The sequence below is a fragment of the Rhinolophus ferrumequinum genome, chromosome 5 (genome assembly GCF_004115265.2).
Source record: "Rhinolophus ferrumequinum isolate MPI-CBG mRhiFer1 chromosome 5, mRhiFer1_v1.p, whole genome shotgun sequence".
NCBI classification, from domain to species: Eukaryota; Metazoa; Chordata; class Mammalia; order Chiroptera; family Rhinolophidae; genus Rhinolophus; species Rhinolophus ferrumequinum.
In genome coordinates, this window is record NC_046288.1 from 4796202 (window position 1) to 5863155 (window position 1066954).

Here is a 1066954-nt window from a genome sequence, read left to right on the forward strand (position 1 = left end):
TTGGGTGGAGGTTGCATTGTGTAGGCATGATTAAATAAATCATCAGCCATTGGTAATAAGCTAAATCACTAGCCCCTCTCCACTCCCCATTTTGGGGTTGGGGCTAAAAGTTGCAACTTTTTAATCTTTGGTCTTTCTGGTGACTGGCCTCCATCCTGAAGCAATCTAGGTTTCCTCAGCGACTAGTTGTTTCATTAGCATACAAAAGATACTCATCACTCTGGAGACTGCAAAGATTTTAGGAGCTATGTCAATCCAGGGACACTATTGTTTCCCTAACACTGAACAATATCTGCAATGACATCATCATTATTTTATTTTTTTTTTTTTTTACCTTTTCCCCTGCTTATTGTCTGTCTTCACCTACCAGGATGAAAACTCATAAAGGGCCAGAACTCCATCCCAGGACTCAGACACACTCAGCAGACACTTACTGGGTGAGGGAGTGAAGGAGTGAGTTCAGCCTGAGGCTCACAGGGTAAGTGATTGCTCAGAGTCACAAAACCTGGATATTTTTACTCTTCCTTCCAGTCTCTGCCTCTAACATCAGGAGGAGGCAAACGGGAGTTCCAAGTTACTTCCTCTTTAGTCAAGGAAACTGATAGCCCTTTTTGAGCACTATATTAGTTTCCTGTGGCTGCTGTAACACAGGACCACAACTTGGTGGCTTAAAACAATGGACACTGGAGGCTAGAACTCTGAAATCTAGGTGTGAACAAGGCAATCTCCCCCTGAAGGCTCTAGGGAAAAGCCTTCCTTACCTCTTCCTAGCTTCTGGTGGTGTCCATCCTTAGAGCTCCCTGGCTTGTAGCTGCATTATTCCAATGTCTGCTTCCATCTTCATACGGACTTCTCCCCTGTGTCTGTTTGTCTGTCTCTTCTCTTCTTCTTAGAAGGACGCCAGTCATTAGATTAGGACCTGTGTCATAATCCAATATGACCAATTTGACTAGTATGATCACATCGTAACTTGACTACATCTATAAACATACCTATTTCCAAATAAGGTTGCATTCACAGGTTCTGCAATTAGGATTTCAACATCTCTTTTTGGGGAAGACAATTCAACCCACAAGTGTTGAGAGTCACACAGAGCACAGGCAAACCACTTTAAGAACCACCATTCCTTCTGGCTTGGTCTTGAATTCAAGCCACATAGTGTCTCCGGGATACAGGCAAAGGAACCTCCACATGGCATCATTTTATCAAAAAGCGCATCAATCTCAAATACATGGAATTTTGGAAGGAACTGCAGTAGAGAGAGTCTCTGAAATCTCTATTAAGTGTTAGTGAAGGGGATAAACAGAATAAAAAGTAAGAATTTAGATGATAGAAAATTGTAAATATTAGTAAGGAAAGGGAATCACACCAGTGTTTTTAAGAAGTCTAGGTATTTAGAGAAGAGATGGGTCTAAATTTTTAATTAAAAAGCAAGAAAGTTTAGTCTTAACAGTAAAAATGTATTTACTGAGTGCAAAAATTTCTGGAGCAGAAATGTGAGAAATGACCCCCGAAGCGCAGAGAGCAAGTGGCTATTCTGTACACACACACAAAAGAAAACTGCAGCCCAGTAGTGCCAAAACCACCAGATGATAGTGGAAAATTCACAGAGCAGATATCCGTTTTACATGATAGCAAATGTTCAACTGTCATGTTTTCGTTGTTGTTGCACAGAACTGATCCACAGTTTGACCTGGTGTCCTGTGGAGTATATGAGAAATTAAGGTTGTAGCCAGGCCTGCTGGGCTGTCCCATAGGGTGACTGGTATCATCTCCTCCAGGGCAGCCAGTCTTTGAAGTTTTACCTTGACCCAGCTATGGATTACAGAAGCCTCGTCTTGCCCTGCCCTGCCCTGCCCTGACTGCCACAGGAGGGACATGTGAACATCACGAAGAAGACTGCTCAATTACCAGGAGAATTGGGAACCTACTGAAAAATGGAATTCAGCAGAGGGCATGAAGTCTGTGATTACTAACTGTGAATGTGTTCTACTCCTAAGCAAACCGAAGTTTGACTTGGGACTCATGAGATATTATTGAGAGAGGACATGCCATTTATCTCTAAGATTCATTGAAGAACTGAAGACCTTCAGAAGAGCAATGCATGTCATTTGGCTCAATAGTGCACTCACCAAAAATAAAATGCACTTCCACATGCGGTAATGGGTGCCTAATTTTTGAAAATATATAAGCAGCAACTGACTAGGATACTATAAAATAAATTCCTGAAAAATCACGACAGACAATCTCTCATGTTCTTTCCAACTCTAAAAGTTGGATAACTTTGAAGATTTATGTCAATTACAGAAGATTTCAGATATACAGATATTTCCAGTTCACTGAAGGAGAGATCAGAAAAGAATAACATTATAAATGATTGAAAGGGAATTTAATCATGGATTCAGCACACAAAATGAGCTGCTGATACGCTGAATCAAGTGTCTAAGGAAGTAAGCAGTGTTTGTCTTCACTTTTAGAGGCTGATCTGTCTGAACAGAACCAGGGTCACGGAGCCATTTCAGAGGCTGGTCATAGGATGGTGTATCAGAGAAATCAACTCATCCTCCCTCTAAAAGAGCCATACGAAAGTGCATTTTCTTCAACAGTTTATATTTTATAGCACTGGTTCTAAAATTAAAGAAGAAAGTGCTTGAGTAGAATGGAGAGATCGTGTTGGATTTAATTCAGGAGTCTTTTCAAATTACACGTGCCCATCCTTTAAAAGGGGATGAGAGAAGGCAGGAGTGCCTTTGAAAAGGTTCCTCTCATAGTCTTACCTGTTTCAGAATCACTTTACATGAACTAGAATAAGAAGAATTTCCATTCTTTTTCACCTACTATTGTTAATGGTTTTTCCTCCAAAGTTGGCTTGAGTTTCCATTGTGGCCTATGGAAACCTTGTGCATGGTAGGCTGTTATGGAAATCACTGTAATAATTTACTCAGTAAAACTGTCTTAGCCAAGTAAAAAAGGATGGTTTTTTGCTCAATTTCACAAACATTATTAATTTGTAGTGATAACAATCTTTCACATCTTGAGAGTTTGGAGAAAATAATTCAAAAATACATGCTTGCCAAACAAATGTGGTAAATTCCCTTTTGTGTTGCTGTATAAGAATGAATTCACCCCAACCAGACCTCCCATGTTTAGGGATTTTCCTCAAACCCCTTGACGTTTTATGATTATGAAATGTGCTCTGGGTACAACTCCCCTAAGTCTCCACACCCTCCCACTTCATGAAAGAGACAGAACATCTGCTCTTCCTCTCTCTGGGAAAGTATACTTAATTATTATATGCTTTCCTTTCCAAAATGGTACTGGCATTTTTGCCCTTTTTTTTTTAGCCTCCAGCACACAAACATAATAAAACCATCTCTTCAGTGTTTAAATCAGATAATAGCATCTGCATCAACAAAAATAACAGCTAATAACATAAAACTGTGTCTTCCATACTTGCTGAGAAATAAGAATTTGTATCAGATGTTGGTTCTCTCAGCACCTCTGAAATGAATTTACCTCAGGCGACTTCTAGAAGCAAGGGTCTGCTAAAAATGGGACAGTGGAGAGCAAAGGAAGATTATGACTATAGAATCTTGCAGACTTGATCAGCTTTTGTTTCTTAATCCTACCAGAATCTATCAGAAAAGTGTGTGTATAACAAGCAGAGATTTCACTGAAGTGAATCTTTAACACACACACACACACACACACACACACACACACACACAACATTAAGCAAGTGTGGGTCTGGTATCATTCAAATTTAAACAACAACCAAAGACCAAAATTACCAGCTTTTGTAAATTTTTTTTCTTTTTTTGCATTTTTGTAATTTTCCTAATGTCTTACTTGTTTTAAATCCTGTTTCATTAAAAACAAACAAAAACTAACCAAAAAGGAGTTTGCTTGTGTTTTAGCAAGAACAGGAGAAGAAGAAAGTTTCTATTCAATTCAACATTTTGTGAACCACTTCAAAGCCAGACAAGAGTCCCTGCCCCTCACGAAGTTGACATTTATTGGGGAGACATACAATTAAAGACATTGCAGTTCATTTTGTAGAGGAACAACTTAGATTCCGAGGGGCAGATGAGGGTAGCTTCCCGGAGAAGTGACGTCTACACAAGGTTTCCAAACTTAACTGCTTTTCAGAATTTCCAGGAGCGCCTTTGGAACTACATATTCCGGGATTTCTCTCTCCCAATCTTTGGAATCAGAATCTCTAAGAGAGAATGGTATGTTTACACATTTCTCCAGATGAAACTGAAGCAGTGGTCTGACCCAATGTACTGGGAAGAGAAGAAAAATGAAGAATATATAGGAGCCTGGAGGTGAGAGAAAGCAGGTCAGAACAGCTGAAACACACTCAGTGTGACTGGCACTTAGAGAGCAACGTGGGGTTAGTTAGCTGAAACACTGGCCGTAAAAAGCAATCAAATCATGAAGGGCCTTGTGCATAGTTTTCAGAAGGCTGCACTTCATCTCAGGTCAGTACAGTTGGATGAATGGGAGTTGACAACTAGAAAGGAGCAGAAGGAGGTCCTAAGGGCTGTGGGAACAAAGAAGAGAGGTATCAGGGAGCCATACCAGAACCATGCCCTTCTCCGGGGCTTTTAAACAGCCTTGAACCAGTTCTGTTGCCTTTGTTGCATTGCTTAGCTCCCTCTGCCCCTCTTTTCTTTTATCTGCATCCTACCCCATTCATCATTGGGTAAAATAGATGAGGTGGAAATTTAAATGTTGTTTATGATCAGCTGGCACACCCCAGAGTTTCACATGCACTGACAGAAATGTACACAGCTACACAAAAGGAGAAAGTGAGGCCACCCAAAACCCTTCCCACCGTCCTGCTCCCAGGCATGACTTCTTTCTCTTCCTAAGGCAACTTGAAATGCTCATTTTAACTGATCTCACTTGTGAATAAATATTGTAGTTTGTTTGAGCCTCTCCCTCTGAGGGCCTGTGTTCCTAAAACACACCATATGAAGAGGTGTGATAAAAAAAAGTGAATGTTTAATTTTCTTTTTAAATTATTACAGTAAAAGACACATTGCCTTAAAAGCCCCTCAAAATACTCCCCCTTGCTTCGAACACACTTTTCCCATCATTCTTGCCACTTTCTGAAGCAGTTCTGGAAGTCCTCTTTTGGAGTATCTTCAGTTGTGCTGTCATGGCTGCCTCAATGTCCTGAATCAATTAGAAACATTTTCCTTTCCTGGTCATTTTGACTTTGGGGAAGAGCCAGAAGTCGCATAGTACAAGTGGATGAAGACAAACTGTAATGTTTTATTTGACAGAAATTGCCATACCAGAAGCAATGTGTGACAAGGAGCATTGTCATGATGGAGGATGAAACAATTTGCCCATTTCATGTTAATGAGTTATTCGTGGTCCCTGATTTATAGCACACTTTAAAACACACCTTCTTTCAACCATGGCTCACACCCGACTGACGGCACTGAGCAAGTTCAAAATTGTTACACACTGCTACTAAGGTTCAATGCATTTCCCGTATTGAACATCCTTGCCTTTCCATTGGATGGCACTCAGCAGTATCATTCACTGCATTTTAGTATCACACCTCATACATACTGTCCTCCCTGTCACATGACCATGACCTCGGGTTGCAAATCTCCTACCCAGTTTCATTAAAGAGTCATGATGTCATAAGAATCTGAGTGGGCACAACATGAAGAGCTACTATCTCACAGAGGAAAGGTACAGTCTTTCATCTTCATCTTATAGCCAGACTCACCTCTCCTCTAAGGTGCATCAATGCGAGCTCAACTAGCAAAATTGGAAATCAGGAACCGATGTCAGTGGGAAGATTTAATAAAAACATTTAGTGGTAACAGGTCAAGAGCTGGATCTTTAAAAACCACAAATTTCTCCCCAAGCCTCTGTTTAAGTGAATATATTTGTACTAATAAGAAGTGAGGTTTCCCTAAGCAAAGGAAGTAGATAAGTGAGATAAAACCAACTCCTCAGAACAAAGGTATTACCTTTACCAGTAACCACATATCAAATAAACTGTACTGGCGATGACTTTAAAGGCATTCAATGGGTTTTAAATTAGACTGTTATTGAAAGAATCACCTGCGTGAAGAATCTCAATTTAAACTACAGACATTGGCCAACAGGTCCCACCATTCTCCACACAGCTTCTTGTAGTTCTATTTCTGGTGTTCCTGATTTTAATAAGCCACCATGGGCTTCTGTAGAAAAAGTTGGGAGCCCAGATGAAGAAGAGAGTTACCAAAAAATGACTGATTTCATTTTCTACTCTGAGTCTAACCCAAACAAACTATTTGACCTTCAAATCAAGATAGGCCAGAAATCTCAGTCTCCCCTACTCAGAAATATTTCTCTTAAAGCTATGTCCATATGTCAAAAAAGTATTCATAAGTTGAAAACATCTAATGAAGGTCATTATTAAGATCTAGAAATTGGTTTGGGTGAAAGCTTTAACACAACAAATGATTCTAAGGAGCATGTAGAAGTATTTTTGCATTGGATTTTTGTTTTGGTGAATAAAAATTCCTTAAATCTGAAATGATTTGCTATTCTAATGCTGTAGTTTAATTTGTTGAATGAAACCAAGATCCAGATTAAAAATAAAGCAATTTAAAATACAAATCTAAAATGTGAGCTCATAACTGAGCTCTCTAAAAAGAGAAAACCTAACACAACAAAAGTATCACAGTATTGAGCTATTTTGCTAGGAGAGGGAGAGAAAAATGGAGCAATAAACAGAAACAGAGAAATACAGGGGAGACAAGGAAGCCAGAATATTCTATCATCCATGGGCATGTGGCTTGTTCATTGTCTCAAACTTCAACTAAACCCAAATTCTGAATGTATAAGTGACAGAGAACAATAACTCTTTCCTTGGGTGTTTGATATAGTCTAAATCTTGTGAATATGGATTCAGAAACATCTGTCTTCCATATCACCTGTCTATGGCTTGCCCTAGACTAAAGTGTTGGGTGGAACTAATAGCTCCAGTCATGCAAGCTGATGACTCCAGGGGAAGGAGGTGAGAACACAGAAATATTAATACAGCCATTAGAGAAACTACTGTAAGCCAGCAGCTGACATTGTTTAGTCTCATTGGCTTACAAGGATGGGGTAGTTTGGAAAGTGAATTGTGAAAATGATTAAGGGCTTCCTTGAGGAAAGCATTGCCCAGTATCGAAACCATACTGCTTGAGGCCACTTCTAAGATTTCAGTTGATGTGAGTTTGTGGTTGAGAAGTCAAGAGAGCTGCTCAGGCCCTAGAGTTCAGCCCTTCCTCATCTGGTGCGAAATCGAAGCGGGACATGAAAACCAATTTTTATAGAGTCAAAGGCACCAACAGTATATAAAGTTTTATACTCTCCTGTCTACACCATGATCCTTGCTGTGTAAATTTCCATCCTGCTGAGAATGCAGAATGAAATACACCAAATGCAGGGGCAAGTCTAGACCTGTTCAGTGCCCAGGGGTTACAAGTTTGTACAAGTAATTACTTAGGAAATAAGGCTAAAAATATTCAATCTCAAAATCAGAGCTGGTCCTAAAGAGATAACTCAGGGCACCAGAAAGGTGAGACAGAGTGGAAGGTATGTGGAAATTGTCTGGTCCCTAACACCTCTATGCTGTGGGTTCTTGCTAAGTTTTCCTGTGAAAATCAAAGGAAGGACAGATATACCCTCTGCGCTCTCCTTACAGCAAATATTTGGCAACATCAAGGCAGGATATCTTCCTTCTTTAGATCTAAAAGCAAACAAAGTAACTGTGGCTGAAATCAAAAATTTCAACTTCACTAGTGATCACCCCTCAAATAATGTATCTGCATATGTAAATAAGTTACAAGGCAGTAATTTTGACTCTGCATGTAAAATACACGTAGCATTAGCACCATGATTTACATTTATTTTATTCAGAATTATTCAAAATCATCCAGAGAGGCGTGGAGTGATTTCTATGGCAATTTCATGGTTCTGACTTCAAAGAAGTTACATTATTTTCCTAGATTCACCCAGCAGTGTGGATGACAAAAACACAGAACTGCTTATGTCTAGTGCTCTGCCTGGCACATAATAACCAGTCTCCAGATGGATTATTCTGTGACATAGACGAGCATTTCATTTTGAATTGTGAGACTTGGCTTGAGGCCCCAGCTCTGCCACCTCCTGGACCAACAGCATTAGACTAACGTACAGTGGTCCATACTTTTGAATTGTCTTATTTCTATCCCCTTTAAAATCATTTTCCCATCAGTCTTGATCTTAAGTTCTTTAACTTTTGCATTTACTAGAAGCATGATTTTATGAAGCATTGATATGCTAAAGTATACAATTTAAAGCTACCTAACCATTGCATAAATGTGGGCTGAGAAGTAGAACACAATAGTGATTACAAGCACAGCTTCTGTTGCGTGTGTATGTGTATTAGTATAAGAGAGTTGAAACTTCACCTGTTTTAATAGGAAATTGATATATCAGGGCTGAATTTAATAGTGAATTTAATTGATATATCAGGGCATATTATTTAGAACAATGGAAGCAAGTATCAAAAGAATCAGCCAAAACACTCAGTCAGCTGCCTGAGTTCATAGCTTAGTTATGACACCTACTAGCTGTGTAAACTTAAGCAATTTTCTTAACCTCTCTGTGTCTGAAGTTCTATGTGTGCCTTATAGCTTTCAATGACGAAAGTAAGGTACCTACCTAATACAAAAATTATGTGAGAATTGAAAACCATAATTCATGTAAAGTTATGAAAAATAATGCCTAACGCATAGTATAGCATTAGATGGCCTGTTTTTATGAAGTTAATATTTGTACATAATTTAACAAGTAAAGTGGTGCTACAAAGTTTATCATGAATAGCAGTTGTCTCCACTCACCTCTTTCGACCCTTTGTTTTCGATCCTGCTCCCAAGCAGCAACAGTTTTCAGCTTTTTAGCTGATGATATTTCCTTCTTCATATAATTTTTTTTAGTTAATAATTGCCTCAGTTTGGTTTGTTTGCTTGATTAGTTTTCTGTGCCCCATCACTAAATCAATCTTCGACAGAGATCGGGGTAGGGAGCCTCCTCCTATGGCCACATATATCAAGAATACTAACTTTTTTTTATTCTTCTCTCCTGGAGCCCTCTGTTTCCTGCTCTAATCTGTTCTGCTGTTACTCTATGCCCAGCTGCACTTTTGTGCCTTCGTTATCCTAAGTTCCAGCTGCCTGCCGCTTGAAAAAGTCAAAAATCGAGAGACAAGGTTGGTGGAAAGAAAAGCAGGCTTATTCAGAATGACGGCATTCTGGGAGAATGACAGACTCCTGTCCAAAGTCCACCTCCCCCGGTTCCTAGAAGGGTCAGAAGGTTTTATAGGTACACAAGAAGGAGAGGAAAAAAGGAAAGGGGGGGTTAGTCATGTGACTCATCTGGGAGAACATCTCCTTGGGTCTGGTTTATTCCAAAATGGTTATCTCAAACCCCGTCTTACGGGTGATTCATATGTCCTCTGACAGAGAATCGCAGTCGAGAATCGCAGTCAAGCATTGCAGTCTGGTTGTGGTGCCCGCTGGGCTGAGAGCTGGCTCAGTTTCTTGCAAGTTGGTGTTCTACTGATTAGCTAGATTAACGAGGTATGCATGTAACTTTGGGAAAGCAGAGCTATTAAATCAGACAGTGAGGGACAGACACAAAGAGAAAACAGCTGAAACTATAAGGTGAATCAAGCTATAGGCTTACTAAGTTATTGATTTCTTAAGTTTCACCCTTACACCTTCTCTTCATCATCAACCGAGAATTTCTTTTTTAATTTTTCTGTACAGTTTCTTGATCTCTCCTATCTTTTTCATCTATTCCTTTGTCTTACTAGAACAACCTATCAGTAGCTTCTATAGAAAAAAAATGTATAGAAGGTGACTGTTTTGAGACTTTAATATGTCTTTAAAAAGCCTTACTTTTACTTGCTCATTCTATTTGATACAGAATTCCAAGTTGGAAAACATTTCCTCCAGAATTTTAAGGGCATTGTTACATTGTTTTTCCAACTCCAACGTCCACTGTTGTTACTAATAAGGTTTGTGCAATTCTAAAACTCAGTCCCATGTGTGTGATTTTTTTTTGTATTTTTTTTTTAATCTGTAGAAGCTTCTACGGTTTTCTTTTTATTCTGGTTGCTCTGGAATTTCATAATAATGAGTATCGGGCATTTTGTTTTGCTTTGTTTGTTTTTAATTTATTAATTTGCAATCTCAGTGTAGAAATTCATATCCTTCAGTTTTAAAATTTTTTCTTGAATTATACCCTTGATAATTTTCTCCCTTTATCTCTCCTTCTGGAATTTATTCGATATTTTACTTACTGGATTGAGCCTTTACTTTTCTTATCATTTTCCCCTTTTATAAGAATAAAAGTCATGTTTGGTTTTTCTTCTACTTTTTGAACAGTTTTTAACTTTATCTTTTTGCCTGTTTGTTAAATACTTTATTTTAATTTTGCTATTTTTAATTTCCAACAGCTCTTTCCAGTTTTCCCACTGTATACTGTTCTTATCTCATAAATGTAGTATCTTCCTTCTCTTTCTGAGGATAATAATTATTGGGGTATTTGTTTTGTTTTGTTTGTTTTGTTTTGTTTTGTTAGTTTTCTTCTCTATCTTTTGGTTTGTTTTACATTTCATGTGGGAGTCTCTCCTCAGGAATTAGTGATTCTTACCTGTTACTCAGATTTAAGGGAGAGGAACTAGAAAGCTAATTAGAAGCTCAGTGTGCCTCAGTGGGGCTTATGGGCTTTGTAAATAGGGACCAGCTATTTCACTGGATGATCCCAAATATCAATATCAGAAAGTCTTTTTTCTTGGGCCAATCAATTTCTCTAGAGAGAAATTCTCCAATCTCCACTTACTGCCAGGGTGCTGGGGACCTCCAGCAGCTGAGGGAGTTGGGAGTAGGCAGACACATCTCTCAGTAAGATGTATTCACTGAATCTCTCTGCTCTTGCTATTACAACATGCCCTGCCTTTAGTTCCTTCAGTGAACCAGAATCTAGATTCTGTGCTGAAATTTCTGCAGAGACTATGCCTGTTTCCTGCTCAGATTGGATAAAATAGTCACCAGGCAGGGTGGGAAAAAAGAAGAGATGGGGTTCCAACTACTCTATGATGCTAAAGTACCTTTCCGGCCAAACCTTGAACCTGTCCCAGATTCTAGGAAATAATAAAAGGACACTTCATTGACATTTCTCTCTGAAGACACATAGATTTCAGGTAAATTTCTTTCCAATTCCCTCTCTGCTTTCCATCCTCTGAAATTTCATTAGCACTTGTAGTTCACTCTGATTCCTCACTCAGTCTCTTTGTCCTTTGACCTTAAACTTTTTAAAATTATTTACTGTCAGCTCTGAAGCACTTGGGAGGGAATACGGGCAACCATGTGTGTTTAGTCCATCATAATGTAATGTAATTAATAATGTAAACTAATTTACTATTGTTATTATCAATACATAATAATATTATCAGTTAATATTACTACTAAACAATCATTTTTCACATCCTCTGGTCACTATGATTGTGAAAAAGTTTTAAAAAGGAAGTATTATCAGTAAAAAGTCAAAACTTGGGCATATTTTGTGTATCTCAGCCTTGCTCTGAATAGTTACGCAGTGGAAAATTCCTTCTCCTCCCTCTCAACTAAATTGCACCTCTTTAGTGGCTTTCCCAAACCTTTCTGGGTTCCTTTCCTCCAGTAAGTTTTTAATAGGCCCCTTGACTACGTTTTGACCTCCCATTGACCCTTTGGCTCCTTGCAATTCCTCCTCTCACAAACCCATCTTAGTATTTCCACATTTCCTTCACTTCTTACTGTTTCCAATTGTCCTGGTTGGCTTTCTCCTTGTCAGGTCATCAGCAGGTCTCGATAATTCCGCTCACAGATCACTGACCCAGCAAGGCATAATTGAACTTCAAATTAAGTCCTTTAATTGTGGCATGTGGTCCTGAGCTCCTCAGAGAAAAGGCTCTGTGTGGGGGTAAAATAATAAAGGAAATAAGAACAAACAATAGCTTCTCAGAAGGTTTCCAACAATTCTACCAACAAGCAGTAAGGAAAAAAAAAAATGGAATATGAAAACCAGAGTGGAGAGAGCCCAGAGTGTTCTGTGACCTGAGGTTGTAGAAAAAGATCAGTGGAGACCTCACGTCTGTCCTGAGTTGTACAAATGGAAAAGAATAATGATGAGCCCTCCCCTTCTTAACTTGGAGTTGTTCAATGGAACAAGCCAAAATCCTTTCTTTGCCTGGAATATAAATTATTGGCAATTCCCCATAGACCTTTGGATACTGGGACTCAAATTTCTGAAGAAAGCTTCAATTTCCATTCCTGTGTCTTTCCACCTTTCTCCCTAAGCACTGCATAATCTTCCTGCAGAGAGAACTGGAATTCTGGCTTCAGTTGAGAGCTCTGCTCTTCTGAATGTTTCCCTTGACTTTGGGATTCTCCAGCTTATTTATTTATGTTTACACTACAGACATATAAGTGCCCTTAAAAGGACCGCCATGCACTGAGACTTCTGGTTTTATTCAGGAGCTATCAGCAATAGAGTGAAAAGGCAGAGAAAAAAAAAAATCTAAAGAAATAACAAAGGCACAACACACCTTACAGAAAAGTGAAGAGTCTTGAGGTGACATGTGCAAAAGGGTAAGTGTCTGGCAACTTCCCTTTACCAAGAGACAATATTATATGACCAAGCTAGGAAAAATATACAGTGAGTCATGCAGTATGTGTATAAGGTTAAATAATGGAATCATTTAGATGAAGATACTGTAGTTGGCTGAAAACCCCTGAATTGTAATTGTTTAATACAAAAGAAACGTTGGCAAAATCTCAAGTTAGAAATCCCTTGTTGATTTAACTCTCCATTCCCACCGTCCCTTAGCAAACCTCCCAGTAAGTTGAGGAGGCTTGCCAGTGCCACAAAATATTTTAGTTTAATAGAAGATTGTTTATCTTGGCTGCTAAAGTTCCACATCTCATCTCCTACCTTCTCTTGGGTTGAAAAATACTGAATTCACAGAAGAGATAAGGAAACATTGCTTTTGGAATAAAATAAAGAAAATACGTTTTGATTTATCAGAGACTTCATGGAAAGAGTGAAGACATGTGTGTTCTTTAAATGTTCCCCCACCATCTGTTGTCTTTCCCAACCTCACCTTTCCAGAAACAGGTATAGTAAGACTGAAAATGGGAATTTACACTACTCTCAGACCATTCAAAATATGACCCATTTTTCTTTAAATAAAAGCTCCTCTCTTGCCCAGTCATAGCACTGTGTTAATTATAATTTCCAACATCAATACACAGTTGTGAATAAACTAATAAAAATAACAGAATAGTTTATCATAGAAGTGATTTTCAGAGAATTCATCCACATTTCTTTTTCGGTAAATACTGTACCTTTGTAATTTCTGTAGGAAAATAGAAGTGATTTATGTTAAAGAAAAGTTGAGGGGTTTAATAAATTGGGGGAAACCATAGCCAGTGGAACAAAAAATATCAATTTGGAGAGAAATATTTAACTAACTGGCCCTCATTAAAAATACCAATATGGCCGTAGTTTCTATATCTTTCCATAAGTGGTGATTTTAAATAATATTTGAAAGCTTGCACCACACTAGCAAAGATACAGCTGGTGTGCTGTTTTTCTTGGCATGCATCAGGGTCCTTTGTGGGTACTGAACAAACCGGAGATTTGGAGCTGAGCAACTCTAGAACCATACTGCTGGATAGTTCTCCTGAGAAGTCAAGTATTCGAGTGAAAAGATACGTATAAAACTCACTTATTTAGATGCAAGGAAATATGGACACTTAACCAGGTGTGAAAACATGGCTGAGCTTCTGTAAATGTGGTGTTGGAAATCGTTGGTCTCAAGGGATGATGGGAAATGAGCCTTCCCAGGCCACAGAGTCTTGGCAGAAAAACTTTGCTCTTCCACTTGCACCAAATAGTGTCCAGCTCTACTTTGTTGACTCAGTTTCCCTGGGGCTTTCAATTAGGAGCACATTTCTTTTCTCCCGTTACTGTTTTCAAGTTTAGCCCAGGTGAATAAGTACCTGAAGCTTTTGGATAGCAAATAATAAGCTTAACCAGCCTCCTGATGAGTGAAAATGCTCTCTGAGTCTTACAGCACTTGAGCCTTTGACATTTTCCTACTCAAGATAAGCCTGATACTATCTGGGATCAAATCTAGTTGATGAGGTTTGAAGTGCCAAAAATGCTTGCTTTTTTTTTTAAATTAATTAATTTATTTTTTAAAGAGAACTTACTCCTATTACACTCATAAAAGTAGACCTTTAAGTTCATGGTTTCCTCACCAAAATTTCTCATTTTGAAAAAAAGTTTTATTTAGAGCCAAAATATAAAAGTGGCAACAAACTTTTGCAGCAAAATTAGTTGCACATGGGATGCTAAGAGGCCAAGGAAGAGAATGTTTCAACTTGGCAAAGAACTGCAAAACACAATCTTAATATCTGTAGAAGTTACAAAATTCTTTAATTTCAGGACATGTGGTAGAAATTGAAAGAATAGTTTTATAGAGATAAACAATCCATGCAGACCATTTACAGGAGACGATCACTTTTCCTGATTACCAGGGCATTGTTCAGTGCACTGGAAGTTATAGTCATTTCAAGATATAGTTTACCTCATTATTCATTGTTAACCGAGAGACAAAAACATGCGCAAGTCAAATATATTCCTCATAAAAGGGCTGAAAGTCTCCTTTCCCTAAGCCCCTAGCTGGAATTAAAAGGGAAGATCTGAGTCATCCTGTTAAGAGAGAAACTTGTTTTAGTCAACTTGGCAACAAAGGCCATCTGCCTAGAAGAAACCTTTTCTGTGGCACCTGACTTGCATTGTCCTTGCCATAGCTACTCCTTTTAACTTCTGCTTAAAGTCTTGCAAGCACGACTTCCTGCCCAGTCATCTCCTCTAGCTGCCTCTGATCCCCCTACCCCCACCCCACTCCAGAGGTCTGTTCTGCACATGGCTGAGGCTCGACCGGCAGCATGCCAAAGAATGGTTGTCTCATGACTACTTCATAATGATGGTGAAAGTGCATCGCCATAATGTAGTGGTTAAGCATGACAAGGTGAACATCATCTGTGTGGCACAGTGAGGGAAACAAAGGAATGACACATGTCTTTGTCAAAATTTGCCTGCCAGTGGACCTTGGAGGTAAATGTAAAGTGAGTTTGGGTTTTATACAAAGCTAGGGAGTGCTGGTTTGAGAAACAATACAGTGTCTTAGGTCTCCGCCAAATAATATTGTTTCAATCCAAATAAATTCAACTTATTCAATATTATGTTATAGGAACCCAGAAGGAAAAGGATCACTTGTAATTAGGAAGTTTGAAAGAGCTGTATGTAGAAGGCAGCACTTGAGCAAGAATTTGAAGATGAGGCAGAATGTGGACTCATTACGTAGGGCTGTGGGAAGAAGAAGGACGTGGGACAGAGGAATAGCAGCAAAGGCACTGGGGGCAAAAATGGAAGTTGGTGTAAGGAGAAGGGGTAGGAGAGAAGTTGGAAAAGCAATCTGGGTGTCCTACCTTGGTTGGTCTGACTTCCATGCCAAGGGACGTAGACTACTCTGTACACAAAAGGAAGCCACGGGAGATTTCTGAGCACTCCTGATTATTGTCATAATCAGAGCAGTAATCTTAGAAAGATGAATCTGACCACGCAAATGGATCAGATTGGAAATCAGAAGGACACAAAGCAGACAGCAGCTTGGAGGCTGTTGAGTAATCCTCAAGTTTAGTGAAGGTCTGAGTCACAGGTGACAGCGGAGCTGGAGGTGAGGGACAGATGGTAGAAACAGAGCAAAGGATATGAGTTGGGCCTGAGGAGTGAGAGAAGAGGAAACTACAAGGTCACTGAGGTTACAAGCCCGCCTGACCAGGATGGCTATGTCACCAACGAAGGACATAGGGAACCTGTCTCAGATATGTATCATTTGTGGGAAGAACCAAGCATTCAAGTCTAGTCTTGAAGACAGAACTGCAGTATGAAAAGAGGTCAGAGCCAGGAATGGGGAGTGGGTGGGGTCTGTGTAAGCTAAGATTCCAAGGCAGCTAGCACAGTACTGCTCACTAATAAGTATCAATCAGTACCCGTTACTTAAATGAATGAGAGTGGAGAAAGGGAGAAAATATGAACATATATTCATTAGCCTCAGTTACAGGAAAGATTGAACTCAATGAAAGGCAGATATAAATAAAGGATGAAAAGTGTAAGAGACCTGAAGAAGCAGGAGCTCCAGAAAGCTTAGTTAAATTGAAACCATTCCTGCCACCAAGAATTTACTTAATAAAATAGGCAGAATGTGATGTAATTATATCATAGAGCATAACTTCTATTAATGAACTATAGCAACCACTCGCAAAATCCAAGAATATTTTTTAAAGTACCAAAAGTACTGCCCTGCTCAATTAATTATGTGATCAAAATGAACCTATGACTTTTTTTTAAAGTAGTGGCATTTCTGAATCCAAGAATCCAAGCACCCTGCTGCCAGAAGTGGCTCATTACACAGGATGTCCAATAGTTTGAATCTCTCCTTGAGCACAAAGCTTCAGTTCATCAACTGTTGTAAATAGTTTTGTTTTTCCTCCTGAAACTAGCAGCATGTTTTAACAGCTAAATTATAGACAATGGTTATTTCTCCAAGCACTTGATTTTTTTTTTTTTGTTTCTTTCTCTCATTTCTTGAGAGGTTACGTGATAGTAGAAGATAAGAGTGGGTACTTGTACAAAAAGTTGTCATGTCAGAAAAGAAATGGGGAACTGTAATGATATTAACAATTTGTATTTATATAGCATCTTTACTTAAAAGAGCTTAGAATGGTTTTAGAGCTATTTTATTACACCAGTGTACATGGAAAATATGGTACTCATGTTATCGATGTTTTAGCTTAGTCAATAAAACTTTCTGTACTCTACCAATAAAGAGTATTATTAAGATGTCAACTCTCAAATCTGAGTCCTCCTTTCATGAATGGTCAGTTTTTTTCTAACCCTTCATAGTGAATATATCATCTGAAATTATTTTCACCAAAGTTCCCTTGGCTGCAGAGCTAAGCAGGATTAATAATTTGAAGAATATGAAGAATCATGGCCTTTCATTTTCAAAGAAAATAATTTTGCCGCAGGAGTGATGGTAGAGGATGGAGGTAGACAGGAGGGAGTGCGTTGTGCAAGCAGAGATGGGAGTAGAATAGAGAAATCCCATACGCAATATTTAGCTTTTAACTATAAATAAATAAGTAGATGAGAAAAAGGACATTCCACCTCTGTCAGTGAATTTCAAAAATTTCTGAGTTACCCTTCACCTTTACTCAAGCCAGCTGCCAAGGATAACGTAAAATGAGTTCCAGCTAATGGAATTCATAAATCACTTGTAAAAAGCCTGGGCATCTTTCAACTTTAGCATTCTTTTGTGTTGTTCTCAAACAAGTTGGCAGCTAAGGCATTTAAAATCCCTCTCACTGTCCCTTTCACGCCGCCAAGAACCTTCAAAGGAAAAAAGGAGATGGGGAACTAACAAGTCTGCCTTCCTGACCAAATGATTTCCCCACAGGCAGATGGGAGCAGAGACAGGATCTGAGTTAGCTAAGGAGGAAAAGCACAGCTGAGATACCCTTCCATTTAGTCCTCAAATATTCATGGAGAGGCTGCTGGAGCTAGTCTTCTGAGGGAAGTACTAAACATTAAGTTGGTGCAAAAGTAATTGCGGTTTTTGCAATTATTTTTAACCCTTTAAACCGCAATTATTTTTGCACCAATCTACTATAAATAAATAAAACACAATTCCTGCCCTCAGAAACATATAGACTCAGGTGGTGGGGACAAGGGTTAACTGGGGTGTGTCTATGCCATAACTAAAGAGGGAAGTTCTTCCTTAAGTCAACTGTAGCCTGTGGGAATATGAACAAGTATTGTCAGATCTTTCCATTTTTCAAAAGAAGCTAGAAATCCAAAAAAAAAAAAAAGAATACATTAAGGGAGGAACTAAGAAGCTGCCCATTTGTTGCCCCTGTTGGAGATGGTCAGGCCAAGGAAGCTTTGCTCTGGGCCCAGTGGGCTATTTGCAATCCTCCCATGACATTCTCTTCTCAGCCTAGGGGACAAGACAGGGGAAGAGTATGAATTATTTGGTTTTGTCTTGGCCTCACTCTTTTCTCTCCTTCATGATGCTGCTTCTGTCCCCTTTCACTGGCCAGTTCAGAAACACTGTGACCTGGCTCACACCTTCCTCCCTTCTCTAGTCATTCACAAGAATCACCCTGCATTTCTCTTGTGATCAGATACAGCAATGCATCTTTAACAAGGCATAGTAGCTCTAAAGTAAGAGGGCTGATTTTCTTGCATGACTTATGGAAAGCCAGGGCTTCCTTTACTTTAGAACCACCCACCACCACCCCAACCTTAGCAAGAATCTGTGTCCCATGATACTTACACATAAGGCTTTTATCCTAGTCAGCTCTGTCTGCTGTAACAAATTACAAAGGCTGAGTTGCTTAAACAACAAACGTTTATTTCTCACAGTTCTGGAGGCTAAATATGAGAACAGGGTGCCAGCATAGTCAGATTCTGGTGAGGACCCTCTTCCTGATTTGCAGAGGTCATCAGGTGTTTCTCATATGGCAGAGAGTGCAAGCACACTCGTTCATGTCTCTTCTTACAAGGGTACTAATCCCATTCATGAGGGCTTACCCTCATGACCTAATTACCTCCCTAAGTCCCCACTTCCTAAAGCCATCACACTGAGGGTTGAGATTTCAACATAGGAATTTGAGGAGTCAGGGGAGGCACAAAATTCAGTCCATAAGAAGCTTTGTTGCTGTTTAAGCTATTCCAAGCATTATAAGCTGGTAGGTGAGGCAGTGATTTTGGGAAAAGAGCCCTTCCTGATACTTCTGAAATCACTCCATTCACATGACCACAGGTCATCATTCAACCTCTGGGCCTGCACTATCCATTATAGTAAACAGTAGTCACTAGTGGCTGATTAAATGAAATTAAAAATTTAGAGTCTCAATTACTTTTGCCATATTTCAAGGGCTCGGTAGCCACATGTGCCCCATGGCCACCATATTGGACAACAAAGAAATTTCCATCGTCGCAGAAATTTCTACTGGACAGTTCTGCTCTGAACCAATATGCAAACCATGACTGAGGATCACTTTTAGATGTAAGGTTCACGCAATGGCAATTTAATCGTTTATATAAAAAATCAGCCACAATAAAAAAATTTAAACTATAATTATGCAAGACAATTTATTCTCCCATGCACAAAAGGATCAGAGAAAACGTTTTTCATTATATACCAAAGAAAGAACATAACAAAGACTTCCTAGATACAGTGAGGACTGAACTAAAATAAGTTAGGAAAAAAACAACAGGTTATCTTTTAAACAGGCTTGGTTTTTGGAGATCTATGTAAAGAAGTACTTCATAATTATCGTAATCCTCACACAATACTCTAAAAGTCATATAAATATTTTAATCTTCATATTGTTCCTTTAGTGTCTAATAAAAACACACATGGAAAGCCTGTGGTGTGAAAATCTTTTATATCATACACAAAGCACAAAGTAATCTCCAACCAGTCATATACAAGGCTGTGAAGTACAGAAACCAAGAGCAAAGAGAGTAATATTCAGTACAAAGAAAGGTCATAAGACAGCCACTCAGAAAGACCCTCCTGGTACTCCAGTAGCTGGCAATCTTTGTCTTGCTTCTTAAAGCCCTGATTGGTTCTCTCTTGCTCATTGACAGCAAAGTAGTGTCTTTTTCCCACCCAGGGCTCTCTTGGCCCTTTGATTTCTGTGGGCCTTTCCTGAAGCTCTTCAGTGGCTTTGCCAGTGTGGGCTAGTAAAGCTGTGAAGGTGATACCACAGGATAGAGCTGTGAATTGCAGAACTGCAAGCCAATGAGATTTGGAGAATGGCCAGCTTGGTGGCTGAGCTTGATGGAAGAAACGTAGTTCCATCCCTGAGACTGCCCACCCCAAGCCCAGACCGGATCTCTCTCTATTTCCAGCCCATCACTTAATAGAATGACAAAATAGAGAAGTGCATGAAGGAGGGAGTCAACTGTAGCTGCTTTGGGACTTCCCTGCCTGTTCTTCCCTGCATACACTTCAGCTTCACCTGATTTCCGAAGCTAACCTGAGGGAAGCTTACCACTCACAGTCACACAGAATCAGCTTCTCTATTTTGAGTATGAGCTAAAATACATCCCAAAGATCCTTGTTCAGCACCACCTACAGCCCAACATTAACTCTCCTGGTGGCCTACCATGAGACCCGAAGAGCAACCATTCACAACTGCAGCAATCAGTCAACACATACTTACCGGCATCCATTATGCACCTGAGTTCTTTGCCTTCATGAAACTTCCAGGCAGAAATACTTTCCTCTGTTAAAATGCAAAAATCTGAGAAAGAAGAGTGACATACAGTCAGAGTCACCAAGGTTCTAACCATTGGTGAGTAACTGAGTATCTAAAGCCCGTGGAGAGCAAGGGTGAGGGTGGAGATGAAGGGCAAAAGGAGCAAAATGGGCAGAAAACGGGTGGGGAGGAAATGTTGATGGTGTTAGACTCACTAAAAAGAGAGGGAAAAGGACCGTGAAGGTCAACCTTGGCACAACCATGGTTAAGTGCACCACGTGGGCTTCCTCCATTTCGTCATCAAGAAGACTCTTGGGGTTAGTTATAAGCATCTTTTCTTTCCTTTGTCTTCTTTTTAATTTTGTTCATTTCCCCAAATACTTAGATGTGTTTTTACAGACAGCGTAGTACTTAGAACACCCATTAATTCTCTAAAATTCATATATTAATACTCAACTTCTATAGGCAAAATATTAATGTCCCTCCCAAATTCATATATTAAAACCTACCCCCAAATGTGATGGTTTTAGGAGGTGGGGCCTCTAGGAGGTGCATGAGGTTCTGAGGGTGGAGCCCTCATGAATAAGGTTAGTGCCCTGATAAAGGCCTCGGAGAGCTCCCTTGCCATATTCTGCCATGTGAGGACACCAAAAAAAGGCAGCCATCCAAGAACCAGGAAGTGGGCTCTCACCAGACACCTTGGTGTTGGACTTCGGCCTCCAGAACTGTGAGAAATAAATTTCTGTTGCTTATAAGCTATCCAGTCTATAGAATTTTGTTGTAACAGCCGGACAACAGACTAAGAAAACAACTCTAAAACAATTAAACCTTTCTCTTTATCATACTTTCCTCATGAACAGAAGTAGCCCGTTATTTGTGACACCAGCTTTAAGATCACTGTCATGTTTTCAGGAAGAAGTGTCAGGACAAAGCTTCTTGGTTGGGTGTTACCTGCAAGCACTTTCTTGTCTTCCAGGCTGGATGGGAACATTGCATTGAAAACGATGAATAGCACTGTGCACATTTCCAAGCTTTCAAGGAAAGGTAGGTAGTAGGATCAGCTACTGAGCTGATTTGTGACCCCGCAAAGGTGACAGTTTTAATTGCACTTGACAGATGAGCTAATTATGGTCTGAGAAATCACTGGCGTTACAATGAACAACACATTTTTTTTCTGGAAAATACAGCACACAGGTGACAGCCTTTATGCAATTCAAGTGTTTCTTTAAGGGTTTGGAAAGACATTTAAACCAAAAGAGTTCAAGATAATGGCAAAGGGAAAAGAAAGAGTATTTGTGTGTGACTGTGAAGGTTGAGTGGTGAGCAGGAAGTAGAGTTCAAAAGAGGCAGAATAATGGCTCACAAAAGGCAGCAATAAGTGGGAAGGAGCAATTAATTGGATCAGTCTGCTAGGGCTCAAAACAGTCTGATAGAAAGACGACGTAATATCCTGATTCCCAAGTTAGGATCCAAAATCTTCCATATGACTAATAATTAAAGCCAGCTCTCAAGAAATAAATTCATTAATTTGTATATTCAAAAGGAGGAATGCAATTAACCCTTTGACCTTACTCCAAATTTTTTTGGGGAGTAGGTGGAGGCGGAGGGTAAATTCTTTAAGATCTTCAAAAAAATGTTGGGAAGTATTCTATACAACCATGACGAATTCGAGGTCCTAATGAAAGGACCAGGAAACAACCTTTACTTCCAAATGTTCAGCCACATTCTACACAACCCCAAAGTTTGCTTTTGAAGACTCAACTGCTAGCCTCAGCATGTACTTCAGAGAGTCTTACTGAGAATATTGTCGGATTTTCTATTTCTTTCTCCATTTTGTTACCCAGTATTTATACTTGCAGGCACACATATACATACAGTAAGGACACCAGGAATTTGGGCAAAAGCAGGACAACTGGTTTCACTACAGCAAGAAGAGGTGAAAAACAGGCCAGTTGTTTGGATGTCAGAATGGAAAACAGAACACATTCAGCCAGCACTCCCTCACCAGCTCTCACCTGCAGGAACCCTGGACTACCAGAGAAAGAATGGCTCTGGTCTCTGTCAAAATAGTGACTAACACAATCCTGCTGAATGTTGACGATTGTTTAAGTTTTTTATGTAGTTTTTAAACTGGATAATGTTCCTCCCCTGCCACTAGGGAGGTGAGTTATTCATGTTTTGTGACTAAGAACAAAATAAGTGAGAAAAAACCATTGAAGTATATGACAGTGGAAGTTGAGATATGAAAAGTAAAGCTTTTTATTGAAGGGGTATTTTACTTTCTGCTTCTAGGAATTGTTACAGGTTCTTGTCCCCCATCAATAGGAAGAAGCATAAAGTGGCCCCAGTGTTAGAAAGAAACAACGGAGGATGTACTGCATTGTTGGTGGTGTGAGGGGCGTATACCAGCTGGGAGGGAATAGCTGAAAGCCATCACCAGGGACAGTCTTTGAATGTGGGTTCCATATCGAAGACAGCCGAGAGCAGGGCACTGGCAGAGGCCAATACCAAAGGCATGAAGAGCCCAGGGAGAAGAAGGCAGCCTCCAGTCAGTGGCCGACAGCTGTCATAATCAGCTGTTATCACACATGGGTCAGTAGGGGTGGGGAGGGCCTCAAGTCCAGAGATTCTGATTTAGTTGGTCTGAGGTGGAGCCAGTAAATTTGCATGTCTAACAAACTCCCAGCTTATGGCAGTGCTGCTGGTACTGTAGATAGATGCATTGCTGCAAGAGAGCTTAGTTAATATTCAAGACTGGAATATGATGGGAAAGTCAATCTCCATGTTCCTTTAACAGGCACTGCAATGATACACAGCAGATCCTCGAATGATGTCCTTTGTTATAACATTGATAAGATGATGTAGGAACTTAACTCTTGTTTATATCAGTTTGCTCTATGGTAAAATTGGTTTCACTATACATTGTTTTTCTGCAGTTCCAAGAACCTATCGACAATGCTAAGTGAGGACGTACTGTGTTCTGTTAGACCTCTTTGTAGAAAATGATGTTGACTTGCTTGCAGGTGAGAAGCATCAGTCTGTCCAATGGGGCCCATGTTCCCAAGATCCAGGGGAAAGGACTCATGATAACTGTTGATTCTTTGTGAGAGAGTCATTTCTGTCACAAGGGTATATATTTGAACCATAAAAGTTTGGTTCAAATATATACACAAATTTTTGAATTCTTCTCTAAATTAATGGAAAGCCCTGTTATTCCACTTTTTTATGTTCTCAGTCTTTAAGACACAACTCAAGATATCCCTGCATATTATACGAGGATTTTCTCCTGTCTTCTTCACAAGCAATGGTTTATATCTAGGCCTATTAAAAGTCCCTGGAGACTTCTGAACACCTGTCAAGAGAATCGAGAATCACAGCTCCGGAAGAGAACTGAGCTTGTTCAACACATTGGCTTTGTTTGGTGTTGGACTTGATTTGGTGGTGATGGGATCAGGTGCTCTCAAAGGGAAATTGCAAGGACATACACAATACATTTAAGAGAAATAGTCAATGACTCCCAGACAGGTATATTCTTTTTGGCCATCTAAAAATTGTGTCCCCAGGTGATCTGAGTGAGACAACCACTTTAGCTAGTGGTTGAAAAGCCTTACTTCCACTGTAAAACCATTTCAGCACTTGTTCATTAAATTTAAATTTAAAACATCAAAGAGGATTTGCAAATCTGGAAAACATTTATGAAAAATTTAAATGGGGTGTCACTTTGGCAGTGTAAGTGGCATGAACTGTTTGATTTTCAACTATTTGCAGATGTATTTGACTCTGGGATTAATGCATATATTTTCTAAGTGAAATTGGGTATGCAAAGTTTTGACCAAATTTCCCTGAAAGAAAAAAATTAGTTTAAATATATATAGCACGGAACTATTTTCAAATATGTAGTATGTGTCTCTCTGTGTACATGAGACAAGAGAAATATTTTTTTCTTCAAATTTGTATTGTTTTATAGTTCTTGATATCAGAATTTCTGCATAACAAAAACTTAATGTTCTGTCCTCATTTTGTTTGGAATTTCTAAGTTCCAAAATTGCCAAATCCTTTCTTTCATATTTACATTTGGAAACTTTCTTTAAATAACTATCTGGTAACTGGTCACACACGACAATGCCAAAACACAATATGAGCTGGAAACATATCTGGCCCTCTACAAAGTCTAGAAATTTTCTCAAATATTGTTTTTCTATTGTAGATTCCAGTAAATGAATGATACTATGACTCAGAGTTTCAACCCTTGGGGGAAAAAAAGGAAGAAAGTTCAAGAATATTTAGCCTAGAATACTTTGAAAGATTGTTTTCTGTAACTACATTTTAGTTCTTGTTTATATCACTTCTTACTCCTAGGTGATTTGATGTGACTTACATAAGTTCATATAATACTTTTAAAAGCAAACCAAGAAAATTAGGAAAAAGAAAAAAATAATTGTCATAAGTACACTTTATCAGAAGTCTTCTGTAAACAAGAATCTGCATTTTCTAGCTGCCAACCCAGAGAGGGAAGACTCTTTTGAAGCTTTTTTTTTTTAATTAATTTCTCAATTAGTCCCAGTACTGGTACTAAAACCTGAGTGAGAATTTTTACGTGGGTCAGCTGAGAGACAATATAATATTCTCAATAGCTTTCTTACGTAGTATAATAATGACTTTTAATAGACTTGCATTCTATACATCCATCATTGTAGGCCTATGCTCCACCCTAGAGGAGAACTCAGTTAGAGAAGGCCAAGAGGTGATAGAACAATGCCTTCCAAAAAAACAGCTGTACCCTCATCTGGTTTAATCCAAGAAGAAAATTTTGTATATCTAGCAAAATGGTTGGACTTCGTATCCTTCAGGCAATCCTCCCTAGGTATGATCTTGAAAATAAGCCATTGAAACATGTTGAACAATGTCCCCCAATCCTCCTTCCACATATATCACTTGGAGAACTTTTAAGAAATGCAGTCCCCTTAATGATATTTCTGAAATCTCAATCCCATATCTCAATCTTCACTGTCTCTCAGCTACTGCCTTAAGTCAGGTCATCATCGCATCGTCACTTGAATTATTAAACTCAAATCTCCTTCAGTCTAGACACTTTGGAAAGAGTTGGAATAGTTTGGATGGAACTAAGGCAATAGTTTGGATGGAACTAAGTTTTACATTCATAAAGCACACCTCTGACTTTAGAAGTCTTGTTTTCTTTTACCTATGAGAGTAAATTGTGGTATCTGTGGATCTCACTGTGCCTTCCCAAACATCCTTATCCCATACAAATTGTGTACTTTCCCATCTCTTTGCTCACACTGTTTCCTCCAGTGGAAACATCTCTCTGATCCCACCCCAGATGAGGTTCTAATCCCACCAATTGTTCAAGGCCAGTCAACTGGGTAGCCTACATATCAATTAAAACAATGTCTTTTCCAAAGTTGGAGCTCAATTAATATTGAATGATGAGTGAATAAATGTCCATCAGAATTTTCTCTTGGGTGCATAATGCAGGGAAGTGAAAGTTTGTCATTGTTTTTCATTTATTTAACTCAATCGTTTTGGGAGAAAACAGTCTTTTAGGCCTGCTTTGGCACTTCTTAGAAACCACAGAGAAAAGCTTTCCTATGTGGCCCTGCACAGGAGGCAGAAAACCTTTCAAGTGAGCCACATGTGGTATCTTCTTAAGATGACCTCGTTTCACACCACAACTCAGAGCGTCTGTGAGGGGCAAGCCCAATCATGACACAGGGAAATCCACAGGCTAGGCATTTGCTCAAGATCGTGAGACCAGGCAGCTCGGCATTAGAGCAATAGCTCAGTTAGGAAAGAAACATGGGGGTTTGGGAGCATCATTTGCTCTCCAACTGCCTGCTATTACGGGGGCAATGACACCAAAGACACTGTGATTTATCAGAGGAAAATAGCCTGGTAATAGGAGTAGAACTAGACCTCATTAAGATGAAACAGTGTCTGATATCCTTGAGTCAGACAAAAGAGAATATGAAATTGATGTGGTCAGCATCACTGCCAAGCTACGCTTGAAAAGAATCAAATGAAGTGACAATTGACAGCACTTTCAGAGGAAAATACCCACAAATGCAACAAAAGTGTGTTGGATGTAAACCTCTGGTCTTAAATGCCTTAAAATGAGACTTTGCATTTGATTTCCTTCCACAGAGATCATTCAGAACAAACCTATAAAAGGAACACGGTGTATGCATGTAATACGTTCTTTTCAAAGCCCTGCAGCAAAGGGTGGTGGTGAGATTAATTTAATTACCAAACTCTCATCTTCCTGTAATCCATATGGGCATGTCTCTAGTGCCGAAAAGACAAAAATGTGCTTCATGAAAAGGGGCCGGGAGAGAACAGCTGGTGATTCTGGACTGGGAGAACACTACTGCCACTGGCCACAGTCCTCAAAGACCCTTAGCTGCTAACTCAAAGGGATATCAGTTATTACTTTGCTTTCTGCCATCTCCCAAAACTGTAGGTATGATGGAAGCATTTATTCACTGTGCCCTTTAGCTAGTGAGCCGTTGTGAACAGGAAAAGCCTTTATTCAGATGACAGTCCACATTCTCCAGTGGCTTCAAAGGAAGATGGTCAACATGCTCTTTCTTGTCTGAGGAGCAAACGGCACCTAGTGGCCTTTTGCTCCATGTCAGGTTTGGTATTGCTCATTGTTGTTTAGTGTCATTTATTAAGAAAAGAAAACGTGGTGATCATTTTTTTTTTTCCCAACAAAACTCTTGTCTATAGATTACCTCTTGTCTCTCAGCCAGGGGGCCATCTCCCAGTCCTTGATGTCCCTCCCCACCCTCACGTTTCTAAAACAGCCCCAGAGCAACATTGGGCCAAGGAAGCAGCCTTTAGGCTCCTTGGGATGCTGCAAGGGTCAAATCTATTCTGGAGACCCAAGCTGGAGAGGCGGCTACAATGCACCTTCTCCTTTCTCCTGGTTGTTAATTATTTTTGAAGTGAGAAATTTAGAGACTTGAAATAGTGTGAAGCCACATTTTAAAAAGCATGAACAGAGAGTCAACTTCTTAATTTTCAAAATATCAAGTTAAATGTATCTCTATGTGGTAGGTATTGCAGTTTTTAAAAATGAATTTCTTGTTGGACTATTTCTCCAGGACAGAATGTTTGTTGTATAGAATAAATCTTTGGAGAGCATCATCTATTGGACATACAGCTCTTCTTCAGCCAACTGTGACAGCAATAATAAAGGGTGATGTTCTGTGCTGTGGGAAAAGGCAAAGCAAACAAAAAAGTGCAATATGTTCCTTACTGAGATTTCCTTTGAAATATGACCCATAATAATTGCAAAAGAGGGATATACTTTCCTGTAATTCTCTAGAAACCTACCTCATCTGAAGACTTGATTTAAAATTAACAAACAACAGACTTTTCTAATTGTAATCTTACTTCGTAAAATAAATAAATTCTTTCAACAGAGTAAAGGAGCAACATGGCCAAAGATGAAACAATGAGCTGACAGTGGGAGTTTCCCTTCCATCTCCAGGTGACCAGGATCGGTGAATGAGTTACTGAAACCTTCAGGTCCAACTTTCCCTGCTTGCGAGGGGAGAGTCAAGAACTGACTTTTCAGAGATGGAGAAAAATTCACCCTAATACTAATGAGATGAAGAAAGCATCTGTTGAAAAATTCTGAACTTTGTGAATACTTAAAACACAGCATTTACACTACTTTAAGGAACGTTCTTGAGAGACTCCTCTTTCTAGCTTTGACTCTCCCGGCAAATTTTTTCTAAGGAAAATTGCAATGAGCAACAGAGTTAAAAAATGTTTTTCCAGATCTTAGAGATAAAACAAATATGGTGTATGTGATGGATGGTAAGGTGAGAGGAAAAGTGGGGAGCCCCACGTTGACCTGCTCCACACCCCTCTGCCAACACACCCCAATGGAGGTTATTTTACCAGTGAAGGGGAGATGGCAGAGTTTGCTCCAAAAGTGATGCTGGGGTCAGAAAACAAGCAAGCACTACAAAAAATCAGAACCCTTTAATTTTTACTGTGAAATACGAACATTTCATTTTCTCTGTTTAGCATACAACAGAGACTTATTTGTTAATGAGTTCCATGTTTGTGAAGGAGTTTTTCTATGTGATTTAGAAAAAAAAAAGTGAAAAACCCACAAATAGAAGAACCATCATCTCAATATTAACATAATTCCTTTTCCCACCCATTTTTCACAATCATGTACTCTTGATATATTTAATCTTTCGCAATGGTTCCCATAGCAACTGCACCTTGTAGTGACAGAGCTGAAGGCTACTGGAGTCTTGAAACCCAGCCTTGCCCTAGGCAGGTTTTTTTTTTTTTCTTTTCTCTCTTTTCATTTATTTGTTTATATTAAACATTGGGTATCTTAGAACTCTTCTTGTATTGTCCCTCAGAATTTGACCAGCGATGAGAACATGAGATCCTTTTCTCGTTAAGGACAAAGGATGTGTTATTTTTGTTTTGTTTCATTTTTGGTTTTCAAAACAGAGGCCCTGATTCATTTGTAGCTACACTCTCTCTCCATCACCACTTACAAATTCCTTAACAGCACTTAAAAACTTGAGGAGGTGCCCTTTAAGGGGGTATTAATTAAAATTTGTTCCTAAAGTAAAAACATCACCTCTGCTCTGCTCTGCTCTCAGTTCCAGGGTGACCAGGAAAACAAGACAGTGAACACCCCACGTAAAAATTCATGGGGTGACACAGGCAGAATTTGCAATGGCAGCTTTGAGACTGTGTAATGCCTAAGAATTCACATGGTAGGACATACTTCTCACTTCCTTCCTGCAATTTGTTTCTCTGCCCCCAGATAATACCAGCTCTGAGGAGTGGGGTTGGGGACTAGAAAATCAAATATTATTATTAATCACTGTAATTACTTTTCTTGGCCCAACTGTAGAGCTGGGACGCAAACCAAATTCTCTTGAGTGCAGGCTTAACTAAAACATGTTGCTAAGCCATTACCTCATCCTTAGTCATCTTAAACTAGAAAAAATGTTACTGCAAATTTTTTCCTAAAATATAATTGAACTTGTTTATTTACATACATTAAATTTATAAAAGACAAGGTTTAAAGCACTTCTCCCTAAAGATGGAGAAAAGTCTTATCTCTAACTCCCAAATGTTCAAAAGACTTCAATGTAAACAAAATTAGTTCAAAAAGTTACTTACGTACATTGGTATGAGAATACACTTCTCTTTACCAGTTGAGGAAGATTAAAGTTTCAGAGTTAATAATACTTAAATGCCTTTTTTGAAATTATAGAAGTTACACTTCTAATACCCTCATGGTACATTCTTTTTTCTGATAAATGTACATCTAGGGTCTCCATCATTGCAAAACTCTATAGGGTGCCATTCACATTCAAAAAAATTATAGATTTATCTATTTATAATGACCATTCTCCAGCAGATGGAGAAAGCCTTTTGATCGTAAACAGATCAAAAACAGCATATTATGACAATTTTCTGAGGAAAGTATGTCCTTTTCTAATTTGCACAGAAGCAAATATTAAATATATTAAATGCATTCCTTTTAAAGCCACAAATATGGACTATAGCATATACCAAAATATTTTGATTGAAATTTATGGTCAAATGAAACTATTGGTTATTTTGTGCCAGACTCAACAACTATGAAAAAGATTGTTTGAATTTTTCAACCAGTGGATGTACTATCAGGCAATCAAGATTGGGACCACATCAATGCAACAACCATTTTTTAATATGTCGTTATAACTTACCTTTATGGGTGGCAGGAAACCAAAACTTTCAGTTTTGTGAGCTAGTGTAGACACACTGAATTCTTGTATAATTTGGGCCATATCAATTTACCCCATCCGGTTTAGTTTCTTTACCTAAACAAATTATTACAGAATCCCTAAGTTCTCTTTGTTTATATATTTTATAAGGTTATGAATTTGATCCAGTGATACTTTCAAGAATGTATAATTGCATTGTAATAAAAAGACACAGTCTTTAAAAAATATTGGTAAGTCAAATGGCAGCACATGAAACATTCAAATAGGTCAAATCTTATTTTGTTTTTGAAAACCATATTGAGGTATAATTAAAGTGTACAATTGATAAGTTTTGATTTATGTATATATCCATCATCACCACAGTCAAGATAATGAATATATCCATCACCCAGATAAATTCTTCATGTTCTTTTGTAATCCCTTCTTCTTGTACCTCTCCTCCTCCAACTCCATTCCAACCCTCAGGCAACCACTGCTCTCACTTATTTCACTACAGGTTAGTTTGTATTTTCTAGAATTTTATATAAATACAATTATATAGTGTAAATTCTTTTTTGTCTGGATTCTTTCACTCAGTATAATTGTTCTGAGATTCTTCCATGTTTTTGCAAATATTGATAATCCATTCTCTTTATTGCTGAGCAGTATTTGGTTGTATGGAGATGCCAGAGTTTATTTACCCATTCTCCTGTTGATGGACATCACAGTTGTTTCCAGTTTGGTATTATTACAGATAAAGCTGCTAGGAACATTTGTGTATAAATCTTTATCTGAATATATATTGTCATTTCTAGGAGTGAGGTGGCTGGCTCATTTAGTAGGTGTATCTTTAAGAAACTGACAGGCTGTTTCCAAAGGGTTTATGCAGGTACATTCCCAACAGCAAGATATGAGAGTTCCAGTTGCTCCACACCCTAGCCAATATATGGTGTCATCATCAGTCTTTTCAAATTCAGACATTCTAATCATGTGTAGTGGTAATTGTGGTTTTAATTTGCATTTCCCTATGTTCAGCTTTATCTATCATCCAAATATCTTCTTCTTTGGTGAAATGTCTATTAAAATCTTTTGCTCAGTTTGTTTTTGGCTGTTTATCTTCTTATTACTGAGTCTTGAAACTTCTTTATATATTTTGAACACAATTCTCTCTGTTAATGGTTGTCTTTTCATTCTCCTTAAAGGGCTTTTAAAGAGCAGAGTTCTTAAATTGATGAAATCTAATTTATCAAATTTCTTTCTTTTAGGGATCGTGCTTTTGATGCTATGTGTAAGAAATCTTTGCCTAACCAAAAATCACAGATCTTCTCCTATAATGACAGAAGTTTCCTTCTACAGGTTTTATAATTCTATGTTTTATATTTATGCCTGTGATCTATTTGGAATTAATTTTTGTATATGGTGCAAGGTGTGAACTGGTATTTATTTTTGTACATATTGTTATCCAATTGTTCTAGCTGGAAATTAGTTGGAAAAACTGTCCTTTTTCCTCTGAATTGCCTTTACAACTTTGTCAAAATTTTGGAGCCATTTATATGTCGGTCTTTTTATGGATACTCTTTGAGATTTGTCTATTTATTCTTGTAGTTCTATCAGTTTTTGCTTCTGGTATTTTGTAGTTCTGTTATTAGATGCATTAATACTAATAATGGTTGTGTTCTGTAATGAATTGACCCAGTTATCATTATGAAATGAACTTCTTTATCCTGCTAATGTCCTTTGCTCTGAAAACTGCTTTGTCTGATATTAATATAGCCACTGAAGCTTTCTTATGATTAGTGTTAGCATGATATATCTTTTTCCATACTTCTACTGTTAACCTAATTATGTCTTTGTAGTTAAACTACATTTCTTCCAGACAGCATATAGTTATCATTGCTTTTTTATTCCATCTGGCAATTTCTGCCTTTTAATTGTAGTGTTAGGCCATTGTGATTTAATGTAATTATGTATAGAAATGGTTGAGTTATATCTACCATCTCATTACTTGTTTTTGTTTGTCCCATCTATTTCTTGTTAAATAGTGTAGTTATAGCTATCATTTTACTATTTATTTGGCCCATTTATTTCTTGCTCCCTTTTCCTTTTTCTCTGCTGTCTTTTGGATTAGGATTTTAATAATTCTCTTAGTTTAAGAACTATTAATTGACATCTACTCTGTGTCAAGCATTGTGTTTGGCACTGGAAATATAACTATGAGTAAAAAAGAAACAAATCCCTGTCTTCTGAAACTTATTGTCTAGGTGGAGACATAACAAGGTGCCCAGAATGGCTGGAGCAGGATATCAAGGAGAGTAGAAGAAACTGAAGTACGTAGTTCAGTCAAGGGTCAGATCACATAAAATTTTGTGGATCATGGTAGGTGTTTGGATTTTGTTCTTGGTGTGATGAGAAGCTACTGACAGGTTTTGAGCATGAAAGTAACATGATCTGGTTTACATTTTAAAAGAATCACGCTGGTACCATGTGGCAAAAGTAGAATAGAAGCAGAAAGTGTATTTCGGAGGTTACTGTAGTTTTCAAAGGGAGAGAGAATGGTGGTTTAGAGTAAAATGAAGCAGTTCAGATGATAAATGGTTGGATTCTGGCCATATTTTAAGGTAGAACTGATAGAACCTACTAATCGATTGGATTTGGGAAAGGAAAAAGAGAAATCAGGATGATTTCTAGGTTTTCATCTGAGCAATACATGAAAGCTGGTGCCATTTGCTGCAGACAATTAGCTTTTGTTTTGGATATATTAACTTCGGGATGTTCATTAGATATTCAAATGGAGAGATCAATTAGGAAGTTGGATAGGAGCCTAGAAGATGAGAGGTTATATTGGAGAAGAAACTTTCTGAGCCACCAGTGGGCTCCTGTTAACTTTTACAAAAATATCTCAATTGCTATATCCCAGGGGAAGAAGAATTTACTTTCTTGTAATGCAAATATAATACATTTCTTTGCACTCCAAGTCCAACCCACAGCCTATGTTAGTGAAGGTTCTTTTGATCACATGCAACAAAAACTGACTCTGAATAGCTAAAGCCAAAAAAAAAAAAAAAAGAAGAAGAAGAAGAAATTCATTGAAAGGATTTTTGCATATCATCACAGAATCGAAGGAATCTTTAAAACCATGACCCAGGAAAGGCTGCATGTAAGGTCAGACCAGAGATCTCCATGATAAGAGTTTGAGGAATTGCTATTACTAAAACTCAGGTCCAGGGGTTTTAGGTCCTCAACAGTCATTGCAATGTTCTAAAAAGCCAGGAGAAGGGCCTTGTATATTCCTCAAATGTTAGAGAAAGGGATTGAAATAAATGCTTGCTACTCAAAGTGTGGTCCTTGGATCAGCAACTTGTCTGGAATTCAGACCCTTAAGTCTCACACCAGACCTAACAGGTTAAAATTTGCATTACAACAAGATTATCAGGTGATTAAAATAAATGTTGATGATTGACAAACACTGAACTAAATGATCTCCCAGTTGTGAAATTCTCTGATTATTTGAATGGGACAGATGTTTTCATATAACAGCTGCATTACGGAAGATCCTTTCATATTCTTACCCAAATTAATTTAAGATCCCGTGTTGATTTGTTTATAATGCTTTGAGTGCTTGGTGTATATTTTTCCTATTAGTTGTTTTGAATGTATGTATATGTGTATATATTTATATATATATATATATTTATTATAAATATATTTATACATGTATATATTAATATATGTACATACATTTATGCATACAAATATATATTTTATATATACATAAACATGCATATATATGTATATATATGTTGACACAAATAGATGAACACTATATATATATATATATATATATATATATTTTTTTTTTTTTTTTTTTTTTTTTTAAACCACTTCACGTGAAGGTTAGAAACCTTACTTCCATTTAGGTCCCTTGACCTTCCCACTTTTGAATATTATTGTCTTAAATATCAGATGGTGTTACAATTTTTGTTTCAGCCATCAGATTTAATTTATAAAACTCATGAAAAAGGTGGTCTCTTTTAGGTACATCTATTTCTGCTCTTTCCATTGTTCTTCCTGACACTCCAAAATTCCTTCTTTTGTCATTTCCTTTATTTTTAAAGAAATTCCTTTAGTCACTTTTTAAGGGCAGGTCTGCTAGCAACAGATTCTTTTAGTTTTTCTTCATCTGAGAATGTCTTTATTTTTCCTTCGTTTCTGAAGGATAGTTTCAACAGACTTGGTATTCATGGTTGACAGTTCTTTTCTTTCAGCGCTTGAAAATTGCTGTGCCATTTCTTTCTGGCCTCCATGGTTTCAGATTAGAAATCCACTGTCATTCAAATTGGTGGCATGTTGTTTCTCTCTGGCTATTTTCAAGATCTGTATTCTGTCTTTAGTTTTCAGAAATGTAATTATTATGTGTCTTAATGTTGATACCTCCTGGTACTGCTTGGGGTCATGGAGTATAGTTTTGGCAAGCCAGGAATCTAGTTCCTCTAGGTGAGGAAAGAGATTCTTTGTCCAGGAGTACTAAGAGACTTTCTGGACAAGGTTCTTATTGTGATGGGTTCCCTTTGTTCATGCTACCCAGCCACTCAATGGCTTTGGGTAGACAATGGGAGTCTCAGGCCTGCAGGGAATTAGAGCCCCTCTTGGGCTCCTTGCTTGTTGCAGTGGGATGCCGCTTTCCAGTGCCTCCCAGTATTTTTGGCTGGGGAGAGGAGACTCAGTCCCAGTGAGGAATGAGGGCACTTCCCCTGGCCACTCATCACTAGCAGGGCTATCAATCAATCCCCATTGCTGATGCTGCGAAGCTTCCCTATCGTTGGCAGGGCTCTCATTTAATCTAAGGGACAAATGAGCCTACCTGAAACTACCTTCTGTTGAAGTTGGGGGTCAGAAAATGCCAAGCCTGAGTCACCTTCTTCTGTTGAGTAGGGGGATCACAAAACACTCTGATGCTGTTTTTCCTCTAGTCCTAACGTCCCTAGTCAGTTGCCCTCCTTTTTTCACCATTTCTAAATCTCCTCCAGTTTTCTTTTGCATTAGTGTCAGGGTATAGTTGTACTTAACAGGGAGAAATGAAATCTATAGATTAAGTTGGATTTTGTTGTTGTTGTTGTTGTATGATTCCAATAACCTCGTATTTTTGTATTAGCTATAACTCTCTGTGGCATTATTTTAGTAATTGTTTTAAGGTTTATAGTATAATATATATCTTTAGCTTATCAGAACCTATCCTTAAATATTATGCCACTTCATGCATGTATAGCATAAGGATCTTGCAACAGTATACTTCCTTTCAGCCTTTATGCTATTATTGTCGTAAATTTTATTTCTACATATGATTTATAATCCACAGTATGTTGTTATTGTTCTAAGCAGTAGATTGTTTTTTCAAGAGATTTAAATAATTGTAAGAAACTCTTTATACTATCTGCAAAGTCACCATTTTCTGGGCTCCTCTTTTCTTTGTATAGATATAGATCTCCATCTGGAATCATTTTCCTTTGCTTAAAGGACTTCCTCTAACATTTCTTGTAGTATTACTAATAATTTTTTTAGCTTTGTCTGTCTGAATAAATCTTTATGTGCTTTTATCTTTCAAAGATGAGGTTTTCACTGCTGAAGACTCTAAGTTGACAGATTTTGTCTTTGAGAGCTTTAATGATGTTGCCCCATGGTCTCACTTGCATTGTTTCTGAGGATAAAATTGATTTTCTTTGTTTTTCTTCATTTAATGTGTCCTTTTCCACTGCTATTTTTAATATATTCCCTTTATCACAACTTGATTATGATGTACCTTGATGTAGGTTTTTTCATGTCTCTTGTTTTTAAAGTTTCTTGGATCTTATTTATACTTTCCATATAATTTGAAAGTACTTGGCCATTATTTCTTCAAATAATTTTTCTGTCCTAACCTAATTACATAACATTAGACATCTTAAGGTTGTCCCAGAGCTCACTGGTGCTCTCCTTTCTTTTTTTTTCAATTCTGCTTTCTCTTTGCTTCATTTTGGATAGTTTCTACTGCTATGTCCACAAGCTCACTAATCTTTTACTTTTCAATGTCTAATCTGTTGCAAACCACATCCTATGAATTTTTCACCTCAGACATTGTAGACTTCATCTCTAGAAGTTTGAATTGGTCCTTTTTTTGATATTTTATATTCTGTATGTCTCCATTTAATATATTCAATCTTTCTCTAGCTTTTATTTTATCATTTTAAATAAACGTATAACAACTATTTCAATGTCCCTGTTTACTAATTCTAACATGAGTCAGTTTTGATTTTTATCCTCATTATGTGTTATATGTCCCTGCTTTTTGTTTTGTTTTGTTTTGTTTTGTTTTGTTTTGGTATGCTTGGTAATTTTTGATTGGATACCAGACATTGTGATTCTTATCTATTGGTTGCTTAATATTTCTGCATTCCTTAATTTTTCTTTCATTTTTTTCTGGGATATGGTCAAATTACTTGGAAATAGTCTGATTCTATTGGGTCTTACTTTTAAGCATTGTTAGGTAGGACCAGTGAAGCATTAATTCTAGAGAGAATTTTTTCATGACTTAAACCATACCCTTCTGAGCACAGTGAACCATAAACTATGAGGTGCTCTACCCTAACTGCTAGGAGTGGGCATTCTTACTGTCCTAATTGAGCTCTGGGTATTTTTCATTCTAACCCATTTGACTAGTTCTTCCTCAGTCCTGAATAGTTTCCTCACAAACATGCGATCATTATTTAGCTGAACCCTTGAGTAGGACACCCAGCAGATCTCCAGTGTCCTCTCTCTCTCTCCAGCTGTCTCCTCTCTGGTATTCTGTCCTGTGAAATCTAACTACCTGTGTTCCCAGCTTCCCTCTCCTTAACTCAGAGAGACTACTAGGCTCTGCGTGGCTTCCATTCTTTGCATCATGACCTGAAAACCTTCTCCACATAATAAGCTAGGTCTTTCATTGGACTCTTCTTGTTTCCTTTGTATTAGTTACCTCAGTCTGTATTGCCTGGTGGCCTAATGTCTAGACAATACATCCAAAAATACTATGGAAATCAAATATCTAAAGTCAGGGGTAGGGTGGGAGGTGATATATTATTTTCACAGTACTGTTACACAGAATGCAATTGTCCTCAAAGCAGGAATGGAACAAACTAGACATTCAGCTGCAGAATGAAGCTGGGATCTCGGCTTTATAGTTTTTAATGTCTTTAGAATTAGGTTGCACGTCAAGTGTCTTTTCCAGAATAGGCCAGAGAAGATAAGTCCAATTTGGTTTTCAAAACTTTAGTCATCTCCGTGGCCAGTAGTTCATGGCAGGAAATACCATCATGGAAGTACACCCAGCTTTTTGCAGTCCAGTCACAGGGCTGAAGTACACTGGATGGCGAAGATAACCAAATTTGCTTGTTTGGAGTCTGCCTGTGGATCTTGTAGGTTCCTAGATCTCCACACAGTTTAGTTGTTAAAACACCATCCTGCCCCGTTTTGCCTTGCGCCCTACACTCGGGGAAGTGCATCACACAGCAGGGGCCAGGTCTAGAGTTGCAGGTTCTAAGTTTCATCAATGTCTTGAGAACTTTTGTCTCACATATTTTTCTAGTCTTTTAGTTTTTCATGTGAAAAGGTCAATGTCGTTCATGTTAATTTAACATGGCCTGAAATAGAAATTTTACTCTTGTATGCTTTATGTAGAAAAATGACCTGGAATTAACAGAAGTAATGTGGGGATAACATTTAGCAGACTATGTCCAGGTAAGAGTAGGATGGTGCAGTAAAGATGAAGAGAAGTGGATAGGTTTGAGAGATATTTTGGAGCCAGAATCAAAAGTATCTGATGACTGATAGACTATCTAGGAAGGGCAGAGGAGAGAGAAGAAAGTGTTAACATGTGCCACTGGATGCATGGTGACATTATTTACTGACATAGGGAACTCTTGGAGTTTGGGTGAGATAAATTTAATTTGATATATGTGCAACTTAATTTTGATGGGCAGAGTGTTTATGAAGAGAGGAGTGACTTATCAAAAGGTAAGGTTAGGAGAAGAAAGAGTAATAAAGAAAGTAGTTTATAAATATAGAAGAAGAGAAGAATTGTGATCATGGCTTTCTATGGTATTTAATGGATCATTACTATGCTAAGTAAGGATATTTGCTTGACACTCAGCAACGCAAAAGTTTCACTGACAAGTTGACTGCTTTTAACCTGTCAATAAAAAGCAAGAATGGCTTTAACTTCTGACTAGAATTAGGAATGCTAAAGATTTTAATTAATGGAATACATATTTCCTAATGAATTCCTTGTAAGTTGTTATTTTTACATAACTGAAAATTTTTGATTTGTACCATTAGGTTTTTGTGGCATATGCTGCTACATCCTATCAAGAAAACACTGACCCCAAATGTAGATGGCAAACTAATGTCCAGAGAGGTCAAAGCACTGAGCCAGATTGACAAAGCAAGGAACAAGAATTTACCTCAGCTTTCAGAGAAGATGATGGGCTTGGTTGTGACATCAGAAAGAAAAAAGGGAGCCTTGTGTGAAAATTGAGAATTTCCAAATATGTAAAAATAATTACATGTAAGGAATTCATTATAAAATATTTACTCCATTAATAATAATAGTAGTAATAATAATAATAAAACTAACATTCCTAATTCTAAAATCAAAAGATAAAACCATTTTTATTTTTTACTGACATGTTAAAAGAAGACAGAATTGTTTCAGGCTGAGTCTAAATGATCTGATTATGAGCCAACATCAAAAGTGTAGACAGTTTTAGGCAACAATAGAACACACTTGCTGACCTCACCATCATGTTTAATATTGTGCTGAATTTTGAGATATAAGATCACAGTTTAAATACTTATCTAACAAAACAGCATCAGGCTTAAAACATTGACCTTTATTTGTCTAAAATGCACAGAACGCTCTCTCTCCTGTCAATAAGCATAGCTGTCAAATGCTCTGTGTGCAGCCACTAAACACTCCCAAGATTGCAAGTTGAGGCATGGATATTTAGTATACATTTAATCAGCTGGGGAAGGTGAGAAGGAGCATCGCACTGACTAATTTCAGTAGTAACTGTAATTGGCTCTTAATTATATTTAGTGTCTGGTACATTCATTTAGTTGCTGATTGCAAGCTACAGTGGCAAATATTGAGCAGGTTACCTCTCTTTATAGAAGGTGCACATTTTTAAAAGAAACTCATGTTCTCAAACCATATTATTGTGAGTATAAATTGGGGAAACATCTTTAGAGGGCAATTTGGCAATATCTACCAAAAGTGAAATGTGCTGTATTCCCTTTGACCAGGCAATTTGAATCCAGTACTTTATCCTATAGATAATCCCACATGTATTTGCAAAGATATATGGACAAATATAGCCACTGCAGAATGGAGGGTAATAGTAAAATATTGGAAACTGCCTAAATGTTCATCAGTAAGGAATTGGTTGGATAAATTATGGTATTTCCATACAATGGGATAAAGTACAGCTATAAAAATGAGACAGTACTTCTGTATGTACTGATTTGGAACATTTTCTGAGTTATGTAGATATGTGAGGAAAACAAAATACAGAACAGTGCAATATACTACATTTGTGTAAAGGGGGAGGAGTGAGTGTAAATATTATGCATATGTGTGTGTTTGTCTGAAAGGATACGTAAGAAATGAGTAATCATGCTTGTCTCTGGAAAGGAGAACTGGAGATGGGAAACCGAGGAGCAGGGGATGGGTAAAGGTTTACTTTTCACATATATCCTTTATATGTTCTGAATATTTTACTATGTAATATATAAACTATTCAAAAATTTAAAATATATCAAATATTTAAAATTATATCAAATTTCATTATAAATTTTGACATGGCTTCAGGAAAAAATACTTGCTAGATGATTGAGTAGAGGTGCTTAAAAATGTATCAAATCCTGTTAAAAATGCATATAAAAAGGAAATTAGGAGTTTCTGATAAAACTAATTATGATTAAAAAGAAGTTGAAAATATAGAAACAAAGAAGTTAGGATGCTTTCCTTGCTGGGCACATTAGCTTCAAATTCTGAGAATTTAGCTTCCTGAACAGAAGACAAGCCTAAAAGTCACTTAGTTGCTCTCAGTCTCTCCTCCTTCCCTTGGGTAGCTCAGGCCTTGTGCTTACCCAACATTTATTAGGTTTTTATCAATAAACAGGTTTCCCTGACCGAAAAAGAAAGGGGAATCAGGAAAATGAGAGAAGAAGCATTTAAAATAAAATTGTACATGAACAAAGGATCATGTGTAATAGGATACAACAGTTTACTGGAATAAAAATATTTTACTTGTCAAATTTCTATATAATGAACTGTAAATATGTATTTATCAAAAGACTTTCATTTTCATTACTTGTAAATTCATCGAAGAATATAGATGATAAACAAGTGCATGCAATAAAATAGGTTCTGGGTGTAGTCACCCCTGAGCAGTGCTGTAGCCCAGAGACAAAATGGCCTAGGACACAGGGAGTGAGTACTTCCTTGTAGATTTTGTTTGAAGATATAAAATCTAAACTTATAGTCATTGGTTTGCATTTGTAAACATCTGAAGCTTTGTTAACACCTCACTTTCTGTCTGACAAAGTACTTGTTTAATGGTCCTGGTTCAAGATCATTAAGACCTTGGTTGACACATCAAGGGAGAATTTTCTTTTTTTTTCACTGGACATGAAAAACTGGTATTTTGTTTTTTCTTTTTGACCAGTTTTAACAGTTATCAGCTGATGGGCTAAAAGGCCTATTGAGGACAGTAGCCATCAGTTAAAGAAGCAAATCAGCAGGTGAAGGATGTACTTCAAACATTAGTCTGGCCCGGTCATGAATTGTCAGTGAAAAAAGTCACTTCTCAGCTTAACAATTGCTTTCATTAGAGTTTAATCATATTCCACAAGTTGTTGGATATTTCTTGGCCAGATCCATTCTGGTAGAACTTAACTGACTCTAAATACAACTTACAAGAAGATTAAAAGCGTATGCTCCCTAACACGCCCAGGTGGCTGCATTTTAAAGAACTGAACTGATGCCAAAGACTAACTGCAATTTCTGTGGAAGAAACACAAAGAGAGAAGAAAAGGAAAAGCAAGAGATAATGAAAAGAGAAGATACATCAGAGGAGAATAAAAGTTAATTTCCTCGAGAGGAACAAACTCCTTTCCTTCCTGCCTGCCTCACGACTGTAACCAGTCTAGCTCCTCTATGTGCCACGGACTCAAGGCCCACTTCCGTTTACCTAATAAAAACCATTTTCTCCCACTTCCCTCTCCATTTGAATATGTCAGACATTCTACTCTAGTCTTGAACAATTCTTCTCACCTCATCTTGTAGTCACTTATTGTGCATCTCCGTACACATGTCCTGTAAGATGGAAGATGAGTAACTCATGATTCATCATCAAGCTCACAGTGGAGTGAATGTTTTACAGCTTTTGACTCTGAAGCTTGAGCTCAACAAAATAGAACAGACTTCTACATAATTTATCTTTACACAAACCTCCCACCAGTTCTGCGAACTTGCTTCACTTAGACTAGCTGTTCAACTGAAGAATCTCCTCCTACTTCAGTTATTATTATTTCTGTTCACAGGTTTTCTGCTGCTTGAACACTGGGTATCTTGTGTTTGTATGGCTTCCTGTGATTCAACTAGGAAATGCCCTATCAGTGATGTAGAGAGATAGAAATGGTCTTGCAAAACTCTCTCAGCCCTACCGTTGTATAAATCTATAACTCTGCATATTGGGTAACCAAAAATCAACAGTGTGGAGCCTTAGGGAATTAATTATTCATTGATTCTGAAAAATATTTATTGAATGTTTACTATATGTCAGATAGTGTACAAGGCCCTAAGGATAAAAAATATGAATAAGACATAGATCCTGCAGTAAAGTTGGAAAGAACACTGAACTGAAGTGGAGTGCTGAATGGAAGTAAGGGGTAGAGAAAGCAGGTCACAAAAGTAAACAATTAACTAAAATAAGGGCGACCTTTGCTACAGTGGAGATATTCCTTTGATGGTGGAGTAGCACAAAGGAAAGAACCTTGAGATTCAGGGTCAGAGAAGATTTCTGGGAGCAGGTGGATCCTAAGGGAAATCGTGTAGGACATATGTGAGTCTTTATCAGAGAAGGGAGAGCAGGTAACAGAGCATTCAGAAGGGTGTGCCTGCTCCAGAGAGAACAGAACAATGGGATCCATTTAGTCACTGCTTTGCCCCAGTTCTATCACAAGGTCTGCTGTATCATGTGCTTTCAGTGGACATTTGTTGAGCGCATAAATGTATGATGAATAATGTAATTGTTCTATTTACCTGTAACATGGAGAGGGGGGAAGGGGAATGTCAAAGGATGAGATTTTCATAGTAGGAAAGTCATAAAGAGAGTGATATGTCTCTTGGAAAGGAGTTTGTAGTTTCTTTTACAAGCAACAAGAAGTGATGAAAAATTATCTGCAGAAACAGACAGAAACACTCATCATCATTTTTCCCGAGTGTTAAATGCCATATGTGTCAGTGCCTGTTCCTGAATCAGTCCTCAAGAGCACGTGTGAAAACACCTGGATACAGCCCTTGAGCACAACAGTGCTGGCACATCCTTCTTTGATGGAACTTTTCCAGAAAGAAGTTCAAAAGAATGAGGATCAGATTTTATGGGTCGGTACAGAGTGTGGATATATTCTTGATATAATCCTCATACCTTGAGAAAGGGACAGTGTTGCATCTGGGATTTTGCCCTCCCTGCAAGCCGATAGATTAGCTTCTTCTTGCATCATGGATGTTTATAGAAAGCACAAGTTTCCAGGGTGAGAGACAAGAGACTTTATTACAGCACAGCAAGCAGCACCAGCACCACATGTTTTCATGGGTCCTCTTGCCCCCCTAAATGCCATGGGTATGAAGCTATGTGGATTCTGATGGATATTGTACACACAGCGTGTCTGTATCACTGCTGAGGAGCATTGAGCTTGGAGACCCCACTGCTTTTAAACAGCAAGCAAGCCTGTCTACTCTTTGTCTGAGGAGAGATGTGATCTTATGTCTAAAGGTTGCCAACCTCAAACACAACTCTGAGAACTGGCCCAGGTAAAGAGCCACCAGAGCCTTACGCCAAGCAGAAAGTGTAGGAGCTCAAGAGACCCAAAAATGGCTGTCTTTCTCGATCAAATTCTAATCTTTTGAAATATACTTGGAGAGGAATGAAAACAACATAATTAACATTAATGTTTTGGGGTTTTCTTATGCCTTCCTGTAAATGCCATTCTAGAATGCTCCTCTCCAATGACAGGCTAAATTAGAGTCTCAGGATAAATTTGAGGGAGCAGCACAGTCCACTGCTATATCTTGTACTTCTTGACTTAGTAATGGTATAATAACATATCATATTTATGAAGCACTGTACTAGAGCTTTACATGAATCATCTCATTTAATCTTCACAACCCCATGTGGTGAATTCTATTAATTGTCATTTTCATTTTACAGATGTAAGAAAATGAAGTACAGAAAAGTTAAGTACTTGTTTTTAAGGTCACTCACCTGACAAAGCTGGATTTTTAATGTAGATCTGACTGACTTCAGAGTCCATTTATTGCTGAGAAAATGTTCTAGAACACCAAATTATTACTTCAGGACCTGTAAGCACACGTTTATAGTTCTATTAATTTAAATACACTTAATGCTCCAATAAAACTCCTCCCTTTTAGGTAACCAGGGTTGTACAGGAGATATTCATGGGTTTGCCACACAAGAACTGCAAGTCAGTTTCTCATGTTGGAGAACTCTGGTAAGTTTATTGATGTAAAAAACAATCAAATCTGTAGAGAATTTCTATAAGAGTTTATCTGAGCCAAACAGAGGATATGACTGGAAGCAAGAGCTCAACAGAATGAGAAAAATGCTCTGGAGAATAATGGTTTGCAGTTTCTTTTATGCATTTGAGATTAAGGAAAGAAGTAGGGAAAATCATATGAAGGTAAGAGAAAACATGGCGGGGATTGGATTACAAGGTAGTTAAGATTATTTGCTTTCTTGAGGATGGTCATGCATTAGAAGGAGGAGTCTGAAAGGGAACATTCAAAGGTACCATGTTTCCCTGAAAATAAGACCTAGCCAGACCATCATGTCTAATGCGTCTTTTGGAGCAAAAATTAATATAAGACCTGGTCTTATATTAACCCGGTCTCTATTATATTATATTATATTATATTATATTATATTATATTATATTATATTATATTATATTATACCCAGTTTTATATTATATTAAAATAAGATAGGTTCTTATATTAATTTTTGCTCCAAAAGATGCATTAGAGCTGATGGTCCAGCTATGTCTTATTTTCGGGGAAACATGGTGTGTTAATCTAGATGCACAGAAACAATGGACAGTGCTTATTTAAAACAAAGATAAGACTTTTACTAAAAAGTTATGCACCTTTGGGAGTGACTACCCACCACGACCTACCCACTTAGGAATTTATGATCAGATCACCCTGTGAGGTTACTTTCCACAGAACCCCTTTTTTGTCCATAAGTTGAATAGAAATTCTCGGAGTTGATAGCTGAGAGCCGAGAGCAGATGAGAAAGGAACAAGGAGCGTTTTTCTTCATTGCTTTTTCAGTCTAAGAAAGAAAGTTGTTAGAGGCTAAATTCAAGGAATCAATTGTGTGTATCTCATGAGGGCAAGTAGAGTTTGCCACCCTTAAATATGCCTCTTTGGGATATCGATTATTATAAGTTGGTTATTTTTAAGAACCAAAAGACTCAGGAGGAAAAAGAAAAAATCTTTGGCCTTCCCCTTTAATGCTTAAAAGAGTTTAAAATAGAAGACATGTTCCAGGAAGAGAGCTATCATCATAGATAACTATAGTTTAATCTGAGCTAGTGTACGATAGACAGGGAGGAACCTAGCAAGGTCCACTTAATCAATGTCCTCTTTGTGTCCCATTGTTTCAAGATGGCCCAGCAAACATTTGTTTAGCCATTTGATTAACTCTTTTTATCTCCTTGTAGATTGCCTTACATTCCTTTGAAGTCATAGACCCCTACTTCCACCTCCTTAGTCCAGAATGTCATATATATATGAGTATATCTCACTTTGCTTTGCTATCTTTGGCATTTTCACATTTATGAATTCCCCATGCACACAGAGTAAAACTTTATTTTCTCCTGTTAATATGTCTCATGGTAATTTAATTATTAGTTCAGCCAGAAGAACTTAAATGGTAGGAGGGAAACTAATTGTTTTTCCCCTATACTCACAATAAGAATGTGCCCAGGCCAGAGTCAGGACCTGCTGTCTGGACCCACCAGTGAGCAGGGCCCGGCATGAGTCTCTGGGCCTCTCATGAGACAGGAGGCATTCCTCAAATGACTGTCCATGGAATCACCTAGGATGGGAATCAGATTAGCTGTCAGTAAATGAAGTTGATGTTAAGATGGGAAAGTAGCAGCTTAGTTCTTCACTGTAGGGGGTATAAAATGTACCTGGGGGGGTTCAGAATCCATGTATCTAGGTGTCTATCCAAGGACATTCAGATGACTGAGATCACTTGTCCAGGTTCCTAGTGCGCACACCCAATCTACACATTTATCATTATATACATCTTTGTTTAATAAGACTCTTTATCACTGCATTTAGGAAGATGTACGAGGTATGTGCCCTAGAAAGGGATGGCAGGCACTGTCCACATACCTACAAGTACTCAAAGAGGTTATGCTCAGTGACAAGGAGACAATTTTAACTAAAGACATCTTCTCAAGGAAGGATGTAACGGAAACCAAGTTTATGTGAGTACACATAGAGTTGTTTAGACATTGAGACATGTGCAAGTCAAAAATGATACATATACCTGTAGAAATCCAACTCCATGAAGTCTCTAGAAAGAACTTCCTCAAATCAGTAAAGTCATTTTGCGATATCCTATCACTGTTCACCGTCCCACCATAATTGAGGAACATTTCTTGTCTGAATGTTTGATTCAATCTGCTTTACAGTTTGTTGATTTCTCAGGCAGAGGATATTGACAATACTCAATGACTTTAGAAGTAGTATTTTAATGTTACAGGAAACAAAGCTAGACTATGAAGCCACATAGATCTTTGGAGAAATTTTCAGTTGCTTTCCTTTCTTTTTACATTTTATAGCATGAGACATAGAATAGGTTCTTAGTTTTAAGTATTCATGACCAAAATAGAACATAAGTACCTTTCCTCACCTTTATTTTGATTCACTGCCATTAGTGGATAATAGTTTAAGATTAAGAATCAGTAGATTATATAATTAACACCTTAGAAAAGCTTTTTTATGGTTGAGAGAAGTCTTAATGTATGGATACCACATCTTCTAATAGTCTATTTTTACATGCCCATGTCAATGAAACAAAACAATAGTTGGGTAACATACCACAGGACAGCTCAAGGGCGAATTATAAAAATAACAGAGCTCAGGAATTTAAAACCAGGGGCTGTCACCTTATTATTAGTTATACACAGTGCTGTCTACCCTAGGATCTTCTTAAAATATTTTATTCCAAATTCCAAATTCCAGTTAGCCAATTATTTATCACCTGTTCAGGCATCATAGGTAAAGAAACTTTGCATGATTAAATAATGCTTGGAAATGCATCTCAAAATTTTATTCTTCATTATTAAAAAGAAAAAAAGAGAGAGAGAGAAAGAATGAGAGAAATACCTTTAATTATGAAGGGGATAAAACCCAGATGTTAATGACTGTATCTTCCAAGTCAAATCACTTAATTTGGTGTTACGTGCTATGTTAACTTCAGTTTTCCTACAAAAGAATAAAGCTAATTGAAGGTTTATCTGACATTTCCTCTCTCAGTGCTCTGAGTTTTTCACTTGCCATTTCTCTCTGGCAAATTGATGCACACCATTACTTTCTGAGCACACATGGCAGCAACTCCTTCAACAGAAGTTGCCTTTTCCTGAATTCAACAGATTGAACCAGCTATACCCATTAGAGAAGACAGCTTTGGCCTGGAATTCAGGAGATGGGTATCTAGTCTCAGCTCCTCTACCAGCTTGCTGTGTGACCTTGAAGAAGTCACCACCTCTCTGTGGCCTGTTTCTTCATATCTAATTTAAGGGGTTTGCACAGGATGATCTCAAGGATGCCCAGCCTTAATATTATAGTCTGTGGTTACAGAAAAAAGCTACAGGCATAGTAAGAAGAGAGAACAAAGATAACAAAGAGGGGCCTGAAAGGAAACTAGTTCAAGCTAAAAATCCAGGCCAGCAAATTGATCCAAAAAAAAAAAAATGACAGGTGGCAGGATTGCAGGAGCCTGTTTTTCAGTTTCACAGTTTCCATCTCAGATCTTGGAAAGCCAGCATCTCCAGTCTTTTCTCCACTTTGGTGACTCTGACTCCAAATCAGCCCTAAGACCAACCATTGACTCATTGTACTCTTAGGCAGGCGCTCTCCTAGTCCACACTCTTTTTTCCCATGTTCCTTAGCTTTCTTATTGACATATTTATAGCATGAAGAGTCAATAGGCTGAGAAAAAAATGAAGAGAATTCATAGATATGCAGCTACAAAATAGTGGAGGTGAAGGAAAGCTCACATCACTAAGGAATCCAAAGCAGACAGAGTTTTAACAGAAGGATGATTACCAAGCAGAGCTAGAAGACACCCCACATCTCCCTGAAGGGTAAATCTCAGAAAATACCAAGAGAAGAATCAGTGAGGGTGCTGTAAACAGAGAGCTGGCTCAGGCATTCCCAAGAGCTATTGAATAAACCAAGAAATTTTTTAAATGCTGAAATCAAGAAGAGAATATATTATCAACTCCCAAAGGAAGACACTAAAGTCCTGTTGCTGGCATTATTCAAATCCAGGCGAGTCAGGGCATCAAAAAGACATAGCAGAGGGAATATGCACTGGGATCAGATGACCAGGCTGCAAGACTCCACAAGTCTTTCCTCGCTTGTCTATTTTGGTGCATGGATGAAAGCCATAGCAAGGGCCCTGGGGCTCCATGAACAAGACTATCATTGGTTGAATTATTCCAGTTGATAGTTATTGGCCCTGGTTTATGGGAATAGGGTAATAAATGCTAGTTTGGGCAAATGGCATAATGGGATGCTAGTGTGCTTTCCCTGCTGGTGCTCAAGTTCTTCATTGCCGTAAAAGCAAACTGCTTCTTAACAATAATTAACACGAAATTTCATAAGAACATTTGGATTCTTGTGGGATTTTTCAGGTGGGTAAGGGGTATGTTTGGGGCAGAGAGGGGTTCTCCCCAACTAGCTAAACATAAGAATATAATACATTTTTTTTCTGGCCTAGACAATGTAAGGAGAATATTCTGACAAAGACCACAGCTCTTCAGTCCAATGGGAGGTGGTGACAGTCTGGACAGAGCAGCCCAAGTTCCCTCCATTGTAATCAGCCCATGCAAGTGCCCTGCTACGAGAAGGCCACTCAGAGCTTCTTTTGTGGTATCAAAGAACCAGCGATGTATGCTGGAGCTCATCCAAATGTATTCTTGTTTCCCTCAGAGGACAGTACGCTGTGACAGGACACTGTCTGCTTTTAGAGACAGGGAACTCCCACGACGACATAAAACAGGTTGCAAGTGAATGCAGCTCTGAAACTGTAGCACCAAAGAGAACAGCTACCGAAGCAAAACAACACAGGCGGAACCCAGAGCCTCAGGTCACCTGCTCCCCACTCCCCGGAATGGATTTTCCTGCTGCTGCTGTGAAACAAGCCAGTTTAGTTAACAAGAATTCCAGAGAGAACAGAGTCATTTTTCCTGCAGGTTCTGACTAAACTCCACCTAATGTAGTTCTTAAATTCTAACCTTTCTACAAGAATGGGGTGTCCTCCAGGATAAAACTTGACCTCCTTAAGCAGCTTGGATCCTAATGAAAGGTTGTAAGAGACTATAAAACAACATAGTTCCCTCCCTAAAAATCCAAACGTTTTACCCAGTAATAAAATTAAAAGAAATCAGATTGGCTATTTAAAGTTACCCTTGGGTTCATTAGAGCTTCAATATCATACCTACTGCTGAGCTGATGACAGGTGGGGATTTTGCAGAAATCAGTGGGTCCAATTAGCACCAGGGGTCCACAAGTCAAACACTTCCAGGCTACAAATTATTGGTGACGTTTCTAAACACAGATTGACAGCTGAAGCCAGGACAGCTTTCTGTACACCTTCAGAACATTATTAGGAAGAAAATACCCTACCCAACTTTTCTAATCTACTGTATGAAAAAGAGGATCCTAAGAATTTTGTTGCCACACTGACTCGTATGTTCAGGAGACTGGTATATGTTTACTCTAACCAATCTCAAACAGACTTATTAGTGATGTTTACATTTTGCACTTTTAAGAACATACATATCCAGGCACCGGACTGTGTAAAATTAATTATTGTGATAAAATTATATGGTTGTTGATTGAAAATGGAGTCACTTCTACACTCTCCTTCCCCTGTAAAATTCCAGACACCAGTCTTGCAATAAAGGAGTTGGAGTCCATTTCTGTTTTACACTGGTCATTCTCAAACTGTTTCCATCAAATAATAATATTCCACAAGCTGGGCCAAAATATTCCACAAGCAAAATCCAATAATGTTAGACACAAACAATTTCTAGGGAAAAGTTAGAGTTACTGATTGTTAAGTTAGGTGTTCTTAAACCCTTGGTGATCTCTCCCCACATGCCCATTAGAATACATTGGCAGAAGACGAAATGGATAAACAAATAGCAAATGGTCAAAGGGGAACTCAGTAACAGCTGATCCTGCTGATTCAACAGCTTGTGTCTTTTCCCCTGAATATGTGCTCTCAGGATTGTAGTTTTATATCACAAACATGTATCACAAGTGGGGTGATCTCTCTGCCCACAGGCTCAACTGACTATTTAAAAATATGTGTCTACTTCAATAGGAGGAAAAGTAGCAACGTGTACTCTATATACCCGTCAAGGATTATAACTTTTAACTCATTGCCTCTCTGCAGTGAGCAAAACTCAGTAGAGAAAAACAAGACTGAAGGATATGTAGTCCATCCTTTCGTCAATAATTTAAATCAGGGCAAACTTTATCAATAAAAGGACCAGCTAGTAAATACGTTAGGATTTTTAAGCCATATGGTCTCTGTCACAACTATGTAACTGCTGTTGTAGCACAAAGCAGGCATAGAAAGAATGTGAATAAATGAGTATAATGTATTCCAATGAAATTTTATTTATAGACACTGAAATTTGGATTTTATATAATTTTTCCATTTCATGAAATAGTTTTTCAACCATTTATAAATACAAATAAATTTACGTTTGACCCATTGGCCATAGTTTGCAAACCACCTCCCAAGGTCTAGCTGCTTTAAAATGCATCCTTGACCATTGGAGAGTGGAGTAACTGACTTCCTCATTTCTGCCCTTGGATAGGTTGCTCTTACTATCAAATGACACACGGGGAGTATTAGAAATGGCAAATGAACATGACACCTGGGTTTACTGGGGAGATGCCACCTAGAACAGCATACATGGTTATCTTACAATGGGGGCAATTTTCCTGGGGTCCTGATCCTAGGAACGGATGTATTCTTCTTGGACAAATGGCTTACACAAAGGATCATAACACAGATAACTTGTTTCTTTGCTTGAGCAGTTAGAAAGTTCACATGCCTATTTACTCAGATCTAGCAAGCATATTGGATTATACAGCATATACTTTATATAAATATATCCCACCATTATCTTATTTTTCTAACCAATTTTCCCTTTATAATTCATTCCTCACTTTTAAAATATCATTGTATTGTATGGATTTTGGTAATTAGCCCAATAAGGCAGAAAGCAAATAAAATAATACACATAAAATATATATATATTTCTGTACTTATAATTGTTGGTAATTTATTAATCAATACTGATTTGTCATAGTGTTCCCAGAAAGAGCCCCATGACCTCCAGTGAGAGCGGTGGTTTTCTGACTCGTCGTCATGGCTGAAGAATCTTCACCTTGAAGGAAATCTTAGGCAGAAGCCCAATAATGCAACAGACACAACGTGAAGTTGCTCCAAGTGAAATGAGAGCAAGTGCCCAGGACAAAGGGTTACAGAGGCCACCTGAAGGACAGTCATAGGAGTACTTATTAGAATGACAGTTTTCTGGGTTCCACTTAGAACCTCTGGATCTTCTTCTCTCAGGCATGGAACATGAGAATCTGCATTTTAAATGAGGTTTTGGAGGAATTCTTTGAAACTCTAAAAGTTGAGAGACATCACCCAAGAGCTCCGCTAAGGATAATTTGAAAAACATTGTTCCAGGAAGTCACATCAATTTTAAAAAGGTGGGGCTGGGCAAAGGGAACTATCTGGGAAACCTGGGCAGGTTCTTAGTGTAAAGGCAAAGGGTACATGATCTCCAAAACCAGTTCAAGTTTGGGTTTTATAGGTTACTGGCTGAGTAACCTTGGGCAAATCACTTAACCTCCTCATAAGTACATTTTTCATAATTTATACCCCATTACACAATAAGGATGTTGATTAGCAAAGTCTTGTTGAAAAGAGAAGATTTTGGTCTACAAGGCTTTTAGAACAATTCCCAAACTCTTTCCTTTATTTCCATCTACCTCAGATCAGGTACTTTATAATGCATTTCCTAATGTCTCCTCCTACTTCTTCCTCTCTTCCCCTTTACTCTTTCTTTCCTATTCTTCTGTATTTTCCTTCTTCGATACCAAAAATTCAACACAGTAGACCTAAGTGAGTAAAGAAAGAAAAATTACGTCTTTATGGTTGAAAGTGTCAGAATCAAGCTGGATAGATTAAGAAGGTTGGGAGTGAGAAAATTCCTGTTACCTTGAAGCCATGGAGGAAACCCCACAAAATAGAGGTCAATATGCAGACAAGGCTTAGCGGAAGGCACTTTCATTTCCATAGTGGATTGGGCTAAATTCTGATGATACACCTGCAGGCTGAGAACAATTTTCTGATGTCCACCTTGAGTCCAGCCATATTCTCACTGCCCCTAACAACCCAGCAGCCCCGGTGCCGATATTACCAGGAGGAGGTACACTTACAAAGTACATCAATTTTAATGCAAATATACAAGTATAACAAGTCTATTTCAACCAGTAGCCAATCGTTTCAAAAGGCTCTATCACATGTAATGACTTAAGGAAACAATGCAACATTTACTTTGTAGTAGAATGTTGAGTGTATATTCTAATATGTGTGTGGGGAGGTGTGATATTGCCCCAAGGTGTTGAAAATGGGTTTTGGGGAGGCAAAAACTTAGTATTACAATGGTTTGTGGTTACACAAAGGGCTGCAGTACATAAACAGACACACAATATGTCTGAGGTATTAAAATTTCATGTGGAAAGGGAACAGTTAGGGAAAAAATGTCTAAAAAGTCTCAGGGAGGAGGGAGAATATTAATGAAAAAAAGGTTGAGAAATACGGTTTGAATGGACTAGTTGATGCAAACTTGATGGCAGAAGAAAGCTCAGAATGCTCAGATAAAAAAGACTTTAAGGCAAAGTCATCAAAACAATCCTGATGCCTGTTAAAGAATCTGAGAGGGCCTCAGAGCTTCTGGAAGATATCATAACTGGCAAAAGTTTTAAGATTTGCTGTAGGATGGGGTTAAATTAAATCTACAGTGTAGTACAAAGTATATTCCATTGCATTCCTTGTTAGGTCACAGCCTGAGTCTAAACAACTTTATCACTGGAAACTGAGAAATCATTTTTTAAAAGGGAGAAATCCACTCTGTAGTCTTGAATTAAAAATTATGCCCCATGAATTCTAAACTATAACAATAGCTACAATAAAGTGATTGAGATACCCAAATTCATCTAATCACACATTCTGTCTGGCCTATTCAAGCACACACACTACACAAAGAATGAGCTACAGCCGTCCTTCTCTCTGCTATCTGTAAATAGAAAAGAATGTATAAAAGATTGTGATCAGGTTCATAAACACTCATATTTTCACAAAATGTAGATTGCATTCTAGAAAGGAGATCAGCTTAAAATTTAGTTTATTAAACCAGGGTAGAAAAAAACCCAGAACTTTAAAAAAGCAATATTAATATTCTGTTCAAATCACCTCTTGATTTCTATTTTGAAGGGCACCGTAAGACAGCTTGATTTTTATTACAGTGAAGAAAAATAAAACGACTCCTTTCCATTAATCAAAACGAACCGTAAAAACAGGTTTCACTAAAAGCTAACACTGACAAGTCCAAATGGAAAGTTTGATTTTGTGAAAGGATAAAGAATAGCTTTAGAAATATTGCAATCAATTCTGGAAAACTTAATTTTTTTTCTTCCATAGCTACTCAGCTATTGTGATCTGCAATCCCAAATGCTTCGTTGAGTGATTTTATTCTATCCCACAGAAGAAAATGAACTATTTAGCTCCACACGTAATGACACACTTCCTTTCGGCATACGCATTAAGCCAGACTCCAGCAGGCCCTGATCAATACATTTGGTTATCAACCAGAGGCCTGTCTCACAGTCAGAGATCCTCACTGGAGATAAAGGAGTGAGAGCTGTCACTGATTTATGCTCTCTCAGCAGTACCCTGACAACTGCTGCTCCAGGAAGCAGAGTGGAAAACCATATGAAGGCAATCAACGGGTCCTTGGAAAAATGCTGACCAGCGCGCGGACCAAGAATCGCGCCTGAAAGTCAACAGACCTGAGCCCTGGGGTAACACGTGGTGCTTTGTGTGAATCTGGACTCTGTCTCCATCTAGTCAAAGCAGTTCTAGGAACCACAGGGGTTCTCTTGGATTCAGGCTGAGGAGCCTGCTCCTGAGGTGGGGGTCATGAAAGTGCTAATCAAGTAGGCTGCTGTCCTTGCACAGCTTAGTCACACCCCACAGCTTGCTTTGACAGGCAGCTGTGGTTGGAAGAATCATCCGCCCAAGCATTTGGGCCTTGCCTAAGATACCCTGCAGATCCAACCCGAGCAGAACAAGTGGCAATAGAGAATTATCAGTGGTGGGGTCCTTACCACAGGCAGCTCTCCATAGAACTACTGGTGACGACTCAGATTTACTTCACTGGACAGGTATGTAAAAATGCAGAAACAGTTGCTTCTTCTGAATGGCAAAGGGGAACAGACTTTATAAATATTGCCCAGTTTTGATGGAAAACTTCTTAAAAGTTTTGAGGGTAGCAGTAGCAAATTAAGCAGATAGGTATCAAGCAATAGTAAAGGCAAATGAGTAAGAGAAAAGTCAGTAATATTTTAGCAGCTAGTTATGGATGAGCCACACAGGCCCACAGAGGGAAGGAATCTGAGTTCCTGCAATAATACGTTTGTATCTTCTGAAGAGAAACCACAAAGAGTTAAAGAAAAAAAATCTACATGTATGTGCAGTACTTCATACAGATCATTGGAACAGATAAGTCAAACATCTAAAACCTTTAAATTAATGCTTGGCTGTTAAACAGAAAGAAAATAATCAAGGGCCAAAACGCATTTCTAGAAAAAGCTGACATGAAAAACCGACATTTTAGTTCAAAAGGATCCATTTGAACAAATTACACGTCATGTACATGAGATGAAATGATTACACACTCTCTAATGCATCTGCCCATCAGTTGTTAGTGTAAGCACAGAGAATCCATGTTTTCTCTAAGAAATTTCATGTAGTATAAATTCTCAGGGGAAAAAAAAGCCTTTTGAATCAGATAACCCACGTGACAGTGTCTTGCACACAATAGGTGATTGATCAAAGTTAGTTTCCTTCCTAACGTTTGATAGGTCAACTTGCTCTTTTTAAAGCAGTGGTGTCCATACTTTTTTCAACGTTTTTCACCAAGGGCCACATGCGGTAAAATACACAAACAGCCGGGCCACTCACTCGAGGTGAAGGACGTATTGCCTCACCTGGTTTATTTAAGTAAACTAAATATATTTTTGGAATTTGCTGCGGGCCAATAAAAAATGGATCGCGGGCCGCAGTTGGCCCGTGGGCCGCAGTTTGGACACCCCTGTTTCTAGAGGATGCCCACGTAGCACAGACACAGGCATTGTTCTATAGGAAATAAACGACCAATACCAAAATCTTCCTCTGCTCTCCCAGAAGACCTGTGTTCATTCCAACACAGTGGCTCAAACATTGCCTCTCCAGTTTTGAGGTGAATTGTGATGGGAAACATTATTCATTTGTTGCTGTTTCAGGTAATCCATTTGTAATGATATTTCACAGAGTTTTTCTTTTCCTTTTCTTGTTTTGTTTCGGTTTTGTTGTTAATAACCACAGCTGTGCTCTGAATCAGCTTCTTTTTGTGCCTTTGAAAGTGGCTGGAATCTGGGAGGTTTGAAAGATGCTTCTTCATGCCATTGATCAAAGATTATTTTCCCTGAGAACTGGTTCACTCCCTAGCTGTACATTAATCAAATCCTCCCCTTTTTCTCAAGCACCAAAAGTGTTTTCCTTCCCTCCCTCTAGCTTTAAGTCTGATCCCACATTAGGAAAGTTGATGAAGTGGCTCTGTTGTGAGAGGGACACAGAGGAACTTTCATCTCAAAGACCACAGATTCCATCTCTTTCAGTCAGACCCGTTCACTAAACCATGCGGCTATGTCTTATCTGCCCTCTGTGAGCTCCTCCATTGTGGGGTTGGAGTCCACACCTGAGAATTGGCAGCGACCCATCTTGTATGTTTGTGAAGTGATGACCTACAAGGCACAGCCTCCTGTGGGTCATGACCCTTGAACACACATCCGGGATCCTTTTCCAAAAGACAACTCTTCACTCTCTTTGCGGTCAGCCTCTCAGCCATTTGTCTTCAGTGAGTCATTTTATCTTTTGCAATAAATTTTTATTGGTCATCTATAATTCTCTTTGATTTGAAGCTCTAATTAAGAATCGTCTTGGTCATGTAAAACTTTTTTTTTCCCCTGGTCTGAGTGGCATTAGGGAGACATTACTTCACCCCACATAGCAAATGTCTTATTACATGCCTAACTTTTGGCTTCCTAGTCATATTCTAACTGCCTGCAATTTTGCTCTTTCTGGCTTAGCCAGTCTTATTCTGAGAACAGCCATTCTAATTCACAATGAATAAGTAAATAAAGAGCTAGTATGTACAAAACCAAAACATTGCACCAGACCTTTAAGAAATGAGAACTCAGCTTAGAAATCCGTTGCCTAGCAACACGCTACTAACTTTGTTCTTCATTTTCCAAACGAGTTGATAGCCTCCTGTTGGTTTGTCAGCATTCCAATGTAAAACTTTTCCCTCCTTTTTAAAATTAGGCATGAATGTTCATCTTTTAGTTTTCAGGGAATTAACTTTAACCAGCATCACTTTGTTTTTGAATTGTACAGTAATCCTGATTTCCTGGTTCTCAATAGGTTCCTGTTTGTTTTTCTGCCCTGATAAAAACTACTTTTATCCTCCAATGAAGTACTATATCTAAGAACAATTTGCATATTTCTCACAAGCTTCAAATAGAAGTTTAATTGATTTTAATTAATACTGATACTACCAGGAAATTAAATACTTTATACTTTGCAAAGTATTTTCATGTCCACTAATTCATTTAATTAAAATTTTTAGATGCTTATCCAAACTTCTTGCCTTACGACACCAGGCTCAAAATTTTTTTGAACTATGGTAAAGAGTTTTGTGACGATGCCTTTTGTTTTGTTTTAGATTTGGAGACAGTATCCAGTGACTAAGCTTTCACATGATAATTTTGGCATTTCAATCCTTAGTCTGGTGAGAAATCCAGAGGAAAATCAAAATAAAATCTTTCATCTGATCCTTTTTTTTTCCCTCCAACACTGAGCTTCATTTTATTGGTGGTTAGCCTTGGTCAGGGGAGATTAACCAAGGAAGAGCTCTGTTTCTCTTTCTTCTTTCAGCCTCAACCTCTGGGTCTTTAAGGAGCTGCAATGTCACAGAGCAGACTCCTAGGCTCACACTTATCTTGATGCCTTTTTCTGGCTATTCAAGATCTTTGAAATTTTCTCCGGACAGAAAGTAGAGACTCTGACAAAGCATCTACCTATATTTTATAGCACTTTTGCTTTCAATGAACCATGTCAGCTGTGTTTAATGGTTCATGAGTCTTGGTTTTGACTCTGACTATTCATGGCAACTCTCCCTTCACACTGGCTTCCATTTTGACCCCCAAATCCTGGGCTAGCATCAGGCAGGGGTCGAAGACTTCAAAAGCACAGTAATTTTCTAGTGTTTGTTCATTCAGCCAGGGAGCAGTTTCCTAGGTGGCAGGGCCCAGGTTAGACAAAATAAATAGGCAAGTTTATTGAAATACCTATGGCTTGTCTCTTCGGTGAAAATATTCTGTGGGGCTTTGGTCTTTGCTTTTAGAGGCTGGAAACAAAGCTTCAGCATAACCCATCATAAAAACCACTCAGAGAGTCAACGTAAAGTTGTGAATAAATTAAATTAGATGAGGGAATTTTCAGTTTAAAGGATTGGGTTTAGACATCAACAAAATGTAAAAGAAACAAATGTGTCCTAAAATATTTAAATCCTTTGGCAGCTGTATTATTTGGTTTATGTTTAAGGATATGTGAATACATATGTTTTAAGGCTCCAAATATGTAATGTAAAGGAGAGAAGGAATATACTTAAATATTCATCCTGACTTTCCACAATGCTTTCACTGACCAAGTAAACCTCAGTCGAAAGTATGTTTTTTTCTTTTTTTTCCCTGTCACACGAAACAAAGGATTTCCCAAGAGTCTTTCTCATCTCCCTCCCTCATTTTCACCACCTCTGAGTCAGTTATCTCTTTGGAAAGAGGAAGAAAATAGTGTCCATGCCACCAAGTGAACATCATCTAGCCAGGACATAATTTGGGTGGTCCAGACCAACATGAAACACCAGGCCCCTATTTCAAAAATTATTAAGAGTCTCAGGTGGCAACCACTGTTGCCTGAAACCAAGCCCAGGGCTCTTCTGAGATCACCCTCACGTGAAGCCCACCTTGCCTCTGGCAGAAGGATCCCCTCTCAAATGGGGCTGTATCTTCAAGAAACACACACACACACACACACACACACACACACACACAAAGCAGCCGTGGAGATCTTTAGTGGGAACAGAGGAGAGAAAAGTGACACCTTAAGCCTTGTCTCCCTAAGCTTCCTCGCATCCTCTTCTCTCTTAGTAGAAAAGGCAGTTTGGGCCAAGAAGAAAGAAAAAAATCATTGATCAGCACCAGACGTTATATGGGATGGTGTATTTAATACCTGCTGTTGCATTTAACACCTGACCTGTTAACAACATTCTGAGGAAGACATGTCAATTTGATTGATGAAAGTAACTTAAAGAATGTTGGCAATGGTACCAAATTTTACAACTTTAAAAGTGACAGAGATTGTATTTGAATCCCAGTCTGGCTTCTCTAAAGCTTACCCCCACTATTGTCTTCTGAACTTATTCTTCATTCAGGGAGCTTATTCTTAGTGAACTTTCTGAGCACTAGAGACAAGTCTAGTCAATCAAGTAAAAAAGGAAAACTAATGAGTCAGTAGTATGCTGATTGAAAACAGCAATTGCCCCCCAAACCCTCAATCCCCATCTTTCCCTCACTACCCCAAGTGTCTTTATTGTTTAAGCTTCTCCTCCAATTTCAATCAGAAATAGTCCCTTCTTCTTTATCTTCTCAGATTGTATATCAAGTATATAACGGTGTCTCCTGTCCAAAGTATTATAATTACCATATTTGTGTTTTAATTGTTGCACATATTTAATTTTGCACATGTGAAATCTAATAAACACAATAAATGAACAAACAAAACAGAAACAAACTCATAGGTATGAGAGAACAAACTGATGGGGGCCAGATTGGATAATAACTATGTAATAACTATGTAGGGTGTCAGGTGGGTACTAGACTTCTTGGGGTGGGCACTTTATAAGTTATATAAATGTCTAATCACTAGGGTGCCAGTTGAAGCTACTATAATATTGAATGTAAATTGCAATTGAAAAAAAATTAAACCATTTGGATGAATTAATAATACAACCCATTAATAGATGTCTAATTGTTAGTTTCTCAAGCACATATTAAAGTTCAGAGAATGATGCAAATAAGGTCGTTGCTTTTTCTCACCACCACCGAGTCCCTTCCCACCTAGGAGTCCCATCAAAGAATTCCTGGGGCAAAGTGTATGAGCACAAAGCAGTCCAACCTCACTTCTCCCACCACACCCCCTAAGATGCCTTTGATCACTTAAATCCTTCACTCAAGTACTTCCTTCCACTTGGGTTTTCCCATCCCAGTCAAGCCTCAGAGTGAAATATTTACAAGGGAAAATAAAACAATACTTTTATGATGAAAAGCCATCTTCAGCGTAACTCCACTTTGCTAAAAGAATCACTGTCTTATTTTTCTCAGCCACATCGAAGATATCTTTTTGTTATGTAATTTATAACTTATATGGGCCAGAGCTACAAAGGACTAAGTATGTGAAAGAAGGGGAAAAGCCCTTCACTGTCACGAATGCAAATGCTTAAAATATCTAGGAGGTCAATATATCAAAATAGCCAGAGTGCTTTTTTCTGGGCAGTAACATTACAAATAATTTTCTATTGTATTTACACATACATTGTTTTTCTATTTCTTACAATTGGCATATAAAAAATCTTTAAACAATAAACATTTGAAAGCTAGTTAACTACATTTATAAGCAATTTTCTACATCGCTGTATATTAGTCCACAAATATATTAAAAGAAACCATCATTTAGAGAAGAAAATCACGTGTCAATTATGACAAGCCCCACACAGTGGTATTTTCTTGGAAACCACACCAAATCTGAATAGAATATCACATCACACTTCTGTCCTTCACTCAGATTATCCTTATTGAATGATTTTGAGGCAACAAAGTTTGTATAGTTTATAAAAAATTGCTTTCTAAAGATTCTTCCTGATCTTTTTTGATTTTTTGCAATTTAACGCCTCTGGACCAGTGAGTTTAAAAGCACACTACAGCCCTCCTTATTAAAATTCTAGTTTAGTATTTATTAAGAGATTTGGATCTTGACACTAGGCAGGGAAATCAGAATCTCAGCCTCAGTGATAGAAGTGATAATTACTATGGCAAGCAAGGTTAGGTCTTCATGCATTTTGCTAGTCTTGCTAGTCATTGAATATACACGATTTTTGGAATCAAAACTTGGGGTAACATTTACATATTCGTTTACTTTATTTGATTATTTATTTTACTAAATACCAGTCAGTTAAGTTTCAATTATGTTGCTGTTATGAGAGAATCAACAAATAAGTTCAAAAAGAGTAAAGGCATAGTTCTTTATATCTTATACGTATCCATTGTACATTGTCTGTCAATAGCAATCATCTTCTTTAGTTACTCCCACATTTTCGTATGTGCACTTCATTGCAATACCCACATTCTCTGGTTCCCGAGAACAGATTAATTGAAAGGATGCACAGTATTATAAAGTGCGATTTGCCTAGAAAGAAGCCTGCCATCTCGCTCATTAATTTTACATTACCATACTGTGCTTCTACTGATGTTATCACAATGCTGTCTACAGCGACTTACTGCGATTGCAAAAATACACAGATTGTTCTGTCATTAAAAGAGTAAGCGATTTTTTGAGTGATGCAAGGAAAGGAAAAACTTTTACGATCATTTTCTCTGGTTATAGCAAACTGTTGTACAATTCAGTGTGTGTTTATATGTAAACAGTCATGTACAATATACATTGATCTGGTAGAGTTACTTCATTGCTCTTGTACTATTGAACTGTTTAAGATGGCTCGCTCTCCGGCAGAAAGTTGGTTTAATGACACATAAACAAAAGAGGCTATTGACATTGTTATAAAGATGTGACTCCATCTCAATTTTTCTCTCTTATTTCTAAATCATTGAGAAGTGGATGAGAAAGAATGGCCATAGTATAACCACTAACATAGTTGTTTTCATGTAGGATTTAGTATATCTGTACATATTAATATAAAAAAAAAAAAATAAAACCACCATAGAAAACACTTTTGACACAAAAATAGAAATTTTCTGTGGAAAAAGCATTAGAGTGGGAATCAGAAAAAGGGTTTCAGGTCCCAATCTGTGAATTACCTGTGAAACACTGTGGGCAAGTGTAGCTTCTTGATCTGTCAAGAGCCTGAACTTAATAAATAAGACAAACCTTGGTGGGACCAGAAGCTCTACCACTTACACCATCAGCAAATTACTCCCTGACCCTCAGTTCTCATCATCTATAAAAATGAAGCAGTACTATTATCCAATTCATGAGGTTATTGTAAATATTGTATGCAATAATGTATGCAAAGTGTTTAGAGTGGTATCTGGTAGATAATAATATCCAATAAATAATAGTCATCATTATTCTTATTGAGATGTTATTTCTGGACGGCAAATTCTTCAGCTCTATAAGATAACTGTTTGAGACCACATCTGAAGGTCCATCCAGGCACAATAGTTTGTAATTGTACTAGAGAATGCTTATAGTTTACAAGAGAATTCCTCACAAAAAGATTCAAATAAGAAAAATAACATGTCAACTCATTCACAAAAATATTAACCTCTATATTAGAAACCTCTATTTATTTGAGGTAAAGATCTGGTACTGAGGATAATATGCAGGAATTAAGATTATGTTTTTCTGTGTTTATTTCTTTATTTTTCCCAGTACAGTATGAAGTTTTGGGCATTATGTCTTATTTATCTTTGGAATCCCAATGTTCAACTCATTGGGTGATTTAAAACAAATATATAAATGAATGAATGATTTAATTATGGGAATAAGCAGCCTAAAATCTCTGCCTTTGTGTTGAATATAATCAAGTGGTAGACACTTAAAAAAAAATGTATGGAAGGGGTAAAAGGAGCCTTGGGCTGAAGTTTGTAATTTTGTTTAGAATGGCCAAAGAAAGACACTCTGAGGATGTGACATACGAGTAACGAGAATAACATGAGGGAGTAAGCTACTTTGATTTCTATGGGAAGCATGTTTCAAACAAGGGAAACCGGGTTCAAAGGCTCTGACCGGGGAATCTGATTAGTGTAATAAAGGAGCAGGAAGACCGGTTTAGTCAAAATGGAGGAAGCAGTGGGGAGAGTGGCAAGAGATGCCATCAAATAGGTAATGGGGAGGAGGAACAGAATACGTAGGGTCCTACGGGCCTTTCAGTAAAGTAAAGAGAAAAGATTTGGGAGTTTGAACAGAGAGGTAACATGAGCGGATTTGTTGATGACTTTGACTGCTATGTTGAGTGTAGTTGGGGGTGGGGAAGTAAGGGAAGAATAATGACAACAGTTAGGATGCTATTGCTTCTTAGATATAAAAGAAATAACGGTGTCTTGGGCCATCATAGTAGAACTGATGAAAACTAGTCACTCGCAGGGTAAATGTTGAAAATGCAGCTGTAAGATTTTCTTACAGACAATATTTGGAATAAGACAGAAGCAGAGAGATCTAAGATGAGTAACCGGAAGGCAGTGGTTTCCACTGGTAGGCTGGGATGTTAAGATCATGGGGAAAATGGGTTTGAAGGGAAATATTAAAACTTTTCTTTTTACTTGTTTGGTTTAAGATACATAGTAGACATCTAAGTAGAGAGCTTAATCGAGAGGTAAATATAGAGTCTGGAGTTCAGGACTGAAGTTAGAACCAAAGGTATAAATTGGTATTGATCACTGAGTAAATGATACTTAAAGCTATGGAACTGAATGAATAATAAAGGCAATGTATAGAGACGGAGAAGAGAATGGTCCGAGGATTGATTCTGGGAACACTTGACTGTTTAGAGGTGGGTTTCTGTAAAGAAAAACCAGCAAAAGTGTCTGAGAAGGGTCAGTTAGACAGGAAGGGGGAAAACCAGGAAAGTGGAGTATGGAAGTCAAATCACAAAATGCATCAAGGAAGAGAGCATAGACAACTGTGTTAAATGATGCTGTAGGTCGGACAAAAAGATGGCTAAGAATGGACCGTTGGAATTAGCAACAAACATGGAGGTCATTGGTGACCTTGATAATGAAAGTTTTTGTTAAATGGTGTGAGAAAAAGCCTAAAGAAGGAGATACAAGACAGAATAAGTAGAGGGAAATTAGAGTGTGTAAGGGAAACTCACAGTTTTTATTAAAAAGAACAGAAGAGAAACAGACTGGTAGCAATAAGAGAAATGGTCTCTAGAGTGTGTTTTTTGTTTTTTTCTAAGATGAGAGAAATAATCACATATTTGTATGCTGATGGGAGTAATCTGCAAGATTACTCGAAAGAGAAAATGATGATGTCGGAGAGATGAAATTGTTAGAACACTCTCCTAGTTTGAGACAGGGCAAGATCTAGTGGACAAGATATTCAGCAATGAAGATGAAGGAAAAATGGGCAAATTGAATCATATGGTTCTTTATTTTAATTCTTTTCTAATGATGAAAATAGATTGGCTTCTTTCTTAAATTTTCAGATGATTATCAGAATAGCCCTGGAGTTATTCTAAATTACAGATGTTATGGAAATAATTTTAACTGAACAAATAACCCTTCACCTGACTTTTCTGGAATGCACGTATTGCCTAAAACAAATTATTCCTAGATATAACACACTTCTGGAACCAGCCATAGAACAGTGATTTTTGAGAATAAACTTTCAAATATAGATTTACTATATAGTTTATTCTCTCTTCACAACAGCAATCTGTAATAATATTTTATATCTGAATTATCTTTCTATATTGTGAAGCAATAGCCTTTAAAGTCCCTTTTGACGACTCTCCATCTTCTCAGAATGCTAACAGTCCCTATCATATATGTTATTTATTTAGGACTTTATTAACTGGAAACTTGTATTGTTTATTTTATGTATGTGCGATATATATAAATGTGTGAACACATATCATTGGACATATTGTATTAATTGTATAATTTGGGCCACATTTGCTTATATTTCTGCATTTCTAATGATGACTGAAGCAGTGACATAAAACCAAACAAAACCAGGAAATTTCTACAGAAACATCCATTGTCATATTGTCATATAAACAGAGGTAGAAAATAAATCTAAGCATAAATCTATGGAGAAATAAATCTCCTGAACTAATAGAAACAAATGGCAAGCCTATATGCATTCTTCACAAAAGAAGGCAACTTTCCAATAGTAATATCCAATCATTTGTAAAAACAGTATTTTTCTTTTAAAAACTGGGCAAAAAGTTTCCTGACGAAGAAAGTACCTGAAAACTATGAAGTGCAAATTATTGTTAATCAATAGCTTCTTAAAAATGTACTAAAAGTATGCATTTTGTTAACATTTCTTAGTTAGGTTTTGTTGGCAAAATTTACAGTTTATTATAGAACAATTGAGAAATACAGAAAACACAAAGAAAAAACTTTATATCATCATTTAAAGACCATGTGACAAATAATTCACTAACACTTTATTATATCATCACAATATATATTTTTCTACCTAGTTGGTATTTTATAGAACCTGATACATAACATGGTTTTTTGACATGATTAATAATGTAACATGAATGGTCTTCCATGTCATTAGTAGTTTTCTAAAACATCATTTCTAATGGCTACATCAGGATATTGATACACCATAATTTATTTTACAAATTCCCTATAATTGGTCATTAATGTTATTTCTAAATTTTTCATTAAAATAAACATTCCTATAAATAAATTGCCCAAACTAAGGCTATTTCCTTAGGTTAAATTCTTTAAAGTGGAATTAGTTAGTCAAAGGTTTTTAAGCATTATAAACCTTGACTATATGCAACCAAATGGTTCTACGTAAAGATTGGGTAATTTACACTTATCACAGAGTTTGAGATAATATTGTTTTCTCTGTAATCTGATATTAATCTGGAGATATTTCCTCCTTCTTTTAAAAAAGAGTAGTATCAATTTTGAAAAATTTGAAAGACAAAAAATATCTCATTGTTTTCATTTGCATTTCTTTGAATGACAGCAAGTTGGACATTTTTCAAATTTTTTGATTGTTTATAGTTCATATTTTGGAAATTTTTGTTTAAGTCTTTTGCCTTGGTATGGTCCTTTTACTATTAATGTAGTCTTCTTTTACTTTTCATTTATATATTTATATATTAGGATATCAGCCTTTTGCTCTCTCATGCATGTCATAAATATTTTTTGTTCATTTTCTATTTAATTGTATTAAAAGGTCTTTTCTCAAGTACCCAATTTTTAATGGCCAAATCCGTTGGTTTTTAGGTAGTAAATGTTTGTATCTTACTTGCCAGCATCCATTCCCTCTTCTTAACAGCACTCCAAATTCCTTTCTCTACTCCCATTGGGTATAGTCTAGTGGGACTATAATTATAAGCCCCCCTTTCTTAGCCAGAGGGTGGATATGTAATAAAAAAAATTAGGCCTGTAAGATATGCTCTCTTTGAAATTTAAATTTTTAGCTGAGGAAAAAGAAACTCAAAAAGGTTTGAATTCTCCATCCAACTCCGGTTGAAGTGTCCTGACCATACTGTTTCCTGCTACAAAATTTCTATAATTTCGATGTCCTAGTCTCCAAAGCTCTTACAGTAAATACCATCTACCAATCCTGCCTATATATGAGCATCCACTCTGTGAGTTCTTGATATTAATCCAATGACTATCTCTTTCCTTAATGAATCAGTGAGTGTAAGTAAGGCTGTAGTAAGGTAACAAAGAACACAACAAAGCTTACCACAGTTCTTTCTCACTCAACTTCTGTGCTCTCAGCTCCTCAAAGCCATGTAGGACCCCTGCTGACAGAACTTTAATATTAATACATGCTTTCATGCTTATTGCAGCAGGGAAAATAGTAAGTTAAATCTGTTTGAAATTTTCTGCCCAGAAATAGCACACCACCGCTTCTTACTTTTCATTGGTCAAAGCAAGTTACATGGCCAAGCCAGATGTTACGGAGGCAGAGAAACATAACCTTTCCCAAAGGAGAAATAGAAAATATTTGGAAACTATATTAGAGTCTCCTATACTCAGTTAATCCGAGAGAGTTCCTGTTGTTTATATAGCCAAAGCACCCTCAATGATTCAATTCTCCTTTTGGAGTTCTATCTTTGATATTATTTAGCAAGCCTTTCTAATACCAAAATTTTTTAAATGTTTCTTGGAATCATCCTAGTTTTTTAGAGGTTTTAATCCAAATTTCCCAAGTTGGTATTATATTTAAAAATAAAAACAGTTTTACATAATTATGCCAAATGCTGCATTATAATACAACTTGTGAAATCACAATGAACATTAGCATCATTTTTAGAATTTTTGCAGTAAGAAACCAGTTTAATTTAGTTTAATTTGGCACTTCCAAAACTTATGTAGCCATAGAACTATTTTTTCATGTTAAGTCTATTACCACCCCACAGGTTAGTGCTCCTTTGAGTACATTTAGGAAATGCTGTTTTCTTTTATTTGGAGTTTATTTTGTTATCCAGGAGGTAGAGCTCCACATTTTTTAATCCAAAAAGTTAACCAGTTGTTTTAGCACCATATATTAAATAAATCTTACTTTACCTAGTAGTATGTTATTTTTATCAGACACTAAATTTATCTATACTAGGATTTGTTACTGAGGTTTATATTCTGTTTTAGTAATTTTTTATTCAGTTCTGATACAAGCAATATATTATTTTCATCTTTACAGTTTTATCATGTTTATCTGTTACTGTATGTCCTCTACTACTCTTCAATTATTTTTTCGCTTATTCCCATTCAATATTTCACAAAACTAGAGTACCTGCTAATGCAAGAAATTGTGATAGATGAAAGAATATACAGTTGAATAAGTCAAGGAAGTCTGCATACATGGGGCTTATATTTTGGCAGGATGTATATTCTTTAAACATATAATTATGCAAATCATTAAATAGAATTCTGGCACATTCTTTAAAGCAATATAGGGACATAAAATTAAGTAAGAGGTGATGCACTAAAGTCTTCCTTGAAATATATGATGTTGAATAGGTTTTTAAACGACAGCGAAGACATAACCAGAGGAATAGGAAGAGAGAGATATTCAAGCAGATGGAATAGTGAATACTTTGAGGTGGAAAGATACTGTCATTTAGGAAACTAAAACCGCCATGCCCAGAGTATGGAATGTGTCAGGGGAAGGAGTCAAGATGTGATTGTTGAGGTCAGTGGGAGCTACGTGATATAGGACTTTGTAGACCATAAGGAGGATAGAGCTCTTATTTTAAGTGCAATGAGAAGCTATGGAAGGATTTTGAGCACTGGAGTTACAAGAACAGATATTCATTCCCCTTATTATTGTTGTTTAACAAAAAAATAAATCAGGGCTACAGTCAGCAATAGTTGAAAAGGTAGACCAGTTAGGAGGCAATCCAAGAAATGGTAATTGTCTGGATGATAGAAGAGATGATGTAACATGCAGAGACACAAAATATTTAGGAGAGAAAACCAATGGGTTTGATAATTTATGGGATTTTCACAGATCAATTCAGAACCCAAAGCCCATTGTGATTTGATTTGGATTGAGTTCAATCTATAAATAGATTTGTGGGCAGTAAACATTTTGTACAATATTTATTCTCTAACCAGGAACAGTTTGCTTTTCATTTATTCATGCTTTCCTTCATGCCTCCTTAGCAATATTTGCTTGTCTTCTGCATGTAAATCACATGTTTCTTGCAATGTTAATTTTTAAGAGTTGTTTTCTTGTTGCTGTTATAAATTAGATTCTTTTTTCCAAATGTATTTTATCTGATTGTCACTTTATCTGGTATACAAGAAAGCTTTGGGCTTTGGTAATTATTTTTTACCTCACTACCTATAATAGTGTTATTCAATCTAATTTTTTTAATCGATTATTTTGGGGTTTCTCCTAATAATGATTACTTAATTTCTCTTTTCCAGTGGTTATATCTCCGTCTGCCAAATTCCTTCTCCAACTTACTGCATTGACAAAAAGTTCTAGAGATAATAGGAAATATTCTTGTCTTATTACTTGCTTTAAGTGAAATGCAAACTGTAGCAGTTTCTAGAGAATTGTCCATAGGCTTGTAATATACTAGTATGGTTACACAAATAAAGGATTCAGCTAAACTTGAAAACACCTCTTTGAGCAAGGACAAATTGATCCTGTATTGCTTTTGCTTTCTCAGAAGCTCTCATATGTTAATGTTCATTTTGAGTATCCAAAAAAGAACTTAGCATACAGCATTTTCTAAATGTATTTGAACTTATATCCCTTTCCTTCCTCTTCAGTATCTTTTAAGTCTCATATTTTGTGGGACACAAATTTGGAAGATGCTGCCTAGTTATTTCACCATTGTTTCTCTCTAGACAGCTTTGGTTGTAAGAAAGGACTGCTCAATGTAACTAGTTTTCCCAATCTTAATCCCAAATTCCTGGAACGGGTAATCTACTGGCCCAATGAAGGCCAGGAACTCTCCCCATTCCCAAGCCTGGGGCAAGTCCTACATTCATGTCCCCATCCCATGGGCACCCCAAGATCGAGAAGGGACAATTCACATTTCACCAAATTTTTGAAGTCAGGCAACCAAGCAAATCATCTCTGTCCTTCCATCATGGATATGAGGGTTATTCAAGAGATGCCTAGAAAACTCCCCAGTGGATTGCCTGATTTGTCCCTGGACAGGTCCAAACCATTAGACTCACTTAACAACAAAGGATTGAGTCATTTACCTTCCATTTTTACTCCATGATCTATGCTTCAAGAATGATCTAACCACTTGATATATGGTTAAGGCCGAGTGAAGATTGCACAAGAGGGAATAATAAATACCCATCTTTTTACTGATGACACAATTCCAATGTAGTCCTTGTCCGTATATTACAGTTTTCCAAAAACTTAACCTACTCTTTTAGAATTAAATAAAAACTCATTATCATCCTTCACCTAACACTGTATTTTCTTTAAATCTCCTATCAAAGCAATCCGTTCACATATAAAGTTTAACACAAGTTGAATGGACGTGTTAGAAGTAAAATACATACCTCTACCACTGCCTGATGTGGAAACCTACAGGAAAGTTGTCTGGATTGAGACCACAGTGCTTCAATAATGCAACCATTATATACGGAATGGTGTGCTTTTTAAGATATTAACCATCTGTAGCAATAATTACAACAGCAGCCCTGTCTATTTTTCCTAGTGACTTGTTCATGGAGCATGTTCCTGCAATTATACTCAAATCATTGTATATCCAGAAAAACCACAAAATATTAATACATATGTTGGTGAAAGAATGTCCAGCCTAAGAAAAAAAGTCTTATAAGAGTTTATTGAAGCCAAAATGATGGCAATTGATGGGAAGCAAAATCTCAATGGATTGAGATATTGCTCTGGGAAATGGCAGTTTCTGCAGCTTATTTTACACATTAGAATCAAAGGAGGAAAGGTAAAGAAGGATATATGAATATGAAAATTGTTGGTGGTAGATTAGGGAGGCAGGATAAAGCAAAGCTTTTTTTGTTTGTTTTTGTTTTTACATTGGTAGGTACAGGATAGTTTATATTTACAGCACATAGAGATGGTCTTTGTGAAACAAGTTAGCAATATGGTCTCCCACTCTGGAACAGGTGGTTGTGCCTTAAAGGTGTCTAGAAAAGATGACTCTAATATTTCAAAAGTGTGTTATTTTAGATGCACAAACACAGTAGACAATTTCAAAACTAAGACTGACCTTTGTGAAGGAAGTTACAGGCCTAGGACATAACTACCCACTATGACCAGTTTTTGTTAAAAATTTTTACATTCAGACCACCCTGTGTGGTTATTTTGGTCTCTGGGTTTGTAAGGTCCACCATGCAGGCCTCCCCTGACCTTATCAGGTTTAGTATGTGTCCCCTGTTCCATTACACACACACAAACACACACACACACACACACACACACACACACACACACACTATATGAATAACCAAAGACATTGCGTGAATGAAGATATTTTTATTGCCACTCATTAAATTGCTGTGTTTGAAATGTCTCAAACAAATGCTTTGAAATAGTGTCAAGCCAAATGTACCCACACAAACAGAAAGGCAACTTAGCTTAAAAAAACAAAGTGCTAACAGCCACCATGCTCTGATTGGAGCCACATGGTACTCTGGGATACCATGTGCTGCTTTTTCCACCCAAATTAACTTGGAACATTTCCTGCTGAGGGTCTCCCTCTTCCATTTCCTTCCTCCCGGGACTTAGAACATTTTACAAGCAACTTGAATGTTCTTTATCCTCTACCCAAGGATAGAGAACAACACAAAATGATTATGATTAAATACAGAGAGCAGATTTATTTTTAATCCCTGAGTTCTCCAGACTACATTTTACCTGTTCAAATAAAGATCCACCCAACTATCATCCGTAATCAGTATAACGTTAATTTTCAGGAGGATTATGTGCCCTCTGAGTGGCTGCTTGGAGTCCTGGGCTTGGGGTTGCACTCTAGGTGTAACTGCTGGAGCTGCCCCATGTGAGGCTCAGAGACTGGAATTGGAGATAACTCTCACCGGAAACACAGTTTGATATAACACACCGCTGGCCCATGGGGGGAAAGATGAAAATATATTTTACAAAGGAAAAAACTGAAGTGTGAAAAGTTATTTAGCTTGTCCAACATCCCACAGCTCCTAAGAGATGGAAGAAAGAGTAAGACTGGGACCTAGCAGATGCCTAAACCCAAGCAATACCTCCTCCACCATTTGGAATGCCAAAGACTGCTTAACATAAGGTTCCACTTTAGAATAATAAAAGATTATTTCAATCACAAAACAATAAGACATTTATTTCATTAAATGTCAATTTTGCAATATTTAGTAGAGTTTAAAAGCAGAATTTTACTTAAAAAAATACCTTTGCCTTTTAGTTGACTTGAACAAAAAACATCAATGTTTATTTCATTACAATAGTTAGTGCCTCCTAAGTGCCAATATAGGGACCATTACAACAGCCCTGTAAAGTATTTTCCCCACGTTATAGATGGAAAAATGATCTGATGATAACCAGGATACCCATTTGAATGCCCTGTGGGTTGGCAATATTTGTTGCAAATAAGTACCCAATGAAGAGCATGCCCTGCTCCAGCAGCTCATGAGTGTAGGTCACAAAACCCTGAGACTCAACAACTGAGGGTTATATACTGAGCACTCTCACAGGAGCATACATTATTACATTTGCACCTCAATTCTCACCACATTTCCTCCCTGTCCCTGTAAAGGCCTGGATCCTTCCTGCACTTCAAAGGTAGTTAGAAGCTGCTTATCTGTTATGAAACAGAACTCAAGGATCACAATTCCTAACCAAGAAAACATATGGTCTAATTTCCTGGAAGAAAGAATGGAAGGGAAGGGTTCAAAGGGTACTCAATTTATTTTTAGAGGAAAAAGGTATTGAATAGGGTAATGAGTTGGCTAAATTGTTTTAAAGAATAATTTTAAAAGATAGGTGTGCTGTATCAAGTGTGATATTTCCCAAAACCAGATCACATTAAAAAAAAATGTATTAAGGAAATGCACATCAAAGTGTCATTCCTTTGACATTGGAAGTGATAAGGTTAGCCATTCACCCACCACCTCTTTTTTCATCACCTGCTTCCATTCCCCCCACTCCTACCATGAGGCAGGATGTAAGACAGAAGTCTATAAGATGATCAATGCCTCTCCCCATTGGAAGAACCCTTTTCACTCTGATCTAGTCAGGAATTTAATCATCTAACCAGAAAAATTAAAAACAAACAAAAAACAACAACAAAACTGTGGATGCAAACCTAGAGAATACTAAGAGAAAGAATACTAAGAAAGAAACAAACAAACCTAGAAAGAAATTATTCCCAAGCCATAATCACTGATGGCATGGGATATGAATAGTGTGTGTATGGAGAAAAGCAAAGCCTCCCTCAGAGTTTGCTAAAGATTTGGTCCTCAAGGTGAACTTTGGGCAAGAGCAGAAAAAGAGGATGAGGATTTCCTCCAGCTGGTTTTAAGGACCCTGCTACATGAAGTACTCACCCCAGGGCCAAAGGCAGAATTGTGAAAAACCACAGAAAAATAAATCTGGTGGGAGAATTTCCACCAGATGGAGGCTAAACACAGTGCTGGCCTCCTCTCTAAAACAAAAAAAAAAAATTCAAAAAGACAGCTGAACTATAGAATGACCATCATTGAGAATCACCTGAAATCTTGCTGAAGAGAATTACTACAACTAAGGACATACAGAAGAAACCACCTCAAGACTGGTAGAAAAGGCAGAGATGTACAGAAACAGGCTGGTCACATACCAACATGTGGCAGTTAAACTTAAAGGGGTATCTTGGCTGTGGAGGTCCCTCCCCACCAGGGGATCAAAAGGTCCCAGCCCCACACCAGTCTCCCTAGCCAGGGTTCCAGTGCCAGAAAAAGAAGTCCCCAGAACTTCTGGTATGAAAGCCAGTGGAGATTGTGCTGGGGTGAGACAGAGGGTGGCTTGAGTCCCAGGTGCTCCACTTAAAAGGCCTTCACATGAACTTACTCACTGATGGACTCACTCGCTCTGAGCTCTAGCAATAGAGCAGCAGCTCGAAAGGTGCCAGGGACATATGGGGAGGAACTGAATTTTCTGGCTCCAGAGCAAGAGCTAGAAGGGCAGTTTTCTCCAGACAGAAATGCTGGCAGAAGACATTAATTCTTGGTTGAACCTTCCTCCCACCCAGAGTGCAGACACAGGTGGGCACCATACCTGAGCCTCCATCAAACTGGCTTATACCATTGGCCCCACCCTGGTGATTCCCTGAGACACAGCCCCACTCAACTTGCAGATCTACCCAAGCCACTTCCAGTGGCTTTTCCACACAAACAGCTTGTTTGGTGCACACTGTGCACTTTCCTAAAAATCTCTCAAAATTTCACAGACAAGCAGCATCTGACCTCAGCATGCCCTATACCTCTTGCTGAACAACCCCAAGCTTGGTACTTATAACTCAGTTCATGGCTTTGACTTTCAAGGCAACTCCAGGCTCAGCATGTGAGGTGGCTATCTGCTGATAGATTTGAGGCTTATACCAGGTGGCCCTGGGTAGAGCAGAGGCTGCAGCGAAACTTAGTCTGTGGCAAGGGCCCCTCCCAAGAGGCCCTAGGGTAGGCACACCCAGTGAGGCCCCCTTGGAAACAAGATGGAGCATCACCCAGCTGCCTTTATGGATGACCCCATAGGCAGACTGGGCAGGCACCAGAGCCATGCTAAAGTGAATCATGCTCCATAGGGTCAGCCCTTGCACAATAGCTCCTCCACTGTAGTCATGGGCAGTTCTCACAACCAATGAGCCGGAGGGCCAATCAATCCCACTGTCATGCAAATAGCAGCCAAGGCCAGCCTATAACAGAAGGACACACACAACCCACACAAGGGAAACATCTGGAGTACCTGGATCTGGTGAACAGGCAGACTGCACAACTGGGCTCCACAGGACACCTACTATATAAGGCCACTCCACCAAGACTAGGAGACATAGATGCCCTACGTAGCACATAAAAGCAAACACAGGGAGGCAGTCAAAATGGAGAAACAAAGAAACATGTCCCAAATGAAAGAACAGAACAAAGTTCCAGAAAAAGAACTAAACAAAATGGAGACAAGCAATCTACCAGATAGAGAGTTCAAAACACTGGTTATAAAGATGCTCAATAATCTCACTGAGAACTTCAACAAAGACATAGGAAACATAAAAAGGGAGATAGAAAACATAAAAAGGAACCAGTTAGAAATCAAGAATACAATAATTAAAATGAAGAATACATTGGAGAAAATCAACAGTAGATTAAATGAAGCAGAGGATCTAATCAGTAATTTGGAAGCTAAGATAGCATAGAACATCCAATCAGAACAGCAAAAAGAAAAAAAAAATCCAAAAAAATTGAGGGCAGTTTAAGGGGCCTCTGGGACAATATCAAGCTTATCAGCATTCACATTATAGGGGTAAGAGAAGGAGAAGAGTAAGAGCAAGGAATTGAAAACTTATTTGAAAAAAATAGTGGCAGAAAACTTCCCTAATTTGGGAAGGAAATAGATATACAAGCTGAGAAAGCACAGAGTCCCAAATAAGATGAACCCACAGAGGTCCACACCAAGACACATCATAATTAAAATACCCAAGATTAAAGACAAAGAGAGAATCCTAAAAGCAGCAAAAGAAAAGCAATTCGTTACATAAAAGGGAGCTCCCATAAGACTGTCAGCTATTTTCTCAACAGAAATTTGGCAGGCCACAAGCAATTGCCACAAAATATTCAAAGTGATGAAGAGCAAGGACCTACAAACAAAATTACTCTACATAGTAAAGCTATCAGTTAGTATTGAAGAGCTTCCCAGACAAGAAAATTATAAAGGAATTTATCAAAAACAAACCCGTGTTACAAAGAATCTTAGAGGTACTTCTTTAAGAAGATGAAGAAGAAAAAAAAATGATAAAAGATATCAATAACAAAATGGCCTTAACTACATATCTATCAACAATTACTTTAAATGTAAATGGATTAAAGGCTCCAGTCAAAAGACATAGGGTGGCTGAATGAATAAGAAGACAAGACCCTTACACATGCTGCCTACAAGAGACTCACTTCAGATCAAAAGACACACACAGATGGAAAGTAAATGGATGGAAAAAGATAGTTCATGAAGATAGAAATGAAAATAAAAGCTGTGGTAGCAATACTTATACCAGACAAAATAGACTTTAAAACAAAGCCTATAACAAGAGACAAAGAAGAACCCAGCAATCCCACTTCTGGGTATTTATCTGAAGAAACCCAAAATGCTACTTTGAGGGGATGTGTGCATTCATATGTTCATTGTAGCGTTATTTACAATAGCCAATATATGAAGGCATACTGGGTTTCCCTGAATGGATGAAAGCATAAAGAAGAGGTGGTATACAGAGGGTGCCAAAAAAAAAAAAAATGTTACACATTTACTCAATATATACCGGTAACAAAAGATGAATACAAGTCACATTTCAGTTCTGCCATTACCAGAGGTGCTCAAAGTGGTTACCATCAGCGTCCAGACGCTTTTGATTATAGCAAACTACTCCTTGAGCAATGCTGACCATCTCTTAAAATGTGTATATATATATATATATATATATATATATATATACACACACACACATATACATATGTATATATACATATATACATATATATGTATGTGTGTGTGTGTGTATATATATATATATATATATATATATATATATATATATATTTGGCACCCCAAGTATATAATGAAATGCTACTCAGCCATTAAAAAAGAATTAAATCTTGCCATCTGCAACAACATTAATGGACCTAGAGGATATTATGCTCAGTGAAATAAGTCAAACACAAAAAGCCAAACTATCTGTGATTTCACTTATATGTGGAATCTAAAAAACAAAATAAAACAGAAACTGACTCATAGATACAGAGAACATTTTGATGGTTGCCAGATGAGAGGGGGGTTGGGAGGGTGGTTGTAAACGGGGAGGGTATTAAGATGTACAAATTGGTAGCTACAAAATAGTCTTGGGGATATAGGGTATAGCATAAGTCAATAATATTGTAATAACTATATGGTATCGGGTGGGTACTAGACTTATTGGGGAGATGACTTCGTAAGTTATATAAACGTCTAATCACTATATTGTATACCTGAAACTGATATAAAATTGTATGTCAACTGTAATTGAAAAATAAAAAGGTTATTAAAAATTTGGGTCTCAAAAAAGGAGGTATATGGCTTGGATTCTACCTGCTCTCATACCAAACCAGGCTCAGAATTCTCACTAATTCCAACAAATAAGAAATTGTGTTTTTTGTTTTTTGTTTTCCAAAACCCTGATAAATTATGGTACCAGGATTGAATTACTGACCAATTCATTGCATAGAGAAACTTTATTAGCTATACAGAAACAGCATAGAATCCTCATTCCATCAGTGGGTGGATTAAGTCATGTGTTAATTTTATTCTTGTTGTTGTCCTTATCATCTAGAGTCAGGATGCCTGTCTTACTTGGAAAGATCAGTTCTCACAATCATGATTCTACGGCTCATTTAAGAGACCAGGTGGGTAACTCTGCTCATAAACAGCCCAGGCTGACTTCAGTCTGCCTGTGCTACACCTGGCATCTGGAAAAATGGGAAATGTGTGCTTTTAATAGCCAGATTACATGTTTACTGCATTCTTAAGTGCGGTCATACATCATGGCCTTTCTGCCTTGGCAGTCACCCTACAAGGGCCTGCAGCTCTTTCCTATGACCATCGCCTTTCAAGCACAGCCCTTCTCAGAGAGACCTCTCTGGGGACAGGAACCATGGCTTGTTCATCTTTGTAGCTCATACTCTCTCCCCAGCCACTCGCTCAATTCCCAGAATGGTAGCTTACACTATTGGTGCTCAATAAATATTTATTAGAGTCAATCTGCTGTAACCTTCTTCATGCTAGCACTTTGACAATGCAAAACATCTAAGCCAGTCATCTTGAGAATAACAAAACTGTTTTCCTAAGGAGGAAGCATATTTCCAAAGAACACTTGTGAGCTTTTTCTGATTACTACTGTAATACATATTTATTATAGAAATTTGGAAAATTCAGAAAAGCTTAATAAAAAACAGAATAATTAATGTTCCCACATCTACAAAAGAACCACTATTAACATTCTGATGCTTATTCTTCCAGATTTCTTTCCATGCTTCTGTACACATATATACTAAACTGGGACTTTAGTGATTATTGTTTTATAATCCATTTTACATAACTTATGAGCTTTTTCATGTGCATATTCTTGAAGAACATGATTTCTAATGGTTGCAATGTGTTCTACCATATGGATGTTCCAGTATTCCATTATTTAACCAATTTCTTTTGTGGGATATTTTGGTTGTTTTTAATTTTCCACTATTATAAATAAAGCTTCTGTGAATGCCCAAGTATATAAATCTTTACACCCATTTAAACTAACCCATACATGAAATTTTTAGAAGAAGAATTACTCAAAGACTAAAAAGGAAGACTATTTTGAAGATGAAAAATAATATGCAGGCCAGAATCTACCTTTATCCATTTAAGGAGATGAGGAGCAGTTCACAACCTCTTGGCTGCAACCTCTTGAATCCTGATTTTTTTTTTTTTTTTTTTTTTTTTTTTTTGGTTCATGGACCTACTGTCTTATTCTCTATGAGAAAAGTATCTTTTGTTGAGAGTCAGTGCCACATAATGAAAGTAGACTTGGCTCTGAAGCAAAACAGGCTTGTATTCTAATCCTGACACCTCCATTTGTTAGCCACGTGACCTTGGCAATGCACTGAGCCCTACTTTCTACAAATAAAGGAAGAAGACAGGAGAATGAAGTGTTAAAGAATGCTAGTTAACTACCCAATATTTGTTCTCCCCTTCATCCTTACTATCAGAACTCCGTTTTTCATTTGGGGAGACGTTGTATCTAGTGAATGTATGATAAAGTTAGTTTCCCTTGCAGCTAGATTTGGCCTTATGTATTAAAATTTAATCATAAGATATATAGGAAAATTGTTGTGGGATTTCTGGTAAGTCTTCTTTCTTTTACCAGCTCTATTGATATATAATTGACATATAACATTGTATAGATGTAAGGTGTGCAATATGATGATTTGATACACATACATAATATTATTAAATGATTACCACAATAAGGTTAGTTAACACATTCATCACCTCACATAATTACCTTTGTGTGTGAGTGTGTGTGGGTGTGGTAAAAACATTTAAGACCTATTCTCTTAGCAAATTTCAAGTACAGATGTTCCTCAACTTAAGACAGGGTTGTGTCCTGATAAACCCATCCTAAATTGAAAATATCACAAATTGAAAATGCATTTCATACACCTAAGCTCCCGAACATCGTAGCTTAGCTGAGCCTATTTTAACCGTGCTCAGAACACTTACTTTTTCTGGACATAACACCATCATAAGTAGAGACGCATCTGTAATTGCCTTCTGCTGCTTCTCACCAGGAGCAGGAGGCAGAAACAGGCATTTTATAGATACGATGGGATGTGAAAACACAAAACACAATATCCAAAAAACACGGGCAACACAGCACACTGTAGAGTATAGGTTGTTTACCCTCGTGATCACATGGCCACTGGGAGCTGCAGCTCACAGCCGCTGCCCGCCCCCATAAGAGTATGGTACCTACATGTCACTAGCCCGGGAAAAATTCAAAATTCAGAATTTGAAATACAGTTTCTACTGAATGTATATTGCTTTCACACCTTCATAAAGTCAAAGAATCATAAGTCAAACTATTGTAAGTTGGGAACTGTATGTATATAACACAGTATTGTAAACTGGGAGCTATGCTATACAAGGTATCCCCAGAACTGTTCACCTTATAACTGGAAATTTGTACCTTCTGACCAACATTCCATTTGTCCTGCCCCCTACCCCCCCTCCCCTGGCAACCACCAATCTGCTCTCTATTTCTATCAGTTCGGCTTTTTTAGATTCCACATATAAGTGAGATCATAGTATTTGTCGTTTTCTGTCTGACTTATTTCACTTACCATAATCCCCTCAAGTTTCATTCGTGTTGTTACAATTGGTAAGATTTCCTTCTTTTTATGGCTGAATAATATTCAATTGTGTGTGTGTGTGTGTGTTCCATGTGACAATTTGTGTAAATATGGCCTATATATACACATTCACATTATCTTTACCAATTCATCCGTGGAAGGACACTTAGGCTATTTCCAAGTCTCGACTATTGTGAATAATGCACATGGGGGTGCAGATATCTCTTTGAGATAGTGATTTCATTTCCTTCAGACACATACCCAGAAGTGAGATTATTGAATCATATGGTAGTTTTACTTTTAATTTCTTGAGAAAACTCCATGCTGTTTTCTATAGTGGTTGTACCAATTTACATTCTGGGAAGACTTCTTAAAAGCAGGAAAGTTGGGACAATTTCGGTCCCTCCTTCCTGATGCTTGGAACTTAGATATGATGGCTGGAACTCCAGCAGTCATCTTGGGATCTTTAAAATGAAGCTACACACTAAGAATATTGGGGGGGAAAAGCTGGTGCCTGGGTCTGTTGTGATACCATGGAGCAGCCGCTTCTTTCCTGGACTGGCTCATTCACACTGATATAGCTGAGAGAATAAATACTGTATGGTTGAGCCAGACTTGTTTTGAGTTTTCTCTTATAGGCAGCCAAACCTAATCCTAATTGATGAGAATACCTCTATTACATAGTCATTGCAAGGATAAAATAATTTATTAATATGCCTGGCGTTTAACAGGCTTGCAGTAAAGGTTAGGTCCTTTGGCATATAGTTGTGTCCAGTTTTTATTCCCAGAACATGCTAAACTTCTGTTGACCATCTCTCCTTTTTCCCTTTTATCTCCCAATATGAAATACAGAAGTACCTCCTCCACTGACTTTGGTTGAAAATTTCTTCCTGAAAATCTCTTCAGTCTATCTTCTGAAATAAATTTGTCTTTCACTGCGTTCTGCTTCCCTCCTTGAAGCCTATGTTTCCATTAATTTACTGGGATTTCTGGACTCACATGCCTCTCTTCTGATTGTCCAACAATTAACTCAAAAATTAACTTATAATGTTTCTCATCAGGACACATTAATCATATGTTGCTACAAAAATTATCACATACTCAGACATATTTGTCCCTGAAGTTCTAATTTACAGGTTGGATTACCTCACAGATCAGATCTGGCAGATTCCCTGCGCTACAGTCAGAAAACTTCCTTCTCAATTTGGAAACCATAAAAATACCTAATTGCCCTTTATGAAGTGCTGAGGACCCATCTACTTATCTATCTACCCACCACTTTCTCCTAGTGGACTGAGAATCTGAAAGTACAAAAAAAGAGCAGGGCCTAGTTCTTGAATGGTTGAAATTAAATTAATTTAATGAACCAACAAAGTGATTTGACTAAATTTGATCAGTTGTTAAAAAGCAGAACAATTGTTTGAATTCAAAAAGTATCTTCAAATTTGTTTGTAAGTATATGTGCAATTAGCAAAGGGACTAAGTTATATTTACCGTAGCATTAGTTTTAATAGTGAAAAATTGGGGAAAAATGTAAATGCAGCAAGGGATACATAAATTATGTTATAACCATCAGTTATAAAACTTTTGCTTATAAAGTAGATAATAACAAGGAAAGCATTTGTAATATTAAGAGAAAATTAAAGATGGCATAAACAACATGATTTTTCTGTCCATTCTAGTCACTGTTATCTGCTGATATTTCAGCTACCCCCACACATTCATGGAGCATTTGGGCACCTGCGTTGCCATGTTTCTCTCTACCCTAGTTCTACTCAATCTTCCTGCATGGCATGAGTGTCCTAGACCTCCACTCACCTGGTTTATGGTTTTTGAGTTTCTGGAATTCCAATGCCCCTCCATCCTCCTTAGCAACCTACTTTCATGATCACTCTGGATCTTATTAACCAGAATTTTTTTGTCTTCTAAATCTTAAAATCTAATAATGCATTTATTGATCAAAATCTCCTGTTATTATGGTCTTCTTATATTCTTGCTCCCCATACATCTATTCTTTAAACTTATTTCTACTCCACTCCCCTAACCTCTCCATTTTACATCCTAATCAATTCCTTTCCATCCTCCCTTTTCCCCCTCCAGGTAGTATACCCTTCATTCTCTAGCAATCCTTCTGTCTTCTGGCCCCTGGTCCACCATCCCCCACTGTCCTATGATGCCAGCCTTGGACTAACCCAAATTTTTGCATCAGGGGTCTTTGATTCTACTCCTGGGCTTCGAAGCCCCACTTGGGAGACCTGCCCAGTCACACAAACTTGCACTGAGTTATGGTTATCCACTTCCACTAAGGTAGTGCTTGCTCCCTGCTCATTCCAAAATGCTCCTAATTCCCTCAGGAAAACAAAAAGCATAAAACCCCTCACATTATCAGTGCTGTCCCTTTCTCCTCCCTTGCTGATTCATTGGAAGCAGTAATGCTTTCCAGACCATCTTATCCCATTCCTTGACGCTGCTCCATCAATTCATTACTACTGACCATTGTAGTTTAAGCCTTTTGTTGGCCTCAAAACAACTCAGTTTCTTCCATCTCAAAAAGGATGGGATTTGTGTTTTTGTTTTTGTTTGTTTGTTTGTTTTTTTATCTCCTGTCCATTCTGGCTGCCATCCTTTACTTTTCTTTTCAGAGCCAAGCTACCTAAAAAACATCAACACTTGGCCTTAGTGTTTACCTCTTTTGCTTACTAGCATCTCAAGTCTGGATTTTTCCTCAAAAAAACTGTTCTTTCCAAGATTTCTACCACCATTTTGCTAACTCAAGGGAAAAATTTAAATCCTCATTTTATTGACTACTATGTAGAATTGATATTCTTTTTTTCATTTGTTGTTCTTAGGTTTTTGTTTTTGTTTCTTTTGGTAACAGCTTTCTTGAGATATAACTCACATACCATACAATTCACCCATTTAAAAGTGTACAGTTTAATGGTGTTTTAGTATACTCATAATCGTGCAGCCCATCACCAAAATCAATTCTAGAACATTTTTATCACCCGCAAAGAAAGCCCAGACCCTTAGGCAGTCACTCCATTCTCTTCATCCCCCTCCTCAGCCCAGAGCAACCATTAATCCAATTTCTGCCTCTATAGACTGGCCTTTTCTGGACATTTCACATGTATGGAACAATAAATCATATAATGTGTGTTTTCTGTGACTGGCTACTTTCACTGAGGTCAGTGTTTTCCTGGTTTATCCATGTTGTAGTACGGATCGTTATTTTGTTCCTTTTATGGCCAAGTAATATTTCATTGTATGAATATACCACATTTTATTTATTAATTCATCAGTTGATGGACATTAGTGCTGTTTCCACTTTTTGGCTGTTATGAATAATGCTGCTACCACCTTTTGTGTGTGTACAAGTTTTTGTGTGGACATATGCTTTCTTTTATCTGGGGTATATACCTAAGAATGTAATTGCTTAGTCATATGGTAACTCTATATTCAACCTTTTGAGAAACTGCCAGGCTGTTTTCCAAAGTGGCTGCATCATTTTACATTCCATCCATCAGTGTATAGGATTCTAATTTCTCCACATCCTTACCAGCACCTGCTATTCTCTGTCTTTTTTACTATAGCCATCCTTGTGGGTATGGAGTGGTATGGTATCTCTTGTGGTTTTGATTTGCATTTCCCTAATGACTAATGATACTGAGCACTTTTCTATATATCTTTTTATTATTGAGCTGTAAGATTCTTTATGTATTCTAAATCCAAATCTACTATCAAATGCATCATTTGCAACTTTTTTCTCCTATTCTGTGGGTTCTATTTTTACTTTTTTCATGGTGTCCTATTAAGAGCAAAAGTGTTTAAATTTGATGAAGTCCAATTTATTTATTTTTTGTTTTGTTGCTTGTACTTTGGTATCCTAGCTAAGAAACTCTACCTTATTCAAGGTCATCAACAGTTTCCCCTATAATTTCTTCTTGGAGTTTATAGTTTTGGCTATTACATTTGGAGCTTTGATCCATTTTGTGTTAATTTTTGTATATGATGTGTGGTAGGCAATCTTGAACTCTCAGTAGTTGAAATTCTCTCTTCTGTTGGACTTCAACTATAGCTTTTCCCCAGTTTTCAGCCTATCTCACTTCACATTTATTTTGTTTCTATAAAAAGTGCTTCTTCCCCACAGGTCTTCACTGTAATTATTGATTCAATTTTGACTCACTTACTTAATTGTAAGTTTGAGAACAGAAAATTTCCTGTTTAACTTTATAGTCACCAAAACCTCTGACAAAGCTTGGAACTCTATGGGTATCAATCCATGTTTATGTAAAAATCATAGATGGCTTCAGGACGAAGGCCTGAAAGTAAACTATAGAATGTATGAGTATGTATGAGATCTGACATGTTTGCAAACTTGTTGCAATGATATTGCTAACCTTTTTTGATATTAGAGAGATTATTCATTATGAATTTGTACCAACTGGGCAAACAGTTAACCAAGTTTACTATCTGGAAGTGCTCAGAAGGCTGCCTGAAAAAGTTAGACCACCTGAACTTTTCATCAGCAATTCATGGCTCTTGCATCACAACAATGCACCAGCTCACACAACACTGTCTTGTGAGGGAGTTTTTAGCCAGTAAACAATAACTGTATTGGAACACTCTCCCTACTCCCCTAATCTGGCCTCCAATGACTTTTTTCTTCACCTGAAGATAAAGGAAATATTGAAAGGAAGACATTTTGATGATATTAAAGACATCAAGTGTAATACGATGACAGATCTGATGGCCATTCTAGAAAAATAGTTCCAAAATTGCTTTGAAGGGTGAACTAAGCACTGGCATTGGTGCATAGCTTCCCAATGGGAGTACTTTGAAGGTGACCATGGTGATATTCAGCAATGAGATATGTAGCATTTTTACTAAGATGAATTCACGAACTTAATTGTCAGACCTCATATATACATACACACAGATACGTAAATATAGATCCTGCTGTTTTTAAAATTTCTGTTTTCTTTTTTTAACTTTTTTAAGAGTTTTATTAAAATACAGCTAACATGCAATATTCTATCAGTTTCAGGTATACACCATAGTTATTCAACACTTATATACATAAAGAAGTGATCACCATGATAAGTCCAATAACCATCTGACACCGTACCATGTTATCACAATATTATTGACTATATTCCCGATGCTGTATACTACATCCCCAAGACTTCTTGTTTTATACCTGAAAATTTAAAACTCTATTCCTCTTCACATCCCCCCCTTTTTAAATAATTTTCAATTACAGTTGACATTCAATATTATTTTATATTACTTTCAGGTATACAGCATAGTGGTTAGACATTTATATGATTTAAGAAGTGATCACCCTGGCTAGTCTAATACCCACCTGACACTATGCATAATTATTACCATATTGTTGATTATATTCCCTATGTTTTAATTTTCATCCCCATGACTATTTTGTAACTACCAATTTGTATTTCTTACTTCCTTCACTTTTTTCACCCTGTCCCCCAACCCCCTTCCCATCTACCACCCCAATAAATCTAGTACCCATCTGACACGAAATATAGTTAACTATATTCCTTATGTTATTCCCTATATCCCTATGACTATTGTCTAACAACTAATGTGTACTTCTTAATCCCTTCCACTTTTCACCCATCCCTAACTACCCTTCCATCTCACAACCATTAAAATGTTCTCTGGATCTATGTATGAGTTTGTTTCTTTTCTTTTGTTTTTCATTTTGATCTTTAGATTCCATTTAGAAGTGAAATCATATGATATCAGTCTTTCTCTGTTTGATTTATTCCACTTAGCATAATACCCTCTAGGTCCATTCATGTGGTTGCAGATGGCAAATTTCATTCTTTCTTTCTTTTTTTTTTTTACGTCTGAGTAATATTCCGTTGCTTATATTTACTACCTCTTCTTTATCCATTCATTAATTCAAGGACTCCCAGGTTGCCTCCACATCTTGGCAATTGTAAACAATGCTGCTGTGATGAACATATGGGTGCACATGTCCCCTTGAAACAGTGTTATGGGTTTCTTTGCATAAATACCCAGAAGTAGGATTACTAGATCCTTCTTGGCCTATTATGATAGCCTTTGTTTTAAGGTCTATTTTGTCTGGTATAAGTATCACTATCCCAGACTTTTTGTTTCTTTGTTTCCATTTTTATGAAATATTATTTTCCATCCCTTTGTTTTCAATCTGTGTCTGCCTTTCAATCTGAAGTGAGTCTCCTGTAGGCATCATAAGTAAGGGTCTTATTTTCTTACCCATTCAGCCACCCTATGTCTTTTGATTGAAGCATTTAATTCATTTACATTTAAAGTAATTTTTGATAGGTATGTATTTATTGTCATTTTATTATTCATATTTGTTTATTTTTTTTTTTCTTAAAGAAGTCCCTCTAAGATTCCTTGTGATATTGGTATGGTGTTGATAAAAAAAAATTTAACTCTTTCTTGTATGAAAAGCTCTTTATCTATCCTTCGATTCTAAATTATAGCTTTGCTGGGTAATCTTGGTTGAAGATCCTTGCTTTTCATCACTTTTAATATTTTGTGTCAATCTCTTCTAATCTGCAAAGTTTTTGTTGTGAAATCAGCTGATAGTCTATGGGAGCTCCCTTGTAGATAACTGCTTTTCTGTTGCTGCTTTTAAAATTCTTTCTTAGTCTTTAAACCTTTGGCATTTTAATTATGATGTGTCTTAGTGTGAGCCTCTTTGGGTTCATCTTGTTTGGGACTTTCTGTGCTTCCTGGGCTGGAATATCCATTTCCTTCACCAGGTTAGGGAAGTTTTCCATCATTATTTCTTCAAATAGGTTTTCAATTCCTTGCTCTCCCCCTTCTCCTTCTGTTACCCCTATAATGTGAATGTTGGTGTGTTTGATATTGTTCCAGAGGCCCCTTAAACTGTCCTCAATTTTTTGGATTATTTTTGCTGTTTTGATAGGGTATTTTCTGCTACCTTCTTCTAAGTCCCTGATTTAATCTTCTGCTTCATCTTATCTACTGTTGATTCCTTCTAATGTATTCTTCATTTCAGTAATTGTATTCTTGATTTCTGACTGGTTCTTTTTTTCTGTTTTCTATCTCCATTTTTATGTTTCCTATCTCTTTATTGATGTTCTCACTGAGATCATTGAGCATCCTTATAACAAGTGTTTGAACTCTGTGTTTGAATCTTGCATAGATGGCTTGCCTCCATTTTATCTATTTCTTTATCTAGAGCTTTGTTCTGTTCTTTCATTTGGGACATGTTTCTTTGTCTCCCCCATTTTGGCAGTCTCCTTGTGTTTCTTTCTATGTACTAGGTAGGGATGCTATGTCTCCCATTCTTGGTAGAGTGATCTTATGTAGTAGTTGTCCTGTGGGGCCCAGTAGTGCAGTCTCCCTAGTCATCAGAGCTGGTTGCTCTAGGTGTGTCTCTTATGTGGGTTATGTGTGTCCTCTTGTTATATGTGTGCCTTGATTGTTGTTTGCATGTCAATGAGAGGAATTGACCCTTGGGCTCACTGGTTGTGAAGACTGACCATGACTGTAGTGCAGGAATTGTGTGCAGGGGCTGACCCTACAGAGCAGGATTTGCTTTAGTAAGGCTTTGGTGCTGGCTCAATCTGCCTTTTGGGTGTGTTGTCCTTGGAGGTAGCTAGGTGATGCTTCAGCTTGGTCTGAAGCTGGCCATTGGGCCTCCTGGGAGGAGACTTGCAGCAGGCCAAGTTCAGCCACAGCATGTGTTCTCCCCAGGGTCACCTGGCATGAGCCACAAAGCATTCTACAGAAGGCGATCACCTGTGCTGTACTTGGAGGTGCCTTGAGAGGCCAAGCCATGAACCAAGGCCAGCTGTTATCAGTGTCAGGCTTAGGATTGCTCAGGCAGAGATACAAGCTGAAGCCAGATGCAGCTTATTGGGTTTTGTGAACCTTTGAGAGGTTTTAAGAAAGTCTTCAGCATAAGCTAAGACACGCTGTTTGTATGGAAAAGCCACTGGAAGTAGCTTGGTTATGCTTGAATGTTGGGTGGGGTAGGGTCTCAGAATCACCAGGGCTGGGTGAACAAATGGTGTTAGCCAGGTTGATGGAGACTCAGATAAGATGGCTAACTGCATCTGCACACCAGAAAGGGAGAGGACTCAACAAAGAAACAATGGCTTCCACCAGCTCCTCCGTCTGGTAGGAAGCTGCTCCTTCAGCCCTTGCCTTGAAACCAGACAACTCAGTTCTTCCCCATATATCCCTGGTATCTTCCCAGCTGCTGCCCCAGCATTGGAGCTCAGGACAAGTGAGTCTGTCAGTGATTGAGTCCATGTGCAGGCCCTTTAAGAGGAGTGCCTGGGACTACAGCCACCCTCCATCTCACTCAGCCACTATCTCCACTGATTTTCACAACCGGAAGTTATGGGGACTTCTCTCCCAGAAATTGTGGGCTGGGAAGCCATGTATGGTGCTGGGACCCCTTACTATTTTGGGGGGACTTCCACAGAGGAGATATTCCTCCTGATTTTTAACTGTCACACGCAGGTGTGAGACCAGCCCATTGTGTGTCTTCGCCCATTCTACCAGCCTCTAGGTGGTTTCATCTGTAACACATTCTTAGTTGTAGGGCTTCAGTTCAGCTAGACTTCAGGTGATTCTTAATGATGATGGTTGTTGTTCTGCAGTTTAGTTGCAATTTTGATGTGGTAGTGAGAGGAGGTAAGAACAGCATTTACCTACTCTGCCATCTTGCCCAGAAATCTCAACCTTTATTCCTGTGTTATCTATAATAAAGATACATCAAAATAATAGGAAAATATCTTTATTTAAAGAAAGTGGGGAAGTAGTTAAAACTTTGAACAAACAAGAAGTTAGTGCACTGACAACCTCACTAAATTGTGAGATCAAATGAAACCATGTAATTGAAAGCAACTTTTATTAAGAGCACTATACAAATATAAGGTAAAGCTCTAAACAAACTGCAGATATTGACGCCCTTGTCATCATCTAGTAAACTCTGAATTCCTTTAGGGGAGAATTCATTTCATGTATATCTCCAGCACCTAGCATGATATCTGGCATATAGCACATCTAAATTCTTTTGTTTATTCAAATAATGTCTTCAGTAGCTACTATGTGCCAAAAACAATGCATTGTGCTGGAGATATAAAAAAAAGAAAAGCATAATTTCTACAATGATGACCTTCTGTGCAGTTGAAATAGGGAATAGATTTGTATTCAGCAAAATTAAATCTGCTGTGTTCTTGACATGTTGTCTTTTTAAAAATTCAATTATAATGACACTATAATATATTTCAAGCAATTTTTAAGAAAATTGAAGACAAACAAAGGAAATAGTAGCAAAACTAAAACATTTTTGGACATTTATGGAGTCCCTACTCTAGGTGAACTGCTGTAAAATCTGTGAGGAATGAAGAGATGAGTGAGACCTGGCCCCTGCCTATGAAAGTACAAAAGCTTGTGGAGAAAGGAGTAGACAGATACATACACAGATAGCTATAACCAAGGCAAGCAATGAGAAATGGTATAATAGATATTCGAACAAAATGCTGAGCTAATTCAAGGTAGGGCAGGATTGCAAGGAGAACATTATGTTATCTTAGGGAGGTTTCTGCTCAGGTTTGCCTGTTTGGCAACTTAGGCTAGGACAGCTTTACAAACAGATTCGAATATCTGTGTGCCCACAGGGCATTTCCGCCAGCGGGCTCACATTTATGGGAAGATGGTGGCTCCATAAGTGATAGGTGAACACTAGGTTCATATTAATGTTCAGGGCAAGGCCTTGGTATGGATGGGGTTTCCATTTCTTCTGGAACATGAAATCAGCACTACAAGGCATGAAGGGAAGCAGAGGACTATCTATTCCAACTTCCCACTAGGCACATTGTTATTTGTTAAGTCTTTCAATCCCACAACCTGTGTCCATGCTCAAGGACAAGTGTCCTTTAGACTCCACCCTGCAGCGGACCCACACTTAAAAAAAAAAAAGTAGAAGAAATGTACATTCAATTAAATATAACTCAAACAATCTGTTTTATCAAAGCAAGTTGATCATAAATCAGAAGAATAGGTGCAGTCTAAATTACATAAACGAGACAGAAACTTGGCACTGGCCCCATCTTGGCAAGCTATCATCCCAGGTCTACACAAGGTCAATATGGTAATTCATTTCCTGAAATTACTTAATTCTGCTGTCTGTAACCAAATGGTTATTTATCTTCAAGAACAGAAGCATGTCATTTCAGGTAAAATTGGTATTTTGAAATCTGAATTTACTCTCAGATGGAGTTTTACTATGCCATAGGACTGACTCCTTTACACAGGACCATTTCTTAAACACTCTAAAGTAGAGTTCCATTTACAAAAAAAAAAAAAAAAAAAAAATTCCTTTACACCACCTTTCCTGGAACATAGGAATTACATAGAGCTGCATATAGCTTTGTAAAGAAAGCATCCCAGTATGGTCAGCAGATAATGTTTGTGCTGAGACAAGTTCCAGAAATTTGAGTGGTAGAAGTCTTTATGCTGCCAAGACAGATTGCTGGAGGTCAATTTTAACTTCTTTTCAAATTATAATAATTAATAACAGATTTCTTTTTCCTGTTATTGACCCAGGCATAAATGCAGGCTTGAAACATAGCCAAAATAGATCTACATGGTGACCTAAAAGAAAGTTTTCCTCTATAGCACCAATAACGTTATTCCAGATTTCTGGCAATGCTTGTCTCAATTGCCTTCCTCCAGCAAAGTGGGCCTACGCACACTATAAAATAAACTCAGAGAATGTTCAGCAATCTGCTGGTGGAGGTGCTTGCTAAGTGAGCATCTCTCCCCTCCATAAGCTGAAGTGTGATCATTTCTCTGTTCACCTCATTTGCATTATCTAATGAAAAATGCACAACCTTGGACTACATTTGAAGCTATGAATTTATTAGACCTTTACAATAACAAGCCAGACCCAGAATATATGTCTTCACTGTATACATGTTAAATGAAGCAGTATAACATATACATTATTTGAAGATGTTGATGAAATGCTTTTCCTATTTATAAAAGTCCATGCATTTATTCAATAAACATTTAACAAACATTAAGAAGAAGAGGTAAAGACCTTGTCTTTGGTAGAAAGAGATAAACTGGATGTAGAATGGAGGGCTGGACATGCCGTAAGAGAAATGGATGGGCTCTCAGGAGAAAGGTTGATGCTAAATTAGACCAGAGGAGGGATGGACTCTCAGTATATTTAATGTAAAAAGTTGGGGAGATAATCTAACCAGTGACTCTACAAACATCATGCCTTCTTTATTCAAGCATGAAAGTTTATAAATGATGGTATCTTTTTTTTTAATTAATGTTTATTGGGGTGACAATTTTTAGTAAAGTTATATATATTTCAGGTGTATAATTCTGTATTACAAATGATGGTATCTTTAGCAGATAGAAATCTGATTTTTTTTTTTCCCCTAAAACTAGAGGTATGTTTGGAATAATCTAGGTGATGAGTTACATGGAAAACTCTTTTTCCCAGAAAAGAAAGGATCTTATTTTATGCTGCTGCATTACATCAGGCAGACTTTCTTACTCTCTGCATAGTGCTCACCTTTCTAACGTAGTTTATGTGTTGCGGGTGAGCTGATGATACTTTCCCCTCCCCACTTTTAAGGAAGAAAATCATAGCTATACCCAGCGCAAGGCGTTGCCATCTGTATGCATTAGACTAAGCCAATTTAATTTTTAGGATAATAAGACTTTCCAAGCCTTCAAAGCTAAAGGTAAGCTGGAGTGCTTGAGGGTCGGGGAAGAGACCATCTTCCACTGTCTCGGATTCTGGGAGTGATTTTTCTCCTTTATGTAAACTACTAAAGTAATGAAAACTATCAGTATCACTGTATTTCCTTTGTGAGATTCTGTTTTGTAACTGTATTTAAATATATATTACAACAAAGGAATAACAAAAGTAAAGGTGGGATCATCTGTCAGTGTTGGAGCTAAAAAGAACACACACTTGGCTACAGACCGGGCTTCTGTGTGACAGAGCTTCTGTGTGGAGGGCTATGAATGTCAGAACATATCAAGGGAATCAGGAGATGTCAACAAATCCAACATGCTGCGAATGTGGGAAGTTGTTCTGTTTCCTATGGAAGGCATGAGCGAAATCAATCAAATTGGGCTTTAATTAGGACATGAGTCAATCAGGAGACTAAATTTCAAGGCTAATTCTGGCACTGTCCAAAACAAAAACAAAAACAAAAACAGCTCAGTTAGACATTGTCTTCTGGTCCTCAGCTAAAATGGAAGCATCTGCCTAATTAGAAAAAGACATCATTCATCCAACACAAATTAGGATGCTCATTGATGGAGGTTGCATGCAAAATTACGTGAGGATGGGTAAGAATCTCTATAACTTCCAAGAACGTGTTTACAGAATTACACAGCTTTTGATGAAATTCTCATTGCATCCTGCTTGCAGGACTGTGTGAAGGAAGTTATCCTTATCTTTAAATGAACAAATGCCAAGAATATCCTACCCCAATAGCCTCACTCATTGGAGCAAGAAAATGTGTAATTTTTTTTTTGACTGAATGCACATTTTGCTTCCATTTTCTGTGTTGATTATATTTGCCAAATTCATTTTTATTGAATTGGTCCAGCTTAAATTTTAATTGGCTTCATATACGACAAAAATAAGTCTTATAACAGTTGTACTGAATTTTTAAAATGCGAAATAGAAAAATAAAATAATGCAAGCACATTTATTCAAGGTGCCAGTTCCATCCCACGCTCTATCCCACATGTATGTGGTTCGAGCCAGACTGCATACCTACCAGTTTAAGGTGCCCAGAAAATTGTTACACATGTGACCATTTAAGTAACTTATTTGGTTTAGAAGGAGGAAGATTACCTGCATTACAGCTCTTCATTTTAACGTTTAGCAAGAATTCCTCATGTAAGAATATCTATTAAGAATCTACCTGCACATATGGCTTCATAGAGTGATGAACAGACCTCACTTGTGTCTGAGGAAACTGAAATGTCGGTGCCTACAAATAATATATTGTGCAAAGATCATATTTTCTTCACATAGAATTTGGTTTTCATGTGCAGATGAAAGTTTAATGAAATATTTTACTTTTCTCTACCAAAACATCATTCCCAGAATATCATTAAGAGGCAAAAAGGCATAGACTGTTCAATCGTCCATTTTTTTTTCAGTTCATGTTGCACTCATATTAATATCTTAGGGTTTTATATTAATAAAATGACTGTTTGCAGTAATGCCTCTAGTTACCTATGAAAGGTTGGGTAAAGCTTTTGTACTTCTTAATTATGAAATATTTTTCCTCACTTAAGAAAAAGCCAGTGTAGTTAGTGTAAAGCATGGCCCCAACCTAGATAAGGGCCCAACAGGTGAAAGGCTGTAGGAATGACTCAATCTGCAGCACAAAGGAAAGCAGTAAAAATGGCCCACCCAAGAAAATCTCTCCTGTCCCCCTCTTAATCTCCTTTACGGAATGCAGCCTCAAGATTCTTAGAAGAGAAAATATCCTTTCTCTAATATTCCATGGAAGATTGTTAGAGGGCAAGGAATCACTTGCCCTTGTAGGAACTCATAGCAGAGAACTGGGTATAGACCAAGTCTCCGAGTGCACGCCACAGAGGAGGTGGAAATATTGTGCATTCATCTTTGCTCCTGATCTTCAAGCCTCTTTCTTGCTCTAAGTGCCTCTCCTTCCTTGACCTCTAAAATATACCTCAAATACCCTTCCCCAGTGTGACCTAAACTCCTCTTTCCCTAACCTAACATGTAATTCTACCATTCCATCCAACTATCTTTGTCTCTTCCAAAATATGCCCCAACAGAATTCCTCACCTCTTTCATTATCAAAATTTCTAACATTTGCTCCTTTGACCAAAATACCATAATGCCTGTGTTCTCTCCATTTGTTGTTTTGTGCAACACATTGCACATCCCCTGAATTGAACAGTGTTGAGATGTTGATAGAGCCAATCATAGCTCTGTGTCACCTGCAGCTAACTGGCCTGCCCTCCACTACCACTCAGCACTACACGGGCTGCTTTTTGTCACACTAGAGACGACCAGTGTGATAAGACAAACGGAGGCATCCCACCCAGGACCCAGCTCTGTGCTATGCATAGCCCTGACCAACAGGGTCAAAGGTAAATAGCTAACCAGATGGTTTTTGGAGATTTAAGCTGGACATACAGGGAATGGTCAGTTGGTATCAATAGTAGAATGGAACAAAGGGAAGGAGACACGTCATGACAAAGAAATTGTGCAGATCTTAAGAAAGCACTTGATCTATGCCTATTTCCATGGCCTCAATACTAGTTGACATCTATCCTGAGTGAGTCTGCTCCTTAAAATAGAAAATGCCTAATTAAATGTGTAGTAACCCATGCATTTTCTTTACCTTCTTCTCCCTTCCCCCCCACATCCGGGAATCCCAACACTACTGCTGATGATTCTAGAACGTTATTCCCCTTTCTCTACCCCTGCTCTTTCAGCAATGCATCCCACCATCACCATCCATAGAGGTTGTTAGAGACAGCTAAAGTCAACAGTCTTATTCCATCTGTTGAATGCACAATAAATGTTCTAAAGACACCTTAGTTAAAAAGCATTGGCTAGCTGAACGCATGTGAGAACAGTTGGGAAGATATGTATGACATATAAAGGGGAAGCAGATTTTGGAGACTGTATCTAGGAATGTAGTGGGGAAAAATGAACATGTATTAGCTTAACCAGTTTCACAAGACAGCTTAAGCAAGTGAAGAAGATTGGGGATAAGAACCAAGGATTAAAACATGATTGAAATAGTCTTTGGAGGCCTGTGGTAAACGGGAACGATAGTCCAAGTACCATGTGGGAAATGTGATATGGATGTGAGTAAAGATGGCTCTAAATGATGACCGTTTTCACCTTGCTGAGTTTAACTGGCAGATTATTTTTCCTGGAAATTTTATTTTTATGTTTATTCCTGGTTCCTGATATCTGACTAAGAGCAATGAAACCATCCAATCGTAAATTGTGCTCAGTAGTGTTTAGCACTATGCTTGTCTGTGATTTACTGTTTGAGCCATCCTTACAACACCAACAACAAGAGGCAGCTTGCTTTGCTGTAAGCAGTTTAGTCCACTTTGATAAAGGGTAGAGGCTGTAATGAACTAAAAAAAGATGAAATTTGTGTTTTTCTAGTAAAATAAATGGCTTTTATCTTTTTAAGCCAGAGAGACTCTTTCCCAAATCTCTTTTAATTTGATTCAACTCTGAAAATTCATCCCATTTCCTCCTACTCACTGGAAAATGGTATTTTTATTTAAAAGATGATGTAGGTACTTTTTTTTCCGACCCAAGTCTTTACATCCCAGGAAACAATACAGTCCACTTACAGTAGTTTTGAGGTGTCTCTTCACCTCTTTCCCAGCTATAACATAACCCGTTGCTAACTCCTTCCAAACAACTCATTGTCAGCAAAATGCATAGATACCAGGAAGAGCCCACAGATTAAAATTTTATTTGCTATAAAATGCAAGTACGTGAATGGAAGGGAATCAATCAAAGTGGACTTGGCATTAAAATCCTCATGAAGGAGAAAAATCTATCTATTTATATTTACTTCGTGATGGAAAATATTCCTTAAAATCAATCAATCAAAACCACAGAAACTTCTTGATGATGCATGAAATAAATGAAAACATCATTGGCTATACTCTAATTTAGTAATTATCTCAAATTTCTCATGACAAAATTAATTGTGTGTGTGTGTCTGTCTATAGGTTTCTCAAAGGACTTGCAGAAAAAAAAGTAGCATGAAAAGCATCATGATGTCAAAGACTATTAGAAACTTTTAAAATACTGGAAATAACTGAACTAGACGATGTGCTCAAACTTTTGTCCTTTACTTCTTAAACAAAGTGGTACTCTATCCACATCATACTCAGTTCTCTTCTTTCTCCAGTTCTCACACAATCACCTCATGCTTGGAAGAGGAAATGTTCAATATGAAATAGTACCAAACAAGAGGCTGATCATTCTGGCTCTCTGTGAAGATTGCCGCATGCCCAGAACCTGAGGGGCAATGCCTGGCCAATAGGAACGGGTCTTGTCAGGCCCAGACATCAAGCCACAGCAGATTGTCCTGCTGCCTTCCTGGCCCCTCTCTAATCCCTCTGAAACAGACCTACCCTGGTTAAATACACATTTCACCAGTCCTGGAGGCTAATGCCCACTGCTCCCTCCAGCAGACAGCAGAGCCACGCAGAGGTGAGGAAAGCCACAGCACCCCATCTGTGGTCCACAGAAGCTGCTCTGGGGAAAGGATGCGGCCAAATTTCAGTTGAGTCCATATTTGGTCTTTGTTTTCAAAGGTGCCTTCAGGCTACAACAGTGTCACTCATCTTAATTGTGTGTGGTTTGGGGAATAACAAGTATGCCCATTTCCTACAAAATGGCTTATAAAGTCAGGCAGTTTCAGACTAACATCAGTTGAGCAAATATTTCTCTGATAAGAAACTTTTGCCTTCCCATTGCATAGCATGAGTTGTGATCTCTTTTAAGGAATACGTTATCTGTTTTTGGCTCCATTTACCCTGACGTAATAGGAAAATTTTAGCAAGAGTATGTTATCCTCCTGCACTCATGTTTTTGGGTCTCTGAAGTATGAAATGTTCTGATATCTGATACATCAGAATGATATAAATTTATAAGGAGAACAGGTTCTGGTCCCTGGGTACAGGTAGCGTATACAAAATTAGTTGACTTTATCATCTACATGCATCTAGAATCAACAGCTCTCCCATTGGCCCATCTTCCCCCTTTCTGGTTAGCTGGTCTGTTAATGTACAGTCTCTGCATTAACATCACTGTGTTAACATCTTGCCTTCAACATATAAGATGAAACAAAGTGGTCTCTTCTAATGCCCAATGCTCTGAAGTAATCTATTCACTTGTATCTTGGCTAAAAATGTCTTCCAAAATACCCATCTAAAAAATCTTCTCCCCACTTAGTCCCTATTATATTAAAAAAAGAAAACAATCAAATATTTACCTGAGTTTAGCTATGTGAATCACCGAGGCATAACATCATACATGATTCATCTATCGCACACAAGTTGGGAAAGGTCTACATGACACAAAGACAAATCGTTAGTGTCATTCAGAAGAAAAAAGTGATATTCTACCTAAATACTTAGGACACAGAATATATTTCACAAATTTTTTTTTTATATCCTGATTTCTGTCCTAATTTTACCAGGTAGAGTTGACTTACTGAGTAAAGAACAAAGCAGCTTTCCAGTTTGCTCACCCACAGTAGGTACACAAGCCTAGAGACAAGTATTTTGCAGTTTTCAAGTTTGTACGTTTTGGCAAATGGATCACAGAAAAACCTTTATTTATACCATTTCATGCATATCAAATATTTGGTTTTCTATATCCAATGGAGATTGATTTGTTGTTGTATGACAGGCATTGAATAGCAAAATAATACTAAATTTTTCCTTCTTGATTTTAATAGATCCACTTTTTTTAACTTCGGAAATTTATTGCATATTGGGCTTGTGAAAACTAGATTATCAGGCTAACTATTAATTTCACAAATATTAAGGATCTACCACCCACTAAGTACCAAGAAGTAAGAAGAAAAAGAAAAAAACTGTGGTCTTTGCTTCACACAGTTCCCATACTACAAGTGGCTAAAGACCAACACTACCCTTTTCCATTATCTAGTTAGCTAATGCTGGGTCCTTTCAGGAAAAAAAAAGCGTTGAGAAAGAAGACATAAGTAAAGGGCAGTGGCAGGGAGAATATTTGGCCATCTACCTGTTAAATTGCATTGTACCTGAACTGAAAAAAGAAAAAAGAAAATAAAATACGAAAAGGAGACAAAAGAAAGAAATAAACACCTTTCAATGAAATAAGCCATTTTCAACATGTCAGACAAACAGAATGCATTTTGTTCACAGCTTTTCTTATAACAGGTTTCTTTCAAAGGTAAGGTATATTTTTACACTAGCAAATCTTTTTAAGATCAGTAAATGCTGAGTTAAAAAAAAAAATCTGCCAAGTGCCTAATTCACATATGGATATTTTAGGAAGGGACGAAGTTGGTTAGACTCAGAAGACATTCAGCACTTTCTAAATGCATACCAGTTCATCACTTTCCTCAGGAGGAAAGGTGAACGCTGGCTTGCATTTTCCCTTGCTGTAAACATCGGTGTATTCATTTTCTTAACATAAAATAATAATGATTTATAATAGCATCCCCTCCTGGTATAGAATCTATTGGCTGGAATCATGTTACTAATGGAATTTAAGCTATTTTCACTTATTATTCATAGTAATACTCAGTTTCAGCTTTAGGCAAAATTGTTAAATAGGCAAAACTTATCTTTGGTGCCTTCCCCTTCAGTAGAAATTTCCCCTAATGGGGAAAGCTAGACCCATCCTTGCTAAGGTGCTTATAGCTAATGCAGCAAAATATTCAGCATTTTGTGTTCACTATTTTACCTCTTCCAGGGATATTTGCATGCTACTAATGGACTTTTAACATTCCAGGAAAAAAACTGACTCTAAATTTGAGATTTCAGGTCCTAATGGCCAGCCAGAGAAAGAGTGTTTGGCCCAGAAGAGTTCCATGCAGCACCCTTCAGCGTCTACCATGCTTCTCTGTCCAAGTGGAGGCCGGCGCTTGTACAAACAGCAGAGCACTTAATTTACAGCATAAATCTAGTTATTGCTTGTAAATATATATGCGATTAAGTATTTCAGTTCAACATTATAGAATAGCACTTTGCAAAATGTCACACAATCTCCTTATAAACGTAGCATTTTCCTTATAAATGTAGCATTCTATTCTCCATGCTTTTTCAAAATACAGACAGCAAAATGCTTAACACATACTGTTCTTTGTTTATCTAAAGGAAATTTCCATGAACTAAGGAAGAGAAGAAACTGTATCAGCTCCAGGCAATCTCACTGGTCTCCTTACATACCTTATCTACAGATGTCTTACTGATGAGAAAGAAGAATAGAATTGCCATGGACCTGATTGCCAAGTCATCTTTCCATTTTACCGAATCATTCTTAGGGAAAGAAGAAGATACAATGGAATGAACTTTGGACTAAGAACCAAAGTTCCAAGTTCAATTCATAAACCTGCTACTGTGAGATTTGAGCAAATCACAAGCTCCTGGGTTTTAGATTTTCATCTAGATGAAGAACTAGATTTCAGAAATCCCTGCCAGCACTAAAAGCATCTTGAATTTAAGAACACAATAATAGACAAACATGAGTAATGGTCTAACTGAAACTCCAACTTGGAGTGATAAAGTAGGGCTTTAATATTTGAATTACTTGAAATAATGAATGGCATTCTTATTTCCTCTAACACATATTCACACTTGCACCTATTACAGCCTTCCAGTTATGATTCATTAAGAAGAAAAAAATATCTTTCTTCCTGATTTAGTGAAAGGCTCATTTTAAATGTAATTCAGGTCAAAGTTTCCTTTTCTGTGTCGGGTGAAATTACGTAACTAACTACAGAAATAGGATTACAAATTGGGTAAGATAATAGCATTTCCAATAATTAATGAGTCTGGTCGTCTTGGTCTATGCAGTGAATATTTCACACAGATCTGTATTTATTCCATAGTCAAATATAAACCAAAATGAGACAAATAGCTGAACACCAATTTTGGTTTGTACATCACAGTGGGGAGAACGCCCTGCCAATAGCACAGCTTACCCTTGTTTTCATGAATTGCTTAATAATGCTTAAGTGGCTTTTGAGAAATTGGATTTTCCCCACTTCTCCTCAGGCAGGAACCAGAAACAGGAAAAGCTCTAAATACAGTTAACAGAACCCTTTCCTCCAGACTATTTCCTGAAGCTGAATATGGATCATGGGCCAGATTAGTTCCTTTATTTTCATTTAACATCATCTTTAGATGAACACTTTTTAATAATAGACTGTTCTTTGAGTCTCCGATTTAAGTAGTCACTATTGATTGACTAGTTAGAACTTCCGTGCTTTATGAATTGTTCTCTAGAGGTGATGAAATGAGGAAATCAATGCTCTTATTTGCATTTATAGTCAGTCTACAGAGTGAATTGGATTTTCAAACACCAGAGACAAAAGGATATTTTAGAATGCCATTAGCTAAGGAATAGAATTTTAAAAGGCCTAATCATATCAAGGCAAATATTGCTCAAAATATTTCTAAATGTTCTGAGATGAGTGATTAATGTGAAGAGAGTCAACCCTCAACCACTAGATACGGCTTTCTTTAAAACAGAAATTGTCATATTCATCATTGTTCCCTTACTACTTAACATGTGCAAAGCAAAGTCATCTGATGAGTACAAACCGGGGCTTGGAGTCACATAGAACTGGTTTTGTCCTGGCTGTGCAGCCATGATGAGGTGGCTTAGTGTATGTAAATTTTAGTTCTTTTTTATACGCAATGGAACAATGACAGTTCTTCATCCTGAGATTATAAGGAGGGTTAAATAAGGTGATATATAGCATGATGTCTTGCTTATGGAAAGCAACATAATAAAAATTAGTTGTCACATTGCTATTACCCTTACTTCTACTACTACTACACAGTAAGTAGATATTCAACACATGTTGATAGAGTGAACTTTGAAAACAAGTTTTCAGAGGTCTACTGTTCCCTGGCCTGTCCCTGATGTCTCTTCCATGTCACATCCTCACCCCTACTACTTCAGCTTCAAGTATTTAAAACTTAGTAGTTGAAACCAAGACCCCTGTCTCTTCCATTTGGACCCTTGGCATTTGTGAACGATATACATTCCTCCAGCCACAGTGATCTGACAAAGCACTTCTCTATACTCATCCCATTAAGCTAACACTACTCAGCTGGCCTCCTTTTTGTAGTCTATCACCATCAATCTCCTAGATTTAAACTCCACTTCGACATCAACTCCTTTTGTGCTTACACCCTAATCATGCTCTGCTTTAATTCTCTACAGGCTCACTCTGTCCGGGGTGGCTAAGCACTGGAACCCGCTTCTGTATTTGACCTTCTGGCTCACAATCCTCCCTTCTGTTCTTCCAACACAACCAGTGACAACTCCCCATGGTTCCTCAACATTCCTAACCTGAGCCATATTTGTTCACATTCCACCGTCCAGGTTAGCAACACACCAATACTCTGAACCCCTCCCATTTCTACAAGTCTCTAATTATGAAGTCCCTGTGGCTTCCTGTCCTTGCATATCCCTCATTCCTTCAGTTACACTAAACATACTCTTTATTCATGAACACTAGTATCTAGCTTCTTCCCTTTTCTTCCAGATCATCTGTCCCCCATCCTGTCTTAATTCCTTCACCTTCTCGAGTCCCCACCATTTTAATGACTTGCTTTGCATAATCTTCAACTCCCTTATTCATTTGTCCTTCTGTCTTCTCATGTTGTAAATTCTTAACCCTAGATAGACCCCGCCCCCTCCATAATCCTGCTTTTTCTTAACTGTTGACTACTCTTTCAGATCAGAGGAATCTACTGTGTGATTCATTGAAAATTAAACATTAAATATGATTACCTTTTATTCGGTATTATGCCTTGCTTGGCAATGTTTTTATCCATCTTTACTTATCGGCTTTCCCAAAGTTGCTATTCAAGTCCCATTGGACTCAAACCCTATATTGGTTTTGACTTTCTAAGAAATACTAAGGCATGACGATTGAGTTCGCGAATTCATCCTAGAAAAAGTGCTACATACCTCATTGCTGAATATCACTATGGTCACCTTCAAAATACTCTGCTGGGAAGCTATGCACCCATGCCAGCTCCTAGTTTACTCTTCAAAGCAATTTTGGAACTTTTTTTCTGAAATGGCCATCAGAGCTGCCATCCTATTAACATTGATATCCTCAATGTCATCTAAATGTCTTCCTTTCAATATTTCCTTTATCTTCAGGTAAAAAAGAAGTCATTGGGGGTCAGATCAGGTGAGTAGGGAGGGTGTTCCAATACAGTTATTTGTTTACTGGCTAAAAACTCCCTCACAGACAGTGCCGTGTGAGCGGGCGCATTGTTGTGATACAAGAGCCATGAATGGTTGGTGAAAAGTTCAGGTCGTCTAATTTTGTCACTCAGCCTTTTCAGCACTTCCAGATAGTAAACTTGGTTAACTGTTTGTCCAGTTGGCACAAATTCATAATGAATAATCCCTCTGATAGCAAAAATGGGTTAGCAACATCATTGCAACAAATTCACGAACTTAATTATCACACCTCGTACTTGGGCCTCTACTTACACACACATGCGCACACACACACACACACACACACACACACACAGTTGTGCTCACTATACCCAATATCCTGCATCATCTGCCCATACTTTCCTCAATGCTTCATATTTCAAAAGAAATATCTCCTTTACAAAACTTACTCCATCTCTCATGAACTTAACCAATCTTTCCTGCTCGTTTTTGGTTCTGTCTAAATTCATTATTTTCTTTCCTTTTTCTTTAATTTCTTTCTCTTGACAGATGCCATTTTCTTACTCTCTATAAAATATGTTCAGATCTGCCCATTATATACTTTTTTTAAGTTTTAAAAAAGTATTCTTTATTTGGCTACTTTATATATCTACTGTCATCTCTATCTTCCTTGCCAACAAAATTCTTGAAAGAGTAGTCTACATTTACCAACCATGGATTTTTCTACTCTTTCTAAAACTATCTACACCTACCATTCCAAAATCATCTCCTATCTCAAAGATGTTCAGTGACCAATGAATACTCCAATTTCTCATTCTCATCCCCTTAATTTCTCTGTACCATTTGAAAATATTTATTCCTCCACCGTGAAACATTCTCTGTCCCTTGCTTCAACAAAGCTTCTTTTTCCTCCATAGTCTTCTCTGTCTTATTCTTCTCTATGCACACTCAGGCAATTTCTACTTTTTGGCAGTCTCTCAAAATTTTATTCTTTCTCCTCTTATCTCTTTTATTTCTTTTCTTTGGCCATTTTATCTACTTCCACCACATCTTTAAGGCTAATTGCTAAATATATGCCTCAGTCTCAAACCCAAGGTCCTGACCACAAGATATAACCACATGGGTGTCCCCAAACTCCTTATTCACAACATGTCAAACAGCTTTATCCATACATCTATTTATTTGGTAAAGCTGATAATAAATCCCAGATGATCCTCTTTTGGTGCTGGTGAGAAGTTCAAACCACACACAAGAACCATTTCCACTCCCACCCCTAACTACCATGAGAACTCCAAGCCCATCTCCCTTTGCCTGCTCTCTCAGGCCTGTTATAGATGTGCTTGGGAGCTGCTCCGCTCTCCCCCAAAAAGCCTCATCAAGCGAGTAATGAACTTTCTCGTCCCTCCCTCTTGATATATATGTGTGCGTGTGGCATCATCAATCTCAATATCAAAACCAAATTTGGGGTGAAAGTCCGTCCTGGTTCTGCAGAGTGATCACATTTATCTTGTTAACTTTCCATGTCTTATTGCAAATGTCTAACTATTCTGCCCACCCCCAAGTGTTGCCTCATTAAATCCATCTAATATTCTCCATGAAGCTCAGATATACTTATTTCTCTCTTATAGTATTTCAATTTTATCTATTGCCTCCCAAATAAAATTTTTGATCAAGCATTCAAAATCTTCCATAACTAAATATCAAACAAATTGTCTATATTTCTTTCCTATTCACCTTCATGTATTCTGAAATCCCACCAAATTGTACTATCTACCTTCCCTCAACAAACCCTGTATATTCTACAGTTGGTCTTTTGCTTTCAGTCTGTTCCCTTAAAATTGATTGTCCTCATCCGATTGTTTCCTGTCCAAATCCTACCTGAATATGCATTAGCTAAAACTTTTTGTTGGTGGTGGTGCAAGAGACATAAAATCCATCCCAGACTAACAAAACAATAAAATAAAACAATAATTTAAAAATCCAGTAATTCAGGCTTTGCATGAGGCGTGATACAGAAGCTCGCACAGCATCCTCAGAACTCAGTTTCTCTCCCATCAACTCTAAGTTCTGCAACAATTCCAGCCTTATATCGCACAATATCAAAACCAGTGGAAAGGTAGAAAATTTTTTTCCGATCACTCCTGGAAAACTCCTATATTCACTCTGATTAGGTCATCGCAGGTGACATCAAAGCTAAGAGCCAATCACAGCTAAGAGGATGCAAAGTACTGAATGGCTGAAGCATGGATGACATGATCCATTTCTGGAGCAGAAGGTTGAAGACTACCCAGGCGACAGTGACCAAGAGTAGGAAAAGGCTCAATTCCCCAAAAGTCTAGAGATGTTATAGGAAAAAAAAGAAAGGATGCTGGGAAGTAAAACAATAAATGTCCACCAGATTATCAGTTCAGACCCAGTTCACACAAGAAAAAAAAATTATAACTGTGTGGTGACAGATATTAACTAGACTTATTGTGGTAATCATTTTGCAATATATACAAATATCAAATCATATGTTAAACACCTGAAACTAATGTAATGTTATATGTCAATTATACCTCAATAAAAATAAAACCTAGCTCAAATTTCACTTCTTTAATGTGTAATTCAACTCATCTCCATTGAAAGTAATTTCTCTCTCCTCTAACCCTCCATTGCATATTGTACATACCTTTCTTTTTTTAAAAATTTTATTATTATTATTATTTTTAATTTATTGGGGTGACAATTGTTAGTAAAATTACATAGATTTCAGGTGTACAATTCTGTATCACATCATCTATAAATTACATTGTGTGTTCACCACCCAGAGTCAGTTCTCCTTCCATCACCACATATTTGATCCCCCTCACCCTCATCTCCCACCCCCCACCCCCCTTACCCTCTGGTAACCACTAAATTACGTTCCCCAGATTAATCTTCAAAACCCCGTGGCCATCTTGTGGTTACTGATTGTTTTCCAATCCCCTCACCTTCCCCCTTACCCCCACCCACCCCCCGCCCATCTAGCAACCCTCAGTTTTTCCTCTTTGTCTCCAAAACTGTTTCTGATTAGTTCATTCACTTATTCTTTTCTTTAGATTCCGCATATAAGTGAGATCCTATGGTACTTATCTTTCTCTGTCTGACTTATTTCACTTAACATAATGTTCTCTAGGTCCATCCATGTTGTTGCAAATGGTAAGATTTCTTTCTTTTTTATGGCTGTGTAATACTCCATTGTATAAATGTACCACAGTTTCTTAATCCAGTCATCTACCGATGGGCATTTTGGTTGTTCCCATGTCTTAGCTATCGTGTATAGTGCTGCAATAAACATAGGAGTTCATAAAGATTTTTGAATTGGAGTTTTGGATTTCTCCAGATAGATACCTAGGAGTGGAATTACTGGATCATAGGGTAGTTCCATTTTCAGATTTTTGAGATACCTCCATACTGTTTTCCACAGTGGCTGCACCAATCTGCAACCCCACCAACAGTGCACAAGCGTTCCCTTTTCTCCACATCCGCGCCAGCACTTGTTGTTTGTTGATTTATTGATGATAGCCATTTTGACTGGGGTGAGGTGGTATTTCACTGTGGTTTTTATTTGCATTTCTCTGATGGTTAGTGAGGTTGAGCATTTCTTCATATGTCTGTTTGCCATCTGTATGTCCTTTTTAGAAAAATGTCTCTTCAAGTCCTCTGCCCATTTTTTAATTGGGTCGTTTGTTTTTTTGCAGTTGAGTTGAGTGAGTTTTTCATAGATTTGTGATATTAATCCCTTATCAGATATATCATTGGCAAATGTCTTTTCCCATTCAGTAGGATCCCTTTTTGTTTTATTGATGGTTTCCTTTGCTGTGAAAAAACTTTTTAGTTTGATATAATCCCACATGTTTATTTTTTCTCTTACTTCCCTCGAGCGAGGGGATATATCAGTAAAAATCTTACTCCGGGTAATGTCTGAGAAGTTTCTTCCTATATTTTCTTCTAGATATTTTATGGTTTCAGATCTTACATTTAAGTCTTTAAGCCATTTTGAATTTATTTTTGTATATGGTGTAAGGAGGTGATCCAGCTTCATTTTTTTGCATGTGTCTGTCCAGGTTTCCCAGAACCATTTATTGAATAGACTGTCTTTACCCCATCGTACATTCTTGCTTCCATTGTCGTAGATTAAATGGCCATATAGGCATGGATTTATTTCTGGACTCTCTATTCTGTTCCATTGATCTGTGTCTGTTTTTATGCCAGTACCATGCTGTTTTGATTACTGTAGCCTTGTAGTATAATTTGAAGTCAGGTATTGTTATACCTCCCACTTTGTTCTTATATCTCAAGATTGCTGAGGCTATTCGGGGTCTTTTATGGTCCCATATAAATTTTAGGATTATATGTTCTATTTCTGTGAAAAATGTCGTTGGTAGTTTGATAGGAATTGCGTTGAATATGTATATTGCCTTAGGCAGTATGGACATTTTAACTATATTAATTCTTCCTCTCCATGAACATGATATGTGTTTCCATCTATTTATATCTTCTTTCATTCCTTTCTTCAGTGTCTTATAATTTTCTGAGTACAGATCTTTTACTTCTTTGGTTAAATTTATTCCCAGGTATTTTATAGTCTTTGGAGCAATTGTAAATGGGATTGTTTTTTTAATTTCTCCTTCTGATGTTTTATTATGTACATACCTTTCTGATAAGATTTGGTCATTTCTGCAAACTTCAGAAGCAAGGACCACATTACACTATTCTTTGTATTTCCCACTCAATGTCCCTTTATAAATAGAGTTTTATAAATGTTTATTGAAGGAATAAATTAATAACTCCCTAATGAAAATAGTAAAATCAATAATAATTTTCATTATATTAACTGGTTAACCCATTTTCCTTTGTATATATTTACTGGTTATTTAACTTTTCTTTCAGACACTCCATCTAGGGAAAGAATAACTTTAAATAATCATTTGGTGATGGAAGGGGAACTGACTCTGGGTAGTGAGTACACAATGTGATATATGGATGATGTATTACAGAATTGTGCATTTGAAACCTATGTAACTTTACTAACCATTGTCACCCCAATAAACTTTAATTTTTTAAAAAAAAAGAGCAAAAAAATAATAAAAATAATCATTTGCAGAAACCTGAATTGTTAAACTAAAGTGTAGGTGAGATTTATAATATGCTCACCTAAGAGTGTATATCAAGCTAGAGGTTGTTTGTTTCTCTTCTTCTCATATATTCTCCAAAGGAAAATGGAGTAATTTTAATATATATATTGCAAAGTAAAAGAATTTTGCTATAGGTTTACAAATCATAGCAAGTGCTAATATACTCTTAAAACTTCTCCAGGTCATGTTCTAAACTTAGTGGAAATGAAAAGCAGCAGAGTGTTAAAGAGAAATTGTCTATATAATACTTCTAGTACACAAAATTTCTTCTTGGGAACAAAATCTCTCCTACACTCCAAAGTGTATTGATTGTGGGGCAGAACAGAGAAAGAAGTTGCCAAAGATGGATGAAGAGGAAGACTAAGGCAGCACCAACGAACTTAGGCTAGATGTACTGTCTCCCAAATTTGCTGCCATTCATTCTTCCATCCTGAACAGACAGTATGTCCCCGAATGATTGGGACAGTGAGAACTACAATGGGAGTGAAGGCAGGATGTGCAGAAGACCAAAGCAAACAAGTTTGCATAATTGAAGAATATCTTCCTTAATCATCATTATAATGACAGGTATAAAACATACCAAATTAAATGACAAAATGTTAAAATAAAATGCTGAAATAGCCAATGAATCTTTATTTTTACCTTTAACATAAATGTCATTACTATACTCATCAATAGCATTGTTTAATGGCTGGTTTAAGCTCTTGAGGTAAACATTTCATCACAAAGATCTATTTTACATTCCATCTTGCCTTACGATAATTTGAGCAGAGTAATACAATCTAAAACTATGTTTGAATGGACTCATTTGTCCAATAACACAGATTAGCACATTTCCAAAGTTTCTTTACAAATCATTACAAACAATTTGAATGACATTTCTCCACAACTGAAAATTCTGTACACTGTATTTTACTGGGTCTTTCTTTCCTTACATCTACTAGCGTGGGAGCTAGCTATAAACAATGTGAGCAAGAAAGAGACAAATCAAAGTCTAAAAAGTTATTGTTTCAGTATCCATAAAAACCTCTGTTAACTTAGATTACCTCTAGATCTCTGAAATGGCATTTTTTATTTTTTATATTATTGGGAGTACAGGACAGCATTCTATTAATATTCTCTGTTAACAACTTCAGTATTGTAAATGTTATCGGTTTAAATGACAAAAAATGTTCCAGTGAAGAGAAGCGAGAATGAGAATTTTATGGGCAGTTTTATAGCGTTATTCTTTTTCAATTATTTACAAGGTTAGTAAAATATATGCTCGATGTTTTGATTTCAGTCAGAAATAAAAGTTTCCTCTTGTCACTGCATGTCAGTATTTCTTAGTTCAGTCAGCTTTACAGAATTTCATTCCATTTAAAATAATCTTATCTTACAAGTAAAAGTGACAGCTCTGAGTGAAATAGAGACATCTTTTTAGTAGAAACAGTAATTTTTTTCCCCTTTTTACATTCAGTAGTAAGGAGCAAAGAAATTTTAAATTATGAAATAAAATCACCATTAAAGCAGAAATGAGCTAAGGGAAGAAAATATATAAACAAGATGAATATAATTACTTTTGAAAATTTAAAAACACAAATAATGATGAACATTAACAACAAATTCTTTGCATTTCTAAAGTATCTTATATTTAGAAACCTAAGAATTGAAGGCTAATGAACAAATAATTACAATGCATAGGAAGAAAGGCAAAAGATAGCATTCCCTTTAACCTTTAGCAAAGGGAAATAGCATTTAAAAGGAAAACAAAAATTCAAGGAATTTTTCTGCCTCACTCTTCACCCTTTGACATTCTTCTGAGAAATGAGTTTTCTTTGAAGATGTTTTTCTCTCAGTGGGTTTTCTATACTCCACGCTTTCCCTTGGATCGTAGAAAAAGATAGGCTTAGTGTGTTGGGGCCAAGATGGCAATGTGTGTGTGTATGTTTTGGAAGGAATACACTCCTTTCTTTCTCTGTTTCACTTTCCCCCTACTATGGTTTCTGAGTGGAGGGCAAGGACAGAAAGTAAAGGCGGAAATTAAAACCCCTCCAATCCAGACATGAGTCCTCTGGAAACCTCATGCAACGGACTTAAACCCATGCCAAGCCCATCTGCAATCAGACAGATCTGGAAACTGTAGTACTTATTGTTGTGCCAAGTGGTAACTCTATAATAACTGTCTTTGTGTGGCATTTTCTCTATATATGCCAAGACATACTCTTATTACTAGAATAAACTATGGCTGTACTTTTCCCCACAAACTGGAAATTCTAGAAAAATTTTGATCCCACCTTAATTTAAAAACAAAGAAACAGTAATCTGTTTTTTAAAAAAAAATCTCAAGATCCTCATCAAGCTTTTAGAAATTATATCTGTTTTCCTGGGTATATACACCTGCAAGGAAAGAAAAACACATTAGAGAAAGAAGTTCTCCGAACAAAAGCCAATGCTATTTTTGAGCCTTCTGACCACATGTTGCACATACAGAATCGCCGTCACAGAGCACACACTTGGTCTGTCGGTTCTCCCTCACTTGGTCTGTCGGTTCTCCCTCAGCCCAGCGTGATGGAGCTGGTGATGGGAGGACTGACGGCGGTCACTGTATCAGACTGAAGATTCCTCACATCCAAGCTTGGGAAAGTCACTTAACTTCTCTAGGCTTCAATTTCTTCATCGGTAAATGGAAATTAAATGAGATAATATGGCCTGCCACATAGTTAGGGCTTGGTTCTATATTGATTTTTAATTCTAGCCAGTGATCATTAAGAAAAAATGGAGGTTTGAAAAGGGGACATTTAAGTAACTAAGAAGCAAGTCTGTTTTAGAAATAATTTTTATTTCACAACACATTTAAATTTTATCATGAGCAGTTTATATCCCTCAGCTCAAAAGGGAACTAAATGTAATCATTCCACTGCAGTATCAGGTAGAAGGGGACATTTGGATAGTGATAGGTTAGAACTTGACTTTGCTCTCTTAACCTCATTATGAATTTTCTCCAGATTCTCAAAAACCTATAAGTGTTCTGCACAGCGAAAGAAATAATCAACAAAATGAGAAGGCATGCTACAGAATGAGAAAAAATATTTATAATCATGTATCTGATAAGGGGTTAATATTGAAAATACATTTAAAACTCACACAAATCTACAGGGAAAAGGAGAAAACAAACAATCTGATTAAAAACTGAGCAGAGGAACTGAAAAACATTTTTCCAAAGAAGACATATAGCTGGCCAACAGGTACATGCAAACATCCACAACATCACTAGTCATTAGGGAAATGCAAATCAAAACCACGATGAGAGCTCACTTCACACCTGTTAGAACGGTTATCATCAAAAAGACAAGCGTTAACACGTGTTGGTGAGGATGTGAAGAAAAGGGAACCCTTGTGCACTGCTGGTGGGAATGTAAATTGGTACAGCCACTATGGAAAACAGTATGGAGGCTTTCCAAAAAATTAACAATATCATCTAACAATCCCGTTTCTGGGTCTATATTCAAAGAAAAGGAAAACACGATCTCAAAGAGATACCTACACCCCCATGTTTATTGCAGCATTATTCACAATAGCCAAAATAGAGAAACAACCTAAGTGTCTATCAACAGATGAATGGATAAAAAAAAGATGTAGTATATAATGAAATATTATTCAGTCATAAAGAAAGAAAGAAACCCAGTCATTTGCAACAACATGGAAGGAACTTGAGGGCAGTATGCTGTGTGAAATAAGAGAGAGAGGAAAAGATAAATAGTGGATGACATCACCTGTATAGAGAATCTAAACAAGCCAAATTCATAGAAACAGAGAGTGAAATAAATGGTGGTTACCAGGGGCTGTGTGGGGAGGAATGGGGAGATGCTGGTCAAAGAGCACAAATTTGCAGTTGTCAGATGAATACGTTTTGGGGATCTATTGTACAGCACCATGATTATAGTTAATAATACTGTACTGCATACTTGAAAGTTGCTAAGAGGGTAGATCTTAAATGTTCTCACCACAAAAGAAGAAACGGAAATTATGTGACATGATAGAGGTTTTAGCTAACGCTATGGTAGTAACCATTTTGCAATATATACATGTATTCATTTAACATGTTGTGCACTTTAAACTTGCACAGTGTTATATGTCAATAAAGTTAGGAGAATAAAAACCTATGAGTCAATCCCTCAGATTCTTCCACTGTTTATGGAAGGCTGCGTTTAGAAGTGACGTTATCTCTTCTAGACGTGGAAGGTGCCATAAGAAACTCCACTGAGAAAAGTGTAAGGATTGCGTGCATTCCATTCATCTCTCTCATACATCTGTGTAAAGTTAGCCTTGTCACTTAATTTTTTAAGCAAAGCTCTGCTTTCATCATCTGTAAAATGGTGATTTTCACAGGGTCTACTTCATTCGTTGTTTCAAAGAGTAATGTAAACTATAATGCTTGGCAAATGGTACAGTGGACTTAAATATTAGCTGTTATTAATATTATCACTTCTGTCCCAAATTAAAAGAGTTAGATATAGTTAGAAAATATTTCCATAACAAGGTCAGTTCAAGAATGCTGCTCTTGACCTCAGGCTTACCTAGTCCTGCACCTATTATAAAAAAAAAAAAAAAAAAAAAAAAAAAAAAAAAAAAAAAAGCCCTACAGTAGCACTACTTTCAAATGAGAGATTAATTACCTGCTCTGAAATCTGAACAAGGAGTGAGCTCCTGGCTTTTGGTTATAAAAAGAGTACTCACCCTGTTCATTTTAATCCAGCTCTGGCCCTTCCCTCAGATCCTTTCCCTTCTTGTTCTCACAGTGACGAGGATGTCCCATTGGCTGGTAATATCTGGAGCCACCATTACTTCAAAGTGATGAGGGAGGTGCTGCAGCCAGAAACTGTGTTATCTGTTAGCAGATGACTAGAGTCCAGAGGCGATAATCATTTCAAACTAGCCAGGAGAGGTTGGACGAGAGAACTATAATAATGTTAGTCAGGTAGCGGTTTCTACCTTATCAGCCGCAGCAGATGCAAACATGTACAGACAAACACTACACCAGAGGGTAGGATAAAGTGGAATTAGAAAGTAACTACCTTCAGGAGATACTGAGCTTCCAAACTCCATATGCAATTGTAATATAGATAACATGGCAAAACAGATAATAAATACAGCTTTTAATTCAAACATGACCTTCAAAGAGCTTTCCCCATAGAAACACAAATGAAAGGCCCCAAACCTTTGAAAGAGCAGATTCAAACAATAAGCACCCTCCCTTGTCCCCAGACCCCCTAGTGCTGGGCCCATCACAGACGAGTCTTCTCAATAATGCCATACTTTTATCACATTTTATCACATATCCTAAAGTTCTTTATCACATTGGAAAGATATGCTTCCTTTACCACATTTTTATCTCATTCCAAAGGTATCTTATCAATAGTCACTGGGCAAGCTTATGATTATTTCTAAATGACAGCACAGAACAATATATGATAAACATTGCCGCCACTCTGATCAGCGGGTGAGATAACGGGAATGTGGTCAGCCGGAGAAATCAGTTGGGCTTGTCTGAAGTGTCAGGATCATCTGCAATGTGGCAGGGAATCATGCATCACTGAGCCAGGGATCCTCAAGATGGAGGGGACCAAGTCGTGCAAGGTCAGAATGGCCAGAGTTCCCTGCAGAAGTGGCTTCTAACTGCGGCCAAGAGGACGCCACTCATTGTCCTTGAGAGGTGAGGGAGCCTCCGGATTAAGCTGTTCTCTCCTAAAGCTCTATTTTATAGGCGTCATAGCCAGAGTATTTTAATTGAGGTGAACGACGTGTGTGGGCCTCTTAAGGGTCAGGCAGGCTCTTCCCACTATGACACTGAATCTGGGACTATTTCTGCTGTGTAACAGTTCATAAATCACATAGAAAATCCTGGAAGGACAGAGTTCTCTCCAGTATCCTTGATGTCTCAATCACTCCGTTTTCCCTGCTCCATCTCTCCGATTTCCATTCTGAGATAGATCGTTTGTATCTTGGGGAGAAAACTTCCCATAAGAGAAGAGGGGTAAGCATGCAGCTTGCTTTAGCAAACAAGCATTCAAACATTCAATGGCCTTCCTAATTTCTGAGACTACTTTAAAATTATGGGAATGGTCTGGTTAAGAAAGACTGTTACACAAGGGAGTTAAATGCCACCAAATATAACAAGATACACACATTCTCATTTGTGATATTAAGACCTAAAAAGCATTCTCTGATTAATAAAATATAAAGGTATAAATTCCATCTGTACAAAGTAATAGGAATTTGACCCTAATGACAAATATATCAATTGATGCAAAAGCAGATGAAGTGATACTCTTCAGAAAACTTCCAGATCGTATGAGTCAAGTGCCTGGAGACCAGGTGCAAAACCAACCAAAAAGTTGTAATGTCCCCGGTGACCTAGTAGGCAGTCGATGACCCTGATAGATACCACGATCTCTTTGGTTGGACAGAGGAATCGCGATTCACAAGTAATTGAGCAGAAATCATTTCCTTTCTGGGGCAGTTGGACTAGCATAACGAAGTCATGAATGCCGTGACTGGGTTAGCTTAGTTGTTTCAGAAACAATGCTAATGATGCAGGGTTGTAGGGTCAAATCCAATATGGGAGAAATGGTGAACATGGCCAGGGGGCCTCCAGGAACACATGTCTCTGGTCGAATGGGAGCCCAATTCCAAGGCTTCACCGAAACCCATCAGTACTTCTGGAAAAGCAGTTCAAAGACAACTCCTCTTCACCTAATTATGCCCAGTAAGTATTATCCCTCAAAGGAATACACAGTTCGTAATTAAATCTTGTCAGCCAAGAATACAAGTGGACAAGGCAATGATCTGATTTTGCCTGGTATTGTCAAAGAAACCAGAGGGGAAAAAAGGTAGGAAATCAGAGCCAGAAGTATGAGTGCTTCAGGAAGAGAGAGGGTGGTCTCTCAAAATCAAAAATCTGAAAGAATAGTCACAAATGATTTAGAACAAACTAAAAAGGCCAATGTAGCCGCACAAGGAGCTCCAAAGAAAGGAAAATCTTTCTCAGCTGCTCCCAACACTCAGCTAAACACTCACCTTCAGGGGTCCTTTCCCCGACCCCCAAACCTAACAGTCTCCACATTCCACCACTGGATGCACCACCACTTTGCAGGGCAAAACCATTTCAAGAGACAGAGCTCTTTCCTTATTAATATGATTTATTCTAAGAATAAAGCACAATTGCTGTTCAACATACAACTGGACACTTATGAATAAACACTAAATTCTGAAGTAACTTATCTATCTTACTTTTCAGTTATGTTTTTGTACCATTGCTAATTAAAAATTAACTACCACTTCTAAATACAAGTTTAGTAAGTCAGCTCCTGGAAAACAAATCATACTGACAGCAGCAGCATGAAAGAGCTAACAGATAGGAATCACGACCAGTTCAAAATTCAATCCTCTTTTATACATACGTGTAGATCCCGCCTTTCTGCCAGGCTGCTGTATGTGCCAAATACAATCCTCAATTCCACTTAAAAAGTGAGAATATGGAATGGGATGAGTTAGCTGGCCGATCATGACAAAAAGTTAGATTGGATCCTAAATGCTACCATTCCTCCAATAACACATTAATAAGCAGAAGCTCATTCTTTAAAATGTGAGATACAACTGGTGGAGATGTTGGAAAACAAAAAAAAAATGGATATAAGGGCCCAAGATTGAGATTTGACAGCCAAGCATAGAAATCTACTAATTACACCTATGAAGAAATCAGTAACTCAGACCTCAGTTTCACTAAAAGATTACCCCTGTCTTTAGACCTACAAATAAACTCTTCCACATTTTTCAGTTTTTATGATCAAGGTGTATGGCTGTGGGAAACAACATATGGCTTCTCTCAACCCTGGGTCATTTAATGGCATCACCATCAGGAGCAGACTGGGGGACCCTCCTTCCAAATTATATAGACCTTTAGGACATCATCCCAGAAAGCGAAACCAACAGAAAAGTCTAGACATGTACCCTGATAAATTGAAACTGTGATTTGATGAATATTTTTCAAATTGTTTTCCTTGAGAGTATGTTTCTAGCTCTGATGAGGAGAAAGTAGGAGAGAAAAGGTCAACAGCTGAGAAGATAGTGCTGACATGTCAGAGAATCCAAGTAATTAACTTAAAAATAAGCTAGGACTTAGTAAGGCAAATGAGAAATGTAATTTAGCCTTTCCTGTACTATTATAAACAGAAGAACAATTTATTCTCTCAGCATCTTAATGACTGCCTGCTATGTACCTCGACAAAGCGAAGCTTCCACAACGGACTCAACCTAGGAAACCTCATTCTATGCACATTTAATCACCTTGTCCATCACACCCTCTTCTTACTCCTGTGTCACATCTGAATTCTGCCTCAGCATGACTCTCGTCCCTTCTGGGAATATGTGACTGTTTACTTGATGTGCAGGGAAAATACATTAAGTAGAAAAAGCGTAGATTCTGGGAGTGACATGGTTTACTATGAAGTTTCCTAATAATTTTCAAGCCTTTTCCTGACTGGCCCAACCCAACATCGCTATTCTCTTCCTTCCTTCCCACAGCTCTTATCTCTAACATTAACTTGTACTTCCCCCCAGCTGGTAGTTAGTTGTCTGTTTATGTAAACTTATCATGCTTTCAGAGAAGGTGGTAAACTAACTGACACAGAGACCATTAAAACGAGATAACATAGTGATTAATGTCATCTAAAGTCCCCCAACTGTACGGAGCACAATACCTTGTATGGTAAGTAATAAATAAATATCCGTTGATTAAATATATGTACATAAGGTATTTTGTTAAATAGGCAAAACTTCATTACTCAACTGCAAAGTCAGGAATTTAAATTAGATGATCTTTAAATGCCTTTTGAGAATTAATAGTCTATGATTCTTATTTGTTTGCAATCAAATGTTATACAAAAGTATATATTTGTACATTCTATAAGAAAAAGTATTTGCTGACAAACTAATAGAAGATGACAAACAAGACTCAGAAAATGATTGATGAAAGGGTTTTTTCTGTTTGTGCTTTTGGTTTTTGCACTTCAGGTGCATCTATTTGGTTCAAATTTATAAGTTACTTATAAATCCTTGCATTCATTTTGGTAACTATATCCTTTGGTGCTTTAAAACAATAAAACTATTTTTCTTTCAAATGTAATCTGTGATTCTGTGTCTTGGTTACTGAAACAGATTTTACCCCATCTAATTAGTGACAAAGTTAGGCTTCAGTCACTAATTCATTTCACCAAGACCCATAATCTTTTAAAAATCTTACAAGGTGAAAAAATATCCAAACCACCCTATTGAATTGGCTATTCATGTCACCATCTATCTTTTATCCACCAAAGCTAATAGTTCATTTGTAACCAATTCAACAAATATTTACTAAGAAGCTATTATATTTCAGGCAATATACTACACTCTAGATTCAAGAAAGATTGTAAAGTAGGTGACAATTTAGGAGAAATGTGCAGAATTATACAAGCAACTGTGACTCAATGGTCATTTTATAGAGAAGAGCAGAATGCTTTCTTGGCCTCAGGAACTGACCCCCCGACCCCCCCAAAAAAAGGAGTATCTTAACTGAAGTCTGAAGGAGTAGTAGCATCTAGCAAGAAGTCATAGTTTTGTCCAGGGAGAATTCCTTTTGTCAAGGCGGAAGGAACCGGTCATATAAAAGTGAGGAGGGAAGAAAGAGCATGTTGTTAGAGGAACACTTTTAAGCTGAACTAGAGTACAAGGGTATAAAATGGGGAGAGATGGGAAGAGGAAGGAAGGGAGGGAGATAGGGAAGAAGAAAGGAAGGAAGGAAGGAAGGAGGGAAGGAAGGAAGGAAGGAAGGAAGGAAGGAAGGAAGGAAGGAAGGAAGGAAGGAAGGAAAAGAGAAATGAGCAGTGGCAAGATCATGCCAAGATCTCATGAGCCATATTAAGAAGTTTGGACATTACCTTATGAGTGATGGGAAAATCCATTGACATTTCCTATGGATCATTTGATTCCATAAAATGATCAAACGCTATGAAGCTATAAAGTAGAAAATAAATGGAAGATGGTCAAGACTTGGCATAGGGAGAGCAGTTGGAGCATGAGAAGATGATGACTTGGGCCAGGATACTTACTGTGGAGATAAAGAAAAGTGCTCAGACTCTCAGACATTGAGGAAAGATCTCTAGGAGTAAATAATTGGTTAAATATGGGGGTGAGTAGGTAGAGAAGTTGAGGACAACGCCCAGGGTTCTGCCTTTGGTAACTGGGTAAGTAGCATCATTCACTGCAACTGAGAAAAAAGAAGGCAATGGTTTTGTGGGGCTGTGAAGAGAGGCAACTAGGAGGGCAAGAGATAAAATTATATTTTCATGGTGTTGACTTCAACATACTTGTGAAACATCCAACTAGAGATGTCTAATCGGCAATTAATTAGCAATGTGGGTCTGCAGATCAGACCAAAGCTCTGACTTGGAGATGGGATCTGGGAGTCATTAACATATAAATGGCAACTGAAGTCACTGGAGTACAGAAGCAAGAAAGCAAGAAGAGAACAAGGACAACAACCTAATTAACAGTAATATTTAACAATGGTTGGGGGAAGAAATTGAAAAGAGTAAAAGGAAAACTGTGTATGATCTCATGAAAACAAAGGAAGAGAATATTCCAAGAAGGAAACAGATATTAATAGTGCTGACTACTACTGATAAATAAGATTAAAATACAGCCATTGGGTTTAAGGACATAGAGGTCATTGGAAGCCTCATTGAGAATAATTTAGTAGAGTGATGACTATAAGCCAAATTGTAGAGCTCTCCTTCCAGCCCTCACCACAGTATTAGCAACAGCTAACACTGCCTCTCTCACTAGTTTCCATCGGCCTCTGGGTTCTAGCATTCTGCTGGCTTTCCTCTTGCATCCTAGAGGGCTAATTGCCTGAGTCTTTCTCCTCCTGCTCACACACACCTGCTCATATCCTCCAAGGTCTGGTCCACAGACTGCTCTGTTCCTGTCCTCACTCTTTCTCTTCTCCCCCATCCTCACACCTTCATCACTTCCATGCCAAACCTTATCTCCTTCAACTGCTTCCTCAAGCTCTGGACTACTCTATTCTCTCTCTCTCTCTCTTCCCCACCCCCCACCCCCGCCGTCTCTCACAGTGACTTCTGTCACTCACACCACAACCACATGTTACCTATATACTTTGCTTCTGTAACTTCATCAACTGCATGCATCTTAAACTCAAGATGAAACAGCTGAACTCTTCACTGACCTCCCACTTCCCACCTCCTAATTCCTCTATTCCTTCATTTTCCCCATTTCAAAACAGGGGAATAATTTTTCATTTCCCTTTTGGTCCCTGTGTCCAATCTGTTGAAAAATCACATCTATTTTATCTCCACCATTTTGCTCACAACTTTCCCTGTCTTCTAGGATACATCCGTCATTCGTAGTTTAGGCCATTCTTACTCTTTCCCAACACTACAACAGGTTTCTAATTAGTCATTTACATTCTGCTTCTTGAACGTGCTATGCTTGGGCCTGAAGTCCACCTCCACTCATGTTTCTCCTGCTTAGAAGCTCTAATGCCCCCCCATTGCCTGTTGAATGAAGAACTTCTCTGACGTGTCTTCAGGGCCCTCCATAACTTGACTTTTATATCCGACTTTCCAGTTTACTGTTCCTCTATGTGCTCTCTCTAAGTCCCAAGCAAACTAGACTGCTCACTCTTTAACACAATAAACCTACATTTTTCACCTGGCTTCTGTCCATCATGTTTCCTCTCTGGAAATCCTTCTGTTCCACGAGGCCCACCTCCAACACTATCGCTACCCACTACCAGCTCCTCTCCACCAACATGCCCAAGCCTCCCTCAAAAAAATTCCTCATAGCATTTCCAATGTACATTTTTGTGGCACTCACTGTTTCTAGCTTAACTACAATCATTTGTGTCTGGAAATTATTACTCTCTACTTCAATCTGAGATTGCTGTAGGCCAAATCTAAGTCTGCTAACCTGGGGCTTTTGGTGGGTAGTAATTGTCTGTTGGCCCGAATTAATGAGATTTCATTGCACATATGTAAGCGTTTGTTAATAAGAGTTAATTCTTCCTTTTCTAGTGCCATCTAGAACAGAGGTCCCAAATTGGCAGCTAGAGGCTGAATCTGGCACACAGATGTGTTTTGTTGAATCGGCAGTTTTTTTTTTTTTTTAATTGAGTCAACATTTTAAAATAGAATATTTTACATAAAATGCCAGATTTTCAGCTTCTCTTAAAGTAGAGTGTTCTGGTAACAGTGAGCCCATAATCACTTCTGACAGCAAATGGCTGAAGTTAGGGCCTGCCTGCTCCCTTTGAATGGAGCGTGTACTCTGCAGTTCACCCCAGTCCCCAGCTCTCCATACACCTTCCCTGGTCTACCTCCTCACTGATGTTACCAGGGTATCTCCTGCAGGCATTAGAGTTTGCAACCCCTGCGCTAAAGTCCTTGTAAGGGCTGCCTGCTAGGACCCGTGTTTCTAGCTTAGGACCGTTCCAAGAATTAAATTCGAGGTAAATGAATTGAATTATGACTTTTCTTTCCCTCCTTTTAGTGACCTTCCCTCCCACCTCTACCCCACAATGTCCTTGGGTCTCCAGCTGGAAAACCATTCTGTGTAATGTGCTGTGCTCCTTTTTTATCAAAATGTACCTGCCTTCTACTGCAAGTTGGATGATTAATACGTGTTCCAATGTTAATGAATTAATAATGATAATATTTCCTCTGGAATAATGATAATATTTCCGGTATAAGTATGACAAATCTGTGTCGAGAATGATGTGTGTGTGTGCACACACACATGCACACACGCACACACGCACACACACACACACACACACAGTGGCAGACATCATAAATAAATCAGTTCTACTTCCAGATAGATCCGGATAGGTGCTCAGAAATCATCTCAATACAGCACTTCAGGAAGCCACCACCCATGGCTTGAAGCTGGCACTAACACAGGCACCCTGCATCTTTCACATACACCACCTCTTTATTCACACAGCAGGAATGAGTGGTGGACAGAAGAGGTGCCATTATTATCATTTTGGAGATGAGAAAACTGATTTTGAAAAAACCTGTCATTTGCTCAACATCAAGATAAAGGTACTTGAGATAAATTTAAAATCCTGCTGGTCCTCAAACTCTGCTCCCCCTGGGAAAGAAGATTTTAATAGCTCTTCAGGAAAAGATCTAGAGGCTGTAGTTGGTTTTAACTAAAAAGAAATGGAAATATGATGTGGCTCCCCATCAGTTAATGCAAAATTGGGCTCTCAAATGTCAAGAGCGGTGATGTACCTGCCCTCTCTTTGCTTCTTAGGTCACCTATGATGAGCACTGCGAACATCCTGTTTGCTTCCATTTAGCAGAAATAAGCACATCAGGGACAGAAAACAGGGCATGAAGAGAAAGGTTGAAGGTGTTTGAGTTGGAAAGGTTGAGGGTGTTTGAGTTAGAAAAGAGAAAAGGTGGCAATCACATGAAAGATACCAGAAAGCTGACTTGGTCTCAATAAGAAAGGGCTTTTAAATTAATAATGTGGCTCACTTGGTAATCCCTGTCATTGGAAACTTTTGAGGAGGTTTTAGGGGAATTTTATACACTGAGTAGAAAGAATCACTACCTGCCTTTAAAATTCCTTTCTGGGGCTGGCCTGGTGGCTCAGGCTGTTGGAGCTCCATGCTCCTAATGTTGAAGGCTGCCGGTTTGATTCCCACATGGCCCAGTGCCATCTGCCAGACGGCTCAGTTAGTTGGGGCACAGGCTCTCAACAACAAGGCTGCCAGTTCGACTCCCGTAAGGGATGGTAGTGGGCTGTGCCCCCTACAACTAACAATGGCAACTGGACCTGGAGCTGAGCTGTGTCCTACACAACTAAGATTGAAAGGACAACAACTCGACTTGGAAAAAAGTCCTGGAAGTACACACTGTTCCCCAATAAAGTCCTGTTCCCCTTCCCCAAATAAAAAAAAAAAAAAAGAGAGAGAGAGATTTGTTTCTTTGCCCTAGTTCTCTGTGTTTCCATATAAATGCCACTCAGCAAGGAAGGGCTAAAGCAAAATTTGCTCATACCTGGTCTGGCATACTTTCCTCCATACTATGTATAAGCTTTCTCAGCTAATACATTTGCATCTTAACAGAGAACATCAATCCTTTAGAGCAAAGAAATATAGTGAATTTGAACACCATGACATGCCAGAGCAATACAATTTCTGTTTCTTTACTGTATAGGGTAAGTTATCGCTGGTCTTCACATCACACCTCATAGCATTGCCATCTTAACCCATACATAAGCTTAATCCTGCCAACAAAACTCTGTAAAATGCCCAGGGATATTTGCCTTCCAAAAGACTCACAAAGCATCAGGGCAAATCTGGCTAATAATCTATATGAACCACAACCTTTGGATGTTTGGACCTGAGTTTTGTGTCAATAAATAACCTACCTTGGGATATGTGGTCCTCCTTTGTGGTGGAGGAAGTGAAATCCAGGAATGAAATCCAGGGACCAGATGGGCTGCAGTGGGAAAGAATCAGATAACAGACAGGAATTATAGAGAATGGCACCCATAGACAGTGAAGCAAGCCAAGGCCCCTCCCCAGTGGACAGGACTGGATCTGAAAAGAGTTGAGCTTGAACCAGAGAGCAAGTAAAAGAACAGGTCACCAGAAGTACCAATGAGAGTACAGAATTTTTTTTGTACCTTTTACTATAATTTGTTCCAATGGCCATGTTATTGAGATGTAATTGAAATATAACATAGTTTAAGACACACAACACTATATATATTATATATATTATGTATATGTAAAGTTCATCATATATATATTATATATATATAAAAGATTACCACAAGTTTAATTAACATCCATCACCTCACAGAGTTACAAATTTTTTCTTGTGAAGAGAATTTGTAATATTTACTCTGTTAGCAACTTTCAAATATACAATACAGTACAGTTGACCCTTGAACAACGCCGGTGTTAGGTGTGCCTCCGACTCACATAATCAAAAATCCACGCTGAACTTAAGTCAACCCTTCCTATATGCAGATTCCCACCCACAAACAGAAACTGCAATTGACACTTGAACAACACAGGTTTGAACTGTACAGGTCCACTTATACACAGTTCAAACTTCAAGGGTCAGCTGTATTGCTAACTATATTTACCATGTTATACATTACATCTCAAGGACTTATTTGTCTATAATTCAAAGTTTGTGCCCTTCGACCAGCTTTACCCATTTCTCCCACCCCCAAGCCCTACCTCCGGCAACCACCAATCTGTTCCCTGTTTGTTAGTTTGTTTGTTTTTCAGGTTCCACATTATTAGTGAGATCATACAGTGTTTGTCTTTCTATGTCTGATTTATTAAATTTAGCATAATGCCCTTAAGGTTCATCCATGCTGACACAAATGGCAGGATTTCCTTCTTTTTTATGGTTGTATATACTGCATCTTCTTTTTCCATTCATATGTCAGTGGACTCTTAGGTTATTTCCAAGTCTTGGCTATAGTAAATAATGCTACGGTGAACATGAGGGTTCAGACATCTCCTCAAGGTAGTGATTTCATTTCCTCCGATATATATCTAGAAGTGAAATTGCTGGATGATATGGTAGTTCTACTTTTAGTTTTTTGAGAAACTTTTGTACTATTTTCCATAGCAGCTATGTTCCCTTTTCTCTACATCCTCACTAACACTTGTTATTTCTTGGGTTTTTGTTTGTTTGTTTGTTTGTTTGTTTGTTTGTTTTTATAATAGTTATTCTAATAGGTGTAAGGTGATATCACATTTTGGTTTTAATTTACGTTTCCCTGATGACTAATGATGCTGAGCACCTTTTCATGTACTTGTTGGCCATTATCTTCTTTGGAAATTGTCTCTTCAGATTCTTTGCTCCTGTTTTTAAATCAAATTATTTGGTTTTTTTGTTTGTTTGTTTTTTCTGATTTTTGTTTTGTTTTATTTGCTATTGGGTTATATCAGTTTTTTATATATTTCAGAGATGAATCGCTTACCAGATATATAATTTGCAAATATTTTCTTATGTAGCTTGATTTTCATTTTCTTCATAGTTTCCTTTGCTGTGCAGAAGCTTTTTATTTTTGCTTACATTTGTTTATGTTATTTTTGCTTTTGGTGTCAAATCCAAAAAAATCATTACCAACACCAATGTCAAGGACCTATGATTTCTTCTAGAAGTTTTATGGTTTTGTTCTTATGTTCCAGTCTTCATTTAGAGGTTTGGTGTTTTTTTTTTTTTTTTTTTTGTATAGCATAAAATAGAGGTCCAGATTCATTCTGTTGTATGTGGCTTTCTAGTTTTTCCAAAAACATTTAGTGAAGAGATTGTTCTTTTCTCATTGTATGTTCTTGGTTCCTTTGTCGTAAATTCATTGACCATATATGCATGGGTTTATTTTGGGGCTCTCTAGTCTGTTCCATTGATCTATGTGTTCTGTTTTTACGACAATGCCATAATGTGTTCATTATTATAACTTCGTAATATAGCTTGAAGTCAAGAAGTGTGGCGCTTCCAGCTCTGTTCTTCTTTCTCAAGATTGCTTTAGCTATTCAGGGTATTTTATATTTCCATACAATTTTTAGGACTTTCTTTTCTATACCTGTGAAATATGCCATTGGATTTTTTTTTCAATTATAGTTAACATTCAGTATGATTTTATATTCGTTTCATGTGTACGGCATAGTGGTTAGATATTTATATAATTGATGAAGTGATCCCCCTGATAAGTCTAGTACTACCCGGGACTATACATAGTTATTACAATATTATTTACTATATTCCCTACACTTTACTTTACATCCCCATGACGATTTTGTAACTACCAATTTGTACTTCTTATCCCTTTATCTTTTGATAAGTTTTCATTGAAACTGTAGACAGTATGGACAGTTTAACAATATTAATTTTTCTAATCCATGAGTATAGAATCGCTTCCCATTTATTTGTATCTTCTTCAATTTCTTTCATCAATATTTTATAGTTTTCAGTGTATATGTCCTTCACCTCCTTGGTTAAATATAGTATTTTATTCCTTTTGATGCAATTGTAAATGGGATATTTTTTTGATTTCTCTTTTTAATAGTTTGTTATTAGTGTACACAAATGTAACTGATTTTTTTATGTTGATGTTGTATCTGGCAATTTTACTGGATTTGTTATCAGTTCTAACAGATTTTTGGTGGAATGTTTAGGGTATTCTATATACAATACCATATCATCTGAAAACAGAGAAGTTTTACTTCTTCCTTTCTGATTTAAACGCCTTTTATTTATTTTCTTGCCTAAACACTCTGACTAGGATTTCCTAGTTGAATAAAATTGGTGCGAGAGGGCATTATTGTCTTGTTCCCAAGCTTAAAAGAAAAGCTTTCAACTTTTCCCCATTCAGTATGATATTATTGTGGGCTTGTCATATATGGCCTTTATTATGTAGAGGTGTGTTTCCTTTATACTGTTTGCTGAGTTTTTATCAGGAAGGATGTGGAATTTTGTCAAATGCTTTTCCTGAGTGTGTTGAGATGATCATGATTTTATTCTTCATTTTGTTGTTATGGTGATTCAGTTTGCTAACATTTTCTTGAGGCTTTTTGCATCTATGTTCATCAGGGATATTGGCCTGTAATTTTCTTTTCTTATATTTTTCTTGTCCAGTTTTAGTATCAGAGTAATGTTGGCCCTGTAAAATGAGATCAAAAGTGTTCCCTCTTCTTTTAGTTATTTATTTTTGGTTCAGGGTGGGGGGGAGTTTGAGAGGATTAGTATTAATTATTTTTTAAGTTTTTAAAAGATTTTTATTAAAATATAGCTAACATAGGTATGAATTATTTAGATGTTTGATATCTGGTCCTGAGCTCTTCTTTGTTGGATGATTTTTGATTACTGACTCCATCTCCTTATTAGTAAGTGGCCTTTTCAGATTTTTTTGTGTCTTTGTGATTTAGTTTTGGTAGGTTGTATGTTTCTAGTATTTCCATTATTCCTAGGTTGTCTGATTTTTGCCATATTAATTGTTCATAGTAGTCTCTTGTGTTCTTTTGTATTTGTGTGCTATTAGTTGTAATGTCTCCTTTTTATTTCTCATTTTAATTATTTGAGTCATCTCTCATTTTGCTTGGTAAGTCGAGCTAAAGTTTTGTATATTTTGTTTATCTTTTTTAAAAAAATCAGGTCTTAGTTTTTTGATATTTTCTGTCATCTTTTAGTCTCTATTTCATTTATTTTCACTGTGACCTCTGTTGTTTCCTTCCTTCTACTAACTTTGGGTTTAGTTTGTTCTTCTTTTACTAGTTCCTTTAGATGTAATGTTAAGCTGTTTATTTGAGCTCTTTCTTTTTTCTTAATGTAGGTATTTATCACTATGAACTTCCCTCTGAGAATTGCTTTTGCTGCATCCCATGAATTTTGGTATGTTGTATTTACAATTTCATTTGTCTCAAAGTATTTTTTCATTTCTCTTTTGATTTCTCAGTTGCTGTCTAATCTCTATGTGAATTTTCCAGTTTCTTCTTGTAATTTATTTCTCATTTTATAACATTGTGGTTAGAAAAGATGCTTGATAAGATTTTGATCTTCTTAACTTTATGAAGACTTGTTCTGTGGCCTAATATATGATCTATTCTGGATAACGTTCCACGTGCACTTGAGAAGAATATGTGTTCTGCTGCTGTTGGATGGAATGTTTTGTTAGTGTCCATTAAGTCCATCTGCTCTAATGTGTTGTTTAAGTCCAATGCTTCCTTATTGATTTTCTGTCTGGATGATCTATCTCTTGTTGAAAGTGGGGTATTGAAGTTCCCAACTATTGTATTCCTGTTTATTTCTCCCTTTAGGTCTGTTAATATTTGTTTCATATATTTAGATGCTCCTGTGTTGGGTGTATAAATTTTTACAAATGTTATATCCTTTTGATGGATCGACCGGTTTACAATTATATAATGACTTTCTTTGTCTCTTACTATAGTTTTTGTCTTAAAATCTATTTTGTCTGATATAAATATAGCTACCTCTGCTTTCTTTTGGTTACTATGTGCATTAAATATCTTTTTCCATCTCTTCACTCTCAGTCTGTGTGTGTCCTTATATCTAAAGTGAATCTCTTATAGACAGATATAGTTGGGTCTTGTTTTTTTATCCTTTCAGCCAGCCTGTCTTTTGATTGAAGAAGTTAGTCTATTTACATTTAAATTTATTATTGATAAGTAAGGACTTATTATTGCCATGTTATTAATTGTTTTCTGGCTATTTTGTAATTTCTTTTTTCTTCTCTTTGTCTCTTTCTTTGATGATTTTCTGTGGTGGTTTGTTTAGATTTGTTTCTCTTTAACAATTTTTGTATCTTTATAGGTTTTTGCTTGTGATTACCATGAGGATTATAACGTCTTACATTTATAAGAGTCTATTTTGAGCTGATAACAACTTAAGTTTGTACATATACTAAAAGTCTACATTTTTAATCATGCCCTCTCATGTTTTATGCTTGTGATACCACAATTTACATCTTTTTATCTCATATATCCATTAACAAATTATAGTAGTTACAGTTATTTTTAATACTTTTGTTTTTTAACCTTCATACTATATTTATTTGAGATTTACCCACCATCATTACATTAGAATATTCTGAATTTAACTATATATTTACAGTTACCAGTGAGATTTATACTTTCCTGTTACAAATTAGCTTCCTTGCATTTCATTTTGAAGAAGTCCCATTACATTTCTTGTAAAGTCAGTCTGGTGTTGATGAACTCATTCAGCTTTTACTTGTCTGGAAAACTTTTCGTCTTTCCTTCAATTATAGAGAACAACTTGCCTGGTACAGTATTCTTGGTTGGTGTCTTTTCTTTTTCTTTTAGCATTTTGAATATATTACACCACTCCCCTCTGGCATACAAAGTTTCTGCTGAAAAACCTGATGGTAGTCTTTTGAGGGTTCCCTTGTACATAATAATATGTTTCTCTCTTGTTGCTTTTAAGATCCTTTCCTTATCTTTAACCTTTGACAATCTAATTATAGTTTGTCTCAGATTGGGGTTCTGGATTGATCTTTTTGGAACTCTGTTGACTTCTTGGATATGGATTTCTGTTTCTTTTCCTAGATTAAGGAAGTTTTCAGCCATTATTTTTTCAAATACGCTTTCTGCCCCCTTTTCTCTTTCTTCTCCTGGGATACTTATAATGCAAATTGGTCCACATGATGGTGTCCTATAAGTCTTTCAAGTTATCTATCTTCATCCCTTTTTATTCTTTTCTCTTTTTGCTCCTCTGATTGGATGAATTCCACTGCCCTGTCTTAAAGTTTACTGATTTTTCTTCCATTTGATCTAGTCTCTTTTTGAACACCTCTGTCAATTTTTTTTTACTTCAGTTATTGTATTCTTCAGCTCTGTGATTTCTATTTTATACTTTCTTATATTTTCTGTCTATGTTAAAGCTCTCACTTTATTTATGCATTGTTCTCTTGACCTTGGTGAGCATTTTTATGACCATTGTTTTTAACACATTAACAGAGATTTTTTTTTTAAGTTATCTATCTCCATTTCATTAAGATGTGTTTCTGGAGTTTTTATTTTGTTCTTTTGTTTGCAGTATATCCCTTTATTTTTTCACTTTCCTTGACTCTCTGTGTTGCTTTTTGCACATTAGATAAAACAGTCACCTCTCTAGTTTTTATGGCGTAGTGTCCTGTAGGAGGTGAACCTTATTATGCAGCTCAGCTTTAGCTTTTGGTTGTCTCTCATACATTTGTAATTGACCAAACAACCTTCTGTGTGGGTCCCAGTAGTTGAGGGTATGCCAAGACTTGTCAGTGTCCCAAAGAGGAGGATCTCAGTCAGCACCTAGATGCAGACTGTCAGGCAGCAGCATTTAAAGTATGCATATACCTCTTTCAGAGAAAGACTTGGAGATGGGAGTTCTCTCTGTTCTTTCTGCACTGAGCTTGCAGGTAGGGGGTTGCTAGCCTTAAGTGTTTCTTTGTTTGCTACAGTCCTGTGAGACTGAAAACATAAGCCATATTGACCACCAGAGCAAGGCAGTTTTAAGGATTATGTCTGCTTGATGGAAGCCACAAAAGCTGAGGCACCAGACATATGTATAAGCTCCTTTCAGGGAGATTACAAGCTACCTGGAGCAGGACAGAGAGAAAGCATGGAGATGGTTCCCACTGGCCTTCCTGGTCTCCTGGAAGGATCAGAGTTGGCCCCTACATGTGTGCTAAAATAGGAGCCTGACCTTGAGGTTGCAGTTTTTAAGATCCATAAATAGGCCTCTTACAGGAAAGACTGAGAGATGAGCATGGTTTTTTGACCCCTTTGCACTAAGTCTTGTGAGGACAGCCATTGAGAGACATTGAAATCCCCTTAAGAATGGTTTCTTTGGTTGCTATACTTTGGTAGTTATCTTGGATGCTATCCTTGTTGGCTTTCAGAACTAGGTGTGCTGGGGGTCTGTCTGCCCTTCAGGTGGAAGTCTGAAAAGTTGGGCACAACATGTTGGGTCCAAACCCTTTACTACTCAGGAAGAAGTTAGGAATTGTGAGTTCCCTCCTGTCTATATATTGCTGTGTGTGCTTTTTTGGTTTATGGCAAGAATATGTCTCAGAGCTTCCTATCCATTTTGATGTGATTTTTTTTTCTCATTCACCCAATGTATAGAAGTCACTAGCTAGTTTCTGGATCTTTTTAGAGAAAATTGTTTCATGTATGGTTGTAGATTTTATGCACTCATGAGAGGAGGGGAGCTCAAGAACCTCTTATGTTGCACTGGAACCCACAGCCAAGTTTTGGAAACTATGGTCCCAAAGTCATTTTAATATCTCAGAGGAAGAGAATTATTCTCTTAAAAATATATCATTTGAGTTGCCTTTGGCAGTTCTACATAGTCCTTGTATTGCTCGGTCTTTCCTCACAGCCAAAGTACATGATGGTACATAAATGATGAACAGGAAGCCTTGGAAGACGCAGAAGGGCCTTAGAGGGGGACTATCTCTCAGCTTGCACTTGCAGCCTGTCTAATGTCCAAGACATTAGACACTAAATAATGGAACATGCCACTCAGGAAGGCACGACAGCAAAAAAATACTCCATAAAACCTTAGTCCAAAAAGGAACATAACCAGGGCACTGGAGAATGGAAGCTTCAACAAAGCAAGACAGTCAACAAAGAAGGAAATACTAAACATATGTTATGGCCTTTCTATTAACATTGGAGATGGAAGTGAGGGGATGGTCGAGAGTTCAGTTTTCTGAAGTTAAGACATGGCAGTGAGCAGGCAGATCTGACTATCATCCTTAGGCACCAATGTCCAGGAGACCCTGCAGTAATCTTCATACGGAAACAAAGTTCTGAGTCAGCCAGGAGCTTCAGTTGTGCTTCCCTTTAGGTCAGGAGCCAAACTCATATCAATTGTAGCCTAAAGTTTAAAGGGAGCAGTAAGAGAATACGTCTGCCAAGAAAGAGGAGAATGTGCTAGATCAAGGACAATTCTGACCCATTATAATGGAAGCCATCCTTCAGATTCAGGGATGTTCTTTGCAGATTCCTAGTCATATAATATGTTATCTAAGATCTCTAGAATGTACTTTGGAGAATGGCAATTACTTTGTACCTTTGCAGAGCTGAGACGTTGTTTGTATATCATGGCTAATGTACATAAATATATGTCCATGTGGGTCCCCATGCATATGTGCACACACACACACACACACACACACACACACACACACACACATCTACACATTTTTACTTACTGGTATTCTGAGTCAAACTATGCCTCACCTATGTAGTTTGACAAGCACACAAATGGGGGGAAATAAAAACAGGATAGTCCTTCATATCACTATCTGGCAATACTCATCTTATTCCAATTGGCATCACCAGCGGAATATAACCCTCACCTTCTACTAGATTTTCAAAAATGGTAAAACAAAGCACAGAAAGCAAATACTTCTCTGCTTCCTATGTGGCCATGTCATATAAAGCACCATACCCAAGTCACTGCCTATTAAATGTCTTTCAATGATTCTGGTGAGATACCAAGAATCGTCTCATCAATGCAGAGATAGCTGGTCTGCCTGCCTGTGAGCTCAGATGTGAGAATTCCATTAGCACTGTTGGCTGAATCCATGGATGAGGAAGGGTTAGTTGCCTCTACAGCTACATAAATAGTTAACCAAATAGCTTTGTTCAAAGGCAAACTACAACTAAAAAATAGAAAACCCTACTTATAAAAAAATTCTAAAAATAGTGATTAATGGATATACTTAACAGGGTATTGCTTACATTCATCTCTGTCATAAATTGCCTTGATAGCTTTTGGAGACCTTTATCTGTGTTAATTTTGAAAGAGATTATCGTGAGCAGTATGTCTCGAGACGTCGCCTTTCATTTTTAGGACTGGGTGGTAGTTTCTCTAGGAATGTAGGCTAGAGCTTAATAAGGGTGCCACCTCTGTGCCACTGAAGCACAGAAGACTAGAAAATATTGCCAGCTTCTTTCTGAACAGAAAATGCCACTGTTTCTTCCAGTGCCATCTTCAGGGGCAGGATCAATGTCTATTTCTTAGAGTCAGGCTTGGGTAATAACTCAATATTAAATGCTTGACTGAATGGGGTTCTTTCAAATCAGCTGTAGTATATAATCTAAATCCTCTTTATAGGACTACAGAGGCAGAAAAAAAGAACAGGGTCCCAAATAACCCATACACTGTAAGAAAGGGACATAAGTTCTATTGTCAATAATATGGTTGAATTAGCTCTGTGTGACCCTAAAGCCCTACAGTCTAATGAAGCTCTGTCATAATTTAAGGGAACTTCTGTTAGGTTACAGGAGATTCCTAGTTACAGAAGCTGGAGATTTTGATTTTCTTTCTGAATATCTCCTAACATAATAGAGATTTTGTTATACCACAATTCAATTTTTCTTGTATGAGTAACGTGTTCAATTGAGATTCATTGGCCCACTTACAAACCATTAGGAAGTTACAGAATACAAGATACAATTTTAAAGAAAGAACTGAAAAGGAAAGGAAAAGGCAATCATGTCCGATACCTTCCTGATGCTCGGTGCTAGTGTCTGCCTCCATTGCTCTCCGTGGCTAATGGACAAACTTGCAGTAAGCCTATTCACACATATCTGTCACCACACTGACAGTCACCATGCTGCTCAATCCAGATTCCTGGGTCATAGTCTAAGCCTGGCTTTGTAGAAGCAGAAACAGATCCTTTCCCTAAATGGAACGTTTTGAAAATGGTAATATTTTCCACCCAAACAGCAAATGGCTGTGACACGAATCTTGATTTAATTTGAATAATATAACAATTATCTTTTTCACTGTTGGTTCACAGAGTCAGGCCTTTCGTGACATTTTATCAATTATTGAGCCAATCGCCTGATGGAGACACATAGTCATGTGTTGCTTACCACATGCAAGGGGCACGTATGAGCATTATGATGGAGCCACAGCTGTTGTGACTTTACAAAAGAACTGGGGCTCAAAGGGGTTAAGCAACTTATCTAGTGCCCTAGGGCAAGTAAGTGGCTGAACTAGGAGTCAAATTCAGATCTGCATTTTTGGAAAGCTCATGGTCTTTCCACACAATACTCATTGTCTTCAACTGGTTTACTCCAATTTGCCCTCTCTGAGTGGGGAAAGGGTGAGGAAAAGATAATGGAGAAGGGGAAGGAGACTCAGGCAGCAATGTGTTCAGAAACTGAACAAGCAAAAACCGTTCAACACGGCAGTTAGAAAATTCAAGTCAAGGCCAGAAATGCAGAGTCAAAAAATTGTTAGGGATTGCAGCCGCAGAACAGGACAGGGCACGGAGGAACAGACAATGTATTAGCAGCCCACATCCCTACAAGAAAGGCGAGGGCAAAATTAGCTGGAAAGTGGACATGCAGACAAGAGAGACACACAATCCTGATGCCAAGACAGCAGCCTGCCCCCAAGACCATATGCTTTTATTCTCTTCTCACCTTGGTTGCACCAATCCTCAGTAAGTCTGGCCTAAATAAAGCCCTACAGGTGAGGCAATGGGAAACAGCTGACGGGCTAGTGCATGAGAGAGCAGGAAGCAGACCTTCTTCTCTGGCAAAGGCATTCCCCTGACAGGTGGCAAGAGGAGTGCCTGTTCCCAATCAAACCGAGTTGGACGGGAAAAGCTAAGATGAAAAACAAACTCGATGCCATCGCTCCAAAATCTCCACAAGCAATGGGAAGAGGCTGCTCAGCTGGACCTTGGTCGGAGAGAAGGAAGCCGTCCCAGCTGAGAACTGACACATAAACGCCTGTGGCCAGCTCCCTGTAGGCAGTAGAGTCCTCGATCCAGATGAGATCCTGACTCATAGTAATAGTTGTGATAATAATAACAGAAACACTATCGAAAACTCCTGATGGCACACCACTTAGCGCACATTTCCTTGTGGATCCTGGGGTTTCCACATTTTGCAGGTGAGGACTCGGTGGTCCCCATTGGGTAACTGACTCACCCACGGTAAGCAGAAGTACACTCTCCTGCAGCAGAATATCTCAAAGTCTGAATGATTGTCAGATCCCAAAGCCTGTGACTTTCTACTGCAGCTTATGAAATTATTCTTCCTCAGCCAAAACATGAGAACCTGGGAGCAGGAACAGAGAGCACTGGACTCAGGGTGTCATCTGTCTAGTCCCTGGGAAGGGACACACAAACACTTCCTGTAGCAAACTTTGCAGGTTTCAAAGGCATTCCCAAATCCTGTTTATTTTTAAAATGACCATACATATCCCTTTTCTCCTAGGAAAGATATATCTGAAAACACATTTATGTGGAAATAAAATTTTTAAACAAGAATATAAACAAGTTTCTTCACATCCCTCTTAAGAGCAATTTTCTTGATGATCTCGCAGAATTTGACTTTTTAAAAAATGAAAATCATTTTTATACTTCGAAAGAATTATATGTTCATTTTTAAAAGAGAATATTGTTTAAATTTCCTAGATCCAATTTCCTTGATTCAATATTTCTTAATTATTCCAGCTGAATTCTACAATAGTTAAGAAACTTGGGTGAATTTCACAGAAATATTCCCACCTAGCCTATTTAATTCCTGCTTTTAGGCCAGGAATTGTGAGCTCTACCAGACAAAATACAGAGGGTGCCAAAAAAAAAAAAAAATGTATACACATTTTAAGATAGGAAAAAGCTGTATTAAAATTGTAATAATATATACCGGTAACAAAAGATGAATACAAGTCATGTGTATACATTTTTTTTGGCACCCCTGATATAAGTAACCTCTGCACAAGTAAAAAATTTAAAAGACATTTTTCCCATACCATTAACTAAAATGCAGACTATTTAGCATTTTGACCTATCAGTGGAACAAGAATTAGCGAGTGTCACATGAAAAAATAAATTTATTTCTCTAATTCATCCAAAAGCTCTATTTTTAATTTTAAACACACTGTGTTTTTAGAAAATCAGTTTTATGGGAGTTGGTTTAAGGGCACATACTTATTAATAGTTGTTTGTTCTTATCTGTGATTTTATTACCAACCCCAGCAAGACCCTTCAAAGACATTCCCAGGGCCTGGCATGCCTAAAAGAGGTCTGTTTACTCAATTGCACTGTCCTTGTTCCCAAATGGGCTCTTCCTAACAAGCACAGAAGCTGCAAACAACACCGGAAAAATATTCTGGAAAAATGGTTCGCAACATTCTAATGGGTTACAGATGGGATGGGAGCCTTCCTGCCATTTTTTATTGTTTGCTAGCTTCCTTTCTTCCGTCCAGAGTTTTACTGCTTGTTTTCCTTGTTAGCCTCCTGGGTACTTGAATTAACCCACTGCATCTTTCCATGCTCGTGGATGGGGCCAGCAATCCTTTGCCACGAAGGTCTCCAGCCGACTATGAGAGTCCTCAGGCTTTGGAGTGTACTTCCACACAGTTTGTAACAGAAGATGCTCATATTATTCAGGCCCCGCAAGATAGTTGCAAAGTACATTTCTGAAAAGATACTAAACTTACTTAATTAACAACAACAAAACTTTTTTAAATTCCCCACAGTTAGGATAATGTCCTTGGAGACCAGGGAAACTTAAACGGGTCAGCTTTATTAGGTCAAACATCAATCAGTAATGCTTAAGCTTCCAGAGTATTATTACGTTAGGAAAGTAAGTCAGCATGTTCGTAGTTCTGCCTGTTAGCAGTGTTACTGGTTCCCAAGACTGAGAAGGATTATTACCTGATACTTGTGTATCCTTGCTGAACTTGACATGCGACAGCTCAAACCCAACCAAAATTAACTACGTCAAACACCACTGACGTGGAAATAAAAATTGACTAAGACAAACGACAGAAGACAAGATGAATGTTGGGAAGCATACTAGATCAGGAATCAGAAGACTTGAATCAGTTCTCAGGGTCCACCCTCTCGTCTATAGGAGGCACCACTCATGTTTGCCCAGCCTTCTCCCCTGTTTCTTCTGGGCAATGCTTCTCCTTCCCACTCTGGCAAGAGCTGCCAGTGGGGCTATTGATCATAGAGCTCACTGCACATGACCCAAGCCAGGCAACCAGAGCTCTGTCCTAGGAATTTCTGATTTTGAACTAAGAGAAGATGGGTCACTGGACTCTGAAATGGAATCTGGAGCCACCAGTGGCCATGTTTCCCTCCATGTAGCAGTAGCAGATTTGTAGGAGGAAAACAGGATGCTGACATACTGAAAGCAGCAGAGGCAGGAGAACGAGAAGACCCAGTGACTGTCCAGCTCCAATCCCATCATTCTGAGGCCTAGATCCATAGTTTGGGTCCACGAGCCATTACATCCCCCTCACACATGCACTTACTTGACATGGGTTTCTCTCACTTGACATAAAAAAAGTTCTGATGGCCAAGAATGCTATGGATGAATCTCTCTGGGCCTCAGTGTCTTTGAAAAAACTTTTTAAAGCACTGTATTACTTGAGATTTAGGTTTCTCTGTTGTCAAAGGGACCTGGAATAACAGTTTTTTACTCACAGATAAAATTTCCAAGCTGGTTTGCCACTCGTTCTGAGAAATTGTCAGGGGCTCAGGCTCCTTGTCACCAGGGGCTCCCAGGGGTGCTTGCCAAGGAAATGACCGCAAAGCCAGGGTGGAAGTTATTGCTATGTCTGCCTGGAGGAATTTAATCCTTGTTATGGATCAATGACCATTGTGTGTTTCCTGTTTTCTTTTTCTAAATGGAACTTGTTACCATAATTAAACTACAATTTTTACTGCAATTAATTTTAATATAATTAGATTATCATTGTATGTTACATGTAAGGAGAAAACAGATGACTTGTTTTTACTATATATAGGAATCTCGTTTAAATGTGACAGACATGACTGTATGTCACCCAGTGATCCTAGACTTTGAGCTGGGTGCAGTGACTCACTGGTACTTTAGGATGGTCTCTTATAGGCAATGGCTGGTTGTGGTCTGTGAGGCAAGAAGAAATCACATGGATATTTTAGTGGCCCAAGTGGATACTGTGAGAGAGACTGCTAATTGCTCCCAAATAACTTCTTCTTTTCCTGATAGAACACCCAGTTTTTAGCTGGGTGGACCATTGTGGAATAAACAGTACATAGCCCAGCCTCCTTGCAGCTGGGAGTAGCCACGTGACTAAGTTCTGGTTAATGGGATGTAGCTGAAGTGATGTGGCTCATAACCTAAAAAGGAGAGGCATGCCTTCCTCTCCTCTTTCCCTGCCTCCTGAGCTGACATGTAGACTAAAGTGTAAACCACCTTGGATAGTGTAGATAAGACCAAAACCTTAGCAGTGACAGAGCAACTAGACAGGAGGATCCTGGGTCCCCAACACTGTAAAGTTTTCATATCAGCCCAGGTGAGTGTGCTCAATCCTACCCAAAAAACATGATGACCTTGTTCATGATAGACTCTCAGTACGTGTTTATGGAATCAATGAATGAATAAGCACATGAATTAAATATGGTGCCAATTGTTTTTTAAATATGTACCAAATGTCTACTCTAAGCAAAGACCTATCTCAATTGCTGTGGGACGTTCACAAAATTGATAAGCATAATGGCCTCCCCCAAGTGATTCACCAACCTCTGTCCCTTAGTGTCATTATCAGAAAGGACAGTATGGATATGTATCAAAATGGCAGTGTGAGGTGAGCCTCTGTAAATATCCCCTGGAATTTACAACTAATCGACCAACTATAACTCCACAAAGGACTCCCTGCACAGCAGACAGGTAAGACGAAGAGGCCCACTACTAAAGTCACCTAAAGGTGGGCAAATCACGTGAGCAAGGGAGGAGGGAAGGGAGAAGTGTGGAGACAGAGCCGCACAGGCGCAGTACGCAGACCTAGCTCAGTGCTCCGAGCTTGCTGCATCCCAGAACTACCGCAGCTGTGGGAGAGGGAAGAACTCGGACTGCTAGGGCTCCGTTTATGGCCCACAGGGCTGAGGGGACAGCATATAACATGGCTGAACCCAATGATCACGGCAGAGACCTTGGAGAAAAGACTGAGGGAAGAAGGCTGAAAACAGTGGTTTAAGCTCTCACTGCCAAGCAGAGAACGGAAGCCTTAGGCACTGAGACTAGACACCCCCTCCCTACCCTCCCAGAGCTCGCCCCGCCCCCACCTGCCGGGTGCTAGAAGCAGAACAGTAGCAGTGTCCGATCAAAAGAACAGAATATTTGCTATTCTGAGAACTGGGAACCGCAGACAAAGATTCGCAGCCCAACTAGTTCAGGCAAAGGGGAGGGAGCTGTGGAAGCAGGACCAGCTGTGGTGGTGGTCGCCACCATTGCTCTGGGTCACTCTCACAACTCACCCCGCACTTGGCCCCACCTATCTGGGCAGATCCCTGCAGGAGTAAACAGAACTGCTGAAACACATGGGCTCTGAATCTGGTGCAGGAAGAGCTTTAGAACTTCAATACCTCTCCACATACCCACATGGACACTGCGCCCTGTGACCCAGGCGAACTATTAACAGAGGAGAAGCCTGTCTCCCAGGGAATTCCCCCATTATGTGAGGAGCTGGAATAGTACAGAAAGAAACATAGCACTACTGTGTGAGAGAGAAAAAAAGGCTGCAGTTGGAGAGAAAATAAAACATTCTACCAACAAGTACTGGAAAACAAAAGAAAGACCTCTTCCTATCAACCTGTTGCAGAAGCCACTCCTGTAGATGTCTAGGAAGAGAAATAATAAATCAGTAATTGCCATGAATAACCAAAGCAACAAGACAGCTCAGAATGAAAGTGAAAAGTCTCCAGAAAAGGAACTTAAAGATATGGAAATATGTGACTTAAATGACAGAGAATTCAAGATTGCAGTTCTGAAAAACCTCAACGAGATGCAAGAAAACACAGAAAGGCAGTTTAATGAACTCAGAAGCGCAATCAAAGAACAACATGAGCATTTTACGAAAGAGATTGAAATTTTAAAAAAGAACCAAATATAATTTCTGGAGATTAAGAACTAAATAGAAGAAATTAATAATGAAATAGCCAGCTTAGGTAGTAGAGTTGACCAGATGGAGGAAAGAATCAGTGACATCGAAGATAGAAACCTGGAAATTACACTGATGGAAAAAGAAAGAGACTTGAGACTTAAAAGAAATGAAAGAACTCTACAAGAACTTTCTGACCCCATCAGAAAGAGCAATATAAGAATAATGGGCATACCAGAAGGAGAAGAAAGAGAGAAGGGAACAGAGAATATATTCAAACAAATCGTTGATGAGAACTTCCCAAACTTGTGGAAAGAACTGGATCCTCGAATCCAAGAAGCAAATAGAACACCTAATTACCTCAATCCCAACAGGCCTTCTCCAAGGCACATTGTATTGAAGCTGTCTAAAAGCAAAGAAAGAATCCTCAAGGCAGCCAGGGAAAAGAAGACGGTAACCTACAAAGGAAAGCCCATTAGATTATCATCAGATTTTTCAGCAGAAACTCTACAAGCCAGGAGGGAGTGGAACCAAATATTCAAACTATTGAAAGAGAGAAATTATGAGCCAAGAATAATATATCCAGCAAAGATATCCTTTAGATATGAAGGAGGAATAAAGACTTTTCCAGACATACAGAAGCTGAGGGAATTTTCTAATACATGATCTGCACTACGAGAAATACTAACGGAGGCTATTCGACCACCATCAACAGGGACAATTTGTGGCAACCATAACATAAAAAGGGGGAGAGTAAAGGCCTGAACCGGAATATGGGAATGGAGAAAACAAGCGTGCTGAAGAAAATGGGATACTCTAAATGTCAAACTTTCTTTTGCATAAACTTAAGGGTAGCCACTCAAAAAAAAATCCAGAACTGAAATATATACTGTAATAAAAGAAGAAACAGAGGGAAACATCATAGAATACCACCACACAGAAATAATAGACAACAACAAAAAGGCAAAGAAACAATGGAGACAGAGCCTTACCAGAAAACTAAAGATAGAATGACAGGAAATCCTCACATATCAATAATCACCCTAAACGTAAATGGACTGAACGCACCAAGAAAAAGGCACAGAGTAGCAGATTGGATCAAAAAATTAAACCCAACCATATGCTGTCTTCAAGAGGCACATCTCAGCTACAAGGACAAGCATAGACTCAAAGTGAAAGGGTAGAAATTGACACTCCAAGCAAATGATATCCAGAGAAAATCAGGTGTAGCCATAATGATATCAGATGAAACAGACTTCAGGGTGAAAAAGGTAACAAGAGACAAAGATGGACATTTCATAATGGTAAAGGGAACTATACAACAAGAAGACATAACAGTCATCAATATTTATGCCCCCAATCAGGAAGCACCGAACTATACCAAGAAACTACTAACAGAACTAAAGGGAAAAATTGACCAAAACACAATTATACCAGGGGACTTAAATACATCATTGACACATATGGATAGATCATCCAAACAGAAAATAAATAACGAAATAGTGGCCCTAAATGACACATTAGATGAAATGGACATAATTGACATATATAGAGCACTTCATCCTAAAACATCAGACTATACGTTCTTTTCTAGTGTACATGGAACATTCTCAAGGATAGACCATATATTGGGACATAAAATCAGCCTCAGCAAATTTAAGAAGATTGAAATCATACCAAGCATATTCTCTGATCACAAGGCTTTGAAATTGGATATCAACTGCAAAAAGAAAGCAGGAAAAAACACAAATACATGGAGATTAAACAACATCATTTTAAAGAACAACCGGCTCAAAGAAGAAATTAGAGGAGAGATCAAAAGATACATAGAAACAAATGACAATGAAAATACATCCTACCAAAATTTTGGGGATGCAGCGAAAGCAGTTTTAAGAGGGAAATTTATATCATTACAGGCCTATCTCAAGAAACAAGAAAAATTCCAAATAAATAACCTCATGTTACACCTTAAAGAACTAGAAAAAGAAGAACAAATGAAACCCAAGGTCAGCAGAAGAAAGGAAATAACAAAAATCAGAGCAGAACTAAATGAAATAGAGAACAAAAAGACAATAGAAAAATTAATGTGACAAAGAGCTGGTTCTTTGAAAAGATTAACAAAATTGACAAACCCTTGGCTAGACTCACTAAGATAAAAAGAGAGAAGACACTAATTAACAAAATCAGAAATGAAAAAGGGGAAGTTATCACGGACACCACAGAAATACAAAGGATCATCCAAGAATACTATGAAGGACTATATGCCACCAAATTCAATAACCTAGAAGAAATGGACAAGTTCTTAGAAACATATAGCCTTCCTAGGCTGAACCATGAAGAACTGGAAAATCTAAACAGACTGATCACCAGTAACGAAATTGAATCAGTCATCCAAAACATTCCCAAAAGCAAAAGTCCTGGACCAGATGGCTTCACTACTGAATTCTACCAAACCTTCAAAGAGGATCTAACACCAATCCTGCTCAAACTCTTCCAAAAAATTGAAGAAGAGACAGTACTCCCTAACTCATTTTATGAGGCCAACATTACCCTGATACCAAAACCTGGTAAGAACAACACACAAAAAAAGAAAACTACCAATATCTCTGATGAATACAGATGCAAAATTCCTAAACAAAATTCTAGCAAATCGAATACGACAATGCAGTAAAAAGATTATTCATCACGACCAAGTGGGGTTCATCCCCGGGTCACAAGGATGGTTCAACATCCGCAAATCCATCAATGTGATATATCACATAGACAAAATAAAGGACAAAAATCATATGATTATATCATTGATGCAGAAAAAGCATTTGACAAGATACAACATCCATTTACGATTAAAACACTTAATAAAATAGGTATAGAAGGAAAATACCTTCACATAATAAAGGCCATATATGACAAACCTTCAGCTAATCTCATAATTAATGGTGAAGAACTGAAGCCACTTGCTCTAAGTTCAGGAACACGACAGGGCTTTCCCCTATCACCTCTGCTTTTCAACATAGTGTTGGAAGTCCTCACCAGAGCAATCAGCAAGAGAAAGAAATAAAAGGCATCCAAATTGGCAATGAAGAAGTTAAATTGTCACTCTTTGCAGATGACATGATGCTATATATAGAAAACCCTAAAGACTCCACCAAAAAGCTATTAGAAACAATCAACGAATACAGTAAAGTTGCCGGCTACAAAATCAACGTACAAAAATCCACTGCATTCCTATATACTAACAATGAAATCTCAGAAAAAGAAATACAAAAAACAATTCCTTTTGCAATTGCAGCAAAAGGAATAAAATACCCAGTAATAAACTTAACAAAGGATGTGAAAGACCTATATGCTGAAAACTATAAGACATTTTTAAAAGAAATTGAAGAAGACACAAAGAAATGGAAAGACATTCCATGCTCATGGATTGGAAGAATCAACATAGTTAAAATGGCCATATTACCCAAAGCAATATACAGATTTAATGCAATCCCCGTCAAAATCCCAATGGCATTTTTTAAAGAAATAGAACAAAAAATCATCAGATTTGTTTGGAACCACAAAAGACCCCGAATAGCCAAAGCAATCTTAAGAAAAAAGAACAATACTGGAGGTATCACACTCCCTGACTTTTGCTTGTACTACAGGGCTACAATAATCAAAACAGCATGGTATTGACAGAAAAACAGACATATAGACCAATGGAATAGAATTGAGAACCCAGAAATAAAACCACATAAATATGGACAGATAATTTTTGACAAAGAAGCAAAAAACATACAATGAAGAAAAGACAGCCTCTTCAATAAATGGTGCTGGCAGAATTGGATAGCCACGTGCAAAAGAATGAAAGTGGACTGCTGTCTGTCACCAAGTACCAAAATTAATTCAAAATGGATCAAAGAATTAAGCATAAGACCTGACACAATAAACTGCATAGAAGAAAACATAGGTACTAAACTTATGGACCTTGGGTTTAAAGAGAATTTTATGAATTTGACTCCAAAGGCAATGGAAGTAAAACCTAAAATAAATGAATGGGACTATATGAAACTTAAAAGCTTCTGCACAGCAAAAGAAACCATCGACAAAATAAAGAGGCAACAAACTGAATGGGAGAAGATTTTTGCAAACAGTGTCTCCGATAAAGGGCTAATATCCAAAGTATAAAAGGAACTCATGCAACTCAACAGCAAAAAAAGCAAACAATCCAATTGAAAAATGGGCAGATGACCTGAAGAGACATTTCTCCAAAGAGGACATACAAATGGCAAATAGACATATGAAAAAATGCTCAACATCACTAATCATCAGAGAAATGCAAATAAAAACCACAATGAGATATCACCTCACCCCAGTCAGAATGGCTATCATCAACAAGACAAATAGTAACAAGTGTTGGAGAGTCTGTGGAGAAAAAGGAACCCTCATACACTGTTGGTGAGAATGCAGACTGGTGCAGCCGTTATGGAAGGCAGTGTGGAGGTTCCTCAAAAAATTACGAATAGAATTACCATATGACCCAGCAATCCCTCTCTTGGGTATCTACCCAAAAAATCTGAAAGCATTTATACATAAAGACACGTGTGCTCCAATGTTCATTGCAGCTTTATTTACAGTGGCCAAGACATGGAAACAACCAAAATGTCCTTCGATAGATGAATGGATAAAGAAGTTATGGTATATATACACAATGGGATACTATTCGGCAGTAAGAAAAGATGATATAGGACCATTTGTGACAACATGAATGGATCTTGAGATTATAATGCTAAGTGAAATAAGTCAGACAGAAAAAGCAGAGAACCATGTGATTTCACTGATATGTGGTATATAAACCAAAAACTACAAAAGAACAAGACAAACAAATGAGAAACAAAAACTCATAGACACAGACAATAGTTTAGTGGTTACCAGAGGGTAAGGGGGTGGAGGTGGGAGATGAGGGTAAGGGGGATCAAATCTATGGTGATGGAAGGAGAACTGACTCTGGGTGGTGAACACACAATGGGATTTATGGATGATGTAATGCAGAGTTGTGCACCTGAAATCTATGTAATTTTACTAACAATTGTCACCCCAATAAATTTTTTTAAATAAATAAATTAAAAAAATAAGAGAAAAAAAAAAAGAAAGGACAGTATGAGTTTATTGACACGTCATCTCTTCACTTCCACACTCCCAATACCTAACATCCTAGAACTTATAGTAAGAGAACTACCATGAAGGAAGTTCATATTTGCTTCTGAGTTCCTGGCATTAACCCCACTCTAACACCTCGGTGGCCTCTGTGGTAGACATGAGTCAGTCAAAGCTATCTGTGCTCCCTCTCCCACAGTGGAACAGTGTCACTGCGTCCACGTGTGGAGGCCTGTGCTGCTGTGGAGCCAATCAGCAGGAGAAAGAGGAGGTAACACGGATGCGAGTGGCACCACATGAGTTCCCCTGCTGGGTAGGAATTTCCAGGCCCTGGCACAGAACCCGGGAGCAGCTGCTTCTGCCCTGGGAAGAGCGCTGACTTTCTGAGTAATAAAACTGAGAAAAACGTCAGAAGGGGAAAAGTTCCTTGTCTACCACACTTACAAATATGCCACCAGTACCATGGACTCGCACAGGTTCCCACTCCCTCCCCTCAGAGCCTCCCCCCTCAGCACTGCCCGAGAGTTTAGAACAAAGAACAATGTCTATGAGGATTTGCTCTAATGATCGTCTCAGCTTTGCCTTGGGGTCTTGTGTACACAGGTGAATAACCATCTCTTTTCCCTTTCTGTTCTCTATCTCTCTTGTGTAAGTATCAAGTCCTGAAAAATACTTCCATCATTTTTAAAAAGAAGTGGGAATGAAAATGATCTTAGGAAGGGCTGGAGTAACAAAGGAGAAGTAAACAATTTGATGAAAAAAAGATGACGATCAAGATAAATGAAGGAAAGGGAAGAATTAATCCTGAAAGAACCAGTGGTGAGTTTACACAACCAGGAACACACAGGCCAACGACACCCTGTTGGGCTGATGGGTGCAAGAACTCGTCTGCTTACAGACCGGCGAGAGACACAGATGACTGGACTTGGAGTTTGAGTACCTGATGGCAGTTCGACATGTTCGAATGTTTCCCAGTGATTTTCCTCTTACTGTCTATCCCTTCACATCAGTGGCTACGAGCACAAGCAGTGTCTGAGGAGAGGTTCCGACTCATCAGGCTTGTGGCTGCTGAGCAGCTGCTTCTCCTTGGGCTTTGCTCTGGGCACAGCAGATGTTCCTGTGGGACTGTGTCCAGCAATGCGGCGTGGCAGTCTGACCACGAGGGTAGTCGGGCTTGGGAGCAGATAGGAGATTAGTTGTAGCTAAGGAATCAAGGCCCCCCTTGGGCTCTGCTCACACAGGCCTGCATTTTAGTGGAAAGGACAGCCATTTATTTTGGCACGCAACTCTTCATTATAGTAGTTGATTAATTGCTGGTGCATATTATTCCTCTTCTCTGCGTCAGTTATATAGACTCTTTAAGGATAAGGACCATGACCTAGTAGTGGTGACTTTCTGCACAGTGTCGGGCAGGGGGCCAGCTTTGTATTGGAATATAGAGAGTTTGAAGGTGGGCACCCAGGCTTCGAGTTTCTGTTTTTGAGACTAGTTCACCATTCTAACCGCCCTCTATCTATGGAAATATGACTTCCATCTGCGGCAAAGAAGCGTGAAAGTTTGCCAAAATTTTCCCTGCTGCAGAGCTTCTCTGGCCAAAAATGACTCAATCAGGTCTTAAGCAAAAGACCTGGAATGTCTGTCACTTCTAGAGGCTTCATGCCAAGCACAGGATGTAAAAGCTCACTTCTCACTCTTGCTGCCCGCTTCTTATTCTGCATGATATAAATCTCCTCTCCGTTCTCAGATGACCTTCCTTGTAGACGCACAAAGGCACTAACTTACTTTGGGCTGAGCTTTGCCAACAGTCACAGATTTCTGCACCATGGTGACTAGTCTCTTTCCCTGGAGAACATCCCAAATTTCCTCTCACCTTGGAATATTTGGGAAACTGGGAACTGGATAGGAATGGCAAAAAGAAGGACTCAAAGACACTGAGCTTCCTACATTCTCTTCTTCACTTCCTTGCCACAACCTAACCACCTAACCTCTCTTTGGCACAGTGGAAGAAGAACAAAGCGTAATCGTGGGCAGTATGTAGCACATAGATGATGCTCTAAAAATGGCTATTGAAATATTTGGTACAAAAATAGAAACTGTGATGAATTTTCAAGCATCACTGAAAGACTGTTAGGGAACTACCTTCCCCACAAGATACCTCCTGGAATCTTGTTAATTAGATTACTCTTGAACCATTTGAAAGAATACAATACATATCTTATATGTGACATATATCCATATAAGTCAGTAACCATCAAAGATTTATTTCAATTAAACTCAACAAACTCCAAATGAGTAATGACTATGTACAAACCTCTGCGCCAGGTACAAGGCCAGAATGAAAAGGACAGTGTCTGCTCTCAGGGAGTGCAACTTTGTTGCGACAAAGATGGATTTACAATTCGTGAAGATGTGTGGAGACCCAAGTACTGCTATGCATGTACTCTCCTTGGAGGTGGGGTTGGTGGATGGAGGCAGGGTAAAGTTGATTTCGAAAGGGATGTTTCCCTGGGCTCTGAGTAAGAGCTAAGATTTTCCTATCAGGTGTGTGCCTGGTGTGGCTGGGGGTTGGGAGAGTGTTGGGTGGACCAGAGTAGGGTAAGTGGGAGTAAGGAAGAACCAGCAGAGGAAGCTCATGAGCAACGGCAGGGAAGGGTGAGCTCTTGGGGAGCAGTGGCTAACCTAATGTGCCTCCAGTGGAGGCTGTGTAGATGATGACAAGTGGCTGGAATGATGCAGTGGGCCCAGCTGTCAAGGACCCACTGCATCCTTGGGACATGTCTTGGGGATCCCCAAATAATTTTCCATTGGAAATGATCTGATGATATCTATGTTTAAGAAAAAGCTTCCCCTAGTAGAGATACTTATTTCACCTGTTAATGAACTACAAGAAATCGAGTATTACTTTCTCACCTCCAACATCAATATATTGATACAAAAATGGCACCATGACAGGGAACATTCAGGTGCATGATGTGTCTATGTGAAGGAATGTGTTGTATATTGTTCAGGTTCAGAGGGCCCCGCCTGTTACTGAGCCCAGCCAAGTACAAGTGAAGGAGTGTTCTCTGCCCTTTGGCTGCCTGGATAGGTGTCCAGAGACCCATTTTTCTCTAAAACATTTTCAGGGATATTTTAAGGGAAGCGCTCCACCTGGAGTTAATCAGACTGATAGGCATTAGAGAGGACACAAAAAGTCCCCATCAGCTGAGCACTGTGGGATGGGTCCTGGCCGTGTTTCGTCCCAGGTGAGGCTTGGCACCAATCCTGCCCCATCTCCCTGGTCCCTTCTCATGGACCCTCCAGCCTCTCACTGCTTCTACCCCCTCTCTCTCAGCGTGGACATCTGTCCTAGTGCAAACGCCAGGGACAGGGAGGATGAGCTGGGGAGGATGAGCTCTTACCCACGAGGTTCTCTCACAGTCTTGCTTAGATTGAGTCTTTGCCTTTTCCATTAAAACATTCTTTTTTAAAAAGAGGTGTCTTTTTCTCTGCTTTCTACTTTCATTTTCCCTTCAAGAGCCAACAGTCACAGAATAGTCCAACAGCTTGAATCAGGGACAAGACGAAATGCAGAGGAAAGACTGGGGGACAATTGTTTCATTGTTTCATATCTCAAAAATATTATCCTACGGCAAAAGGATGCTTTTAGTGTTACTGGGTTTTATTCAGTATACACATGAAATGGCAAATTCTTGAAATTCATCAAATATTTTCCTACAGGCTTTTAAACTTATCCAAGTCACGAGAGCACAGGTATTTATAGACAAGTAGACACTAGTAAATCCATCTGAATCTTAATTCATACAGTTATATTTCCACGCAGACAAAACTTCAGAATGCTTATTACTATCATGCAACCAGCTGGCCGGTTCTTCCCCAACGGCATCACTACTCTGAGTAATTGTACATGGAAAATATTTTAGCAAATCATTTCTTTAAAAAAAGAAAAAAAAAAGAACTCAAGATACAGAGATAATTCACTTCATCCCTCCCTCGACTGTAAATTCTAATCCAGTCTAAGTATTCATATCTCTTTTAAATAGTCTCTTTAGGCTCCTTAAGCTTTCTAATTTCTTCTTTCAAAAAATCGTTCAGTTCTGAAAAATGTCTGTCTTGGAATAATACCTGGCCCCGTGATTCCTGTACTGGACTCCTCCCAACACTGGAGGCTTCACCACTGGGAAACCACATCCCTGAGGTGCCAAATCTGTTGAAAAAGTCTCCAGAATGCCATAATATTGTTGTCACACCATATTTCACCGCCTGTGAAAGTGCCAGAAGGTTTTATTTCTGTTCTGTGAGATGACATGGTCCAATATGTTTCAATAGGAATACCCCAAGGATGGTCCACCCAGGAACCCCCAATGACACAAATGCTGTTCTAGTTCAAGATACACTCACAGAGTGACAGGGGCATGGCTTTCATCTTTGATATGTATTTTCAGATAAACCCTGGATCCTCATTAGGTCCAGAAGAAGCTTTTCCAGGAATAAATGGGAGCCTTTCTAGTAGTCTATTGAAGATTCTCACCCTGACTTTATTTTTCTATGACTAATACGTATATATTTGAAAACTTTTCCTTCTACCTGGTCATCCAATCCAGGCTTTTTTCTGGTGATCAGAAAAGAGTGGTCTGGGAAAGACACCCTCGACGTGGGCTCCTTTCATTAAGTGCAATTTAAAAATGTCATATTGCTTGTTACTTTTTGGTATGCTTGATTTTCATCTCACAGTGGCCTTTCCAAAATTATACTTGAGTGGAGCAGTTATTCACATGACATGGGACAGGTAGGAAAGCCCTTAATCACTTCAAAACATTATCTCTGCACAAGTGAGCAAGTGGCTGAATGTGTGTGTGTGTGTGCGTGTGTGTGTGTGTGTGTGTGTGTGTGTGTGTGTAAGAGAGAAAGGGTAATTGTTTGCCTAAAATCCCATCATTAGTGACTCACTCACTTGGAATTAAAAGCTGTATATTCTTGACTCTGAAGGAATTATTTTTTAAGTATACCTCTAACAGGCCTAACTGATTAAGTCATTCTTTCTTGAAGTATCAGAATCCCCTGCAAAAACTGCAGCTTTCTGGGCCCTTCCCCAGGCCAAGGAAATCAGAATCACATGGTGAGAAAGGCCAATGATCCGTGCTTTTAACAAATACTCTAAGTGATTCTTAAGAACCCTAAAGTCCGAGAACCACTAGATTAAATATTAAGAATAGCTATTATTATCCTATCCTAACCTATGTAATCTCTCCACCAAAAAAAAAAAATTGCTGGAGTCTCTTAAGACTTTGCCTTAATGTGGACTTGCTTTCAAAGAAACAGTCTGATGCCAGAATCCATGAAAATAATTTACAAAACAGATATCATGACAATGGCAGGGCATGACTCTCACAGAATAATTTATACCAAAAACATTCCCAAGAATCCCCTCCAGGCATCTCTCTCTCTCACTCCTCTAATTTTTCTACTCTCAGAAATACATATATCTATTCAAAACTTTTCCCTCTTATGCACATAAGCTACAAAAGAAATCTTTGGGGAGTTGGAGAAATATGAATATGAGCTATATACTAAATGTTATTATAGAATTAATAGTTTACTTAGTTATGATAATAGTAGTGTGGTTATGTAAGTGAGTGTCCTTAGTTTTGGGAGATGAACTCTAAAGTATTTGGGGGTGAAGTGTCATGACATCTTCAACTTATTTTCAGGAAAAAAAAGCATATATATATATATATATATATACACACACACACACACATGTATATATACATATACATACACATGTATGTGTGTGAGTGAAAACAAATGTGGCTAAATGATAATGGTTAGTCAATCTAGAGCATTACATTACCTTCTAAGTATTCCGTAGATTTGTTTTTTTGTTTTTTTCAAGATAAAAGTTAGGGAGAAACAAATGCCCTTGTTTTCCTTGCTGCTCTCTCCCCACCGCCCACGTCCCATCGCATACTGCCCACCTTCCAGCTGGAAGTGACCCCTTCGTCCTTGACCACATCAAATCACAGGACCTGAGAGCACCATACCGCCCAGATTTCCCTTGCCAGTTGTGGAAGCAACTAGAAGGATAGTTTTCTGTTGTCACTCTAATTTTTGTTCAAGAAATTCCAGCCTATAAAATTCTCCACCCTGTAATACGTAAGTATGCTTATCGCTTAGTTTCCAAATAACAGTTAACTGAAAAACTCCAGGGCACACAGCAGTCCTAAAGGGCCTGGAGAAATAGAATCCTGCGCCCAAAGATAGCCAAGTCCTAACCCCAGAATCTGTGAATATTACTTTATGTGGCAAAAGAGACTTTGAAAATGTGAAAAATTAAGGATCTTGAGATGGGAAGATGATCCTGGATTATTTGGGTGGGCCCTAAATATAATCACGTGGGTCCTCGTAAGAGAGGGAGGTAATAAGGTCAAAAGAAAGAGAAGGCCATGTGACGATGGAAGCAGAGATTGGAGTGATGTGGCGGCAAGCCACGGCCAAAGAATGTGGCAGCCTCTAGAAGCTGGAAGTGACAAGGAACAGATTTTCCCCTGGAGCCTCCAGAAGGAACCAGGTCTGCTCACTCCGTGATTTGAGACTCCAGAACTGTAAGAGGATAAACTGGTGTTGTTTTAAGTCACTAAATTTGTGGTGACTTGTTACAGTGGCAACAGGAGACTAATATATCAATCATACAAATCTTTATTGTGTACGGTTATGCTTAAGTTAGGTAAGTAGCAAACTGAAGCTCTTATTTCACAGTGTACATTCAGTATTTCTCATTAACTCCCACTTTTTGTATCTTCATAAAATTGTATATCAACAAATTCTACCAAGAACTGGAACTGACTATAGAGAGGTATCTGGGGGGTATGAACTCTACCCGCTGTAACAGTCAAGGCCAACTCTGGTGGCAAGAGGAAGAAAGAACACTGTCAGACTCCTCTTCTGTAAAGGTGGCTAACATGATAGCAGAGCCCGGTCCCTTTCCTGGTTCCCACTGACCACACCACTCAGGACATCATGGGATCCTGGAACTTAGAAGCTGTTTAACAATAGAGTCCCAAAGAGGCCAGCAGGAGGCAGTTTGAAGTGATAGAAGCACAACAGACACACATGCATGTGCATCGAAGCTCCACAATGACTAGCTATATAAATTCTGAGCTTCTATTTCCTCTGAAAAGCAGAAATGATAACATTTCTTACTGACTAGCTTCCTTGTATGGATGAAATGAGATTATTGAAGTAAGGCTCTAACATGGTGTGGGGACAGAGACAGGAGTGCAGTTTCCAGGCTCTCGGCCTCACATAGAAAGGTGCTGACCCAGGTAGTAAATGGCCATCGACTGTGATTGGATGGCCATCAGCTGTGGCTAGTTGGCCGTCAGCTGTAACCAGTGAGCCACTGGCCACTAATATAACTGCTGTGGCTACGCTAGCAGGAAATGGGGGTAAGAAGATGGTGGCTGAGCTAGCAAGCGGCGGAGTGTGGATTGCGGATTGCAGAGAGGCGGATTGCAGCTAGCAAGTGGGGAGTCGGTCGGTTGGCAGAAAAGCGGACAGCAGGTCGCACGTTGTGTGAATCCAGCCTCCAGTGAGACTATAGTGGTACGACTCCCCTACCTATGGCTCCGTGGCTGTTTTTTTTTGGCCTCACCGTGTCCTGTGTTCTTACGTGGGGAGTGGGACCAGAGACCCCGCAGGCCGCCCCGCATGACACATGGGAACTATTATGATTATTGTTATCAATAACAGAAAATTAGTTTCCCACGCCCATACAGAATGTCACTGACAAGAAGAGGACTGTGACCTAAGCCCCTCAATAATGCCTTTCCAGCTCACCGAGCATGACACCACTGCAGGATGCCCAGGCTGCCCTGGACTTCCTTGGCACTGCCAGGCACATCACTTCCTGTCAGTTTTTCTGGCTGCCCACAGGTGCTGCTTGGACGGAACTCAGTCAACATTTGCATGACACCAGCTGCCTGACATGTACGGGATGATTTGGGCTGGGCCAGGGGAAGGAGGCACTTGAAAGAGCCAAACAATGCTCCTTCCTCAAGGAAATTATATTGTAGTGTGTCTAGACAAGAACAAAATGACATTTACTGTGCAGAGTAAGTGGAGAGTCATGAGAGGGCAAAGGAAGTCCCCATCAGTAGTGTGCAGCGGATGAAAGGCTTCAGTATGGCTCCCCAAAGAGAGCTGTGATTTACGCAGGCCCTGGAGATGGGCACGGCTGTGACAGATGGTAGAGGGATGAGGAAAGAGTGGGAACATCTGGAGCCTGCTTAGACAAGGGCAAGCAGGCTGTCACGGGTGGCATGTAGGAACACGGTGGACATGCTTAGATCTACTCCCTTTCAGATGCAAACGTTATTCCTCATTCGGGAGAGTTCTGCTTTATTCTTGATGGTCAACACAAGGTACTGAGAGAGCAGAGTGTTAAATCAATGGTCAGCCCTTCTCTTTTTCTAGGGATAGTCAAGAAGTAAATTTGGAGCTGCTTTCACTCTTACGAGAGAAGTAACTGGCTGCTTCTCAGTTAAACAATTGTACAGCCAGCAGGTGCCCACTAGATTCCCACTAAGGAAAGTCCAGGAGAAACACTTGAGGCTGAAGGCAGGCATCCCCGTGACCCCCTAGTGTAATTCTGCAGAGGAAGCATGCCAATTTCCAGGGCAAATCTAGGCCCTTGCTTCCCAATTCTGAAAATCAGAGAAGCCAGCTGCGATGGGCTAGGGTACTCTGGCTGTGGTCTGTGGCCAGGAAAGAAGCCAAAGACTCCAACATAAAGTTTATAAAAAGGGAAGGGGGTCTGTGCTGGTGACCAGAGCTCCGCCAAGGGCCTGAGGGTCATGGGAGAGGAGTGGTCCCAGGTAAAGCAGGGGCCCCACCGCTGAAGACCCCTCCGGACCCACAAGGCTAGTGCAGTGCAGCACTTGAAATAAATGCCTGGAGATGTGAGCATGAACTGAAGAGGCGGTCATCTGAGAGCCTAATTAGTTTGGGATATACCGTAAGACATAATCAGGGGATCCAGGCTGGGTAGGCCACCTCCCAGCAGAGAAGAAGCATCCACCAGACAGTGCAGGACCATTCTTCTGGGTGACAACTACTTTCATTCTGAGCATAGAGGCAGCTGTGCTGGGCAACTTGGAGAAAGACACAAGTGTTTATCACAGTGGTATCAGCCGGCCAGGAAAGTCCTGCCATTTCCATAGGTATTCATCGTTCAATTACAAATTGTAATATTTACATGCATACCTCTGTCAATGTCATCACTTTTACAGGGTGAATTCTTAACAGGGACCCTGGCCACTGAGCATGCATGTTCAGCTCAGAGGGTGACAGCCACCCAGCTCTGCAATGCCTTTTGATGAGGACATCGATAAGCAAGTACTTGTTAAACATCTTTACAATCTTTCGTATAACAGAGACTATGTGGATTATATTAAATTCATAAGTAAAACCCTCGTCAATTTGTCTCATTCATATTCAATCCTAGATAAATGCTCCTCTCCTCCACAGCTTCCCGTCACATATTATCTTTTAATCAAGTAATTTACCATCAAACTATATTGGTGTAGAAGAAAGCATATGAGTGTAAGGGAAACTGGGCTAATTGCAGTTGGTCTTCTGAAGTTCAAATCAGGGTGCTGCGTGGAGCATCTGGTTACATTCTTTAGAGTCTCAAATTCACTGAGATCAATAACTAACTACACTGTCTCACTCACCCTCCTTATCTCCAATCTGTCTCCCCAACTGCACCACTTAGTGTGCTCACAGTGAAGGATGGCTTCCCGGGCCCTGAGAGTGAGGTCCTCGTGGGGCTTCTACCTTGACCGTTGCTGTCAGACAGAACTGCAGGGTGGGGGTGGGGGACAGTGACAATGGCCCAGGGCTACTGACCTAGGGGGCCCCATCTCCCATTTTGCCGGGGAAACACAAGGACAGACAGCTGCTCCGGGCATGTTTGTGTATATGTAAATATCCAGATACTACTCCGAACTCGAGAGCAGTCTGGCCATCTGCCACACATTCAGTGTGTGTCTCCACTGTGCAGTCAGGCTCGCAGATGGAGACGGAGACGGGCAAACACAGGGCCTCTCCGCCCCATCTCAAGCATGCAGACAATCCCAGAGACAAGCTTCTGAGCCTTTGAGGATTCCCCATCACATTATTACAATACACACAGAGCACAATTCGAACGAAATGTTGTCTTAGGGTTCCATTGTTCACAATGGGGTGGAGAAAAACATCACAGTGTTATTAACAAGACAAGGTTGAAAACACCCAGACAATAGGACATCCAGACACTCTTTCCCTCTCTTGTCCAAAACTGTTCTCTAAACACAACCAATAACACTCTCACTCAGATCCAAATCCACAGCCCATTGTCAAGTTCCTACTTCAGATCCCAGAGACAAAAGTGAAGCGCCAAATACAGTCCCAAATACATCCTATTATGCCTCCTCCTGCTCTCCCTCCCTCCCCCACCTCAAAGCTGCGCAGTCTTCGTTGTTCCATCTTTTGCTGGATTCATCGTTGCCACAGAATCACAGAGTCAAAGCGGAAAAAAATGTTGCGTGATTTTTCCCTTCACACCAACCCTCAAGGGCAAAATGTTATCAGACACCTTCTCTTACATCCACAACAGACTTTCCTGCTGGGAGTTGCGTCTGGACACCGAAAGTCGCAAGTGATTATTGAGTCCTGTCACACACGTCAGAGAACGGCACTGGGCTTCACAGGTATAAAACAGCTATGGGAACGTACGCTCCTTCCAAAGGAACATACGTCCCTCGACTCAGCTCCCATTTCCTGCTCAGGACTAGAAACCTCGAGTTCATGCATATTTCTAAGAACTCCTATGATATACTCTGTCTATAACGCATACGTAGTCCATACACCAGCAGCACTCAGAGAGACGGACGGGGCAGAAGACAGGGACGTAGACAAACTCCATGAAATTTTGTCCTATCTATGCCACAATATGACCTTGGGACGGGGACTCTAGGTGCAGTGCCCAGACCACGGCAAACAAGCAAGAAGCCAGCTGTTGGGGAGATGACAGTACTTCAGAGCGTCCGCCTTGAAGAGTTGGCCTCCTCTGACCCAGTCACAGGCTTTCCCTTCCACCTCCTACCCAAAGAGTACCTGCCTCCTTTACCGTTCTTTTGGGGACTGCTTTGGCTGGCTTTACAGGATTAGAAAAGTATCAACATTTTGTAACGTGAGTCAGATTGCATTCTAACACCTGTGATATCTTAACATTAAAATGTTGCCTGATAATAGAAATGTAGGGCATTGAAAGTTAGCCGGTGAAAGAGATATTTAAGAACCCAAAATAATGATGGTGGATGACTAGCATCTGCTTGGTGGGTTCTTGTGTTTATTTTTAAGTAGAAGAATCAAGAATATTAAATTGGTTTTCCACAACTCTTTCCATTACATTCTTTTCCCATTACACACGGGAATGATAAGGCTCTAGGAGGTGCATCATATGGGTAGACAACAGCGATAAGAAAATGTCCCCAATGCTTTCAGTTATCGGTCTGGCAATGTGGATACATCACATGGCCAAGGACACGTCCTTCCTGCTGGACCAGCTCACGAGGGCAGCTTGGTCCACTGACCCTGTCTACCTACAAAGAGCAGGTATACACACAAAGAATGACCACTTTATCGTGAGATATGGGAGTTTGTTCTCCACACCAGTCTGAAAATCAGCCCTGTTAAGAATCAGCATCAGACCATATTGATCACTTCTGTAAGCATCTCTTCGAGGGATTCTCAGACACACTTGACTGAGCTGGATTTAATTTAAGCACTTTGCTATCTGCCAATCGTATCAGCTTTGTGAAAATTATGACATTGAGGACCCAGCTTCCCTCAGGCGATTGGAGCACTGATGTTCTTGATGTCTTGTATTTCCCCAGCTTGAGGAAGGTCTGGGATAAGTCTGTCCCTCATTTTCAGGTAAACCCTGCATTGCTGTCACCTGCCTCACACGATCACCATGCTGTCTTGCCACCCAGATTTTTCTTACTGAAAACCAGTGGCGTACAGACTGAGTCCTAAGACCACAGCGCTAACACGAACACATCCCATGCTACTTGCAGAGGTGACTTTCCTATCTACATAGAGAGAGGAATGAAGCAATCTGAGGAAGCTACATTCGCCTCCTACTGTGTTTTTTAAAAATCATCTTTGACACCTCTGGAGAAGGTCATTCCAGCTCACGTCTGCTGGCCAGATTCTTTGATTTGCTGACAGTGGGGCAGAGTGGGAATTACAGGTGTGCAAAGAAGATAGCTTTCCAACCCTTTATTTTCTTGAAACGATTTCCTCTCATAGTGTGAATGGAATTTTTAAAATGATATCTAAAGCACAGCAGGAAAATAATGTAAATCCAGTGCTGGGAAATTCTTCCCTCTAGGCAGTATTCAAAAGCCAAATCCATTTGAGAGAAGTTCCAGAGGTTCAGAACAGCTGGGAGGGCACTTGCTTGGCCTTGCCCGATTACCCGATTATGTCAAGGAAAGAGAGGAGATTGTGTGAGAATGAGCAGTGAGACCCTGAGAGCAGAGCAGAGCGTGAGTCAGCCCCGGAGACACCCGCTGAAAACAAGGATCCAGACGTGTCGAGATGCTATCTGGAGGCGTGTGTGGGTGGATCTTGTGTTTCAGATGCTTTCAGAGTATTTTGTCATGTCATGTGTTCCATTAAGATTTGTTTAAAAGAAAAAAATCCAGGAAGCTAACGTCAACAACTAAGGATTTTGTAAATACCATTCCTCCCACTTCAAGGAGCTCTGCCTACATCACTTACCACGCATCAGTAATGCTTTTGAAAGAAATTATGCGAAAACGACAGTCAAAAGTCCCTATTATTTCAGGAAGCTTTTACCAAACATCTACTTTGATTTCACACTTCTGAACACAAGTAGCCATGACCATACTTTTAAGTGGAAGCCCTGTCCTGAAATGGATGAAGAATGTTGCCATGAAACAAGAAGCTGGTGGGCAAAAAAGCACAAAGGTGACCTGGGATAGTGACTCCCGTCAGAGGCCCTCCTCACGCTGATTTAATATGTGATGTGGGGGCAGCCTGGATGATTATGGAACCCATCCAAAAGGGGTATGAAGCTCTTCAACACCAATAATGCCTGGAAGTTCCCTTAGGGATGGGCTGGCTGTAGCAAAACAGAAAACACCAGAAATGAAAATGAGGTTGAGTGAAATGGTAGCTTTCTGGGTAACATTTAGGTTGAAAATGACTTTTATTTTTGCTTTTTTCTTTCTAAGGTTTATAATCTTTTCCCACTGCATCAGCAGAAGGCATTGAAGATTGTGAAAGTTTTGTTTGTTTGTTGGATTTGGGAAGCATAAGCAAAGAAGAGAAAACAGTGATAAGAGCAGTAGAAATGAGATTGATGAACAACATGATGTTGGGGAAGAAAATCTTTGCTCCTGATGGTGAACTTGGCAGAAATGCAGAGTGTGCTTGTCCCCTAACACCACAGCAAGGGAATCCTAGTGTAGCAGTGGGATTCCACCTCATCCTGGGGATAGGGTTGGAACCTGCTCGATTTGAGGGCTGATTCAAATTAAGCTAAGCAAAGGCTTGTATTCCAATTTGTAAAAACCTGGTATGGTCCTTCCTATTTGTTTCCTTTCCTGAACTCTCCAGTCCTGGAGCCATTAGGTGAACAGAGCAAGGGATGGAGGGGAGGGGTCACAGTGGCACAGGTGAAGAAGCCAAGGAGGATGAGGGGACCGTCTGCATAGATGTCATCTACAAAGGATGTCAGAGTTCAAGCAGGTCAAGGAGGGCGTCCACACAAGAGGCAGTAGCAGCAGTTCAGCCCAGGGGATTGGAGCTCAAGGGGAGTCGAGATGTATCATTTGGGGAGGGCTTCACTGAAGATTGAATACATACAGAAAGATTGAGTGAATAAGCAAATGTGCAAAGGACAATGGGATTCAGGTTTTTCACTGCCCGAGAAGGCAGTTACAAGTAGGGAAAATGAGGAAACTAGAATGAACGCCGTGGCGTTGGATTGGAATTGGAGGTACTGATATGATTCCTTAGGGTTTTCAAAACAGATGGATAAATAGATATAAAGTCATAGAATGTAGATATAGTGGTAAATGTGTGTATTCATATGTATGCATTCATATATATATATATATATATATATATATATGGGAGTATGGGAGTGTTTGCATGGACATATCTTTATTCCCTACACACATTTATACCCTATTTCTGTTCACTGAGAAAGCAACTTTCCAATAGCAATGAGTACACCTAGAAGCCAGACACTGATGTTTTCACAACCTTCTCCACCAGAAGGAACCAGGGCTCCCTAAAGAACTGGGTGATTCCATGACTAGGGCAGGAAAAGCAATAATGAATCAGAAACACCTAACTATGCCAGAAAAGAAGGACGTGTTCATATAATGATTGGAGGCATGTCAAAATGTCATAGAAGCCAGATGAAGGAGCTTCTGCTGACCAAATCTAGGACAACTGGTGAATCAAAATAGATGATGTCAGCAATGGATCATAACACAATAAATAGCAAAGACATGAGTTCATATTGATACACATATACATAAATTGGAAGTTTATAGAGTAACAGGATATTTACGTAGTTTCAAATTGTTCCCTTCAAAATGCTTGTTAATTACAAAAGGTACAGGAATAAACTTAGTGTGCAGAAGGCTTGCAGATACCATAATGAAGTGTCTAAGTGAATATCATCATTAAAGGGGCAAATTAAACTTGCATACCTCCTGGTAGGATATGTTGAGAAGAACACAGCATCACTTCTGATATTTCTGCCAAAAATACATGACCCAGGTCTTACCATGAGGACACATCAGACAAACCCAATTTGAGGAAGATTCTATATTCTACGAAGCTGTAGAATATATACGAGGCTTCAGAAACGTCACGATCTGAAGCATCAGTCAAAGACTGAGGAAAGGTTCCAGACTTGTGGCATCACAAATAAATGCAATGCATGATTTTGGATTGTATCCTTTGGCTATACAAGCTATTATTGGGACAACGGGTAAAAGTGGAATGAGGTTAGGAGATTAAATTGTAGAAATGTATCATGGTTAATATCCCAATTTTGATGGTTGCATTGCGGTTATACAGAAGAATGTCCTTATTTGTAGGAAACACACACTAAAGCATCCAGAAATGATGGAGCCTTAAGTTGCCAACTGGCTCTCAAAGAGCTCCAGAAAATAAATGTATTTGCCACTTTTCTTTAAGTTTGAGATTTTTTTTCAAAAGAACTTTTAAAGGAATCAGGTAGGGGAGGTAAATTGGAAAAGAACTTTGCATAAATTAAAACAGCAGTGGGGCTTCCTGAAGAGTGAGTCTAAGCCAAAAAGCATAACAGAATTATCTAGGGAATTTTTCAAACCACACACATACATATGCATGTACACATGCACATACACTCACATGTACACACAGAATCATTCAAATTTAGCCACTGATCCTACCTGAGTGGACTCTAGGACAGGGGTAGTGATGCTGAACCACAGAACTGGCCTGGTTGTGTGCCTATTATCATAACACAAGTGAAGGCTTCAAAAGAAAGTTGGGTGATGCAAAGAAGCATTTGTTGTATCTCCTATCGAAATGATACCCAGAAAGCACATAAGGATGATAACTCCGTTTGTAATCTATATGGTTAATTCTCAATGTTTAGGTCAGAATAATAGCAGATGCTCAATACATGGCAGAGGTTGTCATTACTGTATGCCAGAAGTTGCTGCCCCAAATATACACAATAACACAATAAGGTGTTTATCAAAGGAAATATAATTACCCCCTAAGTGATAATAACCTGCCCACCTGAGGCTCAGAGGAGCTGAGGTTCTGGGTCAAGTTCACACAACTAATAATGTCATTAGTACTTTATCTTCCTGACCCTGGATGGAGGCCAGATAGGCCTCTCTCCCTGGTACCCCACACTCAGTTGGACAAACCCCACTCCCTTAGTAGGGAGGATCTAAGAGGAAAAACATGGAGGGATTTTCATGGTTCCAAGGGTCAAAAAAGAAATCCTTTCTCCCATTACAGCACCTGTGAATTGTGCAAAGTCACTAAGTCACTTTGACCTCAAGGCACATTGTCTCTCTCCCAACCTGGGAAGGTGAGGAGTGACTGGCTGTCCTCTTCCTTGCTAATGGAATCACACCACAGTACTGGTTGGGACCTGAATTCTGCCTGCTTCCCAGCCTGCGTGCGGCAGGAAGAGACACATTAGTCCCCACTGCCCATGCTGGATGCCCTCTTCCTTCTCTCTGACTCCCACCATCAGCCCCAGCCCCTGCCTCAGCTCCAGAGTAAACACGATTGGGCAGAATTTTAGGACTTCACCGTCATATGGCTTCTTTGTCCAAGCAATTCTAATGCCTAAACCCATCTGTCTTTATATAGCACCTGAGCAGTGCTGATAACCAGGTTAAATTGTTTACAATTTTGTGAGATATTCTCATATGTACTTACATTAGCTCTTAACAAATTTCCAAAGGAGAATGCCTAATAGCTATTGTTGAAAAGCAGACTGTAAACTGGGTAAAACTGGATTCTAGCCCCTATCTTCATGCCCTGATTTGATAGATAAGCGATGACCCTTAACGTAAGCAATAGTTTTTGTTCAGTTCAGGTATTAGAAAGACCCCATCAAGTAAGCAGGGGAAAGAAGAATAGAGACTTGTAGGCAGTGTGACATGAGCAGAGATGCAAAAGGTTACGTAGGCAAAATGGACTTAGAGTTCAATCTATTCATCCCTTCAACAAATATTTATTGAGAATCTGCTACATAGCAGGCACTGGTCTTGACTCTGCGTATACAGAGAAAAACATGACAAATAAATCTCTGTACTTGTGGAGAATCAATTGCTCAGTCATGCACTCAACAAATGGTTATTTGCTTATACAATATTCAAAGCACTTGGCTGATGTCTTTTGCTTACTTCTGGCTCTTCCAGTCCCAGCTCCATCCAACTCTGTGGCTTTTTAGGCTGTATGGGCCTAAAAAGGCCCACACACCTCCTCTAATAAACTAAAAAAAAAAAAAAAAAAAAACAGTATGTAACTCCCATCTTCCTTTCTCTGACCCAACAATACAGAAGTCAGGAGTCGATGATGATGATTTCTGTCTCAGAGAGGAGCACAGTGATACCAGGCACCAGCCATTAAAGTTTTGGGAGGACTTTTTCCTGAAGGTCAACTACAGAGGACTTATTCAGATTCATTCATGAAAATCAGGCCACCACCTCTCTATATGAATACTAGCATCACCTAAATGCAAAGCTTTAAACACTCTGAAAGCAAAGCTGAGACTGGCCTCCCTTCCGCAGTTAGAGCAAAGCCCACCAGCTGGCTCCCATGGCCAATTAACTGGCCAGCCTGGATCCTGTTTCGTTGCAGTGGGGCAGCTCTCAATGAATTCCTCTATTTTTATGGCAAAGACAAATGTGTAGAGTCGTCTGGTATTTATTTCAGGCTCTCTTTATGATGGGAAAGTAAAGCCTCCCTATTTGTACAAGCCACTGCGTGTTTACAGAGGGATTCTAAACACACTGCCAACTGGATAGCGTGGGGTTGGCCTAGTTTTGAAGAGAATCTTAATTAGTAACACCAGCAAAAATCCCATTTGGACCAAGATTTCATGTTCCAAAAGTTTTCATCTCAACTCCCCTACGGCTTATGGATGACTATTTCTGGAATGGTCTAGTAAAGAGGGAGTAAGAGAATCCAACACCATATATTTATCTCATTATATCAAAGTGAAAAAACTCAGGCAACTCCAAATCACAAGTCAGAGCATGAGGATGAGTCCATACAAACACCGTGGGTCCATAGCCTTGGGTTTCCATGAGAAGTCCTTCTGCCTTAGGAAAGACATTACCAAGAGCCCTTGTCTGCTTTCCTGGCCAGACCACAGGGTCAGTTCTATAAACTTGGCCGAGGAAGGGCATCTTCAGTTAGAACGACTGACCTGGTCTTTACGTCAGCATTTCTCAAACGTTAATATGCATACAAACCACCAGGGGATCTTGTTAAAATTCAGATCTTGATTCAGGAGGCCCGGGATGAGGCCTGAAAACCTTCACTCCTAAGAAGCCCCAGATGCTGCTGATGCTGCTGCATAGACCACACTTGGAATAGCGAGGTTCTAGGTGACGACGGTGAGCGTGCAAACTTGGCACCACCTCACTCAGAAGAGGCCCCCAAACAAGTCAAAGGGAGGGCGCAGTGCTGGAGAGCAGAGTAAATAGGTTGAGCAGCCTGGAGCACTTAGCTTCTTCCAGCCTGTCATGAGAGAAGTTCCCCAACAACATGCCATCTAGTCCCTAGCAGCACTCCTTTCTTTTCCCCATGCCCATCAAAGGCTACTCAAATCTCATGCTTCTGGAGGCTGGAGAATCCCATGGGTGGCTTAGATTTACTCTCTGGATCCTTACTTTGGGACTTTCTTCACTACTAGTAGAGACTGGCGGACCTGCCTGACTCCCCATCCGTGCTGATCTTTGAGCACGGCGACCCCACCCGTCACCAATTTAGTGGGGCCTGTTAAGGAGACTCCTCACCTAAGTCTGGTTCTGAGATTTCCAGCATCTTTTCTGTTCTCCACGTGTCACTGACTTATAGATTGCTTCAGTTCAGGTATTAGAAAGACATCAAGTAAGCAGGGGAAAGAAGAATAGAGACTTGTAGGCAGTGTGACACAGGCAGCCCTGCTAATGGCGGATCTGACTTCATACAGGAAGAAAACCCTCTTAAACCCTATCCCTCGTTCTCCTCTCCATCTAACTATTTGCTTAACTAAAAGCTGAAGATTTTCAAATGAACATGTTTTCTTAGAAGAAAGGATTAAGATGGAGAGAGTTGATTAAAATAAAAACAAAATGATTGATCTGGGGTGGGGGGACAAGAAAAGAAAACAAAAAACAACCATTCATTAGTTCAACGAAAGTAAAATGTGAAACTGCTGACTAATTTTGGTTTGCGGTTGTGCTTCCACAGAGGATCACAATGCATTCTGCTTTATCCACATTTCTGGGCCCTGGGGAGACAATCCCAGTCGTGAGAAGATGTGCCTGCTGTGCAGCTATAAATACTTAATTGCTTTGCCAACTGAGATGCCTCCTCTCTTGATATTCTAGTTCTTATTAAATTCAAAAAATTCTTCTGTGTGCGGGGAAAACCTGGTAAAGGGAATGAACAGAGATCCAGGTTCACTGTGAAACGTTCTGAGCTCTAGACCTTGCTAGTCAAACTGTGGTCTGGGAACCAGGGGCACGGAGATCACCTGGGAGCTTGTTTCAAAAAGCAGAATCTCTGGCCCCACCCCACACCTACTGAATCGTAATCTGCATTTTAAAAAGATTTCCATGGGATTTGTAAGCGCTATAACCTTTGAGAAAGACTGCTGTAGAGTGCTAGTGTCTATGTAATATAACATTTTGGCAGCTTTCATTTGAGGCAAGTCTGTTTACTCAAGGAACCAAATCGGAAGTTGCAAATGAACTGGCCCCATAGCTTGCAATTCCATCCCACAATCTGTAGTGTGGGGAGTAAAAACTGGGTACCCCTCTTTCAGATACATAGATTCTTCTAAAGAAAATGAGGGTTTTGATTTAATGAGCATGGAAATTCTAAATTGTTTTTTAAAATATTTTCTAGGACAGACTGGAAAATGTCCACAGATTCTGTGAGATGGACTGATAGATTGAATTTACCCCACCCAATATTACATTTGTGGCATAATGCCCAAGTGACCCAAAAAGTCAAAGCATGGACTTTGTTTTGTGTTATGAAGCAACAAGGGTAAGTAAAATTCCTCTTCCGCATGACTGCCTCCAGCGTCTCACTCCAGTGGACTTTCTCTCCCGCTAACCATTCCTGAAGTACCTCTGACATTAGTCGTTTCCCTGCTCCAAATCACAAATACAAGTGCATTCTTATTTTGAGGAATAGTAAGGTGAGTTATTTGGACCAATCATCCTGCTGAAAACAACCAAAATTCGCTGACTAAAATTTAAAAACGGCCTTCTTAAAAATGTGATTAAAAAGGAATCTGCTGCCCAGAGAGACAAGTGAGCAAAGAAGCATGTTTGCCCTGAGAGCATTTGCTAATCCGGATGAATATGAATTTTCATTCTGATAAGTTTGTGATGAAGAAGAAAACAAGTCATAGTCCATAGATTACAAAAGGTGTGGTGGCCCCCAAATAAGCTGGTGCCCCAAAGAGGCACAGCACAGTCTTAGGGTAACAGTGAACAAGGAGTAACCAAAACCTTAGATTTGCCTCTAGGTTCATATTATCTCAAGTCTTATACTTGGTTTAAGTATCTGAAATTAGTAATAATGTACACATGAAGCAAACATGAACTCTTTGTGCAGGAAGGTATTTTCATGTGAGACCTCAAATAATTCCCAAAAGTAATTTTCATGGTAATGACTAGCATTTAGTTAAAGATAACCAGGCAAATAAGGAATCAAGACACCACGACTAGGGACCAAGAGAGCAAGAGATGTCAGAAAGAGACTTCAGATGTTGGAATTATCAGACAATAATTAGCAACATAGTATGTTCATATATTAGAAATCAGGAAACAGTATCCAGAATGTGGCACAGGGAACCAAAAAAATGGAAAATACAAAAGTAAGGTTAAGAGATATAGAGAATAAACTGATAATATATGATATATACTTTATTTGATATTTCAAAAGGGAAGAAGAAAGAAATGGAATAACCAGTGTATAAGAAGTAATAACTGAGTAGTTTCCAGAATAATAAAAGATGCCACATTACAGATTTAAGGAATACAAAAAAAAAAAAAAAATCCCAAGTAGAGTAACTAAAAAAGACTCACACCCCCATACATCACAATAGAACTGCAGAAAACTAAAGGCAAAGGGAACATCTAAAAATAGTAAGAAAGTAAAAAGGGTACAGTTAGACTGATAGCTGACTTCTCAAAAATAATACTAAAAGCTGAAAGCCAATGGAAAATATGTTTCATGTACTGAAGAAAATTACCATCAATGTAGAGTTCTACAGTCAGTGAAACAATCTTCAAATATGCAGGTAAAATATGAAGAGCTTATCCACAGCATACTTTCCTTCAAGGAAATTCCAAAGCAGTAATTCTCAAATTCACTGATGTGAAGGACCAGGTTTTGGATTTTGTGTTTTTTTTTAAATTTCCAATCTGTCATGTACTAGACCTTTGGTTTATAACTTGCTCATCAAGTGAAGTACACTTATCATGCACTTGGATGTTACAGAAATGTCCTTTCTGTAACAGTTGGATGTTACAGTTGCTATACAAGTTTTATACCCTCACTCTCTGTACCTATCTTGTGGTGGACAGATAATTAACAGTTTGTATACTGGCAACCTTTCTGTGGCACAGTAGCACAATTTTAAAGAACGCACTTTGAGCAGAAGGAAAGTAAGCCCCTATGGGTTGTCTGAATAAAGAGCCGAGAAAGTGACTAGTGAGGGCACACTAGTAAGGAATCTGAATGCCAAGTTTTTCATGGGAACCCTTTCACATCTCCTTTTCAATTAACTGAAGCTGAATTAGCTGACGTGGCTTATTAAAGCAGTTTTACAATCCAGCTTTTCCTATGTGTCAGGAAAGAGTGAATCTCATGAGGTGGTGGAGGGGAGAATTCCCCTCCTCTTTTTAAAACTCAAATACATTGTGTAATGATACAGTCTTTCAAGGATTATTACATTTCCCTGATGATATAGGTAATTGTGAAAAACGCTTGAGAAAATTGTCCCAGAAAAACCAACTAAAACAAATTTTAAAAACGTATTTTCTCTCTTCTGTAATCATGAAGAGCAAACTAAAGCACACTGTGGCAGTATGGATGTGAGCTATGGGATTCTCAGATAGAGAGCCGGTTGGGACACGACAGTATCGGGAGCAATGTTTCCGTTTTGATAGCTTTAATAAATAATAATGTCACAGTATAAAAGAAACTTTTATAATCCAAATTTAGTACTCTTCAAACTAATGAGAGTTTAAAAGTAAGATTCCCACTGTTGACTACTGAAGAGTTTATTCTACCAACTAAATCAGAAACTGGCATTCCATTATTTCATGTCTTTTATATAAGAATACCAAAAAAAACAAAACCAAAAAACAAAACAAAAAAAATCGAAAAACTGTGTATTTGGATCTCATCTTTCTCTTTCCCCTGTCTCAACTAATTAATTTATTTATTCCCTTTCATCCTCATATACCACTCTTAGTTCCCTATTCCCAACTGAAAGCCATTCAATTGTGTTTAATGTGTATATAATCTTACAAAATATACAGAGGATGCCAAAAAACATATACACATTTTAAGAAAGGAAAACTATATTAAAATTATAATACTCAATATATACTGATAACAAAAGATGAATACAAGTCACATTTGACTTCTGCAATTACAAGAGGTGCTCAAAGTGGTTACCATCAGTGTCCAGACACTTCAGATTATGGCAAACTACTGCTTGAGCAACGTTGACCAAAGGGTACACTTGTATACAGTTTTTTTTGGCACCCCCAATATATTCTTATAAAATGCGTATTATTTTGTGCACAGGGATTTTTATTACATGCGAATAATGTTGTATGTTTTTAAAATCTGGATGGCTCCCTATTTCATGAACTAATTGATTCTCAGAAGTTAAATTGACCTTTAAAGTCACACCCATTTTTCCTCCCAGGTTGGCTTTGCCCTTACATCATCCATGTGACAGACAGGCTGGCCGTCCTGGCTGGCTTACACACTCTGTGTAACGGAGATCTCAGCCTTGTAAAGGGGCCAATTCCATGGTGAAGGTCAAATCCTTGAGCAGTCTCTTCCTTCTCCTGGGCTAACATACCACCCTATATGGCCCCCATCTAATTAACTGTACACCAGGACACAAGGAAGCATTGTGACACAGGGGATGCCTCACCAGGTATTGTTTGGCCATCTAGTTTCCCAGGCTGAGACTTAGGAATTGGGTTTTTAAGACCTACTGCCTGACTTATCTTTATTAGCTTTGCTGTCCTCAGGTCAGTTCCCCATTCAGAAATCTGTCTCCACTCCTCAGTTTCTGCAGTACTGTAGTGCCATTTCTATCCTGGCTCTTTGCACACCCATCTCTCTTTTTCATGCCTCCAGTGCATCCCTGCCACTAGAACCCGGTGCTCTCTTCCCTGTCTCACATGCACGCTTTGCTGCTTCCTGCCATCATAGCTCCATTAACACGGCTTTTTTCTCCTGACCCCTTTTCCTTTCTCTCCTCCAAAATCCAGGGCAGCCTCCACTTCCTCTACAAAGTGTTAGAGGCACACACCGAGGGAGGAACAATCCATTGCTAAGAGCAGCTGAGGAAAAAACAGTCCCACTATAAGAAGCCTAATGTAATATGTGCCCATGACTGTTCCTTGTTGCAAGGAACAGATAACAACTTCAGTGCGTTTAAGCTATAAAGGGATTTAATATAAGGCTATCAAGGAGCTCATAGAATCTGAGATCAAAACTAGAGAACAAGGTTTGGCAAATGGAATAGAAGGCAGAGAGCAGGGAACAGAGCCAAGTACACCACAGGGTCCTCTCATTGTACGTTCCCATCACCCCATTACCGCCACCAGAAGATACTCAGCACCACTGCTGGCTCCCAAGTGAGGCCAGTGCTGCTGGACTCCTGCCGCCATAGATACCTTTTCAATTCTTGCTCTGCCTTTGATTCACCTCCTCAAAGTTCTACGTCCAACCAAGGGTGTGTGATTCTCAGGCCTGGGTCCTGTACCTTCTCCACATTTGCCAGGAAGTGGGGAGGGGGAATAAATGGCCTTGAAACATTCTAGAAGTCAGGCCCTACTTGCCACCCAACCACACAGAATTGGAAGGTTGGGACCAGATTGCCAGAAACAAAACGTTCACTAGAAGTAATTAGAAAATGAACTAATGCTTTTTGAACAAGGTTCACATTTCCCAGCCCAGCGATGTAGTACCCATTTTGGAAAACTTGTGAAAACACTGTCAATCAGGATTCATGGTGATAGACGGAAAGTCAAAACCTGAAGTTGAAAACATCCTAATTCCCTCAAAAGGGAAATTCAACTATTATTAAGGTTTGGTGATTAATAAACAAATATCAGCAGTTGTGTGAGAACGGCAACTGTGGTTCATGCTTCTCTTGTATTTATTGACACCAGATCAAAGTGGGGCTTGTGGGGGCATGAGTAACACAGAAGCATCCATTGCAAAGACGGTTTCTTTCATCAAGTTTACTTTCCCAGCTTGATCCACATGAAAACTTATTGTCATTTTGGACTTTTATTATGGTACTCTCCAGAAACTTAGGTAGTTCAGATGCACTTGCCCTTTCTAGTCAGGTCAAGTCTCAAGGCCATCCTGTACAGTTAAATGTCACTCTCGAGTGTATACCCAGAAATACCACCTGAGTGGTATTCACACAGTGTCAGGTGCTGTTAAGGTCAGAGATGCTCACAGCTATCTTGGTCAAAGGGGCCAGCCCAATGAGCCATTATTGGAGAGGTAGTTTAGGAGGGGACTGGATCCTAGAACTAGGTCTTCCCACTAGCGTGAAGCAGGCTCAGGGGGCCACATTATCATCTGGGACAGTGGAGGAGGAAGGAAAGAGGCTGACACACGGTTGCCAGGGTACTGCTAGAGAGCACATGTGCCCGCCCCCACACAGCCAGCAGTCAACATCAGTCTCTATAGGCAGGAAAAGTTAAGGTACCACAGAAAGTGCAGGGTGCTTTACCAGCATCCAATCTCCCCTCTTCCCTCCTTACCTCACGCCAACCCTATTTGGTTAGGAGTTAGGAGTGGGCAGAGGAGATACAAATGAAAATCATTGAATGGAATTTCTGGGAGCCCCTCTATAGCTGTTTGTCCTATCCTTTCTTCTTCATGGTTAGAATACAGACATAATGGCAGAGTTCCTGTAGCCATCTTAGAAAGATGAAGATCTCAGAATCATATTAAAGCGAAACAGAAAGACAGATGGAGCTTGAGTTCTCTATGACTCTGAAAGTACCACAGCAGGTGTGGACGGCTTACCTCCAAGCTTTTCTTTATGTGAGTGAACAAACCCTTAATCTTTTATGCCGTGCATTTGGGTCTCTGTTAGACCAACAATCCTCATTCATACTGTGGACAGGAAGGAGCTGAGAGACAAGAGAAATTCAGAAGCCCAAGCAGGGGAGCAGCTGCAAGTGTAAGAGGAGAAGAGCAGGAGGAAGCACGGCTGTAGCCCGCACGTTGCATGCAGGGCTGGGCTCCCCCCGCCAGTCTCCCAGGGAACTGGGCTGCTGGTCATATTGCTCAGATGGAATTTAGTCTACAGAGCTAGACAACATTCAGTTTTGAGAATATATATACACAACCAGAACTGAGTTCCAGGGACAAATAAAAGCAATTATAAGGACAAGATGTGGTCTAAGGTCAAAGCTGCATGAGTAGAAAAAGGGATGTGATGCCAAGTTCTTAAACCCTTTCTATGCAGAGTGAGGACTGGCCCATAGAGGGCCAGGGTAAGGATCCGCATAAGGACAGATGACTAGCAGCTTTAGCCGTCATGACAGGTTTGGCAGGACCTGAGGCCGAGGAAAGGCAAGGCCAAAGCGGCCTTCCTAACACCCCTCTGGGATGGTGAGGAGCCAGGTCCGCATGAAGAGGTCAATCCACAACATCTGCTCACCTGAGAAGTTTCCGCAACCCCCATGCCCAGCTGAATCCTCACCTCAAAGAAGACTAGGACAGAGGAGGGAGCCAGTGAGGAGCTGTCAACTGCTCAGGGAGGAAACGTCAGAGAGAGGGTTTTGAAGGAAGGCGGGTTGCTGACTGCACCTGGCCTTTGCTCTTGAGGGACCCATGGAGGAACTCCATCTGGGACTCTTAACTCCCTCTTATACTTGACTCTCGGGAGGACCAGACTCCCTGAGGGTAGCTTAACGTTTTCCTAAAGTTTGAATTAGGATGCTTTAGCTGCACATAATACTACACCCTATTAAAATAACTTTAATGTGAAGGGCACTTATTATTCCACTTAGTAAGAGGCCTAGAGACAGTTGTTTCAGATTTAATTAATTCAGCAGGACAATAAGTCACCAAGGACTTAAATCTGCTATGCTCTTCTCACTGATGCTCCACTTTGGACTTGTCCCTGGGCCCCCAATATGGAGACCACAGTTTACAGTGTCGTCTGTACCAGAGCAAAGCCTTTCTGAGACTTTCCTTCTGTTTAATTGGCCAGAATTAGGTCACATAATTTGACTGTAGGAGAGAATGCCGAAATAAATATTTGGCATTTTTTGAGACTTTTGTGAGAAGTGGCTTCTGCCAGCAGAGAAAAGAATTGGAAATGGATGTTGAGTAGACAAGCAATAGAATTGCCATGGAGACAGCAGGCACTGCTCTGGATAGAAGGAACAGCTATAATTTGAGGCCCTAGAGATCTGAATCATGAGAATTTACCAAAATGCTTAACAAAGATGAGATAGAGGAATCTGTTGTTCTCCTTTTCTCAATCTCGAAGGAATTATCAGTCAAGGTGTACTACACGATCATTGGCCAAGGGGTAGGTGTGTGGTCTTGGCACTAAAAAGTGACTTCAGGAGTTACAAGTGTGGGGACAGAGTCCCAAAGAGCAGTTTCCAGGCTCTCAGTCTCATGTAGAAAGGTGCTAGCTTGGTTATTAGATGGCTACCAGCTGCAATCAGATGGCCATCCGCTGTGGCTGGGTGGCCCTCAGCTGTTACCGGTTAGCCATTAGCTACTAATATAACTTCCGTGGCTACGCTAGGGGGTTGGTGGGTTGGTTGGTTGGCAGAGAAGCAGACGGCGGATTGCGCATCGTGTGGAACCTACTTCCTGTGTCTCCAACACAGCTACCAGCGAGACTATACTGGTATGAATCCCCCATCCATGACTCTGTTGGTATTCCTTTTTGGCCTCACCACATCCTGCGTTCTTATATGGGGCGTAGGACCAGAGACCCTGCATGACAACAAGTCACTGAAAGAAATCTTCCATAAGCCCTGTCATATCCCTGCCTCCACAAAATCGCTGTAGGCCATGTGCTGTCATAGAGCATTCTGACAATATCACCCCTATAAGTCCCTCCTACATAGAAATTTTGGAGTGTCTCTTAAAGCAATTGAACAAATTACTCTCACCTGATATTTGAATCTCACAAAGAGTAATAAAAATACAGGAAGTGGTTGAAGAAACTGTATTCAGATTTAGGTGTTCCCCAGGTACCCTAGTCCATGTTCTTCTGGTTGTTCAGATGTTTTTTAGATACATGAGCCCCTCAGTATCATTTCAATAAATTCCTTTTCAGATGCTCAGCAGAGCTGCTGTTGCTTGCAACCAAAGAACCTTGGCTGTCACAGATGGAATACCACCTGCTTTCAGGGGAACAGAGAGAAGATATAACTCCCATTTTTTAAAAGCACAACTCAAATTCTATCTACTAAAAGATTTTTAAATGCCAACTTTTTGACTACTTTCATGTTATCCAGGCCACATTTTAAACACTAAAAACAGCCCATCAAAGTGAGAAAAAAAAACCCAGCTACTTGAGGTATTGCACTAATGGATACCCTCAACTCGACCTGTGCTTATATCTGATTTCTCAGCAAACAGATATGAACCCAATCTTGCAGCTCACTATATCTGTGTGCTAGAAAATTGTCTGGCAAACAATGCATGAACCTCCTTCTGTGTCTAAAGTAAAAGAACACATTAATTTTATCAGGGCATTCAGACTTGGGATTATTTGTCTCTCACCTTCCCCTAGAGATTTAGCCAAACAATGTCTCTCAGTTGTGAAAAACAAAATGGAAAGCAATCACTATTAGGAATATTAAACTTTAATCTAAGCTTTTTAAATGACACTAAAGTCCTTTCTCCAAAGAGATCTTCAATCAGGTACTCGCTCTTTATTACAAAAGAAACCAAGTCTGCCTCTGTTAAGCAGGGATTATGAGATCAGGTCCATAATAGAGAGCCAGCTCTATTGAGGTAACAATATTTCATTACCCTGCATCAAACTAATGCACCATTATAATGATCTAATCATTAGGATAGTGGTTCATTCAGACTAATCGCCCACAAAATATCAGCCTCTAAAACAAAGCTGAGTTTCGTTATAGGCAGGAAGAGAGCCATGCATGGCCATGTCGCAGACCCGGGGAGGAAATCTTGCATTTGCAGTTACAAATCAATGCCTCAGCACCCTGTGATGAAAATCTGGAAAGACACTTGTGTATTATGCCAAACTCATTGTGAGAAACGGCCTGATTGTCACTTGAGCACTGTGCTATTCTCCCGACATCTGCATGGTATATTATCGTACTATAGCCACTCACCCCAATGTTCAATTAAAAGAGGGTTTCTCAGCAACCAAGACAATATTATTATGCAGCCAGAGGAAAAGCATCAGATTAGCAGAAAGTCCAGACTCCAAGTTCTGATTTAGGACTTCCCGCCAGACACATATTCTGCCCTGGACACAAACAGGTCTCCAAGGCCCACACTCCACATGGGCTGTCCTCCCTGGCCACAGAATGGCTGGCACCCCACAGGGGCTAGGTGCCAAGGGCAGCACCACCACTGACTACTGATACTGGAAGAGAATCTGAGGCAACAGTGGTGTAGGGAGCCCAGAGGACCTGTAGTACACTCACTGTCACAAAGCAACCTTAAGATCCAGATTGTCCCTACACAATCTCAAGCCTCCTCGTACTTTCTCTGATTCTGGAGCCACCTCCATCTTGTGCTTCTTGACACCATTTTCATGGGTATAACATGATGTCCTCAGAGCTCTTGTTTTCCTACAACTGGAATCCCATCCCTGAGGAGCTGGCAGCTGCCCTTATCCTGAGGGAAATTTCCTGGGACTAAATTTGAGAATGACTCCGTCTGGGAGGAGGGACTTAGCAGACTGGAATTCTTCTGCATGAAGACCTGTGGAGGCTCTGGGTGGACTCTGAGTGCAGGAAAAGGCTAGAAAGGAGTCCTCGTTTCCCTCCCTTCATCTGTCACTTTAGTCTGGGGTAGGGTTTACAGAATAGAACAGAGGCACTTGCTCCAGGATCCTTCCCTGAACCCCAACTTTGGTAAGGTGTCCTTCCCATATGCTTTCAGAACAACCTGTGCTTATTTTTGTTACTTCTTACTGTGGTAGCACTGCCCACGTTTCTGTGTATTGAAAATGCTCAGAACCTCTGCTTTGTGGAGCTAACTTGTCTTAGTCACTGTTATCCCCTCAATGTAACACAAGGCCTGGCAGGAAAAGCAAAGTGAAGGAAATTCAATTCACTTCACACACAGCACAGTAAAACCGTCCAAGGGACACCATGTTGTCCTTGCCTTCTTAGAGTGTGCAGTCTAGGAGAAAATGGACTGTGGCCCAGTGTGTAGGCGAGGACTCAGGTACCACCGTGAGGCACCATTGATGCTGTGGCCAGGGAGGAATAAGCTCGAAGAGACATCCAGTGGTTGTTGGCATGAGCTCACAAGAAATCAAAGCCAGTAAAAGAGGAAGAAACACAGTGTGCACCCATCTTCCCTCCAGAGCAACCCTGTAAATGCTGATTGCTTATATTTTCACATCGGACATTTTATGTCTGTCTCCCTAAGATGCATTTGAAAACTGCAATTCTACTTGTCAGGGTGTAGAACAGTGAAGGCACATCAGGCCTCTGGCTCCCTGGTTCTCCTCTTATCCTGCTTGACCTCCATCATGTGTTGTGTTGGACTCATCCTTGGGCTGATGCAAAATGGCTGCAGCAGTTGCGGGCATTATGTCATACATGGTGTATGGGATGAATTGCATCCCCCAAAATCCATCTGTTGAAGTCCTAACCCATAGTGTTTCAGAATGTGACTGTATTTGGAGCTTGGGTCTTTAAAGAGGTAATTAAGGCAAAACAAGATTATTAAGGTTGGCTCTAATTATACTAGTGTCTTTATAAGAAAACAAGATTGGGGCAAATCACACAAAAAGAAGACCACGTGAAGATATGGGGAGAAGACTATAATCTATAATGCAAGAAGAGAGGCTTCAAAAGAAATCAACTTGCCAACATCTTGAACTTTGACTTTTGGCCTCCAGACTTGTGAGACAATAAGGGTTTGTTGTGTAAGTCACTCAGTCTGGTACTTTCTTAAGGCCACCCTAGCAGACAAATACACACAGCTATGTCCAGAAACACAAAAGGCATGCTCTCTTCTTTGCTTCATGTCTCATTGGCCAGAATCAAGTCTCAGACCCCTTCCTGGTCATCCTGGCGAAGATGAATGGGATTGCCATGATCCGATTAAACTCCAAATCTGAGGTAGAATGGATGCTGAGAATGGATCCATGGTAACTGCACAGCCCCAGGAAAAACAATTCACTCTGCTTCTCTGTCCTTTGCCACTCATACCCAAGAGAGAGCAGGATAAGAGGACTCCAAATGTGGAAAATGGATCATAATATTATTTATTATGGCTGATTTTATTTCCCTTTTTAAGTTCTTAAAGTATGCAGGGCTATTTGATTTGTGTAGCAGCCAACAATCATTTACCTTTTGAAATCAAATCTTATTTGTAAAGAAAGATGCAGCCTCTACAAAAAAAAATACTTGTCCTTTGAGATCACATAGCAAAATGTTCTTTGTCATTTGTTAAGGATCATCTGGACCGTGCACAGTCCTTCACATGTAGTTGGTACTCAATAGCTGAATGAAGATTGCTGGTTACTTTAAGAACCTTTGCTTTATGAGAAAAAGAAGGAATTGAATGAAAATCTGGGCATTGTTTGGGAACCAACAGATTGAAACATTAGATTTTATCCCTCTACAAGGACTATATCCAGGTGTTGGTTGGGTCTCTCTGTTTTCTTTACAAACATGTTGGGCATTTTGTAAATTGAGGAGAAAGACGTAAGATACACTTTCCTGCTATCCCCACATACAACGGTGTTGAAGTTATCTGTCCCAGAGCTGGCCCCACCCACACTACCCATTGAAGGGAAGTCTTCAAGCAACCACATGTTAGGTAACACAGCCTCTCTCTGCAGCCACATCGTATTGGATTATTAGTTGACAATCAATCCACAGGCAAGCCAATGTCTCTGTTGGTCAATGATGTTTGCCTCAAAAAAAGTGGGATGGGCTAAAAAGATCCTTTGTGTGAGAAATCTGAAGGACGACACTGAATCAAGTTAGCAAAAAAAAACAGTCTCTGAAAGGATGCAAAGAGCATCCTTGCTGAACAGTGGGAGCTCTACATGTTTATTGAAAGGATGAAGAGAGCAGGACGGTAGAGTTGTGGTCATGGCAAGTCAAGTTCAGAAGAAGTGGGAGCTAAAAGGTACGGAGCAGGTAGACAATATGACGACTCCATTCCAAAGTCAACTCACAACGCCACACTCATGAAAATGCTGCTGTTGCTCAAACTGTTGGGGAGATCGCCAGGGCTTTTCTTTTAGGGCAGTGTGTTCTGTTGGCCCAAATGTGTCATGCTTTTCTTTGATGGTGGATTTGCTCTTACCTCATAGTAATTTATGTCCAACTCTTATGCACATAGTTTGTAAATCAACAAACTAAAGAAAATGGATGAGGCTGTCATGGGGCTTGTTTTCAGATTTGTAGATCAGGGGTTTGGATGAGGGTCCCTGAGGTCTTAGCAGTGCTAGTTAACATTCTAGCACCACAATTTTCACCAATTGCTTCTCTTTCTTACTGCATCTAGACATGAAGCAATACAGGAAAACGTTCCAGGAGGACGAGACTCATTAAAAGGCAAAGCTTGGGAAATTTGACAAAACACATAAAATTTCGACATCACAGCTACTTTCCCTGGCAATAGCAGCCTATGTTGTCCCTTGGCTTCCCTGCCCCAAGCGGAGCTTCTGGGCTTGATGCAGCATTGCAGGATGTCCTTCTCTAGTGTTCCTGGCTCTCGTTTGGACAAGGGAAGTTCAGGGTTACTTTCCCCAGCATCTCCACGTGGGCTATGTGACCATTATACCAAATTTCAAAAGGAAACCTCACCACGGGCTGTGTGATTACAAACATCACCTTTCAATTTTCTGATTTCCTCTATTAGCATATTTCCCATAAGCCCAATCCCTGGAGATCCATGGATACAAAGACAAAAATGCAAATTGAACAAAAATTCCCTAGAAGAAGGAAGCCAGGGAACTGTGGAGAGAATATCAAAGAAAGTGATATGGGTTGCTCTGGGCGGTTGTGAAAAGAGAAAATAGAACACTGCTCCTGGTTCAATGCTCAGAAAACTCATGCCCAGTTATTTGGCAAATCAGACGATGACATTTTTTGGACAGACACATCCAGCATTGCGGGGTTTTCTTTTTAATTTTTGGTGTTGGCTATTCCCGCCTTTTGGGTCCAAGGCTGAAGCTAAGGGTGGGGATTAAATATAATAATCTCCCTTGTTTTGGAGGTATGTTGTGGAGCACACATTTGCTCTTTCAATCACCAAATGCTGATAGAAAATGTTTCAAATGCTGATAGAAAATGTCAGTTAAAATTGGGTTAAAAAGGTTTCTGAAGTAAAAGCTGGTCAAAGGGAAATAGCAGGAGTCCTTTATTTGCCTGTCTGCTCTGCCAAACCACTGGAGTGTGATTATGTAGTCAGATTCAGGACAAAGCAAGGTGGGTGGCTGGCCAGCTTAAAGGGGAAAATGTATGCAAGGCAGGCTTTGGGACATCATGTGAGCTGTTTTCTGTAATCCTCCTCCATGACAGATGCATACATTTGGGAAGGATTTGAGTCCTGGAAGGTAGATAAAATTGAAACCTCTCCTGAGGAAAAAAGATAAAGGGGCAGTGTCTATAGTTCACCAGCTTTTCTAGGAAGAGCTGTTTAACAAAAGCTGCAGCCTGGACTCCACACTGTGTGACGGCAGGGCCGCCATGGGCTCAGTGAAGCTTCCAGCACAAGCCATCGAGCTGCTCTTGTTCTAAGTATGCCTAAGCTGAATTGATGGGAAGCCAGGTGACCTGGTGGCCAGGCAGAGGGGGACAGTCAGGGACTTCTGTGACTCACTGCTCCAGTCACTCAACTATCAGAACCTTGGGTTCCTTCATGTTCAGTGGCAGACAAAAAACATATGCCTTTTATAAGGATATAGAAGAACTGGAAGTCCCCTACACTGCTGGTGGGTTGTAAACGTGTACAGCCACTTCAGAAACAGCTTGGCAGTTTCTGAAAAAGTTAAACACACACTTACCATAAGATCTCGGTATTTCACTCCTCAGTATTTACTCAAGAGAAAAGAAAGCTACTTCATTGCAGCTTTATTTATAATAGCCCAAATATCCATCAACAACTGAATAAGCAAATGATGGTGTGTCCATATGATGAAATAGTAGTCCACCAAAAAGGAGTGAACCATGGATACATACAACATGGAAGAGTCTCAGAATAATTAGGCTGAGTGAAAGAAGCCAGACAAAAGAAAAAATACATACTACCATGTTTCCCCCAAAATAAGACCAGGTCTTATATCAATTTTTGCTCCAAAAAATGCATTAGGGCTTATGTTCAGGGGATGTCATCCTGAAAAATCATGCTAGGGCTTATTTTCCGGTTAAGTCTTATTTTTGGGGAAACGTGGTATATAATTTCGCTTACACAAAATTCTAGAAACTATAGAATAATCTATATTGACAGAAAATGCATCAGTGCCTGGGCACAGCGAGAACAGCAAGAAGGAATTACAAAGGGGCATGAGGAAATTTCTGGTAGCAACACTGGTAGCATGTTCATTATCTTCATTGTGATGGTATTTTCACTGGTGCAGACACATGGCAAAGCTTATCAATTATATCTTTTCAATATGTGCAGTATATCAATTATGCCTCCATAAAGCTGTTTTAAAACATATGTATTTCATACTTTTCCTAGAACTGCCTCCTGTTTATCCTTGAAGATTCAACTTAAACATCTATTACTTTCTCTAGAAAGTTTTCTTGGCCATCACTCTTCCCCTTTCCCACACACACACTCTGTTTAGGCCTACTCTGCACTCACCATCCCTCTATAATAACATGTACTAGGGAGTTTTATAAGGATTGATCGGCTGGTGTGGTCTGGAAGAACAGGGCTCCATCTTTCATATTTGTGTCCTTGGCACCTACCACGTAACCAGGAGCATATATGCTCCGTGAGTGTTTGTTGAATGAATGAATGAATGAATTTAAAATATTTACTTTGCATCTTCTAAAACATTAGATACCAAAGTAGGGACATAATATAAGTTTAACATTCAGTAACGGATGGATGGATGGATGGATGGATGGATGGATGGATGGATGGATGGAGATCCACTAGCCTGACCACACCTGAGCCTGCAGCATCTGTGACTATATTTCCCCTTGACCTGGAGTTAGCTTTTGAAATTTCCCCTTGAGCCCTCCTGAATAGCCACAGCACTCCCAGGCCAGCAGTTCAGACCCTGTGCTTTCTCCACATCAGGCATCACTAGATCCAGTCTACTCCAGATCCCTGGTTCAATCTCTATTGTGCCATCAGGACTTTTTTCAGGCCTTTCCAAATCAAAACTTTACCTAGAGAATATTCTACTTTGTCATGGTACTGAGTGGGGAGAAATGGAATAAATTATTCTAGTCTGATGCCTTTCTTTCTTTTTTAACAAACCTCCATTTCCGAAATTACAATTAAAAAGAAAATACTAGAGCACAAACAGCATTATAACATTGAATTGCTGTATTTGGTGGAGTTTCCTCTCAAATTCCACATCAATAGGCAATTTAACAATAGGAGAAATCTCAATGGGAGTTCAACAGATGAAATTAATACAACATACAACTCTGGACTAAAATATTTCTTTGCCCATGTAATTGCTTGTAGCCACCCTTGTGTAAAAACCTCCATCAGTTTATAGGATTTGTTGTATGTAAATTGAAGACTAAATGGTTGGTAGCACCTTTCAGCTTTGCAATGCTGGAAATGAGTTTTTTAATAGGAAATTAGATTAGTAATATTTTAGTCAACAAAACTGCAGAAAAATTCTGCATAAAGCATGATTTTATTCATGCACAGAGACTTTTAAAATCAAGAGTGAACAATTGTTGAAATTTGTGAATGGTTATTCAGAAAACAATTCCTCTATATTGCAATTGGACAAAGTCCAGGGCAGAAAAAATGATTTACTTCATACCTTTATCACAAAATTCCACCACAACTCATGTCCTAGATAATGATACGATAGCCTCTTCCTCCACAGCAACTTACAATTTGTGTGTAACCTGGAAGCTTAAATCAGCTGCAGGACACTTATACATCCTAATACATGCATTCGTCCTAAGAACATAACACACGTCTCTGGAAGGCTGGGGGTGGGGGACACAGGGTGGGAAGGTGGCAGGGGAAGGGAGGTGGAATCTGGGTGTCAGGCCTCCTCGCTTTAGCAAATGGACCTGGTTGGGTTCCAGGAACCAGGGCTAAGCAGGCTGTACCTGTTGTTCTAGGCCAGAAGTAAAGGAAATTTGAAACCTGGCTCTCATTCTCACCCCAGGAAAAGTGGCTTGGGAATCCAGTACAGAGCATGCAGGCCCACCGAGGAGGAGAGAAGCAGGGCAGAGAGAATAGTACATGAGGACCAGTCACAGAGGCCCTCAGTGCCATGCTAAGGAGGAGGAAGACAAAAAAAAAAAAAAAAAAAAAAAGGAGGAGGAAGACTGGAAGTTTCATCTTTGGAGACAACATCTGGAAGGATTTCTTGGGCAAATCTAGGTTTTGAGGCGTATGAAAACCATGCAGTTAGGGAGCTCTCTCTATGAAAAGAACACATTTATGAATATCCTACAGGGCAAAGGATCTTAGGAGTCTCGCAAGGAAGGGACGCTGGAACTTAAGCTTTATGAGCCTCCTGGTGAATCCACTTCTATCCGTAAGACATACCTGACAAAGAGGGGGAAGCTGTTGATGAGCCTGTGAGCCTGGGCTGGGGAGTAAATGACGCCACAAGACGGGTGGTGTGGAGGGAATGGACAGAGCACTGGTGTCTGGGGCTGATCTCACACAAGGAACATCAAATCAACTAGAGGGGTCCTGTTCCACCCTCCTCCACCAGGAGTAGGAAGCAGATGGCGTGTGCACTGCCACAGGCCTGCAACAAGCTGCGACGCTCTCTCTAAAATGGCCATGCAGAGAGCTGCACTGAGATGGCAGGGCAACAGACAACTGGGTAGCAGCAAGGGCCTTTCACAGAGGGGTCTTTGGTCCCCTCTTGCTTCAATTGTGCAACTCTTTAATGATCGTTCTGCCCATGTCCAAGGCTAAAATGCTTGAAAGAGAGAGAGAAGGACCCAGTGGGACAGCTCCTGAGGGGAATTTAAGCAACTAGAGCCCGTGATTAGACGGTGTGAGCCACTTCACTCAGCTAGTTTTCAGACTGTCCTGATTCAGCATCTAATTTTGTCATAGTTCAGACCACTGTCTGACTCTACGTAGAGCCACACTGTCTAGGTCTGAATCCTGGCCCTACCACTCACTAGCTGTGTGACGTTGGACAAATAATAAACCTCTCTGTGCTTGGTTTTCGCATCTGTAAAATGGATACTGTTATAACATCTACCTCATAGGGCTATTGTGCATTAATGTATTTAAAGCATTTAGAACAGTGTAATAATAAATATTAGCTATTATTGTCTGTTCCTTTTAAATGATGATTATGTAGACTGATGAATCTCAAATGTGGTACACCTTAGCATCAACTGGCAACAATTTTTTTTCCTGGCAATGCTTTTTAAAGTAATCTTTTTATTGTAATATAATGTAGAAAAGTACACAAGTCATAACTATACAGCTTAATACATTTTCATGAAGTATCTATCATCTAGACCAAAACAGAATATTGCTGTATGTGACGTGCTTTTATAAATGCGGATTCCCTAGCCTCTTTCCAGAATTTCTGATAGTGGAGAATCACCTTAGAATTCCCAACTTCCCTAACAGAAGGACCTATTGGCGACCAAGGATTGATAAGAGGGGCACCACAAACATACGGATCAGCATATCATTCACATAGTATTGTTTAAATTGTCTAATTCAATTGAAGTGAATAATGCTTGAGGTATCTAATGACAGATCAGATTTCAGTTATAGGAGAAACCACATTTTAAAAGGGTTTTATATAATTTAAATATGGCTCCACGAGGAATCCCTCCCAAACAATATTTGTTGTCTCACAGGTTCTGTAGGTTGGGAATCTAGGTAAAACTTAGCCAGGTTCTCTATTTCAGGGTCTCTGACAAGGCTGCCATTATGATGTCAGCAGAGGCTGTGCTCCCATCTGAGAGCAAACCTGGGGAAGGACCTGCTCACTTGCATGGTTGCCAACAGCATCCAGTTCCTCGTGTGCTGGACTGAGGGGGCTCTCAGTTCCTTTTCATGTGGGTCCCTCTATATGGCAGCCTATCATATCAGAGAGATGTGGGAGGGAAGAGAGAGAGAGAGAGAGAGAGAGAGAGAGAGAGAGAGAGAGAGAGAGAGAGAAATAGAGACAGAGACAGAGAGAGACAGAGAGAGAGGTCACAGTCTATTATAACCTCATAGTGGAAGAAACACCCCTTCACTTCTGCTGCAATTTATTCACCAGACACAGGTCACTAGGCGTAGTCTGCACACAAGAGGAGGGGCCACACAGGAAGAGAATACCAGCCGGCCAGAGTGGGCTACTGTAGAAGCAGCCAGAACAGGTCTCGTTCCTAAATCAATCACTTCTTTCTAAACTGCATCTCAGGAGAAGAGTGAGTCCTGATGTCTGGGGGCTGCTCCAGTGCAAGCGTCCTCTCTCACAGTTCGGCCCTCACACTCAGCGCTCCAGATGGCCTGGTGATGGACAGAGAGTGCGGGCTTGGTTTGCAACTCTGGCTGCCAGGTATGACCTGTGTGTGGGCAAATTGCTTCACTTCTCTTAGTGAGTCTTCCTCTGTGCTAGGAAGATAAGGTATACCTTGCAGGGACGGTGAGGAATAAATGAGTTGGCATCATAATGCCTGATCAATAACTAGCACTCAATCCTTTTGTTTCCCTCACCCCATGTTTTAAAGTATTTGCTGTCTTTCTGACAGAAAGCACTGCCATCCTGTCCTCTTCCCTAAAACTTCTCTGGGCCCGTAACCCCTGAGGCTTTGCTTTGTGTTTCCTCTCTTCGACCTCCCTTTTATCTCGGAACCCACACCACTTCCTACCTGTTGCACACATCTCAATTTTGGAGTACAATCAATTTAGCACTTTAATGGACATTATCTTTTATTTTTGGCTTAATTGTTTCCTCATTCTTTCGTGTTGGAAATGACATCTCTTAAACAGTTGGCTGTTTGAAGGTAGGAACTGTATCCAAGATATTTTTATTTTATTTTAAATATCTGGCGGAGTGTGCAGCCCGTAGTACCTGCTCAATACTTGCTGAATTGATTTGAACTAGTTCTTATCCCTCAATCAGAATGAAACTGATTCTATCTGGGTACCTTTCTGCACTGCTGTTAGGCAGGGAATTACAGGATTGACAAGCTGACAGCTTCCCAAAGATTCTGGACTTGCTTTCAATTAATCCGTGAGTCAAGAACACTTCAGAGAAGCCACCCTGAGGAAACCACAAAGCACAGTCTTTGCCTCCAGGCCACTGACAGCCCAGTGATACCAATAAGATGTGAGCACACAAAAACGTTACCAATAACGAAAACCAAACATGAGAGGAGTTTGATGGGTAGAATATGCAATCGAAGAGCTCTGTGCAGAGAGAAATCACAAGGCTGGAGTGGCCAGGGAGAGTTCTATAGGAAGGAGATAGAAATTGAGTCAGACTTTGAAGAGCAAATAGGACTCAGGCAGATGGTGAGGGGAACAGGGAGGGAGGCCTTTCAGTCCAGAGTAATATTGGGGTCCCAAGGACCAGACAGGAATGCAGGATGTGATTTGATAAGGAGAAGAAGCTGAGAATGGGACATAATGGAGAAAAGGCTGGAAAAGTAGTCTGGGTCATGAGAAGCCTCAAAGCCAAGCAAAAATGTTGGACATTTTGTCCTAGGCCATCAAGACCTATGAGACTCAGCTGCAGAATGATTTAGAATGTGGACTCTGAGGAAGGTTGGTCTGGCTTCAGGATACAGCCCCAAGTGGAAACTCCAAGTGCAGATGGCACTGAGTAGTGTAGAAAGTCACCTCCTGGCCCCAGGACAGCCTGGTCCCGATCATCAGGGACTACTCAAGGTCAGAGTGGCTGTGTTTTCAGTCTTCCTGTGTCCTTATGCACTGGACACACCTCACTCCAGGCAGGCCTTCTTCTACATGCTGCTTTCAAGGAGGCAGCCCTGCTTGTTGCAAAAGAAAGGAAACCAAAACAAAATCAAGGAGTCATTTGAGAATTTTTGCAACATCTGTGCAAGCTGGTAATGGACGAATTTTCTCTTACCTGGAACCGTATTCTCAGTGAGCTGCAAAATCAGGAAAATTAAAGAATGAATAGACTTAATAGGATTTTTAGTGTGTCCCCCAGACAGTTCCCAATTGTTCTCCACGGTATGAAATTAAATTACTCTAAAACACAACAACTTCCCAAGACACCAGATAATCTTCATAATCTATGGAACTTAAGGAGAATAATATGCTTCAAAAACAAATTATGATTTTAAAGTTATTTAAGCAAACTACCATATAAACATGTTGGGAAATTCCCTCAGACACATAACAAACCTAAAAAGCAGTCAAAGTAAATATCCTGACTGCATTCCCCTAGTCCTCAGGGAGCAATGCTGCTGTCAGTGACTGGCAAGCTGGCAAGGTGAGCAGGCTCTTCTGGGAACAAGGGTGTTGGTCTCAGCTCATGGAGTAAGAGTAGAATCCATAATACTGGAGAGACTGTTGAGACAGGGTCTCAGCCTGGGTGCAGGAGCTCCAAGCGTGTGATGAATTGAAGACCAAAGTTCCCAACAGTCAGTTGACATAAAAACTTCTGCTGGAGAAGAGGAAACAGGAGAGCAGAGCACAGTGACCGTCTGTTTAGAATATAGTTTTCTGAACATCCCTATAAACTCCCTTCTGAGCCCCATAGGCAGAAGGGGACTGTCAGGGAAAATGTAAGGAGATGCTTTTACAAAGGAATCTGTGAAGAAGAGGAACAACAACAACTACTAATATTTTGGGGGCACTTATTTTGTTTTAAGCATGGAACCACTCAGTTGCATTATCAATCAATCCTCTAAACCACTCTTTGAGGTCAGAAGTGTCACTGTCCCTATTTCCCAGATATGGGTCCTGAGGCCTGGAGGGGTTAAAAATCCAAGATTAGCCCATGTGGAAGTGACAAAGTTGGGATTGAAACCCAAGTCGGCTGACTCGGGCCCATGCTCCTTCACAGTGTACTAAATTGTGCACAAGCAAAGCTGGGAACAATACTACACAGACAATGGGAAGGACACAGTGAGCTCTGGGGGGGGGGGGGGGGGAGGGGGCACTGAGGGCTCCAGGGAACCAGGACCTGGGCACAGGCTTTGGGGAATTCACAGAGGGCACCAGCAGCATAGGCAGTGGCTCCTTGGGCCACAGAGAGGAGCAAGCAGGTCGAAGTGAAGACCAAAAGAGAACTGAGAGTCCCAGAGATATTGGAGCTGGGTGTCTTCAACATGTAGGCGGCAGTAGAAGAGACTGGACAGGAAGGGGACAGAAGGAGAGAAGAGAAGAGGGCCCAGGACGATCCCAGGGGGATACCAACATTTCAGGGATAAACAAAGGGATCCCAATCAAACCCAAGATGCGGGAGTCCATCAATATTCCATGAACCCAAGTTTATTAAAACATGTTACATTTCATTAGGGATAACTCCCAAATAAGGTCACTCAACAATCTAGAAGTATTTGTCTTTTTTAAGTTTTTCTACTTCAGACTCACACCAACAACTCTTCTCTCTCTCTCTCTCTCTCTCTCTCTCTCTCTCTCTCTCAACACTACATGTTTGCTTTAAGTTGAAAAACGAAAATTAGAAAGACACTACAGCAAAAAAATGTTAATTCCTTTAAATAAAGTTTCATGCAAAGCATTCACTCAAACATTTATTGAGTGTCTACTATAAGAAAAAAGAAACAGTAGGAGCCAGGTTAATTTCATGGTCAATTATTTGCACAAAGTTAGCCCATCAGAAGTGATGGATGTAGTGTCCCTGGTGCCACCTGGGGACAGCAGTGTGTGATCCAAGCCTGGAGTACACTGGAAGGATGCAGCTGAGCTATTTGGTCAAATTAAAGGATAGTGGAACATGAGCCACCAAACAAGGGTTTACTTAGGGTAGAGGTAAAACCAAAGCCAGAAATGAGCCTAAAGCATGATACTGGGAGGTTAACTGGGTGCAAAGATCAATATGGAGATTTAAGCATCAGAACCACGCCTTGGAACGAGCCCAAGTCAGGGATTCAGGAGGCATTAATGTGGTACTGAAGGGCTCCCACTATTTTCAAAACAATGGGCCAAAGTCTCATGTGGATTGAAATGGGCCTGAGTCCTGCGGCACGTGGACGAATCACTTTTTAAGGTGTTGCAATATCTCTTTGGGGCTGTCACCTGCAGAGTCACCATCAGGGGACTTAACATGAGTGTCCCTAAAAATCCTAGTATTCATGGGTTTTTTCTAGCTGATGGTCCCATTTTCACAGGAAAAACCATAGATGGAGCAAAGAAACGTTTATAAAGAAAATGGGCAAAGAGAAGATGCATGATGATTAAGTCAGCCCAAAGGATACAGCATCTGAAAGGAAAAAAAGAACAATAATGGATCCATTAAAGTTACACTGTGGCAACAGTCAGAACGTGTATGCTGGCAGCAGATACTCCTTAATGTAGAGGTTTCTTTAATGTAGGCTATTAACCATTCCCACCTCCTTAGGCCTTTGTACTCCTTTGTAAGAAACTTTTAATCAGAGAAGGAGCAACATTTCCTACCCTTCAAGGGTGATCAATACTCCCACCTGTGCCAAGAGGCCATCGGCCAGCGCCAGCATGTATGCCAGTCTCTCCAACACTCGAAAGGAAAGTTGGCACTCCTGAGCAGAACATGAATCTTTGATGGTCACCTGATGGCCAACATTATTAAATAGTAATCATATGGCTCTAGACTCCTCAGCTTCTTGTCATCTCTGCATTCAAAGAATTGCATAACTGCCAGGCACCCGTTCCTTGTCCCATCTCTTTATCTTCTCCAGGATGAGCTGGAAAACTTGTATCTTAAATCCCAGTACATTAGATGAGTGCTCTCTCTGTGTCTCTGGCTTACTCTCCATTTGAGCTCTAGTGAAAATATAGTCACCTGGTAGACGCCTTCTGGAAAAGCTTTGATTTGGGCCATAAATGGGAGAAGAGGGATCCTGCCGAGAACCTCTGTCGTCTGCAGGAAGCTCCTCCACTAGGGTCCCACTCTCCACCCCGGAGATCAGCCAGCAGCTAAGTGAGAGCTCTTGTTTCCTGTATTAGTAAAAGCTGAGCTTTTAAACAATTCTTTTTCTAGTTAAACTTTAAAATCTTTTGATAAGGGCCAGTAGAAAAGATCAGGCCAAAAGCTTATCACTGTAAGAGAACTTGTACTTTTTCTAGCTACTGAATTGATTAAGAGGCAAACAGGATGTAAGACTTTTGTTCCTGAATCAACCTGAGGGTTTAGAAAACTTCTTGGACTCCTCTGTATTTGCGCCAGCTTTTTTATAAGAAAGGAAAGAAAGAAAGAAAGAAAAAAAAAACTCTCCCAAACTTCTCTCACACCCGTTCAATGGCACGTAGTTTCTCTATTACTTTCTCTAGTTTAAGTCACTAGTCAATACAAACAAATTCCCGCTAAGTACGAGATTTGCAGAGCAGTCAAAATAATTTTGGTCAATGATCCCCAAAGGACACGAAATGGCTGCTAATTAGGAAGAGATCAAGTTATTTGTAGACAGGAGCCAATTGGCAATAATTGGGATGAGGAGGAAGAGTGAAGGGACCTGTTTCAGGTACAAAGTAAATAAAACTATCTACTCCTCCCCGTCTATAAAGAAGAAAACTCAAAGTTTTGTCAAATGTCACCCAGTGGGAGATATTATTAAAACTCATCTTCTTTCTCAGGACTTCTTGTAACATACCATGGCACAAGAAGACTCTCACGAAAAGGAACTGATTAAAATGTGACACATTCTTATTCTACATCAACAATATTTCCACCTTTGGTTATTACTCCTAATATTAAGTAGAATATTAAACTGTGGCCGAGAAAAGATCTTCACTTGTCAGAACCTTCATGATCTGCAGGGCAGGATTTATTGAGAAAAAACTTAAGCTCCTATACACACTACATTTAAACTACATTAATGGTACTATTGAGGTATTACCCTACTGTAAAATTTATAATATAACTATTTCAAGAAAAAAAGAAAGAACTAAAGTCACACGTGGTAAACCAGTATACCTATGTCCTGCACCCAGTCCCAACCATGTTCTAAGATGTGTGAACTGAATGGGAAGACATCCCAACCAGGAGGGCATGGTTAGGCCCACACCAAGTCTATTGGGCGGTGGACGGAATGCATGTGACCACAGCATCAGGGGGACGGGGAGTTAACCCAAGGCCTGGCGGCTATGGAGGGGGCCCTCTAGGATCCTCTCCAGACTGAGTGTAGTTGACTGAGGGTCCTGGCTGCTGCCCTCTGAAATCCATCCCTGTCTTTGTATCAGGCTGTGCTTTCCATGACCTTCTCCCAGTCAGCAGTGCAGCAGGATATTAAGGCAAACTTGTTCCGGGAATGCTCTGAGGGGGTGACTTTGGCTCGAGGACTCCCCAGGGACCTTACCAAACTTTCCTAGACTCACTTAGTATGTGGCCTTTCTTCCTTCCCTCTCCTCCTCACAGCCTTCAGAATCGTATCATGATCTGACGGCTCTTCCAGGTTCCTCTGGCTCCATCCCTATTATCCCTCACCAGCACTCTCTGTAGTTAATCTATCACAGAGCCAATCTCATCTTGGTGTCTGCTTCTCAGAGGCCCAGACTGATACACACACTATGTTACTGAGAGAGGATCGTGTCACTATACCGACAACGTGCACAAATGCCATCACCACCACCAAACGGCTTGAGCAGGTAATTCATTAAACCTCAAGCTAAACCAAGGTGCCCTCCAAGAAACTTAGCTACGTGTCTTCGGGTTTCTGCAATTATTGATACTGTATGGCCTCCCATCTTTTCACTAATCTTCCTGTCCATTTTACCTGCTTATGTTGTGCAGTTAATTTGCCTGAAATGTTTCTCTTATCCTATCTGTCCCTTGCTTGTCCCTCAGGCTGGCTTCCCTAGACACCCTCAAATCAATCCACTAGGGGCCCTGAGAACGCCCCACAACAAGAGTCAAAAGTGAGCCCAGTGTCCTGGTGTGAAGGCCATGCTTCCAGGCCTTCGACCCTTCAATGGGAGTCAAGAGGGGGGCCCAGGCTTAGAGCTTCCCCAGATCTCTAAGAGAGAGCCACAGAACACTATTCTCCCCACACCCCTATATCATGGCCTTGCCTCCCATTTTTCCTGTTTATGGCAGTCACCACTAGAAGCCCCAGGTTCCTAGGGCACTCTTCCTCCCTAACACTCTAACCCCTATAAAGATCTGTGCATCCTCTACTTTGTCCTCAGCTCAGCTATTCCCTAGTTAAAAGCCCTCCCCAGTGCTTCAGGACTCTACTGCCCGATCGCCACAGCAAAGCTTCCATATTCTCAGCCTCAACTGGGGACCCAGCTCTCTGAGGACATGGTTTCCCTACAGCCTGTGTACCCGGTAGCTATTTGCCCGCCACGTTCCTCACGGTTCTGAGCCGAGAGCCAGGCCAGGCATCTTCCTTTATCATAGTACAGTGCCAGGCCTTCTCCTCTCATCAAACTCCCCTCATCTTTGAGTCTGCCACAGACTCTGTCACCCACCACAACCATCTTATTATCGATCCCGTCATGTCACTCCTTATTTCTAAAGGATTTCTGTCCTGGTTCCCTGTCACTTCTTTTTTTAAAAAAAAAATAAAGTGACTGTCTTTATTATAATGGAGATACAAATCAATAAGTAAATACATATCCTACTCCCTAAGCCAAACACTCAGCAATAACTGTTAATTTTGGTAGCATTTCTTCTCTCTCTCTCTCTCTCTCTCTCTCTCTCTCTCTCTCTCTCTCTCTCTCTCTCTCTCCACACACACACACACACACACACACACACACACACACTCTCACACAAACACATAAGTCCATGGTAGAAAGTTCACGAACTTAATTGTCTGAACATGTGTGTATTTACAAATGCAGTCATTCAGGATGTGAGCACAATTTGATATCCCACTTTTTTCTTGAACATCCTATTGTGATTATATTTCCATGTTGATGAAATGTATTCATAAACATTAACTCTAATAACCGATAACATACGTACCAGTACATTTTATATCATAATTTACTTAGCCATTTCCCTATTTTTGCATGTGTAAATCCAATTTTTTTTAAAAAAATAAACAATATTGTTTTTTTAAAAAACAGCTTTGGGTATAAAACCTCTGTTCACTTTTTGGGTTGTGTCATTAGGTTGATTTTAGGAAATAAAACCTCAACTCACAGGGTGTGAAGTTTCTAGGTTCTTGATACGCTGTCAAATTCTTGTTGGTTTTCAGAGTCCTTCAAGTCTCAGCTTACATGTCATGCCTCACAATATTTAACTATACTCCGTCTTGACTATGGCCTGTCTTCCTGTTATCCTCTTACAACAACTTTGTTTTGAGAGTACTTGTCACAGTTTAACAGACTACACCCACAGGCGCACCTCAGCGATATGGCAGGTTCAGTTCCAGACAAGCACAATAAAGCAAATATCACAATAAAGTGAGTCACACAATATTTTTGGTTTCCCAGTGCTTATAAAAGTTATGTTTACACTATACTGTACTCTGTTAAGTATGTAATAGCATTATGTCTAAAAAATACCCAAGGTCTGTATCTTCATTAAAATATACCATATTGCTGAAAAATGCTAGCCATCATCGGAGCCTTCGGTGAGTAACACTCTTTTTGTTGGTGGAGGGCCTTGCTTTGATGCTGGTGGTGCTGACTGATCAGGATGTGATTGCTGAAGGCTGGGGTGGCTGTGACAATTTCTTAAAATAAGACAGCAATGAAATTTGCTGCATTGAGTGACTCTTCCTTTCACGAATGATTTCTCTGCAGCGTATGGTGATGCTTGGTAGCATTTTACTCACAGTGGAACTTCTTTCAAAATCGGACTCATCCTCTCAAACCCTGCCACTGCTTTATTTTTACAACTTGGCTAACTGTTTGGCACATGAGACTTAGCTTTCAGCCTATCTCGGCTTTTAACATGCCTTTCTCACTAAGCTTAATCATTTCCAGCTTTTGATTTAAAGTGAGAGACGTGCAACTCTTCCTTTCACTTGAACACATAGAGGCCATTGTAGGGTTGTTAACTGGCCTAACATCAATATTGTTGTGTCTCAGGGAATATGGAGGCCTGAGGAGAGAGCGACGGAATGGACAGCGACGGTGGAGCAGTCAGAGCACACGCAACATTGAACTATTAAGTTCGCCCTCTTAAATGGGTGCAGTTTGTGGTGTCTCAACAATTACTGGTAATATCAAAGATCACTGATCATACATCAGCATAACAAATACCATAATAATGAAAAAGTTGGAACTATTGTGAGAATTACCACAATGCGACACAGAGACACAAAGTAAGCAAACGCTATTGGAAAAATGGTGCCCATAGACTTGCTAAATGTAAGGTTGTTACAAACCTTCATTTAAAAAAAAAAAAAAAGCAATATCTACAAAGCACAATAAACAGAAGCGCAATAAAGTGAGGTATGCCGTATTAGTATGTTTATTTAATTAATGTTTCCTTTTGCCTTTGGATTGTAATTTTTCTGTGATCATCAGTGTCCCTAGTTCACCACTCAACGTGCGGTGACAGCACATTGTCTGGTGTATATTAGCTCCTGGATGAACGAATGAATGAATGAATAGAAATATGTCTATGGTCAAGACACAGACACACATGCCAAGAAGTGGGTTTCGGAATTTGGGCTGTTGTGATGCAAGAAGTCATAGCAGCCGGCCCATAGGCAAAGGGAGGCAAAGGGACCCATCATGCTCCTTGAAAGACTGCGTCTCAGCATCTGAGAAGGCAATGGTTAGAATTGAATTTTGACCTCTCCCTCAGAGACCACAGAACGTCATGCTCTGCATCCCTTTTTACTTAAGACCTCAGAAGAAGCCCAAGGCCTCTAGATCCCCCTCGTACGTGGTCTAACATCCCTAAAGGGATTTTCTCATCCACCACCCACTTCTTGCTCAGAATGGCACCTGCAGCCTTCCCAAGTGTGGCTTCCCAAATATGCCGCATACAGGGCATATTTTGATCTTGGAAATGGGATATATGTCTCTCTCACTCCTTATTGGTTCTCCCAGGTCATTATTCCGCCCTTCTCCCTAACCCCCTCACTGCTTTGAAGCTGCTAATTAGCTATAATGTGTTATTTCACTCTTTGGGGTAGTCGCTTATAGATTATCATCTGTGAAGATTTTAGCACTTAAATCATTGTCTTACAACCACATTGTTATTGTTGTTGATTTCAACACCCATGAAGGATACGCTCCTAACATATTGGTCTCTCTGTTCCTTGACTGCTCACCTCCACCAATCTTGTCTTCTGTCTCACGTTACCCACTCCCACCGTAACACCTCTCAATCCTCCTCCAGAATCTCTATGTAGAGCACCGCACTCACTGACCCCTCTAATCCTCCAACTCCAAGCATTCTTTGACCCCAGTTCATTGACCAACATTGTTTTGTGTCCTTACCTGACTCTTCTTCCCATTTTTCTCCTGTTCCACCTTCTATCATTATCGTAATGAACTCTCTTGCTCGTGTCTTCTTCAGCCACCCTCACCGGACAAAACGCAAAGCCTGGACTCCTTACTGTTCTTTGAATAGACCAGGCATACTGCCGCCTCAGGTGCTTCTTCTTGCAGCTTCTTCCTCAGGCATGCTCTTCCTTCCAACAGCTGCATGGCTCCTTCTGCTCCTTCAGGTCTCTGCTCAACTGTGACGTCTGTCTACTCTGCTCGAAATAGCAGTCCCCTCACATCTTTTCATTCCTATCTCCTAACCCTACCATATTCTCTTCATGTTAAGTATCATCCTCTGAATGTTATGTAGCTACTCCCCATTAGACTAAGACTGCTTTATTCACTGGAGTATTCCCGGCATCTAGTACAGCACTTATACACTGGGAGCTATGAATGAATGAATGAATGAATGAATGAATGAATATGAGATAATTATTTTTTTTCTAAACTGACTCTACATTCTACATGTCAGGTCATATAAAGTGGCAACTGCTTTAAAAATCAATATTGGCCTTTTCATGGCTTTACAAATACCTTGAACAAATCACACAAACAAGATATCCACGATTTTCAATTAATCCCGAGGGAAACCTAAAAGGACTGAAGATAGGCAGCAGAAGATACCAGCAGAGTATATGAAGTAACCAATCAGAAATTAGAAGTCCCGGATGAGCCACCCCCTAATGAATGGAGAGAACATTTCCTGGCTTACGGGAAACAGAGCTGGAGCCAAGGGAAGTGCCTTGTTCAGCTGGATTAGTTATTGGAAACTCGTTTCCGTAGGCCAGCCAGTTCTTGCAGACACTGAGTCTGTGACTGTCTACGTCTCTTCTCTAGGGGCACAAGATCAGAGGAGAGGGGATTGGAGCATCAGCTCCTGGCTCCTGCCTCACAACTCTGCAGTCTACTTAAAGAAGCAAGGAGGAGACACCCTTCTGCCTGCAGAGAGTGGACACAACCCTCTGAGCAAAGCAGGGGGCCTTCAACCCCAGGGAGCTTCCCAGGAGGGCTGCCTGGTCCTGGTGAGCTGCCCAAACTCTGCCCGCAGTTCTGAAACGTGCTCAGGAACTGCCAGTGTTTTTCTCTGAGATACTGTTGCTGTGTTTGATTAGGATCTTGAGTGAAATAAGTCACTCGTTTCACTGGGAATGTCTGAGAGCTAAAAGTTTCTTTCTATGTATAATTAATATTCTGCCTCTTTGAAGATAAATTTTATCTATCCAACTTTGTAAATGGATCATTTCCCCTTGGCTATTACTATGTCATCTCCTTACCAAAAATAAAATAAATACAAAGAAAAATGATAGGTAAAGAAAAAAATCCTCACTAAAAATGATTTACATTTTTATTCCCAATGTGAAGAGCTTAAGAATGTTTTTAATGCATGTTCAGCTTGAAACCCTCTGCAAATGTCTTACAACATTTTATAACAGGTTTTTCCCATCTGTGCTGAAAACAGCTGATGATTTAATGCAAGTTGTTATTGTTTCACAATCTCCTAGTGATCTTTTCTATTTTGTATTAGCATTTAGGGTCTCTTTTGCATCTGCTACAGAAATTCAACTGCTACGACTGGCTTTTTGTTGTGGCCACTCTGCGTCTACTGCGTCCTACTTTTCTCATGCTCCAGATCCTACTTATTTCATACATTTTAAAAAATTTCATTGTCTTCAATCACATATGACTCTTTTTCTCAACATGAAAACGTGGCTTAGAAATGAATACCTTCTAGTCTGAGAGGTTTGAATAGTGAAGCAAAGGATCTAAAGCATGGAACAGTGGTTACCAACAAGGGACCCAGTGGGTCCGCAAATCCACATGGAAACCTCGTATTGTCTAGTTCAATAGGCATTTGAAATTTACAACACACTGGACCGAAAGTGTGAATAAACCATTGTATTCGTATCATATAAAGTATACGATACGTATAATATATGATATATACGTATTCTAGTGTATATAAATAGTACTGATTGATAAAGTAAAATTTATTTTCCAAGGCCTTACAAATTTCAGAACTCTTTATAAATTACATTACCGTAAGTAATTTGAAATTGCTATAAGAGAAACACGTTTCTTTCACACCACAAAGGTGGACTGCACTCAGGACAACGGATTTTATGTTCTGATGGGGCTGGTCACCAATTGGCAAGTCACAAACTCTGGGAGTTTCCTCATGTATAAAATTGGACTATCATTTCTCTAACCTGCTTCAGGGGTTTAGGGGCTCAAAAAGAAACGATGAGAACATAGTGCGAATTGTAAAGTGCTCTATGAATAAATCAGCCAGGGGCAGCTTGTGCGCTCTGATTGCGGGTTTTGTGGAAAAGCTTTGGTTACTTGGACCAGAGCACCAGATCCTTGGGCTCAGATGGGAGGCAAGCCAAGCCGATAAAATTAAGGAAAGTTTGGAAATGGAGTTGTAAGTCAGGGCATGTGCAGGGCAAATTCCCTTTGAGGCTCACAAGGCAAGTTCAAAGGTTTGTATTATTTCAAAATACCCCACATTCATTGGCAAGTCCTAATGTGACTGGTCTCTGGGTTGAAAGGCTGATGTTCTTACCCATTTCATCCCAACATAAACAACTGTGATAAGTATGTTGCTGCTGACAACTAGAGCTGAATAAAAGCAAGTCAGATATTAACCTCACCCTGAAACCAGATCATTAGCCAAGGTCACGACTGGTTTAGAAATTTGTGTTGCTTTCCTTCCTGTCACTTGCCAGCAATATATGGCACTCTTCCCCCTTGTAGTTTGCAGTCTGCTGGGCCCTGAGCCATGTGAGACTGTTTTTAATGGCAAAATCTTCAAAGTTGTACTTAAAATATTTGCATCATAAAACCCCTCATGGAAGCCAAACTTCAGTTTCAGGAGGAGTCTCCCAGCAAAGCAGCAATCTTGCCTCAGAGACATAAGGCTCCTGCCACCAGCACCACCTTCTAGCAGTTGATCCTCCAAGGTTGGTGACACCCCAGGAGAGTCAGATCATCGTGAGACATCCGTAGTGTCTGGGAACAAACTCCAAATGGCTTTTATAAACCAACAACAGTGTGAGGTGACTCAGCAGTTAGTTGAGCAATTCAGAAAAATGTGTTTTTCACGCATTTAATTGATCCTGTGAGCAAACAAGTGCTCAAGATGAAAGAGCAGTAACTGTTCAACCTCACCGTGGGAGGGCTTCTTCTTGTTTCTTGCACTTTTCTCCTGTGTCCAGTATGGAATAGAGCCATCGGATGAGGGACAGGCTAATGTGCATATAACTTGCTTTAAAATAATTAGAAACGAGGAAAACATGATCATTTAAATCTGAACTCAGGAAAGAAAAAAAGAAATACTTGTGAGGAAAGGTGATTTCCTCCTCAGCGAAGGATGTTTGAACAATAGGACACATAATGGAATGCTTCAAAATCAAAATTCTATACTATAAGGTTTAACCTAAAGAAACTACATTTATAGATAAAGAACACCCATTGGTTTTTACTGTGCTGAATGGGATATGAAAGCTGAGGGAAAAAGGAAGAGGATGGGAAATGAATGCTGGCAAGAAAGATGACAAGTTTTGGAGGGAAGCACCCATGTATGGAAAATAAGTTCTTTCCATGTGGAGTGCAGTAGCAATCTCCCATTTTTTCCCATGAGATCTAAAGTAAAATATCAGTTTCTTGTTAAAAAAAAAAAAAAAAAGCTCGGATTTACAACCCTCATTCTCCACAAATTAAAAAAAAAAAAAAAGAAAAAAAAGTCAATTTAATGCAACCAGGCTTGTGATCTAATCATTACTCAGAGCTGAAGGTAGTTTTCCATTAAAGCATCTCAGTCACTCTCACTTTCTGACCTGTGAATGTTCTTATTAGCTGCCTTATTAAGATATCCTGTTCCCGAAGTAAGAAAAGAAGATTATCTCCTTACCTGACATGTCATCAACAGAGTAATCGTCGTGGAAAAAAAAAAAAAACAACTGACATATAGAATTATAGATACATACCATATATGCCTGCTATATATATATAAAACCCTCCATACACACACACACACATATATATAGATACAAACATGTACTGTTATATATATATATCATGTGTACTGTTATATATATATAAGCCTCCATACACACATACATATAGATACAAACATGTACTGTCTAATAAAAAGCTAGTGAAGGAAGGGGAGCAGTCCAGAAGATGACCACCATATCCGGGTAAACCACAGGCAATGACATGGACAGAGAATTCTCAGTGACACCTGGTCTCTTTCTTTGGCCTCATTTTCAGACTCATGGTGGCAGACAATCCCCAAGCACAATATTGACAAAGTGGTCAGCTCCGTTTCCGATTTTCTGTCCCTTTTCAGAAAAGGTTTTCAATATCACAAATTTCTCCCACTCAGAGAGGCAGAAGATTCATGTGGTTTATTGTCTCTGATGTGATGGATTTGACTTCCTTGGCAGAAAACCTGAGCAGCCCAGGTCCCACACTCCTTCCTGTTTGTGGGACAGCCCAGGCAGTTGTCAGTGATTTGACCTCTGAGCGGTCAGTGGTCTACCTGACCACAGGCGGTGGGCAGCGGTGCTTAGATTACATATAATATAGATGTGTCACATAATATTATCTTTATAATTTATATTTATATATAAATCTTTATAAGGCTATATGGACTTAATGGACTAAGAGTGGTGATAATAGGGGGACCATCTTTGCTGACGGACAGTTGAATTACTCCACTTCCATCCTCATCTGAGTGTGGCCCCTGGGGTTGCTGCCTGCCCCCGCTTTGTGACTTGGGACGTCTCCCTGCTGGTCGGAGCAGAGCACCATGGATGTGCAGGCTCTTCCCATGGACACTCTCTTCCAGCGATCCGTGCAAGTCCTTGTGAAGTGTTCTGGAGCCAGAGGTCAGTTCATTTTGACAAGATTGCTTCATAGCACATATTCTCACTTCTATGCTGACCCATATCTGTTCCTACTTCTCAGAGCGGCTCAAATTGTCAGTTTTAATCTACAAATCCTTTTGTGATTTGGGTCCCCACGACATTCAGTATTACCTCTCTGCTCCATTTCTGTCAGTTGAGATAAATAACCTTTGAATTTTGGCATTTGCTATGGGCCTCCTGGTCAGTGAGAAAATTAACAAATCTGTCCATCTTCCTTTTCTACTTTCCCACACCTTGCATGCATATATGAACCAAAGACGTTATTATATTTCCTTGGCTTGCTATACACCTCTTATTAGGAGTCCTGAGGTGATAGAATTTGATTGAGTGACAGGATGAGGGCTGCTACAACAACCAAGTTATGCCAGGCACTCTGCACGGAGGGTATTTTCAACAGGTCTTTGCAAATCTTGCCCTTTAGATGGGGACCACACTTATACCTGTGCACAAGATATACCTAGGATGTATTGCCCTTCTATGCCATCAAAGTACCATAAAAATATTAATGAGTGTCCACCTGAAAGAATTAGCAAAGCCTTTTGTCACAATTTGGGAAATAAGAACCAGGTTAGTATTGGAAGTGGATTTGAATTTGGACATTTCTCTGGGTTCGTTGTACACAAGGCTAGGACTCAATCAAAATATTTGGCTTGCTGAAATGATCCAAAGGGGTCAAAAGGGTAATAATAAAAATTCTATGTGCTTTTCTAATTTTTCTTTTGTGCTAGCGTATTGGCTTCTTCAATTCAGAATTCCCCAGGCTTCTTTTGGCAGCCTCGGCTTTCCAGGGGACTCATTAAGAAGGTCCTTCTCTCTTTCCTGTCCCCTCTCTCCCTCTCTCCTCAGGTGTTCAAATAAGCAATCAATCACCCATTTCCGTTTCTGCACACAGATAGATATGAGGAAACTTTCAACTTTTGCTAAATATGAAAAAACCACATCTGCTAATATACTTAACACAAAAACCCAGCTAGGAGAGTTTCCACAGGAATACTACAGATACCACAAACAACAGGAAGAAATATGCCTTTTATTAGAAGTCTCATATGTACAGAAAAAGCTGTTTCTCACAGCTCAGGGAAGGCTGTGAGAAAGAGCCACTGTCATTCAAGGTCACCACGCTTACATTGGTAATGCCATTGAAACATCGCCGCACGTTATAAACAAATAGAACCATTACACAGAAATGCAAAAGAGACATAGGTACGTGTATGGACACTTCACATATTTCTAAAAACAAGTGGACACAAAAATACAATGTGTCAGTAAAAAAAAATAGGCATATCAGTATATGTCTTTTTTTTTTCTTTTCTTTTTTTCTTAATACATGGTATGCTGAGCTTTCGTCTCAAGCTTTTTTTCACGTAGGGATTCGCAGGCACTTTAGCAACCCATCCCTGGTTTACAGCACATGATGTTGAAACCAACAGATGAAAACATGGGAGCAACCGAGGTCCTCGTGACCCACATGCACATGAAAATAGTGACATGAGAACCATCTTTTGTTACCACTGTTTGGGGACACTACAGTGTTCTCTTTGTGATGTATAACGGTTTTTCCTTATTTGTCTTTTCTGTTTCATGGCAGAATTATTTAGTAGCACGGATGGCATCGCCAGGCAGAGATACAGCACGTGGATGCACCAAACACACGTCAATCCCAGCTGATTTTATAAATGGTAGAGAGCAGATGAGTTTTTAGAATCCCTGAACGACTGTCTGATTTATCTTTGTCCCACTCTGTGCCCTTCCTGCCAACCTGTCAATCAAAAACTAATTAAAATAATTATAGGGATGTACTGGGCCAGAAGCTCATCCTGGGAGAATTCTTTTCTTAGAACCACCTCCCACATCATGATATACACAGGGCCGATGGGCAGGCCCAGTCCTTCCCCTGCAGGGGTCCCTTCCGTCTCCCACGTTCCCTAGGCAGAGCTGTGGTGACTCCACACATGTATTAGGAACATGACTGAACAAGTGTGTTCATAAACTCAGACTAGCATGATCTCTTTATTGGTACTGTTGAGTTATAAGGCAGTTACAAAAGGACCCCCATGACAACCAGACAGTGTTGGAATATGGCTTAGCTTCTTAATAGCATGAAGGAACTTTCCTATTGCAAGGAGCTGAGAAAGAAAAGGGACAACCATACCGATTATAAAGTAACCATAAATGACTGGGCTGTGAAGTACCAGAAAGCCCCGATTTCTGGCGTATGACACCCTCTTTCACCCACCAGAGACAGAGATGTCACCTCACATCGTCTCATAAAACTTAAAGGGAAAAAAGGGGAATCCACGTTACCTTAGCTTCAAGGTAATCTGTCACCTCTAGTTGTATGGGGCTGTAACACAAAGCCATGAATCTCTCCTGAGTTGGGCCAAGAATTCCTGGTCCTCCAGAGAGATGCAGAGCATATGAATGCTTCGAGCAGATGATTGTCGGATGGTGGGAAACCCTTCCACAAAATACTTGAGACATATTGGCAAAGACATTAAGGCCTTCCATTTCTTTGCCCATACTGCTTAAAGGCACTGATACCAACAACAGACATATTCCATGGTACCCTCGAGGTTTTTCAAAAAACTCCCAAAATACAAGTCTTCATAGGAAAACGTCCTTTATTGCATGACACGAAGCATCCACTCTTCTCTTGCTCAGGAATAGAAGGGCCTCCCTTTCTCAGGAGTCTGGAGTCTGTTCAGCCTAGCAACCTGAGAAGGGGAAGGGGGCACGTCCTGTCGGAAGGGCCCCTTGGGAGGAGTGTAACTGGGGTCCTGGACTTTCTTATATGAGTCATAGTTGTTGAGCCCCTCGGGAGGAGGAGGCTGCTTCTTCATCTGTTGCTCTTTACGCCTCTGTTCCTGGCGAAGGAGCTCCTGGGTCTCCAGCATCACCCTGGCGTTAAAGCCGTGCCCACCCAGGTAGCCGTTTCTGGAGCCTTGGTAGCTGGAGTACCTGGGGTTCTCCTTGGCACTCTGGAAGCCTTCCCCAGGTGAGTAGTTCTGCTCCCAAGAATCCTGGGAGACAGAGCTGGCGTTTTTCCTACTTTGCCTAGAAAGCAAAGTCCACAGGTCAGTGTAAGGACTGGGAGAAGGGGAGAGAGAAAATGAGGAGGGAAGGGGTAAGGCGGGAAGGGGTGAGGGGCAACATGCATTTTAATATTTCAACAAATATTACTGAGATCTAGTCATATGCCAGATTCTGTGATGGGGGCGTGGAGGATGAAAACATGACTGCCCTCAGCAAGCTCAGGTCTTAGACAAGTGAACAAACAAGGGCTAAGTAGGAGATAGAACTAACAGAGTCAGCTCTCAGAAATAAAGTCCTCCTTCTGTGTCTGGGTAGGTGCTATCTGTTCTGCGTAGGGGACCATACATCTCCTGTAATTTAGACACATTGGCAAGATGTTGTGTAGAGGATTAGAGGTTTGGCAGCTTCTACACCAGCAACACTTGCTCACTTTAGAATGCTACAATTCAATTCTAAACAAGCAAAACAAATAAGTTACACAAGTTGCCACCATAATGCCAGAGACGCTAGCTAATAGGAAGTATAATGGGTTACAATATGAGTGCAGTCATGAAAGATTTAAGTCTAGACTCCTTTAGGATTAAAAATGCAACAGGCAGTCCTTCAAGGCCCGGCTTTCGAGTTGTATACGTCAGCAACTGCCACTCCTCAGAATACAGGCTCATGAAGACTGTAGAACCTTGACGTCTGGAGAGGAAGCACCATTTTCCTGCATAGTCAACCCTCACCAAAGGCCAGGAGAACCTACTAAACTCACTTTGCCCACCAGAGGATAGGGGAATAAATCAGAGTCATATAGAAATTTCAAATTCTTATCACTTGCGCAATAAAGTTGCACATCACTTTCAGGAAACATTATTGTTTTGAAACGTCTTTAATTTACCCTCAAGTCTCTAGATACTGTTATGAATTTACAATAAGATTGGCTATGATAAAGTAAAACGATTTTGTGCCAGAAAGGAAGACATGCCCTAATTTTCAGCCTTGAAAATGGAAGAGAGGTAGAGAGAATTGAGTAATAAAACAGAATATATTGCTCCATTTATCAATAAGAACATCATTTGGCGACAGTATGTATTGCTCAGCCTTTCGCATCAACACACACAACATGACGGAATGTTCAAAAGGACTCCTGCAGAGGAAAAAGAGGGTCTGTGCAGTCATTGAGTCTCCCATAGGAATGAAGCAATTTGCATTTTTTATATTCGGAAGTGCCCTCAATACGGTTTGGGATGAAATCTGCCCATTTTCCATACGGCCTAAAATGTAGTCAGGGATATTTTTAATAAGGCAAATGAACTAATGTCCAGCACCATCTCTGGATATGACTATGATTAATTGAGCAGTCTACAGTATATCTCTCTGGTTCTCTTTTAATGGGAGTCAGACTGTTTCTACAATCAGCTCAGGCAAGAATCCTTACATGTGATGGAATAGTTTATTTGCCTAAAGTACTGATTATCTTCACTTAAAAAGTCATAAATTAATCTGCCCAGAGACAGAAATGATGGAAAGTGCCAGCATGCAACCAGTGATTTGACATTAATCATGAAACTTTAATTAAAACAATGAACTTGTTACTGACGTTACAGCAACAAAAGTGGGATTCCTTCATGAGTTACTTATCAATTTAAAGATAACCAGAAACAGGCTGTGGACATTTCACCTCTGTCTTATCCTTGGCCTGCTGAGAGCCACTAACCCTCTCCATACCCCACTCCCCAACTCTGGAAAGCCTGAAGCTTCACTCTATGGAAGTCATGTACTATCAGTTTAATTTTGAAACATTCCAGAAAGATAGAGTCTTTCTAAACTTAAACACACTGAGAATTCACTAAAGGTGTGTTAGGAATGGACATTATGATGTGGGAGAATTTCTTGTAGCTAAACTTTTCTTCAAATTAATCAGTATACAGAGAAGGAAACAGACCTCCTTGAGGTTTGAAGTAAGATATGTGGAGAAAGTACATACATACACCTAGATATATATACATGTAAACACACACACGCACACACAGACACACACACGCTTCCTTGGTTAAGGAAGCTAGTGGTATCAATAGTTCTTGATTAAAAGACAAGAAATGAGCAAATCACAGAGAAACACAAGAAAGCAGCAGACAATAAGAGTTTCCTACACTACAAAACTAGTTGCCCAGGCACTGGGTATAGTGGGAGAGTGGCTTAGGATCAGGCAGACAAGGGTTCGAATCCTGCGTCTGCCACTTGCCAGCTGTGTGATGCCGGGAAGGTTATGCTCTCTGGGCCCAATTGCCTCATCTGTGAAACAGGCGTAGTATCTACCCTCATAGGGTTGTGAGGGAGCAATAAATAAAGTAACACATGTGAAATATTTTTTAAAATGTGGCACAGAGTAATCGGTTGACTATTGGGTGTTGGAGGAGTAATCTGAAGGCAACGTAACTTTGCCTTCAAAGTGGAGGCTTTGGGTTTTGGGGGCAACTTTCTAACCGAAGAAGAAAAATAAACAACGTATTAGCTTTATCTTCTTTTGTCAGATGGGTTGCATAGAGACAAGGAGGAGAGAAAGGCACTAGAAAATCGCTGAAGAACCTCACTAAGTGAGGGCAAGGCCACAAACAGTTCTGCAGAGATGACAAAGACGCTCTCGACGGTCCCGTGATTGTGCACAGGCCAAAGTAACAACAGTAGCAAGAAAATGTCAACCTCTTTCCACTGAATTTCTTTACAACCAACACACAGGATTGTTGGTCTTGGACTGAGCTCACTGGAGATTTCTGAATCCACTGAAAGCACATAGCCTGGTTTGGCAATAACGGTCTCAATGATCACAACCACCTCCAATGCGCTCTGAAGACCATCACCATGTAGAAGACCCAATGCCTGAGGGCAGCCAGTTAGCCACCGAGGCGAGGAGGACACAGACGGATGAAGAAAGGTGTAAAGACCAAGGCTGACCAGTTGACAAGCAGCTCGGAGACATAATAAATGGGCCTTGTGTGGTGTAGAGACCACGTCAGGATGTGAGGACACAGCCGGGAAGTGAGGCGTACAACGCAAAGAAGGGAGACACCAAGAGGTATGAAACCAAGGCAGGGGGAAAGGTAAAGGGGAAATGGAGAGAGAGCAGGGAAAGAAAATAAAGAAAAATACGTAACAAAGGATCTTAACTAGTGTGTTCCCCCGAAAATAAGACCGAGCCGGACAATCAGCTCTAATGTGTCTGTTGGAGCAAAAATTAATATAAGACCCAGTCTTATATTATATTATATAAGACCCAGTCTTATACCATAGTAAAATAATACCGGATCTTATATTAATTTTTGCTCCGACAGATGCATTAGAGCTGATTGTCCAGCTCGGTCTTATTTTCGGGGAAACAGGGTAAGTCTGTCAGTGACTATGACTGAACATACTTTGGCTTAGTTTGAGAGCTGCCTTTTGGATACTAAATAAAAGAAGTAATTTAGGAATTAAAAAGATTTGAAAAAAAAGAAAGTGAAAAAGAAAAAAGAAAACTAACTTCGGAATTTAAAAAATAAAAATAGAAACCTCAGTCTGATTGAGAATCAAGTGTGAGGCCACTCAGGTCCCCTTTCCTTCAGAACTGGTGTTACCACCTGGCTAATGTTTCTCATTGACCTTTCACAATGAAACTTGAATTCTGCCTATAGTTTTCCTTCATTACAGTCAGAATTTACAAACTACTCTGGCTCACACACATCCCTCTAATTCAAACCACCTTATCTAGTGTGACTGATACAAAGTCTTGACCATTTGTTTTATTTTATACTGCACTTGGCAACTGAGCTATTTTTGTGTGTGAAATCTTTTTGGTATTAAATGCCATACCAACTTGTTTAGACAAAACTCTGCTAATTGTCAACATCTGAAAAGCAGAGGTCAAGTGTCTTTGAAGAATATCACATGTCAGAAACTTGGATTGGACTCCAGCTCATGCAGGCTGCTGCAGTCCCCCTCTGACCTCCTGTTTGATTTCTTTACCTTCCTTCAGGTTTCTGCACTCAGCCTGCTGCTGAGTGGTGCCGCTCGGCTAGGGATCAAGCTGGCCAGGAGGTTCCACGTTCCTAATCTTCCTCACGCACAGAAAGGGTCACACTGAGAAATGATTCTCCAACAGAAGAGAACATGGCGCCGAGGCTCACCAGCCCCACTTGCCTGCCTAACCTTAACACAACTCTTTCATTTGGGGGTTTCTGTTCTTGTTATATCTACACAGAATCAGATGGCTAATAATAAGGGAATCACAATTACCCAGAGGGAAAATTTTAGTTATTTAGGGAAATACAAAATGGCAGCAGCAATACCAATAACAGCAACCCTCTTCTCCATGGAAATACAGGTACTCCTACGAGGTGCTTTAGAAGGAGAGGGAGAGAAACGAAGGGAAGCAGAAAGGAGATGGTGGAAAAGGAGAGGTGGAGAGTGAAGAAGGGGAGAGGAATGCCAGGACAAAAGAATCCACTTGGAACATTGAGCGACTGTGACCAGGAGAAATTCAGTGGAAGCACTGCACCGATCTTTGCCAAAATTTTCCCCGAGGACTGGGACCCTACAGTCTCTCTTCTGCCACTGTCTTTCCTATTTCCCTTCCTTAGTCTGGTGCATTTCCCAACTCAATCCTCTTCTTATATACACTGTATTACATTTCTCCTCCATCTTTTATAAATACTGTCAAATACAACTAAAATACACGAAGCCAAACAATTTGCAAACAGACTGAGATCCCGGTGCTCACACAGACAATATATTTCTAAAGCACATCAGAGCCATTCACACGGGCTTGGGCCACTTGTGTGGCTGTGAAAGCAGGGCCACACCCAGCATGGCAATTCAGCCACATGATCACACTCAGCTGTCTGAGGGAAGGCAAGCCAGCAGGCTAGGAGAAGGGACTTCACAGAGAAGCTTTACGCATAATCCTTGAATTGAAGTGTTCAGCAGTTGATGCATTGGGTTGATTCATACAGTGGCCTCCTTCCAAATGCTCAGGGCAGTAGAGCACACTTATACCTGTGACTATTCCAAACCTGGGAACAAAAGCTCTTGGTAGCAATAAGCCATATAAAATTATGATTATAAAAGGCACGGGCAGGTTTGGGTTTGGATTCTGGCAGAATTACTTGCTAGCTGTGTAACTTTAGGGAAAGTTGCTTAATCTTTCTGAGCTGTTTCCTTATTAGACAAGATGATCTCCAAAGCCTGTCTAGACCTAAACTTCAATGACGCTTACCTAGAGAGGGCTAAACAACTGTTTGTTATCCTATTAAAAGAAAAAATAATTCTATTTAAAAACAAAATTATTCCTCAAAGGAAATATAGCTTTATGAACTGAAAAAGGACAACTGAACGAAGAAGCTACTACAATAATGGTCCTCATCTGGGTAGAGATTTTCATTCACATCAACATTCCCTTGGGGACTGGTGTCACTGTGGTCAAGTCCCTCAGGGTTATTATAGTGATTATTTAACATTTAAAGGGACTCATCTTTATTAGAAATTGAATCAAGATCACTTTTATATTGGTCAATTATGTTTACACAGATAAGCATTTGCCCTCCCCCTAAAAGCTGTTCTGCTCAAATGCAAAACAGTTGATAGAAATGTGGTAAACGGATTTTTTTGCCACCCAAAATGTTTTTGTCACCTCACTTTGAAATCGAAGGACAAACGCCTGTAGGAATTGTGAATATAGGAGTGACTTATTTGGGGAAATTTGGAAAGCTGAATGTTTTTAAATATGTTTATTCTTTACCACGCATGGAGGAAATATGAGATGAAAAAGTGGCCATCAATTGAATGCAGTAGGGCTGAGTCACCTGAGCGCTTTTCAGGCCTTTGGCAGACAACCGCAGAACAGAGGTACCTCCATGTGAGGAGCCCAGCAGATAGACCCTCTGGCTTGGCTGTCAGCTAATGAGGTGGGCACACTGAGATGCTCTGAGGACCAACGAAGAGCAAACGTGGGACTGGCAGGACAGCCAGAGAGGGAGCTTTGGACCCTACCTAAGTATGAAGCATGGAGGATTTACCTCTATCCTTCCACAAAGCTCTAGATGTACAAAGTATCAGTTAGTCTAGTTACCCTACGAGCTAAGCAAAACAAGAGTTATTTTTCCAATGAGGAAACTGTCTTGTCCATGGCCACACAGGGGGCAGCAGATCCAATTCTATACTCTAGGTCCAATCCCTAAGCCCCAGTACACATATGACATGCCACTTTGCTCTCAGTTAGGGAGCTTTCAGGTAAAAACATTGGTATCCCCTGAAACACCTTTCTTTCCAGGCTGCTTGCCACAGAGTAAGGTGGCCTCTAAGCTAAGCAATGCCCCCACCACCACCCACTTGCGGTTCCTCTCTGACCACATTGTGTGAGGTGCAGAAGCAAGTGTAATTTTGGAAGGAAGGATTTGCTAAAGGACTGGGAGGGTGTGAGCACTCTTACCGGGGCAGGGAGCTGTACTGGCGCTGGGCCTGCTGGAAGCTCTCGCGCTCCTCCTGCCGCTGTCGCTGCATCTGCACCTCCACGGACACCGAATGCCTGCCACTCTGTGCTGACGGTCGGGAGTTGGGCTGAAGGAGGGAAATGCAAAATAGTTAATGAGAAAGGAATTATAGGATCACATCGTTTCTTATAGATTGACTAAGAGACATTTTGCAAATTCTGTGAAATTTTTCAAAAATCAAGTGCAATGTTCTCAAGTTTGAGAACAGAGACATCTCATTGCTCCTCTGAGCCCCAAACAATCATCTTACATTTTGATTATAGCTTTAGAATGGTTTGAAATTGAGAGGTCAACCTTTCTAAGTCTTCCTAATGGGGCTTGGCAAATACTGACATTAGATACCAGTTTGCATCCCTGTATATATGTCAGATAGAGAGGAGGAGGGATGCTCAGAAAACTAGAAGTCAATGCCAAACAAACAAATACATTTAAAAAATTGCTACATCGCTTCTCGACCTTTTGGCTAAGATCAAGCGTAAAAAATTGCTACAATAATTTACAAAAGTGGGAAAGTTTATGGGTGCACACTTGAAAATTAGCCATGCTGGTGAATGTTTTCAGTAGTTATTTATTTTAGTCTACCAGTAGGATGCAATATAAGCTGATCCTCCTTTTCCTAAAGGATGACAGTTAAATTTTGAACCAAGATTAGCTGAAATGAGGCACCGTTAGCCATGTATAGGTCTCCTTCAGTCCACAGATGGTAGCCAAATGGGGAATAGAAATGCTTATCAAAAGAATAAACCTGAGAGCTAATAGCTACTTGATTTGGTTATGAGATAAGACATTTTGCCTTAGTGGTAATGAAATGGCATTTTTATCCAGGTTAATTACATCCTATAGAGAAACGTTCGATCCTTCTGGCTAAATACTTTGGTCAGCAGGTCACCTGCTGGTGGCTGTCTCTCGCCCGAATCACACATTGGATGTGTACTGTGTTTCCCCGAAAATAAGACACAGCCAGACCATCAGCTCTAATGTGTCTTTTGGAGAAAAAATTAATAAAAGACCCGGTCTTATTTTACTATAATATAAGACAGGGTATAATCTAATCTAATCTAATCTAATGTAATACCGGGTCTTATAGTAATTTTTGCTCCAAAAGACACATTAGAGCTGATGGTCCAGCTAGGTCTTATTTTCGGGGAAACACGGTATATACACTGTGCTGCTCAGATCAAGCCCTGAGAATGCTCCGGCTTCTCAGTGGTAGGTTTTCACTCACCTTCTAGATCTGGCCTTTTGAAATGAAAGTAGCCCTGCTCAGAATAGACAATGATGCCTCTAACTTTACAAACACCCAACCATGGTTTGTCACAGCATCAGTGGCATACACTCTCAAATAATCCTTTTGGTACGTGCTAACCTCTGTTCTTCTTGGTGCTATGCAACAGGCGAATCCTAAGTAAAGAAAGTCTATTAAAAACAAGTTATTGATTTTCTTTTAGAGTTGAAAGCCAATGGGAGACTGACTTGATAATAATTTTCTAAAATAACAGAGTCTTAGCATTCATTTGGAGAGCTGCATGATAACTTGTTGGCTTGTTACTTAAAGAATGGCTCCTGTGGTTGGCTTTTGTGTGAAAAGAAAGACAGCATTATCTATTGTCCTCTTTCTGCCTAGCCAACATTATCTTATTTGTCAGTAAGTAATAATACGGCAACATACAGGACAAAAATTTCAAAGCGTATGGGAATAGTCAGTGAACATATTAAAAATATCCCGATACAAAAATAATGTGTGAAGAGATTAGGCTTTACAATACCCCAGTTTCTACTAGTGGATGTTTATAACCACACTCTTTGCAACAAATGTGTGTTCAGAGACCCGCTCCACACCACCGGTCAAATAACATCCGTGGTGCCTTCAGCAAGGAAAACACTTCAGTGAGTGAGTTCTGCTTATGCAAACAAAGCATCAACCATGTGTGCATCAACTACATTAAAGAAGACAGAGACGTTTTTTTCCATTACACTTGATGAGGCTGGCCAAATGGAAAACTGAGCTGTTCTCGTGTTTATGGGTAGCCTAGGGAAGCCTGAGAGAAGCCACTGGACACAGGGAGAGCAAAGCAAGAAAATACTGCACAGTTTCCTTTACGCCCACAAAAACAATCAGCTTCTCCTTTCCTTTACACTCAGAATAAAGTATATACATGTGTCAAGCAGTCTTGAAGGATTCTGCAGCAAGATTTAGTAACCGGTTTTGTAAGCTCATGCTGTTCTGTGACACACCGCTTGTGGAGATGTGAAAAGAAAATGCAAGGTCTTGTAGAAATTTCAGGTGTATTTTTAAGTTGTTTCTCCCAGAAGCCTGAAAATTGGATTCTGACAGAGAAAGGAAAAGAAAACAAAAGTTGAAGGGCTTTGGTTTCCCTAACTGTGTTTTCAGACACTGTTCACCTCAGACCTTATCAGCAGCTGGCATCTATTGGATCCTGATGAACTCCAACAATGAAATTATCATCAAATGGGATCTAAAAACTTAAAATGAGTGAATGAGGTTGGTATCAGCAAACGGACACATTTCATACTATTATGCTCACTATGATGAAATGTGAACCTCAGGCTTACCATTAGTATTTTACTCCATTTCTCTTTTCAGAGCATACGAAAGGGTAGGTTATTTTAAAAAATCACCCTTATCTTTAACATGAAACTTCATTGGGCCGCAGATTTCCAGGAAGATTGTATATACACGACCAGTTTAAAGCAATAACTAAATAAGTTCATCTGGAAAGTTTTAAACTTGGCATGAATCAAAAATAACCTGATTCATGACTTCAATGAAGATCTCATAAAAATGTAAATTGTGGGAACAGAACTACAATCGACAATCCTGACTTTTAAATACTGTGGTTTTCCATCCCTACGGCAGAAACAGAATAATGTATCCAGAGCCCCAAATCACAAAAACACAGACAGAAATGAAGAAAGACATAATCTGTAACCCCAGAGAGAAGTGCATGTTTTCAAAGAAAACAGCATCAATAACAACAACAACAAAGTAACATCTAAAGAGGAAACGACACAGGTAAAGCATGATTGGAATAATTCTGGAGATTCAACGGATAACAAGGCAATCGCTCTATTTTAAGAGTGCAAATTACAAATAACCCTGGCCTTGTTTGTGATGAAATTGGGGACAAGCAATGAACTTTCAAGTAAAAATATCGCTCAGGTTGCCCAGGACACAATGATAGAGGTTGTAAGATGAAACAATACATGATTATCTAACAGACAGTACACTGGAAAACCATGATATATGAATCTCTTTGTGGCTGATGTTTAAATCCCAAGTGAAAACTATGCATGTTGCTTTTGTACATGAGCTACAAATTACTGGTCTTTATCATGATTATAAAGCGATACTATTTATACTATATAAAAACTTATACAAAGCTTGGGAAAGCTACACAGTTTTGGTATCACTTATTAGTGTAAAACAAGATGTAGAAAATATTGACTAAATAATGACTAAATTAAGTCATTAAGCATTTCTCTCAATTAAATAAAACCATTCTTATTTTTCCAAAATAAAAATAAGCAATACAAAAAAATTAAAATACAAAACCAAAACTGTTAGTAATTAATAAACTAAAGAAAGAACAAAAATAAATATATACAGTAGAAAGTTTCAGTACTAATGAGAACTAGGTAAGATAAGAGGTTAATATTAAAGTGCACGTGTCACTTATGAAAAAAATTCATTACTGGGTTATTAATATTTACATAAAATATTCAATAATTTTTAAATACTCTAATTTTTCTTCATATAGATAAGAAAAATAGCCTGTAAGCACATCTGTGTAGGCATTTGTATACATTCACATATACACACACATGTAATATTCTTATAAATGATCATTTCAGGTGGGTTTTCTACTTAAATTATGAGTAATAAAATTTTTTTTTTAAATTTCACAGCTACCCAAGGGCATGTATAGAAAGCAAACATGGAATTTAAAAGGTGTGTGTGCTTTGCATGAAAACCTATGATGAAGACCATGACGAGAATGATAACAAAATGAATAATGCTATTATCCCTTTGAGATTAGAATCCTCATTTTAGCAATTGAAATGAGCTGTAACCCTAACGTAAAGTCCAAATTTTGATATGAAAATGATAATTTCAAGATTTGGCAGAGGGTAAAAATAATGTTTATGGCACTGAATCATATGAAGAGTGTAAATTGTTTACTCTGTTTAAAAGTGGCCATTGCTGATATTGGTGGTTATTTTCTACAGTAGGCTAATTTATAACTTTTAGTGAAAACAAAGTTAACTTTTGTCTGTTGAGCCTGCCATCCCAGCCCTCCTCCTCTACCCCATCACACACTATACTTAGACAATTATTGATTGAACTCTTGTGGGTTCTGAATGTTGAAAAGCTTAATTGCTACTAATGATGTGAGTAATAGCTGAAAAATCTGCAGAGCATACCAATTTCCCTCATGAAGTTTTTATAAATACATGTTTTCGGCTTAACATACCATTTGTCTTCATCTCGTCCTTCCCAACCAGTGTTTGGGTCTGCTTCCTACCACCTTAAGCAGCAGCGGCATTGAAAATAAAGGGGCAGCTCTACGAACAAGCCAGCCCTCTAGTCTGGACGCCTTATGAATCTCCACCACCCCAAGCCTCTGTGGGTAAGACGGGCCATGAGTCATGGAGGCCTTGACCAGAAGGATGGGTCCCAGAGCTACAAGGAAGGGGCCTACTTGGCAGCAGCACAAAGGCTTTTTCTATGAGTAAAGAGGTATCCCTTTGCTGCAGGAATGGCTTTTTCCAGGTCAACTTCCAAGGGAGGTGACATCCACCCAATCTGAACTAGAGTAACACTACTGCAAGGCTGTCAACAAAGAAGGTGTATTTTGAGTCAAAGCATGATGTCCACTATGAGGAAATGACAGCAGATACCCTTGAAGTCTTGAAAACGATGACAACAAAAAGAAAACCATCATTATTTCAAATTCCCCAGGTACAGGAAAGGCAACCTAGGGGTGCAGGGTGGCTGTGTACTGTAGAGTGGTTTTCTAATTAAAACAGGAGAAACCCTAAAATGGTAAGAGGAACCATTAAAAGTTCAAGACAGGAAAATAAATAAAAGGCCAGATTTGTTTTGTTTTGTTTAAAGACAGCTGGAAAGAAAGCTTGGAAGAGAAGAGGATATTCACATCGCAGAGGATCAATTTTCTCTCTGAAGGACTGAACTACTTTCAGTCACTACCAACCGGGGATGGGAAGGATTTAGCAATATAGCTATTAAAGGCTCCATTATCCCATCTATCAGGCATCTCAGCCAGCAAGTCTCCTTGTGGGCAACACTCAGGTATCTGCAAAGTTTTAGCAGCACACTGTACTTATGTCTGCAGCCTGCAATTTAATTCTTTTAAAAGCAACACTAAGTCCTCTCCATATCAGAGCTCTGTGATAATAACCCTAACCTCAGCTATTGTTCCATTACCTTAAGAAAGATTTAAAGCAACTTGCTGCTTTATTTATGTTGCACCTGGCAATACGTGGGGAAGAAGTTCCTTTTTCTGCTTCTTCTCTTACTCAACTTAGGAGAGAACTCAGTTCAATTACGGAGCTAAGGAAATTTTCTGGGCCTCTGCTCATCTAAAGACCTTTTGTGCCACAAATCAGCTCCCTCAGGCCCAAACATTATTTTGAACAAAAGCCCAGGAACAGGTGCATTCTGTATTGCTAGAGTTTAGAGAGAACATTTTGAAAATGGATGAATTGAAAAGGGCTACTTGGATGAATGTTCTGCAGCATCTCTCTCTGTATGTCAAATAATTGGCTTGGATATTTTTCTATATGATACATCTGGTTGCACTTTGTGTGTGGGCATTTCTGACAAGCATGATGATTTCAACTAATATGGCCGAAGCTGTACACACAGCTTGAAGATGAGCTTGTGGTTCCTTAAAACTAAAATGATTACAAACCATTCCAGTTGGTGAGATCATGGTCTCATCCTTTCCAAACACAGTGACCTTTCAAGGTCAGAATATATATGGGAAAAGAAAAAAGATTCCAAGATCCTCAAAGCTCATTTTGTAAAACACACAATAAAAACCATAGACCAAGCTACATTTTGAACAACTGAGCAGCTCTTAGTAGGGTAATAATTAGGATTGGTATGAAGATTAATATACTAAGTAGAACCACAGTCATTTTAAGCTTATTTACATGATCAGTAAAATGCAGAGTATACAGCAAGATCCCACTTGTTGGAAAATAAAATAAATAAATAAAAAGGTCAACTCTTGACCCACAATTTAGGAAATTGTTCAATTCCTAAGGTAATCATCCTGTCATCCAAATAATTCCCTGCTCACTCATTATAGGAAATGACAATACAAGCCACGCTGTCTGTCTAAAGTTGCTATGGCATTTTGCTATACAATTTGACCTATGACCTTCAGTAGCTGAGTTTCTAAATGTACAAGATTTTCTCAAACATTTTTCCCAACATGATTGTTCATATTAAGTAAATAACATAGAAACATATGCCAAGCTATTCTGAGCCCCCACTCAAAAAAATAAACAAATAAACCAAAATGGATATCAAATCATTTCCACATCTCCCAATGAAAAACATCTAGAGCGAAGAAGTGGGAAATGCTCATTCAGCCTGAAACAAATTTGGAAATCTTGCATGTAGATACAGTGTCATCAACCAGAAAGCAATCCAATCAATCTTGGTTCCCAAACATGTTTCTCAAAGTTTGACATTTAAAATATACTGCAACTTCAAAGATGTGTCTTTTCAAGCGTTTCCTGACCACCCACAATTTATTTGGGCCTGGTTCCCCTATGCTTAATGGTTCACGCATACCCCTATCATAAACGAGCTGTACTGTAGAGTTCTAAGGGCAGCCTTTTTTCTCATCTTTCTTTTCCAGCACGAAACCCAATGGCTTGAACACAGTAAGCATTCAAGAAACTTGATGAATTAAATAATTAAAGAATAAATGGTGTGACTATGCTGGTTTGAAATCCACATTCCCAGGTAAAGTGAAATGGCGTTAACGTTGCCTCTCGTGGTACGGGATGGGGAATGAAAAACCCAGGAGGTATTCTGCAGGTTGGAACAGTGTGTGCGTGACAGCCATTGCCTTGTGGAGTTGCTGTTTTTTCCTTCAGGTTGCCACTTCACTCATTATTCTTTTCAATATACACAGTTAAGGATGTTTTGCACATAACACAAAAGAGTCCTGCTTTAAGAAACCTATTAGGAATAGATTGAGTCAATTAGGCTAAACGACATAAGTAGATTAATATAATTTTGTTATGTTGTTACATGGAAATGACTCAATTTACTTGATCATCTAGAAAAATAAGCTACATACTTTATTAAAAATAACATTAATAGTTATCTCGTTGCACAGATAATTAGAGATTTTCTTAGATATTAAATCTGCCGAATTTGTTTTGTAACATCCCAAAGTCAGGTGAGGATTGATTTCCTTGATTTCCCATCAAGTTTTTACTCCTTGATGCTGGTCTCGTATTGCCAACTGCCTGTTCTAAGTCTTCATCTTCTCACCTGAACTAAGGAGAAGTCCTTCAGACTAGTGCTGCTTCTGTTTCTTCTCCTTTTATTCACAAAATTCATCTTCTACAAACTACAGTTTGATCGCTAAATACCACGATCAAAAACCTTTATAGCTTTCTGTAGAGTACATTAAAGCTGTTGGGTTTTAGAACCAAAAAGGATCTCAGGTGATATAAACTCCATAGCAGTGCATCTCAAAGTTGAACATGTTTCAGAAGGACTTGGAGGGCTTGCTAAATACAGATTCCTGGGCCCCACCCACAGCAGTTCTGATCTAGTAGGTCTGATGCAGGACCAAGAAAGTGCATTTATAACAAGCTCCCAGACAATACTGGAGACACTAGTCTGTGGACCACATTTGGAGAAGTTCTACTTGCATCTGTTTTACTTTACCCAATCAGCTTCCTCTTAAGTTTTGATTTTGACAAGGGGTTTAATAACGAACACTCAACCATCCACTCCAACTGACGCCTAGAGGGCCAGGTCACCCAGATAGCAGGACAGTGTTCCATCCTAATTCTATCCTTCTTCAAACCTTCAATCTAGCATTAAAGTCCCCTACTACATTTCTATCTTTCTCCATCCTACAACATAACCAACCTCTAAGTTCTATGTTAGCTGGGTCATTTACCCTTCCCCAAGTAAAACAGGATCATTTTTTTGTACTTTAAGCCTTTCCTAACACCAATCTTCCTTCTGCCCCTACTCTCCCAAATATCTACTGTAATTATATTCCCAACATTTCGAACTGAACTCATTAACTTTTTGGACGCTGCTCTCTCCTCTACTTCAGGAACACACCTGCATGTATGGCACACCTTAGACTTCCACATCACCTAGACCTGGGCCACCTCCATGATCTGAACTCCCAAGAATACATTGTTTTGACCACAGCCTCCTAGGCTTTATAACCCCCTAGACTAATGACCCTTCTTGAGGCTTCCTAGGCAATCAGGGCAATCCTTCCTTGGGCTGTACCTACCACCCTACCCAGACTCGGTGACTGTCACCAGGGTTCTCACCAGAACTCTCGAGTGCCTTCCTTGACTTTCTGCCATGTCTGTCTTGCCAATCCCCACCACAGAATTAATCTAAAAAATTGTTTTTTCTAGTCTCAGTCCTCTAAATATTCTTGGCTATGGTCCCACTACCATGTTGATTGGACTTTACTAATACCCTCAGCTAGATTTTCCTGCCTCAAGCAGCCTATTTATTCATCCCTAATTGACTCTCTCAAGTTTCCAAAGAGATTCTTCAAAATTCCCATCATCTTGAATCCCCTAGTCTGCTCCAATGTCTCCCATTCCCGGAAATGCCATTATCTTTAACGCATAACATGAGATGGTAGCATGAATTTGGGGCTGGACTGAGGGGGGTTAACAGGCCACACTGGGGGATTTGGACTGGATTTTGTAGGCATTGAAAAGCTATTCACAGTCTGGCTGTGTGGAAGATGGACTAGAACAGAGATATATGCAGATAAACAAGAGGGATTCAGCAAATACACAAGACGGCTGAGGGAAAATAAAGGAATAAGAATTACTAAATACTGTAGTTTGTGGATGGTAGCTACACAATAGACATGTGTTGAATTAATTTATTCTGCCTCTGATTCTTAGAAAAATATATATAGAAAAATATTTATTGAACTTAAAAAATGCGTAATCGAGAGCAAGAATACTTTTGCTATCTCTTGTCATAAGGCAAATGAAACCTATTGTGCAACGGACAGATGGTGCAACAAGATAGAAAATGAAATTAGCAATGATGAAACCCAGATGGAAATGAGGAAAAGGTCAGTATGTTAAAGGTCAAAGGAATTTGGCTCCACCTTGTCTCATTTCATAAAAAACTGAGGTCATAGCTTACTGGCTTTTACTGCAGGAAGTTGCAGAACTATCCACTGTGCCCAAGAAACAGATACTCACCCAGGGTTGTTCAAAGCTATAGGTACGTCTCCTGTCTTCTACATCTTCATCCTGCTTTGCTTGCTGGAATTCTTGCCGTAGACGCTGTATCCGATCATGGTTGCTAGGAGTTGATCTGTTGCTAAAAGAGAGAAGGAGCAACAATGAATACCCATCAGAAATACAATATGTGACTTAGAGTTGCTACAAAAAAACGGCCTCTTGCTATGAAATGATGCTATTTAAGAGGAAGAGAATTTTTAAAACAGTATCTGTGCATTTAAAATATGTTTTCATTTTGTTCTTATAATTAAGACTTATTGAAGTTATTTCAGACAGACATTTAAAAGGGTGAACAGTATTTTTAGACATTCCTTTTTTATGCAGTCTTTAAAAGCCTCATTTCCTTTCTGTAATCTGGCAAGGTGTTGGCAGCAATTTTTTTTTTTTTCTTTTTGGAAAGGACATTGCATTAAAAGTTAGAAATACCAGGGTCCAGTCCTACTTCCTCCACTTTCTTAAACCAAGGCACTTAATGCTGCTGAGCTGCAGTTTCTTTATACATATGAAGTGGATATAAGAATCATTTTTGCTCTAACTATCATATTTGTAACAATCAAGTGAGAGAATACCATACAATATAGCCCCAGAAATGCACAGTATTGTTTTCATAATGCCATTATATGAAGTTCCTATCTACGAGCTATCAGACAGAGGTCTATACACAAAATGCAACTCTTACAGCATAAATGAAAAGCATTTTTAAAATAACTTCAGGTGGTAGTTTGCTGTACCCAGGTGGTTAATAATGATGGTGCCTTCTTTTATTTTATAGCATTGAATTTATCCTCACAAAAAGTTTGTAAGATAGGTGCAGAAGGCAGTCTCTCTCTCTCTCTCTCTCTCTCCCTCCCTCCCTCCCCTTACACACACACACACACACACACTTACAAATGTAGAAACTGACATTCAAAGAATATGAGTGACTGTTTTGAAGCCCCTCCAGCTTCCCACTGAACAAAGTGAGACAAGCATCCAGATCTTTCTGGCTGTTCGGCCAGCCCTCATTCCACCATGCCATGTTGTATCACTCAGTACAACACCTAGCGGACTCCCAAACCCCACCATGAGAAAACCATATGCATCTAGAAAACAATATTTTGCAAGAGTAGTAGAGATGACCGAACTTAAAGTGATCTTAAATCTCACCGCCCTTTCGGTCCCTTCCATTCCTGAGCACTAAGTTGCCTCATATCAGGACAGCGATTCAAGCGCATGAGGCACACCCTGCCCTGTCCCCCAGACAGAACTTCTGATTTCTTCTGAGGACAAGGATGAAGTCTGATGTTTATCACAGATGCCCTCCAAGCTGCCAGCAGAACGGGAAGCTGTAAGCTATTAGGAAGATTAGGCTCTTCATTGAAAACACGTTGCCTCGGTTTCTCAGTGTGGATGAGAGGTCTTTTGGCTGCACACACCCCTGCGTAAAGTAATTTGTTAGCTCGGAAAGAGAAAGTCTGTCATAGTCGAGTGTATAAAATTCTCACACTAACATATGTCTCCATATAATTCCACATATTTTGAAGAATCCAAAGGCTTAAACATCTGAAATTCAGAATGTTCATGTGTAGGACCACAGTAATATCACAACGTCTTCCATGAATATGGGATAGTCTTCCATTTAATCTGCTGGGTGGGTTCCTATCACCTTTATGTTTCTCTCGATCTCATTAGAGCTTCCGAACATCCTGTCAATGCATTCAACTTGATTATTTTCCCACTTAATACAAGCTTGTCTTCCCTCTGTTCTTCTGACAAATCTTTTGAACTCATTAGCCTGAGAACATTAAAGGTTACTGTGCTTAAAGGTACTGTAAAATGTGCTACTTGACAATCAGCCCACGTTTGGTACAGCTTCAAAAGTTGCCCTCTACACTCTTGCTCCAGGCAGGGTCCTACTCCTGGTGGCTTTTAAAACATATTGGTTCAAACAAATACATGTTCAGTACGGGATTCCTAATGCAAGGCCCAATCTGTAGAACTCCTTACTCGCTATGTGAAAATGTGATGGTGAAGGCATGAGGGTCGCTACATTCCGAAGACAGAGATAGGAAAGTGAACATTCATTAATCTTATTGACATCTTTCCAGCTGTGCCTTTTTTTGCTCCTGGCATACTTCATAGCTTTTAATAGGATTGTAAGAGGCTTGACTGACAAAGTATTTTACAAGCCTAACTAGAAAAATTTGTCTGTTATTTTCACGTAGCACAGACAGTTTCAATACCATAATTATTGGGTTCATGAAGTCCAAAGCAGTGATGAAAACTGACTTCCTACTATTTGTGATTAATCGAAAGTACATCTCCCAATAAGGGAAGTTGACCCAATGTCCTTCATTTTAAATTCTGGTGACTTGTGTTTTTCATGATATAAAAGGAGTTCTGGAAGTCACTTCTGCCCTTATTTCCAAATTTGAGCAGCTGCTGAGACCACTGTTTCACTTTCTTTTCCTTGCTTCTCTTCCTACACTCTAGAGAACACCAATCAAATTGCCTAAGACTAGGAAATCCACTCTCAGGGTTGAAATTGGAAAGTAGGCTCCAGTGGTTTTCATGATTGATGATGACTTCCAAAGGCTGGAAGACCATCCAGCATCCTTGGGGAACAACAATTGGCAGTCTGAAGGTGAAATCCTGGCTTCAAGAGATGAAACCATTGCTGCCGCTCGGTACTGTTTCTCAGGCCAGTCTGTAATGGACCAATAACTCACATTTAGACTTCTCAAGTTCTTGGTTAGGTCTTCTGCCAAGAAAGCCAAAGGAAAATTTAAATATTCATTAGCACTGGTGGCTGCACACCCCAATCAACTCACATTTAGGTTCATTGCCAACTTGAAGTTGCTCATTATTTTTTTGTGAGGAATATAATAAATATACCACCTAAGCTGATCAGATGGGTGAGTGAGACAATAAAACTCTTAATGAGGAGTCAGTAAATCATAATTTAACAACAGTCTACAGACAGGAGGGGTGAGGAGGGAAATTATAGAGATGCTTTATGCATAAAAAATTCACACACAGTTAAGTCCAACACTAACACTTAGCCTCCCCTCATAATTGGTATTTGTAGCCCAACTAGAACTTTCTTTTATACACACACATACGCCTGTATGTATATGTGTGTGTGCGTGTGTATATATGTTATATATACATTACATACAATATGGAATATTATATATGTATTATATATATTATATATCATATATAATAGTGTGTGTGTGTGTGTGTGTGTGTGTGTGTATAAACTAAATGAAGAGGGTTAATTTTGGTTCAGTAACAATGTGGCACATTTCCGTCAGTGTTAAGGAAGGGTAGGTTGGATCACACACACAACCCAGCACGCACATGACCACCCTGAAGTGTGGAACTCTAACCTTTCCCATCCATAACTACCAAGGGGATTGTATCCCCTCCTGTCAGAAGCAGATCATACGGTGTACTAGGCTTTAGAACCTTCCCATTGGACTACTGCAATGTGCTTCGCAACGTGGCTGAACATACCAATGGATGCTGACTGCAGCCTTGGTCCTATTGGCAGCTGAGCACTGGAGCCCTCCTGCACCTGCCCCCACAGGATGAAAATCCAGCCATCTCCTTAGGTAGAGGGAGTGACAAAAGAAACTTCACAACAGTGGTTCTCACGTGCACACACGTTGTGTATGAGAGTCATCCAGAGTGCTTGTTTAAGAATGCTGACTGACTGAGATTCCCCTGGAGAGCTTTGGATTCAGTCAGTCCAGGGCAGGGCTCAGGAATCTGCATATATTCGAAAGCACTGCTGGTGTCACACGGCCAATATGAAAACAATGCCCTCAGGCTGCATAGTAGTTGGGACAAATTCCAATGCCTGCACAGCAATTAACTAAAGAGTGAAGGAGACCTCACTGCACTGGAAGGGCCCATGAACATTCTGTGACAAATGGGAGTAATATGCTTGGTCTAGAAGGGGATGTCCTTACCTGGTTCCAGCAGATTGTTGGCCTGAAGGGATACGGGCCTGGTGTTGCCTTCTACTTTTTTTAAAGAGAGATCAGAACCACAGTTCCTCCCCACCCCCAAATTTTTAATGTTGGCTTATTTTATTTTTTTAATCCTAGGTGAGCCCCCTCCCCCCCCAAAAAAATCTGTTGCCTGCTAGCTTGCACCCTCTACTTTATATTCTACAGCTGCTGCCTATTTTCTATGGTGTTTTTCTAGGCTATATACTGTCACTGGACCAAGACAAGGCCAGTGGTCTCCCAGTAACAGTCCCAAGAAACAAATATTAAAAAACAACCACAACTAGGCATTGTCCATAGTTTTGCTTCTCCTAAATTGTCAGCTCCCTCTGATCTGTCAAACCCTGAGTATACTGCCCTGCAGGCTTGAGGTCTGACCTAGTATCTTTTTCAGACCCATATATGCTGAGAGAGAGGAGTTTATAATGTGACTGATTAATTCTTCATGGACTAAAAATACTGTAGCATTTACATTTTTAATGATGCAAAGGAAATCTGGAAAACTGGAATAGAGGGCCTAGCATTAAAATCCAGAATTCAATGGAAGGGAGAACCACATTTTTTTTAACAGGGGGGTACCATCTTGGCATATACTCTCCTTTCCATAGAAAGAAGAAAAAATGAAAGGGAATAAGGAAGGAAGACAGAAGGGAGGGAATGAATCACAACACTTTCAATGGTGTTCAGAGAAGGAGATGATTATAATCTCTACAAGCTACCAAAGGAGAGGGAAATACATTTGTTCATCTCTTTCTTTGTGTAATACCCTCTCCTTTTCTTTCCATCTTGGCAAGTCTACTAGTATGTCAAAGAAATCAAATTCCACAGCCTTGAAACTTTTCCCAATATATATATAGTGATGATGGTATAAACTTAAGATATATATATAATATATAGTATATATGGCATATAATATAATATAAAACCAGGTCTTATATTAATTTTTGCTCCAAAAGACGCATTAGAGCTGATTGTCTGGCTAGGTCTTATTTTTGGAGAAATACAGTATATACATATACATATATACATATATATGTATATATATGTATATATGTATATATGTGTATGTGTATATATATATATATATATATATATATATATATATATATATATATATATATAAAACTATGTCCCTGTGACAGGGAAAATTGTTCAGTAAATATTTCTGATGTACAGACTTTAAGGTGGGCCCGTGATCCATGCCTTGTGGTATTTACAACTTTGTGCAAACCCCATCCTTGAGTGTGGGCAGCCTGTGACTGTCTTCTAGGCAATGAAATGAGACAAAGGTCAAGGAATGATTATATTGACATCATTATAGAAGAACAGTATCCATCTTGCTAGTCCGTCTCACTCCTTTCTGGCTTTGAAGAAGAAAGCTGCCCCAATCCTATGGCTACAAAGAATGTTGCCAACCACTCCACAAGCAGAGAAGTAAACACTGCCCAGTGGGGCCTCCAAGTGAGAACCCAGCCTGGCTGACACCTTGATTGCACCTGGATGAGACCGGGAGCAGAGTATTCAGCTAAGCCTTTGCCAGACTCCAGACCCACAGAAACAGATATAACAAATGGGTGTTGTTTTAAGCTGCTAAGTCTGTTCATTTGTTATGCAGCCATAGAAAACTAATATCCACTGATGTTGGCCTTGGCCAGGTGACTTGATTTAGCCAATGTGATGGTATGTGATGTTAGTGGATATGCTGCCAATAGTGCTTTGGAATGTGATTGCGTGGGGGGTTTGAGCTCTTGTGTTTCATTGCAACAAAAGATAACAAACTCCCTAAACCTTCCCCCCTTTAAACACACACCTCCCCCCTTCCCACCATTACCACCACTATCACCTACCTTACACAATGTTAGGGGAGGGAGGTTGAACATACTTAATGAAACAAAGTGGCCTAGAAGCCCACAGAACTATGTGCTGCCCACAATTGCAACCAAACAAATATTGCCTGTTGCAAAAGCATGTTGGTTAGAAGAGCAGAAGAAAAGACAGGAATCATATTTTATGAATATATTTTACCATGTATATGGTATCATTTATATGGTTAGTCACTCCAAACTTCTGGTCTCGGAAAAAATTGTACAAAGTAAATACAATTGCAGAAGATGTCACTGAAGAATGTCACTCACTGCCAGAACTTAGCACATGAAAATAATCAAATGTGCTTTCCAATGAACACCAGTCACCATAGCCACGAACACCCCATGGAAATCTATCCAACTGCTTAGGGTGACTCCTTTTGTCAACCTCCCATCACTTCACCCACAACACCCCACTCTGGTTCTGTGACCTCTAAAAATCAGCCCTCATGAGACCAAAGCAGCAATGTGGGTGTTTTCTTGGAATGTGGTGAAAACAGACCTGCCAACCAGGTCCTTTGGTAAAAAACTGAACTCAAGGGCTCACTCCTAGTTTGTCTTTCAGGCAGAGACTGGTGACCTGCTGGGATCTGGGTCCAAACACAACTCACAAGGAGATATTAGTGGTGAAAAATTAGTTTGGTTTTAAAACTGGTTGTACTTAGTTTTCCAAGCGTCCACGAGTTAACAGATGTCCTTCAAATCCCCAATTTATAAAAGATTAGGTACACAGTAAAGATTTTCGTTAACCATATCAGGGTACATCTTCAGCCTTTTTATTTTTTGCCATTTAGTTCTCAGCCCTAGGAATTTGCTTTTGTGCCTAAGAACAAAATTCTATTCCAAATGCCAGTGAATTTCACACCTGCATTCGGCATCTAATTACTGGGGATGCAAAAGGACATTATTCCTTTCCCACTTGAAAAAATAACAAAAGTAAATTTCCAAATTATATCTTGAGATCTTGGAAACAATGAAACTCCACACTGAAATCTTTTTCCTGTTGTACTTCAATTTCTCCCCCAGGTGTTCCATGCACAGACCACAGGGAATATTATATGGTCGAGTTTCGCTAACTGCCAACTTCTCTGCTTAAGGAACTCTTTCTCCTTCACTGGCCAGTGCTTCAAAGTCTGATGGCCTCCTAGATTCTAGGATTCTGCAGTCAAGACTTCTGAAACCTCATTATGGTCTGTATCCCACACACGCAGAAAGGAGAAAGTAGTATATTCAAATTTCCAGGACTCCATTTACTCTCAAAGATCCTGTCTTCCTGAATTCTGACTTCTCCAAGCCTTGATGATGTCTTTAGGGAATGATGCAACCTTCACAGGAGGTGCCTGAATTCTGATCACTTAGCTGAGGGAAATGTATCACTTTATTGACTTGCGTGGGAGTTACACAAATGGAAAGGCTAAAGACCCAGTACATTATGTAAAAAGCCCACTCTTCAAGAGAACTATAATTTTTTGAAACATTTTCATGGGAGAAAACTTAGAGCGCCTTTCCCTTCCTTGCCCAATTACCAATTCTTCTTGTATCCTTAAAGGGGAGACTTTTAGTCCCTTTAATTGTACCAATGGCAACTCTAAAACTCAGCTATTTCATGCATGTCACTTAAAACAGACACTAGGACTGGAATACTCAAAAAGTGACACTGGAAAAACATATGTAGGGCAGACGCATCATGTAGCTTTAGAAATAGGCAGCCAGCAGTGACCACAAGCGTCTCAGATCATTAAGCAATGTCTTACTGTGATGTCATGCACTGATGTACAGAGTTGTAATCCTTTCAAAACAGACAGATTGTCAGCATGATAAAGTGGGTACAAACAAGTTCTTGAACAGTGATGGCTAAAGCATTGGGGGGAGAATGTCACTGAACTAACTAAAAAGGGTTGCCAGCACAACCACTAGAAAAGACGCCATTTCAGAGACAACAGGTAAACAATATTCTTCTCACTTCAGTGTTTTTCTGTACTGATTAGCAATTCCATAAAACATACCTAATCTTGTAATCGCCAAATAATTATAATCTACAGATGTCAGAACTGAGTTCTTAATTGCTGCAAATTAGTGAGCAAACACAGGTTTCTCATTAAACCCATTACACCCCGTATGTTAAAATGGAGCGTTTGTCATGTGTTTTCTTTCCTAGCACTCAAATCAGGAGCATTCTTTGTAAAATCCTAGGTACAGACAGAGAAGCAGAGAGATATTGCTAGGGTGTGTGTGACAGGTTCCTCTCCCTGAAAGTGTGCCTGATTATTCTTGGGGAGAAAACCTTTACATGGTAATGAATTTGTTGCCTACATTTTAATGGTGAGCTACATCGTGCCTCCATCTTTGCTTACTTAAGACAGAGTAAAGTGGTGTAACCTCTGTGAGATCTGTGCATCTCTTAAAAGAACCTAGAGCACTTCCTCCCGGGGTGCATGGGTTTGCCTCCGGACACCTCTGCAGACAGGGAAGTATAAATGGCTAACTTAAAAGGGAAAGAAGGTACATCCTAAAATGCTGTGAAAAGTGAACTCTGAACTTTCAGATTAGGTAAGCATTAGAGCAACCTGGTTTAAGACTGGGGCTTTCTACCATGGATCTCTTTCTCAGTCTGGAAGATTTATGAGCAATGGGGGAAAGGGTGGGAGGGTTAAACCAAGAAATGTATCAATTACCAAAGTACAAATAAAAATAGCTCCTCTGCACAAGCTTCATTAAGTTTTATCAGCAAGTATCTTGGGGTTTTACACTCAAACCACAGGTCATAAATTCACAGTAAATCCCCCATATGTTCACGAAACACCTGAATTCAATTTCTCTTCTGGTTGTGAAGTAGGAATGTGGAGCTCAAATTAATTATGCATGCAAAGTTAGTTTCTAACAAGGATAGCTTTTTCATCAATCTTAGCATTTTTTAATATTGGTATGTAGACATAAATTCTGTCTTCCAAGTTTGAACAGTGAAAAAATAAAGTTGGTAAAAAAGAAAAACCTTGTTATAAGGTCTACATTTTTCTATAGATAATCCCAGACATTTTTGAGATATAACAAATGGTATTAATATTTACTTAATACCATTTTTAACAAATATTAACGTTTTTAGACAAATATTTCTGTGGGCATGTAGAAGTCACCTCACAGTATAGAGAAAGTCTAAAGTGAAGCTAAATTCTATATTTATATGTGTCTATGTGTACATGTGAAATGAGCTTATGAAATATCATGTCAGTTTCAGTTTATTTTCAGTTTTACTCATCATCTGTGCTATGAAAAGAATTATAAGAAACTTATGCAAATCCCAAAGGCACTCACGTTCCTAGGCTAATAAAACTCATTTTCAGATTCTGACACCCAAGATTTGTTGTCCATTTCACACCAATTTCAGTGTAATAAATCATAACAAATTAAAAACATACAGCTATGTTCTCCGGGTTAAAAAGGTGGTCACCAAACTGTTAATACTGCATTTGCTTCTGAGATGATGAGTCACAGGGAGGGTCACCTCTCTCCATCACAAAGACTCGGGGATGGATCTTACTCAGTCCCTCTGTGGTCATTCAGTAACAGGGCTATCATTTTATAAGCAACAAAATCTCAGGAATGCACCCCTCACCCCATTTTATTACTATCATCACTCTTCCTTATTAGCCTGTCACGGGTCTCAGGCAGGAGTGAGAAAAATTTAGTTTTACTTTTTCGAGGGGAATTCCGCCAGCTACAAAGAACACACACGTGCACAGACATACATAATTTCAGGATGCGACAATAAACACACACACAAAGACATTCTCTTGCAAGCCTGAGGTAGCTATTCCTGACTTGTAAATTTCACAGAAAATCCAAGTTGGTTTCTACCCGAAAGGATTGTAAATCTATTGCTGTCACATCTCCAATGAGGCATTGGCTTAAAACCCAGCACAAAAGTAGTATTATTTAGCAAGCTTTAAAAAACTATTGTTATAAAACTAATTATCAAAGCTGTTTCAGAAATCATATTCTAATAAAACTTTTTAAACAAATGACATTTGAATATTGTGAGAGTGAATGTTAGAGCCTAAAACCCCAGATGGTGGTAAAATCCAAATTGAACTTCCACAGGTCCCTGGGAAGAGAATGGGCAAAAGGCCGGGGCAGAAGCAGAGTTTTGTGCCTCTTGAGTCTTCCGGATTCCCTAGATGGCTACTGTGTAGCTTTAAATGAATAACGCATGGGAAAGAAAATGTTTTCCAGGTATGCCTATGAATTTAAATGCATGCATGAAAATACAATGTTACTGCCTATAAGAAACCACATATGCCAGTTGTTTGTTTGTTTTTGTTTTGTTTTTACATTGCAAAAAGCAGTTATAAATTGGGTTTAATGCCCAAAGTGCACTTACATTTTCATAGATCGTGTGATTTTCATGGTCTAATATATGGCAAGGACATATTAGGTATTCGAATAGGTTAGAGAGCTGAAGAAAATGTATGCATTATATTAGGTTGGTATAAAAGTAATTGTGGTTTTGGCAATTATTTTTAACCTTTTAAACCGCAATTACTTTTGCACCAACCTAATACTATTCATTCAATAAAGCCACTGGGAATGTAAAGGTTAGCAGGTTGTGGCCCACAGTTAAAGTCTGTGCTTCAAACGACAATATGCATTTGGGAGTCTGAAGAAAGAGTAAAAGGAATTCAATATTACAGGTGAAAATCTTGAAGAACTGAAAGAAGAGCAAAAATCAGGAATACATTAAGAAAATTCGAAATTAAAAAAAAGCACTGGAAAGAAAATCATAAAACCTGGTAGGTTTTGATGACAAAATAAAATGATAACCATGTTATTTTTCATATTAGAGAGGTTTTATCACACAAGCATAGAAACTAACTATGGAACCATTATTTGAATTCTTTAATCATAAAATGAGCACAGAATTCAAGGCTAACATTTTCTTTGTTTTTGCATTCTCTGTCTTTAATGAAAGCATAATTGCAAAATACTATACAAAACTAAGCTATGTTTTTTTAAATATAAAAATTCCAATACAATGAAGTACTTAAAAATCATGTTATAATTCTAAATTATGGCTAAATTCTATATGGCTTTCCTGAAATGACTTAAAATGGAAAATAATGTAACAAGAGACATAGTGCCTGTAGGCTTTATAGGTTTTATAAGTGGCTAAATCTGAAATGTTTTTGAGAACTAGAATAAAAGTAGGAACATACTTTGATTAGTTTTGTAAAAAAAAAAAAAATGTGGGATGTGCCTAATGAAAAATTGGTATGTATTATTGATTTTTAAACTTTCTAAGATTGTTAGAATATTTTTTGACAGATCATTTTTTAAATTCATCATTAATAATTAATAATTTTCTAGGCTTTTCTTCTATTCAAGATCTGGCCTTGTCCCAACTTACAAATAATCTATCTGGATAGAGGGAATAAATGAGATAGAAATGTCAATCAATTTAACTTCTCATTTCATGTTTGCTGAAAAACACAGAAAGTATGAACATATTGGTTTGGAATTATTGATAGATTTTGAAATGGCTTTTATCGTTCTTTGTAAATTACATTTTTCAAAGGAATAGTTACTATGTATAGTCTATATTTTAAAATGCTATAATAACTAAAAGTTTTAAAATAAAAGAATCTCTTGCTTTGTATTGTCCCTCTGACTACCCAATCCCAAGAAAAACACTTTTAAGGCTTTTAGCTGTTTCCTATGATATTTCTTCTTAACTCAACCTGAGATACTTGGCATGGACCAATTTAAATTCCTGATTTGTAATACACTCTCGTAGATGATTCATTTTCTTTCATTTAGTCATTTTTAATACTCAATACTATTAAAAGTAAATTATCAATATGATCCATCTCACAAAAGTTAAGGATTTAACAATTATCCATATCTAACCAAATATCAATGGTATGTAACTGCATCTTTCTGAATAACATATTTATACCACTATCTCCTGATTCATTAATTTTCAACATTATCTACTGACTTCCCATGAAGTTACATGACACGGTGGCTCTCGTACACCCTGGAATCCCAGTTCCTCCTCCCAGTGCTCATCTCCCCCATCCTCCCAATATATTATAGCACGACTTTTAAATTATTTTTTTAGAATCTACATTATTTATATAAAAACTGTTCGCTGCTGATTCAAGTGGAGCACTGTGATTACATTTCCTTTCTTCTAGGACATCGTTGGTCTTTCTTTTGCTTAGTTTTCTTAGAGCCTGTCTCTAATTTTTCCTCACTTTTTTTTAAAAAAAGGCTTTATTTTTTAGAGCAGTTTTAAGTTCAAAGGAAAACTGAGGAGAAGGTAACTGAGATCTGCCATACTCCCCCTGCCCCACACACACACAGCCTCCCCCAGGATCAACATCTCTCACCTGAGTGGGACATTTGTTGCGACTGATGAACCTACACGGACACATCATAATCACCCACAGACGGTAGTTTACCTGAAGGTGCACTCTTGGTGGTGTACATCCTATAGGTTTGGACCCTTGTATCATGACATGTATCCATCATTATGGTATCACACAGTGTTGTTTCCCTGAATTAAAAATCCTCTGTGCTCTGCCTATTCATCCTCCCAGCCCCAGCAACCACTCCTCTTTTCACTGTCTCCATAGTTGTGTCTTTTCCAGAATGTCCAACCGTTGGATTCATACAGTATGTAGCCTTTTCAGAATGGTTTCTTTCACTTAATAACATGCATTTAAGGTTCTGCCATGTCTTTCCATGGCTTGATAATTCCTTCTTTTTAGCTCTGAATAATATTCTATTGTCTGGATGTATCACAGTTTATTTATCCATTCATATACTGAAGGACAACTTGGTTGCTTCTAAGTTTTGGCAATTATGAATAAAGCTACTATACACATCATCCATGTTTTAAGATTTTGTGTGAACATAAGTTTTTGACTCTTGTGGACAAATACCAAGGAGCACCACTGTTGGGTTTGTATGATAAGAGCATGTTCAGTTTTGTAAGAAATGCCTAACTGAATTCCAAAGTACCTGTACCATTTTTCATTCTCACCAGCAATGAAACAGTTCCTGTTGCTCCAAACCCTTGTCAGCACTTGGTGTTTTCAGTGTTCTGGATTTTGGCCATTCTAATAGGTGTGTAGTGGTATCTCATTGTGGTTTTAATTTGCATGACACATGATGTGGAGCATCTTTCCACATCTGTATATCTTTTTTCTGTGCAGCATCTGCATATCTGTTTTTCCGTGATGTGCCTGTTAAGGGTTGTTGGTTTTCTCATTGTCGAGTTTTAAGAGTTCTTTGAACATTTTGATTAACAGTCCACTACAATATGTCTTCCGTAAATATTTTTTCCCTCTCTATAGCCTTTTAGTAGAAATTTCTATAAGATCAAACCCATCATAACTTATCAATTCCAATTTTTTTCTTGGAGCCCTCTGACCTCAAGCATTCCTCCCACCTGCTCTAATGTACGCTGGTTCTCTAGTTCGCCACATATCTGAAGTCCTGCCACCTCCCTTTATCATCACCCTGGGATTTGTTACAGCACCCATTCTGTAGCTTTCTACAAGGAGATACATTAGAAGTAAACAATTATGTATCTTTGCATACTTGAAATATATCTATTCTACCATCACCACTCATTGACAGTTTGGTTAGGTATGGAGCTACAGGTTAGAAAACATCACCCTTCAATATTTGAAGGTATGGCTCCATTGTCTTCTAGCTTCCAATGTTACCATTGAGAAACCTAACATTCTGATTCCCAGCTCTTTATTGTATACTTTTTAAAAAGAACATCTCTTTATTTCTGGTATTACGAAACTTTACAATTCTGTTTCCTCTTTTAAAATTCATTTTTCTGGACACTAGGTAATTCTTCAACCTAGAATCTTAAGTTCTCTAGGTCTGGGAAATTTTGTTATGGTATTTCTCTAATAATCTCTCCATCATTATCTCTGTTTTCTCTTTCTAGAAAGCATATTAATTATATGCTGGACCTCCCAAAATGAACTTTTGATTTTCTTTCTCTTTCTTTCCCACAATATTGTTCTTTGTATATGTCTCATGTTTTCCTTTTTTAGGAAATTTCCTCAACCTTATTTACCAAGCCCTCTATTAGGTTTAATACTGCTACCATATTTATTATTTTCTAAGAGTCCATTCATATTTTCTTAATAACCTTTTCTAATAACCTTCTGTTCATTTGTGATGATGGCAGTATCTTATCTTATTCCATGGTGGGTATTACTTACAGTTTTTAAATATTTTCTCTTCTCTTCCCTGTATTTTCTGTTTCTTCCAAGTTCTCCTCTTAAGATTGCTGTTTTTGTCTCTGACTTCCATAATTAAGGCCTCCCCTCAAATGTTGTCCTCCAAACTTTACCCCACAGAAACATATATTTTGGAATTATACTTCAAATAGTTTTCTTTTCTTTGCCATGTGATGAAACTTACAGTTTCACTGTAGATGTGTATTACACAAGTTTACACCTATTGGTCAATGTAGTGAGTAAGGCTTATAATTTTTAACCCTCTGTTTCAATATTTGCTGGCCTCCATGCTTAATTCGCCTGCTAAATAGTGACCACCTCTCTTTGGATCTCTTAAAATTATTCCACTGATACTTCTGGTAAAGAATGTTTCATGACTTTTCCCACAGTGTGGTCCTACATCAGCTATAGAGCATTCTTTGAGAATATAATTCCAATACATCTCCACCATACAAAGTTAATGTCATTTTCTAGAAGGTATATTTTTGTGGCTAGTACATGTGAATTAATATAAGCAAATTGAACCTGGTATAAGAGCTCAAAAAATCATAATCGTAAAAGAACCAGTTGACATTCTGATGAACTAATAGTTTAGCAAAAGCCCTTTTGATTTGTTTGTTTCAGCCCTTGTGTTTGAAAATCCTTCTAGAAAGCATGAAAGTCTCTTCCATCTTGGAAAGAAACAATAATGGCTATCATTTAAGTTTTTTAAAAAGTTGTAAGATTTTCATGACCTTTAGTTTTCATTACTGAGTACTGAGTAGAAAAAGAGGGGGAAAATGAGCTGAATCTAACTCTGTTGATTACAGAATATCACTCCAAAGCCTTTTTTGTTGCCTCACTGATTATTTTTTTGACAAATCACAATAGCAATACTTTTGTAGGCACCTACCTCTTTCTTCTAAAAACTGTAATTAATTTTCAAACACACTAATTGTGTGTTTGCTTGGTTTGCTTCTAGTTAATTGAGACTTCATTGTATCATTGCTTAAACATGATTTTAAAATTATACTGTAGCAGAATAAAATGAGAAAAAAAATCTTTACTTCTTTTGTAGGCAAAGTATTCATAAAACAAATTATTTTCGCTAGTTTGACTTTTTCCTTTCTCAATTTTAGGGACGTCTCAATTTAAAAAAAAAAAGAAATCAATAACATTGAATTCCAGATACAGATTGTTTAAAATGTGGATTAAAAAACCTTTTGACATTTGTAAGTTGATTGATACGGTAAAATTTTCACTTCTCCATGTCTAAAATTTTCTAAGAGTTTAATTTGATGCTTTACTAGCTTAAGTAACTTTCTTTTAGGGAATAAAAATCTTAATATAACATGATTATAGATTTTAATTAAGATTTGTTTTTCTGCAATAAACATAGAATTCTTGATCTTTCAATTAATATCAGAGCTGGAAAACAGGTAGAGTAGCATTCATCCAAGGTGCTGCTGAATCATGAGTAGAAGAAACAAAGGATACAGAAATTTAAGTGCACATTTCAAAACTAGCCTTGATGCCTGAAGGCTCACGAAGGCAGGGGAAATGCCAGCTTACACCTGAGCACAGAGGAAAAAGGAATGGAGCAACGCATCTGTTAAAACTCAGTACAACCCTTTCCAAGCAGACTGTAACACTGCCTTTCCTGAACTTTTATGTTCAACCGATGTCCAAGTACTAGTGTGCAAGGAAGCTAAGCCAAGACCAGATAGAACTAATTATGTATGCAGTAGCAACAGAAGTCCAGAATGAATACAGACAGATACAAACATTGACATTGACATAGATGTAAACATAGGAATGGATTTCGATATAAATATCAGCAATATTCTAACATAGACATTGATTCTAAAGAACCAGTTAGGAATATTTTTTTGAGATGAAAAAAAGATTTAGAAAATACATACTGAAATTTTACCCATGTTTGTCACAAGCCCATTATCTGACATGAAGCTACATTGAGACTCAGAAGTCACAGGCCTCATTTTGTTTTGTCTGTTCTCATATTATAATGTCTCTACAGACTGGCACTGATATTGTTTCATTTTGATATCATAATAGTGTCTCCATGGATTTTGGCTGACATTTTGTGATGGCATTATGCTACAATAGACCTCCACTGACATTTCATTTTGTCACTGCAACATTGTTTCTATAGGTTTCTAATACACTATTTTGTTTTGACATCAAAATGTCATCTCCATGGTCCTGGCATGACATTATCTCAAGAGCTTTATGAAGAGGTATGGAGTGTATAGAATAGGTGGATAAAATGTAGAACATTTAATAAACTTGAAGATGTTTTTGATAAACACAAATTTATATGACACAAGTGCTTATTACAACATGGATTCAGTTAAGGTGCTGATTCTCCATCTTTCCAGTAAAACGAAACACTATGAGCCTTTTTACACATCAAGAAGTTCAGAGAAGTAATCCTCTACCCCTTTGTTGCCAGAATTAAGTTTTTTGTTGTTTTTTTTTCAAATTAATATGGTCTGTTTTCTGTGTTGTAAACTGAACTAAAATGTAAGAAGTAGGTATGAAGTATACAATTATAACTGCATTTCATTAAATTTAAGAAACTGTTGATCAGGATACATTTTATATATCTCTAAGAGAGAAATAAAATGCTGCCAAACAAACTGATATTGATTGTAACAAACCTCTTGATATTAGAGATTTTAAACCGAAGAAATAGAAATCTTAAAACTGATGAAAAATGGTGGTAATATGGTATTTGATAAAAATCAATATTGCCAAAAGTGGTGATTAAAATAATCAATGATAGTTTGAGTGTTTTTTCTTTAAAATCATGGGATAAAAACATCAATCTTAAACTGATTTTGCAATTTTAGGTAGAAATTGTTAATGAATTTCCTGAGAGAGACCTGAAATAAAATTCTCCCTTTCCTGGTAGTCTCCCCTTTCTTTTGGATTTACAAAATTCTCCATGAACATTTACTATTAATAATGAGACCAAGAATATCGATCCAAAAAGCTAAATACTTCTAGGTTATATTAGCTTAAATTCCCAGAAAAATATCTTTTCAATATAATGTTGTATCTTCAACTTTGGTCAAAAGTCATGTGACAAAAGGTCATACTGTGAACATTTCTGTGATTTTTACAACCCTATAGTTGCAAACATAAATCAGTTTGTTACACAATTGTATTTCAGAAAGTATATATATATATATATATATATATATATATATATATATATATAAATTATCCCTACAATAGAATGCCAGCAAAGGTATTTCTACAGATGATCGCATATGTTACTATTTATCACACAATTGATCGTAAAAACATTTGTGAGTGAATCTTAAACACCTCTCATTTAAAAATGGTCATTTTGTTACATAATTTCCACTGTACAAGTATGTATGCTAAAAATGACTCCTGGGGTTTAGTGTTACTGAGAGCATTCCACATAAACTCATACATTTCCTTTTGTTACAGAGTAAGGATTTTACGTTGTCCTTTTTGCCTTGGCTACCAGGAAACTCTGAGATAAACTTAACGTCCAATTATAATTACGTACACCAATTTCCTTATATATCTTTTATCTTTCTATGTCCTTTAAAACTTTGTTTTAATAGCTATTTTTTAAAAACTGCTGCAGATAATTTTTTGGAAACTAGGTGGTCATAACTCCTACATGCATAAATTTTATATCACTAACCACAGCTTCTAGAGCATCACAATGACCACTCTACTGAGTGTGGCGTATACAGCCTAGAATTTCTATTCCTATTTAGAACAGTTATTTCTTCTGATTCTTCTAATAGATATACTAATATTTGGCTTATGTGTATGTGAATAATGTGAGATAATGTATAACAAAGCATCTAACCCAGTGCTGAGCACAGAACAGGAACTTCATAAACACTGAATACAATGAAGAAAAATGACATCCAGATAGAGAAACAGAGGAAAAAGCCAGGTTTCTCAGTAACTCTGGTTGCTGTCTATGATTGAAGGATCAATATGTTTGTCATTGAAGCAAAGAGAGATGTTTTTATAACATTTTAAATAAAATTCTCATTCCCAGAACATGAGTATATATACGTGTAGTCAATTTTCCAACTAAAGCTTAAGTTTGACGTATACGTTTGTCATTCCTTTTGTTTGCACTTGGGGGAGGGGCTGTGACCTCACTCAACTCCAGTCCATGAACACGCATCAATCTAAGACACATTGTTCACATCTTGCCAAGACAACTGATGATATAGAGGGTTGAAAAGCTTAAATTTTAAAAAATGTGGCATTCTCTTTTCACCACAATATGTTCCTAGAAACCGCATCATAAAGTGGATCACATTTTCCACAGGAACAATGTAATGATTGGAAGTCATGTTTCTGACCAAGAGTTGGCTCCATGATATAGCTAGCAACAATGGATCCCATAAGCATAGATATAATAACTCTAAATTTTAATAGTAATTTTAATAATAAAAGTTGACTGCATGTACTATAAAATGGGTTTAAATATAGTCTGTGTTATATAAGAGAACACAAGATTCTATACAATACATATAGTGCTAAGGAATTTTTAGAAATTCGGAATGAAATGAACATGCCAACTAAATATTATAATACTTTTCTGTTGTTTTTTTAAACCTATAATGGCTTTGTGGAGGACTAAGACCACAAAATCTTCTAGTTAAAACTTTTAATTTTACCCTGGAGACCCAATATGATTTTTCACAGTCTCGTTCTTTTACGTTGCAAAAAGGTTCCCTGTAGCTAGCAGAGACTTTCAGAAAAACCATTCCATCAACTTCAGAACTCTTCCAAAACGCTGTAGCCAGGACATCATACATAGATTGTTCAATTAAGTGGTTGAGTGTGTGTTGATCTCTATCATGGCATTTAATATTTTATTCAATGCCATTTAAAAAGCTGACTTTAAAATAAAGAATACCCAATCATTTTCCAAATAACTGATAGAACTGGCATAGAACAATACCCAATTTGTACTTGGCCTGTTTGTTTTTCTGTCCTCTCGTTCAGACACTGGCTATGAAGGACGGTTAAAAGCAAAGAAAGGAAAATTCTAGGGTTAATTACATGGTATGGAATGAATAACTGATCAAACAAAATCTTGTGCTGTAGACTCTACTCCATGATAATAGAATCATAGCTTGTAGAATGAAAGAATATTCAAATTATAAAGTAGCTTTGAGATCATTGGGACCAATTCCTTCACTTTATCGATAAGGAAATTGAGGCCTAGAGAGATAAAATGACATGCCAAGGTCAACAAACTAGGAGACGGGAGACTTAGGACAATGCAAATATGTGGGTTCTTAGCTCAGGGCTACTCCAGGGTGGCTCGTGTGTTAATACTCTATTGCTTACGTCTTCTTGATGCAGAGACATTGGAGGAAAAGCTTTCTCATCTGTGCCATACTTGAATTAGGAGATCAACTCTCTCTCTCTCTCTCTCTCTCTCTCTCTTTTTCTTTCTCACACACACACACACACTCACACACACACATATTGTGAAACTTTCAGTTCATAATATGAATTTAAAGTAAACATGATACTACTTCTTATTTATCCCACATGGGATCAGCCTTTAATATACATCATTCCTAAAAGAGTACCGTATTTGAGGTATATTAAATGCCAAAATAAGAAAACCAGCCTTTGGTCATTTTAATTCAAATCTTCTGAAAGTAAGTCAAAACTATATAAGGCCTTTGTCCAAGCTGTGTCTTTTATTAGTAGTCTATTTCATTCAAAGTCTTGTAGAAAAGATGAATTAAATATTAATCAAAGTCTAGAGAATTTTAAGCATCTATTCCATTATCTTAAATGCAACTCCAGACAAACCACCAAAGCAAATCTCCTCCCCTCCCCTTACTTTCCAACATAAGTAAGCTTTTAGTCTTTTCCCTTATGGTGTAACTCATACCAAGATGACACTATTTACAGTATCTGCTTTAAAAGGGCATAGGTTCTATTCCTATTTCAATTAAAGCCACTGTGCAATTATGCTTTCCAGAAACAATTAGCAGAAGAAACAACCATTTCCCTTGCTCCAGCCTTTTGAGAATTGGGTGGTGAGTACCCTTTCTCACCACTAGTGGCATTGAAGCAATTATTTAATGTTAAGGTTCACTTCCTCGGGTGTAAATTTTAGTTTTAGTTGACACTAAAAAGAAACACCAATTTATTAGGAGATAAAACTTGTTCTCCAGTAATGGAGCAGCTGCGTACATAAATTTATTGCCGTTTAATGTTCTCACATATAACGCAATTAGAGTTTTCTGACAAACTGACTTGCCACTGAAATGACAGTGTGTACAGTGGTGGGGACGGTCTGTGAGAGGGGAAACTATGATGTGGTTTCAATAAAAAAAGTTCTGCATGGAAACATAAAATAATGTGTTGGGCAGATACAAGTGAAACTCTCTCCTCGGTATATTTGAAGGAAAGAAGTGCTGCAAATTTTACACCATGGTGAATCCCCTAGCACCCATGCTCTAGCCCTCCCGGCTGTGGACGCAGCGAACGATGCCTGGAACTGAGCCTGCTTAGATTCTGAGCGAGGGCTGAGAGAGGCATCCCCTGATTTTCCTCATCGACAAGGAACAACAGCAGACAGGTGAGGAGTGAAAATTATTTCCAATTGCTGAATGCCCGAGCCACACTTACCTTGACGACAACAAAAGCACATTTACTCAAGAGATTGTTTCTTCCCAGACAGTGCCCCCCTCTTTCCCACACCAGCTCTCCTTTTTAATTGTGAGAGAAAGTGGCAGAGGCGGCTGGAGAATGTGGGTTATTTCTTTGCACCCTTCCCCTTCCCCACGACACACACACACACACCAACGCAGTAGTTAGCTTCAGGTATTGGTGCTCATTGGTTGTGGTTGAAAATGTTTTTTTTTTCCCAGTTAGTGTGGGAAGATTAGTTGAGACTTAAAACTGCTGTAACATAGTTCTGTAATTTGTAATATGTAACATCAATTCTTATCATTATTTATTAAGCACCTATTAAGTGCCAGGTACTATGTAAATTGTTGAGAATACAAAGATGTGAAAAGTGGCTCCTACACTCAACAGTCAGGTAACATAATAATAGATAAGGTCTTAAGTGATGAAGGTAATGCCTGCTTTTTTGTGAAAATAACAGGAGGGGGTGATCAATTCTTAAGGAAAAGGTGGAGAGTGGGCCAGATTCATTTTCACAGACTTCTTGAATTTGGGATGGGCTTGCAGTGAGGAACGGGTGTCAGCCAGGCTGCGAGATGGGTCTGCATGCTGGTGAGGCAGGTTTAAGAAGCAGCCAGTGGTTCTGGGGTCCCTGAGTGGATGCTGATTATTCCTAAAAAGAAGCTGCTGAGACCTCCAATCAAACGTGACAGACTGAACACATATATATGGCTCAGCTCACTTCTAAAACCCCACTAAAGCAATAACAAAGAAATGATGAGTCTTAAAACCACAAGGATAAAGAGAATGACAAGAGAGGAAACCACAATAAATGAAAGATGAGCCTTCAGAAGCTGGAAGGCTAAGGGATGAGACTTAGCATATTGGAAAAGGCAAAACCCAGAGCCTGCATCTGGGGACACAGAGGCAGTGCCGGGTCTGCAGGGCCCAGGAATGACTCATGAACCTGAGACACAGGAACCTCTGCAGATACAGAGCCAGATACAGGTGGGCCAAGGCAGAAGATTAATCTTTGGATATTTTTGCTTCATGAAGTTTTTCCCCTTCTCCATCCTCAGAAACCAAGAACCTTTTGAGAATTTGTGTGTATGTACACATACACAGAGGGTGACCAAAAAAAAAAAAAATGTATACACATTTTAAGAAAGGAAAAAAACTGTATTAAAATTGTAATAATATATACTGATAACAAAAGATGAATACAAGTCATGTGTTACATTTTTTTGGCATCCCCATTATATGTGTATGTATATTGTAGATATTCATTTCTTTGGCTCTTGTGGCAGCAGCAACAGGGCCAATGAAAGAAGTTCAGTGGAGAAGGTGGGCACTGGTGGACATACAGGTCCTCTGAAAAATGAACATCTGTGTGGTGGGACAAGGTACTGGCCATAATGTCAGAAGCAGGAGGCGGAGGCAACACTGCCATTCACAATGAGCTGCTGTGCGACTGTGTTACAAACAGCTGTTTAGCATAGTCCAAAAGGGCTGTGGCCCATACCTCGGACCGGGAGCTGCTTCCCACTCTGGTAACTTGGAGACAGCCCTTTGAGCAGGAGGGGCAAGGCTAGGCAAGGCACCTGACCTAGAGGCAACAAATAAGCATGAAATGGAAGGTATGATTTTCATATTTTTATAGAGCAGCCACAGGTCCTAGATTTTGCTAGACATCCACAACTTCAAATATTCAATACCCATAACAGTCTGCTCATGGTCAAACTCCATGTCCTAATTTTTAAATTGGAACTCAATGGTCACCATGGGGTAAGAAGTTTAAAGGGAAGGGCTTAGCGGCAAGTGCTCCCTCAAGAAAACTCAGAAGTGACAGCTGAGAGTTGCTAGTCAAGATTCTGCCTGAGAAGGTCCTACCTACATCCCGCCCCCACGCAAGTCCTTGGCAGCAGTGCAGGCACTAGAAACGGCCACTTCCACTTCTGTGAGGAACAGCCCCCCACAATGGCCACGCCGAGCTCAGCTGGGCTCCAGCTCGCTGGGCTACCATTTTCACACTCTTCTCATTAGACCAAACCACCGCCCAGGCACTTAATAAATTCCATATATCTTTGGTTTACCTGAATGGGAAAAACAGTTTCTGTATATTTAATCTTGCTATAAATACCTAAGCGAAGAAAAAAGATGACAATGAAGGCTCATCCCACTCAATTTATTCCTGTTAGCATTCTTCCAGTGGAAAAAAAGAGGAAAAAAGAAAAAAACAGCCCTTGAGTATGAACGCAACATAAAACAACAACAACAACAACAACAAAAAACCCAAAATCAAAACCTGTGCTGAATCATGAACATAATTATTAAGTGAAAAGATTCAAACCGAATTCTAAACTCTCATTTTATGGCTACTTATAAATCCTGTGAATAGCTGTGCACTGATCTCAGTGAACCTTACACAAAAACACGTTATCAAGGGCCGAGAGTTTCAAAACTTGGTGGGGATGATGAGGGTGACGTGGGACAGAAGATTCTGGTTTGGACAAAGCAAGGGCCCAAGGATGAAATACCCTTCTGCTAACCAAGTAAATCGCATCTACGGCCATCAGCCCTTTGTGCTCAGCCGTCTTATACTCATGCTGCGTTGTAGGTGTAGCTGGACTTGTCGCTCTCTGGAATTAGGCAGCCAGCTTTTAGAAGGGAGAGACCTTGTCGTGGTCACCTTTGTTTCCTTAGCCCAAATCCCAATGTCAGGCAAATAAGGGCTCCCTGAATTTGCTGAATGCATGAAAACCTCTGATCACTCTTTTCTCCCATTTAAAAAGTTTTGCATTACAAAAATTTATGTTCTGCGTCTGCGCTTCCCAACACAGAACATCATGTGTATATACACAATATTTCTCCCATACAACCAACCAGAAAGGATCCCCTCTACTCACATCTAAATTTCACAATAGAACTCTTTCTACCGTATATTTCCAAGATTTCCAAACTCGTGACTCATAAAGATTTGAGACCATCATCTTCCTCTACAGGGTTCCCCCCTTTTAACCACACACACACCGAAATGAAGCAATTATTTTTCATGGTTCTGATACCCATAAAAGGATGATCTAAAACATATGACAAAGTGTAAGACTATTATAGAAACAGTCATCGGAAAATTAGAAAAAGAATTCTATTTATGCTGTGAACTACAGTTCTAACCAAACATTATTCAGACTTTGACCACAGCCCACGATAAAAGTACAGTTTACATAGCAACCAGTACAAATGTACATAAATATATAACTGAAATAGCGATTGTGAAATAAAACCACTTCTATTTCTAATATACTCTAATATTTTCTATCCTATTCTACATTGTTCTCTTCAAAAATTGCTGATGCCAATCCACTAAGATGATTTCATAACGTGACAATGGGAGGTGACTCATGGTTTAAAACCTAAAAGTTGTCCATCTCTCATTCTGTTCGAGAGAGAAGTTTTCAGCAAAGAAGTTTTCAAAGGAAAAGTAGAGACATTAACCCCCATAAGGTTGGAAATAACTTTCATGGAAGAAGCTAAATAACCTAGAATCTTCTGGTGAAATCACTGTCAGGTTTATTCTCTCTTTGGTTTCTCCACTCCTGTGGTTTCCTTGGACAGCTTCTACATGTTTGATTCTCTTTCTTCTTCCATTTCTTGTAGCCAGCGTGGTTAAGAACAGCAAGAAGCAGGCAGGGCCCAGAACAGAAAAGCAGCTCGTGCTTAGCCCTGACTCTGGTTAGCCAGGCTGCATTCTGAAGCCTTGGGGCTCACCTGAGATCCTGTCCTGTGGACCACAGTGGACCAACAAGGAAACAAGGTCCCAAACCTTAGCTAGTCATAGTATGTGTGTGCCGTGAATCTCTGAATATCCCTCTACCCTGTCCCACAGAACTTTCTGCCATGATGGAACACTTCTACATGGGTCTGAGCTAATTCAGACCCACGAGCTAATTCAGAGGAGAAACGCAATTTTTAATTTCATTTAATTTTAATTAATTGAAAATTAAAAAGAGTCAAATGTGGCCGATGGCTTCCATACAGACATGTTGCCCTTAAACCCATTAAAGAGGAGCGGAGAGGTGAGGTCAGAAGGCTTCGGAGCAGATAAGAATTTGGAGACATGGATCCTGACTGTTTTATTCCATCAGGTATTTCTAAGATTAATGAGTAAATTGTGGCGTTTGGCATGCTCACGTCTTGAAAGAGAAGTAGAGTTTATGGAACCAAACAACCATAGAGTTTCACTGTGGGATTCTGTCATTGGTAATAAGCAATCCCTCCCAACTAGACCTGCGGTGAATGGTGTCATATAAACAGCTGCATGTTCTCTGAGGGACAGAGGAGGCGAGAATCGAGTTCACTTTAAGGTTTGGGAAAGACCTAAGTTTAGATTCTGTTCCATCACTTACTGGCTGTAAGACCTGGAGAAAGATACAAATGTCCTCTGTAGCCTCCACAGCTACTGATGGGTTCCTCGGAGTATTAGAAGAGTTGGTGTAAGGGAAGCACGCGGTGCTGTAGTTCAGGGTAGGTGTATATGGTAGTTATTCACAATACTTGACAGTGTGTGCACACAGGCAGATGTGCAAACAACTGTTAACGCTAGTTTAGGATAACTACCGATTTAAATCACACAGGTAGAAAAGTTGACTTTAGTCAGTCTACGTTTGTGCGACTCCTAGAAAAGGATAGGATAATCTACATAATGTGGGAGACAAGATAATCTGAAGAGCAAACTCCAAGTTTACAGTCTATGCTAGAGGTAAATCCCCAAACAAAGGACATAGTAAAAATCAGGTCTCTGAGCAAGCTTATTCATTAGGGGTACCCACAACAAAACGGCTAACACAGTCCTGCTTGGTTCTTTCCACTAGGCACTGTCCAGTGCACCTAATCCTCACAGTTCTAGAAAGTGAGTCGTATTAAGCCCATTTAATAGATGAGGTAAGTGTGGACAGAACTGAAAAGATTAAGGAACATGCTCAAGATCAACAGCAGAACTGGGGTTAAAACACAGAGTGCACACTTTTAATCACTACACAATACTGCCTTCACACGAGGAGTGGGTTCTGTATGGAATACAGGCATCTTAACAGACTCACCCAAGAACTTGTAATTAAAATGAGAGAACATATTAAACAGCATCAAGGGGCAACAGTAGAAGCGAAAAATCATGGATGACTATAGAGGAAGTCTTATAAGAAGGATAAAATATTTTAATAATCTTAGTAAGTAACAAAATTATTTAGTGTAGGTGTAATCAGCTTCATAACCCAATGAAATAATCAATGGAAACAAATGACCTAGAACCATCAAGTAAGGTTCAATTATCCTTTGACTACACTGCTGAAGAAGTTAGGGAATCATTAAATCTACTTCAAAAGAATTCCCATTAAATACTAAAGATAATATTGGAAGAAATTTTGGTTCTGAAAAGTAGTAAACTTTGGTTATTTGGAAGATTCACTATACTGAACACAAGATATAATTATGCAGAACTAATAAGACTTCAATAAACATAATAGATTAATCTCAGTGTCCTCTAAGTGCTTATATTGAAAAAAGAGTATACAGCTTAGTACAATCAGTAGGCACCAACAGACTTGAAGAGAACTGCAGTTTCAACACTGCTGTTTGGTACATTTGAAAAAATGTGCTAAAATAATGGGCAATTGAGGCATTCTGAAATTAGATCTAACAAGGTGAGTAATTGCTGTGCGAGTCACACTACGTTTTACAGACTGTGTTCTCACACTGAACAAGATGCAGAGATTGCCTTTAAAAGGTATAATCTTCTGTAATCATTTTACGGTGTTCAAAGCAATTGCTTTCTAATGGAAAAAAGAAAGCAAGAGCACAGAGTACGTATCCCAGACTTCTTGCCAACATGTAAACTCTGTTCGTTCAGTGTGCAGTTATTGACCAGGGGACTAAAGGACAGGGCAGCCAGTAACTTACTGCAACACTCGTCGGGAAAGGAGAAGAGTGCCTTTTGGGGCGGCTTCTAGTGCACAGGCCCAACTGAGGGAACACGTGGAGGAAGACTTAATCACCCCGCGTGAGGCTCATTTTCAGGCCAGTGCAAACTACGGAGAAGCATCATAAAAGAGAGTTAGCATGAATTGAGAGGTAGCACTCAATTGAAATTCAATGCCAAGAGGATAAGGAATGGATTTATTCAAACATTTCTACAGTGTACATTGCGTGAAAGGCACTATGTTACACCTATCGGGAATGAAAGGATGAATAAGGCATAATCCCTAAAGTAGGAAAGACATGAGATTATATATTCATATATATATATGTTAGTATATGCCTTTTCTCAGATCCTATTATGCTATGTGCTGGGTATAGAGTGATGCCTAGAACAGGTATGTTTCCTGTCCTTAAGGAGCAACTGTGCAGATAATACATTTTACCTGCAATTGTGTTATGTGCCAGGAAGGACAAAAATGAAGTGTGCCAGGATTGAGCTAAGCTTGCAACATTCACCCGATTCATGAAATAAATTGAAATGATTAGCAAGGCAACTCCACCAGAAGTTGACCTGATAAGCTAGAAGGACCCCACAAGCAATGAGAATGATATGCATTTAAAGTGATCAGCCTGGCCACACACTTGTGACAGGACTGTGAGAATTCAGACTCAACCCCCAGCTCTGGGGTGAGCTGCTCGGCTAGAGGCACCAACACATGAGAATCTAAAACCCAATAATTTCAGAGCTAGAAACACTTCCAAAAACTGGCAAGCTGAGTCCTAAAGGAAAGCACAGCACACATAGCTAAGAACCATCCAAGACTCCATCGGGGCAGAAATAAGCTCATACTCTCAGCGATGGGGGTGTGCTTTACACATCACTGTAGACTCATTTAAATGTTTTTGTGATTATCAGGTGATTTAATTTGTTATTTCCCACTTCAGAAACAAGTGATTTGTCACCACTAGACGAATAATGGGGATTTCAACCCAACACGCATGCTGGGACTCAGAGCAGCCACGCCCAGGAGAGGCTGAGCCCTCATCTTGGAATTAAGTCTGAAGGAGAGGCATATGCTCACAGACAATCTGTGGAATGGAATAGGAAGTACCCACAAAGTGCAGGATAGAAGATTAGATCAAAAGTAGAGTAATGTATTCTGATGGCTTCAGGTAAGAGTTCCTGGGTGAGGAAGCACGTGTGTTAGATCTTAAAACTGAAGTAGAATTTGAAGAGATCAAGAAAGGGTAGGAGATGAAAGATAACATAGGTACGATGTTGTAGTTAGATTGAAAAATAAAAAAGGTGTATCAGTTTGCCTGGGACACAGGACGCCCAACCAAAGAGTGAAAGAAAGTGGGAGATAAAACTAGAAAGATAGGGGCCAAATAACATAGAGTGTGTGATAGAAAACCACTAGGAAACATTTTCCACAAAGTGCCAACTAGCAAATAGTTTGTTTCAACTATTCAACTCTGCCTCTGTCATGCAAAAGCAGCCACAGACAACACCTAAACAAAGTTTAGTTTGCATACCCCTGTTTGCAGACCCCAGAGTTTACCGACCTGTGCTTTAAAGGATCAGAAGATATGATCTGCTCAAGCACTGCTGTGGGAGGGCTACTAGGACAACAGAATCAGAATCAAGGATGTTTTGTAGCAAGGATCTAGATGAGAGGAAGTCCAGTGAATAACAACTGCACTCTGAAGTAATGGATTCTTGTCATTAATACCAAAGGGTTCCAAAAACAATAAATTACCTGAGGGAAAGAAGTAGCAAGTAGCAAAGTAACTAACCTGAATTACTATCCCATTTGTTTTCTTAAAATATAATTATTGTTTTCTTAAAAATTATTGTTTACATAATTATGGTTTTCTTAAAATATAAAGGGTAAACGTGGACTGAAAAATGGTTAATTAAAACACCACACACCGTGGGTCAACTTGTGGAAGGCAATGGATAGCAAATCACTAATACTGCCTTTGCCTAAAGCAGAGAAGTAAATAACTTCATGGAAGGCTGGAAATTTGAAACAAAGAGCTACCAAATAATGAAGAAAAGGAAGAAATGGCTATAAAAAAATTCCTTCTGTTTTTGACTAACTTGTAAGAGATGAGTGGGAAAGTTTCTGTTTATCTCAAATGTGGATGTTTGTCATTGAGCTATTAACATCATTAAATACACAGGAGCTCAATCCCAGTTTATTTTTGCAATGGGAAAGCGCCTACAACTTCTGTGTGCAACTGCCGTAATTCTTGTAACCTCCAGGAATCAACTGAAGATGGATTATTTCAATACCACAAGAATACACTTTTAACAAATATATTCTATAATATAGCTGAATATTCTAGAAAATACTATTTTAAAGCTTTCGATGCAGAATAGCACTTGTTGAATTATTCTCACCAAAATATAAGACAATAGAAGACAGAATCATAGTCAGAAGCGGAGATCTGAATGATGAACTAGAGACCAGTGTTTTTGTGTGTGTGTGTGTTTTTTTCCCCCACTTTGAGAAACATTTAAGCAAATTTCAATGACAAGTTCTGCAGACTTGTTCTATATCCATTGCTGAAGATGACTTGTAGTTTCACTGTGTGCAAACTATTTTAAACTGATTCATATGTAAAGAAGTTGTTCTTTTTTCAAAATTCAGAAAAAAGTACTTTTTGTTTCCCTCCTAGTTGGATGGATGGACACACACACACACACACACACACACACACACACAGAGTATTTTATTTTCCTAGTCCTATGGGTTTAAAAAAGCAAGTAGTAGCATTTCTGAAACAAACTAAATTCATCCATAGAAGTTATAAAGTCACTAACTGGAAAGTTTTCAAGAAATTTGACTTCAGCTAATTAAATATCAGTTATTTAAAACAGAAGAGTCTTTTTTTTTTTAAGATTCACTATAGCCCCTATTAGAATCCCACTCCAACATTTCTTCAAATTGTTTCTAAAACACAGATTAAAAAAAAAAAAAGATCCCTTTAATTTAAATTCATTTCCCCTTATTGTGGCCTCTAGAAGAGCAGGGAAAAACTGGTCAGATTCATCCTCATAAAACCCTTTGTGTTTAGGAGAATAAGAACTAGTTTTCCCTTTGGTTTTCTCCTTTTCTTAAGCTGAGTAAATCCCAATTCTCTAACTTTCCCATGGAGCCTCTCGTCCATCCCCAGTACTGCCTGTTAAGCTTGCCAACTTTTTCACTTCCCTTTCGATATGCAGATACCAAGTTTTACACATATTAAATTCAGGAAAATGAGAAATTTTAAAAGCCAGACACATGTGTTCACGGAAATCTTACTGAATACCTGGCATTATGCATGGTGCGTACGAGCACAAGCTCCATCACGGCCCAAGAGGAAAAAGTGTTCTTGTCTTTTCACAAGGATAGCTCTGTCTTTTGTGTCTCTGATTTTACAGCCTCTGCCACCCACCTGCCAGCACAGCTCCCTCTCCACCCTCACTCATTCTGGATGAGTCATTAGGACTTCACTGCATGAATTACTTTCCTCTTGTATCATCAATGCCTCCTTCGTTGGTGGTTGATTTATCTCAGCTTCATAACCTTTCCTTGACCTTCTTATTAAATCGAGTTATAAATACCAAGTTTCAGCTCTACTCTTTTATACCCAACATTGCATGAGAATCATTACACGCCACTCCCTCACTGCACACTGTCTTCTCAACTTCCAGAAATTTGGCTTCAGTAGCTTGTACTCTATTCTCAAATGATTTTCTAAGAGCTTAAGGCAGGGAGTGGCCTCTTTTTGGTCTTCATATTTCTTGTAAAAATTGGCCCTACTCTCTTTCCTTAGGTAAAACATAAATTCTCCATATTTGTTGAGGAGTACCCCCAAAGTATTCCTTATCTTTTATCTCTCTCTATTTGCTGCATCCATAGGCTGGTCTATCCCGTGACATTAGTAATCATTTTTCATGCAGTGGAACCTACTGATCCAGCTCTGACCTCTCTTTTAAAAACCACATCCATCATTCTAATTGCCTGCTGGTATCTCACCTGGATATGTTGACAACATTGTGAACCTGTTACATACAAAAATGAAATCTTTCTCCACAAAACTTCCCCTACTTCTTTTATCCCTGTATTAGTTAATGTTATCACCATTCTGTCTTTAAAATCAGCAGTTTTTTAAATTTCTTTCCCTAATCCCTCACATTCAATGAGCTGGACTCAAAGATATGAGGTAGAAATAAGGGAGTTTACTTTATTGTTGACAAAATGTTAAGCTTTGAAAAACAGTTGTATAGGATAAAATTAATTGGAAAGCAAAATTAAATTTAGTAATAAAGCTTGGTGTGTTCCAAAGCATTGACTAAGCGCTTCCTCAAAAAGTACTGATTGATGTTACTTCTTCCAGAGTCTCAAGATAAAATTCTATTTTGACCCTGACAGATGGAAATACTAGAAATTTCACTTGCATTGAAAAGAGCTCAGAAAGCTTCAATGACTCTAAGACCATGGCTAGGAAAGCCTGAGCCCCTTTATTTCTCTGAAAGAAAGTCCATTCACAAAATATGTTTGACCCTTAAACAACACGGGGGTTAGGGGAATGAACCCCACACACAGTTGAAAATCTATATATAACCTTTTTTTTAAAATTAAAGTTTATTGGGGTAACGATTGTTAGCAAAGTTACATAGATTTAAGGTGTACAATTCTTATACATTGTGTGTTCACCACCCAGAATCAGTTCTCCTTCCATCACCATATATTTGATCCCCCTTACCCTCATCTCCCACCCCCCTGCCCCTCTTGCCCTCTGGTAACCACTAAACTATTGTCTGTGTCTATGAGTTTTGTTTCTTCATTTGTTTGTCTTGTTCTTTTGTTGTTTTCAGTTTTATATCCCACATATCAGTGAAATCACATGGTTCTCGACTTTTTCTGTCTGACTTATGACTCCCCCAAAACTTTGCTAATAGCCACTGTTGACTGAAAGCCCAACCAATAACATAAATAGTCGAATAACACATATTTTGTATGTTATCTGTATTATACATTGCATTTTTACAACAAAGTAATCCAAAGAAAATATTAAGAAAATCCTAAGGAAGTTAAAATACATTTACAGCATTTATTGAAAAAAAAAAATCTGCATATAAGTTGACGCATGCAGTTCAAACCCATGTTAAGTCAATTGTACTATGCCCCTAACAAACACTGCCCCTAACACACACACACACACACACACACACACACTACCCAACTTATAATTCTCCCTACATACTTCTTTTTTAAAAAACAGATACTAAAAGTAAATCTTAAAGATATTTGTAAGCTGTGTTTTTCTCCATTTCTCATTAAGAAAGGGTGGCTGGCCTAATTCAATATTAACATTTTGAATAATCCATTTGAAACAATACACCCTGTTGGGGTCACTATTTGCAAAATAAAACTATCAGGCTAATTAAGAGAGTGATTTGTGAGAACAAATAAAATAAGCACGACCAATTTGTCTGGGCAGTGATAACACAAACCCGGCGCACCACTAAAGAATTTACACGAGCCACACTGTCAGCTCAGCTTCTCTGCCCTCCTTAAATCTGCTGCTAGCGGGCTTTATCTGCATGTCTGAGGCAATAACCTCAGACAGGAGAGCAGCTGAGTGTGGCTGCAGAAATCTCCCACTTATCATCTAGAACGACCAACAAAATACTGTTCTCCGATTATTATTCATCCAGATTTTACTTCCAAAAAGTTTGACTATAATAAATTATCCCTAGGTCAAAACTATACTGAACACCTCCGGTCACTGGGAACATTCAATCAACCATCACTGCTCGATTCTGCCAGCACATGCACTCTGGTGTGTGATGGGTTGTAGTGCCAGGCGCCACACTGTGCCATGCACAATTAGGCTCCCAGGAATGCCTTTTCATTATCACCGTCCACACGAGGAACAGTACTGAGTGGCGTGCATGAAAAGGTGATCCATAAGTGGCAAGACTTCTTCCGTCTCTTAAGAAATATTTTTAAAAACCTCAAATCAAGAAATTACGTCTGCGGTGAGTAGCAGAAAACAGGAAAAATAATATTCGGGTAAATGGAAAGGAGAACATCTTTGGAAATGAAAAAAAAACTAGAAAGCACACGGAAAGCAGAACCGAGAAACACAGAAAAATGTCTTCCTTAAGGGTCATTTCTCTGTGATATAGTCTAAACTTATTCTGCCACCTTCAAAGAGAATAACTTGTTTATGGTTGAACATGTCTCTGCACTGGGGGTGTAAGGTAGTTTTAAAGGATTTATTACATTTTAATTTGTTTTCTAGTTTAATTATTTTTATAGCTACATCTTTGTGTCCTTGGGTACAATAAAGTGAAATGTCCACTGACCCTGCATCCTAAAATCATGTACCACCATTAACAGAAAGGGTTGCCCTTTGGCCCTCACTGCTCCCAGGGGTTCAAGAGTGTTCTGTTGAAACATGGATCTTTGCGAGCAAAGGTCATGCCACTAGTAATAGCTTGATGTTGGGTTTTTCTTTTCTTCTTTATTCCTTAATGAAAAGGCTAAATATTTGACAGAACTGTACCATGTACGCTATCTTCATTTTATAGCTTTGGTATCACTTGCCGAAATAGAGTTCTGAGATGCATAGCTTAAATATTTTATGAAAAATGCCTCCTCCAACAGAAAGGTTAATAATTTAATACATGACAGACTATACACCAAGTTTCAGAGATAGCTGTTTAGTAATATTTTTATATTTGGTATGAAAGCTTAGTGGATAATTCCCTTGCCGTATACTTTGATTTAAATGTCATTTTTTCCCCTGCAAAATTTAGTATAAACATGTCATAATAAACACTAATTTTAAAATGAATTTCTGATTTTTTATTTTTTTCTTTAATCCAGAGAACTGAGAACATGGTTGTGAGCTTTGTCAAAGCTTGGTTTTGATGTTAAATAGGCCCTCATGTAGCTATGTGGTACCATTTAGCCTAATACTTTCTGAGACATGTGGGAGAGTCTCCAGGACTGGCACACAGTTTGGTAAGTAAGCATGAGCTTGTTGGGCTCCATTCTGACTGTCCTGACAGGCTCTCCCTGCACAGGGTTCATTGGCTCCAAGGTAGTTACTGAAAAGAGCATCTATCACCAGCAGTTGTGTCCTGAGGTTTCGATAATCTGTGCTCATAGAACATGATGCTTGGTAACTTCTTTCAAACACAGTTTACTTTTATCTTTTCAACACCCAAACTCCCACTTCTGTATCTTCTTTCATCCAAGAATTTCTAAATAGTGGGAGGTCATTAATTATGCCATACAAAATCCTCTCACAGTAATTATTGGTGTTACTGTTATCCTAATTATCTGTAATACTGACAAATCCACTTTTTATATTAGATTGCACCCCGGAAATGCACTTAATGGACTATGCTTTAATGCTACCTAGAAATGTCTGTTGCCTGTTGATAAATAAAGAACTGAAATGTATACTACAGAACCTTCTTTTGCACATTGTGCTTGTCACATTAAATTTTGGTGCCAAAGTTCTTCTTTTAAAATCCTCTTCTATATACAAACTTTTCCCTATGAGTAGGAGTTAAGTTTACAGCTATATTTTTGTAATCAATTTCAGATAAACTGGGGCTAGGTATGTGAAAGAAAGGAGCAGCTGCTGAAAATTCCATTTCTATGTACCATGTGCTTCAAGAAATACAAAAGGGACTCAGGAGTCTTTGCTTTCAAGAAGCTTACAATTGCAGAGGAAGACCAAATGCAGAACAGAGTATACGTAGGAGTACATTCGGTTTCCCATGATGGTGACAAAAGAAAACAGAACATGCGTCCAGGAAAAGATACATAGGAGAGCAGGAGGTGACAAAGGAAGCTGGATATTCTGGCGATAAACTTGGAGTTGAAAGTTCAAGTTTTATTTTCACTCACAAATATAATGAGAAACTTTTGGAAACCCTAAGGAGATGACACATGATCCAAGAGATGGATAGAGAAGAAAACTTTGAGGGGTCAGCTGTTCCCCTCTCTACTGGGGACCGAATGGAGGAAAATGGGCATTTGGGGATTTAGATAAGAGAAAAAGAATACATTTCTGACATCAAGACTTACTAAAACAAATAATGGAATAGGTGACAGAAAGAAACTGTGAAAATGTCATCTGTGAAAGTCTTTAAAACTGGGATGCATTTTCAACAACCTAAAGAATGGAGCAAGTGAGGTGCAGAGCATAACTAGCCTAACAGAAACCACAGAGCATGAACTTCCAAGGACTGAACAAAGGCTCCTTGGTTCATCTGCTGGGATTCTTTTTCTAGCCTTGCTGATCACAGGGAGCTGCCATATTCCATCACACAGTCTCCCGTGACCACAGTGGGCACCTGTGAGGTGCCCAGCCAAGAGGAGCCCAGACAAGACTCAGAGAAGCAAAGGTCAGTTTCTGTATGACACGAACCTACAACACTAGAGTCCTCTGCAGAATCCTTAACAAACTCAATCCCACAAGCTCAAAGTTTAAATTTGGCATCATTAGAAAATGTTTGGCTTTTAACAGCTGGTTTAGAATACGTACCCTGTAAGTCACAGGTTTATTCACTTGTGTTGGGTAGTAGGTATAAAACTACAAGAGACAGATCACTACCCTGGGAAGACAGGCACATGCACAGTTAATTACACACCAGAGTGAGAAATGTTAGGACAGAGGTAAGCCCAGAATGTGTGGGAAGCACAAATGGTGGACCCTGACCCTAGACAGAGGGCACAGAGAAGGCTCATGGATTGACATCAGGTGATCCTGGAAGGAAAGGGGCAGCTGATGATGCAGGAGAAAGGCTTTCTTTCTAGATAAAGGGCACAGCATGTTTGAAGACATTACATGCCACAACCAAAGACGATCACGCAAAGCCTACGCAAGGAAAACTGGCAAAATCACTCTCTGCTAGCGTTCTATTTGCCTTCTAGCACCAACGTTGCTTTGTAAAATATTTAAGTAAGACCTTCAGCCTTGATTAGAGCATCTGGCATATGAATATGTATTTGTTGGCTGCTTGGAATAATGTGTTAGACGTGGAATTCAAATGCCTTTTCGTTTACCAATGGCTATAAAGAACTGTAATCAAGCCAAGTCCCCTTATCTAAACAAACAAACCAAATGCAGGGATAGGTGCCTAAATAGAAAACATGATTAATTTGATCATTGTTTTCTCCCGCCATAAACACTCACTCTTTATTCACAACATACATTCTCATATGTATACATATATTTATATTCTATCCATCAATCAATAAAAAAAGAAGTCACTTACTTAATGTAGGATTTGACAAGCTGGAATTCCCATTTTACCAGGAGGCAAAAAGAAGCTGATTTTTTTAAATTCTTGGGTTATACATCAGATCAAACTATAATACTCGAAGTAAAGATAATTAAGCTTGCTCTTTTAAGGTCCTCACCCATCGAGGTTTACCCAGCAGCTATGCGTAGCATGTTATCCTCTCATTCTCTGTCAGCATCGCTAGCTAAGAAGTTGGTTAATACTAAATATGGACAAGGTCTCTGGGGTGTCAAAATACAGAAATCGCACAAAGTGATATGAGTACAATCTGTAGAAGAAAGGGGGAGAAATATTCATGTATGGCTAGTGAAAATATGGCTTTTGTCTATGCTGCATGACCTATGTTATGTCCCTGGTTCTTTTCAGCACACGAGACTGACTGTACAGTCACCCTCCCCCACCCCTGCCAAAGATGTGTAAAACAGAAGCCATTCACACAGGGAACCTGCTTCCAGGTTCAGAGTCCTGAAGCCAAACCCCAACTTCTCTGGGGTCTTTCCCCATTTCCCTTTTCCCCATCTCTCTGCCCTTATGAAGGATTTCCTAAAAGACTGAGATTTTTTGGACAGGCAATTGCTGTTGTAACACAACCTTCTCAAGGGTTAAGTGTAAATGAATCAGAAACATGTGGCTTAAATTTCCCACAAAATTGAATTCATATGGACTTAGATATAAAAGGGAAAATAGTGTTTTCCAAAACATGGTTTGAATTTGAAAAACTCCAAGTGCTGAGAAAATGGCCAGAACCATTCATCCAAAATGCTACAAAACTTTGTTCTGTTAAATAATGTGTCACGCTCAGGGAAAACTACATACATAGCGATTAAACGCCCACCTTCACAATTTGGTAAAGAGCTCCAACAGAATCGGATGAGAATGGAACACTAAATGCCCAGTGTGAATAACTGAGACAAGTGATTCCTAACACTGAATATCTACATGTGTTATTTTGGGATCTTGCAAATGTGATTCTGATTCAGCAGGTCTCAGGTGTGGCCTGAGGTTCTGCTGTGTTTATAACAAGCTCCCAGGTGACGCGGTGCTGCTAGTCCACAGGCCACATCTGAGTAGCCAGGACTTAGGTCACTCATCTGCTGTCACCACTCAGCACACAAGTCATTTATACTGTTACATATCTCCGAGCTTCCTGAGATTTCGATTTGTTTGATGACCAGAAAAAATATATATAATCCAAGTAAAATTACATCAATGGGAATTAAAATATCCTGCTCCAAAGGTATAGGTAATCGCTGTGATATTTATAGAACAATATCCACTGATTAGAAGTAATGAGTAATGTACTCATTGTTACACGTGAACAATGAGAAAACAAATAAGAAACAATAAATATTCATCATTACCAGCTCTGCTACTACTTTATATCCTAGTCCAACTGGGAATCCGTTCATAAAAATTTTCCAAATCACTTCAGACATCAGAGATATGCCCTGTTTTGCATTCAAGCACTTTAGTGTTTACCACATGATTAATTAGCAGAATTGTTTAGTCCCATTGCATGCATTGATTTTTCACATATGGATGCCTTATTTTCGCAACTAGATTTTAATCCCTGTGAGGGTGTGGACTGCGTGTTTTTCCTTCTGAATTTCCCAGAGGTCCTCAACATGCTCTCTTAGTTGACTATGAAATAAACTGCATGTCTTCTATAACCATATAGAGTACTGGCAAACCAAGGCCATACAGACAGTCAGACCCATTTCCACAGTGTTAGAATTCAGGCTCTTCGAGTTGTAACAAATCCAGGTCTCTTTGTCAACTGCACGTAGGGATTGAGGAGCGGGGATGACTGTCAGAGCTGGTAAGGAAACATCCGTTGTTCTAAGGGAACATTCAGTACTTATCCACAAGGCCTTGATGAAAACTTTGGAATTTCTTTCCTCCCCAGGGATGGAATGGACCCATTTTTCATACATGAAACTTTATAGGAAACTTGTTATGATGAAGAATGCTATTCTTTTCCTCTTGGGTAAACTAAAGCAGAGAAGCTGTTTACTTTTATGTATACCACACACATACCAGAACAAACGGCAAAGTGAGGAAGAGTGTTTGTCAAACCCTCCAACTTCCAAACAATTATTCTCACCTTTTTTGGCAGGAAGACATATATTGGACGGCCTCCCTAAGGGCAAGGTCATTCCCTGCTTCTGAAATACCCACTCACACAGCCACCCAGTCACTGCCCTTCGTTTTCCACATTCGAGCACCTGGGCAAACAGACACACAAGGGTCTCTTATCACAGCATATGAAGGTCAACAAGTTGATGGGACCCTGAGGATCCTAGCTATTGGCTCCTTTCCCTGCTTTGAGTTCTTCTGCAGTGGAAGCCCCAAAGCCATAGTTCCTGTCACCAAGGGAGTCCCAGGAAGATTCTGCTGACCCCCTCAGGCAAGGAAAGGAAGCATTTCCTCCTATCAGAATGTTACATGGTTGGTTGTGGAAGCAATGTCATGTGTGCTGGTCGGGTGGGTTGACCATTAGATCTCTGTATCAGAAATGTCACCAAGCATAATAATGGATACATCTGCGAAAATGTATCCAGGCTTACATATGGCCAAACAAAAAGAAACTTCAGTGCTATCTAGTCAAGTAGGACGGCGCAAAATGAATTTTTTTGGAAAGATATGACTGTCAGAATTTCATCCTTCAAATATTAGTCAAACAGCAATTATATTCACAGCATCACGCTAGGCAAAGTTTGGGAGAGTGCATTTTTTTTCTTATTTTTAAACCAAAGAAATGTGCAATCTTCCTGGGAAGACAAGGTACACACATATAAGCAGTTAAGTGATTTTACAGAGCCAAGGTTGTTAACGAAGAGATGTTGTGAAATGCTATTAATTATAACAAAGAAGTGTTTGAGGTGTGTACCGAAGGTCAGGAAAAATGTGTAAAGACAGAGGAGGGGAACAGCATTCCAGGTTGGGGATGTGCAGTCATGAAACCCTGATGCTCAGGGCACAGTGAGTCAACCTGTCTGGCTGGTGTAAAAGGACAATATCAGGTAGAAATTAGGTTGTGGAGAAAATAAGAAAAATCCTCAAAGTAAAGACCTGGGAAACCATCCATTAGATGGACGTTTATCAAACTTTGTTTCTCAGAAACCTAAGATTCTATAGAGGTGACTCAAAATTCTCAATGATTGATATTAAGAATAAAAAAATATAATATCTTTGACCTTGAAACTATATTTATACTAAAAAAATAAAATTGGTTGGATCAGTTTTATATACCTGGGTTCTATATACAATTTTATTGAGCAAAAAAAATGACATTGATAATGCAGAGCGACCTTCTTAGTTATCACAGGAAAGAGCAGTATTGAAGTACTTTATTTTATTTTTAATACAAATTAACTTCAAAATTAATTTAAAATTCATTGTATTTTTCAAATAATACAAATGTTTAACCTGACACTTTGGAGTTTCTGGCATCTATAATGGCAAAGTTATTACCAGCATCACTATTATTAATTATATAAATCTGGCTGCATCATATTATTATGACAGCTAATTAAATCAGAGCATGTACCATTATGGATTTAACCGCACATAGTCAAAAGAATCGCTTGTATCCCTGAGTATGTGCCCTTATATACGAAATCCATGTTAACTTCGTGGAGAGTTAAGCATCAGGCCAGGCTGGCAGATGATGGACTTGTGTTCTTGATGACTCCAAAAAAAGACATTAATTTCAGTTTTGCAGCTCATTCAGAAAATTGCCTTGATAACCCGGAAAAGTCCTGTGTATGCTTTCTGCTAGTGAGTGTGCGCACGTGCGTGTGTGCATGCGTGCGTGCGTGCGTGCGCATTTATGCAACTGAATATGCATGTGTCTGAACCAAAAGAAACCATGCTCAGTCGTAAAGGAAATTAAAAATAAACTTAAATATGCTTCCATATGCCAGTGCAGGGGCTCCAGAGATTTGATCATAAACTTGCACATTTAAATTGTCAACATGAATTTTTGATTCAAAAATTGTACTAAGCAATTTCATCATCACAATCACATAAAATAAGATATATTTTCACTTGGGGAAAAATATTCCTCAGGCAAGCAATGGAATATTTTATTTAGACATTTAAGTATCGGACAATTTATAATAAATGAATATTCTGGATTTTGAGAAGTCTAATAAAGCTACTCCTTTCCCTTGAATTAGAAGGTAATACAGAATGAATAATACAGGACATATAAGAAAGGGACTTTAAAGCAATCAGTTTTATGGGATGACTGAGAATTTTGAAGTAAAATTGTATTAACAATTTAAGTGTTAAATCCCCCCGTGTCGATTCATTTAAAACCCTTTATATTGCTAAACAGAAAACAGGTGATTAAGTTTTCGTATTATATTCTTCATACTTATACCATTCTTCCTCTCACTGCATTAAGATAATTTCCAAAGGAAAAAAAGAGATAATTTCCAAATAATGACTTCAGTCACTGAGCATCCTTCATACACTGGTTTAAAACAATCCAGAAATAGAAAAACAGTAGATAATTCAAATATCTAACAAATCTGTTTCTCTACAACTTTATTTCATATTTTTGAACTAAAAAGAATCATTCTAAGTTGCCATAATTTTAAAATAAGGTGTTATTATAAAAAAGGAGGCTATTGCCTTGCTCCTAAAATGACTAGGTTTTGTATGCCTGGGGGCTGCAGTGGCTGCCATTTCCTTTCCTTGATTTATTACATCCAAGAAAATAAAAAGAGTTGAATCAATTTAATTTTAATTCCAATTTAAAAAAAAAAAACTATGCCCTGCAATCAAATGACAGTCATGGACTTTTAAGCCAAAATGATGCAAAAATAGGGACATTAAGTATTACTAATATATAATGCAATTAAGAAAAATTTTAGTGAGCATAAGTAAAATGGGGGAAGGGCAGAGGAGCACTGGAGATTAAATTCATAAAAGTGCTTGTTAGCAGAAAACCACTTGTTTATTGAGAGACAGCCTCAATTAGCTGATTGTGGAAGTGGATAATTTGTTTATTGTTTCCACTTTGAGGAAAGGTTTTCTTACGTACTTCCACCCTAAATAATGGGCCCAGTGGTGTTGTGTTTTGTCTCTGGGGCAGCTCCTGCCACCTGCACCAGTCCCTGCAATCCTCTCCCCGCCCCCATCCTGGCTTGCCAATCAGTCTCTCCAGCATCATCAGCAGCCTGGAAGCAGCCTGGATTTCTGGGGTAAGGGATTTTGGTGTTGCAAAGGCTGGTGCAATCATATCCCAAAATGACTACAATTAAAACAAAACAACCCCTCTCCCCGAGAAAAACACAAGTTTGCAAATGGTATACCCCGCTGCAGGGATTAATATCGTCAGCCAATCATAAAACCCTAAACGACAAAGCAACTGAATTTCCTGGTTACTAGACTGTTCGTGGGAAGTGATTTGCAATTGTACACAATCAAGGTTATTTTCCTCTTTAAAAATCCTTCCTTAGGAAGAGTGGGGTTAAAGGAACCTATGCCACTATTTGTTTTTATTATAAATGTCTTGATCTTAAAATCTAAGGCTGGTATATATAGACATGCTGAAGGCAAGAAAGTAGCAAAAGGTCTTGTGGTATTTAAAGAATATACCAAATATTTAAAATTGCACTCTAGCACAGCAGATGTTGAAGGCAGCAGCAGGAAATACCGCAAGCAACTGGAACAGCTCTGCCCTGCACCTTTCCTCTCGCCCACTCTCCGCCCTTCACAGCTCCTGTGCTATTATCCCTTTTGTGGGACAATACTAGGTCTACACCTCTTTTAGAGCTGTGATTTTCATTCATGATCTGATGAAATAAGATAATAGATAAGACAAATACCCCCAAATCAATGTGACAAGTATTCATCAACCAGATTTCAAAATGTTTAAGAAAGAAAACCTCTATCTTAGACAAAACAATTAAAAAAAAAAAAAGCCATCCTTCATTCTCTCTGATTTGGTCTGCTCACTGGGCTGCCAGCTTTCAAGCCTGACCCTTCCTTGATATCCACTTATTGTCCCCAAACCTCAACCCACTGGGCAATTAGAACACAAGAACTGTTTCCAGCCGCCTCGTTTTAGTTGAATGCATGATCAAGAAGTTCCCTTGAAAAGGCAGGAAGCCTGCACCAGTCTGGGGCACATCACAGCTGCTTTAAAAATCCTGAGACATCCGCCCTCGCAGTTAACAGAGCGACACCAGAAAGGAGGAGTCCTCACTTCCTTGGCCCTCACCCCTTAATCTGCTGCATGCAGTGTTTCTTTTCCCTGATGGGGATTTCTAGCCCTGAGCCGCTCTAATTTCTTCAAGGGCTTCAGACCTTATGAAGTTATTTACACAAACTGCTATCATTGGTCCTGAAACATACTATAATACTAAAACGTAGCCTTCAGTATACCTATCAATGTCTGCAAAAGTATTTTCTACTGTTTTCACTATAAAAAAATAACATATAAGTGAAATTTTTATGTTGAATAAAAGTGATCTAATTAGAACAACACCTTTTTTTGGCTGCAGATCTGTGTAAGTTGTGCACTGATAAAGACAGGGATAAAAGATGCATCATGAATAAGCTGAGCCTTCTCTAATAAAATGAACAATGACATCAATAAACTGTCTTCTAACATAATTACCTATAGCAAAGTTGGTTTCTTTTACTTATAAATCCAAGTTCAGCAAATGGAAATCCTAAGACTTCAGCACCAAAAGGGGAGACTAATTTAAGTCAAGGCGTTCCCGGAACGCGTCAGCTCAGTCAACAGCTCACAACCCACTTTCCACCAGACCTTAAAGACGTGGGTGCCAACATTTTTTCAGGACAAGATAATGAATTTTAATGTCCCTGTGAAATAAAGAAACCCATGAGAGAGAGCTTGCTTCACAAACACTGACTTTTATCGTGAGAATTTCTCCTGAGGAAAAACAGGGATAAGTAGACCTCACAGATCCTCCTGACTCCCTACTGAATGGCTTCTATTGCATTATATGCCACCACAGTGTAGAATGGACCAGTCCTGCCTCTATCTACACTTAGCACGAAATGCTGGACCTTGAGGCCTGGTGGTTGGGGTCTACAAAAGAATGAACATTTGTCAACTCCAAAAAAGAACGCTTTGTGGTCGAATGAGGGAAAACAAGGTTGGTGATAATGGATATAATAATTTTAACTTCCCAGGATTTACAAAATAGTCAGCGAATACAGTGCTTTTAAAATTTTGAGAACAGCCAGTATATTATTATACATGTTTTATTACAGATGGAATTGAGGTGCTAAGAAATTAAATGATTTGGTTAGGATGTGATCGGAAACAAGCATGGGAGTGAGGACTCAATGCCGGGTGCCTGAAGCTGAGCAATGGCTGAGGGCCATGTGTTACCCAGACAGCCGAGCAAACACACTGATGCCACCCGAGGGCCTCACCTCTCACAGGAACTGGGTGAGAGGGAAAGTAAGGAAAATCGCTAAGGGGCAGGGGATGGGGGGAACGTCGATATTTCTCCCTGCCCTTCTAACACAGAAATAACACATAGGAAATTCATTTGCAAGCACACACACACACACACACACACACACACACACAAGTTAAAGACTATATTTTAAAATTTACTGCAGGTCACAGAGGCCCTAAGTAGAGGTATCTATAAATAGCATAGGAATCTGGAAGGATAGCCCTCTGGTGGAACATTCCGGCTATGTGACTGCTGCTGCTTCACAAAATATGGGTGAATACACTACCATTTGTCAACTTGGGAGAGCCTTGAATGGGGAAGGCACAGAGCAGACAGAATGGTTTCTATCATGGGGGTAACATGAGAAACCTGAGTGTTTTCGTGGAGGAAAAGCAAAGTTTCATATAAATCAACCAAAAATGTAAACACACCACTTAAATATTAATCAAGGTAATTATAGAAAAATAGTCCAGAAAATCTCTGTAACAATCCAAGATAAATAAATGTCCCCAGACCAAAAAGAAACTCAGAACTCATGTGTTCGTAATATAACTTGACTTTCTTCATATAACTCATACCAAATACCATATGCTTGGCTGTATCTGCTCTAAATGAAATTATCTTCTAGCTGAGATCTAACTCTAATCCAGCAAACCTACACAACACGCGTATTCAGGCTTATGAAAGGGCAAGACTAAGTCCAAGGTAAAAAGCAATGAAAAAGCAGTATCCGTCAAACAGAATCACATTACATGTTTAACAGGGCCTGTTTCTCAACTGCTTCCTGTAGGAACACAAAAAAGAAGAGAAGAGGCACATGCACAGGGGAGCAGGTATGTTTAGGTCAGACTATGGTTCAAACTCCTTCATAATACAAGATGCCAATGACAGGCAGGTAGAGAAATGAGGGAAGCTAATTCTTAATGTCTGCAGGGAGCCGGGTCTCTCTCAAGTGGCTGAGGTGCCGTTTTGGTGACATAGTGTATAACAACAAATGTCCTTGGGGACCAGAACAAAAGCCTCAGTGGCGAAAGCATCATCAGCAAGGGGAAGAGTGTCCAGCTCAGTGCTTGGCATACCACTTTGCATGTTCACGGATATTAGCTTCCTTTCCATCCTCTGAGCTCTTCAGAACTGGAGGAGGAGCTATGCTAAGTAATCCAAGATTACTACCTAGGCTCCAATATATTTTTGGTTACCAGGAGGGCAATTAACATAGGAACTTACTAGCTGTGCAACCCCGGGCCAGATGTTTCACCTCTCTGGGCCTCAATGTAAAACTGAGGATAATTACTACCATCTTGATAGGATTATTGTGCTGATATATACCTGGCACATAATAGGTATGCAACATTACTGCTGACACAATATAAATAGTCCTGGCTTTTACCAGTCTCTCTTAAGAAGAACTTTCTCTAGTGGGTTTTGTTTTAACAGGTCATTAACTTCCTGAGACACTTAAAGCTGAAGTGCTAAGCCCAATGATAACAACTGACCAATTATAAACACTGATCAGTCAGCTCTGAAGTCTTAACTCAGTGGGAAGCGATGAACCAATTAACAAATGTTTGGTTTGTATATTGCTGCTCAAAAATATGCATGTGTCATGTCCATTTTGCAAGTTAGAAAACATTCATATGCTAAATTCAAAGGGAGATTTAAATTGATCTTCAGTCTGGAAATTTCCCTACCTTGGGGAAAAGTGCTTCCCTACCCATATAAAGTGCTGCAGAAGAAATGAGATACAAAATCATAAAGGATGCTTTCAAAAGGCAAAGGAGACCAAAAGACGCCTATCGCCACAATTTACATTTGTTTCTCAGTCTGTGTCTAGCAGATAAATACAACTTTTCTACTGTTTACACATTTTCTTCTCTTTATTTCCTCAGAAATCAGTTAACACCAGACATCTACAGCTCTTAAGAGCAACAGGTCACAAGTCCACTTTTTGGAACCCGCTGACATCTGGTTACAAGGGGCGCCTCTGAATCTTCCTAATTCAGGAAGTTCCTACAGGAAACAGTGTGTGTGACCTCTATGCAAATGACTCTTGGTACCTTCCGAAATCGCTACTAACATGGTATTTGAGATCTCCAAATAAAGGCTTAGCTCCAAATTTTAAAATGAAGATTCTTCCAAAGGCCGGGTAAGGGCAGAAACGAGAAGTTGCACAGTTGGTAACAAGATTCGTCTTCAGAAATTGCCCCAGTTTATGACATTTTGGTCAACTAAATGAGCCAGATAAGAATTTGGTGAATTTACTTCGGCTAACACTTCTCTCCTGAGTACACAAGGCTGATGAAAAGCCAGATGTTTTCAATCTGTAAAGCTTAACACTACCGCACAGCAAAACCAGCTGGCAACAGCCTGAAAGAAAGTGTGTGTCTTGCTGGGAGCAGTCCAGCCCTGGCGTGTTTGATCTTTCACACACACCAAACAGAGCTCTCCCTTCCTGAGTCCACGCCTGGGTTGCTGTCCTGACAGCCAGCTCGAGCCAGGACTTTGGGAGCAATAGCAAGCTAGTTAACTAAAAAGTAACATAGAAATGATTTATCCATTTCATCGGACTTATACCATAGTAGAGACATACATGTGCGTGAACACTGAACACATCTCAAGATGAGTGTAAAGGGGATCAAATATATGGTGATGGAAAGAGAACTGACTCTGGGTGGTGAACCCACAATGTGATATATAGATGATATATTACAGAATTGTACACCTGAAATCTATGTAACTTTACTAACAAGTGTCATCCCAATAAACTTTAATTAAAAAAAATTCATATACCACTAATTCTTATAACTTGGAAAGAGCTAGATTGAAGTTGGCTTTTGAAGTAATCTAGAAAGGGTTCTTCTGCAAATTACTTGAGTTTTTTGAAAATCTAACACAATGGGAATCTATGATAGGAAACAACTGCTGTAATTGTTTCTCCAGCACTTCAGAAGTACCCATCCATTCCATGTGACCCAGGCCAGATCATGACCAAATCTCACCTATTCAGCGCAAGCAAATTCCCTAAGTACCATCAGGAAGGAGTACTTTGTTGGTCCAGCTTCAAACTACACTTCTTTAAAGAATTTTCTTTAAAAAAATAGTTAAAATTTGAACTTTTCACAAATTCCGACAGGCCTTCTATCTAACAGGCCAGAATCAGTGAGATTTAACTACACCCATAATGGGCTCTTTTATGCCACATCATTACTGTCGTCTATGCCGTGTCTTTCTCATAAGAAATTCAAGTAAATATGTTTATTGCTAAATTACATCCAAATTGCAGAAACATTCCAATGATCTTAACATCTACATCAGATAAACTGGGGAAACAAAAATGCTCACATGACATAAAGAGATTAAAGAAAATAGCACTGAACCATTAGACCAGGGGTGTCCCAACTTTTTTCAACGGTTTTCACCAAGGGCCATATGCGGTAAACTACACAAACAGCCGGGCCACTCACTCGAGGTGAAGTACGTATTGCCTCACCTGGTTTATTTAAGTAAACGAAATATATTTTTGGAATTTGCCGCGGGCCAATTAACAATGGATTACGGGCTGCAGTTTGTACACCCCTGCCTTAGACCATGAACAAGGAAGTGCTTTCCTCACATGTAAGTAAATTCTTGGGGATATTTCAATGTTTAACAGGGAGCAAAAACTCAAAAACCTGTGTTTGTCAAATAAAGTAATGATTGAGTGAATAAATCAATGAATGGATGAATCTTTGAATGAATCATTAAAACAGCTATCGAAATCCTGATTTCCAGTATGGTCTGGCTAATGCATGTCCTCATATACTGGGCACAGGTGAACTGAACCCAGAGCTTTATGCTGGGGTTTCAAACCCAATACAAGCAGGACTTTGAAAATGAAGAGGGAACAGCAAGAGACAAAATAGGCACAGAGCATACTTCACAACACATGCCTGGAATCACAGGAAAGAAACTAAATTGTTAGGTGTTCGACCTTCAGCCCGGATCATGATATCCAGGTTTATTTCCCTCACAGGCTGATCAACATTCTACCTTTGTTGTTCTTTCTCATAAAAATTCCACTTAACTGCTCAGCTCCCAAGCCTGCAGTGTTCTCTAACTTGCATATCCACTCCGGCAAAAATCACTGGCCCTCTTTCACGATTAGACACTGATGACACCCCCTGACTCACAGGGGTTTAGGGAATTAATGTTTGCAAAGTGCTTGTAGATCCACAAGCCAAGGGGTGTTATATAAATGCAAATTATTAGCATTATTCTGTTTTCCAACGGGGCAGACTGCCCAGAGCACTTATTCATGTCTTATAAGAAAACCAAAGTCTCCTTCACTAGGTCTTCCTCTGTTAAAGAGATTGTTGGTTTACAACCCCGGATCACCAATGCCTGCATATCAGCCCGTGTTGCAGGCCTGCGGGTTTGTTTTTTTCCACCCCCCTCAAGGAGCTAATTTTGGAGGCTTGATTCTCATGTTCAAAGCCTGCAAAAGAGATCAGAACCTATCATTAAAAACAAATTCCACCTCCAGAAAGGAGCTTCACATGTCACTTTCTCATCTTTGGGAGGAGATAAGACAGAGGTCTCGACTTTTTAGAAAGTTCACTGTGTCCCTTGATGGGACTCAGAGGCCCTGGCAGAATTCCACTTGAGTGATTGCATTCTGCTCACCTCAAGGTCCTGAGGATCCCACTGCATGTCGTATTTATTGCCACTTCCTGCCCTTGAATGTTTTGCGGTCTTCCTTTGTTCTGTTTAAACAAATGCTGTGTTTCACCTGCCGTAGCCCCATGCTGTGGAATCAAGGGGAACAGGATATTCGACACCATGGCTATCACTTTTAGGAGCCAGACCCCTGGTTTATTTTGTTATGTAGATTGGGTCAGCTATTAATGTATCATGTTTACACGTGTAGTTTCTGCCCTTATCTCTGTTGTTTTCACTTCAAACCTGAGAAAACAGTTGTGAGGTTATGTAAGCATTGCCCTGGGTCCTAATCCACACATATCTTTGGCAACTTTTATTGGTCTTGGAGAATTCCATTCATTTGTCCTAAAGAACACTGTCTTTCATATCATGTCATTAGTATGACACAATGTTAGGAGCAAAGTTGTCATATAGCTCTCCAAACACAGTTAGGAGAAAAGGCTTTACATTCGTTTTCTTATATATTAAACAGAGAAACAAAAACAAAAAGGAATGGAAGAAATCATTTTAAGTAAATCTTTCATTTACTGGATATAGTATTTGTTGAAGTACCAACACATACATGCATTCATTTTTAGGATATTTTTACCTCTCACATTTCAGCTTTATTACCTCTCACATTTCAGTTCTAGTATATTTAAGTCATTTTGGTAAGAAAAGGACAGGGCAAACAATGACCAAAACAACTCAGCGCTTCATCTCTGAACTAAAACAGTTATAGAAATGTTGACAGGCCCCAGACTAGCAGTAGGTAAGGAGGAATAATAACATTAAAAAAGTAAGTAACACCTTATATATTATGTTACATATATATTTATATGTGTATACATCTCATTGGGGAGTTTTATAGTTCAGAGAGTGCTTTAAAATTTGCCTCATTGAATTTTCACAACCCCATGAGTAAAGTATTATACCCATTTTCCAGACAGGAAAACCTTGCCTCAAAGCAGTTCAGTGACATGCCTGAGACTCACGGAGCTAGTCGTCAAGGTGCACAACCTGCACTTTGGAAGATGCCAAGACTTGTAGAAAGTAGGCCCTCTCACTACTTTAACTCAAATGATGAGCAAGGAGGGAGGCAACTTGTGAGAGAAGAAATACAGGAGGAGTGAGGTGGGAAGAATGTTCTAGTAACGGTGACACAACTTTCTTAAAAACACGCCAGCTTCCAAGTCAGAAAGATTTCTAAACATCTACGATGAGCTGGAATATGAGTTGTCCCCTAGCCATTCTGACAATCGCATCTCTTTAGTATAAGGTCTCCTGGACTCCTCTGGCAACTCTGAGTCATTCTGGAAGAAGTCACCACAAAGACCATGGCTGGCCCCCGTTTTTATGCCTCAGCTTCCCTCTGACCAGCCCAGAGTGAGCTGCTGTTCTCAGAGAACACTGAGGGAAGTGGATGGGGGAGGAGACGGAGGGGATACAAGCAGTGGTGACCTCAAGGGCCCATGGATGATATCAGCCAGTCCTGTCCACAAGCCTCTCCTTCCTCTTCTCTGGATGTCAAGGGCCTGTCCCGGGCCCTTCTGGTTTCAGCACTTCTCTTCCATATGACATCATATCCGTAGTGTTTTAGTCTCACTTCTCCTCTCCTACCCTCCCTAATAGGCCTGGGACTTCCCGTGTACAGAAGCAGGGCTTTGTTTTTCTTGATCTTCCCTGTAGTGCTAATTCTAAGCCAGACATTTCAAAAATGCTCACTCAGTTAGCTCCTGAAAAATCCCAAGCCCTTTCAGAACCCACCTTTCCTCTCCCCCACTGTTTAATTGATAGTATGAATTCTATTCCACTTAAGAACATTACCTTCTGGAGACATGACACTGGGCCAGCTGATAACAATGAGCTGGAATTTCAGTTTATTGGTATGTGAGGTCTTGGGCCCATGTTTCGGAGGTTCCAGAAGGGCATGGGGGCAGGGAGTAGAGGCAGGTAAAGAACTGGCCCCGAAGGCTGCTGGATGCCTTCACATTTTGCCATTTAGATCTGCTGCAGTAGCGGCAAGAAGCACAGTGTTGGTTAAGAAGTGTGACAGCATCTAATGCTGGGTGGAGGGCCTCCACAACGACAATCAGGGAACCGTCATTTAAAATCCCCATCTGTTAGAATCATGCCGAGAAGTCTCAGGCCAAGGCCCACACATTCCTGTACCCTCCACAAGTACAACAAAAACAGATGCTTGGACGTTCCACTCGGGAACAAAGGCAGGCTCATTCCTGGTGCTGATTATTTTCTTCTGCATCTCTTCTCACAGAAAAATATCAAACCACAATGTTCACCAAGACATTGCCTGAAAAACAACAAATCCCAGGCTGGAAAGCCTCAGCATAAGGAAGCCACAAGGCATCTTCAACAATAGCAACAATGCAGAGAGTACTATAAGCTTAGCCCGTAAAACGCGTCACACCTTAATCTGCTGTCCATGATTCCAGTGTCCCCATGTTTTCAGGGTAAACGGACTTATACAACACCCACTATCCACAATAGTAAACTGCTTTCCAACTGAATGGAAATGGGCAAGACGTTCCTTCTTGTACCAGGGCAATGCTAACTATACTCTCCGAAGTAAAGCCACAATGCTTTGGTTTTAAGGCATTTAACTAAATCACTTTAAGTCAACTTGGTCAACCAAAGATAAGGCATATATTATCTTTCTATCATGGCAATAAAAAACTTCCTGTCACCCTTGCCAGAAAGGGACAGCAAGTTACCCGGGTAAATATGGCTGAGAAAGGAACATGGAGCTGCAGATAATTAAAGTGCTTTAGACCACTTGCCAATTGATTTTCCTCTTGTAAACGTAGCTCAAGTGAAATGTTCAGAATAAATCATGTGTTAGAATTATCTTCTGAAGTAAGAGCTGAGAGCATATTGATTAATAATTATTTGCACTAACAGACTCAACTACAGCAATATCATCAATTACCTTAAAAATGGGCTCAGATCAATCACAATGGAATCAGCTGAGTTTGAAGATTCATTGTCTTTTGCTTAGTGTTTTTAAAGAGATCAACAGAGAGGTAGGGCTCCAGAATGGAGTCCTCAGCAAGCATTACTACCCGAGTCAGAATAATTTGTGATTACTTCTGAATATCACATTGACCGAGACCTTCTAACTGAGTAATGAGTCTCCCACGCCTCTACTGAGTGGGAGGTCTCCATGGTAAACAAATGTTTTCCACATATGATACAGGATGAATGTGTACAGACCAAGAAATGTACTGCTGATGATAAAACACAAAGACAAACTGGTCCAGAAAGTAACGACCTGGGAGGCCAATGAGTCAACGATGCATGTACACCCAAGCTTCATGTACACAGATACATGTGTACATATGCCCAGGATTCACCGACTGAATCACCCCCACAGAGTAGAAATAAGAACACCCAGAAATACCTTCAACCTAGTACATTCATGCAGTTGAATGTGTTCAAGAATTTGTGGCTTACTCAATCTTACACATTCATCTGGCAAGTCAAAAAAACATGGCTAGCTTTTGGCAATGATGTCCAGTTCCATTTTCCCAACTTTCCAGAAGTTCTACTCTGCTGCCACTACAGTCACCCTGAGGTAAAAATCTCCCCACACCCTTCCCAGCACAGCACCGACTCATTCTGCAGCCCTGGGTGAAGAGCCTGTGCCTGACTCTAGTCCGCTGGCACTCCAAGGGTGGTCTGTGGACTCCTGGACATCGCCAAGATCATTTCAAGGGTCAGACTGTTTTATAAAAATACTAAGACATTATTTGTTTTCTTCACTGGATTACCATTTGCACTGATGGCACAAAGACAATGGGCAAGGGAGGGGAAAACAACCACTGACTTGGCACCAAACAATATCGGTGCTCACTGTACTCTTCCCCTCCAAGCACTTGAAGAAAAATAAATGTCAGTTTCACTTCAGCATACCCTTGATGAAGCAGTAAATATTAATTTTAGCAAATCTTGACCCTGAGTACACATCTTTTAAATATTCTGTCATGAGAAAGCAAGTACACATAAAACAGTTCTGTTACATACTGAAGGTTGATGTCTGCAGCAAAAGCACTTGTGCAATTGAGCTGCAATCTGAACCAGCCATTTTTTTTCACAGAACACCATTTTTACTTCAAAAGAATGACTGACAAAAACTTGTTATTCAGACCTTAGGTAATTAAAAGGCATTTTCTTGAAAATGAATGAAGTGGACCTGTCCCTTTGAGGAAAGCTACTGATAATATTTGTTGTCAATGATAAAATTTGAGCTTTTAAGTAAAAATTAGAACTTTGGAAAACTTGTATCTACCATCATGAGTTTGATAGCTTCCTAATACTTATAGATTTCTGTTAGTTTTTCTTATTGTATAAACGTATTATCGTTTGGAAGATCGTTTTAATTAAGTGGACTCCTATTTTCCAAATAACCAACGCATGGTGTAACTGAATCATACCAGGGTAAAAAAAGGATTCGAAAGTAGGAGAGATCAATAACTTTAAGGTGACATTGTAATGTTCATCCCTGTGCTTTCAGGTTTCACATTACAGTAGCACGTAAGAAACTACCACTTGCTAAGTTTTGGTGGAGAAAACTGTCCACAATTGATGTGTATGGTCTTCATATACATTAAAAAAAAAATCCATTGAATGTACTCATAAAAGCAGTTATGAAAATCTAGCTGTCTTCTCTTAATACACTAGACATTAAAGAGCTTTCTAAAAATGTAAAACAATGCCAATCTTCTCAGTACATTTTTTTATTTTGAAGAATAGTTATTTTATATAAAAATGTATCATTTATAGTACCATATAATGAGTTTACTGTGCTTGATTTTAAAGGAATAAAACACTTAAAATTTTCTCAGTTTAAATTTCAAATATGGTAAATATTAGAAGATGTTTACCCACAAAATAAACAAAAAGCTCTTTGAGGGCCTCAGTAATTTTTAAGGGTGTAATAGAATCCTGAGACCAAAAAGCTTGAGAACTACTACTCTAGTCTTATCATCCAATACAATTCCTGCCCTTAGGAGCTCACAGGCTAATAGGGAAACAGACAAAACAGGAATTTAGAATACGGTGTGATGAATGCCATAACCAGAGGCCTGGAGTGCAACAAAAGAGAGCATGCCAAATTCAGCCCAGGATGGTGAGAGAAGGAAAAACTTTCAGAGGAGTAGGAAGATGATTAGCAGTTTTCCAAGCAGACATGGAAGATGCCAGTTGGGAAGGAACATTTCAGGCAGAGAAAACAGGATATGCAAAGGCATAGAAATATAAACGACATGGAGTATAGTAAGTCCTGTAGTTTAACTAGGTTGGAGACAGAAGGTGAGATAGGATAGCGTGAGATGATTAGTAGAACCCAGACCATTCCATACCAAAAAAGGATGATGGGGCATCAGAAATCCTTTAATCAGGGATGTGACAGAGATTGTGTTTTAAGAAAAAACTGTTTTGTCAACATTGTGTAAAACGAGTAGAGAGGTATGTGATGAGTTGTAGGGAGATAAGTTAGGGGGTTACTGCAATAAGCTGAGGTAAGAAATACAAAAGGCCTAACCTATAGCATTGACGATTTGGAAGGAGAGGAGGGCAGATTACAGCATCATTAACCAGAAGAGATGGAGTAGGAAGTGAGCCGCTTGGGAGGAAGTGTTGAATTGGGATATATTACCTGTGTTGAATGTGAAACCAGCAGGTAAAAGACTCCAGGTGGACAGCTCGATGTATCCTGTGCTGTGAATATAGCAAACACTGGAATAACCAATCGGTTGAAAGGCACTCACTGAAAGTACCAAGGAATCAGAAAGGGAGAAGAAGAGGCTCTAACAGATAGGAAGGCATTTTCCATGGTCCATATAAGAAAAATCCTCTAGCCCAAGGTGGAAACACGAACCACGGTGACCTTCTGATTAAACCTAAAATGACTTGTTAGATATTTGAAAACAGACTTCAACCAGAAGTTGTTTTCCAATTCACAATCTAAAGGCGAAGTTCTGAAGGTGAAGTATGGTGAAGTTCCGGTCAAGATGGTGGTATACGGAAATGCTGTGCTCACCTCTCATGACCACATCAAAATTACAAGTAAATTATAGAAAAACTACCATTGAGAATCGCCTGGAGTCTAGCTGAACAGAAGTCCTAAAACTTAGGATACAAAAACAAACCATGTCAAGACTGGGGTGGAGGAGAGGGAAAGTCAGAATGGGCTGGTCTCACACCTGCTGGCAATTAAAAATAAGGAGGGATGTCTTTGCTTTGGAGGTGCCCTCTGAACAGCAAAGTATCCCAGCTTCACACCAGGCTCCCCAGCCCAGGGATCCAGTGTGGGAAAGAGAAGTCCCCACCACTTTGAGCTATGAAAAACAGCAGAGATTTGTGGCTGAATGTGATGGAGGGTGGCTGCAGTCCTAGGTGCTCCTCTTAAAGGGCCAATGCATGGACTTACTTGCTGATAGACTCACTCACCCAGAGCTCCAGCATTGCAGCACCAGTTCAAAAGGAGTGAGGGACATAGGGGGATCAACTGAATTGTCTGGCTTCAGGATGAGAGCTGGAGCGGCAGCTTTCTCCCAGACTGGCAAAAGCCATTGTTCCTCTGTTAAGCACTCCTCCTACTCATGTGTGTGCCATATCTGAGTCTCCATCAACCTAGCTAACACCTTTTGCCCTGCCCTGGTGATTCCCTGAGACCCTGTCCCACCCAATGTGTGACAAACCCGTCCCCGTCGCCCGCCCCCCCCCCGACCCAAGCTACTTCCAATGGCTTTTCCATACAAATGGCCTGTCTTGGCCCATGCTGTGGACTTTCCTAAAATCTCTCAAAGGCTCACAAACCCCAAACAAGTAGCGTCTGGCCTCAGCATGTCTAGTACCTCTTGATAAGCAGCTCCAAGCCCAGCACTAGTGGCAGCTGGATTCAGTTCGAAACTGAGCCTGTCCCAGGCACATCCAAGCCCAACACAAGTGGCAATAATCTGCAGATCAATTTTTAGCTCAACCAAATTGCCTTGGGCAAGATATAAGCAGCGATTGACTTTGGCTTGCAACACAGTCTTTCCCAAAAGGCCCCAGAACCAACAAACCTGGTGGCCAGCTTCAGACCACACCAGACTACCACTCAACAACCTCCACAAAAGACACACCCAAAGGACAGAGACAGGGCAGACACCAGAACCCTGCTAAAGCAAATCCTGCTTTGCAGGTTCAGCTCCTGCACAACAATTCCTCCACTGCTGTCGCAGCCAGTACTCACAACTAATCAGCCTGAGAATCAGTCTCTCCCACTGATGTGCAAACAGCAACCAAGGCTCAACTACAACAGGAGGGCACACACAACTGACACAATGGACACACCTGGAGCACCTGGTTTAAGTGGCCACAGAGATTGTGCTACTAGGCCCCACACCTACTACATAAGGCCACTCTACCGAGACTGGGAGACACAGAAGCTCTACCTATTACACAGAAACAAACACAGGGAGGCAGCCAAGATAGGGAGACAAAGAAACATATCCCAAATGAAAACACAGAACAAATTCCAGAAAAAGAACTAAACAAAATAGAGGTAGCAATCTAATAGATGCAGAGTTCAAAATACTGGTTACAAGGATGCTGAATGATCTCAGTGAGAACTTCAACAAAGAAATAGGAAACATAAAAAAGAAGATAGAAAACATAATACAGAATCAGTCAGAAATCAAGAATACAACAACTAAAATGAAGAATACATTAGAAAAAAAATCAACAGTAGATTAGATGAAGCATAGGATCAAATGAGCAATTTGGAAGATAAGGTAGCAGAACACCCAATCAGAACAGAAGAAAGGAAAAAGAATCTCCCCCCCCCCCCCCCGTAAAATGAAGAGAGTTTAAGGGTCCTTGGGACAACAATGAACTATACCAACATTTGCATCATATGGGTACCAGAAGAAGAAGAGAGAGAGCAAGGAATTGAAAACCTATTGGAAGGAATAATGATGGAAAACTTCCCTAACCTGGGGAAGGAAATAGACACAGAAGCCCAGAAAGCACATAGAATTACTAACAAGGTGAATCCAAAGAGGTCTATACCAAGATACATCATAATTAAAATGCCAAAACTTAAAGACACAGAGAGAATCTTAAAAGCAGCAAGAAAAACTCATTTAGTTGCCTACAAGGGAGAACCCATAAGATTGTCAGCTGATTTCTCAAAATAAACTTTTCATGCCAGAAGAGACTGACACGAAATGTTCAAACGATGAAAAGCAAGGACCTGCAACCAAGATTACTCCACCCAGCAAAGCTATCATTTAGAATCAAAGGACAGATAAAGATCTTCCCAGACAAGAAAAAAGCTAAAGCAGTTCATCACCACTAAACCAGTACTACAAGAAATTTAAAGGGGCTTCTTGAAGGGGAAGAGGAAGAAGAGGAGGAGGAAGAGGAGGAGGAGGAGGAGGAGGAGGAGGAGGAGGAGAAGGAGAAGAAGAAGAAGAAAAAAAGATAAGAAATATGAATAATACAATGGCAATAATTCATGTCTATCAACAACTACTTTAAATGTAAATGGATGAAATGCTCCAATCAAAAGATAGAGTGGCTGAATGGATAAGAAAACAAGACCCTTACATATGCTGCCTACAAGAGATTCACTTCAGATTGAAAGACACACACACAGACTGAAAGTAAAGGAATGGAAAAAAGACATTTCATGAAAATAGAAACAAACAAACAAAAATCTGAGGTAGCAATACTTATACCAGACAAAATAGGCTTTAAAACAAGGGTTCTATTATAACAAGAGACAAAGATAAATACCCAGTAATGCTGCTTCTGGTTATTTATCCAAAGAAACCAAAAACAGTACTTCAAAGGGACATGTGCATACATATGTTCATTGCAGCATTTTTATAATAGTCAAGATATGGAGGCAACCTGGGTGTCCCTGAATGGATGAATGGATAAAGAGGTAGTACATATCTACAATAGAATATTCCTCAGCCATAAAAAAAGAATGAAATCTTGCCATCTGCAGCAACATGGATGGACCTAAAGGGTATTGTGCTGAGTGGAGTAAGTCAGATAGAGAAAGACAAATGTTATATGATTTCAGTTATATGTGGAATCTAGAGAACAGGATAAACAAACAAACAAAACAGAAACAAGCTCTTAGATACAGAGCATTTTGATGGTTGCCGGATGTGGTGGCAGGGGCGATGTTGGGGAGATGGGTGAAGGGGGAAGTGGATTAAAAGTACAAACTGGTAGTTACAAAATAGTCACGGGGATGTCGAATACAATATGGGAAATATAGTCAGTAGTATTCTAATAACTATGTATGGTGTTGGTGAATATTGGATTTATTGAAGTAGTCAGTTTGTAAGTTATTCAAATGTCTAATCATTATGCTGTACACCTGAAACTAACATAATATTGTATGTCAACTCTAATTAAAACATAAAAAAATATTTAAAAAAGAAGTATAGTATGTGCTTTAGTCTGGGGGTGGTGGTGGGGTTGGGAACTAAGGCAGAAGGGAAGGGAAGTTGAAAAGAAGGCTGGCACTGATTCAGAGGGATCTCTGTCCCTGCTGAAAAGAGAGAACAGACCCAACGTTCCAAATGAAGAATGACAGTATCAGCATCACCTTCTAATTCCCCATGTCAGACACAGACAGGAATTTCAGATGATGGAACACAAGTCTAAGAGAGTTTAGTTCATTATATGTGATCAAAACTGTTTCATAATAAGAAACTATTTTATCTTTGAAGCCATGCAATAGATATTCTGGGCTAAACCATGAGGGCTAAAACAATGGCCTCCGCTGAAATCAGCAAACTTGGTCTGAACACACAATTCGGTCGAAAACAGGAACTCTCCCCATGCGAAGTGAGACTTTGTAGAACACTTTCAAAGTCAAACATTTGGAAAACAGCATAAACCACTTTCCCGTCTGTTTTTCTGTCTGCCCTTTAGGTTGTTGTATCTGGGATGGAAACAGCATCAATCTTATAAGATATCATTTCTCAACACAGATATTAAATTATTCAATAATTTCCTTATTGCTTTATGCTTTGCAAACATGTCTTCCACGTATTTAAACTAAAGACTTATAGCTGGAGATCAAATTCCTTTCCTCTTCTTCTCTCCCTGGCAGGGTTGGAAGATGCCTGATGCTACCCTGAGAGTGAAGGTATCTCCTGGATGGAAGAGCATGGCAGGCACTGTGGATGGCATGGGTGGTGCCCTTCCTGTGTTGCACAGAAAACCTTCTTAGGGTCTAGGAATAACTAGCTGGCTGTGGTCTGTGTGTCTGAAGGCTTTCTATGAACCCATGACATGAAAGTACCATGGTGGCTTCATGTGCATGGGATAGAAACAGTGATCCCTACACCCACCACTCTCACGCTCTAAAGATCACTCCTACCTCCCTCATCTGTGTTAGAGGTAAAAGCATTAAAACTAGAGCACATGTTTATGGCATTCTAACTCTTAGCTTAAAACCCAATTTTAAAATTTAATGTAGCCAGCATGAGCTCCTAAAACTGATTTTTGAAGGGAATGGGAACACTGCTAAGGACAAGTCTTCCCTGAATTATACAAAACACCTTTTGAATTAAACAAGTAATTTTTTCCACTGAAGTATCTAATTTGAATTTAAACATTTCTTTACATGCTACCTTAATTAGATGCACGTTTCTCTCAGCATCTTAATTTTATGCATGTTATACTCCTAAGCAGCTTGCTAGTGAGGACTGCTTATTTGCATTCATTTACATATAATTTGCAAGAAATGTTGAAAAACCTAGAAAGGGAGAGATTGTAAATTCATAGATTTTTCCCTAAATAAAAATGTCATTTCTATGAGGAAACAAACAGTGTACTTTTTCCTTGCTTACATATAGTACTTTCAAGACTATTTTTAATATTTGTACACACAGAGATCCATTTAATGAATACAGCAATAGGAAGATTTTCCCTGCACGTTAATAACAGCAATGAAAAAGTCTCCAAACTTCTAATCGCCTTCTTAATAAGAACATGAAACATCCCTCAAGCAGATGATGCTTCCTAAAAAAATATTATTTGTGCAAAGTGCATCTTCTCATACAGTAAGGACATGTTTTATCAACTCTAATCTGAAGATTCATCCAATTTAAAACCTATTTCTTTTAGTGATGAGTAGTTTATTCTGTATGACTTTCACTGCAGTTAATTGGATTTTCTCCACATCCCTCTCTTCTCTTGAGCTTGAATTTACATTCACAACAATTCTGCCGTCCCTACAACTAAAGGGATGAGTGCTAACTAAAAGCTGTAGGACCAGTTAGGACCACTATTAATGTGAGAAAATTCAGTTGTTTATTTTTTAGAGATGGAAGTTGTTGATACTTCCCTGGTTTTCAATGCCTTGTATTTCTACTAACATCACAGAATATGGGGCCCTCCTCTTCGCCCTGTGACACTGAGCATGGGCTCAGACAGGGCTCTGGGAATAGATTTCCTGCAGCAGCCATTTCTGCAAGGACTGCTGAGGGAGCAAAATGGTAGAAAACACTTACAATATAAGTACCTTCAATGTTAAAATTTTATCTCTCTAATTTCATTGGAATATGGCAGGGAGCTCTCCTATCCAAGCTTCATAAATAACCACTGTACATACAGAAGGATCTCCCCTCTACATATTGAAAATAATTTTATGTTACTGCTCTGAGCTTCACAGAAGAAAGCTGCCTGTCCAAAATAAGACATACCTAAGCAAAATTAGAGCGTAGTTGGAAAATAATGTTATCTGGCAGATTGAGTTTATCCTTGAAAAACAGCTGAAAAGCTAGACATGGAAGTTGCCTCTGCAGAGCAGTAACGGAGGCCAGGCACCACCAGGCACCACCATTTGGAGGAAGTTCCTGACACAGCACTTTCAGGAGCTTCCTGTGTGGGCCCAAGCTAGTCATGTGACTTCCCTGTGCCTCAGTCCTCCTGATATAAAACCAAGATCTCACAGAAAAAGCAAAAACAGATGCTGCACTTGAGATGATCTCTCTAAAGTAAACAAATTAGAGAATTTATATGTCAACTGTGGTCTCTGGAAATCAGTGAGCACTGAGTTTCCTAAAATAATTCAAGAAATCACTATGAATATCCTGTAACATGCCAAAGCTATGTTTAATTTTTTAAACAAACACTTTTCTCCTCTCACTGTCAAAGCACTGTGAGCTGGATAATGGGGGACTGACTGTGAATTGCGTCTAAGTTATCACCTGTAGTCTCTAAAGAATACCAATGGAATTGTAGCAAAAGAAAACATATTTTTATTGAAATGCTTAAGAAAACTTTGCAAACTAAAATTTTACAGCAGGTGTGATTATATGTATTAGAGACACTAAAATTGGATGAAGTTATCTATTACGTTAAAATTTCCACATATGCTTATTTGTAAAACAGATTTGTTACTTTCGGTCTAGCAGAAAAATGCTATGCTGAGCTAACGGGAGAATCCAAATTGTTTTATTTTACAAATAAATAATGCCAAACAATGTCTTTTAAGGAAAAGCATGTCAGTAATTCATGAGATACAGTAAGTTGCAAAAAAGTTAAACATACATTTCTCCAATGTTTGTGGTTTCCTCCTTAAATTTTCATTAAAAACCTTAATTTTTTAATGTGTCCATTTTCATACTCAGACAAATAATAAGATCCTTGGCACTGACAGTGAACTTCCTTCAGCACACTGAGCAAGGTCTTTGCTCTTTTCTGTGCTGTTCAAGCAGCATCTAGCACTGATGCTGGCATTCTGTGAGCATAATGCAGGATACACACCTTCACAGACTGCCTGCTATGAACACACACACACACTCACACACACACACACACACGCGCACGCGCACGAGCGCACGTGCATGCACATTTATCTCCTAAAATGAATATTAACTGAGAGTACACAGAAACATACTAGGTGCTTGTCAGAGAAAAATCCTTTAAAACAGACAACTCCTAAGTAAACACATCGAAAACAAACATTTATAGAGTATTTATGTATTGGGACAGGAGTTACATTTATCATCCCTAAGAAATTAGCTCTAGCTTAGAACACAAGATATACAGAGGGTGCCAAAAAATATATATACACATTTAAGAAAGGAAAAAACTACTAAAATTGTAATATTGAATATATACTGAAAACAAAAGATGAATACAAGTCACGTTTGACTTCTGCAATTACAAGAGGTGCTCGAAGTGGTTACCATCAGCGTCCAGGCACTTCTGATTACGATGAACTACTGCTTGAGCAACGCTGACCAAAGTGTCCACTTGTATACATTTTTTTTGGCATCCCTGATATTTATATAACTAAGATTATACAGGATCATATGTTACATGAAAACCGAGAAGGGACACAAGGGGCCATACGAAGCAATACTTAAAATGTATTCAGAGTCAAGGAGATGGGCACAAACATTCCAAACAAAATTTTAGGAAGAAGTGCATGATGTCGGCAAATAAAATAGGAGAGGTTCTAGTATGTATATACAAAAACATACTTGCATCACCCACAAACAAAAAACCCTGCCACTCACTAACTATGAAATCTTGGGTCAGCTCTTTTACTGTCTCTCTAAACCTTAATTTCCTGATATATTAAATATGGATAACAGTGGTAACTCACAGCGTTGTGAAAGTGAAATGTTGTAAAAGCTGATGAATCTACATAAGTGCTCACGCAGAGCCTGGTGCACAGATTACACTTTCAAGAAATATTAGCTATAACAGAACTGATAAACAGTAAACTTACCTCACCCCCCTCTTAACTTAATTATTCATTCTTATGTCATTTAATTTGTTCTTATCATGACTCTTCCCATCCTCTTAATCAGTATGGTTGCTGGCTTGGGAGCCCCCTTATCTACACTTTCTAGAAATAAGTAACCCAGACAGAGTCCAGTGTCACAGTGCCCCATGGGGTGTGTAATGACTACATCTCACCTTTGTGACATAATACTTTATATAGAGTGCACTGAATCGTGCTAGTTTATATGCAATCAAATCTAATTAAACAGCACACTTTGAGAGTCACTTTTTTATCACCTTCATTCTTAATATCTCTGAATTTCTTCATATCGTGAACTAGTTTTTGTGTTTATGACACAATATAGGCATGATCCTACCTTGCATCTTAAATTGAACAATGTGTGAAATAAACAAGCTCTTCTGGGAAGCTTAGAACTCATTCAGTCAGACGGATCATGATAGTGACTTTTCTTGTTACTTACTTTTGACCTACACTATTCTTTAAGTTACAAACACTTTGTATGCTTTCTGTTCCGGTTACTATAGACGACGAAGACCAGAGCTAAAACCAGTATCTGTGTGACATCCTATGAGGTGCCTCCCTAGGCTAATTCTTTTGTTACTGGTGTTACTATAAAATGTGGGCCTTGTGTGTCCATCTTATGAAATGGCTGGTTGCATCTGGAAGCAGATATAAATTATACTTTATCGACTCGTACTTTCCCATCTGCACTCACTGATGAGAAAATGCTCAGTTCCAAAGTAAATTAAATTAATTTGAATAGTTCAGTGTCTTGAAACAATGTATTCTATTCATAATTTAAAGGAATTTAACACACACACACACACACACACACACACACACATCTAGCTCATAATCTTCCACAACTTATTGTGGTGAGCAAGTACTATGTGTGTATTCTTAGGAGAAATGCTTGTTTTCAAGATTTAGTTGGCTTCTGAGTATGCACAGATGGTCTTAATGTTTTAATTACTCCGTCTGAGGGACTGATTGGACCAGAAACGGAATGAAACCTTCAACCTCCTGGTTTTTGTCCCATTGGCGCTCAGTACAGACCAAACTCTTATTTTCCTCTAAGAAAAAACACAGACCACCTGCCCACCTCAAAACCAAACCAAATAAACAAACAAACAAAAAAACCCCACCAACCTCCAAGTTCCTGGCATGTATTCCTTTGTCAAACCTTCAATAATGTAAACATCATTAGTTTGTGTTTAATTACTTTGGGACATAAAAATCGCTCTAGACCTTCTCTCTTACCAGGTGTATAGTGAATGAACTAGCAAATTCAGGAGTCCAGGTTAACACATAAAAGTATTTTTTAACACAAATTAACTAGTTATTTGCTTGAATTCTCCACTCTCATTTACTGTGTAACCCTAACTCCTACTACAGAAGAATGTGAAACTTATTATTTAATAAAAAGAATAAGAAATGCTCTTGGACCTTGACATTCACCATGTAGTTCTTAACATTAATAATGATAGCAGCAAGATTTTAGAAGAGGGTGCAGTAATTAATGTTGTGAAAAAAATTCTATCTGCCAAGTACATACAATATGTCTAGTCAACTTAAATTTTACAATGACTTTATTTTTATTATCAAAGGACCATAATAAATTTAGATAACATTGCTATATAGAAAGAAGAAAATAAAAACCATTGATAATCCTGACAATTATGATTTTACTGTTTTGGTCTTTTCTTCTTATGGTCAACATTCAGTTAGTGACTCAGTGAAAGATTTATCCTATATCAGTAAGTTCTACCTGAATACTGATTTTTAACTGAAATTAATATAAAATCTAGAAGAACGCCCATTTGAAATCATTGATTGGCATGTATAAAGAGGGATCTGGAACAATGGCCCTAGAAGGATGTCAAAAGGACACGGGATCATCTTTATTTTTTTCTTTATGCTTTTCTGCATTTTTGAGGTTTTTATAATAAACACTATTCCTTTTATTATTAAAAAAAATAAAATGATTTTATTTTGGTTGAAAATTTTCACTGGCTGTCATTTTGTTTTGCAACAGTCAACTGAACCACAAAAGCACCCCTGATAGCTCTTTATAGATTACAAAATTGTCAAGAGCAGTTAATTCCTTGAAAAGGTGTCATAAAACAGGCAAATACAAAGGGAAAGCCAAATTGCCAGATTAAACCCCAGCCCTTGAATTTACGATTTGGGCAATAAGGTGATAGCTGTTCTCTATACAAACGTCCTCCGTGTGACGGGGGACTATTTAAATTAAGTAAGGATTGGCCTCCGCCTGGAGAAGCCACAGACATGCCACAAAGGAGAACAGAATTGGACAGAGGGCCTTCCCAGAAGTATTGGTGTGAGGACAAGACAATAAGGAGGGCTCTAAACTGACAAATCCCCTGTGGCTGGTTAGTGCAGGCAGGGCCCAGAATTAACAAGGCCCAGGTCAGGGTTTCAGGGGGGTGACCAGGGAGCTTTGCTCTGCTCCACAGCCACTGAAGGTGCCCCTAATTCAGTTACCTGTTAGCAAAGGCCCACCTGTTGTGTTGAGGGAAACTGAATGACAACATGAATAAAATAAAGCAATCAAAGTACTAAAACCTCACCTTCCTATTGAGTGTAGGGCAATAGGACTTCCCTCCTAATTTCAAGAATAGAGGATGCAACCTTCCTCTTCTGAGCAACTCATCAGAAGATCCTTACCTTAAAGAAGAATAAGTAGCTGGGCCAAAAGAAGGAAGTGAGTTCTTAGAACCTAGTTCTGCCTGGCACTCTCTTAGGCTCTTTAACAGCAAAGACTATTCAAGTATGAGTAGCAACTGTGTAGCCCAACAAAAGGCAGAATATTATATTCATGAAAAATGATCTAGTGATTCCAGGACATTATGCCTATATCCTGAATTTCCTTGAGGTAAGGAAATCATCAAGACATCCATGAAATGGGACTGGTAAGTAAAGGCCTGCTCAGAAAAAGTGGAATTGTATAAATGAACTATCTTTGAGGCTACGATCATATGGATCTTTGTTACAAATAGTGATGATGATGATAACTTATTGATCTGTAGCTATGTTAAGCAGTTTATATTCATTGTCTCACTTAATTCCAAAACCATCCCCATGAGAGAAGGAACACCGTGATTTTTCTTTCGTAGAAAAGTACAGTTCAGACAGGTTAAGGAGCTGGCCTAATCTCACCCAGAGAGTCATCGTCGGGATGAGCAAGACCCCAATAACGTTGACTTCCCAAACCTCTTAGCAACAGAAAAAGTAAATCCAATTTCCTACAGACAGTTCACTTATTTAGGGATGGGCGAAAGTTGTGGATTGAGAGAGGAGGTTTGAAGAGGGCGGCTGCTGCCCTGCAGAACTTTTGCCAAAAACTAGGGAGTTAATACCTCCCAAGAGAAAAGAAACATGTCAGGAAATGAACTTGTGGCAGCACATGGGATCTATCTGCCTATTGCTCATCTGTAGGCGAGGAGTCTTGGTCTGTATGTATCAGAAAAAGAAACTGTTAACAGCCCTGCCCATCCGTCACAAGATTAGTACTCATTGAATTCTGATAAGGTATCGATAGCTCATAGGTGCTGGTCCAACTGTTCAGATAGAAAATAGAGAACAGAAGTTCACTGGGACTGCGCATCAATGACACTGAGTAGTGACAAAAGGAAGGAGGGGACAAAGCATTAGTTACTAGGCTACTGGCTCTTTCCATACTAGGCTATGGCTGCATTATGGAACAAAAGCTCACACACATGCAGATACACACATGCAGATACCAAGGCTACAACAGTGGGTGTTTTTCAGCTGTGATGGTCAACACAAGTGTCTAGACGTGTGTGACTGTCCCTACATCAGCCTTTGCTATTTCAGAAACAGGGCAGATGTCGAACAAACTTCTTGGCAAACCTCCCCTTTTTCTCTCCAATGTATATGTGAGCACCTGTGTGTGCAGGTACACACACACACACACACACACACACACACACACGCTCACCTGCCAAATTATCTTTATAAACAGCATCTGTTCATAGAGAGGCAGGCTGGAATGGGAACAGTATGGGATTTGGAGACAGAGAGAATTGGGTTCCAGAGTTGCCTCTGTCCCCACAAGGGCTCCCTCTGAGGCTGCTCTCGGTCTCGCATTTCTCACCTGTCTAAGAAGGATACACTCACGTCCTTCGAGGGAGTTCTGAGGATGAAGTACAGTAACCTATGTTCCACAGCCAGCAGTGTCTGGCACATGGGACACTATACTCCCGTTAGTGGCTACTTCTCAGGAAACGCTGATAAATCACATTTTACTTCCACCACGAGAACCTTCCTGAAAGAACATCGGTATTCTCTCATTATTTAAAAACAATATTTTATAACAAAGGAAGCTCCTTAGCTCAGCACATATAAAAGTGTATTTAAATAAATTATTAGAAAACCAAAGAGAAATACAATTAACAATTAGAAATAAATGAAAAGTCACTTATAATAGGAGGTCAAGCATATTTTGGAGAGAGAAGTTTCAGCTGCTGACTGATCTCTTCAGAGTACTGAAAGTGACTCTTTCAAAAGGGGAGACTTTTATTTTTATTTTTTATTTTAAATCAACATAGAGTAAAATTGACTTTTTTGTAGTTGGGTGTGTTAAGATACAAAAAGCTGTACATCAAAAATGTCAACTCTACTCTTAAAAAAATAAAATGAATTTTAGTACATCAAGCAATTAAATAAAATTAAAAACAAACTAAAAATAAAATGATTAAACAATAAATTAAAAATAAAATGAATTTTCACATAGCTAAAATTAATTTTTTAAATAAAATAAATTTTAATACATCAAGAGACTCACGGAAGTATCCCATAATCAGATTGCAGGGCTTCCATCAACAAAACAACCAAAGGGAAGAAGGGTGGGTCCGTTTAGCAAACACTCAATGAGTGCTCACTTATGCTGATGGGTGTGCCAGGTACCAGGCAAACAAAGCTGAAGGACAAGATCCTCCCCTCAAGAAGGATTAGAGAACTTCCAGCATATTTTAAAGACTTTTCAAGTACATTCATTACACATCCCTTTACCATTTTACAGATGAGAAGTATGAAAGAGCTTACTAAGATGGAGATCTACTCTTTGGAAGAACGAAGCATCATTTCCTGTCCAAACATCACATTGCATAAATGAAGAATAAAACAGGTACAGAGAAGCTAAGTGACTTCACCATGTCTCACAGCAGATCCCAGAACCAGGGCCAGAGCAGACAGCCAAAACTATTTCCTAACATATCTGGAAACTCAGTAAGAAAAACTTTCTCTTCCTTTTATTCCAAGTCATGTTTTTGCATATGTGGCACTCTTTATATGCATTGATACAATCAAATTACATTGTAGAATCCGTTCGTTTTATAAGTTTATCTCTAAGTTAATAACAGAAGAAAAAAGGAAAATAGTTCTAAATATGTGTTTAATATGTTACTTTTCCTGGAAATATTTAAGGCACAATACAGACATCTGTTTCTCTTACTGTGATACACACATGAAAGACAAGTGGCTTAGATCCAGAAAATAATAAAATAGTAGATCCGCTCAGTGCCAACGGCTATCCTGAGCCGGCCTTGACTGAGAATGTCTGGCATCTGAGGGGCCAGAGCTTGAATCCACTGAGGCCTGCATTTGAATACAACCCAATGGGCACAGCTACCTTCTGCTAACATCGCCTGCCCCACCATCCAGGCCCTGCTGCCAGCTGCAGCCCCAGTGGACACATCTCCAGTTTTTCCTTCTGCCTGAGCCAAGACATCATGACAGTTTAATTTTGAAGGTCATTTTTGGAGTGGGTATAATGCAAAGGAGCTCTGTTTCTCTCTGCCTCTACCATGAGATAGAACAGCAAAACACTTCAATGTGTAGGCCAAGCAACTGAAGAATGAAGGCAAAAGAGAGTAACAATCACCACTTGCTCCTACAGAGAAATTCTCGTTTTATACACACATCAAACGAATGGCAGCTCTGAAGTTGGTAAAACCCCTACTGACTCCAAGCCTTCTGCATCATCTGCAAAGCGTCTGAAGCGAGTGTTCCCAAATATAGTCAGAGAAATCACCACCAGGAATCCACACACTTGAGTTCTGTTGATATATCAATGACTGGTTTTGCTACAGTAGAAAAATAGTCTCAAGTTATGAAATAGGGGTGACGTAAAAACTGTTTTGTTCATATGCAAGAGAAGTTTGGGAGATGTTTGACCTGTTTGAAAGAATGTTCTGAATGAGTCAAAGATGTCTCTCAAGCTACGATTAAAAATCAATGGTACCTAGATTGTAGTTAGAATATTCATGAGAGTTCTGTTCTATCCATTGATTAGAGGTTTCTGAATAGTAAATGTACTGACTAAGCCTAGATCTCATTTAGAAAATGGAAGGTACATGGAAAGTAAACATATCAACATCTAGTCATAGTATTGATTTCAATGATGATAACATGTTACGTTTTCAATGTAAGTTATAAGAGGATCTTAACTAATTTTCAAATTATCTTTCTTGATGTGGACATTAGCCAGCATAAGATTTTTCAACTCACACCATCTATATTATGGCTTCCTGGTCAGAAATATGTAACTTCATAAGAACAACAATTGTTTTTGGGGGGCACTCTTCGGATTTGCTTCTCTTATATTTAATTGCAAGCCCATTAATTTTTATAATCATACTAAAGAACTGAAATAAAACTTTCAATGACTCAAAGGAAAAGTAGGTTTAGACAGTCGACCATAATTAAGCAAAATAATTGTACCGGCATCATTACAGCAAATGTAAGGTGTAATTTGAGTCTGGGGAAAATTATTTTCAAAAAATTGGAAAACAACACACTGTAAACCTTTGCATCATAAGCACATTTCGTCAACAGCTGCCTCAGGGCTCCAGTGAAATCAATTAGGTATATTATATAGTTAACAATGAAAAAAAATCTTTGGTTTTGTGTTTCTCAACTAAGAAACAGCTGATGCTGAAGTCACCGGAACTTTCAGGCGAGAATCAAGCAGGAGCTGAGATCTTAACACTTGATGTTGCACTTGCCTAAATCTGACTATAAATAGTTTGTTATACTGAAATCTGAACTCAATTTTAAAATATTCCTATGCTGGCCTGAATTCTCTTAAATGCTACACAGTCCAGGTGTAATTGAGGCAAAACTTTTCAGCGTGTTAGAAAACAAATTAATAAAGTATTTAAATCCTTTTGTAGTGTTTTTAAAAAGTTAACAAACAAACCAACAAACATTCTTCCCATTCTCTTGATCAGTTTTCAGAAGTGAATCCATGGACTACTGTAATCACACATGACTAATAAGGTATCGGATGCAAAGGCAAGGAGAGGGTCCTGGATTTTGGAGAAGAATGCCAACCCCACAGGCAGTAGGGGGAGATGGCAGGAAAAGAGGGTGCAGTGACAGAGGAAATGAAAGCCTGGCAGGTGAAGCAAGCAGTGGCTGAATTTTAAAGAAATGCAAGGACTCACCTCCTCAGGCTGTTCCTTGGGGCTCCTCACTTTTTAAAACTCATCTGGGGTCCAGTAAACACAACATATCCAAGGGACTCTGTGGGTTGTTTCTGCCGTGGCTATTTTGACTGGGAGTAGGCAGCACACGGTGGTGGTTTGTGCTCTACATAGAGTCCCCGTCCCCATGGGGTTGGCCATCTGAGGGCTGCTGTCACCAAACCCCAGTAGGTCCTGGCTGAGGACTAATTCTGAGGGTGGGAGGAGGAGCAGCCACATTGTGACAGGAGGGGTGAGAGGGAGGAATGGATGATGAAAAGGCCCCTTTCACAGGTATACAACTTGATGGTCAACCCCATGCATTATTTCATTGCATCCGCACTTCAGTCTCATGGAAGAGAGAACAAGGAGGTAAAGGCAGGTGTGAGAGGTGGCTGTTGGGTGAGACACGCAAAAGTGTGCTTGATACAATGGCAGAGAGACAGGGCATGAAAGAACATTGAGCTGGCTGGTCAAGAGCTCTATCGCCCCCTGGCTAGTAATTCCAGATTTTTAGCACGTAGGGGTATGAAACTAGCCTAAAAGGTCTCAGGTGTCTAGCTATCAGTGTTCCAGCAAATCCAGCACTGTCAGTAAACAGGGACTAGATGGCATTTGCCTTGAATGAGACCCCCAATGCCCCTTTTATGCCCTTCCTTCTGCTACTGAGACTTGTCAAGCCCCTAGGGTTTGTCCCATTTGTATGATTCTGGAGTAAGTTCTCTTGAACATACAGAAAAACAGTGGTATCACCCTATAATTCCAAAGGATAAGGATCAATATTAGACTCTATAGAGTTTCATCAACCCACAGGCATCTGGTTGTCACCCCGTGCTCAGCCTTAAGCCACCATCTGCCATGGTGTGTCCCTGCCTGCAGGTATGCTAATCTATGTGTTTGGTGCATTGGGGCTGGAAATGCTTCCCTGTTTACAATTTAACGGGAGAAATAAGACTTATTAAATTTACAGCAGCAATTCGCTCCTAAAATATATTCCCTCTTTATCTTATAGAGGGACTCATGATTCATTAAGATTCAGTCTTCTGATTATCTCCCATTCAAATGGTTGTTTGTTTTGCAACTCTTGGGTAAACAAAAGAAAAAGCCATAAAATAAATAAAAATAAGCACAGCAGCATTTTCAATCAGCAACCCTTACTAACTGTGGGGAGATGTAGCTGATCTCCTGCGAGCTAATTTAATGGAAACAAGTCAGGACAGGATGGAGAAAAAGTGAAAGCGCAGCCCTAGGGCTCCCAGTAAAAACATTTTCAAAGTGGGTGGAACACAACTGTCCCCTGGTCCTCAGATGGAGGGTCAGAGGTCACTGCAGGCTGGGACAGCAGCGATTGAGTTTCACTCACTCAGGACAAAGCTAGTTACATAAATAAGGCCCAGAGTCACTGAAAGTTTAAATGTATGTACGACCTTTACTTTTACCAAGAAAAGATGATTTTTTCCCTGTTTTTACAAATTCCCCAAAGCACACACTAATAAAGACACACAGGAAAACTTACAGCAATTCCCAACTGATATTTATCAAATGGGTTTCATTTTAAATTTCTCAATGCCAACTTTGATTAAAAATAACCAGTATGTTTCCAGTTTTTAAGGTGATATAAATTCCCTTCAGAGTGGACACTGAAGCTTTATTAGAAAAGTTCAAATGGCTGATTTTAAAACAACAACAAAAAGTATGCCTCCTGTTCTTTTTCAGAAAAATATTTTCTGTGAAGAGGCAGTGATCTAACTTTTCATAAGAGAGAAAAAAGTAATGAGCTCTCTATGGACAAAATATGCCTGGGATTCTCATACAAAGAATATACTTTTCCAATTTTTCAAAGCTTGAATATTCTCTATGGTGTAAAACAATTGTAAGTACTTTTGCTAATTAATGAGCTGGCTTTTAGCCATAAATCAGCAGAATTGCATTTTTTAGAAACACACTGCCATGAACATAAGATTTACTTTTTTTCTTATATGTATCATTTTTTTAAAAATCAGCCTCTGTCATGGACACAAGTCAAATCAGGAATAACGAGCCATTCTCTAAAGTGCAAATAATAGCATTCATTAAAGAAGAAGTATTTTAGCAAAGAAAAGTAACTGCCAATAAGAATGACGCATAAGGGAAGATTGCCTGCAGGTGGCCCGAATGCTGGAAGCTGAACCAAATGACAGAGGTTTTGCATGACGATTCAGTTGTTCAAGACGAGAACTCCAGTATTAGTGAGTTCTCATCTAACATTTCTAATGATATCCCTTCTGCCTTCCATCTTCGAAATCCTTGCCAACACCACCAGAGGGAAGCCAGCCCTTTACATACGTTTTTAACAAGGCTGCTGATTATACACCACACCTCATGCTATAGGCACACCTACAGCCAATTTCTTGTCAGTCTCCTTTTGTACAGGGTTAAAGATAACGGATAAGGCAGAGACGAGTGGCAGTAGATGCAGCAGCGGGAATGTGCGGTGCATGACGGGATGATTCCTGGTTCCTTTCTCAGGGCAAAAGCGCAGTGAGCTGTGTACCCAGCAACCGGTCCTTTACGAACACGAGACCTTCCACAATGGCCACATCGTGGAAGCCAACAGCCAACCGGAATCTTAAGCTGCTCTGAGCTATCAGCAGGGTTCAGGACACATTCTCTGAGGAAACTGCAGACATTTAGTCACAGGTTTTGATTTTAGACAAATTATAAAGGGAGTCCACCATTCTTCACTAAATACCTAACATTGGAATCTGCTATAAAAACATTAAAACTTCCTCAAGAATTTAAGTATCTCAAGTTCTTTAAACTTTCAAAAATGTACTTCTCTGATATACATGAATATTCTGATTAAAGGGGGAAAGTAGTATTATTTGAGGATGACTATTTTAATGCAAACTACATTTTCACATGTATTTTGACAAAAAAAATTAAAACAAAGTACGCTTTAATCTTGTCATTTAAAATTAACTAGAAGGAGAAAAAATGACTTCGGATTTTTTTGCTTTGGTAACCTAAGAATCCCTGATTCCTTTAAATTCCACTTCTTGGGTCAAGAGATGAATAACATATGAATGCACTAGTTGTTTTAATGAGAAACAAATTTCACTTCACAGGAAACATCTTCTCATCAAAAGTCTAGTAGACTATTTAATAGGAGGATTATTTGGTTATCAGGAACCCAAAGGATTCAATAGTACTTATCTTTTTTTTAATATCATGCTATTAAATATTCTAGAAATGAAAGAGGGGTACAATTGACATGGAGATGTCATTAGTGCCAGTATTAGAGTTTGGGCAAGTAAGAGAAGTATTGTGAGAAATAAAGCATAGCTGATTTTGTTCTTTATGAGATAACTGACATTAAAATTAATGTTAAATATTAATGTGCTGTGGAAGAGCTACCATCAGAGTCAAAATTTAACATCTTTTATAAATAGGGAAAATATTTCTCAACTGTTTTCTTAACCAAGAACAAAGAAACTGGAGTTTGAGACACATGTGTTGAAATGCTGGTTCCACCACTTATTAGCTTTGGGATCTTGGCAGAGTCACATCTCTAAGTCTCTGTAAAGTCTGTGGATAGTAAAGTTAAAAAAAAAAAAGTACCCACTTTACAGGGATGCTGTGAAAATTAAATGAGAAAATGCATGCAAATTCTTGCAAGAGAAAGCACTTAATAAATGTTAGCTATTATTAGTTATCATTAACATCATTATTTTTATCACAAAATTGTGATAATAACACTATATCAGGTAAGATATTTATGGACAGAAATCCAAAATAGGTCCTCAGTTTGATTATCACTTATATGCAAACTACATCCTCAGTTACCAAAAATCCTACCTAGTGGAGATTAGATTCATTGTATATTTAACATACATTTTTCTAAAATTATCCACAGATTGATGGGATAGGAAGATTTTGTAGAATTCATATAAAAATGTAATCATCTGCATGACATTGTCTTTTTGTGATATGTGCTCAGGACTAAAGACTCCCCAACACATAACTTAAACTAATATCTCACACATCTCCTCTGCTACTATAATAAATGTAGAAATGGGTTGTGCGTGTGTGCACTCATGTGTGCTGTGCATATGTGTGTGTGTAGGTGGTAGAGGAAAGAGGAACTGGAAGAATGTTTGCAGTATTTGGGTTTTATTTCTTTCCTCTGTTCAGTAACGTTGTGGTTTCATTCCTCGGTGACATATTAACATGTATCAGAACCGCTCTTTCATAGGGGGATTGCCCCACATACTTTTCGTGTGAATGTTGAATGGGGCATTTGATGAGACCAGTAGAGATGGAAAGTATTTCTTGTAGGACTCCCCTCTGCATTGAAGACAACGGCTCCTGTAGCATCTGGAACAACTCAAGTTGTTATGGCTTCTCTAGATACACATGAAGAAAAGACATACCCAGCAGTACAAAGTGGAAATAATTTATCATTCTGTCTTGACCGACATAATAGATATTAATTATCACCAACTTCCTACCTGTGAAGATGCCTCAAGTGTGAAATGGGACTGACCCACCTCATTACCATCCCAGGACATGTGGCGGTCCAGGATGAGCTCAACTGTCTGATTGCTAAGAAAACTAGAATTCAGTCCACCGTGGCCATTCATAGACAATTTCTTCTTGACTTAATTTTCAACACAGTGTGGTGGTAAGGGGTATGGTCTCACAGCCTGCTGTGATTCCCCTCTCCCAATATTAGGAAAAGGTGACAATGTACTGCTTCCTACGTGATGTATCAAGGTACTTATGTATGTTGTCTCATTTAATCACACCTACTTCACTGGGTTGTCATGAGAATGGAGACACAACCCTCTGGCCCGTGACTGGTACATTATAAGCACTCATAAATGTTGGTTCTCTTCCCTTGACCCTTAATTCTTATATTTCTGTGAGGTCAGTGTAATCATGCCCAACCAGTAGATGTGGAAACGTGTGTTGGATCCTAAAGACAGGAAGTGGCTGAATAAGGATTTAGGCCCATTCTGGCCAATCTGACCCCAAATCCCAAGCAGGCCCTTTCCTTTCTGCCAGTCACCTCCTACAAAGTGTGTTTCCTCTTTAAGATCAGAGTCATGATAATAGGAAATGACTATACACTTAGAAATGCTCAGAATCTGGGGAGAGCACAAGCAGAGAAGAGTGAAGACAAAGGCAAAACAGGAAAAGACAGAGGTAGAAGTAAGAAAAAAGAGCAGGAGCTGCAGAGAAAAAGGAGCCCTCATACACTGTTGGTGGGAATGCAGACTGGTGCAGCTGCTATGGAAGGCAGTGTGGAGGTTCCTCAAAATATTAAGAATAGAATTACAATATGACCCAGCAATCCCTCTCCTGGGTGTCTACCCCAAAAAATCTGAAAACATTTATCTATAAAGATATATGTGCTCCAATGTTCACTGCAGAATTATTTATGGTGGCCAAGATATGGAAACAACCAAAATGTCCTTTGACAGATGACTGGATAAAGAAGATGTGGTATATATACACAATGGAATACTAGTCGGTCATAAGATGAAATAATGCCATTTGTGACAACATGGATGGACCTTGAGATTATTATGCTAAGTGAAATAAGTCAGACAGAAAAAAATCGAGAACCATATGTCTTCACTCATGCGGGATATAAAACTGAAAGCAACAAAGGAACAAGACAAACAGAGAAACAAAAGCTCGTAGACACAGACAACAGTTTAGTGGTTACCAGAGGGTAACGGGGGAGGAGGGTGGTAGATGAGGGTAAAAGGGATCAAATATATGGTGATGGAAGGAGAACTGACTCTAGCTGGTGAACACATAATGCAATACATAGATGATGTATTATAGAATTGTACACTGGAAACCTATTTAGTTCTGTTGATCACTGTCACCCCAATAAATTTTAATTTAAGAAAAAAAGAAAAAGACAAAAGAGCAGGAAGCAAAGTGCCAGTGGGAAAACTGAGTACAGATGTCTGTCCCTTTTGCCGGGAGCCTCATTCTCTATCAGCGTCTGGGTATCTCCACTCCTCCTTCCCCCAACTCCCTTACGGCTCCTGCTGTTGGGCGTTCAAGGACACTGCAATTCCTCTTTTCCATCAACAGAGGAGGCCACTCTTTGGTAGACCACGTAATATGTTATTTACTTAGACTCTGACAGGGAGGGCCCTAGACTACCTTTATGTTTGTTCCCATGTAGGTTTGCTCTGTCTATTGCTCCGATGTGTGTTTCTTTCTGCCCATTCCTCCCATTTTTGTGTCTACTTACTTAAGGGTGCTCAATCCACTATCATCCAAACTGAACTTATCATGCTATCGGACGAGCCACACTGGGGAATCTGACACTCATAATTGTTCCTTCCCCCATGCTTCTGTTTCCCTGTAGTTCCACAACTTCGCCATATGTATTTCAAAACCTCTCTAATAAACTCATGTCCGAATTTGAAGTCCTGTTATCAAGGCCCATTCTTCTGGATCCGGTGGCTGTCAACACCCCCATAAGCAGTCTTCCATCTTTCACGTTGTTCTAGCCTGATCCCTGATGGCAATCTCCTGTAGCCCAAATTAGCGTCATCATTTTATTTTCTCCTTTCTTGTTTTTCAGATTTGTTTCCCTCACTCAAACGGTAGAATACTTTGCTAGGTTGTGAGGGCTACCGAGATATTCAGAAGAGGGCCTGATTTAGACAGGGAAACAACTCCCAGTGAATAACCATCAAATACTAAATACATAAAGCAGACAAGACCTCAGCATTTCCCGCTAGTCCTTTAGCACCTCGTGGAGTAGGGAATGGTGGGAGGGTCGATGGGAGAGTTTGGATGGGGTACCAAGGGACCCTGGGAGATACTGGGGGATGTTAGGGGTTAGGCTGCAGCGGTGGGACGTACAGTGGATGGACCTCAGTGCACTGTAAGATGCTGAGATCTAACCGTTTGGCTAATGGGTGGTGAAGGACACTAAAAAAGGCTATTAATGAATCAGGAATGCAACCTGGTTAGAAAAGCCCTCACATTGAGGATGGATTGGAAGAGGGGAAGTCATGACTAAAAATAAGTTAGGAAGCTCTTGAAAGAGTCCAGAAAAGAGATGTCTTATCTTCACCAACACTTCCCCCAACTCTCAGGCTTGTAAGAATCATCAGGACATTCTCTTTGAATGCCCCTTCATCTCCAGTGTCTTTCTTCTTCTATTCCACTCTTAAAAATCATCTTAAATCAACCTGAAACTTCACTGGCTACTCTTTGTTCTTCATACTATGTTAGGTCTTTACAAAACTCCCAGCTTTTCTATCGGATGAAGCCAACCTCTATTTCATCCTCACTCCCTACATTCTACTCAGATCTAGAAAACCTACTGGCCTAACTTGATTCAAGTCAATGAAGAAATGCACGTTTACTGAGGATTATAAATGTATGGCCTCCTGTTCGGTTCGATTGAGTGGGGGATGCAGGGAGGGAGGCCCTCAAAGCGTTCACCCTCCTGTAGCGAGAGGCTATTAAATAAGAGGGATAAGGGACAAACAAACACGCAGAGGATGAATGGAAGTAGCCAATGCTGGTCTCATTTTATGACTGTTTCATTTGGTAATGAAAAAGCATTGACTTTTTTTCTGTTATATATTTTTCAACTTATTTTGATTTCTTACAGGGTAACTTTTCAAGCTAATTTTTATATATGGACTCTTTTGAGGTCCATAAATTGGGAGTGGGTGGTTGTTTGTGATTTCAGAGAGCCATCATGAATCACTGACATTATTAATCAGGCTATACATGCAATTCTTATGAAAGAATTCAGTACTCCTTCCTTCCACATCACGGATGACAAAGTAAATTGACCACAAAGGCCTTATGGTTTCAAGCACTGTGGGGTGAGGGTGCCTGTTCTGTGCACAGAGGAGAGAAGAACAAACATGGTTCTCTCATCTGCCCTCCTAGCTGCTACCACCACTGTGTAAATGAGAAAGAAAAAAAAGTGCGGTTGTGTATTTAAACTTATCATATAATGAATGCCTGAGACAGGGAGAAGACTTTAATAATTCTTTCTCAGGAGAAGTCTAACATCAGAAGGTGGCATTTTGAAGACCAATCACAAACTTTACAAAGTCAGGACTTTTTAGTAAAGGCAGACTATGAGATGAGTTTTCAGCACTTCAAAAAGTCTAGGCCACTTGAAAAATCTAAAATGATAAGGCCTGGTTCCTTTAAGAATCAAACCTAGTCAGGAAGTTACACTAGCTTTGCTAATGGATGTCAAATTAGCATTAATTGTAATGGCCCGTTTTACTTATTAGGTCCCTCTTGCCTACTGGCATTTCAGGCACTTGCATAAATTTTACAATAAAACAAATTAAAATCTCATTAAAAGATAAAACCTAAAACTATGCCAATAAGTGCCAAATATACTTTAAACACATTCATTTTACATCACTCTCAGAAGGTATAAAACGGAATAGAATGGTGTGAATGTTACAAAGTCTCATTGAGGACGGTACCAATCTCAGGAGGTCAAGCTGGAAAATGCAATTAAATTAGTAAAATGTGCTCAGACTTGTCAAATTTCCAGGTCTGGTTTCCATCAGTACTGTATTTAAAGGATTTCCTAAATTTTATATAAAGCTCTGTTTCTACCTGTAATAAAGTAAGGGAGATATCTCTGAGATGAATGTGTATTGAAAAATACATAAAATGTCATGATAGGCAAGCTGAAATGTCACTTTCAAAAAAGTATCCTTTTATCCAATTCATAGCACATATGTCTCACCAGAAAGCATGGAATTTGCTCTGTGAACAACTCTTACATGAATAAAGAGTTACATTTTAAGCATGAAACTTAACAACTTGTGTGAACAGACCTCAAGAGTTGACCCATCAAGATTTTTCAGGAGTCCTAACTCCATGGATTATAAAAATGCCTTTCTGTTGCTCTCTGCAGAAGTATATAAACACAGGTTCAACTGCTGTCCTTTCTATAAAGTGTGAAGCGAGGTAAATGGTAAGAATCTTCTAAGGAAAGACATATTTCCTTTAACATAAATAAATAAGTAAATAAATGAATAAATAAATTTCACAAATAAGCATTTAGTAAAGAAAAGAAATGTATGCATGTGTGTATATGTGGGCAATGGGGAGAGACATATTTAAAAGTAATACCTGAAAAACTGTATCCAAATACACATAAAAATTATCATTGGGTGGTGACATTTGCAATTTTTCTTATGCTTTTCTGTATTCTCTATGTTTTTTGCACTAAAGATGCAGTATTTGTATTTAGTAAAACAGCGCTCTCTAAAAACACCAGTGGTTGTTAATATAGAACTACCGTGTTACCCTGAAAATAAGACCGGGTCTTATACATATTTCCCCGAAAATAAGACCAGGTCTTATATTAATTTTTGCTCCAAAAGATGCATTTGGGTGTACTTTCAGGGGATGTCTTATTTTTTTCATGTACAACAATCTACATTTATTCAAATACAGCCATGTCATCTTCTTCTGGAACATCGTCATAATGTACTAAATGCATGCGTCTGGCTGACGATCTTAACTGGGGCTTATATTCGGGGTAGGTCTTACTTTCGAGGAAACACGGTACAAAGAAGAGAGTTGACTGAATCTATTCAATTGGAAAAAAGAAAACAAAATATCTGAGTCAAATGGCTGACATCATTTCTTACATACGCTCATTTGGGCACAGCTGATGGTCTAAGATGGCAACACAACATTCCTGATGTCCTGGCACCCAGTTCACTATCTTTTTGCAAATAATTAAGAAACACGCATGAAATTGAGCAAGTAGGTTACACTGCTTTAACAATAAGCATTCATAATGCTATTTGTACTACTACTTGCAGAGAATAACACTGGATGATCTTTGGAAATTTTATAAATGGAACACTGTCAAATTTATAAGCAACATGTTAGACAGCAAATATGTTGCTTGGATTTTAGCAGTCTTAAACACTGCAAGCAGCTTAACCTTATCTCCCAGTGCCACTGCCTTCCTGGAGTAATTGATGCTTGGAGCCCCCAATTTCACATAAACCAGGCCACTGTGTTATTGTATACCACAATCTGACTGCTGGCAGAGACAGGAAGCTGCACTGAACCCAGATCAATAGACATGTCAACAGTAAGCTGCTTAATCTAATTCGGCCTATCTCATCTCGGGGCACAGACTTTGCAATTTTGCTGTTGGGTCTCTCTGGCAGGAAATGATTTGGAAAGTTTAGTCTTAAGAAGTTTAAGTGATATGCTTATCCTTCAGGCTCTTGAATGTTTATTCAGCAGAATAGCTGTTTTAAATGTTTTATAAATGGTAGTAATGTAAACAAGGCACGTCTGACTTCCCTCACATGTGAAAACTATAATGGTGACTTTTCTGACTATGGACATAGAGATTAACACTACAGCCAATTACACGTTAGAGGAAACTGTTTTGGTTCACATGTTCTGAGCTCATGGCATCTTTAAACAGGGGATAATCACCTCCATCCAATAGCATTCTTCTGAAAAAAGGAAACTTCATTTAAAATAAATATTTGTTTCTTCCTTAACGATATTTCAGGCAAATGACTTCTTTAGTTAGGACACCTCAAAAAGTATCCATCAAAACATCACTCTTCTTCCTCAGAATAGTTTGGGTGACAAACTATTGGTGGGTTGGGGGAAGGAAACTATTTCTAGCATGGAAGATTAGGGTCAGAAATCCATGAGTCCTGGCCTTGCCTGAGACATCACTCTCAGGCTGGGGGAAGTCACCTCACGCCTTCTTGTCCCTGAGTTCATGCTCGCTCACTTTCTCCAGGAAGGCACAGCTAGATATACTGTCATCACTTAGAAGATAGTGAGTGCTAACTACCTGATACTGCCTGCAGTACTGATGCAAGTTGTCTTTTAATTATCAGAAAAGGAAGGGCACAGATCCTTTTCCACACTTATAAAAACACTTCATTTGTACAATACTTTCGTAAGCCTTTGGAAAGGACAATTCATTATCATTCATCCTTAAAACGACCTTTAACAGAGGTGTAACAGGTGATTCCATCCCACCTTATGGATGGCGAGGGCCTGGAGGACGGGGATGAAGCGGGAGGCCTGGAGGACAGATAGAAGGGAAGGGGACATGGAGGATTAGTATGCAAGAGAGAGAGGAAAGGGGAAGGAAGGCTGCTTCATTCTGTAATCAGTGGCATCTGAGAATGACCGACAACAAGGATATTTTAGAATCCAGTTTGCTTTTGGAAATTAATTGAGGGCTCCCCCATTTAACTGAAACTAGCCCAACATTTTCTAAGGCAAGATAGTGAGGAAGATGTGCCAAATGTGGGCTGAAAGGGAAACTCTCAGAAGAGCTGAAACATCCAAAAAATTTCCAATCAAGAGAGTTGAGAGTCCAACTGGAAGAACTCAAGTCAGTGCTGCTGCCCAGAGCACTGAGGAATGATGTTAGGGACCTACTGAGATTCACCAGCAACGCACTGAGGGCCCAAAGTGTGCAAGGCAGGGCTGCAAGGAGAAGACAGCGGGGAGAAGGGGACACGTGAACAATCTGTCTCCCCAATTCTAGTCTTCAGGGATCTCATCCCGTAGCTTATGCTAACACACAAGGCTACGCCTTGACTTAACACATACTAGTCCACTGGTGAAAAAATAACTCGTTAGATCATGGACACTAATGCTAAAGAGTTTTGCTATTTGGTGGATACCTGAATTTCAATATTTTAAGATGGCTATCTATCAAAAATGTACATGTTTAACGTCACTTTTGTTAATCTTAAAAGAGAATGGTGGCAAGCTAGGATTTAACAATGACAAAGTTTTCTGTCTTGTAGTAAGCACTCAGAGTAACACCCCAAAAAGCAAACAAAAAAACCCACCTGACATTAAAGATAGCAACAGCAAATATATACATATGTATATGTGTGTGTGTGTGTGTGTGTGTGTGTATACACACACATATATATTCACTTTCATTGGAGCCCATCACAAGTGCCAATGGTCACTGGCCCATCAGTGCCACTCAAGAGTACACTGGCAGGAAAATTCATGAAGTATCGAAATTCTCTTTTCAGGAAGTGAGTACTGACAATAAGACAGGGGCCTAACCACAGAAAAGACAGAAACCGATGTCCTTCTGTGTGTACGTGTGTGGCACTTGTACCCACCTGGCAGGGATGGGCTGCTCTCATTACTACCAGATAAGAACACAGTTTCAGAGGTTGAACAGTTTGCTGAAGGCCACGTAACAGTGGCAGAGCCAGGATTTTGATGCTGAAGCCCTTTCTCACAATTCTCATACAGCTGTCAGGCTGCGCGCTGCATAAGTGTGCCATGACGAAGTGGGCCCCGTCCGCAACAATGTCCATCTGTCACTGTGGTGACAATTTTCTAGCACGTGACAATAAGCGTCCCACATTAATAAAATGCTACAGAGAGAGAGAGAGGAAACATGATTCTGGAAGATGGCGTGCTTTTTCGAACTGGCACAACAGTGCTATATTGACTGTTGGAGGCCCTGACTACAAACGCATCCAACTCAGAAGGTGAAAGAACAGAACTGGCCCTGGGAACCCATAGGAAAGCTGTGGTTGCCACCCACATTCTTATTCCAGTTCAGCTTGCCAGAGTGTGCACTCCAAAGTCCATAAACTAAGAGTGAACAAGCAGTTCAAATCATTGTAGGAGGAAGTTGCGGGCACGGGCCTAAAATAGCTACAGTATTCACACGCCACGACAAGGAGGAAGAAGCCATTTTAAATGCTCACCTTAAAAAGCAAAATCCATTGCTGGTTTAGGAATTACGAATTCCCCTTCTGAATTGGATCTCCCCATTTAAAACATCAAATTCAAAATGAGATCTAGTAACCTTCCTTCTGGATTGCTAGATAATCTCAGCTTCTCTTGTTCCTTGAGGTTAATCACACAAGGCAACACCGGTGGCTTATCTCCCAACTGTGTGGAGGGCCCAGCAGGAGGAAGTGTTGGACAATACCTCCAACACTGAGAAACAAAATACAGCAGGTCCTCGAATAACATCCTTTAGTTCAACATTGGTGAGATATCATAGGAACTTAACTCTGGTTTCTACCACTTAGCCTGTGTAAAAGTGGTTTCCTTAGATGTCCTTTTACTTAAAGTCACAGAACCTATGGAAGACGTTAAGCAAGGACTCACTGTAGTGACAAACATCATTACGAGAATAAAATAAGAATTCCAGAAAAACTGGTTCCACGTATTATGGTACATATTCTTAATTAACAACGAGGAGGAACCCTGAAGAAATGTGCCTTTAGTTCTTTCATGTTAGCTGGAATATGTACCCCACCTCCCCGCCCAATTATGAAACAAAGGTTACCTTTACACACCTGGTGATTTTGCATGCAATGATGTTGTATAATGTTCAACAGGGATTGTTTTAACAGGGCTGGTAATGAGATCTGGGTGAAAAACCTCTCTGTTAATTTAGCAGTCCTCCTGAGATGTTCAAATTCTACTTTGCAGGTGTTTTAAAGTTCCTCACCAAGCGTGACCCCAGCCTGCCCCCTAGTTTTGACATTAGGTTTTAAATATCACCTGTAAATCTCAGTCAATTTGTCCCCAACCCTGCTATGCTCTTCTTGCCTCTATGCCAGTGTGCGTTTCTTTTGATTTGCTCAGAACTAACTAAAATGTTATTAAATTAATAATGTGACACTATAATAATCACATTAATTTTTGAAAACAAGACACTACAGAGTTTAAACCTAAGATCTTCCCCATCAAAGGCAAAGCAATCTCAAAGAGGCAGCATGGATTCAAGCAGCTGCTGTCGCTTCCTGACCTTTTTGTTAAGGAACACATCAGTCCCTGTAAGCGTACTTAAATAAATGACTTGCAAATTAAAAACAACATTTTTATGATTCACTGCAGTAGCTTGCTTTTTGGGATACAAGGTTAAAAGTGAACAGTAAACCTTTTAAGGTTATTGAAACTAAATTATTAACGCTGTGTTTCACCTTCCTTTTGTCCTCTTTATGGCATTCTCCCTGATTAGTCACTGCAACTCCACTCCTACAAGTTGTAAATCAAATGAAAAATCTTTAAAGCACAAAAACAGCGGATTAAAATGTTCAATCACAGGGGAACTACAGAGACAATGGGGAGTGACACACTACATTTTTTTTTTTTTTTTTTTTTTTAAATATGAAGCTTCTGATAGCTTTTCAAAAAATGTGTTGGGAAAATTGAGCACTTTCTTTTCCAGAAGTAAGCAAAAGGGGCAGTCAAACTTTTGAAGTCCAACTACAACCTTCAAAATAATGAATATTTTCCTGCACTTGAATTGCACTCGTTACCTCCTAGGGTGCTTTTTACCTATACAGGTTTATGTTCAAACATGAACTACTTCAGAGGAGGCTGGTGACTCTTGGCAGAAAATGGAGTTTTCTTTCCTCCCTCTGATTAGGGGATGATTGACAAAGCTCTAAAATCAGAATCTGGGGGCCTATAATGTAGCTGAGAAATGTCAGATTTCACCCTACGTACTTGAGGCCTCAATCTCCTCAGCAAAACTGGACTGGTGATACTTTCTTCTTTGGTCACAGATACGTATGAATATTCTTTGCATCTCCTAGCACGTATTCAATAAAATATTCCTGGAGTAACTAATGCTTTACACATCTTATATAAAATTATAGTTCTATGATTCACAAAACAGTTTGCATTCATTAGATGTATTCTGATTAACAAAGCAAATCCAATCATACCTGTTGCCACATTACCTCTGGGATACGAGGCAGGGAGCTATGAAAGTGAGGGAAGAGGTGAACATGGGAAAAGTGAAGAAAGAGGTGAGCCGGACTTTGGGGTACAGAGTTCAAGCAGTATGACAGAAGGGGCTCTCAAAAGTCCTGCAGTCCCCAGTGTCTTCCCTTCCTTCAGTGCTGTGTGAAGTGTCTGCCCTGAGCAGGGCCAGCCCCACGGGGGTGCACCTCGGGCAGTCACACAGGACCCCACATGCAGAAGGGCTCTGCTGTCGCTGTCGGAAACGCTTACTGGTCTATCTTTGACCTCGTATAAGTGAAGTCTGACGGGACAATGGAGGTGGTGTGAGGAGAGGAGGTCCCGGCAGGGTCCACGCATCCCTCGTTAACCATTTGCATTTTCCATCCGACAGCCCCAGAGGACACTTTCCCCATTCCAACCAGAACTTGCTTTGAATGCAGAAAGAAGGCAGTGGCATTCTAAGAAATGCGAATGACCAAGGAGCCCTGTCATTAGCCAAACACATGTAAAGGATGCCATGTAAAGGATGACATAGAAGCAAAGGGAAAGACTGGACAACCCCAAGTTCTTTTCCTTTTAGTCCCTATTCATTGGCAAGAGAAAGGTAGAGAGCGATGGTGGAAACTGCGACTATCAAGGAACGAAATAACAACAGGAGGGCTACTTTTGTGCAGTGTTTCACTACTGTTGCTAACGCAACACATACACATGGATGAGCTACTATGAATTATGTAATGTCAGTGATTCTGCATACCCGGTAAATGCTCTTCTATTAGGCACCGATCACGACGACGGGAATGTACTTAGCACTGCTGGGCTCTACACTTAAAAATGGGTACGATGATAAATTTTATGTGGCTTTTACCACAATAAAAAAAACTGGCATGGCACAATCCAAAGATGAACAGTAAAATTCATGCTAATAATTTAGAATTTCCATGTTTCTTTACTTAGAACATTCAATAGCAAATTTAAAACATCATGACAAATCAGAAAAGAGACTACGGAAAAAAAGAACAAGCTTTTTATTTTTGTATCTTCAATGGCACTTTTTTCTTGAATTTTGAATAAGGGAGCCAGTGTTTTCATTTTACACTAAGCCTTATGAACTATGTAGCTGGCAGTGACCATGAGCCAGTTATCTGAGTACAAGCCTTTGTCCTTGGCATGACCTAAGAAAAACTGAGGCTTGCCCAAGGAGGACTAGAAGCTGCCGTTTTTGCAGAAAGCAGCAGAAATAAGAGGGCAACTGTGGACTGATGACATTAGTCTCCAAATGGGGAGACACTTTAAAGATTTAGGAACCCTCTGTGGTGTATATTTTATATGCCGAGCAGGTTCTGGGAGATCAAGTAGTATATGTGACATCACAGATGAAACACGAGGCAGAGTGGGAAATGCACCTGTGTCTGCAGACCACGCCTTCCTGTAATCTCACAGTGCTCCCAGGTCATGAGGAAACAACCAGGCACATCCGCAACACAGGACAGCATATGAGATAACCCTCCATATACCCTACAGCTCTTGCAAAGAAATGTAGTAACAGAATCAACAGTCATAGCAGCAGCTTGCTGGCAAAACCAGGATAACAACCCACTGAGAGAGGGAGAGATCCATCTGGTGGTAGTAAAGGGAGAGAGTATGCTTCTCACCTACCTGAAGGCTATCTCAGGTCTGCAAGCATCCACTGGGTCCAGAAAGGGCCAGAACTGGGCCACCATTTTAGCTCTGAGAACAGAAGCACCAGCAATGGCTCTACCTTCTATTGTCAAAGGGGAACTTTCTGCTCTAGCAGCCCCTCACAATCTGCTGCCTCTCGTTCTCAGCTAGGCTGCTTCTTCTGGACTCTAAGTCACAGCACAACAAATGACAGAAAGAAAAACAACAATCCCAACCCTCATAGGCATTTGTTACCCTTGGCTGCTCTCATTTCGGGTGCTCTCTATCCCTATCCTCTCAAGGCCCACCGGCTTCTCCTCTCACCTATCTAACCAATACCGCTCTGCTGTCTGGCTGCTTCTCTGTGGGTCTACCATGTGCCTGGAAGCAATACGCCTTTACATAAATCATCTCATGAGAACTCATAACCATCCTCTGTGGTGTATATTTAGATGCAAAGCAAGTTCTGGGAGACCAAGCAGTATATGTGACATCACAGATGAAACAAGAGGCAGAGTGGGAAATGCACCTGTGCCTGTAGACCACAGCTTCCCGTAATCTCACAGCACTCCCACGTCATCAGGAAACAACCAGGCACAGCCACAGTACAGAACAGTATATGAGACAGTTGGCCTGGACTCTGCACTAATAGCCCCGTCAAGAAAGGTATACAAAGGGAATGGAAAGGAGAGAATGTTCTAGATCAGAAGAAACTAAAAATGATATGGCAACCAAGTGCAATACATAAATGTAATTGTATCCTGGATCAAAAATAAACTATATCAATGGGGGCACTTGAATATGGATTTAATGAGGGAAGGTGAATGGAATGGGAGATAAGTTCGACCGTTTCTATAATATATTACTTCTATAATAAGAAACCTAAAGCACAAAAAAAAAAAAATCAAAGCAAGGAACAGTATATGAGGCACAGAATGCTACGGAGAAATAACACAGGCTTAGCATAATCAAGTTCGTCTCAGCACAGAAATAGTTAAAAACATTAATGGCAGTTATTTTTTTAAGAACTTATTATGTGTGAGGCTTAGATCTACACACCTCCTATGTATTCCTTAGTTAACCTTTATAACCTCTCTAAGAGACAGATGTGTACACCATTTTTACAGAACAGAAAAACTAGGGCTCAGAGAAGTCATGTAATATACTCAAGGACACACAGCCCAAGATTCCAACCTAGGTCTTTGTAGCTCTAAATCCCAGCCTAATCATTATTCTAAACTCCATGTTTTAAACTAGATAAGAGGTGAGGAAATAAAGGTAGACATTAAAGAGCTTCTTGTTAAACCCTGAGAATGTATTTGATCCCTACAGTTTGATATGGTTCAAACTTGTGTGCAACTCAGCCTCAGGGGGGAGAAGTCTCATTCTGAGAGCCCATGCCAATTCTTAATCATTACTACCCTCATATTCCTGTCTCAAAACAACAAACATGAAGAGATTGACTTTAAAGCTTTTCATAAGACATAGTTAAGAAGATCAATGCCCAAATACATCGCTCACTGAATCCTGCTTAAGTTGACAATATGGAAAGATTATTTCTCAGTCGGATCTGGGAAAATCTCACAAGATTTCACAGGGGCACATGGGAGAACTGGGGCAATATTTCTTCCTCTTTCATCAATGTTTTAAACATATTGAAAACCCCCCTTGGGGGAAGGGCCAGGTCCATTGGTGTGTGTGTGTGTGTGTGTGTGTGTGTGTGTGTGTCTGTCTGTCTGTCTGTCTTCTACCAGGCATAGGGCAAAGAGCTTAATACTTAATATGTACTAAATCCTCAATAAATATCTGTGGAGAAAGTAAGCTAAATTTTCCTCACCTGATTATAAAGCAATACTATAAACAAATCGTTTTTGGAGCACATTTAAAATAAATCCTAAGGCACTGGTTGTCGTCTCACCTTGTGGAGGAAGAAAACTGTGTCTCAAGTGCCACACTAGGGAGGATGCAGGGTAGGGAGAAGGAAAAGGGCGTGTCTCTGTGATCAATAGGGACAAGGAAAGCCCTGAGCAGTAAAGAGCACAGAAAGACTGCAAATAAATAATAGAGATGGAACCAGTCTCACGTCTGCTGTTGTCTGAGAGTTTCCAGGTTTTCTTAGATATGCTATTTCATTAGGACTGTAGCAGTTATCCATCACCCTGTTCAAATCCCATCAAATCACTGTCCCTTTTTATATGTCTCTCTCAGAAAGCTACAAAGCAGCTCTGCAGAAATCTGGGTACTGTCAGCTAGAATGATTTATTCCTTTTCCTGAACAAGCTGGTTCCCTGGACTGTTGTCATTGTTGTTTCAAATGCTAGCATGTTTTAAATTTTGAGAGAGAGATAGAGAAAGAGATTTTCAAGGATCACAGAGGTTGCTATTTAATCAAATTCAACCCCAAATATTTTAGATCCTATTATGTTTCAAGCACCAGGATACAGAGATGGAAAGGCCCATATTCTAATAGGGAAGACAGACATAAACACATCGTGACAATAGGGCTTTCATTCAACAACAGACAAATGTACAAAGAGATAGGGAAGGAGCAAGATCTATGAGAGTGAAGAAGAGAGCACATGGAAATCCTGGAGAACTTCAATAGCCAAGATGGGTTACGAAGGATGAGAGATGTTGCCGGGCAGCTTCTTATCTATTTTGACTGAATTATTGGTTAGGATGTTCAGATGCAAACAAGATGACTTTAGTCCTTTACTTCACACTACACATGGAAATGGACCACAGACCTAAATGTGAGAGCTAAAACTAAAACTTCAAGAAGAAAACATCAGAGAAAATATTCATGGCCTTGTGTTAGGCAAAGAATTCTTAGGTATGACACCCAAAGCAGGATCAAGAAAAGAAAAACTGGTAAACTGGAATCATCAAAATTAAGAACTTTTGCCCTTCAAAAGACATCATTAAGAAAAGCAACAAGCCACAGGCTGTGGAATATTGATGTATTAAAGTATTTATTTATATCCTGAATATGCAAATGACTCTTATAACTCAATAACAATACAACCAACCTTATTAAAACACAGGCAAAATATATGAATGGTTTACCAAGAAAGATGTGCAAATGGCTAATAATAGTACATGAAAAGATGTTCAACATCATTAGTTATTAAGGAAATGAAAATTAAAATCCTAAGACATTACTTCACATTCATCCACTAGGATGGCTATAAAAAAGAACAAAAACAAACAAACAAAAAACAGACAACAACAAGTGTTGGTGAGGATGTGAACAAAATAGAACGTTCGTATATTGCTGGCAGAAATATAAAATTGTACAGCCCCTTTGAAAAACAGTGGCAGTTTCTTGAAAAGTTAAACACAAACTTACCATACAACCCAGCAATGCCACTCCTTGGTATCTGCCCAAGAGAAATGAAACCTGTCCACCCAAAAACTTGTAGGCAAAAGTACATAACAGCGCTATTCATAATAGCCCCATACTGGAAAAATCCAAATATCTATCTATTGGTGACTGAATAAACAAAATGTAGTGTATCCACACAAAAGAATATTATAAAGCAACAAAAAGAAACTATTGTATATGCTATAATATACACATATATATAATAAACACATCGAGCCAACTTAAAACAAACAAAATGGAAAAAAAAAGTTTTATAGTTCCACTTATATGATTATGAAATGTCCAGAAAAGGCAAATCTATAAAGACATAAAGCAGATAAGCAGTTGCCCGAGGCTGGAGGTGAGAATAGGGAATAACAGCCAATAGATCTGAGGGCTCTTTCAGGGGTGGTGTAAATTACCTAAAACTGATTTATAATGATAGTTGCACAATGCTATACATTTACTAAAAATAATTAAATTGGATACTTCAAACAGGTGAATTTTATGGTACGTAAATAATATCTCAATAAAGCTGTTAAAAATTATTGGTTAGCATGAAATAGGAAGGCATGAGAAAGATTTTTAGGCAGTACAGTTGTTGAATTAGTCTGGTGCACGATAAAAACTTTCACACAAATGAATAAAGCATGAACATCATGTCCCCAACATTTGCTAATACCCTGCATGCCATGAAACTCTTTTTCCCTTCATCTTTGTTAAAAACATGTTTTGTGCCTGGAGAGTTACCACACATCATTTTGAATTCTCTCTCCTTTCTGTTTTTCATTTCTACAGTCACCTTACCTTGCCTGTGACTGGGCTTTCTTCCTCTTTATATCCAAATTACTCAAGTCCTCCGGTCTCTCTTGCTCATGAAACAGATGAGATGAAGAGGTATATATACTAGCAGTGTTTCCTCAGCTGCAAAACCTCCAGCAACTGGCTCTCCTGTACCTTTTGTTCTAAAGCCTTACCCTCCAAAACAACTCTCCATGCCACTAACACACCTGGTAAGTGGGCTCCAAAGCCCCATTTCTGGGCTTCAGCTACTAGGAGTCTTTCTACACGAATACCCTGCCTCCCTCCTGTTCTCCAGAGCACTTTGCGTCTGTTCCTCCACAAATATGAAGACCAAATATGCTTCTTTAATTTCGCTCTTATTCATCTGTCCCTTTGTCATTCTTCTCCAGTTGGGTTGTGTGCGTGCGTGTGTGTGTGCATGTGCGTGTGTGTGTGTGTGTGTGTGTGTGTGTGTGTGTGTACTGTCTGCAACCAGATTAGAAAATCAAGATCACAAACCACGCCCTGCCCCATTATTTCTTGCAACACACCTAATCCATTTTTGTTGTTCGGCAATAAATGAACAAATGACCAAAGGAATGAATGAATGAAGTGCTGATGCTACAAAGAAACATTTCTTTCATTTTAAATGATTCATCCAGTTTGCCCATTTGGATACCTTTGGTTACATGAGAAAAGTGTTAAGTGCAAACTGCATCCACAAGCCCTTACTTATCATGTGGCTTTTATGTTAATTCCTATTAACATGTGGCTGGTTTGAAGACACCATTGCTTTAGTTCATATTTATGCATTTGGTCAGCTGTGAGGTGAGACAGAAAACTCAAATACATTGTCAAATACATGTAACTTTTCCTCATCCAGCTCTGGGTAGGCCCTGAGCGGAGGAAACAATGTGGCCTTTTGGCTTTATTTAATACATTGAGCAACCACAAATCAAAGACTGTAAAGGATCATGAAAAACATACATAAACCAACCCAGTCACAGAAACCAGGAAAGCCTCAACCTGTCGATTTCCTGACCAGAGAGAAATGCCAGGCACAGCCTCATCCAGACCCCGGCACCAGCTCATACTGGAAACGCAGCAAACCAATTCCATTCTCTCCCCAGACTGCTATATGAAGACAGATTTCCTTCTCCACGCATGTTGGTAAAGCTAAGCGTTTTGTTTACATCTGTCAAAAAGCAATAGTAAAACGACACTTCAATATGGCCATTATCTAGGTGTTTGTTTAGGGAAGAAACAGATTGGAAGCTTTCCATGTCTAGCAACTCCCTCTACACTTGAATGTAGACCGGGAATGGCTCTGTCTCCTCCTCATTATGTTTCTTTTAGTCAACTTAATACTGGTGATGTCTTGCCCTATTTTGGCCTTTCACTTCTCAATGCAAACCAGCCACCTGGAAGACAAAACCCCCTATTCTATTCTCTGTAAAACGAAAACAAGGTTGGAAAGCAAAAGGGAAAGTGCACAAGCAATAACTTAAAAAAAAAAAAAATCTCCCTTGGGGTTGCTTTTCATTGTTAGGTTACTCCAGCTGTAGCCAAAAGGAGAGGCTCATCCTAGCCACAAAAATCAGGCTAAGTTTGCCAAATTAGTTTTAGAGATCCACAAACACACAAATGAACGATATCATTTCTTGGAATAAATGAAATTATAAACTCCATTCTTACCAGAAATGTGTGTGTGTGGATGCTTTTCTCCCTTTATTTGACACATGCTTTAGTGTTATAATCTTAAAAGACAAACGAACTTATTCATGAACTACTTGCAATGAAGAATCAACTTTTGGTGGCTGAACTTTATTATTTCCAGAAGTCACACTAGCTGGAAATATACTAGTTACCTCTGAAGGTCACAAAATTTCAATCAATTTTAGAATGTCAGGGCTGTCTGCGGCATATTCCAAAATTCAACATCCACAGTGGCAGTTGTGGCTTAAAGATGATCATCTCTCAGGTCCATCACTGACTTACACAATTTTCACAGGGCAGAGACGCACAGAAAACGTGTCTGAGGCAAATGCGTTCTCTGGCGAGTCTCCGCCACTCTCTCTAAACAGTTGTCCATTGTTCTCTGACATGGACAGACTTTGCTTTAAATCTTCATCTTTTCTTCCGAGGCTCTCTTGTTTGTTAATGCCCTGACCTTGGCATCTGTGCTTGAACGACAGCTAATGTAATCTGCTCCAACAATGCCGACTATTGGCAAGGAATGTGAGCATGCTCAGTGATGTCACTGAACTCATTAGGAATATATTTGACATTTTGGCCCAAGAGAACATACTTATTAAACACAACCTTACCGAACAGCAGTGTGGCCTGTTGATAAGTAAAGTAAAACAATGCATGTTTTGTCTTGCTATAAAAATAGCACTTTGACCAAGAAATAGGACTTCTGCTCTTAGCCCTCTAATTATGGTAGCAAAGCAAACTGAAAGATAACTTATATAAGAAGAGACGATAGTGTGAAACCCTCAGTGCTGTGTTAGGCATTTCACAGAAATCTAATAAAGCTTCAGATATTAATTGATCATTTAGCAAACAGCCCTTATTCCAATCTTGGCCCAAGGGCAGAGGCAGATATTATTGCCACTGAGACAATATCACTAGAAAACATGTCTTACACATATACAATAGTAAAATCTAAATTAATGCTTTTAGTCCAGATGGGATATTAGGGGACTGATAAAGCTGACAAAACATTGGCTTCCCCAAACTCCAATCAATTGCAGTTTGATCACCCTATCTATTCCGTAAAGATGGCTTGGCCTGGATAGGTCAGACGGGAAGGAAAGCTTGAAAAGGTTACGGTACCAGTTCTGATCTTTGGCATCCCAGAGAAGACCTACAGAGTTTAGGAAACCTGCAAATGCGGCAACGTGGGCTTCACTTTGGCACTTAGGAAAGGCAAGCTTTTCATTAGAGCTTAAAAGAAATCAAGTCTCAACATATGTTCTGAGATGTTTCAAACAAAATGACTTTTAGACTTGTGAATGGAGTTTTCCTCATTTATTGAGGCATATGACTGAAGAAAGTTGGTCATAAAAATAATTAATGGATGCTGTGCGATGTAAATAACCACTTGGTACCCAAATTATTATGTAGAAAAAGCAACTTGGAAGAGTAGGTGGGATCTTTGAGTGATGGCAGGTATGGAATCAATGCTAGGAACACTATCTCGGGACACCAAGGCATTCGGGTCAAATATGAAGAACCTGTTTTGGCCAGCTCTGCCTGGGGCCCTGAGCTGAGGAAACAATTTGGTTTTCACATCCCCTAGGACTCTGTGTGAGAATATAGTGCCCTTGACTTCTGCAAACTCTCCCGCCTTCCATGGCGTTAAGGACGTACGTAGCCAACCGTCTTCATCCACGTTTGAATGAATCCACGGTCATCATTCTGTCCACATTTCACTCCACTTCCTCATTAGAAACAACCGACCACTGCCCCTGTTCTCTCTTAATTTCCACAGTACCACATTCTCTTCATTTTCCTCTTACCGTCTTTCTATCCTGTGTCAGTGTCCTCTGCTGTCTCCCACTCCTGCACTGAACTCTCTACAATGGAGATCCCCAGGGCTCAGAAATAGCACTTCTCTCTCTTCATCTTCTTCCTAGGTGCTATCACCCATTTCCATAGTTTTAAATACCATCTAAAAGTTGATGTTTCCCACACTTGTATTTGGCTCATACATCTGGACTACCGTACTCACATATTGAACGGTTCACTTGACGTCTCACACTTCCCATGTTCTAAATTCACCATTGATGTTTCCCCCATACCTGCTCCTCTTGGGTTCCCCCCTCAATAAGCAGTGCCACCAAACATTCACTTGTTCAAGTCAGAAGCTTGGGGTTTAATCTTGGTTTCCTACTCAAAAAAAACCAATCCACCACAACAGGTCTTGATTCTAGCTCCACAATATCTCTCAAATCTATTCATTTTTTTTTTTTTTAATCTATTCATTTTCCATCCCACCACCTAGTCCTAGCCTCCCTTGATCTCTAGAACAGATGCGACAGTTTTGCAGTGCCTGCTACTGGCCACAGGGTTGGGTATTTACCTAGCACCTCTCAGCTCCAAAGCCACCCTTTCATGCTCTGCTCTGTGCTGTGGGAGCTGTTCTCTGCACTTATCTCTTGATACTTCTGTGTTACCTTTTTCCTCTACCAACCACTGTGTAAGCAAGCCCCTATACTAAGTCCCCCCTGTTTGAAATACCTAGTGTTGTTTCTGTTCTCCTGGCTGACACACCCAGCTTATAATCTACTTTCCACACAGCAGTCATTGAGGTATTTTAAAAATCATAAACCAGTGTGTCCACAATCTGAAATGCATTATCATGGTTCCCCCGTGACACCTTGAATAAAACCCATCTTGTAAGCTTTGCCCAGTAGGTTCAATTTACACATACCTCTACGATTTTATCCCATTCCACACTGGCTACCTTCCAGCTTCTGGAACATGCTGAACTTTTCCCTGCCTTTCACTTAGTTCACATAGCTCCTCTGCCTAAACTACGCTTTCCTCCATGTCTGACTTTTTTGCATCCTTCAGGGTTCAGCCCAAATGGCATCTTTTCAAAAAACAAAAAAATCTTTTTCCTCCTAAAGTATTTCTGTACCCTGATTACATCCTCACCATAATTTGTAATTAAATAATCATTTAAAATTTTTGTAGTTAACTCCAACCCTCAGATATAAAAGGCAGGGACTTTGTTGAACTTACCACTGAGTGCCCAGTACAATGACCTGTTTGTTCAATGAAAAAAATGCTTGAATGGATGAATAAATGAATGACTACCATTCCTACAATGTTTCTATAAATGAATGACTTCCAAACACCACAAATAATTTCAGAATCAAAATATCTCTCTTTACTTCTTATAAAAAAAAGATATTGCTAGGCAAATTAATAACATACATACACATCAGGAGAAGAAAACCACTTAAAAATACCAGTCCAGGGAGGATTCTTTAGAAAACATTGCCTCATTTATCAACTGATGTTCTGTTTGTAAGTTTTTCTTACCTATTTGTCAGAGCAATTTCTCCAAGGATCTGAAAGTAATTAAATTACTATTATTTAAGATTCTATAATTCAGACCATGTTTTAGTTTTTTTGCCTACTTAATGTGAATTTATTCACTTTTGCTTTATTTTCTGCATTCATATTTTAAAGTAAGATCATTATGTTATAGAACTATAAGCACTCTTAATTCCAGAGATTGGAATGCCACCAGTTTTCCTGAAAATATAAAATCTGCTGTTTGATGAGGTAAGGAAGAGGCAGATGAGAGATCTGCAAAGTCAGCCCAAATTGCTGCTAGGCGCGAAGATGACCTGGGTGGGTCAGAATCCACTCAGCAGCTGGTGAGATTTCAGGCATCTTTCCAGAGTCTTCCATTTCAGCTTTTTACAGAACCTCATTCAAACTGTTTGCCTTTGTCATGTTCTCTCCTACTCATAAATATTTTTGTGATGGATATGGCATTGTTTACAACTGGTCACTATTCGTGGATAATGTGCCTTTTTTCTAATTCATTTATAAGCTTATAAAATGCCACATTTACTACCGCTGCCTTTTAGTTACTGAGTTCTAATGACTGACATAAACTAACGTGTGTGTGTGTGTGTGTGTGTGTGTGTGAATGTGACTGGCATGGAGTCACATCTTGCCGAGTTCTGACTAGTGATATCCACTTGAGATCTTATTGGTCTCAGTATGAGTCGAGATGCGTATTTACACAAGTGAAGCTTACAATAATTGGTTTTGCATTTGTGTATCTTTTATATTTTACATAGTATTAAATGATTTTGATTTCTTCTAAGAAAATATCTGACAATATCCACTTCAATGCATTTTCCGGCTGAAATGCTCCCAAACACAATAGTTCCCTCTAAAAGTGTACAATCAGATAAGAACATGCATATACTTTTAAAGGTGTTTATATTAATGGAGACAGAAGAAACCAAGAAAATCCTGTACAGCTAAAGGGTGCCAGTAGGATAATGTCATCTCTTTGGTAATTGGTGAATACGAAGTGCTAGAAACAGAGATAGAAAAAATCTTAGAGATTATGCCCAATCCAAGTATCGATGGCCAGTGTTAAGAGCTATGATGGCTAGCTTATGAATATGCTATGATTTATGATCTAGGGAAATAGAGACAGAACATATGCTGGCAAGTTAATGACTAGATTCCAAAATCTACACAGCCTATGGTTCAGTGACATAATACAAATCAAAGAAAATGATATCAAGTAATAGATAATCTATTTATTTTTCCACGTAGACACTGAAACTTACTTTTACTCCTCATCCCCATTACTTTTACTCCTCACCCCCACCCTGCTTCAGTTTCCAGGGCTGCCTGATCAGTTTTAATACTGCTTTTCCTAGAGCTTTCCCACAATGATAATAAAGAACAGATAATGTCAAATATAAGACTAAAAATAAAGGCGTTTTCTTATAATGAGTATATGATTAATATTAAAACCTTTCGTAACAAAAAATATTCTTTCTCCTCTAGTAAAGTAGATGCCCTTTGTTGTTTTTTTCTGTTTAGTATTATGTAAAAGCTGCCCTGCACCCCTGACGGTCTTGAAATACTAGATCACAGGAAGGAATGGCTCTAGACCCAAGCTGATGCTCAAAGACTGAACATGTTAACAGATGCCAAAAATCTCTGAACCAAGGTAAAATTTTCAAAAGTTTTAGTGAGACTCAAGAAGGACTAATGTGGGATAAAGACTTTCACCATTCTCTAGCAGCAATCAAGTCTATTCTCCAATAAGTCTGAATGACTTACTCATACATCATGCAAACATGTTATTGGCACCTATCTGTGGCTCCTTTCATCAAGGGGACTAAGAGTGGGCTGAGAATTATGATTCTTAAAGCATTTGGAAACTGTGAGAATAATTTAGCTTCTAAAATAGTATTGCCAATATTTATGATAATTGATGTTAAACTAACGTAGAATTCAATGCTCTGCAAACAGAATTTTTAAATTCCTACTAAGAACAGAGAAGCTGTAACTGACAGATGCTGAGGTCAAGTCATGTAGCCTTTTACAGCTAATACAAAACCTATTACAGCGCTGGGTACACTGGGCTGGTTGTCAGAACGAGCATGTGTCTTTAAACTCTTAACCACAGATTAGAGGCTTGCTTCCTGAGGGTTTTTAGTTTCTTTTAAACAGATGGCCCAAAGTGAGGATGAAGGAAGCTGTTTTGATCCATTGTGTAGGTACAGAATGTTATCTTTGTTTTGTTTAAGCATTATACTGCCTAGAGTTAAATAATTGGGTTGAAAATTCTCAGCTCTACTTTGAAGCTAGAGCACCACACGGAGACAAAGTGTTTGATAATTTTTCTTAGTGTATTTGCATAAATGTTTACTCCCCTGTAAATATGAATATAAATACAGCCATTCTGAGTGCTTATATAGTTATTTAAGGGATAGAGAGACTTTTATATACATTGTTTATGTATATTTTTTAAGCAACTGGGATCATCTTTTGTAGAAATAGAAGGATGCTGCTGTTAACAAAGTTTAACTAAAACATAGGAGGATTTAGCCTACTTTAAGTTGTTACAGAATATCTCAAACAGCTTTCAAATGCGGAAGCAAATCTTAGCGACACATCTTTTGATTTTACAAAATATGAAGATGTACGTGTGAATTTAATTCTGACATTTTGATTACTTAGGAGTATTTGCATATGACATTATTCCAATATACACTATAATCCAAAATTACATCGCTAAAATAATAAGGCTCAGCGTAGGACTCCTCCATGCACACAGGATTGGGAATGAGGAGCATTGCCTTTTTAAGCTTAGCATTTGAATGCGTTATTTTATATGCCTCTCCTGGCTTTGGCTTCACACTGGTAAATGGTGTTTCATCAGCCCAAATGATTGGGAGATGTTCATGAATTTAGTTTATGAATACTGACACATTTCAAACTCACAAATAGGGATGTAACACTGCATCAAAATGGAGTTAAAAGAGGAAAAAGACTACAAGCAGCCAATAGGAAAAATCTAGATGAACTGAACAAAGGCACTTAATTTAATAATAAAACCACTTCAACCTACAATGTACTGTACTACCTCTATTAAAATAAATGCATATTCAGTTGTTCCCAAAGATGCTTTCCTTCTCTTTCAGATTCAAAAGAAACGCCTTTCTAATCCAATATAATTCTTTTCACTCTGCATTTCAGCAGCTGTCTTTCCTGATTTCTAATCAAAGCTGATGATAACTGGCTTTGGCAACAGGACTGCAGTATCCCAATGAGTAATTAAGCTATAAATGGTTCACTTCTTCCTCAAACCCAGGGATGCAGTTCATAAGCCTCAACAGCTCTCCTGGGCTTAAATTTTGTCCAGAATCTTAAGCATTAATAAAGAATGGCTTGAGGTTTTATGGTGAGCATTTTTTCAATAGCCAGTTCCATACACACAATACAAGTGTCAGTCGGGCTAACAAAACTCCTTCGGGTCCCAAATCTCTCCCAAACAATAGGGGCCCAGGACAAGAAGCTGGAAGCCAACAATTGGTTTAGACTACAAAAGAGAACTATGGGAAAAAAAAAAAAAAAAATGATGATATGGCATTTGAAAACAAGCAAGAAATATTTTCAAAATCAGAGGAATGCTTTTAAAACACTACTGCAGTACAGAACAATAAATCTTCTCTGAGAAACAGTAGTCAAGGGTAAGAGACGTTCACGTCGAAGCTGACTCTACTTGAAGGGAATATTCTACCGACCCCACCCCCTTTAAGAAAGATAGTGAGTAACTCATGAAATGGAGGAAAAAGGTAATATACGCATTGTGTCAACGTAATTAAAGCCTAATAGCATTTTGTTTCCAACCCTTAACAACTGCATTGTGCAAAACCGTAAATAATATATACATTTTGAATATACATAACTTCCGAGAGAAATTTAACTTTGACATTATTTTAAAAGAGGAATAGACCATTATTGGAAATAAAGATGGATATTTTAAAAAATGATCAAAAATAACAGACAGTCCAACATGAGTTAGAAATTTGTTTACTTTCATGCTTAACCTAATCAAAGATTCAAAACAAGAAAGTTGACTTTAAATTAAACATTTTACATAAGATCACATGCACTCTTAAAGACTATTGGCGAATTATTCAACACTAATAGACAATGTTTTCAGTCTAATACCCAAAAAACCATGAAGGGGATAATAAGAGAATCAAGGAGAAGAGCACATCGAGCCACTGTGGAAGGGGGCTCCTGGGATGCTTTCTGAAATAGCCTGGTGGGAATCAGCACCAAAGATGAAGAATAACCTGTACTAGAAGGTCAAGTGGAAGAGGTGGCAGAGGCCAAGCATAAGGGAAGTGAGACGAACTTCTACTCTCAGATGGAAACCACTGAGGCAATTGCTTTTTTGAAACCAAAGTGTTTTTAATTTAGGGTTTGCCTTAATAAGAAATGCTCTCCCATCTTTTGATTACATCATTTGAAAACAAAGAAAATATTTATGTTTAGAGGTTAAAAGTATTTTACTAATAAAATACAATGACATACAGTATTTGTAGTAGGCTAGATCACAGTGCATTTTAAGTTGTTAAAAGATAGTAAGAAATGGACAAATAGAAATAGCAGGTAATGATCACTGAGCACTTACCATATGACAGGCACTGTTCTCAGTGCTTTATGTGTGCCATCTCCTTTAATTCCCTAAGACTAGTTTGGGCAGGATTATTATTCCTTTTTATAGATGAGAAAACTGAGGATTAAACTTAGGGTAAGCAATTTAACCAAGATAAATCCATAAAATGAAACTGCACAACCATTTAAAAAATACTTTTGGAAGAGAATACTTACTGTCGTGCAAAGATGATTGTGACATATTAACTAAAAAGACAGGTTACTAAAGGGTTATGTACAATATAATTCTATTTTTAGTTTTGAATAAGTACACTATGCAAATGTCAATTTGTGTGTGTACATCTAAGAATATACTCAACATGTTAACAATTATTGTTTTGGGGTGGATGATCTTTTCCTCTCCTGTATTTTCTACGTTTCATTTTAAAAGTATTACTTTAATATTCAGGTAATTATAAGGTTCAGTGAAAGGAATCATACTATTAATGTATGTTAATTCAATGATAAAAGTTTTCAGAAGCTCTCCATTAAACATGACGGAATAAGAATTTTTCTAGAAGGCATTCACAAAGGGTTAAGAGCAAAATCTTTGATTAATAGCATTTTACATATAGCTGTCATGAGGCAAGGTAAGATTTGGGGTTTGGTGAAATGGACGTACTTTAAAAATAAGAAATAGAAAACATTATAGAGGACCTGTTTTGTTCCTGGTCGTGTTGTCTTGCTGGCACATACAGGAGTCACCTACCCCTACCCAGCAGGATTTTCTGAGGGTAGGCAAATAGCCCCTCCCATCAGGCAGAGTTCAAAACTGTAAACTGAGGAACCAGAGCAGACAGCACAGAGGGAGGACAGCCTGAGAATGCTTACCCAACACAGAAAGGGAGCAGGGGTGGGGAGCCCACCCCCCACAGACATACATGTACACATACACATACATATAGGCATCTGCACACATATACACATAAACATACAAACATACACACATCCAAACACACATACATGCAAATATATATATACATATAAACATACAAATATACACACAAACATCTGTCCATATACACACATACATACATACATTAAATAAATATCAGCTGACACCTACTGCTTGCCAGCCACTGGTAGGGGTTTACAGACACACAGAAGGTAGCCAGGGCAGACGGGTTCTCTGCTCCAGTAGAGTAATATTCAAGAGGACAGAAATAGAAATAATAAAACACATGAATGAATAGGACAATCTGAGATAGGGATACATGTATGCAAAGGATTAAAGAAGGAAACAAGCTAGAAAGGGGGAGGCGGGGGCGGCGGTCTGCTGCTTTAGACTGGACGTCAGGAAAGACTGCGCTGGGAACTATGAGCTGAGCCTGGTTGATGGGAAGAAGCCATCACGTCAAGGTCCAGGGCAGGGCACTCAGCCCATGAAACGACAAGTGCAGAGGCCCCAGCACACAAACACTCCACTCCTCGTGGCCCAGTCTAGGAACTCCGAGGAGGTCAGTGTTGCTGGTTAAAGAGATAGAGTGCCAGAGAGCAGAGGCCCAGGACGGGGCAGTAGGGGGCCCTGGCCCAGCACATTCAGCCTGCAGCCCTCAGCAGAAGTAGAGCAGAGTGTCCACAGCGCACAGCAACGAAAGGTGAGGCTGGACCAACAACAGAAGAAAACAAAAGAACAAAACAGAAGAGTGGAAAGCAGCACTGAAGTAGATGATGGACGAAGGAAGCCGGAAAGCGACCACTTAAACACACAGCAGGGTCAACAAGTCTCAATCATCACTGCAATGAAGGGACGCGGAGCTGTTCCACAAGGATCTACCAAATGGGAAAATGGCAACAGACACAGCCGAAGGTGCCACAACCACCTGGGCCAGTGGGAATAAAAGGCCAACATGGAATTCAGAGGAAATGGACGCAGACATCCCAGAGGAGAGCATCTTTACTAGGTTCTAAATGAGAAAGGATGGTAAACATTTAAATCACATGTGCATTGTTTGCTTACTCACAGACAAATATCTGTGTCTGCTTAATTTAACTCTGAACTAAATCTGCTTAAAGCTGCCTATATTGTGCATATCGAGTTCTTTTCCAAAAATTCCTTCTCATTTCAAGTCCATTAAGACCCTTCCCTGGGTATCACTTATAAACAGAAATATCTAAATCTAGGAGCATTCCAAGAACCCGCTGGGCATGGGAAGGTGGTGCTCTACTTTTCAAGTTGTTATCTATGTCTTCCCTTGGAATTAGCGTGCTTACTCCACAATTCTAGCGGGCAATAGCGGTAATATAATATTAGGTTGGTGAAAAAGCATTGCGATTTTTGCAATTATTTTTAACCTTTTAAACCGCAATTAAAGGTTAAAAAATAATTGCAAAAATCGCAATTGCTTTTTCACCAACCTAATAGTATGATACAACACACAGGTAGAGCTTTATATGTTAAAGAATGCTTTCACAAATGTATTTATTTGATTAGTATTATCTTCCTTCTGTAATTGGAAACCAGGTGTGATTATTCCTGTTTTATAAATTTGTAAAGAGGCTACTGACAATCAGGTGACTCACACACAGCGGCCCATCTATTTGAAGCCAGTGGCCCCACTGCCTGGGAGGTTTCCTGACTCAGGTCGGGTTTCTTGCCATGGTACCAAGACTTCTTTAAAAAGGAAAAAGACATAGCAGCAACCACCTTCGTATGTACCCTCACCCCCTTTATTACACCTTCGGTAAAATAAGGCCTGTTAGATCAGGTTCCTTCAGCTCAAAAATAATAGAAATCTATGATTCTAAATAAGTTTTTTTTTTTAACACAAATTTATTGAAAACCATAGTTCATCACCAACAAAGGCAACATTATACCCTGTTCCCCGAAAATAAGACCTACACGGACTATCAGCTCTAACGCATCTTTGGAGTAAAAATTAATATAAGGACCTAGTCTTATATTATATTATATTATATTATATTATATTATATTATATTATATTATACCCGGTCTTATGTTATAGTAAAATAAGACCGAGTGTTATATTAATTTTTGCTCCAAAATACGCATTAGAGCTGATGCTCCGGCTAGGTCTTATTTTGGGGAAACACGGTAGCTGTCAAACCATCACAATCCCTCGATGGTGGAAATGTAGAAATGATTACCACTTTAAGGACCTTGTTAAAAAGTGTGCATACTAAAAATAATTTACAGAGCCAATTCTCAGTTTGCAACCGCAGTTTAAGAAATAAGAAAAGATATTGCATTTTATCTTGTTATTCCTGTTACACTAATGTTCCCAATAACATAAAAGATTTAAAATTTGTGTTACATACAGAGCCAATGATAATTAACTAGTGAGAACACAATTTTATATGGGAATCTAAAAATAATCTATTTACCAGTGCAACAGATCACACATATTATGAAATAAATTCTATTGCCAATTAATGTTACAGCAGTTCATCTACTAACAGTCCAAGTTTGAACTGCTCTCGTCCAACTGATGCCCACATTCACAACACAATATCTGGAGAACTCTCGGAAGATACAAATTGCTATTACAGATATGCAACATATATTCAATACTGCGCCCAATATGTCACGTTCAGGGATTGTTTCATTTTGTTTACTCCACAGTTTGGCCAGCAGTTAAACTGCATTTAACATGAAGTCCAAGAAGTTGTCCAAAATTTTACAATCTGCAAAACTGAATGCTTCTGCATGTAACTGTGGTACTCACTGAATTTTAAAGATCTACTCATTAGAAGTACTTTTTTTTAATCATAATGTATTTCTGTCATGAGATTTCACCTGAACCACAATTAAATACATTTATAATACTGCAAGTAGACACTATACCAATGTTTTATCTATATTATCTCATTTATCCATACAATCCTACAAGACAGTGACTACTATTATTTATTTGTATATAGTTATTTCATGTTTACAGATGAGGAAATAGAGGTGTTAAGTTTTCCAAATACACAGCGTTTCAGTCGGACAGAAAAAAATTCTTACATCAGTATACGGTCCTTTGATGTGGCTGATCAATTAAGTTGATAATTGTGCTAATAAACTTAATATTGTTTCTACTGCACCTCAACTTCAATACTGAGGTACACTAACAAGATGCTCCAGCAGACAATGTTTAATTGTCAGAGCTTTTGCTTAGAATCTGAAACTAATTGGATAGGATGTTGTTTAGTGTAAACAGACATCTCAAAAGAAGCTGATTAAGGAATAATGTGTTTTTTACTCAGGAACATTTAAAGGAAATCAGCAAAATGTTGTGTCTAGTTAAACATAGCGCCCAGTAGTGTCTGAATATCTGCACAGGAAAAAATAGATAAGAGTGGAGATGTTGAAGGGTCTCAAAATAACCTACACTCTTTGTTTCCTTCTGATACCTGGACTGGAATCCAACAGTATCAGTAGGAGGATATATCATGGTCACTGGCTTAAGAAATTTACCAAGGGGTGGAGGTGGGGGAATACATATATATACATATACATATATATATATATATATATATATATATATGTATATGTATATATATGCAACTTTATCACTTAGAAGTAACATATTTTTTTAAACAGTCAAGGTTTAAAGTAGGATGACTGTCTGTTTTTTCATTTTATAAAGGCCTCAGGAGACAAATCATTCTGAATCAGAATACCACTAATTCCTGCGTATAACAATCAAATTATATAACAGTATTAGGTTGTCTTCTAATCTAATCCGTTCTTAAGTATTCATTGCATTCTTACCCTCCTTGATACAAAGTATTTGTACCTTTAATTTCTCTCCTCCTGTTTGTGTTTTCCTTTACATCTTTTAGCATATACACTGAATCTAAAGTAGCTTCTAAAAAGTCCCTTTTCCTCTTTTTCCATCATCATCATCCTTTCTGAATCTTTTCTATTGACTTATTTCTCCTGGTTGTGGATCACATTTTCTTCTTCTTATGTCTGATAATTTTTCATTGGATGCCAGATACTTTGAATTTTATGATGTTCAGGCTAGGTCTTGTTGTATTTTTAAGAGTGTTGGAACTTTCCTGGCAGGGCATTAAATTACTGCCTGATTGTTTGTTATTTTTATGTTGCTTTTAATCTCTTTTAGGTCGGGTTCAGAATAGCCTTCATGCTAAGGCCTAATTTAGACCCATTTCCAAGATGTGGCCCTTCTTGACTGAATCAATATCCAGTGTGCTCAGCCAATATATTCCATGAGGTCTTTTCCTCCAGCTGGGGAGAATGGGCCCAATTTCTGGCACTGTAAGAGTGCCTGAAATTTTTCATCTTATTGTTCCCTGGAAGTTATTTTTTTCACATAAGTTGTTCCTATCTGGGCTGGTGGGGTTTTAAATTCTTCAAGCGTTACAACACCATTTAATGAAAGCAACCTGTACTGTATAGCCACATTATAGCAACTACCCTGATTTAGGGTAGTTTTATAAAACTTTTAGGCACCTCCAAGCATACTGTATACATTCCTTTCTAGATCATTTCACATACTGGTTGCCTATAGTCCTTTGGTGCAACAAATTTCCAGCAACTGATGAATGATAATCTGTATTTTATCTCTTAAGATGGGTGTTTATATCACCCAGAGCTTGGAAAATGGATCAATTCGAAATAAAACATTTCGCTAACAACTTTCATGGTTCACTGGCAAAGGAAAGAAGGCTTATTAGCTTGGCACCCTAGATATGGCCTTGTCCATATGGTAAAAAACATACCAGATTTTAAAAAGTCAATCAAACCATTCTGGTCTAGCTATTAAAATAAACAGCATGGTCAATAAAACTGGTTGTGTTATTTAAGTCCGTCTGTTGTTCTCCCAAAAGACTGGAAGAGCTTTACTATCAGAGACTGAATCTGTATTTCTCTTTTAGCCTCAGCAGCTTCTAACACAAATCATGAAGCATGCTTATAAAGAACATATTTTCTACATACAAAAGTCAAGACACAGCTGACATATGGTCTAACAATGGGACAAAAATTTTAAATACAGATGAATTTAATGAGGCTCACAGAAGTTACATAATGTGCCAAACATCCAAGTAAGTGGCAGAATCAAGATGTGAATGTAAAGCCACCTGGGTCTACTGTGTCACCTGGATGCACTTGCTCCGCATGTGGAATGGAGACTGTCGAGACGATCACAAAGATAAAGGAAAAGTCCAGTAAAGGGATAATATATACTCTTATCTTAAAACTTATCCCCAGAATCCCGAAGAGTATCATAAGCAAAGAATCGAATTATTGAAACAAGTAATCACGGAAAGCAAGTCATGGTAACTTCAATATGAAACAATAAAGTACATATTTTATGGGAGGAGTTATCAACACACATTCCAAAGCTAAGCAAAATGTAAAGGGTAGTTGTGGTGAACAAGGACTAACAATTTTTAACGGTAGCTAATATTTCCTTACACTAAGTGCTCTTTTAATTCTCTGTAAGTAGATATTTATATATCTACTGGTGGTTCATTAATTTTTTTAGACATGTTTCTGGAATAGAAATCTCAGACATGAGGAAAGTTAGCAGTAAGTTTTCTTGGAAATATTAAAAAGGTAAGAAAGGTTCCAGTGCAATGAAAATATTTCTAATTCTGCACACATACACATTTTCCAAATTTTTAAGGGCACAAATTTTATTTCTTAACATTTAGCAATTTAGCATCAACACTGGTATAGCTAGTGAAAGTTAACAGTATGTACTTTATACAAATTGCTTAACATGGTTGTAGAAGACAAATACGGTATTTCATAACTAATCTTGAAAAAATGAAAATATCTATCTATTCATCCATTTATTTTTGTCATTGCCAACATTAGCTGTCAGAATTTCAGTCTGTACTGGGTATCTTTCCATGTTCTAGATTAATTGCTTCTAAAACAAAACAAAACAAAACAAAACACACCAACCTATCCATGCGTTTAAGGAGAGGTGCTTGGAATTTTGGTTTTGAAGAGGTTGCAATCAGATTCCCCATCCTGTTAGGGCTGATTCTGGTTGTGATTGTTCACATACAGTCAGTGGACAATTTCGGAAGAGGGATGACTCTGTGCTGCACACACCTCACATTAACACGAGGGCCAGGCTCTCAGCTGCACTATGACAGAGCAGTGCTCCCTAGGTGGCAGCACAGAAGCCTGGGACAGTGCTGCTACCTGAAGATACACAGACAGGCTATGCATCCGAGGCCAAGTGTGAGTCTGCATCTAAAGCAACCAGAGAGGGGTTCTGAAAGTAAGGTCCATGCAGACAGTGATCTCATCTGCTGAGTATGCCACACGTAAGATGCTTTGTTCTTTCAGATTCATGGCATAGTCTAAGAACGTGTCCCAGCTATTTACTTCCTGACTTTTGCGTATAAGTCAGTCCTTATTCTTAGAACATATGAAACAGAAAATGTGCATGTTATGACCAGCTGTTCGCATGATGAAAGAAAACTGCCTAAACACACACACACATACACACACACACACACACACAGAGCTTTCCACAGCCTAGAACTCTTAGCTTTAAGTACAGTTTAAAAAAAGTTGGATCAATTAGCAACCCTGTGAATACTGGAAACATCTTAGCAGTATCTCGGAGATGAAAGAATATAATACAGAATGGAAAAAGTCGGAAAGTTAAATTATGTCTGCAGTCATAATGAATCAAAGCCCAGAAGGAGGTCTGCAAATCAGCAGGTTCTAATGAAATATTAAGGTAAGTGATTATTGATGAAAAATGAAGAAGCCTTTTTGATTTCAGCAACCTTTAAATCACACCTAGCTAATTAAAACCCAAACGCATTCATTTATTCCTTGACAGGCATTAGCTATCCTTGAGTATAATGAGACATCATTTTGTGAGGTATGTATATAGTTGATCCTAGGTAAAAGGACAAAATGTGCCAGGAAAAGACATATCATAGAAGAGAAAAATCTAGCCTTTTTCAATATTTCATTTATCATTTCTAAGCTGGGAACTAAAAAAAAAAAAAATCACTTGAGACATTTCTCGTTTACCATAAATAAAACATCAATAACACTCTACACTAAATATTTATTAACATTGGACCTTATTTTAATTAATTACCATATAATGAATACAAGGCATTTATAATACTAATGTTTAATACTAATGTTATGCAATTACAGAGTAGTTTTTATTTTAATATATCACAGAGCTATTTAAAATGGCCTTATTATTTCACCTTGTGCTTCCCAGAGGGAAGCAGTAAATAGTCCCTCCAAAGGTGGGAACATCCACCGGCTGCATCCCAGGCTGAGGGAGACCTGACTCCAGCCCCAGGCCTGCACCATCTTCATTCATGTCCTCTCATATCACAAGCCTTAGTCTCCCATTCTGGAAGAGAATCTGTGGCTATTCAAGCTAAGCACTACACCAAATTTCTGCAGACTACATTGCTTCCTAATTACAGAAGGTAATCAAATGTCTGCAGCAGTGCACATTTTAGCACCAGTATCTAAGGTAAAAAGCTGCAGACATTGACTATAGCATCAAAATAAAAAGTTGAAAAGCCTAAAATAGGTTTTTACACACGAAAGATACTAAAAAAATACAGAATCATCATATGTCATACTCATGCAAAAACAATTTATGCGGCAAAATTTAGCTTCTCAGTGTCCTAGAACTCAAGAATATAGATGAGCTTGGTGGTGAAGGTGGCGGTGGAATAATAATAACAACAACAACACCATGCCTACTGAACTCTTTTTATGTGCCAGGCAGTATTCAACATGACTTATGTGAGGCTTCTGGACGAGATGGCAGAGTAGGCAAATACTGTACTCGCCTCCTCCCAGAACCACCTCAAAATGACAACTGAACTACAGAAAAACCATCATTGAGAATCGCCTGAAGTCTAGCTGAACAGGAGTCCTCTAAATAAGGACATACAGAAGAAGCCATGTCAAGACTGGTAGAAGCAGAGATGAGGAACGGGCTGGTCCCACACTGATGTGTGATCATTAAAAATCGGGAGGGATATCTTGGCTGTGGAGGTCCCCTCTGAACAGTGAGGAATCCCAACCTCACACCGGGCTCCCCAGCCCAGGGTTCCAGTACCAAGAAAAGAAGTCCCCACAAGTTCTGACTGTGAAAACCCATGGAGACTGTGGCATAGAGACTGAGTGAGACAGAGGGCATCTGGAGTCCTAGGTGTTCCTGTTAAAGGGACCACACATGGACTTACTCGCTGACAGACTCACTCTGAGCTCCAGTGCTGGAGTAGCAGCTCGAAAAGCGCCATGGACATACGGAGAGGCAGCCTGAGTATCCACCAATGGATGAATGGATAAAAAAAGGAGTGCTACATACACACAATGCAGTATTACTCAGCCATAAAACGAATAAAATCTTGTCATCTGCAACAACATGGATGGACCTAGAGGGTGTTGTGCTGAGTGGAGTAAGTCAGAGAAAGACAAATGTCATATGATCTCACTTATATGTAGAGTCTAGAAAACAGGATAAATGAACAAACAAAACAGAAACAAGCTCATAGATACAGAGAGCATTTCAATGGTTGCTGGATTGAGGATGGGGTTGGAAGAGATGGGTGAAAGGGTAGAGGGGATTAAGAAGTACAAATTAGGAGTTACAATGCAGAGTATAGCACGGGGAATAGAGTCAGTAATATTATAATAATTACGTATGTTATCAGATAGGTACTAGATTTATCAGGGTGATCACCTAATCAGTTATATAAATGTCTAATCACTATATTGTACACCTGAAACTTATATAATATTGTATGTCAACTGTATTTTAAAAACAAAAAAGATTATTTTTTAAAAATAGGAGTGGATGGCATTCTTTATTTTTATTTTTTATTATTTTTTTTAAGGAGGGCACAGCTCACAGGGCCCCATTCAGGGATCAAACCGGCAACCTTGGTGCTACTAGCACCACACTCCAACCAACTGAGCTAACCGGTCACCCCAAAAAAGATTATTAAAAAAGTAGTTATCTACACTGAGGGCTTGTGGTGCCCAAAGAAAATCTCTAAAACATCTGGGAAGTTAATTTAAAAATGGATTTTGGATTCAAGTCTTGATAAAGTCTCCCAAGCAGTTGAAAATGCATCTCACAACAGGGTTTCATATAAATCCTCATGAATTTATATTAATAGTTGATTGATATTTCATCCTTGTCCAGGAGTAAGAAGGAAAATAACACCAACATAAGACCACTAAATACCAGTAAGATTGGTACTTGAATCCATGGGTTTGGACTGTCTGACAGGAGAACTAGGAGGGTGGGTCAGATAATAAGATGAGTTATCACGCCAAACTTCTGGTAAAACAGGATCTTGGAGATTCTGTTAGAAGGAGAAAATCTAACAAAATACCAAGCAGCTCAAGGAGATTTTGACCACAGTGTGGCCAGCTCATCAGCAAAGACCCAAAATTCCGGTGCCCCGCCAAGGAAAAGACAGTACATCAAAAACGAACACACTCTGCTGGAAAACGATTTGCTTGATAACTACTATCAAGGTCTGAAATACATTTTGCTTATCCTCATATTTCTACAGAATATTTAAACTTTCTCTAAGGCTAAAATAATATATACATAAACAACCCCATTCCACAGTACTTCTACAAACAAATTGTGGTTTCAGGCAATGTTAATCAACAAAAAGAATTAAACAAGAAGGCTTTAAAATTAGCCATGACCTTATTTATGGCTTCATTACTTTCAAGATTTCATTTGTTGGTTTGTTATGTCACCTCAGCCTTAATGTAATTGCTGCATCTCTAACTATATTAGGATAGCTTAATGGATGGTGATTGCTTGTTTTCACTCACCAAAATTTAACATTTGCAGAACATATAACACCCAAGAGCCACTTAATTCACGCATGTATTAGATGAAGTTGGATTTATACTTTAAGACTTCTCCTCTCTTAGGATAGGATGATGTGAACCAGTATGACACACAGTCTCTTATAATTAGGGATGAGGCTAAAAAGGGAGGTCTTAGAGGCCCATAGATAACCATGCTGAGGGCTTAGACTGTGCTCTGGAGACGATAAGCCTCCACAGAATAATTTTAAACAAGTGAATGAGTTATCATTTTTATCTTAGATAAGAAATTTCAGCTACTGGGTAAAGAAGGGATTTGAGGAGAACAAGGCTGGAAGCAGGGAGGAGAGTTAGGAGGCTACTGCCAGTATCCATGTGCAGTGGTACAGAAGGAGAGAAAAGATTTGGAGTGATTTAGAATGTAAAATCGGTAGGCCTTGTACTTGACGAGTGTGGGGGAGGGAGGCTGGATGCAAAAGAAAGGCTTATGGCTTCAGCAGATGTGTGGGTGGTGACAGCATTCTCCGAGATTAGGCCCATGAAACTCTAGGAGGTTTGGAATGAAAAGTGATGAATTTGGTTTGGGAAAGTTTGGGTTTGGGTGCCTGAGAGACACAGGAAGCATGCCTTCCCAGCTGGCACTTAGGTCCAAGAATCTGGGGCTTCAAGGAGAGGGCTGGGCTAGTGCAGACTATGCATCACCCGGTGCCGCATGGTAGTTAGAACTTTACCCAAAAATAACCTCCAGGGAATCAGTGGTACATAGCTATTTTCCCAGGGAATCCAAAATTCAAGGGCAAGTGGAAGAGAATCTTTAAAGAGACTGTTAAGAAATAATCAGTAAGGAAGGAGGAAGGAAGAGATAGTACAAAGAAGAGCACAGTTTTAGAAATGCCCCAGAATGATCCAAAATGGAAAGAACGGAAGTGTTTATTGAATCAGGAATCTAGGAGTGCATTAGGGAACTAATACAAATGGCTGCTGTCACCAATTCCCACAAACTTACTGCCTTAAGATAACATAACTTTATTTTAGCTCTGGGGGGGTCAAAAGTCTAAAATGGCTTTCACTGGGCCAAAATCAGTTGACAGTTCCTTCTGGAAGCGCTAGAAGAGAATCTGTTTCCTTGCCTTTTCTGGCTTCTAGATTCGACTTGCATTCCTAGTCTCAAAGCTAGCAGCCTAGAATCTTCCCATCTCTCTCTGACTTTGAGTCTCCTGCCCTCTCCTTCACTGACAAAGACTACACTGGGCTCATCTGTCTTTCCCAGGAAAATTTCCCTATTTTAAGATCCTTACCTTCATCAGATGTACAATGTCCTTTTGCTATAAGACATCACATATCTTTGGGGAACTATTATTCTGCCTACCACATTTAGTGAACAAGATAGGAGAAAGAAGATACAGCAGTCCATAAGAAATCTAGATTAATCTTTCAAGAAGTTTGGATTATAAGTGAAGAGGAGAAAAAGGGGAGAAAATAGCTCGAGGCTAAAACAGAGTTGTTTTTTTTAAAAACAGATGACAAAGACATTAGCATGTTTACCAGCGATGCGGAAGTGCCAGCAGAGGCACAGGCTGAAGAAGGGACTAAGAGAAGACTGACAGAGCAGGCTGCTTGCGGGGGTTGGGATGAGAACGGGCAGAGTATTCACAGAGCTGGTCTGGAACAAGGAAAGCTGGTCTGTAGCAAGTAGGGAGATGTAGGTGGGTGGGAGGTGTGGAAAGGAGAGGCATGTGGCAGGGAACGACCAAGTTTGGAACATTTGCTGATGTGCCGAGAGCTGGCCGTGGTCAGAAATGAATAGCTCAAGACACTGAGATGAGGTGAGGTAGCTAGAGCACGTTCATTGGCAATGGCACCAACTTGCAAGACTCTTATGACAACGAGATTCATTACATTTGAGAATTACTTTCTCACATTCCAAGAAAAGCGGAGATAAACAATACCAAGGAAATAAAGTAAATCAAGTGGCATTTGACTTTCTGAATAGCAAATACAACTTAGTTATATGGCCCAACATTTTTAAAAGAGCACATGTTTAATAACTGCCTGTATCTAAGAAAATTAGTTTTGTGCTGTGTTTGCCAGACTTCCTTTTGACACAGCTGGATTCCAGTTTTAATGGGGGAAAAACAAGTTCACAAAGGTCTTTTCTTTTAAAATCGACATTTTCTCTCTAGTGGTAAAATGCATGCAAGAAGCATATGATTATGGCATTTATTTTTCCATTAAGGTGTCCTCAGCAAGCTGGGGGAGTCTAGCCTACTATTTTCCTGCTATTTAGATTTATAGCAGCACAGTACCTATTTTACTTCAATTATATTTGAGTACAATGCACTCTTGGTGGCAAATGATTGCATAGTGACAGTCAGCAAATGTCTATTAGACCTGTCTCTCTGTGGAGTTTTAACTACAGATTCGAGAATCTGGATATAAAAATATGAATTACATGGTGTCCTCAAGTTAAAAAAAAAATATGTTGACCAGCATTTCATTATTTCTTAGAATTCAGAGTATATTATGCTTTCAAATTAAAATTGTATACCTTACATGAAAAGAAACATTTTGGTTGTCAAAAAACACTGAATAAAGTTTAGAAATACCACACCTGTAGGTTGACCTTTTAAATAAAATAATTATTCAAGTATGTGAACAATGGAAATTTATGAATGTCAAGATAAAACTGTGTCCAGTATGGAAATTATAAATTATTCCACAGTTTCACTGTTAAGAGACCTTAATAAAGTAACTTATACTGGAGTTCCAATTTGTTTTTTCATTAGCCTGAGAATAGTGCTTTTCAAAGGGTGTATGAACTGGTTGCATTAGTCAACTGAGGTGCTTGTTGAAAATGTGGGTTCTCAGTCCCAAACCAGTTCTACTGAGTCAGAATACTTATGAGGGGAGGTCAACAAAACTACATTTGCGAGAAGGACTCCAGGTCCTTTGTACAAGTGTTAAAATGTTTAAAAATCACTGTTCTAAAAAACAGTCTGTGAGAGTTCTTAAGATCATGATTCCTGCCAATGCCATACTGTTTTGATTATTGTAACTTTGTAATATAGTTTGAAGTCGGGAAGTGTGGTGCCTCCAGCTTTGTTCTTTTTTGTCAGGATTGCTTTGGCTACTCAGAGTCTTTTGTGATTCCATTCAAATCTGAGGCCTTTTTTTTCTATTTCTGTGAAAAGTGCCATTGGCATTTTGATGGGGATTGCATTAAATCTTTACATTGCTTTAGGTAATATGGCCATTTAATTTAACTATGTAGATTCCTCCAATCCATGAATATGAAATGTCTTTCCATTTCTTTGTGTCTTCTTCAATTTCTTTCACTACAGAGTCTTCTAGTAAAAAGTATATAGATGTTTCACTTCATTTGTTAAGTTTTTTTCTTAGCTATTTTATCCATTTTTGTTGCAACTGTAAATGGGATTGTTTTCTTTTTCTATTTCATTGTTGGTATATAGGTACATTGTTGGTACAATGGATTTTTGTACATTGATTTTGTATCCTGCAACTTTACTGTATTTGTTTATTGCTTCTAATAGTCTTTTGGTAGTCTTTAGGGATTTCTATATATAGAATTATGTCATTTGTAAATAGTGACAGTTTTACTTCTTCATTCCCAATTTGGATACATTTTATTTCTTTTTCTTAACTGATTACTTTTGCTAGACTTCCACTACTAGGTTGAATAATACTGGCAAGAGTGGGCATCCTGTTTTGTTCCTGATTTTAGAGGAAAAACTTTCAGTTTTTCATAATTAAGTATGATATTAGCTGAGGGTTTCTCGTATATGGCCTTTATTATGTTAAGGTACTTTCCTTCTAAACATATTTTGAGTGTTTTAATCATAAATGGATTGTTTTATCTTGTCACATGCCTTTTCTTCAACTATTAATATGATCATATGATTTGTATCTTTTATGTGGTGTATCACATTGATTTAGATATGTTGAACTACCCCTGCATCCTTGGAATAAACCCCACTTGATTGTGATGTATTAACCTTTTAATGTATTGTCGTATTGAATTTCTAATATTTCGTTTAGGACTTTTGATCTATGTTTATGATATTGGCCTGTAATTTTCTGTTTTGTGTGTCGTCTTTGCCAGGTTTTGGTATCAGGGTAATGTTAGCCTCGTAAAATGAGTTGGGAAGTATTGCCTCTTCTTCAGTTTTTTGGAAGAGCTTGAGAAGGATAGGTATTAAATCTTTTGGTAGAATTCACCAGGGAACAGAATTAAGAGCCCAGAAATAAACCTACACATACGTGGGCAACTAATTTCGACAAAGCAGCCAAAATATACAATGGAGAAAGGAAAGCCTCTTCAATAAATGGTGTTGGGAAAGAAAACTGGAAAGCCACATGCAACAGAAACTAGATTTCTATCTAACGCCATTCACAGAAATTAGCTAAAAATGGATTAAAAACTTGAATATAAGAACTGAAACAATAAAATAAATAGAAGAAAACATAGGCACTAAACTTATGGACCTTGCTCTCAGAGGAAGTTTTGTGAACTTTACCCCGAAAGCAAAGGAAGTAAAAGCAGAAATAAGCAAATTGACTACATCAAACTAAAAAGCTGCACAGCAAAAGAAACTATCAACAAAACAAAAAGCCAACCAACTGAATGGAGAAAATACTTACAATTGATACTTCCAGTAAGGGACTAATATCCAAAATATATAAAGAACTTATACAACTCAATGATAAATAAAACAAACAAGCCAATTTTAAAAATGGGCAGAAGACCTGAATAGACACTTTTCCAAAGAAGACATACAGATGGCCTACAGGTATACAAAAAAAATGCTCAACATCACTAGTTCTAAGGGAAATGCAAATCAAAGCTTAATGAAATACCACCTCACACCTGTTAGAATGGCTATTATCAATAAGAGAAGAAATAACAACTATTGGAAAGGATTTGGAAAAAAGGGAACCCTCAAATACTGCTAGTGGAAAGGTAAATTGATGCAGCCACTATGGAAAACAGTATGCAGCGTCCTCAAAATATTAGGAATAGAGACACCATATGACCCAGCAATGCCTCTTTTCGGTATCTACCTGAAAAATTTGAAAACACGATTGCAAAAATGTATGTACTCCTATGTTCATTGCAGCATTATTCACAATAGAAAGACATGGAAACAACCTAAGTGTCCTTCAACTGGTAATTAGATAAAGAAGATACTGTATATATATATATATGAGAGAGAGAGAGAAATGAATACTACTCAGCCAGAAAAAAGATGAAATATTGCCATTTGCAAAAATATGAATGGATCTATCCATTCATGCTAAATGAAATAAGACAGATGGAAAAGGACAAGAACCATATAATTTCACTCATATGTGGGATAAAAACAAAAACAATGACTGAACAAACAAACTCACAGATACAGACAACAGAATGGTGGTTACCAGATGGGAAGGGGGTGGGGGAGGATGAAGAGGATAAAGGGAGTCAAATATATGGCGATGGAAGGAGACTAGACTTCAGGTGGTGAGCACCCGATGGCGTATACAGATGTTGTATTATAAAAGTGTACACATGAAATTTATATGTTATTAACCAATGCTACCCCAATAAATTTAATTTTATTTTTTTTAAACTCACGATTCCTGCCTGCCTGCCTGGAGACAATGATATAAATAGAAATGTCAAAATTTTAGACAAAGTTTGAGAAGTTCAAGTTTCCATTATTTCCATGAAGCATCACAAGCTTGGAATCAACAAGAATTTCATGAAAGTAGAACATAAAGAGCTTCAAAGACTTTCATAAAAGTACAAAATGGAGACCTTCGAACTGTCAAAAGGACAGACTGAAATCGATTGGGAGATCACGTTTTGACACCACTACCCACTACTCACGCTCAAGTAAGCCATTTTACAGTAGTCGGTACTTTCTTTTATTCCAAGTATTTATACTGTAGAAACAATCTGGAGTGTCTCATACTGAACTCAGTAAGTCCTAATTTAAAGAGAAACTGTTCATCATACGATGTGATTGATGGCAAATACTTAGAGACCAAGCTATTTAATGACTGAAGAGGCATCAGCACAATTGCATCCCCGCACTTTTATATGCATGCTAAATATAAGGAATAAAACCTAACTGCATTCATTTCAATTTTGTTCCTTGCTTGTTTCTGCATCCAGGTGGGGATGCTGTGCTTTCCTGAGAGTAACCACTCATTTTCTAACTAACAATAGCAACATCAAAGACTTAAATAGTGCTTACGGTGGACCAGGCACAGTGCTAAGTGCTTTATATGTGCTAACAGACTTAGTCCTCCCAAAGGCTAATGAGGTAACTACCACTGTTATTCCCATTTTGCAGATGAGGAAAATGAAGCATAGAGTTTACACAGCTGATGGTGAAGAGCCCAGAATCAAACTCCGGCCGTGTGCCTCCATAGCTGATGCTCTTGTACATTATATTCGACTTCCTCCTACTTTACTGCAGAATTGTTGCTAGTGGTAGGAGTTGCCTGCAGACAGTAGTATATCAGGGTTAAGGATCCATGCTAGCAAACATTTGATGGATAGCATTTCTTTAAATGGAGGCTAAATAAAATGAAAGGTGGAAGTGCTAACTGAGCAACAATCGAGATTTTCGTACATTGCTTAATTTTAAAAAATACTGCGGAAATGCTTTGACCAGGGGATACTTCTCCACTATGTTCTGAAAAGAATGATTCCCTTTGGGCTCCTGTGTGCATGATTCGCTCCCCTCAGAATGGTACTGGCTCCATGGAACGGAAGCCTGATGGAAGCTGACTGAAACAAGCAAGGGGCTCAGTTCCACAGACAACAAGGAACAGAGGGGAGGCAGGCCAGGACTGTAACCAGGCTGTTTCCCTCTTCCTCCATGCAGCCTTCATCCGCAGGGCGGCTAGATGCACCCACTTTGGAGCACCCATCCAGGAAGGTTCCAGGAAGGGAGAAGGGAAATGCCAAAAGGAATAAACTGAGTCAGATCCATAGGAAAAAACTAGTTTTGTGGGAAGCCCCATCCTACATCTGCTTCTAACTCATTAGTCAGAACAATGTTACATGGTCACCTCTTACTGTAGGGGAGGCTGGGATACTGAAATTTTTAGCTGGGCACATTAGCAGCCAGAACGAAATTAGGTTTCTATTAAGTAAGGAAGAAAAGAGAACAGACTATCTTCAGACTGTCACCTGACTGCCTGGACTCCCATGAAATCCAAAAATTTGAATAGTAAAGCTCTTCACACACCTATTGCAGATTTTGGTGAAATTTACTTAGCTGATGGAAGTTTCTTTATTGGGTATATTCTTCATATTCTTCAAGTTTTATGTTCCCAAATGAATGGCTCTTTTTAAAGAGCTAATAGAAGCATATTATGGGCCATCTTATAAATGTGGTATTTCACAGTCTGAATTTAAGTTTATAGATATGAAGGCACCAAAAAATCCTACTTTCACTGTCTGTTCACTTCCATTTCTATCCAAAATAATACAAGCAAGGTGGACTTGCTGCATGAATGATGTATCGATGCAGCATACAGGCCAAAGACCATTGGATACAGACAAGCAAAAAACTGCAGAAATCTGAGAATAGTGAAGGGTGAACTGAGTCAGCCCGTGGCTTGTGGGGGTAGGCAAACAAACTCAAATGAACCTGCCAAGGAGCAGCCACCACCATATTCATGATTTGTGCAAGAGTTTTTAGATTAAAAAAAAAATTATCAGCCACATTAAATTAATGTTATTCATTTGAATATAATGCTTTTGCTGTTTTGTTTGTGTTTAATTTGTAAAGATGTTTGGTTTTATATTTGTATAACGGCTGTAAACAGGAGTTTAGTCTTATTTTATTTTTATACATATTTAAATAACACTATAATCAAAACAATTTAATTCTGTACTGCAGTATCAAGAGATTGTCTTTCCTTTAAAAAGTGTCTCCACACTAATCAAGTCTGAGAAACACTTCTCTATAGCTTTCTTTCTGGGGGAAAAAAAAAAAAGGTGATGCCATTATTTCTAAGTCAAATTCATATTCAGTTCCTGGTTGGTGAGGTACTTCATAGGTGCGACAAGTCCCAACTTTTTGGGGTTGGTAATATCATTGTTTAATGGGCATCTTACACTCTGCACAAAAAAATTACAAAAAACTAAACTTGGGTTTCTGTGATCCTTTTTTAAAAAAGCTAAATGATCTCTCTCGTGTGTTGGAAGTGTCTTAGAAATGCTCTAGTCCAATCATCGTTTGGGGGCACAAGTGCACAGAACTGTACAATCCCTGATAGACGATGTCTAGGCTGTGCCTGCGTGAGGCTGAGGGGGGCTTCTGAACACAGTGATGTCTGGGATGTGATTTTAAGCTGGTCACTGCTTGCTGTGATTCATTCCCATGACTTAAGTCTTATCTGGAGTGTTCTGCTCAGTGTTTTTTCTTTTTTTCCCAATGTTCCAATGCTGAGTGAGTTTTTGATGGAAATTAGTGAGGGGGCTGAGGTCAGGGTGAGTTCATCATGGCGCACAGTCGAGATGCAGGCAGGATGCTGGAGCCCAGTCACAGACAGGGCTCGGAGCAGGTAAGCCCTTTTGAAAATTGGCACAAGTCTTCAGGAGAGATTTAGACTTTTGGGGGCCCTGCGGTTTAAATAACCATTTCTGGACCTCGGGAAGCTAGAAAGATCGCTTCTGACTACCATCTCTCATGTCAGGAGGCACTTCTGAGCCATCCGAACAACTTCGACAAGCACATCCACTGTTTTTTTAGATTTTTAAAAGAGATATAAAAGGTGCTGAAAATGATTAATGCTTTTATCAATGATCAATAACACATTAACTAATTTTCTTTTAGTTTTTCTAAGTTACAAACTGGCAACACCAGAGTTTCTACTGTCCTTTCTCCCAAGAAAACACTTTCAATGGGACAGTCATGGCCTTGAAATGCTATTTGACCTTCTATAAGCGACAAAAACCCAGTAAGAAATGTTTTAAGAAAATGTCACCGTCACTGATAGTAATCCTAGTCCTTGAATCCCAATATATCTGTGTTAGTCTAAGTACTACGAACTTTCTAGGTGATCACACCAAAGGAGTTTTAAATCAACCACAAGCCTCCTATGTTAACTTATTCTCTCATTACAGTCAACATCAAGTAGATTTTTCACAAAACAATAAACAAAAGCCAACAAAAAGCTAAAAAAAGGAAACAACAAAACAAATATCTGACTATAATTTTTTACCTTATGATCTGCTTCTCCTTTTGCTGTTCTTTAAAATGCTCCCTTATGGGTTTGCCTAGGGTTAACTGTTCATTTGCAAACCTTTACTAAAAATAGTTGGATAGCAGGCAGTAAATAACTAAAACATAGACTAGCAAAATGTAGCAGCCAGTAACATTTTATGGGTGCTATAGATGAAATAATTCCAGTACGTCTCTGGTCTTGCAGGGATACCAGTCATACTAGCATCAGACATGGGGACTTGTTAGAAATGCAAATTCTCGGGCTCCACTCCAGACTGACTGAATCAAAATCTGGGTTAATCGACCTGTATTTAAAGAAGTCCTCCAGGTGATTCTGTTGCATGCTAAAGTTTGAGAACCACTAGTTTTAAGTGAAATTTGATATTTTTAATGTTCAAAGCCCAGCTCCCTTGCAGAGCAACAATGACAAGAAATCATTATAAGAAGTGATGGGATTAGCGTATTTTTTATGACAATAACATGCATATGTTTCAAATAAAAAGAAATGAGTATTATTTTCCTCGTGAACCAAACTTTATATAGTGTTTGCCTATATGGAGGAAGGGGTGGGAAAACATCTATTTTTAAATTGTTTCAGCTAAAATTTGAAAGAAATATATAGCCATTAACATACTGCACTATTTAGTGCTACGCTGATATAGAATCCGACCTGTGGTCTGTGGCTATTAACAAGCAAGTCGAAGATTGGTTATACTGTACATCTCATTCACTAATTCTTTCATAATATTAAATCATGTCACCAAAAAAAGTGGTCCTTCTAAATAAATCACAATTAGAACAAATCATGTCATTACCCATCGATTTAATTACCACAACTGGAGGATTTCCTAGTAATAAAAGGAAATATGGCTTAAGCAGAAGAGCCATAATTTCAAATTCGCTTTTTGTTTGAGTTATAAACGAAAGATTAGTTCTCCAGTTTAAGAACATTCCTGAGAAAAGGATGAAATATGTTGGAATCATTAGAAAAACTATCAAAACCTGTGTTGCTCCCTCCTTCCCTTAGGCTTCAATTCGCGTAAACTCAATACTTTTACAAACAATGACTTTTTAAAAGGCCATTAATAAAAGGCAGTTCTGGTGTGAGGACCGATGAACAATCTACTCCTTTGTCAAAAACTATATAAAAATCGATTTGGAAGCAATACTCTGATTCCTCCTGGAGCCTACCTGTCTACAGGTGAAGATTTGGAATTCCGCGGCTTCTTTACTTGGGCATACAAAGCATCCATCATATGTCCTTCTCTTGGGCTCTGAGGTCTGGCGTTGAGAGCCATGGAACCCTCATAAGACGAAATTGCCCCGTACATCAACTCATCATCACAGCCAAGTGTCCGATGAAAGTCTTGGATTTCAGCATAGTCACGTTCTCGAGCTTGTCGCTCTCTAAATTCTCGAGTTTTGGCTTGAATCCTGTAAAATTGTAACAAAATTGAAATAAGAGAAGCCTGCTTTAAGAACTGCATATAGAAACATTCATCAAAATATGTTGTAAAACACATTTCATTTCATACAACTATAATAAAATTGATAGTATAAATGTTATACTCATTTTAGATTGTCAAGGTAATGCCATGGACGTTCAAAAATAATCATTTCAGATAGCTTATATTCATGTAAATAACATATAGTCATGATTTACATCTTAATTTAAATTTGCATTTATTAACTAGGTTTAATAATTTACCAGGAAAAGATAGTTTTAGGCATTCACTTGGGTTTTACTCATGAAATCTTTTAAGGCAAGAAGTGAATTTTTTAAAGTTACACATACTGTATATATACACATTCATGAGTGGGTGCATAATTTATAAATATTATTAATTATAAATATAACATACACATTCAACATACTATGAAACTAAATATGAATCCACACTATAATTCTTTACTAATGGCAAAAAAAGATCTCAGTTTAATGACACCAATTTCAATTTTATGTGATGTATACAGAACTGGCAAATCCTGAGATAAACGACAAGAAGGCATGTATCCAATCAAATTCTGAAATAAAAGTTGCCTGTGCTATAACTAAGGAACTGACCTTAAATAACTACTTTCGCTTAAGATGTATTTAAATATTTCCTAAGATTTTATTAAGCTAGTTAGTACAAAATCCTCTTCAACCAATAATATATTGACATAATTTATGTTCTAAGTCAATCTTATTTATCTAAAAATAGAATTTTGATGATTTTTGATGGTGTGTGATGGGGAAAATATTTTTGATCATGTTTAATGGAAAAAATAATTACAAATGCAAATGTTTACTTAAAAATGAAGTCTTATTTATATAAAACAATGTTTTAGACTGAGTTTAATATTTTACTGCACAGTTGTTTGCTTTTTTCACATTTGAAATAGACCACTGCTTGCATAAATAACATATAAATATATATTCAAAAGAATACAGAAAAGATACAAAAATGAGATGATGATAGAACAAAAAAAGAAAACTATAAACTGAAATCCCTCATGAATAGAGGAATAAAAATCCTTAACAAAATATTAGCAAATAGAATTTAGCAATATATAAAACAAACTATGACCAAGTGATGTTTTATACAGGAATGTAAGCCTGGTTCAACATTCAAAAATCAATTAATGGGGGTGGCAGATGGCTCAGTTGGTTAGAGCGCGAGCTCTGAGCAACAGAACTGCGGGTTAGATTCCCACATGGGCTTGTGAGCTGTGCCCTCCGCAACTAGATTGAAACAACTTGAGCTGAGCTGCCACTGAGCTCCTGGTGGGAGGCTGGATGGCTCAGTTGGTTAGAATACCTGCTCTTAACCATAAGGTTGCTGGTTCGCCTCCCACATGGGATGGTGGCTGTGCCCCCTGCAACTAAGATTGAAAACGGTGACTGGTCTTGAACCTGAGCTGCACCCTCCACAACTAAGATTGAAGGACAACAACTTGACTTGGAGCTGATGGGTCCTGGGAAAAAAACACACTGTTCTCCAATAAAAACCTGGAAATACACACTGTTCCCCTTCCCCAGTAAAAAAAATCTTTAAAAAAAAAATCAATGTAATTTACTATATTAATAGGCTAAAGATTAAAATCACATGCTTATATAAATTGAGAAAGACAAAGCATCTGCTAAAATTACACACCCACCATGACAGAAACTCTCAAAAAACTAGTAATATGGAAGATCTAACTTCCTAAACTTGATAAAGAGCAGCTACAAAAAAGCCTATTGGTAACATCATACATAATGGAGAAAGACTGAATGCTTCCCTTAAGATTAGGAGAAAGGTAAGGAGATCTGTTCCCATCACTGTAATTCAATGTAGCATTGGAAATTCTAGACAATGCAATAAGCTACAAAATGAAATAAATGGCATACAGATTAAAAAGGAAGAAATAAAACCATTTTTATTTGTAGATGACACCATGATCTATATAGAAAATCCCAAGGAAGCTACAAAAACTTCTAAAACTAAAAAGCAAGTTCAGCAAGGTAACAGGATACAACATTAACATACAAAAATCCATTGAATTTCTATATGCTGGCAATGAACATGGAAGTTGAAATGAAAATATACTGCCATTTATAATCACTAAAAATGAAATGTATAGATACATAAATATAAACAAACTAAAGGTTGGTTTACAGAAATGTATAAAAATATACAGATATAAATGTAACTAACAAGTCCAGGGCTTGTATGCTGGAAATCACACAATGCTGATGAAAGAAATCAAAGAAGATCTAAAAAATAGAGAGACATACTGTGATCATAGATGAAAGACTCAACATAGTAAAGAATTTTCTGGAAGTCCTAACCACAGCAATCAGACAAGAAAAAGAAATAAAAAGCATGCAGATTGGAAAAGAAGAAGTAAAACTCATCATTTACAGAAGACATGATACTATACAGAGTACCAAAAAAATCCACCAAAAACTATTAGAACTAATATCCAATATACGAATTCAGTAATAGCAGGATACAAAATTAATATTCAGAAATTGTTTGAGTTTTTATACATCAATGAACTATCAGAAAGAGAAATGAAGAAAACAATCCCATTTATAATTGCATCAAAAAATAAAATACCTAGGAATCAATTTAACCAAGGAGGTAAAATACCTGTACTCAAAAAATTATAAGACATTCAAGAAATAAATTAAAGACACAAATAAATGGAAGCATATACCCTGCTCATGGATAGGAAGACTAATATAGTTGCAATGTCCCTACTAACCAAAGCAACCTATAGATTCAATACAATCCCTATTAAAATACCAAGGCATTCTTCACAGAACTAGGACAAATAATCCAAAATTTATATGAACCATAAAAGACTCTAAATAGCCATGGCAATCTTGAGAAAGAAAAACGAAGTTGGAGGTATAATGCTAACTGATACCAAACTATAATACAAAGCCATAGTAATCAAAACAGCATGGTATTGGCATAAAAACAGACACATACATCAACAGAACAGAATGGAGAGCCCAGAAATAAAGTCATATCTATACGGTCATTTACTTTATGACAAAGGAGGCAAGAATATACAATGGAGTATAGACAGTCTGTTCAATAAATGGTGCTGGGAAAACTAGACAGATATATGCAAAAAAAAAAAAAAAAAGAAGTAAAAAGAAAAGGAACTGGACCACCTACTTACTCTATATACAAGAATAAACTCAAAATGGATTAAAGACTTAAATGTAAGACCCAAACCATAAAGCTCTGGAAGAAAACATAGGCAGTAAACTGTCCGACATTGCCCTTAGTAATATTTTTTTTTTCTGATTTATCTCCTTGTGCAAAGACAACAAAATAAAAAAATAAATAAATGGGACTACATCAAAATAAAAAATTTTTTTCACAGCAAAGGAAACTGTCAACAAAATGAAAATACATCTTACTGAATGGGAGCAGATTATTTGTCAATGATACATCTGATAAGGGGTTAATGTCCAAAATTTATAAAGAACTCATACAACTCAACACCAAAAAACCAAACAATCCAATTAAAAAATGGGCAGAGGCCCTAAATAGACATTTCTCCAAAAAAGACACACACATGGCCAATAGAGACATGAAAAGATGCTCAATGTCACTAATCATCAGAGAAATGCAAATTAAAACCACAATGAGCTATCACCTCACAATTGTCAGAATGGCCATCATCAATAAATAAAAATACAAGTATAGATGAGGATGTGGATGGAGAAAAGAGAAACCTCATGCACTGTTGGTGGACTGCAAACAGTTTGGTGGGTCCTCAAAAAAATAAAAATAGAATTACCTTATGACCTAGAAATTTCACTCCTGGCCATTTATCGGAAAAAATCCAAAACACTACTTTGAAAAGATATATGCACCCCTATGTTCACTGCAGTGTTATTTACAAGAGCCAAGATATGTCCATCAATAGATTGGGTAAAGAAGATGTGATACATATATACAATGGAGTATTACTCTACCGTAAAAAAGAATGAAATCTTACCATTTGCAACAACATGGATGAACCTAGAGAATATCATGCTAAGTGAAATAAGTCACACAGAAAGACAAAAACATATGATCTCACTTATATGTGGAATCTAAAAAATAAAATAAATGAACAAACAAAACAGAAACAGACTTACAGATAAAGGGAACAAACTGATGGTTACCAGATGGAATGGGGGTTGGGGACTGAGTGAAAAAGGCGAAGGGATTAAGAAGTACAAATTGGTAGTTACAAAATAGTCATGGGGATGTAAAGTACAGTATAGGGAATATAGTCAGTAATATTGTAATAACTATGTATTGTGCCAGGTGGGTGCTAGACTTATTGGAGGAATCACTTCATAAATTATATAAATGTCTAAACACTGCACTGTACACCTGAAACTAATATAAATAATACTGAATGTCAACTATAACTGAAAAAAAAATTTAAATTAAAAAAATATCTTAAAAAATAAATTCTAAAATGCTTTATAAAAATAAAAGATTCACTCAAAAAGAAAAAAAATGTCAATTCTTTCCAAGGTGATATACAGGTTTAATGTAACTCCTATAAAAATCTCAGCAAGATTCCTGTAGATACAGACACGATTATTTGTAAATTTAAATGGAAAGGCAAAGGATAGATAGAATAGCTAAGCAATTATGGAAAAGAACAATGAGGTGGGAACAGTCACACTCCATGATTGCAAGACTTGTAATATCACTATAATAATTAAGACTCTGTGGTTTCTGTGAAGGGACAGACACACAGATCAATAGAACAGAATTAAAAACCCAGAAATAGCCAATAAATATGACCAACTGATTATCACAATTGTGCAAACACAATGCAATGGAATAAAATAGCCTTTTTTTTTTTTTTTACAAATAGTGCTGGAGCAATCAGATATCCACAGACAAAAACAAAACAAAACAAACACACAAAAAACACCCTGAACTTAAACTTCACACCTTATACAAAAATTAGCTCAAAATTGATCACAGATTTAAATGTAAAACTATAAAACTTTGGAAGAAAAACATAAAAGCTTTAGCACCTAGTGCTTGGTGAAGAATTCTTAGAAATGATATCAAAAGCATGACCCATAAAAGGAAAAAAACCAGATAAACAGAACATTATCAAAATTAAAAGCATTTCTGTGAAAAACTCTTATTAAGAGAATGAAAAGACAGGACTTCAAGAAAATGTTTTCAGATCACATATTTGACAAAGGACTCATGTCCAGAATATATAAAGAACACTCAAAACTCAAAAGACATGAAGCAATATTTTTCTGAAAAGAATACACAGATGACAAATAAGATCATGAAGAGATGTTCAACATCACCATCCATTAGGGAAATGCAAATTTGAGACCACAATAAGCTATCACTCCACACCTATTAGATCAGCTGAAATTAAAAAAAAAAAAAAGTGATAATATTAAATGCTGGCAAGGAATCAGGAAAACGGGATCTCTCACACATTGCTGTTGGAAATGTAAAATGGTACAGACACTCTGGAAAACAGTCTGACAGTTTCTTACAAAACTAGACATACACTTACTGTAACACTCAGCAATCGCACAGCTGGGCATTTATCCCAAAGAAATGAAAATTTAAGTCCACACAAAATCCTGGACACAATTGTTCATAGATATTTCTAATATTTAACAACTGGAAATAGCCAAAATGTCCCACAAAAGGTAAATGATTAAGAAACTCAGGTACATATACATCACAGACTCCTACTCAGCAATACAAATGAACAGACTACTGATACACATAGCAACTTGAATTGATCTCAAGGGCATTAAGCTATGTGGGGAAAAAAAAGTCAATCTGAAAGGTCGCATACTATAAGATTTTGTTTCTATAACATTCTCACAATGATAAACTTACAGCCATGGTGAACGGACTAGTGGTTGTCAGGGGTAAGCTGTGGTGGGAGCAGAGGGGTGGGTGTCACTATACATAGAAGCATGAAGATCTTCGTGATGGAATAGTTCTGCCTCATCATTGCAGTGGTGGTCACATGAATCTGCACATGTGCTATGATGACACAGAACTATATACACACATGGTGCCAATGCCAATTTCCTGGTTTTGACATTGTATTGTAGTCATGTAAGTTGTAGCTGTTGAGGGAAACTGGATGAAGGGTACACAAGACCTCTCTCTGTACCATCTGTGCAACTTCCTAAAAATCTAAAATTATTTCAAAATAAAGTTTGTTTGTTTGTTTTCCAAAAGCTGGAATATTGTCACATAGCATTACAAGCAAAATTTTCATTTTTCTCTCTTGTTTTTCTCTTTTATCACCATTATGCCAGTCTTGTTTTCCAAATTTTGGACCCACCAGGTCAAATTGCTCTAATTTCCCAGGTATAAAATGGAAGTACTTAAAATTCACTTGCTCAGAGCCTCTCAAAAGGGGTCCAGTGACATTTGAGAAAGGACAATTTGTGGTTGTTCAGAACTTCTTACACAACTGGTTCCAGTCACGTATCACAGATCAGTGTCTCCCAGCCGTCAGAGCAACAAAAATTGGTTCATATATTCCCCAAACCTCTCTAGGATAGGATCTTATTTCCCGAGTTGAGAACCAATGCCTTTCTTACCTTATAAGAGAATATTGGAAAATTAGAAATTTTTATCAGGAGAGGCCTAGAATCTAATATACCTAAGTCCCATATACAGTCTCTGTAACAAAAATAGCAACTCAAAATCTAATGTCAAATTTACCTAATTTATACTAGATTTTTTGTTATAGTCTACTTAATTCATTTAGAACAATGACAGTGAAGGATGTTATAAAAGCTGATTACCACTAAATACTAAATACTCGTATCCATGATGAAAAGTTCAGGTAATTCAGAAATAATTTTATTCTTTGTACTATACTGTACTATGTTTTTGACTCTATTCAGCCAAAGCAACTACAGAGTAAGGAAAATGACTTCTTTTCTTTAACTCAATGGGATATTAACTTGAAGCTCAATTATGATTACTTATCTGACAATCTACTTTACGACTGTTTTTGGTTATATCGGACAATCACCTAATCTTATAGGTAATATCCAGGGTGACTGGGCATTCACGTAAGTCTTGAAGTTTGGAAACCTGAAGAAATTTGGAGAACTACAATAGAAATAAAGCCAGAAGTTCAGAATTTAGAGAACCTCCTGAAATCAAGGGAGCGACAGATTGGTTCTTAAATGAGTGAACCCTATGGTGCTTGAACTTTAGTTCATTGAAAGTGAAGATAATCCAGCTTACTTATGTTGGAAAGTGCAGCCCTGTTAAGAAAGGAAGCCATCACAAAAAGAAAATATGAACATTCTCATCTCCAAGAAAGCATGAACCTAGTCTCGCCAAACTTCTTGCACATCAGTTTCATTATATTATTGATGGGATGGAGACTAGAACGTTCTTTTGTTTCAAATCAGAGAAACAAATGGTCATTGGGGGTCAATTTCTACCAAATCAATTGCTCAGGAGAAATGATCAGCAGCACGAGGTACTATTCATAAAGCCCAGTTCTCAATTGCTTTCTTCTACCCAAATTTACACATTCTTACTAATTGCCTCTAATCATTGAATCCAACAAACATTACAGTCACATCAATGTTACCTTCTAAAACCATTTTTTCTAAGCTCCAACAACAAAAGAAATGATATTTTTATTGTTTATTTTGTCATCACCAATGAATTTATCTCCAAAGTTATAAAAGCTGTTTGCACCCCTCCTTTCCACCCAGGTGGCTCACACTTGTGATGAAAACATTAGAATAAAACTACAGCATACCTGTGGAGGACAAAGACGAGAGTAGTGCTCGCAAAGGCTAACAAATCTGATTACTAGCCTGAACTAATGTGCATCTTAAAGTTCATTCTAGAACTTTAAGTGTCTTACAAAACTAGACATACACTTACTGTATGTCTAATGAAGCTTGCTGTGCAAATGACACTGAAAAGCAGATTTTTAAAACTAGGAACGCATTGTGGGTTTTGTGAATTTTCGTGACAACTTGCAGTCAAATTAAGACACAAATGATTTTCTTTATTATATACTTTTAGACTTGAATGTCTTGCTTATTATAAAGTGGGAAGAGACTTTGTAATACAACAAAAGAGTTATATTTACATGTTATATGTTTTCATTGTTTATGGAGGAACTTATTTCAGGAAAGAAATAATTGGCTGAGGGGAGAAAATAATTTTGGTTACCTAATAAAAATAGCATAGTTTCTTAAGGAAACTCTTAAAAAAGATAATATATCTTGCAGTTGAGCCCTTAATGGTTCCAGATGGTCACTGCTATAAAAGGACACCCCCTCTATTCTTTTATGGAGACCCTTAGGTCACAAATTATCTCTAAGATATAAGAGTCATTCCTTTCTCTGAACAGTTAGGTTGTTGTTTAGCATTATCCCGCCCATTTATCTCAGGCCAAACCTCAGCAATGACAAAAGTCATTAGCCCAAAACTTAGCATAAGAAATAAATACATACTGCTTTAAGCATTTCAGAAAGTCTTTCCTAGTTATAAATGAGAACTATTCTGAAATTTAAAGGATTACAGACAACTGGACCAACTGACATTGTGGGGCAACCTCTTCATGGACTATTTCCCTAGTCTTGAAATGGGGAAAAAAAAAAATTTGAAACAATTAGAACTTTTTACTAAGACTCTAAAAAGGTTAGCAAAGAATTTATCATTTCAATTTGTTATGTTGAAACATAAATATTCACACCTTTCCTTTTTGTTAAAAGAAGTCTTTTCCATTATGATAATGAAATTGTCTTGAACCTGCATAGAAAATAATACACAAAATAATGTAATATACTAAAATAATAAGGTTAATTTCTTTCCTGCTGTCACTAAATTCATGCTAACAGTCTCTTTAGCTTGACATCAATTAATGATTTCAATTCCAGACTCTTGTCGCAGTGTTCACCACCCTTTTCTGTAATTAAGATGGATGATGCACAACGAAGATAAAACATACAAGACTTCTGTTCTTGTAACATTTCTATTCATTAGATTTTTGCTTTACAATAAATGGCTTTTAGCACTAATTGCAGTAGAGTAAGATGAAAGTAACTTTTTTATGACTATTAAGTACTGTCTTTATATATCCAAAAAAGGTACAAGGCATGAGAAACACTATTGAGTGACCAACTCCTCAGGATGAAAAAAAATCAATGGTGGACTTAAATTACTCCATTATATCCAAAATACTTCTAACTCCAAAGCTTATGAAGCTTTGCTACATAAAGTTACCTACCAATGGTGTATTTTCTCAAAAAACTCTTAAGAAACAGAAATTGACCTTTAATGATTTTAAGTTGTAAAAAATTCTGTTAATGTCTACAGAAGATAAAATATACTAATATTAGTTTAATAAATTTTTTTTAAATAAATTTCAGATTGCTGCATATTAGATCATTGTTAATCAGCTTCAAAACAATGTTTAAGATCTTGCAATCAACTCTTTGGGGAAACATTTTACCCGCAACTTATTATACTGTCATCTAGAAACCTAATTCTAGGAAGAAAGTTCCTGGATCTTTTCCCAATAGTATTTCCTCTCTCTAAAAATAAAAAAAATCAGTATTACTGAAATAAAACCCAAATTCATGGCAGAATAAAATTTAAGCTACAAGACAACTGGAACAGTTCAGTTTAAAGCAGTTTTAGTCATCTGATGAAATGCTCTGTTTGTCCCTCAAAACACTTCAGTAAATGGCAGACTTCAGAAACACTGTGGTTCGACTCGTTAGTGCTTTAACTTACCCTGCTAGGTAAATCTAGCACTGCCACCTACCAACATAGAAGCTGCCAATTTGGTGTCTATACTGAATTCTCAAATGAGGGACAACATTCTACTAAATTTCTTACTTTAAAAAAATATGTAAAATATTCCATTTCAGTAACAATAAAAACATCAACAACAACAAAAAACATCAATAGCAAAAATATCATAGCTTTAAGTGGGATGTTAGTATCTTTGTAATATTGAAGTAGAAGTTCCTTGGGAAGAAAAGCTTTACATATTCGAAACGGGTCCTTAAAAAAATTGCTTGAGTTTAAGAACAACTGTTTTGAAGCTACAATTCCATTTCAAGGGAAGAATGTGAGTTGTTGAAATCCGCAGTAGTACCTACTAAAGAAAAAAACCACAGGCCCAAAATGGAGCCACTTGTGCTAAAGCCCATGACACCAAACTTAGACTTAATTAATACCTGACCCAACTGTAGTTTCAACTTTCTCTGGGAATGTAATCTTAATCGATCTTCTAGAATCTTCTAGGCAACACCAATGAAGCAATCGTCACGTGGGCCCTTTCTGTGTCCCTCAAAGGAAGCTGAGACAATCTGCCTGATAAAAACCCCAACTTCTCCTAAAGGAAGGTAACCTTGCCTGAAACAGTCCTTTCTATTCTTTTGCTAACGGTTTTCTTGTCCAGCTCAATTTCCTACAAAACCCTTCTGTTTGCACAGCTCCTCAGAGAACCTCTCTACTTGCTGGATGGGATGCTGCCCGATTCATGAATCATTCAATAAAGCCAATTTGATCTTCAAATTTCCGTGAACTGAATTTTTGTTCTTTATCATACCTTCTAATAGGTGGGAGGAAAAGTTAAATTTCATCCCTTAATGCTAAAATGAGATGATACCAGTTTTAAAATATAAAATGGTTAAAAGTTGTAAAAGAGATAAAAAACAAATAAAGCTTTTATAGAAATACTACTAACCACTAACAGAACGAAAATTTTTAAAGAATGTAAGCAGTTAAAAGAATGCATGTGTCCCCCCGCCCCCTACTCCTCCAAAGACCTTTGTGTGAGGATAAGGATAGGAAGCCTCAGTGTGGGTAGAGAATATTTCCATTTTGCTAAATTCATAAGTTCTTAGGAGGTAGACCTAGACCCCAAATTACCATCTTTATGAAGTATTTATTATTAACGCAAGCCCGACCAATCTCTCCCCTTCTCAAAGCTCTACAGTCACCTATTTTCACAATTGATTATACTGTCTTATATCAATTTTTTAATGTTAACACATTAAAATCTTTCCCCCTTCTTAACAAAGGAAAGGATCCCTGAGAAAGGGAATATAATAATAATAATAATAATAATAATAATAATAATAAATTATATATTACATTGTGTATTCAATATATTGTTAATAAAAACTTCTCTTTTATACTTTCTAATAAAATGCTGGAATATTTCACTAACCAAAACACACACATGCGTGCGCGCGCGCGCACACACACACACACACACACACTCACAGATATTCATTCATTCACATTACATTTGGGCTTTCCCAGGTATCAAAGCACCTACAAATTTTTCCTACTCAAAGAGGTGCTACAATCCCAAATACACTTAAGACAGCTCTCATGAATAACAGAATCGCATTTTCCTACTCCAGTTACAGCCTTTCAATAAAATCAGTTATATTTATATTACATACACACATGTGTGCACACTCAAGACTTAATTTGTGCAAATTAACAAACTCTTAAAAATTTTTGTTCACCTGTATGATAAACATGATCTAGCTAGACATAGCTAAGTAGAGATAGAGATATAAAGATATAGACATAGATATAGATATATAGATAGATATGGGAATTTAATAAACATATTAATAAATGCTCGATGAAACTAATCCCACTTAGAGTTGACTTTTCTAAAAGGTTCAAGAGGTCAGAGAAAATAGGAAAAACTCTGCTATAGGATAGAAAAATATATTTTTCAATAAAAAATCCAGCTTTGTTTGAATGACAATGTGTGACCTAAATGAAAAGGTTATCTGGATTATCTGAATTCTAATGTCAGAATTCTGGGAACCCGAAACTAAGTTTTAAGCCAAATGAGCAAAAACTTTTTTTTTGCTTTAGATATATAGGGAATGCACCTATTATTGCTACATAGATTGTTTCTCCTGTGATTTCACTAACTTTGTATTCATGCACTTTAAACTTTATTACTGCATTATATGGTATATAACAAAAATGTTAACTTCTGCAAAAAACAAGTGAACGTATATCATCTGCCAAACAGGACCTTACCAACTAAGAGACACTACAAAAAAGTTTTTATGAAAATTTAAACTAATTACTCAAAGCAGATAATGGGAACAGTAAAACTGAAAAGAGAAATACCAGTGAATTTGAACCAAATGCAGAAATGTCATAAACGCTTGCAAAATGATACACCAAAAACTGTGAGTACACCACTTAGGCCTAGTATTTAAAATGCAAGGCTTTGAATGGTGATTTTCACTTTGAATAATGGAATATTTCAAGCCATACATTTTCTTAGCAGATTTATAAATACCTTTCATATACTGGAAGAATTTTATAAGAAATTCATTAACTTTTTCATGTCTTCATATAAGAATTCAATCCCCTTGGAAATATTTCCAAGCACAACTTACTAGGTAGATACAGATAAAATCATAATAGGTATCCCTTGCTGAGTAACTACAAAATGCAAGCCAGTTAACATTATAAATCTCATTTAATAGAATGAGTAACATATGAGGTAAGTATTATTTTAGAGTTGGGGGAGTTTGTCCAGATAGCACAGCTAATATTTCATCTTTGAGACCTTCTTTCCTTCTTTCTGTTCTTCCTTCTCATCCATCCGTTTATACAGACTTGGCCTTATTCCAGAAAGCATTTAACATGACTTTCTAAGAATGTGTAAAAGTGCAAAATAAATCAAAATGAAAGTAGATGTTAACTTTTTAAAAGTAAATATGTGAAGAAATATGTATTTTATAGGGGGAAAAAAATAGAATGGCATAAACCAGTATGTTAATGGTAGTAGTATTACAGATAAGTTTTTGTTTCCTTATTTTTTTCAAATTTTCTACAGATTTAGAGTTAGAATAAATTTAGTATTAGACCTTAAAATGCATGTGTTTTAAACAGGTGAGAAACATGTGGGAAAGAGAAAACTGAAAAAGAAAGATGGAACAGGACTAAGATTCACAAGTACACAAAACAGAAGCCATGAAGTAGAGGCAGGCTGAAACGTGGCTCTAAACTTGCTCATGGTTCTAGGAAACAATCAACAGACCTCCACAGCCAGTTAGATGAGTGAGGGGGATGGATATGGTTCGACCAGGAGCCAAAGGTTGATTGTCTATTCCTATCTTGATGACTCATAATGTACCTTAACATATTTAGGGTTTTGAGAAATAATGGAGTAAGGAAATACGCATAAATTGGTTTAACTAGGTATTTCTTAAACATATTTGCACATGGAACCCTCTTCCACTGCTGAACACTTTTTTGGGAAACCCTGCACTACACTGTTTATACAGCAACTATTAAAACCATAAGTGGAGATATCACTGGAGCAATAACACAAAAGAAAGCCAAAATGTTACTTCTGACAGTTGGTCAACAGAAAAATCTATCACTGTGCTTTACAATGGAAGCTAAGTGGACCTGAAGATACATAGTTCATTTAACTGAACATGTTCTACTTAGGGTTTGGAGCCCAATCGTTCATATAGTGGAAATAAATCAATAGGGGCTCTGTCCCTAGGCACGCCAAAAAGAAGAACCAGTAAGAGGCAGTAAGCACTGAATTCACACCTTAACTCCAAACACCAATTGCTTTGCTTCATTTCCCCGCCTAGGCCAAAATGTGGCCCACAACATCTCTGAAAGGCTAGTGTACCTAGGCTCAAAGCTCAGAACTGGAAGTCAAAATAGCACATCATGGGGCCAGCTAACTTCACCCTTGGCATCATCCCAAGATTCCCCACTTCTCAAGAGACCTCAGGCATGCGGGCTCAAGTCTGTGACAGGGCAGGACCAGTGCGGCCAAAGAACAGATCCATGCGGCGATCTTCCTCATACATTGTCCTATGTGGATAGCATGTATTCCCGACTCACCTCCCAGTGATGGCAGTGAGTGAAAGGGAAGAGGAGGAAGTTAGCAAGAATGAAGTCAAATTCAATCTCAGAACCATGCTAAGAAGAATCTAATTCACTTTCACGATCTAAATAGATCTTAAAGTGGAAGGAAAACATTTTAAATTATGGTCATTGTCCTTTTAATTTTTCAATATTTATATCTTGACTAACATTTATATTTTTTCAATATTTATACCTTGACTGTAAGGATGTGTACGGACAAATACTATTTTGGTATGTAGACATGTCATAACTAATTACTAAGGAATGTCAAGTTTTAAATGGAATCAGTCAAAATAATTTTTGGAACTCATAGCTACAGTGGTAAATAATGTTGCAGGGGATGCTTTACGACTAATCAGTAGTGAAGTGATGAGATTATCAGCAGTGGTTTATTTACTTTTATCTATTTGTCCAATCAAATTCTTCCCAAAGAAGTTGCAGTTTCCAGTCTCAAAAGGAGCTTTGCCAATGCCGACAGACAGAATAGAAAGGACATACAAAAGAAGGCTTGCTCCATCAAAATAACAAGCACTAAACACGCTCCATTTATGTAATTCATGCATTCACTTGCCCTATTATAAGACCCATGAGTTTAAAAAAAACATACTTGTAAAAATTCTTATTAAAATACAAAGTCAAAGTATAATAGTTTTCTTAAATTATGAAGCTAATTGATTTTTTAATGGACCATTCACTTGTTCCTTGACCCTAAAAGATTTTTATTCTTAGGCCTCCTGGATGTTGTAAATTCATTATGATCTACCTAGTAGTTCCCAGAAGTATTGCACTATTAGAGGTATAGAGGTGGAGATTAAAAGCAAAACTGAGAAGTGAACTGTGCCTTAGGCAAATTAATAATACAAGTGAAACCATTATGCAAAAATCATTGTCTGGCTGGAAATATTTGACTATGCATTATAAAAGTATTTTGGAAAATATTGATAGAATTCTGCAATGAAACACAGCCGTAATCTTAAACTATAAAGAAGGAATATTTAGAATATGAAAAATGGTACAGGATTAATGAAGCTATTCCCTTTGGCTGGCATCACGATAGGGAAGAAGTATATTTCTATCGCTCAGATTGTTCTCTAATCAAATCACATATTTGCCTGTGGATAAATCTGAGTTCATACATTTACCTAATATATACTCTTCCTTTAGGGACAAGCAAGTCTCTTAGGATAGAAGTTGATACTACTGAGTGACTAAATGCCATATTACACAGCTAAGGAATACTGTGTGCCTTGGCTTAAAAATGGTAAGTTGATTAATAAGTTTGGGGATCCCAAATTAGTGAGGATTAGAGAGAGTCCTAGAAATTAAGACAGGTAGAATGATATTTAGAAAATAAAAACTGGGGAAGAAATAGTAGAATAAACCCAGACTTGCATCACAAATTAGAAGTCCATATTTTTTCCCACTTAAATATTTCATAGTTTGAAAAGCTACGAACAGAGAATCAGAGTAACTATCCTAGCTAAAAGAAGAAACCTCTGCAGTATTAAAAATGAATGGAACAATGTCCAAACATTAATAGCTTTTATAGAAAACTGTGGTAGAATATTCTTTTTAGTTCTTTCATTCACTGTGCAACATCAGACCAAAAGTGCCACGGATCTAGAATTGTAGTAGGAATACTGGACTCTGCCCTAAAGATGGTGAACTGTAATACTAGCTATAGGTAACATTTTTCTTTATAACCTTGGTCAAGACACTAGAAATGCCCTTACATCCTGGATTATAAAACAGACACTCTATCTCTTCTGAGGCAGCTCTGCAAATGAAATGTGATGATACAGAGGCACTCACTGCAGGCCTGTACACTGTAATAACAAAACTGTGAGGTGCTTTCCCATCCCCTGAGAATTCTAATGAGAATTATTCTAATCACTTATAAAAATAGTTTTCAAGTATCTACTTAAAGTAACTCTTCATTCCTCTCCATTTCATTGGCCTTTGGGTTCTCCACATGGAAGGATTCAACAGTAGATAATGGAGGGGTTCAGAACAGTCTACTTAGAATGTGCCACTTTGGCATGCCAGTCATCCTGAGCTGAGGACTACTGTGGCCCCAAAGACTCAGGAAGAGCTTTCACCTCCCCCTTAACTGCCTAAAAGAATTTACACAGAGGGCTTGGTCTAGGAAGAGAACTATCACCAGAGATAACGATGAAGAATATGGGCCAGGTGTGGAAAACTGGGGAACTTATTAGTAAGGCCGGGTTGTTCAAAGTCCTGTCTGTGTTTCCTTGTCTCCGCGGGGTGGGACAAACATTTGTTGACCAAACATTTGTTTTTCCATCTTCCTGTAAATTGTCTGCCTCCCCTTTGAAGTCCCAGACACCGATCCTCTTCTCCTTATCTCAAAATAGTGTATAAGCCTTGATTGCCTGACTTCCTGGAAGCCTCATATTCTTATGGAGGCCCCATACGTAATTTAACTTAATTTCTCCTGCTAATCTGTCGCAGGTCAATTTAATTTTTAGACCAGCCCGACAAATCTAGAAGGGTAGAAGAGAAATTTTTCCTCCCCAACAATAACAATCTTTTTATAAGAAATGGAATAAAATTTAAGTAAAAAATGTCACAAAATGTGATGATAAATAGGAGAAAAAAAGAATTAAATGTCAGTTTGAAAGGAAAACAACATAGAAAAAACTATTAGCCCCCTCAATTGTTATTATAAATCAAAATATTTTAAATGAGTTATAAAAATTCAAATAGTTTTACTTCCAGATGAGTGCTTCTTAAAAATTATTATAATATACTACATACTCATAGATGAATAAAACAGGATTTTATATATTTCTTTGTGATTTTAAAAGTGATCGTAAATTCACTATTACTTTATGCATCTAATGCCCTACTATCTCCTGTGTAAAATATCTTAACTAAAATCAATAAAATTCACTTTAATGCCTCAAATAAATGTAAGGTTTTTCTTTTCATCTTTCTTTATGTTGTATTCCTCCCACAACAATCAGTATTTGTATTGACACAGAAAAAAATAAAAATCAATTGAATGCAAATTCTTTACATTTTAAAAAAAAAAAGAGCAGAAAGAAGAAAAAGAACCTCTAGCTAATGAGGTTTAATCAAATAACTGAAGTCTACCTCTCCTGCTCCTGCTTCATTCGTATTCTCTCCTCTTCTGATGTAAGGGAGTCCTGTATTTTTATTTTACCCGTTTTCTCAATCTTGTCATCTTTTCGATGTTTGCCAAACCTGTTGACAACAAAAAATTCTAACTTGTCAATATATACAAAATGAGTTCTTTTTTTGTGATAAAGACATACGTAACCAATGAAATGTGAGCTTCCTTAAAATGAGGGCCAAAATGTCTCCTGTGATTCCCTAGGTTTGCCCAGTATTAATATATTTAAATATATTATTTTATTCCTTTTTAATTAGAACTTTCCAGGGAAAACACTTTTGGAAAATGGCCTCAATACCCACTCTTCTTTTGCTAAACAAAAATAGACAACAACAATAACAAAAACCTTGAGTTCATCCTTATGAAACAAATAATTAATACACATATAGGACTGAGTGCCGAATACTTTATATTCGGGAGGATGAGAATCTGCATTGAAATGGTTTTCTCTTAGGACTAAAGAATAATAATCCACAATCACCTGCTTAATAACCTCTCCATAAACAACTATTCGTATTTTTATAGTCAGATTTACTGGAAACATTCATCACAGTTTATAACTGACGAAGAGGCCATGTTTGCAAGGTTTAAAGTACAAAGGATAATTTACAGTACTATAATACTTTTAGCTTATAAAATTGAAAGCTTTAAGGCATTCCCTTCAAGTTCTTTTCCTAAATCTGATGAAAGGCAATTGCCAATGGTGGACTCTTTGAGTTGAAAAATCTATATCTGATAAAAAAACAAATATGAGGAACACACGCATGATTCACAAACAGTCCGTACAAACTTCCACAGATGGGCACTGAACGTGAGGCTCTCTAAGAAAACACTAACAGTATCTTCTAAAGGCATCCAAAATATCTCAGAAACCTCAGACTTGGTATCAATTATTTTTCATGCTCTGTTGTTTTCCCATAAAAGACCATGTTCTCTGGAACGCATGTGACACATATCCTCAAATAATCTTCATTTATGGTGATTTGGTTACCAGATGTTTCAAAAAAGAAATCTTTTATAGGCAGTTACTCAACTATGCATTTATAAATATGTAAAGAATATTGAGTATTTCTATCTGAGAACCACATGGGAATCTAGCTTTTGGTGTCAATCATATGAGAAAAAGAGAAATAAAAGGGAAGGCCCAAAGTTGAAATAAAGGAGCAAAAAGTATTCACCTAATGGCATGGGTGGTAGCATAAATCGTTATTTTATTAACACAAATCTGATGTCAAATACTGGTCTATATGTGAAATGAATGTGGGAATATTTCATATGCTAACTAAAGTAACACTTTGCATGCAAAGAGGTATACAAATAAGGAAGGGAAAGTATTCTTAAAGTGGTAAATTAGAAAAGTTAAAATACCACAACCACCATTCCTTTAAAAAAGTATGTATATTGCTACATAGTACTCAAAACTGGCTGTAAAATTAATTTCTATAAAGTAAATCTAAGCTTGAATTTTAATGTTACTTAAAAATTGGAAGACCACTACATCGCAAAAAAAAAAGGAAAAAGGAAACAATAAGAAATAATCCCCAAGAACTTGAGTCCAGACTCCTTTACCTTTCCTTAATTTTAAAAGTTAAGCATAATGACTGATTTTATATGTGAAATCTAAAGAACAAAATAAACAAAACAGAAATAAACTCATAGATACAGAGAACATTTGATGGCTGCCAGATGGGATGGGGGTTAAAGGGCTGGGTGAAAAAGGGGAAGGGATTAAGAAGTACAAATTGGTTGTTACAAAGTAGTCATGGGGAGGTAGGGTATAGCACAGGGAATATAGTTGATAATATTGTAATAACTATGTATGTTGTCAGATGGGTACTAGATTTACCAGGGTGACAGATGGAAGCAGGATTGGGGAACAGGGAGAAAAAGGTAAAGGGATTAAGAAGTAGAAATTGGTAGTTACAAAATAGTCATGGGATGTAAAGTAAAGCATAGGGAATAGAGTCAATAATATGGTAATAACTATGTATAGTGCTAGGTGGGTACTAGAATAGTCAGAGGGATCACTCCTTAAATTACACAAATGTCTAACCACTATACTGTACACCTGAAATTAATATAAAATAGTATTAAATGTTAACTGTACTTGAAAAATTTTAAAAGCAGGGAAAAGGTGAAGGAGAATAAGAGGTTCAAATTTCCGTGTATAACACAAAGAAGTCATGGGGATGTAACGTACAGCATAGGGTCAATAATACAGACGGTGCCAAAAAAATGTATACACATTTTAAGAAAGGAAAAAACTGTACGAAAATGGTAATACTCAATATATACTAATAACCAAAAACGAATACAAGTCATGTGTATACGTTTTTTTGGCATCCCCAGTATTGCGATAGATTAGTACGGTGTGAGATGGTTGCTGGATTTTTGGCGATCACTTCTTCAGTTATATAAACGTAACAAGTATACTGTACACCTGAAACTGATATAATGTTATATGTTAGCTATATTTTTAAATAAAAATCTTAAAAAAAGAAAAGTCTAAGTTCAAATCTTAATACATGATATTTAATTTATAACTAGGTACTGCTAAAGGTAAAACATTTTAATCATTTAGTTTTTAATTCATAAATGTTCTTGAAATGATACAATGCTGCAAATGATACATATTGACTTGTTTTGTTTTTAAAGACAATGTGCTGGTTCACATTCTAGACTACAGACATTTACTCTATATCATATTTGAGAAACACTGTGCAGTGACACGAGATACATTATTTGTACCAAAGGTACTGTTTGATCTCATAAGAAGATCATGTATATCTTTACTTTGAGTTAATAATATGAGGAAAATTGAGAGTGATTTTTCCATGTTTTAAAAGTTTAGATATTTTTCAGCCCCAAACCAAATATTGGGTTTAATTAGCTATGTTAAAATCTTTTTAAAATGGTCTTGGTCCTACTTTGTAAAGAAAGTTTTAGTTTTATATCTCAGTGTATCAACTTTCAGCTTTTTATCTTACATACACATGATTAAAACAGAATCCTGACTCATATTTAAAAACCACATCTTTTTTCATCATATTAGATATCAAAATATCCGTTTGCTAGACTGTCCCCTAATCACCAGAACATACTATTTTATTATTTGTAAATTTATTATCAAACTGTTACAGTATACTTTCCTTTTTTAAATTATAGATTCAAGATTAATGAATGAAAAAGTATTCACAGATAAAATGTTTAAAGATTAGCATTGGGACATTTCCCTTAATACCTGTTTTAGTGAATAAATTATGTAATTTCTTTAAGGCATACTATAAAACCATAGCATATTACTCTATAATTGGGGTAAAAATGGATCCCTCAGCTGTAATTTTTTGACAAAATGAAAAAATGATTGTAAATGAAAAAAACTGACCAACCATTCTAGAATATAAAAGAGAAAAATAAAGTAGCTACACCCTTATTCACTCTAGTTGCCAAATATTCTAGTGTTCTTTTTAATTTATATTTGCTTAATTCTTCCTAAAAAGCAGGGATAAGTCACTGAAAAATTTCAGCTATATCTGTTCTCAAAAAGTTAGTTTAACAGCTGAAATCAGTAATCAACGTATGATGACATCATTTAACAGCTAGATACTTAAAAACTTTGAAGATCACAATTAGATTTATTTTAACTTTTAAAAGCCACAGATAAATTTCAAACGGGTCACTTTAGAAGGAGCAGCATAGCTGAAAAAATATTGTCCTAATAGTGTGTTCAGGAAGCAAACCAATTCTCAGCAGAGATCAGTTTTATGAACTGCCTTCTGACTGACCCACACAATTGTTCAAATGGAAAACTCCATCACTCACTAGGTATGACGCTGAAATAGAAAATAGTCACATAGACCCTTTGTTTATTTTGTTTTTTCAAGTGAAGAACAAAAGAAAATAGGGAGCTGGAGAAAATTTGATAGAAAAAAAAACCGCTTTAGTGCTATTGCCGCATTGAGAGAGAAGGTACACTGTAAAAAATGCCAACAAGACACTGAAGACTCATTCACAGAAAGATACAGTAGATGAGCCCTGTCTTATCAGCGTAGAATTGATTGTAACATTTCTTAACCATATGGCTTCCTTCATAAAGGACATAGCAATGTTTTCATTCAGCTAAAGTAATCTCAAAGTAATCTGCTAAATGGGCTTTACTATGACGCCTTACAAATGAGATCATTCACATCTGCCAGATCAGCCATATTTATTATTGCGGTAAAAAATGATGGGAGAAACGGGCACTTGTTGATGAATGGGGAAAGCAAAAAGCAAACAAACCAACAGCAAGAAAGGATGGCAACACAATTCTATTACTGTTATACGCAAAGAACTGTCATTAAAAATTAACTAGTGTTAAGAGTTTCGTGCTATTAAACGATCATTTTGGTTTTTAGTAAATTAACCTAATTCTCTCCAAAATATAAACGACATTGAAATATTTTACTGTATTTTATACTGTTAATAAAATTAGAACTCTTTAGAAAAAATATAACACACAGCACCTTGCTATAAATAAAATAAAAATATAATTGGTTTTGCAATGAAATGTTTTTTCTTAATATCATATTTAAAAACAAGACAGTGAAGTTTTGAGAATCTGCTGCCATATTTAAAAATAGATGAATAGAATATCCAGAAGCAATTATCTTATAAGCTTTAGGAATAATATTTAAAATAAGATTTTCTTCAAAAACATCTCACTGAAATGTCACCTAGCAATCTGGTATTACCAAGGTCTTCACATGTAAGAAGGGCTTTTCTATAATACTTGTCTTACCGTTTATCTTAAGAGATGTTAGGTTAACTGATACTGCTTGGCTGAGGAAGAGAATTGAACATGGGTCAAATGAGAATTCAGTGTCAGCTACTAAAAGCCATCCATCCTCCCCCAACACCCAGCTCCTGCTATGGAGTGGTCAACAACGTCATCTAACTCAATACCCTGCCACGTATGTTGCCTCTCCTTTCTAATATATTTGCACTATCATATGATTCCATCATTTCCTTTCTCCATCTCTTTCTGGAACTTTCCAGTTGTTTCTGGTAGACATCCGTGTGTGTACAGCCATTGTACTAACCTGACTTTGACCACTGCTTGCTTTGATAACACTGCCATTTGCCCTAAAGATCCTTGAGAGATACCACCCACCTAGTTAGCCTAGTTCAAATTCCTGTACAGTAAAAATCGCATACTCTGTCCTCCCTCTGTCCCAATCCAGTTCTCTGCAAGCCTGGGGAACACATTGTTAACTCAAACCAAAGCAGTATCATGACCTTTTAACATCGTTCCTCTATTGTCCTTCGAGTTATACTTTCCTAAACGGCTTCTGATCCAAGTTTCTCTAGAAAATCTTTGTCAATTGATTTGTCTTTTTCCACATTCTTGGTATGAGGTTTGACTTCCCTCAATCCATCACTCTGGTCTCTAACACACTTATGAACTTATTTTTGCCTTAAAGCCCTAATAGGTAACTGCTCTAAATATTAACTAGAGAGGAAAAAAATCTAGCTATATATCTTTGTATTTTGTCTTATTGCACTTTTGTCCACGTACACTGAAAATATATGGGCACATGCTTCTGAAAATCAGAGTCTAGAGATTAGTCATCCTGTCCAGTGTCTTCATTTGACAGACAAGAAAATTGAAGCTCAGGAGGTGTACAGTGGTGTCCGAAGTCACAATGCAAGCTATTAGGTAGGTGCAAAAGCCATTGCGGTTTAAAAGGTTAAAAAAAAAAATAAATGGCAAAAACCGCAGTGACTTTTACAGCAACCTAACAGTAAGATATCTCAGTGGCTCTGAATTTGGATACTCCTAGAGAAAATGAAATTCCCAGACCTATGAAGTTCATTTCCTGTGAATCCTAACTGAGACAAATAATTGAGCACCAACTGAATGCTCTTTTGATTATTTAATTACACTTAACTAGAACTTATTGAATTCTTGTTGGGGACTTGCTCTCGTTGACTCCCACGACCAGTGTGTGAGGGAAGTATTATCATCCTGCTGTTTGGGGGCCACCTCAGGAAGCCGAGGATAGTCTAATGATTTAGTGCAGGGGTGTCAAAACTGAGGCCCAGGGCCAGCTGCAGTCCGCAATCCATTGTTAATTGGCCCGCAGCAAATTCCAAAAATATTATTTAGTTTACTTAAATAAACCAGGTGAGGCAATACGTACTTCACCTCGAGTGAGTGGCCCGGCTGTTTGTGTATTTTACCGCATGTGGCCCTTGGTGAAAAATGTTGAAAAAAGTTTGGACATCCCTGAATTTTAGCGGGTCACACAGGAAGAAATCACAAAGGCAGAATTCAAACCCAAGACTCTCTTTACCATACCACCCCCAGCCACCTCAAAAATTTTAGGGGTCAACGACAGTCAGTCTACTCTATTCTTTTTTACTGAGAGCAGCTGGTTAAATCACCTTTGTTGAAGTAAATGAGATAAATTTTGCACTGCCGATAAGATCCGGAGGACATTGTTCCCAAATGGAACTTGTATATAAAGGCTGGGAATCTGGACGCAACCGATCCTAACCATTGGAAAAGATCATAAAAGCTGCCCACGTACCCATTCCTAAACCATTGCCAATATTTCTAAATGCAATTATACTCCAAAAGTCAATTTGTCTGTACTGACATATGCAAACGCTGCCAGGCAACAGCAGAAGCATGTCAAACTGCCCAAAGCCAATCATAGGGTAAAACAGCAAGAATTCACTGCATGCATTTATTTTTTCTAATGATGTGCTCATGGTTTCTGGCCCTAGTGTTTGTGCCTCTGCCTCCATTTTATAAATGAGGGAAAAAAAAAAAAGTATATCATTTCTAATATGTCGTTCCCATACAGGATCTTACATATTTTAGTGACATTTTAAGAAATTGAGACCATGATAGCGTACTAATTTGCTCAGCAGTAGATTGTGGCAATGCTGGATGAATGAGGGAAGAGGAGTCTGATTATGAAAAGCAGAAAGCTCTTATTTAGGCAAAAGAAAAAACAACAACAAAAATCTTGGTAATCAACAATGATGAGAAGGGAGACTTAGGAAAAGGTACATGACAACTTGCTAGTACTTGGGTAAAATGGGATGCAGTTTTAAGTTGGTGGAGTTTAGCAGGGGTTCTCTTTAAAAGGAAATTCACAAACTTGAGAATCATTATTTGATTGTGTGCAGTTTTCATCAGTGCTAGTCTGATTAGAATTAATAAACTAAATTTCTGTTGCCTGGCATCCAGGAAAAAATAAGTGACTTTTTTCTTTTTAAGGAAATAATAGCTTCTACTCAGCTAAGCTAGAACAGCCTTTACGTGTACAACGCAACCTTAATGAACACCATATCCTTCTCAGGACTCCCATTAAATGTGCTCCTAAGTGCACTCTTCCCCAGCATAGCCTATGTTATCTAATCAAGGATGCACCAATATGCCTAGTAACCCTCCACTTCAGGAGTCCTCGAAGGATATGGAACAAGGAAATATTAAATCAACAATTAGGAAACTGAACCAGCATAGTATCAGTTTTGACTTTATAAGAATCACTGCAAACTCCAAAGACCTTAAAAACAAAACACCACACACACACACACACACACACACACACACACAGATCCAGATATAAAGACTTAAGAAAAAAGAACCAAAGCAAACACAATAATCCTTCAAAACAAGATAAATACCTAAATAACTCTAAAAATAATCTATACTTAGAGACTTTCAAGTAAAATGACAGAAGATAAGTGGAAGTATTTCTTAATTATGATGTTCAAGCTTTTCAGGTACCAATCAGCTAGTTCATAGACCGCATGACATATTTTCTGTACAAATAAATTCCCTCTTTGTGAGAAGCAGTCAATTAGTAATTACTGCTCCATACAGGATTTTTATAAGGCTTGATATACCTTATTTTTTTCAAAACATACCCACACAGGTAATGAAACCACACTAACCCCATAAAGCCAAACATGCAAACTCAAATAAATGTGCAAATTATATTTTTTGCTCCCCCTCTAACCATCATGACTTTATAATAAATATGCATATTATTATACATATAATTTAAAGATACACACACACATTTAAACATGGTAAAAACAACACATAATTCTGATTTTTCTAAATGTTGAATGTGGCATTGAAATCAGCCGTGTCCACTTAAAATGATGTGGAGAATGTCTTTCACACAACTACGCCTCTGTTTCCTTTCTTTACTACTATACTCCTAATTCTTGCTCTGTTCATTTTAATGCATTATTGTTTCATAATACAATACCACAAATTGCAAATTACATTTGGCTCAAGAAGTGATTATGAAAACTACTATCACTGCTGCCTTTACGCAAATAACTCTGGTAATAATGAGAGATTGATTGAGCTCTAAGCAGCCCAAGTGATGAGAAGGGTCAATTTGAACATTTCTATTAAGCTTCTTTTGTTAAACCCAACACTTTGCCAGGTCAGAGGCAAATTATCATACCCTGCATCTGGTTACCATGGTTTTCCTTTTCCTAAAGCATCAGAACAATTTAGTAAGTGGTACTGCCCCAAAGGCAGTCCCCGTGAGAAATGCTAATGAGACCTAAGTCAAAAAACACATCTATTTAAAAAGCACAGTTGAAAGAAGAAAAAGGTAGAATAGTATTTTACTATACACCTTTTTTCTATTAGAACAAAGAATGAAAGGTATTTAGTACCACAGATAATCCTAATCATTTCTGTTATCAGTTGCCTATCTGATAATCAAATTGGCATCCAGGTTGTAAACGTGTATGAGGTAATGTAAACACATACACAAGTTACGGATATCTTTTCTGAGTCATAAATTTTCACCCTCAATTAAATATGTACTGGGATTCAAATTCAATATTTTAACTACTGATGGAGACCTAGTTACCGGTGTAGCTGAAACACCCTCAAAAATGTTCTTATCTTTATGTTTACAGAGCAAATGAAAGTGACAGACACAGAATATGGTCACTGCAGTGTGGGGAAGAGAGGGGAACAGACTTTTTGTAAAGCTCCTGGAAACTCTGAAAGATTAAAACTTCCCCAAAGATCTCATTATCAGTAAGTTAAGGTGTCATTCAGTAAGTTTTTCTGTCGATGATAGGAAACAATTTCTGTTGATTCCCATCTCTCAAAGAGTGATCTCTACAGAGTAAATTAAGCGGTTCAGATTTTCATGTCTTACCTTTCAGTTGATTTGCATATTGGGCTCTGGAGGCACACTGAGGTGAGCTGGAGGCTACACCTAATTCTTAGAACAGAGAAGAGAGTGGATTCCTGCAGAGTCTGCCACTACCCATGGCAACATGCACAGTCCACCTGTATCACACTACCCTCTTAAAGGACAAGGGACTAAAGGTCATATATTTGGTTAAAATCAGTGTTCTTGCAGCACTCCTGGGTCCTGGTAAGTTTAACACATAAACAAAATGATCATGTGGCACCAAAATATGGCAATCACTCTCTTTTCCAGAAAAGATTCTTCACTCTTCTGTGCTGCAATTTCATTCTACCAGCATGCAGAGCTGTGCATGTTACTTATGACTCAACTGTGATTAGAACTCAGCTAGTAACAAGGATCTGAAATTTGGGGATGGTTTCAGGGACGAGTGACAGGGCTTAGAATGAGAAGACCCGTTAAGTGTCTCATCTCCAATCAGCACGCTGCTCATGTGAAAGGGAACATGAAATTCGACAAATGCAAACCACCACATTTTCCCTTATTTGACTAAATAGTTCAACAAGAGTTCAAATATAGAACTTGTTGATTTGTGTACCAGCCTGGAATTCCTCTCATCCCAACTCATTTCCATCTCCTAAGAATGTCACGTCTTCACTGCCTGCTGTGTGGTCTGAGGCTCCACCAACTTACTGGCAAGCACAAGCCAAAAAGTAGAGCTCTGGAAGCACACGACGTGTCTGTCCAATTAGCTGTCCAGCAACCAGAGCCAATACCGCTAATATCAGTTCACATTCTCAAGTCTCCCAGTTGCTCTGACAGGATATCATTATCATTATGTTGCTTTTCCTTGGCTGAAGTTTGAAACTGTCTGGTCCACACTAGTGTATATATCATGGTGTATTAGCAAACCCCACTTCATTGAGGACAGTACATATATTTCTACCCCAAAGGATAGAAATGACCCATATGTCTTTTTTAGCAAAGGCTCTCAGATTATCTATCTAACTGATGCAGCAATAATTAATCTAACGAAAGAAAAGCCCATCAGAAACGAACATAACAAATAACAAGTTGACAGAGGTATAATACCTTAACATTTCAAAAAAACTTTCCATACACTTCCTTTCAGTTAGTTCTTAAAATGAAACGTGAAGACTGTGGAAACGAGAAAACTGAGCCTGACAGGTTAAATGCCACGACTGGGTTGGAATGAAAGAGCTTCAAACTCTAAATCCCAAATTTTTTCTACTACAGAATACTCTTCTCCCTCTCTGACTGACCTCACCCTCTTCGAATGCCTCTCAGATTCTTCATTTATATGATTTATATGTTGATTTATATGTTAAGAGTTCATGAATTAAAGTAAATCCTTATTGATTACCGAAATCATATTAAAAAATAAACATTAAGAAAGATTACTATGTAAGTAAGCATCCTAAATGTGGCAATACTAACTAGCCTGTATAATCCTTGAAAGTGGTCCACGTAATTTTAACTCCTAAGTGTTCATCAAAATGCATGGTATAGTGTTCCTCCACACAAAATAAAAGACAGACATATCGCTGATGGATGGACCTGACGACACTCAGACACAAAACACTGAAGAATCAGGAGAACTTTTCTGAAGATCAATAAAATTACATGTCACACAGTAGTTGAAACTGGATGGGGCATCAGTGAAATTTTGGGCCAGATAATCCCATAAGAGGTTTGGGGGGGGGGGGGCTCTCTTGTACATCACAGGATGTTTAGCAGCATCCTTGGCCTCTAGCCATTACATGTGAGTAGTACCCTCTTCCCAATTGTGACCAACCAAATAAGTGACCAGAGACTGTCAAAGGTCCCCTGTGGGGCAAAACCCTGGAGGATGAATACCACTAGGTTAGTGTTCAAGACAACTCAGTTCAAAGTCTTATCTTTATTATTTATAAAGAAGAGGATTAAAAGCAAAGTGGAAGGTATATTTGTCTTCACCCTCACACGCTCCATTTATTTCAGGATTACTTCCTAAACACTGAAGAAGCAAGTCTCTTTCTACTGAGATGGTTAACGTTGAAGACAGATGACCATCTGAATCTTAGAAGACTCGATCAGTATGCTGTAACCCAAGAATACATTTGGAGAATGTATCCATAAAAACCAGCAGAATAAAAAGGCACCTAAGTAAGTACAATCAATGTGAGAAAACTGATTAAGAGCTTGTACTAAAAAAAAAACAAAAATCAGAAAGACATGGGTTATTTGGTGTGTGACAACTGGAACTATTAAATAATAATAAAAATACTGTCTATAAAAATATTAGTAGCAAAGATGAAATATAATTGTTTTTAAACATGTAGCACACACTGCTGGAAGAAATCCTCACGCACTAAAAAAACAGAAGAATTTTCTAAGAAAAATACCTATATATTCATCCCTCCTCCACTTCCAGGTGAGAGCTCCTCTGGGCTCCCTAAGTTGGAAAGATCAGGGCCATTTTAAGTGGCAGATATAATGTTTCACAGTATTTGTGCTCTACTCCCTGTCTTTTTGGTTAAGCCAAAATGATCTGGCTGGTGGTGGATGGGCTTGGCCAGCACAATAGAGTGAGCGTGGACAACAGCCCAGGCCTACAAAGCAGCTGCAATTTCAGAGGCCTGAGGCCACCTGGCTTCAGAACCAGAGAGCTGGAGAGGCAGGTCCCAGGAGAAGGCACTACACAGCAGGTACTCCTAGTTGTCTACCCAATATCCATTCTCCTCTTCCTTAGAAGTGGAACCCTGGTTTGGTAGGGAAAGGAAACATGCCTAGTTGAGATAAAACTACTTTTCCCCGCCTCCTTGGAAAACAGGAACAGAAGAAACAGTAAAGAGCACAGACATCGGAGTCAGATTCCTGAGTCAAATCCCAGGTCTGCCTCTTACTAGCTAGGTGACGCAGAGCCATGTGACTCACTGTGCTGGCAACTCAACCTCTTTGAGCCTCAATTCTTCTTTGATAAAATGCAGCCACCCTCATAATCTTATTTTGAGAATTCAATGAATTATACACTTCCTGTATGTTGGCACATATAAGCACTCCATAAATATTAACTATTTTATTATCATTGTGACTCTTAATTTCTGGTTCATAAAAGTAGATGATGGGACTTCTGGCAAAAATCCTTAAAATGGGGACTGACACCACTAGAAATCTCTTCCTGTTCCTGCTTAGAATTCTGACAAGATGGCTAGAGTTGTAACCATAAAGTGACAGGGAGGCTAGACATATATGTGAAGACACTCATGTTCATAGCAGCATTAGTCACAATAGCCAAAAGGTGAGAGTAAACTGTGCGTCTGTCAGCGGGCAAATGGATAAACAAAATGTGGTCTATACATACAATGGAATGTGATTCAGCCTTAAAAAGGAAGGAAATTCTGAAACTACAACATGGATGAACCTTGAGGACATTATGCTAAGTGATGTAAGCCAGTGACGAAAAGATAATTACTGTATGATTCCACTTCTCTGAAGTAATTAGAGTAGTCAAATTCAGAAAGACAGAACATAGAAAGGAGTAGGAAGGGGGCAAATGGGTTTAGCGTTTAAAGGGCACAGAGTTTCTATTTTGCAAAATGAAGACTTTTGGAAATGGATGGTGGTGATGGATGCACAATTTAATACCACTGAACAGTACACTTAAAAACGGATGAGATGGTAAATGTTGCGTGTACTTTGCCACAATTAAAAAAGTAAAATACGTATTAAGGATGGCTGAATAAAAAGAAGGTAGTGACACTGGTGACACTCTGGGGCCACCATACAAGCCTTGGACTGCCAATCTCCAGACGTCTTTTAAATTAGAGAAAAGTAAGTGCTGCCTTGTTTAAACCACAGTTACTTGGGTCTGTGTTACAACTAAAACAATTTCTCACTGATAAAATCATGGAGCTAAAAAGGCAAGAAGAGGTGTTCCTTTTTATAAATTTGGCTTCCCAGAGAAAAGGAGAATATATTATTTGCAACATCTTTGTAAATGTTCCCATCTTCACCTCAATACTTCAGTGGTTCAGTCCTATAGTTCAGCAGCTTTCTCCTCAAAGTCAATCATGGTGGCCAACAGAGGGCAAGATGGAGCCAACAGCCTTCCAAGACGGTAAGAGCAGAACTAATTGAGACAACTGAAAATAACCACCAAAATGAAGCCCCATCTATTCAGGTCAACACTGCCATTCTAGCTGACTAAGACCTTCAGTATGAAGACAAGAAGAAAGCAATATTCCATGACTCAGAAATGACTTTCTTTCCATTGTTTCTGCTGCTATCCAGGTACTCTCCAGTTGGTGAGTGAACAGGATTTAACATACTTTCTTTCATTTTGGCTGTTAATAGGCGTTTCTCTCTAATTAGATGGCTGCCTATCAGCTGCATGTATACAGAACAGTAGAGGACACTTCTAAAAGACTAGATTCTTTTCCATTGACTAATGAAATAGTATGAAAATTCTGCTTTAGTGAATTATATATCTTCCATCTCACAAGGAAAATAATGTTCAAAGGAGTTTTGCCAAACTAAATAGACAGGGGTCTACTCTAAGAGTAAAAGCATAGAATTTTGACAGTAAAGATAATAAGACCCATATGGATAAAACTATATTTAAATATGGGAACTTTCCAAGACAGTTCCACAGGAAAAATGTTTTATAAATTTTTTCTGTTTATTAAAATTGAAAAGGCAGATCTAAAATCTTAGTAATAACCTAGTTAAAGATTGTAATGGTATCTGACTATGGCCAAACAATAGCTAACTAGTTACATTTTCTACATTTTAAAAATAATAGTCTGTCTATAATATTTTATTATTGAAAATATAAAAGAAATCCAAATTGTGTCAGAGCAGGAAATACATAAAATTCTACACTTTCCTGGGAAATATATTTTCAGAAAGAAATCTAATTGAAATATTTTTTAATGCATCAACGACTATAAAGTGCATAATACATAGAATGATTCATATTAAAAATGCACGTAAAAATAATAAAAACATTTTTTAAAAATAATGCATGTAAGCCGAGCACAGCTAGGAACCCTTCGGAAAACACCAACAAACTAAAATCTTGGGTATACTCAGTATACCAATTTCAATAGTCTATGTAAAGCATTAATAGTCTGGACATACCCAACACTCTATATCCCCTTGGATAGAACATAAAGGATGACCAGTATTACCTTGAAAAATAAAGTTAACTGCAAATCACAGTTTATTTCATTTTTTTTGAAGCCACAGGAATGAAAACATTCACAAACCTTGGGAAAATCAGTCCTAGGAAAACAGTCTGAACATGTATGCAAGTATAGAGTAAGGAGTCCTGAGTTATGGGTTATGGGTTATAATGACTAAATGTCACCAAAACAAACAAACAAAAAACAGGTTTTAAAAAAAGTAATTATAAGCTGGCACTTTGCTGAACACGCCATTTAACTGATCTAAGTACTCTTCTTGCTTTATAAACATAAGTGAAAACTGGAACTACTACTGTTACAGAGTAGCTGATGTCATCACGATCCACACCCTCTCCAGTGAATACAACTGCCAGCACAAGAGAAAAGAGAAACAGCTAGCAGATGAATGATTAATTCTCTCACCAGTGAAGGTAAGAAGTGATCCCGTAGTCATTAAATTTATTTTTCCTCCAAGTTATATTTTGGTAATAATTTAGAAAAAATAATTCCTTATATCCTGATGTCTACAATCCTTTGTGAAAATCCACACTTGGGATTAGTATGTCACTTAATTGTCATTTCTATTACTCAAAAATAAATATGGAAAGCCGGCACAGGTTTCTGTGTTTGTATAGGGAGTGTTGGGGGGGAAAAGGAGCTTTGCTTCTTAAAATCGAAATTAACGTACGATATCCTTACCTTGGAACAAACATTAGTATCAGCAGATTCTGTCTGTAGCGGCATCATACAGAAACACTAAACTACATCACGTAACAATGGGTAACCATTCAAAATTGGTCCAGTAACATCTACTGACATTCATAACTCCCCTGCAGCCAAGGCCATGAGTACCTTTGTCCTCTCAGCAGGAACACTGTTGACCACGGCCTTCTGATGAATAAAACCCATACTCTAGCCTTGGCTTTCATGATCGCCCTCTTCTGGTTTTCCTGCTCTCTCTACACAGGCCTCTCCTCAGTCACCAACACCTCCTTCTGCCGGCCCACTCCCCACTCTGAGCTGCCCCCCATATGTGCAGAGACCGCGGAACTCTGGCTTCAGCCTGTTCCTCCTCTCCTGTGCATACTTCCCAGACAATCCCTCCACTACTACTGCCATGGTGTCAAGTATCACCTTTTTGGGCCAGTCCCTCGCTCTCATCTGACCACCAGTCACCTCCGTTTGGGCAGATCGCAGACAAGTAAAAGTCAGATTCGACACATCCTGTTTCCTCCAACTATGACCCTCCTCCGGTGTTTCCAAGTCAGTTTGTGACTATCCACCCAGGTGATGAGGCCAAAACCATGGAAATTACTTCCTACTGTGCCTTCTCGCTTGTTTTTTACATCTAAACAAATAAAGTCCCCTAAATTCCTTCTGGGGGGAAAAAAAAAAAAATATATATATATATATATATATATAATCTGTCCCCACAGCCACCATCATTTCTGGTCATGATTTTCACAACAGCTGCCTGTTCCTGGCATTCACTCTGGTTTAGCCCTTTCATTTACTCTACATGCTGTGGTTACAGTAACCTTTTAATTTTCTAAAAAACTGTAAATTTTGTCCAGCCCTTCTCTTGAATGGCTTCCCATTATCCTTAGGATCAGGCCAGTCTTCTTCTTAAGCACTTGCAGGCTCCTCCCTGCCACCCAGTACAAGCCTAGAGGATGTCCACCTCCGAAACAGTATTTTTCAAATTACGTGCTGCAACCCATTAAAGATGTAAAATTTGGTGTAAAATTTGCAACTCATTAAAGATGTAAAATTTGGTGTAAAAAAAGATGTAAAATTTGGTGAGACTCACCTAGTATTTTTTAAAATGAATTATAGAATAAAGGTAGTAACGAATACAGCAGTATTTACACAGTGCATTCTTTGTACAAGGAGAAGTTCTAAAGAGCTTCGTATACATGAACTCATTTTAGATTCAAAACAAGCCTGTGAAGCAGATACCATATTATCTATACTTTACAATTGAAAAAAGTCACAGAGATGTTCATTAACTTGCCCCAAACACAAGGCTGGTGACTGTACAACTGGGATTTGGAGCCACGTAGTAGGACTTCAGAGTCCAGGCCTTAACCACTGTTCTCTGCTGCCTCTCAGCAACGCACATCAGAATGCATCAGAGAGAGGAAAGGCACACGTTACCTTGTGCTATGTTTTAGTTACTGCTGTATGTGTCTGTACAGGGGGTTGCAAGGTGGAATGGATTTCTTACTGCAGATCATGGCAAAAAAAGTTTGAATACCCCAATGCAAAATGCTCCTTTCCCTTAGAACTCGCTTCAGAGAGAGCATTCAAAACCTCTTGTGGATCTCAAGGGACATATTAGCTTCTGGAGGGAAGCTGACTCTGATCCCTAGTCTGGGTGAGGTCCACTTGCTCTGGGTTTGCACAACCATTCCCACAGCCCATTTCACGGTACCTGCTTGCTGAGTGCCTGTCTTCTCTCCGTTCCACACACCACTGACATCCTTGCACCTATCATGATGCTTAGCATATATATAGTGGGCCTCCAGGAAATATCTAGGGAATGTGCAAGTTAATAGCTTTACTGTACAATTACTAAAAAATCATAGACATTCTACAACCAGACTTGAAAAAAATCCACCTGCTCATTGTTAGAAACATTTTGCCAGGTGAGTAAAACACTCAACTTACTTCACTGCCCGGGTGAGTGTATGCCTGTACCTACTGTGCTTGCTTCTGAGTCCCATAACACTACAGTGGATAGCGGGGCTAGAAGGGGACTGGATAAGGGAACGAAGCTGTTCCCTTGAGAGATAACCAGGGCCAGACGCCCACACCCGCCCAACACTAGGTTACTGGCCTTTCCAGCCAGAAACACCAAGCTGAGGAACGTACTCATCAGGCTACACTTCACAAGCTGTAGACTCCTTTGGCTCCAGATCTGCTGCTCTCACCTGCCAATTGGCAAACGAGCAGCGAAAGTTAATCTTTAATAAGATACTTATCATTAAGTGCTGAAATATGATTGCCCATCACGAGGTTTACTGCTCATTTATACTTACCTGAATGTTGCAACACAGCAAACCAAGTTTATTTTAGGGCAACTGTCTTTTCCCCAGCAGGTCTAGGACAACTCGGGTGTGCAGCAGAGAGCATTCTGCATAAATGATTACCAGTGCATTGCCCCTGTGCTCTATGTAACATCAGGCAACTGGCTATTGCTACTAGAAAGAACAGCTAAGGGACATTTCCAGCCCGTTCAAGTACTATCTATAGTTGGTCTCAAGTTTACTGTCTTATAACTCTTCCAGAATCAACCTATACTGAAATAAATTAAGTAGATGCTATCATTTTCTCAGCTAAAAAAGGTTTTGAAAAGCACTACATTCTAAAAGGAGATAAAATAAAACAGAAACCTGAAATTGTAGGAATTCTAAAATAAATTTGAGATGTTTTCCTAATGACGAAAATAAGTTATTAAAGCAGGAGTTAGATAAGAAATTATTTCCCGACAAGCAGCTGTGGAAATCACCCAAGGCCAGGTCTGAGGATCCCAGACAGACGCATGGGCAGACGAGCCCGAGAGGCAGGCGACTCCGAGGGAGCCCAAAGTGTCGGTGGGGACAGGGCCCTAAAGCGGAGCCTGGCCTCTGAAACACATCCAAGGATCGGCAGGCTTGCTGACGTGGGGGCACTGACAGGGTTCAAGTTAGAGGAAGACAGAAAGCACCAGTGGATTAGGGAAAGAAGTAGACTTGGAACACATTCTGAGAAAGAAGAATAGCCTCACACTTACTTTAATAGGTGAAAAGGATAGAAAAAGCAGCAGTGAAACAAGAGCGGAGGTACAAGGGGTGTAGCAAGGGATGGGGAAAACGAGGTATAGAAACAGGCAAGGCGTCATTTATAGGACTGTACAGCCATCTTGGGGAAAAAACAAGCAGGCGGTCACTTTCCCGTAGCTTTCCTGATACAGTATAGACAGGTTTGAGAGTCAGTCTTGGGGGAGCGGATGTGGCAGTCGGTAATTTTCAAATTAACAATAAAATTCCCGAGTCCTTAAAAATGATTTTGGGAAGAGTAAGGACCACAGACACAGAAAGCTACAGAAATCAAATAGGATAGGAACAAAAATGAAGTCAAGTTCAAAAGATACTAACATCCACATTTCCCGGCTAGTCACAGGGATCTGTATTTTCCACAGCACACAATGGCAATGCCATCTCACATGATTGACGTACTAGTAACCTTGGCTCCCACACAAGTTTGGGGGTAGCAGAACACACCGGGAAAGGCTGCTTTAGCAGCAGAAGGGGTAGGAACATGGCCTTAGAGGTGGACCAGTGTTCTGAATCCAAAAGTGCATTCATTCCGTGTGGCTTCACCGCTCGACCACTGTGAGAGCTTGGTAATGAGTTTATCTCTCTGAACCTGTGTGTTTAGTTTCTTCATCCATAAAATGGAGCTAAAAGAGCCCCTGCCTTAGGGTTATTATAAGGATTAAGTGGGCTATTGAAAAATAACCTTCTTAGCAGACTGCCCAGCAGTACTAACATTCAGTGAATGCTAAATGCGAACTATGCGTTACGTGAGGAACGTTCTTCTAGAGAAGTCATCCTGACAGCATATTACCTAACACAATCAGAAATGTGGACTAAGAAGTGATCATGGATAACCTTCTACGTCAGCTGGGAGAGCAGAACTAGAGAAACCTTAGGGCAGAGAATAGGGGTATTTTGCAGTTCATTTTGTCAGTGTAGTTCATTTCAAAGTCTCTGTTTCTTTGTATGAACAGAGAATATAAATTTAGTCCTTTATTTTCTGTTTTTATGAACTGGAATTGTTATAGAACCAAAGAGAGAGAGATAATGTTTTCAATACAGAAGAAGTGCAAGTTATGTTATAAATCCTACAGATGATATGAGAAAGAAAATTGAAGAGGTGAGGTTGTCCCACCCCCAGTCAAGACACAGGTAGGTATCAGGAGGGTTCCAGGCCCCAGGGGTAGGCTGGGCCCCAGGCCCTCAGCAGTGTCCACACAGGGCTGGTGGGAAGAATGAGAAAGCTCCAGAGCACCACCTATGGGTGAGGCAGTCTGTACACTGCCCTGGGGGTGGCGTTCAGAGAGAGGACGGGTTTTACCAGCTCATTCCCTAGGCAGCAGCTGCTCACAAAGTTTGTGACGAGGAAAGCCAAGTTTCTGACTTCTTTTGGGGACAGAATCTTATACCATCTCCTCGAGCCTGACATTTTGAGGCTTAGGAAGACATGAATAGGGCAATCTTAACATGTATTCCTTGCTTGAATCTATGATCCCTCAACTATACAACTCTTAGCCTAAAGGTTGGGGAGTGCCCAAAATGAATTTCATTTAGAAATCATATCTTTTGTAAATCTGCTGTAACAGAAAATAATGAAATCACTTATGGCTATTAAGAGCAGAGAACACGGTAATTTCAACAAGCTGAAGAACGTGATATAAATCTGTGGAAGGTCAGACAAGGTCTGCTCTCCAGGAACTGCCTCCTCAGTCACAGGCTGCCTTTGGAAGTGACCTCATCTTTCAAAGATGAGAACATACACCAACACTGCCCTGGTGTGCGAAGGTGTCATAACTTGCAAAATTACTCCACATAGAAATTCCTCACATACACCGCCGCCCCCCACCCACACACACTCTAGAAATTTTATTTATTTATTCAATCGCTCAACAAACACGTATCTTAGTCTGGATTTCACTAGGAGCTCATCTGAGACAGGGATTCAGGGCAGTGATTTAATGGCACTGCAAGAAATACTGGTGGGGAAGTGGAGACGAGATAGAGGAGAGGAAAGGCAGCCCAGGAGCGTCCTCAAGCCTGTTACCGCTGTGGGCAAGGAGAGCTCAACCCCACATGCCGACTCTGGGAGTGGGTGGGAGGTACGACAGGGCCTCCCGGGCTGTGCGACTGCGGATTCCGTGTCAGTGGGGCCTGGGACTCTGCACGTCTAACAGGCACCAGGTGCTGCTATGCTCCTGGTCTAAGGACCACAATTTCAGGGCTAAGGGTGCAGAGTTACATCTTAGCATTATATGTCTAAGGGCCACGGGGACTGGAGGACGCTTACATTGGCATGCTTGGGTCATGATTGAGGGCTGCTCTGAGGAGGTATCATTCCCGGGCACGTCTAGTGGTCCTGCATAGAGAAGCAGCACTTCATTCCAAGGCTTCAGAGTGGCCTCGGGAAGAGGCAGAAACTGGCTGCCGGACGTTGGGGGATGCACTGAAGGGGTGTGGGCAACTCAGCATGAGTTCCATTACTTGGCACTGACTACGCACCAGGCAGTCTGCTGGGGACAGAGCAGGGGAAAGCAGGGTTAACAAGCCCGCCACTCTCAATTTATTATTACTATGACACAAGTAAGTGGGAGACAGCATGTGTTCAGTGGTGGTAAATACAAAGCAGAAAAACAACGTCAAAAAATGGGACAGGAAGTGTCAAGGGGGGAGGGAGAAAGGGAGCACAGTCTGCAGTGTTGGGGTGATACCCCGGAAGACTGACATTTGAGTAAAGATGTTAAAGGTACAAGAGAGAACCTGTGGGTATTCTGGGTAGACGGAGGGGCAAGGACAAAGGCTCTCATGGGGCTGGCAGGGTCAGAAAAGAGGTGGCCAGTGTAGCTACAAGGTAGTCAGCAAAGGAAAGAGTAGAAGGAATGAGGTCAGAGAGGTTGGGGGTTGGGAGCAAGTGCTGCAGGGTCCAATAGGTGACTCTAAAGATTTTGGCTTTTACTAGGAGTGACTCAGCAGGCTACTGGGAAATGAAGAGAGGAGGGAAATGAAGTGACCTCTAGCTGCAGTGTGAAGAAGGCACTATGTGAAAGCATGGATCGTGGGAGGGCTACTGCCAACAACCAAGAGGAGAGAAGATGAGGCCTTCCTCACTGGACCTTGGCAGCAGCACTGGGGGTGGCAACTGAGCTCGAGCGTGTTAAGTTTCAGATGCCTGGGCGATATTTGAATGAACATGGCAAGAATATGGCAAGACCTACAAATCTAGAGTTCAAGGTGGACATCCAAGCAGCAGATGTGAATCTGGAGTCATCGGCATGTAGGCTGTGTTTAGAGCCCTGAGGCTCTATTTCCTAAGAACATAAATATTCTGTGTTACTGAAAAGAGAAAAGGAAAGGGGACTAAGTAAGGACTGAGCATTGGGACACTGCATTATCTGTAGAGCAAGACACAGAATTGGCAAAGGAGACAGAAATGGAGTGAGCCGAGAAGGAGGAGGAGAGCTGGGAAGGTGGTCTCAAAGAAGAGCAAGAATCACTTGCCGCCCCAGGGACAGGGTGAGAAGGCACAGGGAACACTCACCCATGAAGGGGCCATGGGTGACCCGGATGAGAGCAGGTTTTGTGGAGCAAAGGACGATGAAGCTTTCATTGCAGGGAGTTTAACAGAGAACAGGAAACAGACAGCAAGGACAAATGTATCCGAGGGTTTGGACTGAAGAGTGGGAGAGAAAATGAGGTAGCAATGGGATGGGCAGGTAGGGGAAGAAAGACCTTTCTCTAAGATGGAGGAAACAACCTAATGTAAAACAAAATGAATGATTCCGAAGAGAAAGGCAATCACTGATGATGGGGGAGAGTGAAGAACTGTGGGAGGAATGAGCAGGCCTTAGTATAAAGTATAAAGGCTCATCCATCCCCAAACAAGATGTTATGTAGAAAGGTTAACAGGAGACATAGTTATTTCACTATGATATGAAATTTAATCCAATTTTATTTTAGTCTTCTGTTTCTCAATTGGCTATTATTAAACATAGGTCAGAAGAAAACCATCCTATATTCAATTATGAAAGAGGTCACTTCCCCAGTGAATCCTTTAAAAGACTATTTGGAAGGATCAAACAATTACCCTTATACAATAATTTGTGGCTTGATAAAAATGCATTTAGAAATAACAGGTACTGATCCATTATTTTTAATGTAAAAGATACAGAGCTTGTAATGGAAACAAATAAAAAAGCATCAGATATAATATTTCCAATATATGTTGTGATAAATGTCATTAGCCGAGCCTGTCTTCCCGTACATTTTTCAATGGTGTGATAGTATTTATTTACCCTGTGTTATTAGAGAGTGAATAGTTACTAGCCTTCAATTTTCACATCAATTGTAGAAAAAAAAGATTCCATTTTCTACCCAGTCTGGAATTGAAATTGACTTAGCATCTCAGAACTGTCAAAAATTTCTTTTACGAAAAGGTTTGCTTTACAGGGGCTATAAAGTAGGTGTCATCCTTGACACTTGCATTCTATATTCATGCTGAAGGTCTATGGAAAAGAAACGTTAAAAACCGTCAGAAAGGTCTTCGGAAGGCCTAGCTGTCATGCTTTGTGCCTCCTCTGGCTTCCTTTGCAGTCAGCTTCCGTGCTGTAGATGTCAGAAGCTCTCTACTTAAAACTGCTAACAAGGAAAAGAAGAACACTTGAAGAATATGATGTCAGCTACCCTAGGAATTTTCTTTGCTAACAGGTCAACCTGACATTTATTTTCCTGTATTAAAAATGGGAACCTCTGTTTCCATTCAAATTAAAAGAAGCATACATTAAGTTCTTGGGATTTACAAATCTGAAAATTACTCCAAGGAAACCTCCCAATATGTGTCCTTATAGAACAGAGCTGTTCTCAGTCCAGATGACAAACAAGAAAACAAAATTATGCAAAATTGCTCTTTTCACATTCTTTCTTTTCTATGTCAAAGTGCTGTTCTTGTGTTTCATTTAGATGGGGACAGTTTTTTACATATTTATTTTAACTGCATTCCCCAAGTCACCAGCAGATTGCACCGGATGCCACTTAATTTTACCAATGTGAACCTGGTCACATTAATCCACATGGCAATTAGGCCTGAGTCATAAAAACTACAAGTCTTGATACTTCTGACATGAATAAATAAACGCTGTTTTGTGTGCCTTTCTATAAGCAAGGGCTTTTGCTTGGCGGGGGTCGGAGGCGAGGCTGAAATGGCAAGCTGCTACCTTGTCAGAGCAGAGCAAAATGCTTCTCATGGCACGTGACCCAATTCCACAATACACTTTATTAAATGCTTTGCCTTTTCATCACACTTATTTTTAAGTGGGATGCAACCCTAACATTTTCAGAAAATAGAGCTAGGTAATAGTCTTTGTCTGAAATCCTAAGAGGCATAAAGACCAAAGACTAATTCTTACAGGCAGAAAGCTTCATTCTAAAGTAAGGACAGTCTGCGATCCACCTGGACCAGCATTTGGATCTGCGATTAGAACACTTGGCAGACAGACTCTTGCCAGAAACACTTTTATAAAAGAATGTATGCCCTCATTCCCTGTGGTCTCAGCAAACCTCAAGGATTACTGGCCAAAGTATCTCTACTTTTTCCCATTGGAAGAACCTGCTGGTTCAGCCATCTCTGAGCACAGATATTTATTTTCCTAACCCCTTTTTTGTAGAAACTCTGCAACCCAGGAAGGCACTAAACTTTGCCCAAGAGTCACTTTCAGACTGGCCCACTTGTTTACCACCTGACGGGTGACTATCCCAACAGACATACCTCACTGCTCTTGAACTGTTAATTCTTGGCCTGCTTGTGTGCCTGGCCACACAAAACCAAAATGGCACATTATATAACTTCGAAAGCACTGATTCTAACATCCGATTGCTGTGTGCTGATGATTTCTGAATACGCCAGCAGCTAGGACTATGGTTTTCCACTATGAAAAGGGGCTAATAAAAAATGATAGGAAAAATCACTTTTCTGCCTTTTCAAGCAGTAATTTAAACCCCCAAGATTGAAATCAAAATCAGAAAGTTTCAAATTGATTAATATGGAAATTACTAAACCATCAAAACTGCTGATGTCGTAAACAAAATTCGTCAACAGCCACTAAGAATTCATTAAAAGTAGATTTATTGTTGTTGTTTTTTTTAAAAAAACGACTGTGCAATATATGCTTCTCAAGCCATTTTTGAATCTGGTTTGTTGTTCATCTCTTCTCAGGCTTCAGTTTGGCAAGGCTAAACGAGAAACACGGTACAGACACACAGTTAGTATGTACAGGTAAGGGAAGAAGCAATAGTCAATCGTGTTTGTTATTCTCTCAAGAGCCTAAAAGGTGTAATCCAGCTACAACATTAAGTTTTAAAATCTGATCCTGTGTATCATGTTCTGAAAACTATTCCATTCTAAAAAGGGAAAGATAGTAGTGTATCTGATTTCAACCAAACAAGGTTTCAAACTAAATTATCTATTTCCTTTTACAAAACTGAATAAAACAATGCTGCAGGGACCCAGGTCATCACTTTAAGTGTAATTGGAGGATTCAATTTTAATGGTAATATTGCAACATTACTTTTGCTTTGGCTTTCCATAGTAATAAACTCTCAGCTATCACATATAGACAACAACACAAATAGATCTGAGACAGGAACAATAAGGTTAGTTCTAAGGATCTTCAGTTTTAGAGTGCACACAACTCTAGGACATTCAAATGACAATAATTCTCATTTTTCAGGCAAAGCAACATCAAATTGCCTTTACTCCAGGACTGAAAGGGAAATATGCAATTTTAAATGCTTAATACCTGAAAATATTGTCCTAAACACAGGATTTTATAATCTTGTTGATTATTTCAATTTGGAGATGGGCAAAAACCAGGGCAAAAGCCTGTTGCTTAATAATGCTGCTGATTTCACTTAAAAATGAACACATTTAAAACATTAAACAATAGATCTCTCTCTCCTTCTGAAGTATAGACTTAGTCCCCTCTTTAGTGACAATTTCATACAATCGCAGAATTCTGAGAAATACTTTATAGTATTAAATTTGAATAGTCAAGCATCTAAGAATCAAACATATACAGAGTCAAAATTTCAGACCCTCCCTCTGCTCTGCATTTTGCACTCAAAATGATTACATTAACACATCGTGTTTACCTGTTTAGTAAGCACAGTAGGTTTCTTAAATACAAAGTCATTTTAATTAAGGCAGTAGGATCTCCTTATGTGCAAAAGACGTGGTATGAACAAGGAGAAATTCATACAAACGTGACACACTTTACATTTGTTATTTGATTCCTTATAGATTTAAAACTTGCATTAAAGCAACTTTAAACTTCATATACTCCATAATTTATAAACAAAAGAGTGATTCATAAGACTCATGACAATCATTCCTAGAGCTGATTATCAATAATTAAATCATTTTTGCAAATACCATTCAATGTGAGAAACAGAATACCAAATCCTTTGTATATACCATTGAATTAAAATACCTACTGAATGGGTCATGGTTTCTTCTGTTAGGGCTTTAAAACTGTGGTCCATCTATTTGACCCTCATCATACTTAACCCCAAATCACAGGAACCCTATAGGGGTAGGAATAGAGCGTGCGGGGGTTTTTTGTTGTTGGTTGGTTTGAGGGGGTGGGAGGACTGTGAGCCTGTCTTTGAAGGAAAACATACTATTATTTCCTCAAGCAACTAAAGAGAAAAGAGGCTCATATACCTAGAAAGCTAGACTCCAAATAGCTTATGTCCCTAACCCTAGCCTTTTCTTTGTTCTCTGAACCAAAAAACAGAAACAAAATCATCACACACACACACACACACACACACACACATACACACACACGTGCACTCACACACATCCCTCTTTGTACTTCAGGCCAACATTGGCCAGCCATATTTGAATCTCCTTATAAACTGTTCTAAGAAATGTACATGCATGTATATAGTTTAATCAAGCTTTTTAAAAGCAAACCCTGCTAAGGAACTCACATCCTATTTAAAAGAACACAGAGAAAGGAAGCAACTAACTTTAAAATCTTACTATATTCCTTATGTTATATTTTAACATCAACCTGAGAGTCTATCAACCTCAAATAGATTCAGTAGGTATGGAAGACAGTTAAAAGTTGTTTTGAAAAATTTAACAATGCTTTAAGATCTTCTCAAATACTAAGGAGTATAATAATGAAGGAATAATTAAGAGCCAATAGTAAAACTAACGAAAAGCTTATTTTATGCTTAATAAATTATTCTCAATACCAGGAGCAGTACAGTGGTACCTCGGTTTTCGAACGTCTTTGTTGACGAACATTTCGGTTTACGAACGCTGTAAATTTTATGGATCTATGGTATCATTAGATAGTAAAATTCATGCTAAATTTGCAGTTTTAGGGGTTGATTTTAATGGTCTGGAACGGATTAATCCATTTTGCATTACTTTCTATGGGGAAAAGGTGCCTCGGTTTTCGAATGTTTCAGAACTCCAACAGTCTTCTGGAATGGATTATGTTCAGAAACCAAGGTACCACTGTATTTGACAAGCTTCACAGCCATTTCCCAAAGCGATTAAGCACTGGTTTGCAATCAGACAGAAGACAGCCATGATCAAGAGAACTAGACAAGATACTGCAACTCTGCTTAAGATATATTTACATTCTCCATGTGGTGGTAAAGGGAAACAGAGTTTTCCACACAAAACTATGCCCTTTTTAAGATACTGATTATTTTAAGCTGATTATGTTTAAGAAACAAAAGACTCAAGAGAACCTTTGATCTTCCCCCTACCGGCTCAAAAAATTTAGATAGAGAACCTGCTCCAAGAAGGGAGCTATTATCATAGAAAACTATAGATTAAGATGAAGTAAGTGTGACAGACAGGGAGAAACCTAGCAAGGTCCCTTTGATCCAAGTCCTCTCTGTGTCCCACTGTTAAACATGGCAGGTCTCACATTCTTAGGGAACCCCCTTGTGTACATACATAATAAATTGGGTCATTTTCCCCTGTTAATATATCTCATGTTTATTTGATTTATTTGTCCAGCCAAAAGATCTTAGAAAAGTAGGAGGACATTTATTTTTCCTCCCTGACAATGGTGTATTGCTCTCCTCAGAGAAAAAACTCAGTTTTGTGGAATTCGCACACTTCCATGGTGAATGTACACACATCATGGCTGATTTTAAGCTCACAGCATAATGTCACCAAAGGTGGAGCTGGGAGAGCCTCACAGTGGTATATACAGTATTAACATCATGCCAACACAATTGGTATAAATAGTAACATGTAATAAAATCATTAGGAAGTGATGAATTTTGAATATTTTATAGAACTTAATTTTTAGTAATGGTTATGTTTTAACCCTAACTGGTTGGCAAACTTTCTAAAAATTAAACAATTGGCTTTCACAAGCCAATGTGAGCTGACTAACAAACCATTTATATGCTATATACCCAGGAAAGGTAGATGTCTGTGATTTTCTTACTAGCCATTCTTAAACACTGAGAGAATACGAACTTGGTTTTTAGAAAAAACCTTCAGCCCCTGCACCTACACATAGAAGCTGATTTTCAAGAATATGCAGGCCTTTGAACTTATAAATAGGTCAACTTCATCACAAAGCTGGCTTTCCCTATAGGTTATAGGTACAAGCTATAGAATTTGATCTAGAAAAAAATCATCATATAGTACTTTACAGAGCTTTTAGCAAAAAGAGAGGTGGGTTGGGTTGCAATTCAGGCTCCTTTGAAACAACATATATTTCCCAATGGGCTCCACACTCTCCACTCCTCTGGCCTCCAAAAGAAAATCTGATCATAAGGTCTCATTCTGGAGTTCCACGTTACAGAAAAAAAAATTTACAATTAAAATAATTTATAAACAAACTAAAAGTTTGCTTATTTTCTATTCCATGAGAAGAACAGAGCACTGTATCTATCAGACAAATGCTGACTAACGAATGAAAACTAACAAGCCATCAGCTTTCAATAAGACTTCAGGAGAAACCCTGGAAATGAGACTGGGCTCCAAGTCGGATGCATAAGTCTCAGGGGAGGCTTCCTCCCTTTTCATATTCTCTAATTTAAAGGAGACAATTGTACAAATTCCTCAAATTTTAATTGATGGCAACAACCTTCTTTCTGTATGTTATATAGGTGCCAGTTTATGAGCTGTCAGTTTGCATATATGGAATGAAAAGCCCCCTGGCTAACACAGAAACTGAAATAAAGTGGCAATTAGAGCAATTTCACCCCGTAAGTGATCTTGGACATGAAATATAATGAAGAAAGATGATCCGACTGAAAATGCATTCAGAAGGTCAGCATATAAACAAGAAAAACTCTAATGTAAAAGTATGGAAATCCCGATGTTCTGAAGCACTGGAAATGGAAATCCAGTTGTATTTAAATTAAAGCTGACACTGATAATAGGCCAGACTTTGTGTTTTCTCCAATCTATAGTTTACTTCTTCCATGCACTTGACTTAATCAGACATCTACAGAACACATCTGTTGTGCTATGTAGCCTGAAAGCTGGGCCCTGAGTCCTCAAGTTTGCCGATTTGGCTTATCTGTAACTCCCTGAGTTATTGAGGTCAACCTCAGCACCATCCATCAAGAGATTCGACGAAAATAAAAGGTCATTCACATTTTACAATTATAAAAGTTAAAAAGAAGGTATTCATAATGCAGGATAACTACTTTTTGAAGAGTCAAGTGGCTATGCTGTGTGTTTTCAAATTTAAACCATCATCTTGATATGTTTAGGGGTTTAATTTATGGAACAATCGAGTAATCTTTATATTTCCCATTAAATACTTGAATATTATAAATCACCTATCTAAGAACATTTACGTGAGAGTTTCAGTGCAACTTCTGAGCAACTTGTCACTTTTATTGTGTTGCAATGATGTGTAAAAAATGATATGCTAAGTAATCTTAGAGTATAATTTAGGGACACAAAAACTGCTGTCAGGAAACAGCCAGAGACTACGTTTAATGAAATCTTTACAGACCGAAGTAATAAGTATTAAATTAATCAACACAGCTTAATTGAAGCCCTATTTGCAACATTTTTTTATTAGTCTTGTTTTTAATGAACCTTTAAATGCTACCACCAACTTGAGCTCTATGTTAAATTTAAATAATGAACCATTGTTCACATTCATGAAAGAACAAACACTGCTTTAACAGCCCTTTGTCTCAATGGGGTTGTTACTCTCAGGCCTAAGATACAGACTTGCCCCTCCTTCCTCAAGCACAGCAGTCATTTCTGTGGTTGGCAAGGTATGATCTTTAAGGCTAAAATGGTCTGAAATAATGAAAGTGAAATCCTAAAGAGTAAAAATGCAATAACTGAGGGTGGAAATCAGAAAGGATTTTGGCTGACCTCAAATAATGTTTTCAAATCTGTGCTTTCAGTATTTATTAATCTCACACATATGTTGTGGGATGGTCTGGTTTGGGGTGGCAAAGACTTACCTGAACATGTCTCCCAAACCCTTCAGCATTCCCTTCTTGGCTTTCATTTTATCCTTTTCCTTATCTCTATCTTTCTTCTTCTCTTTTCCAGTTTTATCCTTTCTCCTATCACTCTTATCGCCTTTCTCTTGGTTTCCATTCATTTGTCTCTCCAGAGAATGTGAAGGCTGGTCACTGGCTGTGGACACAGACTCTCTCCCCGATCTTGAACTTTCTTCTGTGTCTTCTTCCACTAGAAAGGGGGGGAAAATAAAAAAAGAAAAGGAATACAGTGAACCAAAAGTACAAACAGAAGAAAGCTAAAATATATGCGAGGATTTCATTTTCCTACATTTTCCACTGTATGTCTCTGCCATAACATGGGTTGCAATGCTGTTTGCTTTTGAGTAGAATGAGAACATACTACGTGACGTGGGTGATTACAATAGTCAGAGAGCAGCCGCTTCCCAGTCAGGTGCTCACTCGGGGTAATACCCTCCTTGATACAGAGCACGTATTGCTGCAGGGATTAGCTGGCCCTCATCACACAGCACAGACCGATACGGGTCCTATTTACTTTATTTGCAAAATGAAAAGAAAACAAGCAGCCCCTCCCCAAGTGCCTCCTCTGCCCTTGAGTAAGGATAAAGTGGATCCACTCTGGCCCCTCATTAATGGGTTCGACTACGCCATTCCCTAGTAGGCACAATGGCTTTCTTCCTCGGCTCCCAAATATGTCCGTTTGTGATTTCTGCACACAGAAGACTGGACCTTCATAGCCTCTGCAGCTTCTTTTTATACTGTCATTTGGTCAACATTGTAAGTAAATGGTACTATATGTTCTAATCCTAAACAATTTTGCATGGCAGTCTTCACAATGCAGGTGAATAGAGGTGGATAGAGCTATGAAAATGTGTGATTCAATAACCTTACACTCTGCTGAACTTTGCAGATAAAAGCTCGACTTAGTAATAACAGTATTCCATCCTTTGAACCACATTTCATAGACATATGGTCCAATGGCAATTCAATACCCCAAACTGTTTGCATTTGAAAGAACAACAAGTAACTAAAGCGGGTTTCCACCTACCAAAAGAACTTTAAGAATTTCTATATTAAGTAGGAAGAAATAGATGTACATATTAACAGCCATTCTCATAAATCTTTTCTGAGATTAATTGCCTAAGGTTTTACTTCCAAATATAGTAAGATTTACTGGGTCTTCGAGTTACCCGTTTAATTCTGAGGTCATTTTTCTTCTTTTTCCTGCATCAACAAATAAAGTATGAATCAGTACTTTTTAGGATTTCTTCAAATATAGAACCAAAAAGAACAGTTAGGCTTCCTCCCAATCTTTCAAAAAGAACTGACCTCTAAATCAAGTTAATACATCTTTCAGTTAAATTCAGTCTTGCTTCTCTATCAGTAAGGGGAACCTAAGTTAGCAATACACAATATCAAAAGTATAATAAGACGAGTTAAAACAATCTCAGTATCTTAGTGTTCTGATACTAAACCCTCGCACATCTGAGAAGAGACTATCAAATGTTGACATGACTACATCCAAATAATACAGTTTTTTAAAACAACGCCAGGTATTTACCATAATACTCAAAAAAAGGTGTAGAATTCTTTTGTTGACATATCTGGTTGAAAACATGAGCCAACACATTTCCCATCTCAGCAGATCATACCCTAGGTCTGGCCAAAGAGTAAAAATATTACCACATCTAAATCCTGAAGGTACTGTGGAGGTCATTTAGACCAACTTTTTCCATTACCTGCTGAGGAAACAAAAGGTTTGGGGCCAGCACACTCCCAGTTTGGGGCTCTTTTTACTATTATATCCTTGTACAGTTGTACTTAGCAAGACCTGCATGCATTTCTTTGATCAACTCTGTGAATGTTCGATTCCACACTTCACACAGCAGGGATTTCAGTAAGCTACCATCCAGTCACTACACAGTCTGCCCAGAAGATAATTCCAGCAGTCAGTAATGGATTTCAGAACACTGTTGTCAATCCTGCGTGTTCATTTCGCGCTGTGACTTGTGGCTCAGATGAGTGACATCACTCTAAAAGCTAGATCCAATGTGAAATGACTCTAGGACAGGCTAGGAACCAGAGACACGACTTTAGGAAAGTTAACCTCCCTCTGTACTTCGTTACCTAATTGTGAGCTACCTTCCTCCTCCAGGGGACGTGGTCGATTTTTAAAAATTTTGCTTCTTTTCCTCTCTGTCAATTAATCTGTAAATAGGAATTGTACAGGCTTGTTAGAAGTAGCCAGTTATAAGTTTCAGATAGGCATTGCTAGTGAAAATTTGTAGCCTGGCAAATAAATGCTAAGCCTGCCCCTTTTTCTGGTTTACACAGACCAGAGAAAGAATATCCTGGCCTACTGTCCCGGGAGCCTGCTAATTATATGAAGCCTTTCAAATGAGAGCACCCCCTCAACCCCCAAGAGAACGTCAATGTAGCTTTAGCAGGGTTGCAGCATCTTGTCAATACCCTTGACACGACTGTCCTCTATCTGATTGCCAACCACTGCGTCAAGCCTTTGGGAAATAGGTGTGGCCTCAACTTTGAGATAGTCGACCAAATCATTATAAAACAGTTCTCAAAAGTTCTCAGGACCTACAAACCTAGGTCTGTTGGTATACTTATGTTAAATAGATGGATGCTAATAGATTTTCTAAAATTCCCAGCATGCAAAACTCCTTTTATCTATACTCCCATAAATCTTTGTATAAACTTTTATTATTGTACTTCTCGTATGACATGATTACATGTTTGTCTCCCATTCTCTAAGCTTCTAAATTGAGGAATGCCAGGTAGACAGCAGCTGCTCATCAATGATTGTTTAAATGAAGGATTGCTGACTAACGACTGCATACCGACCAAACAAGCGTTTGTTTATTCAACCTCTGGGTATTCCCCTAGCTTCAGAACAATGCCTCCTCTCCTCTAATGAAGCCTGACAAAACTAGCCACACACCAACTACAGTAACACTAGGAAGGTCCATTGTACAGTTAGTCAATCCTTGAACAACGTGGAGGTTAAGGGCACCGGTCCCCACACAGTTGAAAATCCGCATATAACTTAACTTCCCCAAAACTTAACTACTAATAGCCTACTGTTAACTGAAAGCCTTACCAATGAACATAAACAGTCAATTTATACATATTTTGCATACTATGTATATTGTATACTGTATTCTTACAATAAAATAAGCTAAAGAAAATGTCATTAAGAAAATCATGAGAGAAAATACACTTATAGTAAGTACTGTGTTTATTTATTTACTGAAAAATATCCTCGTATAAGTGGACTTGTGCAGTTCAAACCTGTGGTGTTCAAGGGTCACCTGTACTTGGTTTAGTTATCAGTGTCTAGTATATTTTTATGTTATTATTGTTAGTACTATATGTATCGTCTAATGGATTTTACAACCCTCTCCAAATGTCTGAAAACTATAAACGAAAAACGAGCCCAATAAATGTAAATGACTTAGTCTTCCACAGCAACCATTATCATAAATCATGAATGGAAGTATCAGTAGCAATTCTGCTAGTTTTCTGCCTAACAGTTTTGGCAGAAGTGCAAGGGGCATATGTCTGCTCTTGGCTCGGTAACAGGATAAAGGCAGAGCCTTCACAACTAACTATATGCTGAAGTCACATTTGTTGCCAATTCTTTTCATAGTCACAATAATTTTCTGGTGTATGTAATACAAATTATTTTCTACATTGGGTGAAACAGAGAAAATCAGTATTAAATCATTTATTATCTTTGGGTTTTGTAACCTCATTTTATAAAATAAAAAATCTTAGCTCAGATTCCGGCCCCAAGCAAGTGGACTATTTAAGATGATACATGCATATTTGAGATTCTTTACACTTATTTTGAACGTTCTAATTTAGATAATACATTATCACAGAAATTTTTCTGGGGGTGTACTGATTTAACTAATCCCTTCGAATGCCAACTAATTAAAAATATTTAGCAATATGTGGCTTCATATGTACAAACATAAGATGTTCTTTTAAAGTATCACATTATATATGCTTCAAACTCTAAAATTATTTGATAGGAAAAAATAAGAATATCTTAATTTACCATATCCCTATGCAAGATAACTGTGGTTTTTAAAAACCTAAATAAATTGGTTACACATGCTTTATATATGTGTGTGTGTGTGTGTGTGTGTGTGTATGTGTGTGTGTGTGGACCCCCCCCCCCAAGGTCACTGATATACTAGTCAGGTTATTTTCAACTTTTAAAACAAAACTGTACATTTAGTACTAGCTTTATAATAAGGTACATATTTGTATTCCCTTAAACTAATAAAATAAGAAAATCATATAAATAATTTTTCATGTACGAAAAGTACTGGTAATATATTAGCAGTAAATGGCTTGATCTTTTGTGTTCATACAGTAAATTACAATGTACGAACTAATCATAAACCTACATTTAGATAATTTACTATTTTAAATGATATGTAAATTTTACATTTTCTCTTTAATTTTGCTCATCTTTACAGATTATTTGCTTTCCTTTTGCAGATAGCCTACACAAAGAACGATGATTATCTTCTTCCAAACAAATAGAAATTTCTGTTTTTGCCTAACATTTATGCCTATTTTAACCTACTCTATGCACTGAACTATCAGCTACTTTCCCATGTGATTACCTATAAAAAAAGATTCTCTCAAGTTTCTTTTTTAAAAGAAAGTGTAACATGAAGCTGCTTATTTCTTTTTAATGTAGCAGTCATTCTGGAATTAAGACATACCTAATTACCATGTTTTTAACACATGCAAATGTAGCTCAATTAAAATTCTAATCCATGTTACAAATTAAGCTACTCAGTTCTGCAAGGTATCATGTTAGGACTGGGTCACCAAGAAGTTTGGGAAAAAATGGGCACTTACACGTTAATGATAATGGAGAAAATGGCGGTAGGTTTCAATTGAAACTCAAAATTCTGCAGCTTATGCCATAAATACTTCCAGTAATTACAAACATTTTATTGTCAAAAGTTGACTCTAAGTCACATGGTCATTAGTCTTTTTTTTTTCCCCCACTGAGAAACAATGCTACTATTGATCTCTGCTGGTTGCTTATCCAAAATCCATTTCCCCCTTTCTTCTTCCTAATGGAACTCTGATATGGTTCAGAAATGCAATCTAGCTCCAAGGGGTAATTTCAGTATTATAGTTACACCAACCTATAGGTGCCTACTTTGTTGATATATTAGTCCAATGTTATTAGACCCAGAGTGGCCCCATCAGCCGAAATGGACATATTCCATGCTTGGGAAGATGGCTCACTTCCTCCTGTTGGATATAAACAAGAAAATAAAATGCCTGCGCCCTACAGTTACCTCTCGATGAGCTAATTGTGGACAGTGTAGCTAAAGAGGCAGAAAGATGTTGGGTCTTTGATAATACCATTAGGCTACAGAATCAACAATCCCCTGAAACGGCCTAATTCTAGAACTCAGTTATGTAAGACAATGTGTTTCCTAAATGTTTGAGCTGGTCTAAGTTGGATTTTCTATTAAACGCAGCTGAAAGCACGCTAATAAGTACCTTGTATAAATCAAACTTTAGAGCATGTGTGGAATATGTACAGTGCTACTGATCACAAGTATAAGATTCAGCAATTAATGTCATTCGAGGCAACTCTGACAGTTTTACTAAAATTAAAGGATTTGTATAGACTTGTTACTAGAATTAAATGAATTGACCAATAGGTATAAACAGAGGAGTACAAAGGAAAAATGATACTATTACTTCTTATTCACCCATAAACAAGTACTCACCTCTGTGGGCACAGCCCAAAGAGGTGTTGTTAAATACTGATTGAGTGAATGACAGAATAGTTGAACAAATAGCCAACCATATGATGTATACATCCTTTATTGCTTCCTATTCATAGAGAATTATTCCCGGTATTACAAATACCTAGTTATAGAAACAAATATTCTTGAGTAACTTATAATTTATTTTGGAAGACAAAGGATTAAAGATAATAATTGTGCACAGGCTCGGTCATTAGAATCTATCCTCTTAACACAAACAAAATGAGTAAGTTGAAACAGACATTAGTAATGAAAAATGTCACTAGATTTAGCAAAGCCACTCACCACTACCAATTTCTATTGATTATCGTTAAGTAAAATGCAGTGTAATAAAAATAAGTGAGGACTGGACTCCCAGGCATTGCAAAGTTCTGTGTAGACTTTGAGAAGTTTGGGGACATAAATATTATTTTTGTTTCTAACTTTAATTGAATATTTTGACTTTGGAAAAGGAAGAAAGATGTAGGAAATGAACAGCTAGTGATACAGATGGTGTCGAATAACAGGATCTGCTTTTCTGGACTCTGACTTTTAACATTAGAACGATGAGCTCTTGGCAATGGAAAAATTTAGCTTTTTTGGAACACTTAAAAAAGAGAAACCACACATATAAAACTGGCATGAAACATGTAGAACTAAGAAGCTTTTATACTAAATGTGGGGTGGGAATAATAACTTATAAGATGAAGAACTAAGAGTACGACCGTGAAAGAAGAAAAAGATATGAAAGAAACAGGTGACATTTATCAGTGGTATTATAGAAGATGTTTCAGCAACTGGAGGAAAAGTTCAAAAAGATTCCTAAGACACTCTATTCTAAAAGTACATTTATTTCATTAAAAAAATAAAATAAAATAAAAAAACCTTTCAGTTTATGTTGGGGTAAGGAGTGAGTGGAAGGACAAAAATAATAAGATCATTCTTCCAAAGAATTTAACACTGATCACCTAAATAACCATTCATTTCTACTCTACATTCTAAACTTCTTTTTAATGCTCCCTCCAAATGAATCAGGTGAAACGCTCGGGAAGATATTGGTAGAATGTCACCTCCATTATCCCACTCTTTCCAAGAAAATGCTGCAAAACACGTACAATGAGGGTCAGACCCTCAATTTTCTGAACACTTGCAGATTTGCTTTTGGTGTCTAATTGATTTTTACATTCAAATAATGGTCAGCAATGGCTACTTTTTCTAGTCCATGCAGACAATGTATATTGAAGCCAACGGCTTTCTTTCAACAGACCGAATGGACTGGTTATGGAATCAAAATGATAGCACTCATAACCCTAAGGTTGAAATTGCCACTAAACTTTTATTTTAATCAAGGAGTGAGCTTGGTATCAAATATTATTGACAGCATCAAGGAAAGACGTTCCAGGCAACTGCTATGACTTTTTTAAGTGGAGAAACAAAACCAAAATAAATAACAACAAAAACATGCAAATGTGATAAAATAGTGAATGGCTAGCAATGCTCTATTTTGCTATTTAATGATAATTTAAAATGACTGCCCCCTCAAAAGCCAGTGCTCCTAACCCCCATTCTCCACAATCCATATTGTAGCACAAACTAAAATTTTTTGATGTTAAAAAAATACTTTATAACAAGAAGTCTCAGGCACACTGTATGCAATCTATTAGGGCTTTAGGAAGGCTAGGGAAAACCAGATGGCTTAGAGAAATGTTTCCTGAAGAAGGAAAACGACAGTGTAATGTACACGTAAAAGGGTGGGGGAAGTTTAGGGGCAGTAAAAAGACAGACCTCACCTAGAATGCATGGTCTGGGAGAGGAAGCTGATGTGGGGGAGAGGGCTGTGAGAATAAGAGAATAAGAACATGATTAGGGAGCTTCCTCAGCAAAGCTAGCGAGAGTAAGACCAGTTAGGAGATTGTGACAATAACCTCAGATATTAAATAATAAGGATTTGGGCTAGATGGGATAGAAGGAGTGAAATTAAGAGATTTCGGGGGTGGGGGGGATTAAGAAAGCTTGGTAATGGAGTGATTACACAGTGAGTTGATGATTCTAAGGTTCTGAGCCTGGAAGTGCTAATGAGAAAAATCCCATCATCATCTGTCTTGGTGTGTGAGAGGCTATGCGTATAAACGCACTTTCTTCCTGTCCCCTGGCATTGCCAAGCATCATTACTCACCTGGATTCCTGCATACTATCATGCAACTGAGCTTCTTGCCACCAACACTGCTCCTTACATCCCATCCTTGATAACCCATCCTGTATCCCAGGGCCCCCAACAATCATCTTCTTTTACTTGAAATTCTTCAAATGCTCTTTAAGGTCCTTAGCGTAAAATACACGTAATTTAAACTAGGCTGTCAGTGATCTATTCTCTGCTTACATCTTAAATCTCATTCCTCACTGTGTTTTCACCAGCACACTACACATCAAACTAATAGAAGTACGGCAGTCGAGAGATGGTCCGCATTCCACATGTCTCGTATGTTCCCTACGCACCTCACTGAAGGTCACTCAGGCACCTGCACTCACCTCAGCCAACACCTCTTCCTAGAACCTTCTCCCCCTACCTCCCTCTTCACTCTGATTCCACAGAGGCTGAGTGGGGGCCTGTGCACCGCAGTGGCCCCTAACTATGCTGCTTCTCAGTGTCAGATTTTAAGTGCCACAACTCATTAATACACAAGTAATTTAAAGTGGTTTTAGTGTAAGGGGCTTTTCTCTTTGGAAGTTTAAAGTTCTAGAAAAAGCACAGGACTGATAATCACAAGGTATGCATTCTATGATTCAGTTCCTAAGTATGATCTTGGGCAACTATTTAAATGCTTTTTCTTATTGAGAAAATGGTTAAAATGAGGAGTTTATAATTCTAATACTTCAGATGTGACTTTTCATTGCACTTTGGGCTTCACTTTTCATGTAGCAAAAGGAATGTATGGAGTAGCTCCAGCTGCTTTACATGCTTACACACATACTGCATTCAGAAACCTCCTAAAATCAACCAAAGCTCCCTTTTTTTTTTTAAACTGCAGGTGATATTTAAGTATACAAATTAGTATAAAAAGGCTAGGATAGGTTACTCTTATTCCTAGCATTTCAGGAAAAAGAATATTTTTATAGATCAATATCCAATTATTCATCAAAATAGTAACCAAATAGGAAATCTTTTACAAAGTTCTTTGACTCTGAAACCCATATTCTGAATTCTTTCACATATTTACTATAATCTAAGGGTTCTACGTTAAGATAAAATTAGACTTAGCTTACATTATTTTTACTCAAATAGGTAGTAACAGAAGGTGGCTAGAACTGTGCAGAATGCTGAAAGTAGAAAATCTGAGATATTAAATGCAATATGCTATTTTGTAGCTAATAAAACAAAGAATAATTCCCCTGGAAGCTCTCAGATCAGCTTATTTACTAACGTAAATTTAGTTTCTTCCAATCTCATACTGCTAACCTAAGTGATGCACAGTGTAGAGAATGCTTTTTTCTTATCTCCTAATGAAAGAACTATAAAAAAATAGGCAAGCCACTCAAAAACAATTTGTCTGTTTTCAAGGCATACGGGTTTTCAAATTTAAAATTCGAAACTAGATATATCTTAAAATCAATAGGTGCAATTAATAGACTAGTATTTGGTTTTGTTGGATTTCACTTCCGTGACCCCAACAAAACGTTGTTACTGAATTGATAGTAAGGCTTACTTACAGTTTAGCAGCTGTTAATTTTGGGGAAAAAAATGGAACTATATATTTTTCAAAAAGCAAACAAAGAAATGTTATTGCATGCATTTTCTTGGTAGCAACGAAAACTGATTTATTATGGGGGATGTAAAAGCTACTTGCTGCGAGCCAGGCAGGGCATGTAATTTGCATAGAAGAGGGAGCAGATTGTAGATGCCTTGACCTGTCAAACACAGGTAGGGCCTCAGAGATAATGGGTCCCAGAGTACAAAGCTCCATCTTGATCCAGACAGACACACAACATGGAGAGGCCAGATGGATTAAATGAGAGACAAAAACGCTGGCTTCTGCCATCTCCACAGGAAGAACGTAAGTGTTACAGAAGATGACAGATACCAGATACCACATGGATCCTGCCCCAGTCTCTTGGCCCCCGGTGTTGTGCCAATGCCATGATTTCAACACTGCTGAGAAGAGGAAAGCCTGTTCGGAGCCATGAAATAGAGCCACTGGGGAGGTGCTCAACTCAAGTGACAAGCGCAATCAACTGCGTCCATGCCGAAGTGTCTTACTTGGAAGGAGGAAAAGGGCTCAGTGACAGGAGAAAACAGGTAACTCTGTCCTCGCCAACAGACCCTGCCTCCCGCTTTATGCAGGTTTTCAACAATAGCCCCTTCCCCATCCCAGTTTCTAGGGTACACTGACTACATCCTTACAGGATGTCCTGGATAACAAAAAAAAATGGTCTGCTGGGACAATGGTCCTCTTCTCAGAGCCATGTTCAATCATCATCCAGCATTTTCATTGCCACAAGCAGCTGTAACTGAGTCATACCACAGCACAGGAGAGCGCCCTCTGCCACAGAGTCCCACAGAGAACAGATAATGGCGAGATGCTGGACACACAAGGGACGGTGCTGCAAAGGGGAGGATTGAGCACAACCAGAAACAAGGACGCAGATTCTGGGAAGGCACAGTGACAGGAAGTGTGCAGACCATGTCACAAAAGCCCACAAGCCAGACCCTGCAAAAGATGGCATCGAGGAAAGTAAAGGAAGAACCAACTGGGCCACCTTCTATCTCATGCCTGGAGCCATAAAACACTATTTTGTCTCTAGGCACACATTATGGTGACAGTCTAATGACCACGAGCAGTAACACAGGCCTTGAGAGATACATGGATATATCTATCTATATCTATCTATATCTATCTATCTATCTATCTATCTATCTATCTATCTATCATCTATCTAGCTATTTATCTGTACCTATATTTAGAAAAACAAAGAGTTTGCTGAGGTATGGAGGTCTTGTACATGCAGGTCCAGTGTGGGACGCCAACAGGAACAGAAAAATGTCACAACCATCTTGCTTACTGCATATTGAAAGTGTCTCTCTCTCCCTGTCTCACCTTCTCTCTCCCCTCCACTCTTGCCCTCTCTCTCAGGCACACAATAATATGTGTCATGCAGGAGCTCGCTGGTTGATATAAATTGAATCCTGTGATTTGCCAAGCCCTGGGCTTGGTTCTGCAGGAATAAACCAGACATGGTGGCATCTTCCTTCGTGAACCTGACAGAGGTGAGAGAGGGTAGCAGGCAGGAATTAGGTAGGTAACTGAACAGGTGCACACAGAATCATATGTGAAAACTAGAAGGGACCTCAGAAACCATCTAAACCAGAGCTTTTCAAACATTTTATGAATAACAGCAAACTACCCTTTTTTAAAAATTAAACCTTACAAAGAACCACAACATATTAAAAGTGATTTTAACACCCACAACTGTTAAGGCAGAGAAGTGGTGACAGCAGGGGGAAGAGGGAAGCTACTGGCCTTTGCAGAATCCCACTTGTTCAGCCCCCCATTTGCTTCCTGATTACCCTCCAAACCTCGGAGGGGCCCTTCCTGACCAGACGTCACCACACACAATCTGAAAATCAATGACCTAGTTGTCCAAATCTTCATTTTTACAAATGAAGACATTGAAGCGCGAGGATTTTAAGTGGTTTGACTAAAATCCCACAATGGTTAGAAGAATATGGACTAGGATATATATCATCTACATTCCAATTCACTGTTTGCTCCTCTTATTAATTCAATTTCAACAAATTGCAAAAATTTGAAATGTGTAGTAGTTGCCTTTCTTTTGTTATACCCAAAGTTAGAAGACTGGTCTGAAAAAAATAAAATAAAATCAGGACTTTGGAAAACACAGCACTTTGTGGTTGTAGGTGCTCGTGTCACAAGTGCCATTGCTGGATCCTGTCCAGAACTTTACTTTTAGCTCAGAAATTGCAATCTGTCTATTTAGTTGTTTTGTTTTTATCTTAATAGTTGGATGAATAAGTTTTAATACACTTAAATCTGTTATTTACAATTTAAAAAGGACGCTAAGCTTCTATAGGGGCACATTTAGATGTCCACATCTAAACTGGGCAACTCTGGAGCCTGTCCCTATGGAATTAAGAACATGCCCTTTACTGACAAGGATCACCTCCCTTGTTGCATGTGAAATGAGTAACATATGTGAAAAAACTGCATTTCATAAGGGAATTTAAATATTTTACAAGAACAAGAAAAAGGTTCAGAAGCATCATAAATTGTAGATGCTTACAAAAACACTGAGGGCCCCAGCACTATATCTCTTATTAAATACACACTCAGGACAGACAGAGGCAACACCTGTGAGTGACAGGTTCCCTACCTGAGGAGGGTGCACAAGTCATATTGGTTAGGATGGCAAGGAACCATGGATACAATGGGAGAAAACTCATGAGGGTTGAAAGCTCATATGACTCAGGATGTTGGAGACCAGGCTTGGCAGCAAAAACAGGAAATATGTTCTTCATCTGGCAAGAAGAGGCTGCATATATTTGAAATCACTGGCTGGATGCAGTGAAAAAACTGTCCAGATTTAGACGGAGAATTGGGAGGCGGAGGAGGTGTAGCAATCTTCCCCCTACGTTTTGCTTTACATGGTACATTAGGGCAGCAATATTCACTTTCCCAAACATTATATGCGATGGGCAAAAATTATGTAACTTCGCTTTAATCTCCTCAGAATATGATTTTTATTTAAAACTCTTCTTCCCCACCACAATTTTCCTTAGGTATGGGTGAGAAGCGGTCTACCCAAAAGGTAAATTGCAAATAATTTATGATCCACTTAAATTATCTCTGGTCTTTGCTTTAACGTCAAGTGGTGGTGTCTCCAAATTTTCTTACAGTGATTAGATGGGAAGGGTCACAGCTGAAGTTAAAAAACTACAATGCAAATCAGTAGTTATGAACAATATAAGCTAATCAACACTTTTTACTGTTAGAACTCCTAAGTCCTTTCTCTTTTAAGTGGACTAGTTTTTCCTCATTTTTAAATGGAAAGGTTATATTTATGCCGTAAATGTTGGACAACTCCCTTAAGCATATATTTGTACATATTTATAAATGTCAATTTTTTTTCTCAATATACTACGGAAAACACATTGCTCGTTCATATTCACCTTTGACTTTCAATTACCTTGGCTTATAATATTTTGCAACTTGGAAATACACACACACTCAAACGTATTTTACTAGCTCCGTTCAAGGAAAGCAAGATTAATTCACAAAAACCACACATTTTCAAAATCATATATTACATATAGTCATTGCAGACATCACACAGACGTACTATACAGCAGTGGTCTTCAAACATTTTGGTCTCAGGATACCTTTAATAAAATCATTAAATCTCAAAAACGTTATGTGGATTATACAGAGGGTGCCAAAAAAATGTATATACATTTTAAGAAAGGAAAAAACCTATTAAAATTGTAAGAATATATACTAAAAATAAAGGATGAATTCAAGTCACATTTGACTTCTGCAATTACAAGAGGTGCTCAAAGTGGTTACCATCAGCGTCCAGATAGTTCTGATTACGGTGAACTATACTGCTTGAGCAACACTGATCAAAGTGTCCACTTGCATACATTTTTTGGCACCCTCTGTATTTATTAATATTTACTGAATTAATACTGAGAAAGTTTAAAATTAACTACTTCATAAAAAACTAATTTCATGTTAACAGAAATTATATTACTACAAAAAATAACTGTATTTTCCAAAAACAATTAGTGAGAACAATGGCACTGTTTTATATGGTAGCAAATCGCGTTACTACCTGGCTAAAAAGACAGATTCTTCTACCTGCTTTGCATTCAATCAATCTATTGCACTATCACATGACATGTGGCCTCTAGAAAACCTCACTATAAACTTGTGAGAGAATGAGAATAAAAAGGTAAGTAACATATTATTATTATTATTATTATTATTATTATTATTATTATTATTATGAAAATAGCTTAGACTTCATAGATCCCTGTGAAGGATACTGGGAACCCCCAGGGTTCCCTGGAGCACACTCTAAGAACTGCTGCTGTACAGAGCTATTTGTCATTGTTTTCTTTTAGACATTAAAAACTTACATGTTTCCATGCCTTCATCATCATCGTCTACCGTGGGTTTATCATAAGACTTGTCAATGGCAGCTCTGAAGCTCTCATTGCATCCCCTTCCTCTGATTATCCGTGGTCGTGGGCGATGGAAAGGAATGTCCCCATTCAAAGTCACCTCAGCGACTGCTGTCTGCAGACTCTCTAACGAACTTGACTTCTTCAGACCCAGGGAAGGTCCCACATCTCTGCTGGGGGAACCTTGGAGGTTTACAAAAACGAAATGTTAGTTACAATTAGTGGTTCAAATTATGTTCCTGAACACCTACGAATTGTGGAAAACATCAGAGACATAAACAAATGATCCATTCAGTGAGGAGTTCTAAAATGTGGATGGAAAAGGTATAAAAAGTCAATAAAGTAATAGTGACTAATTTTTATTTTTCCCAAACATATACTAAATTTTGTCTATTTTCTCTATTTTCATTAGGAAAAATTCTAAGTTACTAGTTTCCATTTTTAGCTCAACAGAGGAAATTTTTGCCAAATCATTTGCACCAAATTATGTAAATAATCTAAAAGAACCAGAATAACCCAGAAGCTCACTTGAAGAGCAGAAATTATAAGAAGGCTAAGGTAAGCAACCAAGAGTATCTTCTTAACTGAAATCAGTTTTGCCAGTTTAAAATTATTTACAACAGCAGTTAAAGTTTCATATCAATGAGCTTCATCAAGTCTCTTCCTTGGTATAGTGCAGATACACACAACTGGTAAGTAAAGAGAGCGCAAAAGACTACATGTCACCAATACCATTAGGGCACCCTGACACCAGACAGAAATCTAATTCTGGGCAACATTAACATTCTATGGAAAGCTTTGCACAGAAACAAATTACATATGGGCTCTCTCTAGAGAGAAGTAACGGAGGAGAAACTAAATAGAGTTGATACGAGGACTTACACCTCCAGGCCTGGGAATAGTGTCTGCTTGAGAAACAAGTGATGAACAGAAGGAAGAAGGCTTAACAATTATCAAAAACATTTCAGTAAGATCGCAGGGGAGAATTCAGGGAATTGAAAATTGGGCTCTATTTCTTGAGGATCTCGGGCAGGAAAGCCTAAGTTAACACCACTAGCACCAAGCTTTAGAGGGCAATTCAAACAGATTTCTTTAACAAAGTAAGGCAGTCTCCTCTACTACTGCCTGACCTGGGACTCAAAGGTAGACAAATTTAGCCTCTGGATGACTGAAATACCAGCTCCGCACTACCACTTGGACAATCCAGGGTATAGAACTAGTTCTTCACTTACCCTGTTAAAAAGACAGGTGCAAAAAACTGAGAGGGTAGAAGAGACTACATAAATTATCTCTATGTGGGGTCATCGGCTCACATATCGATCAATAATTAAGGAGTAGCTTTGGCATATTATCACCTAGAAGACCCACAGTTATGACTATGGCTGAGTGTAAAACAATAAAAATTAAATTGAGAAAGTCAAAAGAAAAATTACCTTTTTAAGATTTATTTACATTACATCTTTCACTTAATTATCACAGTGGGGTAGCACTTTTAAGTTAGAATAAATACGTTAAAAATGTAACAGGCAGAAAAGCAGACAGATGATTCTAATGAAGAAATAATTTTCCATAAATTATTGTGCTTGGGAGAAAAAGATGATTTATTTAAATTTCTCAATGCAGTTGTGTATATATTTGATTATTTTATGACAAAAAATCATATAAACTGTATCTCTCTAGGACAACCAATCTTACTTTTTCTCTTGATAGGGCTATAACTTTTGACAAGTTCATGTTTTAAATACCCGTAAGAGTCATGTCATAGGAAGGAAAATGAATTTTGTTCCAAAGAATTGAACAAAAAGTAAGAAATCTAGGAACTAAAGATCATCCCTGGGCACAGACATCTACCTTTATATGTCCTAGAATTAATTGGGAAGCTTTTCTTCTGAATATATAATCTCTATCAGTTTTCATAACTTACTAGCTGCATTTGTGTTCCATAAACATTTATAAGACAAATACTTGGTGCGTTCTTAGGTTCACGAAGGACGTGTATGTATATGTGTATGTATGTGTGCACATTTATTTGATCTATCTATTGTGAATAAAGATTTCATGCGTCCAGTAAAAATTATCATAAAAATATCACTGATGTATATTAATCTTTTCTTTATGAAAAATTAGCTGAGATTTGGTCTTTTACAGAAAGTTTTCTGACTCTTGATATGGAGCATGGCTATCACACATTTAAGTACTACACTTGTCAAAAAAAACTTAAACAAAGGTTTTATTAAGTAATATATTAAGATTTCTGCATGAGGGTTACTGAGATCCTAATACTAAAAAGTCAACATTTACTAGCAATGAAAATTGGAAATTTGTTTCCCTATTAAAGTATGGGCAAACGATTAATTTTATTTACACACAAAAATGTCAATGTCTTTTAATTTTAAAATGACATTTTAAAGCTCTTTTATAAATCTTTTAAGTCATTAGGATATTTTATTTCTTATATTCAAGGATTAAACCATTACAAACCTAATTCTCTTTTATTCCTGTTTTTTCTTTCAGAAAGTAGTTACCCCAAAATACTACATAGCATCCCTGAACCCAGGAATAAAAGGGAAATCATAATCAGACTATTTTCCCTAGGTCTATTTGTCTACTCCTACCTGCTAATAACCCTCTCATTGAGAAAAAAAGTAGAAGACGGCTTTGCAAGGGCAAAAGGAAATGGAATTCTAATTTCATTATGAAAGGCTTATGGCTAGCAGATGATCTATGCTACAATGCCACTATGACTCTACCCAAAACCTTGGGACCAAATTGTAGAATCATAATTATCTTGACAATTCAAATAAATGAAGAAAGAAAAAAAAAGCAGAAAATATAGCATCTATGTAATAATTTTTTGTCCCAAGTTTCTCCAATTTAATTTGGTAGAACAAATTGCACATAGTGCAAAGAAAACAAAAATGCTCTTTATATCTAGAATCTAATATGATAAAACACCATGTAAACACATAATTCAATTCGATTATAAAATTTGCCTTCTCACCATAAAAGTTATTTAATGTTTTAATTTAAAATCTGGATATCCATATTATTTTTTAATCACATAAATTATTCTTTTCCTTTTAGTAATAATGAGTTGGTTGAATTAAATACTTTCCTTAGTTTACCTAATTGGCATAGTGTATAAATTCATCATGTTCTTTAACCTCAGCAGTTCCATTTGGCTTTTATGAACATTAACGTGGACACTGGTTACTTCTTTAAAAATACTGACCACTAATAACTCCAAAATCTAACTAGTTTACATATGTGAACTATCAAAAAATGTTTTTCTTTAGCCCTGTTTCAAAATTTCAATGAAGTTTATGTTTGATGAGAGAAATAACTACGTAATAAGGGCTGACGCTACAGTTAATTGCCTTGTACTACAGTTAATCCTATGATTGATTGGCTGTAATTTTTACAATATATCTGTTACTCCACAGAATGTGGAAATTTCAACCATGTCCACAATAATCTTTATATATGTATGTGGGACACAAATTTTTCAAGCAGGATAAAACTAATTACTACCGTAGGTTAAAAGGGTGAATTGAAGTTAATTAGTGGTAACGGTGTAACTAATACATCATCCTGGATCTAGAATAATTAAAACACTATTCCAACCTAATAATAATAAATTATCAATGCTCAATTGTACAAAGCACATTCCTTTAATTACACATAAAAACTTTCCTTTCCTTATATTCATAAACTTATATAATAAGTAAAATAGACTATAATGCAAACCCCAGTTCAATGTAATCCATTGTTTCTTTGGAATGATTTAGGCAGCATTTTAGAAGCAAGCCCTAAATAGTTAAAACAAAACAAAAACAAACAAACAAACAAACCCTTTAAAACAGGTTCACAAAGTTATGATCAGGAGCCATTTATATTGTACAGTCTAATTCAGTGTTAGGTAACTATGAGCTAATTCTTGCATTCAAAAAAAACTAAGGTTTTCTGAGTGACTAATGATAGCAATTACTGGACATTGTCCTTCAGTGAAAAATATTTACATTTGTGCTATTACGATTCAAATCAAAGTCACCATTTGGAGAATCTTTTTTGGGAAGTTAATCTAGGCATCAAATAAATTAAGTTAAAAACAAGAGTCTACCCAAGGGATCATGTTTTCAAGATTTTGATATTTTTTTCAATTGTGACAAAACATTCCTACACAAATGTAATTAAGAAAATCTAGATTGTTTAAGCATTTTTGAAGCACTAAATTATATTTCGATTTAGATGTACTACAATGATAAATTTCTTCTAACAGAAAACTTTTTCTTTTCTTGTACAATTTGATTTCCTACAATGAAAACATCCGTGCAAGACTGGAATATTTATGTGTACAAGCATTATGACTGGCAGCTCTATAATTATGATAAGCTCCTTGGACCACAGTTTCTATGGCAACAGTCTAACGGTCCATTCTTACCTGCTTTCTGGTCATCCACTGTACTGAGTTTAGTCTCGTCAGCTACTGTTAAAAGGTAAATGTATAATGGTTAGCCCAGTTAGTCCCACAGCCCAACATGCTTTAACCATTCCCAGATCTCTTCAGTTATGTGATAATTCTTAATAGTTCATGCAAATAATATGAAACATCAAGCAAACATTCATAATCAAAAAAGGGGGAGGGAAGCAGTGTCTCCATGCAATATGCCAGTCATTTCATTTCACAGACACGTGTGTTATTTATTTGTTAGCATATCATAATTAGGCAAGGCAATGCATCGCCAAATTTTTATTTTACGCATGTAATAAATTAATGCTTTTAGTCTTGAAAGTACAGCCACCAGAGAACAACATAAGTTATTGTTGATTAACAAAGGTTTTCAAAATCACTCAATCAGTTTATAGATCTGATTAATTGTTTTACATTTTTTTTTTTTTTGGTGTATTTGAATTTAAAAAGAGACACTACCTGATTGGTATTTGATTGAACAACTATGGTTACTTTCCTACTCTCATCTGCTTCAAATACTTTCTACAATAAATATTCTTTCAAAGTATTACTTCCATTAAATGCCTTAATTACCAACATGTAAGAATTTCTACTAAATAAACCTTAAAGAGGAGCAATGAAACAAAGATATCATAAAGTAACCAAATTCTAGACATGGATTGAGATAATGATTTCACTCCAAAACTTTTTCTTTTAGTTTAAGAATGCCACAACCAACCAAATAGTATTTCAATGAAATTGGGTTTAAATAGCCAAAGTGTTAAACATTTCATTGTTTCAAGTAGATACATGAATATAGCATGATATGAACATGTGTTTGTTTCTTTTCTTAGCAGAAAACATATATATTAACGTATTCCACATTATATAAACATGCTGCTTATGAGAAATATGGTTATCTCAAACTCAGAGAAAAACTAATTTTTGCCAATTGCCACATTTCACATTTATTTTCTCTTGCTCAAAGTAAACAGACATGTGTTTGGGACCATCAATTTTAATCTGAAAGCATCTAAATCTTATTTAGATAAAGATTCATGGAGATTGTACTCACTACCTAAATCCATGCTTTTTGATTTTCGTGTTTTAACGAAATCCAATTGACTGGCATCTGAAAATTGCTTTGTGCGTTTTTCTGACATACTCTGGCGTCCAAATCCTTCTCGTTGAAAAGCAAGAACTGGATCAACATCAGGACTCAAAGAGCTGGTGTGAAGAGAAAGATAAACATAAAAATATTTACTAAAAATACAAGACATCCAATTTAGGGAAGTTCATATGTACATGTGTGGACGAACGTGTGTACATCCTCAGAAATACTTAAACTAAATAATACAAATATAATTCATTAAGACAAACTGGCTGTACACAGGAAGTGATGGGAAAATACAATATTTACATTTAGTAATTCTTTCTCCATGTGAGTTCTCTCCTCCTCTATTTCCCTCTCACAGTTTCCTTATTCTATTTGACAACACTTCATTATTTCTAAGTGATAATCAAAAATAAGCCTTATATATTTCAGACATTGGAGTGATTGAATGCTTGAGGGAAACTTTCATATATTAATATAAATATTGGCAGCAAATAAGTGACTCTATGACTTGAAATCCAATAGAAGTTTTAAAAAGGATATGTTCTAGTTTTCTTATACACCCTTTATCTTGTGTTTTGGAAAAGAATAATCCACCTTTACAACATGTAGTTTCATAAAGATTTAGTTTCTCTCTAACATTAATCAATGAGAAGACGAACTCAGCACATCTTTATTACAAACTATTCTGACTAAGGTATGGTGCTGGGTACCAAAGTCAAAAGAATAACTAGGAAAAGATCTCTGTTCTCTACAAATTCCTAGGAAAAATACCAAACCAGAAGTATATAACAGAAGCTGTGGATGCAGAGATGACAGAATGAATAGTTTTGAGGGAGTCAGGAAAAGTATGACTGAGACGAGATGACATTTGATTTGGTGACACCAACAGTAACTCAAGTAGAGAGGATGAAGCATATGGCAAATCATTGGTAACAGGATACAGCTGGAAGTGTTTTCCCAACAGAAATGGCAGGGGATAACACAAAATCATGCCTATTTGTAAAATCCTCTGAACACTTTAAAAAGCACTACCAGATGTTCTGAGCATGTCCATACAACGAAAATTATTTTTCTCTGTGCTAGGCACATTGAGAAAATAAATAGCTCTCCTCTATCCTCACCATGCCACCTTACCTATCTGGCCAGATAGGAGAATGTCCCTCCACAGCTAACTAAACCTACTAGAATGTGAAGGAGCCACTTCCACTATCCTGTTTCCCCAAAAATCAGACCTAGCTGGACAATCAGCTCTAATGTGTCTTTTGGAGCAAAAATTAATATAAGACCTTTATTATATTATATTGTATTGTATTATATTATTAGACCGGGTCTTATAGTAAAATAAGACCGGGTCTTATATTAAGTTTTGCTCCAGAAACGCATTAGAGCCGATGGTTTGGCTAGGTCTTATTTTCGGGGAAACACGGTATGTCAGCTGAGTTTAAGACAGCCTTCCTTGTGTTTCTGATGGAAGCAAGCTTCTCAAACCCTTTACAGCTTTATGAGAATTACCTTTCATATTGGGAAAAGGACAGTGATGTGGTTTGGATATACATCAGAAATTTAGCTGCAATTTACTGTGCATAAAATGATAACTGGTTCTCACAGAACAGCTAAACCAAAAATGGTGAAAAGGAAAACATCAAGGAAAATGTTTGGACATCAGGTTAAATGACCTGAAATGTACTGAGCCCATATATCTTAAAATGTTCAATAAAGAGAATATTACCATGTTTCCCCAAAAATAAGACCTAGCTGGACAATCAGCTCTACTGCGTCTTTTGGAGCAAAAATTAATATAAGACCTGGTCTTATTTTACTATAATATAAGAGGGGGAATAATATAATACAATACAATATAATATAATATAACACCAGATCTTATATTAATTTTTGCTCCAAAAGATGCATTAGAGCAGATTGTCCGGCTAGGTCTTCTTTTCGGGGAAACATGGCAGTTGCCTCATCCATCTTACAAAGCAGATGAGAGAATTCAATGATGTAAGGTGAAAGTCCTTTGTAAATTGCAAACCGCTATACAAAATAACTTATTACCCAACAATGACTTTCTATCTCAAATTATGAAAGTAATACAAATTATGCTAACAGAAATAGGGTCCTGAAAAGCTACACAAAGGAACTGAACAATACGTCTCAATCTTTCCCACAAAATACAGAGCAGGGCCTGTGGGATGAGGCAAGGTAGGTACCTAGGGCTCAGAATTTAAGTAAGCACTCGCTCTCAGGGTCATGCAAGCTCAGAGTTCACACCTGAGAGTGTGTACCTCCTTAAATTTTGAACCCTGGGCACCCAGCTTGCCTCACCTTAGTCCCAGCCCAGGTACTGAGAAAAGACGTATCCACAGGAATGACTGGCAGTTTAGCCCAAGGCAAGAAAAAAATTTTTTTTCGTAAAACACTATGTATATCCTAATAATTTTGTCGCCATTCTACACTAAATCACTTCATTTTTAATATATCCTATTTTTCCTATAAATATGATGCTCCAGAAAGAAGCAGGGTCATGTTTATCTGAAGCCTTAGGTGCCCCTTCACATACTACTCTGCTAATATATAGTTGATCCTTGAACCACATGGGGTTAGTGGCACTCACCCAGCACACAGGTGAAAAGCCATGTTTAACTTTTGACTCCCCCAAAATTTAAGTTGTCCCTCAGTATCCATGAGGATTTGGTTTCAGGACCCTCCGTGGATACCAAAATCCATAGATGCTCAAGTCCCCTCTAAAACGGCAATAATGCATACAGGCAGCCCTCCATATCTGCAGACTCCCAACCAGAGATGGAAAACAGAACAGATATTTATTGAAAAAAATCCACATATAAGTGGACCCACACAGTTCAAACCCATGATGTTCAAGGGTCAACTATACTATGCATGTATGTTTAGCTATAGTAGACGTTATATGTACTCATATAATTATATATTGCCTACGCGTATTTCTTATATATATGTATATATATGTGTATATATACATATATATATGCTTATATAGTATTCACATACTACTATGCTTACTATACTATGCTTATAACTTCCAGAGCACACCCCAATTCAAAAGCGCAGTCCTAGAAGTGAAAAATTAAAACCCATTTTAGGAGAAACCCATAAAAACTATGACCCAATTTGCAATGTTAAACTCTAAAAAAATGTATTTTCAATAAGATTAATTCTTTTATATGTTGAAAGTTGATCTCTTCAACCATTCTGCATATGCATATCGACCCTTTTTTGTATCATGTGGAATATTTTAAAACTTGAACTCCAATAGGCATCAAATTAGTGAACAGAATGAATTTGAAATACAATTTTAATAGAAATTATTGGTAAAAGTTTTTTAAAACATTCGTACAAATAGTTGTAGCTAATGTTACCTGAAAACCACATATTGTCATACGTTTTAAACTAATTTCATATCCTCTGAAATTAAGTTGTCACTAAAATTAGAATCTGCTGTTTTACTTTTTCCCCTTAAAAACATTGTTAATGTCCCCTAAATCAATTAGTGGATAGAAAAAAGTATATTCTATTAGTTAACGAATTAAAAGTTTAGCCATTTGCCATATTTAGCTTTCCACAACTGTGCAGTGAACTGTAAACATACACAATTTAAAATGTCAAATGAGCTTGTGAGTTAATAAGAGTCCTAAGATAACCAAATATTCTTAAATCATGACATAATTAATTCTTCCCTATCAATATACCCATGAAACTAATTTCAGACACAATAAACAGAACACTAGAATACTTAAGTTAGACTGCAGGACTGACAGCTAGTTCTTGAAAGAATGTAACCATATATCCTGACCCCCAATGTTATTAAAATTCCAGTTATTAATCCTGTCTTATTGCGCTTTTGTTTTCATAACATTTTCATCAAGGATTAGGGAGATATTGTCAGGCTGGAAAAGCTTACATTTTCTGATATGATTCAGAACAGCTGAATTCTTGTTTAGATAACCCTCTATTCATATTCCTTTCCTTGCCCGCATGCCCCACACCAAATACACACAAGTCCTCACCATTTTATGAATCCCCTTAGGGAAATTAATGCCACAAGCTATCCCTGCTAGTTATTTATTTATTGTCACCAATACGGTCCTTTATAAGGCCCCAAACAGATCTATTCCTCTGGCAACCTTCATAATTTCTCATCATGGTGGAGATTCAAAGGCTTTGGTCCCTAAGATGAATATTGCAAATATCTAATCCTTGCTTTCTACACTGTTGCTTTCACTTTCCAAAAGGGATATAAACTGCAGCAGTAAATACAAAGACATCTGCGGATTTCCAATGGGACTTTACACTGTAGCTTCCCCATCTAAGTTGAACCACACACACACAAAAAATGCGTTCACAGATAAGCTATTATCATGCAGGCTTGAGTGTAGCTCTAGTTTTAAATCCTGTGTTTTCAATAAGAGAATTAAAAAAGAAAAGAAAAAAATGATAGAGATTGACTTTTCAAGGGTCCAAATAACAGGTGAGATTGTTCTAAGAGAACCTCTGCAGAATTGACAGATAAACATGCTGCATTTTTGTGTGCTAGTGGGTGGAGTGGGAGAAAAGGAGTGGGGGAGTGGTTTACTTTGTTAAGATCGTCACTAAAATGTTAACACAAATAAATGCCAGTCCCCTGGACTCCTATCTAATATTTGATGGTGACACAAGTCTGGGGAAGAATAAGAAACAGAAGTGGGTAAGTGGTGAAGAAACAATGCTACAATATTTAAATATCATTTTGCTAATGTATTCATAAAGGACCCCAGGAAAAGGGCAATAAGAAAATTCTGGTATAATGCTTTACATGGTTTGTGTTGTCACTACAACCTTACAAGGCCATTGCTAGGAGGCACTTTCCTATTGCGTATTGATTTATATAATTACTGGGCATGCAAGTGAAGATGCACATTCATGGGCCACATATGGCTCAACAATATCAAAAGCTCTCTTTTATTTTGAAAGAGACAGGAGAAAAAAGTAGCAATTAGATTACCCCCAAAGTCACAATGCTATAAGCAAGTACAAAGCATTTTCAAAAGAATAGTTACAGCACTCTTAAAAAACAAAACACCTTCCCATTCCCAGAATATATCAACTATTAATTTGGCCAGTCACCTAATTGTGACAAACTGAGTCACCTTAGGGGTATGCTTAGAATTTATTTACTTAATAGAAAAACAACTCATCAAATTAACACAGATATAAAATAATGAACAGTGAAATTTAACAAATGAATAGGGTTTTGTGGTTAGTAGTAGTTTTGTTGTTGTTTTGGCGAAATCATTAAGTACAGCCCTGGAAAGTCTATAACAATTGGGCAAATTTATGGGGCTGAAGGGAATCTTTTATTATAAGAGTGATAATTAAGAGTTTTCAAACCAGGAAAAGAGAACACTGCTATAGGAAAAAAAAACCCGAGGTTTTCAGGGTAGGCTGATTAATTATGCTGAGTGATAGAGCATTTAAACATGAAATAAGGTGTGACTGCCATTCACTGTCTTCCAACTCTGTAGTGTGATCTTACCAATCTGCTGAATCGCTGACTGCGACCTTAGCCCAGGGGCCAGCGTCCGTTGTCACGAATCCCACATCATCATGCGAGCTGGAAGATGACTGGTCAGAGAGATGCGGAGGAAGCACTGGTAACCTGTCATCTTCAATAATGACAGTGTCATCTTGGGGCATATTCACTGTGGGGGACAGCTGGTATTTACCTGCCCGGTGGGGAAAAAAAAGAAAAGAAAAGAAATTCTAGACTCGTGCTCCGTCTTAGGTTTAGTAATAGTAATACTTTGCTACATCAGAAAAAGTCTGAATTTCCAAACATCTGCTCAACCTGGTAGAACAAAACAGAATTAAGCAAATTTGTTTCTCATAAATGAATATCAAATGGAGACCTCAAGTCTATTCCTTCCTTTGCCACTAGAGCTATGTAGCCCTGGGCAGAGTATTCAATTTCTCTGGGTTTAAAACCAGAGATGATCTCCAGAATGTCTTCTAATAGGAAAACACTACAGTTTCTGAGTTGTGCAAGTCCCTTGAAAAATTTTACCAGGAAATGTGGAGGGAAGCCCTGCAAACTTACATCAATCATTCAGTCATTCATTCACGTAGCAGGTATGTAAGAAAGACTTATTCTCTGCCCCTAAACAGCTCACACCCTAGAGAAGGAGATGGACATATCCAAAGTGATCATTGATTGACTCTGTGAGTGATGTGCCGAAAGTACTGTGGCATTCATTAGTGCTGGCATTGCGTAGGTAGCTGGACACAGAGGATGCTGGGAATCTTAACAAAAGTTAAAATCAGAGTTGGATTTTGAATGATGAATAGGTCTTTTCTGCTAGAAGAAATGATGCCATTGATTTGAGACCTCTGCAGCACCATCATTAAATGCATGATGGAGAAATGCCCACGGTGCATTCAGGTGACATTTCAAAAATGAATTCGTGCAGAACAAAGGCCTTGGGGGAAGATGGCAGAGCAAAGATTAGAATCTGAAGGCAGCCCCGAGGTTTGCAGGTCAAAACAGGGGAGCCTGTAAATTTTGATTTATTCAGTTAGCATATAGTGTTCTTGGTAAGGAAAGACCCAGAACTGTCTACACTGATCAGTTTCTTCCAGGAATATCTGGTCAGGTTCACAGATCAACATAACAGGCATTTACATTTCTTGAGACAAAATTACAATTCAAGGCTCTAAATCCTTAAAAGATAAAGCTGGGGTCCAAACGATGCCATCTTCCTTCCCCAAATGCCTATAGTTCTTCTGGCTTCCTCCCCAAAACTTGTGCCATACTTCTTCTGAGCAGTAACTGTGGACAAAACGTTTGTGCATATGAATACCGTGGGGGAGACCACACTCACAGATTATGAAGGCCCATTAGTCTGGCTTTCCCAACAAAGCAAGGTGAATTGACAATTTTTACCTTGGGCCTTCATAATAAAAGGCCCTTCATTTATTTGATTCCTACCCAAATAAAAAGGATTGCTGCACTTAACCAATATGGCCACCATTTTACACAGGGTGTACGTTTCCTTTATTATAAATTATTTTTTTATATAGCACAACAGCAATGTATAGAAAAGTTTATTAAACATTTTAGCATCAGTCGTAGATCTAGTTTTTAAAGTAAACATTCATAAGAATGTATAACTGATAAATTTTGTTTTAACATTATTTTGGAAAATTTGGAATGGCATTTGTAAGCTTGAAGGATTTTAAAATATATATATTATTCTAGACATTTCAACAATGGAGCAAAAATTAAGTTGATATATATCTTTTCAGGACAACCCACAAGAGTAAACTTGCTATAAATTTCAAATGCATTCATTATTTAGTATCAGCTACTCTATTATAGAAACACTACATGTTCACTGAAATCTCTACTCAGCATTTTATCAAGAAAACACTCTATTTTGATTTTAAATGCATCCATTTTGATAAACTGAAAACTAGCAACTTTTTATGAATGCTCATGATAAAAATGTAAATCAAATTTTATACTTAATCATTTCCCTTTCCTGAATTCAAGTCCATGCATTCCTACTAGAGTTTTAGGATATTAGTACAGAAAGACAGAAATCTGTTCAATAAAATATCATTCATAAATAAGGTCAGACATTCTAGCACTATTACTCAAAAAAATATTTCCTTCTCAAGACACACTTTTTTCCCCCAACAGTGCACAAAATGACAAAACCAGAATTCTCCCTGACAGCTCACCACCGACAAGGCACACATCACAGCATTAAAGGCCAATTCCTCATACAGGCAAAATTTATTAGATGGAAATATCATGGTGCAATTATACCACATCACTTCTTAACACAAAACTAAAACTCTTGGGTTTACACAGTATATTTGAAGAAATAGCCTAATAAGCAATATGGAGCACTGAATGGTTCTTTGTATGACAATCCTTTTTTATAATATGTTGTTTTGAGTAGAGACATTGTACCTTAAGTGATACAAAATTTTATATATAAATAAATGGAAAGAAATGTCCCTAATAGTAAGATAACAATTAAGTGTTTTTTCTCTCACCCATGATTTGAGAATTTGTATTTTCCATGCTTGCTAGGAATATAGCTTTGCAATCTGGCTCCAGAAACACGTTGGGGGTAATGGCTGACTAAATTATCTGACTACATATGGTACTAAACTCCACCTACTCAATACCTTTTAATTATGTTGGCTGGTACTTGGCACATCATAAATGTGAAACCTACAAAGAGTGGCTTGAGAAGCCTTTGATCAGTTTTTCAATGGATAAATATTCCGTTTTCCTCAACTAGTTAACCAACAACAACAACAATTAAACCAGTCAATATCTTTTAGAGGAGTGAAACAATGAGATTCAGAATGACTGTTCACTAGACATTTATTCATTGGTACATTTACATAGAAGGTAATGCCACGCACGACACTAAAAACAGATGAAATGAGGACAAATCTTCCAGTGATTGGACTCACAATAAAAACATTAATGTTCCATTTTTCTATGTTGGATTTCTAACAAGACGAATATAAACATAATTATCTTTTTTAAACTCACCACAAATGTATGAATATAATAGCTACTGAGATTAAATTCTAAAATGGATACAACAGATTGCAATTTTGCTTTGAAACATAAAATTTCTTCAGATTAAAATGTGGGGAAAAATGTAAGGTTCCACACTCCTAATGTCAACTTGTGATTTTATGAAGTGAACATGTTGGTTAAATTAGCTATGCCTAGTATTATTATTATTATTATTATTAAGAAAGTTCAACAGTTTGTGAAATATTTTTAAGGCTTTTAAAAGAAAGAAATCCTATGCAGGCTCACTACAGATTTCTTTTTGATGAATGTCCAGGATGACTCTTTTAAAATCCACATAGTCGAAGAGTCCACCAATATGGATGACATTTGGAGACATCTTGCCTGTGGTCACAAATCTGGCTGACTCCACCAAAAGCTAAGTGGACCAGGTATGAGTAACATGGGACTCATGAGTCACAAAAACATACACTGTAATGTTGGTTCAGAAGCACAGAAACTCTGAAGTTTCAGACTTATCACTTCATTTCTTTGGTCCATAGCTCCCCTGACCAGAAGGTAAATGGGTTGGAAAATAATGATTTCTGAGGTGGTTTTCAAAGATTAACTCCTTTGATTTTTAGATCACAGTGGTTGCCAGAATGAAATAGATTCTGGAGACTGCCTAATGCCTTTTGCTTCAAGATGTATATACTTATAATTGAGGTTAATAAAGAATGAATGCCACACATTGTGTGATCTCAGTATTCCCCAGAGAGGGCTATTTTTAGAAATAGGAAATAAAACCAAAATAAAAATCATCATGTGACCTTGAGACGTTTCCCTTTATCTGTTAAGTGGGAAAGTGTGGCTGATGATATGTGACCTCCTTCCAACTCTAACATCTCTTGCATTTTTTTATGAACTTGTTAGAAGCTTCTTTCGTGGGAAATGTGTCCATAGATTTAAATCAGAAGCCTCAAAGCTCCTTTTGGTCTAGAGTCCTATATGAAGAATATTCTATGTGAAAATTCACCGTTTGCATAAAATGAATCATTTCTTAATGTAATCCGATGGAATTTCAGTATAAATTTCTATCTGAATCACAGCAGATGATGAAGTAAATGCCACCACCTCTACTAGTGTTTACAAAGGAGTTATTCTAAATGTATGGAAGATAACCATTAACCAAACAAGATCTGTCTGAGAAATTTCCATGTACCTGGATACTATGCAAACCAATAAATACTATTACTATTAGATTAGGTTAATAGAAATTCAATACTCTAATATCTTATATTTGGTACCCTGTTTTGGTATTTTGTTGCAAGGTAACATCTTTTGTAGGATTTCTAACTTCAAGTGGGAACTGACTTAAACAGTATTTGTTTGTAGGGCCAATGATATTGGAATAGAAACTGACAAAGACTGAGGAATTCGCAAATTTTCAAAACTCAAGATAAATCAAATTATGTGTATGCATTTCTCAGGGTAAAATTATATGGTATCCCCTAGTTTTCAGTACATTAAAAAAACAATTAAAAAAAAACTGTCTTAAGAAAATATCATCATTCAACATCTATTTGGCCTATCATCCAGGGTAAAGAGACTGTCATCCCCCAGCCCAAAAGGGTGTGCACAGTACATCACAAAGCACAGAACTGGGAGGGAAGTTACTGCCCTGAGTGAAGCACCTGGAGTCATAAAAGCCCATTACACCTCTAGCAGAGGAAGAGAAAACAATGTGAACTACAATGCAAACTTGACCAGACTAATGAAGCCATAGCTAACAAAACCTAGGGACACAGGCTATGAAAAAGAAATGAAGGAATCCTCAACCCATATATACATCACACTAGATGAATTTTGGGGGGTATTTGTTTTTTGTTTTGTTTTGTTTTGTTTTAGTTTTAGTTTTTCGCCTTCCTCTGAAGCTTCAGGGATTGGAGGCAGGACGCAGGTTACAGGAACTGGTGGACCAATGGTCTGATTCAGTATGGCAAGTCCTATGTTCCTATAATAAAGGGGAAATTACAGCACATCACTTTGTATGCACACACAGCCAGGGACACATGCACTCTCTCTTTCAAGGGGTCTGAATTTTCATCAACAAATAAGTATTTAAAACAGATAAAGTTTTATATCCAATACAAGAAAGTATGGAAAATCGAATAGCAGTGAAGAGAGTAATCATTAATAAGCAAAGATTAATGTGATATATTATGTGAAATGCCTGTCACCTCATAGGATGGTATCTTTACCATCCTTCTCCTACTTTCACTTATGCCAAAGAGGCAAATGGAAAAATGTTGACAAAATAAAACTACAGTTGGCATGTCTAAATTCTGTGTGTGACAAAACAAGAAGTTGAGAATTTAGCAATTTTTTCCAAACTAGAAAGCTAGAGGGGTTAGAGGAAGAACAGAAAATTCTAGCAGTCATGTTTATGTATTTTTCCTACCATGCCCAGTAGAATGTTCTTTGAAGGTAGAAATTGTTCCTATTCATCTTTGTATCTACAGCAAAAGTATAAATACAATGTATTGCCAATAGCAGGCTTTCCATAAACATCCATTGATGAACGAAATAAATTCTTCCTCTAACGGAGCTTATAATGGAAACTTGAATAGTGCTAAATCTATACTAAATGTACTCAAAATGGAGTAAAATTTAGAGTTTTACTTTCTACTAGAGCTTTGCAAAACAAAACAAAACAAAACAAAACAGCAATAAAAGTGTTTTATATCAGGTGCTCTTTTAATCAGAACAGCTTCCTGCGTTTTAAATTAGAAAACTCCCAAGCTAATCTCAAGATGAGCAACTCAGTACATCCAACAGTCCTGTGGCAAAGCAAGTGTTTATTAACTGGATCTGTGATTTGAAAGCTGTACTGCTGCACAGCAAGTCCTAGTGACCTCATTACCCCTGGGGGCCATGCAGACAGCATGGCGTTGAATCCAAACAAAGGATGCAAAAAACTCATTTCAAGATTTTAAAATGGAGGCTTTGAAAAAGTAGAGATGCAGTTAAAAAATGGCACCATCCTATTAAGTGCAAACCAAATAAATGTGACTATCTCATCTACACGTATGTATGTACATTCATATTTCCTGCTTCCAAACAGTGCTACTGTGACTAATATGTAACATCGGAATCCTTTCTGTCATAAACCACTACATTTTGATTGTTTAAAAAAACATGGATTCACTTATTATCTCAAACAAGCTGAGAATACTTGATTACAAGGAATATTTCCATGTGATCCCTTTTTTTCTTCCCACATTATAGCATCTAAAACTCACTTAACAAAATCAATGTATTGATTTATTCTTTATATTAGCACTTCCTGAATGATTATACTGAACCTGATCTTTTTCCTCTTGGAAACCTGGGCCTCCTTTACATTAATATTACATTAACAACCTCTCCGTGAACCAGTTTAAACATAAAAATAAGATGTGATAAACAGTTTTACCTGACTCACCCATTATCCTACTGAGTGCAGCATTTCTTGTGGGTGATTCATCGAGCCCCTCAATCCCACTGTAGAGGGAATGGGAAATTCTTCGTTCTCTGTCATCCAACACCGTTTCAATGGGCAGCTCAGGTCCAGAGGGGCTCCCAGGTGACTTCAGCTATAGAGAAAGGGGGGCAAGCAAAAGTCAGGACTGGAGGCCCATTAGCAGCATGGGGGGATTATAACAACTTGCCCAAGGCCTGCATCCAACTGGGTACCAAATGAACTAGAACTTTTCACCCTGTACCAAAATAATTTGTGATGACAGCTCTGCCTAATGACCAACTTTCTGTGCCACTTTACACTGTGCCTCCCATGAAGTTCTGTCAGATTTCCACCATTGGAGGAAAAAATATGTATATTAAAAGCTTCTTCTTTTTTTTTTTTTAGATTTATCTTGGTTATTTTTTCAATTTGACTGCTAGTATCTGCTGAAGTCAATTAAAGTTATGGTTTTATTCAGAATTCTTCATGAGATGCTGCCCTGCACAAGGCATGCTTTATCAGAACGGAAACTGGGATTTAACTATACTTTCATACCTATAGGATGGAAGTACATGACAATTAGCACACATTTGGATGTGTGTGCCCATAACATTACCATCCACTGCGAAGAACCACAAGTCAGATCGGATGTCTTGAACAACATACTCAGCTTCAAGTTCTTCTGCTAGACATGAGGAATAATTGTCCTATTCTCTTATTGTAATTGTAAGCATGGAATGACTGAGAAAAGCACTTTAATAGAATACAAACTATACAGAAGTAAGGACCAAATATTCGAATGAAGCAGGCAAAGATGTGTATTTCACAAACACATATGATCTACTAAATAAGCCAAGAATATAGGTCAGTTTCTATCGCCATGAATAAAATTGCACGTGGCATCCTTAAAACAGCTGTGCCTTATCGGTCATATTCTTCTTAAAAATAATATGAATAAAAAACCTAGTAAGGCCTTGAAACAAATCTGCTTCAAGGAAGAACAAATCACACTTAACTATAATACAATCCTCCCGGTGTGGGCTCTGGTTAACCCCATGCACTAACATCTTATGACGTTTTGGTGCTGGATTGCAGCCAGAGGCCGAGAGGGCTTGAGGGGGAGAGGGGGCCCAGTACAACACAGCAAAGCTAGAGAGGGGAATGCACATTCCAAATAGATGAAAGCATAACTGTGGCAGTTCCTCCGCCTGAACAAATTATTACTTCTGTTAGAAGCTATCATCTGTTTAATATAAATGAGATATTTAATGAAGTTCAGGATTGGAGACTTATCTCTCCCAGTTTGATAAGCACTGGGGAGATTTAATGCATCGAAGGGTCAACACAATTACAATTGGAGGCACGTCCAACTGCAGGAGAATAATAAACTTGCAGGGCTAGTGAATTAGACACAATAAGGTTTAAATTGCGAAATGAGAATTTGTTTTATTCGTGTGTTGTTTTTTTTTTAATTGTAGCTTACAACTGACAGCTTTACTGAAAAGTAAATGAAATACTCAAGGTCTCTGATGTACAAGAATAAATTAACAATTTCTGAAAGAATACTATGCCTAAATTCCAAGGTACTTTGGGGAGGTGAAAACAAAAACAAACACAAAAAATACTCTATACCTTTAAGAACAAGTATGTTTGAATTTTTAAAATACGCACATACATTAAAGAGACTTGCTATACAAGTCTCTATACACAAGAGCTGCTTGCTATACAATGATTTACTTCAACATAAGACATCCTCAAGTTTGCTTAACAAATACATTTAACTGAACTATATAACTCTGCAATTTTTTAGATGATAAAATCTTCATCAAGTTCCTTCATGAGAAAGCCCTAAATATCCCAGGAGGCTATTTTATCATTTTAAAAAGTCAAATAAAAATTTGATTTTAAAAAATAGTACCTGCAGGCTTTCTACAGAAAAAAAACAACTATAAGATGTCTGTTCAGACAGAACCTTGCACTCGACCATTTTCCTGGGAAAGAGTGCACACCTCCCCTGACTCCCGACCCATGTCTAATTTACATCTCAAAAGACAGATTTAAATGAAGACATTAATGGCCTACTACATAAATATTTAACAGAAGATACAATGCCTTTTAATTTCTTAAAAAAAAAACCCTGATTTTAAATCCTTTGATGATTTGTGTGTGTGTGTGTGTGTGTGTGTACGTGTGTGTGTGTATGCCTGCGTGCAAGCTAGAAAACGAGCATACGCAAATGTGTTAGAGGGGCAGTGGCATACAGCGGAGACAGAGCAAGGCCTTCCTATAAATTGTGCTCCTTCCAAGCCCTTCCGTCTCCTATTATATAAAAACTTTGTTGCAATTACAAAGGGAATTGTTTTTTTCATTTCTTTTTTCTGAAATTTCATTGTTAACATACAGGAACACAATGGATTTATGTACACTGATTCTGTATACTGGAACTTAACAGTATTTGTTTATTGTTTCTAACAGTTTTTTGGTGGAATCTTTAGGGTTTTCTATATAAAGAATCATGTCGTCTGTAAAAAGTGACAATTTGACTTCATCATGCCCAATCTAGAGGCCTTTTATTTCTTTCTCTTGCCTGATTGCTCTGGATAGGGTTTCCAATACTACATTGAATAACAATGGTGAGAGACAATACCTAGGAATAAACTTAACAAAGGATGCGAAGGACCTATACAATGAAAACTACAAGACATTATTAAAAGAAATTGAAGACGCAAGAAAATGGAAAGATATTCCATGTTCATGAAATGGAAGAATCAACATAGTTAAAATGGCCATATTACCCAAAGCATATACAGATTTTACGCAATCCTTATCTATATCCCAATGGCATTTAAAAAAAAACAAAAGAAATAGAACAAAAAAATCATCAGATTTGACTCTGAATAGCCAAAGCAATCCTGGGGGGGGCGGGGGGGAAATCACATGGCCAAAGGTATCACATGCCCTGACTTCAAATTATACTACAAAGTGACAATAATCAAAACAACAGGGTAGTGGCAGAAAAACAGACACACAGGCCAGTGGAACAGAACGGATACCCCAGAAATACAATCACATATATATGGGCAGATAATATTCAATAAAGACCAAAAACATATCATGGAGAAAAGAAAGCCTCTTCAATAAATGGTGCTGGGAAAACTGGAAAGCCAAGCACAGAAGAAAGAAACCAGACTGCTACCTGTCACCATATACCAAAATTAACTAAAAATGGTTCAAAGATCTAAATAATAACTTGCATAGAGGAAATCATAGGTACTACACTTATGGACCACAGTCTTAAAGAGGGTTTTATGAACTTGACTTCAAAGACAAGGGGAGTAAAAACAAAAATAAGTAAATGGGACTATATCAAACTAAAACGCTACTGCACAGCAAAAGAAACCATCACCAAGAGGCAACCAATCAAATGGCAGAAAATATTTGCAAACAGCTCCAATAAGGGCCTAATATCCAAAACATATAAAGAATTCATACAACTAAATAACAACAACAAAAAAATCCAATTAAAAAAAATGGACAGAGGACCTAAACAGACACTTCTCCCACGAAGACATACAAATGGCCAACAAATATATACAAAAAAGCTCAATTTCACCAGCTGTTAGGGAAATGCAAATCAAAACCACAATGAGATATCACCCCACACCAGTTAGAATGGCCATCATCAACAAGACAAGTAATAACAAGTGTTGGAGACGTTGTGGGGAAAAAGGAACCCTCGTACACTGTTGGTGGGAATGTAAATGGGTACAGTTGCTATGGAAAACAGTATGATGGCTCCTCAAAAATTTAACAATAAAATTACCATATGACCCAGTAATCCCACTTCTGGGTATCTACCCCAAAAATCTGAAAACATTTATCCATAAAAATATATGTGCCCCTATGTTCATTGCAACATTATTCACAGTCGCCCAGACACGGAAACAACTGAAGTATTCTTCCATACATGATATGGTACAGAGGGTGCCAAAAAAATGTATACACATTTTAAGAAAATAAAATCTATATTAAAATTGTAATACTGAATGTACTGATAACAAAAGATGAATACAAGTCACATTTGACTTCTGCAATTATAAGAGATGCTCAAAGTGGTTACCATCAGCGTCCAGACACCTCTGATTACAGCGAACTACTGCTTGAGCATAGATAACATCTCTTAAAATGTGTATACATTTTTTTGGCACCCCCGGTATAAACAATGGAATATTCCTCAGCCATAAGAAAAGATGAAATACTACCATTTGTGACAACGTGGATTAATCTTGAGAATATCATGCTAACTCAGTCAGAAAAAGTCGAGAACCATATGATTTCACTCATTTGTGAGATATAAAACTGAAAGCAACAAATGAACGAGACAAACAAAAAACATCACAGACACAGACAAGAGTTTAGTGGTTACCAGAGGGAAAGAGGGGATCGGTGAAGATAGTAAAGGGTAAAGGGAGTCAAATATTTGGTGACGGAAGGAGATTTGACTTTGGGTGGTGAACACACAATGCAACGTACAGATGATGTATTAATATCACGGAACTGTACACTCGAAACCTATGTAATTTTATTAACCAATGTCACCTCAATTTAATATATATTTTTAAATTTTTATCAAAATTCAGCTTCATTAGAAAAAGAAACCAAAAGACATGATTTGGAATTTTCACTTTGTTGCTTGTTTAAAGTGCAAAAATGTTCTTCAATCCAACTCCATTCAGTCCTGAGTAGTGATAGCTGTGTTGGGCTCTTCAGCTCCCCTGGGGAAACAGGGAAGCCTTTCCACCTACTGAAGAAAAATTAGCCCTACGATTCAGCAAGATAACTCACATTGCTTAGCAGCATGAAACGAGAGTCTACTTCTAAAGTAATGCGGAAATGTGTATTACAGTACAAAAAATCCTTATACTCTGTGACCAGGCCGTTTATTTCACTTTGTGGTCACTATCTTCACAAAATAATAAGCTATGTGAATAATAAAGATCAAGTAAATCAATATTTATCATAAATTTATTTACAATTTATAAAAATTGGAAATTACCTCAATCTCTAAAAATGTAAATATAGTATGCTCTTTAAAAAGATATTCAAATATTCATATATCACTTTCATAATCAGCAAATAACAAATGCTACCTAACAACAGAAAAACTGGGTATTGTCCAATGAATATGCTTTTCATTATATACGTGGCCTACTCTTCTTTTTTTAGGAAAAGTTAAACTCTTGCTTTTCTTTGAAAATCTAATACAATTTCTGAGGGGTTTAGCAAAATCTCATGTTCTAAGTATGCATTAGTGGGTCAAATGATGTCTTTCACATAAAGAAAATGTGTCTCACCATCTCACATATAAACGTTGAAAAGCTGGCATAGACATGGCCCTAAGCTCCTTCAGCAAACTTACACCTGGGTCCCAGTTAGTATCTGGCACGTGCTTATTATTGAACGTTTCAGTATTTATGGATTTATTCTCTTTTATCCCCAATGCCTGGCACAGAGCACACCCTGGGTGAATAATTAGATGCATTAATTTATTTCTAAGTTAATGACTCAGATTTTCCTTAAAATGACAGAGATTTATACATACTAGGCCTCCTGGAAATAAGCCTTTAAAATCGAGGGAACAGTACAATGCTGAAAAGAAACTGACCTCCCGGTAGATTCAAATTATACACTAAGAAAGTACTAACACCCAAAGGACGCATAAACACAAAACAACGAATAGAAAGGCAGGGTTGGGTGTTGGAGAAGCGTGGCTGGAGTTGTAGGGTCCAGTTTCAGGTTCTGCCTTCATGCAGGACCACATTTAATTTCCTTCACATCCCCATGTGTGCAAGGATCAGAGAAGTGAAGGATGGGCCCAGCGTCACTTTGCCTGTACATGGCGGACCCAGAATGTAACCGACTGTCTGAGGCTAAAGCCTGTGCTTTTATTGTATATTACCTCCCAGTGCAACCAGAATATAAATTGCCTGAACAAAACAATTACAGTGTATTACAGCCACTCACATGCATAAGAGGAATGGACACCATTCCGTGCTTCCCAGTTTCTCTGCCACTACCATGGCCTTGCAGCTCCTAAGCAAATCATCTGACCTCTGCACATTTATTCTTGAATATGTAAAATGCAGAGAATCATACATGATACCTTTGGCCCCTTCTTATTCTAATATAGCTTTCTAGTTCTAAGAGGATTAAACCTAGAGAGAGAATTCATTTTTAAAGCAGGGCTTAACGACTATATCCTTCAGTATGGGGGCTAACACAAAAGTTCACCTGCTCATACACTCTGCTTGTACTAAGATAGGGCTTTGTATGGAACTATGTCTGACAGAGGAAGCTATGTTCAATTATTACAGATATTAATTACTATACATATTACTACAATAATTCCTACAGATATTAATTGCCTTAAAACATTTAAAGTCAGCATAATTCTCATACACAAGTAATTTTCAATAGTCAAAGAACAATGTCAGGTGTTTGCTCTCATTTCCCTCCGCTTGCCTTCAAAGTATTCAACAAACTCTTCCTTTGTTGTGATATCAACGTTTCTGCTTCTTGCTTGATGTGTTCTTTCCAATGGAAAAGGATGACAGGACTTAAGACATTTTTCTCCAAAAAAATTAATCCATCATTCAGGGGCGCAAAACAAGGGAAAGCCATTTCTTTCCTTTTTTTTTTTGAAAGAAACAGTAATTGCTTAGGAATGTTTTAAAATACACTTAAATGAGAGCACTGGATCTAAGGAAAGCAAAGGAAATCCAGAATCACTGTTAAAATGTTAATTCTGTTACTTGTCTGAAGGTTTTCTTAGAACTTCAGTCTCTAATAGTAACTAAGTTATCTTTCTCTTCTAAAACTGCCAGATTCTCTAGGATTGTTTCCCCATCATTCAGTCCATGTTTAGATGCCAGTCCTGGGTTGGAAGCCAATGAAGGAGAGAGAGGAATATGGCAGATGGACTAGATCCCGCTAACTCAGAATTTACGGAGGGATGGGGAACTACGGTGGATGAAGTACCTCAAGGAGGAACTGGCTTTGGACAAACAAGCATAAATAATGTTTGGGGCAACATGGAATTAGGTGCCTGAAAGACATGCCAGTGTATATCTCCAGAGTCAGTTGGAAGGAGAATAGAGATCTGAGCTGGAAATGGGATTATGGGACTCATCATAACACAGGCAGTACCTGAAGACCAGGAAATAAGATCACCCAGGGAGCATGTGCAGGAGAAGAACAGCCCAGGAAGAGCCTTGATGAACATTAACAATAAAGAACAGGCAGAAAAGGGGAAGCTTAAAGGAGAGACCAGAGTTAGAGTCAAGTAGGAGAAAAATGGAGAGAGCAATTATGAAATGATTCAAGAATGAGGTGACTGCCATTCAAAGATTCCTGAAAGGTCCAGCAAAATTGACTAGAAATGCCTTCCAGAGAAAATCTCAAAGGTGCTATCGAGGCATAAATACTAGGGAAACACAGGGTAAGTTGATACCTAGTAGGGAGATTTGACAAATTTATTTTAAAAAAATACTAAAAAAATACAATACATAGTACTGCCCACATGTAAGGACAAGGAAAGATGTGACAAAGTACAAAAGATTTTCTTTTGCAGATTCTCATCTTCTCTAGCTTGAAATTAAGTATGCAAGCCCTTGATTTAAAGATGTGTTTGTAAAATATAGCTTTGTGATACTGTCAAAGACTGGACTACATGGCTGACTCATAGACCCAAGAGGAGAGAACTCAAGCACTTTATTTGGCTTGAGGTTCATTCATGACAGCACACCGTATGCTTATATCAATATTTACTGTAACATAATTTACACATACCCTCCCAGTAATTCAGGGAGATGTTTTTCCAAAGGTAATATATAATATAAGTACAACAGCAGCAAAATCATGTCTTAAGCCTTATGGGAAGTTGAATTGAGCTCTTCTGTCTTCACATAATTCTTTAGTTAAACCCTGTCAGTATAAAAAGCTTCTCGCTATTATTACAAAGAAAGCACAGCACTTGTGATATTTTTTTGATATAATTGTTTTATAAGCTTACTCTATCCTAAGAAACAGTAATAACTAGCAATGTATGAAAATGATGCCATAAGAAATACTGAATATTAAAGTCTACTATTGTCTGTTGCAGCTGTTCCCTGACTTAAATCATTCCATTCACATAAATTCATATGCAGAAGTGAATGAGACAGATATTTCAGTGGGACTCCAATTTCATGTCTTTTATAGGGCAACAGGGAATAAAATCAGTGCTTTTCTCAAAGCACTTTCAAGCTGGTACAGGTTTGCTTTGCTACTGTGTGGGGAACAATAGGGAATCTGAATCAGAGGAACGCGCATCTGGATTCATGACGCTGATCATCAGTATATTTCTTACATGTTAAGTCCCCTGCTCCCCCATAATATTCAATGTTTTCTTCTGAATGAGAACTTAGAAAAGTGTTACTAATTTCAGTTTATTTTTAAAGAGCCTAAAAGCATGATACCGCATTTTGCCATGTATATATAATGCACTCACGTGTATAATGCGCATCCATGTTTTGGGACCAAACTTTCAGGGAAAAAAATTTTTCGCTTTAATTTTTTAACTCAAATGTTTATTGGTTTATGTTTAGGTACTTCTTTTTAGTATTGTAAAATAATGTTAGCATTCATTTTTTAACATATTATGGTACAAGCAATTTTATGTAACAAATAATTACAAAACACAAGAACAGATACAAGGTACCAGAAAACTTATGTACCAGTAACAAATTTACGATATATATACATCATAGAAAGCCAAAAACTCTTTGTTGTTGCAAGTTAGTCATAAATTCAACAAAACCGATTATCATATTCCAGGGTAGTATTTTGCATACGGATGTCGTCATTGATTTCTATAGTTATAGTTTTAACTCATAAGCATAAATAAAAGAATTAAAAACATTTATATAGATACAGAATTAGTACTCCCATATATAATACGCATCTTTATTTTTCCCTCACAAATTTGGGCAAAAAAATGCCCATTATACACGGCAAAATACGGTATGTTGTCCAATAGAACATAGAAAGAAGGACCCTGTCTATTTTAGTCACCTCCATATCCCCAGGATCTAACACATTTTCTGAATTTAGTAGATGCTCAATAAACATCTGTTTAATGAATATGCACTGTTTGTGGAATTCAATTTCAGAAAAAAAACTAATGTAAGAACAATGTATTTTGTAAACTTACTGTTGAGAATTTTTCATGTAGCACTTGAAGGGCTTTCTTTAAAAAGATCAGTCAATGATTTGGCAACCAATAAAAACTATATTCAAGAAAACTAATCCAGTAACCTAATCTGAGGGATCAGCTTTTATATTTTTACTATAAAAGTGAATGTTGTTATGTCACACTGTTTTCCACTCTAGATTTTTGGTTACACTTACATTGTTCTCTTGTTGGTGTGAAAATTAACTACTGTTAACTCATTCTCCACTTGGAAAACAAAAATAATACAAAAGTAAGTCCATGATCATTAACCTTTCAACAATTGGTCACCTCTACATCCACTACCCAATGAGCTCAAGAGTACATTTTTGTTTCAAAATGTGATTGTATTATGGGATCAGATGAGTGATGGTCACACTTGCTTGCTTTATATGATTACTGAACATAGATTTTTAAAATTAAGAAAAACACTCAGACAATTTAGACAGCATTTTCAGTTTGTAAGATTTGCTAGTAATTTTCTCTTAGTTGATTTAAAAATGTGGGAATTTGAGCATCGTTAACAACAGGAACAAACTTTACATTTCCAACAAGCACTGCTCTTTGAGAATTGTCGGGTCCCACCTATTTTCTATAGATGACATATAATTTATAATAGATTTATGAAATGTGTTTTTTTCTTTCAGCTTCCAATATTAATTATCAATTATATACATATAATTTCTTTTTAACTTTAAACTAATTTTTCAAATGTGCCCCTCTATTCAAGAATGTATGCTTTTACTTTTCTGGGAAAACACATGATCATACCATCCCTACTCACTCCTAATTCCACAATGCAGAATATATTTTGAACCAACCACAGTCTTATACAACAGATTCAGTAAAAAGGTAGGCACTCAGGGGAAAATACTCAACTTTATAGTAAAGGAGAAAGTGGAGATAGAAGAAAGAAATGGAAGCTTACACTTCTGACAATGCCACAGGATAAACAGACTCCCCTTAGGGACTTTGTAAGAGGCCTCCATTTTACATAAACAAATGAACGAGCAATTGTTGTTTTCTTGTTTTTTCCTCCCAGGGACAACACTGCTGAATAGAAAAGAAATGTTGACTCTGAGCAGGTAAGTATGATCCCAGCTAAAGGTGGTTTTAAGGTCCCCTTGTTACCTGTTGAGTTGGCAATAGAAATACTAATGCATAAGCAGAAATATTTTGACGGCAGAATTAAAAAAACAAATCACAACCCACTGACAATACAATAAAACTATAGCAAGCAAAGAAACTGTATAGGGCTTAAATGTAAAGTCCCAGGACTTGCCATTCTCTATCCCATGTCAGGACAGAAACTCAGTCTTATTTCAATTTCAAATGCTACTGCCTTTTGTCTTTTTATTTTTTAGTCTTTACCTCATTGATGCACTTGCTTATTCGCCTCGCGACAATGAGCTGGATCATTCCTCGCTTGTTCCCTTCAGTGGACATGGACCTTCTGAGGGTTTCCATGGCGTCTTGGTTTGTCTTGCCCAACAGGGATTCTCCATTCACTGCTATCAGCTGATCATTCACCCGAAGCCTTCCATCCTGTGAAGAAAACAAGTAAAAATAAAGGGCTATTAAATAGTGTGTTATAAAAGAAGTTGCTTTTCTTTCACTTAAAAAAATAAAAATAAAAACAGAGCAAAAAAAATAAGGGGCTTTAATCCTAATGGATCTGCCCAATTGAACACTAGCATAATAATGTGTAAGCAGTAGCCGGTGCCTATTTCAATCATTTATCTATTTGTAAATGAAGTCATTATCATAATCTGTTTACCAAAATAGCATACTAATTCAAAGGACACAAAGTGATTACTTTCTCGCTTTCAGAGACACCCATAGAGGTTATTTGCAACCCAAGACAAGCAAAAGCTCAAGGCTATTAGACAAGTGCAGAGAGAAAAGTGGCCCTTAAACAGTCAGGAAATTTTCTCTAGATTGGGAAATAGGATAAGTGACCCCTACACACGGCAGGGGAGGGGAAAGATGAACCTTTGCTTTATGGCAGCTTTATGGCAGAAACGAAACCAAGTCTTTGCACAGAAGATTATCTTCATTTAAATAGAATGACTATGGGTTACACATTCTGTGAGACAAAAAAAAACGGGGAGTTGAAGCCATGGACTCCATCTCAAATTGAGAGGTCACTGAGATGTATTCTAGTTGATTACAGATGGGGTATTAAGAAGAAACCAGAAAACAGTTGTTAAGTGTTACAGGATATCAGAATATGCCACCCCAAAATACACCACTTCGGCATAAGGAATATTTAGAGGTGAAGGCAATGGAGAAATGGCAGACACAGGAGGTGTTCTCTGCCCTCCCTCCCCTTTCTGCCTAAACACTGGGCACATATTTCCTTTTGTGAAGGTGTCCCCTCTCCTCTCCCAAACCAGGAAAGGGAGGGCAACGCTCAACATCAGAGACAGAGATGGCACTGAGGTTAGTCTTCATGGACAAATCTTATGAAATAAAGGAGCCATGAGTTACCCTCATATATTTACATTCCCATAATTTACAGCCCCTAGAAGCCCAAATCCCTTTTCCTTTTTTAATCACTTCTCCACAATGTGTCATCCTTTGCTAAAATGGTACATAAACATCCAAGTCTCACAGCTTTTTTAGTTTTCACTTCTTTTCTGTGGAGCCCCTGTACACATAAATTTAAAATATTAGCTTCAATAAAATGTGTAACCTTCGTCTACTGTTAATCTATCTTTTGCCACTTTAATTCACAAGCTGCATAAACAGAATCTAAGAGGGTAGAGGAAACAGAGTCTACAGGGTAGACATTTCCAAAACAGGCACAGGGTTGGAATTAAACATTTTTGTTAATTGGAATAAGCTTATTAAAGTTGCTTACTTTAGATGCTGCTCCTCCATTGATAATGGACTTGACAAAGATGCCCAAATCTGCATGGTTCTCTTTTGACCGGTTACCTTTGACACTGACACCAAGACCGGCTGATCCTGAATCGTTCAGCGGAACTTCAAACGTCAGAAATTCCCTGGTGCCATCCGGTGTGAGAACCACATCCTCATCTTCTGCTTTCTAAGAGGGAACACAATTGCATAGCACATTATATTCCAATGTTTCCTCCTCACCGTTATTTTTAAAGCCAGCTAATGAGCACTTCTTTAATCATAACACGCACAGTATTTCCACCCAAGTTCCATGACAAGATCCATGACAACAGTACGTCGGCAGCCCCTCCAGATGATTCCTGGAACCAGCTGCTAATATTTTTATGCAGCATTTGTTTCAATATTGAAACAAACCCAAACCAGATTCTCAAAACACACTCAAAAGAACAGAAGAAAAATGTAGTGAAAGGACTGAAGACATGTAGACTCCTAGAGTTTGGGATTTTTTTTCAGTCTGTTTATATATTCCAAACCACAGGAGAAAAACAGTAACAGCAGGAATCAAAATAAACAAATATAACTCATTTGTCCCTTGTTTTCATTAGGAATGTTCAATGTTATTAATAGTTGGATGTTGACTAATGGTGCATCATTTTATTCACAAAACAATAACAAATCCTGATGATACAAAGTCAGTAGAAAAAGGTATTCATTTTCAGAGAGCCACTAGAGAGTTTTAACCTTCAACATCTGTGAGACAAAGTGGAGATAAACAACATGAGCAAATTTTTTCACAACACTGTACCATACATAACACACCTGGTAAATATTATTCAAGGAATATTGTTTAATTAATTAGTTGCGTACGCAAGCTTTGATTCCCAATGGTAGTCATCAAGTGCATAAAAGACTGTTTCCAAAGACAACATATTTAAGTTACCCAAACTCTTGTCCATCTTTCTGAAAGCAAGGAAGAAATGAAAGCTCAAAGTATAACCTGATGAAATGCAGTGAGATGACATATTCTGTCAATGAAAATGTTGTACTCCAGAAGAGGAAGCAGTGTGCCTTCTGAGATTCTCCTTGGTAATCCCACCCACGGCCAAGACTTCAAACACCTAGATCTCTACACTGGTCACCTCCAAAGAGGAAGGCCAGAATTCTTTTTCAAACACAGTATTTCCAACCACATAATGGACATGTAGCAGGAGCTCTTCATATCAGAACTAATGCCTCATCTTGTCCTACAACCTAGTTCTCCTCCTGTTTACCAATTTTGAAATATTTGCCCAGCATCCACTTAGTCATTCAAACTGGAATTATCAAATTATAATGGAAGAATGTTTAAATATATAGTGGTACATAATTAGAATGGCTTATAATGAATGCATCCTTTAAAGATTGTGCTTTTAAAGAATGGCTCAATTACACACATGAAGGGAAGCTATTGTAGAGTAATGGAAATACGGGTTGACTATAATTTTCTTCTTTGTATCCCAACAAATTTTTTAAATTTTGTAATAACAATCAAAATTAACATAATTTTAAATGAATTTAACATGTAACCACAAATATCTCAATTACATGAAATGATTTTTGGAAGTACAGAATTCACCAGTAGGAAATTATATTTTTAGATTTTCTTAATACAAGAGATAGGCTATTTTTAAATCTCTAATACTGCAATTTTTAAAGTGATTTTCCCAATTGATTAATATTCACTGTTAACATTTTATGGTAGGATATTCTTTGTACCAGCTCAAAGGACAGCCTCATAGTTATAAGAACAAGGTACATTTCAAAAAATAAAATTGCTAATATGCTAAGAACAGGAAAACTATATAATAAATAATATGAAATAAGAACAACCTAAAAAGACACAGGGCAATAATGATGCTAACTACACAAAATAAACAAATTTCAGTATCAAAGTCAAAATAAAGCCTAAGCCAGCTTATTATAAAACCTTTCTTACTTTTAAAATATTTCTAGAGAGTAATTATAGCTCAAATAAAACCAATGTATTGGGTAGAAATAAACATCAAGTACTCATATCAAAATATTGATATATCACATATTTATTATGTAAAACACCTTTATATTTATATACTTATATTTATATTTATGTAAACCAAGTGTATGTATTTATATACTTTGTTTGCTCGGTAAGCTTTTGTTTTCAATTTTAATCTATGTGGTCTGAAACAAATAGTACTAAACAATGACTATAAATTTTGATGTTTCAGATACAAAATAGCATCAAAACACACTACAGTTCCCTCCTACTTTAAATTCAGAAGTAACTGAAAGATAAAACTTAACTTTGTGAATCAGTGTTAATATTCCTGGGAAAATTGCATTTGAAAAGACATGGAAACCAAAGACAGTCCTTAGCTAGGCACATTTGGGTCTGATCATTTAGTATGCTTATTTACCTCAAATCTGGAAGGTTCTTAATTGTCAGTTACTGATTTGGATCTTCATTTTTTAAATGTTTACTGATTTTGACATTTCCCTAACATTTTACTAAGGCTTAAAAATACCCATTTTTTCTCTTTGAAAAATCAAGATAAGTAGCTGACAGAATATATGAAGAAAATTTTTGGTCAAGAATGATTTCCTGACATGCCCTACTCTGAACCTGTCTTAAAGGAGATTGTATCTTCCACAGTAAAATTTCATTTATTATGAAAACTGCAGGATGGAAATAATATTCTTTTTCAACTTTCTTATCCAGTCTTAAGTCAGTATTATCATTAAAAGTATTTAAGTGAGAGATGGTCCTTTTCCTTTGATATTTCATGACTAATACATTTGGCTCTTGACGTAAGACTGAAATTAATGCCAGCTTTTAGAACTTAACTCTCTGGCACCAAAATATTTAAAAAAGAATTTGCTCCTCAAAAACCATTTTTAAATGCTGCTCCATTACGTAGAACTTTCACAAAGTCTTGATAGTATAGGGATCTTTTCATTCTTACACAAAGGAGAGCCAATTTTCTATAACCTTGATGATTATTTCCTCTAGATTCTGTACTTTATCAAGTTTCTTGAGTCAAATTCTTTGTACAGAAACACAATGTGTTGTTTTTTTTATTTGCTCAAACCAATTCTCCCTGATCATGCCACTCAAGCACACATCATGTCTCTCATGTACGTACCTAAACCTCAAGTGATTTTTCCAGTCAAAGCAACCAGTCAGTTCTTCCTGTGCCCACTACTCTATAGGCATTTTGGCTTCTTAATGCCCAAATAGGGAATTTTTGTTGAGCATTTAAAAGGAGAAAACTGAGGAATGGGCAGTATGAAAGAAAGCTATTTACTTTCCTACGATCCACAGAACAGCAAGAAAGATTCACACTTACATCTACAGTGAGACAGCAAAGGGAACCACAAGTCCCCGTACGTTCTTTCCTCCCCAACAACAGTGACCCACAGGCCTTTCTGAGTTGGTAGGTAATCGTCAAAGTGGGTAGATCGATGAGAGGAAATAAAAGGATGACATTAAGTAGCACAAATATAATCATGAGAAATCTCTGAGCCTCAATATGTGTGTGTGTGTGTGTGTGCATGTGTGTGTAAAATATATGATTCCTGACACTATTTTTGTCTTTGGTTCTAGTCCCAGACACATAGCTCCAACATTCCTTGAAATTTCTTGGGTGACAGGAGCATCCTTTGTTCTAATGAGGTGACTCTGGGTGGCTCTCAGACAGGTCTGGTCACCAGAAAGACCAAGCCATAATTAGAAGCTTGGAACTCTGAACCCCACCTCCATTCTCCAGAGAGAGTAGAGGGGCTGGAAATGAAGATAATAATCGATCATTTGTATGTGATGAAACCTCCATGAAAATGCCCAAAATACAAGGTTTGAAGAGCTTCCAGGTTGATGAACATATTCACGTACCAAGATGGTGACACACCCCTACTCCACAGGGGCAGAGGCTCTCGAGCTTGGGACCTTCCAGACTTTCACCCTAAATATCTCCTCAAATGGTTATCCTTTAAAACATTCTTTATAGTAAGTCAGCAATAGTAACTAAGCTGTTTTCCTGGTTCTGTGAGTTGCCCGAGCAAATTATTGAACCAAAGGAGATGGTGGGTAACTCTGGGTTGTAGCCAAGTCAGAAGCTGCGTGCAACTTGGGGACTCCCTGCTTGACATTGGCATCTGAAGTGGGGGACAGTCTTATGGGACTGAGTCCTTAACTTGGGGGGGTCTACACAAACTCCAGGCACTTAGTGTCAGAACCGCTTGGTGTAGAAAACACACATCTGGTGTCAGAGGTGTTAACACTGTGAGTAGAGAAATAACAGCCGAGTTTATTCCTGCTCATTGCTCTACTATAATTAACTGATTTCTCTCTCCCTGTCCTCTCCATAGAATTAATGTCTTTATGGCATGAGTCATGATAAATTAATAACAAAAGATGAATATTCCCACTGACTCATGGGAAAGGGATGTGAATGAGCACACGTTAAACAAGGATGAGCGGACCAAAAAATCAGCAAAAGGTTCAATCTTACTTTTAACAAAAGATATGCAATCAACAATAGTTTCCAAATTGCTTTAAAAACTTATTTTAAGGAATTATATCCAAGAATGCAGAAAACATGGTGAAATAGGCACTTTCTTCACTGCTGGTGAAAATATGAAAAAGGTATGCTATGGAAGTCAATTTGACAACGCTTACCCAAAGCTCCTACATTTTGCTTATTGCTTAACCCAGAAATACAGCTTTTAGTAATATGTCATGAAAACACTAATTGTAGTCATGAACAAAGATTTAACTGTTATGATGTTCTCTGCTTTAATTACAACAGCTAAAATTCAAAACAACCTAAACGTATGATATTAAGTAGGTTAAGATACACCCACACCATGGAATACGATTCAGCTATTAGTGTGTCTTAAAAAAAACATTTAGTGAGACATAAAAACATTTATGACTAAGAAATTGGGTTTTAGCCTGTGGGCTTTCATAACTTCCAGTACTTCCCACCTACTGTCAGCCTTGATATCCTGTTCTTAGAAACTATTTAATGTCTCTCTTCTTATGTTCGTGAAAGCTTCACGAGGAAGGGATACATCAGTCTTTCCTTCTGCTCGGAACATGACATTTATCAGCTACATTAGTGTCTGGAATACGATATTGTTAGTTATATAGGTAAAGAGGAAAATCATGAAAAAATGCACATCAAAATGGTGGCACTCAAGTCGCAAAACTGCAGATGATTTTCATTTTTCTTTTCTGTGCTTGACTGAATTTTCTACCATCAATTCATTACATTCTGTAATATAAAAATCTCATTGCGTACCATTTCTTTACTTCTCTTTCTTCAAAAACATGGTGTGGGAAAGGGAGAGAGGAGGACAGTTATAAACGTTGTGCTGGGAGGGGGAAGACTGACTAGGGATGAATACTCTATGACAGCTCTTACATAACGATTATGCCATGGCGGTGACCATCGTAATCTCACCCCTAACAAAAGTTCTTATAGAAGTCAAAGGGAGAATACACTTACGCAACATACAAAAATTAAATATGCAGTTATAACAAATAGTAACTAGCATTAATGTTTTTTTTAAATGAGAAGGATTTTTTAAATAGAAAAGGAATCTTGATTTTTTTTGCATAAAAAATAACCCTCAAGTCACACTCCAAAGTGTCTTTTAAGTTAAATATTTTAATTTATCCTATATGTGAGATGAATGTTTATGCATGCTATTTGTGCTGATATTTTAGGGTTAATTATTCTTATTTGATAAGTTAAAAAGTCACATCTGGCTTGATTATGCTCTTTTCTAATTCAAATAGTGGATATAAAACAAGTAAAATTTAAAGAATTTAAAAATTTGTTGCTTGATAATATAAATGCTGAGAAAAAATGTTTCATACAGTTATTCATCTATAATATTAAGCTAGAAAAATCCTTAACCAATCAAAGAAATGTCACACAAATCCAAATTGAGGCATATTCTCAGAGAAATTTGCTGATTAAGGGAGATTAAAGAGACGTAACTAAATCCAATACATGATCCTGAATTGGACTCTGGACCAGATTTTAATTTTTATGTATTCATTCAACTATGCATCCATCCATTCTTTCATTCCTTTCTGCATGTATTAGAATATTAATTGGGGCAATTAATAATACTGTTAAATCAATGCTAATTTTGTGATTTTGATTAACTATAATGTGGCTACATAAGAAAATATCCTGTTCTTATATATACACTGAAATATTTACAGATAAAGGAAGGTTAGGTCTACAATTTAGTCTCAATTCATACACAAAAAACTATGTAGTGGGGGAAAAAAGTGGGGGAGTAGTAGAAGAAAATTATACATCAAATGTGGGAAAACATTAACAAATAGGGGAAGTGGGTGAAGGGTATACTGGAGTTCTTGATACAATTCTTAAAACTTTTCTGAAAATTCTGACATTTCAGAATATTACACCTAATAATTAACCCAAAATAGATTTTTTCTATATCTAATATCATTTTTATATTTAAAATAGACATTACTACCAACATAATCTTGAAAATAATCAGAGTTGAATAGCAAAAAAAAAAAACTATGATAAATTTTAAAGATATTAACTTTATCATTGTACCACAAAAGGACAATAAAAAATAACTAAGATATATTTCCCAAGGGAAACACACACCAAACATTAAAAAATCCTTATCTTACTACAATAACAGTAAGCAATTTCAAATGAAATCATTAAACATTGATAGAGATTCACTATACAAAATCATTACTGTTTTTGCAAAATCATGAAAATATTAATCTATTCCAATTTTGGAATAAAATTGTTTTTTAAAAAGTTTGAGGGGCAGCCGGATAGCTCAGTTGGTTAGAGTACGAGCTCTGAACAACAGGGTTGCTGGTTCGATTCCCACATGGGCCAGTGAGCTGCACCCTCCACAACTAGAATGAAGGACAACAACTTGGAGCTGATGGGCCCTGAAGAAACACACTGTTCCCCAATATTCCCCAATTAAAAAATAATAATAATAGTTTTTTTTAAAGTATTAAAAAAAGTTTGAATCATTTGAATTGAAACTTATTTCATTGAGTTAGAAGCTTAAGATAAGTTTGATCATTTAAAGTGCTAAAAGTAGTATACATTTTATAAAATTCTTTGTGACAACAGCAACATGTGATGCTCAAAACTGAATCATTAAGGTCAACATACATTTTGTGTATGATGCTGTAAGTCTTCAAAAAAATCTCAAATTAGAGTTTTGTACATTTTCATGTATGTTCTCTAGAGCATCAAAATTAATCTACATTACAGTCCTAGAGAAGTGTTTGATAATGCGTGCATCCCAACAAATTTGTACAAAGTTTAGATAAACATATAATGACTCACAATTCACTTCCCCATAAGGCTCCCTATTTGCTTTCTCTGACTCAACTATTTTCTTTTATTCCCCCCAGCTTTATTGAGATATAACTGACATACAACATTGTGTTAGTTTAAGGTGTACAATGTGCTGATTTGATAGACTCACATATAAAAAAATGATTACCACCATAGCATTAGCTAACACCTCCATCGAATCACATAATTACCATTATTTTTTGTGGTGAGAACATTTAACATCTATTGTCTTAGCAACGTTCAAGTATATACTACAGCATTGTTAACTATAATCACTATGCTGTACATGAGATTCCCCGGAACTTATTCATCCTATAACTAGAAGCTTATACTCTTTGACCAACATCTCCCCTTTCTGCCCAATCCCCAGGTTTTGGGTACCACTATCCTGGTCTCTGTTTCTATGAGTTCGACATTTTTAGATTCCACATATAAGTGAGATCATACAATATTTGTCTTTATCTGACTTATTTCTCTTAGCATAAGGCCTTTAAGGTCGATGCATATTGTTACAAATAGCAGGATGTCCCTCTATCTCATGGCTGAATAATATTCCATTGTGTATATTGTGTGTGTGTGTGAGAGGGGGGTGTGTATTTAAGTGTGTAAGGGTTCTCTTTTCTCCACATCCTCAGCAACACTTGTTTACTATTGTCTTTTTGATGAAAGTCATTCTAACCAGTATGAAGTGATACCGCATTCTGGTTTTGAATCGCATTTCCCTGATGATTAGTGATGCTGAGCATTTTTTCACATGCCTGTTAGCCATTAGTATGTCTTTTTCAGACAAATGTTTATTCAGATCCTCTGCCCATTTCTTCATCAGATGACTTATTTTTTTTGCTAGTGAGTTATATGAGCTCTTTATATACTTTGGATGTTAACCTCCTATCATATATATGGTCTATAAATATTTTCTCTCATTCCATAGGTTGCCTTTCAACTTTGTTGACTGTTCCCTTTGCTGTGCAGAAGCTTTTACATTTGATTTAGTACCATTTGTTAATTTTTCTTTTGTTGCCTTTGCTTTTGTCAAGTGTAAAAAATCATTGCCAAGACCAATGTCAAGGAGCTTACCCCATATATTTTCTTCTAGTTTTATGGATTCACGTCTTACATTCAAATTTTTAATCTACTTTGAGTTGAATTTTGTGTACAGTATAAAATAGAGGTCCAGGTTCATTCTTTTGCATACAACAATCAAGTTTTCTCAACATAATTTAGTGAAGAGACTGACCTTTCCCCACTAAATATTCTTGGCTCTTTTGTCATAAATTGATACACATATGGGTTTATTTCCAGGCTCTCTATTCTGTTCCATGATCTATGCATCTGTTTTTATGTCAATACGACACTGTTTTCATTTCTGTAGCTTTATAATATAGTTTGAAATAAGGACACGTGATGCCTTCAGTTTTGTTGCTCATTTTTAGGATTGCTTTGGCACGTGGGTTTTTTTTGGGGTTCCAGGTAAATTTTAGGATTGTTTTTTTTTATTTCTGTGAAAAATGACATAGAATTTTGATAAAGATTGCAGTGATTCTGTAGATCACTTTGGGTAGAACTGACATTTTAACATTAATTTTTCAAATGCATGAGCATGAAATATATTTTCATTTACTTGTGGCATCTTCAACTTCTTTTATTATTGTCTTACAGTCTTCAGGGTATAGATCTTTCACCTTTTTATTTAAATTTATTCCAAAGTATTTTATTTTATTTTATTGATGCTAATGAAAATGGAATTGTTTTTTTTTAAATTTCTTCTACTGTTTTCTCAATTTACAGTGGGGTCAATATGGTAGCATTTACTTGATCTACTACAACCATTAGTTAAATGAATCTATTAATGACCATACTTATTGCCTTGCTCATCAAATTTCTAAATCAATACTATAACTTTCTGAAGTTAGCCTATCAAGATGCCTCCTGATCTTCAGGGAGGTTCCAAAAGATCCTCCAATGTATCCCTGCAGGTTCTATAGGGAGAACCAACTAACTGTTTGTGAAACACATTTTGAGTAAATGACATTTACGCATGTAGTATATCTTATCTCTAAGGTCTAGTAAGATCTCTAAACTATATTATTTTCTAAAGCTCTGCTTTATCCCATAGTCCTGGATTTGTCTAACACACAATTATATTCTTAGGTGGATCTTACTGAAGAGTTCTTGGAGGGCTCACTCAGCAAGCTTGCATTATTCTTATTTGAAACCCCAGGAAGAAACCAGCACTTTGGGAAGTCAAAATCTGGCCAGTAGGTAAATTCATTACGTCATTGTGATGTCAATTTTAGGTGTCAACTTGGAGGGTGTTTTGGACGAGATTAATATTTAAAGTGGTAAACTCTGAATAAAACAGAAAGCCCTCCAAAATATGGGTGGCCTCATCCAATCAGTTAAAGGCCTCAACAGAACAGAAAGGCCTGTCTGAGCAAGGTGGAAGTCTCCAGTAGACTGACTTCCGTCTGCATCTGCACCATCGGCTCCCTGGGTCTCAAGCCTTGCTAGCTTCCACCATCACGCAAGAAAATTCGTTATTCTAAATCTTCCTATAGATACACACGTCCTAGTGGTTCAGTTTCTATGGAGACCCTTAATATGCCCATGAATGATTTATCTAACTGGATATCCACAAGAGAGTGCCCTATATCAAGTGAAGAAGCTTTTCAGAGGCAAAGGAGTTTGTTCAGGACATGGAGCAAGTGACCGTGAGACTTTACTACAAAATTCAGCTTTTTTTGATCCCATTTTGAATAGGTAACCTAAAACTAGAGTTTCTAATCTCCCACTCTTATTAATTAATACAATATTCAGAAGATGCAAAGGAAGTTTACATTATAAAAATTCAAAAGGTCTGTTAACTACTGACCCTACTCACCTATTCATCTACCTAATGAACTTTCTTTTTAATTTCTCACACTAAATCAGTTATGGATCATTGTAACAATCAACCAACCAACAAATGAATTAAGCTTTATGACATACGTGTTTTTAAGGTGCTTACAATCACATGAAAATTTTAATAATACCATAGAACTTCAAGACTTAAATGAATTTAATGACTTGACATCGAAAGGTATAAAAAGTGGCAGAGACCCTGGAAGCCAATTTTTTAAATTAAAAGTTTAACATGAAGACTTTAACAACACAAAATGGTACTGCATACAAAGCAAGAGCAGAACGAGAGGCACAGATGTAAAAGGATAATTTTTTAAAAAGAAACCAAATAGAAAACATTTGAAAAACACTCTTCGAAGTTTTTAATTTATTTGGAAAACTCTCATCAGAAAAAAGTTCCATTTGTAATTGGAAATCAGACAGTATGCGTATGTCTAATACTTCCTTTGTCAAGGAGACTGAATTGTCATTTGCTCTGGCACGCTGTCATGAATACCCACGGCTTGTGGGTGAGGAGTGGGTTGGAATGGACCTTGCATTCTCAATGGAATTCCACATTTAAAGCCAATGCTGCTGCTTCCCCTTAGTGACTGAAAAGTTCAGGGCTAATCATCAATTTCCTCACCAGGACTGACTAAATATTTTGAAAGAACATGCTTATCTTTACTGCTTATAGTATCATGTGCCATCTCAGATTGCCGTAAGCATTAACAGATGCAGTTTATGTGCAAAGTCATTCTGTTTTCCAAAAAGTTCTATGATATTAAGATTCTAACAACAAAGGGATAGTTCTTTACCCAAGGATCACATTGCAAAATGCTTCCCCCATCTAGCATTTAATTTGTAACTATTCCATGTTATGGTTATTGCTATACAAGTACACGTACACACACACACACACACACACACACACACACACACACACACACAATCTATCAATCTATTTATTATCTAATCACAGTTTGGCTTTTTCATGCTTGGACAACATTCACTATGCAAAGAGTTTCATGTATTTTCTCTTAATACTTTTTAGTACTTTTTTCAGGTATAATTTCATAATCAACTGGGATTTATTGTAGCATACGGTTAACAAAAAGAAATGTAACTTTTTAAAGTGAATGGCCAATTGCTCAAAACATTAAAAAAAAAACATCCTTTACCACTATTTTGAAATGCCACTTTTAGCATACATGCACATACTTATACACACCAGATCTGTTTCTATCATCACTAATGTGTTTAAATGATCTGTCTATTCCTATAACAACATGTTATTTTATTGTAGTTTTACAGTACTTTTTGTCACTTATTGTCTTTTAAAATAGTATAAATCACTCTTGTGCCATCTTATTCTTTAGAATCAATCTGTCCAATTTCCCCTCAGCTTTCAACCCATCCCACCATACACACACACACACACACAAATACCATTGAGATTCTAAATAGCTATCACTAACCTATTGATTTTAGAAATAAAAAAATTCAGGCTATGAATTTTCTACAACCCATACTTATGAACACATAATAGTTTCAAGGGTTGTTTACTATTTTTCCTCTGAGGTCTGATTTGTCGTCCATCTTTGTAATTAATTAATATTTGAAAATAACATTTTGTTTGCTTCTTAGGTACAAGGTTTGTCTATGAATGTGCAAAAAAAAATTCAAACTTGTTAATAATGTTATTCAAATTTTTCATATTCTTACCTTTTTTGTCTACCAAATATGACAATTTTTCGAAAAATGAGTATTAGTATCACCCATGTGGATGTGGCTTTATTAAATTTTCTTTCTACTGACAAGAGTTTGGGAATGATATGATTTATGCTATGGTTTTTGATGTGTAATAGGTCCTAACTGTTAGAATTTCTACCAGAAGATATTATGAATCAATATAGACACCCTCTCTTTTTTCCCCCATGTAGGGCATCCACACTAAAATGATGCTCGCAGAGACTGATATGGCAATTCTTATTTTTATGTTAGTATTGCCTGCTAGAACTCAACTTATTCCTTTATTTCCAGTCTGTATTAGGGTTATCTTCTAAACAGGGCATAACTATGTTTGCATTTTAATCAAAGCTGGGAGTACTTACTTTTATTAAGAGAAATCACTCTCTTATAATATGCTATAATAACATATAATAAATAAAATACTTATAAGTTAAGACAACTAGTATTCTAGCTCAATTAGACATTTTATTTTTCCTGCTTATGATACATTTTTATTGTGCTTTTAGTTTTGGCCCTTCCTATTTTTTCTGTGCCTGAATCATTTTCTTTTTTTTCACTTTGTAGCCACTTACAGCATTTCACAACTCACGGAGTCCTTTACATATATGTGAAACTACTAAGTTCACCAATTTTTGATCCCTCTTAGTACGCAGGTAACAGAAAACTACTCTACTCTCTCTCTCTTTTTTATCCCTGTCTGACCCAAAAATAATCATGAAATACTCTGTATTTGGGATAGTATCAATAAGTAACCTAAGATAAGACCACTTTGGAACTTAATAAATATATGTAATATCTATTATGAGCCAGGAAAAGGGAGGACAAGTTAACTTAATAGTTAATTAGTAAGTAGTTCCATTTATTTTTTCAACATCTCTGCATCCTACAAAAGACAAAACTCTTACCGTTTCTTTTGGAATCTGCATCTGGCTTGGCTCTGCATTCTAGAAGAATTGAAGAAAAACATAAATACAGACTGACCAAAGCCATCTTCAACACACAGGGACACAAAGCTTTACTTTAAAAGAAATTTTGGTGGTTCTTAAAATCCACAAAACATGTAGAGGGTGATTATATTCTGGCTGATGTGTTACCCTGCCTTCCAAACTTTTCCCTGCTGTGGTTACACTATCTTGTGTGGATGTGTGTGTGTGTTTTAAGAAATTTTCCTAGATGTAACTTTTTACTTGCTCGTTCATAGTACATCATGAAATTATTATTTGGAGGAAAACAAATCTCAACTAACTGCTTTTCTATTCATAGCACTGCTTCTAATTCTTTAAAAATTTTCCCAACTAAGTCTAAGTTATAAGGTATATTATAATTTGATAGCTAGATTAGATAATAACAGTCTAGCTGTATTATACTATAAAATATACTATGCACAAGTATTATATCATAAAATATTACATAGGTTTGAAATGTGATTTTTTTCACCTATTTACAGAATTGCTTTAAAGACATAGATAGTTATACGGTTGATTTATAAAAAAAGACACATATTGATAAAAGTATTTCATTTCAGACGCAGAATTTAAATGCAGACACCGCAAACAGAGGAAAAGAGTTTTGTGAATTGGATTCAAACATCACTTTACATGCCCCCTTTAAGTTTTCAGAATTTCAGTCTTTTAAATCTTGAAAAGCAGCTGCAACATGAATAACAGACTGACGGCCTACTGGCTCACTCCTTAATGAAAATCTCACAAGCAATAAATTAAATAACCAAGAAAAAAAAAAGTAGGCAGCAGAAGGGGAAGACAGAAGCCTGGAAGATCAAAATTGGACAAGAAGAACCTGAATAACCCTAAGCTGGCTGTATGTTGGCACTAACTCTGGAAAGGCTGCTTAAGAGCAGTGTGTAAGCTTTGGCAATCGAATAATGCCATTACCCAGCCAGGCTCAGATATACTGGGGAAGAATGAAACCTCCATCAAATCCTATCTAAAGCTTGGTTGTTGTTTTTGTAAGTGCTAATTTACAATTTAATAGAGACATCTCCAGATTTAGGATCAGGTGGCATTTTAAGCACAAAATTGGATAACAGTAGGGGGAAAAGAAAACTCAATTGAATGAGAAATAATGCATTAATTATTTTAAAATAGAAATACAAAGTTTTCTATTATTTTTCAAAATCTACTTAAAATGCAAGTGTTTACTTTTCAGCTTTATCAAAATCTAAAATTTCAACGAAATCGCAGTAAATTTTAGATCTGTTTTTAACCAAGGGATGGGATATTCCTACAACTAAAATTTATCTGGTTTATAATAAAAGGAACATTTTATTAACCATGACGCATTCATACTTGAAGAATTAGCCTAAGAGCTATAGGACAAATTTGGGAACTGTGCCCCTAAAGCCTTGCCACTCTAGTATATACAGATTAACTGTTTTTCAGATAAAGATAAAAGTAGCTGAAAGAGATGTCAAATGTTATAAAACGACCCAACTAGAATCAGTTTTTGAATTATTTAAAATACCACTTGTACTTGAAGTAAAACAATCTTCACACCAAATCAAAAGATAAAGGTGATCCCTTCAGTTATATATAAATGAAACCGCTTTTTGCAGAAAAACACTCAGAACTATGTCAACTTAATATGCATATTTCCTTCACTCCAATATATGGAAATACCCTATCTAATATTTAGCTATATTGAGATACCTGTATGTATAAAAAGTAAAATAATTTGCAAAACAAATGGCTTTCCATTTCATCTGTCATTCCAAATGTTTATATTAGTAATTAATGGCCATGGGCTTACTGCCACTCAGGTCTCTTTATTTTCAATAATAACATTTAATTAAGGTACTCCTTTTCATACAACAATCATGCATCTTTATTTGGCTTAGCTACATGTACTATGAAAATCTGAAATATGAAGATTTGTCATATGTAGTAGAGAATATGGCAAGCTTTCAACAACAGCCTTTGAAGTGACAGTTATGAATTAATCGATGTGTCTGTATTCAATCAGTCCATCTGAAAGCATTCAGTAATAAACATTTGCTGTCCTAGAAAATATCCCAGCAATTTGATTTTGAAATACTCCTACATTCAACATTATGAATATCTATTTCCAAAATTAAGGAAATATGAGAAAAGAATGCTTGTATTAAGTAAAGGTTGAAAGACATATAGAATAGAGAAACTGCTTAGAAAATGTCTCAATAAACATTAGCCATCAGGTACCTAACCCAGATCCCTGGCACACGTGCATCAGAAAAGTTTCATCTGCTCTACATTTACACACCAGTTCCCTTGGGTGGAAGGCATCTTCTTGGCGAAAGACCAGAAGGCTCACAGTCCCTTCCATCTTGGTGCTTCTCAACAGGGAAACAACTTCCTCTTGGGATTTGCCTGCTAAGTCTACTCCATTTACCTAAAACAAATAAAAAGTTTTGAGCCACAATTCTGTGCAAACAGATAGAAGAAAAGACACACATTCTAGAACCGATCGTGTCTGCTCTGAAACATAACTCATTTCGTGGTAAATTCTGCATGATCTGAGAACCACCAGGCCACTGTGGCTAATAAGGAAATGCAGCCCAGGTATCTAGAAGTGAGACAGGAAGTAGTAAATCTTTCTGGGCTCATCAATAAACCAAAAGCTACAGCCACCAGAGCATTAACAAGTAACGAGTAATAAGCAAATATACTTAAAATGTCAAGTTAACACAAAACTTTATAGCTCTTAACTGAGATATCTTAATGGCTTTGTGTAACATAGGTTTTCTTACATCGAATAAAAAGTGTGGCTTTTACAGTGGGTAGTGAAAACACACTAAAAAATATTTTGGTTTAAATATTTTAACTTTAAATGAAATTGTACTAAAAATTATGAAGATAATCATTTATCCCAAAAAGGCAAACAAACATTAAAGAAGAATCTCTACAAACTAATCATAACATTTTTGCAGGGATAGCAATATTTTATCTTAATATCTTTCAATGTTTTAAGAGAATTCTACCAGGAAAAAAGGGGATTTGAAACAACCAATTCCTGGGGAATCTCATCATTTTTATCTTGTAGAAAGTATAATATCATCAGAAAGCACTACATATTCAACAGAAATGAGAGTGGAAGTTGCTTTTAAAAAGTATTCTAGGGGCAGCCGTATGGCTCAGGTGGTTAGAGCACTGACTCTCAACAACAGGGCTGCCGGTTCGAATCCCACATGGGCCAGTGAGCTGCGCCCTCCACAATTAGATTGAAGAAAACAAGCTGCTGCTGAGCACCCAGAGGGGCAGCCGAATGGTTCATTTGGTTAAAGCATGAGCTCTCAACAACAAGGTTCCCTGGTTCAATTCCCACATGGGATGGTAGGCTATGCCCCCTGCAACTAAAGATTGAAAATGGCGACTGGACTTGGAGCTGAGCTACGCCCTCCACAACCAGATTGAAGGACAACGGAGAAACACACTGTCCCCCAATAAAAATTAAAAAAATATATAGATATATATACATATATATGCACACACACACACACACACACACACACATACATATACATATACTATATTATTTTCTTTAAATAAAAATAACATTTTATCTAAGGCAATTAGGTATATTATTTAAATTGTAATATCAAAATCTTCCTGTAGTTAGAATATGTTTTGGAACCCTTCCCCCTCTGCTGAAGACCATTTTATATAACTCAATATACTACTATTAAGGGATTGCAGAAAACAGATAAGTAATAACATGTTCAGAGAAAGCAAAAAAGTTCTCAATAATAATTAAAAAGTCACTTGATTTTTTTTTATAATGTATGCTTACAGATATCCAGATACTCAGAAAAACTGCCACAGAAATGTTGATATTGCTATAGCTATAACTACAGATCCAGATAGTCAGATTTAAAACAAGTGAAAATGTAGTTTCAGTTTTAAGCGTGTTGATAGCTATAGAAAATAAAGCCTAACTGTGAAGAAATACAGGTTGCAGGCCCTTCCCATGGCTCAAAAAGGAAGACAAGTCTTTATGATATATTGAAAGTAAAGCAATTATGTGATGAAAGAAAGACTCAAAAGTAAAGTGATTTCCTTTAGAAAGAAAGAAGGTGGGGGACTTGGGATGCAGGGAGAGGAGGAGATCTGGGACAAAAGGACAGAGGCAAAGATTTTGGACTTAGAGACAAAGATTCAAATCACAGCTGAGACTCTTACTGAGTGAAACAAGCTACAACTACAAATTTGGAATAATAACTGCAGTTGGCCCTTGACCAACATGGGTTTAAACTGCGCAGGTCCACTTACACACAGATATTTTTCAATAAATATGTACAGTACTGTAAATGTATTTTCTCTTCCTTCTGGTTTTCTTAATAACTTTTTTTGTCTAGCTTGCTTTGCTATAAGAATACAGCATATAATAAAATAACATGCAAAATATGTGTTAATCGACTATGTTATCAGTAAGGCTTCTGATCAACAGTAAGCTATCAGTAGCTAAGTTTTTACAGAGTCAAAATTTTATACTGGGATTTTCAACTGAATGGGGGTGGGGGAGAGTGCACCCTACCGACCCCCATTGTTCAAGGGTCAACTGTACTCACTTTAAACCCCAAGGACAGGTGACCCTTTCCAGAAACAACACCTTAGATATAATTTATACTCAAATCTTTCCTTATATTTAGCCTCTAGCAGTGGCCCTTTAAAAAATGCTGTCACGTGAACAAAACAAAAAGGAAAGAAGTACGATTTAAGACATCTAGGCCCAAAACGTAGACGCGGACAAAATCTGGAAGTTACTCCTTGGCTCTATCACTTTTCAAGAAATCTTTAGGAGAGCTCAATCTGCAGAGTTCAAAACAATGTATGAAACTACAAGTAAAGGAAAGAGGATAATGTCATAAAAGTTAACATTAGAATTTGAATACTAGCTATTAGGTTAGTGCAAAAGTAGTTGCGGTTTAAAAGGTTAAAAATAACTGTAAAAAACCGTGATTACTTTTGCATCAACCTAATAGTAATTAGGAAACTACCTGCTGCTAAGAATACAGACTACGTCTTTCTGATGAAAACACTAAAAAAAAGGCTAATAAAGCATATTTTTTCTCAATACTTCTCCCCTTTATTTCCGTATGCACAAAAATTCACACAAATAGAAATTCTGTATGTTTATGTATGTCAAAGATAGCATCAAAGGCCAATGAACGGAAACTCATGAGTTAAAGAAAGGAAATTTTGGAAAACTATTTCTTTTATTCTGACATTTGATTTTTATGTCTCAATTCATGTTCCAAGCTGCCATTTGAAAATTTCCTTGTTCCTCTCATCAAGACACACTGTTTTCACTTATTTCATTTGTCTCAGTTCAGATTACAAAGTAGATAACAGTTTTATATTGCCAGACATAAATTTAAACCCATCTAGAAATATAACCTAATAGACACTGTACTTAAATAATAACAAAATGTTATCTCATAAACCAAATGTCTGAGTAACTCAAAATGTAAGTACTCTAAACAAAACGATATTTCTTATCACACAACTTGGAAAATATAAAAGTAAAGCAGAAACACATTGTTTTATGATGTACACTTCCACTAAAATAGATAATTTAGTTTCACATTTTATGAAAATATTAAAAAGAATAACTTCTCAAGAATTATGGAACTTCTGACTTAGAGAAGTCACTTACCTCTATAAGTCGATCTCCTGCCTTAAGTCGGCCATCTTGGATGGCAGCCCCTCTAGGGAGGATGTTTTTCACGTAAATTGGAGCTGAGCCACCTATTGTTACATCTCGGGAAGTGATGCTGAATCCCAAACCTTCTGTACCTAAATATGTAGCAGAAAAAAATTTAGTAAATACAATGAGACATCTTGAACTTTATAGGTGTATCATACATAAAAGATTTGTTATTACTTTCTACTATCAACTTGACATTTTGCAACTTTCACAATGGCCTACATTTCTTTTAATATAAGTTGTAATAGATTTTTCAAAATAGACTAAGTTCTGAAAGGTTTAATTATCAAAATTCATTAGTCTGAGAAGAAATGGGAATCTACTCAAAGACAGATAGATGAAAGGTAATATACAGATATACAAACGTGCTTGCTAAAAGTTTTTAAATGTCTAAATCTTTGATTATAAAAATTAATTCTCTATACGAAAAAGTTCTGTTAAAACCCATGGTATCTCAAATAGCAGCTATTATTGTACAATAATGGTATCTAAATTTGACAGGTAGGTGGTGGAGAAAATGAAGAGAAAATATTCCGGAAGATGAAAAATAGTCACAGCAACTCACTGACAGGATGAACCATATTACCTTTGCCTAGTTCTCTTCTAACTCTCCTAAATCTGACCATGAATATTTCTCAAAAAATATACATGTTCAGATTTATATTTTTTGAGAAATATACATGGTCAGATTTAGGAGAGTTAGAAGGGGAAGAGCAAATTACCCAGTGAGGAACCCATCACAGATCATAGCTACCAGGCCTGAGGATCATCATATCACATTTATAGGTACTGAAATTAATGAGGCATTTATAAATTACTGTGCTGGTTTGTTTAATTTAAATTCTAAGTTCGTTGGCAGCTTTCTTGACAGGCACTCTCATACACTTAACACAGTGTAGAAAAAGGTTATATGCCACTAGAACCAACATGCAATAAGCCAAAATGAGCCAAGAAAAAATGTGAAGATAATGACAAATTTGTAATGAATCACGGAATTTTTATAACACTTCTAATAATGATTAATTTCTACTAGAGCTTTTTAAAAACTTAAGATATCAGGTTCCATTTCAGTTAAAATGGTATTAGGACAAATACTTGCCCATTATGAGAAGAATAAAGAGATATGTAAAAGCAAAAAATCTAAAGAAGAATACATTAATTTGATGCAGCACTCAGTACAAAACTATAAGCAAGAGTAGAATGGTATAAGCCAACAAACAAATATAGGCAAATAAACATGAAAAAGTGGGTTAAAGAATAAACAAAGTAGAAATGAAGAAAACACTCAATAATTACAACTATAACAAAACCTACTGTAAATATTCTCAAGTTCAAACAAAACATTCATTTCCTGCAAGTCTAAAGTCACATAAAGGTGCTGGACTGAAATCTTCTGAGTGAAGACTTGAATGGCATATTGTCTGTATGAAATTTTCCTAATTATTCTGCTGGGACTTTTCCATATGTCTCTGTGCTTTCATGAAACTCTAACGACTTGCAATAACATTTATTAAGAGAGAATTCTAAATTATTCTCCTTTTGAAATATTAATTTGTATGAACTATAAAAACTGCTATATGGACCTTCATATTATTAAAATATCAGCAGTAACCCCTAAATCTGTAAGCTCAAAGTTCACGCAATGACCTTTAAAAGAAAGATAAATAGATATCAATTTTCATTTAACAAAGCCAACAAAACATTTTGCACTGACTGAAACAGATTACTGACCTTCTCCTCTAACTTTATTTAAAAAGCTAATTTCTACAAAAGAGCAGAGTATTTGAGAATGCCAAAATGGCAATAAATATTAAGAAATCATAATTATGGAAGCAAGTACATACGAGCTACTGTATTTTGTAATGTTATATGACATAGTTCCAAAATTATGCCAAAGAATCATTATAATGAAGGCTTCTCTTTTTAAGTACTTAGAACTGATCTCAGTTTATGAAGAGCTTCTGTCAAAGTATATCAGTTCACTTTGAACTCAATTTAAAATTTAATACTGACATACCCTATATTTTTATGTACTTCATTAAAAATGTTAAATGTAACATAATTGGGGAAACTATTATGTTAACTACAATGAAAACTTGTTCAATTCTCATCCAGTCATTACTAAAATGGCTGTATTTAGTACTGATCAAAGACAACTAGTATTCTTCAGTATATTTTTATATAATATTTATAAGTACTGTCAAAAAAGCACAGGCAGTTTCTACCTTTTGTCATCCATTCTCACAGTCAATAAATTAAAATCAAGATAGACCTCTGAGACTCTATATATCATTTAGATTACTCAAGATCAGAAAAATGTTTAAAAGAAAATCATTGTTTCTATATTTCTTATGTTGAGTACAGTCTTTCTAAATTAGCTTGTGTAAAATGTAATCATAGCTTTTCAAACGCTGTTAAAAATGTTAGTTTCTATATTCAAAACAATGATTCTTTTAATGGCAAATAAAATTTCACTTCATTTAAAAAGTTTACATTGCAGCATAAGTTGCTAAAATAATTGTGTCAAAAACTGTAGTAAATTAAATATGCCTGTACCTATGTAAAAGAACAAAGATACTTATGAACTAATATTTTTATGACAATAGCCAAGTAAAATATTTTTCCTTTGTTGAGAAACTCCAAACAGATTTTTATCTTTTATACAACTCTATTTGTGGTTCTTAATATGTTTTTGCTTAAAAACTAGGGCCTCAGTAAAGAAAAAGGAAGAAAGAAATCTGATATTTCGCTCATTAGGAATTAACAGAGCTAAAAGGGGTTTACGCTGCTATGACTCTGTATTTGTAATGGGTTTCAAAAGTGGACTAAAGCTGTCAATTTCTGATCCCGTCAACCAAGTATGTGGACCTTAAAAGTGAGGAACCAGAAATAAGGAACGTGTGGTTCACATAAAGTTCAATGTAAGAATATTGTTTAGAAAGGAAATAGGAATCTCAGAGTTTACAAGCTTGTAAACTTGTAAACTTTCCATTCTACCCCAAATGGAAAGAAAATGGTCTAAATGTCAGGATATGGAATATGTTCTAGTAAGAATCTGCTGCCAACAGCAGCCACGTGACTTGAGGAAATCACTAAACCTCTCTTGAATTCATTTCCATCTCACTGTGGGAACTGGTTGAGCTCATAAAAAGAGAAATATTCTTACAATGACATCATTATGAAAGACACGATTTAAAAATATATCAAAATGATCAAGTAAAATAGATGATTAATAGCAAAAGTGTATCTCAGTGCCAGGAGAGGACAGCAGTTGGAAATCAGAAAATCAAGTCTAGCATTGGGTCTGAGTCATGGAAGAGGCCAAAATGGAAAACTATGCTTCCTGTACACAAGGATCTATCGTCTATGGGAAGGGGATAGTTAAAGAAATAAAGTGATGTACAGTGGATGCAATAAAGACTTAGCAAGGCCCATTACAATGTCCCTTGTCACGTTAAGGAAGGGACACAATGTAATCTTCTGGAACAATGGCCTAGCTTTTCTACATTCTACCAGGAGCCACTCAAAGGAATCAATCACTTCCCACCACCAAAATAATGAGGTTGAAATGGAAGACCTCCAAAGTCCTCTTTGAGGGCTGTATTTGGACATCAAGTGGGCCAATCAAAACAGTCAAATCCTCACTGTTGTTTTGGGTTTAAATGTTACATCCTGAAACCATTTTCCTTTGCTGTTAATAATTTTACTTCAGTAGGAACGGCTACCTTCATCAGGTAAACTTAGTTTTTAAAGCCTTATTCTCTGAACATTTTAATTTTTACATAGCCAAATGAATCTGAAAAACATAAAAAATGCATTTTTAAATACTTTTTAAAACAAGATAGTAGCACATCATTTCTTTGACAAAATGGGATGAAACTTAAGGCGCTCTGGATTAGGGGACTGACTTTTACAATGAATTTCATCAAACAAAAACAAGATAGGCCGTACCTTTCTTAAGCTGGATATTAAGTCTCTTGCCTATTTTTTTGGTGTTATAACCACTGCTTATATTTGTACTAAATACACTCTGTGGCGCTGGGGCTGGCGCGGACGGCGGTTTCCCGGAGGGCTGTGTGCTGTGAGGTAGTCGTGGGTGAGGGTCGATGTGCTCCGCCGGGTGGGCCACCCGGGGCACTCTCTGCAAAGCGTGAAGCCCTGTACTGTTCACACCTCTGTTATCAGGATACTGACTGTCAGGGCTGAAGCGGCTTGAATAGTAATTGTTCTTCTCACTTTGGGAGAGTTGTTCATACTGCTCCTTATTTGCTGCAGGAACCACATGGAACCAAATGATGGGTGTACGCATGGCCTGGCGAAACATGTGCTGTGCTCTGGGTTTGAGAAAGATGGGAAATTAGCAAATTAAGACTGGCAGACCAGAAGATATTATGAGCTTAACTGAGGATATTAATTAAGCAGCAAGAACTGACAGACTTTGTTGAAACTGAAAAACAAAATTTTAATATCCCATTTATCAATCAAGTTTGCAAGCACTGATAAAAGCAGAGCTGTTGGTCCAAATACAAATTTCTCTTTCTCTACATAGAAATGACAAAATTATCACAACCACAGGTAAAATACTGTGCTCTCCACTGTAAATCATTAAATAATGATTTTAAGCACAACAGAGGTATTAATGTCTTTATTAACAGAAATTAAATACAACCTTCTCTCTACATTACCCAACATCGCTTTTAAAAATTATAAAATAGTTCCTTACATATGGACCATTTGAGTTTTGGGAGAAATAAATCTACTATAAATATACTTAGAAAACAATAGAAAGCCTCTACTCATTATTGATGGGCAAAATTAATTCAAGTCTGTGTGTACAAAAATCTCAAGAACACCCACGCTGCCTCAATGACTCAGAATGTTACACGTTGTTGGCCCAACGCTATTATTCCATAAGCAGCCAGAGAAGCTGCTCCATCTCTTTCTGGTTCCGTAGTCCTTATGATGTCTGCTCACTCTTGCCTTGTTTTATAAGAACCGGACAACTTTTAGCTTTTTAATTGAATAGGACCTGAATCACAATACAGAAAGTCTGAGCAGATCACAACACTATGGTTCAAAAGAGCTCTGTGTGCTTACTTGTACTGAGAGACAATATATACAACAAAGTTGGAAATGTGAGTTCAAGTATATTATAATACAAGCTAGCATCCTGGTGAACTTTCCAAAAGGTGAGAAAGTAGCAAAACTGTAAAGCCTAAATTGAGCCCATAATATTTTAAGAAGCACTCTACCAATTACAGAGCATTTTGAAATATAGTCTAATGGTAGTAATTACCTGGAGTTTCATTAAATGTTTAAAAGCTAGATAATGGCAGAAAACACTCCTCTCCAGTATGAAGACAGAGATCACAGACATGTTGTGGGAAGCATTTCAACTGCCCGCACTCGATCACGCCAAAAGCATGAGAGCACAGCAGTGTCACAGGCACACACTTACTGTTCAAATCTTCTGTTTCGAAGGTCGCCATCATTAATCCTGACAATGCAATCGTTCTCATGAAAAAGGTTTTCTTGTTCAGCTTTACCACCTTTCTCCAATCGTTTTACTAATAACCCCAGGGTTCTGGAACATTAAGAATGCAAATCATTACACATGTAATATTCCCACCATGCACAATGCCCTACTGCTTTATTGCCGGTTTTATATTTACAAAGACTTCCTAATAAACGGGTGAACTAAATCGCTATTTATACATTTTTAAAATAGCACCACACAAAAATCAAAACAGTGTAAATGATGTGCAAAAATGGATCCCTCAAAACATACACGAAATTGTTTCTGGCTTGTCAGCATTACGTTTCTGAAACAAACCATATACTTCTCTCTATGCTTAAAAATGCTTCAAACAGAGCTTGCCTGATGGCTCAGTGGATATCACAGTGTGGAGCATGGATGAACATATATTTGTAAAGAGCTCAGATAGTTTTCTGTTTTCAGCCAGCTGGTACACTGCTGATAGCAACTCACTTCTTTCCATGAAAGTAAAGGTAAGGCAGAAAGGCCACCTCAGCGCATTGTACATTAAGAGAAGCAAACTAGGGAAGATTTCAAAAAAGAAGAGTTGCCATTCTTGGCATCTGAATTTAATAATGCCTAATATTCTGAATTTCAAAACTTGTTAGATCTCCCAAAAGTAAGTAATTTGTTGCCATTATTCCCACTTAAACAAAAACCGCAGAAAACCAGTGACAGATTCAAATCATGCCAGTTACCATTCATCTCTTCTGCGTACTCAACTTCAGGTTGAAAGAAAAACCTGAATGAACTTGTAGAGACCAATATGGAGAAGAAAAAGTAAAAATTACTAGTGTACTTGGTCTAGAACACTACTTGACTGACAGGAAGGATATTCTTCACTCTCAGGGACAAACAGCAAACACCTTTTATAATCACAGTGTAAGGAACAGGAATCTTTACCTAGTTCTAATACTGTGATTTACTTGATGGTTGGCATGAATTCTGTATCACAATCATGACAAAATTTTTCTAAACTTATTTTTGACCCCTCCAAACTTTGCAACCTCTTTCATAATCCTAATATTTAGAGGGGGAAAAATGTCCATATAGATACTATAATTTCAAATCCTGCATAAATTAAAGCTGAAGATACCATAATTTTCAACAGCCTGTATATAGTATTTTCCAATGTCATACATACAATTTGCAGTGCCCTATATATGCTTTCCAGTGGACCAATATCCAAACAGTTTCTTCTTTTACAGTAATTGTTGTCATCTGTTCTGTGGCCATTTACCTCACTCCCCTGTTATTGTTACTGATAGACACACCTTACCTCTACTATTGCATTGTAAGCTCCTGGAAGATAGAGAAGATGAGGTTCAGCCTTCCATGCTGAAGCACTTAGCTAGTAGTAAGATCTTGATAAATGACAACTGAATGAACGGATGATTGAGTTTAGCTGAGGCAAACAAGTCTCATAATTCTGATATGCTTTTTACAAAATACAAGTGAAATGAAATTTAGATTCAGATCCTTTTTTTCATGAAGGTGTCATTTATACTAAATATATGACTGAACTGAAATAAATTGAATTGAGGCAAAGGTCCTTTTTCACTTGTTATTTTGCAGTTTAATCTTATTTCTTTCATAAATATTTATAGAGTCATCATTTAATTTCATTCTAATTTTTATTATTAAATACAGCAAAGAGGCACTGAGTTTTAGCACGGTCAAGTCTACAAACTTATAAGAATAATTAGATATTGAAATCGTCCTTTGTAATTTTACCATTTGAGGATTTATTATCTACTAGTAAGAGTCTAAAAATCTCAGGGACTGGTGAGAACAATATTATGTAGGTAATTTTTAGTTACTTATTACCATATATTTGAACTAAATAAATATAAAAATTCTCTGAGCTCAAAGAATAAACTAAACTGACATAGCTGCAGGAGCAATTTAACTGTCTGGGTCTATATTTAGAAGGAAGAGATTCCATAATATGCTACACCAATAACTAAGTTATTCTTAAAAGGTCATTAGGGCCACAATCTAGCTCCCTATGCTTCCCTATTTTTAAAATTTGTGTCTATGTGCAACTGAACAAAGTGTTCTATCAGAGGAATCAATTATTAAGATATAGCTATGACTCTGTTAAATGGGACAAAATAATTTGAGAAACCAAATTAAATCAGTTACTGATAATACTGGAATAAGTAAAAGACATTTGGCCACTTTACTATCAAAGCATCCATGTAAAAGGACAGCGTAAAGGCAAAGATGACTCAGCTACCCACAGGCTATCATAACATAACCACACATGTGGTGCCACGCTGCTTGCTAAAAGCTGCCTCTGCAGACCAAGAATATCTTTTTAAAGTGAATGCATTCTGTCCCTGCAGTAAAATACGTCCTATGCAGAGTCACCCAGCTAATGTTTTAATCGGTGAAATCATGAATATTTCTCAATATAGTTACAACATTTTACAACCTAAAGGGAGTAATAAAATTATTATATTCTTATATAATCTAAAGCATTTTGTGTATTGAAAATAGCCCACAGAATATTTAGAGAAATACATAGACTACGTTTAATCAAAATTCTTAGCAGTTAACTAATAATTTAAATATATAAATTTATCCCTGATAGATCCTTTTAGTATTCATAGCAATTTAAAATAATATAACTCGGAAATCTGTAATTTAATTCTACAAGTGGCATCAATACTTTTCAGATGAATGAGTCTATAGATTTATATTCATTTAGATAATCATTTTCTTTTTTAAATTTACTTTTTCTTTCTGGGAATCATTCTAGAATGATAATCCAAAGCAAAAAAACATGACATGCTTCATTATTGAATGGCTTGTCTTTCTGAATAAGCCCTTATATATGGCCAAATACATCAGTAATCCTAACATATAGTAAAAAATGAAACAAATGATAAATAACCTGCCACACTTAAATATAACAGGTTTGTTAAATGAGGCTTTAGACTCTAACTTTAAAATAGGGGTAAAAATCTCAGAATCCTATTTCTCAACACTAGAGACAAGAGAACTAATGGGGGAGAGGGAGGGGAGCAGAAGAGGAAGAATTTCACCCTGAGTGACAAGGCAAGTGATCAGGGAATCAATGAAACAGACTGAATTAAGGAGAAGTTAGTAGCCTGCTGATTTCTAAGTACTTGACCACATTATTAGAAATCATTCTCTCAAAAAGAATGGATTAATTTAAAAGTAAAGTGGTACAATCTGCAAAATTATCTCATTTGCTTCACTAGGTGAAAATGATTACAAAAGGAATGGGAATGAGCTATCAAAAAACTTCACAAGAAAATTGAACTGATAACATAACAGCTGGACTGAGAATGAAAAGTGCCCTCTGAAGGGAAATCAACAGAAAGTAATAACAGATCCTTTCATCTTCCTGAAAAATGTGTGTGCAAGCAGATATATTTCTATACCTCCTACGTGCAATTAAAAGACATCTCAAATAGTATAATCAAAAACAAATTGGGGGCATTTACTGTACAAATTCAACCACCAACTAAAATTTGTTCTAAAGTAATAAAGAATTGACTGTCTATGGTGGTGTGGTTCCTGTAACACTTTTACATAGAGAAAATAACTGAAGGTAATGAACTTCAGAATATTTTGGTATGTCAATATGCTGGAATAGAGAATAGTTTTCTTCTTTAGTACCAGGATTCCTTATTAGGGGCAACCATTTTCCATCAGAAGAAGAAACCACTTTGCAAAAAGATTGGAAAAAAAAAAAAAAAAACGCAGGGGAAAGGGAAAAGAGGAGCTGGGTGAGCTCTGCTTGGGGGGACAGTCCAGGAGCAGAACCAACCACAGAGACGGGCTGTGCTGACAGACGTAGGAGAAAACACTTGGTGCGCTGATTAACGTGGCACAGCAGAGTTATGAAGATGTTTCTGTAGGGTTTCAGGGGATGTTAAACACAACCTCCCTGACCGCCTGTGTAAATCTAATGTAAACCCTATGTGGCACATATGCTTTTTTGAACAAATGGATTCTTTTTCTCATAAATCTGAAATGTCCCCAAACATACTCATCTTCCACTGCTTTCTATTCCTTTTCAAAAGGTGGGAGTGTGGGGAGATTTACTATGTCCACTATGTACAAATCTCACTTACGAATAATTTTCAAGTAAAAAATTGTAAATACACATACTTCTTTTAAGCCTTTCCTCGTGGTTTTTGAATAATGTTTCTTACAAAAACAAAAGAAAAAAACACCAAAACAGGAAAAGGAGTATACAATCACGGAAAAGAAGCCATTGAAATACTGCATCTCGGTACATGATTTTTGATGCATAATTAAAAATTTAACTGCTTAGATTATATTAAGGATTGCACCACTACTTTTTTACAAGGTTCATTAGCCTAATTATATACTTAATTAAAACAAACTCAGTTACACATGTTAGCATTTTCATTTCTAAGTATAAACTACAATGAATGATAAAACTGAAAATAAGTAACGAATGTTTTATTGACATCTAAATTGGCTGAGCAAGTCTGAGTTTTGCTTTGATAATGCAAATTCCCACAACTGCCACCCAGCTGTATGAAAATGGTAATAATTCATCTTAATAAAAGCTGACACAGTATAAACACCACAACAGTAGTGAAGTCAGAGTAGGAAGGGGCAGAATGGATCTCATCAACCAGGCCCTCTCACCTCGCTGAGTACTCAACAGGAGGGACCGGCAGTGACCTACATTTGATCCCTGAGAACTACGGCCACCATCTTGGTGGACACACTCATGAAAAAGCTTAGAGGAATTCCAAGTTAAAATAAAATCTTGATTCTTAAAAAAATTTTAATGGATAAGATGAATTAGAGCAAAACTAAAGGTAAATAAAAATAGAGAATGCCTTCAGATTAGGGGAGAAATGACAGGCATCATATACTACATTAAGAAGCAACACTTATCTAAATGTAAAGTACAACATGACTCTCAAAAACAAATTCATTCATTGCGGTCCTTTGTTGGAACCAACAGTCTGCAGCTGAGAATGCACAATTGAAAACTTTCAGACAAAATGCAACAGATTCAGTAAATACAGTTAAATTGTTTTTTCCTAAAGTAATTAAATTAAAACTGAGTGCTCAAAGTTCAGAGAGCATATTTTTTTCTATTAAAGGTAATACTTAATTTTAAAACTCTACAGTGAATGGAAATATACAAACTCAAAGAAAGCTTTTCTTAACATTTGAGCTAGCTCCATGAAATTTAAATTGGCTGTATTCTTCATTAACATACCCACCCAACTAACTAAATAACTGTGTATTGGGATTCTCAAATTTATGATATAACTGTAAAATTTCATCTTACATTCATGAGAGAAGAGAAAAATAATTATTTTCTGCTATTATCTAATCAGCACCAACCTAAACAATCAGACCACCAAGCAATTAGGAGGGAATTTTAAAACACATACAGGAAGATAAGAAAAACAGAAAATAATCATTCTTATCAGCTGTCACTACCAAGTACCACACTAAATGTATTTTACATGTATTTGATAATTATATGTATTTTCTTCTTTAAATTGTGCAAAATCATAAGAGTGTCCCATCCCACAGATGTGAAGACTGAGGATAAGTGAAGCTAACTTGCCCAGGCCATGCTAAAAAGACAGAGCCAGGTTCTGTCCCAAGGTATCTCTGGCCTCAAAACTTGGACTGTTCCTAATACCCCTCTGCCAGTAACATGAAGCCTTAGCCTGGGGTCAGTGAGTCATTGATTCACACATAGAAATAATATATTTCTAACTAGAAATTCTGAAAAGAAAGTGAACATTTTGTTTTTCATGTGTTATATAGAGACCAAAAAGTAATAAAGTACAGGTTAGGTAAGCTAAGAGTTACAACTAACAATAATTAGAACCATGCTAATCTTAGGAGGAGGAGTGAAGCTCAGATTTTGACTAAATAATTGAGTAAGGACTTCTCAAGACCTTCCACAGACACTTCCTATTTTTATAGACAGAATAAAAGATTTGTAAAAACTTTAGCTTTTATTTGAGAGGGAAATTATTCAACATGTACACCTATGATGCAAAAAACACACACATTTATATTTCAATCATTTTTTTGTAATAATCTGATCACAAGAAAACATATTTTCCAATAGGGTCTCTTTTATTTCAATTCAAATCTTGAACATTACAAAATATTCTTTTAGGTATGTGAATCTTTTCAGCTTGGATAGTGGAATTTATGGGCAGTAAATGAAAGAAAGTAAGTCAAGGGAGAAAAGTCATGCAAAATAAATTCAATACAGAAATTTAAAAAGCTTGCTGTTGACCCTTCACCTAATAATTTAAATATAAAATTAAGGATAAATGGTTAAAAAATCATTTAGGATAAAATTAAGCAGACAATTCAAATGATGTACATTTGTAAAAGTAAGGTGAGAAGTAGGTAATAAATAAGACAATTGCCAGCACAAGCCAGTATGTAGTGGAAAACTAGATACACATACACACACACAAACACACACACACACACACACACACACACACACACACACACCCCTACTCCCATTACCAAGGGGCTGTTTCCCTATTTAAAGACTAGAGTTTTCCTTAAGTCTCATGACTGGTAATCAGATATTAGGAAGAAGAGTTTTACTGAGTACATTACTAATCAGAAAACATTAAATGAAGTTTTCTTTGTTTTTCCTTTTTTCCTGGGAATTCCTTAGAATTAGGAACGTGTGTTGGTGGGAAATAATATATAGTTACAATAAAGAGGCTTTCTTATCAACCAGTAAGTGGAAATAAAGCTTTGGACTCTTGCCCACGCCCCAAATAATATGAACAGGAAACAGAGGAGAAGGAATTTTAGACATGAAAATACTATTACGTTGGTGCAAAATAATTGTGGTTTAAAAGGTTAAAAACAATTGCAAACACCACAATTACTTTTGCACCAACCTAATAGAATGTAAACTCCATGATGGCAGGCATTTTTGTTTGGCTCTCTAAGGTAGGACTGGCAAATTATAGCCTATGAGCCAAAATTCGGCCTGCCATAGTTTTTGTAAATGAAACTTTATTAGAACATAGCCACACTCATTTAGTTATATATTGTCTACGGTTGCTTTTGTGCTACAAAGACAGAATTTAATACTGCAATAGAAACTCAGTGACCCACACTGCCAAAAATACTGGATATCAGACCCTTCATACAGAGTTTGTCAATTCCTCATACACGATATGCGTAGATCGAGAATGGTGCCTGGTGGATTCTAGGTGTTTTTAAAACTTGCTAATAAAATAAACACAAATATATAATTACAATTTGCATAAGAAAAAGTACTGTGAAAGCAAATTCCAAGGACCCAGGTTTAAGTATAAAGAAGAATGAATACAGATGGGAAATGTCCATTAAAGAAAAGACCTAGAGAAGCTGGCCAATTTATTAAGAATAATATGCTTTAGCCACACTTGTTTCCATAGGGGAAAGATTTACAATATCTTTTATAAGATAGACTGTGAAGTCTAAGTAGGATAATAGTTACTCAAAAAATAAAACAATCATATTTCTTGAAAAACTTCAATAATTTCTCCATTATTTACTGAATACAGCCTCACTGCATTCATAAAGTGCTTTCTAACAAGCTCTCCAGTGCCACCGTCCAATACATTCTGTGTCCAATCAATGACTCATTATTTCTAAGCAATTACGTACATTTTTATGTAGCATCTTCCTTTCATGGATTCTCTTTCTAGAAAGAATATCTTTCAAGGATATCACTAGCATCATTCCTATATTTCCTTCAAGGAACAGATCAAGTGCCATTGCTTTAGTGAGGATTTGCACAGTATCCAATATTCAACAGTCCTACTTCCTCTAAATTCCTGTGGCACAGATGTATCAAGTTGTTTTGAAACAGCATGGATATGTTTTATAAACATATTTCTCCATTCGTCATTAAGTCCCTTTAAAACTAAATATAAAATCTTATAATTTCATAAGCCCAGCTCCTATTTCTGTATACAATTTAATATCTTACTTTTTATTTTATTAAATTTATTGGGGTGACATTGGTAAATAAATTTGTGTACGTTTCAAGTGTAAAATTCTATAATACATCATCTATATATTGTATTGTGTGTTCACAACCCAAAGTTAAATCACCTTCTATCACCATATATTTGACCCCATTTACCCTCTTCTACCTCCCCCCCTTATCTGATCATCACCACTAAACCGTTATCTGTGTCTATGAGTTTTTGTTTGATTGTCAACATTTGTTGCATTCAGTTTTATATCCCACATGAGTGAAATCATATGGTTTTGACTTTTTGTCTGACTTTTTTCGCTTAGCATGATAATCTCAAAACCATCCATGTTGCCGCAAATGGCAGTATTTCATCTTTCTTTATGGCTGAGTAATATTCAACACCACATCTTCTTTACCAATCATCCATCAAATGACACTTCGGTTGTTTCCATGTCTTGGCCACTGTGAACAATGCTACAATGAACATAGGGGTACAAGTATTTTTATGGATAAAAGTTTTCAGATTTTGGGGGTAACTACCCAGAAGAGGGATTGTTGGGTTCACATAATTCTATTCTTAATTTTTTGAGGAACCTCCATACTCTTTTTCCATATTGGCTGTACCAGGTTATATTCCCACCAGCAATGAATGAGGGTTCCATTTTCACCATGGCTTTGCCAATACGTGTTATTACTTGTCTTATTGATAACAGCCATTCTAACATGTGTGAGGTGGTATGTCATTGTGGTTTTGATTTGCATTTTCCTAATAGCTGGAGAAGTTGGGCATCTTTTCATATATCTGTTGGCCATTTCTACGTTTTCATGTGTACAAAAGTATTTGCCCATACATTTGTGGGTTCATTTCTGGGTTATCAATCCTATTCCATTGGTCTATGTCTGTTTTTCTGCCAATAACAGGCTGTTTTTATTAGTGTCGCTTTGTAGCATAAACTGAAGTCAGAAAGTGTGATGCCTTTAGCCTTGTTTTTCCTCAGGATTGCTTTGGTTATTCAGGGTCTTTTGTGATTCCATACAAATCTGATGATTTTTTATTGTATTTCCTTAAAAAGTTCTACTGTAATTTTGATGGGGATTGCATTAAATATCTATATTGCTTGCAGTAATATGGCCAATTTAACTATGTTGATTCTTCCAATCCATGAACATGGAATATCTTTCCATTTCTTTTAATGATGTCTTATAGTTTTCAGTGTACAGATCCTTCACATCCTTTGTTAAGTTTATTCCTAGGTATTTTATACTTTTTTTTCAATTGCAAAATAGTTTTTTTCATCACTTTTTTTGACATTTCATTGTTGGTATATAGTAATGCAAATGATTGCATTTGATTGATGCAAATGATTGATTCTTTTAATGATTTTTGTACACTGAGTTTTGTATCCTGCAACTTTATTGTATTTGTTTACTGTTTCTAGTAGTTTTTTGGTGGCCTCTTTAGGAGTTTCTATATAAAGAATCACGTTGTCTGCAAAAAGTGACAATTGGACTTCTTCATTCCCAATTGGGATACCTTTTACTTCTTTCACATGACTGATTACTCTGACTAGGACTTCCAGTACTGCGTTGAATAACACTGGTGAGAGGGGGCATCATCATCCTGTTCCTGATGTTAGAGGAAAAGCTTTCAGTTTTTCTCAATTAAGTATACATTAGCTGAGGATTTCTCAAATATGGCCTTTATTATGCTGAGGTGCTTTCCTTCTATACCCATTTTATTAAGTGTTTTAATTATAAATGGATGTTGTATATTGTCAAATATGTTTTCTGCATCTATTGATATGATCATATGATTTTTCCCCTTAATTTTGTTTATGTGGTATCTTACATTGATTGATTTCTGTATGTTGAACCATCCTTGTACCCCTGGAATGAACCCCACTTGACCATGATGTATAATCGTTTTAATGTATTCTTGTATTCTATTTGCTAGTATTTTGTTTAGGATTTTTGCATCTGTATTCATCACATATTGGTCTGCAGTTTTCTTTTTTGTGCTAGCCTTACCAGGTTTTAGTATCAGGGTAATGTTGGCCTCATAAAATAAGTTAGGAAATATAGCCTCTTCTTCAATTTTTTTCGAAGAGTTTCAGAAGGACAAGTATTAAATCATCTTCGAAAGTTTAATAGAATTCATGGGTTAAGCCATCTGGTCCTCTTTTGCTTCTGGGGAGGTTTTAGACGATTGTTTCAATTTCCTTACTGTTTATTGGTCTATTTAGATTTTCTTCGAAATTCAGTCTAGGAAGGTTATATATTTCTAAGAACTTGTCCACTTCTTCTAGGTTATTGAGTTTGGTGGCACATAGTCTTTCATAGTATTCTTACACAATTTTTTGTATTCTGTGGTATGTGTTATAAATTCTCTTTCATTTCTGATTTTGTATTTGAGTCTTTTCTGTATTTTTTTGTAGTGAGTCTAGTCAGGGGTTTCTCAAATTTATTAATTTTTTCAAAGAACCAGCTCTTTGTTCACTTTGTTACATTAATTTTTTTCACTGTCTTTTTGCTGTCTATTTCACTTAATTCTGCTCTAATTTATATTATTTCTTTACTTCTGCTGACTTGGGGCTTCATTTGTTCTTCTTTTTCTAGTTTTTAAAGACGTAGTGTTAGCTGGTTTATTTCAGATTTTTCTTGTTTTTTGAGGCAGAACTGTAAGGATATAAACTTCCCTCATATTACCACTTTCGCTACATCCCAAAAGATTTGATATGTTGTATTTTCATGCTCATTTGCTTCTACCGTGTTTCCCCGAAAACAAGACCTAGCCGGACAATCAGATCTAATGCGTCTTTTGGAGCAAAAATTAATATAAGACCCAGTATTATATTATATTATATTATATTATATTATATTATATTATATTATATTATATTATACCTAGACTTATATGATATTATACCCAGTCTTATATTATAGTAAAATAAAACCGGGTCTTATATTAATTTTTGCTCCAAAAAACGCATTAGAACTGATTGTCTGGCTAGATCTTATTTTGGGGGAAATATGGTACGTAACCTTTGATCTTACCTTTTTTCACCTTGGACCCAGTCATTCTTTAGTAGCATGTTGTTTAATCTCAACATGTTTGTGATTTTTCATACTTCCTTTTTGCAGTTGATCTCCAATTTCAAAGCACTGTGGTCAGAGAATACACTTGTATAATTTCAATCTTTTTAAACTTGTTGAGGCTAGTTTTGTGTCTAAATATACAATTATCCTTGAGAATGTTCCATGTGCACTGATAAAGAATGTACAATCTGGTGTTCTGGGACGAAAGGCTTATAAATGTTGATTATATCCATTTGGTCTAAGGTATCATTTAAGGCTATTTCCTTATTGATTTTCTGTTTGGATGATTTATCCATAGCTGTCAATGGGGTATTTAGGTCCCCTACTGTAATTGTTTTTGTCAATTTCTCCCTTTAGTTCTCTTAGTAGTTGCTTTATATATTAGGGTGCTCCCTGATTGGGAGCATAGATATTGATAAGTGTTATGAATTCTTGATGTATTGTCCCCTTTATCATTATGAAATTTCCATCTTTGCCTCGTCAACATTTTTATCTTGAGGTCTAGCTCATCTGATATAAGTATGAATATACCCGCCTTTCCCTGGATGCCACTTGCTTGGAGAATCATTTTCAACCCTTTCACTTTGAGTCTATATTTGTCCTTGTAGCTGAGTTGTGTCTCTTGAAGGCAGCATATGGTTGGGTTTTGTTTTTTGATCCAATCTGCTACTCTGTGCCTTTTTATTAGTGAGTTCAAACCATTTACATTTAGGATGATTATTGATATATGAGGATTTCTATAGCCATTTTATCTTTTGTTGTCTGGTAGCTCATTGTCTCCATTATTTCTTTGCCTTCTATTTCTATCGGTTAATTTAGTTTGGTGGTATTCTATGATTTTTTTCCTGTTTCTTTTTTTTTTTTTTTTTTTATGTGTCTCAGTTCTTGATTCTTTTGTGTGTGGTTACCATTCAGTTAAGTAAAAGAAAGTTTCATATATACAACAGTCCTTTTCTTCAACATTCATCTTATCTCCAATACACTTTGCAAATTCACACCTTTACCTCTTCTCGTCACAAATTATCCCTATTTATGCTGAGTTCATTTCTGAGTTGCATTAGCAATTAGCTTTTTATGTTTTTACTTCCTTTAATCTTTACGTGATATTTAAGTATATAGTGCCTTATTCTGAATACTGGTTGCCATTTCCTGCTTCTGTCTGTTAGTCATCTTATTCAGTTTTGCCTTTTTCTTTCAAGTAGAATAACCACCTTCCATATTTCCTATAATACAGGCCTTGTGGTGGAAAATTCCCTCAGCTTCTGCATGTCTGTAAAAATCTTTATTGTTCCTTCACATATAAAGGATAACTTGGCTGGATACATTATTCTTGGCTGGTAATTTCTCTCTTTTAATAGTTTGAATATTTGATTCCAATCCCTCCTGGTTTGTAGAATTTCTGCAGAAAAATCTGATGGTAATCCACCGGCCTTTCCTTTTTAGATGACTGTCTTCTTTTCCCTGGCTGCTTTGAGAATTATTTCTTTGTTATTAATTTCTGACAGTTTTAATATGGAGAAGGTCTTTTTGGATTGAGATAATTAGGTGTTCTGTTTGCTTCTTGGATTCGAGGATCCAGTTCTTTCCATAGGGTTGGGAAGTTTTCATCGACTATTTGTTTTCATAGGCTCTCTGTTCTCTTCTCCCTCTCTTCTCCTTCTGGTATACCCATTATTCTTATATTGCTCTTCTGTATCTTACTTTTTAAATACTTAGCGTTACAATACATCATAATCATACTCCTATGTGATTAGAAATCTTCAGGAAAAGTCATTAACAACTATTGAGCCAGGGTACCCTGACTGTTTTATTTCTAATATAGCAATGCCATAGCTAATTTGGATAGTCATTGGTTCGTTCATTCCCTTACCAAGCAATACCTATAGGCCAAATCATAGAAATATAAAAATATGTTTAAAAAAAAAAGATGTTTTTTCTGCCATAAGACAATTATTTACTTTCTGAAAGTAGTAACATTTGTGATTTAAATAAGGAAGCTATGTTTGCCATTCAAATCAGCAGGAAATGAAATTATATGTATGATGTGAAAATTTATTTCAAGGTAATAAAACTATGAATAAAGAACTCTGGACGGGGATCAGTTAACTTTATTTCTGAATAACATACAGATGATGACTAAAGAGAAACAGCATCAAAGGAAAGATAATACTGTCTTTTCTATGCATCTATTTGTCTCCATTTCTCAGGATATGAGGCTGTGGTAGGCGGATGATCAACCACATGCCAATTGTCACTGATGCCCCATTCAAGGAGCAACATCCAACCTAGTCTAGAAAACAGTCTTTTTAAGTAGGCCCAGGAAGATCTTTATTAAAAATGAAAAACAAACCAAAAAAAACTTTATTATACCTCAGGCCATAATTATACCTAGTAGCTTTAAATGTTTATCTAAAACTGACTTCACATTTTTCCTGTATTACAGAATCATATTTGATATTCTAGATGTTCTGCATTGTTTTGCTGTAGTTTATGATATATAACCCCCATTCTGCATTGTTCCTTATATTTTTTGACTTTGAAATCTAAATCAGAAAGCAATACTGACATTCATGTGTCACGTTTATGAAATTACAGGCAGACCTTGGAGATACTGCAGATTCAGTTCCAGACCACCACAATAAAGTGAGTACCACAATATAAAGTGAGTCATGTGAATTTTTTGGTTTCCCAATGCATATAAAAGCTATGTTTATACTATTCTGTAGTCTATTGATTGTACAGTAGCATTGTATCTGAAAAAAACAATGTACATACCTTCATTAAAATATACTTTATTGCTAAAAATTTCTAACATCCATCTGAGCCTTCAGCAAGTCATAATCTTTTTGCTAGTGGAGAATCTCATCTTCAATTTGTAAAAAATCCAATTATCTGTAAAGCTCAATAGGTGAACTGCGATAAAATGAGGTACAGCAAGTCCTCACTTAATATCATCAATAAGTTCTTGGAACTGCAGTGAAATGACATATAAGGAAACAATTCTACCACAGGCTAATTGATATAAACAAGAGTTAAGTTCCTACAGCACCTCATCAACATTATAACAAAACAACATCGAATGAAACGATGTTATCCAAGGATCTGCTGTGTATGCCTGTGAGTATTCGGTAAGTGGTATTCAATTAGTTGTATCTCCGAAACTGAGAAGGCCCAAGTATGGTTGGAATTTTTTACAAGGGAAGTTATTCTTGGAAATTTCTACTTACATCCCATGAATATGTATTTTTGTATTCCCAGTAGATATATGTGCAATTTTGTCATGAGTTCTACTTAATTTCTTCCTTTCTGCTATATGGAATTGCTTAATTTGCCCTTACAGCCATCATAGAGTTGAGGTGGTTTCCTTTAGAAGCTCTCATCACATTTAAAATCATCTTCCCCCACAAGCCAGCTACAGTAATCTAATTCAAACAATACTTCCTCTATCAGTTCACAAAGTACCTATTATATAACTATATCAACATTTATCACACAATTATAATTGTGTCATTTCTTGGCTATCACTCCACTTTGACTGCAAATCCCTGGAGGAAGATTATGTCCTATTCATCTTAGTTCCCTAGCACCTAACACAGGAATTCTCACCTGGTAAAACCTTGCGAAGGTATCTAACTGAATCAGAAGAATCTACTTCGAAGCATTTCTGAGAACAAGGGAGATAGGTGTTTCTGGCTTCTGAAGATTGCTATCTACGATTCTGAGCAGCCTGCCTGTTTATTCTCCCCATTGTCAACCTAACTCTAAAGAACCATTACTATCAAGTCCATGAGGAAACTTAAAGATGCAATATACAGGCGTTGGAAAAAAACAAAATTGTTCTGTTTCCCAGTATGAAAACTGGTGATGCCTATTAAAGATTTATAGGAAATCTGATTTTCTTAATCTCTTTATCCCTTATATAGAAAAGCTACAAGAGATTTTCTTCATTAAATGCCCAATCAACAGGGATTAAAAATGACTCAGCTGAAAAACAACTTCTAGCTCTGCAAAGGGATATGTGTCTCCTTAAATGTGTTCTGTATATTGAAACTAAACACACCATGGGAACCAGTAACTTCGGTGGATTTTAGGAAATGCCTTTCATTGAATTAATCTATAGTAGGTTTTTCTATATTATTCTCCTTTTGCTTTAGGCTTTTCATCGAGGTATTTTGTTTTAATATCCTTTTACACTGAGGTGGGAATTGTATAATAAATGACAGAAAATAACATGTTTGTCATTGAAATACTGGTTCAAAGCTGATACAAAATTAAATCTCATTTGTCAGGAGTCATATTCCACAAACAGTTAAAGACATCTTAATAATGGGAAGCTATAATCCATGTATTTTACCTTATTTTTTCAACTTATGATAAAAATGGAAAAAGATTTAACTTTTGAGATTATTTTAAATTATATTTTTAAAGGAAATGCAGGCTAGAGACAATTTGAAAACAACTAAGCTTGTTTAACTAAAAGTTCTTTGAAGAAATTTCAATGCTTCTCAGAGTTTAAAATTTTAAAAAGAAGAAGAGGAAGAAACAAGTGAAAGTAACTACAACTCTGCGAATATACCACCACTCCCAAATTCAAGGTGAATTTCACATCTTGTTACATAACATTAATATTCAAGTCTCATACTCTAGCAGAGTTCTAGGTAAATCAAAGTTTCAGCATCCAGACATTCCATAAGGTACTTTACCAAAGTACTTTACCAAAGAGATGAAATCTGGACTTCCCACAGTTAGGAACATATACCAGGAAGGTAGTACAATTGTTCAAAGACCCATTTTAAAAAAATAAATAATTTAATCACAAGCTTGGCAAGTGATACTGCATCTGTCTTTTACAACTCATGATATGCTTGTAATTCCTTGGTCAGAGTTCAAACCATGTTCTAAGATCTCGGTCATTGATCTAAAGTACCTTTTCAGCTTCCCATTCTCCCAGGGTAAATAAAGTTAAAATAAAAAAAAACTAGTAAATAAAATCACAACAAAAGAAAGAAGTTCAGAATACGAAGCCAAAGAGTTCATAAACATCTTTCACTGGGTAATCATTAGATGGGTAAATAAAAAAGTATGTGATTAAACATCAACAAGTTAAATGTGCATAGGTTAACGCTCCTGGGAAGGATGCCATGCACCTCACTTGTCCATGACAGAAGCCCATCAACCATTTCTTGCAAAATCAAGTTATACTGTGTATTTGAATATATTAAAACAAACAAACAAAAACAATAATTCTTTCACAAAAAAAGCAGCAAAATAAATGCAACTCATATAACATTTGAAGGATATATGGTCTATAAAGTAATGAAGTCTGATTAACAAACTACAAAATTTTGACATTGGAATGTGCAGAGACTACTGAAAGAAAGGACCCACAGGCTACATGGTAGGAAATAAATCCATAGCTTGTCTAACTGTTTAAAATGTCAAACAAAATTATAAAAAAGTTATAAAATGAAGAACTAAGTAAACATAAAAATGAATATAAAATGGATCATTACCTAAGTTATCCAAATAATTTGTATTGGATAAATTTTTCCAGAAAATTGCTTTTAAGTTCACCCTTAATTTTGCAAATTCATCTGAAGTTCTGACTCTAATGTCTATCAACAATTGATAACAAAGTAAAATGTCTGCACAGAGGTGATGAACAATACAATTATTAGGACAATTTAAATGCTAGGTTTCTTCATCAGCCTAAGTTATTTCTATGATTATGATGTATATACGTATGAACGAAGTGGCAGTTGCCCCAAATGAAAATGTTTGCATTAAGCATATGCTAAATCAACACCATTGTGTATCTGAGCATAAACTGAAGATAAAACACTGCACATTATGATTCAATCAAAAACCTCCAAGATACGTTACCTGCCGCCTCGAGCACTGAAAGGCACTACATGGATTCCCAGAGGCCCTCCATCGTTGGGGACGTGTACGAGCTTTACCATATCACTGTGAGACAATGATGAATGAGGGAGCATGAACATGGACTGTAAACAAACCAAACCAAACCAAAACAGAACAAAACAAAAAAACCACAGCAACACAGACATACAATAAGTAACAAAAGAGAACAAAACAAAAACCCCACCAAGCACACAAGCGTGTACATACACATTCTGGAATATAAGCATGGTGATGAAGGCAACGTTAAACACTACATACCTGACCTCTAGTCTGATGGCATGGAGGGAGAGCAATCATCAGAAATAACTACATTAAAAATGACATAAAACCATTTCCCTCGGACCACTCTTCTATGTAACCTATGTACACATTTTGCAAGTCAAATCTCTAGAATTCCACTAAAAATGTACCATCCCAATATCTATTTTCAAGGGCAATGAAGATTAACTCAGTGAAGGTGTTGCAGCTAAAAAGCACTTTTATAATTTATACAGCGCTCCGATATATCTCATATCGTTGAGTCTTCCATCATCCAATAAGGTCAAAGTTTTGCCCCTGTAGGTGACAGTCCAGATGTGATCCAGCTATCCTGGTTCCCCACTATTCCACAATTCCAAGCCACCATTTCCTAACTGTTGCAAGTACAGGTTATGAAACTTTTTTCTCAAAGTGAATAGATATCCACTAAAACACAAATAATGTTCATAGAAGTGTCGGTAATTGAACTTTAAAGTCACGAAGCTATTTACATGAAGTAACGAGAAATTACTTCTATTACATAACTACTTTACTGTTAAGCAATAAGCCTGGATTTAATGAAAATGGGCGTATTTTAGAGACTGTAAATGTCCTAAACCACTTAAATGAGATTTCACTTTCTTTGCAGACTGCTGCGTGTGTTTCTGTGTGTGTGAGTATTGTATAAAAGTCTAAACAGTACTTATCTAACAATCAACATTTGGATATAGTATTTTAATTAAACATCTAGTTTAAGCAAGGTAGACTTGCTTAAATAAATGACAAAGGTCACACTATAGTTTTTATATAATGGAAAATGGCAATTCTTCCACTGTATTTCCAAAATAATAACCTGAAGTTATCCTATATTCTATGAATGTCCTGGTTATATAATACAAGGACTAAAGAAAATTAAAGACAGGAATATCAAACAAATAAAAACAAAATGGAAAATATGTGCACAGATTTAATCACACACATAATTAGGACAAAATAAAAATTTTGCCGTACTAAAGTAACACTTTAAATGGAATTTAAATTTTTTTATATTTTCATAGAATTTCACAACATCATATTTTAGATACTTTTAATACCATTTAAAATCTACTTAATGATTGGTTTGTCAACTAAGAATAGTACGGTTACTTTAATAATTTTTTTATTGTACATTCATTCTAAAAAAATTACGACATGGCAAGTATTTTGTAAATGTAAATACTTAGAGAACACTGGTTACTCTATATCCAAACATAATCTGATTCTAAAGCCTAATCTTACTGAGGAAGTTCTTATAGCCTTCCCTTGTAAGACTAAAAGAAGACAGAAAAATACAAATGTTAATATCTAGATCCTCTAACTTTTACCCAAAGTCAAAGAAAAATTTCAGAATGACTGCCCTCCCTACTCTAAGCTATCAAAGGAAGAAGTCTGGAAAACCCTTTCCATTTAAACATGCCAATATTTAAAATAATTGTACCGTTGTGATAATATAGGAACGTTTTACTTTGTCTTTTTATAATTAAAATCATGTTCAAGGTCTCTAATCAATAACCTCTAATTTTTCAAATACCTTGAGAGATTCTATTTTTTCAAACTATACATATATATATATATATATATATATATATATATATATACACACATACATACTAAAATGGCTAATGTTTACATGATCCAACTAGTTTGTCAAGTAAAGTATGTCTACAATTTTTTTTATTTAGCCAAATTGAAGACCAAATGACCAAAATACTGACATACAAAGCAATCTGAAAACAGTTATAGTGCTGTTAATACGACAAACATTGTCAGTCAAATACTATTTGATATTATAATTTAATAGTATTTGCCAAAGCATGAAACTCAGGACAGTTACATGTGAATTTCCATGCTATTCTTTTTACATTAGATAATTATTAATAACTCAATAGATGAAAGATGCTCTTTGGACAACAAACCAATGCCAGGCAAATTTTAACTCAGCACAAACATTCCGCATGCCATATGCTTTTGGAATACTTGCTGCTATCAGCGATGCTACATATATGCTACAAATTTAGTGAAAATCATCAGTAACTCACTCCAGAGAAAAGTTGGGCATGTTCTCCAAACCAGTGTCGGCATGTCCAACTGGTTCAACACGACTGTTGTCTTCTTCTGTCCCATCCTCATCCTAGGAAGCAGAACACAAAGAGAAGTATACTCTGCGTTACGTTTATTTCTATAATGTGAAAGAAAACTGTATAAAAGTGGAGTCCACTTGGCATCGTGATGATGTCATAATTAGGTCTTCCCCCCAGGGAAGATAACCTTTGATGATAAGATGAGTATGATGAAAAGCTGCATTTTAAAGCAATAGTCTCCTGAGTTAGCATATCCCAGGAGGCGAACAAAACATCACTGTGATAAGAAAAGAAAACATAACTTCTAATTAATGTGAACTTTCTTATCATTTTACTTCACTTTTTGGTGTATGTTTTAGGAAGTAATTATACATTATTACAATATTATAACATATTAATAAATAAATGTACATGACACTGAGGATGCATGTTTAAAATTTTTACTAAACAGTTGAGACATTATAAACTTCAATGACTACCAAACTCTTCCAAGTCATATGTGTCAGTTCCTCAGTTCCACTAACACAGCTTGTGTAAAGGAGTATGAAGTACAATCCTTGTCTCAAATCCTTCATCCTATGAAATTTCATATAAAGTTACCCTGAGCCAATCAACTATTAATTATCCATAAATGCATTAAGATCTTAGTTATACTTGTAAAGAACCACTTCTGTTTACTTCTGTTAATGAAAGACCCAGCAGAGAGAAAGGCACACACAGCAATATAATCAACACCCACCTTTGTATGCTTTCTTTTACAAAGGCAACATTTTATAAAAATTATGTTCCAACATGTTGTAGACATTGGGATTGGTTAAGTATGCTGGTACACCAAAAGGTGTCATGTGGAATAAATGTGATGGTTCATAAAAATAAATGAAATGTCACCCAAGAACACGCCTTACTTTATAATCTTAGTCATTGTCTTTTCATTAAAGAGTTCACTGATGGTTAAGTTGGCTTCTCAGGATAACTTGAATAATGATAAACACGCCTGACTGATATCAATGGTCTTATTAACCAAATTAGAATATTTAGAAAAGACTCAATCTCCAAACTCAGTGGCTGCGAGGCTCCTGGAGGTTTTACCTTGGACCGCAGCGTCTAGCATCAGTAGGTCAATACTTTGCTAATGAAAACAAAATCATCCCTAGGAATCTCTAGGGCAATAAGTTTCCAAATACAACTAAATAAAATTTACTTAACCTATTTCTTAGAAGTTTATTTATATATATATATATACATAATTTATATATAATTTATATATATGCATACATTTAATTTGTTAAGTTTATCCTTTCTACTACATAAATTAGGTAACAGTGATTCATATGCTAACTCATTAAACCACCTACATGAGAGTCTACCATTAGAGAAAAAATTTTATATTTTTAATCATGTATTTGAAAGACTCATAGTAGAAACGTATAGGATGTCAACAGAGACATCAACGAAAATGATAAGCAAAGGTTGTAAGTTCAAGATACAGGGTCAAACAGTATTTTAAATTATTGAAGCAATAGTAAGGCAGGGCAGAACAGTTGGTAACATCCAGCTGGCATTTCCTCTGAGAATCTACCAAAATAAGAAGCTGACTGCACTCAGTTTTTCTATGAGTTATAGATGGGCTCCCTAGGTCCTCAATGGCAGGCCATTGCATGAAGCCAAGCTACTTCAAGATTGATGATGCCATGTTTCCAGAGGCTCTAATATGCACTTCTTAGTCATCTATCTCTTTTAAGCACCAGCACATAATACATTTCAGAGGTTAAGCAGCATCTTGAACCTGCCTAGGAACCACACTTTGAATGTAAACAACTCCCAAAATTATGTTTTTCCTTTGGGAATGGGAATAGGGGAGGTGAGCAAAGTGACTGTTTATAAATCAGATGGGGAAAAAAAGATAATCTTACAAGTTAAAGACATTTTGTTTCCAAAGGCATTAATAATTTAAGCGCCACTGAAATGCAATCACGATGTATGACCAGTTGAACCACCTGTGTCGCACAATGAAGCACATAAATGAAATGCCCCAAACTGCAATGATAAAACAGTAACTGATTGATAATGTACACATTCCTTGTTCCCACAGTGCCCGTTATCAGGAGCCCAAGACCTTGCAGAATATTATTTCATGAAGCTTCATACGGTGCTCAGTTTACAGAGCAACATTCACTGCCCTGAGGTTGAGCTGCAAATGCTCTGGGAACCACATCTTAACAATTTCCCAACTTCTGAGTGTGTAAGTATCAGCTTCTATATTGCTTTCTTTTATTGTTTTATACTTTTAAAAAGCTGTGACTGAACACAGTTACTTTTAGCAAGAGTTATAAACTGAATTCCATTATAACCATAGTCCAGTAATCACCCCTGATCTGGGATACATTCCAAGACCCTCAGTGGATGCCTGAAACCACAGAAAAGTACCAAACCCCATATATGCTGTGGTTTTTCCTATACATATACACCTATGATGAAGTTTAATTTACAAATTAGGCACAGTAAGAAATTCACAATAATTAATAATAAAATAGAACAATTATAACAATACACTTGTAATAAAAGTTATGTGAATATGGACGTCCCCCACCTGATAACTGATCTGATAAGTGACTAACGGGTAAGGTGCATATACAATCTGGAGACACTGGACAAAGGGATGAGTCATGTCCCAAGTGGGACAAAGTGTGATGTCACACAACTTAAAACTTATGAATTGTTTATTTCTGGAATCTTCCATTTAATATTTTTGGACTATGGGTCACAGGTGACTGAAACCATGGAAGGCAAAACCGTGGATAAGGGGAGACTACTGTAAATGAATCTATTATTTATGTCAAATCAATATTGAAGACCTATAGTATTAATTTAAACTACACAGTGTTAAAAGATTTCCAGGTGAGTCAATAAACTTTTTAAACCTTTCCCTTCTCTCCATTTTATAGAAAGGCAGAGTGGGTAGAAGCTCAGGTTAGAGAATTAAACAGATCTGGGTTAGACAGATCTATCATATGCCAATTTAATATCCTTTGTCAGGTATATATAGCCCTTCTATATTTCTAATGCTTCGTCTATAAAATAGGAATAAAAATATCTTCCTAGAACTACTGGGTCCTAGGTAAGTAAGAAGGTGAAATGAGTAAGATGATGTCTGACACACAATAATTGCCCAGTAAATACTAGCTGTTATTGAAAAGAGAAATAAATGATCAAATCTGACATAAAACATATCTCAATAAATGTTTTAGGGTAATGTTACATAACTGTAAGATATTTTAAAAATACATACTCATCCACTCATACTTTGTGCTTTGCCATACAATTTAATATTAAACATATTACCTACTGCATTAAATACAGAACATATCATCTACATTTTAGAAACTTTCATAAAATCCAACATTTGTTGTGCTTTACAATATACAAAGTACTTTCACTGGAAAGTGCCTTTGGAATGAGAAAACATGTTAAAAAATATACACTAAATGCTATATACAATCAAGTAAATGGCAGGACGAGGAAAACACTGTGGGTTACTGATTGAGGAAATTTTCAAAGAGAAAATAGGTATCAATAACGGCGAAGGGTCTAAGATTTTACCCGACTTGAAAGCCCATAAGTCACCTGCCATGGCTTTACGAATGCCGGCAGCAGAAACGAGACTCCTGGGTCAGAGACAAAGGACAGTTTATTACAGCGATAGCTTTAGTCAGAGTATCATCCCTTCGTGCTCTGGTTCCTCAAGCTAAAACTCTCACAAGGTGATATAAAGAGGGCCAGGGGACACTGGCACACACAGAAGAAATATGAACTTAGGGAAGCCAAATCTCTTACACAGGAAGCATGCCTACTCATTTCAGTGGGTGAAGACATCACACCCATCTTCCAAGGCTTTTTGCTATACACGCATCCTTGAAAGGATAGTTCAGAACAAGATGTGTAAAAATGCAAGAAAATTGTGGAGAATTATTTCTGAACCACGAATTTAATCTATGCATTGTCAAATGGTACCATTTGTATGATTACTACCATGCTTCCCCAAAAATAAGACCTAGCCGGACAATCAGCTCTAATGCGTCTTTTGGAGCAAAAATTAATACAAGACCCAGTATTACATTACATTACATTATATTATATTATATAAGACCCGGTCTTATAGTAAAATAAGATCGAGTCTTATACTAATTTTTGCTCCAAAAGACACATTAGAGCTGATTGTCCGGCTAGGTCTTATTTTCAGGGAAACACGGTAGCAAACTAAATCTAGGAATATCATTAAGAAATGCCCTAGGATAAATGTCTTCATCCTATTAACTACCAACAACATTAAATTCTATTAGATAAAAGAATCATATTTCCTATGTCAAGGAAAAACTTATTTTTCAGTGTAGAACTCTGTTCAAACAAACCAAAAAAAAAAAAATCAAGTGTGAAAGTTGAAAAAATACTTTTCAGACATGCAAAGTCTTTACTTCCCATGGACTCTTTCATATAAAAAGCTATGTTGGTATGTGCTCCAGCAAAATCCAGAAAATTCAATAAAACAATGGACAGAACCCAAGGAAAGTCCCAGAATATAGTGAAAAGACAGCACAGAGAAGCAGAAACCAGTTCAGATTAGAGCAGCAGGATGGAGAGGTGTGGGTTATCAATCTCCATGAGAAAAAGAAATTAATAATTGGTCTGATTTTTTGAATATTGGGAAATATTTTGACAAATCTCATAGAGAATGTGCATGTGAGCGGGGGGAATTAAAGATATGTACAGGGAAAACAAAACAAATTTTTAAAAAGTCAAACAAATTAGCTGCAGGAACAACAAAAGAAAATGTGTAGGAGAGGATATTTAATCAGAGTGCCAACTTAGTTACGCAGGGAGCAATTCTTACATTACCATATAATGTGACACTGGCTATTGATGTAGCAATACGGAAAAGATGGGAACATGGAAAGTGAAAGTGGCATAAAAGGAAAATCTCTCACCCTCCATAACGGCACGTCAACGGATGTCATAAACCATTTATTTAGAAAAATGGAAGTAAATACCACAACAAACATCTGTGTAAATTGAAAGTTGCTGCCTCTGGGGAGAGGGACAGGGAACCAGAAGGAACAGAACAGAGAGCCTGCTAGTGTTTATTAATTTATTTCTATTCTGACTAGATATTGGAAAATGTCCTTGGGAGGAACAGTCTGCACAGCTATCCAGGACCTCTTCTTGTAGGTCTCCCAGCTCACAGCTCAGTTGCAGGGACAGACACTCACATTAGCTGGTTGCAAGCACTGCCCTGGCTTATAAGTCTCTTGCCTCAGAGAAACCAGTATCTCTTATACCAACACCATGTCCATAGCTGCTTGTCGCATATTAACAGTTTTTTGAGTGCAGATGAAATTTATCAACCAGAGGTCACTTTCACCATACAAAGGTAGTTGATGCAAACTTTATCAGGCTTCCAGAAAAAGGAAGCCAAAAAATAACCAAAGTTTAAATTCATACAGAAGGACAGGGAAAGATTTTGTTAACCTTTATACCATATTTTATTGATCTAAGCAAAAATTTTTTTAAATGGAGTCAAAGGAGAGAAAAGAGTTGTGAGAAAATGTATATTTGATAAGGATGAGTTTTAAATCAGGTTAGAAATTTGTTTTAGACAAGTGGAGATAAAAGCATTATGTGAACTTATTGGTTCTCTGCTTCTAGTAAAAATTAATACCCTTACTCTCTTCCATAATACTAACAATACAAGGCTAATTCTCAGCTGAAAAAAACCTCAATTGAAAAAGCCAATAGATGCTACATTCTGAAATCATAAGCACTCACATGAACTATGTGTTTAAAAAAACTAAATTTGGCTAAACTAATTATCTTTTCATTTTGAAAAATTATCTAATTGCATCTTTTCCTACTTGAATATGAAATACCATCTCTACATTCACAGATTTAAAAGAAAAGATACACAAAACTTAAGGGGATGCCAATGCAAAGACTACAGGATTAGAAATTACAACACTTAAAAGTTAAATCCTGCCTCCATCATTCACCATATAAACTAAAAGGACAAATTTTGTACCTGGTTTGTTTACAAAACAAGGAAAACAAAGCACACTGTCTGCTTTAAAGGAACATAATACAAACTTCATCTAGAAATCAATCACCTTATCTACATTCATACTGAGGTCCAAGGAACTGAGTATTTTAAATATGTATTACGTGAAAAGAAAAGCCCACAATATCAAGAAACAATTTATCATTTAAAAAATATTTTATGAAAAATTAAAGTTATACCTGTCTACTTAAATTTCCAGCATACCTACGTTTGATTTTTATGTTTAGGAAGCACAAAAGGAAATGAGTTCTGATGGCACTGTGTTAAACAAATTCACAATAATTTTTCTCAAGTGTTTATATTATTCTCAACAGTTAAATAAAGTAATGGGTTCAATTATATTTCTACAAAAATGCTCAACTAAATGGTCTTTTTCACACTTTTTAGAGTATTTCCAAGATTTTCCAAACTTAATGAAAGACGTGTAAACTATTAATGAGTTATAGTATTCCAGAGAAAATATTTATTTGGATGTTGACAGCAGGAGTTAAATGACTTTCGGGGGGGATCATATTTGATGGAAAATAATTCCAAGGGGAATCTGCCCCCAAGTCCCCTAAGTATCACAAATAGGATTCCAGAAAGCTTTTGTGTTAATGTTGCCACTACTTGATTAATTGGTCCAATCTCCAGAGAAAAGTAATTTCCCATCAAACCTGGAAAACAACAGAAAATATGTGGGAGGAGGTGGCTTCAAAACTGACAATGATAAATCTACAGCAACCTTTCAAAGACATAAAATCAGAAAATGTGTAATAATTTTACTTCATAATCACTATATCCCACTAGAGCAAAAGCATTTATGAAAAAAATTCAAATATTTTTAAGGACAGACAATACCAGATAATAAACAAGATTTTTAAAATAAAAATACCTTCTAAAATAAAAATATGGAGAGGAAAATTGATAGTATTATACTTTTAAATGCAGTGTCGCAAATTATAATAAAAACTGTGCTCTGCAGACCCCAGAGCTCAACATCAAATAATTTGGGATTATATAATATCTCAGTACATGTGATGTTGAGTATTACATGTGAACTTTATCCACCTCAATCAGATTCCTAAATTCTCTTCTCTAGCTAATACTGATTAAATGGAACAGCAAACATAGTATTTAACACAGTCCAGGAAATTTCCATTTGCTACAGAAATGAAACATTTCCTGTCTTGGAGCACACACAACAACATGAGTCCACACAACCCAGGGCAAGAGAAGAGTCTTTTGAAAACGAACAGATGGTGCTGATTTATGGAAGCAATCTAACTACAGAGAACAACAAAAAGTATGTACCTTTGCACCTGTTACATGCAGAGTGGGATTGTGGAACCTCAAAATTAAGTTCCAAAATGTAAGTCTGCTTCGCATAGATTATTAGAATTGCAGAGCAAGGAGGAACCTTATTGGAAGATACCTAGTCCAACATCCAATCATATAATGGAATCTCCTCTTTCTTCTTCCATTTCTTCCTGTGCTCCATGACACACAAAGGAAGCCTTACATATTAATGCTTACCAACAATCACTGAGTCAATAACTAAGCCCAGCAGCCCACCTGACATCATCTGCCTCATTCCTACCCACATTTATCCCAAACACATGACAACGCAGGTATCTATCACCACCTCAACAATACAGAGGTCACTTGTTTTGCGTGAACACGTGCAGCTGCACCATTCACATTCCTTCACCACACTCGAAAGGCCAAATGGCGGCCATTAGGTAACAGGGTTTTAATCAGTCTAATTAATCTGGTTTCCAATGTGTCTTGCTTACCATATAAACACCAGTTTGTTTTCTTTCGAACATGCCTGAAAAAATACTCTGACTTATGGATTGTTAAAATGTACAGTTTTGTAATCTGACCAATCTTGCCTTTTAAAAAATAACATCCTAATCCTTCTTGAGGCGAAAATTTTTTTTATTTTTTGGGTGAAATAAGTAGTACATGGGTAAGTACACCATAGTTATCTTATTGTGGTATATTAAAACACCACTATTTTTAAAAAGTAATGTATAATTATACCATATATACACATACGCGCGCGTACACAGACACACACACACACACACACACACACACACAACTTCTCACTCAAAAAATCAATTTTCCTGTGGCTTAATAATGATTTCAAAATTAATAGATTCATTAGGGTAGGGACTAAAATAATCTTTAGATAAACATTTATTTAAATCAATAAAAATAAACAAAAAAATCTAAACAAATATTTCTTGTTACTGATAAATACAAATCGCTTCTTAAAAAGGCAACAAATTTACAAATTTCAAAATCTGTAACAAAAAATAAATATAATAATTTCTAGTTATGTATTGAGGACTTATGATGCACTGGTTACTAAAAAACCCACTTCTTTAATCCTCAGTACAACCTTAATTTTATCCTTAGCTCAACCCTTAAACATATGTCAATACACAAACCATATGGGATTTTTAATGAATTAAATATGTGCAAAATCTTTTTTCTAAACTTAACTGAGCAACATAACCACAGGACAAGTTCCCAATAATTTGAGCACAATGTCGTTTGGATACCAAAGCTGTGTTGTTGACATACAAAATATTCATTAATAAGGGTTACTGAACACTCTACATGAAATTACATCTAGAAACTTACTGTATTTGCCCAGCACGTGCAGGGGTATAATGAACAACCTTCCTCTGCCAGGTCCTTGTTCATCTCACCAAACCCTACTTTTTAAATCTGAATTAAAAAAATAACTTTATCTATCTCATAAGTTTGCTGTGATGGACTCATGGAAAGCAACTTACATATAAAAATAAAATGTTTAAGGGAAAAAAGAATCAATTTTACTAAACATCTAGAATGCACAAATTATATGTACCTTTTCATTTAATAACACAACAAAGTAGGAATTCTTACTATGAGGTAATTTGGCCTAAAAAAGATTTCATATTTCTCTTCAGTGTCATGTTGGGATTTTGAAAATTGCATCAAGGCCTGTTGCATCAAGGTTCTTCAGGTTCACCATGTTTACTCACAGAACAGTGACCCAGACAATTAAGTAATAAATGTGACCATAGCCAACAAGTTAGTGTCAGGGCCATAATCAAACTTATGTTGCAAAAAAATATTAAATTCTGAACATATAATAAATACTTTTATTATATAGAAAGAATTACTATTAAAATATTTGTTTTGCAAATTTTCGTTTTAGGAGAAACATCAAGAAATCTTACCAGTGCCAGGACTTCAAGTGATTTTTACCATGTCTATAATTTATATAATAAGTATGACATATTTTAGAAATAAAGGCTATTGTTTAATTTAAAAAAATACCTTACAATACATTTTATAAATTACTTTCTATTACATAATATCATTATAATTTCTCTAAAAGGTGACTGCAAAGAGTCAAGGGCCTAAAAAAAAGAGAACATTATAGGGAAGTACAAAGATGGAACTGTTCATTGATATTAATGTACATCATATTTAATCAGTTCTAGAAGTCAAGCAGAGTGATTTAAAAAAAAAATCAATGTTTCCATGTAATATTCTGAATGGCAGAAAAGATTAAGATGAGAAAAAGTCAGGTAAGCTGCCATAGCAAATAGCTAACTAGAAGAAATTTCAATTAAACCGAATCAAAGAAAGAGTGAAGATGAGTCACACAAGGCCAAATTCATCACTGGGCTCTGTGGTCTACAAAAACCTAACAAGGCTTTCAACAGGTGGCAAGATATGCACGTTTACCCCTTTTTCTCTGATGATAAATACATATTTCACCATTATTAAGTTTGAAGGGCCTGATAAGAAAACATTTTGCAGTCCCAGAGTCCTACACGTCACTATTTTAAATAGTTAATAAACAAGTAAAGAGCAACACATGGGTCCTACAAAAAAAATCCATTTGTGCAAATATGTATTAGAATGTACACTGGTCGATTACTTTCCAATGCAATATTATAATTGTGAAATGTGGTCCATAACTTACTTGAAACCAATAAATAACTTGGATAAAGTAAACAGCTTTCCAAAAACAACTCTTGCTTTCACTCAATTTTCTAGTTGAATTAATGAAGCGGAAGCTAGTTGGTAGATATCCTGGGGATCAAGAGATTGTATTCTCTCAAACAAAATGAAACCTATTAATATGTTTGACACAAGATACATAGCAATGATAATTAGTGTGAATTCTCAATTTTAAATAATGGTTCAAAAGTTTATAATAAATTTATAGATTAGCATTAATAAAACTAATTAGCTATGTATTAGTGCACTGCCCTTAATGTCCAGAATGTGATACAAATGCCAAACAAAAATTAAGACATTAAACAAAGACACTAATTTTAAAGTATTAAACATGTGTAATATTTGGTATGGCACCTTAGTCTGGGGTTAAAAACATGGCTTATGCTCACAGAATGATTTCAAAGAAATTATGTAATCTCTTTGTTTACTCATTTATAAATTGGGAAGAATAATAGTACCTACTGAGTTTCTATGAGGATCAGTAACTTGCAACACAGCCTCATCACTATTAAGTGATAAATAAGATGTTCAACACTGCCTTCTACATAAATAAAAGACCATTAAAACTTGATATATAACATATCATTTGGTGTTAAAAATAAGTCTATCTTCTATACACAGAAGTTTAGTTACAGTAATTAAAGTCTAACATGCTCTCTAAGACAATAGTGTACTTATATGAGATGATTTCTACCTGTTTCATCTAACCTTTGGTATTTTCTTCCAGTTTTCCAGAAATCATATTGGTTTTCTTTGTTTATACAGTAATAGTAATAAAATATATTTTAATTAATGTATCATTTTATTTCATTTTAGAGAAATCACTTTTAATGATTTAATATTTCATCAATTCACTATCACAGCACATTTTAAAGCGTCAATGATTATGGATTTCTAAATAAAAATATTTCAATATTTAGGTCATTTTCTTTGAAAAAAGTCTAAAATAGAATGTTTCAAATGACACGATTATTTTTAAGGTACTTAGTGCCAAATGACTTTATAAAAGGACCAAACCAGCTTCATCTCAAATAGTCCATTTCACAGCTTTTACTGTCTGTATTAGAAAACAATCCTCCATGGGACTCGCATATTTGGACATCTTGAGAACGGAGATAGTATCTCCCCGCCAAGCAAAGGGGCGGGCATCCTATCTGCCCATTACAGGAGAGTCAAGTTTCCTCAGCTCAGGGTTCCTCTTCTGTAACATCAACCAGAGCATGCAGGCCTCCACTGGGCCCACTGGTGACACGTCCATGGGTTTGGGGGATGAAGGGAACTAAACCAAATATGCCGATGCTTGTATTGCTTGTTGTGCAGAAAGGAATAAAATCCTTCATCGGGAGTCTCATGTCTTCTGTCAGCAGCCATGAATGAAACTGTGGCAGGCTAAAATCTTCTCAGATCTTGACTGGCTGCACGCGCGGGCACGCGTACACACTCACACACGCGCACATGCGCGTGCGCGCGCGCGCACACACACACACACACCACCTTAGTTAATCAGACCCACAAGAAGTCATGTTGATTTTCTATTTGAAATTAAGATGACTAGTGAGGCTGAACATATCATTATATTTGTGAAATGATCACATAATACCCTTGGTTCATTTTCATCTTATGTAAAATGGAGGTGGTGATACAAGAAAACAGTACTTTATAAAAGTAATTTGCTTCTTTCATTGCTTTCCTTCTGGCGTCAATAAGGACACACACTACTCTTCCTGCCCCCTTTTCTTTCATTTATGTCTCAAAAGACATCAACTATCTGCTCTAATGTGTAACCTTTAGAAATATTTCCAACCCAAAACAGTCTGGAGGAAAGAACTGTTTAGGAGTGGTGATTGCTTAGAATGTCCATTTCAACACACTTACTTATTAGTAACATTTCTTGAGTCAGAGAAATGAAATAAATGCTGGGAAATCATTTCATTAGGTTTAATAACCACATCATTTGCTTTTGATTACATAATCTGATCTAATTATGTCAGTACTTTTGGTTTCCTCAGGTTGTTCCCCTGGGATATAATTAAATCCAGAATTCATGATTTGCAAACGCACTAAAAAACTTCAGCTCATTTTATATGAAAGATTGTCTTATCAATATTTACCAGAAAGAGATGCCTTCAGAGTAACAGATTCCTTACATTTTTAGTATAAAATGAATGCATCAATGATAAATAGGACAAATAAAAAAATGTAAAACACAACAGATAATAGCTACTTTCAGTTACAAAAATAACAGGTTTGAAATATTTATTTAGGTCATACTCAGGGATAAAACCGGTTTTACTCTTGAAATATTTATTCCTGAAATGTTCAGATCAAAGAGGACCAACTAGTCTGCTTATATGTTCTCCAAATAACAGACCAGTTTGAACTACTACTAGTAGTAGTAGTTGGACTACTACTAGTACGGGGAATTTTCTCTCTTGACAAAAAGTTTATCTGGCAGTACCTCAATTCGGTAGAAAATAGACTTTAAGTAACTAATAAGAAACTAAAATAAAATTTAACTTATTAAAGTATATTTTTAAAAGCATATTTTTTAAAAGCCACAACACCTATCGATTTAAGGTTATCACGCCAGAGTGTGCACGTTTAATGTATATGAACAATGTGCATTATCTTCAGATAAAGACAAAGCAAAGGGAAGGACATTGAGAAGTTTTTCACACGTTTCCTGTAAAGTCAGCTCAGCCTTTTGCTATTCAGATGAGCTTTTCAAGGCCCAGAGCTATCTTTTTTCCCTCATTTAAGAAATCTTTTGAATACCAAATACTGTTTCCTATTTAAAACCTGGAATCTGTCATTAGGCAACTTCTAAAATAAGTCTTTTAGACCTTCCATCCAGATTTTTCTTTATCTCTGTGATCTCTCCTTGTCTGATTCACGGATCTCTATCAGTGGCTTATATTTCTCCGGCTCTGGCCATCCCTTGGACATTAAATGTGAAACCCACTTCTCATTTCGCTTTGTGTCTGTTCTCTACCATTTTGAAAATCACCTCTACAAATAAGAATCCTTTGTAAAAATAGAACTGCAGGTTTTGTGCCTATAAATATTCTTGATGGAAGCAAAGTCAGATATTAATAAAATTCCATCTTCTGAAATGAATCGTTAAAATGTGGCTAAGGTTAAAGGAGTTGAGAGTCACACATGATTGACCAGGTCAAAGAGACACCCAGTTACTGACTTCAAGTCTTCTGACATCATAAAGAAATGCCATCGAGATACAAATCATATTTTAAAAACAGAAAAACATATATTGTACTCTACACGCCTAAGGAGAGTCCTGGTATGGTGCAGGTTTCTTCTCAACACACTTAAAACTCTATGATCCGTTAACAATAAAACATTCCAAAGAACACTCAGCCCTGCCTTGCTTCTCTCAGGGCTTCTCTCATAGGACTGAAAAGTTTGAAAGGGTCAGTTTTAAATCACATCCTCAGGTCAAAATCCTAGGATTTCTATCAAAGCAATATCACTAAGAAAGCCCTGGGAAAATGTAAGCATGTCTCCTACTCACACTCTTCTAGGGGCTCACAGAGAGAGAGTTGCGGGTGGGCAAGCAAACCAGGTGGACACACACACACACACACACAGAAATCCATTCAGGGTAACCAGAAGTTTGAACTTCCAGGTTAAAGATGAATATTAATGCAATAAGTGGACTGTCAAAGCCGAGACTTGGAGGAATAACAAATAACTTCTAGGAACTGGCGTGAAGATGTGATACAACCAGGAGTGCACTGATAAATCTCTAACAACAGACTCTCAAAAAAAAAAAAAAAAAAAAAAGACTTGGTTCTGTAGTGCTTGCCAACACCTGTGATACAAACACTGTGCCCCATCAGATAGGCAGCAGCTACGCGAGCGATTAGTGATGTGGTGTTGAGTACTATTAGAAAAAAAGAAGAGTACTTAGAATAGTGATAAATACAGGCTCTCAAGAACATAAAGTATCAAGACACCTTATGACACTTAATCACACTTAGCCAGATTATTGCTTAGTTTTGTTTTATATGCTAATAGTGTTACTCATATATTAGATGTTTAAACACTGTTTGAGCCAACTAATAAATGAATTACTATGAACCATGACTTTATAACCACCATCACCAGCAAAGGACAATTCTTATCTAACACCCAACCTGAATTGCAGAAAAGGACAAGGCACTGCATTGTTTCTGGTTCCTGCCTGGTACCTACGTGAGACTCGAGAAAGGGAGAGTTTATAGCTGGGGGTGCAGAACACAGGTTGCATTTCACCCCCGTTCTCCAATTCAGCAACGTACCTAAAAGCAGTGGCCTTGAGCATAAAATTGCTTTTCAGTGTTGAATAATTCAGTGTCCAATCTAGAAAGGGCATACATTCTGAACAAAGCATTTTACTTTATGGATATTTTAGTTAAACACTGAAAAGAACTTGATATGGAGCAATTACCTCAGAGGATACACATGCGTATGAAGAGCGAAAACATTTGTTGAGAGTGGCAATAACGTTAAACATCTTCATAAATGTGCCAGGAACTAGATATGTGCTATTCCTGTTTACAAATAGAGAACTGCTGCCCAGAGTGGTGAAGTAACCCATCCTTTGTCACACAGCTATCAATCATCTGAATCAAGTGTGTATGTGTGAATCTACCATACACAAAGGAGAGCTCCTTGGGAGCAGGGCAGGTGACCTGTAAAGAGCACAAACACACATTACCAGCACCACAAGGTGTAAGCGCACAACAGTTGACTGGAAAACATCTCACAGGCAGGGAAGGAGTCAAGCACGCACAATCATCTCTCTTGTCATTTCAGTCAGCTATGCTCTGAGCAGACATAGCTGGACTAGATGCACCACTCAAAGGTCTGGGAGAACAGCCCCACCCCTGTGACACTTTGCACATGCATAAGGAGAGCAGGGGGAGAAGTTGCTGAAACCACCATGAGTTATGAGCAACAGCAACTTCCTGATCAAATAAGGCCAGGTCAGAAAAAGGCACTTCCAGTCAGCAAACATAGCAACTCATTAAGCACTCATCCAGGGTCAGCCTTCCTCAGGCATCTTCATACTGGGGACATCAACTCTTTCCCTAACTCCCCTGTTCTATGCTTGAGGTTTAGGTCTCCTGGAAGGCACTGGGTTACTAAGGTAACAACCTAATGAGAAATGACACTGAAAACATGGCAAGACCCTAAGATATTAACATCAACATCCATTTCCTGGAGATAGAATGCGGAAGGTGAGACTATAAACAAATAGAAGTGACTACAGATGAACAAGCACCCGAGTTTAAGGCCTTGTATTTCTGAAATAACAATCATAGGTTGGGACTGTGAAATGCTTTTTATTTCATGAACTTCAATGGCCACCTTCAGGTAAGAATGAATTTACTTTGTAGTTTAAAAGACAATGAAAAGAACTTAAATTATATACACTTTCCTTTTCCCAAGATTTTTTATGAAAAATTTCAAACCTACAGAAAACTGAATACACTCAAAACAATATATACTCTTCACCTAAGTTCACTAACTGCTAACATTTGTCTTTATTGACGTATATGGTTATTACTGAAGCACTGAAATTAAGTTGCCACAAATATTCTTAAGGGTGATTTCAAGATAATAAATTATTTTCAAAAATAGGAAATGGAATCCAATTTTCTAGGTCAATGTTAGAGAAATTTTTGTAAGGAAACGATGGGAGCATATGTCTTAATTGTTTTCAATTACCAATTGTACTCTGTTCAGCTTTTCTGATTTTTTTTTGGGCGGGTGGGGACGGGGAGTATAGGGGGAGGGGAGCAATTGATTAAGTTTAAATTGCAAAAGATTAGAAATTTAGGCCCAGAGATTCCACAGGTACTTTTCAGTACAGTACAACTGAAAACATCCTTGGTTTCACAGATTACAATGTAATTTCATAAAAGTTTCCACAGAGGGAAATGACCAGTGACCAATCTAGAAAGGATAAGGTTTGGTTTTCAGAGAATGTGGAAAGCAGCAAGGCAACCCTAAAATCAAATTATAAAGAATAAATATATAGCTTTTGTCTAGTAAAAGCATACTTATAAAAGTTTTTCTGAAGTCTACAAAAATAAATCTATTTTATAATTGTACAATTTCAATGATTTAGACGTACTAATTCCAAAAAGAAAAAAAGAAAAAGTATACTACTACATGCTGGATAGATCATGAACATTGAGATTTAAAACGTAAATATTTTTAGTATTTATCATGAAACTCAAGACAGTGAATTACCATGGATGGTGCTTATTATATATTCTTTATTTTGGACATTATCCACAGTCCTAATGGGAATGTAAAATAAATGTTATTCTACCAGACTTAATCTTTTGCCTCATATATGGGAGCAAATAAATTAAAAGCACATTTAAATATCCATGACTACTACTCTTCAGAAAATTAATCTGTTTAAAAATCTTTAATTTACTAGCCTTTATTGAGTGACCACCTTCAAATGATAAAACCAGACATAAAGACATTTATCTGGTTGTGCTCCATTTTAAGAAGGTCCCCAACAGCATATGAAACTATTGAATAAAAACACTATGCATTTATAAAATTGAATATGGAAAAATAGCATAGTTATTAATTTAAAATATTAATTTAAAATTGATCAAGTAATTTTTAAAGATGTTGGGTACTGAAGGAAGAATTTCAGAGAAACAATGCAAAGAAGCATTATTTAAACAAAGGAAACCAACTCACCTCAGTTTTGCAGTGCATGTGTCTCTTTAGCAAATTTTTAAAAATATTATAGGGGGTGTTTTCCCCCAATTAAGTCATCTTATAAAAGATTAAACTAGTGCCAAAGTATATAGAATAAAATTTGGAAGTCTTATTTCACCTCTACAATTCTAATCCAAGTCCCCTTCTTTAGAATTAATCATGCTTGCAATTTAGAAAAATTCTCTCCAATTATCTTTTTATGACTACATATACATAATAAGTCCATATACTAGGGTGTAATTTCCATATGAAATGAAACATTATACATACTCTGGGAAACCTGTTCTTTTGACTTAACATGTTTTGGAAATTTTTCGGTACCAATACAGATACTGTTACCTCAATTGTTTTAATGGCTCCAGAATATCTCATAGTACAAATATAATTGAGACAGCCACTCCTCCATTAATAAACACTACTAACTTGTTTCTAGTATTTTTCTATTGCAACAAAATACTTATCCATGTGCAAATATTTCTGTAGATAATCTTCCCATTGGTAAAATTTTTAAATCAAATACACTTTCTAAAAGCTTTCATCAGTTCTACACCAACCTACGGTACACTAGTGTGCCTACAGGGTCCCATTCTTGAGGACAGGAAGCTGGTCTTTGAGCGGACGATGGCCAATGCCTGCCCGTCTGTTACATACTGTACATGTACAATAAGTCTTTAGAAGTGAATTGAGACTCATGACATGTGTACATTCACAGAAAGAAGAGATCGACTATGACTGGTCATTTAAAATGTGTATTTATAACATTTATGTGGCATTAACTCCCACAGTTTGACCTGTTGTCTCAAACAGTGATATTCAAAATCATATACCTTTTAACACTGTTCAACATGATTTTCTTACTCTTCAATCTATAATTTTAAAATGTGAAACACAATTTATCTTTTCAAAATGATCTCAAGAAAAAGTTTAAGCTGATCTAATATATACTAGTTCCTGATACTATCAATTTCTATAAATCATATACAGCTGAAAAACTGGCACCCGTTTTTTTAATTGAGATATAGCTGACATGTAACATTGTATCAGTTTCAGTTGTACAACATAACGAATCGATATTTGCATATATTCTGAAATAATCACAATAAGTCTTGATAGTTAACATCCACCATCCCACGCAGTTATATAATTTTTCTTTCTGTGATGAGAACTTTTAAGATCTACCCTCTTAGACATTTTCGAATATACATTACAGTATTATTAACTATAGTCACCATGCTGTATATTATTTATATCCCTAGGACTTACTTATTTTATAACTGGAAATTTGTAACTTTTGACCACTTTCATTCATTTTGCCAACCCTGCTTATGGTAACCACCAATCTGCTCTGTATCTATGCGCTCAGCTTTTTTCGTTTGTTTTTTGATCTCAAATAATCTTTCTCTGTCTGACTTAATTCATTTAGCATACTGCCCTCAAGGCCTATTCATGTTGTTGAAAAAGACAAGATTTCTTTCTTCCTTTTTTATGGCTGAATAATATTCGTGTGTGTGTGCATGGGCACGCACACACACTTAAGCTGCACACTGACACTTCAGTTGCTACAAAGTTTTGGCTATTATAAATAATGATGCAATAAACATGGAAGTGCATATATCTTTTTGAATTAGTGCTTTTGTTTCCTTTTTTTCCAATTCAATTTATGAGCATATGAATCACTACCCTTTGGGTTAGACATTGGGTGCAATCTGATAAAGTGAGAACCTGATAGAAGCCATGAACCCTTTTCCTAGGAGCAAGGTCATAAAACAAAATGATCTTCCTTTTCAATTCAGGAGTTCTCGTCCATCTATTATTTATTTATTCCATGACTGAATGCCTATGATGCACCAAGCACTGCCCTAGGCATCTGGGACACACAAGTTAACTAAACAGATGATATTTCTGTCTTCCTGAAACTTATATTTTAATAGGCAGGGACAGAAAATAAATGTAATAAGTAAATTACATGTGTGTAAGAAAGTGCCATTAAAAATTGAGTAAGATAAGCTGAACTAGGAATGCAGAAAGTGGGAATGCAGTAGGGGCAGCAAGTTAAAACTGTAGACAGAGGTGTCAGTGAGGAGAGATCAGCCAAGATGTGAAGGGCCGGGAAAGTTAAGCAAGGACATGTCTGGGGAAAGCCTTCCAGACAGGACCAGATCCCAACAGAGCCTGTGGATGCCAGGAACAGACCTCACAGACTTCCAGAAACACATCCAGGAACACCCACCCCACCCTTGGGAACCAGTTTATGGAGAATCTATCTTTGTGGATGCAATTCTAGTAAACTATATAATAGATGGGTCTTAGAGCTAGAAAGACCTAGATTTGAAGGCAATATGTTGTATTTACTGTGTGACCTTTAGCAAGTTTTATGACGTTTAAGACTCATGCACAAAATGGAGATGATAATGCTGAACTCTGCCTCATAGGCTCTGTATAAAGGACAATGCGTATAAAGAGCTTAGCACTGAGGATCTAATGCACAAAATAATGATTATGGTCAACAATACTGTATTATAAACTTCAAAGTTGCTAAGAAACTAGATGTTAATTGTTCTCACAACAAACAAAGATAATTATGTGATAGATACGTTGGCTAATGCTATGGTGGTCACGTGACAATATATAAACGTATTAAATCAACACTTTATACACTTCAAACTTACACAATGTTATATGCCACTTATTATCTTAATTAAAAAATAAATGTATGAGCCTTTAGTTTTAAAAAAAGTTTAGCAGAGTTAAATTCAAGAAATGACAATTCTTATAATCATTATTAACCAAAAATTATCCTAATTAAATACAACACACAAATGTACACACACACACACACACACCACAGGCTCTTGGGGTTTTAAAAATAAAGCCAGCCTATGTTTTTATTGTTTTTATAAAAAGTGGAGTATTAAGAAATTGAATTAAATTATATAACAATTACCCAGGTTTTCCAGACCACCTTAAAATAACAATGACTTTTTTTTTTAATTTACAGAATTGTTATTACAGTTCAAATATTAACAACCTGGCAAAGTTATAATCTAATGAGAAACTGAAAAGAAACCATGAAATCCTGGTTCAATTTTTATCTTCTTATTCATAGGAAGTCCCTAAGCAATATCATTCCAGCAAAAAGCAGCTCACCACAGAATGCAGATTAATCATTAAATCCCCTTTTATTTAGAAGCACACACACACACACACACACACACCTCAAAATATGTATATAAGTGGACACTTTGGTCAATGTTGCTCAAGCAGTAGTTCGCTGTAATCAGAAGTGTCTAGACGCTGATGGTAACCACTTTGAGCACCTCTTGTAATTGCAGAAGTCAAACGTGACTTGTATTATCTTTTGTTATCAGTATATATTGAGTATTACAATTTTAATAGCTTTTTCTTAAAATGTGTATACATTTTTGGCACCCTCTATACACACACACACACACACTTCTATCTATATTTGTATACCATAAGGTACAATGATTTATACATTAACATCTTACCTAATAGTAAAAACACAATGAAAAAAGAAGCTAAAATTTAATGATAAACAGTTCCATAATCTCATTATATAGAGAGCAATGATTGCAGAGGGTAAAAAAATAAAACCATAAGCCATATCATATTTTCTAACAAACAAACATAAAAATAAAAAGTTCCTTAAACTGGAACAGAGATTTTAATAGAACCACTTGGGATAAGAATCAAGCCCAATGTTCTTTATTATAATATATTCACAGTAATCTGTTGGAAGAAACAGCAAGATATATTGCAGTAAAACAAAACCATTTAGGTCAGTAGAAACCAAAAGGGTCTTTGAAAGACTCCAGAAGGAACTAATCAAATATGAAGCATGATGAGATCTGGCTCACGAATGCAAGGTAATCAAGGATCTCTTTAACTTTAACTTTTGAGCAAACAGCCCTAAGCAAATGAGTAAATGACTTATTCCCAGGAGCAGGTAAGCAAGCAACCATCCCTCCTGTCATTTAAAAAAAGAAAACACTTTCCTCATTTCTCTTAGCATTCCACTTTTCTACTTCCCATTTATTCCTCAACCACCCTAGAAATCTGATATGTGTCCCTCTGTTCTAGTGAAATTGCTGTGACCCACTTTTAATGTCTCAATCATAGAAAATCACATTTCGATTATTACAAGACCAAGTGATTCTACCTCCTAATATCTGTCTAGTTTATTCTTTCTATCTCCACTGTAACAGCCTGTTGAGGACATCTAGGATGTTACTTCTTATTCTCCTAACAGGGCGTTTTCTTCTCAAATCCATGTTCAGTATACTTTAAGAGTTAAAGAAACATGTATTTGAACCAACGTGACAGACTCGACCCCTTTTCACCATCACCAGTATTGTCTCTGCATATTACATAGTTGGGTACTTTCATAACCTGGGCCCAATTTAAATTCTAATATCCATCCAGTCCACACATGAACACTAAACTCTCAACATACCAGATTACTCATTAACAAAAATCCACCTGGTTCTAGCAGGTTACCACTGTAAACCTCAAGACCCAAAGTGAATACCACCGATTTACCCAAAGCAGCCCTAGTGTTTGGGGTGGAGTCCCCGAATATCTGCCCACTGCCACTTCCACTGAAACGTTCACATGATGCCTTTCACCCATCTGTTACTTCATCACACGCACAACAGTGACCAGGGTCCTCTGCTGACCCAGTCGGCTAAGGTATCTGAGAGCAGGGGTGGAATTATTTTGGTCAATACTGAGCACCAGGGCCTACAGTCCATACTACAGAAAAAACTGAACAAAAACAAAAGGGCAATTTTAGTAATACATTTTCAACTGTAGAATGCTTTGGAATCAAACGCAACTGGTTTTAAATTATATCTCCATCACTTACTCGGGAGGCAAGATTATGCAAGCAGTTTACTAAAAAGACTCGTTTCCTCATCTTTAAATGGGACTAGTAATGCCTACCTCATCCACAAAATTATGCATATTAAGTGCTTAACACAACCCCTGATGCATAGTGAACATTCAACAAATTGAGTTTCTTCATTATTTGTAGCATTTTGGACATAAATATTAAACAACTGAAAAAATATTTAATGAGAATCCACACTTTGCATGAGCTTTTTGGTATACTCCATACTAAAAAGACCCTTTGAGGAAAGCATTCTTTTCCCGAAAAGAAATAAAGAGAATAAAAACAGTTCCAGTGTTACAGAATCCACTTCTATAATTTAAAAAAGGCAACTTAAGTATCAATATTTACATGACTATTTTTAAATGTTTATTTTTTTTTATATTTCTAAATAACAATACCCTATCACATTAAGTCTAAGAACTAAAATTTAGTAAATATGCATGTTGTTCAAACGAATGCTGCTTTTTGCAAATGTACCTTACTCACAATGTGAAGAGTGTGGACGGCCCTCAGTAAGTTCTAGTTAAGAGATTACTCATAACCATGACGGGGAGCAAAATGAGGTTAATCCAGGGCATCTTGCGGGGGTAGGCAGGGTAGGGTGGCAACTAGAAGGCGTAGGAAGGAAGAAATAGTCAAAGACCCTATACTGGCATGTGGAAGCAAGGAGAGCTGGGCAGGGAGTAGGAATATACATATGATGGCAAGCAGAAAAGGCTAGGTGGGAAACTTTCTAAAATGTGACTTCAGGCAATGAAACCATCCCCCAGTGAACCTCTATGACTGCCCCAACTTTCAAGGCAGGAAGCCTAATTGAGAAAAAACCTCTCCCAGTTCTACCTCCCCCAGTTAATATGAATTTGTAAATCCGTGTGACCTAGAAGACTGGTCTTATGAACAGGCCTAGCCAAGAGCCCTAAGTCACCAAAATCCCCTTGTCTACTCACAAATACCCATCATTGCTTTACTGTTAAAAAATGCCTAAAATTCTACAAATTGCTTTTATTTCAAAAGGTAATTTTGGATGTGAAGGATAGAAATGCACAAATTAATTAGTCAAAATAAAGATGAAAGTGATGTGGCCCTTCACTGTTCAGATGGAAGAAGGAGGCTGCCATAGAGAAGAGCCCAAGGTCAAGTGGTCAGAACCCAGCCACTGGGCAAAGGGACCAGGCAAGGAACAGAGCTGCTGGCTCTGCTGATTCTAACCACCAGTGACAGAGAAAGGGCAAGAACTAGTTCTCTAAAAATTATAAACTAAAAGAAACCGTGCAGAAACACTATGTAATCTTGTAAACACACAAACACACACACACACACACACACACACAATAAAAGTAACTCTGGAAAACTCAACTAAAATTGGTTAGCAATGAAAAATGTTGAACCAAAGAAGGAAAACAAATATAACATAGGCTGGCAGTGGTATGAATACACAGTAAATAATTCTTTAAAAATCAAAGGGTGTATGTGGAAATTTTATTTTAGAAGATACACTCTTAGCTTTTAGAATCAGACTAAAGGTTTATATATTTAACTTGATGTGTAAAGATTCTAAATTGTGGAATAGAAAATATCATAAAAATTCCTTTATACCTTAAAGCCAGAGTTGTTACAATACAGAAAGAAAGACTATTAGTTTGAATGAGGAGGAAAGCACTAGCAAAATCTCAAGAGCAAACTTACATATCATACACCCTGGCTAAAATATTCATAAATTAAGATAACTGAAATATATTCATGAATTGAGGTTTTAGCTATGTTGACTTCAATTTAGATACCTCTTTTAAATTTAAATAAAACATCAAGCTAAATGAGAAGCATTACAGACACAAGTAAATAAAAATGTTTACAAGCAAATAAGTCTGTTTTGCTTACAAAAGACAACCTTAGTCATAATGCTAGTACTACTTAAGATATTAAAAATATCTTTTTTAAAGTGTTTACAGTTCTAGTACTACCAAAAAATATGCTGATTCTATCTTGGCTATTTTAATTATCAGGGGATATTATATATATATACATATATATATATATATAATATCTATATACACACACATACACACACACACACACAAAATTATATAAAAAGCATAAACACCTAATATGTGTGGAAAATACAAAAAGAATACTGATTATACACTACAAATTTGTTTGAAATACCAATAACAATAACCTAGAATTTTTGACAGAATAGACTGCTGTATTTAATTTGTTTATTATTCTATCCAACAAAGCCTTATATTTATAGATACAAAACAGGTTGGAATCGTAATGAATAGAACATCACTACAGAAAATTTGCAGCAATCGTGACGACAGGATGAGTGCCAAAGAATAACAATAAATTTTATATTAGGTTTTGATTAACACATTATGTAATTCAAAAAACTAAAACTTACTGAATATTGAGCAAATGATTTTATATAATCCTTACTAAAGTCCATGAGAAAGGTTCTATTATCTGTCATTTTTACAAATAAGAAAATTGAAACAGGAAAGAGTCAAATCAGTGTGCCGAAGGTCCCACAGCGAAGGGCAACAGAAATCTAACTTTTGCTGGGTTGAGAGCATAAGACATTAACCACTGTGTTATGATTATTAAAGCTATTAGGAAGAAAGAGGCAATTTCCCCAATTGTTCAGATGAGGAAATGTTGGCTCAGGGAGTCAGGCTAATAAATCCCTCAGAGGGCATCCTATCTAAGCATCTTACTGTGGGCAGATGACAACACGTTTCCATCGGGTGTTACACAGAGAGGGAGCACCAAAATGTCTTTTACTCATTGTAATAAAAACAACATCCAAGTAATGTGATAAAAACTGACTGGTGTGTTATGAAAAAATCAGTAAGTGAAATAAGTGATTCGGACTTCCTCAAGATTTTACCACAATTCTTTTTTGCAGAGATTTTCAGACTATTCATTTTCATCAAATAATATCTCAGCCCAGGTTCTGCTTTTCCAGGAAACTAGAAGCTTAAGAAGCTCACTCAACATTCCAGTTAGGAAGTACGAACTAGGATCCAATTTTGGTCTACCTGACGAACATCCCAGTCCAGCCTACTTTCAAGCATGGTGATGTCTTAGAGTAAGCTTTCAATACACAGGTGATCAGAGATTGAATTAAGTAACGACACACTGCTAATTCAAAAGGTGGGGGACATCTGAGGCAGAAGGAATAGAATGCTTATTTAAAAGGAATGAGATCATGGTAGGGGATAAGGCCTAAAAAAGTTAAATGGGAATTTGGGTTGCAGAGTGCATAGTATACCAAGCAAATGAGTTTAATTTTAAATCAGAGTGCAGTAGGGAGTTTCTTCAAGATTTTATACTTGGAGGTGACACAAAACAATGGTGGTTTGAAAGATTAAGCAAATAGGAACATGCAGAATTGATTAAAGAAGGAACAGATGGTAGCAGAAGACAAATATTACATCAGTCCAGTCAAAAGGAATATGACTGAAGCTACAAGATACTATGAAAGAATATATATTATATATATTACATATATTATATATATATACTACATATATTATATATATACTACATATATTATATATATGTGTGTGTGTGTGTGTGTGTGTGTGTGTGTGTGTGTGTGAAGGTATAATATATGACACCTGACAATAGAAAAAACATGAAGAACCAGAAGAGAAAGAAACAAGTATGAAACCTGGGAGACTCATGGCAAAATTACAAGAAATGAGAAAGTCACAGACAATCACAGAATTTTCTAGGTCCGGGAAACAAATGCAAATTATGCACAATTTCACAGGAGGTGACGTCATTCTGGAATACAGAGGCTGCAATGTATTGCGCAGCTGGATGGCGAGTCAGCTCCAGGACAGGGGGTTTCAACTCACATTGCCCTTTAGACTAGGGGCCACTTCCCCTCTATTACACTAGGGAGAACGTGAAAGATATTTCAAAGACTTTTACATGGAAGTGATCGGCTATAGTATTTGTGGGTAAGTGCTAGGCTGGAGGGACAAGAACAGTAACTAAAAAGTCAAACCAAGGAAGAAAATATAAAACCCCAGCTACAGAAATCACCTGCAGGCACACAGGCAAAGCAGAAGACAGTTCTGTAAATAATACAATGAGTGAGCTTAGAAACAGAATGTCAGAGAAGCCAAGTGGGAATTTTCCAGAGATTGCAACAGGTTCAAAGTACTAGTTCAACCACTTAGTGAAAGCAGAGAAAAACTGTACATGTACCTTAAAGAAAACAATGTCACTGTCAACAAGAATTCTTTGTATAGTTTCCATTTCCAATATATTTAAGACAGTAAAACACAGGATTCATCCTTTTATTAAAATCCACAAAATATGAATAAAAGTTAACCATCAAATAATAATTTATGTACTAATACAACTTACTCCCAAGTGAAAAGTGAAAAGTTTAAAATTCAAATTGTCATTACATTGAGCCACAGAAAAACTGCAAATCACTGCCTAAGTCATGTCCAATATTAGAAAACTAAATTAGCAAAAAGTTTAACACATCGCTCAATGGAAAAATCTCCTTAAAATGACAAACACATTATTTTCATTTGAATTGAGACCTATTTTCTTTGGCCGACCTACAAAAATACATTTCGTTTTCTAAGAGTTCAGAACATTAATGCCAAAGTCTTAGCCAAAGGTTTATGAAAGTATTATTGAATTAGGTCTGTTTATGATTAAAATACAAAGTTCTCAGGAAAATTAGTCCCTCAAGGGACTTAAAATATGAATAAATCCAAAAGCCTACATTTCTGCTGATATAATCTAACATTCCATGCCCTCCCCTCCAACTTTCTCCAATTACTCCAGAAGAGATTCTTGAAAAGTTAAAACTTCAATGTAAGGAAAGATATACTATCTATGGAATAAGAATTTTTTTAATCAAAATGTCTGCTATAAAATGTTTTGAGAAGAACATTTTAAATACACAAATTACAAGCAGATAGCCCTTTACAATTGCAAATGTATTCACTAATGGTATAGTATGCTTAGAAGCAAGTGTTGTGAAAGAGATCTAATGCCTCCAGAAGTATAGTCAGGCCTTCCTTAAAATAAACAAAGAAACAAAACCTGTGAAAAATAGATATGCGTCATGCCCTCATTAAAAAAGAAAGACAGATAATTAAAATACAACGTGGTAAGTGGTATGATGGAAAAAGAAGAAGCGACTACACACTGCTTACTTTGGTTTGAAAGGGGTAGGAACGTGGATAAGGTAGTAGGCTACAGATAGTACATGTCAGGAAAACTCTCCTGAGGATGGAGACCTCCAAGTTGTGACCAGAACAATAGGGCTTAGGAAGAGAAAAGGGAAGAGCCAGCCAGCATGTGCAAAGGCCCAGAGATGCAAGAGCAAGACAAATCCAGAGACCAGAATGGTTCAGTAGAGCTGGCAACCCTGGTATTGGCCTGGAGAAGCAGCTGGGATCTGGTCAGTGGAGGAAAGTCAGGAAGACTCAACCACAACAAAACACCAGCATCTAAACTAACATTTACTGAGTGTTTACTGTATGTTAGGTACTATTTTAAAAGTTTTACATGAATTGATTATCTAATCCTCAAAATCCTCTGAAATACATTTTAGAGAGTTATGAAACCTGATTTGAGCCTTAGAAACTTCAGGGATTTTCTCAGCATAACCCGTGCTATGAAATTCCAACCCAGGTCATTCCGACTTCGGGCATCTATTAACCATTACATCCCCTACTGCTCCTGCGGATGGTCAAAGCCCTAGAGGGTGTAAGCAGGGCTCGCTATCACATGTCACTCTGACCTCGGTGAAAACGCAGGTGACAAGGAGGACGGCTGTAATGCTGCTGCAGTGACCCACGTCCAAGGCGACGGGAGCCTCAGCTTGGGAAGGAGAATTGGGGATGGAGAGGAAGGGGTGGGTTTGAGAGACATTTAGAATGAGAATCTCCAGCAATGGAGGTATGGAGAAAAGAAATGGAAAAAGTGAGGAATAATTCTGAAAATATCACTCCTTGGTCAAAGATGTGAGCAACAGGATCCTGGGCTATCTTTTCTTTAGTGAAAATAGCCTCTAGGGAACCACCAAATTCATACGCCAACACATACTCATATTTACACAAGGCTTTACTCTAAGCCAGTCAGATTCTGTATCTATTTTTATCAACCATGGCATTTAATAAATTAGAACAACTTTATCTATGTGTAAGAGATAGAAAAACTGACATTAATAAAGTGTCCAAAACTGTGTGTCAGGGAATGGATGGTAAAGGACATTTACATGGGGACATACATTCCATCTTTCTAGACACTTACATGCAATTTTAGAAATTTCACACTTCATATGTGTAATTAATGTAATAATAATGTTTACTGTGTGTGTGTGTAACTATTTCTGGTCTAGAATGTGATAAATAACAAAAAAATTAAGAAGAAAATGAAATCACTGCATTTGTAGTGATCTCTGATACTTTCTTTTGTAATTGCAGGTGCCAACACCTTACCATCTCAACTTTGTAAGCACCAGAAAGGAAGAAGTTTCGAAATAATAAGAATAATCAATCTAAACTAGTTACTTTGCAGAGTAAATTAATCAGTACATACAGAGACAAAGCATTCTGATCAGCCAGGGCTCTTGAAACACTCATCTAAGCCATGAAATGATGGAACAATGAAAGAATACCTCATCCTAATAAGTGATAAAAGAATAAGAGAATTTAAATTGTCAATAGTCCTTCCTGGAATGAGAAAGGTTATAAATCAGACACAAATATCTGTTGGCCGAAATTCTCAAACCTCCAAACGTACCAATTCCATCAACACAAACCCTGTATCTCGAGAAGCTGAGCCTCTCCAACAAATCCCAGTAACCGAAGACAGCACAGCCTTTTTAAGTTTGAGAAGAAGTTGAAGTCTTTCAAGAGCATTGTTTTATGCTATTATATAGAGTCAGTCTAAGGCATAATGGGGGAAACGTTAATATAGAAATAAATTCCAATGGCACTTCACCTTAAGATACATTAAAGGAGGAAAAAAACTATTGATTTTGCTCATACAGAATTTCTGTGTAAAGTTACTATTGTAAATTGAGCATAAATCTCATATCGCTCAAGAAGCATTTACTGAGCCACCCATTAAAAACAAAAAATCTTGTATTTTTCCTCTCCCATCACTGAACTCATCTCTATCCTAGCAAATTATGCAAATGAGAACAATTATTGAGCAGTTGTCCTCAAATAGGATATAAAGGGATAGTGGGGGTAAGGGGAGGGCACCGGGGTATATGGTAATTCTAATTCACAATAGAAAAGTATTTATGAAATATCTGAGCTTTAAAATATGAAAAAAATGAAAGTTATGTTAAAGGTGAAAAAAGTCTCTAAGAAAATCTCATGCGAACTTTATGTATTTAACAGTAACAAAAAATGTTATTTAAAACTTTCACAGGGAAGCAACCAAAGCAAATCTTTTTTTATTAGTTTCAGGTATACAAAACAATGTAATAAATAGACACTTACACTACTTATAAAGTGATAACCCCCCAAATCTACTACCCCTCTGACATTGTATATAGCTGTTATGATACCATTGACTATATTCCCTATGCTGTACTTTACATCCCGTGACTTTATTTATTTGTTTATTTATAGTTGACATTCAATATGATTCTACTTCAAGTTCAGATGTATAGTGCAGTAGTCAGGCACAGACACAGTTTCATCCCCCTGGTAAGTCCCGTACCCATCTGTCACCCTGTATAATCTTTATAATATTACTGATTATATTCCCCATACTGTATTGACCAAGATATGGAAACAACTGAAATGCCCATCAATAGATGACTGGATAAAGAAACTGTGGTACATTTATACAATGGAGTATTACTCGTCCATAAAGAAGAATGAAATCTTACCATTTGCAACAACATGGATGGACCTAGAGAATATTATGCTAAGTGAAATAAGTCAGATTGAGAAAAACAAATACCATATGATCTCACTTATATGTGGAATCTAAAGAACAGAATAAACGAGCAAACAGAAACAGACTCAGAGATACAAAGAAAAAACTAATGGTTCCTAGATGGGAAGGGGTGGGGATAGAGAAGGTGAGGGAATTAGAGAGTACAAATTAAATTGGTAGTCACAAAATAGTCCCAGGGATATGAAAAGAAAACATTTCTTAAACTCATCCTTATCAATGCTTTCCCATAAGATTATGGTGCAAATGTACTAATAATATATTGCACTCAAGTAAAAAAACAATAGTTTTAATAAACATTTACCACTCAAAAAGGGATTTTTTTTTTGTAGGTTTTGAACGCTCCCTTGTATTCAAGCTCTGACAATGCTCACTCAGTCTCCAAATAACTTAGGGGTCTGGGAGGGAACAAAATAGTGAAATTAAGCAAGAAAAAATGAGACCAGGAAGAAAAGTAGCTAAAGCACCTCTGAGTGATTTACATTTGAGCAAATACTAAAGAACTGAACTCAATTTTCTAAAACAAGAACGCCTCCCCTTCCAAAACTCTTCCTTTTCCTTGGAGAAAAAGAGCAGGAATTGAATGGCTTATGGTTACTTTCAGCTCATATGCTGGCCAACTGTGTCAACAGCCTTCTGCTTTAAAGAATGCATAAAGGGAAATATTTTAAAGACACATCTAATCAGTTTAATAGATTTCATGGAACATCATGTAGTGAACAGGGTCTCTTGGGCATTGCTGGTGGGAATATAACTTGATCCAACATCAGTTTGGAAACATCCATCCAAGTTATAAATGTATATACTCTTGTAAAAGTCCACAAATGTAGGTATCTGGCGAAGAGATCCTCAGTGCAAAATGGCTTATGTATAAAGGTTATTCACTGCAGTTATTGTTTGCAGTAGCAAATGATTGCAAACAACCTGCATGCCCACAAGCAGACAATGGCCATCTATACAAAAGAAAGTTATTAAACTGTTTCAAAAATACATACTTTTTATATTTCAATATGTAAATATTGCCAAGCCATATTCAGCAAAAATTCAAAACACAGAACATGGTAGACAAGTATTTATGTAAACGTGTAAAAAGAGAATATGTTTTCACATTTGCTCATGAAAGAATGGTCTGTTTGAAAGGATTCACAAGAAATGAGTAACAGTGGTTGCAAATGGAGAGGTGACCTGGGGACTAAAAGGCAGTATTTTGTATACCTGTATATAATCTTTGATTTTGGAACTCTAAATGTATTACCTTTGATAAAAACCAAATAAATAACATCTAAAAAATAAAAACAGAAATCACGTTATCAAACTAATCCCCCTATTAGTCCAATGACTTATAGTGGCTTCGAAGGTAACAGGAAAGGCCCCCCTAATTCTAACCACTCACCTCATATAGAGCCCTGAGGATAATGAGGAATTAATAGGGACAATTAGCACCCTCAACTTAAAAAAAATAAAATTCTCTACAACCTGTGCTGTGCCATCATATCAAAATCAATTTCTTTAATTGAAACACTTTTTGTGCATTTCCATTAAAAAACAAAGGATAGTACTACTTCTCTCTTTGAAAACAATTTCTAAAACTCAATCAAATATCCAATTCTATCAAATATCCGTGTATAAAAAGAGAAGCTTTATTCAGAGTATTAAATGAACAAAATAGTATCAAAAAGCTATATACTAAGTATAATATGCTAATGATATCAAAATTTATACTACCCATATTTTATATATTGAACATGTGAATACCAAAACTCCATTGCTAGCAGAAGAAAATTCACCTATAAAACAAAATAAATTTTTGCCATCTTGAGGTCCCAAGAGTAATAGTATAATTCATTCTTCATTCTAATGAAAACCAATAACCACAGAACTCTCAGAAAATAAAATTAAAACAACAAAAAACAGCTCTCAAATGAAATATATAATATATTCAAGAAAGAATATTAACTATATCCTTCAACTCAATCGCTTATAAAGTATTAAATAAAATCAAATGGGGTTTTTTCAAATATTGTTTTCCCAAGTACATGGAAAATTTACCTGTTACTTTAGTTATAAATACAAAGAGTAATTTAATATTTTCTAGCTAAATATTCTTAACATTTAAGTAATTAAATATTTTTAGAGCTAACAGAATTGATGATTATGTTGGGCCTATAACTTTTGGGGGGGCCGTTTTTTTCTCATGCCCCACTAAAGCCTCACTTAAGTAAGTCACAGCTGGTCCGACCCTCCCATGACCTCAACAAAGCCTTAAAAGACTCAGGTGGCTTTCCCAGGGCTACTGTGATCAACTGAGATACAGGAGAAATCATTAGGACACCGAGAGGCTGCTGGTAATATAGCCTGACAGTGCTCACCTTTAACATTTGAGTCCACGTTCAATTACAAGATGTTCTCAGAGAAAGATCAGAAGTGATTAAATAAACTTTTGGATAAAGAAATCTGTGCTCTGAACAATATCATCAAGTTATTTGAAGTAGGAACATTCATTGCTTTACTTTGACTGAACTTAGAATTTTTTTCTATGTTGGTCCGTCAGCCTGAAATCATTTTCCAGACGTTTTTGCCATGTGCAGGCACTAAGGGACCAGCAATAATTCCATCTAACATCAATGACTTAAAAGTGTGACTGTGTTTTATAAGGTTTACATACACGTATGTCCTAATATTTAACAGGTTTCTTTCATTTACCTATCTGCAAATTTTAGCTCACATGGTAATTAGTAAAAATCACAGTATAACCTGGAATTATAAAATAAATGGTCAATCTAGTGCACCCGACAAAGATATACCCATAATACATGGTACCAGAAAAAGTGAGGACGTTATGGACTTTTTCCCTTCAATTTAATGAAACACTTATTAACCCGAAAATACATGGGGGCTTACTAGGAGCTACAAACACACACTAAAGAAGACCTGTGCCATTTTCGTGTGAGGAAACAGACAGAAGCAAGGACTAATTTAAATTCATAAATGTTAAAAGGATGGTGAGAGAAGAAATAATAATGGAAGGCAACAGGGATGTCACCCTCCTTCAAACATGGGGACTAGGGAAGGTCCCCTGAAGGGGAGAGATGTGACTTGATACATGAAACATTAGAAGGAACCAGATCTGTGAAGTGGGAGGGACAGCAAGCCTGGCAGAGGCAACCAGGTGACAAAGGCTTGTGGTGGAGGGTGGATGTATTAATTGAGCATATATGTATTTGCTGACCTGAAAGATCTAGTGTTCTCTGTCTCTCTCTCTGTCTCTCTCTCTCTCTGTGTCTGTCTGTCTCAGTCCTAAAACTAAGAAGGAAGGGATGGCAAACAAAATACAGGTGAAGATGGTTGCCCTGTGGGAGGTCAGGGAAGTACAAGGAGGTGCAGAGATGAGCACAAACCCAGGTGGTTTGTAAATGTGATGGTGGAAGCACAAAGATACTACTATAACACTGCTTCCGTTTTCTCAATAGAGGATGAAGTTTAGTCACAAGAGGGCCAGTTAATGAATTACTTCAGAGAATTAGGGATTACCAAAGATAGACACTATTCTTCTTAAAGGGTTTAACTTAATTCCAATAAACATCGCTACTGCAATTTTGTCTTACAATTTGGGAATTACAGTATTTGTAGAAAAAGAAAAAAATTGCTCAGTCTTCCAATCTTATGAAGTTTGATTTACTAAAACTAGAAACATAGAACATAAATAGAAGATAGAAAATAGAAACACAGAAACAGGAAGATGTGCTTATTATAAAGGAGTATAATAACAAAAATACATGAAATGAAACCCCAGAACACCGCCTCATCATCAGGAGATTGTTGTGGAAACTTCATATTTATTTTCAGTCCTTTAATTTCTTTAAAATTTGTTCAGCTACAAAAGCAAGCTGATCTACAATCTCCTTTCAGCCATAAGAGCAGAGAAAAAAGAAAGAAGTGAAGGGGGGAAAACGGCTCTTAGAAATACAGACCCGATGAAAACTCTGCATATCCTCATGCCTAGGGGGAAAAGAACATAAATCCATTAGGTAAAATGATTTAGCACTTAAAATATCAATTTTTCAGAACCATTTCAGAATGCTATTGAAGGTAGCTGAAAAAAGCCTGTCTGGCACTGATGAAAAAAAAAGTAGACCTACCTAGATCATACCATTCCAAAACTAGAAGTGGCTTATGAGTGATTCAATTTCTACAGGCAGTCTTCAGGAAATGGGTACATTTCCTGTGAGAACAACATACTTTAGGCTGAAAACGTAAATGCAATCTCTTAACTAGTATATTTTTAAAAATAGCAGTTCCACTGCTTGCTGAACATAGGTAGACATAAAAAATTTTCGAAAGCGACATACAAATGGGTGGGAATAAAGACAGCATTAAAGCATATATTCTTTTCATTGTAATATTTAGTCGCACAGCTCACAACAAAAATCTTTAAGACAGCCTACAATGAAAATATAAAGAGGCACCTGAGGGTCATAACTAAAAATGAAAACAACTCTTTATCACAGAGCAAGCTCTAAATGTCTGGTTCTAGCAGCTGAAGCAAGAAAATCATCAGCTACTGACAGATTCCCCATGAAGGTTAATCCACACACCACCAAAGATTTTTCACTCAGGAGAACTTCTGACTCACTTCCCTGCTGCTTATAGGCTTTTAGCTCCACAGGCCAAAAAAGCAATAAATAAAGGAACAGGAGAACTGACCAAGACCCCTGAAACTGCAGAACTCACTCCAAAAGCCAATGGACAGTAGCACTGTGCCCCTCTAGCTCCATTCATACCAGAAAGGGACCCAGATGCTTAGCAGTGACCAAGCAGAAGCCCGGGTAAGACACTTAGCATTCTTAAATGGTTTCCATAGATCTAATCGTGCTAAAACCACATGTGCTTGCCAAAACCAAAAGTGAAGAGAAAAGATGGACACAGACACAGAGATTAACACTAATGTCATTTTTGTGTCAGATTATGTTCTTCAGAAAAGAACCAGAGATGAGTTTAAAAGATTAAATTTTATTCTAATTCTGATAAAATGCCACAGAAGCGAGAATCCAATTCTGAAAGGATGATGAGGGCATTACAAATACACCAGGGATGAAAACGAACCAGCCTAGCATACCAAATGGGAATTCCAAGATGCAAGGAGAAAATACTATGTAAGAAAAATAATTAGCTACTCAATACTAGAGAGTGGTTGAGGTATAACCATTAAGCCTATTCGTGCCTAAAATAAAGATGGGAAGGAAGTAGCATCTAACAAGTGTCTATAATACTACAACAGAAACTGGATCTGCATTTCCACATGTACTACATCACTTAATTTTCACACTCAAAGCCAGTATCTGCTAAACAGGTATTATTGTCCCCATTTTATACACAGTGAAAATGAAGTTTGCAGAGTTTATACAACTTAGATAAGACCACACAACCAGTGGATTGCGGGTCAGATGATAGGTTTCCAATCCTGGCACATAGCCCCTAGGCTCACACTGTTTCTCTTTACTCCTGAATTTCTGTAACGGTAAAATGCTATGTGCTCTCAAAAGAAAATACCACCCAAAGGCACCCTGCGTACTGGCTAGCAAGGCTCCCCTGGGAATTAGTGTGTCCATTCCAGAAGAGAGTCCACCAGAGCCACTATGTTGCAGTGTCCTATTTTTCACTTCTAGTCCACAGTCCCTTGATAATAAAAATAGAAATATGTAGGGCTTATGGAAAACAGTATGTGTCACATACACAGCGATGCTTTAATCATTATGTTTTAAAACAAATAATTTTAAGACATGTAGCAGTCATCCTATTATCAAAGAATAAAAAATAATGTTATTGGCATTGATATAACCAGGTGACATGACAAGTCTCTTCAAAGGTTGTTCTGATATAATTTTTGGTTTTATTGTAACATGACAGTTTTCTGCTATGGAAAAAAAAAAACCACCTTTGGCATTTTATTATAAAAATTAAATTTTAAAACAATCTTAATGTTTTTAGTTTCTCCATTTGCTATTACTAGAGATAAACACAATTATGTTAGCTTCTGCACAAGTTCTACAACAGTTTGCCAATTAAGAAGAAATAATATTAATAAATCCCCTTCCTTTTAATAGAAAATTGTAGAATTTTAGAATTTGAAGGCAAAGGGCTTTGATTATTTTTAACCAGTTAATCCAAATATACATTTGGTTACTCAGCATCTGTGGGCTAAGAATAAGCAAAGAAAACACAAACACATTTCAATTACTATTTGGCAGCACCATAACCTAATGTTATGTTCCAATAATAATGGCTATGCCACTGAAGCCCTGTCTGGTCTCATGTCAAAACTTCTACAGCTTTTGTGTGTTTTAGCAGGATAACCCTGCAGTCATTTCACTGACCAGTTTACGGCTGTTATAATAAAATTTCTAAAGAAGCCATTTTCTAATTTTGTAATTAAGGAAGTAGGATCATTTCATATTCTGGAAACCAACTTCTTTATGTCATCCGGGTGGTTCTAGGGGTCAGTGAAATAAGATTTTTTATAAAAGGCTAGTAAGCACTTAAGAAAGGAAGGGAATCTTCCCCCATGAGGCAGATCAGAGGAAAAACCAGCTGTGAGGAGACATGTAGAAGCAGCACTCAAGGCCTAATCACCCCACACCAAATCATTTCATCACACCAAGGAAAAATAGGCAAAACTTGGTATCACAATTACTTATTAACTTTCTTAATCATTTGCTATAAACTACCCCCAGGTAAAATCTGGATAAGTTTAAAATATTTCTTCACTACCACATATATATATTCATATTCAAACTAGGCTCTAATATTTTTACATTTACTTTTGTCCTAGATCTTCAAAAAACGTGGTCTTTATCAAGTTATAATAGAAAGTAAAAAAAAATTTTCATAGAAACGTACCTTTTCCATGATTTATAAATACACTCATTGTGTATCATGTGAATATTAGTTATAACACATATTTTCAAACATATCAGTATAATACTTTTATAATAGTTGGACTATTCTTTTTGAGAATAAGACAAATGATAAGCATTTATCCTCTAGCAGTCTTTTATTTAAATGTTTTCTATTTAACATTCATCTATTTTCTACACCTAACTTCCAGCACTCAGCAAATACAGGCTAATGCAAAAACGGACACTATCCCTGTATTAGTCATCTTCATTTCGGGAGGAATAAATGAGCAGAAGTCAGAAATGTTCTGTTCTGCATGAAAAAAGTCTGAAGCAAAAGCATCATGACTGGAGACGGTGACAAAAATGCATAAAATAAGAAAAAAGGCACTGTCACTGCTCTTAAAACTCCTGGCTTTCAGACTTTGAGACTTGACACGGAACAGTGGGACTCACAGGCGAGAATACAAAGGTGAGGGTACAGCAGTCACCATCACACTTGAATTGTGTCATCACCAAACATTTAAGGTAGTTTTCCTCACACTTTGCCTCCTTCAGGATAATCTGCCAATTAGATGAAGTTTTTGCTTGACAGAAAGAACCCTAAAACATGGATTTTTCTCTAAAGGTCAGGGCAGCCATTCCCCTATAACAAAGCTTAAGTGGCGGCTGGAATGTGCCTAGCACCTCCTTGTTATTTCTGTTAATTGGCTTCAGGCCTGTTCACCAAGACAAGGTAGTGAAAATGGCAGCCTCCCAATTAGCTTAATTTCCCTTAAGGTCCCTCTACTTTCTGGTCCTAAATTCTTCCAATCAGTATGGTAAAGTTCCTGCCTCCTCTTTTGTGGGATTTGTTAGTTGCAATAAATGGTGGGGATATAGGTAAGAACAAGGTCAGCATATGATCTATTATCCGTCAACATTAAACGATAGTCTACCAGAGTCAGGGAAATACTAATGGATAAAAGGAATTCAGATTCCTTAAAGCATTGCCAAACATCAAAAATAAGGGCTTTCTTGCCTTTGTTTCTTGGGTCTCAGAGTCAAAATCTGGAAGCACGAAAACTTTGTCAAGGCATACAACAACAACCCATTTATTTTTCAAATCCTTTGTGCTTCCTCTGAGATCTCTCAGAAAAAGGAAATCACAAGACTGACATAAGGACATCCTTTGAAAGACACACAGTCCTCTTCCTTCTGAGGTGAACCTGATAGAGGATTCCGCTACCGGCTAGTCGGACCAACTAGCCGGTGAACACTCCCTGAAAAAGAAAGACCACTATTTTTGGAAAAAATGTTGAGCATGACTCCAAGTGCTTGCTGGTACAGAGTTCTAATAAGATACATCACCTACTTTAGGGTATACAGGTATAACTCATCAATATTCTAACAGAGGGAAAGAAGATTCAATATCCTCTTATGTAGGACCAATCCCACAAAAAAAGACACCCTCAACTTCCAGAGGTGCCTGCTAGCTCAGCATTCCACACACACCTTTTCCTTTTCAACCCTACTGTTTATTCCCACTGGCAAAGCTGATGTGGTCATAATTGCCTTCAAAAAACAGAGCTAATGAGAGACAAGAACTCTAGTAGGAAATAGAGCAGAAACAAAACCACTGGAGGTGTGTAAAATCTAGAACTCTGTTGACCTCTTCAGTCCAGATGGCATCACTAAAGCAAGACAGCCATCTGTTCTACCCTGGTGATCCCAAATCTTAAAGACGGAGGGTTGATTTTTTAACCATTAAAACATTCTTTTTCTATGTGATGCCATTCTCTTTATTATATTTTTAATGGTAAGAACTAAGGAGAAGAAAAAGCCACAGAAGAGACATCAGGCCATTAAAGTTAGATGACTCACAGGGAACAGTTAAAAGAATCAATCCACAATTAATTGAGAGTAGCTGGACTAGATTTCCGGTGTATGAAGCATAACCTATTAGTCCTCTTCTGCCCAAACAATTGTGCTTACTTTTAGCCAAAGTTGTAATATGAGTTTGATTTGTTTTTACTATTCCTGTCCAGTTAAGAAGATTCAGTCCAATTAATTATCCTGCTGATGTGAAATCATTAAATTTAGTGAATGGATTGCCATTTTTAAAACTTAAGCCAAGGAAGATGCTTTTAGGCTCAGGAATCATAGCTAATCTCATCTAAATTAGACTATATAGATTAAGGAAGTACTTATTAAAAAAATAAAAAAGAAACCTGATCGTGGAATGAATACTTCAAATAACTTCAACAGAAACAAATCAAGACTTAGTCTTTCAAGAAAAAAAATAATGTGTGTGTGGCTCTTCAATGAAATCCCTTCTGCTTAAAAAAGAAACTATTTTACACAAAATTTACAAAGAAAAACTATATTACTTCCTTAAAAACACGTCTATAACCACAGTAGTAAGATAAGTTATATTTTTAGAATATAATTAAGTGTATCACATTTTTAAAACTCTGGGATGACCAATTTTTCTCCTTATCCTGCAATAAAAATGGTCATATTTAGCATATTTAGCTAACTGTACCTTCCTCCTGGCTTTAACAGAACTCTGATTATGTTCAGTGATGAGCAGCTGTGTTTCAGGAAAGTGTGTTTAACACTTTCAGGAAGGTTAAACTGCCACACCCCAACCCCAGCTCCAGGAGGTCAAACTCAGTTAGTCTAAACCAACCCTGGTACTTTCACTCCCTTTGATTTGGAATCTGGGCAGACAAGTAATGCAATTCCCAATAACAAACCAGGAGGGGCATCTGTTGGTGGCAACTTGTGGGAAAGGTTTATTTGCTGTCCAAAGAGCCATAAAGAAGAAAAAGGCTCTGCTCCTCTTCCTCTGCGCAAGGATGTGATGGTTGGGGCTCTGGCAGTTAGGGACAAGGAGCCCTGTGGAGGCTCCCAGAAGAGACAGAGAATCCGATTCCTCAGTAAGATCCGGAGCTGCGAATGGGACCGCCAACATTCCCTGCCTCCAGGCCCCTTGTGAATGAGTAAAGAACGTTTTCTCATTATGCAGTCTAGATTTTCTAGTATTACGTAGCAGCCAGTTTTAGCCAGGCATGCTTCTAGCTCCGTGGCATGTATTGCATCACTTGACAGCAACCATCTGAGGCAGGTTCTATGGTGATCCCCATTTGATAAACGAGGAAACTGTGGACAAATTCACCAACATGTCCAAATCGAGTATCAAATTTCATATAATAAATAGCTAGTAACCAGCCAGTCTGACTCTAGGCTGATGCTAAACTATCTAAACCTTAAAAACATGTTCTTCAAAGTGATAATGAGATAATAACACCAATTAGTTTTTATATTATTTTGAGAAAATTATGTTTTTCCTAAGTAGAACTTCCATTTTTTATTTTAAAATTACTCCTATCACACAATGTTTCTGTATGCTAACATTTATTACAGGATAAAAATCATATTTTTGCCTTACCATCAGTGGTATCAAAGGCAAACTGTCCTTTTTTATTGTTTCATATTCGAACACCTCACATACACAAAATTATTTCAGAAGGTTTATGCTATAAAACATAGATTGAGATTAAGTAAAACACTTCAGGTATTTTCCACTGATATTATTAATCTAAACTGAAAAATAGCTACTCCAGTATCTAAGCAATACAATTATTAATAATTTTAGAAATTACTCGGACAGATAAACAACAGAACATGCTCACTGAGTACTGCACTAGTTTTCCATCCATATCTACATTTTAAGAAAATAAGTAATGAAATAACCAAAAAGTGGATTTTTAATATCAAAACTATTAAAACTGTAAAGAAAACACTGGCATTGCCATACAAAGAAAACACTGTGACTAACAATGTATAATGAATATCTTAAAAAGTAATACTGGAAGAATTTATTTTTTATACATCAAAATTTCCTGGATAAATTCTCAGTCTTCACATGAAGAAAAGGCTTCTCTAACAGTGATGTAACAACTTTGCACAGTCGTTCTTCCAAAGACAGGAAGCCGTTATTTATACTCAGTGGAAAACTATTCTGAGTTTATGAATTGTAGGTGGCTACCATGCAGAGTGAACGAAACAATTCTGAAGACTTATAAGCCTAAAAAATAGGTCCTTGACACTTATGAAAGGATACGTCCCCAAACCTGACAAATAATCTAAATTATGAATCAATACTATGGTATATATTTCTCTTATAAAGTGAAGTCAGGTGTAACAGAAAATTTTAATTTGCCTCTTCAGATCCTTTGACTCACTGCCTATGAATGAAGAGAAGAACCCATGAATAGTCTTGAAAGTCTACTCATAAACTGCATTATTCTCTGCCAAACATCTCTCTATGCCTTAGCCACATAACATGCCCTGAAGTCGTGATTCAGAATCTATAGCAAATATTCACAACTGCTTATGAGAAATCTTTGGTCAGGGGCCACCACATAAATATTCCTCATTAATGTTAAACAAACTCCAACATAGAGCCTATTACTTAACTAAAGTCTGTTAGACTAATTTACCTTTAATCATCATTGTAAGGGAGGGAAACATATTTTGGGGTATGGACTAGGAAGTTACACCAATGACGCATGTGTAAGGATTCATTTATGTTACCTGTTCTTGCTTCTCCAGCCACTTGTCCACCATTGGGTGACTGGCACTCAGAGACGAGCGAGCATTGTCTCTCTGAAACTGGTTCGACCAGTTACTGGTATCCCGAGGGAGGCTTCTGTAGTTTTCATCTTTCTATTAAAAAAGAAACAAAAAGTTGTCTTGTAAAACTCCAGACAAACCTTGCAAATTCATGATGCACCTGGTTTGTCAAATGTAGCAGAAAAATGATTCTACATATTTATTTTTACTAGTTCATACAAAATAGCTGACTAAGGACATTTCATCCAGATTAGACCTCAGAAATGGGGTCACCTGCCTAGGACCAGGGATGGAGGCTGGAAGCAGCCACAACCTATGTCCACAAGAAGACAAATCCAGGTAACTCTGCACTCCGTCCCATCAACATCCCAGGCCAAGTATATGCACCAGAAAACAGAAAGTATTTCCACACAAGACATTCACTATCTCTCAATCGTGGCATTTTCTCTTTTCTTCTTTCTCGTCTTATAACAGAACATAATATTGTGAGATAGTTTCTATAATTTACCAAAAATGTTTAAAACAAGGAAGACTAATGAATATGCTCTTTACTTAAATCTTGGTAGTTTTATGACTTTGGGCAAGACACTTAAAACCCTCTGGGCTGCATTAATTCAAATATCAAGTAAAGAAAAATATTAATTTATCTCAATACATAGTACATAATACACATAATTGTTCACCCCAACATGCTTATGACAAGTGATAGCTTTCCATAAAAACCTAGTTAATAAATGTTTATTTAATATATCCCAGGGCAACCAAATGGTACTGGGTGTTTCTTTTAAATAATAACTTACAATAACTTCCTTTGGCTTTGGAACTATAAAACTTAATTTCAATGTTCAGAAAAAAAATGAGAAGGCTAGAAATTCAAAGGTAGGACAATCAAACATTTTAGCTCAGAAACTAAATCTAAGCATCTCATACAAGAACAAATTAAACATGTTAACCTCACTTCAACCCACTTACATCAGTGTCCCGCTTTACGAGAAGTAGCAAAACATCCTCCTTACTAACTGTGCTGAGGGTCGTCTGGCTGTGCATATTATACACATGATTGATTCTGATTCTTCATTACTTAGACCATGAGCAGCAAATACAAACATAGAAACATGGAAGTGTAATATAACAAGTTTCTGTTGTACAGACCTTAGCAATAGACCAGGAGATTGTCTTTTGTTCCTTCATGAATTCCATCAGAGAATAAAACTTAAAAATGAATTGATAGTCTTGGACCTATGTCAACACTGTGACATATGAAAAAAATTTTTCAATCTATAAATATTTACCAGTATTAACTTTAGCATGAAACTCTATAAGTATTTTTTTAATTAACCTACAGAAAATAAACTTTTAAAACTCAACAGTAGTACTAAACATTAACAGCAAATACTTTTTACTAGAAAAACTGTATTTCTGGTTAGTGCAGCTGAAGAAAGCTGTCATGGAGCATAACACAAGTGCGGGAGAAATGCTGGTAAGATTCAGATGCCGCTCCAGGCCCGGGGATTCGGGACTGACCTTGCACATAGGAATGTCTAAACTGTAAAATAAGCAGAGGACATAAACAAAATCTAAAGAAAAAAAATGAAGCAAATGAAGAAACCAAAGTTCACTGTATCTCCAAATACTACGAGCTCCTCCTTAAGACTTGAACATAACTTCAGAACAAAGCAAAACTCTCTGTTTCACATGATAGTCCATAAAACTTACTGACAAGAAATTCAAGTCAAAAATGTTAGATAAATGTATTAATAACAGAACTTCAAATGTCCACAAAGAGAAGGATTGGAAGTGTGGAGAAACACAGGTATAGTTTTTATGTCAAGAATCTTGGGGCTAACTACCACTGGCTAGGGACCAGGCTTTTCTATTCATTTTCCACTTCTAAGGCAATTACTACACCAACTCTTTGAAAATGAATAATTAAACAAAAGATATTAAACATCTATTCTGTTTCTCAATAAAAACTGTATTTCAGAGAATCTCATAGTGGCAGTAGGTGAGGAGAAGCCTGTATTTTCAGAAAAGTGCCAAGTAGTAAAAACAGAATAATTAATAAAATTTTTTAAATCCCCACTTTCAACTCCTAATGAAATAATTCATTCAGGCAAAGATAATAGATGCTGAAACTGTTAAGTAAAAAGTAGACAGTAAAATGGATAGTAACCTAATACCACTTGCAAAAGGGAAAAATATCTTAAAAATGAAGAAACCAGATGCCACAAAATTGTCACTTTTCTTGGTGTCGAGAAGTTACCGTTACTTCCCTTTGATTTCTTTTGAATCTGTCATTATTCCTCTTCCCTTAAATGGCTATCGCTGACTGACTCTACCTATGGACTGCTTACTATTGTCTCACTGCGCAAGCTCACAAAAATGTACAATTGCAAAGCCTCCTTCCGGAAAACTTCGAGGCACAGGTCACCAATGCTAAACTTTTTCTTGAATTCATGATCTAAATTTCCAACGCGATGTCAAAAAGATACCTCAAAAATCAATAGATCCAAAATGAAACTCATCAATTCTGGCACCCTTCTGAAAAACAGAGAGAATCTTCTTCACCTCTTTCTTCCCTCTCTAATCCCCACAGTCGCTAGATCTTGGTAACCCACTCTTCTCTGCCAACATTTTAGTCTGGCCATCACCCTAGTTGGGGACCAACTTGTCTCTCAGCTGAATCACAGCACCCTTCTAACGACCTGGCTTGGCTTATCTTATCCAACAACAATCTAGGCTGCTTCCCGCAAAAGATTTTTCTACCATGTATGTTAGGTAACATCACACCTGGGACAAGCACTACAGGTGACCAGGGGAACCTGCAGACAACTGTGCTTATTGTGCCACTCTTCACCTTCACTCATGATCTTTCTGGGCCTCAACTCCCAAGAAACAACCTTTCTTCTGTAAAAATACTTATCATTCTTCAACACCCAGTTCAAAGGCTGCTTTCTCTAAGAAGCAGTCCCTATTCTCAAAAGAATTAATAAGGCCATGCTGTTTGTTACCACTATATTCTAGTTTTTCTTCTAGCTATAGTTCTAACTTTAAATTCAGTTTAATTTTTAAAATTGCAATTTCCATTATTACAGGGAAACTTGGGCAGCAGCTCAGCATTCACCTTCAGAGCCAAGCACTGACCTCAGTGGCCCACACCAGCGTACATGGGTTTATCTGGAACATTACATATGTTTCCTATTTTCATATGGTTTCAGAAGACCAACACTTGAAAAGAACACTTCATAAGTTGTTTTAAAAATTTATAAGGGGGGCGGCCGGATGGCTTATTTGGTTAGAGGGTGAGCTTTGAACAAGAGGGTTGCCAGTTCAATTCCCACCATGGGATGGTGGGCTATGCCCCGTACAACTAAAAACTGAAAACGGCAACTGGATTTGGAGCTGAGCTGTGTCCTCCACAACTAGACTGAAGGACAAAGACTTGACTTGGAGCTGATAGGCCCTGGAGAAACACACTGTTCCCCAATATTCCCCAATAAATCTTTTTTAAAAAATTGATAAGGGAATGATTTAAAAGGTAACAAGATAAACCAGTGAAAATGTATTCTGACTGAAAAGTAGTAATTGTACTTTTAAATTTATACTAAAAGATGTATACCATTGTTATATGCCTATTTCAATGTAATGGCACACCTACCGTATGCAATGACTGGAAAATGAGATTTCAAATTGCATCTAAAAAGAAGTGTGACATTTATCCGTGTACATCAATTATGACATGTAATTCATGGAGGAGGCCACCACAAGGTAATCATATAAATGCAAGGGCCACAGACCAAAAGGTCTGTCCTTTTGAACTCTACTTGAAAAATACTGTGATACAATTTTATATTCTTAGACTCAACTCTAAGAAGTTAATTCATAAGAAAAATAAAACTGACATTAACCCCTCGTAACAAAAATGTTTTCCTAATTCAGCACTGTTATGGTAAAGTCAATAACGAGTTCATATACTAATTTATTTGTGATGTGTGAAAAATAAATTACAGTAATCTTCAGTCACTGTAAGGTAAGTGAAGAATTTCTAAGATACATTGTTATTAATCGCTATACAACAGATATGTCATTTTGTTGATAGCATCATGTAGGTATTACTAGCATTTCAGCTATGATCTTGCTGATAATTTTGTCCAAAGCTTAAATCAAGTACATATGGAGAGCATAGCTCTATAACGATGTAATTCTGTACTTACAATGTGAGTGCATTAATAAACACCATAACATGCAATATGTTTTCTACTTCACAATATATGCTTGTTTCTAATTGAAATGTATACAGTACATTCTTTTTTCAATTTGGAAACATTTCGTTTAGTGTAAATGATTTTTAAATTATGATAGTCTCAACTATGCCTATGTAAGACTATCTTCATTTTACATGCATCAAACTAAACTACAAAACAAAAAAGTCAAAATTTTTAAGTTAAATATGTTTGTAAAACCTCTATTTCATAACCTACACAGAAAACAAAACCAGCAAATTTTCTGCCATTAATATTTTTGCAACAAGTTAGAGCGGTATTTATAATAAATTGAAGAATGTGATTTTAAATTGATTTTATTCTATGATCAAATTAATGCCTCCAATTTGTATGTTGGTAAACTTCAAAGCAAAAATACAAACCTTTTTCTTTATACTTATAAAAATCTATCAGTAGTACCAATATGCAAAATCATAAAGATCACTACATTTGCTAATGAAAAAAATAATTTATTCCAGTAAAGCTACTAGCACTTTATCAAGAAGATTATTTAAGAAAAATACCATAAGGAAATACTTTTTTTTCTTTTTTAATTATAACATTAATCCTCCACTTATGAGGCTGCCCCAAACAGCCACACGGCTTTGCTGCTGGGTAAGAAACTTTTCCTCTTGCCAGAAAAAAACAGATGTTCCTGCTGTGATCAGGGATTTTTCTTATCATCTAAATGTACTGCCACATCATCAGGTGTCAAAAGCCACCCAGGCTGAGAAATGCATATTAATTCGCTGCTCCTGGTAGCAGTACCCTGGCTATGGAATAAATCTCTTCCAGGGTAGGGACAGGAACTGTCCTCTCTCCCCGCTCAACCCTCCCCAAGCCAATTACAATTCAATAAAAATCACACAGAACCCACCAATACCTTGGGATAGAAGCTTATTCCTGGCAGGCTAAGCTGCAGCTCCAAGGCTTTATCTCTCAGAAACAGCTATTTAGCTGATGGTCAGATTTCTTGGCACGCTCACATCCTATGTTGCAGAAATATAGGAATATTCCTTGAACATTACAGAAGTAATGGATATTTCTGTATTAGCATAGGAAACTCAGGTACCTTTTCACTGTTTTAATGTAAAAATTCCAAACACTTTTTAAAATATCAATAGGCACCGTGTTATATTTTGAAATACTAAATATGCGATGCATATAAATTTCACTTTTGCATCCTCTATGCATCCTCTGCTTTAAAATATTCACATGTGGTTTTCAGACTTTAAATTTATAGCATTTTTCAACTTTTCGATTGTGGTCAAAGAGAAGAATCCAGTTTTCTGCTTTATTATTTACCAAAGAAAGGATACAGAAAAACTAAGCAACATTTTCAGGATGTCTAACCTGCTATCATGAGACTAAAGTGAAAATAGTAACTATGGCTAAGAACAATTTATTTTAATTACATGACGTTTCCTGAAATCATCAGTAATCATAATGAGTCAATGTAGCAGACGCACTTCCCTCTCTGCGGCCAGTTCATCTTTTGTGCCTTTTAATGGCTACATCAGAGCACAACCTTGGAAGCAATGCCAAAACTAAAGTTTAGGAGAAGATAACAACTATAAAATGGTCTGTAAATAGGATTGTTGTCTATGTACTTTTCTGACTTTTAAATCATCCTCTAGATAATAACTGAGAACAAGATGAGGGGATGGATTGGGGGGAGGGGCGGATAAATCAACTCACACAAAACAATACAGGTTTGATAACCCACATGTAAACAAAGGCAGAAAGTTAGTCCCTATCCGTTTAAACCAATGCCTCTTAAGACGTTTTTTTTAAATAAACAGGATTTTAATCCAAATACAATATTTATCACTGTTTATCCTACACACATGGCTATTCTGAAGTATAATAAACTGAAAGGCATTATTTTAAATCCACAGTGAACCATGTCCTACATGTAATGCCTAATGTTGCTGATCTGATGTCAAGCAGTTTCCATATTGGCTGTAATTCCTGTTGTCAATAAGCATCAACACTGGTACATGCACTCGTCTCACTTTCATTCTCCATAGTTGCTTTCTTCCACATTCTTCATCATTATTAATGAGAATGGAAGAGACAAAGGAAAAAGTGTTTATAAATTTGTTTCTACTTCTGAGCAGAACTATGACAAGAGGAAATGAGAACATCCGTACATTTTTGTCAAAACAAAATTTTGTCTATTAGTAGTAAAATTTTGTCTATTAGTAATAGACACGTAGTCTACTAAAGTGTGATAGAATATGCAACAAGGGACGTGGACTATACTAACATTGTAACTTTTAAAAATTTTTTAAATGAAACGGTCAAAATCCTGAGATCTTGAATGATAAACCATTTATTATTATAGTATCTCTGTAGCTCAAATTCCATAATAAATATTTTTATTTTTAAATGTCTATTTTAATCTCCTTTACAAAGTGAGTTTAAGTTTTGAACAAGAATTAGTACTTTACCCAAGCAAATTTTCCTTTTATTAATGTACAAAATAAAATCTTCCAGCATGTACATCAAGTTTTATTAGTTTTTTTTTTCCTTTGAAATGTTAAGGGTACATAATTCTTAAAACTCATTCTGGCCTGAAAAATCTGAACTAAATGTCTGAACTCATGTCTTTTCCAGTCTTCATGATACATGCTCAATCACTTCTAGGCCACACAATTACATTTAGATCAATGGAAAACTCAAGTATGTTCAATATGCCAGAAAATAAAAATCACACTGGAACTCTCTTTAATATATATGTATTATTTGAGAATTATAACTTGAGAATTATGATTAATTTTGCAAATAAGTTTCCTGTCATACAGCATATCTTTGAGGTTGATAATGCTGACAAAACCAGAAGCACAGCATTGTAGATGTGTCTCACATACCTACCACTGGCCAGTACCTTGTTACCAGTCTTCCTATGAGATAAGAGAAATAAACCCTGGAATGTGCATCTGCATCGGGCTCTGAACATAAAGGGATCTGATATGAGAAAAGGTTGGTCAAATCTCTCACAGAAGCAGGTCACTTTACAAAGGCCACGATGTTTCCAGAGGTGAGCATCAGAAGGCAGATTTCTCTGAACCACCAGATCTGCTCTTAGGGCAGCCCACGAAATCCACGAAGAAGAGACAGATCAGCAACACTCAGCCTCATTCAGGCTACTTATTTGAACCAATTTCCCCAGTTGTCCCTAACCCACTTCCACAGTTCAGAATGCCATGAAAAACTTTAGATACAGACTTTTAAAGCTGGAAGGAAAAACTTAGAGAACATCCAGGTTAACCTCTTAATGTCTAAAAGAAGACATGGGTTCAGAGAAGTTATGACAAATGTTCCGTGCAGATTAGGATGACTAACCAGTTCCCATGGTTATAATTACCCACTTTCAATGTCCAATTTCTGAGTAATAGGATTTCCAACCTCTCACTCCCGATCTAACCAGGAACTATAGTTTACCTGGGTAATTTCTGATATACAGCCATTCCTACACAGTGATCCCCTCCCACAGAAAACTATCTCCTGAGATCTTGTAGATAAAGAAGGGCAAAGCCATTACATAATCTCGAATCACAAATTATATTCACACTAAAGACGGTTGGCTCTTTAATAAATACTACATAGTCATAAGGAATAATCATGAGCCAAATGTCTGTTTCAAAATTGTTTTAAATTACAATGATCTCTTGCCAGGTATAACTAGGACCATCTCCTGTATCAGAAGAAAGGAAACAAACATAAGGTGGTGGGGAGAATGTAGATGGCAAGGTAAATTTAATATTTCGTCAAATTACAAAAATGTTAGCTCCATCTGGACTCTGAGAAGTGAAGGAAGGAACAGAGCTAAAAGGGAAGCAGCAACAACAACAGCTCCCATTTTATTTCTTGCACAGTATTTCATAAAAACCAACATGACCATTTAACTGTCCTATAGCCATAAGCATTCCACAATCAGAAAATGTCAGGGATAGAGAAAATGGGCCACCTTCAACCAAGGGGAACGGTATGAGGAAAAAACAAAATATATAAATACTTCATGTCAGATTACATTTTGAAGAACCTGGCTCATTTTCTAAAACCACGAAAAAGATGAAGAGCAACATTTCACTAATGTTGCGCTTGACTTTGAAAAGCAAATTTAAATATGAAACAATTTTAAAATATTTTACAAAGTGTTACCTATTTCTTACCTTAAAGGCAACAAATACCCATCCATATTCCATTTTCTTTCTAAAACACAGAACTCTACATGTTTATATCTCAAAACTAAATAACAATAGCATTTGCATTGGAAGCAATTCGCATAGTATACAAAGAGAAGAAGGGAACAGATGCTAGGGATGGGGGAGAGAATGTAAAATATTTACAGTAGTTGCCTAATTTCAAAATATCGAGTCTTACACATTATCTAAATATGCAACAAATCTTACATTTATCTATCTAAATATTTTTCACCTTAATTTTAAAACAATATATTTTGTGTGTGTGTGTGTATATATTTATATATATATACTCAAAGAAATTACAAAAATTTGTAAATCGTGAAATTTGCACCATATATAACTAGCTTTCCAATGTAAATATTAGCATTTCCTTCTTAGACTTTTCAGTTCATAATCGTAACTTCAATAAACGGGGTAGATTAGCAGAACTGGCTAATTTCTGTGAAGTCCCTAGGTACAGTCGACAATTTAGCTTTCTTAAAGTTCTCCCCTTAATTGTGAAATTGCTCCCTCAGGTAAACCATCTCCACAGATACATTTTTGAAAATGTTCATTTTCACTTATCATAATCCCATCCTACGTATTGCCTCTCATACAATAATAATAACTTTTCTGGAGAATTCCATCTCCACACAGGAAGCATTTAGCGTAAAGAAACTGATGGCCCAAACTTCTAAAGATTAAATCCTTCTTTTCAACACCATCAGTACAAAAAACATATTCTCTGAGCAAGATATTAATTGTCAAGGAAACTATTTTAGTCCCCAAAGAATAAATGAAAGTTATAATTTAAAAATGTGATTCTGAGAAATTTTTGAGTAATTACTGTCGAAACCCCCACCCCCAAAAAAATCCCTTAATAATCTGAATGAAGTAGAAATAAAACAGCTGTTGCACCAGGATGTCTCCACAAAAATTAAAGACAAAAGTGGGAGTTACCCAGCTATGAGAATGCAGTATGCTTAAAACTGGTAAGCACGTCTCAAATTCAGACTTGTCATGGGGAAGAGTGCCAACCATAAATCGCTATTCAATAAAACCAGTTGGAGAACTTTTAATGTAACTCATTTCCAAAGAGAAAAATATATTTCAGGAAATGAGCGGATGTGTCAGAAGGCTCAGAGCCCTGTGGCTGACTCCTAGTCCTGTATGTTCAATTATCTGTGCATCAACTGCCATCTCTGATTCTTGGCACAAAATGTGGTTGATACAACCACCCTATAAAGCTGGATTGAAAAGAAAAGACAAAAACTTCTCACTTTGGAAAAAGTTTAGGTTTACATAAAAGGTGCAAAGATAACACAGAACCCCTATATACTCTTCACCCAACTTCCTCCAATGTTAACATCTTATATAACCTTGGCATATTTGTCAAAACTAAGAAATCAACACTGGTCCAATACTATTCACTAAAGACTTATTTGCAATTCACCAGTCTCTTTGCTTTGTTTTGTTTTACTCATGTCTTTGTTTCATGACAGGAGCCCAAATTGCATTTAGTCATCATGCATCTTCAGTCTCCTATGACCTGAGACTGTTTCTCACTCTTTCTTGGTTTTTTATAACCATGACATTCTTGAAGAGCAATAGTCAAGTATTGTGTAGAATGTCCTTCAGTTTTGGTTTGTCTGAAGATTCCTTGTGATTACACTGAAGTTATGACTTTTGGGAAAAATTCCACTGAGGTGAAGTAACACACATCATCACGACATGACATCGCCATGACGTATCACTAGTGATTGCAACCCTGATTACTTGGTTAATAAGGTTGGTCTACCACTTCTCTACTATAAAGTTAGTATTTTTCACATCTCATCCTCTATTCCTTGAAAACAAACTACTAAATGCAACCAGTTCTCGAGAGGAAAATTAAACTTTACCTCTGGAGAAGAAGTATTACACAGTTTATTTGTAATTCTGTAAGGATTTTTATCCCTTTCCCCCATTTAATTTTTATTCAATCATTTATTAATATTGGTATAGTCTCGTGGATATTTACTTTGATCTTTGGGTTATAATCCGATTATATCATTATTTACTTTGCTGTTATTATGCTACTTTAAGCAACACACATAAAATATCAAGAACAGGGCAAAGTATATACTTTCTCAATAACAATAACATCAACCTGGATATTAGAGAAAAGAGACAAACAAAAAAATTCCCCCAAAAAAGGAGACAGAAATTAAGACGAGTTGTTAACTAATTATTAGAAGTAATATTAATGAAGCTATCATATTTTTACTTAAGGTGTTAAAATACATAGACTTGGTGAGGTTTTGAAAAATTATGCCATTATTCTTCTATTCATATTTTGATTGCCTAACAGAAAGATTTAAAGGACAAATATGATAAAGTTATTATGTAATATTTTACAATTTAAAACATTTAACTACATGGGAAGTGGGTGGCATACTTGTTAAGAACAAAAAATTTTTGAAACTGGACAATTTAGGTTCATGTCGTCATATCACAACTTTATCAAATTAACAATTGGTTTAGGCATTAGGTGAGATATTTAAACTCTTCAAGGCTTTACTTCCTCATCAATAAAATGGGAATAGCAACAATACGTACCCTTCAGAGGGTGAGTAAATGAGACAGAACATGTAACACACCAATCATAGTGCCTGGCAAGATGCAAGTACTCAAAACAACATCACTATCATTACTTGGAAATATCAAAACTTCTAAAACAGATATAGTTTAGAGATGGGATAAATGGAAACCATTTCTATACCCACACCTTGAAAGACCCTGACTGAAACTCAGTTCTCCAAAAGCAGCCCAGAACATGATGGCACCTAGAACACCTGCAAATTAAAACCAAGGCTACCAGAGCAGCAGACATGCACATACCAGATGCTTTAGTCCCAAGCAATCCCATCTTACAATTTTCTTGTTAATGACAGAAAATGAAGCGACTATATCTAACTTCATGACTCAGAGTAAGTTTATAAGCTCAAGTATCAAAAATTAAAAATAGAAATCAAAAAGACGAAATGGGTCCAAAATATTTGAATCAATTGAATCAATACCATGTTTTGGTCCTCTCCCCCAAGTCCAGAAAAACAGGTGTAATATTCCTCTCTGTACTATATGTAATTTTGAGGGTGCTCTATAAGAATTCTGGCATTATTTTGAATTGATATTCCTGGAGTGGTTTATGAACTCTAAAAATATCACATCCAGGCTCAAAAAGTTTGCCAATAGCACCTTAGGATTTTATAATTTGGGCACAAATTATAATATTTAAAGCATGTGAAAATAGATTATATTCCTAAATGTAGCACAAAAATAGATGAAACTAGGTTATTAACAATTCAGACTAGGTGAGCTTGGCACTTGAAGTTGGCCTATTGTAGCAGTGATTATAATAACCATCTCTTACAGAAAGCACAAAACTAGACTGCATTCAAATTAGGATCTTTTAATATGAAAAATAGAAGGCCTTTATCAGGTGTCAACCCCAAGAATATATGTGGCTGTTAAGAGGGACACCTGGTGGCTAAATTGGGCTCAAATTGATAAACAGAGGCCTCTCATGCTCTCCATGCTTCAGGTAAAAGCCTCACACCGGGCTGCCAAGTCTACTGCAATGGGCTCCTGCCATCTGAGCCAATCCTCATAAAGGAGTTCCTGGAATCCTATTTCAACCAAATACAACTGACATCTTCTCTGTCCAATCAGAGTTGCACAGCTATAACCTCATTTGCATCTTTACCAACCAATCAGAGTGACTCCATGCCAACCAACCAGGACAGTGCTATTTGGACCAATCAAACTGCACAGAGTTGAAGTCCTCATTTGCATAGAAATGAACCAAACAGTCTCTCTATAAGCCAGCTTTACCTCTGCCTCAGTGCAGCACCTGGTTGCATTTCCCGTTTGCAAACTGATCTGTCACATAGCCAACCTGTTCCACAGCTGAGCTGTTTCACAATTGAACTGTATCACAATTAACCTGTTTTCACTAAATAAAGTGTCCCCCTTCACCACACCCCCAATTCTGCACTTCTGTTGAAGTAGAATTGGTGTCAACAACCTTTGGTCGACCCAGGAAATGCAAACGTTTCAGAAGAATAGTCTAAGATTTAGGTCTCAGCTGGATCTCTCCTGAAGCTAATGCCCCAGAAAATTAAACACAGCTATAGGTCTCTCATAGAAAAAAACATGTGCTTTTAAAGAACTATCTTAGCCAATCCTTTGAGGTTTTAGATGGTTACTCTAAAGCTGGCAGTTATTTGGCTCATAAATAACTAAGAGACAACTTTTTTTCAAGAGCCAATTGGTCAAGTGTACTAGTCTAAAAATAAAATAGTATATTCAAATTTATCAATATGACTGGCCTTATACATGAGAAAGAATAAATGAGAAGAAGCAGAGACTAAGAAGCCAACGGATAGAGGAGAGGATGAGGAAGCACAGAAAAAGGTAAATGTACAATATCATTTTAGAATGAATGAATGAATGAATGAATGAATGAATGAATGCACGAATGAACGAACAAGCAGCTGTTTTAGGGTAGCATGGAGTATAGGTAAATTTTAATTGCTAGTATGTTGTCTGCATATCAACTGCCAAAGTTTTCTCACGCTCAACAAAAGAGGGAGTAGGCATTTTCTAGAGGTTCCTTGTGTGTGAATTAGCATTGATGACTTCATACGTGATACTGAGAATTTGCTCTCTAAACCCTATATGTTCAAATGCACTTTAAACTATAAGATGGCCGAGTGGGGGGGAGTTGTCCATAGAGGGAAAATAGAAACATTATTTATATCACAGCTTCTATATAGAAAAAATATTTCCTGTTCTAGTTTTGCTTTGATAGAACAGTATCAAATATCTCAGTAGGCTGTTGTAATACCTTTTTTTAAAAGACAAAAAAGATCATTATAATTGATTTTCATTTGAAAATGATAAATTTGAGCTATCTAAGTGTGAAAAGAAGTGAAATGTCACAAAATCCAATATGGTTCCAGGTTCTATTCTGTTTTTATAGAAAAATTAGCCTAAAAAGAAGGCATCTCAAAAGAACCATTATACTTTATTTGTCCTCTTTTAACAGGCATTCACATTTTCCATTTTCAGATAGACTCACGTTCTCAAAGAAAATGCTGTGCCCTGGAATCAACACAGCATCTTTAAATAAACAAACACACATTTCCTAAAGTGAGTTATGGAACTTGTTGGTGTAAGTGTATGTATTTCGTCTTTTAAAAGTTCACAGGTGATTCTGGTACAGAGACATGGAACCATTAAGCTCTGGGACTCAGGAACAGTACCAGTTGCTTCTTTGTCTTCCTCGTCACCCCTCTCATCCCCTGCTCACCCCATCTAGGGCTTCTCACAGTGCTTTATACATCACTTTATTATTCAAGAATTTTGTGGGAAATAATTATCAACTAGCTTTAAAATTGTTCATTTCCTTGGTCAAATAAGTCTACTTCAGAAATAAGTCTACTATTCTAAGAAAATAATCAGAGATGACAACATAAATGTCAAGCAGCAGAAAAATCACCAAATAAACACCAACTGCCCAAACAAAATCAGTACAGAATAGAACATTTTGCCAGCTATCAATATTATGAGACATAGGAAAATGCTCTTAATGTAACACAAATTAGGAAAAAAATGCAGAAAATTATATTTGTTGGATGATTCTCTCCCTGGTAATAAGGACAACCACGAGCTACCATGTTTCCCCGAAAATAAAACCGGGTCTTATATTAATTTTTGCTCCAAAAGATGCATTAGGGCTTATGTTCAAGGAATGTCATCTTGAAATATCATGCTAGGGCTTATTTTCCGATTAGGTCTTATTTTCGGGGAAACACTGTATACAGAGCTATACTCCACGGAAATCCTGAAGTTAATACACCAAATTGCCAATACTATTCATCTTCAAGATTACAAATTGCTTACCTACTTCTTTATACTTTCCATTATTTATAAATACAAAGAGCAAATAGTCATTACCAGAAAAAAGAAGTTTTAGGAATCAAAATATACTACCAAAAATGTTCATAAAAATATATTTTTTTTAAGTTAGAAGATCTCAAAACTCTTCTAAATGAAATGGGAGGAAAGATGACAAAGACATAATTAAGACAGTATCTCTTCCAACAGTGCGCATGTATCAGGGACATTGGAAAAAATATCAAACATGCCAACCAACTAAATCAAACAGAAACAATAAGCCCAGGGGGTCAGAAACATTCCAAGGTCTTTCTTTTCCTGGGAGAAGGGGACTAACAATGCCAATGAAATATGTTCTCTTATAACTTTCGTTTCCTTTCCCTAATCAGGTATGAATCCCTCTTGGAAATTAGTCAAGATCCAGTTTTCATGCTAAATCTGCCTATGTTCTTTTCTTTCCTTTTTTTTTTTGATGGGGGGAGGACAAATTTAACTTAGAAAAGCAACACCTCTCATTATCTGGGAGAAAGGAACAATGGCTTATAACTACTGCATAATGAAATAGAACGCAGACTTTACCCTTGAAACTTCATGGTAGGCTGATTCTGATAAGTGCCTCATTACATCGTTCTTGATGGAATGAATCAAACACTCTCTATGTACTCGCTGGATTCTATATTCACAGGGACACCAACTTAATAAGGATGACTAAAGAGGTGGTAAAATGATTTAAGTATTCACACTGATTGAAATACTCTTTCCCAAGATGAAATAATATTAAGCATATGTAAAAATCTCAAATGAAAATACATTTTCTAGCAAGATACTTTCTATATAAAGTGCAAACAAAATGTTCTCTAAAAGAGTTGAAAAAGGCAGTCATCCACAAAATGCTGAAAAACAGAAATGAGTAAGTGTTCCAAAGAACAATGAAAAAAGCCAAGACTCTCGTCCCTTCTACATTTCAACTCCAAATAAAAGTATGAAAAATTTAAGAAATCCAGAAGCCCGTAGAACTCTTTGTCTCTCCAAGTTTTCATCTGGCTTAGTAGCATCATAATCTGCCTACACTGTCCTCTAAACTAACAGCAGAACGAGATATTATAACTATCTTAACTTGGAAGACTCCACCTCTCATCTGAGGTTTTGAACCATAGGAGAGAGTTCAACATGGTAGCATTCTAACATACCAGAATGGAACTTTCCTGCTCAGAAGAGATTTTAATTCATTGGTGACATTATTCTAAAACTGTTTGTTTTGCTTATTCAATTTGAAAGAATAGAAATCAGTTAACCTTGTATATGAGTTATGCAAGAATGTCAACTTATTCTAACCATTAGATTAATGGATCGCAAGACTATGAACCAACCATTAGCTAATTTATTTCCATATGTTTACACTGAAAATATAAGCCACTACACACTCATAAGGATTTATAACATCTTGAAATTGTCCAGCATTGGTTAAGTGCCAACAGACTCAAAAGAAATAAATTTAATACTGATCAGCACATATGTTTACCTCTAAGCATCCTTTCTGAATACTGAAAACATGGGAAGTCTATCCATAGCAATCAATGAAGAAAAAACATAAAATACATCCAAATCGGAAAGGAAAAAGGAAAAATCCCATTATTTGCAGATGATATAATACTATATATAGAAAGCCCTAATACACACTCCACTAAAAAACTATTAGAACTAATAAATAAATTCAGTAAAGTTTCAGGATACAGAATCAGCATACAAAAATATGTTACATTTCTAAACACCAATAATAAACAACCAGAAGGAGCAATTAAGAAAACAATCGTACTTACAACTGCATCAAAAAACAAAATATCTAAGAATAAACTCTACCAAAGAGGTGAAAGACCTATACTCTGAAAACTTTAAGACACTGAAGAAAGAAACTGAATGAGATACAAATAAATGGAAAGATATACCTTGCTTGTGGATTAGAAGTAAAACTTTAAGACACTGAAGAAAGAAACTGAATGAGATACAAATAAATGGAAAGATATACCTTGCTTGTGGATTAGAAGTATTAATATTGTGAAAATATCCTTACTACCTAAAGCAATATACAGATTCAATGCAATCCCTATTAAAATACCAATGGCATTCTCCTCAAAATTAAAACAACTAATCCTAAATATATGGAAACACAAAAGAAAGAACAAAGAGGGAGATATAACACTCCCTGATACCAAACTACTACAAAGCTACAATGATCAGCACAGTATTGTAGTGGCATAAAAACAGATATATAGGTCAATGGAATAGAACAGAGAGCTCAGAAATAAATCCTCGCTTATATGGTCAATTAATTTACAACAAAAGAGGCAATGATATACAATGGGGTGAAGGCAGTCTCTTCAATACATGGTGCTAGGAAAACTGGACACATGTATGCAAAAAAAGAAAATAAAAGAAAGAAAAGAAACTGGACCCTCTTCTTATACCATATACAAAAATAAGCTCAAAATGGATTAAAGCGTTAAATGTAAGGCCTGAAACCATAAAACTCCTAGAAGAAAACATAGACAGTAAACTCTTTGACATCTATCTGTCTTAGCAATATCTTTTTGGATATGTCTCTTCAGCCAAGGGCAACAAAATAAATGGCACTAAAAAGGTATTGCACAGCAAAGGAAACCATCAACAAAATGAAAAGACAACCTACTACTGAATGGGAGAAGATATTCGCCAATGTGACAACCAAAAAGAGGTTAATATCCAAAATACATAAGGAACTCATACAATGTAATAAAAACAATCTAATTAAAAAAATAGGCTGAGGACCTGAATTGGGAGAAACGTCCCAAGAGGACATACAGATGGCCAACAGACATGAAAAAATGCTCACTATCACGATAATCAGGGAAATGCAAATTAAAACTGCAATGAGATATCACCTCATCCCAGTCTGAATGGCTATGATCAATAAATAAACAAGTGCTGTCGAGAATGTGGAGAAAAGGGAACATTTGTACAGTGCTGGAGAGATTGTAAATTAGTACAGGAACTATGGAAAACAGTAGAAAGATATCTCAAAAACATTTAAAATAGAACTGCCATATGATCCAGAAATTCCACTTCTGGTTATTTATCCAAAGAAAACAAAAATACTAATTCAAAAACATCGTATTTACCCGTTTATTGCAGCATTCCTAGTAACAGCCAAGATTTGGAAGCAACCTCGCTGTCCATCAGCAGATGAATGGATCAAGAAGATGTAACATATTCTCTCTCTCTCACATACACATAATGGAATATTATTCAGCAGTAAAAAGAACAAAATCTTGCCATTTACGACAACATGGTTGGACCTAGAGATTATGCTAAGTAAAATAACTCAGAGAAAGACAAATACCATATGATTTCACTCATATGTGAAATCTAAGAAAACCAAAACAAATGAATAAAACAAAACAGAATGAAGTCCAGAGCTATAGAGAACAAGCTGATAGTTACCAAAGGGGCAGATGGGAAATAAAGAGAAGGAAGGCAGGGAACGGGAAATAAACAAATAAAAATTTAAAAGTAAATGAAAGAAAAAGAACAGATCTTTTCATAACAACATAAAATAGAATTTAGTCAGCTATGTATATACTGTTAAAAAGCTCTCAGACTAAAATATAAGAACCCTAAAATTTAGAGAGCAATTTTAGTAAATTGATATTTGAAAAGTAAAGCCAAAAATAATTCAAAAGCCAAATTCATTACACAACACCCTTTCCGAGTATTGTATGTGAATACGATTTCATCTAGAGATATAAATGTAAATCAAGGCCTTTCCTACAGAGCATTTAGCTACATGAAATGCCACTCTAAATAGGGAAAGAGCTTGTTGAATAAGTCACCATTTTTAAAACAAATAAAATTATATTCAAGTTTGTCTCACAGCACTGATATTTATAATGTGAAAAAATGGAAAATGTATTAATGTCTAACAATAGAAGAATGATAAATAAATTAGTGTACACGCTATCAGTGGAATATTTTGCATTCATTAAAAATATTTTCTAATAAAATTCACACCAGGGGAAATCCCTATGATATGAACAAAATGTAGAAATAATCAGGATGCAAATATATAAACCCAGTATGGCTCCCAACTGTGTGTGTGTGTGTGTCTGTGTGTGTCTGTGTGTGTGTGTGTTTGTTCACTAACACTGACTGTTGCTGAGATTGGGAATTATAGATAATTTAATTTTGTTCTATTCTATTAGTGTCCCCCCCTTTTTTACATTGACAGATATGTGTTATGTGAAACAAAAAGTCAGGGTAGTGGATGTGATTCACTGGAGTGAGCACCTCAGCCCTCCTGCAGCCTGACTCCTGGCCTCCTGGCCTCCTGGCCTCCTGGCCTCCTGGCCTCCTCGCCTCCTCGCCTCCCAGCCTCCTCATGCTGCAGAGGCTGGGAGGCTGAAGTCCACTTCCCAGCTCCCCTGCAGATAAGGATCTGGATGCAAATTACATTCTGCCCATCTGGCTTCAACAGTCTGAGATTTAATGATGGTTGTGAAATAGGGAATTTTCTTAGGCTGTTGGTACTGGCAAGTACAGCTGTGAAGATGACGGAGTTTTCTGAGGCATTTCTGGGTTTAGTTCCCAGCTTCACAGGTGATAAGCAGCAAGGTGAGCACACTTGGAGACACAGCGGCAGTGTCCAAGGGGCAGATGCAGGGAGGAAGATCCCAGGTCCCCGTAATGCAACCCCTCCTTCTTCCCTGGGCAGGCCACATGTGTAGTAACCATTGTTCACAAGTTCTTGAGGCCCAGCTCAGGTCCTGCTCTCCAAGCCTTTTCAATGACTTTCTGAGAAAAATATTTTAAGTGTAAGTCCTTTTACGTTTAAAATAGCGACTGTGGTTCTGTTTGCTGCAACTAAAGCTGACTCACACATCCAAGATGTCAAATAAGTTTTTAAAAAAACTGATTACCTCAATGACTTCTGACCTACTATCCTTCAACTAAGTAAAAACCTTTTGAAAAAGTAATGAATTTTTTTTAAACCTCCAACATGACTTGTTTATGCATTTATGAATACCAGTGTAAATTAAGTCTGTTCTGAACAAACTAAATGTCATGAGGCGTATTCAGAAACTGAATTCTGCTTCTTTGGACAGTCTACTGCATAATAAAGCCTTGTACAATTTCAAGCTAATCTCAATGAGAAAATACTTTCAATAATAAAGTGTTTCAGAAGAGTGAGCCTTAGAGTTAAACCCCTAATCCAAAAAAAAAAAAATCAGACTTCAGTACACCGTTTTCTCCTTATAGATTCTTCTCACTTTAAACTTATGTATCACATAAATTGTTTTCTTACTTGAATTAGTGCAAAGAGTTTGCTGAAATGTAAAACCAAGTTAAAAGAAATATTTAAAACAAGTATTTTTGTAGATGAACAAATAAATCAAGCAAATTGCAAGCTACATTCATTTTAATATTAACATGTGATTAGTATAATTCCACATTTCTCAATATATGCTCAAAATGTGTCTTCAATATACACTGTGCTAACATTGAAAAAGGTTTATTAAATTCATTCAACAGACATTTACTGAGCATTTATTCTGATGGGGTAGGTAGGTAGATAGAAATGAGCAGAAGGAGAGACTTAGCCCGGTTAGAAAGCCCCTGGCTTCAGCTGCTACTCGGGTCACGACCCCTTGCAGCTGCCCAGCAGGATTCCAGGTGTACACATACCCTTAAGGAATGTGTTTACACGTGCCCCTAAATCAAAGAAATGCACGGCTAAATGCCAGAGGACTAGGCACCTCAGGGGGAGAAAGAGATAAGAGAAGGGAGAGGGGAAGGTACTTCTACCTACAGAAATAAAAGCCGTCATGCAACGTAAGGCGAGGCTGCTTCCCTCCCTTGGGTCAGCCCGCTCCCTGTCTCGGAGTGCACTGTCTTTAGCTAATAAACTTCTGGCTGTTTTATTCTGTACAAAATTCTGTCTCTTGACTGAATTCATTCCTTCAAGAAGATGAAGAGCTGAAGTTCAATGTCATTTCCTGGTAACAATTCTATAGGTTCAGCAGTGAAAATCACAAACATGGTTAACGGTCATTGGGTAAAAGCTTAGAAATATGACAGAAGGGAATGATAAGCGTTCTGTAGAAGTGTATGACAAGAGCCCTCACAAACAAATTGCAAAAAATTAACTAAGCAGACTAAAATAAAGTGTATACATTAGACTAAATAAGAAGGTCATGGACCAAAATAAATTAGGTCAAAGAACAAAATATTATATTCTAGACTAGACAGTACACATTGGAGGGAGACAGAACTATCAACTGAGTATTCAAAAATAAATGACCATGGAGTCCACTTTCAACTTTAAAAGTCCATAACGCTATAATTTCTTCACTGTACCTCCTGAGCCAGTATGACTATCTGCTTACATGTGTGTAAAATATCCCTGAAAGAACATGCAAAAAGCTAACAAGGGGGTTGTCCATGAACAGAAACAGAGGTAGGACAGGAGACAAGGTAGAGAGGGACTTCACACGTACACATTTCATATCAAAAGTTTTCATTTTTAATCATATGAATGCTACCTATTCCAAAATGGATAAATTTACACCATATATAGCACGAACTGTATCCGAAAATTCAAAGGCAATAAAAGATGGGAAGTTATCGGAACTTTGGTGTAGAAGTAGATAAGCAAACACACAAAGGGCCATCGTGAAGATACTAAGAAGGCACAAAGTAGAAATGGTTACCTTCCTGTCACAGGTTTTAGGGCTACCAGCAGTGTTTTGCTTGAGAAAGCCAGCTGTTGTTGACCAGCGTGTGGGATTTTTTCGTGAAGGCTCTTCAGAGGAAAAATTACTATCACTGACAGAAGTTGAGAGGCCAATTAAAGCTGGGTCACTGCTTCGTCGGACATGAAGAGGCATATCTACAAATACAAAAAAAAAAAGTGTTGTCTTGTTTTGTTTTGTTTTTTTCAAGATAACTAATGTCTGAAAACTGCATGTTAGGATAAAGGTAGTTAAATCCCAAAGATTAAAGAATACAGTAACAATTTAAGGTGACAGTGGGTCAGCATTCTAAACAGATATTCCATTATCTCCTTTAAAACACTTCATGGCAAAAGAAACATGGCCTGCGTGGGACGGCCTGCTCTGAAGTCAGACACCTGGTCGTGTATATGTGTATCGTCACACGTTATGTGTGTGCCTCTGGACAAGCCGCCTACCTAGCCTCTGTCTGTAGTCCATTCGTACACAAATAGCAATAAAACAGCACTTCTTTCATAGGGGCATTGTGAGGACTGAATCAGATAAAATGCTTAAAATAGTGCCTGACACATAGTGAGCACTCAACAGAGAGTAAAATAACCATTACTGCTGTTACTAGCCTAATATTTCTAAATAAAATGTCATATTCTAAAATATAAATTAATGTAAGCCATGAAACAAATTTCATTCAACTTTTAATCATATCTGCTGGATTAAAAATACAGAATCTAAACAGTATTTGGCTAGTCTATTAAAGAATTCTATTGAATAAATATTTCTTTTGTTCAATAAAGTATTACGAAAAATGTAAAACACAAACATATTTCATATCCTTAAGATAACAGAAATCTTGAAAGTAATACGCTAATAAGCAGGTACTATCTGGCACATACTCACATATAAAATTACATGAGAGACAGTGTTTTGGTAACTATAATCACATAAATGAGGAGTTTGCTTGCAATTGTTATAACAAAATCGATAAACTCAGGCTAACATTTCTATCAGTAGCACTAAGAACATTCTGGCAGATATAATCATTGTTACAATAGAGAAGAAACAGAGAAGAATAAAAAACATATGGGTCTATAACAGATCACAACCAAAAGCCCCACTCATCAACTGGACAAAATCACTCAAAGACATGAGACAAAACAGTTAAATTATGTTTAGCGTAATCTGTTTTCCAAAATTAGGATATAAGTTAACCATTTATTAAAAGCCTCTAAAAACAGCTTTAATGGTATACAGTAAACTCATCATTTACTCTACAGGAAACATTTCTGGAACACTAATGCATTGGTCAAGATGCAGACTCATAGATCCTTGAGATGGGAAAAACAGACTACATACATTGAATGTTGTATTTAAATCATTGTCAAGCCAATAGTCTCAAAGACGTTAAAGCAAATTAGAAATGATCAGAAGCATATGAATTATAATCATATTGCATTTAACATTTGTTTCTATGTCATGAGGATTTATAACAATAATAAAGCCTGAGTAACATTAACAGGGGAAAAATATGCTGAACATTTAATATTAATTGATGGTTACCTTAATTTGCTAGGAAAAACACATACATGAAAATTATCAAAGAATAATTTCCAATTTTTAAGTGTATGTAGAAACTTGTGACAGCCCTTACTGCTTAGAATCTGCAGCAAAAAATAAAACACACTAAGAACTACATAGTCGCTCTCAAATAGGTTCATAAAAATATACATCTAAGAATCTATGTGTGTTAATACTACAATGCTCTTACTATGAAAGAAGCTTTCTCCCAATTAGCAAAATTGTTCCCAGATTCACAAAACTCAAAATAAAGCAACAAAATGGGGAAGGGGAGAATAAAATACTTCTGGGCAATTATAATACTGCTCCTTGGACATGGGTTCTGTTACTTTTCAATTATAAGGCTGTTAATTATCTACTCGTTAAAGATCTCTCATTCTCTCTCTCTCTCCCTCTCTCTCTCTTTCTCTCTCTCTTCCTCCTCCCACCCCCGGCCCCAGGTCTAAAAGAAGCACTATTCACAAAAAGACATTTTAAAAATGGTAGACGCAATGACCAAAAAGTCTACCACAATAATAACATAACCCCATAAAACTACACTACAACCCCAAAATAAATTCAGGGACTATATAATTTCACTGAATTTCCTGAGACACAATAAAACATCTTCCTCTAGTTGTTTCTGAAATTTTTCCCAGAAGAAGTAAATTGCATACGTGATTCAGATTAGATAAATAATTAAGACCCTCATCTTCTGATGGAATGTGATCATGTGGTAATCCGTTTGTCTGAAACAGACAAAAATAATTAGCATTTTACCTTTTTGTACCTGTAACTCTCAAAACTGTTGATGCAGGAAAGAAAGGGGAAGAGAAATAAGACGGGACACAGTGGGGACTGCAGACCCTGTGGGTTGTCCCTTCTGGGCAGATGCTCGGGTAGGGCACGAGACAGCATTTACTGTGCAAACTGCAGTGCGAAGGACGCCCCAGGAGATATGCTATTAGGCAACCCTTCCCATGAGTTCCTCGCACAGTAAACTTTGTTTGCATTTTAGTGGTATCTATAAAAGAAGTTAATATAAATAGAGTCTGGACCGTTCATGTGTACCACTTTATCACCAAGTACCCCCAAGCAATTTCAGGCCCCACGTTTGCATCTCTGTCCACTGTCAAACTCAGGAAGGCATCCAAGATTTGATTACCAGGTTAATGAAAAAAGGAACAGAATTCAATTTAAAAAGTAAACTATGTGTTCTCAAAAGAATGCCAAATGGCATCGTAATGACCTTGAAATCAAGGTTTTCTTGTAGTGCAATGTGCTGAAAGAGCTGAGTTTTCACAGTACAGCATAACTAGGTCCAAAAGGCAAGACCCGGGCCACATGGCCAGAACTTGACAAATGAGAGTTGCTCAAAGGTTAGCTGCCATGTGGAATGGAAGCTTTTCGTTCTTTGTTACATTAAAATCTACTTGTCTGTGTCACACTCTGAATGGCTCTTTAACCCATGAAAAAATCTGTAACATTAGTTATTTGGAATATATTAGTAATCTGGTATGCCAGTGTTCCAAATGTTGATATAGTCCTTCATATCAGTAAATCACATATGTGACCATCACTACCAATTTCATCAGAAAAGTCATTAAACATTGGGAAGTTGTCGTGCTCATGGTGGACTATATGTTTTCCAAAAATCTAATTTTCACTAGAAAGCTTAAAGCTTATCTTTGGCTACAAATACTGTCAGTCATTTGCCATGTAGTGACAGGCTCACTTCATTCATTTTCCAGAAACGGTTCAAGATACCAAAGACTGAATAACCAGTTTATCTGTTCATCTTTCAAATAAAAATGGCATTCCATTAAAAAAAAAAAAAATGGTTACTTCAGCTTACAACTCAAACCATCACATAAAAATTTTCCTCAAGACAACCACTGATTTTCAATAGGTAGGAATATTTTATGCCCACCTCCCATTTGTCACACAAAATTTTAAATTTTGTACTCAAAGGTCAGGATTTAATAAAAGTAATCATTTTTGCTGCCTCATCAAGGACAGCAGATAAAAAGGGCTGTTTAAAAAATAAAACCTGTTAGTGTGTTGGGTGAAGAATACATTTGGTGCCACTGTCTTGATTTGTGCCAAGGGACCTGCATTTTACCCATCAGTGCCTGGGCATCACTGATGCAGATGTCACCCCGGGGAAGAACACAAAATATATTTTAGTAAGTCCACGAAAAAGAGCTTTGTCCTGTCTCCTTGAAATGCTCTCAGTGACTCCCAAGGACCCACAGACCACACAGGAAGAACCACTGAGCTAGATTTGCAATCCTGGTAAATCAGCTTACCTCTCCGGGCCTCAGTTCCTAATCTATAAAGCCAGAGGCTGCACTAATGGCGTCAGAAGAGCTTTTTCATGCTAAAATATGTGTGATGCCATGTAAGTTCATATACTCCGATACCGGCGATCACTTGCCAAATCTCATCCCAACAGCACTTACAACAATTTATGAAAAAAGATATTAAAATAAATAAATAAAAGCATTGCGAAGCCGTAGCAACCATTATCTGGTGCCTGAAAACAAGGGAAAGTATTACAAGGAACACAGGAGAAGGAAAACACATGAGAGCTACAGGTATGGTGCAGAAGTAGCCACAAAGAGCATGAGGCCTCCTGACAAGCTGAGCCTGATTTTAAAGAACGAGATCACCATAAACATCAGGACTTATCAACAAAATGAACCATGAAAACACCTAACAGGTTGCCCACCTTTCACTGTCCTGACAAAACAAAGAATGCAAATCTGTGTTGGCCTCAGACGAATCAAATGAGAATAGAGCCTTTTCCTCTATGATTTGTTCATGTTTCTGGGGCCCAGGGCCTATTTCATCATTACTAATAATCCAGTGTTATTTGTTCCTTACAGTAATTGAAAATAACAGGAGCTTCTCAATTAAGGTAATTTGGTCATTCTTATTGCAATTCCTCATCCTCAATTTTAAGAAAATTGATGCATTTAAAAACATGGCGAAACTTTCTCGCCTCATCATCTTCTGATTTATTTAATACATAGATTTTCAAAGAATATCCTCTGAAATATTAAAAAGAAAATTCAAAGATGATGATCTTCAATAATTAAGCTGCTGGCTGAACCACACAGGCACTGGTGCATTGTCACTGGGACTAGGACGATGGTGGAGACTGTTTGATGTGTGCCTGCCTTTGAAGAGCAGATAAAACAGCAATAAACTCTCATCATGAGATTTCAAACTCTCTGTGGCACTAGTGCTCTGTAAATATTGATTTGCTTCTCAAGGTAGGGTGCTTTTTCAATAAGTGGGAAATGGCAAATATAATAATGAATTAGAGTAAATACTAAAGAGGCAGATATATACATTTTTAACTGTTAAATATCCCGCCCCTACTCCTAATAAGCTCTCCCACGGCTTCTCTTCTTTTATTCTTCTGGTAATTTCTAAATTACTTAACCACTCAAGGCAATGAATAAACCTTTCCCAAGAAGACAAGCATAAACTGTCAAGATATTTAATCAAATCTAAAAATAATATGCAGTTACACGTGTTCTATTAGGACTTACGATGCAAACAGCATAATTACTCCTCATGCAAAATGAAAACCATCTCCTCAATCTTCGGGGCAATTATATATTTCCTAAAGACACATCTCACAGTGAGAAGAACCAAGTAATTAATCCACACCATGAGATAAAAACCTGTCATCGGGATTGCAAAATCGACCTTCCAATATATGTTGCCCCTTTTTTATAAAGGCACTTTACCAGTAGTATATTTCACCTCCTGAGGTAAAATCCTTGGGAGAAATTTGTGGAAGGCAAGGCAGGAAATAAGCTTTAAAAGAAACAGTGAATGACTCAGAAAGAAGGTGATGAGTTTTATCACCGTTATTAACTATTTTTTATATACAAGGAATAAACAAAAAATACTATACTTGGACGTTGCCTTAGAGATAAACTGAAATATCTCATTTACAAATGCATGCACTGAGGACCAGACAGACAGTTTAAGGGCTGGTCAAAGGTCACACTGCTCTCTGTGACCCAGCTGTTCCTGAGGTTCTTGATAACTGCCTCCATGCCCTGCAGAATTTGGAGGTGACCACACTGCTGTCCAGGAAGAACTAAAATGTGTCAGATCCACAACGTGTTTACACCTCACTAGAGATAACAGGTGATTTTCTTGGGAAGGTTGAGTTTAAAATACATTTCTAGAGAGAACAGGATGTCTTCAATGGTTCCACTGAATCTTAAACACTTATAAGGAGAGAAAAGAAAGTCATGGGGAAAATAGATATGTAGTATTCTAATGTCATATGAATGTTTCCAAAGAAAACCCAAAACTTTTCTAAGGCATATTAAAATTGTAGTACTCTCATTCTGAAACTGAAAATATAACCACTCTGATCAAAAGCCCTCCAAATACTCACATGAGTACAAGTAAAAGTGGAGAAATCTGAATAAGATTGGTGAGTATCGTATCAATGTTAATACTGCTGTTGTGACAGAATATTACAGTTTTTCCAAAATCTTACCATTGAGGGAAATATAAAAGGAATATCTGTAGTATTTCTTACAACTGCACGAGAATTCTACAATTAACTCAATTTAAAAAATAAAAATGCCTTCCAAAGAGTTAACAGAAAATCCCAGGTGAGAAATCAATGTCAAGGCTTGCAGCAATCAGGGCTTACAGCCTGTCATTAAGCTATTTCCTCTAACAGTCTTCTCATAACCTAGGCTCAGCCACTATACACACAGTGTGTCTGTCCCCTGAGTACTAGCCACTTTGACAGCTCCCTCAACATGCCCCACAGTAGGACAACTCCACGCTTGAGCAACGCTGGGAACAGGCTCCTTAGCATCGCCCTCCATCCCATCCACGCCCATCTCTATACAGTGTCCTGTGTCCTATGGGTTCTTCTCAAATGGCACCAACTCCTCAAGTTCATCACCTCCATTAGTGTCCCAGTAGCAAACAATGGCTGATTCATAAAGGGTATTTGAGTTAAGTTAAATGGAAAGACTGTTTACAAATACATGGCAGGATTAAGGAAAAGCAGCGAGAGATAAAGTTCCCATGAGGCCTTCCACCCCCAGGGCAAGGGGAGCTGTGGCTTTCCCTGCAGGGACACAGCTCCCAGCAAACCAGAGCCAGGCAAGGAGGGAGCCCAGGACCGAGGCCTGTCTTTGTGCTCTTCCCACTCCTCATCGATGTCCTGCAGGTGCATGCCCAGGCCCAGCCCAGGCAGAAGCCAGAGAGCACAGACCCTGGCTGGTAACACAGGAGACCTCGGCCCTGACCACATGGGCAGAATGGACAGTGAGTCTGGAGGAGCATAAGGAAGCCACACAGCTCAGGGTGCTAGTGGAATCCCTCTGCGCCTTTTTCCACTGCACTTTGTTTCCACCTCTAATAGCATCAGCCATTTATTTAACCGGAGAACAAGTGTTCATTCTATTCATTGTAACCTCCCTCCTTCCTTCCCTCCTTCTGTACACTTGTATACACACACGCACACACACAAACGCAGCAGGAACTGAAAATGTTAGAAGCTGGTTAAAATGCATCAGTCAAGAATAAAAAAAAACTCCCCAATTGTAAAAGATTTAGTATTCAGGGGTTCCTTTCTTATTATACCCTGAGGGTAAAAAAAAAAAAAAAAAAGAGTGGTTAAAGTGTGTAAGAAATAGGCTTCAGAGGTGAAAAGCCTTTCACTTTTATCTTACTGTCTCCTGGAGCAGAGGGCAGGACCAGGCCTGAGGCAATTATGTAAATGACCACCTGCTTATAAAAATATGCATTAGCTACTGAATCCTGTACATAAAGATTTAGTGTCCCCAAATCCTCTACTAAGACAGCTACAGCTCAGGGGGAAACGGTCAGTTCCATCAGAATCCTGAACCCCGGCCAGGGCCCAGGGGGAGAGCTCAGGCCGAGGAAGAGCAGAGAGAGCCATGCTGTGCAAGGTGATCTTTTCCCTTTCACTCATGTCGCCCCGTTTGTGTGACTATGGCAGGTGTAAAGTCTGGCTGCTTCAATCAACAAACATTTGTTAAGCATCTACAAGACACTAATATTCATAGTCATTTTTAAAATAATGACTATGAGGCTAAGGGTCTTTAGAGACCTGTTCAATGTCAAAAAAAATTCCTCCAAATGAATATTACTCTGCACATTCAAAAAGAAACCAATACTGTAAAAGATCACCACCTGCCCAGTGACTGGACCAGGACAGATTTTTTTTTTTTTTAAACGTTAGTAAAAGAAAGAAGGTGTATTTAGAAGGTGTACTAAATACAAGGTGCCCAGATGAAAATAACCACAGATGGGTAAAACAAACTATTAGAACATCTGGCACTAGAGACATTCTTTGGGAGAATACTGTGGAAAAATAGTTTTGGTTTGCTTTGTACGTTTAGAAAAACACCTTTAATGAGCAATGAATGAGGGGACTGAAGTTGAGAACATGAGAATGTGAACTCTAAAGAAACAATGAACAGATAAAGACAGAGCATGAGGGTGCACTTGGGAGCCTGTGAGCAGGCAAGAGCTAACTATTTTCCTTAAAAAAAAAATGAATAAAATTTGGAGATGAATAAGAACAGAAAAATGGGGGGGGGAGCATCTATATTATTGTTACAGATAATGTTTCTCCTCACAGATGTGTGTTGAGCAGTGTATGTGCTACTGTCTATTTCCATACAGCCAAGAGCCCCAACGAGAGTGTTAAGATCCACAAGAGGACAGACTGCATCTGTCTTCCTCACTGTTTGACCCTCCAGGCCCAGAACAGTACCTGGAAGAGTAAATATAGTAGATTCGCACTCTCCACCGTAGTCATGCTCTATGAGGTCACTGCAAACCTGAGTCAGCAAACACTGAACCAGGAGGAACTGCAGGTTAGGTTAGTGCCTCTCTCTCCGGTCACAATGTTTTCATCAACCAATCAATGCAATAACTGTGTTCATACATGCTTCTGTTTAAAGACACTTTATTTAACAGAGATCGTTGATTCTTTAACATTAATCTCACAGCCAGCAGGACTGACACTCAGGCCTGAATGAGGCTTATCTAACATGTATATTTTCTCCATAAGACGCATCAAAGACTTGTGTGCTTAAGAGCATGAAACAGCATTTTATGTGCAGGGTTCACTTTGAACAGAAAAATCACCCCCCACCAAAACACACAAAAATGTGAAAAACACGGCACCAAAGAGACCATGAAACCAGGAAAAGGATACCTGTTTACAATATGAGTGCTGAAACAAGAAGCAGAGTATCTTTTGTTCAACCTCAACAAGGTACAGGCACAGCAGTGATTCAATAATATTTGCAGGAACCTCTACAAATAGTGAGGCTCAACTGTACCTTCCTTAATAGACATTTGTTGAATAATGGACTCATAAATCTTTAAAAGAGAAACACCACCTCTTCAGATACTGTTCTGTTGCTTTTTTTTTTCTTTCTAAATAAACAATCTTTTCTTTCTTAATAAACAAAGGAGAACTGGAGGCTTCATCTCTCCTTATATTTAACCCACTATGATTATTTAGCTGCCGCCCCAAGAGTCCACTAACGCAGCTCTGACGAAGAGAGCCTTAAACCTCCCTGTCTTCATCAACAGGTGTTTTTGAGCACCAGGTCGCTGGGATCTCCCGTGTGCAGGGCAGACCTGGCCTCTGCCCGGGGAGTCTGCAGCATTGTGGGGGGCGGGGGGAGGGGGCCGGGAGTTCAGCCAGTCCTTTACAGTGATGGCAGGGCTGCACGAGAAGCACGGGGCACTACCAGAACGCTTAGGAGGGGCGCCTTCCTCTCAGCATCATCAGCAAAGACTTCATGAGGACAGGAACTGCTCAATTCCCCTACTGTCCTTTCATGCCCCTTGTGTCTCCTCTTAGAAAGCCTCTGACCGTTTCTGCACGGACAAGGTGCTCCTCTTACAGCCTGCGTGCTCCAATCATTGCATTTGCCATACAGTCCTCGAAAGTTTTAGGATCTGCCTCCCATTAACACACAACCCTAGAGAACAATAGGGCACTTTTCATTGTCATATACTCAGACGAAGGAAGTGAGACATCAAAGCAGAAGTTTTTGATGCTTGTTTTTGTTTTTGCTTGGGGGTGGTGATGGTGACATTTGGCCAGGGGGATGGGGAGAAAGAAAGAGAACATGCCAGCAGAGAAAACTGCAGGGGCAAAGTCCATTCATTCTAGAGAATGAATGGGAATGCAAGAAACACAGTATGGCTAAAGTGTAAAGATGTGACTGGAAAAAGAGCATGAGAGGTAGGTCTGGGTGAGCCAAAACAGGGTCTTGTAAGGCAGAGATGCTCCAACTTTAACGTGTATGCAATGCACCAGGGGGTCCTGGTAAGATGATTCGGGAGGTCTTGTGTCATGAAGACTTAAAGTTCTGCCTTTCCAATGTACCAGTGAGAACCGTGCTGCTGTTCTGACCACATTTAACTCTCTAATAGCAAGGTAATGCTATGTTAAAATTCCTTTAGCTGTGCTAAAAAAAACACTCTGGACTTCTTACTTCATGGGCTCCCCTCAACTCAATTTAGTCTTTCCCTCCAATCTTGGCCCCCTCCAATTCATCCTCTAGAAAACACCCGGAACACCTTTTCTAAACCACAAATCACATGTTAGGAACTCAGAATTCTTGGTTGGCTGGTTGGGTCAGAGAACCTCACATTAAGCCCTGAAACTTGCCCTCTGTGGTCTGAGCACCACCTCTCCACCCTGTGCTCAGATACTGGTGGACCGATCTGGAGTAACCAGAAAGGCCAGGCCTTTCCAGGCCCTCTTCCCCACTCTAAGGTCAACCTGGCGGGGACTGTTTTCTCCAAGAAGTCCAAGAGGTTCAGACAGCAAAAGTGACCTCGTGCCTCATGTTAATTTCACTGATCAGAACTGGCGCTCTCTGGTCTGTCTCCATCACTAATTTCAAGAGATTCCAATCCTAGTTCCCAGCCCAGTAAATGGCACTTAGGAAATGTTTATTAGTGTTGCTGCATAAATAAAAAAACACAACTATCCATCTATCTCTATGCTTTCACATTGATTGTCTCAAGTATAAGGAGAATCTTATCAGCAAAGAAACAATTACAGATATTGGATGTCCAGAGGACTTTTAAAAATAGATATTTCTGCTGGGAAAAGCTCAAAGAATCGCTGCTTCACATAATGGTGATAAACTCTCTGACCAGGAATCCCAACAACATTTTACTTTTTTTTATTATTATTATTAACTTTGTACGATTGTCCTTCATGCAATGTTTACTCTCCTATGTGAATATTTGAGTATGAGAAATCTAAATTAATTCTTCACATGTAATTTTATATATGTATCTATATCAAATCCCTCATATTACTTTCACTTTACCAATTTAGTCCAACAATCATGTAATTAAATTTTGAAATTATCAACTTCATCACACAAGTAATTTGTCTTTCATACCTGATGTTGATTACTGATGCATTGGAAACATTCTCTAAATGCTCAATATCCTTTTTCTTTGACATCTGTCTTCAATATTTTATTAAGGATTCAAGTACCTCACTAACTGTCAAGTTAACTTTTGATAAGCATTATTCTCCCATTCCTTTATTATTATAGCCTTTATTCCATAGTACTATGCAAAAGTTTAACATTTCCTCCCAACTGGGAACTGGCGATTCACTAATTTCATTAGCCAATTTTCTATTATTTAAGGATGTACACATGAAGTCATCTACTTTACTAGACTTTATAGTTATTTCACTAGCACATTAACCATCATCAACTATTTCAAAATGGCAAGGCTCTTCTTAAGTCTCAGGTGTTAAACTTCCACTAGAGTCTCTATACTTCATTTTGCTCATATACCGCCTTTTCATCTTGAACTTGAATCTTCATGGTACTAAAAGCTATATAAGAATGACTTAAAACTCATTCATTCAAGACAAGTATCTACTGAGCACCACTATGTGCTAGGCTCTCTTCTAGCTGCTAACAGTAAGCAATCCTCAAGGATTTTACATTCAGGTGATGAGAGAAAGACAACGGATAAGTTCAGAGAGACTGTGCATGTGGTGATCAGTGCTATGAAGAAAAATGAAGCACCGTAAAGAATCAGGGCTGCTGGAAATTGCAGAAATGCTATTTTATACTGTGAAAATATGACAGAAGCACTTCAAAAGCATTCAAAAAGCTCATTATCCACTTGTCTGTCTTGAGTGTTCCAGTTTCAAATTAATTCCTTACCACAGAGCCAGCCCTGTACATCCTGGCTATTAATAAAGCTATTTGGCACCAAGTGGTTGCTCCAAGGCGGCCATAAGTCTTCCTGGTTCTGAAACATATGGCTGCATGTCTGTTTATATTACCTTCAAAGTGCAGAAATCTTTCACAGCTCATCTAATCTACCCATTCTTCTCCTTAAGGAGAGAGTAATGTACATGTGAGCACATCCCGATCGTTTATAATAAATCAATTAAGTCTATAATCACTAACATTTATTGAGCATTTACTATGGGCCATGCATATGCTAAGACCCTTAACGCATTATGATCATAATCTCAGAATAAGGCTACAAAATTGGTTATATTATTATTTTCACTTTACAGGTCGGGAAAGTGATGCTACAGCTTTACGATATCCTGACTTAAAGTTAACCTATTGGTAAGTGGTGAAGACAAAGTCCAAGCCTCGACAGTCAGGCCACAGAAATATGCTCTTCTCCAGCGAGCATGGAATCCCTGAACACCAAGGACTTAAGATAGGGACTCTGACTTATCTGCAACTTTCTCACCAATATCTACCATCATAGTTATCTCACCACAAAAGAGCAGTAAATGCACATTAGCTGAACTCACTCACACTGAACCTCAGAGCGGGAAGAAAAGTCACCATCCCTGAACCAATTACTCATCTGATGCTTGGATCTTTACAATTATTTTCCACAGGTAAAATGAAATGTCATGAAAAAAATTTAAGAATGAGATAAGCTCCCTTTAGCTAAGACTGTCAAACAAATGAGGGTTTTAACTTCATCCTAATGTATTTTATCATTAAGGAATTTGGGGGAAGGAGTGGAAAGTGGCACACTGAAGGGAGGGGGAACCTCAAGGAATATGTATATAAAACTAAATGCTTCATACTCCATATCTACATAGGGAACATTTATTTGGATTAACAGAAATGTGTTGGACATAGGGTTAAATCCATATTTTCAGACAATATGACACTTTGATCTTGTGAAATGGGCTATATTTTCACCAACAGAATCTTTTCAGTTAAATACTTATTCAATTATGATAATAATGCCTGTCGTTTACTAAGCACTAAATAAGAGCTAATTCTCTTTCTCTCTCCTACACCTTTCCCATGTTTGACCTTAACAAAAGATCAGAAACCCAGGTCAGTACTTAAGATCTTCCCATCCCACCTTGCACTTGTGTTTACACAATTTGAGCTACATCACTGGTTCTAACTCTTCACTAGTCATTAAAATAATGTTTTGTAAAATATTTTACTTCCCAGGGCCCCACCCATATATCCTGAAAAATAGGTCTAGGATGAGACCTAGGCATTATTGTTACAAGCTACCCATGCTATTCTAATGTGCAGCCAAGATTGGGAACCAATCTAGACTGGAGAGCATTGCGTATCAATCCTAAGAGATCCTATTAAAAATGCAGATTCTAGGGCAGCCGGATGGCTCAGTTGGTTACAGCGCAAGCTCTTAACAACAAGGTTGCGGTTTGCAGGTTCCATTCCCACATGGGCCAGTGAGAGACAATAGCTTGAGCCTGCATTTGAGCTGCCGGTGGGCGGGCTCAGTAGTTGGAGCGCAGTGCTCATAACACCAAGGTTGCTGGTTCGATTCCGATGTGGGCCAATGAGCTGCGCCCCCCACAACTAGATTGAAAAACAACGATTTGTGACATCCATCGTTGTCACAACAGTACGTGTGGAAAAACGTTCCGTTCCTAATACTCCCCAATTAAAAAAAAAATGCATTGATTCAGTAGGTCCAGGAAGGGGCCTGAGATCCTGCATTCTAACATATCCCTGGGGAGTACCTTGGAGTAACAATGCCCCTAACTTTGCTGGCACAGTAGTCACTAGCCACACTGGCTATTTAAATTCAGTTCCTCAGTCACCCCTGCCTCATTTCAAGGACCTAGCAGCTACACACATATCTCTGAAAATTTTTATGCATTAAAAAATTTTATAGGATGCTGAATTTAGCTAAACAAAAATATAATTAAATATTCATTAATTTTGCATTCTCAGTTATATTAACTTTTAATCATAAGAAAGGATACAATCTGAGGCAGTTCTACTGCTTTCGTTTAAACTTTAATTTGAAAATGTTATATAGAGAGAATAGTTTTTCAGCTTATCAGATATAGGGCAAATAACCTGCATTTTCTAAGATCTCACTAGATGTTTTATGTAATATTTTAATGTTTATATTTGCACATTTTGGGAATCATAACACATGTCCACAAATCCCCAAAAAAGCAAACAAACATTTACATAAGAATTTTTTTATTAAGGTGCTATATTTGGAACTAATCCGCCTTGACAATTCAAATTCTCCTGTAAACCTGTATGTAAAATAAAAAATTCCACTAATAATCAAGGGGGGGAAATCCTTATTATTTTAAGAAAACCAAACAATTCTTAGCTGCTTTTTAATTGAGGAGATAAAGCACTTTAATATAAACCATTTCTAATATTTAAGAAGCATTTTTACAACTAGAAAGCCAAGAACTTTACTCATAACTCTGACAGCATGACAACCAAGCAAACAGAATTCAACCCAATAGTGGTTTCCTAGGCAACAAGAACAGCCAGTAGGAAAAAAATAAAAAACAAGAAAAAAAGCATTGCACCATTTCCAGTAGGCTTGCAAAATATATTTTAATTGTCAAAATGTCACAAAGACAACAATATTGAAAATCATTTCATTGAAATGATTCAAAGCAGAATGTCATTTTCATTACGGCAAACGAGGTGTGGAAAACAGAAAAATTAGATTCCCTTCCTTTGCTCTGAATTAAGTAGGGATGGTAATCAATCTTGTTTGATTTTACAAAATTTATCTACATTAGTATAAATTTCTAATATGCCTCCTTAGTTTCCCATGCAAATATAACTATACATTGATTGAACATACAAAAGAAGCAAGTCACCGAGGACGATGGGGGTGGTAGGGCGGGGGGTATAGAATGAAGTGTGTCCCTGGGCATTCTCTGTCATAGTGACAAACTCATACGTGCTTAGGTCTTAATTCCAACAGTAAACCACACATTTCAAAGCACAGATTAAAGCAGCACTGGGCTGTCCACATTCTCACGTGGCTGCAGTTTCCTCATCTATAACAACAAGGGCTTAGATTCAATCCAAAAAACCTTTCTGTCTCTAACAGCTTTGGGTTTTTGAAATAAAGTATTAGAAGGGCTGTTATGTCTAGAAACATTGCTTACAAAATAATACTGTATTCTAAGCCATTTTAAACTTTTTTCTTTATAGGACCTAAAATTTGACAGTTAACCTTTAGAAAATATTATTGAAAATGTCCTACTACATGGCTATTAAAAATGTCTACATTTTACATCAGTTTTTGTGACTATGATGGCATTTGTTCTTATATCTGTCAGGAACATTTACTTGGATTAACAAAAATGTGTTGGATGTCCTAAATCTATACTTTCACACAATGTGTCAATGCAATCTTGTGAAACAGTCTATATTTTTCACCAAAATAGTCTTTCCAGTCAAATGCTTCATCAATTTGGGAACTTAGGTTGAATTGATTAAGTAATTCAGGCAAAACTATCAATTTAGTAGCTGCAGGCAAATATCACTATAGTGCTCTTCTGATAATTCACTTCAATGAATGATAAATTAAGGGAGTGAATAGCAAAATGGGGCTTCCGAGAAAGAATGTGTTCGCCATTTTTTCTTCCTATCTTGTCTATCCCACAAAGCAAGATTAATATTTTATAATTCATTCCCCAGAGCCAATCATCTGCCATTGAACCTTGCTGGATCCATCCTGCCATCATGAATCAGGTGCTCGCCTGGTGCTGCCTTCGATATCTGGATGCACTGGTATGCGCCCCTCTTTTTTATACATACTTGTTCTCATATAATAACCATTATAATGCAAGACAAGCAAGTTACAACAGAAAAAGTAGATAATTCAAAAGCAAATTCCATAAAATAGCAGATATATGTTAGTGAATACCTTATTGCAAATTGATTTTAATTCACTTTTATTTGCCTTTCTTTTTGTTTTTCATTCTCTAGATTCTCGAACTATTTAATATTCAAAACACTGGATTCAATACACTTCCACAGAAATAAGCACTTTCATACATGATATAAGATCAGCTCAAAGGAAATTTAAGCAATATAGCCATTAAAAGAAAAATGAAAGAGTAAATCTTAAAAGAAGCTCATGGGTAGATGGACTGAAATTATGTGTATGGCTGTCAGGAGACTGACAAAGCTTGTGTTTGGTCAGGAAGTTTGATAAAGAAGGAAATGTATAAAGATTGATCTTGCTTTCCTTTCCACATTATCTGCCAGGAAGCAAAGCTTTGTGAACCTGAACACTATGTGATAGATGGTACAGATAGAGATTAAACAGTGATATAAGTTTCCTTTTCTTAGTTTTCAACTCCAACTTACACTTTCCTTGTTCACAATTCTCTATTTTTTATTTCCTAATTATTGTTCTTATTGTTATTTTAGTGACCAACATATATCCATGACTACTAGATAACCAAAGCACCAGTATATACCTAGTGGTATATCTAGTATATCAATATACTGGTATAGATACCACTGTATTACATTATTAGGTCTATACAGTGTCAACTACATACTTATACAAAGGATAGTAAGTTTTAAAGTATCCAAATTAACAGAATATATACAAGTACTTTTCTTCTAACATGTCTGGATCTTAATAGTGCTCAAATAGCATATGTTAACTTGGAATCTATAATTTATAAATTTATTGGAATTTATTTCAAGCAACAGTCTTTCAATTATGCAGCATACATTTCATAATAGGCCTGGGAATGCACACAGGTCTTCCCTTACGAGGCAAAAAATAATAACATCAAATCTTTCAAAACCTTTGGATTTCAAAAAATCTCACTTGCTCTAAAGCAAACTAACGGTAAAAATTATCATGACCTAAATGGAGGATCTTTATGAGGAATTAAACAATAAATTTGACAAACCACACTCTTTTTGTGCTTACATTTCTAAAAAGAGAAAATATCAATTCCTATTGGAAAGAAATAGTATTTAGAATCTTAACAACTTGCAATAGATTCCCCATATTTTTTAATCAGAAGACTATCAGAAGGCTATCAGAAGACTGTCTCACTGTCAAAACATATTTACTGAATTAAAATACCACAAATAAGCATTAAATACATATATATGACAGCTTAGTCACTAGAAAAGAGCAAAGAAGAAAAGAATCCTTCCAGGCAGCTAGATGACTTAGTTGGTTAGAGTGCAAGCTGTGAAGAACAGGGTTGCAGGTTCGATTCCCACATGGGCCAGTGAGCTGCGCCCGCCACAACTAGATTGAAGACAACGAGCTGCCACTGAGCTTCTGAAGAGGTGGCCAGATGGCTCAGTTGGTTAGAGCAAGAGCTCTCAACAACAAGGTTGCCAGTTCACCCACATGGGATGGTGGGCACAGCAACTAAAGATTGAAAAAGGCAACTGGACTTAGAGCTGAGCTGCACCCTCCACAACTAGATTGAAGGACAATGACTTGGAGCTGATGGGCTCTGGAGAAACACACTGTTCCCCAATATTCCCCAATAAATTTTTTTTTTAAAAATAAGAGCCCTTCCTTTACTTCTCATCAGTTTAAAATTTCTGATGGCCCTGATGTGTACCATAACAACAGTCCGCGGTGCTACTGCATACCCTGGAAGGTGTAATCACCAAAAAGTATTTGGGAATATAGAAAGTCATGACTCGTATTTATGTTCATCATTTTACACATCTATTGGCATAGACTCTCAAGAAAGACATGAAAATAAAAAACCAAGTGGGAGGGAGGTTATACATATTTTTAATAAAATCATAGGCAAAATTTGTTTGAACATTTTCTTCCCTTACATCCCTTACCAATCCAGCCAGTGTCTAAATATTGATAACCTATAGATGGATTCTGTATCCTCCCTCCACTGGATTTGTCCTAAAACTGCTCCAAGTACCTCATAAGCGGAATTGTCTGTAGTAACTATCTATCCTATCTGCCTTATTCCACTGTTTTAATCAATTAAAAAAATGTGACTTGTTTGTTCTTCACCCAGGGAATTTATAAAGCTGCTTCATATCATCTCATGAGAACAGATTAACTTTTCAGGAATTTTTAAGAGTGGGTTAAGTCATTATCAAAAATTAAATTATATAAGCATACAAGTAAATAAATTATATTAAAAACAAAGATAATAAATACTCAAAACACTTCATCTTCCAATTATTAATATTTTACCACATTTTATTAGCATCTATGCTCACAATGCATCTACGTCGGCCTCTGTGTGGTGGAAATACCATATAAGGGTGTGCTATCATGGATCTCTTACCAACTTTTTTTCAGTGACATGACATTGGTAACCTGAAATTGGCTATGGTGAGACTATTTACACCATGGAAATGGGCAAGACCACAAAACCAGGTCTTTTCTGGTTTTCAGAGATTCAGTTGTTAAACATTTACCAGTACACCAGTAGATCTAGAGAATCCAGACAAATTCCCTCTTCTTTTGGAGTTACCAAAGGTGTAAGGCATTATAGGACCACATAAAGTCTACAGAAACAGGAAAGGCCTAGCAGAACAATGCTGACTTATCCTGAGGGATAAATCAAGGTTAGCCAGGTGAGCAGTGATGACAGTGAAGAAGCTTTACCACATAAGGGAATACAGGGTGCTTAGATTTAGGCAGGCCTCAGATCCATGCAAGCAATTCATCCAAGGGAGCTACCTATAGGGTAGAAAGAGATAAGGCTGGGAAGACAGACACAAGCTAGCTCTTGTAAACCTTAACAAACACACTAGTATTCTTAGCTGTACTAAAAAAATATGGGGAATCTATTGCAAGTTGTTAAGTACTGGGGATAGAAGGAAGAGAAGTGGATTTTCAACAATCATTCTTGTTTCACTGCAGAGTGCACTGAAGGGTTGCCCCAAGAGAGGATGCAGAGAGACCAGCCAGAAGACAGGTCTGCTAGCTCCACAATTTCCTGATAATATAGCACTATTAGCAAAAACTTTTTGAGCATGCAGCAGAATAGCATTTTTATTTATCATTTAAACGCATGCTCAACTCTACTAACATAGACATTATTTAACTCATACAAGAAACGGTAAATTTTAAAATTAGATAATAAAGATGTAGGCAAAGCTCTAATATTGTTCCCACATTTCAATGACTGTGCATCCCATGCCAGAGACAACCAGTGATGCCAGCCTCGGAAGATGAAATGCAGGATGCAAAGCCAACAGGACTTAGTGAGACTGTGGGAATTGGGGCCAGACACAACCACGCTTAGACACAACCACGCAAAGCAAAACCTCTCCAAAACTCGGGAATGCTGGCCATGACCAGATTCCCTCACACTGGGCCTACTCAAGACATCGCAAGGATGTAACACAATTTTCTGGCCACTCAATTTCACCAGAGGCAAATATAAAATGCTAAGATCCCTAAGTAAAATGCCATTTCTACTTTACTACCTGAACCAAAAAAAAAAACAAAACCTTACAACATTAGCTGACAAGTCATTATACAAATGCCCTTTAGGGGACCCCGTACAAACCCAGCACAGTGGTGCCTGTGTGTCCCGGCATCTTACTGCAGGATTATTGTCTCCAAGCAAAAGTGCCCATCGATGCTTCTGACACCCACCGACTGGAAGACCTCATCACCTGTCATAGTGCCCACAGAAACTGTCATAGCGCCCACAGAAACTTCAGTCTCCTAGTTACCTAAACAGTCCAGCAGAGTCCAAATAACGGAAAACTGGAATTGCCATGGAGAACCCCTGTGGACTAGTGCCCTGAGAAAAATTCACCTCTCAAATAATCAGGAGGAGATTCACTACACTTTCACATATCACTTTGAAAACTGAAATTAGGGCCAAGGACATTCTTGATTTTAATTACTTTTTAAGCTTAGCAAAATAAAACCAATGTACCCAAACAGTGGCCTTTCCCATAAACAGGGACTGCTCAAAGACGTGGGGCAGAAAATATAGAAGATAAGCACAGAACACATTGCCATGGAAGAAAGCAAGGAGGCTATTATCAGAAGCACTCAGGAGACAATTTAGAGCAGTCTCATGACTACAAATACGGGCAATCTGAGCATGGATAGGAATAATACAATAAATTGGAACAATAACTATGTCAATGTTCAGGAGTTGGTAGTGACATTTGTTTTGGAAAAAAAGGGAGGAGAGAAGGAAAAAGAAACCAGGAGGATGTTAAACTAGAAAAGCAACTCATTATTCTGAAAACTAGTGAAGCGATGGAATTTTGTCTTTCCTCTACTAGGGGTAGTACCTCAGGGTAACAGACTAGGTGACAAGGAAAATTTTCTCTTCACAGAAATATTCTAGCTAATAAATGAAAGACAGCATGTTACAAAATTAAAAAACAATAAATCTAGGTAATAATCACCAATGCTGCAAATATAACAAAATGAGAAACAACGCATCTCCTGATAGAACCCATACAACACTACTTAGAGATACTACCGTCAAAAATTCACACCAGAATCAAATCAAGACTCTACAGCTAGTAACTACCAGGTTATAAAAAACACAGGGGACAGAACAACCAGGATGGATTCAGAAGAATCCAGACAGGAAAACAAACCAATTTCAATTAATAAACTACAGAGAGAAGGAGAGAGAGAGAGAGAGAGAGAGACTCTCTCTCACAAAGGTGGAACCTACAAACTAAAAGAGACATACCAATCAAATGCAGTGTATGGATTTTCTTTGGATCCTGATTTAAACAAGCCAAATATAAAACTGCATTTACAGAGTAATTTTAATAAAAATATTACAGAGAACTAAGAAAGTACTGTCTTTTCTGAAACAACATGGGAATATAGAATTTTTTTGTGTTTTAGAAATAAATACTGAAATATTTTCAGAAGAAATTATATAAGGTCTGGAATTTACTTCAAACGTTACTTCAAACTAGAATATAGATGAAGCAATACATGCCATAAATTGATAATTGTTAGACCTAAGAGGTGGGTATGGAGCTTCATTATACTATTCTCTTTAGTCTTGTATATGTTTGAGACTGTCTATAAAAAAGAAAGAAAAAACTTAACAAAAGACAAACTATCTTTCAAGGTAGAAAATTATAAACACAAATGAAAAATATGCAATGTAATGATACTAAATACCAGTCTTTTCCCCCCAACTGTGATTTTAAAAAAAGAAAGCTGCCTAAAGTTGCATATTCATCATGATTCCTATAATATTTTCTGTGCTCCAGTTGAATAAATCTCTTTAGAACAGGCTATGCCGACTTTATATAATATTCATTCAAAAAAAGTTCAGTTTCACTGAAAAGATTTGCTAAGTCAAGCCTCCTAAAATGCTGTTTCTCACAAATTAAATGACTTATAAGATGCAACATGAAATTTAGCATGATTAGTCAGTCTAGATGTGACCTGAACCCCATTTACTTAGATGCACCTTGACTTTGGAAAGGTTAAGTAACAAATACTACTGTAGTCTCTTTTCTTTTTCATAAAGATAAAGCACATTTCATCATAATCAAGTAATAGATATATAAAGCAGTTGCGTTTTACCCACACACACCTAGTAAATCTTTTTGAAAAATAATTCAAAAAGCAATGAAGTGATACACAGTAAGTGATGGTAAAGAAATGTGAAAATTATTCTTATATTATTTTGATGTCCTTAAAATATATCACTAAAAGATGCTCAAAAAAATATTATTTACCAATAAAATTAGTAGAGGAGTAGACAGAAAAAAACAAAATTTTCAAATGTGAGTAGCATAAAAACTAGAAGCTTGAAACCCATAGGACTTAGAAGCAAATTATAAAAAGCAGCCAGATGTAGGTAGAAAAACTTCACTATTAAATTCATATAATTAATAACTCCCTTTAAAAGTCTGTGTGTGTGTGTGTGGCAAGTGTTTGGTGTGTGAGTATTTATTTCAAGAACAGAGTTTATGAAAGTAAATAAAGCAAACTAAAAAAATAACATTTAACTTATTTAGAAACATAATATAGTAATAACGTTGAAAAACTGTCTTATTAGCTTTATAAACAGTATCTTCATGTCATATGATATTCTTTAATATTGCTATGGATATTTGAAGTAAAAAAGCCTATATCAAAACACAGTTTTCAGTCAGTAAATAATTTCTGTGAATAAACAAAAATAAAGGTAAGGAATCATTGCAACACACACGTGCGTGCACACACACACACACACACACACACATCTTTCCCAGACACTTACAGCACACCTCCATCATGACAATCCTGACTCTCGCATAAGAAAGTAAATTACACATTTCAACATTTTTATTACCAGTGATGGCGAAGCATCAGTTACTGTAGATGAGTCAAGAGGAATCAAGGTCTACAATGGCCAAGTTCCTCAGGATAAAATTGGGTCCCCAGCAACTACTCAATTTGTCTAGTTCAAAAATATTTTTTTTAATTTTTCTCTAAGCCTATATTCTATTTTTAAAGTTGGTAAGGAATAATAACCACAAGTATGAAATTATTAAACCTAAATCAAACTTATTTCCTGAAGCAATCAAGTCTTACACTAAGATTGTAACAAAAATACAGCAATTCAGTACGTCTTGATAACAAAGGAAGTGAATGAAGATGGATGACATAACTATAAAGCAGAGAGTAATCATTTTAGATGTGCTTTCAGTAGATATTTTTTCTAATTAAGGATCTCAATTTTTTATACACTAACAGTATTGTACTGACCACTAATCAAGCATATCCAATTGAGAATATATGTATTATTTGTGAGGTTTCCACATAAATTTACAGTCTTGGAGAATGTACAAAATTTGAAATATATATAACTGTGTTCAGTGGAAAATATAAAGCACTTCTTCAGTATAAAAAAAACATTCCAACTAAAGGAATGCTAGCAGAGTGGCAAATAAATTAAAATATCAAGTATACCTCTGAAGTTAGATATGTTGGAATGTTATATTCAATAGATATGAAGAGTCTTTTATCACGTTGCTTTATCTAGAACCTGAACTGAATTGAACAGACTGTCTATCTACCCCTCTAAACCAACTCAGACCAAGTCCATACTTTATTCCCTTCCTTTTGATCCACTGCCAGTCTCATGGGGCTGAGGGAAAAGGAAGTTTACTTCCTAAATGCAAAGTACTGAGCCAGCTGCTGTAAGCACAGAGAGATGATGAGGATGTGATTCTAGCTTTATAATAATTTAGATGCTGGAGAGGTACATAAGTAGCTACAAAATAAAGAATATAAGGACACACAAAAATAGACAAGAGTACTATATTTAAGAAAATATTATTCTTTAGAAGATTTATAAATGCCCAAGAATCCACTTCTTTACTATCAAAAGAAAAAAATAAGGTGAAATCATAGGGAGAAAAAAGATCTTTAGGTGAATGTGCTCATGAAGACTGATTAGAACTAGTCTCTGTTGAAAACAGCATTACTAGAAACTTCTAAAATAGCTCAAGAATGTAGCTATTGTAGAGATTAAAGACTGAAAATTATATTCAATTTTACAAGTTCCATCAGTTTATGTAATCATCCTAGAAGTCATTGTTCAGATCCTTTATGGAATCGTCTAGAACATAAAGTAAACATCTACAACAAATTTTGAAGCTTAAAAAAACAAATAAAATAACTCATGAAGAAGGGAAGAGCAAGTAAGAGAGTACAAGTGAGAAAACAAAACTACCCAATGTTTTAGTATTCACAAGTTGTGCATAATTTTTATAATCAAAAATTTACCTGTGTAAGCATAACACTCAGTAACTATTATAAAAATTCCTCTTAATTATGTCAGAAGATACATACCAACCAAATTAGTTAACAATTATTTTTATCAAGCAAACAATAATTAATCATAGCTAGCATTTCATTTTTATAAAATTGTTCCATTTGGCTCACCTAAAAAAAAACAAAGAACGGTTTCAAAGAAATATGAATGATGTCTTTTGCCCCACTGTTCATTCCTTTCTCTCCCAAAGGACTTAAATCAAAATGACCACCACAGGAATGTCACTGGTCAGATGCCATTATCATCCCCTGAGTCACCTGATCAGGGAAGACAATACCATCATACGTAAAGCAATGGAAGTGGTCATTTTTTTCACACTGCTCTACACTATTATAACATATCTATATAATGGCGGATGGAATACTGGCGCCAAAAGATGTCCACATTCTAATCCCTAGAACCTGCCATGGTACCTTAAGGCAAAAAGGACTTTGCATATGTGATTCCGGTAGACTTTGGCATGAGTAGATTATCCTGGATTATCCAAGTGGGCCCAATATAATCACACGAGTCGTAAAAAACAGAAGAGAAGGGCAGAAGAGAGTTCGATGTGACTGTAGAAGAAGGATCGAAGAGATGCAAGGTTGCTGATGTTGGAGATGGAAGAAGGGGCCATGAGCTGAGGAACAAAGGCGCCTCTAGTGGTCGGAAAAGGCAAAAGCCTCCAGAAAGGAGCACAGTCCTGGCATCCCACGGATTTCAACTCAGTGAGGTCCACATGGGACCCTGACTTACAGAACTGTTAAGAAATTGTGTATTGTTTTAAGCCACTAAGTTTTTGATAATTTGTTATACCAGGAATAGAAAATTTATATATATGGTTAGGGCAGAGGTTAGGAGTGAGGGTTAGGGGGAAAAAAGAAAACTAATACATATATATAAACACACACATACATATATAGAAAATTACATACAGCCTACTCTTCAAAATTGGGGGCAGCTAAACTATGTATGAACGCTAATTAAGCTAAGTTCCTAATTTTGAAGAGAAGAGGCAGGGCAAATCTTAGCTAAGGGAGAGAAATGAGGAAGGCAGACGGGTCACTTGTCTGGCTGAAGCACATATGTATCCCTGCCCACCTAGCTCTCCCTCATCTCCTCGGAGTGGATGCCTGAGCCTCCCAAACCTTACCCATGCGTCCTACACCCATACTCAGAATTGAGTGCAGTTCTGTTCTATGATTTTTGATTCATCAGTGACCTTGTTTCTGCCTCCCACTCTCAAGTCCCTTACTCTGGTCATAAAAGGTTGGCTATTATCAAATATTAGTAGATATATACCACTGTGCAAACAGATCACCAGCTGGGTTTTTTTGTTCTGAGTCATAAATCTTTAGGCTGTAACATCTCTGCCAAGCAACAGAATCTTCTTTTCCAATACATTAACACAAATTCTATTTTTAAAATAAATACTTCTCAAGCTGATTTAAATAACAAATTAGCCAATGGATCAGCCATGGCACAAGCTGACATTTTAATTAAATGTGATGACTGGTTGAGTAACTTAGCAGTGCTCCAAAATGCCCTTTGGTTACTGCCTTTTCCATATTATAGTTGGTCTGAGGCTTCCTAGACTGGTCCAGCTGTACTTTCTATCTTTAAACATGGGAATCATCCTCATACAATGATTTATTTTCCTGAAGTTACATGCTACTCCTACACCCCTTCCATTTACAGCCTCACTAAATATCAGCTATGTGCATGTATTTATATACATACAACATATATATTACACGTTTTACAATTTTGACTAGGGCACCAACCACTCTACGACATAAAAAAAAAAAACGTGTGTAATATGGTAGGAACACAGTCGCTGCACAGGCGACAAGCTGTTGTGGTGGCTGTTATTCACCTTTGACTCTGCATGTAAGAACTGAAATAACAGTGATTGCTTAATCCCTAAAACAGACAGAAAATGTAAGGTGCACAAAACGTCCCACAACTTTGAGACAGAGCACAACGAGAAAGGCAGTCCACGCTGCAAATGCAATGACAGTACCTAAGAATAAGCTAGGTCAACGGTTTGGATTCATGAGACCAAGAGGAAGAAACAGAGGGTGAGGTCATGGAAGCAGAATCTGCTTTTTGGAACTATGGAAATTCCAGATTAATTTAAGTGCTGTCAAATGCCAATGTCGAATAGGGAAATAGTTAAAGTAAGACATGGAAAGAGCTCCACAAAAAAGATGTCCTGGTGAAAAGGCACTAGTGACCCTATCTCCAATGTGTTCCTCAAGCACACATACACGCGTGTACCCTGAAACGTTTGCAAGGCACATTATGTGCACACACTGCAGCACTCAGGTGCTTCACTAAGGAGAACTATTTGCTGATATGTAGACAATGAATTAATAAGTAATAAGTAATAAATTAATGTATAAGTCACTATAAATTTAGTAAACACAAAATGATATAATGAATTAATACACTGATTTAGACTTCTTTAAAATGTGGCCCTCACAGAAACTACTAGTTATTGGTTCCGGGGAAATGTCAGAACAGAAGAGACTAAAACATGAGAGGCACATTTACCGAGCACCTTATGCCTTTTGTGTAGCTTCCTCTAGGTCCTTCCCCATTTGGGAATGACACAATGATTCTGAGATACAAAGCTCATCTCCGGCTGAGTACCGGAGCCAGACGGGGCAAACAGAACTGGGAATGGAAAGCCATTTCTTACCTTAAAAGCAATGAAAAGATAAATAAGTAAACACAGTTTCAAGAAGTAAACAAGAGATCTATATCAAGTGCAGCAAAAAGTGAAGAAAAGATTTCTCTGCCAGGCTTTCATGCTGACAAAACAATCCACAAGATGTGTCTCTCTCTGACACGCGCTAATAGAAAACAGAACCTAGATACCTGGTTTGGAATGGAAGATGAAAAAGAAACATGTTTACAATCTAATCTTATCTACGAGAACATTTTCATACAATTATTTCCTCTATGTAATAATTTGGAAATGGGCTTCCTGGCTTGATTTAAATTGTACCTTTATTAATATATTCATAGCTATATTACCATCACAAATTTTCAAGTGTAACTGTTTCTGCATTTGATAAAGAGATAATATAATGGGGCAAATAAGATATTCCCACACAAAGGGAAGAGTTCAAGGCAAGACCTTGGGGTCAAATAAAATATACTATACAAAGACAAAAAGAAGTGAGGAAGGAAGAAGTAATTGGGCAATGGGGAAATCTTTTATTTTTTTTCCAGGGGGTGTGGGGTTCAAGGACAAATCCGTAAAATTGTTCTTCCCAAGAATTCAGCAAGTTTTGACCGAGACAGAGAGCTCTGTGCACAAGTGATCCAGTTCCACATGGTTTGGGTCTAATTTCAGAGGCAACTTCCGGTGGAGCCTGTAACTCACCCCACCTAAAGTGCCACATGTCAAGGGTGGAGAGACCCTGCTTAGGTGACACTGTGAATCCCTTCCAGGGAAGTCTTTCCAGATGAATACTGTCCAAGGATCACCTGCTAACTACAGGCCAAAGCCTATCTGATTACATGAGGCATGGAATGTCTAATAAATAATACTCTGTCACCGACTGACAGTCACCATTAAGTACAAAATACCCAACACATATATGTGAGGGTATTTTTTAATTAAGTGCTTCACCGAGATGTAATTAAATAATGTAAGGGGCAAATGCTTATTCTGTAAAAAGGTAACTGAGAAATACTGATGCCAGACAGAAACTGCAAAGATGCTTTGAACCCAAGTCAAGTGTTTGGAAATGACACAAAGAAACCAATAATGGGATCTCATGCAGTAAGTATTCGTGCATTTTTGACAATAACTCCACTGGCCTTGAATATGAAAATGTGAGCTGCGATTATGCTTTAAACACAGACAATGATAGTTTATTTTATTCACCCTCAAGTTCCCAATGGTAAAAATAGGGGAGGTGGACCCAGAAAGTTTCCTAAGGGACTGCTATATTCCATAAAGATGTGAAAAGCTTTTCCAAATGTCCCTTATGCGATACAATGTACTGAAAGTCACAGTGGGGAGAAGCCATGCACATGTCCAAATTTTATATGCTCAATGGAAGGAAAGGATTCTTGGGTAAAGTAAGCAGATAGAAATGACACAGTACATTGAGAAGACTATAATGTTACTTTGGAGTGTTCCAACCTAAAGACCACAGATGAAATGTTTCAGCCCAATGAAGCAAGTGATCACTTACATTTTAGTACTGTTTTAAAACCTAATACTACTTATATTCTAATGGGGAAAATATATTTTGTTCATTTTTTATGGGTGAAACCTGAAAAGGCAAGTTTAAAAATAATTTTACAACCAAAGTCGCCATATGTTGATTGCTGGCTATTTAATTGGAAAACGGAAGGATAAAATAGGCTGCTTTGTAAGACCAAATATCAATGCAAAAGATTTTATTTATGGTATTTAAATGTGGTCCTCTGGAACAAGCATTCTTGTTCTTAGTGGGAGCGCCTGCTGCTGAACTGCTGTTGCCTGACAGCCCGTCTTATCTGCCCAATTGCTCATTAGGTTTGGCAATTTTCACCTGCGTCTCTAGTTTATATTTCAGCAGGGAATAAACATCAGTCTGCTTTTCCCACCTTCTACATTGAACTCCCAACACCCCCTTAGGAATACAGACTCCCCCACACACACCCCACATCTACAGTTCTCCAACCACATTCACCTCGTGCACATAACATTATTTTTAAAATGTCAATTCAGCTTCCAGCTTTGGAAGCCAGCTTAGCGTCAATAAAATAAAAACACAAGAGAGAGAATATGCAAAGTAAGCCCCACATTATAATACTTAAGTGGGCTGACCAATAATTCATTTAATTTTCAATGAAAAAAAGAACACATAAACAATCTGAATTTAATTAAAAATGCTCATTTCAGGGAGTATTTCTAAGTAGGGCACAGGTGACAAGAGAGCAGAGAAGAGGATTCCTCTTCCAATTGGATGTGACCGATCCAACCTTTATTATAGGTCTGAAAGGAGAGTACTCCAATTTATAAAGAACAATAAAGGTAACATGGCAACCAGAACAAAGAGGTAGCTGAGAGTACTATTCCACTCTCCTCCTTTGCCTGCTTTCACTGATCCCCATCAATGAGCACTCTGACATTCAGAGGCGAAAATGATACACACAAAAAAATACAAAAGAGTTACTTTGTGGGCAAAAAGCATCAAAGATATAAAACAAAATGTCTGAACCCCCATCAAACAACTTCTGATGGAACACTGTTTTTCATTTTGCAGAAGTAAAATATTCACCACCAACCCTACAATTAGCTAGAAAATTACAATAATTACAGCAATTTTGTATCCCATCTCCAATCCAATTAATAGATATATGACCTTGTCAACATGTAATAATCAGATTGCATCCACAACAAAACTGGATGAGCTTTATATGCTGAAAAGAACTTGCACAGTAAGAAGGTAATTATTTGAATACTGAGAATACCATTTGTATGCTATGCTCCACTTCACAAGTTAAAAGGAAATACAATAGAAATATTATTTCTATTTCAATATATATTTAAATCGAATCCAGAAAATAGTATTTTAATACCAGTTAATGTTAAGGGGATAGATCTCTAAACCAAAGATCTTGGATATACATCCTAGCAAGACAAAATCAAGCTATATGTTCTTGGGTAAGAAAAAGTTAAGAGATCAAGCGGGGGTGCTCACTTTATAACATGATCCTTCTGTAACAATTATTGATATCTCTTTAAGTTCTAAAAGTTAGAAATCTAGTAAAACCTTACCAATGAGTTAAACAGCACCATCTCATACAAATTTTGTGCATAATGGATAAAAAATTAACTGGAAAATTACTGTAACTTAGAAAAGATTTAAAAGGTTAAAAGATTTTTAAAAATCTAATAAATCAGATACGTTGTTCCACAAAATTTTTATAGCAATACTATTTCCAGAAATTTTACCATTACTAGGGCATATGCCATTTTCAAAGGAATCTTGGATCTTCAGTCTGGATTTTCCAGAAGAAACATTAAAAATCAAAATTCTGGAGTTAAAAGAAATCGGGCCACCATTCTAAGTTCACAATGTCTAACCTCTATAAAAAGACTTTGCAAATTAAAAACAAGCAAAAAATCATAGTGAAAATAAATCACAAGACTTGGACGCTGATTTCCACAGGAAATGTGTGCCCTGAGCACATTAGGTTTCTTTAAGCCTCGATATGTGAACACTGAAAATGGAAACACTTCTGTGTATCACAGAACTGTGAGGTTAAGAGAATAATGATTCTCCATCACTCAGTACAAAAGTATTCCACCCCATCTCCCTAAGAAGGGCAGCGCAGTATGTCCTAGTCAAGAATATAGGTCTTAGTTACTTGGATGCTGTAACTTCTCAACCCTTTTAAAAATCAGTAAGAAGCGAGTCTGCACTCGAGACATTATCATCATCACCATTCTACAACCTTCTACTAATCTAGTGCTTATCATGTATCAGGCAATGCATTAGGACCCTAAACATCTCATTCACAGCAATTCTGAAGTAGGTACTTAGAGATTAAGGAATGGAGGCTGAGAGAGATTACCCAAGTGTTCAGACTGATTGACAGCACCTGTACTCTTTCCGCTCTACTGTCTAATTAGTAATTCCTTAACATCAAATACCCAATCAGCATACAACTCACCAATCAGCATATAAATATTACTCTTTTTTAAAAGATTTATTTAAATCGGGATTTAAACAAGATCCACATAGCTAAATTTAGATGCTTTGTCTCCTAAGCATCTATTAATCTGTAAATTCCCTCTCTGTTTCCGCACCTTGCTAATCAATCTATTGAAGAACCTGGGTTGTTTGTCTTGTTCAATTGCCCAGTTTTGATGGGGCTGTTTGCATCCCCATGTGTTAACATGCTTCCCAGAGCTCTGTATTTCCTATAAATTGGCAGTTGGGTCTAGATGTTTGATCAGATGTATGTCTCCTTCGTCAAGACCACTTTCGAGGAAGTGTTGTATTCCTCCATCAGGAGGTACACAATGCTTGGTGGACTAGCCTTAATTTATTGTTATTATATTTTACATTAGCAGTGATTGGTGACCAATGCCTAGCTCCATTATTTCACTAGGAGTTGCAAAATAGTGATATTCTAATTCTATCATTACTTCTCCATTTATTAGCTTGAATACTTCTATTAAAAGAAACTTCCCCACAGCTACTATTTGATTACCCAGTAGTATCATTCATAATGGAAATGCAGAATAGATACCAATTTTACCAGTTTTTCAAATAAGAAGTTGGTTCACTAGCATACTTTACGTTACTTGCTTACTTAGTTATCATTATGAATGCATGAACTTACTGCTACTATGTTTCCCCAAAAATAAGACCTAGCCAGACAAACAGCTCTATCTAATGCATCTTTTGGAGCAAAAATTAATATAAGACCTAGTATTATATTATATTATATTATATTATATTATATTATATTATATTATATTATTATATTATAAGAGCCGGTCTTGTATTACAGTAAAATAAGACAGGGTCTTATATTAATTTTTGCTCCAAAAGACGGATTAGCGCTGATTGTCCGGCTAGGTCTTACTTTCGGGGAAACAGGGCATTATTATCCTTACTGATGTTCCAATTGTCCCTCTTCACCAGTGGGAGCCTCAAGTTGACTGTGGGGCCCTACTGACATAGCTCTAGTAACTTTTTGTAGCATCCATATTTCCTAATATAACAGAATGATCCAGGACCATCTCACACAATTCCTGCCCAGACCTGAATTCAGCCACTTCTCCAAGGAGCTCTCTTTCCTTTTAATGGGAAATGCTATATCCAGACCAGTCTGGATATCAGGAATGTTCAGTTACTGGGTTGGTCATTGGTTCTAGATCCTTTTAGTGAATATATACAGGACTTACAGGACTAACCCTTCCTACGGCCTTCCGTATGTGTATGCGTATGCGTATGCGTGCGTGTGCGTGTGTGTGTGTGTAATAAAATTGACCATGATTCATTATATGTCCTATTCAAATTGAGGCTCATAGAACTTTATTTTCCTCTAATTTATATATGCATCCCTTTTCTTCTATACTAAGTATCCTGGGTCCTCAGTGGCAACATGAATAACAAAATTAGAATATTTGAATATTATAATTCCTCATTTCCCTCATCTCATAAAATCCATCCAATAATCTAAGATTAACAATACCAAAATTACCAACAACAAACAGTTTTAGGATTCTTGTTTGGCAGTTCTTTTTCTTCCATATCCCTTTGATTTATAAATTATTATGTTTTAGTTACTTGAAATAGTTACTCTTGAATGACTGAGCCATCAACTGGATATAAACTTATGTTGTGTCATTTTTTTTATTTTAATAATTAAGTTATTATTCAATCATTAAATACTGTTATTAAGAATTTTATCTAAAAAATTAAAATGTGATCATTTATAATTATGTAAAATTTAATATGGTGCCAATGCCCAATATACAAAAGAAGGAATTAGAAATCTAGCTTCTACCCCATTTCCTCCATCCTATTCCCTTCCTTCCTCATAGACACCTATTTTTATGTAAAATAGATTAGTGTTAAAATGTTTTCTTATTTTACTTTATTTCTTTAACATAGAAGCTTTTATATAAACAGCCTTTCATTATGTGGTCTATTTTATTTACTTTCCCAATTTTTAAAGCACATTTTTTTGATATTCAGAAGAATTTATATTTTTGTTCTATTAATTACATGCATACTAATATTTTTGTGTACTACTGCCCATAATTCTTTCTTTATTGTTGTTATGGTCTATTGGTTACCTACTCTGAGCAATACTGTTGTCAGCTAGTCATTATTCCTCTGCCTTTCAGTTTAAAGGTATTATTCAAGACATTGTTTAATATACTGGGCTCAAGAAAATTCTTCTCAAATTTCCCATTTAGCTTCTCTTAGGTAACTGCTCTTTTGACTGTAAGGGCAACGATTCATTAATTCGGGGCTTTCCCATCTCAGCAGTACTGACACTCTGAGCTGGGAGTTCTTTGATGTGGGGGACGATTCAGTGCCTTGCAGGACGTTTAGCAGTGTCCTTGTCCTGGATCAGATGTATTAGCACCCCCCACCTTCACCGGTTGGGACGACCAAAAATATAATACCTCCAGGCGTTGTCAAATGTCCTTCAGGGGATAATATCACTCCCACTTGAGAACCACTGATTTAACTAAATCAGAGTGCTCTTGTATCTACTACAAGACAGCTCAAGGACAAATTAGTGGCAACGTCCTAGGCTTTACCTTAATACCCAACCAAATATCCACTGTTTCAATGGGGGGGGGGAATTGCATTTGATTATTTTTCTCAGTTTCCATCAATTCTTTACGGAACAAAGGAGATGAGTGAATTCATTCATAGGACTACTTGGAAAACGGGAAAGTTATCACTTTCTTCAAAACAAAAATTAGGAGTTTATTTATCTAAAATCCTTTACTAACCATGCCCCTGATTAGAGCTGATTATCCCTCAACTAAGCAAAGCTCTGCGTATTGTTGGCTTCTTTATTTCCACATCTGTAAATCAGGTGGACCACTACACATCAACTCCGGGATGACAAGGTCTAGGCCGCATTTCAACTCCACTCTGGATCCTTGTCACCCAGCACAATGCCTGGCCAGCGTAGATCAATGTTGTTTTCTGTTTGCATGAGCAGTATTAATACAATATGAAAAATCATCTTAATATACGGATGACTCCCACAGAATGAGTAACGATTATACCGTCACCGAACATTGTATTTAGTAGAGGCTTCGCATGCCCTTACCCGATGCCTCACAGATATCTACAGAATTTTAGCATGTAAAAATCAGGGCAAGAAAATACGACTTGTGTATTTTCCCACAGGTGGCGGGAAGACAGTGTGCATGTATGCTTCAATTATAACATCCTTTTCTTAATAAAAACAAGGCAAAAGGAGGTATTTGAGGCTGAAAACAACAATTAAATTTTAATATATAGGGCCAGCCAAACGTGGGTGGTGGTGTTTAGAATTTTTGTTGAGTCTGGGGAAATGGAAAGGTGAAAACTGACGGGAAGCATGGCATTCCAATTCTTCTTAACGGTAAGACAGGACGTAGCTTTCCTCCAACACTCGAAGGTACAGCTGAACTAAAAGTGCACCTTGCTTTATAAAATACACAAATAAAAACCAACCACAGTAACAAAAAGCTCTATGTTTAATTATATATATTAGCATATAATTACTCACATAAAAACACTAAATTCCAAACATCAGGTACCTGAATATCTGTACTATTATTTAATTAAACTCTTGTTTAACTCAAAGGCAATCCATTTTTTATACGCAAGCTTATTTTCAAACAGATAATGATTAAAGCATGGACTTAATGATGACCTAGTATATAATAAAAGCAAATAACCTGTATATACCACTTACATATTACCTTGTATACGATACACAGTACACACTTCACCTTTTGAAAAACTGGGCCCAAAGTAAATACAACGTAAGATTTTTAAAAAGCATATCCATATAGTAATCAAATGTTATTGCAACAAAATTACTTTAAAATATATTTGTTTGTACACGTGCACAAGCAAAGCTATCCACTAGTAATCAAATGTTATTGCAACAAAATTACTTTAAAATATATTTGTTTGTACACGTGCACAAGCAAAGCTAAATCTTCTGGGTACAAGGAATGTTCACCTAAAACACCTACAATGTTCCTTGGAAACATTTTCCCACTGTACCTGGTTCTCGCTTATACTCGTGCCTTGTCCAGATGACAGAGAGCAATTGTAGGGAGGGTTACCACTGGCCTGCATCCATCCATGATCTTCTAGGGCACCGCTTACACCTCCCACCATGCAGCGTGCCTCCTCCATTCTCTACATGGAAAACTTTTCCTGTGGTTTCTGATGGATCATCAGTTTGTTAACAGCTAAACTGGTGTTCTGTCCTTGCTCTCCTCACATATATCTTCAAGGGACAAGGGAAGCAGAAGGAGTTTACGAACATCTAAAAGCAAATTGCCAAAATGCTACAGATTGCAACCAATGTAAAAGTAGGAATAAGGGTGCATTTTAGAAAAAGAAACTATATATTCTAAATGTTATCTACCTATAGTCTATATATTATTTTACATTTTATAGATATATTATTATATATTATTCACTATCTACATGTATTAAGACCTACTTAAGACTACCAGTGAAACGGCACAAGACTAAATTTTCTACTTGAGAAATTTAAATGTTTCTGAGTAGATGTGCCTAAAAGTTAAATGACTTTTAACTTACACAGCTCTTGAAATGGACCTTCTTACTCAACAACTGCTCAATTTTAAGATTATACAATTTAAAGAAAACTAAGTATGATTTCCAGCAAAGGTGCTCATTTTTCTGAGTAAACCTTCTAGGAATGGCTGATAGAATTCTTTGAGCAAGCGTACTGGATCTTGAGTCCCCTGGTTCCTAGGATTCCTAATATAAACTCTCCGTGCCCTACACTTTCCTTCCTTCAGAGAGCATCCCAACAAAAGCTCTTCCAGATCCCTGAAGATAACTATGGCCCTGAGGTCTCTTCTCCTGCTCTTCATATAAAGTTCAAGTAATGGTTTTAACCAAGTTGACTGGCAATCAAAGATGCTATGTTTTATTTCAATGTGAAGCTCTCTGGTTAATTTCTATTTGTTCTAGCATTCAGATGAAGTATATTCTAAAAAGAATTCAGGTAATCTGACTTTAACTCTTATCTTATTTACCTTTAGTGAGCAATTAAAACTCTACCAGTCTAAAATAAAGTAAGCCCAATCTATTAAAATGTAAAGAATCTCGTCGACCTCTCTTGCAAAAGACATTGGCCCAGGTTCTAAACTTAATCAATTTTTGATAGAAATAGATAATGAGTTCCATTCACAAGAGCATGGCTGGATAATAAAAGCTGGCATCCCTGTAAATTAAGATGAAACGTGCAGAGAAGACAGAGCTTTCACTTACTTGCACGAAGGACTGAAGGTGTGACCTCAATTTCACTTGTTGCTTGATAAGGCTGAAACGCTGAAACATTGTTGGTTCCAAGCTCACTGCCAAATATCTCTGGACTCTGGGTGCCTGTGGAGCTGGCACTGGTGCCATCACCTCCATGATGTGGATCCTGCTCATCAAACACTGCTACCAGCTAGAAACAAAAGGTGAATTTGTATTTATAAATGAAGGCATTTAAAATTACTACCAAAAACTTCACACCACATTTGACTTACATCTACAGAAAAACAATATTGATATTTATGCACCTAGGAATATTATGTTTTAGGAAGTAAAACTTCATGAAATAGTCTTTCCCTGAATTTTGATGCTTTACTTTTATAGTTCTAAGTTGTGCATTTCCTATCTAAAATTCTACAGGTGAAAAAAATAATAAAATGTTCTTTTATCTCAGAATGCTAAAGGAGATGGGGTTGATGTAAATCTTTTTGTAAATGATATATTAAGTGGAAAATAAAAATGCATTTCTGTATATATAATACATATTTATATGTGATATATAGTATATATAGCAAAAGTATAAGGTACCCTTCATATAGGAAGAAGGGGATATTAAAAACTACACATGTATCAGCACATCTGTACAAAAGAAATATAGGAAAGATAACTAATGAGACTGAATGCCTACAAGGAGTTATTAGGAATAGGATTGAAAGAGAGAGAGAATGGGAACAAATAACGGAGATAATGGAGCACTGACACTTTTCTGAATATATTTTTCTGCAACTGACTCTTAGAACCATAATAATAATTCAAATACCTAAAACAGAAATAAGTAATTGAAATCAACCAGGATGGGGGTAGGGTGGAAGAATCTAAAATGGAACACAAATAAACTTAACTGTGTTACAAGTGAAAAATACAACCAACTGAAGGGGCTAGGGAAGAAAAGAACTTTTCTCAAGTGACTTTGGAAAACTTTTTTCACTGTTTGTTGTAAGGGTAAAGACAAAAATACTGTCACAGCAATATTCTATTTGGTATTTCTTTCTCACAAGTGTATAGTTTAGAAATTTTCACCCTACTACTACCACCACACCACCACCACACCACCACCAGCACCACCACCACCACCACCACCACCACCACACAAGGACCAGGAATAAATGGAAAAGAAAAATATCTGGGATAATGAAGATAATAAGGGTCAAAATTCTCTCTGTCAGAAACAGAAGTTACAAGTAAGGAAAAAAACTCTGTGGTATTAGATAAGAATTGGAGGCATCAATATGAACTCATGGTTTTTATAGGCAGGTAGATAGGTAGACAGACAGGTATAGATGGATGTTAATGCATGTGTAGTATACAAACATATATGTCCACGGAGAGGTCCTAGAAGAAATGACACCCAGTACCAATGAACAGAAGTGCCCAGATCTTGGTTTCTAATACCATTCTCCAATAAATGAACTCGGACTCCTTAGAAACATAATTCCAGGTTGCGAGCTGATAAAAAAACATGACAAGCCTAGAACACCTTGTGATGCACTCAAAAATGATGGAGGCACATCAAAGGGAATCAGGTGCTGACCTGAAGGAGCTCCCAACAGCCAAAGCTGAGACAACTTGTAAACAAGTAAATAATGTTGTTACTGGATTATAACCTGGAAATAAACTAAATATCTATGTGCCCATAAAGATATAAATAAATAATTGAAGAAATAAACAAATGGTAGAGAATGGATAGCACTTCCTTATTGCAGCATTCCAATTAATAAATACAGAAGGAATGATGAAAATAGAAAGCATCATTAGGCAACCTCCACAGTAATAACTGCTGCGGGCAAGATCTACAAAATTAATGAGTGAGAATATGATGAGAAACAGGATATTTGCATATCTCAAAGTATCTCCTAGTAAAATACTTTTTGATTAAAGAGAAAAAAAGAGTATCTTTGCAATGGAGAAACTTGGCAGACACCACTTTCCCAAGGTTAACATCATCAATAATAAGATATTATGAACACCCTCTGATAAAATGCACTGAGAAGTATATAACCTTTCTTCTGTGGTATTCCTGCCAAAACTGAATAACTTTGATCTGATTATGAGGAAACATCAGACAAATCCAAATTGAGGGACATTCTATAACGTAACTCATCTTCTTTAAAACTATCAAGGTCATGAAAGTAAAAGAAAGACGGATGAAATTGTGTAAATCGGAGGAGACTGAGGAGAAATAGGAACTACATGCATCGTGAGGCCCTTGACTGGATCCTGGGCTTAAAAGAAAGGACACTAGTGGAAAAGAGGCAAAATTCAAATGAGGTCTGTAGATCAGTTAATAGCAATGACTCTATGTTATTAGTTTCCTACCTTTGATAATCGTACTATGGTTCTGCCAGTGTTAACATTAGACATAGATGAAGGATACATGGAAACACTTTGTACTATTTTTGCAACTTTTCTTAAGTATAAAATTATTTCAAACTTTAAAAATTTTTTAATTTTATAATACAGCATTACAAAGTATCGTAAAATTAAAATTCAATCTATTTCTTCTTATAACTAAACAGGCAGCCCCTCTTTAAAATCTCAAAGAATAATAAAGAGTAACAAAGTCCTAAGGAACAACTCCACTTGGTCATTCACCCTACAATCCTATACCTAGCAAGCTAAGCTTAGCATTCCAAGAACAGAATCATGACTGTACAAAAACCGCACCTTCTGTCTCCACTTCAAGCTTTCTCAGTCCCAGTACTCCTATCAGCTAAAAAAGGACAGTCAGATAAATGTACAGAATATGAGAAGTATTTATAACTAAAATCCTCATTTCATAGAAAGTTCTGTCATTTTGAACAAATGCTATTTCCATAAACATCAATTCATAAGGCAAAAAAGAAAACCATCCTAAGGTCATGGAGACGTGTAGACAAACAGGAAGCTCAGAACCCTGCTGAGGCATAATATATAATGAGCTGATTAAACAATCTGGAGGGAGGATAAGTGGTCGGAAGAAATAGAAGTAGGATGAATAAATAGTTGGACCACTCGACACTATAATAAGCAACCAAAGTGGGAAAAGAAATCCTTAGCAGTTATAAAAAAAAAAAGGAAAGATGTTTGTATGTATACACTGAAGTTTCCATATACATTAATAAAAGCAGCCTGTGTATCTGACCATTGACTGATATGTGTCTCCCTGTATTAGTCACACAGACATTCTGCCACATGAGGAGTCAGCAAACTTTTTCTGAAAAGAGCCAGATAGCAAATATTTTTGGAGCTATGCGATCCATATAGTCTCTATTTGACTCAGCTCTTGTAGCAAAAAAGCAGCCATAGATAATACACAAATAAATGAGCATGACGATGTTAACAAATTATTACTTACAAAGCACGCGGTGGGTGAAATTTGGCCCATGGGCCATAGTTTGACAAGCCTGCACTAGACTGCTCATCCCTCCAATAATTTTCAATTTGGGAAATAAACTAAAAGTGCAGGTACCTTGGTAATCCTGCTAAGCCTAACAATATCCATTACAAGACCTTTATCAAGATTTTGAATTTCTGTACTTGATTTTTAATATCATCAGACTTCTCACAAGATGTGTGGCTTTACAATAAGCATTTTGAAGATACTAAGTTTTGATATTTTGGCGCATTTTAAATGGAAGCAAATGAAATTAAGATTTATTATCAACTTTTCACTGACATGTGCTCTTCTCAAGAATCATGTCCTTTCTACAAACTGAAAATAAAGATTGAAAATTATAAAGAACAAGTCTTTAAATGCCACACATGATGGAAGAACTTCTACATGTATATTACGTTCAATAATTATCTCCAGCATTTTTTAAAAACACAAGTATTATGAAATCTGGACTGTGTCAGGAACAAATGCTGTTTGAATTTCAGTGGCAGAATCACAGTTGGTGATCTGCAATATGCCAATAACACACAATTCTACAGCTTTCTTTTAAACCAAAATTTAAGTGCCAGGTGCAGATATGAAGTAATTTTGTGTTAAATTGGGAAGGATATATGATTTTAGAAAATCTACTCTACAAGCATATAGTAACACAGCAAAAGAAAATGAGACCTTCACAAAAACATCACATATTAAAAATCTCTATCGTGCCCTTCAAAAAAATAAAGGAAATGTCTGCTTTTAAATTTGTGAAACATGACTCAAATCCATTATTTTAACAGATGGAATCTTCACTGCTATCCATGAAGTGAATTCATTTTTGAAAGTCATTTTTTCTTTCAGTAATTATTACTTAATCTCTTCTGATCCATGCATTTCTCAAGTCTCCACGCGAAAAGACAGGCTGAATTTAGGATAACACTCACGATAACCCATGTAGAAATAAGCTCCAGTCTCGGCAACACATTTCCCACCTGCCTCAGGACAAGTCATTTTAACTCTCTGAAACGTCAGAACCCTCCAACAGAAAACCCATTTTATAAACATCACACTCAAACGGTTATAAACCACATGGATCAAGGGTGTCCCTTTTAATAGGTAAGATGATGAGCTGAAAGCCCACAATTGCATGTAGCAAAGTGACTAAGGGCATAGCATTCACAATCGAAGAGACCTACATTCAAAAACAGCTCTGATCTTACTTCTTGGATGGCTGCTGATAAATCCAGTGGCCTCTCTACCATCTCTACACCTTACTTTACTCATCTCAAAAAAGAGGATGGTGGTTGTAGTAGGCAGAATAATGACCATTACTGTCCATGCCCAAATCCCCAGAACCTGTGGGTGTTAACCTGTCATGGCAAAAAGGACCTGAAGATGTGATGCAGGCTAAGAACATTAAAAAGGAAAGATTACGCTGGATTATCAGCTGATCCCATCTAATCACTAGTCTGGAAAAGTGGAGCACCTTTCCCTGTGGTGTCAAGAGAGAGACATGACAATAGTTAGAGAGACTGCTGATTTTGCAATGAAGAAAGGGAGCCATGAGCCAAGGAACATGGGGGCCTCCAGGAGGGAAGGCAATGGATTCTCCCCTAGGGACTCCAGAAAGAATCACAGCTCTGCTCACAACTTGATTTTATCCTGGTGAGACCCATGCCAGACTTCTACCCTACAGAACTGTAAGGGAATAAATGTGGTGTTTTAAGCCTTTACTTGGCTGTAATTTGTTACAGCAACAAGAGGAAATTAATATAGTGCCAATGTCTACCCTCCTAGACTTGTTGTGACAAGTAAAGGGATAAGCTACATCAATTTCCAGAACACAACAAGTACACATTTACAATTAGCTAGTTTAAGTTATATTGGGGTGGTTGATAAATACGAGGTGTGATAAAAAACATACAGTAAATGTTGCTGCCAAGTGCCATCCAAAGAAAAGGCAGGGACCTTCAATATGGGAAGTGGCACGTTGAACCTTAGAAACAGTGTGTGACAAGTTTCAACTTGTTTGGTGCAGTCGGGTGTGAGCTACGGTTGAGAGAAGGTGTGTTTTAAAGTGTGCCGTAAATCATCTTCCATCATGACAACACTCCATGTCACACATTGCTTCTGATAAAAACTTCTGTCAGATAAAAACATTACAGTGTGTCCTTATCCACCTTATTCACTGAATCTGGCATCATGCGACTTCTGGCTCTTCCCCAAAGTCAAAATGACCGTGAAAGGTAAATGTTTTGAATCGATTCAGAACATCAGAGCAACCACAACAGCACAACTAAAGACACTCATGAAAGAGGACTTCCAGAACTGCTTCAGAAAGTGGCAAGAACAAAGGGATAAGTTTGTTCAATGTGAGGGTGAACATTTTCAGGGGGATTAATGTCAATATGTCTTTCACAGCAATAAATTTTTTTAAACATTCACCATATTGTTTGATCACACCTCTACATAGTTTTGTAAATTCAAGGGTCAGTTTCTAGAGCATCAAGACTGATGCAAAGCTCTTCAACACCGCAATAATAAGGGAGGGAAACAGGAAAAGGAAAGGTGAAGCCTTGATAGAAAATTACAAAATCACAATAACCACAAAATGAAATTCTTTCAAAGTTGCACTACATCCTCCTAACTGCTAACCTAAAAACAGAGCAGGGTTTCATATTTCATTTTAAAGAAAACTGCAACTCAGATTAATATGACCAGAACAGAACTATAAATAAGTACACAACGAATCTGAGATTGGAAATCAAATCTATCTTTTCCCAGTCCTCCTGCCCCTGGAACATCTAACATATCGACAGCACAGCCCACTGGGAAGCTGCACGCTATGACCGTCTACAGGTCTTTGAACAGGATTCTGTTCATTCTCGATTCATCAAAGGCAATACCCCACCTTACCAAATTCACACAATTTTGATACCACCACCTAAAAATTTCTGAACATAACGATAACCAAGATAATTCCAAACAATTCCATGCCAGTGTCATCAGAAATTTTTTTTGAAAGAATGAAAAGATCTTCCAGATTCTGTTTTCATACAGGAAAATGGCAGGTGACTTATGTCAAGTAGTTGTCTAAATGGCATCTCAAGACCTCTAGGCTCAGACTCCACACACTTCAGAAGCCACTTGGTTGACATCGCCCTTGAGCAATCTTTCTTTCTGTTTCTGGCAATTTCTTTATGCCCACGCTGAACATTTCCAGAAGAAGATCATGACGATGATGATTAGTCTCATGAATGCTTTTTGTATACTCAACACTAATATGTGGAATTGTCTGACTCTGAAATAAAGACATAATTCTTCAGAAAGCCTTCACATTTTTGGCCATGCAGACGGTCCAAAGCATGAAGGAAAAAAAAAAACACTAAAAACCACAATAATCTGAAGATACCTTTAAGACCCTTTCTTCACCTTAAGGAACAAGAGTGGATCAATGAGTAAGGCACAATCCATTGAATCATTTAGCTTACAATATCAAAATAAAATCAGCAAAGAAACACAGAAGAGAAAGAACACCTGATTGTGGTTCTAGTGGGAAACTCTCTCTGCCATATTTTCAATATTCTTCCCAACACAGGACTCTGATGGTGATGCTTTTGAATCACAAAATGATGGCATCGTGTAACACACATCTCTGAGCAATGGCAGGGAGATTTCATGGGCAGATCTGCCTACAAAGAATGAATGCAACAGAAAGAAAATGCAGTCCAAATATGAGCACTGTAGCACAGTGCAAGAAGTTTCTAAAAAATTAACAATAAAAATCAAGTAACTGAAACTACATCTATATTACAATTGATGTGAGGCTGTTCCATAATATATAATTCCAAACTACCATTATTCCAAACATGACTTTTCCTACCCATAAGTCAATCTCTGAATTTCTATAATTAGGATCATACATAGCAATACCTTGACATTTTTCTGCCCTTTCACTCAGGGATGTCCTTGTAAATACCTGGCAAAGTAGATCAAGCTACATGTAGGTTCCTTCATTCCCCTTTACCCCTCCCTTTTTTAACAGAAAATTCACTTGTCTCCCATAAAGTACACTGGAAACCTGTGGCACATACATACATAAGAGGAAAACAAACAGACACTAGCATGGTTATCCAGATTAGCATAATGTGCTATCTACTCTCAGGAAGGGAACTTGATGAGATAAATCTTTCCCAGTGCCATCTCAAACAACGTATCATGTAGGAGAGGGCATGACGTTCCCATTGTCACCTGAAGAACCCAGGAGGCCACCACTATCATAAGCTCCCACCTGTTGATGGTCAAAGGTCACCTGTCCCACAGGAGCTAACGGCACCCTTTAAGAAGTTAATACTGGGACACAGATGCCTAATAAAGATATTATGGACTTGAATATATCTTTACGACCCTCTCTTCACTTCAAGAAAAATCTCTAGATTTCATCTAGAAATCGCAGTGAAATACACTCACCTAAGACAGTTCCCAGCCCTGATATTTACATTTCAGAGCTGGGATTTAATTCTGCTGCTCCTCAGGGTGACAAACGCTATCACCCACTCAGCCTCAGACTAATTAGATTCCCAATTTAAGATTTATGTTCAACTAATAGCCTTCAGTACATCAACCGCAAACCACGATGAAAATATGCAAATGCTATAGCCATAAGCTAGCTGACCCACTTGTCAGATATAATGTAAGCCCCCTCTCCGCTTCCCGACGACCATGTGCCACTGTTCCATTTATACTCATCCATGAGGTTACAACTACATTACACCACTGCTCAGGTGTTAATAAAAGAAAGACTGCACAGTAAGATAGAACAAAATCATTCCAAATTGGCGAATCACATATAGATAGGTTGACTCCAAATTAAAGGAGGTGGTTATTTGTTGTGATTTCATTGTGAGATATGCAGCTTTCACTCAAAGAGACAAAGGTAAAACTGGGAAAGAAGCAATATGAACCTCAGAATCAAATGTAATGATGTAATAACTAATTATTATGTTGACATGGAAAAAAACTTTAAAATCAATTTGTAAGTTTTCTGATGACTGAACTTATTTTAATGACAGAGAGACAATACTAAATCTTTAGTCATTCTCTGAGTCTTCCTTGCTATAACGGTTCATTAAAAACATTTAAATAGAGCTACTGTTTTACTGGACAAGTAAACAAAACAGTAGAAAAAGAATATATTTGAGCCAATGATGTTTTGTTAACAGTAGTAATACAAGCTATGCCAATAAAACCTCACTCACTACAGAAGGAGAATCTCAAGCTTGCCTCTGAAAAACTTTAAATGCTACATATGCAAGATTAATTCTGTGCTTCATCAGTATTTTAAGAACTAAATATATTTTGCCCACTGAAAAATAAATAAATAAAAAACACTCAAAGCTTGGAAAGAAACTCTAAAATGCCACAAGCACAAAGGCTAGCCACTTTTCCCACTGTCTGAGCTAAGATGCCCGCAAGTGGGGAGTCCTTTCCCAGTGTGCCGTGGGCCTCCGCCTCAAATCGGCCTCGACTTCCAGCTCCATGGCTTCCGATTTTAGAGGCAGCCGGCCCTCCCCACCTTGCCACTCTGCCAACCTTCCAACATATATCTCTCCAAAAGTGAGTAAGATGTGGAAAAAGGATTTAGTAACAAGGTGTTTTAACCTATAGACAATTTAGTTTGACCATATGTACTACATGTGAATTCAGGAATAGTTATTCAGGAATAAAAATCGGGAATAAGCTGCACTGATTGACAGCAACCCCTTCAATAAATACCACAGTCTGGGGATTGGGGACCTAAGTTAAAAAGAAAGAAAAAAGGAAAAGTTTTATTAAGCAAAAATCCAACATCAGGTAGGAAATAGGGACTACCGAGGTAAGCCAAAACCACACACACACACACACACACACACACACACACACACACACAGCCTTTCAAGGCCTTACTCTGAACTGTGATTAAAAGCACACTACTAAAACCCACAGCACCAATCATAATGTTACTGGACCTTTAGTGAGCAAGTATGAGTGAAGTGACCATTCCCATCTCTGTCCGAAAAAGACGTGTCATTACCACCTTCATTCCCCCCCAGTCCAGGTCACCGTCCTCAACTTTCCCCAGCACCTGACCCCCAGAACTAAGGAATGAGAAGCTGCCGCTGGGATTGCTCAGCACGGACACGTGGCACGTTGATTACCACCAGGCAGGATCACCAAGTCTTCGAAAGCCAAGAACTCACGCCCTGCTCTCTTGTGCATCTGGATTTTTGCCTCTGTTTGGTGAGCCCACAAAGCAGAGCTAAGCCCCTGGGTTAGAAAGGCCCCTTTGAGTTTTTGTACCACCTCAGCCAGCCAGGTAAATTAAGCCAAGGCCTGTTCCATTGATCTGAAAACCTTGTCTCCAGACACCTACACCACCCCCAATTTTTCCTCCCACCATGCAACCAGCAAGATACAAATGTTTACATGAGAGGAAGGTAGGAATCTGATTTAAGCCTCAAGTTGCAGCCCCGTTCTCCCACCAGCTTGTACCACTCAGCTCTCTGTGCTGGAGTTTGTGTCAGGTGCTTTCAGGCACATTTCTCCTTACTTAAGGAGAAATCAGCCTTACATAAGAGCATCTCACAGAACGCAGGCACTCGCATCTGTCCCTAATCAACCCATCACAGATTCTGCTGTTGAACATGTGACAAATGACTCAGCACTAAAATTTCTTGCCCGTCAAATCTAGTGAACTATAATACTTCTTTTTGGCAATCAGTAGTGGAAAACTTCCCATCCTAAAATAGAAATTTGAAGGATCACTTCCTTTGTTCTAAATTTTGTAAATTATGTTTAAAATTAAAAGCACAAGGAAAGAAAATCTGGCTATGCTCAAGTCAATCAACCAGTACCAGGAAATAGGAAGAAAACATCGCAGCACAATGCTAGACCTAGAGATGATGCAGCAGAGGTAAACATATCATCATCTGTGGCATTTAAAGACATGATAATTTTCCAACTCAAAGAACTAGCCTTGTTTCCAAGGCAACTTGCCATTTGCATAGAGGACTCACTTGGGAGTTAGCAATCTCTGTAACTGCTGACTTCACAGTATGAACTAGACCCCACTGATACCTGAGATTCCATCTAAAAGCATCATCAGGAAAAAAGGGAGTTTAACTGCTTCAAAAGAAAAAAGAAATTCAGATGGTAGTGTTAAGTCTTTGGGGTAACTAGTGGGGTAGAAGAGAAAAAAGTGGCCTAAGGAAACCGAGGTAGAAGAACTGAGAGTTGCTGTGTAACCATGATTTATTTTCCAATGAAGATGTATCAAACCCACTACTTCTACTCACTCTAAGTTCAGAATGAAAGCTCAGTTTATAATGATACGCAATAAAAAGTCACTATTCATTCTGACAACCACAAGCCACTATTAGCAAAAGATCAAAGTTCAACAAATTTGTTTGGAAAATATACCGCTAATGTTACATTACAAAATGCCTCTCAGTCTAATTTGCATGCAAAAAGGAAAAGTGTGACTTTTAAATATCCACCCAGAGGCAGAGATGAAAAACTTCAAACATTTGCTGACTCCTTTTGCTACACTCATTATTTCAGTACCTTCGACAAAGAAGAGATAACAGTGTCCTTGACATTAGCCTAAATTACCTTCAGTATGCAACACAATGCTGATTAAATTAGGCTAATTTTACTCAACTGGCAGCGTTATTCAAAAGTAACTAAACAATAAAATTCTTTATAACATTTCTTCATAAGTATAACTGTTTAGCAATGTTGTTGTGTTTTTTTTTAAAGGCAAACAATAAATACTAATTGTGTGTCAATCATTTCCCCCCCACAGCTGGCAGGTAAAAGAAATAACTTACAAGTTAAACATTTCCCTGAATTCACAAATTGCTTTCTTCAATAATGAAATTGAATGCAAATCTTCTGAAATCCAGTGCCATCTAATGGATTTTGCCGAGCACAAAGTTTGGAAAGTTAATTTTTAGGAAAATATATTCTGAGGAAAGCCAAAGCCTGTGCTTTCCTGTCATCTACTGCTCACAGAAAACCTCCTGTAGCTGACCTCTGACAGGAGGTAGAGTCACTTTTACTCAGTCGTTTGCAGTGAACTCCACTCATTTCATTCCCATGAGGTTGCTAATCTTGACTTGTTTCCTCAAGACGAGTTAAGGCTCAGAAAGGTGGCTCACCAGTTGTGAAGTTGCCCTGAGCAGTTTCTTCAACACTCCAGGTCTTTGTACTGAAGACAACTGCTGCATGTGTCATCTTATTTCATTATGACAAATTGCTCAGAACAGTGCCTGCAAATAGCAAGTACTCACTAAATGTTAGCTATTACTAATATTACTTGAGAGAATTTCAAGGGATTGAGGTTGTCCACAGAGGAAGATGAAGGGCATTGGGGGATTAAGTTGAGCCATATGAACTTTATCCTGAGAAGTGTGGGCGCCCTTGAATGCGTACCAATTTATTTTGCATTTATTCTGCAGAAGGTTTCAAGGAGTATGAAGAAAGGACTAGAAGGGTAAACACTCCCAGCTTGTTAATCCAATAACAAAGTCATGAGGACCTAGACTAATGGAAAGGCATTGAAGTGAAAACACAATTAAAATGTATAATTATTAAAATGCAGAATTGAGACTTATTTAAAAGGATTTGGTATGTGGTGGGTGGGTGAAGTAGGGGATGAACCTGATATGTCCAGGTTTTTGGCTTGGGTGGTGGGGCAGAGCACAACCACAAAACAAAGAAGTTTGGGACAAAAGATGATGCGTTCAGTTTGAGGTAAAAGTATCGTGTATGCAGTATCCCATTCCCAGCACACGACTGAAGATGGGCGTCTCTGGGGCAAACGGGAGTTCAAGACTAAAGACTATACCTGGGCCACAGCAGCCTGCAGGGGCTTGTGGCAGCTGTGAGCTTAGAGAAGTACCCCAGTCTGAATGAGGAGCAAGTATGGAAATCAGGACCAAAACCTGGACAAAGCTGAGACTGCAGGTTTCTCTTCCCTTCCTCCAATTCCAGTTTTGAAGAAATTTGAGAAGAATTGACACAAGAATGTAAGTAAACTCAAGGAAACGTGGTTTCACAGAAACTGGAAAAGGGAAAGTATCACGGAGCAGTGCTCGTAGGATTTAAATAGCACAGAAGGCCTATTAGCACTTTCTCCAGGAAAGTTACATCAATCCACGTTTTTCAACAAGTGGGACCTAAATGTATTTCACACCAGTGCCACAATAATTTCAATAATAGTGGATGGATATTAAAAGAATATGAATAAACTTAATTTTTAGTCCACTGATGTCCAAAAAATACACTCAAATATTTGTTCAAGTAACACCAAGCAGATAAATTCATCTTCACAATATGCTTAACAGATGAGGATTGTGTAAACCGTTCTTGATTTTCTTGTGGAAGGATCTATTTCGTTAATCTTGTGCCTTGCCCTGCTACTGCTTAAAAGGTGCCCCAGTAAATATATGGTGAATTAATATCATTTATCATATCTGTTTTGCAATCCATTGAAAAGTGCAGGCAAGTTAATATAAGCAGCTAATATACTACAAGTCCTCTGGGCATCTTTCCATAACCTCTCCCCTTTGCTTCCACCCAGAAAATCAAGCTCCTCTCACAGCCTACGACAAGAAAGAAATGTCCCAAAGCTAATCCAACCTGAATTATTCAATAATAAATCACACCATTCATCTCAACCTACAGTTAATACCTATGTTCTAAAAATCAGAGCCTGTGAGTAGGACTTCAATATAGCATAATATTCTAAATATTTGTAGTTTTTACCCCGCTCCTCAAATACAAAACATATATTAAAGGTATTTAAATCATTGCGTGTTATTACATCTCCAAATCTACCATGACTCACAAATTTACCAAACATAAGAAAATCTAAAGAAAAGCGAAGACTATGTTAAAAGTCACCCCACAGGGGCCAGCCTGGTGGCTCAGGCGGTTGGAGCTCCCTGCCCCTAACTCTGAAGGCTGCTGGTTTGATTCCCACATGGGCTACTGGGCTCTCAACCACAAGGTTACTGGTTCAACTCCTCAAGTCCCACAAGGGATGGTGGGCTGCGCCCCCTGCAACTAGCAACGGCAACTGAACCTGGAGCTGAGCTGCGCCCTCCACAACTAAGACTGAAAGGACAACAACTTGACTTGGAAAAAAGTCCTGGAAGTACACATTGTTCCCCAATAAAGTTCTGTTCCCCTTCCCCAATAAAATTTTAAAAAATAATAATAATAAAAATAATAATAACCCCACAATCTATGAAAGGAGTACTTCTCCCCAGTACCAATGTTTCAAATACCATAAGCATGCCAAGCATCCAAGCAGAAGAAGGACTAAGCTCTTTATGTATTTAACCACTGAATTATCTAAAACTTATATAAAGATATTATAAGGAAATAACGTACAGAACCATTATTTCTCATTGATCATCACATTTCCTTATAGAAGGTCCTGAAAACACCTCACGATCTTTTTTAGAAGACTATGCCAGAAAAACACCACCACCACTGTGGAATCCTGAATTCTGGATCCACAGGTCCCTCCGGGAGTGCACAGTGCTCTCAGCACGTCACCCTGCTCCCCTCTGAGGAAGTCAACATAGCTCATACCTTGGACAGGACATAATGAATTTAAAACCTAACAGTATGAATGACCAAGGGATTGAAAGAAAAGGTGAGAGGAACAACCCTGTTAAAAAAAAGGTAAAAAGAAAGTACCAGAAGACTAACGGAGGGGACACGGGGTATCACAAACTGAAGGGCAGACCACCACAGACCATGAGTGCAGTGGGGACCACACTCCTCAACAGTTTTATCTCTGAAACCATAGAAAATACTGAAATGTCTTAATGACCCAGAAGCTGGAAAACACTCAGGCAATGAGATCACTCTCACACACAAGAGACCCCACAGACCGTAACTACTCAAGAGGCACAGCGGCAAATGCAGAAAAGGCCACTGCTGAGGCATTTAAAAATAGTTCTTACATCTTTACATACTAGCCTACAAGAAAGGGAAATAGAAACCCCAAACTGGCCAAATTAGTGTCTAATGTAAAACACGAATCTGATTAGAGAATTAACATCAAAACAGCCAGAAATAAAAGCAAACTTCATGTAAACAATCCATTAATAAGCTGTTGCTCTTTCTTTGAAAAAAGAACATTATTTATAAATTGCTGCCCCCTGAAAACTAACCTGATTCAGTACTGTCAGACAACGAAATACACTTCAGCATGTGGTAAATTATGAGGGGGAAAAAGTCACTTCACAAAATGTGAATTCTCTTTCTAAGTTAATGCATTTATAAAATGGAATATTGCTCAACAGGATTGTGAAATCTTTACAATACTTTTCACCAAAAAAGAAAGGCTAAATTAACTTTTATATAATGTGATTAAAATATAAGTTCAGTTTCCCCTCTGAAAAGGTAATATTAATGGAAAACCCCTGAAATCAGTCATTCAGAGTTCCTGGTGTCAAATATTCCCAGTGGAGCTTGAAAAACAAACATGTACAGGCACTCTGGAAAGACTGGCCTCCTGTTCCCAAACGAGCCTTCATTTTCAGATGCTACCAACAGCTGAAGTCCCTCAGATATATGCTCATTGATAAACAAGACACAACAGGTATGCAAAGAAATGGGTTAGGCATGATGAGAATCTCACTGAAGCTGTCTGAATCATAGGACTTTAGAGAAAAAGCAGTTCCGCAAAGATACAAATGTCAGTATCTCAAGCACTTTCAGAAATGCATTTGCACAGCTGGAATCTGCTCTTCAGAGGTAAGCTGTAAGTTTCATTTTACTTCCTGGAGTGTGACCTCGGGGGCTGGATTTGAGATTCTGTGCTCTCAGTATCATCAGGATTTGGCAGGTTACACCAAACACAGGGTGGAAAGAGCAGCAACAGGAGGTTGTGTAGGAGGCAGAAGAATCAGAGGTACTGGTGTGAATCTCTGGGGGAGGTGGGACCAAGAAGCTGGGCAGAAAGAATGAAGCATGGGATGAATCTGGAAGGGTGAAGGGAGTCACGGGACGAGCCTTCTTGGAATGGAGAGCTGCACAAAAGCAAGGGCCACATGCCTCTCCCACACAGCCGCTATGATCCCAGCTGAAGAGCAGCTGAGTTTCTCTTCTCTTTCATATGGAGAAAGCAAACACACAGGTTCTTCCAGACCTGGAATAACAAACCTTGATTTACAACAACAACGCTTCCCAATGCCCCATCCACAATTTCAAAATCGAATGCTCCAGAAAGGAACATTTTTTTTCATAAGTTTGTAAGATGCACATTTGCTGGCAAAACCTAACCTAAACGGATGGAAAATTATTTCTAATATGTATTTATTCATATATTAGTGAATATTCACATTTTGCTGCAGAAATATCAATGGTTTGATCACAGAGTTCTGCCTGAGACATCACAGAAGGTGTTATATATTATGATACATCTTTCACATTGCCTTTCTAAAGTAAAACAAATTTGGATTCCAATACCTGGCTACAAGGATTTTAGACAAGGTATTACAGTGATGGTGCTCCTGGTGGTATGCTGGAGCCAAGGAGGGCTGGCTCTTGAGAGCTGATTTTTCAATTTTCAGAAATCTTGAATGCCCGTTGTTAATATAGACATTACTAAAAATTAAATTATGCAAAATTACAATGAAATAAATTAAAATAAAAGATAACAAATACGTAAAATTGCTTTATTGCATGTCACTCCTACTGTGTATGAAGTTATTTATGACTGCTGCATTCGTATGGTGGAAATACTGTATAGTGTTGTATAATAGTGTTTCCAAACTCCACACTCAGTGATGTCCTCTTGGCTTCTTGAACTAGACCATGGTGGAGTATTTACACCACCGAAATTGGCAAACACTACAAATTAGTAGGTTCTCTTGAAACTACAAAGACAAAAATGAATTCATGACTACCTTTAGGATCTTGTCGTTTAGAAAGGGTGTTCCAGTGCACAACAGATGGTGTAGAGGCAGAATCTGGGAGCCAGAGTCCACGGAGCAGAAGTTTCACAAACCAGTGTTCTGGTTGCCATCAGATGTTAAGCCACATGGGAAGGCTTGAAAAACCACCTTTCTACTCTATTCCCAGTGCATTCAGTTAGAGGTTAAGCTCCCAGCCACTAACATGCATGAGGGCAGGCACTGTCGCCCATTTTAATCAGTGCTACATCCCCAGGGTCTAGACCAGGGCCTTGCACATAATAGGTATAAAGTAAATATTTACTGAAGGAATAAACGAATCCTCCAAAGCACAGTATGATTCAACACGCACTATATTTCAAATCACATAGGTAAGGAAAATCGCCACACAGACCATCTGCTAAACCTCCTCTAGTATGAGAACTCCATTTATATACATATAAAGATGTAAGTGTATCATATTCCTTTACTTTCCGGTTTAAACAAGTTTATTTTGACTGAGTCTGAAATCTATTACCTATAATATTGTTTCTATGAGAAAAATAAAATTCCAAATAACTAATTTTTAAAATGAAGGTTTAGATTTCCATTCCTAAATCGGAGACATCAAGCCTAAAAAAATATTCACCATAGCAACTTTTTCTCAAGCTCTTATAACCTTAATTTAAGATACAGGCAAAATTTTAAAGTACACACACACACAAAACAAAAACAAAAACAAAAAACCCCACCATTCAAAAAATTAAATAAACATTCCACTAAGACATATTCAAAGCAATACAGAAAATTCAGAAGTTGGTTTTTTAGAAGTTAATGTGTCTTCTCTAACTATAACACAGTATTTATAAGGCACTTGAAGATTTCTTATTTATTGCCTAAGAGAAACCTTCACCATGTACGTAACTGCAGTATAATTGATATTTCACACATAGTATTTGCATAAGAAACAGATATGCAAGAGAAGGGAAAGACTCCCAAAGAACTTTATACAAGCTTCCTTTAGAGAAATGAAAATTTAAATCTCTCTCATCTTCGTTAGGAGACTCAAAAGCCTTATGCCACAAGATCCAATCTAAAGGGACAAAATTCTCTCACTCTATGAATCCTCTACAGATGAATTGTGAATTCACAGAAAACCTTAAATGTGAATCTTGTTCAAACTCCCTGAGCCCAAGATGGCACAACCCTCTCATGCTGGCAGCATAACCTCTGTCTCCTAAACAGAGGCCACCACAAGTTCAGACCATACCACTAACAATCTATCTGGTGTGTCAGATGTCAGATCACAGGGAAGAGGGTCACTAGGCAGTTCTGGAGACTCAACAGCAGTGAGTTTTCAGAGTCATCTCTGCACAAGGCATCAAGAGGAAACACAGAATAAATAATGTTCTTCAACCGTGGTGTGCCTCCCTTTAAGAAAATCCATATAGATGAGAACAGTAAACCTTTATCACACATAGAATTTTAAGTGAATACTAAGTGCCAAAGGGACCCACTCTATCCAGAAAAAAAAAAAAAAAAAATCCTTGCACTAATTTTAAATAAAATGATATGTAATAACCAAAATGGAACAAAAATAGAATAGAAAATATTAACATACATTTCAAGCAGTAAGGCCGTTTGGGGGAGGAAGGAGCGGGTACATTTACACATTTGCTCACTGGACCAAGTCAAATGTACTTCTTACTCTAAGGCAGTGGTTTTCAATGAGGGGCAATTTTGCTCTAAGGAACACTGGCAATGTCTAAAGACTTCTCATTGTCACAACGGAGAAGGGTGCTATTGACATCTAGCTGGTACAGGTCAGGGAAACTAAGCACCCTACAATGTACAGGACAGTCCCACACAAGAGAGAACAATCCAATCCCAAATGTCATCAGTACCAATGTTGAGAAACCCTGTTATAGGAGACAGTCAAGAATTTAAAGGCCAGTAACCAACCCTGTAGTTCACTCCATTTGATGATCACTCCTATAGGAATTACATACGCGTGAATCACATATGCATAGCCTGAAGTGGAGTCTGCTAATATTTCAAAAAGTGAGTGTAAGAATAGTCTCTCTGTGGATGCTGTTAAAAGTTGGTTATAAATATTCTTCTCCTAATTATAAAAAAAATGATGTCTGCTCACTGCAGAGAATTATGAAACTGAAAGAGAATGAAGCATTTTGTGACAAATTTTAAAAACATAGAGAGGACAGTCTGATAATTTGTAAACCTTTTACCAGAAAGTAATAAATTCCTGATATGCACATTGTAAATAAACCATTGGTTTTCAGATTTTTTTGTTTAAACTTCACAAGTTTCCACACAAGAACTCTTAACAATAAAGACAACTCTCACTCACATGATCAGAAAATGCCAGAATTAGACTAGAGCTGACCAAAAAAAAAAAAAACTTAATAGAAGTGAAAAAGGGATAAGCAGAAAGAAAAATAAAGGGGAGGGGGGAATAAAACTGGGAAACACAAGCAGAAACCTACTTCCTATTCACCATGCATGCTTCCCAAACCACAACACAACTTAAAGTTGTTTTTTTGAAACTGTTGAACTTCCCACCTGCAACCTATTCACAAACAGAGAGAGCCATTACTATGGAAAACAGACTGCTGAAGAATTGAACATAGACAAGCTCCTAGTTGCTTTTCTAACAGCTAAGAAAGAGAGACTACACAACAGACTAGGAAGCTCTAAGGTAATGCTTATCTTTAAAATATTTTTTAATCAGTCTGATAAACTGCAGTCATTATATTTAAAAGAATCCTAATTATACTGAAAGAAAAGTAGATATACTTGCTGTTACTGAAATGAGATCTCAGGGCATATGAATTATTTCAGAAGCAACAGCTAGTATCTTAGGACGCATTTTTTTCATCATTTGCATTAAGAGGAAATTTTATCAGAAGGTCAATAGTCAATTTAATCGCTTTGTGGAAGGAGTACTAAATTAAGTGTCAACACCATATATTCAGTGCCTGCCCTGTCTTGCACTCATCAAGAAAATCACACGAGTGAAGCTTCACTCTCCCAGATGATGTCAGATCACTGGCAACTCATTACAATATTTTGTTAATTCCAGTTGTTTTAAACATCTGGTAGAAAGAATGCCATTAAAAGGAGCTTAGTTCCTACAGATCTCTCACAAGGAACTTAAAAATTAACTAAAGCTCACAATCTAATACTATTTTAAATGTTGTATCCATTTTAAAATTCTGAAAAAACAAAATCCCATGTTCAAATGAACTAGATCAATCAGAAATACACGCAGAGTCCACACAGAGGAAAACAACCTTTAGTAAACAATTTTCATTAAAATTAAGCCAATATTATATATTTATATGACATGGTATACTTACATCTTAAGTATATCCTTAATGCTATCAAAGTCTTCACAAATTGAGATCACTGTAGCTCTAAAATAATTAGATAACTCTAGCTTTACATTTCTATAATAATCCAAAACAACTCAAATTTGAAAACTTGCAGAAAATGGGACTATATGATAACAATAAGTTTGCCCAAAAAATGTTTTAAATGTTATCACGGAGGTGGTTAAAAAGAAAAGGTTATATACTTTACTGGTTCGACATAACACGTGCCCTTAAAATGTCCTAACCCAGAAGTGCTCAAAGGAGGGTCCCTGGCAAGTAGCTTCAGCATCACCTGGGAACTTGCTAGAAATGCAGATACTCAGGCCCCAGCCCAGACCAACTGGATCAGAAACTCCGGGGCTGGAGCCTAGGAATCTGTGTTTTCGCAAACCATCCAGGAAAGTCTCAGGCAAACTCAAGTTTGAGAAACACAACCCTAACCTTCTAGAGATGACAAGATGAGGCTAAAGGACAAGAACAAAGACTAACGAGAGTGTTTATTAAGACTTAGTGTACTAAACAACATCCATGAATTATCTCATTTAATCACAATAATTTGATGACATAGGAACTATTACTCTCACACACACTGGAGCATGTCGGGCTTAGTGATATTGACTAAGTCAAGACTAAGAGACAGCATGAAGCCGAGGTTCACCATTAACCACAATTACATGCCCATAGGCCATGTGTTTCTCTCCCTTTCTGCTCTCATAGTCCTGAGTTCATCCACTCAATAAGCTACATAACATTTTAGGAAATGAATAGGTTCCAGTAGGATGTAATTTCAGTCTCTACTACATGTGCTTCAAAACCCCACATGCACTAATGCTAATCCCGTCCTCAAAAAATAGGCAAGGTGTGAATTTTAGATGGCATTTGACTTTACATGCACCACCTCGACATTTTTGCAATTTGATCACCTGTGCCTGCATCAAGGCAGAGTATCCCCAACAGGTTCATCTCTAACCAAAATCCCAACTTCCCCAACCTAAAGGGACCAGATGGGAGAGACAGAACTTAACAGGCACTTTGTGAGCAGTTTTTAAAGTGGCATCTCCTTCAACCTCATAAACATGAGAGCCACAAGGGCCCAACACTGCCCAAATGCACTTGTTAACAGAGATAAACATACGGACAAGATGTCAGGAAGAACCTATCAACATGGATGTTGAAAAATATTTGTAATAGTTCTATTAAAAATTTTGAAAAACACGCTTAAATATAGGAGACATATTACTCATTCTACATTCATAGTATTTAAAACCTATTTAGCTATTAAAATATATAACCATAGGAATGGAAGGAAGACCAAACAATATACACCAAAATATTAACAGATTATATCAAATATTCAATACTGTAGAATTACAGGGGTATATTTTCTGCTTTGTGTTCCTCAGGTTTTCAATTTCTTATATTATAAGCATGTCTGTAATATTAAAAATGTATTTATAATAAAATGAAATTAGAAATAAATGCAATAAAAATGCTCTATATTTTTAGAAAATAGCAAATTATCAACATACATATTAATATTAAAATAATGACGAAAAGTTGTTTTAAATTTTGAAGTTAACATTTTAGATTAACAGTTAAAGTGTGGCACATTTTAATAAACTCACTATTGCAAAACACTGAATAAACTAAATGAACACATTTTTGTATAATGAAGAAAAATAAGTATTTTGCTTATCGTAACAATTACTAATATCCATCTTATCAACAAGTTTCAGGGTTCTACTGGGAATAAGTATATAGCTTTTATTTTCACTGGAATTAAATGTGTTGGCTTTCCTCTTCTTCATATTGTTTTTGGGTATTTAATGTATTCTTCTGGCTGAACACAATGAATGAGCACAATGGAATTTAAGCCATCCAGGAAGGACCCCTGACAGCCAGATAAAATGCAGTCATTACTGTCAGAACACAAATGAAATAATCTGAAAAGGCAAGAAATTATTAGCCTGCTGCCTGGTTTTCAAACACACAAAAGCAGAAAACATATTTTTTTAATTTTTACCTTACTCTCACAAGCTATCTTAATGAAATTTAATTATTCAATATTTGATCATAAGAACACAGAAATTTTCCTAGTCCTCAATGGCTAATGAAACTTTCAAACCCTCGTGCAAATTTATGGAATGGGTGACATTATTAAATGGTTCATCAGAAAGTTAGAGGGAAGCTCCCATTGCCAGACAGTTTCCGTTACCAGGTCAAATCAATGAACATTAGCAATTTACAGTAATTTACTAGAGGAAATATGTAGAAACAAGATTACTTGCTCTGCCTCATTTCTTTATTTTTACACAATCATTTAAAAATAGAACAGTGGGATTTCAAAGTTAGACATACGACATTTTTTACCATACATTTTAAGCACAAACAACATAAACAATCTTCCACAATTATGTCACATAATTTTTCCACTTGGGAAGATTATAAATGTTACATATACCATGTGTATTAAATAATTATGAATGGAGATAATCACAGCACACATAAAACATATACATCACTGCCAAGAACCGGTCTAGAGATTACATTGAGACATACAGCTTTGAAGCTCTATGAGGAAATCACATGCTTAGCTCTTAATATTACGTAAACATGATAATCAAGATAGGGGGGTAAATCGTAAGCACTTGGGTGGATTTGCAATTGGATGGATTATTAGTGAGAACTTTCTTCTCACTGCATAACCTGACATCTATTGCTCAAGTGGCAACTCAAATTAAAATATTGTTTAATTATGAGAGAAAAAATACATTGTACAGACAGGAAAAACATTTCAGGCAGTGACTATACTTAAAAATGGCTAATTAACCAGCAAATTTTGACCATCAGTTCGAATAACTACTGAAAAATTAGCCTACATTGAACATGAAAAATTTCCCATGACTTCATAAATGTTGTGCTTCTATGGGCTCTAAAAGCTAATGAGAAGGTGACAAAAAAATGGGGTTGGCATCCACAGGTAACTCAGTTTCTAGTGATCACAGTCTTTCCATTTGATTTTTTAAGGTATACCAGTTAGCCAGCCTGTACTTTAAAACTTATGTGAAAGCAACAACATTTATTAACCCTGGAACTCAGTTTTTCTATGTCAAAACAATCTCTTTCTCCCTTCTTTTCATTTTTACATCCCATTTGCTACAGAAGTTTCTCTACTATTTACAATAGCATGAAATTCACTACTCAAATAGCATTAAAGTTTTACCCCGTAGTAGTCATTCAATAAATGTGGTTTATGACCAATGTTCCTCAACTCTGGTCCAGACTCTGGTCTTCTAACTGGGAAGTGCCATTCCTCTCTGTTTCCTAGATCAATGGCAAGACCTAAAGAAACAGCCACAGAAGAGGCAGCCTGTGATTGGCTTTACTTTTGTAAATATCTTAAATAAAATGTCACTTCCAACAAGTCTTCCTTTGGTTTCTATCACATCCCAAATACAATTTCCTGTTGAACACGCTCAACAGTTAGCCCATATGAAGTAGTCAACACTGAATTACTAGAAAAGGAATAATCCAGGCATGTCCATTCTTGGAACTTGCTTCTGCTACATCAAACTTATCAAACTACCCAAGTTGTTTGGATAGGCTGATGGGCGGGAGTAGGAAATTAAACCCCAACCATCAGATAACTCCCATCTCAAGTTAGGTTTTTTAATGTTTTAGCTGATATCCTCCAGCAACAATAAAAACTTAGATCCAGTGTGTTTTTTTCCATACAGTAATTGTGACATCTTTTAAAATCCAGTACGGTGGAAACTGCTTGCAGTAGTGTTGGTTCCCACATAAGAAACCCTCTGAATGATAAGCCCTGTTAGATATGCTATGGGTTTGCATCTCAGCAGAACTTGATTGTTGCCTTTGATTTGGGGCACTTGACAACAAAATCTTATTTAAATAATAAACAAAGTCTACTTTAAATAATTTTCTCCTCTGAAAGTCTTAGAATGTATAAATCACCCCATCAAGTCAAAAATAAATAAAATGTTCTCTCATCCACAGCCCCTGTATTCATAGAGGTGAGAATTTCTTTTGTTTTGAATCCTGACAAAGTAGCCCACAATCCACAATACAAAGAACAACATGTGACGGGATGAGTTTTTGTTACTGTTGTTTAAATGGGTTTTCTGCTTTATGTCAAAAGCTAGCCAATCCTTACACCCGTTGAGGCAGTTTTGCTTTTTCATTACAGTGGTTGCCATTTAGCAAAAACATTTACAATAGCTCCTAAAATGCACCGAACTTACACACTAGTTAACGATGTGCTTTGAAGGATTTTGTTGCTACTTTTAAAATTATCATCTTACTGTGCTCACACAGGAATAAATTTCACTGGAACACTACAATCAGAAACTTTCTCTCAAAAAGTGAAATCAATGTGTCTATCTTTGGATGGGGATGCCATTGCACTCTCTCCTCATGCGGGTGAAGTAGGCTGTGGGACTCTGATCTCTCTGTAAGGTTCTCGTGATGGAGACTGGACAGCATACACATCTGAGCCAGTCCACACTTCCGCTCCTTCTGGATGACCGTGCCCAGACAGGTCAACACACAGACACCATCCATCATACAAAAGCACACTCCTGCCAACCAGAAGCTCACTGCATTCAATCGATGTTGCCAATGATCTAATAATAAAGCTAGAACTTTGCTGGGCCATCTCACATCTAAGCCAACTTGGTTCAAAGAAACTCCCACAAGTTCTGTGAAATACGTCATGGTTCACTTGTTGGTCCCTTAAATGAACAGACGGAGCACCTCTCCATCCAGCTCTGCTGGACACACAGACGCACAATGAAGGGCCAGTCCCTGCACATCACCATGTAACATGCAATGGTGGCCAAACATGATCCACCTTTCATGTATTGGAACCTATACCACATAGAGGAACTAAATCCTTCCTTTAAAAAAAAAAATATTACAGGGCAGCATAAAAAATTTCAAGAGAATCACGCCCACAGAGGCTTAAGAAAAAACAAAATGTCCCTTGTCGGGACTTACATATTTTATAACCACTCCATATTTGGAGATAATTAGGATTTTCTTCCAACTCAGAAAAAAGCAATCTTTGTTGTGCTCTTTTAATTATAGGTTTAAAAATGAAACACCAGGAGTATGATCTTAAAAGGTGTCACCTCAAAAACATAATGTTTTTCATTAAATAATCTCCTAATTTGTCACCTATGTCTGTACCATCCCAAGCTGAAACACAGGGATGACGTATTTATTTTACTATACAGGCCCTTCACTTTAGGACATGAACAAAAGTTCTACTTATAGATATCAATTGAATGCTGTACTACAGAAATTCTTTCATGTTTGTCTAGCTCTCATGAGTGCCAGCTACAGAAATAAGTTAGGATTTAATATCTTCTTCAAAATGTGTGTAAAAAGCAGTGACTCTGAATCAACTGAAATTATTTTTTAATCTCATATAAATTATTATACATAATTTATGAAATTTCAAAATCACTTGAGTTTGCACATCCATATCTCAAAGGGGGTAAGAAAGAAAGATTCATGCTTATAGGTACATACAACTGACCGGTTGGTTTTCCCAAAAGCCTGGTGGGATGACAGAATCATGGCCACGCATCAAGAGCGCCATCCATGGAAGTCAATTATTTTTAATTAACTTGCCTTAAAACAATCGAATCATCGAATTACCTTCAAAGTTACACACGATACATAGTCATGTTTTAACACACTGAGTACACTCAGTCACCAAATGTATATGGGTAACAGGTCATGTCAGGATGAAAGAGCCTGAGTCCTTCTGCCCCACTGTGATTTTCAATTGCTCTAGCCCTAGGCTTGAGGTGTATCAAGAGGGCTCAGAAATGTACTCCTGATACGTCTGCACACACATTTGAAAGCCAAATAAACATCAAGGAGAATGCTGGGGGTGAAAGCATGACGAAGTGGGAAATAGCATCCTTCCTGCTCCAGAGACCAAGCAAGAATTTATCCAGCAAGAGGGACCATCACAGGTCAGGGGGGTAAAAGGTTCCCTGAAATGAGCAAATGGTCCAGCGATAGCTTTGGTCAAGGCAAGGATGCTGGGCGTCTGGGGCACCAGTCAGAAGTGCGGAGAGGCCAAGCCAGGTTGCCCCCAAAGGCCCCCACAAGGCAGGGCACCCACGCCAGAGGCAGATGGTATGGGCACCTCACAGGAGAAGCCACCAGGATGTTTCAATGCATTGGAAAGAAACAAAAATCTCTTAGCACAACATAGCGGCAGTATGATTTTACTGTCACCCCAAAGGTTGTTTTTCTGTTTGGGCCCTGCTACAAAGAAGAACCGGTCATGGCCTGAGGTTATAGAAAGACACCACATAACTGGGCATGTTCAACATTGTGTCTTGGAGAGCAACAGCTCTAAAAACACCTTTAATCGCATTTTGGACTTAGTGTTTCAAAATATAGATCCAATTTCCACCAAAAAGAATCATTTAAATCTAAGTTTCGTTTTCAGGAATCATATACGAGTGTTTTAACTATACAACTGATTTAAAAGCTTTCAGGGAGCTTGGGTAAACGGACTAAGAAAGCATTTGAAACGTCAAACAATCAATACAATGTAACAGGAAAACCTACTGAAACTTTGTGTCAATGACGACTTGAAGTGACTCTATGCCCTTAAATATAGCAGCACTTCAAATAGGAACATACCCCACGAAACGACACTATGTAACACAACCAAATTGTGACGGCACTTTAAAACAAGCTTAAACATAGGCTGGGTGAGAGATCCTGGTGAGGATTTAGGAGAACGGGCAATTCACCACCAATCAAGCTTCATCGAGCAGCAGGCAGATTCAGAGTCATGGAAATGACTAAAAGTGCACGGTTGCCAGACGTGGTGCCTGGGTGAGAACCAGTGAAGGGGCTCCTTAGGAGGGGACTCCCAGGCTTCCTCCACCCACTGAATCCGAGTCCCCAAGACAGGGTCCCCAGGAGCCTGGGGATTGCTTCCTGCCAGGTTTTGCATTTAGAGAACATAAGGCCTTTGAAAATCTTTGAACAACAACAGAAGAACTGCAAAATAGGATATTAGATAAAGGGCACATTCTCCGGGAAACTACAGAGGTGAGAGAAGATAGGGTAAGGGAGGATAAACAGACGAGTGTCAAGGAGACCTGGCTAAGGAGAACACGTTCAACGTACCGGAATGTATGCTTTTCATGGAACATGCTAATGATCTCAAATTACAATGAAGGAAATTTGGGGAAGAAAAAAAGCAAAAAACAAAAACCATGTGAGAGATACAAAAGCTTACATTAATCAAATACTTGGGTCTTAGAAGAATGGTGGTGTTTTGTTTGTTTTTAACCCCAATGGACCACATGAGCTGTAACACAAAACTAGGCAATGTTTTGTTCAAAAGAAGGGTGAGACCCTCACCATAATGTTTACAATACTACAAAAGACTCTCAAATTCTGCCAAGGCAGACCCAGGGGCTGGCATCCTGAGGCTCTGCTGAGGTAAATACTAAAACTGCCTACTGCTGTTTTATGTATTTTACTGCTAGACTAGTGATGCATTTAACGCACAAATGCCAGCAATTCCAGGCCAGGATACAAAAATTTACTGTGGATGTGCTTTAAGTTAATGTTGATTCCAACAGTTTACCATCCATCAGCTATTCTAGTGCCAATTAGCACCTTAAAAATCATGTGTAAATATTTGAAAAACATGTTAGCAATTAAAGGGAGGAAATATTCCACATTAAAATCAGGAAGAGACTTTAGGTTAAATGCTAAAAGGGTCTCAGAACCATTCTCAGAACATCAAGTTTCACAGCATAACACAAAATGCTATCTGCACTCTAAACCAAAACTGCAACATGTACATCCTGCATAAAATTCAGTGAATGCCAATTATTATTTACTGCTTTCAAAGCTAATAGGTCCTCTAATTGAATATTAGAGGTTTTAAACTTTGTGCATCGTTAACTCATACTCCATGTTAGTAATGAAGCGTTGACGAATGCTTTCAGTGACCTAAGAAATGTGAGAAATTCTGAATAAAGGGAGCTTAGGATCTTTCTTTGTACTAACTTTTCAATGCTCGCCTTTTTAAAACAATAGGAACAGGTAGCACGCTTAGCACGTATCGAAGTCAAGCTTTATTCTTAAGTAATCTAATGAGGAGAACATAAATTTCTAATAATTTAAAGACTTTACATTCTAAGCAGAATAGTTCTAATAGTTAAAAATAATAATAATGTAAACAAACAATATACCAACTTACCTAGTTACAGGTAAGGCCAATGACAACTCAACAACCTTTCATTATGAATCAGATTCTCATAGAATTGGAGCCACTTTTTTAATTACTGAGCTTTAGAACCGTTAGTAGCAGGAATTGATATATTTTTATTAAAAATCATACCAATTCTTTACAGTGAGAAAAGTAGCCAAAAGCATTCATTTGTGCAGAAATACTTAGGAAACTAACAGCAAGAAATTTAGATGGCATTGAGTCAAGTACTTGAGATTCTATTAACTGGTTGAAAATGGATAGAAACAGCCTTTTATGGACAGTAATTCAAATGTTAGCTTTCAAGACATGGACTACATGGTCCCCAATCCATTCAAATAGAATGATCCTGCCACTATTCTATTTTACAAAAATTTGGGAAAGTTTTACTTCTATTTTAAAATGCAATTAGAAGACAAAATCTTACATATTGCACATACGGGAAAATGATCTCCCAGGAAAAATTTAAATCAGAAATAACTGAGGAACCAAACAAAGAAAATGTGTAGGATCACAGACTAATGAACACTTTAATTTTTGCTTTAACTGTTAGGAAGCCTTGAACCAAGGAGGTGGATCATGTAACTTCCATGCCCGAGTGTTTATCTTACATTATTAATTTACTATCCTTATTTTTTCTAATGCCTCCCATCTGTTTTAGTCTTTTGTAATCATATGTATCTTATAAGGCCAGCCCCACCAAGTTCGGGTGCCATCCCCCATTCTCTGAGAAACACCTCCAGTCATGCTCATACCTAAGTACCTACCTCCCAACTATCCAAACGGGTGGGTCCTTGGGTGACACAAGTGTTCTGCATGACTCTGCCTCCTCACCCACAGGCGCTGCCGTCATCACTGCTACCACCCTGCCCCAGGCCCCCTTTCTGCCAAAACCGATGAGGTCGGGGCTGCACCTCTGATCTAAACGGGACCAAGTGCGTTCTCTCTCCAGAAAATCTGCAGGTGGGGCTGAGGGACCAAAGGAGGCTAGGACTCTCATAAGGAAAAGTTAGTGAGGTGAGATAGACAAATTGTAACATGGAAATAGAGAAGCAAAGAAAGCTTCTTTAGGGAAGGAAGAATAAAGCTTAATTCCAGAAGAAAGCAGTAAATCAGGGACTGAGCAGAGGTACTTTTGGGGTTCCTCAGGCCTTTTTAATTACTGCTCCCATTAACTTCCTTCGCTGGTTGAGGTTATGAAGAACCTCTGAAGTATCATTACAGTTTCACTCTTTTCTACTGAAGCTAACTTGATTTGGCGAGTGTTATGTGAAACTTCAGGAAACTCAACTGAATTTCCTTTAACTTCCGATGTGCGACAAAGATTTAATATTAAACTGTGTTACCATTCTTCAATCCCTTGGCTTAAGATAAGTAAGATGAACAAAGTTCCAGTGTGTGTGTGTGTTTGTGTCCATATCGGTTCCAACCGTGAACTCAAAGGGTCATTAACTCTCCTCGCCCTAAATATCTATAAAATGGTATTTCTGGTGCACAAATTGTTTATATTCCATACAAAATATTTCTTGACAAATAGATATACCTGACCCCATCCCACCACCAAGCACAGGGTGGTAAAAGAAGGTGTAACTGTTGGTTTAAATCTCTCCCTCAGCCACTAGCACAGCAATGTTTCACCCTGGATAGAGGAATATCAGTCACCAAACACCACCAACTCTATGGTCTTCTCTCTCCACCTTTTCCAAAGTAGGTCACTGTTACTATTAGAATGTGTTTTTATCTCTGAGTGTGTTGGAGAGAAAAATAGGTTCGAATCTACTAAGCTATGTGAAAAAGAGGGACTGTGCTGTATTCAAGTTTGTATCCTGTGTCCAATATATCAGAGAGGATATAGTATATGCATAGAAAATAATTATCAATCAGAAAACTAAAAGATACAAAAGATACAACAAAATAATAATAACTGTTATTATTATTTGCTGTTCTCAATCAAAGATGGTGCTACAGGCTGTATATAATAGGTATAAAGTAAGACATTTCAAATACATTTTCCTGTAGAAGATACAAACACTTCTCAACTTCTACTTACTACTGCATGTGGACTGCACATCTCTTTGCTCAAAAATATTCAGTGAGCCATTATACCGCTCATTGCTACACCCCAAATGATCTAGCACTGCCATTTCAGGGGCTCATTTATGACTTGCTTATTGCAAAACCAATTTGAGTGGATGCTCCTACAGAGTTTTTGGTAGCTGTAGTTTCTAACAGAAATTCCACTGCATTGTATTAGTCATATAGTATGATAAGCAAAAATCACACAGTAAACTAACGTAAATGCCTTGATCTTTAAGATAACTGATAAAATAACTTACCATTCCTACCAACTCATTTCTTCAAAGTGGTAAGTCATACATCGTTTGGGAATGAGTTTGATCTCCTGACAGTCCTCCTGACAGTGGACTCTATAACACTAAATTGGCAACACAGTAAAGCTTATCCTACTGTAAAGACAGTGCCTGTGCCTCAGCTTCTATTACGTGATGCCCCCTCCCTCGCAACTGTGCTCAGTTACCTTTCACTGCAATTACACTGAACCAGTAATTAATTATATAAAGGCATGCTGCTTCCAAATCCACACATCTACTATTATTCCCTCTGCCTGGGATAAACGCCTCCCTTAGAATTAAAAGACTTTTGTTTTCTTTGTCAGAATCTTAAGTTTTCTTGAGCCCCTGTGCTTCTTCCATATGTCTTTTTGTATTGGTACCATATACTCTGCCTTAAGTTTCAGTTAATTGTGCACATCTTACAAGAGCTCGATTTAACTGAATTGATCTTACTGGCAAAGTAGTATTTTTCACTGATCCAAGATTAAAAGGCTGGTAGGTTAATTAATACAAAGTTGTTATGATTTTCTATAACCCAGTCCTTAGGTAGAATGTCTTGGCCTATTTTTAACTGTTAAGTACTTAGAATTACCTGTGTATTTTTAAGCAAAGATCATAAACTTGAGAGAATGAGCCAGAGATGTTCATTAAGCCCCATGTTATTTAAACTGTAAGCTTCTAGAGCTTTCACAATACTTTCTAAAAGAAAAATGAAACACTGAGATGTGAATTCTACCTGAGTTGCTTAAGTTACTCATCAGAATAGACATGTAACAACAAAAAGAAGAAACAGGTTGTTACCTTTTTAACATCCCAGCAAATCAAGATTCCTTAAGCAAATGCCCACTCAACAATGCCACCATTTCCTTTGCAAATCATTATTTCACAGTTTAATAAATAGAGTTACCCAACAGAAATACACACAATAACTGATGAAAAAGATGACTCCCAGGACAGCAATATAATTTGACCTCACTTACTGGATGAGAATAGAAGTGACTATAACAACAAAAATGCACTTTAGAGCTTACACGGGTACCACTTGTCACAGTGAAGAATACAATAGATGTAATTTAAAATGATCCTGGGAGCTAACCTGGGGTTGTTCATGTTATATAGAAACAGGCACTTAAAACGAGTCTCTGAAGAGAGAAGTTTCTTCTTTTAACAAAATATCATTTATAGACTAAAGAATTTAAAGTTTAAATTAGAGACTGACATAGGTCATGTGCCTTAATTATCTGCATTATAAAAACCAGTATATCCTACTGAGCATATAATTTCAGAGTAAATCAAAATATTGGTAAATGTTTGACTTCCCAGGAAAAATAAATTAATTTTTAAGACTTAATGATAAAAACCATCTCACCGTGATTCTGGAGAAGGAATCAAGAGTCTAAAAAACAGCATTTTCGGAGACTTTTCATTGCACTTCGAATGCTGACATTACTATGCTCTGAATATTTTTTTCAGTACACTCTACACTAGGGTTTTGGCACATGTTGGTAGTATGCCTCAAACCCAGAACAGCTATTGTTCAAAACAAGGCCAAGCAGCAAATCTTAAAGAAATCACAGATACTTACGAAAAGCACATACTTTTTTATATGCTAGTCTTATTCTCATGCTTATTAAATAGTTCAAAGGTTATTATATACGTAGAACTTGGTAATAAAAAAGGACGTAAGCCTAGTGTAATGTCAGAGAAAACCAAAACTACCTAAATGAAAATACATTCTTTTTTCAGTTCCCTCCATGTTATGCTTTTTTTTTTCAATTTATCTTTTTAATTCTTGAATCAGTAATGTTGCTTTTTATGGGTAGAAAACAGCCCTGTCCTAGGTATGCAAGGGTGTATGTATGTATGTGTGTGTGTGTATATATATATACACACACACACACACATATATATTTATATATATTTATGTATATAAAATATATTGGTAACATCATCAGCTACAGTGAATTTATTTTAGTACACAGCATAGCAAAGTGGGATTAACTGAAGATGTATTTTATTAAGGAAAAAAACTTTTAAAATAACATTTGACTGCACAATTTACTCTGTCAAAATAAACATGTCAGCTTATGCGTGTAAATCACACAAGTGAGTCTCACCACCATGTGCTTCGAACGGGTGGGACAACTCATAAGCAATTCCCCATGGATACCGAACACTTCCAAAAGTACTTCCAGATATTTGATCATATATAAGGGATACAAATTTTATTTTGATAAATGGCTCTAGCATTAACAATAATTCCTGTGTTTGAAAGTTCGTGTCAACAGATGCAAGAGCTTTATTTTAAAATTCCAAGGAGACAAAGCCTTTCAAGATTGGGGGCCTGCCCCGTATAATCTGGCTGGGGAGAAGGAGTGGTTAGGGAACTGCAAAACGCATAGCATGTCCACTAAATTCCTTGTAAGCCTTTTTCCTTTGAAACAGTGGTGTTTCACAAATCATGATCATTTTCATGAGTTCCCATGAATGTCTTCATGAGTTCCAAAGGATACCTAGGGGAATAACATTTCAGCACCTCATTTTGATCAGTTGAGGTATTTGGAACTAACTCAGCATTTGCATGCGAACATTGAACAGAATTTCAGGTCAAATTAGTCTCTGACCTTTCCCTGCGGGCAGGTACTCAGGTGAGGGCTCCTTCAAACCACTGTTTGGGTAAGATTTTAAAGCCAAAAAAACACTTAGTGGTGAAAACAGGTGGCACAGCTACTTAGCTGTACAACAGCTGAGGTTCCACCCTACGAGACAGGAGGGGCCAGGAATTTTTATTTTATCATTCCAAATTTCTGATGCAAATTATACCCTGACTCCATTCTTGGGGGGTGGTGTAGTGGGAGGAGGAATGATAAGAAGAAATCCCCTTTACCATCACTCCCGAACATTTTGTGTTGTAGGAATTACATTACTCCAGCCTGAGACAGCCTTTAGCGTGGCAATTATAAGGGTGAAATGATGGGAATCTTATCTGTTAAAAGCTTACCAATTGCTTTGCATTTTTCCTCTAATTTTAAACACTCGGTATTTGATATGCCAGTTCCAATTTCCATTTATCCTTACCCAAAACTATATTCATTAAAACCAGGTACAGTGTGGAAGCCTGTTAAAATATCATTCTCCACATCAGACATTCCAGCCACCGATGAAGCACATTGAGGACCATGAACTAGTCTACGGCATTTCTTCTCTTAGTACAGCCATCTGCGGCCTCCTATATCCTTATGTCTTCAGCATCACCAGCTCAAACACACATTATTTTATAGGTGCATTCTACTTATGTCTTCCAAGTCTCTTATCAGAAGTTTTATGGAAGGATTACCATTTTAATTTTTGTAAGGCTATCATTTCTATAAATGTTATTATAAAACCATTATTTTTTTTTTAACCAAGCAGAACATAAATAGTTTTAACCACATGAATCATCATCTTCTGGAGGCAGAAGAAGAATATGGTCTTTGAACGTAAAAGTAATGATTTTTATTCAATTTTTAAAAAACGAATCCATCTTTCTAGTTCCATGAACAAGAGTTAATTCTACTCTATTCTAACCATAACACTACAATCATTTATCTTTCTAAATAGAGCCATATTTTGTATCTCCATTCTTTCAGTTACCCAGGTTATAAACTAAATAATGTATTAAGTATAGACAAAAATGAACTCTCTTTGGGCACTTTTTTAACATTTTGAAAAATTAAGAGTTTAAGACATGTGTATTAGAATGAGTTGATGGAGTCACAGGGCTAAACAGAAGTACTTACATCGTAGGGCATAAAATATTATGAAACATTTCACAAATTCTACGCCCAATTTGTATTTAATAAAAGTTAATTCATTAGAAAATTTTTTGCTAATGTGAGAATATGGAACACATTAAGATACAGATTCTATTGGATACAGATTCTATTCATACACAAAATTCATACCTGTCTTCAAAAATAAGGAAATCAGTATTATAATAAAGAAAGATTAAGAGCAAAATTTAATAACCTGATGCCCAATGGGAATAAGAAATCGCATGTTATAATGAAAGAACTTAAACTTTGGAGGATCACATATCTGTCAACAGTTACTGGTTCCAATCACCTTGGACCATGGACGCTGTCTATCCATAAATGAAATTAACAATTTTACCTCACAGGGTTTTCATGAGAAGAAATTTTATATATATGTATATATATATACACACACGCACTTACACACACACACACACACACAGCACTTAACTCATCCTCTGGTAAATTGGTTATATGTGTGCAAATATTAGCCTTTTAATTCATACATAAACATTTTTCTATTTAAAAATATAAATGTAAATGATACGACAATGTTAGTTAACTCAAAATCCTTTCTAGCCTCCTTCCTCAATAACTGAATCCCAGTTTTTTTTTCAGGTATGTATTTTTCTCTGGTTGGCTGTGTGACTCATGATTTCACTTCATTTTCAGGATTTGTTTAGGAAAGGCAAGAGACTCGGTTATAGCCTGCCCACAAGTCATCAGGAAGTCTGGGAGCTTTGAGGGTAGGATGCCAGCTCCCACAGCAGGAATGTGTGAGATGGAGCTGCTATACTCCTTTAGTGATTCTGAGAAGAACTCGACAACAGAGAAAAGAAACAGTTGGGTGCTTTATACCATTATTGAGTTATATAATTAACAGAACTTTACACCATATTTTAAGATCTGTGATTATGCAAAGTACAGATTTTCTATTGTTTGAATCTCTCAAGTAAATTTTCTATTACACTTATATAGGTTGACTGAATAGACATTGGGGACGCTTAATGTTTTGTGAGAATATGTAAACATATTTTATTATCTCAGTATATAATTGTAAGCCATTAATATAATTTTCATGACTTTACTGAAAAAAAATAACACTTTTCAAATGCTCCCTGCAATTCATTTATTTCTTACAACAAATTTATGAGGTAGGTATATTTCTTGTTCCCATTTTAAAGATAGGTCTACGGAGGCTCAGAAAAGCCAAGTAATGTGTCCAAGTACACAGAACTATTAAGTTTGGGAGACAAGATTAAATTCAGACATAGTGGCTCTCAAGCCCACTCACATAATGTGAAACAATACTGTCTATCAAATGAATAACATGAAAATATATTCAAACCATCAGTAATATTAAATGCTGGCCAGAAATCTAAGATGTATTGCCCAATTACATCCAATTATAAGATCTAGTTTAATTATATCAAGACAGTTCATCTAGTCACTACTGAAGATCATATGGCCAGATAAACGACCTAATTTTGAAAGATTTAATTATATTTTTCTTTACTCAGTAAACAAGTAGCTATTTAGTAACTTTTTGTTTTAGGTCATTTATTCCCAATTCTTAAAATCTAGGATTTAAAAGGTGATTTTGATGCATAATATGCCTGGGAACCTCTCCGTTAGGTAATAACCTGTTCTATATTTTTGGCATTCACTTTTCAAACGTGAAAAGGATAGTGGCCCTTCCCTTTAAGATTATGTGTAAGCTTACAACACTAATTGGACTACCAGGTTACTGGTGGGGGGTGGGAGAAAGGGAAGAACTTTCAAAAAACGGAGGATTCAAATTATTGCTGTAATTGCCTTTTCATTATTTGTCCCATTTTCTAAATAGCAAAAACAAAACCAGTAAAAGTCATGATTCACTTGTTTTTCCATTTTATCAAAAGGAAAATTTCAGTCTTAATTGTTCAAGGATTAAACAGTCCATTGAACAAACCACTGACAATCCAACTCAAAACATTCCACTGATCCTAGAGTCACCCCAAGGATAAAGCAGGGAAGGGGCTCCTTCCATGTTTGGGGACCCTGCAGTGGAGGTGAGGAAAAATGCCCGGCCCTATCAGCACAGCACATAATGACATTTTCTATTTTGCAAGAAGTTTTGAACTGGTTTTTTTTTTTTTTTCTGAGATTGACACACAGAGCTTGTATGTTCCTAAAAGCGATGTGAAAACAACATGAAGCACCTCTGTGGGACATTTCTAAACAGGTCATACAAAAGCATCTGCAAAGATGAAAAACATGCATCCTTTTAGAGGCTTAATCATACAGCAAAACACAGATTGTGGCTAATTTAAAAAACAGATTAAAATCTTTGAAAACTAGGTCATGGTCATCACTTAGTCCTTTCTCTCAGGCAAGTGCAAAGCTAGGGGTGGGGGAAGACAAGGGGTCAATTCAGGGGTGTAAAGCGTAACTGTGTGGTAAATGCGTTCCTCAAGAATGCAGTGAGACCATCTAACCGAAAAAGGTGGAGAAAGCGCTGCAAAACAGATCTTAATGCAAAATTTACCATATATTACCCCCAAAAAAAGAAAAAAGCGTGTTCTAAATATGAGTTTTCTCTTTCCTAAATGCATTTTTGCTTTTACAATGGAAAATACCACAGAAAAGTCCCCTAGTATTCTATCTAGATATTAATTAAACAAATTAATCCAAGTGTTTTTAGAATTGGCACCAACCATTCATTCCATCAGCGGGCCAAATAAAGCACATGACGCTGATCTGATTGCTGTTAAAGCCAATACTGCTTTAAGACAAAAACATATATTTAAACGTTATTATTAAAACTCTTTTTTTGAATGTACTATTTTCAGGAATAAAAATAAAGAAAACATTTCTAAAACTATTCAGACTCTTCCAGGGATTTTTTTTTTAAATGTATTTTAGGATAAAATTTAACTTCTCTGACTATTTATAGTCACTTCCGTTATAAAGACTTGGAAATAAATAGTATTAACTAGTTAAGAAAGATTGCTACACAGGAAACTAATAGCAGGAAATGCAATTTGTAGCTGTTAGTATAGTGTACCACTCAAAGGAAAGACGAGGTTAATGAGATCTTGTTGAGCCAACCTTCCCTGAAAGGAGGCTTGCTAGTTAATGAGCAGGAGAGAAAAAAACATAGTCAACAAAGTGTAAATATCAACATCTATAACATGTTTTTACTCCACTATGTACTGATTTAGTATGTGTTTTGAAAATGAAATACTAATGTTTTTTTTAAATATCAATATAGACAAGCACTCGTTTCAAAAGTAATGGTAAATTGTTCAGACTATCTTAAATTAAAATATTCACTAGACATGTATGTGTGTATATATGAACGGTTGCTTGGGTGGAATGTGCATTATCATTGTAACAAAAAGTTTTTAATTGCCAAGTCATTTCTGAAATAGTTTTAAACATTAAGAAAACTGTGTCCTTTGGCAACATTTTCTTTTTACACTGATTTGACTTAACATTAAACAACTGCTCTAGTCAGAAATTCAAACATTCAGAGGTTAAATTCATCCACAGAGCACTGCTTACAAATCATTAATTAACACAAATACAAAGGGATGCAAACATCAGTTATGCACTTTGACAATTTAATTTAATTTAAAATTTCTCAGTGGCTTTTAAAGTAGTAATGGCATTATTCATTTAAACAATAAGATAAAAATAGGAAGTCCAGAAACCAGCAGTTACAGCTGGACACTAAGCTATCAATATTTTACCAAGAAGCCTAGTGCAACAGACTTGACATTAACAATTCCAGATTTATGCTCCAGCCATCTGTCCTCAGAGTCGTGCGATGTGTGTAATTGTAGGATCAAACTAGCAAGCACGATTAGTTTACGAAAATGCACATGACACAGAGTTCTATATCCAACAAATATAATCAAGTTTTTGTTCATAGGAGAACTACTGACTGATAGGTGGTTAAGAGGGAGGGAAACCAACTGTCCTTCACTTTGTGTTTCTCTTCCTGAGGGAAAATAAATGCACTTGCTCCCTCATCTCTGCCTTCCAGGCTCCATCTGTAACCACCCTGGATCAACGCTCCAGTCTCTTATTTATCGATGATTCCCGATGAACAGAGAAGGAGTTTTAGTAACTGCCGAAAAATTAATTGCATTTTATCCTGCTGGGACTATCATTGGACATAAAAGTTAAATCAAAACTCACCAAACTGAAGTTAGTATTACAAACATGAATAATGTTCTCCACCACGATGAACACACTTCTATATTCAACCCGTCTTATAGTCAGGTTTCCATTACTGGCAAATGAGGCACCCTTAGAAGAGGCTTTAATTCATCACCATTTTAAATACTTTGGTTATGAATCAAAACACGTGTTCATTCTGAAAGTGTCTATACAATGTAAAAAGCTGGTCTCTGATAATCATACAAAAAACACAAATCACATTTAAGAGATTTTAAGGAAATAAAAGATAAAAACAAAAGGGATTTTATTTTTTAAGAAAAACTTAGAGATTGTTTTCATAAATAACAAAACTCTGAAGTCTAAGAATACTACTGTAATAATAATGTCATCATAATATAATAATAGTCAGGGAGCTAAAGGGTGGCAGAGACAGGGGGTGACCAACTCTATTCTCAGATACAGCAACTTGCCAGTTAAAGAACAGAGACACTGGAGTCAGAGAGATGAGAGCTAAAATCCTCCTCCAGAACTTGCTGGTTGTTTGGCTACCAGCAAGTTCATCTCTCTGAATTTCAACGCCCTCAGCTATAAAAAGGATGCACTCAAATGTCAACTGTCCAATTGTCGTGCAGGGTGGCCTGCGAGGGGGGGGGGGTCTCTGGTCCCACTCCCCACATAAGAACGCAGGATATGGTGAGGCCAAAAAGGAACACCCATGGAGCCATAGATAGGCGAGTCATACCACTATACTCTCACTGGGTTGGAGACACAGGAAGCAGGAGCCACACTGTCTGAAACCTGTTGTCCACTTCTCTGCAATCTGCAACCTGCAATCCGCCATGCTAACTCCAGTCCACGCTTGCCAGCCACCATCTTCTTGCTAGTCCCCATTTTCTGTTAGCATAGCCACGGCAGTTATATTCATGGCCAATGGCTCACTGGTTACAGCTGACGGCCAACTAGCCACAGCTGACGGCCATTTGATCACAGTTGATGGCCATTTACTACCTGAGCCAGCACCTGTCCACATGAGGCCGAGAGCCTGGAAACTGCACTCCTGGCTCTGTCCCCACACCAATTAACTTTCCTAACTTTTTTCCTATTAGTATTAAATATGAAATACTTCAACTGATACAGGCTTAATTATATTTAAGTGTGTATTATTATCTCCAAATGAAAATGTTAATACAACAATCCAAAAACAAAGAATCATTCCTTCATGTGAGTAATAATTAATAGGTATTAATAGTCAAACCTAAACTTAGTATACCAAAGTCATCTTCATACTACCTAAAAATATATGAAAAACTTTTAAAATGCCAGATAAACAGTATTTTATAAATAATCTAAGTTATAACAATTTTCAACTCCAAAAAATGAACAATCGAATTTAAAAATGGGCAGAGGACCTGAATAGACATTTCTCCAAAGAGGACATACAGATGCCCAATAGACATATGAAAAGATATTCAACATGACTAATCATCAGAGAAATGCAAATAAAAACCACAACCAGATACCACCTCACTCCTGTCAGAATGGCTGTCATCAGTAAATCAACAGACAACAAATGTTGGCGAGGATGTGGAGAAAAGAGAACCCTTGTGCACTGTTGGTGGGATTGCAAATTGGTGCAGCCACTATAGAAAACAGTCTGGAGGTTCCTCGAAAACTTAAAAATAGAATTATGTTATGAACCAGCAATTCCACTTCTGGGTACTAACTGAAGAAATCAAAAACACTAAGTTGAAAATATATATGCACCCGTATGTCCACTGCAGTGTAATTTACAATAGCAAAGATATAAAAGCAACCTAAGTGTCTATCAATATACTAGATAAAGAAGATGTGGTACATTTATACAAAGGAATATTACTCAGCCATAAAAATGAATGAAACCTTACCATTAGCAACAACATGGATGGACCCAGACGGTATTCTGCTAAGTGAAATAACTCAGAGAAAAGACAAATACCAAATGATCTCCCTTATATATGGAATCTAAAGAACATAAACAAACAAACAAAAATGCAACAGACTCACAGATACAGAGATTAAATTGATGACTGCCAGATGAGAGGGGAGTTGGAGGGCTGGAATGAAAAGGTAAAAGGATTAAGAAGTATAACAACTTGGGAGTCAGAAAGTAGTCATGTGGATGTAAAGCAAAGCATAGGGAATATAGTCAGTAATATTGTAATAACTATGGATGGTGCCAAGTGGGTACTAGACTAATCAGGGGGATCACTGCATAAATTATACAAACATCTAACCACCACGCTGTACACCTGAAACTAATATAAAATAGTATTAAATGTCTACTGTAATTGAAAAATAAAAAACAAACCATATTTTCCTTCAAACAAATTATTTGCAGAGTTCTCTTAAGTAGACAACATTAGCCAAGAGCAAAATAAAAACTTTATTGCATTAAGGTTTAAACATCAGTGTATGGAATCTCGAGAGAACTGCAAAAGCATTCTATAGGAGAATGGTGCTTTGGGGAGGGGCCGATCTTATTACCACAAGAAAATTTACACAAAACATTTCATTTGCTTTTGATTTTCAAGTATTTCTAAATTATGGCAGAAAAAATGACTCATAAAATGCCTAAATATAATACTGTGTTACAAGTGACAGTAATTTTTTCACAAGTCAACATCACTAAATGCTATCAAAACCTGTAGAAAAATTGTTACCATAAAAAGATGATGAAACTAAGGTCATCCATAGCTGTCTGAGGGAGGATTCATTGACCATTAGTTAAGCAAGCCTTTCCTTCCTGCTTTGCCACAGTGCTTGGCAATCTTTTTCTTCTTCTCAGTGGCAAAGGTGAGGGACAAAGGCTAGTCAGGAAAAATTAAAATGTGAGGGACTGCTTTTGTTTCTATTCAAACCTCCAATAGCTTATCAAGTCCCAAATAGTGAGGGAGCATAGCAATTTATTCTTACAACTAGATAAATGTGAATTAAAATTGGCACTCCTCTTCAGGTATTAAAATGTTCAAATCCAGGATTCTATGAAAGGTAACAACACAAAAATAGGTTTTTCAATTTTTTCATCCTAATGCCTCAATGAGCAAACTGAGTTTCAAAGCTCCGCTTGCCAAGTGCGACCTAGGAGCTGTGGCTTGCGCCTCACCAGTTGAGACTGAAGGTCAGATGCTTCAGGAATCTTTATGCTCTTAAAAATTACTGAAAACTCCATAGAGCTTTTGTTCATGTGGGTTGTATCTACCCATATTACCCATTTTAGAAATTAAAACTTAGAAAAATTTAAAACACAAGAACAGACAAGCACACATGGTCGCAGCACACTGTCAGAGCAAGGAAGCCACCGCACATTGTGCAGCTTCTAGAAAAATGCATTGTACATTCTAGAGAGAATGGGAGTGAAAACACAAATAAAATCTTAGCGTTATTAAGAAAATAGTTGTGACCCTGAGAACCATAAAAGAGTCCTGAGAACTCCAGAGATCCCCAGACCGCACTGAGAACCACAGAACTACAGAATCAAGTGCGTTGTAGCTCACTGGCCATATAAATTCACCCTCCTGTATCAACAAGCAGCACATGCAAAACCAGACATCTGAAGCAACTACAGGCCTATTAATAGCAATGTTTTTTTAAAAAAGTATTTTAATTGATTAAAGGTTTGGCAAAAATTTATATTTCGAATATTGAATTTCCTCTTCTTGAGTGGCTAGAAGGATAATAATGATTAATATAGATGAGGATATTAACAGATTGATGATAATGATGAAGACATAAGCAGCTAACATTTGTACTGCGCTTGGTATAGGCCAAGCATTGTTCTAAGTCTTTTATGCATATAATTCATTTGGTCTTTATTACCCAGTGAGGTAGCATTAAGCATTGAAAATCAGCTACCATTAAACAGGAACAATCACAAGGCTTTCTCTGCAGCAGGAGGGAGGTAAGAAAACTAGCAATAATTTTAAATGACAAAAGCTAAAATCTTATATATTTGGGAAATAAAGCAAATGACACACCAAAGAATAATAAACCAAAAGAACAGATGGAATTGAAACTTTTGTTGAAGAAATCAGTGATTTATTCAATTAAGAATGCTAAGGTACCTAGTATAAATGCACCAGCAATTCAACTTTTTGGAACAATGGCTTGTAAAATTACCCTCTCATATAACGTAGGGATTCATATTTGGACCAATGATGTGTACCATTTGTACAAGTTTACCTATTTAGGTAAACAACAATACTTGTTTTGTTTTTATAAGTTAACTAACAGGAAAAATAATGCAGGACTACAGATTTAGTGGGAGAAACCAAATAAATATTATTATGCTCTATCCAGTAACAAATTACTTGCCCTTGCATTATCCAAGCAATGAGGATTTCCACAATGAAAAAACATTTATCAAATTGAAATAAATATGAATATGTGGAACTCTGAATTACTCGAGCAAGCAACTCTAAATGTTTGCTACAAATTTTTTGATTTCTTGAAAATTACTGATGCTCTAAGTAAGAAAAAGATTTGTCTTACTAACGAAACTAACTGAAACAGCTAAACTGTGATGTGAAAGAAAAGCACAACAAGGTAAGTTGAATTATTAAGTACTGACTGGGTTAACCTCAAACTGACCAGCACCACATCACTGTGGTTTTGTTACTCTCTGCTTGTCATCTCTTATACAAGACCTCATAAAATTATTTTCTTGTAAAAAAATAGATAAATCTAACTATTAGTTATTATATTAAAAGTGATAGTGAAGCTGCCTAATCTAATGAAGCAACATAATATAAAATTTATTTTGGTGGCGAAAATTTTTTAAATAATGACTTATCTTATATCTTATTTATATCCTAGAGGAGTCACTTTAAAGTCTTCTACCTTATTTAACATGGTTTGTGGAGGACATTATACCATACACTGATATTACAAATTTCAGAGGTTGAAAATAGCCTCTATAGTTAACATCTGGAATTTCAAGGATCTGCTTTAGTTGTGGCTTCGAAGGAATTCACAAAGTCAACTTCAACATAGTTTATGAATTGCACTTGCTTCGTGCATACACTTTACATAAAATGCCATCAGGAAGTACAACCTTAAACAAGGTGTTCTTCAAAAGGAGCCTTGCCACGTCCTGGGGGATGTTCTGACATTGTAAAGGCATTTGTTTTCCAGTTAGGTTAGGTTATAGTTGAACATTTACATTTTAGAATTATATTTTTATTATCAGTTACTTTCTTTGTATTTACCCTTATTTTGATATGTTACGAATTAGCCTATAATATATCCTACAAATGTTAACATTATAGATTAATATATCCTATAAGAATTCAGATATTTCATTTTTCTATCTATTTATTACATTTATAGTTAGATTACATTTTTTTATGAATTTCATCTCAGGATACCAAAAAGAAAAGTAGCAAATATTTATTATATAAAGGGGCATAGGGTCTAAGGGTTAAATACTACTACTTTAAAACAATAAAAATCATATATTCTCAGTGATCTCAATTGTGTCAAACCTTCCTAAATTCCTCCCTCAAATTCACTGTTACATTAATAGACACATCTGTTCTTCCAAGATTCTGACCTGACCATCATCAGATCAAGACATTTGTCCCTATTTCCTTACATGCCCTCCGGGCCTGGAACACATAATGCAGCATGATCCACTAATCAGTGTCCCACTACCTACAAAAAAGGAGCCCGGAGTTCTCAGCATTTACCAAGAAGCAAACATACATGCAAAATTCAAAGTCATGTGACTCCAAAACAGGGACCTGCCCTGGTGAAAAGATGATATAATATGGCTGAAAGCTCATTAAAATGGGCTTGGAGAACTTACTCAAGCCACTTAGTTTAGAAAATGAAAAGTGAGAGACTTAAGCCCAATTAGCTACAAGACTGTTTTGGGCTTTATTAAACTATGACACCATAAATAAAGTATTTATGCCAGCGCTGCCTTCAGACAGAGAATCATAGAACCAAGACATGGAAGCTCCCTCTCCCCTCCAGACAGATAAATGCTCTCCCAAGAAAAAAATGGCAATAGACTTGAGAATACCATGCTAAGCAAAATAAGTCAGACAGAAAAAGTCAAGAACCATATCATTTCACCCATACGTGGGATATAAAACAGGATGCAATAAAAAAGCCAATGAACAAAAACTCATAGATACAGACAACAGTACAGTGGTTACCAGAGGGAAAGGGGTGGGGGTAGAAAAGGGTAAAGGTGTATTCATTAAATATATGGTGGCGGAAAATAAATAAATAAATAAATAAATAAATAAATAAATAAATAAACAAACAAACGGTGACGGAAAGAGAGTTGACTTTGAGTGGTGAACACACAATGCAATGTACAGATGACGCATTACAGAATTGTACACTTGAAACTTATGTAATTTTATTAACCAGCGTCACTCCAATAAATTTAATAAAATGTTAAAAAGAAAGAAAGAATGGTGATAAGCCTAGAGGACCTCCATAAACTTTGGAATACGAAAGACTTTCAAAGATTGTCGGCAAAAAATGTCAGAAGAGGCAGGTTCTGAAGCAGCCATTCAGAGCCATCGGCCATTCTGGTACCACTGACACTATCAGTTTCTACAAGACTCCTTTATATATGAACATAGTCATAAAAATGAAAAAGATTACTTAAGTGTGTTTTAAAAGAGACAAATAAAATTCTGAGAATGTACAAATTCTTATCAAATCGGATTCAACATCCCAGAATATTTATTTAATGAGATCTCATATATGCTCTCCAGGAGACTTTAAACCCTTAGGACATAGTCATTATTAAGTAGTAGACTTTTTCTTTTTCCTCAAAATTGGCTCTAATGGAAAACTTTAGTAGTCACAGAAATTACTTTGGATCCCATCTTCTACTCGCATACACAAAGAACACAATCCATGGAATTTTTTGCAATCTGAAATCCCAGACTGACTCAAGAATTCCTATCTCAAGACAGCCTAACTTAAAGGAGCAGTGCATCTCGACCAAGTGGGCATCGCAGCACTTATAAAAAGGTCAGGTATTTCGGTCTTTTCCTGCAGGTTCCCAGTAAGCAGACCTGGGATGGGCTGCGGCACCTTTTCCACTACGTCAGAATCTGGAAAGAGCAAACCTGGGAATGAGCATTGCGTTGTCAAGCTCTGCAGATGATTTTTATGTGTAGTCTTCAATAACTAAGAACGAGTATTAAAGATGTTTGACAAGAGAGTAAAAGGTATGGCCGCTCCAGATCTCAATCCATTCATTTCAATGGGAGTCCTTAATAAAATATCTTATGACAAAGGACCCTGTGTCTTACACACACAAGCTAGCTTAGGTGCTACTGAGGACCAGAACTACAGATCCAAAACAAAACAATACCGTTTGCTTGCCTCTGGCCTCTCTTCCTTACTCCAAACCTACCCATCCCAACCTCAGAGAGGTGTTTTCTTTGTTTGCTTGTCTAACTTTCTCTCATCTGCAGTGTTCCCATTTGTTTCAGTTTTTAAGAATCTTTAAAAATGAATTCAAGTCAAATGATCCATAGAAACACACTGTATTCATTACATTTTAGGGCAATAAATTTCTTAAGACGGCTATCTGACTAGAAGAGAGGGGAGGAGAAAAGAAAAAAGACAAAAGCATTTTTGGACCATATAAAATTAGAGGTAACCAGATGGCAGCTGGTTTTCATTTCACCCCTCCACCCACCCTGAATTTCGTGTGTCACTCCCCGACTGCACTAATCAGAACTCTATTGAAGGAGACGGCTGTGTGAATTTATTGGAAACCCAAGAAATCACTACAGAAACAGTTTCCAAACCCGAAAGATAATCCTGTAAGCTGACCGGTGTCAAGATCTGAATACTAAAACACACAAATCCAAATTTAGGCACCTCTATGATAATTTTAGTTACAGTAAAATGTATTACTGTATTGCTTCTCTGCATCTAATGCATAAAAATGAAAGGAAATCTAGTTTTCAACATCATACTCCCACTAAAACAACTTGCAATCAATTAACGTCAGCAGCAAAACTCAATTTTCTCCCCCGCATGTGGAGGTGAACGTACCGAGCAGATTGATAATTCCCGTTGAGAGTGTGGCTAAGTGTTTCTAAGCAACCTTGCTCCATCATCTTCTCTGACAAAAACAAGGGAAAGAGTTTGAACTGCAGCCTGATGGAGCTCTGAATACTAATGACAAGGCAAGGAGGAATGCTTCATTATTAACTTCGGGAGAAAAACACAGGAGCAGATTCTAGCTGTAAATAAATTCTAATTAAAATTTAGTGTGCAGCTCATGTGGCCGGGCCCAAGCCTACAGATGAAGTTCCTTCAGTGACTGTTCAGTCATAGGAGCTCATTACTGTACCCGTATATTTAGTTTAGTAAATGATTCGTGTGTGTTTTCTGAAAATTACTTGAGACAAAAACCTCCCAAACGTGTCCATTTCTGTGCTGTGGAATTTGTTTAATCCTCTTAGGAACATTTAAACTGACAACATTCTTAAATTAGCATCTCTGCACAAGACACCTTTCCAGTCACATTCACTGAACAATATGACAACCCAGAATCAAAATTAAAAATGTTTCAAATGGCTACCCTTGCTTCTGAACATCACACAACACAGCAGAATGAATCCAATTTGAATGAGAATCCACAATGTTTTTCTCCTCACACCCTTTTCCTTCTCTGCCCAAATCCATTGCTCTATTGCTCTTGTAAAATGAGTATCACATGACTCGTCTTCCCTGTCTGTGAAATAGAACTGAGAAACAATTTTTCCTAATAAAAACTGCAGAGACTACCAGAAAATAATGTATTTACATATTTTTTTTTAATTTTTAAATCAAAGCTTTATGTTTGTTGTTCAGGGATAGAAATCATTTATTTAATGTGTCAACTGATACTAGAATAAACTTTTTAAAGATGTAACACCTCCTCAGAATACTTCAACTACTATTCCATAAAAATATCACAGAAAATGTTACATTATTTAAAAGAATAAAATTCAAAACTGAATTATATTCTGGGCACACTGAAAAAACTCTATTTAGAGAAATTCTACAGAATTTTTTACAAATAAGCTATAAAAACACTCCCAATATTGAAATCCTTCATTTATGGGTTTTAAGATTCTTAAAACGTCCTTTTCCTTCCGTCGAATGAGAAGATGCTCCCATGCCAGTGAACAATAGAATTATCAAAGAGCAACTAACATTTTGCCAAGCACCACGCTTGTCATTCAGGTGCATTTATCTCATTTTCACCTGACAACTCTGAGGTGAGTTCTGCTCGCCAGTTTATCATATAAAGAAACTGAGGCTCTAGATGATCACACATCAAGTACTTAGAGTCAGGATTCAAACCCGGGTTCTGCTACAGAGCCTGTGTCTTTCTCAACTCACACAATGCTTCCAGGTTTCAAACGCACTCAGTCCCTAAGATAATACACATTTCATTCATTTCCGTGAGTAGTTTATTATTATGTACTGTGTTACATACACTAATCAGACTTTTACGTGGACAAAATTTTTAATTTCTGATTTTTCTGAATGAGTTCAGGCTGAATTTATACTATTTATAGGGAGAGGTACTGAGGTAGAGGGAAGTGGAAGGATGCTAAGCATACACAATTTCAAGAGATCTGCTTATTCAAGGACGCAAATTATTAAATCACTTTCGAAACATCCTTTTCAATACACCCCAGCATCTAAGCATTACCTCACATGAGAATGAGTCACACCGACTCTATGATCAGGTGAGCCCACCTGCAATTTACCCTGGATGACCTTGGTTTCCTCACCCATGAAATGGGTTCTGCTTGAGAGTTTTTGTGAAAATGAAGTAAAAAAACAAATACACACACACACACACACACAGACACGCACATTTTTGTAAAGAGAATAGTTCATTGACAGGCTGTAGGCATTAAATAAATAATAGCTACCATTTTCACTAAAGAAAATAATTCTAAATCACCCAGTTAAACATTCTTGATAAAAATCTCTTGCTTTAACCTGTTTGCTAAAAACGGTAAAACGTGATTTCTTTTTTAAAAGGTTGTATATATTCCCCTTCTTTTTTTTTTTTTTTTTAACTAATCCTGGCTGTTTTCCTTAAAACCTATTCCAAAAACTTGGAATTTCCCATATTTAACATCTTTAAGCTTGAAATCATGATCAAGCTCAGGCACATAAAGATCACACCATAATTCAAAGAGCAAACAAGGTCCACAATAGAACAACTTACAGACAATGCGTGCAGAACAGGTTCCATAACTTCAGAACAATGGCAGCTGCCAGGAAATGAAGCATGTACTACTTGATTAGAAATAAAATTCAATGTTTTCAAGGAGGTTGACATGATATTTGCTAATTCATAAGGTGACTCTTTCATCCCCCTTCGTCTGACTTAAATAACCAAATACATTTATCATTTAATTTCTAAGAAAAAATAGAGAATATGGTAAGGGTGTGGAGTAATATTTTTGTTTCAGCTTTTTCCTATAAACTACAGGCAACATATTTAAAAAATTAAAAGTTTACATGCTTGAACTCGTAATAATTATTCAATATCAAACATTGAATTTGTTTTAAAATGCTAATAACTATAGTTATGAGTTTAAAAAACTAATCAACTACATGGATTAAAGATAGCATCTTTAAATATAAATATTTACTTGGGATTCTTGGTCAAATGTGTACTAGGAATTGTTTTAGCTAATTAAAAAATGCCATTGCACAGAGTTCTAGAATTTCAGAAGTGGAATAAAACAGTCTCTTAAATCAACCTCTTGCTTTAAATGTGGAAGTATTGAGGCCTCAAACAACACATCAATTTGCCAAATTTTATACAGTGATTATATTTCATACATTTATGGGGGGAATCTAGAACCAAGATCCAGGTCTTTGAGAAACCAAGACTCGCTCTCTTGGTGTAAAGCTGAACCTGATGAAAACAGATTGTGGGAAAGAACCAGAAATGGAGGGAAGAGGATAATAAGAAGCAGTGCTAGAAAGGAGGGATTTCACTGGTTATGGATGAGACATAGAATCGCACAATTACAATATTACAGGCAATCCCGCAGGTGCCTAAAAAATACTACTTAGCATACCTGACAACAGAAACACGAGTTGATTCATTAGCTAACTAGAGGCATTCTTTGTAACACAGCAAGCTGCTTTCACATTAGCTCCACAACTAAAGGAATAGAAAGCTGATATTAACTATTTAAAAATTTACACCAAGAACCAAGGAATTCCCCAGTAGAAATATAAAGACTTGCTGGAAGTTTCATTATGTGAATTTATTGCCAATTCAGTTGTCTTAAAAGTTGTGCCATAAAACATATTGTCCTTTACAGTTCCAAACCACATTTGAAAGAAATAATTTCTTAAGAATGTTTCTGGAATTTTCTTCTATTCTCTAAAGCATAATCTTAGATACTTAAAAAAAAAATGGCTAGCTGGCATTTTGCCCACTGTTCTCTAAGCAATTTTCAGTTCCTCTAAAGATTAAGAGGGGAAGGGGGGAATCACACTGAGAACTAACTATTCTAGTCTTATGCTGCTTGCATTTCCTCCTGAAGACTTTAGAAATCATGTGGAAATTCGAAGCAGTACAGAAATCGAGTGTCAGTGCTACTTATTTAAAAGAATTAAGTGGTGATTCTAGTAAACATGCACCTATACATGAAGAGCAGCTAGTCATGCACAAAATCTGTACTGGGACAGCCCAGAAGTAAATGAATTGATTGTCCCAAAGCATCCTCACTGTGGGTCTGGTGGGTTAGACCTTCTATGTGACAGAGGCTGAGAGGAGCTTACACCAAAATCAGTTCTCCTCTGCCTCCTCAGGAAGGAAATCCTGACTTTCAGCTGAGCAGGTAGGTATGTGCTCACCTTGCAGCAGGCTGTTTTCACATTAGTCCTACAACTAAAGCATTACATAAAAGCAGGAATGCTATTTGATACTTCAGAAAACCAGCTGAGAAGGGAAACCACCTACCCTCCTCCTTTCTGCTGTATGGAATGCGAACCTGATGGTGGAAGCTCAGGCAGCCACCTTGGGCCATCAGGGGATGTGCCAAGGATGACACCTCAGGGAGACAGGTGTCCGGTTTTCTGACATTGGGGCCATCATACAACACCAGCCCTGGACTGCCAACAGCTTCACTTCTTTTACATAAGAAACTTTAAGCGTGTTTAAGCCACTGTTATCATTGTTTGGGGTATTTGGGGTTATAAACTGTATACTTAATCCTAACAAAGTAAAAAATTTACCAGAAAGCATTTATTAAATATTAAATAAAAATATTATGAAAATAAAAATATAAAGATCTTAGCTTTCATTTTAATGCTGAAATATAAATCCAGTTTAAGCATATGCCATAAAAACAGCAAAACACTGAGAAGAAAAAGCAGCTGTCCTTGGAAGCAGACATCCAAAGTGTCCTATTCTCAAAAGCAGAGTCAAGAAAGCTGCTATTCTAAGTGGCAGGATCAGAGACACACAATCTCCCAGCTTTTGCTGTTTTCTTTGGGTTTTGTTCTGTTTGCAGCCTTTGGAAAAATGAGTAAGACTGCTACCCAAATCATTTCAGGAGTAGTTTTTAATATTTAGAATCACTGTCTCTTCCTTTCCTCTGCCTTCTTAAATGTTCCATCGAACAGTTAACCAGTCCAGCCTTCTAAACTGAGGAGATGGAGCTCAATCAATCTGCTTTTAGACAGAGTTAAGAAATAGACATTAAAAACATAAATAGGACATCTTATCTTCCAGAGGTCACTGCACAGATGAAATATGAGAATATATGTGAATCTACTTTGTAAACACAAAAAGATAATACAAATGATATTAGTATTGATTCTCTGTTAAAATAATCAAGAAAGGAAAACAGAATATTTTCCCTACCAGAAGGAAAATTGTGTTTTGCAATTTTCTTACTTTAATTCTCCAAAAGTTTCTAAAAACTTGATTTAAAAAAAAAACCAAGGTAAATTAGGAACTAATTTGAATTCCATCATCTCTACCTGCTCAATTCCTATCAATAATGCTACTATTTCTATACGTTTTATTTATTAGAGCCTTTGGTATACATAAATCATACAGTATGACAAATTCTTAGCATCATTCAGGTTATAAAAACCTATGTTTGATACACATATTTGAAGATGCAAAGATGCCCAGCATGTCTCACTGATTATACGAAGTATTATTTTTCTTGGTCCAAGGTAGACATTCGTTGATGTGAGACTCTTTAAGTCAAAAGGGCAACCCACCATTATTGCTTTAGAGACTGAAATCTTACCCTCTTCTTTGTCCATGTAGACATAATATCCCCATACAGCTCCCTAAAATGAAGAATGAACTACTGATATTGTCTAGAATACTCCAATGCAAAGGTTTTTCTGGTGTAGTAAGAAGGAAAGAAATTTGTGCTTGGAGAGTAAAGAACCATAGGTTTCAATTTCACTTCAGCCACTTACTATCTATAACACATCTGGTAAGACATTACAGATTCTCTAAGCTTAAGCCTAAACATGTAAAATATGGATAATATATATCTATGGGAAAGAGCATTCAGGTGCTGGTTCCTTAGTCCCAGTTCATCTCTTCTTGAGCAGCTGTATTTAGTACCTTGAAGAAGAGAGTTACATGGTGCCCAACTTATCAAAATGTTGAGTATTCTAATATCACATGAAAACAAATATCTGACTCAATGAATTTTCGTGCGTGTCTCCACAATGTATATCTACTTTTTCTTTGTGTTCTCAGTTGAGAGACACACCTTTTTTGAAAATTACCCTTATTGTAGCACGCAAGTCCTTGGTTTGCCCAATCATAATGCTATCTACTGATGAGTGGATAACCGGGCTGACAAAATATGTAACAGTCATCCTAGATTATAGCGGGGTATTTTTTCATTATACGGACTAAAAAACTTTAGGTTAATTGTACTTCCAGTTCATATCTAATTCATGAAACGATCAACTACGATTTTGCCACCTATCTTCTAAGTAATCAGGTCACTAGGGTTTTCCTTCCTTTAATCCCACGGATTATTTCTCCCTGGATACATCGGTTAGCCATTTGCAAAGAAGTCTATTTCAGCTTTTGCTGTTATACTAAACTTGCATGTTTGACCCTATTGCTTCATTCTCACTAACACTCATAAAAAAACAAACAAAAGGCACCCTGTTCACCATTATCTGTAGATTTCATTAATATACTGCTTAAGTAATGGTTCCAGATCATTAAATATATATATATATATATATACATTATCCTGTAGTCTCTTCAATTTGGTATGTTTGCAATAATCATTACACATTTACCATTTGAACAGTTTATTACACATTTACCATTTCTTTATCCAATTCAGTTAATATGGTATGGAAGATTTCCACACAAAAAAATGCTTTTTCAAAATCATGATATTTAACATCTACAGCCTTTTTAAAAATCAAGTAATTCTATAAAGCTATCAAGCAAAGCAATCAGGTATTTGCACAATTACTACTTTCAAGTCTTTGGTCCGGCTTCCATTATCTTATAGATGTTTACACATTCTTGTTAATTTTATTTCATCAGTCTATTAGGAATTGAAATTAAACTAACTAGATGCTAATTTTTCTTTTTAAAAACAACCGACTAAATTTCCCCAGCTAATTCTCTATTATTTCTAATAATAAGGCCCACCGCGTTCTCTAATAATTCTTTTTTGTCAAAACTCTGGAAGCCTACAGATAACACCAACATTATGGGAAAGAAGAGAATATATTCACGGTCTGTGACTGTGCTTTCAGGTTACTAAGCACACATACTTCCTATCATTCCAATTGTTCTGCTTTAGTTGGTTACAGTCTGAAGGTATTGTCTTTGGTTAAAAACCCAGGATGTTCTAGTTCACATAATTTTTCACATAAAAAGGTAACAAACAATGAAAATAGTTTGTTGTTTGTATAACATGGAGGGGTGATTATATTTGCTTATTTAAGCCTAACCTAACTCTAGAAGAATATACACGGACACGGACACACACACACACACACACCCACCCACACACACATACACCACCAAGTGCCTCCAAGGAAGAAACTAAATGGCTTGGAGATGGTGGTGTTACTTATCCCTTTTGAATTTTGAACCAGATAAATACATCACTTATAGTTAAAAAAATGCAGGTTATCATCCCAGACCTAGAGAATCAGAGTGCTCCACATGGTGTTTATCAGAATTTTTTTTAAAAAAATATCTTCCCTAACATCCCATGATATTCAAATATCCATGAGGAGAAAATGGATTCATAATCTGAAGTAACAACTACTGCTTTAAGACAGATTCGTTTTCAGCCCAAATTGAAGGATACAGAAATAGGACACCTGGAAATAAAGAGATGGGAAATAAGGTAGGAAGAAAATAAGAATATAAGAGACATAATGGCTTGATCATTTTCTCAGAAATAATTACTTGATTAAAGGAACTCAGTATCAAGAATTTGGAAAAGCACCAAGAGGCAATCTAGTAGGATGAGTAGGAATACACCTGACTATTTTCATCAGACCTCAGCTTTCTCCCTGGGTTAATCTTAAATGAAAAACATTTCTTTGCCTTCCAGAAATACATGCCTACAAAGTTCCCTTCATGTAAAGGACGGGAAAGGGAAACAGGAGAAATGGGGGACCAGTCTGAAGACATACGACTCCGTACATAGGACTACGTGTTTTTCGGTAGAAAATAAAATGACAAATCCACGTGCACGTGTCACTCAAGCATTTTGGAATCAAGTTTTCTATAATGATCATCATCACCCTCACCTTGGAAAAATGGAATGAAGTTTCCTCCCAGAATAAAATACTACCATTAAAAAGCAGGCAAAGGCCGGCCAGGTGGCTCAGGCGGTTGGAGCTCCGTGCTCCTAACTCGGAAGGCTGCCGGTTCGATTCCCACATGGGCCAGTGGGCTCTCAACCACAAGGCTGCCAGTTCAATTCCTTGAGTCCTGCAAGGGATGGTGGGCTCTGCCCCCTGCAACTAAGATTGAACACGGCACCTTGACCTGAGCTGCCGCTGAGCTCCCGGATGGCTCAGTTGGTTGGAGCGCATCCTCTCAACCATAAGGTTGCCGGTTCAACTCCCGCAAGGGAAGGTGGGCTGTGCCCCCTGCAACTAGCAATGGCAACTGGACCTGGAGCTGAGCTGCACCCTCCACAACTAAGACTGAAAGGACAACAACTTGAAGCTGAACGGCACTCTCCAGAACTAAGACTGAAAGGACAACAACTTGACTTGGAAAAAAGGCCTGGAAATACACACTGTTCCCCAGTAAAGTCCTGTCCCCCTTCCCCAATAAAGTCTTTAAAAAAAAAAAACGAAAAACAGGTAGAGTGTTATCTCAAGGACACAGAAGAATCTTCATGATTTGGGCAGAGGAATTCATGTCATGGCCTAGATTCATTTGACAGTTTCCAAAGGAAGGACAAGTTATATATTATAATCACGGTGGTGTTGGTGGCAATATTCTGTTTTATAGACAAAGATATTTAGAGTGTCAGGAGCAACTGATTTTATTTGCACCTCCTGCATGTCAACGCTTCCCCATGTTCTGAGAGAAGTTTGTGCAAACACAATATAAAGCCATCATTAGTTAAAAGTGTAAGAATTTTATCACTGGCCAAAAAAGTAATCATTTGACAAATCAGTGTAAATAAGTGCACTACAATTACTTTCATTAGTGCTCGGATACCAGCTCAGGGACAGCTGGTTCTTGGGCATTGCCACAGGGCCCTGTACAATTGGTTTAATGCTCTGCTGTTACAGTCTCAAATATTGTAATCATTTTTGAACAAGGGACTCACATTTTCATTCTGCACTGGTACCTGCAAAGTGTGCAGCCCGTCCTGGCCCTGTTTCTCAAGATGGTCTGAGGGCCACCAGTATCACCTGGAGAACGTGTTAGAGGCAGGCTCTCAGCCTCCATTCGAGACTTACTGAACTGAAATCTGCATCTTCGCAAAATCTCTATAGTATTAATATGCATGTTAAAGCCTGAGGAGTACTGCTCTACTGAAAGTCATTCTACATTAAAATACAAAGTATCTTCAAAAATAACATGCTATGAAGGAAACATGACAAATGGTCAAAAATCAAGCAACCTGTGATAGTAAACAGTAACTAATAAAGTGTTTTGTTTCACAGAAATCAGTATAAGAAGTTTTAGCTGGTCTATCCTTCCCTTAAATTCATTTAACAAGAGTTTTACAATCACTTAAAAAAAAAAAAAAAAGTATAGCGCTGTGAAAGGCTGTGTCCCTTCACCAAAAATAAATAAAAATAAAAACAAAAAATTCGTATGTTGAAGTCCTAACTTCCAGTACTTCAGATTGTGACTGTATTTGGAAATAGGGTCTTTAAAGAGGTAATTAACTTCACATAGGTCATTGGGATGGGCCCTGATCCAATATGATTGGTGTCAGCAGAAGAGGAGTAAGACAAACACACACAGAGGGAAGACGATGTGAGGACACAGGGAGAAGACGAACCTCTGCAAACCAAGGAGAGAGGCCTCAGAAGAAACCAACACCTTCATCTCAGATTTCTGGCCTCCAGAATTGTGAGAAAAGAAGTATCAATTGTTTAAGTCACCCGTTCTGCAGCATTCTGTTATGGTAGCCTAGCAAACTAATACAATTACATTTCAAAAAAGAACCAAAGCATGTGAAAATACAGTTTCTTCCTCTTTCTCACAACATCCAGGAACTAATTGTTGATTGTCAACCTTCAATTCACAATTCCATTAAGGGGGAAATGATATCAAGTGTTGCTGTTTAAAATTATCCAGTTGGCCTGACATCAGAATATCCCAGTGATTCCAGATAAAAGAGGAATATATGTTAGTAATAGTCAATATTTCCTCATAATTCCTGTTGCTAAACACACTAGAAATTTGCAAGCTGGAAGGAAGTAGGAGAACGACAGGGAGATCGTCTTAAGAAGGCCCGATACTGACCTCTGTTTCCATTACTTATACAAAGACTGTAACATCACCACGCAACCAGCATCATTTCATACACTTATGAAATGTATGGATACACTTAGGAAATTTCATACACTTACTTTTTCCACAAAAAGCCAATTGCCACTCTCTGGGTTTCACTAACATGGATATAATTATCCCTTATATACAAAAACGATCTCAGCAGAGTATCATTCTCAAGTCTCTGCTCTTTCACTACAGATGGGCAGCGGGTAACATTAGCCAGAGGGGTTCATATGCACATGGCAATTGGGGCTATTCATCAACCACTCTTCAAATCTAATTTAAAATTACTGCTAACGGAGGAGTAAGACTCAGAATGTCTACTCACTGAGTCCTAGAAATTGTGACAAATCAAATTTGACTTTGCATCTATGTTCTTTTCAGAATACATGAAGTATATTCTGCCTCAGTGACTTCTCCCTGTGTTTTTCCCTAGTTTCCAATTTTCCCTTTGGGGGCAAAAGAGAAAGAAAAGACACAAACATTTATTTGAATATCATCATAGTGACCAACCCATAGCTGATCACCTTCTCATTGATTCAGAGTACAATTGTGTTCCTTACAATTTTTAAATGGGGACGAGGGTGTGATAGGTGGAAACTAAGCTAAAGTAGAGCAAGGTAAACACAAGCTTTGATCTTTGTGTTAGACAAAGGAGCGGTCACGATCAAGAACACAGCTTTCTTCTTGCCATCAGCTAAGGATGTCTGCCTGACAAGGGTCTAGCTTAGACACTACAGTGTATCCTCCTCCACCATATTCACCGGATCTGGCACCGTGTGTTTTCTGGCTCTTCCCCCAAGTCAATACGATTCAAGACAATCGAGGCAGCCACGACAGCGCAACTAAAGACACTCACGAATGAGGACTTCCAGAACTGCTTCAGAAAGTGGCAAGAACGATGGGATAAGTATGTTCAAAGTGAGGGTGGGGGGGTATTTTGAGGGGGATTAATGGCAGTGTGTCTTTTACTGTAATAAATTGTTTTTTTAAACATTCACCATATTATTTGATCACACCACGTACAAACGAGAACCTCGTAAATCTAGCGAACCTCGTGTCTAGGAGCAGTTCAGTGGGGAGAAGTTACTTCAAGCAAAGTACTCCAATGCCTGAAAAAAATCTTTCTATAATTACTGTGGCTATTTATTAAGTGTCCCAACTTTCCTTCCTTTAACACTGCAGACCTAATCGACACCTGAAATGACTGCTTCTGGCCCAGAAATTGGGTCTGCGTTCCCAGGACACGAAGGAGCAGGAGAAAGTAAGCCCCACAAACCATTCTTATGTCCAAACCCAGAGCTACCCACCCCTGCCCCACTCCCAGCCCCAGTCATGACAAGCTTGTCCCAGGCCCGTGTCACTCCCTACCTGCCACATGCCACATCTTTCATACACGTCCAGGAATGCAGTATCCATTTTTGAGCCTGGACCTTCTTCCAAAAAATAACTATGTCTTACTTTATTTGTATGCGTGTCCAACGGCTCTCTATTACCTACAATTCAGAAAGTGTTTATAATGTGGTCTTTCTAGTTTTATATTAACTATCATTGGGGTGAGGAAGGGAAAGGAGACATGGCAGATGAGACTTAAATGTCTTCATTCATTCGCTCTCTCATCCAACCAACACATGAGTGCCTACCACATGTCAAACACTCTTCTACACACAGGGGATCGAGCAGAGAGCCAAAGACGCTACTCTCATGAAAACATGGGACACTTACAAGGTAGTAGCACATAGTAAAGAATTAAAACAGGAGGACGTGATGGAGATTGACTTGTTCGTCAGGAAAGATGTCTCTCAAGGGCATGACTAAGGACAAGCCCCAAGACAAGGAGAAGCCCATAATTCTAAAATTGGGGGAACAGAATTCCAAGCAGGGAGACAAACAAGCGCAAGGCCCTAGTCTAGAAATGACCATGGTGGTCTCAAGGCACAAAATGAAACCCCGTGTGGCAAAAGTATAGGTGGATTAAGTTCTGAGGACTGGTGCAAGATAAGCAGAAGGAGTTAGGCCAGGGCTGGGAGTTTCTGAACTCAGTGTTACCAAGCCTGACACCTGAGCATGGCTGCTCCAGGGACAAGACAATACAGTCATGATTACAAGACCTTGTACTCTACAACAGGCCTCAGAGTAGATGCAATGGACAGTGACAGCCCCAAGAAAAGCCATGGCGTCACTGTGCCAAGAAGAAATCTAGCAATGACTCAGAAAACACATGAACCAAGGTTTTCTATATACTCCAGGAAGCAACCACACTCCCGTTCTTCACTCCCAGATTCCAAACCTCTTCTCCCTAACCTTTACTCCAAACTACAGACCCAACCTTTAGGAATGCCAAACTGTTCACCAAGTTAAGAGAAAACTGCCTATCCTTAACTCAAGGCCCTGCACAATACAGACGCAACTTATTTTTCGGGTTTATAATGCACTCCTCCCAATGAAGCATTACATGCTATTTGTTCATAATACTCGAAACTTGCCTGTATTCTATCACTGGCCTATAATAGAAATGATGCAACAAATTTCATGACAACAGGAGGTGAAACCTCCCTACTTCGAATCACCTGGGACATTAATTTTATCTCTCTGGGTGACAACACAAGGACACATGCTATGACACAGATTGGATAACTGACATATCCTGTCTACTGGAATGTACAATAACGTTAGCATGCACTCTGTTCCATTCCCATTCTGTTAGAATGTTCCCACAGCACCTAGTACAGAACCTTCAATTGAAACCTACTATGTTCTAGGCATACGGAATTTCACTTATATAATCTCATTTAACTCTCTCAATTCAATGACACAGGTGTAATACTTCTTTTGCCAAAAAAAAAAAAGAACAAAGTCTTAAGAGATGAAACAACTAGTCCAAAGTGACACTCTACTGGCAGAGTCAGTAGAATTAGACTTCCCTAAGATCTAGGGAAACTGTTTTCTTCTTCTTACTCTTCAATATTCATTTAATAAATGGTTACTAAATACCTACTCTGGGCCAGAAACTGCTCAGATTCTATAGATGCAAAAGTGAACAAAATGAAAGACAAATGGAAGCTGCATCCTATTGTAACTTTTTTAAATGGGCAGTGAGAAAGACCTAAGGATGCTATTACTGTAGGTTTGAGGAGAAAATGCTTTGGGATAGAGTGGAGGCTGAAAGATAACAAAAGAGCTGTAAGGGAGGTAAATGATTTATGGAAAATCTATTTATGATAGAGGTTCATAGCATGAGTAATCAAATTAGAATAAAATCTGAACTTGCTTAAAAATAAAACATACATACATAAATATGAGTCGCTGTCTACATATATACATGCATGTATATTTAAAGTTTTTTTTTTTAATTCAACAAGTAGTTCTTAATTGAGCACACTTTGTACTGGGTATATAAAACAGTAAATGTGACAATGACAGGCACAAATAAGCCATATTAATATTTACCAATTATAGAGCTAATATACATTTATATGATTCAGAATGTGAATCATTTGTAATCACCTATTTAGATTAAACACGCATGCGCATACAACACACCTCCCAGCACTGGAACCTATAAATCACTAAATACCTCAGAGCTATTAGAAAACATTAATTCAATTCCTCAAGCTAAATTACATTTCACAATTTCCATCAATGGACTTGAACAGAACCTTGAGATGATTAATGTTTTATCAGCGATTACCCAGACAGGGAAACAGAGAGCCTGCCATTTCGAATTTAGCATGTCATTTCAGTACCACTGACATAGTCAAGACCTGAGCTATCATTTCTATAAGCATTATTATTTAAATTTAGTAAAAACTCAAAAAAGTTTAACTTATTTAGAAATTCATTTCTGTCATTTAAGACTTGATACTGCTTTCTTGCTAGAAGCCAAGAGAATGGAGGTTTTGAGAAAGAAAGCCTTAAAATCTCACAGCTAAAAAAGATGGATAATTCTTCTATGATCTGGGCTCTAGAAAGGAATAGTACGGTATGGTTTTACAAGCTTCTGCTACTCAGCTGTTAGAAGCTAAACCATTTTTCATGGCGTTACATTTATTATAGCCTACGATTATGACTTATGCCTCTTCCCAAGCACTCAGACTATAGCTTCCTTTTCCACCTCACAGAGAGCACAGAAAAGGTTACCTTAACAGACAATCATATGCCCTAAAGACAATACAGAACACAGAGGACATGGGGTGTTAGCGAAGACGTTCTGTTCCATCAAAGCACGCTATCTGAACGAACTAGTAAGTGTGGAATCCCTTTGTAAAAAACGGTGTCTTTTAAATGACCCACAATTTACATGTAATTACATTTAAACTTTTATTACTTTTAAAGACTACTACCTTTACACTCATATGTCCAACTCCTAGAAAGCCTTAATAAAAGTGTATTAGTCATTTCTGTTATAAAGAAGAGCACTAGAAGGGCTTCTCCAAGATTTTTTCTTAACTCTGTGACCCACTTATACAAATACACATATCACTGTACCCCGTATAAAAAAGCTCTTCAACTGTCCTCTTACGTGGCTTTGCTGGAGACCAGAAAAACTCAAAAATGGGTAGTAAGTCACCCCAGGAGTTATAAAGATACAATTATCCGACCCATAAGTGTTTCTGAAGACAATAAGGACAGTGGAGGGACAACGGGTTTTCAAACAAGTCAGATCTACACTTTTCTCCCAGTCTTGGTGCTTCAGATAGGGGACATATGATGAAGAGCTTTAGCTTCTTCATCAAAGGACCGTAGGATCGTTCGCCTTGTGACTAAGACGCAGCAAAAGTTTAAAACACCCAGGGCAGAGCCAAGCAGACAGTAAACACACAGCAAAAGAATCATTACCATTACTATTATTAACTTCTTATCCAAACCACTAAACTTGAGGTTGGAGTTCACAGAAGGAATAGCTGAGATCTTCTGAGTCTTAAAAATCAAAATATTCCCTAAGAATATCGGGATATCAGCTCAAGACCAGAGTTTGTGAAATTCTGTCTTCATTCTTCTGTTCTACTTTTAAAGAAGTCAAATCAGCCTCTGATTACATTTTTAAAAGTCATTCTTATGGAATGAGGGAGAGGATAAGAGTTTTCTCTCAGCATGGCAAAGATTACTAAATTAAAAATACTAAGTATACTTACAATAGAAATTTACATTGCAAAATATTTATGTTAAGTGTTTACTGAGTGTTCATTCAGAGTTTAAACAAATCCTTAGGAAACCTAAGAATAAAGACCTTTTGCTCACAACCAGAACCTTCTAAATCGACTAAAAGGACTACAAAATATGATTACACTCCACAAAGCACCTTACAAGGCACCGTATCTCCAATCTGGTTAAATTTCAAGTTGACTTCACTACATTTTCTTATATATCCTTAGGTGTACCCAAATGACATGGTATTCCAAATGACATTGTGAGAATGTTTTTCCATCTCACCCATCTGAAGTACGTCAAAGAAGAAGGGTTTTGATAGCATAACTAATCACTTTTTAGGACAAAAATAAAATTTACGTATACTATAGTGTAATACATTAAGTTTTTCCACTGAAACAGACACAAAGTAAAATTTTATTTTTTCCTTAATTATTTCCAATAGAAAAAGCTCATTATTTAGGTTAAAAAATATTCTGTCTCAGTTTATCCATTAGCATTATCTTGGTTTTCTTTTTCCTGTTCTTGCTCAGATATCAAACACATGATGAGGATAAAAACTTTATTTTACCCTTACAGTGCAAGTAATTCTTTCAGTGAAAAACAATTTATAAGTAGAAGTAGATACCACATTATCCTTTAAGAATTAAATTTTGTCCCAAGTATTGCTTTTGTTCCCAAGCTCTAACACGAGTTAAATACTATAGAGTCACTATGGATCAGGTGAGATCTGTCATGTCTGTGAAGATTATCTTGGGAGCATTCAAGTTTGCAAGTAGTATTCATTCATCCAACCGTAATTTTTACCTCTTTTTTGGAAATTATGCTTGCTTAATTGAACGTAGCTGCATATGGACTTTCCTTCTATTAAATACAGAGTATCCCCCCTTATCTGCAGGGGGTATGTTCCAAGACCCCCATAGATGCCTGAAATCACAGATAGTACTGAACCCTATACAAACTATGTTTCTTCCTATATATACATATCTTTTCACTTAAAGGAAGCCCTTTATGGCTTCTCTTGGCATATCTGAATTTCCAGCATCACTACTCTTATACTTTGGGGCCATTATTCAGTAAAACAAGGGTTACTTGAACACAAGCATTGTGATACTGCAAAGTCAATTTGATACCCAAGATGGCTACTAGGTGACTAACAAGTGGGGCGGGGGAGAGGAGGGTGCCTACAGCATGGACACTCTGGACAAAGGGATGATTCGCCTCCTGACTGGGATGGAGCAGGATGGCGAGAGGTTTCATCATGCTACTCAGAATGGCACACAATTTAAAACTGTTTATTTCCGGAATTTTCTATTTAATATTTTCATACCGCCATTGACTGTGGGTAACTGAAACTGAGAAAACTGAAACCACAGATAAGGGGGAACTACTGTACAAAAATTTTCAGAAAATGCCAATACACACCACAGGTGGCTCACCTAATTTTAGATTTGGGAAGGTGACAAAAAGGGACGGGGGAGGTTAATGTAAGGGCTGGTGTAATCCTTTCTGCAGCAATCTCAAGGAGCGGCACAGGCTTGCACTAGCAATTTTTAATATATTATCTCCATCTGAAATAAATCTAGAGAGAGATTGCTAAGAAGCATAAGGATTTAGCTAGCTTTAGGGACATAAAGAAGAAACTGCCCCCAGCTGTAGAGTTTAAACATAGAGAAGGTAAATGTAACACACCCAGAGCCAGAGCAATTCCAGGGATCTGTTTTATCAAAGAAACACTGTTCCTAACAGAATGGTCAAGGAAAAAGCCCTGAGGTGTTAAGCTAGAGCAAGGAATAAGGTAGTAGCTGGTAGGCATTCAGGATTATACTAGAACAAGAACAGCTGTGTTCTCAGCAGCACTGGATTTGTGGTGATAACAGAACAAGGGCAGCACGGGCTGCTAAGAGAACCCAGTATTCCTCAGAGGCATACCTGCTCCTCCTCTGCTATGTTTATAATTTGTTAATTTGGGGGGTTTGCTTATATTTATATAACATACAGCGTTACACTGTTATATATATTATAAAATGTAATATATGTGAAATACTTGTATTACATTTTTTTGCTTGCAATTATCCAAGTTTTAGAACAAACAACTTGTTTAGGAAAACAATTTTCACTCTACTATGATGTAAAACATTGTTTCTGAGAGAAAATAACTCTAAGAAATATTCTAATTTTCTATGTGTGGGGAAGATGAAGTTGGGGTAAATTGGGGTACACGTGTGGCGAGAAGAGGAGAAAACCAAGATGGCTGGCATGGGTACCAGAAATAGCATGTCTTTCACCAGTCATCCTGTCCTCCCGCTGATTCTCTCGTGAGCCAAGCTGGGCAATCACTGTCACCATGAACAGGAAAGCTGACAGGACTTTCTGTCAGCAGTTATGTTAAATAATTGTTCTCAAATGAAAATATGATTCCAATTTTTGCCATTGTGTATCAACTACTATTTGTTTAGTTATGATTCCAAATTAGTGACTTTCTTGCAGACCCTACATCTATCTCTATAAGAACCTGTCAAACTGCAATCCACGAACTCTGAAATCATTTTTGGAAACTTCAGAGACATTTATCTACTTTAATAGTAAACTTACAAAAAGAACAACCACTTCATATAAATGTCTGTCTACAAGAGTCAAAAAGAAATCCTTAGCTAAGAACTTCATAATATGTTTAATTATGCACATATTCATATTATTTACGTAATAAAGACATTGAAAAAAAGAAGAAATTCTAATATGTTCTAAAGAGCAAGAAGGAATCTCTGAAGTACCTGCAGAATGAAGGTGAGGCTTAATAAATAATGCCCACTGAAAGGAAGAACACAAAGATGCAATTATGAAAAATAGATATTATGAATGTAGGGAAATTGGAATTTTAAAGATAAATAAAATGCTGGGACATAAAATTGGCACCAGATGTCAGTTTGAAATTAAACATACAGCTTTATTATAAGGAACTGTCCACTCTGGAATAATATATTTTAGTATTCAGAGGTAAAAATAAATAGAACATTCAATTTATGTAACATTATAAGTTTTCAGAGCACTTTTTTGATAATATGAAAATGAAAAAACATGTTAAGTGAATGAGGAGAGCATGTCCATGTCTGAGGCTCTTTTTCCAAAATATTTATTAACTGAACTATTATCAGGCATGCTTCAATTTACACCAGGATTTGAGTACACTGGGTTGTAACCCAGCACCATATACATTTGAAAAACCGCAATGAACTAGGGCAGAGGTCACGAGCCATTAATAAACCCGGGGGGTAACAAGAGTAAAGAGTCATGACCAACTTCTAATGTAGGGGACAACACTACTACCACGACAATCTAAAATTGCAAATGTGAACACTCCCCATCGCGAAAACCCAAGTTTTCAGGACAGCTTAGAAGGCAGGCCTGCCTACCACCCCAGTCAGCCACTCTACCCATCTTGCCCTTTGGGGCCCATAACTGCACACCAGCTTAAGAGTTACCAACACAAAACAATTGCACAGCCTCTGCCAGTGTAAATACTGTGCCCTCTACCAGGAATGCCCTTGCCCCTCCCCCTAAATGACTCAGTCAACGTTCAGGGGTCAAGTCTGAAAGCTTTCCCCATTCACCACCATCACCTCTCTCTTTCTCCCACAACCCCCCACCCCACCCCCCCAAAAACAACAACTGGATTAAATGCTCCATTACTGTCATCATCACTACATTCTGCTCATCCCCTGCTAAATGCTACAATTCTGTCCTATTCAACAGTATAGACCCAGGTGAGTGCAATGCCTGATGCATTGCGGTTAAACAAATGATGCTAACCGTCATTTAGGCTAGACCTGACTCCATGGCTCACCCTATAATCCAAAATGCCAGTTATTCGCATCTGTTACTTATTATATGGCTATAAATCCATAAAATGTACATTAACAGTTCACTTCCACTCATTGGCAGACTATGCCAGAACAGGCATTTATAACTAAAATCTAGACTGCCAGTATGGAACTGAAAAATCTATCCCCCACTAAATCTCAAGAGATACTTCATATTAGCAATATGAATTGCTAGCTTCAAGTGCTTGTGTGTACCAAGTCTACTTAAAATTAAACTTTGAAAATAACTTTATGACCCTCTTCAAATTAATGTCAGAACAAATAGCCAACAAGTGAAGGATATAGACTAGTTACTGAGCGTATCTGTACATCAAGCATAATAGGGATTCTGCAAAGATTACCTAATTTTATTTCAATAATTTTAATAGCTTTATGCAGTATTACTTTTCTAGTTTACAGGTCCAAAAATTAAGATCACAGATAGTAAGGCCAAAATTCAAGCTGAAGTCTATGGTATTTCAAAGCCCATTCTTTTTCCATGATAACACGTCCATGAAAACACAATAAAACCATGTTTTACCTTTACCGTAAATTTTTTTTTAAGGCTTTCTTGGAACTTGTTTAATCTGATAAATAGTATTTACAAAAAAAACCCTTCATTTTTAATAGTGAGAAATGGAACACTTTCCCCAGGGTTCATGAACTCACTGTCAGCGCTTGTATTCAACATTGTGCTGAGGTCTTAGCCAGCGGAAAAGGCACGAAGAAGAAAAAAAAGGTGTAAGAATTAGAAAGGAAGAGTCAAATTTGTTATTTACAGAAAAACACGTGGAATGTCTCAAATGAAAAAGCAGCGTTAAGTGTTGCGTGAATGTGATAAAAGGAACACCCACATACCCACCAGCAGGCATGCACACGGAGGTTCACAGGACATGCATTCAGGGCAGCAGTGGGAGCCAAGGGCTGGGAGGGGGTGCAGAGATGGTATGCCCAGTACAGGCAATAAGGGCTAGGCTGAAAAAAGCTCTGTAAACAATTTTAAAAAGTCTTGAAAAGTCTTGAAAATAAGTTTGGCAGAAACTATTTCTGCCAAAAAAAAAAAAGTCTAAAAGTCCTTTCTATTATCACCATGTACTAGCAACTTCAAATGTCAATGATAAAGCCCAAAATAATTGGGGTTTTTTTGGTGGAAGTTTTAAATAATTGTGATAGTTTCTGTCAAGTTTCAATTTTAATTTAAAGTTCAAATTAGCATATTTTTGTTTATGCTGTTTGTACACACTGTTTGTCACATGGAGGTTAACCCAGAGAACTCTAGTTGCAGAGCGGCCAGCCTCCACCCATGGTCCAAGGCACCCAAGTACATATATTCGCTGTAAGTAAATATCTCACAGGGGGAGACCCTTCAAGTTTGCACAAGGCTCAGTTTGTTTCTCCAACCCCTCTGGTGCCACATGTTCCTTCGGTTAGGTGGTAGATCTGAATTAAAAAACGATAGCAGAGTGGTTGCAATAACGAAGATATATAACTGGAGTTTTTTCAGTTCTGTTATTCTATGTGGGCCCTCAGACTTTTTCTTTTCTGCTTAAAATTTTTCAGCTGTGGGGACATCATCTGAAACTCACAAGAATAATGCCCAAAGAAACAAAGACATTTCAATCCTTACAATTTATTGTGAAATGGGATATTTATGACTCTCTGCCAAACTTATTTTCAAGACTTTTCCTAACTACTTACTTACATAGAGGTTTTTGCTTTATGTGAAAGAAAATTTTAAAAATTAAAAATATTTTTAGTAAGTGTTCTCTATTGAACTATATATAGAGTGACAAATCTGGTACATGACTGACATAAATTTTCACAAAGTAATTAATCAAATTGGAGAAGGCTCAAAAACAAACTACAACGTTGTTATTCATTACTGTGACAGACCAATATATAGGTCAGTATACATTGCTTGCTTTTGGGGGAGGGGGACGGGGAATTAAATATAACTATAAACTATTCAACCATTTCTTTTTACCATTTTTGCACTGTAATATTTTTTTAACTGACATGATTAAATACTGAAGTGTCACTGAAGGAAAGCTTTCACTACATCTCTTTTCTGGTGGTTATTCTGTGTTTCATGTCTTAATTATTAATGAAAGTAATTTTGTTGTACAGTAGGATGGAGTAAAAAAACCCATGCTGGTGTCAAATACATTAGGTGCAGCCACCACTGATCTGAAGTAGCCCCAAACTGAAAACAATTCAAATAGCCATCAACACCAAAATGGAGAAAAGGGTGTGACATAATCATACCATAGAATACTACACAAAATGAACTGCTGCTACACCCAACAATATGGATAAATCTCACAGACTCAAAAATGAGCAAACTGAAGTCAGAAACAAGACAGTGTACAATGTTTTATCCCAATTCTTGGAAGTTCAAATACAGGAAAAACGAACCTGTAGTTATAACTCAGAAGAGTGAGTAGAGGCAATGACTGCCCCCTAACCAAATGGGCCCAGGAGCTTCTGGGGTGCGGAAGTGTTCTGTATTTTAATCTGGGCAGCAGTTTCCTGGGTTTATAGACACTTAAAAACTCTTCAGTCCTTCACTATACATATACATATACTTCGGTTTTCTAAAAGGCTTTCCTCTACTGTCCACATGTGCCTACGAACTACAGAAAGAGAAACTGAGGTTCCAGACATGTAAAATATTTATCCCAGATCATCAGGACTTAAAAATTGTTAGGTATAGTGAAAAGGAGTTGTAGTGCTGTGGTTTTTAACTTTCAAAATGTTGTATCCCTTAACATGACAGATAGTTTGGTAGAGAGAGATTAATGGAAATTAGAAAGTACAGTCAAGTATAGAGCAGCAAATGACAACGTATCAAAATTAAGCAGAGTATATAGAACCTGAGGGAGTGCATCAGAAAAAGTAAATGTTGTGCTTGGAAAATTACTCTTTGCTGGCAGCTTGTCAAAGTGTCCCAGAGTGAAGTGATAGCACGGCAGAGGGCCGCAAGTTTAAATTAGAAAGGACCACCTGCCTAGTGCTTTGCAACTCTGGTGTTAATAAAGTTGCATCCTTGTTTCCCTTAAGAGCTCCTCTTTGTCTTGATGGCATCTTGCCCTTGGCAGAGAAGACCTGACACATTCCAAGAGCCCCAGGGTTTAACACTCTTTGCCCAATCACAATAGTAACTTGCCTGGATTTAATCTGCAAAGATGGTGCCTTCTGCCTAGTTCCCTCCAAAATGACGCAAAACAGAAGGCAAACAGTCAAGAGCTACTCAGTTCAGGATGGGGCGTTTCACCCTGTGTTTGGGGAAAGGGGCTCCCAAGTCAATCAGAGTTGGAAACTCAGAGAGAATCCTCAATTATCAAAGCAATTAGCAAAGAGAGGGATCCCGAAACTCACTTCTCTGCCAAAGACTTCAATAACCAGAAGTATGTAGTGGTGCGTAAGGCCATGACACCCACCCCAGCATGTCAGATGGGGAGTAGAGGGAGACGGGGAAAGAAAGGAAACATAAAAATACACAAAGAACATAAATATACAGAAAAACATAAAATACAGTGAACATAACATACATAAGTAGAGTCACGGTGAAAAGAGGAAGGTAGGCAGATGCTAAGTTGGTTTAGGCCACTGCTCCGAATTCAATGAAAGACAACAACCAGAGGGCATGTTACACAGAGAAAGCTGTCCAACACTCTCCATTCCCTTTATATCCAAATCCTGCAGGAGTGTGGTACCGTCAAAGGTGTCTTTAGTCCCAGACACCTTCAAGAACAAGAAATTTAAAAATCATCTAGTTTCCCCACCCCACCGCCCCCCAAAAAAACTGCTACCTTGAAATCCAAAGGGAAAACTCATTTCACACAAAGAGCCCCAAAGCAAAGGACACTCTGCCCACGTGAAATATACCACTGTGAGTTATGAAACTAACCAGTAAATCAACAAATGCAAGTAATTCTTATTCATCTTACCAGTTTTCATAGGAGAAATTATATATGTACACATAAGCAGGTGGGTGTCTAAAGGTATATGCTTGGGGTGGGAGGGTAAGGCAATACGGGAGCATGAGTTCCTCAAACTTAGGCAGAGTAATGAAGAGTAAGGAGGCGGGGAACAAAATTGACGCTGGGAGTGGAGAAAACATGCTTTATCTAATTCCCTTCATCAAGTTAGCTTGCTGTGGAGCATGATTTTCCAGGATTTCTTTTGGATGGATGGTTTTTCATGGGTCTTAGGGGGCAAAGAAGCTACATTTCTATAAAAGTTAAGTGTCAAAAGGACAGCCCTAACACAGCTGGGACATGTAATGAGTTGTCCAGATTTGTGGATAGATGCATTATTTTTGAGGTGACAGGCGAACTTGAGAAATTTACTTTGGCACAATTCTTAACCTTTGGGGCCAATCTGTTTCTCAAAAGGAAGTACCAAGTTTTCTGCATTTTATAGATTTTTTTAAAAGGACAGAGCTTCACCCCATCCCACCCACATAGTCATTACTCCAGATACATTCTAATCATAAAAATATTCTATCATTTTATACATTCACAACACATGCAACTCATATTTGCAAACAACCCTCCAGGGTATACACAAATGTGCTAAACACCACACCAACTCACAGTCATATCAGAAATAATAAAGATGAGAGTACTCCCAAGATGGGTTTTGTGCCAACACTAGGAATTCTTAATGTGTAACAGCTAAAAGAACAGTGGAATAACTAACATTCTGGGACATTGGGAACGGGAAAGCAGTATGAATGGAAATGACCAGGTTAAAACAAAGGGATACTTGCTCTACGTTATATACAAATTCTAATGATTAGACAAATCTGAACGTCGCTGACCCTAGGTGGCATTTGTTTTTATGATCCTTTTTCTGTTCCAAAGGTGTTGAGAAACAGGAGGAAAAAGTAAATTCATCTTTTGGCACCCATGAGACATTTCTGTGTGTGTCACTGGGCACCCCTCAGAGCCCATTCTGCAGTGGGTGGAAGGGCCAGGGGTTACCTAGCAAGGAAAACTCCAATTCAAAGACTTAGCATGGACAGAGCTAAGTCAACCCCACCCTGTTCTACTCTCCAACACTAGACTCAAAGCTTTGTGAGAAGCATGCAGGGGGTTTGTTTTCATTGGTTGGGGAGTAGGAGCAGGGCAGGCTTCACGGTACCGGCCACGCGCGTGCATTACCACAGAGCCCACACTTGGTGAAAGCTCTGGTCAACGTCTTGAAATTCTCAGTTTCTGAACAAAGGGCCCTTCACATTCATTTTGTACTATGCCTGGCAAGTTACACGGCCAGTCCTGAGTAAGTGTCTGGTTTGTTCTCAGATGCTGACTTTGTCTCGCTGGCTATTCTTCCAAGTCCTCCATCCACTAACATGCTATATATGCTAGATTGTGTCACCACTCAAGAAACAATAGAAAAGGACAGTAGTCATCCAAAACTGGTTGGGCACTGTGGGAACAGGACACTCTACAAACAAGTAAATCATTATGTAGACAATAGTAACAGAAATCCAGCCTTGGAGGACATGTGGGGGAATTCTCAAATAAACCAAAACGTGTTACATACAGACTTGTGTTCATTGTCAAAGGTTTAAAAAAAAAAAAAAAAAAAAAGCCCGTTTGTACAAAGAATGAATGAATGGTAGGAAAATTGTAAGGAACCAGTATGATCATGGTTGAACTATATTCATTCACTAAAGAATATTTATTATGGACTTTGTAGAATATGCTAGACGGGTAGGAGTTAGTTTTTTGACAATGTTGGTTGTAGAATTATGTTTTGTTTCAGTTCATAATCTTTATCGATTCTGAGTAAAATGGAATTGCTGAACCTTGTATCTGAGGTTTATAAAGTGTGCTACCCAACAGAACAATTAGAAAACACCCATAGCTTTTAGTTATTGAAAATATACAAGGCTTATTTATATTTGCAAATTTAAACTGACTAAGCTGTATATGTGTGTTGAAAGTAAATTAGGAAATTTTCAACTCTTCCATGATTTTAGAAAGTAAGCAGCATCCAGAAAAATACATTCATGCAATGACAGAAAAAGAAGGGTGATATTCTTTTCTTTTTTAAAAAGATGTAGTTGCTGAAAACATTCTAGTCCCTGAACAATTTAGGAGGGCTGAAATCAATCTATTTTCATGATGCTTGACAAACTCAGTTCTAAAAATGGAAGAAAACAATGAATCTAGAATTAGGTGGAATAAGGACTGGTTTATTCTTACATTCATAATGCTTCAATGCTCGCATTAAAAAAATCTGTGGTGACTGGGAAAATTAATTATGCTTTCAGAGGTATTCTGTGTCTACTAGAAAACACAGGTAATAATAAATATGAGTGTTTCCATCACAATTTTGTACCTTACAGTAGACATTTTAAAAACATAACCTTGCCTAACAGCGAAGGTAGTGTACTGTTAAATAACGGTAGTCCTCAAAATAAAAATGGAAAAGAAATAAGCTAGTCAATGTGAAAGTTTTCTGGAAATACAAAACATTTGACAAGAAAGTGTCAAATGACACTAGAAGGGTTTCTAGAGGCATTATCCGAACAAAACTGGAAGGCAGACTGGATGGAAAACCACACCATCAAAAGAAACGCAGAGCACTCCTTGCTGAGAAACGCAAGGAAAAGAAGCATAAGGGAGTAATTTTAGGATTTCCTAATGCTTTTTCAAATTTAAATTCAAACATGGCCAGAAAAATTAACTTGGCAAATCAAAAGATTAATACCATTTTCAGAATGCTTTCCTTATTAACTTCTAATAGGGCAAATCAGAATAAACTTACAGGAGGTCCAGAAAAAAAGCTGGATCTTGGACCAACCACAAGAATCCTACTACTTCTAATAAGGGGGGAAAAGCTAATAACTGATTAAAATTTATTTTAATCCATGCACGTAAAGATGGAAAATAAATGTAATGCCTAACATTTAGAATACAGTAGTTCAACATACTATGTATCTATAAACACACTTATTTCATGTGTAAGCTACACATGAAATACATATATAAGCTAGAAATACATGTATATAATTGTATGTATGTGCCCAAGTGTTCTAAAGCTATGTTTAAAATGCATTAAAACTATAAAAATCAAAAACAATTATAATATATAAAATCTTTTTTCAAATAGACCCCAATATTCTTAATCATATCCATATCCTCCCTATCAGTCAGAGAGAAACTATCTCTTAGAAGAGGACAACCATGATTTAAAATTTTTTTTAAAAAAAGCATAAGACAATTTTAATTGTTAATGGTAAAAAACTTGAGCTTTCAGCTCTTTAGGCAGGTTTGCCAAATGAGCATTATGGGTGTAAAATGCTAACACCAGCGTGAGAGGCACGTGCTGGGTACTCTGTATGCACTGTCCTACTCAGCTTCCTAGGAGCTGTGTGCAATCTTGGACAAGTGATAGAAACTCAGATGATTAATGTCCTTATCTGCAAAACTGTGGCAACAGTTCCTACCCCAAAGGGCAGTGGTGAGAGTTCATGAGATAATGGATGCAGAAAGCTTCTTAATTCTAGTGTCTAGTACCGGACACAATGAATGGACTTAACTGCTAATCATAGCAACAAGGCAATGCGAGGACCGTTCTCATTCTGGGTAAAAGAAGAATACTGGACACAAGCTATTTGCCTGTGAAATTACTGAGCAATTGTGAGCTGGAAACCAGCTGAGGGAGAGAGGATCAAGTACTTGACCAGCCAATCAAGTGAACAATACTAATTAATCTTAAATAAAAATTAAATGTAATGACTCCTTTAAGTGAATGTATTTAATTCTCCAAGCAGCTATACGAAACCTAAACCCACACAGGTAGCAATAAATCAACCAAAGCTACTTACAATACAAATGTGAATAAATACGTGTATTTTAAGTCCAACACACAAAATAACTTTTTTTTCTGAATTTAAAGGCATGCTCAGTACCAACCTACAATTGCTCAATCACTTCAAGTATTTTAAATCATTGGCATAAATTTATTTTTGCACTTTTATTGCAAATATAAAAGCATAATACATAAAGTGAACAGCACACAAGAAAGCAAACATGCGCCCTGACTAAAGCGTGTGTGCAAAGGCGTGCTATGGACCACCGGCCTTCTTGTTGATTCAGCTCTTAGTTTTCACCTTTCTTAGTTCTAGTTTATAAAATACAAACATATATATAAACCTTATTTTCATTAGAAAGTAGTCCAAAAAAACATTTTTATGACTTAAAATTTGAGCTCAACATCTGTGCAATTACAGAGCATATCTTGTAGGAATAACAGAGCTATGGATCATAAATACATACCAGTAGCACAATGTTAAAATCATTAAGTTTTATTTAATTATGATCCACTCTCTGAAATGCACATGGTCCAGCTTACAATTAATCATAATTGTTCAACCCTACAGCATAGTACCACACAGCATCCAGAGGATTAACAAATGGGTGGCCTTCTTATTTTTTCTGCCTATTATAAGAAGAAAAAGAAAATTCAGGCAATATGGCACCACAGGAAAGGGGCAAACAAATTCATGCCCTGTAGAATAAAAAAAGGTTTAAAAAATAGTGTTCAGGCCAATATTCTCTGGAGATCAGCTTCCAAGTTTCCGAGTTTATGGAGGAAACCATTTCAGGTCAATGTGCAAAAATCATTTGCATCTTTTTCTAAAGGCTTCATTAATTTTTATTTTAAATTTGTTATATCACAAGCTGTAGATTTATAATGTCAAGCTCCACTGGTCAGCAGAGTCTTTTATGAACCAATTTGTACAAGTTACTAAAACTACCCCAATGCCTAAGAATATATACCGGGAGGCTATCCTTATAGGAAAAGTTTATAAACACAGAAAAGTGAGAACATGCATACTCACTCATACATATTGGTATGTGTGTGTTTGCATGCTGGATTCAGCTTTCAGAGGCAAGTAGCTAAATCTGGAGGAAAGAAAAAAATATTCTCCCTCCTTTAAAAATTGCTTCTTCTTGGAAACAGTGCTCCTGATATTTTAAGTCAACCAATATAAGTCACTGGAGCCCAGGACCTCTCTTCTTATGCCCTACTGCCTGGGATAGAAAGACTAATTCTCTCAAAGGAAGGAGCAGGTGCCTCTGGGAAATTATTTCAGAACTGGCTGTGAAGAAGAGTTAATAAGAGCTGAAGCTCTAGAGATTACAAATTTGAGAATATCAAATTCTCTGACAATGACTAGTCAGAAGACCGAGAGAAAAAGGAATAGAAACTGTAAAGTTCAAAGAAAATCAGGGTGAGACCCAAAAAAAGTGTACTAATTAAGAATGCTAGCGTTTATCAACAAATTATCTCATTGTACCCAGATCATTTCTTTCTTTAAATCATACACGAATTGTCTAACATACATTTAAAACATTTTTAATACTGGTTGATATTTTTATATAACTTTAAACAAGAAAGTATTTTAAAGTACATTTCAATTTGTCTATAAGTAGCCTAGTAATTTCACCCACAAGACCATATTAGACAAATTGTTTCGCGCACTGAAAACAGCTCACACAGGGAAGAGAGATAGGGCTGGTTTTGTCAATTTAAACTCACAAAAAGGATAGCCACCCTAAAAGAATAAAGGGCTATAGTCCAGGGACTCAGAGAGCCCGAAGAGATCTGTTATATCTTTAAATTTTTATTTTTAATTTTTTTAACTTCTTAGTTTGGGGGTGAAACTGTGAGAAGTAAAATTTAAAAGAAAATTTTTAAAAAGGAAAACTATTTAAAGTATTATCTATAGCCGCTCTCTAAATATTGGTACTCACCTACATTCTCTGGCGCAAAAATTACATTAGTAGTACCAGAGAGGATTCTAGAAACTCTGATCTCTATAAACCATAACCCTGGGGCTTTAAACAAATAAAAAGCACAAATCTTCTACCACTTGCTCTGAAATTCAGATTTCCTAATCTTCATTTTAAAATGTTAAGAACTTAACAAATGATTATATTTGTTTATTAAGCATTTGATGATTCACTAACAATGACCTTTAAATAAACAAGAATAAAATCCAAAGGCTTTTAACCTAAGACTTCCCAACATTACAGAATGTCCAAGCTCTTTAGAAATTAGCTTTGTCTGAAAATTCAGTGACTCCTTTAAGAACTGAAATACATTCCTTTTCCACCCCACTTAAAATAGCTTTTCTCAAGTCTTGGTGTCATCAAGTGACATCTTGCACCAGTGAAGCCAACATGCGAGAACACTTCCATAACAGTGACAAAGTAAGTCATAGTGTAGAAATGAGAAACTGACAACTCAGAAAAGGAAGAATAGCACTGTGGTAAATGCCGATGAATCCATTTTACAGGAAAATGGACCCCCCAAAAAAACAGACCCAAAAATGAACCAAATGTATGTTTAAATCAACAAAGAGATATGCCATTTCAAAATAGATGACATTTCAAAACTTGCAATGTCTTTTTGAGCTATGGTATCTCCTTGATTATGTCTACTTGGATCTCCAAAATACTAATCTCTACATGTCTAATATTTTTCACCTACTCAACATGTCTGTCTGGCAGAGGCATTCCCTTTCTAACCCACTTGAGCCACACACACCTCTGCCTCCCAACTCAATCCCAGGTGCACACCTCAATGCTAGGGTATTATGTAGGGTCCACAATAACCCCAGCCCCCTTTCAAGTTTCATCTGGCTACCACTTCCCTAAGTTTTCCTCATCAGTCCTATAACTTGTCATGTCGAAGCTCTCTCTCTCTCTCTCTCTCTCTCTACCTCCGTTTCATATTTTGAACCGAGAGGATAACCCATTTTGCAAACAAAATCTTTCATAGAACCTGCATACATAAACAAACTAAAATCAACATTAGCATAAATTTATCTTTTAATTTGAAATGTATATCATTTCTTATTAAAAAGACAGTGGGAGAAAACAATGGGGCTGTTTGATGAATTAAACAGCAAATCGAATTTGGGATTGAGCATTATATATCAACCAAGGAACAGAATTTGTTTCTGCTTTTCAGTTCTGCTTACACATTATCAGCTTAAACCTCTTCCAGATAAACCTTGCAATTTCAGGACACTCTTTAATTAAACTGATTCGAAAGCTTGAAAGAGAAGTGGGAAACTTCCGATTCAAAGTTGAATCACTAACAATGAACCAACTCTCCTTCCTTATGAAAACTACACATGAGATGAGAAGCACTCAAATCCTAGAATGGGGGGGAGGGGACCCCACATCACCATATTGCCATGTGCATTCTCTTGTCATTGCCCAGCTGAGTTGCCTACAACTTCCCTGGCACTTACGTGAGCACATGAATCATGTGTTTACCCAAGGAGACCAGGGCATGATCTCAGCCTTCCCTCAGCAACGACACATTGATGAGAAACCTCTGAACAGAGATGGCAGGAGACGCACAGCATATGCTAAGATTTGCACAGAAGAAGATTTCATCTGGCAGGACACAGTGAAGAATTAGCAGTTTCGAACACTTCACATTACAGCATGACGAATCTGTACTTAGTTAGCAGCTCTAGAGAACTCCTGAGATAGAACCCAAATCCCTTCCTTCACACCATGATCTGAAATGAATAGCACCTCTACCTTCACACCTCTTCACACAAACCATTACGTTAATTTTTATTTAAACACTATGCTTTCTAAAACAGAGTGCACGGTATGTTTTTATTCTCTGGAAGTTTTTGTGACAGGCTATTCCAATAAGGATAAATGCAGTCATATTGTGCACCGATTTAATTTATTTCAATGTCAAATTTTTCTCTTATTAAACCCATTTCATGATACCAAAACCAGAAAAAGGTTGTGAACCTAAATATACTTTCATCTGAAATGCATGTTGATAAAAATAAGTATCCAATCCACAGTGCTCAGGTTTACATAACATTCTGTGCACACTGAAGAAAGTTCTCAATCAACATGAATCTCAACATTTATTTATGCATCATTTAATTTCCACACATTTCGTAAAATTCAGTAGAAGAACCAGGGACTTCTAAAGGTGGCCATTCTCATATTTGTTTTCAATTAGAGAATTTTACTTAACCCCAATCAAGCTCATATTACATCTGACCACATTCCTGGCTAAAAAGAATTAGAACTCCTCTGAACAGGACAACGATATACATATATTAGAAACATATAGAAGGAAAAATACATTTCTAGAACGTCATTTGGAAAACATGCCAGGAACAGAAATTCAAGGTCATCATTTGTTCTGAAGAACTTCATTTTTTTCTGATTTATACATTTTTCATAAATTGTATACAAATATCAATTTTGGATTTGTAGGCCAATGTTGTTTTACATTAAAACCCAAAGCCTCCAGATATCATGAATTAAATAATGGGATAGCAAATAAGAAAATTATATGTTTGGAAGGAAATTATGTGTTTCCTTTTTCGAAATTTCTGAAAATAATTCTACATTACAATTTTTACCTAAAAAGCTAGCCATTTCCATTGTTACAAAAGGATGAGTTAGATAATATTTGTCACAAAAGAATGTTTTTTCACCTTCTATGGTTGCGGGGCAGAGTCACTTAAGAGAGTCAAATGAGTTGGTATCTTACTGTAAGGAAGGTATCAGTTACAATTAGCCCCCATCAGGCTACATAAAAACACTGAATCAATTGTGGTTGAATGAATTCATTGGATAAACTTTACTCAGTTGTTTAGTTCCTTTTACAAAAAAAAAAAAAAGGAGCTCTGGGGAAAATCACATTATTTTGCTAGGACAAAAAGCACGGCAAGGCAGCACTGCCTGGGTTGTGTTTTATTGGTGATGGTGTTTTTTAGTGCACAGGCCACACTCCGTATTATTTCTTATCATCTTCCTGAAACGATCACTGGTGAAAGAGTGTGAATAAGGCTTTTTCAGTTGCTTTTTTCATTTATTTCCTTTGCTTCCTACCAAATGGGCTGCGGTATCTCCTTCTTCTGGCCCTTTAGCCACGTGTGAGAGTATGCAAGTCACGCGCGAAACCGGTGTTTCTGGCCCCTGAAGGCAGAGTGAGAAAAGTGATGACACAGCCAAAGTCTACCCCAAGAGGGCTCTACTAAGACACACAAAAGCATATGGGAACATGAATTGAGCTTCAACAGCCCAAAAGTGAAAATTGATACTTTCACGCGGCTGTGTCGTTAACACATACAGTAGAAGCCACGGAATAGCACCGAAGGCTGTTCCCACATGTGAAGGAACTGCATTTCACCACTGTCTGACAACATCTATTTATAGCAGACCTGATTTCTCCAGGCACATGATTATTTATGCCCATCAGAGATGCATTATTCAATGGTGCCACTATACCAAAGAGGAGGATTTTCTATAATCTTTTAATAGGCTATCAAACTCTTTCTCCCCAAAATTTCAAGTTCAGTTTTCAATAATTTAAATCTTCAACTTTAAGCCAAAACAAGAAATCTGAATTTAAAACATCTGGGACAAGAGTGTTTTACCGTCCTAAAAAAAAAAAAAGTGGTTAGAAGGAAAACGTCAAGACTACACTTCCCACAGTTAACCAAAAGGAGCTAGAAAAAAACGTCTGACTGCACACATCTTAGCAAAAAGAATAATCCACTCCATCTCCAACCCCCAGTATCTAAGCTCTGTCTCCTCCGGACAGGCCTGTTAGACAATCGTAGCGGGGACTCTGCCCTCCTTGCCTGGCGTCACACACACTGCTCCACAGACTCGCACAACAGCACATGCCCACGGCTGTCATCTGCACAAGATCTGTCCGTGTTTTCTGTCATCGCCCAAGGCGAGCATACAGTCCTTCAGTGACAAACGGCTTTCCATAATGTTTGTATCCCCCACTGCAATGCGTGTGTCCCTCTTGTTTTTTTTGGCAGGAGAATGTATAAAAGGCCTTCTCTGTTGGGAAACCAGCAGTTGGACAATAAGGTGCAGCTTATACAAAATAAACTTTATATTTTGACCTCTGTCCCACAACTGTGAGGAGAGATCTTTTTGGAAAAAAACAACTGGGTAGAAACAACAGAGGAAAGGGCCGTGGTGACTAAGGGGCAGCACCTTCTCAGACAGGTTCATTTCTGCTCAAAGCCACACAGTTGGCATAGAGTCCCAGTTCATACAAACAAAGAAACAGTGAGCCCTGTCATCCTGGGGTCAGGTGAGACCTCGGCGCTGTTACAGATGTGTTCAGATGGCAACGCCGTCAGCAAGACCCACCCAGGCCCTAGCAGACAGGAGGACAAGAGGCTGGAAAGCTGACACCCTACCCTGTGCAGACCCTTCTGGGAAGCAGGCACCCAAAGAGACCCCCATGGCAGCGGCTGCTCACCCGACTCTAATGTCAAACTAGGTAAGGGCCACCAGGGCACTGCGACCGCCAGGCACCACGTTCCACAGCTGCACAACAAGGCTCCAGCCGGGCAGGGACAAGCCTCCCACACGGCATTACCCCAATGCCACCCAGGCAGAGGCCAGGGCACCTTCTGGGGACAGCCGCTGTTCAGGGCTCAGACCAGTGGCGTGGGTCACCAGCCTCCAGCACATGTGACAACAATTCTAAGCCATGGGCTACGAAGACTCTCCCCATGAAGGGTGACGTCACATGGAGTTTGCAGTCCTTGGCTGAGCTCAGCCACTGAGATTCCACGGACACCTTACTGACAATTTCTGAGTTTGGGAACTGATTCAGGTACATGTTGATGTTTTCCAGTTCTCGTGGAGGCTCCTAGTAACTCTTAAGGGGAGGGGATGTAGGAATTACTGTTCTCATATAACAAGATTAGACAACTGGAAATCAGAAAGGAGCTTAAGGAACACACTGAGCACCAACCATGTGCCTGGCAGTTCACCGTGTAAGCCTTGGTTTCTAGTGAAACCGTGTCAGGGAGAGTCCCTTTCCAGGCGCAGACCCGTAACAGGTATCTGGGCTTGAAGTGGTGCTTTGGTCTGATACCCAAGCTGACCCTAGAGAAATCCAAGCTTAGTTATTTCCCATTAATGAGACCTGAAGGGGGGGCGCTTAACTTCTAATTTTGATAACAATGGAATCAAGGGGATTCGAAGTAAGATTAAAAGTCAACTTTACCAGAACTCGATCTTAATTTGGAGATAAGTTCTTAAGCCTACATCAGGACAGATGGCTAAGAGCTTTTCTATTTAATATTATCTTCTTAAATCTCTTAAAACTGCCCAGCAATAGAACAGATTGCTCTTGGTTTGGCTGCCTAAAACTTGAAGCCACTGGCCTACGCTGAAGGGTTATAACAGACAACTAACTCCCTTCCTCCTCCCTCCAATATAAAGGGACGAGAAAGATGTGTAAACACTGGAATTACATTCAGCAAGATGCTGACACAGGGCAGCCAGAAGGAGCTGGGTTCGAGGGAAGAGCAGATGCAAACCTCCACTGAAAGCTCCTTCTCAGACTTGTTCATTGAGCGGAATGGCAGGTGCACTGGTAACCATTTTGAAATCTCTCTCTCTCTCTCTCTCTCTCTCTCTCTCTCTCTCTCTCTCTCTCTCTCTCCCCCCCTCCTCCTCCTCCCCCTCCTCTCTCTCTTTGTGGGGAAGTATCTTCTCTGTCTGTCTGTCTGTCTGTGTCTCCCTCTCACTCTTGTCCTTTCTCTTTGTGAGAACAGCACTTGTTCTTTCTAATCTTTCTTTCCAGGAGGACAGGGGAAGAAAACAATATAATGGGGCATTATTCTGTGATTAACTCATAACACTACATTTGCCAGTACAGACTTTCTGAAACTCACAGAGCACACATTAAATGTGTCATGACTAAAATATAAAGTCAAGAAAAGAATTCTGACTGGTTTAAGGGCCCTAACTCATATTTGGATACAAGCATCTGAAAAATTAGCCAAGGAAATGACAAAACACATGTGAAGAACGCTGTTATACTCCTGACATCTAACATACTTGTGTGTCCTGTAATTTCAGGGCAAGCTTTCAAAAACAGTTCCTTTTTTCTAACCACATCCAAAAATATTAATGACTGAAAATGCATATCCAAAAAGAGATGTCATAACCAATGTAATCAACATGTAAGCCGATTTACGAAGCCGAAGCAATCATGCCCAAGACTTTTCTAGGCTCCGAAAATGACATGTGCTCGTCTCTTGGCCATATTTGTAGAAGACTCTGCTTTGGAAACCAAACATCCTTCTGAATTATTTTGATCTGAGATACCCATGTATTACGCTTGGAATTGTATTTCTCCCAGAAAAAATATGCTGAAGTCCTAAGCTCTAGTTCCTCAGAATATGACTTTATTTGGAGATGGGATCTTTCCAGAAGTGACTACGTTAGGATGAGGTCATTAGGATGGGCCCAGATCCAATACAACTGGTATCCTTATGAAAGGGGGAAATTTGGACGCAGAGCCAGACACAGAGGGAAGACGATGTGAAGACACACAGAGACAACACCATGTGAAGAGAAGGGGAACTGCAGTATGTCTCTCCGTACCAGGGAATGTGTGGGGCCACAGGACGCTGGACTAGGCACAGAGCAATCCTCTCTGGACCCGTCAGAGCAAGCTACACCCTGCCAACACCTTGATTTCAGACTTCAGGCTTCAGAACTGGGGGACAATAAGTTTCTGTTGTTTAGGCCATGCAGTTCTTAGTCTTTTGTTTCAGCATCCCTACAAAACTAATCGGCCATCTAAGAGTACTCTGAAACCGTTTTTAAAGTTTCATGTGGGAAGTAAGATGATTGATTTCAGGAGGAAATGGGGAGGACGAGTGGGCACACTTCAGTTGCTTGGTCAGTCTTTTGAAACATCTAGAGCTGTTTGCACACCCATTAGGCAGCTCTCTCTCTGGCACAGCCTGCCTTTCGATCTGAAGCCCAGACAGGACAGGGCACCAGAGTTCACATGCCCTGCCCTCAACTGCCCAACTCTCTTGAGACTTGTGCAGGCAAGATTACGAGACTCATCCTCAATGAACTACTTGGGGTTGTTTTCTGAAGTCCAGCAGCTTCCTTCCCCAATTCTTCCCCTTTCCTATTGAGAGGTACTGCGTGGGAGCTCACACAGTGTTTGCATTTAGTAATGATGTGATGGGACGATTCGTCCGCGTGGACTCAACTCAAGCACATACTCTGATGCACCTTTATTACAGGACATACAAGTAGCCCAGGCACCAGGGGACAGGGCTTTGTTTCCATATTAAATAAACCTTGATTGGGAAATTTGCCATATGTTAATTCACTCAACATTTACTGAATACCTGCCATGATTCAGGTCAGGGATCGGCAAACTTTCCTTGTAAAAGGCCAGACAGTAGGTATGTGAGGCTTTGCAGGCCCCGTAGCCTCTGTCACCCGGACTCCACAACAGCCATTGCTACGGTCATGAAAAGCAGCCACAGACAGTACGTGAAGGAATGGACGGGCTGTGTTCCAAAGATGGGGCCAAATTTAGCATGAGGGCGCTAGTGTACCACCCTGACTTAGATGACGGGGATACAAGGAGCCCTGCCCTAAGGAGGCTCCCTCTCGCTGGCGAGGCAGGGAAGGGCTCTAACAGCGAAGCTCCCAGCCCTGATGGGTGCACCCACGACAGCAAGGGATCATACTGATGTCCTGAACATAGCATCTTGGCAAAGGGGAAAACTGGAGAACAAAAAAGGAAAAACACAAAGAAAGGGGAAGAACCACAGGAAGAGCCAGAAAAAAAAAAAAATGCATCACAGATGGTAAGGTTCACAAGCCACCATTCAATGTCGCAGGTGACACCAATGTTATTTAACTATATACTTCAAATATGATTTTTTTTAAATCCCTGTGAAAAGCCAAAAGACCTACAAATGGGTAAAAGAATAGGTCTTTACACCCTCCCCCAAAAGGGGGAAAGAGGGGTGTTAAATCTCTCCTTCACCACGGGCTCTACCAGCCATCTAATATTGCAGAGTTATGAGGTGAGAGTAATGGACCCAATTGGCGCAGTCCTGAGAAGTCCCTGGGTAGAAACACGTGCTCTATGCACCCGTACACTGTGCACCTCTATTTTAACAAGCCTGTGTGTGATTTACTGCCCCTGACTCTCATATTAAACATTTTCAATATCTTTTAGCAGTTTGATAAAAACTGTTAAAATTAAATTCCAACCACAAGGCACTCATCCACACCTTAGGAGGCAAAGGTTATACTAATGTGATCTCTCTTTACAGCCGTTGCCAAAAAAAAGAAAAAAAAAAGAAAAAGAGGAAGTCTTTCAGTCTACATGTACAAAAGCACAAAGGAGGACTTCCCCCCCCTTAATTTACACACTCACACAAGTGAAGGTCAATGAGTACAGATATGCCAAAATGTTCTGCTGCTCAGAACATCTACTTACTGCAACCCCAGAAAGAAAATCATCCCCAATCTGCTAGAGAGAAGCCTCACCGAGGACCCGGCTGCACATGTATCATACGTATGCATACAGATTGATCAAAATTAATACTGCATTGCATTATTTGGAACCCATTAAAGAGACCACCCAGTAGCTCAAATGCTTGAGATAAAACACAAGCATTTGTGTTTTAATGGGTCATCTGTTTGTCATAATGTCATAACTCTCTGTTTAGTGACCTATTTAAAACAAAAAAAAAAAACACCAAGATATTCAAGACCCTCAGCTTTCATTAGATTTTAAGACTATTTTTTGAATAATTGGTCGTTTTCTTGAAGTCAATAGTCCATAGTGCTTATTTATTCACTGTGCAAATACTATAGATAGAGGATGTATACATATGGACTATATTTAGCATGTATATACAAGGTGTGATCAAAAACTACGGTAAATGTTTAAATTTAAAATGTTTAAAACACACTGCCATTAATCCCCCTCAAAATACTCCCCCTCACTTGGAACACACGTATCCCATCGTTCTTGCCACTTTCTGAAGCAGTTCTGGAAGTCCTCTTTCGTGTCTTTAGTTGCACTGTCGTGGCTGCCTCAATGTCCTAAATCGGTTCAAAACGTTTACCTTTCATGGTCATTTTGACTGTGGGGAAGAGCCAGACGTCACAGGGTACCAGATCCCATGAATAAGTTGGATGAGGACACACTGTAATGTTTTCATTTGACAGAAATGGCCGCACCAGAAGTGATGTGTGACAAGAAGCCTTCCCATTGTGATCACAAAATACGGTGAATGCTGCTGCCAAGTGCCATCTAATAGAAAGGCAAGGATGTTCAACACGGAAAGTGGCCTGTGGAACCTTTGTCAATATTCACTGTACTGTTTGATCACACCTCTTATTTAAATACCTAATGCATGAAATGAAATAAAATACATGAAAGCACATGCAGCTGTCCCCACTGTGGTCTGTTGAACTTGGTCTGTATTCTCCACATACATCAGCAGCTCCTACATACGTTACCTAACACCCAGGTCATCAGACGAGAAAAGAGTGAAGAGAGAAGGGATAGGACAGGAGATCTAAAATGACAGCCACAGCAATGATATTTTAGGATTTTAGAAAATATAAGCATTTCCACTTCCTATGGGCCTTGAGCTTACTCAGCACAGAGCCGGGCCGTGATCCGCAAAACAGGAAAAATAAACTCCCTTCTGCATACATTCCCAGGCCTTATTTGACTTCATGAAGGTTTAAACCACAGTCACATCACTCAGCCCGTGGATGGCAGAAAGCCCCAGGCCCCACTGCAGGAAGCACCTCCCTCATACTTCCAGGTTCCCAACCTCCAAATGCATGACCAGCCACGGCCACCGGCCCAGCCTGCCCTCTCCATCCACACACAGCCTCTTTCTTTACGGCTGCACCAGGAGCACACACACAGAGCCATTTCTGTGAACCGAGATCTTTATTTTCCAACATTCCTAATCCACGAGTTATTCCTACATAACTGGCTGAAGTAACCACTGAGGCAAAATGCCCGTGTGACCAACTTTCCAAAGGCACCTACTCAGCGTCTCGCCTGCTGCTCTCCAACAAGCAATCCAACGTGTTATCTTCTAAATCTGGTACCAAAACACAATCGTGTATGGTCTGAACAGGTAAATGATGTCAAAGCAAGTATACTGATCAGCGTAAGATGACAAGTAAGGCCCAAATGCAGAGAGAGCGTTCTCAAGGCCAACAGTCAGCCTCACCGTGAGGGGATGGATGGTAAGAGAGGGTCTGAGAGCCTCATTCTCTATTTCTATGGTGCCAGTGACCCCACCTTCCCCCAGATGCCTGCCCAGGTCACTGACACATACAGCATTACAGGAATTGCAAAAACACAGACGACACATCCTACTGCTCTGACTTCACATAGCACAGGGCTGGTATTGGGCTTGGGCACTTATATTTAAACATCAATCTAAGAGACTTAAAAATTCACAATGCTGTCAGTTAAAAAAGAAAACAAACTCATCTGCTAAAAGCACAGCAACTGGCTCTTTGCTGACTACCTAGTCCATTTCCTGGGTTTCCTCCTGTTCCCACCTGCCCCCGCCCAGAATCCAACTCCATAACCTGTGTCAAAGGGGCCATCACATTCTTCACGTCAGTTAGGAGACTGAGGGGTGGCCCGGCTCCATAAGCACTGTAGACTTACTTAGCATGAAGGAATTCACTTTGGTTTGAAGGGGCTGACACAAAATATACAGAAAACCAAAGTAAATCAAAGGGGTACGAATAGTTTGACATAGATAATCACAGGTAATGCTGCCAACACCAGTTTCTATGGCATTTATCCCAGGCAGATAAAACTCAGAAATGCTGCTTTCAGAAAGCAATTAGAAATGGTTTAGGTAAAGGTATGTATTTTGAAAATGAGAATCTTATGCAGTCCAAAGCTAATTGTACTGATTATAAACAAATACAAATTGTTGGTAGCATACAGCTCTAGAAAATAAACCTGCCAAGCTATACTGTCATCAAAACATTTAGAATATTCACATGGGTTCAAATATAAGGAGTCCATTATAATTTTTATTGTGATTTTTCTAACGCGTTGTTTGAGCATCTTTTTACTTCCTATTAAATCTAAATGGTGAGGAGAGCCCTGCAGCCAGACACAACTCAGCAAAGAGCCCAGGAGGCCAGTGGGGATACAAGAGGGGAGCCCGGGTTGTTGTCCAGATAAGCGGGCAGAACTTTCATCCACAGAAGTTCTCCTGAGCTGGAGGCTCCAGTTTTGAGATTCTGAATAAAAGGTTATTCTGTGTGTCTTGACCTCCAAATTCCAAACTCAATGCATTTGCCTGTCTAGTTCCTGCTCGAGTTCTGCGACCTAATTAAAAAGGTAGTTGGTAACACCTAGGCAAATCAAAAGCTACAAAATGCTAAGTGGATGATATTAGGAGATGAAACTCTTCCTAACGGAAGCAGAATTGGAAGAGCACTGAAAATAGGAAATTGGTGTGGGAGAGCTATGGGAATGTGTCCAAAGCATCTTGTTTTAGAATAAGGGGGGCGGAGAGGTGTAAGAAATTATCCCCTAATTACTAAGGAGCTGTTAACAGATGAAATCAATCTATATTTGCTGATGTGGAAACATATCCAAGATGCACTGGCATGACAGTATGTATAGCAGGAAACCGTTCCTGTGTGTGGGTGGGATTAAAATGTTCATATATGTGCAGAGATCTCTAGACAGATGCTGCCCCAACCCCAAAAACGATAATTGTGTTTTCCCTAAGGAAGGAGTGTGGTACTAAAGCATTTTAATTTATTTTCTACTTTACACACGTCTCTTTGTTTTTCCATGAGCATGTACTACTTTTATAATTTTTTAAAAAACACCTCAGGCTTTAAAGGAACAAAAAGTTTTGAGAGCAGGACAGGTGCAAGGTTTTTAAGAGTTGTTCTGTTTAATAAGAAGGGAAAAACAAAAACAAAAACATGGCTCAAAGTCCCCTCACAATGAGTAATTGAAATAAAATAAAAAAAAAATACTCCAGATCAAACATGAAGAAGCTTTGTTTTTTGCAGAGACCCTAAAGATGGTGCTTTCAAATACATTTCGGATTGAACGAAAGCCACAAAATGCCATTTCCAGAACTGGGAGCCTTTCAGTTTGTTGGGTGATTTCTAGTTAAGATTAAAGCTGTCGTGCTGGTAACAAAAGGCATCAAAAAGCCAAAAGGTTTACTCCTGAAGATGAACGAGGTGAGGGCAACGCTAAGATGGCATTCCTAAAGGTAACGTACACAAGGAGCTTTAATGTCCAGCGCTGGGCTTGCAGAATGGGTTCCCCCACGGAGTGCCCCAATAGTAACTACTAATTGTAGTTGCAGAGCAGCTCAGATACTTTCCCAATGTCCCTATTTAATACACTGCTCAAAACAGAAGAAGAGCTGAGGACCACGGACGTGACGTGATTTGCTCAAGCGTAACCATCATACACCAAATAAAGGCTTCCTCGTGGGTGCTTGTACCCAACCACCTGGCCTGTATTCATTAGATTTGCAGAAAAAAATGCTAAAGGCGTAGTATTTCAAGTTGTGGTAGCCAGAAAGCATTAGTTAAGTCTAATTTTGCTAAAGTCAGCTCTGAGCTTTCCTTGTGAACGAGAGGCATTGGGCATGATGGTTGAGGCTTGGGTCCTGGGGCGGGACAGGGGAGTCCTGAGTCTTTCTTTCCCCAACATAGGAAAGTTTTTTAACCCTTTATCTCTGTCCTGAGCGACCTCAGGGGTAAACTGAGGCTAGCAGTGGTAAGGAGTCCCAACTTGACAGGATGGTGAAAAGGACTGAGATAATAAAGCACTTAGAACAGTACCTGGCACACAGCCAAGGCTCAAAATTACGTTACCTATTATTCTGAATACATCCATCAAGTCTGCTCCATTGTTCATTCCTTGAGGTCAGTCAATCCCCATGCAGGAAATACTCAATATGTTTCTTTTAATTCTTTTGTATTGCTATTAATCCAGTCACAAAGGATGATGTGAAAGGGAAACAAACGTGGGAGAACCTGCTGGAATGTACTAGATACTGTGCTGGCCTTTTATCAATACAATCCAACAATCTTCACATGAGCTATGTGAGGAGACTATACAGATCAGTGGACCAAGTCTGAGAAGGTTCTGGAAGTACTCGAGGTCCCAATGTGATAGCGTGTGGCAAACCGGACTCTCAAGCCCAGGCGCGGTGGGTACAGAAACTACACATCCCCCCACATCACATCATAGTCTATCAGTTTGGTTCTAATGATGGTAAGAATTCTTTTACTAGTTTATTGTTCTTTTAAAAAAAAAATGGTTTTTCCTACTCTGCCTGAAAGATAAACTTCAGCCTTCACATGTGTTGAAAGTCTTTATCAGTTTAAGCGAAACCAACAATGAGCCCCAGGTCCCTGGACTTCCATATACAAGCCCTGCCCCCTCCACTCCAACAGGGTTTTGGCGTCTCCACATCACGTCAGTTATCTAAGGCCAGCCAGCCCGCACACCCCTCCACATGAGGCCCCCTCCCTCCATCAGGGCCTGCGGCCAACACCTCCTCTCTTATTGACCCTCCATGGCAGTCCCACTCGCCTCTGACACTTATTCACTGCTGGCACCTTGCCCAATCTCACCACCCAGACTGTGAGGGCCGCTCATGAGAGGCTTTGAAAGAAAGAGACAAATAACTGAGACAGTTACTGCACAACTGCTTCTGCCAGGCAGGAGAATAAAAAATAAAAATCTCACCAAGAGTCAAAGGAATAGTGATGCTGAAGATAATGTGCCAGTTCCCATCAAACCCAATGTTGTCAACCAATTAGCAGAATAAACTGATTTACTTCATAATGGGCTCTGTCTCTGCGTTAATTTGCCTGCATGCTCGAGTCAAGGATTACGACATAAAGAAAAGGTGGGGCAGGGTGGTGTGGCTGCTGTGTTGGACAGGCAGGCGACAGGAAGATCAGAAGGCAGGCACATCCATTTGGAAAAAGCATGTTAAACGTGAAAATTAAGGAGGGTGGAGGAATTTTGCAGTTGCTCATATTATAAAAACCTATTAGACTAATGTTTGCCAAACCTCATCACATTCAAAATTCTATGTTATGCAATAATAAGGAAGTTGAAAACAAGGTATAAAACCTGAAGAAAAGGAACTTAAAATCAAGATAATGTCTAAGACACAAATTACACAAATGATATAAAAACAAATCTAATACTATACTTACACCCTCTTGCAAAGACTTAACAATTAAATGGTCCAGTTTTGTGTCTGTTTTTTTCCAGAAATCAATAAATAAAAGAAACCTGTTAGCAAGGACTCAGTCAGGTGCTATGAGCACTGTTCCTTGCAAGGTGGATAAAGTAATCCATATGCCTTTATTGGCAAGTATTTTCCATTCTTTTCGAAAACAAAGATGAAGCCAGAGCAAGCTTTCTCCCAACAACTCTTCTTATTTTTATGCCTCATAAGTATTCAAGGGATAAAAAAGAACTCACTATCAAAGGCTTGCCACAGATTTTGGAAGTTCCATAGTGAGGAATCCATTAACATCTAGCTCACCCCCATCCACAAGTGTTAGTTTTAATTACAAGTGATCGTGTGTATCAGGCCTTGCCGTGGAGACCAGTCACTGGGACTCTGAGAATTTCCCGGACTGTGTATTTAAATTCACTACAATATTCTGTCACTGGGGGTTTCTGCCTTCAGTAATAATGTGCTTTGTTCTCACAAGTGCCCCTCACACCTGCCAACTGAAAAGCAAGCCAGGCGGACCTTTGCAGCATGTGGCGCGGTCGTGCTGCCCTCTAGGGGACGCTGCCAGCACATCATTTCTAAAGAAGCACAGAACAAGTGAGGAGAAAAAAAAAAAAAAGCATGTGAAATAAGTAAGAAAAAGCATGGCAGAAATTAATAAAAGAAAAAAACAAGCTAGCCTACGAAAATATAAAGTGATCTCTTCTAAAAATTCAATGGTATTTTATGGGCATCAAACAATCAAGTTTGCAGGCAAGAAATACACTCAACTCTCAGAAATGCAGAATGTTCACACATTTACTTAATAATTTTACATACTGAAAAACTTCAGCAAAAATATACAGGATCTATATGTGTACATATAACACACATACACACGCATGCGCATGCATACACACACACATTTATTGCACCCCAGTATTCTTACACTGAAGAAAACAGTGGCAATTCCAAGTCCACAGATTATAACGACTATGTTAGCCGGGTAGACAAAGAAAATGCAGAAAGATCATTCGGACATTGTGGGGAGTAGGGAAGGTGGAGAGTAAAATTAACTAGGCTCTATGATTCTCCATTTAAAATGTAACCATTTACCAGGATTCCAAGCTGGTTAAGGAATACTTCAAATTTAAGAATAATTAAAAATCAACAAGAAGTCATGAAGCCATCAATAAGGACTGGTCATGCTTTCTTTTCTGCTACATATTAAAATCATACCAAAAATTAAATTTGTCCCCCAAATTCATATCTAGTAAAATTTCCTTTATAAAACTCAAATTCAGGGGAGGGGGACAAAGTAGGGAATCAAGTCATGCTTTAGGCTTAATCCTCATGTTGTGTTAAACCGTGGTGAGTAGCTAACTGTAAAATATTCAGTACATCTAGGAAGCATGAAACAGTTATCTTCTAAGATACCTCACAAATATTATTATGACACCTATAATAATTTTCATGACAATATTTGAAAATAAAATCTAACTATTTTCTCAGCCCACTCAGACCGACTTCCTCTGGAAAGCACTGCAGACATAGGCTTGTCATTACACTCAATCACAAACCAGCAGTGACCTCTGCTGGACCATGCGTGACTCACACCCTAAAAACAAAAGGACTGCTTTTCATTTCTGGGTATTTTGAAATAAAAACACCACAAAACAGCTCACTTATTTGGTGTTCTAATAGCCCCCTTATCATGGTTATCCAAAACAGTTTAAAAGCTTAGGCTTTCTGTGGGTTTGCTTTGACTTGGGAATAAGTTATCAATTGAGTACAACCATCTACAAACATCTTTGTATTTATATGATTTATAGTTCTCCCGCCAGGGAAAATAAAATTAAATTTTGTCATAATTCTTACAAAAGAAATATAAAATATGAAATACATAGCCATTGCAACATTATTTTAAATATTATTTCTTACGATGCCTAAGGTACTCGTGCCTTTAGCATAAAATCTAAAATGTTCTCTGGTTTCAAATTCATTCTAATCTACAAAAGAAGGTATGATTAGGCATGAAAGTGGGTCGATAAAAATGACACAAAACCTCTGCTTGAAAGTGTGTGCATGGGAAAATACAATATGTATTATGACCACCACTCTTTGCAATACACATACAAGAAAAAATACAATACATGCTTTTAAACAAACAGTACCGACGCAGCCCCTGAAGCAGCTCTCCCCTTCAGCATGGGGAAGAGTGAGAATCAGATCTCAGCTTCTCCACTTAGCAGGAGAGTGGACTGCAGCCTCAGCTTCCTCGACTGTAAAGCAGGGGAAACGGCAGTGAAAGAGCAGGTTGTTAGGAGAATCCACGTACGTACCCTGCCAAGCACATGTCTCATACTCGATAAACACTAGAGTTTATATGAAGACATACATACAGAGAGACGACAGACGCTGGGGTTTCCAACCACTTCCCTCCACAAAACCTTCCAATGTTAAGGGCAGAAGTAAATGCCCTTCCTTTTGTACAGTTTAAGAAAGAAAAGGGAGGGCTGCTGCAATTAGCACAGGTGCTGCACAGGGCAGTAAGGATCCCACAGAAACTTAGCGGCGACTCCTGCTTCATCCCTGGCCCAGGTGGTTGTATGGAAGCTAGATTCTAGATGCCCTCAAAAGTTCTCAGGTGAAAGGCATTTGCAGTGAGGACAATTTGACAACACCTATCCGAATTTTAAATGCACACCCCCTCTGATTCAGCAATTCCATTGCCAGTTACATATTCTGTGGGATATATTCAAACAAGTTCAACGCAGTGGGTTTTTTTTATGGAAAACAAAGAGGAGGAAGACAGAAACTGATAAATAAACATGGAATACTCTGCAATCATTAAAAAGAACAGAACATGTGCTCCTCAAGAAAAAGACCCAAATTACATGTTAAAATTTTTTAATTACAGAAAACTACACTTTGTAGCCTTGTCTGTACATGTAAAATTTCTGGAGCAAAGCACCAAGAGAAACGCTATCCGTGATAATTCTGGGGAGTGACGTGGGGGTGGAGGTCAGGGCACTTAAGCGTCTTCCTTCTATTCTCCTGAGATGTATAACTTCCTTGCCATGAGCATGCTGTACTTTATAATTAAACAAACTCCAATATTGAATTCTTACTTGTGTTAAACACACATCCGAAGCCAACGAGGAAACCACAGAGGCCAAAGCTGCAAAGCAATGAAATCGGCTGAGCCATCCTGCCAACGCCTGCCAGCACTTGGAACCAGCAGCGACCCTGGAGGGACTGTGGCGGGGGGATGAGGTTTTGGCTGGTCTTTGTCTTCGGGCCTAACTTCTGCAAAGGTGGACTCTAAGATATTTGAGTTCTGCAGCCTAGTCCAATCTTTCACTTAACAGTGGCCTTTACTGGCAGGTTAAGTAATGATAACAGGCACCACCTGCGAGTCTCGGGGCCTCTAGGCTCTCCTGAGCATGGCAGGAAACAGGCGGGAAGTGCAGCAGGCCCAGTCAGCACACGTCCCTTCCCTCCCCCGCCCACATCCCTGGCTCCAAGGGCCCCGGGCCTTGCATGACCACAGGTGCACAGCGGTTCTCCACCTGAGACTGTCCCTTTGTCTGTACAGCGGGGCAAGGACCCACTTGCTGGGAGGCAGATGCCTCCTGGGAATGGCTCAGCAGGTAACTGCTAACTAAACCTTACTCCTGTCCTGTATGACATTGAGTGCATGTCCATGGTGTGTTGCGACAAGGGGAAGGAGGGCAAGACATGCTGGTCAAGTGCCTAAGGGAAACAGAAGCACTGAGGTCCCATCTACCAGCTTAGCAGACACCTCCAAGAGTGAGTGTCCTTGGTTGGCAGGCATATACAAGACCTTTCTCAAATGACTGTGAAACAGAGTAAACGACACTGTGCACCAGGTCCTAGCCCCGAGGGGCAGTGCTCGACCCCGCTGCCGAGGCTCTGTGTCCTCCCCTCTATCTCTCCACCGATCCTTCCAGCTACCCTGCAAACATGCTCAGCTGTCCCCGATCTTCCTAAAAATGTTTTAATTTTCTACTACTTCCCATAAGAAACAGCCCTGGGTCCTCTTCCTTCTTCAGCCACTACCCGACCCAGCTGCTGACCTTCACAGCCAAATTCCACTCCAGCAATCTCGATTTCCCCACCTGCCACTCACTCTGCACCCCTCCCGCCCTGGCTTGTCCCCAGCAGCCTGTGGCTTCTACTCTTCACAGGCCCTCAGTTCTCACTGTGCCCAGTCCAGGCTCTCCTGCCCCACGCCGCAGCGGGCGTCCGCCCACGGGCTGGCCGTGAATGCTGGAGGCCTTCTTACCTTCACCCTCCCCACACTCTCCCTCAACAATGCCATCGGCTCTTCAGTTACATCCAAGGCCATTCTCCAGCCCAGATCTCTCCGCTGAGCCCCAAATCTGATTACCTGCTCAGTGGAGTAAGCTGAGTGCCACACGGCACCCCCCTCAATGTATCCAAAACCCTCAGGCCCAACCTCCTGTCTGTCTCAGTTGTACCAGCCAGAAAGCTGACACCCTTCTCTCCGAGGCCCCAGCAGTTGTTCACCAGGGCCAGTCAATCTACCTCCTAAGTGGCATCATTTTCCAATCTGACCTCTTCCCTCTCCATTGCCAGTCACAGCAACCCTCTTCTCTCTCCTAGATTCTGCAAGCCTTTTCACTGACTTTCCACAATGGAGCCACATTACCTTTTTAAAACACACATCGGGTCACTCCCTGGTAACCCCCTCAGTGGCTTTCTGTGCTCTTTTAATTGATCCAGCAACCTTAATATGCCTAGAGGGGCCTTAGCTGAAATGTGTTCCCATCAGAGAAAATGGACTTAATCAACCTAGTATCTAAAACAGCATCCACACTTCTGGTCACTCTGTCCCTAGTGTTTACTCACGTCCTCTGCACTTTTCCCCTCCTGAAATGCTGCATGTCTATTTTGGTAACTGCCCGATTGCCCACCTCTGTAACACAAAGATCATAAGCACAGAAATGTGGCTTTTTCACTGAACCTAGAATGGCACTGGGCCAAGCAGTCACTCAGATGTCTGCTGAGTGGATGGACAGCCCAGCCGCCATCACTGCCTCACCTTGAGCCTCTGCTCTGCCTCCAACCCAGCTGGTCTTCCCACCTCCAGCAGGAGGACAGCCCTCTTGCCTCAGCCGCCTCCCCCTCCCAGGTCTTCCTTCCCTTATCCTTCACCCGGTGACTCCTTTCTGTTTCTTTGGTTTAAAAATAGCCATCTCAGGGACAGCTTCACTGACAAGTGTTCATTTACGTGTCCTAATTGTACAGCTTCAGCTCCACGAGGGTGACACTCAACTGTGTGATGGTCACAGTGTGAGTGGCTTGTCTGTGTCCTCTGCACTGACTGGGATTTGCCTGGTGCCCCCCCACACACAGAGCTCATTCCTATGTAGAAAGAGCTCGAGGCAGTTAGGAAAGAAAAATAAATAAAAGGAATCCAAATTGGAAAGAAAAAAGTAAAGCTGATTCTGTTTACAGATGATATGATACTATATATAGCAAACCCTAAAGACTCCACCAAAAAAAAAGTTAGTGTTAACAGACAAATTCAATAAAGTTGCAGGATACAAAATCAACATACAAAAATTGGTTGCATTTCACAACAAACTATCTGAAAAACAAACAAACAGAATAATCCAACTCACAGTAGCATCAAAAACAATAAAACAGTTAGGTATAAATTTAACCAAGGAGGTAAAACAGCTATGCACTGAAAACTACAAGACAGTGATGAAAAAAATCAAAAAAGATCCTAATAAAATACAAGAATTAATACTGTTAAAATGTCCATACCACCCAAAGTCCTCTATAGATTCAATGCAATCCCTAACAAAATTCCAATGGCATTTTTCACAGAAATAGAAAAACAATCCTAAAATTCATGTTGAACCACAAAAGTCCCTGAATAACCAAAATAATCCTAGAAAGAAGAATAAAACTGGAGACATCACACTTCATGATTTGCAATTATATTACAAAGCTACAGTAATCAAAATAGTAAAGTACCCAAACAAAAACAGACACACAGACTAATGAAACAGAATCAAGCGTTCAGAAACAAACCCTCATATGCACTTTCAAACTAATAGTTGACAAAGGAGCCAAGAATACCCAATGGAGAACAGACAGTCTCTCCGATAAATGGTGCTGGGAAAACCGGAAATTCACATAGAGAAGAATGAAATTGAACACCTACCTTACACCACTCACAAAAATGAACTCGAAATGGAATAAAGACTTAAATGTAAGACCTGAAACCATAAAACTACTAGAAGACAACATAAGGAAAAAAGCTCTTTGACATGGGTCTTAGCAATTATTTTTTGGATATGACACCACAAACAACAAATTAAAAAATAAACAAGGGAAACTACATCAAATTAAAAAGCTTCTGCACAGCAAAAGAAGCAATCAATGAAATGAAAAGGCAACCTACAGAATGAGAGAAAATATTCCCAAACTATATTTCTGATAAGAGTTTAATGTCTAAAACATAGAAGGAATTCATGCAACTCAATAGCAAAAAAAAAAAAAAACCTGATTTAAAAATGGGCAAAGGACATGAATAGATATTTTCCAAAGACATACAAGATGGCCAACAGGTACATGAAAAGTTGCTCAACGTCACTAATCATCAGGTAAATGCCAATCAAAACCACAATGAGATATCATCTCACATCTGTTCATTAAAAAGACCAGTGTTGATGAAGATGTGTTAAGGGGGAATCCTTGTGCACTCTTGGTGGGAATGTAAATTGGTGCAGCCACTATGGAAAACAGTGTGGTGGTTCTTCAAAAAATTAAACATAGAACTGCCACATGATCCAGCAATTCTACTCCTGGGTATTCATCTGTAGGAAATGAAATCGGTATCTCAAAGAGATATCTGAACTCCCCTATTCATTACAGTATTCTTTACAATAGCATGGAAACAACTTAAGTATCTGTTGAGAGATAAATGAAGAAAATATGGTACATATGTAAATGGAATATTATTCAGCCATGAGTAAGAAGGAAATACTGTCGTTTGCAAAAACATGGATGAACCTTGAGGGCATTATGCTAAATGAAGTAGGTCAGACAGAGGAAGACAAATTATGTATGGCCTCACTTACATATGGAACACACAAAAGCGGAGCTCAGAGAAACAGAGTTAATTGCTGGGTGCACAGGCTGGGGAGTAGGAGAAATGGGGGAAAGAATACAAACTTCCAGTTACAAGGTGAATAACTGTTGGGGATCTAATGTACAGCACAGTGACTATAGTTCACAATACTATGTCGTGTACTTGAAAGTTGCTAAGTGAGTAGATCTTAAATGTTCTCACCACCCCCCAAAAAAAAAAAGTGACTCTGTGAGGTGAGGGATATTAACTAACCTTAGTGTAGTAATCATTACAGAATATATATACATGTATGAAATCATGCTGTACACCTTACACTTACATAATGTTATATGTTAATTATACCTCAGTAAATCTGGGCCGGGGGAAGAAAGAGCTCCAGCAACAGGCATTTGTACCGTGAGTGAACAAGACATTCTATGTACGTATATTATAGTCCTAGATAGTCTAAATACATTCAAGTGTCTATTGCAAACAGAAATAAAAAATAAAGACGTCAACTGGGCACAAAGGCCTTCTCTAATTCCATTTGTGCTTTAACATTTATAAATATAGTACAACTGGAACTTCCTGACTTCAGGGCTCCACACTTTAAAATAACATTTCTCATGTAAATCTAAAAAAGAATTCCAAAACATACAAAAGTAAAAAACTGTGTGTGTGTGTGTGAGTGTGTGATTCAGATTTTTATTCCCCTCACTGCCCGCATACTCTTTTTAGGCAACAAAACATTGCAAAGCTGTCCACAGTGACTGGATGTTGAACTTTGAGACAAAAGAACAAAATTGAAAAACATTTCTCTGTGTCTTTGGGGGCTTCCCGAGTCAAGCCTGCCAGCTACACATCCCAGTGCCTAAGACTGCGGCCCAAGGGAGACATCTGCCCTGCAGCTGGAAACCCATAAAGCATGGAGGGACCCAAAGGACACAAAGTCTTTACCCAGCTCAGTGGGAGTTTGCCAAGCTTAATATTTTAAAACTGCTTCATACAAGTAGCAGCTAAGTCCTGAGGGCCCAGCTCTGCGCTCCAATAATCTTCTGACTGCTGTGACATGAGCGCAGGCTTATTTTCTGGTGCCCCAGCGCGGCTGGTGCGGGCTGACATGGCCAAGGGCAGCTGAGGGGGGAGCCACGTCCAACGTTCCAGGCACACTAAGTGCCTCACACATCACTAGTGCACACGGAATCCTGGAATTTCTTCCTCGCAGCTTGTTTCAAAAACAAATCTACAGAATAAAAGACATACCCCCTTGACAGTCTGGCTCATTTCTGGAGGACGTTGTTTCGGGGGTAGGACAAGAACTATGCGGTCTCTGCATGTGGCCACATACAATCTTCCCTGACTGACGAGCATGTGGAGGGAGCTCAGCTCGTGCGACAGTGTTCTCCGTGACAAGGACACTGGAATTCAATTTCTGACATAGTTTATGAATTGTAAGAAATTTCTTTGCTGAATGAGTGAGGGTGAAAACACGTATTTTAAATGAATAAAATCAAGCCTGCGTATTACACTCCGTTTCCTTGTGGTGCCTGATTTTCCGAGAGGGGTATCAGGCAGGCAGACAGTAGGACTGAAAGAAAATTCCCTGAAATGAAGAACCAAGATAATAGGATTCTAGACTCAATGCCGCCACTGAAAGCAACTAAGGATTTTTTGTAAATGTGTGTTTTGACGAAGACGTTAAGAAACACCGTTTTAAAGGAGCAGAACTACCAGTAGCCCTGGCCATGTGCCTGCCATGTGCTCCGGGCTCCGTCCCTGGAGCCTGGCGCTCTGCGGAGCCTCTGGCCAAGCCGGCAGTGTTACCGTGCCTCCGTGCCCTGCGCGACAGCAGAGACGGGGCTGGAGGGAGGACGCCGGCACCACTCAGCTCTCCCTGCCACGCGGCCATCCTCAGCCTCTGCAAGGTGCAGAGGGTGGGGAGACAGCAAGACCAAGCTGACCACCTGGAGCCCCCCTGTTCCCAGCGGGCCTGGCGCCAAGCGGTAACGGGCCCAGCACCGCCACTGGAGCTCGGGCCTCAAACAGAGCCCCACTGCTTCCGTCAAATGGCTTTGCACTTGATCCAGACAGGCCCCTTATCTGTACATAGGGACCTGAGGTCGGGGGATATGAGGGGGCCCTGGCAGGCAATGGCAGCTGCCTCTCCTTGGGCTGAGCACAGCTTGACTCCTGCAGCCTCTGTAAATATTGGGTCAATGAATGAATAAAAACTCTACGAAATGGGGGGGGGAGTAGAAATACAGTTAGGGGGAGGTTACCAACTGATTAACAGATTTTTAGAGCAAGCTATAAAAACGTGTTATTATATTTGACAAGCTCTAATTCTTTCCTGTTACATAGTTAGATAATATTTTACTACTGAGAGTAAAACATTAGGCTAAAATTGGAAAAGGAAATCTCTTTAACTCATTTGCTCTCTGGAGAATCAGTAGGACAATACTGGACCTTGAGTACACATTACAGTAACGAGGACATAACCCCCCAAAACACAGTCACTGCAAAAACCATTTTTATGAAAGAAGCAAGATAGAAATACTAAGAACATGGTTATACTATCTAAATGCTTACAGCCCAAAAATAAGTTATGTATTTCCTAAATAACTATCATCAATAACTTTTTGTTTGGGGATTTGTACCGATGAGTGACCACAGTTAGCCTTTTTTTTTTTTTTTTGGTAACCGTAATTAAGTCCAGGTACATGAAAAGAAACTCTCCTCCCGCATGAACAGTTTAGAAAATAATGTACTTTCTTATTGAAATTTTGCCCTAAAGCTTTCTCTGCTGTCCAAATAATTTCCCAACTGCATTTCCCATTACACTCCTAAGTTTTCATCTCTCTCCCCTAGGGTGTTCTTCCCCATTACAACATATTTTAATATGTTTAAATGATAGCAGTGCTATAAAGTGTTATTTCTCATTGAACATGGTCATTAATATCACTTCATACCTCAGAGAGCATAACAGTAACTTGGCAATAAAACCAAGTACGATCATCATCCACTAATAGCCTGTGAGGGAGGTCCTGCTAGTCTTTTATGTCAATCGTAGACCAGTCTTCACATAAGCACACACTGGGCATTACTTAGATGGGAACGTTCCCCAGTCACATCTCTAATTCAATAATTGCACGTTCTTTTATATAATTACTGTCCTCCTCTCCAAATTTCCATACACGTCACATCTCTGACATCACCTCCCACTCAGGTGTGTATTTTTGGGGGGAAACGTAAAAGCATGTGCTTTTATTTAAACAAAGCACTTTATGCATTTTCCCTTTCACCTTGACTGTTGTCGTTTACTTTCAAAGGAAGGAGGGGAGGGTAAGTCCCTTTAAACGAAGCAAGACAGTGTTTTACACATGGCACTTGGGTTTGTCTGTACCTAAGGGAATCACATTTTGAACAATCTATCATTCAGCCTTCACACTGCCCGTGACTTTACTGCGAGTGACAAGCTGACGTGCAGCTGATGAGGACATAAGCCCTTATCTTTCCTCTCTCTGTGCCCGGCACCTGGACGCGAACATTATGAGCATCCAATAACCTACAATTACGAATGGAAGCGTGGATGGGTTAAATAAACGAGGTGGTTTCATAGAGCTTTTGCAAAGTCAACTGTCCTACCAATACAATTCCACAAGGTTTAAGGTGTCCTACACCAGGATGTAAATAGTACCGAGGCAGTAAGAATGGAAACTTGAAAGACTTCTCTTCAAGCCCACAGGAGCAGATTTATACCGGAAAGAAAAGTCAGCAACTCTGAAAAATTCCTGTTTTCTTACTGCAGTCCGTGTACCAGACTGAACTTCTGCCTTAATTTCCCTGTTATACAAGCAGGCATTGCTTCGCTTTTTGTCTTCTAACCAGTATTAGTAGTTACTAACACTTATTTGAGAGAAATCCTAGGAGGTGTCAGCTTTTGAAAATATTCAATCAAGAAATGATAAACATATTTGGGGTCCTAGCTTCATAGTGTTTGAAACTGGCAGTCCGGGTGGGAGCATTTAAGCACAGCTTCAGGGGCCTAAAATAAACCTCAAAGAACAGCGTCAAATAGGGTACAATGAGACCTGATGGTTCATTATTCTTCTCGGTGCATGTAGAGATACACCAAACCTTTATAGAAACTCTATATGCAAATCAATCTCAAACATTCACGAATATATTTGTTGATAAATAGAAACACTTTCTTCACCCTAATATCGCCATGTGGCATGCACATGGGTCTCAGGACTGCATCTGACTTTTTATAAACAGACTAAAACTTCATGTAATACTATATCATCTTAAAACACATATGTGAACCCAAGATTAAAAACCTATAAAGCCAAGTTGAACTGCAGAGTGACTGTAATAAATGCAACAATGTTAAGTCAGCTTCAAAGAAATTCTTAAAAGGAACTCCAAAAACTTTCATGAATGTTTTACAGTTGATTTTTTTAATGCTGATGGATTTCATCTTAAAGGAAATGCCAAGAGCTCTTGTGAATGCTCCTCTTTTCATGTTGGCGACGCTGTGAGGAGTCGCTGATAAGACCAAGAGCACCTCCTGATACTGCGAGATCTAAAGAACACTACGCAAACCTGGAAATTTATGTCCCTACAAGTGAGAGCTTTGAAGAGGCCTGGTTATCCCAGCCTATCGTTTAACACTTCCTAGATGGGCTGAGAGTCCTGCTGCCCTCTGGGGAACGGCCAGGATCAACTTGCCGTAGTCACTGTAAGTGAATCTTCCTTAAAGATGGCTGTGGAGCTATGTATATGAAGTATTCCATGGACCAAGTTCAGCAGATTCCGGAGCTTCCCAGATTCACAGTCTCCATCCAGCAAGTCACCTCTGAAAGAAGAGTGTACAAGCAGTGTGCCAAGGCGCCCCATGAGCCTGTCTTTGCACGTGACTTGTAAAGCCCAGAAGACAAGTCCATCTTACGGGTGATGAATTAAAGTGCAGTGGCAGCTGAGTGCCTGAGGAGGGGAAGAAGCCTAAAGATGAAACGGAATTTTCTTAAGTTGCTTAAATGATCACAGAAAGCCTCGCAAACACTGAGACTGTGGCTGTACTCTTACAAATTATCTGCATAGTCAAGAAACTTATTAACGTAGGTACTGCCAGCACTCAGGCCAGAAAGCACAAAAGAACACTAAAATGAAAAACAAAAAGGGTATAAGAATTAGCACACTTGGGTCACACTTTGGATAAACTCAACCTTACATTGGCTGAGTAACGACAGTCACACATGCACCAAGCACACAAGGAGCGGTGACTACCAGTGTGCACAGAACCCTGGAATACACACAGCACGCTCCTCGTGTCCCTTTCCCAAAAATTAGATGTTTTGCCCTAAATGGCAAAAATCGATACAGCCAAAGACTTCCCATGTATTTTGTTGGTGGTGGTGATGGTCTGAGTAGAGAATGATACACGACTCTCTCTTAAGATCAGAGTCTTTCTCTTATCTACTGAGCAACGACAATCCCTCACTACTCCCTTCTAAAAGGACATAACACCAGCTAATTCTCTGTTCAGAGGACATCTTCCCACAAAACAGCTCTACAACCCGCACACAAGGGAACTACACAGAGAGAAGTAGCCGGCACGTGGAGGAAGAAGGCTTACACCAGGAATCGCTGAAGTCCCCTCTCCACCCTAGAGCCAGATGTCAGATGCAGAGGTGTCCCCACCAAGCTCAGGAAGGGGTAGCGTCCTGACTGAACCTCGAGCTCTCCTCAGCCAAACCCGTGTGGTGCCCTGGGGAACCCGCCCGGTAGGGGTGACTCAGGAAATCCTCTTCGGCACGTGTCTGTCCCACAAAGCCTGCACACTAGCTGGGAGACATCCAGCTCCCCAGATTCTGGGACTGGCACAACACTGAGATCAGCCTCCTGGCAGGGACGTGTGAAATGACGATGCCAACAGCTGCATCTTTTGAGGACAAACAGTTCTGAGGGGTCACTAAAGGCAAAGCTCAGCAAGTTGACTTTTGTGAGCAACTTTAATACCGTGTAAGACACGGGTTTTAGAAAAATCATATCATATTAAGGTCTTTAGGCCCTCTTCATTCTGGATAATAGTTTTTGTTTGTTTTTTTGTTGTTGTTGTTGTTTTGGTGTGTTTTTTTGTTTGGTTTTCTGGGGTTTTGTTTCCTTGGCAAAATAAAGTGGACTGACTGGTTACTTACGACCTGTTTCACATTTTAGACTTTTACACTTGCAAGCATCCTCCTTGCAAATTTTACTAATGCAAAGTGCAATCATTCGATTCAGGGCTAGTGCCTAAGTAGAAGTAAGTTCATGAAGCAGACACAGTATCCACTCTTGCTTAACAAATAATCCCCAGTGTCTATCACAGGGCCTGGCCCACACCACTGGCCTTTCTTCCTCCTGCTTCTCACTGCATTCCCCAGCAATTGGCCGAAATTCGTGGAGACATGTGCATGCTGTCTGAGCAAGCCGACCACTTTGCTCGCCCTCTACGAGCATCAAGGAGCATGTCCGTATACGTGAGTGGTCTGGGCTGATGGCTGAGAACAAGATGCTGGCCCAAGATGCTGTCATGCCTTTTTTTTCAAATCTTGTGTCCTTATAGGATTTGAAGACTTGGTCTCTCTTCACTTTCTTCCAAAACCAAACATTAGATCCCAGGAAAAAGGGAACACACCTAGCTTAATATGTTCTGCTGAATAACCACATGATGTTGACCCTAGAGGTGGGAACAGGATAGAACAGTAACACTCCAAAATGGCCAATATCCTTCAGTAATAAAGAGCACTACAGACACGGAAGGATCCAGCAGACAACCTGACACTGTTACAGTGCACTGACCATGGTGTGTGCTCACGGTGGGATGCAGTTTTTCCCCCTCACCTGGCACGGAGCCTCGTCACTCTCAGTGAGCCCAAACCATCACCAGAAGATCACACTTGGAAAGGACAGACAGACACAAATTCTAGAGAATGAAATATATTAACGCCCAAGGCTTATTGCAACTAATGGCAACTACATCCAACAAATATGCAAACTCTTTGGTTGTAACAAGGAGCTCATATATAAAATAAACTGTGTAAGTGGCTTAGACTTGGCTTGATACAGAGAGATTTGCATTTCCGATTAAAAGTTGGGAGCTAAGCAAATGGAATGCAGAGTCTTACAGTGGAAATGCTCATTTAAATGACAAACCTGAGCGCTCCGAAGTTGGAAAAGGGGCATTGCATGGCAAAAATTAAAAAAAGAAAAAAGATGAATCACACCTTAAAGAGGAAACAACATGTGTTGGCCTAGATCACTTTTAAGGAAGAGAAAGGTTTGAAGGCTCTTCTATAAGGATTAATAATCAGAAAAATGATATTTTGGGCAAGGTTATAAGGACTGCATTCTTTAGGAGGGAACAAATCATGTTCGAACATTAAAAAGGAGACGATAATTAGGAGTAGAACCACTTAAGCAAAAAAGCTTCAGTTTCACATACTCACACTGAAAATATCTGTCTGACCTGCTTCTGAAACCCTTAATTACACTTCGTGACCTCTTGGTCAGTGGAAAAATCCCAGCAAGCCTTTTCCCTCACAACATGCTCCTAAATACGTCTTCCTCAGTCCCCCACAGATAGGTTCATCATGTTTAAGGACAAAAACGTCAAATCTTTTCATCTTTTTCCCTGTTTTGATAAACTTTCCCTCCTCTGAAAAGAAAATCCCCCCACAAAGGAACATAAAAATAGCATGTGTAGCATGAGACCGTGAAAAGAACTTTGGAAGGGAGAGCGGAAGGGACTCAAACCAAGAGAACCCCTCTATATGAAAATACACATGGAGACTGAATTTGTCACCTTGGCAAACCCCAGGGATGGCTGAGTACCTGGTCCATGAAGGAAGATTCTGCTCTCTATGACATACTACCTGGAGATATGATTACAGGGCAGAAAGAAGCGAAATCTAGGAGAGAAACATTTGTGCCCTTGTACACAGACACACACACCCAATTATAGAAGGATCCTTATAAATTGCTTCTCATTAACACAGAGGCAGGAGTTAACAGAACAATTCACACCTTATATTTATTAATTGCTCTATTATTAAGCTGACAACTTATAAAAATATGAATGTGAGTACATGGTTCAAATAGGGATTATATGAAGATAAATACATTTGGTGCCAGTAAAATTATGGAAAAACAGTTCAAAACTCCATAAAAATAACTCCACTACTGGCTTCTGGGAAAGGATATGCAAATAGAAAAAAATGACAATAATAGCTAACATGTATAAGGCGATACCATCTACCAAACAGTTTTCACCCTTACAACAACTCCCATGCAATAAACATTTATCACCATTTTACAGGCCCACTGAAAGGCTGGGCAACTTGCCCAAGGTCACACAGCCAATAAGTAGCTGGGCTGAATTTGAACCTAAGCCATTTGAACCCATATTCTGTGCTCTCGAGTCCAAGGTGGAATGCTAGCCTTCTAAGGAAAAACATCTATGACTCTCAGTGGAAAAGCAAATGATTCGTTCAGGAAAAACAGAAACAGAGCTCCATGGTTCCGTGAGAACTCCTGTACTGCTCAATTATATCAAACTGCACACCAAATCCAATCACGTAGTCTGTTTACTTCTTTTCTCTCCATTTCTCTCCTGCCATTCACCTTACTAGCACATGGTACACCAAGACTCAACTCCAATGTCTGGCTTTCAAGGTCTCCCATTCGATGGCTCTTTCCTGGCTATTCTCTAATGAAGACACTGTCATTACTTGTGTGTGACGCTCATTTCCACATCCATGCTTTCCCTCACACTGATGTCCAAAACATCTTTTGACCCTCACCTCTTCTTTCTAAAATCACAGTCTGTCCCTGATTGCTCACATCTGTATCTACTTCCCCCTTCTACACGCCAACTGCCTTATAATAAGAATTATAAAATTAATTGCTTAAAAATCACCTTGTATTCTTTCCTAGTATGAAAATAAAGAGCATACAACAAATGCTTTTTCTGAACCTAACACTCTACCCAACATTTGAACACAACTTTGAACAATATTTGCAATTCAAACTTGTTGTTAAGAAAAGAGCCTTTATATAATAATCAAGGGATTTTTGCATGTTTTAACATGCTCGCTCTGCAATCTTACCTGTGTTATATTGTTCAAAACAAAAGTGAACTTAGCTTCTTATTAACCATTACAAACTCCTAAAACCTGAAGTTTGAATTGTATATAATATAAAGACTTTACATGAATATCTCTTCCAGGGCAACCTGTTCAACTTTTTCACACTGCACAGTGTTTGTCTATAAATCTCTCTAACATGTTAGCACACATCAATTTATTTTGTGCTTTTTATCTGTAAAAGACAATAGGCATTGTCCTAGCTTGTGTCTGTCCCGAGCACACAGGACGGAAGTGGAGGAGGGTGTCATGTTCAGCATAGCACTATGAAACCTGCAAAAGACAGTAGAATGCAGAGCCCTGATCAAGTTACATTCTGTGCCGTTTGACACAGAGCCTTGGGAATGACGATTCAGAGAGTAGACACAAGGGGGAGCCAGTGGGTCTATCTTAACGCTAACTGGACACTAGGAAATTTGGCTTAACCAAAACTTGAACTTAACAGAAACTTTAAGTTCCATGAAGATGAACCACAAGAACAGGAATGAACAAAGATTCAGAGCAAAAGAGAAGCAGTGAGAGAAAGCAGTAAAGAGATACAGAGATTCCCTATGCTCCTCTCAACTGAATTCAAAAACCAAAAGCTTTTTTTAGTGTAATCTTCAATGCAAGCTCAAAAACAGGCATTCGAGAAGGATGGCTTGAATACAACCCTCTCAAATAGCAGTAAAAAGTCAAAAATTATGATGAGAAAGTTGAGGTTGCAAAAAAAGGTAAAAAACAAGAATACTTTCCTTAAGATTCTCTTCCTTTGCCAAATTTATTTACCACCACTGCTCTCAGATGACAACACGATGGTTGTAAATCAATTCTTTATAGTCTCTAACATGAGATTTCTCTTGGCATCTTCTATTTCATATTTTAGTTTTGATTTTCAAATTTAAAAAAATAATCTGGAAAACATTTCACTCCAATATTTTCTTAAGGTTCCTGATAACTGACCTTAATTCCAGGAAATGTTATATGATAAATATATTGTCAGTAAAGATTTAAACATTCCTACTAAAGACATAATTATAGATGCTCAAGTTTTCATACTATTGCAGCACATTAATTAAAACTTGGCACGGTTGCAGGAAATCAGGGAACACATGAAAAGGAAGATGACGTGTATTTCATATTGAGTGTAGCATAATTATTACCTCTTTTTGATAAAGATGTTCCGAAGAAGGCACTCAGGATTGCCTGTAATCACTTTAATCATCGTTCAATACAAAACAACCAATCCGTCAAAATCCAAAGGGATTTGCTTATTGTTATGTTTTTAGAAAGCTCACCAGGTATTTCCAAATGCTTCCTAATGACAATAATTAAACATCTGGTAACGGTGACCTACTTGTGGCTGCTGAACTTCCTTGGATAGTCTTTTCCGTTAATTATGTACATGCTGGGAACTGAGAATTAACGTTCTGAATACTAAGTCAAGAGCACAGGAGAAGTCAAACCCTGACAGCAGCACCTCCCCGCTGTCCTGACTGCTCTCTGTATTGAAGCCTTGTTAGTGCTCTCCGATTGGAGAACAGATGCTACATGAAAATTGCAAAAGCACCAAGCTAAGGCATGCATGCAAGTTGGATGTAACATGCTGTGAGGGAACTGCCTTTTATTAAACATTCAAAACTGTGTCTCAGAGGGGATGGGAGACGGCCAACCGGTCACATTTCTGCATTTTCTCTGTGAGTGTGTGGAATTATGTTCTGATGCAAACTTTGACCCTAAGTTTTTGCAAATAATGACCAGGTCTTTCAGATCCTTGGCAGTAGCACAAATAAGAAAAGCCAGAATAAGAAAGAACATGCACACTTTCAAGGTCCATTTCATGGTTCCATCAATTTTGGAGTGAGAAAAGAACAGAAAAGTACGTACTAAGACAAAGAGATTAGTGGTAGTTTGAAATTTATTCGGTAATGAAAGAATTTTTGTCCACTTGGATCTCATTTAAGTCAACTGATATCCATTTCTTCTCATTAGATCAGCATCCTTCCCAAAAGCCACAAGATTTTACTAATAAATCATGACTACCTCCTACTTTCAGCTTCATTTAGTTTTTATGGAGATCAATAAAGGAAGCTCCATCATTTCATTTTTTTTAATTGTTTGGGTTTTACACCCTTTTTAAATATTTGAAAATACATACTAGTACTAACTAATAACTCGATACTAGTTTAAATTACAACATTATTTAGGATACATTTACCAGAATTATTTTATTACCTAATTTGCTTAATCCTGAACACCTTTTAATAGCCACCAAAAGTACAGTCAGGATCCAGGAAGGCAAACAGAAATCCCGACAGAGAATTTAATATAAGGACTGGGGTAAACAGGTGAACGCTGGAAGCACCTAGCAACACTGGAGCTGGGGAACAGAGAAGGGGACTGGGGTTAGCAGAACCTAGAGCTTGAAGGAGGGTCCCCCCAGCTGGCACCGCGCCTCAGAGGAAAGGGTGCTGCCTGCTGGGGCTGAGATGTGGGGAGCTCAGCAGAGGGACTTCCTGGACAGGGCCACTGCCAGGCTGTGCGGTCCCCTAGGAGCCCAGAGGAGGGGGCCTAAGCAGAGCAGGTGCTGGGATATTTGAGCAGGGGTGCGCGCGTGTTGATACCTCCAGGAAGGCCTAATGAGGCTGTTTTGGGGGCGGCCAGACAAAAAGCTGAAACCTAATCAACTGCCACTTCATGGCCACTGCTGGGCAATCACAGGAACAGCAAGCAAACAAGAAAAAAACGAGTGCCGCCTCCTTCCTTCCAGGCTACCTCTAGAGCCCACTGGTCAGGGAGCAACTGATCAGGCAGAAGTGCAATGCAAAGCAGAGAAAAAAGGGCTGCTGAGGAGGTGAGAGGTAACGGCCTAATCCAATCATCACTGTGCCTCGATCCAGAAAATGGAGAAAAAACCAGGACACATTCATTCACAGAGTGGTGAACATCAAGTTTGCTATAATGTAGCAAACATTTATAATCGTGTATGCCACGATTATAATCATATCATATAGAAATTCAAAGTTATATATATTATTTTCAATTTTTAATTTCTACAATTTTTTATTTTTTATTTTATTAAATTTATTGGGGTGACACTGGTTAATAAAATTATATAGGTTTCAAATGTACAGTTCTATAATACATCTTCTGTACGTTGCCTTGTGTGTTCGCCACCCAGAGTCAGTTCTCCTTCCATCACCATATATTTGACCCCCTTTACTCTCTTCTACCACCCCTTTACCCCCTTATCCTCTGGTCACCACTAAACTATTGTCTGTGTCTATGAGTTTTTGTTTGTTTGTTTTGTTCAAGTGTTGCTTTCAGTTTTATATCCCACATATGAGTGAAATCATATGGTTCTCAACTTTTTCCATCTGACTTATTTTGTTTAGCATAATAATCTCAAGATTCATCCATTGTCACAAATGGCAGCATTTCATCTTTCCTGATGGCTGAGTAATATTCCATTGTGTATAAGTACCACATCTTCTTTATCCAACCATCTATGGAAGGACACTTCAGTTACTTCCATAATTTCTACAATTTTATTAATTAGAATTTACCCAAAAAATGCACTTCACTGGTTGATATTAATGCAATACAGGAGTACATATAAGCATTAGTCTACACCCTAAGGAATCTGATGCTAAAAAGCAGACACAGTAAAGAGCAAGGAACCAGGAGATCTGCCCCCCACAGAAGGCTCTGCCTCCAACAAGCAAATCGACACACCACATCCGGCCTGCATTTCTTCCATTAAATGAGGGAGTCAGATAACAATTATTACTAAGGTTCTTCTCAGTACTTAAAATTTTAATAATTATAAAACCTCTTTGTAGTTTAATTTCAAATTTGAAAGCAATTTCTAAAAGCCCTTTAAATTAAGGTTTACCATAGTAGAGAAGCTTGGTTGAACCACACATAATATCGACTAATACATAACGCCTACACTATATGTTTACTCTTCTCAAAACATGGACAATTTAAAACAGAATAAAACTTTAGAACACAGAGCACAGTTTAAGCATGGGGTATTTCCAGAGGAGCTTACACAAATGTAAAGAACTGCACACAGGGCTGCCACATGGCAATGTAGCGCATGGGGTGGTTCCCACGGAGCTGCACAGGGCAGGTCCGTGTGGCCATTCTATACACAGAGGCCCCGAAGGCGCAGCCACTGAAATGCACAGCTCACCTGGGCACGATGAAGATACAGGTGAGAAGTATTCATCATTCACACACCGACCCAAATACACAGCAGCAGCCATCCGGACAGACGACTCTCAGGGTTATAAAGTGCAGGTTCAGCCACCATTAGGCATACCTTGGCTAAAACTGCCAACACCAGACCCAAGCAGTACCAAATATGACAGCCATTCCTGTGCCGCGAGAATGCAGGCAGGTGAGTCACTCAACAAATGTGTGCTCAGCTGTTTCCAGAGTGGAAAATTATTTTAAAACAGGATACAGAAATATTGTGTTCTTTTATAATATTTTAAACCATCTTGTTGTTGTTGTATCCCAATTTGCCCTTCATGTCCGATGCTAGCACTTAACAACTGAATCTGCTGATCTAAAGAACTAATTTAAATAAGTTACAACTTTAAAAAATTGAATTGATCATGGGCATTCTCCCACACATTAAATGACCTACCAAAAGCTGCTTTTTACATGTGGCAGAAGGGCTAGGATTATGATTAATTGGACTGGTGGAAATAATATGAGGATTCAGTGTAACAAAGACGTTTTCACCTTTTTACATAACATAGCTCTTCTAGACATACTGAGAATCGCGAGTGAAAACTTTTTAATTGAAGCTATAATCACTCTACCTGAGAAACAAGGAGGGAAAAGATACATTTCACGTACCCAACATGCTGACAAAGCTAATTTGTATGTAACTAAGAAAGGAACAGCTCATTACGAAATAAAACCTACTTTCAAATATCCTACAACAAATAAAGAAGTTGGGACTTTCATCCAGTGCAAATGTAGTGACTTTTTTATTGAACAGGACTGATGAAGGTCCTGGTTTTTCCCCCAAACTGCTAGCATTTGATGGAAGGAAAATGAGTTGCTAACCACCACTCAGGGCCCTGAAGGAATTAAGTCAGAGCAGAGAAACAGGGGGAACCTGTCTTCTTGGAGGTAGAACAGGAAGTAACAGCTATTAAGCCTAATCTTTGCAGGGAGTAAACGGGGGTGGAGGTAGGCAGACAATAGACGTGATCTATTTATTTATTCATCTGCAGCCAAACTGGGCCTGGATTACGACCTAGGCCTTCTTCCACATTTAGTGACACAGAACCACAGAGACGAGAGCGCTTATCACAGCGTGGACAAACAGCTCAACCAATGGTGAGACTCTCCTGACGGTGAAATGTGACAACATAGACAAGAGGCTATGACCTTCAGAATGGAAGGTGGAGTATTTTACACAGTCAGTGTTGCATGGAGGTTCCTTACCACGGAGCAGGGCAGTCAAAGGAAGAGGCATGCTTGCATCCTGAAAGTCCTTGGAAGACCCCACACCCCTGGGGAGAGGGTCAGACTGGCCACTTGACCAGCAGGCATGTCTCAGTGCCTACAATGCAGGGCACAGTGCTGCCTCTAATACTTGACGGGAGATACGTCTGTCAGGGGAATGATGTTTCTTTGTCTATGCTCACCTTCTTTCTTTCTTTTTTCTTTTAATGGTTTCATGTGTACAAAACACTGCAATAGACATTTACCATTTATACCCCTTACAAAGTGATAACCGCCCTCCCCCAATCTACTACCCTCTGACGTGGCATACAGCCGTTACCTTTCCACTGTCTCTATATGCTCACTTTCTTTAAGATGGGCTCAGACAGCTCCTGAGCTGACATCTTGGAATAGCAGAAGTTACCTTTGGCTCCTTTCTCTCTCCATAATCAGTGTTTCTCATTCTCAAAATGCCCCTCTCTTTACTTCCAAACATCTAGGATTGTAGGTAAATGCTGATCTAACACACTGGCACTCTGAAAAGGAGATGAGCTCACTATTTATGACCCACCCCACGTGAGAGGTTCCAGCCATGTCAAACATCGTAAAGAAGTTGTATAATTCTTATATTCCTCCACAGAACATTTTACTTTCCACTTTTTTTTCCCAAAAAGAGTTCTAAAATCTGTTAGTATATTTAGTTATGTCAATGGCTGTACCAATAACGAATGCAATCAAAACCTTTTTCTTAGCCACATTAGTGCTTGCTGCAGCTATCTATCTGGAGGTACATCCCAAGTAAGCCTTCCTGTGCAAAACACTGAATACCTTTTCTAATTCATTTGCACCATGTTTCCGCGAAAATAAGACCTAGCCGGACAATCAGCTCTAATGCATATTTTGGAGCAAAAATTAATATAAGACCCAGTAGTATATTATATTGTATTATATTATATCATATAAGACCTGGTATTATATTATATTATACTTGGTCTTATAGTAAAATAAGACCAGGTCTTATATTAATTTTTGCTCCAAAAGATACTTTAGAGCTGATTGCCCAGCTAGGTCTTATTTTTGGGGAAACACGGTAGTTCTTTAGCATATTCTGACCTACTCTTCTGCAATGGTGTATACAGATGTGCAGGTAGTGCAGAACTGCTTTATGAATTACATGTGTTTATGTGTAACATGTATGTGTGTGTATATATATTGAATATATATATATATATATATATATATATATATATATAGAGAGAGAGAGAGAGAGAGAGAGAGAGAGAGAGAGAGAGAGAGAGAGAAAATACCCAAAGAGAAAATGAGCACCTCTCAGGAAGGGCATCCTACTACGTAGGGTCAAAATAAGTAAAACCACAATTACCAGGAAAAATATTTTTAATTAAAAAGAAAACTTTCCTGTAAACTTTTCCTGTACTTAATATAACCTATGAAAGTTATTAATAATAAAGATTTCTAGAATGTATTTCTCAAAATAGGTATGCAAATCAAATAAGCTAGACAATAATCATCTAAGAAACAAATTATCATAAATCACACAATTTCTTTATCTGAAAAGCCAGTCCTCAAAAAACCCCAGTTTAAGTATAAAACGTATATTACTGAGGTATTAATGATTTTTTAGAAACCCTAACATGTGCGTTCATACAATATATACTGACTAATTACGTGGCTAATCTAGTAGCAAAAAGCTGCAGCTGACTACAGTTACTACTGATTCCTAATACAATACAAATTAAGCATTTCAATTTCTCCGTGCTCTTTGTCCAAGCTCAAAGTTAATTCAGTATTGCTATTAGACTCTAGGTGGCACTATAGAAATGACTCAACAAAATAAATTCAATACTAGATACACACTTAGATTTGTTTTCACTTCCTGCAGTCCACTGAAGGCTTCCTCACTTGTCCTACTTCTGCTTCTGGGTTCACTCACCTTCCCTCGTCCTTAAAGGCAGGAAGAGGGGGAGTATGGCAAGCACACATAACATGGGATTGATGATTCCAAAAACTAAATGCAAGTTTGAATCAGACCTTGTTTGGATCTAACTTGAAGCCAAACTGGCATACCGAATTCTCCACCTCAAAGAAAGAAAAAAAAAAAAATCTATTCCAGATCTTTCAGAAACATTCTAAACTTAATTATAAATAGCTTAGTCCGTAACATGATCATTGACAGATGGGTTGAGAAACTAGTTTGGAAATCCAAGAAGAAAATCCAAACATGAAAATGAAAAAGATCATCAAAGGCAAACCAGCTGGTAGAAGCAATCTTTCTCTTAAAGTAATGCTGATAGGTCAGAAATGAGTACTCCACTTCTAAACAAAGGACTGCACGTCAAGTGTCATTCCGTACCGTGTTTCCCTGAAAATGAGACCTAACCGGAAAATAAGCCGTGGCATGATTTTTCAGGATGCTCGTAATATAAAATAAGCCCTACCATATTTCCCCAAAAATAAGACTGGGTCTTACATTAATTTTTGCTCCAAAAGACACATTAGAGCTGACTGTCCGGCTCAGTCTTATTTTCGGGGAAACACTGTAGTGTTTCATAAAACACACTTACCAACATGCAAAGCTACCGAGAGGCTGACAGTGAGAAGACTGATGGCGACTTGCTCTGCAATGGCATTTGCTGTGGCTACACCAATAGTGGGGCAAAAACCTGAGGCTACAGTGTTGTCACCATATAATCATTGAGCCATGAGAACATTATGAAAAAAAAAAAGATTTCTGACAGCATTTTTGGCACTGAAAAATGTATAATGATGTAATGATATAGTACTTAGCCAAATTTGAGAAATATTTGCAGTAGATAAATCTAAGCATTAAAGGACTCGTGTATGGGTGGTGTGGCCTGGGACAAACCCAAGGTAGTTATCTTTCCAGTCCAGTCCAATGTGATGAGCTCAAAGACTGACAACCCAACGCCCAGCTTAGGTGGACTTTGTCTTGGTAAATAAAACAAAACGTGAATATTAGCTGCTGTGGCTAATGTTGAAAGCAATGTATCATGAGCTGTACTCTCATTTGTGGGGCCTGAGAGAGAAAATATCTGCTGCGTAATATTCTCATTCATATAAGAGAGTGAGGAGCAAAGATTTTCTGAAAACCAAGGAAAGGAGTTGCAGTACATCAATGTTGTCCCATCTCTCCTTCGTCCTTTTAATTTCCTGACGGAATTAGCAATGGATACAGATTTTCCCCAGGTGGTCTAAGATGGTTAAGGTGGAAAGATGCATTTAAGAGTAATTGCTATTTTATCATAGATCAAACTAACGAAACAGCTGAGCAACAAATAAGTGTTTAAGACCTAACCTACCACAATGAAGCTCCAGGCCAGTGCCCAGATAAATTGCAGCTCATATACATTTCTTGGCCATATCAAAAACTTGTTTCTACCAGCATGGAAATAGCTTCCTACAGAGAACTCTTCCCTCTTCATTACAGTATTGTCTCTACTGGTATTTTATAGATGCTCTCTACCTGATATAACCTGCTCAGAATAACTGCTTCATGGTCACCATGGAGTCTTGTATCTCCCATGGAAGATTTGCACTAGAGAGTAGCTATCACAGTTCATACCCATTTGAGTAGCTTCAAGAGAATTCAAAGTCCTAGAAAAGCTGAAAGAGAGAGAGAGAAAGAAGAAAAACAAAAAATTCTCTTCCGCCAAATGTGGCTTTACAGCAGTAAATACAACACATGAAAACAGGGAGACAGAAAAAGGGAAGGGAAAAAATATCAGTAACCACTAGTAATGAAACTATGCTTCGTAAGAAAAGCAGGTGATAATTAGCTAGGAACTCATGAAAAAGAATGGGCTCCTTGATAAAATTCCCATTTCCCCGTATTTTGATGATTTCAGTGTTGTATCAACACCAAAACATGGTTTTTAAAAATATTTTACCTAAGGTATCTGACTCCTCAAATGGTCTTTAATATAGATACAAAAACATATTCCCAAGTTATTTATTAAAAATGTGGCTTTCAATCCTAGGACGCAAGTAAAATTCTATTATGAAGCATAAAAATATATACTATTATATTACAAAACTACTTATATATCCTACTCAAAGCTTTACATGAAAAAGCTATCCAAAGTTAGATAGCCAAAAAACGACTATTATTAACAAAGTCATACTTTGTATCAGAGGGGCTAAGAGGTTCTTCATTAGTAACGAGGATAAGTACTTCAGTCTTGACTCTGAAACTGTGGCCCACAGGATGGCAGCATGCCTGTGCTGGTGCTGCTGACACAGACCACCTCCGGCATGGGGATGTAAGGAACAGTGAGTGCCTCGCCTCCTGGTCACACCTACACAGCTGTAGCTGCTCCTTCACCTGCCTCAGAAAATGATGGACACCTTCCGGAAGACTAAAACATACACATCATCCAACATGAGCACCGGCTCACCAAGCCTGCAGTCATTCCCGGGTCCCTGAGCCATACGCTTCGAATTTCTTCCTCAGGTTCAGCACATGAAATATTCTCAAGTACCATTAAGTTCTACTCTCACATCTGCCACGAAATAGTTCTATTATCTTCTGTAAGTCCATTGACGTCTCCAGAGCTCAGTTTCTTCACCTGGCAATGTTCAGTGGTTTAGGCCAGACTCTTGGGGACTTTTGGGGGAGGGACCCAACTGGCCCCCATTAGTGGAGATTCTGATTCAGCAAGTCCTGAGTGTACGTGGGACGGGCAGATGGGATGCATGTTTTAGAGTACCTACAAACGTCTGGTTGAACCCAAGGTTGAGAATTCCTAGATTAAACGATATCTAAACTCAAATCAAGCTATAAAAAATTTTAATACAACCCAACAATATTTGATCCATACGGAATTGTTTGTTATTTGTTTACGCTTTCAACTTTGTTTTTAAGATACAGCCCAACACAGGGAAGGGCTGAGATCATTAGCAACCTAACATTTTGTGTAACCAGACCGTACAAAAGAATTCACTTCTGTCTCCTCATTTTTCAACTGGTTACTTAAACAATATGTGGGCAGCCATTAAGGTTTACAAAATTGAGACGAGAATGAATCTAATCATCGGAAAGTCATATGAAAGGCATCTGGCTAGATGAATGTAGGGCACCTGTCAATGGCCGTGCTTTCAGAAGTTACTGACACTTCAGTAAGAATTACAATCTTCAAATCAAAAGAAACCAGTGTTTAAGCTGCATCACATACCGTGTTGCCCCGAACGTAAGACCTAGCAGGACCATCAGCTCTAATGCGTTTTTTGTAGCAAAAATTAATATAAGACCCAGTCTATATTATATTATATTAAATATTATATTATATTAACTATATTATATTATACTATATTGTATTATACCCAGTCTTATAGTAAAATAAGACCGGGTCTCATATTAATTTTTGCTCCAAAAGACGCCTTAGAGCTGATGATCCGGCTAGGTCTTATTTTTAGGGGAACATGGTATAGCGTAAGACGGCTGCTATTGGGGTTGCCTATATATATTATTTCTATAACGAAGTCATGGTTCCAATGAAAGGGGAAGATGATAAAGTAAAGGTTACTACTGTTTGCTTTTCAGAAGTAGTTTTGAGTCAGAGAACTCCCATGTATAGGGAGATATTCAAATTATATTAAAAATACCAATTCCAATAAGGAAAAATAAGTACAAAGTGATACACACAAGTCAAACTTTGAAGAGGACAAATGTAAAACCTACTTTCTCAAGTAATGTATTTGTCTCTTCCACAATGTTCAAACAATTTAAAAATTGTTTTAAAGTTGTCTAGTGCTTGATATTTAAAATATAGTGGTGGTAAAAAAAATTATTTTACCATACGCATCATAGCAAACTCCATGTGAAAATTAAATTCAAGAAAAATGGAAACACTAAGGGACTATGGTTACCATATAAAGCTGCAAAATAAATTCAAACATCAGGGTTAGTAGAAACTGAAAGGGCAAGAGGCTTGCCAAAATATGATTATATGTATTTCCCAATCCAATAAAATTGATTCTTTTAAGCGCTAATGTCAATCGTTCCAACCATTATAAAGATCAGCATTAACTGCACCAGCTGTAACTACTGTAAGAATTCAGAAGTAGTATTCCTAAGGGGAAAGAGAAGTAGGCCATGAATTTCAAAACAACAAAAAACAAAAAAATATATGTTTTATAGTTTTAAAGATACAGCTCTAAATCGGTATATCAGTGAAAACTTCCTGGATTTAGTTACATATGGCTTTTATTCAAAAGTTAACCTCTCTCTCTTTCATCACTAGCACTATTATTTATGCATATTTTTCATCTTTCTCACCCACCCTTATGATCAAGTACAAAATTGAAGACTTTTGAAGCACAAATTAACATAAATTACACTGTACTTAGTTCACAACCCAAAAAGGAAAACAAAAAATTTACCACCAGCTGAGCACCAGTCAATGCGGCTGGCACGCATTGTCATCGTTTTTAACCTTACACAACTCATCCCTGGGACCTCATATGACCAACAGTGCACGATATACATTGTTCCTACATGATCAACTGCATAGTATCCACTTTGTTTTAAACACTCCCTTGTAGAAGAACTGATGCCTTTGAAAAAATATATACATTAATCCTCTATGTGATCTAAGGTTTCATTCAAAATGAGCAATGTTTCATACTGTTTACTCTCTGAGCTTTGGTAGCCAGAGCCTATCTTAGTTTTGTGACATGGTGAGATTGCTATCTGGAGTAAGAGATGGAGAACAGAATAAAGGTGAAGACGTGGCCATGCTTGATTCTTTCTAAAGAACTGTGTTCAGTCTTTTTTTGAATAGTTCTGGAATGATAAATTCCATCACAGGAATTTATCACCTGCATGCACTTCACTCCCCTTTATTATTTAGCTATTAAATGCTCTGGATTAATCTATTATTAAATCCAAAATAATCTCAGCCTAGTTTAAATTTGACTGTGATTTCAGGTGAAATGATTTAATAAATGGCAGTGGAGAACTGAGGAGGGCAATGGACGCCAAGTGCCTGGCACATTTCTCTGAAAACGATTAAGGACAGCTTGCTTCAATCCAAATCAGAAATCTCTCTGTCTGAGCATAGCATGGTTTTGGAAGAAAATTTTTTTGCACTAGGATAATTTGAGAGTAGCAAATTCTTTTTTTTTTTAAACTAATAGTCTGAATACTACAATACGCACATTTTTACCTAATTACATAGGGTAAAGCTAAACTTAATATTTAAAAAATGATATACTACTCCTGAAAATATAAATTGTATTTAAGTTCAGGAACTTCTTATTGAGGTTGTGAAAAAAGCAAGAATTATTATTTCTGCAACACAAGAAATCAAATTCAATAATATTTTAATATCTACACAACAAAGCAATGTCACAAAACTTACCAAAGACACACGTCTCCTTTATATCTGGGTGACATAATAGCCCACCCTGTCGCTTCTGCTGTGATTAGGAACCTATTCTGGCAACAAAGAAAATAAAACACTCCTCCAAGTTATCCAAATATGCACATTCTACTTTCTATTTAGAATTTAAGTCATTCTTTATTGGAAGGAAGGAAGGAAGGAAGGAAGGAAGGAAGGAAGGAAGGAAGGAAGGAAGGAAGGAAGGAAGGAAAGAAAAGGAACCTGGATTATACCCACTTTATAAAACAGGAGGGAGGGAGGGAAGGAGGGAGGGAGGGAGGGAGGGAGGGAGGGAGGGAGGGAGGGAGGGAGGGAGGTAGGAAAGGAAAGGAAAGGAAAGGAAAGGAAAGGAAAGGAAAGGAAAGGAAAGGAAAGGAAAGGAAAGGAAAGGAACCTGGATTAAAACCACTTTATAAAACAGGAGATGTGTTCTATATTCCTAAGTTGTCACTTACTCTGAAGTAGTTTCCTAACACAGCACTTAACAAGAACATGTGTTTTAGTGTTTTATGACAAACAGTGATGCACTTCAAATTATCCTGGATATATCTGCACTTTCTCATTGACAAGAAGTGGCAGTGTCTACAGTAGAGAGAATGACTGGTATAAAAATGCAAATTGGTGTACACAGAGCTAAACTTCAATTAACTGTAATTCTTCATGTAGCTCTTAATACGAAAAATTATAAGACAAAACACCTTAGTATGTTATCTTCATATACACATACACACACACACACACACACACACACACACACACACACACACACACACACACACACACACCCCCCCCCCACATCCAAGATACCCTGTTTCCCCGAAAATAAGACCTAGCCGGACAATCAGCTCTAATGCGTCTTTTGGAGCAAAAATTAATATAAGACCGGGTCTTATATTAAGACCCGATCTTAACATTATAGTAAAATAAGACCCGGTCTTATATTAATTTTTGCTCCAAAAGACGCATTAGAGCTGATTGTCCGGCTAGGTCTTATTTTCGGGGAAACACAGTAGATACACCAGTCTCTAGACTTTAAATACAAAATCCACCCAATTTACTTTGCTTCTTACCTGAGGAAAACTATCAAGGATGTTCAAAATAATTACCTTTAGGCCCTAAAAGATCAAGGCAGTATTACTTTGAGTTCTGTGTGTTCTACTTACAAGGGAAGGCTTTTTTAACAGATAAATTGTAAACTGTGTATCTAACTTAAAGCTCTTAAGGTTTCTTTTAGTTTAACTTAAAAAATCATCTAACTGAGTTAGCGTCATTGTTTTCCACCGGTAAGCAACCTTGTCAGAACGTGTCATTCTGCTGACTTCCACACACGCGGTGATTTTCTATACTATAATCAAGATGAAGACGTCAGCATACAGATATGGATATATAGATAAATAATCACAGCGTTGGTGTTGAAGTAAATGACTGAAATCCACACACTGGATCGTGCACACATTCTGATGCATGAATTTCAACACTTGACTTTAAAAACCATGTTGCATTTTTGCTGAGGCAAATTTTTGATCATACAAGCTTTAAATTGAATCCCTCGCCCTAGCCCCAGCAAACTGTCCAATATATGATATTTCAGCTTCATTTCGGTTTGTTTTCTTCCATTTAATACATGATCTCAATTCTCTTCACAACTCTCAGAGGTTATCATTATACTTCCTCTATAATCTCCCTACCCCCACCCAAAGAGTATACAAAACAAAAATTTTGAAACTTGTACTGTCTATGGAAACCTTTCCTCAAGCAAAGAGATGCACAAAACTGAACTTATATGGCTGCTCAAATGTTACACGCTGCCTTCTAGCAGAGAAACAATGCTCCAAAGAGGGGCTGCATCTTGCTCAGAAAACCAAAAGTGCCTTGCTCTTTCATCAGTATACCACACTGCCACAGACAGGAACAGTCTGTGCAGGAAGGAGGTCTAATTGAGCCAGTGTCCCAGGGCACCCTCCAAAGGACCACCTCTCACCTTTCAGATAAAAAAAAAAAAATCGTATCATTGTATTCGACAGCTCAGAAATCAATCCTTTAAAACATGTTTACAAGAACAGCACACAGTAATCAGCAATTAGAAGTAGGTTAGGGCAGGCAGTTAGAAATGCTCAGCACAATTTAATTAAACATATTGAATATGGGCAGAGAGCTCTAGGTGAACACCCTACTTCTAGAAACAATGCCATGAAATCTTTAATGACAACACACTCATTTAAATTCTCAAGAATCAAATGCCAACACATAGGGCCCGCTCCTCAAGTGCAAGCAGAGTTTTCAGCTTGATGCTGCTTCAAGTGGATAGAGAAAAACAATTACCAATTAAAGCAGCATCTTTAATTTCTGCATTTATTTCTGGTATTATTTTCTGTATATTCTACATAGAAGATTCAATTTCTTAAAAACAGGTTTTTACGCTATGCCCTTAACTCAAATTACATTGATCTGAACATAAACACTCACACTGAAATAAATCGAGATTGTTGAGAATTCTTAAACAACAAACATCTATTATGGATATGATTTCTGCTAGAGAAAATATATTAGAGATTTGGAATTTCTCAGACTTGAGCTCTTTCTGCTATGACAACATTCTCCACGATAACAAAGAAAAGAAGGGAAGAAGATGAAACTAAAACTATCAAAGATTTAGCAGATATGTAAGGACAAAAATAAGTGTAAAATTGAAGACACGGATTACTTTTCAAGGTCCACTTCTAGAACCCATTGAGAGATGTTCCAAAACACATATCATTCATAAACTAGCCAGATAAATACCACATATTTGAGCTGGATTTGAATTATAACAAGGAAATAAGAGTTCTGAGGTATTTTTCTGTAATGTTGAAAGCACAATTCTTCACCCAGTAGGAACATGGATCTCAAGAGTAATTCTTTCTTTTTTTTTTATTTCATTCCCCCCCCCCCATGAGTAATTCTTAGTGAAAGTCAAAAGTAACCATTCTACCAAAAGACCACTGGTGGGGTGGGGGTGGGGTGGGGGGTGTATAAACAACCCATGGCACTTGTCCAAAAATAGATTATAAAGGAAAAAAGATCAAATTTTGTGTGTGATGTTAGTTTTACTTTATACCTACTGTTGTTTGATAACTGAAAAAGAGCTCCAAAAATATTAACGTTAAGAAAAGGAATCTTTTAATTTCTAACAGACAATACTATTAAAAGACATGCTATACATTATTTGAACAGCCTAAAATTACATATTCAGCACATAAACAGCGAAACAAAACATCAAGAAAGCACACAACCATTTATATTTCCATTCTGTAGCTCCAATGTATTCGTTTGTTTGCTTGGTAAAATAAGTCTAATTCCAGAGTCCCATGGAACAATAAACCTATGAAATTATATAAATACTAATTAGCTTTTATTCTAATATTTCGTTTATGCATAAAAGTCAAGTAACGCTTTCAGTGGGGTATTTGGGTAACATGAGGGTCCTGATTAAAACATTTCAGTAGAAGATTTCATATAAGTAATCAGAATCTGCTAATAACATTATGACTGCTTGTGCTGTGACACAGTAATTTAAACCCATGTAATAAATGAATCAACATACACAAAAATAAACAATAAACATCCACAAATAGACTAATGGCACAGAAAATATCAATATGTTTATGAAGCTATAAAAGAATATTCAAATTAATCAAGAAAATTATCCACAGAGCATTAAGGAATAAACACAAAGAAGGTATTACTTTTCACTCCAAAGGAAATTTAAAGGGATGAGAAATTTCTGCACCAACCTGCTTTTTGCTGATTTCTGAAGTAGCTCTTTTAAGGTTCAATGACCTTGAATATCTCAGCGCCTTCACTGAATCTTTCCGAGAGGAACCAGACAGAGAGTAAAACTTCTTCGCAGGTTTCCTCTTCAATCTGTCTGCCATCTCAATCCATTAGAAGGGCAAAATCCACAGTGACTTGATTCCCAAACTAACTACAGAATAAAATGATCCCAAATATAAAGCCCTCAAACCCTGATATATGTACGACCTGTGTTTGCTTAGTCCTCTAGGAAGGGTAATAAATTGAACACCGGTGGGAAATACTGGACAGAACCCATTCCGTATCAGTAACCCTCAGTGGACACAGGATTTTGCATCTGACAGCTTTGATCCACGCTCACCAGGGAGACCAGGGCAGGGCTCAACCACACCAAATAAAAACAACCTTCACCAGTTCAACAGGCCAGAGGTAGTTCCTCAGGAGTAAAATAGGGTGTAACAACACACCTGCACTTAGCAGGGTGTGAGTGAACGCACCAGGTTCAAAGAAATCTCTTTAACTCATTCCTTGCCAAAACAGACAGAGGTGACAGGATAGAATCAAATCACAACTCCTACTTCAAAACAGGAGCCCTCTTCGCAGGACCATTTTTTAAGCTCCGTGAACATGTTCTGTTTCCAGTGAATGAGAAATGCAATGATCAAATGTTCAAGTAAGTACTTTTTACTCATAAAAATACAGGACAAAATGTTCATAAGAAAATGAATTAGGAGTCTAATGAATTTCTCACTAGGAATGAGAAATGCAGTGATCAAACGCTCAAATAGGCACTTTTCACTCATAAAAATACAGGACAAAATTCACAAGAAAATGAGTTAGGAGTCTGGACCGCCTTTCTGTCCCACAAAGGAGTGGTAGGGAGTTTTTCCTGTCCCTTTAAAAGGCAGCACGAGTGTCTCCCGTTCACTTTATCTCAGGTCCAACTGAACTGAGGCTGAGTGTGAAGAGAGATCATGAAAGTAAGACACAGGAGAAAATGGAGAACGAGGCTTCTAGTGAGTATTGAGTATTATGAATATTCACAACACAATTAACACTCATGATACTTTCAACACTAGAGCCCCACAAAACTCAATGCTTTAGAACATACATAAGCATAACCTGAGGACTCAAAGGTAGTACATTCAAGGTAGTATTTTTTAATTTAGCTAATGATCTTAAGAGCTTACTATTTTTTTAACAAGAGACATACCATTATTATTTTTAAAACACCCACACACCAATCATTAAGGAAACTACAAAACTGAAGAAAATACATAACCAAACATTAGCCTACACCAGAACATCTAGCTGATAAATAATACAAACGGGAAGTTTAAGGGCAAAAATATTGAACAAAGAATTACATATCCCAGCGCTGCTGAAAGTTATTACCCTGTCTCCAGTGAAGTACAGAAATAGTATGCTTTTGGAAATAGAGATTGCTTTTGGCAATCTGACAGAATAATTCTGTCGGTTGACTTTATAGATGAAATAAAAGCAAGCAAAACACAAGCCAATTTTTCCTTGTAATTAATTTGTCTTGTGTTTCACAAAAGTATTGGTCTGCTCCAGATTGGAAATAGAAAACAAGGGTAGTCCTTCAGCAAGGTAGCTGCTGACCTAACTGAAGGCAGAGCATCCTCACATCTGACTGCCTCTCTGGGAGAGAGGGAAGGTCAGCACTGGCATGAGGGACGAGGAAGCATTTCTGGCCGGGAAGCTGACCTGGACATGCTCACGTATCCAGCTTGAATATTCCCACCCATATGAGGAGTATTGCTTGCTTTAAAAGTACGTGGAATTACTTTAATTTATTCTTAAAAAAAAAAAAATGACAGACAGCCAAATTATAGAACATAGCACAATACGGTGTGGCTGAAAACTACAGATGGTGCCCAAAAAATGTGTACACATTTTAAGAAAGGAAAAACCTGTCTTAAAATTGTAATACTCAATTACTCAATATATACCAGGAACAAAAGATGAATACAAGTCACGTGTATATACATTATTTTGGCACCCCAGTATTGTGTTAGCATTTTCATCTTCCTATTTTACAAGGGCTCCCTAAAGGTAAGCATTCCATATTCACGTCAGTATCTCAAGTTCTGCCTGGAATGGAATAGATGCTTAATAAGCACGTGGGCCACAAAAAATCATGCTGTTACAAAAATGATGCTGCAACTTCACCTCAGTCTCAAGTTCCTAAAACTGCGAAGTCTCTACTGACACTACCCATTATTGTTAACAACAAAATGCCTGAGAGCAAACAGTCACCACTTGACTATCACCCTAGAAAGAAGTATCATTTATCAATGTTTCCGTAAGAAAATAAGTCAAGCAATACACTATACATTCCAAGGCAAGGAATATCAGAATTCTGAAATACAGTGTACAGATTCTACAATTCCCTCATTCCAAGTGAATTTCCAATTTTACACCATGTGACTTTATCATATTAAATATGGTCTTTCCTAGGTGGCAATCAACTGCTTGCCATCTAACATCAGACTCGTCTACCATAACACTCATTCATTTCTAGGGGCTTTCTAAGTGTGGTTTTCGGTACATATTTTAGAAATAATACTACCACTGCCTCATGTCTGAGGAGTAATATTCCTGCATTGTCTCTTTTTAGTCTTTTAAATTCAGTTTTTCTCAAAAATCTAAATTTTATGTTATTCTCATTCAAATGTCTTGACACAGGAGTTCCTTTTCCACATTTCATACTAATTTCCTATTTAAAATTTGTTGGTATTTTCCATCAGTCAAGGCTAATATTGAGTCAAGGGTGTGCACCATCCGAGGAAGTGACAAAGATTATTAGGTTAGGATGATTGCAAATCTTTGCCATGTAGAAACACTATGTGTCACATGTCTTTAAATACCATCTATTCTATATAATGTGATTTCCAAATTCCCATCTCCAACTCTGATCTTTCCCTTGACCTTCAGACTTCCATGTCCAATGACCTAATTGACATCTCTTCATGGATATCTCAAAGGCATTTCGAAATCAGTTAAATGTTCCAATAGGAAAGAGACTGACTGTCCCCAATCCTGTACCCTTACTCCATTCCTCAAGTTTTCTATTTAAATGAACCTCCCACGGTAAACAGAACCTCCCTGTCCCCTTTGGTAATAAATGGAGCCTCCATATCCCCACCCAATTTGCTCCAGTTAAAACGCCAAAAGTCACCCTCTGCCTTCATTCCTCACAGCCTGAACTCTTGGAAATTCTAACTATAAAACATATCTCAACTCCACTCGTATTTCCCCAAGTCTACTTTAGGCTCAGCCACCATCATCTCTTCACTGGACAGCAGCCTTCTCACTGGTCTTTCTCCCCTTCTTGCTCATCTACAATGCACTCTTCCCAAAGCAATCTTCTAAAAGTATACATCTAATTATATCACTCCACAGTCTGACAGTTCAGTGGCTTTTTGTTGTATTTATCAAATCTCGAAATTGCTTGGTGTAGCCTTTAGTAACACCCCGACATCTTCCTTGGCAACTCACCTATTTCCCCTCTCCCAGTTGCTCACTGCATATCAGCAGTAATAATTCCCTGTGGCTCCATGAACACCTCAACCTTTTTCTATTACAGGTTGCTGTATGAGCTGCTCCCTCTGCCTAGAGTCCTCTGACCCCAGATGTTCCAAGATTGGGCTCCTTCTTATCCACTGAAGTCCAAACCACCTGTCTCCTGCTCAGAGATGTCCTTTTCAACCAGCTGAAAGCACCACCCCTTACCCAGCCACCTATTCTCTAGCACATCCCAGACTTACTTCCTTCATAGTCTATTTTTCTCACTGCAAAGAATGCACTGGGATATTAGAGAACGCCTTCCACCCCCACACATCCTCAGTACCTCCAGCTATTTCTCAAACACATTAGGAAATGAAAAGCATTTGTTGAATGAATATCAGAAGAATGAACTGAATGAAGGGATCAGTGAATCCATAAGATCTGCTTAACCTTTCCTCAAAAAAGTGCTATAATTTTAGTTTGATATATACGAACAAGGGGCATCAATAAATGTGAATTGTGGTCAAATTATACATGACACTAAGCTTTTGACATTTTAATAGTCATATAAGACAACAGAGTAATCTGACAAAATGAAAGTTCAAATCCACATATTTTAATAGACAAACTAGTTTCTTTCTCCAACTCCAACCAATAAATGTTTGTTATTTAGTGCCAGGCAGTAGCCCAAAGGAGTAAAAAAGACCTGTAAGTCTGGAAACATATTGGGTTCTCCTTCGTTTTAAAAAATGGGGACACTACCACCTAATGTTACAGGGTTGATACAAAGGTGTGACCATATGCAGCAGCATACAAGGTTGAATAAAAATTTAGTTACTATATTTGTAGGTTATTATGGAATTACAGGAAGATCAAAAGGTACAGAATCTGTTTCTTTTCCTATAAAATCCAGGAGAAAAAAAATGCTACTTTTTACATGATTTCTATCCTCTATAAATAAATGTGTGAATGAGTAAATATCATGATCTTATTTATCATTTACAATTAGTTCTTCAATATTTTTCAAAAAATATTAATGAAGAAGAAACAGTCATCTACCCTCCTCTTTTTGTTTCTTTTTTCTTTGCACAATGATAATGCTTTATAACATACATGAAAAGTTGGATTTTACATGTTTCACTCAAGAGATGAGACAAAGGAAGACTTGAGCGTAAGATTTTTAAAGATGCAATTTATTATAAAGCAGCTTTGGTAGCATTTATTCTGAGCACTTGTTTTGAAATGTGTTGTTTTTCTAGAGAATTATCACTGTTGACCAGGTAATATTTTAAAACTGTAAAACAAGGCCTACCCTTTCCCCCCAGATTTATTGAAATACAATCGATATGTAACACTGTTAAGTTTAAGATGTACTTTGTGTTGATTTGACACACTGATACATTCAAAAATGAGTACAACCATAGCAATTACCATTTCTTTTTTGTGTTGAGAACATTTAAGATCTACTCTCTTAGCAACTTTTAAAGATATTATATAATACAATATTATTAACTATAATCACTATGGTGTACGTTAGATCTCTAGAATTTATTCATCTTAAGTTTATATCCTTTGCCCAAAATCTCTCCTTTTCTCCCACTCCACCCCCCAGCCACCATTCTAGTCTCTGTTTCTATTAATTCAATGTTTTTAGATTTCACATGAGATCATACAGTATTTGTCTTTCTCTGACTTATTTCATTTAACATAACGCCCTCAAGGACATTCCATGTTGTCACAAATAGCAAGATGTCCTTTTTCAAGGCTGAATAGTATTCCATTTTACACACACACACACACCCCACAACTTCTTTATCTATTCATCCATTGATGGACACATAGGTTGTTTCCATGTGTTGGCCACTGTGAATAATGCTGCAATAAACATAGCAATGCAGCTTTCTCTTTGAGATAGTGATTTCATTCCCTTTAGATATATACCCAGAAGTGGGATTGATGGGTCATATAGTAGTTCCATTTTTTTTGTTGTTGTTGAAGAATCGCCATACTGTTTCCTATATAGTGGCTGTACCAAGTTACAGTCCCATCAACAGGTTCACTAGGGTTCCCTTTTTTTCTGCATCCTTGCCAACACTTGTTATCTCTTATCTTTTTGATGCCAGCTATTTTAATTGTGAGAGATGATACCTAATTGTGGTTTTGATTTGCAATTCCCTGATAATTAGTGGTGTTGAGTACCTTTTCATGTACCTGTTGGCCATCTGTATGTCTGGTCCTTTGCCCACTTTTTAATCAGGTTTGATTTTGTTGTTTGCTTGTTTTTGTTTGTTTGTTTTGCTATAGAGTTGTCTGAGATCCTTATATCTTTTGGATATTAACCCCTTATCAGACATATAGTTTGCAAATATTTTCTCACATTCCTTAGGTTGCCTTTTCATTTTGTTGATGGTTTCTTTTGCTGTACAATAGCTTTAAGTTGATGTAGTTCCATTTGATTATTTTTGCTTTTGTTGCCTTTGTTTCTGGTATCAAATTTTTGTTTTTGATTTTTGTTTTGTTTTGTAATGATACAGTCCCTGTTTTCTTCCAAATACCAAAAGTCAAAACTGGAATCATTGCTTCTATTCTGGTTCACATGCATATACAAATCAATAGTACACTGGGAACCCTCAAATTATAAGGATGTAGAAAATAAATAATGTATTTTTTCTAATTATATTAGTGAGCACTCATTATGTGCCAAGCTCTCTTCCAATTGATAGAAATGTAAAAATAAGCAAATAATTATCTATAGAATCTCATTTTATAAAACAAATACATGAGATGGCCTGGCTGGGTTGTTTTTAAATCATTAGGAACTGGTGTTAAAAGAGTGAATAGTCAGCCTAATTCAGTGATGGAGTGGGTACTGATGGTGACCAATCATGGTGACAGCAATTATCATTTGCTGGAACTTATTTTTGCCGAGCGCAATGCTAAAACCTTAACACAAATTCTCAGGTATAAATTTAATACGATCTTACAAAGTAGGGTACAATCATTATCCCCCATTTAGAAATAGGAAAACTGAGGTTAGAAAGAGTTAAGTACTGTGCCAAAGCTCATAAAGCAGAGACATCCTGGAGCCAGGATACAAACACAGGCAGTGCCCCATGGCTGAGGAAGAAACATAAAAGCCAGTGCAGCAAACCAGGAAACAAGCACAAGCCTACAGTTAATATGATAACTGAAAGAGTAAGAGACTCTGTCCCCCACTTCCTACTCAGTGGGTGGTCCTAACAAGCCATGCCTTCACTGCCTTCCCTAGGAAGGCTGTGACCCACCGATATTGTGCAGGCTGACCCCAACTTCAAAACTCCTACTGCTTCTGAGTAGCCCCACCACTCAGCATGCTTAAGTGGGAGACCAGCCTCTCCTCTCTGCCCTACCACTAACAGCCCTCACCACCACACCTCTCCTACAGCTGAAACTGCATCCCTGACAGACCCACGCACAGACTGATGAGCTGTGGGCAAACCAGTACCCATAACAGGTGTAAATGTTGGGAAACAATCCCTTTGAATTAATTAATTAGTCATTTAGTGCTCTACTTGGCATTTAATTTAAATATTTTCTTCTTTAGAGCCTATCTAAAGTAAATCCATTAAGGAGGAAATTAATCAAGTCATCTAGTTAATGAAGTCTATTTATACAAATTATTTCAATTCCAGGTTATCAAACTCTTAATCATTCCTTCCCTATGCCAATTCATACTAAAGTTAAAAAAAAAAAAGATGTTTCTATTCTAAGCTAGCTTTACAAATGCCTAATGCTTTCTTCATATTGGAATTACGCAAAAGTAGAATTATGGAGAAATGTTTAATTGGAAAGTAAAAATATCCTCAGTTAATCAGACACTTCACTTTCAGAAATAACTATCAACACTTTTCAGTCTGTTCCTCAAATTTTTTCCAACGTACTGAATTATTTCTACTAAAATTAGACTGTATTTTATATGTTGTTTTAACCTGATTTTTAACAAATTTTTATCTGATTCATGAATTGATCTGCACTTCAGTTCCAAATATCCAACTGCCTAAGTGACACCTCCACGGCACTCAGACTCTAACTGAAGTCGAGACTGAATCCCTCATCTACCACCTTGTCCCAAATCTGGCCACCTTGCAGCTCTTCCTGCCTTGCTGAATGGCCCCACACCAATCTGATTTTACCTACTAAATCACTCTCTAATCAACCTACTCCTCACCATCCTCTCCACCTAGCCCAAACTCCAATCTCACACCTCGTACTACAAAACCTGCTGACTGGCCTTCTTCCGTCCTTTCTGCCTCCTATCCATTCATTCTTCACACTGCAGCCAGGACACTGTTCCCATACGTAAATCTGATCACCTAAAACCCTTCAATTTTCACTTAGCTGTACTTCAAATTTCAGTTTGATCGTTTTGTGGGTTTTTTTTCAGGCTAGTCTTGCAAAACCCCAAGCTTGGTCAGGGTATACAGTTACATCTTTCATAGGACCATTCATTTTCTTATGCTAGTAATTCCACATTTAATTTCTGTGATTGTTTAATTCTCTCACAATAGATCATAAGGCCCAAGAAAGCAGGAACCATGTCTAGCTTGATTTGATATTGTGTAATAGCACAAAGCACGATGTCTAGCTCATAACTGGTGCTCAGTAAACAAATTAACTAGAAATACTAAAAATGAGACAAAAGTCTTATTATCTTTCAAAGGAAATTATTATATGTGCTGTCTTTTAAATTATTATTATTCAGTCAACCTGGTTTGAAAAAATTCGTTTCTTAACCTTTATGCAAATGAACAAAGGGCTCTTAGCTTTGGTTCAGCACTGAGGCTTTAATTCATCTATTCCATTTAATCTCAATATCAAATATTCATCAAAAGACAGTAGGATATGTACTTACACATAAAGAACATATTCCTTTTGAATCAGACAATGTATTTTCACAAGTGTTTCACTATAATGTACTTTTCTGCAAATAGAGAGGTTTCATGTGGTGGGGGTATGCTTTCAGAAAGCATTGCTTCTTTAAAAGGTATATTTCCTCAAGACTGAAAGATGAAGATGTCTACGTTAAAAGCCTGGTCTCCAAGGCTGCCTTCATATCACACAAAGGGAAGCAAGGAATAAGAGATTCTATGACTCATCTACCTGATGAGTAAACACCAATAGGCTGGTGACCATGAAACACCCTAGGCAGACATCATGATTCATTATAACTTGTGGAAATTAAACCAAAATTCGCCCAAAGGAAAAAACTCAGTGTAAACTGTTCAGACTAAAACATTCTAAGGTCTTACAACCTAATGCACATGATTTCTGCAATCATTTTACATTTGGAAAAAGTATATGATGCCATATCTCTGGGAGCACTGTTCTGCAACCCATTCTTTCTGGCATGTAAAACATTTAACTTAATTCCTCATGTTTAGTAATAACACAAATAATCTATGTGAAATGAGAATACCTTATGTATTTCAGTTATTACTGCTTTGCACTAACACATAATTTACTCCAAGCCTCAAGTGTGAACTACAGTCATCACACAGTATCAGAGATTTTCTCTCATTCAGTAGGTTTATTTGGGTTTTGTTTTGCTTTTTTTTTTTTTTTTTTTTTACAGATTTTACAATTCTAAGGATTACAATACATAATCTTAACAAATTAGTATCCGTGACAATAACATATAAAATAGGTCCTGATGCATTCATTTTCCTATGGCTTTTTTCTGTCTTTCACAACATACTCTAGTTTGTTCACTTCTGTTGTTTATGGTTTTTGTTTTTTACATTTTACTGAGATGTAATTAACATATAACTTAGTTGGTTTTAAAATCTTGTCTATTTCAAGGTTAAAGGAAGTTGGGCATCTTTGAAAATTCTGTTTACCAAAAGAGCACCTCTTTGTGAAACTTCAGTTCATAGTAGTAAGAAGAATACCCTTACAAAAATAAAACAGCATCGTATTCTGTATATAGACCAAGTCCTGAACAAGAAATTAGGTCTCCCCAAAAAAGAAGGGGGGATGAAAAGGAAGTTAGCCCACGAATTCTCCAGCCACCTCCACCCTCCAGGATATGGACATTCTAAAAATAATTGACCCCCATGCTGCAATTTAGTGCTTTGCTCTTGATAACAAAGGAATTTAAATCTCAAAACTTTTCTCTTATCGGGCACATACGTGGTCATGCACTAAATAAGGAGAAAAATAGAGCCTTTAAAGAAATTAACTTAGATTTGTATCAATTACAAGCTGTTAACTCGCACTGCAATTGTAGCACCAATCCATTCTTTAACAGACTAGGGTTTGTTAATGTTTTATGAGCTCATTCCAATATCACCAAATAAATTCACCTAAATGATCCTTATTCCAGATACAAAAAACATGTATCTGGATTCTCATCTACAAATGTACAGGCTGTGACTGTCCCCAGAACAAAAATAACACAGTGTTTTTCTCCACATGATCAATAATGAGGGCACAGACTCTTTAACACCTTTGTTAAAATATATATGAACGCGTGTTTTCCACAAACAAGCAGGATACACTCACTCAGACCATCACTTTGCTGGACACCGATTATTTTATTTTTGTTTACTTGCTGCTAAAACAAGTAACATAATGATTTACGTACAGGTAATAATAACATCTGAAAAAGGAAAAACTGCCAGCTTTTCAAATTAAAGCATGTTCCTTACCTTAAACTTCAGGCATTCATGTATTTCAAAGCAAACTGTATTACCACATATTTTAGAAATAGTAATATAAAACGTCCGACAGGGCAGTAATATTATTAACATTGGAGGCACAAAACTACAGCAGTTATTTGTAAGTTAGAAGCTATCAACAAGAGGAATGATGAAAAAGTGTGATAAAATGCCTCTGTGCTAGCTTTACCCCAGCCTGTGCAAACTGTTGCTTGCCCACGATTCCAGTGCATTTTAAGAGTTTCTTTTTCTCAACATTCTTCTCAGGACACTGGCCAGATTGTCCCCAAGGCAATCCTCGGTTCTTTCCAACCAAAGCAGCCAAGAGTCTCCACAACACTCCTTCACGGTGCCTGTACCCCAGTCTATATGTACAAATCCTTCAAAAAGAGTTGAATTGCTATTCCATTCAACTCTTCCTTCGCAAAGAGCAAGAAACATGGAAGATATTTCACAAGGTCATTGCAAAAACACAATAAATATAACATCACTTTTGGTCAAAATACAATTACATCCAACTACGACAAAGGAAATACTTGATACCTCATCTTTAATTAGCTTCAGCACCAAAGATATGAAAAAGAAGACAATGACATGTGTAAGAAAAGGACTTTCTTCTTGCTCATCATCCACACACAATGGCATTTCCCCCCAACTCTAAGTTCCTGATCAGTTATGCCTGAATCTTTGTTTACGCCCTTCCAGTCTCAGGTGACTGGCATGCAGAGGGAAGTGAATGGTGCGTACTTTTATTCTGTAATTTATTTGGAAATTTCTAAATGTACTGTAGTAGCCAGAGGGAAAGACAGGAGTGACCCAGCCTACGGAGGAGAACTGAGGGAAGGTTCACTGAAATTATAAGTAATAAATAATAAAGACAGAACTAGAAAGAAATTCAGACAAAATTCAGTTCAGCACTTCGGAAAGCTCACAAGCACAAATGCATGACTGCTGTTCTAAATGGTGCTAGAGATAACTTGGAAACCATTTCAGTGTTTCATAATTTGGCAAAGTGTGAACTGAGAAAACTGAGAATTAGGTACTAAGAATAAATAAAGTACATGACAACACGTGCACTCTGATTCTCTCTTCCCTTACTAGAAAGCAACAATGTAGAGAGGGAACAAACTAAGAAAGGGCACAGTTTTATGCCCAAAGTAAATCTAGAATATTTTATATTTTAGAAAATCAAGAACTACTCTAAGAACCCAAAACAACCCACACTCATACCATTTTGAACAAATTTGGGTAAATCCTGGTCATTAGAATTATATAGGCACTGAAAGAAAACTTTCTCAGTGATGTGCACTGAACTCCAGTAATTAAAGGATCATGAGCAAAATTATGATTAAGTACTTGAACTTTCTTTTGCTATCATTTGAATTACTGCCTCTGAATCCTACTTCCGCTCCACAAAAAAAAAAAAATAAAAAATAAAATTTGTAATTTTACAAAGCCACAGAGACTAAGTATAAAATTTGCACCTTTGAGAGAATTTGCCCCACTATAGAGATTGATGGCAGGGCCCTGGTTTCAAAGTACAGACCGTCTCAGTGCCACGTGGAGGATTACAAAACACAGACCCTCAGGCCTGGCTCACGGAGATCCTACTGCCCTGGGCTGGGTATCTGTACTTTAAACAAGTGTCCGGGGCGTTTTCATAAAATGGAACACTATTTTTAGGAATTTTATTGTTTAGGAGATCTGTAATTTTTTCTTAACTAAAAAAAAGCCATTTTAAAAGCAACACGGATGTCAAAATCTTTACTCTGAGGAGCTGCCAAAAACAGTAAAAAACACTGCAGGATGATTAGGTCAGAATCAAATTTCAGAGTCATGGAAAAGAGCCATACACCTGACTACACACAATCACTCAGTTTGAATAATGCATCCAACAATAACTGTGAATTTGGATATTGTGATTCTGGATTATTCATTATATTTTTTATAATTACAACATAAAATGGGCCCTTTAATCTAGAAAACTCATTCAAAAATTTCTAATTAATTATATATATATATATATTAAGTATTTCTGGGCAATTAAAATCATGATTTAAAGCTATTTCAGTCCGTGGTGACTGTATTCTTTAGCACTTTTCTACTTGGAAACTGAATTTAATCTGCATGATATAAAACTGTCTAAAAACTTATTTCACATAATAATATTTAAAACATTTTTCTCAGGTTAAAGGATTTTTTAACTTGTATAGGAAATATAATAAAAGACTCTAGAAAATACAGATTCATCATCAAATATGCACAAGAATACAAAGTCTAAAACACAATTTAATAAGTAACCTATGATTTTAATATGCAACTATTTTAGAAGATCGTACAGTTTGCCTTATCGTAGGTTTTTGTGTGTGATCTATTAACTGTGTTAAAGCCAATTGTATTATTTTTCATTGCTGAGTGACAAATTACCCCAAATATCTAAACAAGAACATGAACCACCTTAACCTAACTGATCTTTATAGAACCCCGAACCCAACAATTGCAGGATACACGTTATTTTCAAGTACACATGGAACAGCCAGCAAAAATGACGTTTACTGGGCCATAAGTCTCAATACATGTCACAAGATTTTTGTTTAATTATATTGCTGCATATCTGCATCTCAGTATTCTTCTTACTCACAATGCAACCTCTACTTAGACTGCGGCGCAGGGAAGAAGGATGAGAAAGGACGGCCTGTATTTCATACACCTTTCAGGCACTGGTGCACAGTGATGAACGGAAGGGGTCCATTTAGCTCAGTGTCCTCAGAGCGCTGGTTCCAGCCTCACGAATCTCACTCATACAAACACCCAACACCCACAGCAGGATATTCCAAACAATACAGCAGAGCTGGGCGTATCTCAAAGGCAATCTTATGTAAAGATTTTGGTGCATTCTAGATGCTACAGTTAATGCATCTTTCTGGTGCTTTCTGCTACACAGAAATATATTTATAATCAACTCAAAGACAAAAAGCAAACTAACATTCAATCCTTTTTATTTAAAAGAAAAAGTATGTGTGTGTCTATATCTAAAGAAAAAGAAGGGTCAGGATGCAAATCCCACTCAAATTCTAACAGTTATAAGCTTTGGGCAGGAATGGGATTACAGGTGATTATTTCCTTCTTTATATGTTTATTTTTCCTCATAAGAGGATATATTATTTTTACAGAACCCCCCCCCAGGGAGGAGGGAGGGAGGAGGGAAGAAAGAAGGGAAGGAAGGAGTGGGGAAGGAGGGAGGGAGGGAGGGAAAGAAGGAGGAAAGGAGAGAGGGAGGAGAGAGGGAAATATTGAAAGATCAATACAACATTAGTTCATCTCTTACTAATATTACGGCTGGGACAGGGCATCTATTTAAATCCTTCATAAATCTCTGTAGTTGTCTTAAGCTTTGGAGCTGAACTGCACAATAAATTGACAATAATTTAAGTCTCTGGATGGCACTCTCATGTGGATTGCAGGAAAAGGATTTGACAGTCACCTATTCCTGGCTCACTGAAAAACCCCAAACAGACAAATGGCACCAAGAGAAATAACAGCACATGATAAATGGGCAGAAAAGTTCTGCATGTTTGACACAATGTGCTCCTGGGCCACAGAAGCTACAAAGGACAAATCCCACCATGGCAGGTGCTAGTGAATCAAACATCCCTGAGGGTACACAATATTTGGTACTTGAAGTTTTTCATGTCTTAACATTTCAAGAAAACATAAGACATCCGCCCATTCTGAGGCAGGCACCGTGCTAATGCGGGAGGAAACAAGACAACAGCTGTGCTGACCAGGCTCCTAGCCAAGGAAAGGGCTCCTGGAGGAGGAGGCAAAGGGCCAGTAAGGGGAGCTCCACAGCACAGCCGATTTACCATCTTCCAACCCCATGATGTAACCGCTGTGGTTTAACCTACCCTGTGCGATTACACAGCCTTGATGACACAACTGTGTATGGGGCTGTGGGCCCTTCCATCATTTCCTTGCAAGTCAACACAAAAGAGGGTGTGGCCAAAGCTGGCTCAAGTTTCATCACCTCAGTTACAATAAAGAATTTGCTGACTTCTATCTGCAGAGCCAGATACCCTATCACAAATTCTTAAATTGTTGAGTCATTCCTCCCCCTCTTTCTCCTTCTTCCCCTCCTCCTTCCCTCAAAGAGTACAGACACAAAGGTGGGTACCGGCTAACGCTCCAGTCCTTGTGGGAGGCCACGTTCATGATGCTAAAATCACAGGCTACACGGATGATGGCATTCCAGTAAAAGCACCCCAAGAGCAACATGGAGGAAAGGAAAGCGCCCTCAGAGCCCAGCACACAAGGGAGATCCCTGGGGTGCACGCAGGTTTGGTAACCAGGCACTGCATCACACAGGCCGACAGGTTGGATGGGCCAGTGTGGGGATCAGAACTCAGAGACCAGCGAGCTGTGCCACACAGTGATTTTAAGGACAGACCTGAGTTGTCAGGAAGATGTTATGTTTGGTTAAAATAAGGGAGAAAAACGGCACAAAAAAACCATTTAAAGATATTTCCATTTAAATAGTTTCAATTTTAAAATCCCCAAACTTAGCACTGAATCCCAGGTATCAAGAAAAACATAATACCCTACAGTTCAGGGTAGTGAAGATTCACAATACTTGTTATAAAACAAACACACCAGAGTGAGTGGCCCAAATGTTCTTTAAAGCGTGTGCGTGCGTGTGTGTGTGTGTGTGTGTGTGTGTGTGTGTGTGTCTAAAAACAGAAAGGAAAGTATTCCCGCCTATCCACTCCCTCCCCAACCTTCACAAAATGCACTCAGAGCAGCTTCCCCTGGACTTGAACTCACTCTGTCTTTATCATCTGCTACGTCACAGAGGGTGTCATCAAGGTCCAGTATTCCTCCATCTCCATGTTCCAGTCGATGCACCTGTATCCAGTAACTTGGATCCTGTACAAAAGAACGGAGACATCAAATACAGGCAGTGAGCATCACCAAAAGGAAATGCAACAATTTTAACTGCAAGAATGCCCTGCCATGGAAAGGAATCAACAACATTGCAATTGATGGAAAATTCAGGTCACTCCCTATCTCTGCTGTTGAGGGGTTTTTCCTTTTCTTTTATGATGGAGTCACTCATACACACTCTTTCCTTTGGCCCAGATGTTGCTACACTATTAGGATAGTAACTGCAGAAACCAGCAAAATGCACTGCCTCAGAAATATCGATTTCTCTAAAGTATGCTTGGCTTCCTACTACCCACCTCTGAATCCAATCCACAGAAATATTCTAATAAGCAAGCAATGCACAGTGTATGTCTGAAAAACGAATGTCACAGCCTATATTTCTGAATAAAAGGAGCTTGCTCAAAGTACTCCCTACTAACAGGCATGAACACACTGACATGGGATAATGCGGACAAGCCTGGAAGTGAACAAAGCAAGCTCAGAACAATGTGTGTGGTTTGAGCTTATTTTTGTAAAAGCAAAATTACATACACTTGTATATGTGCGTATAAAAATGTACAAAAAAAATACACACCAAAATTTGCAGTGGTTATCGCTAAAACGTGGGATTAGAAGTGAAGGACTTCATTTTCAATTTCATACACTTCTACATGGGGTATGTATTATGTGTACATGTGTACATGCAGATATACATACACACAATAACAAAAAATGTTTTAAAATTATTTGAAGAGAAGAACATAGTTGTTTTTAAACTTCCATAATCGTTCTCATTTGTACACTCAAATGAAAATACACTACTATATGTTCTGGCACTAGCTAGCAGCTCAATTAGCTACAACACAGAATTACTAACAAAAAGTTCAAGGTAACAGTCCATTTTTCTTATCTAAACTGTGATATTAAGTACGGTTCTTTCTTAAAGAAGCGGCTGGGAGGGAGGAGACGAAACAGTAATGATAGTTAAATAAGGATTCCTAGACCCTACCCCAGATCTACTGACTCAGACATACCAGAGGTGAGAGCAGGGGATCCATCCCCTTAAGAAGCCCTCCAGGAGAATCTCTAAAGCCTAAGACTTACTAAAATGGAACTCTCATAAAAAATGCATGATTACCAATCCTTGCCATTTTTATCCAGCACAGAAAGCAGCTCAGACTCTAATTCTCAAACTTACCAAACATTATCAGAAAAACTACCAAGCAAATAGCCTATCGTTACTCTGCACCCTCATCTATCTGGACTTCTTTAAAAGGAGATTCAATACTCAAATCAATCGTTCACCCAGAATGCAGAGAGTAAATAAACACACACGTGCGACACACCACATGCGACACATACACACCTCCCTCAGCGTCCCTTTCAATCACAGGGCCTTACTCTGCATGGTTCCCTGATTACAGTGTCATGCAGACAGCCCTCAGGAAGCCAGCTGCTGTGAGTCTGAGTGCTCCAGAATTTGTCATTTCTAGATTTGTTGAGCCATCAAAGAACGAAGTCCCAAGCAAACTATACTCCTACTCTTCCGTACCAAATGGTATTAACTCTCCAAGGGAAAGTGGGAATAATTAACATCCTGAGGGTCACTAGAGAAAAGGCATCCCCTAACTACCATTCCCCAGGTGGGGAGATCCACCTGCCTCTCCCCACCCTCCAGCAAGCTGTCAACTTAAATATCAGCTGTCATTTCTAAAACACTTTCATGCACACAGAAGCAGACTGACCTCTAAAACGTGGCCTGGATTAAGCCCTGCACAAAGGTACACCCTCCCCACCGTGCCCAGTGCCTCCAGTGCCTGGAGGCCCACCTTATCCGCCAGGCTACTCCTTCCTATCCAGTAAAACTCCTCAATCATCCTCTTCTCCAAGAGCTATACCTGAGCGGAACACCCCAAAACAGGTTTAAAAGTCCATCTCCAGCTTCACTGTGTGGAAAACAGTACTCAGATGTCAACTGCGAGCCATTAAGGGCTGCTAATATTTTATTTTTATACATGCTAAATTAATAGTACAAAACCTTCTGTTGACCCTCCTTTGCATCTAATTTCTACACCAATTCTCTGATCCCGTTTACAGCAAAAATTTTTAAAGATTCGTTTTCTCAGATTCTTCTCTTCCCATAACCCCATGCCAGTCCAGCTTCCTCCCCACCACACTCCCCGAACTGTCCATCAAGGTCACCAACAGCCTCCATGTTGCTGAGTGTAATGGTCCACACACAGGACTCATCTTCCTTGATCTATCAGCAGAATTTAATGTCACTCCCTCCTCCTTGAAATCCTCTATGTACTTGGTTTATAATCCTTCAACTGTCTGATCAAGAATTATCTAATTCTGAGATTCAGTTGTTGAGGGGTCCTGATTCACTGGTCAGCTATGCCAAGTAGCCATGACAACGCCATGCCAAAGCAAATTATCAGGCTGACAGTCAATAAATGTCACTCCATAAAACATGCTGAATGGAAGGAAATGACTATTTGGAGAGAAGGAACCCAGAGGGGAAATCATTAGTAATCCCAAGAGAAGATACTAGACACACACACACACACACACACACACACACACACACACACAGCAACAACAACAAAAAGTCAGATTTGAGAAAGCCACATAAAAATGATCTCCTCCCACAAGAGTAAAAAATCCAGGAAGGATATTTTGAGAAACACACTCTTTGAAACAGCAGTCTCTCAGGAGATTTTAACTGGCAGCTTTCATTAACACTAATCTCTCTCAATAGATAGAGTACTTGCTGTATTTTCAAGGGAATAGTCAAGTACCCATCAGGGAAAATTGTTTTCTAAAAGTTAGAGCATCCATGTTGATTACACTTCGTGGTAGTTTACACTAAAAAGTTTGAAATAATAATACTAGAATCACAGTTGTCCTGGCTACAGAAACTTAAAAATGTCATTGAATAAAAAGACGTCAAGCCACTTTTAAAAACAGCAAAAACACAAATTCTACAATCAGTATACTTGTCGTTGGGTTAAAAAAAAAAACAACATGACACAATGCTCAATAAGAATGTTTCTCATTTAGGATGTGCACATTTAAAATAACCAAAGATGTGAACACTAACAATAATTTTACATTATGATGAGTAAAAGTCCATCACACATGAGCAATAAACAAGGAAAGAAGTTCATCCATCAAGTGGCTGGAGAGAGATCTACCAAAAAGCAAATGTCCCAGTCAGGCAAAGTTCCCCAAAGATGGGTCAGAGCCCCGAGAAGAAATCTGCAGACAAACCACCCAACAATCACTGTTCTTCATTCAGATGAAGAAACGGGCTGGGAAAGCAGTGGAGGGAACATTTGTAAGACCTGCTGAGAATGAAAGCATACGTGATTTGATCAGATGCAAGTTTATTTGATCAGATGCAAGATCTGATATCTACTCCACTGCAGGACACAGTAAGAGAAAATAGTACAGGAAAAGTCCGAATGAAAAACTGACTCCTCTCCCACCTTCAGGAAAGCTCTTATTCTCCATAAAGAGAATAATCACATTATACAGCAAGAGAATGAGCTTTTGTGAGTTGTGACCTGGGTAATACAAAAGCTCTGCATATTTTATGCCCACGCAAGTTTCAAGAAAAGTATCTGCAGTTAGAAACAGCGCCCAACTCTTGTATTACCGTGGCATACAGTAAATGGTCAGATTTTTCAAGTGAGAATATACGTGTAAATGCTAAGCCTAGAAAACTGAAAATTTTATGTTGATTTAAAAAAAAACACTGAGTGCTTACTATGTACAAAGCACTGATTGGGCAAAGTAACAATCATTCCCTACTGTGAGAAATTAAAATTGATCAGATAAGACAAACAGTCAAAAAGAGGGACACCACGTGTCTTCAGAAAAATAGACATAAAAACGCTTCGTGAGTTCAGAAGTGGGGAAGACAAGATTTGAGATGAGGTTTTGGCAGAATCAGATCCTAACAGGTGAACGAACTGAGTAGACATGTCAGAACATCAGAACACAGAAGACAAACAGAAGATTGGGGGGGTGAGGGAGAGAGGGAAGCTTCCAGACAGCAATAAAGGCACCACAATGAAAGGATAAGGAATCAAAATGGGTTTGACCTTCTCAAGAATAACACTCTAGATGAAACGGAACACTGACTTCAAAATTCCTAGGAGAAATTGTCCAGGAGTTAGGACTGTACATCTTGCCCAACAACTATCAGAAGCGTGTGAGTAGAAGTAGAAAAAGGACATTTTAAAACATGCAATGTCTCCCCGCCAAAAAAAAAAATTACCCTCTCTGTGACTTCCTCAGGTTAGTGCTCTAACAAAACAAGAAAATAAACTATGAATGAGGATGGGTGGCACATGAAAACAGGGGACCTAACACAGAAGAAACTCCCCAGACGTCACAGAGATGGATCCCAGGCTGTGGGCTGTGCACCAGGTGGAAGGCGACCAGTCCAGATCGGAGCTGGCCAGATGCTCCATGTGAAATGTCTTCAAGACGAAGCCAAGAGAGGATTTAATATAACTGAACATAATAAAACGCTACTTTAACAACTGGCAAAGCTGTGGTGGAATTAGTTGTAAATTCATAGAAGACCAACCAAAGGAAAAAACGTTGCTCGTTCCAGCAAAAACATGAAAGTTGTGAAAGAAAGAAAAATTAATCAAGGTATCTTCTGTCATACATGGTTCAGGTATGAGCAACTTTTAATAATGAAACTAATGTGAACATCGAATATTTAATCAAAATTGTAACTACTTTTGGGGGAAAGAAGTCTAAAAAGTGTTTGAAGGGGGCGAGGATGGGTGTGTGGGTGTGACAGAAAGACAGACGGATCGAGAGATCCAAGAAGTGGCTGTGAGAGGAGTGGGGGCAAAGCATACATGGGGCAGTGAAACAGGGTTAAATCTTCTGCATTAAGTCAAAAGATGACAGCACACTAAATTTTAAAAAGAAACAATATAAGCAATTTACACAGAAATATGGAGGTAAATATCGAAAGAATCAGGCACGAGAGTTGGGAAAGGTGACATCTCAGAGTGCTGCTTTTTCCATCACAATCCTAGCTGTACTACCTGACTATGCACATAATACTGAGGAGAAAGACCAAAGAGAAACAGTTTGAAAAATTCCTTAAAATCATAGGCATGGCATGCAGCTTAAAGTTTAGCCTCTGTTCATCTTCTCAGCCAAAGGACAATGACGTTGCCACGACAAACGAAGTCACTGTTAATGACATAAATAGAAAACATTTCATTTTTAAAGTCAATAGACGAGCACAACCGATAGGAATTGAGCCTCGTTCTAGATTCTTTTGTATCTCTCCAATTTACTTAAACCAAAAACAAAACATTTTAAAAATATATTCTGAAGTTCTCTTGTTTTTAATGTATCATTTGTATTGGAAGATAGATGTGATACATGCAATGTTGACTTTACCTGCTTCAATCAGTTCCATTTCTGAAATGCCTAGTTTTTAATCAGTTTTATTACAGCAACAGTGTTGAATATTAAATAGATTTTGGAGGTGGGGGGAATGCTTCTCAATAAAGGCATAATACACAGATAGTCAGAAATCATAGCTGATGTTCAACAATAAAATAATGACCTCGATCACCATGAGAAAGTTACTAACATGTAATAGTAAATGCACTAAGCTCTGCACCCCATTTTTCCACTCCAAACCACACCCAGCACCCATACCAACACCTCATCACAACAGAACACAGAGCACATCACAAACCTGCAACCTCCCTTGAAGAGATGATGGCTTTATTTAATATGCCAATCAAAGAAGAAAATGGCAGCATGGCACCAAAGGTTAATTCCAACCTCAAAGAAATAACTTCCTGGCATTTTGGTTTATTGCAACTGGCACATAACCTCCCATAGCCTGGTAATGTGGGAAATCAACCCATTATTGAGTTCTAACTCTTACATAACTTTCGTAACAACGTAGAGATTACTTTCGTCATGCATGCACCACAATTCTTGGGCCACTCCACATAAGCTGAGGACACGGCCTCAGATCACAGAGCTGGCTCGAGACAGAGCCAAGGCCAGAATAAGATCTGGAGTACCCACCAATTACATGTGCACTGTTTTACAGTTTTAAAGATGCATTCGTGTGCACTATCTAATGTGGTGGGAGGATTTATAATCCCTATTTTCAGATGAGAAAACGGAGACTCAGAGAGTTGTAAGTTGCTGATAAGACGTCACAGTGAATAAATGCTGTCAGCAAGAAATCCATCCTAGGTCTGCAGATTCATTTCCCGCCCTTTCTCAGACCCACACAGATGGTTTTCAAACAACAGCGCCAGAGCTGATTGTCTTCTCGCTACAGCCTCTTCTCCCAATTTCTTTATATTTTGCATAATGGGGCGGTACATAAAATAGTTTTAATTTTTAAAAAAGGTTTTGACTGTTATAAAAAAAAAATCACGTTTCAAAAACTGCTCACCAAAATATATTACATGTCCTAATGACATCCATGATTTAAAACAGTGGTTCTCAAAGTGCGATTCCTTTCCAGCATCAGCATCACCAGAGAACTAATCAGAAATTCTAACGCTTGAGCTCCTCCCCAGTCCTGCTGAATGAAAACCTCAAGGAGGGGGCCCCCCCCACCCCCGCAATCTGTGTTCAAACAGCCCTCCAGGTGATCCTGACCGACACCCACGTGACACCCACGTCTGAGAACTCCGAGTCTGACTGAGAAGGGGGCGGGGCCTGGAATACTTTGCATTTCGTCTGCGTATTATTCCATATTATCGTTCCGCTCCTAAATTCATGGGTCTAGTGCTTTCACCCACACTTCTTAAATCAGATGTTGGTAACTGCATCGTAAAAACGGTTACCATGAACATACACGTGCATAATTTGTCTCCAATGATAACCAGATAGATAAATTTTGGTGCTGACTGTCAGTCTGTTTCTCAGAACCGGTTCAACTCCACGCTCTACGCAGAGGACTGTAAAACCCACCTCTCTAGACCAAAGCCCTCCCAACACCCCAGCCTCAAACATCCACCTCTCACTGCTCGTCACCTTGGGAGCTGTCTGAATCCCCCCAAGAAACTACTTTTAACAGCTTGCTGGGACATTTTAATGTAATGAGTAAAAGGACATGCGAGAATAACTGATGACTGAGCAATGTTTTTATCAAGTCCTATTTTAATTCAAATTTATTACACTTATTTTCCTTATCTTCCCCCTAAAAATAACTTCCTGACTTCATTCCTACTGGCAGCCCCATCCTCCTCTGTTTTAACCTAATCAAGTCATAAACCTAATTTTCTCCACAGAAAACACAGGGGAAAGAGAACACGTTAAATGATACCACAAGGAAGCAATCGGAAACTCCAGAACGTGACACTTTTAACAATACAACTGTACTGGTACCTTTAAAATTAAAAAAAAAAAAAAAAAGGAATCTATATCATCGGATATCTAAGCGCAATGTGAAATCCTAGAGTGGATTCTGCATCTGCAGAAAAAAATTGTGAAAATGACAGTACTGGGACAACTGATGAAATCTGTTGTATTAGGCGACAGAATTGTGTAATAATTGGGAAATTTCCTATCCAGTAATTATATAAAAGTATATTCTTGTGTGTAGGGTTTAATAAATGCTGAAGTCTTTAGAGGCTGAAAAGTGTCACAGTATCTGCAGTTTAATCTCAAATGTTCAGCACAGAAATTAGTATTAGTAGTAATAGCAGTAGTATTACTAATATATATACATACACACACACAGTATTAGTACTAATATACACACACGAAGAAAGCAAATGTTAGCAAAATGTTAAAAATTCGTAAATCTAGATAAAGGGGTTCAATTTATTATTCTGTAAAGTTTTTCCAAGAGAAAACGTTCAAAGTATATCATTTAAAAACAACAACTAAGGTACTGTTGGCATACAGACTAAGAAGGCATAACCACATTCAAGGTGTAAGCCTTGACTGAATCTTTGTTGAGGTTAAAAAAAAAAAAAATCACTGTAAAAGACATCTTGGAGACAGTTGGGGGAAATTTAATATGGATTTGATGTTAAATACTATCAATAACAAAACATTCATTTTCCTAGGTACAATAATCGTTTTGTGGGTATGTAGGAGAATATCCTTGTACATTAAAGTATTTAGATAAAGTGTCATGATGCCTGCTACTTTAAAGTAGCATATAGTGTGTGTGTGTGTGTGTGTGTGTGTGTGTATCATTCAGAGTGCAACCAATAAAATAAAAATCATCCCAACTATTTTAAGCAGAGGGAAATTCATATAGAGAATGGTTTACAAAATGTAAGAGTTGAGACTCAAACAAGGAAGGCGGTCGGGTGGGGGCAATCCGCTGATTAGCGGGAAGCTACCACCACCTCTCGGCTAAAGGAATAAAGGGAGGTGTCCCCAGAGCCCAGGGCTAGGGTGCTGTGGCAGAAGCGGGGCCTTCAGGAAAGAGACTCAATGCCCCCCACCCCCCCCGACAGAGACACAGCCTAAGCGGAGGGAGTAAAATCGATGCCAGGGCTTATCACGTGATGGGCCACCCACTTCCCTCTCTACCTCCCAGTGGCCAAATCCAACCAGAAGTCAATTGACACAACTGTACTTTGTACGACTCTCTCAACCACTGTTTGAGTTTTTCCTAACAAACTGGGAAAACAGATGACTTTTAAACAAATTTAATGACCCAGGGTTCCTAAGTGTACAGGAAGCCAGCATTCTCACATGCTGCTCCTGAGTCCTAAACTGTCACACGGGATGGGCGCTACAAGGAGATGGAATTTGGTATCATCAAAATGCTTAAAATTGAACATACCCATTGACCCAGGAATGTAAAATGTGTGTACACACAGTCAAGATGTATATGTTAACTCAGATATTTTAATAAATAATAGAGAGTAGAAAACCTACTACTAGAGATCCAACAATAAGAATTAGGCTGAGTAGATTAAATCACTGAAACACTATACAGCAATTTAAACGCTGTGCACAGGATGCTGTGAAGGAAGCATCATCTTCAGTCTGAAGACAGTGTTACCTATAGGTACAGACAAAAGACAAGAACTGCCTACACAATGGGCAGTCCGTGCCTATATGTTCTGACTTTCCATAACAAACACCTATGTATGCTTTTCACATTTTTATCATCTTAAATAGCATAACTAGTGAAAACCTTTCTTCCTTTCCCTTTCCTTAATCTCTTGTTCTCAATAATGTACCCTCTAACTCATTATTGCTTCTAGAGTCCTATCTTTTCAGTCCTGCCCTGCATCTTGCTGCCACATCTATAGTCACAAAATATCCACTGCATCATGTCACTGTCCTGTGACATGAGTAATTTTCAGTGACTGACTACATTCTAAAGGTCAAAACCCAACATCCTTGGCCAAGTACTCAACACTCTTCCCCAGCCTGCTTTTTTTCCTGGCTCTCCACACCTTCCATCACAGCCCTTCCACCCTCCCACACAGGCCTTAGCGCTGACTTACCATATCTGGGTTTTCAACTATTCTATTCACTGACAAACCCCAAGCACCAGAGACAGAGTAGATGCTCAGTAAATATTGGCTCAGTGAATTGATTAATCCTTGGGGTTTTTTTTGTTGTTGTTATTCATTTTATTCCATACATCTGGACCTCTCCCTTCCCTATAGCTCCAACTACCCAAACTGTATGTACCTTTCCAAATCTAGATCAAAACCACAGCCTCTATGAAATGTACCCCAACCCCAAAGAATTTATCCAACCCACATATTTGTCACTTAATAGCCTATGTCCTTGCACATGTGTAGCTTTGTTTATCTCTAGATAAGTTCCCCAAAGGCAGGGACCATACATCTTTTGCCTTTTTTTTTTTTTTTTTTTTTAGCACAGAACAAAGAACAAAGCACCATGTTGTATAAATACTGTGTTTTTAAAATAAATAACCCTATTGGATAAAGGGAAAAAATTAAACGAGCGTTTCTCAGAGAATATAATCACAAACACAGGTTTGTGCTCTCCTAAATGCCCAAAGAAATGCCACGGACGTGCTGCGCCATGTCAGGATCAACGCCACCCCTTCTACCCCGCTCCCATCCACCTGTTATCCTCTGACACCCAGGGCTGGCTCAAGAAACACTGTGTGATTATTCTAGCTGACATTCCAGACAACATGTCAGATATAGGGAAAGAAGACATCCAGATATTGTCCCCCTGCAATGAAAAGGAACCCGAATCCCAGTGAAAGCACCTTCATCTTACCCCCAGAGGCTGAGTCCCCGGCATCACTGACCTGGAATACCAGGCAGAAATGAGTTTAGGCCTGGATGAACCTACCTATTACCAAGCAAAGAGAGGGCGAGACAAAAGCTCACCTTGGCCAACCAAGTTCTTCCCTCTCTAGTCCTGGTAAGAACATGCAAGGGCACGGGGGTGTTGGTACCTGATGAGCCACTAGACAGTGGAGAGAAAGTTATACTGATGGAAGGGAAAATGTGAGGTAGTGCATATGCAATATATCCAAGCCCAAGTCCCAAAAAAACAATGTGGACCTATGGGATATTCAGCTCCAGAACTTAAATCTCTCCAAGCCTTGCCACAATCAGCACTACGGAAGTAGGCAGCTGGCACTGTGCCCGCCTCCTGGCCCATTCCATTCCTGCGCCCTTACTCTGCAAAGGGGCCAGTGGTGGGGGCCATCCACTACTGGGAACTTTCTTGTGGGTCACTCACATTCACATGTGACTGTCTCCACACCAATCATTCAAGGTGAACGTGTTCAGCTCCATTTGTAGATGAGAGGACTAAACAGGAAACCCTAACTTGTCTAAGATCATCACACACAAAGCTGAAGAGGAAAGGTAATTTAAGCTCAGACATCACTCCAACTTCTAAATCGTGCTATTCCCTTGGATGCATTGCCTATTGTAGGAGAATCAAAACAGCTTTAAAGGTCAGAGGTACAAATTGGAAGGAAAAAACTGATGGAGATTAAGTCCTTTTTATTCTTTTATTCCTTTTTTTTTTTTTTTTTGGCTTAGATTGGAGGAAAAAAATAACAAAAAATCAATCACCCACCAGCTAATATATCTGACTAACTTTAACATGAGGAAGTAATGATTTACATCATGTTACCTATCAAAGATACACAGATTTAAGAAACATTTCATTTCAGTCATGCACTAGGCAGTGCTGGATTCAAAGCTGTAGAAAAAACAATGCTTGAACATTAAAATAGGGCCTCAGGCACCTGAAGGTAGGGACCCATCCTGCGCCTTCAGGGGCATAGTGCACAATGCAGCTAAGACATTAACTACTTATTTTATTGTATGAGATCCTTTAAAGCTAACTAAAACAGTGAATGTTTTTCTAGTATCTACAAAAGAAGTAACCAACTTAAGAGATCCTTAAGCTTAGTCAATCAGCTTAACAAAAGAAAAACCCACCCTCTCATATTTACTTTTCAACTAGCAAACAAGAGAGGCTGACTCAGATCAAAAGAATTTCTCTGACCTGGAAAGAAAACCTCACTAAAACATGATAAACTCTAAATAGCTTGGAATTTTCAAACAAACCGACACAAATTTGACCCTAAAGCAGCTCTCCACTCCTCCCCTCATATTACTTAATCCCAGACCACCTCCCAATTTTTCTTAAAGAAATTATGTCAAGCTACTTAAAAGTACACAGTTAATACCTTATTCCTGGCCATACTCAACACGACCATCAGAAGAAATATTCCTGAACTAATACAGAAGAGAAGACCGTAAGGAAACAGTGTGTTTTGCCAGAGGACTTGCACCTACCTCCGACTTCCTCTTTGGAAGCCTGAGCAAACAGTTATCCGGCTGTCCCCTGTCTCTCTCATTCCCAAATCCAGCAGATCCCACTCTGCGTGGGGTCCAGCGGAACATCCCACAGCACCACGACATCGCAATACGAGCGCGGGTGGCCCCACGGCAGTGCACACTAGACAGCGGTGCTTAGAATGGGGCTGAGACCACTGGAAGGGTGCCGGAGCCTGTCCCCAGTGTCTCCTCAGGACTGCTAATGCCAGGGGTGGGGCTCCCTTGTCTTCCCAGGAAACTCCTACCACCAGTACACGAGGATCCATGATGGTATCTTCAAAAGATTTGCCAAAGACCAGATAAGGCACCTGAGTCTTATTACCATGGAACGTGCGTCAGCTGTGCTGTTAGGAACGATTTTCAGCGGGGAAGGGAACAATACAGACAAAGGGCACATATACGTACATTCGTATACACCAAAGTATGAGCCAGTCATCGTAAGGTCTGCTTATTGCGCAAACTTGTTACCACCGCTTGTTTGTGCCCTCCTGGAAAGCCATCCCCATCTCTTCACCTGGGGAAATCTTATCCAAATTTCAATTTCTACAACATCTATCTCTTAGCAATATCAGTCTTCAATCCCACTTTATCTTCTGCCCCACATCTCTGCTGCACTTACAACAATGTCTTGAAGACGTGCAAGTTTATCATGTTATAACTTATCACCCTAATGGTAAGACAGGTTAGTTAGTATGATTGCTAGATAACTAGGTAGGTCCCTGGTAAAATAAACAAAAGACAGCCATATCCTAAAACTTCAGGTTTTGAAACCACTCCTTTGCTGTAGGACATAATGTAACAAGGCCTTGAGGTGAATCATAAAATTCATTTTGGCCTGACAAATGGAGCAGACCTGATAGATAAGAGTGGGTTACTTTGCTAATTCCTTTAGCATGGGCAAGCAGAATAAACCTGGTAGACGAATTTCATTATAAGACTCCAGTTCCCTTCTCTAAACCATTCCCCTTCCCCAAACAGGCAAAGGGAAGGTATAAAGGTAGGAGCTTTTGCCTCAGTCACGGGCATCCCCCATTCGGGACCCCCTCCCACTCGGGAGCTGCAACCTCTTCTCCTGCCTCTAATAAACTATCCTCTTTTTAAAACTTTTTGCCTCTCCCTGGTCCGTGTTTCCATTCTTCGGTTTCACGAGACAAGATCCCAGCCCGCACTCAGAAACTGCCGGCAGATCCAACATCACTTCATCGATGGGACTGTGGAGATTATTCTTTATTCAAATATTTACGGAGCACCTACTATGTGGCAGTTCACGGCAGTAAATTGTTTCTACCCTCCTGGAATCTTCAGTCTAGCATATGACACAACAAGGACTCTTAAACCTAACCCCCACACCCCAAAGCATCATTAATACACGTCACTAGTTATCTCAAACTAAAGACCAATCTGTACCCTTTCTTATTTGTTTCAAAATTTGTTGGCGTTTAGATTTTTCCTAAAAGTCCCTAATGTGACTCATGACTTTATCTGGGCCCATCTGGTTAATTTCAAATGCATTTGAAATGGGGAATATTTAAACAAGGATTGCAAGATACTTTATGAAATATATGTAAAGGAGATTACATATGCTAATGCCATGTAATTGCTTAATTCCTTAAATACATGGTTAGTTCTCCGTCCTTACAAAGTTTTCCCTTACAAAGTATTTGAAATTTAGGTACCTGTGCCTTCAATTTATTCCATCTAAATGGAATACATAGCATCTCAAAAAAAAAAAAAATAAGCACTAAAAACATAGCAAGCACAAATACAGTAGTCTGTACTACTACTATTCTGTTGCATGGTTAAAAGTAAAGTCTCTGATAAAAAAAAATTTAAAAATAAAAAACCCATGGAAGCAAAGAAAAAAATTAGCTCTATGGGAACTCAGGCAAAACATAATTATACAACTGGTAATTAAAGTGTGAAATGGACTACCTCAAACAACAATAAAACTTGTAACTATAAACTTATCGGACGGGGTGGAGATAACTAAACAGGAGCAAAGCTAGTTTGTGGAGCTTTAAAGATGCAGAGATAGAACAGGTGCACCAAGAAAACCAGGACTTTAATGACAAAGGCATCTATCCTGTCATGTATCCTGTCTATCAGCAGCCACAAAAAAGGGTAATGAAATTGCTAAGTGGGCTGACACGGCACAAGTCACTTCCTCTTTGCAGGCACTGAGGACCTTGTGTGTAAAATGAAGGGATTAGATTATCTCTGAAGTTCATCCACTTTTCAGCCAGTTTCTGATGCTATATCAAGAAAGTTAAACACACTCCAGGCTGCTTCCCTTTTCTAAGTGGAAATAAGGTAACCATTCCCCCGGACTACTATAATTTGATCTTGAAAACAACTTGTAATGCAAAATTGAAACAGCCTCACCTTTCCTACAACAAGCTCTGTTAAATATATGTTTATAAACATGTGTCCTCACAGCAGCAGAATTCTAAGCCCTGTAAATGCCACGGGCCTGGAACAGCTTTCCACACCAGAGAGTCTGGTGATGGTGTTAGAACCACAATGCTGCTCCATCCACAGGAGAAAAGCACACGCAGGAGGCAGGGCCACAGCTCCCAGGCACGTTACTGAGAGTCCTGTCTGCAGGGCCAGCCACTGATATGGAAGACCATCCACATGGAAGCTTGTAATGACTACAAACGTCTCCTCACTGAGCGCACACTACAACTACTGGAGATAACGACAGGCTGGTACGTTCCACACAACCAGCCAATGAAGAACTTAACACTCAGACTGCAAGTCACTGTGTTTTGAAATAAAGAGAGTGCAGCCCAGTCTATGATGACACCTCTGTTCTCTCAGACTTGAAGATCAATTTTGGGAGGCTAACCGTAGGTATGTGGCAAGTTCACCAACAATACACAATTATCACAATTAAATGCCAACCAAGTGTTACAGAAATTATAAAAACTCAAACAACATGAAAGACAAAGAACACGTCATGAAGGAATTGTTTCATCTCCATCAGAGGAAATCTTAGCACAAGGTGAGGAGGCCAAAAAATGCATGGCATGTTTGAACAACGGGGAGTAAAGCCTGGACACAACACATAGCGTCACACTTGTCTTTGACTACATTTGCTTTCCTGCTGGTACCGTGACAATACCGAGCGAAGCTGGCTACACACCAGCTCCCTGCTAGGGCTAGACTGACGCAGGCTCTTTGGACCTGTGTGAAAACTGATGGTGCACAAGTCCTACCTTTCGCGTCATCTCAAGTGTCACATTTGTTCTACACAACTATTAAAACAAGGTAATATGTCACCAACAGAAGCAGCAAATGTGAACCCACAATTTGATATTTGAAGAGGAAAAAGCATTTCAGAAGACCGCAAAACAAAGTATTTTTAATTCTAAAATTTTAAGGATTATGTGATTATCGTGAGTCTCCTCCCATTCCTCCTTTTTCTTAAAGGTAAAATCCCTTCTGTATGAAACTCGCATTCCTCAAATTTGTTCAACAGTTCCTTCAAACATTCCTTCAGAGTATTATAGCAGCTCTTCCTGCTTATCAAGACTAAAGTAAAGAGCTGGTCAACAGGACTACACAAAGAAAACAAAATTTGTCTGACAGCTGAGGCCACAAATGTGTTCATATGAGTGCAAAACAACAACCCACTTTCTTAGTTAGATCTGCTCAATCAGGTGTTTCCATAGACCCCTCTTCCCTTCTTACTGCTAAGACATTTCAAGCCAACTTGAGATTTGGACAAAGAATTTAACTGCAAGTTCAAGACTTCCAACTTGCAGAGCTGAGTAATGAACACTACACATATGACTTAATTAGCATAAAATTAGTACATCCATATGATGTGAAACAGAATTACAGAAACCATTCTTACTGAAAATCCATGATGCCACACGAAAGGCAGAGCCCATGTGGTTCAGGTGACTATGTGTTTTGATGCAAAGCCTCAGTTGCATTCCGGTACAGGCCTGCCCCACAATCACGTGACATTCCTGCAAAAACTTGTTTCTATTTTGGATGGACCAACAAACAAGAGGACTGGCACCAACATTTCAGTTCATGGTACAAGGTGTGTTAGAAAACAATTTCTCCCTCAAGTAAATAAATACAGTGTGGATTACTGAGACTCGTTTTTTTCTTACTTTTGAAAAAAAAATTGCCTTGGAAATAATGTCATTTTGTACTGTGTTAAGAATTGTTCCCAACTAAAGTCATAAAAATGTTCCAAATTATTTAGCAAGGTGAAATCTATCCAAATTTAAAAAAAATAACTTGTCTTTAAGAGCTGTCATTCTCATTTAATGAGAAGCCACAATGTTATGAAGTAAAAGAAAACACTTTCAGACTAATTAGAGGGCATTTGATAAAACTTTGTGCTGCATCATTCCAAAATGGCAATATAAATACCCTGACAAGGGTGATTAATTTATTCTAAATCTACACCAAATATTCAAAGTACCCTGGAAAAAGCTCACCTAAGGGAGTACGATACTGAAGCAAAATTGAACTGGTTTATATACAAACATTGAGCAACATCACACGTTAGAAAGACCAATGGCAACCTAAAAAAAGCAATTCTAGAGCTGAGGAGATTGCATTCTAAAAATAACAGAACTCTAATTTTCAAATTGTTTTTTCCTGAATCTCCATGATGTCTTTGAAAAGAATTAAACAATTATGGAAAGAACGGAGTGCAAAGTAAACTATGTGAAAAGAAGAACAATAATAGAAGCTAACACTGCAGGAATGCTTAAGAGGCACATGTGACCTGCTGGGACAATGCAGGAACCTGACCTTCTCCTTCACCCCCACCTCTGCAGATGGGCACCCCCTCAAGCACACTGAGCTGGACTGAGGAGACTGTGAGGAGGGGAGCCCTCCCTGCAAGTGTCTGCAGTCCACAAGTCATGGCTTACGTAACAAGGATCACTACACTCAGAGTCACTGGGGAGCAAGGCATCACTGCTCCGTATCTCAAAGCACAAACTGATAGTGGTGGACTGGCATGTCCTGGAGTTGTCGAATTCCAAGCTTTTACCAATTAGGGCAAAATTAAAGAAGAAAATGAGAGAGCTAGTAAGGAGGTTGATTCAGTATCTGATGGAAGATATAAATAAAGCATTAAGCATCACTGCAGATCTGAGTTATACAAAAACAATGTATATTTGGATTGTACACATGCGTTCAGTTAAGCATATCTTAAAATGCAAATATACAAAGTCTAATTCTAGAAAACACTGGCTTTATTATTTTCTAAATAGCAATAAGTAAGATTTCACCCACCCCCCTCCTGTCATTCACCCTTGTATTTTCTACTAGAAATCACCTACATGGAAAACAAATTATAGTTCACCTATTCTAAGTTTCAACAATAAATAAACTGACTCAATGCTTTTGCATAGGGTCACTGTAAACTACAATCAGAGAGAGCATCCTTGGAGGTATCATGACTGGTAAGGACTGAAAAACGAGCTAGTTGCTAAACTTCAAGTGCGAGCAGGTTAACTTAAACTTGATATTTAACATGGTGATTCCATCTCCCTCTTCATGTCAGGACACATCAGGCCTCACACTTCCTGTGTACATTTGCTGCACGAGTCTTCTTGCCCAAGCTCTAAAAGCTGTCTAAGGTCTCAATTTGAAAAACTTTTAAATTCATATTGTTTGCCTCTGCATTTGGGATATCACAAAATATTTTTAAAACCCCCTTCCAGCACACAGAATCATCTTGACAAACCATGGCTAGCATGTTAATTCAATATTCCCATTAGCCAAATATATAAAAGGTGCAATCAAACAATACGGAGAATGTTTAAATTTAAAAAAAAAAATTGTTACAGTAAAAGACATATTGCCATTAATCTCCCTCAAAATATTCCCCCTTGCTTTGAACACAGTCATCCCATCATTCTTGCCACTTTCTGAAGCAGCTCTGGAAGTCCTCTTTCGTGAGTGTCTTTAGTTGTGCTGTCGTGGCTGCCTCGATGTCCTGAATCATTTTGACTTTGAAGAGCAGCCAGAAGTTGCATGGTGGTAGATCTAGTAAATAAGATGGATGAGGACACACCGTAATGTTTTTATTTGACAGAAATTGCCATATACCAGAAGCGATGTGTGACACGGAGCGTTGTCATGATGGAGGATGATTTACGGCACACTTTAAAACACACCTTCTCTCAACCGTAGCTCACACCCAACTGACTGCACTGAACCAGTTGAAACCGATCACACACTGTTACTAAGGTATGACGCACCGCTTCCCGTATTGAAGATCCCTGCCTTTCTGTTGGATGGCACTCGGCAGCAGCATTCACCGTAGTTTTTGATCACACCTTGTACATCCACTTAAAGGGGTAGAGGATGCCCTCCATTCACAAGTATCTAATAATGCCTTAGGAGGAAAAGTCATCAACGACAATTAAACACACACACTCCAGCAAAGTCATTACGTCTGTTGTGACTATCTGGGTTCCCCCCCTTCCTTGAAGGAACGTGGTGTCTTACTGACTCCCCAAATTTTAAACTCAGTGTCTGTCACAGATAACATGATAAACTTCTTTCAGCTCAGATTACTGTATCATTCAAACAATCTTTTTAAAACCAAAATGTATTAGACAGTAATTAGATCATAATAATTAATCTCAGCTTTATTATCTCAGAAAATTTTTTAAAACTTCCTATTTCCCATGGCCAGTTCCCTGCTTGGATGAAAGAACCCAACCACCTCATAAATTCTGCATGACCCTCATACAGCATGTTTTAAAATATGCTCAAGTATCGACCACAGTGATGCAGCAGAGGGACTCCAGGCTGGACGACTCTGCAGACCAGGAGAGGGCCGGCTTTTTCCTCAGGGGCCTTCTTACGCTCTGGGCCACACACCAGAGGGGTGCTGGGGTAGGGGCCAGGCTGTGGGGCTCCTTTGACTCTCAAGTTCATGTTCCTACTTCTCCCCTTATACCGTGATGAGTGTGTGACCACAATTAAAAACCCAAAGCCGCCAGCAGAGAGCACTCTGTGAGCACGGAGGTTCCTATTCGAGAGGAAAGCAGTGCTTCACCCCATCAAGGCAAAAGCCCATTCTGAGCTGACACTTCACATCCAGGATGGGACCAGTGCAATCCAATAGTAGGAGGAACTCATGTGTTCATGAGAAACTAAGCAGGCAATTTGAAAATGCTGCAAAATTAATCCTATGTTGTTTAAAATATTTTTCTACATGATACACTTTTTAAAAGAAAAAAAACCAATGCAGTGCAGCTGGAAGCTGCATTAAGATCCATGGCTTTCTCTGTGAAATTACAATGGACTTCCAAATCATGCCCATTTTTAAAAGCATGTATGAGCATGCACTCTCTTGTAATTATGGAGAGAGCAGTTATTTCCCTTCAGTTCTCTCACATGGCTAGTTTTTTGTTTTTGTTATTTTTAAAGCTCATACCTTTCCAAATTTGCTAATAAAAGATAAATTATATATAATGAGCTGCCCTGCTCCTAATCTCAATAAAATATTTAAAATAATTTGCTTATCATCACACTCCACAAACCACAGAAAATGCTACAGTAAAAATATATACATATATTAGCTAAATTGGCCAGTTTGCATTAAACCCACAAATCAGAAAACTGACCAGACCATGAGATATTTTCGTTTTCCTCTTTATTGCTGTGCTGTATTATTGATCCTGAAGACCAGGTACCAAAGGCTGGGGGACGAGGTGGGGACGAGCTCTGGGGGTGAGTCAGCCTCGCTGTGCTATCAGTGGCAGCAGAGGCTTCCAGGACTCCCGCACATCACACTCTGGACTGAACGTCATAAACCCAAGGGACAGAGATGTGCTGTGGAGCAAATGCCCACACGGTAGAAACGCCAATGCTTTAACGTCAACTTCAGGGGCTGTATGGCTTGTGCTACCGCCACCACAACCCAGACCAACGGGATTAGCCACCCAGGGATGCAGATGGGCAGCCAGACTGGAAGCTCCATCGCCCGGCACTGGGACTGCAACTGAATGACAAACTGCTTGGCCAATATGCAAACTCTCTAGCACACCTAAGACATTATTTGCTTGGACTGATTGTGTTAGGTGAGCACACTCATGGTTTATTAAAAAATCAAAAACCTCGTTCCAAGCCATGTAGCAGCTAACTGCAGTATTGAAGCATCAATTTCTCTAGACTGGGATTAAGTCAAAGTTCTGCCCAACTATAGGGATCAGTGTAGGTTATCAATTAGCACCTCATGACTTCTGCCTAAATCAGGCATGTCCAAACTTTTTTCAACATTTTTCACCCAGGGCCGTATGCGGTAAAATACACAAACAGCCGGGCCACTCACTCGAGGTGAAGTACGAGGTGAAGTACGTATTGCCTCACCTGGTCTACTTAAGTAAACTAAATATATTTTTGGAATTTGCTGCAGGCCAATTAACAATGGATCATGGGCCGCAGTTGGCCCACGGGCCGCAGTTTAGACACCCCTGGTCTAAATGTTTTAACCATCCACAGGCAAGTGTCTCTGAGCCAGATGCTGTGTAACTTCTGAAAGTTCGCAGTTATAACTGCTTGCGTTCTCAGGAGCGAGTGTTTTCTGAAACAAAGCTCCCGTCTCTTAGATGTGTAAGACAGGCCAGCACTGCATCTTCATACTCTCCTCGCTGAGCACAGGTCTCAGAGGGGCTTCTCCCACCACACAGTGTCTCAACTTGGCACGCGTTTTCTGCACACAAGGAATCAACTCTAGTCCCTGCTTGACCAAAAACAAGCATGTGAATTTGGCAGTTAAGAGCTCTGACCGTTTCTCCATCTGTAATAATAAAGGGGCAGTACAAGATCTAAGGACCCCACTACCCCTAACATTATACCAGCCTTTGAGCCCACAAAATCCAGACCACTCATTCCCAAGTCACACAGTGTGGTGGGCCATCCCATCATTCTGAGAAGTTGACTTTAATACGTAGGCACAAGTGTCCCAAGCTCACATGCCTTTGGGAATCGAGAGTAAATGAAAGGGGCAGGATGGGTGGGTTCCTGCAAACTGGAGAGCATAAACCACATCTGAGGAGCAGCTGCTCCAGGCGTGCAAGGCTGTGAGCTCGCTCCTGCCTGGGCACCCAGGCCTCAGGAGAAGCTGCACCCTCTCGTGTTTTAAGCGGCACCTTCTCGTTTGCTCAGGCTGGCTATGACAGACACTATCAGAGCATGCTGGCCAAACCACCTCTCTGCAGGCAGAGTAAGCCCCACCGGACCCCAGCAGGTCGTCCTCCCGGAAAGCCCTGTACTTTGTAAAGAGGTCGAAATTCATTTCACTGAAGCAAGTCTGAACACAGCCACAAGAGAGATTGCTGTGTGTGTGTGTTCTGAATCAAAAATTATCCAAGTTTATAAACATGATGATTTATTTATGAGGCACCTTGAAGCCTTTTAGTTTTTTCTTTCTATCCCTGGTCTCTCTCCTTTCTCCATTCCCGATCCTACACACTGATGCCAGAATAAAATTCTTCCAGCCCTGTTGTTAAACACTCTTGTTTGAGAATTAAAAGTTTTTTCTTACGGCGTAGGATAAAAATATTCAATCTCACCCCACCCCCAGGCACATACCGCCCCCATCCAACCCCTCCAGCCTCAGCCTGGGGGCGCCTGATAGCTCACAAATGTTGTTCAACAAGATGACAACACTGAGACCCTCCCAATGCATTCTGGATCAAAGACCAAGTTCATTCAGTCTGCATTTTATTAGATTACCGGCGTTTTGAGACTTAAAGTAATGTGTGTGATGAATCTGGAGGTGAAAAACACCCTTCCTTCTCCCTTTGCCTCAGTCTAGTTAAAAATGCACTATAATTAATAAAATATAGTCTTTAGAAAAAGCTCTCAAGCTTTAGCTTTCAGATATGTAACACAATTATGTCGTGCCTCAAATACACACAAAAACCCTTTAGGGAACCTATGCTTTAAAACAGCAAAGATGTCTATTCTAAAAGACTCTGACACAGGGTAAGTGTCATTCTGAACGTTTCCACAGGTTAGAAAAATAGTCACACCAGTAGCCCCACATCTTAATCATAAACTACAAGATGAGCAATGAAAGAATGGAAAATTATTTCCTCACCTACAGGTGCCTCTCCCCTTTAAAACGATTCGCTTGCATCCCTTCTAATACTACTAACCAGATGACAGTAAACATGTCACTTTGTTGCGCATTTTGAAGTGCTCCCAAATCAGATGATGTCACTGCAGTCCACAGTAAAATGTTTTTATTGTCCAGCAGAATACAACTTTTCCTTCTCGTTACCTAGAAGCAGCAAAGATTCCAAATTTTCAGCAGGTACTTTAATTTCATTAATGTTTAAAACAGATTGCCACATTTAATGTAATATTTTTGGGTTCCCACATTAGGGAAAATTATCGAATTATCCTCATATGGAATTCCTTAAAATGCTAAAAGTAGCCTACTTTTGAAAGATGTAACGCTTTCACTAAAAACCTCTTGAGAGAACCTGAAGTAGTCTACACGTGAAAGGAAAGTTAAACATCTTCAAATAGTATAAACTTGATTTAATGTAGAAGGATCACCTACAATAAGCCAATCTGACACATCCTTGACAAAAAAATTCCCACTTAATTAAAAATACACTAGAAAAGTCACACACAACAAATTAACTTCATTATGCACTGACTGCTCTCCCTGAGGAGCCGGAAAGTAATCTGACAGCAGCCCAGAAGCTCATTGTGCTACCCTCTGGCTGTTATGGACTCATCTGTGATCCATCCCCAGGGAGAGATTAAATTTAAAAGGATAGAGGAAAACAGGGAGGATCCTTCTGATAAAAACCACATCCAACATCCCCCTTGCCTCCCTTTTGTCACAATCAAGGGCTTGTCAATATGTGTTTTGGAAAATTTTAATAGGTTTTAATAGCCTGAATCTGAACTATAAAAAAATTCGTAAAGAATTTTAGTGTGTTTCTTGCAATGCTCAAAAACAAATTTTCTCAGGGTTATATCCTGACCTAAGCTAAGTGTTATCACTCATGGAGCATCTTATAACATACAGAAATACCATGGTTTATCTTAGGAAATGAAAGCTACTTCTGACCTCTGTATCATCTGTAAACTTTTGGCTCATCTTTTAAAAATGGTGCCCTTCTGGACAAATAAATGTACAGGTGTGGGAATGCCAGACTGTTGAAAGTGAGAATTTCTGAGCTTGGAAAATACATTAACCTACATTGAAAGAGAATTAAAAAAAAATTAAGTTACCAAGGTTTCCAAAAAATATAGTAAATATTTCAAAACTTTCAACTACTTAGTAAATCAACAATGGGTTGAAATCAAATTTTCACAGAAGTACCTCCTTTACCCTTTATTCGCCCAAATGTGTGTTGAACAATACATTAGTATTGAACAAGTGATACTTTTTGGTTAGAGTTGTGATTTGTCATTTTAAATCTATCATAATCCAGGACAAAGAAAGCACTTTTTTAAAGTCCAATGTCTAGGAATTAGGGCAATTTAGTTGGGTCAATATCCTTAGAAAATATAATTTAATTTATGTTGCCAAATATTTGTATTTGTTTATAGAGTCCTCTTGCTAGTATAACTTCTATAGAAATATATGATGATAATTTTTGTCCTCACTATTCCAGGGTGTTTTAATCTACCTGCCTCACTCCAGCTACAAAATTGTAAGTTACAATAGAAAGGGTTCAAGGCAGCAAATTTTAGTATTTAAGAAGAAAATGTACAGTGCATAAATTGTCATTTCACAACAAAATGAGTTTATCCACCTATGAAATGATCATCCTTAGAATATGTATGCGTATTACATAAAGACCTACTGCTGAAAAGTGAAATTTCAGTAAATCATATTTTCATCATTTTTGCAGTTGCCCAAAGAATGTGAGTGAATCTGCACATTGAGGAAGGAACCAATTAATTAATCTTCCTTCTATAGACTACAGTTGCCTCCTGTTTCGTCATGACAGCTTTGCAGTTAATCATACATGGAAGGGGAGTCCCAGACACCTCCCACATAAATACAGCAGCAAAGTCACAGGGGACATGAAAGCCACACTCCCACACTCCAGCCTGGTGAAAAATGCCATTTTGTTCTCAATTCAACTGGTCTTTCCTTTTCGAGCTAGAATAAGAAGCAAAAAGGGTTTCAAATGCACATGGAACATTCACTCAGAGGACCACATGATGAATCACAAAACAAGTCTTAACAAGTTTCAAAGGATTGAAATAATACAGCATATGCTCCCTAGCCACAGATTTAAATTATAAATCCATAATAAAGATACTTCAAGAATCTCCAAATGTTTAGATAGGTTTAAAAAAACTTACAAGGGACATTAGAAATATTTTGAACTAAATGATAATCAAAACTCAAAATATCACAATTTGTGGGTTGCAGCTAAAGTTTGATGTGGAATTTGTGGCTCTAAAGGCTTATAGTAGAAAAGAAAAAAGGTTTAAAAACAATTATCTAAGTTTCTGCCTTAAGAAGTTTAAAAAAAAAAAAAAGCAAATTAAACCAAAGTTAAGTAGAAGAAAATAATAAAGCTAAGTGAGAAATCAATGAAATAGAAAATGGGCAAATACAGAATATCAATCAAACCAAAAGTTGGGTCCATGAAAATTAATAAAACTGATAAACCACTAGCTATACTAATCACGGAAAAAGAGAAATTACAATATCAGGAATGCAACAGAGACATCACTACAAATTATGCAGATATTAAAAGGATAATAATGGAATACTATGAGCAACTTTATGATGATGAATTTAACAAATTAGATGAAATGACCAATTCCTTCAATGACACAAGTTACCAAGTGATGCAAGAAGATATAGAAAATTTGTATAACCCTATATTTGTTTTTAAATATAGATTCATAATTTAAAAATTTCCCACGAAGAAAACTCCAAGCTCACATGGCTTTAATGTTGAGTTCTCTTATAAACATTTAAGGAAGAATTAATACCAATTTTTACAAGAACTCTTTCAAGGACTAAGAGGGAACACTTCTCAACTCATTTTGAAAGGCCAGCATAAACCTCATATCAAAATCATAGGCATATATACTCTCCCTCATGAACACAAATACAAAAATCCTTAACAAAATAATAGCAAATTAAATCCAGCAATATATAAAAAGAATTAACGAGTTTAGTTTACAGATTGAAAATGTTTCACTAACATACCAGGAGGTGCCAAAAAAATGTACACATTTTAAGAGATGTTATCTAGGTACTACTTTTCGAAGTTGAATTGAATTCCGGTAGCAATATGTAGTATGACGTTCGCTCAACAGATGTCGTTTAATCAAATGAATGTTAGTATTACAATCTTAATACAGTTTTTTCCTTTCTTAAAAATGTGTGTACATTTTTTTGGCACCCTCTATATACTGTGCAGCTACAAATTTGCATGATGCAACAGGATTATTTTCTAATAATAATCCATGCATCAAGAGTAGAGAAATTAAATTTAGAAAAATAAGATGAAGCCAAAGACAATATTCAAAGGTAGTCTATGAAGTGTCCTCTATAATTATGTGAGGGTACTAGCAGCCTAGGCAAGGAGGGGATCTCTTTCATAGAGCGCAGACACCTAAAATGAGAACCACAACTATATCTATTACCAGAAAGAAATTACTCCGGTGAATTCTCCAAGAGAATGGTGTGTGAGACACAGTAAATCATGGTCTCAAAATCATTCTTTCATAAATCCAGTATTGCATTTCAAAGGCATGCTTGTTTTAACATCTCCTCATTAAAGGAAAATGACCTAATGCCAAACGCAATGCAGAAGGGGTAAGCAGCCTATAATTTGATCTGGTTTCACAGCTCTAGTATTGTAAGTTACACAAACTTTGTTCCCCAAACTTAAGAATTTTACAGCTACAAATTCCCATAGGCAGGGTCTCCATATTATAAAGATACTTTATCTCCTTGAATGTGTCCATGATTAAGTCATTGTGATAAACATCCATAGAATATGCTTTGAGCTATTTCTTTACCCTACTGTATTTTCACTCTGCTTTATCATGGCCTTCTGATCCAAAAGATGTCAGATATTAAACCGTGACTGATCATCATCTTTTAGGGGCTCCTCTACAGGGCAGGGCTGTTTTAAACTGTATGCAAACAACACGTAATCTGGGATGAGATCCTCAACTGCCCTATAAATTTCACTCAACTCTTACTTGAAGAACTGTTCTTTTACATTAGTCTTCTACATGAGTCCTTTACACTAACTGCTAATGCAGACAGTTGTTAAAGCTACACTTCCTGCTCCTGTACAGACTAAATTAGGTGCTACGCAGGTATCACATGACCTGAACTATTATTCCAAGTTTGTTTGGAAGCAACACAAAAACCTATAGCGATTAAGTTATATACAATTAAGGTTCTTCATAAAACAATATTTTTTAGGCCAAAAAGAATATAAAACAATCATTTGCTATTAAAATCACTGAACTTGAAGTGAATGCAAAGACTTTGGAGTTTGTCTAACAAGTGAGAAAAGTTAAGGCTCAGGCTCAAAATCAAATAGTAATTGGATGCAAAGATCTAAAAATTTCTATCTCCTAATTACTGGTCCAATATTTTTTTCAGCATGCCACACGTTTTGCCTAAATCTTTATTTTAAAATTAAACCACAGGGGAAGTTAATACTGTAATGAATTTGCAAATATTTACAGGAGAGGAGCAAAGAAATAATCCTGTTAAATGCCACCAGACAAGCACAATGAGAAATAATCCCAAAATAGTTTTCTCACCTTCTCAAAATTGGTAAGAATAAGAGAAAACTATTTTGCAAGACTAAATCTCAAAAAGAATAGCTATTTGCAAAATAAATCACAGCTATTAATCCTTCCTTGAAAAACTAGATCACAGAATATTCTCCCTACCTCTAATTCTAAAGACGCCCTACCACTACCACCAAAGAGCTCTTGGAGGCAAGCAACATGCCACCACAGAGATATGCAAACTACAGAATCGTCACCAATAACATCAATAAAAGAATAGACAGGTCTGCAATGTAGCACACATTTTCCTTCCCAAGAAAATGTGAAAAGCAGTAAAATGGAGGACATTCTATGCTGGAAGAATGCACAACTCTTTTCTCCCCCAGTACAAAAAGTCTTTGAAGTATCTTAATTTTATCCTTAAAATGCATATAAAATTTATTTCATACTCCTTAACATCTGTATATGTCTTAATAACAGAGCTGAGCCTTCGGGTAAATGGACAAGGATCCTTGAGAAGCCCACCCCTCCCTCAGCGGTACTCAGACCCACGAGAGGCATGAGGTGGGTGAGGTTCAGTACAAACAGCTCAGCGCACGAGCGAGAACACTCGTGCCTTCAGCACCAGGCCCACAAGGGCCTCCTAGGAAGAGAAGGTCCTCTAAGAAGAGCTGGTCTAGTGTCACCCTACTTCCCACCCATTCTTTGAACCTCCCTGTCTCCTGCTTTCTTGAGAAAATGAGGTGATACGGCAAGAAAGACGTCCCCTGGGATTAGACAAGGAAAGCAAAGTTTCTCAGGGAAAACACAAGTGCTCAGCAATACGTCTCTATCAAACGCAAACATAAGTCTCACTATTACAATGAAACATTTGCTTCCCCGATACTTAGACTTTATACCAAAGTTCAAAGATAACACCATTAATCACATGTAAAAGTATGACTAACCAAGTCATTACTAACCAGTCATTTCCTGATTGAACATGGAATCTGAACTGTCCCAGTACCACTGCCAGCAACTGCTGGCATTGAAAATCCCATAACAACCACTCCTCAAAGAGTTCTTTCTCTTTAAGTTTAAGACAAAACTTGAGGGGCGGCGGGGGGGAGGGGGGGGGATTGTTCATTACCAGCTAAGATTTTAGTGCAAACATATTTCCATGTTGTCACTAATAAGAAAAAGTAACCAGCTTAGGAAAAAAACTAGTGACAAGTATGATCAGTTTTTACCAGGTGTCAGTTCTGATAAGCAGATTCAAACTTAACATAAACCATCTTTCTCAAAATCCCCAATATCCAACTAACTACAATCCACAAAATAAATTGTGCTTCTGTAAAGGTAAAATCAAAGCCATTCTCCATTTATTTCCTATGGACAAAATGACCTTCATAAATAGCTAAAACATCACTTATTCAGAAAAAAAAAGTGTAGAGTATGTAAGCAAACCATGTGATTTTAAAAGTCATAAAGAATGAACTGCAAAAATTTATGGTTTAGAAAGTTCCAATTTATTTTTCAGGTTTAAAAAAATTCCTTTTAAAAACTTTTATAATGCAATGCATCAGTATTACACAACACAAAAAAGTAAACACATCCTATTCTATCAACAAAGTACTTCACAATAGCATTTGGCTAATACACTTCTGAACTTAAAGATCAGTCAAATTCTCATCGGTGAAGATTTGCTCTGACTGTACAGAAGAAATATATGGGCACTTTAAAAACAAAACAGACATGAAACGAAAACTTTATAGATACTGTGTTTAAATGGCTCTACACTTGGGGGGCAGAGGTGATACAGGAAAGAACTGAGATTGCCACCTTACCAAACACATAATCAATTCCTGATTAATTCAAGATTAGATTTCAAAAGTTTTTTATTATTATTTTTAAAGTATTAGATTTAGAAATATAGAATAATTTTGCAATTTTGGGTGAATAAGCCCTTTTCAAGTAAGACTCTAGATGTAAAATCCAAAAGCCAAAAGTTAAAATTTCAGTAGAGTAGTGTATACACCACCAAAAAAAGAGATAAATGACAGAGAAAAGACAGAAAATACATTTTCAATACATATCACAAAGTTACTATTGCAAAGGGCTCATTAGAAAAACAACCCAACAGAAAAATGGATAAATAGGAAATTCTGAGCAAAAGATATAAACATGTAAGATAATGATACTAACAAATACTAAGGGAAATTAATGATGATATTTGATTACCAAATCAACAAAAAAAATTCATACATAACTTAGTATTCACAAGAGGTGGAGAGCATAAATTATCTTTTTTAATATAATTTGTCAGTATCTTAAACATAAAATGTGCATTTCCTTTGCTCCAAGCATTTCATCTTTAACCTATAGGAAAAACTCCCACACACGGAATAGATCTGTAAAGATTCCGTAGCAATAGTTATTTGTAACAGAATATTGGGGGGAAATTAATCATTATCATTAGAGGGATGGTTACATAAATTATGATGCCTGGATACTAGGAGATACTACGGAATATATCGTGATGATTACAAGACTGCTCAGACTGCTCACTAGATGAAATCTGAAATCCAGACTCAATCTGGTATTGAACGCCAACATAACTAACCACAATCTAAACCCTCTGCCTTATCTCCCACTCTTCCTCCTCCTCAAAGGATCTGTTCCAATGCACCCCATCTGCCTGGAGTCGGCAAATCTGGCTTACACTTCAAGCATTCCATCTCCATGACTTCATCAGCAATGACTATCAAAATGCTATCCAACCTTACCAAAGAGGCTTCAAAGAATTTGCCTAAGAAATTAAATTAAATGTATGAAATTATTTATTCAGAAGGATTCTCACCACATATCTTATAACAGGAAAAAATTGAAACAATCCACTTTATTATTTTATTCATTTCAAACTAAGTGGCAGATGTCAGTATACTTTTCCTGTAATCACCTCAGCAAGGCAATAATATGTAGTATAATTCCAATTTTTTTAATGAAACATAAATATGGCCTACACTCCATTCGTGTAATAGAAACGTTTCTTGGAGTAATAGAATTATAGATGTTTTTTCTTCCTGTGCGTTTTCTTAAATATTTTACACATGCAGTTAAGACTTTTGAAATCATACCCAAAAGTTATCTTTTTGAGAGGAGAAAAGTCCTAAAATATAACCGAGAGTTACTTTCATCTTCTTTTCCTTTCTTCCCTTTAAAAAAATTTTTTTGAAGAAAATGCAGTATGTGCAACTGAATAAACACATTGATTTTTTTGACCCGTCAATGAAAGATTTCCCTTTCTTTTCCCTAAAATTTAAAACAAGGCAGAAATAGTTGGTGCCTAAGGTATGAACTAATCCTTATGCTAAATTCTTCAACATGAATCCCTTGAACAAAAATTCACTGTTAGGTAAGACACTTTGGATCTCATTTGCTTATTCTAGCTTTCTCCTGGACGTGGAGGCTGGGTTACAGGATGTGCTCCGTCTCTCTGGAGCCTCACACCACTGCACTCTTTATTACAAAGAAAGTACCTAAGGCTAGCGTATTCAAACTATAAAATATATTTTGTACAGCAAAACCCTGTATTACACACAAACATAAATTTTAAAAATTCTACTGTACAGTTTAACTACATGTGCACTCAAATATTTGACTCTTTTAATGCTAGTTTTATCCACTAATGAAACACATCCCACTTACTTTGAAACGTTTTTCTCCCACTATTGTATTAAGAAAACGATTCAAACATACATAAAGTTGAAAGGACTATACAATGAATACCCGTGTACCCATTTAACAGTTTATCATGTTTTTTTTAATTTAAATTTATTGGGGTGACAATTGTTATTAAAATTACATAGATTTCAGGTGTGCAACTCTATATCACATCATCTATAAATTACATTGTGTGTTCACCACCCAGAGTCAGTTCTCCTTCCATCACCGTATATTTGATCCCCCTTACCCTCATCTCCCACCCCCAACCCCTTTACCCTCTGGTAACCGCTAAATTACGTTCCCCAGATTAATTTTCAAACCCCGTGGCCATCCTGTGGTCACCGACTATCATGTTTGCGTTATCACAGATCTATCCACCTATCCATCCCCCAATCCACCCATTCATTATTCCATCTTAATTTGTGATGCATTTCAAAGTAAGGTGCAGATATCAGTACACTTCATCCCTAATTACTTCAGCATGCATATCATTAACTAGAGATCAACATTTGAAACACTAAGTTTTTTATTCAGGCATGTTTTCTTCCTTTTAGCAAGAACCATAAAATGAATTAAAATTTTATGCAGAAAGAAAAGTCCCCTGGGCACATCACACAGGGAAAACCACAACAGACTACAGCCCTTAGAGATCTAGAGTCAGCCATGCACATTGAGGGGCTGCTCCCAGAGGCCACCTCAGCCCTGGCCTCCCACACAGCCACACAGAGCTGCTGGCCATCAATCAATCAGTCCTCTGGACCCTGAGCGAGCCATGGCATATCAAGAAGCTGGATCCGTGGCACATCAAGAAGCTAGATGTCACTCATCACTAGCTTACATCATTCCCATGATACGCACATATTTCATGATACTGTAATTATCTGTGCATTGATCTTCTCAAATAGTTTACTGCCTTCTAAAATGTAGGAACGATTCTCTATAGCATTTACTAAGTATAAAGCATGTTTTCATTCAAGTATGTGGTATAAGGCCCAATATTATATGCTGCCTTGACATTTGGAAAATCAGGAGGGTTGAAAATGGCCCAACTATTGTTGCCTTTCCCACTCTGATCCAGGGAAGGCAACTTACAGCCAAACCATCCTCCTTATCACAGGGACAGGGCACAGTTCCTGCTTATTCCTGAGGAGCAGGCTTCGGCTCCCTGCCAGCCCGTGGAATTATTCCAACAAGCCAATCCCATCCCCTTGTGGGAACCAGAGAGTACCCCACCCTCTTGATACTACAAAGCCTGCTCCACAGCCCCTGCTATTCACTCTGTTCCCGAGGAGAGGCTCCAGGTGTTCCTGATTGGCACACCGTGTTCTCCTCCCCTGCGCTCTGAGTATATGTGGCTATTAAACTGCCATCAATCTCATCTGTCCAGTGTCCGGTGTCATGTGTTTGGCCATCCCCATAACCCTAGCGCAGGACTCGCTCCCTCACCAATGAATAGGAGACGAACAAAACATTCATTTTTATTGAATGCATACATAATGTTTAAAGAAAGAAAAGCAGACGATCATTCTATTGCAACAAAGTAACAAAACTTTAAAACTTATAAAAATAGAAAATTAAGAGGATGTAATGATTTTCTCTGGTCATGAGAAAAATGAGCACAGAATTTTGGCCTTTACAAAAACAAAACATACACTGCTGGTATCTGAAACTCAATGTGGCCAAATGCAGCTGTGAGCCCCCTGCAAACCTGCTCCTACCCGGACATGCAATCTCAGGGACAGACACCATCGTCCACACAGCTGGACTATAAGCCACGTGCATGAGATCAGGGGCTGTGTTTCCTCTTCACTGCTAGAGTCCCAACACTTAGAATGAGGCTTTTGCACAGAATGCATGCTTAATAAAGAGTCATGGAAGAAATGCATGAATAGATAAATGGTTTCCTTTAATAGGTAGGTTCACCTTTCATGCACCCCCAGGCATTAATAATATGTTTGGTCCAACTCAACTTAGAGTTGATATTTTTTATTAAGTTACAAAAGAAATGAGATAGAAATAGATTTGTTTAAATAAGGAATTCTGCACTGTTGTCTATATTCATAAAAAATGACAAGTACAGAAAACAAAGTTTAAGAACTATTTTGAAACCAGGTTACTTCAAATATTCCAGAAGGGTGGTGGCAACAAGTCTCACGTCTCCCTCCCCTCTTACTGTTGGCACGCTGCATATACCCAGCTGGGATCAAGATCTGGTCCTGAAACATGAAGGGGTGGGGTCAGAGGACAGGGTGCATGGTGTAACCTGCTCCCAAGAATTCATTCTACAGTGTATTTATTTAGGTGGCTGAGCTAATAGTTGTGAGGTCAAAGGTACCTCACTCATACAATTTGCTTTTCACTTTTTAACAGAAGCCCAAGTTTATTCTGTGATTATGTGGTCAGGCCAGGAGGATTTCCAATTTTTGCACTAACAATAGTCAAAAGTGGGAAGCTCTTCTCAAGGTACTGGCTACGTTTTGCCTTCAAGACAGGTGAAGTCGGGCAGTGAACCATGGCCCCACCAGGGACCGGGAAGACATCTGCCACAAATACTGCTAAGCAGCACTCACCCTGGGCCAAGGAGGTAAAAGTCATTTCCCCTTCCTCAACAAGCTCATATTTGGGGAGGGAAAACCACAGCAAGGCACCTGATACAAATCCAGGAAAACAGGGCCCCAGCACAAGGCGTGTCACAGCCAGGGAGCCTGGGACAGACAGCAGGTTGCAGACTAGTGATCAAGGCAGACTCAGGCTGCACCTCAGCGAAGGCCACGAAGGAAGGCAAGACGATGCAAACGTGTTGTTGAATGAGACTCTGAACTGTGTCCTAAAGGCTGTGGGTCTTACTGCATGCAATGCAGTCGAATATTTTCTATTTTATTCTCTTTTTTTAATGCCAGCTTTAAGTCACTAAGAAATACAACTGCCTCCCCCCCCCACCACCACACACACAGTTGACTAACCATTTTATGTGATGCACACATCTATAATTTTAAGAAAAATACTTTGATTAGATAGCCGGAGAGAATGAGCAGGCTTTTACAAGTACCACCGGGAAAGCTGGTACTAGACCCATCTGGTAACACAGGAAGAATCCCATTTTTAATCAGCTCCCTAGCCCATCAAAACTGCTATGTATTCAAAACCCCATTAAAATGGAAGGGAACCTACTGCCACTTCATACAAAGTATTGCTCATTTTATTTGCACAGTACTACAAAACATCAAACCAGAAAAAATACAAACGGGGCTATTCAGTGAATGGTTATGATTGATATAACTGAATGAAATATCTACAAACGGAAGAAACACCTTAGTTAGAAGATATCTCACTCTCCCCACCACCCCCTTAAACAAAATTACCAATCACTGATATGTATGTAAATGTTTACTTAAAATACAGTTGACAACCAAATATAATGTGGTACCCTGGGTTGGATCCTAGAATAGAAAGAGAACTTTAACAGAAAAACTGGTGAAAACCAAATGAAGTATGGAGTTTAGTTAAGTAACAGGCCACTGTTTAGTTGTGACAAATGCACTAGGGTAACGCAACAGGGCCTGGGTGAGGGGCGCCAAGGAACTAATAAATATCTTTGCAACATTTTTATAAATCTGAAAGTATTCCAAAATTAAAAGTTTATTTCTAAAATGCAGTTAATAAATACTGGACCAAAGGCTGTTCAAGAAAGAGGAAGTAATCAACCCTTTTAAGTATGGCTGAAGGATTAAGCAAGGTAAGTGTCCACTGGCTGGCTTTATGTTAAACTGTTCAAATCCCACAGGTGCAGGTAGAGAGGGGAAGAAGGGAAACAATAACAGAAATTGTGTTGAGGAGTTAGAAAAGGCATCAGAACGTCTGTCCCTGACAACCCTTCCTCTTGTGCCAGACTCCTGGAGATGGTTCTACAGGCACCACCTTCCACTGTTCCCAACACCATGTCTGACAGCTTTCCCTGAACTGAGGGAAGCATCCTGAACAGTTGATTTCACTAGTGCTATGATGTTGACGTGAGAGCAGAAAATAAAAAGTCCATGCATTGTTCTCTTAACTGATATCCTAGAACTAAACACGAATTGACACATAGAGGGTCTCTGTACACACAACACAAAACATACTCATGACCCTTAGTGGGAAATATTCTCTACATTCTTTCAGAGGGATTGGGAAACGATAAGAGCAGAACAGACCTCAGAATGGGCAGATGGTAATCACGGAAGGAGAGGACAGTGACCCCACGAGGGCTCAGGACCCCACACACTGACACAGCGTGTACGCTCACAGAGAAACAAGGGGGAGGAAGGAAAGACATCACATCGGTTGACTTTAGCTAAAGAGAGAGAAAAGACAAAGGGGGTGCTGCTGAGAGCCAGCCCCACCCCACCCCACCCCAAGAGAAGAAAAGGAAATATGAAACCACGGCACGGAGTAAGGAACGCACTCAGCAAGGAAGAGGGTTCTCACTGTCAGTGTCTCTTTCAAGATTACAGCCAGGAGGCAGATGCATCAAACTGGGAAAAGCTCTCAGATGAGTGGCAGGAGATGACTCGAAGTGCCCTCCGCGATTCTGTGATAGTCGTTAATACAAGGAGACACAGATGCTCTGAATGCAAAATGATTTTTTTTAAAAAGGATCTGGTCTCCTTACAAACAAATTTTACCATTAGAATTCAGCTTCTTTCATGACCCTAGTATCTCAAAGTCACCACCAGCCTTTTGAATCGGTGGTAGTGGCACCAGCAAACTTCCTTTGTCAATCAATCACCGTTGCCAGTTATAACAAAATGGAGATTTACCATGAGTTCCTGACAGGACTATAAAAAGTACGTTCAGAGCTGAACTGTTCTTTCGGATCCCAGGATCAATCCCACACCTCCCACTCCTTCCACCTGTCATCTCCCCCAGCTCTCCTCCACTTTCAGGTCAATCTGTTCTGAAGCTTCAAAATCTCTTCCCTACCAGCATCTTTTATATTAGAATGTTCCCTTCCCTCTCCTACTGATTCAAACACAGAATCTTTATTCAAAAATTTTTTAAAATTCACATGTATCTTTTTTATGGATCCAGACTTCACGGTATAATTGGTAAACAGTGGTTTCAAATGTTTAACATGTAAAAGGACTTTAAAAGTCAATTTATGTAGAAACATCACTACGTCGACAATGTGGTGAGCACATAATACCGTGTCTCATATCGTCGACTCGTGTGTTCAACTTTTAAAAAAAAACACATTGAAGTATAAATGCAAATAATTTATTAACACAAAATTTTCCCCAAAACGAACATCATGGCTTAATGAAACTGGTATATTTGCAGATATGCAGTCAGATTTTATTATCATCTCATTTTTCCATTGTATCTTTCTCCCAACCAGAAAACCTCCGAGAACTTCTAGGGCCCATGACCACATTTGCAAGGAAAAACCAAAGTCATGGCAGAATCCCACGCCTGGTCACGGTGCTTGTCTGCTGCTGTCTTTACCATGTGAGAGCTTTTCTAAGGAACCAGACACACAACCTGTCGATAGCTTTAGTTCTCGTGTCTGCACTGCTCAAAACCAAAGACTCAATACAGCTTGGTCATCTTGGAAAAGAAGGTGGTGGCACAACTTCAGACCCGTTTCTTTGACAGACCCAGTGAATGTACAACTGAATGTAAGATAAATCTATCCTAATAGGACCCATCTTAATCAGCACCTGCCACACAGAAGGCCACACTTCACACTAGCCTTACAAAATGGATGGAAATCTACACTGAATTTCAGATCCTGAGATCTGCTTCCAGCTAATGCAGAGCACAGAACCACAAAAGCAAATAGCCAAATTCTCCCCTCTCTAAAATCTACTTTCTCTGAGCCACCCAGACATCCTAACCAGCTTGACAAAGTCTACATACACGACTGACTGGCAAATGAGTCAAGTCGAAGTGACTTTTTTTCCATTTAAAAAAGATTCAAACTGTGTATCAGCTGTCAAAAATCAATGCCGTGGTCGGTGGAGGGAAAACAGCTAGCTGGTCTGACAGCACTAGTAAGTAAGCCACGTGAATACCTGGGATGACTCCGTACCCCTCCCACTGCCGCCCTCTCCCTGCCATATATAGCCTCACTGGGCCCCTGGCAGACACCCTCAATGCTCACGGCCGCCTGTAAAACTGCTCCGAGTAAAAGCATGTCTCTGCTAGTCGAAGAGATCCCCAGACACTGAGCCTGCGGAAGCCGCAATAAACAGCCAGGCCTGGGCCCATCCAGAGGACAGACAGAGCCACAGAAATCTCAGCTGCTCAGACTAGTCAACGTGAGCCTCACTCCTGTGATCTCACTCCGGTCTAATGGCTCTCCATGGTGTCACTCAGAAATAATCGATAGCACAGCAATTTAATTTTATAGTTAAAGGCAACAAGCCAGACAGCTCTCTTTCTCCAAACATTAACCATGTTGGGGGAGACTTGCATGTTCCATGTAAACCTTGAAATGTTTCCATGACAAATCCGTTTTAAAACAGGTTCACCATTATGAGGAAATTACTACCGAGGACATTACGTTTACCATCTCAAAAGGAACAAAACTTTTTAAAAGTTAACTCCAGGGCTTGGCTTCGTATAGTTCCATTCCAGGAGTGAAAGGCTACAAGGCATCTTTCACCCCAAGGGAAGAGACTGGAGACTCTGCCTTTACGTCAGGTTTTTACAACTGCTATCGCCCAGCCACTAAATCGGCATAAACAGGCATCTGTTTAACAGCGTATCACTGGAATCTCGTGTTTAAGCCTCCAAATTACTTGGCTTTGATAACTGCTTTTTACAACAAACGACAAAGAATTATAGTCTTTACAAGGCAATGATGGGAGGAGGGCCAGGACTGGGGTGAGACAAGAGGTACCTGCCTCTGAAACAAAATTTGGGGGGGGGGTGCGGGAGGGGTACCAAAATCTCAGTAGTCGTGAGAAGTATTTAACAAAGTATTTCAAAAAATCAAAATTAATGTCAAAAATCCACAACACATAAAATGTCATAAATGTAAATAAAAACAGCATCATTTGAGGGTCCTGTCTGATAAGAGTTTAGAAAATTTTTCTCCAAATGTTCATTATAATCACAGGACACACTACTCCCCTTAGAGATCAGAAGAAATTTCTGCACACCAGGGAGCTCAGGTACCTTTGGTTTCCAGAAACCTCGCCACACCCATCACTTGCTTCTTCGTTTCAACCTTCAGCTCAATCTTCCACCTCCAGACAGGATGGAGAGTCAGCTCAAGGAAGCAGAGGTAAAAAGAACCCTGTGTGTCCTCCCAGACACCCAATCTCTGTCTTGACCCCAGCAAGTTAACAGCGGTAACCAAGAAACCAACCTTGTCACCGCACAAATGAGGAAAAAAGCAAGACTCAAAGAGGTAAATTTCAGAAAAGAATACACATACTCTAGCCCATCAATTTGTTGACCCCAGAAAAGAAGCCATCTACCAAGAAGGGCTTGTGGGAGCTAACTGGGCTTACAAACAGAGCCTAGCAATAGTTGCTAAATAGGGGCTTCTCATACAAGCCACACTTCAGGGAGAAGCGTGCACTGAACTGCCTGCCTGCACTGTGTTCCTGCCTTCTGAGACAATGCTTACAAAGGAGTTCCTGGAATCACATTTCAACCAACAGGACTGAGACTTTCCCTGTCCAACTGGCACTGCAGAGCTCTATCCCCACTAACATCTTAGTAGAGTTGCCCAACTCAGATCAATCAGGACAGTGCTTTTTGGACCAATCAAACTGAGGATCTAGAGTCCCCGGCTGTATGAGGACGAACCGATTGGGGGGGAGGGGACTTCTGTCTACATAAGTCAGCTCCCCTCCGGCTGGAAGAGTGCACTTTCCCTTTCCACCCAAAACCGAGGGCTGTGCTTCCCAGGCTGGAGCTGAAACACCCAAGACGGCAGTCTAGAGCAGAGCAGACACAGCGGACCAGACCAGACTGGAGTACAACGGAGCAAGGCAGAGCGGAGAGGAATGAACCAGAGTAAACGAGAACCGAGCAGAACTGTCTGTCTGGAGAGGGGCCTGGCCCAGGGGCCTCATCGCCTGAGGTCTGCCTGCAGCGGTACTGTTCCACAGCCACGCGGCATTATAATTGAACTGTAACACTATCGAGCTGTCCAACAGCCCTACTGGATCACAGCTGCGCTGTTTGCACTGAATACTTTCCTTCTTCACCACACTCCAAATTGGGGGTCCTGTTGGCATTGCATTGGTGCCAATGACCCTCAGTGGACAAATTGCTGGTGGAGAGGCTGGGATGAGGACCCACGCCTCCGAGTCCCACCCGAGGCTACAAGCGTACCTGGCAATTCTGGGATGAGTTGTACCATCCAAGGGGACTCGGCAATCATGGACAAGCCTTCCATTTCTACATCTCTAAAATTTTTAAATATGTAATTGTGTGATTGTTATTAAGCTTTAAATTTTTCTACGTAGAAAGCTCTCATTTTTCCTTTTAGGATCATTACTCTTCAAAAATCAAAGCTGGAACAGTAACAAAAGTAATACTGATATAATGGAATTTCTAAAACAGCTATTTGCCCTGATCCAGAAGAATAGCCTTGAGAATCCATACGCGCAACTTTTAAAAATTTAAGTTTTTTTCAAACTTAGCTAATATTTTAACATAGTGATAGTCATATTTAGTGACCATTCCGTATTACACTTGTAGTTTAAAAACTAGAGAACTAAAGCTTCACATCTTTGTAAAAACCAGATTACAGTTTTGCAATGTCAGCAAATCTTCCTAACAGTTTGCAAATGTCAAGTATTTATCACCAGGACCCACAAATGCTCTCTTCTATCCCAATATGACCACCTTAAGGTGACCGACACATTTTTCTTCAAGTACCAAAGTTTCTCCCTTTTTGTTTCCCATTGTAAGAAAGAACTGTAAAATGAAGTAATCTTTTTTTAAATCACTTTGGAGTTAGCAATCGATATTCCCATTTTACAAAGATTTGCAAGTTCCAACACAAAAGTCTTGCTAACGTTGTTTTTGATAGTGTAGGTCGGGTGTTGTCTGTAATTCCTCTGATAAGCTCCCACAAATGTTACCTTTTGCATCTCATTTGGGGCGAATAGGTAATAAAACCTTGAATTTCCCAAATAGGTTGAAATCCCACTTTCCCCTTCCCCTCAACACTGACAGCCCGTCGACACAACGTGCTGTCCAATCAGTGGTCACCTCACCACACAGCCCAGGGACCAGACTTCCTCATTCCCAGCCAGAACTCCAGAGTCAGGTTCTGGGCGCCAATCCTGCCTCTCTCATCCAGAGGGCCTGAGAGACTTTGCAATACTTAACCTCACCAGGCTTCAAGTCAGTCTTCTATCAAAATGGGGATACCACCGCCTACCTCCGAGCCTCAGTGTGAGGACTTAATAATGTATACAAAATTAGACTGTGATGTAACTGGACAAAAAGTAACCAGCGTCCGCCCATAACAACCTACCAAAAGTCTGTTTATTAAAGGTACTTCGCTAAGCAGCGCTGTGCTAAAAACTCACACAAAAACAAGATACACTCCCAGGCACATGGGCATTTTAGAAGCTCTAAAAGATTAAGGATTCGAAAAATACCCTGTGCCCACATTCATAAATTTCATGGAAAACCATATAATTCCTTTAATAGTTTCTTCCAATTTAGAAGGAATACTGGAGCCGGGTTTCTTTTCCCCACACAGAAGAAACGACCTAACATGTAACTGTTACTGGTGTATAAAGGAAATAGCACAGCGGCCTGTAAGAATAACTCTATGTAAAATAATTTCTTAGCACTATTTTCAAAATATTGGCAACATAATTAATATTTTAAAACCATGAAAATCAAATGTCTCAAATTTAGGTTTCTAAGTACTTTTGCAAATACGCCCATACGTAGCCCAAAATTTTAGCCAACTTCACATAAACTAGAGAAAAATAATTACAAACATCTGTAACGAATAAAAGCTGCCACTGTCATTGATTTTAAAAATAAAAAGGTGAAAAATTATGAAAGAAACTCAGAAAAATGGCTACCTACATACCCAATTTCCTTTCTATGTTAACTTTCTAGGTTTCTAGGAATCTCCTCTTAGAAACAGTAATTTATTTACTTCTATTAATGAGTCAATGGGAAATTAACTTATACACTATTAATAAATTTCGGTGACATTTTTACTAAAAAGGAACCATACCCTCTTTCAAGGAGGAGAATAACTCTTAGCCATGCTCGGGAGATGTGCTGTGAAGAACTCCAGTTCTGGTGGTCCAGGTCTCTGCTTTGATCCTCAGCCCTTCGCTGCAGGAATTAGAAGGTAAGCTCTGGTGGAAACCAAGCATCTTTCACTAAAGATAATTTGGTTCTCACTCCTGCTTTCCGCTGATACTGGACAAAAACCCATGCTTTGTAAATTAAGGTTTCTGTTGGTCACATTCTCTGACTAGGTTTGCTGGTTTTCTCCTTTAGCTTTAAAAAATCAGGAAAGGGGACAAGGAATATCACCTGAGCCATGATTCTAAAGAGCTCCAGCAACTGGGTGTGACTGTGGCTGCAAAAAGCAGATGTGACTATGGCTGCAGAAAGCAGAGAAGACTCTAGAAAGAGGTACTATCTCTGGGGAAGATTAAGGTGCCAAATCCTTTCCCACCTGGATATTCTTCTTTAGAGTCTACCACTAGTCCAAGCCCTGCAGGATTTTGTATTTTAATAAGGGAGACCATTTCTATATGCTCAAGGACATATTATTCTCCTCCTTTATCAAAAAAATAAAAGCAAACTATTGGAAGCTATGAATGCAAAGTCAAATCTCCCTAACAGTAACTTCACACTGCCACCTTCTATGTAACTCAACTAACGTGGCAATGTTCCTGTCACAAGTACTCTTGGTTAAGATTCTCACTGAGCTTCAAGAGGCTTCCACAATAAGTGACCCATCTCCCTCAAACTGAGTCCCAGAGAGGAGGCATTATGGTACAGAGTTTGGGGCTCAAACAGACGATCTTGGCTCTTCTCCTCTGAACACCTTCTCCACCCCAAAACAGTGATTTTCATCAGTTCTTCATATCAGGCTCCCTCACAAGTGTTCATTGAAACAAAGGCTCCAGAACCAACAATGACTGAAAAAGCACTTGTGAAACATGTTGGAACATGTTCCCAATACGTTGAGTGAAAGAACATGAGTTACAAAAACAGCTTTTTAGGATAGTTCTGTGGCTGGCCCCGCAACTGAATGCCTCCACATGGATTCCTAAACCCCTTTGTCTCTTGCTGTCTTTGCCTAAGGGGGCGGGAAAAGCTAAAATCTCTTACTGTTCCAGGATCCCTTGTAGCTGAGCTGGCCACAAGATACGGTTCTGTAACCAATGAAATCTAAATCAAATTCGGTCAAACAGCAGGTATGGAGGGCGAGAAGTAGGGGTGTCACCTAGACGACCCTCTTTCCTGTCTTGCACATCATAGAAAAATGTAGAAAATGTGGAACCAAGTGCCTAAGCCAGCCAGCCACACAAAGGCTGCGATCTGCATCACGGCCACCACACTGCCTGCACACTGCTCGGGTTAGAAAGTTCTGCTCTCTGCCACATCTGTGCCCCCCACTCCCACCCCTCGCTCCTCTGCAAACATTCTGTATCAAACAGATCTGCCCTCAACCCTGCTTCTGATTCAAAGCAGAAGCAGTTCACTTGTATCAAACTCTTCCATTTCAAGTAATAGCCGCTCCTTCTCCATCCACTGCCTACCAACAAAAACCTAGCTCACGCCCCCACCCCCGCCTCCCCCGCCCACGACATGAGCAGTGATTTCTATCCTCCATTAACGTATACCTGAGCACCTAATCTGTGCCAGGCACTGTTCTGCTTGCAGGGAATGCAGCCGTGAAGGTGGACGAGGGGCCCTCTTGTAAAATCCTACGACAATTTGCACCTCCATGACACATAACATCCAGACTTCTGCTGCAATAATCACTAGGAATTTTCCCTTCGTTTATCCTTTCCCATACATTTACAGAGTACCCTCTATGTCGCAGGCACCTCCTGAAAGGAGGTTATCCTCCTTATCTTTGTAGTACCTGTCAGATATGACACTGGGCCTGATGTTTAACTGACGATGAAGCACTAACTAAACCAACAGGTAGCAAAACAGCATCAAGTGCAGTCCGTCAATAATGACCAACTTTCATTTTCCTCCATTAGGTTTTCCCTTTATTTGCTACTCACAAACTCTAATCCTATTCTCTTACCTTGCCCATGTATTTTTGTTTTTATTTTTTCTTTATCTATTTCAAAAATTATAAATACGACAGTCACATGTTTTTATGGTAGACCTTGAGATGTTTATACCCAAACATTAACACATCGATGCTTATTAACACCCTATTATTTCACAATTCTGGAAGCGCTAGCCAGTGCAACTAAACAGACAAGTAAATACATAGTATGAATACAGAAGGAAGCAAAATTATCATCATTAGCATATGATAAAATTGTACAGCCAGAAAGCCCAAAAGAATAATGTGAATTATTACAAAACTAAGATAACTCATAAGGTTATAAAAATTATTTTAATAAAATAATTGCTTTCCTATATATAAACTATAGCCAGACTAAAAATATAATGAGCAAAAGCTGACAATAGTAATCAAAAAGGTTAAATGCCTAGGAAATACTTAATACATGTATTGAACTTACATGATATTTAAACTTTAAAACTCTAAGAAGTGACTAAAAAGAAGGCAAAAAAGGGAAGTTATATACTGGTGGTGCCAAAAAAAAAATGTATACAAGTGGACACCTTGGTCAATGTTGCTCAAGCAGTAGTTCGCTGTAATCAGAAGTGTCTGGACACTGATGGTACCACTTTGCGCACCTTTGTAATTGCAGAAGTCAAACGTGACCTGTGTTCATGTTTTGTTATCAATATATATTGAGTATTACAATTTTAACAGTCTTTTCTTAAAATGTGCATACATTTTTTGGCACCCTTTTTTGGCACCCTCTTCATATATATATTCTTGAATATATTTTTTTTAGTTAGTTAATTGGAATTAACTAAAGATATCAACTCCCCTCTAAAATAATTTATAACTACAATGCATTCCCAATTAAATATTAACAGAATTTCTATTTTATTTTTGTGGAATGAGTCAGCTTTGACAAAATGAGTCTGAAGTTATAATCTTGAAAAACAAACAGAAAATGCAGGAAAATTAGGAAAACAAAAAGCCATGTGGAAGTGCCTTATCAGAACTAAAAACAGTTCGGAACTAAGGAAAGAAAAGGAGAAAAAAAATAAACAAATGGAATAGTAGATAGAATACAGAAAGAGAGTCAAACATATCTTAATTTATAGAAGACAGTTCAAGCAAAAGCAGAAAGGAGTGATTTCTAAAAGTAAAGTGGCCCAGCAATTCCACTTCTAGAAAACTAGACATTCATTCATTCATTCATTCTCTCTCTCTCTCTCTCTCTCTCTCTCTCTCTCTCTCTCTCTCTCACACACACACACACACACACACACACACACACACACACACTCCTACACTCCTAAAAGCCTAGAAAACTTGAAAGCTATACAGACGACACAATGAACATGTTTACACATGGAGGAGACGAGTTGGGGGCCCAGAGCCTTGACTTCTTGTCTGTACTAAGTTGTCTAAATGTTTATACACTTTCTTATGTCAAATTGGATTATTCTTGGTAGTGACGTAAGAATCGGTGTTCAGTCCTTATTTATACTCTTTTGTACTGTAAACTGGGAATGGGTGGCCAGAGAGAAGCGCAGGCTTTGCTATCAGACAAGCGACGGCTGCCACCCACTGCTGACCTAAGACCTTGAAGAAGCTGCTTATCTTCTGTAAGACCATCCCTTCCCCTGCAAAACGATGACGACACCTTCACCAAGTTGTAAGTATGAAATGCAATAGAAACACTCAGCCTTGTACCTGGCACATAATTCCATCAAAAATGGTGTGGAGTCGGTGCTGATGAGGCTTTTAACTATGGCTAAAACAGCAACACCACCTCTAACGGGCATAGCACTGTGCTTGCAAGGCAGGGAGATAAAGCCGGGTACACATCTGAGACATGCAGTTCTCCTAATTTGCTAATATCATGCTATTCCCAGGACACTACATTTTAGTCATATTTTCTTAGAGAATAACAATTTATTCTCGTGAGACATTTTCCCGTGGAATAGGAAAAACCCAGCTTCTAATGTGCCTATAAAGTATAACGCACTAGTGGGGACGAGCTAACAAGAGAACGATTCATCTTCTAATCACAGTTAGAAGAAATGTATGACAAGGGCTATCTCCTTTCCATCCCAAGTTTAAATCTTTGTAAGACAACTTGAAAATAATGTATTCAAGTCAGCCTGTTGTGCACACAGCAGTCCCAATTCGGCAGCGAGCACAGATCGCTGCACTACTAACTTAAGTCAGTTCCTTTCTATTATTTACATGATAAACTTTTAAGAGGAGTCAGTTAAATGCTCCTGAAGCCATACCAAAGGTTAATAAAATCTTGCAAAAAATGTGTGTGCGTGCGTGTGTGTGTGTGTGTGTGTGTGTGTGTGTGTGTGTGTTGGAGGTGACTGACATGAAGACCAGTTGTGGCATTTTACTGTTTTATGTCATCAAGAGTACTCACTTCACATCAAATACTTACTGTCCCTCAAATCAATGGAATCGCTTTACAAGAAAGTCAAACAAAATTCCAGATCTTGTACGTCACGTCTTACAACAAACACCTGCTCTTAATCGGAAGGGGACACTATTATCTTTCACACTAAAAACACAGGTATTCGGAAACTGCCAGAAGACAGTGCTTTAACGTGTGGTACTCTCTCCATCTTCAGAGCCAGGAGCTGTCAGAGAATAATACCTCAGCCAAAAGCTTTTGCTGCAAGGAATCCCATCCTTACTGCACCAAAATATTAACAGGGATTGGGCTCAGAGTGATGGAAATTCTTTCTTCTTCGACCACTCCTTATTTTTCCAAATGTTCCAATCTGAGATGATTGAGAATAGAGGAAAATAGCAGGTAAACCCCCTCGTGACACACTGGGAATCCTCGGCCTGTTGCCGTTTCCAACCCCAAGGATATGCCCTCAGGGCTAGTCCTCAGAAGCCAGCGTGGCCATGTGTCCAAATGAAGCCTCTGTTCTTCACACACGCCCAACTAGGGTTTCCAGGCAGGAATTCCCGCCTGGTCTCAGGAATTTTTTTTGCTTTCCCATTCCCGAATCCCAAGAAAAGTTGGTCGGAAAATCGGGAAAATCGGCTCCTTGAACCCAGTAATAACCACAATGGGAAATAAACATACTACTCACAATGTATCTCTTAGACATTTTTCCTATTTATTGCTAGGGTTTCCAAGTGGGACTTCCCACCCGTTCTCGGGAATTTTTTTCACTTTTCCGTTCCCAAATCTCGAGTGAAGTTGGTCGGAAAATCGGCTCCTTGAATCCAGGTGGTTGGTAGTACCAGCTGTCACTTTGTGGAAACGATTCATCGTGGAGAACAGAAAACAGTTTATATCTTGGGATTTGGGAACGAGAAGCGAAAAGAATTCCTGAGAATGGGCGGGAATTCCCACCTGGAATCCCTACGTCCAACTGAGGAGCACAACTGGATAACACACTGTCCATGACCCAAGGGCACTTGGACTGACAAATGGAAAAACAAACCAAGTGCCTACACACCCACGGAGAAGCTTGCTGCCAAGCTCCAGGCAAACCTGGAAAGGACAGGTGAACTGGTGCCGTGAAGCCACCGGCTGCCACAGCTGACTGCACACACCAGTTAAGTCTACCTTCAAAACCCTCCTAGGTAAGCCAGATCACCACCAATGAGGCCGTGGAATGCAGTCATTTAAAATGTCAAAGGCACAGACAAGTGTTTCTAAGACCTTACCATATGGAGTGGTAACACCTACATAAAGTAACTCCTACTCTTGTCAAATAATACCATTTTGTATTTTACTGCTGCCTACCAAAATGCCAACTGGGATAAAAGTACATATTTAGCTATTTACAATAGTTGCAATAGGATACCAGTTAGAGCATGATGAATTTTCACAGAGGACTGCAAGTAAATCTTCAGACCAAGACTCAAAGGTTACATTAAAGGAAATTTTTAAAGAATTCATCAATTTGGAAATTTTCTTCTCCTCTCCTCTCCCTTAAATCCTAACCTACTTGAATGAACTATATACATCATTTTATTTCATACCATGAAATGCAAGTTCGATTAAATGTACTTTAATCCATATACTTTTAAAGTGTATGGATTTCCCTGAATGGGCATTTTTAGTTTCCAATCTAGAAAATCCTCTACTGATCGATGTGATCTGGGCTGAACTAGTTGGAGGCATACCTCACCTAAAAACCAGATTATTTACCCCTCCCTCCTCACTGCCCCTATTTGTTTTCCAAGGCGAGGGTCTCAGTCTAGTCCTGCGACTCGTGAGAACTCCCTGAGAAGAGCCCATCCCCATAAGGCATGGCAGAGAGTTGTGTGAAATCTGGGCGTTCAAATGTTTCATTAATAAAATCCAGGAGGACCTTTGCTTCAAATCCTCGCCTGCTATCTCTAGACCAGCCAATCCAGCCGAGAGAGAAATAGAGAATCCCAGGAGAGCATGCTGTGGAAAAGCAGGGCATAATAGTGACCTCAAAGTGTGAGGGAAAAGGGGTGGAAGGGATGGAGCGGGCGGGGGAGGGGGAGCAAGGGGGTGAAAAAATACTGAAAACACAGGACCAGATATCTATAAGCTAGGACACTTTAGAGAATATCTGAAAATAGGAGTGCTTCTTAGATTTACAGCATGGTAATAAAAGAAAAATGGTCACGCTTATAAGGAAAACCTTCCAAAGTGGCTCCTCCTGAACAATGTACTCTAAATGGCTTTTATATTGTGGGAAAACGAAATAAAAATTAGTTGCCCAAGGAAAGACAGCATATAAATGTGTGTGTGTGTGTGTTCTTTTTCCTTTAATGTTGCTGAATCATTGATATATTGAGAAATAGACAAGCATCTGTTCACCAACAAAAGCAATAAAAAGTCTTCCAAGTCATAATGGCTATTTCTACAACCCCTGCTGTAGGTGACATCTTGTATCTTGTTCCATACCTTCCAATATAAGCCAAGTTCCTTGAAAGCAAAGACCATATTTTATATTTACCTATTTTCTATACATCTACGAGGCTACACAACATACTCAATACCTTATCTGCAATAAAGACTGTTTTGTTGCAATGGATCTGTCCTTTTCATATTACATATACATACACACTTGTTAAAAGTCACTGATTTCAAAATCAGGGAGATTTTCTTTTTCCATCTTCTACTAACATCTATACATTCAAGGCTCCTCTGAACAAATCAGGCTATACTGAAACCACACCAACTTCTAAAACCTATTTCAGACTGTGTTGGATTACAGACTTAAACAGCACACATATAAACATTTCTATGAGAAGCAATTCTCATAGAAATAACCTTCTCCCTTTTAATAAATGACATGAGTAGCTAGCTAACAGCAGGAAGAGACAACTAAAGCCAAAGGTATCAACAGTGATGAGAACATGGGTTGGATTTGTTAGCAAAGAACTATATGTTTGACTGCAAAGATGCAGGATCACATGCAAAAAGTCCCTCAAGCTTATAAACAAATTGAGGATTGCGATCATGGTGGTGCTGTCATTCTTCCAAGGTCCTTAAAACAAGCGGAGTGGGCCAAAGACAAAAGTTTTCCGATGCAAAGAAGGGACTGAAGGCTTCAGTAACAACTGCTGTGTCCAGCACTAAAGGTCAGGTTAAGGGCACAGCTGACATAGGGAACGCTCCCTTCACGAGGATCACATGGTAGCTCGTGAGGGCTGTAACTGGAGAGTGTGTCTGGACTCAGTGCCACTGTGACCCGGACCTGCTCCTTTGATGGTAACAGATAACCTACACTGGCCTCTGAGGTTAGCAGTTTCTAATCAAATGACTCCCACTGTAAACACGCACAACAAGCTTTTGTCGAGCTTCCCCTTTCTGTCCTGATCAACTAATTTCAAAACTGAAATAAGGATGACAAATCAACTCCATCATATAGTCATTAATCTCAAGACTCAAGACAGGCTGTGTTCACCTGCCTCAAAGAGAACAGTGAGAATTGTATCCACGGGTCCCTCTTGCTCTAGTCCTGGGAACTGAGAGCTTCCCTGTGATCAAGGACATAAGCACTGTCACTCATCAGGGGCTCAAAGGGAAGCAAGCACCTAACTCACAGTGACATGCTAGGCAAAACCAGCAGAAGGACCAGGGTCCTCATCTGGACACCCCTGAAAGGGTACTCCCCACCCTACTCCTTCCCCTCTCCTACCCTCCCCAAATGCATCTTTTAAAAGACAATTTCTGACCTTTTGAACCAATAAAATGTTTACAGTGCAAAGCTCCCAGTCTCTGAAGAACTGCCAGGCTGAAAAAACAGATGGGAACACCTGTAATAGATTCTCATCTATTGCTTCCTCCTCTTGAAATTTTATTATTCTACTTGACTTGCTGCATGAATCTCAGTGTCAAGTTTTAGACTCAAGCCACAAAAAGGTACTGCCATTCTCCCAAAAGGAGGTTTCTAAACAACACAAATGACATACTTTCTTGAATATCTGTGAAAGAATGCTTTCCTTTGACTCCTTTGGAATTTACAACCTTCTTTTTTTTTTTTTTTATCCAAAGCCATTTTCAAAGTCTGTGATGCCATTCTGAGTCCTTTACTTTGAGCCTTCATTTACATTAAAACTTCCTAAAGTACATATTTCGAGGCTGTTTGCGTGATAGATTCAAATAGAATTATCATGACTGAACTCTGTAAGTAATTATCAGTCATAACTGGAAAAAAAAATTGAAGTTTACACTCTCATGTGACACAGTATCTGGTTAATGAAATTCGCTATAGCAATAAGCTCAGACATGGTACAACCTGCCCTTCTCCTGGCTCCTTATCCACTCTCTGAGACAGAAATGATCTCTAAGAAAACAGTATGTCCTGAAAACCACTGCAAATCCCACTCAAATTAGTACAATGCCCAAGACTGTGGTCCCCAATTAACCTTGTAAGGGACACAGTTTTCTGACAACAGCTGGAAAATACCAAATAAATGACGCCTCATTTTGTCCCTGCACTCAGAGCTTCCCTGTGGGTGCTTCACTAGGCTGTTCTAAAATTCTCTTTTAAGACAAAGCTTCCTTTTTAGACATTAAATTTTTAGGCATGAAATATATAATTTCCTAAACCAGCCTCCCTGTCAGCAACTCAGGTCTGAGCCCACCTTTGATCGTCACTCCTCAATTGCTTCCGTTCCGGACCCCATTGTAAGCACTCATTTGTTTCTCTGTGGCCCAATATCTGCTTAAAGGATGAAATGTTGGAAAATGCTACAATTATAATCTGCATGGGCCACCAAACGAAACCTCATAGAATCAGGGCTGAGCACTGACAATGGAAAAGGTCAGCTGAATGAAGAGTTTTAAAATCACCCCAACTGTTTCGGAGTACCCACCAATGACCATGCATGTGCCAGACGTTATTTCATACATTCTTATTAACCTTCAGCAACTCTCTAGAAAAGTGGTATTCTCCCCATTTTAAAAATCAGGAAACCCAGGTTCAGAGAGACTAAGCAATTTTTCCAAGTAATCCAGCTAGAAAGTGGCAGAGCATTATTCCAAAGCCTCTCCATCTCACCGCATCATATCTCATAATTGCAGGAGAGGAGCTTTGAAATGAAGGCTATTAGGGGAGCCAAACGAATTTTAAGTAAGAGAGTCACTGTTTCACCTGCAATTTCCTTTTTCCTCTATTATGTCATGCTCTCTACAGAACTACACCTAATTATGAATCATTTTTTAATTGAGGCAATCAAGTACTGTGCACCTTCAACTTATACACAGTATGATATGTAAATATGTTTTAAGCCTGGGAGCACTGAGGTTGAATTAATTTTACTGTTATTCATTCACAGAAGAAAAAAATCCCTAAAAACATGTCCTACCTAAGATGCAAGAACTAGAGTCCCAGCACCATGCCCTGGGAGGGCACACCTTAAACCTAGGTAAACTTAGGGTGGTGATGGGTGACAAGCAAGGCTTAATAACACTGGAAATCCCCCATTGTATAAACTGTAATGGGTGTGACCGAAACAGCTAAATCAAGTCCTGATGGATGGCTGTGTCAGACAGAATAGGTTATGCAAACAAAGGATAAACTAAGGATGACATTTTTTTTCAATTACAGTTGACTTTCAGTCATATTTTATATTAATTGCAGATGTACAGCAGAGTAGTTAGACATAATTTACGAAGTGATCCCCCCCCATAAGTCTAGTACCCACCGGGCAAAATACATAGTTATTAGAATATTATCGACTACATTCCCTATGCTGTATTTTATATCCCGTGACTATTTTGTAACTCCCAATTTCTACTTCTTAATCCCTTCACCTTTTTCACCTTGTCCCCCAACCCCACCCCCATTGGCAACCACTAGTTTTCTCTCTGCATCCAGGATACTCACTGCTGCCCAAAAAGAGCAGAGAGGGGGAAAAAAGAGCTATAAAAGCACAGGCACTGAAGATAAATGAAAACCAAGATAAATGAAGAAGGGAAAATACTTTTACTACTGCTCCCATTAATCAAAACTCAATACTGAGGATAGAAATAATTCAACGAGCATTGGATATTAAAGACTTAACTATGCATTTTTAATAGGAAACCAAAGAAATATACTGCCTGTATAGAAAAGTAATACAGTATAGATTTGGCAAAAGATTTTTAGTAACACTTTTAAATCTCTAAGTTTAGGCCTTAAACGATCCTATCACCGTCAAAGAATACCTACGTATAAATTTAACCAGTAAAAATTAAGTGTCTACTACATACAATGTACTCTTCGGAATTGTTTCACAAGTGATCCTACTTAAGGAAAATATCACACCATTGGTCAGAATCATCCAGAATCATCCATCTATAGAGCACCTCAGCAAAAAGAGAAAATAAACTAGAACTTTCTGCCTGAAACATGTCATTTAGAGATGATACTCTTAGCAATCAAACATTCCAATTTAAGGCAAGAGAAAAGAAGGCAAAGAAAAATTACTAGCATAAAAAAAGAACAAGAGTTGACTCTTCACCCAAGGCCAAAGCAAAATTCTTCTGAGCAAACAACTTGGATTGAACGAACAACAAGCACAAAGATTTCAGCCACCATAATAACCGGAGGTAAAAACTAGTATTAACGAGGATTACTAAATAGAGGCTCACCCACGGTATCAACTCACAAGTCACTTGTGTCACATATGAAATAAAAGAGAGCAGTCTTGGGGTTTACTGTTTTAGCATAGTGAGAAGCTCACATATACTGCTGAGCTTTCTGCTGTCCCTCGACTTTAAAGATCAACTTAGAACAGACATGAATTGTAAAAATACACCCTTTTCCTTGGAGTAAGATCTCTTTCTTCATTTTCAAAAATATACCTTTACCCATCAAAACCTTTCGCACTGCCATGAGGTATTCAGGTTTCAACCAGTGTACTGCAATTCCAAGCTTTAGCAAACTACATTATATAAGAAAACTTAATGTGGCAGACAGCCTCTACAGCGCCGTCCCCATAATCTCCATCTCTGGTTTTCATGGCCTTGTGTAATCCCCTCCCCTTGATCTACTTCTAAGGAATAGAATATAGCAAAAGTGATGGGATGTCTCTTTCAAATTAAGTTGCAAAAAGCATGTGGCTTCTGTTTCAGGTGCTCACTGGCTCTCTCAGTCAGGCTGTGGTGAGGAACTGACGCCTCCTGCCGGCAGCCACATGGGTGAGCCTGAAAAGAGAGTCCCCCGCCCCACTTGAGCCTTCAGGTAACTGCACCCTCAGCACAGATGGAGCCAGAGACAGACACCCAGATGGGGCATTAGAAGCCCTATCGCAGACCCTGGGCCATTAGTGGCTATCTGGTTTTCCAGGTCACTGAATTTTGGGGTGACATATATAATACCACAATAAATTATTAGATAAATAGATAATACACCTATTTTTATATAGGAGCCCATCACAGAAGATATAACATTATTCGGGCATAAGGTTCAACCAACCTTTAAAACAAAGGCACAGATGTATTCAAGTATTTAGCCTTACTGAAAACAAAAACAGCACAAATTAATTTGGACTATTTTTTAAACATTAAAAAAAAAGGTTACATACATACTCTGGTATCGATCGTAGTTTAAAACTAAACAATATGGATTTATGATTTTTAACACTAAAAAATGATCAGTGAGATTTTTTAGAAATATAGCCAACTTATAAAACTCCTAAGAGATTTCCAGAGGCAAATAATGGCACATTTCTTCTACTAATTCACATGAAATGGTTCTAGCATTCCTCCACGACACTTAATTGAGTAGAATTCGCTGAAGAATCAATGTTAAGCAAATACAAATACCTTCCTTCTATGATGTCTCGTACTATTAATGTCTTATGCGCTGTTGTGCACTGTTCTTCTCCAAACGGAGTGGGGGGAGAGCTCTACTGCTTTCTATTAAGAAAAGGATGACTCCTGAAGGATCAAAGTGCTGCCACCAAAAGAATTACATGTCTTGATACATGAATTAGGGAGAAGGAGGTCTCAAGGATGGGGTTTGAAAAGTGCGTCCACACAAATAAGTCGCTGTTACACACTGCTTGAGAACCCACGGAACTTATTCACATGACATATACATATACATATACATAACATGTACACACATCCACAAAAGTGAATTCAATTTCACTTAATAAGCCTATTCCATTGCCTTAGTTTATAATCATTCTCTTAATGACATTGAAAAAGTTCATCTTTGAAAAAGAAAGTAATAAAACTAGAAATCTCTAATTCTGCCTCTGACTCTAAAAGTCACCCACCTCACACCCTATAACAGATTCCGGTCCCCAAACCCTAGAGCAGCAGCAACCTGTTTTACTAAACACTTTACTTTTTTAAAGTCTCCTTCCATCTATATAATACCAAATAGTTGACAAAAATTTTTATGTTCTACGAAACAGTCTGGGTAATTGAGGTAGGAAAATGACTTTGCTGCTGGCGAAGAGACCCTAGCTATTTATGGTGAAACTGGCAGGGCTCTGCCTCACAGAAGACAAGCCATAGCGAGGCCCCCTCGCTTCCAGCAAGTGGCAAACCTGCCAGCTACCACTCAAAGCACTCAATCCATTCCTTTGCAAAAACAACATCCACCTGGGGTCTATTATTACTTTTAAGAATTAAAAACACTGAACATGAGAACATCAATATCATCATACCAATTCAAACCAACACTCCATACACAGAATTTTCTCTCCAACACCAGCAATAAGGGATAGATGCCATCGTGAGAAGTCCTGTTTGTCCCTCTATCTTAGTGGTTCTCAGAGGAGTGGTTCTACTCCTGGTGAGGCGTTTGGGAAGTTCTATTGTCACAATGATTGGGGACACCGCTGGCCTGTAGTGGAAGAGGTCCGAGAACGCTAGAAATCCTGCAACATGTGGACGATCTCCCAGAAGGAAGGAATTGTCTTTAATTTCCGACAGTCAGAAATTATTTATACATTTCTAGGCCTTGAGCTGAAATCTGTTTTACACATAAACACAAAGTATTACTTCCCAGTTTTAATAGCACTCAATGTTTCAGAAATGCAGTTACCATATAAACTGAGCAAAAGAGGCCTGGCACGTTTGAAGAGTTGGTTATACTTCTGGAAGAGCCTATGATTGCAGCAATGCTGTGTGTGCTGGTGAGTGGCCAATGCCACACACTTTTTCATGAGTCATCAGTCAGCCATCGCATTCCTGTGACCACTGCGGAAGGCTAGGTGAAGAATACAAGGGCGCTCTGTGCTATCAGCACAACTTCCTGTGAATCAATAGTTACTTAAAAATTAAAAGAAAAAAGAAAAATGTTGAATCACACTGGGTTGAGACCCACCACTCTAAACTCATCAGCTTAAGATAAGGAAGTCTGTCGCTCTATCCACTCCACTCCACTTTGCCAAGGAAGGCCAAAGAATCTTCATCTCATTTATACTCCATGCCTAACCCATCTCCTGCAAATGAGGAAACGAAAACCTAAAGCTGTACGTAGCCACGGTACACTTAGGTACTCAGGAGACGACACATGGATACTAGAACCCACATCTCCTAGCTCCCAACTCAATGCTTTTGCTGGAACCCAAATGTATGCTTCTGTGGAACTATGTTTGCTGTGCAGAACTACTTCCAAACTCCACTACTCCGGTGGAATCTTATTTCCAGAATTTAAATCACCTCCACTGACTTCATCCCTTCCAGCCACATATTTTAAATGTCAAGAGATCAAAAAAATGTCAATGGAGTAATCTCACTAGATTTGCACTTTCAGTTCAAGTGGCCATCACCAACCGGCTATAGTTCCTGACTGACCATTTTCGCCCCATTTCACAATTGAAAAATGAAATTTGTATAACACGCTGAGACTTATGCGTGGCTTCCCTGAGGAGTGCGGGGCTTCCCCATCTTACACTATGTTTAAGAAGCTCTGAGCTACCCCAGTCAGTGGTCACATATCATTGCAGGTTTAGAATTCTCAAGAAATCAATAGAAATTTATTTATCAACAGGGGTCAGACATCTGCCCAACTTTCAGGAGAATGAGCAACCTGGGATTCCTTTGAAGCTTCTGAAGGAATGCCATCCAAATCTGGGTTGCTCATTAATTACCAAATCTCCAGATGATATAATCATTTGCCATATTACAGCCAGCATATCTACTTCAGCCAGCGAATGCAATCCCCATTAATGAAAAATGGTGGCTGGAAAATACAGTTTAAAATAAAAACTTTGTAAGCATCCTTATCTTTGAGTGATACATACAGAAGAATTTATAGGGGAAAAAAACGATGTCTTTTCTGGGATTTCCTTTGAAATAATCCAGCAGGAGCAGAGGGGGGTGGAGAAAGGAGTTACAGATGACACAAGACTGGCCATGTGTTAACAGCTATTGAAGCTCGGTGATGGGTACCCGAGAGCTCATTATTCTATTCTCTACTTACAGGTTTGAAAATTTCCATCATGAAAAGTTACCATAAACAAACAAATAGTAGTTTGGGCTGTCTTGAGGGCAGCATGTGAAGTGGTAAATGGTAAGAACTGCTGCTGGAAAGAACGTGAAGGCAAAACTGCCTGGGGGTGGGGCAGGGTCTCCTTCTCAATGCTGGCTCTGTACCACATCCTTCTGAGACAGGACACGTCCGGAGGAGCCCCTTGTTGTCATGTGTTTTATTAGCCAACACACCGCACTCAGTCAAAGCGCTATCACAGAAAATACACGTGTCTTCCCAAATAGCCTACACTGTCAATACCACACTTCACCTTCCCATCAGGTTCAAAAGTTTGGGAGGGTGAGGTTAGGCCTCATCGTTCTAGGTTCCAACCTCAAGATGAAACACATGTATTTCCCAATTATAAGACTTCCGCGTTCTCCTCCATGTTTGGTATTACATGGGCCAAAAGGAGTTACACAAGCACTGAAAAAAGACGCATTTCTACCCCCAAAAAAGTACAGTTCAACTTCAACACAGTGGTTTTCTAATATCTTTATTCAACACCTCTATTCTCAAACAAAAAATAACATACAGTCTGAGAGTAATGGCTCAAACCTAAACAAGACGTCCAAAAACCTTTTCAAACTAAAGCAGCCCACAGACGTTACGCGTCCCAGGTGACAGCTGGCTCAACCAGCCAGCTCCTTAGAAAGAGAAACAAAGCCAAATCAGGTAGACAGACCATGCATCGGTTTCAGCAAGGCACTTATTAACATCTGGTACTTCCTCCAGTCTTTGTTCTTTGTACATGGGCAGTGAGAGCTCTTACTTCTCAAATGATGATGATGATACATTATTAATAACAGAGCTAACATTTCTGTAGTGATTATGAGCCAGAAAGCACTCTCAGCACTTTTCATCTGCTAATTCATGTAATCCTTACTCAGTCCTTAAAGTAAATATTATTATTACCTCCCTCACGCCCTCCCATTTTACAGATGAGGAAACTAAGCACAGCAGTGGTAATTCCTTTGCCTAAAGCTTACACAGGTCTTAAACGACAGAACCGAGTCTCAAAACCGGGCAGCCCACCTCCATCCAGTCCATGCTTTTAACCACTGATACCACCACTCAACATATAATCTGAAGAATCAAACTATATTTAATTGAAATTACCTTACTAACATGTTATAATCAGTAGCTCGTGCTAACTGCATACTTATTAATGAATCACTGCTTACCTAGTTAATGAAAACATTGTACTTGCATGGAATAAGCATCTGGATTCACCAACATTCAATTATTTGTTTAATTCACCAGATTTTATCCGATGTCTTTGTAACGCTCTGTGTAATCCCTTCGTAGGGAAAAATCACCCATAGCTGAAACAAGTAGGTCAGAAGTGGTTATTTGCCAAGGGAAACACTTGAGGAGACAAGAGCAGATTAAAATGCTCTGATTCAACACAAACATCTGTTCTGCCATAAGCGACCATCTGCTTCATATCCCGACAGCAAAATATTTCAATAGGAAGTGTCAAATCTGACTCCTAATCAGGAAACAATTATCTACATTTGCTACTAGCCCCAAAGCTCATTTGAAACTCCTGGGGCAAAAGTTAATGGAAAAACACAGGTATGCATTCTAATGAGACTAGATCTTGGCCAAGATTTTAAGTATGTGATTGACCAAAATTACGTATATACAACTTAAGATGTAAGACGAGAGAAGATGTTGAGAAAATTTTCAAAGGAAAAAAAGGAGTGTGGAAAATAAAGACTTTTGAGTGAAACATTCAATGGCCCTTCAGTAAAGCACTGGGCCAGGAGCTATGGTTGAGCTAAGAGTCTCTGAAATGAAGGGACAGAGAGAGAACTACTGTTACAGGCATTTGTCAGACAATTAACATGACTTTCAGAAGTTCAGAAAGGCGAGCTACAGCTAGTTAGGACGCTCTGAAAGATTTTGTAGAAGAAACACGCAAAAAATTGAAATAGGTCCTAAAGACTCAACATTTCCACAGACGGGGACTCCGTGTGAAAGGAGCCATTCCAGGACAAGACAGCCACCCCCACCCCACCCCCACCCCGGGCAGCCACACACCAGCAACCAGGAAGCAGCTCCTGGGATTCAGAGTAGTGTAATTCATGAAGATGGTCTGAGAAAGTAGCATGGGACAAATTTAAGATGGTGTGAAAATCTGTACTCGTTTCCACAGGCAACAGAAAGCCTATGGAGTTCATTCAATGAACACATATATTCAGCACCTATTACAGACCCGATTCTGAGGATACAGCATGAATTAGAAAAACTGAGTACTTGTTAGGTATAATAGAGCTTGGATTCTAGGGGAACAGGACAGAATCAAAGATACAAGATAACTTCAGCTGGCAAGAAGTGCACTGAAAAAAATGAAACAGGATATCAAGATAGAGAGGGGCAGAAGGGCTGCTCCCTTAGCTAGCACAGCAGCTGGTTAATGCTGCACCTTGTTCCTCTGAAAAGGTGTGTTCAGGTAACAGGGAAGAGAGGAGCACGGCTCTGGAGGGCCCTCCAGAATGCTCCAGAACACTGTGCAGCCTGACAAGGGTCAACTGACTGTGTCTTTTAAATCCAACCTCATTAAGTGAGCTAATGAAAGGCAACTTTAATATCAAGTTATTGTTAATACAAGTAGAAGCAATAACTTGAAAAGTGGCATCCAGGTCTCGTTGGGGTTTTGGCTGACAAATAGTTCTAGCCCTGTTACTGCTGCAATCCAAAACACTGTTGGATACAAGTTCTGCAGGGGACACCCTCCCTCAGTAAAGTTCAGGGAAGCAGACAGAGGGCAATAGCAGACTTTTTAAAATTACAATTTTTGAACAAATTTATCAAACATTTAAAAAGTATATCATTAAATAAAGGTGGAATGAAGCATGTACTTTCATACAATGCTGGTATGCAGGTGGGACTATAAAAGTACAGTTTTTCTAAAAAAGCAACATGGCAATATTTATAAACTTTATTTCTCTTAACCCAATAATTCCTCTTTTGGAATCTAAAGACAATATTGTATATTTAGATAAGTATTTACATATAAACAAGCTCAGTGCAGGGTTATTTGTAAAAACAAATTAAATATCTAATTAGAAAAATTACATAAACATATATCCAAAGAAATATGGAAGCCATTAAAAGAATGTTTGAAATAATATTAAGAAAACATTAATGCTTTTAAAAGCAGGAAATGATCACAGTGTGACCTCCAAATTCATAAGACAGTGAGAAAAAAAGATGAAAATATAAAATGATAAATGAGATTCCAATCTCTATAAGAAGCATTAATTTGTTTTTAAAATACACATGCAAAATTTTTCTCAACTTAGTCTCCGTATGTTGTCAGTTCCATCACTCAACCAGACATAAGTGCTCCAAGGACGTTGGAAGGTCCGTGTTTCCCACGTGCAGCCCTAGAATGGCTATTCTGAGAGTGTCACAACGGAGTGACAAAGACCTGACTTGGCCCTGGCCCACTTTCATTCTCTGAACCCTGGATGGCAGTGAGGTAAATGGCGTGGTCCCTGACTCCCAGCCCTGGCTGAAGCCCTACACACATGCCACCACCTGCTGGGCATAATCAGGGTGTGGCGCCAAGCCCAGGCACGGTGACAGAGCTGCAATGGGTGCCATTCCCATAGGTAGAAACAGGTAAATATCCAGTTCTCAGTACTGAACTCTAGTTCATTGTCATCCTCGGTGCACACACGTTACCGCTCAACGCAACTGAGAACACTCACGCTCACCACCTCCCCTTTCAAGGCTTCCATCAATAAATTCCTTTGACTTCTGCTTCCTGCCAAAGCTCAATGAATGCCATTATCCCACCCTATCTCAACCTCAAATTGATGTCACTGGCAACAAACCCTCACTCTCCATATAACCAAGCTGGCCCACGTACTGCTCTGAGTCATGCTTTGGTGTTGAGGGCACAGCTGAACCTCAGGATTTCTATATGCTCGGAGCTGGTGGACATCCAATAACACCACATACATAGCCCCTGCCCCAGCTCTCAGACCACCACCCTGACCAAATCTTATTTACCCACCCCCACAAGCACGTTCTCAGTTAAAATCCTGCCCTCGACTGGCTTAAAGTCTCTGAAAACAGAGCACCAAACAGAGCATCACCAAAGAATGCAGTCAGCCCCGCATTCATTCTGTTCCCCTTCTCACCATATTCACATCTATAGCTTCCATTCTGTACTGGTGAAAAAGAACTAGGTCCACCTTTTGCCCACCCTCCAAAATTTCAACAACTACTTTGCAATTAGACTGCCTCCATCATGGACAGACTCTTGTCATTATTATGGGTTCTACATTTGCATATTCTGCTACCATTTCACTGAAAGCCCCTTGATATCCAGCACGTGATTCAACTTTATCGGATACCCTCAAATGTTTCATACAGCACTGTGTACTCAACCAGTGCTTTGAATTAATGTATCTGAAGGCTTTTCACAAGTAGTAAGGTATGAAAATGAACAGGTCATCAGCACCCTTTCTATAGTCCTCTGACATTTTCTGGGTGACATGGGCTAGTCACTTCACCCCTCTAAGCCTCACATTTCTAATCTATAAAATAGGGGAGGGAAAGGACTATCTGCCCTCTCATAGCGGGGTTGTTTGCATATATGACAGCAACTACAATAGTTTTCATTTTACTCCCAAAAGCCCACCCAAACTTCACTGAGGATCTATATTAGTTCATCTATTTGTTGGACATCTGTTGAGCACACACACAGTGAAGTGCAGAATGAACAGGACCTTTGCTCTCAAGGAGCTCATGGTCTGACAGGGATAGACACAGGTTAAAATACATACAGCAACATGTCATAGTATAAGCACACTGGAAATGCTAAGGGTTCACTAAAAAATAACAGAGCTGGACGAGGGAGGGTAAGAAAGAAAAAGACAGTGTGTGTCTAAAGAGAGGGAAGGAGGAAGGCAGGCATTTGGGAAGAGGGGTTTAGGTCACCAAAGACTTGTTCACCAAACAATAATGATGATTAACTGGGGAAAACAGCAATAACAGAATACAGAATTGATCTCTTCTCCATTAAATTATTTCAACTCCAAAACAATTATACAAATGAACTGGCTTCAATTTTTCTCAATTCTCTGAGGTTAAAAATAGAACAATACTTTAGCACTTTACATAACATGAAAAATCAACCAAAATGCTCCAAAGAACTCAAAGGTCTTTTATTTTTAATACATCGACACAGTCATTAACCCTGACAGATTGATTATGAACAATTGGAAAGAATTACATTAAACAAAAATCATTAGTATAAATTGGTTCTTTGTATAAAACTGCATCCAGTGTTCTTCAGTTCCACTTTTATCAACTTCACACACATACAAACACATATGCACACACCCCAGAACCACTCCACACTTATAAGCATAATTTCCTGTAATGTGCCTCCTAATTTATGCAGTAGATGCTAGCTTTGTCAGTCACAATTGCTGCCATTTATTTCCAAAAAGCACTGGTTCTTCTCAGTCCATCCACTTCCTAGACTATCCGTGCGTGTCTACAATGGCCCATGAGCCCCACGTGCCTCTTTACCTAACCCTCCAGCTGCTGAGTCTCCAAAGCTTTTTTCCTAAAGTGACATTAATTCAAAATGGGCGGGAGGGAGCCCACTGCTCTAATCCACCCTGACCACCACAGCCAGCTTTATTTTATTAAAATACAGCCCCAATCACTTAATTCCCCAGCTCAAAAATCTTCAGTGGCTCCCAATTACTTCCTAAATGAAGTATCAGCTAATGGGACTATGTTCAAGATGATCACACGATACCAGCCATTTTCCAGTCTTCCACCCGAGGCTACATTACCCAGCTAAGTATTAATATTTCCTGCACCTCAAACATAAGCCATCCCTCCACCTCTGTGCCCCCCGCCAAGCTGTCCCAGCCAACGTGCCCACATATCTGTTCTTTTATTAAGATATACTCAATGCCGTCTCCCTCCGAAGTCTTTCTGATTATCACCAACCAATGACCACCTCTGATGCCTTTGAATGGCTAAAGCACTTCCTCCCTCTGATGAAAAGGGTCACTGTTTTGCCTGGTATTCTAAGTATTCCTGAGTTACTATTATACCTCTGGCCCTCAGCAAGCCTGTGAACTCCTTGAAGACAGAGCTTTAAAATCTGACTCATCCCAGCACCCCCTACGAACACCCAGCACATAACAGGTTATCTGGATTTGATCAAGTGTCTTTCACCCAACTTTTCATTGCAGAGGCCCTGAGTGTCAGAAGGAACCATTTGTAGGTAAAAGGGAGCCATGGACTCAAGTGGCTGGCGATTCATCCCAAGGGGACCAAGGTCGCCTACCAGAGTGGAAAGCACTAGCCACTGAGTCCAAACTCGCCTGCTACACACTAGGTATGTAACTGGACAGACCACAGGAACCTAATTTAGTTTTTGCTGTGAGAGTAAATTAGACAGAGCGACGAAACTGTATCTCCAGTTCCAATCGACTGGTGCTAGCTGCCTGGAACTGCGGAGATTCTATGGAGACTCCAGGCAGAGAGCGACACCCATCCTCAGTACCCACCACAGAGATGGAAATCTGGGCAGCACGAGGCCATGGATATGCCGTCCCAGACCCTGTGATCTTTAAGGTCTGACATCATTGGACTGGGGGAAGCTTTGTGATGTTCCTCTGGGAACTCAAAACCCCAAAACTCTATGAGGTTTATCTGGAATGAAGCCGAAGTGCTCCTCTGAAAGACGGAGAGGGAGGGAAGAGAAGAGGGAAGTGGGAAAGGAGGAAAGAAACGAAGGGAGACCTGGTATTAAAATTTGTCATTTTAAAACCGGCAAGCACTCATGATTTTCATCAGCAATCTAGACAAAAGTAATTTTATACTGTTTAAAAGCTTATACTCCACTCCTTTGATTAAAATGTTCTGGCCTTTGAAAGCCTATGTGTACAAAGTGCTGGGGATACTGGAGCCATGCAACACGGCGATGACAACCCAAAGGTACACACAGCTCAGCTCTGCTCATTCCAGCTGTTTCGCTCACCACTGTGCAGCCTCCCTGGTTCATGTTCTGGGGACAACAGCAATAGTGGTACTCACCACACAGCACTGCTGTGGATTACAGGGGTCTCATGCGGAACGCTGTGCCTGGCACACAGGGTGTGCACAATTAACGTTTGCTGCTACTATTACCACGATCATCAAGGTCACTGCCAGGCGTCTACAGGGTATTAGTGTCCCCGTGTTGACAGTGCAAAGTGATTTTTAAAACAAAATATACACAGAACTCAGAAAGAAAAATGTCAGCCAGTCCTGCCCATGTAAGTCTGACAAACACTTGCTGGCTTTTCTTTGGCGTCTGGTTTTGATGGCAGCCAAAAACAATTTTCACGACCTCTTTTCAACTTTGTGGTGTATCTTATGAAGCAATAGGTGCTTAGGCAACGACACACACATGCCCAGGCTGGTATACTTAAGAGAACCGTTCTGATAGAAACGAACATCCTGTCCTTTTTAGGTGAAAACAAAAGAGTTTTTCCATAGGGCGAGCTCAGACCTTGTGTAATGGAGCTTCACAGAAATACAGAAAATTAAAATGGCACTGTTTCAGGATAGATAAGCCGACAAAGGTCAGTCATACCTGGAAACAACTTCAGGTCAGCCCTTGGCAGTGGTAAGAAGGCACGGAACCCTTTCACAAAGGGACAGTCTGGGAGGCAGGACAGCTACATCCATCCCCACGACCGGCAAAGTGCCACGAGGTGCTCCTAAGGGGTTCTACTTTCTCCCACGCCATAATGCGTCAGCCAGTACTGTAGCAGCAATATATCAAAACCCAAGCTCAAGTCACATTGGATTGTAATGCCTGCACAAAACAGACTTTCTCAGGCCCCTCTGCACTGAATGAATAAACCAAGTGAATACAGTTAGATGTAAACAGGATCAGAAGATAAAAAACAGGGTGAGCACAATGCATATCACAAAGTTTGAAGTCCATGCTCTCAAAACAGCTAATCTCTCCAAAACCCTCTGTGTTGAGGCCAAATTTCCCACATTTGCTATTGAAGCAGTGGCTAAAGCAGTTGGCAGGCAGTCGGGACCATCAGCAGCTGTCCGTGCTAACAGAACTGGGGTGAAAGGGGTATCTTCACTACAGTAAACAAATGACATCCATGTGGATACATACAGTTTTGTGGTGGCCACGAGGGCATACGGCACAACTTGAGCCAGTAATTCTTTAAAATAGCCATGACAAATGTAACTATACTAGATGTTTGAACAAAGGAAATTACGAGTATGCTAAAATTGGCACAACTCAAGCTGTTCCCTGAGAAATTCAATTATATTAAAAATGTGAATGGAAACAATCTAAGTGATGACATTACCAGAACTTCAAAATATTTGATTTCACATTTCAGAAATGAATGTGCACTCCATATAACAAGCACATGCTTCAAACGTCTTTAAGAATTCTTAATACAATAAAAAAGCAGAAATTAATTAATAAGGCCAGCCTTTTTAAGGTAGACTACCAATACTTAAAAAAAAAATAAAAGTACCTTAAGTGTTAGCAATAAACATAGTAAATTTTTCCAAAATGCACAGACAACTCAATGAAAATGGATGCTAAAAATTTGACTAATTTAATGCTTTTGTGACCGGTTTTTAAAATTGATTTCCCTGTATTTCCCTTTCTTTACTTAAAATGCCTCTTTACAGGCATTGCTCTAAAAGATATATATAATCAGGAGCCAACCTCCCAAAGAAAGAACACTTTCATTCACTACCCATGATTACTTTCTTAGCAGCTAAAATCATTTTTACTTCAATTCATTTGGCACCAAAATATGATAGATACACACTGATGTTTAACAGTTCACTAATGTAATTCCAATGTTTTTCACAAAATAATTTATTCCACTGTCCTGTCATGATTCAGAACAAAAGGAAGCCATTTTATTTGAAACTATAAAATAAACCCTGCTAATTTTTCTTGGGTCTACCCTGAATTGCAGATTGCCAAAAGCCATTTGGAAACATACTGTGTTTTGCAGCTATTATGAATCAATGTAGATTTCTTCAACATTAGAAAGTCTCACTATTCGAATGTCAAGTTTATTTTAATAGGTAAAACTTTCTCGAAATATTAATAGTTCTATAGTGTAAGGTCGAGAAAAGGGGGAGGTATTCTTTTTGATATGTCAGCAATTTGAAAAACACGGTGAAAACAAAATCTGCTTTCACAGCAATATTAAAATAACCCTAAAAATCTGGAGCAATGAAGTTCCTTCCCACTGTCTAAATAAAATGTTCCAAGTCTGCAGTCTCAGTAGAAGCATCCCTCCTGCAGAGCCTTGCTACTCCTGACCAGGAAGGTCCGGAGGCACTGACATCACCCAGGAGCTTGTTTGAAAAGGAGGCTCTCAGTCCCCACCCTAGACCTGCTGAATCAGAATCTGCATTTTCACAAGATCCCCAATGTGTACATTAAAGTTTGAGAAGCGCTGCTCTAGAACAGTATGGCATTTAAAAAAAAATTTTTTTTTAATAAAATATCAGCAGAAAAAGAAAAACCTCAAAACTAGGCCTTCCCACATGGGGTAATGATAAAATCCCAACTGTTTTACCGTGTTTCCCCAAAAATAAGACCTAGTCGGACAATCAGATTTAATGCGTCTTTTAGAGCAAATAAGTCATATAAGACCCAGTATTATATTATATTATATTAGACCCGACATTATATTATATTATACCTAGTATTATATCATATCATACCATATTATTATATTATACCCGGTCTTATAATAAAATAAGACCGAGTCTTAGACTAATTTTTGCTCCAAAAGACGCATTAGAGCTGATTGTCCAGCTAGGTCTTATTTTCGGGGAAACACGGTACTATAATATCCAATTGACAACAGGGTTGTCCTCAGAAAACAAGACACAGCTACATAAAAGGGGATAATCCTTTCAAGTTTAAGGAAACTTGCAGATTAATTCTGTAGTTTACAGATAAGAAAATTGATATGCAAGGTTACAAAAATGATTGCTGATCTGGAGTGTAATTATTATTGAATAATTCTTCATGTCTGTCTCTCAGCCTAAATTCTACATGGCTTCTTTGCCTCCTTCCTCTCACGTTGCATTAAAAACAGCATCCATGCTCTTGCACTGGCCCTTACTATTCCCGCCGGCATCTTTGTTCAGACGCCCATCACCTCACTACCTGACATAACAGTACCTACCACAGGTCTGCTGCCTCCTTCCTCTCTAAATGAAATTTATCCTACAGGTCCCTGCTAACATTGTCTTCCCAAAATATCATCAGAAATCTCACCTATTCAAAACCTCACTGGATCCCCATTTCTTAGCGAATAAGGGAGAAATTCCCAAGTCTGCTCGTGAGATCTGCACATCTCACCTTCCATGACTGCCAACACAACTACCCTGTGTGCCACAGGTCTTCTTGCTGCAGTTCACGAGAACTGGCAGATTCCAACTTGCTCAGACTTGTCTCCTGACCTAGAATCTGTTACTCAAATAACGCCTAATCTTCAAGGCCAAGTCCCACGTCCTTCGTGTCCTCAAAAATCCCAAGAACGCATGTTCACTGACACTCACTTTGCCTTCTTCTCTTGTTGTTCGTGAACTACCATAAGTTCCACTAGGGCAATGACTATACTTTGAATCCTTTTAAAATAGCAAGCCCATGGAGAGAAGATGGTGGGATAAAGACTTGGAAAGAACACCAGGTGGGAAGGGTGGGGACTTTTTGAGTGCAGTTCTATTCCTGGCATCAGCATCGTATTTCTTGATCTACATGGTGATTATACATCTGCGTTCACTTTGTTACTTCATCAAGCTGTACACTTAAGATTTGTGCATCTCCCTGTACACAGACTTCAATTATTAAAAGTTAATTTTAAATTGAAAAATGAATAAAATAACATAAGCCCAGTAGGAGATCAATAAATACATGGGAGAGTAAGTAATGATGGATTAAGCCTGCAACAAAAGGAATTTTTTCTGAATTGGTACCTAGACACACCCAACTCAAGTCTAGATTGGTAAACTATTTCTTTTCTGGAGGGAGGGAAGAAAAAAAGATCTTTCATTGAGATTTTTTTTATATCAAATATTTTATTTATAAGGTTAGTATATCCCTCACTAATTTTTAAAGCTTAGATCTTGCCAATTATTAGTATTAGTAACATATAACATGCCAACTATTACATTCTACAAGCAGAGATTAATCTTATTTTCTAAATACCCTGTAAAATACACAAGTGCTAGGACACCACGGACCTATAAGCACCTCGCAAAGTATCTGGTATGTACTAAGTGCTCAACAAATATTTGCTGAATCAAGAGATGCGGGTCCCCCTTTTTTTTTTTTTTCCATTTATCTTGCAGAGAGACTCCAGTAAGTAAACAACTAAGGAAGCCAAATTAAAAAAGAGTTGAAGACTCAGGAAAGAATCTCCCCCAAGTAGAACTTAGCTCCTCCTCCATTTCCCTTCCTCATCTCCCAAAAAGTAAATTTCATTCAATGATTCTGTTCTTCAGTAAATGTAAATTTAAACAGAAAAAACTGTCACTAAAGTATGAAGGATCTCTGCCCTAAAATACACAAAAGCAAACACAAACAGAAATGCAGAAAATGTATTGCTCAAGATTCATGCACTAATTCCTCAATAGAAAAAAAGCAGCTATTGAACGTTTCCAAATATTTAGATCAACATTACATTTTCTGTGTAAAGCAATTTTAAGTTTCTTCTAGAACAATAAGGAAAATATGTGCAAATAAAAAACATAACTGGGAGATCACTAATGTATGGAGTAGGTATGCCTCTTTATTGGCAAAGATCTACCTGGACTGCATGAATAAGCATCTGTGCAAATTTCAACCGTCATCCTAAAATGTGTGGTTTTAGTTATTGAGTGAGGATTGGATATCTTTGAGAGTTGTATACTATAGAAAAATGTAGTAAATACCTTACACGCCCTAAAAGCATGAGTCATTAACATATCAATTACAACTCTGTTTTTACATGTTGATATCCACTGACAATCTATCAAAGGTAGGGTAGTACCTTTGCAAACAAAGAAAATAAAAATGATCCAAAGCCTTACAATGAGAAGTATGAGTCAAAACATTTGATGATTCAAAGATTTGCTCTAAAATACTTAAGGAAAAAAATCTCTTTCTACATGGTTCTATAGCTTGTATTCTCAATAGAGCAAGCAAAACAGCAATAAATACTTTTGCAAATACAGACACACTCAGCAGATGGAATTGGAGATTTAAAATATGGCTTCAACATGTTACTGTAACTACCAAAACTACTTCTCATTCATACCAAGGCATTTAAGAAAGCTGTATCAATTTACACAGCAAATGAACTGCTAGTAGAATAAGGCGGCACACCAAAGGAAACTGACACATTCCCTTGGATTCAAAATAAAGTCATTCCAGCATCTCATTTTCATCCTACCATAGCCTTATCTAATTCTTTAATGTTCTCTTTACCTTGATGATTTTAATTATAAACAAAGAAGTAGATACTACATCTATAAACTCTCCACCCCTCAACAAATAACACTTATGTATTACCTTAGTTATAGCATGTTTAACATTGTTCTAATTATAGTGTACATTTACTTTTGTATTTTTCCACTTAACCTAGCATAACCTTTTTTCACTTTGCTATACAGTCTTTATTTAACATTAAAGTATTACCTTAGTTATAGCATGTTTAACATTGTTCTAATTATAGTGTACATTTACTTTTGTATCTTTTTTCCACTTAACCTAGCACAACCTCTTTTCACTTTGCTATACAGTCTTTATTTATATCTATTTAATGGCTACATATTATTTCTTTTACTGTATAAACTGGGGCTTACATAACAATTTTCCTGTTGTTGGATCTTTGGCGTTTTTCTGATGATTTCACAATTTAAATAATGCTGGCTGAATATTCTCAGCCATAATTTCCGTATCCTAGGAATAAACAACATCCCAGAAGACACCATTCCAGAGGAAGGCACATTTTTGTAGATCTTAATAATCTTGCCAAATTGCTTTCCAAAGATGTATACGCTCTTGCAACAATATCACCAGCAATGTCCAAATGGTCCGGGTCACTTTGACTTGGCAGCATCAGGTATGTAGAGCACTTTTTGTTTTGACAATTTATTAGGATAAAAGATAATACTTTCATTTGTGAGTTTTTGAATACTAGGTCTTTTTACTAGTCAATTCCCTCCCTGGTGAATTGCCCATTTGGGTGTTTTGGCCAAGCATCTGTTGGGCTCTTAATGTTCTCATTAATTTGACAGTCAAAGTGCCCCATAAGTGCCTTGCATTTTCAATTAGAAGTTTTCATATTAGAAGAAGAGACTTAATTCTATCACTGATCAGTTCGGTGAATGTTCGTAAGTAAACAACATTATCATTACGCCTCTGGACTCCCACTTCTGGGAAATAAACTGCTTTACTCTAAACCTGTGGCTCCCCCAATTTATTTAACACAGCCCATATTTCTGAACCATTACTACTTTCCAACAGAGAACAAATTCAGTGACAAAAATGGACTTCACCCCATAAATTGAGGGTGAAAATATATATCTACTTAGAAGCAGGGTCATGGATGATTCATATTTAAACAACAAAGCATATCTGACTTAAATTCTCATTACTAGAAATTATAACCCCAAAATACTGTAGACAATAAAGTACATCATTACACCCTGTAGATTTAGCCAAAGAATTCACAACAAACTACAAAGGATGCCAAAAAAAACGTAGACACATTTTAAGAAAGGAAAACGGTATTAAAATTGTAGTACTCAATGTATACCGAGAACAAGAGATGAATACAAGTCACGTTTGACTTCTGCAATTACAAGAGGTGCTCAAAGTGGTTACCATCAGCGTCCAGACACTTCTAATTACGGCGAACTACTGCTTGAGCAACGTTAACCAAAGTGTCCACTTGTACACTTTTTTTTGGCACCCCCGATATATGGAGTCACCTGTTATGAAACACCTGGCTTCTAAAGTCAATGCTAAGGTAAAGACAAAATCATCTTGAAAATGACTTACACAGACCACACAGCACAGCACATGTGGTTTTCTGCCCAGGACTGCATCCTCTCTCACAAAGCCCAATGCTGCCCATTTCTCCTGCAGTGTTGGAACAGATTGCTACTTCTTTGGTTGAATACCAGAATAAATGGGTCTGGCTTATACTTAAGGGAATTTGCATGAAAAAAATACATACTGATAATCATTTTTAAGCAAAGATTTATAGTCACGTTGGCATAAGTTAAAAGCATATACTACAATGCCACTGTAAATTGATAATGATGAAGGTAAATGAACGAATTTATAATTTAAAAGCAAAACAAAAGCAGCAACTGAAAACCAAGGACAACTATAGACCACACTGATCTTGTGCTGATAAAACATTCTTCTCAAATTTTACTTGAATTAAAACTAGCTGCATGTACATGCTTGTCATTGTTTTTGCCATCTTGACAAGTATTAAGTGACATCCAGACTTTAGAATACTGAACTTAAACCTCAGACTAACTTTTCATTTACAGATACCAAATTTTAGTAACTTAAAATTTTGCTTAGTTTTTCGAAAATGGAAGTACCTGAAACAAAAGAATCCAAGAGAGGATTTGCATTGACATTTAAGGCTTGTCAGAATTACGCTTTAAAAATCACTGTTTGGAAGATAAGTGCCAGCCAGAAAGATAAAGGAAACCTATTTTAAGGAAAAAGAACAGGGATTTTTTTTTTTAAACTCCAAAATCCCTTTGTTCTGGAGACTTGTACAACATATAAAGAAGTAGCATAGTACCCAGTAGTTCAAGGTTATGTGACAGAGAAGCTGCTCAAAATACAGCAGTACTCTAACCTTTATATGCCATTACACCAACACTAACCATCAAGAACAAACTTCTTTACAAGACCAAGACTGCACAGGAAAGCAGAACACAAGGCTGCCAATTAAAGGAAACCTTTGTTCAAAAAATTCATTAAAAGGGGAAATGCTGTATCTACATGTGGCAGCATTAAGACATTTGGATGAAAACAAGGGGGAAACAAAACAGACAGCCTTGTGGTGACAGCCTGCCGCTTACTGTCCAGAGAAAAAAAAGATATGTATGCAACTGTTTTTATTTTTTTAACCACAAATTTGCACAGAATCGTGATATAAGGAAAATCTCTAAGTATGAGATCATTCGAGAATTTTAAAAGCATGCCCTAAGAACCCTTGACCTACCTCTGAAGAAGCCATATGAAAAGCTAGCATCCTCAACTCCATTCTTTTTAATCAACAATACTTTGTTCTTCAACAGAATTAATATAGGCTCATTGTGGAAATTTTGGAAAAGTGTGAAGAAAATCACATTCATCAATAATTCTGACCAAAAAAGAACTCACCAGTCAGGTAATCAAGAACCTTGGAAGAAACTGAGAATATAATTTTGCAACTAATAACAAGACAAGGGAATAATAAGCTCAGCCTACCACCATCTCTAGGCTCTAGAGAACTAATTTTGAGAAGCGTAAGAAATTACACACCTAAAAGAGATTATTGCTTTTGTGGCACAGGAGACACTAAAATCTGAGAAAAGACAAAACAGCACCATCCAAAGCACTTAATTTAACTGGATAGCGCAGTTTTTAAAACAATACATCTAAAAATTGGAGGGGTAGGTACGTGGCCATGGAGGAAACAAAAACGTGGTATGAACTACAAAGAACTTCATCAGGAAAATAAACCCCAGAATTAGCTGATGTGCATGAACTTTTTTTTTTTTTTTTAAGTAAGTAGAGGAGGAAAGTAAGGTTCTAAACTGTATTTGGAGCACGGAAGAGAAAAACCTCAGTGTGGAGAATGTAGGCTACTATTAACCAATCATTTTTTCTTTGTTTTTTTATAACCGAAGAACGTCAAGCCTTCAAGCTAGAAAAGGAACAACAGTATGAGCAGAAAATTTGTAGCCTCTCTGTCTCTCCAAAAAATAATAATAAATAAGAAGAAAACTCCCAAGGTGTTTTCCGTAATCTGGTATCATTTCCCCACTTGGCAATTTTCAAAGACTCGCCACAGGTCGTGGAAGCAAGTACAAATTCCTGGCCAGACAATAAACCTCTCCTTTGAGGCCCTTCCCTCCACTATCAGACCCTCTCCAGGGAGCATTCACCCAAATCCACCTCCAAGGTCAAGTTTGTTTTCCAGGCTGTTACTTGTCATCAGCCTGGGATAAGTTAGGAAGGCCTTCCCAGCGTCTCCAGGATACGTAGTGCTGTGTCTTCTACCCCATTTCCACCGCTGTGGCCATCGTTTCTCACTGAACTGGGGGTTCTGGGTGCTGTTCATTTGTTAATCAGCTACTGATTCCGGAAGAACAATAATGAAAACAGAAGATCAGAAAATTAAAACACTGCCTCACCAAGACCGTGAGAGACCTCTGCTAGGCTCCCGTGGCATGCGTGGCTCTGAGTTAGAGCTTTATTCTCCAGTACCTTTTGGAGGTAAGTAGTGCCATGCCCTTTTAGGGAAAAAACTGCAACTCAGTGGTTGAATAAACTTGCTCAAGGTCCCACAGGCAAGAAATGGTTCCAAACCCCAGGTCCACATGCCTCCAAAGCTCATTCTTTCTCCATGTTATCAAACTGGGGGGAGAAGGGGTTCATAAGGAGAAAAAGAAGCAGATTCCAGGGACTAATATGAGCATCAGCCAAGAGCAAGGGACACTGTCACCTACCCTGGAATCTTCACAGTTCGGCTCATGAAACCAGCCTCTTGTTTTTTTATAATATGGTTGCGAAATGTCAGCAAAGGTATTTTTCACAGTTTCCCAAGGGACGATTAGAAATGTCAGCAAAGGTATTTTTCACAGTTTCCCAAGTGACGATTACTATGTTACGTAGTAAATGAAACTGTGAACGAATTGCAAACATCCTTGGGTATTCAACGTGGTCAAAACCATACTCAAAAACAAGAACTAGCAATTTTTGGAGATCTAAGTACCCTTTCATTATTGAACCCAGACTTGAAACAAAACTCACTTAATTCAAGGCCAATGTGTGTGGCTTTAGGCAATACATTTAAGCTAGCAGGGTCTCCAGGTGTTCACCTGTACATGGGCAGAGGAGTCAGGGAAGGAGGACCAGGTGATCTCTGGGTCTGATTATCAGCCAGTTTAATTGTAAACCCCTTGGGCCAAGGACAATCATAAGACAAGAGCTGGTTCAAATCCACTTGTCTGGCCAGTACATAGTAACATCACTGTGCTGCGTCACTCTCACCTTAGGTTCCTGCCTGCGAGGACCACGTATCATAAATGCAGGGGAAGCAACTCAGGCTGTGTTGCTAAGAAGGTACAAATGAAGCGAGTACCGTGTTTCCCCAAAAGTAAGACCTAGCCGGACCATCAGTTCTAATGCGTCTTTTGGAGCAAAAATTAATATAAGACCCGGTATTATATTATATCATATCATATCATATCATATTATATAAAACCCAGTTTTATTTTACTATAAGACTATTATATTAATTTTTGCTCCAAAACACGCATTAGAGCTAATGGTCCGGCTAGGTCTTATTTTCGGGGAAACACGGTATCAGGCCAACTGGGTATTTTCCAGTAAGAGCTACTAACCCTTAGAACTGGCTCCTTTGAATGACGATGAGTGTATCACTACAGGATTATCCTCTGGCAAACATACGGTGAAGAAAATCTGTCTACAATGTTCAGAAGGTACCATTTAGAAGCAACTTCTTAGGTTCCTTACTACTCTGAATTCTATTTTATGAATTATATGCGAAATTGTACACATATGAACTGACATAAAGGACAAAAATCACATTTTTAATGAAGAGCTTACTATTTAAAAGACCTAGTGTGATTTTCTTCTTAGTGCATCTTTTTAAAAAATGCATCTTCATTTCACCCATCAAGTTTCCTTCAAGCGAGGTAGACCAGCATTTCTGTTCAAAAGATAGCCAAACCACAGTTGATGGACAAATAAAATTGTCAAATTCTGACTTAGAAAAACCTAGCATCCTATAGCATACACATTATATTTAATCAATAAGCATTAATATGCATAAAGTTACACTCACCATCCAAATAACATAACGCAACTATGCAGCTACCACCAGTTTCTGAATTTTCTACAAGAAACCCACTGCCTTAAAGTGAGGTGTAGACAATGCAAGCAGTAAGACATTCATTCGCTGTAGTGTTTCAATTAGATATAATGCAGAACTGCATATACTATCCAGATGAGATTCACACACACAAAAAAAATCCAACATGGCTATCTCACTTTGCACTTGGGGGAAAACATGCCTGTTCCAAAACATTCCTACACACGGGGAAATTCTTCAGTGGTTTTCTTGGATCCCTGTGTTCTTTGGATCCAGATGCTTAGACATAAACAATGGCTTTCATGCCACTGGATGACATGTGACATCAACATTCCCCATCACTCTCTCCTGCTTCTCTTCTCTCCATCATCTTTTTTTTCACAGAAGATGCCTTACACCTGTTGGTAATCCCCAAAGAAAAACCGTGAAATTTATTTTCCTTCTGTATTTTTTATATGAATGGTTTTAAAGTTGCTGCTATATCTTTTTTTTCAGTGTTAGACTGTACTTTTATGTATTTTTTTTAACTTATTGGGGTGACAAGCTGCTATATCTTTTATACAATATATATTTTGCCCTTTACCTAACTGAACCTCAAAAGCCAATCACCAAATACTTTCCTGGTTTTCCATTTCTTCCACTAGACCCATATGCTTTTCAACAATGGAAGTGCGGGTATAATTTGTTAGGTGCTTTGAGAACATTCCCTATTGAAGTCTAAGTATTGGTTTATGGTAGCCCTCTTCAGGACTTAGCTCAATAGTCGCAACACAGTTTGCAATGCTGTGGACTATAAAATTACAATTACATAATAAGGTGCACAGCACTTCCCTTGCACTAGTAATGAATTTTATGGCAATGTTTTCTGGTGATAAACATCTAATTATTACAAGCCTCTAATCAGAAAGATGTCATACTAACACTAGCCTAAGGACTTGTTTCTTGGAGGTCACTGAGAATCACAATAGGAGGAAATCCTGCAGTGTGCTGCTAAAACTCTACTGGGATTCATTAATGAAATCACTGTGAAGTAGAAATGTAGTCTTCTTTGGTCTCATGCCTGTGTTACCCCCAGGAACGATGATACATCTCCTCTCCTGCCATAGTTTTTACAGAAGCTGAGTTTTTTAAAATAAAAAGGAGGAGGGCTGCAGTTCCAAAATTGCTGTTATTTTTCTGTTCTGTTTCTCTGGGTGAAATATGACTTATAAACTGACAAAGAACGATAACCAGTGCAGATGTGAGATACAATACACTGTAATAAGCAAATACTGAAAACCTTCACCAAGCCGCACATAAAAAGGAGCTGAAACTCAATGGTAAGGCTAACTTGCAACATACTATTTCACATAGCTGTGAGGGGAAACATGAAAGTAACTTGGGGTTTTCTACATTTGAAGGGATGTATTTCCAGTTACTTTGCACTCTTCTTGAACTTGGGGCAGATCACTCCTCCATCCCAGGCTTCTCAGTTCCAGCTCAGTATCCGAACAAAGCTCACACCTTTGGGAACGGGGCACCCCTCCCCCACCAAGCCAGCACGAGCACCCCTGTGTGTAGAGGCTCAGAGAATCACAAATGAAGGAATCTGGATGACACCAACCGTTTCTGAGAGCCTGCACAGCTGCAGAAGTTGCTAGTCAGGTATCAGAGACCCCCTGTGCAGAAGGCAGCTGTGGTGGTCTGTTACTTGCCCCTTCCGCCCCACCCCCACCAGGGCCACCACAGTCCTCGGATGAGCTGTGGTGGGAGGGGAACTGGTATTTCCTGTCGGCTCCGCAGTCATTTCCCATCTATTGGTTTCTGGTGGTTTCCACATTCGGGAAAATAAAAAGCAGAATAAGAGGCCCACCGGATTGCAGCTGTCTGTTACAGCTAATACTTGATTCAAAAGGAAAACTAACTGGCAAACACTTATAAAACCAAGAGTCCAACAGTGTTTTTAGGAATAGGTTAGTATGATTCTGGAATAGAATGTAAAACAAAGTTGGATCGGATTCTCTATACCATGCCTTGTGGAGTAGAACCGAAATTAACAATTTCAATTGTACAGTCCTCAGCACTTTCCATACTCAACATGGTGTTAAAAGACACAAAACATCCTCACTGACCTAGAGTTCACAGTTCTGGGAATAAAACAGGCAACACCTGAACCAGTGGGAGAATACCAAGCTACATACTAAATAATCCAGAACTGAACTGTATGGCCTAAGCAGTGGAGATGTTTTGAACTTTTTAGAAAAACAAAACTGTATAATTAACGGAATTTTCTTCTCGCAGTGCTTAAGCACTCTAAAAGGTGATACCTAAATCTGGCACTAAGCGAGAAATTGTGACATGGATGCTATAATTTTTAGATGTTTTTAACTTGCAACGAGAACAGAGTAAGAGAAGGCACCTTGACTCGACTATTACTATATAATTTTCCTTCAATTATCATCCTAACTAGCTTCTGGACACAACTGCATCTCAGCAAAAGAAGTCATGAATACATTACGGAGGCCTGACTTAAGGACAGTGTGTAACCCCAATGCATTTTGATCAAGCGGTTTGAGAAGAGCTATACTTGTATTCATTAAGGATTCTAAAACCATCTAGGAGAACAGAGGCAGCACCCAGCCCCCTCCACTGGGGGCTGGAGTCAAGTTTTAGAAAAGCTACCTATGGGATCTTGAAGGAGGACCACAACAATGCCCTCCGAGAGACCCAGACGTACCCAATCAACCCTGCAGCACAGAGCATAATCTTCATTTAGGAACTCTCCATCCTTCATAATCTCAAAATGGTAAGATTAGCTCTGCATCTGTGCTCTACAAATAACTGCATTTCTCACAATGACATCAAAACATAAGCACTGACCACTCCACTTCTGACTGATGAGAAGACCTGCAATACTAGGAATTACCTCCCCTACACTTAAAAATGCTGTTTCCTTTACCCAACAATTTACAAAGGTTAATTTATTTTCCCCCATATGCCAGCTTCACTCCAAGAAGGACTTAAAGTAAGCATTTACACCTTATTTAGTTTATAACGTTTTTAAGAATACCATCTTTGTTAGTGTGTTAAAACTTAAGATTTGGTTGAATCAAGTTGAACTTATTTAAATCTAAACAACAGGTAAAAAGCATTAATTTGGGAGTACAACAGATTAAATGATGCAACTCCCATACAGAAATTTTGGTTTCTAAATATTCTCTCTAAAGTACATTTATTTGAACTTTTAAATATTTCTGATTGATTTCAATTTTTATTTGAAATAAGAGCTTCGGGTGTATGTTATTAAAGATTATAGTAAGTCCTCTAGCACATTTAAAATAAAAGAGATTACACAGTTTCAATTTATTACAAAAATGTAACCAATCAACAAGAAAGTTTTTCTTTCTAAAAACTTTAGAAAAACAAAAAAGGGGACCCACCATATCCCCTCAGTCTATAACAAACACTATTTTGGTTTAGCATGTTTTCAAATCACTTAACACATTAATTACTATTTGGAAGCAGGCTATATATAACATGTGCATGTTGTGTTTTTGAAACTGCTACAGTTTTCATTCTAATATTTATTCTATAAAGTTAATAGTAACTTAAATTATACGATATAAATAGCAAAATATAAAAATCAAAGAAAGAAAACTCTCGACCCCTATGAGTTAGTAGGAGTAAAAGGAGCAACTGTCTTAGATGTTTTACTTTCCCCAATGAAGATCTGGATAATAACAAAAGAGCAAGTCAAAGAGGAGATAAGCTTTCCTCTGGTATTTTCAAATATACTTTTTTAAAGATTTTCTTCCCTTCTCTTTTCCTGTCTTTTCATTCCTATCTAATCTTGTGGAACTTTGGGAAAGTATCTTAAACTTTCCCACACTGTCTGCTAGGAACATAACTGTCGATCAGCATGAAAACCCTGTTAAATGCATAATAATAGTTTTGCTAGTATTCATTCCTCTCAATTTTCACCTCTTAATGTCCCCTTCAAAACACTGGTACCAAAAATCTAATCACCAACTAACTTGCATCACTGCCTTAGAACTGCAGGAAATAGTTTAAATGGATACTGAAATTTATTTAAATTAATTTATAGGAACAAATATTAAACTGTTCAATACTAGACAAAGAGTTCTAAGAACACTTATGAGGAAAAGAATTGCTTTATAAGAATGTTGTTAATCTTTCAGTCCACATAGCAAAGCTATCTGAGATGTGAAGTTATATTTTTACTTAAACACACAAATGAGGAATGATTCTTATCCTTTTAACAATGAATGGTTTTCCAAATCTCAAGTGACCTCAATCTCCAAAAACTTGCACCAGTATTAGTTATGCTTTTGAAACTCCAGAAATCAAAATCCATGATTTAAATACTTTTCTCCTTATTTCCTTAATTTTCCACTTTGAAATCCATACTCCTGTGGAAGCTAAGGGTGACCCAAACGACTTTCTGTCAACCACTCTGAGTTCTGGTTGAAGCTCTGACCCATAATCACAGACTAAAAGCGGCCAAGTGACAGCACAGCATTCAATGCTGGACTAGGCCAGATAAACAAACAACATCGCACTGGATGTTAACATACAAGGTTTCTGGCAGGAGGGGCCTTCTAAGGGAAATTGCAGATAGGCTTATCAGGGAATGGTAGGAGTGCTCTGACATTCTCAGAGGCCACCTGGGAGGGCTGACCAACAATTTCATGAATGGCAATTGGAAGTAACTACTATAGTCAGAGGCATCTCATTACATCTGGGGATTAGAAAGGAATGGAGCACGCTTGCCAGTGTATGACAGGGAACAGAGTATGAGAGCCACACACTGATCCAGTGAATGTTTCTATTTACATAAAAAGATCCACTTAAAACGTATCCATTTCTGACACTCACTGCTTCCTACAGGCATTTTAAACACTTAAAAATGAGTTTTAGTATCCTACATATATTTGTTTTCCAATATTCGCATATACATTTGTTTATAGAAGTGGAAAAAAAAGTCATGCAGACTTCAAAGAAAAAGCATGACTTAGACACATCATTATTTCATACAGATAAAGCACCAAAAAAAGGGTATACACAGTTGCAAAGCTTTTTAAAAGTTCTCTAAAACGATTAGTCTAAAAATTAGCACCACATCCAGCTCAGAGTCAAGTAACCAAAAAATTTATAGGTTTCTTATATTCTTTTCTCGTTCCTTGGAGACTTAACAAAAATCACTATAAATCTGTTGTTCACTTAAAGAATACAAAATAAAACCCAGCTCATATAAACAGTACTAAACAAAGACGGACGAATTCAAACACAACAGGTAACAAGGACACAGTCTTCATATGCAATGGAAGAAACGTGACACATTCAAAAGAAAAGGAGAAAATAATAATGATTCCAAAAATGGCATAATCTTAACAAAAGACAAAATGTTGACCAGATAATCAGAGGAAGTTATCTATCTCCATGAGAAGATGAGTCGCCAAATAAGAATTGTCAAGGAAACTGCTAAGAGCAGATGTACTTGACAACTAGTCTAAATCAAGTTTGAGAGCATTTAAGCAGCTGGATGAACAATGTTACACATACTCAGCATTTCTGTATCACACGAAAGATGGAAAAAATCCTTAAAGACCAAGGAGGCAAAAAAAATGTATAAACCTTAAAAGTGGAAAAAAGATGACCTTCACAGTCATAATCCAGTGGTGAAAAATGTCATCCCACAATCAAAGCACAGAGGAGAGGGCTAGCTGACACACTGCAAAGCACCAACCAGCCAGACTCACGGAAGGCTCTTGTAAGTCATGGGCAGCCATGTGGACAGATGGGAAATATCTAAACACTAGGAAACCTTTCAATTCCAACTCATGTAACACTCTCAAGGGGGAAAAAAGTTTCTGAACTGTTTTACATAGAATCCCAGTTCAAAGAGGCACTTTGTGTGTCTCCCTGGAAGTGTAGAACAAGCTGATGTAGTTAGTTACCTTTTATCTCGCAATGCATCACTGTGCTCCATAACATGGAAGAATCTAAACAGTGGACATGAGGTCAGGCCATTTATACATGTATCTCTCTCATTAGATCTTCAGGGAGAAGTAGGTATTACAGCCCAGCTAACATGATCAAAATGAGGCTGGAGACCTCATTCCTGAGCCCAGGGACGCACAGCTGCCAAGCAGATGCAGCACTGTCACCCACTGACCCAGCTGGTCTCCTGGCAAAAGCAGAGAGCAATCTCCCGGGCCGGCCAGGTGTACACTGGTGCAACTTTTCTGGAAAGCAAACTGGCAAAATGAATAAACTGAGAGCCTTAAAAATGTTCATGACTTTCTACCCAATAATTATGCACTTAATTTAAATAAATAACCCTAACTGTGGGCCAAATGTTATGCACTAAGATTATTACAATATTTTTAAATGCTGAAAAATGGGGAAACAAACTGAATTTCCAAAAACAGGCAAATAGTTAACTATGTATATACTCGTATATCCACACAATGAAGTATTAAACAGCCTTTAAAATGTATTGTGGTAAGTTTCAAAAAACATAGGAAAATGCAAATATATTCAGCACAAGAAGTAGGAACAATTGTATATGCATCATGATTTCAACTATTTAAAAAAGAGTATCTGTATTTACAGACACAAACACCCGAAAGACAGACTGAAAAGAAATACTCGAATTTGAGATTATTCTGGGTGGCGAGATTATGGGTGACTTATCCTGTTCTGTAAAGACCGTCTACACATTCCAAATTTCCTGTAATATGTATTTATTGTAAACAATTAATGCTTAACCGTTTTTCAGGAAAACGTTCATTATGCTCGCTCAAACCAGTCCCTGTGGAAGAATGCTGTGCTCTGCGATGCTGAGTCAGAAACTACAAAGAGGTTTCATCTGCAGGACAGACTGTCTAAAACACTGTGGAGCTTTGGGTTGGGATAAAACTTGTCGTATTCCTGGTTAATTATTGATGAGTCTGGAAATTGCCTCATTTATTAAAGACTTATGTGCTTTCAAAGGCAACAGCAACACACTCTGAAGCCTGTGATCTGGTATGAGCAAGCAATTTCTAGGCTGTGAGAGGGATTTCTTGTGGTGTTCTCATTCCAAGGACAAAATCCAATAAATTAAACTGTAGAGTGTATTTGTTTAAATAAAACACACTTGCACACTGTCTTCCACTTCCTCTGCCGGCACTAATTTACCAATCAGTCAGATCCCCAAGGAGGCGCGCACAGCAGTAATGCTGCTGCTGCATCAGCAAGGGTGGAGGCGGGGGAAAGATGCTAAAATCCTTTCACTGGCAATAGCACCGCGCACCCGTGATAGAGTGGCTGAAGGTAACAGAATGGAAACCTGGAAGCTTTGCATTCCCCAGGATAAGGCTAACAAGCTCCTCACTGCCCTTGTTTACGTCCCCCATCGGACACTCTTCTCTCAGAGCCAGCCCTGCTGAAGAACCAGCACTAATGCCATGCAGTGGGTCTAAGTAAAGGAGAAGCTGGAATACCAGGAAAGGGGTAAACAGTACCCGCTTTACAACGAAGCAGGAAAAATCACGTGATAGCTGACTTAATCCAAAAAAAAAAAAAAAGGAAAACATGAAAAGTTTTACTATTAATTTTTTGTAAATATTCCAACAATGTATACCAATATAAACGGATTTTTTTAAAAAACAGATTTATTAAGCCATACAAAAACTAACTGCGTTTACATAAGAAAATGTATTCCTTGAAAGACACCAAAAGAGAGCCTATGACTGTAAAATGTATCCCAAGTCTTTCACTGGAAAACTCAAACAGTTCAGTAACAACAATCCCTCCCATCTCAGCCTCCCAAATGCACACACATATGTGGACGCACGTTCATGCAAATGTAGTGCACGGACACGCACACACTCAGATGACGTACCATATACACAGACACGCCCACTCACATGCACACTTTTCAGTTGGTAATTTGAAAGCATCACAAAATATAAAATAGCTCCACTCGAGGAACAAAAACAAGTGAAAGCCTAACTATTCTACTAGGTTGGTGCAAAAGTAATTGTGGTTTTTGCTATTATTTTTAACCTTATAAACCACAATTACTTTTGTACCAACCTAATTAAAATGCTTCCTCCTCTAATTGTGTGTTGTAGGCAACACAAAATACAACTCCTATTAAGAGCACTCCTAAATCTGGCCAGACGTTATCATTTTAAGACATTCTGCGCCACTCTAAGAGGCATAAAAATGTGTACCTGTCACCACAGAGCAGCAGCCACACAGGAGGCCACCAGACGCATCAGACCACCCTAAGCTAAGTCTGGACGACCCTGATAGGCATAGACAGAAGCAGCTGGCCTGAGTCTCCACGACCCGAGTCAGCCTCAATGCTCCACTGTGCTGCTGGAGACCAAGGCTTGCAAAGCTCCCAAGACATGGAGCCTGCTGCCTGCAACAGCACGCGGTCCTCAGAGCAGTGACAGTGACAAGGCAACCCAGCCCCCACTCAACTGCAGGCAACCATCAGCACAGCCATCGCCTGTGGCCTGGGCTGGCACTTTTCCTCAGGAAGTTGTGGGCTAAGCCAATGCCGTGCCCTGATTTAAAGGACAAGTTCTTCAAAAGAGTTGCTTCTCCTTCTTGGTCAGAGACGAGAATGAGACACGCACTGAGGTAAGGCAGCAGGAGACAGGACAGCACAGGTTCCCACCTGTCAGCAAGCCCCCTCCGCACCTCCTCGGGGAGCTAAAACGGTGATGCCCGAGCCTGCACACTCGGAGATGCCATCCTTGGGCTCCGTGGGGACTTCCTCCTGTGCTTCCCAATTTCCCAGCTTCAAGTAACTTCCCCTGAACCTCTCCAGACACCTCTGGGGCAGCGGGGGGATACGTCTGGGGAAAGCATTTGCTCTCACATGCTCTCCCCAATCTCCTGCTTTGCCCGACACTGGGAGCGAGAACAGTGATGAAAGAATAGAGTCCAAAGCGTCTACCGAATTTATGGAAGGCAGGGGAAGGTGTTTCAAGCCTCCAGTTCTCTTTCCTCACTCAATTCAATAATGTTTTCATCAATATAACAGCACCTGTTCTCCTACTATCAATGTTTCACAGACTCCCCTCCTCAGAGTATGGCTAATGCAAAAAGGAAAAAAAAAGGAAAAATACACCTCAATATTCATTTAGGTTTAACTATGAAAGAGAAAAAAAAACAAAACCAAAAAAAAAACCTTTTGGCTCTACACAGCCAGAGGCATGTTTCTTAATTAACTACAGCATTAGTCATAGTTGCCCTGCAGATTTCAAGGACCCTGTTTCCCTGATTTTCCACAAAGGATACACTTCATCCTCTTTTATCCACCTTATGGACAAGTCATCCACCACCCGGAACTGGCATATCCACCCATAATCTTTATGGTGATATCTGAGCACAGTAAATCCAGTGCATCAAGCCACAGCTGTCCACAGTGTAAGGCAGGGACACAATGGGTTTCTTGTGGAGGTGGCTGCTGAAATGATTTCACGCTAAAGAACATTTAAGAAATCCTTTTCGATGTTATCAGCTCATTGTCTCTTAAGAGATTAGTCACTTTTAATTATGTACAAGTAATAAAACACATAATATCACAGACAAAAGTATTGGGGTAACTTCTTGTCAAAAAGTACGTTTGCATAGTGATTATTTATATCCCTTTAACTCAACGTATCTATTTTTGAATGTCTAGGTTGTGGGTGGGGAGGTCGGGAAGGCACCATTTAGGCTGTGCGTAGGGCTGTGGCCCAGCACAGGCTCAGGCAATGGCTGTGGTGCCCAGGCGTAGAGAAGCCTGGCTAGAGCACAGCCGTGAATGCCCCTCGTTTGGGAGAAGGGGGACAAGACTGCCCTGGTGGCAACAGGAGGCCTCTTAAACTTTCTGAGCCAAAAACCATAGCTCCGGCAACAGTACCGAGGAAAGAATGGAAAAACCACAGTGAGAGGGAAAACAAAGGAAGGCGAATTCCAGGCCAGGGAACAACGTGCACACAGTGACGGGAACTGAGAAACTCCGTACAACTTTGGGGAAACACAAGAGTCAGTTCTGTCACCATATGGGGCAGAGTAGAGAGAAGTGGTGGAAGGAAGACCAATGGGAAAAGTTAGGCCGAGTCCATTTGCAGGCTGAAAAATTTAATGTGACCTGCAAAGCCATGCAGAAGCATGGACCCCTCTGTCCTGGAGAGCATGGGATGAAAGCTGTCCTTAGGAAGTTTACTCTGAGGGAAATGTTCATTTCACATGGGGAGATGTTCATGAACCAGGAGACAGCCAGAACAAATGGGACCTGTTTATTACCAAAGCCTGATACCTCTCAATTACATGTAAAGTATCTCCTTTTAAGTACAACTGAATGAATGTAAGCAATACCACATTTGGAGTACTACCGTGGAGGTGCATCTTACTCAAAGGTTAGGCGCTAAACAGCAAAGGGAAAGTAACTTAACATATAGTTAAACTATCCTTGAAAATTCCATGTAATCACTGATAAGCACAGGGAGATACTCCCCCAATGGGGGAATGGAAGAACCGACACCACACAGGGGGCCATGGCTTCCCACTTCAAATGTCACCCTCAGTCCACGCCACGTAATCAAAAGGGGTGGCCACATAACTACCCTTACCCTTTTCACTGTCTGTCTCTGCTGAGTACATAGAATTTAATCCATTAAAGGGAAACATCCCTGCGATGCAATACCTATCAGCATCTATCCACAAAAACCAAGAAAGAAAAAAAATCACATTAGAAAAATCACTGTTCTTTGAACATGAATGACACTTCTTTGGCAAACGGTGTATAATTTAAAATGTCACCAGATGCATAAAAGTCGATCTCCACCATTTTCCAGAATCCTACCTAAGAACTCAAGTTCTGATCAGTACAAAGGTCAACAGAAGAGCTGTCTTCTGAGCACCGTTCATTAGTAGACTGAGGGAATTACCTCATTTCCTTGTCCGTGACACGAACCCGGGGGAACTACAGCTTATACCTCCCAGGACATTCCAATAAAGGGATCACGAGTGGCACAACCACTCGGAACCACAGAAGAAGATGCCACAGAAATCTATCATTCTCTCTTTCTATGATACCATGTGTTTCCCCGAAAATAAGACCTAGCTGGACAATCAGCTCTAACGTGTCTTTTGGAACAAAAATTAATATAAGACCCATTCTTATTTTACTATAAGACCAAGTCTTTACAATATAACATAACATAATATAAATATAAAATAACATAATAAATATAATATACTATAATACCGGGTCTTACATTAATTTTTGTTCCAAAAGACGTATGAGAGCTTGACTGTCCGGCTAGGTTTTATTTTCAAAGAAACACGGTACAGCCTAGGAAAGCCACCAGATCTTTGGACTCATGAATTATGAATACAAACTACTTCTTAATTTTGTTGGCTCCAAAAGTTCAGGATATACATTTTATTACCCATGCCCAGATCAAGAAAAGGACAATTTTAAAACGACACGAAACAATAAAAGGAGTAAGTGCTTGGTGTTGCATGCAATGCACACACACGCATGCACACATAACAATGAAGGAATAAAGATGGCCACGAGTTCTTTGACACTCCTTGCATTGAGAAGTGGAGTTGCTGTGCTCTCCCCAGAACCTAGGTCATTTAGTAACTGATGTGGCACATAGAAGACAGAGATAATGATGCTGAGCTATCTTTCAGGCCTAAGTCGCAAAAGAGTGACAGCCTCCTCTTCCTGGCTCCTGCGAAAATACTCTCTACGAGTCCTGTGCCACAGCATAAGAAGTCCACCCACCCTGAGACCATGCTGGAGACACCACATGCAGGTGCTGTAGTCTGTAAGTCCCAGCTGTTCCCGAGCTTCTAGCTACCCCCACCAAGCACCAGACATATGAGTGGTACCATCTAGGACCCTCCAGAGTAGGTCATCTGCCAGCTGAATGTCCCCCAGTCACCCCAAGTGCAACAGAAGAATCACCCGGCTGAACCCAACCTAAATTCCTGACCCAGAAAATCGTGAGCAATCATTATATACTTGTTGATGTAAGCCCTGAAGTTTAGATGATTTGTTATAAACCAATATCTAAACACACAGTAATTTTCAAGCAACAACTCTAGTAATCAACTCATAGTTACACGCTACTGGAAAATGATGAATAAGAAAGAAAATCCTTCCATGGGCATTTCTCTCAGGTCTATAAAATTCAGTACTATTAAGTTCTTATAGCTGCAGTATATCTGAAGACAACGTTTTAAATATCATTACCAAGAACTGTACTTTGCAGCTCTGAAAGCACCCTGAGGGAAATGATTTCCTATTGTAATCAGCTCTTGCCAGTCGTGGCACCAACACTGTGAGCATTGCGCTGGGTTCTCAGCTTGCTGCGCGGACAGCACCGCGGGCGGGTGGCTCACAGGGAAGGAGAACTGGAAAAGCCTGCGGAGGTGTGGCCACACGAGCCCAGCCTACCGTGCGAAGAATGGCAGCTTGCTCATCTGTCCTCTGTGCCCTACTTTTCGTAATACATAAAACATATAAAAACATAGGCCAAAAGGAGCCATGTCGCCAGGAAAAATAAAGATTACAATGCTGTGTTGAAGATGATAAAAATGACCCATGGGCAGGCAAATCCTCTGACCCACGTTCAGGTTCAAGAGGCCTCAGGCCAGAAGCACATACTTGCATGGCCCTCGTGTGGGGGTGGGAATTGTTCAATGGGAATATTCCCAGATGTATAAAACAGTGGGTAAAAGGAATCCCCTACTAATCCCCTACTGGCCTTAGGAAAGGGAGCCTACAGTCGTGTCTCACAGCACTGTTTCCCCAACACACAGATGTGTATCCGCAAACAAGCTGAAAAGAAACTCTAGCAAGAGGAGGATTTATTTAGCCCACTGCTCAGCAGCCCTTTCTGCTCTGCCTCAAACCACAGATCTTAGCTGTCCTGTTTCTGTAGGTCATAGGCACCCAGCGGACATCATCTGATCCACGTTAATCACTCACATATTTGACTCAACTTGACCTTTTCCTCCCCCCTCACCGCACTCATTACTATCCCACCGCACTTATTTACTGCCCCTGCTGGACCCCTGAACCCAGTTCTGTTAGTCGAGTGGTTATTAAACTCAGACTAGACATCATTAAAAGTTAACAGATAAAACCTAGGGAATAGCTAGTGTAGGTGCTGTCAATTGTTCCTACAAATAAAACCCAAAATGAACAGGCAGGAGAACTGAGCGACTTCAAAAGTCAGAAATGAAAATGCACAGACTAGCCAATATCACGTAAGCGAGAAGCCCTGGAGCAGCCTGGCAGATCCTCTCCGCTCCTATCCTGGACATTTCTGTGCACAGTTAAAAGGAGGAGCAGGGTCCCACATCGCTTAACACAGTAACTCCAGAGGGTCTGGAGGTTGTTGCAGCCCAGCAGTTCTCCACGCTGGATGCACAGAGAACCACCGAGAAGCTGTGCAGAAATACCAATACCCAACCCCTCCCTGGGGATCTGACTCCCTTGGTTTGTGTGGACACAGTTTTTGAAAAATCTTGCAGGTGTTCCTACCTGCAGTCAGGGTTAAGAGCAACTGCTGTGATACCATCTCGGGAACCTTGTTAACACAGAGATTCTAGTAATAGAGAGTCTGGGATGGAGTCCGTGATTCTGTACTTCTAACGAGCTTCCAAGCAATGCCAATGCTACTGGTGGCAACCACACCTGAGTAGCAAGGGTCTCCAACAGCTTGCCCAGTCTCCTTCACCCTCCCTGTGGGGACAGAGCCAGGAGTGCAGTTTCCAGGCTCTCGGCCTCACATGCAAAGGTGCTGCCTCAGGTAGTAAATGGCCAACAACTGTGATTGGATGGCCATCAGCTGTGGCTCACTGGCCGTCAGCTGTAACCAGTGAACCATTGGCCACTAATATAACTGCCGTGGCTACGCTAGCAGAAAATGGGGGCTAGCAAGGAGGTGGTGGCTGGCAAGCGTGGATTGCAGAAAGGTGGATGCCGCCAGCGAGAATATAGTGGTATGACTCCCCTATCTATGGCTCCGTGGATGTTCCTTTTTGGCCTCACCATATCCTGCGTTCTTATGTGGGGAGCGGGACCAGAGACCCTGCATGACACCATGCATGACACTCCCCAACTAGGTCATCCCAAAGGTGCACTTCTTCCCTAGATCCACAAGCCATTCAAGCAAACCCAATTCAGAATACAACCTGTCCTCTCCTATGGGCACTGTTTACCTTTCTTGTAGACTCGCAACATCTTAAAACGCAGGCGCCACATCAGTGTGGCACAGTGTCGAGAGTCACAGCGCAGGGTCTGCAGTCAGAGAAAGCCAAGCCGTGCATCAGATGTGCAACCTTTTGCAAAGTTCTTACCCTCTTTAACCTAAGCATCCTCACCTGTAAACTCAGGATTCCATGGATACCACACTCCGTGGGATGGAAGTAAACACATAAAGCCCTTAGCCTGATACACAAAATGCCCCGTGGCTGTGCACCATTACTCTTGATAATAATGGTATTTCCGTGACTGTTTCCTGACATCTCTGTTTCCAGCTTCTCCTCCTGCCTCTCTGAAACCCCTCAATCAATTGGGAGGAGAAAATAGGATAGGCACCCCTAGTAAAGGTACTTTCTCAACAACTCCCCAACCTGCTGGGCACATACACAATGCCCGACACCACACCTCTTGTGCAAGAGCTGTTAGTCATCAGCCCTGACCTGAAAAGCGTAATGGCACCAGAAGCAAAGACTGAGCTGAAAATACCACTCCTCCAGGACCAAAAAGTCTTCTGCTTCAGAGTAAAATCCCACATGTCAAAACACACTAAGATCTGCCTAAAACTCTTCCAGATAAGAGAGTAAACGTAAACATTCTCACCAAAAAATAAAATAACATAATAAGGTAAATATGTGAGGGGAAGGACGTGTTCATTAACTCAGTGGGGAAGCTCTTCACGATGTATATACCAGGGGTGCCAAAAAACGTACACGCATGACTCATATTCATCCTTTGTTATCGGTATATATTGAGTATTACAATTTTAATAGTTTTTTTTCTTAAAATGTGTATACTTTTTTTGGCACCTTCTATATGTGTAGTACATTAAATCATCACACTGTACATTTTAAAAATCTTTTTATTTGTCATTACACGTCAATAAAGCTGGAAAGGAAAATCCCCCTACAGTTACTTATCTACAGTTTTGTTATAAAATGCTGGGGTGTTCTGGAAAGTTTTTGAAAGCGCCATTCATCACTTTCATTAGCAAAGCACAGGAAGTTGTGAAGGGAAGAGATATATATATAAATTCCAGTCTCCCGTGCTGATATATCCCTTTTTCATGTCCAGTCTTAAACAAAAGCTTTGGATTTCAAATGTACACATGTGAAACAATGTTTACAAACAAACACTGGAAGGGATCAAAGTCAAAATGTGAACACTGCACAACTAGATAAGCTTTATGATTTTAATCGCTACTTAGCAACTTCCCTATACGCATGTGGAGAAGGAGAAAAAGCACCATTTTAATTAATAAGATGTTTAAGACCCTCAAAGAAAGGAAAACAACTTTCAATATTGTGGTGTGGAAAGAATGAATGAGTGGAGGTGGTCCTCCTGAATATAGAGCCAGTGCGTTGTTGATCACTTGGCAAGTCTGACCTAAGAACATGCCGTGCCCAGGACCTGAGCAAGCCTTCAGAACACCCTATTTAGTATGATAAATAGGTCAATTCTTCGGTGAGGTCTTTGGATGACTGGTTTTGGGTGCCTTTAGCTGAACCTTTAAGGTATTAAAATTTACATCCATCTGTCAACCCTTACAACCACCTACCTAAGCAAAAGATGTTCTGTGCTCATTTACTGCTGCTCTAGCTGCCCAAAATCACCATCTTAAGATCCACAGAAGGGTAAAGAAGTATATGGGCACATGAATTATAGAGGCCTACATAATAAAGGATTAGTGAGGTCACAAAAATGCCGACTTTCCCATTTTATTTTATAACTCAGACTGTCTCTTTGAGCTTCAGGTTATTCTCAGAACTACTAGTTAATAAGTGCTAAACGTCTTTAAATCACCTGTGCATTTTACAGATATCAATAGTATTTGCAGTTTCTAGTTTTATTCTTTCCAAATTTCAAGAGATTTTAATGGAAAATGTCTCACCAATGTCTTTTAAAATACTGTAAATACAGCAAAGAAATTTTACATAATTTCCTTTGATCTAGCAGTATGGCAGCTGCAATTATTTTATAAAGTAACAAGTGCTAATAGTAAAAAAAAAAAAAAGCCACACAACTTAGACAGTTGCACAAATACAATTCTCCTTGATCTGCAAAAGAATCAGCTTTAACTATTAGGTGATCAGAACATTCTTTTTCCTCTATTTCCAAATGATTTGTTAGTAAATACTAATACTGGAATTTCTATAGTACTTTTAGAAGGAAAAAAGTAACCCTTTAACAAATCACCTTGAAAAATTACACTTGGTACATAAATCAAATAAAAATCAAGTTGACTTTATGAATTAACCGTTAAATTGTGCCTAATCTATATTTAAAACTTAAAGAAAAAGATCTAATATTGACTAATCGTCTATTACATGACAGTGGCATTATCTACTTAAATCACTTAATCTTCATTGTGGCCAAGAAAAGAGAACATTCTCAAATTACAGATGGGAAAACTGAGGCTCACAGAACTTACAGGACTTGCCGAGGTTCAAAACTATTAGAGGCAAAACCCAAAAACTGGAAAAGCACTTCCATTGTGGACATCTGTGGAGCAGCAGCTAAATGAATGGCAGTGGGATTTGTATCTCATAAATTGCAGAAGAATGTTTCTATGATTTTTTAAGGGAGAACAGTTTTGCCACACATTCAATTTCCCACATCTATACCAGTTCTAATAAGATGAAACAATTTAGAAGAGTTTACTCGAATGAGTCTAAATCACTGGCAACCATCCTTAGCAAAAACAAAAGAACAGTACAGCTAACATCAACTCCATTTTACTTCCTACAATGCTTTTTTTTGACATCCTCTGTTGGAACCCTAACAATAATCCCATGAAAGAGGTGGTATTTAGAAGCCAAGGATCCTGAGCTAACAGGGGTTATTCTTCTTGCTCAGACACACAAACGATGGAATCTGCTCTTCTGAACCCTGGTTCACAGTATGTCACTCTTTACGAGCCTGCCTCCTAGGAGAAAAAAACACCAAGCTTTCTACCTTCAGCTAATCGTGTTTTTGCAAACATCTGTGTTTTAGAAAGTGGATCATAAAATATGAAAGATAAAACTGACCCCACGATAGAAAATTCAGTTTTATTAGCTTTCCAGGTTTTCTTGAAATAAGCATTCCTGATAGCGTGTGCCCTCATAATTTAAAATATTTTCATTTCATACCCCTCAGACAGTACAAATGCTGAAATACCACCATCTTCCAGATGTAGTTGTTTAAACAGATATCAATCCAAATGATGCACTTTGACTTATAGATCTTCTTGATTTGTCTGAAAGGTTTTTTCCAGATCTCTAACAAAGTGATAAAGGTACCAAATCCTACATTTAACTTAATGGATTTAGTGATTAGTCATATCCTGTGTGGTGGTACATCAGGAACCAATATCCTGACCACTTTACCTCCCTCTTCCGCGGGTGCTGTTTGCTGTAACAAGAGCAATCTCAGTTTGGAGTATAACCCTGCTGGGCATGAACGGGGCTAACTATTGTTCACATATGACTTTGCACATTGGATTTCAGAATTATAAGTTATACATCTCAAATGCCTTTGTGGTATAAGAAAGTGTGTTCCCTGGAAAATAGTTTAATTTTCAATTCTGGATTTAATATTATGAATTTAGAAAATTACAACACAGACAAGAAAATTTTTTCCAGTTTTTACTGCATACTTAAAAGAAATAAAAAAGTCCATTCTCATATCAACCACCTACATAAAAATGGCCTCACTGCTTTGTGTTTTTAATCAGTTAACACAACCTATCTTTAGTAGTTAGCAAGTTTGGGCTTTTGAGATATACAGTGAGTTGTTTTCTGAAGTGTTAGAGAAGGAAACTTTGATTTTTATTATAAAATATCTCAAAGAGGCCTTTTCAGAAATATAAACCCTACAATACAGATTGGTTTTCTAATTTAAAGAAATGCTATACAAATAACAAGAAAAACCATATACCAGAAAAAAATTAATCTGAGTTCCAAAACATTGTCTTATGGCATCTGAATATTAAACATCAAAAGTGGGGGAAATAATACTGTCATCTCTAAAACCACTTAAATTTATACCACTATAAAAATACCAACTTCATGAATGTATGTGTATGTCTACGTATACACATAACAGTTAGCTATACTTCACAAAGGGAATATTTCTGAGCATGTAATTTATCCTAAAAGATACTGATCTTGAGACAATCAGGAATTCTGAAGGACCCCTAGGCAAAATATACTCTAATTTTCAACAGCATGTGCTTGACCTGGAGGGAAAGCCCCATCATTTCAAAGTAAGGGAAGCAAAGGAGTCTCACGGGGACAGGAGGTAGAGTAAGAGATTCTGCATGTACCCTGTCAGCTCCTCTGAAAACCAGTGCACATCCCTCATGCGTCACAGTCCCACGAGCACCATAACCAACGGAGCCGACTAGGAGTGCCTGTACTCAGTGGACTGACAGCAGAAGCCCAGCCCAGAACTTCCACATGTGGGAAGATGAAGACCGGAAAACAGGCTCACAGATCTTTTGAGATTTGCCAAAGCTCAAAAGTACAGAAGACCCAAACCAAAAACTGTAAAAGCTCTTCTCCCATTATGGGGCATCCTAATCAACTTTCATTTGGCAAAGTCAGCTGATGAGATGGACCGGAATGAATCTCTGGCTGAGTGAGAGAGAACAGGGGGACAGCTGGTGAAGCATTTAAGGCGGGAGTGGGGATAACAAGGAGAAAGCAGGGGACATGGAGACTCAGCAGTCAAGAGCTTACCAGACAGCAACAGAAGAGACTGGGTAGGCTGCAGAAAGCAGGTTTACACACTGTATGGAAAACTCCTAAAAACAGCCAGCTTTCCATCTGAGGTTTCTGAGCATCTCTGACACAGAAGTACATGTTTTATAGGACTCTCAGAACTATAAAAATACCTTAAAATGGGGTTTCACAGTGGCTCATGCAGTCTATTTTTTTAACGTCTTTATTGAGATATAATAACATACCATAAAATTCATCCATTTAAAATATACAATTCCATGATTTTTAGTATATTCATAGTCATACGACCATTGCCACTATCTAAATTTAGAACATTTTCATCACCCCAAAAATCTCATAGCCATAAGCAGTCACTCTCCAGTACCCCCAAACCCCGATCCTAGGCAACCACTACTCTACTTTCTGTATTTATGGATTTGCCTACTTTGGTCATTTTGTATATATGGAATCGTACAGTACGTGGGATTTTGTGACTGGCTTCCTTCACAGAGCATGTTTTCATGCTCCATTCATGTTGTAGCATGTATCAGTCCTTCAGTCCTTGCCATGGTTACGTAAAATCTAATGTATGGATAGACTACATTTTGTTCAGTTGATAGATATAAACTGTTTCCATTTGGGGCTATTATGAATAACGTTGCTGTAAACATTCATGTTCATGTTTTTTTGTGTAGATGTGTTTTCATTTCTCTTGTTTACATATTTTTATAGTCTATTTTTAAGAGAAAAATTAAATAATGGACATTTCACATCCTTTGAATATAAAGCTTGATATTTGATTTCTAAGTTCCCATATCAGTTAATGGAGGAAAAAGGAGTAAGCAAAAGTAATACTTAATGGCATAAACCACATAAAGATGGCAGGCCAGACACAAAGCTGTGAAGAAAAGTCATTTTTACATAATTCTTCCAAATGGATAAAATTTTAAACAGGATAAAATAATGACTAAAAGACAAAAATAGTCACCTTTCTACTATGTTCACAGAACTCTGCATTTCTTTTCATAAAGATTTGTTTTTCTGTTTTCCATGTAAAATAGCAAAGATACCCAAAATAGGTAAAATTGCAAAAATATACTGAGCCTCTGCTCTATCTTCTGTCATTGACCTTGGTCTCAGCTAGGACAGTTGTGTGAGTGGCCATGCAGAAGGGAAGCACACCGTGTAACTTACCATCACCGCCCTCTCCCTCCATGTAAAATCATCTGTAGAAAGTACCTTCCTGGACCAATTTTTCATATTTCTTTCCATCCTTGAAAAAACGCAGAGGGCTCCATCATCTACCTAGTGTTTGCAATCGCCAACCTGCCTGCACTTCCACAGGGATGTAAAAGATCCCAGGACAGACAGAGGATCTGTCTATGGGTTAGTGGTGCACGTGGGACTTTGAAAGTCACCTCATGACCAATCTATCCATGTTCACCTTGAGCCAAAAAGCATTTCACCTCAGCCAGACTTTCTCTGCAAAAATCTCAGATCCTAAACTCTTCTATTTGCTCCTGGATCCTTTCCCAAGGATCCCAACTGACAGAATTAGAGGCGCCAGACGGAGTATAGGTGTGTTTTGGGCCAGATTCCCACACTGCCCTGGCCACCTGCCTTGAACCCAACCCAGTTCAAACCCCAGGACTATCCTCTGCTTGGTCTGAAAAAACAAACTGAGCTCCTTCAAAATACTTGACACAAAAGAATAACTCCAGGTACTCCAAATCACACTAAATCTTAGCTTCAATTACAAGTGCTTTGTGCCAATATACCAAATACACCAAACATAAAAGTCCTTAAAATTAGCAAGTGCAGGTTGTAATTGAAGTATTAGGTTGGTGCATAAGGAATTGCTGTTTCTGCAATTATTTTTAACCTTTTAAACCGCAATAACTTTTGCACCAACCTAATAAAAGCAAATTCTCTGTGTACGACTATGTGCTATGAGTTTATTTGCAACTTTATATCTATGTAACCTGTAAGACAACTATGTAGCAGATATTGGCTGTCCAAGTAAGACTGAAACAGGACCATTGTCTTCACCCATTTCACCTGCAGGTGGAAGGAGCAGTTCTGTTCTACACACGATGGGACCACACAGTGGAGCACCTTCATGCTGGTCCAGTGTGGGAGGTCCCCAGGAAAGGACCAAGGGCAGTTCAGAATCTCAGCCAGACTCGGGGACAGGGCCAGCCTCCCAGAGGTGGCTGGTCTGAGCTGAGGTTCAACAGACATGGGCAGAGCAAGCAAGCGTTTCAGGCAGAAGAAACAGAACATGCCAGAGCAAACTGAGGAAGGGGCAAGCAAGTCCAACTGTATGGAGTGTGGGGTAGAGGAGTCCGCTGAGGGAGAGGCTGCAGGCAGGAGGGGTCCTGCAAGGACAGGCAGTCCTCCTGAGGGGGCAGAACTGGCCTCTGGGGACCGGGGCACTTAAGCAGAAGAGTACAAAGAGACTGCAGTTTGGAAAGACCAGCTTTTCAAACATGTTTACTTTCTTTTTTTTTTTTTTTTTTGAGAGGGAGGACAAAAAAATGTTAATAAAATTTATTGTTTCACTATTTTTATTCTTCCTCGATTGTCAAACTCTGCAACAACGTAACTATTTTCCTAAAAGGTTCAGTAAGTTTGTAAATGTGTAACAACATGGAGTTATACATCTACTCACTGTAAAATCTTACACCAGACACAAGATTTTTCATAAAAACCATGACTTTTATGATTTTTAGTAATCAACAATCCACTCCCCACCAAAAAAAAAAAAAAAAGGAAAGCACATTCTCATAAGTTACTGCCTATAAACTCAAGGTGCTATCTTTTTTTAAAAAAATAACAACAAATTATTAACTAACTCTAACATGCTTTGAGGGACAGAAGCGGTGGCCCAAAAAAACAGGGGCCCAGATAAGTAAGCTAAAATAATGCCAGTATCTACAGCTTTCACACACTCCCTGCCTCATACACACACATGCACACACAATTTGCTCTTCTGATTATTATGCTGCTTGGGCAAATAGTAACATTTTTACCTATTCTTTAATTAAAATACACACCACCTGCTTAAGCAAAGAGGAAAAACCCAAACAGGAATGGCGGGATACTTGGGAAAGTTTCCCAGCAAGTAAAACTCTTTGGTGAGTAAAAACACATCAGTGACTCAGCTCCAGTACTGCGGGGTTTCACATTCATCACCCTGCTCAGTACTCATTCTGACCCTGCAAGGGAGTGTCCTACTTTAGAGATGAGGAAAATGAGGCTCTATGGGGTTGGTTCACCCAAGATTAAAGGGTGAAAAAAACCTACTAGGTCTCCAAACCCAATCCTCAGAGCAGTGAGTTAAGAGGTTCCAGCAACTCCCCTTCCTCCCCCCCCTTTCCCCTTTAGTCCCTTCTTCCCCTTCACATTACTCAGCATTACTTCAGACTGAAGGCGGGTCCCCTGGACACAGCTGCTCCAGTTCTCTTCCCAGAGCACCACCTGTCCACAACGCTGCCCTGCACAAATACCTCAGTCCTTCCTGAACCACCAAACTGTATGACGTCCCAGGGCACTGCCCTGCCATTCCCAATCCTCCTCGGCTTGATCCTGACCCACCATCTGACATGAATGCTCCACAAGAACCAAAAGGGCCCTGAAAGTCCAAAACACCTTCGTTCACACTGTTCACCTGTTTCCAATCCTAGAAGGCCCTCCCTCCCCTTTCTCAGAATGAAAGCAGACTCTCTTCCAGATTTCCCATGCCTGGATTCCACTGCACTCACCGAACCAAAACATCTTTGGCCAGGAAGGTGCTTTGTGAGGTCACTCCACTACCCAGTTAGGAAGCACTACCCTAAATCAAGGCCACCCTTCCCACTCACTAAACCCTATGCAAACCATCCTGACTAAATGGCATCACCCCCACCCCACTGCAATAATCACCCCTCCCATCTCTGAAATCCAGAATCAGTTACTATCAGTACCACCCAGCTGCCAATTAATGCTAACACCTACTGTTATTTATACTTTTATATAATCGTCCAGTCTCCTAGATTATATGCTTCTTTAGGGCAAGAATTTAGTCTATTTCTTTACAGAGCATGACATTTTGCACATAGCAGCCTATTTTAAAATAAAGATAGAGGTTTTCTTATCTTTCTCCTAAGCAGAATTTAGATGCTCGAGGGGAAAAACGGCAAGCCTCACTCATGGCCAGCCTTGAGTCACTCAGAATTAAGGAGTATCTAGTAACGCCTTCAGAAACTAAGGACACCACACTAAAAAGCCTCTGCAGCTGGCACTCTGCACTCTGTGTCCACCAGGAACCATGGATGAGTCAGGCCACAGGCAAGAGGCGAAGAGACACACGCAGGCAATCACTCCTCCATTTCTAAGCACTGGAGAGAAGTCCAGGTAACGTGGCTCTCAGCAGGCAGCTGAGCACCTTCCTGAAAGGGTCTGGATGTGGATGGGTAGATAGAGATAACAGCCAAAATATTTTCACCTGTTAGCGATCCTAAGGAGAAATACCCTTTTTTCACTAGAGGAAGAAAAAATGCTATAACTAAGTGTAAGCCTTCAAATATTTGCTTATTGAGGACATTTCTAGCATTAAGTCATGCCACTCCCCTGTCCAGAAAAATTGATCTGTTAAACGTGAAGAGAAAACAGCTCAAATATAATGCCAAAAAATTAGCCCAAAATGCTTACTGCAGAGAAAGCCATAGTGACTTGGGATCTTTCTTTCTCTTATCCTTTTTTGTCTCCCTTTGGCTTAGTTGGTTTTTATACAAAGCCATAAACATGATCTTCCCACATTTTCCCCCACCAGATGGAAGTTCATCATGCCACATGTCACCTAGCAACCTAAACACCACTCTACAGCTTCCCAGATACCCAATTCTTCATACAAAATTTATCTTGTTCTATTAAACAAAAGGGGGTAAGGAAGAGATAAGAGAATAAAAGTTAAAACAAGTGTTAATATGTTTGCTTCATAATCATTTGAAATGGGATAAGAGAAATGGAAAGGACTAAAGTTTAACTGTAACCATTACCTGATAACTTAAAAGGAAAAAATAAAAATGTACCTACAAGATACTCAGGTTCTTGCAACATTTGAGGTTCAACAGTCTTGTGCTCCAATGACAGAACTTTGTATGCTGCAAAGCCCATCCTAAAATTCAGTGCAGCTGAACAAGCTGCACTTAAAGAACATTTAAATAATTTTGCAAACCCCTGCATCAGCTGACTTCTCCCTCTCACTTTATCCAATTCCAATGCTACCACCACCCTGAAAATCTATCTTCCTTCCTTCTTTCCTTCCTTCCTTCCCAACCTGGTAATATCATAAAAAGGGTGCCAAAAAATGTATGCACATTTTAAGAAAGGGAAAAATCTATTAAAATTGTAATACTCAATATATGCCGATAACAAAAGATGACTACAAGTCACATTTGACTTCTGCAATTACAAGAGGTGCTCAAAGTGGTTATCATCAGCGTCCAGACACTTCTGGAGACAGAATTACTGCTTGAGCAATGTTGACCAAAGCGTCCACTTGTATACATTTTTTTGGCATCCCCAGTATTTTCCTTCAAAACTCAATTCATATGCCCCTTCTCTTTGGAGTGCTTCCCAGACTCACTCAAGAAAACTGCACTTCCTTTTCTGTGCTCACAGGGCACTGTGAAACAACCACCACTAATATTTTTTAAAAAGGTCCTAATCTATCACGGAGGCCTCTCAACTCCATCTACCCAACATCCAGGAGGTATCTATCCTCTTCTCCCCACTGAACAACACGCCAGCCCACACCACTGGCCTCTTTCACTTGAAGGGCTGGCCGTGGAGCCCCTTGTCCTAGACTCTTACATCCAATTTCCAGAAAGCAGCCAGCCAGTGGGTCCCCTAGATATCCAGCAACCAGAACAATGCCTTGGACATAGTAAATGTTTAATAATTTCTGTGGACCAAACAAATGACTCAATCAAACAACCACATTTGTGTCTCCCAAACAGGCTATTAAACCAATGTTCATTGTATGCATAATGAAAAATGACAGATTTTAAGCATGTGTTTAATCATGTAAGTAACTTTAATTTTAAACATGTAAATTTCAAGCATGTGAGCAAGGAAATGTCAATCAGGAACCTAGAGATACTGCAAAGTATATAACATTGTATTTCTCTTTCCTTTCAGACTTATTTGTTGGTTTCCTGAGAAACTGATTTCTGATTTAGAATATTCACATAAATTGTCATTCACAAACAATCCTTTAAAAGGCTAAATGTAGGTTTAGAGGGTATTTCCCCCCTGGACAGCACTGCAAGATAAACAGGTGCCAAATTTCCACTAATTTTATTTGGTTTTCCATTAAGAGTTTAACCAATTGTAAGGAACATTTTAGAGCTGTTAAAGCCAACATTTTCCATCATTGTGTCAGGTTCCTAAATGTCCCCAAGATTATCTTTAAAACACTATATTTATGTGTTTTTCTCTATAAGTACTAAAAAAAATAGTGTAAAAAAGTTTTTCCCTCTTAATATCAGAGAAAATTGGGGGATGTCACTCTGAGTGCCCTGTATACACTTGGGCTGACAAAGCCTTCTTCCCCCACACCTGCTGCCCCAACCAATGCCCCCAGGAGCCAGGACTCTCCACTATCAGGAGGAACAAATGGAAAATTTTTAAGCTGAATATGCTTTCCACCAAAGATTACTGCAAAGGACATATCCTCAGGTGCTTGAGAGAAATTTCGGAGGCATGGGCTGTTGTAAAACAGACACAGCAGATAAAATAACTAACAAAACGCCTTTTCACTTCTGACACATTGTATCGGCATGCAGTTAAGTGGAGACAATGTTATCACTCCACCAAGAAAAAGGGAAATCTACTCAACTCCGAAATCAGGCCCAGGCTGCGGAGCGTGGGCACCATATGGAGCTAGTTCCAGATAGGTAAACGCTGAGGCCCTTGCAGGAAAACTTTTAATTCAGTAACTGATTTCAGGCTTGTACTTTGAAAGGAGTCTCGCACAGGAGCAACTGAATCGCCGAGATCCTGTGCTCAGCCAAGAAACTCGCGAGCTGGAGGAGCAGGCGTCTCTATCCCGGCCGCCTTTCCCACCGCGGGCGGGAGACCCCCTCCAGCAGCCCCCAAACACGGGGCCGCCCGCGGAAGCAAGGAGGAAGGGCTCGTCGCTGCGGTCCTTCCCGGCCGGGACCCAAGGCAGTGGAAGCAGCAGACACGCTGCCACTCCCCGGCGAGTGTGGAATAATTAAACTCTCCTCCCACCAAAAAAGTTCCCTCTCCCAGCTTTGCCCGCCGGGCCTGGGAGCGGGGAGAGGCCTGGGGCTGGATTTCAACCGCTGCAGCAGCTGCGGCCGATAAGAGGCGTCCCGGCCGGCTGCGCCCGCGCCGCGCGCGGGGTTCGGCTCCACTCCTCGGGCAGCTCGAGGGGCGCCTGTCACCACGCCGGCCCCGCGGCCGGAGCCCCGGGGAGAGGCGGGCGGCGTCCCGCCCAGGGGCGCGGGGCCCGGCGCGGTCGTCGGGGCTGCGCTCGCGGGCCCTGCTGCACGGAGAACTTTGCGGCCAGGAGCCCCGGGCGAGGGGCGCCTCGAGGCCGCCGCGGCCGCCGCACTTTCCCTTTCCCCGCCTCCCTCGTCTCCCTCCTCCCCTTTCCAGGAAGCGCCATATTGATCCCGGCGCCTTCCCTCTCCCCCTTTCCTCCCCCTCCTTCTCCCGCCCCCACCCAGCGCCCCGCGCCCCCAGCCCCTCACCTTGGCGATGGCCTTCCGGTAGCGAGTCACCGCTTGCTGGATGAGGCTGAAAACTTTCATGTGGCCGTCGCCGCACGGCACGACCACCCGGGTCCTCCCGAAGCACACGGTCACTTTCATGCCGCCGCCACCGCCAGGGCCAGCCCGAGCCCCGCGCCCCTCGCAGACGGCCGCCGAGCGACTACCGCCGGAGGCTAGAGGCTGGCGCGGCGGGGCAGCCGACTGGACGGGCGGCTAGGGGCGCGGACAGGCGGCGCCCGGGGGCCGCTCCGCTCGCATGCCCGACCCGGCCGCCCTCGCGTCCCGGGGCTCGCCTCGCCTCTCCCGCCGCGGCGCCTGCGGCTCTGGCCACCTGTTCGGCGTCTCGCGCGCTCCGCGGCGGCGGCCCCGGCGATGCGGCGCTCGCGCTCGGACGGCGGGGGAGGGGACGGCGGCGAGGGGAGGGAGACAGGGAGGGAGTGTGAGAGAGAGTGAGAGAGAGACAGAGAGGAGAGAGGGGAGGAGCGGAGGCGCACAACACCGCGCACGTGCGGCGGGAGGCCGCCGCTCCCCGCGCGGGGCGGAGCGCGCCCCCGGGACCCCCGCTGCTCGGCCCGCCCCTTGCCGGGCGCCCGCGCTCTGCTCAGCGGACCCTCGATCCTGGCGCTCGTCCCTTCCAGCCCCTCGAGACCCAGGCGTGCTGCGGGCTGCTCTCGCCCCAACCAGCCCTCTTCGGGGATGCCTGCTTCTTGCCCCCGAGTCTCTCTGGAGCCCCTCTTTCTTTGTCACTTTTAATCCCCTTCGTCGGACTGAGGGTTCCGGGTGAATCGCTTCTGGAGAAAGCAGTTTATTCAGGGTGCCGAGATATTTGGAGAGGAGTGGTCACCAAGTCCCCCGAGAGGACTGGGAAGGAAGGGCTGGGACAGGAGGTTCTTCCCCCAGCGGGGCCTTGCGCCGCGGACGACACCCACCCACCCCCACCCCCACCCCCTCCAAACACACACACTCCTAACCCACTCCCGCAGCCTGGCAGCGTTTTGCACTGGCTCGCTCCTTGGGCTACAAGGCCTGGAAGAGCTTGTTAAGCGTTAAAAGCAAAAATTAATCGTCTGCTCTACGGAGCGGCTGGTGAGGCTTTGACTCGATCGGCCTAGCTCCTGAGGCCACTATTTACCTTCAAGTTACCTGTGAGCTCGTGGTGACCCACCCGCTTCCACAGGTAGAACTTAAACATCAGCAATACTAATCATTTTATTTCTTTAAAATCTGCAACACAAGCAACCCTAACGCAAATTTATGACCAATATAAATGTGAGAGGGCATCTCCACCATGCGTCCGCTGCACCACTACCCCCACCCCCAAAGAAAAACGAGTCCGTAGTAAGTGCCTCTGGGACTTAGGACCTTTCAAAAGAATGTAGACCAAGTCAAGAAAAGTGACTGATGCTCATGTCTGCCTTAGCTGTAAGCTGCGATTCCTTAATAATTGTATGCTATTGTGTTTCAAGAATAGCAAATGACAGTTAAGTGTCGTTGGCCATGTGTGTGTCCCAAACGATAGTAAATTCATTTTGCCAGTTGTTTCTAGAATATGTGAAAGCAATTAACAGGTTCTGTGAGCTCAAGTAGAACTTCAGCATTTAGAACAGGAAGAGCTGATGACCATACATGCATCCCACTCCACCTCTCATGTTAAAATAAGGAAACAGGACAAAGTGATCCATCTGCTCTCCAGAATTGTTGCACCTTTCCCTGCCCCAGGTACAGTGTGATATGTGATATGAAACATTGTACTTCCTCTAATCTAGTCAATCATCTGTCCTAGCAAACCAGTGCAATAAGAAAGTGCTATGTGTCATCATCCCCATCTTACCCCAGGATATTGATAAGGACAGAGTGATGAAGTCGCTAGCCCAACACCACAGAGAAAGCTGACACAGACCCAAAAATAAAATCCAGGTTTCCTTCCACACATTCATGGGAAAGACTCATCATATTCCTCTTCCATGTGGCTGCAATGTTCAACCTTTCAACCCAATAGTTAAGTTTGTGACAGCAACTCTTGTCGAGGTCTTCTTACTTCTTGTATTAATACTTGGATTCACAACAACAGTTTCTGATAATTATAGATGTTTCTGTTTTAATGCATTGGGGAGGAAGGAATACACTAGTTTAAAGTGGGGCTTTCTCAAAATAATTCTGATTAAAAGGCAAGTTCAGGAATATCCAGAGTACATCAGACATAACACGGATCTAGGTTCAGATCCTGACTCTACCATTTACTAATGCCTTAGACATGGTGTTCAATCTTTCTCCAGCCTCAGTTTTATCACCTGAAAAGTGGAGTTGATGATCTCCATCTCATAAATTATGAGCATTAAATAAAACAATGTGTTAAGACATTTAGTACATGCCACCACATGGGAATGTGTGGTATAGTTGAGTCCAGTAACCATAATGTGGGTGAAGGGTAACAAAGTCAGGACAGGGCAGCTGCATGATGATATTGGGGGAAGGGAGAACAGTGGGAGCAGAAGCCAAGGCTGAGAGAAAAGACTGGCCTGGGGATACAACTGTTCGGTGACTGCACCAGGGCTCCTGACTCTCAGGCCTGTACTCAGTTCACTTCAGTTAGATTCCACATGCAATTAAAGAAGGCCTTCCATGTGGAAAGCACCGGCTAAATATTACAGAATTATAAAAGTGAGTAAGAAAAAGACAATATAGAGGTTAGAATAAGGTAGCTCTAATAACTAATTCAAGACATTAAATATTAAGTTCCCACAAAATGTTAATGACACTCCTGGGGAGGGAAGCCTGCCGTCATAAAAGGCAACATCAGAATATAAGTGTACCACTTATTCACATCGTTTCCTTCCACTATTCAATAGTTAATAAAGATTTAGACAATTTTTCAAAACTATGATTCATAGGATTAATAATTATAATGTCTAGTCAACTAACCAGATAAAGCTTTATATAAATCTACCTAGTTTATCTAGATATAGTGATTCCCTTTACATTAATAATTGATGGAAAACTAATGCTGTGTTAATTTTAGGTAACAGACACTTTGGTGTCTTGAGTCAAATTCATAACATGTCCTCAAAAATAATGAATCTACTTGCACTAATATACATGCCCAACATCTAACCATAAAGCTACATTGGGGCCAGACTACCTTCACATCTGCAAAGTATTCAGCTTAACCAAATTGCTTCTGGCCTGATAAAAGCATAAAAGCAAACCTAGTCCCAAAGAGAAGCAAAATTATCCAAGTCAAGAGACAAATGTTACATAAATATTTTCTTATGTATTTATTAAATTCTTCATATTTCAGGTGAAAACTTATGACCCTTATCTTACTTGCCGTACTTTTTTACAGTTGATTGATTCAATTGGCTGTGGAAACCCCAGAGCATTCCAAGGATTAATTAGGATCCACCTGGCCTTTGTGCCCATCTGCAAATGAGCAGGTGTGACAACATGGACTATAATTTCAACTATATCCAGCAGCATTCAGGTGCTCCATGAAATAAATGCACACCCCACATGTGTAGGAATGGTATTCTATTACTCAACATCTTACCCTTACAGGAACTTTTAAAATTCAGTCATACTTTGAAAATTAAAGTTATCTCTAGGATATTTCACTCAGTCATAAATATTATACTTAATATCATGTTAACAATCTTGTATGCCTAACCTCACACAAGGTCAGTCTGAAAAAAGAATTGCATCAGTATTCACCGAATAATTACTGCCCGCCTGTGTTATACCAAGCACTGAACTGTAGGTTGGGTATGTAAGTTCCTCCCTCAAAAGGTGCCCAGTCTGGAAAAGGTTTCAGATGTGAACAGAGTATGATAGGTGATTCATATTAGGGATAGTGGGGGTACACTCGGGAGATGTTCACTCCTTCTGAGATAGAGGGAGAAAGGTAGAAGTAAGTCACCTGGAGTAAAGCTGTCCAAGAGAAACTTAAAGCGAACCACATTTGTAAACTTTAAATCTTCCAGTAACTGCAGATAAAATTAATTTTAATAATCTATTTTATTTAGACCATTATATCCTAAATATTATCATTTCAATATGTAATCAACATTTTAAAAATACTAATGAATACTTTTCATACACTTACTCCTCCTACTAGTTCTTCATGATTTTGTGTGTAGTTTATACTTACAGCACATCTCGATCAGAATCAGCCCTCCATATTTATTCACTCATGCATTCACCCATTCATCAAACACTGAATTGTAAGAGAGCTCAATGGCTACTTGTGGTTAGTGGCTACCATAGTGGACAGCAGAGCTTCGGGGAATGGGATTGCTGATGGCTGGAAGCCACATACATCGTCAAGGAACTTACAAATATATTGAGCTCTTTGAGGGCAGAGACTGTTGTTCACAGAACTTCCCCAGAATTGCTCTCCCAAATCCGGACGCATGCTATTTACTCAGTAAGTGTTTGACGAATGAGTACGTGCATCAGTGAATGAATATGGAGGGGCGGAGGAAAGATGGCTTCTGGACATACATAGATATGAATCATATAATAGTATAGCTGTGTTTGGGGTACACTGCAAAGATTGAGGGGAATAAGAACTACACTCAGGCTCAGTACAGCTTCTCTGTTGTGCTTCATTAAACATAAGTCTAAAAACAGTGATTTTTTTCTAATGAAGCATGAGCTCATATGATTTATATGGGTAAGAGTAATGCCAGTGAAAGAAAGAGAAAAAAAAGGAAAAGAATAAGAAAGAGGAGGAGCCCTCCTGATCCCTCAACTTGCTGAAAGCAGTCATCAGACATGAAAAGTACAGGGAGTGACTTGGTTCAAAACAGGAGTAATTGTACAGAACAGACTTCCTCAGGTCATCTCCGTTCCCCTGCATCCAATGCTGTGTCTTCACCCTCGAGGCTAATGTAATCCAGTGGCACCCGACTCACCAGCTTGTGATTACAGGATGGGGTAGGATATACTTTTATCCCCCCAACAGACCATATGTATTCAAGTCCCCACCTTCAAAAATATTCCAGGTCGCCCTCAACTGGCAAATTAGCTGCAGTCGTCAAAGTGTGCACCCCATTCTTGCTCTCCTGTTCCAATGCCGAGAAACAACAGGAAAGTGTGGCACCAGCCTGCTGAGACAGCCCATCTTTTTCAGGGTGGAGGCTGGCACAGCTGGTGATGTTAAAACTTAACTCTATTGAAGACAAATCTGCAAGAGGGTCAAACAAGCAGCCAAGCCGCTTGCTTGCTGGTGGTCCAGCAGTACTCAGAGCATCCAGGAGTGTGGAGAGGTGTCTCCATGCGACGCTTTCATTATAAACACCAGTTCTTTCAGTTGAATCTTGGGGAGCCAAGTTCAGAGGCAAGTTCTCTAGAGAGGCCTAGAGTGCTGACCCTCTAAGTTGCTGAGGAAACCAGAGGTATAGGTAGTGAAATGACTGCTGTTTTTGGAATTTCAGAGTCTGAATCAAGATTCTCTGCTGGGTAGAAGAGCATTCTGCTTTCTTTTCAAGGTGGGCAGGGTTCTACCAGGAACACAAAATACTGCAAGTCGTCTTTTTCTTCTTCTTCTTTTTTTTTTTAACTCTAAAGAACTTTGAGAAAATGATGTGAGAATGGGAGCAGATCAAGGAAATGATTTTAATCATTTCTTAAGAAGTGAGACTCTCCTCTCCCAGAGGATACTTAACCTTTGATGATTAAAAGGAAAAGGATGAAATGAATTCACATAAAACCTCACACCAATGCTCAGACAAATCTGAGTTCTACAGAAATTCTGGCAAGGGGATATGAATCAGCTTTTAAAGACTATTTAACAAATGTGGTTAAGCAGTTTCATTCAGTAAAGAGGAAAAGGAAAAAAATGCATTGATAATTGGAACAATATATTTTTTCTTGACCCTGTCAAGATAAAAGGGTTGAAATTCTCAAATCCTGAAATAATGAAGATGAATAAAGGGAACGCTTTCGCCGGAGTCACTGTGGTGAAATTAAACACACCCTGCAGGACCCTCCCAGAGTGCCTCCAGGGCTGTGGGCCTACCTGGGTGACCAGCCCAAAATCTTGCAGGGCCCGCACCACCCTGTCCTGCTGAAGGAGGAAAGTCCTCTTCCCCCAGAGCCAGACCTGTTCATGTAAAAAGGAGGGGAGTGGTGGTGAGGCTACTTTGCAACCAAGTCCCGGGCGCCTGCCATTCTATGTAATATTTCAGGTGAGCTGGGCCAGTGCACATCCCGCCCTGCTAATCCTCTGTACCTGACTTTAAATGGCTGAATCATCCTTCCCTCCTCTGTCAAATTACTCTGTTAACCTCGGAATTCAATTTCAAAAGCTTGCTCTGATGCTTTGGAATTTCATCTGCTCAGTATCTAAGCTACAAGTTTGTGTCAGCTGGGGAGCTTTACAACCTCGGTGAGTACCTGGACCCAGAACCCACAGAACCCTAACTAGGCAAGAAATCTTTATGCTGACGAAACAATCCCAGATCTCCCCTCCTTGTCCGGCCCTTCTCTCCAATGGCTGATCTTGTGAGCCAGACCATCCCATTTCTCTGCTCAGAGCCCTGCGACGCTCTCCACTGCATTCAGACATAAAACCAAAGTCCGTACAATAATTTGTAAGAGTCTCTGTGGTCCATCCTTCATCCTCAGCCTTTTCTACGACTCTCCCTTGCTCGCTCTGCCCCAGGAGCCCTGGTCTCCCTGCAGGCCCCTGAAACAGGCTGCCTTCCTTAGGGCCTTTATATTCGCCACCCCTCAGCCTCAATGCTCTTCATCCCAGTATCTGCTTGGCTTCCTCCCTCACTTCCTTCAGGCCTCTGCCCAATGTCACTTTTGCATTTCCTGACTGTATCACAGAGAATAGCAACAGCTTTCCCCTGTCCCCTTCTTTATTTTTCTCCATAGTACATATCAGGTGGTAACATTATAGTTACTTAGTTATTAACTAGTTGCGCGTCTCTTTCTAAGTCACGCAAGCTCCATGAGAGCAGAGATCTCTTCGACTTTGTTATCCACTATGCTCCCAGTGTTTGCGACAGTGCTTAGGACATAACAGGTGCTCAACACAAATTTGTTAAATAAATTCAATCACTAATGACCAGCAAAACACTTATCACTTGGGGAAAATTTTTTCACCTAGTAGATCTGCGGCATCATCTTCAAAGTGCAGTCTCGTGAGGTAGATGTCATTATGATTCCTAAGTTATTATTAATTATTATTATTAAACTAGTAAATGCCACCTGTGTGCATGGCTCTGTGCTGGGCGCTGCTCAGGCAGATGCATCTATGGTGAGTGTGCCTGCCCACTGCACGACAGAGAAAGTCGTATACTTGTAAAAGCACAGTTGTCTGCTTAACCCACAGGCCAAATCTGACTCACCACCTCTTTTTGTGTGGCCTGTGACCTAAAAATGGTTTTTCCATTTTCAAATGGCTGAGGGGGAAAAAAAATCAAAACAAGAATAATATTTTGTAACATGTGAAAATTACATAAAATTCAAATTTCAGTGTCCATAAATAAAGATTTAGGGGAACTCAGGCGTACTCACCTATTACATATTATCTATGGCTGCCTTTTGTGCTCCATCAGCAAAGTCAAGAAGTTGTAACAGAGACCATATGGCCCACAAAATCTAAAGTATTTAGTATCTGGCTCTTTACAGGAAAAGTTTGCTAACCATGGTTTAAAGCAATGTATGGTGATTAGCAGATGAGAGGCAGCGTGGGGAAGAAATAATATTTGGCTGGAAGCAAGAAATCGGATTTCTCCTTCCACGTTTGCCTCTCCTTCTAGGACTTTGATGAGCTAATCTCTCAGAGCTTCTATTTCCTTATGTTCTAGGGCAGGTACGCCCCAAAGCAACCCCCAGTGAGCTACCCCCTTGTGCCATCCTGTCCCCTTGCATGTGGGCAGAACCTGTAACTTGCTTCTAATCCATACAGTATGGCGCATGTGATGGGATGTCCCTCCTGTAATTACGTTTCATCATATAAGTCTGCATCCTGGCACACGAGAGAGACTCTTCTTCACTGCCTTGAGGAAACAAGTTGCCTCATAACAAGTTGTTCATGTTTAGAACAGCCTATGGAGAGGTCTGGTGGGACGGACTTGTGGGTGCCTTTGAACGCTGAGGTCAACTATAGCTGAGCAAGTTAGAAGCTGAGGCGCTCCATCATAGAGCCACCAGGAAGCAAGAGAGTGAAGGAGTTTGGAAACAGGTCTTTCCCTAATCAGCCCTCCAGGTGAGAATGCAGCCCTGCTCACACCTTGAAATCACCCCGTGAGACCTGAGCTCACAGAGGACCCAGCTCAGCTCGGCCTGAACTCCTGACCCACGGAAATTGTGAAGTAATAAACCTGTGTTGTTTTAAGCCAGTAAATCTGTGGCAATTTGTCACATTACAATAGAAAACTAATACATCTGTACAATAGAGTCCTTGAACTGTATTTTAAAATACATCGAAATTCTAAGGTTCCTCTTAAGCAGTGTGGCCTAATGCTAATCACCCAGAATCACCGAGGATGCTTCGTAACATTCAGAGTCCCACGGCTTTCCCTTTCAGATTCTGATTCAGTAGGTGTCATACAGGGCTCGAAGTCTGTATCGTTAGCCAGCATCCTGATTGAGTCTTTTCACTATCTAAGTTTAGAAAGCACTTTGTTGTCATGAAAATGAAAGAGGAAAAGTCACCATAGGCTGAAGTCAGAACTGAAGTGACGGGGGAATGGGTGAGTCAGAAATCAGCGCAGACACTTGTGTGTCAAGCACCGCATTGTTCTTGCACCTCCATGCCAGGCTGCCTCCACACGCTGTGTCCTCTGTGTAGAACACTCTTCTCGAATTACAAACTCCTATTCATTCTCTACCATTACCTCCTCTGGAAGCTGTCATCAAAATCTCTCAGCAAGGACACTTCTCCCACTTTGGGGTTCCCATTACATTTTGCAGACAATTCTATCATTCATTCAACCAATGTTTATTGAGTGTCTACTATGTGCCAGGTGTCTACGCCCTAGCGATACAGGCATGAACAAAATGAGTACAAACCTGTCCCCTTACTCAGCTTATGTTCTAGTATCTCAAACTAGACTCTTAGAATGAGTGTGAGTTTACAGCAGTGGTCCTCAAAGGGATTGCCTGGACCTGCAGCATCAGCCTCCACCAGGAGCTCGGTAGAGAGACAGACTTTCAGGTCCCACCCCACACCTACTGAATCAGAAACGCTGGGGATGGCACCCAGCCACCTGTATTTTAAGAAGCCATCCTAGTGATTCTGATGCACGCTAAAGTTTGAGAATCAGTAGTTCACAGGTCTGTCTCCCAATGAGACACAGGACTTCCAGGGTGTTAATAATCCTACTTAACGTTAGCCCTTAGAAAGCAGCACAGAAAAAGTTCATTCATGTATTGAATAAATTACATGATGGATGAGTGAACTTTGGGTCATCTTAGGGTGTGGGGACCAGAGTACTGGAGAACTAACAGAAAATAAATTGTATGCCCCCCTCCACCCAGTTTTATGTCATTGAAATCAAGCTACAATTAATGCCAAGAGAACATCTGAGGCAAAGTGTGTCCAAAGTTTCAAAATGAACATTGAATAGCACCTGAGAGGTGGCCGAGGGAATGGGGACTGAGGACCTCCTTACTTCAGACACGCCAGCCTGTTGCAATCTGTGTCGTGCACATGCGCCTGCACCCTCCCTGTGCCGCCCTGCGTCCCTGGGCAGCTCCAACAGTGTGGGGCTCCCTTCCCTGCATCCCAAGGGTGGGTTCTGAGTCATCCAGGCGGGGGTCCCACCGAGTGAGAGCAGGAGGCAGGGCCACAGGAGCCTTTCTGTGAAGCTCTGTCATGACCAGACAGGCCTGTGAAAGTGGAAGATTCTTGGAAGTGAGTGGCTGGAGGTAAAAGGTGAAAAGTATGTTGGGAGACCAGACAATGATGGGCCTTTCATGCTAAAACTTCCTTTTTATTCAGTGGTGAGTGAGGAGTCTGAAGGATTTAGAGTACAAGAGTGGGATCGTGGGGGGGGGGGGTGGGGAGACTGGGGAGGGGGCAGGCGGTTAGCTCCTTTGATTAGAGGGCGGTGCTCTTAACAACAAGGTTGCCAGTTAGATCCCCACATGGGCCACTAGGAACTATGCCCTCCACAAGTAGATTGAAACAACTACTTGACTTGGAGCTGATGGGTCCTGGAAAAATACACTTAAATAAATAAAAGTTTAAAAAAAAAAAAAATAGTGGGATCATGAAAATGTCTGGTGAGGAAAGGAGTCAGGTCAGGTGGGCGGGTCCCTGCCTCCCCAACCTGACAAAAACGGTGACAAGCATGAATTGCAGGGCACTGCCCTCCCCTGCAGCTAGGACTAGGGAGAGCACCCTCAGCCTGAGCTGTGAGCATCTGCCCCTGGAGGGGCGGCAGCATCAGCAGCTACTTGGGCCTTGGGCTCACCCTGCTGCCCTCACAGTTATGACCACTTGTGGTGACTGCCTCGGGGACGTAACCACAGTGTCTCCACTGCACTGCTGCAGCTCCCCTGTCCCAATCCTCACTGGGACATCCGGTTGCTCCCCAATCCCTGAGATGAGTCCAGAGCTTGCTCACCCACCTCCCTTACCACTGCTAGAGATGGAGCAGCCATGCTTTCTCCCAGGTCCCTCAGAAACATTCCCACGGGGCTCCAGCTGCCCAGAGTCAGAAATGAGTGGGAATGTGTAGGCCGTAGCACGGAAGCCAGCTTCTTTTTCCTGGTGTCGGTACTTCACCTGTCAAGAAACGATACTCAGGCTGCCTCTTCTCTCCCTCAGCATAACTGGATCACAGCCCAGGGCCCTGGTGCCTTGGCCGTCTCCCTCCCTCTCCTGATACCCAGCACCCCTGTGCCCACTTCTGCACAACCAGATTTCACATGCTCCGAAGGTGTCCCTATAGATCTTTGGGTCTTCTGAAAACTTCATTCACTCACTCATTCAACTTCTATTGGGAAATTAGTATTTTTCCAAGCTAAATATGGTGATAAGAAGGTGAGACATAAGCTCTGCCCTCAAGGATATCCTTTTCTTGCCGGGGGATTGGCTGGAGACCGGCATAAACAGGCCATTATAATACAGTCTGTTGTTCCCACAGGAACACAAGGGCTAGAAGCCTCTGTGGTCAGAAGTGCTCAGAGAAAGCTTCCAGAAAAAAGTGATTTAAAAAAAAAAAAAAAAAATGAATGACTGGCAGTGAGCCACTTAGGAAATTACATGGCTAAACCAAGGAGGGAGGGTCCAATCCATGGAAATGGATTATGGACAGATCCATGAGTTCCTCTAAAAGAGAAGCAGAAAGACTTAAAAATGACCAAATATGGAATAAAATGACACAGAAAAATTAAAGAAAGCTGAAGTTTGAACCTTTGCGTTTGGAAAAATGATGGGGTCACTGACAGGTTTGGAATTCGGCAGTAATATCAGCTCGGAGGTGGGGGAAAGGTGAGGTGTTAAACACGTCAGGATTCCAGTGTTTACAGAGGGATGTGGAATAAGATTCACAAGAGTCTTGTCAACGTGCCTGTGCTAACATGGCTTTATTATGTCATGTTCACTAGGGCGCCATGTGCAGTCCATTGGGAGTGGGCCGGGAGGATATTGCCTGACAACTAAATATCTTTGCAGTGCAGCACTCGGTGTTGTGAAATAGGAAAAACAGGGGACGTGCAGCCAGAAGACTTGAATTTGAGCCTTCTCTTCACTAGCAGTGTTGTTGGCCAAGCGATGTAACCAACAATTGTGACACTGTTGCTACATCTATACAATGTGAATAATTCAAACTGGTAACTCTAGGGTTGCTGTAACAATCAAATGAAATCATTAAAATGAAAATGTTTTGTAAAACGCAATGCAGTCTACAAATGTTCGCTATGATGATTGCTGTTTTGTTTTGCTGCTTGCTCTCTTTCTCGCCAATATTTCACTCGTGGCGGTGATTTTTTTTTCCCCCTTAGTATTTTAGATGGGCACATTTATCATCATGGCTTTTTGATTGCAAAAGTAACCAGGCCCTGCTTCTATAAATCAAACATAATGGAAACAGATGAGAGAAAAAGTGAACACCTCCCATGTCTCCACCTCCAGAGATAACCAGCATTGGTGCATCCTCTTTCCGGACATCTCACCTTGTTTATGAAACTAGTCTTTCCATAAAGCACAACAAATGAATGTAAGGGAAACTCCACTGTGTTTTGTTTCCTTCCACCCGTTCAAGTTTATTCAGTATGGAAATTTTCCTCTTCCACTGGCTTAAAACGTAGCTGGCTTCTCAAGTTTCTTCCTCAGTTCTTAGGTATTACACTATTACGCCATCACGAAATACGCGTAGATTATCAAATCATAAATTTGGTATCCCGTCCAAGCTTTTATTCGTTGATTCAGCCTTCATTCAAAGGAAAGACTTGTCCTTTCCTGGAGGTGGTGTGGTCTGGTTTTCCTTCTCTCTTCTCCTCTTCCCCCCTTGTTCACTTGGCAACATCAAGGGGTGAGGGGCACAGACGACCTCCTTACTTGGCTGCTGACTGGCATTGTCTCAGAGGGCAGATACTTACAGCCAACACCTCCTCTCCAGAGTGTTTCTGAGGCATCTTGGAGGACCCGTGCTGGCCCTCAGGCCTGGGTGACACCTCTCCTACAACTGGCGAGAGCCCACTTCAGCCCTCAGGGCTCTCACTGATGCAAGCCCCTGGCCCTCTCCAGCACTCCTTTTGGAGCCAAAATGGGCTTTAAGTGGCTGCAGTCTGGCTCTCTCTCCCTCTTGGGCCAGGATCTACAAGAAACAGTCCTCCATTCCCTGTCCATGAACGCAGATCAATGGGAGGAGCACAGTTACTTCTCAAACACAGCCTTCCACTCTCTCTGTCCTGCCACAAGCGCCATCTGCTTTCTCAGGGGTGAATCAAGCACCAATCCATGGCAGCCTCCAGCTTCAAGAAACACAAACCAAGCTCTGTGTCTGTAGAAGCTCATCCTCTTCGGTCTTCAGACGAAGGACCTAACTAGAACTTTCCCACTCCCAGCCCTCGGGTGCAGAACTCTTCAAATAAATTTCCTCCCAAAGCCCTCTAGGCTCCACTTTCTTGTATTGTCTAAATAAGTAAGAGGATCCCAGAACCAGTTTGCAGCATTTGCTTTGAAGATTTCTCCAGGGCAGCCTGTGTCACACTCCATTTGGTGTCCATACCTGGATGATTCGTTTGAAAATTGATTTAACGTCCAGTTCCATGAATTAATATATAGGAAAACATAAATAATTTAGCAAAATGTTATCATATGATGGATACAGTTTTGCAGTGTTTTTCACTTAATATATCTTGGACATCTTTTCATGTCAGTACAAATGGATCCACCTTGTTAACACAGATTGTTAACAGGTAACACAGGTAACATGTAACTTGTAGATGTAAAAGAATTCTGTTCTAGTTTAAGACAGTGCTCCTGAAACAGAATGGTCATCTAACCTAGGTTTTGGCTTTGGCCGAGAAATGGAGATGGTGGCTACAGGCCTGGGCTAGGCTGCAGTGATTCGGTGGGTGGTTGGGGAGTGGAGGGGTGGTAGGTGGTGGAGAGGGAGATTGGAGGTAGCAGGACGGCATTCCCTGAAGGGCTGTAATTAGCTGCTCTGCAGAGCTAAGCTACACCCTGCTCCCTAGGGTGCACTGAGAATTTAAATTATGGGATGGAGACTAAGGGTGCAAGCCTCCTACCTCTTCTCAGGGCCTAAATCCATCTCATCATTGTTTAAGAGTCCAAATGCCTATTGGAGAAGCAATTTTATCCTTCAGACCCTGCAAGTCTCCCTTCCTCCCCCGTCAATGCATGGGGTTGGGGGAACAAAGCCTGTGGGTAGGAAATGTTACGAATGGGGTTCATGGTGAAGCAGTAGGGAAGATGTTATTCTGGAGAAATATGGAACATCGAGAGACCTCAATGGGAAAGGCAGCAAGAGCAAATAGTTTAAATCATTCTAATTCTTTCTTCCTCTCCCTCCAACCATGACTTTAAATAGGGACGGGCAAACATTTTTATCTTAGCTCCCAAATTATATAGCTCAAGGAAGCAAAACAAACAAACAAAAACTAGGACAATAATGAAGCACCCTGCATGGCCATTATAACGTCTTTCTGTTAAAGGTTCACGTCTCTGTCGCCATGCAATTCATCGAGGTCATAATTGTTAACTATCTGATTATCGGAGGTTGTAAACATCCGGTACAGATGTGCACAGAGTGGAACTGCAATCACATGAAATCTCATGGAAACAATGCTTGGAGAATTGCTCTTGTAAGAGGCAGAGCTTCTGACCAGGGAGGACCTGCCAGGATTAGACTGCTTAGAATTCAAGAAAGAATCTGGAAGGGTGATGCAAGACAGGTACATACTTCAAAAGGATGATTTCAACATCAAAAGATTAAGAAAAGCCCTTGGGAAAACTGCCACAGCTAAGGGATATTTTTGTAAACACAGTTCTTTTTATGATCAGATGGTAAAGTCAGCCATAAAGCAAAAGATGCTGTATTATTATAGAACTATGCCAGGAGAGTTCACCCTCTCCCCAAACCAATGAATCACATGTTCTTGGTCTAGTCTAAGACTTAGTTTATATCATAATATGATATAACCTAAACCTTCATAATATAAGTTTTAAAAATTTTAGAGTTTTTCCACATTACCTAGGTTCGTTTTTCCTAATAAATCCCAATCCAACACCTAAAAATTTCATTACTGTGAAGTTTTGTTCCCCATTAGAAGTGAATTTCATTTAAGTAGATTTTTGTGCTCAGGTAATGAGAGTCTCTTATGTGGCATACATGCGAAAAGAAAAGCACATTTTCACAGCTTAGCAATTGATCATCCCCCAGATTGGTGTTAAAAATGGAAGGAAGGCTTTTTAAATCAAGGGTCCAATTCAATAAAGCTCTCATTCCCTGCAGCTCTTCATGACCTAGATAGGAGGAAACTCAGTGAGAGTTTTAGCTTTCCACAAACACTTTCCATCAACGGGGCAGCAGATCCACTGGTGCACATCTTTCCTGCATACCAAGCTCTTAGAGAATTACAAAGGAAATATGAAGTAGCGAAAAACACCATCTTGGTTCTCAGGCAGATGCAATACAAACGTACAAATTTATTGAGGAAGTCCAAATAAAGAGCCTTGAGAAACTATAAATAACCTTAAACACAGCTTGCTAGAATTTGTCCTAAACAGATCACGATTATTTTTACAGGACTTTTTGTTTTCCGGCAATGGCTGGTATGTGAAAATAGCTCTTGCATTAGCAGTGGTAACCATTTTAGTCACGGGAGAGAAAACATCATAATTTTAAACGGAAAAAAAATATGAGGCTGCTTCTGAACAGAACGGAACCGTGTGACAGATTCCCGTATCTTGACAATCATCACACACAACTAAACCACAGAGCCCTGAGGGGCTGTGGGCGGAGCGTGGCAGGAGGTGGGGACTTGGCCAAACCTGAGTCTGAGCCTCACTGGAATAGAAGCACTTTGGCATCGACCAGTTGGGATTCGGGTCCTGGATCTGTCACCCATTCGTCACGAGCCAAGGAAACTCTCTGAGCCTCAACTTCCTGATTTGTAAAAGTTGTTTTAAAATAATAAATTTTTCATCGGAGTGTTGTGTGAGTCATAAAGTATATAAAGCAAAAGACTACCTGACATAGAGGTAAGTTGAATAAAACCTGCTTCATAAAATGAGTGATCTTACCACTGTCATTATTATTAATGTTTACTTTACAGTCTAAAGTAATGGAATAACTTTGATTTTTTTTTAAATGAATTTTAAGTAACACTCCTGTGGACAATAACTCTTATTCTATAGTCCTAGTCTCCTTTTGTCTCAAGAACTTGAGTCTCCAAATTTTTCATCTTCAGTATTTCCCTCTCTATGGAATCACTCCCATTGCATGCAAACAGGTTCCAGAACCTCATGTCTTGAACAAAGAAATACAAACCCAAACACCTTCCATTGTCCCCACATCTCCCTCCAGAAAGCACTCCCACTTTTTGCTGCTCTGTAGAGCAAGACTCTGTGAAGGATTTGTTTGGCTCTGCCATCCTCTCTCATTTCCCGTTTTCTCATAAACCTTCTCAAACCATGTTTGTCCCCACAATTCCACTGAAACCCCTCTTGTCAAGGTCACACATAACTTCCATGTTTCCAAATTCAATGGTCTTTTCTTACTTGACCATCAACAACACTTCACCCTGTTCCTTCCTCTTGAAGTCTTTCTTCTCTGGCTGCCTGGAGAATCCCAGCCAGTCCTATGGGAGTCAATGGCCTCCATGACTTTGACTCTGACAGAGACAGATAGATGGGTAGATAGAGGGATGGGAATATTTATCCAGCCCCACCTTTGTCTGATTCCCAGACCCCTATTTCCACCTGCTCACAAGACATTGCCTCCTGGATGTAGGGAAGACATTTGAAATCGAAAAACAACCCTGGATACCTCACCCCACCCTCACCCCAGATCCATTCCTTCCACAGGCTGAGTCACAGTAAAAGGCGCCACCGTATGCCCACTTGCTCAAGCCATGAACCTGACAATCACCCTGAGTCCCCATTCCCCTCACCCTCACAGTGTACAGATTCCACCTGCGAAGTTCCCCGAGTCTGCTCAGTGTTCTCCAGATTCTCTGGGAGCACCACCAGCTCAGTCTCCCTGTTCTCATATCTACCTACCTACCTCAACCCACCCCCCCATCTATTCTCCACACAGGAGCCAGGTGACCTTTTAAGAAATGAGTCACATTTTGCCACTCCTCTTTTTAATACTCTTTAAATGAGTTTTTTCACCCCACTTAGAATAGCCTCATTTAGCCCAAGAGACCCTGTATGATCTAGTCCCTGCCTACCACCTCCCACCACATTTACTCCCTACCACCCGCTACACTCCGCCGCACTGGCCTCCCCTTTCTGTCTGCACTTTCCCCTCCATCTGGAATGCTCTTCCCAATGATTTTCATGTGTCTACTTCTTGTCATCAGGCTGCAGCTCAAATTCTAGCTCCTCAGAAAGGGTTTCGCTGACCATCCAGGCTGGAGGAACCCCCATAATCTATGTTAAGTATTTGCGCTGCATGTACATATTACTACCCGATATTTTCTTGTTCATTGTCTCACAAGAATCAGGGCTTCATGGGAAATGTCTTGTTTTCTATCCCCAGTGCCCAATACAGTACAGAGTAGGCATTTGTAAATATTTGTTGAATAAGAACATCATCTAATAACCAGTTGTCAAATATCTGTGTAAGGATACACTCTTCATGTGTTACAAGTCATAGGATTTTCATCCTGTACTTTCTTTTGGGAACTGGAATAGAGGGTATTAGTAGTGACATTTGCTTTTCATTTTAAGGGAAAATACACTAAAAAAAAAAAAAAAGCAAAGTCATTTTAGTATAATATGCCCCCTCCCCTCAGAATTTATACAATATTTCAAGGCAAAATCAAATAAATACAGTTAATAACACAGGGGTTGACTCATTAGATGATCTTGTTAGTGTTTTCCCAAACAATCTTCCCTGGATATGGTCTGTACTCTTCTACTGCGGCACCCAAGAAGCAGCTGCTGAGCACTTACTGTGTGCCAGGCACTTACTAAAAAGGCAGAGAAGAATGTTCTCTGCCTGTCCTCAAAGAGCTCACAGTCTAGGGAACAGAGACACAGAAACAGAGATTTCCAGTCAAAGGTGGTCCTTGTAATGCTAGAAGCAGGCACAGGAAACTTCAAAGCCCCAGGCAGGAACACATCCGTACAGTTCATGAAAGGCTTCCTGAAGGTGGAACAAGAAGGCTGACTCCACGGGCATGAGCTGGGGAGGCAGGTGAGCGAGGCGCATACCAGGTAGAGGGACAACAGGAGCGGTGATGACCACCTGAGAATTACATAGCAGGTGCACCTACAGTACTCTGCAAACAACAGAAATCAACTCAGACAAGGTGTGCTAGTTTGCTAGGGCTGCCATAACAAAGTACCACACGGTTGGCGGCTTAAACAACAGCAAGGTATTTTCTCACTGCTGTGGAGGGTAGAGGTCTGAAATCAAGGTGTGGGCAGTGTTCACTTCGGAGGCTTCTCCTTTCGGCTTGTAGATGGCTAGCTCCTTATATCTTCACACTGTCTTCTCTCTGTACCTGTCTGTGTCCTGATCTCCTCTTCTGATAAAGACACTAGGCATACTAGACTAAGGCCCATCCTCATGACCTCATTTTAACTTAATTACCTCCAAATACAGTCACATTCTGAGGTATGGGGGGGTTAGGACATCACCCTAGGAAGTTTAGAGAAACACAATTCAGTCCATTACACTAGAAAACAAAGAAGGAAATTTTATTATAAATATATCAAAATGTCACGTGACAAGATTGCAAAATGCAAATAAGTCTCTCTCTCTCTCTCTCTCTCTCTCTCTCTCTCTCTCTCTCTCTCTCTCTCTCTCTTCCATCTCTGCCTCTCTTTTATGCAATTGTATATACCTATGCAGTTTAAAGAATAATAATAACCATCTCTGTAACTGCTCCCTAAGAAACAGATCCTTCCAGGTACTTTGTTTCTAAATAAGTCTCTTCTTAACTGCTTTCACTCCTCTTTCCTGAATTTAATGTCAAATTCCCCTCCCCACTTTTCCTTTGTTTTACCTAATAAGTACATACCCCTAAGCAACATATTTAGTTTTGCTTATTTTATACTTTATAGAAATGAAATTTTATAGTGCATAATATATAACATACTTCCTTCAATGCACATATATTACTGAGATTCAAGCATGTTGGTGTGTGTTGCAGTAGTTCGTTTTCTTGCTGTGCGATATGTATGTATGACCATTATATGCCCAAATTACCATCTGTCCATCTAGTTATGGCATTTGGGTTGTTTCCAGTATTCTGGTTAGGAACAAGTCTGCTATAGATTTGCTGTGTAAGTCTCCTGGTGCACATGTGCTAGAAATACTCTAGGACATATTTTTAGGAGTAGAGCTCCTTGGTCATAGGTTCTTCACATGTTGACTTCACTAGTCGCTGCCAAATTATTTTCCAAAATGGAATTTTCCATTTCTCCACATTCTTTCCAACACTTAGTATTGTTAGACTTTTTAATTTTTTAGAGGGTGTGTGTTAGTATCTTATCATTGGTTTTAGTTTTCCTTGCTTTGATTACTAAATGAGAGTGTGCAACTTTTCATATATTTATGGGTCATTTCTGTTACCTATTCTGTAAAGTATATCATCATGCCTTTGCCCATTTTCAATTTTCTATTGTGTTATTTGTTTTTTTCCTATTGATTTGGGTTTTTTTTACTCTCAAAGTTTTTTGTACTCTCTTAAGTTGGCTTTTAATGAGCAAAGATTTTTAATTGTAGTTGAATTTATCATTTTCCCTTATAGTTTATGCTTTTTGCATCTTATTTAAACAATCTATATCTCCCCTACATTTACAATTACATTCTCATATTTGTCTTCTAAATTTTTTCGGTTTCATCTTTCAATTTTAAGTCTTTCATTCATCTTGAATAGATTTTTAATGTGTGAGGAAGCAGTCCAACTTTATTTTCTTCTGTATGTGTAGCCAAGTGATTCAACAGCACTGATTGAATTATCCATCCTTTTTCCACTGATCTGATCTGCAGTACCTGCCCTGTCACAAGTAGAGTTTCCATATTTGTATTAATTTTTTCCTGCGTTTTCTATTCTCTTCCATTGGTCTGTCTAACCTTGTGTCAATACCAATGGTCTTTTTTACCATAGCTTTATAATAAATCTTGATATAACAAACTAAGACACTTCTTCAGGAGTCTCTTGATCATTCTTCACCCTTTGCTCTTCTTCATACATTTTAGGATCAGTTCGTGAAGTTCCAGGCAGAGAGGTTTGGGGAGACCTGTTGGGACCTTATTTAAAATGATTTGATGAGTATGGGAACAATTGATATAGAATCTTTCCATCTGTGAACACAATACATCTTTCTACTTATTTAGCCTTTCTTTAATGTCAACCCACAAAGTCTTAAAATGTTTTCATAAAGAGCTCGCTCATTCTGGAAGATCTCTCTTTGTACTTTTGCTACTGTAAATGGTATCTTTTTTTAAAAAATTGTATTTTCTAACTAGTTTTGCTGATGTATAAAAATGCAATTGACATTTGTACTTTGATTTTGTATTCTGCAACCTAGCCAAATGGTCTGATAGATTTCCATATCTTTTCTGTAGATTCTTTTGGGTTTTCTATGTAGACAATATCATCAATAAATAATAAAAGCTGTATTTCTTCCTTTCTAACCTTCATGTGGGAAACATTTTGGAGTTATAATCAGAGATCCCTGAGATTTGCTGGGTTAAAAGAGTAAGAGAAAGGGAAGAATCAAGGTTATTTCACCATTCAAAGTCTATATATGATATCCCTACCTGAAAGACTACAAAAGGAAAAACACCTTAAATTAAATTAAAAAACAACAACAACAAAAAAAAACAAAGTAGGAAATAATAGACACAGGCTGTTAAATTAAAATTTTTTTTAATCTCTACAAAATTGTTAACCTGTATAGAATGGAATCCTGTCCTTAGTTTTACCATCATCCACTTTTATGAATGACAGTCAATCCTCCATATTCTGTGATTGCAAAGTACAATATTATAAAATGTAACCATGTGGATTGATTTCCCCAGGAGCTTTGGAAAATAAATGAGCAGTATTATTATCACCATATTACTCTCAGGTCTCTTTTTAGAACTTTTTAGTACATCACTTAATCTAGTTTAAAAATTGTGAATTATTACACAATATTCATTATTGAAGTGACACATATTTGGAGGTATTTAATTTTCAGTGATCAAAATTCCCCCTCCCAAGGAAAGCTGAAAGATCAGTGTGGGCCAAGAGGAGGTGATCAGTCTTAGATCAGTGTAGATAAGCTATGGGGAGAGAGCGGACCCTGGGATGTAGAGGGGCAGAGATATTAGCAGATACTGGGAAATGTTCCTTAGAGCAGGCATGATTTGTCTAGTTAATTGGGGAAACATAGAAGAGGAACATGATTTTTTCCCCCTAAGAATTAAAAGATGTAGAGATCTAGATTAGAAAATATGAGGTCTGCATGCACTGAAATATCCTCAGACCCAATCAAAGGAATATAAAATAAATCAAAGATAAAAATTGAATGGTTTTAAAAAGAAAACTTGACAGAATCAAAACTTATGAACATTGTCAAGTAAGAAAATGTGTTTTTTCTGAAGTGTCTGCATTTAAAAAGGAAGAATCTACTACACTTGCAAAAAAAAAAAATTGCTGAAGAGCCTCCTCTTAAAGTTAGACATTAATATTCAACCAGGGTTCATAATCATTGTTTGAAAAACCAAAGTAGGAGATAAAGTGCTTTCTCCTGGGAGAGATCCTTCTAAATTAGCATGTAGGATAGCAATGGGCTTTTGGATATGACTATTTCATGGTGTATTTTTCCACATATTTAAATAAGATTTAGATTTCACAGTTGCGTTGTCTGAGAAACCTAGTGAAATGGAGAGGTTGTCTAAAACAAAAAAGCCTTCATCTAATTCCATAAGGGCTGTTTCCACTAACTCAGCTAAATTTGAGATAGACACCAATTATATAACCATATTTTCCATGTTAATCATAAAAGATTTTCCAATAGGAAAAATAATATTTTAACAAGAACTTAAGAATGCAATTGTAACTTTGGTTTTCTACAAATATAACTCAGTAATGAGTTAGCAATTTCTGAATTACCTAGGAGATTGTATGAGATGATTATTAAGATTTCTCTTACAAGTCTAGGCTCTAAATTGTGAGCTTTTTGTGAGGAATTGGTGTCAGTTCCAAAAATTACTACTAATAAAGGGCTTGGTTTAAAAGCTTTCAATGCCACTGGATTATAGTCAGAAGACCCAAGAAACGTAAAAAAGATGGACACACACTCAGAAAACTTTGCTCCCTCCTCTTACCATTCTTTTCCAAAATACAAAAGGAATGACAAATCTGTGGGGATGGTGACAGCTGGAAAATGAGTTTCATGAACTGGGCGGGAACCAGAGTTAGGAGATGACAGGAAATCCGATGAGAAGGTGGAGGGTGGAGCTTTTTCACATGGGATGCTCTAATGTAAATTAATTATGTTTTGAAAATTGAACTGAACAATTCCTTAAGCAAACGCAACAGAAAACAGTGGTAAAACAGAAGTTGTCCTTGATTTTCCTTTGCTTGAGCAAATAGACTTAAACATATCCAATTTACAAGGAGCATCATGAGAAAACAATAGCTCAGCACAAGCTGCAGTTTTTAGTTAAATAACATGTTTTGATCTCTTTCTTTAGTTATGAGTCTGTACTTCTCTAAACACAGTATCACTTACATATGTCTGATTGTTTTAACGAGATAAAATTGCCCTGGCTATATAAAAATTAAGGATTGAAAACTTACATTTATAATTTTATGGCCTGGGTAATTTTGGCTCATATTACTTACTTCTTAAAAATGATTTTATATATTGTGCCACAGAGAAAACTTGAGTATAAATGCCTTTTTATTTTAAAAAAAATCATAATGGTTTATATTGCCTCTTAAAAGAAAAAATAAATTTCAGGTAATATTGTCACTCTCTGATCTTTATTTTCTACATCTAAACTAATTCTGGGCCCTTTGGCATGAACCATTAGAACACTGAATGATACATGCTTTAAAAAGAGCAAAATAAAGTGTTGTTTTGCATGTTAAGAAGGCTTTGGTACGAAATAGTTCCACCTATTAGAGGAATATTATAGGAAACTCAATGTAAGCAAATAGAGGAAAAACTGAAAGTGAAAATGTGAAGCTTGAAGACCAACAGAATGGAGAAGTGGATTCTGGAGTCATACTGCCTGGGTTTGATTCTGCCTCGGCCATTTATAACCATTTGACCTTGGACAAGCTAATTAACTTGTCTGGGACTCAGCTGGCTCATCTGTAAAATAGGACTAATAGGAAATGCCTACCTCATAGGACTGTGATGGAGGTTAAATGTATCAATTAAAGGACTTAGGATATTGCCTGCCAAAGTGAAACAGGTTGATTCTCCCATCCATGCATCACCAAACATTTAATGAGCATCTGCTATGTGCTAGGCATATTCTAAGAGGTTCTGTAAATACCTCACCGAACAGAATAGGTAAAAATCCCTGCACTCGTGGAGCTTCCATTCCTGTCAGGAATGGAGAGGCTCTGACACATTTCTTTTTTTGACGTTTTCTTTCTTTCTTTATTAAATTCATTGGGGTGACAATGTTAGTAAAATTACATAGGTTTCAAGTGAAGACTCTGATACATTTTGAAGGCAGGAAACTCAATAAGTGCTAGTTTTTGCTGTTATTATTATTAAAAAGACCATGAAATAGATGAAAGTAATGATGTAAAGAGATTTGTAGTGATGGAATTAATGAAAATAATACAGCATAGACTCTAATGGAAGAAACATTCCATTCCAGGTTCCCACGCTGAACGGGACACACATTAGCGGCAGGTGAAGGCAGCTTACATACCAATGCAGGGGAGCCCCCCACCCCGGGCTCCTCACCTGTTCTCCAGGCTCAGATCATCCACTCTCTCAACTTCTCAAAACAAGACTGCCCCTGGGAATCTCTGCGCCTCGTGTCATCCGTTTCACCCGGGGCTCATTCCACTTGGTTACTTCAGCTTCCACACAGACGCTTGACTGTTTTTGTGTTTGGTTGTTTTTCTGCTGTTTCCTGGATTTCTGTCAACAATCCAATTTTACAAATTGCTTGGCTGACACACGTATTGTCGTCTGCCTTTGAAACTGTGATTCACAGTGTACACTCTCTAAACAGACTCCTCTCAGGCCGCAAGACTGCAGAGCTTGTTTTAAAAACAAATTGCAGAACAGGCTGTCTGCCCGGGGTGCTCACGCAGCGTGCTCAAATGGTCAAACCTAATTAAGACAGCACATTCGAAATCTCTAGTTTTTAAATTAGCCAACATGTTTTCAGATGCTGATCAAATGGTGCTGTGACTTCACACCTCAAGGGTGCTTGAGGTAAATCCAGTCAGCTGAGAATACAAACTTCAAATGACGGAACAAAAGGAGAACATGCTAACTGTCGTCAAAGCAGCCTTAGAATTTGTAACATGTATTCCGATAAGAAAAGGGCGATGATCGCATGAAGCTTAGGATCCTTGGTTCATAAACTTTTAACTCAGGACAGAACTTAGGGACTTCTCTTCTTGTCCATTCTCTCTTGTGTAGATGGGGCAATAATAGCATTTACCTCTCAGTGTTATTTGGGGGTTAACAAGATAATGTATGTAAACAGAGCAAACGTTCAGGGGGTGTTGGCTATTGTTATTGATATTATTGATATTATTATTATTGCTATTATTATTGATTGAGCAGCTATGCCACGTGCACGTGCTTGAGGGGGAAGCAGGGTTCCAGGAGCAAAGCATTATGTCCATGGCCCCATCTACTGGCAGAGTTGTCAGAACCCAGCCTTTGGTAGGTTATTCCTCACTGGTTCAGAGAAGCCCCCAAGAATGTCTTGGGTCTGTTTAAGAAGTGAACCCCCTTGGCTGCTAGAAAGGAGACGTCGTTTTCCTCTGGCTGTCCCCTGAAGCCATCTGGGGTAATACGCAGGTGCCCGAATGCCCTGACAAGGGCCACACTTGCTTCTATCTACCCTGCACCTCAGGCCTCCAGTCCTCCTGACTCCACCACTGTGTCCTCCCTTCACCCACCTTCTACAGTGTCTTATGGAGACCCACGTGAAGCAGGCCTTTCCTTTTTGCCACCTGCTCTGCACAGTACACTGGTACAAGCTCCTGGGGACAGTGAGGGCTGGACATCAGGAGCTCCCAGCCCCTCCTTTCTGGACCCTTTTCTCTCACCCAGAGTCTTTTCTCCAGTGAGTCATTTGCCTGGGGTTCCTCAGTCAGTCACGCAGAACCTAGTGGATCTGCCCGACCTGTCCTCCCAAAACTCTGGAACAGTCCAGGATTTCAAACTGGGACTACCTCTCGATATTCTGGGAGGGCAGCCAACGTACAGGGCAGGGAAGAGCAAGACAGTCGCGGGTCCCAGCACCAGCTCAGTCGCTTCCAGCTGTACCAACGTGGGCAGCTGTTCCACCTTTCTGGGCCTCCATTCCCCTCTCATAAGTGGGGATAACCATGCCCCCCCCCACAGAGTTGCAGTCAGGACTGACTGCGCCAACCATGAACAGCGATGAGCTCAGTGCCAGGAGCACGGCTGCTCTGAGTTGCTGCTTGCAGCTGTTACCAGTTCCACACCCAGATCCCTGCCACCAACAGGTAAACTCCACCCAGATTTTCCTCAAGCACCATCCTTGGCAAAACTATTCCTTCTTCCTCACCTTCCTCCAACATCACAAGACCCTGCCATTTCTGGTCCAGAAACACCTCTAGTTCTATCTACCCCTCTCCCCATCTCCAGTACCACCGTCTTCCTTATGACCTTTACAGTCATGGAAAAGTTGCAACCACATCCTAACTAAATGTGAATTCCTGTCTTGACCTCTTTCTTCCTGAACATTCTCCACACTGCGAAGGTGTAAAGACAGTCTACCATTCACCCCGACTGCAGGAAAAGGCAAAACTCAACACCTTGGAAAGACATGACAGGCACTTGTCAGCCCCAAACCTGCACCTCTCACTCCCAGGGCTTCTTGTGCACCCCTAGGATCTGCACTCTCCTAGTCCCTTTGAGTGAATCTCGCTGGCTCCTGCAAACATCTCCTCTCTGTCCCACCATCCTGAGCTGTGCGGAATTTATGCTATGACTGCACATAGGTGAGCGTTTATAAGCTTCTGGGGCCTGATCCTTGGTGGTCCTTCTTTGAAATGAGTTAGTGGCACCCCTGTAGGTCTGAGCACCAGAGTTGTGGGTATCACTGCTCTCAGCCCTGAGGAGCATGGCTTGTGGGGTGAACTTAGCCAGAAGAGAGAAACAGGATGCTGTGCCCTGGTCACCCCCAACTTCTCATCCATCTGCTCAATAATCCAAGGTCTTTGCTTTTTAACCCTTGTACATGTTATACCATCTTTTTGGAATGGCCTTCTCTCCTGTCTTCATTTTGGCAAACTCTAACTCATCCTTCAAGAAATATGTAGCCTTTCAGCTGCCGTCCCCTCCCCCAGGTCTGGCTTACAGCTCACGTCACCATATTTTGATGTGCATAGAGCTTCCCCCCAACTTACTTTAAGTTTCTCAAAATTGATTATGTCTTGTTCATCTTTTGACATCCAACCCCTAGCAAACGACATAGTAAGTTCTCAATAAATATTTGATGAATTGATAAATGAGTGAAAGCTGGAGTATTTTCTCTTTGTTTTTTTTTCCTTTTGGATAAGCTACAGTTTCAAGACCTAGAATTCTGGAAAAGTAGAAAACAGTTCTTTTCCAAAGACAAATTCCTAGGGATTTGAAACAATTTTCCAGATAAATCTCACACTGGAAACCTAAACTGTATGAAAGTTTCCTTCTCTAATTGGCTTTGTGTGTAGCGACCATGTCATTACGTAAATAACAGGAAGAGCCAGCTACATGAGAGCCTCGGACAGTCATTGTATAAGGTGAGTCGAGAGCTCTGGGCTGACTCCGTAAAATGCAAAAGTTCTTGCTATTTTACAGCTTTAGTGAAACAAAGTGAGGCCTTGAAAACAAATCTCTGGGGAAATGTAGACTAATTTCTAGCTGTGGCCCTTCCTCAACAGAATGTATTAAGACAGTGCAGAGCAAGAGGTTTTAAACCTCATGGTAACGAATGATATTAATAATAATAAACGAATGTTAAATGCATTTGATGCTTACTAGGAGACAAGCATTGTAAGGGCTTTATATGCATTAACTCGGTTATCCTCACAACGGGCATGACATATAACAGAAGTTCTATCATTAACCCCACAGATAGATGAGCAAACTGAGCAACCGGCACAGGATTTGATTCCAGTTGGATCCCTCGAGCCTTGCTTATACAAAACAAGGGAGAAAGGCTTTTGAGAACTGCATTTAAAATCAGTCTTAATATTGCTTTTTCAGAAAAGGAAAATTCCAAACAGTGTGAGATCTTCAGACCTAGAGTTGTGGAGCCTAAAATTTGACACACAGGGACAGGCGGCGTGCCTGCAGGTACAAGTTGTCCTAAGACCTGAGGGGTGTCTTCCCATCACCAGAACAACACAACCCGTGTGACCACAGGGCAGAGTGGATGAGGAAAGCACTGCCAGCACTTATGGATTGGTCCGAGGACCACTCTGGCAGACCACTTCCTTTTTCACGATGGAGGGTTTGGTCAGACACCCAACTGCCCACTGTCCAAATCTTACGAAATTCACTTCATTGTACTTGCACATTTCTCTCTTTATATTCAATTCCCTTGGTATGTGTGTGTGTGTGTTTGTGTGTGGGGGGGTACTTTCCACCTGCTTCTTCAATTCCCACCTAATGAACTTCACAAAAGAGAGGAAACCGTTCTTTATGATTCAGTTCAGTGCACTCAGGTTTGGGCTTTTCTCACCGTCTCACTGTCTGTTGCATAAGGAGGTCTAAAGGAAGAGAACTTGGCTCTGGAGTCTTATGAGTGAGAGGGAAGATATAGAACTTCACTGGCCTCTGCAGTAGGACAGGGGCTGAAGGTTCTAATGGGTAGAGGAGCTGAAATAATAGCAGTATCAACAGCTAGATCTTCTGGTTTATCTTAAATGATATATTTTTACCACTATCTCAACAGTATGTGCTTAGGGTTCCAAAAAATTCAATTTTCCCATTGGATAAAAACCAAATAGGACACAAATACAAGAAAGAGTTCAGAAGCAGATCCCTTATGATATTTGCAAATTAACAAGTACCACCCTTGACTTGGTTGGGAGAGCAAATATGGCTCTTGGAGCCGTCTCTGAAACCAGCTACCTTCTCATGGGTATGGCAGGCCCTGCCTCCAGAGAGGCATCTACCTGCTCCCTGAAATCCAAAGCCACACAATGTCAGCACACAACTCCTGTGTGAATATTTGCTTCAAAAAAACACCTTAAATGCCTGCACAACCAATTTCTAGCAGGTGAAAGGAAGAATTAATGAACTTATTAAAAGATCTTGTAAGAGCCTCATCACTCGCTGGGCTGCCTTTTCCACAGCACATTTACTGGCTTTTTCCTCCCTCAGCCACCTCCGGTCGTCCTCCTACCAAGCTCTTCAAATAAAAAGCATTCTAAGTCTTTAGCTCTATTGGCAAGGAGAATTAAATTGCTATTTGCCACCTGGTGTTGTCTTACTTAACATATTTCCAAATTGCTCTTAAATCTCCCTTTGGACGTCTTAGTATAAAACTAGAAAGAAGGAAAGGAAGTAAGAAGAGAGAAAAACAGAAAAGTGAGCAAATTTAAATGATTTCTGTCAGCTTTCTTTTTAGTAAATTAGAGTCTATTTTTTCCTCTTTGCCTTCGTCTTCTGTTCATCTCATTCATTTTCTCTCAACATCCATCTTTTCATTCTCCAGAATTGTATTCAAAACAGAAACATATTTTCCCCATGACAAAATCATGCTCCTGCTCAAAACTGGATGGTCTGAATGTTTTAAATTGAATTTGATTCCAGAAGCTCTGAGATCCTGCCCGTCATAACCCTGTTTTAAAATTTTCAGGGTTCCTTTTCTCTTTTTTCATTCATTGATTCAGCAAACCTTTGCTGAAAATCTATTCTTGCCTGGTACTATGCTCCCTTCTTTTCCCACTATTCTCTGACTTATTTTTAGCTGAATGATCAACTACCAGGAGTGAATAAAATAATGAAATTAAAGAACTCCCTCAATTAAACAAGTCTGTTCTTTCCCACTGTAAGACACCCTTCCCTCTGCAGCTTTCAGTAATAAAATGACAAATTATAATTAGCAAAAAGTCCTATAACATGTATGATGTTACAAATAATTATTTCTACTAAAGTGAATTGTTTTTAAGCGGCAGGATTGAGTCATCCTCCACAAACACTTAAAGAGATATTTTCATTCTCAATGGGGCTTCTGTTTGCTCTCAGAGACCCTTTGAGAGCTGCATTTCATTCATTATAATAGCAACTTCCTGAACCTTAAACAAGGAAGAAGGAAATAAATTAGTTGACAAACCAATAACAATTGCAGAGCCAATTTTAGGGACCCTAGAGGAATTTATAATCAGAGGGGGGAAATGATAGGACCCACAGATGAAAATAAAACATAATAGAGCACACACTTCACCCTAGTCCTGGGAATAAGCCCAGCGGGTTTACCTCACAGAGGTAGACCGTAGTTTCCAAAAGAAGAACTGGCCAGACTTCAGAGTGGGAAGGAACCTCCCTGACATGTGTGAACCCATCCTGTTAAAGAGATGTTTAAGATATTTAGAATTCAGATTATTCTATTCAACTCAGAGGGAGAAAGTCTGCATTAGCTGGGAATGAAGTGCAGACAGATGAAGCATCATTTTCTGTACTTCTCGCTAGAGGACCAATCAATGTCCCTCTAACCAGCATGATGACGAAAGAAGAGTCCTGAGTTTTGCTGCTGTGAAAAACCAGAGAAAAGGCTTGAGTATTGAGAAATGCTTGGGGGCATTTGAGACTTATATCAAGGAGCAGGGAAATGTTCAAAAGGTAATTAATATCTGTATTCTAAATAGCAGCAAGTACAGGTTAGAACACATGTGTTCAGAAACCATAAAACAGAGCCTGGGATAGTCTGTAGGTGGAAGAAAGCCTAATACATGTGAGTGACAAGATACTACAGTAAGTAGCTCATTAGTGTTTTCTTTTCTCTTAACACTTGCTTTATCTGGGTAGTTTTGGCGTTAATGAGAAGATGGCTTATGTATTATCTAAATGAATAATTTTTGGTGTATCCTTGCATCTCTATTCTCTATATCTGGAAAGAAATCTAATCTCTCTCAGGAACTATCAATACAACAGCTGCAGTTACCTGTCCAAAAGCTATATGGGGTATACTCATATAATATTCTGTAGGAATCTTGTGCCATGTGAAGTCCTTCAGAGTGAAAGTATCACCTTACATGAATGGTGCTTGGTAAAATTGAGAGAACAGGGATCAACTCATATGTAAAAGTCAATTCAGAACGTGTCAGCAGAAATAGAACAGGAAAAGTCTCATGCAGTTAAAGCCACAGTTATGGAAAACCTGGTAGAAGTACTTGCTTTCAAAAAGTTAAATTTTGAATAGCAAAGAATTCACTTATTTTGTGGACTTTTAAAAAAATTAAATGTTATGTGCTTCAGAAGCATCTTGAATTTGAAGAGATTGAAACAAAGGGAAGGGTGCTGAGAGGGAAGCATCAATTCAGATCTAGTCTTGTTTTCCTGCTTAATGAAAGTACCCCACAGGAGGATTTTGAGTTTGCAGTAAGACAGAATGACATCAAAACAAAACAAAATAACCTTCCTGACCATTGAAGGCAGTTATCTAAGGTCTTTAATCCTCATTTCAAGTTAAATGCTTACAATTGGTAATTTTTCTGTAAAAGCATGTATCATGTTCCAAATGCTTTCCCTCCTCATATTCTTTATTTACAGGCAAAAAAATTGTAAATCCAGTTACTAATAAGACACGGATTGAGAAATTTGAAACCTGGGCGATTTTTGACCAGAAAATTCCCTAGGATTATAGTAACTGAAATGCAATTCAGATAGATCACGTTCCCAAGCAATATAATGCCGCCTACTAGGATCTGATCCACTTTTAACTTGCTAAACCACTCGACAATGCACAGCTGTTTTACTTATACCTTTGATTACTCTACAGGTTGTTAAATTGGATTTACAGTGGGATCGTGGCAGTACAGAGGCAGATGTTAGTTTGGTATTTGTTTGTTAGAAAAACATTTTCAATAGTAATTAGCAAGGGGTAGCTCTTTACCAAGCGATATTGAAAATTTTTATAAATTTCGGAAAAACTGAAACTGGTGATGAAAAATGCATATAATTCAGGAAAGAGTTAAAAAAAATATCGTATTAATTATCCCTGACACTATTTCTCTTTGCAGTTTGCACAGAGCCTTTACAAGGAGGTGATACTGCTTCGTGACGTATAAACATGGGTTTGCTGACTACAAACAAGACAGGAAGACCTTCTAGCAGTGGGTGTGGAGTAGGTACAGGCTTGGCAGTCAGGAGAGGGTTTCCAGCTACAGTGTGTGAGTCCTCTCTATCTCCACTGGGAGCACTGGTTCCCCGCCCCCCACCACTAACTTATAGTAGCCCTGCAGAAAGAAGAAACAATATGTTACACTTTAAGAAAAAATTAGGGTCCAGAGACTTTATGTGATTTGGCCAAGGTCAAAAACTATCAAGCAATGAAGTGGGATTGGAGGGGGGCACTCTGTGTCAAGTCCCTCCAAGATCCCACTTCACCTGTGTGGGTTGTGGGTGATTGTTTGTTCTCAGATGTTTTTTGTTTACCAGAAGCAAAAACAACAATAACAAAATGTGAAGAGAGCAAAGCATAACTGAAAAGGAAAAAGGTTTATTGTTGTTTTTTCCTGTCCCAAACTTTGAAAAACCATATAGGTTCCATAACAGTTTGGACCTCTCATTTTATATTCTCTGGGGAAAAGGAAAAGTTGGCTCAGTTTGGTCTGGGTCAGAAAATAAGTATTGTTTAATCTGTATTTTCATAATGTCCTGATTTTATTCAAGGAACATGCTGAACTAAAATGTAAGGAGTATCAGAAAGTTGGCAAAATTCAGTGACATGTGATCAATTTGTAGAAACTGTCATCCACAATCTGGATAATAGAAGGCTTTATAGCCGTGTGTCTTTATAGCCATGCAATCTGTAGGTCTCTTTATTCTGTTTTTAAGTATTTAAAAAATAAGAACACAAAGCATAACAACATATAATACATGCAACACGAGAAAAAGAGACACGAGGTGGGCTGTTCATTTGTTCTTAGGAAGAAGAAAAAAGCACTCCTATTACTAAGAACTTTAAAAGAAAGCAGCAAAATAGTACTTGTGAAGGAGTTGTGTTAGACCAATCACTAAGGTACTTCAAACAACGAGAACTAAACACCAGGTCGGGTCCCAGGGCTGTGGTTCTCACAGGCACACAGCCTGGACCTAGCGCAGTGTAACGTGAACCCCACCTGAGGGAGCAGATGGCATCACTGAGGGTACGCTCCTAGTTCAATGACTTTTTAAAACGCCATTTTCAAATTTGACCAACTTTATAAGTCAAACTTTTGGAGAGAACATAAAGAGTATTTTTGTTTCATTTCAAGTCAGAGGATGTGCACGTATAATGTCCATGAAGGTGGGGAGCCAGAGATTGGGTGGGACAGCGGGGGGCGGGGGGCATCCTTTGGGAAGGAAGAGTCCTGCTCTGGCCTTCAAGAAAGGGAAGGCCTCACAGAGAGAAGCTGACTCAAGAAGGAGAGCTGATGAGGATGCATGTGGGAGAGAGTGACTTAACTGAAACAGAGAGAGGAATTTGGGATGAAACGTTAGAGAGAAGTTTCCACAGGGAATACTAGCCTCCTGGGTCCTTTAATATGAAAAAGAATTACTTAAACTAATTGATGTCATACTAATGTATCACATTTCCAGTATAGACCACTAACAATTTTTAAACAGTGCCAAAAGGCTATTCTTCACAGATACCCAGAATTCAACACCATTACCTCCTCCACAACAGGTGATATAAAAATATGCAAGAACGCACGCCACGTTCCAGTGCCTGCTGGCTGAACAACAACTCTGCTGCAGACGACTGCCAATGGAGCAGCCGTGGTGACCCTGTCCCCATAGATGCCTGACTGTGCCCTTCTTCTCACCAGAAGCCACCCATGGCTGCCCGTCAGTCTTGACGGTGGCCCCAAGGCCCTGCACCATACCCATGCATGACCCCATCTCTCACTACTCCCCTTCGTCGTTCTGCTCCCTCACTCCTTCTCTGACCCAAGTCACTGCGCAGGGCCTTTGCACTTACTGTTCCCATTTCTCAGAGGGGTCCTCTGCAACGTACTAGAACTGGTCCCCTGACTCCCTTGAGTCTTTACAAAAACGTCACCTTCTCAGTGGGCCCGTCCAGGCCATCCTCAGTGAACGTTGGAATCCCCTACAGTCAAATCCCTTTAACCTCCTTCCCCGCTTTATTTTCCTCAATAGTTCTTAGTTTCAAATCTGTTTCATTTGCTGCATTACCTCCTATACACCTGTGCTTGGCACATAGTGGGCATTCCATAAATATTTGTTGAATGAATAAATGATTGAATGAATGCACGAATAATCATGAATAAAGGGAAAATATTCCCCATATCATAATCATGCTGTGGAGACCAGGGAGAGCATTATGGGAATAAAAATGAGCCAAGTAATACACACACACACACACACACACACACACACACACACACACACACACAGAACAAACTGAACAAAGGGATTGCATTAACAGATGAAGATAATGTTTACATTATAAAAACTAGGCGTTTTTCAAAAGCAAATAATATTTACTTAAGGAATTATAATGTGATAAAGTAGAATAATAAAAAAGTATATTTGTTCTGCTTTATATTTGCAAATATAAATTTATATTTATATTTGTGTTAAAATAGGCTAAAATAATAGAAAATAAGTTTCGGGGGTAACTGAGTCCTTTGAGCAGAGATAGATGCAGATAACCAGCAATGCTCTTGTTTGGACAGTCCCTTAGAATACTAGTCCCTGGAGGATAGGACACCCTGACTGAGAAGGACAGGACAGACGAGTGTTTATATAGGCAGCCTCAGGCAAAAGTGGGAGATTGTAATAAGAGCCTTTATGTAGCAATTTATGGTTTAAAAGGAACTTCATATACAGTATTTCTTTTGATCCTCAAAGAAACCCTGGAAGGTCCGCAGGTATGAAAAACTGGTTTTCAGAGCAGACTTGACTTGGGTCACCAACCATCATCAATCACCAAACTGCACCTCCAGCCTGGACACCCTCCCAACTCTGTGCTTTACCAGGACCCCCACCTTCTCTCCCTGCAAGAGGATCACCTTTTTCCAGAGCATCCAGTCTGAGCTTTGACCCTCCCTCGCCTGCTAACACTATGTACAATCATAGCTACTCTTTATTGGGCACGTTCTCCCGTTTCCAGGCATTTTGCTAAGCTATTTATGTAGGACATCATGTAATCCAACAACTTTTTGAAGCCCACAAGTACCGTTATTATCACCATTTGACAGATGAGGACACTGAGGTTCAGAGAAGTTAAGTGACTTGTTCAGGTCACTCAGTCAGTAAGTGGCAGGACTAAGTAAGAGACCCTGCGTGGACTTGCTCTGCCTCGGCAATGCCAGACCTTTCCTCTCCCGCTAAAACTTATGTGTCTTTCTTCATTCTTGTACAAATATTTATTGAACACCTTCTATTGTGTTAGGCCCTGTAGACAGAGCAGAAAGTAACATAGATAATATCACTGCTCTCTTGGAGCTTACTTCCTAATGAGACAAAGGAAGAGATTAAAACAACAAAAACTATATATGCTACGTGATGAGAAATGCTAAGAAGAGAACTAGCGCATGCTAAAGGGATAGGGGATGACGGCTGCAGGATGCTATTTTCGACAGGGTGGTCTGAGTAGGCCTCCACCAAGATGATATCTAGGCTGAGCTCTGCCTAAAGACTGCCTGAGGGAAGTGCAGGCAGAGGTCTCTAGTGCTTTGCCTTGAAAATGAAACAAAAATGCCTTCATGCTCTCTCCAAAAGTTTGACTTGTTAAAGTTTGGTCAAATTGAAAAATGACGTCAGTGTGCTTGGTCTGCTGGTTTAGAAGATGGCTTCGTGGAGGTTGCTTTTCAGACGGTGCTTTCTTCTCAGGGAGCTGAGTCTCACAGCTGTCTGCCCTTGCTCTTTCCTCTCAGTCCATTAACACTGGGTCCCTCTCTCGTAGAATTTAGCCCTCAGGGCATTGCATTATATTTATTATGACTCAGGACTCCTCTCCCCCACTTGTCTATGGGCCAGAGGTTCAGTGGATATGTTTGGTGAACAGATGAAGAAGTCTGAGGCACATGTATTGGTTGCCACTTTGGAATCACTTGGCCAAAAAAAACAGGGGTTCTCAAAAGTTCCTCCCAAGGAAGAGACTGATGCAGTCACCACCCCAGGGGGATTGTTGGAGCCTGAGAAATATCCCATTTGAGTCTGCTCTGGGATGGGTAATAACTAATTACCTAAATAACTAATCCACGCTTAAATTACAGTACATGCCTGGTCAGAAAGAAATAAGTTAATCTCAGGGTACACTGAAAAAAATATAAAAATATTATAAAATATTATAAAAGAAGAACCAGAGCAGAATATGGCAGTAGCAACTATATGAAGATGGAATGAAACTCAGCACAAGGAACTGTCTAGCCATTCAAGTCTAGCCAAATGCTTGTGCGAGATCAACAGCTGGAAGACCAATAAGGGACACTGTAGTAGGGTTCCTACTTTGGAGGCAGTAGCACGACTCAGGGCCCCACTTTGCCCAAACTGAGATGGTTCCCAGGATACAGTACTTTAGTACTAAAACTGGAAAAGTCCCCGTAAACCAAGAGGCTTGGGCACCTAGTTGCAAGGTTGGATCAAAGATTGGAACAAAGCCTGGTATGTGGGAGCTGCGCAGTAAGGATGTGGGAAATGAACCAAATTTTATGATTCTAGGAACTTCGCCCATTTATTCTCATATTCTTAGTAAATAAAATTCCTCCTCCTCCTCCTTCTTCTTCTTCTTCTTCTTCTTCTTCTTCTTCTTCTTCTTCTTCTCCTTCTCCTTCTTCCTCTTCCTCTTCTTCTTCTTTTCCTCCTCCTTGTCCTTCTCCTTCTTCTCCCTCTTCTCCTTCTCCTTCTGGCGAAAGCTTATCTTAAGGATTGTTTAGTTAAAAGTGATAGAACCCATCCAAACCAGTTAAGTAAAATGGAGATCATGGGACGCTTATAAAGAACTGTCACAAATAAAAACTAGGAAAAGCAGGCAGGCTGGAACAGGGAAGTAGAAAACTATTTGAAAATAAGGCAAAATCCTCTCCCCCCACTGCCCTCTCTCTCCTCCCCCTCTCCCTCTTCCTCCCTCCCTCCTCCTTCTCTACTCTCTCCTCCCTCCTTCCCTCTCTCGCCTTTGTTTTTCCTCTACTCTGTGTTTTCATCCCTCTGCACTTTTCACACTATTCTTCTTACACAGGGTTCTCATCATGGCCACACCCAGAAAAAGATCTAATCTCTAAAATTGTCATGACCTGTCAGTTGTGCTCATCACAGCAAATTAGCTCAGACTCTCAATCCTAAATTCCTGAGAAGCAGCAGCCGTGTCCCAGGTGTGTCAAGCATCCACCTTGTTTCATCACATGGGACTGGTTGGGGAGGCGCAAGCTGAGTGAAGGTTCTAGATCTGTGGAAGTTTGTTAAATTCAGGACAATGGTTACCTCTGGTGGGAAGGAAAGGGGGAACGGGTACACAAGTGGTTTCAGCTATTTTACTTTTGGTTTATTTCTTAAACTCTAGGGTGGATTTCCTGGTGTTTCTTATATTGGTTTTTTATACCATTTTGAATGTCTGAAATCCTTCTTGATAGTTTAAAATAAAAAAGAGGGACCCTTCTTTAAGAAGAAGAACACAGATAAAACTGCATGTACATATCTACCACTGATCAGCTTTTAATAAGATTAGATAATTCTCTTAATCCTTTGGGTCTCAAACTTTTCATTCTATTGATAGACCTGGTTTTATTTGGGAGTTGGTGATTCATTCATTCAACAAACACTGACTGAACGTTGACCATATGCCAGGAGTGGTGGGAAGCCCTGGATCAATAGGAAAACAGAGGACATAAGACTTAACCCGGGAGATAGGAAGCAGGGGGATGGAAAGCTAATTTTTTTTCAATCTGAAATGAGCTTCTACTTAAAAGTTTATCACAGTTTCTGTTTAAAATATACTCAATTATTTGGGAACAAATTGTCTTTGTGTTGGAAGGAGTCACTTGAGTGGCCCTGCTTGGTGAGGGAGGACGAATGTGTGTGTGTGTCTAACGGAAGCTGCTTTTCCCAATTCCTTTAGGCAAGTGGGGGAGGTGGGCTAACTTGAACAGGGACCAAGAAACTTCCTGGAATGAAAGCGAAGGAAACCGTGAGGTGGGTGCGAAGTTTAGAACCTTTAAGATGGAGATGGCTTCAAAAGATCTGCTGGCAGAGAGAATAGTGGAATGCTGAAGCTCATAATGAGGCGGGGGTGTCTTAGATCCCCTCCAGAAGCAGGCCCTGAGATGAGCAAGGGTTCATCAGTTAGTGGTTTCCTGAGGAGGCTGTCCCAGGGGAGAGGTGGAGACAATGGAGAAGTAAGACTGACAGGGAAAGAGAGGATGTGTTCCCAGAGGGTAGCTGCCGCCGAATTCCACAGAGGACTCTAGAGTGTAAGCTGTCTACACTCTGAAGTGGGATGGAGGGGTCCTAATGAATCCCAGCAGAACCTGTCATCAAATGCCACAAAGGGGTTGTACCAGCTGGAGAGAGGGTGCAGTGCTAGAACCTACGGTCACAGGGTGGGTGTAGGAGGTTGCGGTCTGGGAGCAAATCTTACCTCAGCCTGGGGCTAAGCCAAGGGGCTACCTGGACATGCTCACCCTGGCACAGTGACCCCTGAAGCGTGAGCTCGGCCAACAAAGGTGGACCAAGGCCAGTGGACAATTGATCCACCTCAGAGTACAGCGTCAGTTTTTAAAAACAAAGGAAGCAGTAACACTTTAACAAACAACAACCGAGTGAACTACTGAACTAATCAGAGGCACCAGCTTATTCTCTTGTCAAGTATTTGGGATCAGGACTGGACCCTTCAAGTTCCGTGTAAATCCTTGAAGTTGTTGGACAATTTGATGGAAGGGAGTAAGCGTCCCGGAAATCTGGCAAGTAGACACTAGAGCCAGTTCTGACTTGAAGAATAAAGCATTGTAACTTAATTTTAACCCCAAGCTGGTGGAACAAGTCATACCAGTTACACACAGAAATAGGAAAATAATTTCAATTTGTGGTAAGTGCCATGGCTGTAAAGCACAGGTTAAAATGAGAGAGAATGATTAGAAGATATGGTTGGATTTGAAGGGTAGGAGGTCAGAGAAGCCTCTCTAAATTTGCAGTATTTCAACAAAGCCTGAGGAACCAAGGGTGTGGGGTAGCGGAAGGGGGGAAGCCTCTCGGGTAATGAAAACAATATTTTCAAATGTCCTGAAGCAGGAAGCCATTTGACATACCTGACAAATAGGGCCAAAATAAGGTGAGTGTGGCTCTGGACTAGTAAGTGAGGAGAGAATGGCTCCAATGAGACTGAAAAGGATGGCAGAGGCCAGGGCATGCAGGGTCCTATGAACCGTATGAAGATTTTGTTTGTTTTTATTTTTGTTTGTTTATATTTTTCCTTAGGGTCATGAAGATCCACTGAAGGAATTACAGTGGAGAACTGACCTGATAAAATCTCCCTTAAAAAATTGCTCAGGCTATTGTGTGGAGAATGGATTAGAGCCAGACAAGAATGGAGGCAGTTGTCGATAAGGCCATCAATTTGGAATCTGATCACTTGGATTCGAAACCCAGTTCTGCCACTTTCTAACTGTATGACCGTGGATGAGTTACTACTCTACGCCTTGATTTTATCAACTCCAAAATGCAAATAAAAATAGCACCTTTTCATTGGGTTATTACGAGGATTGAATGATAAAATGTTAAATAAGCATTTTCACACATAGCAAACCTGGCCCAGAGTCAACACCCAATAAACGTTGGCAACTGTATGGCTTATTACTGTGAATTGTTATTATTTTCAGTAGGAGGAGAAGGCTGCTGGCACTTTAGGAGACAAATAAGCAACAACCCTATCTTTCCCTTCTAAGTTTGGACACAATGGAGAAATAAGACACAGATGATGACAGGTGGGCATCCATTATATCTTACAGATACCAACTATATGCCAGGCACAAGGAACAAAAGCGAATGAAAGCATATTCTAGCATGACGGAGGGGAGTGAGGCATCGGGACAGAAGTACATGTGTTTAAATTTGTAAGTTATATTGTGCGTTAGAAAGTATCTCTTTTAGTGCTGATAATGAGAAAATACGGTTTAGATCAGCAGTCAGATCAACCTCCTACTATATCCCCCTAATAAGATAGACTTACTCATCTAGTCACAGAGCTGGAGGACACTTCCCTCCCCCCATGACGTTAGGGCAAGAGTTTTCCCTATAGCTCACCAGACAGCAGAAGGAAGTCCAGACCTGATCATCTTTCTTAAATCAATTATAATGAAATGCACCCATTTAAAGTGTACAGATGAGTTTTGACCAATTTAAACATCTGTGTATCCATCACCACCATAATCGGGATATAGAATATTTCCATTACTCCAAATAGTTTTTTCATGCCCCTTTGCAGAAAATTCTATCCTCCCCCCACACCTGGACTATAGATTAGTTTTGCCTCTGCTAGAATTTTTTATAAATGTAATCATATAGTATGTACTCTTTTCATCTGTCTGCTTTTGCACAGCATATGTTTGAAACTAATTCATGTTTTGTGTATCATAAGTTTTTTACATTTTATTGCTAAGTAATATTCTTTTGTATGGACATACCACAGTTTGTGTATCCACTTACCAGTTGATAGATATTGGAGTGATTTCCAGTTTGGGGCTATTATGAATAAAGCTACTGGGACTATTCATGTAAAAGTCTCTATGGACATGTGTTTATTTTTCTTGGTTCAATGCTTAGGAATGGAATTAAGCCTATTCTTAACTTTGTAAGAAATTGCTGAACAGTTTTTCAAAGTGGTTGTATCATATTGTACATTCCTTCCAGCAGGACATGAACGTCCCTATGTCTCTACAGTTTTGTCAACATTTGATTTGGTCAGTCCATTTATTTTATCCATTTTAAGGGGTGTGCAGAGGTATTTCATTGTGGTTTAATTTACATTTGTCTGATGAATAATAATATTGAGCATCTTTGCCCCTACTTATTGACCATTCCTATGTCTATTTTTGTGTGTGTGTGAAATGTCAGTTCAAATCTTTTGCCCATTTTAAAATTAGGGATTTTTTTCTTTCTCATTATTGAGTTGTGCAAGTCCTTTATATACTCCAGATCTTGTTCTTTGTCAGATAAATGGGTTGCAAATATTTTCTCCTCTCTATGGATTTTGCCATCTCATTTTCTAATAACGTCTTTCAAGGAACAGAAGTTTTTAACGTTGATGAAGTACAATTTATCCATTCTTTTCTTTTGTGGTTTGTGCTTTTTTCCTCTAAGGAACCTTTGCCCACCTCAAGTAACCAGGGACTTTCTTCTATGTATTCTTCTAGGACTTTAATCATGTTAGCTTTTATATATAGGTCTATAATGGATTTTAAGTCAATTTTTGTATATGGTGTGAGATAAGAGTTGTGGTTCTTTTTTTTTTCCATAGGAATATCCAGTTTTTCTAGCACCATTTGTTGAAAAGACTATACATTCCACATTGAATTAAATTGGCATTTCTGTCAAAAATAAATTAACCCTGTATATGTGGATCTGTTTCTGGACTCTTTACTCTGCTACATGGATTTATAAGACTGTCTTCACACCAGCACCACGTTGCCTTGACTATCTTATGGTAGGTCTGAAATGAGGTAGTATAAGTCCTCCAACCTATTCTTATTTTCAACAATGTTTTGCTTATTTTAGCCCTTTTACATTTTTATACAATTTCATAATCAACCTGTCGATTTATATAAAAACGCCTCTGGGGATTTTTAGGGATTGTATTGAACTCACAGATCAATTTGAGGACAACTGACGTCTTACCAATACCGAGTTTTCTGAAGTCATAGTTTCTCTCTCCATTTATTCAAGTCTTTTCTCTCAGCCATGTTTTGTTTTCAGTGTACACATAATTTTGTCAGATTTATTTTCAAGTATTATGTATTTTTCCATGCTATTATAAATGGTAATTTTCATTTCAATTTCTAATTGTCTGTTGCTAGTATACAGAAATACAATTAATTTTTACACCTTGATCTTGCATATGGCAACTTTCAGTGCTGAATGCACACTGAAACAGGAGCATGCTTCTCCCTAATTCACTACGTGCACTTCATCCCATGTACAGTCACTTAGTAACGTGTTTGGTTAAAGGTTCAGAAAATCTTGTGTAGTGACGTAAATACTGTTAATTAGCAATGGCTTCAAGGTGAATTTTTTAGCCTTTTCCTCATGGGTGCAAAATAACTATTGCAGCTGCAAGCCTCACACCCTTGTTCAAAGCAAAAAAGAAAGACAGAGAAGGCATACCAGGCACATTGGTTCCTTTTAATCAGCAAAGCAAGATCTTTCTTCTAAAACAGTAGCTCTCAACTGGAGGTGATTTTACTACCCAGGAGATGCTTGCCAATGTCTGGCGACTAAGGGGATGCTATTGACATCTAGTGGGTAAGGGCCGGGGATGCTGCTAAATATTCTACAATGCATAGGACAGCTCTCTACAACAAAGAATTGCGTGGTCCAAAATGTCAAAAGTGCCCGTGTTGAGCAAACATGTTCTATACTAGCCCTGTAGATTTTCACTTAAGTGTCATTGGCCAGGTCTGGGCGTGTGGCCATCCCGAGCTTCTAGGGAGAGTAGAGTAGCAGGAAACATGGACTGGAATGATTAGATTAGGTCTATGATGCCCCATAACCTGGGCTGGGCATATTGGTTTTCCAACAAAATTAGAGTTCCGTTAGCAAGAAAGAAGGAGGGAATGAGTACTGAGTTTGCAAATCACTGTGTCTGCCACAGGTATATATCAAAGAAGATCTACCCAGTTTCCAGGGACTCAGATGAAGAGCATTTTCTCTTTCTTTCTTCCTTTCTTCCTTTCTCTTTCTTTCTTTCTTTCTTTCTTTCTTTCTTTCTTTCTTTCTTTCTTTCTTTCTTCTTTCTTCTTCTTTCTTTTCTTTCTTTCTTTCTTTCTTTCTTTCCGCCTTCCTTCCTTCATTACTTCCTTCCCTTACTTACTCTTCCTTCCTTCCTTCCTTCCTTCCTTCCTTCCTTCCTTCCTTCCTTCCTTCCTCCTTCCTTCCTTCTTCCTTCCCCTCCTCCTTCCTTCCTTCCTTCCTTCCTTCCTTCCTTCCTTCCAGTATGTCCTCTGTACCTAGGCCTCAGCAATACCCTCACATGGAGACATACATGAAATTTCTAGGTAATGCTCTAGATCTCTTGAGAGAATATGATAAATACTCCTCCAATAATTTTTCTTTTAAAATCTTGAACTACATTGCCAATATCTTGAACACAAAATAATACTGTATATTGTGATTCAAAGACCTTAATTAAATATACCCTATGATAGTCTAGTAGGGGCAGGTGAACATTTACCTGTAATAAAGATAAAGATACCAAGAAATGAAGTAACTTGCCACTGACCACATACAATTCCATAGTCAGGACGAGAATTATATTCCTGTGCTTTACAGGCAGCCAGCAGGCTCCCCACAAATTCTATAGACCCTATCTCAAATTAGACTAATCATAAATGAAAATTTATTAGTTCGTATTTCTGGAAAGACTGGAATACAACAGAGGGAGCAACAGAGTAAGCTGAGTCCACATGCTCAGAGGACAGTATCAGGTTCATCTCTATCTCTTGGCTCTATTTGTGCTCACCTGTATGGTATCTGCTAGCAAACCAGCCTCACCTCCTTTTAGGAGAAAGAAAATACGTCTACAAGAGTCCTAGCACGAAGTAAAACTACACTCAAAATTATGTGGTGAGGATAATTTAGTAAAGGGGCTGTTGACCTGTATGGTTTTAAGGAAATCAGTAAGAGTTAGTACACTACCTTGGTGGTACAAACCACAAAGAGCTGTTATTATTCCTAAGCCTGAGGAGTCAGGGGAAAGAGGCAGTTACAGGGAATAGGAGTGTGGAACTGTATGGGGAGGGCTTTCTGACGGGAGCTGTGACATTTTGTAGAGGGCCATGGTGAATCCATGTAACCTGGCCTCCATCCACCCTCTCATTGATTTCCTGGCAGTGCCCCCATTGGTTCAGTCCAGTGGGAAGCTGAAAGACATGGGAGGCTACAAAATAGACGTGGGGATGTAAATTATAGGGAATATAATCAATAATATGGTACTAACTGTGTATAGTGCCAGGTGGCACTAGACTAGTCAGGGGGATCACTTGCTAAATTATATAAATGTCTAACTAGTATGCTGTACACCTGAAACTAATATAAAATAATATTGAATGTCAAGTTTAATTGAAAAATTAAAAAGGGAGGGAATAAGAACAAGAGGCTCAACGTAAATATAAAACAAATAAGTCTTGGGAATATAATATACAGCATAAGAAATATAGTCAATAATATTGTGATAGCATGGTACAGTGTCAGACGGTTGCTGGACTTATCATGGTGATCACTTCTTTAACACAGGGAATATAATCAATAATGTGGTAATAACTCTGTATAGGTCAGGTGGGTGCTGTTGAATAACTATGATGTACACCTGAAACTAAGATATTGTATGTTAGCTATATTTTAATAAAAATCCTTTTTTAAATATTGAAAAACAAAAGTAAATAGGATTTTGAAAGCAGCACAAGAAAAACAATATGTTAAATAGAGAGGAATAGCAACTCCATTAATCACTGACTTCCAATCAGAAACCATGGAGGCCAGGAGAAAATGGAAGAGCATCTTTAATGTTCTGAAATACAAAATTATCAACCCTAAATTCTATATTCAGAAGAATATCCTTTAAGAATAAAGGTGAAAACAAGACTCTTTCAGATAAGATAAAACCAAGAGAATCTATCACAATCACACCTACATCATAAGAAATGCTAAAAGAAGTTTTTTAGACTGAAGAGAAATGAAATAAACTCCACTCCTCAAAACAGAATGAAGAGAAGAAAAAGAAGAAAAAGAAAAAAAAAACAAAAAACAGAATGAAGAACATTGGAAATGTTAGATACTGGGGTACATGCAAAAGACCTGATTCCAAAATCAGACAAAAACATCACAAGAAAAGAGGACTACAGACTAATATCCTTCATGAATATAGACACAAATCTTTTTTTTTTTTTTGAAAGTTTATAGGAGTTTATTTGAGCCAAACTGATGACAACTGCCAGGAAAAAAATCTCAACGGGTTGAGAAAATGCTCCTAGACACAAATCTTAACAAAATATTCACAAATTGAATCCAACAAATAAGAAGGATAATATATCATGCCCAAGTGGGGTTTATCCTGAGAGTTCAAGTTTGTTTAACATTCAAAAATTAATCAATATAATTCATCATTTTAATAGAAGTGAAGATAAAATATAACCATTTCAATAGATGCAAAAAATTTTTGACTAAATTTAACTCCAACTCATGATTTTTCAAAATAATAAATCAAAACTCTCAGCCAACTATGAATAGAAGGGAACTCATCTCATCCTGATTAAGGGCATCTGTGGCAAACCTACAGCTAATATTATATTCAATAGTGAAAAGCTTAAGATTTCCTACCGAAGATCAGGACCAAGGCAAGTTTGTTCACTCTAATAATTCTCCACTGTATTGTAGATCCTATCCTGTGAAGTAACGTACACACACACCACACACACACCACACACACACAAAGATTGAAAATGAAGAAAACTCTATGAAATCTAAAAAATTCAGTAGATTAATAAATGTACTTGTGGGTATTAAGATTGCATGATACAAGGTCAATTTTTAAAAATCAATTACATTACTATTAATTGGCAATGAAGAACAAAATCTTTAAAACTATAAAATACACCAATTTATAAAACTATAAAATAATATCAAAAACTACTTAAGAATAAAATTAAAGAAATATATGGAAGACATATAACTGAAAAACTACAAATCATTTCAAAGGGAAATTACTCAAGACCTACATAAACGGAAAGATATGCCATGTTAATATTTTGGAAAAATCAATATTGTTGAAACGTCAATTTTCCTTAAATTGAGCTATTAATTAAATGCCATCCCATTTAGAATCCTCACATACTTTTTTGAAGACATCAACAAGATGATTTTAAAATTTATATGGAGAGGCAAAGGATCAAATAGCCAAAACAATTTTGAAAAGAACAAAGAGAACTTACACTGTGTAAGATTATACCTCCTGGATTTCTCAGTGTTCCTGTACAGTCCCAGCTTTCTGAGCAACAGAAATCGACATGGTGTAAAGATAGAGAATGTCTGCCTTTATCCTCAGAAACATTTACTCTTCATGTGTGGTGGGTGTTAAACCTGATCCAATCGTCTACTTCATGATAGAACCATCTGCTCCCACTCAAAGGGTAATGAAACTTCTTATCCATTCTGAAGCTGGATATTGTGAACTAGCATTAATACATTATTATTAACTAAGGTTCACAGTTTACATTACTCTTTGTGTTCTACATTCTGGGGTTTTGACAAATGTATGATACGTATACATTTCATAATACACAGAAGAGTTCAACTGCCCTAAAAATCCCCTGTGCTCCACTTACTCGTTCCTCCTTTCCCTTCCCCCTGGCAACTATCAATCTTTTTACTGTCTCCATACTTTGCCTTTCCCACAATGTCACTTAGTTGGAATCACACGGTATGTAATCACACAGTATGTAAACCAACCTTTCTAGATTGGTTTCTTTCACTTAGTAATGTGCACTTAAGCTTCTTCCATGTCTTTCCATGGCTTGATAGCTCATTTCTTTTTAACACTGAATATCGTTCCATTGTCTAGATGGACCACAGTGTATTTATCCATTCACCTACTGAGGAATATTTTAGTTGCTTTTAAGTTTTGGCATTTATCAATAAAGCTGCTATAAACGTCCAGGTTCAGGTTTTTGTGTGGACATAAGTTTCGCACTCCTTTGGGTAAATACCAACAAGCATGATTGCTGGATCATATGGTAAGAGTTTAGTTTTGTAAGAAAATGCCAACTGTTCTCCCAAGTGTCTGTCACAGTTTTCATTCCTATCAGCAAAATGAGACTTCCTGTTGTTCTACATCCTTGTTAGCATTTGGTATTGTCAGTTTTTTGGGTTTTGGCCATTCTACTGGGAGTGTAGTGGTATCTCATTGTTGTTTTCATTTCAATTCCCTAATGACATATTACGTCATGGGTTTTTTCATGTGCTTATTTGCTATCTGTATATTTTCGTTGGTAAAATGTATATTCAGATCTTTTGTCCCTTATTAAATTGGGTTGTTTGTTTTCTTATTGTTGAATTTTAAGAGTTTGTATATTTTGGATATTTCTCCTTTATTAGATATCTGTTTTACAAATATTTTCTCCCAGAGTGTGGCATGCTATTTTATTCTCTTCATAGCATCTTTCTCAAAGAAGAAGTTAATTTTAATGAGGTCCTCATTAATTTGAATGAGGTCCAACTTATCAATTTTTTTCTTTATGTATTGTGCTTTTGGCATTGTATATAAAAGTCATGGCCAAACCCAAGGCCATCTAGATTTTCTCTTATGTTATCTTCTAGGAGTTTATAGTTTTGCATTTTACATTTAGTTCTATGATCCATTTGATTTAATTTTTGAGGGGGTGTCATGTCTCCTTGTAGAAGGCTGAAGCTGAGTATTTTCCTTCCCCTGGATTGGTTAGGATCTGGTAAGTTGGTTAGTTTCCAGTGAGGGAAGACCTTGTTAAGAAGAACAGAAAGGTCTGAGCATATTTCAGAATGGTTACTCTTCCCCTTCCCCTGCTGGAAGCCCCAGGAGATTTACCTCTGATCGTCACTGTGAGAGCTTAGTAGGGTTCCTGGAAATAAACTCATGTAAGTGTGTCCCCTCCAAGACCAGGTCCTACAGTTTTTAACTCTCAAAACTTGTCCACATTGAGTCTCCAGCAAGTCATTATTTACATTTAAAATTTTCCTACCCCCTCTCTCTCTGGTTGGTATTGGGCTGAGATAATGCTAGGTAGTTGATAGAATCTGTAGTTCAACTTCATTCCCAAATAGATGCTGGATTCATCTAATAACAGAGAAATACAAAGCTGGGAAAGAAGTTTCTTTCTTTCCCAGCCTTGTAACTCTTGGGTGCTGTAAGTTCTGGATATACAATAGATGATGACAACGCTTTTCTTTTACGTATGAAGGTAAATGATTCTTCAAATTAAAGATGGAAGCTGACTTTTCTCCACAGAAATGGTTTATAGAATCAACTTGCAAAAATGTAAGGGGCAGTAAAGGAAAAGAGTAAAATATTTTATCATTCTTAGATTCTTTGCTAGATTGTAAACTCCATGAAAGCAGGATAACTTCCTTATCCTTAATGTCTGGCCCAGAATACATACTCAAAAAACATTTGAAGTGAATCAAAATCTCCACTGATTTTTTTTTTTTTTTCAAATCTCTGGAACCATTTTAATGGGATTTCAGCAAGACATTGACATGGAATCACTGGGACTTAAATTTTTTTTTAAACTTTTATTTATTTTAGTATATGTACTGCCGAAGCGAGCCCAAGCTTTTATTTATTTAAGTGTGTTTTTCCAGGATTCATCGGCTCCAAGTCAAGTAGTTGTTTCAATCTAGTTGTGAAGGGCACAGCTTGGTTGGACAGCGTGGTCAAAGCCCATCTGGGAATTGAACCGGCAACCTTGTTGTTAAGAGCACCGCGCTCTAACCAACTGAGTTATCCGGCCGCCTGGAACTTAAATTTTGACTCTGGTGTAAAATGTATATTTAGGTACATTAAACTATCTGGGTACCAATGAGTCTACTAAAACTCTTAATATCTGATTATGATGCTTGATCTGTTAAGAAGCAATAAAGAGTGGGTGTGAAAACAACCTATGTTTAAGAGGAATAGATATATAAAAGCTTACTGATATTTAATAAGAAATCTTTTATTATGAATATTTTATAGTCTTACTGGATATTTACCATTGATTTAAATTGTACATACTACAAGTCAAGTATGGTTAAAAAGTTATTAGTTCTGTTTTATATTTAATGTTGAAATATTCTCAATTGTTTTGGCTAAATTATACTACAGGGAATTTTTTGCCCAATATATTGTACTTATATCCATGAGGGTGTATTAAACATGCCAAGAATATAAAATACACATCCAAATATTGGAAGTCTGCTATACTGTTTTGGAATGAGATTTTAATACTCATGCTTATACCAGAATCACACCAATGCAACTATAATAACTTCTGTTAGAATATGAAAACTACCCTTTAGATTAAGATTCTTCTATTACGTAAAAGTATCAAATTAGTTTTAGAGTAGATGATGCTAACAGGCTAAGATTCAAAGATAATGGGAAAGAAAATTATTATCTCTGAAACTCTTAGAGAAATGTGGTACACAAATACTCATGCTATAGCTGAGAGGTACTTAGAATAGCTACACAAAATCAAAATCAAACTTCCTGGTAAAAATATCAGTTTTGAAAGGTGAAAGTAACCTGCAATAAAATGGTATAAGTGATGTGGAAGCATAAATTGTGCTGTCAGTTTATCTAGACTCCTTATGTTAGGAAGAATGGATTAAAGATCTATAAATGAAAAAAAGAACTTTAAAGCTATAGAAAAGCAAACAATATGACACTGGAGTAGACATAAATACAAAAAGGAAAGATTGATGAATTTGTGTACAGTAAAATTCAAACTTAAGTTTACATGCCACGTAACTTGCAAAGGATTTCATATAATTCAAGGAAATGATCAAAGGGTATTCATGAGCAATTCACAGATGAAGACCCCTGAGTAGTCATTCACATGAAAAGGTGCTTAATCTCACTAGTAATCAAAGAATTACATATTAAAAAAACATTGAGATATAGTTTTACTGCCATCAGATGGGCAAAAATCAAAATTGAACAAAACAAAATAATCCTGACACTTCCACATGTTGCTGGGTCTGGAGCAATGGGCTCCCTTTGCCAGCAGCAGTAAAATTTAACTTATACTTTGGAGAGTGGTTTGGCAACAGCTAGTTTACTTGAAGATGCTTATACACTAACCCAGTCTCTGGGTATTACATTCCACAGGAATTCTTTGCATGTGTACTCAAGGAAACATATACAGAAAGTTCATTGCAGTATTGTTTTTAATTGTAAAAACTGAGAATCAATGTCCATTAGAAAATGGATAAATAAGTTGTGGTATATCTGTAGTTATTTGGCTATTAAAATGAATCAATACAAAGTATGTATTAACTTGACTACATCTCAAAAATAATGATGAGTTAAAATGGCCAAGTAATATGTGCTATGTGACAAGATTTGATCGTTTTAGAACATGCAAAACAAAGACTGATGCATACACATATACTAAAAGTATGAAAGCACGTATGGGAATGATAAATACCAAAATCTGGTTTGTTTACCTCTGGAGACGTAGGAAGAAAATGGGGTTGAGGAGTACACAGGGGAGGCTTCAATTGTATCTGTATCTGTGTTACTTCATTTAAAAATATGAAATGCGAGGATGGTTTGGGTTCCCTAAAGCTGAGTGACAGTCATTCACACACTTCTGAAATGCTTGATATTAAATAATAAAAACCAATATTTTAAAAAGAAAAAAATTTAAGAAAATAAAATAAAAATTGCCTACCTGGATATAGGTTTCAGCAGCAATTTCTGCTGCTGGGCTTCTGCTTCAGTAAATATGTGATTCTCTGTATCCCTCTGTCTGTCTGTCTCTCTAATTTGCGGGGGGAGGGGTAGCAGTTTGCCTTGTGATTTCAATTCTCTGATGGATCTAAGAAAAGCTGTTGATTTTTCGGTTTGTCTCATCTTTTTTCATGTTGTGAGGATGAGAATGACAACTTCCAAACTCCTTACATGCCAGAGACCGGGTCTATTTCTTTTTGACAAAGATGCCAGTGTAATTGAATGTGAAACAGACAATTTTTTTTCAACCAAGAGTTCTGAAACAATCGGCTGCCTGCCTGCAGAGGAAACCCGCGATCCTTACCTCACACCATACATAACAATTGACTTGAAATTTTTTAACCACAGACCTAAGTCAAACTGTGTTCTGAGTCCTCAAACTGAGGAATTTTGCCCCCGAAAGGATATTTTTCAATGTCTGGAGGCACTTCTGGTTGTCACAAGTGGGGAGATGCTATTGGCATCTAGCGAGTAGGGGCCAGGGATGCAGCTAAACATTCTGCAATGTTCAGGACAGTGTTTCATAGCAAAGAATGAGCCAGTCAAAAATGCCATTGCAGTACTGCTTTTAATTGTATGCCAATAGTGCCCAGGTTGAGAAACCTTGACTAAAACTAAATCCAAACTAAATCTTGGTTAAAACTAATAAATATCTGGAAAAACATCTTTGTCACATTGAGGTAGGTAAAAATTTCTTAAACAGGATACAAAATGCATAAACTATAAAAGAAAACCTTGATAAAAAGGGATAAAACCTTTTGCTTTTCAAAAGACATAGTTAAGAAAACAAAAAATGTAAGGCCAAAGGCTGGATGAATTTTGCACAGTACAGACCCAACAAAGGGTTTATATCCAGTGTGAATAAAGAACTCTTACAACTCAATATTAAGAAGACAAGCAACCCAATGAAAAAATAGTCAAAGATCTACAAATAATGAATAAGCACATAAAAAGATGCTGAACATCACTAGTCATCAGAAAAATAAAATGAAACCCTGAATAATATATTACAACTGTATAGGTTGAATTGTGTTCCCTCCCAAAATATGATTAAGTCTTATCCTAACTCACCAGTACTTCAGAATGTGGCCTTATTCAGAAATATGATTGTCATGGATATAATTAGTTAAAGTGGTATCATACTGGAGTAAGATGGACCCTTAATTCAATGTGGTTGGTGTCCCCATAAGAAGAGGAGAAGAGACACAGACACAGAGGGAACACAGACATGTGAAGACAGAGGCAGAGATTGGAGTTATGCTAGCACAAGCCAAGGAATTCCTGGCATTACCAGAAGCTGGGCAAGATAAGGATGGATCCTCTCCTAGAGGTTTTAGAGGGAGCATGGCCCTGCCAACACCTTGATTTCATACTTCTCACCTCCAGAACAGTGAGAGAATAAATTTCTATTATTGTAAGCCACCCAGATTGTGGTAGTTGGTATAGCAGCTCTAGGAAACTAATACAACTAACTACACACCCACTAGAATTACAAAAGTCTGACAACACCAAATGTTGGTGAAGATGCGGAGTAACTGAAATCTCATACTTTGCTGGTAGAAATGCAAAATGGTAGAGCCACTTTGGAAAATGATAAAGCAATACACAAAGATGGTTACCTGAGTTTTTGGAGTAGCATTATTCATAATAATCCTAAACTGAAGCAAACCAAATATCTACCAAATTGTGAATGGATAAACTGTGAGTTGTATATTCATACTATAGAACAATATTCAGTGACAAAAAGTAATGTAACCTTAATTCATGCAACAACATCGATGAATCTCAAAACTAGGTTTAGGAAAAGAAGTCAAACACAACTGTTTATGGATATGTAGCAGTTGATCCATTTGTATGAAATTATAGAAAAAGCAAAACTATAGTGACAGCAGCAGATCAGTGTTTGTCTGGGGCCAGAGGTGGAAGGAGGGGATCATCACGAAGGGAAAGAGAAAACTTCTTAGAATGAGGGAATCATTCTACACCGTGATTGTGGTTATGATTCCAAGATTGTGTACAAGAACAAAAATTTATCAAACTGCATACTTAACACGGGTATTTTTATATGTAAATAATACTTTTAAAATCCATAAAGAAAAAAATCAAATTAAATTCTGCAATATGTCATCCAATTAAAAGCTTTCTTCCTCCCCCACAGCTTGGGCCTGATTCAGTCTATGAAAACTACATGGAAAATAAGGGTAATGGTTTTTTACTATTTCTCCACCTTATCTTGTCTTCCCCATTCGCTATGCTGCCCATGACTCCTCCAGAATGGGAGTCAGTGGACAAGACAAAAGTTTTTCTTGACTCTAGCACTTGTTTAATCTGGTGTTGGTGCAGTTTAGAGCAGGTAATGCGACCTTTACTGACCACTTATGACCCTCCCGTTTTGAGTTCCCAAATCTAGGGTTATTCCCCAACATAGACTTGTTTGTAAAGGTCACCAGCCCAGGCAGACAGACTCTTGGGAAGGGGCCTTAAGATACAGATCTCGCCAAGGTACCTTTATCAGTGTCTACTTATGCCCTAGGAACGTAGGACTTTAGCCAAACTCTGGAAGTGCAACTTACTCTCACCACTGTACGAAGTCTGGCACAAGGGTGAAATTCCTGAGAAAGAAAATCAAAACAATAGGAAGGAATAAATATTTCGAGACAAACTCAGCAAGCCTTCCTGAAATAAAAAAGGATTTGAATCTATATGGTGAAATGGCAAAACGGAGCAGAGAAAATTGACAAGTTGGCTGTGGATTTCATTGCAGCAGTATTTCAGGCCATTAGACAGTAGAACAACAGCAAGACATTTAAGGAAAGAGAGGGACAATAATGCTATATTCAGCCTAACTGTTACTGTCCTCGAGTGTGAGGCTAGAGACACTGTTTTAAATGTGAAAACCCCCAAGGTATATTGTTGCCTTGAGATACCCTTGATGAAAGATACAACATTAGTCGATTAAGAGATAACTGGGAAAACTAGGGCAAATGGTCTCTCAGTGAGAACTGGGTATTATATGGAATCGTGGAACTAAGACTAAACCAACTGTGGGGGGTGAGGTGAGGGGGCAGTCTGCAAATGTTTTATGCGTGACGATGCAGAAATGACCCCACCAATACAAAGGGAGAGGGAATGGAGAAATAGGTGGGAAGTAGAATAAGCTCTCTGAATACTTTATCCCATCCATGGTAAGCAGTAGCCAAAGGACACTGTCCTTGGCCTGCTGGCTCTCAGCTCCACTCCTTTCCCCTTTGCTACTCTGCTCCATATCAAAAGAGGGCTGATCCCCACAAGCTGTGCTGCTCTGGCTCCTGTGCCTGCTGACTTTCAGCTGGGCCAGCCAGGAGAAGGCACACGTGGAAGGATGGAGGACAGCCGCAAGCCAGAAGCCTCGGGCAACATCTCCAGCAGCAGCTTCATCTCCTCTGGGGCTTGAGCTCCCAGCAGACAGCCTCCCCTGTAGGAGGCAGCTGCCACCAGGTAACTCTGGTCCCCTAACTCAGTAACACCACCTGCTCCCGTCCACCTAGGGAAAGTAGCAGTGTGGGGACAGAGCCCCAAAAAGCAGTTTCCAGGCGCTCGGCCTCACATAGAAAGGTGCTGGGTCAGGTAGTAAATGGCCATCGACTGTGATCAAATGGCCATCAGCTGTGGCTAGTTGGCCGTCAGCTGTAACCAGTGAGCCACTGGGCACTAATATAACTGCCGTGGCTACGCTAGCAGAAAAGGGGGAGCTAGCAAGAAGATGGTGGCTGAGCCTACAAGCGGCGCAGTGAGGGTTGAGAATTGTGTGGCTCCTGTTTCCTGTTTCTCCAACCCAGCCGCCAGTGAGAGTATAGTGGTGTGACTCCCCTATCTGTGGCTCCGTGGGTGTGCCTGTTTGGCCTCACCATGCCCTGCGTTCTTATGTGGGGAGCAGGAGCTGAGACACCCCAGGCTGCCCCGCATGACACATGGCGCTGTGAGCAGGATCTCCCGCACGACAAGCAGTTTTTGCTGTTACTATTCTCAGCGTTTCTTGAGTCCTGTTGTCTTCTTAGCATTTCCATTTCCATTCAGGGAGTCTTACCACCTGTGTAACCATTTCACTCTCTTTCAAACATTCTAGGATGCTTTCTGTTTCCCTAGACCACGACTGACATAACAACGGACAACTCAGGTAACAAAACTGTAAACCTATTGAAAGAACAAAGATTAATGGTAATAAATACTATATTATTGTCCCAAATCAGGTGGTAGTAGGTGGGGAGAAAGAGAAAACATACTAATTTTTAATATTGTTTAGAGAAGGGAACTAATAGATACTTTCTAAGTAAATAGGAGGTTAAAGGTATTATATAAAGTTACCATTATAAAGATATCTTCCAGAAAATATACTTATTTCCTAAATATTAGAAAGACTCCATATAAGAAACAAAGCAAAAGAAAACAAATAGACACACAAAACAGAATTATGTTGACTTAAAAAGAAACTCTAAAAGTAAATCATAACATAAAACAATATAACATAAGTAAGACTAAATATACGTTAGTCGCATCTACAAATACAAATGGAGTTAGTGATCTTAGAGAAAGATATTTTCAGATTAAATTGTAAAGCAAAAGCTTATCACAACTATAACAAATCAGAAATCAGAATTTTGCAAATGAAAGGGTAAGTAAAGATAGATTAGGGGAAAATGCACCCAAAAAAAGCAGGGGTCATGGTTTTTTAGGTAAGTTGAATACAGGCCAAAAAAGTGGTTAAGCAAGACTAATAAAAGCACCTTATAATGCTAAATGGTATAATTCACAGTGAAGATATAACAGTTATAAATTGCTAAGCCCAAAATAATAAAAGACTAGCACTCATAAATTTGAAATAATAGGAGATAAAAGGAGAAATAAACAGAAATACAGTTTTCATTCCTGACTCTATGGTTTATGACAAATCAAGCAGGTAAAATAAAATCAATAGTGTAGAATTGTCATGTAACATGTTAAATATGATAGCTCCGATTAATATATGTATCACACTCTCTTCTCTACACATAACAGTATTCTTATTTTCAAGAATATTGATGAATAAGGCCATTATTAGGCCACAAAGAAAACCAATAAATTCCAAAAAGTAGAAATAACATAGGCAACATTCTCTGATGACTATGCAATAAAGCTATAGGTTAATCTTAAAAATCAAATAACAAAAATTCCCGTCCACCTAGAAATTTTAAAAAATTAGCATAAATGAATTTTAATTTTTTTAAAAAGCCCTGAACTCCTGCATAAACACATAATATAAACCTAAATTGCAGAACTCCTAGAAAATGACAATAATAAAAAAAATTTTTTTTTAATGTCCTACATATTAGAATCTAGGAGATATTGCTAAAGCACTTCTCAGAGGGAAATTCATACAAATAAATACATCCATACATACATACATACCATAAATAAATAAATGAAAAACAAACGAATCAAGTATCTAGCTTAGAAAATGAACAACAAAATAATCTGAAGGAAAGTGGAAACAAGAAATCAATAAGAGAAAAAGCAGAACTTTCTAACTTGAATTAGAAAACAAAACAAAAAAGTTTAACAAGTAAGTACTAAGCTTAATCTTTGGGGAGAAAAACAAAGCAATAGGTAAAGCACTAGCTAACCTAATACGGAAAAAAAATAGAAATGCAATTTACAAAGTTAGAAACAATAAGAGGAAAATAACCACAAAAATATATTAAAGTAAGCATAAGAAACTAATTTACTTAACTCCATGAAAGTATATTTGAAAACTTAGATGAAACATAATTTTCTTGGAAAATACAATTTGACAAAATTGACCCCCATAAGAGAAAGAAAATCAAAACAAACTGATTTTCATACAAGAAGGACAGAAAGTTGTCAAAGAGTTTCTTCAAAATCACCCCATTAGTTTCACAGGGATATTCTACCAAATCTTTAAAAAGCAGGTGGTGTTTAATTCTGCTTAAAAAGTCCCAAAGCTTAGAAAAGAAGGAAAACTTTGGGATTATTTTATGAAATACAACATTGATTTTGAAGCCTGAGATTGTACCTTTTCACAAAGAAAATTTCAAATTGATCTCATTTATTAATGCAAAAAATCATAACAACAAATAACTTTCAAAGAATTAAATATATAAAATATTTGAGAATGATTCTGTGGTCACTGTTTAGAAAAACACAACCTGACACAGCGCTCTACTTCTGGACCAGTTATCTCAGATGCATCCTGAGGGTTTGTTCTGGACACAGCTGATGGCCTATTACTCTCCAAATGCCTGATCCAACACTGGGCCCTTCCTGAAACTCTCAGGAAGCATATTCCCTCATGGATTCATTCCTCGCCAGGCAGCACCTACTGCCTCTTCTCCTCAAGTGGTATCCGATCGTTTCAGACAGTTCGGCACTTGCCCTCAGAACTGGGTGATTCCTGGCCCTCATTCACCAGGCCTGCCTCTGACAGGCTGCCTCCTCAGACAAATGAACTTTCTGTAGTGGGTGATTATGGTGTCTGCACCATGATGCCCTTCAGGGTAACATATGTAGGTTTCAATTTTGGGTTTCCTTCACTTCTAGACCAAATAAGGCATCTGAGGCTCTGTGACCTGTTAAGAAGAAGGACATTGGCAGGACTTGTAAGTATCTGGGGTCCCTCGTGTTACACAGCTTGAGTGCCTTTCAACAGTGTTAGCAGGCAGCCTGTTAGCACGGGGGCTGCAGATCAGTTTAGTCTGGTATTTCTACCAGTGGCGGATAGTTGTAAAATCAGCATATTCTCAGGAGCACCTAAGAATCATGACTGCAAGGCTCTCAGTCCACACTTGCCTGTCCAGTATTTCAGGGATTTCTTCCCTTTTCACCTGCACCTGCTTGAATACGTGCTTGTAAGCCTAAGTCTTCATGCCAAGAGTTACTGGTTAGCCCACAGCCCTCTCCCTGCCCTGGACCTGGCCAGAACGTGTGCAATGAGCTCAAAAGAGAACCCTGCAGACAGAATTACCTTTTGGAAGAAGCCTCCTTGAGCAGTTCTTCTGTTTCAGGCTCGAATTGCTCCTGGCTGGGTTGGATCCTCCCTCAGGGAAGTGCTGTCACCCCAAAGCGTCAGTCCTCTGCCAGGCTTGCATGTGGACAAAAGTGGATATTTGAATATTCACCAGTAACTATGTTTGGATTTGTTGGTTGGTTTGTTTTTAAGTTATTCTGTTCACCTTTCCTCTCACCTGGGCTGTGGCAAAGAGTTACCTGTGTTAAGTGCATGGAGGAGAGAGGGGAGAAAGATGTGGTTTCATAGGGAATTTTCATTGGAAAAAAATCAGGTTTTTAGACAGAAACAAGGGAGAAAGCAAAGAATTGGGAGATTTCAGCCTTGTGTTATAAAGAACAGACGGTAACCTCTTCTTAGATCTCAGCTATACCAGGATTAGAAAAGGTTCATTCTCGTTTGCTTCAGGCACGACACAGAATGAACGGCAGCTCACAGAAGGCAAGCTCAGACTGGCACGGGCCTTTCCTCAGATGACGCTGGCAGATTACAACCACCTCCACTTGGGGTAGAAGAAGGAAGACATGCAAATCAGACAAACAGGAGATCAGATTGTCCTGGAAGGTCAATTTTCAAAATCTGGGCTAGGCATAAACTGGAGTTATAATTGCATCAGAACACGTAGGGCTGTGGCAGGAGGCAAATGCCATTTTTAAAGCAACAGGAGAATTGCTTTATTTCTGAGTATTTGATGGCTCATACAACCTTTACGACAAAATCCAAAGACACTTCAGGATTGGTGTGCATATGTCATAAGCCCGACTATCCTCATCTCCTCAACATACTCAAAATAAAGAAATGTTCACCTGAGTTGAAGCCACAGAATAAATTAGGACAAAAATTGATTTTATTCTACTGGAACATCCCAAGTTCGATTCACGAACATAGGCAACCTCCTGATTTAGGATATACCTTGTCCCCATGAGACACATTTATGAAGGGCTTGGGATCCTCAGCCAGTGCTGGAGCCCCATGCTCTTATGGACCTGGGAGCCTGACCGGTGACTTGCTCTATTACAATCTCACAGATCCAGAGAAATGGAAGGAACCTTGAAAGTCATCCAGTCCAACTTCCCATCTGAGGTCGGATGATTCCACAAGACCACATATTCTGGAACCAGAACCCAGGTCTCTGCCTGCCAATCCCGTGCTCTTGTTCATTTTGTTTACTTGCAAAAAACCAACCAGCCAACCGACCAACCCCCAAAAAGCAAATCAAACAAACAAAAAACAAAGCAAAGCTTCAGCAAAAAAGATACCTTTGTAGGCCTTCCTGCCTGTTTTTGGACACATTCAGACCTGCATAGTTTGAATCAAAGTCATTAGTCACAAAGTATTAGATGTGAATTGCATTTGCTAACTCAGTGTTAAGAAATGTAACACTTTTTTATTTCTATAATCAAACAAGTTTTGATTGGAGCCCCCATTCCTCTAATCATAGTCCTGGACTCTCTATGCTCGACTCCCTTCAGACTCTTGCAGCCCCAAATGCAAAGCGCTTGAAACTCTAAAGCAGGATTCTTAAACACTTGGAGGGGGCGGCGGGGGTGGGGGTGGGGGTCTGGTGAAGCCTATGGACCTGTTCTCAGAAAATGTTTCTAAGTGTAAAAACAAATGCGTAGGATTTTGGCTTACTAAATAAGCCAAATACATGGAAACATATTTATCAAAATATTTAAGTTGTTATATAATGCTTCTTTTTTAACCCATTGAATAATAAGATCTAGCAACAAGTCTAATGAGTACAATTTTGAACAAGTGTAAATGATAATGAGAGACGCCAACGTATGTGATTTCTACTGGTAACAAAGTCATAGTTCCATTACCACTGTGGTCTGCTTCAACATTCATAAGGGAAGGAAGTATCAAATTTAAGTTAGAGGCTATTGAAAATAAAGATACGATATTTCTCCCACCCAACTTCATGGACTCTTTGAATCCTACCTACAGATGCCCCAAGCTGTCTCTGGACCCAGGTTAGAAAACCACGAGTCTAAAGACTTTTCTCTGCCTTTCTGCTGGATTGTCTTTGCCCAAAGCCATAAACGTGGCTGATTGAATAGGAGAAGGCCTAAAAAATGAAAGGAAGTTCCACAAACAAAATTTTGTCCTGCCTCAGTTGGAAAAATAACTTCTCCAGCTCACCAGGGTGCTGAGCAGACACCTCACCACGCAAAGTGGCGGAGCCTCTGCCCCTTCCATCCTGTCACCACCAGTGCTGGTGGACTTTCTTCTGCAAGATCAATAGATCTAAGGCTTCTGGTTAAAGGTGATTAATTAGCCACACACGTGTGTCCTTTCTCCTTTCGGAATAAATATATATGTAAAGCCATAAGGGTTTATATATTTTGGTAGAGGAGATATCAGTGGGTGAAATATTTGAACACATTTTTAAGAGCTAATGAAGGAGTGGCAGCTAATTCAGCAGAAGTGAGAGGCGACAAACTTGATTGATAGTTGGGTTTTCAGAGGGATTACTAAAGAGAGCACTAGTTCCTTCCACGGAACCCCTAAAAGGCTCATAACCTGAAGACAAGGAAGTGAAAGGTGGAGCTCACTGCCCCACCCCAAAATCAGATGACTGCCTCCCTCCCCACCCCCAAGGCACCATCCTCACCACCCAAATGTCAAGAAACCAGAAGTCTATTCTTTGGAAGAGATAATCAGAGAGAAAGCAGGGGTGAGCCTTAGGTTTGAACATAGAAATACTTAATGAAACTTTTCAAATTGATTGAAAAGTTTCTTTCCTAATTTGTTTCAGAATATATTAGCAGTATGACCTGTTGCCCCCTGGAAAGGGGGAGGAGGGCAAGCAAGTGCAGGATTCTTTTCCTAATACACTGAACCTGCTGACAGGTGTCGTCTCTCCAAAGAACAAGCCACCTAGTCATCCAACAGGGAAACTCCTGGGCAGACAAGCTCCATGAGCATAAGAGAACTTCCAAATATCTTCCTGAGGGCCTCGCTCTTCAATATGAATGGACAGGCAAGGAGCATGATACTATCTGAGAAAAGACTCCAATGTGAGTTTTGCAGGGACTCAAATTTATCTCCTATTCATTCTTTGTCAAGAATAAAGGACTTTCCCCTCCAAATCAAGAGCATAAATGAAGAAAAACTACATGCAACCCAAGAAATGGGATTCCACATAAACTTGATGAATGAAAAAATAGCATAGGAGGAATATTAGGTAAAAAAAATAGGAATACTAGGCAAATACTAGAACAAAGAGCTAGAGGAAACTGAAGTGTTTACCCCTGGGGAGTGAGCAATAAGGGCTCCATGAAAGAACAAGCTGGCTGAGCCAATCTGAGGGGAGCGTGGTGTCTGCGGGAATGGCGCGGTGGGCACGTGTGGCTGTGGCCACAGTTGGTGGGTAGTTTCATCATCAAGAATTTGGGGAACTTGATTGGAATAGGATAATCGAGCAGAAGAAGAGGAACTAAAAATAAAATGAAGGAGGAGAAGGATCGGGATAGGGGCAGGGGACATGGAGAAGAGTAGTAAAGCACTGAGGAGAAAGTGAAGATAAAAACAAAATGTTAAGAGACTTGAATGTTTTATGGCTTTCCTCTAAGAGGACAAAAAAATGCATTTAAGAATTTGTTTTCCTTACAGTGTTAATAAGACCTGGCACATCTCCCTCTATAGGAGCTTCACCTCGTATTCTTTCTAATAGATCAAGCGCAGATGGAAAAGTCAGAGAAACTGCTGAGTTAAGAGAATATTTGCTGGGAGTCGGAACGATTTGAGGTACAGATTTTGTTCTCACAACCTTTCTGGTAGTGATAGGTCTGAATAGAAGCTAGGTATGTCTGACCTCTGGTTCGCAGAGGAATAGGTAGCACAAGTTGGCACACGCAGGCCGGGACGCCAGTCCCAGTAGACCCCTGTGGGCCATGCAGTCTTGTCCTCAGTGGATTCAGGCTGGAAGACGCATTCATGCCTCATCAGAGCTAACTGTTCAGAAAGTCAGTTCTCCCCTTATTTCCCTTGAGCACTACTGACTCCTAAGAAAGAACTTTATGATTTGCCCTAAGTTTATACAACCAATCACATAGGAGAGAAGGGAAAACTATAGTCAACAAAATCAAATAGCCCGAAGAGAATATTTATTTAGCCTTGAAATGTATTTTTTGTTGCTGAAATGATCTGCTTATTAAAATGTGTTTGTGTTTCCTGGGGATTCAGATGATTGGGGAAGAGTAGTATGGCTCAGAGTTTAAATTTCCTGTCCCTCTCAGAGAGTAGATGAAAAAAACAAACAAAAGTAGATCATGCAATTATTTGGAAATATGTGTTCCTGGAAAACGACCATGTGTCCAGCTGGCCGGTATTTCTCCTCCCTGTGGAGGCTGTCACTGTTTCACATGATTAGTTTGTCTTCTCTTCTCAAGGGAGCATCTTATGAGGCACGGCCAACTGTCCTTGGAAATAGGAAGCAATGTGAGGATTAAAATAGCAGCAACCCCTCATGGTCTGTATGTTATTTGTCATCTCAAAATAATTCTGCACGTTAGATGTTAATCTCTAGTTTATAGATAAACAAATCGAAGCGCAGAGAAATCCAGCAACTCTCTCAAACTCACCTAGGTGACAGGTACCTCTGCTACGTCCCTCTTTCTCCTTAAGCCTGCGCAGATATTTAGGTGGAGCAGAGCTGCACGAGTAAGAAAGTGTAAAACAGGCTTATCATCTGTTGTCATTCTAGCATCAAGGAGAAGAAATTACCAGAACTCTTAATTTCCAAGTTTGTCCACTGAATGGGTTTGTGCAAACACCAGGGCCTAAAATAGATCTTCCGATACATAGCAGCACAGTGAGGGTTGGGGGTCTCCTGGCCTTATTATAGTCTTTTCTGTTTCTACTCTTTCCAGGAACATTACCTATGTCACCTCCCTCAGTGCAGGCATTATTATGTTCATTTTATAAATTAGTAAATGAGAAAGTTAATTAACTTCCCTAAGGTCACAGAACTGTAACAATCTGGATTTGAAGCCAGGTCTATGGGAATCCAAAGGTTGGGCTTTGCCATTTAGTTCCAGTATGCATGTGAACATGCGTGTTGTACAATTTTATGACTTGAGAAACATTCTTATGGCAAGTCAGAATATACCCCTTTGTCAGAGTAAGAGAAGATTAAAAACGTAGGATGACAAAGCAAGAGACCAAACTCTCAGCATCAATTCTCAAGTCCAAAGTGGGCAGTGCTACCGCCTAACACCTAAACCCTGGGCTCATCAGGACAGATGCTTTGAGGCAGAGCCCGGAACTCTAACCAGACTCTTCCCAGATCCCCCGTGGGGAGATGGCTGCCCCCACCCCCACTTACATTAGCTAACTGTTTAACAAATGAATCAGTTTCAGATGAAGCTCCTATAAAACCGTGGGCCACGCAGAGCCTGCAAATTGCTAACAGATGTCTTTCTGGTTCGAGTCCAGTCACAATCCCGCAAACGATAAAAATGAGATGTTATAAAACAGATCGTTTTATTATTACGTCAGGAAAACCAGCCAATTGAGCATTCATGTTTTTCAGGTATATGTGACATGGATTTTGGTATTTCCTGACAAAAGGATGATAGTTTTATGGCTAAAGAAGGCCTTGGCTCTTTAGAGGTGAAGCCCTTGCAACTGAATTTTATTCATTTGAAAACAGAGTAAAACAGAATGTGTGTATCTATATCGATTATAATATCCAGCAGGGCAATTTTCCTTTAAAATTTGTTTAAAGGAATAAGGCCATTCTAACACATTTTATTGCTAAAATTTCATCAGAGCCTAAACCATTTCCTTATATGTTCTTGTTCTATCATCAATGCAACAAATTATAGGATTTCAGCTAAAAAGAGATAAATATGTGTGTATAGATGTGTATGTGTGTGTGTGTGTGTGTGTGTGTGTGTGTGTGTGTGTATGCTATAATTTTCCTTTTGTGGATAATGGGTGGGGCTTTACAATGCATATTTTTACTTATTAGGCTTAGAGTGTGGTTATCATAAAATTTCTATTTTAAAAGTACCTGTTAGCCTGGTTAAACACTCCTAAAAATGTTTATTGTCAATAACCTTTAAAATTAATCAGCTGAGCTTCATTAGGGACAAGCTTAATTTAGCAATTAGCCTGACCAAATTGTCTTTTATTATATAAGAAAAATATAATAAAGAACATTCCTCTGTATAATTATTTTTGCCAGGCATCGTAAATACAAAAATCAAAAACCATACATTCATTGAATCAGCTTTGAGCCTAGAAATGGCAGCTAAAAATGTCTCTGACTTTCAATGAAATTCAGATCTTCAATGTTTGACATTAAACCTAAAGACAAAGATAAACACTGCAAGTTCAAGAATACCAATGGAGTCATACTTTCTCTGTGCTGTTCAAATGCACATACTTGCTAGTTCCTTGTAGCAGGAGCTTAGGAAGCTCATGGGGGGGAAAAATCAACCGTGTTTCTGACTAGCTAATTCAGCCAGACCCTAGCCTATAACACTAGTTTTTGTTTTGTTGCATAAGATCCTGAGCCACCGAAGATTGCAAGCGCTCTGGGCCTGCCAGAAGTGAACTCTCTTTTCCCCATGACTTTTTAACCCTGCTTTGAGCGCTTTAAGGCTCCTCTGGATGTAATCATGCAAATGTGGGTTTCTCGGAGCTGGACTTCTTGGACAAAGAGATTTTCTAGACTCAGCCAGTTGCAGTACAGCCCATTCTTCAAACGAAATGCATGTTGCACACCACCCCTTCTCAAAGGGACGCATTGCAGTAACCTAAGCGAAGAGCAGGGACTACAGTCAATCAACCAGTTAGTCAGTCAATCAATTGATCAATCCATGTTTACTAAGCATTTGCCAAGTGCCCACTACTTGTTCTCTAAATATCATCTCTGGTGACATAAGACGAGTGAGCAGACAGAGGGTCTACTGTATTACCATGAAACAAAAAGCAGTATTTGCTGACTTGGTGCCAACAGCCTAATTCAAAAGTAACAAGAAACAGTGCGATGTCAGGAAGGCATCCTGGGAAAGGTACATTTTCAAAGGAGAGAGTAAATGGGCACAGTGCTTCAAGAGAAGCCACAGCCTGGAACCAGTGGAGCAAGGCTTGAGAGCTCTCCCTCTCCCCTAAGCAGAGCAGGGAGCCCCTCCTGGCCCAGCCAGCCTGGGCAGCTGCAGTCTCTCTTGTTTCCTCTCACCTCTAAGCTCCACACTCCAGCCAGCCCCAGCCGGGAGGAACTTAGGGAACTCTGCTCCATGCCACAAAGTAGTAAGACCCATATACTACTTGGATTTGAACCCTGGCGAAGAGGTGTCACACCTGTGAGGTTCTAGGAAAGGTGACAGTTAAGAAGACTATCTTGATGCGTCAACTTTAAAAGTTTCATTCCAACTACCGACTGAGGCTGTTTGGCTGACATTCCATGAACTCCTCAGACTGAACTCATGGGGACAGTGTTCATGCACTGTCGTCACTGACCACAGCCTGCAAATCTGGACCTTCAGCCTGCAAATCTGCAACCTCACCCCTGATGGCTCACCACCTGTCCCACATGGGAGGGATTCTCTCATGGTATGGTTTGGAAGAGTGAAAGGGACAACTCATTTCTCTTGCTGATTAAAAATTATCATCTCACAACCAAAATGTCCTTCAATAGATGAATGGGTAAAGAAGTTGTGGTATATATACACAATGGAATATTATTCGGCGGTAAGAAAAGATGATATAGGAACATTTGTGACAACATGGATGGATCTTGAGAGTATGATGCTAAGCGAAATAAGTCAGACAGAAAAAGCAGAGAACCATATGATTTCACTGATATGTGGAATATAAACCAAAAACAACAAAAGAATAAGACAAACAAATGAGAAACAAGAACTCATAGACACAGACAATAGTTTAGTGGTTACCAGAGGGTAAGGGGGGTGGGGGGTGGGAGATGATGGTAAAGGGGATCAAATATATGGTGATGGAAGGAGAACTGACTCTGGGTGGTGAACACACAATGGGATTTATAGATGATGTAATACAGAATTGTACACCTAAAATCTAAGTAATTTTACTAACAATTGTCACCCCAATAAATTTTTAAAAAAATTATCATCTCATAATTTAATCTGAATATAGTTTCAAATTAGCCTCCATCTGTCCAAATTATTCTAGCACAATAAGAAATGTGCATGGAGAACATGACCCAGCCTCATAAAAAAATAGATTTTGTTTGTCATTTTTTATGTCTCCTAATTTCTTTTTTTTAAATAACTTTTTTCAATTATATTTGACATACATTATATTAGTTTCAGGTGTACAACATAGTGATTAGGCATTTATATAACTTACAAACTGATCACCCTGTTAAATCACTACATTACCTGAGAGCATACATAGTTACTACAATATTATTGACTATATTCCCCATGCTATACTCTACATCCCTATGACCTTTTTGTAACTACCAATTTGTACTTTATAATTCCTTTCTCCTTTCTCTTTTTCACTGATCCCCACCCCAACTCCCTCCCAGCTGGCAATCATGGAAATGTTCTCTGTGTCTTATCTCTGAGTTTGTTTCTGTTTTGTTTGTTTATTTTGTTCTTTAGATTCCACAAATAAGTACAATTATATGGCATTTCTCTGTCTCACTTACTCCACTCAGCACAATATCCTCTAGGTCCATCCATGTTGTTGTAGATGGCAAGATTTCATTCTTTTTTATGGCTGAATAATATTCCATTGTATATGAGGTCTGACAATTATGTTCACGAACTTGACACTGTGCACTTACATTGGCAGCACTGTACAAACAGCTCAGTAAGGTTTCATAACCTTGGTATATCAATATCTCACAGCTGTGTTCGTGTCAATGTGTGGCGGTATCTTGCTGAGTGACATTCATTATTGTTGTTTCGTGTTTTTGTGTGCCGTCGTGAGAATGTCTGAGCTTGAATTAGAGCAGTGAACAAACATTAAATTTCTCATTAAACTTGGCAAGAGTGGAAATGAAATCAGGGACATGTTAGTCCAAGTGTATGGGAATAATACTATGAAGAAAACAGCAGTATACAAATCGATTAAACATTTTTCTGAGGGGAGAGAACACGTCACTGATAAAGAGAGGTCAGGGCGGCCAGTTAACGAGCAAAACTGATGAAAACACATTGCAAAAATTCATTGAACTATGCATCAAAATCATCGGCTGACTGTGGGAAGCATAGCAGACCAAGTAAATATCGATAGAGAAACAGTTAAGAAAATCTTAACTGAAAATCTTGGCATGAGAAAAGTGTGTGGAAAAATGGTTCTGAAGCAGTGGAAATGTAATGGCTCTGTGTGATGTCAGAGGGATAGTGGATGGGGGGAGCGGGGTTCACACAGTGTGAGGGATATAAATGATAAACGTCTAAGTATTATTTTGTCTTGTGCACATGAAACTAATAAAAAAAATGGTTCTGAAGGAGCTCACCAATGAACAAAAACAAAGGAGAGTTGAAGTTTGCCAAGACCTTTTGGAAAGGCAAGACGATGTTTTGGGCCATGTTATCACTGGTCATGAAACATGGGTGTACCAATATGACCCAGAAACAAAGCATCAAAGTGCACAATGGAAGTCAGCGAATGTTCCACAACCAAAAAATTCTGTCAGTCCAAATCAAGAGTCAAAATGATGTTGCTAACCTTTTTTGATATCAGAGGGATTATTCATTATGAATTTGTACCAACTGGACAAACAGTTAACCAAGTTTATTATTTGGAACTGCTAAAAAGGCTGCGTGAAAAAGTTAGACCGAAATGACCTGAAATTTTCACCAATAATTCATGGCTCTTGCATTACGACAATGCATCAGCTCACATGGCACTATCTGTGAGGGAGATTTTAGCCAGTAAACAAACAACTGTATTGAAACACCCTCCTTCCTCAGCTGACCTGGTTCCCAATGACTTCTTTATTTACCCAAAGATAAAGGAACTATTGAAAGACATTTTGATGACATTCAGGACATCAAGGGTAATATGATGACAGCTCTGATGGCCATTCCAGAAAGAGTTCCAAAATTGCTTTGAAGGGTGGACTAGATGCTGACGTCGGTGCATAGCTTCCCAAGAGGAGTACTTCAAAGGTGACCATAGTGATATTCAGCAATGAGGTATGTAGCACTTTTTCTAAGATGAGCTCGCAAACGTAATTGTTAGACCTCGTATGTATACCACTACTTTGTCCATTCATCCATGAGGGACACTTAGGCTGCATCCATATCTTGGCTATTGTAAATAATGCTGCAATGAACATATGAATGTACATGTCTCCTCAAAGTAATGTTTTAGGTTTCTTCAGATACCCAGAAGTGGGATTACTGGGTTTTTCTTTTTCTCTTGTTATACCCTTTATTTTCACGTCTGTTTTGTCTGGTATAAGTATTGCTACCCAAGCTTTTGTTTTTTTTGTTTCTATTTTCATGAAATATCTTTTTCCACCCCTTTAGTTTCAGGCTATGTGTGCCATCTGAAGTGAGTCTCTTATAGGCAGCATATGTAAGGGTCTTGTTTTCTTATTCATTGAGCCACCATATCTTTTTATTGGAGCCTTTAATCCATTTACATTTAAAGTAATTGTTGATAGATATATAACTATTGCCATTTTATTATTCATATGTTTGATCTTGTTTCTTCTTCTCTTTCTTCTTTTGGAATCCTTCTAAACTTCTTTTAATACGGGCTTGGTGTTGATGAACTCCCTTAGCTTTTTCTTGTCTGGGAAGCTCTTTATCTGTCCTTTGATTCTAAATGATAGCTTTGCTGGGTAGAGTAATCTTGGTTGTAGGTCCTTGCTTTTCATCACTTTGAATATTTTGTGCCAATCCCTTATGGCCTGCAAAGTTTCTGTTGAGAAATCAGCTGACAGTCTTTTGGGGGCTCACTTGTAGGTAATGAACTGCTTTTCTGTTGATGCTTTTAAGATTTTTTCATCTTTAATATTTAGCATTTTAATTATGATGTGTCTTGGTGTGGGCCTCTTTGGGTTCACCTTGTTTAGGACTCTCTGTGCTGTCTGAGCTTATGTGTCTATTTCCTTCACCATGTTAGGGAAGTTTTCTGTCATTATTTCTTCAAACAGCTTTTCAATTTCTTCCTCTCTTTCTTCTTCTTCTATAATAGTACTCCAATGATGTGAATGTTGGTACACCTGATGTTTTCCCAGTGGCCGCTTAATCTATCCTCATTTTTATTTATTCTTTTTGCTTTTTGCTATTCTGATGGGGTGTTTTCTGCTACCTTAAGTCTTGAATTGCTGGTTCAGTTCTCTGCTTCATCTAGTCTGTTGTTGATTCCATCTAATGTAGTCTTCATTTCAGTTATTGTATTCTTTGCTTCTGACTGGTTCTTTTTTATGTTTTCTATCTCCATTTTTATGTTTCTTATCTCTTTGTTGTAGTTCTCCCTGAGATCATTGAGCATCCTTATAACTAGTGTTTTGAATTCTGCATCCGGTAGATTGCTTATCTCCATTTTGTTTAGTTCTTTTTCTGAAGCTTTGTTCTGTTCTTTCATTTGGGACATGTTTCTTTGTTCTCTCATTTTGGCTTCCTCCCTGTGTCTGTTTCTATGTATTAAGTAGAGCTGCTATGTCTCCTGGTCTTAGTTGATTGACCTTATGTAGTAGGTGTCTTTTGCATCCTTGTCTCCCTGGTCACCAGAGCGGGTGTTCCAGGTGTGTCCCTTGTGTGGCTTGTGTTTGTCCGCCTGTTATAGTTGAATCTTGATTGCTGTTGGCATGTCAATGGGTGGAACTGACCCTCTGGCTGATTGGTGTGAGGACTGCCATGACTGCAGTGGAGGAGCTCTTGTGCAGGGGCTGACCCTATGGAGCAGGATTCACTGTAGCAGGGCGCTGGTGCCTGCCCAGTCTTCCTTTGGGTGTGTCACCCATGGAGGCAATGAGTGGTGCTCCACTGGGTCCCAAGCTGGTCCCTGGGTATGCCAGACTGGGCCTCCTGGGAGGGGCTCTGCCACAGGCCAAGTTCAGCTACAGCCTTTGCCCTGCCCAGGGCCACTGGCATGAGCCACAAAGCAATCCAGAGACGGCAGCCACCTGCACTGGGCTTGGAAGTGCCTTAAGAGACCAAGCTGTGAACTGAGGCTGGCTGCCGCTAGTGCTGAGCTTGGTACTGCTTAGCAAGAGGCAGGGGGGCATGCCAAAGCCAGATGGTGCTTGTTTGAGGTTTGTGAACCTTTGAGAGATTTTAGGATAATCTGCAGCAGGGATGAAGGCAGGATGTTCGGATGGAAAAGCCACTGGAAGTGGCTTGGATGGGTCCACAGTTTTGGTGGGGTGGGGTTTCAGGGAATCACCAGGGGAGGGCAAACAATCTGATCCAGGTTGATGGAGACTCAGATATGGAGGCACACTGGGAAGTGGGAGGGGTCAACAGAAGCAATGAATTCTACCAGCACATCTCTCTGGGAGAAGGCTGCCTTTCTGGCCCTTGCCCTAGGACAGACAATTCAGTTCCTCTCCGTATGTCCCTGGCACCCTTCGAGCTGCTGTCCCAACAGTGGAGCTCAGAGCAAGTGAGTCTATCAGTAAGTAAGTCAATGTGTGGGCCCTTTAAGAGGAATATCTGGGACTCCAGTTGCCCTCTGTCTCACTGAACCACAATGTCTGCTGTTTTCATAGCCATAGGTTGTGGGGTTTCTCTTTCTGGCACTGGATCCCTGGGCTGGGGGACTGGTGTGGTGCTGGGACCCCTCGCTCCTCAAGAGGTACCTCTTTAGCCAAGATAGCCTTCCCAGTTTTTAATCCTGTATGGGACCAGCCTGTGTGAGACCAGCCTGTTCTGCATCTCCGCCCCTCCTACCAGTCTTGATGTGACTTCTTCTGTATGTCCTTAGTTGTACGACTGCTGTTCAGCTAGACTTTAGGTGATTCTCAATTATTGTTGTTCTGCAGATTAGTAGTAATTTTTATGTGGTCATGAGAGGAGGCAAGTTTAGCATTTACCGACTCTGCCATCTTGACTGGAAATTCTTGTTTATCATTTTGAGAAGTTGATCAAGTAGTTGAAATGATAACCATTTCCTTGAGCATTTCTTAATGAGATTAATAGAGAAAGTAATGTAGTATGTAGAGAAATGGTATTAGATTTTCAGGAAAATCACATTATTGATGCCTACTTGCCTCTTGATGCCAGACTAAAAATTTGTTTTATTTTTCCTGTTAAAGAATATGTAAGATAAATTTTCTTCATATCCTAATTGAGTTTTCTTGCCCTGACTGCCAAGAATGCTTTGAGATGCAAATGACAGAGGACAGAATGAATATTTCACCACTCAGATGCAAATGACCCCCCAGAAGAAGGAAAATCTCAGAAACAGCAAGTACTTTCTTAAAGATGTCAAAGGAGTATGAGTGATTTATACACATTCTTTTAGATTCCAAAAGTAGTTATTCATGGAAAGAGGATATAACTTGCTCTTAAGGAGCACTAAACATGTCAGCATGGAAAACAGTCTAGTAAAAAGCGGATTAAAATGGAAGCAAATGTTGACCCCAAGCAACATACATCTAAAGAAAAAATCCCTCAGAATTCTGCGTGCTCTTTATATCCACTTTAAGAAAGAAAAAAAAAGGTGGATCCTGGATAGTGAGTTTGTTTCTACATCTATGTTTCACTACTTCACAAGGTAAAAGGATTTGGAAGAAGTACCTGTTAAAGAAAATAGAAATCCCAAAGATAATAAAGTGAGTTATCCTCTGATTGAATACCAGTATTCCTACACAGACAATGAAAGAGCTTTCATTCAGCAGACTTATTAAGTAATATGCTCTCAGATTCTTCAAGACAGAACTTAAAAACTTTACCTTATAAACCGTTAGCCAGCTTTTCTCTTGCATCGTCAGGTACAACAGAAGTAGCATTTGATGGCAGAGAGGTACTGCCTGGAAATCATCCTAGCTACATGGTATTTTCAATTTTTATTCAAGTTTGAGTCCTTTTAAACCGTGGTCCAGTTTCATTAAGACCCTAAAATTGTTAGTCAAAATCAATTTACTGAGCAGACTTACATTGCCTGAGTTTTGATACTGTAATATAAGAAAGAAATCAAGGACAGAATGAATGTTTCAGCACTCAGCATCTGAGTTTATTAGTTCCACGTCAGACATGCCTAAAGATTGCCTCTAAGTGGCACAGTGTTGATGTTTCTGCATGTGTTCAATTTCTTAATTTCACTAACAGCTTGGATTTTTAGAAAGCTCTTCTGAGTCATTCACATGTGGTTGCCCGACAGGAACCCACGCACCATTTTGCTTACAAGTGTGTCAAAGACATAACTAATACACCAAGAGCCTGGACCTAGATTATCAGAAAGCTATTTTGACCACTCTAATATCTAGAAACTTCCTCATTTCTCAGCTCCATGTTTCAATATCATGTATTAACATGGAATTCTCCCTTATCAACATGCAAATAGCTTTGGCAAGATGTTATGTTTTTACTGTGAACTCTGGCTTAGGGTTAGGGATTTCTTTTTTTTTCTGAGTGACGAAGTTAATTCCTAGAGGACTTAACAGGATAGTAGTCTTCTTTGCATCCCCCAAACAGTATTTTTTTAATAATAATTAAAAAAAATGACTATTTGTTAGAGAAGTTTTAGGTTTACAACAAAAATGAGCAAAAAGTATAGAGATTTCCCATTTACTCCTGTTCGCACACACCTAAAACCTCCCCCACCATTAGCAGTCTTCACCAGAGGGTACACTTTTACTTTTTACAATCAATGTACCTACATTGACATGTCATCATTATCCAAAGTCCGTAGTTTACCTCAGGGTTCACTCTTGGTGTTGTACATTCTATGAGTTTAACAACTGTATAATGACAAATATCTACCACCACAGTATCATACAGAATAGTTTTACTGCCATAAAAATTATCTGTGTGCCACTTATTCATCTCTTTCTCCACCGTCCTCCTGGCAACCACTGATCTTTTTGTGTCTCCATAGTTTTGCCTTTCCAGAATGTCATATAGTTGGAACCACATCATATGGAACCTTTTCAGATTAGCTTCTTTCACTTAGAAATATGCACTTGGGGGCAGCCGGATGGCTCAGTTGGTTAGAGCGAGAGCTCTCAACAACAAGGTTGCCAGTTCGATTCCCGCATGGGATGGTGGGCTGTGCCCCCTGCAATTAAAGATTGAAAACAGCAACTGGACTTGGAGCTGAGCTGCGCCCTCCACAACTAGATTGAAGGACAACAACTTGGAGCTGATGGGCCCTGGAGAAACACACTGTTCCCCAATATTCCCCAATAAAAAAATTTTAAAAAAAGAAAAGTGCACTTAGGCTTCCTCCATATCTTTTCATGGCTTGATAGTCCATTTATTTTTCATGCTGAATAATATTCCATTGTCTGGATGTATCACATTTTATTCATATATTCACCTACTAAAGGACATCTTGATTGCTTCTAAGTTTTAGCAGTTATAAGTAAAGCTACTATAAACAAACATGGTCAGGTTTTTTTTCTGGACATAGTTTTCAGTTCATTTGGATAAATATCAAGGAACACAATAATTGGATTGTTTGGTAATAGGATGTTTAGTTTTGTAAGAAATTGTCAAACTGTCTTCCAAAGTGGCTGTGCCACCTTGCATTCCCATCAGCAGTGAATGAGAAGACCTGTTGCTCCATATCCTCACCAGCATTTGGTCGTATCAGTGTTTTGGATTGTAGTTATTCTAAAAGGTGCATAGTGGTATCACATTGTTGTTCTAATTTGCAATTCACTAATGAGATATGATGCTCAGAACCCTGTCATATGTTTATTTACCACCTGTATATCTTCTTTGGTGAGAGGCTTGTCACGGTCTTTTCCCCAATTTTTAATAAGACAGTCTTTTGAAATCATGTTTGTATCCTAGCAGATTACAGGCACCAGAGAGAAGTAAGGTGCAGGAAGATTATGTGTGTGGACTCTGGAGGCAGACTCGCTGGATTTGAATCCCAGACCTGTCCTCTTCCAGCTGTGTGACTCTGGGCAAATTACCTTGCCTTTCTGTGCCTCCATTTCCTTATCTGTGAGATGGGAATAACAATTGTAGTGTCCACCTCAGAGGATTGTTATGAAAGTTACACACATTAATGAATGTCAATGACTTAGGACTGTGCTAACATAGTGTGCACTCAGCATTCAGCCTACCTTCCGAACAGACAAAGGAAGACTTACTATCTAAGATCTGCTCCATTGCTAAATATCAAGACTTACCAGTAGTACATGCCTGTACTACTGCAAATTTTGATGACCACAGCAAATTTTTGAGGTAGGTATTACTATTTCCACTTGATAATTGAGGGGCACAATAAACTCATCCTGGACAACCACGGAGGTAGCAGCAGAATTCGAACTCAGGCCATCCTAACTCTGAAGCCTGGGTTCCCAATCACAGCAAAGTTCCCTTAAGCTTAGGTAGTATGTCTTTTCTTTCCATCTGACATCTATTAGGTGAGACTGCTGATATTTGACCATTTTTGCTTTACATTTTGTCTGGTTCATCCTATTAGTGAAAAGCTTCATTTTTTAGAATATGACCCATGGAAGGGGTCTGGAGAGGTGGGTGTAGAGTGCTTCCTAGGGAGGAAAGAGCACAGGGTGGGGCTGCATGGCCAGCAGCAGGGCACTAACAGGAAGGATGCCTGACTGCCAGACCCGGGCTGGAAAGACCACACTGTTTACTTCCCCCACTTTGCCAAAGGCAGCCCTGGTGGATCCACACAGCTGGAAACCACAGCCTGGGTGGGACTCAGCCATTTGGGATGGGGAAAACAAATTTCTTTACTATCCAAAAAACTATGATTACTGCGCTTTTAAAACTGACTCCGGGAGCAAGAACCATCTTATCAGATATCCTATAAATAGTATTTGGCTCATTGTGAAAGCTTAATAGATATTTTAGAATTAGAGGAAAAGTCACAATAAGTCCCTTGTCTCTGGAAACAAAAGAGCTCTCTGGCTTTTGCTGTCCCTGCTCCCCACTCAGCGGGAGCTCTGCAAACAGCTCAGCTGGGGCTGGCAGAGGGGTGGGAAGGAGCCTCCTTTCCTTGCCATCTGGCCAGCCTGGGGCCTTCCGCTTTCTCCAGGGAATAATAGTCCCACCACCTATCAAATGTAGTCACTTTAATTCCAACGTGGGTGAGAATAACAGGAAACCCTGAGAAACTAATATAATTACAACAAAACCATTTCAATCCTGTCATCAGAAAAGTAGATGCCCTGGTTTTTGTGGAGCCTCCTAACTGGCCATCGCAGCCAGATGCGTACATCAAGCATCAGTTCTACTTTTGGGGGCTTAGGAGTTTACTCAGGGAGGCTTGGACTATGCACAGGGGCGGGTAGAGAGGATGTGCTGTCACTCCTGAGTGTTAAATGGTGTGTACAGATTACTACTTCAGAGATCAGTGAGGCCTCTCCTGGAGGAAAGGAGTGCAGCTGAAGGTTAGGGAGAGAAGGATCTGGAAGGTGGCTAGGAAATGGGTGAGGAAGATAATGTAAGGAAGGGTGTGGAGGTGGGAGAGAAGAGTTATGTTGGAGAACAATATAGTTTGAGGAAGAATAGGGGCCATGTAGCAAGCACCCACACCACGGAGAGCCTTGGAGTCCTCCAGGATGAGGAGTGTATTGAATGGACAGCTGTCAAAGCACATCCACATAGGCCATCTCATTGGACCTCACAGCAACCATCTGATGTCCAGCGTTCTCCCCACTCACAGGTGAGGACACAGGGTTGTGGGACTCGTCCACAGCCACAGACCTTGCAAGAGGCAGAACTTGAAGGCAAAAGGCAAACCCAGGTCCAAATTCCACACTCTTTGTTTAAGACCCACTGCTTAAAGATCACAGTTTCCCTCCCCTGTGTGGAGTCTAGTAATAATAACAGCCGTGCTTCCTATTTATGGACTGTCTTTCATCTAACCATCTACTTTTATGATCACGTGTCAATGACTCAGATTCATTAGAGAGTTTCTCTTTTTGCAGAGCCAGGACTGAATTATGGTCGAGTGACATAAAAAAAGTAATGCTCTGACAATCACTTCCTGGCTCTTGGTAGCATCCATGGGAAGGCAGTCAGAGCAAGGAGGTCACCACTAAGAGGAGCTGAATACAGTGATGATTACAGGAAGGAAGAGTCCTGCATTCCCAGACTTGAGCCACGTTCAATTAGCAGAGTTTTGATGGGAGCCACAGAAGCATATTAACCTTGTGATTCTAAGACTTGCTCAGAAGCAGGTTCTTCCTCCACACTCCCTGCCTCTGTGGGTGACTGGCTTCATCCCTTAATACCCAATGTGAAATGAAATATGTAAAACAGTAACCAAATCACTGACACCAGATGTGATGCCAAATGCTCAGAATTACCCAAACAGCTGATTCAAGGCTACCATACACACTTTTCCAGCTTTGGCCCTGGAAAACGACCTTGTGGAGGTCTTCTGGGGCTGTGGCTGCAGCTGTCAGCTGACAGCTCAGCTTGGGGAGCCCTGCTTTTTCAGGCCTGCCAGCTTGGTGGCTCTCTGGGACAGTGGCCCCCAGAGGCTCCTTTTCAGCTGCTCTCCTTTTGTGTAATCAGTTGTTCTCCAGAGTTTACTGCCTCCTGATAGGACTTCCCAGCTGCTTCAGAAAGGAGCCCCCCCTTACCCTTTCTTCTCATTCCCTTTTCCTGAGGAGTCAGATCCACCCACTAATCATTGCATAATCAGTCTTATGAAGATACTAATGAGCTTAAAAGGCAAAGAAGCTCCCTTAGATGTTGCTAAATGCCCACTGCTCAGAAATACAGCTGTGTCTTCTGTGCATCCTCCTTCATTTTCCAACAGCACTGAAAATATGATGAGGTAGGAGCTTTGCTTCACTCTGTGCAGCTGCTTGTCTGTGACACACGTCAAAGGAAGTGCAATTCCATCCGCATCTCCCAGGCACACAGTAAGTTGCCTTTGAGGCCTCTTTATATTGGAAGGAGCAGTCTGAGTAAGAAGTTGTGTCTAATGAGATTCGTTCTTCATTTGTTCCCACTCACTGCAAGATGGATTTGCATTTAACAGAATTATAACGCCATAACACTCCATTTTAATTATGCCCAATAGCAGCTGGTCCCTTAATTCACAGCACCAACTTTTTGTTAATGATGTGCAATTCACATAAATTTATTTCCTACTCAAAGATGGGAGCACAGTAGTCAGTTGACTTGGCTTATACGACTTAAACATACAAAGGCAGTAAGAAGGGCCCAGTTTTCATGCTCTGTTACTTTCTGCTGCTTCCCAGGTCCTAAGAGCCCCACAGTCTCATAAAACCCCACTGAAACTCATGGAACCTGATCTTCTGATTTCATTCCTCATGCTTTGTATAAACATCCCCCTTAGACTTGCATCAGAAGTCCTTTGGAATAAAATCAGACTACAGCAGGATACTTATAGATAGAAAGAGCATCATCCTTTTCTTCATTGAATAAACAAATTGAGACAATAAACAATAAAGAAGCAAATGTGCACATTGTCACAAGGTAGTAAGTATCAGGAAGATAAGTAAATTTGGATAAGGGGACAGAGAGTGTTGGGCTGAGGGTAGAGTTCGCTATTTTATATGGCTTGGTCAGAATGCCTGACTGAAAGAATGTCACTGAAGATCGCCCTGAAGGAGAAGGATACATGTGTAGTGAGTCGTGCGGATATTTGGGCAAACGGTGTTCAGGACAAAAGGACATCACCAGAGTCTTAGGACAGGCACATGGCTGTCATGTTTGAGAGAGAACAAAGAGGCCACAGTGGTTGGAGTCACTTGAAAAAACGGGAAGTTCAGTAGATGAGGTCAAAGAGCAGGAGCCAAATAACAAAGGCTGTGGCCAGCGTGAGGACATGGGCTGTGGCTTGAGCTGCAGGAGAAATAGACAGATTCAAGATGGCTGAGTAGATAAACACTGTGCCTCTGTTCTTCCAGGAACACATTAAAATTACAATTAAATCATAGAACAATCAACCAGGAGAATCATCTGACGTCTAGCCAAACATAAGTTCTATAACTAAAAATATGAAGAAGAATCCATTTCGAGACTGGTAGGAAGGGCGGAGATGCAGAATGGGTCCCAAACTTCCATGTGGCAGTTGAGAAGCCAAAGAGATATCTTGGCCAAAGTTTCCCCACCAAAGAACAAGGTTCCCAAGCCCAGTGTACTGGTGCAGAAAGAGGGGTACCTACAACATCTGGCTATGAAAAACAGTGGGCATTCCAACCATCTGGGTGAAATGGAAGGCTGTGGGAAACACCGGTGCCCTCTTAAACAGCCCACACACAGACTCATTTGCTCACAGACACTCACCCTGGACCCCAGAGGAGAGATGGTGACTCAGGGTCAGAAGCATATGGGTGTCAAACTGAAACGTGTGGCTTCAAGGTGAGGGCTAGACGACAATCGCCATTTTCCCTGTCAGGGGTCCTTCCCTCCCATGCAGGCAGCAGACTGGTGTGGGGCCCTCTCCCACTCGGCCGAATCTGATCCTGATTGGTCTGGTGAGCTCTGATGGGACGCCACCCCACCCCACTCCCCCAATGCCAGAGGCACTTTCTCAGGGAGCAACTCATTGCACTCTTTCTTGGAAAACTATCGGAGTCCAGGAGGCCCCAGGTGGGTGGCAACTGGCCTTGGTGTACTCTGAGACTTTTGCTGAGTAATTTCAGGCTCAGCACTGGCACCAAACAAGAATCTACATTAACCTGGTGACCAAGCTCTTCCCATTCTAGTGACTCCCTGAGACCCTGCCTCACCCAACTTGCATACTGCACAAGGCTCTATCAGTGACTGAACCTTAAGGGAGCTGGCAGATGGCAGCAGGACCTCCGTGTGTCCTGGTTTTTTGCAGAGTTACCCAAGGTCTGGTACTTGTGGCCGATGTCCTCCATTCACAGTGTGGCCTCTTGCACATGCTTGCAGGTTTAACACAGGCAGCAAACAACTGCAGATCACTTTGTAATTCCTACCAGGTAGCCCCTGGCTGGTCACAGGCAGTAGATGACCTGGGCCTGCACCAGAGCCCCTTACAAGAGGCCCGAGAACCAACACACTTGGAGGTTGGCATCAGACCACAGCAGAGCACTGCCCAATTAGTCCCACAAGTGACATACCCAAAGGGTGATTGCAACAGGCACCAGAATCAGCCAGGGCAAATCCCACTCAGTGGGGTAAGCCCCCTGCACAGCAGCCCATAAGTTGTGGATGTGGCTAAACCCACAGCCAGTCATCCTGAGGGTCTATCCCACCCACTGATGTTGCAAAAGCTCAACTATAGGCTCAACTACAACAGAAGGGAACACACAACCCACACAAGGGACAGTCCTGGAGCACCTGGCTCAGGTGACCAGGGAGACTGTGCCAGGGCCTCACAGCGGCACCTACTACATAAGCCCACCTGGCCAAGACTGGGAGACATAGCAGATTTACCCTATACACAGAAACAAACACAGGGAGGCAGCCAAAATGAAGAAACAAAAAAATGTGTCCCAAATGAAAGAATGGGAGAAAACTCTAGAAAAACAACTGGAGAAACTCCTGAAAAAGAAATGAATGCAAGCAAACTACCACAGATAAAATTCAAAACAATGGTTATAAGGATGCTCAAGGAACTTAGTGAGAACTTCAACAAAGAGATAGCAAGCATAAAAAAGACATAGAAACCATAAAAAAGAACCAGTCAGAAGTGAAGAATGTATTAGAAGGAATCACCAGCACACTAGATGAAACCAAGGATTGAATCAGTGACTTGGAAGACAAGGTAGCAGAGAACACCCTATCAAAACAGCAAAAAGAAAAAAAATACAAGAAAATGAGGACAGTTCAAGTGACCTCTGGAAAAATATGAAGCGTAACAACATTTGCATCATTGGGGTACCAGAAGAAGAAGAGCGAAAGCAAGGAATTGAGAACTTATTTGAAGAAATAATGACTAAAAAGCTTTTCTAACCTAGTGAAGGAAATAGACATACAAGTCCAGGAAATGCAGAGAGTCCCAATCAGGATGAATCTAAATAGGCCCACACCAAAACACATTATAATTAAAATGGCAAAGGTTAAAGACAAAGAGAGAATCCTAAAAGCAGCAAGAGAAAGGCAACTAGTAACTTCTAAGGGAGCTCCCATAAGGTTGTTAGCTCATTTCTTGAAAGAAACTTTGCAGGCCAGAAGACATTGGCACAAAGTATTCAACGTGATGAAAAGCAAGGATCTACAACCAAGACTACAGCAAGGCTATCATGTAATATTGAAGGACAGATAAAGAGCTTCCCAGACAAGAAAAAGCTAAAGGAGCTCATTACCACCAAAGCAGTATTACAAGGAATGTTAGAAGGACTTCTATAAGATGGGAAAAAAAAATCAAAATTATAAATAATAAAATGGTAATAGTATATATCTATCAACAATTACTTTCAATGTAGATGGAATAAATGCTCCAATCAAAAGACATAGGAGGGCTGAATGGATAAGAAAACAAAACCCTTATATACAAGAGACTCACTTCAGCTTGACTGACACACACGGACAAAAAGTAAAGAAATGGAGAATGTTATTTCATGAAAATGGAAAAAAAACAAACACAAAAAGCTGGGTAGAAATGCTTTTACCAGACAGAATAGACTTTAAAACAAAGGCTATAAGAAGGGACAATGAAGGACCCAGTAATCCCACTTCAGGGTATTTATCCAAAGAAACGCAACACGTTACTTCAAGTGGACATGTGCATCCATATGTTCATTGTAGAATTGTTTACAATGGCCAAGATGTGGAGCCAGCCTGGTTGTCTGTCAATGAAACAATGGATGCAATATGATTTCACTTATATGTGGAATCTAAAAAACAAAATGTACAAACAAAACAGAAACAAACTCATAGATGCAGAAAACATCTTGATGGTTGCCAGATAGTTGGGGGCTTGGGGAGTGTGGGTGAAAAGCAGGAAACAGATTAAGAAGTACAAATTGGTAGTTACCAAATAGTCATGGTGATGTAAAGTAAAGCATAGGGAATAGAGTCAATACTATGGTAATAGCTATGTATAGTGCCAGGTGAGTGCTAGACTAGTCCGGGGGATCACTTCTTAAATTATGTAAATAAATGTCTAACCAGTATGCTGTACCTCTGAAATTAATATAAAATAATATTGAATGTCAACTGTAGTTGAAAAATTTTTAAAAGGGGGAAAGGTAAAGAGGAATAAGGTCCAAATTTCCATGTATAAAACAAATAAGTCATGGGGATGTGATGTACAGCATAGGGAATATAATCAATAACATTGTGATAGCTGGTACAGTATCAGATGGTTGCTGGACTTATCATGATGATCACTTCTTTAGGTATATACATGTTGAATAACTATGGTGTACCCCTGAAACTAATATAATATTGTGTGTTAGCTATATTTTTAATAAAAGCCTTTTTTAAAAAAAGAAATAAATAAGGTTTTCAGCAGAGGAGAGACATAAGATGATCACATTTTAACAGGCTCTCCTTGCTGCTGTGTTGCAAATAGACTACTGGGGGCAAAGGCAGAAGCAGGAAGACCAGTCAGCAGGTATAGTCGTCTGTCAGGGCTGCCATCACAAAATACCATAGACTGGGTGGCTTAACTAACAGAAATTTATTTCCTCACAGTTCCATAGGCTAGAAGTTCAAGATCAAGGTGTTGGCAAGTAGGATCCTCTTGAGACCTCTCTCATTGGCTTGCAGATAGTCACCTTTACTTTATGTCCTCATGTGGCCTTTCTTCTGTGTGCACACATCCCTGGTATCTATCCTCTTCTTATAAGGATACCAGTCATATTGGATTATGACCTCATTTAACTTTAATTTAACCTTTTTAAAGACCCTATCTCCAAATACCGTCACATGGGGGAGTGGGGCAGGACTTCAACATATGTATTTTGGAAGGATACAATTCCATGCATAATAGGAAGTGACTGAAATAGTACCAACAAAAGATGACCGACCATGCTTGGACTACAGTCACACTAGTGGAGATGGTGAGAAGAAGTTGGATTCAGGCTACTTTTCTGAAAGTTGAATTAGATGGAACAATGTTTGTATCAGTTTTCATGAGCATCAAGAATGAGTGGAAGGAAGACAGAAAACTGTAAACACTGGAAAGAAGATATAGATAAGTCTAGGGGGATGGTTATGTTTCTCTTTGGACTCTGGTTTTTAGCTTCTTAGAATAAGGCTGTAGTTTTTGAAATTTAAAAGTTTAATTAAGAAATAAGAAAGACATTTTGTTAGCTTTTTATTGAAGTATTCCGTATGTTCAGTGAAGTGCACAAAGCTTAAATATACAGCTCAACAATTTTTTACAAATGTGCACTCTCATGTAATCACCCAGATCAAGATACAGAACATTTCTGGTTAACCAGAAGATTTCCTCATGCCCTCTCCCTAAAGGGAACCAGTATCTTGACTCTACCACCATGGATTAGTTTTGTGAACTTCATACAAACGGAATCAAAAGGTAAGTATTTTTTTATATGTCTTACTCTTTTCACTCAAGATTATAAACATAAGCTTCATCCATATTGTCATATGCAGCTGAAGTTCATTTATTTTCATGGCTGGGTTAGTATTCCATCGTATAGGTCCAATACAATCTACTTACCTATTCTACTCCAGATGGAGATTTGAGTTGTTTTCACTTTTCAACCATTATAAATATAAATATAGTTGCAATAAACATTGTTTAGTTGGGCTTATGTTCATATCTTTTGTTGGGCATATGTACTCATTAGGAAAAGCATTTCTTTTCTCAGGAAATAAGAGATAGTTCTCTCATTAGTCTATTTTCCTTTTTCTACGCATCGTTTTGTTAAAACAAACATTTTAGGACACTTCAGACATGATCGTGCCCATGGATGCTCTGGTACTTGCTCGGGAGAGTCCACTGTTAAGATTTCAAGAATTTTCAAACTCATTGCTAAACACAGACACTGTTAAAAGTTAATTTATATAAATTTCAATTAATTCCAAAAAAATTGAAGGAGGAAAGGACACTTTCAGATTCATTCTATGAGGCCAATATTACCCTAATATGGAAGTCAAACACACTGCAAGAAAAGAAAACTACAGACCAATATCCTTAGTGAATATAGGTGCAAAAATCCTCAACAAAATACTAGCAAAGAGAATTCAACAGCACATGAAAAGGACTATACACCATGACAAAGTGGAATTTATCCTATAATGCAAGTATGTTTCAACACAAGAAAAACCAATTAATGTGCTACACCACATTAACATGATCATCTGTATTGATGCAAAACAAGCCTTTGATAAAATTCAACACTTTCATGATAGACACTCCATAAAAGGAAACACCCTCAACATAATGAAAGCCACTTATGAAAAGCCCACAGTAAACATCACATTAAATGGTAAAAGATCAAAAACTTTTCCTGTAAGATCAGGAACAAGATACAGATGCTCACTTTCACCACTTCTATTCGACATAGTGCTGCAAGTCACAGCCAGAGCAGTTAAGCAAGAAAAATGAATAAAAGCATCTAAATTGGAAAGAAGTAAAATTATCTCTGTGCACAGATGGCATAATCTTATATATTCAAAACTCTGAAGATTACACACACACACACACACACACACACACACACACACACACAACCTGTTCAGACTAATAAATGAATTCAGCAAAGTAGCAGCATACAAAATCAAAACACAAAATTCAGTTGTGTTTCTACATGCCAAAAATGAATAATCCAAAAAAGAAATTAAGAAAGTAATTCCATTTCCAATAGCATCTAAAAGAATAAAGCTCTTAGGAAAAATTTACTAAAGTTGGTGAAAGCCTTGTACACTGAACACTACAAAATATTGCTGAAAGAAATTTAAAAGGACACAAGTGATTGGAAAGACATCCTCTGCTCATGGACTGGAAAACTTAAGATTGTTAAGATGTAAATACTACCTGAAACAATCTGTAGATTTGATGTTATCCTTGTCAAAATGTCAATGTCATTTTTTGCAGAAAGAGAAAAATCCATGCTAAAATTCAAACTCAACTTATCCCAAATAGCTAAAATGATCTTGAAAAAGAACAAAGTTGGAGGTCTCGTACATTCTGATTTCAAACTTATTTCAAAGGTACAATAATTAAAACAGTGTATCACTGGCATAAAGACAGACAAATAGACCAATGTAATAAAATAAAAAGCCCAGAAATAAATCCTTGTATATATAGTCTAATGACTTTTGATAATGGTGCCAAGACCATTCCATGGGGAAAAAGACAGTTTTTTCAACAAATAATGTTGAGAAAAGTGGATATCCACATGCAAAAGAATAAAGTTGGACCATTACCTTATAATATATGCAAAAATTAACTCAAAATGAATCAAAGACCTTAACCTAAAACTTAAAGCTATAAAAACCTTAGAAGAAAACATAAGGGGAAACACTCCAGGATGATGTATTTGTCAATGATGGCAAATTTTACATTGTGTGTATTTTACCACAATATAAAAAATTCAATTAAATAAATTAGATCAAAAACAGAGGTAATAAATGTTCAAAATTCATCATTTCCTAATTATTTTACTACATTTTATTATTGTCTATGCTCTCAAGGCTATCTATATTTTTTGTATTCATATGGTGGAAATGGTATATAATGTTATACCACTGCACATATTTTCTCAACCTCACGTTCAATGAGACCACTTGGTAGCTTGAAATCAGCCATGGTGGGAGTATTTACCCCTGGGAAATTAGCAAATACTACAATTTGGGGCTTGATTTGATTTATTGTTTTTGTTGATTGTCTAGACTTAAGAAAATGATAGGAAAAAAACTGTCACATTGTCAGAAGCACAGAAAATTGAGGAAATATTTTTTCAGTGTTCAAGAAGTATTATTCAATTCAGCAAATAAGTCACTCATATCATTGATGAACAGATAAATGGCGTTCCAACATACAGCTTCATTATTTCACTTTCATTTTATTTGTTTATTGAAAGGAAATACAAATCAACATTCATAATGGAACTATATTTGTTCATTAGTTGTAACCTTAGATTGCATAAGAGTTTGACAAAAATCAATGAAACCATTCTGTGAGAATTAATTGCCTATATGGAATTGATAATTAAAATTGTAAATATTAATAAATTTTATTTTATTTGTAAATTCTGTGTGACACATCCTTTATATCAGTAAAGTTTATAATAAAGTCTTTACGTATACAAACTTTTTTTTCAGAAAGCTGATTGCTAATTATTTACTAGCACACCCTAATCACACTTATGCTGTGATGTGGAATGGGATTAGGTCTGCGACTGACCCATTTTGCCTTTCAGTGGGGTCTCTGTTTCTCTCTCTCTCTCTCTCTCTCTCTCAGATTCAGAGGCTACTAACCTATAGAAAATATGCATAACTACTATGACCACAAATGTTGCTGGGTTTTCTGGTGTTGAGAGGCAAAGGACTTCCTGGCTATTGTGTCCTAAATCACCTTGCCTTGTTACCTTCTCCTGCACCTTTCACGTGATGATGGCTTTCCACACCCAATGATGGCCAGAGGCAGGGGAGGACAGTGCTGTGACCCCAGGGCTGGTAGATTCACCTATGCCAGGCTGGACAAGTAGTCACGCCTATTGAAACAACTCACTTTTCTGCACTAGTAAACACATGCCCCACATCACCACTCCCTTCATTAATAGTTTTCTCCATAGCATTTATCCCTTTCTGTTTACTTTATTGTTTGTTGTCTCCTCATTAAAATGTAAGTTCCACGTGGGCAGGCACATCTCTCTTTGGTTCACAGCCAATCCCAAGTGTCTAGAAAGTGCCTAGCACTCAACAAATAGACATTCAGTAAACAGGCACGCCATGATCATTGTCCCATGAAGAAATAAACCTTCAAGTTCATGACCTCTAGTACCCCCACTCCCCACTGAGCATACACCCTGCTGGTGCATGAATGCTTGTAACACCATGCTGAACACATTGAACATGTGCTGATGACAGTGAGAACTAGCCTGCTGGGAGCTACCCAAAGGGGGACCCGTCCGACCCTTGCAAACCTAGGTCAGAGCCAGCGCTGAGCTGGGCCAGTTCAGAGATATGCTCTGCAGGAAGATTCTCACTGCAGGGGACACTTTCATTGCAAAATTCTTTTAAAAATGATTTTTGAAGAACGGATACAGGAATTTGAAAAATCAACCATTGTCCTTTGGGTGCCATGTATGAAAGCCAAGACTTTTCTCTATTTGTTTTTCTGTGTGTAGTTTCAGATCAACAGATCAAGTTCATTATTACCACTCAAGAAGGTGCCATTGGTCAAAAGAGCATTCATGTATTTTTCCTTGTCATTGAGCCCGCTGAGCATACACCTGCTGGTTTGCAAATGCCAAATAATATTGACCCTGTTTATTTCTACACTTGGATTCCAACAGCTAGACATAATGACAGCAGTTTTTGAAAATATGTGGACACCATGTAATTAAACTTTATGTATAAAAATTCTGAAGAAAATAAAGATGTTAAATTTCTAAATTTATAGGAGATTAAATGGAAAACCAAATGGAAAACCAACATATTATAGTAGCTGAAAACAGCCCATGGGTTTTATTAGGCAGTCATAATGTTCTTGAACTTGAGCCAAAGCAATTGTACATAAGCCATCCTTGTATATCTGCCTTCATACCCAGAATTTATTTCCTTCAAGCTGAAGAACATTAAGATGGAGATGACACTTTTAACAGCAAACAGATGAGCAGTTGAATCCTATTCAAACTGAACTACAACCAGTAGACTCTTTTAAACAGTGCATTACATCACAGTTACAACAGCCCTTCAAGGAATTTGCCAATTTGTGTTATAGATTTTAGAGGCCTTAAGCAAAATTAAGAAGAAAATTATCCTTTGGGAGACTCACCACCACCATAAAGTTTTTCTGGGTGTCTTTTTACCCAACATTCTATTTGTCTCTCTGTTTCAGCACTTCACGTGGGAACATACACACCTAAGCCTTCCCCACACCCCATCAGTAAGTAGGTGTTCCCTGCTCCCTTGCCTGCTTCTCCAGGTAACAGCTAGTGAATGTGATCTCTGAACCTAGACTAACAAAAATGGTGTGTTGAATATTATTCTCCTTTGGCCACACATCGGTGCTTTTTAGACACCGGCTCCAGCGCAACTAAGCAACCCCAGAGAAAGCTCCTTAATGGTGGAACTCCCCACGCTTGATGGTGTTGTGGGTAAGGGATTGGGAACACAGGCTCCACCAAAGCGGGGCGACTGCCTTCTCAAGCAGTGTTGAGTAGCAGGGCAGTTCTGTTTGATAGAGGCTGGAAGGTTTGACTGAGGGGTAGAGAAGGCTGGAGAAGGAAAAGAGGGCACTGGCTTTTCAATTTCCTGCTAGAATTCATTTGAAACAGTCTAATTAACCAAAAAAGCATTTGCTATTCCAGTAGCTCTTTGGAGCAGACCAAAGATGAAGCTGCCCCTCGCAAATACTTGATCAGCTATTACTGTGTGGGAAGTGGAAATCTAGACAGCCTTGTCTGCAAGGACTGTAATTTCTCCCGAACACATTCTCTGAGCAGTTTACAAGGTCAGTAAGTTTGCAGCCTCCCCCTTTAAAATTTGTGCATTGTAGGCAAAGCTGTGGTAGCCTACCTTTTCATAATTCTTGATCAATAGGCTAAGCAGGACTGTTTAGTCCTGCTTGCCTGCAGCTTTCGAAGATGTGGCTTGTTAGCAAGTGTGCGGCACAAAGCTGGTTCAGCCTCAACCAAAGGCAGATAAAGCCGCAGAGAGCAGATCTGGTCATGTACCCACATTGGCCCAAATAGACACTGCCCATGTGGTGGCTGTCTGAGTTCTGAGCAGCATGCAACATCAAGCTGAAGTCTAATGTCTGGGGATGTTCACGGCCAACTCTGTCCTTGGACTCGTTCTTCCTTCGGCGCCTGCCGCAATTCTAGCACCAGGGACACAGGCTAGAATTTTCATACGTTTCAAATGCATGAAACAGGACATAAGGACTCCTCCCTCATAGGAATATCCAGCTGATGTACTGTGCTCATTTCACAAGTGAGGAAACTGAGACTGGCTGAGAGAACAATGGTGCTGATGTCCATGACTCCTAACGGTGGACTCCCAGGGAGGCGGCTGCCAGCCACGGAGTCCTAACTAACCAGGCTCCACATCTGCCCCAGTACCTCAGGTCTTTCCTCAGCCTCTGCTCCCAGCCACCCTCCTGCACACAAAAAACCTATTTATCTACTTTTGAGGCCTTTATTAACCACCTTATTCGATCTGTCCCTAGACACCCTCTTTTGTTCTTCAGCTCCTGCCCTGAAGCTTCAGGCCAGCTCCAGCCACTGTGACCCAACCCAGGCCAAAGCCCAAGGCTCTGATAACTTTCTAGAGAGAGAATAATTACTGTGAGAGGTAGATAAAATTGTGGGCTTCTTGAATGTGGTCCTGAAATCCTGATTTTGCTCAACCACCTTAAAATGAAATGGGGAAAAAAAAAATTCTCTCAGAGAACTGGACTTTGCCAAGAAGTATAGCAACCATCACTGAAATGGGCCCACTACTTGTTTGACTTCCCCACCAGCTTAGAACTCCCCATTTAGCTGGTGCCATCTCTTCCCTTCAATTTCATTATAATTTTAATTCAGGGTGTTGGATCAAATAAATGATGTAAAGTTTTGTAAATTCAGGCTGGTACATTAATCTCTGTGAGGTTGACATTCCTGTAAACAGAAGCGCTCAGTACCACAGCCAGGGAATAAAGCACAAGGACGTTCTTAAAAGATTTGCTGTCATGAAGCACATAAATCAGTTATGATGATCCAAGTCAGGTTATGTTGTTGGGAGGTTTGTTTCTTTAATGTTACTTTTGGGACTTTTTAAACTGATAACTGGAGAACTGTAAGAAACAGTTTAGCTAAAACAGGAAAACTAAGGATGACAAGAAAGTTCTTACAGGTAGATGGTCTTAGTTTAAACATCTGGCTGCCTCATAATGACCCTGAGAGCCTACTTTCCATTTTGCAGGTGTCTGGATTAAAATGGACGATTGGAATAAGAGGCCAAACATTTGGAGGTAACTGTAAATCTGTAATTTTGGGGGAATATGTCCCTAAAATACTGGCCCTGAAATAGAGCCCCACATTGCTCTAGCTATTCTAATAAAACAGACAGTAGAGTGCCATGTCACCTATTCAGACAAATAAGCTTATTCCTAGAACCTTGGAGTGAAACATAAGTCCTATTAGTAATCGTTTACTACTCATTCTTTTAGCAAAATTTTGAGTCCCTATTATCAGTGAACAAGAGCATGAACAAAGTACACAGAAGTCTATTAACTAGAGGGAATTAATGAGGGAAACAGATATATAAAAAAAAAATCACACAATATATAGTTGCAAAATATGATAAGGGCTACCAAAAAAAGTAAAAGGTATTTCCAGTCAAGATGGCAGAGTAGGTAAATGCTGTGCGAACCTTCTCTCAGGACCACACCAATTACAACTAAACCACAGAACAATCATCATTGAGAATCGCCTGAATTCTAGCTGAACCGAAGCCCTACAACTATGAACATACAGAAGCCACCTCAAGACTGGTAGGAGGGGCAGAGACACGGAACGGGATGGTCCCACACCTGCATGTGAACATTGAAAATCAGGAGGGATATTTTGGCTGCAGAGGCTCCCCCCGAGGAGCAAGGGGTCACAGCCCAGGGTTTCAGTGCTGGGGAGAAGAGTCCCTGTGGGGACAGAGCCAGGAGTGCAGTTTCCAGGCTCTCCGCCTCACGTGGAAAGGTGCTGGCTCAGGTAGTAAATGGCCATCAACTGTGATCAGATGGCCATCAGCTGTGGCTACTTGGCCGTCAGCTGTAACCAGTGAGCCATTGGCCACTAATATAACTGCTGTGGCTACGCTAGCAGAAAATGGGGACTAGCAAGAAGATGGTGGCTGAGCTAGCAAGTGCAGATTGCAGCTAGCACGGCGGAGTGTGGGTTTCGGATTGCAGAGAAGTGGACGGCAGGTTGCGGATCATGTGGCTCCTGCTTCCTGTTTCTCCAACCCAGCCGCCAGTGAGACATAGTGCTATGACTCCCCTATCTATGGCTCCATGGATGTTCCTTTTTGGCCTCACCGTGTCCTGCGTTCTTATGTGGGGAGCGGGACTAGAGACCCTGCCGGATGCCCCGCGCGACAAAAGGCGCAGCGAGCAGGGTCTCCCGCATGACAGTCCCCATCTTCTGTCTGTAGAAAACAGCAGATATTGTGACTGAGTGAGATGGAGGACGCTGCACTCCCAGCCACTGCTCTTAAAGGGCCCGCACATGGACTTACCTGGTGATGGACTCAATCCCTCTGTCCTCCAGCGCTGAGACAGGTGCCAGGGACCGCCAGAGAGGAACCAAATTGCCTACCTTAAGGTTGAGGGATGGAGGGGCAACTTTCTCCTGAATGGAGGAGGTGGTGGGAGCCATTGTTTCTTTGTTGAGCCCTCCCCCTTCCTGCGTGCAGACGCACAGACGCACGCAGACGTCATATCTGAGTCTCCATCAAACTGGCTATCACCTTTAGTCTGCCCCGCCCTGATTCCCTGAGACCCTGCCCCACTCAGCTTTTAGGCACACCCAAGCCGCTTCCAGTGGCTTTTCCATATAAATGGCCTGTGTTGGCTTATGCTACACACTTTCCTAAAATCTCTCAAAGGTTCAGAAAACCCAGACAAGCAGCATCTGGCTTCAGCACATCCTGTACCTCTGGCTGAATAGCCCGAAGCCCAGCACTAACAGCAGCTGGCTTGGTTCACAGCTTGGCCTCTTAAGGCACCTCCAAGCGCAGAGCAGATGGCAGCCTTCTCTGAATCGCTTTGTGGCACATGACAGGTGGCCCTGGGCAGAGCACAGACTGTGGCTGAACTTGGCCTGCAGGGGGTTCCCTCCCAGGAGGCCCGTGGGCTGGCAGGACCAGTGGATAGCTTTGGACTGGGCCAGAACATCATCCAGCCATCTTGAAGGATGACACACCCAGAGGGCAGGCTGGGCAGATACCAGAGCCCCACTAAGTGAACCCTGTTCTGTAGGGTCAGCCCCTGTACAACAGCTCTTCCACTGTAATCACAGTCTTCACAACCAATCAGCCTGAGGGTCAATCCCTCCCATTCATGTGCAAATAGCAACCAAGCCTCAACTACAACAGGAGGACACATGCAACCCACACATGGGACACACTTGGAGCACCTGGCTTTGGTGACCAGGGAGACTGCACCACTGGATCACACAGGACACCTACTACATAAGGCCCCTCTATTAAGACTGGGAGACATAGCAGCCCTACCTAATACATAGAAACAAACACAGGGAGGTAGCCAAAATGGGGAGACAAAGAAACATGTCCCAAATGAAAGAACAAAACAGAACTCCAGAAAAAGAACTAAACTAAATGGAAACAAGCAATCAACCAGATGCAGAGTTCCAAACACGGATTATTAGGATGCTCTATGATCTCAGGGAGAATTTTAACAAAGAGATAAGAAACATTAAAATTGAAATAGAAAACATTAAAAAGAACCTGTTAGAAATCAAGAATACAATAACTGAAATGAACAATACATTAGAAGGAATCAACAGTAAGTTAGATGAAGAAGAGGATAAAATCAGTGATTTAGAAGATAAAGTGGCAGAAAACACCCAATCACAACAGCAAAAAGAAAAAAAGAATCCGAAAAAATGAGGAGAGTTTAAGGGGCCTCTGGGACAACATCAAGCGTATCTACATTCACATCATAGGAGTACCAGAAGGAGAAGAGATAGAGCAAGGAATCAAAAACATATTTGGAGAAACAATGACAGAAAATTTCCCTAACCTGGCAAAGAAAATAGATATACAAACCCAGGAAGCACAGACAGTCCCAAACAAGATGAAGCCACACAGGCCCATACCAAGACATATCATAATTAAACGTTAAAGACAAAGAAAGAATCTTAAAAGCAGCAAGAGAAAAACAGTTAGTTGCCTAAAAGGACATCCCATAAGACTGTCTGCTGATTTCTCAATAGAAATTTTGCAGGCCAGAAGGGATTGGCAGGAAATAGTCAATGTGATGAAAAGCAAGGACCTACAACCAACATTACTCTACCCAGCAAAGCTGTCATTTACTAAAATTGGTGGACAGATAAAGAGCTTCCCAGACAAGAAAAAGCTAAAGGAGTTCATCACCACCAAAGCAGTATGACAAGGAATGTTAGAGAGACTTCTTTAAGACAAAATAATAATAATAATAATAATAATAATAAATATGAACAATAAAATGGCAATAACTACATAACTATTAACAATTACTTTAAGTATAAATGGATTAAGTGTTCCAATCAAAAGATAGAGTGGCTGAATAGATAAGAAAACAAAACCCTTACATACGATGCCTACAAGAGACTCATTTCAGATCAAAAGACACACACAGACTGAAAGTAAAGGGATGGGAAAAGATATTTCATGAAAAGGGGGTGGGGGTTGGGAAGCTGTAGTAGCAATACTTGTACCAGATAAAACAGACTTTAAAACAAAGTCTATAACAAGTGACAAAGAAGGACCCAGAAATCCCACTTCTGGGTTACTATCCACAGAAACTCAAAATGCTATTAATACTTCGAGGAGACATGTACATCCATATGTTCATTGCAGCATTGTTTACAATGGCCAAGATGTGGAGGCAGCCTGGGTGTCTGTTGATGGAACAATGGATAAAGAGGAGGTGGGACATATATTCAATGGAATATTGCTCGGCCATGGAAGGGAATGGGTTCTTGCCATGTGCAGTGGCATGGGTGTTCCTGGAGTGTACTGGGCTGAGTGGAGTATGTCAGGCAGAGAAAGACAGATGCAATGTGATTTCACTTATATGTGGAATCTAAAGAGCAAAATAAACAAACAAATGAAACAGAAACAAACTCACAGACACAGAGAACATTTTGATGGTTGCCAGGCATGAAGGAGGTTGGAAATGAGTAAAAAAGGGGAAGGGATTAAGAAGTAGAAATTGGTTGTTACAAAGTAGTCATGGGGATGTGGGATATAACATAAGGAATATAGTCAATAATATTGTAATAACTTTGTATGGTGTCAGATGAGTACTAGATTTATTGGAGAGATAGATGGGAGGGGGTTGGGGGACAGGGTGAAAAGATGAAGGAATTAAGAAGTATAAACTGGTAGTTACAAAATAGTCATGGGGATGTAAAATAAAGCTTAGGGAATATGGTCAATAATATGGTAATAACTATCTGTAGGGCCAGGTGGGTCCTAGACTAGTCAGGGGGATCACTTCTCAAATTATATAAATGTCTAACCACTATTCTATACACCTGAAATTAATATAAAATAATATTGAATGTCAACTGGGGAATACATTTCCAGGTAAAAAACAAATAAGTCATGAGGATGTCGTGTACAGCATAGGAAATATAGTCAATAATATTACGATAGCATAGTACGGTGTCAGAAGGTTGCTGGACTTATGGTGCTCATTTCTTTAGGTAGATAAATGTTGACTGACTATTGTGTACACCTGAAACTAATATAACATTTATGTTAGCTATATTTTAATAAAAGTCTTTCAAAAAAGAAAAAGAAAAAGGTATGCTGAGAGATTACATGGAGATTGAATGTGGGGAGTGGCAGAGGAGTCAGGGAGAGTTCTCTGACACTTAAAGTGAGACTTAAAGGATGAACAACCGATTGCCTGCAAAGAGTGTGGAGAAGAGAGTCCTGGCCATAGGGAGCCTCATGTGCGAAGGCCTCAAGGAGGGCAGGGTTTCTGAGTTGAAGAGCCAGAAGGAGGCTGATGTGGCTCGAGCATGGTTAACACAGGGAAAGTGGCTCAAAGACAGGCTGCAGATGCAGGAATATAATGCATTCCATCCTTGAAACACTAGTGAAAGGTTTGGTGTTTTAAATCAAGGGTTTAAGGGGTGTGACATGATTAGATTTGTTTCCTAAGTGGTTCTTCTGGTTGTGTTATAGAGACGATAATGATACAGCCAGGAGAAGAGACCAGGTTAGCTCTGTTAGAATGCTAATGCAATAGTCCAGGCAAGAAATGGTTTCTTGGACACCAATGGTGGCAGTGGAAATGGAGTATGGCTGTCTGGTATAAGGGGATTTTGGAAGCGGAACCAGTAGTACTTGTTAATGTACAGGACAGGGGGAAAGGACAATGTTAAGAGCAACTCCAGTATTGATGTCGTGAGAAATAGAAAACACCAGAAGGGAGCAGAGTGCAGGGTGAGTGAGGTAGAGAGACAAGGGCAACATGTGGGACATGTTTAGTTTGAAATGTCTGAGACAGCCAAGGAGAGATGTGGAGACGGCTGGCTGTGTGGGCCTAGAGCTCAAAGAAGAGGAACTGGGGACATATATTTGGGCCTTGACAGTGTGTTGAGGGCATTTGAAGCTGAGGAAGCAGATAAATGACTGAGGGGTGAGGGTGCAGTAAGAAGAAAAGGTGGCCTGCAATTGAGCTCTGAGAAGCTGCCCACAGACAACAGGCTGTCTCTGTGGAGAGACCGAGACTGCTTCCTCGGACATGGAGGGAGGGAGGCTGAGGGAGAGAATAAATGAGAGGCACACCTCTGCTGATTGACGTTGAGGAGTCATTCAAGAGGAGCCTGGAAAGTATCCACTCCATTTAGCTGTGTGGTGGTCCCAGGTAACCGTACCGGGGCAGTGTCTGTGGTGCGGCTGGCGTATACGGTAGGAGGAAATGGGGCAGCAGCCTTCGGAGATGTATGTTTGTACCAGGTAGGAAGGGGGAGGGATGCCAGAGTCTTTAAAGGGTAGGAGATAATGCAGCACGTTTGCAATGCTGAGTGACTTCTCAAAGATGCACTTAAGCCTCGGAAGAGAGCTTGGTTTATAAAGCCTGTTCTAATCCCAGCCCTGTCATTAGGTAATGTGTGACATCCTGGCAACGAGGGTGGAATGTGATGAAAGCGCCATTGTGCTGGGGTTTAGTGCTGTAACAGGTGCTCTGGTCACCAAGGCCTTGGCCTCACATTTGACTTGTACTTCCCCTCACCCCCCACCTCCCCACCCGTCAGCTGCCCAACTCTGTCAATTCCATTCGCAAGGTGCCTCTGGAATGTGTTCCCCCTTCCCCAGCCCCTGATGTCATCTGTGCCTAGGTAATGTAAGCGCCTGGAGGGGCCTCCAGGCCTCTCATCTCTCCCCAGGCAATCGGAACTCACTGCACCAAAGTCAGCTCTGATCATCATCCCAGTATCCGATTTAAAACATACCCGTTTGGCTGAATTTCTCAATTTGTGAAACTAGTATAATTTACAAACACCTGAATCCTAGAGACTCACAATTTGTCAACCAAAATACATTGAATTATCTGCTGCTAGCAGAGAAGGAAGCTGGTAACCCTTTACTTTGTGTGTGTGTGTGTGTGTCTGTGTGTGTTTTAAATCAACTTATCCTAGTAAGGAAAGTATACCCTAAAAGAATCCTGACTCTTTATAGGATGTCACATGGTGAAGTAGAAAATGTGATCTTATAAGAAACTGTTGAAATATGTGTTCCAAGAAAGAGAGATTCTAAAGTATATTCTTGAAATCTTAAGAAGAGAATCTGAATTTATTTCCATCTTACCAACTTCTTTTTCTTTAAACAAATAACTAGATATTTCCCCTTGCACTGTATTTCCATTTCTTTTTCTGCCTTTTCTTTAACACGAATATTAAGCCTTGGGTGAGAGCTTGGTTTATAAAGCCTGGTCTAATCTCATCCCTGTCATTACATGATGTGTGGCATCCTGGGGAGGAGGAACCAGAACAAACAGAGGTCATCCCATGATGGAGGCCCTGATGGCCATTTGTTCGCTGTTAGAGCCATCCAGCTGACTCTAAGAGCTCTCAGGGAGAGGAGCCAGGTCCCTCACGACCTCCCAGGGTGTACAGGAAGTCAAAGCAGCTACTGAAATCAAAGCTGACAGATCACTTCAACTATCCAGGTTAGCCACAAATTAAACATTTTGGTGGGTAGAGGAGCCTTCTCCTAACAAAATATATAGGTAGGAACAAATGTTTTAATAAAATATTAAGTTAAACAGACCAATTTCTATTACCAAGAAATTGGCCGTCAACCTTTAAAATGCTCTGCTGTTGAAACACATACCAAGGTCTGACAATTAAGTTCACAAAATCATCCTCGAAAAAGTGCTACATACCTCGTGCTGAATACCACTATGGTCACCTTTGAAGTACTCCCCTTGGGAAGCTATTCCCTGATGCCAGTGCCTAGTCCATCCTTCAAAGCAATTTTGGAACTTTTTCTGGAATGGCCATCAGAGCTGCCATCATATTACCCTTGATGTCCTGAATGTCATCAAAATGTCTTCCTTTCAATATTTCCTTTATCTTTGGGTAAAGAAAGAAGTCACTGGGGACCAGATCAGGTGAGTTGGGAGGGTGTTCCAATACAGTTATTTGTTTACTGGCTAAAAACTCCCTCACAGACAGTGCCATGTGAGCTGGTACATTGTCGTGATGCAAGAGCCATGAATTGTTGGCAAAAAGTTCAGGTCATCTAATTTTTTCATGCAGCCTTTTTAACACTTCCAAATAGTAAAGTTGGTTAACTGTTTGTCCACTAGGTACAAATTCATACTGAAGAATCCCTCTGATGTAAAAAAATGGTTAGCAACATGGTTGCAAGAAGTTTGCAAACTTAATTGTCAGGACTCATATTTCCTCCAACCTAGACATAGGCCTAACGGTGAGCTGCACATGTCTGTGGAAGGATGCAAACAAATGCAGGGAGGTCAGGCACTGGGCGGGCGGGCAGCAGCAGCCTGTGGAAGTCCCTGTCAATGGGGAGAGAACGCAGTATTCTTCTAGATCATCCAGGAAGAGGCAGGGCTGCACTGGGACTTAATTAAATTTGTGGTCTAGAGACACTTTCAAAGATTTAGCTGTATGCTGTTTTTCATTTTCAGGGCTTTGGCAACTCACCCAGAATTGTATGGAAAACAGAGGGGTTACGCCACACAGCATTCATTCCCAATGGCCTCGCCAATGCCTGGGGCTTGTCCTGGATAACGCATTCAGCATGACTTATGACACTGTCATTCACACCCTGCAGTCTTCTTTAAAATGTAATTCAAAAGATAATTTTTCATCTAATTCAAATTATTATTTAAGTAACAGACACTTGATTAAAAAGTAGGTATTAGAGCAGTTAGCAATAGCAATGCCATCAAGAAGTATGAAAAGACTTCTTTAGTAGCCTGAGCTGATGTATGATTACTTAGGGATGTGAATGATGACGATCCTGCCATGAAGAAAAGTGGGCATGACTGGCGATAGTAGTTGCAATAATATGTTATGATTTAATCATTGCTTCTCCCTTCATAAAAAGGTTTAAACGAATTAATTTTTAAGGTTGTATTACACATATCTCTGTGTGTATACATAAATAATAGATAGATAGATAGATAGATAGATAGATAGATAGATAGATAGATAGATAAAAGTAAATTTGATTTTCTTAAAAAGTATTCTCTCACTTGGTTGTTCTTGGTTAATATAACAAACCAATTGAGGTAATTTTTCTTTGAGAGAAATACGTAAATTCTATATTGATATGAAGGAACATGTAGACAAGATTTTAAAAAAATATTCTATTAAAGTTTTTACCTCTGGAAATGAGTATGAGGAGGAGGTTTCATGTTTTTCTTTATATATTTCTTTATTTACTTCTATAGTTTGATTTTTTTTTGTCTCAAGCATGTATTTGAAAATGACATTGTATATTTTGAAATGGAAATGGTATTTTGAAAATAACATTATACATTTCTCTTGTAAATTGTGGTCATGTGATATAGGAGTGAAGGACAGAAAAAGTGAAGAGAAATGAGTGAGAAAAAAGAAAATACAAAGTAAAAATTAGGTTGATAGTGGATTGTTTGAGCAATTTTAAAGAACAACTTGTCAAGCATCCTAAAACAATTTGGAAATGGTCAGCTATTAATTATCCTTCACAATTACTTAGACTTAATTTCTATAGTACCATTTCTGGGCTACTTTACTTTTAGTAATTTTGTCCAGATATATAAAAACATTATAACTCATATTGTTCTTATGCTTCATTGAATTTAAAAGTCAGATTGGTGTGTGCAGAATTCTGAACTCATTGAACCACAGCCTAAAATTGTTGAGGAGAGCTGCTGGAGCCATCTTGCTGCTGTGCGGGGTTTGAAAATGAAGCCAACATGGCTTCTTCATTGGCTGACATCCTTTAAGACTATGAATCAACTCAGAATGGATATTTCCATTATTTAAGTCAATTACCACCACTCCCCTTTTATGTGGTGCTTAAATAAATAAATAGTTCAGTTATCCCATTGCCAAAAGAATCTCTTAATTGCTGACTTTGAGATGAATGGTTCCATATTATTTTGTGTAACATTAATGGTGTTCCTTGAAAAGTTAAAAAGTCTAGGCATCCTCCAAGCACTACCACTTTCCATCTCTAGGAATGACCTTGTGTTGCCCTCTGGCTCTCTCACTCTGAATGAGTCATCTCTAACTACCTCCAGCTATCAGTGCAAGGACCACCCCACTCTCTTTCTTCCTGGACATAGACAAGGAGCTTGAAAATCATAAGCTGCTTCTAGGTGCTGATGTCCTGGGGCCATCATGAGAAAGATGGTAAATAATTTACACTCATGTCACCCCTACCTATGCCTATAGCAGATATTACTAATAAATCATAACTTTCTTCTCCATTGAACTTAGAAATACTTAATTTAGTGCTCCAAGAAGCCATTACCAATTAATTACAGAGAACATGAAAAAGAAAACTTATTGTCTGCCCTTCATTGGATTTAGATTCCCACCACATGATGCCCCAGACACTCACTCCTCAGCTTAGTGCTTTACCCTTTGTGACATGATCTAAGACCTTACCTGTGTAACTCACTCTACCTACTAGTCCAACCTTCCATTTCTCAAGAAGAGTTTTCTGGGATTGACATCTCCATCCCCTCCATCCCTTCAGTAGCCCTAGGAAATCTTTTCTCATGTTGTCCTACCCATCAGAGAAGCAATGTTGTTAGAGCTCACTCCATATATACGAGGTCGGACAATTAAGTTTGCGAACTTGTTGCAACAATGCTGCTAACTTTTTTCATATCAGAGGGATTATTCATTATGAATTTGTACCAACTGGACAAGTTTACTATTTGGAAGTGTTAAAAAGGCTGCTTGGAAAAGTTAGACGACGACCTGAACTTTTCGCCAACAATTCATGGCTCTTGTATTACAACAATGCACCAGCTCAGACGACACTGTCTGTGAGGGAGTTTTTAGCCAGTAAACAAATAACCGTGTTGGAACACCCTCCCAACTCACCTGATCTGGCCACCAATGACTTCTTTCTTTACCCAGAGATAAAGGAAATATTGAAAGGAAGACATTTTGATGACATTAGGGACATCAAGGGTAATATGATGACAGCTCTGAGGGCCATTCCAGAAAAAGAGTTCCAAAATTGCTTTGAAGTGTGGACTAGGTGCTGGCGTCAGGGCATAGCTTCCAAAGGGGAGCACTTTAAATGTGACTGTAGTGATATCCAGCAATGAGGTATGTAGCACTTTTTCTAGGATGAGTTCGCGAACTTAATTGTCAGACCTCATATTCCAACCTTGTTCTAGTATGCTTCCTTTACTGGAAGCTAGAACAGGAAAGGGTTCCTCACAAGCTCCTTAACAGCTAGAGTTTTAGATGAGATTTAGGTTCTGCTAATTAGATGCACTCATGCAAAACTCGAATTTAGAATAGAGTTACGTGGGGATAGAGGCAGGGCACAAGACCTCCAAATGCTGGTGCACATGGTAGCCCAACCAGGTGGTTCTGGTGCCAGCCACTCCAGAGGAGGGTTTCCAGTTCTGCAGGCGGCTTCCTTATGCGACAAGAACAATGGCTTCCCTGGCACCCCCTCCTGAAATGTGGCCTTGAGAGCTAGAAGCTCAGCATAGAGCCTGCTACTTTAGGCATCCCCCCAATGCCTCTTTCAGTCATCTAATGCTCTATAATAAATCCCTTCTTGCTTAAACTACTCTGAACATGACAGATGTAGGGTGCAGTCATGGGGTACTTCCCAACCATCTTCCTGTTGGTTCTTCCATCTGATCGGCCTCCACTCTCTGAAATTATTGGGCTAAAAAGAGTGGGCCACACCAGAGAGTTTAGTTACCATAGATAAGAAACGAAATATGGTAAGTTTTTAGCAGCCATTAGCAGGAAGATATATTTAATACAGAAGAACACAGAAAGCTACTTAAATAACGTATTTTTATTATTAAAGAGAATTTCTTTTTAGAATGAGAGAACTCATTTCCAGCATAGAGAGAAAATTACAATGATAATTGTAACCTCAAAGCGCCACAAGAATACCTTTCAGACTTGCTAAATATTTATTGAGAAATTTTTTTCCACTATTTTCTTACCAAAATATGACCATTACTATCCACCAAGTCTTAGCCAGAAGATGCTAAAAGACACATGATCAGTATTAAAAAAGATTGTCCTCAGGGATTTTTCAAAGACACAAGTGTTCTTAACTCCATCAGAGAACTTCAGCACAACAAATATCCATGGGTAGGAAGGCAATGCTATGGATGAGTTTAATGAGGAGAGAGATGTTTTTATTCTGATAAAAATAAAAAGAGGAGAGAAAGAGAGAGAAAAAAGAGTACCCTTACAGTGGAGAAACCTGATAAACACTAGCTACCCCACGCCAGAGGATCAAGGTCAACATCAACACTGGTCATCCATGTCACTAGTGTCTACCCTTGACATGATGTGATGAGAATGGCACTTTACTTTCCTCCTCAAAGCCTATAACACCAGTTTAGTCATAAGAACAACATCAGACAAACCCCAATAGAGGGAGCATTCTACAAAACACCAGATCACCACTCCTCAAAACTGTCCAGGTCATGAACAAGGAAAGTCTGAGACACTCACCAGGAGAAGCCCCGGGAGACATGACAATATAATATTACAGTATCCTGATGGGACCCTAGAACAGAAAACAAGACATTAGTTTAAAAATAAGGGAATCTGAATGAAGTGTGGATTTTATCTTACAATAATGTATCGATATCAGTTTATCATTTGTGAAAAATATACTAATATAAAATGTTATAACAGAGGAAACTAAGCAAAGGGTATATGAAACTCTCTGTACTATCCTGGCAATAATTCTATAAATCTAAAACTTTCTAAATATTAAGTTTTTTGAGAAAAAGGAGATTTTCAGTTGTTGTCATAAAAGGAAACGAATCAAAAACGCCAGGATAACCCAATGCCTGAATGTCCAAACTCTGAGTAACTGGCTATTATGTTTCCTTTAATTGTTATAACAAAAGCAAGCTTGAAGATGCCTTGAAAGTTTCCTGTGAATACTTCAGTGAGTTTGTAAAACTAGAAATGGATCTTTAAAACATCAAGTGAGTTAAAAAGCACAAGAGTAATTTCATTGCTCATTAATTCTGAATGCACGACTTATTTAGTGATGACAGTAATTTTTGTCTACATTCATACCTACCAATAATGTTTCTTTCTTTCAGTTAGGGTCACTAGGCTTTAAATGGAAATGTGTGTGATTTTAATGGATGAGATAGCTATATTTTAATGGATGAGATCATGGTATCACGTCTGTTTATGCACACTCAATAGAAACTGGAAGGATCATATAAAGGTCTTCTTACTCATGGAAACCTTTTAAAAACTTGGACAAGAAAGTAATCCTAACACTAAAATGAGGCCCATGCAGATATTATGCTTTCTCGTGTGGAACTCATACACATATTCTGGATCTCCATCTTACTAGATAATCATAAAACACCAGGATTTTTACCATCTATGTTATCCCTCCAACTCACTAGGCTTGCACTGTCTGAGACTCACATATCTCTCAATGCTTATAGTATTGCAAGTCAAGAAATTAAAAAGAATCGTATTATTTTTAATCCACCTGGGAAAGGTAAAATATCTTGAAACTTAAAAATTCCAGTCAGTAAAAGCAGAACGGAGAGACAGCTGGAATTCTTTCCAGAAACTCTAGTTGAAAAAATGCTTTTGAAGGCAAAGTCAGTCTGCAGCTGTTGGCCCAACGTGGCCTGAAATAGGATCGACTAGAGTAAAAACCCTGAAAATCTACTTGGAATAAGAGAAGAAAGAGTAGGAGAGGAGAAGGAACAGCTATTTATTCCATCCCTCTCTGTAGCACAGCGTGCGGGGCATGTAGTTTCACCATCCCACAAGAAATATAAAGCAGGTACCCTTTCCACCTTAGGACACAGGTTTACAGAGATTAAGTTGACAGGAGCCCACAGCTCCTGAATCAAAGCGTGGCCCTGGGTCCAGTCTGTGAAACCGAAAGCAGGAGCACGCCTGCTTTGTTGGTATTCACTGTGTTATGGCCTGCATGTGAGTGCTTGATAACCATTATGGGATGAAAAGGATTTCTGCATTTGTTGAAAAGGTACTTTTTCTATCAAGCACGTTGAGAAATCTTTTCATTTTTATTTTATTTTATTTTGTTTTATTTTATTTCTGCTGCCAATACAGGATGATATCAACAGGCACTGACAACTAAACAGAAGGCTGCATTTCTACCTTTGCCAGCTCTCCCAGCTTCAAACTCCTGCTCAGAAGTCTATCCCGGCCATTCTGGTGACCTGAACCAGACTGAGTTGTGGACTCCTCCCCGATTTTTATGGAAAGGCAGCAAGCAAGTCGTAGTCAGTAATTACCTCCCGGGTAATTGCAGGACGGCTCTGTGTGCCTCGTAAACCTGGTCACAAGCCATAGATATGTGAAGAGTCTTTACAGGACGGGATCTGTCATTGCCAGCATGACTCCTGCCACCCCAAAGGGGATGATGGGAAGATAACTGGGTGGGCCATGCCAGGGTTTTGTTTTGTGATCACAAAAGGACACAGTCCTCAAAGAGTTAGACCCTAGGGATCTTAAAAGGCCTTGACATTTGCATATCAAACACGTGGTTTTACATATTTGGAATAAATCTACAGATAGAGCACAGCAGATGCCATTGACTTTCTACAGGGAAATATGGATGTTAAACACGACTGTGTAAAAGTACCCTGACAAAAGCTGCATGGGGAGGAGAGATGGAGGGAAGGGTGGAGAGAGGTCGAGCAAGGCCCCGTGGCTTTCCATGAAGCCCTTCTGTTCTGTTGGAATCATTTAAACCAGATGCATGTATTACTGTGACAAATTTAAGTAATATAGTAAAGAAGCGAAACAAATCATTTATATCCACCCAGAGTCCCATAGCAAGAGACAGAAGGCAACCTGGGCCTTTGGAGTCTGTGGACTGTACTTCAAGACTTCCTCTGGATATGAAGTGCTTCGTGTTTCTTGACGACAGATGCTACATAAACATCCATTATATTTTCTCATACTCCTTTTCATTTAAGGTTGAAGTCACCAGTTACTTTAACAGCCTGTTTCAGAAAGTTTTAAGAAACGAGCACAGGCATTCATCAAGAGATGAACATTTAAAGGGGTGCACTGGAGTCAGTCAGCCCTCAGAGCTCAGGGCTGGCTGGCAGGAGCCAGCTCAGAGACGGCCTGCCTCTCCATAACCAGCTTCAGTCGGAAATATGGGAGGCAGGGTGGCTTATCACAGGTGGCACACTGGACCGTCTAGCCTTAGAGAAAGAAGCTGCCAGGGTCAGTTCCTGCACTCATAAAGCAGGTCCAGTCGGGGTGAGTCAAGGACGCCCCGCAACAAAGGTCAGGCAGCCCCGGCTCTGCCTGCCTCTTTTTCAAAAAGAACATTTTTGTGTGTGACTTTATGTAATTTTAAATCTGTTTTGTAGAAGGCTTTTCCTGGAGGGGGGATTCTGAAGCAAAAAATGTCAGTGGTTTCTGCAGTACGTATCAGCACACGGTGTTCCAGTAACACTTCTTGGCTGCAGTGTCGGGCTGTTAGGCTTCCTCTTAGGGGTCGGAGTGCGGTTGGTGGACAGATGAAGAAGCCCTGAGCCAGACTGCTTGCGAGAGGCCTCCTGGGAGAGTGCTCTCGCAGGCAGGCCCACAGCAGGGCATGGGGTTGGAAATCATAACCCCTGCTTTCCTGGGTAATTTTCCTTTATTTTCCTACAGGTAAGTGCTCCCTCTCCCACTCCCCTTAACCGCACTGAGACTGTTAGAACCCCAGATATTGTTTCTCTAAGCGGTGTTCCAACCCCAGCAGAATGAAAACTTTCCACGTTCCTAAGGGAGACTTTTCAGGTACCAGGTGGAAGGTAAAAAGGCTGAGTTTTTTCTCAATAACTAAGGGCCGCAACTAATTTGTTATAAAAGCATCCTTTAATACTCACAACCTTTTTTAAAAAAAAAAAAATACTGTTATAATATTATTTTTTCTTAAGGTTTGTAAACACAGCATTCAAGATTTTCCTTTTGCTTGTAGGACTTTGCCTGCCACAAAGAGTTTGCTGCTACAAGGTGACCCTGTGGCTCAAACTGCCTGGATTCAGCCACCTGTGGGGCTAATTACTCTTTAAAGAGAAAAATCTTCATTTAAAGAGAGTTATGTAAAGTAATATTAAAAACTACTTTACTTCGAAAAATTGAGCTCTCTGAAAAAAATGTAAAGAAACATTCATTCATTCATTCATTCTTCAAGGAATATATATATGAGGTGATACACTCTGGCAGGCCTATTCTCAGTCTTGGAGGCACAGTAATGAATAACATAGAAAATGATTCCTACCTCGTGGAACGTGTGTTTTCATAGTCTGGTGGCAGAATACAGACAGCAAACAAGCAAGCCAGTAAGCCATACACAATGTTAGATGGTCACAGTGTGGGGGAGAAATTAAAACAGGAAAAGGGATAAGAAATGTGGGGTGAGGGCCTGCAAATCTAAGCAGTGTTTAGGGAAGGCCTCCCTGAGAGGACAACATGTGAGCCGAGCCTTGGAAAGACACAGGCATGTGCAAATCCACATGAGGAACAGCTGGAAAGCCAGAGTAACTAGAGTGCGGGAAGTCAGAGCGGTGGGGGAGGAGGTGATAAATATGGCGGGAGAGGATAGTGTGGCTGTCATCCAGGGCCTATAGATGATCCTGCTCTCTCAGCAAGATGAGAAGCCAGTTGAAGGTAGTCTAGCACAGAAGTGACACAATCTATTTTAGCATTCCAAGCATTGCTCTGGCTGATATTTTGAGAACAGACTGGGCTGGGGGTGGTATAAGCCAAAGCTACATTGATATTGCAATTATCCAGAGGCCTGAATCATGTTGGTGATAAGTAGTAGGTAAAGTCTACATTTTAAAGGTAGACTCCATAGGGTTTGCTGTCAGAGTGAATATAGGACGTGAAAAAAACAAAGGAATCAAGGATGATGTTTAACTTTTTGGATCTGAGTGACTTTATGCTCTGGCTGCCATAGCAAAATACCACCGGCTGGGTGGCTCAAAAAGCAGAAATGTGTTTCTCAAAGTTCTGGAAACTGAAAGTCCAAGATCAAGCTGCCAGCTGGGTTGGTTTTTGGTCTCTTCGTGGCTTGAGGATGCCTGCTTTCTCACTGGGTCCTCACATGGTAGAGAGATCTCTGGGGTCTCTTCTTGTTTTATAAGGACACCAGGGGCTCCACCCTTATGACCCAGTCACCTCCTTAAGGGCCTATCTCCTATACAGTCACAAAGGGTTAGGGCTGCAACATATAAATTGGGAGGGGCGGAGGGGGACACAATTTAGACCAAAGCAGCAACTAAAGGGATAGAGTTGTATTTACTGAAATGAGAAGTCATGTGAACAGCAAGTTTTGGGAGAAAGAGCGAAAGTTGGAGGCTTGAGATGCCTGTTCAACTAGGCAGTTGGCCATAAAGTGTGGAATTAGCGGGGCAGGTCTTGGCTGGAGATCTGAAAGTGGGAGACATCACTGTGTAGGTGGCCAGGAGACTAGACAGATCACCAGAAGTGAGGAGGACCTGAGCATCCCCATGGAGGGAATTTGGGGGCAAGGAGGAAAAACACGGGAGACCCAAAAGAAGCAGCCAGGGACAGGAGGAAAATCAGGGAGTGTGGTGTCCCCAAAGGAAATGGAAACAATCGTGTAATGAAGAGGAAGTGATCAACTATTCCAAGAGCTATAGATAGATCAAGAAAGAGAGAACTAAGAATTGAGGGTCAGATGGAGCCCCATGAAGGTGACTGGGGACCTTGACCACAGTGGCCTTCGTGGGACAGAGCCTGGCTGGAGCACGCTCAGTAGAGAAGGGTAGTAAGCACACTGAGGACGGTGTATGTGCCCTTCCCCAGGGTTGTGCTATAAATGGAAGAGAGAAACAATGCAATAACTAAGGGGGCTTGTGGGCCAAAGGAGGATTGTTTTCTGGAGAAAAAAATTCCATTGCACTTGTATGTTGAAAAAAGGGGAGAATGATGATGAGAACATAACAGTTTTTTCATTCTCTCACTAGCTGACTGCTGATTAAGCCTTCCCTTCTTGATTGAAAGACAAAAGCTGTTCTCTCCTTTCACCTACAATATCTGGGCTTGTTCAAAACCAAGCTTTGCACCTAAAGCCCTCATTATAACTTTTCCGTTGTGTGCTGCACTCCTTCTGCATGATGGCTACACTTTATGGCATGCTAACCTTCTGCCAAGCTCTGCATCTGTTAACCGGTTTAATGCTCAGAACAACTCTACAGAATGCTAATACTATTGCCTTTAAGTTATAGTTGCTAAAGCTGAGCACAGAGAGTTTAGGTGATTGTGCAGAAGGAGCAGAGACTCAGCCCAAGAAGGTCATTTCTGAAACTCATGGTGTTAATCTTTACTGACTCAGGTGAAAGAAACTGCAGTTATTTTTCAGACCCTTCTCTCACCTCTCTTCTCCAGCTCCCTCCATCCATATCAGCATCTTATGGTCTCCAAATAGTATCTTAACACCAGTGTTATGTGCCGTTGTGGCTTGTCCATTCTGATGTGTCTGTGTTGCTTGTATGCTTTTGAGAGAGGCCTGAATCACAGCCATCTGAGCCCTTCCCATTGCACTCTCTTTGCTGGGTTGTGTGAAATGAGTAAAATTGAATTTAACTTTTCCCTTGTGATCCAGTAATATTTACATCTTCTTCTGATACAAAGTATCCAGTTACAAAATTTTCACTAAATGCCAGAAACATTTTTCTTTTAAAGGCCAGTCTTTCCTTCAGGGAAAAGCATTGTCAAACACTACAGAGGACAACTTGACAGGAGCTTATTATTTGACTGACTTCAGAGGGGTTCCCAGTCAGGTGCCAACCTGGACATGGGCGGACTGCGCATCCCCAGGAGGCCCTTCCCGTCGTACCTAGGGCACTTGTTCCAACTGCGCCACCGAAGGCTGGGACACAGTTGCAGGTGTCGTCAGTCAGCATCCAGGAAAACAGGATGCCGGGAGATGATGGGACATGCTGGAAATGTAACCCGTCATTTTCCTGGCTCTGACTTGATTCCTTTACCTCTGTGCTACTCCCACCTTTTGTTCTTTGTGGTTTGCAATGCTGTTCTGTCTCTCCCTCAGGTGTCCCAGATGACAAATCATGAAATGTTTGTTGGCGTTCATTCAGGCATTATTCAGCCCTCTCCAGCAAGCAGGGTATCATTCATGAGCAGTCAGCAAGGGCCTCCTCTTCCATTCCATCAAGAACCAGAATCAAAGCGGGAGAAGCACAAAGAACTTTGGGGAGAACAAATAACTAAGTCAAGATGTCTGTAGACCACCCACCTCAGAATCCCCCAGGGTGATTCCTGATTCCATCTCTGGTTCCCATCCCAGACAACAGACTGGAAGGGGAAAAGATCAGACTCTCAGTTCTGAAAAGCTCCCTGGGTGATTCTCATACACACCGAAAATGGAGGAAGAGTGATATGCCCAAGGAGAAGTAAGAGAAAGGCTGGCCCTCCTAGGATTTCCTGTCTCCAGGGGCTGTCAAAAGGAAAGCAAGGGAATTCCAGGAGAGAAGAAGGAAATGCAGATGAGGAGATACTTGTTCTTCCTTTCATGCCCTGCTCCTTCCCAAATCTGTGGTCATGTACTGTAAGGATGTATGAAGCAAGTGCATTTTTACACTTCTGCCACGGGTAGCAAATGACACATTTTAAATCTCAGAGCACAGAAAGTTTAGAAATCATCTGGTTCAACTAGTTACTTCAAGTTTTTCATGGAATGAGGTACAGTGTAAGTAAACACTGAAATTTAATCTGGCTCAATTCTTTACCATTTAACAGATGAGGACACCCGGGCAGGTTATGATACTTGCTCAGTCACCAAGCCAGCTAGTGGTGGAACCAGGCCTAGATCTAGGCTCCTGTCTTCAGGGCTTTCCCTGTTGTCCCAAACCCAAATAATCTCAAAAGGGAGCTAGCACACTGATTCTTGAGGCGCATACAGCTGGGGTCACTCCAGAGCCAGAGTGGCTTGAACATCCAGCTCACTGAGGGGCACTCCTGTGTCATACGTATATAAATTTATATTTTTATTTACTATTATTTATATATAATTTATTTTATTTATAGAACACACACACACGGTCAACTAAGTTTGTGAACTCATCCTAGAAAAAGTGCTACATACCTCATTGCTGAATGTCACTACTGTCACCTTTGAAGTACTCCCCTTGGGAAGCTATGCACCGATGCCAGCACCTAGTCCACCCTTCAAAGCAGTTTTGGAACTCTTTTTCTGGGATGGCCCTCAGAGCTGTCATCATATTACCCTTGATGTCCTGAATGTCATCAAAATGTCTTCCTTTCAATATTTCCTTTATCTTCAGGTAAAGAAAGAAAGTTATCGGGGGCCAGATCAGGTGAGTAGGGAGGGTGTTCCAATACAGTTATTTGTTCACTGGCTAAAAACCCCCTCACAGACAGTGCTGTGTGAGCTGGTGCATTGCCGTGATGCAAGAGCCATGAATTGTTGGCAAAAAGTTCAGGTCATCTAACTTTTTCACACAGCCTTTCAGCTCTTCCAAATAGTGAACTTGGTTAACTGTTTTTCCAGTTGGTACAAATTCATAATGAATAATCCCTCTGATATCAAAAAAAGGTTAGCAACATCGTTTTGACTCTTGATATGGATTGACAGAAATTTTTTGGTTGTGGAGAATTGGCTGACTTCCATTGTGCACTTCGGTGCTTTCTTTCAGGGTTGTATTGGTACACCCATGTTTCATCACTAGTGATAACACAGCCCAAAACATTGTCTTGCTTCTCCAAAAGGTCTTGGCAACTTCGACTCTCCTTTGTTTTTGTTCATCAGTGAGCTCCTTCGGGACCATTTTTGCACACACCTTTCTCATGCCAAGATTTTCAGTAAAGATTTTCCTGTTTCTCTATCAATGTTTACATGGTCTGCTATGCTTCTCACAGTCGGCCGACGATTTTGATGCACAATTCGACAAATTGTTGCAATGCTTTTGTCAATTCTGCTTGTTACTGGCCAACCTTATCTCTCTTCATGAGTGATGTGTTCTCTGCCCTCAGAAAAAACGTTTAATCCATTTGTACACTGCCATTTTCTCCATGACATTATCCCCATAAACTTGGACTAACATGTCCCTGATTTCACTTCCACTTTTGCCAAATTTAACAAGAAATTTAATGTTTGTTCACTGTTCTAATTCAAGCTCTGACATTCTCGTGATGGCGCACAAAAACACGCAACAATAATGAACGCCACTCAGCTGGACATTGCCACATGTCGACATGAACACAGCTGATACACCAAGATTATGAAGCGTTACTGAGCTGTTTGTCCAGTGCTGCCAATGTAAGCATGTGGTGGCAAGTTCACTAACTTAATTATCATTCCTCGTGTGTGTGTGTGTGTGTGTGTGTGTGTGTGTGTGTAGATAGATACAGACAGACAGACAGAGAGAAAGAGAGAGAGAGAGAAAGAGAGAGAGAAATATAGAAGAGAGAGAGAGCACCATTTATCAAGTCTATCACATTACATCATCTCAAGTGCTTTGCCTATATTTTCTCACTTTTCACCCAAGCCCTCCCTGCAAAGTTTTGTCATTTCCGTTTTACACAGGCGGGAGTTGAAGTTCAGAGGTTAAGCAACAAGGCCAAGATCACACATTAATGAGTAGGAAAGCTGAGAATGGAAGCTGGGTTTCTCTCATTCTAAGCCTGTGTTGATTCATACACACCATTGGTCTCCCGAAATCCAAATTCACTCAAGACTGAACATGGCATTGCCAAGAGCAAACGTATTCATTTCCATGGCAGGCATGCATAATAACAACAGTGCTTATTTTAACCAGTCTTCAATCTCTCCCCAGTGGGAAAACCCACTTGGAAATGCAAATTAAGACAAGAAAGTTACTTACTGAATATAAAGACAGAACCAAGGAAATCTGATATCCTTGAAGGACAACCTTATCAGATTGATAGCCGGGTGCAAGAGCAGCCTCCGTTTTAGGGATGGCCTGTCCTGCCCGGCCAGCTGGAGGACTTGCATCAGCCTGCGGGGCACCCACTCTGATGCATCATGGGAGTCGCCTGGCAAACTCTTATCCTGACTCCTTCTCCTTTGTGACCACATTTTCCCAGTTGTGATTTAGTTTCTTTGCCCAGTTATATTTTTAAACATGTCACAATTCATGGCTTATTTGGCATTGGGTGCAGTTTAGGTTGCTCATTTCTTAATGAAATTTAAGGAGCATCCTTGCCCAGCTTCAGACAACAGTGAGGAAGCACTATCTCTGGGAAATGGTGAGCTTTTTAAATCTCATTTACAGTAAGAGTATCCAAGTAAATCTGGAAGACCTCAGATCTTGCTTGGCTGGCTTCCACAGCCAGCAGAAAATCTAATTTCCTTTGGTCTGTAGTAGCCACTGTTTACTACTAACATCCATTGTTTTTGTTTTGTTTTGTTTTATGTGTGATGATAGTGTGTTCTCATACTAAATCAAACAGTATACTGGGAATTTTGTGAAAAGAAACTCTCCTCCCATCTGACCTCCTGACCTCTGATCGTCAGGTGACTCTTCCCAGAGGCAATGGGGTTTTTTTCCAATGTTGGTGCATAGTTTTTTTTTTAAATTAAAGAAACAATGTGTGTTTCAAAAAGTGATCATGTGTGTCTAGATTACCACAGACATTTAATAAATATTAATAATTCATTTCTTATCCAAGGCCTCACTTATTCATTCTTTATCTTATTTACTGAGTTCTCTACTTCCAGAATTTCTTTTTCATACTTTCAATGTCTTTGGTAAAGTACTTCTTTTGTTTACTGATTTTATTCCTGAGTTCAATTTTTTTGTATCTCGTTGAATTTTTTCAGAACTGCAATCTTGATTTCTCTGTCATTTAAATTGCAGTTTTCCATGACCTTAAGTTTATTTATGGAGATTTTTAAATTTTCTTTCTGAAGTACTACTTTGTACCTTGGTTATTCATAGTACTTGATGGATTATTTCTCTGCATGGGCATTTGAAGGAATGAAATCTTTTTTTTTTTTTTAAGTATTTATTTCTTTTGATTTGATTATTTAGCTGGTTAAGTAGAGGTCATTCTTTTCCAGTAGGCGGTGCTATTGTGTGTGTTTTTGTTTTCTTTTACCAGCACTACTGGGACTCCCAGAATCTCTGTGGAGTGGTGTCACCTCAGTCATGGAAGATGCTCCATATTCCCTGAGGAAGAACCTGTTGCCTCGGTCTCCGGGCACTACCCTTGTGGTGGGATGTGTTGAGCAATGGGGATCCTGGACTCTGTGTTCCAGCACCTCTTACATGCAACCTGAAATTGGCAACTTGAAGTACTGAGTGGGTTGTCGCAGCTGCCTCAACCAGCCTCCACTGCTACGGTAGGGGAGGAGTGAGCAAGGGAAGTGGTTCATGCATCTGAGGCTCTGTTCTTTCCACTGGGTTCAACACAATGAGTATGTTGCTGCTGCACCTTCACAGTCTGCCAAGTGGGGGTTGTAATGCTGGGCAGGCCGCAGAAGGGAGGGGAGCACTGGATTCCCACATCTGCAGCTTTGTTTTCCTGGTGATGGTGGCTAATAGTCTGCCACCACCTTTTGCACCACTTCTCTGCCCCTGACCCTGGGTTAACCTCAATGTGTACTGGCTACTCAGGCTGGACTGCTGCCTCTGGCCCTCCAGTCTGCCCAGTCAGGGTTGCACCCTGACCCTTCTCTGCTATCGCAACTGCAGCGGACTCAGTAAGCACTGGACTGCGGTCCCATCTCTGTCCTGCCCCTCTCCTGCCTCCCCTGCTTGCTCCGACATGCTCACCTTCAGATGTCTCAATGTATGAATCTCTCAGGTGTGTTTGTGTGCTGAACACAGAATCCTTTGTTGAATTATAGCTGTCCAGGAAATCTTTCATTGAATTATTGCTGCAACTTCCAGGAGAGACCTGGAGGTCTTCTCACACTGCCATGCTGCTGATGTCACTCCCAACTATCTGCAACTTTTAATCTGATTTTTAAAATGTATCACATTTCCCAAATGAAAATAAACAATTATTTTGTATGACAACAGCAGAAAATGAAGTAGAATCTAGATCCCAGATTTTCCCTTTTGCAATTGTCTATCAGTGTGAAAACATAATGATAGTAATTTTCTATAATGTAGATTATACCCTGGGGAAAGACTATTTTTAAAATTCAGATCTAACTGCACATGATAAAAATATTGAGATAAGTTAAAAGCGTACAGCCAGACATGGTCAGTTTAATACAAAGAAAGTAAATAAAGACTTTTCTTAAGTGTGTTTTTCTATCCTAAAAATGTTTTTATATTATATAAAATGATACAACAGTTAGTCCCTGAATTGATAAAGTGAACCTTGATATACTTATGCAGCTTTAGCTCTGATTCCCAAAAATACAAATAAACTATGTCAAATTCTAGGAGCTTTATGGGTTTATGTGTTGGTTATCTACCACAAATATGATTGCCAAAATTATTAATTTACCAAATTATTTTCACCTATGGATGGGAAAATTCAGAACAATTGTGTATAGTACATGTGAATGTCACACATAGTCACATGAACTATTGTTATCATATGCATTTTTATGTTTCCCACTTTAATTCATTCTTTAAACACTCAAGATACCTTTTGGACTAGATTTCTGGAGACAAACACCCCACACCTCATTAATTATATCCTTCACTAACTTTCTCTAGTTGGTCTTATCAGCCTTCTCAGCAGGTTCCTCTGCCCTGGGCCATTTGCTCAGTCAGTTGTTCCTCTCATGTGAGGGGGCACCTGAGCCATCCCGTCCACTAGGGCATCCAAACCACAAGTAGAAAACCCACTTCAGCCCCTCAGGTGGCAGTTAACAGAGTAGGCCCAGCACTGAACGGGGTGAAGCCAGGAGCAAAAGGAGGGAAAGAAGCTTTGCTTGATTAAGCAGCTCTCCCTAAACCTCTCCAGTTGTGTTTCCATTACAAATATTGTTTTCTCTCAGTTTTGTCTTACATTTATTTTCTTTAAAACCAACTTTGCTCCCTGTTCTCCAATTTCCATGCTATAAAATAAATATCAGCCTATTATGGCTGCAGGTAGGCCCATGAGAACAGACCCTTATTTCTCTGAACACAGCTCAGTTCTAGGAATTATAATGAGAGGTGGCCAGCCAGGCTGGGAGGCATGTGAGCTTGGAATAAACAGACCTAGATCTCAGTCTGGGCCTTCTATTACTAACTTGAGCTCATATTTCCTCATCCACAAAACAGTAAAACAAATATCCACTCCTCCCTGCCGTGAGGAGTAACTAAGTTACTGCAGTGTTTGCCACCACAGGATAGGTATCCTGACTAGCAGATCATTGCCTCATACGGTCATTTGGAGGTCTAAATGACATTTGCTCAAACACTTTGTAAAGTCCTGGAGGGACTTTATGTTAGCAATGTATTTGGACTGTCAGGAAGCACTTGCAGTGAAAGAAGCTTGAAAAGGTAAATTGGTCTCTCAACCCCCAAGCGCCTTGTTACTTCTAGGAACCATGACCAAATGCAGGATGTTAATCTGCATTGTCAGCAGTGAGTAAAGGGTGCAGCTCTAGGGATGGGGAGCTGGGAGGTGGTGGAAGGGAGGCCCTCTGCCTTCTCACCTGATGGCCTGAGGCTCAGAGCCCTGATCTGGAAAAATGGCAGAATCCAAGGAGTGCAGAGTCCTCTGGAAACCCTGATGCAAAGACCCAGAGCAGCTCCTCAGAAGAGCTGACCTCCCTGAGCCGGCCTCCGTTTGCACCCACTGACTTAAGTCCCACCATTTTCTTCTCCAGAGAGGGCTCCTCACCCCCAGGCCTCCCCAGGACCCTCAGGAACTACAGAGGGGAGAAAACAGCATTGGCAGTCATAGTCACTGGCAAAGACATTAATTATATGGGGCTTGATGACTTTCCTTTCCCACTGTAAAACACAGAATGGTAATCATCCAAATTTATGTTGTTGGCCAGGGAAAGTACCAGAATGGAACTCCTTCCTCTAGACTTGGCCAGCTGCTCATGCTGCTGCCCAGGCCTTCAACATCCAGACGAGCTCCAGCCCAGTGGGAAAGCAAGCCTAGAGCTGCCTCCCCTTCCTTCTCTTTAATGACTCAGGGCCTCTCATAGCCCAGTCTGCCTCACCCAAACAATGCTATGGTGGTACAGGCCGATGCCACCAGCCTCTTTCCATGCTGTTGACAAACTGAAATTTCACAGATGAGTTACTACGTAGAAATAGCTTCCTGCCAAATGAAGGGCACATCTCTATTTCTACCTCTAGTGCAATGCTGAGGCTAGAAGAGTCATCTTTTGTATTAATTTAGACATTTAGTCACTAACTCAGAATGTGGTCTCAGAACCAAATATAAAGCGGTATTTTGATTACTGTGGCCAGCCGGTTGGAATAGGACCAATGAGTTTTGTCTGTTGGGTCTCACAATGTCTTTCACCTCTAAAAGCGTGTGCTTTTAGAGAGTACAAGATGTGAGTTTATTTTAAAGTACAGGATTTAAAATAATTTTATTTTCAGAATTTTACAATAACTCTTGGATAATTAAAGACATCTGCTGGTATCCTATACCCAGGACTGGGAATCACTGATTTAACCTCTTAGAAAGTAGCATAAGAAGGGCTGAACATCCAGTCAGACTTGAAAATCTAGTTTGAATTTTTTTCATAACTCTATCTGTAAGGTAGCCACTATTGTCACTCCTGTGTTTGTTTAGTTTAGTTTAGTTTTGCTTTGGAGGCCTGGGCAAGGTAGGGGTGGGTAGAAATGAAGGGCCAAGGGCACAGGAGATTTGATACACACAATTCTTCCCTTTAGTCAGTGTCTGTGGGAACATGGTTTTTCCAGTCCATTTTTCAGCTTGACCCGGGGACCCTGCTTTCTCCTTTCCCTTTGACTCACCTAGAGGTATGCATGGGTGCAATCTTCTTTATTTGTTTTAATACTCAGAACAATGATTGCCCAACTCCCCAGGGCAAAGCCAGAACCCACAACTCAGTCACTGTGAGTAATCAATCTAACAAAGTGGACAGGTCCAGGGAATGAGGCACATGTCCAGTTTTGCCCAGGTCTCATGTCAGTGTGCTTTTTTTAGCTCAGATTTCTCTCTTTTAAAAAAACTCTTTTAGGAATTTCCAGTCAAGATGGTGGAGTAGGTAAACGCTGTGCTTGCCTCCTCTCACGGCCACATCAAAATTACAACTAAACTACAGAAAAACCATCATTGAAAATCATCTGACATCTAGCTGAGCAGAAGTCCTACAACTAAGGATATACATAAGCAGCCATTTTGAGATTGGTAGGAGGGGCAGAGACACAGAATGAGCTGGTCCTACGTCCACATTCGGAAGTTAAAAATCAGAAGGGCTATCTCAGCTGCAAAGGTCCCCCTGAGAAACCAGGGGTTCCAGCTCCACACCAGGCTCCCCAGTCTAGGGTTCTAGGGCCAGGCAGAGAAGTACCGACAACCTCTGCCTATTAAAACGAGTGAAGATTGTGACTGAGTGAGATGGAGGGTGGCTAGAGTCCCAGGCAATCCTCTTAAAGGGCCAGATTCACTCACGGACGAACTCACTTGCCGTAAGATCCAGAGCTGGGGCAGCAGCTCAGAAGGTATCAGGGACATATGGAGAGGAACTGAATTGTCTGGCTATGGGGCGATGGCTAGAAGGACAGCTTTCTCCCAGATAGAAGTGCTGGCAGAAGCCATTATTTCTTTGTTGAGCCCTCTGACATCCCAGCATGCAGACCCAGGTTGCTGCTATATCTGAGTCTCCATCAACCTGGCTAACACCCTTCACCCTGCCCTGGTGACTCCTTGAGACCCAGCTTCACCCAACTTGTGGACCCACCCAAGCCACTTCTGGTAGCTTTTCCATGCAAATGGCCTGTCTTGGCTCATGCTACAGAATTTCCTAAAATCTCTCAAAGGTTCACAAAACCGAAAAGAGCAACATATAGCCTCAGTGTTTCCTGAGCAGCCCCAAGCTGGAAGCTGGCACTGGTTCATGGCTTGGCCTTTCCCAGGTACCTCTAAGCCCAACACAGGTGGCTGCCATCTGCAAAGTGTTTTGTGACTCATTCCAGATGGCCATGGTCAGGGCACAGGCTGCAGCTGAAATTGACCTGTGGCAGGACCCTTCCGAGGAGGTCCCAGATATGGCACACATGGTGGCAAGCTTCAGACCCAGCCAGAGCACCACCCAGCTATCTCCATGGGTGACACACACAAAGGACAGACTGGGCAGGCACCAGAGCCCTGCTAAAGCAAATCCTGCTCCATAGGGTCAGCCCCTACACAATAGCTCCTCCACTGTGGTCATGGCCAGTCCTCAATCAATCAGCCTGAGGGTCAATACCTCCTATTGACATGCAAACAGCAATCGAGGCTCAACTACAACAGAAGGGCACATACAGCCCACACAAGGGACACATTTGGAGCACCCAGCTCAGGTGACCAGGGAGACTGTGCCACTGGGCTCCACAGAACACCTACTACATAAAGCCACACTCTACTAAGACAGGAGACACAGTAGAACTACCTAATACATAGAAAGAAGCACAGAGAGGCAGTAAAAATGGAGAGACAAAGAAACACATCCTAAATAAAAGAACAAAACACAGCTCCAGAAAAAGCACTAAACAAAATAGAGACAAGCAATCTACCAAACGCAGACTTCAAAACACTGCTTATAAGAATGCTCAATGAACTTAGGGAAAGAATAGATGAACTCCGTGAGAACTTTGATAAAGAGATAGGGAACACAAAAATTGAGATAAAAAAACGTAAACGAGATGAAGAATATGAAGAATAGAATGTCAGAAATGAAGAATACAATAAGTGAAATAAAGAATACATTAGATGATATCAACAGTATATTAGATAAAGCAGAGGATCAAATCAGCTATTTAGAATTTAAGGTAGCAAAAAACACCCAATCAAAACAGCAGAAAGAAAAACAATCCAAAAAAAATGAGAATAGCTTAAGCGGCCTCTAAGACAACATCAAGCATACCATCATTGGGGTACCAGAAGGAAAAGAGAGAAAGCAAGGAATTGAAAACTGACTTGAAGAAATAATGACAGAAAACTTCCATAACCTGGGGAAGTAAATAGACATACAAGCCCAGGAAATGCAGGGAGTCCCAAACAGGATGAACCCAAACAAGCCCACACCAAGACACATTATAAGTAAAATGCCATAGGTTAAAGACAAACAGAGACTCTTAAAAGCAGCAAGAGAAAAGCAGTTAGTTACCTACAAGGGAGCTCCCACAAGGTTGTCAGCTGATTTCTCAACAGAAACTTTGCAGGCAAGAAGGGACTGGTAGAAAATATTCAAAGTGATGAAAAGTAAGGACCTACAACCAAGATTACCCTACCCAGCAAACTATCATTTAGAATTGAAGGACAGATAAAAAGCTTCTGAGAAAAGAAAAAGACAAAGGAGTTCATGAATACCAAACTAGTATTACAAGAAATGTTAGAGGGATTTCTTGAAGAAGAAGGAGGAGAAGAAGGAGGAGGAGGAGGAGGAGGAGGAGGAGGAGGAGGAGGAGGAGGAGAAGAAGAAAGATCGAAAATAAACATTTCAAAATGGCAATAACCATCTATCTATCAACAATTACTTTAACTGTAAATAGATTAAATGCTCCAAACAAAATACATAGGAGGGCTGAATGGATAAGTAAACAAGACCCTTACATATGCTGCCTATAAGACTCACTTCAGTTTGAAAGATACACACAGAATGAAAGTAAAGGAATGGATAAAGATATTTCATTGAAATGAAAACAAACAAGCAGAACAAAACAAACAAACAAACAAACTTAAACAAACATAGATAAGAGAACATTTGGATGGTTGCCAGCTGGGAAAGTGGTTGGGAGTGCGGATGATAAAGGGGTACGAATTAAGAAGTACAAATTGGTAGTTACAAATTGTCATGGGAGTGTAAAGTATAGCATAACAAATATAGTCAATAATATTGCAGTAGCTATGTATGGTGCCAAGAGGGTACTAGATTTATCAGGGTGATAGCTTTGTAAGTTATATAAATATCTAATCACTACATGGCGCACCAAAAACTAAAAAGAAAAAAAAAATTAAATGATTATCTCAATAGATTAAAAAAAATTTGATAAACATAAATAAATAAATAAATAAATTTTATGATTTCAAGTGTGGGTCACCCTGGGCCCTCCTTGGTCAGTCCTCACTCCTGTGAGTTCTCCCTCTCCTCAGTCCTATTTGACTTTTCAAGGCAGCATTGCGAGGGGTAAGGCTGCAGGCTCCTTCAGCCTCACACCTTAGATGGTGGACAATGGTGGATCGTACGCAGGAGCTGATATCTCTCTAGAGCCCCTCTCTGGTTGTGTGTGTGCAGTGAGTCCAGGCCTGCCTAAAAGATCCCCTGAGATCTAGGATCTGGGTCCCTGGCCACACTCTGGTATCCACTCTGCATTGAGTCAGAGCAGTAGGAGCAAAGAGGCACTCTTCTCCCAGTCTTTCTTTCTTCAGAAAGTGTTTTTCATAATTAGCAAGAATGTTTTCACTATGGAAGCAATTTTTCCTAATGTGCCGTCTGTGTCCAGAAGTGCATTTCAACAGATAAGACACAATGTACACCAGTGACAAACTTGCCAATGATTCAATTTGTGAACAAAAGAATAACTGTGTGAGATGACTGATGTTAACTAAATTTACAGTGGTAATCATTTCACAATATATACATATATCAACTAACTATGTTGCATACCTAAAATGAATACAATATTATATGTCAATTGTACCTCAATTAAATGAAAAAAAACTTAATCAAATATGAAGTTGCTTTGGAAAGTCCTCCCTTGCCCTGCAGATTTCACTCAAAACATTTCTGCAGCTCCTCCTGGATGATCCTCTGCATTCCACCTTCTGCGATCCTAATTAAAGATATAGCTCATTGCCTATCCTTAACTGTAGCCAGAAGGATGGCTACTCTGCATTCCTTACAATGAAAAAGTGAGATAAAAACCAAACCTTCAGATAATTTTCTATCTACCCCACGTGAAAATACCAACTTAAGGAATTAAACAAAAGTACTCGGCAATGCTAGAAGTTGGCTCTACTTAAAGATCAAAAAGTTCTTTTCTTTTTTATTCCTTTTATTTTCATAAAAGTAATATGTCTGCTTGGCTTCAAAACATTAAAATGTGAATAGGTCCACATCACGTAAACCTGCCTTTCCAACAGTGTTTAAAACCTTACAATCACAGCACCTCTCAGAAATATGTGAGTTGGGTTCTGCCATCACCTGGACCTTTTTACACCTGTGATTTGAAACTGAGTGTGAAAGGAGGCAAGGTGAGGGGCCTGCATTTTGCCAGTCCAGGTTGTGGTAAGGAGGCTGGACCTGCTGCTAATAGGTAGGGCAGTGTGTGTCCAGGTGGCTGCCAGGTCAGGGTAAGAGGTCATCCCTTCCACAGTGCAGTCAAGTTCTGGGAACCACTGTGGAAACACAGTTTCAAGCATTCCTCTTCAGACTTCCCCATGATTCTCAGAGCTATAGCTATTCCTTAGCAAACCCCTGTCTTCTTAAGAATAAAAGCTAGAGTGGATTTAGTTTTCTCAACTAAGAATCTTTACAATAAAGGATTACGAGTTTTTAATGACAAAACCGCCGCTCCACCCTAAACCCTGCTTCCAGTGGCAATACTTGGAAACATTTTAGTTGATGTTTCTGGTATATATTAACTTTAGATCCAATGTTTTGACAGGATTTTGTGAACTTAACACAAATATAGATTCCTATTTCTCTCTTTCATTCTCTTAATATGTTTGTACGTTAATGGTCCATTTTATATTAGCTATGTAAATATTTACCATTGAGTTAAGCAATGTACTCTATGTTTTCCTTCTCATATAACTTTATTTCTTAATTGTTTTCCAGTTGCTTAGTTTCTCTAAGCAAAAATGACCAATTGCTTTTATTTCCAAATGTTCCAACAGAGCCAGCAATGCCCACCCAGGATGAGAATGTTCATGCAATTTGCCCAAGATGGTGAAAAGTGTAATGTGAACACAGTTTTGGGAGATCCAAGATGGAGGAGTAAATAAACACTGTGCCTGCTTCTTTCCGTGAACACATTAAAATTAAAACCAAAGTATAAAACAATCCACCTGGAGAACCATCTGAAGTCTGGCTGAATAGAAGTTTTATAACTAAGGATATAAAGAAGGAGCAATGTTGAGACTGGTAGGAGGGGCAGAGATGCAAAATGGGCTGGCCACAAACCTCTGTATAGCAGATGAAAATTGGGAGGGACACCTCAGCCATGGTAGTTCCCCTCCCTGTTAGAACGAAGGACCCCAGCCCCTACTGGTGCCAGGAAGAGGAGCTCCCACAACATCTGGCTATGAAACACAGGAGGGATTCCCACCATCCAGGTGGGACGGAAGGCTGCGGTAAATCCAGCCTTCCCGCAGTGCAAAGTTTTGTGTTAAGTTCACAAAATCCTGTCAAAACATTGGATCTAAACTTAATATATACCAGAAACATCAACTAAAATGGTTCCAAGTATTTCCACTGGAAGCAGGGTTTAGGGTGGAGCTGCTGTTTTTTCATTTAAGACGTCTTCTTAAATGGCCCTCGCACAGACTCACTCACTTGCTGGCACTCACCTTGGGTCCATCGAAGGGAAGGTGACTCGGGAGGCATCAGAGGCATATGGGGAGCAGACTGAAGCATGTGGCTTTCAGGCCAGCACTGGAGGACAGTCCCATTTTCCCTGTGAGGGGTCCGTTTCCTATTCAGCCAGCAGGCAGCCACCATCTTTAATGTTTGATCCCTCCCTCTAGGCTTATGGCCAAATCTGAATCTAATTGATCTGGTGAGCTCCAGGGCTCCACCATGATGACTCACTGGGACTCCGCCCCCCACAACTTCCCTAGCCTGAGGCAATTTCTCTGCTAGCAGCCAGCCCACCCACATTGCACTCTTTCTTGGAAAACTATCAGAGTCCATGGGCCCCAGATGGGCATGAGCCTCAGTGTGACCTGAGAATTTTGCTGAGTAGCTCCGGGCTCAGGATTGGCACCAAACCAGAGTCTACATTAACCTGGTGATCACAACACTTCCCAGTGTAGTGACTCCCTGAGACCCTGCATCATCCAACTTGCATACCACACAAGGATTTATCAGTGGCTGAACTTTAAGGGAGCTGACAGGTGGCAGCAGGCCTTGGTATGTCCTGGCTTTTTGCAGAGCTACCCCAGGCCTGGTACTGGTGGCAGACATCCTCAGTTCACAGCATAACCTCTCCCACGTGCCTCCAGGTTTAGCACAGGCAGCAAAAAAACCATGGATCTCTGTAGATCCTACCAAGTAGTCCCCAGCTGGTCACAGGCAGTGGGTGACCTGAGCCTACACCTGAGCCCCTCCCAAGAGGTCCCAGAACAAACATACCTGGAGTTTGGCTTTAGACCACAGCAGAGCACCACCCAATTAGCTCCACAAGTGGCACACACAAAGGGTGATCTCCACAGGCACCAGAGCCTGCTTGGGTGAATCCCACTCAGTGGGGTAAGGCCCCCACATAGGAGCCAACAAGCTGTGGACGTGACCAAACCCCACAACCAGTCAGCCTGAGGGTCGATCCCACCCATTGATGTGCCAATAGCAATTAAGGCTCAACTATAACAGAAGGGAACACACAACCCACACAAGGGACATTCTGGGAGCAGCTGGCTCAGGTGACCAGGGAGACTATGCCAGGGCCCCACAGGGCAGCTACTATATAAGCCCACCTGGCCAAGACTGGGAGACATAGCAGTTCTGCCTCATACACAGAAACAAACAAAGGGGAGGCAGCCAAAATGAGGAAACCAAGAAATACGTCTCAAATGAAAGAACAGGAGAAAACTCCAGAAAAAGAACTAAATGAAATGGAGGCAAGCAACCAATCAAAGACAGTTCAAAACAGTGGTTATAAGGATGCTCAAGGAACTTAGTGAGGACTTCAATAAAGAGATAGCAAGCATAAAAAACACATAGAAACCATAAAAAAGAACAATTCAAAAGTGAAGAATGCACTAGAAGGAATCAGCAGCAGACTAGATGAAGCAGAGGATCTAACCAGCGATTTGGAAGACAAGGTAGCACCAAACAGCAAAAACAAAAAAAGAATTAAAAAAAAAAATGAGACTAGTTTAAGAGACCTCTAGGACAACACGAAGCATAACAACATTCACATCATAGGAGTACCAGAAAGAGGAGAGAGAAAGAAAGCAAGGGATTGAGAACATATTTGAAGAAATAATTACAGAAGACTGTCCTAACCTGGTGAAGGAAATAGACATATAAACCCAGGAAGTGCAGAGTCCCAAATAAGATGAACCCAAACAAGCCCACACCAAAACACATTATAATTAAAACGGCAAAGGTTAAAGACAAAGAGATAATCCTAAAAGCAGCAAGAGAAATGCAACTAGTAACTTCTAAGGGAGCTGCCACAAGATTGTCAGTTGCTTTCTCAACAGAAACTTTGCAGGCCACCAGGGATTGGCACAAAATATTTGACATGATGAAAAACAAGGACCTATAACGAAGACTACTCTACCCAGCAAGGCTATCATTTAGAATCGAAGGACAGATAAAGAGCTTCCCAGACAAGAAAAAGCTAAAGGAGTTCATCACCACCAAACCAGTATTACAAGGGATGTTAGAGGGACTTCTTTAAAATGGGGGGGGGGGGGGAAGGATCAAAATTATGAATAATAAAATGGCAAAAGCTATATATCTATCAACAATTACTTTCAATGTAAATGGATTAAATGCTCCAATTAAAAGACACAGGAGGGCTGAATGGATAAGAAAATAAAACACTTGCATATGCTGCCTACAAGACAATCACTTCAGTTTGAAAGACATACAGAGGAAAGTAAGAGATGGAAAAAGATATTTCATGAAAATGGAAACAAACAAGCAAAAAAAACCTGGAGTAGCCATACTTATAACAGACAAAATAGACTTTAAAACAAAGGCTATCACAAGAGACAAAGAAGGACCCAGTAATCCCACTTCTGGGTATTTATCTGAAGAAACCATTTGGGGTTTCAAAATGCTACTTCAAAGGGATGTGTGCATGCATATGTTCGTTGCAGCATTGTTTACAATGGCCAAGATGTGGAGGCAGCCTGGGTGTCCATTAATGGAAGAATGGATAAAGAGGAGGTGGTACAAATATACAATGGAATATCGCTCGGCCATCGAAGGGAATGAGTTCTTGCCATCTGCGTCGGCATAGAGGGGCCTCGAGGGCCCTGTACTGAGTGGAGTATGTCAGACTGACAAAGACAGATGCAATGTGATTTTGCTTACGAGTATATGTGGAATCTACAGAACAAAATTTACAAACAAAACAGAAACAAACTCATAGATACAGAAAACATTTTGATGGTTGCCAGATGGGAGGGGGATTGAGGTGTGGGTGAAAAAAGGGATTAAGAAGCACAAATTAGTTGTTACAAAGTAGTCATGGGATGTAGGGTACAGCATTAGGCATATAGTCAATAATATTATAATAACTATGTATGGTGCCAGATGGATACTTGATTTGTTGGGGTGATAGATCTGAAGTGGGTGGGGGCAGGATGAAAAAGGTGAGGGGATTAAGATGTACAAATTTGTAGTTACAAAATAGTCACAGGGATGTAAATTGTAGGGAATAGAGTCAATAATATGATAATAACTATGTATAGTGCCAGATGGGTATTAGACTAGTCAGGGGGTCACTTCTTAAATTATATAAATGTCTAACCACTGTGCTGTACACCTGAAATTAATATAAAATAATAATGAATTTCAACTGTAATTTGAAAATTAAAAAGGGACAGGGGAAAGGTGAAGGGCAATAAAAGGTTCAAATTTCCAGGTATGAAACAAATAAGTCATGGGGATGTAACAGACATCATGGGGAATATAGTCAATAATATCGTGATAGCATAGTATGGTGTCAGATGGTTGCTGAACTTACCACATTGATAATTTCTTTAGTTATATAAATGTTGAACAACTATGGTATATCCCTGAAACTCATGTAATATGATATATTAGCTCTATTTTTAATAAAATCTTTTTAAAAAGAACAGTTTCAGTGTTCTGAGGTGTTTGCCTTCTTTTGTGCATACCTACAATTTTTTCATATATTTAATGTATATGTATATATATTATGAAAAAAATTATAAGGTAATCAGTAATATATGTAAAACAAAATCTGGAGCTGAATTTTGTCCAAATAATATGATGGCAGCTAAGCTACCAGCAAATTCTTAACACTCATTGATTTACAATGGCAGTTTCAACTACTCTGAAAAAATTATAAAAATCAACAACATGAAATAATGTGTTTTGCTGAATCCCAATTTCTTTTATTTTTTAGGTTTAATGTATTTATTTTATTAATTGATTATTTTGTTAATTTTAATATTTTGTGGCTATTTACTTAATATTTATTGCCAAATGCTAACTCCTCTCCACCACCACCTTCTTCATCTTCCCCACAAAGGAGCATGTTTCCTCCCAGACTTTTCTGAGTAGTAAGGGGTTTGGCAGGGATTCACCTGGCCATAAAGCAGGAGACAGTCGTAAAGAACTGGGCTCCACTGTCAGTGAAACCCAAGTTTGAATTTTTACTCTGCCATTTAGTAGCTGAGTGACTGTGGGCTCTGAGCTCTGGCCATCCCCTGTCCAGCACATGGATGGCTGACTGTAATGTGTGTCTCCCAGGGTCATCTGAGGGAAACACCCAGCTAGCATCTCGCATATTATGAACCCAGTACACTGGGGCTCCCAATTACCTCTCCTTGCTGACCACCAGGAGCTGAAGTTCAGTGAACCCTTATCAATTCAACTCTTACGAAGGGATTATAATCTTTTAGCTTGTGTATATATTATACTTACTTAAAAAAAAAGTCTAGTAGCTTTGTAGAAAATAGCCCTTAAAAAGACAAATGCTATGTGTCTGTGATGAAAATAAAAGAAAAAAAAATTAAGAAAGTGATGGTAGTTCACCAGGAAAGTAAAAATGTGGGGTAAATTAAGAGAGGGATTTTAGCTGAGGTGTTGCCTTGGAACAAGGATGTGAACACATTACTGTGGACTCTCTGCTCTAGAAACAGAAAAATGAACAAAGACGGCAATTTGTGGAACTCTCCTCAGCAAAAGCTCTCTAAGTAGTACGAGAACTGCACACGTGAGAAATAGTACTGAAAATTATCCTCGAGAGGTGAGGATAGGCACAGAGACCATGTGAAACTATAGAAAATATGGATGGCCAGGAATTGCAACAAACACTTCCTTAGCTAAAACTTGTATGGAATATAAAGTCTCCAAAAATATCCCTTGAAAATCCTCTTCTGGTGACAGGAAATGGCAGAGAAGTAAGACATCCTTGAAAGTCTGGACGGAATGTTGTGCAGGGAAGCTGATCTGAGCACCGGGAAGCTGCTCCGTGCCACACAGGGAAGGGCCTGAGGTCCAACTCTGCAGGAGGAACTACCCTGCCCCAAACTGCCCACGGGCGCACTTTGCCTTCAGTGCCTTCCTCTCGGCTTTCCATCACCTTCCCCTAGTGCCTGCTCAGTACGGTGGTGTCCCTCTCACCTCCTACCTCAAGTGCCCAGAGCTTGTTTCCTCCACCCTTTTTCTGTGCTTATTCTTGGAAAAGGATATATGACAAACTCATTTACAGTCCTGTGTGTGTGTGAGAAGATTGTCACCTGCTCTCTAGTAAACCCTAAACGGTAGTCAGAATTGCACAGGTCTACAGAAATCCAGATTTTGGTGTAAACGTTTCTGACTTTTATTTATTAGCAACCCATCAGTTATTGTTAAAATACATGTCCTGGCAGCATTTGGCTGCCAGGACACAGAGAGAAGGCCACGTGAAGATGAAGGATTGGAGAGACACACCTACAAGCCAGTGGACATGAAACACGACAAGCAAACCAGCAGAAGTCAGGAGGAGGCAAGGAAGGATTTTTCCCTACAGGTTTCAGTGGGAGTTTGGCCCTACTGACATCTGGATTTTGGGCTTCCAGCCTCCAGAACTGTGAGACAATACATTTGTGGTACTTTATTATAGCAACCCTAGCAAACCATTGCAGATCTGGGTATTTTATGTCCCCTGGCTTATATCAGACATGAAGCATCACGTCAGACGTCACTCAGCTATGGGGTGGGCAGCTTTGAACACCATGTTAGTGACCACCAGGTGGGAAGACAGCCCTATGCACGTGGCCTGTCGGTGACAGGAAGGGCAGGGCCACATCACAAGGCACAGTGGTGCAGAAAGTCACTGATTGTGCATGGGCCTCGAGGAGCCAGCAGGGCATGTGGCAGTGTGAAGTGACTCAGACGTGGCTGTGAACTCTGTTTTCTGAGACAATACAGCTCTCTCTGAGGACTCTGGCCCAGATTTTACTGGAGCTTTACCTACTGGGCCGGCATGAAACTGCAGGAATTACAACTCATCAGCACCTGCCCCCAACAGACAAGCCCAGCAGATGGTGCTGGGTGGAACTCGGTATGGTTGCACGTTTACTCCTGCCTTCCAAATTCACTCACACCTTCAGATAACAGGCTCTCAATGAAAGCAGCCAGCTTTATAGAAATAGGGCATCTAGACTGACAGTGTTTTTACTACATTCCTATCTGAGCTGGATCCTGACACCAAGGCAGCAGGTAGATTCCTGTTAAGAGGACTGGCCACATCTGCGAAGAGCTGGAGTCGAGGGATCCGGGGCCAGATTGGGGGCTGCCCTGACTCAGGCTGAATTATTCCTCAGAGTGAACAGATTCTAGAAGACACTCAGGGGAAACATGGGTCTATTGCTGAAGAGGGAGCAAGGCAGCCCAAAGGAGCTGTGTGGGGTGGTGATGACATCCAGGCAGAGTGGGAGCCTGCAGAAAATCATGGGGCTAAGGCGGGACCCAGGAGTACAGATTCTGTTCCGAAGTAGGGTGCCAGGTAGGGTGAGGCACAGTCCTCAGAGGGAAAGTGTGACAAAGCGAGCTGGGCTTTGCCCCTTTTGGGTTCTGAGCTTGTGGCCTAGGGCTGGAGGGCTGGTACAAAGAAACAGGGACCCGGCCAGAGAAGAAGAGAAATGGGCCTCTTGTTTCCTCTGTAGAACTAACGAGGGTTCTCCCCGTGTCTTTCACAGGCAGGGTTGCCAGATAAAATACAGGACAGCCATTAAATCTGAACCTCAGATCAAAAATGAATAATTTTTAATCTTAGTATGAAAATATTTCATGGGACATACTTCAACTAAAAAAATATACATAGTTTATCTGGAAGTTTTGTTTGAGTGCCTTGTATTTTTATTTGCCAAAGCTGGCAGCCCCACCCCAGGCAACAAAGAAAGCACCTCCTTCAGCATCACCCTTCTCATCAACACTCAGTATAAATCCTCACACACGTAGAGAAATCTGCAGAGCTGCAGAGAAAAGCAGGAATATCTAAACAGGCAGAAACATGGTAAGTTATGCTCTTCTTCTTGCCTCAAACAGCTAGAAGGTGCCGGTGATAACAACCCTTTAGAAACTCATCCAAACAGTCCTTTTTTCCAGACCCAATCCTAGGGAGTTGCAGGAGAGTTCCACTTCTTTTATGATGACTACCCAAAGACCCTATCTTGAATAGATCTTGCAATGCCAAGAGCGGGGTTTGGGACTAAGCCCAGTGCAGTTTTTCCCAGAGCTATTATAAGGAAGTCGTCACGAAACAAAATGCATCTGTTATGGTTGAAAACTGTAGTGCTGACCCAAAATATTTCTAATGTGTGGAACTAGCTGGCAAGCTAAGAGCCCGAGAAAACAAAAAGAGCTGTTTGGCTTCTTTGAAATGCCCAGATCCTTGAAGTGTGGCTTTCCCTTCCTGCTGTTAGCTGTGTTCCAACAGGCAGCGCGCCAAGCAAGGCAATTCCAGTAGGGGATATGTTGGCAGACACAGGGTTTGGCCTTGACAGCTTCATCTGGAGAATGAGAAGGAGGGAGGACTGGGGAGAATTAGAAGGCCAGAGGCCTCGTCCTTACCTTGGTATGGCGCCATGGAGTTTCACAGAGTGTGTCATCCACACTCCTGCATCATACACTCCTGGCAACAACCCTGTGCGGTCGGGACTGTCTCCCCATTTTACGGATGGGAAAGTGAGGCTTCCTAAGTTACCCAGTGGGTTAGAGTCAAGCTCAAAGTCACTTTAGTGATTTGTTTATTTTTGTATAGGCAATGCTTTCACGTGGTTCAAAATCCAAAACGTATTTAGGGATATGGTGTAAAGTTGGCTCCCTATGCCCCAGCCTCCTAGCTCCTCTCCAGGGAGGTAACTGACATCGTCCATGTCTTATACCTCCCTTCAGAGAGATTTTATAAATACAGAGGATGCCAAAAAAATGTATACACATTTAAGAAAGGAAAAAAAACATTAAAATTGTAATACTCAATATATACCAATAACAAAAGATGAATACAAGTCACGTTTGACTTCTGCAATTACAAGAGGTGCTCAAAGTGGTTACCATCAGCATCCAGACACTTCTGATTACAGCGAACTACTGCTTGAGCAACGTTGACCAAAGTGTCCAGGTATATACATTTTTTTGGCACCCCCAGTATGTTTTTATGCTTTTCTTTTTTTAGACGTATTATAGTTTACTATATATACTATTGTGCTGTTCTGACTGAAACCAAGCTCTTTCAGTCTTGGTCTAGTGGCCTTAAAAACAAAACCAAAAAGAGTATTTTTCCCGTTATAAAATATAGTAAATTTAATAAATTAAAGAAAAAATGGAAAGAATATCATCTCCTGTCTTCCTCCCCAGAGGCCACGCTGTGACTGTCTGGTATTTTACTCTAACTTCTACATGGCCATTGTTTGCAAAACAATTTTGTGTACTCTTCTTCTGCACCACAGTCACCTCTTTGGACAGAATTAAGATGGAAAGACAATGGGGGAAAAAATAGAAGAAGAAACAGGAACAAATGATTTGTCCAGGGGGCGTGGGCCCCAGAAGAATTCAAGTAGTCAAGAGACTGTAATAAAACAGAGAGAAAACAGAACTAACTGAACAGAAGTTTTATAACTAAGGATATAAAGAACTCGTGTTGAGACTGGTAGGAGGGGCTGGCCCCAAACCTCCGTGTGGTGGATGAGATTGGGAGGGATACCTCAGCCATAGAGGTTCCCCTCCTGGAGGAGCAAAGGCCCCAACCCCTACTGGTGCCAGGAAGAGGAGCCCCTACAACATCAGGTTGTGAAAAACAGTGGGGATTCCAACCATCCGGGTGGCACGGAAGGCTGGGGGAAATCCATTCTCCTAAAGGGCTTGCACACAGGCTCACTCGCTCACAGGCACTCACCCTGGGCTCCTCAGGAACGTCAGAGGCATGTGGGGGACAGACTGAGGTGTGTGGCCTTGGCAGGTGGCATGGAGGACAGTTGGCAATTTCCCTGTTTGGTTCCTCCTCTAGTGCAGCCATCAGGCAGGCACCATCTTCCCTGTGTTGAGCCCTCCCCCACAGGCCAAAGCTGAATCTGATTGGCCTGGTGAGCGCCAAAGCTCCTCCCTGCTGACTCACTGAGACCCTGCCACATCCAACTCTATATCACTGAAAGCTTTATCTGCAGCTGAACCTTATCAGAGCTGGCAACTGGCAGCAAGCCGTGGTGTGTTCTGGCTTTTTGCAGAGCGATCCTAGGCCCGATACTGGTGACCGCCGTCCTCGGTTCACAGCGTGGCCTCTCGCACAGGCCTCCAGGTGCAGCACCGGGAGCGACCAACCGTGGGTCTCTTTGTAGCTCCTACCAGGTAGTCCGCAGCCAGTCAGAGGCAGTGGCTGACCTGGGCCTGCACTAGAACCCCTCCCAAGAGGCCCAAGAAACAACATGCGTGGAGATTGGCTTCAGACCACAGCAGAGCACTGCCCAGTTAGCCCCACAAGTGGCACATCCAAAGGGCGGTCTCAACAGGCACCAGAGCCCACTGGGGCAAGTCCCACTCCAGGTGGTAAGCCCCCACACAGCAGCCCATAAGTTATGGATGTGGCCAAACCCCACAGCCAGCCAGCCTGAGGATCACATCCCACTCACTGACATGCCAATAGCATCAAAGGCTCAAATATAACAGAGGGCAAATAGAACAAACCACACAAGGAACACTCCTGGAGCACCGAGCTCAGGTGACCAGGGCGACTGCCAGGGCCCACAGGGCACCTACTACACAAGGACACCCAGCAAGAGACATAGCAGATCTACCTAACACACAGAAACAACACAGAGGCAGCCAAAATGAAGAAATAAAGAAATACGTCCCAAATGAAAGAACAGAGAGAAAACTCCAGAAGAAAAACTAAACTAAATGGAAGCAAGCAACCCATATTAAAAGCATTCAAGCCCAAGTCATAAATAAATAAATAAATAAATAAATAAATAAATAAATAAATAAATAATCAGCCCAGGATCACAAAGTACATTTTTTTAAAAAATTGGGGAATATTGGGAAGCAATGTGTTCTCCAGGGCCCATCAGCTCCAAGTCGTTGTCCTTCAATCTATTTGTGGAGGGCACAGCTCAGCTCCAAGTCAGGTGAACGTTTTCAATCTTTAGTTGCAGGGGACACAGCCCACCATCCCATGGATTCCCGGCAACCTTGTTGTTGAGAGCTCGCGTTCTAACCAACAGAGCCATCAGCCACCCCTCCGGAAGCTCAGCAGCAGTTTGTTGTCGTCAATCTAGTTGTGGAGGGCGCAGCTCACTGGCCCATGTGGGAATTGAACCAGTGACCCTGTTGTTCAGAGCTCGAGCTCTAACCAACTGAGCCATCCGGCCACCCCGCAACAAAGTACACTTTTTTAAATCCACACAAAGAGAATTAATTTATTTTAAAACGCTGTAACTTTCTATAAAATATTTTGGCAAGGACAATATGATATAAATGTGCTAGTGATAGATGGGAGCGGGATTGGGGGACAGGGTGAAAAAGATGAAGGCATTAAGAAGTACAAATTGGTTGTTACAAAATAGTCATGGGGATGTAAAGTAAAGCATAGGGAATATAGTCATAATACAGTAATAACTATGTATAGTGCTAGGTGGGTGCTAGACTAGTCAGGTGGAGCACTTCTTAAATTATACAAATGTCTAATTACTATGTTGTACACCTGAAATTAATACAAAATAATAACAAATGTTAACTGTAATTGAAAAATTTAGAAAGGGAGGAAAAGATGAAGTGGAATAAGTGGTCCAAATTTCCAGGTATAAAACAAATAAGTCATGGGGAGATAACATACCGCATTGGAAATATAGTCAATAATGTTGTGATAGCATAGTACGGTGTCAGATGGTTGCTGGACTTATGGTGATCACTTCTTTAGGTATATAAATGTTGAACAACTACGTGTACCCCTGAAACTGGTATAATATTGTATGTTAGCTATATTTTTTAATAAAAATCTTTAAAAAAAAAAAAGAGCGGACTGCTAACATTTAACCTAAAAGCCACACAGCAGAGTCAGCTACTACAAAGTTTTCACTATATATATCTTAATCAATAGGAGTGTCTTTTTACTAGCAAAATGAATGTCATAAATAGGTTTGCATTTATAAAATTAGTGGCTTGCTAAACTGGATGATGGATGTCCAGAAATGGGCTTTTCCCCACAAAGAAAAACACCAAGCCCCATTAGTTTTAGTTATACAGGCAAGTCTATCTATTTGAGTAATAGATCATTCTAATATTATAAAGACTTTTCTACAGAATAGAGATTACCCTCACTCATTTCATGAAGCAAGTATAACTTTGATTTAAAAATCAGTAGGAATAGTAACATTTAAAGTCAGGAAGAACATAAAATGTCCACTTTCACCATTCCAATTAACAAGTCCCAGACAGCACAATAAAAAAGGAAATTCAAGTCATAAGGACTGAAAGGGAGGAAACAAAATAATATTTTATGATGATATGATTGTTTTCATAGAAAACTGAAAAGAATTTTAACAAATAATTACTAAGTATAAAAAGAAGTGAGAGTTTGGCAAGATGATAGATATAAAAATATAACAACAGTTGTACTTTATTACTAGTAACAACCAATTAGAAATTTTCATTTTTAAAAAGATATCATTGAATATAACAAAAACTTTAACAAACCTAGAAATAAACCTAATAAAAGATACATAATCCCTATACACAGAAAATTGTATATTTTTATTACAAAACATTAGAAGACAGGATAAAGAGAATAATAATATATATTTATGGGCAGGAAGGTTTAACTGAAAAGCGTCATGATTCACATAATGATCTGTAGATTCAATGCAACTCCAATGAAAATTCACAACAGAGTTTATGTGTTTGTTTTGTGAAACAGGACAAATGTATGAGGAAGAGCAAAGAATACCCAAGATACTTCTGAACGAGTACACTAAGGAGAGAGACTAGCTCTGCCAAACATAAGACTTATGATAAAGTTAGAGTGATTAAAACAATTATGGTATTGTCATAGAGACAAAGTGACCAATGGAATGAAACAGAGCCCAGAAACATAACTATACATATGAGGAACATTAATACAAGACCCAGAAACTGTTCAATGACCAAAAATTGATCATCTGTATGTAAAAAAAAAAAAAAAAAAAAAAAATGAACCTGGATCCCTACCATTGAAATAAATCCTGAATAGAATAAGAATTTGAACATCAAAAGAAAAAAGTTTTGCAAGAAAACATAGGTGACTTTTTCTAACCTTAGAATAAGGAATTATTTAAAAATAAGACCTAATCTACAAAATACTTGACCAATACTTCTCAAAACAGGGCAAAAAAAGCAAAGAAAGATTGAGAAACTGTCCTAGACTGGAAGAGGCTAAGGAGACGTAACGACTAAATGCTATGTGGATTCCTGGATGAGATTCTGGAACAGAAAAGGGATGTTCATGAAAAAACTGGCAAAACCCAAATAAAGTCTGGAGTTTAGTTAATAGTAAGGTATCAATGTTGGTTTCTTAGTTTGAACAATGTACCACGATAACGTAAGATAACATCAGGGAAAATAAAAACTTGTGAGAGGTATACAAGAATTCTGTACTTGCCATCCTGGCAACTCTTTTGTAAATCTAAAATTATTCCAAAATAAAAACTTCATTTTAAAAATAAGTAAGTCGCCAGAACTTCTAATGATAAAACAAAGTATTGATAAACTTGACTACTCTAAAATTAGTAACTTTTTCATCAAAAAAATACCTTATATTACTCACTGATAATTGTTAAAAACTGGGTATCTGGGAATTCATTACATCATACTTTCAACTTCTATATGCTTGAATTTTTCCATAATAAAAACTTAAAAATTAAAGCCACACACAATTAAAAACACAAATAAATAAACAACCTAAAGAAAGCGAAAAGGCAAATTACAAAACGGAAGAAGGTATTTGTATTACCAATCACTCACAAAAAATTTCTACCAAATATACATAAAGATCTCCTACTCATCAATGAGTGAGGAAATGCAACCCAATAGAAATGGACAAAGGGCATTTCAGAGAAAAGAAAACACATGGAAGGTTACGACTGAGGAACTGCCAGCCCCAATGCCTGCCCCAGGGAAGCATTTTGAATGCTTGGTTTATCAAAACGAATTCCCAAGCCCTGATTTCTAAAACAGGTCACTGAGTTGAGAATATCTCCGCCATATTAAAATAAATAAATCTATTCAAGATGGAAATTTTTTTTTCTTCCCCCTTCTTCTGCCTCTCTCCCTCCCCCCCACCCCACACACTCCGGTTCAAGCTGTTGTTTCTCAGTCTAGTTGTATAGGACAAAGCTCCCTGGTCCATGCTGGTATTATGAGCCTTGCACAGCGGCCACACACAGCAGCCCAGGGAAGCTCACTCACGCCCACCTCCAGCTGCTCACGGCAGCCCAGCTGCAGGAAGAGCTGTTGCTCACAATCTTAACTGTAGAGGGTGCAGCTCACTGGCCCATGTGGGAATCGAACTGGCTTAGGAGCACAGCACTCCAACCACCTGAGCCACCCGGCAGGCCCTCAAGATGGAAATTTGAGTGAGAGCTTCCTGGGTCAGGCCCTCTAGAAGGTCGTGGGCTTGCCAGCAGAGGCTGTGCTCCTGTGTGACACTACCTCTGACCCAGTAGACGTCCTGACGGTGATGATGTCAGCAGCAAAGCCAGTCCTTTCTCTGGTGGCTGCCGGGAGGCTGCAGCCTGATGTCTGAGAGAGCTCTGACGCAGCACCCGCTGCCATCCACTGCCCAGGGCGCATTTCCACATGGCCAATTTATGCCAGGTTTCCTACCAGGAGGATGGCCCAAGGATGACCAGGCTGCTGGATCCCTCTAGTCTACGATTTGGTCTGTGATGTTTCTTGGATCACATTTAAGGGAGACGTATTCAAGTGGTTGTTGAAAAGCCACTGCAAGCGAAATTTTCTAAATTAAATCAAAGTCCTTCCTAGACCTGCCACTTGTGTACTCACATTAGGAAGATGCCTATGTGGGTGATTCTGACTCAGTTATGGTCTCTTGACTCAGCTGTCTTCGTACCTGGGTCTTGGCAGTCCACTCCATTGAGGCTTACGTATTAGACTCCTCTTTGCCCTTGACTTTCTCTTTGTTCTTTTCAAATATAACTGGAAACCTCTAGGCCAACATGAGAATTCGAATCCTAGTGCAAAGGATTAGGAAAAAAAAGTCAGATGTTTTCCTTGTACAAGTAGCTGGTTCTGGGGCCTGGAGCTCAGAAAGGACAGGTGAGTCTGAATTGTCTTGTTCCAGAAAGTAAGAAGTGCTCCAGAAAAATGGGCACATATCAAAAGGACACAAAGGCTGGTTTGGAGGCATTTGCCCTGGCCAAATCTGGGACAATTTGAGCATCCAAATAATTACAGTAATGGATTCTAGTTTCTTCGAATAGGATGGGAAAGCACACGTCCACAATGATATAAGTAGAAGGAATAAAATGAAAGTGGTGAGAAACAGAATATTTACCTAATTTCAAAATATCCCCCTGCAATATGGTTTTTAATTCCAAAGAAAAAGGAATGACCTTACAGTGGAGAAGTCTGGGAGGTATTACCTGTCTCAGTCAGTTGAGGCTGCTACAACAAAAACATAAACTGGATGGCTTATAAACAATTTATTCCTCCCAGTTCTGGAGGCTGGAAGTCTGACATCAGGGTACCTGGATGGTCGAGTTCTGGTGAGGACCCTCTTCTGGCTGCAGACTACCGACTTCCCGTTGTAGCCTTACATGGCAGAGTGCAGAGAGAGGAAGCAGCTCTCTTGTGACTCGCGTAAGGCCACTAATCCCATTCATGAGCTCCATCCTCATGACCTCATCTACTCCTAATCACCTCTCCCAGGGCCCCACCTCCTATTACCATCACATTGGGGGGAATTTGGGAGGGACGCAAAATTCTGTCCCTAGCACCATGTTTACATAGCGATGATCAAAGGTAACATCACCTGTAATGGGACAAATCAGAATCGTGTGCCACCTGATGGGGTGCCATGAAGAAAACACGGCCTCACTTGTATAATATCCCTGCCAAAGATACATAATAATCAAAGATGCATCAAATGATGAAGAAACATCAGACAACCCCAGATTGAAGAACATTCTACAAAACAACTGGCCTAATAATCTCCAAAAGTGTTGAGGTCTTAAAAGTCAAGAAAGACTGAGACACTACTTCAAGTTGAAAGAGACTAGAAGACAGGACAACTAAGTGCCCCACGTGACCCTGATCTGGATCCTTTAGTTAAAAAGGACGTAATTGGAGCAATAGGTCATTCTTAAATGGGGATTGTGGACTGGATGGTTGTAGCATATAAAGTTAATGTCCTGATTTCAAGGTTTTATTGTGGTTGTGTAGGGAAATGTCCTTATTCATAGAAAAAACTTGCTAAAGTGTTTAGAGGTAATGGGGCATCAGGTCAGATGCATACTTTCAAATTACTCAGAAAAAAGAGTTCTTTGTACTATATTCAACTTTCCTGTATAAGAAGCCAAAAAAAAGGCAGCTGGATGGCTCAGTTGGTTAGAGCGTGTGAGCTCTGAACACAGAGTTGCCGGTTCAATTCCCACATTGGCCAGTGATTGAAGACAATGAGCTGCCAGAGGACGCGGCCGGATGGCTTAGCTGGTTAGAGTTGAGGCTCTCAAACACAAGCTTCCGGTTCAGTTTGGCAACTGGACTTGGAGCTGAACTGTGCCCTCCACAACTACATTGAAGAGAAGAACTTAGAGCTGATGGGCCCTGGAGAAACACACTGTCCCTCCAATAAAATTAAAAAAAGAAAGAAGAAGAGGAGGAGGAGGAGGAGGAGGAGGACGAGGAGGAGAAGAAAAAGAAGGAAGGAGTTTAAGAAAGCCAGTTCTCGTTCTCTACATGACAATGAATGGAAGCAGTGAAGTGGAAGAAGGGATAACAAGGAAAGCACGGTCCACAAATCATACTTACCGTTTTTAATTATAGCATTTTGCTTCCCATTTTGAGCAGTTGTGAAGATTTAACTAAAAGGACCATTGATGGTCATTTCCCCAGTTTTTCCTTGTTCATCTTCCAGTAGTTCCCATAAGGAGTAAAACGTAAGATAACAAACTCCACGTAATTCACAGATAAGAATGGAGGAAATGTTCCTAATTCCTGGGATCTAACGTGGAAGTGTTGGGGCTTAACCATCGATCAGTGGTGACAAATTCCCCCCAGGAAAGGTCAGAAGTCTCTGTGCCTGGACTGATGCCGCTCCGGGTTGGGGAGGGGATTTCTAAGCCTGAGTGCTGGGTGGCTCAGGGATCTGAGCCACAGCTGTCCGCACACAGTTGTCCCACAGGAAATAGCTCTTCCCTGCACATTCTAGCATCTTACGGCTACAGGAGCCTGGTAGCTATAGTCCACTGTTCGCTCACTGACTAACACGAAGGAGGAGGACCAAAAGAATTGCCCCCTGAGAGATCTGCTGGATCTCCTCTCTTTAAGCAGCTGCCTTTCCAACAAAAGTTGGAGGGGCTGAGAGGAACAGACCCTGACCATGCTGAGCAGACAGAGGTCATCAGCTTCAGGCCCACCCCAGATGCTGTCCCATCACGGTGAAGTGGATACACTATATTTCATTTATCCATCCTTCAGTTGATGGATATTTGTGTTGTTGCCCCTTTTTTGGTATTATAAATAATGCTGCCGTGCACGTTTGTGTACAAATGTTAGTATGAACCTAAGTTTCAATTCTCTGTGATAACTCCTATGTTTAAATTTTTGAAGAGCTGACACACTTGTGAGTCATTTTACATTCGCATAAATGTATCATTTTACATTCGCTTCAACAAAGGGTTCCCATCGCGCCACATCTTCATTAACACATTATGGTCATCTAGTGGATATGATGTAGTATCTCTTTGTATTTTTGTTTTGCATTTCCCTGATGGCTAATGATACTGAGTATCTTTTTCATGCAATTATTGGCCATTTGTATGGAAACGTTCTTTGGAAAAATGTTCAAATACTTTGCCCATTTTTTAATTGGGTTAATAGTCTTTTTGAGTTGTAAGAGTTCTTTGTGTATTCTGGATACTAGACCCTTGTCAGATGTATGACTTGCAAAGATTTTTCTACCTTCTGTGGGTTCCCTTCACTTTTTTGTGTCCTTTGATACACAAAAGTTTTAAATTTTGATGAAAAAATCCAATTTATGCATATTTTCTTTAGTTGCTTATGCTTTTGATATCCTATGTAAAAAAAAGTTGCCTAATCCAAGGTCACAGACACTTGCCCCTATGTTTTCTTCTTAGAATTTAATGCTTTCAGTTCTTACATTTACGTCTTTGATCCATTTTGAGTTAATTTTGTAAATGGTGTTTGGATCTTTTGTATGCGGATATCCAGTTGTCCTAACGTCATTTGTTGAGAAGACTACGTATTATTTCCCCATTGAATGATCTTGGCATCCGTGTCAAAAATAAATTGACCATAAAATTCTAGCTGCACTGAAATGCATAACTTTTCTGGTTCTGTGTGGTTTCTTACATTTATTGAGTTTCTGTATCTTTGGCCAAGGAAGTGGAGAACTTCCAGTATGTGGATATGCGGGTGAGGAGTAGGGAGGGAGTAAGGAATAGGTGTATCTTTCTGTCATTCTTTAGTTGAACTGAGAAATGCAAAGTTCTGCTATAATTTTCTATCTCACTAGTGGTCACCCTCCTCCATCTAGTACCATAAACAAATATTTCTGTACTACTGTATGTAAAAACAAGAACAGTACAAACTGTTGCCTTCCACCAAGTCACTCCATTTCCTCATTAATAAGACATAATATTGAGAATGCTAAAATTACTGGCTCCCTGACCCCATGGGTCCCTGGCCTGATCACATAATTTAGTGCTTTTAGTTTCCAGTTATTACAGTTTTGCTTATGGAATCCTTCCTATTTCAAGATCCTTATTTAGCACTTATGTTACACATTCACTTTTACATTTAATCATATGTTACACTGCACACACACACACACACACACACACACACACACACACAGAGTTCATTGCTCATCACTCCAATCCTAAGGTCTTTTTTTCTGCTTTCTTTATAGTTTGATTAGAGTCCTCAAGTATTTTCATCAAAGGGAGGTAGGAGTATGACTCATTGCTAAGTCTTTCCATAATGTTGACTATTTCTCTTTTACTCTAACAGTTGAATAGTAATTTTGGCTGCTTTCCTCTCAGTAGTTTATAAATATTATCCTACCATTCTCCAGCTTTCAATGTTTTAGAAGACAAATCTAGTGACAATCTTATTCTTTTCCTTTTTTGTTCAGAGTATGAAAGTTTTTTTCTCTTTTTCCTAGAAATTCAGGAATTTTACCAGGATATTCCTTATGTGGCTGTTTTACTAATCCATTCTGGAGTTTGGTAAATTCATTCACTTTGAATACTCAAGATTTTTCATTTGTTTTGGTTTGTTGTTGTTGTTTTTCACACACAGGAATTTATTATTATTTGTTTGATTATTGTTTCTCCTCTAATTGGCCATGTAAGGTCTTCTGCATCTAACTTTAAAGTATTTTTTATCTGTTCCTTTAGTATTTGCATCTGCTTGTAATTTTGTTCCCTTTTTTGAGATTTTTTTTCACTGAATCTTCTGGGCTACTAATGCAATTCTCAACCATCCTCTGCTTCAATTCATTAATTAAAATTTTAAATGCAAAAGTCATGTTTCTTATTTCTGCAAAGTATTTTTATGTTGTAGTAGAGTCTCTTCGATTTTTGTTGTTGTTGTTGAAGGGGTTGAATGTCTCTGTTGATTCTTACTTTTTCATGGGCCAGATCCCTTCAGGTGGGCTGTTACTTTCGTCTGCTCTCACATGGGTTTAGCGGATATTTTTGCAATCCCATGAGCAGTGAAAGGTCCAACACTGGCTATCCTGTGTCAGGTGCTATGGCAGTTGGCAGGTGGCAAGAGAACCAGGGATCACTTGCCCCTAGTTTCCTCAGCTGCAAAACTAGCCGTCTGCAGACTCATGCCTAGGGCACATGGCCTGGGAGAGGGGTGGGTGCATGGGTTTTCTCCAGCCCAACTCTCTCCAGATACTAAGTTCTGGTCATTGCTCAGGGCTCCCTGCTGCTCGACCCACTCCCATCCTGCCCAGGAGACCATGGTCCTGAGCCTTTCACTTTGAGCATGGAAGGAGGCCTCCCCCTTCACCTGCCTGCTGGCCTCAGCTTCTGCTGCATCAGGAAAGGGTTGAAAAGGGATTAAGAAGGAAAGCCTGCTATCATCCCGTTGGTGTAATCTAATACAAACAACCATGATGACTTCCATGAAAGGATTTATTCTTTGGCTGCAGAGAGAAGAGAAATATTTGGAGCAGTATTTATTATTGGTGCCTGTGGAGCCTGAATCTACTGGCAGGCAAATATTTAACAAACACTTAAATAGTATGTTGGGCCTAGTGCTAGGTTCTTCAAATAAATTATCTCATTTAATCCTTGTAACAGTTCTATAGTTATTGTTCATTGACAGATAGTAAGTAACCTGGGTCCCTTCAGGCAGCTATTGGGAAACTAGAATTATTCAACGTCTTCAGAGTGTGTGCAGTTCACCCTTGGGCTGTGGACAGATGCACAGGCTTCCTGACAAGCTGCAGCCTGCACTCACGTGCATGCACGCACATGCATACGTGCACACACATACACATTAGTTGGCATGACGTGACAAAATGCTGCCACCCTACTTGGGGGGACAAAACTTCAAGCTCTAAAGGAGTAAACATTCACCCCAACATTTGAATGTTTAAGTTACTTACAAAGAACGCCTCTATTTGCCAGAACTCAAACCACCAGAGGGAGACAAAGAGCTCTAGCCTGGCTCAGTGGGCGCTGTTTGTTTTCCAAAATCGGCTTTGACCTTTCAGTGTCCCTGCCTTTTCCATGTCTCCTGGGCTGATCCTTCCTCTTCCAGAGCCCTTCGGACTGTCTCCTTCCAATCAGAGCTCAAGATCTGTGACCTGATTCCTTCAGGTGGACAGAAAGTTGGCTTGCTGGTTTGTCTGGTGAAAAAGCAGAGGCATCCTGAAATGTGTGAGCTCTCCCAGAAAACCAGTTTGCACAATTAAACCACAGGAGTCTTGAAAAGAGAAATTTTAGATACCGAGGTAAGAGTAATGTTTAGAAGGTGTTTTGGATCTGAGATTTTTCCAGGCCCTTTAATTCATTGGCTTGGGCACATTTTTGGCTGCCCAAGCCATTTCAACCTAGTGTCTGCGAAGAAGATGCCCTCTGACCTCTTCCTTCTAGGAAAAAAGCAGGTAGCATTTGTTGTGTCTCACATATCCAATTCCTCTACAGAGATTCTGGAGATTCCTTTCAGTGGGCTCACAAAGGAAACACTTAGAACATTTATACACTAACATGGAGAACTGAGGTGTCTTCTTTAGGTATTTCTGCGGCCCATGAAAGGAAAAGCTATTTCAAAAACATAACTAAGGACTAGACTCAAAAGCAAATTTTTCACTTAAAAAAAAAACAACAAAAAAAAACTCCTCCTGTGTCCGTAGACGTTCAAGGCAAGTCATGAGCCTCTTCAGCAGTATGCTGAAGAGTAACTTGAATAATTGGTCTGGTTGTAACAAATAGCACTTTCCAGCAGGACTTTAGAGAGTGAAAGCATGTGCACTGTTGTAGAAAATGGTTTGGAAACTGTATTTAATTAGAAATGCTGATCTTGCCGGAAAGAGGTTGCCGGAAAATTACCATGCAGCAAGGGATTACATGTATTCTCTGCTGCTCCAGAGAACCAACCTGGAACCAACAGGTGGTCTGGGACATGAGGCATAAGGATGAAGTAGCTAGAGTCTGTCTCCAGCACAAGCTTTTTGCTATCCCAAAGCCCAGCATCAGAGAATGTGGTACACACAACAGTCTGTCCTTCTTTTTTGGAATTGGAGTGTTTCAGAAACAAGTTTTCTTGGCAACCTTGTTACAGTATTGTCAGGTCAGCTTGATTTCCATCCTAGTACCTTGCAGTCTCTCCAAACTGGGGTGCCTTGACCTTGCTTGCGTGTATAGCCCCATTCCAGCCTCCAGACCCAATCCGTGCAAGAGAAGAGTTATAGAGTCTAGCCCTGCTAGCTCAGGCTTGTCTGATGAGTGACATGTCCTGCTGTTTCAGACTCCGACTCTCCTGGGGTTAACTGGGGATTTGCCTTGGTTTCTCGTACTTGGATCTCTGTTAGGGAAACCCCGGGCCTTGGCTTGCACGGTCCACTCAGGGGCGGGGCCCTGACGCCTGCTGACTCCTTTCCTGATGGCAGGAGATCGTCATCAATATGCTTATCTGCAGCCTACTCCTTGATACATATCTGCTATTGTGTTGGACTACCGTCCCTACCTCCGGAGAGACCCATTTGCTAGATCTGAGTATGTCCTGAAATGGAGCCAACATATGAGGTGTGAGAGAAAGTGATGTGTAAAGGAAAACTCCAAGGTTTGGGGCCTGCAAGACTGGAAAGAACTGCCATCAACTGCAATGGGCGAGAGTAGAACATGTGTGGGGTTGAGGGAGGAAGACGAGGAGTTCAGTTTTGGATCTGCTTAGAGATGTGCATCAGCCATTCAAGTATGGAGACTGAGTGGCCACTGGAATGTGGGAGACAGGCGTGACTTGGTGTTACTATTTTGGATGTTGGGACGTAGACATGTAAGCTGTCGCACTGGATGGGGTCACCAAAGGGTTGATGTGGAGAGAAAAAAGTACAAGGACTAAACCAAGAGACTCGTACATTAAAAGATGGGGGACAAGAGGAAGAACCAACAAAGACACTGCTTATTGGAGAATAGCTTGCTTTCTTCAGCCAATAATTAGCAGCCGTGACCGTAGGCACATGCTAGGATCTAACCAGTTTTTCCTTTTTGAGTTTCTTTATAGTTATTCTTTGTTTTACATGCAGACAGGATACTACACCTTCACCATCAGCAGATATTCTTCCTGTAGACTTAGGTTTGCACCACATCTTCCTTTTCCTCCTGTTTGGTCTCCGTGGTGCGCATTTGCAGAGGCAGAAGCAGATACTGTGGGGGGAGGGGCAGTGCAGTTCACAGGGACACGTCCAGCTGAACACCAAGTGGAACAATCTTCTCTCCAAGTACACTACCCAAGCATACCTTCAGGTGGGAGTTTGGTTTTTTGTTCATGTATATATTTTACATCTGATTCTTTGGGAACTATTTTCTGTCTTTTTGAGGATTTTTGGTATATAAGTTGACTTTTATACCAAAGTGTAATCTCCTAATTAAGATATGAAATATTTAAAATATAAAAGCCCACAAAAATTATAAGCAATCCCATTTATTTATTAAGGGAACTGTATTAGTTTTCTAGGACTGCCGCAACAAAGTACCATACATTTGGTGGCTTAAAACAGCACAATGTATTCTCTCGCAGATCTGAAGGCTAGAAGTCGAAAACCAAGGTGTTGGCAGGGCCAGGCTTTCCCTGAAAGCTCTAGACGATCCTTCCTGGCCTCTTCCCAGTTCGGGTTGGTTGCCGGCAACCCCTTGTGTTCCTTGGCTTGTTGCTGCATCACTCCGATCTGTGTCTTCACATGGCCTTTTCTCCAGGTCTGTGCCTAAGCTTTGCTTTTCTCATAAGGGCACTAATAATTCATTGTATTAGGGCCCACCCTAATCCACCATGACCTTGATTATACCTGCAAAGACCTATTTCCAAATAAGGTCCCACTTACATGTTCTGGGTGGACATGAATTGGGATGAGAGACAGTATCCAACTCAGTGCAGTAACTAACTTCTCTGCAGTATGGAGCAGTGACTAGGGTGGCCCCAGCCATGGTCAAGTACACGTACCATCAACATGTAACGAAATACAATGTATTAGACGATGCTCCTAAAAATGAACATACACACCAATTGTAAAGCAAATACGTTAATAAACACTTAAGGCAGAAAAGGACTTACCCTAATTCTGAGTACCCATCACACTTCACTGTATTTCTCAGTGTATTTTCAGAAACCACAGCACTGTGTTCCACTGAGTCCCATTAGCTTCCCTGGTTGGCCACATACTTGCCCTTTCATGAGTCATCCCTGGTGGGTTTGATGGTGTCGAAGAGACAAAAATGAATTAGCTAGCTGCCTGGTCCTTCCCTTCCTTTATCTCTGCTTCCCAGTAAATGGCTGATTGCTTGCTTCAAGGACTTCCAATTGGTTGCAGGGCTCAGATCTAATCAGATTGGATTTAGGTTACTGGGTCAGCAGGGAGCCTGACGGACTTTTCCAGAACTAAGTTGACCTCCTAAACGTGCAGCCTCTAGAGGAACGCAAACTGGCGCCTTCCGTTTGGACACAGGCCAATCCCTGTGTAGAAGAGAGCAGCCAAGTGGGGTGTTAGGCCATGGACACCCCATCCTTACTCTGAGTGCCCCTCTTTGCTGCTCTATGGAGCAGTGGAGAGGGTCAGGCACACAGTTTACAAGTGGGGAGGGCTTGCACCTTCTGGGTTTCTTACACCACAGAGTTCCATCCCATTCCATTTACCAAGTGGCTGGAGATCATCTTTCTTGGGTGCCAACGTTTAGAGATGGTTATTTTAAAAAGTACAATCTAAACAAGGAATCTCAGGATTTACTTCAGAGCACGCATTGATTTGAATTCAGTCACTTCAGCAGTATACGAACTAAAATGCTAAAACAGCCTTGTTTTTTCTAGTTAGAATTCAACTTTTGCTTTCATGTAAGAGTACTTCAGCTGTATCACTGACCTCCTTGGGGCAAATGCTAGGAACAACTTACACAAAACCAGTTTATTTCTGCTAAAAGCAGATCTTTACTTACACGCCTGTCCTTTCTTCCGTAGAAGGCAAATAAATAAAACCACTCACTTTAAGAAGTTGAAACTTAATGTAAGATGGAGTGCCATGCTAGGGGTAGTCCAAGAGCTAGTTGATCCTTAAACAGGGCTGGTTATAAAAGTCAGTTACATCTTTTTCCTGCAACACCAAAGCTCTTCCAAGGATAATATCAATGTGGCCATTCAGGTTAAAATTAGCAACCCACTAACTTCATCCCCCTCCACAGGAGTGCTAACTGCAAGACAGCCTGCAATTCTCCATTTTGCAACTATAAATAGTAAGCCACTAACAATGAGGAAAAATAAAACAATAACAAACACAATCTTAAAAAACCCTATCTTATTCAAGTGCTTTTCCACAACTTGGTTCCCAAAGTTTCCTTTCTGTTGCTGAAAAACAGTATCTATCGTTAAACTTGTCAAGAAAATGCAAAAAATACACAGATGTATTTCTCCCTCAAGGGCAGTGCTTAACCAGTAGTTGACAAAGATTTGTGAATATAAGAGACAATCAAATGGCAGATTTCCTTTTGGCTCAATTACTCCATGTCTATGTATGTGTCCTTGCCTCAAAGTGGGGTGACAAAGACACGCACTCAAGTTCTAAGAAGACAAATCCCAGAACGTGTATGAAGGACTGAACAGTCTCATCCCTTTCATTCTTATGTTTGTGATTTTAAAAGTATATATTATATTCACATGGTAGTTACTCTCTAGTCACATTTAACCCAGACATTCATACATGGGCTAAAGAGTCAGAGAAATGAGATGGATTAAAAAGCCTCTCTGGATTGGTTTCTCCGGTTCAGGATTGGAGCGTCTATGCAGGAGAGATCAGTGTATAACAGCTGCCGGCTCCACTCAGTTATCTCAAAAGCACGTCGAATGCAAGGTGTCCACAAATCAAACCCCTATGTTCCTTCTCCATCCTCGTCCTCTTCCAGGGTTTCCCCTCACTCACCTAGTGGCACTAGGTGTAGGCCAAAAATCTAGGTGTCATCGTTGACTCATCTCTTTCCTTACTCGCCCAATCCATTATTAAGCCGTGTCAATTTTATCTAGTTTCTCCCTCTAGAGATCAGCGCTGCCACTCACGCAACTGCTCACCGCCTACCATGGTCTAACCCCACGTATTCATCATCATCAGGCTCTAGAGTCCATTCTTCACCCTAATGCAGGTTCTCCCTTTTCCACTAAAATTTGCAAATATTATGATGAAATAGTTAATAGACACCAAAGAAAAACTATGTAAACGTGTATACCACAAAGCATAATAAAATGCATATTCATGCACCCACCACCCAAGTTAATATCAAACTTTTTCATGCAAATATAACTCCCCTGTTTAACATCCACATAATTCGGCCATACAGGTCTTTTGACTCTTAAGTCTTGGCTGCTGCTTCTTACCTCAGGATCTTTGCTATTATTACTCCTGTTTAGAATATGCCCTCCCGCCTTCATTTCCTGTCCTTTTAACTTGTCTTATGCGATCCTCCTCAGAGTACCCAGTTATTCCCTTCCCAGCTACTGACATTTGGAATGACATATTTACAACTGTGACAAGTCTAAAAGCGCCATGTGGGCACAGACCGTATTTTTTTTGGCTTATCATTGCAGCAGTTGTACCCACACCATACCCTGGCACCGGTAAATGTTAGATGACAAAAGGAAGGTGAATTGTCTGAGTTATGGAGAGCTGGGGAAAGAAAAAAGCCTTAGAATTCCCTAGGTAGTAGAGTCACTGCACATAAAAATCATTTCTCCCCATCAGTGAACCCTACCTTTAATGAATTCTAGCCTGAGTTGTAAGTTTCATGTAAGGATTGCCTAATATAATTGCTTCGGCCTTAGATATGCTTCATAAACATACCGATCTTGAACCAGTGCGCCACTCCACATTAATTTCCACTCACTTAGCTACGGCCCATGTACAACTGTCCTTAGGAATAGTATTTTAAAAGTTCACATCTTTACTTTGACCTTGCTTAACCAAGAATTTATCCTAAGAACCAAAAATTAAGAGCTCAACAAATTATCCATTTGTAGTGCAGGGGATCCTGCCGACTTCGCCAAGTATCATGCGGGGCGTCCGGCGGGGTCTCCGGTCCCGCCCCCCACACAAGAACGCAGGACATGGTGAGGCCAAAAAGGAACACCCACGGAGCCATAGGCAGGGGAGTCACACCACTATACTCTTGCTGGCGGCTGGGTTGGAGACACAGGAACCAGGAGCAACACAATTCTCAACCCTCACTGCTCCACTTGCAGGCTCAGCCACCATCTTCTTGCTAGCTCCCCCTTTTCTCTCTTTTCTTCTCTGCTAGCCTCTTCTCCTAGCCTAGCCACGGCAGTTATATTCATGGCTAATGGCTCACTGGTTACAGCTGACGGCCAACTAGCCACAGCTGCTGGCCATTTGATCACAGTCGATGGCCATTTACTACCTGAGCCAGCACCCTTCTATGTGAGGCCGAGAGCCTGGAAACTGCTTTTTGGGGCTCTGTCCCCACACTCCACCCCTACAGGCTCTCGCCTCACAATCTACGCGACAAGCGTCTTCCGCGAGGGGCCCTGTGCGAGGAACCTGGAGGTGAATGCTATTTCCTGGACACAGCCAAGCTCTCTGGTCACAGTCAGGGTTTCTCAGGGCACCACCAGTACTCCTGGGCACAGCCAGACTTCCTGGACTTCTTAGGGTACCACTAGTCTCCCCGGGCACAGCCAGGGTTTCTCAGGGCACCACCAGTACTCCTGGGCACAGCCAGACTTCCTGGACTTCTTAGGGTACCACTAGTCTCCCCGGGCACAGCCAGGGTTTCTCAGGGCACCACCAGTACTCCTGGGCACAGCCAGACTTCCTGGACACAGCCAGGGCCTCTCAGGGCACTGCCACTCTCTCTGGGCCTCTCAGGGTACCGTGCTGGAACAATAGCGACTCACAGTCAAGGTGCTTATATATTCTCAATGGTGGCCGGTCAAGACACAAGCAAACATCTGCCAGTTCCACTACATGGTAGTATGTTCCCAAACAAACAATCAAGTGGTCCATTAAATTAGGGATGGAAGGCAATTCCCCATAGTCCATAGTCATTCGCCAGGGCTGTCCTGGGGGTGAGGGATGACCTTGACCTCACCCTCAGCTCCCACGGAGGACTCAGCAAGTGTTTCCTCCTGGGACTACAAGTCCTGCATCCGGGCTGCCTCAGCAAGCACTTCCCAGCTCACAGGGCCGCAAGGACCTTCGCTTTCTCCGGCCTTTGCTGGTTGAGGAATCGTCCATGTCTTCCCACCCCTCCACAGGGATCCAGCTCTCAGGCAGCTGCTCCTCCTCGTCTTCCTGCAACTGAGTGTTCATATGCACAAACCGCTCCACCGTCCTTTGGAGAGCTTTGGCCGACACCGTACCCTGCTCGCTGCGCCATGTGTAGTGCAGGGGATCCTGCCGACTTCGCCAAGTATCATGCGGGGCGTCCGGCGGGGTCTCCGGTCCCGCCCCCCACACAAGAACGCAGGACATGGTGAGGCCAAAAAGGAACACCCACGGAGCCATAGGCAGGGGAGTCACACCACTATACTCTTGCTGGCGGCTGGGTTGGAGACACAGGAACCAGGAGCAACACAATTCTCAACCCTCACTGCTCCACTTGCAGGCTCAGCCACCATCTTCTTGCTAGCTCCCCCTTTTCTCTCTTTTCTTCTCTGCTAGCCTCTTCTCCTAGCCTAGCCACGGCAGTTATATTCATGGCTAATGGCTCACTGGTTACAGCTGACGGCCAACTAGCCACAGCTGCTGGCCATTTGATCACAGTCGATGGCCATTTACTACCTGAGCCAGCACCCTTCTATGTGAGGCCGAGAGCCTGGAAACTGCTTTTTGGGGCTCTGTCCCCACACCATTGTTATTATACAGCTAAAAAATTTTAACTGAAAACAGGTTTGCATTAAGTATGTATACATGAAATAAGTGTTCTATGGTTGTACATGTGAATATAAAATACTCGAGACTTATTGCCGAATGACCAGAATACAGACACAATGCACGAATAACGTGTGCATTTGATAACGAATGGATGTGGTTGTGTCTAATATATGAATCCTCATAATTCAATACGTCATGTGTTGTAACTTGACGTATTGCACTCGTCAAGTACTTAATGCACTCATGTGAAATAAAGAAACATTTTTTGAATTTTGGTGCCTGCAATTTTTCATCGCTTTTGTGTGGACCATCATTCTTAACTGTCTTCATTTTTGTTGCCACTCCTGTCTCATAAATCTTCAATTAACACTTGATTTAATGGTAGATTTAAAGGGAATAATATTTTGACCCTCAGATGAGTGCGAAAAGAAAGAGCTATTCTATCGAACACAAGAAAGGAATTGTGGAGGACTCCCGGGGCAAGAAACTTACGGCTTTCTGCAAAGAGAAGTTGTATCTCTGAATGGCCCGAAAATGACGAGCAGAGTACGATAACCTCAGTCAACAGGTGGACGAGGGAAATGCTAAAAAGCACAGGTGTGTATCAGGTCGGCAACCATTATTTCCTGAGCTGGAAGACATCAGGGAATGGATTGCTGACAGGAGAGCAAAGGCTTTGGTTGTACGTAAGGCTGGTATTCAAGTGTAGGGACAGAGCCAGGAGTGCAGTTTTCAGGCTCTCGGCCTCACGTGGAAAGGTGCTGGCTCAGGTAGTAAATGGCCATAAACTGTGATTGGATGGCCATCAGCTGTAATTAGTTGGCCGTCAGCTGTAACCAGTGAGCCAATGGCCACTAATATAACTACCATGGCTACGCTAGCAGCAAATGGGGGCTAGCAAGGAGATGGTGGCTGAGCCTGCAAGAGCAGAGTGTGGTGGAGTGTGGATTGCAGATTCTGTGGCTCCTGCTTCCTGTCTCCAACCCAGCCACCAGCGAGACTATACTTGTATAACTCCCCTATTTATGGCTCCATGGGTGTTCCTTTTTGGCCTCACCATATCCTGCGTTCTTATGTGGAAAGCGGAACCAGAGACCCCACGTGGCTCCCACATGATATCGAGCATTTGCCCTTGCAATGGCACCACAGTTAGAAATACCCCAGAAGAATCCAAAGCATCACAACACTGGCTGGATTGCTTCCTTCAGCGATATGAACTGTCTGTAAGATCGACAACACTGTTCAAGCTGGAAGATACTGAAGTTATTAAACGTGCACTTGCATTCAAGTCCTTTGTTGATGGCATCGACTTTTCTAAATACCAACTCTCCAACATGATTGCTATGGATGAAACTGCAGTGTTTACGGGCGAAGGATCTCAAACGACAATTGATAAGAGAGGTGCCTCGTCAATCTACATTCCCTCCACTGGTTACGAAAGGGCACGTGTTACCTGTATTTTGGCAATTCATCTGGATGGAAAGAAAGCCTCACCTCTAATCATCACTAAGGGCAAGAAAGATAAGGTTGAAAGTGTTTCAGGCATTTATGTTCTCGAAACTGAAAAAGCCTGATGCACACAAGCAGTTACAAGGAAGTGGGTAGATTTAATGCTGCCACTTGTTTTGCGAGGTGGCCAAAGAGGTCTGCTAGTCTGGGATTCAGCCAACACTCACCACGCTAAAGACACGAAGAACTTCCTTGCAGAGAGAATAATAGATCAAATAATGATTCCCACAGGAATGACTGCCTATCTCCAGACTCTTGATGTTGCAATAAACAAACTATTCAAGGACCATTTGCGCATGGAAATCAATGACTACACTGAAAATAGAATGGAGAGAAATCAGCATGGAAACTTTGTGAAGCCTAGCCTGCAAGAGGCCATGACTTGGGTGAAGAATTCATGGCATAAAAATCACTTGACAGTTGTGTCGCCAACGCACTACGAGCAAGACATGGACAAGAAATGCTCATTTAAGGAGAGCTCTATTGCTGGACATGAGAGATTGGGGCCAATGGTTCTACAGCAAATGGAGTCACAAGAAATTCAAGCCAGAATTCAGGTTTTGGAGAGTTATGATGATGTTCCAGAAGATGACATGACTGTATTTGAATAAATGTAGATTTTTGTACATGAGAAAATAAGACATCCCCTGAAAATAAGCCCTAATGCGTCTTTTGGAGCAAAAATTAATATAAGACTCAGTCTTATTTTCGGGGAAATACGGTATTAGGTCCACAGCTTTGATGGGGATTAAATTCAGATTTTGTAGTTTCTGGCAATGACTCCTGGAAAACTCTCTTCATTTAGCCTTCTCATCTATGAAAGAGAGGAACATTGCCTAGTTAACAAGATAATGTGAAGATCAAACAAAATAACATATGTGGAAGCACCGGTTACAGTCTGTACTCAATACAGGTTAAAAAAAAAAAACAGAAATTTTATAACACTGCAGGGTATACAGGTTACAAAATCTTATATAGTAAGTTATACAGAAAGTAAAACACAGGGGCTGGCCCGGTGTCTCAGGCAGTTAGAGCTCCGTGCTCCTAACTCCGAAGGCTGCTGGTTCGATTCCCACATGGGCCAGTGGGCTCTCAACCACAAGGTTGCCAGTTCAACTCCTCGAGTCCCGCAAGGGATGGTGGGCAGCGCCCCCTGCAACTAAGATTCAACACGGCACCTTGAGCTGAGCTGCCACTGGACTCCTGGATGGCTCAGTTGGGTGGAGCGCATCCTCTCAACCACAAGGTTGCCGGTTCGAATCTCCGAAAGGGATGGTGGGCTCCGCCCCCTGCAACTAGCAACGGCAACTGGACCTGGAGCTGAGCTGCGCCCTCCACAAACTAAGACTGAAAGGACAACAACTTGAAGCTGAATGGCACCCTCCACAACTAAGACTGAAAGGACAACTTGACTTGGAAAAAAAGTCCTGGAAATACACACTGTTCCCCAATAAAGTCCTGTTCCCCTTACCCAATAAAATCTTAAAAAAAAAAAAAGTAAAACACAAACCCCACCAAACCCCACCAGAGTGTCTCTTCTTTTGTTTATATTAAAGCACATTGTCATAAAATATTGGACTAAACCCTAGAATAAATCTGTACCTACAGTAGCAATTAGACTCTGCTTTCAAAAGGAAAGGATGGAGTATTGACAAGTGCATATTGTTTGGCTGTAAAAGGTATCAGACTCACACGTGTTAACTACCATAGTAACACATTTTTAAAAACCTCTGCAAGTTTTGCTCACATTATTTTTGTTTTCTGAGATAAAGCACAGAGAACGCTCTTCTCTCCTTCCTCTTCCAATCCATTTGCAGCTCTGACCCTTTCTGCCCACACACACTCGGTCATGTACAACCCACCCAGGGCTGTGTGCTCAGGCCTCCTGCAGTAACTATTTCAATGGTTGGGCTTAAACTGATAAGAGTGGTACCCTCCCCTCATTCTCCTCAGGGGGAGGTGTGGCCTAAAATTCATTCTAAACACTGCTCCCTTTTGCGATGGTAACTTGGTTCAATATATCTGACCTGTTTTCTTCATCATACACAAGCATATCTTTAATATATTTCCTTTCAGATGAAATGCGGAAAAGATGCGAGGAAAACTCTTGTAGCCATTTCTGTAGGCCTCAGCACAAGTATTTTGTCCATTTTTCAGTATGGTATATTTTCTTGACAATTACATATGAGAGTAAGACTTGATTTAACATTCATAAATATTTAAAAAAGGGAATCAATCTGGAAAACTACCAACAAGTTATCAAAACAAATGTTTGCTTTTTTGACAGTGAAATGTACATTATATGGTTTGCCAATGTTTCCTCTTGAGAAAGAAACGTAAAATGAGTCATAAGCTCAGATTTTTTAAATACTTAAAGAGACATGAGTTTGTAAAAGTGCAATCAAACGAACCAACTGTAACAGCCATTTTTGTAATAAGAGAAATGTGAATATGGATCACATATTAGATGATATTAATTACTGTTTATTTGTGTCATTATTGTTGTCATTTTTTGAAAAAAAGGCCTTATCTGTTAGAGATATAAAATAAAGTACTATAAGTGAAATGATTCATGTGGAATATGCTTTAAAAGATTCTAGCTTAAAAAATTGTGTGTATGTGTAGTGGTGGTAGGGGAAATGGGGTAAATAATAACAAATATGGTAACAGACCAGAGTATTCTAATACTGCTATTGATATATACATAATCAACAAAATAATGGAATTTATGTCTCTCTATAATTGGCACCTGGTGTATGTAGTACATTATAGATACTTTTTTAACAAAGGTATTTAGGTTATGTGTTGCTAAGCATACCTGTGGTTTATAAGTGAATCTAGCGGGGAAATGTTACCTGGGTATTAGGTAGGTAGGAGTGTGGAAGGAATAGACTGGTATCACAGGATCTCCTACAACTCAGAGAAAGATAGAGGGGAAGGCAATAGAGCTGGGGCATGAGTCCATTTTAGAATTAATGTATTTTGAAAACAGAAAACAACGTTTGAGTGAAAGGCTCTTTCTAGGCCAGACTTGAAGTCACCACATATCCCCTCAAATTCCGTTTCTGTGGTGTAGCACATCACCAGAACTCCTGATGGAATTAAATGTGCAGTATTCAAAACGCTCATATCCAATGTAGTTCTAACTCTTAAGAAGAAAACAGTCTTTATGCTAAAAGCTTTTTCATGCATTCAGGAACAATACAATCTAGACATTTTCAGTAGGATTTATGTAGGAGTACAAGTGAATTAAACCATTCAGATAAAAATGCAACTAAAGCTGCTTAGCTGCTCTGGTGACTCACGGATATTTATATATGTTATTTAGTGTGATACTCCATCCACATAAAAAAGGCATTCTATTTCTTTATTTTTTTATTTGACAAGCAGCAATATCATGTTTGTCATTTTAATGTAGATACAATTATTAGGTTATCTGTCATATTACAATATTTAAGTTCTTTATTTTATGTCCTTTAAGATACATTAAAAAAAAAACACATCAACTGCAAACGTGAAGGGGAGAAAAAGCATGGTACTCAACCAAATTTCCACATTTCAGCAATACTTCCACTCAGTCTTTTAATAAAGTTTTAAGAAATGTCATAATGACATGAGCTTGAAATATCTCTAGGCATTTTTTCTGACGCTCATGACGTGGCACTGGTGATGTTGTAAACAGCAGAAAAACAGGGGCTGCCAAATGACCAAATTATGGAGGCACAGGCCTGCTTTTTCCCACAGGAACACACCAAATGGTGATGGCAATGATCTTCTCACACCCACACAGGAGGAGAGCGACATCACGCTACGTAACTGTATTCATCTGCTGACGCCTGGCTGCGTTCAATGTACTGTTTGTCTATCAGCACTTCAATACACTTCTTAATCATGCTGATACTAGGATTAAACCTAGCTCTTGACTGGCTAATCACCTGTGTAAGAGAGACATGGATGTCACACCACTACTAATTAATTAGTTAGAAATCATTACCTTTAACCTATCAGCTACGAAAGTGCCTCAAATTTACTGAGGTTTTATCAGAAATATCTAATCCATATAGAAAAAATATACTTAAAATAATTATGAAATTATATTAATTAAACTGAATAAACTAATCCAAAATGGATGGAAATGATTTACCAAGAGAGTGCCTAACAAGATTACAATTTTAAACTCAGAGGGCAGTACACAAAGAGAGGCAGATTAGATCAATTTAGACATGAAGACCAAAAAGAATTTTTTATACAAAGTAAAGGAAAAGCCTAATGTTTATGTTATGAAGGAATTAAAATACAGGACATAGACATAGCAAAATTTAACATTCATACATAACTAAATTAAATAAATTAATTAGTCTATCTAAATGCTCATATATACCCTCAAGCTTCCATTTAACACCTACTCAACTTTCAGCTCTTAGCTGAAGTAACACCTTCTTAAGAAAGCTTTCTGCAACCTCCCGGGACTAACTCAAGATTTTTATATACATTCTCATAGTACTCTATGTTTTTTGTATGCATGTTTTACTGTAATTTTATATTTTCTTGCATATTACTTCAATAATGTTATCTCTTCCCTATTAGAATGTGAACGCCAAAAGGACAGGAACCACATCTTTCTTTCCTCTGCATTGAATCCCCAGTGACAAGCTTAGTACTTATCACATGGTAGACAATCATATATTTACGGAATGAATATTTGATGTAGTCAACTTCCTTCAATAACTGGAAAAAAAGACTCAATAAACTGGTGAAGTTTAGACTTCTAAAGTCAAGCCAAAGCAAATCTGAATACTGAAATTGTGAGTACTGTTCCCATTAAGTAATGAAGCATTTCTTTATGCTCTTTGGGAATCATATTATTTCTGTATCATCTTTACAAAACAAACACTCCTAATCCATACATTGGTAATGCCCTCTACCCCAAGAAGTCTTGAGGACTTCTCCCACTTTTACCTCTTGAATAAGGGCATTATGCCGAAGTACTTTTCGTGCTTTCATGATACGAACTATAGCAGCTTGGAGATACATTTTCCGGTCCTCATCTACAGCACTTCTAGTCTGTTCCATTTCCTGGTTGCAGGGTGGGAAAAAAGGTACATTAAGACATCACATCATAAAAATTGTCTTAATTCATTTTATCAGTGAGTTTAAATAAATTTTCAATCAATACTGAGCATCAAATTATAGTTATGTGTGTCCGATATCACATAACCGTTACCAAAAGAATATCTATAGTAAGTTCTCTATAATTCGTTGGGTTAAAATTGGAAGGTTATTTTAAAAGTTAACACTATCGTAAACTATATATTCAATGTAAAGAGGCAATAAAGTAGAATTTAAATGACACAGAGCAGTAACGTCCAAGACTGCTGTCCTATCAATGAGTATAATAGACTCTACACCATAATGCTTTTAGATGCTTTACTAACTGGCTCCAAGTGCATACTGGACAGGCCACAGGGGGAAGACTTGTGGAGGGTTCTTTTCAAGCAGAGAAGCCAGGAGGGATGGGCCAGAAGGGCAAATCTTCCTGGAGCTCAAGGAAACAGTAGAAGGCATGGCAGCAGGCAATGCCACGATAGGGCTCGCATAACAGCTTTACAAAGATAAAATACAATCCACACGTTACAAATTATTGTTCGTTAGTCTAGAGGAAAATAAGATCTTGAACATTTTAGGGTTCAAATTTAAGAGCAATTAACTAATGTTCGTCTCCCCCTGGGGGAGCAAGTTCATGGAGAGGGCCTGACCACTTATATACCTCACATCCTGCCCTAAGCCCAAGGACAGAGTGGCACAGATGTGGCAATTAGGAAATTTAAGTGACATAAACAGACTGTCCCAGAACAAAGCCATTATCACTGCTGAGTTAAAAGAAACAATCAATCAACATGTTTATTGTGCACACTGGCTCATCCGGTAGTTTGGACCCTACTCCACACCTAATAGATCACAATTTGAATTTTAACAAGATCCCCCAATAGGTTCATTTGTACATGAAAGTTTGAGAAGCATTTTGAAGAACTTTTCTTTGAAAGAAATGTGTTGTAAAATTTTCCCTTATTTTACAAATTTTTAAATTACTATTCCAGGTAGGAATTTTTGCAGAGATGCAAAGCAGAGCTACACATTTTAATACCATTTAAGAGCAAGTATGCCTATACTGCAACATCCTTTTCTTAGATATCCATCATACTACTGTTTATAAAATCTGAAATACCAGCAGATTTTATTTGTAAGGTTAGTTAGTAAATCCAATGAATAAACCAGAAAAGATGCGTCACATTATTAATTTTGATGTGCAGAGTTTTGCATCATCTCATGTTATCATTTACAAAATACAATGCTTAAGTATTTCCAAAAGAAGTGACATTAAAAAGCACTTACCTGTGGTGTGTCTTTCTGCATTGACGTAGTAATTTTAAATTTTGTTCTTTTACTGCTGAAGTTCATATTTAATGAAAATGAAGATTCTGCATCGATATCTTCCTATAATTAAAACAAATTTATTTACATTTATAAAAAAATTAAATCATTACATAAGAGTTGCTGCAAATATGCCATGAAATTAAATAATAATTAAATAAACAGAAAAACCTAAATTCTCATAATCTTTTACATTATAAAGTTTATCTAAGAGAAAAATAACTGTCTTCTGTCAAAGAAGCAAAAAAACAACTGTTTTCTAATTTCACACTTGACAGAATTTTAATTAGTTTAGATTAAATAAATAAGCTATGTTCTGGCCCAACTATGATATATATTACTTTTGGATAAAACAACGGAGTCAAACTCATTGGGTTAAACAGAATTTAAAATTTTAATTTTTATGAAATACCAATCTCATAATTTTTCCATCACCCTATTTTGAAAACTTGAATCAAATATTTTTTTAAATGCTGCAATAACAAAATACCAATTATAAAAAGCCTGACTATAGAAGCCAGATATTTCTAGCAGCACATAAGCATCATTTGTCCACAACCCTGGTAAGATTCTGACAAGAGTCTGCTCTTCAATTCATGTTTTATTCACTCTGCCAGATGCAAGAGGCCTTTTCTCATGTGAAAGTTTCTAAGGCAGTTTTTAGAATCACAACTTCTCTATCAGGCTTAAGAAAGCCACTCATACCATAGAGTAGAAGTTCTCCATCAACAGGATCAAGAAGCCTGGGTAGACAGACTCATTCTTAATAATAACCTAAGAAGTTATTAGGTTCATAACTAAATTTAATGTGCAAACAAGCAACATATATTTTGTACATTTCTGGGCAGCAAAAATAATAGGTTTTCGATAAATATGTAACTTCTTAAAGACTTAAGCTTAAAAATTTAAACTTAAATTTTAAGTTTAAAAATTTTAAATCATAATTAATTGCTTTACTTAAAATATTAAAACTTTTAATAGTTTGTTAAAATTCTTACGTCAAAAAAATTAATTTCTCAAAATTAAGGATAGCCTGATTTGAGTTTCAAAAATAATGTCATTTAGAGCTGTTCAATTATAGACTACAAGATGTCATCATCATCTTAGGGATGTCAGCAAAATGAACTGATGAGAGAAATGCTGTAGGCTATTAACTTTACCAAAATAAAAATGAAACATCATTTACAAAACTTTTCTTACAGGCACAATAATTTGAAGCAGGATATTTAACCCACATCTATTGCTTTTTTAACCATTTAAATATCCAAGCTATATTACAACAACAAAAACTTGTTACTAGAAAGAAAAAGTTACAAAGAAAAAGGAATATACGATTGGCTTGCTAGTCCCATGACAGATATTAAAAATGTATGGGATAGTGGTAGAGTCCTGAAATTAAGGGACATGAGAGAGCATTTGGATGAAGTTACACATGTAAAATATGCATACAAATACGCATCAATAGGCTGTCATTTCCTACTACAGAACCATGTATTAAATATTAATACATGGAGAAAAAAAAGAAACCAGAAAGATTTAAGATAGGCGACAGTTTTAAACCTCAATTAACCAGAATACTCCTGATGGCAACTCTTCTACAATTTTTCAGTAAACTGCTGTAGTATATAGGACAAATAAAATCAAACTATAAAGGGCACGGAGGCACCAATTTACACAGCCTTCTCTGTGACTCCTCAAGTTCACAGCTGTAAGGAGCTGGTAGAAATGTAGCTGATTCAAGTAACTTCCAATGTACTAAGGGCATCAATAACTATAACTTTACTTTTAAAACTCTGAACATCCCATACAAAAGCTTTAATGTTTATAATGCTTAAATTCCTTGACCTTTAAATTCCCGTACCTTTTCTGAATCATGGTTAATCATTTTCACGTCAAGTAATGATTTGATTGTTTTTGTCAGTTCCTTCTCATTCATCTGAGTGCTGTCTTGAAGCTCTTTATAGCTGACAGTTTCGCTGTTGTTAAAGGCTAGAAGAACTGCCATTTGGTACGTTGTAACCATCGCTACATATGGTTTGCCCAAATAATTCATTTTAACTTCACCTACAATTAAAACAAAATTGTGACAATAAACTGATCTTTCAAAGAAACATTTCAAACTTACTTGAATAATCATTTATTTCAGATATTTTCTCCTAAAGTAAGGACTCATTAAACTGTAAAGACATTTCTGCTAGCAATGTACTCATTTTGTTTGTTTGAAGTCTATTAGTATTGAGTATGTTGTATAAATCACAGTTAAGCTATCATAACTTTACCAGTAGATTTAAAATGTCTTTAAATAGTCGTTGGAAGGCTAAGACTTAGGCAGAAAAAAACAGGAAGAGGAGGTGGGGACAGGAGGGGAAATGGACAAAGGGAAGAGAAGTTGGCTTGCTACTACTCGCAATTGCCTCACATGCTATGTCTGTCCGGTCTGTCCCAGGTAAGGGTGAAACATACAGAGAGGTCTATAAGCACACAGGAAATGCTTATTGATGGCCACAACTAAAGTGTAATTTGTGACAAAACTGTTAAACATTTCTCTTCCCAGCAATTTTCTAGGGGCAAACAGGAACGGGAAGAGAGACAGACAGATCCACAATTTTGTTGAAAGAGTTGATAGAATTAAAATGTGCTACACTCTACTTTACCCTGAGAGCTATAAAAGATACAGCAGGTTTAGGCAAACTGAAGTTCTGCAACATCCTAGGGAGACAGCACACTGAAACACTTGTAACAAACTGTATGACAAACATGTATGCACGTTGTAACATGTTAAAAAAAAGTTAATATAAGTCAAATAATTGCTTCCTAATGCATAAAGTTGTGGCTTAGTGATTGCATTTCTCTCTCTCTCTCTCTCTCTCTCTGTCTCTCTCACACACACACACCACACACACACACACACACGGGGTACTTTAAGGGCTCTCATTTCAACATTTAAGTTTGGGAAATGTGGTAATAAGCAAAATATCAAAAATACTGCACCGCATCATTTGTGCAATAACTGTTTAATCATATACCAGAAACAAGTGTAAAACAATGCATCAAGCCCCTCGATCATTAAATGACACCATCAGCCAGCATGTCCCTGATGTTGGAATACGTTGCCATGGGTTTAGAAATAGAATGAGTCTTCTGCCACACAGAACAGTCTTTCACCACCACCAGAACCCAAAGACCATGAGGAGACAGCCCAAGGAAGGGGTCCAAGTATCACTTACTTATTACTAAGTATATTCTGCAACACTTAAAAAGAGGTAAGCTAGTGCTTACGTAATTTTATATTATGCCTTTCTCTTGCTATTTTTTCAATAAATTATCAGGATCATGGTACATGGACCTCTTCCCACTTTTTTCAGCACCATTCTCTTACGGGTCAGCTCACAACTGAAAAGACTGGGGAAAAGATGAAAGAAAAGGAAACCCCAAATTTGGATGGTTCGCTTAATTACTGCTATGTAAAAAGAAATGAAAAATGACAAAAGAGGTCATTTAACCTGCAGAATAGGTTGACAATGTCTAAGAACCTCCAAACTAGAATAAAACATTCTGATACATACGTACTTTAAAAAATAAGCCATCCATAATTCAAAGGCATTTACATTACAGGGGAAAAAGAGTGGGCAGAACTCACAATAGTTTCATCCAAGTTACCCACCCCCTCCCATTTCCTGTCAGCTCCCTAGTCACTTAAGGGAAAGTTTTCTTCACAGAAGAATGTCAGCTATTAATACTAACTGTTGAATAAGTGATAGAATATCGCCAATTTGCAACTAGTAATGAAATTACTGATTCAAGCAAGGATCATCAGTGGATGCTAAAACCATTAGGTAAGGTTGTTTCTAGAAAAGGGTATTCATCTGGGACCTAAGTATCACCCCTCAGATTACCTGCTAACTGAAAAGGGGAAAGAGTATCTTTACAATGGAGATATCTGATGGTCACCACCTTAACCAAGTGACCAACTTCAGCGTTGCGAATAGTGGGACAATCTGATATGATACGCCCTCTGTTGGAACAGAATACGAAGACCAGAGGACCACATAAGTAGTATTTAACCTGAATATAGTCAAATTTTAGACCCAATTTCTACTTTACAGAAAATATAGGAAATAGAAAAATAAAATACATCACAATTAAATAATCTGACAAATTCGGAATGTTGCATATTCTATAAGATAACTGACCTGCTGTTTTCAAAAAAGTATGTCATGAGGGTTAAAGTGGGGGAGGGGGATAAATGGTGGAGAAAGGAAGTGAGAACACACAAAAATCAAATGCAATTAGTGACTTGATTACATTAAAAACAAGAATTAAAGTCACTGGGATCAGGAAAATCTTAATATGGACTGGACATTAGATAATATTAAAACCCCTCACCACTTTAGCTGCTGAAATACTTGAAATCAATGAGAAGAATTCAGTCAACGACAGAATCACTTTTAAAGTATGTGCAACAATACAGTGTGATTTTCATTTTGCCAAATTTGCCAGATTTCATTTTGGCAAATAGTAACTACCAACACTTCCATAATGATTTACAGTACACTAAGTGCTAACGTGACCTAACAATGTGTATTACCTGTGTATTACCTACATGTCTATGTATTACCCAGTGATGTTACCTCTCTTGAGATTATCATTTCTCAATTTATCTCTCAACCACTGACCTGGGATTCCTGTAACTTCTTGCTCTGTCACAAATGAAATTTATTTATATATGGATTCCAGGTTCTGTATGTGTATGTATCCATCATGTTATTCTCTCAGAATAATTTTACCCAATGTCCATAAATCCAATGGAATTTTCATCTTTCTCTCATCAGTAACTGTCAAATCTGATATCATAGATTGCTTACTTCTTAAAATTCTGACCTCTGTTGGTAATACCCTCCCAACACTCTTCTATGCCTTGAAAACCAAGTTTATTTGTAGTCTACCCAGAAGGCTCCCCTTGCCAGTAGCTGTTTGCCACTGCCATTCTGTGTGACACATTAAAACCCTGGGCTTGCCTCTGCATTACAACATTCAAAACATTGTGTTATAATCTTTTACTTGTCCTCCTACTAGATGTGAGCTTTTTAAGGGCTGAGTCTCTGTCTACTTGGCATTTAGAAGTACTTGGAACACAGAAGATGTTGAGTTGATAAATTTAATTTTACAAAGATAAAGGATGAGTAAATAGACACAGAGAAGTTAAGTAACTTGCTCAAGGTCAACCAGGTAGTTGGCTAATATTTAACCCTACATCTTCTGATTCTAAATTCCTTCAAATACCACTTTATACCCCATATCCAACAATTTGTAAAAGCTCTTGGCTTATAACACAAAAATACCTGGGAATGTGGAAATAGACTAGGAAAGAGTAATTCCGATTATATGTGTAACAGGAGTTCTCAAGAAACAGAACTCTGAGTGATCAGTCTAGTATCAGAGCGATTATTTCAAAGGAGCTCTGGAGCTTTGTGACAAATGTAGGCCTCTGTTGGTAATACCCTCGCAACAGAACAAGTACCTTAAGTACAGGTGGTGTTTGGGAACCTTTTATTAAGTGAATAAATGAAAAACAAAAGCGAAACTTTACCCAATGGTTTCACTGATAAATAACAGATATTTTCAGTGCCTTCAGTGATTCAAAAGAAGAAATGAATTTACAAGGTTAACATCTCTTTTGCAAAGGAAAAACTATTTGGCTTTAATTAAGATACAAACACACTACACTAACACAAGACAAAACAAACAAACAAGAGCTCCAAAGATCTGGTTATTATGGACCAGCTTGGGAATTTAGTGTGGTTCTAAAACAGAAAAAGAAAGTTGTTCTCATTTCTATTTAGAGGTTATTGATAACACTTATCAGGACAAATTCTAATGGCAAAAATTATGTACATAGTTTTTTCTTTCTTTCTTTCTACAAGTACAACTAGTTGCCAAACACCAAAAGAGTGAGACCCGCATTAAAATTACTTTATGAGGCAGATGGATTAGTTGCTGAGGTAATGAATAACCAAGAGAGTTTAAACTCCCCAAGATAGATATGAAGGGGAAGTAAAAATTAAATTCAATTACATTAAGATACATTAGCTTTTTTGTTACCTAAAACACTGGTCTAGCAATACTTTTTCTTAAAATCAATTATATTTACTAAATAAGAACAGGAAAAATTCACAATATATGTAAAATTCAAGACCAACAACTAAGTGACCACTAATTAAGAGTATCAAAAAAGTCTCTACTTCACAAACTACTGAAAAAATTAAAATGCCCACCTTGTTCAATAAAGATAAACTTATATAAATATGTATTGCTATGCACTAATTATTATGAACTAATGTGTATTACTAACATAATGAGATATATTCCAAAAGTCCATTAGTCAAATAAACGGCACTTAAGAGAAATTACTCAGATGAAATTTCTCTTAGGTGATCGAATACAATGACTTTCCTAAAGAAGATTATGGCAACTGGTCAGATTTTCTTGTATCATTTCTAAGACATATTAACATATACACCCTTTCCTTCGCACACAATGGGAAAGTTGATTCATTGTACTTTTCAGAGCATAAGTAGAGAAAGTGTGAATGTTTGCTTTGGCTAACATATTCAGGCTACTTAGAGTAATTGCACACAGTCTACAATCATTCAAGTATTAATTCTACCTAATAATAAAGTATTATTACTATTAATTAATACTAAATTAACAGTGCCCCCCCTCCCCCCCACTGTTCCAGAAAGAAGCAAAGGAAAGGATTAGATTCTGATTAAACTTTTCTAAAATTGGAAACTACTGGAAATTAACCAGGACATTCTGGAAAAAGCATTTACTATTACAGTTCACTATAGTACCACAAATAAAAATCAAATGTTTATATCCCCTTATGATGTTGTAATACTTAATGAAACCAGTGTTATCTGGCATACTTAGAGAAAACAGGTTTTTCACAGCAGCTGATTCATCAAGTCTGAATTTCTAAATAAAATTTCTAATGTCTATAAAAAGCAGTTTGTTACAAAAATATAATAAAACATTATAAAATTCAGAAATTTTCTTAATAAGCAGTAGTAATATAAGCAGCATAATTAATAAAATACTAGAAAAAGGTGCTGCACTTGAATTTCATTATTAGTTGCTTTAATATTTAGCATTAAAGGTAGATGGGAGGAGAAAAGGTTAAAAACCGTCATTAGGAAAAAACACTATAATTAGGCTATAGGAAATCCCTTTCTAAATTATTAACATAATCATAGCAGGTAAATTTCATTAAACTAGATATAATTAAATGCATTTTACCTGTACAGAGATAATGTAACCATGTAAGTTTCCTTCCACTGAAATGTTGACTGTAAAATAATTCAAACTGTAAAAAACAAAAAAAAAATTGTTTTCAGTACTATAATATAACTTACTAGGCCATCACTACACTAACAAAGTTAAAAACTGCTTCTGTTAGAAAAGACGTTATCATCTGGTATACCCACTCATTTTACAGGTGAGAAAACACATCCATGTAAGTCCCGGACCAACATCCTCATACCAGTATTAGTCCAACTCTTCTCACTTACAACCTTCTCTAGGGTACTCTCCACTAAAATCCAGCCCTGAAAGTTTGACTTTTTGTATAAATTCAGAAATGACAGTGATTCATTATCATTTTTGAATACCAATTTGGACTTCATAAATACTAATTACTAACCAAAACCACCATCATATACATTTCAATATGAATATACGAGTCATACCTTTATTTCTAATCTGTTTGCAAACATATACCCTTGCTGAAGTGATAGGTTGATTAATGTATCTGTGGCTACCTGAAAAGTGACATCTGTGATTTAACTTCCACATCCAGTCAAACACTAATACGAACAAAGCTTCCAAGTACTCGTCTTTGTTTATTTTTTTTGCCAATATTATTAAATTTAACATTCTATTAATACAGCTTTGATATTCTAAAAACTCCTTCCTTGGACTGAATGTGTAATTGTAGGACATCAATCCAAAAAACAGAGTTTGCATCTTTTAAAGACCTATTACACAGTGAGAAAATAATACTGAAATGTAAATAAATAAATAAATAAATAAAACCAACTTCATTACAAAATTGAAAAATAAACAAATGCATCATGCCACAATTCAGAGGTGTGGACATACTTTTAGCATGATGTGCCATATGTAATATACCTAAAGCTTTTACATCTGTGCTTTCATATCAAACTTTTGATATAATGCTTTTATATCAAACTTTACCTTCTGCACTATCCAAAAGAAGTTTAAATAAAGCAATTAGCAACGTCTGACCTATCAACTGCACTATGCCCACTCCTTACAACAAAATTTACAACTGCCAGCGAAGGGAATTAGTGAAATCTTTCAGCAGTTTATTCCAAGTTTGCCTAGTCCTGGGAAGTTGAAACTTGTTAAGCATGTTTTCGCTCCAATGATGCAGGATTCTCCTGTATGAGCAAATCCACCAACCCCTTTGTATGATTAAAAGGAAATGACTGGCACCAGAAATACTTAAGATTTTTCTGCCAGGTTCTAATCTAGACAAAGAGAAAATAAAAATATGTCATAAAAGGATCCCGTAGTATGCTTTAAAATAATTTCCAGGAGTGTCAATAATATTCAATTAGTACTACACAATTCCCAATTTAATTATGAAACACAATGAATCTGTGGAAAAAGCAAAATAAAGCATTTTTGAAACCGAGAAAACCAAACTTGAAAATGCTCTTTACCAAATTATTTAAATGTAAAACTAGCTTTAGGATGTATATTCAAAGCTCTGAAGGCACATTTTTTACCTCTTTATATACTCCTAGCAACTAGTAGTATCAATCAAGTTTTACTGATGACATTAATATGCCCACAACACATTCCTTTATCCTTAAATTTAAAATCTGATTATAAAGATTCTCATATCTATAGCTTGTCATAACAAAAAGATTCAGTTCCAAATGGGAATATTATAAATTCATCTGGTAGTAAAAAAACAAAAGTCGTAAAACCTTGCTTAACTATATATCATTAAATAATCATTATCAAAGATTATTAGTAAGAAATATGTCTTGACTAAACTTCAGCATCTTTCATGTATGATTTGAGGACATAATTAGAACTCAGAGGGCCTTAAAAATTAACATTTCATATTCAATGAGTATTGACTTCTAACAGAGAGCTGCATTAATATACATTACTTTATATTTCTTCAGTATTATTCAGGTTTGTGGACCAAGTAAACAAAAGAAATCTAACAATTAAGATTTATTGGTCTAATATGCAAAATAAATAACTTTTAACTAAAGTTTAATTTCCATAGTTTTAAGATACATATGTGTAAAACGAAAGTAGTTTTGATAAACAGCTATACTTAAAATTAAGATATAAAAAATATAAAAACTCACTAATTTACATGTGAAAAATATAAACTATTAAGTACCCACAGGTGAATTTTCATTCCTATGTAATTGAAAACTTGGATTTACTAGGATGAAATATGAGGACAAACTCCCTCTACTGGTAGTTAAGAGAAAATCCAAATGGAGAGAACAATATTCTTCAAAGCATAATTTTAGTCAGAAAGAAACTCACTTCCTCTTCATAAATGAGAAAACTGAAACCTGATGGTCACACATTAATAAATAAAGTTTAATGGATTAAAAAACTATTATTGGAAAATAATTATTTCAAGGGAAGAGAGAAGAAAACAAAGTTAGAAGAAAACCTTATTTCTACCAACCCCTACTCTGCCTTAATTTCAATTGGAAGAGCAGGCTCCTAAAAAGAAATGTTTTAACACTTCAAAGGTGAGCTGTTGGTGTTTTTCTCTGGCCTGGTCACAAGTACATCAAAATGCTTTACCTGGTTATCCCAACCCTTGCCCCTAGCTCGCATCTATCCTTTCTGCAAAATTTACAATAACCTGGGCTCGTACTCTGCCCATGCAAATGAATATTCTTTTTCATACAGTTTCTAAGATGGTTTGTGCTTTAATGCCTTTTTTAAGATGAAAAACGTCCTAAATTATACTCTTATTCTGAAAGTCTACCTTATGTCTGGTATCTGGAAATCCGCCTGGCTCTTTATAGTACCCCGCTATTTCCACTCCTACTACACCTATTACTTCTTCTACTACCAGCTACCGCTTACTGAGTACCATAGTTTGCTGTGTATAATGTGCACCTGTGTTTTTGGCCCAAACTTTCAGGGGAAAAAAATCTTTCGTTTTAATTTTTTAATTCAAATTTGTATTTGTTTACATTTAGGTATTTGTTTTTTGTATTATAAAAGAACTTTAGCACTTTTTAAAACATATTATGGTACAAGAAATTTTATGTAACAAATAATTAAAAAACACAAAAACAGATATAAGGTACAAGAAATTTTATGTATCAGTAACAAATTTATGATATTTACGTATCATAGAAGGCCAAGAACTCTTTGTTGTTGCAAGTTCATAGTAAGTTCAACAAAACTGATTATGGTATTCCAGGGTATTATTTTGCATATGGTTATCGTTATTGATTTCTAGAGTTACCCTTTTAACTCATAAGCATTAAATAAAATAATTTAAAACATTTATATAGATACAGAATTAGTACTACCCATGTATATAATGCACATCCTTATTTTTCCCTCCCAAATTTGGGGGGAAAAAGTGCACATTATACACAGCAAAATATAGTACTTACTATATACCAGGCTAAGTGCTTTACATGATTTCATTTCATCTTTATATCAACACTTTGAAGTAGTACTATTTTCAGTTAACAAAAATTAAGAAGTTGTTTGCCTAATGTCACAGAGCACAGTAAATGGCAGCATAGATACTTGAAACCAGAAATTATGATTCTAGAGCCTATACTATTATTAATAACGCGTATTTTGAAAGAAACAAAAATAACATGTTTGCTTTAAAAAATGGTTCATACTACCCACTGAGAAAATCTCTAGGAAATAGTGTAAACAAATACCATTTTCATCTTAAATTTCGTAAATGTATGTGTAACTCAATGGCTCAAAACCTCAAATCAGGCCAAATCAGGGACTATTAAAAAATAATGAAGATTTCTCTAAAAAAAAAAAAAAAAAAATGCTACCCAAACTTCCATCCAATCAAGAAATAAGATGTTTTTTTTTTGGTGAGTTAGAGAATCACAGCGAGTCAGTTTTAAGAGACATGAAAACATGTCTACTCAAAAACTTGTATATGAATGTTCACAGCAGCATTACTCATATACCAAAAAGGTGGAAACTACCCAAATTGTCCATCAACTGATGAATGGATAAATAAAATGTGGTGTACCCATACAGTGGAATATAATGGAATATTATGTGGCAATAAAAATGACCTACTGATATATGCTACAACAAGGATGAACCTTGCTTGAAACTATGTTAAGTGAGTGAAGTGAGTCTCAAAAGATCTCATATGATATGACTCCATATGACATGTCCAGAATAGGCAAATCTATAGATTGCCTAGGGCTGGGTGGAGTGGGGAGGGAGACGGGGGAAAACGGGGAGTGACTACCAATGTAGAGGATTTCTTCTGGAGTGATTTTGGCGTAATAAAAATGTTCTAAAATTAATTGTGGTGATGGTTGTACAACTCTGTGAATATACTAAAAACTACTGAAATTGTATAAATGAGTGAATTGTAGAGTGTTATGGTCTGAATGTTTGTGTCCTCCCATATTCATATGATGAAATCCTAATACCCAACCTGATGGTATTAGGAGGTGGGGGCTTTGGGAGGTGATTCAAATCACGATGGTGGAACCCTCATGAATGAGAATACTGCTACTATAAAATAGACCCCACGAAGCTCCCTAGCCAATTCCACCATGAGGAATTGGCTAGGGAGATATGAGGAAAGAAGTCTGTGACCTGAAGAGGGCCCTGGCACATGGTACCCCGATCTCAGACTTCCAGCCTCCAGAACTCTTAAGTTTCCATTCAGTCACACTTTAAGGCAATTTTTACTTGAATTTTCCAAATTCAATCCATTTTTCTAGATTATTTCACATTCCACATATATTTACCTAAATTATAGCCCAGAAATAAAAATAACTACTACAAGGTATAAAAATGACTCAAAATTCAAACAAAAAATTAGAAAATGATTGTTTTAAGTATTTAGGTTCTAAACATTCTTCTAATATCAAAATTTTTATAACTTAAAACTTCTTAAGAGCAGTTGATAAGATTTACTGAGAGTAAGACGCACACTGACAAAGAACTGCATGACAGACACTCTTAGTACTTGAGTTTTACTATTAGTAACTATAAATTACATTCTTCCTACAAGGTAGGTCAACTATAGTTTGTAAATACACTTTTATATCACACAAGCCACTAAGACTTTGGAAAAATGTTTGAAGTGACATAACATGAAATTATTTAAATTATTAAAATTCCTTACATCTTCTAATATATTTCCTGCAAACTTACCATCTGTACACTTTTTTCCAATTCCTGGGGAATCGCAAATGTAGATGAAGGAGCCTGAGTAAGAGGCCATGCGCCAGCCTAGAAGAAAAAAGGTAAAATAAAAAAGTTAAATAAACACCTAACTTGACAGTAAATATTTGTAAAATGATTTAAGCAACGAAAGCAACCTTCTTCTTTCCTCAAACTGTTGATAAAACCCATCAGCATTATTATCATGGCCCACTTTATTCCAATCAATGTAATATATAACTTTAGAAGCTACAATCCAAGTGAAAGAAATGCAATCCATCCATTTATGAATGCTTTGTATCAGAGTATTTGAAATTATTAGCAAATGCCCACAATAAAACACAGTCATACCTGTAGAACATATATTTGAAAACTAATTCCCAAATCTATAACTGTGTCTTGATTTTTGATAAAATTGTTGAACTTATTGTTGAGATCAGCACTGACACTCATATCTGTATACATCCGATGTAGCTTGCTGGTAAACTCATAACCACAGGCTTGCTGTAAAAAAAAAAAAGTTTTAAAAAATATACGATTTAAAAAGAAAAACAAACTTACTGATTAATACAAACGTGTTGCTACTGCTAGGTCTATACTCAAAGGTCTGCATATTAGATTCAAGTCTGCTATACTGAAAAATTATCAACTATTGAATAACTCAGGATAAATATGAATTAGCTACTACTTCTCTCATCAAGATGTAAGCCAAAATGATACAAAAATAAACAAATTAAACTGCACTACAAAACTTGTATTTAAAGGAATATTTTAGGTGTATTTATTTATAAGTAATATAAACCTTTTGTAAAGTTAACACTGTTTATCTCGTGGATGACTCTATATCAATTTATATGGAGAGATTTGTCCTTTTAATACAGTATTTGCATATCCCACCATACAAATATATATACCATTATACATTTAACTAGTCACTAATTCATTTTGATGAATTAGTATTTCTTATTACATATAATGCTGCAATGAACCTCTTTATGTGCTAGTGAAATAATTTCTAGAACATTATCACATCAAAGGCTGACATTACCTTTAATTTATTGATCATGGCTTCTTCAGAATCCATAGACATAGATAACCCGTGAATTAAACGTTTCGCCAGCATTCTTGCGTAGAACTATATTAACAAAATATTTCTAAAGATTACTTCCTTTCTAATGATTTAAAGTTCAAAAATAAATCAAAGCTGACTAAAACACAAACAAAACCTCTCTATTCACAACTTACCTTTTGAAAAACATCCTTATCATCAATATATTTGAAAACAGTAATGAAGCTGGTGAGTTTGTCTTCCACTTCATTCTCAGTCATCCCCTTCGCTGATTTCTTTAGTAAGTTGTCACAGTACTTAGCAAGCTCAAATAGAAATTGACAGTAAATCTTATAAAGGGTACTTCTGTATATATCATGCCTCAAAGGAGGCAAAATGACAATAGTGCAAAATCAGATCAATGGACAGCGTCTCTGCCATCCTAAAGCTTATGTTTTAAAAATCATGAACATGCACTAAAGAACTTAAAATGTATGTCATAAGGCAAATTAAAAATATATATATAACTGAAAGCAACAAAGAAACAAAACAAATAAACTAAAAACTCATAGACAGACAATAGTTTAGTGGTTACCAGAGGGCAAGAGGCGCAGGGGGATGGTAGATGAGGGTAAAAGGGATCAAATATATGGTGATGGAAGGAGAACTGACTCTGGGTAGTGAACACACAATGTGATATATAGATAATGTATTACAGAATTGTATACCTGAAATCTATGTAATTTTACCAACCATTGCCACCCCAATAAATTTTAATTAGGAAAAAAAAAACTATGAACAAGTCAAAAATCTAATCAACATTTAATGACGAATAAAGTACTGCTATAAGTAATGTAAGTTTCAAAAGAACACCTAGATGAATTTTGGGCAGTTCTGTAATTTTTGACATTAAAACAAGTATTTTTTTTTTTATTCTTACAACAACCTTGAAATCAAGTTTCCTTTCATGGTTACCAAAAATTTATCATCAAATTTTCTTTAGATTTCAGATAAAACCTCTATGAGAAATAATGCAAATTATTTTAGAGCAGACATTCTTTAAAACCCAAACTTTATAAAATGGAATGTTTTCTCCTTCAGTTATTTCTTAAGGAAAGGCTATATAGTATGTGACCTACTGTATTCCTTAAATGCCAGTATGATGTTGATAATCATTTTTATTTTTAGTAATTTCATGTATTTTTTCTAAAAAATGCTACAAAAGCAAATTAATTTGACAGTCTCCTCAGGTTTCATATTCTAAGAGCGATGTTTCAAAAGATTACTTTTAAGCAATCATCAAACTTACCAATTCAGGAGCTTTGCAAACAGACTTGGGTTCTCTATAATTTACAACTGATGTAAGGGCCTAAAAAAGAAAACAGGCCAATAATTAAACACCAGTAACAAGGTAAAAAAAGTACAGCTGGTTCAATATATGCTATAATCTGTTTGTCCATAAGTTACCCCACATGAAACTCAGCATTTTGGTGGTAACTTGTTAATTTTGTTTTCATATCTAACACAGAGTAAACTCCTCTACTGTATCCTTCGTGATAATTATAGAACAATTATACATCCTGTTGCCACTAAAAGCTATTCTTTATAACTCATAACTTATATTTGAACACAGGTAAAATAAGACTACCCTTTGAAAATCTTATAACAACCATGTAAGCAATTTTCCTTTAAAGTATACAAAAATTCAAGTTTGTAAAATATTTATTTTTCTTTCAAATATTATTCAATATAGCCTAAGTACTACATTCAAAGAAAAAAATCAGCAATAAAGAATATTAAAATTATACATGTTTTTTTCAGACCATACTAGTTTATTAACAATTCCCCTTATATGTCATGATCATGGGAAATTCAATTCGCATAATTCAAGCATTCAATTTAAGTATTCAGTTATTAATTTAAAAGTTATATTAATACTATTCTGATTTTCACATTTAAATTAGTTAAGGTTAATCTCCACGTGTAGATTAGAAATCTCATAATTAGAAGGCCCCATTCTGAAACTGCCTTAAAGAATGAGTAAGCTTCTAGTCAAGATGCCAGAATAAATAAATGCTATGCTCGCCGTCTCCCATAACCACATCAAAATTACAACTGAATTATAGAACCACCACCCTTGAGAACCACCTAAGACTAACTGAACAAAGCTCCTATAATTAAGGATATAAAGCAGCAGCCACTTTGAGAGTGGTAGGAGGGGCAGAAACGTGAAATGGGCTAATCCCACACTCTGTGGCAGTTAAGAGTCGGGAGGAATATATCATCTGGAGAAGTGTGCTGTGATTACCCCACTTTATAAGGGAAAATATTGGGCTTAGCAAGTAGTGTTCTAACGTAGATCTGTCTGATTCCAGAATTGACCCCACTGCAGAATGAGGGGTGCCAGCCACACACTGGGTTCCCCAGTCCAGAGCACCACTGAAGGGAAGAGTCCCCACAACATCTGGCTATAACAAGAGACAAAGAAGGATCCCATAATTCTACTTCTGGGTATTTATCGGAAGGAACTTAAAATACTTCTTCGAAGGAACATGTGCATGCACCTGTTCGCTGCAGCATCATTTACAACAGCCAAGATATGGAGTGTCCATCAGTGAATGCATAGATGGACTCACTGGTGGCGTATATATATATATACATATATATATATACTCAGCCATAAAAGAGATAAAAGAGAGTGGAATCTTGCCATTTGTGAAAACATGGATGGACCTAGAGTGCATTATGCTAAGTGAAATAAGTCAGACAGACAAAGACAAATACCATATGATTTTACTTATATGTAGAATTTAAAGAAGAAAATATATGAACAAACAGAACAGAAACAGACTCAAAGATACAGAGAACAAACTGATGGTTGTCAGAGGTGGGTTGGGGGGCTGGGTGAAAAAGGTGAAGAGATTAAGAAGTACAAATTAATAGTTACAAAATAGTACAGCTTTGGGAATATAGTCAATAATATTGTAAGACCTATGTATGATGTCAGATGGGTACTAAACTAATCAGGGGATCACTTCGTAAGTTATATAAATGTCTAACCGCTATGCTGTACACCTGAAACTAATATAATATTGAATGTCAACTGTAATTGAAAATTTTTTTAATTAAAAACAAAAGAATAAATGAAAAGAATTACAGTTAACCCTTGAACACAGGTTTGAATTACGAGTCCATATACCCAGATTTTTTTCAACAAATACTGTAAATGTCTTTTCCTTATGATTTTCTTAATGACATTTTCTTTTCTCCAGCTTACTTTATTATGAGAATACCGTATATAATATATATAACACAAAATATGCATTAATCGACTGTTCATGCTGTCAGTAAAATTCTGGTAGTATCAGTAGGCTATTAGTAGTGAAGTTTTGGGGGAGTCAAAAGCTATACATGGATTTTCGACTGCAGGGGACGGGTATTGGCACCCTTAACCCCTGAGTCGTTTAAGGGTCAACCATATATATACATACACACATATATATATATTCCCAGACTTAAGATGGCCAACTTGCGATTTTTTGCATTTACACTGGTAATAAAACAATACACACTCAAAAGAAACTGTCCTTGGAATTTTGTATTGTGGTCTTTTCCAGGGCTAGTGACACGTGGTACAATACTCTCTCGCGATGCTGGGCAGGGGCAGCGAGCCCCAGCTCCCCAGGCAGGCAGGCACACCACCACGACGGTGAACAACTGATACTCTACAGTGTATTCATTGTGTGACATGATTTTGCCCCACTGTAGGCTAATGTAAGGGTCCTGAGCACATTTAAGTAGGCTTGGCTAAGCTTTGATGTTCATTCAGTAGGTTAGGTGTATTTAATGTATTTTTGACTTATGGTATTTTAAACTTACATGGGTTTACCAGGGCTTAACCCCATTGTATATCAAGAAGTAGCTGCAGATATATATATATAAATAAAATATACACACACACACACATATATACATGTATATGTATATATATATACACATATATATATTTATATAAAGTTACCTTATCCAGTGCACTCATAAAATGCTGATCACCATTCAAAACAGTGTTGATAAGTTGAACAAATTTACCATGTACTTCCAAAACTGATTCCACAAATAGTGTTGGCATCTAGAAATATAAAGTACAAAAACACATTTTAAGAAGTTCAAGGATATAATTAGGCTTATTATAGTTATTAAGAGTAAAGTTTTCACCAAGCAAATTAATGTTACACATCATACACCCTCAAAAAATAATTTAAGCTAAAATAGTCTTAAAAATCTAAAACTTTGATGTTGAAATTGGCTGTTACTCAACACCAGAAATGCAGGACTGTCGTCTGCCAGAAGAACCCACTAAAAACACACTTTTCTCCGGTGTTGAAATACCATATCTTAAGGGTAGGTAACAAGATACAATCTCTGAAACCACCAGGCCTCTCATTTTCATAGACGACTATATAAACAAAAATCGCCTTCAAAGCCACTGAAGGCTGAGAGAGAAAGAGAGACCAGAGTTCAAAAGCCAGTATCTGAGGAAACTGAGACCCCTGGAGCTGGGGTCTCTGTTTCCCACATCTCAGACAGAAGAAACACTTAGTAGTGCAAAAGTGAGTCTTCACTCTTAATGGTGCTAACTATGAAGTTAGTACTAAGACTTAATGAAGTGAGCTAAAATTATTTGAGTCTACTACAAACACATTCTCTTGTATTTCTATGTCCCAATCCTTGACACCAAACTCTACGCCTCTACGCCCAATGTCATTTAACACCTTGAATCTGTTAAACGAATAATATAAAATAATAAACCTAAATGATATAAACTAACAGTTTAACAAAACCAGAAAACATACATTACTGTGGCAGGACATAAAATCTAAGCATTTTTTGCCAGAGACAAATAAATCTACAATGAAGGTGATGAACATCTAATAAATGCCCTGTACAATGATGTCTATATACAGATTACTGCATTATAGATGACAAGCAAATAGCTCTACCTCAGAGAGAGAAGTAACATTTCATGTCATGTATAGTCTATTCATCAACCATCACTAGTAAAAACAAGGAAGACAGTCCAACAAGATTTGATGATAGGAACACACTTTGATAGGAAAGATGCTTTGTTATCATCATTTGATTGGCAGGGAACTCTTAAGAAAGATGGGTATTAGGCACATGTGGGTGACTGCTGGGTATTTTGGGTAGCAAGCATATATTTAGGGAAGACTGTTTTCATCTAAACTTGCTTCCTGGGCTAGCAAATTCAGAGCATATATAAAGAAAGTAAACTGTAAGTTGTCTATATTACCATTGATCAAGTCCACAACTATTAATGCCAGTTACATAGAAACAATTATTTTGAAACAGCAAACGTATTTTTCTATGCGGTTAATTAACAATTGCTAAATGAACACACCATGTTTCCCCAAAAATAAGACCTAACCGGAAAATAAGCCCTAGCATGATTTTTCAGGATGACACCCCCTGAACATAAGCCCTAATGCGTCTTTCGGAGCACAACTTAATATAAGACCTGGTCTTATTTTCGGGGAAACATGCTATCAGTGTAACTAAGAAGAAGCCTATCTCATTCAATGACTTTCTAACAATCTGATAATTGCAAAATGTGTCCAAGAAACTCTAGGTTTAAAACATTTTAATAAAGATGTTTCATTTATTGGTACGGTAGGACTTTTCTTTCATTATTTAAAACAGTAGATTAAGAAAACCCAACTCCATGATAACCTGATTAAGAGAAAAAATTTCCAGTTCCTTAAATAACTCACATTTTCCTGAGTAAGATTACTGGTTGCTCTAAGGCCCTCATCATGGATATGATTTTGCAGCTCCTGAATCATATGAGGTAAACCAGTGGACACAGCACGGAGTAAGACATACATATTTGCCATGTCTGGGGGAAAAAATTTGATTATTAAATTTCCAAATAGTTCAACAATACTTTTAATATATTCGGTAATATATGTTTCAAAATACGAAATTATAAAAGAGAAAGTCCCCACACCTGCCTCCCAACCACCGCGTCCTCCTCCCCATGGGAAAGCAATACTGCGGTTGTTTAATATCTTTTCAAAGTTATTTCATGCACATTCAAGCAAATATACAAATTCTTCCTTCTGCCCCTTTTTATACAAATAGTGCAGTGTATTTTATGTATCATTTGCAACTACAAAATAAAACATTTTAACTTAGAGATCTTTTTATATCAGTACATAGAGCATTTCCTCATATTTACAACTGTACAGCACTGCATTGTATGGCTATATTACAATTACTTAACAATTGATGGAAATTTGGTTTTCAATCTCTTGATATTACAATGTTACAATTAATAATCATGTATATGGACAAGAATGTCTACAGTATAAATCCCTAGAAGTGGGATTGCTGTGTCAAAGTTTATTCTTCTAGAATGATCCTTGTAAACAGAGCTCCCAACAGCAGGGAGCTCCTTGCCAACAATGTGTTATTAAATGTTTTGATCTTTGCCACTGAAAGGTGAAAAATGATGTCTCAGTGTAGTGGTTTATAAACTTTTTATTGAAGCATAACATACATACAGAAAAGTGTATAAACCAAAAGTGTATATCTCAATGAATTATCACAAGTGAACACACACACACACAACCATGTAATCACCGCCCAGGGTAAGAAACAGACATTACCTACACCTAGAAGTCCCCTTCACACCTCTTCCCAATCACTACTCCTCTTGCTCTTCTGCAAAGGTAATCACTGTCATAAGTACTAAACCACAGATTAGTTTTGCCTATTTTGAACTATTTATAAAAGTGGAATCATACAATTCTTTCATGTTTAGTTTCTTTCATTCAACATGTTTATAAGGTTCACATATGTAAGTCATATGTCGATGCAATTTGTTCATTTTCACTCTTCTATAATATTCCATTGTATGAATATATTGTCCTTATCCATTCTACTGTTATTGGACATTTGAGTTGTTTCCAGTTTGGGGCTATTACAAATAATGCTGCCGTAACATTCTTGTACATGTCTTTTTGTACATATGTGCATGCACTTTTGGTGAGGGATAATATATCTGGGAGGGGAATGGCTGGATCATAAGATATGCATATATTCAATGGAAGCAGTTAATGTCAGTTTTTCAAAGTTACATCAATTTATACTCTCTCAGTCCAGTATATACCAAATTCCCACTATTCCACATGCTTCCCAACACTTACTATTTCCAGTTTTTAAAATTTTATATCAAAATGTGAGTAAGTATTGATATCTTAGTATGGTTTTAATTTGCATTGCCCCATTTTAATGACCTTGAGTGCCTTTTTATATGCTTATTGGCCATTAGGATAGCCTCTACTCTGCTTTACCTGTTCAAATTTCTTGAATATTTTATATGTTGGACATAAACTTTTTTCAGTCATTGCAAATATATTATTACCCCATGACTATCTCTTGATGATCCAAAGTTCTTAATTTGAATGCAGCCCACTTGGCCAATCTTTCCTTTGTGGTTAGTACCTTTTGTGTCTTATTTAAAATAGCTTTCTCTACCTCAAGGTCATGAAGTTACTCTACATTATCTTCTAGAGGTGTTATTGCTTTACATTTAGATAAAAAGTGTACAATGACTGGATTGATTTTGTATATGGTGTCTGAGGTAGAGATCAAATTTCACTTTTTTTTCCAAGTGAATATCCAGTGGATTCGGTACTATGTGTTGAAAAGACTATCTTTCACCCACTGCTCTGCAGTGCCCCCTTCGTTTAAAATCAAGTACCTACATCACATGGGTTATTTCTAGGCTATTTTATTCCACTGGTCTATTTGTTTATCCTTGCACCATTGACTGTCTTCATTACTGTGGTTTTATGGTAAGGCATGCTATCTCGCAAAGTCTTCCCATCGTGGTCTTCAACATCGTCTTGACTATTTTTAGTCTAAGAGTATAACTTTCAGGATTAAAAAAAATAAAAATAAAAAGCACTGGTTTTGAGTCGATCACCCTGGATCTATAAATCAATGTTGTTTTCAACAATGTTTAGCTTTCTGTATAAATCTGACACATATTTTGTTAAGTTTATTCCCCAGTATTTGAAAATTCTTAATGCTATTTCTTTTTTCTAAAAAATTCTTTTTCACTGCTTATCACTAGCATCTCATTGTATTTTTATTTTGTATTTCACCATTTTGAGTGAGACTGAGCATCTCCAAATATTTAAAATCCATTCATATTCTTTGCCTTTTTCCTATGTATTAGAACTCTTAATGTATTAAGGAAATTAGCTCTTGTGTTCATAAAACTGTGCAAACACATTTTCCCAGTTTTTCTTTTCACTTTAGAATATACTTTGAAAATATACTTTTCCAAAAGTCTTTTAAAATAGATTATTAATAATCTGTAAAATGGCATACTGAATATTTTAGAGACTATTACTAAAATATACTTGAAATCTAAGGTAACTTGAGACTGTAAAAAGTGGGTTTATAATTTAATTCACATTTATGTTTCATATCACTTACCATTTTTTTTCTCTTGTCGAATGATATTATGACATTCTGCATGTAAAAACTGTAAGTGGTCTGCTACCATTCGTTGCTGACATTCATGAATCACTTTAGTATATGAACTTGGGTGCAAGTATTTTCGACATCGAATTTCTTCATCTTTTAATCTACCTAGAACCTTTAGAAATATATTCTTACAGTTATAAACTATTATGAGAAAACACTATAATATCAGTAAGTAACTTAGGTAGCCTAATTTTCATGGCTCAGTTAAACATGGTCAGGCAACAAATAAGGATTATATAACCAATTTAAACCCACATTCCATAAATCATTTCAAATTTTTATTTAAGCTTCTAGCTATCACCAACATTTCACCAGTCTTATGAACAAGAACTAAAATTACATGGTTTGCATTTGTCTTCATTTACTGACCCTAGTCATCCTATTATATAGACAACTTAACATGCAACAGGAAAAGAGGGTAGATTTATTAAAAACCAAAACAGTTGGTAACTTTATGAATATTTAACTATTAATCTAAAAAATAATTTACATTAACAATCAAGTAGATTAATGTAATTATTTTACTTTGGTTCCTTTTAACATGTAAATGGTATGTACATGAGAGTTAACAATCATAGTAAAGATTTCATTAAAATTTTTGAAAGTCAAAATATATTTAGTCATAGTTAAATATGTCAATCAAGACATTTATTAAAGCTAATCTTATATAAAAAGCACTGAGATACAAACAATACACTGGTTAACATAACATAGACAAGAACTAATAAAGATAACAGCCAGAGAATTTGGCTAATTTCTACCTCAAACTACATTTGCAGTGAAAATCATGCCAGCATAGCAGATACACATAGATGTTTAGGCTTTGAAAATATTCTGTAACACAAAGCTACGTAACTAGTTTCTGAACTTAACTGGTCTCAGGGAACTGTGTGCATTTAAGCCTTTGGGAAGTGCTGCTGAGTTTGCTTGGGTGTAAGAAGGTAATGCTGGGAGGGAAGATGATACTGAGAAGGGAGATAACATGTCAACTCCTGAATACCTCTCAGATATTTTTGATGAAAATGAGGCTCAAGACTGAGGAGAGACACACAGACCTATCTTTTCCACTATACTGCTCTGTGGAGCCAGGAGCTCAAAGCAAAGTCACAGAAACCAAAGGTGGGCAAGAAGGGGGCAAGGATAGGTGTTCAGCACTATTTCATCAACTAAGAAAGTCATTTTGGTCAACAAGTGTTTCTTTTAAAATAAAAATAGTTCTTAAAAGGATTAGTCATTTATAGCATACTGTGACTTTAATCTGTTTATGGATTAACTGAATGCAATGGGAAGAGTGAGGGCCTGAGGGAGGTAAGGGAGGATGAGAAAAGGAAAAAAATAGAACGATGGTAACCGGGTGGGGGGTGAGGCTGGGGTGTGGGGCACATATCAAGGGAAGGTAAATGAAGTTGGAGTATCTCAATGCAGGGCTTCAAATAACTAAAAACCACTGTAGCTAGGGGAAGAAGCCAAAATTAGAGGAAAGACACAGAAAGGGAAGTAGGAAGGCTACATTAGTTAGTCAGTTAATTAAATGAACTACTCCTATAAACGTTATTTTCCAAACATAATCTCCATAGTCCTCCTTTTAACAGTTTGAGATGTAATGTACATATCATTTGACTCACTCACTTAAAGTACACAATTCAATGGTTTTTGGTGTATTACGTTATTAGTGTTTTTAAAATTGTGATCAAATGTATATAACATAAAATTTGCCATTTTAACTATTATTAAATGTATAATTGAGTGGTATAATTAATGAATTATACATTTAGTAATAGTTAAATGTACAACTATTTGCAATACTTTTCCATCACACCAAACACAAACTCTATAACCACTGAGCAATAGCTCCCCATTCTCCCTCCCAATAACCTCTAACCTACTTTCTGTCTCTATAAATTTGCCTATTCTACATATTTCATGTAAGTGGAACCAGACTATATTTTTGCTGAGGGCCTCTTTTTGAGAACCAGATACAACAAGGAGTATATGTATCACTGATCACCATGAGCACTTTTAAGGATTGGATCTAGAATCTTTAACATGAGTCTTGGAAGCAAAAAGGGCTAAGAGCTAAGAACCACTGACTTAAGTGTAGCCTGCTCTAAACAGATGGAGAAAAATGTACTGGATGACTTACTCTAGGTGCAAGAGCTAATCAGTGACAACAGCAGGAAGAGAATTAAGTAGCTCAGACTTCTAGACCTGAGCTTTACGAAATATCTAACAGTGTGTTAGACCTATGTACTGAGGTTTCTTGACCTATGTTCTATGCAGGCATACTATAGCTATTCTACTTACATTTTATCTTTCTTGGCTAAACAAATCATCCTGTAATAAAATGCTTGAAATCCGGTACTGCAGATTAAAAAAACCTCATTAAAATTTCTAATATATCTTGTATGATGGCTGAATTTATAACATGACTATTCTTTTATTGAGAAAATACATGTGGAATTTTAAATATGGTAATCAGTATGTGCTGGTTTAATGATTAAAATTTCTTGTGGAGAAATTAAAATCTTTCTCAGCCTTCCAAAAACTTAACAGACCAAAAGAGTGACGTATCCAAGTATCTAGAGTTATTACATTTTTCCTTACATTTTCTTCCATTTTAAAGGAAGATACAAAACCAACCACTTAGCTTCTATACTTATTCCCAAAACATATCCACGAAGCTTAAGATATAGTTTATTATTTTGCCGAGAATGCGAATCTATATTAATTTTAAAGGTAAGCCAAGTCATCAGGATTTACCACAAAGCATTAGCCATGATGAAAATTGAAACAGCACTTTTTCTCATGGAAAATGCTATAGTAAGAACAATGATTTATCAATAGGTGTTGTACATTATAAATCAGAGTAATGATCAAACTTTTCCACCAAAAAGTATATTAACTAAGAAAACTAATGTTAAATAAAATCATGTTTGATATATAATGGATGACGTATTTAACATGTTTTCTTACTTACCTTTTCCATGTACTGTGAGCAGTTTGACTCTTGTAATAAATTTGAAGCTTCTTGTTTGTAATACTCTCCTGTTTCAGTCAGAAAGGGAGACTCAAAGATTTCCTGATAAAACTAAATAAAGCAATTAAAATCATATTGAAAAAATTAAAACAAATAATTTAAGAAATTACAAGTCTGATTATTCATGTTTTTAAAGGAGGCTTTTTACCTTTAAGGGGAATTTTTTCTTATACTGTTCAACATGAACAAAGGAGTTAATAACCCCATGGATTACTTTCTGGTTTGGGTCTTCTCCACCACGATCACTAAAATAAGGTATAACACAAAATATTCTTGAGAACACAAATTATTTATGGAAATATACCAAAGTATGCCAAGATATGACTGTTTATTGGTCTAATCAAATTATAAAGCATTTTAAAGGTCAATGCATGCATGATCCTTAAAAATAATTGTTTCATGTCATAGCTGAATTAGTATTTGATATTTAATGTACACATTAGATGTCACTTCAATAAAAAAAAGAAGCCTTGATTGTAAAATTAAACATACTCTGTTGATACTAAGACGATACTTTCACTTTAGAGCAGATATGAGCCCATCAATTCAAGACATTAATACTGGTGGTTAAGAATATTTTAAATTAACTAGCCACAAACTCTATTATTAGAGGATTTGGTCTGAGAATTCAGTCTTTGGACCATGACAAGTATGCCTACAGTAATCTGATGGTATGCAATCCTCAGACGTACACTCTATATAACATTATCACTCACTGAAATGACTAATAGCTGTGTTTTCTTTCTAGGTATATGCTAGAGCTGCTGAGATGCTATTCATTCAAGCACAAAGGTCTTTATTTAGTTCAGTGAGATATGTTTTAGTATTTCTATATTCCTTTACAGTTGCAAAGGGATCTAAAATCATCTCAATTACTCATCTGACTTTTGAAAAGTTCCTATTTAGTGAAGGCACTACACTGTAATGCAAGTCTTAACCATGACTTTAAAAATGTAGGCAAATAATTACAGAAACAGGAAAATGAAATAGAAAAAACATTTGCCTAAAGCTACAGTGAAACAGTCTGGCCCTAAACTGGGAGTCTCTGACTCCAGTATTAATGTTCAGTTCAAATCATTATATAGTCAAAGGTTTACCTTTCTACTGACAATTTGCCACCTCACTTTAAAATGTTTTTTTTGAATTAATATTATTTTACAAAGAGAGCAACAGAAAATATATTACCATCATTCCCTAATAAAAAGCCTCTTTTTTCCTTCATAATAGGATGTAAAGATTTTGTAACATTTAAGCAAAGTATTGAGGCAATTACCTTAAATATACTAGTATCCCTCCATGCCTCTGCATCCCTCTAATCCTCTTTCATTCTTCCTTTAAATATCTTGATATTCAGGGAAAAGCTTTTTGTACATGAATTAATATGGCTACAGTAATTCTGTCAGTCACAGAATCATAGATACAAAGTTTACGTTTTGATATTACTAATAAGAACAGTGAGTTCATACAAGGTCACACAGTGAGCTCATTTCTTCTGCTCCCCTTCATTAGTTCCCGCTTAAGCCCAAATTAAATCTGGTGAAATAATGATCTAACCTATCATATCTATTTGGAACACATCATTTTTTTCCCTTTTAACTTTGCCTAGGACCAAATGAGAAAATCAGTCAAGAATGAGAAATCTGAATATGTGGAAAATCAGGTTACCTAAAATTTTTTTCATGACCAAATCCTATTGTCCCTGTTCAGCACCAGGAAAAGTTCCACTCCTGCTATTCTCAGCACTCTTGACATTTGATTCTGATCCCAAAAGGCCCAGATAAGCTGGATTCAGGTAAGGTGCTGCCTAGAAAAAACATTGATATTCCTAGTGCTTAATAACTAAGTTGTCCTCCCTATAAGAATAACATCTGAACTCAGAAACTCTTAAGCATAATTAATTATTCAATCTTTAAGATCATCATATATCTTTATAGCTGCACAAAAAGTACTATACAAAACTGTTATAAATATATTGCATTGCTATTAGGCTGACAGATAATGAAAATAAACTGTGAAATGATAGAAAGTTAGTAATACACAAAAGCACTGACTACATTGGTCATCTGAATAAACTCTGGTCTCATCTAAGAACAGTGGTCCCAAGAGATGAGACTTGAGAAAAGAATATGAAGAATTTTTCGAAATATGACTTATTATTTCTTAATAGAACCATGTGGAAAATGCCTACAACAATCATAATGAAATTCCCAAGAGAATAAAACAACTTATCTGGGATAATGGAGACTAATGGGAAAGTTTAGTCCTTAGACCAGGATTTTGGAGTCAGACTGCCTGAGTTTGAGTTCTGGCTACATTAATATATACATATGAGGTATGATCAAATAATTTGGTGAATGTTTAAATAAAAAAATATTTATTACAGTAAATGACACATTGTCATCAATCACCGTGAAAATATTTCCCCTCGCTTTGAACATGCTTATCCCATCATTCTCGCCACTTTCTGAAGCAGTTCTGGAAGTCCTCTTTCGTATCTTTAGTTGTGCTTTTGTGGCTGCCTCGATGTCCTGAATCAATTCAAAACGTTTACCTTTCATGGTCATTTTGACTTTGGGGAAGAGCCAGAAGTCGCACGGTGCCAGATATGAATGAGGTGGATGAGGACACATCATAATGTTTTTATTTGACAGAAATTGCTGTACCAGAAGCGATGTGTGGCACAGAGTGTTATCATGATGGAGGGTGATTTACAGCACACTTTAAAACACACCTTCTCTCAACCATAGCTCACACCTGACTGACTGCAGCAAACAAGCTGAAACTTGTCATACACTGTTACTACAGTTCAAAGCGTTGCTTCCCATATTGAAGATCCCTGCCTTTCTGTTGCATGGCACTCAGCAGCAGCATTCACTGTATTTTGTGATCATAACAAAAAAGCTCCATGTCATACATCACTTCTGGTATGACAATTTCTGTCAAATAAAAACATTACGATGTGTCCTCATCTACCTTATTCATGGGATCTGGCACTGTGTGACTTCTGGCTCTTCCCCAAAGTCAAAATGACCATGAAAGGTAAACGTTTTGAATAGATTCAGGACATCAAGGCAGCCACGACAGCGCAACTAAAGACATTCATGAAAGAGGACTTCCAGAACTGCTTCAGAAAGTGGCAAAAATGATAGGATAAGTGTGTTCAAAGCAAGGGGTAGTATTTTGAGGGGGATTCATGGCAATGTGTCTTTTACTATAACAAACAGTTTTTATTTAAACATTCACTGTACTTTTTGATCACACCGTGTGTGTGTGTGTGTGTGTGTGTGTGTATTATATGTATATTAGGTTGATGCAAAAGTAATTGGGGGTTTTTACAATTATTTTTAACCTTTTAAACCGCAATTACTTTTGCACCAACCTAACACACACACATACACACACACACACACACACACACACACACACACACACGATGCCAAAAACATGTATACACATTTTAAGGGGAAAAAAAACTATTAATTGTAATACTCAATATATACTGATAACAAAACATGAATACAAGTCACGTTTGACTTCTGCAATTACAAGAGGTGCTCAAAGTGGTTGCCATCAGCATAATTTTAACACAGTTTTTCCTTTCTTAAAATGTGTATACATTTTTTTGGCACCCTCTGGGTGCCTGTGTGTGTGTGTACATATACACAATACACACACACACACACACAATATAGTCACGGGAGGTGAAGTACAGCATAGGAAATATAGTCAATGGTATTATAACAGCTATATACACTATCACGGGGTAGTAGATTGGGGGAGGTTATCACTTTGTGAGGGGTGTAAATGTCTATTACGTAGCTTTGTATACCTGAAACTAATAAAAATAAATAAATAAAAAATAAAATGAGGTTGAACCATACCAAATAGTATATAGCAGTTTAAAAAGAATGAGGTACATCTCTATGTACTAATCTAGAAAAATTACCAAGATATTTAATTGAATAAAAGAAGTTGGTAAGTATAAATATCATTTATGAGTACCAGATAACCATCTATGTGGCATAAGCAAGCATTTTAGCTACAGGACAAGTGCTTAAGAATCCCAGGGCTCAACAAATGTAAACAGCTGCTGGAACACAGTTTTAAAGTAGCATTACCCAGTAAATGTTGAATACCTAAGTACAAACAATGTACTAAGTACTAAATGTATTTAAGAACTAGGAAAAGACACATGTCTGTTCCTTTAGCAACGATTGGCCATAATGAAAAAGACCTGTCAAACTACATTAAATAATTTTAGCACTAAGAGAGACCCATCTGAGCAGGAATAAAACCAGGTCTATCTATCAGGGATTGCTGGCACGTCATTAGTCTCTCCTTCTCTGAATCTTAACACTGTTACAAACTTTTCTCCACTTCCTCTCACCTTTTTCAATATACTTTTCCTAGTGCTCTAGGCGATTTATCAGTCTCTCATCATAATTATTTCTACATGACATTAAGCTTCATCGTCACCCTATTTATGGTATTTGTTTTTTATTTAAATCTAAGTAGACATCACATAAGATGATATACTGGAAAACAGAAATTTAGAGCTGAAAGGGGCCTCCAAACATGAGCTGATCCATATTCCCCTATTTTACAGCTAAGGAATCCAATAAAATAATTGACTAAGGTAATTGAGTATGTTAAGAGGCGAGAATCCCCTGATTTACCATCTATCTGTTATTTATACAAATGAATCAAAGAGGATTGCTTAAAATTTAAAAAGAGGTGGGGGTCAGGAATCAAGACTGAAGGAATCAAGAAAGAATAAAAAATGCCATGAAGGTTGAGAATCATTTTTCTGAACACACTTATAAATACTGTGTCAAGCTTCTGCAATCAGTCCTGGGAAAGTAAAATAGCATAACCCCCATGGGTAAAATAAAACTTGCTTCTACCCAAGAAACCTAATAAATATATTGCAGATTTAAAGAATAGTAGATATAAGTTAACTGCATCCATTAGCAACTGCCAAAATATCGAGTTGACACGCTTTATGTAAGAACCTGTTTGTAACACTTTCTTTTAGTAGCCTGATTTACTATAGGGACAAAATTCTTTTGGTATCAAATGAAAAATAGCTGGCAGCCATATCACAGCAGTGTGTAAAGATATTCCCTGAGGAACAAATTACTCCACTCTGGTATTTGAAAAACTTGTAATTTTCAATCAATTTTAACTTCATTTTGCTTCTTACTCCTTAATTTCTCTTTAAAATAAAATTTCACTACTTGGAGTAGAAGTATGGGTAGAGTTATTCAACTACTGTTTCTTATTGTTAGTCTTAAACGTTTGTCAAAATGATTAACAGAGCTCTACACAGCCCTACAATATGCTAATTATTAATTTCTTTATTTCCTTTAACTGAGATTACCACATAGAAAACAATTTTTTTAAATATCAGGAATTCTATTCACTGTAAAAGAAAGCTACAGTCTCACCTTAAAAACCCTGTCTCAACCTCCACACTGTATAATCACTCTGTGAATGAATATGTCAGGTTACAGCAAAAAGAAAAACTTCGTTAAAGATTTTAAAGTCTTTCCCTCTCCAAGGATTCTGCTCTCATTCTAGCCCAATCAAAAAACACTCTTGTCTTCCAGAACAAGGAAAGAAAAATAAGAGCAGAATAATGAAAGAGAAAAAAAAGATACAATAGGAAAGAGCAACTAGACCAAAGTTGGTTCTTAGAAAAATCCAACAAAATACACAGCTCTCTAAAAAAAAAAAAAAAAGTGATCAAGAAAAGAAAGATACAAATAAGCAATATAAAGAATGAAGACACTGACGGTCCAAGATGGTGGATTGGGGGGGGGAAAGAATGAAGACATTATTCCACATGGGGATTGAAAAGAAAACAATACATTAACCAAGTAATCAACATTAACATCACAAGTAAAACGTCATGTTGATATCCTTTAGTCTTGATATTAGAAGATGAGAAGGGCACATCACCTTGTGGCATTCTTTCCAAAAATCCATTATCTCAATCTAATCACAAGAAAAATCAGACAAACCAAAATTGAGAGACATTCTACAAAATACCTGACCACTACTCTTTTTAAACAGTGTCAAGGTCATCTGAGAAAGGCAAGGAAAGACTAAAAAATTCTCACAAAGTGAAGGAGACGAGAGACATGACAGCTAAATGCAATGTTGAGACTTGGACTGGACCCTGGGACAGAATGAGGACATCAGTGAAAATGGGAAATGCAAATAAAATCTGTAGTTTAGTTAACAGTATTGTACCAATCAATGTTCACAAACATCCCATGGGTTGTAAGATGGTGATGACAAAGAAGCAGAGTAAAGGGTATACAGGAACTCTCTGTACTAGCTTTGCAACTCTTCTGTAAATCTAAAATTACCTCAAACAAAAAGTTTTTTGAAGAGAATACTGACAACAGTGACTTTCCAACAATTTTGAAAAGATAATTCACAACTGACTTAAGAAGAAGAAATACGAGTTGGACTAGTCTTAAGGCTATTGAAATTACTGCACCAATGTTAAAAAATCTTATATTAAAATATCTTCTTACAAAGAAACACTACATGCATGTGGTTTTGCAGGGACTTTACTAAACAGTCAAAAATCGATCATCCAAATTTTAAATAAGCTCTTTTATTCAAAAGGAAAAGAGGAAATACCCAATTCATCTTACAAGGATGAGCCTTATACCAAAGACACTGTGAGAAAGAATAACAGGCTCACTCCACTCATGAATATAGATGCATAATTATAAATAAAATGCTAGCAAATCAAATGCAACAGTGTATAGAAATTATAATAGTCAAAAACCAACCTGGGTTTTATACCAGTTATTCAAGGATAATTTAATATTATAAAAATCCATAAATGTAATTCATATGAACAGATTAATAGAAAAAACCACATAATCACTCAATAGAAATATTAATTACTTTTTTCAGGGGGGGGCGCAGCTAAAGTGGCCCATGCAGGGATCGAAGCAGCAACCTTGGTGTTATCAGCACCACACTCTAACCAACCAAACTAACTGACCACCCCTCAATAGAAATATAAAAGTCATTTTATAAAAGTCAAACCAATTCCAATTAATTTCATCATTCTGATAAAGGCTATCTATTTAAAAAAAACTAGAGAAATCATCACCTTAAATGGGGAAATGTAACCTTTAAAATCAGGAATGAGACAAAGATGCTCATTATCCATGACTTCTCTTCAACATGGCATTGGAGGTCCTAGCCAATAACGTGTGCATGCAGATGCACACGGACCCACAAACACAGGAAAGGAGGAAACAAAACTGTAATTTTTTACATATTATGATACCTTACATAGAAAACACAAAAATATGTGCAAATTATTAGAAATGATGGAATTTAACAAGGGGGCTGAATGTAAGGTATATATACGAGTCAGTTGTATTTCTATATTCTAGCAGAAAACAAATAGAACAGGTAATTATATAGAACATATTTTTTATAATAATATCAAAGAATACCAATAGCTCAAAATAAATCTAACAAAAAGCCTGCAGGCCCTTTACAGATAAAGTTATAAAAATGTATTAGGAGCTATTAAAGAAGGAATAATACAATTACTATGTTCATGGATAGGAAGATTTAATACAGTGAAGATATAAATTCTCTCCAAACTAACTTACAGATTCAATTCCATTTCAATACCACAGAAAAAAATTTTTAAAGGTAACTTATAATCACCTCTAAAAAAAGGTGATTATAATATGCATATGAGAAAAGGGCAAAAGAACAGCAAGAACACTTCTGGCTTATGGATGGCAAACCTGTTTTATCAGATATCAAGACTTATTAAGCTGTAACAATAAAAACAGTGAAGCTCTGACACAATGATAGATAACAAATGGAACAGAAGAGGGTTGTGAAACGGAGCCACACTTGTAGAAAACTTTGGTGTCTGTCTGATGTCAGAACAGTGGGAAATGTAGGAAGAATTAAAAATATGGAGCTGTGGGGCCGGCCCAGTGGCTCATAATAACAGCATGGGCCAGGGAGCTGTGTCCAACACAACTGGACTGAGAACGGCTTGAACCTGAGTTGAGGCGGAAGGGGAAAAAAAAATATGGAGCTGTGAAGTCACAAGTATTTTTCCCATTTGTCACTTAACTCTTGCTGTTGTTTATGATGTTCACATGCAAACAGAAAGGATGCTTAAGTCATGAGTGTCTTGCTGTTGAGTTATAATTTCAAAATGAATAAAAACTTTTCCAAGTATTTTTATGTGGGGGAGGCTCCACTGCTCCATCATCTCCCTAAAGCAATATAAAGATCCCCCCAAAAGGATGAAAACCACTGTACTTAAATAAACAAATATTAAAGTAAACCAAACTATTTTCAGTAGTTACTTATGAGGAGAGAAAAGGAAGTCTTAGGTAAAAGGAAGAAAAGAAAGCAGGGATGCTCACATTTTATGTGCTGTTTAAACTTTTAAAAAATATTTTTTAATTGTAAAATAACTACAGACTCACAGGAAGTTTCAAAAGTAATATAGAGCAGTCCTGTGTACCCTTAACATAGTTTTCTCCAACAGTAACATCTTACACAACTATGATAAAATATCAAAATGAGGAAATCAACATTGGTACAATCTATACATCTTATGCAGATTTCACCAGTTTTTATACACAATCGCTTGTGTATGTTTGTATGTGTGTAGTTCTATGCAATTTTACCACATGTCTAGATTCATGTCACCACCACCAGATTCAAGATACAAAACTATTTCATCACCATAAAAAATACCCTTCATACTACCATTTTATTTTCTCACACCAACCACTAATCTGTTCTACCTTTTAAGAAGACTATATTTTTTCAGTGTTTTTAATACTTATGTAATAAAGAAATCCAAAGGAAAAAAGGAAGCACTCCAATAAAAGTTTAATAGAATAAGTGAAGGGAATATTATTTAGCGTCCAACAGCACTTCTGGACTAGATGCATAAATATTATCTGGGGAGCTTTGTCAAAACAGAGATCCTACTCTCCCTGGAGTATAATTCAGTGGATATAGGTGGGGACCCAGATATCTAGGCTTTCAAAAAGCCACTCAAATGTATGCACATATGTATGTGTGTGTAAGAGTATATGTAATATATGTATGTAGGCAGATATAAATATAGGTACATGTATATACGGGGGTGCCAAAAACACGTATACACATGACTTGTATTCATCTTTTGTTATCAGTATATACTGAGTATTACAATTTTAATAGTTTTTTTCCTTTCTTAAAATGTGTATACGTGTTTTTGGCACCCTCTGTGTATGTGCACCATACAATCTTAAATGCACAGAAAACTGCTATTTGAAAACTCTTTAAATCCTTAATAGTGATTTCCTTTAAATAACAGAACTGAAGGTAATGGGGAAAAAGTAAAAGGCCTTTTACTTTTCTCTTTTTAAAGTTCTGTGTATTTTTAATTTTCTACAATCAGTGTATATTACTTTCATAATTTTTTTTTGGTAGAAAGATAACGCTTTTAAACATTGCCTGTGTAAACTTGATTTTCAGTGGCCAGATCTGAGAAATCACAAATACATAGCAATATTCTTTAAACACTTGTAGAGAATATGAAGGAACCCAGGGATGAATATGGGGGGAAAAAATTGTGAATAAGTTGACAGGAAAATCAAATTCGCAATACCCTCTGCTATATCTGAAAAGATTTTATTCTGAAGTCTGGTGGAGCTCTTTCCACAAAGAAGTTGTAGGTACAACAATAAAATACTTCCTTATTAGTAGCAAGCATGAGATACATCTTAAGTAAACTATTTTTAAGAATACATGCTATATGGGTAAGAACACAGACTTAAGGATCAAAATGACCTAAATTCTAATTCTCATTCTGCCATGTAGTAGCTATGACACGAGTAAGATAATTATGCCCTCAAGCCTCCTTTCCTCATTTGTAAAATGAGCCTATGATAATATTCACCATCACATGCTGTTATAAGGATGTGACAAGATTACAAATAGCAAGTATCTACCACAGTCACTCCTCCATGTAACGGAAGGTACGATACCTGGCCCTAGTAGCTCAAACGACAATGGGTAAATAGATGCTAAAGCGATGCAGTGCAAAGACCCAAACTGGAAGTTCAAAGGCATGGAGTCTCTTTCCTTCGCTATATCAAGTTCAATAAATCATTTTTCCTCGTCGAAGTTCAATTTACTTACTTATAAATAAAATTTGCTATGCCTCCTTAAGATCAATGAAAGAAGTATGTGTGAAAACACTAGAATACTTAAAGCATCATAAAACTAACATGTATTCATCATTAAGCTACAATATTGGAGCTAGGAGTGTAAGAAACATTCTGTGGATTAAAAAGACAGGCATAATGGATGTAGAATTAGAAAAACCTAGGTTTAAATGCTTAGAATTAAGAAGATGGGGGCTGTAATAAAATCAGCCTTGTTAGAGCATCACCACCGACTTCTTTATTTGTAAAATGGTAAATAGTACCAACCTTCTAGGGTTGTGAGGATTATATGAAATAATGCATGTAAAGCTCTTAGACGCTGCTTGGCACATAGTTCCCATATTTAATGATTATTATTAAGTCTTAGTTTCTTTAGCTGTAAAATGTGGGATAATGCCTATCTAACAGAGTACACATGAAAAACAAATAAAATATTAATAAAGCATGTCAAACAATACTTTAATGGAAGCTGATTATAACAACAAAACTAAGACAAGTTGGCCAAACAGAGACCACATCTCTTGTCATTTCCAGAATTAATATACTACGGTTCTATTGTTTTTATAGTTAGATTTTAATTTTTCATTGAATTCATTTTTAACAAGCTAACAATCACACTTAAGAAAAATTTACTAGATTTAGACACAATTATATTAAAAGAGGCATTTCATAAAAGTACATTTTAAAAATTATAACTATTTTCACTACATTCTTAATGTAAAATAGCTGAATTCCAAGTCAAGAAAAAAGTTAGTATTTCTTAGCAAAATAGATTATATTAGGACCTACAAATCCTGTTACGAGTGTTCTTTTAGTTAATCATACTTTAGCAGAGAAAAGAGAAAGGAAAAAAGTTGTCCCACCCTACGGCTTCACTATTGCCTTCTCCATCTTGCTGTCGTTGGAAACAGTGGAATCACTAAAAAGGTAACAATTTTTCTAAACCAAGTTACTAGTTGCTACCATTTATTTCTATTTGGTATTAGCATTAGATTTTAAAATATTCTCTTATCCTCTTTTGTGGCTTTTGTTTTTAACCCCTTATTTCCTACTATGAACAATAGTTAAGAACAATGCTTTGCCCTTTTTCCTCATATAAAAAAAAATTCTGGGGGCGGCCAGTTGGCTCAGTTGGTTAGAGCGCAGTGCTCATAACACAAGGTTGCCGGTTTGATTCCCACATGGGCCAGTGAGCTGCACCCTCCACAACTAGATTTGTTTGAAAACAACGACTTGACTTGGAGCTGATAGGTCCTGGAAAAACACACTGTTCCACAACTAAAAAAAAAGAAAAGATCCATATTTGGGTCTTTTTAAAGAAAGCAGATTCAGATGGAATGGCCATTATCACACTGCAATTCACAGGACTAGATAATTCCTGTAACATCAGTTCCAGTAGCTGGAAATTTAATATACACACATCTGCATGACTGATTGTTAGTGCTTTTCATTCTCCAAAGCAGATTTAGTGCTTTAGATTCTCTGAAGATTAGTAAGAATCTTTCAGGCCAGAGCTGACCCAAGGAATATTCTATTCTGGACTCCATAGGAAAATGTGCTTTGTCCCAAACTCTATTCACACAGCAATTAGGTAAAAAGTCAACCACTCTGGGCCATGAGTAGAGTGGGAAGCCATTTTCCTGTAAATTTACCTCACAATAATAGGCAAGTTGCTGATCTAACACTGGGGCTAAGAGGTAACCAACTAACTAGAATAATCTGCTTTGAATAGGTTATCCTCATCAGGATTTAAACTGAGAGAATGTGCTCAAACAATTCAGCAATGCCTGGAAGGTGTAAAACAAGTCACTTCCTTCAGGTACTTATTTATTTATTAAGCATGTTTAAGCTATAAGTAAAGACCAAAGACTTGTTCCCCAGAATTATAGAACAAATTTCAAATATTGACATTAAGATGGAAAATGAGGTTCATTACAGTAAAATGAGGCCTATGTCCAGTCAACATCCAAGCAACTGAACACTATTTTAAACCATATTAAACAGCAAATTAGAACTGACTGAAGAAGATAAATGTCAAAACTTACTTTTTGATTTCTCGAAGCAGCATTCGGATAAGGATGGTCTGAAGTGGTTCAACCATCAATTTCCTCCACATATCTAATGCTAGCTGCCAGGAAAAATAAAAATCATCAAGGCTGAATTACTCAGTATTAATATTTGTTTTAACATTTAAGATTTTTTAAAAATACCCATCAAGAGAAGTATTTATAACTAATATTTTAAAATTCAAATGAAAATTGAATAAATGTAAGAAAAATTAATTTGTAATTTAAAATGACAATGACCATCATATCAAACATGTACAAAAACAGAGTTAAAGTTTTCTGGTTAGTTGAAAAATCTTACAGAAATAATTCATTTTTATAAAACCTTATTTTGATTTTTAAATGCCCAGGATTATGGAGGGGCTATAGATGCCAAGATTATAATAGAAACAAGGAGTTACATTAAATAAAATAATATGATTTGGCTGTTAGTTGATTTTTTTTAAATTAGGAAAGCTTTCATACAAACATAAAAGGGTAAGTCAATTTAAAAAACAATGAAATAAAACACTCTGTATTCACCACCCAGTTTAGGAAATAGGGGTTCACCATTACCCTTGCCCCAAATGTTGCCCTCCTTTCCCCTCAGAGGTTTTGCTGTCCTAAATTTTGTGTTAAATCATTTGCTTTCTTATAATTCTATCAAATGTGTAAGTATCCCCATACAATATTTTTGAAGTTGAAAATTTCTGGCTTTGATAACATAATCACATTTGATAACATAATACTCTTGTATGTATGATTTAAAAATGTTTAAGTCTATTACTGAAATCCATCCAAATTGAAAGATATAACAGTTGTTCATTCATTGACATTGCTATGTGGTATTCTGTTGTATACTATATACACTTCACCATGATTTATTTTTCCTTTCTACTACTGATAACGTGTTTATGATTCCAGTTTTGTGCTACTGAGAAAAATGCTAATTCTTGTATGTATCTTCTGGTGAACATTTTAAAGTCTACTGAAAGACAATGAAAAATTTCTTTCTAAAAGGATTATTTTAATTTAAATTTCTATTAATGCTGCATCTTAGCTGTTTATTTCCTTCATCTACACTCATCACAATTTAAAATTATTAACTTAGCATCTGCTTCCTCATGAGGACGGGGACCTTCTATCTGTTCACTACTGTATCCACTATGTCAGGCTACTCAATACATATGTATTACATGAATAAACATTATACTAGAGTATTTCTTTCCCAATCTGTATGGGCATTATACAATTTTCCACATTTAAATTTCCACTGTACTTCGAAAATTTGAGTGCATTACTTGAACTGTACCCTTTATTGTTTTACTCTGAATTTAATTGCTTTATAAAGTTAAAATAAATTTGTTATATCTATAAATTTGTATTTACTATCTTTTAGGCTCTCTTTTAAGTCCATGTCCTTTGCATTTTTTAACAAGAGTCTCAACATTTCTAAATATTTTTTATGAGCTTTGTCACATGGCAGAAATATTAACCTTGTATCATTCATTCATCTATCATTCATTTAATTATTAAAATAATACTCGTTATGGATTTCTGGTCAAGATGGTGGAGAAGGTAAGTGCTGTGCTTGCCTCCTCCTACAACATCAAAATTACAACTAAACTACAAAACAACCATCACTGAGAATCATCTACAGTCTAGCTGGAAAGAAGTCCTACAACTAATGATATACAGGAGCCACTTCAAGACAGGGGGCGGGGGGTGAAGTAACGTGGATGGCAGTTAAAAAATCAAGAGGGATATCTTGGAAGCAGAGGTCCCCCCTAAGGAGCAAGTGGTCCCAGCCCCACACCAGGCTCCCCAGCCCAGGGATTCTGTGCCAGGGAGAGAAGTCCCCATAACTTCTGGCTGTGAAAACCTGAGGAGATTGTGGCTGAGTGAGACTGAGGGTGGCTGGAGTCCCAGGCGCTCCTCTTAAAGGGCCTGCACACAGACATTCTTGCTGATGGACACACTTGTTCTGAGCTCTAGTGCAGGGGCAGCAGCTAGAAAGGCACCGGGACATACAGAGAGGAATGGAATTGTCTGGCTTCAAGCCAAGGGCTGGAGGGGTAGCTTTCTCCCACAGAGAAGTGCTGGCAGAAGCCAGTTTCTTTGTTGAGTTCTCCCCCCTCCCAGCATGCAGGCTTAGGCAGCCTCCATATCTGAGCGATTTAGAAGATAAGTAGCAGAAAACATCCAATCAGAATAGCAAAAATAAAAAAATAAAAATAAATGAGAATATTTTAAGAGGCCTCTGGGAAAACATCAAGCATACCAACATTTGCATCTTGGGTACCAGAAGAACAGTGAGAGGAAGGAATTGAAAATCTGTTTGAAAAAATAATGACATAAAACTTCCCTAACCTGGTGAAATAATTAGACATATTAGCCCAAGAAGTACAGAGTCCCAAACAAGATGAATCCACACAATAAGACACGTCATAATTAAAATACCAAAAGTTAACGATGTAAGAATCTTAAAAGCAGCAAGAGAAAAGCAGTTACCTACAAGAGTTCCCATAAGACTGTCAGCTGATTTCTCAACAGAAACTTTGCAGGTCTGAAGGGATTGGCTGAAATATTCAAAGTGAGGAAAAGCATGGACCTACAAGTACCAAGACTACTCTACCCAGCAAGGCTATCATTTAGAATCAAAGGACAGATAAAGAACTTCCCAGACAAGAAAAAGTTAAAGGAGTTCATCACCACCAAATCAGTATTACAAGAAATCTTACAGGGACTTCTTTGAGACCAAAAAAAAAAAAAAGATCAAAAATATAAATAATAAATGGCAATAACCACATATCTATCAACAAGTACTTTAAATGTAAATGGATTAAATGCTCCAATCAAAAGACACAGGGTGGCTAAATGGAGAAGAAAACAAAATCCTTACATACGCTGCCTACAAAAGACCCACTTCAGATCAATAGAAACACAGAGACTGAAAGCAGAGGGATGAAAAAAGATATCTCATAAAAATGGAAACAAACAAAAAAGCTAGAGTAGCAATACTTATGCCAAACAAAATAGACTTTAAAACCAAGACTATAACAAGAGACAAAGAAAGACCCTGTAATCCCACTTCTGAGTATTTATCTGAAAAAACTCAAAACACTACTTCAAAGGGACATGTGCATCCATATGTTCACCGCAGCATTGTTTACAATGGGTGAGATATGGAGGCAACCTCGGTGTCTCTCAATGGATGAACGGATAAAGAAGAGGAGGTACATATATACAAAGAAATATTACTCAGCTGTAAAAATAATGAAATCTTGTCATCTGCAACATGTATGGACCCAGAGGGTATTGTGCTCAGTGGAGTAAGTCAGACAGAAAAAGACAAATACCATAGGATCTCATTTATATGTGGACTCTAAAACACAAAATAAATAAAACAGAAACAGACTTATAGATACAGAGAACATTTTGAGGGTTGCCAGATGGGAGGGTCTTTGGGGGTGTGGGTGAAAAAGGGAAAGGAAGTAAGAAGTACAAATTGGTAGTTACAAAATAATCATAGGGGTGTAGGGTATAGCATAATGAATATAATCAATAATACTGTATAAATGTATGTGGTGTCAGGTGGGTACTAGATTTTTCAGGGTGATCATCTTACAAGTTACATAAATGTCTAATCACTATTTTGTACACCTGAAACTAATATAATATTGTATGTCAGCTGTAATTGAGAAATTAAAAAATTATTTAAAAATTAAAACAAAATAATACTCATCATATCTTTATTGTTCTCATTTACCTGAAAATTCTTAGGAAATCATTACAGTATTTTATTTACTTAACATTTAGGATATTTTAAATCTTGAGAATTTTTACATAGTCAATTCAGTGTCCTTAAAAAAAGGACAGTGAATCAAATTACCTAAATAAATGAAAGCATTCTCATGTTTGCCAGTAATTTAAAGAATTTCCTACCTCTCCTATTTCCATAAGTGGTTCATTCATATCTACACCACCATAGCCATACTGAAGGTCAGCTTCTGTCAATTTATTCTTTTTAATAAACTGGGTGTTGAGATACCTGAAAAACAAACGTAATATCATTGAACACTATGTCAAAATCAGTAGGAAAACAAATAATTTGCAATAGAACAATAATTTTAGGGATAGTAACCAACTACAGAATAGTTCAGTAATATACCCAAAAAAAATTAAGTAGAAATTAAAAATATAATAAAAAAAGATGAAAATCGTCAGCCCCACTTTCTGTCCAAAGCCCTAAGAGACAAAGAATATAAACTCTAGAATAGCCAAAAAAAACCCTATTACCCCAGTCTCACATTTAAAAAACAAAACCTCAAGGGTTTTGCTCTCAATTGCAATACTGTGATAGCCCAATAGTGCCTATCCAAGGTCCTTTATAATCTCATCTGTTCACTCCCCAATTCTTCTTGGTAAGTCAAGGTAAATTCACTTTGCAAAGAATTAAACAGAAAATGGTGAGAAGATCAAAGCCAGGTCAGTTCTCTATATTTTTCCACCAGGAAAAAAATGTAACTTCATTTTTAAATGACAACAACAAAAATCACAATCAATAGGTAAGACAATGGAACCGATTATTACAGACAGTAAGAAGTATGGGCAAAACTGACAGATTTAAGATCACTGTATCTACCAGAGAAAAACAGCTTAACAAAGAAAATGTTTCAATAGAGTCTAAGACTAATTCTTAGAGTGATGAACTCTAAGAATTACTGAGGTGAATACAGAGTTCTAAAATTAAATGTGAAGAAAGAGGCTGTAATAGTCAAGTACTCACTTTTCACCAGTCCAGATTTCACTATAATACATTTAATGCTCACCACCTAAAACTATCCCCTTGAAACTAACTATTACCAATACAATTATTTAGGCAACAGCTGTGAAATCTCGTATCAAAACACACACTTTCTAATGTTCACTGCATCAAAAGGAAAGATCCACTTAACATTTATAGACAACTGAAACTAAAGGCAACAAAAAAGTTCAACTACATAATTCTAAAATTCATAATTCTAAATTTCAACTACCAGCAATTCTAAGAGACAATGAAAAATATAATTTCTGGAATTAACTCCAAAGTGGCGGAGGCACAACCATTAGCACACATCCCACTCTCACCTTCACGAACTTCAAGCCTTCAGACTCCCCGGCTTACAACCTGGGCGGCCATGTGACAGTAGCGTCCTCTTTCCATAGGTTACACGGTCATTGTTATTTTTCCTTCAAAATGGCATTTAACCTTTCCTTCCATTCTCACTGTAACCCTCATAATTTCATGGTTTCCAACCATGCCTCTAGCTAAGGAAAGGAGAACAGGATGGGGAGAGAGCAGTAAAAGCGAGAGAGAGAGAATGGCTTCCTCACTTGAAACAGAATAGCTGGGATAGGGCCGGAAATGCTCTATCCCAGATATTTTCATCTCTGGCCTCTGTCATCAGATCTCAGTTCAAACACACCTCTCAGGCCTGGCCTTACACCAATCCAAATTAACCTTACCTTCCCATTACCAGTGAAGAACTATCTAATACATAATTGTTTTATTTTTTTCACAGTACTTACTATTAGGTTGGTGCAAAAGTAACTGAAGTTTAAAAGGTTAAAACTTGCAAAACCACAATTACTTTTGCACCAACCTAATACAATGTGAAATAATCCCATTCTGTTATGTCTTTATGTCTCCCCTCTAGAATAGAAGGTCTACAAGCAAGGACCTTGTCTTGGAGACAGCATCCAGAACAGTGGCGGGCAGATATGAAGTCCTCAAAAAAATACTTCAATGAATTACTGAGTAAATAAATGGGTAACATTCCAGACAACAGGGATGTCAACACAAAGTCGGAAATGCAGCTTGGAGCCAGACGACTGTGAAAGCCAAGAACGAAAGCCAGGAAATAGAAGTATCACTGACCGTCAATGAACTTACATCATGTGTGGGACATAGCCCTCAACATTTTGTACAGCTAAGTACCAAGAGGCAGACATCACGATCCTCATTTTATGTTTATGAAAGTTGTAGCTTCAAGAGCTTAAAGAACTTGCCAAAGGGCAATCTGCTAGTAAGTGGCAGAGCTGGCACAGAAACTCCCACTCTTATTCAACAAGTGTTGTCCAAGTGTGAACTCTATGACAGGTACTATGCAAGGAAGGCACTGGAGACGGAAAAATCAAACACAAAAATGCGGTCTCCACCCACAGAGCTTGCACATCTGGTAGAATACACAAACAAACGTAGTATTTCAACAATGACGTGTTCACTGAGTAGAGGGGACTTAAATCTTTAGTATTTATGTGTGTCTTCCTATATGAATCCTTTGCTCCACACCAGTTTCTTTTTTGGGCAGTGGTACATGGACACCCCAGGAATCTCACCTAAAACACTTACCTTTCCGGTTTACCTCCTCTCCTTCCTTCCCATTCATCATCTCCTCCATGACTTTCCTTTTCACTTCCAATGCCATTTGTCTGCTCTCCGCGTGTGCAACCCTCTTATGATTGGTTTCTATTTCCTGTTTATGGCATCTCCAATTCACCTAAAAATTCTTTCTACCAATTCCCTAATTAGAATCATTATACCTCCATAGTAATTGCAAACTTTTCAGAATAGTGGTTTGTTCATTCTGAAGCAGCAGCTGCTAGACCTGCAGCAGTCTGAACTCACTCATCCGTTCCCAAGATCGTATACACATTGCTGAGCCAGTACACTTTTAGTGTACCTCTATATGTTTATATCTGATAGGAAAAGTCACTATTGTCTCTCCCTCATGGAATAAAATTTAAACTACCTTACCTTAAATATATCTTTCTCATTCCGGATTTCTACTTTTGATGGTATAAGCTTGATAGACAAGCTTTTAAAGTAATTTAAAGATATAATGTAAAATGTAAATTAAATCGTGTAATTTTTCATTTTTATATAGATACCATTCTTAATTTCTAAATCACTGTAGTGTTTTACAAATTTTAATTATTAACCACACATTTGTTTTCAAAGAAAGACATATATTCTAGGAAACCATAAAAGAAAACCGCTTCCAATAATTTCTTAAAATAGTTTATACTCTACCACACAGGGAGATGATGGTTCTGCTCAGGTATAATGAATGCAGTAGTACATGTTCTTACAACTTATTCTGTCAATAAAGTAGTTAATAAGTATCCTTTGCTTTTCTGGATTATGAGCAGTAACACAATTAGTAACAGTATTTGGCAAGAATTAATAGCCTAAGGAAACTTTGAAGCTTCTAAGAAATTAGGCTTTTCAGCCTGTCTCAGAAAATTCCATTACAAGAATTATTCTCCCGCTAATACCTACTGGGATTTCAACAATTGGTAGTTCTCAAGCTAATACCTTAAGTACTCCACTTCAAAGGCCAGCAGGGTCTAAACGGTATGTAGTACTGGGAAAGGTGGGTAGGAATGTCATTATTTTTCTTTCAAATCAGAATCCTTAAGTCACCTATGCTAATGCATATCCATCTTATAAATTACATCAGAGTAAAGAAGAGGCTAGACAGTAATCAAATTTCCACTTTAGAAAAGATAACACAAGAAGTTTACTAAATAGAATAAATTAGAAATCAAAACCGGGAGCTGATTACAGGGACTTTATCATTAGCAGTTCTGGTGAGAAACAATAAAAATAAGTTTGAACCATAAGCACTTCAAATAATGAATTTAAGAGACACTTGGAGGATTCGAGCAATCGAGGTCAGGTGGAGAGGCTATCCTAAGTGAAGGCTAACTGCGACTTCTGGCGTAGATGGCTAGGTGCGCAGTACCACTGTCCACGAAAACTAGTCATGCTGGGGACAGTGTGCATGTAAAAGATAACGAGGTCAGCTGTGAACATCAGCTGTAGTAAGGCGTGCCCACGGAACATCCTGGAGGTACAGGGAGCTAGGTAAAAATACTCCGATGACACTTACACTGTCTGGGATAAACATATTCGCGTATTTTGGTGCTTATCAATATATATGCTGCAGCTAAAACCAGGAGAAACTCAGATCATCCTAGAAACAACGTGTAGTGTGACAAAAGGGATGAGAATAGACTCTACATAAGTGACTAAAAGTATCTAGAATGAGACTAAGGTGGAATAAAGAAGTTAATTGGGCTTAATCACAATGATCTGGGATTAAATTCTGCTGTTGTGATTTTTTAGCTGAGTGACCTGGAGCAAAATCTTTTAACCTCTCTGACCCTCAGTTTCCTCACATAAAAATGGAGATACGAACTACCTCATATAGTTACACACACATAAACACACACACACACACGTATGTATATCAGATATACTGCAACTTATAATAAAAGCTCATTAATGTACTAATTTAATAGTTTTAATTTAAATAGTTTCAAATTGATTTTGGTAAACAAAGATGCAGGAGAACCAAGAGAAATGTGTCCTAGAAAACTAAAAAAGAACAGAAACAATTTAAATCTATACTGAAATGTCTCAACTAAAAAGGGACCCCACTCCAGGGCACCGTCTGCACACTCTTTTGTCCTCTACGTCCCAGTGGCCCCGGGGTCTCAGCAATGGCCAAGGCACGCGGGCACTCTCACTCTTATCCTGAACATTCCCCCAGGCCTCCCCCACGATTCAGTTAGGGATTTCTTAAAGTTCTATTTATGACTATCTCACTTTGATTGGAGGAGGAGAGAAAACATCAAATATCAGGATGTTTAATGTATGACAAACCTGTTTTATAGAAGCCAAAGCCACACTAAACATTATGCATGTCAGCAATGACTAGTCTCTGGTTTTATTACATTTGGCTCTTCTAAAAATAAATAAAGCTACAGGTCATTTAGAAGTAAGCTCCAGATTCTAACACAGGCAACTTACAGTGAGTGAATTCCAGTGTTGTTTTAAAAACCTAAGGGAACATGAACCCGTGAAGCAAAGAAGGAGCCCACCCTGCAAACCAAGCCCTGGTATCCCTGCAATGCACGCTGTAACAGTGCATGTGCAGATAAAGCTTTGAGATTAGCTCCACACCTCAGCTTCTCCCCAATAAGAAAATGAGGCACCCGTACATCTGTGGCCAAAGCCACAGTGCACAGGGCAAACTCCCACTGATGTGTTAACAGCCACAACCATTTCAAGAGCACACACCACAGGTCCAAGGGGGAGAGGCCCAGGTACTAATGCCACTATTCTTCATTTATCCGCTATCCAATACATAGTTCTCAGCCTTCCTACCTAACTAAGCACCTGTTTCCACTGCCCGCATGAATGGGTTAGAAAGGGCCAGTAGATACCACGAGAACATGCAAGAGTGGCAGTTAACACAGAAGATCTAAGCAGAAAACTGGGCAGAGCTGGGGAAGGAAGTCCACAGGGGAGTGTGGAAAAACACATCAGAATTAATCATTCAGAGAAAGGAAGAAAAGCATCCAGACAGACAGAATAGCATGAAGAAAGGCAGGGAGACAGAAGAGACCACGGGGCATCATGACACTGCAAGTAACTTAATATGCCTGGAAGAGGGAGGAGGAGAACTTCAGGAAGAAATCTGCTAAGTGCTTGGACTAACAGTGTGTCTACAAAACATAAAACACTGAATCCTAGTGTCAAGTAAGAGCCTACTGAAGGTAGATTTTCTCTGCTAAGTTCCCTCCAAACTGAAGTTTTACTTTGGATTTCTGTTGCAATTTAACATGTGCTATACCAGGTAACCCGAAGAAACAGAACAATGCCATCAAGTAGTTTTACTCTTCAGAGTAATTTTCCACATACGACCTGGCTCCCAAACACCTACATGACCCAGACTACAGACCTTCCCCATAGCAGAGAAGTCTATATATAGTAGCAAATGCTTCAGTTCTGTGCATTTCAGTGGGTAATAGGTAATATTTAAAAAAAAAAAAAACCTCCGTCAATTATGAATGCAAGCAATACTGCTTAGATGTCAAGCGTTTAAAAGCACACTTACCTATACAAGCAGTCCATATAGTCTGCACCCTTGCTATATTCCTCCCAATACCTATGATACATAACAAGTACTTGCTCTTCAGACTCCAGAACTCTCTGTATGAAGAAGAAAAACATTTTTACTTCGAAAGCACTTATCATTTTCATTTGTTAAGCTATAAAATTTATCAAACACTTATATTTGAAAATAACTGACATAATTTAAGCATTATAAGTTACATTTATAAATTACATTCTAATTTAACTACCATTAGTAACAATGAAACAACTAAAAGAGAACACTTGATTCCATAAACACCATCCAGAAGACACAGGAGCTCATTTTAAAGGTGTACAAGCCTTGATTTGAAACACTACTCTTGCACTTAACTATTTATATATCTTGAGCAACTATACTGATTTCCTTTGTGAGAACCTAACAAAACAGTGCTTGACTCACAGACTTACATGTACATTATTAGAAAAATGCTATTTGGGAAACAAATCTTAGCTTGATATAAGTTCTGCACTGCAAAGCAGTGAATTAGTCAAATAATTACGCAGCTACAAACATATTTATGTCAAGTATGTATCACTCCTTACCTTGTGCAAATGCCGTACGTGATTTTCCAAAAAAATTTTAGTTTCTGTATAAAGTCTTTCTCCAAGGGGTTCAGGATAGGCCACACATAAAGCATAGATATCTCTAGTTAAAATGTTAAGGTTGTCATATGCATGGGAGATATCACTTTAAAACAAATGAGATTTAACTCGTTTCACAGTAAAAACTGAAAAATCATTATTTCATTTTTGTGATTCAGGATTATATAGCTATATAATAAAAGGTAAAATATATAACCATGCTTCCTTTAAAAAGCACTGTAAGACTGATTCATTTATTCATTCAACAAATATTTATTGAGAATTATTTGACAGCATTGTAAGGAAAATTGTTCCTCTCAGAGAGGTTAAAATTCAGAGGGGGATTCTGGGAAGTCAAGTTACCCAGAATTCTATGAAATGTTTACATAAGAAAGGACATAAGCATAGAATCAACAAAGGGCTATGGACTATAACAAGAGGAAATAAATCTACCTTAGTAAAAGCATAGCCAAGAGTTGTCTAAATTAAATATTAGAATTCAGGATAATGGTTAACTTTGGTGACTGAGAGGGGAAATGGGGTGCTTCTGGGGTCTAGGACTGTTCTATTTATTGAATGCATGAATATGTACACTTGATGAAAATTCATCTTTATTTTTCATAAGTCAGTATGTGTACTATACTTAAATTTAAATTTTATTTTTAAAAAAGACTAAATTTATCCAGGATCTCTCTAGATCTTGGATCAACCACCCTTTCAGCAAAGGTGTGACATACTCCATATCTTTAAGTTCTGAATACCTACTTGCAGAATTTTCAGCCAACATGATGTTGATATTATTTGCTCCACCTTAAGCCAGAAACACACTTATTTCTAGAATATACAACTTACTAGATATTGAAAAATTAAATGATTCAATACCATAAATTCAGCATGATATGCTAATAATGTGCCCAAATATTTTACCTCACCAAAATTAGTATCTCAATATACCCACTGCATGTACATGTACACAAAATTTCCTATACGGATTCACACCACAGGGCTTACCTTCTTTCCGCTTAGATACAAAGGATCTGTGTAGGGGAGGGAATACAGGGTCACTTTCCCATTTCATTCCATATATAAGAGTTACATATTGTCTTCCTCAACGAGAATGTATTCATGTATTTTTTTAATGGAGTACACCTTAATAAATTTTTTAAATTAATATTTTAACTCACCATAGCTTGGGGTCTCTATAATTTCATTCATCTGCCTAAAAGATATTCCTAAATATGTTGTTCTCTAACTTATTCAAATATCCAACCACCCTGGAAATGTTTAGGCCTTAGGAAGAACACTCAAGAAGACCATTTTTCAAGATAATTAAAAGACAAACAAATGGGAAATAACAGAAGAAGGTCAAATTTAGATTTATATACTCTCTTCCCGAAAGTCAATTTTTCCTTAAGTCATTCATTAGGGAGCCAGGATATAAAAATTCCTCTATGAATTTTCCACTTAAAACTTCTCAGTCAGAAACAAAATTGTTCCAGAGTAAAAGCTCTAAACTCTGTTACAACCAAAAGACACTGTTGGCCTGCAGTAAAATTATTTTAGTCCATTTTCACTATTAAAAGGTGCTTCTTGTACTTGGGCTTCCTTTTGAGTTTTAATACTATTAACCCTATTGTGTAGTGGGTCACAATGAGTTTTGAAATGGCATTAAAAGTAAAGATTATCTTAAAATTGAAAATGCTAAGAGAATGACCAAAAAGAATTAGTTGGTAATAAAAACTAAAGCTTTTCATTGACATTTCTGAAGAGAATGAAAATGCAACACATAAAAAATGAATCTATGAAATCATCAATTAGAATCAGCATCAACATCAAATATTAGTCTGATTAATGTAGAAGCACAGAGCGAAACTGTCGCTAATGCACCAACCAGAGATGACTGTAGATAAAACTTTTCCTAAACTGTACAATCTAAGGAAAAGTGATGGATGCTAAGTGTAGATGCCAAGGTTACTAAGAAGTTCTCCTAACACTTGTGAAGATCATCAAGCATGGAGATTACGTGCCTCGACATTTTTCGATGTAGTCAAAACCGGTCTACGTTTGAAACAGAACATGTATTAGAAATGAGGAAAACAGAATGCCTGGTTTTCACAGGCTGGGAAGAAATACATTCAGGGAAGGTAATCTTAAATCTCCTCCTTGCTTAATCACCTTGAACTATTACAAAACCATTTAATTACACTGCCAAGGTTTGGGAATTGTCCTAACAGCTACCAAAAGTCAGAAAACCATGAATAAAAGTAAACCAAAACAACCAAAGAATTTCAACCCAGAGAAACAAACAGTAAATGTAGATCTACACTCAATCTCTATCTTATCATAGGAAAGCACCACATACTTAAAGGGTAAATTCCAAACCACCCTAGAGACTGCACCAAAACTGTCAAAAAGCTTCTGTTATGAAGTATCAGTATTACTTGTGTTAGGCAGAATTCTAAAAAACGGACTCCCAAGATTTCCTACCCTAATATCTGGGACTATGAATATAAGATTTCACACCTATGGCCATATAAGATACTTCCCATGGCAAAAGGGACTTTGCAGCTGCTATTATGATTACTAATCAGTTGACCCTAAAATAAGGAGATTATCTTGGCCTCAGTCCCACGACTGCAAAGAATCAAATTCTGCCAATCAACAGGAAAGCGCTCAGAAGAGGACCTTGAGCTCTAGAGGAGAGCATTTCAGCCTTACGATATTCTGAGCAGAGAACCCAGTCACGCCATGGACTTCTGACCAGAACTGTGAGATAACAAAAGAGTGTTTCTTTAAGCCAGACAATTTGTGGTAATTTGTTATGTATCAAAAAACACTGATGTTTTCTATTTCCATTAATTATCAACTAGAATGTCTTGCATATATACCTGGACCTAGTACATTTATGAAGGATGAGTGTTAAGAGCCCCACTTATCAACACAGTAAGAGAAGTAGCCAAGTATTAATGTTACTTGTTTCATCTGTACAGTGTGCTTAATGACATTTAGTTGACAGGAGCTATTCAATCACCAAATATTTGCTAGGTGTCTGTATGTACCAGGTGCTGGGAATATAGCAGTGAACAAAATAGACGAAAATCCCTGCACTTATGGAGCTTATATTTAATAAAAATGTCTGTGGACAAGGGTTCAAATAAGTTCCATACTTACACGTTAAACACTTCAGTTGGCAGCCAAACCTCCTTAATGCCAACTGCAACAGTCTAGAAGACTCTGGTGTTTTTACCCCAGCATTCTATCCCACAACATCAGTAAGTCCTCTTACCCTCTTGGGCCACAAAATTCTCTACTGTAAAACGGGGCTAATGATACGTGTTTTACAAGGTCATTTGTAAAACATTAATTACACACATATATGTCAAAAGAAAAATTATGACAAAAGAATGTACACAGCATGATTCCATTTATATAAAGTTCAAAACACAGAAAGAATTAACCAATATCGTTTAGGATTATACACATGAGCCGTTACACTGTTTTTAGTAAAACAGGAAACAATAGGTGCAAAAGTCAGGATAGTAAATCCCACGGCAGGGCAGCAGCGGGCCTGTGAACTGAGGGACCAGCGGTGGTGGATGCCAGCTGCACCCTAGTTCTGAAACACCCTGTGTGGTGATTACGCAGCTGTTTGCTTTATAATTATTTGTTCAACGCTGCATGCATACTTTGCAAACTTTTCCACATTTTCCAACTTTTTCACACACCCGAAAAATGCTACATAAAAGATCAAGTAGTAACACGTAGGGAAGTACTTTAAAAGCAGATCCAATTTTGGGGGGCTTTTTCCATTTTCAAAACATTAAAGTTTTATGGCCTCTAAAATTCCACCTAAGATATCTGAGGGTCAGAAGTCAACTTTATATTCTTGGGCAAAATAACAGGGAAACGAAGGGAATTCTACTTTAGAACAATTCGTAAACACAGTCCTTTATTGTCCAAATTAAAATTTTAAAGTGAGAGATTACACTCTTAAATTTACTGTTTTTGCAAGGGTTTTTTTGTTTTATTTTAAGGAGGGGAGGAGAAAATCCATGGTCAGGTCAAGAATAACTAGATCAAACCACAAACATTTTAGAAATAACAGTGACTAAAGGGGCACTTTCTAGGGAAGTCAGCTATTTCAAAACCATTTACAAACCAACCAAGTAAGTGTATATTCTGTACATTAACAAAGAACACATTTACTCTTTTCTTTTTCTTTACCTTATGCTCATTTTCCCTTTTCTTGTAATCTTCTGTGACCAAGTCGTTCTCTTCTCTCTCTGCTCATTTAGTTAAAAATAGCCTTAAAAGTACCTTAAAACTTGCCTAGCCAACCTCATTAACACACAAGTAGGCTTTAACACTTTTTCAATTTTTATTAAGATTCCTACCCAAAAAACAATTTATGATGATCCACAGAAAAATTTAAGAGACTAATTCAATAACAAGCTCTTCACAGGCAGAAATCCATGCCAATTACCCTCTAGATAAACTGGAAAGTACAGGGCATTAGATGTTAGAAATCTTGCGTTAGAGTCTGTGCTCCATCAGTTAGTACCTGTATGACCCTGGGCAGGCCCTTTACCCTGAGTAGCAGTTTCTTCATCTGTACCACATAACAAAAAATGTAAAAGAACTTTGCAAACTCTGAAGCTTTCCAGAAACGTTACCATAATAATTTTTATGTATTTTTAGTGCCTAGAACATAGGTAGCCTAACAAAGGTTTATTACTAACAACTGCAATTGTAATGAATTAAATGGTTTCCTGTTGATCTAAAGAATTCCATTGCTCTTACATCAACATTCAGCTCAATATTAACAATTCGAGTTAAGCATTAAGAACAAAAACTGTCTTATGAAATCCAAGCATTTCTCAAGAACGTCTCTCCTGTATAAGGAGGGCAGCCATCCTTCAGCCCCAGAGGGCTGTTAGAGAAGGGGGCACCAAGTTCGTGAGAACTCTGAACCTCCATACACATGCCTGCCCTGCCTTGGCCCCTCGCAGGCCCTCTGCAGAATTGGTAAGGCTACCACCCACTCTGCCCCAGGTACCTGTGGCCTCGGGTTGCTAGACACCCTCTTAACGTCCCAAATACTAAGAAGCTAAAGTCTTAATATTTTGGTTTTTTTCTTCGTACCAGAGTTTATACCCTAGGTGCTGGGGTTGCACTATTTTATATATATCATTATTAAAGTACATTTTATTATATATATAAATAACAACACATATATAACACATATTTAAAAAGAACTCTGTCATGTAGGAATGCAGGACACCAGGTTTCAGATTGCCCTACAGGAAGCACAAATTTGTTTTTCATATAGAACTCTTAATTCACAAATGTAGACAACCCAATTATAAAACACGTTTCTGTCTCACATTCACAGAACTTGCTGTTCACTTGCTCCCCCCAGATGTTGTTCAGACTTGCTCCGTCACTTTGTTCTAATCTCTGCTCAAATACCACTGTCCTCAGAGAGGTCTTCCTTGACCATACTTTGTAAGAGCCACTCACAAAGGTACTCCAACCATTCTCCACACCCTTGTGTTACACGCTGTTGCGACGGCTCGGACGCCTAGTAACTGCATGAATAAATGATGTCTAATGTCCTGCCCTCAGCAGCCCTGCTCAGCTCCCGGAGACTCCTGCAGGTGGCTTCCTTTATGGAGTCAGTCCATCTCATATTTGGTCTCTTCCCCTGCTGCCTTCTGTTTTTCCCAGCATCACTGTCTTTTCCAAAGAACCCTGCCTTCTCATGAGGTGCCCAAAATAGGACCACGTCAGTTTTGTCATTTTGCTGCCAATGATGTTTCAGGCTTAATTTGCTCTGAGACCCACTCGTTGGTCTTTCTGGCTGTCAAGGGAAGCCAGAGAGCTTTCCTCCAACCATATTCCAAATGAATCCTTTTTTTTTTTCCTATCACCCTTCTTAATTGTCCAAGTTTCACCTCCGTACATAGTAATTGGGAGTATGAGGGTATGGATGATCTTAGCCTTGGTCTCTAAGGATACATGTATGGTTTTCAGGATCTTTCCTAATTCTTCTTTCCTAATTCTTCTGCCTTTCCAAGTCTCAGCCTTTTCTTGATTTCTTGGCTGCAGTCTTCATTGGAATTGAGGACCCTTATCCTGCTTTATTTTTCCCACAATATTTATCACTACCTGTTATTAGTCGCACTGGCATTAGATTTTTAAAATATCTGTTTGTTGTTCGTTTCCCTTAGGAGAATGAAGGGAAAGTAATTTATTTTGTTCACAACTGTATTCCGAAAGCCTAAAGTAATGCCTGACACACGCATATACTAAGTGCACAATAAGTATCTGTTGAATGAAAGGTTATCAAAGATTAATGATTGCCACATACAGTGATGAACTTGGAAATGTAAACAATAATATATTTTAAAAGTCACACTGGAATGCTCTTCCATTTATATAAGCTTAAGTCTGTTCTCATTTTTTAACAAGTTTATCAATTTTAGAACATTTACCAATGTGCATTCATACATTTATCAATACAGTATCATCAATACAAGAACATTTATTAATGCCATTAAAAGGATACGAGAAGCGATCGTTCCATGTTGCTCTTTCGACGTATTCCAACATGACAACAGCTTTGATTGTCGTTAAAAGTTTGTTCCATGTTTCATCAAAATCTACTACTCTTGGTTTCAAAGACATTGTGCAAGTTTAGTGTTGAAATCTGCTAATTGAAAACAACAGTAATGTTAGCATGAGTTCTGTAAGATCGGTTATTTGTTTTTAAAGCACTACATAATTAAACAGCACGATAGATGGAAGAGGTGAGAACAGAACCTGGCACATAGTAAGAACACAATAAACAGGCTACTGTCTTTCATGACTATCCAGAATTCTATAGAATATATGCATTCATTACAAACTCTAGGAAATGGAAAGTTTTTCGCACAAATTATTTATAATCAGGGTATTGTTCCAAAGATTTAAAAGCCTAATTTTAATGTGTTGAGGATAAAAAGGTGGGACCCAGTTAGCCAAAAGGTCAATTCCCATCATGAGAAATATGCAAAAGACACTCAATAAAAAGGTTTTGGCCCCAAATCCTTAAAATGGAAAATGAGGTAGTATTCGGGAGAATATGAGAACACAGAAGAAAATGGAAGGGTTTATCTTCCTGGAGTATCAGTTTAGGTAAATAATTAGGGAGAAAATTTACATTTATATGAAAACAAACAGAGATGAATTATAGAAAATGCAAAATTCACATAAACTTTTAAGATAAAAGCTAAAGATTTCAAACAAACATCATGGTTGCTACTTCTCAAATTCTCAGGGTATCCAATCCCATTCCTCAGAGAAAAGCACAGCTGAGCATGGAACCTCTGGCTCAGATGAACTTGACCAACCTAGTAGTGAGCTAAGACTCCTTTTGCCTAGCAGACAAGCTGTATTCTAGAAGTTAGCTGGTTCCAGGAACAAAAAATCCCAAGGTTGTAGAAACTTGCTTAAAAAGATAGATTCCAAATCCTTCTCAATATCATATCAGAAAAACAACTGAAAGAGAAGTTCTTTAAAGTTCAATGTAAGTGCACAAGAGAATGCTTTCCTGGCACCTGTTTAACATCCTCCCCAATTTTCCCTTATTACTGGGACTGTGAAACACCAAGCTAGCCCATAGCCAAGGCCAAACAAGGAGGAAACATCTTTTCTCTGGTCTCCCTCTGTGAGAAAAAGGGGAAAGGGAAATGATGGGGCGGGGTGCAAAGAGAGACAGAAAAAGAGACAAGGGGGAGAAAACAGCTGAAAGCCCCCAGGCTACAACCGGAGGTGGCCCTAGGCCCTTTTTACGTTTCTGTCCTGCAAAGAGAAAAGAACTCAAGAGGAGTCCAAGAAACAGACTTCAAGAGAGAAAGAAAAGGCTTCAGAGAGAAGCCAAACAAAAGTCCAAAAAAGGGTGTGCCACAATGAATCAGCGCTCTCTCCCCAACAGACCTGAGACTCCACCTCTAGGCCTTAAATTTCCTGTACTAACCAGTCACTCAATAAATTTAATAGCAAAAAAAAGAAAAGCAGAGACTAAATGACAATAAACTATAATAGATCAAAAAATGTCCTGCCCTAACTAGAATGGATTAGCAATAATTTCAGTTTGGGGGGGTGGGGGTGGGGATAGGGACACCAGAGGAGAGAACCTAAAGCTCTAGCTTTACATCAGGGAATTAACCTTAACTCCTTTTCACCCTTCTTCACCCCATCGTATCCAACTGTGTTCCTGAATATTCTTAAATTCATCCATTCCTGTGTGACTCTACACGTTCTGGGACCAGGGCTTTAGTAGCTCTAGTATGTATTAATCTTTCACTTATCAAAGAAATAATAATAACTTAATATTTATATAGTGTTTACTGTGAGCCAAGCACTATTCTAAGTGCTTTATATAAACTCATTTAATCCGCCCAACAATGTGATTAGGTAGCTCCTATCATTCTCTACATTTTCTAGATAAGAAAACTAAGTCACAGTTTGATTAAGAAACTTGCTGAAGGTCACAGAGCTATTTAATGGTGGCATCAGGATTTAGGCGTGTGCGGGAGCCTCTGAGCTCTCAACCGCTGTACGTAACTCTGCCGTCTTCCTGACACTGTCAGTGAGTGAATATTTAAGTACTTGCCAGGCACCATTCTAGGCTCTGAGGATACAGTGGTCAATAAACAAAGTTCCCGACGTTCCAATAGATTAGAATCTCAGATCTGGCTCTCAAAGACAAGAAGAACCTACCTAAACCACAAAGTTGAGCAGCACGTCACTCTGGTTTTGATGGTTAAAGCTGTTCGATGTTTTCCGCTATAGACAGCTTTCAGTTTAAGCGCACCGGCAACATGCACGCCAAACTTCTATGATTTGACCTTAGACTCAAACACCTCTACAGCTCCTTCTCCTTATGGGACTCCTTGATGTCATAATTCAGTAACTTCTCTCTACTTAGAAGTCACTGAACTGATTCATACACCCTGCTTTTACTCTTATTGTGTCCTATACTTAAAATTTCTGCTTCCTTACCTCCACCTTTTACCCATTCATGTAACCCTTACTGATGTTAAAGCCTTGGCCCAGGATATCTGCTTTTAAGAAACTTTCCTGGGACCACCTAAGCAGGAAAGGTGCCCTATCTTATGTATTACATCAGGACTCTATGCTTACCTCTACTGTAATTATCTGAGTGTTTCTTGAGGGTAGGAATTATTCTAAATGTATACCAAAAAGTTGGCAATGTTCCCTTAATGTTAGTTTTCTCCTGTTATAAAAATGGGATCATATTATACAAACTGCTAGCTCAATTCAAGTTTTGACAGAATCTGTCATTGCCTTCTCTGCTGAGACCAACAGACTGATGGTAGAACAGGTACATGTATAGTAATAATCCATTTTTGGATGGAACATACGGAAGCCACAGTGAGAGAAGCCACACACTGAAAACTGACAAACCAGTAGCAGATAGCATGCTGAAATAGTCTGTTAAATTCTCTGCTTGTCAATAGAAAGCTCAAATAACTAAAAAATTTAAGGTCCTTCATTTTATTTGAATTGTTTAAACTATCATTTACTCATGGAGAATTTACGTAAGTCTGTGAAAAAGAGAGGGCAAAGAAACAGGACCACAACCACTGCACCCAAGCTGTCACACAACTCACAAAATATGAGTCTTGCTCTTCATTCATGTACCTTACTAGGAACCACAACATGGTCCTACACCAGATGTCCTTCGAGGACCACTTCCACCCCCACTCAGTTAAATTATGTCCCACTGAGTATCAGCAAAGTTCAAATCTCGCATTACCCCAACGTTCTCTAGCTTTCTTCTGGGTTCCATTCATGCAATATTGGAGTTTTTAACACTAACGCACACAATTATGCCAAAAGCCCATGAGTGTTATGGGCCCAAAAAATAAATTCATAGGCTATAAATTTTTTAAAAAGCAAAATAAAAATTCATGTTTATTTATGTTCCTAGATAACATTAATTATATTTTAATATTATATTATTAATATTAATTACATTTTTAAAAAAGTTTTCCTTACATTTGAAAATGATTTGTAAATTAGATTTTTCACACTAGCGCACCATTTCTAAATACGTATGGCTGTTAATAACAATAAATTAAATAGTTACAAAAGTGATATATATATAAAGATAGTTACCACATTACCCAGCAATTCTACTCCTTGCTATATACCCAAGTGAAAACACATCCATACAAAAACCTGTACACAAATGTTCATAGTAGCATTATTCATAAAGGCCAAAAAGTGGAAATAACTCAAATGTCTATAAACTGATAAATGGATAAATAAAACATAGTGTATCTATACAATGGGTTATTATTCCACAACACAAGGGAATGAAATACTGACGGATGCTATAACATGGATGAACCTCGAAAACATTATACTAAAGAATGAAATTAGTCACAAAGATCACATATTGCAAAATTCCATTTATGTGAACTATCCAGAGTAGGTCAATTTGTAGAGACAGAAAGTGTTTTAGTGGTTGCCTAGAGATAGAGGACTTAGGGAGAAATGGAAAGTGACTGCTAAATTAGGTGATAAAAATGTTCTAAAATTGTTGATGATTACACAACTCTGCAAATGTACTAAAAACCACTGAATCATACGCCTCAAATGGGTACACTGGATGGTATATGAAGTATATGTCAATAAAGCTGTTACAAATTTAAGAAATGAAATAAAGATTCTATCAAAAATTTCAGAACAATTTAGGGGCAGGTGGGAGGCTCAGTTGGTTAGAGCGTGAGCACTAGGCAACGGGGCTGCCGGTTCGATTCCCACATGGGCCAGCGAGCTGTGCCCTCCGCAACCAAAATGAAGTCACTGAGCTACCACTCAGCTCCGGGGTGGCCAGATGGCTCAGTTGATTGGAGAGTGGGCTCTCAACCACAAGGTTGCCGGTTCGACTCCCACAAGGGATGGTGGGCTGTGCCTCCTGCAACTAAGATTGAACACAGCACCTTGATCTGAGCTGCCGCTGAGCTCCCGGATGGCTCAGTTGGTTGGAGCGTGTCCTCTCAACCACAAGGCTGCCAGTTTGACTCCCGCAAGGGATGGTGGGCTGCCCCCCCCCCCGCCCGCAACTAACAATGGCAACTGGACCTGGAGCTGAGCTGCGCCCTCCACAACTAAGATTGAAAGGACAACTTGACTTGGAAAAGTCCTGGAAGTACACACTGTTCCCCAATAAAGTCCTGTTTCCCTTCCCCAATAAAATCTTAAAAGAAAAAAAAAAAATTTTAGAACAATTTAATGTGGACGGGAGGGGAGAACAGGTACATTTACATGATTGCAAATTCTAAATTCTTAGTTTCCCTTTTACTTCTATGCTCTAGTCACCAGCTCCCACCACCAGAGGCAATATTTATGTGTCTGGAGGTATTTTACACACATATACGGTTTGTTTTTCCCCCTTTTTACATCAATAACTTATATAAATGGTCTTTTTCCATCTGTTTTATATAAATGGTATTATACTACTCAATAGTATATTCACTTAACAGTACATTTGGGAGAGTATTCCATATTAATGCATAAGGATTTCTTTAATCTTAATAGTACTCCATTATTTGCCTGTGTCTGAATCCATTGTGCTATGTATGATATGACATATGATTACGTCCTCTAAAATTAAAGTGCCTAGTTTAATATCAGTAACTTTAAGGTAAATGATTTTTAAAAACGAAGTAGTAATCTCTTTCAACATAGACATTACCAAGGTTTTCTTCTAAGGTTTTGATAACACAATTTAAGTTACACTTGCTATACATATTTATTGATGAGAGAATGAAATTGCAATATTATCATTATCTTTAACTACCATCTATTAAATTCGTTCTATGCTACCGTGTTTCCCCGAAAATAAGACCTAGCCGGAAAATCAGCTCTGACGCATCTTTTGGAGCAAAAATTAATATAAGACCTGGTCTTATTTTACTATAAGACTGGTTCTAACATAATATAATACAATACAATAGCCGGTCTTATTTTACTGTAAGACCGGGTCTTATAATATGACATAATATAATATAATTTAATATAATATTAACATAATGTAATACAATATAATATAATACCAGGTCTTATATTAATTTTTGCTCCAAAACACGCACTAGAGCTGATTGTCTGGCTAGGTCTTATGTTCGGGGAAACACAGTATGTATATTATACATACAAGCATTACTAACGTTCCACCTGCAAGTCAGCAAAATCCAGACTGTAGGAAACTACTGGATAATCAATCAGATTTCTTCAGTAAACTATACACACACATAAGAAAGAGACAGAAAGAGAGAGGGAGAGAGATACATGAAGGGGCAACTGACTAAAACAGACTAAAAAGGCACATTAATCAATCACAATAAATCAATTGACTTATTTGGATCTAGACTTAAGCTCTTTTTAAAAAATTATATTTATGATACCCCTGGAATTTTTAACATTGGTGGGATATTTGACAACTTCAAAGAATTAAATTTTGTAATCTTCATAATGATAATTATAAAATGGAGTTTTTTGGTCTTTTTTTCTAATAAGTAATTATCTCTTAGGGACACATTCTAGATTGTCTCAGGAGTCAACAAATTTATCCTGTAAAGGACTAGGTAGTAAATATTTTAAGCTTTGAAAACCATTCACTCTCTGTCATAACTACTCAATTCTGCCACTGTAGCACAAAAGCAACCATAGACAATAAACAAAGGAATGGACATGGCTGTGTTCCAATGAAACTTGACAGAAAAAAAAAACAAAAAACAGTAACGGGGAAGGAATTGGCCCCTGGGCCATGTTTTGCCTGAACCCTTCCCAATTAACCCTCCATTGCTTGGTATGTTTGGCCAATGCAAGAAGTTGGCAACTCTGGTGAAGAATTTGGGGATAATTTAAGTGGATTACATTAAAAACCAAGAAAAGGATTAAGCAAAGAATTTCTAGTTAATGTACAAAAAGCCTGAACCATAAAAGAAAAAAGTTGATAAAAAATTGGACTTCATCAAAATTAAAAACTCTGGTCTTAGAATAATGCTGATAAAAAAATAATAAATATATAGTAAAGGTAATGGATTATCACTTATAAAGCTAATATGAAGATTAAAAGACAAAAGTAGTAAAAATATGTATAACTACAATAATTAAGGGATACACAAGATAAAAAATGTAAAAAGTGGTATCAAAAACATAAAATGTAGGGAAAGTTAAAATGTAGAGTTTTAGAATGTATTCAGTCTTAAATTGCTATCAACTTAAAACAGACTGTTATAAATATACATACCTGTTAATAATCACATTAAATGTAAATGGACTAAATTCTCCAGTCAAAAAGTATGGAGTGGTTGAACGGATAAAAAAACAAGACTCATCTATATGCTGCCAACAAAAGATTCACTTCAGATATAAGGATACACACAGACTGAAAGTGAAGGAATGAAAATTAAAAGAAAGCTGTAGTAGTTATATCAGGAAAAACTAGACTTGGAAAGACTGTAATGAGAGACAAAGAAAGGGTCTTAATGATAAAGGGACTAATCCAAGAAGAAGATATTTAGAAATATTTATATACCCAACATAGGAACGCCTAAATATATGTAGCAAATACTAATAGATCTAAAGGAAGAAATAGAAAGTAATACAATAATAGATGGGGACATTAATACCACATTTATATCAATGCATAGATCATCCAGACAGAATATCAATAATGAAACACCAGCTTTAAACAAACACTAGAGAAGACTTCCAGTCAAAGATGACAAAGTAGGAAAAGGCTGTACTCACCTCCTCCTACAATCACATCAAAATTACAACTAAATTACAGAACCACCACCCTTGAGAACCACCTGAAAACTAGCTGAACAGAACTCCTATAACTAATGACATAAAGCAGCAGCACCACATCGAGACTAGTAGGAGGTCCCCCTGAGGATGAAAGGCTCCAGCCCCACAGTGAGCTCCACAACCTGGAGCACCAGTGCTGGTGAAGAGGAGTCCCCAGAATATCTGGCTGTCAAAACCAGCGGGTATTCTATCTTGGTGAGACACAGGGCTGCTAGAGTCTGAGGCATTCCTCTTAAAGGGGCCATGCATGCACTCACTCGCTGAGTGCCAGCACTTGAGCAGTAGCTCAAAAAGCAACAGGGACACACAAGGGCAAGAGCTAGAGGGGCAGCTCTGGCCAGGACAGAAGTGCTGCCAGACATTGTTCCTTTCTTGAGCCCTCCCCTCAACAAGCCTGCAGGGACAGCTGGGTGCCATAGCTGAGTCTCTATTAACTTGGCTAACATCACGTGCCCCGCCTAGTGATTCCCTGAGATCCCACACCACCCAAACTGTGCACCAGCCCAAACCTCTTTCAGCAGCTGTTCCTTGCAAGCTGTGGACTTCAGCCCATGCTGCAGACTTTCCTACAATCTCTCAAAGGTCCACAAACCCCAAACAAGCCACTGCTGGCCTCAACCTGCCCTGTACCTCTTACTAAGCGGCCTCCGGCATTAGTGATAGCTACCCTTGGTTTGCAGTATAGTCTCTCTCAGGCAACTCCAAGTCCAGCAAAGGCAGTTACCCTGTTTCCGCAAAAATAAGACCTAACCAGACAATCAGCTCTAATGTGTCTTTTAATATATAAATATATAAATATAATATATAATATATAAATATAATATATAAATATATAAAACAACACACGACCCGGTCTTATAGGAAAATAAGACCGGGTCTTATATTAATTTTTGCTCCAAAGAATGCATTAGAGCTGATTGTATGGCTAGGTCTTATTTTCTGGAAAACACGGTATAAACGCAGATCACTTCGCAGCCCCTACCAAGGGCCCCAGGGCAGGCACAGCAGCAGCTGACCTGGGCCTGCACTGGAGCCACTCCTAAGAGTCCCTAGAACCAACACACCAGTGGCTTCAGACCACATCAGAGCACCACACAATTAGCTCCATAAACAACATACCAAAGGGAAGACTTGGCAGGCGCCAAAGCCCTGCTAAAGCAAATCCTGCTCTGTGGGGTCAGCCACTGCGAAACAGCTTGTCCCCTACAGTCACAGCTAGTCCTCGTAGCCAGTGAGCCTAAGGGTCAATCCCAGCCACTGATGTGCCAATAGCAATAAAGGCTCAACTGTTACAGGAAGGTACGCATAACCCACACAAAGAACCCAGCTCATGTGGACAAGGATTCCACACTACTGGGCCTCACAGGATACCTACAATGTAAGGCCAACCTTCCAAGACTGGGAGACATAGTAGATCTACCTAATACATAGAAACAAGCACAGGGAGGTGCTAAAATGAGGAAACCAAGAAAGACATCTCAAATGAAAGAACAGGACAAAACTCAAAAAAAAGAACTAAACAAAACAGAAGCAAGCAATCTACCAGATGCAGATTTCAAAGCACTGGTTATAAGGATGCTCAATGAACTCAAGGGAAGAATAGTTAAACTCAGTGAGCACTTATACAAAGAGATAGCAAACATAAAAAAGAACCAGTCAGAAATGAAGAATATGATAATTGAAATGAAGAATACATCAGACGGAATCAACAGCAGATTAGATGAAGCAAAGGTTCAAATCAGCAATTTGGAAGACAAGGTAGCAGAAAACACCCACTTGGAACAGCAGAAAGAAAAAAGAATCAAAAGAAATGAGGATAGTTTAAGGGGCCTCCAGGACAACATCAAGCATAATAACATTTGCATCATATGGGTACCAGAAGAAGAGAGAGAGCAAAGGACTGAAAACCTATTTGAAGAAATAGTGACTGAAAACTTCACTAACCCGGAAAAGGAAATACAAATACAAGTCCAGGAAGCAGAATAGAGTCCCAAACAAGATAAGCCCAAAGAGCCCACACCCAGACACACCATAATTAAAATGCCAAAGGTTAAACACAAACAGAGGATCTTAAAAGCAGCAAGAGAAAATCAGTTAGTTACCTACAAGGGAGCTCCCATAAGACTGTCATCTGATTTCTCAAGAGAAACTTTGCAGGCCAGAAGGTATAAGTACAAAATATTCAAAGTGAGGAAAAGCAAAGACCTTCAACCAAGATTACTACACCCAGCAGGGCTATCATTTAGAATCGAAGGAGAGATAAAGAGCTCCCCAGACAAGAAAAAACTAAAGGAGTTCATCACCACCGAACGAGTATTACAAGAAACATTAAACAAACTTCTTGAAGAAGAAAAAAAGATCAAACATATGAATAATAAAATGGCAATAACTACAAAGACACATCAATAACTACTTTAAATGTAAAAGGATTTGGGGCAGCCAATTAGCTCAGTTGGTTAGAGCGCGGTGCTCTTAACAACAAGGTTGCTGGTTCGATCTCCACATGGGCCACTGTGAGCTGCACCCTCCACAACTAGATTGAAACAACTACTTAACTTGGAGCTGATGGGTCCTGGAAAAAGATACTTAAATAAAAAGTTAAAAAAAAAATGTAAAAGGATTAAATGCTCCAATCAAAAAACACAGATTGGCTGAGTGGAGAAGAAAATAAGACCCATACATATGTGCCCTATAAGAGATACACTTCAGATCAAAAGGCATATACAGATTTAACACTAAGGGATGGAAAAGATATTTCATGCAAATTGAAATGAAAAAAAAAAGCTGGAGTAGTAATATTTAGCAATACTTATATCAGACAAAATGGACTTTACAACAAAGGCTACACCAAGAGACAAAGAAAAACATTTTGTATACAACAGCCAAGATATGGAAGCAACCTAAGTGTCCATCGACAGAGAACTGGACAAAGAAAATGTAATACATTTATACAATGGTACATTATTCTGCCATAAAAAAGAATGAAATCTTACCATTTGCAACAACAAGAATGGACCTAGAGGGTATTATGCCAAGTGAAATAAATCAGACAGAGAAAGACAAATACGATATAATTTCACATACATGTGGAATCTAAAAACAAACGCAAAATAAATGAACAATTAAAACGGAACCGACCTCGCAGATACAGAACAAACTGATGACTGCCAGATTGGGGAGGAGGGGGCGAGGCGGGTTGGATGGATGAGTGAAAAAGATGACAGAATTAAGAAGCACAAATTGGCAGTTACAAAACTTTACATCCACGGGGATGTAAAGTACAGCTTAGGGAATATAGTCAATAATATTGTAATAACTGTATGATGCCAGGTGGGTACTAGACTTATTGGGGGATCACTTTGTAAGTTATATAAATGTCTAACCACTATACTGTACACCTGAAACTAATATTAAATGTCAACAGTAACTGAAAAGTTAAAATTAAAAAATTAAAAACCAAAAACACATTAAAGCAGATAACAGATAGAGAACATCCATCCAAAGGCAACAGAATACTCTTCTCAAATGCACAAAAAACATTGTCCAGGATACATCATATGTTAGGTCACAAAACAAACAAGTCTTAATAAATATAAGAAAACTGAAATCATATCAAGCGTCTTCTCTAACCACAATGGCATGAAACTAGAAATTAATTACAAGAAGAAAACTCAAAAATTCACAACTATGTGAAGATTAAATAACATGCTACTGAACAATCAATGGGTCAAAGAAATAAAAAGAAAATGTAAAATATCTTGTGACAAATGAAAATGGAAATCCAACATACCAAAACTTGTGGAATGTAGCAAAAGCAGTGGAAGTTCTAGTGATAAATGCCTACATCAAAAACAAAAAAAAAATCTCAAACAACTAAAGTCACACCTCAAGGAACTAGAAAAAGAGGAAAAAAATAAAGCCCAAAGTTAGTACATGGAAGGAATAACACAATAGAAATAAATGAAATAGAAACGTAAAAGACAATAGAAACTAAGAGCTGGTTCTTTGAAAAGATAAACACAATTGAGAAATCTTTTGCTAGACTCACAAAGAACAAAAGAGAGAGGACCCAAACAAAATAAGGAATGAAAGAGGAGATATTATACCTAATACCACAGAAATACAAAGGATCATGAGAGACTACTATGAACAATAAATTTGACAACCTAGAAGAAATGGATAAAGTCCTAGAAACAGAATCTACCAGGACTGACTTTTGAAACAGAAAATCTGAACAGATTACTAAGGAGATTGCATCAGTAATCAAAAACCTCCCAACAAACAAAAGTCCACGACCAGACAGCTTCAGTGGTGAATTCCATCAAACATTCAAAGAATTAGTACCAAGCCTTCCTAAACTCTTCCAAAAAAACTGAATAGGAAAGAACACTTCCAAACTCATTTTACAAGGCTAGCATTACCCTGATACCAACACCAGAGAAGGACACCACAAGAACAGAAAATTATAGACCTATATCCCTGATGAACACAGATGTAAAAAAATCCTCAACAAAATATTAGCAAACCATATTCAACAAGACATTAAAAGGATCATACACCATGATCGAGTGGGATTTATTCCAGGGATACAAGGTGGTTCAATATCCACAAATCAACCCATGTGATAGATCACATTAACACAGTGAAGGATAAAAATCATATGATCATCTTAAATAGATGCGGAAAACACATGACAAAATCCAACACCGTTTCATGACAAAAACTCTGAACAAAGTGGATATAGAGGGAACATGGTACCTGAACATAATAAAGGGCATATATGACAAATCCACATTAACATCATATTCTCACCACTATTATTCAACATAATACTGGAAATCCTGGCCAGAGCAATGAGACAACGGAAAAAAAAAAGGCACCCAAATCAGAATGGAAGAAGCAAAACCGTCACTATTTGCAGATGACACGAAAAGCCCTAAAGCCTCCTCAAAAAAACCTGTTAAGAGCTAACAAAGTAGAGTTGCAGAATACAAAATCAACGTACAAAACTCTGTCATGTTTCTATACATTAATAACAAACTACGCAAAAGAGAATCAAGAAAACAATCCCATTTAGAATTGCATTCAAAAGAATAACATACCTAGGAATAAATTTAAGCAAGAAGGTGAAAGACCTGTACATGAAAACTATAGAACAATGATGAAAAAAAATTGAAGACACAAATAAACGGAAAGACATCCCATGTTCATGGAATAGAATATTGTTAAAAATGTCCATACTAGCCAAAGCAATCTACAGTTTCAATGCAATCCCTACCAAAATTCCAATGGCATTTTTCACAGAAACTGGGCGTGGGGGAACTAAAATTTATATAGAACAAAACAAACTCACAGATACACAGAACAGATTGGTGGTTGCCAGAGGCAGGGGTTAGGGAGGATGGGCAAAATGGGTGAAGGGAGTCGCAAGGCAAAAAATTCCACTTATAAAATAAATTAGTCATGAGGATGTAATGTATAGCATGGTAACCATAATTAATAATACCGTAGTGCACATTTGAAAGTTGCTAAGAGAATAAATCTTAAAAGTTCTCATCGCAATAAAAAATTTTATAACTATATATGGTGATGGATGTTAACAAGACATACTGTACTGATCATCTGGCAACACATACAAAAACTGGATCATTACGTTGTACACCTGAAACTCATGTATCAATTATATCTCAATTAAAAAAGAAAGAAAGACATGCCACAGCATGAAAATATCTGTAAAATATGTATCTTATACAGGGCAGATACACACACACAGGATTGGTACCCAGAATGTATAAAAAACTCTCAAAGCTCAATAATAAGAAAACATACAACCCAACTAACAAATGGGCAAAAGACAAAAGACCCAAACAGACAATTCAGAAATACTCATGGCAAATAAGCACATAAAACATGCCCAGTATCATTAGTCATTAGGGAAATGCATATTAAAATCTCAGTAAGATACCACCACACACTTATTAGAATGGCTCAAAAAACTGATAGTATCAAATGCTGATGAGAACAACATAGAACAACTGAAACCCTCATATGCTGCAGACGGTAACTTAAAATGAAATAACCATGTAGGCAGTTTCTATTTAAAGTTAAACATACACCTTCCATATGACCCAGCAATCCCATTTCTGTGTATTTATACGTAAGAAATGAAGACATATATTTACAAAAAACCTAAACAGAGATTTTTTGATCACCTTTATTTGTAACTGACCAAAACTGGAAACAATCCAAATATCCATGAACTGGTGAATAAAAATCAAAATGAGGTGCATTCACACAATGGTACACTACGGTATTCAGCAGTAAAATGGAACGAATTACAGATGCATGGACAACAATAGATAAGCTTCAAAACCACATTGCTAAGTGAAAGAAGATAGATTCATTAGGCTACATATTGTGATTCAATTTATATGACATATCGGACCATAATGTGAAGAAGACTACAGCAATCAATAAGCAAGCTTGAGACAGTGTCCACTAAATACCTTAAAAATTACCGGGCTTATTTCATTTTATTTTTAATGGTCATATATTTTTTTATTATTTTCATTTTAAAACAACATAATAGTTACACGTTTCACCCCTCACAAGGTGATAACTCCCCACCCCCAATCTATCACCCCTCTGACTAGTACATAGCTGTGACAATGATAAAATATTCTGTATCTTGATTGTGGTAGTGGTTACACTACCACAAAAATTGACAAAATTCAAAGAACTATGTATCTTTTTTAGGGTGAGTTTTACTATGTGTAAGTTATACCTCAGTAAACCTGATCCCTCAAACTCAACATGTCCATCCTTTTCCAGTATTCCACCTCTCAGTAATGACATTATCATCCACCTCTCTCCTGAAGCTAGAAATTTTATTCATCATTCTTCATTTCCTTTATTCTCCTCTACAAATCAATCCAATCAATCAACAAGTCCTGTCAACGCTACCTTCTAACCATTTCGTGAACCCATCCATGTCTTCCCACCCCCACGGACATCACCCTAATCCAAACCACCACCTCTACCCGACCAGTGCCATCGCCTCTTAAATGACCTGCCTATTTCTCTTTGCCCCCTTGGTCCATTCCATATACTGTGGCCAACGTAAGCTTTCCAAAATGCAAATCTAATTATACCTCCTTAAATTCTTCAAATACTTTAACTTATAATCTTCAGTATGTATTGAATATTTTATTGTGTAATAAAAAATAAAACTGTGCTTTCTTAATCTATCACTCTGACACCTTTCCCACGAAAGTCAGTAAATACTAATATTCTAAAAACAAGCATTTTAAAATCAGTTACCAGTTCTTAGAGAATAACTAGGTAACCTAAGGCAAAGATGAGAATAAAGAAGCAATCAGGAAAAACAAATTAATAAACTATCTAGATTTCCGATAGAAATGTTCTAAAATCTCTTTTGCTTGAGTTTTCCTCCTCACTACACATACTTCACTCCTGAGAACACTAAGAGCTGACCTGTCACTAACCGTCCTTTCCCCTAAGGATCGTCCTTTCCCCTAAGGATCGTAACTTTCCAGAGCTTTAGGTTTCTGAAGTTGAAAGAGAGCTCCGATATAACATGTACTATATGTTAACATAGCCTGACAAAATTCCCACCCCAAACATGTCTTTAAAAACAAAGTTACTAATAATAGCAGAAATAAAAAAGATATAACTTGGCCAAGATCAGATGGATTTTAATTTGAAGTGACACTATTCTTGACTTAGACATTTTTCATATATAGAAGTGCTTTGGATAATTGTATTTCTGCAGGTAAAACAGTCAAAGAATCTCAAGACATTTGATTTTAAGTATAGAACCGAGGTGGGTTGCATAATTAGATAAATATTTTACTTAAAATGTAAGCAATTTTAATAAAATGTATAACCATGCTCAACCTGATGAGTGTTACTATAGCTTAATCACTGATAAAATGTTTCAGTGTGCCACATTCCAGCTGCTTTCCAAAAGAATTGTCAGTAATATAAATGGCTAAACACAACATTGTGATTCTCTTCTTAGTAAAAGAAAAAAAAATGAAACAAAAACCACAGAATAACTTATTTCAGTATTGATTATAATCTGCAATAAAGACATGGCCGTTCCAAAAATTACCAATTAAATATAATAATGGGGCCAACTCTGTATACCACACGAGTCTGTATACCACAATTAGTTTTTTTAAACGACAGTCAGTGGGTTGAGAGCAGGTTACATTCTAGTACATAAAATAAGGAAAATACTTAAGACCCAATAAAAAGCATGACCAACTTTGCAATATTTTCCATTTCTAAAGCTGCCTCTGGTGCACGCTGACCAAAAATGCTACTGTAATTTCATATGAAAATAGACTCCAAGAATTCATCTAAACACTTTCATCTTATTGTATCAAATGAGTGAGCCATTAGACATAGCCAAGAGATATCTTTATTTGGAGGCGCAGGGTACAATGCTTTTTGTTGCAATAAGATTTGAGCCACAGAGCTCAAAATACTCCACAAATGTAATTTCTATCATATAACTTTCCTTCTTACGAATTTCTAATATAGTTATGTTCCAAAAAAGAGAGAGAGGAAGTTGGGGTAAAAAACAGTAAAGAGAAATACAGTAGCTTGTCATCAATCCCAGCTGGAAAGGAAGAAAACCTTAGTCTAAAAAAAAGGAGGGCAGACAGTGGGGAGCAGGGAATGTATTTATAGTACAATAAATAAGTTATAAAAGGTATTTTGGTCCAAAATAAACCTACTTGACTAGAATTAAAGACCCTTCCCTCCTCAGTGACCTTGAGATTCCCCCACAAGTCTGAACAGACTGTACTTTAACTTTTTACATCGCTCTTATCAACATGAAGTTTAATATCTTTTTACTTGCTTTCTCACTTTTTTCTTTTTTCAATAGTCTAGGCAAGAATTCAAGGCACCAACTAGCCTTAAAAAGTAATTATTCTCATGTAGGTCTCTCAGATGAGTTAGAGAACTTGAATTTGTCTTAGTCCCTCATGGGTAGGCAAGCCCACTTGGCATGCAGGCCAAAGCTGTGACCAACCAGCCCTTTCACAAGTAATCAAAACATTCAGAGCTCTTCTTTTTTTCTATGCCTGACCTTCTATCCAAATATTAAAAACAGTTCTCTAGCCATCCTCTCTTTGTACTACCCAGTGACTTGCAATGTTTGTTATCCTATTCTTTTGAAAGCTAAATTAAGTCACCCATATATAAAACCCTTGGATTTAAATCTTTTCTCACAAATGTTAGGCTAAGATGCTAAGTTTAGTGGTAATTTTCCTTGTTTTATCTGTGTTGTCTTCTTTTTTCTTTTCTTGGTTATGGTGTTACACTGCTTTTATGGAGGAAGGGGATCACACTCTAACCAGTTTCTAGCGGTGTTTTATTGACTGTAATAAAATCCAGAATCCTTGCTTCACCTTCCAATTCTTATCAACTTTATTTATCACTATTTCTCAACTGGTCTGGCACAAATTAATCTCTGTGCCAGATTCTATATAACATTTTAATTCCCACTTACGTCCTAGCACTGCTATAGAAGACACAGACATAGGGAATAAAAAAATATTATCCAGCTAAGGCAGATACATACCAACTGTGTGGACTACTTTGTGTTTAAAATCCCCAAGACAGTTTGCAGTACGGACAACACAACCTCTTACAGTCCCATTCTTTCACTTAAGTGTCCTTTACCGTAAAGAATCAAGACAACCCAATAAAGCAAGTTACAAGAATGAATTGGACATAATGACACCATTTTCCCACAGGAGGGGCACTCAGCAGGACGTACTCTGCCAATTCTTTACCATCATCATAACAGCGTCTAATTACAGAGTTGTGAATAAAATAATAAAGCAACCTTTCTTAACCACATATATTCAAGACACTATGCTAAACACATTATATACATTATCTCATTAACTCCTCTGAATATTCCTAAAATAGCTACTATTATTCTCCTTGTTTTAAAGATGACAGACTGACATCTAGCAAATTAGGGTAAAATACACAGAACGACTAACTACCAAAGCCAGAATTTGAACCCGGATCTACCTGGCTTCAAACACAAAGCTCTTATTCGCTGCCCTCTACTGCATTTTTATTATTTGCCAATCGTAGAAACTAGAGTTGGCTCAGAGGAAATGGACGGATGATAGGACAGCCCTCTAGAAGGCAAGTCGCACCCAAAAAGCCTTAGGGTGGCCGAGGAAGTTCCTGCTAAATGTTAAAACATTAAAAAGAAAAAATTTTGGTCTCAAAATGAGAAGTTTGTGAGCCAAGAAACGAATCCTCTAACTTGGCTCTGTCGATGACACTGTGATCCTAGGCTAGATGCTCTTTCATTTTCTCCATCCGCACAACATGAAAATAGTACAAAACACAGTATTTATAAATACATTTCAGGTTCACTGGACAATGCTAAGATTAGGGAGCATTACTTCCTACTCTTCTCTATAATTCTACTTTTCCGTCCATGCTTTTGAACCTAATGAAGACCAAAACTGGACTGCTACTGAACTCTCTATGCCTTCACTCTCTCGTACATTATTCCCATTTTACCCATTAAAAGGCTTTCTTTCGTTCCACTTTTCTCATAAGCAGTTCATTTTAATGTTTCTCTGTTTTAGATAGAGAAAAATGCAATCCCTTTCATCATAAGGACATACAATTTCCTTCATCCTTGATTATCTTTTTTATAACTGCTTCTTTTAGCCCTCTGAAAATTAAATTTCAAGCTAGTCAAAGTTTGCAGCTATCTACCTGTAAGTGCCAATATTAAGCCATCTATTGGTAACCCAGGCAAAATATACTGTCCTTACTTACACTACATACAAAAATTAATCAAAATGGATCAAAGACCTGTATTTAGGAGCTAAAACTATAAAACTCTTAAAACACAGAAAAAAGCTTTGTGACAATGGATTTATCAATGATTTCTTGGCTATGATACCAAAAACACAGGTAACAAAAGAAATCATAAATTGGTCTTTATCAAAATTTTAAAACTTTCATGCATTAAAGGACACTACCAAGAGAGTAAAATGACAACCCACAGAATGGGAGAAAATATTTACAAATCATATGTCTGGTAAGAGATTAATATCCAGAGTATACAGAGAACTATACCTCAACAACAAAAACCCAATTTAAAAGGACTTGAGGGGCGGCTGGATGGCTCTGAACAACAGGGTTGCCGGTTCGATTCCCACGTGGGCCAGTGAGCTGCGCCCTCCACAACTAGATTGAAAGACAACGACTTGGAGCTGATGGGCCCTGGAGAAACACAGTTCCCCAATAAAATTAATTTTTTTAAAAATGGGGAAAAGATTTGAATTGACATTTAAAAATAAAAATAAAAGAAAGGCTTGATAGACATTCCTCCAAAGAAGATATACAAATGGCCAATAGCACATGAAGAGATGTTCAACATCACAAGGGTTAGGGAAATGTAAATCCAAACCAAGTGATACCACTTCATACTCAATAAGATAGCTATTATCAAAACAAACAAAAAATGGAAAATAGCTAATGTTGGAGAGGATGTGGAGAAACTGGAACCCTAGAACATTGCTGGCGGGAACATGAAACGGTACCGCCACTATGGAAAACAATTTAACAGGTCCTCAAAAAGCTAAACACAAAATTATCATGTGCATCCAGCAACTGCACTCCAAGGCAGATACCCAAAGGAACTGAAAGCAGAGACTGGAAAGGATACGTGTGCTCCAATATTCACTTCAGCATTATTTACAACAGCCAAAAGGTGGAAACAACTCAAGTGCCCATCAATAGAAGAAGGGATAACCAAAATGTGGTACACACATAAATGGAATATTATTCAGTCATAAAAAAGTTCTGATACATGCTACAATAGGGATGAACCCTGAAGACATTATATCAAACCAAATAAGCAAGACACAAAGGACAAATACTTTATGATCCTACTTACATGAGGTATCTACAATAGGCAAATTCATAAAGACAAAAAGTAAATTAGCAGTTACCAACGTACTGGCGGGCACGAGGCGTTACTGCTTGACGGTTGTAGTTTCTATTCAGGGAACTGAAAACGTTTTGGAAATAGATGGTGGTGACAGGGACACTGTGAGTGCAGTTAATGCCAGTGAACTGCACACTTAAAAATCAATAAAATGGTAAATTTTACGTTACATATATTTTACAACACACAAAAAAAATACAAAATAAAAAAGCAACTGTCCTTATTCTAAGCGCTTAAATGGACCAAAAAATTCTGAGGCAAAAGAAAGCATTAAATCTCAGTGCAAACTGCTCTCTAAAAAACTTTAAATGGATGCTTAATAATCAAAACAATACTTAAAACTATGAAGACAAAATATCATTATTTTTGGTTCAGACAGGCCAAAGGAGAACTACTTTGAGATATAGCTTAAATTTTCCACGGCTGAGGATTACTAGCTATCTTTGCCTGTCGTCACAGTATTCATTATTTCGGTAACTTCATACTATTTACATGATTATTATGACTATTAGAAAAGTATGCTTTATTCTCACTATCAGAAAATACCAGTTATAAATCAAAGGGGACAGCTAGCATACACTCTATAGTGTTTGACTAGAATAGTTATCAGTATAAACTCATGGTTTTTAATACACACAAACAGATAAAAAGATATAGAAATAAACACAGATGTTTATGTATGCATGGATTAGTATACATACATATACAGAGGGTGCCAAAAAAATGTATACACATTTTAAGAAAGGAAAAAACTATTAAAATTGTAATACTCAATATATACTGATAACAAAAGATGACTACAAGTCACGTTTGACTTCTGCAATTACAAGAGGTGCTCAAAGTGGTTACCATCAGCGTCCAGACACTGCTGATTACGGAGAACTACTGCTTGAGCCACGCTAACCAAAGCGTCCACTTGCATGCATTTTTTGGCACCACCCCCCCACCCCGTATTTCTAGCCCTGCCACTGAGAGGGCCTAGGAGCAACGACAGCCCAGTGACAATGAGCACACATAGCATCCAGATCTTGGTTTCTAAATACCATCCTCCAACAAGGAATCAGAGCTTCTTGGAGAAATGATTGATTCCAGGGCTAAAGAAGATGAAACAAGTTGAAAATACAGAGAGTCAACCTGAAGGCCAGCCATCCTGCAACAATCAGCAATACAATAAATAATGACAGTATTAGATTGTAAACCATAGAATGAAACAAATATCTATCACAATACTGACATAAACAAATTGCTAAATAAATAAGTGCAGAGAGGGGGCAGTTCTCCCTTACAGAAAAATTCCAATTAATAAATAATTGGAATTATAATAAATAATAAATGTAGAAGGAAATTAGAAAAATATAAAATCACCATCAAGCAAACTCCAATAAATTGTCTAACAAAGAATGCTGAAATGAGTGAGCAAAAGCTTTAGAAGAACAGGATACCTGCATAGTTTCAACGAATCTCCCCAAGATAGCAAGTATTTACAAAGAGAAAAAATACTAATTTTACAACTGGAGAAATTTGGCAGACATGACCTTAACCAAATGAGTTAACATCATCTCTAAAAGGATGTACTGACAGCCTATACCCTCTGTTATAATGCACCGAGTAGGACTCAACATCACTTCCGTATGCAGTATTTTCCCAAAAATGCATGACCTCAAACTAATAATGAGAAAACATCAGACAATTCACATTGAGAGACATTCTACAAAATAACTGATCACACTCATCATAACTGTGCAGGTCACAAAAGATGAGAAAAGATTGTCAGATCAGAAGAGACCAGGGAGACTCAACCAAATGCCATGTCTGATCCTGGATAAAATCCAGAAACACAAAAAGGACATTAGCGGAAAAACTGGTGCGAGTCAAGTCAGGTCAGTAGTTTAGTTCATAGTATTGTACCACTGTTGAATTTCCTGGTTTTGAACATTGTGTTCTGGTTGATAGAAGTTGTTTAACATTAGGAAAAGCTGAGTGAAGGGTATATTTGAGCTCTTTGTACCATTTTTGCAACTTTTCTTTAAGTCTAAAATTATTTCAAAATTTTAAAAAAAAATGGTTTTAAAATGTACCTTGTACTTTCTCACCTTCAACTGAATTAAAACAAAGTTGAGAAATTCAATCATTTACAGAGTAAATCCAGTATTTCATTATTTGGAAAGCAACCTACATTAGAACATAACTGTAAGTCACCGAGATAATAGATCTTTATTATCTATTCGCTGCATTCCAGAACTCTACCAAGTGCTAGAAATGTTGCCTTCGAGAAGCTTCCAGTTGTCTCAGCAAATCTGAAATATTCCATATCATGCAGAACACATTCTCTGGTCAAAGTGCAATTAAATTAGAACAAAAAAAGAAGAGAAGAAGGAGAAGCTTACAGTTGACAAAAGAAATAAAAATAAATGATAAACTATCAACCTGACTGATGAAAAGTTATGACACACACAGACTATAGTCTAATGATTCAATAACTAACAACAGTAACATCATTTATAATGTTAAAGTATAGAAATGAAAATCCTTTGGTTAACTAAAATCTTCAAATAGGACATTAACACCTATACATTTACAGAATTTAAGTAAGCTTAACAAATTCACTACACATATTTCATACAGTAGTCCTATACGCAATAATTAGTATCTAATACTCCAAAAAAGTACTACTAAGTATTTTCTATCAAAGATTGTATTTCTACAACACAGACACTCGAGACTTACTTTAATCTCAGGCAATAAAAATAAATAAATAGGGGCCGGCCCGGTAGCTCAGGCAGTTGGAGCTCCATGTTCCTAACGATTCCCGGTTCGATTCCCACATGGGCTAATGGGCTCTCAACCACAAGGTTGCCGGTGGTTCGATCCCTCGACTCCTGCAAAGGATGGTAGGCTGCACCCCCTGCAACTAAGATTGAACACGGCACCTTGAGCTGAGCTGCCGCTGAGCTCCCGGATGGCTCAGTTGGTTGGAGCATATCCTCTCAACCACAAGGTTGCCGGTTCGACTCCCGCAAGGGATGGTGGGCTGCGACCCCTGCAACTAGCAAGGGCAACTGGACCTGGAGCTGAGCTGTGCCCTCCACAACTAAGACTGAAAGGACACAACTTGACTTGAAAAGTCCTGGAAGTACACACTGTTCTCCAATAAAGTCCTGTTCCCCCTCCCCAATAATAATAATAAAAAAAATCTAAATAAATAAATAAATGAGACATAACAATAACAAAAATAACCACAAAAAATCAAATTGAACTAAATAGTTATTAAACCAAGAACAATCTCAGAAAAAAACAGGTAGGTTAATTTATATAGAAAGTATCTGGCTAAAGGCAGCTAACTGAAAATCAAAATGTCAACCAATACAGAAAATGTTACAAACTCAGTGGCGAACGAACACATTATGAGTCTGGATTTTTATTTCTTCAAAATAATGCTTAAAGCAAATTAAAATCTCCATCTCCCCTCCTCCAGGTGACTCAATCAACAGGGTTTAACTGCACCCCAAAAGTTGCTGCAGATGCTACATCATGATCTTAACACTAACCCCTATTTCCAAACTTTTAAGAACCAAAGGAACTGCACTGTTCTAGTATCTCCAATAGGCCTTTCCAAATCAAAGTAGTAACATAGGATGCATCTATATATTAAAGATAGTAACAAGGATTATGTTGTGCTAACATCTGCAATGTAACAGCAACATTACTATTAAGATTCAAACCCAGGCAAAGAGCCAGATCACTCTGAATAGATATAGTGATAACTGATTACTGAGAGAGAATTGAGTCATACATCTCAAGTATCAATAACTTGTTATAACTCCCATAATAACTTTCTAAATTTCTGCTTGTTTTTCCAAGATTTAACATTAGCCAGTCAAAAATGTTAAGATTCAAGGCCTAATCCTGTCATCAATTTACTTGATTTTAAATGACAGTACATACATGAAAACACTGCTTTCAATAATAATCTCTTTTCCAGCATATAAATACAACAGGCAGATATGAAAGGGGAACACAAAAGAAAAAATGCAAACTTTCCTAAAATGTCTCACAAAAACCAACAGCTCTTTAAATAACTCCACATCTGTAGGTCCAAAACTCAAAGGGGGCAGGAACTAAGTCAGAAAATGTTGCAGTGCCCCCTGGCTTTGTCCCCCGCTTTCTACCTTGTTTCTTTAGGTGGTCCTATACTGTTTCATAACTTTTAAATACTATTTAATGTTCTAAAAAATACAAGGTATCAAAGCAGGTGAAGTATGCTACCACTTTTGCAAAGTGGGAGGAAGAATATGTATTTGCTTATACACGCACAAAATACATCTTTGTAAGGATAAGTAAGAAAACAATACTGGCTCCAACCAAAACTGAGTGACAGAGGACAAATTGGGGAGATTTTCATTCTATACCTCCATCAAACATTTTATATTTTGAATCATACAAAGTTTTTATTCAAAACACAAATATAATAACCCAACAAATAAATGCTGATGATTCCCCATTTCTATCTTTCTCTCTCCACTAGAATTTAAGTCTCATGAAGGCAGACATTTTTGTATATTTCTTCACTACTATATTCCCACTGCCTGGTCCGTAGCTGGTGCTTGAAAAATATTTGTTGACTGAAATACTCCTTAACTTCTCCACTGAATTCCAGACTTGTACATCCAATTGCCTACTTCTCACCTCTGCTTGAACATCTACTAGGTCCTACATCTAATAGGTCCTACTTAACATGCCCAATCCTACCCTATCCCCGTGTAAAAACCTGCTTCCTTCACTTCTTCCCCATCTCAATACGTGGCATCACCATCCTTCAGTTGAAGCCCAAAGCCTAGACATCACTTCTGTCCCAACCAACTGCACTTCCATCCACACCACAAGTTCAATAAATACCTTTAACTCCAAAACATACGGCAAACCCTTTTTTACTTGTCTCTAATACTCAAACTACTCAACCTGCCACACCTTTTTCACTGGTCTCCCTGCTTTCTTTTTCCTCTTAGCCAATCTCCCCCATAGTCACCGTAAATCAGGCCCTATCACTCCCGGCCTTAGAAAAATTCCAATAGCTTTTCAATGTACTTTAAAAATAAAAGCCAAAGGCCTTTGGACGATAAGACCTCATGTAATCTGGCCTAGGCTGTGACCTCACTTATCTTTTACAAGAGCCCACCCTCACTGAGCTTCCTTCGGTTTGTGAACCCAAGCTTGATACCACCTCCACGCATTTGTTGTTCCCCCAGAAAGGAACACTCTTCCCTCAGATCTCCAAAGGGTAAATCCCTCACCCTTTTCAGATACCAGCTCAAAGGTCACCTTAGACAGGTCTTTTCTGACCACAGCAATTAAAGCAGTCTTCTCCCACTCACTACAACTCCCACTCCCAATTTTATTTCCTTCGAAACATTTATGATTCTCTGACATTACTTTTATTTCTTATTTATTGTGTCTCTCCCTTCCCCACCAGAATTAAAGCTCCAGGAGGGCAGAAATTTCATGTGTCTTGTGTATTTTTGTATCCCTAAAGCCTGCAATAATGCTTGGCATAAAAATTGCATGCTTAATAAATACTTAACTGATAGATAAGGCAAAACTGACTTTAAAGAAGGTCTACAAGATTTAATTTAGTGACAGACTGGTGAGAATAAAAGACATGGATAAACTATCTTCACATTTATAAAATACTGAAAATCACCAGCGGGGGTGAAGTAAGACTATTTCAGATGCAGGTGAACATTCAAACATACAGAAAAGGTATTTTTCACACACTGTGTACATGCACACTGTAGAAATGTCCCAACTTATAAACAACATCTGAAAAAAATTTTAAAAGGGTGACTCAAAACATGGTGTACACCTGTTATTTCATCTGTGACTCTTTTGGAAGGGTGTTCCAAACACTGTATTTGGGCAAAAGAAGCAAAGTATAACCACTCTGTTCATTCGTCTGTCTTAGAAAGGAATTCGAGATTCTGAGGTTAGGGAACCGTCTTTTGAGTGTTTTTAAATGGCTATTATGCAGTCAGTAGTCACTCAGAACAAAGTGATTATATCCTATAGTTTACTATGAATGTTGGTTTGGGACAGGTCTAGTTCCAAGATTTTTATACTGTAAAGTCAAAGAATCTATAGTAAATGTTAACAGTGTATATCTTCAAAATTTAAACTTCCGAAGTACTGCCCTTCAACTGGTAATAGTACTAATCCCTGGGGGAAATCCATGAATCCAAGGCTGTTGCTGTTAATAATAACAGCCTGCAATTCACAGACGTGTTATGCACATGCACGTATTTGTGGAGTGGCAGGGAACGGTCCACACTCCCCAGGGTGTAAGTGCCCTGAAGAGAGCCTAAGGGTCTTATTTCACGAGACCCTAAATGTGGACACAGGTCGAGCATGTACGTCGGCTACTCCTCCCCACAGCTATCAATCTCCGCTGTCTGCGGAAACAAAAGTGAAAATACTCATGGTAAGGATGTAGCGATGGATGCCCTCCCCGCCAAACAGAGTTGTGTAGCCCTGCGAGCACGTAAATAAGCAGATGAGTAGACACACTCTCACCTTCCCTCCTTCGGAGGAAAATGGGGCCGAGGGAGGGGCGCCCAAGGCCGGGTTGGGGAGGCCCGGAATCCAGGCCAGAGGGTGGCGGGCTTAGGGGTCAGCGCTCAGGGTAGCCAGGGTCACTTACCATCTTCCTTGACCACCCTCCTCCACTCCTCGCCCCTCCCCCCTCCTCGCCCCCAACTCCTTTCCTCCGCCCAATCTCCGCCACCCATCAACCGGTAAGGGAAGTTTCCCCGCGCCTGCAGCCGGACTCCCCGACCCTCAGCGGGGTTACCTTCTGCAGAAGCAGGACAAGGGGCAGGGGACTAGGGGAGGGGAGGCAGCCCGAAAGAATGAAGGACGAAGCCCCGGCGAGGAAGGTGGGCGGCGGCGGCGGCTGTCACTCGCGTTCCCCTGCTCACAGCGCTGCCATTACTGTGCCCGAGGCCGCCTCCCCGGCCGGCCGCCGCCACCCGCCCTGAAGACACGGGGGGTGCTCCGCGGAGCCCGGGAGCCCGCGCGCCGCACGCTCACCTGCCGCCGCGCGGAGACACAGAGAAGCCCCGACGGGCCAGGGGCGAAGGGGAGGGGGGTGGGTAGGAAAGAACGGGCTGGTTACTGGATCCGTGAAACAATCGTCCTCCCAAGCGCCGGGCTTTTCCCGACACACACCCTCCGCGCTCCCTCTTCCGCTGCCTCCGAGTCCCCCCCTTGCGGCGCAATGGTAGAGTCCCCGTTACGGCAAGCGCAGGGAGCCTGCTTTAGTGCAATTGCGAAAGGCCGCGGAAATCAACACAGAATCCGGACGGACTCCTTGCGGTCCTCACTGTGAATGAGGCAATGACGGTTCGCTGAGCTCAAGAGACTCAGTACTCAGCACGTTTGGGGATGACATGCTAATAACAGTAGGTCAGAAAGGTGTTTTCAACAAAAGTGTTTTCCTTTGAGTTGTTTCAGACCTACCGGTATGTGAATATTCTCAGGCACCACAATCTCCTTGCCACACCACTTCCATGGGGTTTTCAAATCATCAGAAATATATGAGCAATACTGTTTGTCGCTCTGACACACTCCTTTGCTAGTGGGTTTTCATCTGTAAACAAATTCTGAAACGTTAAGGTATTTTCAATAAAGAAACTTCTCGGTGTTGACCACTAACTTCCCACCTCCCCACCACCACCATTATACCAAGTCTAAAGGGTTTTCCTCCCTTACAATTTTAAACGGCAATGTCGACAAAAATATGGATTTACCTAGCACCTTCCCATGTACAAAAGGAACAAAAGCCTGGCTATGTTACTTACCTGCCTCTCCTAACCACAAGATCTCAGTGGTCAGTCTTGTCCGAGTATTGGTCAGTTCCTCATTTGTACGTTTCCAGCAAGCCTTTCCGTTCCAACCCTCTTTTTTAAACTATTTGTACCGATCCTTCAAAGGCCCATTTAAAGTCCTGTCTCCTGACCTGATAAATCCCACCAGTCTTTCTCCTCTAATCTGCTTCTCATGGCACTTGAACTTTGTTTTAATAAAATTATTATATACTAAATTCAATTCAACCATTTGTTTCCATTATACGACCTTTTTTCTCACATGTTCTCCCTCTTTTAATTCAGCAATTCTCAAAGGGTGATCCCCAGACATCTTGAAATCTCCAAGACCTTTTTGGGGTCCCAAGTTTAAAAATAATCTTAATAATACAACATGTTCTTTCTCTTTTTTATTGGGTTCACATTTGTACTGATGGTGCAAAGCAACAGTAACACTGCTGATATTGCCTTAGCAAGAATCAAGAGAATGGTACAAAGCTGTCCCAGTAGTCATTGGATCGCTGCCACACACTCCCAGTTTTGTTTTTTTTCTAATTGATTTAGGAATATCCTTGATGAAGTAGTAAAAAGTATTAATTTTATAAATGTCAACCCTGTGTACATGTCTTTCTAATATTTTGAGTGAAGAAAAGGGAAGTCCATATACACTTCTGCTATATACCAAAGTAGGATGGTTATGGAAGAAAGACACTTGTGTAGCTGACGTGTCATCTGAACTAGCTGCTTTTTTCATGGAATATCATTTTCCCTTGAAAGAACAACTGACAGACAAACTAATATTACTCTGACTTGGGAATTGACAAATATTTCTCCAAAATAAACAAAGTGAGCCTAGCACCTCAAGCAAAACAGCTGACGGTATTTGTTGCCAATAATAAAATACAGCTTTTAAGTAAAATTTCAAAATTTGGAAAACTAGTGTTCACCACCACGAGCTTGAAAGCTTAAAGACTTTTCTGTTGAGACTGTAGTGCTATTAATGAATGTGACTTTTGGATGTTGTATGAGATATGTCAACGTATAGAAGAGCTACATGCCACAATGAACCAATATTTTCCAAATGATCAATGCAGGATATTACAAAAGCATGCATGAATAAAAGATCCATTCAAATTGCAATAAAAGATCCATTGGTCTAATGGATAGATAGGGGTGTGTGTGTGTGTGTGTGTACACATAAAAAACAAAATACAAAATTTCCTTGATTGGTTTTAGACTCCTCATTACAACTAACCTTTAAGAAACTGCCACTTGTCAAATTTTCTGTAGTGTCAGAGAGGACTATCCACACTCATCCGAAAATACTATTAAATTCTCCTCCTAAGGCCTCGTATTTTCTTCATACACCTCAACCATAGAGAATCTAGCTATCTTCTTTTAAGCCAAATATTAAACAGATAGGCAACATGGAAAGCAATGCCATTCTTCTCGTTAAATTTTTTTTATTTTGGAAAATACAGTTACTTTTCAGAAAAACATGCAATTTATGTTAACATATGTTTGGGTTTATTATTTTTTAATTAATAACTAGATTTCTTAGATTTCTCTTTTTAATCCTAAAATGGTAACTATTGATAAATATAATGCACATAAACACAAGCTCTTTGAGTACCTCAACAATTTTTTTAAAAGTGTAAAGTGGTCCAGAGACCAGTTTGAGAACCGTTGCCCTGACTCATAAACTACCTCTGCTCTCACCACTTTCCTTTTAAATTCTAGCTAAGATTCAGACTAGCATGAACGGTGCCAAACAAGAATCACTACAACAGTTCTCTAGTTCTAAATCTCAGAGATCTCTCACCTTTGGATAGCTTATCCAACCAATATAATAGGAAAATTACATTTCTAAACAAGTTACAGCATCCAAACCCATAATATGAAATTGAGATTACTTCTTCCTTCCCCCGTCCCCAAAATAAAGGCATCCTGTGAAGAACCCTTCAAGCCACCCCTTTAAGCAATGCTTGGTCTTCACCCCAGAACTAACCTCAAACCCTAGTTCATTTATAAATTCTTTCCTTGTTTTACTTTTTAGCAAGACTACGTATATCACTAAACTATGTTTGGACTTTGTATAATGTTTACTGAATTCCTTTATTTTTTACTGATTTCAAAAGTAATAAATGTTTCTTTGTTAAAAAAAACAACTAATATTACAGAAATAATCATATTTAGGCTGATAAATATTCCTCAAGATATTTTCTTTGAATATGATTAAACACTTTTACACAAGTCCGATCACATTATAGATATGCTATTTTGTAGCTAGCTACTGATCTTTATGAAACACTTAAATAATTCTTAGTCAGGCAAAGTAATTTATAAATTAATATTTAAAGAGGAAAATTATTGAAAAATATTTTAAGTAGAATATCTCTAAATATCATTTCTTAAATCGATAAACAAAGTATGTCCATTTCTATTCATTTTCTACTTGCGAGTATACATAATTTTCTCTTTCAAAGTTTTCCAAGTTCATTTCATAATCTCCCTTTTACCTACTATTTGAAGAATCCAACCTGAATCATTCCCTGTCTTCATAAACCTCCTTTATAGACATAAAACCCAAACAGCCCTAATTTTTCTGGGACATTTATAATTTCAAATAATTTATCTCATTTTTATATTCCATACACTAAATCTGAATTGTCTTTTCTTAAATCTTTACTGGGAATTTGCATTTCCTGGTTATACCATTTATTAAACATATTTCCACCTTTTGTTTCTAGTAAACTTAAAAAAATGAGATACTGAAGAATAGTTTTCATGTTTGGATAGCTGATTAAAGAGTTGTTTTGTGCTTATAAAACTGAAAGTCTTCAGAAAAATATGTGACTGTAGGACAGGGGCAGGAATACGCAAGATAAGCTTGGAGAATATTGTAGTGTAAGAAAGTAAAGAAGTACTCAAAAATAAAAGCATCCACATTGATAGGAGTTATATATCAAAGGGCACAAAACTGAAAGAGCTCCCAATGGCCAAAGCTAGAACAATTTGAGCAAAAAAATAAAGTAGTAGTGGATTATAACCCAAAGTATAAAATAAATATCAATGGGTGCACACTAATATAAATAAATGATTGAATAAATTACTAAATGGGAAAGAACAATCTCATGCAGGAGAATTCCAAATAAATTTGTAGATACTTCACCACAAAGGAGGGAGAGGCTAACTCTTCATTCTTTAAGTGTGAACCAGGAAGAGTAACTTCCTTCCAAAGACTACAGTATGGAAAGAGAATTTTAAAAGGGTAACTTTATAGTGCAGAAACCTGACAAATACCACCTCAGCTAGATGATTAAGGTCAACTTTAGTAATAACTCATTGTTGATAGTATGTTCCCTTGATGTGATGTGGTAAGAATGGCACTTCACGTCTGTGATCTTCCTCCCCCCAGCCCATGTATTCCAATCTAATCATGAGAAAAACATCAGACAAATTCCCACTGGGGGGCATTTTACAAAACATCTGCCTAGTACTCCTCAAACTGTGAAGGTTATCAAAAACAAGATGTCTGAGAAATTGTCACAGCCAGGAGGAGACATGACTACTGAATGTAATGTGGTATCCTGGATGAGATCCTAGAACAGAAAAAGGACACTAGATAAAAGCCAAAAAAATTTGAAACATGGATTTTAATTAATAACAATATACCAAAATAGATTCATTAATTATAGCAAATGTACCATATTATGTAAGATGTTAATAGGAAAAACTGGGAGGGTCGGCAAGAGGTTATATGGGAACTCTATTAACTACTCAATTTCTGGGTAAGTCTAAAACTATTCTGAAAAAATAAAGTCATTAATTTTTTTTTTAAAAATCATCCAACTGTACACTAAAAAGAAAAAGTATAAGGTCTCTAATGAGAAAGATCCCGTAAGATTTTCCATATGAGAAGGTAGAAAGAACCAAATGAACAAGTTATATCTTTTACTCTCCTAGACAATTCTGAGTGAAAGCTATTTTAAAAGAAAAACCTATTCTCTTTTAAATTAAAAAAAAATTACTTATGAATCCCTTATATTTCTTTGCAGTCACATTCACACGGGTAATTTAACAGGAACAAAGCTGTGTTGAACGAGAGCTCATATTAAAGAAATGTCCATAACTTTCATCATTTGAGATAGTGCATTTAAAAGGTGATTTCTCAGAATTGGAAACAGAAACTGAATCTGAGTAACAGATTACAATAAATACTACTATGTAAAAGAAGAGATGACATTTTTCTTAACTGTTACGTCATATTAAAATTACGTGTCACTAAGAGTAGAACATGAATCATAATCCACCCAGATAAATGTGATGACAGAGAAGATGGGAGAACTTGTAACATAATAAAAAATAGGTAATGTGAGCCACCCCATTTGAGAAGAAAGGGACAAAGGAAACAGAGCAAATCAAATGTGGCAAGTCTGGAAGGAAGCTTATTTAGAGAAAGGGTAAATGGGCCAAAAAACAGTCTCTGGGCAAAGGAAGGTAGGTAACAAACAGTGTTAACTTGTGCCAAGTGGGTCTTAAATGCTCAGGTATGCTCAACATCAATGGTGAAAACAGGATTATACAAGATTATGCAACCAGATTTCTGAAATAGCATATTTACATATGGCAAGGTTAAGAGCCTTTGCTGGTTATCAATGCTTTTTCCAGTAAGTAAAACACATGAGTCAAGCAAGAGAGAAAAAAGAAATGACCCTTATTAACCTTATAGTTTACTCAGCTACATCTATATGGGGAAGCAAATAAGATAATAGCATAACAAAAATTGTACAATAGCTTAATACTTAATAAAAGAAAATATTCAAGTGTCACACCAACATTAAAAAAAAAGGTACCAACTGTCTTGCTTCCAAAAATATCTTTTGCTAGAAAAAACAACAACAACAACAACAACAAAAACGGAACATTCACAATATGTAGTCTTAGAAATCAGCATATGCATAAATTTGGTGAGTCTTTTGTAACAAATCACTCACTTTATCGCCTGGATCATCATCACATTTCCCTATAACTATTGAGGAAGATAGGAAATACTGGAAGCATGAACTCCTTGCATAGGTCTACACTTTATTTCCTGTTTTTCTGAATTTATTTTTATTTTAGATTATCACACAGTAAAATTGATTGGGAGAGGAGCATACAGTTCTATCAATTTTAACACATGTATAGATCTGTGTAACCACCACCACAATCAGGATTAAGAAGAGTTTCATTACCCAACAAGGACTCTCCCGCTTGTTCCTTAATAACAGTTTGTTTTCTTCCTTTGTCATCGTGGGTTCTTGTCTGTGTTCTTTCTCACTTGAAATTATCTCCCCGCTTCCCAGCTATTTCTAACCAATTAACATTAGAAAAGAATGGGAAAAAGGAAAATACCTCTATCTGTGGGTGGGTACCTGGTAGTGAGAAGGAAGAGGAAGAAGACACAGGAGAAGAGGACTTCAGGGTAATGGGAAAGCAGGAATTCAGAACACAGGGTGTCCAGCCTTCCATCTGGACACGTCTCATAACCTTCAAGGAAGTCTTGGGTCCCTCATCTGAGGTGGAGAACTTAAACTCATGTAAGAGGCAGCATACCTGGAAGTCAAGACATTCCGCAAAGAGTATCATAAAATGATTATTTTTATAATCATAACAGTTAATAGATTATTTTATTCTAATTTAGATGTTATTGTACATATATTCTATTTTTAAAAATAGAAGGCAAAAATTGTGTAAAAATTTGAAGGAAGAAAAATGGAAAATTGAAATATCATGTCTACTGGCCTAATGCTTTCTAGTAATCAATACAATTATTTTTCACCTTTAGTGATAGAGCACAGAAGAATACTAGACTAGAAGACTCCTAAGGTTACTTCCAGATTCCACATTTACAATTCTATATATAGGTTTTACCTATCTGTGCTGGGAAAGAATATATAAAACAGAAAGGTGACAACTGGTATTTAAAAGAAAAACAACTTAAGTTACAGCACTTGATATTTTTCAAATATTTGAAATATGTTAGAAGTATATATACATTATGAATAATAAGTTTCACATGATAGGAAAAGATGTACAAACAAAAATCCATTATTTTATGATCCAAAAATACATTAACTACTTTAATACGTCTTACAAGGTTGGAAAAAAAAGTAACCATATTTATACATCTAAACAGTTCCCTTTATTAGAAAAGAACACTACCTGAATTTGAAATTTGTCCAGACTAGTCAAATTTGCTCAAAGATGCATTTTCACTCCCCAGGGTAATAATTTGGTAGAAAACAGTGAAATTACAGCTATGTTTGATAGTTTTGGAAATATACTCCTTTAATGGGCTAATACTTTTCAATATTATCTCCTGCTACATATACCACCCAATCTATTCTGTTACTACACTAAACTTTTTACTGTTTCTAGACAAATCTTTTCATGACTCTGCCTTCATGTACATCGTGCCTCTATCAGGAATATCTTTTCTCTATAAGTGAAAGTCCTATTCATCCTACAGACTCTATTCTCCCAACCTTTTACCACTACCACCACGTTGAACTATTAATAGTATTGATATTCATCCTTCTGTTTGAACACCTTCCTTTTCATACTGTAACTTACCTATTCACATATAGGTCCCCACTACTAGCTATCAAGAACTGTGAAGTATATGAGGATTTACACTATTTGCAAACAGACAGTTGTCACAATTTCATGAATGCTGGCAGATGACATGAAACTCCTGGGTTATGTCACACGGGTGAAATGGAGCAGCCCAGGTCATTGGTGAGTATGCAGTGGGTTTGTGTTACAGCTGAGGAATCCCAAGCTCAGGAATCTCAACTCTAATAATCAGCTGCCTTATAATAAGTCGTTTGTTATACAACATTCTTGAAAACAGTCTGGAACAGATGTAGTCAGCGCCTCTGTCTGCAAAATGAGCAGAAATGTTAGAGACCTATGGGGAATTATCTGCTAACACTAAATTGCAAAGCTATCGAGCAAGTGCTGTGTGCAAAACACTAGGGAATATATAAGGAGGCTGAAACAGGTCTAACTGGACACCCGATAAATATTAACTACATGAATGAATGATTTGAACGGATGGGGAAATACTGGACCATATGGATATGTGTATTTCCATGGTAGACATGTTTGCCTATCTCCATCTTCTTACTGAGCAATCTAATGTTCATAATGTTGGAAGTAAGCTTTGGAGTTAATTATTAAAAGTGATTTTCTGATTGGAAATGGGCCTCATGCGAATCTGGCCAGTTTTTCCTCAACACTTTATAATCCCTAGGTTATAGTTATAAGGAGACTCTGTGCTCCCTAACTTTCCAGCCTTGACCTCTCTCACTCCCTTGCGTGTATTCTATGCTCCATCCATATTGGTTTCCTTGCACTTCCTCAAATGCCAAAACTCTTTCATAATGCCAAGCCTTTTTACAAGTTGTCCTTTGCCCAGGACAATTGTATACTGCCTCTTCTCTGAGCTATTTCCCATCCATCCTTCAAGATTTAGCTCACGAGCTTCCTGTTCACGAAAGCCAACCTGCCCTTTAGACCTTACTGGGTTTCTGTGTCATGTCCCTGTAACTTTTTGTACTTCTCCTTTAAACCCTTATCACAAGTTGTAGTCCAGTACTTATATGTATTAGTGTTTATTTAATGTCCGTATCCCCCAACTGACAATAAATTTTGACTGGGCGGGGCCCATGTATATATTGTGTACCATTTTATCCTTGCACCTAGTATAGTGCTTGAGACATAGTAAATCCTAATAATTGTTGAATTAATGAATGAGGAGCAATATTGAAGCTGACCTGACCATCACTCTCACCCCTACTACGCAATGAAATGTGAATCTGCCTCTGAGATAAGAGGCTGTCATCAGTGTCACCACAGGCTCACATCTTGTGACTGGCAGTCAACACTCAGGGTATCCTCACCTGTTGAGACTTTATGCTAATATAGAATCCTTCGCAACACAATGAGAGTGGCCAGGGGGGCACTAACAATTGACCAGAGTTAGCGTGAGAGTTGAAATCCACTTGCTGTTCCTGACGTATTTGTGTGTGTGTGTGATCCATGCATATGATTGGATGATCAATTTCATTATAAATCCAATTCAACAAAAATGTATGAATCACTGTAGAGAATAAAGCACCTAACAATACATGGTTATTGTCTAGATTAGGACTCTTTCAACTGCAAGTGGCAGAAACAAGTTTAAGCACAAAAGAGATGTATTGGCTCACGAAACTGGAAAGTCCAGAGGGCAAGCTGGCATAGCTAGATGCCATAAAGCAGTACTTTTCAAACTTTAGTGTTCAAACAAATTATCTAGAGATCTTGTGAAAATGCCGATTCTGATTCATAGATCTGGGAAGGGCCTGATATTCTGCGTTTCTAACAAGTTCCTCACTGATGTTGAAGCTGCCCTAGTCTAGGACCACACTTGAGCAGCAAGCTCTTCAAGAAAAGGTGCTGGGCAACCGTCGTATATGCAATATATTGCTCTCAAGGAGTTTTTAATCTAGTCACTTTTATTAATATATATGGGCAGCATATAACTTGCTAAAATATAATAGGCAGAATATACTCTGCAGTTTCATATCCATGAATACATTTCAAACCTGACTATAGTAATACAAGGGTATTCTAGTTGGCCTCCTCATTTACAGAGCGCTATGGGCATCCAACATAACATAAAAGGGCTATCTAACCCAGTCTTAGAGACCAGAAACGTTGGCTCATTCAGTACCCATTCCGACTCTCTTCTCCTTTGCCTCCCTCCTACACAGAGCAAGTACTTCCTGGCAGCCAGAGATGACCATGTGACACACTTCTGACCAATTAGGAGGTAGGCAGAAATCACAGGAGAAAATTATCTTTCCTGAGTAAAAATGATAAAGTCTCACTAGACGGCTTTGTTCTTTGCTCTTTGTCCCTTGTCTTTTTCTTCCTGCCTAAACATGAGAGCAATGCCTTTAGATGCAATAGCCACCTAGTGACCATAAGGACAAAAGCCACACTCTAAAGGAGATATAGCAGAAGATACAAGAATTCTGGGTCCTAGTAAATAAAAAAAAAACCCATTACATATTGAAGCCACTGTTAATTTTATTTTACTCCCAGCCAAATGCATTTTTAACCAATACACAAGCCTTCCTTATAGAAAAATATATAACTTGAAATCCAAAAACTGAAGACATTAACTAGGCAAAGGGAAACAACAACATGTTATTTGTATTTAAATTCATATTCAATTAATTCAACTTGAAATTAAAAGCCAAGTTTTCCATTAGCCTTTAAACTCAATAAATGTTAGTTTATAAATCCAGTATACTTTATATTAAAATATTAAAAATACCTGCCTTCACTTCTTGCTATTAATGCTGTTTATAATTTTGACAGATTAAATTTCTCTAAATCTTTCCCAAACATATACAAGCTTTATTAAGTAATTTCCCTTAAAAATTTTAAACCACAATCACAAATTCAATGTATCAAAATTGTTCAAAGATTTCACACTCTAAACAAAGCAATGGCAACTTGGCAGCAGTAACAACAATTTTCCTTAGGATATAAATACTTACAAATTAATGTCTAAACATAGCAGTCTACTAAACTGGACCCTTTTAAACTTTCAATACTGATTACAGTCATATTATCTTAGATATTTCAAATTAAAACTATATTCTCTTAGTCTCAAACATTCTAAAGTAGAAGAATAACATAGACAAATTACACAGTCACCACAAAACCTATTTCTAAACCATACAAGAAAGTATTAATACCATAGGCTTAATTTACTTTTTCTACATTTCTATATTTATTTCTACCACTTCCCAGGGCTACAGAGTCACCTACTCAGGTTAGGAGAATAGAAATGACTTCAGACTTGCTGAGGTCACCGCATCTAAGATTCAGACAGAACTCAGTCACAGTTGCAGAGCTGGGTTATAGTCAGAGGCTCAGACTAAGATGTGGGTCCAGGATGCTCCCTCCAGGATGATTCTACTTTGTTTTGCGGTAGCACAATGAGCACTCTTGTTGTCAAAAATTACCTTCTTTGATAACAAGAGATTCCAAGTCACTGGCTGTCAGTTAGGATTTACAATAGATTTGGATTTGTATAAGTTTTATGTGTGCTCTGGGTGTACCATACCTTTACCTTTTTTTAATTCAATTTACTATGCAATTTCATATTAGGATAGACCTGATTAGGATACATTGGATTAGCATTTCTTATTTGAATTACAATCAATTTCTTCATTGCCTGGTTAACATTTCAGAGACATTGGAGCTTCTTCATATGTTCTCTAGAGGTCTCATCAACCACTATTTTACAGCCATTTTACTGATATTCCCCCTTTTATTGACAAACTACACTATTACTCTTCAAATTTCAAATTTGGACTTTTAAAGTAAAAATTAACATAATAATTTGTATTGTTCATCTATAATAAACACAAAGCAACAAAACTAAAGTAGCACGATAAAAACAAGCTCACCGACAAGATTTAATGTTGCAATATCCTAATAAAGCCACTTTTTCTGTGTTGGAATCTACAACTACACTTTGGTACATTTTTTGTTGTTGTTGTTTGTTTTGTTTGAGAGGATTTTATTTGTTGATGTATTTTTTCTAGCTCCATTGACATACAACATAGTGTAAGGTTAATGTATACAGTGTGATGATTTGATACACATATGTATTGCAAAATGTTTACGACAGTAAGGTTAGTTAACACATTCTTCACTTAACCATTTTGTTATTGTTGTTACGGTGAGAACATTAAAGCTCTGCTCTCAGCAACTTTCAAGTACACAACACAGTATTGTTAACTATACTCACCATTCTATACACTACACCCCCAGAACTTATTCCTTGTATACCTGAAAGTTTGTATCCTTTGACCAACATCACCCCATTTTCCCCACCTTTCATCCCCTGGCAACCACCATTCTATTTTATGTTTCTCTGAGTTCAATGTTTAGAGTCTGCATTTAAGTGAGATCAGACAACTGGCCGCAGAACCTCCGGGCTGGCTTACAGACTCCACCAGAAGCCCCACAGAGGCCCTCAGATACAGATGCCCCTTCCCACTCGCTAACATGTATCTACAGCGCTCCACGTGAGCACAACACACACACGGCTAGCACAATGTGAACAGTGCACGCACAATGTGAACAGTGCACACACTCCATCACAGTGGGAGCAGAAGCCTCCACAGGCAGCATACATATGAGATCTGACAATTAAATTAACAAACTCATCCTAGAAAAAGTGCTACATACCTCACTGCTGAATATCACTAAGGTCAGCTTCGAAGTATTCCCCTTGAGAAGCTATGTACCAATGCCAGCACCTAGTCCACCCTTCAAAGCAATTTTGGAACTCTTTTTTCTGGAATGGTCATCAGAGCTTTCGTCATATTACCCTTGAAGTCCTGAATGTCATCAAAATGTCTTCCTTTCACTATCTCCTTTATCTTTGGGTAAAGAAAGAAGTCATTGGGGGCCAGATCAGGTGAGTAGGGAGGGTGTTCCAATACAGTGATTTGTTTACTGGCTAAAAACAACCCCACAGACAGTGCCGTGTGAGCTGGTGCATTGTTGTGATGCAAGAGCCATGAATTGTTGGTGAAAAGTTCAGGTCGTTTAACTTTTTCACGCAGCCTTTTCAGCACTTCCAAATAGTAAACTTGGTTAACTGTCTGTCCAGTTGGTACCAGTTCATAATGAATAATCCCTCTGATATCAAAAAAGGTTAGCAACATTGTTGCAACAAGTTCGTATACTTAATTGTCAGACCTCCTACACAAAGTCCTGCAGACAACACACGGAAATTAAGGGCCAGCTTGACTCTTCTGGATTGAGAGAAGATTCAGAACCTTGAACAGTCAGGGCACTACCCTAGGGAAAATAAACAGGAGGCTCTCGGCTCTCAGCTCCCAGCCTGGCTTTGCAGGATTGAGAGAAGGCAAATAAAGCCAAACAGTTACTCCTCAGGAGAGAACAAGAAAAGTGAAGCAGGTACAACCACAGAAAATGCCTAAGAGGCCCCCAGAATCTGTAGACAGCCTGACTCGTGAAAATCTTCTCCTAAAGCCAGTTAGTAAAGACAAGAGGAAGTAACTGCTTCTTCAAGTACAAAGACAGCAATGCAAGCCTTCAAGGAATATGAAAAATCAAGGGAACATATCACCACCAAAGGAAGAAAACAAAGCATCAATGGCTGACCCCAAAGAAATGAAGATCTATGAATTGCCTGACGAATAATTTAAAATATTCATCTTAAAGAAGATCAGAGAGCTGTAAAAGAAGACACTTTAGTGTAGACTACTAAATAAAATCAGGGGGAAAAATATACAAACAAAATGAAATGTTCAATTAAGAGATAGAAATCATTAAAAAAAAAAAGACTCAAACAGAAACTCTGCAGCTGAAGAATACAATAACTGTACTGAAAAAACTCAATAGATAGTTTTCATAGCACACTCCATAAACAAAAGAAAGAATGAATGAATTCAAGGACAGATCATTTGAAATTCTCCAGGCAGAAGAACAAAACATAAAAAGAAGGAAAAAGAGTGAAGAAAGCCTGTGGGACTCATGTGACACCACAAAAAGAATAAATTATATGTATTATGAGAGTCCCAGAGTAACAGAGAAAGAAAAGGGGGCAGAAACCTTCTTTAAAGAACTAGTGACAGAAAACTTCCCAAATATGGGGTGGAGAATGAATATCCAGATCCATGAAGCTCAAAGAATTTTAGACAGATTGAACATAAAGTACTCTTCACTGAGCCACATTATAACCAAATTGTTAAAACTCAATGACAAAGAGAATTTTGTAAGCAGCAAAAGTGACTTAATCGTATACTAGGGAACTCTCATAAGACTATCAGCAGATTTCTCAGCAGACACTTGTCAAGAGTGAATGGGATGACATACAAAGTGCTCCAGCGGAAAAAACTGCCAATCATAAATACTTTACCTAGTAAAGCTGTCCTTCAGAAATGAAGGATAAACACTTTCAGACAAAAACCGAGGGAGTTTATCACCACTAGACATGCCTTACAAGAAATGCTAAAAAGAGTTCCTTAACTTGAAATAAAACCATGCTAATAAACAACATGAAACTATAAAACGCATTGGTAACCGTACGTTTCTAGTCAAAGTCAGAATACTCTTAACACAGTAATGGTGGTGTATAAATCACTTTGAACTCTAGTATAAAAGTTAAAAGATAAAAAATATTAAAAATATAATAATTTTTTAGTGGATTCACAATATAAAAAGATGTAATGGATCCAGTCAAGATGGCAAAATAGGTAAATGCTGTGTTTCCCTCTCCTCAGGACTATATAAAAATTACAACTAAACTGCAGAACAACCCATCATTGAGAATCACCTGAAGTCTAGCTGAACAGAAGTCCTACAACTAAAGGATATACATTAGAAACCATCTCAAGACTTAAGGCAGGAGGTATGAAGATACGGAATGGGCTGGTTCCACATCTGTGTGTGACCATTAAAAATCGGGAGAGATATCTCAGCTGCGGAGGTCCCCTACAAAAGAGCGAAAAGTCTCAGCCCCACACCAGGCTCCCCAGCCCAGTGTTTCAGTGTTGGGGAAAGAATTTCCCATAACTTCTGACTGTGAAAACCAGCAAAGCTATCATTTAGAATTGATGGACAGATATAAATCTTCCCAGACAAGAAAAAGCTAAAGGAGTTCATCAACACCAAACCAGAATTACAAGGAATCTTAGAGAGACTTCTTTAAGACAAAATAAATAAATAAAATTAAAAATATGAATAATAAAATGGCAATAACTGCATATTTATCAACAATTACCTTACATGTAAATGGAAAAAATGCTCCAATCAAAAGATAGTATGGCTGAATGGATAAGAAAACAAAACCCTTAATATGTTGCCTACAAGAGACTCACTTCAGATTGAAAGACACACACAGACTGAAAGGGATGGAAAAAGATACTTCATGAAAATAGAAAAAAAAATGCTGGGATAACAATATTTATAGCAGATAAACAGATTTTAAAACAAAGCCTATAACAAGAGACAAAAAAAAAAATCCCACTTCAGGATATTTATTTGAAGAAACCCAAAATGCTACTTCAAGTGTGTGCATCTATATATTTACTGCAGTATTGTTTACAATAGGCAAGATGTGGAGGCAGCCTGAGTGTCCATCGATGGATGAATGGACAAAGAGTAGGGGGGACATATATACAGTGGAAGATTGCTCAGCCAGGAAAGGGAATGTGTTCTTGCAGTCTCCGGTGGCATGGGGGACATGGAGGGCATTGTGCTGAGTGAAGTATGTCAGACAGAGAAAGACAGATGCAATGTGATTTCACTTATATGTGGAATCTGAACAACAAAATAAACAAAGAAATGAAACAGAAACAAACTCATAGATACAGAGAACATTTTGATGGTTGCCAGAATGGAGGGAGTTTGGAGGTAGGTGAAAAATGGGAAGAGATTAAAAAGTACAAATTGGTTGTTACAAAGTAGTTATGGGGATGTAGGGTATAGCATAAGAAATAGCGTCAGTAATATTGCAATAACTCTGTATGGTGTCAGATGGGTACCAGATTTATCAGGATGATAGATGGAGGGTAAGGTACAAAAGGTGAAGGCATTAAGAAGTACAAATTGAGAATTACAAAATAGTCGTGGGGAGATAAAGTAAGGCATAAGGAATATAGTCAATAATATGGTAATAACTATGTATGGCACCAGGTGGGTACTAGACTAATCAGGGGGTTTACTTCTTAAATTATACAAATGTCTAATCACTATGCTGTATACCTGAAATTAATATAAAATATTAACTGAATGTCAACTGTAATTGAAAAAATGTTAAAAGGAAGAAAAACGTGAAAGGGAATAAGAGGTTGAAATTTCCAGGTATAAAACAAGTAAGTCTTGGGGATGTAATGTACAGCATAGAGAATATAGTCAATAATATTGTGATAGCGTGGTACAGTGTCAGATAGTTGCACTGTATTCATTGGTAAAAAGCTGAAAGCTTTCCCTCTAAAGATTAGGAAGAAGACAACACTCTTGCTACTACCACTCAACATAATCCTAGAAGTCTTAGCCCTAGCAATTAGGCAAGAAAAAGAAATAATAAATATCCAAATTGGAAAGGGAGAAGTAAAATTGCTTTGTTTGTAGAAGACATGATCTTATATATAGAACACCCTAACGATTCCATCAAAAAGTGTTAAAATTACTAAATTCAGTAAAGTTTCAGGATACAAAATCAACCTACAAAAATCAATTGTATTTCTATATATTAGCAATGAACTATTTAAAAAAGAAATTAAGAAAAAATCCATTTTAGAAGAGTATTCAAAACAATAAAATGCTTAATAATAAATTTAACCAAGGAGGTAAAATATTTGTACACTGAAAAGTATAACACACTGATGAAAGAAACTGAAGAAGACACAAATAAATGGAAATATATTCTATGTTCATGAATTTGAGAATTCATATTACTAAAATGTACGTACTACCCAAAGTGATTTATAGATTCAATGCAATTCCTATTAGAGTTCCAATGGCATTTTTCATAGAAATAGAAAAGACAACCCTAAAATTCATATGGAACCATTAAATACTCCAAATAGTCAAAGAAAGCTTGAGAAAGAATGAAGCTGGAGGAATCACACTTCCTGATTTCAAACTATTTTACAAAGCTACAATAACCAAAACAGTATGGTACTGGTATAAAAACGGACACAGATCAATGCAACAACATATAGAGCTCAAAAATAAGTGTAAAGATGTTCATCTAGTCTGACAAAGACACAAATAATAAAAAATGGAGAATAAATGGGGAAAAGATAGTCTCCTCAATAAATGGTATTGGAAAAACTGGACATCCACATGTGAAAGAAAGAAACTGGACTCATATCTGACACCATACATGAAAATCAACTCCAAGTGGATCAAATACTTACACATAAGACTTGAAAGCATAAAACTTCTAGAAGAAAACATAGGAGAAAAAAAAATCCTTGATATTGATCTTGGCAATGATTTTTTAGATGTGACACCAAAAGCACATGCAGCAAAAGTAAAAATAAACAATTGAGATTATATCAAACTAAAAAGCTTCTGCAAGACAAAGGAAACAATCATCAAAATGAAAAGGTAACCTATGAAATGGGAGAAATACTTGCAAATTACATATCTGATAAAGGGTTACTATCCAAAAGATAGAAAAAAACTTGTACAACTCAATAGCAAAAAAACAAAACAATCTGATTTAAAAATAGGCAGAGGACTTGAATAGACATTTTCCCAAAGACATACAAATGGCCAACAAGGCCATTTAAAAGGTACTCATGAAAAGGTGCTCAACATCAATAATCATCATGGAAATATAAATCAAAACCACAATGAAATATCATCTCACACCTGTTAGGATGCCCATTATCAAAAAATCAGAAAATAACAAGTGTTGACTAGGATGTGGAGGAAAGGAAACCCTGGTACACTGTTGGTAAGAATGTTATTTGGAACAGGCACTATAAAAAACAGTATGGAAGTTCCTCAAAAACTATCAATAGAACTACCATATAATCTGGAATCCCACGTCTGGATATTTATTCAAATGAATGAAGATCAAGATATTGAAGAGATACTTGTACTCTCATGTCCTTTGCAGCATTATTGACAATAGCCAAGGAAATAACCATCCATCAGTGGATGAGTGGGTAAGAAAATATTTTATATGCATACAATGGAATATTATTCAGCCTTACAGGGAAAGAAATCCTGCCATTTGCAATAACATGAATGGACCTGGAAGACAATATGCAAAGTGAAATAAGTCAGAGAAAGACAAATGTGATTTCACTTACATGTGGAATCTAAAAAACAAAATAAATGAATAAATGAAATAGAAACAAACTCATAGGTACAAAGAACAAATTGATGGTCGCCAGATGGGAGAGGCATTGGAGAGATGGGTGAAAATGGTAAAGGGATTAAGAAGTACAAATTGCTAGCTATAAAATAGTTACAGGGATGTAAAATACAGCATAGGGAATATAGTCAATAACATGGTAAGTACTATGCATGGTGACAGGTAGGTACTAGACTTATCAGGTAATCACTTCATAAAGTATATAAATGTTTCATCATTATGTTGTACACTTGAAACTAATAATATTGTATGTCAACTGTAACTGAAAAAAATGAATTTTTAAAAAAAGGAAGGCATAGCATCCCGAATGAAGGAGCGAGAGCACTGCAGCCTGTAAGTGAGCCTAACTGTACAAAGTGTGGCAGGTATTTAAAAAATCTCTTCACTGAAGAAATAGAAGAAAACAGTGGTAGATCAGGCTATTTCCCTGCCTTAGGTGGTAAGTAACTCCAGAATATTTAATGGCTTACCGTGATTTGTCATAGATAAACAAAGCCAGACACTAGTGAAAGTGTTAAGAACAGATTTTGATCAAATATATAGAGAAGAGTATTGTAATAGAGAAGAGTCTAGCACGAACTCAACTTAGCTTTGATTTGTAGAGAGGTGACTGGGTCTTTTAAAGGGATAATGAAAGAATAGGGAGGGAATGAATGGGGCTCAGTAGAGTCAGGGAAGCGGTCTATTACAAAAAGCAGGAAGGCAGGGTTGGGCCATGTGCAGCTCATTTGAGTTTGTTAACTGGTGCTGATTGAAGGTCCTACCCCCCACAGAGACTGGGAGACAGGCAGCCGGTCTGTGTTGGCTGGAACAACCTACACTTCCTTTGGCCACTTTGAGTTTTCTCAGGCAGGTACTTCAAGGTCGGGTTGGGTCAACGTAAGGATGTGGCATAGAGCTGTTAGAAAGTTTGCATCTTGCTCAACTCTTTATCGGTTAAGATTGAGGTCTCGTTGAAAACAGGGCTCAGAGAAGCCTGGCTAGAATTCGGTCAAGGACAGAATCTTTGTCCTACTAAAGCATGGTTAGAAGATTTGGCAGTATACAACTGGCTATTTTTATGAATCGGATTTTCACATATTGTAAGTTCAAAATGTAAGAAGTACATGTATCAAAGGGTTAAACTTTACTAGATGATTTCTAAATGCCTCTACTACCTCTTCTACTATATTATGAATATGATACGAGGGGTGATCACAAAATACAGTGAATGTTTAAATAAAAAACTATTTATTACAGTAAAATACACATTGCCATTAATCCTCCTCAAAAGGCTCCCTCTCACTTTGAAGGCACTTATCCCATCATTCTTGCCACTTTCTGAAGCAGTTCTGGGAAGTCTTCTTTCGTGTCTTTACTTCACCCTCCATCATGACAACGCTCCATGTCACACATCGCTTCTGGTACGGCAATTTCTGTCAAATAAAAACATAACGGTGTGTCCTCATCCACCTTATTCACTGGATCTGGCACCGAGCGACTTCTGGTTCTTCCCCAAAGTCAAATGACCACGAAAGATAAAATGTTTTGAATCGATTCAGGACATCGAAGCAACCACAACAGTGCAACTGAAGACACTCACAAAAGAGGACTTCCAGAACTGCTTCAGAAAGTGGCAAGAACGATGGGTAAGTGTGTTTGAAGCAAGGGGGGATGTTTTGAGGAGGATTAATGGCAATATGTCTTTTACTGTAATAACTTTTTTATTTAAACATTCATCATATTTTTTATCACACCTTGTATAAACTGACGATACAAATAGTGAGAGCTAATAGTTATTGAGCACTCACTGTGTGATGTGTACTATATATACTAAAGCCTTTATGTCATTCATTAGTTAATTTCTTCTTCACAAATACCCTGTGGGGTCAGTATTATATTCCCTCTTCTGCAGCTATAGAAAAATAGGCCGAGAGAGGAGCTAAAGACATGGAGTAAAAACATGGCACAGAGCCCTTTTCCCATAAGAAATATATCACTAATGACAGTCTCTCTTCTCCCCATGGCTGGCCTTTCCTTGCTCTGGTTCTCGAGGGTGTGAAGGGGCAGGGTATATATAGATAAACAGCCTTCTGCTCTCTTACTTTTCCCCTCATCCCTCTCCTTCTCTCTACCCCGAATCTTCTTTGCAGACATCCTGATTCAGGATTCCAGAGCATCCTCCTCCGAGTGACAGCACCCACACTGCCTCCCTTATGTTAACCTGGTCTTGTTCCCTGTTTTTGTTCTATTCAGTTGCCCGTCTCACCATCTGAATCAAGCCAACCTGATGCTTTTTACCCAGTGCTTGCTAGCTCTGTACATGTTTTCAGTTTGGCTCACCTTGATTTCTCTTTTTTCTGACAACGAAATGCACAACTTAGTTGTGACAGCTGCCATTTCAATATAATGGAATTTGGTTGTCAGAATTTAGTCCCTGGCCAAATGGTTGTTGGAAAGATCACTCTTTTTCACTGGAGGTGCTATTTTATTTTAATCCATTAATCTTCTAATCCTCTTACAAAATGAGCCTCAATTCTTTTAAAGGGTCTTATAAAATAGTCATTGGCTTTAATTTTGGTACAAGTTTAAAATTTATTTTTAATAATAAAGATGATTAATAAAGTACTTAAAAAGCAGTTGATATGTCCTATGAATTATTATTGCCTTTACCATGCTGATGTTTCTCTGGCATCTCATGGACATATTTTAAAATACAAAAATAAAAAACACTAATTACTACAATTATTATACCAAAAAATATTGAGAGAACAGAATCAAGTCTTAATTTTATCAAATCCTGCAATTTCAAGAGTTGAACAGAAGTCAATTTGAGCCAAGTTTCATACTTTTCCAGTCCTTATGTTTCTTTCTTTTTTTTTTTAAGGAGGGTGCAGCTCACAGTGGCCCACGCAGGGATGGAACAGCAACCTTAGTGTTACTACACCACGCTCTAACTAACTGAGCTAACTGGCCACTCCCTTGTGGTTCTGACAATAACTATAATGTAATTCTATGTGGAAACAGTAAAACTGGCAGGCAACTGAATGTTTTGACAAATAAAAACTTGTAGAAAAACATCTGAAAGTAGATTTTCATTATATTTTTATGATTTTAGAAATTAGATATAACAGTTTAATGACTGTTAAAGAATTCAGTGGCCCGGGTTCTTATTATAATATTTGTCCTTTAACTATAGTTCTGTTGAGTTCAGACCCCATTACATTTGAAGTTTAAGTTTACCAAACTCAAAAACAAAGTACACATACCACATATAAAAGGATATTTCTTGTGTTGGAACCTAGAACTGTTAACTTTCTAGTAGAATTAAACCTTTCTTGCCAAAAAGCAAACTGGAGAGATCATAAATCAAATATATTACACTGACTTATTTTACCTTCCTCAAATATTTAAATTAGCACACAGTATTTGTTAGTCTCAAATCCTAAGCTTGAATAGAAAGGGCCCATGTAAAATACTTTAAAGTGAACCCATTTTATAATTCTCTCCTGCAGGAAGTTAGTAAAATAAATAGTAGGATGGTCATTTGAACAATGCCAAATTCCCAGATCTTGTGGTGTCGTGGATGTAATACAGGATGAAAAGTCACATATCCTGGATTCTAATCCTGATATTACTATTTATTAGCCAAAGACCCCACTTTCTAATTTATAAAACAAAGGTGCTGGTTTAGATTTTTAAGGCTCTTTCTAGCTCTCAGATTCCACAAAAATCAATGAAGTAACTGGGGTAAGTCATAAAGTATCAATTATAGTTAACATTTATTTAGTGTTTACTTTGGGCCAGGCACAAAGTTCTACATACTTTAGGTGAATTAATTCTCACAGCCATTAGATATGAGGTACTAATAGCCCCACTTCACAGGTGAGACAACTGAGGCACAGAGACGTTTAGGAACTTGCCTAACGTTTGCTCAGTTAGTTAAGTATCAAAAAGAATTTTAACTCTGAATTCTGGCTCTGGAGCCCTGACAACAATCATTAACTCTAAGCAAAGAGATAGATTATTTTTAAAGAGGATCAGTCAAGTAGGTGGTAATTAAGCTGGGTCTTAAAGAATGGGTAAGATTTTAACAGGCAGATGTAGAAAATTGGTGAGAAAATAGAGTGAATAAAGGCAAAAAGACTGGAAGATGTAAGGTAAGTGGTAAGGTTTGGCTAAAGTGCTCCAGAGTAATAATCTTGCAGCTCATTTGGCTGACCCTGAAATCTTAAAATAGGTAGATTTGCAGGCCCTTTCTTTGGAGTTTCTGACTCAGTGGGTCAGCGGATAGAGCCTACAGCCTGGGAACATCCTTACAACAAGCTCTTCTGACGATTCTGATGTGCAGAAAGGCATGGGAACCAGTGTGGTAGAAAACAAAAGGGTCCAGCATGGAATAGGGCTCTACAGTTAAGCTGGACCCTGATCATAAAGAGCTTTATGACAAAGATATTTGGACTATGTTGGCCAACAAGATCTCACTGAAGGTTTTTTCCTTGATTTTAATTAAAATTTTATATTTTTAGAATAGGTAATGCATACATAATACAAAATGCAAGAGGCCACAAAAGGGAATTCCATTTCCTTTTTACCTCTCACCCCTTAAATCTGTTTCTCTTAGTCGTTCTAGATTTTAAGACGAGAAATCACATCATGAGATCCGTGCATGGGGAAAATGAACCGGACAGAAATACGTAAGACAAATTGTATTGGAGGCAAGGATGACCTCGGACAGGTAATAATGGGGATCCCTTTGCCCTGAGTATTCCTACCCTATGGAAGAGACAATTCTCCTGGATACAATTCCCCTTGAAGTGATCTATGAAACTTAGATTGGAACAAAGCTGGGATTTAGACTAGGTCCTACTCAGTGCAAATTATGAAGACACTGACACAGTGTGAGGACAGAGTGAAGGTAGGGAATATATAAAATGGATTCACTTTAACCGAGTTGCTAAAATGAACATTATAAAGGTTGAGGCAAGAGGAAACAATTTTATTCTTGTTCTAACTAGCCTTGGAACTCAGACTTTTAAACTTTGCAGTCCTGCCCCAATGCCTGGGTGTGCATCAGTTCATTGTGTGTCAATACCTGACCTCCAGATAACCCTCTGATTACCCACTGAACAACTCCTGTATCCAGACCACTTGACGTCCCCCTAACATTTACTTTCCTGACCAACAGATGTGACCAGACCTCCTGGTGCCCATCATCCAGGCCACCTGGCATCCATCATCAAGACTGCCTGACACTTGACTGATAATCATCCTGGACCAATACAAGGGCTAAGAATGAAGGACTGATTATTCTCAAGAATGCATTTTTAACAATAAGCACTCTTTTCTTTCTTCTTTGGATCAGTTATATGTTTTTGCCTAACCGTGTTCCCAGATTGCAAACTCAAGGCTCTTGAATAAATCTTTATCATTTATTTCTAGCAAAGCCTCCAGACTCTTTTTGAGTTTGTTCAATAAGTGGCTAATCATACAAATGAGAATACTCGGTAACCATGCTGTTCTTCTTTATCCTTGATATCCCATTTTAAAATTTACTATGAACTTTATAGCAGGTATAAATGAGAAACCGAAAAATCAGTTATTGGCACTTCCAATCAAGTGCTTGAATTATTTGGAAGGGATGAACCTGAGAGGCAGGTGATTTGTCTCAGGAACTCAAGCTTCTTTTGGAATCCTTTACCGTGGGTAGGCAGAATTATATCCCGCTTAAAGAGGTTCACGTCCTAATCCCTGGAACCTGTGAATATGCTAGGTTACATGGTAAAGAAAAATTAAGGTTGCAGATAGAATTTAGGTTGCTAATCAGGTGAATTTGAGATGGGGAAATTATCCTGGATTATCAGGATGGGCCCAGTGTAATCACAAGGGTTCTTATAAGTGAAAGAGGGAGGCAAGAGAGAATCAGAGAAATGGCAGCATGAGGACTCAACCAGTGGTTGCTGGCTTTGAAGAGGTAGGAAAGGGTAATGAGCCAAGGACTGTGGGTGGCCTCTAGAAGCTGGAAAAGGCAAGGAAAGGGATTCTTCCCTGGAGGTGACCCCCTGATTTTAGCTCAGTGAGACACATACCAGACTTTCAACATATAGAACTGTGAGATAATAAATTTGTGGTAAATTTGTCATGGTCATAGCAGCAGTAGGAAACTAGTGTACCTTCCCTGCTATCTTCTGCCCTCTCCTTTCAGGTCCCAGGTACTGTCTCCTGTTCTCCAAAACGGCAAGTACTCTTCCCTGCGCTAAAGGATTCTACATGACATTTACATCTTAGTACATGTTGGTTTACCACTCATACTTTCATTTTGAGCCCCTTGAAGGGCTAATAGCTTCCATTAAAAGAATGCATACTTTTGTTAAGGATATTTGGGAATAAACAAGCAGGTGGAGAACAGTTTTGGGAAAAATGATCATAATTTCGGCTCAATCACTTGCAGCTAAAAATCTATTCATCTAGCATATGATCAACCTTGACCACAATGAACGTTATTTTTCAGGGTTTAGAAATCCTGTCTTTCTTCTTCTTCCCTTCTAATGACCCCTTTTTCTGTGAGCTAAAATGAGCTGTTTTGCTGATGGATAAATACTCTGTGCCATCCTTCTCTACACACACAAAAGGATTGGTTAATGTTTTAGTTTGGTAATGTTCCTCATTAAGAAATTAATTTTTATAAGGTGATGGAGATAGCCATCATCTGTTACACTGGAAGGAGAGCTTCAGAATACTGCCAATATCAAAAAGGGGAAGTGAACTTACCAGGCTTTTATTCTCTTATCTCTGATAATATGCATTACAGCTGGGAGTAGCTTGGGTTGGCCAAATCTAGCACTGGAGTTCAGGATTTTTCTCCCATTCTACTGGGAGATGGTAGTATTTCACAAAACTTCCCTTCTCAACCTGTACTAAGCTGATTTTTTTTTTCTTTTCTCAGCAATTTTTCAACTTGTGTCCCGGACAGCGGTTTCCAGCGTGTCGCATTCCTGAGTACTATTAGTTGGGTGAGAAATCATTGTTTTAATTTCGTTTTTCCTGAATGTGAAGGTTTATTTTTAGGCTAAAAGTCCCGCCTTTCTGACGGCTTACTTCGCCTTACAGTAACTTAGTATGTTCTGAGTACACTTAAATGGATTCCTAGTTTACAAGAGGTGACTGCTTAAACAGGCCAGAAAGGTTTCCAGGTTTCCAGTTGGATGAAAACTAAACTCTCTTCCTTTGGAGGTAGGGGGTTTGCTTGTTGTCAAAAAGCCCTCCTCTCCTCTGTCCCATCGCCAACTGGAAACTATCGCTGTTTCTCCGCGACACGGATGCACAGTCAAAACCACCTGGGATGCAGCAGCCGACTGGGCTTGGGCATAAGGGCTGCCAGTTGGGCCTCCCGAGGTCTCGTGTCCAGCCGGGGACACCGGACCTAACGGCGTTTCTCAGGGCGGCGGACGCTGAAGGGGCGTGGG

General features: G+C 38.4%; 2 protein-coding genes and 1 long non-coding RNA gene across 19 annotated transcripts in view; all 3 read right to left on the reverse strand.

Annotated features, from left to right (window-relative positions):
- Nucleotides 1-11965, reverse strand: part of LOC117021934 (uncharacterized) — a 14082-nt gene extending 2117 nt beyond the window's left edge. The window contains exons 1-2 of the long non-coding RNA XR_004422965.1: nt 11850-11965; nt 762-919 (exon numbers count right to left, since the gene is read on the reverse strand). This is a non-coding gene — a long non-coding RNA (uncharacterized LOC117021934). The remainder of the gene's footprint in view (nt 1-761; nt 920-11849) is intronic.
- A 183550-nt stretch (nt 11966-195515) lies between these two features.
- On the reverse strand, nt 195516-805500 carry PARD3 (par-3 family cell polarity regulator). Of its 14 annotated transcripts, none has more exons than XM_033105844.1 (25): nt 805090-805472; nt 704638-704739; nt 567121-567301; nt 531427-531605; nt 510256-510387; nt 469005-469096; nt 466651-466734; nt 449601-449726; nt 448094-448476; nt 444092-444231; nt 440699-440827; nt 438349-438387; nt 425413-425601; nt 423921-424094; nt 413264-413414; nt 406777-406966; nt 401187-401338; nt 400103-400147; nt 395617-395844; nt 381637-381868; nt 351957-352067; nt 334603-334845; nt 213543-213663; nt 203987-204114; nt 197109-197559 (listed from the first exon to the last, which is right to left on the reverse strand). In XM_033105844.1, exons 1-25 carry the CDS (start codon nt 805207-805209, stop codon nt 197163-197165), a joined length of 4068 nt encoding a protein of 1355 aa, XP_032961735.1. In that variant the 5' UTR covers nt 805210-805472; the 3' UTR covers nt 197109-197162. The 14 variants fall into 14 exon arrangements, with proteins under 14 accessions (XP_032961741.1, XP_032961744.1, XP_032961737.1 ...); XM_033105842.1 differs by having other exon boundaries at nt 413255-413414; XM_033105849.1 differs by having other exon boundaries at nt 401277-401338; nt 413255-413414; nt 805090-805466.
- Nucleotides 805501-957698: 152198 nt separating this feature from the next.
- CUL2 (cullin 2) lies at nt 957699-1041913 on the reverse strand. 4 transcript variants are annotated; one of them, XM_033106580.1, is made up of 21 exons: nt 1041753-1041913; nt 1015326-1015466; nt 1008719-1008821; nt 1008138-1008232; nt 1002133-1002238; nt 998188-998270; nt 986059-986155; nt 985851-985961; nt 982823-982985; nt 980086-980210; nt 978318-978425; nt 975606-975665; nt 974494-974622; nt 974297-974383; nt 973600-973752; nt 973240-973317; nt 968077-968143; nt 962639-962841; nt 960739-960840; nt 959305-959421; nt 957699-958280 (listed from the first exon to the last, which is right to left on the reverse strand). In XM_033106580.1, the coding sequence occupies exons 2-21, from the start codon at nt 1015442-1015444 to the stop codon at nt 958149-958151; spliced, it is 2238 nt and encodes a 745-aa protein (XP_032962471.1). In that variant the 5' UTR covers nt 1015445-1015466; nt 1041753-1041913; the 3' UTR covers nt 957699-958148. The 4 variants fall into 4 exon arrangements, with proteins under 4 accessions (XP_032962471.1, XP_032962472.1, XP_032962469.1 ...); XM_033106581.1 differs by having other exon boundaries at nt 1015326-1015469; XM_033106578.1 differs by lacking the exon at nt 1041753-1041913 and adding an exon at nt 1041514-1041689.
- Nucleotides 1041914-1066954: the final 25041 nt, after the last annotated feature.

Coding starts and splice junctions, on each gene's coding strand:
- PARD3 (XM_033105842.1), bottom strand. CDS start 805,209: ATGAAAGTGACCGTGTGCTTCGGGAGGACCCGGGTGGTCGTGCCGTGC. Junction 213,664..334,602: donor AAATCTTCACCTGTAGACAG/GTAGGCTCCAGG, acceptor TCTCTCTTTTAG/CAACAGATCAACTCCTAGCA. Junction 204,115..213,542: donor ATAGCTTTGAACAACCCTGG/GTGAGTATCTGT, acceptor TCCCTCCTTCAG/CCCAACTCCCGACCGTCAGC.
- CUL2 (XM_033106580.1), bottom strand. CDS start 1,015,444: ATGTCTTTGAAACCAAGAGTAGTAGATTTTGATGAAACATGGAACAAA. Junction 975,666..978,317: donor TTATGAGTGCACTGGATAAG/GTAACTTTATAT, acceptor TTTCTTTTTTAG/GCCCTTACATCAGTTGTAAA. Junction 960,841..962,638: donor TTAACCATGATTCAGAAAAG/GTACGGGAATTT, acceptor TTTTAATTATAG/GAAGATATCGATGCAGAATC.